General features: G+C 42.5%; 21 protein-coding genes, 3 long non-coding RNA genes, 15 other non-coding genes and 2 pseudogenes across 110 annotated transcripts; 14 read left to right on the top strand and 27 right to left on the bottom strand.

Moving 5' to 3' along the window:
* Window positions 1-7,570: 7,570 nt before the first annotated feature.
* LPO (lactoperoxidase) lies at window positions 7,571-38,984 on the top strand. Of its 8 annotated transcripts, none has more exons than XM_061390095.1 (13): window positions 7,571-7,907; window positions 12,870-13,002; window positions 14,346-14,433; window positions 19,082-19,242; window positions 20,810-20,927; window positions 21,338-21,467; window positions 22,205-22,411; window positions 23,847-24,171; window positions 25,773-25,933; window positions 35,750-36,002; window positions 37,075-37,248; window positions 37,870-38,107; window positions 38,295-38,984. In XM_061390095.1, exons 2-13 carry the CDS (start codon window positions 12,927-12,929, stop codon window positions 38,500-38,502), a joined length of 2,139 nt encoding a protein of 712 aa, XP_061246079.1. In that variant the 5' UTR covers window positions 7,571-7,907; window positions 12,870-12,926; the 3' UTR covers window positions 38,503-38,984. The 8 variants fall into 8 exon arrangements, with proteins under 8 accessions (XP_061246079.1, XP_061246077.1, XP_061246076.1 ...); XM_061390093.1 differs by having other exon boundaries at window positions 12,882-13,002; XM_061390092.1 differs by having other exon boundaries at window positions 7,572-7,907; window positions 12,925-13,002.
* LOC133233087 (U6 spliceosomal RNA) lies at window positions 16,932-17,038 on the bottom strand. Its single transcript, XR_009731569.1, has one exon. It is a non-coding gene; the product is annotated as a U6 spliceosomal RNA (small nuclear RNA).
* On the bottom strand, window positions 34,921-52,487 carry MPO (myeloperoxidase). Of its 3 annotated transcripts, none has more exons than XM_061390099.1 (14): window positions 51,602-52,487; window positions 51,367-51,444; window positions 51,124-51,217; window positions 50,654-50,829; window positions 50,342-50,465; window positions 50,117-50,246; window positions 49,839-50,045; window positions 48,678-48,996; window positions 46,431-46,591; window positions 44,378-44,633; window positions 43,765-43,935; window positions 42,212-42,449; window positions 41,270-41,484; window positions 34,921-35,094 (listed from the first exon to the last, which is right to left on the bottom strand). In XM_061390099.1, exons 2-13 carry the CDS (start codon window positions 51,440-51,442, stop codon window positions 41,277-41,279), a joined length of 2,160 nt encoding a protein of 719 aa, XP_061246083.1. In that variant the 5' UTR covers window positions 51,443-51,444; window positions 51,602-52,487; the 3' UTR covers window positions 34,921-35,094; window positions 41,270-41,276. The 3 variants fall into 3 exon arrangements, with proteins under 3 accessions (XP_061246083.1, XP_061246081.1, XP_061246082.1); XM_061390097.1 differs by lacking the exon at window positions 34,921-35,094 and adding an exon at window positions 40,455-40,537 and having other exon boundaries at window positions 51,602-52,486; XM_061390098.1 differs by lacking the exons at window positions 34,921-35,094; window positions 51,602-52,487 and adding an exon at window positions 40,455-40,537 and having other exon boundaries at window positions 51,367-51,546.
* Window positions 52,488-53,828: 1,341 nt separating this feature from the next.
* Window positions 53,829-53,935, top strand: LOC133233080 (U6 spliceosomal RNA). Its single transcript, XR_009731563.1, has one exon. It is a non-coding gene; the product is annotated as a U6 spliceosomal RNA (small nuclear RNA).
* A 12,550-nt stretch (window positions 53,936-66,485) lies between these two features.
* Window positions 66,486-94,970, bottom strand: TSPOAP1 (TSPO associated protein 1). Of its 6 annotated transcripts, none has more exons than XM_061390102.1 (30): window positions 91,615-94,970; window positions 90,719-90,826; window positions 90,305-90,433; window positions 89,572-89,751; window positions 88,829-89,014; window positions 87,642-87,719; window positions 87,473-87,556; window positions 87,139-87,228; window positions 86,850-86,972; window positions 86,513-86,617; window positions 84,852-84,902; window positions 84,522-84,542; window positions 83,613-83,817; window positions 82,858-83,033; window positions 81,527-81,642; window positions 81,174-81,283; window positions 76,996-77,826; window positions 76,676-76,827; window positions 75,907-76,284; window positions 75,575-75,814; window positions 75,103-75,243; window positions 73,595-74,506; window positions 72,842-72,941; window positions 72,603-72,757; window positions 71,830-71,998; window positions 71,383-71,454; window positions 70,576-70,679; window positions 70,421-70,492; window positions 70,104-70,214; window positions 66,486-67,605 (listed from the first exon to the last, which is right to left on the bottom strand). In XM_061390102.1, exons 1-30 carry the CDS (start codon window positions 91,942-91,944, stop codon window positions 67,426-67,428), a joined length of 5,709 nt encoding a protein of 1,902 aa, XP_061246086.1. In that variant the 5' UTR covers window positions 91,945-94,970; the 3' UTR covers window positions 66,486-67,425. The 6 variants fall into 6 exon arrangements, with proteins under 6 accessions (XP_061246086.1, XP_061246084.1, XP_061246088.1 ...); XM_061390101.1 differs by adding an exon at window positions 69,429-69,490 and having other exon boundaries at window positions 67,568-67,605; window positions 76,676-77,826; XM_061390100.1 differs by having other exon boundaries at window positions 76,676-77,826.
* LOC133231688 (uncharacterized) lies at window positions 77,806-78,486 on the top strand. The gene is made up of 2 exons (XR_009731198.1): window positions 77,806-77,896; window positions 78,074-78,486. It is a non-coding gene; the product is annotated as an uncharacterized LOC133231688 (long non-coding RNA).
* Window positions 94,971-108,460: 13,490 nt separating the features above from the next.
* Window positions 108,461-115,417, bottom strand: SUPT4H1 (SPT4 homolog, DSIF elongation factor subunit). The gene is made up of 6 exons (XM_061390127.1): window positions 114,285-115,417; window positions 113,911-114,027; window positions 113,390-113,496; window positions 110,502-110,557; window positions 110,171-110,224; window positions 108,461-109,736 (listed from the first exon to the last, which is right to left on the bottom strand). Exons 2-6 carry the CDS (start codon window positions 113,977-113,979, stop codon window positions 109,669-109,671), a joined length of 354 nt encoding a protein of 117 aa, XP_061246111.1. The 5' UTR covers window positions 113,980-114,027; window positions 114,285-115,417; the 3' UTR covers window positions 108,461-109,668.
* A 101-nt stretch (window positions 115,418-115,518) lies between these two features.
* RNF43 (ring finger protein 43) lies at window positions 115,519-183,045 on the bottom strand. 2 transcript variants are annotated; one of them, XM_061390112.1, is made up of 10 exons: window positions 181,660-183,045; window positions 179,972-180,608; window positions 132,884-133,006; window positions 126,341-126,415; window positions 126,098-126,229; window positions 125,430-125,534; window positions 122,759-122,920; window positions 121,753-121,855; window positions 119,570-120,925; window positions 115,519-116,917 (listed from the first exon to the last, which is right to left on the bottom strand). In XM_061390112.1, the coding sequence occupies exons 2-10, from the start codon at window positions 180,221-180,223 to the stop codon at window positions 116,874-116,876; spliced, it is 2,352 nt and encodes a 783-aa protein (XP_061246096.1). In that variant the 5' UTR covers window positions 180,224-180,608; window positions 181,660-183,045; the 3' UTR covers window positions 115,519-116,873. The 2 variants fall into 2 exon arrangements, with proteins under 2 accessions (XP_061246096.1, XP_061246095.1); XM_061390111.1 differs by having other exon boundaries at window positions 179,972-183,045.
* Window positions 183,046-185,434: 2,389 nt separating this feature from the next.
* Window positions 185,435-238,198, bottom strand: HSF5 (heat shock transcription factor 5). The gene is made up of 6 exons (XM_061390114.1): window positions 237,506-238,198; window positions 230,019-230,393; window positions 221,354-221,451; window positions 216,324-216,845; window positions 214,315-214,492; window positions 185,435-187,705 (listed from the first exon to the last, which is right to left on the bottom strand). Exons 1-6 carry the CDS (start codon window positions 238,122-238,124, stop codon window positions 187,635-187,637), a joined length of 1,863 nt encoding a protein of 620 aa, XP_061246098.1. The 5' UTR covers window positions 238,125-238,198; the 3' UTR covers window positions 185,435-187,634.
* A 903-nt stretch (window positions 238,199-239,101) lies between these two features.
* On the bottom strand, window positions 239,102-264,013 carry MTMR4 (myotubularin related protein 4). 4 transcript variants are annotated; one of them, XM_061390108.1, is made up of 19 exons: window positions 263,866-264,013; window positions 262,667-262,705; window positions 258,673-258,762; window positions 258,206-258,322; window positions 257,609-257,691; window positions 254,680-254,840; window positions 254,491-254,587; window positions 254,175-254,288; window positions 253,182-253,378; window positions 252,810-252,941; window positions 252,200-252,311; window positions 251,504-251,699; window positions 251,082-251,267; window positions 250,835-251,005; window positions 250,531-250,685; window positions 243,710-245,111; window positions 241,864-241,974; window positions 241,582-241,670; window positions 239,102-241,359 (listed from the first exon to the last, which is right to left on the bottom strand). In XM_061390108.1, the coding sequence occupies exons 2-19, from the start codon at window positions 262,667-262,669 to the stop codon at window positions 241,182-241,184; spliced, it is 3,594 nt and encodes a 1,197-aa protein (XP_061246092.1). In that variant the 5' UTR covers window positions 262,670-262,705; window positions 263,866-264,013; the 3' UTR covers window positions 239,102-241,181. The 4 variants fall into 4 exon arrangements, with proteins under 4 accessions (XP_061246092.1, XP_061246093.1, XP_061246094.1 ...); XM_061390109.1 differs by having other exon boundaries at window positions 263,323-264,013; XM_061390110.1 differs by having other exon boundaries at window positions 262,992-264,013.
* Window positions 264,014-265,597: 1,584 nt separating this feature from the next.
* Window positions 265,598-290,210, bottom strand: SEPTIN4 (septin 4). 11 transcript variants are annotated; one of them, XM_061390126.1, is made up of 14 exons: window positions 287,339-288,996; window positions 286,653-286,697; window positions 285,451-285,458; window positions 272,224-272,517; window positions 271,745-271,838; window positions 270,984-271,070; window positions 270,390-270,513; window positions 267,319-267,453; window positions 267,088-267,205; window positions 266,896-266,997; window positions 266,600-266,696; window positions 266,344-266,506; window positions 266,085-266,184; window positions 265,598-265,820 (listed from the first exon to the last, which is right to left on the bottom strand). In XM_061390126.1, the coding sequence occupies exons 1-14, from the start codon at window positions 288,912-288,914 to the stop codon at window positions 265,761-265,763; spliced, it is 3,003 nt and encodes a 1,000-aa protein (XP_061246110.1). In that variant the 5' UTR covers window positions 288,915-288,996; the 3' UTR covers window positions 265,598-265,760. The 11 variants fall into 11 exon arrangements, with proteins under 11 accessions (XP_061246110.1, XP_061246105.1, XP_061246101.1 ...); XM_061390121.1 differs by lacking the exons at window positions 285,451-285,458; window positions 286,653-286,697; window positions 287,339-288,996 and adding an exon at window positions 277,382-277,640; XM_061390117.1 differs by lacking the exons at window positions 285,451-285,458; window positions 286,653-286,697; window positions 287,339-288,996 and adding an exon at window positions 274,584-274,813.
* A 14,119-nt stretch (window positions 290,211-304,329) lies between these two features.
* On the bottom strand, window positions 304,330-304,747 carry LOC133231568 (large ribosomal subunit protein eL39). The gene has a single exon (XM_061389936.1). The coding sequence runs from the start codon at window positions 304,691-304,693 to the stop codon at window positions 304,538-304,540; it is 156 nt and encodes a 51-aa protein (XP_061245920.1). The 5' UTR covers window positions 304,694-304,747; the 3' UTR covers window positions 304,330-304,537.
* Window positions 304,748-306,106: 1,359 nt separating this feature from the next.
* TEX14 (testis expressed 14, intercellular bridge forming factor) lies at window positions 306,107-455,896 on the bottom strand. 14 transcript variants are annotated; one of them, XM_061390131.1, is made up of 34 exons: window positions 455,801-455,890; window positions 418,752-419,093; window positions 415,128-415,264; window positions 364,915-365,029; window positions 360,895-361,060; window positions 359,982-360,115; window positions 357,886-357,967; window positions 357,189-357,319; window positions 355,968-356,081; window positions 354,942-355,065; window positions 353,460-353,638; window positions 347,387-347,538; window positions 346,088-346,278; window positions 345,158-345,308; window positions 342,212-343,140; window positions 339,223-339,329; window positions 336,529-336,654; window positions 336,238-336,326; window positions 335,144-335,413; window positions 334,256-334,356; window positions 332,036-332,164; window positions 330,599-330,665; window positions 326,238-326,319; window positions 322,338-322,472; window positions 321,763-321,890; window positions 320,544-320,752; window positions 319,219-319,315; window positions 317,788-317,862; window positions 314,860-314,937; window positions 313,811-313,910; window positions 310,169-310,261; window positions 308,149-308,258; window positions 306,885-306,936; window positions 306,107-306,466 (listed from the first exon to the last, which is right to left on the bottom strand). In XM_061390131.1, the coding sequence occupies exons 3-34, from the start codon at window positions 415,261-415,263 to the stop codon at window positions 306,430-306,432; spliced, it is 4,689 nt and encodes a 1,562-aa protein (XP_061246115.1). In that variant the 5' UTR covers window position 415,264; window positions 418,752-419,093; window positions 455,801-455,890; the 3' UTR covers window positions 306,107-306,429. The 14 variants fall into 14 exon arrangements, 13 of the variants coding, with proteins under 13 accessions (XP_061246115.1, XP_061246117.1, XP_061246120.1 ...); XM_061390133.1 differs by lacking the exon at window positions 418,752-419,093 and adding an exon at window positions 434,648-434,749 and having other exon boundaries at window positions 455,801-455,885; XM_061390136.1 differs by lacking the exon at window positions 418,752-419,093 and having other exon boundaries at window positions 322,410-322,472; window positions 455,801-455,896.
* Window positions 366,153-366,367, bottom strand: LOC133233192 (small nucleolar RNA U3). The gene has a single exon (XR_009731666.1). It is a non-coding gene; the product is annotated as a small nucleolar RNA U3 (small nucleolar RNA).
* Window positions 373,804-373,963, bottom strand: LOC133233196 (small nucleolar RNA U3; annotated as a pseudogene).
* Window positions 377,422-377,635, bottom strand: LOC133233195 (small nucleolar RNA U3). Its single transcript, XR_009731669.1, has one exon. It is a non-coding gene; the product is annotated as a small nucleolar RNA U3 (small nucleolar RNA).
* LOC133231692 (uncharacterized) lies at window positions 377,423-384,186 on the bottom strand. The gene is made up of 2 exons (XR_009731201.1): window positions 380,326-384,186; window positions 377,423-379,823 (listed from the first exon to the last, which is right to left on the bottom strand). It is a non-coding gene; the product is annotated as an uncharacterized LOC133231692 (long non-coding RNA).
* Window positions 384,560-384,775, bottom strand: LOC133233193 (small nucleolar RNA U3). The gene has a single exon (XR_009731667.1). It is a non-coding gene; the product is annotated as a small nucleolar RNA U3 (small nucleolar RNA).
* On the bottom strand, window positions 394,460-394,673 carry LOC133233191 (small nucleolar RNA U3). The gene has a single exon (XR_009731665.1). It is a non-coding gene; the product is annotated as a small nucleolar RNA U3 (small nucleolar RNA).
* LOC133233190 (small nucleolar RNA U3) lies at window positions 398,393-398,606 on the bottom strand. Its single transcript, XR_009731664.1, has one exon. It is a non-coding gene; the product is annotated as a small nucleolar RNA U3 (small nucleolar RNA).
* LOC133233197 (small nucleolar RNA U3) lies at window positions 403,021-403,213 on the bottom strand (annotated as a pseudogene).
* LOC133233194 (small nucleolar RNA U3) lies at window positions 404,339-404,554 on the bottom strand. Its single transcript, XR_009731668.1, has one exon. It is a non-coding gene; the product is annotated as a small nucleolar RNA U3 (small nucleolar RNA).
* LOC133233116 (U1 spliceosomal RNA) lies at window positions 418,357-418,520 on the bottom strand. The gene has a single exon (XR_009731594.1). It is a non-coding gene; the product is annotated as a U1 spliceosomal RNA (small nuclear RNA).
* LOC133233071 (DET1- and DDB1-associated protein 1-like) lies at window positions 419,057-419,371 on the top strand. The gene has a single exon (XM_061393101.1). It carries the CDS (start codon window positions 419,057-419,059, stop codon window positions 419,369-419,371), a length of 315 nt encoding a protein of 104 aa, XP_061249085.1.
* LOC133233128 (U1 spliceosomal RNA) lies at window positions 425,037-425,200 on the bottom strand. Its single transcript, XR_009731605.1, has one exon. It is a non-coding gene; the product is annotated as a U1 spliceosomal RNA (small nuclear RNA).
* LOC133233140 (U1 spliceosomal RNA) lies at window positions 443,891-444,054 on the bottom strand. Its single transcript, XR_009731617.1, has one exon. It is a non-coding gene; the product is annotated as a U1 spliceosomal RNA (small nuclear RNA).
* On the bottom strand, window positions 445,060-445,223 carry LOC133233152 (U1 spliceosomal RNA). The gene has a single exon (XR_009731628.1). It is a non-coding gene; the product is annotated as a U1 spliceosomal RNA (small nuclear RNA).
* Window positions 455,897-456,162: 266 nt separating the features above from the next.
* Window positions 456,163-488,008, top strand: RAD51C (RAD51 paralog C). Of its 11 annotated transcripts, none has more exons than XR_009731200.1 (9): window positions 456,163-456,583; window positions 460,060-460,318; window positions 461,274-461,455; window positions 463,619-463,752; window positions 471,937-472,068; window positions 477,296-477,362; window positions 479,460-479,520; window positions 480,452-480,598; window positions 485,698-485,758. XR_009731200.1 is itself a non-coding variant. In XM_061390143.1 (9 exons), the coding sequence occupies exons 1-9, from the start codon at window positions 456,256-456,258 to the stop codon at window positions 486,486-486,488; spliced, it is 1,344 nt and encodes a 447-aa protein (XP_061246127.1). In that variant the 5' UTR covers window positions 456,163-456,255; the 3' UTR covers window positions 486,489-488,008. The 11 variants fall into 11 exon arrangements, 10 of the variants coding, with proteins under 10 accessions (XP_061246127.1, XP_061246128.1, XP_061246129.1 ...); XM_061390143.1 differs by lacking the exon at window positions 480,452-480,598 and adding an exon at window positions 486,372-488,008 and having other exon boundaries at window positions 485,695-485,758; XM_061390144.1 differs by lacking the exon at window positions 480,452-480,598 and adding an exon at window positions 486,372-488,008.
* Window positions 458,160-459,700, bottom strand: LOC133231691 (putative protein CRIPTO3). The gene has a single exon (XM_061390154.1). It carries the CDS (start codon window positions 459,609-459,611, stop codon window positions 459,066-459,068), a length of 546 nt encoding a protein of 181 aa, XP_061246138.1. The 5' UTR covers window positions 459,612-459,700; the 3' UTR covers window positions 458,160-459,065.
* Window positions 488,009-513,597: 25,589 nt separating the features above from the next.
* PPM1E (protein phosphatase, Mg2+/Mn2+ dependent 1E) lies at window positions 513,598-724,864 on the top strand. Of its 2 annotated transcripts, XM_061390163.1 has the most exons (7): window positions 513,599-514,347; window positions 703,522-703,640; window positions 709,677-709,876; window positions 715,089-715,277; window positions 718,024-718,167; window positions 718,404-718,497; window positions 723,592-724,864. In XM_061390163.1, the coding sequence occupies exons 1-7, from the start codon at window positions 513,902-513,904 to the stop codon at window positions 724,650-724,652; spliced, it is 2,253 nt and encodes a 750-aa protein (XP_061246147.1). In that variant the 5' UTR covers window positions 513,599-513,901; the 3' UTR covers window positions 724,653-724,864. The 2 variants fall into 2 exon arrangements, with proteins under 2 accessions (XP_061246148.1, XP_061246147.1); XM_061390164.1 differs by lacking the exon at window positions 715,089-715,277 and having other exon boundaries at window positions 513,598-514,347.
* Window positions 677,656-677,762, top strand: LOC133233200 (U6 spliceosomal RNA). Its single transcript, XR_009731671.1, has one exon. It is a non-coding gene; the product is annotated as a U6 spliceosomal RNA (small nuclear RNA).
* A 1,327-nt stretch (window positions 724,865-726,191) lies between the features above and the next one.
* TRIM37 (tripartite motif containing 37) lies at window positions 726,192-877,326 on the bottom strand. Of its 7 annotated transcripts, none has more exons than XM_061390156.1 (26): window positions 876,845-877,247; window positions 875,005-875,106; window positions 866,670-866,710; window positions 865,046-865,162; window positions 863,941-864,028; window positions 862,766-862,888; window positions 861,136-861,259; window positions 860,213-860,280; window positions 846,035-846,159; window positions 838,198-838,248; window positions 837,105-837,186; window positions 819,239-819,315; window positions 807,721-807,786; window positions 802,582-802,761; window positions 791,946-792,060; window positions 790,868-791,086; window positions 786,102-786,238; window positions 780,695-780,780; window positions 774,344-774,535; window positions 765,306-765,611; window positions 754,510-754,638; window positions 753,808-753,997; window positions 751,576-751,694; window positions 741,478-741,588; window positions 739,828-739,906; window positions 726,192-726,462 (listed from the first exon to the last, which is right to left on the bottom strand). In XM_061390156.1, the coding sequence occupies exons 1-26, from the start codon at window positions 876,863-876,865 to the stop codon at window positions 726,459-726,461; spliced, it is 2,952 nt and encodes a 983-aa protein (XP_061246140.1). In that variant the 5' UTR covers window positions 876,866-877,247; the 3' UTR covers window positions 726,192-726,458. The 7 variants fall into 7 exon arrangements, with proteins under 7 accessions (XP_061246140.1, XP_061246144.1, XP_061246139.1 ...); XM_061390155.1 differs by lacking the exon at window positions 726,192-726,462 and adding an exon at window positions 738,653-739,343 and having other exon boundaries at window positions 876,845-877,248; XM_061390160.1 differs by lacking the exon at window positions 807,721-807,786 and having other exon boundaries at window positions 876,845-877,297.
* Window positions 800,364-801,131, top strand: LOC133231697 (cytochrome c-like). The gene has a single exon (XM_061390174.1). It carries the CDS (start codon window positions 800,409-800,411, stop codon window positions 800,724-800,726), a length of 318 nt encoding a protein of 105 aa, XP_061246158.1. The 5' UTR covers window positions 800,364-800,408; the 3' UTR covers window positions 800,727-801,131.
* Window positions 877,327-882,540: 5,214 nt separating the features above from the next.
* On the bottom strand, window positions 882,541-912,675 carry SKA2 (spindle and kinetochore associated complex subunit 2). Of its 5 annotated transcripts, none has more exons than XR_009731202.1 (6): window positions 912,542-912,670; window positions 895,327-895,413; window positions 888,159-888,335; window positions 886,841-886,960; window positions 884,295-884,402; window positions 882,541-882,780 (listed from the first exon to the last, which is right to left on the bottom strand). XR_009731202.1 is itself a non-coding variant. In XM_061390170.1 (6 exons), the coding sequence occupies exons 2-5, from the start codon at window positions 904,720-904,722 to the stop codon at window positions 884,301-884,303; spliced, it is 453 nt and encodes a 150-aa protein (XP_061246154.1). In that variant the 5' UTR covers window positions 904,723-904,808; window positions 912,542-912,573; the 3' UTR covers window positions 882,541-882,780; window positions 884,295-884,300. The 5 variants fall into 5 exon arrangements, 4 of the variants coding, with proteins under 4 accessions (XP_061246154.1, XP_061246157.1, XP_061246156.1 ...); XM_061390170.1 differs by lacking the exon at window positions 886,841-886,960 and adding an exon at window positions 904,636-904,808 and having other exon boundaries at window positions 912,542-912,573; XM_061390169.1 differs by lacking the exon at window positions 884,295-884,402 and adding an exon at window positions 904,636-904,808 and having other exon boundaries at window positions 882,710-882,780; window positions 912,542-912,574.
* Window positions 912,676-912,776: 101 nt separating this feature from the next.
* Window positions 912,777-941,861, top strand: PRR11 (proline rich 11). Of its 4 annotated transcripts, none has more exons than XM_061390167.1 (11): window positions 912,777-913,211; window positions 924,907-925,039; window positions 930,537-930,687; window positions 931,115-931,237; window positions 934,689-934,943; window positions 936,230-936,328; window positions 936,834-936,946; window positions 938,151-938,210; window positions 938,300-938,396; window positions 940,356-940,428; window positions 940,638-941,861. In XM_061390167.1, exons 2-11 carry the CDS (start codon window positions 924,912-924,914, stop codon window positions 940,649-940,651), a joined length of 1,113 nt encoding a protein of 370 aa, XP_061246151.1. In that variant the 5' UTR covers window positions 912,777-913,211; window positions 924,907-924,911; the 3' UTR covers window positions 940,652-941,861. The 4 variants fall into 4 exon arrangements, with proteins under 4 accessions (XP_061246151.1, XP_061246152.1, XP_061246149.1 ...); XM_061390165.1 differs by lacking the exon at window positions 912,777-913,211 and adding an exon at window positions 913,222-913,362; XM_061390168.1 differs by lacking the exon at window positions 940,356-940,428 and having other exon boundaries at window positions 940,638-941,860.
* Window positions 941,862-941,957: 96 nt separating this feature from the next.
* Window positions 941,958-943,628, top strand: LOC133231698 (uncharacterized). Its single transcript, XR_009731203.1, has 2 exons — window positions 941,958-942,560; window positions 942,832-943,628. It is a non-coding gene; the product is annotated as an uncharacterized LOC133231698 (long non-coding RNA).
* Window positions 943,629-949,324: 5,696 nt separating this feature from the next.
* On the top strand, window positions 949,325-954,482 carry SMG8 (SMG8 nonsense mediated mRNA decay factor). The gene is made up of 4 exons (XM_061390176.1): window positions 949,325-951,151; window positions 951,738-951,883; window positions 952,507-953,379; window positions 953,982-954,482. Exons 1-4 carry the CDS (start codon window positions 949,381-949,383, stop codon window positions 954,177-954,179), a joined length of 2,988 nt encoding a protein of 995 aa, XP_061246160.1. The 5' UTR covers window positions 949,325-949,380; the 3' UTR covers window positions 954,180-954,482.
* Window positions 954,483-968,614: 14,132 nt separating this feature from the next.
* Window positions 968,615-1,019,747, top strand: GDPD1 (glycerophosphodiester phosphodiesterase domain containing 1). Of its 2 annotated transcripts, XR_009731204.1 has the most exons (11): window positions 968,615-969,188; window positions 985,838-985,880; window positions 999,707-999,842; window positions 1,002,145-1,002,190; window positions 1,007,585-1,007,703; window positions 1,008,220-1,008,309; window positions 1,011,540-1,011,673; window positions 1,015,578-1,015,637; window positions 1,017,293-1,017,344; window positions 1,018,427-1,018,654; window positions 1,019,577-1,019,747. XR_009731204.1 is itself a non-coding variant. In XM_061390177.1 (10 exons), the coding sequence occupies exons 1-10, from the start codon at window positions 969,047-969,049 to the stop codon at window positions 1,018,547-1,018,549; spliced, it is 945 nt and encodes a 314-aa protein (XP_061246161.1). In that variant the 5' UTR covers window positions 968,615-969,046; the 3' UTR covers window positions 1,018,550-1,019,747. The 2 variants fall into 2 exon arrangements, 1 of the variants encoding a protein (XP_061246161.1); XM_061390177.1 differs by having other exon boundaries at window positions 1,018,427-1,019,747.
* LOC133233202 (U6 spliceosomal RNA) lies at window positions 984,973-985,079 on the top strand. The gene has a single exon (XR_009731673.1). It is a non-coding gene; the product is annotated as a U6 spliceosomal RNA (small nuclear RNA).
* A 68,088-nt stretch (window positions 1,019,748-1,087,835) lies between the features above and the next one.
* Window positions 1,087,836-1,151,615, top strand: YPEL2 (yippee like 2). Of its 6 annotated transcripts, XM_061390182.1 has the most exons (6): window positions 1,087,852-1,087,923; window positions 1,097,153-1,097,377; window positions 1,111,639-1,111,952; window positions 1,145,529-1,145,572; window positions 1,146,586-1,146,694; window positions 1,150,565-1,151,615. In XM_061390182.1, exons 3-6 carry the CDS (start codon window positions 1,111,836-1,111,838, stop codon window positions 1,150,652-1,150,654), a joined length of 360 nt encoding a protein of 119 aa, XP_061246166.1. In that variant the 5' UTR covers window positions 1,087,852-1,087,923; window positions 1,097,153-1,097,377; window positions 1,111,639-1,111,835; the 3' UTR covers window positions 1,150,655-1,151,615. The 6 variants fall into 6 exon arrangements, with proteins under 6 accessions (XP_061246165.1, XP_061246166.1, XP_061246162.1 ...); XM_061390181.1 differs by lacking the exon at window positions 1,097,153-1,097,377 and having other exon boundaries at window positions 1,087,836-1,087,923; XM_061390183.1 differs by lacking the exons at window positions 1,087,852-1,087,923; window positions 1,097,153-1,097,377 and adding an exon at window positions 1,101,941-1,104,159.
* Window positions 1,119,941-1,120,012, bottom strand: TRNAE-UUC (transfer RNA glutamic acid (anticodon UUC)). Its single transcript has one exon. It is a non-coding gene; the product is annotated as a tRNA-Glu (tRNA).
* Window positions 1,151,616-1,153,433: the final 1,818 nt, after the last annotated feature.

The raw sequence follows: 1,153,433 nt of genomic DNA on the forward strand, positions 1-1,153,433 counted from the left end.
CCCTTCTTCTCCAGTATCATATTGGGCACCTACCAACCTGAGGAGTTCATGTTTCAGTATCACATCTTTTTGCCTTTTCACACTGTTCATGTGGTTCTTAGGACAGGAATGCTGAAGTGGTTTACCATTCCCTTCTCCAGTGGACCACATTTTGTCAGAACTCTCCACCATGACCCATCTGTCTTGGGTGGCCCTACATAGCATGGCTCATATTTTCATAAAGGCTGTGGTCCATGTAATCAGTTTGGTTAGTTTTCTGTGATGGTGGTTTTCATTCTGTCTGCCCTATGATAGATGAGGATAAGAGACTTATGGAAGCTTCCTGATGGGAGGGACTGGCTGTGGGGAAAACTAGATTTTGGTCTAGTGGGCAAGGCCATGCTCAGTTCAGTTCAGCTCAGTCGCTCAGTCGTGTCCGACTCTTTGTGACCCCATGAATTGCAGCACGCCAGGCCTCCCTGTCCATCACCAACTCCTGGAGTTCACTCAGACTCATGTCCATCGAGTCAGTGATGCCATCCAGCCATCTCATTCTCTGTCGTCCCCTTCTCCTCCTGCCCCCAATCCCTCCCAGCATCAGGCCATGCTCAGTAACTCTTTAATCCCATTTTCTGCTGATGAGTGGGACTGTGTTCCCTCCCTGTCGTTTGGCCTAAGGCCAAACTGTGGTAGGGATAATGGTGGCCTCCTCCAAAAGGATTTATGCCAGCATGCTGCACCTCCCAGTACTGCAGTCAGCGTCCCTGACCCCATAGCAGGCCACTGGTGACCCATGCCTCCACTGGAGAATCCCAAATACTCACAAGCAAGTCTGGCTCTGTCCCTTGTGGGGTCACCGCTCCTTTCTCCTGGGTCCTATTATGCACAAGGCTTTGTGTGTGCCCTCCAAGTCTGTTTCCCCAGTCCTATGGAAGTTCTGTAATCAAATCCCACTGGATTTGAAAGTCAGATTCCCTGGGGGTTCTCAGTCCCCTTTGGATGCCCAGGTTGGGAAATCTGGTGTGGGCCCTGGAACTTTCACAACAGTGCCAGAACTTCTTTGGTATAATTGTTCTCCAGTTTGTGGGTCACCTGTTTGGTAGCGCTGTATAGGGGCTAATGGCAACCTCCTCCAAGAGTGAAACGGAATCCCAGTTCTTGGCAGCGCTGAAGAATGGAATCCACAAACACCCAAACACTCACTGTAGCAAGTGAAAAAGGTTTATTAGAGGGGAGGAAAGTACAAAGATCTTGGCAAAGACACTAAGAGGGGGTAAAAAGTCCCCCAAAGGTGGAACTTACAGCAGTTTTTATAGCTTCAATCTATAGATTTTTGGTTGGCTCCTGTCCTTAAATCATGTTATTTTTAACCAATCAGCTTAAAGGTCAAGATGCTTAACTTAAGTCTCTGTGGTTTCTCTTGATACTCGGATTAAGTCACCACCCTTTTTCATGCCCCCTGGCCATTTTACAATGGGCCAAATGTATAGGATTAAGATTAATGAAATAACACCCCAAAAGATGTCCTTTTCATTATAGCGGACTGGAATGCAAAAGTAGGAAGTCAAGAAACATCTGGAGTAACAGGCAAATTTGGCCTTGGAATATGGAATGAAGCAGGGCAAAGACTAATAGAGTTTTGCCAAGAAAATGCACTGGTCATAACAAACACCCTCTTCCAACAACACAAGAGAAGACTCTACACATGGACATCACCAAAATCAGATTGATTATATTCTTTGCAGCCAAAGATGGAGAAACTCTATACAGTCAGCAAAAACAAGACCAGGAGCTGACTGTGGCTCAGATCATGAACTCCTTATTGCCAAATTCAGACTTAAATTGAAGAAAGTAGGGAAAACCACTAGACCATTCAGGTATGACCTAAATCAAATCCCTTATGATTATACAGTGGAAGTGAGAAATAGATTTAAGGGCCTAGATCTGATAGATAGAGTGCCTGATGAATTATGGAATGAGGTTTGTGACATTCTACAGGAGACAGGGATCAAGACCATCCCCATGGAAAAGAAATGCAAAAAGGCAAAATGACTGTCTGGGGAGGTCTTACAAATAGCTGTGAAAAGAAGAGAAGTGAAAAGCAAAGGAGAAAAGAAAAGATATAAGTATCTGAATGCAGAGTTCCAAAGAATAGCAAGGAGAGATAAGAAAGCCTTCTTCAGCGATCAATCCAAAGAAATAGAGGAAAACAACAGAATGGGAAAGACTAGAGATCTCTTCAAGAAAATTAGAGATACCAAAGGAACATTTCATGCAAAGATGGGCTCGATAAAGGACAGAAATTGTATGGACCTAACAGAAGCAGAAGATATTAAGAAGAGGTGGCAAGAATACACAGAAGAACTGTACAAAAAAGATCTTCACGACCCAGATAATCATGGTGGTATGATCACTGACCTAGAGCCAGACATCCTGGAATGTGAAGTTAAGTGGGCCTTAGGAAGCATCACTACGAACAAAGCTAGTGGAGGTGATGGAATTCCAGTTGAGCTATTTCAAATCCTGAAAGATGATGCTGTGAAAGTGCTGCACTCAATATGCCAGCAAATTTGGAAAACTCAGCAGTGGCCACAGGACTGGAAAAGGTCAGTTTTCATTCCAATCCCAAAGAAAGGCAATGCCAAAGAGTGCTCAAACTACCACACAATTGCACTCATCTCACATGCTAGTAAAGTACTGCTCAAAATTCTCCAAGCCAGGCTTCAGCAATATGTGAACCATGAACTTCCTGATGTTCAAGCTGGTTTTAGAAAAGGCAGAGGAACCAGAGATCAAATTGCCAACATCCGCTGGATCATGGAAAAATCAAGAGAGTTCCAGAAAAACATCTATTTTTGCTTTATTGACTATGCCAAAGCCTTTGACTGTGTGGATCACAATAAACTGTGGAAAATTCTGAAAGAGATGGGAATACCAGACCACCTGATTTGCCTCTTGAGAAATTTGTATGCAGGTCAGGAAGCAACAATTAGAACTGGACATGGAGCAACAGACTGGTTTCAAATAGGAAAAGGAGTACGTCAAGGCTGTATATTGTCACCCTGCTTATTTAACTTCTATGCAGAGTACATCATGAGAAACGCTGGGCTGGATGAAGCACAAGCTGGAATCAAGATTGCAGGGAGAAGTATCAATAACCTCAGATATGCAGATGACACCACCCTTATGGAAGAAAGTGAAGAGGAACTAAAAAGCCTGTTGATAAAAGTGAAAGAGGAGAGTTAAAAAGTTGGCTTAAAGCTCAACATTCAGAAAACAAAGATCATGGCATCCGGTCCCATCACTTCATGGGAAATAGATGGGGAAACAGTGGAAACAGTGTCAGACTTTATTTTTTGGGCCTCCAAAATCACTGCAGATGGTGACTGCAGCCATGAAATTAAAAGATGCTTACTCCTTGGAAGGAAAGTTATGACCAACCTAGAGGGCATATTGAAAAGCAGAGACATTACTTTGCCAACAAAGGTCCGTCTAGTCAAGGCTATGGTTTTTCCAGTGGTCATGTATGGATGTGAGAGTTGGACTGTGAAGAAAGTTGAGCACTGAAAAACTGATGCTTTTGAACTGTGGTGTTGGAGAAGACTGTTGAGAGTCCCTTGGACTGCAAGGAGATCCAACCAGTCCATCCTAAAGGAGATTAGTCCTGGGTGTTCATTGGAAGAACTGATGCTGAAGCTGAAACTCCAGTACTTTGGCCACCTGATGCAAAGAGTTAACTCATTGGAAAAGACACTGATGCTGGGAGGGATTGGAGGCAGGAGGAGAAGGGGACGACAGAGGATGAGATGGCTGGATGGCATCACCGACTCGATGGACGTGAGTCTGAGTGAACTCCGGGAGTTGGTGATGGACAGGGAGGCCTGGCGTGCTGTGATTCATGGGGTCACAAAGAGTCGGACACGACTGAGCAACTGAGCTGAACTGAACTGAACTGATGCAGAACATTACAAAGCAAGAGAGACGATTTAGAATACAAGGGTCAAAAAGCAATAAGAGTAAAATAAGGCTTCCAGTGAGGACCAGGGGTTTCCACTAGATGGAGGCTGATTTCCAGCTCCGTAAGCCAGTCCCAAAAGGAGGAGTGGAATCAGCCATCTCCTGGACTTGACTTTTCATATCTTAAAAAGAATCAGACACATTTTGTGAGTAATCATGTATATGTACACAACATTCTGTATGAATTATGGTACAGATTCCTCCCTGTGCAGCCATTAATATATCTTATGCCATTCTATTTTGGAGTACAGCTTTGCGCAGTAAAGCTTGTTCTGAATTTAAGGCATCAATCGCCATCGTACTATCATTTAAAGCTTGTCCTGTAAAATTAGTCAAGGCTTCTACACTGAGCCTTATGTCAGTGGTGCCAAGTGATGGCACAAATATTACAGCTAGGTAGTTATAGTGGAACCAAGATCGTGTCCAAAGGGCCCAGATAAGTATCTCTTTTAACGCAAGATGCTCAGACACATACTACCCTATTTTGTTCTTCTTAATGTAATAATGACCTCTCAAATGCCTTTAGATTGGACACAGGGTAATGTTTTCATTTCATGGGCACTTTATTATGCAATGTTCCAAAACTGGTCAGACTGTTGGATCTGTGGAGTCCTACCATTATCCTCCATTCACGGACTGCCTTGGTTAGTGTCACCCTTAGATGGACCTAATTTTCAAAAGGTATGTCATTCTATTCAAGAAGATCAAGCCAAAAATTTAAATGTCCTTAACATGACTTTATTGACTTGGTATAATAATATGAATGGACTGGGACACAATTTTCATTTTGATTATGGTCAAACAGAAAGAGATACTTATAGCTATTATATAAAAGAAATAACCAATACTAGCCATGCCCACAGAGAAATTAAAACTACACGATATATTGCCCAACAAATATACCAAATTAGGCACCAGGATATGTGGATAACTCCAGAAAAGGGACAATAAAACAGCTCCCATTTGTTGGGGACAAAATAATCATACTAAGTTATATCCTGACAGTATTAAACCTTTAGGATTCTTACCAAAGTCTTTATGTAATCAAGCAATAATAGCAAATCACATGAGCTCAGCAGATTCAGTCATATGGCCAGGGACCGATTGGGTCACTGTAGAGGACTCATGCCACTCACTGTGTCTCCCAGGGCTGCTGCTGCCGGAGGCCCAGTCCCTGCAGTAGGCCACCTCTGACCTGTGCCTCCGCAGGAGATCCTCAAACACACAAAGACAGGCCTGGCTCAGTCTCTGTTTTGCCTGTTTTACAAAATTACTGCTTATTGCATAACCACACGTGTGACTGAGCTTTTGATAGAATGATGACATATAGTTCCATATGAGATCAATGATTGTAATAGTGTAACTCTGGCCATGGGAAGAAGGAACAAGAGGGAATATTTTCCTGGACCACAAGAGGCTAGTGAGACAGGTGGTCTGGAGCCTTTTGACAGTGTTAATGAGGCCTAGTCTAATATTAGCAGCATATTGAGTGGCCTATCAGGGAAATCTTTGCCAGACCTGGGAATAAGCATTCTTAGCACTGTGAAAGGGGTGAGAGAAATAAACAGTCAAGAGCAGCCTTGGGGCAAAGCCCTGGTTCCCCATCACTGGATACACACAACATCTTTGACCTATTCTGCAATACTGAAACCCTCTCCGGGTAATGGTTAAAAACAGTATGCTGCCATAGGCATGTAGACCCCAGATCAGTTGAACCTAAAGAATGACAGTGTGGACTGCTGCTTCCCTCACTACCAATCCATCGGAAGAATGCCCATGAGCTGATCACGCCCTCTTTGAACAATTACTATAAAACTTCTCACTATCTTCCCCAAGTGGGGACACGTGGTCTTGAGAGCATTAGCCCACTGTGGCCCCCTTTGCTTGACAAAACAGTAAAGCTATCCTTTTATACTTCACCCCAAACTCCATCTCTGAGATTTGATTTGCCACAGCTGTACAGAGAAGCTGAGCGTTTGGCATCAGGTATTTCCTGATGCTGCTATTACTAAAACGTCTTGAACTCTCTGTGCTGACGTATAAGAAACTGTTGGCCTTTTTAGACTGGACTACTTGTCTTCCTGTCTCTATTTCTCAGGCCAGTTCCCTGATGGGGAGGCATCTAACTGTGCTAAACCAATATAACTAGACTGAGATAAGTCCATGAACACATGTCATCACATGTCAGCAAAGCTCTGAAAATGCTAATTAGTCTCAGGACAGTTAAATGTCCACTGTGATGCCTCCAGGTCTGCTTCACACCCAGAGCAAAAGGAGGACCAGCTCAGTCTGGAGCTGACAATGTCCCATCTCTGCCCATTCCAAAAAAATTCAAACCTAAGACATACCGCATCATAACTTGACCAAGAGCCAGGGACAGTCAGACCTGTAACCCTGACTCCAGTAGCTCACTATATGCACATAGGAAGATAGTGTTATCCTACACAGTCTTCCAGAAGGAATTTCCATCTTGTAATTGTTCAGAACCAACTACGTCAAGATTCACCTACAGATACAGCTTCATTAATTCGTAAAGCATGAAACCCAAAGGTGAGAGCCTTGAGAATCATGCACCAAAGTTCAGGGAATGGTCAGACAAAGAAAAACTTGGCTGAAAAGCAGAAATGTCTTTCAAAGAAAACAAGAAGAGCCTGCAGGCCCTCACTTGCCTTTCCTGGACAGCTGCCTTCTTTTGAGATGCCCAGCTCATTTGTCTAGATTCATCACAAGAGAAGCAGCTTCTAACTACCTTGCATCAGCCAGAGAAAAGGAATATCACTTTTTGGAAGGTAAATTCAAGGGACTGGTTTTGGGGTGATGAATTCCTGACAGTTCCCTAGAGTATTTCCAATGCTAAGTATAATTTTATAAAGAAGTTTATATTTTAATTTGTCTGTCTGTAAAATCCATTTTCATGAAGTTTTGTATGCTTTAAACCCTCCTGTTTCATTCCTATAATGATCTAATGAACTGGATGGTGTATAACATTATAATCGGGCTTTAAATCAATAATGCCTTGAATATTGGTGTTTTTTAATGGCTCAGCCTGTAGAAGGTATGAAGTCATAGAATCCTAGGAATCATCTAAGCCAACCACTGGTTTTGCAACTAGAGTATACAAGGAAACAGAAGGTGAAGTGACTAATCCAGAGCCACACAGTGACAGAGACAGGAATTTAATCTACCCCTGACAACAAGTCCAGGGCTCTTGTCACTTCTCTGGTGGCCAAAATGGGACTGTATTTTGAAATTTTGACCATCCAAAAAGTGAACATTTGAAAACTATTGTAAACCTCAGAGATGAATCTATTGGCTTCCACAATGATAGGATGAAAAGTAAAAGAGAAATCAAAAGGACAGTGGATAAAGGAATGGGGAATAAGCCATTTAATTGTTCCTAATTTTAAGAGCTAAAGTGACAAGCCTGCTCAGAGACTGGAGTTTTGCCTTCCACGACTGCAGCAGGACCACATAGTTAAACTGGAAAATGAGAAGAGGGTTTGTCTCATCCAGGGTCAGTGACAGTGTACCAGCCAATCCCTGCCACTCAGCAGTTTCCTCCTGCGTGAGCCCGGAGTCCCAGGGTGTTTCCTGCTGAACCTGAATCTCCTCCAAGCCACATGCCAGCCCCTCAAAATCTCTCTTTCTGGGCCTTTCCCTGAAACTAATTCCTGATAGATGGTATAAAAGACAACCAAACCCTGCCATTTGGCAGCTTCCTCGTGCATCTGTCTAGAGTCACAGGGAGTTTCCTGCTGAACCTGAGTCTCCTGCGAGCCGCATCAGCCCCTCAGAATCTTTCCTTCTGGGCTTTTCTCTGAGATTAACTCTTGATAGACGGTATAAAAGGCCGGCTCCTCCAAGCAGAGAAACTCCCTCTGGCTGCCACAGGAGGCCAAGGCACTCAATAGGTAAGACTCATTGACTTCAATTTATCCTGGTGTCTGCAAAGTCGATGATGAAATTTCCTAAAGGCTTCTCAGAAAGCTTGGTACAGTAAGTCTCCTGCATAGGAACCTTCAAGTTCTGAACCTTCAGAGATGGGAAGGTGCGTGTTATCAACGGCAGGTGTTAGTGAACTTGCCCCTTGCCCTCAATCTCCTCTATGTTGGCAGTCCTTCAGCTCTGCCATCTCCCACCTCCTCGCCCTCCTCCGGTGAGTAACTCTTCTTGCCTGTTCACTCGGTGCCAGTCATTGCATGCCAGCTGTTGTACTGTCCCGCTGTGCTTTTCAAGGTACTGTACTGTAAGGTTTCGGATGTTCTATTGTGTTTGCTTTTTATGTGTTATTTGTGTGAACAGTGTTATAAACCTATTAGAGTACAGTGTCATGTAGCCGATTGTGTTAGTTGGGTACCTAGGCTAACTTTGTGGGACTTATGAACAAATTGGACTTACAAATATGCTCTCCGAATGGAACTCATTCGTGTACAGCGGGCTTATAGTACTGGATTTGGACTTGTCGTCATCCAGCATTTTCTAGTGCCAGATTCAGCTGCCACCCTGAAAGGTCATCCCTGTTCAGTGTAAGGGAGAATATTATTGAATTCATTGTGGGGAAAAGAGGCCTTTCTGAGTCTAAAAACAGAGTCATAGAATTGTAAACTTTTAGGGCTTGAAGGTACCATATTACTCTCATCCATCCTGTTTGGGAAATAAAGCCTAAGAGAGACCATGTGTCCCAGACACTCAGAAAGTTGGGGGAAAAAAATACAGAATGATGCTCCATATGGTATTCTTGAGACTGATGCAATACAATATGATCTATAGTGAAAATTTTGTGGTGTATAAAGTATTGTCTATCATAGCCAGGCATATCATATCTTTATCTTATTTTTAATCGGTATTATCTCATGCTATCTACAGAAGACCTGAACATCTAGTTAACCCTGAATGTCTGCTTAAGTGTCTCCAATGTCCTGTGGACACTTGGTTGTTAATCAGATTTATGAATTGCAGCAGTATTTAAATGTGTTTCATCTGGGGAGAATACAGAATGGTTGAATCATATTTTTTTTTATGGAATTGGGTAACCCTGGACTTCCCAGGTGGCTCAGTGGTATAGAATCCACCTGCCAATGCAGGAGATGGAGGTTCGATCCCTGGATAAGAAAGCTCCCCTGGAGTAGGAAATGGCCACCCACTGCAGTTTTCTTGCCTGGGAAATTCCAAGGACAGAGGCACCTGGTGGGCTACAGTCCATGGGGTTGCAAAGAGTCAGACACAAAAGAGTGACTGAGAAGGCAGGCACATAACCCTATGGCTTAGGGGGATTTTTTCCTGCTGTAGAGAGCTTGATAGAGCTCTCTCTTTTCCATTTTCCTCTTGATACTGGAGCCGCTCAAAAGATCAAATAGAGTATGCCTGGGGGGTGATGGGGAGTCTGTTGGTTTTCCTTCTGGCTCATCCCACCACCCTCAACAGAGCACTCACCATTCCTTTCTCAGGGCTTCCTGCAGCCCTTTTGGTGACTTCCCAGCAAAGTCTGAGAGCCCGACTCTGGGAGGTCATGGTACTCAGTGTGGTCTGTAGACCAGCAGCATTGATATCACCTCCATGCTTGTTGGAAGTGCAGGCTTTCAGGCCCCTTCTGAGTTAGAATCTGCATTTAACAAGGTCCCCCGGTGATTGGTAGCCACATTAAGGTGGGAGAAGCCTATTAAGGGACCACCACCATCCTCTCTCTCTGTACCATCCAGATGCTGAACTCCTCTGCCCTGGGAATTTCATTCATTCAGTGTGTACGCAACACCTATTACATGCCAACGTTAGGCTTGGGCACTGAAAAAACAGAAGACAGTTCTTGAGGAGCCCAAGGTCTGGTAGGGGAGACACATGAAAACAGTGATACCAAATGTGAATAAAGTACTCTGGGAAGACAGAAAAAATGACCTCACTTTGCCTGGAGAAATCTGGTACACTTCACAGAGAACGTGGCTTTTGGCCTGGGTTTTGAAGGATGAATAGTTTATTTGGCCAAGCAGACTTTGCATAGGAAAGAGTGTGAGTAAGAAGCAGGGGACTGTGGAAGCGCCTGGCATTTTAGAGGCAGAGGTTGTGGTTTTGTCTCCAGATAATGCTTCATGTCTCAGGAAAAGCTTTAAGCTTTGATGCAACCCAAAGGGCCTGGAAAATGATTTCTTCCTTGAGCATGATGATAAGAACGTGGGTAAAAATCCAGATGTCCCAGAAGCCTCTTGGCTCTGGCTGCAGACAGTGTTCCTCTGGGACCTTTCTGCACACCCGTTTCCCAACGGCATGACCTTGTGTTTGCTGGGCTCGGTGTTCTCTCCCTTGTGCTTCCTTCACACCTACCAGGAAAGATGATTCAGAGATGAAAAATGACTTAGCTTTGGCTTTGAGGTTCCTTCCCATCACTTTTGCTGGCTTCCTTGGTGGCTCAGACGGTAAAAGCGTCTGCCTACAATGTGGGAGACCCGGGTTCAATCCCTGGGTCAGGAAGATCCCTGGAGAAGGAAATGGCAACCCACTCCAGTATTTTTGCCTGGAAAATCCCATAGATGGGATTTTCCATCTATGGGAACCTGGTAGGCTACAGTCCATGGGGTCGCAAAGAGTCTGACACAACTGAGTGACTTCACTTCACTTCACTTCCCATCACTTTTCAGTGGGGGGAGTATGAAGGGGGTTTCAAGGAAAGGAGAGGAGAAATGAGTCTCTGAGGACTTTTCCCTGTTCAGATTTCTCAACTTTTATTTCTCGGCCTATGATATTTTTCTTCCTCAGTCTATCTCAGCTGATGCCCTTTTCCACAGGCTAACCTTTCACTTTTTGTATTTGATATCATGACACACATTAGTCATTGAAAGAATAATATAATGAATACTTGTATGTGCCTCAGCTCTCTTTAAAAATCAATGATATGGTGGCTTCCAGGGCCTGGGAGAAAGGGGGATGGGAGAGTTGGTGTTTAGTGGGTACAGAGATTCAGTTTTGCAAGATGAAATAGTTCTAAAGATCAGTTGTACGATAATGTAAATACATTTATCATTACTATACTCTCTGGTTAAAATGATTAAGGTGGTAAATTTTATGCTATGTGTTTTTACCACAACTTAAAATAATATCGATGATGCTTTTACTCCAAATCATCACCTGTGTTTGCCTGAAAAGGCAGATTTCTGCTGGCTCAGTGGTGTCCCTGAATCACAAAGAGGAGGACTGCGTTTCTTCTCAAGGCCCCAGAGGTGTAAGGACAGGAGCCCCCTGAGGAGTCTAACTGTTTTTCTCTTGGGAAGAAAACTGTGCCAGGGAGAATCCTGGCCAGAGAGCTATTTAGTCATACTTTGCCCTTTCTTTTCCTACAGTTAGCTTACAGAAAGCACATCCAAGATGAAAATCATCCAGGGGATCATCCAAGGTCAGAGAGAAAGAGTGACAGAGTGTAATGGAGGCTGAAACTTACCTGTACAGATACATGGTTCATCTTTTCTGGAGATTATCTGGAGGCGGTGCCTGGGTGGTCTTTCAGGCAAAGCCCCAGAACCACAATTTCTCTTGGGGAGCTTTGAGTAGACACGGAGTGGGCAGCCAATCTGAGGTCGTTTCTGGAGTCTGTCTGTTGAATGCAGACTACAGGGAGAACTTGTGCACTCTTAAGAAGAACAGAGTCTAGATACATGATCGTTCCACCTGGACACCATGGGTGCCTCCCAGGCTGGAGCTAGAATCTCCTCAAATGATACTCTGGGTCTGTTCCACAAAACCTAATAAACACTCTGAGCCCCAAAGCCCCTTATCAGCAAACAAAGCTGCCCGATTTTAATCTGATGACTTAGTTTAAATCATGAGTTAAAGTTCATGATGAAGGCGTTGATCTAAGAGCAGGAATCTCTCCAGGCAACCTGGGACACAGCTGTGAGCTCTGCCACAACTTTCATTCTCATGCTCCATCAAGTCAGTTCTTGAGGGAGGGTGAAGCCCTGCCAGGCCCTGAAGGAAGGAACTGGGTGTCCTCCTCTGAGGCTCACTCCCCTGGGGCTGGGCCAGAGCAGGATGGCTTCCAGGGAGCAATACATCCTGAGGGGAAAGAGGAAGGGGACTCCAAAGATGTGTTTTAGGCTTGGTAACAGCATGTGTTACTGGTCACAAGACGGGTTCAGGATCTTGGGTCAGAATCAGACATCCTGGATCACCTGGTCCAACCCTCTCACTCAATCGGGCCAGGGGCCCAGAGATTTTAAGTAACCTGCCCAATATCACAGAGCTAGTTAGGGCAATGCATAAGTACAACTCAGGCCCTTCTGACCCCAAAGCCTAAGTCCTTTTCCTTCTACTATGGCCCCTTTTATCTCCCAGTACTTAGCATGTGCTGGGCTGTGCTTAGTCACTCAGTTGTGTCCGACTCTTTGTGACCCTATGGACTATAGCCCGCCAGGCTTCTCTGTCCATGGGGATTCTCCAGGCAAAAATACTGGAGTGGGTTACCATGCCCTTCTCCAGGGGATCTTCCCAACCAAGGGATTGAACCCAGGTCTCCCACATTTCAGGCAGGTTCTTTACCGTCTGAGCCACCAGGGCAGCCCAAGCATGGGTCTGCACATATTGCAAAAAAACTGCCTGCCAGTGAAGAAGATGCAAGAGGTGAGGGTTTGTTCTCTGGCTTGGGAAGATCCCCTGGAGAAGGAAATGGCAACTCACGCCAGTATTCTTGCCTGGGAAATCCCATCGACAGAGGAGCCTGGTGGGCTACAATCCGTGGGGTCACAAGAGTTGGACATGACTAATGACTAAACCACAACCAGCATGGTCCAGTGCTTAGTTACTATGGTTTCCCCTCCTTTGCTCTCATGTTAGGGTGTCTGGTGTTCTCTGGGCTTTCCCTGCTTTCTCATCCTCTTTCTCTGAGTCAGTCCTACCCACAGGGATCCTGCAAGGCTCACACCCTCATCCGGGGTCTTGTTTCAGCGATGTGGGTCTGTCTCCAACTTCCAGTCTTTTTGGCTTCCATGACCTTATTCGAGGTTGCAGCATCTGACACAATTGGTAAGTGCCACCCTGCACTGGTTTCCTGGGGCTGCGGTTACAGAGGACCACAGTCTGGGTGGTTTAAGACAAGAGATTTCGTCTCCTCCAGTTCAGGAGGCTAGAAGTCCAAAATCAAGGGGTTAGTGGCCCATGCTGCTCTAAAGGCTCAAGGGGAGAATACTTCCTTGCCTCTTCCTGGTGGCTCCCAGCCATCATTGACTTACAGCTGCATCACTCCAACACAGCCTGCTTCTCTGGGGGGGGTCCTCTTGCATGTCCTTGCCCCTTGTGATAAAGCCACTAGTCAGCGGATATAGAGCACCCTCTAATCCTGGGCCCTTATGACTTCTTCTTAAAGTCACATTCTAAGGTTTTAGATGGACATGTATTTTGGAGGGACACTATTTAAGCCACTACACTCCCCTTGTTCAAAGACTTCATCCTGATTCCCCCACCACTCCAGACCCTAATAGGAATGCAAAGAAGGAAACCCACCTCTACTCTAAGCCATCTCCTTCCCTATCTCGGGATGATTAGCTAAGCCCTTTGAGGGACTTGTGTATGGGTCCACCTCACCAAGAAGCAAACAAATCCCACAGTCCAGTATCCAGATCCAATCTGAGTGGTCACACATCTTAATCCCATCACTGGATCCAGCCAGCCCTCTATCCGCAGGTTATGCATCAGCAGATTCAATCATCAGTAGATTGAAAGTATTTTATTTTTAAGATTCCAAGGACTTCCCTGGTGATCCAGTGGCTAAGATTCCATGCTCCCAGTGCTGGGGATCTGGGTTTTATCCCTGCTCAAGGAACTAGATCCCACATGCTGCAGCTAGAAGTTCAAATGCCGCAACTAAAGATGCTACATGTTGCAACCAGCACAGCCAAATAAATAAATATATATATATATATATTTTTAAGATTCCAGAAAACACACCCTCAAAAAAAAAATGCACTCTGGCAGCTATTTACATGAAATTTACATTGCATTAAGTATTATAAGTTATCTAGAAATGATAACTTATGATTTAAAGTATATAGGATGATGTGATAGATTTACAAATACATTTTATATAAAGGACATGAGCATTCTGGGGGTTCCTGGAACAAATCCCCTGCGGATACTGAGGGATGACTGTATTCTAGTGGACTCCTAAAGAGCGACATTGATAACCTATTGAGGATCAGAGAATATTCTTCTCATTCTTGGCTTTTCCTCCGGAGGAATGTTTCCTAATCTTGACCTCTTCCTGCTCAGATTTGAAGAGTGGGGATAATAGCAGAGAAAGAGGGGGACAGAGCAAAGGGCTTCTCCAAAGAGTGGCGTCTGATACCTTGTTCCTTGTTTCCCTCTCCAAGCACAGGCTGCCAGCACCACCACCATCTCTGATGCTGTGAGTAAGGTCAAGATCCAGGTCAACAAGGCCTTCCTGGATTCCCGGACCAGGTGGGTGAGACACACACACCACGCACATTCCTTCCTGGGCTTCCTGTTAAGGACAAGTGGGTCTAAACCAGTCCTGACAGGCCAGTAAGCCAAAGCAATTATACAGCCTGCCCTCCCACCCCTCGCCTGCGAGCAGGGGCCAAGCAGGAGTAAGAGCCCGCGGCTCCTAAAATCCTCAGCCTCGAAGTTTCCTCAAAGGGGATGTCTCATCTGATCTCATGAGCACTTTCTTTCCTGTAGTTAAGTGATTCCTGGGTCGTGCCTTCCAGAGTCTCAGAAAACCAGTCAGTAGTTTTTCGTTCGTTCAGCATGACTTAGATCAAGCCCTTAGAAACAGAAGCTAAGATCTGCATCACATACAGGTGACTTACCGGGGAGCACTCTCAGGAAGCTCTAGTGGAGCCAAGGAGTGAGGCCAGATGGGTAAAAAGAAGGCCGACAAGCAGGGATGTGGTTTAAGGCCCAGCCCCAGCTGACCCTGCAGGGAGATCCAGAGTGTGGGCTGCATCTCAGAGCCTGTCCTACCTTGAGCAAGGCAGCAGAGCGTTCACCTGCCAAAGGTGTCCTTGACTCAGCCAGATGTGCTGCAAGCTTGGTACTGGGGCTGGGGTGGGGTGCGGGGGCGGGTAGAGCGTATATCCCACTGTGTGACTCCCAGGCATTCAGACAGGCAGCTCCCCTGACTCAGAAGCCATTGCCCAAGAAAGTTAGAGGCACGGGCCATCAACTGCAGCTGCACCCGCAGTAGCCAGGGGAGGGGCCCAAAGGCCACTCGGGGAACATACAGGACACCGGCAGAGTCAGCTACCTCCCAACCCGGGGAGGGGCTGGGCTTCCCAGAATAAGCAGTGCAGACTGTGTCCCTGCCCTCAGAAAGCACATGCTTTAGCCAGAGAGGCAGACAAACCAGAGTAATCACTTCATGGAGCTGAAAACCACATTGCTCATTCCTCTTGCTGTCTTTTTACTGATCTTGGGGTTTCACTCCCCCTTGGCCCTTTCATAAACTCTCAAGAGGTCCCCCAACTTCTTGGCTGACTTTTAGAGGACAAGATGTGCTCTGATCTCTTCTAGTCCCAAGAACAGCATCCTTTCAGGAACTCAAATATCAGCAGAAGAAGATGAAGCCCCGAGCCTCTCACTTTCCTCTGCTCAGAGCTGCTGTAGACTTCAGAGAGAAGGAAGGGTCCACAGTCTGTCGTCCCTCTTTCCCGGGCTTCTTGCCATCCCCCAGCCCAGGTTTCTGACTCTTAGGGGTTAAGCTGAGGGAAAGAAGGAGAGATATAGAATGACAAAGCCTAAATCACTTGGATAATATAGTGCCTGGAGGTGGGATGGGGAGATCAGAAGTCCTTCCCTCCTTGGGCACTTTTGGCTCTCACACACTCTGCTGCCAAGTCTCTGACCCAGAGAAGTATCTGACCAGTAGCTCACAGCTCCAAGCCGCAGCCCGGGAGCTTGTGGCTCCCTCCCTAGTCCTTCCGTATATCATCTTGACCCAGGTCCCCTTTAAAGAGGCTCCAGAAGACAAAACAGTTTTTCAAGGCAGGACCCTGGTGTGTCTCCCTTTGCTTGGCAAAGCAATAAAGTTATCCTTTTCTACTTTACCCAAAACTGTCTCTGGGATTTGATTCGGACCACTGTACAAAGAGGGGCTTCCCAGGTGGCTCAATGGTAAAGAATCTACCTGCCAATGCAGGAGACGCTGGTTCCATCCCTGGGTCAGGAAGATCCCCTGAAGAAGGAAATGGCAACCCACTCCAGTATTCTTCCCTGGAGAATCCCCTGGACCAAAAAAAAAAAAACAAAACAAACAGAGCCTGGTGGGCTACAGTCCATGGGTCCCAAAGAGTCAGACATGACTGAGCACGCACACACGGGTTAGAGGACTAAAAGCTTTGCCCTGCCGCTGGAGGATGTGTGGATCACGGCCCTGCGCCGGCCTGTCTGGCTTACTCTGCTGTTAGGGGCGCAGTGTCAGCCACCTTCTCTTTCCTGTTTTCTTTAGGCTCTTTGGGCAGGTGTCAACCACCAGCCACAACTCCAGGACACACAGCAGCACCCTCTTCTTTTTCACTTTTTTTTAAATTAATTTTTATTGGCGTATAGTTGCTGTACAATGTTGTGTTAGTTTCTGCTGTACAGCACAGTGAATCAGCTACATGTATCATATATCCACTCCTTTCTGGATTTCCTTCCCAATTAGGTCAGCACAGGTCATTGAGTAGAGTTCCCTGTGCTATACCCTCAGTTCTCATTAGTAACCTATTTTATACATAAGAGTGTATATATGTCAGTCCCAGTCTCCCAATTTGTAACATCCTCCCCCTTGGTATCCATAAGTTTGTTCTCTATATCTGTGACTCTGTTTCTGCTTTGCCAATAAGCTCATCTGTATCGTTTTTCTAGATTCCGCATGTAAGTGATATTATACAATATTTTTCCTCTTTCTGACTTACTTCACCCTGTATGACAAAGGTAAAAATCTGTCTCTAGGTAAAAATATGGAACCTTTCACAAATTTGCTTGTCGTCCTTGTGCAGGGGCCATGCTAATCCTTTCTGTATAGTCCCGATTTTAGGATATGTGCTGCCAAAGTGAGCACCTGTCCTCCTTGTAAGGACCTTGTCACGGGACTGAGAGCAAAGAGGAAGCCCCACAGTGGTGGGAGGGAAATGTCCGGTTTTTCAGCCACTGTCTCCCAATGAACCTTCTCTCTCCCTCCTAATGTCAACCCTTTTATAGCCCAAGGTGGGGGGAGACTAAAAGCCACAAAATCCATGTTCAGCACCTCCTTTTTGAGTCATGCTGCCCAGGATGAGCAGCTCTGCCTTGGAACTCATCCCCACTGGTTAGTTCCTGGATTCAGGGACCTCGTGGAGACATAATCACATTTAAACATTTTTTTCACAAGCAAACAAACACTCCAGTGCCCCACAAACTGTGATGAGGACAATGAAGGAAATAAACAGAGCAGTGGCTGCTACTCTAGTTGCAGGAAGCAGGGAAGCCTGATGGAGGATGAGAAGGAACAGGCCATGTAGCGAGCCAGGGGCTAGCATTACAGGGCCTGGGGGCAGTGCAGGCAAAGGTTCTGAGGCAGGAAAGAGCTTCAGGTGCTTAGGACACGGAAAGAAGGCCATGCTGGTGGTGGCGGTAGGAAAAGAGGACACACAGGTGGAGCCTGAGAGTCAGAGGGTCAGAGGCAGAGCAGTGGCTTGGAGGGGCTGGGGGAGAAGAGGAGGTCTCAGGCATGACAGTTCATGGGTGTGGGGTCTCCTTTGCAGGTGATGAAAATGTTTGGGAGCTAGACAGAGGCAAAGCTCACATAATGCTATGAGCATGTACACTATAAGACCATGGATTCAGGAACGCCACAGGGTGAGCCAAGAAAGTGCTTAAATCAGAGTAGCCTGGTCTGCTTTTCATTCGAAAAAGCTCCCTCCTGCAGCCAGGTGGAGAATGGATGGGAGGAGGACAGGAGGGGAGGCCGTAGTCTGCTGCAACCATCCAGGTGGGGGAGGGTGAGGACAAGGAGGAGGCCAGAGGCCTGGAGATGGAAAAAGAGTTCCTCCACAGCCCTGCCTGCTCCCCCGGAGCCCAGGTCGGCCTGCTTGTCCAAGTTACCCCTCCGGCTGAGACACCAGGCCCCTGCATGCTAGAAGTAGAGTTAACGACTTGATCCACAGGGACAGGCCAGTAGTCACATCCTGTGAAGTGTATCCCAAAAGCAAGGTTGTCTTCCTGAGAGTTTAAGCCACTTCCAAAATTTCAGATCATCTAACAGGACCCCTCATCTCACACAGGAGTGGGGAGAGGGTTCTCATGCAGGACTGCACCCACCTCACCTTGCTTAGTAGTAGAAGTCTATTTCCTCTCTGTTTTTCCAGACTGACCTCATTCTATTGACCTGTCTTCAATTCTGTCTTCTTATGTCCACCTGACTGCTGGGTCTAGCCAACAAGCTTTTTATTTCAGTTAAGGTATTTCCAGGTCTATAATTTCGACTTGTTGTTTTCTTTTTTTTAATAAATTCTACTCTTTTTTTCAAACTTTAACTTTTTATTTTGTACTGGAGTATAGCCGATTAACCATGTTGTGGTCGTTTCAGATGAACCGCGAAGGGACTCAGCCCTACATAATAAATTCTACTTTTGTGGAATGGTCTGGGTTTTATTTTTCCATTTAAGAAAAACTTAAAATTGATTATTAAACCATTTTATGACAGCGGATTTTAAATCATTTTAAAATCTTTATCAGATGTCTCCAGCATCTGGTTCACGCCAGTATTGGCATCAATTGGTTGCCCCCAAGGCTCCGTGAGAGGGGGTTCCACAGTCAAGGGCTCCTCAGTCGGAATCGTACATCCGGGGACTTAGGCGTATTTGGTTTCCCCAACTGAGCCGCAAGCCGCCAATGCAGCGGCAACCCTCTGATTTTAATTCAGGAAGCTCTCAGGTCCATCTGCCTGCCTTCCCTCAGAAACAGACTTCACCAAGCTTAAAGACACACTGCAGCTTCCTCCTCCCAGAGGCGGTTTTCCAGAGGCATCCGAGGACAGCTGAGTAAAAGTCCTGAGAGCACAGACGTGGGGGGCTCCTGCTTGCTGCCCACACCCCCATGGCTCCCCCACTGCTCTCCACTGTAGGCTGAAGACGACCTTGAGCTCTGAGGCACCCACCACCCAACAGCTCTCAGAGTACTTCAAGCACGCCAAGGGCCGGACCCGCACGGCCATTCGCAACGGGCAGGTGTGGGAGGAGTCCTTAAAGAGGCTGAGGCGGGACACAACCCTGACCAACGTCACAGGTATGGAAATCCCACCAGCCCCCCAGTGGCAGGAAGGGCTCGTCTCCCTGGGGGAAAGAGCAGAAGCCATCAAGACTGCAGCTCCTATTGGGAGCCCTCTTCTCTCTCCCTCAGAGCAAAGAGGGGCTGGGAGGACAGTCAGGTCAGTGCTCTTTCAGCAGAGAAAGGAACTCGGGCCCAGCAAGGTCACATTGCCAACTCCAAATGAGGCGACATTCGTGCCCTTTGGCATAATACCAGCTGTAAGGCCTCTGTCCAGAGGAAGAACTAAAGTCAATAAACATGGGATCCCTGTCTCAAACCACAGTGCCACCACTTCCGCCTGTAAAAAGGACATTTAATCCATCTGTGTCAGGGGAGATTTACTGGGATTATGTCACGGATGAGGAACTGTCCCTCTTGTTCTGGATACTGTGGAGCTGAAACAATGAGCTTGCCAATTGATCATGAGCTCCTCGACCCCTCCACCCCACCCCTGGCCAAATGTCACAGTTCATGGACAGTCATGGAGGAAGGGGATTGATCTTGACGGAAGGAAGAGACTGCAGGTTCTTGCTGGGAAAACTTCAAGTGAGGGAAGATACCTGGCCTAGGACATGGGAAAATTCCAAAGTTCCCAAAGGAAGGAAGGAAACCAGGACAAGGTAGGGAGAAGGAGGGAGCGCTTTGAACTCGATGAGACTCAAAAGGTGCTGGGGCTTGAACCTTGGCCCCTGCCCATTTCTGCAGATGAGCCCCCTGAAGAAGCCCCCCAGGGCTGGATCCCCCTGACTCCTTTTCCCTGCAGGTACCAGAATGGAGTACAGGCTGCTCTAGGATTTGGGCGGCTCTCTCTTCTGTGCACTCATGAAGGCCTCTGATACCTAAAACAACCCACTGTTACCTCCCCCCACCCCCGCCCAAGACCACAGGGCTCCTCACTTAAAAATGGCCAGTCCCTTCCCAATATCTTTCCATTTAGATTCTTGTGTGCTTAGTACTTTAGAGGTCAGTGGAACTTTTTTACTTTTTTACTTTTTTTTTTTTTTGCAATGCCATGTGGCATTTGAGATCTTAGTTCCCCAACCAGGGGGTGAACTCTTAACCCCTATGGTGGAAGTGTGGAGTCTAAACCACTGAACCACCAGGGACATACCCATCAGTGGAGCTTTAGAAGAAAAGCAATCTTATCAAACTAACTCATACTAACATGCACCTAACCTCTCAGGGGGTACTTTTATTCTAAAAGAAAAGTCCATTGATTCAAATAATCTGATAGACCAAGAATTACTAACAGTTCTGGAGATACTACTAATCTGTGCTGCCTTGGACAAGTCTTGGGAACCCTGTGATCTCAGTTTCTTCTCTGTAAAATGAGAATTAAAAGTTTTACCTTAATGAGTTGTCAGGATTAAAGGTGAAACCCCTTGAGAAACGCTTGCTTAGAATGTAAAATGTATTCTCCCAAAAATCAGGTCCAAAAGATGAACCTCCCCTCAGGGCCTCGGAATGGAGGAAGAACCCAGGCACCGGAAGGATAGAGGGTTTTCTGACACCACCTTGCCCTGTGGCATCTCTTCTCTTTCAGACCCTAGCCTGGACTTGACTGCACTCTCCTGGGAGGTGGGCTGCGGTGCCCCGGTTCCTCTGGTGAAATGTGATGAAAACAGCCCTTACCGCACCATCACGGGAGACTGTAATAACAGGTGAGCGGCCATGGGGGTGTGTAGTGGGCAGGGTGGCCCACCTGCCCCACCCAGCCCAGCCAGAGGCTTGGCTCCTTGGGCACTACAGGCAGGACTCCCACGACCTCACCCTCCCAGGCCAGCGTCCCTCTGGAATCCGTTCTGTTGGAACCCACCTCACTTTCCCAACTTGTCTAAAGAGACCACCGTATATCCGGCTGGAAGGAGCGCCTTTCCCGGGGGCGGAGGAGCCCGGAGCCTTCGGGGATGGGAGTGGTCCAGACCACCTCACACAGGAGAGGCACCTCCTCCGCATCCAGTCTCCCTGGGGCAGAGGCTCCCGTCCTTCCCCGGGGGATCCCCGTAGGATGTGCGGAGAAGCAGACCCGGGAGCCAGCCGAACGAGGCTGAGGGCCAGCCTTGCCTTTCAGGAGGAGCCCCGCACTGGGCGCCGCCAACAGGGCGCTGGCGCGCTGGCTGCCGGCGGAGTACGAGGACGGGCTCGCCCTGCCCTTCGGCTGGACGCAGAGGAAGACGCGCAACGGCTTCCGCGTCCCGCTGGTGAGCGCGGCCGCGGGGAGGGGGCGAACCCCGAGCTGGCGCGGGCACATGGAGTCAGAGGGGAAGGGAGGCGCCCCGCTAAGTACCCAAGCAGAGGACGCAGACACGGGCGCGAGGAGAGACGGACGCGCGGGAGAACCACACCCGGGGAGACACGGAGATGGGGACTCGCTCCCTCGTGGTGTTCCGGAAAACGCCACTAGAGGGCTGCAGATCCCGCGTCCCGAGCCCAGCCACGTGGTGGTCATGGCCCAGCCGCCATCAAGCCAAGTACCCCGGGGTCTCCCAAGCAGATGGCCTCCCTGCGCCGTCCTGCTGGCGCTTGTCCTGCCGCAGCCCCTGGAGTGCATCAGCTGTTGTTTGCCTGGAGGTCCCATCTATTGGCCTCATCTGAGTTGGCAGGCCCTCCCCAGAGCCCCTCTGTTTCTGGTTCCAGACACCTGGCACCTCCTCCGTGGCATTTACTTAAGGGACAGCCTGTCTTTGTTTACCCTCTTTGAGTGAAAAGGGCATTGGCCTTGAAACCATCAAGTCATACAGACCTGGCCCTTTGTAGCTGCAGGAAGTGGGTGATTGCTCTCACCCCTCTTGGACTCAGAACGGGAGTAATGCCACCCACTTCAGAGCTTGTCCTGAAGAGGAAGTGTACCTGTTACGTCATGGGTACTCAGTGTACTGCGTTCAATCTGAATCTTCAAAGCACCTTTTCTTCCCTCTCTTTCTGTCTCCATCTGTAGGCCCGGGAGGTATCCAACAAAATTGTAGGCTACCTGGACGAAGAGGGTGTTCTGGACCAAAACAGGTCCCTGCTCTTCATGCAGTGGGGTCAGATTGTGGACCACGACCTGGACTTCGCCCCGGAAACGGAACTGGGGAGCAACGAGCACTCTAAAACCCAGTGTGAGGAGTACTGTATCCAGGGAGACAACTGCTTCCCCATCATGGTAGGCCCCTGCAGCGGGGGGCCCCTGGCAAACTGCTTGCCTCCCTGGTGTAGCAGGTGTTCCCAGCCCATCAGCCAGGACCTCCTGGAGATCGTGAATGCTGATCTGACAGCTTCCCAAGCCTCTCACATTCTATTCATTCATTCGCCCACTTATTTAATAAGTAGACATCCATCATCTGCCATCATCAGGCAACACACTAAGCACTTGAGATTCAAAGGTGAACGAGACAGCATCTCTTCCCTCCAGGACAGAGGACCTGTGTGGGAAATGGACAAGTAATCACTAGTGGCAAAACTGGGAAGCTCTGGAGAGGGTTTTCTTCATCCCTGGCCCAGCAGCCCTGATGTCACCGGGGGTCTTATTAGAAATGTAAAATCTCAAACCGCACCCCAAACATTGGGAAGCAGGATCTACATTTTATCCAGATCCCCAGGAGAGTCATTGTATACCCAGTAAATTTGTGGAATGCCACCGTGAGTCATCATGGCGTCCAGGAAGGCTATTCTCAGAAAGAGCTGAGTGATGGATGAGTCAGAACGAGCAGCAGGGACTTATGGGAATTTCCAACAGGAAGGGAAAGGAATTTGCAGTGGCGCACCTTTCGTCTTATTCGTGGGTTTTACAGTGAGAGCGTGATTTATTCACTCAAGCATATCAAGAATATGTGTTGTGTTATAAAGAACACGGGCTTCCCAGGTGGCACTTATGCCAGCAGGAGACATAAGAGACATGGAGTCGATCCCTGGATTGGGAAGATCTCCTGAAGAAGGGCATGGCAACCCACTCCAGTTTTCTTATCTGGAGAATCCCATGAACAGAGAAGCCTGAAGGCTACTGTCCATAGGGTCGAAAAGAGGCGGACACAACTGAAGCGACTTAGCGCAGCACAGCACGTGAAGAACATAAGCTGTGGAGTAAGGTCAACCTAGATCTGAGTCCCACATCTTTCCCTTTCAGTTTGTAAGTTCTTGGGCAAATTACTTAACCTTTTGGAGCCTCAGTTTTCTCATCAAGTGGGACAGAATTACCTACTTTACAGGGTTTTATGAGGACCAAAGTGAGATAAAGTATGCACGATACCAAGCACATGGTAGGTCCAAAATAAATAAATGGTAGCTGTTGTTAGTAGCAATTATTAACAAACTCTTTCCTGCCTCATGTCCTGCTTCCCTGTGCCCAGATCTCAGGACTCCCTCGCAACCAAAAATTTGGAGCTTTTCCTCTTGGCCCTTTTACACAGCAGGAGGTAGTGAACTTCAGAGTCCTGGGGGCCCAGGATGTAGCGTCAGCACAAGGCCTCTGGAGCCAGTGTCTGGCACCAGGGTCCCAGGAGGGCACCATCAGCATCTTTGCCAGCTGCATCCAGACCTACCCTGGGGAGAGGCTGCCGGCTGTACCACCTCTGCAGTCACCCACCCCCATCTCTCTGCAGTTTCCGAAAAATGATCCCAAGTTGAAGACTCAAGGGAAATGCATGCCTTTCTTCCGAGCCGGGTTTGTCTGCCCCACTCCACCTTACCAGTCGTTGGCCCGAGAACAGATCAATGCTGTGACCTCCTTCCTGGACGCCAGCTTAGTGTACGGCTCTGAGCCCAGTCTGGCCAGCCGTCTCCGGAACCTCAGCAGCCCGCTGGGCCTCATGGCTGTCAACCAAGAAGCCTGGGACCACGGGCTGGCCTACCTGCCCTTTAACAACAAGAAGCCAAGCCCCTGTGAGTTCATCAACACCACCGCCCGTGTGCCCTGTTTCCTGGCGGGTGAGTCTAGGCTGGGAATAGAGGGGCCCAAGGACAAAGGGATTATCCTGGGGACTGAGAGCAGAGAGAGGCTGGAAGAGCTTCTCAAGGGTGCTGGGTGGCTTCCAAGCACTGGAAGCTTCTTCTCATTGTCTTCTGGAAAAATACACACTGAAAGCCACCACTGCCGCAGGCACTGGTCCAGGACTGGCAGAAGGGCCCAGACAAATACAGGATCTAGGAACATGTGTTCAGTGTATGTAAAAAAAAAAAAAAAGAATTATGAAAATCCAGAAAAGCACAAAGAAAATAAGAAAATCCACAAAATCCCACTACTCACAGATATTGAGTTGACATTTTAAGGCCTATCTTTCCAGCTTTTTTCCTATCATAGATCTTGCTCTACATTATTTTACACAATTGGGGTCATACTAGAGTGTGGCTCTGTAATCCGATGTTTTCTCTTCACCTATCATGTCTTTAAATATTTTTTCTTCTACATCATGATCTTTAATGGTTACCTGGCATTCCATGGCATATGTTTATCATAATTTATTTTACCAACCCTATTTGGAGACATTTAAGTCATTTTTAGCTTTTCTGTGATTTTGTTGCTGTTTTTAAGGTCGTGAGCATCCTTGTTGATGAATCCTTGTGCTGATTTTCAATAAGTTTACTAAGATAACTTCCTAGAGGAGGAAGTTCTATATAAATCAAAAGGAATGTATATTTTTAAGGCTTTTTATAATCTTGGCACAGAGGCCCCACTCCATGCAGCCTATGCAACTGAAGCCTCCAATTCTCATTCTAGGGGCTCATTCCTGGTCCTCTCTGCCTTTGGCTTCCAGAGGTCTTATCTCTTCCAAAAATCCAGTCTTCTAGGATGAAGCCCACTCAGACATGGCAGAAGGCCCAGGTCTCTTGCTAGATCCCTGGGATTCTGTGTCCACACACATCTCACATCAGTCCAGACACAAAACCAAGCCCTTCCTGCTTTCCATAAAAATATCCACTAAGACCAAGCATTTGTGAATTTCACAGACTTTCCTGACGATTAGAGGACACAAAAAGAAGCCCCCTGTAAAGCACCTGGTCTTTCACCATCTACACGACCCTCTCCTCCCAACAGCCCCCATCTCTAGATTCGTCTCCTTATTACACGGAATAATTTAACCCTTCCCAGGTTCCTGCCCTCAAACTTGCATTCCTAAAACCGTCAGAGTTGCTCTGAACAATAAAAAGCCCCTCAATCATTTGTAGGTCCTGTCTTAGAAGGCAATTTGGATTTAATTAGCAAAATTTTACTTCTTAATGTCATTTGGAGTCTTTACCACAGTCTAGTTGGGGGGTCAACCTTATTATCCCCATTTTCACAGATATGAAGACTGAGGTTTAGAAACATTAAGTAACTTGTCCAAAGTCACAGAACTAAAAGGTGTGTGTGCAGAGCTGGGATTCAAATCTGTAAATCACAACTCAGCTCTCTTTCCAGCTTAAATTAACTATAAGGAGGGACTTAAGAGAGCTTCCCGCTGGAGCACCATCATGTATTTCTTTGCGTAGGTTACTGGGTTCAGGGGCTGCTCGGGGTGAACCCACCTTCCTGCCTTCTGGGCTTTCAGGAGATTTTCGAGCCTCAGAGCAGATTCTGCTGGCCACTGCCCACACCCTCCTTCTCCGGGAGCACAACCGGCTGGCTAGAGAACTAAAGAAACTCAACCCTCACTGGAATGGAGAGAAGCTCTACCAGGAAGCCCGGAAAATCCTGGGAGCCTTTATCCAGGTGAGAAGCCCGGGAGCACTGCCTGTACACCAGCCTCGCTCACTCACCCGGCTCTGCCTTCTGCCTGCTGCCAGACCTCCATCCCCGCTTCCTCTGCTCTCCTGCTTCTTTCCCACGGTCTCACTCTTGTAAACCCTCCCTTCTGTTTCTTCAGCTTCTCTGCCCCAAAATGAGTCCCTGGATTCGGGGTGTCAGCAGGTCATTCATATGTTGGTCACTCAGTGTGCCCCTCAGGTGCCGTCACTGGGACCATTGTTCCATCACTCCTGGGATGGTTCCATCACCATTATTTCCCATCACCATTATCTTTTAATCCCACACCTAAGCCACAGGTCACAGACACGAGTCAATTGCTATTGTTGATCAACTGATTGACTAGAATAGACTTAGAAAGGTGGATATGTTGACATTAACCATACACATTTTTTAAAAAAACATTTTATTTAAAAATACTTGTAGATGCTTAGGGAGTTGTAGCCCCCAAAATGTACATGCACCTAGTCTCCCCCAATGCTAACATTTTGCATAGCTATGGTACAATTGCAAAAGCCTGAAGTTAACATTGATATGAATCATAAAGTTTAATAGATTTCACCAATAATAAATGCAGTCAATTCGTGTGTGGTGTGTATATGTGTGTGTGTGTGTAGCTTCATGCAATTGTATCATGAAAAATGTGTAATTTCATGTAACCACCACCACAATAAAGACACTTAGCTCTTCCGTCACCACACTACTCCCTTGTGCTACTTTTTTACCAGCTGTAGCTCAGCTGGTAAAGAATCTGCCTGCAGTTCAGGAGACCTGGGTTCGATCCCTGGGTTGGAAAGATCCCCTAGGGAAGGGAAAGGTTACCCACTCCAGTGTTCTGGCCTGGAGAATTCCATGGACTGTATAGTCCATGGGATGGCAGAGTCGAACACGACTGAACGACTTTCACTTCACTCGCCCTTTCTGATAGGTATGTAATGATACTGCATTGTGATTTTCCTTTGCATTTACCTGATGGCTGATCACACTGAACATCTTTTCACATGCTTTTTTTTTTTTTTGCCATCTGGATATCCTCTTCAGTAAAACTTTGGTTCATGTATTTTGCCCGTTTCCTTTTTTTGTTTGCTTTTATTTTGTTTGTTTTTTGGCTGCCTTGGGTCTTAGTTGCGGCACGTGAGATCTTTCACTGTGGAAGATCTGTGAGCTCAGCAGTTTCGGTGCACCAGGGAGGTTGTCCGCAGTGGGAGCTTAGTGCACAGACCAGGACTGGAACCCGAGGCACCTGCACTGGAAGCATTAGAAGGTGGATTCTTAACCACCGGACCACCGGGGAAGTCCCTATTTTGCCCATTTTCATTTTTTTTTTTTTAATTTTTTTGCAAACAGTATTTGAACTATTTGAGTAAATACGACTTTTACTATATTTAAAGCTTCGGGAGTAGGTGTTTTACCTATCCATTCTGACAACAATGTTGGGAAGTGAGAAACTGTTATCTCCATTTTGTGCTCATGAGGACTAAGTAATTCTCACATGTTTCTGAGGCTCCTCCTTCCATTTTTTGTTTGTTTGCTTGTTTATGGAGCACTTACTATTTGCAGGCACTTCAGTGGCAGAGTGATGAATGAGACAGCCATGGCCCTCTTCTTGAGAGCTTCTGTCTTTGATCCTCCACAGCAATAGCACAGTACATTCTGGCATGTCATTGGTGCTCAATAAATACTAAAACAGTATTAATCAGGTTAAAAAAAAACAACAAAGAGCTATAATTGAATCCCTTCAGAGGTTTTTTTTTTTTTTTAGTTAGGAAGCAGCATTTTTTTTTTTTAGATAATTATTCTAATAATTAATCCTTGTTTTCTTTTTTTTTTTATTTACAAAGAGCTATAATTGAATCCCTTCAGAGGTTTTTTTTTTGTTTTTTTTTAGTTAGGAAGCAGCATTTTTTTTTTTAGATAATTATTCTAATAATTAATCCTTGTTTTCTTTTTTTTTTTATTTACAAAGAGCTATAATTGAATCCCTTCAGAGGTTTTTTTTTTTTTTTTTTTAGTTAGGAAGCAGCATTTTTTTTTTTTAGATAATTATTCTAATAATTAATCCTTGTTTTCTTTTTTTTTTTAATTTTTTATTCCTTTATTTCTCCTGTGTTCCCCATCCTGAACCCTCCTCCCTCCTCCCTCCCCATATCATCCCTCTGGGTCGTCCCAGTGCACCAGCCCCAAGCATCCAGCATCGTGCATTGAACCTGGACTGGCATCTTGTTTCATACATGACATTTCACATGTTTCAATGCCATTCTCCCAAATCTTCCCACCCTCTCCCTCTCCCACAGAGTCCATAAGCCTGTTCTATAGATCAGTGTCTCTTTTGCTGTCTCGTATACAGGGTTATCGTTACCATCTTTCTAAATTCCATATATATGCGTTAGTATACTGTATTGGTGTTTTTCCTTCTGGCTTACTTCACTCTGTATAATAGGCTCCAGTTTCACCCACCTCATTAGAACTGATTCAAATGTATTCTTTTTAATGGCTGAGTAATACTCCATTGTGTATATGTACCACAGCTTTCTTATCCATTCATCTGCTGATGGACATCTAGGTTGCTTCCATGTCCTGGCTATTATAAACAGTGCTGCGATGAACATTGTGGGCACATTTGAAATGTGCCCATTTTCAAATTAGAGTTTGTATTTTGATGTTGAGTTTTCAGTGTGTATTAGTCACTCGGTCGTGTCTGACTCTTTGCAACCCCATGGACTATAACCTGCCAGGCTCCTCTGTCCATGGACTTCCCCAGGCAAGAATACTGGAGTGGGTTACCATTCCCTTCTCCAGGGGATCTTCCTGACCCAGGGATCAAACCTGGGTCTCTTGCATTGCATGAAGATTCTTTACTATCTGAACCATCAGGGAAGCCAGTTCTTTTTACATTCTAGCTATGAGTCTTTTGTCAGATATGTGACTGTAAATATTTTCTCCCAGTCTGTACTTTGTCTTTTCATTCTCTTAATAGAGTTCTTTGCAGAGTAAGGGTTTTCATTTTAATGAAGTCAAATTTATCACATGTATGCCTGTGGCGGATTCATTTTGATATTTGGCAAAACTAATACAATTATGTAAAGTTTAAAAATAAAAAATAAAAAATTTATCCATTTTTTTCCTTTCATGTATTTTGCTTTTGGTGTCAAGTCCCAATTCTTTCCCTGAGTCTTAGGTCCCAAAGATTTATCTCCTGGTTTTATTTTTCTAGACGTTCTATGGTTTTATCATTTACATTTAAGTTCATGATCCATTTGAGGTTAATTTTTGTATAAAGCATAAGGTTTAGGTCAGGGTTTATTGAGGGGCAGGGTGACTATGAATTTCTGATTGCTCCAGCACAACTTATAGAAAGGCTATCTTTCTCCTTTTGAATTGCTTTTGCTCTTTTGTCAAAAATTATTAATATTTGGGCATATTTATATCAATCTATTTCTAGATTGCCCTTTCTATTCCACTAATCTATATGTCTATGCCTATACCAGTACCAGTGTTCAATAACTGTAGTTATATGATAAGACTTAACATTAGGAAAAATGACTCTTCTCACTTTACTCTTCTTTTTCAAAATTATTTTGGCTATCGTTAGTGTCTTCACCTTTCCATATACATTTTAAAACATGCTTATCCATATCTACAAGGAAGTCTTGCTGAGATTTTGATAAGAATTGTATTAAACCTTAGATCAATTTAGGGACAATTGAAATCCTTACTATGTTGAGTTTTCCAATACATAAACAGTGTGTGTGTGTGTGTGTTAGTCGCTCAGTCATGTCTGACTCTGTGACCCCATGGACTGTAGCCCACCAGGCTCCTCTGTTCATGGGGATTCTCCAGGCAAGAATACTGGAGTGGGTTGACATGCCCTCCTCCAGGGGAATCTTCCCAACCCAGGGATCAAACCCAGGTCTCCCGCATTGCAGGCAGATTCTTTACCATCAGGGAAGCCCATAAACATAGTATGTCTCTCCAAATGTTTAGATTTTCCTTGATTTATTTCATCAGCATTTTATAATTTTAATCATACAGATCCTATACATGCTTGTTACATACCTGACTATTAACTTCCTTTGGAAGAATTGTAAATGGTATTACATCTCTTATTTCAGTTTCCACATATTCATTATCAGTGTGTAACAATGTAATTGATTTTTATGTGTTGATTCTGTATCCTATGACCTTGCTAAGCTCAGTTCTAGGAATCTGTAGATTCCTTGGGATTTTCTACAGATAGTTGTGTCATCTATAAATAATTAGTTATATTCCTTCTTTTCTAATTTGTGTGTTTTTCATTTCTTTATCTTGCCTTATTACAGGCAAGAAAAGTATAACTTCCAGTACTATACTGAGTAAGAGTGGTGACAGCAGACAGTCTCATCTTCCCAACAGTAAAAGAAAAGCATTCAAGGTTTACCATTAAGTATGTTAATTGTGAAGTTTTTCTAAGTGCTCTATATGAAGTTGAGGGAGTTCTGCTCTTCCCTAGTGTACTGAAAGTTTTTAAATGAACAGATGTGGGGTTTTGTCAAGTGGTTTTTCTGCATAGATTTATATAATTATATGACTTTTCTTCTTTAGTCTATTCTGGTTGCTTTAGGTTCATTTTGTTCTTACTGCTTGTTTATTGAGGTGAGAACTTAGATTATTGATCTGAGAGCTTTCTTCTTTTCTAATGTAAGGATTAGAAGTGATATAAATGTCTCTTGGCACTGTTAATTATATCCCACAAATGTCAATACACTGTGTTTTCATTTTAATTCAATATGTATGTTTTGTTGTTACTTCCTTTCTCTTTGACCTGTAGGTTATTTAGAAGTATATTATTTTATTTCCAAGTGTTCAGAGATTTCACTGCTGCCTTTCTGTTACTGATTTCTAGTTTGATTCCATCATTGTCAGATAATATACTCTATACGATCTCAATTCTTTCAAATTTGTTAAGGTTTACTTTGTAACTCTGGTACAGTTATCTTGTTGAATGTTCCACAGATCCTTAAGAAGAGCTTGCGCATTCTGCTATTGGGTGGAATGTTACCTATTACATTGTTCCTTCCTTTCTGAGGTCCTAGCCTCCTTCTGTTATCATTTCTTTATATTTAAAGAGTTTCTTTTAGCCATTCTCTGAGGATAGGTCTGCTCACAGTAAATGCCCTTCCTTTCCTTCATCTGAGAATGTCTTTATTTCCCTTTTATTCCAGAGGAATAGTGTTACCAGATACTAGATTCAAGGTTGACAGTTCTTTTCTTTCAGCACTTGAAAAATGTTGTGCCACTTCCCTCTTGCCTCCATGGTTTCAAATGAGAAATTCACTGCTATTCAAATTGAAAGTGAAGGTCGCTCAGTCGTGTCCTACTTTTTGTGACCCCATGAACTATACAGTCCATGGAATTCTCTGGGCCAGAATACTGGAGTGGGTAGCCTTTCCCTCCTCCAGGGGATCTCCCAACCCAGGGATCGAACCCAGGCGTCCCACTTTCCAGGCGGATTCTTTACCAGCTGAGCCACCAGGGAAGCCCAAGAAAACTGGAGTAGGTAGCCTATCCCCTCCAGGGGATCTTCCCGACCCAGGAATGGAACCAGGGTCTCCTGTATTGCAGGCAGATTCTTTACCAACTGAGCTATGAGGGAAGCTATTCAAGTTGGTGTTCCTTTGTAGGTAATATATCATTTCTCCTTGGCTGTTTTTAAGAATTTTTGTGTTTAGTTTTCACAAACTTAATTATGATGTGTCTTACAGTAGATTTCTTTGGGTTTATTCTGTTTGAAATTCAACTTCTTATATATGTTAATGTATGTCTGTCACTAATTTGGGGGGGGGGGGTGGTTCAGACATTATTTCTTCAAATACTATTTCAGCCCCATCCAATTTCTCTTCTAATTCCATTAATGTGAACATTGGATTTTTTGTTATTGTGCCACAGAACAGGGAGGCTCTGGTTTGTTTGACTTTTTGTTTGTTTTTGCTTTTTTTTTTTAGTCTACTTTCTTTCTCTTTTTCAGATTGACTAATTTCTATTGATCTGTCTTCAATTCTATCCTGCCATGTCCACCTTACTACTGGGTCTAGTCAACAAGTTTTTATTTGAGTTAGTTATATCTCAGTTATATCCTATTCTTAGTTCACGTTAGTTTGCGTGAACTCCAGGAGTTGGTGATGGACAGGGAGGCCTGGCGTGCTGCAATTCATGGGGTCGAAAAGAGTTGGACACGACTGAGCGACTGAACTGAACTGAACTGACTGATTCGCCTTATTGGAGAAGGCAATGGCAACCCACTCCAGTACTCTTGCCTGGAAAATCCCATGGGCGGAGGAGCCTGGTAGGCTGCAGTCCATGGGGCCCGAAGAGTCGGACACAACTGAGCGACTCCACTTTCACTTTTCACTTTCATGCATTGGAGAAGGAAATGGCAACCCACTCCAGTGTTCTTGCCTGGAGAATCCCAGGGACGGGGGAGCCTGGTGGGCTGCCGTCTATGGGGTCGCACAGAGTCAGACACAACTGACGCGACTTAGCAGCAGCAGCATTCTCAGTTATATAGTTTCAATTTGTTCCTTTTTTATATAAATTCTACTTCTTTCATTGGAGAAAGAAATGGCAACCCACTCCAGTATTCTTGCCTGGAGAATCCCATCGATAGAGCAGCCTGGCAGGCTACAGTCCATGGGGTTGCAAAGAGTTGAACATGACTGAAGTGACTTAGCACTTCTTTTATGGAATGTTCTGTTTTTTCATTTAAGATAACTTAAAATTGATTATTGAGGCATTTTAATGACAGCTGCTTTAAAATCTTTATCAGATGATTCCAACATCTGATTCATGCCAGTATTGGCGTCAGTTTATTATCTTTTCTCATTCAACTTTGGCTTTCCTGGTTCTTGGTATTATGGGTGATTTTCAATTTTACCCTGGACAGTTTAGTTATTATGTTAGGAGACTCCTGATCCTATTTAAATCTTCTATTTAGGCACATATTATTTAATAATAAGTTACCCCATGTAGGTTTGGTTGTAGGTTCTGGCAAGCTTTTGCAAGCTTTACTTCCAATGAGAGTTTAGCTTTCTAAGCCCTTACAATGCTATTCTGGTCTGCTTCATTCTTCTTCATTCTTCTGGGGTCCCCACCCAATCCCTGCTGACTCTGTCTGCAGGGCAGGAAGGTACTTTCCTGGCTGCCTTCTGTTGCTGAGTAACTTTCTAGCGTTATGGGTTAACCTTCTAGAATTATAGAAGCTACTATGCCTGAGTCTCTATGCCACTGGGTGAAGAACAGAGACACGGGGCTTCACTGCTGCAGGCAGATCGTGGGGTGGGTTGTGAATCAACAGTTGAGATGGCTAATGGCTTGAATTGTGAAGCAGATTTGGGGACTCTTTACTAGGTTTTTGCTGAACTTCCCCCTAGGCAGGTCCTCTGGAGAAGGAGAGAGAAGGTTTTTCTTAACTGCTCTTGTCTATTTCTATTAGAGGTTGAAGATGGCCATCCTCCTATGGACCTAATCTGGGGTATGCAGGAACTCACCATTGTGTCATTCCTTGACAAGGTCTTTAGCTAGTCCATCTTACCAGCTTTCGGAGTCTATTTAGTGCTGTCTGTTGGATAATTTCCAGGGCGTTTAGTTCTATTTAGTGGAGGACACATTTAGGTTTATTTAGTTACAGTCAGTAAGGAAAACTGAGTGAACTCCACCTTGTTTTGGAACCAGAAGCCCCATGCACATATTTTTAACCATCCAAGAAAACTATTTCCATTCATTTCTTAGCAAAATCTCCACAGTTCAACACTTATTTTTTAAAAAAATTTAGACCCATAAATCTTGCTGCTGGAGATATGTATAGGAAATCAAAGGATAAAACTTACCTACCTGAAGGCTATCTGAGTTGAGGCTTTTATTAGTTTGCTTGGGCTGCCATAACAGAGTAATGCAGACCGGGTGGCTTACACAACAGAAAGGTATTTTCTCACAGTTCTGGAGACTGGAAATCCAAGATTAAGGAGTTAGCAGATTTGATTTCTCCTGAAGCCTTTCTCCTTGGCTTGGCCACCTTCACTGTATGTTTTTCTCATGTGATTTTTCCCCCTGTGTGCATCTCTCTTATAAGGACACTAGTCTTATTGGATTAGGGCTCCACCCTTATGACATCATTTAACCTTAATTACCTCTTTACAGGCCCTGTCTCCAAATACAGTCACAGGAGAGAGTTAGAGCTTCAGCATAGGGTTTCTTGGACTACAAGAAAAAGAAACCCACTCGGGATAATTGAGATGTTCAGTATTGGTTCACCCTACTCATGTATCAGATGGAAGCTCCTAAAGGTTTCTCCTGGAACCCCAGGGAAATGAGTGTAGTGTAGTCGGGCCTCAGCAAGGGTGAGAGCCAGAGACTAGAAATCATTTGGAATTAAGGCAAGTCATTCTCACTGTCTCTCCCTCACCTCTTCTCTCCTCACATCTCTCTTTCTCGGCAGACGGGTTTTCTCTGCGTTTCTGCTCATGGTAGAAAATGACAATCCGTCTGTCCCCTCCGATCGAGCACCATCAGAAACAGTCCAGGATAGCTGCATCTGAAATCTAAATTCCTGAGCAAGAGAATCTGACTAACCAGCTTAGTCTGGGGCCCCGGTCAGGCCAGTCCACTGTGACCAGGGGCAGGGTTCCGTCTCCTGCTGCCTCCCAGAGCCTGAGGAGCAGGCGGCCTGCTCCAGGGATGGTGTCCCCAGAGTGTGTGCTGCTGAAGGAATGGGAAGGACCCGTGAGGACAAGAGAATATTATACACGTTCAGTGGATAATAATCATGAGCTAGATAGAAACGTGAGAGATGTTAGGTGGAAAAGCAGAATGCATTTCACATAAATGTTTTCTAGGATTACGACCAAGTTAAAATATGTATACCATAAAGATTAGAAAGAATAAACAATTAACATAATTATCATGTTGTGGGATGACATGACGTTTTATTTTTTCAAAAATTTCTCAGTTTATGTTAGTTCACTCTTCTGAGCAAAATAAAACAAGACACTGACCTCTCCATGGAGCAGCACTTCTTTCAGAATGGGGGATTGAATGAACTCCCCTTGGTTACCCTGTGACTCATTCCTGTGGTTCTCCATTCCTCTTGCCCTGGCCTGTGGGAAAAAGTTTAATAATATAATTTTATGTTAAAGTGATACACAGAGACTGTGATGTTAGCTTCATCATAAATTTAGAGCAAAGATGGCCAAGAGAGTACATTTCAAATGTCAAATTCAAGTGACTGATCAGTAGAGCCTATATTGAGACAGATCATGGAAGATCAGCAGAAAGTATGTCATGATCAATTAGTAATGTCTGCTAGGGCTACGGAGAAGGCAATGGCACCCCACTCCAGTACTTTTGCCTAGAAAATCCCATGGACGGAGGAGCCTGGTAGGCTGCAGTCCATGGGGTCGCTAAGAGTCGGACACGACTGAGCGACTTCACTTTCACTTTTCACTTTCATGCACTGGAGAAGGAAATGGCAACCCACTCCAGTGTTCTTGCCTGGAGAATCCCAGGGACGGGGGAGCCTGGTGGGCTGCCATCTATGGGGTTGCACAGAGTCGGACACGACTGAAGTGACGCAGCAGCACAGCAGCAGCTAGGGCTATGGGAAGGAGAATTGGACACATGCAACACATAAGACACATATGCAATCCATTTGCCATCCTTGATTTTTGACCACTCATCCTTGGCTCCAACTTCACTCCTCAAAGGTTTGAGTCTTCTCACATCCTTTTTTTCATGACTTGTTTTTCCTTGCAGATCATCACCTTTAGGGACTACCTACCCATTGTGCTAGGTAGTGAGATGCAGAAGTGGATCCCGCCCTACCAAGGCTATCATAACTCTGTGGATCCCCGAATTTCCAATGTCTTCACCTTTGCCTTCCGCTTTGGCCACATGGAGGTTCCCTCCACTGTGTCCCGCCTGGATGAGAATTACCAGCCATGGGGTCCGGAAGCAGAGCTCCCCCTACACACCCTCTTCTTCAACACCTGGAGGATAATCAAAGACGGTATGTCCTTTCAGGGATGCACTATCACCTGGCTGTCTCACTCTGCAGCCTGCTTCTAGAAAAACCTGGCATGGAAGTCAGGCTTCCACCACTTCCTGTGCAACCTTGGGCAAGTGACTGCACCTCACTGAGCCTCAGTTTCTTCGTTTGTAAAATGGGGACACTAATAATACCTATCTCACTAGGATATTAAAAATGAAATATATACATAAAGTGCCCTACAGTGGTTCCTGACACACAGGAGGTGATCACTAAATATTCGTTATTATTCTTTCTTTCCTGCACTGTCCTTTAAGGTGCCGAGTTTTCCCTGCTTCCTTTCCCTCCCTCAGGCTTCCCTGACCCTTGCAGAAAGAATTCCTGTGTCTAATAAATAAATAGGGCTTCCCCGGATAGCTCAAATGGTAAACCATCTGCCTGCTATGCAGGAGACCTGGGTTTGATCCCTGAGTCGGGAAGATCCCCTGGAGAAGGGCAATGGCAACCCACTCCAGTATTCTTCCCTGGAGAATTCCATGGACAGAGGAGCCTGCCGGGCTACAGTCCACGGGGTCACAAAGAGTCAGACATGACTGAGCAGCTGACACACACGCACAGTAAATAAATTGCTCTTTTCTGCTCTTCTCTACAGCTTTCCACCTCCATTAAGTGCCAAAGGTTGGACCCCGCTCTCCTTTATCCTGGGCTGGGCTGTGTCGAAACTGGCTTTTACTTAAGGCCTGACAAGTCAGGGCATTTTTCTAGAGATTTCTGCCATCTCTTCTCATGGTGTACAGTTCCTTGGGGGACCATATGGAGGAGAAGGAGCCAGCTCTCTGAACTGGAGCTTGGAAGAAACCCTGAATCTTATGCTCACGCATCACCACAGGATGGCAGGCAGTGTGGACGGGCCTCCAACCCCCAGCACACCCTGTGGGCCATGCTGTGTTCTTTCCTCAGTTCCAGCCCCAGAGGGGCAGTTGGCCTGTCTTTCACCTGAGAAAGAGAAACTGTCAGGAGGAGGGCGTGCCCGGGAATGGAAGATGTCCCCAGCTGCCCCACCCCCAGCATGACCTCTGGGTCTCCGTTGCAGGTGGAATTGACCCTCTGGTGCGGGGTCTGCTGGCCAAGAAGTCCAAACTGATGAATCAGGATAAAATGGTGACGAGTGAGCTGCGCAACAAGCTTTTCCAGCCCACTCACAAGATCCACGGCTTTGACCTGGCTGCTATCAACTTACAGCGTTGCCGAGACCATGGGATGCCTGGTGAGTGGGCCCAGGGTCCAGCCAGGCCTGGGGAATGTTTTGCTACTTTCTGGGGTTCCCAGGGACTCTCCTCTATATCCCTGAGGAGCTGATCAATTCTAAAACAGAAGGCAGAGATGCCTGTTTTAAAAACACACCTGTGAAATGGCATCTTCCAGTCTCCCTAAGACAGAGACCAGAGAACATATCTGGTACTATGCCTGGTACTATGCTCCTCAAATGAAAGCGATCAACCACTGATTTGTGAAAGCAGTTTAAAAGTCCAGAAAATATTAAGAAAAGGAGAATAGAGGGAAAGCGATGACTACTGGACCTTCCTAAATGTAGAACTTTAACAGCCAGACTGTCTGGGTTCAAATTCTAGTTGTGTGACCTTAGACAAGTGACTTAACATCCCTGTTCTTCAGTTTATATATGTGTACAGGGCTTAGAGCAGTGCCTGGACCCACAGTAAGCACCACGTATCCTGCTAGCTCCCTTGAAGCCCAAGTGCCGCAAGGTGGAACAGTGGCTCACTGCCTCCCTGTTCCCAGAGGCTGGGAACACACTGTCTGGGGCTGATGGAGCTGGAGTGGGCATGTCCTCAAAGGGCATTAGACAGCTTCCACCTCTCTGCCCTAGGGTACAACTCCTGGAGGGGCTTCTGTGGCCTCTCACAGCCCAAGACACTGAAGGGGCTGCAGATCGTGCTGAAGAACAAGATACTGGCTAAGAAGTTAATGGATCTCTATAAGACCCCCGACAACATTGACATCTGGATTGGAGGCAACGCTGAGCCCATGGTAGAAAGGGGCCGGGTGGGGCCACTCCTGGCCTGCCTCCTAGGGAGGCAATTCCAGCAGATACGTGATGGGGACAGGTGAGTGAGACCTCAGCGGGGAGGGCGGGTGGGGAGGCCCTTCTTGGAGGTGGGCATTGGGGTGGGCGTCCTGCAGGACCGATGCCAGACCTCGGCATGTTCCCGGGGACCTCCTCCCTTCCCCTTTGGCAGAGTGGGAAAGGGCCAGCAGCTGGGCTGCATGGAGACCCTGCTTGTGTCTCTGCAGGTTCTGGTGGGAGAACCCTGGGGTCTTCACTGAGAAGCAGCGGGACTCTCTACAGAAAGTGTCCTTCTCACGCCTCATCTGTGACAACACCCACATCATGAAGGTCCCGCTGCACGCCTTCCAGGCCAACAACTACCCACATGACTTTGTGGATTGCTCAACCGTTGATAAGCTGGATCTCTCACCCTGGGCCTCCAGGGAGAATTAGGGGCCCGGACTCCACAGCCTCCCACACTGTGCAGTAGAGCTCCCCTTGGCCACGATGCCATTTCAAGTAGACTCAGTGACCTGGCCCCTTCGGGCTCCCTACCCCGCCCCAGGCCTTCTGTCCAGCCGAGTCTCTCTGCACGCCCCCCAAGCACACCTAGCTCAAGCCCAAGGCAGCCGCCTCGCCGCTCCAGCTCTTCCCATTGAATCCCACATCCTCTCCGTCTTCAGAAACCCTCCTTCTGTCAAGACTTCCACCCTCCAAAATGCCTTCTGATCTTGCTTGCCAGATGTCACCCATCCTTTCCCCAAAAAAGTCTTGGCTGAGGCTGCGGCCTTGACACCCGTATCTCTCCTCCCCTTGAACTAGATTGTAAACTTCTTGAGCTCGGCCTTCAACCTGCTTCCAAGTGTGCCCTGGGGCCCCCAGCGTAGTCCTTGGCACACAGTGAGTGCTCAGTAAACACCTGATGATTGAACACAGATGCTGGCGATGACCTTGTTCCCCTCTGGAAGGCAGGCCTTGGAATCACTGCCAAATGAGCAACAGTGTTTACAGCTCAGACATGTCTCACCACAAAGAGGTCACCACAAAGAGTCTAGGCAGTGAGAGGGCCCGGTTTGGTGCTCTCAGCTTCAAAGCGCTCTCAAAGAAAAGGAGGGAAGGGGCTCCTGCGCAAAGAAGGCATGGCTGTGGGGTGGCAGGAGAACTTTCAGGGCATCGCCACAGGGGTAGAGAAATCCAAGCCAGAGCTCATTTGGGGGAATTCCCTGGCGGTCCAGTGATTAGGACTCCACACTTCCACTGCAGGGGACACAGGTTCAATCCCTGGTCAGGAAACTAAGATTCCCCCATACCATGATGTGCAGTTAAAAAAAAACAAAAGTTAATTTCTTTTCTAGGGGTCCTTCAGGGAAATACCCCCTTATTCTAGGTTAGTCCTGGGGGCCTGTGAGGCCTCTGACCGCAGATCCAGAATATTCCTAGTTTGCCACCCAATACACACTCATGAGTTCTTTCTCAAAGACCCTCCTGGGTCAGGTCAGCCCAGGGGGACCCCCAGGCTCCCTGACTGGCACGGCGGGGGCAGGAGACCTGCAGCCATCCTACAGGAAAGCCTGGGAGCCGGAAGACCCGGGCGGCCCTGGCTCTGGGACCCCCTTCTTGGAGGCCTCAGATGAATCCCTTAACCCCCCAGGACCCCTTCCTGTCCTCAGTGAGAGGGGGTTCAGCAAGGTTTCTCCCTCTTCGGGGAGGTGCTAATATCCGGGGCTCCCGTGGGTACACAAGCCTCTCATCCTTTCAGGCCCCAGTTGTGGGTGTCCCCCTCCCCAAATGTGGGAAGAAGGGAGAGAACAGGAGGGAATCCACCACGCAGGCAGAGGGATCAAGTTCCAGGCACGCTCATCAGGGGAGTCTGCTCCTTCCCCTCCCTCAGCCCCACCTGCTGTCCTGGTCTGGACCCCTGGCGAAGGCAAGACTAAGGAGGCATCTACCGTCCTGGGGCCTCTGACCCACCGGGCCGGCTGACGGGGTCCCCAGGTGTCTTGTCACCTGGAAAGGGAACCACATTCCCATCAACCTCCTGCTCTTTCCTCTCCTGAGCGCCCTCTGTTTCCCAACACTTGGCACAGGCCCGATGCAGAGCGAGCATGTAGCAAGCATAATACTTCCCGGGGCAGGGCACCAACAGAAGGGCTTGGTGCCCACGGTTCCCGCTCTCTGGTGGGAAGAGGGAACCGGTGAGGGAAGAGGGTCTGCTCAGTTTGGCCTGGCCCCTAGGCATCCAAGGACTGACGGCCTTCTATGTATGAATCAGCCCAAGGAGAACGCCTGGACGTCCTGACCTCCAGTTTAGAAAGGGCCCTGAAGCACAGACCACTCTTCAAGTTCAGAGCCCAGAGCAAGCCTCTTGCTGAGGGTCCAGCCCCACTGCAGACACAGAGCAAAGATCTCCATCTATGGTGCTTTATTATCATAATCATCAGGTATAAACAAATGGTATAAAAGGGCCCAGTTCCTCTCCAGGCAGCTCCTGTGAATAAGCAAGACAACAGGGTAAGGAAGAAAAAGGGGAGCCATGGACTGAGCCTGGCGAGCCTGGGCCCGTAACTCAACCCACGCGCAGCCCACTGCTAATAGCCACTCCTCCGGGGTCGTCACTCCTCCAGGGTCACTGCTTCACCTCTGATAACAGGACACAGTCAAGATATAAGCTCCACAAGGGCAGAAATGGTGTCTGACTTTTTCTGTGTGTTTCCCATGCGGGCCACACTGCCTGGCAAGTAATGGGTGCTCAATAAACCCAATACTAGAGGATGCAATGGACCCTCTAAGAAGCCATGTCAGCAGTTATTTACAAAGGAAATTCAGGCTTAGCAAGGTCGAGGAACTTGTTCAAGGTCACACAGCTGGTAGGCTGCAGGATCTGAACCCAAGCAGTCTGGCTCCTTAGCCTGTACGTTTCACCAATCCACTCTGCTGCCTTCCACACACCTAGTATCAGCAAATACACACTCATGTATACACAGCACACAAAACACTACCCACGTTCACATGCAACACGCACAAAATGCAATTTCGATTCACTGTGCGCACGCACACACACACACGCACACACACACACACACACGAATGTCCAGTTGTTAGTGGTGTCTTTGGCTGGCACCCAGAACAGGGAGGGGCTCACCTAGAAAAGGGAGAGCTCTGTGGACCCAACCAGCCAGCCGAGAGATGCCCAGCCTCACCTCCCCGCTGCCCTCCTTACCCTGCCTCTAGCGCCTTTCCCTCCAGGGAGCCAGGTTCAATGCCGGCACCCTATTGCAGCGGACAAAGTCCCGAGGGAATCTGTTGGACATGAAGATGTTGTTCTTGGGCACGAAGGTGATGCCTGTGTTGTCACAGATGATGCGGGGCAAGGAGATCTTGGCGAGGGCCTGCTGCTGCTTCTTGCTGAACACGCCCTTGTTCTGCCACCAGAACCTGCACGGGAACACCCACAGCCACTGTGCCTGAGGCCCTCCTGGGCTGGGAGGGCACCCACTGGCTGGAGCTGTTCCTGGTTGACAGAGGACCACGGTGGACAGCGGCTCCACAGCACAGGAGAGCTCCAGGCCCTCAGGCAGCCCAAGAGGGGATTCAAACAAATAGAGCCCCACTCACAGCTGCCCAGGTCCCCCCCCCCCAACCCGCTCCCACCCCAGCAGCCTCCAAGCATCACTAATGACAGACGGGCCCACTCTCCCATGAGACCCCGGGCCCTGGACAGGGCTACGTTCAGGCGGGGAGACGGGATCTACGGAGTGTGTCTCATTTGTCCACCCAGAGAGGGACACCTTGTTAAGAGTTTCCCCAAGGCACAGTTCATGCCAGGTGAGAACTGGGTGTGACAGAGGTCAGGCCCACAGTGGAATGAAAACAGGAGCGGCAGCCGAGGGGAAGCAAGGATGGGACCTTCCAATGGAGACTGGTGGCCCCGTGACCACGCCTGGGACCTGGAGAAGCAGTGACTAAGGGTGGCATTTTCTCTCGTCCCGCTCCTTGACAACCACAGATCCCTTCTTTTTGCACCCTCAACAGCTTCAGGGTACATCAGTGACGACCTTGAGGCTCCCCAGAACACACTGGAGAATCACGGACTCCTTCTAGCAGGAGGAAGCAAGGGGTCTCCCGAGGGGCAGGGGCAGAGCTGCGGGGCCTCCGCCCTCACCGGTCACCATCACGGAGCTTCCTGAACTGGGTCCCAATGAGGCAGGCGAGCAGCGGGCCCACGCGGCCATTTTTGTTCAAGGGCTCAGCTACACCGCCTATCCAGATGTCGATGTTGTTGGGCGTCTGGTACAGTTTCATCAGCCTCCTCGCCAGGTCCAGGTTCCTCAGGACTGTGCCCAGCTCACCCACCGTGTTGGGCACTGGGAGCCCACAGAAGCGCCTCCAGGCGTTGTACCCTGTATGGGAGGAGCGGAGAGTGGTTGTGGGTGGGCCGCAGAAAGGCCACCCTCCCAACACAGTGAGGCCACATACAGAGGTCCATGCAGGAAAGGAGGGCACAAAGGGGCTGCTTCCCGTCTACAAACCCCCCAGGGAATCCTCTGGCCTCCCTGGGAGCCTGGGCACAGCTGGGTCTCTCCAGGAGCCTCTCTGTCTTCCCCTACCCTTCCCACTCTAAGGTAAATCCTAAATTGTCATCACTCCCGCTGGGTCTAAGAACAGGAGCATCTCCTTGCCCCTGTGGAGATCTCAGACCCTCGATGGGTGCAGTGTGTCTGGAAGGATCAGCCCCATACCAGCTGTCCCACAGCACAGGCATCAGCAGGATGGTAGGCTGATCTGGGCTCCCATTCCAGCTCTGTCTCTTACTTGACTAGAGAACCCGGGCAGGTTCTGAATTTCTCCAAGCCTCAGTTTCCTCATCGTAAAATGGTGGTGGTTTAATCGCTAAGTTGTGTCCAACTCTTTCGACCCCATGGACTGAATCCATGGGATTCTCCAGGTGAGAATACTGGAGTGGGTTGCCATTTCTTTCTCCACATCAGTAAAATGGAAGTGATAATAATCTCTTCCCTCAGAATCCACACAAAATGAAGCAAAATAGATGGAGGTAGGTTTTCAGGGTAGTAGGGGCTCGTTGTTATTATGGAGATGCCCTAAATTGGAGGGTTTCAGCAACACAATTTAGGGCATCACCGTAATAATATCAAGCCCCTACTGCCCTGAAAACCTACCTCCATCTATTTTGCTTCATTTTATGTGGATTCTGAGAGGAAGAGATTATTGGGGGGGGGGGGTTCCAGCAACACAACAGAGAAGGCAATGGCACCCCACTCCAGTACTCTTGCCTGGGAAATCCCATGGACTGAGGAGCCTGGTGGGCTGCAGTCCGTGGGGTCGCTAAGAGTCGGACACGACTGAGGGACTTCACTTTCACTTTTCCCTTTCATGCATTGGAGAAGGAAATGGCAACCCACTCCAATGTTCTTGCCTGGAGAATCCCAGGGACGGGGAAGCCTGGTGGGCTGCCATCTATGGGGTCGCAGAGTCGGACACAACTGACGCGACTTAGCAGCAGCAACACAAAGTAGGTGGAAGGTGCTGGAAACGGGGCAGAGGGGCCCAGGGGCCTGACTTCAGGCCGCATCCTAAGAGCAAAGGTTCTGAGGGTTGGCGGTGGGAGTGGGGTGCCCCGGTAGCTGGGGGCACTGGAGAGGACAGGCGCTGGATTGGGAGGTGGGTTGGCCCGGGAGGCCAGGGCAGCCCCCTCACCAGGGAGGCCGTGGTCGCGGCTGCGCTGCATGTTGAGCGCAGGCAGGTCCAGCCCGATCCTCATGACCTGCTCAAACAGCCGCTCTCGGATCTCGTCCACCGCGATTTGGTTCTGGCGGTTCAGCTTCGCAGGGGTGGCCATGAGGCCCCGCAGGATGGGGTCGATGCCACCTGGAGCAAGAGGAGCACGCTGGGGGAAGGTCCGGCTCGGTATCGGAGCTCAGACTGCAAGGAGCCGGACCCGGGGGCAGTGGCGGAGAGCGCTGAGCACATGTGGCTTCTGGCGCCAAGGTCCCGGGTGGGCAGATCCTCACTGAGGCTCTGTGGTCTCGGGGATAAAGCCATTCAAACTCGTCAGGCTCAGATGCTCCCAGCCCTCCTGGGTCCCTGAGGATCCCAACGCACAGGAAGGAGCCAGCTCCCTGTAAGCTGTCTCACCCCACTCTCTGTTGTTCGATGTGCAAGCAGAGTCAAGTGAACCAGGCCGGAAATCAGATGCCCAGAAGACAGAAGGAAAGACAATTCATTCCGCCCTAGCTCCCTGTGACCAAGTCCACGCCCACCCCACCGGCTGCCAGTTCACTCCCTCACTCCCTGATAGCGTCTTGCTCACCTTCGAGCACAACCCTCCAGCTGGCAAAAAAGACTCTGCTGAGCGGCACGCGGGGGTTGGGCTGCATAGGTTGGTATCGACTGTTCAGGCGGAACATGAAGGGTTGGATGAGGGTGTGGCCGTAGCGGAAGGCGTTGGTGAAGACGTTGGAGATGCGCGGGTCCACCGAGTCGTTGTAGGAGCAGTAGGGGCGCAGGTACTTCCGCATGGCCTCCCGCCCCAGCACCAGGGGCAGGTAATCCCGGTAAGTGATGATCTAAAGGAAAGTCACTCAGAGTGGCCTCTCCACTCACCCCTCCCTGCGGATTCTTCACCTGCTCCTGACTCGGCGGGATCCCTCCCTCGTCTAAGGCCAAGGATTTGCCTCCCACAGTACTGGACCTGGGTCCCACAGAGTGGGACCAAGTGGCATAAACAGGGCTCAAGTGCTTGCCTGCTGTGTGACCTTAGGCCAGTTATTAACCTCTCTGAGCCTCAGTTCCTCAAATGTAAATTACGGGTAATTATGCTGCACTGTGCCTTAGAGGATGAAATAATAAAAGGTTCTGTGAGTCCTTTCATAGCTCCCTTGCCCTTGAGTTATTCCTGTCTCATTTCTCTTAACTAGCATACTAGCTGGAGAAGGCAATGGCAACCCACTCCAGTGCTCTTGCCTGGAGAATCCCATGGACGGAGGGCCTGGTAGGCTGCAGTCCATGGGGTCGCTAAGAGTCGGACACGACTGAGCGACTTCACTTTCACTTTTCACTTTCCTGCACTGGAGAAGGAAATGGCAACCCACTCCAGTATTCTTGCCTGGAGAACCCCAGGGACGGGAGCGTGGTGGGCCGCTGTCTATGGGGTCACACAGAGTCGGACACGACTGACGTGACTTAGCAGCAGCAGCAGCATACTAGCTCCTTGAGGGCAAGGGTTGGATCTCATTTCTCTTGAAATTACTCAGTAGGCAACAAAGTGCCTGGCCCACAGTAGGGTTCAATCTAGTGTCTGCAGAAGGAAGGGAGGCAAAATGGAAAAGGGCCACCCTAGGTGATTTCTCGCAGTGAAAAGGGAGGAGAGGGAACAGACACACTCTAGATTCTAGACTCTGGAATCTCAGAGTTAAACAAATCTCATTTAAATTCTTTGTGCCAGTGGAAAACTGGTCACCCTGGTAACCCTCAGCACCAGCAACTCTCTCCAGTCCAAAGTTGAGGAGTATTAACAAGCGGTGTGTGTGTGTGTGTATGTGTGTGTGTGTGTGTGTGTGGTATGTGCACTCAAGTGCATGTTCATGACCTGGGAGAGGATGAGGATGCTGGAGCATCAAAACTTGGGAGAAAAGGAATCCCTTGGCAGTCCAGTGGTTTGGACTCTGCATTTCCACTGCAGGGGGTTCAGGTTCAATCCCTTGTTGGGTGACTAAGATTCCAAAAGCTAAGTAGCTCAGCCAGTAAATAAATAAAGCATTTAAATATTTCCCCCCAAATTTGGAGAACACCCCTCAGGGATAAGCGAGGACAAGGAGAGGGGGTGAGCTGGGATAGAGCCGTAAAGAAGAGGGAGTGTGTAAAGGAGCCAAGAGTGACAACGTGATGAAGGAAAGGAGAATTTACGGAACGCCTACTGTACGCCTGGTGGCTCAGCTGCTAAAGAATCCGCCTGCAGTGCGGGAAACCTGGGTTCGATCCCTGGGTTGGGAAGATCTCCTGGAGAAGGGAAAGGCTACCCACTCCAGTATTCTGGCCTGGAGAATTCCATGGACTGTGTAGTCCATGGGGTCACAAAGAACCGGACACGACTGAGCGACTTCCACTTTCACTGTGTGCCAAGCATTTTAGACTCACCTGTTTAAACCTGTCAGTATTATTCCTGGTAGACAGGAAAGTAGAAAGGAGAGCAAGCCTGGGAATGAGGGGATGAAAGGCAAGTGACCCTTGTCAGGCACGTAGTATCTGCCAGGTGTTTTCACATAGCTCATACGGGTTAATTTGCACAGCTAAGATGCGGCAGAGGCACTTTGGCATCCCAAGTCTGCTGACCCCTGGCATCACAGATGCCCAGGACTGCCTACCTGGACCATGGCTCCCACGATCTTTCGGGCTTCCTGATAGAGCCTCTCTCCATTCCAGTGGGCGTTCAGGCGCTTGAGCTCTTTGGCCAGCCGGTTGTGCTCCCGCACAAAGAGTGTGTGCATGGAGGTGAGCTCAGGCATCTCACTCGCACGGGAGTCCCCTTGGGGAAGCAAAAGCTACTGTCATTCCTAAGACCTCCCTCCCAGAAAGGACTTGCTCCACTGAAACTCCCTCTGGGGCCAAGGCCTCAAATGCTGCTTATCTCCACTCAACATTTCACGCCATGCTCAGTCTGCACCCCATCTAGGAGGCCTCCCTTGATTCCCTGGTCCACCATAGCAGCTCTTCAGTGCTGGCCGGGGATGCTCATCTACTAAGCATCAGATCTGACACAAGACTTGCCACCTCCCCATACCTGAGACTGCTGGCACCTGGAGGACAAGGACCATGGCTTGTGCCTTTTTGTATCTGACCCTCCCACCCAACATACACACAAACACATGGGGTTTAACACACTGCCTGGGACAAAATAGGAGATCCATGAGCACTGCTTGATTGACATTTTCTTGATTCAGGGAAGGCCAAAAAAAGTAGCATGCATGTTGGCTGTCCCTGTCTTCCTGCCCATGTCAGACACAGCAAATGATCACAGCCTTTACTCCTGATAAAATTAGATGCAGACTTCCCTGGCGGTCCAGTGGTTAAGAATCTGCCTGCCAATGCAGGGGACATGGGTGTGACCCCCGGTCTGGGAAAATCCCACATGCCATGGAGCAACTAAGCCCGTGTGCCACAACTACCGAAGTCTGTGTGCCCTAGAGCCTGTGCTTCACAACAAAAGAAGCCACCACAGTGAGAAGCCCACACACTGTGACTAGAGGAGTTCCCACTTGCCACAACTAGAGAAAGCCTGCACATAGCAGTGAAGCACTGAAGACCCAGCGCAGCCGAAAATAAAAATTAATTAAAATTAATATAAAAAAAGAAATTGGATGCAACCTCAGAATCCTTCTTAACACAGGACTCTAGAAAGCCACTACCACCTGCTCAGAGCTGCCATGCCCACCTTACTACACGCTAACTCTGCAGCCTGCTTGGGAGAGAGAGTCAGGGCACAGGAAGTTTGAAGGCCACACCTGTTCAAAAGAACCAAGAGTGACCCTCTGATCCCTCTAGTCCTCCCCTAACCCTGGGGAGGGGTTAGGGGAGGACTAGACACTGGGTTCAGTCCTCCCCAGCTCTAAAAGTCGGTGGCAAGGAAATTCCCTGAGAGTAGCTTTTCCTTCTCATTACTTTACAAGAGGTCAAGATCATCTGGGCCGGGGACACGTGACTCAACACCATGTGGAGGCAGAGGACTGCTGCTCTTTCTCCTCTTGCCCAGAAAAGTCCACAGTGGGGCTGACCTTGATTCTCCTCCCCAGGGCCCAGCCAGCAAAGCCATCATGAGGAGAGGTTGAGAGGGCAGGGAGAAGGGCCTCAGACCCACTGCTGGGTTCATAGTTAAAAACACTGTATCAAGTAAAATTTCTGGGCATGGCCACCATCACTGCCCCAACCTTATCCCCAGGACTGCCAGTTGTCTAAATCAAAAATCCTACCCTCTTTCATTACAGGAATCAAGGTGGGTAAGGTGGTGATGTTCTGGAGCAGCTCTGTCCCACAGAAATTCTGCACTGATGAACACGTTCTACATTTGAGCTGTCCTGTATAGAAGCCATTAGCCTCTGGGGCTACTGAACACTTGAAATGAGCACTTGAAAGGTAGCTAGCACAGTGGAGCAAGCTTGTTTTTAATTTAAGCTAAATTACATATAAATGAAAATAGCCATGTGTGCCTAGTGTCTGCCATATTGGATACTGTTGTTCTAGAGGGTTGAGGGCGCCATGTTGCTCTCTGTCTCTTTGGTTTCCTGTCCCTGGAGGATTCAGCTTTCCCCTCTCGCAGAGCGCAAATGGAAAGGGAGCAACAGAGAAAGGGCTAGATAGATGGAGCCAGGCGCCTTGGCCATCCCTGAGTCTCCTTCTTAAATTTGGGGGGTTTGTTCTTGTCGTTTTGGGGGTTTGCTTTTGTTTTGCCTTTCTGGCTCCATCCAACTTGTTACCAAGGCAACAGCCTATTCACATCCTGTAAGTTGGTGAGGGAAGTCTCTGAATGCTAACCCCACATGGGGCTCTGCAATAGGCTCGCCGTGGCTCCAGTAGGGGGCGCCCTGCATCAGTCCAGGTCCCTGCCCATGACTGACCTGCCAGGAAGCAGGGGATGTTCGCAGAGCGGTTGGTGAGGCGGCAGGGGTCATGGCGCAGGGTGTCGAAGGGCAGCAGGGCCCGGCCGTTGTCCTGGAAGCGGGTGTTGACGGCCAGCAGCCCCAGCTGGTTGGTCAGGTTGCGCAGCCTCATGGCCAAGGGGTCCTCGCTGCCGTAGACCATGCTGGCGTCCACGAAGGAGGTGAGCGCGTTGATCTGGTTGCGGATGGTGATGTTGCTCTGGGTGCAGGCAGGGCTGGAGCGGAAGAAAGGGATGCAGTCCTGCTGGTTCTTGATGCGGGGGTCATTGGGCGGGATCTGAGGTGCAGAGAGAGAGGCCCCGCAGGCTCGCCGCGGCCAGAGACAGAGGTCAGGAGTGGCTCTCTCTGGTCCACCCGCCTTTTTAGGCCCTGAATTCCCGCCAGGGAAGCCGTCTGGAACCCAGGACCAGAAAGGGCAACCCAGACAGTAAACAGAGCCCCTCGGGCCTCTTAGCTGGCAGGAAGGCTTCTCAAGGCCCCCGAGGGATGAGCCTTAGGTTCCACCGGCAGAGTGTCTCTGAGCTGGAGGGGCGGTGACTGGAGGGCCGGCATGGGGGACCTGGGCACTTCTGGAGGTGCGCTAGCCAGTCCTCCGACCCTCCCCCTCAACCTCCTTTCTCTCCTCTCCTCTGACTCTGTTCCTCTCTCCTCGGGTCTCTGGCTCTCTCTCTGTCCTCTCCGGCGGCCTCCTCTTCTTTCCCTTCCCCCTTTTGTCTCTCTGGCTCTCACTCCGGCCCCTGTCTGCCTCTGTCCGCCTCTCTCTGGGACCCTCCTTCCTTCCTTCTCTCCCCTGCTACCTACTCTGCACGTGTCCACTCTCAGCCCCGCCGCAACCCCACTACCAAGCTCTGTGTGATGTGGGCTGGGGGGCCCCCCGAGTCGGGAGGGAAGACGACTGAGCCCCTGGCGCTTGCACACAGAAGTCTGAGGGGCAGTGGGAAGGTCCTCAGCACAGAGAGGGTGGGAGATGGTAGGGGGTGGAGGGGAGAGGGCGGTCAGGGCCAGGCTTGCTGGGACCCAGGGAAGGAAAGCTGGGCAGGAAGGGAGATGGCCCCTTCGGGGAACGATGCCCCCCTCCCCCGGCTCAGCGGGCTGCAGGGTGGGGCCGGGAGGAAGCACCTTGAGCGGGAAGCAAGGCGGCTGCTGCAGGCAGCTGGTCTCGCAGTTGATGCCGGTGAGGAAGGAGACGCGGGCGGCCGGTTCGGGGGAGAAGTCGAGGTCGTGGTCGAGCAGCTGGCCCCACTGCATGAACATGAGTGAGCGCTGCTGGTCCGGAGTCAGCTTCTCCGTGGGGAAGCGCACGATCTCATTGGACACGGCGCGAGCCTGTGGGACACCGGGCGTCAGGGGCCGCTGTCTCGGCCGGGCTGCTCTCCCTCCACCCGGCTGGGACTCACCAGGGGAACTGGGAAGCCGTTGCGCTTGACCCGGGGCGTCCAGCCGAAGGGCAGCGAGAAGCCATCCTCGTACTCCGCCGGCAGCCAGCGTACAAAGGGGCGGTTGGAAGCCCCCAGAGTGGGGCTGCGCCTGGAGGGCAGGAACACGGTGCTGACACCCCTTGGTAGGGTCTCCAGCCTCCAGCCACCGCCCGCCCATCGAGGGCCGGCCCCCAGCGGCCGCACCTGTTGTTGCACTGCCCGGTGATGGTTCGGTACTCGTCCTTCTCTGGGCAGCTCACCCCCAGGTCCTGGTGGGCGCAGCCGCTAGTCTTGGACAGCAGGTTCAGCTGGGCTGGGGTCAGCACGTCTGTGGACCGGGCAAAGTAGGAGGAAAGTGGGAGCTGTGCCCCTGTTTTCTACCCACTGCTGGGGAGCCTTGCTTGGGAGATGTGGTCTGAGGACATAGTAGGGGGATGCTAGGATACCCCCCGGGAGGAGGGATTGGGAGACCCACAGGGGTTGAGTGAGGCGCTGGAATAGTAGCGGGAACTGTACCTGTGACGTTGAAGCGGCCTGGCCACAGGGCCCTCAGCTTCCTCTCCAGCAGGCTGAGGGCCACGTGTAGGTAGTCAGCCGCCCTCACAGCGGTCCTGGTGGCCGCCACTGGCTGCTTGAAGTAGGACAGGAGTTCCATGGGGCTGGCCAAGCCACTGTGAAGCCGCTGCTTGATGCTGCTTGAGGGAAGGAGGGGTGAGCCCAGAGAAAGGACGGGGAGACACTCAGCAGGGCCCCAGCCCAGAGCTGTGGGCTCGAAAGACCCAGAGCTGGGAAGCAGGTTTGTCTTTGTAAACATGGTTTGGACCTGGGAGTCCAAAGATGAGGCCATGGGAGGCATGGTCTTGAAGACATCTTCACACCCAAAGACAGAAAGACCGCCCGGCAGAGGGCCCCACCTCCAGCCGCACGTTCCCCGCTGCCTGTTCCTTCTCTAAAAGGCCGGGGACAGCCTCACCCAGAAGCCCCACCTTTCCCGCCGCTCCTTGTAGACTTTGTCCACTAGCCGCTTGGCCTCCTCCATGCAGGTCAGCACCACCGAGGTATCCACTTCCCCTGGGACAGCTGCCCAGAACAGAGGTCAGGAGGTCAGGAATGGACCCAAAGTCCCCATGGGGCCCCAGAGCCCGGCTGGCTTACAAGGAGGAAAGGAATCCCGGGGACTCGGAACTACCCTTAACACGCCACCTTTTCCCTTCTTTCTGAACTGTTACCTGGAGGGACACCCTCCGAGGGCTGGAGCATGATCAGAACTGCCAGGAGTCCCGCCGAGCCCAGGAGCAGCCTCATCTCTGCAACAAGACCCCGTGCCCACGAAGTGTGCAAAGCCCACAGTGCGCTGGGGAGACAAGCGCCCCACAGCCGCCTCCTCACAGGCCCCTCACCCCCTCCTTCTCACCCAGTGCCCCCGCAGTGGGTTCTGCCTACAGACAGAGTCTAGGACCCTACCTCTGAAGTTCCAGGGCTCCACCTGGCATTGGCATCACCTCTTAGCTGAACCTGGGCTTTTATGTTCTCCAGGCTGGGGGAGGGCTGGGGCAGGTGGGTCCCGCCCCTGGAAACTCAAGTCTCCCTCCAACCCCACTGGGGCCAGGGAGCACAGAAAGAACCCCCTCACGTGGGAGCAACAGGCAGTGGAGGAGGGACCAAAACCGGCTCCAGCCCGTGAACTTGGCACTCCTCCAGAGAACCTCAGCTCCCATGTGTGCTAGACCAGTGCTGTCCCCAAAGCGTGAAAAATTTACCCCCCCCCCTCCAAAATTCTGGTTCAACTGAGTATCCAGGGTTCCTTTGCAAGGGATGAAAGTTAGGAACCGACAGCCCAGGGAATCATGGGAAACAGAAATTGGAGTGATGATGGCCCGATCTGCCTCCGGACACCGTTCCCCCACGCTCAATAGTAACCAGGCCCCTGGGGCCAACCATGGTGGGCAGCCCCTCATTCTTGGAGCAGGCTAAGGGGACAGGAAATCTGACTGGAGATCGTTGAGCTTTACAGGAAAGAGGAACGTGGGGACTATGGTCTGAGGACCAAGGTAACTTCCTCTATCCCTCTCCTCATCGCCTTTCCTCTTGGCTCTTGGTAGTAGACTGCCTCCAACAACCCCTCCATCTGCTCCCAGATTTCAGGAACCAGGAGAGAACAGAGCTGGCTGTGGTTAGTGGTCAGCTGGGTGACGCAGCCCAGACCCAGAGAAAGGCTGGCAAAGGGAGTGCCGGTGGGAAAGGTGCCCTACAACTCATGACAGTGTTCATCCGCCTTCCTGTGCCCTCATCAGGCTGGGCACATGCCAACCATGGCCCCCATGTCCTGTTCGGTCTACCCACACCTCCTACCTCCAGACACCCTCCTGCACTCACTCTTGCCATCTATCGCCAGACCACTTCTTGGCCTAGAAACAAGGGACAGCAAACATCTTCCCGGTGTACCTTCCCACCTGCTAGGAAGACCCACGAGAAAGGGGCCATTCTTCCAGGGCTTGCTATGTGTGAACCTGGACAAGTGGCTCTTCATGAATCAGCTTCTAGAATTTTATAGGCTTTTGAAAAATACTTTTTTTTTTAACCCTGTAATGTATTTCCATTCATGAAATGTTATAGAATAAATAAATAAACTATTTACAAACAGGTGAGATTGTGGGTAATTTTTTTTCTTTCCAGCTTTGTCATCTTTCACAAAATAAAAAAAAAGAAGGAAAATAATTTCCCATATTCCTAGCACTGACTAATCCTCCCATTTCATAATTTGATATGTAGATGTAGGTATAATATGTATTTTATTTATTTATTACTTCATTTTGGCTGCACTGGGTCTTTGTTGCTGCTTGTGGGCTTTCTCTGCTTGCGGCAAACAGGGGCTACTTTCCAGTTGCGTTGCACAGGCTTCTCATTGCAGTGGCTTCTCTTGTCATAGCGCATGGGTTCTAGGCGTGCAGGCTTGAGTAGTTGCAGCACGCGGGCTTAGTACTTGTAGAACACAGGCTGTAGAGCTCAGGCTTAGTAATTGTGGCTTTTGGGCTTTGTTGCCCCTTGGCATATAAAATCTTCCCAAACCAGGGGTGGAGCCCATGTCTTCTGCATTGGCAGGTGGATTCTTAACCACTGGACCACAGGGAAGTCCAATATGTATTTCAAACAGTGATAAGAACATACTTATCCCTGATGGTCCAGCGGTTAGCACTTGATATTTTCACTGCCGTGCCCTGGGTTCAACTCCTGGTCAGGGAACTAAGATTCTGCAAGATGCAAGGTATGATCAAAAAAATACCCAAAAAACCATACTTTAAATATTATTTTATAATCTGACTTCTGTGTCAATAAACAGATTTATTTCATTCTTATGTCTGCATAATATTTTGTATGAGATGCTATGTTTATTCACTAATCCTCTCTTGTTAAGATACGTGGGTCATTTCCTATTTTCACTGTTAGAAGCAGTGCTGGGATCGTGATCCATGTAAATCTCCAGTCACCTCTTCAATTATTTCCTTAGGTAAAAAGTCCTGAAGGAAAATTGCTGCATACCTGGGTATCCACATTTTTAAAGCGTTCACCCTCCCAGCCGTGCTTGGAAGCACCCCATCACCCTTGTTAGCTCTGACAGTTAGTGTCCTTTTACTCTTTTAAGGGAATGGTCAGAGCCCAAGAGGGGAGAGACATTTGATACAAGCTCCTCATGCTCACTTCGGCAGCACATATACTAATATTGCAACGATACAGAGAAGATTAGCATGGGCCCTGCGCAAGGATGACACGCAAATTCGTGAAGCGTTCCATATTTTTTAGGAGACACTGATGTATAAAACAGTGTTTTGGACTCTGTGGGAGAGGGAAAGGGTGGGATGATTTGGGAGAATGGCATTGAAATATGTATAATATCATATATGAAACGAGTCGCCAGTCCAGGTTCAATGCGCGATACTGGATGCTTGGGGCTGGTGCACTGGGACGACGCAGAGGGATGGTATGGGGAGGGAGGAGGAAGGAGGGTTCAGGATGGGGAACACATGTATACCTGTGGCAGATTCATTTCGATATATGGCAAAATCAATACAATATTGTAAAGTTAAAAAATAAAATAAAAAAAAAAAATACAAGCTCCTCTTAGCACAGATGAGGAAGACGGAGGTCTGGGAAGGAAATGACTTTGCTGATAGCAGCGATGTGACAGCTCAGAATAATCTACTGGTCAGATCTCTTGACTTACAAACAAGCGCTCTTTACCCAATGGCCTCTGAAGGCTTACTCCTGACCTTTCACCCAGCACTGTTCAACGAGCAGTTACCAAGCCGTTGCAAATGTCAGGTACCGTGCCCTCTAGTGAGCAAAGACCCTGACCTCAACGAGCACAGGAGGATGCGGACAGACAGCACCCCAACAACCCTGGGCAGAAGTCTTCAGGAGCACCGGAGAAGGCCTTTTTGAGGAATTAGTATTTGAGATTGCCTTGAAGAATGCTTAGAAGTTGGACACAGGAAGGAAGAGTGCTCTGGCCCCTGAGGATGACACAGCACAGCTCTGACACTGGTGGGCTTCATCTGGACGGTCCCAACATGGGGGAGAAGCTGGGGCAGGCTGAGGCTGATGAAGCAGGCTGAGGTCCAGGACACAACACTCTTGCTGACCTCCTGAGAAGTCCTTGTTCTGAAGGCTCCAGGGAGCCATGGAGGCCCTGAAGTGCGTGGGCAGAGTTCATTTTAGAAAGCTCACGTGGGCACTTCAGGGACCAGCCCAGAGGCCCAGTGCCAGGCATGAGGCAGTGATTCATAGGCATCAAGAGACCTGCCCTGATTTCTCACACACACGTGGCGATGAGGCAGTGAATTTTGAAAAACTGAAGCATTTTCAAAGAATGATACTAAAATGCCCTAAATTCCCGGTGTGGATGGGGGAGGATTCTCAGGATGGACCGTCCCAAACCGCCTGCCTTTGGCCCACGATGGGGGCTGTGGGCCTGCATTTGTGTGCAGAGGTTTAAGATGCTCTACGATGATGTGTGATGCTCTTTATGATGTTTGCAACCAATTAATAACGGGCCAAGTGACATCGTTGAAGGCTGACCAGTCTGTATCATTGTTGATTCCTCTTCTCTGCCCTGTTTGTCTGAATGCATGCAGGCTAAGTTGCTTCTGTCATGTCCAACCCTTTGCGACCCTATGGACTGTAACCCGGCAGGTTCCTCTGTCCATGGGATTCTCCAGGCAAGAATACTGGAGTGGGTTGCCAAGCCCTCCTCCAGGGGTTCTTCCCGAGCCGGGGACAGAACCCTTATCTCTTACGTCTCGTGCCTTGGCAGGCGGGTTCTTTACCACTGGTGCTACCTGGAAGCCCAGGTGTAACTGAGGCTCAGAGGGCTTCTCAGCGTGCAGAGTAACCAGAAGGAGAATGTGTCTGCCAGAAGAGAGACTTCTGACAAGACTCATGGCGCAAATTATCCCTAGCTTCCCATCCAGGGGTAGCCTCTGGAAGGTGCTGCTGAGACTGCTACATTTTGACTACAGTCCTTTGTGGGAGACCCCCTCCACCCACACACACTGCCCTTCTCCGCACTTTACCTTCCCAAACATCCCCACTCCTAAGGTGAAGTCCAACGTCTGTGGGGTAACGGGCTCTCTCTGCTACTGCTTGCAAAAAAAGTTTATCTGTCTGTGGGGTAACGGGCTCTCTCTGCTACTGCTTGCAAAACAGTTTATTCTTTCTTAATGCTATTTAGGAAACAGTTCAGTTGGGATTACAGTGCACGTGTGGCTGGAGTGAAGGAGGTTATGGAAGATGGGGAGGGGGTAGGGACAGTGACCCCTCAAACACCCGAACTGCACCCAGTCCAAAGTCTTTGCTTTCTCTCTCCTTCAAGTTTTAAGGTTATGGAAGCTGGGGAGGGGGTAGGGACAGTGACCCCTCAAACACCTGAACTGCACCCAGTCCAAAGTCTTTGCTTTCTCTCTCCTTCAAGTTTTAAAATTAATATAGAAGTATGCAAGTAATTCATACCTGGATATGTTTTGAATAAAATTAAAATGTTGCAGGTCAGTTTCTGGATTAGATTATTGCATCATTTTCAATTATAGTCCCTTCCCCCTACTCTTGAGACATAAATACTGTTGTCATTTCTGTGTTTGTCCTTCCGAATCTTTTTACCTTACATTCATTTATGCGGGTAGATCTGTGGGAAATATTCTTGTTTGTTTGTTTTTCCATAAATGATATCACATTATACACACTGTTCAGCAGCGTGCTTCTCTCACTCAACAAGACCTCTTGCAGATCTGTAATCATGTGTTACTTACAAAACTGTCTCACTTTAGACCCGAGAGACACAGGTTTGATCCCTGATCTGGGAAGATCCCCTGGAGTAGGAAATGGCAACCTGCCCCAGTATTCTTGCCTGGAAAATCCCATGCACAGAGGAGCTGTATGGGGTCACAGAATCAGACTGAGCGACGGAGCATGCACACTCGGTGTTCTTTAGATGATATACCACCGCTAGGCAACTCTTCATCATTGTTGGAGGCTGACACTTTTCCATTTTTCACTATTAAAAACAGTGCGGCAAGAGCCTCTTTGTGTGCACACGTGTGTTCTCCAGAGTAAAGACTGAGAAGTAGGGCATAGGTTTTATGCATTTTAAATGTTTAATAGGTATTTCCAAAAAAGTAAAATTCTTGTAGGCGAAGATCAGAATCACACTATTGGTTCAGGTTTTACTTCTTTGGTTAATAGTTTGTGCATCATTTTAGTTCTATTTAGTTCTGTAAATTTCCTGTTTGGTTTTCTCCATTTTCCTACTGATTATCACTCTTTTTATTGAAGTGCAAAGTTATTATCTGCTCTGGATAAACAGTAATCTGTCACCTGTCATGTGTGTTGCTAATATTTTTTTACAGTCTTGTCACTTTTCATTAATGTTTTGTAGGGTCTCAATTTTAAGGTGGTCTGATTTATCAATCTTTTCCTCTATGGATTTTTCTTTTCAGACTTAAGAGGATCTACCCTTTTTCAAAAATCATAAACTTATATATCCTCCTATATATTTTTCTGAAAGCTTTGTTGTTGTTGTTCAGTCTCTAAGTTGTGTCTGACTCTTCGTGACCCCGTGGACTGCACCACACCAGTCTTCCCTGTCCTTCACTATCTCCTGGAGTTTACTCAAACTCATGTCCATTAAGTCAGTGATGCTATCCAATCATCGCATCCTCTGTCGTCCCCTTCTCCTCCTGCCCTCAATCTTTCCCAGCATCAGAGTCTTTTCCAATGAGTCAGTTCTTCGCATCAGGTGACGAAAATATTGGAGCTTAGATTGCTAAATCATCTGGAATTTTTGTGAGTGAATAGTGTAAGGGAGAGAGCTATCTTTATTTCTTTCCAAATGGAAAACCAGTTGTCCCAATGCCTTTAACTGAATAATCTGTTGTTTCTCCACTGAACTGAGATGCTACTTTTATCATTTACCATAAATGTGTGTGTTTCTAGATTATTCTGTTCTATTGATCTACTAGTCTATTTATCCGTTTCTATGTCAATACCTAATGATTGCAGTTGCCATAACTTTCTAATATGTTTTGATTTCTTATAAGATAAATTCTCCTTTCTTATTCTTCTTTTTCAAAAGAATCTTCAACATTCTTAACATTGTGGTCTCTTGTGAATTTTTGAGTGTCTAGTTCCATGAGAAAGACAACGGAATTTTAATATTATTTTCAATGTATGCATAAATTTGGTGACAGTTGGCATCTTATGATAGTAAATCTTTCCACCCATGCACATTCATCCATTTAACATGTATTTACTTAGCATGTCTGTGCCAGCCCTGTTCTTGGCGCTGGGGATATAGCAGTTAACAAATTACTTGCTCTCGTGGAGTTTACATTCTTGAGAAATATTGTATACCATTTTATTTAAGTCTACTTTTATAGTCTTCATTGAAGTGTTATTGTTTTACCCTCTTGCTAGGTTTATTCCTAAATGCTTTCTTTTTGAAAAATGTATATAAATTTGGTCATTGAGTTTCCACACAGAACCTACAAAATCTATAATAATAAATATTCTCTTTCCCCTAAAAGCTTTCAGTGTAAGTATTTTTAAACAAAAGAATTTAGCATACTTCTTTTGGTTTTCTTTAGACGGTAGATTCATAGAGTTGAAAAGCACTGGACATTTTTAACCCTCTATTCTAGAAAGGTTGCGCTTCCTACTTTATGAACAAGATTAAAAATTTTTAAAGAGTGAGCATTCAGACTTTTGTTAGTTTCAAATAACGACTTTCAAATTTGTTTAGGATAGTATGATAAAAGTAAAGATGGGTTAAGTTACATGACTACATAAATATTTAATGGTTATTTAGTTAATTCCTTTTATACTTGTGATTTTTGGTGGGGGTTGGGGGAGGAGGACAGAGGGCTGGGATAGGTGGTAAGCTTCCATGAGACAAAGTTCTACAAAATGACACTAAAAATAAGAAGCACAAAATTCAAAGTAAAATAATTCAACATCATCTTTATCAGACAGACTAGCTAAAATTTAAAAGGATGGATAAAGCCAGTGCCAGACAATGTGTGAAAAAATAAGTGTAGATTGGCTCTGTGCCATGGGATGGCACTCTGGCACTATCAGTCAAAATCTAAAATGTACACTTGCTCTGACTCAACATTTCTACTTCCAGAAAGGAATTTACTTTTCAGATGCATTCTCAGGAAAACAGAAAGATACCTACACAAGAGTGTTCATTTCAGCCTCATTTGCAACAACCAAGAAGACTATAAACAAGCCAAATGTCCTCAACAAATTTTTGCCATATTGTGGCACATCTACATAATAGTCTTTTATGCAGCCCTTTAACCCTAACAAGGCTTGTGTTCCCTGGTGGCTCAGACAGTAAAGCATCTGTCTACAATGCAGGAGACCTGGGTTTGATCCCTGGGTGGGGAAGATTCCCTGGAGAAGGAAATGGCAACCCACTCCAGTACTCTTGCCTGGAAAATCCCATGGACGGAGGAGCTTGGTGCAGGCTACTGTCCATGGGGTCGCGAAGAGTCGGCACGACTGAGCGACTTCACTTTCACTTTCACTTTAAGCCTAACAAGGGAGGTCTATATGTAGCAATAAAGCTACCTTGGGACTTCCCTGCTGGTCCTGTGGTTGAGAATCCATCTTGCAGTTCAGAGGATGGGGGTTTGATCCCTGGTCCGGAAACTAAGGTCCCACTTGCCTTGAAGCAACTAAGCCCGCCTGCTGTGACTACTGAAGCCCTTGACGTCTGGAGCCCGCAGCACAACTAGAGACTCTGTGCACTGCAACGAAAGATCCAGTTTGCTGCTGCTAAGATCCAACACAGCCAAATAACTAATTTTTTAAAAAGATAGTTTAAAAAAGAGATGTTGCTGAAAGGAAAGAACTAATTATAAAACATTGGTTGACTTGCTAAGTCATGTCCGACTCTTGCAGCCCCATGGACTGTAGCCCACCAGGCTCTTCTGTCCATGGGATTCTCCAGGCAAGAACACTGAAGTGGGTTGCCATTTCCTCCTCCAGGTGATCTTCCCAAACCAGAAATCAAACCTGGGTCTCCTGAATTGTAGGAAGGTTCTTTACCAACTGAGCTACAAGGGAATCCCTATAAAACATTATGTATAGCATAATGCAATTCATACAAAGCACACACACTCACATACCATGTATAGGCACACACATATTTTAAATGTGTATAGAATATTCTAGAAGCAGACACAGAAGCCTATTAGCAGTGGTTACCTTTGGGGAATGGAACTGAAAAGGCTGAAGCAGTGGAGGCTTTTCTTTAAAGTCAATACCCCTCTGAGAGTTTTACCAGGAAAAATATAATTTTACCACAAAAGATTAATAATCTCTCCCTCCTCCTCAACCTCCCCTCAAAGTAGCAAACTTTGATTTGTTGTACATAATCTGTGGTTTTGGATTACTTTTACTTTGATTTCTTAAAGTCAAATGTTATCAAAGATTGAAATGATAACCTTGGCACACATGGCATTTAGGATTAAGGGCCTCCCGTGTGGGAGACTTCAGTATCGTAAATGATAATTTAAGTATAGCATTCAAGTCCAAATTTCTTTGTCTTCAATACTTGGAAGAATTGTTGTTGTTGTTCAGTCAGAATGCTGTGGCCAACTCTTTGCGATCCCATGGACTGCAGTACACCAATACTTGGAAGATCAGATCAGATCAGTCACTCAGTCGTGTCCGACTCTTTGCGACCCCATTAATCGCAGCACGCCAGGCTTCCCTGTCCATCACCAACTCCCGGAGTTCACTCAGACTCACGTCCATCGAGTCAGTGATGCCATCCAGCCATCTCATCCTCTGCCGTCCCCTTCTCCTCCTGCCCCCAATCCCTCCCAGCATCAGGGTCTTTTCCAATGAGTCAACTCTTCGCATGAGGTGGCCAAAGTACTGGAGTTTCAGCTTTAGCATCATTCCTTCCAAAGAAATCCCAGGGCTGATCTCCTTCAGAATGGACTGGTTGGATCTCTTTGCAGTCCAAGGGACTCTCAAGAGTCTTCTCCAACACCACAGTTCAAAAGCATCAATTCTTCGGCGCTCAGCCTTCTTCACAGTCCAACTCTCACATCCATACATGACCACAGGAAAAACCATAGCCTTGACTAGACGAACCTTTGTCAGCAAAGTAATGTCTCTGCTTTTGAATATGCTATCCAGGTTGGTCATAACTTTCCTTCCAAGGAGTAAGCGTCTTTTAATTTCATGGCTGCAGTCACCATCTGTAGTGATTTTGGAGCCCAGAAAAATGAAGTCTGACACTGTTTCCACTGTTTCCCCATCTATTTCCCATGAAGTGGTGGGACCAGATGCCATGATCTTCGTTTTCTGAATGTTGAGCTTTAAGCCAACTTTTTCACTCTCCACTTTCACTTTCCTCAAGAGGCTTTTTAGTTCCTCTTCACTTTCTGCCATAAGGGTGGTGTCATCTGCATATCTGAGGTTATTGATCTTTCTCCCAGCAATCTTGATTCCAGCTTGTGTTTCTTCCAGTCCAGCGTTTCTCATGATGTACTCTGCATAGAAGTTAAATAAGCAGGGTGACAATATACAGCCTTGACGAACTCCTTTTCCTATTTGGAACCAGTCTGTTGTTCCATGTCCAGTTCTAACTGTTGCTTTATTGCTCTATTATCTTTATGCATCTAATATTGCAGTCAAGTTCTCTCTCACAAGTAGACTTCCAAGCTCCTGAAATTCTGCTAACCCTGATTTCAGACAAAGCAGAATTAACGTGGGCTACAGGATCTATCAGCCAAACTTGACCGTGGAGATATCATGGAAGTGAGACATGGAAGTGAAATTGTTGTAGAGCAAGAAAATAACAAGAGCTGTGGGAAACCCCCAGGGAGACAGAAGGATCCTGGAACCTGGTGGGGAAGGCAGAGAGCAGATAAGGCCAGGACCAGGCATCTCCGGGGGGGGTGGGGCTAAGGAGAACTTTCTAGTTATGCCCTCCTCTCTGCAGGGACTACAGGCAGGAAAAAGCCCCTTGCGACCAACAGAAGTGTGTGAGAGAGGGCGTTACACAGTGGTGCTGGATCCTGGTCACATTCAGAAACAAGAGGTCCTTTCCCCTGCCCTGAGGACCAGAGTTCCATGACCCAAGGGGAGGTTCTTACCTTAACAGAGAATGGAGACTCCCTAATGGGTAAGGACCCATGGCTGAGGGCAGGTAGGAAATGGAGAATGGATGAGCCCAGATGTTAACCCCAGAATCTCTCTTGCACGTGAGTCTCCCACCATCGCCACTGCTCTTTACCCAGTACACACTCCTCAATTCAGCATAAGGGGTTCAGCCTAGAGAGTAGGCTTTCATCGTCCTCCCAGCTCATGACCACGTAGAATTTATCCCAGGAAAAGTAAAGTTGGTTTAACATTCCAAAATCAATCAGTGAGATTCGCCACAACTAAGAAAACTGGGGCGATCTCTCATCAGATGCCAAAAGAGCATCTGACAAAATCCAACATCCATTAGTGATTGTTCAAAAACAAAACTTCTCAAAAAAAAAAAAAAAAACAAACAAAGCTTCTCTGCAGATGAGAGAAAAGAGAACTGCCCTACACACTGCTGGGGAGTGGGAGGGAGGGTGAATGTACACTGGTGCCGCCACGATAGAAAACAGCATGGAGGTTCCTTAAGAAACTAAAATAAATAGGGAATCCCCTGGCCATCCAGCAGTTAGGACTCGGTGTTTTCACTGTCTGGGCTGGTTCAGTCCCTGGTCGGGGAACTGAGTCCAGCAAGCTACATGGCCTGGCCAAAAGAAACTTAAACATACAGTTGCCATATGATCTAGTAATACCTAGGCATATATCCAGAGAAAACTATAAATCAAAAAGATACATGCAGGACTTCCCTGGTGGTCCAGTGGTTAAGAATCTGCCTGCCAGTGGGGTTCAATCCCTGCCGCAAGAAGATTCCACAGTCATGGACCAACTGAGTCCAGGCACCATAATTACTGAAGCCCACACTCTCTAGAGCCTGTGCTCCACAAGAGACGCCACGGCAATGAGAAGCCTGTGCGCTAAAATGAAGAATAACCCCTTGCTCGCCACAACTAGAGAAAGCCCAAGTGCAGCCACAAAGACCCAGCACAACCAAAAATAAATAATTTTAAAAAAAGAAAAGTAGAATAATAAAAAATTGGAAAAAATAAAACAATTTTTAAAAAGATATGTGCACCCCAATGTTCATAGCAGCACTTTTTACAATAGTCAAGAGAAAGAGACAACCTAAATGTCCATAGGCAAGTGAATGGATAAAGATATAATATGTATACACAACGGAATATTACTCAGCCATAAGAAAACAGAATGAAATAATGCCATTTGCAGCAACCTGGGTAGACCTAGAGATTATTATGCTAAGCTTGAAGTAAGTCAGACAGAGACAAATATATATCACTTACATGTGGAATGTAAAATGTGATACAAATGAATTTATTTGCAAAACAGAAACAGACTCACAGACGTAGAAAACAAACTCATGGTTACCAGAGGGGAAATCTGAGGAGGGAAAAATTAGGAGTTTGGGATTAGCAAATGCAAGCTACTATATATAAAATAGATTAACATCAAGCTCTTACTGTATAGGACAGGGAACTGTATTCAATATCTTCTAACAAGCCATCATGAAAAAGAACTTGAAAAAGAATATATATATTTAAAAATAAAAATAAATTAAGACTGATTCTCTTTTTAATTAATTAGTCAATTTTTTTGAAGTATAGTTGATTTACAATGCTGTGTTAGTTTCTGGTGTACAGCAAAGTGATTCAGTTATATATCTTTTTTAAAGATTCTCTTCCCTTATAGGTTATTACAAAATATTGGGTGTAGCTTCCTTTGCTATACAGTAGGTCATTATTGGTTATCTATTTCATATGTAATAGTATGTATATGTTGATCCCAAATTCCTACTTTATGCCTCCTATCTCAGTTCGTAAAGAATCTGCCTGCAATGCAGGAGACCCGGGTTTGATCCCTGGGTCGGGAAGATCCCCTGAAGAAGGAAATGGCTACTCACTCTAGTATTCTTGCCTGGAGAATCCCATGGACAGAGGAGCCTCACAGGCTAAAGTCCATGGGGTCTCAAGAGTCAGACGTGACTTAGTGACTAAACCACCACCACAGACTTCCCGTTTGGTGACCATAAATTTTTTTTCTGGTTGAGTCTGTTTCTGTTTTGTAGGTATGTTCATTTGTATCATTTTTAAAATTCCATATATAAGTGATTTAATATGTATTTGCCTTTTCCTGGCTGGCTTACTTCACTTAATATGATAATCTCTAGGTCCTGTTGCAGCAATCTATGTTGCTGCAAATGGTATTATTTCATTCTTTTTTACGGCTGAGTAATATTCCATTGTGTGTGTGTGTGTGTGTGTGTATCACATTTTCTGTATTTTTTTTAAATTTTATTTTATTTTAAAACTTTACACACATTTTCTTTATACTTTTCTCTGTCGATAGGCATTTAGGATGCTTCTATGTCTTGGATATTGTAAATAGTGCTAAAATGAACATTGGGGTACATGTATCTTTTTGAATTATGGTTTTCTTTGGATCTATGCCCCAGGAGTGGGATTGCAGAATTATATGATAACTCTATTTTCGTTTTTTTAATTAATTTGTTTCTTTATTTTTATGGATGCACTGTGTCTTCATTGTTGCGCTGGGGCTTTCTCGATTTACGGTGAGTGGGTCTACTCTTTGTTGTGGTGTGTGGGCTTCCCACTTCGGTGGCTTTCCTTGTGGTGGGGCCTGAGCTCTGGAGCATGCAGGCTTCAGGAGTTGTGGTGCATAGGCTTAGTTGCTCCGTGTCATGGGGAATCTTCCAGGGCCAAGGATCGAATCCGTGTCCCCTGCACTGGCAGGCGGATTCTTAACCACTGGACCACCAGGGTAATCCTATTTTTAGTTTTTTAAGGAACCTCCTCCATACTGTTCTCCATAGTGACTGCACCAATTTACATTCCCACCAACAATGTAGGAGGGTTCCTTTTTCTCCATACCCTCTCCAGCATTGATCATTTGTAGATTTTTTGATGATGGCCATTCTGATGGGTGTGGGGTGATACTTCATTGCAGTTGTGATTTAATGTAGATTCTCTTTAAAATAAAACAAAACAAAAAACACTTCTCTGCAAATGAGGAATAGAAGAGAACTTCCTCAAACCAGACAAAGGGCATCTACCAAAAAACCCTATCACTAACATCATAATGGTAAAAGACTGAAGGCTTTCTCTGTAAGACTAGAAACAAAGCAAGTGTGTCCTTTTCTTGTATTTCTATTAAGCGTTGTACTGGAAGTTCTATCAGTGCAGTGAGGCAAGGCAAAAGAAATTAAATGCATCAAAATTTGAAAGGGAGAAGTGAAACTGTCTTTGTTTATACACAGTATGATCACATGTGTAGAGGATTCTAAGGAATCTATAAAACAACTGTTAGAACTAATAAGTGGGTTTAGTAAGGTTGCAGCGTGCAAGCCCAAAACACAAAAACCACTTGTGTTTCTGTTTTCTAACAACAAAGCATCAGAAACTGGAACTTAAAGTAATAGTACCATTTATAATTGTATCAAAAATATCAAATAATCAAGGATAAATCTGACAAGATGTACACAATCTATACTGAAAACTACAAAACATGGCTAAGAGACATTAAAAACATACGTAAACAGAGAGATAGACTTTGTTCATAGGTTCACATCATTCAAATGTCAGTTCTTCCCAAATTGATCCGTGTGTTTCTTGTTTCCTTGCCTCAGTAGTTGAAAGTCCCTGTAAAACACCTGGGTGGGTACTGTTGGTGACTTGGAGGGTTTCAGTGAGAGAGGGAGGTGGGAACACTGTGCTCACATTGGTGGCGCCTTCCCTGGGCAGTGATGCTTCTGGTTCCTGGCAGGGTTCTGCCAGCCATTTACCATCTGGTCTCTGGTCCAAGCTGCCACTCCCACTGTTTTCATTAAAGGCAGCCATCCTCACCTTTGCCCCTTGGCCCATGGAGAGGAGAATGTGCAGCCATCGGCCTGGAGGCTCCCCACGTGGAATCCCAACTAATCGTGCCGTCACGGCCCCTGTGGTCCTTCAGCTATTGGTGCCTCCTCTAGGCACAGAGCTGTGCAGAAGTCTCCCGAGCTCTGCTTTGAGGTTCCTGAATGTGATTTCTCATCTGTTTTCTTTTTTTCTTGTAAGACTGAGTGATTGATTTAGCTGTGCCCAGTCTTAGTTGTGGCATACAGGATCTTGTCCTCTGACCAGGGATCAAAGCCAGGCCCCCTGCATTGGGAGCTTGGCGTCTTAGCCACTGGACCACCAGGAAGCCTTCCCATCTGTTTTCTGTCTTTTCTGGAATCCTGCTGTTTCTCATCTAGTGGGAGTCCCCCTTCTTCAAATGGAGCTATGTATGTTGTTTATTTGGGTGTTTGGCTGGTTTTTATTACCTCTATCATTCCTATGAATTTGGTCCAGGAGAACCAAGATTGTAGTATGTAATCAGTTCAGTCCACCACCTTGAAACTGGTACCTTCTCTCCTCCTTTCTCCGCACCCCCTTCCCAGGTCTCTTTCTTCCTCCAGGATCCTGACCCAACTCTCAACACCTGACCCGGTGATCAGGAAGTCAAGAAGCCCCAAACCTTCTTGAGAAAACAATTCCAGAGCTGCTTGGTCTTCTTGGTGTTCATTAGTTTTACCCCTGGTCACCCTCAGATGTTAACTTCTGGATTCTAAAGTGGAGTCCAAAGCCCACCATGACCCACCCCTCAGGGGTCCTTCATCCCAGGTAGAGCCCAGCATGGGTTTTGTGAAAATAGACTTTATTATAATAAAATGTCTTTTTAAACAAATGCCCCCACCATTCCACACCCCTGGAGACCAAGGTGGGGGTGGGAGTTCAAACAGTCTCCCACCACAGCAATGGAAACATGCAGAGACACTCACCCAGCCAGAGTGTGAGGCAAAGGGTGCTAAGGGGAGGAGGGGGACAAACCCCCACCCCACTCTGAACAGGGAATGTATGAAAATAGTTGCATAAATCTGTCCTCTCCCCCAGCCCCCAGACTCCAACAGGGGCCAGAGGAAAACGATGCAAAAGAGAAGTTGAATCCGATGAGCAAAATAAGGCAAACCCAACTCCTGCTTTCTGCCCACTGGCCCAGGGTCTAGGGTCTCAGGTCTCGCAGTGGGGTGCGGAGGGGCGCTGTGGGGCGGGGTCAGGCCCGCTTTGGCTTGGCCGTTCTCCTTCCCGGGCCTGTGCAGTGGAAGCGAGAGGGAGGAAGCTGGGCTGAGGCACTGAGTATGTACATCTATATACACAGCTCCGCCCCCGGGGTGGGGGGCTCGGCAGAATCCAGTGCAAACTTTCCTTCAGGAAGGGAAGACATGAAGAGGACGGCCAGCGCCGTCGGAGGGAACAGGATCTCCCCGAGCCAAGCATGTGGAGGCCGAGAGGGGACTGGCATAGCGCGGTGGACAGCAGGCGCAGACGGGTGAACCAGGGGTGACAAGTCCGTGTCCCCGGCCGGCTCAGGCACCAGGTGCTCAGCCCCTGGACTCACTCCCGCGCCGGGGCTCAGGGTCCCCGCCTGTAAGAAGACGATGCCCATCCAGAGGACCAGCCCCTCCTCTAGCTCTGACCTTCACTGAGTCAGAGTCCTGTCCCAGCGCCACGGCGCTAACTGGGGAGAACCAGAGTCCAGGGTCTTCCCCGCGCAGCTGGGGCCTCGGTTGGGCCACAGCATCACTCCTTCTTCCCCGAGCCCAGTTTCCTGAGGAGCTGCTTCCCCTTGGAGAGGAGAACCCACACCTTCCTGCTTGGGCCCTGTGGCAACTCCGGTTCAACCTTGGGGAAGTGGCGAGGGCCAGGAGCACAGGGCCAGCCTGGGGGCGCTGGGGGCCCCTGGGTTGAGCTAACCCAGTCCTAGAAAGTGAGAGAAAAGGGCAAGGTCAAGACCCCCACCCCACCCTGCCTCCTTTACCCCACGACCTCAGGAGCCCGCAGGCCCCAGGTCATCACAGAAGCACAGGCGTGAACCAGAACCCACAGTCCAGCCGCCGCCCCATGCAGAGCACCAAGTGGGCATGAAGATGGGGGAGCACAAAGCAGGCAGTCAGAAGGGATAGACAAGGAGGCTCAGTTCTGCTTCAGTTCTCTTGGACGGGGGCGAATCCCTTCCCTCCTCTGGGTCTCTCTGCAGGATGCTGGGCTGATGGAGTTCAAGAGCCCTTGGACTTGACCCTTGGAATGGGTGCTCCAACACTCCCCCCCACCCCATCATCCCCTCCCAGCCAAAGGGAGAGCAAGGACAGGGATGCTGGAAGGAGCCAGACACTCCAGGGAAGGTGGCTCCTGCACCACCGCACAGACAAGGAGCAGGCCCACATGGTGTCTGAGGGCCTTCAGGGAGGGGAGGAGTGCCCACTCCACGGGGGCAAGGTGGAGACTTTTCCTTGGATGGCCCCGGAGAGGGCTGCAGGGAGGCAGGGCCAGAGGCACTCACACTCACCACGAGCTCTCTCCAGAGAGAGCTGCTCCCCGCCCGCCCCTCCCTGCCCTTAGCATGCCCCCTCTGCAGAATCTCCTTGTTCTATGAGCCCCCATGAGTGGCTCACTCTGCCACCCGCCTACCCAGACTATGCTGTAAGTGGCCTAAAAACAGGGACTGGACAAACGAGAGAGCCACGAGGAAGTGTCCCCCCACCCGCTGAATTCCAACGTCCCCTCTGTGACCTCCTGTGCCTGGTACAGCCCCGTCAGGTCCTACCAGCCTATGTGTTCTCCACTCCCGCCCCCTACTCCCTTCCCACCAGGGCCTGGCAGTCTACCAGCACAACCAATCACAGAGCCCAGGTGCCGGGTGCCCAGCCTGGGGCCCGCCTCCACCTAAGACCCTGGTGATCTGGCAGAGCAGCCCGCAAAGAGGTCTGCTGGCACCCAGAGGGGGCTTCCCAGGTGGCGCAAGTGGTAAAGAACCCGCCTGCCAACGCAGGAGATATAAGAAACGTGAGTTCAACCCCTGGAGTCGGGAAGATCCCTTGGAGGAAGGTAGCACCCAGAGGTCAAAGAATCTCTTTCCAACTAGCCAGGGCTGATGGCTGGCCAGGGTGGGGAGAAGATCAGAGACCCTTACCACTCCTGCCCAGGGCTCCCGGGAGGGAAGGCTTGCTGGGGAGACACACGGAGGGGCCCCAGAAATGAATGGTTTGAGGTTATCCATGGACTCCGACTGTTTAAACCTCCTCTTTTATACACGCCCCCAGCAAGAAAATGGAAAGTTGGACATAAAATCATGCCTCTGATGCCCCTAAGAGGTCATGACACAGAGGACAAGGGTGGGGAGATGGAGACTATTATTACTGGTGGCGTTAGGATCACTCTTCTGTCACCAATAATAATCACAATATTATAATACCATAGTCATATAGTATCATAATACACTGATGAGCCACAATGTGGATGTCACACAAAATTCTATGAGCAGCATGTGCTATAGAATACGGAGAGTCAGCTAACGTGGGACAGTACACACTAGGATGACATGTGCTCCTAAGGCAGCTGGCACTACCCTGAATAAGGTAAGGGGAGGGGCAGGATCCGAGTGCCCAAGTGGGCTCATGGCAAGAGCTCCCTCCCCTGTTCCTAGAAGAAGGTGGACAAGCCCATGTCTGAGACAAGGAGCACTATCTGATCGTGTGAGATGAGGAACAGGGTGACGTGGACCCAGGGGGTCAGTCCCCACTTACATGTCGCTCTCTCTACATATATCTATCTCCATCTAGCACTGGACTCTTCTCCTCCTCGTTCTCTGAAGAACAGGGAACAAAGACAGGAGACGGGTTACCGGCAGACCACGAGCTCTCCACCCAGTCTCCAGGTCACCCAGGTCACTAGGTCCTGCTTGCACAGCCCCTGACTCTGGAACTAGTGCAGATGAAGGCCCAGGGCTTTCTGGTGGGGGCCCGGCCCCCTCATCCTCTTCGTGCCCTGGGAGCCTGTAAGTGTACTCCACCCACCCAGGAATTGGAGCCTTGCTGGGCATCTGGCTTTAAAAAGCGCCTGGGAGCCGGGGAGCTGCAGCAGGGGATCAGGGAGGGTCCCTGTGATGGGGGCTGTGATGGCGAGAGGTGTGGGAAGCTTGAGGTCCCTTTTCCAGGGGCCCTCCCCTGCTCTGGCCAGGGGTGTGGACAGCCGGGTCAGATGAGATGGGGATCAAGGTCTCAGCCTTGCCCCACTGTGCAAAGGGGCACACGCTAGGGGGAGGGGGGCAGGGAGAGTCACCCTGGCTGGTTCCCTCTGGCCGTGGGCACAACCCCCTCCTGGGCACCATGGGCACCTGGACCGCTGCACGCAGCTGCACCCCTCCCACGACGCAGCATAGAGACCCAACTGCTGAGCCTGGAGCCCAGGTCCTCACTGACCTGGCCCTCGGATGGGGCTGCCCCAGGCTCCCTGTCTGAGCCGCCTGCCTCAGGCCCAGGGCCCTCCAGGAAGTTGGATGGAACCAGGCCCCGCTGTCCATTCAGCTCCCCCTGGGGAGGAGATGCGGGTGAGACAAGACCAGGAAGGGCCTCAACAGCACCCCCTGGACCCTGAAGCCCCGGGGGGGACGGCCTGGGGTCGACGTTCCCATCGTGGGAGGCGACTGGCCTGTCCCTCTGGGCTTCCATCAGGAACCTGGCTCCCCACCATGGCTCCAGGAGAGCCCCCTTGGGCACACCCCCCACCACATCCTCACATAGTAGAAACCGTCATCGTCCATGGCCCCGAACACAGTGATGACGTCCCCTGCCCGGAAGGGCAGCTCTGCCTACGGAGAGACCACGAGGCAGGAGTCAGGCCGGGGCAGGCGCGGTCACCACCCCGCCTTGGCTGGGCTCTGAAGGGGCTCACCTCCACATCCATGTTGGGAGAGCTCTCCCGGGGGTTGTAGTCAAACGCGGCCACCATGGAATGGGGAGCTTTCAGGCCAGCAGAGGAGGCCAGCGCAGGGGGCCCTGGAGGGGGAGGAGAAGACGACTCGGGACTCTCTCTAGGCACTCCCACCCCTCTCCTGTCCTCGGCGCTGGAGACCTGCCGACCCGAGTCACCACCTCCACAGCAGCTGTGCCTCCAGGGGAGGCTGGAGGCGCAGGGAAGCCCCTCACCTGCACAGGGCTGGGCGGGCCCTTCCCACTCAGCTGCGGAGAGAAGGGGCCTGTGAGCCCTGCCCCTCTGTCCCTCCCCTTGGGGGGCAGGAGAAGGCAGGGGGCTGGTACTGGGCAGGCAGGATGCTCAGCCTCACACAGGGAGAGATGCAGGAGAAGGACCATCAGCCCGAGAGCAGACCCGCCCTGTGGTCTTCACAGTGAACTAAGGGCCAGACAGGGTCGGTGACTTGCTCCAGGTTGCACAGAACGTATAGCCAGGTACTTTCTGGAATGGGGCTTCCCAGGCAGTGCTAGGGGTTAAGAGCCCGCTTGCCAATGCAGGAGACATAAAGACAAGGACGCTTTCTAGAACAGAGGTTCCGGTAAAACACTGCCCGTCCCCATTAGAATGAAGCTCCCTATGGGACGCATGGCTGTGGGTGAAGGTGGGGCCGGTTCCCTCCACCTGCTCAAGACAGACCTTGCATGTGTTTCCCGAGAGCCAGGCAGTGCCCCCGCTGCCTTCCTCCTCATCCTCAGGGGCCCTGAAGAAGAAGAGTATCACACCCACCTTTCTTGGAGCGGCGGGGCTTGGGGGGAGGCCCAGCGGTATGGGCTGCAGAGTAGACGAACAGGCCGTTCCCTGATCCAGACAGGTAAGCAGACGTTAGAGGGAAACTGAGGTGAGGGAGCGAGATGGACAGTGACTCTGGTCTCCTCTTGGGGCTGTGCTGGGGTTCCTGCGCTCAAGCCTCTAAGGCCACTCTTCCCTTCCCATCCCTGACCTCCAGGATCCAAAATACATGGCCAGTCCCCCTGCAGCGGCCCCCGTGCCGCGTGGCAAGCTCACTACTGCGGCCACGCGGGCCCAAGTCTCTGAGGGCCCCAGTGACTCTGCCAGTCTCTGGATCAACCAGATACCCTGGATGCTCCTGACGTCCCAATTACTTGGGGTTAGGGGGTGTTGAGTCGGAACTGGGGTGGGGGACAGTGGGCGAGGAGCCAGAGCTAGTCATACCTGAGCCCTCGGTGAGAACCTCTGGGGACAGATGGCCCTGCTGGAGCAGCTGCTGTGTCCCCGCAGGGCTGTCCACGGCCACCTCAGCCACCATGTTGCAGGGGATGTAGCCCCACCGGCCCCCACCCTCACCCTGGTAGAAGCCATCTGCATCTTTGTCTCCAAACACCTGGAAGCAGAAGAGACCAGCTGTGTCAGCAGGCCAGTTCTGCATGCTCCCTGCACCCCGAGCCCACAGCGCCCCCCAACCCGGGACTGCAGAAGAATGCTCTGCCTTTCATGGAACCGGAAATAGGGGGAAATAGCCAAGAAGAAGGATCAGAGGGATGACAGAAAACAGCTCTATCCGTATGATCATCACTCACGATCCTCACATTCATTCCCCCAGTCCACCCCAGACTGGATCTCCCTGACCTCAGAGTTTTAGCCCAAAGCCTTCAGGAAATCCTTGGAGGCTCAGTAGAGGTCGTCATGCTAACAGCAGCAGTATCACGCTGTGCCACGTGCCAGGCAGTTTCAGCGCCCTGTGGGTACTGAATCCTCTAATCCTCAAACAAGCCTGTGAGGCAGACACTCACGTGATCCTCACTTTACCCATGAGGCCCAAAGGAAAGAATCTGCTTCGGGTTTCACAGCTCGAAGTGGCACTGTCGCGACCCCACTCCACATCACCTGGCTCTAGAAGCTGCGTTCCCACCCGGGTGTGGCTATGATCCCTCCAGGACAAGGCAGGAAAGGAGGGAGGAAGCAGGACCAGACAGCAAGTCAGTCACCTTCAGGATCTGGCCCTCCCGGAACGGGAGCTCCTCTTCCCCAGCATCAGGGTTGGGTGACATTGACACGGGGTCGTAGTCAAACAGAGCCACAAAGACCCTGACAGGGAGGTCCCGGAGGGCCAGGGATGCTTCTGGAGGGCTCCTCGGGGGAGCTGCGCGGGAGAAACAGCAATCAACTCTGGCCAAGGAAGCGGGAGAGGACCCCTTGGCCTGGCCCAGCCCCCACAGAGGCTCACCCAGCTCTGTGGAGCCTGGCCTGGGGGCCCAGCCCCTTCTCCGCTGGGAGCCGCTCTGCCCTGGGCTTTCCAGCCCTCTGGGCTCCCCAGACTCTGCTGCCTGCAAAGAGAGGGCAACAGACAGCAGGAGTGATGCACCACCCCTCTGATGGGCGCCTCATTAGGGGCAGGGCCCCAGGAGCGCTCCCCCCAGCTCTGCCCCGTCGGCGGAAGCGCACAGCAGAGCAGGGACACATTCCTCTCCTGGAGCCGTGGCCCAAGCTCACTGGAGCCATCGGACACCCCCACGGGTGGAGGAAGGGCAAGAGGGGAGGCCCCGGCTCCGGCCACCTTAGCAGATGAGTGCAGTAGAGGGACTAAGTTTTAGATCTGAGAGCTGGCCGAGGAGCGTGTGAGAGGAGGGCCTCTTCTCGGTGTCAGGGTTGGGCGATGCTGGACATCGCAGGCTGGGTCCTGAAGCTGTCACTAGCTAAGCGGAGGAAAGGGTCACGTGCCCCAAAGGCAGGGGGCCTGCTGGCAGCAATGGGCGACTTATGGCCACAGAACATCGGCGCATCCCAGTTCCGATCGATCGGCAGAAGCAGCAAAGCAGTGGAATGTGGGTGGGAGGAGGCAGGTGAGGGAGCCCCGAGGCCCCACCCCACCTCTGCTGATGGAGGCGGCAGCGTGGAATGGGAGCGGCCGGTGGGCAGCAAGCAGGGCCACCAGGCGGCGGTAGGCAGGGGGCTGCCCAGGCAGGGAGAAGGCACGGACCCGGGGGGGCGGCTCCTTGGCTCTGCCGGTCGCACTGCGGCCTCTCCGTTCCGGCTCCCCCTTCTCCCAGGCCGGGGAGTACGGATAGGGGTGGGGGCCTGAACCGGCCTTCGGAGGTGCCCTGGGCCTTCCCACGGGGGCTGCACCCCAGGCCTCCCCATCTCCGAGGCAGCCGGAGCTGGCGATGCTCATGTCCCCGCCGCCCGTCTCTTGCTCATCCTCAGAGTCATATTCGATGCTGATTTCCAAGCACTTGGGGGAGAGGCAGCTGGCCAGGCCCGGTTCCGGCTCCGGGGCCCGTCCCCGGGGGCACTTCCTCGAGGGGGCGGGCCGCGCCCTCCCGCCGGCGTCTGGCGGAGCCCTGGGGCCCTCGGCCGCAGCGGGGCCGCCCCTCTCGCGTGCAGGGCCCGGTGCTCGGCCGGGGGCCTGGGACCCGCCGCCGCCGTTGCTGAGAAGCCGGCTGCAGTGTTCCCGGGGATCCGGGGACCGCCTGCGGCCAGGGGGCTTTTCGGGGGAGCCACTTCCTTTCCTCCAGCTGCTGCCACCGACCAGTCCCAGCGGGTCCTCTGGGCGGTCCCCAGCCCTACAGGGCTGGGGGGACGAAGCGCAGAGGCCAGGTCCGCGGGGCCGCGCGCCGTCGCAGCCCAGACCCGGAGGCAGGGGTGCAGGCGGGCCGGGGTCTCTGGACGCAGACCCTGCCCCTGGCCCTTTCTCCTCCTTCACGGCCTCTCCGGCCTCGGCCTCCTCCTCTTCCTCCTCCTCCTCCTCCTCCGCCTCCTCCTCCTCCTCCTCTTCCTCGGGGATGCTAAACAGCTTCTTGCTGCGGAAGTGCTGGAGGGGCGGCTCCAGGATCTGTTCCAAGATCTCCTCGTCGCTGTCGGTCTCACAGAAGGGGTCGGGCTGGGGCTGGGGCTGGGGGTCCGGGGGCAGGCGCAGGGAAGAGAGGTCCGTGGGGAAAGGACAGAGCTGTGACCTTTGCCCTCAAAGGAGGGCAGGGGTTTCAGGTAACCCAAAGCCCGGCCCCCCAACCCCAGTCGCCTCCCTCCAAGAAGGAAGACCAGAGAGAGTCTGGCCCAGAGTCACACAGCGTGTCCAGGGCAGGGCCACGGGGAGCACTAAGGAGCCCGCCCAAGAACTGGGTGCGCAGAGGGGCTGAGTGTAGGGAGCAGGCCAGGCCTGAGATGATGGGGGGCCTCCCAGCCCCTCCTCGGAAGCTCCCAGCACCGCGAGGGTCTCAGAGGGCGCTGCATCAAGCGGGCTTGAGTGGGAGAAGTTACAGAACGGGGCGCCTCGGTCCCCCCTTCCTTTTCAGGAGGGTCGAGGCTGGGCCTGAGCTACTTCCTAGCTGCCGCCCGGCAGAGGGCCCAGGCCGCACACCAAGAATGCTGCTGGCACACCGAAGCAGCTGCTGACTCTGGGGGCGGAGGCCACCGGAACCTGAGGGGCCCCCCAGCCCCTCCTCACCCCGATACCTTGGCCCCCTGCCCCCCGATGCTGTGGCCAGCCACCTGCTTCGGGAAGGAGCAGATGATGACACCCAGCTCTTCTTCCTCCTCCTCCTCCTCTTCTTGGATGTCTGACAGATCCGAGTTGCGGCCCTGGTCCACAAGGGAGTTCCCCGGACGGACCCCCAGCTCAGCTGCATCCTCCTGCAAGAGGCCAGACGTGGGAGGACAGCGGGGAGGTGAGCAAGGGCACATGGGGACCTTCCAACAGGGTCAGCCCCAGCCAGGATGAATGGGGGGTCCCCCTGCAGAAGGAGAGAGGGGCATGCCCCCAAATTGGGGCACAGGCACTGTGCGGGGTGGGAAAAGAAACCTGGAAGACAAAGCGGCAAACACAAACAGCCAGACACACAGCGCAGAGCAGAGCGAGAGTGGGGTGGAGAACGGGCAGAGTGGGCAACCAGCTCTGGGCTGGCAGAGGCAGGGAGGAGGCCCTCAACTCCTTGTGGTGGCCCGGGGTGCCCCTGCTCCGTACCTCAGCCCTGGGCCTCAGCCCGGACCCTGCGTCTCCTCCACGGCAGGCCTGGGCACAGGGCAGCCTCTGGGCCAACGCTCCCTGGGTGGTGCCGGGTGCCAGGCAGGCCTCTCCCGCGGTCTGTTCAGTGTCCTCCTTGGCCACGGAGGAGGTGGCAGGGCCAGAAACGCACTCTCCCAAGACGGGCTCACTGGCCTTCCCATCCCCAGAGGCACCCAGCACAGCCGCCCCAGCCTGCTCCTGGAACGGCAGGCATTGAGGAAGGGTCCCCCACTCCGAGCCCAGACCCTCCTCCCAGCCTCCGCCAGCCGCCCTCCTCCCTGGCCGGGTACCTGCGAGACAGGCGCTGGGGGCTCCTCTGAGGATCCTCCTGCCATTTCTCTGGGAGGGCTGGCTGGAGGGGCGCCCGGGGGCTCTTGAGCTCCACGGGGGTCGGGGTACCGGAGATGAGAGCTGGGATCCCCCAGCCCCGGGGAGGCTGGAGCAAGGGGCGGTCTGGCCTCTGGGCCCGGTCGTGGGCAGGCACAGGGGACCCTGGCCGGCCAGGAGGCCTCAGGCAGGGCGGGGGGGACGGGAGCTGGGAGGGAGTCCGCCGACTCGCCGTGGGGCGACATGGTGCGCACAGCCACTGCACGGCACGCCTGCAGCAGCTGCAGCTGCGCCAGCTCCACCAGCACGCTGCCCGCCGTGGGCGAGGCCACCTCCATGATCTGCGGGGGGGGGTAGGGACAGAGCAAGGGAAAGGGGGGCTGCAGTGACGCCCCCACTGGCTGCTGGCACTGTGCCGAGAGCTGCACCCTCGGGTGCCTGGTCTCATCTGAGCCTCCTGGCCACGGGGTCTCAGGGCCAGAGTCCTAGTCCGTGGGCAACCAAAGCCCAGGCTCTTAACCAGTCTGCTACCCAGTGCCCAGATGCCTGGGGCGGGCAGCTCCACGCCAGGCCAGGGAGACAAGGCCTCTCAGTGTGGAAAGGAAAGAGACCCATGCCCCACTCCCAGGGTACGGGAGAGGGCAGAGACCCATACCCCACTCCCAGGGTATGGGAGAAGGCAGAGACCCACGCCCTGCTCCCAGGGTACAGGTGGGCACCCCCGGGCTGTACCTTCTGCCCATCAGCATAAACGGCATAGCCTGTGACCCGGACACCGTTGGAGGTGCCAGCCGCATCGATCGTCACTGGGAGCCAGCTGATGATCAGGATCCCAGGGGAGGGCCCTGGCTCAACCTGCACATCCAGGGGGGCGTCAGGTGGGCCTAGGGGAGGGGGCACAAGACCCAGGATTGGAGCACTCCCGCCAGAGAGGACAGCCCGCTCTGCCACTTCCCTAAAGATGCAAGTAGCAGCCAGTGTCCCCCTGGGGCTACCCTCCCGGGCCTGACCTCCCCAGGGCTTACACACACCTGGCGCCTGTGCCCGCCTACCTGCTGGCAGCGTGGTGAACTGCAGGGTGGCAGCCCGCGGCTCTGGCCTCTCCCCGCCTGGTTCCCAGGACCCTCGAGGAGGGAGCTGAGCCTCCACTCGGGCCTGATAGAGGGTACCAGGCCGCAGGTGGCAGAAGGTGGCCCAGTAGGTGCTGGGGCGGGCAGGGGGACATTCTTCCCCGTTGAGGTAGACGGCGTGGGCCAAGCTGCTGTTGCTGGGCACCCAGGCGATCTCGGCAGATGTGGCGGTCAGCCGATGGACCCGCAGCTGGCTAGGAGCCACGCGGGCCCGGGCCCCCAGCAGCAAGCAGCAGCGCAGAGGGTCGGAGCCACCCCGGCTGGTCAGGGCCTGCACAGAGACCCGCAGGGGCCCCGCCTGCAGGTCCAAGTTCTCCAGCACAGCCGTGGGGGGTGCCCCGGACCCCAGGGCCTGCCGCAGCTCCCCATTCACACAGACATGGTAGCCACACAGCTCCACGCGCTCCGGAGGCGGCTCCCAGGCCAGCACCACGCTGTGGGCCAGCTGCTTCAGGACGGCCAGGCGGCGGGGGTAAGGCACGGCAGGGGGCTCCCCCAGGCCCTCTGGCGGGGGGCTCGGGCTGGGCACCTCCCCGGCCGCCTCGTCCTCTGGTCGGGGCTGGCTGCATCCCCCGCTGCTCTGGCCCCCACTACTGCTGCCGCCTCCGCCACCGCTCAGAAAACTGAGCTCGGGGCCTGAGCTGTGGGACAAGTCAGCCAGCTCCGGAGGCAGGGAGGCCAGCAGGTCATCGTCGGACACGCGCTCAACAAAATTGGAAGGGACCAGGCCCCGCCGGCCATCCATGAGCTCCCCTGGGGAGAGGAAGACAAGAGAGGAGACAGAGAAAAACACAGCCCGATCAGTGCATTGTAGCAAGGCTTGGTGAGTGATCCGAAGCATGTGATTCACCTGCTGGCACTTTTAAAAGAGCAGTCAAGATGTGGACTGGGAAATTATTGTTAATTTTCACTGGTGTGATAACAGTACTGTAGTTCTACAGGACAGACGTCTTAATTTTTAACGGGCAGATGAATCACCTGGAGATTTGTTAAAATACAGATTGTGACTCAGCTGGGCCTGAACAGGGCTGAGATTCTGCACTTTGAACAAGCTTCCAGGCGATGCTGCAGGGATGAAGGATGTCCAGGTTCTACGGAGAGGCACATGCAGGTGAATCTAGGTGAGATATCGTGTGTCGGAGTTCCCTGGGGGCACAGTGGTTAAGAGTCTGCCTGCCAACGCAGGGAACACGGGTCCGATCCCTGGGCCAGAAAGATTCCACCTGCCTCGGAACAACCAATCCCGTGCAGCACAGCTACTGAAGCCCAAATGCCTAGAGCCTGCGCTCTGCAACAAGACAAGTGCTACCCTCTCGCCTCAACTTGAGAAGGCCCATGCACTGCAACAGAGACCCAGTGCAGCCAAAATTAATCCATTCAATTAAAAATAAATAAAATATCATCTGTCAACAACTTGCTTTTCAATCCTATTTTTAACCCAGGTGGGGAAAAGGCAATTATGACCAAATATTAATAATTGTTGAATCCAGGCGGTGAGTACCTAGATATTCATTTTACGATTTAACTTTTCTGTCTGTTTGAAACCTGTCATATTACATGGGTCTGAGGAGTGAGGGCAAGGGCACCCCTCAACCTTCCTGTGTGGAAAGCAGACATCCTCAAAGGGAGAGTGAGGTCCCGTCTGGCTAGAAGAAAGGCAGGAATCTTTAGAGACAAAAGACATACATGCCAGAGGAAAGAGCCCCCTGTGGGTTCTAGAAGGCATTGAGATCCACAGGCCTGGGTCTGGGAGCGTGACCAGCAGTCAATTCTTCTTTTAACATTTATTTGTCTGCATCGGTCTTAGTTAAAGCAGGCAGGGTAGGGATTTGTGTCACACAGACTCCCTAGCTATAGTGTGCAGGCTTAGCTGATCCGAAGCATGTGGGATTTTAGTTCCCCACCCAGGGATCAAACCCACGTCCGCTGCACTGCAAGGCAGATTCTTAACCACTGGACCACCAGGGAGGTGCCTGTCAGTCAGTTCTGACAGCGCTTGCAGGAAATGGACCAGCTCCCCTGAACACTTGGTAATAGAACATTATAAAACATTTCTTAGATTGTTTGTGGGATGTCAAGGATCAAAGAACCTGGACAAACGGCCTATCATATCACAGCTAATTTGGGAAAAGGAAAAAGAGTCCCAGGGCACAGAGGAGCTGGCGGCTGCTGGGCCTTCTTGGGAAGAAAGGGGAACAAGGGCCAGGTTTAGGGCCATGGGTGGGTGTAGGCGGTCCTGAGCAGCAGGAGAACGTGGAAGCTTCCCCAACATCATCTCTCTCTACTTAGGCTAGGAGTTGGGGGTGGGGGGAGTAAGAAAATGAAGAGAAACAAGAGACTTTCAATAAGTTAGGTAACAGTGTAAGTAGTGGGTTGAAAGGTGGCCTTCCCAAAATATGTCCACATCCTAAACCCTGAACCCTGTAAATACAGCAAAAATGTCTTCCCAGACGCAATTTTAAGGAGCTTGAGATAAAGACTGTCCTGGATTATCTGGGTGGGCCCTAAACTCAATGACAAGTGTCCTTATAAGAGGACACACAAGGAGAGGCACTGAGAGAAGAGGAGGAGGCGACGTGACTGCAGGTGCAGGGACTGGAGTGATGCAGCCGCAAGCAGGGAACAACTGGACCCCCCCAGAAACTGCACGGGACAAGGAGCAGAATCTCCTCTAGGGCCTCCAGAGGCACAGTGGCCCTGCCAACACCTTGCTTTCAGGCTTCTGGCCTCTGACGCTGTGAAAGGACACATTTCTGTTGCTTTAAGCCACCACCGAGTTGGTGGAAACTTTTTACGGCAGCACTAAGAAATTCATCCAGGCACTAACACTGCGGGGTGTGATGCTAATGGGAGGAAACATCACACTAAGCAGGTCCGCTGCCCTGCAAGGCTGGTGCGGGAGCCGGGGCCACAGTCAGGCTCACGGTCTGGAAGCCCCTGTCGCTGAGAGCAGCACAGCTGTGGGATCAGATACTGATGAAGCAACCAAAGTTAAGAAGAGGAATAGGGTATCTGACACCCACTTGCCTGCATGCCTTTCCAGCTATCCTAGATCGCATAGTTCAAATTCTAGTAACTTGGGGTTAGTTAATATTTATGATGTTGCTGGTGCTGATGGTGGTGGTTTAGTCACTAAGTCGTGTTCGACTCTTACGACCCCACGGACTGTAGCCTGCCATGCCCCTCTGTCCGTGGAACTGGACAGAGTTGGTGTTTAGATTTTTTTTTCTCATTAAAAAAGCCATTTTTCTGGGAGCTATTTAATCCTTCTCTCCATCGTCCATCCCTAGAGAGAGTTTAGTTGTTTTCCATCATTCCCAGCACCTGCTCGGATAACAGGCATGGGGCCCCAGGAGGAGAGACTGAGCAGGCCCCACAAACCAAAGCTTTGGGTGATACAGACCCAGACCCGAGCACTTTGCTGAATCTGCACACACCACTGCAGCTCTCGCCCTGCCCTGTCCACCCCTCATCCTGGTCTCCATACCACACTGCCCTCCATGCTGTGAAAGGACGCAGCCTGGTGCCCAGCCAGGGCACCCTGCAGAGTCTGCCAGGCCCTGCCCTATTGCCCAGTCACTAACGCGGTGTCTGCCTCAGTGACCTGATCACCCCACGGGCACCACAGAACTGCCCTGGGCACTGTAGAACCACCCTGGAGCGCAGCCCTGCCTGGGCCCTGGCAACTGCTGACCACTTGCTGACACCCTCTCCCAGGCCCTGGACCCCGACGCCTCCTCCCCACACTCACTGGGTTCAGCATCAGATCTATACACCACGTGCCCGACCTCGAGGTCACTAGTGCTCAGCGCTGCAATGCCCTGTCTGCCAACAGAAAAGCGAATTTAGCTGAAATTGCCTGTGACGCTCTGTCCGCCCTCTGGACTGTGCTGGGCCCTGTCCTGTCCTGCACTGGGCAGACGTGGAGTCAGACCAGCTGCCCGCAGAACCCTTTCCCCACAGGCCATCGGGTCTCTCTATGCCTTTCCACCGAGTCTGAAAAGTGACGGTGGGCTCAAAGGGTGCATATGGGTGGAGGGCTTTGGGAAGAGGAGCTTCAAAGTAAACGTATGGATGTGACGGTCCCCGCTACCTCCTACCTTCAAAGAAGCCATCCTCGTCCATGCTGCCGTAGATGTAGATGTACTCGCCAGCGGTCAGCGGCAGCTCAGCCTCTGGGTTCTCGTTGGGGCCCTCGAAGGGGTTGTAGCTGCGGGGAGGCCCGGAGGAGGAGGGGGATGGTGACCAACATCCTGTCTCCTCCCCCCCGTCACTTGGCCTTGGGGACACTTTGTTGTCCACTGTTAACCACAGGGAGCGCCCGCTGCACCCACCCCAGCCCAAGGAGGCGAAGATGACTTCTCCCGCCGTGACCCCCACCACACCCCCTCCGTCTCGTTCCCCCCACACACCCCAAATGCCGGAGGGCCGGGGCGCAGAGGTCAGGGCCCACCTGTAGCGAGCTAGGAAGACCTGGACCCTGGCTCCGCCCCGGCCGCCCTCTGCCACTGCCGGGAGCAGCGAGACGCTGTCTGCCTCCAGTTCCTCCACCTCACTGGCTGTGTCCACCTAGGGGCAAGCAGAAAAGGGCCAGTCCTCTCCAGGACTCTGGGGCCGACCGCAAACTCGTCAGGGGAGGCCCCGCTGTCCTGAGACGAGAAACAGAGCAGATGCTGGACGAGGCCAGCAGCGGTGAGCTCCGCCAATGCTTTCTAAACCAGAACATCAGCCCTCGGGGCCTGGTGGAGCCCAGAGGTCCTGGGTCAAGGGACAGGGGTCAACAGTGACCCCTCCCTGAGCCCCGGCCTCTGCTGCACCAGCTCAGTAAATGAGACCACCGTGCCCAGCGCAGAGGGGGCAGCCACTCTGGTGGCGAGGGGCAAGGGGGCACCCAATGACAGTCTGTGTCTTTAAGGTTAAAAAACTGCAATAAAGCACTCTAGCTGGAAGCAAAGGGACAGAAGGGGCTGAGAAGTCCCTGGGACAGAGGTACTGCCAGGATAAGCGGGGGCACCCAAAGCCAGCACCTCCACTCATGCCCACAAGGGGACGGTAGAGGCCGCAGCTGGGCTCCACCGCTTCCCACACCCAAGGCTGCAGGGCTGCTCCAGACATCCCCATCCTGCACCACACCCCCCCACCCCCGCCCCCCGCACTTTCTCGGGTTTGGGAGGGAGAGAGAGAGAGGGCTGCGGTTGTGAGTGATACCAAAGAACTTGGCAGTAATACCAGCTGCCATATGTTAAGCATCTACTGCGTGCCCCACATGGCGGGAGGTTCCGTCCTTGTTTTGTTTTCCCATCATCCTCCCCACAACCTCACCGGGCAGATTTGTTAGTTCAAAACTCAGATGACAGCGAAACCCAAGCCCAGAGAGGGTCAGCGACCTGCCTGAGACACAGCTGGGACCTCAATCCCAGAACCGGTGCCCCTCCTCACAGCGCCACCGGCTTCTGCCATGGACACACTCGCCACCAACCTCGTGATGTGGGTCCTGGCCCCAAAGGGTCTCCCTCCCTGCAGCCCAAGACTCTTGGGCCTCGCTGGGCCCCAGAGGGGCGGGCTGGGCAGCCCCTGAGTAGGAACAGCAGGCAGGACCGGCAGGCAGGGCAGGCCCCATCGGAGCTCCCCGCCTGCCAGGAGGAATCCACGGGACCCTCTCCTCCGGGGCCTGGCTAGACCCCCGACACGGGCCAGCAGCCCCCCAGCTCCTGGGCCACCCCCTCCCTCCACCCGCCCCCCACCAAGGCAGAGCTGGAGCCCATGCCCCTCCCCAGCACTGACCTCGGGGGTCGGGCAGGACTTGGGGCTGTTGTGGATGGACTCAGAGCGAGAGGAGTTGGACAGAGACTCTGCCCTCTTGGCTGGCGTCCTTCGGGAGACCCCAGCAAGGGTGGCAGAGGCAGTCTCGGAAGACTTCGGGGTGCAGCGTCCCGGGGAGGCTGGTGGGAGGTCGAGGTCTACGGGAAAGATGACACGTGGCCTTGGGGGTTGGTGTCCCAAGGAGTGACCAGTGACCACGCGTCCTCTTGGAGCTAGCGATCAGGCCCTCCGTGGCCAAATTCCCTTACAAGAAGGGAAATCCTGGGGGAGCTTACTGAGTGGAGATGGAGGTGACTTACATGTATTATATCACAGCATCCTCAGAGCAACTCGATGAGGTGTAGTGGACGCCCCTGTCTCAGAGCCTAGGACACACGGCCCACAGCTTTAGCAGCATTACTCCCTGAATGAGTGGAGCCGGAACCACCTGATCTGACCGATGCCCAGCTGGCTCTTCGCCAGCCCACACTGCCTGCCACTGACTCCTGGTGCCCACCTCCCAGCCAGGACCACAGAGGAGGGGGAGGAGCAGCTACCTGAGATTCTCCAGTGGGCTCAGCTGTTTCCCTCCCCACCTTCCCCCACCCAGAGCCTGGGTCAAGCTAGAACGGGCTCTAACTTGCTGTGTGACTTTGGGTGAGCTGCTAGCCTTCTCTGACCCTGAACTCCGCTCGGGACAAAAGCACCAGGCTGACGGCGCTGGGGGTCTACCTCACCTTTGGGGCCGGATCCGCGGCAGGGCTGCGGGGTGGAGCAGCAACAGGGGTGTGGCGGGCTGTCCCCCGGGGCTCCGCAGCCCAGGGCGGAGGTGAGCAGGTCCAGGGGGCCAGGGTGCAGGCGGAAGGCCTGGAGCTCCCGCGCCAGCAGGCTGAAGCGCTCAGTCTGGCTGCGACACTGCTCCTCCAGCTCCCGGACCCGGACCTGGGCCGAGAGGCAGGGTGAGCCGCCGGGCCGCAGAGCTGCCCGGGCCGGCCCGCTTCAGATCACACTCGCCCAGGCCCGAGGGCCGGGCACGAACCCTCAGCCTGGCCGCCCGGCTGCCCCAACATAGGGTGGCTGAGGGTCGAGACACCGTCACTCCCAACCCCCTCTCCAGCTCAGCTTCATGCCCCAGGCGGTAGCACTTTCTGGGCCAAAAGGGGTCACCCCACCCCATCACCACCATGGTATCACTTCAGGGGTTCTCTCCGCTCCATGGCTCATCACCCTCCCACAGCCAGTGACCCACATCCCTGCCCACAGAAATGTCCCCAGAGACCCCAGAGCTCGGGACATCGTTGGGACAGGAGTGAGCCAAATCCCAGGAGTTTTTCTCAAAGATCAGGAGAGTCCCCATCAAGGGGCTCGTGGGTCAAATTGGCTGGCTTTGGAACCTCCTCCTGGTCTCAGAGATGGGCAGGGCCTGTATGTGCCAGGCACAGTGGCAGGTCTGGGGCCAGGGCAGTGAGAATCCCAGCCCATCTACAGAGTCTCAGCCTGTGATGGGTCACACCCCTGTCGTTGGACAGGAGGGCTGGAACCACTTAGGCCTGAGGGAGGAGACTCAGCTCAGCCAGCCTGGAGGGGTGTTGAGGAGAGCCCCCCGCCCCTGCTCCCCAGGGAGGTGTGGGATCAGGAGGCTGTACCTGCATGGAATCCAGGGTAGACTGTGGCGGGAAAAGAAAGCCCAGAGGAGAGGTTAGAACTCTTACCCAGGGGGCATTACCCAGAGAGGGGGAGAGGGGCCCAAGTGGACACAGCTCAGTCAGCTCCCTGGACTGACTAAGCAAGTGCTAACTGGAAAGATATTTCAGGCCCAAAGGTGGAGGGGATCGCCCCAGCCCCCAGAGCATTTAGGGGCCTTTCCTGCAAGCCCACATCCCCACCCACACCCCGGCAACCCCCTGCAGCACTCTCTGAACTGCCCCAGACTTCCCCCCAGCTGGAAGCACGGCGGCCACCTCCAGGGACCCTACCTCCAGCAGCTGCACAGCGCCTTCATGCTCCCTCTGGGCTTCCGCCTGGGCCTACAGGTGGGAGGAGGCAAATGCTGGAGGAGAGGGGTGAGGACTGGGGTGGGATCAAGGGAGGAGGGCAGGCAGGACGAAGGAGGAGAGAGGAGAGGGAAGGGGGCTGGGAAGCGGCTGTGGGTGCCTCCCTCCGGCTCCCATTCTGAACCGCACCTCGAGTCCGAAGGCGAAGGGGCCGAGAAGAGGGGCTTGGGACTGCTTCCTGCTTCCCAGACCCTCCCCTTTGGGGTTTTTTTCTCCTCCTGTCTCTCTTGATGCTCTCTGCCTGCTCATCTTTTGCCCCTTGCGTGTGTGAGGGCCCCACAGGGCACGGTGCTGGGCCCGCAGTCACTCTCTCTAGACTCCCATCTAGTCGCAGGACCAGATGCACTGAATACTCCGAAACCTGTCCCCAAGAACGACCTCCCCAGGACCCAAGACTCACAAGTCCAGCTGTCTATGGGGCTCTCCACTCAAGTGGTTAACACACAGCCCAAACTTGGCCGAAATGGAACTCAGAACTCGGGATGCCCGACCTCGCAAACCTGCTGCCCGTCATCCCTCACTCCTGGCGGGTGAAAGGCCCAATCATCCATGTAGTCAGCACTTGGGTGAAGGCGTGGGGCACTCAGTAGGAAGCCCACAGTGAGTCCTGTCGATTCTCTGTTCACAATGTACTTCGGATCTGCCCACTTGTTCCCTGCCATGGATTATACTCTCACCCAGGCAGACATCATCTCCCACCTGGACCCCTGTGGCCACCCAACACCTGAATGCTTTGCTTCTTTGCCCACGCCCCTGTCCATCGTCTGGAGTGCTGCCGAAGCGACTCTCTAAATGACGAATCAGACCATGCCACTCCCCTGCTCGGGACCTTTGGACGGCTTCAAACGACTCAGACAGCAGAATACCCAAACTTCTCCCCTGACTTTGAAGGTCTGATGCTATCTGGCTCTTGCCTACTCCTGCCATTCCGTCCATCCTACCACATGCTAGCCACACTGGTCTGTACCCCTCAAGCTTCTCCCTACCACAGGGCCTCGGTATGAGTGTGCCCCCTCTCCAGAATGCTCATCAGCTGACTCCCTGTGACCCTCGAGGTATTAAAGGCCTTCCTTGCCAAGCTCGCTGAAGAGGCCCCTCACCCCATCCCCGCCACCCTGTGTTACATCACCCCGGTAACTTTCCCCACTGTACTTGTCAATGCCTGCGATCAGCTCACGCATGAATCTGTTTATGTGCTGCTCGGTCAGGGACCTGGCCTTTGCCCCTCACAGTCCCTCCAGGGCCTGGCACAGTGCCTGGCACACAGTGTGTTGGTTAGATAAGTGTTAGTTGCCCAGTCGAGTCCAACTCTGTGATTCCACCGACTGTAGCCCCCTAGGCTCTTCTGCCCATGGGATTCTCCAGGCAAGGATACCGGAGAGGGTTGCCATACCCTCCTCCAGGGTATCTTCCCCACCCAGGGATGGAATCTGGGTCTCTGCATTGCAGGTGGATTCTTGACCATCTGAATCACCAGGGGTTCTCTATAAATGCCCACATTGGATGAGGGTCCAGAATCTACAGCTGGGGTCTGGCAGCGCCCCCCGCCTTTCCACCCACCCCTCCCCGGACGCCGCCCCCACCTGCTGCAGCCTCCGGACCTCCTCCCGCTTCTCCTGCAGGCTGAGCCGAGCCTGCTCATGTTCCACCTCCAGCTGCTGCCGCCGCTGGGTCACCTCCCGCATGTGCTGAAACGCAAGAGCCTGCGTCAAGGCCCGAGCCCTGCTCTACTGTCTCTACGGAAGATCTAAGATGAGGGCGCCTCAGACACCATGTGTTCCAGACACTCTGTTAAAAAGGAAACTGCGGCTAGAGAAGGAAAGGGCCGCGGGCACCCGGACTCAGCCTACACCCCCACGCCCCACGCAGGGCACATGCTTCGCCAGCCCGCTTTCGCCCCGTGCCGCCCGGTGTCCTCACCTTCAGCACCTGCTCCAAGCTCTCCAGCTTGCTCTGCAGGCCTTGGCTCTTGAGAAGGGCCGAGTCCCTCTCCTGCGTCACCCCCAGGAGCTGGCCCCTCAGCTCTGCATTCTCCCACTCCACCTGGACAGGGGGGAGTGCAGGGAGCTGAGAGCGTGAGCCTCACCCCCCCAGCACCCTCGCTCCCAGGGGCCACAGGATGCTCCGTGCTCTCCCCAACTGGGGAGCTGGCAGAGGCAGTGCCTTGCCCGGGGACGGGGCCCTGGCAGGACCTGGGCAGAGCCTCTACCTTCTCCTTCTCCGTGGCTCTCCCACTGAGCCGAGAGTTCTCCTCCACGAGGCGGGCATTCTCGTTCTGGGCTGCCTTGAGCTGCAGTTCCTGTGAGACCAGAGGGGAGCTCCAGGGAGGCTCCCAGCGCCCACCTCCTCCTCTCCCCACACAGGCACACGTGGGACCCTGTCGGCCCCTTCCTGCATCAGCCAGGAAAGGGAAGCCCCACCAAGCAGGAGGGAAAGTGTGCTTTCGGGGCAGGAGAGAAGGAACTGGCGTTCTGGGGGAGCCCTCCACCTGGTGGGCCTGATGGACCCAAGGAGCCGGCCTTCCAAGGCCCCACAGAGCTCACCAGCTCCTCACATCGCCTCTGCTTTTTCCGGGCTTCCTGCTCCAGACTCTCGCATTTCTTCCTCTTCTTGCTGAGCTCTGATTCCTGCGGGATCAGAAAGGAGCTCCTCACACAGGAAGGCAGATCCACCCATAAAGGGTCTCCTCCAGCACCTTAACCCGGGTCTTACCAGTTGCTGCACCCTCTGCTGTTTCTCTGGCTCCCCTAGGACCACAGCAGGGTTTTCCACATCCTCCTGGGGTGTGGCCTGAAAATGGCCAGGGGCAGTGGGCTGGCACCTGAGGGCAAGGCCTCAGGGCAGCCTGCCCCTGGCCCAGCCTGTCCAAAGGGGGTTCCCACCCGACCTCACAGTCAGCAAAGAGATCCCTGCTCAGGAAGTGGAAGGGGTGCTGTGTGCCCCCTCTCCCCCATCTCCAGTTGATCCTGAGTGCTTTGAGATCCAGAGACCCATGATTGCCCTGGGAGATGGGTCCTCTATCCAGGCCAAAGCTTTCCCTTTTTAGCTTGCAGCCCTGCTCTGCACTCAATAACTGTCCTGGGTGTCCTTCAGCAACTGGCAGAGAACTAGGAGGCTGCCTGGGCCCCCAGGGAGGTGGTGTCCCCAGACCTAGGGGTCATGGATCCATAGTCTTGGCCTAGGGCCTACAGACCTGTTCAGACCCTCCTCCCAGCTTCCCCAAGCCCACCCTACGGGCACGCCCCGGTTATCCATCCGTGCAAACTCTGGAGGACAGGTCTTGATGAGTGATGTTCCCTCCCTGGACCAGGCAGAGGGGCCAAATCCCTTCTCCCTATCCTCTTCCCGGAAGGAGGGGGGACCCAGGTGCCGCCCAGGACAGCGGATGGAGAGGAGCCAGAACTCTAAGTTATGGAGGTCCGGAGCGGGGTCCCCAGCTTTCGGGCCAGGGGCCGCCTAAGCCCGACGCCCAGTGAGGGTCGCCCGTACCTGGAGCCGGGGAGGACACCGCGCCGCCCCCGGGGAGCCGGGCCGGGTCTGACGGACCGGGCAGGCGCTGATGGGGGCGTCCCCGCGCTGCTGCTGCGGCGGGAGGCAGCGGCGCGGGCTGGGCCCCGGGCGGCTGCCAGGGCAACCGGGGATTTGCGGCCGGGCCGTACCACTGGCGGCGCGGCAGGGGCGGCGGGGCGGGCCGCGGGCCTCAGGCCTGCGGAGAGGGGGGCCCGAACCCCCGGGGGCGCGCGCGGCTCAGGTACGAGCCCTGGGAGGCCGGGCCGTGCGCGCGCCGCCACCTCCTCGTCGGGGCTCTGAGCGCGGTGTACGGGGAGGAGGGAGATCCCGGAGCCGCTCCCACCCCATTCTCCGCAGACCTACACACCTGCCCTGGCGTCGGCGCTCACCTCTCCCGGGGCCCCCGGGGCGGGCGCCCCTGCTCTGGCCGGGACAGAGGGGCCCGGGGGCCGGGGCGGCGAGGGCGGCTCCCTCTGGTTGCGCAGGGCGATCTGCCTCTGCAGCCGCAGCACCTCCCGCTGGGACTCGCGCAGCAGCCGGTCGAAGTCCCTCACGTGGAGCCACTGGGGGCCCTCCTGGAGTCGGGGGACCGGGAGCCGAGTCGGGCCTAACCCCGACCCGCCCCGCGCCTTCCCCAGCTGAGCCCGCCCTCCGCCGGACTGCAGGGGCCCTCGGGCGCGGGCAGGTGCGCACCCTCCCCATGCATCTATGCCCGGTCGCAGATGCATGTCTACACAGCCCCATGCTTCCGCTCGCCCGTGTGCAAACACTCCCGGGAGCTCGTTTACTGGACACTCGCGGTGTCCTCGGCACTGTGCTCAATGCCTTGCGAACATCTCTGCACCCCAGTGTGAGGTTATGCTTGAGTTCATACAGCCAAGCCCACTGGCTTGCAGCCTGAAACCTGGAGCCCAGAAATTGCCAGGTCTGGGACTCACGGCTCCACCCCCTTCGGTTAAGGCGCCGGGTCCCCGCTCCCACCTGGGCCGTTGCCAGGGGAACCTACTCCCAGCAGCCTCCACCTGCTCGCTTCATTTGCATCTCATTAACATCTCAGTCTGCATCCCACACCGCCAGGCCGGCGACCCTAGGTAGGGCTGAGCCGGAAGGGGTGACCAGGGCCTCCTCGCACCTTGCCTGCCAGGGTGAGCCTGGCCTGCAGCTCCCTGCACTCCCGCTGCAAGGCAGCAATCTGCTTGTCCTTGGCCAACAGGGCGCTGGCTGTCTCACTGAGGTCCCGGGCTCGTTGGCGCGCCAGGGTCTTCCGGCACAACTCCAAGCTGGCCCCTGGACTGGGCATGGGAGCACTCACCTGGCCGGGGGAGGGGTAAGGCCACTGGTCATCTGAGGGCTGGGGCACTTCTCCCACTTCTCAGCTCCTCCCAAAGGAAGGGTTAGGATGAACACCTTTGAAATGTGGCCTTCACCTGCTTCCACCCTGAGTCCGGATCTACCCTCAGCCTCGCTTGACCCCTTCCCTGCAATCCTCAAGAGGGAGTGAAAGGGTTAACTCCACCTCCTAGCTTAGGCCCAAAGGATGCTGCTAATTGAGGGCTGCCAGTGTGATGGGTCTTGTCCCTGCCCCAACCAGCTCTGCACCCAGAGATGAGTGCCAGCACTGGCAATCCAGAATTCTGCTCTCCCTGCCCGGGACCCCACCCACCCCCCCACCCAGCCCTTCTCTCCCTCCTGTGGTTCCAGAAGCCCCCAGCCCCCTAGCCTGGCTGGCATTGGCCCTTCCTACACCTCAGCCGCTGGGTTCCTGCGTCCCTGGGTACTAAGAGTCCACAATGCCCAAGCCCCACTGCCCTGGCACCCCTCTGCCTTGGTCGCCCAGCCTCCATCCAGTGGCCTCCCATCCTCACCACCCTTAGGTTAGTCTCCTGCAGCTTTCGGGCCCTCTCCTCCAGGCGCTTGGCAATGACCGCCAGCTCGGCATTCTTCCGCTTCAGCCTCCGCACCTTCTCCTCCGTCTCTGGGAAGCTGCTCTTCCTCTGACAAGGGGTCAGCCAGAATTGGGGCATGTGGGGAGAAGCCCGGCCCCTGCCCCAGACCCAATCGTAACAGCCTGGGCCTTGGGCTGGACTCTTGGGCTCACAGTGGGGCTCCTTGGCAACTCTAGGTAGGGGTTCACCCTCTCTGGGTCTTGGGGTGATGTCAGCTCCATGTAACTCCCACTTGGAGGGATGTTCATGGGATGAGAAGGATGCTGAAGCAGAGAGCCGGGGTGTCTGAGTCTGCCTCCCCCCAGGACCCAGGACTTGCTTTCCAAGCCTCACCAGCATCTGGTTCTCCTCCTTAAGGATGGCACAGCGCTGCTGCAGCTCCCCCATGGCCCTCAGCAGCTCCAGATTGGGCCTGTCCCCGAAGCCCATTTTCAGCTTGCCCTGGCATGGGAAAGGATAGGGTGCAGCCCCTCAGGAATCACCCTACCTATGGAAATCAGAGCCCTCCGTATGGACGCGTTCCCCCTCCACAGTCCAAGGAGACATGGAGACAAGAAGGTTCTTCCCCATGCCCCAGGCCTTCAGGGTGGAGTACAGGAGGGGCTGCTTAATACACGAACATCTCCCAACCCTGGAACCCTCTCTGCTCGTCCCCAGCTCTTCCCACCTCTGCCCAGCGTCGCCTTTCGGGAAAGACCAGCCTGAACTCCCACCCCCACTCCTCCAGGCTCCCCCAAGTCCTGAGTCCCCCAAAGTCCAGGTCCCTTCGTCATCTACAGGAGACGGCTCACACCCACCCCAAACCTTATCCTCCCTGGCTTGGCCCAGCACTGAGCCCCCCTCTACTGAGTCACTTCCTCCAGACTCTGATTCCATCACACACACCCCCACACACTCCCCCAGTATCCCCCAGCCCCCAAGGACAGAGAGGTGCAGAGAAGAGAGACAGACACAGACAGACTGTCAGAGAGAGACTCACAGAGGGAGGGGGAAGGGGAGGGTTCAAGGCAGACAGACAGGCCGAGTCAGAAGGACAGACAGATGGTGAAAAACGGAACCACTGAGATTTATGCCCAAAGAAGGGAGGACAGACGGTCACTGAGATGGACCTGCAGACAGAGATAGGCCCGGAGAAGACAGGGGGCAGTGAAGTCCCTGACCATGCCCAGGCCGGCAGGCAGGGTGAGAGCCCTAGTCTCGCAGACCCCGGCCGACCTCAGCTCCCTTACCTTAGAGAAAGCCTCTGCCTCCGGGTCCTCCAGCCTCTGACAGCGGGGTCCGGAGCTCAAGGCTCCCCGCGCAGGGCTGGGCAGCCCAGTTCCTGTTCTTCCAGGCTCCATGCCCCCCACAGGCCCCGGGCTTCGGGCTCCCTCAGGCTCGGAACTCTCCTCAGGCCTCAGTTCTCCAACACGCAGATCTGTGGGGGTACCAGCCATGCTTGGGGATGCACCTCCAGCATCACCCCCCCGGCCTGGAGTCCAGCTCTGCCAGGCGGGCAGTGCCCACCGCTCCATGTTTCCGGGGTCCCCCAGCGATGGAAGGGATGTCAGTTGCTCCATGGTTCTGCCAAGGGTCCCTAGGACCCCAGCCGGGGGACATCACCCAGCCAGCTGGAGGGGCCGATGAGGGTCGTGCCAGGCCAGACCCTCTCCTCTCTGAGCTCTTGGCTTCACTGAAATTCCATCCAAGGTTAGCCGAGTGCTTCCTCCCCACAAAGGAGGCTGCGGGAGCCGGGGCTGCCGGAGGAGCTGGAGCCAGGGGTGTGCGAGCTGTGTTTGCTCGTGTGCACGAGCCTGTGGAGGAGCAAGGGTGTCCCCGCAGGGATGGGGAGAGCGTGCTGAGGCCACCGACAGCAGCTCCGGCTGAGGGTGTGCGCGTGTCTCCAGGTCGGCCTGTGCTGGTCAGCACTGCTGTGTGTGTGTGAGTGTGTGTGTGTGTGTGTGTGTGTGTGTGTGTGTGTATCTGGAGGATGGATGATCCTACTTGTGTGTGCTGGGGGCTGTGGTTTTGTGTGTCACTGCCTGTGCCTGTTTCAGAGTTGCCAGTTGTTTCTGCGTGTGTGGGTGTCTACTGCAGGGCTGTGGCAGTGTGTGATGCTGTCACTGGTTGTATCTGAGTGTCTCAGTGCTGTGCTGCTGTGTACATGGCTGTCATTGTGTGTCCGTTTCAGCATCTGTGAGTCTGACCATCCATCACGATCCCTTAGCCGGCTAGGGTCCACAGGAGCTGCTGGGGGTGATCCCCAAAGGTCCGCTTGAGTCCTTTATCTCCCGCTCCTCTCTCTGCCGCTGCTGGCCAGCTTGCTGGGCGGTTGGGCTGGTCCTAAGGAGGCCTGGGTCGGTGGGCTGCTTGCCTCATAGTCTCTCTCCCTGCTGGCCTCAGCTCTGGGGACTGAAGGGGTTCCCTGTAGTCCCAGAGCCCCGAGATGGTGGGCACGGAGGAGGGCCGAGCCTCAGAACCAGGGGGGTGAGCGAGGAAGAGCCAGCCCTTCCCTCCCCCTCCCCCTCCCTTCCCGCCCACCAATAGGAACTCGGCTGCTGGTTTCCATGGGGATGGCGCTGGACTGGTGGGCTGGACCGGCAGGCAGGGCTGGGACAGAGGGAAGAACAGGTTCTTTAGGATGTCGACCCAGTGCCCCCAACGTGTGAGCGCCCACCTTTCCCACACACACACCCACGTCTTCCGGGATAGGGAGACGGGGGGCGGGGGGCTGCAGACAGGGGGGCTGTCTCCATAGCTGCCCCAGTCCAAGCCGGGTAGAGACAGAGACAGGGTGTTGGCATGACAGAGATCCAGCCACGGAGAATGGCAGGAATAGAAAAGACGGAATTTAAGATGAAACAAAGAGGGACAGGGAAATCGAGATAATGAAAACAAGAGGAGAGAAACAAGGAGACAGAGGTGGAAATAGGCTGAGATAATTGCTTTTGCTTCCTCCTGGGGGCAACCTGGCCATCTCAGGCCAGCGGGGAAGGCCACGTGGCTCGTTAGGCTGGCTTAGCCCCAAACTGTCAGGAAGCTCACCTTCTGTCTCATCCTAAGCCTTTTTGTTATGGTAAAATGGCATTTTGGGGACAAGGATGTGGAACTCCTCCACTCTTAAACCAGCCTCTATGTGGCCGCAGAGACCTAGATGGAGTCCCCAGGAACACGGATGTTGGGAAGGACCTCAGAGAGGCCTCTGGACCGGAGACTCAGTCCCTCCAAACCTGAGGCTCAAGCCAGTCTCTCCTAAGGGAGGGGGCCCCCGTGTGGCAGCCCCAGGGGATAGCACCAGCAGTGCTAAGCCACAGAGCCCCTGACAGTGGGCTCTACCTAGGCCAGAGCTGATGGAACTCTTGGTGGTGGGGAAGCATGAAGAAGACGTGTCATCCTCACTTCCCTAAATCAGTATACAGATCCATACGTGCAGGGTGTATGCAGATGCCATCATGTGCATGCGTATGTGTAGTACACATATATAGGACATAACTTTGTCTCTGTGTATGTGGGCATTGTGTTGCTTTATATACGTATGCACACGCATACATGTATGCATGCGTGTATGCTATTATGGGTCTGTGGGCCTCCCTGGGTATACACGCATGCATGTTTCTGTGTATGTGCCACTGCATATATACTTGTCACGTCATCCACGTGTGTGATATGTATGTGAGGCTATGTTGTGTGAGTGTATAAATTACAACATGTGAGTCATCTTAAATGTATATGGATAGAGCACCCTCTCATACAGTCACGGATCTGTAATGACATACAATGGCGTGGTTTTATTTATATCTATATGTGTAGTTATATACATCACCATGTCTCTCTTGTATATTCATTGTGCAGGAACGTGTCAGTATATGTGTATGTGTACAGAAGTAATGTGTTTATGTGAATGTCACCATATGTGTATTTGTGTGCTCTTCTGTGACACATATTATATGTATTTGTATCATTGCATGTGTGTTTACTATTGAATATATGTGTGTCCTGAGTGTGGGTATATCCCTGTGTGTCACTGTGTGGCATGCTGCCATGTATAGGTACCATTTCAATTTTTTTTTTTCTTTTGGCTGCACCTTACAACTTGTAGGATCTTGGTTTCCCAACCAGGGATCAAACCCTGCCCCACCCTCATAGTGGAAGCGCAGAGTCCTAACCACTAGACCACCAGGGAAATCCCTATACAGTTTGTATTGATAGCTTATGTATATGGGGCCATGTGTGTGATTGCACTCATGTGCTGGTGTGTGCTTTGTATATTAGCATCTGTGCCCTTGTCTTATGTATAAGATGCTTTTTGTGTGTGAGCCACAGTGAGTTTGTTCCCAATTCTTAGACTACCAAGGAGCCCCTAGACTTTCTGAGATTACAGCTTAAAGGTAGGCAGCCTTCGTCTGCGAGTGTGAAAAGCAGGTGGAGGGCAGCGCAAGGTCGGAGCTCAGGTAAAGGGCAGGAGGTCCTCAGAGCCCTGCCCTTGACGTCCTGCCCACTTTCCTCCTTTGCAGGGAGGTCCTCCCTTGGGGATGGCCCTCCGCAGGCCACCAGCCGACCAAGCCCAGAGCCCCCTTCTGGTCTCTTAGGCAGAGCCAAACCCATTTCTCTCAGGAGAGAGTGACTTTCCCTCCGGCCTTTCTGCGCATCCATGTGCCTGCTAAGCCCATTCGCTCCACCGCACCCAGCAAAAGAGTCTCAGACAAGAGAGAAGGAGTCCACTCTTTATTAGTGTCGGGTTCCCGGGCACCGCTCCCGCCTCCATGCCGTCTCCCCCCCTTTCCCGCCTCTTGCTCATCCGGCATCCGTCCGCCGACGCCCGGGCCGCTCGAGGGGCACCTCTCCGGCTGCATCGGGTCCAGACGTCCACCTGCCGGCCCTCGGGGCAGCCGAGGAGACCAGGCCGCGTTTCCACGCGGGCCACGGCGGGCAGGGGCGGCCGTTCAGGGGTCCGGGTGGCGTGCGGGGGGCGCCCACGGGGCTCACCTGTCCCACGCGGTCCCGATGGCGGGGGATTCGGCGACGGCGGGCGGCGGCGGCGTGGTCTCCGAAGCCCACAGTACACTCATCCATAAAGTAGGAAACACTACACCCTCCAGTGCTGTTAGTAGTGCTTTCTACTTTATGGGTGACTGCACTGTCTGTCTGTCCGTCTGCGGTGCTCTTCAGGCCGCCGGCTCTTCCTCCAGGCTCCGGCCCGACGGCCCCCCAGCCCTCCCCCTGCGCCCCGAGACCCCGGCCCCCTGCCCGCTGGCCCGGCACCCTGCCTGCCCGGGCCCTGTGGGCGGTGACTCAGCATGGCGCCAGACCGGGCCTCCCTCCCCCCACTTCCTCTTTGGTTCCCTCTTCCCTTCCCCCCCCACCACGAACCCGGCTCCACCCCATCGCCCCCACATTCGGGGGCACTCAGGTGGAGACCGTGGCCACTCAGGAGGCCTTACCCTAGTCCCCGGTTCTGACCCCTGGCGTGATGCCCTCCAGAGCCAGACCAGAGGCCTGGGTCCCCGGCCTCCTCTCCAGCCCAAGGCCGGAATCCCTCACCACCCACCGCTGTGGCTCCCCATGTAGGAGCCCAAGGCTGTCTTGACAGAGATGGTGGCCATGTTGGGTGGAGGGAGACCTGAGCACCTCTCCGTGACACCAAGTCCCCCTTTCCAGCCTCTCCTCACCCTCTGCCATCCCCACCCTATTCTCCCGCCCTTGTCCCTTGAAGCCGTGGACCCCTCTTTCCTCACTGAGGGCTAGGAGCCATTTTCATTTCCCTTGTCTAGAGAGAAGTCAAGGATTTTGAGGTGCTGGCCTACCACAGAAGCTGTAGACCTGAGGGGTCTTGCCCTTCTTTGCCCAGCGCTCCGCTTGGAAGCCTTGGCACCAGAGCCTCCCAAGCCCCTCCCCAGCGCCTCCACCCAAAGCCTGCAGCCCAAGCCCCTCTTCGCCCCTTGAGGCCCAAAGTCCAGGATCCCCAGCTGGGGCTGAAGTGAAGGTTCAGATCCTTACCTAATGCTGCAGGGCTGAAGGGCGCAAGCCCTGTGCTCCAGGCTCCCAAGTGGGGTTCCCTTCAGGGCGGGCAGGGCTTATAACCCCGAGGCCACGTGGGTCAGATCTCAGGGCGCCCAACGGTCTTGGAGCCCGCCCCCACACTGCGGTGCCGATTAGCTGCCCCTCCCCTCCCTGGGGAGGACAGACTGACAGGAAACCAGAGACAAGGCTGGGTATTGGCGGGAGGGGGCTGAAGAGACCATGGCACACACCCTGGCAGGTGGCTTCCGGGACCCCAGGCCTGCCCTTCCCCCCTGACACCAGCCATGGGGGGCAGTTCAGAAGTCCGGGGGCTGCCATGGGAGTGACTCCAGGACGTAAGGGCTGCCTCTCAGGGCCTAAATTCTAGCACAAGAGAAGAACCTTTTCTCTGAGCTCCACCCCCACCGACCCTAGCCCAGAAAACTCCCCTCCCTTTGGGACAGCAGTGGAACTCAGACCGGGCCACGGCTCCTGTACGTGCTGCCCAGAGAGGCCACTGAGGAACAGGTGTCCAATGGGGGTCTAGGGCAGCACATTACGATAACCTCCAGGTTGCCCCCAGCACCCCACAAAGCACCCCTCCCCCTGCACCGCCTGCAGGAGACCAGACCCCCTCAGCACGCTGTGGGGGTCGCACCGGGCCTGTTGACCCTAGGCTTGGTGTTCCCATGCCCCGCAGGGCCTGTCAGGATAAGAGGGCAGGGCAGGGCAGTGATGAGGTCTGGGGTCTCAGGCAGGGCCTGGGCGTCATTGGGCTTGGAGGGCTGGAGGGAGAGAGCCTCGGAGAGCAGAGGTTCTAAGCTGCTACCGGATGTGGGCACAGGGCCCGCCCACCTGCATGCCACCCCCGCTTTCCCCATGGGGAAGGCAGGAAGCTGCCCATCCCAGGGCCCCTGGCTGGGGGTGGGGGGAGCGGGAAACGGGGTGTGGGGCTGGGTGGGGGGCTAGGGTGAGTGATTCTCCAAACCTCTCAGTGAGCTTGGCTCTGGCATCAAGAGGGGTGGATTGGGCCAGGGCCAAGAAGGTGAGGGAGCAGGTAGGTTGGACGAGAATCACCCAGGGACTCCTTCCCATGGGCATCTTCTCTGGGTCCCCCATTCCAGGCCAGGCACACACAGACTGCGGGAACTCCCTGATTCAAAGGCCCAGAAGAGGACTGGCCTGCCGGGGAGGCAGCAAGGGAGAAAACTCTCTTGCGTCTTTTCCTTCAGGCTTGGCAACCCTCAACCTGGAAAATAGTTACCCACCTCCAGGCCCATAAATAGGACAGAGAAGGGCAAACACGGTTCTTCACCTGCAGGCCTGAAGGGACAGTGGCGAGGAAGATGAGCTGGCCAGAAATGGGACAGTGCTCCTTTAACAGACCACTGCAGCAGACCCTGGGTGGAGGGGAAGTGGCTGCCCCAGGCGATAAGAGGATAAGAATATCAGAGTCGTGCAGTAACCTGGGTTCCTAGACTCCCACCCTTCAGGGTTCCTCCTCCATGAGCATCTTGCCGCCCCGCTTCTGTCTAAAGTATCACTAGAGTCATCACCTTAGAGGTGTTTCGTCCCAGCAAACGAGTCACAGGCTGGAGGCCAGGGGGCCTGGCTTTGGGGCCCAGCTCTGCCGCAGGCTCCCTCAGCGTGTGACCTGCGGCAAGTCAGACCTGAGCTTCCTTCTGAGAGACACGCTTGTCCCTCAACAGACCCCAACCCCAGCCTGGCCTCTCTCCTGACCCGAGCTGGGTGGGGGGCACCCCTTATGCCTGCCCCTCTGTGACAACAGAGGCTGCTTTCCCTGTCTGACCTCAGTGCTCTAGGCCAAGGACCACTGATTTTTTTTTTTTTTTTTTAAGGAGAGAGCTGGAGGCTCAGCCTCTCCAACCACAGAGCTTCTAGGGTCTGGCGGTTTCTGGACGGGTTGGGCCTTTCCCTAATTCCATCCTGAGGCTGGGGTTGAGGACGCATGGAACTGGTGCGGGGGTGGTCAGGACCTCCATACCCTGGACTTCTCCCCCAGCCCTGCTGGGCCTCAAAGGAAGAGAACGTGGACACCAGACACAAAGTCAAAGACAAGGAAGGGTCAGGGTCTGAGATAAGAACACTGAGACAGTAAGAACCACCCAGGTGAGTCGAACAGGAGCGCTGGGCTGCTCTGTGCTGCACAGCCCATAGGTGTGGCCTGAGTGAATGACTGAGCGCAGGCCTGCACACATGCATGTACACGCATGCACACTCTCATACACACACGTACATGTACACACACGGATAGACACATACATACACACACAAATATACAAACACATGCATGGGCACACACACATATACACATACAAACACACACATGCATGCACATATACACATACACACACACACATATACAAATACACACACACACAAGCATGCACATATACACACAGGGCCTGGAGAGTCCAGAAGGCTCACAGTCCCCAGTCTAGAGAGGCACAGCGAGCTCAGACCCACACAGATGCCCTGCAAGTGACACCCCAGCTCAGGCCTACACTCTGAGGAAGGCCCCTTGCACACCCCTGGACACAACCTGCTCCTCCTTAGAAAAACCCTGAGGAAGCTCACTTGGGACTCTGAGGCCTGTGCTTAGGAGGGTGACTGTGCGGAGGTGGGGGTAGCTTCAGGACACCGGCGCCCTTAAGAGAGGAGCAACTCCCACTCCTGCCTCCAGAGCTCCCCGGGATGAGAGAAAACAGCCTTGCTGATGGCCAGTGGCTGACTGAGGAGGTGGCTGAGACAGGAGGCCTCTCTTTGTGAAGGAGAGAGGAGTTTGAGTCGATTCTTCCAACTCCACCCCGTGGTGGCTGGCAGGTCTGGGCTCAGCCAGGCACTCAGTGGGCAGCCTGGGCTCACTAAGACTCTGCTATAGAGTGTCCTCCACGGTCCTTCCCAGTTCTGACACTCCTGGAACTCGCTCAGAGGCAGCAAGAGGGGAAAAGGAGTCAGGACCAAGCTAAGAAGGAGGAGGGATGGGGCCGCTGACATCAGAAACAAAGCGAGACCAACCTTTCCACCAGGGCAGGGCCCTGAGGTTGTTGGGTCCAGGACCCGCCTCCTGGAGGGCGCCAGGCTCACAATCTCCAGCCCCACCCGACCTCGCTGACCTTGGGGACAGCCTGTTTTGTGTGCCAGGCTGAGGCTGCGGGCAGGTAAAGGTGTCCCCGAGGAGAAAAGGACACAGCCCTGTCTTCAGGGCTCCCCAGTCTGAAAGCCAGGACACATACACATGCAGGGCATGGGAGCGTCACGTGTCACTGTGAGCGAGTGGCTTGTACCTGAAGCAAGGCTTCAGGCCTAATGGGGACACAGGACTCTTGCTTGAGCAGGAGCTGAATCTGCGGGGTGAGAGGAGACACACCACGTGCCTTCACATACGCCGACATCTTATAAAACGGTAGCAACGAGACCATGTCAGTTCTGAGTGGCGCTGAGGGGCCCATGGGGCTGGACTGACAGATGCTTAAGTGGTTGGGGCCCATCAGAGAAGGCTTCCTGGAGGAAGTGAGCACAGATGGAAGAGGATTGGAAGGTGAGGAGATAGAGAAAGGAGCAGTTGACTGGGCAAGGAGAAACGGGGAGCAAACAGCCTTTTGAAGGCGTAACACCTGCAAGGGAGAATGGACCCCAAGGGTGGGAGAAATTCAAGGGTCTTGTCTGCACAGGTAAGTAGAGAAGAAAACCAAGCCTCCCCTCCAGCTGCACGGGCCCAGGGCCCTCACTCAGCAGACAGGCAAAGATGGCAGCCCAGATAACCTGCCTGGTGCGGAGACAACAAGAGAGAAGCCACGGGCCCGCTGCACAAACAGGAAGTCAGGGGAGAGCGGCCCGCCCTCCCTCGGGCGAGGCTGGGGGACGGGCCTGGCCACAAAGGAGGGAGATTGAGCCCCCGGTGCTGCACAGTGGGGCTAAGGGCGATTGGAGTCGGCAGCCCCAAATGTTAGGATGTCACGCTCCCTGAGGCGGGGGGGGCTGCCAAGGGAAGCAGGGGCTGAAAGAAGAAAGCCCTTTGACAGGCCAGGTCCCCAAGGACGCTGCAGCACCTAAAAAGGCTGGTGTCTCAGCCCAGAGCCTGGGGGGACAGGGGAAGGGGCACCAGGAGAGCTGAGCGGCCTCCAGACAAGGAGGGTGGGCACCCTCTGCCCTTGGCCTTGCCTGCACAGCCCAGACATCCTCCAAGTTTAACCTCATGCTCTCCTGTGCTGCTCTGTGAGAGGCAGGTGCGGTGAACCCTGGGAGGCCAGCTACACTCAGGGAGGAGGTCAGGATCAGGCAGCAAACTGACCTGAGTGAGGAAATGGAGCTGCAAGACCAGAGACAGGCCAAAGGCGGCCCGAGGTCACAAAGCAACATAGGGCCAGGTTCAGGGTTTTGTCCCCATCATCCAGGAAGAGGCAGGGTGGGCTGGGTAGGAAAGAGGGTGTGGGTGTGAGGAGGAAGACCACCCTGACCACTGCCGTGGGAGTGCCCATGGAACCAGACACGTCCTCCACCAGATCCCCTAGGGACACAGGAAGGACTGGAAAAAACACCTTCCCGGCTGCCTCCACACAAAGGTACGAAGGTGCCTGGTTTCAGTGCAGATCTGCACCTGCTCCAGTTTTAATTGCTACAAATAAACTCTGTGTGTGTGTGTGTGTGTGTGTGTGTGTGTGTGTGTGTCCCAAGAGTGGGGCTGGTCAGCTCATCCCTGCCTGGAACCCACTATGGTCTCTCATCAGGCTAATTGCCTACCCCCAACATCAGGACCACGAAAGTGAGGGTAACCCCAGAAAGTGGGAGACCAGGAGTCCGGTCCCCACCCTGGGGCTATTCACAGTGTGACTTTGGACCCATCCCTGAATCTGACCCCCAACCCCCAGCCTTTGTTTCTTCATCTATAAACTTGAAGAAGAGATTGACCCAAGGACCTGTGTGTACTCTAGGAAGTCCCCAAGAGCAAGGGGCCCCAAGGCCCTTGGAGGAAGAAACAGCAGGCCTGTGTCCCAGGACCTGCCTGTGGATTTCCCCACTGAGTTCACAGGCAGACCTCCCATAGCTCAGAGACGGCCGTGGCTGGGAAAGGAGCTTGAGCTGAATCCACCCCTCCTGGTGGCTGAGAACAGGGGCAGGGGGCTGGGGGTCTCCTCCGCCTATTTGTTCCCTCCTGCCTGCATCCTGCCCTCTGGGGCCGACCTCACATCCCAGGGGCAGCTGGAGAAGCAGAAGGTGAAGGGGTGGGAAGAGCAGAGAGCTTCGTGAGGACTGTCTGTGAGCTGCTCTGGGCTGTTTCTTCATTCACCTCCACAGTGTGCACAGAGCTGAGGGGCGGGGGGTGGGGAAGGACAGCAGCCAAGAACTTTATAAAACCTCATTTGATCATCATGCTGACCCAGTGATGTAAATGAGAGTATCCTCATCTCAGAGATGAGGAACCGGAAACTTAGCGAGGTTAAGTTTCACCTTCCTGAAAATCAGCCAAGAGCCAGCAACCCATTTCTGTTTCCCTAAGGAACTCCGTTCAAGTGTCCCCCAGGGGACCACACGGACTTCAGCGTGGACACTCAACAGGACAGTGAGAGGCAGCCTGCCTCCCTCCCCACCAGCCCAGTCAGAGAAGAGGGTTGGAAAAGAAGCAGGGAGAGGAACCCAGGGCAGACTTCCTGGGCCCCAGGCTCGGGAGTGGGGGGGACAGAGGGGTCTAAGTGGGTCCCCAAGTGGTCAACAGCGAGGGGCCACCCCAGCTTCTTCCCTCAGAACCCGTTAAAATTGTCGGGTGGGGGGTGGTGACCACCAGGGCTGGAAGCTGCTTCTGCAGTGGCCGCTGCGGCAGCTCACAGCCCTGGAGCCGTTAAAAAAGTGACTCAACCAGAAAGTGCGTTTGAAGCGACGCCCGCCAGGGCCCCAGAGCCAAACCTCAAAAAGACGAAGTGAGAGAGACGGGCCTGCGGGGGCTGGCCTGGGGGTGGAGGCCGCCTGGAGCAGCCTGGCCAAATAAGGGCAAATGCTCCCAGGCCGGCCAATGGGGCGCAGGCCGCTGTGTCCTGGGGTTGCGGCTGCAGGGAGGGGGAAGGGGTGCTGGGGAGAGTCCTGGGGCCAAACGGGGAGTGGGGACAGGGCCAGGGGCCCAGGCCCTCCAGGAGGGGTCCATGGGCCAGTGAGCCCGGGAGTGAAGTGGACGCCTTGTCCCCAAAGACCTTGGTACTGCAGTCGGCAGACCCGCACCTGCAGACTGGGGCTCGAGAGGGCGAAAGGAAGAACTAGCTCTCACCCCTGCCCCAGTTTTGTGCCTGGGTCCCCATCTGCCGCGGAGGAACCGAAGAGGCGCCTTGAGGACAGCTGGGCTGAAAACCAACCCCCCGTACAGCCTTGCCTGGCCACGGACCTTGGGCAAACCATGTTCCCTGAAACTCAAGTTTTCCCATCTGTGAGAGGGAGATAATGCCCCACAGGATGGTACTGAGGAGCAAATGCGATCATGCAGGTGGCCAAGTTTTTGAACCGAGTAATTGTCATCCCTACAGAACAAATTATGACTGTGGAAGTTCTAGCCCGAGGGCCGCTTCTTCCTTTTATTCTGCCTCCCAGTGGCTGTGAAGATCCCTGGCCTGGGACACCACGTGGTCCCCAGTTCTGGCCTCTGGTAGGGGGAGGAGAAGTGCGGAGGCCGGGGCAGGCAGGTTGGGGGGTCTTTCCAGTCTGAGCTTAGGCCCCCCTGCTGCAGGGTCGGGGCGGGGCGGGGGGTCTTCCAGTCTGAGCTTAGGCCCCCCTGCTGCAGGGTCGGGGCGGGGCGGGGGGTCTTCCAGTCTGAGCTTAGGCCCCCCTGCTGCAGGGTGGAGGGGTCTTCCAGTCTGAGCTTTGGCCCCCTGCTGCAGACACAGTAGGCGCTCTCCCAGGTTGTCAGCAGGTGAGTCAGTGCCCACCTGGACCCCTTCCAGCTCCTCACCGTCTGCCTGGCTCTAGGAGCTCCAGACCCCACTCCCTCCTCCTGCTCCCCCGGGGTGCAGGGCTGAGGAAGTGAGTCTACTCAGATGCCCAGAGAAAGTGCCTGCCCAGGGTGGGCGGAGGCAGCTGCTGGCTTCTCCCGGGCCTGTGATCAGGCCCCAGAGGGGGACCACAAGCCCAGGAGGAAGGCTGGGCCTCGGCGGCCAGCCTCAACCTCCCCGTGGACTTCTTCTCTCTCCCAAGCATAGATTTGCATTTTCCCCTCTGCCCTCTGCCACTCAAGCCCCCCAGGGACCAGGTGACAGTTAAACCCCCTCTTCTGGCTACTGGCCCAGAGCACCCACTTCCTTTCAGGTATTTTCCGGGCTCGGGGGAGGGGTTGAAAGGGCGGCAGCGGCTGGGTTTGGGGAAGAAGGGATAGGGCCTCCATTTTGGAGAGGAGCTGGGGTCTCCCCACCCTGGTGTCCAAAGCTGTTCCTTATCTCCCCCCGACCCAGTTCTCTCTGGAGCACAAGACTTAGTGCAGAGGAGGGAGAGGAAGCAGTCAGGAAGCCGCACAAGGACTCGAAGCAGCCTTTTGGCTCCCTGACTTCTAACAGGCCTCCCTCTGCTGTGGGATGGCCACCCAAGGAAAGCCAGGGCTTCAAGTCCTGTGTCCATGCTCCTGTAAGGCCTGCGCTCCGCTCAGGGGTGGGCAGTGCTGAGACTAGGAATGCCCAGGTCTACAGGGGAGATGGTTTCTATCGTATGCTCAGAGGTTCTAGCATCGAGGTACCAGCAGCCCGGGGTAGCGTTTTCTCTGCACTCACTTCCTGCTTCCTGAAATCTTAAAGCAAAGAAAAACAGCGGTATCTATAGGTGAAAGGTGCTGAATCGGGCAGTGGAGGACATACAAAGTCGCAGTGGCCCCTCTTGAGGGCAGGCTGAGCCCTGACTCCGGGGCTCGGTCTCTGTGTCCATACAGTGAGGCCTGTCGTGACTCTCCCAGCCCGCGCATTCTCTGCGTGACCTGCCTTCACTCTTTCCCCTGCCACAATGCCCTGGACCTCCACCTCCCAGTGGTGAAGGCCTCTGAGCCCCAAGGGCCATGTGCTGTCTTCCTCAGTCCAAGTCTTACTGGCTCACACAGCAGCAGTTTTTATCAGTGAGGCTATCTGTTCTCCTAGTTCAAACAAGACTGAATGTGAGTGAACTCCGGGAGCTGGTGATGGACAGGGAGGCCTGGTGTGCTGCGATTCATGGGGTCGCAAAGAGTCAGACACGACTGAGCGACTGAACTGAACTGAACTCAGGACTTCCCGAGTGATCCGGTGGTTAAGAATCCGCCTGTCAACGCAGGAGACATTGGTTCAATCCCTGGTCCAGGAGGATCCTACCTGCCCTGGAGCAACTAAGCCCAAGCACCACAAGTATTGAGCCCGTGCTGTAGAGCCCTTGCTCCACAAGAGAAGCCACCACAATGAGAAGCCTGCGCCCCCCACAGCCAAGAGGAGCTTCTGCTCACTGCAACTAGACAAAGCCCGCACACAGCAATGAAGATCCAGAGCAGCCAATAAATAAACAATTTAAAAAAAACAAACTGAAGGGGCCAGCCACTCATGAGCAGCAAAAGTTACATCTGACAGGCTGACATGGATCCAAGAGGGAGAAAACTAATTAGTCCCAGAGTCATTTCATCACATTATACAAAAATGGAGGTCTTATAACAAATGATCAAAGCCAAGTAGAGGTTAAATGACATTCACAATCTCAGATCCAAATAGAAAGGAAGTACATATGTTTAAAAAAAATACAAAGTAGGTCATAAAAATTGAAAGAACAAAGAGATTAAGATAAAAAGCCATGGTACTTGAAGGAAAATGTTGCAGTTTTGATAAATTTGTGAATGATAGATACACTTGAAGATCTATTGCCCAAGAAGGTTAGAGTGATGACATTCTTACTTAGAACTTATCTAGAGGGGGATGACTTTACATGGAAGTCCCATGTACAGCCTTAGAAGTCACAGCTCTCAAATTGCTCTTACCTGAATGCTTACATTTGATTTTTAAGACTATCCTAAGATAAGAATTGCCGATTCATCTTTCAGTATTTTGATTATAACTTACAAACAGAAAAGTGAACAAATGGTGAGTGTGTAACTCGGGAAATTTCCAGAAAGAGAATCGACCTGTGTTACTAGCATCCAGATCCAAACACAGACGATAACCAGCGCCTCAGGGGCCCCTGTGCCCTCTTCCAACCCCGCCTTTCACAAGGAACCACTGTCCTGTCACCTGAGACCAGGGTTTTGTCAACTGCGTTTTATAAAGAGGAAACTTACTTTTGGAGAAGTCAAGTGACTTAGAAAGGTCAGGGCTAGTGGGCGGTGGAGGCAGCAGGGCTGGGAGGCAGCGACATCGCCCCTGGTTCCAGTGGAGGGTGAAGCTGCCATAACCCTGGGCAGATGGAGGGTGGCAGCCAGCAGAAAAAAGGCAGGGGAGGCTGGAGAGGGTCTGGCAGAGGGCAGCAGATCCCTGAGAGCGGATGGACAGAACAGAGTTTGCGGCCAGGCGGGATCTGCAGGCCTGGACCAGTTTCCCAATGCTCCACACGGGGATCCTTCTGTAACCCCCAAGCATCTCCTCCCTGGGCCATCCTCCCCATACTTCCTCCCCGTCCCTGGCCAATTTTAGATTTGAAGACTAGAGAGGTAGGTGGTGAGAGTAGGGTGGTTGCGGCGGCTCCATGTGCAGGGACATGTAACTTGCTGGTTCTGTGGAAAAATCACAAGGGGAGCAAAGCTGCTGCGTTTGGGGAGAACCATGTCAGAACACAGCCCTAAACTGGGTGTAGGCAATGCATTTCCTGAGCTAAGGCTCCACCGCTTAATCGTGGCCCAGTCCCTTTACTTCTTAGAGCCTCTGTCTCCTCATCGTTCCCTCGGGACGTTAACCATGACACAAGGGGCTTTGTCGGGGATTAAATAAGATAATGGATGTGAAAGCCCTTTTGTCAACTTGTAAAATGCCATGTTTTTTGTTTTGGGGGGTATTTTGGGAGGACTGGGTATTTTTTTTTTCTTGGCTGTTCTTGGTCTTCGTTGCCATGTGCAAGCTTTCTCTAGGAGTGGTGAGTGGGGGGCTACTCTGCATTGAGGCGCTCAGGCTTCTCTCTGTGGTGGCGTCTCCCGTTGCACTGGCTCTAGGCCCCGGCCTCAGCAGTCGTGGTGCACGCGCTTAGTTGCCCCGAGGCCGGTGGGATTTTCTTGGACCAGGGATCAAACCCATGTGCCCTGCATTGGCAGGTGAATTCTTAAGCACTGCCCCAGCAGGGAAGTCCCTAAAAGGCTGTTTAAATGAAAGACTTCACTGATTCTAAATATGAACCAGAGTGCCAGACAGAGTGAGATGTTAAGCTGTTCTTAAACATTTTCTACCTGACTCTTTTACACACACACACACACACACACACACACACAAACCAGGTGTCATGGAAGGGACTTGAGGACCGAATGGCAGGTCACGGACAGGCTGGGAATATGAAGGTAACGACCAGGCCAGAGGAGTGAGGCCTCGGTGCCCAAACCTGAAGAGAATGGTTTGAATTTAGGCCCTCACCAGCCCATCCCACTACTCAGGGAAACTGCTCCCTCCAAGACCAGAGTCTTCTGACCCTTGTTCTATCAGCTACCTATCCCTGCTTTGGGCTGGAAGCTGCATGCACCGTCAGTCAACCCCTCCATTTTGGGGAGACCCACTCTTCACTACCCCGTGAACTGTAGCACACCAGGCCCCTCTGTCTGTGGAATTCTCCAGGCAAGAATACTGGAGTGGGTAGCCATTCCCTTTTCCAGGGGATCTTCTCGACACAGAAATCAAACGCAGGTCTCCTGCACTGCAGGCGGATTCTTTACCGTCTGAGCCCACAGGGAAGACTAAATCACCTGCAGTGCAGGAGACCCGGGTTCCATCCCTGGGTCAGGATTCCAGCTTTGTTAGGTTCCTGACAGGGGATGAGCCTCCAGCGCCTTCTCGCCTGTCTGGGCTCCTGAGTGGGTTCCAGGACCAGAGAAAGCCAGAAGGTGGATTCAGAGGAAGCTCCCAGGAAGAGGCTGCCGGCACCCCAGTCTGTGAAATCCGGTCACCGTGATGGGCCGGCCCTCCCCCACAACCGCCAGCGCCTGTGTCTCTGGCTTCCTGCGGAGCTGACAGTTAGGGCCCCTCTGGTGTGGAGCTGAGGCAGCGTGAGTGCGGTTATTTGTGCACAGCTCCCCTTGCCCCACCCCCCCCCCCAACTGTTTCCATTCTCACAGAACAGCTACGTCCGGGTCAGACACGCAGGACGGCTGCCGGGGGATTTCCAAGGGACTTTCTGAGAACGCCAGTGAAAGTGGGGCGTTGGCTGCACGGCCCGGGCACTCTTGGTAAAACCCACTTCTTCCCTGCAGGACATGTCAGCTCCGGCCTGGTGGGGCTGCTTCCCAAGGCCCCTTTCAGACTGAAACTGAAGAACAGAAACCACTACCCCTGGAGCTCGGTCAGCTTGCTGGGCTGGGGAAGTCCTAGAAAAACTCAGTTGGGATTGGAGTTAACGGAACACTCCCTGAGCTCGAAGGCATCAGAGAAAATGGTTCCAGATGGAAGAGGACCTGGGGGGGACGACGTGAGCAGCCGGGTCGCGCCCAGCTTCCTTCCCTGGGCCTGAGAGAGCACAAGGGATGCGGAGGGTCACTGGTGAGGCAGCATCTCCCCGCCCTCCCACACACTCCAGGTCACAGGTAAGAGAGAGACACTGACTCACTAGCAACACCAGGTGGCTAAGAGACACAGCCCCAGTGCAGGCCCCTCGGCTCCGTGCCAGCCCTCACACAGTACTCCCCGATACTTTGGTTGACTGTATACAGCTCAGATGGTCAAGAATCCACCCACAATGCAGACCTGGGTTCAATCCCTGGGTTGGGAAGATCCCCTGGAGAAGGGAAAGGCTACCCACTCCAGTATTCTTGTCCGGAGAATTCCATGGACAGAGGATCCTGGCAGGCTACAGTCCATGGGGTTGCCGAGTTGACATAACTGAGTGACTTTCACACATGTTGTGGATATATATTTAAGAATGGCCAATAAAAGAGTGAATGTTACCTTTTATAAAACTGAAGTTACAGAATTTTCACATCACTTTATTTTCATAATCACAAAAATCGTGAACTAAATGAAATGTAATCACTTTCGTTCTGAACAGATGGGGAGCAAGAAACTTAGGGAAATAAAAATGAGGACCCTGGGACTTCCCGGGTGGTCGTGTGGCTACGACTTCATGCTCTCAATGCAGCGGGCCTGGGTTCAAACCCTGGTCAGGGAACTAGATTCCACATGTCACAATTAAGACCTGGAGAAGCCAAATAAATGACAACAGTAACAACAAAAATGGGGACACTAACAGGATTTATTACAGAAATTTAAATAGATGAGAATTTATGATAAATATTTAATTCTAAAACAAATAATTCACATTGGCCAGTAGCATGACGTGACTCAAGAACCCCTACTAAGCCAGAGACAAAAGGAGAGGCCCACCTCCTGGGGAGGCCCGAACTAACCAGAGCAGGACCCAACAGTAACCTGAGGGTCTCCAATTAGGGGGACATTGGGAAGGTGGGCAGGGGGAGGTCACAGGTGCCACTGGTGCGCCTGAAGTATAGGAAGAAATGAACAAAGAAGAGAAAAAAGGTATTAAACGTGGTCAAGGGCAAATAATACTTGCACAAGTACTATTTGCCCTCAGGATTTTAAGGGATACCTGCTGTGCCAGGTCTAGAGGGCAGAAGGCGGCAACCACAGACACCAGGGCTACCAGGCTGATACGGTTGCCTAGACTCAGGACAGCAGACCTTCCGAGACCCAGGGAAGCACGTTCGAAAGGCTACAACCCTGGAGGCTCAGAGACGGATCGCGAAGAGCAGAAGGGCTCTGCTGCTCTGGGAAGATGCCTACTGGGCAGTGCGTTCTTACTGCGCCCAGCTAAGGGAAAGAGGGCAAGAAGGCTTCTGCTGTGGGCTTGAGAACATTTCTAGGGGTTCATGTTTATTGCCATCTGACCCAGAGTCCTGCCTATGAGCAAGGGTGCAGCCCTGGGCTGTAGGTAGGAAAACTAGCATCCTACTCCCCATGGAACTCAGTCTCTACCCACCCCCCACAGTAGTCCAAAGAGGGTAAAAATGGCCCAAGGACACATTGGGCTGATCTGTTGAGTCAGCCGAGTCTTAATATCGGAGGGCGGGATGTGTTTCAAGTTCTGCCCATTTAGCTCCATGACAGAAAACAAACGGCGGCAGAGATGAGGAGGCAAGATGCTGGCAGCCATGCGCCTTCCTAGGTCTTTATGGCCGTGTCTCTGGACTTGTAGGCCACGCCTCGACTCTTCAGCTCCCGTACGATTCCTGCAGTGGGAAGAGAAACAGCTCTGTGAGGGGAGAAGAGTCAGAAGACAAGGAGGGTCCCCTGGCTCCCACATGGTGAGGGGACGGAGTGGTACGATCTAGGCAAACTGGAATTTCTGGACTGCTCATCAGAACTGCGTGGCTGGAGTGTCACCCCCTTGATGACCCAGGCACATGCTTGTCAATGACTTAGTAAGAACAGGAAGACAACGGGAGACACACTGTAGCTGTCAAAAGCAAGGGTTCTGGAGCCAGAATGCCTGGGTGGAAATTCTGGCTCCTTACCAACTGGGGGATCTTGGACAAGTTATTTAACCTCTCTGAAGCTTTGGTTCCCTCAGAGAGTCATGAGCACTGGCATTAATTCACATGAGAAACTTCCATAAAGCCTGGCACAATAAATGAACAAGGGCTGTTACTATAATTATTATTACCTTGGGGCAGGCGACCAGTGACGGACACTGCATACACGCCTGGCTTAAAGTTACCTGAAAGAGAAGAAGAGACTGCGGTTAAGAGTCAGTTACGACAAAAGACCACACACAACCTTAAGCTAAAAATCAAAGAAATGCTGCAACTCTAAGAGAACAGCAGTTGCTTCTTTTGGCTACAAGCTTTAAATGACAGGGCACAGGACACTTTTCGTGGCTTTCCTCCGACCCCATCTTTCTCACTCTGGGGCCACTTACCCGTTGATTGAAGACTCCCCCAACCCAGCCCAGACAATACATCTAGGCCAGGATAAAGACAAAGGGAGACACTTACTGACTCGCTGCCACTTGGAGACCCAGCTGTCCTCTGGACTCATCATCGCGATGATTCTAGGAAAGGGAAAGAAACAGAGTTAGCCTGAGCCGCCTCCACTGGAGAAAGCGAGGCTGAGGGCACTGCCCAGCCCACCCCGGGCCCCATGCCCACCTTCACCTCGTTCCCAGCTAGCACAGCAGTTCTGGGAGAGGAAACCTCAGGAAAAGCCAAGAAATGAGCTTCTACCAGGAAGCAAGGAAGACTCTGCACAGTTCCAGTGCTGGGAAGGGACTGACTCAAGAGCTAGTACTGAGAGTGCTCAGGCTTAAGTCCCTGGCCCCCAGTCACAGGTCAGTCATCACTCGCCCCCCTGAAAAGACTGATGCCCCAGGGGGTGGGACAGCTTTCGAGGTAGATGGCTGATTACAACCAGCACGACCACTGAAGGCTGGGGCCCAGGGCAAAGGGGAGGCTGAGTCTAAACAGTAGGTCCCCTTAGTAGAAACAAGTTAGATTTAATCAAGCTCTGCCTCTAATGAGCTGTCCAGCCTGACTTGCATATGAAGAGCTCCCTCAGAACTTAAGATGAAATTAAAAGGGTGAGCTAATACACGAAAGAGCCCTAGCACAGAGTAGATGCTAAATAAACATTAGCTCTCCTTACTATCCTAATCATTCCTCCCAGGGTAGCTGTAAACCCAGAGCACAGGCCACAGAAAGGGCCAGAAGCCTGCTACTGAGCATGACAGGTAAGCTTCAGGTGCTTTCAGAAGCTACAGAGGTCATTTCTGTCACCCCCCTCATTCAATCAGGTTATTCTGGGACAGACCTGCACTGATGTTTATTGACTGCCTCCTCAGTAGCCACTTCTCCTTCTCTTGCTAACAATCTTGGATTCTTACTTAGGAAGCCTCCCTCCCCATCCAAATCCTATATTCGCAGTCATATGCTTTGAGTGGAACTGACCTCATCTCTAGAGGTGGCAAGTAGGGTAAGGCCCACTCTGGCCTGGCAGACCAATCTGGGGTAGGCATGTACACAGGCTGTTCTCATGACCAAATGTGTATTTTCCTCTGTCCTTCTGTCCTTCAAAATCTATCCTTCCAGCCTCACAGTGCCTGTTAATCCAATCTGATGATTTAATCTAATCAGAATCCCCACCACTCTCCAAACATACCCTGCTTTACCGACTCCATTCCTTTGCCCAAGTCAATCCCTTTCTTTTTTATCACCTTGACCTCCTCAAAAATCCTACACTTCTTTTCTTTATTAAGAGCTTGATTCATATGCTTATCTCCTCCACTTCTGGCTGACTTTATCAAGCCCTCCTCTAATCTTCTTTAGCCTTGGATATACTTATTCTTCAAATCTTAATATGCACCAAAATACATAAATAACTCCTACAACTCAATAACAAAAGATCAAAAATGGGTAAAAAACTTGAAGAGACATTTTACCAAAGAAGATATATAAATGGCCAATAAAGATACGAAAAGATGCTCAACCTCACTAACCATTAAGGAAATGCAAATCAAAACCACAATAAGATAACCACATCACACCCAATAGGATTCCTATTACCAAAAACAAAACAAAAAGCAACAAGTGAGGACAAAGATGTGGAGAAACTGGAACCCTGTACTCTGCTGGTGGCAACGTAAAACTGCTGCTACAGAAAACAGTACAGCAGCGTCTCAAAATGTTCAACAGAATAACCCAGCAATTCTACTTCTGGACATATACCCCCAAAGAAGTGGAAGAAAGCAGGGACTCAAACAGGTATTTGTAAACCCATATTCATGGCAGCATTATTCCTAACAGCCAAAAGGTAGAAGCAATCCAAGTGTCCATCGATAGATACACAGATAATTAAAATTTGGTATATACCTAAAAAGGGATAGCATTACACTTAAAAAGGAAATCCTGACACATGCTAGAACATGGATAAACCTTGAAGACATCATGCTATGTGAAATAAGCGAATCACAAAAAGACAAATGTTGTATGATTCCACTTATATGAGGTACCTAGAGTAATCAAATTCACAGGAAAGTTAAATGGTGATTGCCAGGGGCTGGGAGGAGAAGAAATGAGATGTGCTAACAAACAAACGAAAGAACTGGAGTATCTGAGCGTGTACCTGCATGTCTATACATGTACAAAGTAAAGGTTCCATGAAACATCTTTTCTGCCCAATCCTTTACTCTCCCTTAAAGGAAAACAAAGAAGAATGAAGTGGGCCCACCTTGAAGTAGTTTTAGCAAGCACGGGTTTGGGCCCAGTTCATGTATAAACCCTTCATTGGCCTAGAGACCAAAATAAACTTAACAGGCCCTCATTAACCCCAAAGAATACTGCCTCCTGGCTCCTCCCTTAGGGAAGGAAAACTGAGACCCATCCAACTTAGGTTTCTCTCATTTCCCTGCCCCCACTGGATAATCTCACTAAGTGAAAACTTTTTCTCATAGGTCCTCTTAGACATATCTAAAAGTATCAGCTTTGGGGCCAAAATTTACCCTTCATTTTCAAAAAAGATCCTCCTGCATTTAATAAACATGTATTAAGGCCCTATGCCAGGTTGACAGTGCACGAGACAAATACAATTCCTACCAGAAATTCCCTAATAGTCTAGTGAAGAACTGTCCAGTGGAAATATAATGAAAGCCACACAATTCGTTTTTAAAGTTTCTATAGCCATGTTAAAGGAGTAACGACAAAAACTAAATTAACTTCAGTAATACAGTTCCTTTAAACCAGTATGTTCAAAATGTACTGGACAGCACAGCACTAGTATGTCTCAAAATAACTGAGACCAACTCATATTAAGAGTCTCAACAGTCTGTCCAAATTTACTTTGTGGGGTGGGGGTAATATAAAGAATGAATGTAGCAATCCAAAGGGCTTACCCATCAAAAGAAGAGCTGGTGCAGTCATAAACCATCTCTCGGTTACCCTTCATCTGAAGGTATGCATCACAATTGTCACAGCCATCATATTCAAACTGGTCTATAGTCTTGGGAGAGGAAAAAAAAAAAAAAGAAAGCTGACCCAAAAGAAAAAACACTTTTCCATACTTCTGCCTGCTGAAGCACAAAGCTCCCTATGTTGGCCGTCTCATCATGCCCCCCACCCACCATTCCTACAGCCCCTTGCCTAAGTTCCACTCTCACACCCCTTTTCTTGTTATAGTTACGCCTCTGCTGAAAGCTGAAGTTGCAAAGGCATGTGAGAGGCCCCTGCCCACGGCTGCACAACCTAGCAGTGTCCCTGCTGAAGTAAACGATGGCCTCCTGCTCCTTCCCACACTCTGCCACCCTCCGGGCCCTGGATCCGACTTTCTTTTTCACTGTTCCCTCACATCTGTTCCGCCCTCTTTCCCCCAGATTGGTCTCCCGTCAGCCAGTACAACCAGGTCCCCGACAGACACCTTGACCAGCGAACACAGCAGACACGCCCGCAGATGCCGCAGATCCTTCGGCACCGTCTCCAGGGCCATCCTCTCGCAACGAAGATCAACGAAGGAATGAGCCACAATCACCTCTCCCTGCGGATAAATAGTAAAAATTACCCAGAATACCTGCACTTCCTCTGCCTCAGACTTCCCCTTCCGGCGCGGCGGCCCCGCCCCGTCCCCCGCCTTTGATATGGTTTCTCCCGCCAGGAGGCGGGGCCGGCCGAGAGGCACCTGGGCCGGCGCGGGGGCGAGAGTGCGCAGCCATCGAGCGTGTGGGCGGGGCCCGAGGGGCGGGGCGGCACGGTTGGCGCCTGCGCGGGAGCTCGCCGCGGGCCGGAAGGTCTGACCTGGACCGCTGGTCCCCTGGAGCGTCCCGGATGACAGCTGAGGTGTTTTTTTTGTCTTCCTGTCTTAAGAGTGGAGGGCCAGAGAGTCCACTGTCTCCCTCTGGATTATCTCAGCGGAGATGAGAAGTTCAGGGACCGCCCCCCTCCTTCCTAGCAGCGAGAGCGTGATTGGGTTTCCTAAAGGCCAGAGCGTGATTGGGTTTCCTACCTGCGAGTGATCGAGTTTCCTAACAGCAAGTGATCGGGTTTCCTGCCAGCGAGTGATTGGGTTTCCCTTTGCGTCCACAGGAATGCTGTTTTGTGAGCCGACTTCCGAAAAAAAAAATGCGTATTTATTTCTAAGAACTCTTTATGTAAGTTCCAACTGATAATTTACGCTTTGTGCAGCTTTTAGCGTTTAGATCCAGTTCCTCTACTTCAGATCGTGTTGTTTCCTATAGGGTGCACAAATGCCTTGCTGTCTGGTTCAAAACTGGCACCAGACAACCCCCACCTCTACCAAACCTTTCCCGATGAAGCAGGAAGGGAAAACGCTTTTTGTGAGAAGAGGATAAGCCCCTGCAGGCTCTATGGAAATCTCCATACCCACGTAGCACCAGCTCCCTTGAGCTTCACGGTAGTCCCACGAGTAGGCAGAGGACGTTCATCTGTGTTTATCTAGACTGCAACTGTGGGGTATAGATGGTTTCAGGCCCCGCTGCTCTATCTTCCCAACCAGGCCTCCTGAATGGAAACGGAGCTTCTTCAAGGCCGGTCTGTGCCTGGGGCCCGTCCCGTGTTGTGTTCAGATGGGCGCTGGGACTGGGGTTAGGATGTTCTTTATCACTGCATACTCTCTACTTTGAAACACACTTCACCCTGTTTGTCCCAGGGGAGATCTCCAACAACTCTGTGAAGTGGGCGCATTTCATGAGTGGAAAAGTGAGGCAACAGTGTTTTGCAGGGTCACAAAGAAAGTCCCTGAAGCATTATAGAGTGTGAAGTAAACATACAGTAATAGTACAAATGGCACACTGAACCACAAGGAGAATCCAGTCACACTTTCTCTCTCCCTGATCTCACTGAACAATGCTTTTAGGGGCTTACCAGCCAGTTCTTGTTGCCGAGACCACCATGCTACTCTGTTCTTTCATAAATCAGAGCCTAGCCTCTGATATCAGGAATATTTTTGCCCACGTAGATGAAGTTGTTACCCCGAGTGACAGTCATGACAGAAAAAAACCATGAGACCAGATCAAGTTTATGGATAAATATATTAGCAAATAAATACATTTCTCATCATAGTGCCTGATTCAAGCGTCTTTCTGCCTGTTCAGATATAAATACCCACGTGGGTTGCCTAGGTGCTAGTTCCCCACTGACTCTGAGGGAAGAGGATCTCCAGGTGGGTGCTGTGCCCACTCTGTTCCCGCATTCACATTCCAAATGGGATAACGCCTGAGGGGGCCAGCGGTGGTCCAGCTGCTCTAGGGCGAACATCGCCCCGAGGAGGCCCCTCAGCTCTTGCCCACTTGGGACCAGCTGCCCCGGGCCAGACTTCCTTCTCTGACCCTACTCCGCACTGTGTATCTGACCTGCGTGGCTTATACTGGGAAGCTGGGCCTCTGGGCCATCTAATCTCAAGGGCCCCAGACTGCTTCTCCCGTGTTCTCCCCCCTTCCCTCTCCCTGCTCTGAGAGGAAGCGCCCAGAGGAAAATTCCTTGTTCAGCTGGAATTCAGCCTTTTCTACCTTCATCTCCTCCTCCCTCTTCCTAAATAAAGTCCCACAGAAATCCTCATCTTCCATGTCCTTTGGGATTTTCAGCTAAGCGATCTCCAAGGAAGAGTGAGCCCCTTCTCACTACCCCCACCACGCTCCCCCAGAGGGACTGGAGCTGCTGGAACAACAAGGGAGCCTGAAGATCAGAGGCTTCAACCCAGGTTCTTCAAGGTGCTGCACCACCTCAGGGACTGCACACCCTGGCTTCTCCTCTGACTGAATATAGAGAAGCTGACAAATATGGACAAGGAGGGAAAACTCCTTGTGCACCAGGGCAGGCCCTGCCTGGTGAAGCTGCAAAGCCCATCATCTCTTTGCAAAGAAGGAAAACGATAAGAACCAGGGTTGCCATTGATGCAGCAGCCTTACGAAGGGAAGCCAAAGCTGGTGTGCAAGACTGTCTTCAGGAAGGAGGTGAGCAGGGTTCATTCATTTGGCTGAACCCATTTGCTGGTATGAACATGAGGCCTGGGATGAAGGAGAAGTGCTCAGGCTGGGGAAGGAGCACCACCTTTATCACACCTGTCTACCCATGCCTAGCTTTCTGCTCTCAGAAAAGCGCAGCCTGCAAGGGAGCCCACCTACACCAGTGGGAGCTGGTTGCCTGGCTGGACACAGGTGGTTCTGCCGACAAGGTCTGGAGCTGGGAGCAGGAGAGGACACCTGCCACCCACCATCACCACCCTCTGCCACTGGCTCCAGGAATATGGCCCAGAAAAGGGGGGGTTGTTTTCTGAAGTCCTTTCTTTTCTGAGGAGCAGGACTCTGTGCCAGGTAGGGCCCCGAGTCATCCGGCGAGCTCTCTTGGTTGGAGCCAGGACTGAACATCTCACACGGCCTGTTCACACAGCTCCTCCAGCTCCTCTTCTGTGCCTGCGTTTAGAGAGAGGGGAGAAGACAGGTCACTGAGGGTCAGGCCAGCCTCTTGCTTGTTCTACCTGTAAGAGAGAGGCAAGAGCAGGGAATGGGTCCAGAAGGGGTGATTAGATTGAAAACTGAGAGCGACTCCCGTTGGGACACAGGGGAGAGAAAAACAAATCCAGAGTAAGATACATATATAGCAACCAGTGTGTTACCAACACTTATTATTCATTCATTCACCCAATGAATATTTATTAAGCACTAGTGGATCTGGCCTGCAACCTTGTGCCAAATAGAAGACAAAAAGACTAAGCAGGGCCCTGGCAACCTTGTAGGAGAGCTGTGCGTTTAGTAAGCTGCAATTATGCCAGTGGGGCCAGACTGGGCTTATAAGAGATGAATCAAGGAAGGAGAGAGACCATGTCTTAAGTGGAGCGTCAGGAAGGGCTTCCTGAAAGTGGAGATACACGAGCTGGTCCTGCAGGAGTAGGGAAGAATTCCATCTATTGGAACAGGAAGGCAGCAGAATATTCTGGGCTGCAGAAACTGCAGGAAGTGTTTACCTAGTTTGGCTAAAGCTTGGAGCAGGGGAAGGAAAGGCGAAGAGTGGAAAATAAGGTTGGGAAGGCAGATGGGGGCTAGCTGGTACTAGAGCCTTGACGGTCAAATCAGGTTGGATTTTTCTTTACCCTGATCAAAACAGAACACTTGAAGATTTCTGGACAGTGTATTTGAGGAGGATGCTGGCCACAGAAGGGAGAGGAGGTGAGCAGGGTCACTGTGCTGCATGGCTCGACAGGACAGGACACTGATGCTCCGTGGCTGTTCTTCATGGCCCTGTGAGAGGGAAGGAAGGACCCAGGAGGCTCCCACCTTGATCTTTAGGCTGCACCTAAGACATGGGCAGGGATCAGCAGTACTGGAAAAGAATATGGTAAAGCTGGCAGAGATTCGGTTAACAGACCCTGGGGGTGGACTGGATCTCAAAGGCAGGGGAAAGAGAGGCACTCTCCTAAACTCCAGTTATGAGTTTAGGAGAGAGAGGAGCTGGTGGGTCTGGCAGTGGCAGCAGCGAAAGTATACACGTGACAGGATCCACATTGGCGCCATCAAACACAGGGTCAAAGTCTACGTCACGTGGCCCTATGGGGACAACCCTTTTCTATATGATAACGGTTTGCATGCCCGTCTCTCCACAGGCCTGGGTCTCCTGGTTGACAAGTTCCATGTCCTGAGAGTCTGGGACCTAGCACATAGCGTGCGTATAATGCAAAAAGAAAAATGGGAGGAAGAAATGAATGAATGGATGACAGCAGCTCCCAGGTCCTGCCTGTGGAATTCCTAGACCCTGAAATCTTACAGTTCAGGACTTTCGCGGCCCCTTTAGGGGCGGAGGCATCCTCCTAGCGATGGCAAAGAATACTGTCATCCACACAATAGGAAAAGATGGAGAAGAACTGGAGTTGGGGGACCGGGAAGAGGAAGGGGAGGATTTGAGCAAATAAACACCAAGTTAAAATTGAGGATCTACATTCTCACCACTGGCTGCAATACAGTAACAGGAATGCATGGAGTCCCCAAGAGAATAATGTTGGTCTTATCAACAAAGGTACACAGAAGGGAAGCCCTAGTTCCTTTAGTTCCTTTAACCCAGGGGAAAGGAAAAAATCACAGGGCTGCTGGAAACCACCTGTGATCTCTCTCCACTTTTCCCCTATCATTCACATAACTCTTCTCATATAGCCCAGAAATATGTGTGTGTGTGTGTGTGTGTGTGTGTGTGTTAGTCAGTCGTGTCTGACTCTCTGCAACCCCATGGACTGTAGTCCACCAGCCTCCTCTGTCTATGGAATTCTCCAGGCAAGAGTACTGGAGTGGGTTGCCCTTCCCGTCTCCAAGGGATCTTCTCAACCCAGGAATCGTATCCAGGTCTCCCACAATGCAGGCAGATTCTTTACCATCTGAGCCACCAGGGAAGCCCAGAAATATGGTTATCTCTAGTTATATCTCCTATAAGATCTCATATAGCCTGGAATTATGTTTTTCAGTAACTATCTGTCCATACTCTTCTTGGCTTCCTTTGTATTTACAACTAATATTGAGCTGTATGCATTGGTATAGCTGTACCAATTTTTAAAATATTGAAACACTTGTGTTTGGATTTCCCTTGTGGACTAGTGGTTTAGAACACGGGTTCGATCCCTGGTCTGGGAAGATCCCACATGCCAGGAGGCAGCTAAGTCGGTGCTCCACAATGAGAGCAGCCCACACGGCAATGAAGAGCAGCCCCTGCTTGTAGCAAGTCGAGAGAGCCCACATGCAGCAACAGAGTCCCAGTACAGCCAAAATAGATAAATTATTAAAACAAACGAACAAAAAGAAACACTTGTGTTTGAGTTGCTGCCGCAAACCACTCCAAGTGTTTTCTGATGTCTCAGCCACACTCGGACCTCACCTAGACCTCCCTACAATCTGGCAACTGAAGGATTAACAGCTGGCAGAGCCAGACCATTCAAGCCAGCATCCCACCCTACGCCAGTATTTGTCCAGTATTTGAAATGTCACCCCGTGGGGCCCTTTTCAGCTTCCATCAGCCCCTTGGATAACTCCATATCCAGCTCCAGTCTCTTCTCCCCACCAGGCCCACTTCCCCTGAGAACTCACCAGGCTGGGCTGGTAGCACCTGGCAGTGTGGATAAGGGCATGGCCTGCCCTCCGGGTTGCCAGAACTCCATGCGGAAGGCCCCTCCCCAGATGGGTGTGGTCCGAGGGGCTGGCGTGGAGTCAGACACAACCACACTGGCTGGGAACTCGGGTATGTAGGGCCTGGGGCTTCTGGTAGCAGCCTCCTCTCCAGGCCTGGATGGCCGAAGAACAGTGGGTGGGCCTCTGGGGACCAAGGGTGTGCCAGGCTTGGGCCATAATGGGGGAAAATCTGGCAAGTTGGGTGGGTAGTCAAGTCCTGGGATCGAGAGGCTGGGGTGGGCTCCAGGGGTCCCCCTCGCCGTCTCCTCTGTGGGTGTCGGACAGAAAGGCTGGATTTCTGTAAGTGGAAGAGGCTGCTGGCTGCGGGGCTGGAGCTGGAGGCGTCGGGTGGCCCGGGGGCTGGCTCCGTGAGGGCCCGGGGCCGCTGCGGGGCGGGGGGCTGCCCTGAAAGGGCTGCTGGGCTGCACCTGGTCGCGTGCAGATCGGGCGAAGGCGGCTCCGGCTGGAGCTGTGTCCGAGGAACGGCAGGCCTGGATGGGGGGACTGCAGTTTCGGGATCAGCCTTCCTGCCGTGCCACCGGAAGCGTCTTCTGTAGTGGTGGTGCCGGTGGCGGTGGTAGTGGACGTGGCTGGAAACCTGCGTTTCCCCCACGGGCACCACTGAGTCCAGAGAACGGGGCCGGGAGGCCATGCTACGCTGAGCCGCCTTCCCCGGGGGCTCCCCTTCGGGGCTGCAGTAGACCAGGGGGTCGAAGTCACTGCTCAGGGAGCTGCGGAAGGTGGAGCTGCTGCCGTGGATGCCCTGCAGGCTGACGTCCGTGCAGTTAACCACCGAGTCGCTCGAAGAGCCGTGGCAGGGCCCCGAACTGGAGTCGCTGGCTGGCCCATCCGCCAGGTAGCCGCTGCGTTCTGTGCGGTAGCTCTCTCCGGACCCGCTGCTGTCGTGGGGCCTGGTCCGGCGAGGGGGCGCGGGGCAGGTGGCAGGGTGCTGGGAGGTGCAGCGGAGGTGGCTCAGGCCCCAGCCCGGCGCGTAGGGGCGCGGGGCCACCGCCAGGCGCTGGGGCTCGCCCGGAGCCCGGGGGTGTGTGGTTCTGGGTTGGCGGTGGTGCCGCGCGCCCACGCCTGGCTCCTGGGACGGGAGGAAGGGGCCGGGCCGGGTGGGCCGAGCCACGGCGCTCCGGGAAGGGCCCAACAGGTAGGCGGCGGGCAAGTGGTAGTGCGCGTGGCCGGGGTGCTGGCGAATGAGGTGTAGCCTCCGGCCCGGTTCCTGGTAAGCTCGAGAGGCTCCCAGGGACTGTGAAAGCGAATCTCCCTCTGGAAGAAAGAACCAAGAGCATAGGTGTTTGACTCCACCGGCCGAAGGAGGGTGCATTCAGGAAAATGGGGCTCTATTGCACATCTTCGGCCTGCAGTCGCCCACAAGCTCCGTCAGAGTCTGCAGCACCCAGGATGCTCCTAACCTGCCTGCACCCCGGGACGCCCTTGCCCCGTCCCATCAGCTGTCCCCTAGGGGGTTCCGCTGAGCACAGCTCCTCCCATCAACGGTCCTTTGGGGACTTTCACCCAGGTCCACCGGAGCCCACACTGCACTTTTGGGTGAATTATAAAAAGGCTCTCTTTCCTCCAGATACTTCTCTTTCATCTTTTAGACTATGGTCATAATATCCTGGTTTTGTTAGAATAGGATACTTTATTGCCAGAAAAGTGGAGTAGTAAATATACCCACCGGCCTGATTTAGAATCAACAAAGCTGTCATGAAAATACACAGAAAAGCTGTCTGCCCGGCTCAGGGGAGGTACCCTCAACCAGTGCACAACTTCTATTTTTAAAAATTTTATTAACTGCTGTTGTTGTTTTGGCTGCACTGGATCTTCATTGCAGTGCTTGGGTTTATGTTTCTTAGTTGCCCTGAAGTGTGTACGATCTTAGTTCCCTGACCAGGGATCAAACCCACATCCCCTGCATTACAAGGTAGATTTTTAACTACTGGACCACGACGGAAGTCCCAAGGGCACAGCTTAGAGAACGTCTGAGTCAGTCCTGCCTTCTGCTCCACTTCAAGGCAAAACATTTGCCCAGAAGGAAGCCCCTTCTCTACCCATCTGCCTGCACACAGGGGAGCCCTTGGCCCACCTCCTACCTACGATGTTGAACATGCAGAGGGGGCAAGTGCGATGCTGATGCAGCCAGGGGTCCACACAGGTACGATGGAACTCATGGAGGCAGGAAATGACCCGGAGCTCCTGGAGAAAACAAAGGGTCAGAGCCAAAGTTGACGGCAGCTACAGCAGTGGCTAGGAAGCAGGGCATCCCTGACTCCCTCAGCCCTCCCCTTTTAAAAATTCATTTGTTTAATTTGGGCTGCACTAGGTCTTCGTTCGGAGAAGGCAGTGGCACCCCACTCCAGTACTGTTGCCCGGAAAATCCCATGGATGGAGGAGCCTGGTGGGCTGCAGTCCATGGGGTCGCACAGAGTCGGACAGGACTGAAGCGACTTAGCAGCAGCAGCAGGTCTTCGTTGCTGCTTTTGGGCTTTCTCTAGTCATGGTGAGCAGGGGCTACTCCCCTGTTGCGGTACACTGGCTTCTCGCAGTGGCTTCTCTTGTTGCAGAGCACTGGCCCTTAGGGCACACAAGCTTTAGAAGCTGTGGAGTGGGCTTAGTTGAACCCGTGGCATGTGGAATCTTCCCAGACTAGGGATTGAACCCATGTCACCTGCATTGGCAGGAGGTTTCTTAACCCCTGGACCACCAGAGAAGTTCTTGGCCTCTCCTTTATTGCCAACACCTGCTTTCAAAGACCTCCTAGCACAACAGAAAAAGTATGGGCTTTGGTATCAAGAGAATCTAGACTTTTGCCACTGCATATGACCTTGGGCAAGTTTCTGAACAGTTTTCTGCTGTAAAATGAGGCTAAAAAACTAATCCACCCCGACCCCTCACTGTCAAGAGGGTGACAGATGCCTCTAGAGCACTCACTGCAGAGCTTGGCATGTGGTACACACTCAACAAACAGAAGTTCTCTTTCCCTGGAAAACCAGGAAAATGACCAAACCTCAGGGTTGTCCATGCAGGATACACAGGACACAGATGCAGACCGGATGCCCACACTAGCCTCACCCACCTCCCTCTCCAGCCTGGCCTCACCTGGCCCTCGGAGAACTCCTCCAGGCAGATGGCGCACACCGGGGCGGAGCTGCAGCTGCTCCCGGAGTCTGGCCACTCCTTCCGGGCGCCCCGGCAGCCGGCCCGGTAACTCCTGGTGGCCAGCTGGCTGATGGCCCAGGCTGTTCGCTGCTGAAGGGGGTCCTGGGGAGAACGGTGGGCCAGAATGGGACCAGGGCTCCTCCCCCTGCACCCTGGCCTGTGCTCAGGTCCCTGTCATGCAGTTAGATCACACGACCACTGGACCACCCAGGGAGTTTGTACTCTCGGAGTCCTTCCACGGCCCTGTAAGCATTTCATCCCATTCCCCCATGCGTACTATTACCTTTCCTTCCCTTGATGACCCAGGAGAGGAACTTTTCTCCCAACTGCCCCGCCTTGACATGGCATCTTGAATATCTAATAGGCACGTCCAACTTCACAAGCCCCACACCCCTAATGCCATGAATCACCTCAACCACACACTTGTCCTTCCCCAGTCCTCCTCCCCTCAGTAAATGGCAATTGTTCTTTTAACCGCTCAGGCCAAAAATAACGGTGTCATTCTTAACTATTCTCAACTGATTCCTCCATGATCAATCCATTAGAAGACCTGTTGGCCCTGAGGTTCTATAGAAGTGATGGTTCCAGGAGTTAACTGTTTCTCCTAATAATATTTTGCCCATTTAGAACTTTACTGTTAGAGTGGAAGAAAATCCCTATGGAGGAAGATCCATTCATACCGTGGAGTAAGGATGCTTTGGGCATGGGTAATAGCTGGTGGTAAGACTGTGATGGTTTTGATCACTTGTTAAGGAATGCTAAGGGGGATCTGGATTGGCTGGAATGCTGCCATCTGATGGGCACTTGGGATCTTGTGTTTTTGAACACCAGGGGAGTAACTGTGGGTGTGGTGGACCCTTTTTATGGAAATCTATAAAAGGGAAGGCTGTGTTGTACAATGTTATGATCCATTAGGGTGGATGGAGTCTTCCTAATCCTGGCACCAAATACAGTTAATCTTTTTATCAAATAGATTCATTAACTACAGTAAGAGTCTCGATTCTTGAATGGGTTATCAGTTCAGTTCAGTCGCTCAGTCGTGTCCAACTCTTTGCGAACCCATGAATCGCAGCACGCCAGGCCTCCCTGTCCATCAACTCCCAGAGTTCACCCAAACTCATGTCCTTCGAGTCGGTGATGCCATCCAGCCATCTCATCCTCTATCGTCCCCTTCTCCTCCTGCCCCCAATCCTTCCCAGCATCAGGGTCTTTTCCAATGAGTCAACTCTTTGCATGAGGTGGCCAAAGTATTGCTGTTTCAGCTTCAGCACCAGTCCTTCCAATGAACACCCAGGACTGATCTCCTTTAGGATGGACTGGTTGGATCTCCTTGCAGTCCGAGGGACTCTCAAGAGTCTTCTCCAACACCATAGTTCAAAAGCATCAATTCTTCGGCACTCAGCTTTCTTCACAGTCCAACTCTCACATCCATACATGACCACTGGAAAAACCATAGCCTTGACTAGATGGACCTTTATTGGCAAAGTAATGTCTCTGCTTTTGAATATGCTATCTAGGTTGGTCATAACTTTTCTTCCAAGGTTATAGGTTTTGCATTTTCCTTTTTAGTTTACTAAAGTAGTACTACTAACTCTCTTATTTCAAAGAAAGAAAGAAAAAGAAAACCTGTTGGCTTTGCCTTCAAAGTATAGGGAGAATCTAATTCTCATCACTTTGACTCCTCCCTGAGCCAAGCTACGATTACTGTCACCTGGAATCTGGTAATAGCCTCTGTGCTGGTTGCTCTGTCTCCAGCCTTGCTGCCCTGTAATCTGGTCTCACCTCAGTGGCATGAGTGATCGTGTTAAAAGTTAAGTCAGATCATGACTCTAGTTCTGCTCAAAACCATCCCATGGTTCCCATTTCATCCAGAGTGGAAAAAAAAAAAAAACTCATGACAACAGCCTAGACAGTCCAATACCACTGGGCCCCCATGAACTCTGTCCTCACCTCCTGCCCTGCCCTCTTACCCACTGTATTCCACCGCATGCCTTCGTGCTGATCCTCAGACATACCAGGTACACTTCTGTCTCAAGGGCTTGCAGTGTTCTGATTTCTCACCTCAATCACTTTCTCTCCAGGCATCTGCACGCATCACCCCTCACCCACTGAGGGTCTTTCCTGCAAAGTCATCCTCTCAATGAGGCCTTCCTTGGCCTTGCTTTTAAAAACTAATGCTGCTCCCTTTGCATTCCTTCCCCGTTTTTATTTTTCTCCCTGGACTTACCACCATCTAAGGTATTCTATATTTTACTTATTTTGTTGTCTATTTCCACTAGAATGAAAGCTCCCTGAGGGGAGAGAGCTTTTGTCTTTTGCTCACTGCAGGAGCCCCAACACCTGGAACGTGCCTGACACATAACAGGAGCTCTCTATTTGTTGAATGTTTTGTTGAATGAATGAACAAATGAGGACACCTGTGCGGAGAGGCTGCTGGAAATTAACGAAGTCATTTGCAAGCAGGGAGTGGGGGAGGGGACAGAAGGGGGGTTGATGTAAACTGTTTCATGGGCATAAGGGCACCTTCTTTCCTTACTTTTTCCCTTCCTGCTCCCCACCCTCCCCCACACATGCGCTTGCCCACCTCCACCAGGAAGCCCACCCTGCTCACCGGCCTGCTGTGGCGAGGGCGGCACCGGATACGCAGCACCAAGGCCAGGATGACCACAAAGATGATGCCCACCACCGTCAGGAGGATCCATACATCGTAATCTGGCTGGGGGAGTGAGCAGAGAGAGAAAGGGTCACACCTGTAGAAGGAGAGAGGCCAACTCGGGAGAAACACAGGAGACACACAGAGAACAGGGGGGCCCCTTGAGTCTCCAAGAGGGGGTAAGGTTGCAGGTGGGGTTAGGTGGTCCCTTTCTGCCCACAGACACTCACTGGGGAGGGTCCTCCAGATGCCAATTGTGAGAGGTACGATCTCAAGGTCTGTGTGCTTGGGGAAAAGGGGACAGCAACCCCTCTGCAAGGTGGGAACTTCCCAGTGGGTGGAGAAATACCAGCCAGGCGTCAGGGGGCCCAGGGGTTCATTCTGGCTCTGCTACTGTGTTCCATGAAACCAAGATGCTGAAAAACCACTTCAGAACTCAGCCGGCCCAATCTGTTCATCCTGAAGATGCAGCCCAGAGTGGGGAAGAAAGGGGATACAGTTGGCCTGGGGGGCTTCTAAGGTCTCTTGCGCTCCAGGAGTCTGAGGGCTTTCGGTGACAGTCGCACAGGGAAAGGGGGTAGTGATTGCAGGTGCTGGGGCCAGGGCTGGAGACCTGGCCCGCTTACCCAGGTCGGGGGCTCCTTCAGCTCAATCCTCACGTGGGCCTTTCGGTTCTTGTACACAAACTCCATCAGCTTCTCGGCATCGTGACCCCAGATCAACACCACAGGCCACGTCAGCCCCAGAGGCTGCTGCAGCTGCAGGAGAGGAAGTGCCCACAAGGGCGGCTGTGTCCTGACTTCTGCTCCTGCAGCACCTCTCTCTTCCTCCCTCCAGCCCCCTCCTCAAGCACCCCTCATCCAGGGTACCTGCTCAGCAGCAGCGCGATCCTCCGTGATGTCAAAGAGGACGGCGCTGGCGCCCCGCTCCCCCGCCATCCGGGCCTGCAGAGACACACAGCAGAGGTCTGGCGAGGGTCAGACACAGCCCGTCCACACCCCAGCCTCACCCCCTCACACATCCACCCCTGCCTAAGGCACACCCCACACCTCTGCACGCTCACACCTCTAACACATGCAAGGGGTCAGTGTGGTTAGGGTCTCCCTTCCCCGCCCTGAGCTCACCCAGGGCCACTGCCTTCAAGGATCACATTCAGTCCTTCCTTTTGTAAGGGAGCAAACTCTTAACAGGATTCAGTAGGTGCTAGGGGGTGGACTAGGCTCCAGGCCTGGGGACAAGTAAGATGGCCCTGCCATGGAGGTACCTCTAGTCTGCCTTCGCTAAGAAGGGTGAGAACCGAGAGCAGGGAGTGATCGCAGTCCCCCAACCCGGGGCGTTGGGGTTGACCGGTCCCCTGTTCAGAAAGGCGGAGAGCTCCTTCCGAACAGAACTGGGCTTTCCAGGGTCCAGCCTTGCCCGAGAAGAGGAGGGTGCAGGGCATCCCCTCGCCTCCGCAGGCCGATCCAGGAGCCCGGGGCGCTCCTCTCCCCCGGCGTCAAGGACAGCCCCGGGCTCAGCCCATCTCTGTCTCCCCGCCGCTGTCCAGTTGGCCAACTACCCCTCGGCTCCAGTTCAGGGCCTTACTGAGGCCCCTGGCCGGTGCTTTCTGCCCTTCACCCCTCCCTGAGGGGGGCAACAGAGCCTGGGCTGGGGAGGCACCCAAGGGGCTGTTCCCACAAGGACGCCACAGGCGCGCTCGCCAAGCTCCCAGAGTCGAGCCAAGTGGGCGAGCAGACGGCAGAGCCAGAGAGAGAACCAGAAGCCAGAGAGAGAACCAGAAGCGGGAGTCGAGGGGCTTTGGGGGTGCAAGAAGACGCGAGAGCTGAGAGCTGAGGCTGCGGTCGGGGCGCGCGGGCAGAGGACCGGCAGACGGAGCGCTCCGCGGCCTCCCTCGGGCGCACACGCCCTCCAGGCCGCAGGCCTGGGGCCTCGGGGGCCCGGGGCCTGCTGAGGGCCTGGGGCTGGGGCCTCGGGGCCGGGGCCTTCCTGCAGGCGCTGAAGGAGTTAACCGCTCCACACACGGTGGAGGCAGGAAGAGGAGCCCGCGCCGGGCTTACTCACTCGCTCACACCCCCAGCGCTTTGATCTCGGCTTCCCTTCCCGGGAGAGCCTGTCGGGGCAGGTCTCCGAACAGGTCTCCCGCAGGGCCGGCCGGGGGCACGGCTGCTGCTCCCTGCTCCCCACTCCCCGGGCAGCCGTAGGGGCCCCTCAGAACAGGCAGGGACGCCCCGGGAGGCTGGTGGAGACACTCAAGCGGGGCTTTTTCGGTCTGGAGGACAACTTCCCCCTTCCCTTCCTCCTTCCCTGCGGAGCTGGGCCGGGCCCTCCACCAGCGCCCAGGCCCAGGCTCGCCAGGCTGTCCCTGTGCGAACTGCTGAAGAGGCGGAGAGCTCACAGCTTTCATCCTCCTCTAGCCTGCTTATGCGCTGGAAGTCTCCCCTAGGAGACCCCCTAGGCCATCTAGGTGACCCCAGGGAAAAAAAATAAAAGTGGTCCAGGGACTTCCCTTGTGGTCCAGTGGTTAAGACTCTGCTCTTCTAATGCAAGGGGCATGGATTCCATCCCTGGTTAAGGGACTAAGATCCCACATGCTGTGAAGGTGGCCAACCAAATTAAAAAAAAAAAAAAAGTTGTCCAATCTTCAGAGGCCTCCAAACCACAGCATGGGAGCTACCCCAGGGGAATAGGAGAAGGACTCCTGCTAATCTCCTAGTCCATAAACTGGCCAAGAGGTGGGGTGGGGGTCACCCCAGCAGTCACAGAACTGAGACTCCTGGATCCTCAGTGCCACCAAGGCCTTCTGCTTCTCATCCCCAGGGTGAGACCTTGAACCCAGCCCAGCCGGGAAGAGCAGGAGGGAAGGGCACAGACTTCTTCCTCTAGAGATGTTCTGACTTCCCCACCCCTCTCTCTTTGAAGGGTTGGGGTAGGAACAGTGGAAAGTAATTACCCTGATGTTCAAACACCCCAGCCGAATACAGCCCATAATTACAAAGTTGTAAAAGTGATCAAAGAGAGAGGGTTGGCCAACAGGGAAAACAAACAGGACTTTCAGGCAGTGGGTGTCCATGTCCAGAATTCTAGGAATCAAAAAGCAACATATAGGGCCAGATGGCTGTCCCCTCGGGGGACTACCCATGCTGCCCTGCTGCACCCGAGCAAGAGGGAGGGAGGAAGAGAAGCACTTCTTCAGAGACGAGAACCTGGAAGAGAGAGGATGGACAGGCTCTCAAGATAGATAAGCTTTAGAAAGACATCCCAGAGGCCTCTCTGGGAGCTGCAGAGGCAGCCGGCCTTCTAAGAGCAGCAAGCAGGCTGCCCACTGCCTAGAGCAGGGAGGCCAGTGTGTCCCAGGACTCGGGCACGTCTACGCTCTGCACTGCCCCGCACCTTAGATCTTCCTCTCCAGACACATCACTGTGGATCTCCCCCTCATCACTGACTGAGCACCCACTGTGCCCAGGACACCAAGCCGGGGAAGGCCAAGCCCTCCAGAACAACTCATAATCTAGCTGTGGAGACAAGGCATATATGTAAAATTATAATGCTGATAACATTCTAGAGTACAAATAAATGAAACAGACCAGTCATTTCCAAACCTTTTTTCACTGCAGAAAGCCCTTTGCTCCATCTTCCCCACCACCACACACACACACACACACACACACACTCACGCACGCATGCATGCACACATTGACAAATCTTCAACACAAAAGAGATAAAAGTGAGTTGAGGTTGAGGGTGGGACTGGGGGTAAGAAGGACCCTTGGCTTCCCCGCTCCCACCCCAGCCCTGGACAAGGCCCTTTCATGAAGTCTGGTGTGAAAGCATGGCCAGAGACCCTGGGAGCATGCCTGGAGGTGAGGGCTTCTGCTCTCAGTGGCCTAGCTGGGCTGAGTCAGCCAGGACAGATTCAGTAGAAGAGGTGGGCTTCATCTCGGCTTGAAAGTGAGAGTAGGAGGAAGTAGAAGGGATAACACCTTTATTGAGATCCACTCTGCCCAGACTGAATCTGCTATCAGTTATTAGCTGTGAAACTTTGGGCAAGTCATTTAACTGCTCTGTGCCACAGTTTTCCTTTCTATAAACTAGGGGTAATAATTGAACCTACTTCATAGGGTTGTTTTGAGGGCTATATAATTTAATCCATGTAAAGCCTTATAATAAGTGCCTGGCACAGAGTAAGTGTTCCGTAAGTGTTATTATCGTATTAGCTATTATCATGTGCTTTGCGTGCGTGATTTCATTTGCTCCTCACAACAACTCTATAAGACAGTCACCAGCCCCACTTCTAAATTGAGGAAACTGAGGCTCAGAGAGACTGAACAACTTGTCCAGGGTCACACAGCTGATAAGCAGTGGAAGCAGAATTCCCACCGAGGATTTCAGCCTTCTGAGTACCTGGTTACCAGGGGGTGGTCTCTATCGTAAAAGAAGCGGGGCTTATATCCATCTTTTTGTCTCTAGAGCCAGCTCCTTCCACCAGGCCAAAAGCCACTGTTCCGGTGCAGGCACAGGGTGGTAAGGGCCTGGGGAATCACAAGGGTGCTAACAGAGAAACAGAGACGGGGACTTCCCCGGTGGTCCAGTAGTGAAGACCCCACACTTCCAGCGCAGGGGGCTCCAAATTGATCCCTGGCTGGGGAACTAAGATCACACATGCCGTGAGGCATGGCCAAAAAAATATTAAATAAGAAGAAACCAATCTCGGTGACTGGGCAGGAGGAGGAAGGTGGTGGTGCTGACAAGAATGAAAGTCCAGAAGAACTACAGTGAGGGTTTCAGAGACAGAGCGAGGACAGTGAGAGAGAAAGACCAACCTTGATAACCAGCACAGGAGAAAGACGCCGATGACCAGGGCCACAGTGACTGCTGCAATCATTTGTTGGGTGATCGCTGTGTGCTAGGCACAGGGCAAGAGCTTCCATCTGCACTGTCTCTTCCACCCCTCCTAACTACTACATGACGTCAGCCCCATCATTATTCCCCTTTTACAGACGGGGAAACGGAGGCTCCAAGAGCTGAAATGTTCAAGTCACACTGAGGGCAGTGGAGACACCGGGCTCCAGGCACAGGGCTGCCTGGCCCCCGAGCCCCAGTTCTGGGGATTGTGACGGCACCCCCGACACTAACTGATACACCAATGCAGAGCTGATGGAGGTCAGTGGTTTTCAAATTTCCTCACCAAAGAGCCACCTTTCCCCTATTCCTCCCATGACCCTAGTTTTAAATATGTTTAACCAAGCTACGGAGAAGGCGATGGCACCCCACTCCAGTACTCTTGCCTGGAAAATCCCATGGACGGAGGAGCCTGGTGGGCCGCAGTCCATGGGGTCGCTAAGAGTCGGACGACTAAGTGACTTCACTTTCACTTTTCACTTTCATGCATTGGAGAAGGAAATGGCAACCCACTCCAGTGTTCTTGCCTGGAGAATCCCAGGGACGGCGGAGCCTGGTGGGCTGCCGTCTATGGGGTCGCACACTGCATTTCTTAGGCACAATTCATTTTCCTATGAGAAAACTTGTATTAACATATGGAACTGATAGAATTCCAACCAAAAGCAAAAAAAAAAAAAAAAACCACACTGAAGAGTTCAGTTAAGCCTGTGTGATGTTTAAAATATTGGGAGGTCAAGGTGCTTCTCCTGAGCTGTTGGTTTTGCATTTGATTTAGCTTAGGCACTACTTGGCACTTGACAGACACTATTTTCAACCTCACCTTGGTCACCAGGGTAGGAAATCAAAGTCCCATTTTATGGGAGTGGAAACAAAGGCCCAACCAGGTTACTTAAGTATTTCAGAGAGCACTAACCGATGTCCCTCATGACCCAGTGTCTCTGCACATGGCTCATGTCTCCTACAGAAACTTAGTCCTCTAAGGGCGACAGGAAGCCCCCTGTCCTACGTGGGCGCATCCTGACGGATTGCTGAGTGTCCACGTGCATGTGAAGTCACTCTCTGCTTCAAAGGGACAGCAGGGTGTCTCAGAACCCGTCCTCCCCATCCGTCCATCCCCTGACCCCCTGCTCACATTCCCCTACCTGACAGCAGGCAGTCATTTACCAAATGAACAATGAGTGATATTTGGCATACTTTGTCAAGCGATGGAAATGAAATAGCCAGAAGCAGGGCAGCTTCAGCCTAACAAAACGCTGCTGCCAGCAAGGCCCTGCACCATCCTGCAGACACACCACACTCTCCAGTGCCTCTGGTGGGCCCTGACCCCCATCTCCCCCTCCCTGGGAGCCCCTTCGGCATCAGCATAACCAGAGAATATCTTCACCCATCCGTGGGCACCACACTCTGCCCACTGATTCCCCTGGGGAATCAGCAAAGAACCCAGGCTCTTCCCTTGAGACTCCTGGCCCAGGAAACAGCCCTCAGGAGGACCACGAACCCCCCCGGGAGGGCCTGGGCTTGAGCACAAGGAGAAGGCCCACAGGGTGGGGCTGTCACCCTCCTCTCTCACCTCCACCCTGGGAGCAGGACCCCCGCCCCAAAGTCTGCCTGACCGAGCCGCCCACAACCTAGCTACACTCTGGCTTGTGTCAGCATGAGAATCGTGCCACAGAGCTTCCGTTTTCCCATCCAGAACAGGAGGCAATAATCCCTGTGCCAGGGATTAAAAACTCGGGGCTGAGAACTGGATGAGGCTCGGTTCAAATCTCAGCTCCGCCCCTTGCTCACTACGTCCTCTGGCAAGTTACTCAAGTTTTCTGACCCTCACTTGTCTTCTACGTCAAATAGAGGATAACAATGTCTAGTTTTCCTGATTGTTGTGGAACGTAAATGAGAATTAATATGCAAGAAGTATCTATGCTGGGTCCCACCCTCATATCAGCACAAAGAAAACAGTCACTGATGTGAAAGCAGGGGTCGTGACCGCAGATGTGTGCGGGTCCATGAGGTGGCAGGCCGGTGGGTAGCATGCCAGCCAGAGAGCCCATGACAGTGGACAGGTGGCAGCGGCTGCCAGCTCCAGCCAGGGGCGCCCCGTGGAAGTGCATCCCACCACTCTGCAATCTCAGAGGAACAGTATTTTAAGGGGCACTGGCTTCTGTTTCTGCTCTCTTTGCATGGTGCTCAGTGAGTATATCTGAAAGATGGAAAAGCCCTCTGGCTGACCCCTTCTTGGCACTGATGCTGGGCAGGGGGCAGGGTGTCGGAACGTCCACATGCCAGGGAGGAGGCAGGATAGGGTCCAAGCCCTAGGTGACTCCAGGAGGTTCTGCTGCTACATGGTTGGTGGGGAAAGGACGGGGGGCTGCATTTCCACGTCTCTTAGACCCGTCATGGGCTATAAAAACCTCAACTGAGCATATCACTCTCGAGAAACGAGTAGACAACAAGCACAGGACCTCTCACAGCCCAGAGCTGGGTGAAGAGTGTGTGGGAGTCAAGGGTGACTCTACCTTGCTGGCCAGTGACAGGCAGGGGCGGGGGGCCCGTTGGGGACTCTCCAGCTTGACGATGCTGATGAACCCAGGCTCCAGATTGTCGTCATCACTGGCGTTGCACAGGTATAGGGGGTGAGACTGCAGGGAGAAGGAGAGAGACAGGTTAGGAGGCTCTAGGGAGCAGAAGGCACAGCTGGGAGAGCCGGGCACTTCCTCACTGTTCTCACAGGGGCCTGGCAGGCCTCTTGGTGCCACAATAGAGGAGGCTTCCTATCAGATGGTCTCACAGCAAGCTAGGAGCCCCCGGACCAAGGGTGCTCGGAGGTGGGGGCACACACGAGTGAGGGCTGTCCAAAACGGGCACCTAAGTGAAGAGCCTGTTGCAAAGCGGCTCCAGCAACCCTCAAGCCCTGCTTTTCCAAATGGGTCAGCTGCAAAGGGCCCTCCTGGCCCTAGCCTCTCCCACCTCCTAATTCTGCTCCAAGACCCCAGGTGCAGAGCCTCTCTCAGTGCACTCAGAATCTTGCCTTCCTCCCTTGCTCTCCAAGGGCAGTGCTGGGCACCGCTGGTGCCTCCTGTCCCTACGGTAGCTGTTGCCATGGAGATGCCCATCGCTCCTGTGCTTTGGGTCTTCTCACTGGGTGCTATCTTGCTCCCCTCAACATCCCCCTTTGCCTATCCTGGGAGTAAGCAGGTTGCTGATAGAGAGGAGAACTGTTAGGGGATAAGGTTTGGCTAAGAGTTAAGTCTCTTAGCCAAATTCCTGGAAGCACAATTCGTAGGAGCTCATCCTGTAACCTGGAAGGGTGGATAGGAGGATGCAGCCTGCTCTGCCCACCTGTTCTGAGGGTATGGCAGGTCCAGCCAAGACCTGGGGCCTCCAGCCTGGCTGGTGCAGAGCAGTGACTCAGAGGAAGCAGGCCAACAGGCCGAACAGAGACTACAGGTCCCCATGCCAAAGGGATGAAACTGCCCTTCTGCACACTCTCTTCTTCTTCAGGGTGACTTTTTTTTTTTTTTGGCCACACCTCATGGCACGCAGGGCTCTTCCGGTGGCTCAGCCGCCTGCAATGCAGGAGATGCAGGTTTAATCCCTGGGTTGGGAAGATTCCCTGGAGGAAGGCAGGGCAACCCACTCCAGTAGTCTTGGCTGGAGAATCTCACGGACGGAGGAGCCTGGCGGGCTACAGTCCATGGGGCCACAAAGAGTCAGCCACGACTGAAGCGCTTGAGCACGCACTCAGCCAGTGACTGAACCTGCTACCTCTGCCTTGGAAGTGTGAGTCTTAACCAAACTTCCCTGGACTTCCAGGGAAGTCCCTCCTTCAGGGTGATTCTAATACCCACTCAAACCTAATTTTCCCAGAGTACTGTGAGAGCAAAGCATAATGCTATGGGCCAGGGATTCCCACATGGTAGAAACCCAATGTATCCTGTCAAGAATGGGACTTCTTTCTAGGGAGTTGCCCATGATTCCCTGGCTCCTGCTGTTGAAGTCTAAAGGACTTCCAGGAAGAGCCAGAGAGAATTTGGTCACAGGAAGCAGAGACAAATTTGAATTTATGTTTATGAACATGATAATGCCAATCTGGATTTAAAAGCACAGTCACTTTTTGAAAGCACTCATACTGTGTCACTGCAGCCGCCTGAACATAGTAGGTTCTCAGTAAGTATGCACTAGCTCACTTTGAATTGTATCCCTGTGAATAAAAATCTCTGAGCAGAGGATGTTGAGAGAGGAGTGAGTTCCATTCTTGCTGCCAGAAATTAAGGACTATCAGGCCGGTGGTGATCAAGATTTAGCGTGTGAGAAAGTTTCTATATCCCCCAGCCCCCAGAAATGGTCTGGGGCATAAAGTTGGGGGCTGTAGTGAAGCTGTAGCCCCATCTCAACAAGCTCTGCTAGTCTGTCCATCTGCTCATTCATTTCTTCATTTTACCAACACCGAAGGCCCTCCTGGTGCCAGGCACTGTTCAATGAATGGAGGAGGAGTCAACAATGAATACGGTAGGCTCTTTGCCTCAAAGAAGCTCAGAATACAAGAGTACTGTGCTGTAATGATGCAGGTTCCTTCAAGGGCCCCCTGGAGGGCCTGGGGATGAGGACCTACAATCCCACGGGGGAGGGCAGAGTGACTTGTGCTCCTTTGGGGACTTAAATGATGTGTGTTCACCCAGTGGACCTACAACAAGGGGGAGGGTGGCTTCGTGGCAGAGGAAGCAGCCTGTGCTGAGGGTTGGGAGGGACTGCAAACCGAAGAAACCATGGGCTGAGGAGCCTGGCGGGCTGCAGTCCATGGGGATGGGAAGAGTTGGACATGACTGAAGCGACTGAGCAAGCACGCAGGGCATGCACGTAGGATCTTACCTACCACGTAGGTGGTACGGCTAGTCCAACTTTCTCAAGATGACTCCAAGATGCTTCTCCCTGACCAGAGGTCAAGGGGGACAGGAGAAAGTCACTTTGGAGAGGAGCAGTCTTTGGAGAAGGATTTGCGAAAATGTAACCACCACACTGCCCCCAGGTCTTCTTGCAGGGGTGGGAACCAACATGCCCTCGCCTAGAGTGCTCAACAGAAGGTGCTGAGATGGAGGGGAAATATGGTGCAGTGTCACCAGGCTTCCCTGGTCCTGAACTAACAGCTACAGAAGGAGGAGACGGAGGAAATGAGCCATCAGTAAACGCCTTTGGCTTGCCAGAGCCTGCAGATGTTATCTCACTACCAGGTAGGTGTGCTCACCCCTACTTGGAGGAAGAAGCTTGAGGCTCAGGGAAATCCTGATTAGATTAGAACCTAGCTCTGCCTGACTCCACTCCAAATGAGACACATAGTTGGACTTCGGGCTGGTCCAGGCATTAGGAATCCAGGGGACAAGGCTTCTATCCCTAGTCCTGGGAGATTCCACATGCCACAGGGCAACTAAGCCATGTGCCGCAACTACTGAGCCCACGCTCTGCAACAAGAGAAGCCACTGCAGTGAGCAGCCAGCGCGGCACAAGGCTCCTACAGAGTAGGCCTGCTTGCCGCAACTAGAGAGAGCCAGCCCGCGGCAACGAAGACCCAGCGCGGCCGTAAACAAAGTAAAAAGAAAAAAGAAAGGAAACACACAGTGAGTCTGCCGTTGTCCATCCAACGATGAGGATGACGGATGAGAGTTCACATGTGTTGAGCAAGCACGGTGGACCCGTGTCCTAACCACTTTTGTGTATTCTTTTTATCCTCCTAACAACCCTAAAATCATCTCCATTTAAAAAATGAGGAAACAGAAGCACAGAACAGTTAAGGAACATGCCCAGGATTACATAGCTGAGAGCAGACCATTAGAGAGATAGAAAGAAGTAAGATGAAGTTAAAAAAAAAGAACAGTCTTCATTTGACTTTGAAAACATGGTACCTTCCCCTAATTCATAACCAAGAAAATCTGCCTTCCTAATTATACATTGCTAAAGCATACGACCCAAACACAAGTCCCTGAAATACTTGTGGTGACTTCCAGGAATATTCCAGGCTCTCTTTTAGTGAAGAGTGCTCTATGGTCCCCCTGGGTGACCCCAGCCAAACCCTCGACTTTGATTTCCACAATGAGGTGGTTAATTACATAAGTGCAGCCCAGACCTCTCTTGAGTTCCAGACCCTCAAGAGGGGCCTGGGCATTTCTGCCCTGAAGAACCTTAAATGCTATGCTATGCTATGCTAAGTCACTTCAGTCTTGTCCAACTCTGTGTGACCCCATAGATGGCAGCCTACCAGGCTCCCCTGTCCCTGGGATTCTCCAGGCAAGAACACTGGAGTGGGTTGCCATTTCCTTCTCCAATGCATGAAAGTAAAAAGTGAAACTGAAGTCGCTCAGTCGTGTCCGACTCTTAGCAGTCCCATGGACTGCAGCCTACCGGGCTCCTCTGTCCATGGGATTTTCCAGGCAAGAGTACTGGAGTGGGGTGCCATTGCCTTCTCCGGAAGAACCTTAAATGAGACACCTCAAACTCAGCATTTCACCATTAAACTAATCATTTTATGCCTCAAAACTACCCCTCCAGTGTTCCCTATTTGAGGGACTGGAACCACCATCCACCTATTACTCAAGTTAGATGACTTCCTAGTCTCCTCTGAGCTCCTTCATCTCCTACCACCACCTCCAACAACTGATCACCAAACTCTTTTCTTAATGTTGATTTATTTGGCTGTGTCCGGACTTGGTTGCAGCGCATTGTCTCTTCACTGGGGCACATGAGGCATGCAGATCTTAGTTCCCGGACCAGGGATTGAAGCTGTGCCCTGCGTTGCAAGGCAGATTCTTAACCTCTGGACCACCAAGGAAGTCCCCAGTCATCAAATTCTAGTAATTCTATCTCCTAAACATTTCTATTCTTTGTCCTCTTTCTGCCATTCCCATACTAATTCTAACACAAGCCACCATCCAATTTAACCACTTAACTGGGGTCAACCCACCCCACTCAGTTAGTTCCCTATACTGAAGCCAAAGTAGTCTAATGTGGGCATCTCTCTTCCTCTCTGGGCTTCCCTGACACCTCAGTTGGTAAAGAACCCACCTGCAATGCAGAAGACCCTGGTTTGATTCCTGGATCAGGAAGATTCTCTGGCGAAGGGATAGGCTACCCACTCCAGTATTCCTGGGCTTCCGTTGTGGCTGGTAAAGAATCTGCCTGCAATGCGGGAGACCTGGGTTCGATCCCTGGGTTGGGAAGATCCCCTGGAGAAGGGAAAGGCTATCCACTCCAGTATTCTTGCCTGGAGAATTCCACAGAGTGTATAGTCCATGGGGTTGCAAAGAGTCAGACATGACTGAGCGACTTTCACTTTCACTCACTCTTTCTCTATAGGAGCTAAAAGGGCTCCTCATAGCTCTTAGAATAAAGTCTGCACTTATAAACACAGCTTAAAAGGCTCTGCCCACTCCACTTCAAGCCTTCATGCCTCCTCATGGCTTACCACCCTTCCAACACCTCTCCGCACTGGCAGCCCATGCTCCAGAAAGAACTTGTTTCATGTCTTCAAAAACTTTGGTGTTGCTGTTTTGTCAAGGTAGGTTGGAGACCCTCCTCGGAGCCCTTATGTGTGTGCTAAGTCACTTCAGTGGTGTCCGACTCTTTGCGATCCTACGGACTGCAGCCTGCCAGGCTCCTCTGTCCATAGGCCCTTAAGAGTACTGTAATTCCCCAGGCCTAGGCTTATCCTGGCCTGCCAATGCAGGAGATGCAAGTTCTATCCCAGGGTGGGGATGATCCCTTGCAGGAGAGCATGGCAACCCACTCCAGTATTCTTGTCTGGAGAATCCCATGGACAGAGGAGCCTGGCAGGCTATAGTCCATGGGGTCACAAAGAGTCAGACACAACTGAGCGTCTAAGCACACACACAGAGACTTACCCCAGGGTATTTTAGTTATCTACTCACTTCCCTTCCTCCCTCCCACAGCCTGTGACAGACCTCCACTGCCCCTCCAGTGCCTGCTACATAGGTTCTATTTATTTCTTTTCAGAAAGTATTTATTTGGCTGTGCCGGGTCTTAGTATCGGCATTTGGGATCTTTTCATTATGGCATGTGGGATTAGTTCCTTGACCAGGGATCAAACCCAGGTCCCCTGTATTGGGAGCTCAGAGTCTTAGCCACTGAACCAGCAGGGAAGTCCCTGCTACATAGGTTTTAAAATTAAATATTGAATGCCTACAATCAGATAACTGACAGTAACCTATGAAGACAGCACGATGTACCAAAATCCTGATAACCATGGCTTTAGGAGAGGAATTAGAGAGGAGATGGAGAAGAGATTTTGGTGTTTTTCTCTGAGTACTTCAATCATAGGACAATGTGCAAAAGATATTAATTTGAGTTTTATTTTGTGTTGTTGTGGAAGAATAAAGAATGAGAGCTATTTATATACTGTTCCTGTCTTTTCTCTCCCCTCATTCCAAGAAGAGAGCCTTGTGTTCTATTTCCTTGCCTTGGGGGGCATTTACCAAAAGCAAAAGTTGCTAAAGGTCTCTCGTCCTGACTTTGGAGAAAGACTGTGGACAGAAGTCACTGAGGACAAGGAAGTATCCTGAGGGCAGAAAGGAGTCTGTCTGCGGAGCTGGGTGGGGGTAGCGGGTAGTCAGAGTCCCCAGAATCTGGAGGATGGGGAGGGGCCTGGAGAGTGCCACGTGCTGAGAATCTACAGCCTGTGCCCCAGAAGGAGGGACCCTGGAGGCTCAACCCTGGCAAAGATGCTGTGCCCACCTGGACTCCAAGGGAACACTTGTGCTCAGACAGTGGTCACATTGGTGGCGACCAGTGTGGACAACTAAAAAGTATTAGTTATCTCAGTTTTGGCTGCTCTGTGAGGGGGATGCTCAGTCGCTTCAGTCATGTCTGACTCTTTGCGACCCCATGGACTGTAGCCCCCCAAGCTCCTCTGTCCATGGGATTTTCCAAGCAAGGATACTGGAGAGGGTTGACATACCCATCTCCAGGGGATCTTCCCAACCCAGGGTTTGAACCTGGGTCTCCTGCAAAATGGGATAGGACCTTTAAATCAGGAATTCCATTTGAAAAAAATAAAGTACCATGGTATTTCTTGCAGAGTCATATCTGCGGCATGAAAATCATGCTGACTGTGCTTATGTATGGAGTCTTTTACAATGAGAGTTTCTCAAGTGCGCATTCTCAGTTTAAAAACAAAAGCCAAGAAAAGGTCATTCAACTCCCTAGCAAGGCAGGGTTGGTCTTACACCCCGGGGTATAACACTGGGGCTGTTTTTACCCTCTCCTCCAGGGAATCTTCAGCTGGGAAGAGGGCGCCTGAGAAAAAAGCAGATCTAAATGCATCCGCCTCCTTGGGAAGCAATGTCTCCTAATAACGCAGATGTAAACACGATTTCCACATTGGCCCCCCCGTCTGGTCAGTGATATCAGGAGAGGACCAAGAGAAATGGGCTTGCAGGACCTGGGGATGGTGTGGCTGGGAGGGCTCCTAGAACCCAAGCCAGCTTAAGGACTACTTGCTGAAAGGCCGGGAGACCCAATGCCCAATTCCAGACACTGCTATGAGAGGAGCAAATTACAAGGACTTCTTCCATAGGGTCCAGGCCACTCCGGCTGAGAACTCAACTCTGCACACACACTTTAAGCACCGAGGTAAGGGCGTAGGTCTTTGCTGGTGTGCGCTGTATTTCCTGCTCTGGTCTGTATGTTTCTGTCTTCCACCACCTTATTTGTTCTGATTTTTCCATTCCCTTCCCAGCCTTTAGGTTCATTTTCTGACTTCATCATTTAGCTGTGTGACCTAGGGTAGGTTGTCTCTTAGCTTTCTTGAACTTCCCATTCTTCACGTTCAGAATGGAATAAAAACTGCCTCCTGATTATCATGAAGTCTGGAGACAATGGCCCTAAGTGCCTAGCACGGAGCCTCCCAACACTCACTAAGTGCTCATTACTATTTTTTAAAATATTTACTTGTATGTATTTATTTATTTGGCTGCACCACGTCTTATTTGCAGCCTGGGGGATCTATAGTTGAAGTATACAAACTCTTAGTTGTGGCATGCGGGGTTTAGTTCCCCTGCATTGCAAGTACCCAGTCTTAGCGCCTGGATTATCAGGCTTGTCCCAGTAAGTGCTCATTAAATGGTCGTTATTTTTATTGACACCGTTGCATCCGCACTAGTAAAATGCCTTCTTATTCTCGGAAGGGACAAAGCCTGTTCTGACAGCTTCTCCCTTGGCGGTCGTCACAGCAGCTCTGAATGCCAGTGTTCCCCTCAGCCCAGTCTGGGACAGCTCGTTATCCACGGTCACTTCCCTCCTGGGCTCAGCCCTCCAACCCCACTGAACAAGCTCTTCCAGTTCTCAGCCCGCCTCCTTCCCATGTGATCTCATTACCTCCTCACAAAGGGCATTCCAGGGCTCAACTGAGCCCCGAACTTGACGCGGGTCTTATTTAATCCGCGGCATCTCCTCCTCTCAGGGTGTGTGCTCTTGCAAGCAATTCTCTGCTGTCTCCTGTTCCCCAGCCGCCCTCGTCCCCGCCCAGCTCAGCCGCAATCATCTCTTATTCTCTGAGTCCACTCACAGACCTTCACCCAGGCCTTGGACGGGTAACTTTACTGCCTGCTACAATTTTGCCTTTGTAATCAGGAACATTGGCCAGGCATCAAAGGCACCTTCTCCCCATTTCCTCTTTTCAGATTTTATAATCATTGTCTCCCGTGCAACCTCCATTACCTGAACTTGGAACTACCTGACTTTTATCTTTGGCGACAGGACCCAGGAGCATCATAAAGTCACGCCCCTGGAGCTGGGCGTTGGGAAAAGCAGACTGGCCTGGAGTTGCTGCTGCTGCTGCTGTAGTCTCTGAGGGCCAGTGTGGGCATCTTGCCCGTTATTTAAAGAGGGCAATGCTCACCTCTACAGGGTAGATCCTAACGGGAATTGTTTAGGATTTGGAAACTTCTAGACTGCATTTCCATCCATCCTTAGACTACATCTCTGCCTCTTTGGGGTGGCTGAGTTTCCTAATCAGTTAACTTGGGAGGCTGGAGGATTGTCAAGAGGAGTTTCCTTTTATCTATTTGTTAAAATGCTTTTACAAGGAAAATGTATTCCTACTTGATTGTGTGATTTTTTTTAAAGGTATGAAAGAAAATACCTTTTCTTTGGTATTGGTATTGGTTGGTGGGAGGAGAGAAACAGAAGCATACCCTTGATGGAAAGGGACTAGCAGAGACAGGAGGGATGATAGAGGCCTCCAGTATCTCTTGCTTGATCCAGAGAAAACTTCCTGGGGGCAGGGGTGCTGGTGAGTAAGAGGGCTGATAAGAGAAGAGACGAAAGGACCTGCCAGCTTCCAGCAGAAGGCAGGGGCAGTCTGAAGTGAGGAGCTGAGCTCGCTGAGGGTCCAGTCTGGGGCTCTGCATCTGGTAGCTCTTGGTGGGCTTCCCTGGTGGCTCAGATGGTAAAGAATTCACCTGCAATGCAGGAGACCCAGGTCTGATCCCTGGGTCAGGAAGATCCGCTGGAGAAGAGAATGGCTACCCACTCCAGTATTCTTGCCTGGAGAATTCCATGGACAGAGGAGCCTGGCGGTCACCTGATCCATGGACATGAGTTTGAGCAAACTCCGGGAGATCGTGAAGGACAGGGGGGCCTGGTGTGTTGCAGTCCATGCAAGAGTCAGACACGACTTAGCAACTGAACAGCAAGAAAAACAGGCCCTTCATATTTGGCGAAAGAATGCATAAAACTAAACTTGAATCCAGTTGCCATACAGTTTATAAAAGAGATGTGAATTGCTAACAGTCGAGCCTGGTTCGGACCTGTACGGTGCCTTTAAAAGTTGCTTTACACAGACAAGGAATGTGAGCCTCATGCTCCAGACGGCCCATGGTTACAGAAGGGAGTTAAAGGAGGCTGAGGTCTCCTAAATGCAACCCCAGTTCCCTGAATATTATACCATTTCGCCTCCAGGTCTATGTGTTGGGAAGTATTCTGTGTGGTATAACAAACATCAACTGAGTACTAGAATGCGTGGACGGAAGGCTTCAGGATCTACATTTCTAGAATTTTCCAACTTGAATCATTCTTAACAACAAGACAGGAGCCGTCTGCTCCTTTTCCCTCTGGGCCTAGGCTCTCTCTGCCCAGCAGTCTTAGCTTTCTTCTTCCCCTCTAGGGCTTATCTCATCTCTCCTAGCCACAACAAGAAAGTCAGACCCAGACGCTGCTCAGAGATGCTTTCCCAATGAATCGTCCATGTTTGTCTAGGATGAGAAAGGTGTGTCCTGAAATTAGAGGTCACACAAGCTCAGACCCAGATAATGGACATTCAGGCAGACTGCCACCTCTCTCACTCTCTCCTCCCACATTACAGTCTTCATTCTTCAAGTAAAAAAGTTACCTCCCCTTGTCTCAGATCGTGTCCAAGCTCCATGATGTGACTGGACTCCTTTACCCTACGATGGTCCTATGGTGGGCCTTTCCTGACCCCACCCTCTGCCTGGCATCCTTGTGGTTCACAGGGTCATGCACGCTCATGCTCAGTCGCTCAGTCGTGTCCCACTTTTGCAACCCCATGGACTGTAGCCCACCAGGCTCCTCCGTCCATGGAATTTTCCAGGCAAGAATACAGGAGTGGATAGCCATTCCTTTCTCCACATGATCTCCCCAACCCAGGGATCAAACCTGCATCTCTTGCATGAGCAGGCAGATTCTTTACCACTGCATCACCTGAAAAGCCAAGGTTATCACCACCTATCTGTAATTTCTTTTAATAAAATACATACAAGGAGGAGGTATAATATTAAGTATTGCTCTATCTTTCTGGAATTTTAAAATGACACGTGCACACATTTTAAAAAGTTACACGTATTACATAGATACAAAGTGTAATTTAAAAAAAAATCTATTTATTTATTTTGACTGCACCAAGTCTTAGTTGTGGCATGTGGGACCTAGTTTCCTGATCGGGGATCGAACCCAGGTCCCCTAAATTGGGAGTGCACAGTCTTAGCCACTGGACCACCAGGGAACTCCCCAAACTGTAATTTCTAAAATATATCTTACAGATTAAGCAGGAAGGAAGGAAGAAGAAAGGGCGGAGAAAGAAGAAAGGACTATCTGAGTTGATTTTGAAATAAGCTGATATCAGAGAAGAAACCTTATTTGGTGGAAATCAGAAAGGAGAAAAACCGCAACCACCATAAGGTAGAGGTTTTTTAAAGTTTTTGGCTGTACCCCATGATGTGCGGGGCTTAGTTCCCTGACTAGGGATCAAACCCACGCCCCCTGCACTGGGAGGTGGAGTCCTAACCCTGGACCACCAGGGAAGCCCCTCAAGAGGTAGAGTGTTTGTCCATCATATTCCCATAGAGAAACAGTTTGTCCTGACTCAGTCCGGAAGGACCTCTAGTTACAGGGGCACCAAGAAGCTACGCATGATGTTAGGAGCAAATGAGAGGGAGGAGCCCATCAAATGTCATTTTAGTTACATCATTTTAGTGTGTTTTGGAAGGAAGGCTCGGAAATAGAATACTAAGGCTCTGAGGCCCACGAATGTCAAGACCTTAGAAGACACCTTGGTCATGTGGTTTGGAGTCTCTCCCTCCACCAGGGGACGAATTTACCTGGCCTCAAATGCTAACAATCCTACCAAGAGATCTGACATGTCAGCTGCATTTTGCTGCTCAGCTAATGACCACTGTCGTGGGAGATTTTGATGCCCACACTGACCTCCATCCTGTAGGAGGCACCGAGATCCCTCATTTAGCCAGGTCTTGTTCAAAGAGTCCCTGCAGGACGGCTGAGGTCTGGACATGGGTGGCAGCATAACAAGGGTTTAATACCTGCTCCGCATACTTCCCGGATAAGGGTCTAAAGAGGCTTTGGTCAGGGCCCTTCCCAGGCCCGGCCTTCACTCTTCCCACACGTGAAAGTTCACTGAACTCTCACACTTAACCCAATGTGCTGTCTGCAAACAGCCTTGACACAGTCTGCTTTATTACTTTGCTTTTCTGTTCTAGCCAAATGCATGCCAGAGATGGAAGGAATTTAGAAACCTGCTGGAAGCAGGCAGTGTTTAAGTAATTATTTAGATTCAGATTTTAATGCTGCAAAGGCCAAAGACTAAAACCAAACAGTCCCTGTGGAAAAAATTTTTAAAAAAAGACCAAAGACATGAAATTTGAGGAAGTCAGATTACTCACTTAAATATGCCATCGGTGTATCAGGAATATCAGCAGGGCTACTCAAGCATCGCTAAGTTCAGTGATTTCAGTGCACGTGTGTGAAATGGCTACATAAATCTGGCCGTTTCACACACACTTTTCGTGTTTTTCTGCTCAGAGGTTGTAGGGACTTCCAGCTGCCCTGCAAACTCTGCTTCACACTGCTGTCTTCCACGACTGGCTTGGAGGCCCTCTGAGGGTGGATACTGTATTCAATACTATATTGTTCCAATACTTTGGCTACCTGATATAAAGAGCTGACTCATTGGAAAAGGTCCTGATGCTGAGAAAGATTGAAGGCAGGAGGAGAAGGGGGCGTCAGAGGATGAAACGGTTGGATGGCATCATCAACTCAACAGATATGAGTCTGAGCAAACCCCGGGAGATAGTGAAGGACAGGGAAGCCTGGTGTGCTGCAGTCCATGGGGTGGCAAAGAGTCGGACACAACTGAGTGACTCAACAAAAAATTGTATTCAAGTGGGCCAGATCAACCAAATCCATGCCCAGGTTGTTTTGTTGTTGTTGTTGTTTGTTTTCGTATTGTTGTTTTTTTGTCTTTATTGAATCTGTCACAACACTGCTTCTGTTTTATGTTTCGGTGTTTTGGCCAAGCGGCAGGTGGGATCTTAGCTCTCAGAGCAGGGACTGAACAACCCCTTGCGTTGGAAGGCAGTGGGCCACCAGGGAAGTCCCTCTGCCCAGTTTTAATGGCCATACTGTGAGTGGGGATGAAGTGAAGCTAGGGAGTATGCTTGGCTGATCCCAATCCCCAGATCCTGGGCAGTCACAGCCTGTTCCATTTACATTGCAAAGTGGAAAAAAATATGGATTATGGGCCCTGTGCTTCAATATAAAGAAACAGCAGAGGAAATACAGGGGTAGCTGCCTTGAGAAATGACATCAGGAGGAGGAGGACACAATGGTTCAGGCCACAGCCAACACAGATGCCCAGAGTCTCTCCTCGAAAGCCACTGGGGTTTGAGATCAGGCCAAAGAGGCTTCTGTTCAGAAGAGGCAGCAGCCGGGGGAGGCTTGTGTTGGAGACAGCCCGAGCGCTCCAGCCTGCCTGCTGACCGTCCTTTGGCCACAGCTCTGAACCCCCGTCCACAGGGTGGCCCTGGGGAAGAGGCCTGCTCTGGGGGCACTGTTTAATGATTTGCCAGCAAAGAACAAGGCAAACAGGCTGCTGGCAGCTGCCTGGATGCAATGGGAGAGTCGATTTTTATTCCCACCCACAGTGCAGCCTTCTAGGCAGGGGATAAAAGAAAAAGTGAGAGAGGGTATCATGAGCGCCTAGGAGAGACTACCATTTTGGGCTCGGCATTTCACTGGCATTTCACTTGGGCTCGGCATTTCTATGGATGGAGCCTGAACATCTTGGCATTGGTGCCAGTTGGTATTTCCATTCTCTGAATACTTCAGTAATTCCTAATAGCATCTCTTGAGCTCCTAGGAACTATAAAGTAAGATATCGAAATGGCTTCTTATAGCAGAGTTCTAGACATGAAAGAGAATGAGACCAGAAAAACACTGTCTTTGCTTTAAGAAATCTTTTACAGGAAGTGTATAATATGGGAAAGCAGTTTGGTTCGCTAATAAATTCCTTTTACTTTCTCTTCCCGTGAACCTTTCCCCTATCTCCTTGGCTCTACAAAAAAAACCCAAGTGGCACCTCCCATTCTCCTGTGAGCCAGAGGCTCCGAGATCTAAGTCCTACAGCTCCCCACCCTTTTTATCCTTGAGCTTGCAGCCCAGCCCAACGGGGCCCTTCTCTAATGCTCTCACCAGCCTTCAGTCCCCCCAGTTACTTTCTCCCGTAGAGTCTCCTGGGCTTCCCTGCTGTCTCAGATAGTAAAGAATCTGCCTGCAATGCGGGAGGCCTGGGTTGGGAAGATCCCCTGAAGAAGGGCCTTGCTACCCACTCCAGTATTCTTTCCTGGAGAGTTCCAAGGACAGAGGAGCCTGGTGGGCCATCCAGGGGGTCACAAAGAGTGGGACGTGACTGAGTGACTAACACACACGTGGAGTGTCCTGAAGTGATATATTCAAAATTCTTAAATGACAGTTACCTCTTACAATTAGTTGTATCAGTGTTCCCCTGTGACCCGCCCTCTCTCCAATTTTCCTCCAGGAGAACACCTGGTTCTTAAGAGATGTTCGACAAAACTACTTCACTTCCTGTAAAGTCAACCCTGAGCTCCTTCAAGTAAGAAGGACTTGTACATGCTAGATGTTAAGAAAAATGCATGTTGAATTATCTGTTCTAATTACCATATTTGAGATAAATAAGTTTGGTGGTTGCCTTGTCATTTGATCAGGATATGATTATTTTCATATTTCTGCTTTCTCTTTAGAAACCTTCTGTATATTCCCTGTAAGTTTACATTTTAAAGCCAGTTTTATTGTATTTTGACCTCTAAGCAGGGGATAGTTCTCTTCTTTCCCTTTTATATGATGCTTAAATCTCTATAACCCTGAACAAAATCACTTATTTTAGGAAGAACTTTCTGCTAATAACCCATCCCCAGGTACTCTTATTTATTGTCTTTCTTCAGTATCAATGTGCAGAAATGAGCATGGTCCTTAATGCATTGCCTCACCCCAAAAAAGGGACTAGATTCTGCTCTCAAAAGACTAAAATCTGACAGTAGATCTATAGCCATGTATACACTCACTCATGTACAGGAATCCCAAGGCCATCTGTGAAGCAATACACAGGGAAAGTAAATCCACAGAGCACAGCACATACATGCAGGGAGCGCGTGACATGAACGTGGAGACTGTTACTCTATGTCACTTTAGGTGATCCCGTCACTTCGGGTCCTTTGGTCTGTGCCCTAGATCTGACCGGAAGCTGTTTCAGGGCAGGAGCCGTTTAGAGACTATTAAAAACAATTCTATTATTTATCACCCCTCCAGAAATGACTCAAAGTTTTGCCTCCCATTGGCTTTAGCCCACAGTGTTGGCTGAGTATCTCTGGTGGCTTTAGTCTCTACTAAGATTTTACAAGAACTTGGACCAGTGATCTGCATGGAAAATTCAGAGTTGACTTATTCTCAACAGTATTCCATGTTTTTTCTGAGTGGTTTCTTTTATCTTACCTTTAGTGGAATGAGGGATGAATTATATTTTTTTCTCTATTTTCTTAAAGACATTTTAAAATGTGGACCATTTTTAAAGTCTTTACTGAATTTGTTACAATACTGCTACTGTTCTATGTTTTTAGTTTTTTGGCCACAAGGCGTGTGGGATCTGAGCTCCCAGACCAGGGATTGAACCTGTGCCGTCTGCTTTGGAAGGTGAAATCGTAACCACTGGACCACCAGGGAAGTCCCTCTCTTTTCTTTATACCCTACAAAGTTGATGTATCTGAAGCCCAAAACGTAAAGACTGTAGTTGAGGGGCCATTTGCTTTCACCGCCCACTTGCCTTTGTTTCAGGTTCCCGGGAGCCCGATCAGCTGTCCAGTCTATGCTGGCCCTGAAGACACGGCATGAGGCTGCCTCACGCCAAGTGTGACTGTGTGTTCAAATATTCCAACATCCCCTGACTTGCTCTTTGAGAAATATAAGTTCTTTGTTACCTCATAATTGCCCAAACCTCTTTATTTTTCTTGCTAAGTGCAAATGGTAAGAGATACCAAAATATAATCAAAGTGCTGATAAACGGAAGAGGAACCCTCTGAGTTATCAAGTTAGCTCTGCTGAACACAAGTCCTGTTTGCATTTGTCAGGAGATGCGGGGAGGTACCATCATCAGACTGAGTGGGTGAGGGAAGTTCTTAGTTAGGGAGGTGAGCCAGATTCCTGGGTTGAGAGTTCATAGGGCAGTAAGGATCAATAGGAGCACTTCTGATTTGTACACTGATTACCAAGGTACAAAGCAACACTACCCTTTGTCCTTTTTATTTTTACTCTGCTAATCAAACCCTTCAACCTAAATTAAGACTATTATTCAGCTTTGATGTTACATTTTATATTAGCAAAGTGCCTTATAATCCTTCAATTAGCTATTTTATTCTCCTTTATTACTACCACCCATTTCAACAAATTAGGTTGAAGACACAACGCAATGCATATTGGGCTTGCAAGCAGGAATCCTGAATTTCAGGTGTGAATTTCATGTATAATGAAAGGAGACTGGATTGACCACAGGAAGCATCACAGAGTAAAAGAACAGAAGCACCAAAATTGTAAGAACTTTCTTGGGAACTAAACCTCCAATGATTTAGGGCAAGACTTGAATTTTTTTACTTTATTTTGGTAGCACAAAAACTGAGAGCTTTCACTAGCTTCAATCAAAACTGTGACTAGCAAACACGTCTTTAACAGACAATTCTCTTGACTGAATGTGGGGTGGCGGGCGCGGACGTGTCTGACCCCAGTGGCGCCAGTTGGTTCCTAAGGAAAAGGACTGGGGCTGGAGGGAGACAGATATCTCTAAATTCCTTCTCATTTGTTGGATGCCCATTCTTGGCACCCTTCTTCACTTGCTGTTCATGACATAACGCGACTTCTCCTAGGGCCCCTCATTTGTTGCCTCTTTTTCTTCTCTTCTTCTGCTCGTTTAAATATAAGGATATATTCTCTGATTTCTATTACAGCTCTATAGCGTTCTTATCATTCCAATATCTTCAATGATAATTCCAAAATTTGCTTCCAAAGTCAAATTCTCAGGCACTTCCAAAGGCCTGTTTGACATTATTTCTTAATCATCTTACTGGTACCCTCTACTCCACCCTAAACCAGTAAGCCCTCTTAATTTACCCATTTTTGTTAATGGCACCATCATTTTCCTAGAGATCCAGCCTGAGCACCTCAGAGTCACTGTATCCAATCACTCAAACTCATAGTTGGAAACCTACCTTCTCTATGTCTCTGGGGTCTGAACAATTACAATAAACTTCTCACTGGTCTCCAATGTCTCCCTATTCTAAGTCACTATACAGTCTCCTAAAGATAGCCCTGATCATATCACTGTCCTATTCAAATACCATAATGATTCTTCTCTGCCTTCTGAATTAAACTCAAACTCAGCCTATTAAATCAGGGCTGTACACTGTCTCTGTAATCGGACAACTTGGTTTCATATCTCAACTCAGTCACATACAAGATGTGTGTGACTTTGAAGGGTGGCCTAATCTCTTGAGTCTTGGTTTCCTTGCGGGTAAAAAAAAATGTGGGTACTACCACCTACCCAAGATCATTGCAGAGATTAAATGAAATGAATGTAATTAAAGTAGCAACCATTTCTGCACACAGTAGGTACTCAAAAAGTACTAATTCCTTCCTCTTTGCCTCTTCCTTTTCAGCTTTATCTCCACTTCCCTTCTAAACATACTATACCACTTGTCCAAACCAAATCGTGTTACTCACTCACCTCTTATATCCTCTTGGAATGCCTCTTGCTTCTATCCTGTCACTTTCAAACATCCTACTTATCCTTCAAGGACAAATGTACATGCCACCTCTTTCATGAAGACTCTCTTCTTCATCTGAAATGTCCCAATTGACTTGTTTGTATTTATTGAGGCACTTTACATCTTCAGCATAAATTTGTATTCTCATCTACCACATTGAGGTCAGGGGTTTCTTTATATCCCCATATATAACACAGTGCCCTAACAGGCAATCAATAAATGTGTGCTGAATTAAAACTGAAAGCTTGAGCTTTTGGTCTCCCGAGACTCCATTCATTTGTGATTCATACTTCACACTGAGAACTCTTTAGAAACAGTCTCTGGCGGGATATCAGAATTTCAAACAACTCTGACAGAGCAGCTGAGTCAGTCTAGGATTAAGTTCAGTCCTAGTTCAGCCAACAGGAATTGTCTAGACCCTGTTCCTGCTTGAGATATCATAATTTGGCAACTTGTGTGAGCCATGGGGGCCCATTTGAACGCATTTATTCATTTTTAATTTTTTGGCCATGCAGCACGTGGGATCTTAGTTCTCCAACTGCGGATTGAATCTGCACCTCCTGCATTGGAAGCACAGAATCTTAACCACTGGATCACCAGGGAAATCCCTCATTTGAATATATTTAAATGAGAACATGTGTGTATTTAGTAGCTCAGTCATGTCTAACTCTTTGTGACCCCACGGACTGTGTAGCCCACCAGGCTCCTCTGTCCATGGGATTCTCCGGGCAAGAATACTGGAGTGGGTTGCCATGCCCTCCTCCAGGGGATCTTCCCAACCCAGGACTCCTCCATTGTAGGTGGGTTGTTTACCATCTGAGCCACCAGGGAAGCCCATGAATACTGGAGTAGGTAGCCTATCCCTTCTCCAGAGGATCTTCCCAACCCAGGAATTGAACCAGGGTCTCCTACATTGCAGGCGGATTCTTCACCAGCTGACCTACCAGGGAAGCCCCAAATGCGAACATATATTTATCTTCAGAGTCAAGCAAAAATGCATAATACCTCTAAAAATCAACCATTACTAGGTTGACAATGACAATCACTTCACTGGTACAGAAAGGAGTCCTGAAAAGCCATCCAGCTTCATAGGTTCCGAGTGTGGCTCAGCTAAGAGGTAACTACGCCTCACTCTGGCTTTCATCCAGTCCATTTCCTCTTGGCTTGGTTACAAATGGGTAATTATACGACATCAGCCACCATGGGGTGGCGGGAACATAAGGTGGCTTCATGGTGCCATATAATGTGGCACCAAGTTTCTGAATCACCAACCACAGGTGCATCGGTGCTCTTCCCCCACCACACCTCCCCCCATAAAAAAAGCACCTTATCTGATATCGCTGTTGACTCAGTGACTATACTGAGATCTTGGGCACTTTCCTTAGCTTCTTCTTAGTGTTTGTTCGGGTGGGTACCTCTGTGCGGATGCCTATAAATGAGTTCTTACGGTGCAGGAGTCATCAGGCACCCAGGCACCAGGCCACGCTTTTGCTTTAGGTAGGCGTACCTCAGAAAGTGGCAGCGTATCTCATTGCTAAGCCCACACCTACCTGAGATGCTTCAGAGGCTGAACTCCCTTCCTAGCCAAATTCTTAACTCGCAGAGTTGCTGTCTGTCACTAAATTTATCCTTAGCCTGGACTTTATCAAGCCTGTTTCTGGAGACATCTTTCTCCCTAAAATAGCAACTGCTACAATTTCCCCCCAAACCATTTATAACAGGGAAGATAAACAGCTCCCCAGTGTTCCTTGTCAAGATACAGAGTCACATGATGTTACTATTGAGTACGATGCTAAACGGGGATGTGTGGAGATTCTCCCCATGGATACTTCAGGAAGGGGCTATAATATGGCCTCTTAGTTGGCAAGTATCTCCCTCTTAAAATTGTGTGAGGTCCTTCCCAGGAGTTACAGTTTTATCGGGAGATAACACACAAACTAAACGGTGGTACAAAATGATTTATTAGCAAGTGACACATGGTATGCTAGGTAACTGTTAGTTGCCCAGTCATGCCTGACTCTTTGCAACCCCATGGATTGTAGCCTCCCAGGCTCCTCTGTCCATGGGATTCTCCGGGCAAGAACACTAGAGTGGGTTGTCATTTCCTTCTCCAGGGGATCTTCCCAACCCAGGGATTGAACTCAGGTCTCCTGCATTGCAGACATGGCACAGTACAGCCAGTAAGTCCCATGAGCTTTATGGAGGAGATAGATCTTAAGCTAACTCTTAAGGTTGCTGCTACTACTGCTGCTAAGTTGCTTCAGTCATGTCCGACTCTGTGTGACCCCATAGACAGCAGTCCACCAGGCTTCCCCATCCCTGGGATTCTCCAGGCAAGAACACTGGAGTGGGTTGCCATTTCCTTCTCCAATGCATGAAAGTGAAAAGTAAAAGTGAAGTCGCTCAGTCGTGTCCGACTCTTCGCGACCCCATGGACTGCAGCCTACCAGGCTCCTCCATCCATGGGATTTTCTAGGCAAAAGTACTGGAGTAGGGTGTCATTGCCTTCTCCATACTATTAAGGTTGACAGGATTTAAATAGGAGAGAAATAACCGCAAGAGTAAAACAAGCGGCATCTGGTCCACAGGCATCTGTCAGGGACCTCCCTGGCAGTACAGTGGTGAAGACTCTGTGTTTTCACTGCAGGGGGCATGGGTTCGATCCCTGGTTGGGGAACTAAGATCCTGCAAGCTGCATGGCCAAAAACAAAGACATACCAACAACAAAAAAGACACGTCTATAGGCATCTGTCAAATGGATTTGGGAAATTTCCCATCTATGACCTTGAGAGAAAAACAAGGCCCAAGTGAGAGGAAAAGTAGGGTTCTTAACCAGTTTTTCTCAGGTCTTCAAGGTACATGATGTGATGACTTGAAAAAAAAAGAGGTCTGCAGAGACAGTTTGGATAGCTGAGGTAACGTCTGCTTGCAAAGGCCACGACTGACAAGGCAAGAGTTAGACCCTGCTGGCCATCTGTGAAAAAGGAATCATGCTCAATCCTGAAGCAAGGGGGGCTCGTGATCAAAAGAATACTCTAAGCGCAACAATTTAGTATCAGAGTAAAAACTTCAGTGGAATGAAAAGAAAACCAGTGGTGGGAAAACCAATAAGATCTGTTCCAGTAACCTATTATTGGCATGATGAGAGCCTGAACTCTGGTGGTAATGGTTAAAAGGCAAAGGGATGAATCACAGAGATTGTGACCGAAGTGTTGAGAGTACTTGCTGACAGATTGAACTACAGAGGTGAAGGAGTTAAAAGTTCCTAAGCCTAGAGAACTGGGGCAAAATGTTGCATCAACCAGAAGAGGCATATTGGGGAAAGAAGTTAATTTTGAGCAGGGAAAATTTAATTTGGTCTTGTGAATGACAAATCTGAGATGAACATTCAAATCCTATATAGCAATTTGAAATAAAACCTGGAGTCTGAGTGAAAAGACAGGCCCGGAGCTATTAATACAAACTTGCCAAACACTGTTTGTATCTTCAGATATAGTAGTATTGATGTAACATATTAAATGTTCAATTTAATGCATGAAAACACTTAAGGTTAAAATGACTGCATAAATGAATCCTATTAAAAGTAGAGCTTGTGGTTGTTGGTTCCCTTGAGTAGGTCCACCCACAAAAAATCCACAAGGGCAGACGCTGTGTAGGCTGCTATGCTACAGTGAAACTTGAATGACTTAGCTTCTAAGATGATCAAATGTAAAACCTGAGGGGTCCTGTAGATCAGGGAAGTGGAAAGAAGAAAAATGAGAGTTCCGAAAGGCAAGGCAACCTTGGAATCTTTTCATTGAGGATGACAAAGAAACTAATCAAAAGCATTGGTTTTAACCTACTGTATTAGCACGTGAAACTCTGCTCAATGTTATGTGGCAGCCTGGATGGGAGGGGAGTTTGGGGGAGAATGGATACATGTATACATATGGCTGAGTCCCTTCACTGTTCATCTGAAACTATCATGACACTGTTCATCAGCTATACCCCAATACAAAATAAAAAGTTATAAAAATTAAAGTGTTATAAAAATCCATGGACCTAAAAAAAAAGCATAGGTTTTATTCCCCTTATGTCATATTATTAGTTCTGCAGTCCAGCTAGTAGATTTTCCAAAAGCACACTCCCCACCTGGTATCTGCAACCTGCTGCTTAGAAGAGGTGGTAAGCCATCTGCCTGATGCCTGCAGGTAAGTGACCCAGCCTTCAGGCCACTCTTAATCTCTGCAAGGAGGACAAAATCTCTCATAACTAAGTGTTCGCTTTCAGAGAGTAAAGCCTCAGTCACTTCAACACAAGTTGGATGTTCTGGCCCTGTGAAGATGGTCAATCTCTGTTAAAGTCATCATGGTTATAAAACAGGCAGTAACCTCAGCACACTTGATCTCAAAATGTGGTCCCTAAGACCTAGCAACATCACTATCAGCCGGGAATTTGTTCAAAAAGTGCAAATTTTCAGGGCTCACCTCCGACATACTGTATGAGAAACTCAGGGATAGAGCCCAGCCATCTGAGTTTTAGGAAGCTCTCTAAAACTGATTCTGCTACTTATTAAATTTTGTGAACCACTGACCTCAAGGGGCCAAATAACTTGAGGAAGTTTCTTTACTAACAGGTCCAAGGAAAGGAAGGAGGCTGGGGAGCCAGAATTTAAGGTCATTTCCCAAAAGACAGGCTCTAGTCAGGTGGAGAGAGCAGGGGCTTCCTCTATGATTCTCCATCATATTAAACCTGTAAATGACCTCAGAACTCACCAAGGCATTGAACTGAGTGGATCAGATAGTGTGCCTCAACGCTTCCTCGTAGAAGTGCCTTATACATTTTGTATTTCTACAATTCTACTGTACAAATGTGATTTAACACACCCTTTCAAATAACCACTGTTTACCATGAACAAATAACAATGCTGAGCAAATGGTAAAGAAACTTGATTTTGTTTGCTCTAGTGCCTTTTTTCTTCTAAAGGACTTAATTTCTTTAAGACAGAGCGTCTTTGAAAATACTGTCGACCTAGGTAAAAGAAAGGATTTACTGGAATTCGTCCTCGGCAGGCTGGTGAATCAGAAGCTGAGCCCAGGATGGAGTACAAGCGTGCACATCCTCAAGGCACGCCCTCTCTTTTCTTTCATCCACGCTCTTCTAAAGCTGCATTCAGAATCAAAAACTTGGGTGGTAGGACAGAGGCAAACCCCAAGTCCAAAATATGAAAAGGGGATAAGAAGGTGACCCAGAAAGCTGAGCAAAATGGAAAACGAAACAAAGAAAGTAAGAGGCATGAGATGAGAACTTTCTAACTAACAAATCATGAGGACCCCAGTCAAGTTAATTATATAAGGCCACCCCCTCCACCCCTGAATACCCTTTTTTCTCTGGAAGAATATCTTGGGCTCTATCACTTTCCTTCAGTTGAAGTTAAGCAGGGCAAGTGTTAAGACATTGCTTTGTAGAGGAAAAGAATACAGCTGCTTTATAGTTGGGATTCTGGTGTAAGGGGCATAACCTGTGGCTTTGATGCTCACCCGTGATTACGAGGAGTGTAGGATTTTGTTTCACATGTTTACTTAACATCTGTGGCCTAATCTAAATTCTGCTCCTATGCTTTGTGGAACATGGGCTTCCCAGGTGGCATTAGTGGTAAAGAACCTGCATGCCAATGCTGGAGACTTAAGAGACTCGGGTTCCATCCCTGGGTCAGCAAGATCCCCTGGAGGAGGGCATGGCAACCCACTCCAGTATTCTTGCCTGGAGAACCCTATGGACAGAGGAGCCTGGCCATCTACAGGCCATGAGGTTGCAAAGAGTTGGACAGGACTGGAGCAATTGAGCACACACATTCTTGATCCATATCTAGAAAGAGAACTGCTAGGCTGGAGAGGATGCACACATACGGAACAAACTGCTTCAGCAATAGCAACCTCACAACTAATCTGAAAAACTTAAAATACACTCATCAATAAAGGTGCCTCTGTAATGAAGATGCTTAGAATAAGCTGTGCTTGGTTTTCGGTTTTCCAGCTGTCTTCTAATACCAGAATGCTCAATAGGAAGACAAGTCCGTATTTCCACCTCTGTAAAATTCTACTTATCAGAAGAATTCTAAAAGAGGCTTAGTGATTTCATTCATTAAATACCTAAAGCACTCAGTGTGTGCCTAGCATAAATATGCAATTTAATGAAAACGGCAAAAAAGTCAATGGATGAGAAGATGAAGGGAAAGAGGTTAATTTTTTTTAAGCACTGAAAACAGTTTCCTCACAGAATTGGAAAGGAGTTTCCCGGATCAGCCTTGTTCACACTGCTATGAACACCAGTAGAGACTCGGTGTACACCACGCTCGGCACTGGTATTTACCTCTAGTATATGTCTGGTATCATCTTCAAGTCTCAGTCAGTAAGCACCTTGAGGGCAGGAATGCTTGTAATTTTCATGCTCCTCTGGGCTCAGCACTGTGGCTTGCACTTGGGATCTAGTAACACTGAATAACTTTAGAACTTAACTGGAGGCATGAGGTCCACTGAAGACCAAACTGCGGATCTGTCTGGAGGGACTTCCTTGGTAGTCCAGTGGCTAAGACTCCACACTCCCAGTGCAGGGGCCCAGGTTCAATCTCTGGTCAGGGAGATCCCGCAAGCTTCAACTAAGACCCAGTGCAGCCAAATGAATAAATATATTTTTTTTAAAAAATCAGTTTGGAGTAAAGGGGTAATAAAAAGGTCAATGGTTAGTTAGTTATAAAGCTTTCAAAACATGAATGTGGATTTAAAAAATTGAGCTGAAAAATAAATTTCTGATCCCAGATAATATAATTCCTTCCTCACTATTTTATTCCCGGTGAAGGGTTTTCTGCAGGGTTTTTTCGCCTCTTTTTTTCTTTTGTCCTTCCAGCATCATTCAGGTGTAGAACAAAAGGAAATGAATGGTTTAGTTGCTGCTCTAGTGCTGAAAGCTTGAAAGGTGGTCACTGGAGCAGCCTCCAGTGTCCATCCCCAGTGGCTTTGGCCTTGGTGGCTGTGCAGAGAATTCCGGGCTCCAGTGGCCACTGTAGGGCCAACGCTGGACGCCTGGCTTCTGAGCAAGAGAGATGAAAGGCTTCTTCTAATATAATAACTGACGGCCTCTCGGTGCCGTTTGAACTGTTTACAGACTGAGTTAACGATTACAGGCAATGTGTATCTTGGCCAGGCGCCCGAATTTGTTACCCACCCATCAGATAGTATCAAAAGAGCCCTTGCATGCCTGACTGGAGCCCTTCCAAATCACCTCACAGGGATGCCGACACAAAAGGAGGAGTGTTCAGAATGTGCTCTCTCTCTCGGGGCCTGAGTAAGAAACTCAGAGTACCGAGCATGAAGCAGGCACTGAGGGCCCGAGCTCCAGGATGGCGCGGGGCTGGGGAAGGGTCAAGGTCAGCTCTGGGGTCAGAAGAACCAGATTCTTTTCGAAGCAGTTCAGGAGGCGTAGGCAGGAGTCTTCACGGCTGACAGCTAGAGGATGATGGGGGTGGGTCACCTAGACCTGGAGCTGAAGCAGAAATCCGCACTGCCACACGTACAGAAACCTGGGGGACGGCAGCCCTGCAAGGCTGGGTTTATTACTGGGGGGTAGCAGACGCAGGAGGGGGGACAGTATGTTGTATTTTCTTTTTCTTTTTTCTGAGAGCAATGTGTAAGTTGAAAAAGAATATCACCTTGAGAATAAGATAGGATGAGAGACTTCAAAAATGACAGTAAATAAACTTGGAAGCTAAAGGTGACCCTCTTCATTAGGGTAACTCCCAAGAGACTGGCATCTGTTTGAACACTGTGAAAATGTTTTTTACACAGATACAAATGAGTTTCAGTATGAGTATTAATCGTGACTTAAATGGGAAACCAGCCAGCTTATGATGGGGAAACAGACCTAGCACCAATAACGCCAAAAAAGCTTTCTGGGGTCAGAAAATAGTAAAAGGAACTATTGAGGGAACATTGAGTCTAATTATCTTTGATTATATGCTAACTTATAGACTCCAAAGGAGAAGAGTAGAAACTTTGACTATTTCTTTATTAAGTACCTATTGGCCTCTGAATACATTTGCAAGCAGAGGAAACGGAGACCTATAAGTCTGAATATAAGCCAATATGTAAGATAGTTGCATATTTACTCCAAAATTATTACTACAAGTCTCTCAAAGGGGAATACCTATTTTCAAACTCTAAGGCAGGGTTAGATTTATGGCTTTTTAATTTCCATACCTGGTCTGATGTCGAGGGAACAGATACTGTATAATATCACAAAATGCTTTCACAAGAAACCCTGGGGACAGTGGATGCAATTCATGCTCTTCTATCCGTGTGTGTACGATAATAACGTATGAGATCAGTATTACATGGTGCTTCCTTGAAATCCTTTGCTGCTTCCGTTGGCCGTGGTTGTTTTCTTCTCCCGTCCTAACTTGCTGGTGATGCTGCTGTTACGGAACAGTGAGTAACCCACACTGTGTAGTGGGAGATAGCCCTTCATGTTCAAAGACAGTTCTTCAGACTATCTACTTTGAGGTGGAGATGAACTTGACATTGCTATTTTGATTACAGTGTAGGTCAGGAAACTGACTGATTTTTGAGATTCATTCTAATGTTTTATACTTTCTGCAACAGAAACAAGCATTTACTCACACCGTCCCTTGAGAAGAAACACAAGCGGATGTTGTTGTAGTGTTTCCAACATTCTCTGAACTCCTACCTAGTGAGGGTACCCTTTTCTCCTAGGGAAAGATTAGAGTTCATGTTAAGTTTTAAAATACAAATTTTAATCTTGGGTGCACTGAAACTGTAGGGAAAAAATGCATCAGGAGTAAGTTTGAGTAAAACTACAAAAATAAAACCTCTCCATTGATGGTGAATTTTATGAAGAAATTCCAGACGATCCCAAAGAATCTAGCCCCAAACACTTTGAGAAAAACAGCTTCAAAAAGGGAACAGAACACGTCTCCAGTCTTTCCCTATACTGGTGGTTAAAAATGACTTGACATCAGTTAGAAGGAAAAAAAAGTAATGCACTGGATATTATACAAATGGAGAGACATCATTAGAAAATTATTAGGGAAACAGAAGAAATCAAATGAGAAAGAACTTTTCTTTCACAGTTTTTAAATGCAGAAAACGACAGTTGGGCAATCCTCTTCACAGAGTTGTGGCTGAGAGTCTATCTGGAGCATTTACTACCCCCGGCTTAGGGCACTTACTTTGTAAGGGAGATTAATACACAGGAAGTTCAAAGCAGGGCTGCGAAAGGATAGAAGAACTTGAGGAAGTGATTCACAGGGAAGGGCAAGGGCCACCTAGATGAATACCTTCGAGGATAACAACGGAAGACCATGGGGCGACAGTTACCGTTCCAGCGACTGGGCCGCTGCTGATACACTGGCTCCACAATGCCAGCTGCATCTTTGAACTTTAGGGCTCTTTAAGGAAATGGCACCTGTTCATCTTCCAAATCCTCTCACCTTCAGGGTTTCGAAATATCTATGGAGGCTCAATGGTTCAGCTCTTTTACAGATATTCGGCCTTATCTAGAGAGCTGAAACTCTGCCATAGGGTTCTCCAAAGTGGGGCCTGGCGCTGAGTAGGCAAGTCTATCAAGAGGAAAACAATGTTCCGTTTCAGGTTTCCATATAGTAGGTTTGTTTGGACAGATTAACAATATATGGAAAATAGATAAGAAATACTGATTTCCTTCTTCATGAGAATACTACTACAACCTCTTTGCCTTGGTACCTAGCAAAACTGGCAAATATTAAACAGGATGTTATGGTAAGTTCCCTAACTTTAAATATACACATGACTCAATTATTCCAGAGATCTGGACCCATGGTAAGATGCATCCAAACCCACTATCATAGCAATAGCTGTGAAATTATTCCTTATTTCGAGGGACAGTTTATTGCCATGTACCCTTGAACTCCTATAGTCACAGTTCCCTGATAAGCAAATCGACCATGGCAGTGAAATTAGAAAGCCATAAAACACAAAAATCTGAGAAACATCCTTTTGCAAGGAAGATCATGTAACTTAAGTCTTTCACCATAAAGATCAAGTGTTATACTCAAAAAAAAAAAACAAAAACAGACTGGTTTTGCAGCTTGAGAAAGAAAAGAAATGTGGTTTCCCTCGCTAAAAGTTTTCTAGATGATACAGGAACTTCTGCTTAGAAATTACGTTCTAAACAACTGCAAAGGGATGACTATAAACATTTCCTCAACCTATTACAATAAAATCCTCCAGGAAGCTGCCTAACCATTAAGGATAGAGAAAACCGCAGATGCTGTGATTTCAGTTCTTTTCTCTCATTTTCTGTATTTTGTAATTTTCTCTAAAATCTAAGCTTTCATTTGATAGGGAGGGAAAAAGGGTCCTTTTCTGATGGGAAGGCACAGCTGTCAGCATGCCATCTGGGATGCTGTCGCCTGTTGATGCAGCCTGCAGAAAGCAGTCTCCAGGTGAACCACGGCAGCAGCACGCTGATGTGTTCAACAAAGCGGTGGGTGTTTGCTGACATCCCCTGAGCACATACAGTGAACCTCGTGCAGCACATGACACGGGAGGGAGCAGACCTGCTCATCGGAATGCCAACTGAGTAAGACCAACGTAATATGGAGGAAACAGAAGTGACAACTTTCCATAGTGAGAAGAGACATTTGATCTGACAGTGGGCACAGATTTTTTTTTTTAGTGGCTATGAGATGCAAATGAGGGAAAGGAAACAGAAGGACCATCATGTAGGTTAAAATTTTTAAGGAGCAAGACAGCCAATGCAACCTGGGTGAGATGAGGGAGCAAGACTTAGAAACTTAGCTCCCACACACTGAATCTGAGACAAGGCTGAAACAGAGAAGGAGGTCTATTTGTGGAGAGATTAGACCTGATTGTTTGCTGCTAAGTGATATTAACTAAAATCTTAAGTGGAAGAAGGGATTTCAGGAAAGAGAAAGGGGTGGGGTGGGGAGAGTGTACTAAATGTATCCATTCAGATGTGACCATCTTCTCAATATGCAAAATTTCTCAAAGGCCAGGTGATTAATTTGGCTGCAGGGTCTCCAAAGGCAGCTGTTTTCAGACACTGATCCTAGGTGTGCTTAAAGGAAGGAGTTTTCCCTAAAGGACTGAAAATACACAGTCATTTTCAGTGTATCATACAAACACATATATTAGCATAGTAGATTCAGGGTGGTTGTTTTTACATACAGCTAAAGATGATGTTAATTTCAAATAATTTTCTATTAGTGGTTAACAAACACCATCCTCATCTTCAATTTCTGTTGAGTTCCTTTGGTTCTGATGGAAATCTCAATTCTTTTTCCATCTTTACATTTATTTGGTGACATCTAAGCTTAGGGAAAAAAAAAAAACCTGTCTATGCAGAGATGCTGAAATTAGGGTGGGGACTAAAAAAGAAAAAAACAACTCAACTGAAAAACTAGAGGGGGAAAAATATATGCGTGTATAAGCAAACTTGACTGTAGAATAAGTATTTTAAAAAATAATTCATTAACTAACTAGAGTTATGAAGAATGTGTCCACTTTACAAAACATACAAACCCCACAAACTCAAAAAATAAAAAAGGATTAGCAGCATTTAAAAAAAAGAAAGAGATAATAATTGATAATTCTACTCAGTTCTCAAAAAGAACTGTCAATCAGGAAACAGGATATTCTGACTAGCACAAGTTCTTGAAGATAGAAGGCACAAAATAAAAGTTTGTGATTTATTCAACCCTCCGAAGACCTGAAGGAAGTCCTTTTAAATTCAATTCATACTAATGAAACCCTTTCGTGTTTTTTTTTTTTTTAATTTAAATTTTTACAAAATTTATTTCTCTGGGGCTGTGCTGGGTCTTGATTGCTGCACAGGTTTTTCTCCAGCTGCCGCGAGCGGGGGCCGCTCTCCAGCTACGGTGTGCGGGCTTCGCCTGCAGCGGAGATCAGGTCCTAAGTACGTGGGCTCAGTGCTGCAGTTCCTGGCTCTAGGTGTGAGCGCAGCAGTTGTGGTGCACAGGCTTCCTTGCTCCATGGCATGTGGGTATCTTCCCAGACCAGGGATCGAACCTGTCTCCTGCACTGGCAGGTGGATTCTTTACCACTTGAGCCACCAGAGAAATTCTGAAACCTTTTCTCAAATGTGTGGGTACTGGGACTTCCCTGTCAGGGCCCAGGTTCAATCCCTGGTTGGGGAACTAAGATCCTTAAGCCATGGTGCAGCCTAAATAAATGAAATGAAGTCTAATGGTACACTTTCCCATTTAAGTACACTATCCTGAGCATAATTTAGCCTTTAGTTAGTATCTTTGATATCTTGTAACACTAGAAGGATATCATTATGGTCATTTTTAGCATGAAATAATTTACATTCTGATGTACAGGACATTGGAATGTACATGATCCCTAGAAAGTATTTATATTATTTCCAGAAGTTCTTATAGTATTTGTTTTTTAGATCTTTTATATCTGATTCATTCTTTTATCTCTAATTCATAAGCAAAGAATAGAAAAAAAACCTAGTTAATTTGGTGTTTATTCTATTTAATGAAAAATTTCCTTTAAAACTCTGGTTCCAAGGTAAAGAATAGAATTGGAAATTAAAAAAAAAAAATCAAAGTATGAGGTATTAAGTTTGCTACCAAGATTGTCAAACTTGAATAACAGGTGTCCAAAATAGAAATCTCTACTGTTCATTTTAAACACATTTTAAAAAATGGAGGCTAGCAGTTCATTCATTCTTAACACACCATATTGCTTAGGATCTCAAGACTTTGTCCAACAGCCTCAATAAATGTATAAAGATATCAAGAGGTAAAGGTCAAAAAAGGAACTAAGAACATCAAACAAGACCGCTGGAACTGACCCAAAACATCACATGCTGGGCTCTCCTTTTTAATGATAATAACAGTGATACTGAGTGTTTATCCATGACTTTATTTCAAAGAGCTTCAAACGCTTTGCAGACATCTCTCACTAATCTTTACTAGGCCTTGAGAAGAAAAGTTTTCCCCAAGAAGTACCTTCAGAGAAGGATGCTTCCCAAAACCAATAGAAGAGAAAACATTTGCCTCTTTCCATCATCCCCCAAACACACTGGCCTCCGGACTCCCACTATGTCACACTGCAATTGAAAGGGGTTATAATACCATGCAAGTGTTGAAAGGATAATAATGGTAAGTGAGTTTGTTTCTAAAAGAGTTAGAAGCTATGTGTATTTAATCATAACAGCGAACAGGTAAGTAGAAAAGATGAGAAAACCCATAATTACACTTATCCCATTATTTACCTATTTGTGGGGGAGGTTTCAAATTGGTAAAGTTACAGGATGGAATACAGATTTTCCATACTGCATAATATTAGTCCCTGAGATGGCTCAATGATGATCTTTACCTGAAAATGATTTCCAGACCACAAGTACTTGACAGTTGCTACGTCTGAAACTGCTTACTCTCATTTTGATCCAGTTACTTCTCAGATGGGGGGCTGGGAGTCACAGGGACTTGTGGGATAACTTCCAAGCAGGCTATAGAACCTCATCTGCTGAGCTTCAGAGACCTGCATGTTGAGACCAGCACAGCGCACGTATGAAGATCTGGGTGAATTGGTTCCCTTGATAATCTGAACTCCTTTTCTTCCAGCCCTTGGGAAACTGCTGCAAAGCTGGACAGCTGAACCTCCAGCAATCTGAGCAGCCGTTCCAGGGTAGCAGTCATTAAAACAATACTCTAAAAAGTTCAAAAATGAAAATGTAAAAGTGATGTGTAATACGGTTCTAGGATCCTCTGACTCTGAGAAGTAAAAATGTAAGACAGTAGCTGCTGTACGCCGTGTCCGTGATTATCACCTCACTGACCACGGGATGGTAATGGGCTTAGCAGTGTGCAAAGGTCCAGGGAGGACACGTGATTCACCAGGGCACAAGGAAGGCAGTTACAGAACTTCGGTTCCCACCCTAGAACCTCCACATTATCAGTCACTCTCTAAGTCACCATGGCTATCTGTTACTATTATGGTTAATTTAATCAGCTCTTTGGCCCACAAGATTTTTAATCTAAAGCTTAGTCTTCTTAGCTGCATAAAAAACACAAATGGTCTTGCTTAGTTACTTCGGGATAATGCCAATTGAATTCAAACAGGTCAAATGAGCCCAAATCAATAACCCTCAAACTTAATATTTCTTACAGTAATTAGGTGAATAAGAAATAGTTCACGTCAAATTACTATTGATAATAGTACCTTACATTTGAAATCTTCAAAGACAATTCTCATATATTATTTCATTTCAAGTAGGCAGGCTATTTATTACTATTATCCCCATTTTACTCATGAAGACACAGACTCAAAGAGGTTAAGCAAGTTTCCTTAAGGTCACAAAGCTTAGAAGGACCAGAGCTGAGACTGAACACAGGATTACTGAGAGCCCTTTTCACTCTAGGATGCTGCCACTCATTTTAGAATGTACTTTATGCCTTATTATCATATTATATCATCATATGTGGATACTGTGCAAAGAGCACTATTTGGTGGGCATAATTAACTTCAATTACCTGATTGGTGATAGAAATTATGCACTTAGGCCAGAAGGTCTCCAGTTATACATAAAGTTAGAAGATAATGAAGTAACTCTACCCTAAGGGAACCCAAGAAATGCTCTGATAATTCAAAAGGAGAAAAGTCCTCATCAAGGGAGTTGGATTGCTTCCACAACAACTGCCTAATCAGGGAGCATTCAACAGGTGGCCCACGGGGTAATTTACATTTCTGGGAAAAAGAAAAAGCAGCAGGGACAATGGCGACTCCTCACTCCTGGAAATGCTGCCTGGCGTTCTGACTTCAGAGACACGCGCCTGCTACCTTTCGGGTAGATCATACCTTCCTTCATGCTTACTAGGTGTATAACTGCACAAGAGAACTTCCAAATGATAAATTACCAAGTGATTCATCATCATTAATCAACCCTCACAAAAATCTTGAAAACCAAGTGGACCAGGGAGTTACATCTCCTCCATTTGTAACAGTAACCACTGAATGCTGTGCAAAGACTACCTTAGAGGTCAATGGGAGAACTAGCATTAGTCTTCCTGAACCGGAACATCCAAGTCCCAAGTTGGGGTGTATGCACCCACTGTTTGGGTGTCAGCTACTGTAGTTTCTGGGTAGAGGTTGGCAACAGGAGAAAATCAGAACTTCTGGCAGCATTTACAAGGCAGGTGCAGTCATAAAGAACTTGACTTTTGATTCCATTGTCTCTGCCAGGACAGGTGCTTTGGTAGACGTATGGAATCCTGCCAGACAGGCTCCAATTCAAACATCCCTTTAGAAAACAAAACAATAAAAATGGAAACAAAACACCAAATCCTGTTCCATACCTTGAAGACTGATACTGCCTGAAAAACGGCATTTTCTATAATAACATTAATGTGGTTCAATCATACATCAACTCGGGAAGAAATGACATGACGAAAATGAAGGGTCTGCTGCAGGTTGGGTGCTTCCCTTATATTTCAAGTTATTTCTGTATATAAGCTAAAGGGACACACATTTCAGTGAATTTTCTCCATATATTCTTAGTGTTTAAAAAACCTCAAACCAATATAGTGTGAACCCTATATAAACCATGGACTGCAGGTGACACCGATGTGTGGGTTCATCGACTGTGAGAAACGTGCCGCTCTCACGGAGGATGCTGATAATGGAGGAGGCTCTGCGAGCATGGAAAGCAGGGGTGTATGGTTGATAGACACCTTCCTCTCAGTTTCGCTGTGACCTAAAACTCCTGGGCCGTGCCGTGCTTAGCTGCTCAGTCATGTCTGACTCTTCGCAACCCCATGGACTGTAGCCCACCAGGCTCTTCTGGAATCGTGAAGTGGGTGGTCATGCCCTCCTCCAGGGGATCTTCCCAACCCAGTGATTGAACCCAGGTCTCCTGCATTGTAGATGGATTCTTTAGGCCTGAGCCACCAGAGAAGACCAAACCTAAAGCTCCTAATTAAATAAAGTCTTGGGACCTCCCGGTGGTCCACTAGCTGGGACTCCACGCTCCCAGCGTGGCAGGTGCTAGAGTTCAATCCCTGGTCGTTCACATACTGCAACTCAAGATCCCATGTGCTGCAGCCAAATACATAAGCATTTAAAAGTCTTACAACAATCAAAAATAAGTAAATGAAATAAAACCCCTCAAAATTACAATCTAATATCTGCATAGGAGTAACACAGGCAAGTTAGCACTACCGAGTAGAATAAAAACCTTTGGTAAATCCTGCTTACCCCACCCATTCTGACTGAGTTTCCTAGTACTATAAACTAGTGTACTTAAAGTTTTGTGAGAATGGTCAGTTAATGAGTCCATCAAAGAGGCTGTATTTCTCTCTTAAAAAAAAAAAAAGAAAGAAAACTATAGCATGTTAGTTCAGAACAGAGTAAAACATAAAGAACTGTTTCTGATGGCAAGGACAGATAACTGACATTTTTAGCAGGTCTGTCTTCAGGGCAAGCCTTTGTGATTGATGATGTAGGCTCCTAACCACGAGGAGGCCACAAGAAGGCCCCAAGGAGGAATGCCCAGAGAACCCTGTGGGGGCACTGTAGCTGCCACTACTGAAACTGAGAGCATTTTTGGTGTTCCTGGAATTCTATTTCCAACCACTACTTTGTGGTTGCAAGGAAGGAATAGAAAGAGATTGGAAATCTTCTAGAGCAATATTCTTTTCTGTTCATATCTACAGAGCCAAGAGTAAAATAACAAGAATGTACTTTACCCAGGGCATAATTCTGCCTAAATCTGCTTGATCCACCACTTTATTTTTCCTAATTCTTGTTTTTGTTGTTGTTAGAAGAAAAGTTAAGATAATCTGCAAATGGGTTCCAGAAAAACTGGAAAAAATTCGTGGATTCGAGAGAAGGATATTTAAGGAGCCATAATCTGAGAACAATACCCTGTAAATGTCCCTAAGCACAAGAACCAAAATATCAAGTGAATCATTGTTCTTACCCAGAAAATAATTTCTTAAAGTTACAGTCTTAATTTTCCCTAAATGATAAATTCTCCCTAGTCAGGCCCCAGAGATGAGACTACGAAGCTGGTGCTTAACATGGTCGTGCCTTTTTACGCCTGACTCAACCCAACAGTTTAAGTTCCTCCTTCATTTACCTGCCAAGACCTGAGTTCAGGCCCTGAGGTGCTGAGGGTTTCCTTTGTGGGAGAAAATGACATCATCAACACCTCGGAGGCAGTGGGGGAATGCAGGGAATGCGGCTCCCAACACTGGTGATATCATCAACCGTCCTGGGAGAAGTTAAGAGTTGAAGTACTGAAGGTTAAAAAAGAGGGGGTTTTGTTTCGAGTTTATCAGTAGTTTCTGATGTTCCCTAATACCAGATTTTAAAAGGGTAGGTGGAATAAAGGTACCTTTCCCCTTGCTAAGAACGTCAAAAACCAAACATACAGGAGTTAAGTCCTGACAGAGCTGCTCAGCTCATTTGTATCTTACCGGGGTACCTTACATCCAACCAAGGGAAAACAGAGCCTCGGTTATATTAGGCTCTCTCCCAGCCCTTAAATGAGTATATTCTTTGGGAAACTTGCTAATGTTGCAAGTTTGCATTCAAAATAAACTCTAGGCACTCACATAATCCCCCAGTCTCCTCCAAACTTTCTTTGATGTCCAACAACTAAGGACAAGAATCTTTGATTAGAAAACAATTTCTTTGGTTGGAAGAAAATTCTTTGCAGGGCGTGAACAGCAGGAGAAAGAAAAGATTTTTCTGAAGTGCAAACTAGTTGGAAACCCCCTGGGGAAAGAATCTGATTCCCAGTCTTTGAGAGGAACGGGCCTGCCTGTACAAGCCGCCTCCGCTGCTGGCCTCTGAGAAGGCGCTTTTGTGTCTACTGTAGGGCCCTCAGCAACAGCACGGCAGCCCTTCTCTTTATTTTTGCCAGCGGAAGTTTTCCAACTCTGGGGACACACAATGCAGAAAGTCACGGTTTAATAACAAGGCACAGTTACTAATCAGATGGCCCCACTTCCACTCCTTCCAAATGCCTCCATATGCTCACACACTAACGCTCTAACCCCCAACTCCACACAGGAACACCCATCAGCTATTCTGAAATTAGTCTAACTAGTCAGCTTACTTATAATAATTCAACTTTACAAATTATTTTAGGAGCAGGTTCATAATCTTCCTTTTACTACCATGGTTCTGGGCTCTCTCTGGCCTTTTCAAGCCTTTCCAAAGGTTTGGTCACATTCACTTAGACATAAGCCAGTCATTGATGTCAGTGTGGTTTGGTCACTGGGAGAGCCTTGATGAAAGATTTAGAATAGGGGTCCTCAATCTACTACACGTATTTTAAAACTCCCCCCAAAAACATCCTTTCTCTGTGTGTTAACTGAGTGCAAACACAGGATACGGCCGAAGGACTAAAGTGCAACTGAGCCTAGACCTTAGTTTGGCTGCTAATTGGTTGTGTGACTCTAAGGAATTTGGTCAGAATTTTTGGGGACCAAAAAAATCTGTGACCACCTACCAAATAAATCTTATCTCAAGGGGAAAAAAATAAGCAAATTACATGCCCTTTTGTTTAATAAGTCTACTTCTGAAATAAGTATAACCTCTAAATGTCTAGAGCTAGAAAGAAACTTAAAGGTTATTTACTTACCCCACCAACCCTAACCCAACAGATGAAAGGTTAAATGACTTGCCTTTATCTTTTAAATGGTCACAAGGCACCTGTGAACCTATGTTCTAAGGGAGACAACTAAATTTCAAATAATCTCTGACAACAATAAAAATATATGATGTATACAATACAGTTTACTAAGTTCACAGTAGAGAAAAACCTAATGTTTTTGTCATAGCGGACAGGTAAATTACACTAAAACCAAGAGAATGAGAATAACAGTTAATATTGACTAAAGTCAATGATGATAATAAAAGCCTTGGTATTAAAGGCTTTTTTCTAAGTTTTCTAAATATAGATGATATTCAAATATTTTTCCTCCAATTAATTTTAAAAATATTTCTCACCTTCTATATAGTCCTAGTGTTTATTTTTTCTTTTGTGCAGTTTATGAAGATTTAAAATGAGCCAATGAGATCATCAATTCAAACAGAATTCCCAATGTGTTGAACTCTGTTTAAAGCTAAAATTTTTTATTTAATTTTACTACAATTTAACAGAAACTTCTCATTTTAGAAAGCCAGTTTGCGATTTGAAAAGAAAGCCATTGTGTTTAGTTATTTGGACCTCTAAAGAAAATGTTACTGATGAGTATTATACGTACAGGAATATTTATACAGGCAATATTATAACCTATACTTAACTGATAAAAGTGAAAATTAGAAGGTATGACTGTTTGGGCTGTAACTGTCCTCTAGATTTCAACTACTTGAAGTTGCCTGGATTAAAATTTTACGTTTTTTGTTTACTTTTTCTTCAATCATAGAGGACCTCGAGACAGAATCACCACAGTCATTTGAATGCCTCCTAAGAAGATGAAAACTGGCACTATCATGGCATTTATGCCTGCACTTCTTGTTTGGCGTTCATCACACACTGCTTTCCACTGTTAAAGCTGTATCTCCTCAGTCGGTCTAGGCAAGGGGGCTGGCCTTGGTATTCCCATAGGACCTGCCACAGAGTATGGAAGGGAAGACCCCACAGTAGAGACCCCAAGTATAAGACATGGAGAGACTCCAGAGCAGTCCCCACTCTCAATAAGGATCTTGGCCTGGAGTTCATAAAGAGCCTCTGTTGCTTTGAAAACACAACCCAGGACAAAAGGCCGCCTGGTGCAGTGACTCCCTGGCATAACTTCCTGTATGCATAGACACGGGTAAAGCAATGCTGAGTGCAGCAAGGTGTTTTTCTGTCCACTTGTTTTTAAGTATGCCTTCGAGTTGACTAGGGATCAAAGACGAAAGAGACCCTACGGCACTCCATAATATCTTCTTCATGGAATGTTCAGGGAGAAAATCTCTGCCAACATCTGCTTTTTAATCTTCCCACAATGACCCAAAGAAGTTTAAAATACATAAATAAGGTGTGCTAAAAATGCTGGCCAGTAAGATATGGCAGTAGATTGGCAGTCCTTTGACTGGCAAAGCACTAATCTGAGTTTATTTCTTCCTCTGTAAAATGAAATGATTGCATTAGGTTTTTTTCTAACTTGAAATCTGATGATTATATTTTAATTTCAAATGGGGGCTATTCCTCTGCCCTCCCACCCAGAACTGTATTTTATCCCAGGTAAGGAAAACTGAATAGGAACTAATTTCAGTAAAAGGCCAATAAAGTCCTTCACAAAATTTAAAAAGAATTTGGCCACAAGATTTTTAAAGTTAGATTAGCCAATATGATTCTAAGCAGAAGATATAACAGCGAAAGAACTCAAAACTGGAAGCATGTGAAAGATTTCTTTTTAAGAATGGATAACTTGTAATACTGTAGAAAGCAGGAGAAAAAAGAATGGAAATCTATGATCATTTTTTAGGAAACAGCAAGATTAGTAGGCATAAAACATAAGGTCTTCAGTCTTCTCCAAATTATTTTACAGAAATAAAGCAACAGAGTTTCTCAATTATCAATTATCATCAGTTAGTTATGCATAATAGTACCCTTTTGATATATTAGCATGCACAAAATTGATAGGTAATGGTAACTGACTATGCTATTTAAAATTACAGTAATATATGGTTGATTTCCATCATAATAGAAGTGCTCTAGATTTTTAAAAAACAAACAGGGGTCTTGAAGATAGTTATATTGCCATCCCAAAGAAAGATCACTGCTTCAGATTCAGGATCATAATATCTAAATAAGATAATTTCCTATCTCCAGGAAAAATGTGAGACTTTGTGTTTACCATTTTAAAAACTCTAATTTAAATCACTTTGATTATTTTGGTGTTTCTGAATTTGAAATTAAATACAAACTCTAATACATTAAATATATTTAAAAATATCAAAAGAAAATGAACTGTAATGTTTAGAAGCCAGATAAAAAGAAGAGTATGTAAAGTAGCTTATCTGTTATTTAAAAACAAACATGCAAGAAATAATGAATGTTTTTTAAAGAGATTCAAAGTTTTCCGTTATAGCAAACAGAAACTGAAGGGCCCAAGGCCTCCTACCTCAGGAAAAGCAATGGGGCTTAAAGGACAGAAGACAAACAGGTGTGGAAAAGTCACCAAAGTTGGCTGGTTTTACAGCCTCTGTTCTCTGACTTCAGGGACCAAACAGGCACCCAGGGCCACAACTGTTCTGCTTATATCAAAACAAATTAGTAAGATATCTTTTATTCTTATGTGTCTTTGAGTGAAACCACCATGATGAAGGGTTGTAAGGAAATGGCACCCCACTCCAGCACTCTTGCCTGGAAATTCCCACAGACCGGGGGGAGCCTGGCAGGCTACAGTCCATGGGGTCGCAAAGAGTCGGACCTGACTGAAGGGACTTAGCACACACATACACACACACACAGGCATTTCTTGATGCAGTTTCACTTAATATTTGGAGAGCACAATTCCTTAACTACACACAAGCAGTCTTTGTCAGATACCAATTTTTGTATCTAAGGTCATCTTAGGTCAGGCCAACCTTCTTATAACTGCACCGTAATACTGTTGTCTGTCTGACTTCTATTAATGTAGACAAAGACTTTTCAAATTAACTAAACTCAAGGTAAGTTAGTTTTGAGAATTTGGTTTCATTTCTGAAATAACTGGGATTATTCTAGGATAACAGCTCTTGACCTAGAATCTTTAGATTCTTACATGTGTCTCAGAGATTCTCTCCACTGGGATTTTATGCAAAATTATACATTAAGTACATATGGTCAATAACTTCCATCACATTTTCAAAGGGGCCAGTGACCCCCCTTCCAAAAAAAAAGATTGAAAGCCACTGTGTTAGGGTATCTCAGGATCAGAATTGGGATTCACAAGCCCCAAGGACTAAGAAGGTAAGGTCCTTCGGATGCATGCTAATATCTTATAATTGGGTTTCCCAGGTGGTTCAGTGGTAAAGAATCTGCCTGCTAATGCAGAAGACATGGGTTCAAGATCCTTGGGTTGGGAAGATGCCCTGGAGGAGGAAATAATAGCCCACTCCAGTATTCTTCTTGCCTGGAAAATTCCATGGACAGAGGAGCCTGGTGGGCTACACCCCAGGGGGGTCACAAAGAATCAGACATGACTGAGCACAGCACACATGCACACACCATCTTATAATCACAGATTTTACATCAGTACCCCAAGACATTTTTCTTGGAAAATGACAATTCCTAAAAAGTAGGGATTGGGCTAGTTATTAAAACTAAGTAAGTGCTGTGTAAAGGATATTGATTATACCAAACAAATCGTTTAAAGTCATGTTTACAGTTTGAAAATGACCATCAAGGAGACAGTATGCTGTCGGTGATAAGTCAGAGAGAGAACAGAGTGCAGCATGCTCTATCAAGCCCAAAGCACTCACAATAATCGACTTCAAAAAATGTACTTAAAAAATGTGATGAGATAAATAAGTCTGTTTCATCCTAGAGTGATCTCTGACCAATCACAGCCACTCGGCACCACCATAATGTTCCTTATATTCATTCAATAAATATTTATTGAGTTACTCCTATGGGAAAAGCACCAAGTACACTAAAGCCCTGTTCCCCAAAACACAGCTCTGAACTGAGAGATGAAAGCCCTGCTTTCACAGAGCTCACAGCCTCCTGAGGGGAGACAGCATAAAAGTGTGCCACACTGCAGGAAGTTTACAAAGCAAAGCAAAGCAGGGGCGGAGAAGAGGAGCCCTGGGGGAACAGGAAGACTCCCTCAGAACAGGCCCAGGAAGGCCTCACCAAGAAGGTGTATTTGACACTTGGGGCGGACATTTGAGGGACTAAGAGAAGAAAGTGTTTGGGATGTAAGTGGGATGAGGAAGTGGAAAGGCCCTGAGGTGGGAGCAGGCCTGGCTTAGCTGAAGGACAACAAGGTCACAGCGACTGGAGCAGAGTGAGGGGTGAGGAGGCAAGAGGTGCAGGTGCCAGGCCAGATCCTGCAGGCCCTCAACAGCTCATTGTAAAAACTCTGGCTCCAACTCCAACAATTCTCAATGAAACAATGAATGCAGGTCACAGAGTCAGCTCAGAGGGCTTCTGAGACATAAAGTTGGCACCCTGCTTCACCAATAGCTGAATCACCAAATCGAGCAACACAGGTCCCAATAGAGGATATTGGGACCATATCCCACATCTCAACCATTGACAGAATTTTAGCTTTTGAGGATTTCCCTGAGAAAAGCACATCCTTGGATAACTTAAAAAGTGGACTATTCATCTATCTCCTGCAAAGTACACAGGGTCCATTTATTTCTGTGTGACTTTGTTCTAAGATAATTAACTTGCTTTCTCTGTCATTAAGTTTCCTTTTCTACAAAATGGAGTATCACCTGTATTTGGTTTGCAAGTATTTGTGAATCATTTTAAGCTCCTTGGAAGAAAATCACTACAGAAATTTGATGGAATATCATCATACACTTCTCTAACAACAATACCCTGCTATCAATTCTGGTTCCTGACAGAACATTTATAATAGTACATTGCTCATTTATAACACCTTTTCCTCTGTTGGAGAAGGAAATGGCAACCCACTCCAGTGTTCTTGCCTGGAGAATCCCAGGGACGGGCGAGCCTGGTGGGCTGCCATCTGTGGGGTTGCACAGAGTCAGGCACGACTGAAGCGACTTAGCAGCAGCAGCAGCAGCAAGGGAGAGGGGGAAGCACATAAAAGTTCCAATAAATACTTCTTGGTGGATAAAATGTAAAGGCTTTTTTTTATTGAAAACAAAAACAAAACCTTGAGCCTCAGGGATATCTTTAAAACTGTGTAAAAAGTTAACTATGACTAATTTGTAGATAAAGAAAATTACAACACACACACACACACACCGTTTACCACAAAAACCAAGGAAATGCCTACCCCTGGAATCAGCTCAAAGGACACTAAATAGCCTGATAGGGGCAATAACCAAGGGCACAGCTCATTCATTGCTTCCTACAACCAGACAGATTAATGAATTTGAACTTACAACAATTCTGCGGGATTTCCACATGAAGTACAGAATGATTATTTATACAAATCTGTCTGATGGGTACTTTTACATAAGTGAGATATCTCCTTAACCTGAAAAACTATCAATAAAAATATCTGCAGCTTCCTTCTCTCTTCCGGGTGCCACGCTTCTGACAACAAAGCCAAGTCAAGCTGGGATCCCAGGAGGCAAGCACCTCAGCCTGCTTGTGTGCACAGAGGGTTTACATCCGATGGTATACTTCTGACTACATTCCAAAGTCAACTATAAATTAACTGAATTTTCTGCACCCCCCACTAACATAAATAACTGAGAGTTGACTGTACTTCAAATAGTTATACTTCTTTTAAAGGCTGGCCTCAAAGCTACAAAATCTTTGAAATCTCTGCTTCCAAGAAGCTCTGACTTGAGCAATGACAGTTGGATGCATGCTACATCAAAGTTTATTATTTCATGTTCCTATGTGAGATAACTTACTGTTATAAAATGAAGAGAAAGGTAATGATAATTGTTACACTAAAACAGATATACCAAGTAAATAACATTCTGATTTACAAATGTCTTTGTAAATTAAGCACAAATGAAGAGAAATAGAAGAAATACATACAGTTTGGATTAACTGCAGAGAACAGTACTCATCATCTGCATTCTCTTCTGTTCTGGAAATAAATTCATCATTTATATAAGGCCTACCCTGGTGTTCATCTGCAGCATTTTAGATGTACAAAATTTTAGAGTGAGGAAAGCATGAGCTCTGGGGTTCAAGCTCCAGCTGTGCCACTTACTTTTAGACTTTGGCAAATAGCTTGAGACTCACTTTGATCCTCCGTTTCTTTACCTATAATATGTGAAAATAAAAGTACTGTATGTCTACTGTATGATATCACTTATATGTGGAATCTAAAAAATACAACAACTAGTGAATATAACAACAACAAAAAAAGAAGCAGACTCACAGAGAACGAACTAGTGGCTCTCCCAGTGGGGGCAGGGAGGAGGAGCGGCAATACAGGGCTGGAAGAGTAGGAGGTACCAGTATTACGTATAAAATAAGCTACAAGGACATATTGTACAACACAGGGAATATAGCCAATATTTTATAATAACTATAAATGGAGTCATACCTTCAATAATTGTGAATCACTATATTGTATATTCGTAACTTATATGCTGTCCAGTGTGCGCTTAGTCGTGTCTGACTCTTGCAACCCCATAGACTGTAGCCTGCCAGGCTCCTCTGTTCATGGGGTTCTTCAGGCCAGAATACTGGGGTGGGTTGCCATTTCCTTCTCTAGGGCATCTTCCCGACCCAGGAATCGAACCCGGGTCTCCTGCATTGCAGGTAGACTCTTTACCGACTGAGCTACGAGGGAAGCCCTGTGACTTATATAATATTGTACATTAACTCTACTTCAGTTAAAAACACAATTAAAAAACATCTGCCCTAGTCTTAAAAAAAAAAAAAGGACTGTATTTCTCTCTTGAAGGTATAATGAAGATTCAGTGAGCTAATACATGTAAAGTGCATGGCACGTTAAAGTTCAGTTATGCAGACGCAAATCTAAAGCCTAGAAAGGTAAAAAACTATCTTGTCACCCAACTACTTAGTGGCAGGATTGGAGCTAAAAGTCAAGTCCCTTTAGTTATAGTTTAATCACTTTGTCAACTGCAAGTCTGCTATACAGCATTGTCTCTCTGGCTTTGGCCAAAACTTAAACTATGAAGTTTCCTCTTCCTCCCCAAAACGTTCACTTCAGGCCCTGACTATAAATAAAGCGAGAATGCAAAGATAGGATAACTATGTGTTGACTAATAGGTAAATGGAGGGGCAAGCAGAGACACCACGCAAGGGGGAATTTGTGCAGGAGGTGTTCACTGCTGCTGGCCAAATGCTGCACTACCACAGCTTCCATTGTAGGTCTGAAGCCTCAGGGCAGCACATTCTAATCTTGATCATAACTTTAACCTGGAGTCTAAGAAAATCCAGGACAACCAGCTGAGCAGGAAGAATGTGATGGTGAAAGAATCAGTGACCGCTCCTGCACTACACTAAGATCCTCTTGGGCTTCTGCTTTGAGGAGAAGGAAAATGAATTTTGGGGTGTCCCTCTAAGTCACGTTTATTAATAAAGAGCAAGAATGGAGAAAGAAAACAGGACTGTAATCATTTTTAGAAGTGGTAGCAACAATATCACTAAGAAATAATATAAACAAATGTTGATAAGAGGTTAACAAACCAGAAAGCTGGACAATGGGACAGCGCGTAAGCTCCAGCTCATTTTCCTTCTACAGTTGTATAAACCAGGAGAAAAAAAGAGTACATTCGAAAGAATGGTCGAAACAATAACAATAATAGTGTAATCACTCCCAGTGTCTTTATCACACTGCCAAGTAATTAGTTTCCTTGACATGAATTTGTGTGTGTGTGTGTCCCCCACATTCTGCTTTTTCTTTGAGATATAAATGATATATAACACTGTATTATTTTCAGGTGTATAATAAGATTTGACATACATATATATTGTGAAATGATCCCCACAATAAGTTTAGTTAACATCCATCATTACTTGTAATTATAAAAAAAATATTTTTTTGGACCTGGATTTTTGATGGCTAGTTAGGGAAATACTGAGATGGAAGAGTGGTAGAAGGTTATCCTAAATATAAACATTAAATGGGAAACAGATTTAAAAAGGAGCAGGAAATCAGAAAAGAGGGAGAGACACGATTTTGGCAAATATAGAGGAAAGCTAAGAAGTAGACACTTTAAAGACAATGGCAAACCCGCACAGGGATTTGAAATAATACGGTTGTGCAGAGAAGCAGCTCTTGGGCCAAATAGGAAGGAAAACAATATAATTTGGTCAAGACTCAGATGGGAGTTTTCAAACGGACAAGAGACGATTTGAGAAATGAAAGAAATATGGCAAGGCAACATTTCCTCTTTTATTTTGACTTTCTTATAGTACTTTAAAGAGAATATTATCATTTAAGATTCTGAACATATACTGTACAATGGATATAACTCTTGGTAAAGAGAAAACTGAGGAATAAGAATCAGGACAAAAATTCACCAAGACCTGGTCTTGTATATATAGTCATCAGATGAAGCTGAGACAGACAAAATAATTTTAGGAAAAAGTTCTGTGGTCTATTTTATTATTAAACAGAATAATAATATCTGGGGCACGCTGTCACAGATGTTTCTCTTTGTTTAAGGAAAATCCAAATTGTAATACAAATGAAAATCCAGTTAATTTGGTCCTTATGAAATAGTACATACACTGAAATAACTGAACAAAATGTAAAGACATGTCAGATATTAGGAAACTTCTGGAAATTACAGAAACCACAATAACGCAGTCATCATTATTTTTTTAAATCATTGTCCTCATAATTTCACATTTCCCAATGCATTGCATGCCCAATTTTACAAAGCCTTAACTGTATCTTTGAAGATAATCAAGCTTAACAGGCAGCTAGAATAATTCATAGGTAGAAGGATATATAGAATTATCCAAAATTCTGCAACGCCAACAGAGAAAACTGTCTTTGGATTTGTGACACCAGGGGACAGATATCCACCAAGAAAGCTAAGGTGCAGCAAAGCACAGCTCTAGGACATTTAAACAGAACTTGAGCTGAGTGGAAGGCTTGGTTAACCACAGTTGAGTAAACCTGTGTTGCAGTGTAATCTGATAAGGAACAAACAGCATGGATTCTAGAAGTGTACACCATGTGTCCCTAACACGCTAGACTTCTTTGAAAGAGTTAATCAAATAGTGGATAAAAAAGAACTGATGCATCTCATTCAAAAGTTTTTAAGTCTCTCATTAGAGATTATTAAGAAAATTTAGTAATTATTGTGGATTAAAACTTGATTAATAGACAATAAACCAGGACCAATACTGAAAATCTCTAAAGATTAATACTAAGCTAGTATACAAATTTATTATTGACCCTGACATAGAAGAAGCTTGCACGGAGAGAAAAGGCGAAGAAAAGACTGAAAATTGCCAATGATGCCAACTATCTACTGGAAAGCCTGGAAAGGTCCTGCTAAATAACAATGAAATTCATTCTTCACAAAGTGAAGAAGCAATACTTAAAGGACAATGGTAGACTCAAAGTTAATATGTGGAAAAAAAGGATTAAGCAACACTTACCAGTATGAGAAAAAGGGCAAAATAGGAGAAGACATGATAAAGATTGACAAAGTAATAAATCGCAAAGAGAATGCCAGCTAATATCTCTTACATACCTTTTCCTTTATGAATATACAGAAACTTTACGTAGAGATGTATTATAATAGAAGACAAAAAATTTAAAATAAAAGAGGACACTATTTAATGCAGCATATAATTAACCCATTGAACATGCTGCCACAGGATATTAATAAGGCACAAAGTTTAGTACAGCTTCCAACGCCTCAGAGCTACCAGAATATGATTCCATCCTGAAATTACTTAGGGCAAGAAATGAAAATGGAGTACATACCTCATGCTTCAGGGTATTAACCAGGCAAAGTCAGGAAGGAAGTTTGTATTCAAAATGATTTATGGTTTCAACGTTTAGATATTCCTAAGTCTGTCCTAAAGTTCAAATTAAATAGACTCTTTTCCAAAAATTCTTACACTATTTTTTCCAGATATATTCTTTTTGCCTGTCTATTTATCTAAATAGCAGAGCCTTCCTTTTCACCCAATTCTTCTTCCACTTCACTTATCCCAGCTTCAAAACATTGCCCAAGAAGTGATCGTGAAAAGCCACTAAGATATACATAAAACTCTGTGTTGGGCAAAGAGAGTTCTATAATTTGTTAAATTTTCTCAGCTTTTCCCTTTGGGTGGGCCAAAATTTAAATTTATACTATATTTTGGTTCTGTTCATATCACGCAATAAAAATCTGAGCTTGATTTAACAACATTTTCACCTGTGACCGAGAGCTACAGCAAGAAATGTCCTTTGATAAAATGAATTTTAATCAATAAGTAATATAATTTTATAGAATAAGATACTAAAATGCCACATTAAAAAGGCAGAGCCCTCCAGGCTCTACATTTGGAGGGTGGGGGTAGGGGGTATGAGCAATTCATCTATGAAATGCTATGGCCTCAGTCAGTTCATAAATTAAACACATATAGAGCAGGCTATGAATGAGTTATAGGCAAAATTCACAACTGCAAAGCCTAAGAAACTGTCTGAAAAACTCCGTGGGTCAATAAAACACAGATGTTAAATTTAAAATTTTTGAAAATAATAAAATTAAGTGTAGACAAGTCTAAAGTGGTCAGGAGGCAGGTTTACAGCTTGTGTCCATTTTGTAATCCAATCCTCTCCATTTGGGGCTTAGCAATAGGGGGCCACACATGGTATAAGGCCAACCGTAGCATTCAAGCTTGACTGATTTTTAAAAGTGACACAGTGATCAAATATGCTCCAAAGGCATTCTAGAACATCAGGGTGCTGCTGACCATCAAAATCAACCTTAGTGCTCACCTCAAATCTAAAACAGGATATAAGTACACTCTTTGAGTTAATTAAATACAAGCCCATATATTTCATCTATTAAAAAAAAAAAAGTGTCCAGAATATATCACTTGCAAAGAAAGGTCTTATTATGTAATATAGTGTAATACCAGAGTTAAAAATAAGCAGATGATCTTATAAAATACAGCATTTACGTTTCTTCTAGAGTATAAACTCAGAATTTGCTTTAGAATGTCAATAAGTAACATGTTTAACAAGATGAAACAAATAGAAAGCCAGGCAGCAGAGCCCTTCTGTGGAATTCGATTTGGAAGACAAAACAAGGAAGGTATATTTCAAACAGATGGAAAGTGAAAAATAATAAAAGTCATCCTTACCTGCATTAATTTTCCTTCTGCTGGAGTTATTTCAGCAACACCAGCAAACACGCCTTCCAAAGTGAGATTCAGTTTTCCTGTGGGGTCCATTTTCAAGGGGATCACTCTGATAATAGCCTTCTGCTCAGCTGATCTTTCAGACTCCACCGCTGCTGCCAGTACCAGTCCCGTGCGTCCAAAGCCTGCCTGCAGGGTAGCCATCAGCAGCCAGGGCCAGAGGGCAGCCAGCTGTAGCTGGTGGCCACCACTCATGCTACCAGCTGCAGCGATGCACTTCGGCCATACATACTGCTTCCAGTAGCTAAGACCAAACGCAGGTTCTCAAATCCAGACAAATGGAGGAAAAGAAACTTCTGCGTCCGTTTCAGAAAGCCGAGTCGTAGTTTTGGCCCTTCCTTTCTCTAAAGTATATTCCCAAGGACAGGTGGTATTCCTGCTCAAGCAGGCAAGAAGGTTATTGTCAGCCTACTTCTGCTTCAGGTATGTCATTTTCTCCCATCTTCACTACGATTAGTAAAGATATCGCACTTCTCTTTGGAATTTTCAGTGTTGCTTGAGGTTGAATGTCACATCCTGAATTTTTATTATGTCAGATCACCTGGTGCTGGTCTTCCATATGCAACAAGTCCTCGAGCCACTAAACCCAATGTTAATGAACAAAACAAGGCAAAGTAAACGACCAAGGCCATGCATCAAAGGTGAGAGTGAAAAACTCCAGCTCAGAAAATGAAGAGGTGGCCCTTCTAAGTTACAAAACTTGTCAATGGTAAAAGACTAAAGATCACAGAGCTTCTTTTTTAAGGGGAAGGAGAGGGAACAATATTTCAGACCACACCTTGAGAGATGGCCAAAGATGCTACATGTATTCATAAAAGTTTCAACATTAAACTGTATTTCAGTGTAGCCAAAGTTCCAGGCCCACTGAACCTATAACACTTTTCATGAACTTAAATATACTATGAGTTTTAAATTTTCTACCTAGATTTGCCAGTAAGTTAGGTGCTAATTTATGTCTTCACATATTCACAGGATAAATCTGAGCATCACAATCTTTTCCAATTTTCATAATTCGAAGAATATTTGAAAAGGTTGGCTTTCCAATTATCTTTTCCGGTTGAAATTCATATTTCTATCTTTATTTTCCTTTCTATCTTAGGGATTCCTCCTTTTATTCTCCTACTTGAGAATGCCAAGCACTGTGATTTCCCATGAGATGCTTTTGGAAACTACTTTATTATCCAGATCTTATAATCTGTAATTTTCTGGGTTCATAGTAAAACAAAGGACTATTCCTAACACGTTTTCAAATTCCTTGAGGGGGTAGGGAATAAAAGATAGGGGGAGTGAGGAGGTGATTAGTCTACAGGCTTTAAGTAGAATGCCCTGAAAAAGTAAAAATAATCCTGAGTAGAGTAGATCTGTGCTATTTCTAGGCGCACTTGAGAATTTGGGTCTTTGTACAAACAAAATCTTATTCTAAGATTTCAAAATGTGCACCCTTAAGTAAATATAAATGCACTTCAACCACAAAGCCCACTGTGTTCAGAGGTCAAGTTAAAAAATCTTATTAAGTCTTCAGAATAAGTGCTGAAAAGCCAAGCAATTGAATATGAACCTGTTATATAGATTCCTTTCTTTCGCTGAGGCAGAGGGAGAAAAAAAAAGAATTTCAAAAGAAATCTGCAAACCTGTTGTGCTGTCGGGCCCACTGGAATCCACGGGGGTGAAACAAATTCAATTATGCTTTTATAGATCCTGCTCAAGAAAAGGTTTCAACTGCTTAACCAAGTACAGTTCATTCTTCCACCTTCTTACTCTGCAACCAAACCAAGTGCCCCACACTGCAGGTAGGAGCCGAGAAATTCCGCAGCCTGAAAAAATAATCCATGCAGGTCAACGGCAGAAACTTACTCCAAGGTTAGAGCTACTGTCCCCAAAGAATTCTAAAAACACTTAGAGAGGATCCAAAACCATTTCTGAAATCTCCTTTCTAACAAAAGTCCTTTTTCTCCCCAAACAGCATATAAAAATGATGAGATCTTGAAACAGCAAAGCAAATACATCAGCAACAATTCACTACCAGGAACACAGACAATCCCAAAGGGAGAAGGCAAGGTCTCTGAATCATGGATAGACTTGGAAAGTTCGGAAGGATTCAAGTGCTTCCCTTCCAGAAAGACAATTCTGGATCAACTCCCTAGAGCAGGAAGCCTGTGGTTTGTAATTGGTGTTCTAGCTCGGACTCCCTCCCCTGGGACTGCAATCACGCTCTCTACCTGCTGACACAGTGAGGGTGGAGCAGCCAGAGGCAGCCGCCCCGTCCCGCCCCCTCCTCCTGGCTGCCTGGGGCACGGTGCGCGCACACTTCGCCAGACACGTTCCTGAGCTCGCTCTTCTCTCGGCTCCCCAACTCCCTCTATTGAGCCACGGGCAAACTGCACCCAGTTCAGTCCTCAATACCTTTCTCTGAGTAAGCAAGTTCCCACATGTAAATCAAGGCCACTTGAACAGATAGGTAAGCAGATTCTGCACCCAAGAGACAGAGATGGCGGGATGAGGAAATAAAGACCAAAAAAAAAAAAAAAAGGAAACCCATAAGATAAAATAATGGACACAACGTTTTGCAAATATAAGTTCAAAGTGATGTCTGCTCTTCCGGGTTTTAGTGTCTATAAAGGCCACAAAGCCAGAATAATGTGATCCTGTGCTGTAGTTCTCACTCACTGATTTATTGCTGTTTTAAGTCAGCTACCCTGGCAAGAATTCTGTCCATTTTATGAAGTTTTACTTCAGCTCCTGCAAATTTAAATTCAGTAGCTCTTTTCTAAACTGTGCCTGTACCAGGCTTTTACATTAGGTGATGTCAGAGGGCTGGAATCTGTTATTTTCTTCTTACATCCCTGGGATGTGAAATAATACTATGGATCAGACCTGGGCCTTCAATGTGAAACTGAAAGTAAGTCTATATCATAAATACAAGTAAAGGGGTAAATATATATGCTTAATAAGAAGGGTGTAGACAAAAAGAAAACTAGTTTTTGGTTACTTACCACATTTGTGAAAAATAATCCTTCTGGTAACTTTTACCCGGAGAAGGCGATGGCACCCCACTCCAGTACTCATGCCTGGAAAATCCCATGGATGGAGGAGCCTGGTAGGCTGCAGTCCATGGGGTCACGAAGAGTCAAACACAACTGAGCAACTTCCCTTTCACTTTTCACTTTCATGCATTGGAGAAGGAAATGGCAACCCACTCCAGTGTTCTTGCCTGGAGAATCCCAGGGACGGGGGAGCCTGGTGGGCTGCCATCTATGGGGTCACACAGAGTCGGACACGACTGAAGTGACTTAGCAACAACAATAGCAACAAGTAACTTTTACCACATTTGTGAACCATAACCCTTCTAGTAACATTATCTTTAGAAAGAATGCAAACGTTTCTGATGTATGTTTCTAAAATTTGAATTTTCAAAATGACCAGATTGTATTTGACTGTGGCCAGACATTTTATTTTTAACCTGATGCCAATAATCTTTCCAAACTGTACAAATGAACAATGATGTGAATATGATTAACATTACACTTAAAAAAGGTTAAGATTTATGCTACATGCTTATTGTGGTAAAAAGTACATTTTAAATTGTGGTAAGAAGCACATAAAATTTAAAACAATTTCTAACATGCACAAAAGAATTGTGCAAATTGATCACCTGGAAAATGTGGAGAATAATAACTGCATTGTAGCTTGGTTGTCAAGATTAAATGACAATGCCTCTGAAGGCAAAAGGTATGAGTGACCTAGTCACCTTGAGAATTTTATCCCTAAAGAGGGTTTACAGTCTAATTTGAAAAGATACATTTACCCCAGTGTTCACAGCAGTACCATTTGCAATAGCCAAGACATGGAAGCAACCTGAATGTCCATCAACAGATAAATGGATAAAGATGTGGTACATTTATACAATGGAATATTACTCAGCCAATAAAAAAGAATGAAATAATGCCATTTACAGCAACACAGATGGACCTAGAGATTATCATACTAAGTGAGGCAAGCCAAAGACAAACATCATATGCTATCACTTGTATCTGGAATCTACAATGACACAGATGAACTTATCTGCAAAACAGAGAGAGACTCACAGACATGGAAACAAACCTACGGTTACCAAAGGGGAAAGTGCTGGAAGGGAGTAAATTAGGAGGTTGGGCTTAGCAGATACAAACTACTATATAACAAACACCTATTATATAGTACAGGGAACTATTTTCAGTATCTTGGAATAAACGATAATAGAAAAGAATCTGAAAAAAAATGTGTGTGTGTATATATATATATGTGTATCTGAGTCACTTTGTTGCACACTGAAACTAACACATTGTAATTCAATTATATTTCAATTAAAAATTTAATAAATTTTTAAAGAGAGTTTATGGGTATAGTTTTGGCATTTTAGGCCTAATAACACCTAGAGCTGAGAGATAAATTCTAAAGTAAATTCTTAATTTAGCACTTTTTATTTATTGGTTGGACCATAAGAACATAATACAAATATAGACCTTTTATAGCTCCTTTCCTAAAAAATAGAAATAGGTCTAATTCTTCTGGAGATAATTTTTTAAAAGTCTGCTATGGTTTTATGTTTTTATGTATTCCATATAAAAGTATAACAAAAAATTTTAAATATATTTTATGACATATCTGATATATGCAAAAACATCTTTAAACTTTAAACAAACAGTAACCTACTGATTGTTTTTGTCTTGCCTATTCCTGCTTGAAACCTGCAAAGGAATTAAGATACCCAACCTAAAAGGCTTAATACAGATACTTAGTTGAAAGGAAAAAAATACAGATGTGGTTGCTCTCTCTTGAGGAAACCCTGAGATCTGAGAACAATAATAGGTATCATGAGGCTGGGTACCTCGAGTTACTTAGGATCAAACCAAACAGCTCTACAGGGCTTAGTTCACTGATATATTGTGCTTATTAAATACACAGTATTGACAAGAAAAGTCAGCAGAATTGATAAACAAGAGAAATTATTCTCTGGCTTCAAAGTTTTGGAGTCTTCCCTGAGCAGTTTTAACTTCCATAAAGATGGCATCACTGCAGTAATGAAGTGCCCACACTGACACCTACCACCAACCTTCCACAGGAGACAGATCACCCTTCACGACCTACCTTCACATCTGCACTGACTAAAGTTACTGAAGACTTTGGTTCTTTCCCCAAACCTAGGTTTCTAAAAGCATGTCTAAGAACCGTCCTTATCCTCAATGGCATTTTAATGATTCAATCTCTATTCAAGTGTGAATGAAGAAAACTCAGGACTTTTTAAGTCGGATTCTTTGAAAAACAGAGCGCATTTCCTTTTGAACTTTACTAATATGATGACTAGTCATAATGAATGAGGTTTCTATTGATCACCAATTCAATAGTAAAAACAAGCAAGACAACAAGTCTAGTTGAAACACTCACTTTATTGTTGACTGAAATTTTTTGTGTATAAGGTGCTGAAATACTGAGGTGCTAGTCAGGAACCTTGTTAGCCTGTATCAGACCCTACTGACTAATTTACACAGAGATTTTATGTTATCTTTTGCCACTTTTCCAAGACAGTAATGATAGCTTTAGCTGATGAGTAGCAGGCATGTGAGTATAGCAGGAGATCCAGCTCCCCGATCTGTTGTATCAATATATAAAAAAACAGTTTGGAAAGCTGATAAAGGCATTTCATTAATTAAGCCTTAAAACAACTGAAACCAAATCCATGTCAAGGTTCCTGCTTGACACATGTTCCTCAAAAGATATTATCTCTTTCAACATATATGAAGCCAAGAAAGGCATAGTTGAGGGAAGGAATATCACTTACTTAGTGATATTTTACTTATCAGCTTTTTCAACATCACAGAGAAAAGGCAAAGTTCCTTCATTTAGAAACTGGGTCTCCTCTTCACATACTCTACCAAAATACAGAGTCTGACCAAAAGATGTAGGAGTCTTGATAATCCATTCATCTTTTAAACCTTGCTGGTAAAGATAAATAAATGTTCATCACATCGACATGGACTAGTCTAATCAGATAGACCAAAGAGGTCACTTTTCAGAACCTATTTTCATATCTAAAGTGAGTCACTGCAGACCAAAACAGAGCTCATCCTTTTCTAAAATACTACTATCTCTGTAATACTTCCAGGGTTTGACATCAATGGGAAGGCACAACGCAATTTAAAAAATGTACTGTTACACCCACCATGGCTGAAAGAGTATTTACGTCACATATCACTATGTGCCTTTCCTTTCTCACTAGTTTCACATTCCTAGGCTTCCCTTTTGTTTCTGCAGTGCTTATAAGGAAAACTGAGGCAGAATCCAATAAGAAAGTTCTAGTCAACTGAAAACTTTAAAATCAGAATGCTTCTTGCTGTCATTGGATGAGCAAGTGAGGGATCAACCACAGAAACTGGATATCCAAGATACCTCTCCTAAAAACCAGTTCCACAATTCTACTATTCGAATTTAGGATCCTAAAGAGGGGATGAGATAAAAATGTTAAGTCTATCCCACTATCCAAACTTCTCTCAGAAGCTTAAACCATACATAAACTGTTAAAGGTATAGCTTCTGTTAGGTAACTACTAATCAGTTAGTCCCAAAATTTGCACACAGTATCTTTTACAGCTGAGAATTTATACTTACTGAATGTAAGTATAAACACTGTGTTAAATCTCTTAATGGTTTTGCTCACATATTGTACATTCCCCTTTAAAAATAAAAATATTACACAGGCATCCTTTATCCTTCTACCCACAATATAAATAAAAATATAAAGCTTTAAAACTTGAAATCTACCAGCATTTATAAATACAATTATATTAAACAAGTTAAAATACTTTCCTTTAGAAGATATATTAAACAAGTGATACATTAACAAAACCTTACCATTTATGATACTGTATCATCAAAATTAAAGAAAGATATGAAAATAGAAGAAAGTTCCCATTAATAGAAAAGAATAAGGGGCTGTTAAGTGTGATGGATGGTCCAAGTCCAGATGCCTTGCTCTTGAAACAGAACGCTGGGTGAGGAAGTGAGAGCATTTCCTGGTTAATCATTTAGAAAATTAACTCTTCCCCAGAGTTTCTTCCCTCGAATTCCTGACCCATTTAGACCTGTGATCTTGGTGACCTCACATGCCTTTGCTTCTCACACTCTTCTCTAAAAGGATCACGCTGCGATTTGAAACAGATAGACTGAACTCCCCAGTGGAGCTGCACTGACTACTGTTTGAAAGTGGCAAGACGACAAATCAGCACACCCACACACAGACTACTCTCCGGGACCGTACACGCAGCTGTTTTTAGGTGCTTCTTGACTGTAACAGAAGGCCAGGACTTTTCATTTGAAAGGGATCTGGGCAGCAAACAAACAAACAAAAGACTGCTAGATGTCGTGTAGTTTGTCAAGGTGAACAATCTGAACGGAACAGCTGTAGTAAATATCAAATTCCAATTCTCAATTAACAAAATTCTCAATTAACAAAACAAAAATACTTTTTTTTCCTTAACAGAACTGAAAAAAATCCCAACAGTGTGTCACGTGCAAGGCTAGTCTGCCTCCAGCCACAGCTAGTGCACAATGTCACATTTGTCATCCATTCCTCACTCTCTTAATTCTTCCTCCTTTGGAAAGTGTTCCTGCTTGCAGGCAACATCCACCAGCAGATGAAGATCTAGAAAGAAAAAAAAGGTTTGTTTACGCTGTTTCTCAAACTGTAGAGTTCGACAGACAAGGCTTTCAACAAGAAGAATAAGCTGCCATGTTTCACCTGTAAAATGGGCTCTAAAATTACATTATCTCATCAGATTCTCAATTTTTAGGGCATTTCTGTACCTCTAAAGCACAGATGCAGCTCAGTCATTAACCCAAAGAGACTAACAAAGTTTAAAATGTCTCTCCTTTTAGTGATGTCACTAAGCCTTTTTTCATTTCAACTGACTTTTATTGTAAGTATAAAATTAAGAAAAAGTGTAAAAAAGATCAAAGTACAACAAACACACATATGAAAATTCATTTCTTCAATGTTATAAAAATAGGTTCCAGGATTATGAAGTAATGCCTTACGAAAAACAATGTTAAATTAAGTAAACACTACCTTTCCAAAGTTGATTGCCTCCATAAAATTTCTACCTATTGACTAATGCAGCTGATTTGCTTATAAAAGTGTCTATCTGAACTGTCTGTAAAAAAAAATAACCTTCAAGGAGGTCAAGAGACAAAAATTGGGTTCATTAAGAATGGGAAGAAGTAAAGAAGTGAGCTCTCAGCTCAGGTACTAGGTTCTATAACAAAAAGAGCTAAGGCTATGCATAGAAACAGAGTTAAACAGCCTCAGTAACCAATGTGACTTCCAGGCTTCCCAGGTGGCTCAGTGGTAAAAAAAAAAAAGCCGCCTGCCAACGCAGCAGCAGCAGGAGACGTGGGTTCCATCCCTGGGTCAGGAAGATCCCTTGAAAAAACGAATAGCAACCCACTCCAGTACTCATGCCTGGAGAATCCCATGGACAGAGGAGCCTGGCGGGCTACAGTCCATGGGGTCACAAAGAGTTGGACAAGACTAAGCAACTGAACAAACGTGGCTTCTAGATTCAATCTAATTAGTTTACAACTTGTAGAATAGCATGGCTTCCCTTGTGGCTCAGCTGGAAAAGAATCCACCTGCAATGAGGGAAACCTGGGTTCCATCCCTGGGTTGGGAAGATCCCCAGGAGAAAGGAAAGACTACCCACTCCAGTATTCTGACCTGGAGAATTCCATGGACTGTAGTCCATGGAGTCGCAAAGAGTTGGACACGACTGAGTGACTTTCACTCACTCACTCTCTCACTCAGAATAACATGACCTGCGAGCCTTTTTAAGGTTGGTTTTTAAGCTTACAATCTTGTCCTAGTAGCATTCTGGAGTTAAACTACACAGAATGAATCCTTAATTTCCTACTAGACATACAGAGACTTCTGTTACAATATTTGTAAAACACAACTTCTGTGGGACTGATCAACAGCCTGAGCAGGAGAGATGAGAGACAGTAATTCTATCACCACCTTTGAGAAAATCTAGACAGCATTTGGAACAGTACTTAATTTTTGCCCTCTTTTGTAAAAGGAAGATCAATTACTAAAGAAAAGTACTAGCTCATCTGGTGAACAGGAGTACAACCTATCCATGAAGAACAAGCAATTTCGAAATTCACTGGCAATCTGGTGGTTAAGAGCTCCACGCTTCCACTGCAGGGGGCATCGGTTCGATCCCTGGTTGGGGAACCAAGATCCTGCATGCTGTGCCTTGCAGCCAAAAAAAAAAATTAGTTAAAAAAAGAAAGTGTAAGTGCAAGTTGCTCGGTTGTGTCCGACTCTTTGTGACCCCATGGACTTTACATTCCATGGAATTCTCCAGGCCAGAATACTGGAGTGGGTAGCCTTTCCTTTCTCCAGGGGATTTTCCCAACCCAGGGATCGAACCCAGGTCTCCTGCATTAAGAACATGCAATTTATCCAGATAAGCATCTTGCAGAAGAACAGACATCAAGTTATCACTTAAAATGGGCTTCTTGTATATCTATGACCATGGCAGCATTATTTACAATAGCCAAAAGGTGAAAGTAATCCAGGAGTCCATCGATGGATGAATGGGAAAACAAGTGTGGTAGATATATACAAAGGGGTATTATTTAGCCTTAAAAAGGAAGGAAATTATGACACATGCTCCATGAATGAGTCTTCAACATGAATGATCTACAACATGAAATAGTCACAAAAGGACAAATATTGTACAATTCTACTCATATGAAGTAGTCAAATTCATAGAAATAAAAGTAGAATGGTGGTTGCCAGGGGCTTCAGGGAAGGATGTAATGGATATGGAGTTTCAGTTTGGGAAGACAAGAAAAGTTCTGGAGATGGATGGTGGTGGTGGTGGTATATAATGTGAATGTACTTAACGCCCCTCAACTGTACACTTAAAACAGTTAAAAAGGTAAATTTTATGTTATATATATTTTACCACAAAAATGGCTTTTTTTTTTTCAAAAATGGCTTCTTTACAGTCTAAGTAACAGGGATAATGACTACAGTTATATCTTAATTTATAGAACATCTTTTTTTCAAGTAACTGAAATGCAGTTATATGGTCATCTAATTAATCCTGAGTAACAGAGAGATGACTGAAAGAACCTCTACACTAGATGATTCCTAAAGCCAATGGTTTCTAAATCTTGCTGCAAACTGGAATCACCCGGGGATCTTTAAAAAAAAAAAAATTGCGATTTAGGGCTTCTACCCCATACATTCTGATTTAATTGGTACAGAGTGCAACCTAGGCATCAGAATTTTAAAAAGCTGATCAAAGGATACAGAATGAGTAATATGTAAGTATGATCATTCTCTAAACACTTCAACTCCACATCAGAATAAGGAGGACAGGGCATGTAGTAATAGAAAATACTAAAACAAGATTTTGGAATATGAACCGACCTAACCGCAGCCCTCTTCTGAAAGCAGAGCAGGAATTCTCGATAATGACAAAGGCTGTTGTTGTTGTTCAGGTGCCAAGTTGTGTTCAACTCTTTGTGACCCCATGGACTGCAGCAGGCCAGGCCTCCCTCTCCCTCACCATCTCCCGGAGTTTGCCCAAGTTCATGTCCACTGAATCGGTGACAAAGGGAAAGACTATAAAACAAGGCTTAAGACTATAAAACAACTACAGACCTCTTATGGGGAGGTAGACTGAAGAACAACAACAAATCCTCTTTTTTTCAGTAGACAACTGTCATTTATTAAAAACTTTATCCTACTGATAGGTTCAAATAATGAACAAGAGCACATCACAGATAGGCATGTTTAAAGTAACAATAGCTCAGTGGATAACCAACAAGGTCCTACTGTGTAGCCCAGGGAACTGTGCTCAATGTTATACGTCAGCCTGGATGGGAGGGGAGTTTGGGGGAGAACAGATACATGTATGGTACAGGTATGGCTGAGTCCCTTCGTTGCCCACCTAAAACGATCACAACATTGTTAATTGGCAATATCCCAAAATAAGTTTTAAAAAAATAAAGTAACAATAGCCGGTATGGCTCTATAACAGCCTCAGAATGAGTTATGTAGTGTGAGCAACAAACCCTCTTAGCCTTAATGACTGGGATTTGTTGTTGTTCAGTTGCTCAGTCATGTCTGACTCTGCAACCCCATGGACTGCATCACGCCAGGCTTCCCTGTCCTTCACCACCTCCCAGAGCTTGCTCAAACTCACGTCCCTTGAGTCAGTGTTGCCATCCAACCATCTCATCCTCTGTCATCCCCTTCTCCTTCCGCCTTCAGTCTTTCCCAGCATCAGGGTCTTTTCTAATGAGTCAGCTCTTTGCATCAGGTGGCAAAAGTAATGGAGCTTCAGCTTCAGCATCAGTCCTACCAATGAATATTCAGGACTGATTTCCTTTAGGATTGACCAGTTTGATCTCCCTGCAGTCCAAGGGATTCTCAAGAGTTTTCTCCAACACCATAGTTCAAAAGTATCAATTCTTCAATGCTCAGCCTTCTTTATGGTCCGACTCTCACATCCATACATGACTACTGGAAAAACCACAGCTTTGACTAGACGGACCTTTGTTGGCAAAGTAAGGTCTCTGCTTCTTAATATGCTGTCTAGGTCTGTCATAGCTTTTCCTTCAAGGAGCAAATATCTTTTAATTTCATGAATGCATCACCATCTGCAGTGATTTTGAAGCTCAAAAAAATAGTGTCTCTCACTGTTTCCATTGTTTCCTCATCCTTTTGCCATGAAGTGATGGGACTGGATGCCATGATCTTCGCTTTCTGAATGTTGAGTTTTAAGCCAGTTTTTCACTCTCCTCTTTCACCTTCACCAAGGGCTCTTTAGCTCTTCTTCGCTTTCTGCCATAAGGGTGGTGTTATCTGCATACCTAAGGTTACTGATATTTCTCCCGGCAATCTTTGATTCCAGCTCTGCTTCATCCAGCCCAGGATTTAGCATGATGTACTCTGCATGTAAGTTAAATAAGCAGGGTGACAATATATAGCCTTGATGTATTCCCTTCCCAGTTTGGAACCAGTCCATTGTTCCATGTCCAGTTCTAACTGTTGCTTCTTGACCTGCATGCAGGTTTTTCAGGAGGCAGGTCAGGTGGTCTGGATTCCCATCTCTTCAAGAATTTTCCACAGTTGGTTGTGATCCACACAGTCGAAAGCTTTAGTGTAGTCAATGAAGCAGATGTTTTTCTGGAACTCTCTTGCTTTTTCATGATCCAGCGGATGTTGGCAATTTGATCTCTGGTTCCTCTGCTTTTTCTAAATCCAGCTTGAACATCTGGAAGTTTTCAGTCACATACTATTGAAGCCTAGCTTGGAGAATTTTGAGCATTACTTTGCTAGCATGTGAAATTAGCGCAATTGTGCGGTAGTCTGAATATTCTTTGGCATTGCCTTTCTTTGGGACTGGAATGAAAACTGACCTTTTCCAGTCCTATGGCCACTGCAGAGTTTTTCAAATTTGCTGGCACACAGTCCCCAATTTGGGGCTGGCCAAGTCTCCAATTTGGCACATAGCTTCTAATAACAAGTATCTAAACCTGATAATTTTATTATTAAGGTGAGCTTCCTTCATTAACAAAGCTGCCAATCAAGGAATGAAGAGCATAGAGACCAATAAAAATGCAAAAAGACAGAAACTAGTCTGATGCTACTAGAGGTTTCTAGGACTTTATTCAAGAATCTTCTATACTCATCAGAGAAGTAAATATTTGAGAATCAAAGCAGCTGAGTTGATCTGAGAGCCAAGAGGCCTCCAGGGACAGGAGTATTGCATCTACTCATTTGGGAATTTTTTTTGACTGCATCTCACAGGATTTTACTTCCCCCATCAGGGATGGTACCCAGGTTCTCAGCAATGAAAGCACAGAGTCCTAACCACTGGACTGCCAGGGAATTCCCTGGAAATGCAAATTCCTACTAACAGCACTCTCTAGGGCTTGGGGGCTATTACCTTAATGAAATCTCATCCAGAATCCTGCAATAGGTATAGAAAAATGAGAAGTCCTTTCTTCAGGAATGGACTGAACTTTGCTCTTAAACGTTCAATTTCCCTTAACTATAAAGTAACCTATCAAAACATAAGACAGTGTAGCTTCTACAACAAGACTAATATCTGGGTGTATTTGGTTTAGGGTAATTTGATTGTTGGAGAAGGAAATGGCACCCTACTCCAGTACTCGTGCCTGGAAAATCCCATGGATGGAGGAGCCTGGAAGGCTGCAATCCATGGGGTCTCGAAGAGTCCGACAGGACTGAGCGACTTCACTTTCATGCACTGGAGAAGGAAATGGCAACCCACTCCAGTGTTCTTGCCTGGAGAATCCCAGGGACGGGGGAGCCCAGTGGGCTGCCATCTATGGGGTCGCACAGAATCATTGTAGAAACTGGACGAGCATTATTGAGTCTAATTTTCAGTACTTGATTTTTTTTTTAATCTGAATGGTATTTTCTTAAGTCAACACGTGTTCAAACAGCCTACACAAGGCATGGCAATGACTGTCGTTAACAGACTCCTTCTAATAAAATGCACATCTACTGAAATCAGTATAATTGGGACACCTCATCAACTTGAAGTCTGTTACTTGAAAAAAAAAAAAAGTCAAAGAAAAAGTGTGAGAAGATAAATTTTCAAAACAGTTCAGTTACAGAAGGGTCTCAGATTCAGTCTCAGTTCAGTCTCAGATTAAGTTCTGAGATACAGGATGCCACAGTTCAGTGGGCTACTAAGCAACATAATGACATCCTAACAGTTAATGTTGGCATCACAGTACTTCAGAATTTGGGGCCAAAGAAGTCTTCAGAGATGATTTTAATAAACTCTCTTATTTTTATCATAAATAATGTGAAAGCTGGAATTTCACTGAGGGAAGATACTCTTAATGATACTTACAATTGAAATTCAAGTGATACTTTAGAAATTTTACTTTTAGTTCCTATCAATAATACTTTAAACTTGGAATTTAATATCTACTGAAATAAAAAATACTTAGTCATCTATGAGAACTAAACTGAATACTATAGTTCATTTTGAGTGTTCCCCACAAGTATCTACTGACTTTTTTTTTTTGGAGGATGCTGAAACCCAGGAACAAACCAAGGACCCCTCTTGATTCTTAAGGGCTTCTCTGGCCATCAGTGATCAGGGCTGTGAAAAAATTAGAAGCTAAGAATTAGGACTTTCTAATGCAGGGTGCAAAAGACTGAATGTTTGTATCTCCTCAAAATTCTTGTATTGATATTAAAACCTAACCCCCAATAGGATGGTGTTAGAAAACAGGACTTTGGGGAGGTGATTAAGTTCTGATGGTAGAGCTCTTATGAATGATATTAGAGTCCTTTATAAAAGAGACCCAGAGAGCTCCTCTGCCCCTTCTGCCACGTCAGGACACAGCAAGAAGGCAGGCTATGAGCCAGGAAGCAGACTCTCAGCAGACACTGAATCTGTTGGCACCTTGATCTTGGACTTCCCAGCCTCTGAGGCTATGAGGAAACACACACACACACACACACACACACACACAGACTGTTATTTATAAGCCACCTGGTGTGTGTGTGCTCAGGTGTGTCCAACTCTTTGCGACCCCATGGCCTGTAGCCTGCCAGGTTCTTCCATTCATGGGACTTCCCTGGCAAGAATTCTGGACTCGGTTGCCTTTTCCTACTCCAGGGGGATCTTCCCAATCCAGGGATTGAACTTGCATCTCCTGCATCAACAGGTAGACTCTTTTCCACTGAGCCACCTGGGAATCCCTTATAAGCCATCTAGTCTATGGTATTTTTATTATAGCAGCAGAATGAAGTAAGACACAGAGTAGGCTACATGCTTAGCTTGCAGGCCATATAAAAACAAGTAGTGAGCTAGATTTGGTCCACTGGCTAGTTTACTGACTACTGCCCTAACAGCACACACTAGGGCTTTAATCCAGAGAAATTTAACCAAAACAGGAGAATATTTCATCAAATGGAGTATTATTATTCAGTTGTCAAAAATATCTTTTTCTCCAAAGAAGATCTACAAATGGCCAACAAGCACATGAAAAGATGCTTAACATCATCAATCATGAGGGAAATGGAATTAAAACTACAATAGATAGATAAATCTACTTAGGATGACTATAGTGATGATAAAAAGTGAAAAATAACAAGTGTTAGGGAAGATGTGGAGAAATGAGGACTCTGGTACATTGCTGGTGGGGATGTAAAATGGTTCAGCCATTATTAAAAATAGTTTGGCAATTCCTCAATAGTTAAACATAGAAATACCATCAATTCAGTTCAGTTCAGTCGCTCAGCTGTGTCCGACTCTTTGTGCCCCCATGGACTGCAACAAACCAGGCTTCCCTGTCTATCACCAACTCCCAGAGTTTACTCAAACTCATGTCCATTGAGTTGGAGATGTCATCCAACCATCTCATCCTTCTGTGTCCCCTTCTCCTCTTGCCTTCAATCTTTCCCAGCATCAGGGTCTTTTCCAATGAGCCAGTTCTTCGCATCAGGTGGCCAAAATACTAGAGTTTCAGTTTCAGCATCAGTCCTTCCAATGTATATTCAGGATTGATTTCCTGTAGGATTGACTGGTTTGATCTCCTTGCAGTCCAAGGGACTCTCAAGAGTCTTCTCCAACACCACAGTTCAAAAGCATCAATTTTTTGGCACTCAGCTTTCTTTATGGTCCAATTCTCACATCCATACACGACTACTGGAAAAACCATAGCTTTGACTAGATGGACTTTTGTTGGCAAAGTAAGGTCTCTGCTTTTTAATATGCTGTCTAGGTTGGTCATAGCTTTTCTTCCAAGGAGCAAGCGTCTTTTAATTTCATGGCTGCAATCACCATCTGCAGTGATTTTGGAGCCCAAGAAAATAAAGTCTGTCACTGTTTCCATTGTTTCCCCATCTATTTGCCAAGAAGTGACAGAACCAGATGCCACGATCTTCATTTTTTGAATGTTGAGTTTTAAGCCAGCTTTTTTATTCTCTTCTTTCACTTCATCAAGAGGCTCTTTGATTCTTCTTCGCTTTCTGCCATAAGGGTTAGGTTACTGATATTTCTCCCGGCAATCTTGATTCCATATGATCACAGAAATACCATATGACCCAGCAATTTCACTCCTAGGTATACTCCCAAAAGGATTGAAAGAAGATATTTAAATATATGCACAATGTTTATAGCAGCACTATTCACAATAAGCAAAAAGTAGAAAAAGCCCAAATGCCCATCGGGAGACGAATGGATAAAAAACTGTCATATATATACATATAATGTATTAATAATATTGTTTAGCCATAAGAAGGAATGAAGATCTGATACACATTACCTTGTGGATGAACCTTGAAAACATCATGCTAAGTAAAATAAACTATTAGGTTGGTGAAAAAATAATTGTCGTTTTGCACTGCTGAACTGTGCCTTTTGATATTGGGATACATTCCTAAATAAATGTGGTTATATTACACATCATTTAAATGCACATTTCTCACTTTATGTTTTTTTGCTTATGACATTACTTGCTGTTTATTTTATACTCATTTCAGATTAGAGAAATGATGTTAGACAAAAAGCAAATTTGAGCATTTTTTGTTTGAATCCAAAATGGGTAGTAAAGCAGCAGAGACAACTTGCAATCTCAACAGTGCATTTGGCTCAGAAACTGCTAACATACAGTGCAGTGGTGGTTCAAGAAGTTCTGCAGAGGAGATGAGTGCCTCGAAGCTGAGGAGCATAGTGGACAGGCCATCGGAAGTTGACAACGACCAACTGAGAGCCTTCATCAAAGCGGATGCTCTTACAACTATATGAGAAGTTGCCAAAGAAATGGATGTCAACCATTCTACAGTCATCTGGCATTTGAAGCAAATTGGAAAGTTGAAAAAGTTCACTAAGTAGGTGCCTCATAAGCTAACCAAAAATAAAAAATACTGTCATTTTGAAGTGCCGTCTTCTCTTATTCTACCCAACAACAGTGAACCATTTTTCAATTGAATTATGACGTGTGATGCAAAGTGGATTTTATACAACAACCAGCAATGATCAGGTCAATGTCTGGACCAAGAAGCTCCAAAGCACTTCCCAAAGCCAAGCTTGCACCAAAAAAAAGGGTCAGAGTCACTGTTTGGTGGTCTGCTGCTGGTCTGCTCCATACAGCTTCCTGAATCCCAGTGAAATCATTACATCTGAGAAGTATGCTCAGCAAATCGATGAGACGCACTGAAAACTGCAACACCTGCAGCTGGCACTGGTCAACAGAAAGGGCCCAATTCTTCTCCACAACAATGCCCAACCACATGTTGCACAACCAACACTTCCCCAGTTAAATTAATGGGGCTACAAAGTTTTGCCTCAACCACCATATTCACCTGACCTCTTGCCAGCCAACTACCACTTCAACCATCTCAACAACATTTGCAGGTATAACGCTTCTACAATCAGCAGGAGGTAGAAAATATTTTCCAAGAGTTCGTCAAATCCTGAAGCATGGATTTTTACACTCCAGGAATAAACAGTTTTATTCTTCATTGGCCAAAATATGTTGATTATAATGGCTCCTGTTTTGATTAACAAAGATGTGTCTGAGCCTAGTTATAATGATTTAAAATTCATAGTCCAAAACCGCAATAACTTTTGTCCCAACCTAACAGACACAAAAGGTCATATATCCTATGATTTCGTTTATACAAAATATCCAGAATAGGTAAATCCATAGAGACAGAACACAGACTGGTGGTTGCCAAGGGCTTTGGAGAGGAGGGAACAGAGGGCGGCTGCTTAAGGAACGGGGTTTTCTTTTGGAGTGATGCCAAGTCTTGGATCCAGACAGACAGTGCACCGACACTGTGAATGTCCTAAATGACAGAACCTTTCACTTTAAAGTGGTTACTTTATGTTATGTGAATTTCCCCTAAAAATGTATACTTTCCTATCAGTTTGAAATGATGGGACAGAAAGGAGAGGAAAGCAGGAAATGGCTATAAAAACTAACTTATAACCACACATATCTCAGTTTTCACTGTCAGAGCACAATAACGAGATGCAGAACGTTTACCTTTAGTAAGACACGTGCAGTTCTTAGTTCCAGCAGAATAGAACTGCAGAGGACACTACTTCCGTATCCCTAGAGTCCCTAGCACTGGACTGACCCTAGGGAAGTTATTAAAAAGCACTCATTAAAAGCAACCTATGGGGTGACTGACTCCTCAGATGTTCAAAACTTATCTTTTGGTGGCTAATTAAAGACTGTTCATAGAGACAGAAAGTAAGATAGGTCTTCCAGGTGCTGGCAGGTGAGAAGAAAAACAAGAATTGTTTAATAATCAGAGTTTCGGTTTTACAAAATGAAAAGAGTTCTGGACATGGATGGTGGAGATGATACAGAACAGTATGAATGGACTGTAGGCCACTGAACTATACACTTAAAAAATAGTTAAGATGCTGAACTTTGTTTTGTGTATTTTACCACGATTTTTTTAAAGATCATTTTTTCCCAGGATCTTTTAAGCATATGAGTAAGATCAAATGGTGCATAAACGCTGAGTGCCACAGGCAATCCTGCAGGGGCTGGAGATGAACACAACAGAATTCTTGTCCTCATGGAGCTTACCTTCAGAGGGAGAGAAAAATAATATAAAATGTCACGTAGTGATGAGCACTATAGAAGACAAACGAAGATAAATAAAGAATAGGGACTGAGGGAGGGCAGGCCACGGGGAATAGGGTACCTATTACAGACAGGATAGTCAAGAAGGTTCCCACGATGAGCTGGCATTTGAGTAGAGAACTGAATGTAATGAGAAAGCCATGTGACTACCTGGGTAAAGAAAAATTTCGGGGAGGGATAAGACCAAATAGGAAGGCAGGACCATGCTTGGTGTATTCAGAGAATAGTGAAGAGGCTGCTGTGGCTGGAACAGATGAGGGAGATAGAAGGTGGTAGGAGATAAAGTCAGAGCAGTTGCCAAAATCATAGTATGAATTTTTACATTTTCCTCTAAATGTGAAAGAAAACCACTGGAAAAACTGAAGCAGGGAAATAATTTTAAGAGGATCACTCTGATTGCTGTGTGGAGAAAACAAAAACAAAAACAAAAACTGTACGAGCACACAGTGGAAGAAGAAAGATTAGGCAAGAGATGCAGCGGCTTGGACCATGGTGACAGCATGTAAAGGTGGTAAGTGGTCAGATTCTGGATCTGCACTGAGATAGAGCTGATAGAATTTGCTGATGCATGGGATGTGAACAAAGAGAGTCAAGGAAGACTTCAAGACTTTTGGTTGACTAGAGGTAGCTAGAAGTACTATTTCCTGAAATAAGTAAAACTGGGGAAAGGAGTTACAATGTATTTGGGACACTACTGGACATACAAATGAAGAGGTAGCATGGGAAAAAAAGGTATGCACATTTGGAGTTCAGAGAAGATTGAGACTTAAGATATAAATTTAGGAGTCAGCACTATGAAGACGATAAAAGCAATGAGACTTGTTGATATAACCTAGGAACTGACTAGAGAGAGAAGAAAAGAGGTCCAAGAATTGAGCTCTGGGATTCATCAATATGTAGAAGTGAGGGCAGACAAAGAAGATTTAGTAAAATAAACTACAGAGTGGCCAGTGAAGCTGAAGAAAATCCAGGAAAGGGTGATATTCCAGAAACCAACTGAAGGCTGAGGTTGTCGGTTCAATGCTGCCGAGGTGCAGGGGACTGAGAACAGACCACTGGATTTGGCACCATGGCAGTAATAGAAAACTTTGATAAGAGCAGTTTCAGCTGAGTAGCAGGAATGAAAACCCGATTAGAAAATCTGGTTGAGATAAGGATATGCTTTCAAGGAGCTTTTCTCTAGGGGGTAGAGGAAAAAATGTAGTAGCTAGATGAAAATATGAATGAAGGGAAAGTGAGAGGAATTACTTTTAACACAGAACCTGTGTGATGGCATGGTGTATGCTAATGGGAATTATCTAATATAAAAGGTAAAATGTGATTATTGAGGAGTAAGGGGAGGATAACTGTTCAGGGCTAAGTCTGTGAGACACAGAAGGGGATTTTGTACACAAATGGAAGGATTGGCCTTTTCCCATTATAAAAGGAAGAAAGGCAAAGTGTAGAGTTACACAGTGGTAGACTGACAGATTTGTTGGTGGAGAGATATGAAAGTTCTCTTCTAGCTGCTTCTATTTTCTCAGTAAAACAAGAAACAAGGTCAAAGCTGAGAATGAAAAGAGAGGAGTTGTGTTGGAAGTTGGAGCAGAGATATATGATACAGTGGCTTTGGAAAATGGGGAGTGTACTGACTAGGGAAATATTACAGGGCTGCCAAGAACACTAAGAGCTCTCATGAATTTAAAATGAGACCATTCATTTTGAAAAATATTTGACAGTAATAAACATCAAAGTAATAACTATTATGAAAATAACAATTTTGCTAAAATTCTATTGCTACCATGTATTTTCTATATATCAGGCACCATACTAAGCCAGTTATATGTTTTATATAAACATATGTCTTCTTATTATCCTCATTTTACAGATGAAACTGAGGCTCAGTAAACAGTCCGGATTTTAATTTAGTTTTTTCTAATACCAGAAGCTTTCTTCCTGTTGACTGTATTGTACAGCCTCTAACAATATGTAAATCTTACACTGAATGTGGTTAAAATCTTTTAATGCCATAGGACCTTATATGTACCAATGTTCTTATAGCCCAACTGTTTGTTAGACTAAGTTCTATCAAGGAAGAATAATTTGCAACTATTTCTCCCTATATTTGCATTACGAAAGCTAATTCCTGGGAACTTCCCTGGTGGTCCAGTGGCTGAGACTCCATGTTACCAACGCAGGGGGCCTGGGTTTTATCCCTGGTCAGGGAACTAGGTCCCATGTGCTGCAACTAAAGATCCCACGTGACACAATGAAGACTGAGGGTCCTGTAGGTAGCAACTAAGACCCAACAGCCAATAAATACATTTTTAAAAATAAATATTTTTTCTAAAAGCCAACGTTTTATCATGGATGTTCTAGTTGAAGCATGTCATTTGCTCCCTGCCCCTAATAACATGAAAGTGTCATTAGATGTCATAATAATATCAACATTTCACAACTCCTCTGTTTCACGGCAGGAAGCCAAGGTCAATTAACACTCACCTATCAACACCACTGACCAAAGAATTAGGCTTTACTGAGGAATGGAGGCAGGGTTGGGGTGGGGTGGGGGGTGGGGTGAGGGGGGTGAGGACATAAGAGTTAAAACAAATAATATGCTAACTACCTTATCAGTTACAACCATATTATGGAGGGAAAGAGAGGAAATTATTACTTTAACAGCAGGTACCAGAGTCCCTCCTGGGGAGGTAACTGTCTGTTGAAGAATATATCTTGACAATATATCCTGTTTTCGCTGGGCAAGATGAGGTCTCGAGGCCTCATTAGGAAACGGACACCTAACCTTCTCTGCCTATGACACAGAATTAAGGGCCTACTCATCTCACACACTAGTAAAGTAATGCTCAAAATTATCCAAGCAAGGCTTCACCAATACGTGAACCATGAACTTTCAGATGTTCAAGCTGGTTTTAGAAAAGGCAGAGGAACCAGAGATCAAATTGCCAACATCCGCTGGATCATCGAAAAAGCAAGAGAGGTCCAGAAAAACATCTATTTCTGCTTTATTGACTATGCCAAAGCCTTTGACTGTGTGGATCACAATAAACTGCGGAAAATTCTTCAAGATATGGGAATACCAGACCACCTGTCAGGAAGCAACAGTTAGAACTGGACATGGAACAACAGACTGGTTCCAAATAGGAAAAGGAGTACGTCAAGGCTGTATATTGTCACCCTGCTTATTTAACTTATATGCAGCGTACATCATGAGAAACGCTGGGCTGGAAGAAGCACAAGCTGGAATCAAGATTGCCGGGAGAAATATCAATAACTTCAGATATGCAGATGACACCACCCTTATGGCAGAAAGTGAAGAGGAACTCAAAAGCCTCTTGATGAAAGTTAAAGAGGAGAGTGAAAAAGTTGGCTTAAAGCTCAACATTCAGAAAACTAAGATCATGGCATCTGGTCTCATCACTTCATGGGAAATAGATGGGGAAACAGTGGAAACAATGTCAGACTTTATTTTTGGGGGCTCCAAAATCACTGCAGATGGTGATTGCAGCCATGAAATTAAAAGACGCTTACTCCTTGGAAGGAAAGTTATGACCAACCTAGATAGCATATTCAAAAGCAGAGACATTACTTTGCCAACAAAGGTCCGTCTAGTCAAGGCTATGGTTTTTCCTGTGGTCATGTACGGATGTGAGAGTTGGACTGTAAAGAAAGCTGAGCACCGAAGAATTGATGCTTCTGAACTGTGGTGTTGGAGAAGACTCTTGAGAGTCCCTTGGACTGCAAGGAGATCCAGCCAGTCCATTCAAAAGGAGATCAGTCCTGGGTGTTCTTTGGAAGGACTGATGCTGAAGCTGAAACTCAAATACTTTGGCCACCTCATGTGAAGAGTTGACTCATTGGAAAAGACTCTGATGCTGGGAGGGATTGGGAGCAGGAGGAGAAGGGACGACAGAGGATGAGATGTCTGGATGGCATCACCAACTCAATGGACATGAATTTGAGCGAACTCTGGGAGTTGGTGATGGATAGGGAGGCCTGGCATGCTGCAATTCATGCGGTCGCAAAGAGTTGGACACAACTGAGCGACTGAACTGAACTGATAGAACAGAAAAAAAAAAAAAAGGATATCAGAGAAGAGAAGCTATGGTCCCAGTACAAGGAAAGAGGATAATATGGCAGGAGTCCACATCGACTAGTAACAAGCAAAGATGAAAGACTGGTAAAGTAACTGAAGGTCTTTTAAAAAGAATAGTTAACGTTCCATTTTAAATTATTTGCAATATTTTAAATGCAAACCCTTTCTACTCCATCAAATCAGAACAGTGTGCAACACATATGAATACCTTACGTAACTGCTGGGGGTTGCGGGCAGAGCAGTGGTGGGCGGGGTGGCGGGTGGAGGGGGCAATCAAAGCTAGGGGGCTGACTCCACACGTGGTCCGGCAAGGAGCAAGCGGTGAGAAACTGATGAACTGAGAATTAAACAAAAGCAGAAACTCAAAACTAAAAGCCATTGTAAGCCCTGGAAGTTCTCAGAAAGCCTGAAAAAGAATTTTTGGTGTGGGATAAGGTTAGCTTGAGTCAATCATATCTAAATCTCAAAAGTCACATTAATATTTGGCATATAAAAATTTTTTTCAAAACACTTTTTAAATTGATCTCTTCTATCATTTTGAAGCTTTTTAAATTCATACTATAAAGTATAAAGAAACTCTTTACAGTATTTAAACTATATTAAATTTTTTTCAATTTTAAAAAACTTGAAAAATACAAAAAGATAGATTTTCCCATAATCCCACCATTATGTATACTCATACACAAATTAAAAAGTAAAAAAAACCTTTCTACACCTCCAATTTTACTTCCTCAGAGGTAACCACTGTTACATGTATCAGTTTTATTCATTTCAGACTTTTTAGTATAATTTTACAGTATGTATTTTTCTTTTTCCCTTTCTAGAAAGCAAGTTGTACTAGACACGTTGTACTGTAACTTGCTTCATTCACTTAACATACTGTGAACACTATCTTTCCAAGTAAAAACATATCAACCTACTTTATTTTGTTAAATGATTACATAGTATTTCATTACATGAATTTATCACAGTTTGTCTAGTTCTCCATTGTCAGGCATTTATGCTTTTTTCCAAATGTTTGTTACTATAAATAACACACTATACTGAACTTTATAAGAAAGATTCCTAGGAGTAGAGTTTCTAAGTCAAAGCATATGAGGACTTTAGTTATTTACAGACCATGCCAAACTGCCCTCCAAAAGGCTCTACAAATTTACATTCCAATTATCAAACAGTGTATCCTACATCTTTGTCAAACCTGGATATTATCAATAGTTCAAGTTTTGTCAATCAGATTGAAAAATAAATGTTTTTGGTTGATTTAGTACTTGCATTTCTCTCATTACTGATTTTGCTGAATTGGTTCAACATCCTTCTATACACTTACTGGTCAATTGTATCTCTTCAACTGAATTACACATTACTATAACTTTATTTCTTTTTATTGGATTGCATTCTTCTAGTTGTAGAAGCTTTTATGTATTATGAATACAATGTTCTATATTTCGTGTTGTAAATATTTTCTCAAAGTCCATAAAACAGAGACTTCTGGTTGTCTCCTAATATTTATTCTTCTTTTAAAAAGGCAAATAACCCCCAGCTAAAGATCATATTTCCAAGCTCCCTTGCAGCCTGTTCAACCAGGTGACCAAGTTCTAGTCAAACTGATGTGGTGTAGCCATGATTATGCTCATAAAAGAAAGGGATGTTTATAGCAATCTGCTGGCTGATGAGGGCAAAGTGATGAGCCGTCTTTAACCGTGTAACACTTGAGGGCCAGCAGGGAAGTCAAGCTGCCACAGCACCTCTGGACAGCTTACTCTCAGACTGTAACATGAGCAAGAAAATCAACTTCTAAATTGTTTAAGACACTGGTATTTTGCTTTTTACAGTAGCCTAATTCATACGTGGACTAATATGGAATTTGGAATCTACAGTGAGGTGCTGCTTGTAATTCAAATAAAAATATGTGATTCTAGCTCAGCAGTCAGACGGCAGGTGGTTGAGACACAGTGGGCTAGAATGTTGGTGATCTCTGTAATCCACATCAAAACACTTGGTAAAATCATTGCCTGTGACACCCTGGAAAGCAGACCACATGCCAATGGGTATGTAACCAGAAGGGGAAAGGCTGAAAACATTCACAATGTGTTGGCTGTTTCCTGACACGTTCAGCAAAGCCCAAAAAGATAAACTCTAGCTAGAGGTAGCTGGCATGCAAGTAGAGACGCAAGAAAATATTCCTCTGCCTGTGGTTGGTCACCAACTGACTAGCGTTCAGTAATGTGAGGTTTGCTGTAATATCCCAACTTGAAACAGTAGTAAGAGGTACCTCTAAGCTTTTCTCAAGTACTTCTGACTATGACGAAAATCAGATTAAGAGTCTTATCTTAAAAAAAAAGTGTTATCTTTCCAATCAAACCCATCTTTTCAGATATCTCAATATAAAGTGCCATTAGGTTGAGGGAAGAGGATGGGCAAAGTGCAAACAGTAAATCAAATACCAGACTTTTCAGGCTTAAAAACTACCGAGATGAGAAGTCTAACACACACTTGGAACGACCAAAGAGAAACAAAAGTCTTCCAAGTTCTTTCGAAAGAATTAAAATGCCAGAGGTATAAAAAGCCTGGCCTGTTAAAATGTGTGATTGTTCAGCCTCTGAAGTAATCCTCAGACCCTTTAGGTCCACTCTAGCAGAAGCAGGCAACAAAAACTGGATTGCTTCAAAGACATGCATATTCCCCAGCACCACTGCAACATAATGATTTGTGTGTATCAATAATGTGTTCCTTTTGATTGCTGAAAAGTACTCGATAGCGTGGATATACTATAATCTATCTGTTCACTTTTTAATGGACATCTGCAGTAGTTTCTAGGGCTCTCTGTGTATGTGCGCTTAGTTGCTCAGTCCTGTCTGACTCTGCAACTCTATGGACTGTAGTCCGCCAGGCTCCTCTGTCCATGGAATTCTCCAGGCAAGAATAGTGCAGTGGGTTGCCATTCCCTTCTCCAGGGGATCCCTGGGTTGTAATATTTGACTGCACCTGGTCTTAGTTGCTGCAAAATGGATCTTCAGTTTTCACTGCGGCATGCTGGATCTTTAGGTGTGGCATTCAAACTCTTAGTTGTGGTATATGAGATCTAGTTCCTTGACCAGGGATCAAACCTGGGCCCCCCGCAGTAGGAGCTTGGAGTCTTAGTCATTAGACACCAAGGAAGTCTCTCTCATTGTAGTTTTAATCTGACTTCCCTGATGATTAAACATCTATTCATGTGCTTACTGGTCATCTGTATATCTTCTTTTGAAAAATGTCTCCTCCTGTTGTTGCCTCACCTTAAGAGTTCTTTTCACATTCGAGATACTATCTTTGTTTTGATATATGTGTTGTCAATATTTTCTGCTAGTTTTTGGCCTGCCTTTTCATTTTCTGAAAGATATCTTTCAAAGAGCAAAAGTTTTAAATTTTGATGAAATCCAATTTACCAATTTTTTCTTTATTGATCATATATTTTGTGTCCTAAGAAATTTTTGCCCAAAGGAGCAAAGTTTGTCTTTCTTTTTTCCCAAGATGTTTTATAGCTGTAGGTTTTAAATTTAGGTCTGTAAAGCATGTTTCTTTTTTTATTCTTTTTTTAAGTTAGTTAATTTTTGTGTGAGGTGTGAGGTATGCGTCAATGTTAATTTTGTTGGAAACACTTTCCTTTCCCCATTGCACTGCCTTAGCACCTTTGTTGAAACTCAATTGACCACATAGGTGTGGATCTATTTCTGGACTTCCTATTTTGTTTCATTCATCTGATTGCCTCCCTTTTCACCAATACCAAACTATTTTGATTATTATTGCTTTATGGCAAGTCCTCAGTTCAGTTCAGTTCAATCACTCAGTTGTGTCTGACTCTTTGCAACCCCATGGACTGCAACACACCAGGTTTCCCCGTCCATCACCAACTCCCAGAGCTTGCTCAAACTCATGTCTATTGAGTCAGAGATGTCATCCAACCGTCTCATCCTCTATTGTCCCCTTGTCCTCCTGCCTTCAATTCTTCCCAGCATCAGGGTCTTTTCTAATGAGTCAGTTCTTCACATCAGGTGGCCAAAGTATTGGAGTTTCAGCTTCAACATCAATCCTTCCAATGAATACCCAGGACTGATCTCCTTTAGGATGGACTGGTTGGACCTCCTTGCAGTCCAAGGGTCTCTCAAGAGTCTTCTCCAACACCACAGTTCAAAAGCATCAATTCTTTGGCACTCAGCTTTATAGTCCAACTCTCACATCCATACATGACTACTGGAAAAACCATAGCTTTGACTAGATGGACCTTTTCGGCAAAGTAATGTCTCTGCTTTTTAACATGCTGTCTAGGTTGGCCATAGCTTTTCTTCCAAGGAGTAAGCGTCTGTTAATTTCATGGTTGCAGTCAAAACCTGCAGTGATTTTGAAGCGCAAAAGAATAAAGTCTCTCGCTGTTTCCCCATCTACTTGCCATGAAATGATGGGACCAGATGCCATGATCTTAGTTTTCTGAGTTAAGTTTTAAGTCCATGTTTTCACTCTCCTCTTTCACTTTCATCAAGAGGCTCTTTAGTTCTTCTTCTCTTTCTGCCATAAATGTGCTGTCATTTGTGCGTATCTGAGGTTATTGTTATTTCTTCCGGCAATCTTGATTCCAGCTTGTGCTTTCATCCAGCCAGGCATCTCGAATGATGTACTCTGCATATAAGTTAAATAATCAGGGTGACAATATACAGCCTAGATGTACTATCTGGAACCTGTCTGTTGTTCTGTGTCCGGTTCTAACTGTTGCTTCTTGACCTGCATACAGATTTCTCATGAGGCAGGTAAGGTGGGCTGGTAGTCCCATCTCTTTTAAGAATTTTCCACAGTTTGATGTGATCCACACAGTCAAAGGCTTTGGCGTAGTCAATAAAGCAGAAGTAGATGTTTTTCTGGAACTCTCTTGCTTTTTTGATCATCCTAATGATTCAGGATGGTAAGTCTGGTAAAGCCTCCTCCAACTTTTTATTTTTAAAACTTGCTTTGGTTAATCTGTGTCCTTAGAATTTTCTTTTAAATTTTAGAATCAGCCTGTCATTAAAGAAAAAATGTCTACTAGAATTCTGATTAGGATTGCATTGAGTTTACAGATCAATTTGGGGAGAACTGTCACTTTAACAATACTGGCTGTTCTTAAATTCATGAACATGGCACATCTATTTCTTTAATTAATTTTTATTAATTCCTTTCAGCAAAATTTGTAGCTTTCAGTGTCAAGGTCTTAAACATCTTTTGTTCAGTATATACCTAGGTATCTTTTGATTTTGGTCCTATTGTAACTGTTTGATTTTTTTAAATTTCATTTTCCAGTTGTGTGCTAATTTATAAAGAAGGAATTGTGTCTGCATATTAACTATATGGCCTGCTAAGCAAGACATAACCTTGCTAATTCATTTATTTGTTCTAGTAGTTTTGCTACATTCCTCAGATTTTTAACATAAGTAACCATATCATCTGCAAATACGGTTTCACTTCTCCCTTTCCCATCTATACATCTTTTACTTCTTTTTATTGCCTATTGCAATGGCTAGGTCCACGGGTACAATATTGAATACAAGTCATAAAAGTGGGCATCCTTGCCTTGTCCCCAGTCTCAGGGGTAAACAGCTTAGTCTTTCACTATTGATCATGATCCTTTCTATACAGATTTTATAGATGTTTCTCTATCAGTTTGAAAAAGTTTCCACTATCCCTATGTTGTTGAGAGATTTTTATTACTAAAGTGTGCTGAAGTCTGTCAAGTGTGTTCCTTGCATCTACTGAAACTGTCATAGTTTTTCTCCTTTATTCTGTTAATATGATGAATAACATCATTTAACATTTGAAATACAATCAAGTCTTGCATTCTTGAGACAAATTCTATTTGGTTTGTCCATCATTATTTTTACACATTGTTGGAGTCAATTTACTAATAATATTTTGTTAATTATTTTTGCACATATATTCATGCAGATTATTAGTCTGTAATTTCCTTTCTTCTTGTGAGGAAAATATTTGATAACCAACTTCTTTAAAAGAAAGATGTAGGGCTATTCATCGGGTCTTCTTGTGTGAATTCTGTCAAGTTGTATTTTTTAAGAAACGTGTCTATTCCATTTATGTAGCTGTGTTCATTGACATAAGGCTGTCCGTGGTATTCTCTTATTATCATTTTACCATTCATAGATTCTGAGGTATTAGTCTCTTTTTCATTCTTAATAGTTATGATTTGTGTTCTGTTTGTAATCTCAGGGGATCAGTCTAGCTAAGAGTTTGTCAAAATTTTCGATCTTTTCAAAGAGCTAGTTTTACATTTGTTAGTCTTCTCAATTGTCTGTCTTCTATATCACTGACTTCTACTTTTAATTTATTTATTTTTGGCTGTGTTGTGTGGCTTGTGGGATCTTAGTTCTAGGGATCCTGGACTAGGGATAGAACCCACACCCTTGGAGTGTCCTTTGGAAAGTCCAAAGTTCTGAGTACTAACCCCTGGACCACCAGGGAATTCCCTCTGCTTTTATTTTTAACATTTACTTTGGGTTTATTTTCCTCTTCTTTTTCTAGTTTCATATGGTAAAACCTCAGGTCATTGATTTTAGGTCTTACTTATTTTCTATTAGCCTTTAAAGCTGTATGTTTCATTCTAACACTGCTTTAGCTGCATCCCACAAACTCGGATATTGTATTTTGATTGTCACTCAATTAAAAATATTTTCTAATTTTTCTTGTGATTTTGTCTTTGACTCACAAATTATTTAGAAATATGCTACTTTATTTCCAGATATTTGATCTTTTCCTAATTTGTTATTAATTTCTAATTTAATCTGTTATATTCAGAAAATACACTTTGTATGACTTCAATTCTTTTCAATGTATTGAGACTTGTCTTATGGCCCAGTGAATGACCTATCTGGTAAATGTACCGTATGCACTTGAGAACAATGTATATACTCTGCAAGCACTGGACGCTCAGTGTCCAAACATGCCAATTAGATCAAGGTGGTTACCTTGTTCATATCTTCTTTGTCTTTAACTGATATTTTGTCTCGTTATTCTATCAACTGCTCATATAAAAGTATTAAAATATCCTAGTACATTGAAGAATTGTCTGTTTCTCTCTTTAAATTTTGTTATTTTGTTTCATGTATTTTGAAGCTCCATTATTACACAAAACACATTTATAATTGGTGTGTTGCTGTTTTTCAGTCACTTAGTCAAATCCGACTCTTTGTGACCCCATGGACTGCAGCACACCAGGCTTCTCTGTCCTTCACTATCTCCCAGAGTCTGTTCAAACCCATGTCCATTGAGTCGATGATGCCATCCAACCATCTCATCCTCTGTCATCCCCTTGTCCTCATGCCCTCAATCTCTCCCAGCAGCAGGGTCTTTTCCACTGAGTTGGCTCTTTGCATCAAAGTGTAGGAGTAAGGAGCATCAGTCCTTCCAGGGAATATTCAGGGTTCATTTCCTTTAGGATCAACTGGTTTGATCTCCTTGCAGTCCAAGGGACTCTCAAGAGTCTTCTCCGGCACCACAGTTCGAAAATATCAATTCTTCGACAATCAGCCTTCTTTATAGTCCAACGCTCACATCTGTATATGACTACTGGAAAAACTATAGTTCTGACAATATGGACATTTGCCGGCAAAGTGATGCCTCTGCTTTTTAATATACTATCTAGTTTGTCACAGCTTTTCTTCCAAGGAGCAAGCGTCTTTTAATTTCATGGCTGCAGTCACTGTCCATAGTGATTTTGGAGCCCAAGAAAAGTCTGTCACTGTTTCCATTTTTTCCCCATCTATTTGACATGAAGTGATGGGACCAGATGCCATGATCTTAGTTTTTTGAATGTTGAGATTTAAGCCAGCTTTTTCACTCTCCTCTTTCACCTTCATCAAGAGGCTCTTTATTTCCTCTTCACTTTCTGCTATTAGGAATCATCTGCATATCTAAGGTTACTGATATTTCTCCCAGCAATCGTAATTATAGCTTGGGATGCATCCACGGTGGCATTTCACATGATGCACTCTGCATGTAAGTTAAAAACGCAGGGTGACAATATACAGCCTTGATTTACTCCTTTTCCAATTTGGAACCAATCCATTGTTCCAAGTCCAGTTCTAACTACTGCTTCTTGACCTGCATACAGGTTTCTCAGGAGGCAGGTAAGGTGGTCTGATATTCCCATCTCTTTAAGTATTTTCCACAGTTGGTTGTGATCCACACAGTTGAAGGCTTTAGCATAGTCAATGAAGCAGAAGATGTTTTTCTGGAATTCCCTTACTTTTTCTACGATCCAGCCGATGTTGGCAATTTGATCTCTGGTTCCTCTGCCTTTTCTAAATCCAGCTTGAACATCTGGAAGTTCTTGGTTCATGTACTGTTGAAGCCTTGGCTTGAAGGATTTGGAGCATTACCTTGGTAGCATGTGAAATGAACGCAAGTATGTGGTAGTTTGAACATTCTTTGTCCTACCTCCCTGATAAACTGTTCATCATTATGAAGTGGCCCTTGGCTTGAAGGATTTGGAGCATTACCTTGCTCGCATGTGAAATGAGCACAAGTATGTGGTAGTTTGAACATTCTTTGTCCTACCTCCCTGATAAACTGTTCATCATTATGAAGTGGCCCTCTTTTGAAAACTCTAGGTCTTAAGGTCTGTTTTATCTGATATTTAAGAATAATCATACCAGCCACCTCATACTTTCTGTTTGCATGTTCTTTTTCTATCCACTTACTTTCAATACATGTCTCCTGTAGTCAGCCTACAGTAGAAGTTTCCCCTTTAATCTACTCTAGCAATCTCTGCCTTTGACATCAAAGACCATTTATGTATATAATAGTTGTATTGGTTGAATTTGGGTCAACCACTTTATTACTTGTTTTCTCTTTTCCTTATTTTTCATTTCTTTCTTCCTCCTTTCCTGCTTTTTTTTTTTTTTGGATTGTTTCTATTATGTTGGTGATTATCCTGGAAACTACAATATGTCTCCTTGTTTTCTTCTTACTGAAGAACACCCTGCAGAACTTTCTTTAATGTTTATCTGCTGTGGTGCATGCTCTTGATTTTGTGTTTATCTGAAAATGTCTTCATTTTGGCCTTCATCATTGAAGAATCTTTTTGCTGGGTAGAGATTTCCAGGACTCCAGATTTCTTTTAGTATATTTAAAATATGATTCTACTCCTTCTGGCTTCCATTGCTGTTGTTCAGAAATAAGCTGTTAGTCTAACTCAGGGCTTGGCAAATTAAAACCTCTAGGTCAAACTGGGCCCAGCATCTGTTTTTTGTAAACAAAGTTTTACTGAAATATAGCCACAACCATTCACTTATGTATTATTTATGACTGCTTTAGTGCTACAAGAGCAGAACTGAATAGTTAAACAGAGATCATATGGTACTGGCATAAACACAGAAAAACAGACCAATGGACTGGAATAGAGGCCTGAGATAAATCCTCATACATATGGTCAATCACCTTGAACAAGGATGCCAAAAACACTCAATGGGGAAAGCTCTCTGCAACAAATGTGCTGGGAAAACTGGATGTCCATATGCAAGAGAACCAAGGTGGAACCTTATCTTACATCATCTACAAATATTAACTCAAAATGGATTAAAGACCTAAATATGAGACCTAAAACTATAAAATATCTGAAAGAAAACACAGGGGAAAAACTGTATCATACTGGGCTTGGCAATGGTTTCTTGGATACGATACCAAAAACACAGGCAACAAAAGCAAAATTAGACACACGGGAGAATGTCAAACTTACAAACTTCTGTGCATCAAAGGACACAGTCAACAGAAGGACTGTGAGCAGAATATTAGCTAAATTAATGTGATCTTGAACAAGTTCCCTATCCTCTTCAAGCTTAAGTGTCCTGATCTTTAAGTAGATGACAATACCACTTTCATCAAGTTTGTAGTATGGCATAAAAATGAGCATGCAGTGAATATTCACTACTGTCCTTTTCGAAATTGCCTTTAAAGTCCATGCCATTGTTTTGAACATCTTCAGTGGTAAGAAATCTTAATCTCTGATTACAGATTGGATCATATACTCAACTAAAAGCAACTGTACAAGTTAAGTTTACCAAATAAGACGAGTGGTCCAGATAGTTTTTGGTCAGTAGGGAAAGAGCAAATAAGCCAAGATGGTGGTGGTCAGGCTCTCTCTCCTCATGCTCTCTCTCACCCCACGTTTCATGAATAATGATTATGTAACAACTGAGATCATTTATGGGGCTTCTCTTGTGGCTCAGCCTGCAATGCGGGAGACCTGGGTTCAGTCCCTGGGTTGAGAAGATCCCCTGGAGAAGGGAAAGGCTATCCACTCCAGTATTCTGGCCTGGAGAATTCCATGGACTGTACAGTCCATGGGGTCGCAAAGAGTTGGATAGCACCGAGCATGTATATCATGAGGTACTTGCTTGGCCATGGACTACTTTTGTTCTGTAAGCATATGTAAGTTCCACCTGGAAAGCCCTTGAGGGAGGTTATGTTATGTCTGCTGCTGTGGCTGCTGTACCAGCCAGGAGAGAAGAAATAGCTGCAGTTCCTACAGCTCCTTCAGTTTTCTTCCAACCTCTTAGCTCACACCTTGCCTACCCTGCATTCAGCATAGAGTATGAACAGGGAGACATGGTCTAAATGGCACTTTGCAGAAAGAACCCTGTGAGTCTAAACAATACCTCGATCATATTACTATTAGCTTACTTTTGGGGAAAATTCTCCAGAAGTTCCCAAGATTCTTCTGATTTTTATAGGTTAAAATGACTGTTTGACCAGATTGCTTAATTCACTGAATTGCACACCTCTGACGTGCATATAATTTAATAATATTCACATTGTCTACTAAAGAATTTGATGACTTGGTTTTGGATCATGTAAGAAACATGTTTTATTAGATGTCACTATTTTCTTAAAAAAGATTCTGACCTCCAATTACAATAAATAAATTTATATTAAAAAAAAAAAAAGATTCTGTCTATACCTCCAGAAAGAGTAACACCAACTGTACTAAAACAATCACCAACTCTGGGCTCCTACAAACCACAAGAAAAATCCCACTGATAGAGAGTCATACTTTATAATATGCTCAGGGTAATATCTTTAATGTCCATCTAATTTTTTCTTGCCACAATTTAAGAACATGCCCTTTTGTACTATACTTTGCTAATAAAAGAACAAGTACTTCTGTAATTACAGTCTTTGGCATCTGAAGCAGTTATTAAATTGTCTTTCATCCTTGCATTCTCCTAGTTAAGTAATCCAAATTCTTTTGCTTTTACTTACTATGTTCTCTTTTCAAAAGCTCATATTTTTACATGCAATACTGAAATATAATTTGTACTTTACAGGGATGATTAAGAAAAAACAGTTAAAATTACAGTTATATTAAACAGCAATGTGATAAGTATAATTATGAATAATAAATGAAGAGCATTCAGAAATTAATTCCACACTATGATTCTACTGTGAGCATTCCAGAGCACAACAATCCTTACCAGGGGACTTTCCTTGCTGTGAGTTGCTTCTTCGCTCTCTGTATCTGGCTGGAGTGGATAAACTCATGTCTTTACTAGGCTTGCTAGCAGGCCCCATTTCTGAAATAAGGAATCCCATTTGTTCTGAAGGCAAGATATTCTCAGGTGGACTGGTCTGGCATTTTATACTGGCATCCATCTAAAATATTAAAACCACTCATTATTCCAAATTTTCCCCAAACAGCTACTAAAAGTTAAGACACTTTATCAGAGGAGTTGTATTATAGAATAATTATCCAACAAACATGATCTTTTTAATATTTATGAATGATACTATCTAATTTTGCTAAGCTAATCTGAATCTTTGGTAGTAAGACATATATTTCCCCATACAGAAACCACTGAAATGCCAATGGAGCTAAAATATTTACTTATGACCAGAGGAAGATTCACCATGAAGTTTCATTTTTTTAATAAAATTCACACACACAATTTATAACTAGTTAATATCACTATCTTTTCCCATTCTAACATCTCTTCCATCAGATTTCCTCTCTTGGTGATACTGGAATGGCCCTAGGTATGATCCTGTTGGATGATGTCAGAGGGGCTGTGAATACTTTATTCTACTAATTTTGTTTTGTCTTAATAAAGCTTTCAAAATTCAAAATCTAGATCTGTCTTGCTTATGATACATAGATTTCTTTCTTGGAGTTCCTATGTTTTCTTCAGAATACCTAATCCCTTTGTCAAGTTGACCAATTTCTGAAATATTCTATTTATTAATGAATTTATTTTAAACTAAAACTATATAATGAAGTAGGGCTAGAAGTTCAAAATACAGCTTTCAAAAGCTGTGATATCCAAATTTTTTTTAAAGAAACTGTGTGCATGCAATTTTAAAATATGAAATCTATTTTGGATGTGACCATGAAGGAATAAAGACACATTTCATGGTCTTTTCACAGGCATATTTGAAACACAAAGGGCCTATCTTTGGTAAACTGAATGTATAATATTATTTTAATACATAGTACTCTGGGTCTCAATGTTTGGGCTCAAAAAGGACAATGAGTTGATAGAAACCTTAAGACATTTGACCCTTAAGTTAGCCAGAAAAGAATGCATTAAAAAAAAACTGCCCAGGTGACTTCACTCATTGTCCAGAGGTTAGGACTCCATGCTCGCACTCCTGAGGGCCTAGGTTCAATCCCTGGTTAGGGAACTAAAACCCCATGAGCCACATGGTGTGACCAAGATACACACACAACTGCCAAAAAATTATCTTGTGAACCTCTAAAAATGAAGACATTTTCAACTCCATTAAAGAAAAAAATCCAAAATGAAAAACATATATATATCAGACTAGGATTGAGAAAAAAAAAATCACAAAAGTGATTTTAATTTGGATATACTTTTATTTTTTAGAATGCGAGTTTATTCATTTTCTGGTCATAAGCTAGCAGTGATCAAGGACTAGTCTCTACCTTCAGAATATATCTCTCAAACCAGAGTCAGAATTCCGCTTTAGGAATGAGAATATTAGCAAGGAAATTCACACACAGTATGCTCTCAAATCAAATTAGAATTCAATAATGTTGTAACAAAGTATGAAAATACTTCCAACCATCTCCTTACCTCCATGCTACAAATGGCCAGGAAAGTCCTGATGTTATCTATGAGATAAACCATCCATCTGAGAAGTGGAATTTAATCAGGCAGGCACACCTAGTCCATTCAAATTAAATTTGGAAGCGAAACTCAAAGGATGTTTTTAACATGAAAATATTGATAAGTCTTATACCACACGCTCATTCAAACCATAACATAGTGAGAGCAAGCCTGACAGTTAAGGTTACTTCTTTCTGAAATGCTTTGTGCAGAACCACTGGGACATGATCCTTCTGGAAAGCATAATGAACTCGCATTAAACCCAGATAAAACTGGGACAGGGTCCCCACTACAACAGTCCTTAGCAAGAAGCACCAGGTACCTCTGAACATTACTAGGAATTTTTCTTTGCCTCTTACCTGGTGTGTGCTGAATGGTAGCCCTTCCTGAACAAATACTACTGAAGATGCAGATGGATTATGACTTAGCTGCTCCTTCAGTTTGATGTGAGCTTGCTGGTTGATTGCAGACTCTTGCATTGTAGTATTTTCAACAGGCTGAGCTGGGTGGATGGTATAGATGTACTCAGGTGACTGTGGTAGAGAGCTGGTAATTGCCTGTTCTGTTCCGACCACAAAAGACGTAATATCTGAGCCTACAGGAGTAAGTGGCTCCAGCTGGCTAGCCTGACTTGTGGAAGATGGATTGCTGTTGTTTGAATTAGCTAGGATATGTTGGCTTCTATTAGACTGGGATGTTGAGCACTGATTCTCAACAGGCTCCACCTTGACCATCTCCAATTTAGGGGAGGAATGCAACTCATCTACTATCTGAAAAACAGCCTCTAGGTTTACTTCTGTCTTTTTATTTTCATCAGTAGCACTGCAAGGCCAATTAGAAGGCAGAAATTCAACTGGATAGGAAGACTGCATTGGAGGATTCTGGGAAAAGAGAAAATAGGATTCTTTGGATAGAAAATCAAATATGAGATTAAGGAGGAAAGCAAAAACATTTACACTGATGAATGCTAAACATAAACAAATTAATCTTAAAGTTCACTAAGAAAACTTGAATGCCAGTCAAGTTTTTGGCAGTGGTACCTTTAACTCTATTGTTAGCATTAGCACACGAGCTACTATACGTCAACCACTATGCTAAGTTTTAATATTGGAATGGACCAAAACTTCTCAGGGTTAAAGTATACAAAATCGAAAAAAAGCTACAGTATCCAAATACCTATTTGCTGATAAAATGTCTATGTATCAAAGTCTTTCGGAAAGGTTAACAGACAAAAACATACACTGTTTTAGGAATGTAGTAAGGAAATAAACACAGGCTGCTCACAAGTCCGCCAATGCTTCAATAGATTCAGGGGGAGATACCGATATTCCGTTCCAAATAATCTGGGGAAAAAATGGATGGAATATCGAATGTCCCTTGTTGAGATTATTTTAATACTAAAACAATTGATTAAAATAGCTGTCACTTTTAGACTGGTATCTTCAAGATGTATTCTCTTATACACAGTATTATGCACAATTACATCTGATGAAAAACAACCTCAAGCTATGAACACAGAATTCTGAAGTAATGATTAAACAAAACATGTAATGAGTTGTTGCCAAATGCAGAGCTTTGCACAGAGTAGGTATTCAATAATTGTTTGTTGACTGTATCAGGTTATAAACACAAGATACGGAAGAGTTAAAATTGAATAAAATAGGTAGTGAGTCAATGTTGCCAAACACACTACAAAGATTGTATCAATAATTCGAAGGCCACTAATGCCAAAATAACATAAATCTAAATGGCTTAAACATCTAGCTACTGTACTACAGCTGTATGCCATTTATTGAGTTCTTACTATGTGCCAGGCATACACAAAGTGCTTTCGTACATTATTTCATTTAATCCTCATAAGAGGTCAATGAAATGTGATAATCTCCATTTCCAAATAGTGGAACTGAAGTTCAGAGAAACTTTATAATTTATTCAAAGTCACAATGAAATAACTAACAGAGCCAGCTTTCAAACCTAGGTTTGCCTGACTCCAGAATTCTTGCTCTTAACCATTACAATATACGGATCATTCATGCACAGTCACCACATCTACAATCCAACAAAACTTAACTCAATTATTTCCAGAACAGCATCTGAAACACTTCCCTTTTTTCCATTTAAAAATTTTATGTCAGACTTCCCTGGTGATGCAGTAGATAAGAATCTACCTGCCAGTGCAGGGGACATGGGTTCTATCCCTGGTCCGGGAAGATTCGACATGTTGCAGGGCAACTAAAGCCCGCATGGCATGAGTACTGAGCCCGAGTGCTGCAACTCCTGAAGCCCAGGAGCACAGAGCCTGTCCTCCGCAACAGGAGAGAGTACAGCAATGGGAAACCCTTGAACCATAAGGAAGAGTAGCCCCCACTTGTCACAGTAGAGAAAGTCAGAGCAAAGCAAGCAGTGAGGATCCACCATACCCAAAAATAAATAAATACATAATTTAAAAATGTTTTTTAAATAAACCTTTTATGTCTACTTATCTCTGTTTTCCTACAATCAACATGTATTGCCTTTGCAGTAAGAAAAAGTCTTTAAAGATGTTTTAAATGACTTATTTAAAACATCAGATCAGATCAGATCAGTCGATCAGTCGTGTCCAATTCTTTGCGACCCCGTGAATCGCAGCACGCCAGGCCTCCCTGTCCATCACCAACTCCCGGAGTTCACCCAGACTCATGTCCATCGAGTCAGTGATGCCATCCAGCCATCTCATCCTCTGTCGTCCCCTTCTCCTTCTGCCCCCAATCCCTCCCAGCATCAGGGTCTTTTCCAATGAATCAACTCTTCGCGTGAGGTGGCCAAAGTACTGGAGTTTCAGCTTTAGCATCATTCCTTCCAAAGAAATCCCAGGGCTGATCTCCTTCAGAATGGACTGGTTGGATCTCCTTGCAGTCCAAGGGACTCTCAAGAGTCTTCTCCAACACCACAGTTCAAAAGCATCAATTCTTCGGCACTCAGCCTTCTTCACAGTCCAACTCTCACATCCATACATGACCACAGGAAACACCATAGCCTTGACTAGACGAACCTTTGTTGGAAAAGTAATGTCTGCTTTTGAATATGCTATCTAGGTTGGTCATAACTTTCCTTCCAAGGAGTAAGCGTCGTTTAATTTCATGGCTGCAGTCACCATCTGCAGTGATTTTGGAGCCCAGAAAAATAAAGTCTGACACTGTTTCCACTGTTTCCCCATCTATTTCCCATAAAGTGGTGGGACCGGATGCCATGATCTTCGTTTTCTGAATGTTGAGCTTTAAGCCAACTTTTTCACTCTCCACTTTCACTTTCCTCAAGAGGCTTTTGAGTTCCTCTTCACTTTCTGCCATAAGGGTGGTGTCATCTGCATATCTGAGGTTATTGATATTTCTCCTGGCATTTCTTCCAGTCCAGCGTTTCTCATGATGTACTCTGCATAGAAGTTAAATAAGCAGGGTGACAATATACAGCCTTGACGAACTCCTTTTCCTATTTGGAACCAGTCTGTTGTTTCATGTCCAGTTCTAACTGTTGCTTCCTGACCTGCATACAAATTTCTCAAGAGGCAGGTCAGGTGGTCTGGTATTCCCATCTCTTGAAGAATTTTCCACAGTTTATTGTGATCCACACAGTCAAAGGCTTTGGCATAGTCAATAAAGCAGAAATAGATGTTTTTCTGGACCTCTCTTGCTTTTTTGATGATCCAGCAGATGTTGGCAATTTGATCTCTGGTTCCTCTGCCTTTTCTAAAACCAGCTTGAACATCAGGAAGTTCACGGTTCACATATTGCTGAAGCCTGGCTTGGAGAATTTTGAGCATTACTTTACTAGCGTGTGAGATGAGTGCAATTGTGCTGTAGTTTGAGCATTCTTTGGCATTGCCTTTCTCTGGGATTGGAATGAAAACTGACCTTTTCCAGTCCTATGGCCACTGCTGAGTTTTCCAAATTAGCTGGCATATTGCGTGCAGCACTTTCACAGCATCATCTTTCAGGATTTGGAATAGCTCAACTGGAATTCCATCACCTCCACTAGCTTTGTTCGTAGTGATGCTTTCTAAAGCCCACTTGACTTCACATTCCAGGATGTCTGGCTCTAGGTGAGTAATCACACCATCGTGATTATCTGGGTCGTGAATATCTTTTTTGTACAGTTCTTCTGTGTATTCTTGCCATCTCTTCTTAATATCTTCTGCTTCTGTTAGGTCCATACCATTTCTGTCCTTTATCGAGCTCATCTTTGCATGAAATGTTCCTTTGGTATCTCTGATTTTCTTGAAGAGATCCCTAGTCTTTCCCATTCTGTGTTTTCCTCTATTTCTTTGCATTGATCGCTGAAGAAGGTTTTCTTATCTTTTAACAAATTTAAAACATAAATATAATCAAAAAACACCAACAGAGTATCTCTAGTATGACCCAGGGGAGAGAATCCCTGAATCTACAGATAAGATCATCTAATTTGTGAGACAGACATGTCCTTCCAGTGAAAATGAAACAGCGAGACTAACATGCTTGATGATATCTGCCATTAAATATGTCCGTCTAAGTCCCCTTCATTGGATTCTGTGCTCTCCAAACAACAATCTGATTATAATTTGACTTCCAATGTATATTTTCTAAATTAAAAAAAGGAAAAAAGGAATGTTCTTTTGAGTACTGGAATGCCACTAATAAGTTATTTTCTTAAGAATGGAAACTATCATGATTACATGATATCAAAGGAAAACAATTCCATCTTTAAGCAACTGCAACATAAAAATACAAACAGGATTTAATTTTATCCTAAAACTGGTAGTCTACAACATTTCAATCAAATAAATTGCTTCCTAATAAATAATGAGAAAATGATTGAAGTGTGGTGTTTACAACACAGGGGTTTCTCATTTTTTACATCATTTTCCCTTTCTCCTTAAAAAAAAAAGTAATTATCTGTGCTATCTTGGAAGGATCTGTCATTTGGTGATTTATATACTTTTAGCGCTTACCTGGAAAAATGAATTATTTTACCACGGTAGTCAGTTTTACCACTGCTGACAGTTAGTTGAACAACACTGTTTCAACTAACTGTCAGCAATAATGAAAATGTTCTGTGCGCTATAAAATTCGGTAGCCCCTAGCCATACAAAACTATTAAGCATCTGAAATGTGGCTAGTGACTTGAGGAACGATTTTTAAATTTTATTTAATTTTAATTAATTTCTATTTAAATAGCCTACATGTGGCTAGTGTGCCTAACAGTTACATCAACTCTTTTTTTTTTTTTTTTAGAATTGAGAAAAACTGAGGCCATAATCCACAGCTTACCTCTGGCTACTCATTAAGATAAAACTACACGCTGAAACTCTGCGTGGTCAACTGGTCAACCGTACTGTTCCTGATGCAGAGACTGTCCATGGCTCCCAGCCTCTTACCTGAAAGTAGCTGCAGTGTGCGTAGGAGGCGGCAGGTGGCGTGACACAGCTACTGAGCGCGTCCATGCGGGTGGGAGGCGAGCAGCACTGCAGCACAGCTGCAACAGACAGACACAGAGAGCTATCAACCCACGTGCGGCCCCACGGCCTTCAAGGCGCACCTCTCTTTCAACCTGGAGCAAAAACTTCCCAAAGTTTCCCTTTGTGGGTGCAATATATTTAGTCCAATGAGGTGCCATTATTTGTTGAAAACAAACAGTAATAAAGCAATACTAAAAGTCAGTTGAAAGGGTCATTTCTACTTTTATAAATGAATCCTTCAGCACCTAAATATTTTGCTACATTTCTAATCAAAAGTCTATTCTTACTGAAAGTAGTAATTTCCTTTTATTGAAAATATCAGAACATATTCAAAATTCTAAAATAATTATTTCAATCATTTTAATAGTAACAAACATTTGGAGGAAGGTGTGCTTTTAAGTATAAAATAAGTATAAAAACTCTCCAAACACTCCTACTGTACTGTATATACAATGCATCCAGTTAAATCTATGGAAAAAAGTGTTTTATTCATTTAGCCAAGTGGTTAGGAATTCAGACCTAGAACTAGACTGTCTGCCTTTGGAGCCTAGCTACATAAACCTGAGGCTTCCCTGGTGACTCAGTGGTAAAGAACCTGCCTACCAACGCAGGAGATGCAGATTCAATCCCTGGGTCAAGAAGACACCCTGGAGAAAAAAACGGCAACCCACTCCAATATTCTTGCCTGGGAAATCCCAAGGACAGCGGAGCCTGGCGGGCTACAGTCCATGGGGTTGAAAAAGAGTCAGACACAACTCAGTGACTAAACAAGAACATAAACTGGAGTAAGGTTAATCCCTTTGGGCTTCCATTTCTGTATCCTATTATTAATAGAATAGGAATAATAACAGTACCTACTAAAAACAACACTGGCGTACAGTAAGCAATCAGTATACAAAAAGCTAATGATTTTAGCTAAGGAAATACATTTTCCAAACTTCCTCTTTATAGTTAGGATACCTTGAAAAGATTGAATTCTTTGTACTGGTATAGTCATACTTACAGTGAAGTTAAAGTCGCTCAGTCGTGTCCCACTCTTTGTGACCCCATGGAATAGTCCACAAAATTCTCCAGGCCAGAATACTGGAGTGGGTAGCCATTCCCTTCTCCAGGAGATCTTCAGGGATCTTCCCAACTCACAGATCAAACCCAAGTCTCCCACACTCCAGGAGGATTCTTTACCAGCTGAGCCACCAGGGAAGCCCAAGAATACTGGAGTGGGTAGCATATCCCTTCTCCAGCAGATCTTCCCAACTCAGGAATCAAACTGGGGTCTCCTGCATTGCAGGCAAATTCTTTACCAGCTGAGCTACCAGGGAAGTCCCCATACTTACAGATGCAGCCTTAATAATTGGTTGAGTCTCCTCTTTTCCAGAGAGAGAATCTCCAGAACGAATGAGAATCAGTTATAACATCACACCTTTGGATTAAAGAGAGTATGAGATTTACTGAGCACCTAACATATTCCAGGCACAGTCCAAGGTCCTTTAACATGTATTGCCTCATTTAATCCAAACAACTGAATGAGATATTAACATTACAAAAATCAGGAAATTAAAGCTCAGGGATGTTAAAAAATGTGCTGAAGGTTCACAAAGCTCATAGTGGCAGAGGCAATCATCAAACTGCAAAGTACATGCTCTTTAATGTATCATGATATTTCCTTAATCTTTCTTCCTAAGATGTAATACTTTAATTTGACTAGAACTCCACTTGTGGAATATTTTTAAGGTATCTTTATTTATATGTGGCAACATTTTTGGTCCACATTTCTCATATTCTGAATACGGTAGTAAAATTACTAAATAATCTCATTCTATAATCTTTGAAATAAATTAGTCTAACAATTGCAAAAATTCATCAAAATGCTTCCCTTTTATCCATTACTGACTATGGATTTTTAAAATGTCAGAAGTTCATAAAGGTATAAGAGAAATATTTTATTATACATATGCATTTTAAGGCATTAAATTTTACACATGGAAATAAAAAAATAATGGATAGAATTCTAGTTCAAGTAAGAACATAAGGGTTGATGTTTTCTGAATTACATAATTTTAACAATTCCAGTGGTTAAAAAAGCCAGATATTACTAGGATGGCCATATAAAATTCAAGCAGCTGTCACTTCCCATATCCTTTGAGATTATTCAAATACACAATAAAAAATTTTTGGATTGGAATTTGGTTTCCCAGAATATTTAAAAGCATAAATACCCTGGGAAATAAGTTAAATCCAAAAAGCTAAGGAGGGGTCTGCAGGGATTGCTGAAACTGAAAAAAACTGGGATCTTTTTCCAGTTTTAACAGCTAAGAAAAACAGCCCCCTAGTGGCAGAAAGGACTCAGTAAGATCTCCCCCTATCGCGTGTGTGTGTGCTCAGTCATGTTGGACTCTGTGAATCCACAGACAGCAGCTCCTCAGGCTCCTCTGTCCATGGAATTTTCCAGGCAAGAATGCTGGAGTGAGTTGCCATTTCCTCCTCCAAGGGATCTTTTCACCCATCAGGGCACCATAAAAGTGTTTTGTTACAAATAAATCAATGAAAGGTATTAGCTTTATTTTTCTGATAGTGCTATAATCAATCTGATGCCACAGTTTACATATTTTGAATAGTTGTTAAAGTGTACCTTAAAATAAGTTTCTTGAAAAAATAACATAGAATATACAGCAATAAAATATAACATACAAGTCAAGAATATATTAATATATAGTTGATAGCTGACTTGGTATCTAAGGAAACAGCAAAGCAGTGACTGTCCTTTAAAGTGTCCAGTTACAAATGGGAAGTAGAAAGGTGCCTGCATGAAGACAGGGAGGTGAACAGCTAATTCAAAGACCCCTCAATGGCTAGTTCCTTACCAGAGCAGTCCCACCTCATACAGCCAACAAAACACAACAAAATAAAGTATTAATAAGTTCACTGGATATGAAAATCTAGTTATAAAAATACAACTGTGTGCTTCATACATGAAAAATTAATCCAGTGTGTATTAGGAAAGCACTGTGAAAGTACTAACACTTCTAAAACTGAGTTTATCACTATGAAGACACATTCATCTCCATAAAGATCCTTCAGTATCTTTCTGAAGGCAGTGTTCATTTAAGGCACTGAATGAATAAAAAGCTGGAAATAGTGAACAATTTCTATTTCATATATAAGAGTTGATGACATCTTTTATGGTAAAAAATAGATTACTAAAAATTTATCTAAAGGTAAAAATTTTCACATCCACTATAGGTTAGGAAAACAAGTTCATATACTTTATCCAATGTAGGTAATTCATATTTATAATTTAAATGTTTTTAAAAATAAATAAATAAATAAAAATAAAATGTTTTGGACTTGAAGCTACTCTGGAATAGTACAGTATCAACAGCAAAGAAATACTCAAAAGGAAAAATATCCTAATAGTAAAGTTAATTTCAAGGTAAGTTACGACAGCAACCAGAACCCCAACATCTCATCTACAGTGAGGTAAAGAAATGGTATTCGAGTCTGTAACCAAAAGAAGTGAAAGCAGAACATATTATTGTAGAACCAAGTTCAGAGCACCAATAGCCAAAAGGTAGAAGCAACCCAGCGTCTATCAACAGGCCAACTGACAAAATGTGGTCCATACATATGGGAGTTTCAGAAAATTATTCAGCATTTAAAGGAAGGAGATTTGACTCATCCCACTATATCAATGACTCGGAATAAGTGAGAGATGCCAATCACAAAAGGACAAATACGCAACTGCCCTCACATGAGGTTCCTAGAGTTAGCAGATTCTTCAAGACAGAGAGCAGGACGGCAGTCGCCACAAGACGGCGAGAGGGGAATGTGAAGTTAGTGTTTACTGGGTACAGAGTTTCAGCTGGGGAAAGACGAAAAAAAGTTCTAGAAAAGGATGGTGGTGATGCTAGTACAACAATGTGAATGTATTTAATGCCACAGAGCTATACACTTAAAAATGGCTAAAATGGTCAATCCTATATGTATTTTACTGCAATGAAAATAAAATATAATTGTGCTTTTACTTAAAAATCCTCCTAATGTATCTACGCCAAGTCCCTCTCTCCATAAGAACAAACTCAGACCTTTCCAGAGAAACTGACAATACAGGCTCCCAGAGCATCAGAAAGTTCTTATAACTTCATATTCTATACTTGTTTATGTACATTATGTAGAATGAAAAGCCTAAAGATCAAATGTTTAAAATTTAATGTACTTCAAAACAGTAATCATCAACCTTCTTTGCCCAAGAGTCAGTTCAGAAAATAATAAAACACATGCACCTTCGTGAGAAGGGTATGTTCTTTTAAATCACTTCAGTCAGCCTTTAAAGTGTTAGTAGCTAGGCTCATCTGAAATACAGCTTTTAAAATATGTTATCCTTTATATGTAAATATAAAGTTTTTAAGTGTTTTAAATTTTGAAGTCTATTCAAATTCTATACATTAATTCATTTAATCCCAGACCCAAATTATTACTGCCACTTTTTGGAAAAGGAAATTGAAACCGCGTGACATGAAATAATCCACAGAATGTCACAATGTCCATCATATGACTAACTGCAAAGCTGAGGCTAAAATTACTTCGTTTACTCAATAAATATTTACTGAGAGCCCATTATGGCCAAGCACTACACCAGGTGCAGGGGGATACAGAAATGAATTAGACACAGCTGCAGACTGAATGTCCCACTCTAGCAGCTGGATGGAGTCTGTCTCTCTGCTGGAGCAGAGAGTCAACAGCCCAGGGTCAGTGCCCTGCCATCGGTAGCACAGAAGGCGAGGTCCCCCTGACCAGTATCTGTCACCTACCCTATCTAGAAGGAACTAACTCTGGGGAAGAGGTATACCAGGAAAAAGTCTCTCAGAAGAAAAACAAAACAAACAAAACGTCCTCTCTGTATTACAAGCAGGCCGGCAGCAACAAGCAGAACACAATAGCCGAAGGAATGAACTCGAGAGAATTTGCCTAGATTTGTTTCCTAGCCCTGCCTGTGCTGAGCTGTGCTTCAGCTTCTAATCTATGAAATGAGGATAACTACATTCCCTATCTTATAAAGTTGTTTTGAGGATTAAATGAATTAATATTTGGAAAGCACTCAGCATAGTACCTGGTCACAGTGACTGCTACACAAATATACGAGACAAAGGGCAGCTACAAATCACCAATCACTGCTTTGAGCTTAAAACTTAACTTGGGCAAAAAGTCAAAGTTAACTTTGAATCAGTTCAGCATTACAACATGAGTCAAAGGAAAACAATTCCTCAATACAGGATTCTGTATATAAATATGAATATACTAATATTCTTTTGTATGTTCAAATACATACAGAATGAGCAAAACAAAAAGGTCTAAAATAAAGTTTTTTTATAAAAAAGGGAAATTAAATTATAGTAGCACCCTGAAAACAGCATTAGAGAAGAAAACTGAATTCAAGATAGGGCAAGACTAAAAAGAGTCCACTGATGCTGGACCTATAACACTTTGCCTTTGAAGAAGCGGTTAAGAGCGGAAAAAATGTAAACGAGCAGGGCAAAGAAAACAGATGCCTCAAGAGAGGAAGGGCAAATGTGAGAAACAACTCATGTGAGTCCATTTATGAGTCAGACTTGAGAGCAGTTTTTTAGTCTCAAAGTTTGGCTTTACTAGAGAAATAATTTATGAAATATTACAAAATACAAATTTTACTGGTTATACCACATGAAGACCAGATCCAAGTTTATTTTCAATATAACTGATTTTTAAATGAAGTTGAGTATTGTTTTTTTACTAAAATTTGATCCAAATCTCAAGTCATATAATTCACTTTGAAAGGATTCAAGTATGATCATTATTCCAAAATTAGTTACTTTATTAGGATTTGGAAAGCCGGATTGAGAGTGATTATTATCCTGCCTCTGAGAGTAGTATTTTACTTAACTTTGGTAAAGTCATTTGTAAAGCCCTTCACAAACAGGTATTCACTAAATATTGGTTAAACTGCTCACTATGTCTTGCCTCCTTCACCTAAGATTTGGAGGAATTAAGTACTTGTACACTTATTTCTTTGGCATTTTCTTTCCCTTCCATAGAAGGTCTTTCATATTTAACAATACAACTTTTTATTTCTATAGTACTTCAGAATGTTCAAAGCAATTTTCCTACATTACATCATAGAACTACTCTATATATTAGAATTCATTATGAAATCATGAGATTTCTTTCTTTTTCTCATAACCTCAGAACCTTCACAGTAATTTCAATCATCCATATCAAAGAAGACAAAACAAAAATTCAGATAATACAAGATTCTATTTCATATGCACTCTATACTATCAAAACATCAGCAGCACTTCTTCTTTTAATGTGTCTCTTTCCTAGTCCTTATCTTGGACTCCTGGAGACAATTTTCAATGTAATTATAAAATTAATAAGTTTATTTATAAATTTAAATCCAAGCTAACACAAAATATTTTTGAAATGACACAGATCCTAAATTATAATAATTTAACAAATAGTACTTCTATAACGAATGAATAAATTTGTAGTATTTTCTAATATCATACAACTAGTTCTCATAAAATTTAGAACTAGGAGTTTCTAAGAGGATTGTTCGGAACTTGGAATACATTTTCCCGTAGAAACATCATCATACAGGCTAGTTTGGCTCCTAAGCCAGACTATAACCATCCGTACCTTAACTGTAGCACTAATCGTAATATGGAACCTAAGCACCATATCTAATATGTACATAGGAAAATTTCTCCAAAATTCCAAGTTAGAAGGCCAAGCACATTTCTCTCTCTCTTGTAGTCCTCCTAAATTTCAACTCCCCAGTTTTTGAGTCTTTAGAAGTGTAGAGGAGGGGCGTTTAAGGGAGGTTAGGAAAAGAAAGAGAAACATTCATTGCTAAAAGGAAGAGAGACGGGGGTGTTGTCCAGTTGATGGGCTATAGAACGTAAAGCAAGTATAAGAAAAATATAGACTGTCTCTCTCATATATATATACTCTATGCATTTATGGAATGCAGCCAAATTATAATTTAGATAGAAATGCCTAATTTATCAAAATATTGATTAAAAATCCCTCAGGAAAGATCTGACACTATTTGTTGCTATACATAAGATATATAACATAAAACGTCATCTTCTAGCTTTCAAGATCACCCAGCTATTTTTGTTCTTCAAAGAATTAGCTGAAAGTCTGAAAAAAAGAGAATTAGGTCTCCACTTTTTTTATATATAAGGTTAAAAAAAAGATTTTTAAAATTTCTAGTAGGCAAACAATTAAAGTGCTATATCATCTTACTCCATATAATTTCTTCCCCTTATCCTTCTCCATCCACCAAAACAGTAGCAGCTCCAAAAATCTATAGAATTCAATCTAATTTAACCTCTGGTTTTATTATTTTAATATTATTGAACTTAAGTGCTTTGAGAAAATAAAGCAATCCCTTTTACTGTCTGTATTTAGGTAGAATGCAATGAGCCAATAATAAATAAAAATGGTTGCATATTACCAGCATTATTATAAACGGAACAGTTTTCAAATTTATAGCTTTTAAAAGACAACCAATCATTTAACCCCCTTATCTAATTTACATGCCTCCCACTCATTTTAGTTTTTGATTTCAGCCTGCCTGGGAAAAGTGGTCTAACAAAAATACCTCTGGAGACTGCTTCCAGCTGTACTTAATTAATATGCCTACACTCTTAATTCAAAGGGCAAAGGACTGCCCCCTTTTTCTCTTCCTGGTCTTTTCTGAAAGCCTTGACCCTTGACTTTTTTCTATTGCCCCATTTCATCACTCTGTGTAAACAATAATGAAAACACATATCACCTCTATGGTGCTTCTGCAAAACAATAAATTGTTTTTAATTAAATGGTAACATTATCATTCTGCAAAAATGTATCCCCGCAAAAACATCCCCTGGCCCCAAGAAGCTAAATGGATGGTCACTATCACATGGATTCCCAATGAGTGGCCTGAGCTCTACTGGCAGGTCTTCCACGCCCTTGGCTGAGCTCTAGGTCTGCTGTCATTGTCAGGCTCTTCTCTCAGCTACTCCCAGCTGTTCGCTGGCTGAGATTAACCCTGCAGGGATTGCACTGCCAAACCACACCATTACATTTTTGTTAAAAGAATATAATTTAGTCTTAAGAGATGGTGAGTAGGCTCTTTTATTAAACTTCATTACTGAGATACTAAGATTATTTCATTATGAGGTAGTCTCAGCTATATAACTAAAAAATAAACAATATGTAATATAAGTAGTTTTTTTCTTAAAGGAAAAAACCCAAAAAAACTACTACACCAAGAACAGTGTTATACCAAGATCTGGTGTACTAAGTCTTACCAGAACATGTTTTGAGGATACCAAAGTTTCACTAAAATATACACTTCTATGCTCCAACAATTTTCACAGCCTTTAAGAACATAATGAAATTTCACATATTGTTAAAAAAATGAGTATTCATGAGAAATCTTTGACATTTCTTAGGTGTACATTCCTATTTTTGTTTAGGCATACAAAAATGCATTTAAAAAAATATAAGTTCTCATTATCAAGTACCTTAAAAGAAACCACTGAATTTGAATTTCTCATACCTGTTGGATAGTAGGCTTGGGAGTACTGCGCTGAGGGTGTGTAGTTACTATATTTTTGGGAGGAGCTGACCATTGTTTGAGGACCTTGCTGAACGTGTACAGATGTGGCACTGGGCTGCAGGGTATACGTAACCTCAGTTGGAAACCTCTGTAGTACAGGAAATGGAACCCCTTTATCTGAAAAAGTAGGAGACGTTTCCACTTGTCCTGGGTGCATTCCAAGAGAGTTCTGCCATGTTCTAGGAGGGATCGGGGTCCGATCTAAACCTTTCAGAGGAAAAGTACTGTGGTTGTGGGATGAAGTCGATACGTAGGAGTAAGGAGACAAACTATCTCGCCGGAACGACCGGTGAAATTGTCCTACAGCCACTGGTCCTGCATAAAAGAGGAAGAGCACATTTACTAATTTTATATTACACCACCAGACGTAGTAAACCAAAAGTCACAAAACATACACTACTCTTCACTTGTGAATATGCTGAGTTTCCAGCCATTCTCAACACAACAGAAATTTATTGGCAAAAACAAGTTCAGAATACACAACATGAAATTACAAATACAATGCTGAAAAAATAATCAAACAAATTTTGTTTGGTTGTTAATATGATTGTGATAAGAGACAAAGTGGCCAAACTCTAACATTAAATCAAATTAAATCAAAGGTTAAATGTCATCTTACCTGTCACCTCAACCGACTGACCCAGATTTTCCCAATCTATAAACTATCAGTACTTCCTAGAAGTTTTAGAAATTCCATTTGGTCTTTTAAATCATTTAGGAATCTTAATAATAGGTACAAAAATAAGCACTCAACCATATTCATGAAAGATATAAGTATGGAAAAAATAAAAATTATCCCAGAAAAAGAAATTTCATGTAAGAAATTTCATGCTTTCAATTTTTAAAAAAAATTTAGTAACAATCTTTGCAGAAAAGTCAAGCTTGGAAACTCTGACTTGGTCATTCCTGAATCAAAAATTTTCCATGGTCTCTTTTTCTTCAGAGTATCTCTAGTCCCTTCCTAGATATCAATGGCTCTCAAACATTGATTTACATTTGAATCACCTAGAGAGTCTGTTAAAAATCCACACACTCAAGACAAGAGATTCCTATATTTGCTTTTTCTTATCTTGCAAGGTTGAAAGGAATTAATCAGTGGAGATGAGGAAGAGAGAGAAAGAGCAATACTACATAATGAAGAAAAGGAAAATATAAAAGTTGCAAGCTGAACTTATTTTAAAGACTGTGGTTCTTGAAGATAAAGCTAGTCTAATTTATTCCTAGGAAGGATTTTACCTATTAAATTTTGTGGTTCACAAAGGCTTTTCAATTTGTTTTTGTTGTATTAAGCTATATCTATAAAACTATATCTATATAAATAAAATATATATATAAACTATACCTATAATCTATAAAACAGAGGGAAAGTCTAATTTACGTGCTACTCATCTGCTAAAGATGGCACTCACCTACTTTTCCAAATATTTAAATGTTATACATCTTTTCTTCTAGTATTCCTATAATGTTTGATTTCTTCTAAAGAATGAAGCATTAAGAAGTGCTCATAATCACTTCTGTTTTGGTGCTGCCTGATTCAAATTGATTTTGCTCAAATAAACCCTTAAAATTTAAAAAGAATAAAGCATTAATGCCAAAAATAAACAAATATAGGAGTTTGGGGCAGACGTGTACACACAAAATGGATAACCAATAAGGACCTATTCTGTAGCACAGGGAACTCTGTTCAATGTTAGGTGGCAATCTGGATGCTAAGGGAGTTTAGAGGCAAATGGATATATGTAGACTGAGTCTCTCTGCTATTTGCTGAAACTGTCACAACATTGGTAATTGGCTATACTCCAATATAAAGTAAAAAGTTAAAATAAGAAACAAAAAACAATTCTGGAAATCAAGAGCTAATGGAGAAAAAAATCTAATGGACAAAAAACTTCTCCTTCAGAAGATTAAATGTATTTAAATGATACACCTTTTAAAAACTACTTTTAAAATACACAATAGTTTTTATGCTGACTAGCAAACACATGTATACACACTTTGAACTACCACTGACAGTTCTTTGCTTTAAGACTTAAAGAAAAATTTTTTGTTTGTGAGGTCCCAAACTGCCCATCACTTGTTTGTTTTTTTTTTCTTTCTTGGATGATAAAACTTTATATTGCTAGAGTGTCAAATAGCTCACTAACCCTTCTTTACCCTCTTTAAGGTTAAATTGTTGATGAATTTTCAGACTGTCAATAACAATAGATAATTAAAGAATACTCTACCCTGATTTCTCAAATTCAAATTTAGATCTGAATTAAAATACATTTCTACTTCTACTATGATAAATTCTGAGTGATGCCCAAATATTTAAATATTTTAGATACTGCTAATGTAAGGACACAGGACACAAATTAGAAGGACATTTGTTTTCATTTTTAATTAAGAACTAAAACACGTCCAGCTCTTATTCTTCTGTTAGAGGTTACTTCGCAGGGTTCTAGTCTACCAACTTTATAGAACATCACCTACATGTCTTAAGGACATCTAAGATATATATTTGGCAAAGCTTAAATCCAGAATCCTAAAAATGTAAGGTAGGCTGAATTTCTGTTGTTCTTTCTATTCCATCTGTAAAAGTGAATCTGAGCTAGTCAATCCCCAGGAGAGAACTTGCCTCTTTCCCAAAACTTGGTTCTTGAGAGTTAGTTTAGAAAGCTTTAACAAATATTATGAAATAAACTGCCAATAAAAACAAGATAACAATAGCGGGCAAACAAAAACAGGAAAAACATGTGACCCTCACATTTCTTATCAAGTACAGAGGGGTGACGGAGAAGGTGATGGCACCCCACTTCAGTACTCTTGCCTAGAAAATTCCATGGGCGGAGGAGCCTGGTGGGCTGCAGTCCATGGGGTTGCTAAGAGTCGGACACGACTGAGCGACTTCACTTTCACTTTTACGCATTGGAAAGGAAATGGCAACCCACTCCAGTATTCTTGCCTGGAGAATCCCAGGGACAGAGGAGCCTGGTGGGCTGCCGTCTATGGGGTCACACAGAGTCAGACACGACTAAAGCGACTTAGCAGCAGCAGCAGCAACAGAGGGGTGACAGAGGATAAGACGGTTGGATGGCATCACTGACTCAATGGACATGAGTTGGAGCAAACTCCGGGAGACAGTGAAGGACAGGGAAGTCTGGCATGTTGCAGTCCAGAGTCTCAGAGTCAGACGCGCCTTACCGACTGAACAACATTCTCAGAAGGTGAACAGGACAACTGGCTCAATGGACCTGGGTAAAAGAACCAGGTCCTAACACAGAGGATTCTACTGCAAAAGAGAAGTATTTAAATCAGAAGCTGCAGTAGAACACAGAACACAAAAAGGAAATGAAGAAGGAGCAGTATAGTCAGGCATATAATCAAGAATTAAGCAAAATAAAAATTAGTGAGCCAAAAGAGAACCAAGGACTTAGAACATGGAGATAAAGCAAAACAAAGTTGGACCTGTATTCTTAAACTTAGAATTACATTCCACCCAAGTCAGTAACACAATTTCCTAATGAACCAAGTCTATGTTGTGGACAATCCACACCTGACATATTTTCTATACATACCAACAGGCAGGATGTATGAAATGTATGAAAACTATGATAATGGAGGTAATATGAACTTATGTATTAGCTATACCAAAAAAGTATGAATTACATTTATGTTTTTCAACAAGTAATCTTTAAAATGCTGACCAACTGAATTATAAGTGAGAAAAATCAGATTCTACATAGCCCCTGTGCTTCTTCAACTGAAATGAACTCTATACTTACAAGTAGGTGTAGGATAGGGCAGGGAAAAAGGAAATCGGAGAAGAGGAAAAAGTGAGCAAGAATTGGTCTCTATGTATGCATGTGTGTTTCTTTCTTTGAAGTAGTGATCCTGTTTTTCCCAAGAACACATTTTCAGTCTTTTCTCCTTATGCCCACCAGATACACAATCTGAAAAAACAAGTATCTAAATGAATGACAAGGTATTGTATCCACTGCCTTTCTCCATTTGATTCCCCACAAAAATCAATGGACATCACATGGAAGTAAGTGGCTTAATATTCCTTTAGAATTCCTTTAGAACATTCCTATGCCACTGCTACTTTTCCAACTAGTTCCTAGAACTCTAACCTAATCCCTTATCTTCTAAACTCCATAGATACACAACCTAATCCATCTTCTAAATTCCAAATGAAGATTGCTCATTCCTAACCCTGGGCTTACATTAAACTGAACACAGTGTTACTTTTATTTGTATATTTAAAATTTTCCCATAAGTGAAAAGTAAGCCAGACACTTTTCTGTTAAATCTCTTGTTAACACGATGAAAATGTCTCTATTACTCTCCTGGTTGAAGGTAAAGAATGAATTCTCATAATCATATCCTGTTGCTTTCTTGGTATGCTGCTACACATCACCCACTCTTTAAACAAGGAAAGGAAATATTGCCACCCTCACCTTCCTGGAAGAAGGGGGAGGGTATTAGAAATCCAGTTGAAAATAGTTTTAAAAGTCAAAGTACTTTTCTATCACAGAGAGTTTTTTAAGTTTGAGTAAACATAGACTTGCAAGCAAAGATGGGCAATAATAAAGGACAGAAATGGTATGGACCTAACAGAGCAGAAGATATTAAGAAGAGGTGACAAGCACACACAGAAAAACTATACAAAAAAGATCTTAATGATACAGATAACCACGATGGTGTGATCACTCACCTAGAGCCAAACATCGTGGAGTGCAAAGTCAAGTCAGCCTTAAGAAGCATCGCTACAAACAAAGCTAGTGGAGGTGATGAAATTCCAGTTAAGCTATTTCAAATCCTAAAAGATGATGCTGTGAAAGTGCTGCACTCAATATGCCAGCAAATTTGGAAAACTCAGCAGTGGCCACAGGACCAGAAAAGGTGTTTTCATTCCAATCCCAAAGAAAGGCAGTGCCAGAGAATGTACAAACTATCGCACAATTGCACTCATCTCACATGCCAGCAAAGTAATGCTCAAAATTCTCCAAGCTAGGCTTCAACACAATACATGAACCGAGAACTTCTAGATGTTCAAGCTGGATTTAGAAAAGGCAGAAGAACCAGAGATCAAATTGCCAACAATCACTGGATCATAGAAAAAGAAAGAGAATTTCAGAAAAACATCTACTTCTGCTTCATTGATTATGCTAAAGCCTTTGACTGTGTGAATCACAACAAACTGTGGGAAATTCTTCAAGAGATGGTACTACCAGACGACCTGACCTGCCTCCTGAGAAACCTGTATACAGGTCAAGAAGCAACAGTTTAGAACCAGACACGGAACAAATTGAGACTGGTTCCAAATTGGGAAAGGAGTATGTCAAGGCTGTATATTGTCACCCTGCTTATTTAACTTATATGCAGAGTACATCATGTGAAATGCTGGGCTGGATGAAGCACAAGCTGGAATCAAGATTGCTGGGAGAGATATCAATAATTTCAGATATGCAGATTACATCATACTTATGCAATGGCACCCCACTCCGGTACTCTTGCCTGGAAAATCCCATGGATGGAGGAGCCTGGTAGGCTGCAGTCCTTGGGGTTGCTAAGAGTCAGACATGACTGAACGACTTCACTTTCACTGTTCACTTTCATGCATTGGAGAAGGAAATGGCAACCCACTCCAGTGTTCTTGCCTGGAGAATCCCAGGGATGGGGGAGCCTGGTGGGCTGCCGTCTACGGGGTCACACAGAGTTGGACACAACTGAAGTGACTTAGCAGCATGGCAGAAAGTGAAAAAGAACTAAAGGGCCTCTTAATGAAGGTGAAAGAAAAGAGTGAAAAAGCTGGCTTAAAACCCAACATTCAGAAAACTAAGATCATGGCATCTGGTCCCATCACTTCCTGGCAAATAGAGAAGGAAACAATGTAAACAGTGACAGACTTTATTTTTCTTGAGCTCCAAAATCACTGCAGATGGTGACTGCAGCCATTAAATTAAAAGATGCTTGCTCCTTGGAAAAAAAGCTATGACCAACCTAGACAGCATATTAAAAAGCAGAGACATTACTTTGCCAACAAAGATCTGTGTAGTCAATGCTATGGTTTTTCCAGCTGTTATGTATGGATGTGAGAGTTGGACTGTGAAGAAGGCTGAGCACCGAAGAATTGATGCTTTTGAACTATGGTGTGGGAGAAGACTCTTGAGAGTCCTTTGGACTGCAAGAACCAGTCCTAAAGGAAATCAATCCTGAATATTCATGGGAAGGACTGATGCTGAAGCTCCAATACTTTGGCCCACCTGATGCAAAGAGCTGACTCATTAGAAAAGACTGATGCTGGAAAAGACTGAATGCAGGAGAAGAGGATGACAGAGGACAAGATGGTTGGATGGCATCTCAGACTCAATGAGTTTGAGCAAGCTCTGGGAGATGGTGAAGGACAGAGAAGCCTGGCAGGCTGCAGTCCATGGGGTCACAAAGAGTCTGACACAACTGAGCAACTGAACAGCAACAAAATACAGACTTACACATAGAAACTTCTTTCAAAACTGAAAGACTGAAGCCAACAGTGAAAAATTCCAAGGTTGTAAACATGAGCTTTATAATATCATTTTAAACTAAAACTGGACATTTGTACACACACAAATTTGGTTTTACCTGTGTCTAACCATTACACCTTAAATAAGCATTGGGTCTAATCAGCTACTATGAAAGAACTGTTTAGCCAATTCATTCTACCTATGAGCAATACCTGGTAAAAACAGGAAAATATATTATTATATTTTTGCTTTCAAGTTATATAAACAACGCCTACGGTTCTACACATTACTCCGGAACCTAAAATATGATCACTGTGAGAACACTTCTTCCAAGATTTCTTAGATGTGTCAATGGGTGGAAGACGGCATGGCTCATCAGGGACAGACACTCACTCAAGGTACCTTGATCACCACTTTCCCTGGGCTAGCATAACTGTTCTACATTCTCTCGGCTGCGACTGTTCCTTCCCACCTTGACCTTTGCCATATCCTCACCCTGTAGAGGAACTCTGTTCTGCTTCCTATCAGAACGCAGGAGCCAGTTCTGTTTCTTCCAGACCCAGGGCTTCAACAAAGGCCTACTTATTTTTAGGTGTTCGCTGTGAAAAGACCGGGTCTCGAGAAGATACCTGGCGATAGAGGTTTGGAGCCCACGAGGGTTCCGAGAAGACTCAAGAAAGCCAGCCTAACGCGGAGGTCCCCGTGACCGCCAGTGGACACAGAAGGGCCTCATCGTCCATGGGCCCCGTCCAGGAGAGGTGCTGGCGGGAAGGGGGGTGATGCCTGTGCCGCGCCGACTTCTCGGTAAGCACGGCTGACAGCGGCTCCCGGGCGCTTCCCTGACACCACCAAGGAAATGCCCGCGGGCGTGGCAGTTGCCCCCTCACGGCCGAGCGCCCCGCCGCTGGCTGAGGACAGAGCAGGAGGGACGGGACTCACCCTGTGGCTCCGGCCGGGGCCCCGAGGGCGGCAGCGGCGGCTCCTGGTGCTGCAGCGGGGAGGTGGAGGCAGAGGCCGAGGCCGACGTGATGAGGAGCCTCTGGAAGCGGTTGGGCGGGCGGCAGGGCACCTCCAGGCCGGCCGCCAGCTTGGCCTTGTTGGCGCTGGTGAGCCTCTTGAGGTGCACGAGCAGCTGCGGCTGGTCGCGGCGGAAGTGCGGGCTGTGGAAGTGGTGGAGCGGCCCGTCGCCCGCCGGCCCGCCGCCCCCAGGCCCCGGCCCGGGCCCCGCCGCGCCCGGCCCGCCCAGCACCACCTTGCGGAAGCCGTAGAGGTTGAGCTGGCGGATGAAGCTGGTGAAGTTGGTGGTTTTGAAGAGCTCGGGCTCGGCCCCGGCGGCCCCGACGCCGCCCCCGCCGCCGGCGCCCCCGGCCCCGCCGCCCCCGGCCCCCGCCCCGGGCGGGCTGAGCAGCTCGGCCTCGAAGAGCGGCTGGTCGATGAGCAGCCCCTCACCACGGCCGTCCCAGCGGATCGAGCGGTACCGGGGACTGTTCACCAGCCGCCACAGCTTGGCGGGGAAGTTGTTGGGATTGATGGGGGTGGAGAGCAGCGCCTCCTCCATCGCCCCGCCCGGGCCCTGGGCCTCGCCCCGCCGAGCCTGGCTCTCCCACCCCGTTCTCGATCTCCCCCCTCCCCCCTCCGCGGCCTTCGCTCCGCCCTGCCCCCTCCAACCAGCACCCCGCCGTCGCGGACTCGGGGACCGTTGGCGCACGAGCCCCCCGCGGCGCCTGCCAGCGCGGCCAATGGGGCCTCGAGTTGCCGCTGCGCGGCAGCACTTGGCGCGAGCCGACCCGCCCCTTACACCCGCGCCACGTGCACCACGGAGAAGGTACGCTCGCTCGGCGGCCTCCCGAGGGAGCCGGAAGCGCTGGGGCCCGGGGCCCGCGGGCCGGTGTCCCGTACTGCAGAGAGATCCGCTGGGGTATCCGCGGCGGAATGCGGAGACCTGTGTACTTCACCGCTACCGGCAGCGGGGCTGTGGGGCTTTAGAATTCAGGAAGTGTGAAGTGGGTGATAACAAATCCGGGCATTCTCAAAAACACATTCTATGCTCTTATTAGTCCTAACAGTTGAATTGATTGTCTCTCCAAATAAAAACGGCGATACCCTGAGTGCACAAATTGAAAAGAGTGGCATTTTATCTGTTCTGAAATATACTCTCTTCAGCCAATGCTTTGCTCAAGACCATTTACCCAAGGTGGAAAGAAAACAGGAGCCTATGAGGAGGGAACGGGGCAAAGATAAGTATAATCCTGTGTGACTGATCAAGCAGCTGGTGAACTTTTAGACAAAGAGAAATAAAGCTTACATCAGACGGAACCAAATTCAATAGGATCCATAAGGAAAACGGCCTATCTGATCAATAAATGACAATACAGCAGGAGCTGTGCTGATAAAAAAGAGAGGGCCATTTTAAACATGGAAATAGCTGGGACATAGGGGAGTAATGTTTCAGTCCTTTCTCAGGGTCAAAAGAAAAAAATGAGTGTTAAGTTTTCTTAGAAGTTAAAAATGAAGAAAAAGACCCAACAAAGCAGCACTAATATAGAGATTTTATTTAAATTGTATTGAGTTTTTACAGCACATTGCATGTTTGTCACAACGCAACTGCACAGTTTGGATTTTTGGCCACATCATGTCACTTACACCCACAAGAGCTCTGAAAGGAGTATTTGATGAATACATCTGAGCCAAGAGCCCAGAGTCTCTCTCCAAGGCCATGCAGTATGTTCATTGATGGGACAGTCCCTCAAAACAGCCATTCAAAGTAGACAGATACAGTCTCCTCAAATGTCACCAATCGAAGTGCAATGAAAGTCGAGTTAATTAAAAAGCCACTCACAACTGGCAGTAAATTGTAATGACTGAGAAAATGCTTATTTTACGTATTGGAGACAAGGAATAGTTTGTTACTTTTTCAATGAATTCAGGAATTTCCCAGACACAAATTCTCCATTATTCAACTCCATTTAAACGAAAAAAGTTCTGCTAGACTGACCTAGATACACCAAAACTTTTTAGGTTACATCCATGGCAAGTATAAAAAGCACAGATGCTTCTCTGTAGGGCTGAAGAAAAGGTCAGGACAAATAACAGTTCTTGTTCTAAATGCAGATCCTAAGTATTTTCAAAGGAAAAACTTTTTTTCCAGGAAGCAACATGAACAAGTAGCAGTTAGACAGCTACCATCGTTTTAAAACAGGCTGAGCCTAAGTGTAATTTACCTTTTCTACACCAATGAATCAAGGAAAACGTATAAGGAAATCCTAGTGGTTTCATTATAAGTCAAGGAGACTGTATCTGCCCTAACCACTGCACATGGCTAATATCACTGTATCTTTTGGTTAAGTGCCACTGGTACATACTAAGATGAAAACAAACAAAACAAAAACAATGTTTGGTCCAAATGGACACATTTTTTCTCCCAATTTTGGTATCAAGGCTTTATTCTCTTCTGTTTGGGTTCCATTGTTAAGTGCACAGAAATAGACAGCAGCATTTGTACTGAAACCCTCACATACCAAACAGCATATTCTAGGAGGTAAAAACCAAACGCAAAATTCTACCCTCAACATGTCAAGTGTTCAGGATAAGAAGCAGTGTGACCCAGAGGAGGCAGCAGCCAAGGGAAAGACAACATGTGGGAAGTGGGCAATGGAACAAAGACCCCCCCTCCCCAAAAAAAAAACCATTGTTTTATTTTCATGCCAGGAGAGGATCAAGGTGTAGCTCCTGTGTTAGCACCAGGACAACTAGGAAAAGTCAGGCGCAAAGGGTAGGGCACAATCAGCAAATATTTCACAAGGATAATTTCTGCTTTTCCCTTCTCCTTCTTCACAGTGCTTACCTCCAGAGCTGCCACTGAGTAACAAAGACTACTGCCTTCACAGCTCCAAATAACTGATGTCTGCCAGAACTGAACATCAGCAGAGTTTTCTCTGCTCCCGAAAAGGTCTGTCTCACTCCCTAAAACTGTCCCCCTAAACTGAATATTCACTGATGCTGGCTGATGAGCCAAGTGAAAAATACAGCAAAACCTCCACTAGCTGGACCGGTCTTTAAAACCAAACTCCACAGAAAGACAGAACTAATGCAACTAGAGGGAGTGCCTCTAAAGACTGAGCCTTCATGCACAGACACAGAGCACAGAGGTACAGGGTATAGTTCATTTCAAATAGGATAGGAATTCCTATCTTATATACTATAATCCGCTTTTTTCAAGGTGGAGGAGAGATGGATCTGGTTATCACTTGGAGTTTGGTTATACATATGCCTTTCTATTGCTGTTTAGGGCACACATCACCAGGCAGTATCTATGAAATCATCATCCTGTGACCCCAGGAGAAAGAAACTGGAGTCACCAACTCAACGTTAAGCTTCCAGACTCTGGGTCTGGATCAGGACCATTACTCCCAAGGTGAGAGTCTCACCAGGAGAGGACTCCCACCAGATTGGAATTCCTCTGCTCCAGTCTCATGGTACCAAGGAGGATTTCTCAAGACTGTATCTTTGAGCTCTGTGATTTCATGAGCCACACCAAGGAACCTTCAAAAACTACACCTGAAGCACATCCTCCCTTCAAACCTGCTAAAACTGGACAGGTCTTCTCCTCTGGCATTCAACTGGAAGCTGTAGCAATGGGTTTCTTCAGATGTTGGCTCATGAGTTCCCTGGCCCGAGATACTTGGATATGTTCGTAACATGAGTTACAGACGAGAACTGGGTCATAGAGTTGTTGATCAGGAATGGGCAACTTCAGGTGGCAGCAGCCAGCACAAAATACATTTCCACAATTTCTGCCAAAGCACGAAGAAGGAAGAGTTCATCAGAGATGCCGACATACTGGGAATGAATCATACTCTAAAAGGCCTTACATGAGTAAATAAAAAGAAAAGTTGGGAAAAAACAAAACTAGTTCCTATAAAGGTCTCTCCGTTATCAGATTAACTCAATTTAGTTCGTATCTACGTCCCTCTCTATGGCTTTCAAGCCCTACTGAATCACACAAAACACGTTACCTGCAATGGTGTCTGCGTTTGGCCAACCAGAATTCACAGTCACAATTATAGCAATGTGATGCCATGTGGTCTGGAACCCAGCGAGTCACCTAACAGAGGGCAAAAGGAAAAATTCCAGCAACACTGCAGCAAGGAAAGCATCCTGGAAGAAAAGGACAAGGTCTAGGTGGCTACTACTTGCCTACAGAGAGTCAACTGGGGGAGAACATGTCACTCGTCTCTGAAAATTATGAAAACTCCCTACGTTGCAGAAGGACCTGCCACGTATTTGCCTGGACATACCTCAGTCTCTTTCTTATCAACAGGTTCCCAGCTTGCTTCTGAAAGGCAGTCGTCACTGTGATCAGAGCCAAAATCTTCTGTATCACTGCCATCTGACTCCTTCAAACACGTCTAAAGAAAAAGCCAAGGCATTACCACCAGCGCCTTCATCATCTCTAACATTTATTGTTCACTATGTGTCAAGCACCGTTTCTAAGTACATCACATGCAGGCTGCTAACTCACTTCAGTCGTGTCCAACTCTGTGCAATCCCATAGATGGAAGCCAACCAGGCTCCCCCATCCCTGGGATTCTCCAGGCAAGAGTACTGGAGTGGGTTGCCATTTCCTTCTCCAATGCATGAAAATGAAAAGTGAAAGTGAAGGCGCTCAGCCGTGTCTGACTCTTATCGACCCCATGGACTGCAGCCTACCAGGCTCCGCCGCTCATGGGATTTTCCAGGCAAGAGTACTGGAGTGGGGTGCCATTGCCTTCTCCGATCACATGCAGGAACTTATTTAATTCCTGACAATCTTATAAATGTATGCTATTATTATCCCCACTTTTACAAATAAGGAAATTAAGCCACAGAGAGAATTAAGAGCTGATAGGCAGTAAATGTGGGATTTGGACCTAGCATTCTGGCTTCAGACCCATGCTCTTAACCAACATGCTGCATCACAGTATGGAAAGAATATTTCTCCTGTTACATTCTAAACCAGGAGTTTGCAAGCTCTGGCCCACAGGCCAAACTGGCCCACTGCCTGCTTCTGTAAGTCAGGTTTCTCTGGAAGACAGCCACACTCAATTCATTAACATATGGTCATTATGGCTGCTTCTGCGCTTTGACAGAAGAGCCTAGTAGCTGTAAAGAGACGATACGTCTCTCAGGGCCTAAATTATTTACTATCTGGCCCTTTACCAAACAAATCCGCTGACTCCTGTTCTAAACCATCACTCTAAACAGTAAGAAATAAGTTGTTAGCCCTGACCATCCCACCAGCAGAGAAGTATGCAGCAGGCAATTGGGAATGTTCTAGAGCTTCTTCCAAGAAGCTCCCTGAGGATTGCTGTGCCTCGTCATCTCTCACCTGGCTTATTCCAAGAGGTCCTAACCAGCCTCCCTGGTTTTCAACTGCTTCATCCACTTGACACACTGGTGCTAGGGCAGTACTCTTTTCAGCACTCTTTTTTTTTTTTGGAGGGGGACAAGCCATGCCCTTAGTTTCCTGACCAGGGATGTAATCCAGGCCCCCTGCACTAGGAACTCAGAATCTTAACCACTGGACCACCAGGGAAGTCCCTCTGGGGCAGTACTCTGATCCTACGACTCACTAGCCAAAACTTTTACTGCCCTGAAGGTAGAATCCACACAAAACGAGCTCTCAAGCTGAGCTTTCTAATCCCTTCCCACTTCCCAATGTCACCTCCCACCACACTACTAACTCCCTCCCTCACAGTCCCAGCACAAGTGTGCACACATGCATGCACATGTGCAAACACATACACCTCTTTATTCAAGCTACACCCCCTGGAATACCTCCATGCTTCTGGAAATGGGGTTCCTTTTTCACTGTCTGTGTGGCTAAAAGTGACCCATCCTTCAGCACTCGGCTGAAGGAGAGCCTTCCCTGACCTTTGACTCCCCTAGGGCCCCTGATACCTGACGCTTCCGACCATCATGTCACTTAAGAACAGCCTTCTAATGGTGGGCTTGACTCTCCCAATAGACTGTGAGCTCCCTGAGAGCAGAGCACGGTCTCTCATCATACAGCCCACCCCCTAACTCAGTGGCACGCAGCAAGTACCCAGTGAATGGCTGTGGGGCGGGTGAAAGGCTGGATGGGGGCAGGCCGTGAGTACTTACAAAATCGTCCTCATAGTCCATGGGGGGCTCCGCTGGAGGGGCGCAGCAGTGGCGGATATCCAGCCTCATCTGAAGCTCACGCACCTGTCGGCGGAGCTGCTCCACCTCCTGCTTGTACCCTGCTTCGATCTGCCGTAACCTGTGCTGGATCACATCCGTGGGGAAGGGGAGTCCATCGTCGTCCAGGTAGAGGGGAGGCACTGGAGAAGGGCAGCTCAGGGCGACAGGCTTCATGCTGGGGACCTGCTTTGGGTGACCGGACAGCCACATCCGGTTGTTTTTTCCACCTGGACCAGTACAGTGTCCATTGGAATGACTAGAACAGACCGGCGACTTCACCCCTTCTCTCTGAGCCCACTGGCCCCCAAAGCAGGGCCCCGGTGCCCGCGTCTGCTTACTACTCGCCCTCTTGCTACAACAGCCGTAGGAAAGCAGCCGTCGAGGGGTGGTCTCCCCACTGGGGAGTGAAGTCACCATCCCGTGGAAGCTGTCCCAGTTGGACCCTAAGAAAGAGAACTCGCTGATCTGGCTCTGAGAAATCGGCTTTCGGGCCAATTCCAATGGCACTTTTCCCAAGCGGGGGTTCTCCAGTAACTGCCCGTTCCTATGATTCCCTCTCTTGCCTGTGTCTTCCTCCCCGTGAATCGTATCTAGCACAGAACTAGGCGGTTCCTGGTGGGCGACACTTGCTGCACACCCCGGGGGGTCCTGGTTGGGAACGTCAGCACTGGGGTTTGGAGGAGTTTGGCAGGTAGCACTCGGTGGGTTGCAGAGGGTGCCCAGACCATGATCTGGGGCACGTCTGGAGGGCATGCCCAGCAGAGAGTCCAGCTGGGCCTGCTGGAGGGCCCCTGGGAGGGGGTTCTGGGAGGACTCAGGAAAGTCACCGGTTCCTTCACGCTTGTCCGAGACGACTTTAGAGAGTGTGTGGATAGCTGCTTTTTCAGGACAGCGTTCAGGTGGCTCCTCTGTGCCATCCGAAGTCCTATCCAGCTCGTCCTGGGCAGGAGGGCCTGGAGCTGGGGCCTGAGTCTCTGTGAGGGCTTTGGTCTCAGGCTCAGAAGTGCTGCTCTTCGTTTCCTGGGGCACTGTGGCACCGAGTGGTTTGTAACCTGGAGAACCGTTTCTGTGACTCTTGAAAGGTTTATTGCTCAAGTAGTCTTTCTGGCTGCTGGGCAGCGAGGGAGGACCCGCCATCTCCCCTATAGCCTGCTGGGGACCTCCGGCCCCAGACTCCACGAAGGCAGTCTGCGATGCCTCGGGATTGCCATGCCAGGGCTCCAGGCCTGCTCTGGCCTCCTGACAGTGGTTATTCAGGTTGGGGTCACTGGATGTGCGCGTCAGGGGGCTGCTTGTGTCACAGGCAGAAAGAAGATCATCCATAGATCTCGTTTTAGGTAATCTGCAAAGACAACACACCACCTCCAGGTCAGGAACTGAGAGCTACCTCCAACAGACAAAATTGGGTCACCAAAGCAATCAAAGCCAGAGTTCACAAGAAATAACATTTAAGATTACAAATAACCAATGTTCAAGTTTCCCTGGCAGTCCGGTGGTTAAGAATCTGCCTGTCGAGACGGGTCACAGGTTGAATCCCTCATCCAGGAAGAGCCCACATGCTGTTTGCCCAGAGCCTGTGCTCTGCAACAAGACAAGCCACTGGAGCGATAGGAAGCCCCTCTGCAGCCGAAAAAATAAAATACATAAATCAATCTTTAAAGAAAGATACAAATAGCCAATGTTCACTGCAAAAGTCTGTTCTAGGGCTCCCTGGCAGTGGTTAAGGTGCTATACTTCCATTGCCGGAGGTGTAGGTTCAATCCTTGGTCTGGGAGCTAAGACTCAGCATGGCCACAAAAAAGTAAAGAGTCTGCTCTGCAAAAGTGGAGGACTTGAACCCCCTCCTCAGGAACCCAACCCAGGGTCTGTCCTCAGTTTTCATCAGTCTTTCCTCACAGTCTCCCTTGAATCCTCAACCACTCCCATAACCTCAGCTGCCTTATAAGCTGATGCCTTCCAATCTACCCTTCCAGCCAGGAATACAATTCGGCCTCAAACCTTACATGCAACCGCCCCTATTACACACAGCAAGACAGAAAGATGGTAGGTCCTGGAGTTGGATGATACCAGTTCTGACACTGATTATAGATACATGACTCAAGTGAGCTATTTAACCTCTCAGACATTTGGTTTCTCTTCTCTATAAAATGACGATAAATTACCTTGCCGAGATGCTATGAGGATTCAAAGTATAGGCAACCAACCACAAACTTATTAAGGCCTCACCCATGACCTCATTTTTATAACCTTCCTTATTATAAATTATCCCTCCATCACAGCAGGGACCAGCGTGGCTTTTTACAACCATTTAGTGGCAGCGTACTCCTCTGAGGCCCAAGTCACCATGGAAACTTCCCCAGTATACAGTTCTAGAGACATCCGTGTACACCAAATGGGCAACCAACATTTTCAAGAATGACTGCCCTCAGCCTGCATAGGAGGGGAGTTTGCAGGAGAACGAATACATGTATATGCATGGCTGGGTCCCTATGCTGTCCACCTGAAACTGTCACAACAGTTTGTATATTGGCTGTACTCCAATATAAAATAAAACATTGAAGAAAAAAAGAATGACCACCCTAATTTTTAATACAGTTCTATAAAGTGTTCAGAGCAACAAAACTGAGGAAACTTTGCCAAGAAACTGGAGAATTTGCTGGACTTTCTTTTTCAGAGGCCTCACTCAGCCAAGCCCACACTGAAAAATCCCTCAAACACAGTTACAATAGAGCTGATTTTTTTTTAAGTGTTTGGTTTTTTAAAATTATTAGTACTTCTATAAAATTACTCGTGTTTGATTTTACTCTGTGATCGATTTTGATTGCTGTGTGTCAGTGTGGTTAACAGATTCCAAGAAGGCAATAACAACATTATGATCATAGCCTCTGGAGTCCCATAGTCCAAGCTTGAATCTCAGCTTGGCAACTTTTTAGTTTTTTTCTTTGTTTTATTTTTTATTATGAAACTTTCAAACACACAAAAGAAGTAGAAAGTATGAAGAATTCCAATGTACTCTTTAGTCAGACTCAACAATAGCAACAGCCTGCTGTCCTCCACAGCTGAGTCCTGTGTGCACCAAAGGTCTAATTAACAATGAGGGGAGCAAGAACGATGTCTGAGGAGCTTGGAACCACGAGAGAACTTATCCAGCAAATGTGGTCAGGGACGGCTACGCACAGAGGACAGAATCTGAGCTGGGGATGGAAGAATGTGTTGGACTTTAATGGAGAAGAGGAAAGAGAGCAGGATGTTTTTGATCTAGGGGAAGGTAGAACCGAAGGTGAGTCAGGTCAGCTGTGAGAGAAACCATTTCCTTTAAAACCCTTATCCATGAAATCCAACTCCACCTTGAACTGCCTACAGCACACCTCCTCTTTGTTGTCAAGATATTTCAGTCCCAACCTGCATGTATCTCTTCCATCTCTCCGAACTGACTCATCTTCTCAACTTTACAGTGTCTACGTGCAGGCATGCTCAGTCGCTCCGTCGTGTCCAACTCTTTGTGATCCCATGACTGTAACCCGCCAGGCCCCTCTGTCCATGGAATTTTCCAGGCAAAAATACTGGAGTGGGTTGTTATTTCCATCTCCAGAGGATCTTCCTGACCCAGGGATCAAACCCTCATCTCCCGCATTGCAGGCAGATTCTTTACCACTGAGCCACCTGGGAAGCCCCTCAGTTTCTACAGATGGTACAAATATCCTCCTGGTTTCTAAGCTCAGAGATTTGGGACCTGACTTTGGTCTCTTAACTCTTCACTTCCACCTTCCAACATTCAGTCAACACCACAGACTGCTAATGACTTCTCAACAACATCTGAGTTTAATTCTTTCTCTTCCCTTCTTATCTGAATTACAACAGTCCTAGCTGGCCTCCGTGCTTCCAACTACCCTGCTCACTGGTTAATTCTTGAAAAATCCTTTTGTCACTAGGTCACAATGACTTACTACTGACACCTGAATCAAAATAAATTCCTCAGTATAAAAGCCCTCAAGGAACTATCCTGTTTATTTCTTTCTATTCTTCAAAATACCCCTTCCCAGGGATTCTCTGCTGGTCCAGTGGTTCAGAATCCACCTTCCAATGCAGGGGACTCGGGTTCGATCCCTGCTCAGGAAACTAAGATAAGCTCGCACATGCCTTGGGGCAACTAGGCCTGTGCGCCGCGACTACTGAGCCCACGCCTCCACCAGAGAGAAGCCTGCACGCTGCAACGAAGACCTCCCCTCCATGCTGAAACTAAGACCCAACACCCAGCCAGAGGTAAAGAAATAAATATTGTTTTTAAATGCCCCTTTCCAATCCCTGCCAGCTCTAGCTCCAAAAAGCTGGTGCTTCTTTTTAAAAGAAATTCTCTCTTGTGTATCCTATTCTTTTGAACCCCTCTCCACTAACCTTGTTACCAAGCTTATAACTCCCTTTACTCCATTCACTTGTTCATTTAAGCATTTACTAAAGCACCTATTATGTTCTAGGCCCTGAGCCAGGTACAAGGGACACTAAAAAGCCATGGTTCCTGGGACTTCCCTGGTGGTCCAGGGGCTAAGACTGTGCTGCCAATGCTGGGGCCCTGGGTTCAAATCCTGGTCAAGGAACTAGATCCCACATGCTGCAACTAAGACCAGATGTAGGCAAATAAATAAATATGAAAATAAGTAAGAAAATAAACTTAAACCAAAAAAAACCCCATGGTTCCTGCTTGGTCATCCACAAAAACCTCTGCATTAACAGTCACCAAATGACCCATTTCTTTTTTTTTTTTTTTTAGTTCTACCAGTTTATTGCTACCAACCCATGACCCTCCACCCTCATGCACACATGCTCAGTCATGTAACCCCGTGGACTGCAGCCAGCCAGGCTCCTCTGTCCATGGACTTTTCCAGGCAAGAATACTGGAGTGGGTTGCCATTTCCTTCTCCACAAATGACCCATTTCTTACTTCCCATTTCTCTAATGGCTTTGAACAAGACACATTCTATTTATCCACTTAGATGCTAATTTAGAACTGTCCTCCAGCTGTCCTATGCCTTATCTCACAGTTTTTAAAAAGTATCTTAAATAGGATCAATATCTGCTATGTCTTTCGTACAGCATGTAAAACTTAGTACAGTCCTAGGCAGCTTGTAGGTATTTAAAAAACATTTATTGATTTGAAAAATTAGATATTGATTTAAGGCAGTGGTTGTTAAATGGGTCACAGAATGTGCTGAGAATCTGATAAAAAGTTATGGCCCCTCTCCTGGAAAAGGAAACTTATGAACTGGTACCCCATTCTGCATAGTTCACGGAATATCACAGAATTCCTAAAGCCTATCTATAGGCCTTTGACAATGGACTCAGTTCCAAAGACCTAAAATTTATAGCTTAGGAGGTTGGGGGTTTTGTTTTCCTTTATAATATTCAACCAATTATGTTAAGTTATATTTTAATTTTAAAAACCTTCCACCAATAAACAAAGATCAAAATTTGAAATGCACATATCCTTTGAGCCCAGTATTTTCATTTCTAAGCATGGATCTGGCAGAAACACTAGCATAAATGCACGGTATACGGTAACACTACCGTGTACAAGAACGGTGTAGATGGTAAATATTGTGTGTGTGTGCGCGTGTACATGCACTCAATCTTATCTGATTCTGTGACCCCATGGACTGTGGCCCACCAGGCTCCTCTGTCCATAGAATTTTCCAGGCAAGAATACTGGAGTGGGTTGCCATTTCCTTCTCCAAGGGATCTTCCCCACCCAGGGATTGAACCCATGTCTCTTGCATCTCCTGCACTAGCACGCAGGTTCTTTACTAGCTGAGCCACGGGGGAAGCAAATATTGTGTATATTGTACCAAAAAACTTTTTAAATATATGTTAAGTAAAACACCCCCTATAATGATTAAAAAATGGAAATCACTTAAATGATCAATTGAAAATTGATTATGTAAATTTCCATACACTCTACTTTTCGACTTATGCAGCCACTAAAAACAATAAAGCAGCTTTATATGTGCTTTCATGGTTGACATCCTGATGCACAGTGGGGAAAACAATTTTCAGAACAATGTGAAAAATACGGTCATTGTATTTTAAAAAATGTTTTTATATGAAAGTGTGGATATGTCTGAGGAGAGATAAACATCTGGGAGGCACCAAAGTGGCAACAGTGAACACTGGGGGGACAAGGAGCAGGGGGGACTGTCATTTTCTACTTTTATATTGTTTGGCTTAAAAAAAAAGATATTACTCTTATAATTCAACCAATCTCCATTCTACTTCCCCCCAGATAGTCAGCCAGAATGTAACTTTAATTTTTATGTCTCCCTTTAAATTCTGAGGGAGTGATGTGAAGGCCGTTCCCCTTTAGGATACTCATTTCCCTGAGAGCCAGATGCTGCTGGGAGCTCTGGACACAGCAAAGGTTATTAGGGAGCTAGCATGCTCCGCATCTCTTCTATCAGTTAATATAAATCAGGACCATTCCCACAAACCTTCCTGAAACACTCCTTTTAGTTCTGTTCTCCTCTCCCCTGGGTGTGTCACAAAGGATGATGGCAGCTTGGAAAAAAGGTAACTACTCTTATCTTAAGAGAGGGCCTTGAGAACACACAGAGTGCCCTCCAAGCTAGCCAACAGCCCTGAGCCAAGTTTTGCCTTCAAATGACTCGAGAAGTTACTTTAAAGTATTTCATAAAAGGAAGAAAACAGCATGTAGGCAAGGCACAAAGCAGCCAATGCCTTCGTAGCGGAGAGGGGAGAGAAGCCCCTCTTACCTGTCCAGAGAGCGGCCGGAGAACTCCTGGCTCTGAGTCACCGGGGAAAGGTAGAGATCCATGCTCTCCTCCCCAAGTGTGCACGGAGATGACGCCGGCAGATACACGGCTGTCCAGAGGTGCAGCGCCCGGACATGACACACGGGATGCAGGACCTAGGGAAGCAGCCCCATACTCAGGTTCTGTGAGATGTCTCAGGTCCCCCTTGCTTCCCAAGCCTCTGGGTCCTTGTTCTTCCCGCTGCCTCGGGACAGTGCCCCCCAGGCCCCCGAGATGCACCTGGGGGATAAGGGTCGGGACTCACCATTTCTGAGCCAGGCGTGTAGAGGAAGTTGTGGAAGTTCTTGTTGCCGGCTCGCAGGAGGGCCCACACGGAGCAGGTCCGCTTGTAGATGTTACGCTTCTCTCGCTCACAGGGGTTGTTGGCCAGGAAGGTGCCGTAGAGGCAGGAGTACGTGTGCTGCACCAGCTTCACCTAGACAGCGGGACAGTTGGCACCGGGCCAGGCCGCCCACCCCCACCCCCGCCCCCGCCTCGGGTGCGCCACTTACCAGGAAGGCCTCGTTAAACTCAAACAGGCAGGGAAACTGCTTGAGCAGCTGGTGGACGGAGTCGAGCCACTGCAGGAACACGGGGCACTGCTCGTTCTGGTCCTCTGCATTCTCCTGGTGGCCGCAGCGGTCTCCGAACTTGTGCCCGAAATCCAGCCAATCAGATTCCACCAACACCTGGAAACCCTGCAACCAAGAGGGGGTTCGAGTAGAGGGCCTCTCTGGGAAGGCTGCGGTGCTCCCCGCCAGGGATGCCCAAAGCAGGGGGGCTGGCAGCTTCAGAGAAGAACAGGCCCAAACCTGGAAGAGGACTCCAAGCCACCCATGTCCTCCAGGGAAAGATCCCCAGGCAGACGCAGGGGGTTCAGTACCTCCCCAAACTCCCCTCCTCCTGCTCTTTCCCGCCCAACCCCTCTCAATACCTCCAGCGTCCTGTAATACGGGTCCAGGAGAATCTTGGCCAGCGCGACGATCTGCGGCGTGCGGTCCCAGCCGTCCGAGCAGTGCACCAGCACGGGCCGGCCCTCCCGGTCCACCGTGTTCGCCACGAGCACCGCCGCCTTCAGCATCACCGACAGGTGCTGCAGCCACTTGGTGCTCTCCAGAGCCGACAACCAGCTACGCGAGGGCAGAGGTCACATCTGTCACTAAGGGGGCCGAGGCTGCAGCAGTCTCTCTGCCAGCCCCGGCCCCTACACCGTAACAAAGTCCCCTGCAAGAGCTGACGCCAAGAGGTCTAGCCCAGGACCCTCCTGCCAAGAGACACCTAGCGAGATGGTAGGGAAGACAGAATGTCTGTCGGCTGGCAGACATCTAGCCAGCCGATCAACAGAGGATCTGGGAAACATCACATGTGCTTCCAGCCACTTTGCCTCCCAGTTCTCTGTGTTCTTGGAGGACAACTAATTCAAATAAAAGGAACCCAGTGTCCTGTAGCCGCGCCAAAGCATTGGCTGAGAAACGGAAGAAGTGTTCTTGGAACTGGCCCACCGCACACAGGCCCCGGAGTTTCTGGTACGTCACAACTCCCATCTCCCCACCGGATCCTCCCAGCACAAGCAGCACTGGGTAAGGGATGAAGCTCGAGGGCAGACAGAATCGGAGTTGGGCACACCTACTTGCTGGGATCCGGCATCTGGCTACACACAGCACGGAGGTACTGGAAGCTGTTCCGGATGGCGTGGATGTTGGCCATTCCCATGAACACGACCTCACAGTTGGGGTAGTACTCTGCACACACACAAGGAAAGCGCAGCGTGAGGACATCCTGGAAACAGGCCTCCAGGACAGGAGCGGTCCCGGCGGGTGAAGCTCCCCTGGCAGGGCAGGCCGCTCCAGGCTGGAGCTCAGTGTAGCCTGGAAATCTAAATACCTTTTTATCTCTCAAGTGCCATATACTAACAGTGGGAACAACAACACAAATGACGATGATGCCTATGTACGACTCCTAATGACAAGGGACAGTAAATCCTCAACAAACAGCGGCTGCTCTGTGCCACGAACTTTATACGTGTAACCTCTAATCGTCCGACAACTTTGTGAGGGATGTTCCATCCCCATTTTGCACATGGGAAAAGAAAACTCAGAGAGATTAAGCAATTTTGGCACAGTCACAGCAAGTGAGTGGGGTCCTGATCCCAGGCCGGGCTTGTTTGGCTGCTTCCACGCACAGGCTGCCCCCGAGGCCCCTGCACCCAGGATGGCTGCAGACGTGGGTAACAGCAATACCTTCGCACTCACAACCGCCACCCTTGGCCCTATTGGCCACCGCCGCCGTGTACGATCGGGCATCCAGGATCAGCAGCTTCTGGGGGGCAGCCGTGCTGCTCTCTACTCCAGAACACGCCGTCAGGGAGGAATCTGCATACACACAGGGCAGGGGGAAGACCCTGGGTCAGTTAGCGCCCAGGAGCACCCTGCCCAGGCCACTGCCTTTCACAAGACCCCTCACACCACCACCCCTGCCTCCCTAAAGGCAGGAACCCAGACGCCCTGTATGTTGTCTGCTTCTTCTCCCTCTTGCCCTGGGGTCTCCCTGGGAGCTGAGGAGGCCAAGATGGGGGCCTACTCCCCAAGGGGCTAGCACCACCCACACCTTACCGAAGTCAGTGTCACATGCCTCGCTGGCCTCACTACTCCCGGTGCTGAGGGAGCCCCCACTGGTCCTTGGCCCTGGGTCCAGGGCACAGGCTTTAGCGATGGATGTGACCAAGTACTCGTCATCAGCATTGCGCCAGCCCCACCAGCTGATCTCGGGCTGGCTGCAGCGGGCAATGGCAGCCCCGTTGCGTAGGTGTCTGACAAAACAGAACAAACGATCATGCCCTTGGTGTTCACAGCCCCCAGAGGCCTACCGCTGAGAGCTCAGGGGGCCAAGCCGAGATCTCCAGAGCCAGCGGGGACCACCCGATCATCCAGCCCACAATAAGAGGAACCAAAAGCCCTTAACATCTCTTGAGAGCTTTACAGTGTACAAAGCATGGTCACATACATTTCTCAGATGTGCTGTGTATTCCCACGGTGACACTGACTCATCACGTCTACACAGCCCCTGCTCCAGATAGAAACCTCTAGCAGGGGAACAAGCCCGAGCCCAGAGCATGAACAGCTCCAAACCTCCTGGCTGCAACCTGCCTCGCAAATGTTTTCTGGTGTAGAACCAGGCAATAAAGTTTCAGTTTTGGGAGTCATAGCCAGTCTCTGTTGCGTATTCTTATGTTTTCTTTTTTAAAATAAAATTTTTAATTTTAAAATAAAAATGTAAAAATCATTCATAGCTCACAGGCTAAATATATAATAGGCTATAGGCCGGTTTGGTTCACAGGCCATGGTTTATCAACCCGTTTTAATGCGATATTTCACACACACACGTCCTCAAAAAGAGCAAAGAAAAAAAAAAAGTGAATAGATTTCCCAAAAGCCTCATCCTTAGGAGAAAACAACAACTAAAGCAGCTTTTCTTATAAAATTATTCCACAGCCACTTCCTGAAGAGTGTCAGCTCCCAGTTAACCACACTACCGCAGACCTCCACCTCTGACTTTCCTCCTGCACCAAGAACGTCTCACTGACGCCTCGGTCCCCACTGCCTCACCTATACACAACCACAGGGATCCGCTTCCAGGAGCGGAAGGAAGCCACGTTCTCCAGCTCTTTATCTGTGATCCATACGGGAACCAGCAGCTTCTGGGGATAACTGGGGCACAACCTGCGGAAAGACCAGAGCGGGTCATGGAGCTTGATTAGAGACCTGTGATCACAAGGTCCTCGGGGATGGCTCTGTGGGGAGAGGGACCAGGAGCCCCCCGCCCTCAGGGAGCCAGGAGCTGTGCCCACCCTGCTCTACCCACCCAGGGAGGAGGTCTGGGTCCAGAATGGGGTTTGGGTTCCCCGCCCCCCAGCCCTCTCACTTGTAGTTACTGTTGATGTGCGAGACCCTCCAGACATTCTGCAGGTCAAAGCCCATCCTCGCCAGCTCGGCCTCCTGTCGACATCGTACGTGCTCGCCTGCAACACAGCCCCGCGCCTGTCAGCATCAAGGGCCCGGGGGCAAGAGGGGGGAGGAGCAGGAGATAAGGAGTGAGCGCCGCAGGCCTCACCTGGCTGACACAGGTGGGTGTGCTGGTCCTCCTCAGTCAGCCCCAGGCACCAGGCATGGTAAGCAAAGGCAAAGAGGTCCTCGGGCTTGGCAGGTCTCGCTGTGGCCCGGCTTAGCCGCGACAGCCACTCTTGGCACTGCTTGAACGTGGAGAAGTGGCACCTGCCAGGCAAGAAGCCATGAAGTGAGGCAAGAGGAGAGTGTGTGCAGGGGCCAGGAGGGCCAAAGACCCAGCCCCGGGAAGGTGTGGGGAGAGGAGACTGCAAAGCGGGAGCTAAGGCCTGAGGACCCCGGGGAGGACCAGGGAAACTGGCCAACACCCCAGAGACACTGTCATAGGGTGATAATTCTCTTCCCAAGAACTCCTGTTTCTGAGACATAAGAATCCCCTCTAGTGGAGCCTGACTGTTTCTCATATCAAATCCAAACACTATCAAATCTGGCCTTGGGGGACTTCCCTGCCACCCAATGTAGGAGGTGTGGGTTCGATCCCTGGTCAGAGAGCAAAGATCCCACATGCTTCATGGCCCAAGTGCAAAACATAAAAATGAAACCATATTGTAACAAAAATCAGCAAAGACTTTAAAAATAAAAAAAGTTTTAAAACTCTGGCCCTGGATGTCTGCTACCCCTTGTATTATCTCCCACAACTCCCCAGCACAAGCCTTCTGTCTCAGGGAGGAAGTCCTGTCTCCTGGTGTTTGCACTTCACTTAATGGTCTCCTCTCAGCCTAGCCATGTCCTCCAGATACTCTGAAGACAGCTGCAGGCCCACCTCTTCCTTGAGGCCTTCCCAGCCTAACCCATTCCACAGATCCCTTCCTCTGTTATTCTTAATGTGCTGGGAGTATTAAACAGTAAGTTTTCCCAGAGCCTACTTGAGCTGGAGGGTTTTGCACACAAGAGTGACATGGTCTGATTATAGAATCATTCTAGCTACTATAATGAGAGTAGATGGAAGACCCTCTCCCACAGATTAAGTCTTCCTTCCGCAACTAGACTTTAATCTCCCTGAAGGGAAGGGCAATGCGAATTCCTGTTCTGAATGCCAACAGTCCTAAGTGCACAGCAAGCTCTAAACGGGGCGTCCTCTTCTTAAAAAGTTAATTTTTATTGGAGTATAATTGATTTACAGTGCTGTTAGTTTCAGGTGTATAGCAAAGTGAATCAGTTATACATATATCCACTCTTTTTTAGCTTCTATTCTCATATAGGTCATTACAGAGTATTTACTAGAGTTTCCTGTGCTGGAGAGTAGGTTATCAGTCTTATTATCCTTTTAATAATCCTTGGAGTCATCCCTCTTTCTCTCATAGCCAATCTGTCAGCAAACCCTATCATCTCTACCTTCAAAATTCTGACTACTTCTCACCATTTTGTTTGCTACCAACCTGGACCAGCCATCATGACCTCCCACCTGGAGTAACTGCAACAGATTCTTAATTAGTCTCCCAGCTTCTGCCCTAGCTTTCACCCCCATCCTGCTTCCATCTCCTCTCAATACAGCAGCCAGAGTGATTCCATAATCAGACCATGTCATTCCTTTGTGCAAAACCCTCCAGTGGTTTTTTCACTTCCCTCAAGTAAAAGCCAATCATTATGACAGCCTGACACCCTCCCAACCTCTCTGACCTTGTATCCCCCATCCTAACCCACGTGCACTCCACTCCAGCCATGCTAGCCTCCTTGCCATTGTGCCAGGTTCCCGCCCGCCTCAGGGCCTTTGCACGCACTGGTCCTTCTGTCTGGCACACACTTCTCCCAAATACCCACAGGTCACTTTCTTCAGGTCTCAAACGTCACCTTTTCATTGCATCCATTCTCTGATCATTTTGTTTAAAGCTACAACCTTCACCCCCATAACACTCAATATCCCCTTTCCCTGCTATACTTTTTACCTTTACATTACTTCCCTGATAGCTCAGTTGGTAAAGAATCTGCCTGCAATGCAGGAGACCTCCTGGGTCAGGAAGATCCCCTGGAGAAGGTATAGGCTACCCACTCCAGTATTCTGGCCTGGAGAATTCCATGGACTGTACAGTTCATGGGGTTGCAAAGAGTTGGACACAACTGACCGACTTTCACTACCATTTAATATATTCTGCCACTGCTGCTGTTTAGTCGCTAAGTTGTGTCCAACTCTTTTGCGACTCCGTGGACGGTAGCCCACCAGGCTCCTCTGTCCATGGCATTTCCCAGGCAAGAATACTGGAGTGGGTTGCCATTTCCTTCTCCAGGGGATGTTCCCGACACAGAGATAGAACCCACATCTCCTTGGCAAGTGGGGTCTTTACCACTGAGCCACCTGGGAAGGCAATGTATTTTACTCACTTAATATTTACCACTCATATCTCCCCATTGGAATACAAGCTCTATGAGGGCAGAAAATTATGTCTATTTGTTCCCTGCTATATCCCTAGAACTTAGAACAGCCTGGCATAAAGTGCTCAATAAATTCATGCTAAATGGATAAATAAATGAGTCAAGAACAATGTGAGTGCTTTTTTTTCTTTTTAAAAACTATTTATTTACTTGGTCATGCTGGGTCTTAGTTGTGGCATCTGGGATCTAGTTCCCAGACCAGGGATCAAACCCAGGCTTCCTGCAGGGAGAGCTCAGAGTCTTAACCACTGGACCACCAGATAAATCCCAAGGTGAGAGCTCTGTGCCAGGTAACACCCTAGGTGCTCTCGGGTGTGTCATCTCATTTAACCCTTATGAAAACCCCGGGGGCATTATCCCTATTTCTTTAGTCAAGACACTGTGCGTCAGAAAATTGATTCTGCCAACTAAGACAGGGTTTTCACTGTTTGTTCCAAATGGGAAAGGGGAGGCAGTATTTTTCCCTTCTCGCTCCAGAGAAACCCTGCAGCAGGCGGTCTCAACAAGATTAAGGTAAGAGGACCTGAGCGAGGGCCCGCCATTCTCACCTCACCACTTTGGAGTCCTTGCAGGCAATGTGCAACTGGAACATATCCCGGCTCTCCACGCTGTCAATCATCCGGAGGGGGACCTGTAGAGGAAGGGCAGACTGGTGCTCAGATCCCCCTGCTCCACGTCACTCCTCACCCACCTCTGCCCAGAGGCTGATGTAGCAACAGAAGGAAGGAAACCGACATTTACAGACGGCCTGCTAAGGGCCTGGTAACTGTGCTGGGTCCTCCACATATGTGACCCCAGTTAAAAATCACCAGAAACCTCAAGGCATGTATTTGCACACCGTATTATTAAGGAGGAAACTGCACCTCAGCTGAGTGATTGACCAAGGTCACACAGTTGGTAAGTGGCACTCTTCCAACCAAGTCACTGTGTCCCTAGAAGGGCCAGCAACAGAATCAAGGGAAGAGAGAAGAAGGGGGGAGGAGAGTGAAAGAGGTACAAAGACAGACCTTCCGCTAGGAGACAGGAAGAAAAAGAAGGGAACCCCAACTCTTTGGAGATACTACCAAATGGAGCACTGACACAGTCCCACCCTGAATTTCACAGGGATTGTGGCTTGGGTGTGGGAGAACAAGACGGGAACTCACGTTGATGACAGAGTCCTTGAACTTGATATGCAGCCGGTAGTTGGAGATGGCAATGAGTGCATCAGCTGCGCGGCCCAGGAACTCCACTCCCTCGCCCTGTAGCACTGTGAAGGGCACCTGCCAGGGGGCAGCGGGACCTCAGTCCAGAAATGAGTCACCCCTTCACTCCCCTCTACAACCCTTGATTTGTAAGACCCCCTCTGGAAAAGCCGGGCCAAGGCAGGACAAGAGTCTTCTCCATGGTAACAGCACCAGGCAACAGCCATACAGAAAAGCTCTTGCCTTCCCTAGGGCCCAAGGCTCCACAACAGACAGACTCCCCTCCCTCCAGAGACCCAGGAGCAGGAAGCCAGAGCTCCCATAACAGATCCCCTTGGAGATATTTGGAGGTGGGGGGAGGAAAGGAAGGGTGTTTTCTGAACCCGGCAGGGAGCTCTACCCACCTCGGGCCCCCAGCTCTTCCTTACCTGCAGATTCTCCTCCTCTTTCACTAGTTCCTTGTGGGGGAACAGATCCTTGGCTTGGATGTACTCCAGGCTGGGGGGCCCCTCCTCACCCTGTGGGGAAGGCCTCAACCCTAAGTCATCAGGCTCCACCTGGCCCATCAGGCCTCATTCTGCTCCCCTCCCCACAATAACCCCACATACACCCTTTAAAAAGGTTCTGGTCTCCAGAGGAGGGGAGAGAGGCCCGGCATGCTGTGTGAGGAGTGAAGTGGAGGGGGAACTCAAGCCTCTTAAGCCTAAGAGAAGAGCAAGGTCCACAGAGTCACTGGGAATCTGTGCTCCCTAAAGAGGGAATCTCCTGTAGAACCCAAACTGCCCAAACGAAGGAGAGGAAACAAAGCAAAAAAAGGGCGAACTGGAAAGGTAAGACAGAAGTGGGAAATGGGAAGTGCTGCCCTGAGGAGTAGGAACCAGGTGTGCAAGCTGGTCACAGAGACAGGAGGGGATGCAGGCTGCCCAGGCCACTCCTCTGAGGCTTCAATCTGGTGGGTGAAGGAGACAAAGAGGAGGGAGGCGCGGGATTCAGGCCCATGCCTCTAGAGGGCCTTCACGGATGCTTTCAAAAGGAGGATGTGTTTTGGAGTGGAGCTTCCTTTCCAGTTAGGCCCTCACTGCTAATAAGCCCCCTCCACCTGCCAAGCAACCTGCCCTGCCTGACGATCTGAGGGGAATTCCTGAGGAATCCCACAGCAAGCAGAAGTAACTCCTTTCCCAGCCACTAGGGAGGGCAGGGAGAGGAGGGGATCAGGCGCCTGGGAGGAACCAGGAGACCCAAGGACAGAGAGAGAAAGCCTGGCAGTCATGGGGGAGGGGGGCGTGGGGGGGGGGGGGGACAGTGAGGAGGGGAGGGGTGGGAACATCTGAGCGGACAGATGGGAGAAGCCGGGAAGCAGCATTAAGCCAAAGGGGGAGGAGGGGAGGGCGGGGAATGATGCAGAGGTACGGAGGCCCGCAGAGGCAGAGTGGCAGGGAAGATGGAGAAGAGAGGCTGTCTGGGGGACAGTCAAGGAGAAAAGACTGGCGCGTCAGGTGAGGGGTGGAGTAGTGGAAGGGGGAGGGGACTGGGGCCAGGGAGACAGCTCAGACATCCTGTGCTCCCCGACCAGCCCCCGAACATCCCAGAAGGCCTACTGGCCATATCCCACACCCCCAAGCAAGGATGCGGCGGACGGGACCAAGACCGAGAGGCGGAGGTAGAGGAGGTACTCGCGCAGGGCGGGGCCTCAAGCTCTGCAGTCAAGGGCAGCGGCTTTGGGGCCAAGATGGGTCACAGAATTCCCATCCCCGGCCTTCAGCAATTCTCGGCACCCAAAGATGAAAGCAAGTCCAGTAAAGAAAAGGGGTAACATCCCCTCTCCCTGCCAGGGCCCTTGGGAAGGGGGATGGGCTGAAATTCGGAATCTCGAGGGCCGGCCCTGGGCGGGGCTGCGGGTGCAGCCGGCGTTGGGGTCCGGCCCCCCCCCCGCCCCCCGCAGGCGGAGCAGGCACTTACGAAGCAGCTGAGCATGGAGCAGGAGACGCGGGCGGTCAGGCTCATGGTCGCGGGCGGTCTGGGCCAGCGCACATGTCCCCAGAGCCGCTGCGCTGCCCGCCCGTCCCGGGCGCCCGCCGCATCCCGGCTGCGGGGCCGGCCAGGTGCAGCCGCGGCGGCCAGGAGGCGAGCGCGGGCGGCGGGGCTCGGCGCGGCTCCCGCGCGCCTCTCCCCTCCGCTCCACAATGGAGCGAGCCCAGCTCCGCCCTCGCTCACGAGCGCGGAAGGGAGGGGAACCCGACAAGGGGAGCGCCCCGACCGCGCGGCTCGGGGAGGGCGGGGGCGGGGCGGCGCGGCCGGGGCGCCCCGGGCCCCGCCCACAGCCCCGGCTCCTCCCTCCCCACCGCCCCTCCGCGGCCTAGGAGCGCGTCCTCGGGGGTTTCTGGGGTCTCTCAGGAACCGGGGCTGAGCGACTGCGCCCCCACCCCCCAGACGGCGTGGGAGGGGACGGCGAGGCCGCCTACATCTTTTCATTCCCCTTCTTCCCAAGTGAGCCACCCCACACCCCTCTTTCACACGTCCGTCCCCACGCCCTCCCTTCTTTGCTGCTGCTGCTAAGTCGCTTCAGTCGTTTCTGACTCTGTGCGACCCCATAGACGGCAGCCCAGCAGGCTCCCCCGTCCCTGGGATTCTCCAGGCAAGAACACTGGAGTGGGTTGCCATTTCCTTCCCCAATGCATGAAAGTGAAAAGTGAAAGTGAAGTCGCTCAGCCGTGTCCGACTGTTAGCGACCCCATGGACTGCAGCCTACCAGGCTCCTCCGTCTTGAGTCCCCCCAAAATCCTGCTGTGAGTCCCAAGATGGATCTCACCTCCCTCCACCGCGGGCCCTTTCCAGTTTCTAGGCTTCCTTCCTTTCCCTCCAAAACCACCACTCACCATTCCCCTGTCCATCAGTGTCTTCCAATCCCCGGACCTCACTAATCCCACTCCCCTTTTGCCCCTTAGAATGGACACAGGTCTAATGGCAGTTGGGTCACTGCACACTCCTGAAAGGGAAATTCTCGGGGGTTTTTATCCTAAGGCCCCTGCCCAGCTCTACTCCTTCAGCTCCACCTCTCCCCTTGTTTCACATCCTCTGTCTTCTGGGTAAGAAAGTCCTAAGAAATTTCTTTGACTAAAAGAGAGGAGCTGGAACTATGAACCACAGAAGCTATGCAAACACAAAACTCAAAACCCAAGGGTAGGGGAATGGAGGGAGTTGCGTAGAGGGCCAGAGAATAAGGGCAGTGATAAGACGCTTGAAATGTCACTGAGAGTCACAGGAGGAACTGTTTGAAACCCTACACTCCCAGTGCCTGGTAGCTTTCAGAAACCAGGGCTTTTGTTTGGGTTTTGGTCTTGGGGGAAGGGAGGAATAGGAGAAACCTGACACTTTATTAAGCATCTACTATGAGCCAGACATGTTTCAAACATTATCTGGCTAAAACCATTCAACTCTGAAAGAATTTTGTGAGATTTGAGGCTTACAGAGAAAGTCAATTCACCTAAAGTATTTAAGTGGTGGTGCCAGGATTCAAAATTAGATCAGGCTGACTCCTTTCATGGTATCACCGAGAAGAAAAAGGACAGGGGCTATCAGTGGGTGGGGGCCAGGACCAGCAGGCTTTCTGAGAAGAGACCAGAACAATACTATACACACCACACACCCACATGTCTATGGAGGAAAAAGAGCAAGTCTTCTCTTCACCTGAATGCTCTGACCTGTCCCTAAGCACTGGGGACACATGAAAGAACTAAAGAGATACAGCCAGAATCAGGGCCTGGTCTGAACCCGAGCCTGCAGCTCTCCACTCCCTTCTCAAGTCACTACTTCCTCCTCCCAGCCCTCAGGGATTAAGGGGTTCCTTGTATTTGAGGTGAAAAAAATGGCAGTTAGTGGAGAATGTATGGGATCATTATAACACACACACACAGCCCCCAGTGATATTCTGGGCACCTTGAGGGTGCTTCAGTCAGTGGCTGCCTATAGTAGCTTAATGGAGAGCAGCACTCTGGAGCTAGAGAAGCCCCACAGTTTTAGAGGGGCCACTCCTGATGTAGCACCCACAGTACTTCAGGGACTCAGTAGGAACTCCAAGGGTCTTGATATAAAGGAGGTCTAACTTTCAGACCAAAGCAGAGCGCTTCACCCAAGGACCAGGAGGAGCTAGACAAGGGCCAGTATGAAGAACTAAGAGAGACAGTGGGGAAAGCGTGTCAGAGCACGTGCAGAAAAAGGCTTCCAGAGGCCTCCCCTCCCAGTGCTGTGTATCAGCTGATGTTTTGCAACCTAAGAAGCCCTAATTTATCTCCAGGGCAGATGAACCTGTTTAGTTGCTGAACAGAGTTGCCTGGAGCTCAAGGTCCAGGAGGGGCGGGCAGCTTCATGGAAAAAGACACCAGGATTACAGAAAACACTGCAGTCTGAGGAAAGAGTACTCACCATTCTACCGTGGTGAGGGTCCTGGCTGCCTGCTTCTCACTGTAAGGAGACAGAGAAACATAGGAGTCAAGAGCACGGTTAACATCACCATAGTATCAACAAATGCCACACAACTACTCCCGAAGTTCCCCACAACGCTTATCTGCCTCCCTCACAGAGAACCCAGCCTCTCCACAAGTCAGCACGCCAGACAGAGGCAATGGGACCTACGTGGGGAGAAAGCAACAAGTGACTCTGCAGGGCATGAAGGCAGCCACGAAGTCCTGCAGCAGGACTCAAGAGTCCTGATTCCCAATCCCAGAAAGAGAATTAAAATGCTCCGAACCCCGTTCTTTGCGGGAAAGCAAAAGAACCGCCAGCTCTGTAGAGACGGAGGATGCCCAACCAGGGCTCACTTCTGGTCCTGGTGGAAACATGAATCCACAAGAGCACTCTGCCAGCCTCTGAGTCTGGGAGCAGCACCCACCTGACCTGTTTACTGGGGGCAGAGTCCAGAGCAGAGGCCAAGAGGGAGGGGACCACAACCTGTGATCAGAAGGCAGCAGGGCTGGACGTGTCCCTCTGAGGGCACTTGACTCCAAATGAGGTGCAGGTTAGTGGGAGGAGGCCACACAACAGGGACAGAATCAGGCAAGTGCAGGCCTCAGAATCAGTACCTGTCAAGTGGGCCCAAGCAACAGGAATGTCAGGATGGGCCTCCTTGGCCCACCTAGGGAGCCACTGAGGTAACCAGGCCCAGGTTTCACTGACAGTTTTCTTCATGCCTGCTATCCGAGCTCAGGGGGCAGTCCAGCAGTACCCCGAAGAAGGCTGTGTGGATATGTCTCCATCCGTGGCCCTCCCCGCCTCCATGGTCACAGCCCACCCTTTCCCATGGAGGCGGCAAGTCCGGGGTTGCTGCCTCACCGCCCACTGGCAAGCAGCCTCAGAGAAAGCGAGGGCGAGCGAGAAAAGGACAGGCCTGGGAGGCCCACGGTGTCCGGGCCTCGGGGATCTAGTCACGGGGTGGGGGGGGGCGGGTCAGGCTGACAGGGGAACCCAGGTGCCCAGGTTTTGGGGGCGGAGCCTAAAGGTTCGGAGGTGGAGCCCCGAATGACAGAAGGCGGGGCTCACGAAAGCCGGTGGGGCCGGGGAGGGGCCGGGCAAGACGCGGTGGTTGCGGTTCCCAGACCGGCAGTGCACGGGGCACGGTGACTCACCCAGCCGGCGTCCGCCCGACCCTCCGGAGGCCGCGCTCTCGCCACTTCCGTCTCCCGCAGCCGCGGAGGCCACGCAGCTCCGACCCACCGCGGCGCCCCTCGGCCCAACCAATCCTACCTCCGGCCCGTGCCCGCCGGGGCCAATAGCCACGCCGAGTCCCGCCCTGCCCCCACTACGTAGCCACCGCCCTCGCTCTTCGCGCCGCTCGTTGGTCCAGTGGAGCAGACGCCCTCCCAGCCTTTAGCCTATCGGCTTCCGGGAAACGGGGCTGCGCCTGGAGGGAGGAGGTGCGGCGCCGGGGTAGAGACGCGACCAATGGGAAATCACAGCGCGTCCCTGCGGTAGCCAATGGGAGAGCAGAAAAGGGGGGCTGCAGGCGAAGGCTCCAGGGACCGGAAGTGGGGGCGGCCCGTGGCCTCCCGGTAGCGCAGTAGGGGGGCGGAGCCTCGTCGGGGCCCGGGCTTTACATCCACTTCCGGTGACCAGCCCGCCTTAGGGCTACATCTCAGAGAAATCCCGGGAGGCACCTAAGCTTTATCCAGTTCTCCGCTTGGTTTCGCTGCGGTCGTGCGTCGCAAAGCCAGAAGGGAGAGAAAGATTCTGAATGCTGAGAGAGAAGGGGGACGGTCTGGGCCTGAGGCTCCGTCTCGGTCTTCGACTGGTGGGGGTGAAGAGTCTCCTTTTCCGCACCCTGACGTCTTCCTCCAACCCTCCCTTTGCGTCGGCGAGCCCGACGCAAGCCCTGTTCGTGACCTGAATGAATGGTGCTTTCCGTTTTGAGAAGCTTTCTCACCTGAGAGATGGGGCTGAGAATGCCACGAGCTAGTTGCGACTCTCTGGTCTGTAAAGGGTGTGGGGAGTCGGACTCCCCTGAAGATCCAGCTCTTGGCGCCTCCCTTCCTCTCTGCCCAGGGGAGCCAGAGCGGGCAGCAGGGCGGAGGATGGCCGCTGGAGGTCGCCCTGGCCCCGAGATACAACCCGACAGAAATGGAGAACAGTTGGTTCAGATTCTCAACCGACAGCTTCAGTTGGAGTGGACCTGAATGCTTTAATATCAGGTCCTGGGACCAAAATGTCTTCACTGCTCTTTTGCAAATGGCATTGGCGCTTTTACTCCATATTTAGTAAATCCCAGGAGAACTGGAACCATACCTCTGTTCACTGTTAACTCCCAAGGTTTAAAATAGAGTCTGCAATCTAGCAGATGCTTAATAAATTATTTGTTAAATGAATACTGAATTCTTACAGGACGACGATTGTACTTTTTCCATTCCCAGCACTTACTATAGTGTTTGGTGATTACAGGGGTTTCAACATGTGTTCAGTGCTCTATCACAGGCTTCCTAGAGTGCAGAGTTTAATTCTGCATATCCTTTCCCCAAAACAGAGGAAATATGAAGTTGGGAGGCTGCATGCAATTAATACCATGTTTTCTTGAGAGCGGATATCAATTCTAAAACGTCTGTGGGATTCTCAGTACTATATGTGGGAAAGATGATGGGCTCCAGATAACAGAGGCAGGACAGATACCGTCAGGAAGATAGACTGGCCAGGCTGGATTCTAGGCAGGGACTGAACTCTTGGCATGGGAGGGGAAAGTTTTTCCTGTTCTCCTGCCCCTACTAAAGGCCAGAAACCAGCACCCTCCTCCAGCAACCTTTCAAAACTGGGTCCTAAGATCTTGGTTTCCATGAGATGGGAAAGATACAGACAGTCACACCGGAAGCCACCTACAGATTTGTTAAACTTTATTTCCTCTGAGTCTCTGGGGAGGCAGCAGGGATGTAAGGCGAAGTGGCAGTAGCTGCAGGGGCCTGAGCAGAGCTGGTGCTGGGAGGGGCCGACATAGGCAGGACGAAGAGGCGGCGTTTAAATATTCAGGGCTGAAAGTCAGCTAATGGGTCTCCTTCATCTGTCTCTGGATTTTGTGCAGCATCTCCTGCATCCGCCGCAGCTGGAACAGGCACACGCATCAAAGTGGGGCCTCTCAGAGTCCTACAGATTTAGGGAAATGCCCCCCTCTAATCCCTTCAGTCAGGCCCTTGGTAGCCCTGGGGTGTGATGGGGTCCTTGGGTAGAACCACTAATCCACCAATCCAGGGTCCAGATATGTACCAGGTTCAGGGATATTCCTATTCCCAAACCAAGAAAGACAGGTTTATGATTAAACAGGGGTCCTCTCAGGCCGGCAACCCCTACCACCCCATACTACCCTCACCTCCTCATCTTTCTCTCGGATCAGCCTCTCAGTTTCTGGATCTGTCCCTGGTGGGACGGCAGGAAGGGGAAAGTCGGTACCACTCTCTAGAGTCAGTTTGCTGAAGGGAAGGGGGAAAGGAGGTTGGTAAGGGTAGGGGAACCCCAGTACCTGCTTGGACTGAGCCCAGAGCCTGCGGAACAAAGGAAGGGCTTGGTCTCATCCGAGGTGGCGCTTGGGACCCCACCCCTGCCAGCTCCGTCCTGGCCTTTGGCCATACTTGCGATTCCGTTCTTTCACCACCAGGCGGGTCATGCTCTGGATGCACTGTGCCCGGTAGTTCTCATAATGTGTCTCCCGCGTCACGTCCTTCAGGTCCTGCATGTGAGTACGCACCAGCATTGTCCTCAGCTTCACAAAGTCGCAGTGCCCTGGGTTTTCCACTGCACAGCAAGGCTAGGGGTCAGCCAGGGGCATGGGTAGAGGAGACCCATGGAGGGCAAGGAGATACCCTGGTCACAAGCTCAGAGCTTTACCTTCCACGATGCCCCAGGGGTAGAGCCGGCCCCGAACTCGACGCCCTCTGGCCTCTACCACAGTGTTGCTGCCAATGACAGCAAATGGGATGCTTTCCTGGAAGAAGTTAGGGGTGTTTCTCAACACCCCCATTCTCACCTGTTCCTTTGTGCCTGCGTCTTCATCTTCCTCTGCTTCGTTCTAGGAAACCAGGGTCCTCTTCCACCCCAAGAGCCCCTCCCCGTTGTATAGAATTCTACTCCCTCTTCCGCCCAGAAGAAACAAGCTGGGAAAGGGATCCCTGGGGTGGCCCCACCTTTAGGGCCAGGTCCTGTGATTTGAAGTCCTCATCCTCATCAGAGTCACAGTCTGGGAACTGGTAGACCTTGATTCCAAAGTGCTCAATCTCCTCCCGGATCTGGCAAACACACGAGGGGCCCACGGTTCTGGGGGGACTCCAACCTTTCCAGAAGCCCACCTGCTCCCCTCCCCCACCAGCTGCCCTCACTTTGCGTTTCTTGCGCTCCACTTCAGGAGGTGTCAGTGTGTCCGCCTTGGCCAAGATAGGCACGATGTTGACCCGCTGATGCAGGGCCTTCATAAATTCAACATCCAATGGCCGGAGCCTGGGGAACAGGAACCTGTGACCACCTGCTAGTGGCAGCCCTGCCCTGGGTAGTCCTGGCCTGTCCCCTTGGCAGCGCCTGGTGGGGCCAGGAGCACCAGGCTCAGACCGTACCCATGGCCGAAGGGCGAGATGAAGTACAGGCAGCAGTGCACCCTGTTGTCTTGAATGTTCTTGCGGTTCAGGCCACTCTCATCTCGGAAATACTGCTCAAACTGCTGGTCGATGTATTCGGCCACAGGCTTCCAGCTGGGGCAGGGAACACAAGCAGAGAAAGTGTGCAAGTGAGGACTGCCTAGTGAGCTCTGGGGCTACAAGGAGTCCACGCCCTGGGCAGTCTTTGCAAGACTTTGCTCTTCGCCAACTTGCTTTACCGCATCTTCAGGGAGGTACCTGGGTGGGTCATGGTACATCTCAAACATCCTGATAGAAAATCAGACTAGGCACATGGGCAGAGGTCATTAAACCCTTAGTTTGATGAGAAGAAGAGAGCCCAGGTGACCAAACAAAGCAGTAAGACTAGCAAGATGCGGTGAAAACCAACTGGAGGCCAGGGCAGCCCTAAGTCAGGTGCACAGTTCAGCCTCAGGGCCTTTATTCGAGTGGGTCCAGCCTCTCCTGCACTTCTCCAAGCCCACTCCGTCCTTCAAAGCCATGTCCAAGAACCATCTCTTCCACAAAGGTTTCTGTGACTATACCAATGCACACTGCTCTCCTTTCCCTTCACCACACATGAAGGTCATATACATTTATGGTATATATCATCCATATGTATATTCAACATATATATTCAAGAACCTCAGTTTTCAAGTCTCTTGCTCTGCTGTTCCTGAGTTTTGTCTTCACTGATAGATGCCCTGATAGGTGGACATTGTAAGTATCATTATTCTCATCTTATACATGAAGAAGTCAAATCCAGAGCAGCTGAGACTTAATGCAGATCATTTTAGCCAGCAAATTCTCTACCCATCCAAGTGCCTGGGCTCTGACTCCTAGTTCAGTGTGTTTGCCACTACACTGCCTGACCCATTTACTAACCTAAGTTTTTGCCTGATTGACACACATGCCAGAGACCTGCCCCCTCTCCTCTCCCACTGCCACTAGACTGTAAGCTTCCCAGTGACAAGGATTATTCATACTTGCTCTGTATCCCTTAAAATGTCCAGCATGGGCTGGACACCTAATCTGTGCTCAGTAAATTCTTGCCGCTGACTAAATGGGCACATGTGCGGATACACTGTAAACTGGGAGGGGCCGGGCGAGGGGAATTATTACTACAGTATGGAATGTCAGAGGAAGTAAGTAGACCGATTGAAGGAGGAAGCGCTACTTGCTAAAGCGGGAAACAGGCGTTGGTTGGGGCTAGAATTTCAAGGCAAGCCCAGTTGGCTGAGACATATTCCTGGATTAGGAAGGGTGATGACATGGAGGCCACCTCAGTCCAGCAGGAGTATTTACGGGGACCATGCACTACGTACTAGCCCAGCGCTATGGCAAGAATGTACGAAGTGGCCCTCCCCTCAAGGCTTCGATCAAGAAGCTGAAGGTGAACCAGTGTGCTGAGCCAAGGTCTCATGTTGTAATGATAAAGCATGTGAGGCGGGTTCAGAGCACAGAAGGATCTGTAAGATTCCGATCAGTCTGGGAGGCAACCATCCAGGGCCAGCTTCCTGGGCGTGTGACCTGTGCAGTCACATGTGGGCCCTGAGCTCAGAGGGGCCACACCTGGTTCACTCTCTGCTGTGGCCATCTTGAAATTCTTTATCATTTGAACAAGGGACCCCACACTTTTCTTTTGCACTAATCCTGCAATTATCGTCTTTAAATTCATGAGTGTTGTGTACACAGCCTTTAACAGTTTTTAATGCACATTTACATGCATCTTTCTGGGATGATTTTTAGATCAACTGGTAAAGCCAGCATTTTTCAACTAAAGAAATGGAAATGCAGTCATTTGCTCAAGATCACACAGTTACTTAATGCTGAATCAGGATCTGAGTTCTCAGTCCAGGAGTCTCAGCGCCACCCTACCTAATGTTCTTAACAAAGGCACCACCACCTTTTTCTGTTTCTATCCCCATTCTCCTCTCATCTACTCCCTTAGGTCAGACCACTATCTAAGCATCTTTCTAGTTCTTGAAAAAAAAAATGTCAGGGATAACTGGGGAGGTGGGCAGGTGTTGTTGTTTAGTCACTAAGTCGTGTTCGACTGTTTTGAGACCCCATAGACTTAGCCCCACCCCACTCCAGTGCTTTTGCCTGGAGAATCCCATGGACGGAGGAGCCTGGTAGGCTGCAGTCCATGGGATCGCTAGAGTCAGACATGACTGAGCGACTTTACTTTCACTTTTCACTTTCCTGCATTGGAGAAGGAAATGGCAACCCACTCCAGTGTTCTTGCCTGGAGAATCCCAGGGACGGGGGAGCCTGGTGGGCTCCATGGGGTCGCGTAGAGTCGGACACGACTGAAGCGACTTAGCAGCAGCAGCAGCAGACCTAGCCTGCCAGGCTCCTCTGTCCATGGGATTTCCCAGGCAGGAATACTGGAGTGGGTTGCCATTTCCTTCTCCAGGGGATCTTCCCCACCCAGGGATCGAACCCGCATCTCCTGAACTGGCAGGCAGATTCTTTACCACTGAGACACCAGGGAAGCTTGACGGAGGGGTGGGGAGTGGCGAGTAGCCACTTTTCTTTTGGCAGGTAGCCCAGAGGGTGCTTGGAGTTTAAACGCAGTTCCACCCACACTTTCCTTTGCCTCTTCTTTCTCACCTTCCCCCACCCCTCCAGGCACTCTCACCCCTTTAATAACTTGCTTGTAGCACCTAAAATGTTGCTGGTGAAAGGAGCAGATGGAGGGAAGGGGGCCGTTATTGAGCACCTGCTCTATGTCAGGTCCTCTGCTACATGTTTTCACATGTTTGCTTCTTGAGGCTCCTCCCTCCAAAGAGGGGGTGCCCTCACCCCTATTCTAGAACTGTAGGTCAGAGTCAAAGGAACACTAGAAGTCATCTATCCCAAGGCTGTCCCTCTCACCTGACAGAGGAGACAGCTGTCCAGTAAGGGGCAGCGGCACGCTCGAGGGCACACAGCCCTGCTTCCTGACATCAGGGATATGTCTGCACCTCTGTGTGCGAGCGTAGGGAATGGGCGGGCTGGGGGCAGGCTCTGTGCTTGGTCAGACCTACCACTCTGTGTTGTTGACGGCGTCCCCAAAACCTGGTGTGTCCACAATGGTAAGCCGCAGCTTCACGCCCTTCTCTTCTATGTCCACAGCGTGCTTAGTGATCTCCACCGTCTGCATGATACGCTCTGGAGAAGGGGGAAACTGAGGCCAGGGCTGGGGCAAGGACCTGCCCACTGGGAGGACATGGCCCATCCCAACCAGCCCTGCTGCCCAGGCTGCCTCACCCACCCTGCCCCTTCCCCGCCCCCTGGGGCTGCCTGGGGCCTGTCTGTTCTCTGGGAACCAGCGAAGAGCACATTTCCCAACACAGGAAATGCCGGTGGCTGTTGGCTCCGGCCCCAGCCTCTTCTCTGCTCCGGCCTCTTTTCTCGGATTCCTGGAATCCTTTGGGGGGTCAGAGAGGATTCTGGCCCCTGCCCTGCTTCAGCACCCAAGTCTTTAGGGAGCTTGCTGGTTGGCTGCCAGGCTGGACAGCCCTCCGGAGAGATGTGGCAGGCTCTCTAGGAAGCCGAAGCTTCCTGTATCCCCCAGACCCCAAGTGAGCTCCATTTCCCAGGTCAGCTCTGCCCGCCTGTCCTCACGCTCCTTCCCTCACCTTCTGCACTGAGGAGCTTCCGGTCCCGGTACAGATCCGTGAGGAAGAGGCTGTTGACCAGCGTGGACTTCCCCAGGCCCGACTCTCCTGACGGGGGAGACAGGACAGAGGCACCAAGTCACAGCGGTCATCAAGAGGCCACCCCACTGGGCCGAGTGTGTGGAGGAACTTCTTGCTTATCTCATTGGGAAGAGACTAACCCAAACACAGCAGAGCTGGAAGCAGCAGAGATGAGAGCTCATCCAGCCAGTGAGGCCCAGAGAGGATAAGGGATTCCCCAGGGTCACACAGTAAAAGGCAAATGTTAGGAACCTGAGGGTTAAGGGTTCTCTGGACCTTGTCAATGACCCCTCCCCCACAACACATAGGATACGGACTTTGGATAGGATATGGATTTTGGGCCACCTACAGCTTCTGGCTCTTCTGCAAAAAGGCACAGCCACTTACTGCTTTCTCCTGCCCTGGCCATACCCCAGTGGCTCAGACAGTAAAGAAGCCGCCTGCAATGCAGGAGACCTCGGTTCCACCCCTGGGTCAGGAAGATCTGGGTTCCACCCCTGGAGAAGGAAATTGCAACCCATTCCAATGTTCTTGCCCGGAGAATCCCATGGACAGAGAAGCCTGGCGAGCTACAGTCCATGGGTTCACAAAGAGTCGGACACGACTGAGCAACTAACACCCATATACCCCCCCAACACACACACACAGACCATCCCCACCTGAAACGCCTCTTGCCCAGCTCTGCCCGACCCCTGCTCTACCTGCCACCATAAGGGTAAAGTCAAAGCCTTTCTTCACAGACTTCCGGTGGACCTGATTGGGGAGGGTCGCAAAGCCCACGTACTCCTTGTCATCCTGGGGGACGACAAGAAAGCAGAGTGCATTAGAGCAGAGGCAGAAGGACCCCAGGACCCAATGCCAGACTTCTCCCCGCCTCTTGGGTCTTTGCCCAGCCTTCCAGGATCACTGCCACACTCCTCTGAGGCCCCAGGTGGGGCCACCAGCTGGGCTCCTGTCCCTGCTGACACTGTCGGGTTCCAATGCATGGGGGGCGCAGGGGTGACCCCACAGAGCTGGGGCCAACACAGGACAGAGCACGTCTCCAGCCACATGTGGGTGCACACGCACGCGCGCGCGCGCACACACACACACACAGACACACACTTCTGGGGCTCCCTCAGCTCCCTCCCCAGGTCCTCCTGCATCAGCCCACGGCACAGACGGGGGCTGGAGGCTCTACCTCGGAGGAGTCATAGGGATCGAGCTTGCCCCACGGGCTGCGGGGCCGGGCTGAGGGGCTGAGGGGGGCTGAGGCAGAGAAGTACTGCTGGCTGTCAGAGGGCTGGGGCCACGAGGGGGGTTTGAACTCCAGGTCATCCTGGCAGAGGTCTGAAGCCTGGGGCCTCGGCTCCTGGATTTGGGGCCTGGGCACCAAGGTCTTGGCCTCTGGTGGGTGGTAGGTCTCGCTTCCTGGGAAATCCGTCACGAACTTGTTCAGTTCTGCGTCATCCGAGTCCTCCAGAAAGCGCTTGATCTGAGGGGCAGGGGCGGGGTGGGGTAGGCGGGTCGGTGGCAGGAAGGGAAGAAGGAAGGAGCAAGACAGGAGAAGGCGAGAGGGAGAGAGGAAAGCACGTGTGGTTAGAAGGGAAAGGAGCTGCACAGGCGGCCAAGCCAGAGGAAGCGCTCGCCACCCTCCCCTGCTTACAGGCCTCCCGGCCCGAGGGTCCCGACAGCAGGAGAGACCCCAGGGAGCAGCGGCAGCCCCCGGCGCCCCAGCAGCCGCTCTGGGGACCCAGCAGCTCCGGTCTCCATGCTCCCTCGCAGCAGGGTGCTGGTCGAGGCTGCCCCTCCACGCCAGGGCCAGGGACTGCCCTAGAGGCCAGGAAGCCAGGCCGAATGAGCGGAGCAGACAGAGGCATTAGAGCGGAGAGGAGAACGTGGCTCAGGACGGAAGGAGAGTGCAGACCGTCAGGATGGGTAGGGGCGGGAGGCGGGAGGGAGCCAGGGCGGGGAGAAGGGAGCCTCCAGCTCCGGGCAACTTAGGAGCCAGCAGGGGGCTCCTCACCTCCGGCCGCTGCAGCTCTGAGCTCCGGGACTGGGAGCCGACTCTCCCGGAGGTGTTCACTCCTGGAGCGCAGAGCAGCTGACCTGAGACCCCTGACTCCAGACCCTGAGCCTGGGCTCCAGGGGCGAAGGGGAAACGTGCCAGGGATGCTCGTGAGGAACCGGGTGAGGGAGGGTGGGAGGACACTGCAGACAGCCCCCAGCCGCGAGGGTTGTAGAGGCGGAGGCACCCCCGGCTGCCCCCTGCCCTCTGCCCCGAGCTAGGCTTCAGCCGGAAGTACCGGAGGGGGTCTGGCCTCGACGGTGAAGCACACGGCGGGTGGGCAGACAGTGGCTGGCTCCTCTGCGGAGACCTGTTCCCCCACCATCTCCAGCTGGGAAGACAGGCCACGTCCCCCTTACTCTGACCTTCAGTTCTAGACCCTGAAGCTTCCTCTCTCCTTTGGGGGCCGGCCCCCTTCGTGGAGTGCCTGGCGGTGCTGGGCTCAGCTCTGCCTTACAATACCCACGTGCCACCCCCAGACAATGGACAAGGGCCGGCTTCACAGGCTGACTCACCCCCTGGGAATCGGCCAAGCTAGTGGGGGCTACCCCAGACCACTGTGGAGTCCCAGTCAGGGGAGATAAGACAGCCACCGTCTTCAGCAGGTTCCCGGCTACAGCGGGAAGAACGGACGGATGCAGTCCTACGCACTGCCAGCTTTCTGCAGAGGGAAGGGACTAGAAGGGGGCTAGAGGGGAAAGCCGCCTAAGAGCTACTTCTGGGCTATAGCCTCTCAAGTGCCCCTGCCAGCTTAGAGCCACAGTCTCCAGGGCTTGCCTGGACAGGAAACTGCCCGTTTAGCCTGAAACTGGAACCAGCGTGTGGGGGCCAAATGGACAGAAGAGACTGTCCTGAGGCAGGCCTGACCCAACTGGCTTTTTCTCACCCACAATATCTTTGGGGGCCAGTGGGGTGACCATTCACTCCGGTTTATGTTTGCTGTCATAGCAGAATTGCCCCTTTCCACTCTTAAAAGGGTCCCAGTTCAGACGATTAATTATACAGCGATGGGGAAGGGATGTGGGTGGGGGGCGGGCGGAGTGTGTGTGACAGGTCTTGTTTTCTGGCAGCCCAGGAGTCTGGGGAATTTGGGGAAATCCTGTCCCTCTGCACAACCCTACAGGAACCCAGAAGTCTGTCTGGGGGGCAGACTGAGGGTGGGAGAGAGGGGACTGTCTCCACCTGGTTCCACCAGGAGCACTGAGCAGAGGGGCAGCAGGGAGGGGAGGAAGGAAGGCCCTGACGGGGACCCCCAGCCTCCTGCAAACCTTCCAGGAGAGCCGCCAGCACCACTCTCCCTCCAGCGAGCATGGGAGGGACCCACCGGAGCTCCAACCAAGGGGTCAGGACGCCAGGGGCCTCGTCGGCCCCCAGCTCTGCCACAGACCCAATCCTTCTGCCACAGACCCAAACCTTCTCTGCCTTTGAGCTCCGATCCAGCCAACGCAAGGGGGAAGACGAGGCAGGTCCACCCTTTCCCGGAGCAGCCTTACCCCAGCTTCAGCCCTCTCCTCAGGGACAGAACCGCCTTGCCGTCCCAGGGAACGGTCCATGTCCCACGCTTCAGACTCCCTGTCAGCAAGCTCTAGGTCTAATTTTATCTGCCAGGCAGAGTTCCTCACGCACAGAAACGCCTGGTCTTGATGCTTTTGTAACCCGGCGTCCTGACTTGCTCCTCTCCCTTTCTCTCTGACCACCCTGTCTCTGTCAGGGGCCAAAAAAGCCTGTGGAATGTCCTTCCCCACCCCCTCCCTCCTCCCTTCCCTTGGCTCCCACCCTCCAAGGACAGCTCAGCTGCAGCGGGACCGCTGCTTTCCTCTGCAGTCCCATCCTCCTCTGATTGGCTCCCCATGAGGCCTGCCCGCTGCCTGCCCTGGTGGGCACAGCACCAGCTTCCCAAGTCCGTCTGCAGGCTCCTGATCCACTTGGCTTCTCTTGTTAACCCCCAAGGACGCCAAGGCCTGTCGGGGGGTTGAGCCCTGTCCCCAAAGTGACCTGGTCCAGGAGACATCATCCCGAAAGGATTCTGACCTCTCTTTTTCACCTTAACTTCAAGCAGTGCTGAAGTAGGGTGGGGTGTCCTAAGCCCCCTGCGTGTAGGTTCTCATGGGAATGGACCCACTTTTCTTCCCAGTGTCGCTGTGGGTTCCTCCCAGCAGAGAACTGCACTACCTTCAGAAATTGCCTTCAGAGATTTCCCTGCGGAGGGCCCCAGGCGCAGCGGGGCCTTTGCCACTCAGACGCCTTCCATCCTGGGATACCTGCCCTCTCAACTCAGCCAAATCCCTTCCATCCCTCCCGTCAGTCTCAGGGAGTCAGCTGCTAACGCTTGGTCTCTGTGGGGCATGACCTCAGGTGGAGGAGAGGCTGGCATCCCACAGGCTTCCAAGTTACCTATCAGGTGGGAGACGCATAGAGAGGGACCTGGCTGGGAGTGCACGCGTGGAGCACCTGATTGGCAGACAGCAGGCCAGTGTTTCTGGTTTGGCTAGAAACACCCTTTGTGATTCTGAACAGTGTCTTAATTTCAGGGCCTTAATGTCCAAATGTGAGTGGCCCTTCCCTGTCCCAGGAAGGCTGACACCCAGATGACAGGTACACCTCAAGCTGCTTTGAACCTGGGGAGAGAAGGGACAGCTCAGGTCACAGGATGGTTTTTAACGTGAGCCGGTCATTCTTTCTGTATGCCAATTAAGCCCTCCTGGGAGGCTCCCAGGCTGGGGAGCTCTCCCCACTGATCTCCCAAGCACCTGGGTCCCTCATCTCCTTTCACAAAGAGACCCTCACAGACAAGTTTGGCTTGTCACAAACACGTCAGCCTAAAGACCAGGCTGGCTTGAGGCCAGGGGCCTGAGGCCGAGGACTCTGGTCGTGATAGGGTGTCTTTAATTACAGAGGAACAGGCCAATTACAACTCAGCCAAGTTGAAGCCCCAAGACCTCATTTGAACTGAACTTAATGTGTGGCAGAAAAAGCCTCCCTTGGCCCCTGCCCTAGGGACACTTGGCACTACGAACAATCAGAGCTCCCCTCGGCTCCCACCCTGGTACCATAAGTTGTCTGTCCCCACGTGGGGAGAAGGATGCAGGCAGGGATAAAGGCAGGCACCACTTGGCCTCTCCCAGGAACCCCCCTTGGGGAAGGTCACAATGTCACCCAGACTTCCTGGCCAAGACTTGGGCCTCAGCCTGGACACAGCTTGACAGAGGAGAGACCAAAAGGTTGGCCTGTCTAGACCTGGAAGCTCCTGATTCCACAGGGCCCGGGAAGCTCCTTTCTGGAGGCTGCCCACAGCCAACATCCTGCCCCACAGGCTGGCGACAGACCTCCTGCTGCTGTAAACAGCCCATGCCTCCCACGCAGAGGGCAAAGGCGAGGGGGCTTCCAGACCCGGAGCAGAAGCTGGCACAGGGCCTGAAGGCCCTGACACCCAGCACAGTGTGTTTGTGGCAGGCTCTGGCCTTGAGGGCAGGACAAGAGCTGGCATCCTCAGTCAAACCTCAACACTTCCTACCTGGGGGGTCTCCAGAGAGTCGGGCTGGGGTTACTGCTTCTCCGCCCATCGCAGGCAGGTGGCAGGAATGAGTTCCCTCCACCCCTCATCACTGCAGAGGGACCTGGTTTGGGGGGGTAGGGGGGGGCCAGGTAGGATGCTGCAGGAGGAAGATTCCCTAGGGTCCTTATCTCAGGGGCAGAGGGACGTAGGGTGCTGGCTGGGCCGCCCTCTCTCAGAGGTCCCTGGGCAGAGGGTGGTGTGGGAAGGGCCTAGGAGCGGCCCCTTCCCAGGCGGTGGGGAGGAGGGCCCAAGCGTCTCACCAGCCCTCTCGGGGAGGCAGGCAGTGTTTGTGAGCCTCCTGTGTATTTTCCAAAGGAAGTTGCTGCTGGTCCCTGAGCCCTGGCTAGGTGGGGGTGAGAAAGGGTCACCCAGGTAACAGCTGACCCAGGCAAGGGCGGGGACCCTCAACTCTGCCCCTGCCGGACTCGCTCGCCCCAGCCCACCTGCGCGTCTCGACCGGCGCCCTCTCCCCACCCTTCACGGACCCATCCCTTCGCCCAAGAACCGGGCAGCACCCCGGGGCCGGGGCCCACTCCGTGTCTGCTCGGATCAGGAGGAGAAACTTGGGAGCAGCGACGCAGTGCCGTCCGCCACCCGAGCCTGCCGGTGCCCGCGGCGGGCGACAGCGCCTCCAGCCCCGTGCAGCCGGGGCTGCAGCGCCGCGGGTCTCAGCGAAGCCGCCCGGGAGCGGCGGGCCCTGTGCGCCCAGCCCTGCCCCGCGCCCGCCCGCCTTACCATGGCTGCAGCCCGGGCCTGGCCGGCTCCGCCTGGACAGCGCCCGAGCGACCCGCGGCCGGAGCTGCGCGCCGACCTCGCCGCACCGCCAGCCCCCTCCCGCCGCCCCGAGAGCGGACCGGCTGGGGGCGGGGCCCGCAGCGGGGGCGGGGCGGGGCGGCCCCGGGGCGGGGCCTGCACCTTTGCTGCGCGCGGGCTTGCGCTGGCTGAGCCGGGGGACTCTGGCCTGCGGGTGGGCCTTGCAGCTCGCGACCCCCGGAGTCAGGATGCGGAGAGGCGATCAGACAGAGCTTCGCTGGTCATCTGGCTCTCCCTGAGCCCCTCAAGAGTGGCCTGCCCAGGCGGCGCAGCACCGCGGGGGCTTGAGCCGGTCCCCAAAGAAAAAGGAAGGGCCCACCTGGCACCCCCTAGAGAAGCCTTTGGAAGGACAGGGGAGTTTGCCCCGTGGGTTAGAGAGAAACAGTTACCCCGGAGAGTCCACAAGGTTTGTGGGAATTGAACCCAGCTGCTGTCCAAGTTACTGATCGTCCATACCCTCTGTATACCTCCTAAGGTGGACGTCAGAGAGTCCCCACCTCCAGCCAAGCTGTGAAGAAGAGGCAGGAGGTTCCCTTCGTGCAGGACCCTAGATTAAAGATTAAAGAGGATTTGCTGCATAAACTATCCTGGGATCATCTGCTGGAAGAGTGGAAGGGAGAGGCCGAGTGGCCTTTCTGGGCAGTGAAGCCTTGCCTGGGGCTGTGGAAGGTGCAGGGGGCCTCAGGAGAGGCCAGGCTGGGCAAGCAGGTGAGATGCTGTGGAGACAGATGCTCCAGCAGCTTTAGAGGCATTAGAGGCTCAGGAGGGTGAGCAGCAGCTCGCAGAAAGTAGACGCTTGGGGCGGGGAGTTGGTGGGGATTTCCTGAGCTAATACGGGTCTGAGCTGGTTAGGCTTCTGTAGAAGTTTCCAGAAGCATGCCCCTCTGTGACATCTAAGAGTCCTCCTCCAGGACAGACTGGGAGGCCCCAATACACTTTGGACAAAACTAAGGCCACACATGGTCCCCTCTATTGGTAGGAGTGCCAGAGGCCAGCCTACACTCTGGGTCTGATTCACGGCCTGGTGATCTTGGTTGAGATCCGTCAAACGCAGCAAAAGAGAGGGATCTGTCAAACTCAGCTGGGTACCCCGATGAGATCAGATTCAGAAAACATGGGGCTGCCATTAAATATCTGGCAGTGGTGGGAGGGAGGAAAGAAGGGGTGTCATTCCTTAAAGAAGTCAGGGCATTCAGGAGCCAGCAAGTCAAAGAGAAAACTTTCTATCTGGGTAACCTCACTTCCCTCTCTAGGCTCAGTTCCCATACCTCAAAATGAGGGAATTAAACTAAGCTAGAGACCAGCAGATTGGCTCCAATGAGAGGCAACCTCTGAAAATATAGGAGGTTCCTGGAAAAGGTCCAGGGTAGATCAGGAGATATGAAGCTCTACTCAGGAAAACAAATACATAAAGGAGTTCCTTTCGAGAGAAACCAGTGTCTGTTGGAAGTCTGCAGAAACGGCAGCACTTGCTCCGTTGGACCCAAATGTCAAATTCGAGCTGCACAAAGCCCCTCTGTTGGGATCTAGCTGCAGCCACTAGTTACCATGTCTGCACTCCTCATAGGAAACCTCTCCAGTATTTCAGCCCTCGAGGCCTGGGCTGGGGGTGCTGGGCCCAAGGGAGAAAGCCTACATCAAGGAGGACAGGCCCCATCACAGAGCCTTGTTTTTCACAATCATAATGTGCCTCCTCCCCGCCACCCCGGTTCTGGCTGCTGTCCAAGCATGGACACAGACACATCTCAGCTAGCAGCTCACCCTCTGCTGCAGCTGGAACCCCAGGCTTTGCTCTGGCACTGGCTGCCCAGACCCCAAAGAGCCCTGTTTCATGAGACATGTTGGTGCCCACTTGCTTGGAAGGCAGCAAAGCCCCAAGAGAGACTGGGAACCATGAAACTCATCTCTAAGCCAAGAATCTTGGGGTCTTGATGGCCATAGGCCCAGCATGAGGCATGGGCTGGGCAAAAATAAAAGCCTAAGACAGACTTTGGGTCACTCTACCTACACAACCCTACACGCTCACCCTGCTGAAATTCAGGAGTCTCGGTGAGAACTTGGCCTGTGAATAAGTCCCTGAGATAATTGCCAAAATTATCTCAATGTCTGCAATTCCCTTCCCTTCCCTGTGTTTCCGAAAGAGAGGACTGTTCTACCCTCAACACCAACTCTCATGTTCTGTCGGGACAGGTGGAGTTGGACACTTGGAAGCAGGGCTGAGATACAGCAGCCCTCATACGAGTCACTGACCACTGAGTGCTCAGTACCACCTCCAGCCAGCAGGTAGCCTGGCCAACCTTGCCTCAGTACCCTCAGCTCCTGGGGCTCTGGCTCTCTCTCCTCTTGAAATTCAACATCCCGGGAGTTCCCTGGCGGCCTAGTGGTTCGGATTCCACGCTTTCACTGCTGGGGCCTGGGTTCAACCCCTGTTGGGGAACTGAGATCCCGCAAGCCATGCAGGCAGGAAAAGAGAAAAAGAAATCCAATATCCCACCAGGCATTGACGTCCTTGACTAGAGTAACATTTCTTGGATACTGCTGGAGTGAGGTATTCAAACCAAGTGTCTGGAGATTAGACACTTGTCTCGCACGGGGGTAACTCTTCTGGGAAACTTGTATCTGCAAAAACAGCCCCAGCCTGCTGTCCTGGGCTCCTTCCACTTAGGCCGGGCCAACACGGTCTGTATGGAAACCTCCTGGCCCCGCCTCCACTGGATCTTTGCTGCCCAACCCTGGGTGAAGGGTGCACAGCCCAGAGATGTCAAACAGGGATGCTGTACTTGGGCCAAGGCAGGGCCCAGATTCAAAGCCAAGATTAAAGAGTAATTACCACCAGAAATCAGGATTTCAGATCTGCCTGACTGGCAAAGGCCACTTTAGTCTCTCGGTAGCAGTTTCCTTTAAGCGGTGCAAGAGTTAATAGTACCTGTGCCCCAGAGGTGCTGAGTCAGTGATCATTTAAGTCAGTGAGCCCTGGCGGAGCCGAAGGTCTATCTATCTCTGGGTTGTATCTTTCAAGGAAACCTTAGCCAGTCTGTACATCAAGGTCTGAATAGAGAGGCAAGAAACCAAAACACCCTAAGCCCCACTCCTTCTCTCATTGTTCCCCAGTGTTCCATGATCCTGGGACAGGCGTGAGATGTAGGCGGCAAGGTCAGAGAACATGGTGTTTCCTGGCACCTGCTGAATGGCTGCAGCAAGGGACAGTAGCCAGCCAGAGAGCCCTTCCAACATTCTCTGTGCAGCAGGGCAGGGCACAGGAGGCCCAGGGGTGAAGAGACCTACACGCCTCCTAATACTGCTACCCACTGTGTGTCTGACACCCTCCAAGGCCCCCCTCCCTTGACCTTCCAGCCTCTGCTTAAATATCTTCCCTGGTCAAACCCTCACTGACTCTTAACAACTGCCCTTCAATCTTTGGGTGGTGAATTACCAAGGTCTTCATTACTGAGCCAAAATCTGCCTCCTCCTGATTGTTCCCCTCCAAGTGCCTCCGTGCTAGAAGCTCTGCTGACTCATTGCCCTGGACTTTGTCCTTTGATATTCACTTCCTTTCAAGTGACCCATCTGTATGCTTTTCTCTCCAGGTCAACCACAAGCCCCTCAAGGACAGGAGAATATTTTCTATTTTAACCTCTACTCATTTCCACTCAGCATATACGCCATGTGATGTCTGTCTAGGTGACCAGGCCTCTGCCCCCAAGAGATGTCTGATCAATATGGATGGACTGAGAGTATCCACTGATTAGTTTCCACTCTGATTTTGGAGGACAGACAAGCCCCAAGGCTCTGGGCTTTGCTGACCCATAGCCTGCCCTTTAATCTGGCAGTTTCCCAGCTCACACCCACCTCCCAGCCTCTCAGTTCAAACGCAGAGACACAGATCTTACCCCTACTACAACCTTTGCTCTCACAGTTCTTGATATCTAAAGGTGCTGCTGAAATATCACCAGTTATCTTCCAGGAATATGTGACTACAGAAAAAGGGTTTATATACCACATAACCCTTGAGGCAAGATGCTCCCCAGAGACTGAGCAAGCTCTGAGCCTTGGTGTCCTCATCTCTGAAACAGGGAGGAAAAAGTCTACCTCATAGGTTTGCTATGAAGAGTTACTCAGACAACGCATGTAGTGTTGGGAGCATCACTGAAATGAATGGTGCCTACTATCTCAGCTAACACCAAAATTATCAACACCACACCAGCAACTGTCAACTGTGACTATTTCAAATGCCTTCCCTCCAAAGAATTAGGCACGTGCTTGTGTAATGGGTGTAGAGGGATGGGAGAAAAGCCTTCAAGTGACACTGGAATGACCACACTGCCACCAACTGTGGAGGCAGCTTCTCCAGTTAGCCAGCGCTCTATCTCTAGAGAACAGGTCTTGGTTTCAGACTTACTGAACTGAGTTCCCCAAAACAGCCACTGCTGAGATCCCAGGAGCGAGATGATTTTGCCAGCGGTAGGTGTGCCAAGGAAAGGGCTTTGGCTGGCCCAGCGCCCCCACCCAGGGTAGGAGTCAGCGCACCCCTCAGGAACTGCCTCCATCCTGTCCCCTCCTCCAGGCTGCCCTCAGCCCCCAAGGGGCAGCTGTCTCCTGCTTCTCCCCCCACCAACAGCAGCTGGGCCAAAGGCAGCTGAGCAGAGGCGGGGAAGGGGCATGGTCATTTCTGCTGCTCTGGGCAGCCTTCCTCTGGCTGAACAGCTGTCAGATGGCTTCTGCATTACTGACTTGCTTCTGCATCCAAGTGGGCATCTGAAGCGAAGCTCCCTAGTCGGCTGGGGTCCACTGCCTCTCATCTTCCTTGAAAAATCCACCATTTCAAATACCACCAAAACACTCCAACAGAAATGTGTGATGTTGGAGATGGGTTCCAGGCAGGGAACCAAGTAGCTTCTGGAAAGGCACTAGCAAGTCCAAAACGGATGTGGCAGATTCTTCCCTATGTGTGCTCATTCTGGGCGGAACTATAAGAATAAAAGGACTTTGCCATCAAGCTGGGGAAGAAGACAGAGCATCTTCCTGCCCTCACTTTGTAGACAGAGGAAGTGATCTGCCTGCGTCTCCCACGGGAGGTAGAGCACCATCCCCCTGCCCTGTGCTGCCAGAGGCGCTCACTGAGGTGCCACACCACCTGTCCTAGGGCGACCCACTGTCCAGGTTCGGCCAGTACTCAGGGACCTCCCAGGAAGCAGCACTTTCAGTGAGAAAGTCAGGAACATCCAGGGCAAACCCTGGGAGTTGGTCAACCTAGCCTGTCCCCAGAATAGCGAGTCTGGGCCGGAGGTCACCAGCCTCCCACCCTGCTCTCGATTTGGCTGCCCGTGGTAGCTGCAATGAACAGGGTAACATCTGACAGGAAAAGCAGCGGGGTGGGGAGGGTCAGGCTGCCATAAAAAGCCTCCCAAGGTGTCCTGCCCCATTTTCAGCAGCTTTGCTCCATCCTCTCAACAACCCCCTTTCCTCTCAACTCTGAGCCTCTGTACTTAGCAAGAGAAAATGAGGCGAGCAAAAAGATGGTTCTGGGGTTCCTTCCAGAGGGCCCATATCCGAGGATTCTGCTAACATCCCCAGGAACACAGAGCCTCCTGTGCTGCTCTACCTGAGCAAAGCTTCCTTGCGGCTCCGGAGCCGATGGGAAGCTGGCCATCCCATCCCCAAGGCCAAATGACACGGCTCCCTAAAGGTACTGAAGTCTACCGTAGGGAACCCTGAAACAGCCTCCTCTGGTTCCTGGCCTGTTTTCCAGAGTTGATTCCTTGCCTGACTGATGGATGTGGCAGGGAGTAAACCCCCTTGTCCCTTGACAGCCCGAGAAGGCACATCCAAGGGCAAGTCAGTTAGCTGCCTCAAGGACACAGGCTCTCGGGACCAGGGCAGCCTCTCCCAACAAGAACTGCTTTATTCCAGGGAATTCCCCCAGGGCTGTGTGAGAAGACAGCCCCCGCTGACCCCAGAGGCACCCTCAGGACCTTCCTGTTAGGCTGCTGCTAGTGCTGATACAAAAAAAAACAAACCCTCAGGAATGTTTCTCTTAGTCCAGCATAACCTCCTCCAGAAGACTCCATCCCTAAAGTCCCAGCCCAAGGATGAGAAGCATCTGTCGGTCCTGCTCCTCAGATAAAAACTTTGAGGGACCGCCTGGGAGGAGACTGACATGGAGAGACAGATAGGCAGAATCACGCTCTGTCCCCAGCTACAGACCCTGGAGGGTTCATGAAGCTCAACAACAGGCTGCCGTCCACGAGCCCGGCGCCGTGGTGGGGCCACCAGAGACTTCCTGCCAGGAGTGGAATCTGGAACAGACTCCACAGTCCGCCTGGCTTCTGGAGGAGAGGGGCCAGAGGACACCAGCTCCCCAGAGTCTCCATCCCGGGACCACGCTGCTGGGGGACAGCCTGAGGCCGGCCTCGCCTGTGCGTGTCCTGCAAGGAGAGCACCAGGCCCACCTCCGTGTCGCCCACTTCGAGTCCGGAGAAGACTGGCAGGCCCTGTTGCCGGCCGGAAAGCCTTCTCTTGCCGGCTTCTGGGGACAGCTCTGCTGCTGAGCAGGGCTGGAGAGCTGCAATTATGGAGACAGGATAAGAGCTATTTTGGGAAGGAGCCGTCGTGCTGCCAAGGCTTTTGACTTCCTAAACTAAAACAAGATGCACAAAGAAGAGGGTGAGGGTGAAGACCAACAGGGAGGGACTCTGTCAGAAGCATCCTATCCAGAATAAGGGGAAATATAACCCCTTCCCGGAGGTAGATTTGCATCAAGGGGGGATCAAGAGGCTGGCTGCTAAGCTCTCCGAGCCCTGGCTATGGGAAAGAGTAGTAACCTGACCACCTCCCCCACCGAATTCCCTGCTGACTCCCTCTCACCTAAGACCTCCCAAGAGCACTTCTTCAGTCTGTTGCATTTCTTTGGACCTTTGAGCACAGGTGATTTTGTATTGTTGTTGAAATATTTCCTGTCCATGTCTCATCTCCCCATCCAGACAGTAAGCCAAAGAACGTGCGTGTTGTGCGGCTTCGATGGTTTCCCCAACAGTGCCTAGCAGAGTGCTAAGCTTCTAATAAAAATTGCTGATGGAAGGAAGAGAGGGATAAAGGCAGGAGAGAGAGAAGGAGTACTGTCTTGCATGGAGATAATCTAAAAGAAGCTGCTCCCACCCAGAGCTGAGCTCAGGGTAGAGGGCGAGATAAGCAGCATGGCAGAGGGGGTGGCAACCCCATTCCTGGCACCTCCCCTGCAGCTGTGCCGTTATCAGAGTTCAGGCTGTTCTGCCTCCCAATTTTATATACACACACATCTCATTTGTTTTCTATCTGCAGTCAACGGTCCATCCTGGGCTAGTCCACGAATGGGACCCATTACAGGCCATGCTGGGCTTTGGATAAGGGAGAGATAAGGCAAGAGAAAGAATAAAGGCAAGAGAGCTTGGACTGTCTTATCAGACATGGGTCAAGAAGAATGAAAGTACTTAGAGGAACAACACGCTGTGAAATCAGGACACTCTTTGCCAAATTCAGGACACGGGGCTGCCGAGAGCAGAGTTCACCTTGTCCCTTTCCAAGTTAAGGACTCAAATAGTGCATAACCCAGAAAAGCAGCCCCTTTGTGGAGAGCCCTAGGCCAGAGAGGGGACAGCCAGTGGGGATGGATCCAACCTATGGCTCCCCAGACAGTCTTCCCACAGAGAACCTGGAAGGATTTGTCGTTTGCCAAAAGGTCTCTACTCTTTCTCTCCAGTGTTGCAGCGAGCTCTGGTGCCTTCGTGTGTAAGTCTCTCTGGAGACGCCACCCCATAGGTGCCCAGGTTGGCAAGTGGAACACTTCAGCCCCTGCCTCTCTGCCAGGTACCCACATGCAAAGAACAACCTGCCCAACCACAGGGAGCACCTCTGTCTGTCTGCTTTCATATCTGCTTCCATGAAAGGGTGAGAGGGGGACTTGGATCAGGGGGAGCACAGGAAGACTGGAAGTAACTTCCCGGGGGCGTTCTTACCTCCTCATCTGTCATAATGGAGAGAGTAGAAGCCAGGCATTCCCAGGGGGCAGCAAATGGAATTCAGAGAGTGCCAACAGGAGGGGAAAAAGAGAATTTTACTAAAGATGTCCAGTGGACTTGGGTATAACCTGGCCCAAATTCCTTCCTAATCCAAAATGGCCCAAATAAAAACAGCTAGCATGTGTTTCCAGGCACAGTGAGCACTGTGCTTTACATGTAATAGCTTAGCGAGTCCTTGCAAGAACCTTCAAAGGAAGCCAATAATAGATGGGGGAACTAATGCCTGGAAAGGTAAAATGACTTACCCAAGGTCACAGTCAGAAAATAGAGAGACCAGGGGTCACACGCAGTAATATAGCTCGAGTCCTTATTCTAAAAACCTCTCCTTTGTGGAGCTTTGCTCCCTCTGAGGGGCAGAGCTGCTGGGGGGGACTGGGACTGCATCCCAGGGCTCTCCCCTCTCTAGAAATGTCTTCATCCAGAGCCCTGGCCTCCCTCACGCTCACAGGCTAGAGTCTGTTGTCCACAACACTTGAAGCAGGAATTCCTCAGCACTAAGATACTCGGTATTAAGATTGACCCCGGCCTTCCCTCCCACCAGAGAGGTCAAGAGCACAAAGTGAATAGGGGGTGGGCTCAGCTCCTGGGGGTTCTCCAGTTAGCTGAAGACCCACTGATGTTCTTAAAGGCTTTCACCTAGACATCCCTGGAGATCCTGCTTTGCCCACAGCCAGTAAGTACTTCCCCGGTCCTGGGGTAGGGGTCTTGAGGAGGGTTCTGAGGAAGCAGAGAGACACACAAGGAGACCCCTCAAGCTGCATTAGTTTGGAGTTAGTCCTGAGTAAGACCGTGATCAGGCAGTTTGTGTTAGTGGGGCTTTTGACATTTGCTTTTTAATCACACGATAGGTTAAGACCAGCTTGTCTGAAAGGCCATGGGCTTACATCATTCTCCATTCCCAACGTGACTACTTCCCATCAAAAGGAGACTCTTGAAAATGAAAAGAGATTCCAAATCCCAAAGGAATGACTCTAATGGTAGGATTTTAGGCAAGGTGAGGAGCTCCTCTGCCCCTGGTGTCAGAGCCCCGGCAGGCACCGTGCTGACAGGCCTAGCTTTGGGATTCAGAGGCCACCCTCCCACCTGTCCTCCTGCCCCCCAGCCCCCCAAAGAGGACCCACGGGAGGGAAAGCACAGACCTTTTAGCCACCAGAAGACACGATTGTACATTTCCTCAGAGACATCTGAAAGTAACAGAGATTGTTGCTTTTTTTTTCTCTCTGTGGGATGCGCCCCCCGCCCCTCACTACTTCACGGCTCCCTTCCTAGCTCTACTTTTCTCCACCCAAAGCTGCCCTCAGCCCTTGGCGCTCTCCCCAAGAGGCTCCTCCGACCTAAGACCAAATGCCGCGTTCCCGTCCTGCTGCCCCCCCTTCTCCCCCCCTCCCTCGTGCCCCCTCTCAGAAGCCTAAGTCCCAGCTCATTTACGCCCTACCTTCTCCACTTGGTTGCCAGAATATTTACCTGAGGACCTCTGTTCTCTTTACCAGCCCTCACCCAGCTCAGTTCTTTGTCTCCACCCCTGGGAAGTAGCTTCCCACCCTGCAGACCACTCTCTACTACCTTCCATTGAAAGGTTAAGCAGCGTTGCCTGGAAGAGTCAATGCCTGACGCCGGCCCAAGCATCGTCATCGGCGTCATTAGCTTGGAGCTCAGAGAAGCTGGTGGGGAAGGAAGGGAGCAGTGGGCTCAAGGATGGGTCTAGCTTTGGCACTGTGGGAGGGCAGCTCTGAGGCCCAGAATGAGGAGGGGGACCTTTCTCCCACCCCGGCGTCCCACCTCACTAAATCGGGGCTGCACCTGGGCAGTCCGCTTCTGCACATACCCATGAAGAAAACACTAAACCTTTGAGTGGGGTGTCTGGAGGTGTGCTTGGGGGCCTGCGGCACTTCCCTCAATGGTGACGGGCTCGGAGACTCCTTTGGTGATGATAGTGGAGATGGACTTGCCTTCTCTCTCTGGAACATCAGATCCTCACAGAAAGGGCTGGTTTCCATTTCAAAAAAAGGCAGTGAAGGGTCTGGGGGAGGAGGGGACTTGGGCTCGATATCAGGTGTTGTTGGCCGACTGTTGGGCATTTCACCGTCAGGGCTGAGTAAGGCCCACCACGTGGAGTCTGGCCCGTATCTCGGTAAGCACCGAGGGGGCAAGGGCCGAGGGGTCAGTTCCAGCTCTACGCGGACAGAGTGCTTTCTAGAAGAGGGCTCCGGAGGCCTGAGTGTGGGTCGTGGGAACTCATAGATACTGTCTGAGGGTTTTGCGATATATTGCTTGTATTCGGGCTCTGGAGTGGCCAAGACAGAAGATTTGCGGGGACTCTCAGATGCTGCTCGAGACGTCCTGCGGGAAGCTGACTGTGCCCCGGGGGAGATGGTGACCCTACGGCCACCCTCACTCTCTCCGCGCGCTGAGGGCTTCGTGCTGGGCTCCACTTCTGATGGTATTAAAACCTTTGGGGAGAACTTGATTTCGTTGTACACAGAGGGCCTGTGGCCAGGCTCAGGCTCAGGGCGCATCGAAGCCTTGTGTCCACTGTTCAAATCTTTAAGGACAGAGAGTGTGAGGGATGATTCCAAGTTCACACTTCTACGCAAGGCCTTAGGTTCTGCATAAATTGAGTTCTGACGGCCCGTGTCAGATTCTGGCCCAGGAATTCTTCTCTGGGTTGACCGAGAGTCTGGATAGATGCGGTTGCCGCCACGTTCTGGGCTAGGGGGTCTCCTTGGCGATCTGATATCCCCAGCAGTCACATTCTTTCGAATGGGCTCAGTTTGGACTGCTTCATCCTTTGGGCAAATCAAAGGCCTCCGGGGAACTCTGACCCCTTGTGGGTATTGGACCTTGGAGGGTGGCTCGTCTTCTAAGAGTGTGAAGTCATCCTTCTGGTCGACAAAACTCAACCGGCGAGAGGATTTGGCCTCTGGAATTAACGAGAAACGATTACTGATGTCGCGTCCTGGCCTGATCTCAACCCCTCTTCTAGTTGCTTCCTCTCTGGACGGACTGACATTCTGCTGCATCTGACCGGTGTAGAGCATCGACTCGCCCTGAGTCAGCTTTCGAGAAGGAGAGGCCTGGCGGGATGTATCAGTTCTGGATCGGGTCTCGGTTCGAGGGTTGGGTGCTCCAGAGGGGCCTGGCCCTGACTGAGGGGAGCTAGAGCGAAGGTAGTCTGATGATAAATGGAGAGCAGTGGCGTGCCCAGCTTCTGATCTTCGATGGCCTATTGGGATCGTGGAGGCTGGACCACTCCGCTGGCTCGAGGAGATAAGGTACCCCTGTCCCCGTTGAGGGGTCATGCTAGTAACCTCGGCCCCTTTCTGTGTTGAAACTGCTACCCTGGACCCAGTTTTATTTGTCTTGACCACATGATACGTTGTGCCTCTTTGGGTAGAGCCCATATTTTACCAGCTGGTTTGTATTCAGGGTCCTAAGAAAGCCTGAATATTTATCCTCAGTTTTAAAAGCTGCTGTTCTTGCACTCCCACAAAAGTGGCTGTTGTTCTCCAGGTGTCTCTACTAGTCCCCTTAGCTACCTGCCTGGTGATGTCATAAAGGAAGGAGCCTCCTATTAAATATTCTGGCATACAGACACAGTTCTTCAGACTCTCAAGCAGTAACGGCAACTGTGGATTGTCTTTTGTGTTGACACCACCAAAGCTTTGACCAAGTTCTTAGCAAATCCAGGATTTCCTGGTGTAGAATGAAGGCTCTAGATCCTCCCTTACTCTCCCCAGGTTCTAGGAACTCTCAGAGACTCATCCAGAGAGAAGGAACCAGTTTGAATATCCTACGAAGGCAGGGCTCCTCAAATCAATCCCACTGTGTTAGCCCCAATTTTAATAAGATGCAAGGTGCAAAACTGTCCCAATTTGGTTTGGAGCTGCACTGAATATAAGTCACAAAATAGAATCCCAGCTTTCTACAGGTTTTGGGGGTGGTTTGGTTGGCCATGGGGTGAAAATCCAGGTTGCTCAAATCATAAATTCTCACACATTCTTGGCCCAGGAGTGCACGTAGGCTTGTAGGAGTCAGTCATTGGTTTCAATCACAAATGGCTATTTGTGTACCTTGGACAAGTTACTTGACTCGCCTGAGACTTGGCTTCTTCATCCGGAAACCACTGCCTGGTAGATGAATGTCACACAATAAATGGTACTCCTTTCTCACAAGCCCCTCCTCTCAGCTATCCTGATCAGCTTGACTCCAGTCCTTTCTTCATTTGAAGAAAGACTTTCCACCTTGGATGACCATTTATTTATTCATATTTATTTCTGGTGGCCCTGGGTCTTCGCTGCCACCTGTGGGCTTTCTCTAGTTGCAGCGAGTTGTAGCTACGCTCTCCTTGCAGTGCGTGGGCTTCTCACTGTGGTGGCTTCTCTTGTTGGGGAGCGCAGTCTTCAATAGTTGTGGTGCCTGGGCTCAGCTGCTCCACAGCATGTGGGACCTTCCTGAAGCAGGGCTCAAACTCATGTCCCCTCCACTGGCAGATGGATTCTTAATCACCAGGGAAGTCCTTGGATGATCGCTTTGGATAAGAGAGAAACACAGTCATCTTTCTCTCCCTTTCGCATGCTGGTTCTCTCTCTCCCTCTCTGAGACAGAGCCCACGGTATCCAGCATTCCACTGTTGACTCTGAAGGGTCATGACAGTTATTGGATGTTTAGGATCACAGTTTCTGGATCTTTATATTCAGAATTGATTAGAGACATAAAGTCAAAATTTAAATTTTTTTGTTGTTGTTGCCACGCTGTGGGTCTTGCAGGATCTCAGTTCCCTGACCAGGGATTGAACCCAGGCAGTGGCATTGAAAGCACCAAATCCTAATCACTGGACCACCAGGGAATTCCCCAAACCAAAAAAAACACGTTTTTATGTATCAGGTATCTCAATAGATTGAGAAACTTTGAGCTAGTCACATAGGTCTCAAGAATATAAAATTCTGGTCCTCAAACTTGCCAGGCCCCTGGAGCTGGGGGCCCAAGGGACTGCTTGGCCCTCTCTCACTCCTGAGTCCCGGGTCCTTCTCTCACTTCCGGTCCCTGCTGCCTGCCTGTGCCCCAGACTCAGGGAGGAGCTGCACCGGAGTGAGACACCATGCTCTGCCCTGGTGCCTGCTTCCGTGGTTGAAGTGATGCCACCAAGAAGAAATGGGAGATACAAATGCCTGTTCCACTTTCAAAAGGCAAGGTTCTGTATGACATAGAAGGAGAACAATGGGTACTGAGTAAAATGACTGGCTCTGGAGAATTTGGTTTGCTATATTTCACTTTCCCCACAAAGAAATTGGGCTTCCCAGGTGGCTCAGTGTGTAAAGAATCCACCTGCAATGCAGGAGACACAGGAGACATCAGTTTGATCCCTGGGTTGGGAAAAGCCCCTGGAGGAGGGCATGGCAACCCACTCCAGTATTCTTGCCTGGAGAATCCCATGGACAGAGAAGCCTGGCAGGCTATGGTCCATAGGGTCTCAAAGAGTCAGACACAATTGAAGCGACTGAGCGTGTATGCACAAGTAAACCAGATACAGGATATACATAATAAAAGCAGAATATCAAGAAAATGGCTATTATAAGAATTTAAATTTTTTCAAGAGCTCCCCCCAAAATACTATCAAAAGGTGGATAGAACCAAACTACATCGTTATTTAAAAGGAATTCCTCTTTTTACAGATCTGGTATTATGGAATTCAAGGGAAGAAGTTACAGATTTATGGTAATGGAAAGACTGTGCTCTGTGCTTAGTCACTCAGTCATGTCCAACTCTTTACAACCCTATGGACTGTAGCCCCCCAGGCTCCTCTGTCCATGGGATTCTCCAGGCAAGAGTACTGGAATGGGTAGCCATGCCCTCCTCCAGGGGAAGTGGACTCATAGAAGATCTCAGACTAAAATGGTACTTTAAAAAAGGCAACTGTCTTGCAGCTAGGTATCCAAATGTTGGATATACTGGAAAATATACATGAAAATGAATATGCTCACAGTGATACAAAAGCAGTGAATCTACTTCCGGGTTACAGAAATCCAGATAGGGTTTATCTTACAGATTATGGCTTTTCCTACAGGTATTGTCCCACTGAGAACCACAAACAGTATCTGGAAAATCCTAATAAAGGCTATAATGGACTTAAGAGTTTATCAACTTGGATGCTCACAAAGGAACAGGTGAAATAGCCTAGTACTTGGCGTACACTCATAACTCACCATATGATGAATATGAGGAAAAGACAAACTATCAGTGCTCAAGACAGTTCTGAACGCAAGTGGAATGAATACCTTTAAGGTCACTGGAATTTTCCACTAGAGGAGAGGGTGTAACTGCATACTCCAAACAGTCAAAAAATTGACTCATGAAAGGCTGCCCAAAGCAAGTTAATCAAATGCAAAATAGGTTAATGGAAAAAAGTACACAGTGAGAGAAGTGCTGAGTCCTGTGAAACATGGAGAAAAGAGCAAAAGAGAAGCTGATTGGACTGCTTAATAATGAAACAGCTCAGGAAAGACAAAAATATGGTGAGTCTCAAGAACTGTTGAAGTAAAAAGTTCTCCAAAAAATCCAACTGTATACAACTCCCAAACTCATTTTATGAACTCTATCAAGAGCTTACCAGTCCAGATGTATTCAATTGGTCAAGTTCTCCATTTTGATACACATACAGTTTTTTTTAACTTTTTATTTTGTGTTGGGGTATAGCTGATGAACAATGCTGTGATAGTTTCAGGTGGACAGCAAAGGGATTTAGCCACACATGTGCATGTATCCATTCTCCCCCAAACTTCCCTCCCTTCCAGGCTGCCACATAACATTGAGCAGAGTTCCGTGGGTACACATACACTTCTTCAACTGGTGTAGAAGTAAGCTCAACATTCAGAAAACGAAGATCATGAATCCGGTCCCATCACTTCATGGGAAATAGATGGGGAAACAGTGGAAACAGTGTCAGACTTTATTATTCTGGGCTCCAAAATCACTGCAGATGGTGACTGCAGCCATGAAATTAAAAGACGCTTACTCCTTGGAAGGAAAGTTACGACCAACCTAGATAGCATATTCAAAAGCAGAGACGTTACTTTGCCAACAAAGGTTCGTCTAGTCAAGGCTATGGTTTTTCCTGTGGTCATGTATGGATGTGAGAGTTGAACTGTGAAGAAGGCTGAGCACCGAAGAATTGATGCTTTTGAACTGTGGTGTTGGAGAAGACTCTTCAGAGTCCCTTGGACTGCAAGGAGATCCAACCAGTCCATTCTAAAGGAGATCAGCCCTGGGATTTCTTTGGAAGGAATGATGCTAAAGCTGAAACTCCAATACTTTGGCCACCTCATGCGAAGAGTTGACTCATTGGAAAAGACTGTGATGCTGGGAGGGATTGGGGGCAGGAGGAGAAGGGGACAACAGAGGATGAGATGGCTGGCTGGCATCACTGACTCGATGGACGTGAGTCTGAGTGAACTCCGGGAATTGGTGATGGACAGGGAGGCCTGGTGTGCTGCGATTCATGGGGTCGCAAAGAGTCGGACACGACTGAGCGACTGACCTGAACTGAACTGATCTTGTTTTATAGAAAAGAAGTGTAAGGGTATTTACAAGTCAGCCATCTTGAGGCCCCTAAGGGTAAACCAGATTGAAGATAGTTATTGATTATGCTTATTTGATATCTTGTCATATCATAAAATTGAGACTGGTTGACTTGAATAAAGCTTTCTCATGAAATTTTACTTTAAATATGATGGTTACTTGTTTGTCTAGGAAGATTATACTTCTCTTTGCACGTTTGGAATTTGAATTTCCCTATCAACATGTAACATTGTGTGCTCTCACTTCTCTGATCTTATCAAAATCAGCTTGGTTGTTTGAACAATTTTTTGCATTTTCTTAATGCTGAAACTCCAGTACTTTGGCCACCTCATGCGAAGAGTTGACTTATTGGAAAAGACTGTGATGCTGGGAGGGATTGGGGGCAGGAGGAAAAGGGGACGACAGAGGATGAGATGGCTGGATGGCATCACCGACTCGATGGACGTGAGTTTGAGTTAACTCCGGGAGATGGTGATGGACAGGGAGGCCTGGCGTGCTGTGATTCATGGGGTCGCAAAGAGTCAGACACGACTGAGCGACTGAACTGAACTGAACTGAACTGAATGTTGGAGAAATAAATATTTTCCTTTTGGTGTTCAATTTAGGTACAAGTGAAGATAAAGGGTGACTTTAGCAAAAATGTTGCAAGATACAGACAAAGGAACACACGGGGGTGGGGGGGGGGCGGCTGGGGGCTGGCCAGAGGAGGGAGGGGCGGGGGAGGGGAACTGTGTGGGGTGGGGGGGGGGCGGGGGTGAGGGAAAAAAAAAAAATGTTGCAAGATACAACACAGAATCTTGACACTTTCCTCATTACAAAATGTTTGCTTCTATTAGCCTGATACACAGATGGGTTTTTTGAGGATGACCCCCACTTTTCTTGCTCTCCCTACTGGCAGTATGAAGGTAAGAGGCGATGAGACAGGTGTAAACGCTATAATATACTCTTTTATTTTGAATGAAGACATGTAGTGAGCTCAGGGATGGCCACTTGGTTAATTGGTTCTGGGACAGCCAGTCTCTGAGATGGTTCCAGGGATCCTCACCTCCCAGCACTTAGGCTTTTTTACAGCAGCCCGTCCCCATTCTGAATCAGGGCTTTCCCTGTGTGACTGGTAGAATATAACAGAAATGATGATAAGTGGTTACTGAGACTAGATCATAATGACACTGTAACTTTTGCATTGGTATCTTGGATTTTCCCCATTCTATGGGTTGCCCCTTTACTCTGTGGATAGTAAAATTTTACATTTTCATTAAGTCCAACATGGCTATTTTTCCTTTTGTTGCCAGTGCCTTTGGTGTCATTACCAAAAAATCATCGCCAAATCCAGTGTCATAAAGCTTTTACCCTGTATTTTTATCTAAGAGTTTTGTTTTCAGTTTTACATTTAGGCCTTTGATCCATTTTATGTTGATTTTTGTACATGGTGGGACTTCTTGGTGGTCCAGTGGTTAAGAATCCACCTGCCAATGTAGGAAACACAGGTCCTGTCCCTGGTCTAGGAAGATTACACACACCATGAGGAAACTAAGCCCGTGCACCGCAACTACTAAAGCCTGCACACCTGGAGCCCGTGTTCCACAACGAGAAACCCCACTCGCCGCAACCAGAGGAAGCCTGCACCCAGCAGTGAAGACCCAGCACAACCCAAAACAAAAATAAATAAATACAACTATAAAACCTTTTTGTATATGGTGTTAGATAAGGGTCCAATTTCATTCTTTTCTAGTTTTCTCAGCATCATTTGTTGAAAAGATTATCCTTCCCCCATGGTCCTGGTCCCCTTTGTCAACAATTATTTGACCATATATCAGATCAGATCAGATCAGTCGCTCAGTCGTGTCCGACTCTTTGCAACCCCATGAATCACAGCACGCCAGGCCTCCCTGTCCATCACCAACTCCCGGAGTTCACTCAGACTCACGTCCATCGAGTCAGTGATGCCATCCAGCCATCTCATCCTCTGTCGTCCCCTTCTCCTTCTGCCCCCAATCCCTCCCAGCATCAGGGTCTTTTCCAATGAATCAACTCTTCACATGAGGTGGCCAAAGTACTGGAGTTTCAGCTTTAGCATAATTCCTTCCAAAGAAATCCCAGGGCTGATCTCCTTCAGAATGGACTGGTTGGATCTCCTTGCAGTCCAAGGGACTCTCAAGAGTCTTCTCCAACACCATAGTTCAAAAGCATCAATTCTTCGGCACTCAGCCTTCTTCACAGTCCAACTCTCACATGCATACATGACCACGGGAAAAACCATAGCCTTGATTAGACGGACCTTTGTTGGCAAAGTAATGTCTCTGCTTTTCAATATGCTATCTAGGTTGGTTATAACTTTCCTTCCAAGGAGTAAGCGTCTTTTAATTTCATGGCTGCAGTCACCATCTGCAGTGATTTTGGAGCCCAGAATAATGAAGTCTGACACTGTTTCCACTGTTTCCCCATCTATTTCCCATGAAGTGGTGGGACCAGATGCCATGATCTTCGTTTTCTGAATGTTGAGCTTTAAGCCAACTATTTCACTCTCCACTTTCACTTTCATCAAGAGGCTTTTTAGTTCCTCTTCACTTTCTGCCATAAGAAGGTTAATTTATGGGCTCTCTAGTCTCTCCCATTGATCTGTATGTTCTGATTACTGTAACTTTGTAAGTTTTGAAATCAGGAAGTATGAGTATTATAGTTTTATTTTCTTGCAAGATTGTTTGGACTACTCGGGGTCCACTAGGATTTCATATGAATTATAGGACTGAGATTTTGACAGGGGTTGCATTTAATCTGTAGATCCTTTGGATAGTATTATTTTAACAATATTATTCTTCCCCTACATGAACATGGTATGTGTTTCAATTTATTTGTCTTCTTTAATTTCTTTCAGCAATTTTTTGTAGTACATAGGTTTCACAGTACAAGCATTTTACCTTCTAGGTCAAGCTAATTCCCAAGTATTTTATTCTTTTTGATGCTGTTATGAATGGAATTGTTTTTATAATTCCCCTTTTAGATGGTTCATTGTTCATGTATGGAAATACAATTTATTTTTTGTATGTTGCCTTTTCATCCTGCTACTTAGCTGAATTCATTGATTAGTTCTAACAGCTTTTGTGGACTCTTTAGGGTTTCCCACATACAAGCCCATGTCATCTTCAGAGATAATTTTAATCTTTCCTTTTCAGTTTGGATGCACTTTATTTTTCTTGCCCAATTACTCTGGCTAGAACTCCCAAAATTATGAACAGAAGTGGTAAAAGCAAGAATCCTTCTCCTGTTACTGATCTTTGAGGAAAAGCTTTCAGTCTTTCCATATTATTGAGGATGATCTAGCCATGGAATTTTCATATATGGTTTTTACTATATTGAGGTAGTTTCCTTCTATTCCTAGTTTATTGACTGTTGAATTTTGTCAAATGTTTTTTCTGTATCAGTTGGGATAGTCATGTGGCCTTTTCCTTCATCATCTTGATATGGCATACTACATTTCTATTTTTGGCTGTGCTGGGTCTTCACTGCTGCATGCAGGCTTTCTCTAGTTGTGGTGAGCTGGAGCTACTATCCAGGTGCAGTGCAAGGGCTTCTCTTTGCGGTGGCTTCTCTCGTGGAGAACGGGCTCTAGGGTGTGTGGGCTTCAGTAGTTGTGGTGCTTGAGATCAGCAGTTACAGCTCGAGGGCTCCAGAGCGCAGGCTCAGTTGCCCCGTGGTATGCGGGAGCTTCCCCCACCAGGGATCAAACCGGTGTGCCTTTCGTTGCAAGCCAGAATCTTAACTACTAAACCACCAGGGTTTACATTGATTTTTTTTTTTTCATGGATGATTGCTTTTATTTATTTATTTTACTATTTAATAGGTCTTATTTTATTTTAACTTTACAATATTGTATTGGTTTTGCCATATATCAAAATGAATCCGCCACAGGCATACATGTGTTCCCCATCCTGAACCCTCCTCCCTCCTCCCTCCCCATACCATCCCTCTGGGTCGTCCCAGTGCACCAGCCCCAAGCATCCAGTATCGTGCATCGAACCTGGACTGGTGACTCGTTTCATATATGATATTATACATATTTCAATGCCATTCTCCCAAATCATCCCACCCTCTCCCTCTCCCACAGAGTCCAAAAGACTGTTCTATACATCAGTGTCTCTTTTGCTGTATCGTATACAGGGTTATTGTTACCATCTTTCTAAATTCCATATATATGCGTTAGTATACTGTATTGGTGTTTTTCTTTCTGGCTTACTTCACTCTGTATAATAGGCTCCAGTTTCATCCACCTCATTAGAACTGATTCAAGTGTATTCTTTTTAATGGCTGAGTAATACTCCATTGTGTATATGTACCACAGCTTTCTTATCCATTCATCTGCTGATGGACATCTAGGTTGCTTCCATGTCCTGGCAATTATAAACAGTGCTGCGATGAACATTGGGGTACACGTGTCTCTTTCCCTTCTGGTTTCCTCAGTGTGTATGCCCAGCAGTGGGATTGCTAAATTGATTTTTATATATTGAAACATCCTTACATTCCAGGAATAAATCCTAGTTGGTAATGGTGTATAATATTTTTAATATGCTAAATTCTACCTGCTAGTATTTTGTTGAGGATTTTCCCACCAATGTTCATAAAGGATATTGGTTTCTATTTTCCTGTAGTGTCTTTGTCTGGCTTTGGTGTCACGGTAAAGCTGGCCTCAGAATAAGTTAGGAAGTGCCTCCTACGCTTCAGTTTTTTGGAAAAGTTTGAGAAGGATTGATATTAGTTCTTCTTTAAATTTTTGGTAGAGGACTTTCCTGGTGGTTCAGTGGTTAAAACTCTGCACTCCCAATGCAGGGGGCATGGCTTCAATCCCTGGTCGAGGAACTAAGGATCCCACATGCCACATGGTGTGGCCAAAAAAAAAAAATTGGTAGAGTTCACCAGTGAAGCCATTAGGTCTAGGACTTTTCTTTGTTGGGAAATTTTTTAATATTGGTTCAATCTCCATAAATTTTAAGTCTATTCAGACTTTCTATTTCTTTGTGATTTAATCTTGCTAGGTTTTATGTTACGAGGAATATGTCCATTCATCTAGGTTATCCAATTTGTTGCATATAACTGTTTATAGTATTCTCTTATCATCCTTTTCCTTTCTGTAGAATCAGTAGCAATTGAGACTTTTAGAAGTTTGAGACTTCTTTTTTTCCTTAGTCCACCTAGCTAAAGGTTTGTCAATTTTACTGCTCTTTTTGAAGAACCAACTTTTTGTTTCAATGGCTTTCTCTGTTGTTTTTCTCTTCTCTGTATCACTTATCTCTGCTCTAATCTTCAGTTTCTTTTCTTCTGCTAGTTTTAGGTTTAGTTCGTTCTTCTTTTTCTAGTTCCTTAAGTGATAAAGTTGCATATTTAACTTGAGATTGTTCTTATTTTTTAATGTAAACATTTATAGCTATAATTTTCCCACTGTTAGCAGTTTTTTTTCTGTGTCTCATAAGTTTTGGTGTGTTATGTTTTATTTTAATTCATCTTATAGTATTTTCTAATTTCTTATGATTTCTTCTTTGATCCATTGATTGTTTAAATGATTATTTAATTTCCACAGGTTTGTGAGTTTTCCAGTTTCCCTTTAGTTACTGATTTCTAACTTCATCCCAATGCAGTTAAAGAAGATACTTCATATATCCATCTTTTAAAATCTATTTTTAAAGGGAGTTCCCTGGTGTTTCAGCTGCTAAGAATCTACCCTACAATGCAGGGATGTGGGTTCAATCCCTGGTCAGAGAACTAAGATCCCATATACCACAGGACAACTAAGCCTGCACACCACAACTAGAAAGCCTGCCTGCTCCAGTTTCCTATCTCTTTACTGATATTTCCTTTTGTTCACACATCATTTTCATGACTTTCTCTATACTTTAGTTCTTTAAGCTTCTTCAAAAGTAATTTTATTTATTTTTTAAAAGTCATTTTAAAGTCTCTGTCTAGTATATCTGCCATCAGGTACTTTTCAGACACAGTTTTTGTTAATTTTTCTTTCCTTTGAATAGGTCATACTTTCCTTTTTTGGCATGCTTTGTTGTCTTTTTTTTTTTTTTTACCAGAAATTTGAACCTAATAATGTTATAACACTGGAAATCACTTTTAACCAGGGTTTATAATCCCCCTAATCAATCTCCAGCCTTCTGTCACTCTCCCCACAACTTACTTTGCTCAACCACACTGACCTTTTGCTGCTCCACCATAATGCTTCCTGTAGGGGAGCATTTGCTTTTCTTTGCAGTTGCTTTTCTCTTTGCTGGAATGCTCATCTCTCAGTGTCACAAAAACAGGCTCCTTCTCTTCATTCCAGTTGAAGTTCAAAGGTCACTTCTTCAGAGCAGCCTTCCCTTGAATATCCTTTCTAATGTTGTGTCCCCCTGCGCCACCAGTATCACTTATACTTATTTTCTTCATAGCACTTATCACTATTAAAAGCATCTATTTATTCACTTAATGACTGTAGGCTCAAAGAGAGCGGGATTTCTGCTTTGTTCACTATTTCTCCAGCACCTAGAATGGTGCCTGGCACAGAAGTGTCATTCAAAAATTACTTGTTGAATGTGGGACTGGATGCAGTAGGCCAATCGAGGAGGCTGTTGCAGTGGCCCAAGTGAGAGTTGCTAGTGGTCAGATGAGGGTGGCAACAGCAGAGACACAAAGAAGTGGGTATAAAGGACATGTGTTTTGGGGGTTGAAACAAAGAAACCTTTTTTTTTCCTTCAGTGTTTAAAATTACAATGTTGTGCCAATCTCTGATGTACAGCAAAATGACTCAGTTTTATATATATACGCACACACACTTTTAGTATTCTCTCCCATTATGGTTTATCACAGGATATTGAATATAGTTCCCTGGGCTGACCCTGTTGTTCATCTATTTTTATACATAGCAGTTTGTATCCGCTAATCCCAAACTCCTAATTTTTCTCTCCCCAACCCGCTTACCCCTTGGCCACCACAGGTCTGTTCCCTATGAGTCTTTTTCTCTTTTGTAGATAGGTTCATTTGTGCATATTTTATATTCCGCATATAAGTAATATCAGATAGTATTGTCTTTCTCTTTGTGACTTACTTCACTTAGTATGATAATCCCTAGTTGCATCCATGTTGCTGCAAATGACATTTTCTTTCTTTTTTATGCTGAGTATTATTCTACCATATATATGTTGATGGATATTTAGGTTATTTCCATGTTTTGGCTATTGTGAATAGTGCTGCTATGAACACAGGGGTGCATATATCTTTTTGAATTATAGTTTTGTCCAGGTATATTCCCAGGAATGAGACTTATGGATCGTATGGTAATTCAATTTTTCGTTTTCTAAGGAACCTACATACTGTTTTCCATAGTGGCAGTATCAACTTACCTTCCCACCAACAGTGTAAGAGGACTCTCTTTTCTCCACATCCTCTCCTGCACTGAGACAAATAAGTCTTAATGACTGATATTTCAATGTAAGGAGTAAAGGAATGGGAGGAGTCAAGAATGACTCCTGGGTTTCTGGTTTGAGTGCCTGAGTGAAAAGAAATATCATTAGCTGGAAGGGAAATTCTGGAGATGAAGGAGGTTTGTGATTCAGACTATGGGTTTGGTTTTGGGTATTATCAGCAAGACATCTGAAAGAAACCCAAGTGGAGACACTGAATACTTGAGTAGATATATGAGCTGGGAGGACAGGTCTGGTCACAGACTTCCAATACATATCTGGGAGTTGTCAGCATACAGAAGCTAAGCCAATGGATGTGAGCAAAATCTCTTAGGAAGAAAGCTTGAAGTAAGAAAAGGAAGAAGTAAAAGGGAAGGTAAAAAAAACAATTCCTTTTAAAATCATAAAAAAAAAAAAAAACACACAACTTAATGATAACCCTGACCAAAGAGATGAAAGACCTATATGCTGAGAACTAGAAAACATTAATTAAGGAAACTAAAGATGATTCAGAGAAATGGAAAGGTAACCCATGATCTTGAACTGAAAGAATTGTTAAAATGGCCATACCACCCAAAGCAATCTACAGATTTAATGTGATTCCTATCAAATTACCCATGGCATATTTCATAGAATTAGAGCAAATAATCCTAAAATTTACATGGAACTATAAAAGACCCAGCATTGCCAAAACAATCCTGAGGGAAAAGAACAAAGTAGGAGGCATAACCCTCCCAGACTTAAGATGATACTACAAAGCTACAGTAATCAGAACAGTGTGGTACTGGCACAAAAACAGACATATGGATCAATGGAACAGAATACAGCACCCAGAAACAAGCCCACACACCCATGGTCAGTCTTCGACAAAGGCGGGAACAAGAAACAAAGGAGAACAAGTGGTACCTTCAGCAAGCGGTGTTGGGAAAACTGGACAGCCTCATGTAAATCAGTGAAGTTAGAACACATCCTCACACCACACACAAAAATAAACTCAAAATAACTTAAAGACTTAAATACAAGACACCATAAAACTCCTTGATGAGAACATAGGCAAAACATGCTCTGACATAAACTGTTCCAATACTTCCTTAGGTCAGTCTCCCAAGGCAACAGAAATAAAAGCAAAAATAAACAAATGGTACCCAATCAAACTTAATGGCTTTTGTACAGCAAAGGAAAACATAAAACAATGAAAAGCCAACCTACAGATCAGAAAAAAATATTTGCAAATGATGTGACTGACAAGGGCTTAATTTCCTTAATCTCCAAAATATACAGCTCATACAACTCAATAACAAAAAACAAACAACCTAGTTGGAAAATGGGCAGAAGAACTAAATAGACATTTCTCCAGAGAAGACATATAGAGAGGGCCAAAAGGCACATGAAAAGATGCTCAACATTGCTAATTATTAGAGAAATGCAAATCAAAAGTACAATGAGGTACCATCTCACGTTGATCAGAATGACCATCATTAAAAAGCTGACAAATAACAAATGCCGGAGACATTTGCTGGTGTGGAGAAAAGGGGACCTTCCTTCACTGTTGGAGGGGATGTAAACTGGTGAAGCCACTATGGAGAACAGTATGGAGGATCCTTAAAATACTGAGAAGAGAGTAGTCATATGATCCAGCATTCTCACTCCTGGGTATATATGAGGGCAAAACTATGATTCAAAAGACACATGCACCCCTACGTTCACAGCAGCACTATTCAGAATAGCCAAGACATGGAAACAATTTTATCTATCAACAGATGAATGGATAAACAAGATGTGGTACATGGGTACACAATGGATTACTACTCAGCCATTAAAAAAAAAAAGAATGCCATTTGCAGCAACATGGATGAACGTAGAAATGATCACACTAGGTAAAGTAAGTCAGACAGAGAAAGACAAATACTGTATGATATCACTTATATGTGGGATACATAATATGGCACAGGGCTTCCCCGGTGGTTTGGTGGTGAAGAATCCACCTGTCAATGCAGGAGACAAGGGTTGGATCCCTGATCCCAGGAAGATGCCACAGGCTGAGTAGCAACTAAGCCTGTGCACCACATCTATTGAGCCTGTGCTCTAGAGCCCGCAAGCTGCAGCTACTGAAGCCCACGTGCCTAGAGCCTGTTCTCTGCAACAGGAGAAGGCACAGCAATGAGAGGTCCGTGTACCACAGCTAGAGAGTGGCCCCCACCCACTGCAACCAGGGAAAAGCCTGAGCACAGCAACAAAGGGCCAGTGCAGCCTAAGAAAAAAAAATTAAAAAATGAGAACACTAACTGCTGTGGGAGGAAAAAGAACAGTGACTGGAAAGGGATAAGGGACCCAGGGAATACTGGGTTTCCCTTTTTTTTTTATTGGCCACACCACGCAGCATGAGGGATCTTAGTTCCCCACTCAGGGATCGAACCAGCACCACTTGCAGTGGAACCATGGCCTTCTAACCACTGGACCCCCAAGGAAGTCCAGGGAATACTTTTTAAGGATGGGAAAAATCCAAGGGTGTCAAGTGATGAAAAGAAGCTAATAAAGAAGGCGCTGAAGCTATTAAGAAGGGAGATGATAACCTGAGAAGGATAACTCTGAGCAGACGAAAGATGAGACTGTCCTTGGGTAAGAAGAGAGATGCCTCCTACAGGGTAGCATGGAGGGAAGTAGAAAGCATACGTGTAGAACAGGTCCACCTCGAGTTTAGGGCAGACTGCTTCACAACTCTCCTAGTCACAGAAACAGATGTGATCTTGTTAGTGCTTTTGGTGGTGCGAAGCTGAGTTTGTTCCCATCTGACGGCTTCTGATTTCTCTGTAAAGTTGGGGTTAAGTCATCTGTTAACTGGTGACAGGAAGTGACGAATCAGTTTGCAATAACAGCTGGTGAGAGTAGGAAAAGCAGCGTACTAAAGAAATACAGTGCGAGTGCCATGTGTAGGAAAAGTATCAAGTATATAAAGTACCTGGCATATAATAGGTGCTTCATAACTAATAACATTTACCAACATTATTACTGTTAATGGCCGGTATTATGCAGTCACTGGCCAGACAGAAAGTCTACTCTGTAGACAAGAAGATTACAAACCACATCAGGGCAAGTTTGTGTAGGACTTGTAGCCTTTATGAGCACTAATAGATAATGCTCATCCTTTAAAAGTCATGATACGTCTGCTATGAGTTCTCACATTTTTATATATGTTGGTTTTGTCTCAATATATAAAATTTTATGAGAGGAAGTACTGCATATGACCAAATCTCTATATTCCTCAAAGTTTCTTATACCTAGTATTATTTGTAATTTGTCTTGGTTTTCCTCTGATTACAATGGCAAGCGACTGTTTGCTTGCCTTTTTTTTTGTTTGTTTGTAGGTAAACTTGAATTTATTAAATGTCAAAAACATTTGATTTTTTCAACCATTTAAAAATGCATAACTTTAGTTCACAGACCATACAAAAACAGGCAGGAGATCAGTTTGTCAAACCCTGGTTCACATCATAGAATAGCATATAAACATGCTTTTTATGGGACTTTCCTGGCAGCCAAGTGGGTTCAATCCCTGGTTGGGGAACTAAGATCCTGCATGTCTAGTGGCAAGCACCCCTCCCCACCACGGTTTATTTTAAAAAGGTGCTGCCTTCAGGTACAAGGATGACACATATGTGTACTTCCTATAACAGTAGATGTAAGAGCTGCTAGTTATAGGGAACAATAAGACAACAAAACTTTTAAAAGCCAGTTCCTATTTTACTAGCTGTACTTCTAAGTACTTGGTAGCTAGAGAACATTTCTATCATTGGACAGGCCCATGTCCTAACTGACAGTATTTATTCAGTACGTCATCACAAACCATATAATACAATAACAATTCCAACGTTTCATATTTATTACTGGGTCTCAGACTGATAGTGAGGAAATAACATCAGGAGCCAAGCATTACAGTAGTGATGTTCTCATTGTGATTTTGCTGCTTAAAAAAGTGGTCTTAACATGTGTGCCACACATGTTAAGACCACTTCTTATAGACCCAGCTTGGTTCTTCTCCAATGTCTTCTCTTGGAGTTGTACCTGATTTTATTGCCAGTTTTCATTCGAATCCATTGAGGAATGGGACGATTCTGCTTTTGTTTCTTGGCCAGGAATCGCTTGATCCTGAAAGTCTTGTGAGAAGACATGGTGAGGAGAGAACTCAACCGCACATAGGATGGCGGAGAAGAGAGTGTTTCCTTGCTTTTAAATGTTCATATTAACTTGTACCTTCCTGTTTTATTTGTGTAGGGTAAAATTTGAGGGAGCTAAGAACTGTATTGAATATGACCATCCACAACAGGAACTATCCAGTTTTCACAAACAAAAGATCTACTACTTACAAATAAAATGTTAGCTGGCTAGCACTGTACAAGAGGCTAAATTAGAGAAAATACTGTGATCTTTCTTACCATAGTTTCATTCTTCTGAGACACTAAGGATGTGAGGTATACAAACTGAAATACAGAGATGATGTTTGTTCACTTAAAGAGTTCAAAATATCTTGGGCTTTTATTCCTGCCTATACTTTTATCATGTAAGTCAATTATAGCTGGAGTGGGAATATGGCAATTCTGGCAAAGAGGAGGGCCACATTTCTATAATAAAACACGGATGGGGTCCCTGATGGTCCAATGGTTAAGAATCCACCTTGCAACGCAGGGGACGCAGGTTTGATCCCTGGTCAGGGAACTAGGACCCCACATGCTGAGGCGTTACTAAGCCTGTGCCCACAGCTGCTGAGCCCTCACGCTCTGGAGCCCGTGCTCTGCAACAAAAGACCCCGTGTCCACAACAAAAGATGCCACATGACGAAACAAAGATCCCATGGGACGCAACTAAGACCTGATGCAAATAAATAAATAAAACTTAAAAAAAAAAAAAAAAGCATGGATAAGTGGTGCGCATTTGTATGTTGGGTTGTGGTTGCTGTTTAGTTGCCAAGTTGTATCCAACTCTTTTGTGACCCCATGGACTGTAGCCTGCCAGGCTCTTCTGTCCATAGGGTTTTCCAGACAAGAATACTGGAGTGGGTTGCCATTTCCTCCTTCAGGGGATATTCTCAACCCAGGGATTAAACCTGAATCTCCTGCAGTGGAGGCAGATTCTTTACCACTGAGCCACCTGGGAAGCCCATGATAGATGGTAGCAATAGTTAATTATTTGTCAAATTTTATAACAGAAATTAAAACTTCTTTGGCTGGCAGTTCCTTTCTCAATAACTAAAATATAGAAATATATCTTACAGGGCTTTGCTGGTGGCTCAGTGGTAAAGAACCTGTCTGCCAGTGCAGGAGGCATAGGTTTGAACCCTGGTCTGAGAAGATCCCACTTGCTGCAGAGCAACTAAGCCCGTGCGCCATGACTACTGAGCCTGCGCGACTAGAGCCCACACTCTACAAGAGAAGCCATCACAGTGAGAAATCTGAGCACTCGGAGAGTAGTCTCCGCTCACCACAGGTAGGGGAAGCCCGCAGCAACGAAGACCTAGCAGAGCCAAAAATAAATAAATAAATAAACAATTTTTAAAGAAGAAATATATCTTACAAGTGAAATTTAACTGGTATTAAAAGGAAACGTTTTATTAGATATAACATGAATTTAAAGTTTTTGGAAATCTGTATCAAAAAAACCAAATGCCATTCGGGGCACAATGAGAAAGTTTTACAATCAAAACACCTTTTACTTTTCAGAAATCTGGCTGAAAACAAATGGTTAAATGTGCTGCAAACAAACAAGCCATTCTGTCTATAGTGGAAGCTGAACAAAGTGTGAGCTGCAGACCCACTGCCCTAATAGTGACCGCAGCAGACGAGGGAAGAAGGGAGCTCACGAGCAGGGCACTCAGACTCAGGCCAGGAGTCCACCTAGAGTCCACTTCCGGTCAGTCTGACAAGTCACTCTGATCCAACACGATTATCCTGAATGAAAAAAGGGAGTTTCAAGCTGGTGTGTATGCTTTTTAAAGACACAAACAACAGCCTCTTTCTATTCAACTGAATTCAAGGGAAAGAAACTTTGATCTTTATCATCAAAAGAGCTTATGATAAACTAGTGTGTCCTGGAAATGCGAAATGCCCGCAAAGCAAGGGACAGCAGCGTCTTCTGTGCTCCCTCCACCCAGAACCTTCTTGTGCTGACTGCCAATTCCGTAATCCAAGTTGGCATGTTTCCCCTTCTGTTTTAATTAATTTTAAACATTAGCATTTCAAAACTGAGCAACTCTGAATTCAAGCCTTTGTCATTAATGTTTATTTAGATACTGGTAAATGTTTAAAGTCTGTTCGTGTTGTCTGTAAACAGTGGGCTCTGACTTACAAACATCTGGTATCTCATTACCTGGATGGTTCAGACCAACCCAGTCGCTTCCAAAAACAGGGTTTTAGTTCCTCTTGATGAAATATAGGAGGAAGAAAAAACAACTTGATTATTCTTTGGATCAAAGGATGCCAGCGTTCAGAAGTCCCACTAGTACTCTCTCCAGTTTAGGGTGGACTGTTTTACCTCCAACAACTGTTTGCTTCTACAGAGATGAAATATGTCTAAAAACAATTACTGGGCTTCCACTCCTAATATCCTACAGCTCCCTGTTATATCAACACATACCAATAATGCTAATTTCACAGGGTCCCTCCATCATGTTCTCAGTGAATTCAGTACTAGCTAAATGCTCACACAGTCAGGGTCCTGGAGGAAACAGAATGTATCCCCAGGCCCTTTCATGAAGTGCCTGCTTACAGAGGTGTTGGAGTTAAGGGTGCAAACAAGGGATGGCAAAGCATCCAGTGACCAGCAGCAGTGGGAAGCCTTGTCACCCCTAAGTCTGAAGGGGCTGGGGAGAGCAGCGGCAGGGCAGGACAGTTACTGGGACCCCGTGCAAGCCAGAAGTGGAAGGACGGGACAGAAGCTGTGGAGGGACACCATTTCCACACGGACACGAGGCGCAGAGGCCGTAGTCAGGCGGGCAAGTAACATCCAGCTACTCGTCAGCCCTCTGATCTGCGAGGGCCTCTCACTGGCCAACAGGGAGCCGGCTGACCAGCAAGCCCAGCAGATTCAGTTCATACAGGTCAGAGGGAGAATGAGAATGGACTGGGGAAGGGATGAAAGAGGTACCAGGTGATCTCAAAGAATTAATGACCGTAACTTCCTGAGTAGGAGGATATTAAATGTAGGAAGGCACCATTTGCAGATGGTCCCTTAGAGCTCTATCAAAAGTTTTGAAATTAAGGTTAATTTATATTTCTCACATTACTTGTAGGCACCAGTTAAATTCCACAATTTATGATTTCTTATTGGATTCTTATTTAGCCTCTCCGTGAGATAAATCTAGAACTTTTTTGAAGATACATTAGGAGCAAAACATCTTTCCAAACAGTATATGTGGATGATGAGACTAGCTGAAGACTTGATTTAGAAATAAAATTGGATGTCATTACTGTTTTGTGATGAAGACATAATTGGCAATTAATAGAAAACCTGGGCTGAACTATAGGGGGAAAGTGTAGGAGGACTGTATACAGCATCTGGGAAATATTTGTAAATAACTCTGATGCTCACTGAAGCCCAAGGACTCCGGGTTACATTATAATGACCTTCACACCTTCTTCAGAAGTCCCTAAAAAGCTCTCCGGTTTCCTTTTCTCTGGCTTCGTGCTTTCTTCCCCCTTCCGCTTCTTTTCACCAACTTCTTGATCTTTGCTGCTTGCCTCCCTTCAATGACAATGATTTTGGTCATTAAATCATGTGCACAAAGGCCAGAGGGAGAAGACTGTGCTCCCAAGGAAATACAGCAATAGCTAGCACTAATTGTGTGGGTTCCCTCTGTGTCCAAGTGCTGTAATGTATATTAACTCATTTAATTCTCATCACAACTGTGTAAAGTAGTACAGCGGTGAGAAAACTGAGGTACAAAGAGGTTGAATTACATGCCCAGTACGTCCTAGAGCTGAGGTCAACCCAGAAAGTCTGACTCAGGACTCTGCTCTCAACCACTAGGCTATATCGTCTCAAAGGAAACAAACATTTCATTTATGTTGTAACTGATGTCCTTTTTACAACCACATATATTTTGTTACCTTATCTTCATTTCCTGAAACTCTCAAGTGAAATATCTAATTGCAAGATCTAACAATTGAAGACCACATTTGTCAGACTAGTAAGCAGAAACCATCTCCCCAACTCAGCTCTAAGTTCCCTAAGGGCAGAGATCTCCTATGGCTCTGCACCTCAAGAGCTCAGAACAGATGATGGCAGAATCAAACTGATATAGTATAGGGACTTTTCTTGCTTTCACTTGGTGGATATTCAAAACAAAATATGCAAAGTGAGAGAGAAAGTAAAGCCAGCTAGGAAGAAAAGGATTTTTTTCTTCCTAACCTCTCATCACCAGTAGAATCACAGGCTCTAAAGTTGGAGGAGGTTATCTCTTACCTCCGTCCAGATGCCCTGGACCAGAGTCATCCCCCTTATGCCTGGGTGGGAGGGGCTGCTGTTAAAGTAAAGGCAGCTGTTTTCTCTTTCTGATTGCTGTGGCTACTAGAAAACTTGTACTTGATTGAATAAACGTCTTTTGCTCTGCAGTTTCTAGTCAGTAGCTCTGTCCTTTGGGGCAGAGGAGAGTGAGCTGGCTCTGTTCGCTTTACAGTATTTTGGGTATTTGGGAACAGCTATCTAATTCTCTATCCCATATGCTTTTCTCAGACTGAGCCTCCCCAGCAACTTTAGCTGTTCTCATATGACAAGGTTTCCAGACATCTAGCTGTTCTGTGGCCACCATCTTCTGTTTGTGACTGTCCCTTTTAAAATATGACACCCCACCAGGAGCCCCACAGTGACCAGAGTTCGAGGAGCTCTAGGAGCCTCTAGCCAGTCTGAGACGTCACCTTGATCTGGACAGTACATTTTCTGCCTGTTCAGTGTTAGTGCAGCATAGACCTTTTTAGCAATCATATCAAACTGAGGTCTCAGGGAGTCCCTGTCCATGCCTTCTTCAAGGAGAATGTCTTGAATTCTTACCATGTCTCAAAATGCATGTTAAATGCTTGGCATATAAAAATAAGACGTATTTCCCATTTTCAATGAAATTACAGTTGAGTACGAGCTTCTGGTCAAAAAATTCTCTATTAGGTCAGCCCTCTCACATTCAATACTTTTGGATCCAAACGCTCACCTTCATCTTGCAGAGAAATTTAACATTCCCACCTGTCAAGATCATTTTGAATACACAGTCTATCACCCATCACATTACCATTCATCCTTAGACCGTGTTATCTAAAAATTTGATAAGCACGCATTTTCTGATTTAATTCAAATGACCGATGAAAATGTTGAAGGTGACAGGGCCAAGATACAGCAATTTTAGAGGCCTCTCTCTGTTCTGATATCAATCTGCTAGTCAGCATTGGGAGCACGGTAGGTGGCTGGAGGGAGAGGCGCAGGCAGGAGGTGGGGCCGGCTTATCTACAGTGACATAATACCCTGGCCAAACATTCATTCTCCAAGAAGTTGCTGTACTTTCTAAAGAAATAATAAAATCTGTTAAAAAAAAAAAAGCGCAAAACTAAAATCTCATCCCCCTTCCTGAGAAAGAAGGAAAGGATGCCCTGGTGGAGAACAAGAACCTTGCCGGGCCCTTGGGCAGATCTGGTAGCTGTGTGCTGTCCTCAGGGGGCTGCAGCCATCTCTCCAGGTCCTCGTCGAGTGTAGAGTGAGCTCTGTCCAAGGCAAAGGAAGAGAATGAGACAGCGACCACTCCCCCTCTCCCCTGACAAGGAGACATGCCCTATAGAGCAGGAAAGGACCTTCACACTGCACACATGAGAAAACGAGAGCTCGGTGAGACCGCACTGAGCTGTGGAGGTCACTGAGAGCCCATGTAAATGCGCACCAGGACCCTCCTTCAGGCTCTTGACAAAAAGCCTCAGCCCCGGGACTTCCCTGTTACCGGTACAGTGGTTATGCCACCTACCTGCCTCAAACCTGATCTTAGACCTCCAGCCTCCAGAACAGTGAGAAATAAATTTCTGTTGTTTATAAGCACACACAGGCTTCCCAGCTGGAACTAGTGGTAAAGAACCTGTCTGCCAATGCCAAAGACGTAAGAGACACGGGTTTGATCCCTGGGTCGGGAGGATCTCATGGAGGAAGGCATGGCAGCCCAGTCCAATGTTCTTGCCTGGAAAATCCCACGGACAGAGGAGCCTCTGGGGGGCTACAGTCCATAGGGTCACAGAGTCGGACACGACTGAAGCAACTCAGCAGGCACTCACAAGCATAAGTACAGACACAGAAAAGAATCCACCTGCCAATGCAGGGGACACAGGTTCGATCCCTGGTCCGAGAAGATCCCATATGCCACAGAGCAACTAAACCCACGCACCTCAACTACTGAAGCCCACACACCTGAACCTGTGCTCCACAACAAGAGAAGCCACGGCAGTAAGAAGCCTGAGCACCACAAAGAGTAGCCCCTGCTCCCGCAACTAGAGAGAGCCCGTGCGCACAGCAACGAACACCCAGTGCAGCCAAAAATAAATTATTTTTTTTTTAAAAGCCTCAGCACCCACAATATCACTGCCTCCCAAAGTGCAATCTAGACTCTGTCTCAATTCTAGGTCATTACGTCAACTTCCACCTGGGGCTAGAACTGCACACTCATTCCCGCAAGTTTTCCAGATTAAGAACTGCCTCTGAGGCTACAGGATGAGGATAATGTGTTTTCAGAGGCCTGAAAAGTCCCAACTGTCTGAAAAAAATATCTTCCACTCTGGCTTGGTGCAGGACTGAGATGACTGAGCAGCTGTGGCCATCTACCTGTGGCCAGCACAGCCAGCCCTTCGGGAAAAGGAGGAGGCAGTGATAACAGTAGCTAACTTTTGATCATGTGCAAAGCAGTTTGTATTTGTATAACTGAATGTAACTCAGCCTTCTTGGGATACTCTCCTCTTGCCTTAAATAAAGGCATAGATTTTTACTGAAGATGCACTGGAGAGAAGGAATGAATGGAGTTACAGCAGACATCACAGACAAAAGCTTGCCTCCTCCTTTGCCTCTTTGTCTTCTCTGTCTCCCCACTCAAATAAACCCTCTCCCTCCTTCCTCTCAGGTCCCAGGGCTCTAGTCTCCTCATAAGACCTTCCCATCCAGGTCTCTCTCTTTTCCTTCTTTGTAAAGAATAGTTTAGCCCCTGAAGAGTGTGACAGAAACGGGATTCACTACCCAAAAGTTGTTCATAACCCTCTCCTCCCTTACCTTCCTCTTCTATAGCAGCTGAAAGCTAAAAACTCAATTTCCAGTCTCCCTGGCAACCAAGTGTGGCCATGTGTCCTATCTGGCCAAGAAGATAACATCTGCTGAAAAGGGCTTCTAGGAAAATTTTTTTTGCTTTCTGGATAAACAAGCACAGAGTGGGCTAGACTCTTGCCCTACCCTCTTACTTCTGCCTGGAATGGGCACAGAAGCCACCTTGTCCAAAAGCTGACAAGTCTGAAAACAAAAGCCAACATGCTATGTCTGGCAGAGCAGAAAGATCAGAAGAGCCTAAGTCTCCAGAGGCATCACTGATTCTACATCAGCCAAGCCCTGCCAACTGCTGGTGAGACAAAATCATCTAAACAGGAGTGGTATTTTTAAGTGTATTTTTCTAATGTTTGCAGCTGCAAGTATTCTGCATGGCTTCCCCAGGTATCTGCTGGGCCAGGAGGAGACTGAGGCAAGTGGTGTTAAGTGCAGATTCATAGCCTCTCTTCCTTTAAAATGTAAATATTCTGTTCATCAAAATATGGTGTTTTTTTTTTTTTTGCATTAGTATTGATTTTTACAAATACGGCATTAAAATAGTACATTCTTGACTTCTGAGTTTCTTGGTGCCTCCTTCAATTTTGTCCCCACGGAGGGTGTCGCCTTCACCTCCCCCCAGTCCTGGCCCTGAGTTTGGGACAAAGTTTGACAGCTTGGACAAAGCTAGAGAAGTTGAGCTGAGGTGGTTTACCTTGCAATGCAGGTCCAAGGAGAGCTCCAAGTCAAGAACAGAATTGGGTCCCTTGAGGGAAACTTGTGTTTTTAGACTGAACTGTCTGGATCACTGCCCCCATCTTTTCTTATTTGGCTACGAAGACCTAAAAATTCTCTTTAACTAAATGTTTTGAAAGAAATTGAAACCTATGTTTGCCTCACAAAATGAAGTAAAAACCAAAACAAAAAACAACTTGACGAGGGAAAAAAAAACAAATAATCCTATTTTAAAACGGGGCAATTTCTCCAAAGAAGATACATAAATGGCCATCCACATTCAAAAAGATGCTCAACATCACTAATCATTAGAGAAATGCAAATCAAAACCACAATAAGATACCACCTCACACCCATTAGGATGGCTACTAACAAAAAAAGAATAATAATAATAATAATAAAGCAATTATCCTCCAATTAACAATAAATTATAAAAAAGATAATAAGTATTGGTAAGGATGAAGAGAAACTGGAACCCTTTTGCACTGTTTGTGGGAATGTAAAATGGTGCAGCTGCTGCAGAAAACGGGATGGCATTTCCTCGAAAAAATAAAAATAGATTTATCATATGATCCAGCAATACCACTCCTGCATATATATATATCCAAAAGAAACGAAAGCAGGGCGTCTTGAAAAGGTATTTGTATACTCACATTCGCAGCAGCATTACTCAGGACAGTGAAAAGGTGGAAGCAACCTAGTATCCACCAGCAGATGAGTGGATAAACAAAATGTGATACACGTACACACCCTCTCAATGGAATTCAGTCTTAAGAAGAAAGGAAATTCTGACATGCTACATGGATGAACCTTGAGGACATTGTGCTAACTGAGATAAGCCAGTGACAAGACAACGACGGCATGATTTCACCTCCAGGAGGTATCAAGAGTGGTCCAATTCAGATAAAGAGAGTAGAACTGTGGTTGCTAGGGAATGAGGGGAGGAGGAAATGGGGAGTTGTTGTTTAATGGGTACAGAGTTTCAGTTTTGCAGGATGAAAAAGATCAGCTGCACAACACTGTGAACATACTTAGCACTACTGAATTGTACACTTAAAATGTTTATGTTGTATGTATTTTACCACAATTAAAAACTTGGTAAAAAAAAAAAAAACTTTTAGGAATAGGGGCTATAAGGATAACATGAAAAAAATACCCTTTTTTCCTAATTTGTCAATATCAGAAGAAAAACTAACATAAATTAACACTACAGTTTTCTAAACCCTTAAAAAAAATCTAGCTTTTTCTGTTACCTCTCTGTGTCCTCTTCTAGATCCTGGGTTTCTTTGGTCCAAAGCATACTGCTGTCTTCTTTATTACTGTGAGTTTCTTGTTCTTCTAAATGCCTTTGATCTAGAAACAGTTGAAAGACTTTATTAGACCAAAAAAAGTTTTTTTGAGAAAACCTGCCTTAAAATGGAGTGCAAAAAAATGAAGGCTAATCAGTGGACCCTGAAGTCTACAAAGCACGAGTTCCCTTCTGCCCAGAAGAGCAGGGGGCCAGGTGGCAATCTGCAGGGTGCCCGTATCCACAGCAGCTGCTTTGGAGGTCTGGGGAGCTCTCTGCCAGGTGAAACTACAGGAAAGCGTTCCTGTGCCAAGGCTCAAGAGAGACAGAGGAAAGAAATGGCACATAAAAGAGGCCGCAAGAGACCCAGAAAACAAGTTGTACAGATTTATTTCGGGGGACCACCCTCTTCCCACTTGTTAGATGTTTCCATATTGAAGCCAGGGAAAGAATTTGGGTGGGGAAGGGTAGAGCCCTTTAGTGTATGCCAGGCATTTTACATATGCTTTCCCATTTCATCCTGCCAGAAGTTCTATGAGAGGAAGGAGACTAACGCTTGCTAACTATCTTACAACGTACCAGGCACTGTGCATGAACACCATTAGGTGGAGTTATCACTCTCCTTTGACAAATGAGGATAACTGAGGCTCAGGGATATAAAACAGTTTGTCAGACCAAAATAAGCCATGGAGTCAGAACTGAAGTGGAGTGTGCCTGACTTCAAAGTCCACACCCCCAGGTGTACCACTATGCTGCCAAGGACAGTTACAGCAAAACCTGGTGAAAAGATCATATCCAATTCTTTGCGACACCGTGGACTGCAGCCTGCCAGGCTCCTCTGTCCATGGGACTCTCCAGGCAAGAATGTTAGAGTAGGTTGCCATTTCCTCCTCCAGCGTATCTTCTTGACTCAGGGATCAAACCAACAACTTCTGTGTCCCCTGCATTGGCAGGTGGATTCTTTACCACTGAGCCACCTGAGCAGCCCGAAAAAGATCTGAGGATCTGGCTTACCATTTGCAGTGCTGCCCGGACGACTTGCTGTGTTCTCATCCAAGGCTGTGGATGAGACCTGCTGCCCCTTCAGGTGCTCTGTCACAACATAAAACAGATCTGCATGTCACGTCATCCTCTGGGGTAGTGGTTCTCAAAGAGTAGCTCTCAGACCCACAGCCTCAGTATCAACTGAGAACTTGTTATATATGCAGATTCTCAGGCCTCACCTCAGACTACTGAATCAGAAACTCTGGGGGTGTGGATGTTTTACCTAGCCCTCCAGATGAGTCTGATGCCTAATGGCACTTGAGAACCACTGTATTCAATCCCATGTAACACTAAACACAAACGTAAAAATGATGATCATGATAGGTAGCACTTGCAGAGCAGGTACTATTTCCAATCTGTATACATTAATTCAAGATTCCTTCCTGCATGCATGCTTAATCGTGTCCAACTCTGTGTGACCCCATGGACTATATAGCCTGCCAGGCTCCTTGGTCCATGGAATTTTCCAGACAAGAATACTAGAGTGGGCTGCCATTTCCTACTCCAAGGGAGCTTTCCAACACAGGAACTGAACTCGTGTCTCTTACGTCTACCTACATTGACAGGCGGGTTCTTTACCACTAGAACTGCTAATCTCCTTAATTCAAGATTAATATATTGAATTAACCTTCACAACAACCCTATGAGATTGATCATATTATTGTTATTCCTGTTTGACAGATGAGCAAATTAAGGTAAAGAAAGGAAAAGAAATCCCAAAAGAGAGGGGATATATTATACCTATGGCTGATTCACGTTGAGGTTTGACAGAAAACAACAAAATTCTGTAAAGCAACTATCCTTCAATTAAAAAATAAATTAAAAGAAAGGTAAAGGAATTAGATAGTAATGTGATGGAATTAGGATTTGAGTACAGGCAGTCTAATTCTAAGGTTTATGCTCTTAATCTCTATTTTATATACTCTCGCAAAGAATATAATTTACAATTCCTAAAGAATTGACCACTAGACCAAGACAAGCATCTCCTAAACTCAGTATACTGCTTCACAAGTGTTAGGTCCTCCCTTTCCTCAAAGTGTTCCCCAGAGCCCAGCAGAGAGACAGCTGGGAGGCAGCACAGATGGGCCCCCAGGCTCACTGGCCCTGCTGTGTGTGGGCACAAGTTTCTCTCTTCTAGCAAGTCAGGAAGCAAGCCCTATCTGGCAGCTTCTGGGCACTAAGGGGCCCCATAAAGCTCATGTAATATAATCTGAAACTTAAAAATCCTTGTTATTGTTATCCTTGTTAAAGTAGTCCTTGCTGATCTTAGAGGATTCTAAATGACCCCCTGCTTGAGGCCCTGGACAGAAGCCTGGAGCTTTGCATAAGTGCCCTTCAAAGGAGCAGGTCACTCCCCACAGCTCTCCTGAGAGGAAATGATGACAATGATGATAAGCAATAATCAGGTAGGCACACCCATTATTAGGAGAAACTACTCAGGTGCCCTCTGCCCTTTATCTTTCTGGAAAATTACCGACCCATCTCAAAGTATAAGACATCGTCTAAAAACCTGGCCCAGAAAATTACCATAGGTGAAATGAGGGGGAGTTTCTGCAGAGCACACTGGGATACAGCAGTGCCAAGAGGCTGGGGCCCAGGAGGAAGCCTGTGACAGCTGCCGAGATGCGGGGGCAGTCCACATGCGGACAGCAGGGAGAGAGCAGGACCCAGAGGAAGGGCATCACTGAGGTCACACTGCACAGGAGCCTGCAACTGCCGTCCTCACCCATGGCCAGAAACCAGACGGCACCGAGAGCAGGACACGTGGGGGTGGCCGCTCCTCTCACCAGCAGCAGTTCCATTATTATATGAAGGACAGCAACTGGAGAGGAGGAATTTGCAAGGGTGCCATAGTGGGTTCCAGAGGACGAAAGCTGGAGTGGGGTGAGAGCCGAGAGCCTGAGCCCACAGCCCTGTGGCACTGGGGAGGGCTGTGGCGGGGCAACAAGGGCCTGTGACTGCAGAAAGAGAAAGACGCCAGGGAAGGTTCTGGCAGGTCTGACCGCCTTCACCCAAGTTCACAAGGCCAGCAGCCAGGGGTTAGGGGTTGGGCAGCCTAGACCATATCTGTCCACTGAGTCAGACCAGGTAAGGCCTCATTCACCTCTCTCTTCCTGATGAGACACCAGACTTCAGAGATCCTGAAAACCGAGAGATGCCCCTCAGGAGACCCCCTACTGGTCCTATACTAAGAACTGGACCATCAGAGGCCTGATGAAATGTACCCTCTGAGAGTGAGGTCAGCTAGGCTGTCAAGAAGAGAGCAGTCAGTCCTCTCTGCCTGGGGAAACAAACCACCTGGCCCAAACGCTTCTAACACCTGCTCCGTTTATCCCAGCAGCAGCTCAGCTGGGCAGGGCCCACGGGTCAGCTGCAACTAAAATTGAGTGGGTGTCCCTCAGTCTCTGCCTCAAATGAAAAATTCTGGTGTCATTAGATCTTGTGCCACTGACTTCCCTGCCCTCAGGAAAGGGATTCTTCCACAATGCCAATACTTTAAAATCTCCTGCTAATGGCAGAATGGAAAGCACAGGATGTTTTGGCCCGAGATGCCAGAATTCAGTAGCGCTGAAGTATAGCTAGTTTGGTTCAAAAGGGAGGTGAGAATTCCTTTAATAAAAGAAGTTCATCATGATAAACCACTTGGATGTTGTTATTCCCTCTTAGAATCACTACCGTAGACCCTTAAGGAACAACATGACCACAGACACAGGCCACATACGCTGGCCAGGCTTTAGTAGTAGTCTGAGGCCTATCATTGGAAAACTGCCCCCTCCTGAATCCTGTCCATCCAGGGCCTTCTGCACTAGTGCTCACACCTGAAACAAAGCCCCATACGTGGTCCGTGACCACAGCAAGCAGGGCCAGGAAGGATATTCTGCACTGTGCGTGCCTTACCGATTTCGTCAAGCAGCTCCTGGGACGGTGGTGGTAGCTCGTCGATGTGATGTTGAGAGATGGCTTCTACGAGTTCTTAAGAAAGATAAAAGGAAAGTGACTGAACACCTTCCTGGACCTGAACTAGACTTGCTAGGCTTCCATACGGATTTGACGTAGAATTTCTCAAGGATGAAACAAGCTAAGACAAGGAGAAATCCTCTTACATGAACAGTCCTATTGAGACTTCATATGTGAATGGCTTTACGCTCGCTTTTCCTCTAAACCCTCTCCTACCTCCCTGCTCACCTCAGTACCACTTGACCTGTGGCCCTCTCCAAGGATCTTTGGGGTAGGTGAGGTATAAATTCTTACTAAAAGGCCAGGGGTTCAATTTGGACCAAGGCGGCTGGAGGAATAAAGAAGCTCCAGACCTGTCAAAATGAATAAAACACAAAGTGGGGGTCTTTCTGTGTAGATTACCCAGCCAGGGGATATGGGAGACCATACTTTGGACCTTCACCTAAGGGATCAATTGTAACAGTAACCAAGACCCCTCAGCACAGCTTGAAATAACTCTATTCCCTTGAGGGAAATTCTAAGACTTATACCAAAGACACAAGACAACAAGATTAGTGGAGCAAAGGCCTTAAGAGCGGTTAAAACTCTCAGACCCTTTGATCTGAAAATTGTCTTCTAAGACTCTATCCTAAAGAAAGACCAGAGGTTCAGATAAAGATTTCTGAAGAGCAAAAATTAGAAAACAACATGAATTTTCAATATGAAAGCATGGTTAGGCAACATATATAGAATGGACTAGTATGCAGTCTATACTTATGAATAATTTTTACTGTCAAGTGGAAATTCTAAAATATATCACTGAAGAAAAAGCAGCAGCCAGAGCTGATATACCATGTTAGCTATGCTAAATATGTGTGTGTGTGTGTGTGTGTGTATAAATAAATAAATATATGGAGGGGTATAGTTCTAAAAACATAAAAAAGATAGGTACCAAAATAGTACAAGTTAAAAAATGATGCTAGAATGGTGGTAGTTTTCTCTTTTAAGTTCTTTGAAAAAAAAATTATTTATTTGGCTGCACCAAATCTTAGTTGCAGCATGTGGGATATTTAGTTGCTGCATGCAAACACTCAGTTATGACACGTGGCATCTAGTTCCCTGACCAGGGACTGAACCTGGGCCCCCTACCTTGGGAGCATCTTAGCTACTGGACCACCAGGGAAGTCCCTTAAGCTCTTCTTTAATCTCCAAGAAAGTCCCTTAAGCTCTTCTTTAATCTCCAAGTTTTTGATAACAAGTATGTTTAATTTGTATAATCGGGGGAAATAGCAGTTTTGTTGAAACCTACTATAGCATCAAAGATGAGATGAAGGCTCTCTTAAATGGGCTTACTAATTATGAGCTTATATTTTAATACTGAACACAGGGTACCTTTCGGCAGGCTCCTTCTCTGAGTGGCACAGCGTGATGTGTCAGGCGCCTTAGCAATGCTGGAGGAACCAGCCCCAGTAAAGGCAGGCAATCTTTTCTATAAATAAGACATAAACGTGGTAATTTACACACACATTATTAAGCTAAAAAGGCATGTTAAGCTCAGTCATTTCCAAAATTAAGCTTGTGTATCATTCATGGACGAAGCCACTTGTTTTGTTGATCGAGTCAAACTCATTCAAATGTCACCTTCTCTGGGAAGCTTCCCACCCTTCTTTGCCTCCACAGCACTCAGTTTTTACTGAGTCCCTCTCACTAGGCTCTGAGCTCCTTCAGGGCAGGGACTTTTTTTATTCACTTTTGGATGCCTATTAGAAGGCCTGGCATAGTGCCTGGCCCTTAGAACCTGCCCTATTGACAGTACATTGAACAAAAGCATACAATTTTTAAATTCCCTACTTCAGAATGAGGCTTTTTGTGAATCAAATGCCCAAAGAAGATGAGAGTGGTTTTTTCACTGAGGGCCAAACAAGTAATCAGTTTGCCCATAGAATGGTCTGTTTGTTGTTTATTCACTAAGTCGTGTCCAGCTCTTTTGCAAATCCATGGACTGTAGCCTTCCAGGCTTCTCTGTCCATGGGATTGCCCAGGCAAGAATACTGGAGTGGGTTGCCATTTCCTTCTCTAAGGGATTTTCCTGACCCGGAGATCAAACTCGCATCGCCTGCATCAGCAGGTGGATTTTTTATCTTTGAGCCACCAGGGAAGCGACACTATGGTTAGTCAACGGATTTTTAATGAGCAGTACCGAGTAAGGAACTTGTAGTTTTCCTGAAAGGACTACATGTGAAATATGAAGGAGAGCGAGAGGGAAACAAGCAAACAGCACGGGAAAGGGGAGGAAGCAAGGAGAAGGCACCAGTAAGTGTTTTTACTGCAGATTACTGGTTCAGGAACAAGGTACAGATCAATCAGAACTCTCTGAGAACTAACCAGAGGAGGCTTCAAGGAAGAAGCAGAATGTAAAATATGGTTAGACTGAAAGAACAGTGCAGATGAAGGTAGCATCATAAGCTATGGCAGAGGCCGGCTCTTTAGAGAAATTGCCAAACATTATCTCTGGTGGGGTGGGGAGAGGAAAGGGTACAAAAGCCCAGGATCCACTCTACAGTACAGATCAGAAAGGAGCCCCAGGGAAGTCTGGGGAGGATCCAGCTTATTTCTTCCTTTCTCTGTAAAATAGATATGGAGAAACCTTGACCTTTTGATCACTGACACCTTTGGAATCACTCCATGAGGGTGCAACGCACAGTCTATATACTTACAAGATTAGTCAGTCTAGCAGGGAGAACTTCAGAGGAAGTAAGAAGGGAATCTAGGCTCTTTGCTTTTTCTCGGACACTTGTAAATTTATCAGACAAAGTCTGAGTAGATTCTTGACTGGTCCCGCACGAGGTAGATCCTGTTTTAGTATCCTGAAATGGGATACTCTCAAGGCAGTCCTTATACTGACTAGCAACTGAAGAAAGTGACCCTGTTGTAGAAAAGAGGGCAGTCAGTGTCTGAATACTTTACATTATTTAAAAAGAACAATAACACACACACACACACAAAACCCATAAAACTCTGTATCTATAATAGGAATTTCCCAAATTGTCAATAACTGAAATAATCACTGATTTGAGACAAAGCTCCATAAGGTATACAAAATGATAGTCTCTAAACTTGGCCATCAAAATAAAGGGAGATTATCTGAACCACAAATAAACTGAAAATAAGGACACTAAAGAGAGGGTATTTGATGCTGGCTGTATGCGGTTACAGGACTCAAACTATGTATTCTTAAGTACAAGATACTGTTTTAAGTTACTAACTCTATAAAAAATCCAATGTGAAAGTGGAAGTGTTAATCACTCAGTTATGTCCAACTCTTTGTGACCCCATGTGGCTCCTCTGTCCATGGGATTTTCCAGGCAAGAATACTAGAGTGGGTTGGTATTTCCTTTTCCAGGGGATCTTCCCAACACAGGGATGGAACCTGGGTCTCCTGCATTGCAGCCAGATTCTTTACCAGCTGAGCCACCAGGGAAGCCCTTGTAGAGAACCCAATGTATTTGCCCAAAATTCAACAGTGCTTCAAGTACAAAGTAGACTTGGCATTCACATGTCTCTATTGCTAGAATAAAAAAAAATCTCCTTATAGCTGGTTGGATGGCATCACCAATTCAATGGACATGAGTTTGAGCAAACTCCGAGAGACAGTGAAGGACAGGGAAGCCTGGTGTGCTGCAGTCCATGGGGTCGCAAAGAGTCAGATACGACTGAGCGACTGAACAATAACAACAATAGCTAATCACCACCACCATCACCATCACCACCTGGCCTCCCATGGGATTATCCCCTTCCGCTCTGGCCCTAAAGAAACCCCTCTGCACTGTGAGGAAACACCCATCTGTGGGTCTGCGCCCACAGCCTGGCTTCCCACAGCCAGTGAGACGGGGGCTGTTAGTTCCCCTCCCAGAACACCCCCCTGTGAGAGAGTACCTGGGCTGAGCGGGGTACTGACACTAGTAGGTGCGTGGTTTATTTTGGGTGTTTTGCATGAGACTTCCTTGAAAGAACCGTCGTGTTCACAGGAGATACTAGACAGGTCCTGAATGTCTGTCAATGATCTAAAGTATTAAAAGCACAGAGTTACTGGGAGATGCTTAGAAAAATCAAACTCTATATTCCTAAGAGGTACTTTTTAAAGATGCTCTTCACAAAAATCTTTATTTGGCAAGAGGCCAAAATCAGAGAATACTTCAGAATATCCATAAGATATCTATAAGATACTTAAGATATCTTAAAGAGAGTATCAGAGAATATCTTAGAAAGAGATACTAACTTCAAACATATCTCAGCAGCTAAAAATAAATCCCAAAGGTCAAAGTATATTAATGTGGGAAACAGATTTAATCTACCTTAAGTATAAGATTATATTCTTATTATCACTGTATTCCCTTGATTGTAAGATGCTATCAATTTAGATCGCATCATCACAGCAGCTTTTTGGTGAAAGGAGAAACAGGCTCACGTTACATGTATACATAAAAATAGAAGAACACAGAAACTCTTACAAATAAGAAAACACCATTTCCCTAAAACCAAGACTTTGCACAGAATCCTTAAGTAATTTCTGGTGGCCATACATATCTTTCTCTTTCGATTCCTTTGGTGGCTCCTTTAATGTCTCATCTTGTTCGCCTTCAGGACTGTTAAGAGAGAAAGTGAGAAGATGACATAAATCTTCTGTCAGCAGAGTGCAACAACGTGGGCCAAGGGCAGTGTGAGAGGCCGTGGGAAGGACACTGAGCCCAGAGTGAAAAGGGAGGGCTCCAATCCTAACTCTGCTACTGATGAGCCACATGTGCACACGCATATCTGGGCCTCTGTTTCCTCTTCAGAGACTAAATAAATACTCTCGATGCTTTAGAGCTGTGGTGTTGGAGAAGATTCTTGAGAGTCCCTTGGACTGCAAGGAGATCCAACCAATCCATTCTAAAGGAAATCAGTCCTGAATATTCATTGGAAGGACTGATGCTGAAGCTGAAACTCCAATACTTTGGCACCTGATGTGAAGAACTGACTCACTGGAAAAGACCCTGATGCTGAGAAAGATTGAAGGCGGGAGGAAAAGGGGACGACAGAGGATGAGATGGTTGGATGGCATCACCGACTCAATGGACATGAGTCTGAGTAAGCTCTGGGAGTTGGTGATGGACAGGGAGGCCTGGCGTGCTGCAGTCCATGGGGTCGCAAAGAGTCGGACAGGACTGAGCGACTGAACTGAACTGAACTGAAAGGTCAGCCCACCTGAAATCAGCCTATGATGCTACTAGCTGAGCAAGCTCCTGAGGAAGTCAATGGAGTACTTTGCTGGGGATGGAGCTTGGAGCAAGAGGCACAGCCACGGGACCTCACCAACTGTGAGGCAGCTTCCTGGCATGGAGGATCAGGGGAGGCCAAGAAAGGCTTGTGTCAAAGAAAGGCTAGAAAAGAATTCTGAAGACAAAGTTGACTTGTTTCTATTTTAACCAATATTTAAGATACATTTTCAATACTCAAAACACAAACTATAAGCCATATCTCATGCTGTTGCTGCTACTGCTACTAAGTCACTTCAGTCATGTCTGACTCTGTGCGACCCCATAGACGGCAGCCCACCAGGCTCCCCCGTCCCTGGGATTCTCCAGGCAAGAACACTGGAGTGGGCTGCCATTTCCTTCTCCAAGATCTCATGCTAAATCCTCCCAAATGTTCCCATATTTCTAATCTTTGTAGCAATCGCTTTGAGACCAGTGGTATAAAGGAAAGAGAATGGATTTTGGATTGGGTTGTGACTATTAATTCATTCAAAAAATATTTCTTCTTCTGAGCACAACATAGGACAGTGCTTTCTGGTCCTCCTAATTTACATAAATGACCATATTGCTTGCTTTAACCAGTGAAATGGAAGTGAAAGTGATGTGATTCACTTTGGGGCAGAAACTTTTAAAAGTCCAGTGCACAATTCACTATGTTCTCTTTTTCCTGCCTCAGCAAGAAAGGAAGCATAAAGATGGAGTCTCCCGCACTGTGGATTTCCGAGAGAAAGTAATACAGCACAGAACACTTCTGGCCAATCCCTGATGGACATGGAACATGGACACGAAAGCAGTTTTTGTTGTTGTAAGTCACTAGAATCTGGGGGCTGTGTGCTACATACATTAAGTAGCTCAGCTGGTAAAGAATTTGCCTGCAATGCAGGAGACCCCAATTCGATTCCTGGGTCAGGAAGATCCACTGGAGAAGGGATAGGCTACACACTCCAGTATTCTTGGGCTTCCCTGGTGGCTCAGACGGTAAAGAATCCGCCTGCAATGCAGGAGACCTGGATTTGATCCCTGGTTGGTAAGATCCCCGGAGAAGGGAAAGGCTACCCACTTCAATATTCTTGCCTGGAGAATTCCATGGACAAAGGAACCTGAAAGGCTACAGTCCATGGGGCCACAGAGTTGGACACAAATGAGCAACTAACACACACACACAACTAGAAGAGAAATTTGACCAAGGTCGTACAGTTAGAAAAGCAAAGTCAAGATCTGGATACAGATGACAGCTCCTTTTCATGACCCTTCACAATTCTGCTGAACAAGTCCTAACAAATCTAAGCTGCCTAAAGCTTATTGTTATAACATGGTGGCTATTATATTTGAAGAAGAGCAACATATAAATATGGGGCATTGAGATACCAAGGGAACATTTCATGCAAAGATGGGCTCGATAAAAGACAGAAATGGTATGGACCTAACAGAAGCAGAAGATATTAAGACGAGGTAGCAAGAATACACAGAAGAACTGTACAAAAAGATCTTCACAACCCAGATAATCACGATGGTGTGATCACTCACCTAGAGCCAGACATCCTGGAATGTAAAGTCAAGTGGGCCTTAGAAAGCATCACTACGAACAAAGCTAGTGGAGGTGATAGAATTCCAGTTGAGCTATTTCAAATCCTGAAAGATGATGCTGTGAAAGTGCTGCATTCAATATGCCAGCTAATTTGGAAAATTCAGCAGTGGCCACAGGACTGGAAAAGGTCAGTTTTCATTCCAATCCCAAAGAAAGGCAATGCCAAAGAATGCTCAAACTACCACACAATTGCACTCATCTCACATGCTAGTAAAGTAATGCTCAAAATTCTCCAAGCCAGGCTTCAGCAGTACGTGAACCATGAACTTCCAGATGTTCAAGCTGGTTTTAGAAAAGGCAGAGGAACCAGAGATCAAATTGCCAACATCTGCTGGATCATGGAAAAAGCAAGAGAGTCCCAGAAAAACATCTATTTCTGCTTTATTGACTATGCCAAAGCCTTTGACTGTGTGGATCACAAGAAACTGTGGAAAATTCTGAAAGAGATGGGAATACCAGACCACCTGACCTGCCTCTTGAGAAACCTATATGCAGGTCAGGCAGCAACAGTTAGAACTGGACATGGAACAACAGACTGGTTCCAAATAGGAAAAGGAGTATGTCAAGGCTGTATATTGTCACCCTGATTATTTAACTGATATGCAGAGTACATCATGAAAAACGCTGGGCTGGAAGAAGCACAAGCTGGAATCAAGATTGCTGGGAAAAATATCAATAACCTCAGATATGCAGATGACACCACCCTTATGGCAGAAAGTGAAGAGGAACTCAAAAGCCTCTTGATGAAAGTGAAAGAGGAGAGTGAAAAAGTTGGCTTAAAGCTCAACATTCAGAAAACTAAGATCATGACATCCAGTCCCATCACTTCATGGCAAATAGACGGGGAAACAGTGGAAACACTGTCAGACTTTTTTTTGGGCTCCAAAATCACTGCAGATGGTGATTGCAACCATGAAATTAAAAGACGCTTACTCCTTGGAAGGAAAGTTATGACCAACCTAGATAGCATATTCAAAAGCAGAGACATTACTTTGCCAACAAAGGTCCGTCTAGTCAAGGCTATAGTTTTCCCAGTGGTCATGTATGGATGTGAGAGTTGGACTGTGAAGAAAGCTGAGCTCCAAAGAATTGATGCTTTTGAACTGTGGTGTTGGAGAAGACTCTTGAGAGTCCCTTAGACTGCAAGGAGATCCAACCAGTCCATTCTAAAGGAGATCAGCCCTGGGTGTTCTTTGGAAGGAATGATGCTAAAGCTGAAACCCCAGTACTTTGGCCACCTCATGCGAAGAGTTGGCTCGTTGGAAAAGACTCTGATGCTGGGAGGGACTGGGGGCAGGAGGAGAAGGGGACAACAGAGGATGAGATGGCTGGATGGCATCACTGACTCGATGGACGTGAGTTTGAGTGAACTCCGGGAGTTGGTGATGGAGGGAGGCCTGGCATGCTGCAATTCATGGGGTCACAAAGAGTTGGACACGACTGAGTGACTGAACTGAACTGAACTGAACCATCAATTAACATTACTTCTATGAGTCTGAAACTGTGAATAAAATAATGGCATATACCTTCGTATAGGTTGGAATTGAGACTTGGTCAAAATTTCAGAGTTCTTTCCAAGGTTTTTTCTCATTTGGAACTTTTCTTCACCTGAAAGAATAAAGTAAACGCATTTTTAATAAATTTTTGCAAACCCAGATTATGATTTTCATTCTCTGGAGTTTTCTTGGTCTGGTCTAGAATAATAAATAATCTACATAAACAAAGTGTTTCCTAATTGGGCTTGGATTGAGTACTGTAGAAGAGGTTTTTGCTCTGAAAGTTTATTTTCCTTGCTCAGAGGGGACAACTATATTCTGACACTCAGAATACAATCAAGCCATTTACTGGCTTTTCAGTTATAGCCGCACAGTTACTTCCGGAGACAAATGGTGTTTTGTCTTTTCAGGAAGGCAAACTGACCTGATTCCTGTCAACAGACACCAGGGGGCGTTGACACCAAGAACTGTTTGTTCATTGAAGATTCCAAGCAGAAAAGACCATTAGCTGGGCATTCCCAGGATGCTAACTGTGTCTCTTGGCCACCAAACACCACTTAAAGACTGGAGGTGGGGTCCTGAGTACTAATGAGCTAATTCAACTGTCTTCTGTTCTCCTTGGCCTCAAGCATCTCAAGTCCTCCCCAATTCTCAGGAAGATACTTTGTAGGCCTCTGGGCACACAGGACCAGTATCCAATTTTCCTTCCCACATTATACAGCTCTGGTTTATGGAGAAGTGGACACGCAGGCTAGCCTGCCCTATTGGCAAATGCTCATGATCCCCCTGCCATTCTTTAGGTCCAGAAGGTGGCCTGGTAGGCAATGGCAGGCCCACTATAAAAGTACCACCTTTAGCAAAAGCCAAGATACTGATAAAACCATTTGAATGCAGAGTTCCAAAGAATAGCAAGGAGAGATATGAAAGCCTTCCTCAGCGATCAATGCAAAGAAATAGAGGAAAACAGAATAGGAAAGACTAGAGATCTCTTCAAGTAATTAGAGACACCAAGGGAACATTTCATGCAAAGATAGACACAGTGAAGGACAGAAATGGTATGGACCTAACAGAAGCAGAAGATATTAAGAAGAGGTGGCAAGAATACACCAAAAGCTGTACAAAAAAGACCTTCATGACCCAGATAGTCACGATGATGCGATCACTCACCTAGAGCCAGACATCGTGGAATGCGCAATCAAGTGGGTCTTAGGAAGCATCACTACGCACAAAGCTAGTGGAGGTGATGGAATTCCAGTTGAGCTATTTCAAATCCTAAAAGATGATGCTGTGAAAATGCTACGCTCAATATGCCAACAAATTTGGAAAATTCAGCAGTGGCCACAGGACTGGAAAAGGTCAGTTTTCATTCCAATTCCAAAGAAAGGCAATGCCAAAGAATGTTCAAATTACCCCATAACGGCACTCATCTCACGCTAGTAAAGTAATGCTCAAAATTCTCCAAGCCAGGCTTCAGCAATATGTGAACCATGACCTTCCAGATGTTTAAGCTGGATTTAGAAAAGGCAGAGGAACCAGAGATCAAATTGCCAACATCCACTAGATCATCGAAAAAGCAAGAGAGTTCCAGAAAAACATCTGCTTTATTGACTATGCCAAAGCCTTTGACTGTGTGGATCACAATAAACTGCAGAAAATTCTGAAAGAGATGGGAATACCAGACCACCTGACCTGCCTCCTGAGAAATCTGTATGCAGGTCAAGAAGCAACAGTTAGAACCGGATGTGGAACAACAGACTGGTTCCAAATAGGAAAAGGAGTATGTCAAGGCTGTATATTGTCACCCTGATTATTTAACTTCTGTGTAGAGTACATCATGTGAAATGCTGGACTAGATGAAGCACAAGCTAGAATCAAGATTGGGAGAAATATCAATAACCTCAGATATGCAGATGACACCACCCTTATGGCAGAAAGCAAAGAACTAAAAAGCCTGTTGATAAAAGTGAGAGAGGAGAGTCAAAACATTGGCTTAAAACTCAACATTCGGAAAACTAAGATCATGGCATCTGGTCCCATCACTTCATGGCAAATAGATGGGGAAACAGTGGAAACAGTGATAGACTTTATTTTGGGGGGCCCAAAATCATTGCAGATGGTGACTGCAGTCATGAAATTAAAAGATGCTTGCTTCTTGGAAGAAAAGTTATGACCAACCTAGATAGCATATTAAAAAGCAGAGACATTACTTTGCCAGCAAAGGTCCATCTAGTCAAAGCTATGGTTTTTCCAGTTGTCCAGTGGTCATGTATGGATGTGAAAGTTGGACTATAAAGAAAGCTGAGCACCAAAGAATTGATGCTTTTGAACTGTGGTGTTGGAGGAGACTCTTGAGAGTCCCTTGGTGAGCAAGGAGGTCCAACCAGTCAATCCTAAAGGAAATCATTCCTGAATATTCATTGGAAGGACTGATGCTGAGGCTGAAACTGTAATACTTTGGCCACCTGATGCGAAGAGCTGACTCACTAGAAAAGACCCTGATACTGGGAAAGATTGAAGGAGGGAGGAAACGGGGACAAGAGAAGGTGAGATGGTTGGATGGCGTCACCAACTCGATGGACATGAATTTGAGCAAGCTCTGGGACTTGGTGATGGACAGGGAGGCCTGGTGTGCTGCAGTCCATGGGGTCACAAAGAGTCAGACATGACTGAGTGACTGAACTGAACCGAACTGAAGACACTGAAACCCCACCAGTGGAGAAGCATCACGTTTCTCCTTCTTGCTACTCTCTTCAAACGCCCTAGCAATCATAAATGAATTTCTAATAAGCACAATGCAGAGCTGGAGGGGAAGTTAGAGATTTGAGAGTCTAACTCTCTCTTTTATTTTATACGAAGGAAAGGTGGGGCCCTGGGGTGGAATGACATGCCCAAGATGCCAAAGGTCATGCAGAAAAAAAATCAGCAGCAGAACTGGGCGTGGAACCCAGTGCGTATCCAACTGTTACCCCTGTTGTACTGCCTGGTATGGAGAGGATGCATAATAGAGCCATAGTGGGAAAGCAGGAAGAGAAGGGCTAAAAGGAGGAAACGGAGTGGAAATCAGAGGCTTTTCCACGTACTTCAGATGTTTGCAGCCAACTAGCCATGGTTTTCTGATCTGCCTGCTCCATAATTTCTCTCTCCTACTCACCCCTCTTTCAAACACAAGTGAAGTGGCCATGCACAGGTCAGGCTCACACAGAGAGTGAGTGATCATGGGCAGAGGCTCCACACAAAGAACTGAGGGGCCAGAGACCTAGGTTTGGGAACTTCACATACATATTTTCCTGAGAAATTAACTGTTAATCTAAAAGCTTACAGCTTCTTAAAATGCTTGCAACTGTGAAGGAGGCCTGAATCAGGTTAGAGACGCAAGCTGGAGTATGCAACAGGAGGAAGGGGGTATGTTCAGAACCTAAACCTGCCCAGCCTGGGTTCAGACAGTGGAGACATGACCATAGACCGAGCTGCATGGTTCACGAGATGGATAACCCTGGTTTTAAAACAGATGGTTACATGCCTTAGAAGAGCGAAAGTGCACAGTTTTTAAAATGTCTGTGTCAGTACCTCTGGTCCATTTATATCTTGTCTTGTGCCACACCCCAGCTGCTGATCCAAGGTTAACTTCCCGTGTAACAGGCAGCAATTGCTAAGTTATACAGAACCCAAGGCCCAGAAAGGGCACGATGTTATACTGACTGTAGTATTGGCTATTATTAACCCTTTGCTAAGATGTCATGCACGCAAAGGAAAATGATGGTAAGACTCAGTCTTCTGGAGTAGAGAAGGACACAGAAACCTAGTACTGGTTGTCACCGTGTCAATAACCAGCTGTGAGGCCCAGGCCAGTCCATCAGGTCAGCTCAGCACTGAAATCTAGGGAAAGAGACCACAAGGGAAAAGAGAAGCAGCAACTGCTGTAACGTTTGCTATATGAATGCAAGGTGGGGGGACTTCCCTGGTGGTCCAGTGTTTAAGACTCCACAATTACAAGGCAGGGGGCCTGGGTTCCATCCCTGGTCAAGGAATTAGATCCCACATTCCGTGACTAAAGAGTTCAAATCAGCAACTAAAGATCCTATGTGCCGCAACTAAGACGTGGCACAGCCAAATAAATACATACACAAATATTTATAAATAAATAAATGGCAAAGTTGAAAAGAATGCAAGGGGAAGTATATAAATAACATGATGTATGGATACCATGAGGCTAGTGAGCAGCTGGGGATTCATTCTAATGAGGGGAAATCACTGAGCCTAAGTTTTCTTATCTGTGAAATGAAAGATCTGGAAGGTTATCTCTAAGGACCTTTCCAGCTCTAAACATGTGTGATCCGACAGAAAGGGAACAGGAGGGATTCTCAAAGGAATCTGCCCTGAGGGTGTATTACCAGAGGCTTGAGGTCGGGCACAAGCATGTTGAATTCCTTCAAAGTCTTCATCAATGGGACTTGAGGTCTATAAAAGAAAGAGCGAGCAAAGAAAGGAAGTTCACTAGAGGAAGATACATCATCAAAAGATGGGGAGAGGATTTCTTGATGTTCTTAAACTTTGAAAATCTTTAAAGGTTCCTGCATCTTTTATAGAAAAAGAACAAACCTTCTTCACAGACATTAAGAATTTATTTGTACTATATGTTCCTCCTCAACAACAAGCCCTCCTCCACCTCCCATTGTGAGGTGGGATTGGGTTACTTTTCCCTTCTTTATATAACTATCCCCTCTCCTCACTCCAACCATCCAACAAAGATGTTTTAATTCCTGGGAGCTTTACTAGAAAAGCCAAAAAAGGTAGGAAAGATGGCCCAGGCTCTAAAGCTACTCTATGGGGTGAGAAGTCAGAACACTGGTTCCTTTGAGGAGAGGAGTGGGTGGGAGGAAACACAAGGTCTTCTAGGGGATCAGGAATGTTCTATTTCTTGATTTAGGTGCTGGCTCCATGAGTGTGTTCAGCATGTAAAAGTTCATGATCTGTACCCTAAAGATGCGTGTACTTTCCCCTGTTACCCTTTTTATATACATGTACATATATACGTATATAAACTTTATATTTTTTATTAACCATTTTCTTAATGTCCCAGTCCACAGTAATATTAAGAATGTTCAAAGGACTGATTATGGAAAACTGCTCTAACTGAGTTTGCAGAAGTGCCGACAAGGGAGATCTATGCTTTTTGATGCATCACTGAATTCTTCCCGTCAGTCAAATGTGGTGATTGGCATGTACAATTCTCTTTCCTCCACTCTACCTTCCATATTGGTAAAGGGCCCCCAGAGGTGGCAGGTTAGGGGAGAGAGGAGGTAAAAAGTACAAGAGTAAATAAAAGATCCCATGATTTTCATTTTATAAATGAAAATACTCTCTGCACAAACAGGTTCTTGCAAGAGCCAGGCACATCCCAGAGGAAGGGCCGTGTACTGGACAGCCTCACGTTCTCTGCGGACCCTGTGCCCCCACGACTAAAGCCTGTCAGTTCCGGGCTAACTCCCTAGGCTGCTGTCACCAGTGCTTCTTCACGCAGAGCAGTAACAGCAGGCTGCCTTCTCTCCCCCCAAGAAAGGACTGCGAATTAAGCAACAAGAAGGAACAGGTTTTGAAAATGAAGTACAAAGTGCTGCACAAATGCAGGAACCACAATCCTGTGGTAAGACCTTCATTATGAAAAATCTTACTTTTCACACGTTTTTTTTCAAAACATATGAAAACACTGATAAATCGACAGGATATACTTTTACGTATAAGCTATTTTTAATAAAAATAATTTTAAAGGAATAAAGCAACAGAGAAAGCTGGAGATGTACTTTATCCTGAACTTTGTAAATTTTTACCTCTAGAGCCAAATTTTCTTGAGCAATTGAGGAGTAAAAATATTCATGGTCTGGAGTTAAAAATTCATCTGTCATGTCTTCAGTGTCTTCAGAAGACTCTGGTGAACAAGTTGATTGTGCAGACTGACCCTATTAATAACGCAGGAAATCACTTTTCAGTTGGTGTTTATTGTAAACAAATCCCTTTAGAGCTGGCTGCAGTGTTAGTAACAGGGCATCTAAAATCACCCTGCAGTCGGGCTGATGCTCTCAGAGCCCCTCCCGCCACCTGCGCACTGCTGCCCTCCTTCTGCACAGCCAGTCATGAACCCCAGAGCAAGTGTGACAAATCACAGTCCTGAATCTCAACATCCTTACCTGCACAATGGAAGTAGGGGAGGATGGGCAACCTTTTTGCTCTGAAATTCACAGGAAGAAGAAAGGCCCTAGACAATTCAAGCTGCGGACTGAATTTACATACCCTGATCCCCACGGGCACAGACACAGTCCATGTGCTGGAGTCAACTCTAGGCTGAGGCTGCTCAGACCTGGGACTCCTTCAGGTATTCCCATTTAAAGGCAAGAGAAAGAGCATGATTTTAAAAATAGCAATGCAATCTCAATAATAAAACAGGGATTTCCCTGGTGGCCCAGCAGATAAGACTCCATGCTTCCACTGCAGGCAGTGTGTGTTTGATCCCTGGCTGGGGAATTAAAACCCCACAGCCATGCAGCCAAAAAAATTTTTTTAATTTAGAAAAAAGGGAGAACTATTTAAAAAATGAAATAATTTAAAGTAAGTTACTGGGATTTCTCTGGTGGTCCAGTGGCTAAACACACTCCCAATGCAGGGGGCCTGGGTTCTATCCCTGGTCAGGGAACTAGATCCCACATGCTGAAATTAAGACCCAGCACAGCCAAATAAATACATTAATTAAAAGCAAGTTATTTCATCAGCATCTCTGCTCTGCTCCTTCCTTTTCTGCTACTTCTCTACGTCCAGCCCTCATTACCACGTGGCCAGACAGCTGGCTCCTTTCCTTACCTTCAATCATCTCTTTGCAGAGGTTTTGTGGTTTTTTTCCCTGGACACTGCCTTTGCCACACTTCCTCTTTTGTGCACTTAGCAGCTGCTTTCCTTGACCTCTCATATCAAATTAAAATTTCTCAGACAAGCCTGGCCTCCCACACCTTCCCCACTTCCCTGAAAGACCTGCTTCTCCAGCCAAGCCAGTATGCTTAATGTGGTGCGTCCTCCCAGACCTCAAGGGAAAGAAAGAATAAGCTGCCCTGTGAGTGGTCTGTGTACTGATTAAAATATAAAGGTATATTCTTTGAAAAGCCTCAAATGTTATCACAATTGGCTTTTTACATTGTTTATTCTCAATTGCTGTTTATATTCTTCCATGTCAATGGTGATTACAAATTTTGGTTCCTTACGCTGGCTGGACCATGGCCCAATTGCACACTTGAAGAATGCATTAAATCCCTGAAGCAAGGCTGTAACCCCAGTGCAAATGCTGGGAAATAACTGAATCCTAGGGATCTTGCTGAGACATAGATTTCAGGCATGAACACACTCCTTCCACTGAGCTGAGAGCTGAATTTTGGTCTTAAATGACATCCCAGGCAAAGGTACTCTCATTGCAACCCTGGCCCTGCTTTTCCTACTTCAATCTGACTTCAGTCATGAGCTTTGGTAACTGACCTCACACTGAGCTTTACGAGGTGGTCTTTTCTACACAGTTAGACAGAAAGCTTGGGCTTCCCAGGTGGTATAGCAGTAAAGAATCTGTCTGGCAATGCAGGAAACACAAGAGACGTGGGCTAGATCCCTGGGTCAGAAGATCCTCTGGAGAAGGCAATGGCAACCCCTTCCAGTACCCTTGCCTGGGAAATCCCATGGACAGAAGAGCCTGGTGGGCTACGGTCCATGGAGTTGCAAAGAATTAGACACGACTGAGTTACTGAGCGCGCACACAGACAGAAAACTCAAGGGTCAGAGCTGAATCTAACACTGTGTTTTCCCCAAGCTCCAATATACACAGTGCTTTGAGCTGAACTAATTCAGAACGTATTAGACAGGGAGGAAAGACTTCTTCATTCATGTCAGAGACATGAGGGCACATGCTCCAACAAAAAAGAACTACTACAGATATTTCAATATCATAGTACGTAACAACCCAGTTTTACCCTACTAGGTCTTTGGGTTTGAGTTGGCTCTCCAGCTGTATGACTTACGCTGTAAGACTTCTCAACAGCCACAGATGCATCCGAATTTGCTTGAAAGACTTCACTGTGCTCTGGCTGCTCATCTTCTCTGGGGGGCAGGTGCCTGATACCTAATGATTATAACACAATAATTGTCATTCAGTCATTTTTAAATGGCACGAAGGGGCAAAGGATAGTGTGAGAGAGGAGATGCTTGCATTTTCTGCCGAATGCAACCATGTGTCATGCCAGATTCTGTCCAGACAGTGGAGACTGTTAGGTTAGCCTGGCTCTAGCACGTGGCCGTGAATCATTCTCCCTTTTAAATACCAAAAAAATCCATTCTAAGATGAATGATAATTTTGGATGTACCTATCCTTGATTTTCAAACAACTGTGAAATGATATCTCATGCCCTGACTGCAAGCAAATTAGCAGGTGGAAAGATACAGCATGCAGTTTTCACCCACAAATCTATAATAAAGTGATGGCAGTAAACATCATTTGTCTCTAGGTTTCTCAGGCACAGACTCTCTGAGAGATGGTGGAATTTTTCTGGCCTAAAATGCAATGCAAAGAAGTTGGCAGTAGGGGGTGGCCTGCCACCAATGCCCTCTGGTAGAAGGTTCAATTCTTTGCCAGGTTAGATCCAGGAGCAGGGTCAGTGCATGGAGACTATTTACTCATTTGGACAAAGCAATCTGCTCCAGTAATAGAAAAACTTGCGAGTCTCTAGACTTTTTCACCTTCTGAAGGACAGTGGGATTAGATGGGTGTGCTACTTTCGCCTGGAATTCAGGATCCCCGGATAGACAGGAAAGGAGAGAAGCCAAAGGAAATATTCTAGGAGCTTTACTTATTGTTGAGAGCTGACAACTTGATAGAGCTCACCTACCCCAATTCCTCCATCTGAACTTACTGGTGAAACGCTGAGGCCCTGACTGTCTGCCACGCTGGTCACTGCTGTCTGTTTGGCCACACTTGTCATTTCCTCCTGGCTCATCGCTTTTCTTGAGATAGTCTGCAGCTTGCTGCCAATCCATATGCTCGGAGACCCTAATGGGGAGCTGCGGCAGGGGGTCAGGCTCATTTTCAGCCTCACTGTCTAAAGCCACACCACTCCGAGGATGCCAAGGAGGTACTGTCAGCTGTCCAGTGGCTGCTTTTGCTGCCATTTCTTTCACTTCCGCTGGATGTAAGAGAAAGCAGCATTTAAAACAGCACTGTGAATGCTGGAAACAGAAGCTTTAGTTCCTTAAAGAGTTCCGTAATGGTTTATAGCTTATATTGTCACAATTATTCCCTTTTTAGAACTGCATCATCCTTAGCTTGGCTTGAAACAGAAAAGAGAAGAGAACTAATAACAGAGTGAGGGACAGGCAGACTTTCAGTTAGTTACAGCCCTTTATGCTGAATTAGACCGAACGGCAACAGAAATTTGTAGACAGACCTTCTCCCTGTAAAGATTTCGTAAGAAAATGACATGTGAAGCCCCTAGCCTGCAGAAACTAACGGAAGGCATTCTATTTGAGTTTCTATAGCCTTTCTAGGCCAGACTGAGCTCATATTTTGGGAGTATGTATATATATGTGTGCATGTGTGTTTTCCTCAAAATTTTCTATCCTTTTTCAGTGTCACTTAGCATTACTATCAAAAAACATAGATGCTGTATTCTTTTAAGCTCATAAGATTAAACTGATACAAAAGAATAATACCCACAGGATAGGTGAAAGTGACACTGGAAGCTCTCTACCTTAACAACATTGTAAGAATCTATACCATGTATTTTTTTTACTACATTTGTTACACAATATACATGTATACACATACACAGAGTGTAGAAAGATTTCCTATATAGTCCAGAGATTTAAAAAAGCACTTCTCTTTTACAGTTTGTAATCAGAAAGGTCTTACTTTTAAAATGGAATGATCTAACAAGAAAAGAATATGAGAAGACAGTAAAGATACTTTAAATTTCATTCTGTCCAACAGAACCCATGGCTTTATACTCACTTTTCCATTTTAAGTGTATCTCTCCATCATCTTTGTTATTTCGTGACTTTGCGTTATAGATTTCAGAAGACACAGATTGCATACTGATCCTGAATTGCATGTATTTGGGGGAAGAGGGCAAGTGAACACAAACACATCAGTTTACTCAGGTTCCTGACACAACCCCAAGTCCATGAGCCCACCCAGAGGCTGTCCCCTATTCTCTGAGCTGTTCTGAGGTTGCACTGACTCCTATGCACCACCAGGGGGCACCAGACCCCCTCCAACACTCAGCCCACAAGGCTGTACTACCTGGTAGAGTCCTGGCCAGGTTTGGATGAGGTGGGTGATCCCTGTGGGTGGCTCGGCACCGTGAGGAGTGCACTACTGAGCTGTGTCGTTTTGCTTTGAGGACTGGACTCTCTAGGCCTTCCCTGGCTAAGAAACAAAAGGACTGGTTTAGATGATCTTGAAATTCAGCTTCACAAACAGAACCCTGGTCCTTGGGCTGTAGCAGAGCAGAGCGTAGGTGATGGTTCAGTAGTTTCCTGCCCTTTGATCAGAATCCTCTGGTAACAGGCCACCCGCACATCAGTGATAGCGCAACAGCTAACACTTACAAAGATGGGCTTAAGGCACCAGGGACTCTGAAGATGATTCAGAGATCTTCATCCTAGTTTCACTGAGTTGTGGACCATGTCCTGCTACTAGTTAGCTGACTTTGGCAAACTTCAGTCTCTCTGCGCCAAGGTTTCCTCATCTGCACAAAAAAGAAGTCTCTTTTTCCTCTAAATATCCCATGATTATATACACTTTATCACCTATTAAACTAATTCTTTGAAAATGTATCATCTAGGGGACTCCCTGGTGATCCAGTGGCTAAGTCTTCATGCTCACAATGCCGGGGCCCAGGTTTGATCCCTGGTCAGGGAACTAGATCCCACATGCCACAAGTAGGAGATGCCATGTGCTGCAACTTAAGACCTGGCACCGTCAAATAAGATAAAGAAAAAGAAAACGTGTGATTTATGCATACATAAGAATCCTCTTTTATCTAGAATAGCCCAGTCTCCTGCTGTATCAGAGTGCAAAGAGAGGCTGTTGAACTAGAAATGTCATGTCTGATCAGCTTCTTTGAAGAACAATTTGGCAACAGCTATCAAGCATCTTTCGGAGAAGGCAATGGCACCCCACTCCAGTCCTCTTGCCTGGAAAATCCCGTGGATGGAGGAGTCTGGAAGGCTGCAGTCCATGGGGTCGCTGAGGGTCGGACACGACTGAGCAACTTCACTTTCACTTTCACTTTCATGCATTGGAGAAGGAAATGGCAACCCACTCCAGTGTTCTTGCCTGGAGAATCCCAGGGACGGGGGAGCCTGGTGGGCTGCTGTCTATGGGGTCACACAGTCGGACACGACTGAAGTGACTTAGCAGCAGCATCAAGCATCTTTAAAATGTTCAAACCCTCTGTAACTCTGCTTCTGGGAGTCTATCAAGGACATAACCCAAAATGCGGAACAAAATTTACTGACACGTCACTATGGCCCTAGTCATAACAGAAAAAAGAAAGACTGAAACAACCTAAAATTCAACACTGGGGGAAAAAAATAATGGGGAAAATTCAATTTTTCCCCATTTCAAACTTACAATTTCAAAGTAAGTTTACAGGATGTTTTTAATAACAAAGGATAAAAACGTTTTAATGTAAAGCAAAAACTCAGAATACAAAATTGCCTTCTTGTTTAGTCACTCAACCATGTCCTACCCTTTGCGACCCCATGGACTGTAGCCCGCCAGGCTCCTCTGTCCATGGGATTCTCCAGGCAAGAATACTGGAGTGGGTTGCCATTCCTTTCTCCAGGGGATCTTCTCCAACCAGGGATCGAACCAGCGTCTCCTGCATTGGCAGGCAGATTATTTACCACTGAGTCACCCAGGAAGCCCACAAAAATGCCTACATGTATATAATTTAAGTGATTTTGAAAGCACACAAAAAGCCTAGGTGGCCTGGCAGCAAAGCCTTCAGCCTCTCCCTTTGGCGCTGAGCAGGGCGGCCGCAGCTGCAGCTTCTGCCTCGTCTGCCAGCAGCTGCACCATCGCCCTGTCTGCCGCTGTCAGTGATGTGCGTGCTAAACTCTCTGAGGCTGATTTGGTGGTTCTTCAGTTTATTCCCTTTGTAAAGGTAAAATACACTAACCTAAAATGTCTGGGCATGTTCCTCGATTCCCCCTTTGGTACATATTTAACTGAAGTGAAGAGAACAGCAAATTCTTGTCATTATTCTCAGTCACCACTGAGGGCAGGAATACAAAAATTTTTTTCCAGGAAGATGGACTTCAAAGCTGTGGATTAATGCTGCCTTTTAACCACAGAAAAGGAAAACTAAGTTCATATATGACTCTGTCCTGAAAAACATTAATTGCTCCATTAATAATTCTTCCTATGCAAAAGAAAATTTGTTTTTTCTAAGTTCTTAAAAACCCAGCATATGTGTACACTTTCCTTCTACTGAAGGAAAATTGATTTGTGCTGAAATCAATTCATTTCATCAGTCTGGCTAAAAATCAGAGTCCAAAAGGTAACGATGATATTGTTCAACTTCCTCCTTCTGCCCCCCAGAGTCAGTGACGCTTATTTTGAACAACACTGGTTTTCACATAGTTTGGTTTCTGGAGCCCTGGTGTGTGGGATACCTGGCACTTCCTTTTCTCAGGAAAGCAATCTGGACAGTTTCAGGAAGACAGGGTGCTCTGCTCTGGACCACTGAGGAGTTCTGTCTGGCTGACCTGCCAGCAACTTCACCTCTGACGTCTCCTGCGAGTCTCCATTATACTGCTCTTCTCACTCACTCAACGGAGAGAACCTGCCAACATCTCTTTCTGTGTTATTACTCCTCAATGCTCACAATCTTTGTCACCAGCAAAATGAAGATCATTAAAGTGGCCTAAGGGTCACATGGGCGTCTAAAGACATGATGACACAAAGAACAATGAAACGTTAACCCACCTGCTGGTATTCTGGTTCCTGTCTCTTTCCAAACTGGCCTTGGCTCCGTGAGTGGGCTGAAACTGTTCACCTCTGCTCTGTTTTCCAGGACCACAAAGAGTTGGCAGCTTAAAAATCGGGAGACATGTTTCAGTGCTTTGATGAAGGAATCCCTCTTCCCTTCACTCTCACATTCTATTTTTAAAGTCATTCTCGCTCAGTATGTAGAACTAACCAGACCTCTCAAGACAACTTCAGTTTGCATGTTTCACATCTAATAACTCATCTCTTAGCTGGAGGCCTCTTCAGAGACATGTTGGCCCTCAGGACTTCAGTCCGAACAGGGTGCAAGTGGAAAATGAACAGACAAATTAGACATCAAAAGTCCCCAAACTTTCCCCTATATGATTATTAAGGCAGCAGGTTTTATGGCAGGAGCCCCAGGCCCTGGGTTCTCATCTGAACTTTACTCAGACTAACCTAAGTGAGCCTTATGTTTTGGTTTCCTCATCCATAATACAGGGACAATAATATCTGCCTAAATCTACTGGGGCGCAAGGGGAGGAGAGGGGTGCTATGAAAATAAAACACAACCAAAAAAAAAAAAAAAGGCTACAATACTTCAAAAATAGTAGAAGTAAAATCAATTAAAGCCAATGCCCTTTAGCCAAAAAAAGAGACCTGGGATCTGCTTACTGCAATTTCAACTAACTTAGTTTAATTGCATTTCCTAACCTACAGCAAATAAAAGCAACACATGTGAGATTTGGGAATGGCAGCAAGACACCTAAAGGTGAGAAGATGCATAAAAATGATCACTGCCTCTGTGGAGTATGAGTTCCAGAGGCTGCTGAGTGGAGGCAACATTGTGTCACAGTAACAGATGTTCAAAAAATCGTCATGGTCACCAAGGAAAGGCTAGAATAGATTTAGAATATATTTAAATTGGCATTTAGAATAATGGCAAGTCTGTAGTGTTTTCATTCAGTATGATTAAAAATTTAAGAATGGAGAAATTAAAAGAATGAATTTCAAATGTTTGAAAATTTCACTTGGGTGAAAATGCCTTATTCCTTGATTATGCCAGAAAACCAGGGTAGGCTTTTTAAAGAACAATTAAAATATGGTAGAGTTGCTTTATACATAGTCATATGTACTAGTAGATGGTTTCCAACAACGGCTGCCTTCAATTCCTTCCCTCCCTGTCCACACTGCCATTGGAGACCTGGAATCTACTTCCCTCCCCTTGAATCCATGCTGGCTTCCTGTGACCATCAGAAAAGCAGCAAAAGTGATCTTGTCCTAGTTTTTAAGAGACCTGGCAGCTTCAGTTTCACTTGGGAAGCCAGCTGCCAGGCTGCAGAGAAGCTTGGGTGAGACTACTTAGTGAATCAAAAGAAACCAAGTGTGGAAAGAGGCCGCCTGGGGGAGCCAGGTAACTGAGGCCTTCCTGGAACTTCTTGCTCAACGCAGACTCCAGCTGAATGCAGTTGAGGGGGTGGTTCTGGCCAGTGCCACAAGGAATGGAAGAATCAGTCAAGTTAGCCCTGTCATACTCAGAGCCCACAGAATTATGAGAAGTAATAAAACACTGTTATTTTATGTTATGCAGCAAAAGGTAATCAACATACAGTATACAAAAAAGTTATTTCTAGTAGTTTTCTCGTAAACTCTAACTTTCACTGTGCCTTCTCTTTGGGTGTGTATGTTAGTTGCTCAGTTGTGTCCGACTCTTTGTGACCCCATGGACTGTAGCCCACCAGGCTCCTCTGTCCATGGGGTTCTCCAGGCAAGAATACTGGAGTGAGTTGCCATTTCCTACTCCAAAATCACCTTCCTTCTCTTTACATAAAAACAAATGCCAAGGCTTTTCCAAATGTTCTATGTGAGGACTAAAGTCTCACTGGAACGCAGCAAGGAACAGTGCCAGAGCGCTAGCCTGGGAGTCAGAAACCCAGCTAGGGCTGGTCAGTAGCACAGCAAGGGGTGGGGTAGTGGGAGTCAGCTGCCCTGTGCAGGCCAAGAGGGTGCACTTTAGGTGGAGGATTTTAAAAGAATAATAAAACTTACTAAAAGTTAGCCTGCTTTTTTTTTTTTTTTTTACCATGAGCCAGCAACTCTAAATAATTTCAGTAATAAGATCCTCCTTTCAGGGATACTGACCTCTCCCACTCCACCCTGCGCTCAGTCACATCCATGGATCTCAGAAAGTTTAAGTCTCTAAGCTTGAGCTTCACATTCTGGAAAAGGATGGGCTTGATCCAGCTCTAAAATTTTGATTCAACAGGCAGCCAGCTCTGCATGTGTGAACTTGTTAAAATTCATCCATTTATTCATTCCTTCAGTGACCACTTACAGAGTACCTTCTACTGCTAGGCCCCCTTCTATGTGTAGGGACATTTCCTCAGCCTTACTGGACGGATCTGTCCTTAAGAAGCCCAGAGCCTACAAGCCATGTGGTGTGGTCAAAAAAAAAAAACGAAGAAACAGCAGCAGCTCACAGAGGAACCACTCTTCAACCCATGGTCATTTCCTTTGACTACCAAGTCCTTCCATTCCCATCGGTGTCTGAGCTGCTCCTAGCAGAGCATGTGGCTCATTCATCAAATCCCAAGGTCTAATAAACAGCCTCTGAGAGCTCTATGCTTATCAAATGAGTCAATGAATGAATTAATAAGCAATTCAGAATGGGGATTAAATACCTGCCCAAGATACCATATTTGGTGAGTTGAACTATATAAAGTTGTCAATACTTGATTATTTTGACCTACAAAACAGCGATTTCACATAGTTTATAGAATTTTACAGAGGACAGGGCCCGTGAGCTGGGTTCGGGATAGGAGATGAAGAGTATCTACCTTGGAATTCCAACCTAGAGGCCTTGTTTCCCAAAGCAAAGAGGACTCATTAGGAGTTGGCTGTGCTGAGGCCACCCTTGCAGGCGGGTCAGGGTGCGCCGAGGCCGGCTCCAGACCCTGCGTGCTGCCCTGCCCCCACATCTCAGCCTCACCTGGTGGTCCTTCTCCGGCTGATCCCTGGTGATTTCTTCAGTGACTTGGGGGAAAGAAGCTAAAGGTGTCCAGCCACAGTCGCTTCTTTTCTTGGACCTTTTGCCAAAATGTCCTCCTCGAAAGTCTTTCACTGTTCTCGGAGACCTTGCTAGAGTCAGACCACTGCCCCCGGGGTCCAGCTGCTGGTCCCCCGGCCGCTGCACGACAGGAGGAAGGTAGCTGGAAGCCGGGGGGCCGAGGGCGGAAGGTGAGTCGTGGATGCCTGCAAACTCTCTCGAAGAAGCCCACAGAGACCTGCGCTCCGCCTGCTCCTTCTGTATCATCTCGAGCTTTTCTATCTTCTGCTGAACATTCCTCAGCAAATCAGCATTCTGGTGGATTAAGGTCTGCGAAATCTTCAGGTTCAGCACACACTTACTGATGTACTCCTCGGTCATGGAGCGGTTGTTCGCGGCGCCCTTGGCTCCTCGGGCTGGCTCAGGCCGGCTGGGGGAACGCAGTGCATCATTCTGCCATTCCCAGTCCTCACAGGAGAGCTCCGTGTCAGCGTCCGAAGAGCTCTCATCTTCATCGCAAGAACAGCACACCTCTTTCTCCATCTTTTCCAGCTCTTCTTCCATGGACTTCAGCTCATCTGTCTGGTTTGGTATGGCCCCCTCAAGAGATGAGCCAGTTCCTGGGCACTCCTCCTCTGGGTCATCTGCTGTGTCCAGGCAGCCTGAGTAGATTTCATTGATTTCGAAGCTGCAGAGGCTTGTCTGATCTGGGCTGGGGTTCCTGGCCTCTTCTGCCACAGAACAGGCAGGAGAAGCAGCGTCTTGGCGGTGAGTCTGCTGGGCCACTGGACTTACATCTGGGACAGGAGGCTCTGGTGTTGCTTTCCCGGTGGGAGAAGAGTGACCCCTTGGGGAATGAAACTGACTACCTGCTGAAAAGAAAAGCAACATGCAGCTGATTAAAGTGACCACAGCAGCTCAGCACCTACGGCTGGTTGCTCAAGTGGCACACAGAAAGAAGTTTCTTATCATCTCACTCACTTTTCAGTTAGAAAAGACTGCCAGATACACTCACAGAGAATGAGAGGGTATTTCGAACTTTTGACAAGGGTTGAGATAGAAAATTTGGGAAGGGCTTTCCTGGGTGGCTCGGCGGTAAAGAATCTGCCTGCCAATTCAGGAGACACAAGTTTTATCTTTCATTCAGGAAGATCCCACATGCCAAGGAGCAACCAAGCGAGCGTGCCACAACTATTGAGCCGGTGCTCTAGAGCCCAGGAACAGCAACTACTAAAGCCCATGAGTCCTAAAGCCCGAGCTCTGCAATAAGAGAAGCCGCCACAATGAGAAGCCTGCACACCGCAAACTAGAGAGTACCCTCTACTCATTGCAACTAAAGAAAAACCCCACCGAGCAATGAAGACCCAGCACAGCCAAAAATAATAGGTAAATAAAATTATTTTAAAAACAAGAAAATTTGGGAAGGATCAAACCCAGGAAAAAATGCTTATGCTTAAGTTATAGTATGTTCAAAAATGCCTAACTATCAGGACAAGTGAATTATAGGCCCCTGAATCTTAGGACTAAATTCACACTTTCTTTACACACACAGTGTTTGAATATTCATGTCAGTTCAAGTCATGCTCTTTGTGAGCATCTGATAAAAGGAGCCAAGACACTGCCCAAGAAGCCACTGCACTGTGAGAGAAAGAATACCTTAAAAAATAACTCCAGGATTGACCACCCACCACCCCTGGTTGATGGTGTACAGCTTGCAGAAAATGGGATGGAGAAGTCAAAGTAATGAGACCTTGGAGAGCCATTCTGGAGGCCTCCAGGCCTGCGCAGAGTCAAGAGAAAAGTCACTTGGCTAGAATCCAAATGCCTGAATTCCAACTGGGTAATCAGCTTGGAATCATGAGCAAATCACACCTCTCTGAACCTCAGTTTTCTCATCTAGAATATGAGGGCATCAACCAGATGACTGCAAGGTTCTTTGCAGCTCTGAGTTCAAAGGTTTCCAAGTACACTAAAAAGTAGTAAGGCTTTAAGAAAAAGGTTAGAAGGAAATACCAAAATGTTAACAAATCATTTGTAAGAAATTAAAATCTTCTTAAGTGATCTTTTTCTTCATATTATTTAAATTTTCTATAATGAACTGTAGTGGGAATTTCTAATAATGTACACTCACAGCCTTGAGAAATTTCATAGAAATGGCACCTGGAAAAACAGCATATATCAAGAAACTGTTGATGATGTATCAACAATGATGAAAAACATTTATCATGTTTTTCTTAGAATAATAGCCTTCTAACAGACCCCAAGGCCAGACCCAGAAGGGAGTATGACTGGGGTCATGAAAGCATGGACCTTGGAACAGTGGGTTGGTGTTAGGTATGAACACCGCCTACACTCTTGCTGACTGTTCCCGAGACCATCCCATGAGGGAACGGCCTGGGGTGAAAACAAGGGGATCTGGACTATGTTAGTGCAGTGTCTTGGGAAAGATAGATCAAGGAAAGTTTTGTACTCTGCAGTCAGGAGTAACAACTGGACTCAGAGTGGACTCTGCACCTCAGTTCAATAGAGGCTGCAGGCCCCCTGACCCACTGCACCAGATTTCGTGTTCCGCTCTCATTCTCATTGCTTGCTCCCGGACCTTTAGGGCAACAATGAACAGATAATAATTTTAAATAAAAATCACCATGTTTACTTATGAAACAATTGAATACATTCCTAAATCATACTAGAAAGAAATAGATTGTTACTGCCCAGTTCTGGAAAAGGTATATATGGAGCCCATAAAATTTAACTTAATTTTAAGGATCTTGATTTTGTTTCCTAAGGCAGTCATCGTTCCCAGTATAAGTTACGGGTACAATTTGGAGGAGTCGATTAGTCGCAGCTCTCAAAACAGAGTTATGTCAAAACCTTGAGTTAAGGCCATACCTGTTTCCTTCAGCTCTTTTATTTCCAAGTTAGGGGTCTCTTTTGGATGTTCTGAAGTTAGTCCTAGACAGACATTGACATCAGGATGAAATTCGTATCTCTGCACCCTGGGACTCTCAGTTGGCTGAGTTCTCTGGGCTCCAATAAAATCCTGTAACAAGAGAAATACTGTTAAGGACATATATGCAATCATCTGAATGTCACTGGTATTTTAGAAACATATCTAGGTGTCAGATAAACTCCCTGTTACTCCTGTTGGGTAGACTCACTGTAGTTCTCATAAATGAACTCACTGTGATTACCAATACTTTGAAAAGTAGTAACAGAGGCCTCGCTGGTAGCTCAGTGGTAAAGAATCCACCTACCAAGGTAGGAGACACGGATTCAGTCTCTGATCTGGGAAGATCCTACATGCCATGGAGCAATGAAGCCCCTGCACCGCAACTTCTGAGCCTGTACTCTAGAGCCTGGGAGCTGCAACTACCGAAGCCCACACACCGAGAGCCCATGCTCTGCAACAAGAGAGGCCATCACAGTGAGAGCCGGTGCACCACAACTACAGAGTAGCCCCACTCACCACAACTAGAGGAAAAGCCTGTGCAGCAACAAAGACCCGGCATGGCCAAAAATAAAGAAATAAATAAAGTTATTTGTTTTAAAGTAACTAAAGCTGCTATCCACTGAATCACACTATGTGCCTACAGGGTGCCCCTTTTACAAACTGACCCTCTCCAGCCTCCCTCTGCAATTTCCTGCTGCCCTCACAAAATTAGGCAATTAGGCTTTTCTTGGGAACACAGAAAGAGTGTCATGAAAGGATTTCCAAAACTTCCTACAACTCGATCTCTAGCTTCTTCTTGGTCTCTTAACTCCCTAATCTCCCCTGAGATAGGTAAGCAAATACAGACCCCTAACAACTTTAGAGCTTACCTTTAAGTCATTCTTCATAATATACCGGATATCTTGAAGGTTCATAGTTCTATCTTTCTGCTTGACCTGGAGGCCTGACTTAACAATATCATAGTAAGGTTTCGGAAGCCTGACATCAGCTTCTAAATAATTTCCCAAGACTATGGTTTCTTTAATGACTGAGCCATCTAAGCCATCCCAAGGTACGTTGTCTGTTAAGGAAAAAGCCAGAAGAAGAAACATTAAGAAATCAGATGAAACTGGCTAACTTTTGTCAAGTTGCTCAACCTTTTTAAAATTAATTTCTCTCTAGAAAAACTACTGGAAGCTCAATAACAAAGAAGAAACCAACTGACCCAAATAACAGGGAGATCCCTGTCACAGAGACAGGAAGAAGCAGTGTCAGACCGCTGTAGGTGTGGACTTCAGGCCGGCAGACCTGGGGACCACAAGGGAATGTTTCCTGTGTCGGGCTGGCCTGCCCAGTGCATTCCTGTCACAGAAGGCGAGGCTCTGCCTCTGAGACGGTAAACACTACTCAATGGGGCTGAGTCTCACTCCGGCAGTGAATGTGGTATGTATACCTTCACCTCAGAGTCCTGTACATTTGGAAGGGCTTCTATTTCTTTTAAGTGACACTGCTTATACGTACAATGGATCCTGGGTGTGTTTGATTTCCATTTACTTCTCAGAGGCCAGTCCTTTCCTCTCGTTTGTAAATTCTTAACACAGAGAACAACTTGTGGTTGCCAATGGGGAGAGGGGAAAGAGAGGGATGGACTGGAAGTTTGGGGTTGGTAAACGCACACTATTACATTTAGAATGGAATGGATAAACAACAAGGTCCCACTGTATAGCACAAGAAACTACATTACTCAATATCCTGTGATAAACCATAATGGGAAAGAATATTAAAAAGAATGCACACGTATGTGTAACTGAGTCACTCTGCAGAGACTGGCACAATGCTGTAAATCAACTATACTTCAACAAAAATTAAAAAAGAAAAAGGAAACAGGTTCTCAAGGGGCACCTCACAGAGACCCCTAAGCACTGACAGCAATATTCAGTTTAAAAACTCTCCTTGGATTAAATGCACTACCATTGACAAGCCAATAGGTGGGCTTTGCTGAATCTTAAAGAACAGGTTAAAAGAGAATGATTTCTGAGGGATCATATCTTGCATAAACACAAAGAGGTTTCCTAAAGTCTTTTTTCCCTGTGTCCTGCATTCTCATAACACTAAGTGACTCTTCAGGGGGAAAAAACCCAACCTAGGAACAGGGACTTCGGTCACTGCTGGTGTGCTCTCTGACCCACCTGTTAAAATCTCCTGGACGATTACAGAAAAGCTGTAGATGTCCGACTTCACAGTGGCTGCCTTCTGTATGATCACCTCCGGGGCGGCCCAGTTGTACAACTGGGTGGGGAGCGGCACTCGAGTCAGGCCCCTGTGCGCACCCCCATCCTGGCTACAGAAGGAAATGTAAGGTGGGGCTGGCGCCTGAAAGGGCCACCGTGATCACCACGCAGCACATGAGGGAAACACTTGCTGATAACCTCCTTGAGCTTCTAGAAACCCAGCTAGACCCTGAAGCAACCCACACCGCCTGCTGTTTCAACTCCTTACTGTTGCTACATGAGCAGGCCCTGCCCCACCTTAGCTGGCCACTCCCTCCTGCTCACTCACTCCCCAAGTCACAGGGGCCCTCTCACAGTTTCTCCAATGGGACAAACACATCACTACTTCAGGTTTTTGCACTGGTGATTTCTTCTGAGAGCATGCTCTGCCCACAGATCCTAGCATGACTGTGTGCTTCTTATAATTAAAACAAGAGCTCGAAAATCACCTCCTCAGAGAGGACTTACGGACCATCTAAAGTAGTCCCAATTTATTGGCTTCAGAGCGTTTATTATCTGAATTTCTTGTTTATTGATTTATTATTTATCATCTGCTATTATCTGCTCCATGAGGCAGGCCTCTTAACTCTTATATCATCAGAACTCTAAACTTACACCAAGGCCTCAATGCTTACTTTTGAATAAATGAACCTAAGACTTTTTCAAGAACCCCTTCAAGCCTCCCTCAAAGCCTTCTGGGACTCTTCCAACTCTTCATGATTGCTTCTTTTCTGAGCTCTGCCCTCTTGGAAATGAGCCCTTTTAGTTTATCCTCAAAGTTTCACTGATTTGCTTGAATAACTCAACTTTGCAACCAGGCTCCTTGAGAACTAAGTCAGTGTCCTAAATGTCCTCTGGGCCAACAAAAGCCCTCAGGATGAAATCAGCGCTGACTTCTGCCCACAGCTGTCATGAGCATCAAATGAGATCACATGTGTGGAAACGCTCTGCGAGCCACAAAGCACTAAGCAAGTAAGGAATTAATACGAATGTTGTTGTTTAGTTGCTAAGTCATGTCTGACTCTTTGCGACCCCATAGACTGTAGCCCGTCAGGCTCTTCTGTCCATGGGATTTCCCAGGCAAGAATACCAAAGTGGGTTGCCACTGCCTTCTTCGGGGGATCTTCCCCACCCAGGGATCGAACCTGCATCTCTTGCACTGGCAGGCGCATTCGTTAGCACCGAGCCACCTGGAAAGCCCAGTATGAATGTAAATGGTAAGCATTTGGTAAAGACTTGATGACCACTGGTTGATAATTAAGAATTAAGTGTTTAGAAATTTCCTAGCAGTCCAGTGGTTAGGACTCAGCGATTTCACTGCCAAGGCCCAGGGTCAATCCCTGGTCAGGGAACTAGAGATTCCACCGCCAGTGATGCAAGGCAGCCAGAAAAAGAATTAAGTTTCTATTCAAAAAGCAAGTAACTAGAAGTTCTTTTTGCTGACAGAGGAAAGCTTTTAGAGGATGGGATGAGCTTCTCAGACTTTGAACAAACTTCTCTAGGTAATACTTCTCCCAGCAGAACTTTTTTAAGAAATAATTTTATTTACTTTTGCCTGTGCTGGGACTTCATTGCTGTGTGGGCTTTTCTCTAGTTGTGGCGAGCAGGGGCTACTCTCCAGGTGTGGGGGGCGAGCTTCTTATCGTGGTGGTCTCCCTTCTTGCACAGGCTCCAGAGCACAGGCTCAGTAGTTGTGGCACACAGGCTTAGCTGCTCCATGGCATGCGGGATCTTTTTGGACCAGGGATTAAATTCGTGTCTCCTGCATTGGCAGACAGATTCTTTACCACCAAGCCACCAGGGAAGTCTGCTCTCAGCAGAACTTTTGATTGCAGGCAGTAAGTTTAGGAAGCCACGAAGCTATGTTATTTTTAGACTCTGTAGTTGTATTGCTGAATAGGCAGGTGTGGCCTGGTGTTGTGTGAACAGCATGGGTATACATGCAAAATATGACATTAGTATCACAGGAAAAGCAGTGGAGTGTTTTATTGTCAGAGATATATTCTGAGGACCTAGCACAATTGGCTCTTCATATTGTAGGGTGATTGTCCAAGGGAGACGCTCACTGACCTCCTCAGGCCTTTTAGGCTACCTAAGGCAAGGGACAAGTCATTTACAATCGGAATTTATGCCCTTTCTCTTTTACTTCCATTCACTTTCCTCTCTTACAATCCCTCTTCCTTCTCTGTTAATGCTAGTGGAATGTAGGAAAGGAGTTTTTTATTAATATTTATTTATTTGGCTGCATCGGGTATTAATTGCGGCATGCAGGATCTTTAGTTGGGGTATGTGAACTCTTAGTGACAGCATGCGGGATCTACTTTCCTGACCAGGGATCAAACCTGGGCTGCTGCTTTGAAAGCACACGGTCTTAGCCAGTAGACTAGGAAAGTCCCAGGGAATTCTTTTCAGCTTCGGCTTTGACATCATCAAATTTACATTTGGCTATGGCTATATGATACCACTTGCGAGGTCAATTCCAGCTCTAAAGACTCCATTAAGAAGGAGTTGAAGAATAGGAGAAACTGCTGTATCATTTTCACATCAAGAGATGGAATGCTACTCTAGACAATAAATAGCCCTCCAAGTTCTTCCGTCCATGGGATTCTCCAGGTAAGAATACTGGAATGGGTTGTCATGCCATCCTCCAGGGGGTCTTCCTTGCCCAGGGAACAAACCAGCGTCTCTGGCGTCTCCCGCAGTGGCAGGTGGGTTCTTTACCACTAGAGCCACCTGGAAGCCCCAGGGTTGAGGCTGTGTGTGTGTGTTAGTTGCTCAGTCATGTCCAACTCTTTCTGATCCTATGGACTGTAGTCCCCCAGGCTCCTTTGTCCATGGAATTTTCCAGGCAAGAATACTGGAGTGGATTGCCATTCCCTTCTCCAGGGGATAGGGATCTTCCTGACCCAGGGACAGAACCCAGGTCTCCTGCACTGCAGGCAGATTCTTTCCTATCTGAACCACCAGGGAAGCCCAGGGTTGAGGCTGCTGCTGCTGCTGCTGCTAAGTCACTTCAGTCGTGTCCGACTCTGTGCGACCCCATAGACGGCAGCCCACCAGGCTCCCCCGTCCCTTGGGATTCCGCAGGCAAGAACATTGGAATGGGTTGCCATTTTCTTCTCCAATGTATGAAAGTGAAAAGTGAAAGTGAAGTCGCTCAGTCATGTCCAACCCTCAGCAACCCCATGGACTGCAGCTTTCCAGGCTCCTCCGTCCATGGGATTTTCCAGGCAAGAGTACTGGAGTGGGGAGCCATTGCCTCCTCCGAGGGTTAAGGCTGGCCATCTCCAAATCCCCGTTTCACTCTAAGATTCGTGTTTCTATTGGAGAGCGCATCAAAGAAACTGTTATACCTCCATGAGAACAACAGGTGGCGCTGCATCACTGGCAAACATCTTGGATTCTGTCAACCTTGAAAAGTCTATTATCAACGGTAAAAATGTCCAAACCCTTCGGCTCTTGAACACATAGCCAAAGTGGTGAACCTTGTTCTGAATCACTTCAAGGATTCACTTCAAATGCTTTCTGAGCACTTCCTATGTGGCAGGCCCTGAGCTGGGTGGTAAAGATGAACAAGCCGTAGCATGGGTCCTGCTCACCATTCAGAGGGGCCGACACTTGACTGCTGGGCAGGAAAGCATGCTCGGTGATTCGGGGAAAGGGCTTTGGTATAGGCTTCATAGCGGGGGGGCGGGGAGCGGTGTGGTGGAATTTAAAAGGATAAACAGGAGTGCCAGATACTCCAGGCGTGAGGAGCAGCCCTGAGAAACAGCATGGCCTGCCTCAGACGGCCAGGCAGAGTGGGAAGTGAAGAGGGCGACGCTGCGGGCGAAGCCCCCACCGCGGAAGGCTTCCCACTCTAGAAAGTGCGGGGGCTTAATCTTGTAGGCAGAGGGAGACACTGGGATTAAGAATGGACCAGGTCTGAGACTCAGCAGCTCAACTGGCGAGAGCTATCTGGCCTCCACCGGTTTCCAATGGAAAATGGCTCCAGTCACAGCTAACTGCTCCCCTGTTTCTCTCTCGTCCCATCACCGCCCTGCGCCATGCAAGAGTGAGGAGGATCTTCTTAACCTGTAAATCAGCCAGAACATCATTCTGCTCAAAAAAAAAAATCCTTCACAGTATCCTAGTGTTTTAAGAATTAAATTCAAACCCTTTGCCAAGGCCCACAAGGGGAAGCCCAATCTGACCCGTGCTCTCCTCTCCAGACAGAGAGACAAGGGGCACACAAGGCCCAGGGAGCTGATAGTCTTTCCACTTCATTCATTTAAAAAACATGTTGAGGAACTTCCCTGGTGGTCCAGTGGTTAAGACTCCACGCTGCCAATGCAGGGGGTGCGGCTTCAATCCCTGGGCAGGGAACTATGATTCCACAAACAGCACGGAATGGCCATAAATAAATAAATAAACAAAATCGTCTGTAAATAAATAAAATAGAATTTTTAAAATAAAAAGGAATTTCCCTGGTGGTCCACTGGCTAAGACTCCACCCTCCTAATGCAGGGAGCCTGGGCTCCATCCCTGCTCAGAGAACTAGATCCCACCTGCCGCAACTAAAGATCCCACATGTCACGACTAAAAATCCTGTGTGCTGCAACTGAGACCCGGCGCAGCCAAATAAATACATTGTTTTAAAATAAATTTTAAAAAAAAATTTTTAATTAAAAAAATAAAGAACATGCTGAGCTCCCGCTGTGTGGAGGCCTGCTCTAGGTATCTGAGATATGGCAGCAGATAAAACAGAAATCCCTGTCCTCATAGAGCTTTTCTAAGAAGTAAATTATGAGATGTTAGACCTGCCAGGGGCTTCCCAGGTGGCATTAGTGGTAAAGAACTCACCTGCCAATGCAGGAGACATAAGGGATGAGGGTTTGATCCCTGGATCGGAAAGATCCCCTGGAGGAGGGCATGGCAACCCACTCCAGCATTCTTGCCTGGAAAATCCCACAGACAGAGGAGCCTGGCAGGCAACAGTCCATGGGGTTGCAAAGAGTCAGACATGACTGAAGTGACTTAGCAGGTATGCACGTAAGACCTGCCAGAGACTCAGAAATAAAACCTCGATGATGGTGGTGGGTGAGGACCAGGCTCAGCGGAGGTAAGCAGGTCTCAGCCAGGGGTCTGCCCAAGGCTCAGGCCTCACAGCTGCACCCGAGCAGCCCTGGGCCCAGGGCTCAGAGCTGTGGAGGACAGTAAGGAAGCACAGGGTAGATCCTCTGCCCCCCAGAACTGAGGGGCAGGAGACGAGGGCCAGCCCTCCACTCTCAGGAGGACTCTGACTTCTGCCAAATGGGAAATGAAACCCATGCCCGGAACCTCGAGTAAGGATGACGTTTTCATCACTACTTCCCTCCCTGCACTGAGCCCCACCTACTCAGGTCAGGATCGTAAGGCTCACCAGCACCCACCGCCTTCTCACATCTTCCAGGATGCACAGCTGTGGTGCATTTCCCAGCCTGCCTGCAGGGAAGAGGTGACTGGGTGCTGGGCCCTGTAAAGTGGGAAGTAATGATACACCCACTTCCGGTAGTCCCTAAACCCCGCCACGCGTCCCTCCAGGCTTGCTCTTTCTCGCTGAGCAGCAATGCAGAGGACACAGTGGGAGGCTGAGGCCTGGGGGGCAGTGGAGCCCCGGAAGGGAGAAACGCAGAGCAAGGTGAATGCCACCCCTTCCCAACACACACACACTGCACGGCAAGGTGAGTGAGAAATACTTGGGCTGTGTGAAGCCACAGAAAATTTTGAAAACTTACAGTCTGGCTAACTTGTGCTCACGCTTGTCAAATGTTTATTATAATGAACAGAAGTAACTGTCCAAAGTCCCTCTAACCTGGGCTGACAGGAGAAGACACTGGAAAACCTCTTCCTCCATTGATAAGGCAGTTCAGCCCCCCAGTGAGGGATCCTGCCCAGATCAGATTCTCTCTCTACAGCAAAGCACCCACCCCGGGGAGACCCTGTTTGGAAGTCATGATCGAGGTGCACCCACCTTTCCATCATGTACTCCAGGTTGGTCAGCCTCGCTTCCCCTGTGGAGACAATGTGGATGGCATAGGAGCTGAGGGAGCGGTGGATAAAGCCCCGGGAATGCAGGTATCTCAGGGCGTCGGAGATCTGGAGCAGCAGGTGCACGATCACCTCCATGTGCAACACGGGGAACTGGGCCCGCTGCAAGCAAGAACAAAGGATGCTGCAGAAGGCTTTGTAGTTTCCAGTCTTTTGTATTGACCTTCATGACAGCCACCTGGTGTCATGACAGACACCTGCTGTCATGGTGGGGAACCTAAGACTCAATGAGGTTAAGTGACCGGCCTGAGGTCCCACTGACTCAGGCCCCCTGACTCCAAACCTGGGTTCCTCTCCCTTAGCCAAGCTGCTTGATACTACGAAAAAAATGAGGATAAAAGTCCTCAAACCTGGTCCGCACCTCCAGTGTGAGCCCCACCGCCACTGGCAATGCCAAGCCTGTGCTCCGGGAGAACTTGACACATAAAGGACAATCCAGCCCCTACCGCGGTCAGAGGACCTAGAAAGTTCACTCCAGGACAGAAATCCCCTCATACTAAGATACCCAGTCACAACTGTTCTCTTCTCTCCCCAGAAGTGGCATTGTAAGTCAACGCCCTCCCCCAAGAAGAGGAAAGGGAACTCTAACACTGAGAGGCGAAACCTGGGCAGGAGGAAGGGTGAGCCGTTTCAGGGAAGGGCCCTTCCTGCAGGCTCTCTTCTCGCTCCAGCCCAGGGTCTTCTAAACAAAGCCATGGAGAAAGAAAAACCAGTCTGTCAGGACCTTTTGGAAGTCACATTTCAGGCCAAAGCAAGCTCCCAAGGAGTCTGTGTGCCCCATACCCTTCACTAGGAAAGCTGAAAAGTAGGAAGGGACAGACAAGGCCTTGCATATAAAGGTCCCAGAGGGGAGCGGTCCCCAACCTTTCCGGCACCAGGGACCAGTTTTGTGGAAGACAATTTTTCCAAGGAGGGGGTGGGGGAGATAATGTCTCCAGATACTTCAAGACCATTGCCATTTATTGTGCACTTTATTTCTATTATTATTACATCAGCGCCATCTTAGATCGTCTTAGATCATCTAAGATCCCCCTTAGATCTGGGAAGCTGAGGGCCCCTGTGGTAGGGCACAAGTAAAAATGCCAGGAAATAGGGCCAGAGACTGTTTGGTTACTGTGAGCTAAAAGTGTGGCTGTGTGTTTTCTGGGTCTACTGAACTCTCAGATGTGTGATTAAAGAAGCCAGACTAACAATAATAAAATCACACTAGTTCCAATGTGCTGATTAGCTTTAAACGGTGCATTATATAGCCCCCCCTCAGAGTAAAGAATTAAGAGATTTCTCTTCTATGCATGCACGGATGGGAACTCTGCTCCTGGGGTAAAAGAAGAGAGAGAAAGGGAAAGGAGAGCTGGAGTGGCGGGGAAAGGCAGCAAGGGGAGAATGCAGGGCAACAGGCATTTACCCGTTCGTGGAGGACACTGAACAGCGTGCCCACCGTGACGCGCTCGTACACGAGGCGGGTTTTCTCCAGGTCCGGGGACAGGCACACAGCCATCAGCTGCAGCACGTGGGGGTGCCGCAACTTGCTGCAGAGGCAGAGAGACAGGATGAAACCACGGTGCTTTCCTCTCTTCTGGGCTCCCTGAACACACTCCAGACAAATTCTATTTACACACAATGTTTTGCTAAGAAAGTGGGATGGGGTAGGGGTCGAGTTTTCTGTTGATGGAATTCTTGGCTTTTCACTGATCAGAACCTGAAGGCTTAGGATCATGAATGACAATGTCACTAAGAGCTACTAAGCTAGGGACTCGACATACATCACCTTGATCCTAACAACTAGCTACAGGAAAGGTGCCATTACAGTTACACTCACAGAGATCAGGAAGCAAAGACCAGGGAGAGGTCAGGCCCAAGGTCACACATCCCACCCAGCCTCACATCAGAATCCACACTATGAGCCTGTCCAGCCTCCTTGAGTCCCTTTAGGCTGACTTCCCCAAAACGAAGGATTTGGCTTTATAGGAGCTGAGTGAACTTGATGAGCCAAGGACTATTTCAAGGCCTCAGTAGTGCTGGTATACAACCAAGGATGAAGTTCCTGCCCCAGCAAGACCTGAAGGACTAACCCCTGAGCCACAGGAAACCTAGGGTACTGAGACCCATGGGCGTGTCTTCCGAGGAGAGACAGCGCACGTGGTCCTGATGGTGGGCCTTGAGGGCTGCAGATGAACCAGCCAGGCCTGAGGCTGGACCTCAGAGACATGCAGGGAGTCTATTAGCGGACAGACTTGAGCTTCTCACTACCACCATCCCCAGCACTCAGGCTATTCAAGAATGCTTCTTTTTCCTTCTTGGCAGCCCTGGGAAGTCAAATCAACCCACCAGGAGGAAATGGTGAGGCTAAGGAGGCTGGTCTCCACCCTCAGGTTCAGCCCTACATAGCCCTGAACCTGGGTCTGAGACACTCCTGGGTTTTCTTTCTTACCTGCTGTGCTCTTGCTCGGCGATTAACAAGTCGGCCAGCCGCAGCCTGCTGCAGTGCGGGTGGGTGGAGAGGTGCAGCTCCTTCACTGTGACCCTGCTCCCGTTCCACACCAGGCTGCCAGGGCAGGAGAGAGTGTGAGCAGGAGGGGGTGTGAGCAGGAGGGAGTGAACAGCCACCTCTGCAGACACGTGATCAGAGGAACAGTGTTTACACAGGTTCTATACAGCTCCCCCGACCCTGTGCCCTGCCCCCGCAACGGTGTGTCCTTCCCGCTCCTACCCCCAGGGCCTAAAGCACTTCGGGGACTTAGTACAGGTGGCAGGGAATCACTGAGGGATTTAAGGGAGGGAGTGACTTGTCAGGTTTGCATGGTAGAAAGACTGGGGCACCAACCATGTGGGGAGTGGTGGGCCGGGGTGTCTGGAGAATGAGAGGCCTGTGGGGAGGCTGGTCTGGGGAGGGACACGATGTGGATGGAAGAAGAGAGGATGTGACAAATTCGTGGCTCAGGCAGGAAAACAAGAAGCACGTCTGCACGAGATACAGAGCTGTGCAGATCTGCAGAGGCCTTCTCAGACGGCTGTGACTGCTAAGCAGGGAAGCAGCAGCCAGGTTCAAGGGGGACAAGAGACCTTGGACAGGACAACTCAGGTGATCCTGTAGGACGCTGGTCGCTGGAGACTGAGCCCATCCCAGGGACTTTCGTCAGAGTCCGATCCTATCACTGCCATCTCTGCTGCATCAGCTGGAGAGAGCCATTAGCTGATGCCTGCAGGGCTTCAGTGCCCTTTGACCTGTATCAGAGGCCAGTCGCCACTCTGCTGCCTCTAATTCTCTAGAGAGCAGAGAGGCTGCAACACTGATATGAGTAATCTTTCAGAGCAGTTGTTCTCAACAAGGAGCCATCTGGCCTGTCTGTAGACATTCTGGTTGTCACAGTCATAAACGCAGGGGTTGGGGGTGCAGGCAGAGCTGCTACTGGAATCTAGTGAGGAGAAACCAGGGACACTCCCAAACATCCTACGGTGTACAGGACCACCCCCAACAACACGGGGGAACAAAAATGTCAATGGTGTCCAGATTGAGAAATCCTGATGGAGACATTTGCATTTCAGTATGTCCCTGTGTTCAGGCAGAAACCCTCCCCACACAGGGAAGTCACACAAAGTCCATTCTTTCTGTGGGACTAAATCCGACTTCCACTGGCCAGCTTCTGCTTACTTGGTCATGACCATGTAGGGGCCACTGAAGAAAGAGAAGGTGGGCTCATCGTCAGCTTGAATCACTTCCTTTTCTCCAATTACTGGAAGAGATCCTAGATAGGCCAGCTGTGTGCCTCCTGTGAGATAAAACTGAAAGCAAAGCACAGTTTCAAATAGTGGGAGAAAAGGGAGAAACTTAACTACTTCCAGAATCTTGTCATCTAGCTAAAAATAAAGGCAGCTGCTATTTACCAATGTGCTGGATACCTCTATGCACTGGGTGTAATTCTTTTTATTATCTTTAATCTTCCAAGAAACCCTGCAAGATTGTGATACTCCTTCCCTCTTGCCGGTGAGGAAACTGAGGCTCACACAAAGAGGTCAGACGCCTACAGGAAGCACCAGGCCTCAAGGGTCCCTTGAGGCCCCCACAGAACATGTCTGGGGCCTTCACTGGGAATTAAAGGCTCAGTTCCTAAAACTCCCCAAATCTAGCCCAGAGTCATTCAAAAGAACTCTCCGGGACTTTCATCACTTTTCAGTAAGGACAGAAACACTGAGGGGTACTTGTCCTGCAAAAGCAGTAAAGAAGAAAACACTTTGGGGAGGACGTGGGAGGCCGTGTTGGACAAAGCTGTGGGGCCCGAGGCCAAAGCCGGGCCAGGGAATTCCCCAGTGAGTCCCGCAAACAGTGGCTGCTGGTGGCAACCTCTTACCTTTCCAAAGCCAAAGCTGTAGATATTTTGGGCAGAAATGACTCCAGCCTTAGGCGGTCGGTTAGGAGAGCCATTAGGGTTTCTAAATATTGAAAAGAGGAGGGGAAAGTAAGGAGGAACCATACCCAGAGGACAGTGCTGAACCAAGCTGTCAGCATGTGTAGCTGGTTTCGTTGTTACTACTTAACAGCCAGCCATCTGAAAGGACCCCCATGATACGCATTTCCTGGTGTCCATGCCCTTGTGTAGCGATGCACAGGTCAGAGAGGGCTGACCTATTAACCCAGCAGGACACTGCGGAAATGACCGAGTGGTGTGAGTTCCAAAGCTTGGCCCCCAGGATTTCTGCCCTGATCTCTCTCGCAGCCCTTGCTCTGGAGAAGGCCAGCTGCCATGTTGTGAGGATGCTCCAGCAGCCTCACGGGGGCGACCAACACCCAGCACCAATCTGCCAGCCGTGCGAGTGACCATCTTGGAACTGGACCCTCCAGTCCCAGAACGCTGCAGCCCACACTGCATCTTGACCACATCATCGTGAGATGCCCTGAGCCAGAACCACGCAGCTAAGCCACTCCCTAATTCCTGACCTGCAGCAACCGTGTGAGATATTTACTGTTGTTCGAAGTCACTAAGTTTGGGCTTAGTGCGACAGACAACGCATACAGATGGTCAAAGTTGGAACAAACCATCAAGAGTATCTTGTCCAACTTTCTCATTTTACAGACGGGAAAAAATGGAGCCAGAAAGGGGAAATCTGCTGGCCTGAGGTCACAAAACAGCAGCAGGGACTAGGCTTCGGCTCTGTTAAGACAAAATTTGGTCTGCCAAGATCCTAACTCTGGCAGGAGAGGAGGTGGAAGACCAGAACCAAGTAGGGGCTCCAAGCCCGGATGAGGGATTCAGGCGCTTAAACCTGATAGCCCTGGGAAGACCCTAAAAGGGTTTTGAGTAGTGAGTGGCACGATTCAGTTTTCATTTTTAAGAGGTCATTCTCCACGTTGAATAAAGAACCAAGATGGGCAAGAGTAGCACCAAGGAGGGCAGGTGGGAGTAACTGGTCCTTAAGGGAATCATGAACTTATCTCTCATGAGAAGCATCCAAGTCATGAGAAGAAAACCAGGACTTGATGTGCAGAATGAGATGCAGGAGCCTGTGAAAAGTGTGACAAGTCTGCTGCTGCTGCTGCTGCTAAGTCGCTTCAGTCGTGTCCGACTCTGTGAGACCCCATAGATGGCAGCCTACCAGGCTCCCCCGTCCCTGGGATTCTCAAGGCAAGACACTGGAGTGGGTTGCCATTTCCTTCTCCAATGCATGAAAGTGAAAAGTGAAAGTGAAGTCGCTCAGTCGTGTCCGACTCTTAGCGACCCCATGGACTGCAGCCCACCAGGCTCCTCCGTCCATGGGATTTTCCAGGCAAGAGTACTGGAGTGGGGTGCCATTGCCTTCTCCGGTGACAAGTCTAGCCACCCCAATAACAGGAAAAGATGCCATCAGAGAAAATCACAAGGGACACAATTTTCCACATATAAATCCTAAGTTAATAAAGCCCAGAAAACTTAAAATAATTCTCCTGAGCATGAGGAGAAGCCTGGAGGGAGCCCACCTCCTGCAGCTGGGATGGGGGCTGGGGAGGTTGCCCACCCAGGTGACAGCAAGTCTTAGGCCAGCTTAAAACAGCCTGAGGAACCTTAAATTAAGCATTTGCAGTCTTCTGCAACCTTAGTATTAAAGGAACATGCTTTCCACGGTTCTGAGATGACCAAAAAAAAAAGCTAGCCAGTTGTTCTGCTGAGAAAGGGTTTTCTGCGGGGCAGCCCAGACCTGAAAAGTTCCTTCCTTCCCTGCTAATCATATGGTGCTTCCCACTGGAGCCCAGAACTCATTTCCCCCGACATTCCTGGAAGCGGGGAGCAGGAGTGGATGGCACACTGATGGATTTCAGAGGCCACATCCTTTCCCTCGAAGCTCATCCCTTTGGGTGGACAGGTGCTGGAAGGAACTGGTGTGGGGGGACCAAGGTGGCCCAGGTTGCAGGGCTCCCACAGGGAAGGCTGGGTGATGCAGAACATCCGACTCTGCCTGAGGCAGCACTCACCCCTGCATGAGGCCCCCAAACCGGGGCACGCCACTAATGAGCCGCTGAGGGGAGTCAATCTTCTTCAGGAGGTCAGAGAAGCCCTGGATGATGGCCTGCATGTGTGCAGCACAGCGCTGCATGAACTCCACCATCTGCAACAGACGGCAGGGACGGTCAACCTCACACGACTAACGGCCAGCCTGGCTTTCAATGGCACCAGAATGGTCTGAGGAGACAGGAGCCCCCACAGGGAAATCTCTGGCAAGGGAAGGGGCCAAGGGATTGCCTAAAGATACAGAATGAGATGATTCCATTTTCAGGGAGTTTATTTGATGATAGTTTCCTCCAAATCCTTCATTCAACAGATGACGAAACTGAGGCAGGAGTATTATTTTAACTTGTTTCCAAGGCCCAGTAGCTAATGAGCAGGAGAACCAGAGGGAGGGGACTCTGCCCATCTCCCCCTTCCCTCCATGTGCCCAGCACTGTGCAAGTCCTTTATTCTTTCCACTTGTTAGATTATTTAGCCCTCATTAAAATACATCACACCTGCCAGCATGTGGCTACAGACAAGTTACTTAATGTCAATGCACTTCAGTTTCCCCATCTGTAAAATGGAGACAATAATAGGACCTACCTGAGAATTGTTGTAAAGATTAAATGAGTTAATATTTAACTAGTTTAATTAAGAACATCTGATGCAGGGTAAGTGCTAGTTAAGGGTCAGACAAAATCACATTTGTCCTCTCTGCCCACTGACTGGATGACCAGAAAAACTGACTGAGGTTTTACAGTTGGTTAACTTGCTTCATCCCAGGCGTGTGTGCCCAGTGCTGATGGCAAGGCCACTGCAAGCCCTGTGCTGTCCCCAGACTGGCCTCTGGCCCTGCGCTCTGCCACGGGCGTGTCTGCAGAGCAGGCCCACCCTTACCACGGTGCTGCGCTCCTTCCCTGCTGCCAGAGCCCAGGTCTGCGGGTTTCGACCCTTCTCGTCGTGGAGTCGAAGATCACCCCCTGCATCCAGCAGTTTGCTGAGGATCCACTGGTTGCCTGAAAATGCTGCTGCATGGACAGGAGTGCTCCCATCAAAGCAGCGGCTGGAGGAGGGGAGGGGTACAGTGAGTGTCCATAGAAACACTCCTCCCCTTCCATGGATAACACAGGGCTCCCTTACTGCAAAGGCAACCTTTGGTAATAGGAGAACTGTATTAACACCATTAGTGACACACCAGTAACACCGTTAACACTCCCATCTTTACACACCTCCCCCTCTCCCATCTTCACCGCCACCGTTCAAGGAGTAAATTTCTCAATTTACAGATGAGGAAAAAAAGAGGGCAAAGCCAAGATTCACACCCAGGCATGGATCTGGTTCAAAACCCAGTGTTCTATCTCCACTGTCCCCTGACGCTGGCTGCCCTGAAACCTTCAGGTCTATAGTGCCACATGGTCAGGCTGGTGAAGCACAGCCTAAGCAGAGATCATCTCATGTGAGAATGTCTCTATCTCCCAAGTGCTATGGTAGAGGCCCACACACCTTGACATCAGCAATGTGGTCAAGCACCTACAACTCAGAAAAATTTAACCAAAGCCAATAAACTATCTGAGACATGAAGGGACACCCTTCATGAGCTGTGAAGATGTGATATGCAGCTGTGGTTTCCGAACATGGTTGCACATCAGGATCACCTACAGAGTTTGCTTTTTTTTTTTTTTTTTTTTGGCCATGCCAAGCAGCATGCAAGATTTTAAGTTTCCCAACCAGGGGATCAAACCTGAGCTCCCTGCATGGAGTCTGAACCACCAGGGAAGTTCTAGAGCTTGCTCTCTTTAATTTAAAAAGAAACAAAAATGGGAGAAGGAAGGGGAAAATAAAGAAGAAATTTTAAAAATAATAATAAAAAAAGGAAGAGGAAAAGAAGATAAGAAAGTCTCCCAATTCCAGACCCACAATTCTCTTGCCTAGAGGCAACTACTATTACCAGTTTTTGTATCCTTCCAGAAATTTTTTATGCATGTACAAGTAGGAATAATAACACGCTGTATTGGGAATTCCCTGGTGGTCCAGTGGTTAGGACTTGGCACTTTCACCACTGCTGAGAGCCTGGGTTCAATCTCCAGCCAGGTAATTAAGATCCCACAAACCACATAACGTGGCCAAAAAAACAAAACAAAGAATGTTATTTAACTGTTATGCATTTAAATTTTTTCTTTTAACAATATATCTAGGAGAAATTTCAATATGAAAACATACAAGCCACCTCAATTCCTTTTTAATAGCTGCATAGTATTCCAATATACAGACATACCATAATTTATTTAATAAGTCATTGGGATATTTGTCAAAAATACAGATATCAGACTACACAGCAGACTGAATCAGAATCTGCAAGCACGGCACTCAGGAATGAGTACTTTTGTACAAGTGCCCCAGGGGTGCCCACGAGGCAGTGGACTAGCTCATTGTGAGTGCTCGCCTCTCCTTAGCCCTGATGCGCAGTCTAGCACGCTGCACTACGGGATCTGTAGCATTCTCCTTGCTTTAAAAATACATTTGTATATGATGTTTTACAGCTTTCTAATCATTCTTCCCATAAACAGTAAGACAGCTGAGTAGGAAGAGAGAAGATATTATTTTTTTATTTCTCATGAATGCTAAGGAAGAAAGGAATAGTGTTTCTTATGTCCAACTAATCATACAAGAGAATCCAGGTTCAAGTGGTATCAAAATGTGTTGCTTTGTTAATTTATCCTAGAGGCTGAAAATTGGAGGCCCACAGACTGATTTGGCAACCCAGAGGCATGTTTTATTTGGTCCATATAGTATTTTAAAATAAGAATTTAAAGTAATGGACAATATTTACCACTTTGGAGATTTCACAATAAAAGTTGGGATTTTTAGTCTCTTGGAAAATCTGGCCTCCATGGCTTCCTTTTCTGCCCAGTTGCATCAGATGCTACTTAGAGCCTGTACCCAGTGAGCCCACTTAATGCTGCAGGCATCTTACTCTGTGACCTCAAGAAGCCCAGGCCATCACAGCATTTCCATGGAGCCCTTAGGAATACATTCTTCCCCCAGAAATTTCCTTTCACCTAGATGGAAGATATTTTTAAAGTACATGAAAGTGTTTCTATCACAAAATTAAAAGCTAAGGGGTCTACCTTCTTCCTCCTGATATTGTCCTTTCCCGCCTCCTCCTGTTATGATGGGGATTTCTAAAAAGGGAATTTCTGAATTCTTCAGGTGCTGGGCTCCTGGTCTCAGACTTGTCATTAACACAATGCACCATTATGGACCAGCCATTTAAACTTTCTAGGGGGTCAGTCCCCTAATCAGGAGTATTAAAGATTATTTTTATTTTGCTTTTTTAATTATTATAATTTTATTTTTTTATTTACTTATTTTTGCTGCAGAATTGCAGGCAGGGCTATTTCTGAGTTTCGATACAGTAGAGACAGAGTGTATGTGAGTCCAGAAAAATTCTGGAAGGAAACAAAGCAAAATGTTCATTATGTTATCTCTGGGTTACAGAATTCTCATACTGATTAGTTTTTTCCCTTATACTTCTCCAAGTTTCCATTTTTTTTCCTTCTAAGTAAACAATCTTATAACAACAACAACAAACTCCCAAAATCAGTACTTTAAAAAAATATACATTAAGTAGGGCCTCCTTATCGGAGAAGGCAATGGCACCCCACTCCAGTACTCTTGTCTGGAAAATCCCATGGGCAGAGGAGCCTGTTAGGCTTCAGTCCATGGGGTTGAGAAGAGTCGGACATGACTGAGCTACTTCGATTTTCATTTTCATGAATTGAAGAAGGAAATGGCAACCCACTCCAGTGTTCTTGCCTGGAGAATCCCAGGGACAGGGGAGCCTGGTGGGCTGCCGTCTATGGGGTCGCACAGAGTCGGACACGACTGAAGCGACTTAGCAACAGGGCCTCCTTATATTAGATACAAAAGCTATTTTATGACTTATGATTGTACATATTCTGGCATTTCTGTGAAAATTAGATGGAATCATGTAAATGCTCAAAATTTGTTTCTGGTTCTGTTCAATGGAAACTGTAAAAATATCTGCTTTTGCCTGTTACGTGGGAAGGCCCTGGGCAAAGCAAAAAGTCCTATGGGGACAGAAGAAATGTTCACTTTTAGCTGCCTCATTACAGTGTGTTGCTTTCATATTAAAATTTGGACCATTACTCAAACTCTTCTGAACCACAACTACAAATGTCATCCTGACAAGGCAATGCTGAGTATCACTGATTAAGAACTTAGCTGTCGGTACGTTAAAGTGCTTTTAAATGAGTCATACAAAGAATAATGTGGATGGAACTATACAAGCAGTACTTGTTAATGACTAAATTAATTAATGAGTAGTGAGGTTCACTTATTTCATAGGGCCTAGTAAAACTGCTCAGAAAACTATTAACAGTTTAAAAATCACGTTTCTGGTAATTCCCTGGTGGTCTAGTGGGTTTTTTAAGAGGCTTTTAAAGAAATAGATCAGTAGTGTCTCTTTGCAACACCATGGACTGTAGTTTATCAGGCTCCTCCGTCCATGGGGTTTTCCAAGCCATGGGATTTTCCAGGCAAGAGTACTGGAGTGGGTTACCATTTCCTTCTCCAGGGGATCTTCCAGACCCAGAGATCAAACCCAGGTTTCCCAAATTGCAGGCAGATGCTTTACCATCTGAGCCACAGCACCCTAGTGGTTAGGACTCCAATTTTCCACTGGGGGCCTGGGATTAATTCCTGGTCAGGGGACTAAGATCCGGCAAGCTGTGCAACCAGTAAAATAAAATAAAGCATATTTCAATGTAAGTGTACAAATGTAGTTCATCAACATACATTAGTAAAGCTTCTTTTAATATCTTGTTAAATTAGTTTCCAAACACTCCAATTCATCTTTAGTGTGTATTTTCTAGATAGTGATCTTATTATACTTACTGATTTGGATCTGCTCCATAATCCACCAGGACATCAACTAATTTTGTAAGGCCTAATAATGCTGCAATGAAAAGGGCTGTCTGGCCCAAGGAGTTAACTGCATCAACATAAATTCCTGCAAAGCAAATATCAGGATCAATGCAAATACAAGAGAAAAATTAAAATTCCTTTATACAGTATTTTTTAATTAAAGTGAAAATGAAAGCCCTCATTACTGATAGTAACACAAAAGGACACAGAATCAACTAAAGAGAAACTAGGGTTTACACACTCAAAATGTTGTTTCCAGAAAATGCCTGCTGAAAACTACACTCCACTACATGAACAAAAGAAAAGGGATGAAAAATGTTCTCAGTCTTCAAACAACATAAAAGGGAATTCATGATACCTTGAGATGTGTACACACAACAAACTCAGCAAACTAAAAAGACATGGGATCAAAAGGCGGTAACATAAACGTAACTGAAAAAATGTTTAAAAGTCACTCAGTCGTGTCCAACTGTTTGTGACCCAAAGGACTGAAACTTGTCAATATCCTCAAAATCACTGTAGATGATGACTGCAGCCATAAAATTCAGACACTTGCTCCTTCGAAAAGTTACGACCAACCTAGACAGTTTACTAAAAAGCAGAGGCATTACTTTGCTAACAAAGAAAGGTCCATCTAGTCAAAGCTATGGTTTTTCCTGTAATCATGTATGGATGTGAGAGGTGGGCTATAATGAAAGCTGAGCACCAAAGAATTGATGTTTTTGAACTGTGGTGTTGGAAAAGACTCTTGAGAGCCCCTTGGACTGCAAGGAGATCCAACTAGTCCACTCTGAAGAAAATCCGTCCTGAATATTCATTGGGAGGATTGACGCTGAAGCTGAAACCCCAACGATTCACTAGAAAAAGGACCCCGACGCTGGGTGAGATTAAAGGCGGGAGAAAAGGGGACGACAAAGAATGAGACGGTTAGATAACGTCATCGACCCGATAGACAGGAGTTTGGATGGAGTCCGAGCTGGTGATGGACAGAGAGGCCTGGCGGGCTACGGCCGATGGAGTCGGAAAGTGTCGGACACGACTAAGCAACTGAACTGAACCGCAGCTTATAAGCGTAAACCACAAACACAGAAAGCACACTACTCCACAAATAATAACCTACAATACCTTAGAATGAAAAACCACATACCCTAAGTAAAAAGTACTAGTAAAAAGCTACTCATACAACACCATCATAAAAAACACCCGAAACCACTCAGATTACGTTCTCTCCCTCTTCATCTCCTAAAAGGAAAAGAAGAACGATCATCAATGGCTAACGGCAGCTGCAGAAGCAACACCGAAAGCCGACTTCACGCTCAGAAGAGAACGCTTTATCTCCTCCTCGTGGTTTCGGGTGCTCTACACGTTCAGAGAAACTTCTCTAGTAACGAACTATAGAAATGATCCCTGAAAGTATAGTCTTAACCACACACTCCCCGTGTTCAAGAGGTGTACAAAAGGCACACATATTGCACTGATGGTGAGTTTTTTGTTTTTTTTTTAATCGCATTTCCTCTGAAAATATACACTGGCATGTGGTATGTGTTTTCTAAAGAATCCTTGCATTACCAAAGACTGACAAATCTTTTTGAACACTCTCACCGGTTCAGAGGCCAGTTCTAATTGCTACTTAATTAACATACGGCTTTTAAGCAGCCAATCACACGCCAGTTCTTTCCAACCCCTCCCCGTTTGTCCCCGCAGACCCGCAGCATCAGGATTACGTAAAAGGCTGACGACTACAGACTGCGCGGCAGGCTGAGCCTTCCGCCTCTTCTGAAATGGGCGGCCGAAGCAAGGAGGCCTTTCACGAGAGGACCAAGTGGATAGTGAAAGGAACAAACTGAAGCCAAAACCTATTACATTTCCAGACCGCTTTATGCTATGATCAAAAGGCCAAAATAGAAATATTGTTCGGGATTTTTTTTTCCCCAAACCAAGGAATTTTTATGTAGATAAAAATTGCGTTTAAATAAGCAGAACGGTAGGTCATTCCCCTGCTTAAAGCTTTGGTAGTGTCAGCTACAATCTGGCGCTTGCCATGGGTGCTTGCTACCTACCTCTACAGGGTTTAAATCATGTGCTGCTGATCTTTAACACACCCTGAAGGAGTTCGAGGTGGAGAGCAGAAATGAGGCACTCTGTGCTTGGAGAAAACTGGCAGGATAGGTCCTCAGACAGATGTTCTAGGAGCTCACTTTATGAGCCCAATTCTTGTATCTCCTCATAGTTAGAAAAGCACTAAAATCCTTCATGGTGACAACACTTTCTCGTGACTCGCAGAAGCTTCACGAGATCAGCAGAAACTTTCTAAGAAAAAAAAATGTGCTTGATTGAATGTACCCTCCCTTTACCAAAATCACGTATATACTGACCTTTCCCGCTACCTCTATGGATCAGTTTCTCTGAGCTATCTGAAATCCTGTCTCCCAGGCTGCAGTCCTCATATTACTCCAAATAAAACGTGACTCGCAACTCTCACGTTGTGCATTTTTTTTAGTTCAGAGTTACTTCCCACCTCTTGGGCTAAAGATAGCCTTTCTCTAAACAGTTTACCAAGTCCCATAGGGTCTGGCCCACACTAGTCTATCCAGCCTTATTTTGCACCAAATCCCCCCTCACTTCAGCCATAATGTGTGTGCATGTGTGCTAAGTCACTTCAGTCGTGTCCAACTCTTTGAGACCATATGGACTGTAGTCTCTCAGCCCCTCGTGTTCATCACGTTCCTTTGCACAAGCTGTTCTGCCAGGAATGTTGGAAATGATGGATATTTCACCCTACTCTGGAATATTCAATAAACCAATACAACATGATGTCTGAGTTCAAACAGTGGGAAGAAGAATAAACTTCCTCTAAAGCTTGAAAAAAAATTGAAAAATGAGAAAATATTCAGTGCTGCAGAAGAGGTGGGAACACGGGACACTTTCCTAAATGCAACTGGAAGTGTGAACAGTTACAATGCCTTTGGAAAGCAACGTAGCGATATTTATTAAAAATTTGACCCAGAAATCCCACTTTGAGTATTAAAAACCCATTATGTAAAAATGTATTACAAAGTACTTTATCAAAGCATTGTTTCTAATAAAACAAACAGCCAAAAAAGAAATCTTAATATCTACCAGTACAGGCACAGTTGAATAAATTATGGTAATGCAGATAATAAAATCTTGCAGTTAACTAAAATGAATTACATCTCTATCAGTTAGAATACAGATAGACAAAATGTACTATTAAATGGGAAAAGCAAAAATCTAAGCAAGCAGGCAACATTAGGGGGTTCAATCAGTGAGTGGATATGAGCTAAAATGATGGATTTGAAGTATCTAACAGAGTTTAGCAAATAACACCTACTTTATAAATATTAAAAATTAAAATTTCAACACTTCTTTTTAGGTATTTTTTAAAATTTACTTTATTTTTAAACTTTACAATATTGTATTGGTTTTGCCAAATATTGAAATGAATACGCCACAGGTATACACGTGTTCCCCATCCTGAACCCTCCTTCCTGCTCCCTCCCCATACCATCCCTCTGGGTGTCCCAGTGCACCAGCCCCAAGCATCCAGTATCGTGCATCGAACCTGGACTGGCGACTGGTTTCATACATGATAGTATACATGTTTCAATGTCATTCTCCCAGATCTTCCCACCCTCTCCCTCTCCCACAGAGTCCATAAGACTGTTCTATACATCAGTGTCTCTTTTGCTGTCTGGTATACAGGGTTATTGTTACCATCTTTCTAAATTCCATATATATGCGTTAGTATACTGTATTGGTGTTTTTCTTTCTGGCTTACTTCACTCTGTATAATAGGCTTCAGTTTCATCCACCTCATTAGAACTGATTCAAATGTATTCTTTTTAATGGCTGAGTAATACTCCATTGTGTATATGTACCACAGCTTTCTTATCCATTCATCTGCTGATGGACATCTAGGTTGCTTCCATGTCCTGGCTATTATAAACAGTGCTGCGATGAACATTGGGGTACACGTGTCTCTTTCCCTTCTGGTTTCCTCAGTGTGTATGCCCAGCAGTGGGATTGCTGGATCATAAGGCAGTTCTATTTCCAGTTTTTTAAGGAATCTCCACACTGTTCTCCATAGTGGCTGTACTAGTTTGCATTCCCACCAACAGTGTAAGAGGGTTCCCTTTTCTCCACACCCTCTCCAGCATTTATTGCTTGTAGACTTTTGGATCGCAGCCATTCTGACTGGCTCCAACACTTTTTTAACCAGTAATGGGATTTAAGCTTAAAAAATAATCCATTTTGGACTTCTTTGGTGGTCCAATGGTTAAGAATCTGCCTGCCAATGCAGGGGACACAAGTTGGGTCCCTGGTTTGGGAAGACCCCACATGCTGCAGGGCAACTAAGTCCCTGCACCACAACTACTGCGCTGGCGCTCCGCAACCAGAAGAGTCAACACAACGAGAAGCCTCTACACCGCAACTAGAGAGGTGCCCCCTTCCCACCACGACCAGAGAAATCTCAGGCACAGCAACAAAAACCCAGCACAGCCAAAAATGAATACATAAAGTTTTTCAAATGATAATCTATTTTGTGCAAGTGATACAGGTGCTCTCAGATGTCCACCACCCTCCAAGTCGCTGGCATCTGAAATAAAATAAATTTTTCTTTCCACCAACCTGGCCTATTTACTGGCTTTTGAGCGGCGAGCAGCTGGACCCCGCCCCCCACACACACACACACACACTAGGTAATACAGGTTTTCCACAGACAAAAGGCAGGCTGAAGACACGAGTGGCAAGGATTATGGGGCCCCACTGCGTTTCAGGAGAAGCTCTTTAGCCTGGAATTTATGGCATTCTAGAGTCTGGTCCAATTTGCCTTTCAGTGCTTACTTCCTAAAACATCTTGTACATACTCTATCCTTCAGACACACACACACACACACACACACACACTAAACTAACTGCTATTTGTTCACTCCTTTATTGTTTGCTCCAATATAAAATCCTTTTGATCATGTTTGTTAAATGAACAATCAAATGAATAAACTTACAGTATCAACTTACCCACTACTTTTTTTATCCACTACTACTTTCTTAAGCATTAAAAACAAAACAAGGCGAAAACAAAAACAAAAACAAAAACAAGGCGAAACAAACACCATCAGAGAGGGCTCTGAATTTCTTCTGATAGTGATTTTGAATGATTTTGTTGTCTTTTCCTGTTTCTTGAAATAAATATATGAATTTCAAAAAAATGAGAAAAGCAACTTACAGAACATTATAGTGTGATACCAATTTCATAAAGGCAGATTAGCAATTTTAGACTATATTTGTATATCTTTGATTTCACTGGTTAAAATAGCTTATTTTTTGTAACAAAAGATTGAAGGACATCCCAGCTACCAACCTGCTTTGTCAAAGCCCTGGGAATGTGTGCTCAGTTGTGTCTGAATCTTTGTGACCCCCCGGACTGTAGCTCACCAGGCTCCTCTGTCCATGGGATTCTCCAGGCAAGACTACTGGAGTGGGTTACCATTTCCTTCTCCAGGAGATCTTCCCAGCCCAGGGATCAAACCCTCATCTCTTGAGTCTCCTACATTAGCAGGAGGATTCTTTACCACTGCATCAGGGCTTCCCAATAAAAACATTTTTCTTTAATATTTATTTATTTGGCTGCACCAGGAGCTTCCCAGGTAGCACAGTGGTAAAGAATCTGCCTACCAATGTAGGAGGCACAAGACACTCAGGTTTGATCCCTGGGTAGGGAGGATCCCCTGGAGGAGGAAATGGCAACCCACTCCAGTATTTCTTGCCTGGAAAATTCCATGGCCAGAGGAGCCTGGTGGGCTACAGTCCAGGGGGCTGAAAAGAGTCAGACATGACTAAGTATGCACCCACAGTGGGTCTTCATCACAGCACATGGAATCTTTAGCTGAGATATCTGAACTCTGAGTAGTGGCATGTGGGATCTAGTTCCCTGACCAGGGATAGAACTGGGCTCCCTGCACCAACAGGGAAGTCCCTGGACCAACTGCACCAACAGGGAAGTCCCAATTTTTGTAATAAAAACATTTTTAACAGGGACTTCCCTGTTGGTCCAGTGGTTAGGAGTCCATGCTTCCACTGCAAGGAGCATGGGTTCAATCTTTGGTCAGGTAATTAAGATCTTGCAGGCTGCACAGCAGCCAAAAAAAAAACAAAAACAAAAACAATTTTTTTAACAGAAAAATACTTTTTTAAAAAATCACTCAAGAAAGCATGTTCCAGATATTTCCTGACAAGTGATTTCTTAAAGCCATGAACTCAAGTGAAAAGTAAAAATAGGACAAAAGTGATAATTAAAAATTTAAGTACAGGGACCAGGGTAAGTGAAACTGCAAGGGGAAACTGGCTTAACTTACTGGCATGAAAACTGAATTGGCTGAATATATGCTGTTGCTGTGGATTTAAAAAAATATTCACAACCGAAAAGTGGAGAGTTGTTTTATGTGGTGGGAAATTTTAGGTCTTCCAGGCCTGGGAGATAGCATCTCAACTGACCCTGAGAGAACTGCTCTGAGGAGGCGAGGGGAGGAGCCAGGTTCTATAGAAGTGTTGCAACAAAGGGCAGGTAGTCTGAACGTCAAAAGATTATTCTTAAAGAAAACCAGGTATCTCAAGTGAAGGAATTTAGTGCTTGTCTATGGATGAGGCAAGAGCCTGGGCTCACGGAAACACTCCTTTGATACTCACTCAGCTAACTGGGGCCAGCAGTCTCGGTTCTGAGCTTCCTCAGAGCTCACCATGGGGAGTTGCTGCGGTCTGACAGCTGCTCAACGGATGGTAGATGTTCTTCCTGAGTTTCCTCAGGGCTCACAGCTCACATCTGTGGGGGCTGCGATTGCTGGTTACTGTGACATCCTTGTTTACTTATATGACAGGAAATATTTTATTTCTCACTGTTTATCTCTCTTCTTTTCTTGGCTGCACCACTTGACTTGTGCGATCTTAGTTCCCCAACAAGGATTGAACCCTTGGCAGTGGCAACATGGAGTCCTAACCAGTGGTTGTTGTTCAGTCACTCAGTCATGTCTGACTCTTTGCAACCCCAGGCTTTCCTGTCCTTCACCACTCCTGCTGGAGTTTGCTCAAACTCATGTCCATTGAATCGGTGATGCCATCCAACCATCTCTACCAGGGAATTCCCTGAATGTAAGCACTTAAATAAGGGCAGTTTTCAAAAGGCATTACTACCTCTAACAGGAAATTAAGCCTGCTTTTACCTAAAGAGAACAATATATAATAATCAGTAGAATTAAGAGATTTTGCTGATTTCTCTAGCTCAGGGTGCAATGACAAGTGTAATGTATTAACAGCCCCAGCATAAAGTTAGAGTAGCTTTTGAAGATAGATGTCAGGAAAAATATATGATCTATTAGCCTGAAATAATTTAAAAGGGAGGTTCAAAAGAAAAATATTTAGATGAAGAAAATAAAAATATCAGCATACTATATATTAAAAGGCTGATTTTAAAATGCACTTAGTTAAACTAACCTAATAAAAGAAAAAATCAACACTGAGGGGGTAAAGAAACCATCTTAAAACAACTAAGGATATATCAATATTAAGTTTAAAGCTACTTTGAATCCATTTTTCCAAGCAATTTCCTATCCTATTACTCATAACAAGATCGGAGTGTCAGCTAATTTTGTATCAAAGCCTAGACTGCATATGTATTTCCCTGCAGCCTGTGGGAAATGCTCAGTGACTTCAGTCGTGTCTGACTCTTTGCAACCCTACGGACTGTAGCCCACCAGGCTCCTCTGTCCATGGCAGTTCCCAGGCAAGAATCCTGGAGTGCGTTGCCAAGTCCTCCAGGGGATCTTCCCCACCTATGGATCAAACCCACCTGCATTGCAAGCTTATCCTTTACCTCAGAAGCCCTCCTTACAGCATATTTCAAACCTAATCTACCCAGGAAAATGTAAACCACAAAAACCCTACACTCAAAAAAATCAAATGAAGGATACTTCAGTACCCATTGACCAGAACAGGCGGGAGAAAAAAAGGCTCAGCTGCTAGAGATAGACAAACTTCACCTCCAGAAATACATGAAATGAAAACCAAAAAACAAGATACTAGCAGAAAAATCTACTTAACCACATAAAGAACATATGTATGGAAACCACATATGGGGAAACAATGGAAATAGTAAGAGATTTTTGGGGGGGGGGCCTCCTAAATTACTGTAGATGGTGACTGCAGCCATGAAATGAAAAGACACTTGCTCCTTGGAAGAAAAGCTATGTCCAATCTGGACAGCATATTAGTAAAGCAGAGACACTGCTTTGCCAACAAAGGCCCATCTAGTCAAAGCTAGTCATGTATGGATGTGAGAGTTGAACTTTAAAAAGAAAGCTGAGTTCCAAAGAATTGATGCTTTTGAATTGTGGTGGTGGAGAAAACTCTTCAGAGTCCCTTAGACTGCAAGGAGATCCAACCAGTCCATTCTAAAGGAAATCAGTCCTGCTGAATATTCATTGGAAGAACTGATGCTGAAACTGAAACTCCAACCTGATGCAGAGAACTGACTCACTGGAAAAAACTCAGATGCTGGGGAAGATTGAAGGAGGAGAAAAAGGGGACAACAGAATGAGATGGTTGGATGGCATCCCTAACTCAATGGACTTGAGTTTGAGCAAGCTGTGGGAGTTGATGATGGATTGGGAAACCCAGTGTGCTGCAATCCATGTGATTGCAGAGTCAGATACAACTGAGCAACTGAAGGAAACCACTCACAAGATTTCTCTCAGTGAAAATAAACACATTCAGATTAATAACTCTGAAGACAACAAATAAAACCAAAAAAAAGGCAACATCTAATATAAAACAGTTATAAACAAAACCACTCAGACAGTGTCAGCAGCTGCAGAAACAAGACCAAGGACCAGCTTCACGCTCAGGAGAGGACACTGTATCTCCTCCTCATGGTTTTGGGTGCTCTACATTCAGAGAAACTTCTCTAGCAACAAACTGTAGAAATGATCCCTGAAAGTATAGTCTTAACCTCCAGCCCCCGGCCGCTGCCAGGTCTGTGCTACCTGTGAACTTTTCACTGAGGGCAACACAGTTTCCCCACCACTTCGCCATTTTTTCTTCTGCTGGGAAAAAAAGCAGAAAGAGCTCTTGCAATACAGCTTTCAAATGCTGTCACTTATTAACTCATTTGAACATTTTCACTGAAAATGTAATTTAACATTTTTTAAAAATCAAACTTAATTTACATAATACAGAGTGATAGCCACTCACAACCCCAGTCTTTAAAGCCCAGGATGCATTTGCTGCACAGATGGACTAAAGCCGCCCCGCCCCTGAAAGCTGTACAGGAAAGGGCAGGTCTCTGCCTTTGCTCCTGAGAACCTAGCTGATTCCACTGATTACTCAATCTCAGCCGCTGCATTCAAGCCTGTCCAAGTCAGACTTTCAAACTCTCGTAAGAGGTCACCATGACTGAGGCAGAGACGAGGACTGGGTGGCTGACAACCAGCTCTGGAAAACAGAACCTTTGGGGTTTTGGCCACAGGATTGCTCTACCTGTTCACACTTTCTGATTTTTTAAAATAAAGCTGACTGCTGTCTTTGACATCATTTCTTCTCCTGACAAATACCTGAGTGCCAACTCTGACAAAACTAGCTACTATTTATTGTGAGTTTGCCAGCACCATTCATCATTTTAACTGCTTTAACTATGAGACCAATATGAGTATAATCGTCCCATTTTTATGGATGGGGGACTAAGGCACAGAAAGGCCTCGGGTAACTGGCCTGAGGTCTGTCAATAGCAGAGCTGGTAGGTGTCACCTTAACCATCATCCTGGTTTGGCTTTCTATGTGCTAAAGATTACTCTAGGTACTGGGCAAACAGAGGTCCCTACTCTCACAAAAAGCTTACACCCTGCTAGGGGAGAGAGATGACAACAATTACCCAAGAGGATGAGATGATGAGGCATGCAGAGGATGATAAGAGGCCAGAAAGGGATTTGACGGCCACTTCAGATTTGGGTGCTCAGGGAAGGCCTCTCTTTGGAGGTTGCATTTAAGTGGGGAAAACAATGAATACAATGACCCAAAGAAAGGAACAAGGTTGTGTGTTCCAGTAACTGGAAGACAGCTAGAGAACACAGGGTAGGAGAAAGAGCAGGCAGGCTAATGTCTGAGGATTTTCTAGGCAAGTCCAACTCCCGGGCAGTCTGGATTTTAAGTGTGAGGGAAGCCATTGAGAGGCTGGAAGCTGTGAAGACCAGTTCCGAGGCCACTGCAAGCAAGGTGTCTGAAGGAGAGATCATGGTAGCTTGCAAGGAAGGAGGAGAAACGTGGGCTGCTCTGGAAATTCAGTTAGTAGGATGGGACTCACTGGTGGGCTTGCTGCAGGAGGAGGAGTGGGGTGTCAGGGAAAGAGGTTTCAAAGATTGACATGTTGGCAATTCAGTGGGTGGTGCTGCTACAGCAAAGACTGGAGAAAGAGGGATTTCTCATTTAAAGGAGGGGCATTCTCACAAAGGGGGAAAGGAGTGCTCACCTATTGTCCTTGCTTTATCTAATTTCACCCTTAATGACAGGTCTATGTGTTAATGCTATTTATATTCATTTACACAGAGAGACAGATTGGGGTCAAGGAACTTCCCAGGAACCCACAACTAGTAAATGACAGACCAAGGCATATTCCTGGGGCTTCCCTGGTGGCTCAGAGGTTAAAGCGTCTGCCTGCAATGTGGGGGACCCAGGTTCGATCCCTGGGTCGGGAAGATCCCCTGGAGAAGGAAATGGTACCCCACTCCAGTATTCTTGCCTGGAGAATCCCAAGGACGGACAAGCCTGGTGGGCTACAGTCCATGGGGTCGCAAAGAGTCGGACACGACTGAGCGACTTCACAGAACAGAAAACAACAGGAGGCATATTCCAGAGCATAAACTGCTCCTCTCACCGCTCCCAATATTTCAAGAGGACCGAGAACTAATTTAGGCTTACAATGAAAGCTTGGCCACTATAGATCCATAAAGAGAAACTCATGGAAGAACTACAGAGATTTAATAGCAATGAGAGTAAAAGAGGTTTAACACTGACTAATAATGGCGATAGTGGTAAAGAGCAAAAAGAGACGCGGGTTCAATCCCTGGCTGGAGAAAAATACCCTGGAAAGAAGATGGCAACCCATTTCAGTGCATTTGCCTAGGGAACCCATGATAAACTTGTCAGGTTAGAGACAGCTCACATGACACACAGACAAATATGACTGGAATGACTCAGCACACACAGAGCCATAAAAGAGAAACCCTCCAGCGCTGTGACAAAGGCCACTGGCAATAAGGTCAGTCAGTTCAGTCATTCAGTAGTGTCTGACTCTTTTCGACCCCATGAACCACAGCACGCCAGGCCTCCCTGTCCATCACCAACTCCCGGAGTTCACTCAGACTCACGTCCATAGAGTCAGTGATGCCATCCAGCCATCTCATCCTCTGTCGTCCCCTTCTCCTCCTGCCCCCAATCCCTCCCAGCATCAGTCTTTTCCAATGAGTCAACTCTTCGCATGAGGTGGCCAAAGTACTGTGTTTCAGCTTTAGCATCATTCCTTCCAGAGAAATCCCAGGCTGATCTCCTTTAGAATGGACTGGTTGGATCTCCTTGCAGTCCAAGGGACTCTCAAGAGTCTTCTCCAACACCACACTTCAAAAGCATCAATTCTTTGGCGCTCAGCCTTCTTCACAGTCCAACTTTCACATCCATACATGACCACTGGGTCATAGCCTTGACTAGATGAACCTTTGTTGGCAAAGTAATGTCTCTGCTTTTGAATATGCTATCTAGGTTGGTCATAACTTTCCTTCCAAGGAGTGTCAGTCAGCATCCGCAGTGATTTTGGAGCCCAAAAAAATAAAGTCTGACACTGTTTCCCCATCTATTTCCCATGAAGTGATGGGACCAGATGCCATGAACTTCGTTTTCTGAATGTTGAGCTTGAAGCCAACTTTTTCACTCTCCTCTTTCTTCAAGAGGCATCTGCATATCTGAGGTTATTGACATATCTCCCGGCAATCTTGATTCCAGCTTGTGCTTCTTCCAGCCCAGTGTTTCTCATGATGTACTCCACATATAAGTTAAATAATCAAGGTGACAATATACAGCCTTGACGTACTCCTTTTCCTATCTGGAACCAGTCCGTTGTTCTAACAGTCAGTCCAGTTCTAACCGTTGCTTCCTGACCTGAATATAGATTTCTCAAAAGGCATGTCATTTGGTCAGGTATTCACATCTGTTTCCTTTACAGCTTTCAGGGGTGGGGCCCGCATTAGTCAATCTATGCAGCAAATGCCTTCTGGGCTTATAAAGACTTGGGTTGTGACTGGCTGTCACTCTACATTATGTAAATTAAGCCTGATGAGGTACACGTTTTAAAAAACGGGTGAGTTAAATAAGAAACATAAAATGATTCCTTTTCTTAGGGAAAGATCAATTTTAAGTAAAACCACTCAGACGGTGTCTTCTCCCTCTTACTCTCCCAAAGGAAGAGAAGAACGATCATCAATGGTCAGTGGCAGCTGCAGAAGCAACACCAAGGACCAGCTTCACGCTCAGGAGAGGACAGAACATCTCCTCCTCATGGTTTCGGGTGCTCTACACATTCAGAGAAACTTCTCTAGTAACAAACTGTAGAAATGATCCCTGAAAGTATAGTCTTAACCTCCAGCCCCCGGCCGCTGCCAGGTCTGTGCTAGCTGTGAACTTTTCACTGAGGGCAACACAGTTTCCCCACCACTTCGTCATTTTTTCTTCTGCTGGGAAAAAAAGCAGAAAGAGCTCTTGCAATACAGCTTTCAAATGCTGTCACTTATCAACTCATTTGAACATTTTCACTGAAAATGTAATTTAACATTTTTTAAAAAATCAAACTTAATTTACATAATACAGAGTGACAGCCAATCACAACCCCAGTCTTTAAAGCCCAGGAGGTGCTTGCTGCACAGATGGACTAAAGCCGCCCTGCCCCTGAAAAGGAAAGGGAGGGTCTTTGCTCCTGAGAACCTAGCTGATTCCACTGATTACTCAACCTTCAGTCAGTTCAGTTTAGTTCAGTTGCTCAGTCGTGTCCAACTCTGAGACCCCATGAATCGCAGCACGCCAGGCCTCCCTGTCCATCACCAACTCCAGGAGTTCACTCAAACTCACAAGCGGCTGCATTCAAGCCTATTCAAGAAGTCAGACTTTAAAACTCTCATAAGAGATCACCATGACTAAGGCAGAGACAGGGACTGGGTGGCTGACAACCAGCTCTGGAAAACAGAACCTTTGGGGTTTTGGCCACAGGATTGCTCTACCTGTTCACACTTTCTGATTTTTTAAAATAAAGCTGACTGCTGTCTTTGACATCATTTCTTCTCCTGACAAATACCTGAGTGCCAACTCTGACAAAACTAGCTACTATTTATTGTGAGTTTGCCAGCACCATTCATCATTTTAACTGCTTTAACTATGAGACCAATATGAGTATAATCGTCCCATTTTTATGGATGGGGGACTAAGGCACAGAAAGGCCTCGGGTAACTGGCCTGAGGTCTGTCAATAGCAGAGCTGGTAGGTGTCACCTTAACCATCATCCTGGTTTGGCTTTCTATGTGCTAAAGATTACTCTAGGTACTGGGCAAACAGAGGTCCCTACTCTCACAAAAAGCTTACACCCTGCTAGGGGTGAGAGATGGCAACAACTACCCAGAGGATGAGAGGATGAGGCATGCAGAGGATGATAAGAGGCCAGAGAGGGATTTGACGGCCACTTCAGATTTGGGTGCTCAGGGAAGGCCTCTCTTTGGAGGTTGCATTTAAGTGGAGAAAACAACATCAACACGCAGGGCTACTCTTCGCTGCGGTGTTTAGGTTTTTAGGTTTCTCTTTCTTGAGGCAGAGCTCGGGCTCTAGAGCACTTGGGCTTAGTTGCTCTGTGGAGGTTGCAAAAAACCATGTTTTTTCCTTCTAACACTTGCAATGAGACTTCTTAAAAGAATTGTATTCTTGCTCTACTCTATAGCAGAGGCTGGTCACTTACTGCTTACTTTGTACCTGTTCCAGTTCACCTGGACTACCTGTTCTTCGGTGAACTTTATGTAAAATATTAATATTTACTTTTTAAAAATCATTTTAAAATTTATTTATTTTTGGTTGCCCAGGTTATTCGTTGCTGTGCTCAGGGTCTTGAGATGTAGTGAGTGGGGTCTACTCTTCATTTTCTCTTGTTTCAGAGCGTGGACTCTGTGGCGTGGGGCGGGAGTGGCGCAGTTCACTGGTTGTGGCACACAGGATTTAGTTGCCCTTGGCATGAGGAATCTTCCTGGACCAGGGATGGAACCTATGTCTCCTGCCAACGCTGTACACTGTACCACCAGAGAAGCCCTCAGTATGTCATTTTGATGTACAATTCTTTGAAGAAGGTATGTAATTGTGTCTTTACCTTCTAATTGCTTTCTGAGAATCTGCTTCTCAAGTTATAACCTTCAGACTGGTTAAAATAAAATTTTTGTTTCTTCTTGACATTGAATTGAAGTTTCATCAATAAACCAACCCCCAAGTCCTGTCAACCCTGCCACTTAACATCTCTTTCAGATCTCGTCTTTCTCTATCATCCCTACCATCATCTGCCAGGGAGATGCATGCAGTATGTTTCAGTGGTCCCCACATTGGGCACCCCACCCCTCCCCAGAAGTATAATCGCAACATAGCTTTTATTTATTTTTATTAATTAATTTATTTATTCATTTCATTTTTGACTGTGTAGGTCTTCATTGCAGCACGGGGGCTTTCTGTAGTTGCAACGAGCAGGGGCTATTCTTCGTTGCAGTGTGCAGGCTTCTCCTTCTCCCGATGAAGAACACAGGCTGCAGAGCACACAGACTTAATTGCTCTGTGGCATGTGGAGCCTTCCCAGAGCAAGGGTGGAATCTGTGTCCCCTACATTGGCAGGTGGGTTCTTAACCACTGGTCCACCAGGGAACTCCCGCCCATAGCCTTTAGAGTGACCTTCAAATGTACAGCTGATGTCACTCTTTCAACAGTGCCCACCACCTTTAGTTTTCTGTCCACCACCTTTTGCCAAATTCTGCCTTCCATCATTCCTCTTCTGGGCTAAAGTCCTGTGGGCTTCCCAGGTGGCACTAGTGGCCGAGAACCTGCCTGCCAATGCAGGAGACATCAGACACGAGGGGTTCGATCCCCGGGTTGGATGATCCCCCTGGAGGAGAAAACTGCAACCGACTCCAGTGTTCTTGCCTAGAGAATCCCAAGGACAGAGGAGCCTGGCAGGCTATGGTCCATAGTGTCACGAAGGGTCAGACAGGACTGAAGTGACTTAGCATTCACACACACGTCTTATTTCCTTACCTTGAACTGAGATATGGAGAAATAAATCACCGTAAAGGACAGGAAGGGGTCTGCCTACATGTGTCAGGAAGGAGTGACCTGGCTAATAGGAGAGTAGAGAAGGGGAAAGTAACTGTTTCAATACCCTTGGTCGGCCCACCCAAGCATGAAAATAAACCCTCAAATCATAATACCCATAAATTCAATCAGGAAACTAAAACACCAAACTGCATCCGACAAATTTTCCTTCATTTCAAGGAAAAATCACAGTTTAGGACGTCCCTGGTGGTCCAGTGGTTAAGACTCCATGCTTTCACTGCAGGCAGTGTGGGTTCCATCCCTGGTCAGGGAACTAAGATCCCATAGGCCGCATGGTGTGGTCAAAAGAAAGAAAAACCACAGCTTACACAAAAGTTAGGTAGGGGAAAAAAACACAACATCTATTACATAGGTTAAAAAGTATTGTATAATTTGAACATGTGAAAAAAAAAATACAGAAAACAGCTCCTAATGGCAAATATCCATCTACCTTCTGGGACAGTAACAGGGGGTGAACCACTCAGAAGAGTCCCCTGCCTCATACTCCTCCCGAGGAAATGCACAGTCATCAGCGGCAAATGGCAATTAGCAGCACCAACAGCTGAGCTGACACTCAAGAGAACGTACCTCCTTGTGGATTTCAGATTTCGAGGACTCCACACAGAAACGTCTCTAGTAACAGCAGATTATAGAAATAATAACTCCTAAAACCAGTCTTGACTTTAACCTGGCAACCTCCGTTGGATCCATGGCAGCCACACACTTTTTATGGATGGCAGCATTTTCCAACATTCTTCTTATTTCAGAAATACCATATAAATGATTTTCAAACTGTTGGTACCAAACCAAACTTGGGTCCACATGCAGTAAAGCCAATCTACTGACACAGGCTGTGGTGAAGAAAGGCACAGGGTTTATCCCAGAGCACCAAGGAGTTTGGGCCTTTTAAGCACTGGCTACCTGGCCTCCTTTTCATACTGTCCGAGTCAAAGCTACGATTTTTCCAGCAGTCATGTACGGATGGGAGAGTTAGACCATAAAGAAGGCTGAGGCCCGAGGAATAAAGGCTTTCAATCTGTGGTGTTGGAGATAACTCTTGAGAATCCCTGGGACTGCAAGGAGACCAAACCAGTCAATCCTAAAGGAAATCAACCTTAAATATTCATTGGAAGGACTGATGATGAAGCTGAAGTTTCTATTCTATTCTCTGGCCACGTAATGGGAAGAGTCGACTCATTGGAAAAGACCTTGATGCTGGTAAATTTTGTAAGCAAAAGGAGAAGAGGGAGGCAGAAGATGAGATGGTCAGAGAGTATCACTGACTCAATGGACATGAATTTGAGCGAACTCCGGGAGAGAGCAGAAGACAGAGGAGCCGAGGTAGGCTGCTGGCCATTAAGGTCCAAAGAGTCGGACATGAGTAAAAAGAACAAAAAATCTGTCAGGTAAGTAAGAAAGATTATGTACCTCAACTCCTAACAAAATAAAAAAATTACTTAAATGTGGTTTCCCTCGTTCATTAGGAAACTACTATTTCTATAGTACTGTAATAGTATTTCTAAGTACTACTTCTACAGTGCTTCCAGGCCATGTACATGGATCACACCATTTAATCTTCAAAATAACCCTAAAAATAGAGGAAATGGAAATTTATGTAAAATAAAAGTAATCAAAAACTTTGAAGAAGCAAATACAATCAAGCAAATATCCTTGATGAAATAAATGAAAATGTGAGAAAAGGAATATGCGATAAATAGGATTAAAGGATTAATTTTCAAGGTTCAACAATCTCTTGAAAAGGTACAGATACAAGTTTTTTTAAGTACAGCCATGAAAATCCTTCCAGACCCCAGAGGATGAGGAATAGTAACAGAGAATAAAAGGGGTTTAACATTAATGAACAGCGATAGTGGGAACAAACCCACCTGCCTATGAAGGAGATGTAAGAGATGTGGTTGATCCCTGGCTCGGGAAAATCCCCTGGAAGAGAGCATGGTAACCCACTCCAACGTTCTTGCCTGGAAAACCCCATGGACAGAGAAACCTGGCCGGTTACAACCCACAGGATCACAGTCAAACAACACTGAAGCGACTTCACACACACATACACATATATTAAATATATACATGACACATATATGTTTAAAAAAACAAAAAACGAGTTTCATGATGAACGACCCCGCTGCTACACTAGCACGTAAGACTGAAAATAGTAACCTTAAGAGAGCGCTTAAGATCACGAACTCCTTATTGCCAAATTCAAATTTAAACTGAAGAAACTACAGAAAACTACTAGACCATTCAGGTATGATCTAAATCACGGTAATAGGGTGGAAGTGACAAATAGATTCAAGGCATTAGAATCTGATAGAGTGCCTGAAGAACTATGGATGGAGGTTCATGACAGTGTACAGGAGGCAGTGATCAAGACCATCCCCAAGAAAAAGAAATGCAAAAGGGCAAAAACGTTGTCTGCAGAGGCTGAGAAAAGAAGAGAAGCTAAAGGCAAAGGAGAAAGGGAAAGATATATCCATCTGAATGCAGAGTTCCAAAGAATAGCAAGGAGAGATAAGAAAGCCTTCCTCAGCGATCAAGGCAAAGAAACAGAGGAAAACAAAAGAATGGGAAAGACTAGAGATCTCTTCAAGAAAATTAGAGATACCAAGGGAACATTTCATGCAAAGATGGGCTCGATAAAGGACAGAAATGGTATGGACCTAACAGAAGCAGAAGATACTAAGAAGAGATGGCAAGAATACACAGAAGAACTATACAAAAAAGATCTTCGTGACACAGACAACCACGATGGTGTGATCACTCATCTAGAGCCAGACATCCTGGAGTGCAAAGTCAAGTGGGCCTTAGGAAGCATCACTACGAGCAAAGCTAGTGGAGGTGATGGGATTCCAGTTGAGCTATTTCAAATCCTAGAAGATGATGCTCTTAAATTTCTGCATTCAATATGACAGCAAATTTGGAAAACTCAGCCATGGCCACAGAACTGAAAAAGGTCAGTTTTCACTCCAATCCCAAAGAAAGGCAAGGCCAAAGAATGTTCAAACTACTGCACAATTGTACTCCTCTCACACTCTAGCAAAGTAATGCTCAAAATTATCCAAGCTATGCTTCAACAGTACAGGAACTGAGAGCTTCCAGATGTTCAAGCTGGATTTAGAAAAAGCAGAAGAACCAGAGATCAAATTGCCAACATCTGTTGGATCATAGAATAAGCAAGAGAATTCGAGAAAAACATCTACATCTGCTTCATTGACTACGCTAAGGATCACAACAAACTGGAAAATTCTTGAAGAGATGGGAATACCAGACCACCTGACCTGTGTCCCAAGAAATCTGTATGCAGGTCAAGAAGCAAGTTAGAACCAAACATGGAACAACAAATTGGTTCAAAATTGGGAAAAGAGTACGTGAAGGGTGTATATTGTCACCCTGCTTATTTAACTTACATGCGGAGTACATCATGCGAAAAGGTGGGCTGAATGAGGTTCAAGCTAGAATCAAGATTGCCAGGAGAAATATCAACAATCTCAGATAGGCAGATAACACCACCCTTATGGCAAAAAGCAAAGAGGAACTAAAGAGGCTCTTGATGAAAGAGGAGAGTGGAAAAGTTGGCTTAAAACTCAACATTCAGAAATCTAAGATCATGGCATCTGGTTCCATCACTTCACAGCAAATAGATGGGAAAACAATGGAAACAATGATAAACTGTTTTCTTGGGCTCCAAAAACAGTGCAAATGGTGACTGCAGCTATGAAAGTAAAAGACACCTTCACTCCTTGAAGGAAAAACCATAACTAACCCTAAACAGTCTTCGACTACTAAAAAAAGCTGAGTGCCGAAGACCTGAACTATGGTGTTGAAAAAGTCCCTTTGTACTGCAAGGAGATCCAGCCGCTCAGTCCCTAAAAGAAATCAGACCTGAACATTCACTGGAATGACTAGATGCTGAAGCTACAGTCCACAGCGGTAAACTAACTCTAACGTTCATTTTTACAAATAAGACAACCACTGAAAAACCCTTACAGTGCTCCGCAAACGCTTGCCATGTGTTCCACTTCCTGAAACAGGAGAAAGCCAAGCCAAGCCTACTCCAAACACAACACCGCGTAACAGAACCTAAGAGAAATCTCACACAGATAACAAGATTACCAAAGCCAACGAAGTCTGACTTTTCAGAACATCAAATAGAAACGAAACCACTCAGACGGCGTTTTCTCCCTCTAACTCTCCCAGACGGGAGAGAAGAACGATCATCAACGGCCGATGGCAGCTGCATCAAGCAGCACCAAACGCCAACTTCACGCTCAGGAGAAAACGCTGCGCCTCTTCCTCGTGGTTTCGGGTACTCTACACGATCAGAGAAACTTCTCTAGTAACAAACTATAGAAATGATCCCTGAAAGTATAGTCTTAACTTCTACCGGCCAGCCGCTGCTGGGTCTGCGGGAGCCGCTCACTTTCTACTGACGGCCACACTTGTGTCGCTCCCCTCGCCGCCTCACAAACATTTTCCATATTACATCCTGAAACTTGGTAAAACGGCAAACTTCAAAATACCATATTCGCTCGGAAATAGCCCAGAAACACTTCAAAGCCGCAGTACGCCTCATTAGCATACGGCTTCCTGGCACCCAATCGCAGGCGGCCGCTTCCGACTCCTACTCCAGCCTGCCGTCGCCCCAGCCACCGCATCCCGAGCTCCGCACCCAGGCAGGGTCGCCGCGCCCCTCTGCAGGCCGAGCGCACGCTTCCTGCCACCGGTCCGCGTGGACGGCCTCTGCCTGCTGAAGTCCGCCTGCTTGGAGAGGCCAGGTTTCTTTTGTCTTGAAAGAGAGGTGGGGGCGAGGGGGGAGGAGAAAACACAGAGAACTAGTCTAATCCTGCATAGTAACAAAGGCACCCACGGTGGTTTATGAACGTCTTCTCCACGAATAAGGCATTTTAACCCATGGTCTCACTTCCTGCTCTAAAGGGAAAGGGTGTGGTTATGTCCCCATTCTCACACAGCTGGCTGGAGCACCTGTCGCAAAGCTCCTCAAGGGAACCACAGGTGCTACTAGGTACCTGTGGCACTTGATCAAGCCCGGTTCTTTCTGGAAAACCACGGTGTCTGCATCAGGCGGCCTGAGCTCCAGTCCAGTTCATTTCTCTAAGAAAGCATTACATACACCATCTCAAACTTTGGTCGTGAATGACTGATCTTCCTGGCTTCCACATCTCACAGGAAGCCAAACCATTTACTTGTGGCAAAAGTTAGTCCCAGCTTCTCCTCAAAGAACACACCTTACCTACGATGCTGTGTAACTGTCACTTAACTTCCTGTTGTAAAGACGTTTCTGCCCCAGGTCTTCCAGCATGCCAGAAAGCACAGTGCTCTGTGAACATGCAGTCCGTGGTTTTCTGAATCAACCACATTTTTTCATTGCATCACAGTAACATGATTGGGGGCAGGAGCAAAAGGGGACGACAGAGGATGAGATGGCTGGATGGCATCACTGACTCGATGGACGTGAGTCTGAGTGAACTCTGGGAGTTGGTGATGGACAGGGAGGCCTGGCATGCTGTAATTCATGGGGTCGCAAAGACTGAGCGACTGAACTGAACTGAAATGAACATGAATAAGGTGACTATCATTTCATCTCATCCTACCACCTCTAGTTGAGCAGTTCCTTAAGTCTTAAAGAGTTATAAGGTCCCTTCCAGTCATTTTCACACAAGAGCCCCTTGTCTCTGGTCTCAGCCCTTCCGCATCCTTTCTCCTTTCCTCCAACCTTTCTGGGGACCCCTCACATTCCACGCCAACCTTTGGCCTCCTTTGAGCAGTTTCTCAGCTCTCCTTACCTCTTTGGATGCTTCCCGTCAGCTTCCCAGCTAACAGTGACCACACTGTGTTTTGTTTCCCTAATTACCTTTCTAAGTGCCTCTACCTACTGTGTTATAAATGCATTTACTTCTCCCTTCTAAACTGTGAGGTGTTTAAAGCAAAAAGAGTGCGCACCTTTTGGCAGCTCTTTGCAGGAGCTCTTTGCAGGAGGTCCCCTTTGTCTTGTCACTTTAGCAAAGCTATACAGCAAGTAACCTTAAACTAGGCATCCCCACACTCCACTCATCTCCTGGCCCTAGCACACCTTCCAAATCTTTTTTTTTTCCCTTCCGTATCTTTTGATCACACAATACCTTGCCTAACCTGTTGGTTCTCTCTGTATATCAAAGATGTAGAAATGAAGAATAAATAATTAACAGGTGGCCAGATCTCTTCCCCAGTTTCCCCTTTAGTAATCTTCAAACTGTATGGAACAAACTGTGTAAACAAGATAGCATCTAAACAAAAATAACAAGAAGTCAACAAGCCTGCAAGCAGGGGGGATAATGATGATGACTCTGACCCCCTATCTCCAACCATTAACTGAGATTACGTCCCTTTTCCCTGTTAAAAACTTTTATGGCCCAGCAGAACCTAGGAGCTGGTTTTCAGGGCTGTGAGTCCAGCTTCTCCCCAGATTGCTGGTATTCTGATTAAAAGCAATGTTTTCCATTTCTACCAACACTTGCCTCTTGAGCACTGATTTTCAAGCAGCCGGCTGCCAGACCTGAGTTCAGTAACAGATTCAGGTCTTGTTTACCACTGTATCTCTAGCCCCTTACCTTGCTGCAGTCTCCCACATTTTATTGATGGTGGCATTTTTTCCACATTCTTCTCTTTTCAGAAATAACATATAAATGCATTTTCAAAATGCCGTTTTATATACAACTTTTAAAAATCTGAATACTCTTTAAGAGTTTTTATTTTTTCTTTAAGGAACTAAGACTTCACATTCTTAGCCTATTACAAATCAATACTTAATCTGAAGCTCTTATCTTCTGTCTCTAAAAGACACTAACACTTCTTCCTGACTCCTATAAGACCAAGGTGTGCTGGGATGTATCAAATTAGTTTTCTAACCTTATAAATATGACACCAAGCATCTGTGGATGAGGTTATTTATTACTGTCATTTTTAATTTAACCTTCTAAAATCCTGAATTTTAATTTGACTCTTTACTTTTAGAACCTCTGCTGGTTACTCACTTGAACGTAGATATGAGCAGTACATATCGGTGGTGAAAAAAAAATTACTTTTAAGACAGAACAAGAAAAGTATACCAAATTTTCCCTGCCATTTGAGCCACTAACACTCCCCTTTAGCGTGCATTATGTATCTGTATTATACATTAATAGATTGCCTTTGACACAAGAATTCCTATGTACCTCCCCCCTAAAAAAAATTGATTTCCTCCTGGCACCAGTAAGGTAACTTGTTAGGGGTCCTTTTCTCAATCCTGTAAGGGGTCACAATGACCCACAATTCACCTTGCTGGACTATATAAACTGTCAACGTGTTAATCTGAGGTATAATCCTTTGTCTCAAAAACTTCTGTAACTGTACTTTGACCTCTAATAGCAGAATAGTCCTCAGAACTTTCTGAGAGACTGTCTCATAGGTTATAATCCTCAGGTTGGCGCGAATAAAATTTTCCATTTCTTTCTTAAGATTGAAAAAAATTTTTTTTGTTGGCTGCACTTGAAGACATGTGGGATCTTAGTTTCCTGACCAGGGACTGAACCCAGGCCACTGAACTGCCCTGGAAGTCTATCTTAGATTGACTGTTTATTTTTTCTTGGCTGATTTTAAATTGCATTTAGTTAAACCAACATAATAATAAAAGAAAAAGTCATACCACTGAGGGGGAGAAAGAACAAACCATCTTAAAACAACTAATGAAAGTCCCTCAGTTGCATCTGACTCTTTGCGACCTCACGGACCTCATGAACCATAGACTGCGAGGCTTCTCTGTCCATGGAATTCTCCAGGCCAGAATACTGGAATGGGTAGCCATTCCCTTCTCCAGGGGATCTTCCCAACCCAGGGACTGAACCCAGGTCTCCCTCATTGCAGGTGGATTCTTTACCATCTGAGCCACAAAGGGAAGCCCTAAAACAAAATTATGTTTAAAGCTACTTTGAATCCATTTTCCTTGTAACTCTTCCTATCCTATTACTCATAACAAGACCTGTATGTCAACCAGTTGAGTATCAAAGGTGTGTATGTATTTCCCTGCAATATGTGGGAAATGCTCAGTCACTTAGTCCGGTGTCCGACTCTTTGCGACCCTATTGAATGTAGCCCACCAGGATCCTTTGGCCAGGGGGCTGGATTCTCCAGACAAGGATACTGGAGTAAAAAAAAAAAAAAACGCTGCAGTGGCTTCCTGACCCAAGGACTGAACTCACGTCTACTGCATCTCTTGCACTGCAGGGGATTCTTTACCCACTTAGCCATCCAGAAAGCCATTCCTATGGCTTGTTCCTAGCCTCATCCACCCAGAAAAAGGTAAAACACAAAAAGCCTTTACTCAAAAAGAAAAACACAGGATACTTGGGTGGAGGGTATTTTAAACTGCATTTAGTTAAACCAACAGGCGATTATACCATGGAAGTGACAGATTCAGGGGATTAAAATCTGATAGAGTGCTTAAAGAACTATGGATGGAGGTTCATGACATTCTACAGGAGGCAGTGATCAAGCCACCCGCAAGAAATAGAAATGCAAAAAGGCAAAATGGTTGTCTGAGGAGGCCTTACAAATAGCTGAGAAAAGAAGAGAAGCAAAAGGCAAAGGAGAAAAGGAAAGATATATCCATCTGAATGCAGAGTTCCAAAGGATAGCAAGGAGAGATAAGAAAGCCTTCCTCAGTGATCAATGCAAAGAAATAGAGGAAAACAATAGAATGGGAAAGACTAGAGATCTCTTCAAGAAAATTAGAGACACCAAGGGAACATTAATGTAAAGATGGACATGGTGAAGGACAGAAATGGTATGGACCTAACAGAAGCAGAAGATAGTAAAAAGAGGTAGCAAAAATACACAGAAGAACTATACAAAAAAGATCTTAACAACCCAGATAATCACAATGGTGTGATCACTCATCTAGAGCCAGACATCCTGGAGTGCAAAGTCAAGTGGGCCTCAGGAGGCATCAGTATACACAAAGCTAGTGGAGGTGACAGAATTCCAGCTGAGCTATAGAAAATTCTAACGTCATGCTGTGAAAGTGCTGCACTCAATATGCCAGCACATTTGGAAAACTCAGCAGTGGCCACAGGACTGGAAAAGGTCAGTTTTCATTCCAATCCCAAAGAAAGGCAATGCCAAAGAATGTTCAAACTACCGCACAATTGCACTCCTCTCACACTCCAGGAAAGTAATGCTCAAAATTCTCCAAGCCAGGCTTCAACAGTACGTGAACTGTGAACTTCCAGATGTTCAAGCTGGATTTAGAAAAAGCAGAGGAACCAGAGATCAAATTGCCAACATCCGTTGGATCATCGTAAAAAGCAAGAGGGTTCCAGAAAAAATATCTACTTGTGCTTTATTGACTACACCAAAGCCTTTGACTGTGTGGATCACCATAAACCGTGGAAAATTCTGAATGAGGTGGGAATACCAGACTACCTGACCTGCCTCCTGAGAAATATGTATGCAGGTCAAGAAGCAACAGTTAGAACCAGACATAGAACGACAGACTGGTTTCAAATTGGGAACGGAGTATGTCAAAGCTGTATATTGTCACCTTGCTTATTTAACTTATATACAGAATACATCATGAGAAATGCCAGGCTGGATGAAGCACAAGCTGGAATCAAGATTGCCGGGAAAAATACCAATAACCTCAATATGCAGATGACACCACCCTTATGGCAGAAAGCGAAAAAGAACTAAAGAGCCTCTTAATAAAAGTGAAAGAGGAGACTGAAAAAGTTGGCTTAAAACTCAACATTCAAAAAACTAAGATTATGCCATCTGGTCCCATCACTTCGGCTTCCCTGATAGAATCCACCTGCAACTTGGGAGACCTGGGCTCGATCCCTGGGTTGGGAACATTCCCTGGAGAAGGGAAAGACTACCCACTCCAGTATTCTGGTCTGGAGAAGGATCTCAAAGAGTCGAACATGACTTTCACCCATCACTTCATGGCAAATAGATGGGGAAATGATGGAATCAGTAAGAGAATTTATTTTCTTGGGCTCCAGAATCACTGCAGATGGTGACTATAGCCATGAAATTAAAAGATACTTGTTCTTTGGAAGAAAAGATATGACCAACCTAGACAGCATATTAAAAAGCAGAGACATTACTTTGCCAACAAAGGTCTGTCTAGTCAAAGCTATGTTTTTTCCAGTAGTCACATATGCATAAGCTGAGGAACAAAGAATTGACGCTTTTGAACTGTGATGCTGGAGAAGACTGTCGAGAGTCCCTTGGACTGCAAGGAGATCCAACCAGTCCATCCTAAAGGAAATCAGTCCTGAATATTCATTGGAAGGACTGATACTGAAGCTGAAACTCCAATACTTTGACCACCTGGTGTGGAAAACCAACTCATTGGAAAAGACCCTGATGCTGGGAAAGACTGACGGCGGAAGGAGAAGGGGATGACAGAGGACAAGACAGTTGGATGGCATCACCGACTCAATGGACATGAGTCTGAGCAAGCTCCAGGAGCTGGTGGTGAACAGGGAAGCTGGTATGCTGTAGTCGCAAAGAGTGGGACACAACTGAACAACTGAACTGAAGCCAACATAATTATAAAAGAAAAAAATCGTAATACTGAGAGGGGAAGAGAACAAACCATCTTTGTGGAGGGTGGGGGGAGGGAGGAATGGCTTACCTGCCAGAGATCAACGAATCACCTTGAAAAATACTATGAAAGAAAGCACTGAAAAACTACTAACAGGAAAGGAGAATAGCAAAAAAAAAAAAAAAAAAAGTAAAGAAAAATACCCCTGCTTAAATATATGCAGAAACCACACACACAACATTCTCCTCCTTCAAAGAAAAAATAAAAACATTCAGAAACAAAAACACGCTTAAAAACCCCAGAGAATAAGACTCAGTTCAGTTCATTTCAGTGGCTCAGTTGTGTCTGACTCTTTGTGACCCCCATGGACTGCAGCACGCCAGGCCTCCCTGTCCATCACCAACTCCCGGAGCTTAGTCTGTGATGCCATCCAACCATCTCATCCTCTCTCATCCCCTTCTCCTCTCGCCTTCAATCTTTCCCAGCATCATGGTCTTTTCAAATGAGTCAGCTCTTCGCATCAGGTGGTCAAAGTATTGGAGTTTCAGCTTCAACATCAGTGCTTCCAATGAACATTCAAGGACTGATTTCCTTTAGGCTGGACTAGTTGGATCTCCTTGCAGTCCAAGGGACTCTCAAGAGTCTTCTCCAACACCACACTTCAAAAGCATCAATTCTTCGGTGCTCAGCTTTCTTTATAGTCCAACTTTCACATCCATATATGACCACTGGAAAAACCATAGCCTTGACCAGACAGACCTTTGTTGGCAAAGTAATGTCTCTGCTTTTTAATATGCTAAGTTGGTCATAACTTTTCTTCCAAGGAACAAGCGACTTTTTATTTCATGGCTGCAGTCACCGTCTGCAGGGATTTAGGAGCCCCAAAAAAAAAGTCTGCCACTGTTTCTGAATCTATTTGCCATGAAGTGATGGGACCAGATGCCATGATCTTAGTTTTCTGAATGTTGAGCTTTAAGCCAACTTTTTCCCTCTCCTCTTTCACTGTCATCAAGAGGCTTTTGAGTTCCTCTTCACTTTCTGCCATAAGGGTGGTGTCATCTGCATATCTGAGGTTATTGATATTTCTCCCGGCAATCTTGGGTCCAACTTGTGCTTCATCCAGTCCAGTGTTTCTCATCATGTACTCTGCATATAAATTAAATAAGCAGGGTGACAATATATAGCCTTGAGGTACTCCTTTTCCTATTTGGAGCCAGTCTGTTGTTCCATGTCCAGCTCTAACTGTTGCTTCCTGACCTGCAATACATATTTCTCAGAAGGCAGGTCAAGTGGTCTGGTATTTCCATCACTTTAGGAATTTTTCATAGTTTATTGTGATCCACACAGTCAAAGGCTTTGGCATAGTCAATAAAGCAGAAATAGATGTTTTTTTCTGGAACTCTCTTGCTTTTTCGATGATCCAGCGGATGTTGGCAATTTGATCTCTGGTTCCTCTGCCTTTTCTAAAACCAGCTTGAACATCTGGAAGTTCACAGTTCACATAATTCTTGAAGCCTGGCTTGGAGAATTTTGAGCATTACTTTGCTAGCATTTGAGATGACTGCAATTGTGCGGTAGTTTGAGCATTCTTTGGCATTGCATTTCCTTGGGATTGGAATGAAAACTGACCTTTTCCAGTCCTGTGGCCACTGCTGAGTTTTCCAAATGTGCTGGCATATTGAGTGCAGCACTTTCACAGCACCATCTTTTAGGATTTGAAATAGCTCAGCTGGAATTCCATCACCTCCACTAAGGGCCCACTTGACTTCACATTCCAAGATGTCTGGCCCTAGGTGAGTGATCACACCATCGTGATTGTCTGGGTCATGAAAATCTTTTTTGTACGGTTCTTTTGTGTATTCTTACCACCTCTTCTTACTATCTTCTGCTTGTTAGGTTCATACCATTTCTGTCCTTTATTAAGCCCATCTTTGCATGAAATGTTCCCTTGGTATCTCTAATTTTCTTGAAGAGATCTCTAGTCTTTCCCATTCTATTGTTTTCCTCTATTTCTTTGCACTGATCACTAAGGAAGGGTTTCTTATCTCTCCTTGCTATTCTTTAGAACTCTGCATTCAAATGGGTATATCTTTCCTTTTCTCCTTTGCTTTAGGCTTCTCTTTGCACAGCTATTTTAAGGCCTCCTCGGACAGCCATTTTGCTTTCTTGCATTTCTTTTTCTTGGGGATGGTCTTGCTTCCTGTCTCCTGTACAGTGTCATGAACCTCCATTCATAGTTCATCAGTCACTCTATCAGATCTAGTCCCTTAAATCTATATTTCACTGCCACTGTATAATTGTTAGGGATTTGATTTAGGTCATATCTGAATGGTCTAGTCATTTTCCCTACTTTCTTCAACTTAAGTCTGAATTTGGCAATAAGTAATCATGATCTGAGCCACAGTCAGCACCCGGTCTTGTTTTTGCAAACTGTATAGAGCTTCTCCCGGAGAAGGCAATGGCACCCCACTCCAGTACTCTTGCCTGGAAAATCCCATGGATGGAGGAGCCTAGTGGGCTTCAGTCCATGGGGTCTAGAAGAGTCGGACACGACTGAGCGACTTCACTTTCACTTTTCACTTTCCTGAGTTGGAGAAGGAAATGGCAACCCACTCCAGCGTTCTTGCCTGGAGAATCCCAGGGACGGGCAAGCCTGGTGGGCTGCCATCTACGGGGTCACACAGAGTCAGACACGACTGAAGTGACTTAGCAATAGCAATAGAGCTTCTCCATCGTTGGCTGCAAAGAATATAATCAATCTGATTTCAGTGTTGACCATCTGTTGATTTCCATCTGTCCAACACACAGTTGTGGATGTGACTGGTGATGGAATCAAGGTCCGATGCTATTAAGAGCAATATTGCATAGGAACCTGGAAAGTTAGGTCCATGAATCAAGGCAAATTGGAAGTGATCAAACAGGAGATGGCAAGAGTGAACGTTGACATTTTAGGAATCAGCAAAATAAAATATACTGGAATGGGGGAATTTAACTCAGATGATCACTATATCTACTACTGTGGGCAAGAATCCCTTAGAAGAAATGGAGTAGCCATCATAACAACAGGAGTCCAAAATGCAATACATGGATGCAATCTCAAAAACAACAGAATGATCTCTGTTTATTTTCAAGGCGAACCATTCAATATCATGGTAATCCAAGTCTATGCCCCCAACTAGTAATACTGAGGAAGCTAAAGTCAAAAGGTTTTACGAAAACCTACAGGACCTCCTAGAATTAATACCCCCCCAAAAGATGTCCTTTTCATTATAGAGGAGTGAAGAAACATGTGGAGTCAATAGGAAAATTTGACCAGAGTACAGAGAACAAAGGCTAATAGAATTCTGCCAAGAATATGCACTGGTCATAGCAAACACCAGACCCATTCCACTAATACTTAAAACATAACCCAACAAGCCTAATTATATCACATAAAAGTGACAGTACACTGCTTTCAACAAACCAGTTATAAACAAAACCACTCAGACAGTGTCTTCTCCCTCTTACTCTCCCAAAGGAAGAGAAGAACGATCATCAATGGTCAGTGGCAGCTGCAGAAGCAACACCAAGGACCAGCTTCACGCTCAGGAGAGGACACTGTATCTCCTCCTCATGGTTTCGGGTGCTCTACACATTCAGAGAAACTTCTCTAGTAACAAACTATAGAAATGATCCCTGAAAGTATAGTCTTAAACTCCAGCCCCCGGCCGCTGCCAGGTCTGTGCTAGCTGTGAACTTTTCACTGAGGGCAACACAGTTTCCCCACCACTTGGCCATTTTTTCTTCAGCTGGGAAAAAAAGCAGAAAGAGCTCTTACAATACAGCTTTCAAATGCTGTCACTTACCAACTCATTTGAACATTGTCACTGAAAATGTAATTTAACATTTTTAAAAAATCAAACTTAATTTACATAATACAGAGTGACAGCCAATCACAACAATGCCAGTAGGCATTTGCTACACAGATGGACTAAAGCTGCCCCGCCCCTGAAAGCTGTAAAGGAAAGGGTGGGTGTCTGCCTTTGCTCCTGAGAACCTAGCTGATTCCACTGATAACTCAACCTTAGCAGCTGCATTCAACCCTGTCCAAGAAGTAATAAGAGGTCACCATGACTGAGGCAGAGACGGGGACTGGGTGGCTGACAACCAGCTCTGGAAAACAGAACCTTTGGGGGTTTTGCCACAGGATTACACTACCTGTTCACACTTTCTGAATTTTTAAAATAAAGCTGGCTTCTGTTTTTGACATTATTTCTTCTCCTGACAAATACCTGAGTGCCAACTATGACAATACTGCTGCTGCTACTGCTAAGTGGCTTCAGTTGTGTCCAACTCTGTGTGACCCCATAGATGGCAGGCTCCCCCCTCCCTGGGATTCTCCAGGCAAGAACAGTGGAGTGCGTTGCCATTTCCTTCTCCAATGCATGAAAGTGAAAAGTGAAAGTGAAGTCACTCAGTTGTGCCCGACTCTTAGTGACCCCATGGACTGCAGCCTACCAGGCTCCTCTGTCCATGGGATTTTCCAGGCAAGAGTACTGGAGTGGGGTACCATTGCCAATACTAGCTACTATTTATTGTGAGTTTGCCAGCACCATTCATCATTTTAACTGCTTTAACTATGAGACCAATATGAGTATAATCGTCCCATTTTTATGGATGGGGGACTAAGGCACAGAAAGGCCTCGGGTAACTGGCCTGAGGTCTGTCAATAGCAGAGCTGGTAGGTGTCACCTTAACCATCATCCTGGTTTGGCTTTCTATGTGCTAAAGATTACTCTAGGTACTGGGCAAACAGAGGTCCCTACTCTCACAAAAAGCTTACACCCTGCTAGGGGAGAGAGATGGCAACAATTACCCAGAGGATGAGAGGATGAGGCATGCAGAGGATGATAAGAGGCCAGAGAGGGATTTGACGGCCACTTCAGATTTGGGTGCTCAGGGAAGGCCTCTCTTTGGAGGTTGCATTTAAGTGGGGAAAACAATGAATACAATGACCCAAAGAAAGGAACAAGGTTGTGTGTTCCAGTAACTGGAAGACAGCTAGAGAACACAGGGTAGGAGAAAGAGCAGGCAGGCTAATGTCTGAGGATTTTCTAGGCAAGTCCAACTCCCGGGCAGTCTGGATTTTAAGTGTGAGGGAAGCCATTGAGAGGCTGGAAGCTGTGAAGACCAGTTCCGAGGCCACTGCAAGCAAGGTGTCTGAAGGAGAGATCATGATAGCTTGCAAGGAAGAAGGAGAAACGTGGGCTGCTCTGGAAATTCAGTTAGTAGGATGGGACTCACTGGTGGGCTTGCTGCAGGAGGAGGAGTGGGGTGTCAGGGAAAGAGGTTTCAAAGATTGACATGTTGGCAATTCAGTGGGTGGTGCTGCTACAGCAAAGACTGGAGAAAGAGGGATTTCTCATTTAAAGGAGGGGCATTCTCACAAAGGGGGAAAGGAGTGCTCACCTATTGTCCTTGCTTTATCTAATTTCACCCTTAATGACAGGTCTATGTGTTAATGCTATTTATATTCATTTACACAGAGAGACAGATTGGGGTCAAGGAACTTCCCAGGAACCCACAACTAGTAAATGACAGACCAAGGCATATTCCTGGGGCTTCCCTGGTGGCTCAGAGGTTAAAGCATCTGCCTGCAATGTGGGGGACCCAGGTTCGATCCCTGGGTCGGGAAGATCCCCTGGAGAAGGAAATGGTACCCCACTCCAGTATTCTTGCCTGGAGAATCCCATGGACAGACAAGCCTGGTGGGCTACAGTCCATGGGGTCGCAAAGAGTCGGACACGACTGAGCGACTTCACAGAACAGAAAACAACAGGAGGCATATTCCAGAGCATAAACTGCTCCTCTCACCGCTCCCAATATTTCAAGAGGACCGAGAACTAATTTAGGCTTACAATGAAAGCTTGGCCACTATAGATCCATAAAGAGAAACTCATGGAAGAACTACAGAGATTTAATAGCAATGAGAGTAAAAGAGGTTTAACACTGACTAATAATGGCGATAGTGGTAAAGAGCAAAAAGAGACGCGGGTTCAATCCCTGGCTGGGGAAAAATACCCTGGAAAGAAGATGGCAACCCATTTCAGTGCATTTGCCTAGGGAACCCATGATAAACTTGTCAGGTTAGAGACAGCTCACATGACACACAGACAAATATGACTGGAATGACTCAGCACACACAGAGCTATAAAAGAGAAACCCTCCAGCGCTGTGCAAAGGCCACTGGCAATAAGGTCAGTCAGTTCAGTCACTCAGTAGTGTCTGACTCTTTTCGACCCCATGAACCACAGCACGCCAGGCCTCCCTGTCCATCACCAACTCCCGGAGTTCACTCAGACTCACGTCCATAGAGTCAGTGATGCCATCCAGCCATCTCATCCTCTGTCGTCCCTTTCTCCTCCTGCCCCCAATCCCTCCCAGCATCAGTCTTTTCCAATGAGTCAACTCTTCGCATGAGGTGGCCAAAGTACTGTGTTTCAGCTTTAGCATCATTCCTTCCAGAGAAATCCCAGGGCTGATCTCCTTTAGAATGGACTGGTTGGATCTCCTTGCAGTCCAAGGGACTCTCAAGAGTCTTCTCCAACACCACACTTCAAAAGCATCAATTCTTCGGCGCTCAGCCTTCTTCACAGTCCAACTTTCACATCCATACATGACCACTGGGAAAACCATAGCCTTGACTAGATGGACCTTTGCTGGCAAAGTAATGTCTCTGCTTTTGAATATGCTATCTAGGTTGGTCATAACTTTCCTTCCAAGAAGTAAGTGTCAGTCAGCATCCACAGTGATTTTGGAGCCCAAAAAAATAAAGTCTGACACTGTTTCCCCATCTATTTCCCATGAAGTGATGGGACCAGATGCCATGATCTTCGTTTTCTGAATGTTGAGCTTGAAGCCAACTTTTTCACTCTCCTCTTTCTTCAAGAGGCATCTGCATATCTGAGGTTATTGACATATCTGCCAGCAATCTTGATTCCAGCTTGTGCTTCTTCCAGCCCAGCGTTTCTCATGATGTACTCCACATATAAGTTAAATAATCAAGGTGACAATATACAGCCTTGACGTACTCCTTTTCCTATCTGGAACCAGTCCGTTGTTCTAACAGTCAGTCCAGTTCTAACCGTTGCTTCCTGACCTGAATATAGATTTCTCAAAAGGCATGTCATTTGGTCAGGTATTCACATCTGTTTCCTTTACAGCTTTCAGGGGCAGGGCCGCATTAGTCAGTCTATGCAGCAAATGCCTTCTGGGCTTATAAAGACTTGGGTTGTGACTGGCTGTCACTCTACATTATGTAAATTAAGCCTGATGAGGTACACGTTTTTAAAACATAGCTAAAACACGGGTGAGTTAAATAAGAAACATAAAATGATTCCTTTTCTTAGGGAAAGATCAATTGTAAGTGAAACCACTCAGACGGTGTCCTCTCCCTCTTACTCTCCCAAAGGAAGAGAAGAACGATCATCAATGGCCAGTGGCAGCTGCAGAAGCAACACCAAGGACCAGCTTCACGCTCAGGAGAGGACACAACATCTCCTCCTCATGGTTTCGGGTGCTCTACACATTCAGAGAAACTTCTCTAGTGACAAACTATAGAAATGATCCCTGAAAGTATAGTCTTAACCTCCAGCCCCCGGCCACAGCTGGGTCTGTGCTAGCTGTGAACTTTTCACTGAGGGCAACACAGTTTCCCCACCACTTGGCCATTTTTTCTTCTACTGGGAAAAAAACAGAAAGAGCTCTTGCAATACAGCTTTCAAATGCTGTCACTTATCAACTCATTTGAGCATTTTCACTGAAAATATAATTTAACAGTTTTTAAAAATCAAACTTAATTTACATAATACAGAGTGACAGCCAGCCAATCACAACCCCAGTCTTTAAAGCCCAGGAGGCACTCGCTGCACAGATGGACTAAAGCAGCCCCGCCCCTGAAAGCTGTACAGGAAAGGGCGGGTGTCTGCCTTTGCTCCTGAGAACCTAGCTGATTCCACTGATTACTCAGTCTTAGCAGCTGCATTCAAGGCTCTCGAAGAAGTCAGAGTTTCAAACTCTGTTAAGAGGTTACCATGACTAAAGCAGAGATGGGGGCTGGGTGGGTGAGAATCAGAGCTGGAAAACAGAACCTTTGGGGTTTTTGCCACAGGACTGCACTACCAGTTCACACTTCATCAGTTTTTAAAATGAAGCTGGTTGTTGCGTTGACATCCTTCTTCCCTTCGCAAATAATGAGTGCTAACTATGAAACTGTTGTTATCGTTCAGTCGTTAAGTCATATCTGACACTTTGCAACCCCGAGTGCTGCACTGCAGCACCTCGGGCTTCCCTGTCTTCACTTTTTCTCTGAGTTTGCTCAAACTCTTGTCCATTGAGTCGGTGATGCCATCCAACCATCTCATCCTCCGTCACCCCCTTCTCCTCCTGCCTTCAATCTTTCCCAGCATCAGGGTCTTTCCGATGAGTTGGCTCTTCGCATCAGGTGGCAAAAGTATTCAAGCTTCAGCTTCAGCATCAGTCCTTCCAATGAATATTCAGGGATGATTTCCTTTAGGATTGACTGGTTTGGTCTCTTTGCAGTTTAAAGGACTCTCAAGAGTCTTCCCCAGCATCCCAATTAGAAAGAGTGAAACTATAAAACTGCTACCTAGTATTTGCACCAGCTTGCCAGCCACCAGTCATCATTTTAAGTGATTATACAAATATCATCCCATTTTTACAGACAGGGGGACTGAGGCACAGAAAGACTAAGGAACCTGTTGAGGTCTGTTAATAGCAGAGCTGGTAGGTTTCACCCAGCTGTGTTTTCTATGTGCTAAAGATTAGTCTAGGTACTGGGCAAACAGAGGTCCCTACTCTCACAAAAAGCTTACACTCTGGTAGGGGAGGGAGATGACAACAATTACCTGAGAGGATGAGATGATGAGGCATGCAGAGGATAAGAGTTCAAACAGAGAGGGATTTGACGGCCACTTCAGATTTGGGTGCTCAGGGAAGGCGTCCTTTTGGAGGTTGCATTTAAGTGGAGAAAACAATGAATACAATGACCCAAAGAAAGGAACAAGGTTGTGTGTTACAGCAACTGGAAGACAGCTAGAGAACACAGGGTAGGAGGAAGAGGGGAGGGCAGGCAGGCCAATGTCTGAGGATTTTCTAGGTAAGGCCAAGGCCTGGGGAGTCTGCTTCTTCAGGGTCTGCTGTGGGAGTTCTAACTCCTTTGCCATTCATTTGCTGAAGGTCAGAAATTTCTCCTAAACCTGCTCCAACTGAACTCTGTCATCACTGCCCACCCCATTGCTCTACCTAATTCAGTTCCTCCTCCATTTCCCCCATTAACACAAGGAATTATTATCCACACATTTGATCAAGTCAGAAGACCTGACAGTTATCCTTGACAGCTCCCCTCACTCATGTCTTCAGTGATCCCAATGAAATGAAATTTATGGTTTATATTTCAAAGCAGAACATGAAAAAATTAAACCTAAAATTCTGTGTGTTTGTTTGGGCTTCCTCCATCAAATGCAATGTGCATCATTACACATTAATCAGAGTCCCTCAAAAATGGGAGTGCTGGTCAACCATAAATTTTTTTTTTCTTTCTTTTGACATTAGCAATGGGATTTCTTAAAAGAATTTCATTCTTTCTCACCTCTGTAGGAGGGCATGGTGACTTGCTGCTTACTTTGTACAAGTTCACTGGGACTACCTGGTTCCTTGGTGAACTTTATATAAAATATCAGTATGTCATTTTGATGTACAATTCTTTGGAAAATGTATATGACTGTCTTCGACTTCTAACAGCTTTCTGAGAGTCTGCTTCTCAGGTTAATCCTCAGATTAGCTCAAATAAAACTCCCATTTTTTCCCCTTCTTCTTGTTAGTTGAATTTTGTCAACAAATCAATCCCAATTCCTGTCAACTTTACCACTTACATATCTCACAGATCTCCTCTTTCTCTATCATCACTTCACCTTCTCCCAAGCAGATGAATGCAGCAGGTGCCTAACTGGCCTTCACACTTGCCACCTCATTGCTGTTGTTTAGGCACTAAGTCATGTTTTACTCTTTGTGACTCCATAAACTGTAGCCCGCCAGGTTCCTCTGTGCAAACTCACCCCTCCCGAAAAGTATAACTGCCATAGAGCTTTTAGAGTGACCTTAAAACACACAGCAGATGCGGTCACTCTCGTTCAATAGCTGCCCTTAGCTTTCTGTCCACCATGGTTCGACCAAATTCTGCCTTCTTTCACTCCTCCTCTGGACTAAAGTCTTATAAATCCTAAGCCTACACATATTCTATTTCCTTAGCTTAGACTGAGATACAGAGAAAGAAATCACTATAGAGGACAGGAAGTGATGTCTGCCTACACGTTTCAGAAGAGTGACTTGACTGACAGGAGAGTACAGGAAGCAAAGTAACTTTGTTTTAATACCCTTGAAAGTGAAAGTGAAAGTCAGTCAATCCTGTCTGACTCTTTGAGACCCCATGGATTATACAGTTCAAAACACTAGAGTGGGTAGTGCGGGGAGCCGGTGAGGCATTCTGCTCATGACAAAGGTCATGAGGAAGGAGGCTCGGCATACGCAAAGGCGGGATCGAGCCTCAGGAGTCCCCCGGATATTCTCGAGCATTTTCCCCCCAAAAACCAGAGTCTGCCTACTTTATTGCTTTGTGCTCTCACCTCTGACTTTACTGGGGGCTGTCCCCTACCACCATCTCGCTCTCTCTCTGTCAAAGAGTTAACTTACAGCTCCAATTAATAAAGTTCCTGGGCAATTAGGAGTGTTTAAATCCAAACCCCTCAGATGGCTCTCTAACTCGCCTGACAAGTTTACCCGGACTCCTGCAGCTATGCATACGATTGTTTACAGTCTCCTAGCCTCCAGAGGCACGGGAAGCTTAAGATATTCAAATAGCTTAGAGCCTCTCAGAGAGTTAAAAACTGTCAGAATAAACTAGTAAAGGATTTCATTGATGAGTCAATGCTTGTTGCCAAGTTTTCACATCCCCTGAATTGTATCCTTGAATGTGTATTAATTAATAGTTGGTATATAGTAAAAAATAAGTAGTGGCCTTGGTGTTAGTAACTTTAGACCCTTAAGGTAATAAATTCTTTCCTTTGTTGTAAACCCATTACACATCCGCCCTATAGGAATGCAATTTTATCTTTGGAAGATGGTGCCAAACCTTAAAATAATTACTCTTAGAGAAAATAAGTCTTTGTTGATAAGTCCTTGTCAAGAGTCATAAAATGTTAGTAGGCCTTCTGGCCAGAAGATGATATAAATCACCTAAATCATTTGTATACGATAAATTTGCAGGAAAGAAACCTTGGTTTTTGATAAGAATCAAAGACTGCTGACTTTGCATCCCCTATTATCCTCTATGTGTAACTTAGGGTATAAAAGCCCGTTAAAAATAAAGCTACGGGCCTTGTTCACCAGCGCTTGGTCTCCCCATGTCATTCTTCCCTTTAACTTCCAGCTGAGTCTCCATCTGGAGCGCGGAACCCACCACGCTTACTAATTATGCCTGGGCTTCTAAGACCCACTCGAGAAGGTGTCTAGGGTGAGGCACCTTCCGCTATTTGAGAGGGCGCCTGCGGCCTACGTAAGTGGTGCAAACTTCTTGTCTTGAAGTTTTATTGGTCTCCTGCGTAAACCAAGCTACTCAGCTTCTTTTCTCCACTGAATTTTCCTACTGAGCTATCCTCATTCTATTGTTCTCTATATCTCTAATTAGCATATAAATAGTCGCCTAGGCCGTTTCTCCTTCGAATACCCTGGATCAGCTGGGGCTGGTCCCCAGCAGGGTAGCCTATCCCTTCTCCAGCAGATCTTCCCAACCCAGGAATCAGGAATCGAACTGATATCTCCTGCATTGCAGGCGGATTCTTTACCAACTGAGCTGTGAGGGAAGCCCTTAATACCCTTGGGCCACCCCTAATGTGTGAAGGAGCTCATGACCTGTAAATCCAATCAGAAAACAAAAACTTAAAATTGCATCAGAGAAACTCCCCCCTCGTTTCATTGGAAAAATCACAGATAGTGTTCCCCGCCTCTTACTCCTCCAGGGGAAAAGAACAGTCATCAAAGGCAAAAGGCAGTTACAAATGCAACATCAAGAGATGACTTCACATTCTGGAAGAAAACCTGCCTCCTTGTGGCCTTTGAGGACTCCACACAGAAACCTTCCAGTAACAATCTAGAGAAATCTCTTAAAACATACAGTTGCTTTAACCCCAGAACCTCTGCTGGGGTCATGGCAGTCAGTTCAGTTGCTCAGTCGCGTCTGGCTGTTTGCGACCCCAGGCACTGCAGCACGTGAGGCCTCCCTGTCCATCAACAACTCCCGGAGTTTACTCAAACTCACATCCATCGAGTAGGTGATGCCATCCAACCATCTCATTTTCTGTCATCCCCTTCTACTCCTGCCTTCAATCTTTTCCAGCATCAGGGTCTTTTCCAATGAGTCAGTTCTCAGCAAGTGGCCAGAGTACTGGAATTTCAGTTTGAGCATCAGCATCAGTCCTGCTAATGAATAATCAGGACTTATTTCCTTTAGGGATCACAGCAGCCACACACTTTGTATAGATAGTGACATTTCTCATATAAAGGCAGATTCTTTTGGGGGGGGGGGAGTGCACACGGTGTGGCTTTCCCTCATGCCTCAGACAATTGAAAAAAAAAAAACAAAACCTGCAACGTGGGAGATGTGGGCTCAATCCTTGGCTTGGAAAGATCCCCTAGAAAAGAGCACGGCTACCTACTCTGGTATTCTTGCCTGGAGAATCCCTATGGATAGAGAAGACTAGCACACTACATACAGCCCAAGAGGTCGCAAAGAATTGGACGAGACTAAAAATCTATGGTTTTTCCAGTAGTCATGTGTGGATGTGATTTGAACTATAAAGAAAGCTAAGCACCGAAAAATTGAGGCTTTTGAACTGTTGTTGGAGGGGACTGTTCAGAGTCCCTTGGACTGCAAGGAGATCCAAACAATCCTTCCTAAACAAAATCAATCCTGAATATTCCCTGTAAGGACTGATGCTGAAACTGAAATTCCAGTAGCTTGGTCAGCCGATATAAAGAACTGACTCTTGGAAAACCACTCTAACGCTGAGAAAGCTTCCTCAAACCAAAATTAAAGCCTAAACCTCAACGATATACTCCAGTTCAGTCATGTACGACTCTGTGACCCCTTAAACTACAGCATGCCATACCTCCTTGTTCATCCTCAACTTCTAAAACCCAGCAAATCTCAGCGACATAGAAAACTCAAACTCAATTCTCCATATAGCTAAAAAACTAATACCACAGAAATCTTACTTTTCAGAACATCATAATAGGAACGAAACCACTCAGACGGCGTTTTCTCCCTCTAACTCTCCCAGACGGGAGAGAAGAACGATCATCAACGGCCGATGGCAGCTGCATCAAGCAGCACCAAACGCCAACTTCACGCTCAGGAGAAAACGCTGCGCCTCTTCCTCGTGGTTTCGGGTACTCTACACGATCAGAGAAACTTCTCTAGTAACAAACTATAGAAATGATCCCTGAAAGTATAGTCTTAACTTCTACCGGCCAGCCGCTGCTGGGTCTGCGGGAGCCGCTCACTTTCTACTGACGGCCACACTTGTGTCGCTCCCCTCGCCGCCTCACAAACATTTTCCATATTACATCCTGAAACTTGGTAAAACGGCAAACTTCAAAATACCATATTCGCTCGGAAATAGCCCAGAAACACTTCAAAGCCGCAGTACGCCTCATTAGCATACGGCTTCCTGGCACCCAATCGCAGGCGGCCGCTTCCGACTCCTACTCCAGCCTGCCGTCGCCCCAGCCACCGCATCCCGAGCTCCGCACCCAGGCAGGGTCGCCGCGCCTCTCTGCAGGCCGAGCGCACGCTTCCTGCCACCGGTCCGCGTGGACGGCCTCTGCCTGCTGAAGTCCGCCTGCTTGGAGAGGCCAGGTTTCTTTTGTCTTGAAAGAGAGGTGGGGGCGAGGGGGGAGGAGAAAACACAGAGAACTAGTTTAATCCTGCATAGTAACAAAGGCACCCACGGTGGTTTATGAACGTCTTCTCCACGAATAAGGCATTTTAACCCATGGTCTCACTTCCTGCTCTAAAGGGAAAGGGTGTGGTTATGTCCCCATTCTCACACAGCTGGCTGGAGCACCTGTCGCAAAGCTCCTCAAGGGAACCACAGGTGCTACTAGGTACCTGTGGCACTTGATCAAGCCCGGTTCTTTCTGGAAAACCACGGTGTCTGCATCAGGCGGCCTGAGCTCCAGTCCAGTTCATTTCTCTAAGAAAGCATTACATACACCATCTCAAACTTTGGTCGTGAATGACTGATCTTCCTGGCTTCCACATCTCACAGGAAGCCAAACCATTTACTTGTGGCAAAAGTTAGTCCCAGCTTCTCCTCAAAGAACACACCTTACCTACGATGCTGTGTAACTGTCACTTAACTTCCTGTTGTAAAGACGTTTCTGCCCCAGGTCTTCCAGCATGCCAGAAAGCACAGTGCTCTGTGAACATGCAGTCCGTGGTTTTCTGAATCAACCACATTTTTTCATGTTACTGTGATGCATTTCATCTCATCCTACCACCTCTAGTTGAGCAGTTCCTTAAGTCTTAAAGAATTTTAAGGTCCCTTCCAGTCACTTTCACACAAGAACCCCTTGTCTCTGGTCTCAGCCCTTCCGTATACATTCTCTGCTCCTCTAACCTTTCTGTGGACTTCTCTCTATGCATGCCAATCTTGGCCTCCTATGAGCAGATTCTCAGTTCTTCTCATCTCTCCTGGATGCCTCCCTTCAGCTTCCCAGCTAACAGTGACCACACTGTGCTTTGTGTACATAGCTCTCTGAGTTATAAATGCATTTTTTCCCCTACTCAACTGTGAGGTCTTTAAAAGCAGGAAGCAGGTCATATTGCTCTCTGCATCTCCAGCCAGTTGCCAGCCACTGTAGCTGCCCAGCAAATGCATACTACTGAATGAATGATGAATCAATGAATGTATCATTCTTTCCCTCAACCTGGTTACTGATATAATTATTTCCAACCACCTCCCCTCCCTTTTTCTCTACTCTTGCTCCAATAAGGGCAACCTGTCTATAAGAGAGTGAGGTTCCTACCAGCAGGGTTCTTGGCCATCTTCTCTAGATCATCCTTGGTTTCAGCATGGATTTGCAGACAGGTCTATTCTGGGCTGCGGGCTCATATACTCCGCCTTCCATTTGACACGCCACTTGCCTAAATCGCAGGTGTCTAACTCAGGTGGCCCAGACTGACTTCCAATAGCTTTTTTCCCAAACCTACTTCTCTTTCAGGCCGTGATACCACATTCAACCCAGTTGCTCAAACCAAAAACAAGTCATCCTACTCTTTTCTTTTTTTAATCTTATTTATTCATTTATGTATTTATTGTTTACTTTTGGCTGTGCTGGGTCTTCTGTGCTGCGCAGGCTTTCTTCTAGTTGTGGCAAATAGGAGCTACTCTTTGTTGCGGTGTGCAGGCTTCTCACTGCAGTGGCTTCTCTGGTTGTGGAGCACAGGCTCTAGGGCACATAGGCTTAGTAACTGTGGCTCCTGGGCTCCAGAGCACAGGCTCAACAGCTGCGGTGCGCAGTCTTAGTTGCTCTGCAGCACGTGGAATCTTCCCAGATCAAGGACTGAACCTGGGTCTCCTGCACTGGCAGGAGGATTCTTTACCACTGAGTCACTAGGGAAGCCACATCCTACTCTTTTTTTTCCTCCGCTTAAATATGTCATTGCCTTCTGTAGCCAGAGCAATCATTTACAAAACTAGAAATCTACTCTCAGGTACTTGGCACAAGAGCTCCTAAAATCCTTGGAATGTCCTTAGTATTAGGAATGACAAGTGTCTTTAGTATGCTGCTGAAATGACTCTTGGCTGAGGGGTTCTGAGACAGCTTCAGTATGGGGCTGGTCACAAGAAAGACCACGATTTTCAGCTCTGCCACAGCCCTCCACTTCAAATCTTGTCCCGCCTCCAGCAGGAGAGAGGGGCTGGAGACTGAGATCAGTCACCAGTGGTTGAATCAATCATGCCTGAATAATGAAATCTTCATAAAACCCTAACTGATTATATTTGGAGAACTTCCAGGTTGGTAAACAGATTGAAGTGCTGGAATTGTGCTTTGACCTACACCTCGGACTTTACGGGGGGCTGTCCCCCACTACCTCTCTGAAAAAGAGTTAGCTTACAGCTCCAGTTAATAATTCCTGGGTGTGACAGTGTTTCAACCTACAAACTCCTTTGGAAATCCTCTAGCCTGCCTGAATAGGTTTTTCTGGCCACATGTGATTGTTCAGAGCCTCCCAACTGTGAGAGGCAGGAGATGTTCTAAACTGTCTAAACACAGATTCTTTTGAGTAGTTAAAAGATTGATTAGAAATTGTATTGGTGAAGGGATTTTCACTTGTTGGGCCAATGTTTGCTGCTGTGTTTCCATATCCCTTACCTGCTGTGTCCCTGGCAGTGTATTGATTAATATAATTGGTGTAAGTAGTAGCTTTAATGTTTGTAACCTGGGACCCTTGAGTTAATTCTTTTTCTTGTTATAGCCCACCACACCTTTGCTCTGTAGGAATGCAACTTTATCTAATGCTTTTGGAGGGTGGCTCCTGACCAATCACCTTTAGAGAAAAATAAGTTTTCTGAAGAAAGGGTCTTAAAATGTTAACAGGCCTCCGGGCCAGAAGATGATGCAAATCACCTAAGCTTTTGCATATGATAAGTTTGCAGGAAGAAAGCCTGGCTTGCTGCATGACTCTACCCCTTCCCCCATTATCCTCTATGCATAACTTAAGGTATAAAAACTACTTTGGAAAATAAAGTGCGGGCCTTGTTCACCGAAACTTGGTCTCACCATGTCGTTCTTTCTCTTACCTTCTGGCTGAATTATTCAGCCTCTTTTCTCCACTGAATTTCCTCACTGAGCTATCCTTATTCCATTACTCTTTATATCCTTAATTAAAGTTTAATTAAGCAGTTGTTTCCTGATCCTCGCCGACGCCGTCCCCGCTTCAAATTCCCTGGATCCACCGGGGCTGGACCCCGGCAATAAACCATATCAGTAATTACATTAAATGTTAATGGACTAAACACTCCAATTAAAAGGCAGAGAGTATCAGAATGCACTTTAAAATACGAGTGTCAACTCAATGCACTCTACAGAAGACATATTTTAACTCTATAGTGATAGTGATAGTGAAGTTGCTCAGTCATATCCAACTCTTTGCAACCCCATGGACTGTAGACTGCCAGGCTCCTCTGACCATAGGATTTTCCAGGCAAGGATACTGGAGTGGGTTGCCATTTCCTTCTCCAGGGGGGGTCTTCCCGACCCAGGGATCGAATCCAGGTCTCCCACATTGCAGGCAGTCTCTTTACCATCTGAGCCACCAGGGAAGACTTTTAACTCTATGAAGATATTTTATAAGGAGCTTAAAGTGGCTGTATTAATAGCAGAAAAATTAGACTTCAAGGTAAGAAATATTACCAGAGATAAATAAGGAGAGACATCTCATAATGATAATAGGGTCAATTCACCAGGAAGATGTAACAATCCTAAATACAGATGCACCTATTACGAAAATCCTTCCAACAGCCCATGAAGCCTCCTCGAGCTGCAGCTTACCTTGACAACTTCACCCCGTGCCACTCTCCTGCCACTTTGCCTTCTTCTCTAGCTCAAATCATCCACACACTTTTCCATCCTCTGAGCTCTGCATCACTTTAATCTTCCCTTGCTTCCAACTTTTACCTTTTACTTCTCTCACTTCAACTTTCCTTCTTTAGGGTCTAAGCCTAAATATTACTTTCTCTAAGAATTTTCCTTTGACTACCTCCCAGACAGGAGGCTGAAATATACTTGTGTGCTTCCTTCACACCCTGCCCGTCTCAGGACTTCAATTACTATCTCATGTCTCTGTCTCCTGCTGGATTATATTCATGGAAGCCAGGACTGTACATTTTTTCTTGGCTGCTCTAATCCCAAGGCTCAATTACTATACATATAATTAAAAACATGAGGAATGAGGGACTTCCTTGGTGGTGAGTGGTTGAGACTCTGTCTTCCGATGCAGGGGGTGTGGGTTTGAACCCTGGTCGGGGAGCTACGATCCCATATACCTTCCTTGTGGGCAAAAAAACCCCCCACAAGACAGAAGCAATATATAACAAATTCTAGAAAGATTTTTAAAGTGGTCCACACACAAAAAAATTCTTAAAAAAAATGAGTAAGGTCTGGGCTGAGGTTCTAGAACTCATCCATTGGGTTTTAGAACTCATAATCTGTAGTATCTGGTCTACTGAGTGGGACGAACTAAGTAGGATACAATCAGGAAAGTTTTTCTCCTTCTGCTGCCCTCCAGGACATTCTGTCAGTTCTCTCTTCCCCTCTCCTGAGAGGCACCCCAGGCAGATACCACACTCTTTTATCCCTTTGAGGCACTGAAAGCACAGATTCATTTTAGGCAATAAGTTGTTCTGTCATTTGAAATCAAAACTTCTTCCTTGCTCTTCCATTCTTCTAATCTCAAAGCTGTTTCTGACAACTCCAGAGCTGAAGTAGGGAGAGGACCAATGAGATGACAAGGGGCGAAGGCCTGTGTACTTAGCTGATGCTCTTTATAGCCTTTGGCTTTGTCCTAATGCCTGCTCTTTTGTGGGAGGGGTTAGTGGGTCCTTCAGGTATCTCCACCTGACTACATACCACCCTAATGCAGGCCACTTCGCTCTTCTCCTGACTTTTTGTTTTTAATTTTTATTGGACTTTAGTTGATTTACAATGTTGTGTTAGTTTCTGCTGTGCAGAAAAGTGAATCAGTTATCCACATACATGTTGTTGTTGTTCAGTCACTAAGTCCATGTGACCTCATGGATCAAAGCATAATGGGCTTCCCTGTCCTTCACTATCTCCTGAAGTTTGTTGAAACTCATGTCCATTGAGTTGGTGATGCCATCCAATCATCTCATTCTCCATCACCCCCTTCTCCTCCTGCCCTCAATCTTTTCCAGCATCAGGGTCTTTCCAATGAGTCGGCTCTTTGCATCAGGTGGCCAAGGTATTGCAGCTTCAGCATCAGTCCTTCCACTGAATATTTAAGACTGATTTCCTTTAGGATTGACTGGTTTGGTTTCTTTGCAGTTGAAGGGACTCTCAAGAGTCTTCTCCGGCACCACAATTCAGAAGTATCAATTCTTCAGCAATCAGCCTTCTATATGGTCCAAATCTCACATCTATATATGACTACTGGAAAAACCATAGCTTTGACTATACAGACTTTTGTTGGCAAAGTGAGGTCTCTGCTTTTTATATGCTGTCTAGGTTTGTCATAGCTTGCCTTCCAAGGAGCAAGCGTCTTTTTAATTTCACGTATATCACCCATTTTTTTTAAGATTATTTTCCCATAAAGGACATTATAGGTATTGAGTAGAGTTCCCTGTTCTTATTATTTATTATATATATATATATGTAGTAGTGTGCATACGTCAATCCCAATCTCCCAATTTATCCCTCCAATCCCTTTTCCCACTGGTAACCATAAGCTCTGTATCAGTGACTCTGTTTTGTAAGTAAGTTCATTTGTATCATTTTTTTTTTTTAGATTCTACATATAAGCAATATCATATGGTATTTGTCTTTCTCTGTCTGACTTACTTCATTTAGTATGATAATCTCTAGGTCCATCCATGCTGCTGCAAATCACATTATTTCATTCTTTTTATGGCTGAATAATATGCTGGGAGGGATTGGGGGCAGGAGGAGAAGGGGACGACAGAGGATGAGATGGCTGGATGGCATCACCAACTCTATGGACGTGAGTTTGAGTGAACTCCGGGAGTTGGTGATGGACAGGGAGGCCTGGTGTGCTGCTATTCATGGGGTCGCAGGGAGTCGGACACAACTGAGTGACTGAACTGAACTGAATATTCCATTATATGTAAGTACTATATCTTCTTTATCCATTCACCTCTCAATGGACGTTTAGGTTGCTTCCATGTCTTGGCTATTGTAAATAGTGCTGTTATGATCACCAGGGTGCACGCGTCTTTTTGAATTAGAGTTTTCTCTGGATATATACCCAGGACTGGGATTGGTGGATCATATGGTAGTTCTTCCCAGGTAGCTCAGTGGTAAAGAATCTGCCTGCCAAGTGGGAGATGCAGGTTCAATCCCTGGGTCAGAAAGATCCCCTGGAGAAGGAAATGGCAACCCACTCCAGTATTCTTGCCTGGGAAATCCCAACAGAGAAGCCTGGCAGGCTACAGCCTATGGGGTCACAAAAGAGTTGAATATGACTTAGCGACTAAACAACAACGGTAGTTGTATTTTTAGTTTTCTCAGTTCAGTTCAGTCGCTCAGTTATGTCCGACTCTTTGCGACCCCATGAATCGCAGCACCCCAGGCCTCCTTGTCCATCACCAACTCCCGGAGTTCACTCAGACTCACGTCCATAGAGTCAGTGATGCCATCCAGCCATCTCATCCTCTGTCGTCCCCTTCTCCTTCTGCTCCCAATCCTTCCCAGCCTCAGAGTTTTTTCCAATGAGTCAACTCTTCGCATGAGGCAGCCAAAGTACTGGAGTTTCAGCTTCAGCATCATTCTTTCCAAAGAAATCCTAGGGCTTATCTCCTTCAGAATGGACTGGTTAGATCTCCTTGCAGTCCAAGGGAGTCTCAAGAGTCTTCTCCAACACCACAGTTCAAAGGCATCAATTTTTTGGCGCTCAGCTTTCTTCACAGTCCAACTCTCACATCCATATATGACCACTGGAAAAACCATAGCCTTGACTAGACGGACCTTTGTTGGCAAAGTAATGTCTCTGCTTTTCAATATGCTATCTAGGTTGGTCATAACTTTCCTTCCAAAACCACCCTAATTATTCTCCATATGGTTGTAATAATTTACATTCCCACCAACAATATAGGAGGGTTCCCTTTTCTCCATACCCTCTTCAGCATTTATTGTTTGTAGACTTTTTGATGATGGCCATTCTGACCAGTGCGAAGTCATACCTCATTATAGTTTTGATTTACATTTCTGCTGATTTCTTGCTATAGCTCCAGCCTCTCCATTGGAATTCTTCCTTCCTTCATAGCTGAGGTCCCTTCAAATGCTCAGCTACCCTCCAGAGTCTAACTACCCCACAGCTGATGAAAGTACGGCTACTCCAACTGCTGGTCTCTCGTGCTCATTCGGCCATCAAGGACTGCTCCAGGTAGGAGGCAGATGGCAGTCCTCTTGATCTCTAAATTCCAGGTAACATGTCAGACTCAATTAATGCCACCTTGGTGGCAGCTGGGGTTGGCTGGCATGTTTCTACTGTTCACCAGGCTGAGACACTGGCTCCCAACTCCCGGCACCAGAATTCTCTCCAGGAGGTTCACCTGTACTTGGTTTCCTGTGAATGCCTTTGGAACAGCCTTTTCCTCTGACACTCACACCACTGCCCCATCACCTTCTCTTAGACAGCCTGAGGTGGGTAATGGAGTTGAAGGTCCAAGATCATTTTGGCCATCTCCTAAGAAGTGTTGCTTTAGATCGTGGGGATATGTATCACTCCCTGTTTTTCACTCTGAGGCTTTAGACAAAATTGCCAAGCACAGATGAGGTCCTGCTTCATATCCAGTTATACCTGTCAACCTCACCGCCTGTTCTAGTTTAATATCAAGAATTTGAAGACGCATTAAGAAGTCAGACAGAGAAAGACAAGTATGATATCACTTATATGTGGAAGCTAAAAAACAAACAAGTGAATCTGACAGAGACTCACAGACATAGAGAACAAACTAGTGGTTACTGGTGAGGAGAGGGAAGAGGGAGGGAAAGAAGGGGGAGGGAATTAAGAGGTACAAACTACATGGATAAAATTAATAAGCTACAAGGATATGTTACACAACACAGGGAATATACCCAATAGCTTATGATAACTATAACTGGAGTAGAGTACAACATTTACAAATTGTAAATCACTATGTGGTACACTTGAAACTTACACACTGTACATTAACTATGTGTGCTAAGTCACTTCGATTGTGTCCAACTCTGTGACTCTATGGACTGTAGCCCACCAGGTTCCTCTGTCCATGGGGTTTCTCCAGGCAAGAATACTGGAGTGGGTTGCCATGCCCTCCTTCAGGGGATCTTCCCAACCCAGGGACCAAACCCACATCTCTTAAGTCTCCTGCATTGATAGGCAGGTTCTTTACCATTAGTGCTACCTGGGAAGCCCACATTAACTATACCTCCAAAAAAAAAAAAAAAAAGAGTTAAAAAAAAAAAAGAATATGAAGATACAGAACATTCAGGAGATGTCTAGGAGACAGATAAAAAATGTCACAGAACTCTGCTTCTCATATTGGAGGATATGGATAGACAGACACTAGAAGTCATAGCATACCCATCTTGAACATCAATTTTCATATTAAAACACACACAGATCCGTCATGAGTAAAATGAAAAATTTTGGAGGCGGTAAAAAACAGAACCTTTTAAATAAATTTAATTTACCATCAGCCACTTTATCTACAGATTCTAGGGATGGTAGAGAACTTTTTGAGAGAAGTATTTTGGAGAAAGTTGAATCCTTAAAAAATGGGTGTACCCTTCTGGAAGTTGTCAGGAATCCTGTTGAGGCAAATGGAGAAACACTGTAGAGAAATTAGGTCACCTTGACTGCTCCATAAACCAGCTGAGAGAAACTTTCTAAGCCTTCTTTTTAATACTAAGATTGAAGAGAGAAGAGGGGGAATCTAACAGGACTTCTGGTTACTCTTGAAAAAGCAGGTCTGGATCTCTAGATCAGGAGCAAAATACCAACAGAGTTTCCGTTTGAGTATGATTTTCTGTGTGTGTGTTCTTTTGAAGATTGCCTGAGCTATGTTTGTTGTTTCTGTCTGCCCAACAGCAAAACAAAAACAAAACACCTTGAAAATAATTGGGTCATTTGTAGTCACATGGATGGACCTAGAGTCTGTCATACAGAGTGATGGACATCAGAAAGAAAAAATCAAATGCATATATATTATCTGTATGGAATCTAGAAAAATGGTACAGATGAACCTATTTGCTAGCAGGAATGCAGATGAAGAAGTAGAGAACAAACTTTTGGACGAACCAGGGGAAAGAGAGGGTGGAATGAATTGAGCAGCATGGACACATATATACGCTGCTGCTGCTGCTGCTGCTGCTAAGTCTCTTCAGTCGTGTCCGACTCTGTGCGACCCCATAGACAGCAGCCCACCAGGCTCCGCTGTCCCTGGGATTCTCCAGGCAAGAATGCTGGAGTGGGTTGCCATTTCCTTCTCCAACGCATGAAAGTGAAAAGTCAAAGTGAAGTCGCTCAGTTGTGTCCGACTCCTAGCGACCCCGTGGGCTGCAGCCTACCAGGCTCCTCCGTCCATGGGATTTTCCAGGTGAGAGTACTGGAGTGGGGTGCCATCGCCTTCTCTGCATATATACACTACCATGCATAAAATACTAGTGAGAGGATAGCTCTGCAACACAGGGAGCTCAGCTCTGCGCACTGTGATGACCTGGAGCCGTAGGATGGGGTTGGGGGTGGGAAGGAGGCTCAAGAGGGAAGGAATATATGTTTACTCATAGCTGATTCACATTGTTGTACACAGCAGAAACTAACAACACTGTAAAGCCATTATACACCAATTATAAAACAAAACAAACAAAAACACCTTGAAAACAAAAGTATCAAGTGCCTCTAAGGAGCAAGGAAGAAGAGAGCCATGAAAACTGGCCTTCTCACTCCACCACAGCCCTCAGAAGACTTAGTAGATGGGGTAGATTCGATGGAGAAAAGAGAAACAGGCAGAATCTAAAGTGGGTGGCTGGGGCCTGAAGCGAAACCTTTAGGGGCTTAAAGAATGGAAGACTTCATGGTTCCTTAGCACAAAACAAAACCAACAGCCTCCAGCGATTTACGACCTCTGTTGAGCAATCCAACTGCACTGATAGAGAACAGCTCATTTCTAAATTTAACTTCCAATTCCCCCAAGAATTCATAGTCTTATGATATACCTGGTTTTCCTTCCAATGCTATTCAGTAATGTGAATCAAGTTGCATGCGCTATTTTAATATGATGCCTACCTTTCTTAAGAATCCTCTTCACTTTCACATAGTTCCCCTGTTTGACATACTCATGAAGCTGTGCTTCCAAGGAGTCATTTCTTAAGGAACCAAGCTGAACAGGACAGGGGACTGGAAGGTGAACAGCCCGAGACATCCTGTTTCAAAAGAAAGCAACATACTTATTTCTAACTGAACCAGAAATGCAAGGAAAAAGCCTCGATTCTTTCACATTTCTTTCACTTCTTGTCCATTTTCATTTATAATGAATAGGATTGAGGGACAATTATGGAAATTCTCCAAGATTAGGGATTTCTCTGACAGTCCGGCAGTTAAGACCCCCAGGCTCCTGAAGCAGGGGATCTGAATTTGATCTCTGGTCAGGGAGCTAAAATCCTGCATACCTTGAGGCATGGCCAAAATTAAATAAATAAAAATAAATTCTAAAAGATTAAATTTTATTCTCAATGTTACTGTTGAAATTGAAGAACTCAATATTTTTGTCAATTCCTGGGAGTGAAAACGGAGAAGGTAATGGCAACCCACCCCAGTATTTCTGCCTTGAGAATCCCAGGGATGGGGGAGCCTGGTGGGCTGCAGTCTATGGGGTCACACAGACACAAGTGAAGCGACTTAGCAGCAGCAGGAGGGAGTGAAAAAGTGATGATACCAAGAAGTAGAATTAGAAATACACATTTATTACATCATCAAGACCATTAGGAGAGTATTAACTTTTTGAGTGTGTGTTTTGTTTTGTTTTGGCCTTGAGGCTTATGGGATCCTATTTTCCGGACCACGGATTGAACTTGAACCCTTAAAAGTGGGAAGTCCTAACTGCTGGACTACCAGGGAATTCCCAGGAGGGCATTCACTTTGAAAAGTTAGGGGACTTCCTTGGGGGTCAAGCGGCTAAGACTTGGCACTCCCAATGCAGGGTGCCCAGGTTTAATCCCTGGTAGGAGAACTAGATCTCATGCCAAGACCAGAAGATCCAGCATGTTGCAACTAAGACCCGGTGCAGCCAAAATAAATACAAATAAATATTTTAAAAATTCTGCACCATAATAACTCTGGTCCAAAAAAGAACAAACAGTATACAAATGCAGTCATTTATGCAGAGGGTAGACAGTCTGTGGATTGGGTTCATAGTTCAGACTCTGAAGTTCTCAACCTGGCTGTGTCACTTCCCTGTGTGACCTTGAAGAAATTATTTAACCTTTCATGGGCCTCAATTTCCTCATCTATAAATGGGAGTACTCTGTAAAGTGCTTAGAACTCTGCCTGGAACCAAGGAACTCTCTATAGTTGTTAGCTGCTGTCATGCACACTAGAACCTATGCACACTAGAATGGTGACTGCATTTCACATTACCACCAGCAGTGAAAAAGGGTCCAAATTTTCCCAGATCTTCATCAATATTTAATTCTTGTTTTGTTCTTTAAATAATAGTCATTTTAGAACATCCCTGATGGTTCAATGGTCAAGAATCCACCTATCAATGCACAGAATCCGGGTTGGATCCCTGGTCTGGGAAGATCCCACATGCCATGGGGCAACTAGGTCCCTGGGCAACAACTACTGAGCCTACACTCTACAAGAAACCCGCCCACTGCAACAAGTGGCCCCCATTTCCCCAACTAGAGAAAAACCTCCAGCAGTAACTAAGACCCAGTGCTGGCAAAAATAATTATTTTAAAAGTGATTTTAACGTTGACCTTTAAAATTTTTTTACTTAATTGCATTTACACCAATGTATGACATTTTGACATAAAATATTCAAATCTCCAGACCTGCTTCTTTCATATGTTTCCTAAAGCTGCAAAAATTAAGCGTCGACTGTTAATCATGTATATGCTAACTTCCACTTCCTGTGTACTTTTCAGTTTACTTCCTTTTAGAATTTTTTTCCAGTCACCCTCAGAGATTCTTTTAAAAAAAATATCATTGTGGAGTAATAGCATTTAAAACGGTTCTGATGGAGAAGGAAATGGCAACCCACTCCAGTACCCTTGCTTGGGAAATCCCATGGGGAGTCTAGTGTGCAACGGTCCATGGAGTACAACAGGGCCGGACACGGCTTAGCGACTAACAACAGCAAATGGCAGTTCTAACCAATGTGTGAGAACAAAGACTTGTAAGGAATCGGGGGTTGGGGCTGAAACCAACATCCTATTGTTTACAGATGTGAATGTCTATTTAGAAAAACCAAAATAAACTGCAAGCAAATATTAAAAAAAAAAAAAAAACGGTTCTGAACATTACTAAAACATATTTTTAACCAACCAGCTCCTGCAACTACTTAATCGGTAATTCCCCCTGAAAACTGAAGCTAAACGAACACTTCAGTACTGTAAATTTGGCCGACTAACCCAATAAGACTCAAGAGAAGACTCTTGAGAGTCCCTTGGACTGCAAGGAGATCCAACCAGTCCATTCTAAAGGAGATCAGTCCTGGGTGTTCTTTGTAAGAACTGATGCTAAAGCTGAAACTCCCAATACTTCGGCCACCTCATGCGAAGAGCTAACTCATTGGAAAAAAACTGAGGCTGGGAGGGACTGGGGGCAAGAGGAGAAGGGGACGACAGAGGATGAGATGGCTAGATGGCATCACCGACTCGATGAACGTGAGTCTGAGTGAACTCCGGGAGTTGGTGATGGACAGGGAGGCCTGGCGTGCTGCAACTCATGGGGTCGCAAAGAGTCGGACACGACTGAGCGACTGAACTGAACCCAATAACTAAACGGATTTCGACTTGCCCTAGTGGCTCAGACGAAAGAATCCGCCCCAAATGCCGGTATACCCTGGTTGGTATTCCTGGGTTGGGAAGATCCGCTGGATAAAAAAATAGACTACCCACTTGAGTATTCTTGGGCGTCTTTTAGTAGCTCAGTTGGTAAAAAATCCACCTGCAATACAGAATATAGGAATTTGGAAAACCCCCCAAAAAATGATAAATGCTACCCCACTCCAGTACTCTCACCTGGAAACTGGAGTCACTACCCCATATCTGCTGCTGCTAGGTCGCTTCAGTCGTATCCGACTCTATGCAACCCCCATAAAACAGCACAACCCACCACATTACACCACTCATGTTTTTTTTCCCCAGGCAAGAGTACCGGCAGGGGGTTTTCACTGCTTTTTTCCTATCCCACAATTTAACATCGATCATAGATTCAGCTTTATAGGATTATTATAAAGCTAATACTCATCTAAAAACTATATAATCTTTTTTTTAGACCAACAGAGTGTCAGGGGAAAGCGCGAACGCAGTCCCCCACTACCACAAATTATGCAGTCGAGTTTCCCACATTTGGGGAAATCGCAGGGGTCAGCACATCCGGAGTGCAATGGATAAGCCTCGCCCTGGGAAAACCACCTTCGTGATCATGGTATCTCCCCTGCCAGGTAAGTATGAGTTGCTCGCCCTGCCTGCCGCCTCAGCCTCACGTTCCAAACACTTCGCACTTACGGTCACTCTCTTCACCGAAAACTCTATACCCTCACTTACGAAATAACGGCTTCTCCCAACTATAAAGGCCTGACAAGCACATTGCGAGTACCGCAATATTTGCAAAATAATACAAACACTTTACAATTCTGAACCGAGCCAGCCTACGCCGAGCTCATTTACATACTCCGCGCACCTTAGTGACGTCACTCCGTAGCGCCGACTGTACCAGGGGCCTCGTGATAGGCTGACTGACAGACACGGAGGCGCTCTGGGCCTAATCCCCGGGGCCGGGAATGTAACCCACCTTTGTGACAGAACAGATTGTAGGGATGCGATTAGCTTTGAGACTGGGTGGGGCGGGAATAGTCCGAATTATCCAGGTGCGCCTAATGTAATCAACGGCCCTCTTTATAAGAGGAAGCAGGCAGCTAAAAAGGCAGCTGTGGCGGCGGCGGCAACAACAGCGACGACGGAGAGAGCAGAAGACGGAGACGACGGATGAAACAGAAGATGGCTGATTTCTTGAAAGGGCTGCCTGTCGACAACAAAAGCAATTTTAGTAGCTTCCATGCCAACTGTCTAAGCAAAGCCTCGAACCGACGTCCACCAGTCTACCTGCCCACTCAGGAGTACCCGTCTGAACAGATAATTGTGACAGAAAAAACAAACATTCTTTTGCGCTACCTACAACAGCAACGAGACAAAAAGAATGCCGCCGAAAAGACAGACCAGGAGCAAGTGAACCTCGAGGCTGAGAGCTGGGCGTCCCCGTGCAAGATCCCACGGATCTACAGCCAGGACTGGGACGACTGAGACGAGGACCCTTGAGACTCACGGTCCCACTCAGACGCTTCCTGTGCTGTCTGCTCCTCGCCTGCCCGCCGGTCTGCCCACGTCCCACCGTTCACACCACTTCCAATATGATAAAGCCAATGTATTTATTTTCCTTGTGTTTTTATTGATGTAAGTTTACCAACTTATGATTTAAGGGGATGTCAGACCCACTAGTGTGATGTTGGTAGGTGTATTTTTTTTTTTTTTAACAAATAAATTGTTATTCGCTGCCTCCTCCTTCAGCTCCCCCGTCCTCTTGCTCCCTGCTGCTGCTGCTGCTGCTGCTAAGTCGCTTCAGTCGTGTCCGACTCTGTGCGACCCCATAGACGGCAGCCCACCAGGCTCCCCAGTCCCTTGGATTCTCCAGGCAAGAACACTGGAGTGGGTTGCCATTTCCTTCTCCAATGCATGAAAGTGAAAAAATAAAGTGAAGTTGCTCAGTCGTGTCCGACTCCTAGCGACCCCATGGACTGCAGCCCACCAGGCCCCTCCGCCCATGGGATTTTCCAGGCCAAGAGTACTGGAGTGGGTTGCCATTGCCTTCTCCCTCTTGCCGCCTAGTCCTCTGGAAAACTGGAGCCTCTCTCCGAGGGTCTAGATTCAGGGTCCTGCTGCAGCTGGTCCTCATGGGTGGGGGCTCTTCTCTTGGTTCCCATCTGCTGGTCCAGGTCTCAAACACTTCGCCTTGTCACACGTTCCACAGGGACTTACTCTGCCCAGACCTTGCTCTGAGCTTGAATAAGTGGGAGAAGTCAGCTCTTCCCAATCTTGTTCAGTTGCTAAGGCACCAACTCCATGGACTGCAGCATGCCAGGCTTCCCTGTCCTTCACTATCTCCCAGAAATTGCTCAAACTCACGTCCATTGAGTTGGTGATGCCATCCAATCATCTCATCCTCTGTCGTCCCCTTCTCCTCCCGCCTTCAATCTTTCCCAGCATCAGGGTCTTTTCTAATGAGTCAGCTCTTTGCATCAGGTGGCCAAAGGACTGGAGCTTCAGCTTCACCATCAGTCCTTCCAATGAATCCTCAGAGTTGATTTCCTTTCGTATCCACTGGTTTGATCTCTTTGCTGTCTCAAGAGTCTTCTCCAGCACCACAGTCCGAAAGCATCAATTTTTCGGCACTCAGCTTTCTTTATGGTCCAACTCTCACATCCATCCATACATGACTACTGGAAAACTCATAGCTTTGACTATACAGAACTTTGTCAGCAAAGTGATGTCTCTGGGCTTAAATACGCTGTATAGGTTTGTCACAACTTTTCTTCCAAGGAGTGTGTCTTTTAATTTCGTGGCTTAGCCTTTTCATTCCTTCTGGAGCTATTTCTCCACTCTTCCCCAGTAGTATATTGTACACCTACCAACCTGGGGAGTTCATCTTTCAGTGTCCTATCTTTTTGCCTTTTCATACTGTTCATGGAGTTCAGCAAGAAGGCTGAAGGAGTTTGCCATTCCTTTCCCCAGTGGACCACATTTTGTCATAACTTTCCACTATGACCTGGCCATCTTGTGTGGCCTTCCAGGGCATGGCTCATAGCTTCACTGATTTACATAAGGCTGTGATCCATGTGATGATTTTGATCATTATAGTTAAGTATCATCTCCATATCTTGAAGATCTAAGTATTTTTATCAGGGACTAGTTTGGTGCATCATTTCCACCCCAATAAAAGGAGCTTTCTCATCTGGAAAAAATAAAAGGTGGTGGATGGAAGGTTGATGGCAGCAGATGAAAAATTACTGGTTTTGAAAACACAGAAAGGGGACCATAAAGCCAAAATGTATAGAAATCGCCTTCTACAGTCTTTCCCACAGAATAAAGAAAACAGCCCATTTCATTCCTAGAATAGTGAAAGCTTACTTTTAAACCATTTTTTAAAAACTCATTCAGTTGTGTTTGACTCTGTGACCCCAAGAGCTATACAGTCGATGGAATACTCCAGGCCAGAATACAGGAGTGGGTAGTCTTTTTGCTGCTCCAGAGGATCTTCCCAGTCCAGGAATCGAATCCAGGTCTTTAGCATTGCTGGCAGATTCTTTACCAGCAGAGCCACACGAGAGGTTGAATTCAGCTCTTTGAAAGTGCATGGATTAGCCCAGCAGATTTGTCTATCCACATAATATTCCTCACTTGATACCAGAAATCGACTGCTGCCTTGCTTCTAAGTGAAGTGAAAGTCGCTCAGTCGTGTCCATCTCTTTGCGACTTTATAGTCCATGGAATTCTCCAGGCCAGAGTTAGAGTGGAGTAACCTGGCAAACACACTGAAACCATACTCACAGAAAACTAGTCAATCTAATCACACTAGGACCACAGCCTTGTCTAACTCAATGAAACTAAGCCATGCCCGTGGGGCAACCCAAGACGGGTGGGTCATGGTGGAGAGATCTGACAGAATGGGGTCCACTGGAGAAGGGAATGGCAAACCACTTCAGTATTCTTGCCTTGAGAACACCATGAACAGTATGAAAAGGCAAAATGATAGGATACTGAAAGAGAAACTCCCCAGGTCAGTAGGTGCCCAATATGCTACTGGAGATCAGTGGAGAAATAACTCCAGAAAGAATGAAGGGATGGAGCCAAAGCAAAAAGAATACCCAGCTGTGGATGGGACTGGTGATAGAAGCAAGGTCCGATGCTGTAAAGAGCAATATTGCATAGGAACCTGGAATGTCAGGTCCATGAATCAAGGCAAATTGGAAGTGGCCAAACAAGAGATGGCAAGAGTGAATGTCGACATTCTAGGAATCAGTGAACTCAAATGCACTGGAATGGGTGAATTTAACTCAGATGACCATTATATCTACTACTGCGGGCAGGAATCCCTCAGAAGAAATGGAGTGGCCATCATGGTCAACAAAAGAGTCCGAAATGCAGTACTTGGATGCAATCTCAAAAACGACAGAATGATCTCTGTTCGTTTCCAAGGCAAACCATCCAATATCACAGTAATCCAAGTCTATGCCCCAACCAGTAATGCTGAAGAAGCTGAAGTTGAACGGTTCTATGAAGATCTACAAGACCTTTTAGAACTAATACCCAAAAAAGATGTCCTTTTCATTATAGGGGACTGGAATGCAAAAGTAGGAAGTCAAGAAAACAGGCAAATTTGGCCTTGGAATACGGAATGAAGCAGGGCAAAGACTAAGAGAGTTTTGCCAAGAAAATGCACTGGTCATAACAAACACCCTCTTCCAACAACACAAGAGAAGACTCTATACATGGACATCACCAGATGGTCAACACCGAAATCAGACTGATTATATACTTTGCAGTCAAAGATAGAGAAGCTCAATACAGTCAGCAAAAACAAGACCAGGAGCTGACTGTGGCTCAGACCATGAACTCCTTATTGCCAAATTCAGACTTAAATTGAAGAAAGTAGGGAAAACCACTAGACCATTCAGGTATGACCTAAATCAAATCCCTTATGATTATACAGCGGAAGTGAGAAATAGATTTAAGGGCCTAGATCTGATAGATAGACTGCCTGATGAATTATGGAATGAGGTTCGTGACATTGTACAGGAGACAGGGATCAAGACCATCCCCATGGAAAAGAAATGCAAAAAAGCAAAATGGCTGTCTGGGGAGGCCTTACAAATAGCTGTGAAAAGAAGAGAAGCGAAAAGCAAAGGAGAAAAGGAAAGATATAAACATCTGAATGCAGAGTTCCAAAGAATAGCAAGAAGAGATAAAAAAGCCTTCTTCAGGGATCAATGCAAAGAAATAGACGAAAACAACAGAATGGGAAAGACTAGGAATCTCTTCAAGAAAATCAGAGATACCAAAGGAACATTTCATGCAAAGATGGGTTCGATATTGGACAGAAACGGTATGGACCTAACAGAAGCAGAAGGTATTAAGAAGAGATGGCAAGAATACACAGAAGAACTGTACAAAAAAGATCTTCACGACCCAGATAATCACGATGGTGTGATCACTCCTGGAATGTGATGTCAAGTGGGCCTTAGAAAGCATCACTACGAACAAAGCTAGTGGACGTGATGGAATTCCAGTTGAGCTATTCCAAATCCTGAAAGATGATGCTGTGAAAGTGCTGCACTCAATATGCCAGCAAATTTGGAAAACTCAGCAGTGGCCACAAGACTGGAAAAGGTCAGTTTTCATTCCAATCCCAAAGAATGCTCAAACTACCGCATGATTGCACTCATCTCATACGCTAATCAAGTAATGCTCAAAATTCTCCAAGCCAGGCTTCAGCAATATGTGAACCATGAACTTCCAGATGTTCAAGCTGGTTTTAGAAAAGGAAGAGGAACCAGAGATCAAATTGCCAACATCCGCTGGATCATGGAAAAAGCAAGAGAGTTCCAGACAAACATCTATTGCTGCTTTATTGACTATGCCAAAGCCTTTGACTGTGTGGATCACAATAAACTGTGGAAAATTCTGAAAGAGATGGGAATACCAGACCACCTGATCTGCCTCTTGAGAAATCTGTATGCAGGTCAGGAAGCAACAGTTAGAACTGGACATGGGACAACAGACTAGTTCCAAATAGGAAAAGGAGTTCGTCAAGGCTGTATATTGTCACTTTGCTTATTTAACTTATATGCAGAGTACATCATGAGAAACGCTGGACTGGAAGAAAAACAAGCTGGAATCAAGATTGCCGGGAGAAATATCAATAACCTCAGATATGCAGATGACACCACCCTTGTGGTAGAAAGTGAAGAGGAACTTTAAAAAGCCTCTTGATGAAAGTGAAAGAGGAGAGGGAAAAAGTTGGCTTCAAGCTCAACATTCAGAAAACTAAGATCATGGCATCTGGTCCCATCACTTTATGGGAAATAGATGGGGAAACAGTGGAAACAGTGTCAGACTTTATTTTTCTGGGCTCCAAAATCACTGCAGGTGGTGACTGCAGCCATGAAATTAAAAGATGCTTACTCCTTGCAAGGAAAGTGACCAACCTAGATAGCATATTCAAAAGCAGAGACATTACTTTGCCAACAAAGGTCCGTCTAGTCAAGGCTATGGTTTTTCCAGTGGTCATGTATGGATATCAGAGTTGGACTGTGAATAAAGCTGAGCACCAAACAACTGATGCTTTTGAACTGTGGTATTGGAGAAGACTCTTGAGAGTCCCTTGGACTGCAGGGAGATCCAACCAGTCCATTCTGAAGGAGATCAGCCCTGGGATTTCTTTGGAAGGAATGATGCTAAAGCTGAAACTCCAGTACTTTGGCCACCTCATGAGAAGAGTTGACTCATTGGAAAAGACTCTGATGCTTGGAGGGATCGGGGGCAAGAGGAGAAGGGGACGACAGAGGATGAGATGGCTGGATGGCATGCGGGAGTTGGTGATGGACAGGGAGGCCTGGCGTGCTGTGATTCATGGGGTCGCAAAAAGTCGGATACGACTGAGTTACGGATCTGATCTGAACCTGTCCCCTTTCCAAGAGAATGACCCAAACCAGGGATCAAACCCAGGACTCTGCATTACAAGCAAATCCTTTACCAGCTGAGCCACAAAGGAAGTCCAAATCAGGTTTTCCACATTGCTGCAGGGGAAAATGGGTATCGTTTGAACCTCAAGAAACCCAAAACTACAAAACACTAGATAGGTACATCAAAGCTGCACAACAAGAATCTATGTCTTTCCTTTCACAAATCATGCCAGGGGAAAGCGCGAACGCAGTCCCCCACTACCACAAATTATGCAGTCGAGTTTCCCACATTTGGGGAAATCGCAGGGGTCAGCACATCCGGAGTGCAATGGATAAGCCTCGCCCTGGGAAAACCACCTTCGTGATCATGGTATCTCCCCTGCCAGGTAAGTATGAGTTGGAACTTTTGTCTGGGACGTCACCCTCGAACTCAGCACACTACAGAGTTATGGTCAATTATATTCCAAGCTCTTTCGGCCTTCGATGGGAAACTGAAGGACTATTTATATGACAGTGACCAAGATACATCCTTTGGACGTTCAGGGGAAATTCTACCCGGCGAAAAATGAAATCGAGACAGCAGCCACCGCGCCCCTCATCTACATATCCCCACCTCTTGTCACTTGTCATTTGACGTCACTGCTTTTGGACAAGCGTCTAGTTCGTTCTAGCTCTGCCTGGCGCCCGACCCCAAAGACCAAGTGTAGCTGAGATTTTTCAATTCTTCGTCTTCGCAGACAGACGCAAAATTCGGTGGAGCTTCGTTACGGGGGTGGAGTCCGAGCAGCGTGCGGAGGGCAGAGCAGGGCACGGCGGGGGCGCGGCCCTCAGTGGAAGAGGGTAGCAAGATTGGTTGCTGAGTCTGAATCGCCGCACCACTCTGTAACTAGGTGATACCCGCAAGTCTCTCTCAATCACCGTTTCCCAAAAGTGTAAAGTGGGAATAATACTCCCTGCCTCACAGGGTTTCTGTGAGAGCTGAACAGAATGCGCGTCAAATGCGACCTCCAGCCTTGCCACCCCACCCAAGCCACTGCTCTCCTGGACAGGTGTCCGTGTCTTTGGGGCACAAATCCGACTTCTACAAGATTCAAGTCTTGCAGTTCTCAGCGCAAAGGCAAGCAGCATCTGGCCTGGATTGAGTAACAAAGCAAGTGCTCCTCTGTTCTTTTTAGACAGCGAAAATTGACAAGGCACTGTGTTTTCCTTTCTACCCTTGCTAGCTAGGCGCTCTGGGCAAAACAACTCTGCAGCAACTATAGTGTCAAGGGTTTAGTAGTGTGCGGGAGGCAAACCTTTACCTCTATTCTATTAGAGTCTCTGGCCCAGCCTGAAAATTACATTGGAATACACAATTTAACAGGACAAACCATACTAATTTATTTAACTTAAGTTTATCTGACACAAGAGCCCTCATAAGGAAATGAAGACCCAAAGAAGTGGAAACCTAAATGTTTTTATATTAAGTTGAACAAAAGAGAGACAATTGTGGAGAAGCAAGTAGCATACATGGGGAGGTTAAAAAAGATAATGATTTTAACAAGACCTGTTTGTGCAGAAATCTCTGGGCGTTATCCCTCTTCTCTGAAATATTTCTTTCCCCTGTGTTAGAAAGGGAGGCCAGACCACTCTTTTTACATATTTGCTGTTTTTCAATGCTTCTGGCTTAAAAATAATCCTTATGCCACAGTGACACAGTTGGGAGTGGCATATTTTGCAACCTTTTGGCAGTTATTTTCCTCTTAGTCTGTATGATTTTTTAAGTGCTTTGTTTTGTATTTTGGGAGAGTATTTTTAATTATTATAATAGTGATAAAATTTCCCCTGTAGGGAATCAGGAAAATACAGAAAAGCATTTAAGATGCTTAAAGGAAATGAATCAAAATGCAAAGTAACATATGTTAGTATAACACACAAGAATGGATTAATGTGTTTTTCCTACATACTCGGAAACATGACTATAATATTGGGTTTCCCTGGTGGCTCAGGGAAACTTTAACCCTAATTATATACATCTATTGCCCAAAGTATGTTCGTACATTTTGAATGGTAAATGTCATTTAACTGTAGAAAGTAAGAGAAAGACAGTGCCCTATGCACATGGTATTTATTATATTATTACAAAAAATCAAAATCACCCCCAAATCCTAGAATCAAAGCAGCAGGGAAATGGAGTATTAAACATACAATAGTAAGAACATGAAAGACACATTATATTATAATGAACAACATGAAAGACAAAAGGTTAAGAGGAAAAAAAGATATGAAATGGTATGTATACCATGACTACAGTTTTGTAAAAATGTATATCCTTAAGGAAAAGCACTGAAAAGAAGCGCACTGAAATGATATCAGTGTAACAGGTTGTGAAATACAGTAGGCAGACTTTCAATAATATTGTTAGACTCCTTTTTTCTTCCTAATGAGAAGACCAAGTCCTGGTGGAACCACTATAAGAAATATGTGGCACCGTATTTAGTTCTAAACACAGGCTTTAGCATCAGATAGACTTAGGTTCAAATTGTGACTCTACCATATTTTAGGTATCTGTGCTTGATTTTACCCTCTCAGAACAATGATAATTATTAGTACACTCAATATGCCAGCAAATTTGGAAAACTCAGCAGTGGCCACAGGACTGGAAAAGGTCAGTTTTCATTCCAATCCCAAAGAAAGGCAATGCCAAAGAATGCTCAAACTACCGCATGATTGCACTCATCTCACACGCTAGTCAAGTAATGCTCAAAATTCTCCAAGCCAGGCTTCAGCAATACGTGAACTGTGAACTTCCAGATGTTCAAGCTGGTTTTAGAAAAGGCAGAGGAACCAGAGATCAAATTGCCAACATCCGCTGGATCATCGAGAAAGCAAGAGAGTTCCAGAAAAACATCTACTTCTGCTTTATTGACTATGCCAAAGTCTTTGACTGTGTGGATCACAAGAAACTGGAAAATTCTGAAAGAGATGGGAATACCAGACCACCTGACATGCCTCTTGAGAAACCTATATGCGGGTCAGGAAGCAACAGTTAGAACTGGACATGGAACAACAGACTAGTTCCAAATAGGAAAAGGAGTACATCAAGGCTGTATATTGTCACTTTGCTTATTTAACTTCTGTGCAGAGTACATCATTCGAAATGCCAGGCTGAATGAAGCTCACTCAAGCTGGAATCAAGATTGCCAGGAGAAATATCAACAACCTCAGATATGACACCACCCTAATGTCAGGAAACAAATAGGAACTAAAGAGCCTCTTGATGAAGATGATAAAGTGAAAAAAACTGGCTTAAAACTCAACATTCCAAAAACAAAGATCATGTTATCTGGTCCCATCCTTAATGGCAAATAGATGGGGAAACAATGATAGACCATGAAATTAAAAGACGCTTGCTCCTTGGAAGAAAAGCTATGACAAACATAGACAGTGTATTTAAAAGCAGAGACATTACTTTCCAGTGGTCATGTATGGATGAGAGAGTTGGACTATAAAGAAGCCTGAGCACCGAAGAATTAATGCTTTTGAACTGTGGTGTTGGAGAAGACTCTTGAGAGTCCCTTGGACTGCAAGATCACACCAATCAATCCTAAAGGAAATCAACCCTGAGTATTCATTGGAGCGAGATGCTGAAGAAGCCAAAGCTCCATTACTCTGGCCACCTGATGCAAAGAGCCGACTCACTGGAAAAGACCTTGATGCTGGGAAAGACTGAGGCTAGAAGAAGGGGACAACAGAGGATGAGATGGTTGGATGGCATTGCCAACTCAATGGACATGAGTTTGAGCAAGCTCCGGGAGTTGGTGAAGGACAGGGAAGCCTGGTGCTGCAGTACATGGGATGGCAAAGAGTTGGACATGACTGGGCAACTGAACATGAACAATAATAATTATAGTGAATATATGTCTGTGTGTGTGTGTGTGTCTGTATATATACATATTAATATATTGACACACAGAATAAAACAACTCAGTGACCAACTAACTCAGGCCCCAAATAAGCCAGGGTGGAGAGGCACAGCCCGCCCCTCAGCAGAGCAGGTGTTTGGCGCATTCCTGCACTCCTGGGGAGGGGCAGCACCAGCACACCCACCCACCTCTCTCAGATCACGGCTGCCTCTGCCAGCTAAGATGTTCTGTCCCAACAGACATGGCCCTCAGTCTGTGAGTCTCACCCATCTCTGAATTTCCACTCATATCTTTGCCTCATGGGAGTCAAGGAGAGAGTGTGTTCAGAAATATGATGTGTGGCAGTAATTTTTGAAAGCTGCCTTTTGTTATATAAGCTCACTGAGCAGGTCTGATAGTTAAGAAGTCCATGGTGCTGACAACTGAATCTAAATGTCTATTACCAGCTTGAGCAACTCTATAGACACTCGACACACACACCCCCTATGTTTTGGGGAGCAAACCCATTCTGAGGCACTTGAGATGCACACTGGCCCTGGTTTTATACATTTCCCATCCACAGGGCTCTGCAGTATAAACCACAGTCACTCTACTTAGACACCTGCTAGATACTGTCATCCACAAAGTGTGACCCAGCCCACCTCAGTTATATGTTATAATTTCATTATTGATCTACCATCCTAATTTCATTCCAGATGGTGTGCTGTTTCCATGGTATTGCTGTTTCCATGAATGCCAGGCTGACCACAGCTCTGAGTCCTCTATGACTGTGTCCCCCAAGGTATGATTTCATAGACATTCTAAGGCTCTTTTTGCTATGGTGAGGAAGTCTTTTTCTTTCTTTCTTTTTTTAAATTTTATTGGTATATAGTTGATTTATAATGTTGTATTAGTTTATACTGTAGAGCAAAGTGAATCAGTAATACATATACATAGATCCACTCTTTTAGAGATTCTTTTCCCATATATGCCATTACACAGTATTGAGTGGACTTCCCTGTGTTATACAATAAATCCTCATGGGAACTTTATTTCTGATGACCACATTGCCTACTCCAGTATTTTCAACATTCACAAGGTATCCATGAGTTTCTATGAGTGCTACTAATGATGAAAAAAAACAAAACCAAAAACCTGTTCTCAAGCTGTTACTCATATGTAACTAGTCACTTACAGCCCCCTAAACTTAAGGTGCCAGCGACTAGCCTAAGGCACTGGAGATACTACGAGTAATCATGTGGAGATAGAGTCTCCCTTCCACAAACTGTAGAGGAAACAGACCTGCCAGAATTAGAGGGAAAGAGTAATGGGCGCTAATCAAAGGGCTAAGGACCACATTATGACTGAAGGATCCTGTACACCCTTGCCTTTGTGGGCCCTTCCGCCATGAAAAACCTATTAATATAAAAAGATGACGTTGCTATACACATTTTTCCACCTAAAAATTCATCTTTTCTTCTTCTGATTTTAAAAGAAGTGCCTTATGCAGCACTGTGCCTACAGTAATGTTTAAGTCCATCTTAGGTTCTGTGGCAGTTTGGGTGGATCCCAGGCAGCTGCAACAAGAGAGAGCAGAATGTCAAAGACTGATGAGGGAAGGCGGGGCATTCCAGGAAGGGGCAGCATGTTATAGAAGTAACACAGCAAGACCTCCTGAGACTTTTTCAAAATAAGGGAGAAACGACGTCCAACAGAATATAATGTGAACAACGTGTAATTTTACAAGTTTTGGTAACCACATATAAAAGGCTAAAATAACTGAAAATAGTTTTAATAACATTTTTTTCTTATCCCCATACACCCAAAATGGTATATCACACTGCAAAATATAACCAGCCTAAAAAAATTTGAGATATTGTAACACTCCAAAACTAAAAACGTTCAAAACCATTCAGGTAAACCCAGATCCTAAAGCTCAGACAGCTGAAGTTAAATAAATAATCCTGACAAAACCCAAAAAACCTGTACTTGGCAGAAGAATGTTTCATAGTGGTTTAGTATTTAAGATCTCTATTTCACTACGTCCGTGTATCATACTCACCACTACCCACCTACCTTATGTGATAACCCCTTCTGCATTAGATGAGCCACTAGATCCTTTTTAGAAAACATCTTGAACGATTTAAGATACCAAGAGGACAGGGGAAAGCACCAACACACTCCCCCACTACCACAAATTCTGCAACCGAGTTCTCCACATCTGGGGAACTGGCTGGAGTCAGCACATCTGGGGTACAATGGATGAGCCTCGCCCCGGGAAAACCACCTGACCCTGGTTATCTTCCCCGAGGCCGACCTTGGCACTACCAGCTGCTGCATGCACCACTATAATAAGGTCTGGGTCACTCCTGAAACGACTCCAAATGGTCTTTATCTTAGCGATCCAAATAAACATATTTTCGAACTATATGTTAACATATATTTTATATTAATAGATAAGCCCGTATTTCCGAGGAACGCCGTTCCAAACGCCCTGAGCCATCCGTGTACCTACACCACCGCCGCCTCGCGGCCCGCGCCCCCTGCCGGCCGCTTCCTCCAACAACTCGCCGCGCCCGGATCCTTTCCCGACAGAAACCCATCGCGTCCCAAGGCGGGCTAACTGAAGGTCTCCGGATCTCCCAGTGTGGAGTCCCATGGGGCACTCCCACGCGGAGGAGTTTTTTAGTCGTCAGTCGACTTCATCCTTGCCTGGCTCCCAACGCTTCAGACCAGCCCAGGGAGAGGAGCCGGGCATCCGACTCGAGAGTATCTTGGCTACGGGCTTGACGTTGGACTCCGGTGTTCATGCTGCACGATTCGAGATAAGCTTCTCCTTGCAGAATCAGTTTGTGCAGAATGAAGAGGAAACAGCTAGTCAGATCCCTCACTGAGCGCAGGCCTCACCCAGGCTTTATCCCCTGCCCCTGCTCTGTTAACATCCCGCATCCTCCTCTGAGAATGAGTCCATTCCTACCTTTGCCCTCTGGATTTTTCCTTTCTCCTCATCTCTGTGTTTGGCTAAGTTATATATAGATATATAAAACCTGTTTTGTTGCTGTTCTATTCTCCCAGCATTTTATGTTTTGAACCAAGGTAAGTTTCTCTTGCCTCCTGACTACTTATTGATAGAGGGGAGTCTGACCTTTCAGTTCACTAGATTCTTCAGACTCTTAATACCACGTGACCCACTAGCCCCTCAGCCACCTCATCTTCCTCCCGCTGCAGCAGAGCACACTTACTGCATGTGGTCCTGGATCCTACTCTTGTTCTCCCCAGCACTGCTGGAGGAAGTTGTGATCCTTCTACCCCAATTTCATGCGAACTGCAGTCACATCACTGCCATTTGGCATTCTTCTTAGGCACATCTTTTCAGTCCCCTCTACCCTGATGTTTTAAACCTCCACCTAAACCAGTGCTTCTCAGTGACTATGCCACTGCTCTCAAGGGGTGATTTTTAAAGTTTGTGGGGACATTTCAGCTTCCTTGGGTAGCCAGGCCAAGCATTTACATATTAAAACACTTTATTATAATATTTTATTTCTCCTTTATATTACAGTTAGAACATTTACATCAATTGTGGGGGAACTTACATAACTTACATTTTCTAGGAACATCTTGAATATTCATATTTTCCATGAATATACTATGAACAGTAAAGGAAATATTACTATTTGTTGTAAAAAGGGACCCTAAGGTTTTACAGATGACACTACCCTTATGGCAGAAAGTGAAGAGGAACTAAAAAGCCTCTTGATGAAAGTCAAAGTGGAGAGTAAAAAGTTGGCTTAAAGCTCAACATTCAGAAAACAAAGATCACGGCATCTGTTCCCATCACTTCATGGGAAATAGATGGGGAAACAGTGGGAACAGTGTCAGACTTTATTTTTGGGGGCTCCAAAATCACTGCAGGTGGTGACTGCAGCCATGAAATTAAAAGATGCTTACTCCTTGGAAGAAAAGTTATGACCAACCTAGATAGCATATTGAAAAGCAAAGACATTACTTTGCCAACAAAGGTCCGTCTAGTCAAGGCTATGGTTTTTCCAGTGGTCATGTATGGATGTGAGAGTTGGACTATAAAGAAAGCTGAGCACCAAAGAATTGATGCTTTTGAACTGTGGTGTTGGAGAAGAATCTTGAGAGTCCCTTGGACTGCAAGGAGATCCAACCAGTCCATTCTAAAGGAGATCAGCCCTGGGTGTTCTTTGGAAGGAATGATGCTAAAGCTGAAACTCCAGTACTCTGGCCACCTCATGAGAAGAGATGACTCATTGGAAAAGACTCTGATGCTGTGGGGCAAGAGGAGAAGGGGACGACAGAGGATGAGATGGCTGGATGGTATCACTGACTTGATGGACGTGAGTCTGAGTGAACTCCGGGAGTTGGTGATGGACAGGGAGGCCTGGCGTGCTGCGATTCATGGGGTCGCAAAGAGTCGGACACGACTGAGCGACTGAACTGAACTGAAGGTTTTACAGAATTGAGAACCACAAAAAAAAAAAAAAAAGAATTGAGAACCACGATCCTAATCCAATCACACCCATTCTTCTTATAGGAAAACAATTTAGCTTCTCCTTTATTTCAAAAGTACAAATGAATGCTTTTCCCACCAGTGTTTCTCAAAGTGAAAGCATCAACATCATCTGCTGAACCGATGTCTGGCTATGAGATCTTGGTGTCGCCGTGCCCTCCTCCAGGGGATCGAGGGGGATCTTCCCCACCCAGGGATTAAACCTGCATCTCTTATATCTCCTGCATTGGCAGGTGGGTTCTTTACCACTAGCGTCACCTTGGAAGCCCCTCATTCCACATGCGCTCCCAATTCCATCCTCTATGATCTTAGCCCTTTCCGCTGACCTGGCTTTAGCACCTCTCCTTTCAAACATATACAAGTGTCCTTTATCGAGAAAATTAAACTTTTGTCAATTCCACAGTCCCCCTGCAGTACTATTCTCTTATTTTTCTTCCCTGGATCTTAAGAGTTCAGAATTCATTGGTTTAACATCACATTTTTGGAGGAGCTCCGACATGTTAAGACACTATTCTGTGGCTTTACAGATATTATCTCATTTAATGCTCAACAATTACTGTTTAGGTTGTACAAACAAAAAAAAGCAGAGTGTTTTGCTCATCAGTGAGTTCGACAAGGATGAATTAACCTGCTGCAGTCACTGACCAACAGTGCACTCTGTGTCTCAGAGGAGAGTAAGGCGATAAAAGGATGAAGCACTCTGTGCTCCCGACCTAGGAAATTAAGACAATAAGAGGATGCTCTGTGCTTTGGGCAAACAGGCCCTGAGATAGTTACCCAGCTTCCTGCTATTTTCCCATACAGAGAAAAGCCCTGAAGTCATTAACTTGTGATATCTATTCTTTGTAAACTAGCAGTAATCCTTTACCAAGACACCTACTTGACTGCATTCCCCACCAAAAAACATCATACATAAACTAGCCTCTCTCTTGCCTCTTCAGAGCAGTTTCTCAGAGCTACTGAGAAGCTGTTTCCTTGGCTGTAGTCCTCAGTAAGACCCCGGTACAAATTTAACTCACAATGCTTACACTGCATTTTTCTTCCCATAGGCAGTTGCACAATTATTGTCCACTCTGGAGATGAAGAAAATGAGGCAGAAGACAGTTAACTAATTTACCGAAAACCATTCAGTTAAACAGTAGCAGAACTAGTGACTTCATGCTCTTAACCTCTATACTCAGTGGTTTATAGACTGATATACAACAGACCCTTGATCAACATGGGGTTCACTTGTGTGCGGATTTTTTTCCGTAAATAAGTACCACAGTACTACAGGACCTGAGGGTGTGGATACAGAAGAACTGCAGATACGGAGGGCCAACTATAAATTATACACAGATTTATGACTGCATGGAGGGTTGGTGCTCCTGACCCTCTCACATTTTCAAGGGTCAAAGCCTCATTACAGTTAGGGTCTACTAACCTGTGGAGAACATCAGGTTAGAAAAACTGGGAATATTCATCTCCCCAGAGCAAAACTGGAAAATCCTCCAAAACAGTTACAGTCTCTTTGGCATCAGAGAACCTAGGAGAACAAAAGATTAGGATCCTCTCAATGTGATGTGGTCAGTGAGAAAAAGGAAGGTATTCTCAAGCCCTGGGACCAAGGGGAGTCTCCAAAATATACTGATTGTTTAATTTGAAGCAGTCTTCAAACTGATCACCTTGGCCTTCACTCCATCCATGAGAAATTAATGCGGCCAACACACACTGTACTTGTTTTCTTGCCATTTCCCCCTACTCCATCAAAAGCAGAAAATGACTGCATTTTTTTCAAAGGTCACTACTGCCTACTGATTATGAAAGTGCTCACCTCTGCTCTTTCTCCAGCTTTTTTCAGGAAGGTTTGTTCTCCTCTCTTGTTTCCTAATTGGGGCAATTCTGCAAAGCCCAGTCCTTGCCTGTTGTATTTCTCAGCTTGCATGCTCCTTCTTCAAAAACTGATCGCACCTCCCAGATGTCTCCCTCGTGCCTCAGTGGTAAAGAATCCACCTGCCAATGCAGGAGACATGGGTTCGATCCCTGGGTTGGGAAGGACCCCTGGAGAAGGAAAAGGCAACCCATGCCAGTATTCTTGCCTGGCAAATCTCATGGACAGGGGAGCCTGGCGGGCTACAGTCCCTGGGGTTGCAAAAACAGTTAGACATGACTTAGCAACAAAACAGCAAACAACAACTATTCAACTAGGCCCGTTCTATAGCTTGCTTCCACATCATCATTTCATACCTTTACGTCTCAGCCCCAGCAGAGACAGAGCAGCCACACCCACGGCCTGGGCTGCTGGTTAACTGAATGGCCTGCCATCTCTCCAGTATAAATAGCCAAGAGCAGACTCCAGACAAATGAGAGTGACTGGTAACTAAACACTGCTGGGAGTGGGAATGGCAGAGTATCTTCTGGACTAGACTTTCAATTGACCATGACCAAAAGAAAGTCTCTGCTACCACAAACTATCATTTGGAAGAGTCAGGCGATGAGCTGCAAACTGGGAAAGCAATTCTGTGATCTCTTCACAGAGACAGCTGTGTGACTTGGGCTTTTTTACTACATAAACTTGGTAATCACCATACCTTGCCTATACTTTCTACTCCATCCACGTTTATTTCTCACTTCCCAAAATACTTGTTCTTGGATTTACTTCTCCAAATAAAGTAGCACAACTCCTTTAAAACAGTAGCACATTTGATGTTTCAAGTAGGATGCGCATGTGCATGTTCAGTCGCTTCAGTTGTGTCCAAGTCTTTGTGACCCTGTGGACCACCAGGCTCCTCTGCCCTCTCCAGGGGATCTTCCCGACCCAGGAATGGAACTGGGGTCTCCTGCATTGCAGGCGGATTCTTTACCAGCTGAGCTATCAGGGAAGCCCAACAACAACAAAGATTATTACAAAATAGTGGCTATATTGCCCCTGTGCCATACAATTTATCCTTGTTTATTTATTTTATACATATGAATTTGTACTCGTATCTATACCTATCTTGCCACTCCCTCCTTCCCTCTCCCACTGGTAACCACTAGTTTTTTCTCTGTATCTGTGAGTCTGCTTCCTTTTTGTCATATATACTAGTTTGTTGTATCTTTTAGATTTCACATGTAAGTGACAACACAGAGTATTTGTCTTTCTCCGTTGACTTATTTCCCTAGCATTGTACACTCTAGGTCTATCCATGTCGTTGCAAATTGCAGAATTTCAGTCTTTTTTATGATTCGTTAATATTCCATTGTGTGTGTATATCTATATCTATATAGATACAAATATATAAATCTTTATCCATCATCTGCTGATAGACACTTAAATTGCTTCTATATATTAGCTACTGTAAATAATGCTGTTATGAACATTGGGGTGCATGCTATCTTCTTGAATTAGTGTTTTCATTTTCTTTGGATATATACTGAGGAATGGAATTGCTGGATCATATAGTAGTTCTATTTTTAATGTTTTGAGGACCCTCTATACTGTTTTCCACAGTGGATGCACCAATTTACATTTTCATCAAAGGTGTCCAAGCGTTCCCTTTTCTCTACATTCTCCCCAACATTTGTTATTTGTAGTCTTTTTGATGATAACCATTCTGACAACTGTGAAAATCATTGTGATTTTGATCTGCATTTCTCTGATGATTAGCAACATTGAGCTAACATTCATTTGCCTGTTATCTTCTTCGGAAAAATATCTATTCAGGTCTTCTGCCCATTTTAAAATTGGGTTTGTTTTTCAATACGAGTTATATGAGCTGCTTATATATATTTTGGATATTAACCTCCTATCAGTCACATTATTTGTAAATACTTTCTCCTCATTAGGTTGTCTGTTTTAACAGTTGATGGTTTCCTTTGCTGTGTAAAAGTCTGTAAGCTTAGTTAGGTCCCATTTGTTTATTCTTGCTTGCTTTTGTTTCTTTTGCCTTAGGAGTCAGATCTTAAAAATATCACTATGATTTATGCCAAAGGGTGTTCTGCCTATGTTCTTTTCTACGAGCTTTTTGGTTTCAGGTCTGAAATGATAGTTTTGAATGGATCAGTCTTCAGTTCAGTTCAGTTGCTCAGTCGTTCTTTGCAACCCCATGGATAAACTTAGGTTCTGATATGTTTTCTTTTTTTTTTAAAGGGGGAATTATAAAAGCACACAGATTGTTTTCATAATCTAGCAAGGTTAAGGGGCTCCCCTGATGGCTCAGATGGTAAAGAATCCATATCTGCAATGCAGGAGATCGGGGTTTGATCCCTGGGTTGGAAAGATCCCCTGGAGAAGGAAATGGCTACCCACTCCAGTATTCTTGCCTGGGAGATCCCATGAACAAAGGAAAACATCTATACCCAGTAGTACAAACAACTCCACAACTCAGAGGAAATGTCTTTTGAGACTTGCGTCTATTTTGTGCGTGTGAAGTTTTTTACATTAGGCTATGGGCCAACAACTGCCTCAATCACTGGAGCCTACTTCTTTATCCCCACTTATCCACGGAGCTGCTGCTGCTAAGTCGCTTCAGTCGTGTCCGACTCTGTGCGACCCCATAGGCGGCAGCCCACCAGGCTCCGCTGTCCCTGGGATTCTCCAGGCAAGAACACTGGAGTGGGTTGCCATTTCCTTCTCCAATGCATGAAAGCGAAAAGTGAGTGTGAAGTCCCTCAGTCGTGTCCAGCTCTTCACGACCCCATGGACTGAAGCCTACCAGGCTCCTCCGTCCATGGGATTTTCCAGGCAAGAGTACTGGAGTGGGTTGCCATTGCCTTCTACATCCACGGAGCTAACGGGACTGATTATAAATAGGGTGAAAAGCAGCCACCAAAACTACTAAACAGCAATATAACCCTGGTAAAATCACTTGGGAGGTGCAAGAGAGGTTGGCCTGGTTTCTGTCAGTCAATTTTAGGACACAGCAATACCTCTGTGTGACCTTGAGCACAGTCTAGTCCGTGCCTAAATTGTTGTTCAGTCACTCAATCGTGTCCAGCTCTTTTGCAACCCCATGAACTGTAGTCTGCCAGGCATCTTTGTCCATGGGATTTCCCAGGCAAGAATACTGGACTGGGTTGCCAGTTCCTTCTCCAACCCAGGATCGAACTCACGTCTCCTGCGTTGAAGGTGGGTTCTTTACCACTGAACCACCAGGGAAGCCCTGTGCCTATATTACTGCCTCACTTTTTCTTGCCTGGCATTCAGAGCTACTTCACCCACTAGACTGCATACCTCCAGATCAGGGTTTTTCTTGTTTCTTTTAAAATAGTTGAAATATGGGAATTTCCTGGTGGTTCAAACTCTGTGCTTCCACTTCAGAGGGCCTGGATTCCATCTCTGGTTGGGGAACTAAACAAGCCACTCAGCCAAAAAAAAAAAAAAACCAGCAAAATAATACAACATGTAACTACTGTGTGTATTACTTTACCCATTAACTTCAAACAGTCATTAAAAGCTTACAGAAAGCATAAAATTTCTTCATAACAGTCCATCTGATGACTGGACTGTAACTTACACAGTCGTTCCTCTGTTGCTGGACATTTAAGCTGGTTCAGTTTTTCACTACTGTAAATAATTCTGGGTTCTAGGAAAAGATGGTATATTGAATAAAATTTCACTCTCTCCCAAAATCCCATGGAAACTGCAAAAAAGCAATTTTTAAAAGGCAACAGTTTTCAAGAATGGAGAGGACAGAAGGCACAACAGCGACATGTTTTTGACAGTTAAAAATGAGAAATAACTGCACTAGACCAGGAACCCCCAACTCTTAAGCCAGTTCTGGACAAAGCTGAAAACTAACCCAACTGATACTACAGAATATTCAACTGATACTGCAGAATACCCAGTTGAGACTGCAGAATACTCAATACTCAAAACACTCCAGATTTAAGGTGAAATGGAGATAAAAAGAAACCAAGCTGATGGAAAGCTGTTTCAGAAGAGATAGCCAGACTTCTCTCCCCATGCTGCTGGATAACCAGCCCATGCTGGCACTATTCAGAGTGGTGATACTGGAGGAAGGTACACCTGAGGCTCTCTGGAGAAATCTTGAAACTCAGGTAAAAGTTCAAACAGTTACTGAAAAGAAGATGTACATATGCATTCCAAAGGCTGAATGCAGACACCTCCTCCCTCTCATCCTTCATTTGGTTTCCAGAACACTGGTAACTAAGCCTTTACCTTCCAGAATACTGAAGGGTTCCTCTGAGGAATGTAAACACCCTAGAAGAAAGTCCCATAGATGTCGACATGGGTGTCCCCTACAAAGGTGTAGGGAGATCACTCTGCAGGGAAGCAGAGAGACCATACTACCTCACCTTGGCACTCAGAGCTTCCAACCAGCTCCCTATTTGTTAACATGAGGACACAATTGTAACAGCAGCTCAGCCAACCAACCAAAGGAAGACAATATGGCGGAGATAGACTATGCAGAAAGAAGAAAACTTAAAAAGAAAATAAAAAATAATCATTAAAATCTTCAGAGATATAAAAGAAGAATTCGCATCTGAAAAACATGTATTAGAAGCTATACAGGACTTCCCTAGTGGCACAGTGGATAACAATCCATCTGCCAGTGCAGGGGACACAGGTTCAATCCCTGGTCCGGCAAGATTCCACATGCCTTGGAGCAACTAAAGCCCATGGGCCACAACTATGGAAGCCTGAGTGCCTAGAGCCTGTGCTCCACAACAAGAGAAGCTACTACAGTGAGAAACCAGAGCACCACAAGGAAGAGCAGCCCCAGCTCACAACTAGAGAAAGCCCGTGCAAAGCAACAAAGACCCAGCACAGCCAGAGGAAAGAAAATATAGAAAAAAGAGGCTATACAAAGCAGAAACTTAGAACAAAAGAAAAAAGAGGTCCTAAAGATATGATTGTAGAAATAAAAAACTGAATACACAGGTTCAGCAAAAAAGATGAATATATATATATATATATATATATATATATGTTTTTCCCTAATCAGAGGACCACTGTAGGAGTTCTAATATCCAAATATGGAAAGTTTTTGAAAAATTATAAACCAAGGGGAGGAAATCACTGATGAAACAATCCAAGACAACTTCCCAACATAGAAAGGCTTTCTAAAAAAAAAAAAAAGAAAGGCTTTCTAAAGGTCGAAAGGGCTTTCATTAAGTGCCCCATACAATGAATGGCTGTAAGATACACTAAGGCGCAAAATTAGGAAATTGCAGAAAAATGAAAATAAAAGAGATAATTCATTTTTTCTAAGAATGAAAAGATCAGTCACACATATCACATAAATAGTATAAAGAATCAGAAATTCTTCTCAATAGCTTCCAGAGGTTGTAAGTCAAAAAAGTGATGCCTTTGAAATAATGAAGAAAATTTTAATTCCAACCAGTAGAATTTGATACCCATTTAAACTATTTCACCTATGCAGCAGTCTGAAAGAACAATGGGTTTAGGTAGAGGAAAAACAAAGTAGATAGACCTCCAGGAAAAACAAAACAAAACAACATTTAAACTAATAAGATTACTTGATATGATTGGTCTTGTAGAAAACAAGAGGCTATAATGCCAACCAACTCCAGTGTTCTTGCCTGGAAAATCCCATGGACAGAGGAGCCTGGCAGGACAGAGGAGCCTACAGTCCACGGGGTCGCGAAAGTTGGACACGACTTAGTGACTAACCCACCACCACCCACTGCAGTCCAGTGGTTAGGATTCTGTGCTTCCACTGCAGGGGACATGGGTTCAATCCCAGGTGGCAGAACTAAGATCCTGCATGCCTTGATGCATGGCCAAAAACAGAAAAGAAAAAGAAGAAGGAAAAAAAAAGCAGAAGGGAAAAAAAAACTAACCAGAAGAACAATAAAATTAAAGGGAACAATGATATTCAATGACAATGCTCTGTTGCGAATAATGTTTGCCTAAGAATAATATAAACTGAACACTGATTTAACCAAATGGTTTTTAAACTATATTAGGAAAAAATAGAGAAGAAATGGTGGTGCAAGAGATCTAAATCTTTATTTACCATTATCAAACATAGATAATGTCAAAAATAGCATTGAAGCATGTATATTACCATATGTGAAACAGATCGCCAGTCCAGGTTCGATGCATGAGATAGGGTGCTCGGGGCTGGTGCACTGGGATGACCCTGAGGGATAGGATGAGGAAGGAGGTGGGAGGGAGGTTCAGGATGGGGGACACACCATGTATACCCATGACTGATTCATGTCAATGTATGGCAAAAACCACTACTATACTGTAATAATAATAAATTACAGTTAAAATAAATTAAATTAAATTAAATTTTAAAAATTGTTAACTGGCCATACTATAATACAAAATAAAAAGTTTAATTAAAAAAAAAGAAATAGTTTGTCCAACTGCACAGTTACAATGCATTGCATTAAGTAATAACATAAGAACACATTTGGGCCACTCGGTACTAGTTGGGGGGAAAAAAAAAAAAGAATGGATGCATTAAAGCAGAGGTCCCCAACCTTTCTGATACCAGGGACTGGTTTCATGGAAGAAAATTTTTACACAGACCAGGGTTGGGGGATTGCGGGGTTGTGTGCGGATGGTTCAGGCGGTAATGAGAGCAGTAGGGAGTGGGCAAATGAAGCTTTGCTTGCTCACTGATTACCTCCTTCTGTAGGTACAGCGAGAGGGGGACCCCTGCATTGAAGAATATCCTGCACACTAGTTTAGAAACAAAGAGGTTCATAAATGTCACAAGAATAAAATTTTAGTTGTTTTTAGAGTGGAAAGTGTCTCCCTTTGAACGGGACCTGGAGAATGGGAAGAAGCAGAACAACTTAGTTTAGAAACCTAAAAGGACTGGACTTCCTGGTGGTACAGAGGCTAAGAATCCGCCAATGGGAAGCCCTGGCACCGCAGTGAAGAGTAGCCCCTCCCTCTCGCTGCAACTAGAGAAAGCCCCAGTTTAGCAATAAAGACCCACCACAACGAAAAACAAATAAAAATTTTAAATAGTAAAAATGAATTTAAAAATAAGAAACCTAAAAGAACTATTTGAAATATGTTATTTTGAAACAAATTTTAAAAACATGCTGCAAAATATATGTACTTTGTGTCTTTCATGTTCCCTTTCAAACAAAGGCTCCAGAACTCAGGTAAGTATTGTTAATTACCAGGTGAGTACTTAAACCTAGAAGCCAAGTGAGAAATCATATTTTTTTGTATCAGGACCCTGGAGACACTGTAAATTACCCTCTCCCATTGCTAAGGGTCAGGAAGGGACTAAATACAGATGGACAAGATTTGTTCTAGGAGAGAAGCAGCAGGAACTGCTTCTGCAAGACAAGTAAGTTACGAGTGTGAAGGTCACTAGAAATCTAAACAGCTACATCGGGAAACTAGGCAGAACCAGAATATATCATATCCTGAAAATGAAATACAGTGAATCTGCAGCATATACAGGAATTGGTTGCCTGCAGAGACATTCTAGTTTTCAGCAACAGAACAGGTTCTCAAAGACACTAGTTGGGGACCTTTAGAAATACCCACATTCAATCCAGATGCAGCATTCCTTAGGTAATAAAGAAGAAACGAATCTGCTCAATTTAACTTTCCGAAGTAGAAAGGATTAACAGAATAGCCTCCTAAAACAGTATAAAAGTCCCAAATTTTGACTGTGCTGCAGAGAAAAATGGCTACTTATGAGAATATTTCAACAGCCTCAAAAATCCAGATTTCAAACTGACCTAAGAGAACAACAGAGCAGTCAGAAATAAACATTAGTCCTCTTTTTCTACCAGAGGTAAAAATCAGAAAAGAAGCAAGATTAACGTTCACTTCACTGTCACTTGAAAGCTCAGCTGGTAAAGAATCCGCCTGCAATGCAGGAGACCCTTTTTCGATTCCTGGGTGGGCAAGATCCTCTGGGGAAAAAAATGGCAACGCACTCCTGTATTCTCAGCTGGAAAATCCCATGGACAAAAAAGCCTGACAGGGTCACAAAAAGTCAAACAGACTGGGGGACTAAGCACGATATTCTGAAAATAAGGGCAAAAACCAAAGTTCAAGCCATAAAACATAAAATATACCTGCTGCTGCTAAGTCACCCCAGTCGTGTCCAACTCTGTGTGACCCCATAGACGACAGCCCACCAGGCTCCCCCGTCCCTGGGATTCTCCAGGCAACAACACTGGAGTGGGTTGCCATTTCCTTCTCCAATGCATGACAGTGAGAAGTGAAAAGAAGTCGCTCAGTCGTGTCCGACTTTTCGCGACCCCATAGACTGCAGCCTACCAGGCTCCCCCGTCCATGGGATTTTCCCGGCCAGAGTACTGGAGTGGGGTGCCATCGCCTCCTTCTGAGTACCTAGATCTGCACTATTCACTCGTACACCTCAACACTGCCTTTGAGACTCCCCTTAATCTCCGAACCCGTTGCAGGAAAAATTCGGCTAAAACCTCACTTCTCAAACAGTAAACTAAAAGTTCGCCGGTCACATAGACCTCCAATAAACCCTGAAAATTAAAACTCACCAAATCTCAACAAACAAAACTAAAACCACCACCTCTCATACACGATACTACCAAAAAAACACACGACTTACAATAAAAAAACAAGCAAAAAAAAAAAAAAAAAGCTGGAAAACAGGATCAGCAGTTTCCGAAAACCCCACATTTAAAAACAAACTACACCATTATATTCTTCCCCAATAAAAACTATTAAACTTCCCTTTAACCACAAAAGAGACAGGGGAAAGCGCGAACGCAGTCCCCCACTACCACAAATTATGCAGTCGAGTTTCCCACATTTGGGGAAATCGCAGGGGTCAGCACATCCGGAGTGCAATGGATAAGCCTCGCCCTGGGAAAACCACCTTCGTGATCATGGTATCTCCCCTGCCAGGTAAGTATGAGTTGCTCGCCCTGCCTGCCGCCTCAGCCTCACGTTCCAAACACTTCGCACTTACGGTCACTCTCTTCACCGAAAACTCTACACCCTCACTTACGAAATAACGGCTTCTCCCAACTATAAGGCCCGACAAGCACATTGCGAGTACCGCAATATTTGCAAAATAATAAAAACGCTTCATAGTACATTCTGAACAGGGCCAGCCGAAGCCGAGCTCATTTACATACTTCGCGCACCTTAGTTACGTCACTCTGTAGCGCCGACTGTACCCGGGCCTCGTGATAGGCTGACAGCCACGGAGGCGCTCTGGGCCTAATCCCCGGGGCCGGGAATGTGACCCACCTTTGTGACAGAACAGACTGTAGGGATGCGATTAGCTTTGAGACTGGGTGGGGCGGGAATAGTCCGAATTATCCAGGTGCGCCTAATGTAATCAAAGGCTCTTATGGAGAGGAGTTACATTATCAACTGACCGAAGACACTAAACTGGTGGCTTTGAAAATGGAGAGGTGAAGTGAAGTGGCTCAGTCGTGTCCGATTCTTTGCGACCCCGTGGACTGTAGCTTACAAGGCTCCTCTGCCCATGGAATTTTCCAGGCAAGAGTACTGGAGTGGGTTGCCATTTCCTTCTCCAGGGAATCTTCCTGACCTAAGGATCGAACCCGCGTCTCCAGCATTACAGGCAGACACTTTACTGTCTGAGCCACCAGGGAAGCCACCTGAAAACGGAGAAACGGACTACAAAGCAAGGACAGGTTGCTTTCAAGAGGTTCCCTCTATACCTACTGGTGAAGAAAGAAAAGGTCATAAAACGATCCTCCGGCTCAGAGAAAGGAAAACCGAAACCAAAAAACCATAACAGAAGAAAAACATAACAGCCCCTTAAAGAAGCCGAACTAATTCCCATAGTTTAAAACTGGAATTTACAGCGTGAACTCACAACAGCCACCACTAGCAACAAACAAAAGAAAACGTCAATCTACAGCCTTTTCTTAAACAAGCCACACCAGGGGAAAGCGCGAACGCAGTCCCCCACTACCACAAATTATGCAGTCGAGTTTCCCACATTTGGGGAAATCGCAGGGGTCAGCACATCCGGAGTGCAATGGATAAGCCTCGCCCTGGGAAAACCACCTTCCTGATCATGGTATCTCCCCTGCCAGGTAAGTATGAGTTGTTATCGGCCTCTACCATGTCACCCACATATTCTAATCACTCTAAAGAGAGGGTCACTTTTCTTGTGCATTTTACAAACCTCTACCCTCATTTCTGGAATTAAGCCTTAAAACTATAATTACAAAGAAGGAATACTTTGTAGATCTCAATATTGCCAAATCATAGGAAATAAATGCCTAGTGTAAGCATTAAGGCAGTCACTGCGCTCATCTGCATGTTCCACACCCCTTTTGCTGATCTCATTTAGCGTGTCCTTTTCCTCGTATAATTACTGGAATGAAATTTAAAGGCAAAGACTCTACAGATATAAAAGTAAGAAATTCGTTCTTTCCTTCAAGGGTTTGGAGCTAATGACCTCGCTGTGATTCTGTGGTAGTTCAGCAAGCCAGTATGACGCAACAGATATAGCAAGTCTGAAAGATGAAATTTGGTAAAAGTACGTTTTAAAATTCAGTCGATGTAGTTAGAGCTGCAAATAACTTGAGCGTTCAAAGCTTCGAGCACAAGTACAAAATAAGCTCTTTTTCAAATGTGGGGCAAATGATCACCCTTACAAGAATAGCTGCACAAATACTAATTTTGAACTGAGTTAGTGGAAAGCTCTTGCAGTAACCCCTCCTACAGCAGATATTTGGGTAAGTTGTAGGGGTCCATTAGCTGGAATGTGATCATCCTCACCGTTGGAAATCACTTTTGTGATCAAGTGTGTCTCCTCTCCTAATAGAGACTAAGTTGTGTTTTGACTTATCCTTAAACTCTCTTGTGCTCAACACTACAAGCACAGGGTCATTCTTTTGCTTTTTCATGGGTGTCTGAAATCCACAAGACTACTAGAGATTCAACCCATCCTACAAGAAATTCCTGACCTCTCCAAGACTATCTCAGACCCTTTGAAAAGAGCAAATCCCGTTTTAGGCAGCGGTTAGTACTTCACGTATTACATGTTCACATAATTAATATCATCAAACTTCTCAGTCCTCTCCTTTCTGCCTCAGTGTATGTTAGAACTGGAGTTCCCATGTTTAACTATTCTTCAGTTGCCCAAGATCACACTAGAACCAACCTATTTCTCACATTTTTATCTTACAGAAGGACTCTTCTAATATTGTCTCCTCCACCAACATAAATCAGCCAGCTTTTATATCTTTTTTTTTTCTGGCCACACTGGGCTGCTTGCAGGATCTTAGTTCCTCCACTACAGATTGAACATAGGCCCACAGTAGTGAAAGCATGGAGTCCTAACCACTGGACCACCAGGGAATTCCCAAGCTTTATATCGTTAAAACAGGAAGAAGTAATGCTATTTGTAAAAATCGTATTAAAAATTAACAAGCAATAACTGAGAACAGAGGTAACTGAGATGGAGAGAGAGGAAAAAAATACTGGGGTGGAAGAAGGAGATCATGAAGTCTGAAGTCTGACCTTTGACACCCTACCAGTTTGATTTTTATAAACTCTCTCCCCCAAAAGGAAGAACTATTATATGTAATACATATATAAAATATATACTCATATATACATACCTGCATATGTAATCTAGAAACATTTTGTGTGTCTGTGAAATAAAAGTTAGCTATCCTGGGGCTTCCCTGGTAGTCCAGTGTTTAAGGATCCTCCTGCCAATTCAGGAGACACAAGTTTGATCCCGGGTCTGGGATGATTCCACAGGCCGAGGGGCAACTAAGCCAGTGTGCCACAACTACGGAAGCCCACGAGCCCCACAACCTGTGCTCCGCAACAAGAGACAACTCCACGACGAGTAGCCCGCGCTCACGGAAACTAGAGAAAGCCCACACACAGAAACCCAGGGCAGCCAAAAGATTAATAATTTTTTTTCTAAAGTTAGAGATCTTGAAATCTGGCTGGGAACACACTTGTAAGGGGAAAATGGTATCTGTGAACTAGACTACTATTATCACCAAACAACTTTTAAATTCAAAATGCCATTTTCAGAAGATTTGTGACTAGCAGTGCCTTCTTTTTATTTGTAAGATATAGTTGATTCACAATATTGTGTCACTTGCGGGTGTACAGCAAAGTGATTCAGTTTTTTTTTTTTTCAGATTTTTTTTTCCCACTATAGGTTGTTACAAGATATTGAATTTAGTTCTGTGTGTTATATATTAAGTCCTTAATGCTTATCTGTTTTATATATAGTAGTTTATATCTGTTAATCTCATACTACTAATTTATCCCTTCCCACCTCCATTTCCCCTTTGGTAACGATAAGTTTGTTTTCTGGCTGACTCTGCTTCTGTTTTTTTATATAGATTCATTTGTATTATTTTTTAGATTTCATATATGTGATATCATATAGTATTTGTCTTTTACTTCACATAGTATGATATTCTCTAGATCCGTCCACATTACTATAAAAGGTAATATTTCATTCTTTTTTATGACAGAATGATAGTCCATTGTGTGTGTATACACACACACCACATCTTAAACCAATCATCTGTTGATGGGCACTTGGATTGTTTCCAGGTGTTTGATACTGTAAGTAGTACTAACAGTGTTTTCTTTTTATCTTTTCTTTTTTGACCATGAGGCTTTTTGGATCTTACCTCCCTAGATCAAACCTGAGCCCTCAACAGTGAAAGTGCCAAGTTCTAACCACTGGACCATCAGGGAGTTTCCTAGTGGTGCTTTCTTAAGTAACACAGAGCCCTTCACAAGGTTAGTTTCACTATTTCATGGGAACTTCATTGTTTTTGGCCCAGTTATCAAAATATATGTCCAAGGCAATTTGCCTTGGGGCAAAAGCATGACTGTCTTTCATGCTCTTATAGCTCAAGCAGGTTAAAACATTAATGCTACATCCTCACAGAAGCCCTGTGAAGTTTAACATCCTTTGAGGAAAGCCACAACATTCCTTAGAAAAATACAAGGAAATACTTACATAAGTTTATATTAAATACAAACATAAGTTAGCCAGAAAAAGTAGAGAAGCTTTAGTTCATTTTACAAATGTTGCAAAACTTTGTTGCCAAAACCAAAGTAGATGTAATCATCTCACAGATTAATCTCATTTACAAACAAAAATAAATGCCCCCACTGGCAGCAACTAGAGAAAGCCCACACAGCAACGAAGACTCAGTGCAGCCAAAAATAAGTACATAAAAGAACAGTACGCAATAACCAAATAGGTTTTATACCAGGTATGTAGCACCTACATATATAAAAGTATCTTAGGGACTTCCTTTGCAGTCCAGTGGTTAAAAACCCACCCTTCCATTGCAGGGGGCAAAGGTTTGAGAAACTCAGATCCTACAAACTGTTTGACCCGGCCGGAAAAAAAAAAGCATATGATAAAGACAGCATTTTATACAGGTGGGGGAAAAGATCAGTTGCCTTATAAAGAGTATTTAGAAAACTGTCTTACCACTGGAGAGAAGGGGAAAAAATGCTTTCTTTCTCCTACATTTAAAAAAAAAACCAGATAGATTAAAATATTCAAATTAAATCATAAACCATATGTAAAAAATGCAGATGATTATGTTTACAATAATTTTGAAGAAAATAAAGACTTCTTTTTGGCCTTGCGAAAGGGCTTGGGGGATCTTAGTTCCCAGTGCCACCTGCAGTGGAGTCCTAACCACTGAACACTAGGGAACTAAAAAGAAAAGACTTTCTAAGCATGTTACCAAAGTAAGAATCAAATATAAACTTTGCATATACATAACATCAATAAAGTAGAAAACCTCATAAAGTCTGAATACATGTGACAAAGTGGGAAAATATCTGCAATATAGTGATTAGGTAAATAGCCTGTATAATAGAATATGCATATGAGAGAGCTGGCAGCTAAAGAATTTTGGGTTTTAATGCCAGACAAAACTGAGCAGAATGCTGGGCCTACCATAATAAATGTTAGTTATCATTTCTGATAATAAAAACAAATACGTATTTTAAATTAAAAGTAGCCTAGTTAAAAAGTGAGAAAGGAACATGCACCCATGTTCCTAGCACTATTACAATAGTCAAGAGGTAGTAGCAACTCGAGTGTCTATCTACAGATGAATGTAAATACATACAATGGAATGTTTTTCAACCTTAAGAAGGAAAGAAATTCTGATAGATGCTATAACCTGAGTGTATTATACCTTGAAAACATTATGTTAAGTGAAATAAATCAAGCACAAAAAGATAAATTCTATATGATTCCGTTTGTATAAGGAAATGAAAAATGGTGAGTTGTTCAAAGGGTACAGAGTTTCAGGTGTGCAAGATAAAAAAGTTGTGGACATAAGTTGCACAACACTGTGAATATAATTAACACTACTGAAACTTACACTTAAAGATGGTTAAGATGGTAAATTTCTTTTGACCACGTCACACAGCTTTCGGGATCTTAGTTCCCTGGCCAGGGATTGAACCCAGGCAACTGCAATGAAAGTACCAAGTCCTAACCACTGAACTGCCAGGGAATTCCCAAAGATGGTAAATTTTACGTTATGTATATTTCACCACCATTAAAAATAAAAAGTGGGCAAAGGATATAATGGGATAGTTGCAATAATAAAATACACTTGGCCAATAAAGTTATATGAAAAGATCTTTAACCTCTCTTAGTCATAATAAATGATAATAGCCATTTAAAGTCAATTATACCTCAATTAAAAAAAAAACCAACCAACCATTTAAAGACTGCTAAAGGCTAGTACTGGGCTTCCCAGGTGCTGCTAGTGGTAAAGAACCCGTCTACCAATGCAGGAGACACAAGAGTTGAGGGTTCAATCCCTGGGTTGGGAAGATTCCCCTGGAGTAGGAAATGGCAACCCAGTCCAGTGTTCTTGCCTTGAAAATTCCATGGACAGAGAAGCCTGTCTGGTTAGTCTTTGGAGCCTCAAAGACTGGGACACGACTGAGCACATATACACACTACATACAAAGGCCTGTGCCAGGGTTGGGGCTGGAAAACCAGTTCCCATATACTGTCAATAGGACTCTAAGTGGTCCAAATGCTTGGCGAGAAGTTTCAAAATGGGGAATTCCCTGGCCGTCCAATGGTCAGGACTCAGGGCTTCCACTAACGTGCCGTGAGGTTCAAAAAAAAAGAAGATTCAAAATGAAAATGTGTGTGCTTTTTGACCTAGGAATTCTACTACCAGAAATGTATTGAGAGAAAGGGCACAAGCAAGCTCAAGAGCCCAGATGGGCATGCTTGAACAAGTGAGCTCCAAAGCACACCTACTTCATCACAGTAAAAAAACGGGAAATAATTTCAGTTATTAATAACTGTCCAATTATAGGCCACTGATTAGAAAGATGGGCCTCAAGACAGAATAGTATCCAACCATTAAACTTAATTTTTGGGGGGGGGGGCCACTGCCATGTGGCATGTGGGATCTTAGCTTCTGACCAGGGATCAAACCCATGCCCCCTATAGTGGAAGTACAGTCTTAACCACTGGACCTCCATGGAAGTCCCAAACTTAATTTTAAAATAGTTTTTTAATCATACAGAGAAAATTTTTGACAAAATATTAAGTGAAAAACAAAAGATATATAAGATATATACATTTCTTCACAATTTCATCATAACTCAAATAAATATATATGAAGTTGTAGGGTCATTAAAATAAACTGAAATGTTAACATTATTATCTTTGAATGAAATTGAGCCCCCTTAAAACCAAGTTCCTCTGCTGAGTTTATGATTAACCTCTCAATCCAGAACTTTATTCCCTTTCCTTTCCTGTACCTGTTCCCACTCAAGACAGGAATATCAAAGAAAAGAGGTAAATTGTAACTGAGCAGGACCCTAAGGGGCCTTCCCAGGACAGAGCCCACCTGTCTTTTGTCTGTAGAAAAACTTTAGCCTCCTAGGCCTTCTTTAAGTTCCAAAGAGCAAATTTAATCAGAGAAGTGAGAAAACACAGAAAGAAAGGAAAACAGGCAAAACAAAACAGTAATAGTTTAGCCATTAAACAAAGTTAAGGTAGTTCCGCCATAAGAGCTATAGATAATATTCCGAGCCATATCCTTGGGTTGTTTTGCAGATACTGACACCCCCACTAGGTGGAAGACGTTAACAGCACTCTGACCACAAGTACAGAGACTCCACACAGGTTGGAACCAGAAGGTTGATGATGTTGACTCCAAATTACCTCAGCACCAACCAATGAGAATGAAATTCATGAGCTGATCAAGTACCACACAACTCTCTCCCTCACCCTGTCGTTAACCCATAGGGAAGTCTGGGTCTTCTGAGAATTAGTTGCCCGTAGTCCTTGCTTGACCTTGCAGTAAATGCTGTACTTTCCTTCAGCACAACCCAGTGTCAGTAGTCTTGCTTTACTGTGCATGGTGAGTTTACCCGGGTTTGACTCAGCAACAAGAAGTGAAGAAAAGATCTAGGAACATGGAGGTACCCTTAATGCCCACCGACAGATGAATGGAAAAAGAAGACTTGGTGTACACACACACACACTCACACAATGGAAGAGTACAAAGCCATAACAAAGAATGAAATAATGCCATTTGCACAACATGGATGGACCTATGGTTATCATACTAAGTGAAGTAAATCAGTTAAAGATGAATATCATACAATATCACTTATATGTGGAATCTAAAAAACTGGATACAAACGAAGTTATTTATGAAACAGAAATGGGGTCACAGACATAGAAAACAAGGTAATGGTTACCAAAGCAGAAAAGTGGTGGGGAGGGATAAATTAGGAATTTGGGATTAACAGATACACACTACTAAATATAAAATTGTTAAACAATAGGGAACTATATTTAATTATCCTGTAATAGTGTATAATGGAAAAGACTCTGAAAAAAATATATGTATAACTGAATCACTTTGCTATATCTGTAAGTCAATAATACTTTAATTAAAATATTTAAAAAATAAAAAAGGTCTATGAATAAGTTTTATAGTATATTTTTTGTATTTTGTTTTCTACTTCCAACACATAGATATTTTCCACCTATTTTAGAGTGCAAAACAAAAAAAATGGGAGAGAGGAGCAGGTCAGTCATCTAATCATCCATTCTTTTAACAAATATATACTAAACAACTCCTGTAAGCCCTATACGGTGCTAGGGGTTCTAGAAAAACGACGAGTAAAATCCACATGGTCCCCATTTGACTGAATCTCATTCTAGTTGGAGGGACATATGCTAAATAAATGATCACACAAAGACATCTGGTGCTATGAGATCCTTAGCAGAGGGATCTGATCTAGTTTTGAGGGGGTTTGTTGGAAGTAGAGGTTCAAAGCCAGATAAGGGGTCAATGTATGCTAAGATTTGAAGGATAAATAGTAGTTAACTGGGTATAGCAGAGAGGTATGTGCAAAGGTTCTGTTGTGGCACCCACAAGAAATTAATGCCAGAATGGCTGGAGTATAAAGAGTAAAAGGGAGATAGGAAAAAGATACAGCCAAAGATGTAAACAGAATCCAGAACATGCAAGACTTTTTGTCTTATTAAGAAATCTGGTTTTATCCTAAGAGCAAAATAGGAAATTACATAAAATGAAATTCACTCAAGAAAGGGCTATTGCAGTACCTCTAAGAGAAATGGTGACAGCTTGGCTTAAAAAAAAGAAAGGAGACATGAACATAATCAAGATATTTTAGAGAGAAAATTGATAAGAGTTTGTGGTTATATTGAACGTGGACAGTTAAAGGGGAGGAGGTGTGGAAGATTCCTAGGTTTCTGGTTTGTGCAGATGGAAGGATGGATATTCAGTTCACAGAGGCAAGGAATGCAGGAAGAGGACAAAGATTTTTTGGTGTGCTGAAGAAAATGAGTTAGGTTTAAGATAGGCTGAGTTGGAGATTTAGCATTGTGCTGCAGTTAGATATTTCCATCAGGAGGTCAGAGAACAGGTTAGAACTAGAAAAATAAATTTACAAATTATTGGCATATAAATAGTCACTGAACTGTGAATGTGAATAAGATAGCAGAGAGAGAAGGAGAGAACCAGAGAGGGGAGCACAGTATAGCGTAGTCGGTGAAAGGTCAGTTATGGGGCCTTAAAAGAATGGGAACATTTCCTGCTCTAGTTACAAAGGATGAAAAGTAAGGGAGACAAAAAAGCCAGATGCCTAGGAAGGACATCAGTGTGGGATCACAGAAGTCAAGTGAGAATAATGTCTCAAGAGTTTGTGGATAACAAATATTTTGAGCTCCCATTAAGTGCAAGGCCTTGTGCGAAGCTTTACCACAACCATCTCTAAAGCTGAACTCTGACTCAGAGTTTTTTCTTAGTCCAAACTGCACTCATTTATCTTTCCTATTCTCATTCACTTGAACACACAAAGTCGCCAGTTTTAAAAGTTCTATGTTTTTAGGCTAAAAGAAAGTAAACTGCTCAGCTATAACAAATATTATTCTTCTCCCACATCTTTAGAAAACAGCCCCATTCTGCATGAAAATGTGTCTGTATTTGATTACTTAGATCACTTGTAAATATTGACAGCATTTTGGTAGCTCATTCCTACACTTAGTTGTATCTAGATAACAAGTCAGAAATGCAACACAACTCAGTAATAATGATTGACTAAGGCTCCATGGTGCTTTCCTGGTGGCTTAGTGGTAAAGAACCTGCTTACCAACATTGAACCAACACAGATGCTGGTTCAGTCCTGGGTTGGGACTATCCCCTGGAGAAGGAAATGGCAACCCACTCCAGTATTCTTCCCTGGGAAATCCCATGAACAGAGGAGCCTGATGGACTACAGTCCATGAGTTTCCAAGAGTGGGACAACGACTTAGGGAATAAAACACAAGGCTCCAGGAAGGCATAGATTCTTTTATTTGCCATGTCATTCTGTACAAAACTAGTGATTAAATATTTAATGTTGCTTAAGTATTCAAATCTTCAACGAGTAAATTTTAAATGGAGACCTTGGTAAACTGTTCACAAGATTACTATAAGGATCAAGTGAAATAAAATAAAATACGTAAAAGCACTTTTCTTTGGCACTTTACAATTGTAGGATTTTTTTTTTTTGAGGCTCACACCATTAGTACTCTGCTGAGCTAGGTGTTCAATAAGGCTTTATTCAACTGTATACACGTTAGAATATTTTTAAATGGAGAAAAAAACAAGATTATGCACCTTTTCTGGGTTAGTTTCTATATGTTAATTTAATCTTTCCTACAACCCCATGAAATATTATTAATTTCCATTTGCAGGTGAGGAAACTAACTTGCTTAAAGTCTTGGTAATTTCCCCAGATGTGATACAAACCCAAATTTGTATGACTCCAAAGCTCAAGTTTGATTTTTCATAAAAATACTGCATTTTTCCCCCCTCTGATGGGGGAACCAACCCATACCCCCACCACCCTCTTCCCCCTGCCCCAGTGGAATCCCGAATTCCCAACGACTGGACCTCCAGGGAAATACTGCGGTAACAGTATTCTCAAGATCAAGTAACCCCACGTCGCAATGGAAAATAATAACATACTTCCAGGAAAATTTAGGCTACCAGTTTGAAAGCCTGACTATCGAGCAAACTGCATTAAAGAAATCTTAAGAATGAGGATGAAAATAATAACTACCATAGCAACCCAATGTTCCGAATAAGGTAATAATAATAAATAACAGAATGGCTACAGAGTGGACTGGTTTCTTAACTCCATTCTGCTAACGAAAATTCTAAACACAACCGATTCCACTGAATTTGACCAAACTACCTGAAGTGCTATCCCTGAATATATTAACACCATCTCCTCTTCAGCCAGGACTCTGGTTACTTGATAAGCATAAGCCCGAATTCTCCCAGCGGACAACATTTATGTAATGCCCCCTGCATGTCCACATGTGGATCATACTAGAAGGTAAGCCATGTAGAGTGGCAAATAAACTGCATTTTGATTAGTCCTACCAGACTTTCCCTGCCCTACCAAATGGGGAACAAATACTTCTCGAATTTTTCCCCCACCGCCACTCCGAGAGCTACCTCACTATTTGAAGGTAGCTCTGGTAAGAAAAAAAGGTACTAGGTCTTAACTTTAGCTTGAAGAAAACTATGCTCTATGAGTCCGTCCCAGTCCTATTTTCCTCGCGGCATGGCTGTGAGCATTGGAAATGCGTAGGATTTGCTAAAGTGGTCAGCACATTTCCTTCCTTAGATCTTCCGTACTTAAAGGGCTCTGATTCGCAACATTTAGGGAATTCCTTTAAGTTAGGAAGAAAAGTCAAGGCCAAGAATTTTTCCCTAAAAGTAAGGAATGAGTTACTCCCTTAAATAAATTATACTCTCCTAGGCAAGGGAAGCGGAGAAGGCAATGGCACCCCACTCCAGTACTCTTGCCTGGAAAATCTCATGGACGGCGGAGCCTGGTGGGCTGCATGCAGTGCATGGGGTGGCTGAGAGTCGGACACGACTGAAGCGACTTAGCAGCAGCAGCAGCAGGCAAGGGAAGACTTCCTAAGCCAACTTCCAAACCTCCTCTCAATTTCCTCAAACTTCTCTATTTTAGTAAGCCGTCCCTTCGAAACCCTGTACCCGAACAGGAGCTCTTGCGTAACCCGACGCCTCCCTCTCGACGACCAGGGGAGCCCATGTCCAGCCCACTCGGGGGACAAGACTCGCTTACTTTTGCAGTTAACTTCTGGGCAGGCTGTGAAGAACTAACGGTCTCAGAAACCACCACGCTCCAGACTTGACTCGCGGGAAGCCGTAGGTGGGCGCGGGGATCGCGCGGCGAGCGTGCCCCGCGGCTGTGGGGAGCTGGCCCACAATCCCTCGCGAGGGCGAGGGCGGGAAAGGTGAGGGGCCTAGCAACGGGGGACAGCCGCAAGAAGAGCCAAAACTATTCGACTGTTCCAGACTCCAAACCGGTAACACGTGTGTGTGTGTGTGTGTGAAATTCCCATTCAGAGAGATCATTCCTGCTAACAACGCTGAGGCCTCCACCCAGAGGGTCAGGGCAGAGGTGAAGAAATGTGGTAAGACCAACTGAGCCTGGGCTTTTTGCATCCTGCGGGCTCCATCCATCTTTTTTTTTTTTTTTTTTACTGTCAGGATATACGCTTGATGTGCAAACTTTAAATGAGAGTTGAAAGAATCACGGAAGAAGCGGGACAAATGAGTCAAAATGTATTCGAGTTCCTCAGAGCCCCAGAGCCCGAGGCCTCGTGCAGCCAGGCCGCGGACGCCTCCCCTTCCGTCTTCCGTCTGACGTCACAGGGCGCGGCCGACGCGGGTGTCCGGGCTCGGCTAGCTCTGGGAGCGCGCGAGTGCGCGCGGAGGTGGTTTGAAATGCAGCGGGATTTAGTGAGTTTGCCGCTGTCCCCGGCCGTGCGAGTGAAGCTGGCGTCTGCAGGTTTCCAGACTGCTGAGGAACTCCTAGAGGTGAAACCCTCCGAGCTCAGCAAAGGTAACGACTCCTGACGACAAGCTGAGGCACGCTGGCCGCCGTCGGTGCCGCCTCCATCTCTGTTCGGTCTTCAGGCTTAAGCACTATCTCGGTCAGAGTCTTCTGCCGCGTTTACACCACGAAACAGCGCCTCGATTTCGCTTAAGAGTACTTTGAATGGTTAGAACTGTGGTCTTGGAAATATTCACCAGTTGCTTTGTCTACCAGTGCCTGCTGAAAGTTCCGAGGAATCTCTCATTTACCCATTTAAAAGAAATAACGTGGGTTATTATATCCAATATGTTTGGAAAGGAACTGATGCTAGGGGAAGCTAAGTAACTTTTCATTATGAGCGGGCTAGGAAGTTGTGCAGCCAGGATTGGAATTCAAATGGCTGTCTGTTTTCACTGTTCCAAAATCCAAGGGGCAGGGATTCAATTTAAGGAATGCACGATTCGTGGTAGGATGAGATAAATTAAGAGAAAGGGAGTAGAATCACCAGAACCTGGAGAAAGCAGTAGAAAAAAGACACCACTTTTCTTCATGTAATTCACTGAGAAAAAACCCAAACCTCATATTACGGAACCCTGTAGATTATAAATTGGTGGGAACCACTACCCCGTGAGGTAAACAGAAGCGAAACTGCTGTCACTCTGCTCTCGCTGTGCACCTTACACTACGGTATGCGCAGAACTGTTACTGAGATGGAACAGTCATTTACCCTTATCAATGGAAAATAAGGTTTCAACTCTCCACTCTAAAACAAATGTTATAGATCCAGTATTACTGTTTGTCTTAAATATTACACCGAAGACTGTATCCCTCAACCTTTGATGGGCTCATTTTCTCTCAACAGGTTGGTTTTACCTGAGCAAATCTAAATGATAGTAATAGCTAACAATTACTGAGCATTTTGGATGGCTTCCGCAGTCTACCAAGGTTTTATGTGTACTTCATTCCCATTTTATAGAAGAAAAGTGTGAGGCATAAAAAAGTAACTTGCCTATGCATAGTGACTACATCATGATGCAGTCAGGATGAACAGATCTAAGAAATCCAGAGTGAAGGCTCTTAGATTGTATAGAATATTCACTTCTTTAGCACCATTATTGTCTTTTTTTTTTTCTTTTGGTCACAGGGCTTGTGGGATCTTAGTTTCCCCACCAGGAATTCAATCCCGCCCTTGGCAGTGAGAGCGCAGAGTCCTAACCGCTCCAGAATGGCCACCATTTTTGTCTTTTGTTAGTATCAGATTGATAGTTCATAGCCTTACCCAGTTAAGCACTGATACATCACACTCATAAGTGATACCATCCTCACAATTATTTCTTCTATAAGCAGCTTGTTTTGTACTTTGCATTTTCAGGCCGTGTTGTCAGGAATGAAGTTGTGTAGTTGAGGAAGCATAAGTGTATTATTGTTTGAACTATTTGTGCATCAGATAATTTTCCTTACTAAACAGTTTGCAGTGATCCATGAATTTTTCATGAAAAATTTTCACTGTGAATAATACACACACATGCACTTCTTAAATATGCATCTTGTTTTAGGCAAAAAGGCAATTTTCATTATTTTCTAAAAAATAATTTGTATACCTTATGAGAACAAGTTTTTTTTTTTTTTTCAATGTACTTCCCACTTTTACTGGACAGAACAGATACATATTTTTTAAATTGGCTTTACAATATATGGTTTTATCACTGGCTTACAACTAAACATACTGTGAACATTTTCTTTTACCACGACTGAAATAATTGCATAGTATAGAGAAATCATAATGTATTAAGCAATCTTTATATATTGGGGGAATTTAGATAGTTTTTTTAAAGGAGACTATTATTTTTACAAATCCTTCAGAAAACAGGTGGCCTTGTCTCATATAGCTTCCTATAGATGATAGAAACTTGCCCTTCAACCTAGCCTTTTAACTTCTCTGTAGCCACCGGATCAACCAAGACATGCATTTTATTTTCTCAAATCTCTCCCATTTGCTCCCACTTTTCTACCTACTCACCCAGGATACACACACACCTCCATTACTCTAGCACCCTGTCTCTCACCATGGGTATCTGCCCCCTCCCTTCTCCTCTGCTCCCCTTACAGGTCCTTCTTTTCCAAGATACTATCTTAACTGATGTCAATCAATTCCATTCAAAGCTTTATGCTCAGTTCCACATTAAGAGTAACCTTTAATAATCTGAATATAGAATTCAACTGTTTAAAGGAAATTATTCATAAGCCCTTGGTAGTTACATGTATCAGAAACACAGGAGTTGGGCACAAGATATGGCTTACTCTTTTTTTTTTTTTTAATTAGTGTTTTGGAGAGGGCAGGGCAGAGGAAAGTAATTGGTGCTTCAAGGAAATCTTTTTAGGGACCACAGGGAAATCTATTCACTATTTCAAGGCAACTAACAAATTATCATCTTTCAGTTGGGACATTAGAGAGACAGCCTTTACAGATCATGAAATCTGCATGACAAATGTTGAAAACAAATGTGGGTTAATAATAACTTTGTATAGCAAGGCAGATGCCAGGTAGCATAAGAGCACACGCAGACAGTGTTAATTCTGAAGTCCTGGAAGCTGTGAGGTGCTCATCCATCACATGGCCGTCACAGCCAGGTAGGAATGACTGAGGAAAGCAGCGAAGCTGGCCATGCCAGCATTTACACATGGAACACTTCCTGGGCAGCCAGGTGTCATGGGGCACAGACCCACAGTTCTCTTTGCAAGAGTCATGCTCACAGTTGCGTCCATAGAAAGAGGGAGGGCAGGCACAAAAGGATCCCAGCATGCAGGTTCCCCCGTTCAAACAGCAGGTTCTGTTCAGCTCCTTACTCTTTTGGATTCCCATGGATGCTACAAACTGGGAAGGCTGGTGACGAATTGCAGGCTCCTCTTGGGACCAAAGGCCATCGTCTCTGAAGGCCAGCTCTCCCTGTGACGGACGGGCAAGTTCAAGGTCTCCCAATCCAGCGACTAATCCCAGTTCAAGTGCTCTGGAAAAGGCCATGATCAAAATCACACTGTAAGAGAAGCGCTCCATCTTCCTCTGGTCTGTGGCCCCTTCAGGGAGATTTGCCTTCCTCAGTCGCAAGCCCCGGGGTTCAAGAACAAGTTTATCATGGCTTCATAAGACCCAAAGAAATAGCAGAAGACCAAAGAGATAGTAAAAGGACCAAAAGGGAAAAAAAGTACATTTTTATTTCTACCTTTGAGATACTCTTGTAGGTACTCAGAAATGCTTAAGGGGTTTAGGTTTCTGAATTCTGTTTCTGGGGTAATAGATAAATCTTTTAAGTATGCAAAGACTAAGAAAACAAAGATAAATGCCTTTATTAACTTGAAAAATAGTTAATCGAATGTTAAATTTTTATGTTTCTCTACTCTTGGCATCACTCTTGTTATTTAAAAATTAAAATTAATAAAGACAATGGTGTATCAGACTGTTTTAAATCTCTAAAATCAAGTGTTTTTGTTTCTGTTTCTTTCAGAAGTTGGAATATCTAAAGAGGAAGCCTTAGAAACTCTGCAAATTATAAGAAGAGAATGTCTTACAAATAAAACAAGTTATTCTGTTATAGCTGAGTCAGGCAGGAAGTGTACAGCCCTGGAACTTCTTGAACAGGAGCATACCCAGAACTTCATAATTACCTTCTGTTCAGCACTGGATAATATTCTTGGGGGTGGAATACCCTTAACCAAAACAACAGAAATTTGTGGTGCACCAGGTGTTGGAAAAACACAACTATGGTAAAATGTTCTCCCCTTAAGGGTGGGCTTACTAACGTTTTATGAAAGTAGCAGAGTATTGTGTGGTGGGTATACAGTTAGGAGACCAGAAAAGGCATGTATGTGCTCATTTTTTTTTTATGGTAAGTTCTGTTTTAAAAAGATTATTTTATTTTTGGCCTTGCTGAATCTTCACTGCTGCTCAGACTTTTCTCTAGTGTGGCAAGCAGGGGCTCCTGTCTAGTGGCAGTGCGTGGGCTTCTCATCGCAGTAGCTTCTCTTATTGAGGAGCACAGGTTCTGGGTATGAGGGCTTTAGTAGTTGTGGCTCGAGACCTCAGTAGTTGTGCTTCCCGGGCTGTAGAGCACAGACTCAGTAGTGTGCACGGGCTTAGTTGCTCAACGGCACATGGGATCTTCCCCGACCAGGGATCGAACCTGCGTCTCCTGCATTGGCAGCCGGATTCTTTATCACTGAGCCACCAGAGAAGCCCAGCATATATGTGCTCTTAATTTTGTGTATATGTGCATCAGACAAACCAGTATGCGCCTTACTTCACCCCATCTTGATAAATTGATACAATTATTTTGATATTAAAAAGGGTTTCTTTTGCAAAAGTTTAGTGTGGTCAGTGGGGTAAACAGGCAGTCTTCTACTTTATTATAGAATTAACTCCTGAGAATATATTTGAAAGCCAAATGTTTGAAAGTAGACTTCTTATAATAAAAAGGTCTATACCCAGAAGTCTAAAAAAACCACTAAAGAATCCTTAATTATGGTTTTATAGGTACACCCCCCCCCCCAATCCATGCATCAACTAATTGACATATGTTTGGAACTATGGAGAGTCAACCATCTCTGTTGCCTTGCAGAGTATATTTATGCCTATAAAATATTTACTGGTATCTAAAGGTTAGTGATCTGGAGTTTGAACAGCACTGCTTTGATGATTATGATAATGATTTGGTCATTTCAGTTCTTCTCTTGACAGTATGCAGCTGGCAATAGATGTGCAGATACCAGAATGTTTTGGAGGAGTGGAAGGTGAAGCAGTTTTTATTGATACAGAGGGGAGTTTTATGGTTGATAGAGTGGTAGACCTTGCTACTGCCTGCATTCAGCACCTGCAGCTTATAGCAGGAACACATATGGAAGAAGGTAAGTTAGCCAAGTGCTCTTTTTTCAGGATAATGAAAGTAGTTTGCATTTGTATCCATCTCAAGCCTTAATAGGGCTTCCCTTGTGGCTCAGCTGGTAAAGAATCCACCTGCAATGCGGGAGGCCTAGGTTGGGAAGATCCCCTGGAGAAGGAAAAGACAACCCATTCCAGTATTCTGGCCTGGAGAATTCCAGGGACTGTATAGTCTGTAGGGTTGCAAAGAGTTGGTCAGGATTGAGGGGCTTTTACTTTTAAGCCTTAATAAGAGACCACTTAGAACATGAATGGAGAAGGAAATGGCAACCCACTCCAGTACTCTTGCCTGGAAAATTCCATGGACTGAGGAGCCTGGTAGGCTGCAGTCCATGGGGTTGCAAAGACTCTGACACGATTGAGTGACTTCACTTTCACTTTCACTTTCACTTTAGAACATGAAGCTTAATAACTTGACTGTGTACTAGTATTAAACTCATACTTCTCTTACAAATTGAAAATGCTGCACCTGGGGTTGCCTCTTCTTCATCTTATATGGCCCTCACTTTTTACTGCAGGAGCTCTGGGAGAAAACCTGTGTGTATGTCAGTGTATGACTTCAAATCATCATGCTCTGGCCTGCCAGGTGTAAGCTAGTGTTGTTGGACACCTTAATATAAGTAAGGGTTGTCTCAATGTATTCAGTGTATGTTGACTTTTGTACTGGTTTTTCTGAAAACCAAGGGTGACCTTGAAAAATCATGTCTGGAAATGTTTGGAACATTAAGCCAATTGACCTTATATGGCTCTGTGTAGTATGTAATTGACTTTCAACTGTATTAATTGTACTGTTAAAGTGTTGGGAAGATTTTTTGTCCTTATTATGTGGAAATATAGTGTTTTGCTTAAAGACTTTTTTTTTTAAGTTTTTTTAAAGGTAATTTGTATTCGAGTTCTTGTCCTTTAGTTCAGTTCAGTTGCTCAGTCGTGTCCGACTCTTTGCGACCCCATGGACTCCAGCACATTAGGCTTCCCTGTCCATCACCACCTCCCGGAGCTTGCTCAAACTCATGTGCAAGGAGTCGGTGATGCCATCCAACCATCTCATTCTCTGTTGTCCCCTTCTCCTCCTGCCCTCAATCTTTCCCAGCATCAGGGTCTTTTCCAATGAGTCGGTTCTTTGTATCAAGCGGCCAAAGTATTGGAGTTTCAGCTTCAGCATCAGTCCTTCCAATGAATATTCAGGACTGATTTCCTTTAGGATTGACTGGTTTCATCTCCTTGCAGTCCAAGGAATTACTCGTAAAATTACCTGGTTTCTGGTTTGACTGTTTTCTTTTGGTTTATTGTATTTTATTTTTTGGATGTGTGGTCCTTATTATTTTTTCTAGAAATGTTAAAAAACATAATGTTTTTCATAAAATGTTTGTATTCCCTTTAAGTGAATATAATCAGCTAGATATTTTTATTTTCACTGGAGTACTAGGTGTCCTTTTTAACCAGTGACCAATATGTCTACTGAAAGTCCGTCAAGCTGTCCATGTCACAGGTGTAATTTGTAATAGTGTATTAGGATCTTATTTTAAATACTGTGGATGTAGCACTGGAATATAGTTCTTAATGACTGCTATGTGATTAAGTTTTTAACTTTTTGGTTAAAAATTAATTTCTTAAATATATATTTGTAATAGGCAGTGTTCTCTGAAATTTAATTTATTGTTTTTTATTTCAGTGTTAAAACTTAAGTACATTTTAAAATGCAATGATCTTTAGCTAGTTTCTCTCTGAAATATGTACAGAACCAATCTGGTTATTTTTAAAAATCCAATCTAAGGGAATTTTATTTTATATCATTGTTTCTACTTAAATATAAAATTATGCTATGGCTTTTAAGGGAAAAATATGCTTCTTTTGAACATTTTTCCTTTTAACTCTTAATTTGGAGTCTTATGAAAAAAACAAGAAAGAAATTCCATTATGATACTTCTATTCAATGGAAGGCAGTAACAAATACGAAAACATAGATGTTAAAATTCTAGTCTTAATATGTACAGACAATTTCTGGATAGCATAATATGTAAGGAAACAGTGGAAAAGGTGAAAATAAGAGGTCAGGAGTTTTGAAATGATAGTTTGTGAAATGACAGGTAAAACTAATTATTTTAAAATTGTTTTGTTACTTATTTCAGAGCACCCAAAGGCTTTGCAGGATTTCACTCTTGAAAATATTCTTTCCCATATTTATTATTTTCGTTGTCGTGACTACACAGAACTACTGGCACAAGTTTATCTGCTTTCAGACTTCCTTTCAGAACACTCAAAGGTATGGCTCCATCTTCATCAGGCTGTTTTTTATCCCTAATTTGTTGATTACTTTTATCATGAGAGGTGTTAGAGTTTATCAAATGCTTTTTCTGAGTCAATTGAGACTGTCATGTGGGTTTTTTTTCCCCCCATTGCTCTGTCAATCTGGCGTGTTTCATTGATTGATTTTCATATTAAACTACTTTTGTACTCCTAAGGATAAATCTTGCTTGATCGTGGTATATAATCTTTTCAGTATACTAAAGGACTGAGTTTGCTAATATTTTATTGAGAATTTTGTGTCTGTCACCAATCTCTGGTTTTCTTTGCTGGGGATGTCTTTTTGTAGCTTTGGTATAAGTGTAATACTGGATTCATAAAATGAGTTAGAAAGTTTCCTTCTCTACTTTTCAGAGTAGTTTGAAAAGGATTGGTATAAATTCTTTAAACATTTTATAGAATTCATTGATGAAGTTATCTGTTCCTGTTCTTTTCTTTATTGAAAGGCTTTTGATTACTGATTCAGTCTCTTTTGGGCTACTCAGGTGACTCAGATGGTAAAGAACCTGCCTGCAATGGAGAAGACCCAGGTTTGATTCTTGGGTTGGGAAGATCCCCCAGAGAAGGGAATTCCTGGAGAATTCCATGGACAGAGGAGCCTGGTGGGCTAGACTCCATAGGGTTGTAAAGAGTTGGACGCCACTGAGCAACTGTCACTTTCCATTCTCTTTACTTATTGTAAATCTATTCAGATGTTCTGTTTCTTTAGCAGGTTTTAGTAGTTTGTTTCTTTCAGTGAATTTGTCCACTTCATCTAGGTTATCTAATTTTTTGGCATACAGTTGTTCACTGTATTCTCTTTGTTATTTTTATAAGGTTGGTAGTAATGTCCCTATTTTCATTCCTGATTGGAGTGGTTTGCATCTTTTCTGTTTTTCTTAATCATTTTAGTTAAAGGCTTGTCAATTTTGTTGATCTTTTCAAAGAATCAACTTTTGATTTCAGTGATTTTTTCCAGTTGTTTCTCTTTTGTCTGTTTTGATTATTTCCACTTTAATGTGTATTACTTTTTTCTACTTTCTTTGGGGTTAGTTTGCTGTTTTTTTCCTAGTTCTTTAGAGTACAAGTTTAGGATATTGGTTTAGGATGGGGATTTACAGTCACATCAACAATGTAGGAGGATTCTTTTTTCTCTACATCTTCCCCAACATTTATTTTTCCTAGACTTTGATAATGACCATTCTGACCAGTGTGAGCTGATTACCTCATTGAAGCTTTGATATACATTTCTCTAGTAATTGGCATATTTTCATGTGCTTTTTGGCTATCTTTATGTCCTCTTTGGATAAATTTCTACTTATATCTTCTGCCCATTTTTTGATTGGTTTGTTTTTTTTGATATTGAGCTGCATGAGCTGTTAGTATATTTTGAAGATAAATATATTTTGGTCACATCGTTTGCAAATATTTCCTCCCATTCTGTGGGTTGTCTTTTCATTTTGTTAGTGGTTTCTTTTGCTATGCAAAAACTTTTAAGTTTAATTAGGTCCCATTTGTTTATTTTTATTTTCATTGCTCTAGGAGGTATAATGATCCAAAAGGCAATACTGCAATTTATGGCAAAGAGTGTTCTGCCTGTACTTTCCTCTGAGGGTTTTATAGCATCTGGTCTTACATTTAGATCTTTAATCCATTTGGAGTTTATTTTTGTGTGTGATGTTAGAGAATGTTCTAATTTCATTCTTTTACATGTAGCTGTCCAGCTTTCCCCAGCACCACTTATTGACAAGACTGTCTTTTCTTCATTGAATACTCTTGCCTCCTCTGTGGTAGATTAATTGGTCGTAGGTGCATGGGTTTATTTCTGAGCTTTCTGTCCTGTTCCATTGATCTATAAGCCTGTCTTTGTGTTAGCACCACACGTTTTTGATTACTGTACCATTATAGTAGAGTCAGAAGTTATGGAGCCTGATTCCTCCAGCTCTGTTTTCCTTAAGATTGCTATGGTTATTTGAGGCCTTTTGTGTTTCCTTACAAATTAAAAATTTTCCCTTCTAGATCTGTGAAAAATGCCCTTGGTAATTTGATAGGAATTGCATTGCATCTATAGATTACCTTGGATAGTATAGTCATTTTGACAATACTGATTCTTCCAGTCTAAGAACATGATATATCTTTCCATCTGTGACATCTTCAGTTTCTTTCATTAACATTTTATAGTTTTTAGAATACACATCTTTTTCCTCCTTAGGTAGGTTTATTATTATATATTTTATTCTTTTGATGAGACAGCAAATAGGATTATTTCCTTAGTTTCTCTTTCTGATCTTTTGTTGTTCAGTTCAGTTCAGTCGCTCAGTTGTGTCCGACTCTTTGCGACCACATGAATCGCAGCACGCCAGGCCTTCTTGTCCATCATCAACTCCCGGAGTTCACTCAAACTCACGTCCATCGAGTCAGTGATGCCATCCAGCCATCTCATCCTCTGTCATCCCCTTTTCCTCCTGCCCCCAATCCTCCCAGCATCAGAGTCTTTTCCAGTGAGTCAGCTCTTCGCATGAGGTGGCCAAAGTACTGGAGTTTCAGCTTTAGCATCATTCCTTCCAAAGAAATCCCGGGGCTAATCTCCTTTAGAATGGACTGGTTGGATCTCCTTGCAGTCCAAGGGACTCTCAAGAGTCTTCTCCAACACCACAGTTCAAAAGCATTAATTCTTTGGCGCTCAGCCTTCTTCACAGTCCAACTCTCACATCCGTACATGACCACTGGGAAAACCATAGCCTTGACTAGACGGACCTTTGTTGGCAAAGTAATGTCTCTGCTTTTCAGTATGCTATCTAGGTTGGTCATAACTTTCCTTCCAAGGAGTAAGCATCTTTTAATTTCATGGCTGCAGTCACCATCTGCAGTGATTTTGGAGCCCAAAAAATAAAGTCTGACACTGTTCCCACTGTTTCCCCATCTATTTCCCATGAAGTGATGGGACCAGTTGCCATGATCTTCGTTTTCTGAATATTGAGCTTTAAGCCAGCTTTTTCACTCTCCTCTTTCACTTTCATCAAGAGGCTTTTTAGTTCCTCTTCACTTTCTGCCATAAGGGTGGTGTCACCTGCATATCTGAGGTTATTGATATTTCTCCCGGCAATCTTGATACCAGCCTGTGCTTCTTCCAGCTTTTGTTGTTAGTGTATGGAAATGCAGCACATTTCTGTGTATTAATCTCTTATCTTGCAGCTTAACCACATTCATTGATAAGCTCTAGTTACCATTTATTTCTGGTTATAAATTATTTTCTGGGGAATTCCCTGGCAGTTCAGTGGTCAGGGCTCTGCCCTTTCACTGCTAAGAAAGCTAACATTCAGTCCCTGGTTTGGAAGCTAAGATTCTGCAAGCTACAGGGTGAGGCCAAAAAAAAAAAAAAAGAGAAATTCACATTGGTAACTGTTTAATTTCAGCTGTAGAATGACAGCTTGAATTGAATGACAGTGCTTGGGTTTTTTGACAATGCTTGTTTTATCTTTCCCTCTCAAACTCTGTCATTCATTGAGTTTCCTTTATTCAGTATAATCTCCTTTTTGCGATATCAAGGAAACTCACCAGAGTATATTCAGGAACTTGCTCTCTAAACTTGGAGAAGAATCATCAGTGTAACAGTTACTACTTAGCAGAAGGTCCAGATCTTTGTAATTCGGCCAGTTTCAATAAAATCTGTACTGTGGAGAGGAAAATAGACTTATTTCTATTCTTCCATTATAGATTAGATATGTAGCTGCTCTGATTTGAGCAGAGAGGTCCTTGGATGCCCTTGGTATTAGGGACTCCTTGCAAATACCCTAGAACAAAAACATGTAATTATATAGTATTTTCCTTCTTTTGATTTAATGATCACTCCTAGTTATTGAATTCCTTTTCCAAAAGTAGTAGCTTATTTCCTCAATTTTTTTGTGTAGTTCGCAATGTAATAGATGTAGGCACAATAATTTAGAAAAAGTTTTATTGACATATAGTTGATTTGTAATGTATTAATTTCTGCTGTACTGCAGTGATTCACTTATACATATTCTTCTCATATTCTTTTCCATTATGATTTATCAAAGCATATTGAATATAGTTCCCTGTGCTATACAGTAAGCCCTTGTTGTTTATTCATCTTACGTATAATGTTGATAGTTTGCATCTGCCAGTCTCAGACTTCCAGACCACCCCTCCCTCATCCTGCTCCCCCTTGGCAACCACTAGTCTGTTCCCTACGGACACATTTTTAAGATCAATCTGATTATGACATTTTTTCCATCACTTTATTAGAAGTCTGGACAGCAAAACAAATCAAATCTTGATCTGTAGCTTATTTGCTTGCTGGTTTCCATGTAGAAAATACTCCTATCATAGCTGATTTCAAGTATGTCATTGGACATGGAGTAGAGAAGAAACCATGCACATCATTATGTTTCCACTATAAAGGTAAAATAGATGTAAGTAACCTTAAGAGCATAGATAATAGTAAAATGTAGTAGGGGTAAGTTTTCAGTATTTATTATCCCTATTTTAATATAATTCATTTACTCATAAATTTGTATAGTTTAATTGTTACAGATGACTATATTTGATGATGGATTTGTAAAACTCCTAAAAATTTAGCTCTTGGCTCAAGAGCTGTAGCATTTGGCCTCAGCACTATTCCTTTCTGTCATTTCCTATTGCTCCTCCTCACTACTTTTCTGACCCTTTAAACATACCAAACCTATTTGTGTCTTAGGGCCTTTGACTTTCTGTTTCGTAATATATGTGAGTTGTCTTTCTCTCCTAGAGGTTCTTATCCAGGAGTCAGTTCTTTTTTTTTTTTTTTTAATAATTAATTAATTTTTTTAAACAACTTAGTCTTTTATTTGCCCAAGGCCAGCTGTTGCAGGCACTGAGGCCCTAAGACTTCCAGAAGGGATGGGGGTGGGGGGCGCAATCCTGCCTTCTAGGTGCTGCCTGCCCCATCCTGCTTCCTGCAGGAGATGGGAGAGATAAAGTGTACCCTTGCACCATCAAGCATCTCCTCAATTTAGTGTGTTGGTCGCTCAGTCATGTCTGACTCTGCAACCCCATGGACTATAGCCCATCAGGCTTCTCTGTCCAAGGGATTCTCCAGGCAAGAGTACCTGAGTGGGTTGCCATTTCCTTCTCCACCAGGAGTCAGTTCTATTGCCTGCCTTCTTATTGATGTCTCCTCACATCTAGTCTAAGTTTCCCTCTACTCACCACCTACTTATTTGTCATTTCACCTGGTTTGAGTTTCTTTATAGGCCCTATCATTATCATAAAGTATCTTATTCACAACTTCTGAGTTGGTGAACCTGTGGAAGTGCTAGGAGAATGGCTCTGGGAGAGATTGTGGAAGCTCTGTGTCCCTTCCCCATACCTTCTCTATGCATGTGTTCCATCTGACTATTCCTGAATTATGTCCTTCATATTTTTTCTAATCGACACATAGTTGATTTACAATGTTGTGTTAGTTTCTGGTGTAGAGCAAAGTGATTCAGTTATACGTATATATACATACTCTCTCTGATATTCTTTACCATTATGGTTTATTCAGTTCAGTTCAGTCGCTCAGTCATGTACAACTCTTGGCAACCACATGAACTGTACAGCATGCCAGGCCTCCCTGTCCATCACCAGCTCCTGGAGTTTACCCAAACTGATGCCCATTGAGTTGGTGATGCTATCCAACCATCTCATCCTCTGTCATCCCTTTCTCCTCCTGCCCTTTATCTTTCCCAACATCAAGGTCTTTTCAAATGAATCAGCTCTTCGCATCAGGTGGCCAAAGTATTGGAGTTTCAGCTTCAACATCAGTCCTTTCAATGAACACTCAGGACTAATCTCCTTTAGGATGGACTGGTTGAATCTCCTTGCAGTCCAAGGGACTCTCAAGAGTCTTCTCCAACGCCATAGTTCGAAAGCATCGGTTCTTCGGCACTCAGCCTTCTTTATAGTTCAACTCTCACATCCATACATGACTACTGGAAAAACCATAGCCTTGACTAGACGGACCTTTGTTGGCAAAGTAATGTCTCTGCTTTTGAATATGCTATCTAGGTTGGTCATAACTTTTCTTCCAAGGAGTAAGTGTCTTTCAATTTCATGGCTCCAGTCACCATCTGCAGTGATTTTGGAGCCCAAAAAATAAAGTCAGCCACTGTTTCCACTGTTTCCCCATCTATTTGCCATGAAGTGGTGGGACTGGATGCCATGATCTTAGTTTTCTGAATGTTGAGCTTTAAGCCTACTTTTTCACTCTCCTCTTCTACTTTCATCAAGAGGCTCTTTAGTTCTTCACTTTCTGCCATAAGGGTGATGTCATCTGCATATGTGAGGTTATTGATATTTCTCCCAGAAATCTTGATTCCAGCTTGTGCTTCTTCCAGCCCAGTGTTTTTCATGATGTACTCTGCAATATAAGTTAAATAAGCAGGGTGACAATATACAGCCTTGACGTACTCCTTTTCCTCTTTGGAACCAGTCTGTTGTTCCTTGTCCAGTTCTAACTGTTGCTTCCTGACCTGCATATAGGTGTCTCAAGAGGCAGGTCGGGTGGTCTGGTATTCCCGTCTCTTTCAGAATTTTCCACAGTTTATTGTTTATGGTTTATTACAGGATAGTAAATATAATTCCCTGTTCTATACAGTAGGACCTTGTTGTTTAAATATTTTTATATATAGTAGTTTGTATCTGCTAATCCCATACTCTTGATTTATCCCTCCACTACTTTCCCCCTTAGTAACCATGTTTTTTTCTATGTCTGTGAGTCTGTTTCTATTTTGTAAGTAAGTTGATTTGTGTCATATTTTAGATTATACATATAAGTGGTATCATATGATATTTGTCTTTTTCTGACTTACTTCACTTAGTATGATAATCTCTAGTTCCATCTGTATTGTTGCACATGGCATTATTTCATTTTTTATGGCTGAGTAGTATTCCATTGAATGTATATGTTTATACATTATGCATGGATATATATATGTATGTGTGTGTACACACACACACATACATATATACACACTCCACAGGTTCTTTATCCACTCATCTGTTGATGGACATTTTTGTTGCTTTCTTGTCCTGGCTACTATGATAGTGCTGCTATGAACACTGGGATGCATGTGTCTTTTGAATTACAGTTTTCTCCAGATATATGCCCAGGAGTGGGCTTGCTGGATCATATGGTGCTGAGTTATATCTTTTGTAATCTATTGAGTTTAAAAAAAGAAATTATTCATATATTTGTTTGCATATAAATTGTCCCTTACTCCACTAAAATATGAGCTCCAAAAGATCAAAGATCTTGTCTCTTGTTCCCCAGTGCATGGAACAGTAACTAGCATATAGTAGGTGTCAAATATTTGTTGATTGAAGTAATGAATGAAAGATATAAAAACAGCCTACTTAGTGCTTCACAAAAGCTTCTCCTTTTGTCTAGTCCTTATAAAAATATATAATTTTGTCATATTTTGTTTACAATTGGATTAGTTTCCAGATTCTGTTTGTTCTTGGATCTTAGGTTATATATTATTCTAACTTCACCATAGGAGCCATTATTTAGATCCTATTAGAAATGAAACTATCATGAAAATGTTTATTTATCATCTGTAAGTAAACTTTGTTGATTAGAATTCAAAACAGACTTGCCTCTTGCTGAATTCTGTAATGGTTAGTTGCCCTATAGTGTATTTTAAATTAAAGAAAAATATACCAAAAATTAAGCATTTGAAAAAACCTTTATAATTTAATATTTGAGAGGGTTTTTTTTTTTTTGCTTTGTTTTTTAACATAAAAAGAATCCTGATTATAAAATTGACATTTAATTGAAAAATTGATTTTACTAAGATTTTAAAAGTTTTTTATTGGTCCACCTCTGTGAAGACTGGGTATAGTGGCAAATTATGAGAAAATTGTAATTGCTTTTTTTATTGAATTATTTTTTTAAGATGATAAATTATAAAACTAGAGTTTATTCTAACTTCTGGTGACTAGTGCAGAAAGCACTGAATAGCTTTCTACCTGACCAAAATAAAGTCTTTGGAGAGTAGGAAATAGAACGCTGGATTTTAAAATTTTGTTTCTTTTTTTTCTGTAATGGACTCTGCTTTGTGGTTGCCATTTATTATTTTATTTTAAATACCAAACCTAATATCATTATCTCTTTTGTAATTAGGTTCGATTAGTGATAGTGGATGGTATCGCTTTTCCTTTTCGTCATGACCTAGATGACCTGTCCCTTCGTACTCGATTATTAAATGGCCTAGCCCAGCAGATGATCAGCCTTGCAAACAACCACAGATTAGCTGTAAGTATTATTAGTAAAGGGAGTTTTGTTATAAAGTCACGATTATATAAAATGTTCACATGTAGGGAATTCCCTGGTGGTTCAGTGTTTAGGATTCTACTTTTCTGGTGCAGGGGGTACAGGTTTGATTCCTGGTCAAGTATCTAAGATCTTGCATGTTGTGCAATATGACAGAAAAACCCAGAAATTAAATGTTAAAGTCTAGAAATAGCAAAATATAAAATTTGTCTGAAAGCAAATAATATGGACATACAGTTCTTTTTTTATTAATATTTATATATTTTTTTGGCTGTCTTTGTTGCTGCACATGGGCTTTTCCTAGTTGCAACAAGCAGGGGTACTTTTCATTGCAGTGTGAGGGCTCGTCATTGTGGTAGCTTCTCTTGTTGCAGAGCACAGGCTCTAAGTGCGTGGGCTTCAGTACCTGTGGCTTGCAGGCTCTAGAGTGCTGGCTCAGTAATTTTGGCTTACTTGCCATATAGCATGTGGAATCTTCCCAAACCAGGGGTTGAATGTGTGTCCCCTGCATTGGCAGGTGGATTCTTAATCACCGGACCATCAGGGAAGCCCCAGTATACAATTGTGAATGTAGTTTTGTTTCAGTTTGGTTTCTGTAAGACAAATTAAATCTAGTCGGAGTGTTGTGTATCAGTTTTCCTGGAAAGTAAAAAGCATAATTAAAATGCTGAATTATAAAAATGGACTTTGGTAAAGAAATGCCACCTTTGATAATTACATTGTTTTCTTTGTAATATACTTGATGTTCTCAGGTAAGCTCTTCCAACATTGCCATTTTTCTTTTATTCTTGAGCCTTTGATTAATACATAATGTAGAATCACACACTCGGATGGGTAAAAAAATTGTGTAAACAGCCTAAATATTTAGAGGAGAAACTAACTCTTCCAGATATGTAATGTGAGGAGAGAGGTAAAGATGAGCTCAGAAGTAAAGAGATAAAAAAAGAGTGAGGTAAAAACTTTTTTTTTAACTGCCTGTTTGCACTTCCCTCTCTGCAGCTTCATCCCACCTCTGACACACACACACACACACACACACACACACACACGTCTGGGAGGGAGAAGGGAGGTCAAACTACTTACCTTGATTTTCTTGTCTGTACCTCAGTTAGAATCCTAAGCACAAAGTTGTAAATAACTCCTCATTAAAATCACTTCAAAACGTACATTTTTTCTTTTGAGTTTTTCTTTTTCTTTTCTTTTTTGCATATCCTCAAAACATGGTGTCCTGTCTTGAATTATTTGTCATTAATTTGTAATTTCTTGCATGTTCAGTTGTGTCCAACTCTTTGTGACCCCATAAACTAGCCCACCAGGCAGGCCTATCTTTCCAAGGGATTTTTTTTTTAGGCAAGAATACTGAAGAGGGTTGCCATTTCCACCTCCAGGGGATCTTCCCAACCCAGGGATCAAACCTTTCTCCTACACTGGCAGGCGGGTTCTTCACCCCTTGAGCTACCTGGGAAGCCCGATTTGTAATGTAGCATTGTGTTAGTATCAGTGATGGAGAAGGCAATGGCACCCCACTCCAGTACTCTTGTCTGGAAAGTCCCATGGACAGAGGAGCCTGGTAGGCTGCAGTCCATGGGGTTGCTAGGAGTCAGACGTGACTGAGCAACTTCACTTTCACTTTTCACTTTCATGCACGGGAGAAGGAAATGGCAACCCATGCCAGTGTTCTTGCCTGGAGAATCCCAGGGACGGGGGAGCCTGATGGGCTGCCGTCAGTGGGGTCGCACAGAGTCCAACATGACTGAAGCAACTTAGCAGCAGCAGCAGTATCAGCGAAGAGTCCCCAGTAGGGGGCACTCAAGGATAATGGGTTGTATAGTTCCTTAGGTTTTTGCTTTTGTTTTTTAACAGAGCTTCATCTTTTCTGATTAAAAAAGTAATCTAGGGAGTTCCCTGGTGTCTTAGTGATTAGGGTTCCAGGCTTTCATTGCCATGGCTCAGGTTCAGTCCTTGGTCAGGTTACTGAGGTGCTGCCAGCTGTGAAGTGCAGCTCCCCACTGCCACCACTGCGAAAAAAAGAGTAGTCTAAACAACATGAAATGTCACCCGTTGTTTAGAGTCAACAACTTAATATATGCTTCTGTGTCCATGTGTCCAATTACTTGTGAAAATATTAAGCCAAACGGGATATCTCTATTTTTAAACCTTTTGTTATATATTAGCAAAATGCTCCCAGAAAGTGTATTCCAAAGTATGTTCTGTACATCAATGAATGGGAATTCTTTTTTTTGTTGTTTATAGTTCAGTGGGGAAAAGATAAAATTTATTTTGCTGATTTGGATAGTATAAAGAATTCCTATATAACATTTCCCAAGATTTGCTTTTTCATTCTTATTCTCTCTCCCCACTCTCTTTCTGTACACACACACAGACACAGATACACACACACACAGTTTATGTGTATATTTTTCTGAACTGTTTAAAATGTATGCACACATCATATCCGTTTGTCTAATAATACTTCAGTGTATATTTCCTAAGAATGAGAACAGTCTCATACGGTATCCAGAGTATAGTTATCAAATTGAGGACATTTAATATTATATTGCACTTTAATATTTAATCCATATTTTAGTTCAGTCACTTATCTCAGTTATGTCCTTCATAACAATTTTTTCCCCAGTTCATTTTGCCAGCTGGAATCACATATTGCTTTTAACTTGTCATATCTCTTTAGTTGCCTTTCTTTACTTTTGTGCTATTGCTGTTTTAAGAATACAAGCCAGGACTTTTAGAGAATATCTCTGCAGTTTGGGTTTCTGTGATGTTTCCTCCTGATTAGATTCCAATTATACTTTTTTGTGTGTGTGGCTAAAATATAAGATAGACTTTTTTTCTTGAGGTATAGTTCACCTTTTAGAGATACATTTATTTTTTAGCAGAAAAAATTTTAACAGCCCTATTAGATATAGTTAATAAACCATAAGATTTACCATTTTAAAGTGTAGCTCAGTGCATTTTGGTGTATTCAGAACTGTACAACCATCACAGCTATCTAATTTTAGAACATTTCCACCACCCCAAAAAGAACTTTCATACCCGTTCACCATCAGTCCCCATCGCACCCTCCCTATAGCCACTAACAACCACTAGTCTGCTGTCTCTATGGATTTGTCGTCTTTGGATATTTTATATAAATTCATACAATATATGGTCTTTTATGTCTGGCTTCTTTCACTTAGCATAATATTCTCAAGGTTCATCCATGTTGTAGCATGTATCAGTATGCTTTTTATGACTGAATAATTTTGCATTTTATTTGTATACCGTATTTTGTTTATCTGTTCATTCATTTAAGGACATTTGGACAGCAGAAGTATCCTTAAAGCACTGAAGTTCATAATTTCAAAGTGATTGTTACTTCACTACTTTAAGATGCATTTTTTTTTTTTTTTTTTTTTGGCACCATCCATCACAGTTTGCAGGAAAGCCTAGAATCCTGACCACTAGTCCACCAGGGAGGTCCCAGGACTCATTCTTTAAGAGCTTGGAGTAATTACGCAATAACTTTCATTTATATCATGGTAAACCCAACATTTGCAGAAAGAGTATTAATTATTTTATAAATATTTTCTAGTGATGCAAATTCTGATTTTGGGATGTTGAACAACTGGTAAGCCAGTATGTCTATTTACATTTGCCTCAAGGTGTGTAGTGGATAATGTGTAAGATGTGTAATAGTCTGTAAAGCAATGTTGTCTGAACTTTCTGTAAAGAAAAAATGCTCAGTCTGATATAATAGTTGCATGGTTGTTGAGCACTTCAAATGTGGCTAATGCTGTGGAAGAACTGAATTTCTAGTTTTAATTAATTTAGTTTTTAAAAGCTATATGGCTAATGGCTACAGAATTGAATAGTGCACCTTTAATCAAAAGGTGTTGGTGTAAGTAAATATCCCACTTGCTAAAGATGAAACACTTGGTAGTATGTAAAGAGTATTACGTGTTGTAGATGCCAGTTAGACATATTTCAGTTAATTACCAATTTAAGTTCCTACTTAGCTTATCCTCCTGGAGTAAGGTAACACACGGGAAAACCACTGTGGCATTCAGAGGAGAGAGACTAGAGGAAGTTGTTGTCATCCAGTTTGTGCCTGCCTGAAATCTAGATCACAGATTTCTCCTTTGTAGATGAAAATTTTATGGTATTGATCACTACGGTGGGAACAGCCAAATAGCCTTTTCTTCCTCAGTTTTCTTAAAGAATTGGTGGCTTTTTTAGATCTTTTCTCATTGCTTTTTTAGAAGTTCTTTACCAGTTTCAGCTTGTAGTAGTATCTGTCTTATTTCTGGAGAGAAGATCTATATTGGAACAGTATTTAAAATAACCGTTTCTGGAGAATTTTCGATGAGAAGGTGCCAGATAATCTGACTTTTACTGTGTTCAGTTAGCCTTAAACACTTTTTGTCTCTGCTTTCAAATTGCTATCTTGTGGGACTTCCCTGGTGGTCCGTTGGTTAAGAATTGAGATTCCACTGCAGGGGGCACAGATTTGATTCCTGGTTGAGGAACTAAGATCCCTATATGCTACGTGGTGCAGCCAAAAACTAAATACACCAAAAAAATAAAATTGCTACCTTTTTAAATACATTATCTTTTCTGTAGGCCACTATATGTAAAAGAATTAGCAATATCATTAGCCTTGAGGCCATCTATGAGTAAGACAATACCTGTATCTCTATTATCTGAGCAGTCTAGTATAGTTATAATTTGGGGTCATTTGATCTGTTATTGGATTTTATTCTTTCCTAGTTCTTTTAATTATACTGTGCTCTCTATATGATTTTAGGTCTCTCCTCATTCTTTGCCTCAGTTTCTTTTTTTATTCCTGTAAAATCGTAAATGATTATATTGTCTCTCCCCTAACAGTATAAACACTAAGTTAATTTTATTAAGGATTTTATTTTTTAATTTGGGCACACCATGCAGCATGTGGGATCTTAGTTCCCCCACCAAGGATCAAACCCGTGGCCAAACTGCATTGAAAGCATGAAGTCTTAACTACTGGACTGCCAGAGATTTATTAAGGATTTTATATTCCTTTAAATAAATATATTCTAGAGAGGAAATAGTGATAAAGAATACACATTCCCTTGTTTCCAGTGCTCCTAGTTATTAAGTTTTTACACATGATGTCTTTAGACCTTGTAATTTTGGGGGGAGACTCACCTAATATTCTCACATTTTGCTTTTGTAGGTAATTTTAACCAATCAGATGACAACAAAGTTTGATAGAAATCAGGCCTTGCTGGTTCCTGCACTGGGTAGGCAATTAATACAAAATTTGTAGTTAAATTCATTTTTTTCTCTCTCTTTGGTGTGATGCTTATTGAGTATTGTAAGTTCCAAGAAAGCAGAGAAGACTCTCTCTTATTTGCTGATAAATCTTAGCGTGGAACACAGTGCCCTGAGATACTGACTCATCCTTTCAATTGTTTAACATTTATTGAGCATCTACTCTCTGGCAACTCTTGTGTCAGGTCCATAGTGTATAAATATTCATAAGATGATTCTTGTTCTCAGAAATCACAGACTCGTAAGCAGGAGAAGGGGTGAATCCATTTTAAATACAAATCACACTATTACGAATAAGGTTATAACTCTGTTTCTAACTGAACCGACTGTTCAGTTCAGTCGCTCAGTCGTGTCTGACTCTGCGACCCCATGAATCGCAGCACGCCAGGCCTCACTGTCCATCACCAACTCCCGGAGTTCACTCAAACTCACGTCCATTGAGTCAGTGATGCCATCCAGCCATCTCATCCTCTGTCGTCTCCTTTTCCTCCTGCCTCCAATCCCTCCCAGCATCAGAGTCTTTTCCAATGAGTCAACTCTTTGCATGAGGTGGCCAAAGTACTGGAGTTTCAGCTTCAGCATCATTCCTTCCAAACAACACCCAGGGCTGATCTCCTTTAGGATGGACTGGTTGGATCTCCTTGCAGTCCAAGGGACTCTCAAGAGTCTTCTCCAACACCACAGTTCTAAAGCATCAATTCTTCGGCCCTCAGCTTTCTTCACAGTCCAACTCACATCCATACATGACTATTGGAAAAACCATAGCCTTGACTAGATGGACCTTTGTTGGCAAAGTAATGTCTCTGCTTTTCAATATGCTATCTAGGTTGATCATAACTCCTCTTCCAAGGAGTAAGGGTCTTTTAATTTCATGGCTGCGGTCACCATCTGCAGTGGTTTTGGAGCCCAAAAAAATAAAGTCTGACACTGTTTTCACTGTTTCCCCATTTATTTCCCATGAAGTGATGGGACCAGATGCCATGATCTTTGTTTTCTGAATGTTGAGCTTTAAGCCAAATTTTTCACTCTCCTCTTTCATCAAGAGGCTTTTTAGTTCCTTTTCACTTTCTGCCATAAGGGTGGTGTCACCTGCATATCTGAGGTTATTGATATTTCTCCCAGCAATCTTGATTCCAGCTTGTGCTTCTTCCAGCCCAGCATTTCTCATGATGTACTCTGCACATAAGTTAAATAAGCAGGGTGGTAATATGCAGCCTTGACGTACTCCTTTTCCTATTTGGAACCAGTCTGTTGTTCCATGTCCAGTTCTAACTGTTGCTTTCTGACCTGCATACAGATTTCTCAAGAGGCAGGTCAGGTGGTCTGGTATTCCCATCTCTTTCAGAATTTTCCACAGTTTATTGTGATCCATACAGTCAAAGGCTTTGGCATAGTCAATAAAGCAGAAATAGATGTTTTTCTGGGACTCTCTTGCTTTTTCCATGATCCAGCGGATGTTGGCAATTTGATCTCTGGTTCCTCTGCCTTTTCTAAAACCAGCTTGAACATCTGGAAGTTCACGGTTCACGTATTGCTGAAGCCTGGCTTGGAGAATTTTGAGCATTACTTTACTAGCGTGTGAGATGAGTTCAATTGTGTGGTAGTTTGAGCATTCTTTGGCTTTGCCTTTCTTTGGGATTGGAATGAAAACTGAACTTTTCCAGTCTTGTGGCCACTGCTGAGTTTTCCAAATTTTTACTCATGGTTTTATTAGGACACAGTGCTTCAAGATTTGTCTCTACTAAAATCTTTAAAAATATTCTGTCAGAGGTTTTGCTTTTCTACTGGTGGTCAAAATATGTCAGTAAGCCTGTTGATAAGGAAGATTGACAAATGGATTGACTCAATAAAGTTTTCTGAAAGCAAGAAGAGGGTAGTGATAATGCTCTCCAGTATTTCCACAGATAGGTAAAAATCAATTAATTTCAGAATGTTAGCCAAAACCTGGTTTTTTGAAACCAGATATACTTTCATTATGTTAAATTGAGTAAAGAAAAATTGCTTTTGGTCAGAGGCGTTCTCAGAGACTTACACTCTAGTCAGTTATCCTGTTCTTTTTCCCTCAGGGGAAAGTTGGGGACATGCTGCTACAATACGGCTTATCTTTCACTGGGACCAAAAGCAAAGGTTAGTATAGAAACAGGTTAGTAATTCTAAATATTGGGTAAATTACACTGAACATTTATCAGTTCCTTAGAGCTAGATGAGCTCTACAGTGCCCCGTGAACTAAAGCTTCTGTTGCCTTCTCCCAAAGCAGGCATAAAAACATGTTGTTATACTGCACAGTTAGCTATATAGGAAGTTCTTTGGAATATTTAAACCATGGGGTGCACCTGAAATGAGTAGGTGGCCAAAGAGTGCCACCTTCTAAAGCTCTTTGAAATCAAGTACCATTTATTAACCGTGCAGAGGGATCTGAGTACTCTGTGTTCCTGGAACGGATTGAAAGAAGAGTAAAATCAGGACAAAAGGAAAACTTCTGAGGTTAGCTTTAGGACTTTAATTTATGTGGAAAATAGGATGGTTTTTCTTAGTTTCTTAATATATTTCTTGTATGAAAATGTGTCTATTTTTGTTTTCTTTTATATTTCCCTACCCTACTTTTGTTATACCTTTCACAAGTATTGTTCTTGAAAATAAAACTATGGCAGCATGAAACCTTTGTGTTTGTTTTTAAAGCTACTAAGCAAGTGAACAAACCACTTTTCATTTTCTTCAAAATAGGCAATTGAAAGCTATGGAGCCTAGAAATGTCAGAATTATGCTAGCCTTTCTGCTTTGAAATTAATTGGTATAACCAAGAAAACTTGGTTTGGGAATGCTCCAGTAAAATGGGGAAATTGAGACAGCATGTGGATAAAGAAAAGATTGCTTTAACACATACTGGGTTTGGTCAGATATACTATTTCTTTATCTGCATTTCTTCATTCTTGTACAAAGTGAAAAAAATCAAGCCTGACCAAGTTAGGTCTTACTGACCCTGAGCTCATAGCAGAACTAATTACATTTCTGTACATCTTTTGTAACTAGTTCATGCAGTTTGTGTTGCTTTTAAAGATGGCATTTCCCTGGAGAAGGAATTGGCAACCCGCTCCAGTAATCTTGCTTGGAAAACACCATGGACAGAGGAGCCTGGCAGGCTACAGTCCATGGGATCACAAGAGTCAGACACGACTTAGTGACTAAACCATCCACCACTACAAAGTGAATATATGCCTAAAGATAATATGTGAAAAGGATATTTGCCATATACTAGCTAGTTTTTTGGTGGGAGGGTGGGAGTCAAGGAAGACTTGGGGTTATTTTTTCATGAACTTCCATTTTATACTTATTTATAATGGTCATTATTTTTACTAATACTGTAAAACTATGAAAATGAATAAAATACTAAAAGTTTCATATAGCCACGAATTTATAATATGACTTTATTTTATATGATAATATGAATTAAAACATGTATCTGCCACCAAAAAAAAACCGATGGCATTTCCAAAGACTTCAGGTAACTTTCCCCCCCCATAATGCATAGTGTTTTACCATTGACTCCCATCCCCCCAACTCTATAAATAAGTCATTGTATACTGGATTCACAAAAGCAGTTCTTTTCTCAGCGACAAACCCTATTGTAAAGATTTGGCAACAGTTCTCCAGATGAGAGTCTTTTGAACGTATTGTTTATATTTTTCCAGATTGAGGTTTTCTGTAAAGTACATCTCACTATTTAAATGTTTTTAGAAATTCCTCCTGAGCAAGTGTACTATAGTGGTCTTCTTCTACTATTCTAGTATTAAATACTCAATAACAGAATACATCTAAGAAGTGAGAAAAATAGGAGTAAAGAAAAATACTTCTTTCATCTTTTTCTTCGTTTCTTTCATCTGTTTATACACTCATCAGAAGAAGTTTCCCTTTGTCAAATCGTAGAAGCATTGGTCGGAAAATCATGCTTACTTTCTTCAGAGTTAACCATTTTATGACTTCAGCCTCTTACTAATCCTTCCCAAGAAATTAGTGGTGTAGAACGCTGACATTGAATAGATAGATTTAGGGGAAATCTACTGCTCTATGAATGTTTTTCCTATGTCTTATATTGTTTTAATGAGTGCTTGCTTGTGCTAGGTATTTAACTGTGCACCTTATATACAGCATTGCATATAATCCATTCAATATCTCTTTTTAACCAAATTCAACTATAGTTGATATACAATATTATATGTTACAGGTATACAATATAATGATTCAAAATTTTTAAAAGGTTATGCTCCATTTAAAGTTATTATAAAATATTGGCTATATTTGTTGTATTGTACAGGATATCCTTGTAGCTTATTTTATACATAATAGTTTGTACCTCTTAATCCCCTATTCCTATACTGCTGTTCTCCCCCTCCCCACTGGTAACCACTCATTTGTTCTCTATGTCTGTGAGTCCTTCAGTAACTCTTTGAAGGCTCTATACCTATTATCATTAACAGTGAGAAGATCAAGGCCCAGGAAGATTAAAACATAGTAAATAGCAGCTACCATTTTTTGAATATTAACTGTTCTTCATTGTGCTAAGTACTCTTTGTGTGTATATACATAAAATTTCATTTTATTTCACAAATAACTATGACATAGATACAGTATCCACATTTTATAGATGGCTTTATAAGAGTCCATTCCTTTTCTCCTATAATTGCTGTTTCTTGAAAGTAATTATATTACTGCATTGATTGCTAGTGAATCTGAAGGTATATCTTATCCTCCTTTTTAGGTAAAAACCTTTTTTTCCAAACTGCTTTTTTCCCTAGGCTGTGGATATATGATAAGTAGTATGCATACTTTTTTATAATTAGAAGTAGTTGACTTCATCTAATAAAATCAACATTGTTTTATTCTTCATTGTTTGAAATTAGATATCTTTAAGTTATTAAAGTTGCATGAAATTTTGTATGCTTTTTAAAATATAGTGTGTCTTGAAAGGATCGAAATAGAAATTTATGCTGGGGGAAAATAGTTTATAAAAATGAACACTTCTAGTCTGAGCAGAAAAATGAAAACCTTGACTAGCCAGATTTATACTGAGATTGAACTTCAGTGTCCCATCTCATGCCCCAGTCCCTGTTCTTCACCAGGATTTTTAGCCTTTGACTTGTAACAGAATAACATTTCAACAGTTATTAAAAGAAATACTTTTGTCTCTGTCCTGTATATTGTGTGGGTTTTCCTCCAATTTGCATATTCATGATAATATGAGGCCAAGATTGTTCAGAATTATACCGTGCTTTGCCAAGAAGATCTGGTGGTGGAGTGGAGTAATACATCAACACCCCCACACACTGTTTCATATGTGTCTCAGCTTTAGAGCACAAACTGTGCTTCTGTCTTGTTTCTTCCTGACCTAAACTATGCAGTTCAGCCATATGTTAAGCTTCATCTCAGCTGGGGCCACGAGCCAAGTGATTCTTCAGTTTAGTTTGTTGTTTAAAAAGATATCTTGAGATGCAGACATGAAATAAATTTTGTTTTTACCTAGAAATTCGAGGAAGATTTTTCCATCTGAATACGTAATGTCCCTTTGACTTTAGGATTCTTAATAAACTTGTAAATTCTTCTTAAAAGCTTATTTCCTTTTTAATAATTTTCTCAGGAAAATCGGATATACTGGGTACCTTTTTGGACATATGGTGATATGAGGTGATTTAGATACTCATTTTTCAGAAGATTAGCTAATTTTTGTTTTATTGGATCAAAATGTGTGATTTTTTTAATTTTAAGGAGGTGCCTCTATTTTTCCTGTTTCATTTTGCATTAAAGATAGACAGTCAACCCTAAAGCATCATAAAAGTTGATGATTTCACTCCCTAACACAACTAACAGAACATAACTCCTTAACATAACATTCTTTCAGGATGGGGAGCATGTGTATTCAGGATGGGGAGCACGTGTACACCCGTGGCGGATTCATGTTGATATATGGCAAAACCAATACAATATTGTAAATTAATTAACCTCCAATTAAAATAAATTAAAAAAACCCATAACATTCTTATGTTACATATTACTTTGCAGTTATTTTATTTATGCATACAGTTGCAATTACAAAGATGACATTTTGAATTCTTGTTTTCATCCTGAAAGAACAAACCTAAAAACTATTGAGTGGATGATGGTCTTTGATTGCTTCTTTTTTGAATTATGCCTGAGGAGCAGGGCAGTTTCAAAACAGAGAATAACAGATCATAAACAAAAATGGCCTTCATAAATTATCTTTGAAAACAAATTAACATTATATGTAAACAAATAATCTTTTAAGAGAGTCTGATTTTTCTCTTAACTTAGCATCTTCATTGTGTACAGTTACATCAGTTTTTAAAAATTGTGTTACAGTATTATAACATAAAATTTACCATTTTAACCCTGTAAGTGTATAATTCAGTGGCATGAAGTACATTCATATTATTGTACAACTATCCCACCATCCATCTCCAGAACTTTTTCATCTTTCCATACTGAAACTCCATGCCTATTAAATAGTAACTACCTATTCTCCCCCCACACCAGCCTCTGGCAACCACCGTGCTACCTTCTGTCTCTGTGAATCTGACTAGTCTAGGCACTCATTAATATAAGCGGAAGCATACAATATTGTTCCTGTTGTGACTGGCTTTATTTGACTTGGTGTAATGTCTTCAAGGTTCATTGCAGCAAATGTTAGAATTTCTTTCCTTTTTAAGACTAATATTCCATGGTATGTATATACCACATTTTGTTTATCCAGTCATCTGTCAAACACTTGAGCTGTAGCTTCTACCTTTAGCTTTTGTGAATAAGTTATATCAGTTCTAAAGTAATTTTTAAAAGACACTTTAAAAGTTTTTCTTGTAAAGTTGACCCATGAACAGGAATTTGAATTGCGTGGGTCCACTTATAGATGTATTTTTTTCAATAAATATAGTTTTTGTATTTTCATTTTGGTAGTGGTGGTTTAGTCACTAAGTTGTGTCTGACTCTTGTGACCCCATGGACTGTAGCCTGCCAGGCTCCTCGGTCCATGGGATTCTCCAGGCAGGAATACTGGAGTGGGTTGCCATGGATCTTCCTGACCTAGGATCGAACCTGGGTCTCCTGCTTGGCAGGCCAATTCTTTAGCAACTGAGCTATGAGGCAAGCCAGTGAGATCACAATATGTGGAATTAAAAGAACTGGAGTTGAGTCCTAAGTCTCTCTCACCTTCCTGTTCTTGGATAAATCAATCAATTCCTTTGTTTTTGAAGCAGAGTATTTGGATTTTGGGGGTTTCCCAGGTGGCACTAGTGGTAAAGAATTTGCCTGCCAAAGCAGGAAACATAAGAGACTCCGGTTTGATCCTTGGGTTGGGAAGATCCTCTAGAGGTGGGCATGGCAACCTACTCTAGTATTCTTCCCTGGAGAATCCCATGGACAGAGGAGCCTGGCAGGCTATGGTCCATAGGGTCGCAAAGAGTTGGACACCACTGAAGCAACTTAGCATGCGTGCACATTCAGGTTTTTGATTGCAGGATTGGTATGCCTAACCTTTCATTGTTCAAGGGTCAGCTATATTTGTTGCTATTATAGTATTTGAGTATAGGTAATAAGAATTTAGAATTTTGTTTCTCAACCACTTTGAGCTTTCAGTTTTAGAGTACACAATAAAATTGTACCTAATCAGACCTTGTCCTGTTATAACAATGATTTTTCTGAACATATTCATTTTGAAAGAATGTGTTTTCCTAGATTGATTGTATTAGTATAATGAGTATGTGTTAATGCTTCTCATACATAAAAAATACACAATTACTGTAGAAAGTTTGAAAGATATAGATAAACAAAAAAATAACCTTCACCTTGTAATAGCAACTTCACTTTGTGGTTGTAGTCTTCTAGTAATTTTTCTGTATAAAATATGTATGCAAGCTTACTCATAAATGTGGGATCATACAGTATAACTTATACTTTGTGTATTATTAATATTTTCCCATCTCATTAAATATTTTCTTCCACCTTATTTTACGTGTAAATAATATCTTGTCATTCATAAAATGATTTATTTTAATTAGTCATTGTCTTTTTAGGTTGTTTTAAAATTTCAGTTATGCAAACAATTTTATTATTATATATAATAGTTATTATATATATTATATATATAGTTATTGTTTTAAGGAAGTATTTTTTATATTTCTTTGTGTGTTCTTAGACAACAAAATAATAGAATTATAATGAAAAACTATAAATTATGAACTCAGTCATCTGAACTAATTAAGACATGTGTTTGTGTATATTTATTTTTCTCTAAGCAGGTTGGCGACATTGTACAAATCACCAAGCCAGAAGGAATCTACAGTACCATTTCAGATCACAGTCAGTATTACTTGATTAGAGTGGGATTTTGGTATTAGTGGGCAGTAATTATTTGAAGAAAGCATTTACAAATTGCTTCTGTTAACTTCTGTAGGCAGTGAACATATTTGAGGACAGATTTTGATGTTTAGAACATTATCCCCCAAATAGTAGTATATATAAAGAATACTCTAGTCACAATTGAACTGAAATTTATTCTTAAGAACAGAGGAAATGCTTATTTGTAGGGTAGTGTGTTCCATGTCCTGGGTAATGTCAGGATATTAAAGATTTTTTTTCAGCCATGCCTTGTGGCATGTGGGATACTTCCTTTCATTTCTTCCAGTAAAGCTACCATAAAGTTTGTTAGGATTGACCTTTAGAGATTATTTTTATAATGCACTATTATTTCTGCATATGTGTATATATAAGTAAATACATAAGAGACTCTAGATAAAAATAGTATAGTCCTGGCTTGGACACCTGTCTTTGAGGTTTATCCTCTTCACTCACAGTGGTTGATAACTTCTATCCCAAGAATAAAGTAGCTCTCTTATTACTTTAAAGTATTTGGAAGACCAGTTGTTATTTTAGATGTTCTTAAAGCATACTTGTATACTTTTTCATCTTGCAGCCCCAGGGATTTAGAGATGCTATTGTTGCTACTGCATATTCATTGCAAACAGAAGGTTCATTGAATTCCCGGAAGCGATCACGGGACTCAGAGGAAGAACAGGAATCCAAAGACTAGTCTCAAAGTATACATGTGTATTGATGCTATGAAAGATGCAATGTTTACAAGTAGTAGACTCTTACTTTAGAGTATAAACACTATGGTGTGAATGAATTAGGTCTATATATTAAGTGAATGGTGAATGAACAAATCAGGTCTATACTAAGTGAAACTACTTAACAAATATGATTCTCTAAAGGAGTTCTTCTAAATTAAGCATTGTTCTATAGTTATATGTGACCCTGTTTTCATTGTTAATAACATTGAGTAGAGATATTACAGGTACTGTGTTTTGCAAATGTGGAAAGCTGATCTCATGTGGCTAATCTGAATTTATTATTCAGACTGTTTTTTTCCCTCGTTTCTTTGCCAGTTGCCTAAACATTTCTAGGAAGAAAAGATTTTTTTCACACTACCATTGTGCTCTTCTCTTTAAATGTAGCTTTGATAACTCTTAAAAATGACCTATTTCTATAAAGAAAAGCCAGCACCATGAGTCAGCATATTATTACATCCAGTTGATTGGTAGGATACAAATTTTTGATGACCACTCTGATTTTAGTGACCTCAATCCTAAAATTGAAGTCATTGGTTCATTTTTTAATGTTATTTTATAATGTTGAAAGACTTAGAAGTTGTTATCCCATCTAGAACATTGACTGGGAACCTACATCTTCCAGTATATTCAGGTTGATAAGCTCACAGTCATTTATTTCTGTATTTTTGAAACATGATGTGATCCAGTTCTAGGTGTATTGACATTTTCCTTTGAATAATCTTAACACTGCTTGAATAAATTAAAAATCTGAATTCTTGAGTGGTTTCAAAATCTAAAAATGTTTTGGTACCTGGTTTGTCTTAGTACTTTTTTTTTTTTTGTCTTAGTACTTCTTAATTCATTTACAAGATTTACTTTGACTCCTAGAGAAGAAAATTATTTAAGTGATTGAATATTATATAATGTGACAACCATATTTTCCAGATTTTAGTGACAGTTGGTATGTCCTGTCCCAGACTGAACACTAAATTCATAAAATTTTAAACATGTAATTATTCTGTAATTGATTATACACAATCTTAACTATAGTTTGCAAAGACTTTTTAAGAAGCAAAAGAAGGCTCTGCTAGCCATTATACCAGGACATAAATCAGGACTATCCCAGGAAAATCAGGTTTATGGGCATCCTAATTATCTAAGACTAATTTCAATTGATTACTTTAGGATAACCAAGTGTAGCTATCTTATTTTGGAGTACTTTAAGGCATATATTTTTATTATAATTAATGCAGTCATTGTAAAAATTTACTTGTCATTTTATATTCTGTCTATTCAAATCATAACATTAGGAGAGTAAAGGGGTTGTTAAGTGATAATTATCAGTGTTACCAGGCATCGGATACTGTAAGAACTCATTTTATAAAGCATTATGACACTGTACTTTAAAAGAACTGTAGGACTCTGAATATAGACAAAGCCAAGTGTATTTCTTTTGTTTGCAACTTTATAAATAAAATTTATATATCATAGCTTTTCAAAATTGTTGCTATTGCTGAAAAGATATTTATTTTTCTAGTTATAAACTCAGTCTGCCTGGGCTGTAATAATAAAATACCACTGAATTACACAACAGAATTTTCTCATGGTTTTTCACAGTGTCCTAGCATGGTCTGGTTCTGGTGAGGGCTGTCTCCCTTGCTTGCAGACAGCTCCTTCTTACAGTGTGCTTACAAAGATTTTCCTAGGTGGATGTGTGTGGAGAAAGATCATTCTCTCTTCCTTGTCTTATATGGCCACCATTCGTATGAAAAATCCACTCTTATAACCTCATTTAACATTAATTACCTCCTAAAAGTCCTGTCCCCAAATAGTAGGGCTTCAGCATATGAATTTTGAGAGAACACAATCAGTCCATAGCATTCTGCCCCTGGTCCCCCCAAATTCATGTCTTTCTCACACAGAATATGTATAGTCATCCCAACAGCCCCAACTCATTCCAGCATCAACTGTAAAGTACATAGTCTCATTAAAATATCCTCTTGAGGCTTCCCTCGTGGTCCAGTGGTTAAGAACCTGCCTTCCAATGCAGTATATGTGGGTTCAGTCCCTGGTTGGGGAACTAAGATACCACACGCCATGGGGCAAGTAAGCCCATGTGTCGCAACTAAGACCCAACAGGGCTAAATAAATAAATATTTTAAAAGATATCATCTAAATTAGACACATGTGGGATTCCAAATACAATTTTAAAATTTTATTTATTTGGCCACATTGGGTCTTAGTTGTGGCACATGGGATCTTCACTGCAGTGCATGAACTCTCTAGTTGTGGCGTGCAGGCTCAGTAGCTCTGCAGCATGTAGGATCTTAGTTCCCTGACCAGGGGTCGACCCCTGTTTCCTGCACTGCAAGGCAGATTCTTAACCACTGGACCATCAGGGAAGTCCCCAGGTACAATTTGGCTGTGAACATGTGAAACCTGACACGTGTTTCCAAAATACAGTGACAGGACAATGATAGAATAGACATTCTAAAGGGAGAAATCAGGAGGAAAAGCGGAGTGATGGGTCCCAAGAAGTCCAAAGCCTAGCAAGGTAAATTCCACTAGATCTTAAGGGTTGATATTAAACCTTTTTGGTTTGATACTCTGCCTTCCAGCCCTGCTGGCATGGCAGTATCACCCCACAGCTCTATGTGGGGGTTTTGCCCCTGAACTCTGGCCAGAGGCCATCTGACCTGTTGAAAATGAGGCAGTAGTCTTGATGGCCTCTGAATAGCCCTCATGTTTAGTTTTCCTCCTTCTTAAAGAATACCTGATGTTTGCAGCAAAACAGCTCTCAAGTTCTGTCAAATCCAAGAAGTCAGCCTTCCTTCATTTTGTCCTGTCTCTGCCCCTGACAGTTCAAACTAGCGATGTTTCTGCTCTTATAATTCCATAAGCTTTTCATGGAGTGATGGTCCAGCCACACCCCTGATGTCCTCTTCAGAACATGTTGTCTACTTTTTTGCAATATGGATCGGCTGAGAATTTTCCAAATGTTTAGGTTCTGGTTCCTTTTTGATTATCAATTTCTTCTTCAATTCATGTACTTCATTTTGCATTTTACTATTAAATAAGGAACCAAGCCACTTCTTCAGTACTTTGCTTAGACTCCCCAGCTAAACAGCCAGTTTCATTACCTGCAAGTTCTAAATTCCATAAAGCCTGTGTCCTGCCATGTTATAACAAGGGTCATCTTTTCTCCAGTTCCTGATAACACATTCCTTATTTCTGTTTGAAATCTTACCAGAATCACCTTTAATATCCATATTTCTAGCTTGCCACCTCCAAACTCTTTCAGCCTCCATTACTGTCCCAAAGCTTCTTGCCCATTTTAGGTATTCCTTAAAGCTATGCTCCGGTTCTCAATACTAAAATCTGTAGTGATAGTTTGTGTTGCCATGGCAAAATCCCATAGATTGGGTGGCTTAAAACAAGTTTATTTTCTCACAGTTCTAGAGTCTAGAAGTCCCAGATCATGGTGCTTGCATTGTTTCTGATGTGGTGAGAGATCTCTTCCACGGCCTGTTCTCACTATATTCTCACATGATAGAGGTTGAGAGCACACGTGAGCAAGCTTTCAGTTGTCCTTGTAAGGGCGCCAATCTTAGCATGAGGACCCTGCTCTTATGACCTCATGGGTGTGCATGCTAAGTCGCTTCAGTCATGTCTGACTCTTTGCAACCCTATGGACTGTAGCCTGCCAGGCTCCTCTGTCTATGGGATTCTCCAGGCAAGAATACTGGAGTGGGTTGCCATGGCCTCCAGGGGATCTTCCCAACCCTCGAACCTTTGTCTGTTACGTCTCCTGCATTGGCAGGTGGGTTCCTTACCACTAGTGCCACCTGGGAAGCCCCAACCAAGTCTCCTGCATTGCAGGCAGATTCTTCATGGAATAAGCCACCAGGGAAGACCCCTTATGACCTCAGTTCAGTTCAGTTCAGCTTGCTCAGTCGTGTCTTGACTCTTTGAGACTCCATGGACTAAAGCATTGCCAGCCTTCCCTGTCCATCACCAGCTCCTGGAGCTTGCTCAAACTCATGTTCATCGAGTCAGTGATGCCATCCAACCATCTCATCCTCTGTCGTCCCCTTCTCCTCCTGCCTTCAATCTTCCCCAGCGTCAGGATCTTTTATAGTGAGTCAGTTCTTCACATCAGTTGGCCAAAGTATTGGAGTTTCAGCTTTAGCATCAGTCCTTCCAATGAATATTCAGGACTGATTTCGTTTAGGATGGATTGCTTGGATCTCCTTGCAGTCCAAGGGACTCTAAAGAGTCTTCAACAACACAGTTCAAACTGAATCCCAGAGCTCAGTTAACCTTCAGTTCAGTTCAGTCACTCAGTCGTGTCCGACTCTGCGACCCCATGAATCACAGCACGCCAGGCCTCCCTGTCCATCACGAACTCCTTTTCTATAATATTTCTCAATGGTTGTGCCTAAGGGGATAGCTACCTACTCCAGTAATCTTGCCTGGAGAATTCCATGGACTGAGGAGCCTGGCGGGCTACACTCCAAAAGGTCACAAAGAGTCAAGACAGCTGAGCAACTAACACACATACTTTACGAGACAGCAAAAGAGACACTGATGTATAGAACAGTCTTATGGACTCTGTGGGAGAGGGAGAGGGTGGGAAGATTTGGGAGAATGACATTGAAACATGTAAAATATCATGTAAGAAACGAGATGCCAGTCCAGGTTCGATGCACGGTACTGGGTGCTTGGGGCTAGTGCACTGGGACGACCCAGAGGGATGGTATGGGGAGGGAGGAGGGAGGAGGGTTCAGGATGGGGAACACATGTATACCTGTGGCGGATTTATTTTGATATTTGGCAGAACTAATACAATTATGTAAAGTTCAAAAATAAAATTAAAAAAAATTTTCTTTTGGAGGTTTAGTTATTACTGTATTTTTACTGTTATAAACAACACTTCTAATAAGCATATATGTTCCTTTTAACAGAAATTGAAATTAGGGCTTCCCTGGTGGCTCAGTGGTGAAGAATCTGTTTGCCAAGGCAGGAGACACAGGTTCAGTCCCTGGGCTGGGAAGATCCCACATGTAGCAACTAAGCCCATGTGCCACAACTTTTAAGCCTCTGTTCCAGAGGCTGCAACAACAGAAGCCACTGAAATCAGAAGTCCATGCACCACAATTAGAGAAAGCCTGTACAGCAACAAAGACCCAGCACAGCCAAAATAAATATGATGAAAAAAATTTTTTAAAGAAATTGAAATTATGATTTGTATTAATTTCCTTTTTCTGCTGTCATAAATTACTACAGATTAGTGGCTTAAAAGAACACGAGTCTGAAATCATTTGTTGTTCAGTCACTCAATCGTGTCCGGCTGTTTGCAACCCCGTGAACTGCAGCATGCCTGGCTTCCCTGTCCGTCATCAACTCCTGGAGTTTACTCAAACTCATGTCCATTGAGTCAGTGATGCCATCCAACCATCTCATCCTCTCGTCCCCTTCTCCTCCTGCCTTCAATCTTTCCCAGCATCAGGGTCTTTTCCAATGAGTCAGTTCTTCACATCAGGTGACCAAAGTATTGGAGTTTCAGCTTCAGCATCCGTCCTTCCAATGAATATTCAGGACTGATCTCCTTCAGAATGGACTGGTTGGATCTCCTTGCAGTCCAAGGGACTCTCAAGGGTCTTCTCCAACACAGCAGTTCAAAAGCATCAGTTCTTCGGCACTCAGCTTTCTTCACAGTCCAACTCTCACATCCATACATGACTGCTGGTAAACCCATTGCCTTGACTAGACGGACCTTTGTTGGTAAAGTAATGTGTCTGCTTTTTAATATGCTGTCTAGGTTGGTCATCACAAAGGGCTAAAATCAAGGTGTCAGCAGGCCTGCATTCCATTGGGAGGGTCTATGGAAAAATCTGTTTCCTTGCCTTTTCTAGCTTCTAGAAGCTGCCTGCATTCTTTGACTCATAGTCCATCTTTAAAGACTTCAGCATAGCATCTCCCAGTCTATTTCTGGGTTTTTATTGTCTTTTTCTCACACTGTCTCCTCCTGCCTCCCCCTTAAAAGGACACTTGTGATTGCATTTAGGGACCAGTCAGATAATTCAGGATAATATCCCCATCTCCAGGTCCTTAATCACATCTGCAGAGTCCCTTTTGGCACGTAAATTAGCATTTACAAATTTCAAGGATTAGATTGTAAACATTTTGGGGGAAGCCACTATTCAGCCCTTTTAAATTATGTGGCAACATGATTCAAGAAATCATGATCCTTGAGTAATGCATAAAATTTCAAAAGCACTGGGATATTTTACTCTTCTTAACTTTTCATAGATATTATTCCCAGGTATGAAACTGAAAGAAAGGATGTTTTCTTAGGTTTTTGAAAGCTTTATTTTTTTTTTGAAGAGTATTACTTTTTCTTAATTATAAAATACGTAGTATAGGCATACTTCTAAAATAGTGCAGTTTGAAAAAAAAAAACAACGTGCAGTTTGGTACCAGACCACCGCAATAAAGCAAATAAATCACACAAACTTTTATAGTTTCCCAGTATATACAAAAGTTTTATTTACACTTTACTGTGGTTTATTAAGTGTGCAAAAGCATGTGTCTAAAAATACAATGTATATACCTTAATTAATAATAATTTATTGCTTGGAGTAGGAAATGGCAAGCCACTCCAATATTTTTGCCAGGAAAATTCCATGAACAGAGAGCCTAGTGGGCTACAGTCCATGGGATTGCAAGAGTCAGACTGGACTGAGTGACTAACTTTCAAAAGAAAGAATGAGAAAGAAAAAAAGAGTATCACCAGCTAACAGTCACATATTTGATTCTGAAGGATAACTTATTTGTTTTGATTTCTGGAGATCAGATTTTTTTAGTACTCAGGTATACGTTTTCTCCTTTCCTTTAGTATTAAAGGACAAAGTTGAAAGAGTATTTATATATATCTATGAAAATTAAAGTGCATTCCAAATGCACATCCTGTCCCACAAGGATTGATTTATTCGTACTTGCACAGCCTTGTGAAAAGTGCATGATGCGCCAGGTCCCTGTGGGGCACATTCATGCTCATAGAAAAGAGTAGCATTTCAGGGTCAGGAACTGCAATTTCAAGCAGAGAAGTTCTGTAACTGACATAAAAAATATTTTGGAAAACAATTATGTTCAAAACTTAAATGGGAAATGTATGCCTTAAAAAGACACACACACAAAAATACTTAATTGCTAAAAGAAAACTTTGTTGCTAAAAACTGCCAGCTTTGAGCAAGTCATAATCTCGCAAGAGTTAACAAAGATCAATGATCATAACATAGCAAATACAACAATAAGGAAGTTTGAGCTATTATAAGAATTGCCAAAATGTGGCACAGAGATAGAAGGTGAATGAATGCTGTTGGGAAAATGGTGCAATAGACTTGCTCAATGAAGGGTTGTTGCAAACCTTCAGTTTGTAAAAAAACAGTATCTTCGAGATGAAATAGAAATAAAATGAGATATGCCTGTAATTGTTCAAATATGCAAACACTTTTTAAAAGTAACTCTTTCTTGGTTTTACAAACATTTATCCTTTATTGAAAATTTTTTTTTTGGCAGAATATTATGACTTTGCAGAATATTATCCGAGCTGATTGTGGCTCAGATCATGAACTCTTTATTGCCAAATTCAGACTTACATTGAAGAAAGTAGGGAAAACCACTAGACCATTCAGGTATGACCTAAATCAAATCCCTTATGATTATACAGTGGAAGTGAGAAATAGATTTAAAGGACTAGATCTGATAGACAGAGTGCCTGATGAACTATGAATGGAGGTTCATGACATTGTACAGGAGACAGGGATCAAGACCATCCCCAAGAAAAAGAAATGCAAAAAAGCAAAATGGATGTCTGAGGAGGCCTTACAAATAGCTGTGAAAAGAAGAGAAGTGAAAAGCAAAGGAGAAAAGCAAAGATGTACCCATTTGAATGCAGAGTTCCAAAGAATAGCAAGGAGAGATAAGAAAGCCTTCCTCAGCAGTCAGTGCAAAGAAATAGAGGAAAGCAATAGAATGGGAGAGAGTAGAGATCTCTTCAAGAAAATTAGAGATACCAAGGGAACATTTCACACAAAGATGAGCTCGATAAAGGACAGAAATGGTATGGACCTAACAGAAGCAGAAGATAGTAAGAAGAGGTGGCAAGAGTACACAGAAGAACTGTACAAAAAAGATCTTCATGACCCAGATAATCACGATGTTGTGATCACCGACCTAGAGCCAGACATCCTGGAATGTGAAGTCAAGTGGGCCTTAGGAAGTATCATTATGAACAAAGCTAGTGGAGGTGATGGAATTCCAGTTGAGCTATTTCAAATTTTAAAAGATGATGCTATGAAAGTGCTGCACTCAATATGCCAGCAAATTTGGAAAACTCAGCAGTGGCCACAAGACTGGAAAAGTTCAGTTTTCATTGCAATCCCAAAGAAAGGCAATGCCAAAGAATGCTCAAACTACTGCACAATTGCACTCATCTCACACACTAGTAAAGTAATGCTCAAAATTCTTCAAGCCAGGCTTCAACAATACGTGAACTGTGAACTTCCAGATGTTCAAGCTGGATTTAGAAAAGGCAGAGGAACCAGAGATCAAATTGCCAACATCTGCTGGATCATCGAAAAAGCAAGAGAATTCCAGAAAAACATCTATTTCTGCTTTATTGACTATGCCAAAGCCTTTGACTGTGGATCACAATAAACTGTGGAAAATTCTTCAAGAGATGGGAATACCAGACCACCTGACCTGCTTCTTGAGAAACCTATATGCAGGTCAGGAAGCAACAGTTAGAACTGGACAAGGAACAACAGACTGGTTCCAAAGAGGAAAAGGAGTATGTCAAGGCTGCATATTGTCACTGTGCTTATTTAACTTATATGCAGAGTACATCATGAGAAACACTGGGCTGGATGAAGCACAAGCTGTAATCAAGATTGCCGGGAGAAATAACAATAACCTCAGATATGCAGATGACACCACCCTTATTGCAGAAAGTGAAGAAGAACTAAAGAGCCTCTTGATGAAAGTGAAAGAGGAGAGTGAAAAATTTGGCTTAAAGCTCAACATTCAGAAAACTAAGATCATGGCATCTGGTCCCATCACTTAATGGGAAATAAATGGGGAAACAGGGGAAACAGTGTCAGACTTTATTTTTGGGGGCTCCAAAATCACTGCAGATGGTGACTGCAGCCATGAAATTAAAAGACGCTTACTCCTTGGAAGGCAAGTTATGACCAACCTAGACAGCGTATTAAAAAGCAGAGACATTACTTTGTCAACAAAGGTCCGTCTAGTCAAGGCTATGGTTTTTCCAGTGGTCATGTATGGATGTGAGAGTTGGACTATAAAGAAAGCTGAGTGCCGAAGAATTGATGCTTTTGAACTGTGGTGTTGGAGAAGACTCTTGAGAGTCCCTTGGACTGCAAGGAGATCCAACCAGTCCATCCTAAAGGAGATCAGTCTTGAGTGTTCATTGGAAGGACTGAGGTTGAAGCTGAAACTCCAATACTTTGGCCACCTCATGTGAAGAGCTGAGTCATTGGAAAAGACCCTGATGCCGGGAAAAATTGAAGGCAGGAGAAGAAGGGGACGACAGGATGAGATGGTTGGATGGCATCACCGACTCAATGGACATCAGTTTGGGTAAACTCTGGGAGTTGTTGATGGACAGGGAGGCCTGGCATACTGCGGTTCATGTGGTCACAAACAGTCGGACGTGACTGAGCGACTGAACTGAACTGAACTGATGACTTTTAGCTTCAATTTGGAGATTTATAACTTGTGTGCGTGTGCTTATTCAGTGGTGTCTTGATTCTGCCACCCCATGGACTGGAGCCCTCCAGGCCTCTCTGTCCATGGAATTTTCCAGGTAAGAAAGCAGGCTGCCATTTCCTCCTCCAGAGGATCTTTCTGACCTAGGGATTGAAACTATATCTCCAGCATCTCCTGCATTAGCAGGCAGATTCTTTGCCACTGAGCCACTGGGGGCCCAATATATAACTTAAATCACACGTATATAGTGCCTTATGATTTTTGAAACACTTTTACGTCATTTAATTTGATCTTTTTGTCAACTCCAAGTAGGTGTGATAGGCTGGCCTGCGTACTTACATTCCTTTCATAACACACGTTTCACAACGACTTGTTGCATGAATAAATATTTCAAATAAATTAAAATATTTATTTGGCTGTGCCAGGTCTTAGACTGATGCTGAAGCTGAATCTCCAGTACTTTGGCCACCTAATGTAAAGAGCTGACTCATTAGAAAAGACCTTGATGCTGGAAAAGATTAAAGGCATGAGGAGAAGAGGGCAACAGAGGATGAGATGGTTGGTGGCATCATCAACTCAACGGACGTGAGTCTGAGCAAACTCCAAGGAGATGTGGACAGGGAAACCTGGCGTGCTGCAGTGCATGGGGTTGCCAAGAGTCGGACGTGACTGAGCAACTGAATAGCAACAAAGGTCTTTGTGGCACTTAGTTGTAGCACTCCAAATCTTAGCTGAAGCACTCAAAATCTTAGTTGTGGCATGCAGGGATCTAATTCTCTGAGTAGGGATCAAACCTGGGCCACTTCCATTGGGAGTGTGGTCTTAGCCACCGGACCAGCAGGGAAGTCCCTCAAACAAAATTTAGAATTTTTGGTCATACATGGGATGGTGTTTCTAAACACTTTTTAATTATAAAATAAATATGTGTAATAGTCGTCTTGTTTTGTTTTTTTTTTTTTTACTTTTAAAAATTGGAGTAAAACAGTACTTAAAATTTTGCCATTTTAACCATTTGTAAGTGTACAATTCAGTGGCATTTTTAATAATCGTAGGAATATCTCCATTTTTAAAACATTTTTCATCACCCCTAACAGATTACCTATTAAGCAATAGCTCTTCATTATTTCCTCCTCTAAGCTCCTTATAATCTTCAATCTACTATTTCTTTGATTTGCTTATCATACATATTTCATATAAATGAAATCATACTGTATTTTTCCTTTTGTCTCTGGCTTAATGTTTTCTTGGTTCATCCATGTTGGAGCATGTAAAAGAACTTCAGTTCTTTTTATGAGGCTGAGTAATATCCCATTGTATGTAGGTATATAATGTATTTTGCTTATCTGTTCATTTGTTTGATGGACATTTGGGTTGTTTCTAATAGTGTTTTAATGGTTTATAAGTTTATATGAGCAACACTTTTTGTTCCTTGAAACTTCTATTGATTTTTAATGTTTATTAAGTTTAGGTCAGTTGATTTGTCCTTGAAATATTTTAAAGCTCTTCCTAGTAGCTTAAATTTTAACCCTAGTAGACTTATTTTCATTTCGTAGATCAGCTATTTTAATTTTCTAATTACTTTGTTTTTTCTTTTTAATAATGTTCTTACAAAAATGTTTACAACCAGTTACTAGTGATAAAATTACAATACAATGTGGTAGTAAGAACATAGGATTAAAGTCAGAAGACCTAGATCCTAATTCTAGCTGAGACATTAATAAGCCATGTCAATTTAAACACCTTTATTTTCTCATTTCTTTATTTTTAAAACAGGATAGGACTAAATGAGTGTTAAATTCATTGGTCAAAATTTTGTGGTTTCTGTCTTTGTAGAGGCATTTATTGAATATTCACTTTAAATGAACAATTCTGGAAATACAGAAGTGACATTTACACATTTTTAATTTTCAAAATCAATAATTCTAGGGTTTCCATTCCAATACATGGCATTTCAGGTTTGAGACATAATGTTGAAATGTTCTATTACTTAAAAAATTGAGTTACGGGAGAGAGGCTGGCTGTTCATAATAAGTATTTTTAGTTAACGTCAGTGCCTAAATTTACTGTTACTGTTAAAATTTATAGAACATTTTGCTCCCTCAGAACTGATTTTGGCATAAAACATGTTGATGAGTTTTCATGTGTTTTTGACCATAATATATTCTGTTTTCTGTTTTCAGATTTAGTTCACCTAGGCCTTTTTGTGTTTCAGCTGTCCTTTTGACTCTCATTATGTATAGTAAGATGTGAGTTTTTTTAAATACACCAATACTCAGATAGTGATTTTACGTGTGGCTTATTTTGTGAGAACATAAAAGTTGGATTCACTCAGAAGAGCTTCAGAACTTATGGAAATTATGTCCTACCTACTTTCAAAAGTTAAAAATGAACACAGATTTTTTAAAAGTGAAGATTTTTTAAAAGTAAAGAGAATTTATATTAAGTCATGTGAACTAAGGCAAAGAGAAAAACATAACTGATTATATAACTCTTGTTCTAATGATGTGAAATATAATCGCTATCATTAGTTCTTCAAGAGAAAAATGTTTTTCTGGTCTTTGTTATTTTTTAATATTTTTTTTTTACTAAGAAGTATTTGCAGAAGATTTGAAATTCAGTGAAAAGTAAGTCTTCTTTCCTCCCCTGTATTTCAGTTGCTCAGTTCATTTTTAGGAGGCAATCAGCATTACCAGTTTCTTGTGTGACCTTCTAGAGCTATTACATGTATCTAAAATACAGTTTTCTTCAACACCTAAATCTTAACCCCAGACTTCAACACTCAAATCTGCACCTATTTTTGTACTGGTACATATAGAATTTTCTCAATTAAAAATTTCTGTGTGATATTCCATTGTACAGATATCCTTTTACTTAATCACTCTGAAATTGATGGATATTTAGTTTTTTTTGTGAGGCTATAAGGAATTTGTAGAGTATATGTACATTTAGAATTTCGATAGATGTTGCACACATATCCTCCAGAGATACTACTAATGTATACCTCTATCAGTGTTGTTTCAGAATGGCTGTTTATGCCCTCAACATAGTATTTTATCTTTTTTGCCAATTTGATGTTTATTAAAATGACATCTCACAGTGTGATATTAACATTTTCTTGTTCTTTTCTCTTTTTAAAGTGAGGTTGAATGCTTTTTGACTCATATTTCCTTTTCTATCAACTTGCTGTTCTTATTTTTTTGTTCATTTATTTATTAGGTGGTTGGTGTTATTAATCTGTGGGAGCTCTTTCCATTTTAATGAAGGTATTAGGCCTTCATGATATGGCAAATATTTTCCTCAGTTTGTCTTATTTTTTTGCCTTGTGGAAATCAGATTTTTATGTAGTCAATTTTTTACTTTTTATTTTGTTTGTGTGTCCTATTTCGACCTTCCCACTCCTTGATTATTAAATTCTCTTTTTTTTTCTTATGGAACTGTCAACAAGTTTTATGTTTAAATCTCTCCATCTGGAATTTATTTGGATGTAAACCAGGGCCTTGAGTTTTGAATTTGGCAGAGGGCTTGTGATTAAAGAGGGCACTAGGTGATATCTCAGAAAACAATTAGGGGAAAATGTCAGTGTACTCTCTGTTTGATTTTTGGCTGCACTCCATGGCATGTGGGACCTCAGTTGCCCAACTAGGGATTGAACCCACACCCTCTGCATTGAAAGGCAGAGTCTTAACCACTGGACCACTGGGAAAGTCCCTGTTTTCCATCCTGTATCAGTCAAATTCTAAAAGCAAGTTGTATACCGGACAATTGGTAGAATATGGTAGGTAGTATTATAGCTAATGCATTTTTCTTCATGAATTTCGGGGTTTTTTGATTCATTTATTTAATAAATATTAAGTATTTTTTGTTTAAATCAGCCAGAATTGGCTTCTGTTTGTAGTGAATGAATCCCTTTGGATGTCCACTGTTCTCTCTATAACCTCAGAAGAATTGTTGTAGTTCCTTATTTCACTTGTCATGTTAAATTCTCTTTTGTGTCCCAAATCAACATATTAAGCTCTATCACTCGTGCTCCAAACCTGCTGCAATCTGTTTGAAATTAACAATGTCATGATTTTATCAAATATTTGACACATGTAAAACCAAACCCATTTTCCCCTAAATTGGTTTTCTTTTTCTGCTTCATTTCTCTTAATGTCAGAACCTTTCTCAAAGACTAACTCAAAATGACTACGTATCTAGTCAGTTGCCAAATTATTAATTCCATAAGTGGTGTGCTCAAGTGTCAGCAAGTTGTTCTCTAAGAACTTGGAGATTAGAGATATAAATTTGCTCTCAGAATTAAACTATGTAATCTTCAAGATCCCTTACTAATAGTTGTTGTTTAGTCCCTAATATTAATTGTATGTCACAGAAACAATAGGAAGGCAGAATAAGCCCACTTGGGAATGTAAAACCTAGTTAGTTCCAGAACCCCAGACAGCAGGGAGAGTCTCACTGTAGGAGCCCGCAGAGATGAATGAACTATCACCCTTCTCTATTCTTATTTCTTGGTCAAAATTAAAAGTTGGGTAGAGAATATTCTGTTGACCTAACTTAGGTCCGTGTCTGACCCCAGGATGTGATAGCATCTGGGGGAAAAAGTCAGTACAGTTATCTTTGGCTTCTGCAAGAGGAGGCCCGGAGGCTTACCAAAACTGCCTATAGTGGAAAAGAGGTGATTGCCTAAAAGAGATGGAAATGCTGCTAGGAAAGGGATATAGCTGCTGGGCAACCAAAAACAAGGGATGTACATTGTAATTTATGACTTGCTCAAAGTCTTATTATTAGGAAACAGCCTATCAGAAAGTCAGTCTGACTCCAATCTTTGCTCTTATATGAATGAAGTGGTTCTCTACTTGGGATGATTTTGCCTCCCAGGGGACATTTAGCATTGTGAAGATATTTTGCTCATCTCAACGCTAAGAACAGGTGCCACCGGCTTCTAGTGGATAAATATCAGGTATGCGGCTAAACATCATAAAATGTACCTTACAGCCCCCAATAACACAATGGACAGGGAAGCCTGGCATGCTGCAGTCCATGGGGTCACAAAGAGTCGGACACGACTGAGCGACTGAACTGAACTATCAGTAATGCTTAGGTCAGAAACTCTAACCTGAGACACTATGGCCTGGGCCATATTCTTTAAGTGTGTCCATCAGAAGTGTCAACATCCTATACAGCACGGTAGAAAAAGGAGGATGAAAATGGCACTAACTTTGATTTAACCACTCAAGCCCTGTTCATGGGAATGAGGGTCCTAGTTAGATTGGTCCTGATAACTAATCCTGATTGTAGAAATGGTTGCATCAGGCTATCTCAGTTTGATGCTTTAGATATTTGAATCATAATGAACTCTGATTCTATGCATATCAGTTATCAGTTGATAGTTTGATTTCCCAGTTATTAATACTTTGGTTATAGCCAGATGGATAGAATTGTCTGGTCTCAATGGAAGTAATAGTTCTCATTGTAAATTTCTATATTGTCATTGTGATTTTTATACATCATTTCCTTCTGAGATTTGTCAGTGTCAGTTAATATACTTCTGTAGTAATTTTGAACACCCAAATTTCTTTTTTTCCCCAGATTAAAACAAATTTATATATTTACCTGGCCATGCTAGGTCTTACTTGGAGCACCCAGGATCTTCAGTCTTCGCCGTGGCATGTAGGATCTTTAGTTTCAGCACGTGAACTCTTAATTGCAGCATGTGGGGTCTAGTTCCCTGACCCGTGATTGAACCCAGGCCCCCTACATTGGGAGTGTGGAGTCTTAGCCACTGGCTACCAAGGAAGTCCTTTTACCTGTTTTACCGAGGAATGAAAGGAATAAAAGAGTCCCAGTTTTATTGATATAATTGACATACATCAATGTATAAACTTAAGGTATACAGCCTAATGGCTTGACTTACATTATATTGTAAATACTGCAGTAAGTTTAGTTGCTGCTGCCGCCAAGTCACTTCAGTCATGTCTGACTCTGTGCGACCCCATAGACGGCAGCCCACCAGGCTTCCCCATCCCTGGGATTCTCCAGGGAAGAACAATGGAGTGGGTTGCCATTTCCTTCTCCAGTGCATGAAAGTGAAAAGCAAAAGTGAAGTCGCTCAGTCATGTCCGACTCTAGCGACCCCATGGACTGCAGCCTACCAGGCTCCTCCATCCATGGGATTTTCCAGGCAAGAGTACTGGAGTGGGGTGCCATTGCCTTCTCCGTAAGTTTAGTTAGCATCCGTCATTTCATATAGATACAATTAAAAAGAAAAAATTTTTTCCTTGGAACGAGAACTGTTAGGATTTATTCTCTTGAATTTCATGTACATCATATAGCAGTGTTAACTATAATCATGCTGTACATTATCTCCCTGATACTTATTTATCTTGTAACTAGAAGTTTGTACCTTTCTACCACCTTTCTCTAATTGCCCCTCTCCCAACACTCTTTCTCTGGTAACCACAAATCTGATCTCATTTTCTATGAGTTTGTTTTAAATTCTATATAGAGAGATCGTACAGTGTGTTTCTCTGTGTGACATATTTCACTTAGTGTACTGCTCCCAAGGCCCATCAATACTGTTGCAAATGGCAGGATTTCCTCAACCTGCCCCCTACCTCCGGAGAAGGCAATGGCACCCCACTCCAGTACTCTTGCCTGGAAAATCCCATGGACAGAGGAACCTGGTAGGCTGCAGTCCATGGGGTCTCTGAGGGTCGGACATGACTGAGCGGCTTCACTTTCACTTTTCACTTTCATGCACTGGAGAAGGAAATGGCAACCCACTCCAGTGTTCTTGCCTGGAGAATCCCAGGGACGGGGGAGCCTGGTGGGTTTGCCGTCTCTGGGGTCGCACAGAGTCGGACACGACTGAAGTGACTTAGCAGCAGCAGCAGCAGCAGCCCCCTACCTCAGAGTCCTAACCACTGGACTGTCAGGGAAGTTCCCAGGATTTCCTCATTTTGTGTGTGTGTGGCTGAATAATATTTCATTGTATGTATATATGTATGTGTGTGTGTGTATAAATACATACACGTGTGTGTGTATATATATATCACAACTTCTTCATCCAGTAATCTATTGGGTTTTAGAACACTCAAATTTCTGAGCTTTCAAGTTTGTTTTATTTTTTAAAATATTTATTTATTTATTTTGGCTGTATCAGATCTTAGTTGTGGCATGTGGGATCTTTCCTTGCAGCATAGGCTTCTCTCTAGTTGTGGTATATGCAGGCTCCAGAGCACATGGACTCTAGTTTGCAGCAGGTGGGCTCTCTAGTTGAGGCATACAAGCTCATTTGCATGGGATCTTGGTTCCCTGACCAGGGATCGAACCCCTGTCCCCTGCATTGGAAGGTGGATTCTTAACCACTGGACCACCAGGGAAGTGCCCTGAGCTTCCAAGTTTAAATTGATAAATTTTATCATAAATTTATACAGGTAAATGTCACTATGGTAGTTTCAAGATGAATTCTTTGACACTCCTCCCATCAGGAAATGGGGTGTATTTTGTCCCCTTTTATTGAAAGTAATGTGCCTGTAACTGCTTTGACCAATAGAGTTATTACTCAATCGTTAAGTCACGCTCAACTCTTTGCAACCCTATGGACTGCAGCACTCCAGGCTCTTCTGTCCTCCACTATCCCCTGAGTTTGCTCAAATTCATGTCCATTGAGTTGGGGATGCTATCTAACCATGTCATCCTCTGCCGCCCCCTTCTTTTGCCTTCAATCTTTCCTAGCATCAGGGTGTTTTCCAATGAGTCAGTTCTTCGCATCAGATAGCCAAAGAATTGGAGTGTCAGCTTCAGCATCAGTCCTTCCAATGAATGTTCAGGACTGATTTCCTTTAGAATTGACTAGTTTGATCTCTTTGCAGTCCAAGGGACTCTCAAGAGTCTTCTTCAGCACCACAGTTCAAAAGCATCAATTCTTTGATGTTCATAACTGTACGTGACTACTGGAAAAACCATAGCATTGATTATACGGACTTTTTTTTTTTTTAATTGGAGGCTAATTACTTTATAATATTGTAGTGGTTTTTGCCATACATTGACATGAATCAGCCATAGGTGTACATGCGTTCTCCATTCTGAACCCCTCCCCTCTTCCCTCCCCATCCCATCCCTCAAGGTCATCCCAGTGCACCAGCCCTGAGCGCCCTTTCTCATCCATTGAACCTGGGCTGGCGATCTATTTTACTTATGGTAATATACATGCTTCAGTGCTATTCTCTCAAATCATCCCACCCTCGCCTTCTCCCACAGAGTCCAAAAGTCTGCTCTTTTCATCTGTGTCTCTTTTGCTGTCTCACATAGACTATACAGACTTTTACGGCAAAGTGATGGCTCTGTTTTTTAATATGCTGTTTAGGTTGGTCATACTTCCCAGGTGGCTCAGTGGTAAAGAATCTGCCTATCAATGCAGGAGATGTGAGTTCGATCCCCGAGTCAGGAAGATCCCTTGGAGGAGGAAATGGCAACCCACTCTAGTATTCTTGCCTGGAAAATCCCATGGACAGAGGAGCCTGGTGGCCTACAGTCCATGGGGTCTCAGAGAGTCAGACATGACTGAGCCACTGAGCACGGACATGCATGCATGCATGCTAGGTTTGCCTTAGCTTTCCTTCCAAGGAGCAAGCATCTTTTCATTTCATGACTGCCGTCACTGTCTACAGTGACTTTGGAGCCCAATAAAATAAAATCTGTCACTGCTTCCACTCTCCCCCCTTCTATTTGCCATGAAACAATGGGGCTAGATGCCATGATCTTAATTTTTTAATGTTGAATTTCAAGCCAACTTTTTCACTCTTTTTCACCCTCATCAAGAGGCTCTTTAGTGCCTCTTTTCTTTCTGCCATTAGAGAATTATTATCTGCATATCTGAGATTGTTGGTATTTCTCCCAGCAATCTTGATTCCAGCTTGTGCTTCTGCCAGCCCAGCATTTCGCATGATGTATTCTGCATATGTTTAATAAGCAGGGTGACAATATATAGCCTTGTCATACTCCCTTCCCAATTTTGAACCCGTCTGTTGTTCCATCTCCAGTTCTGTTCCTTCTTGACCCGCATACAAGTTTCTCAGGAGACAGATAAGGTGGTCTGATACTCCCATCTCTTTAAGAATTTTCAGGTTTGTTGTGATCCACACAGTCAAAGGCTTTAGCATAGTCAAATGAAACAAAAGTAGATGTTTTTCTGGAACTCTTTCGCTTTCTCTATGATCCAATGAATGTTGGCAATTTGATCTCTGGTTCCTTTGCCTTTTCTAAATCCAGGTTGTCCATCTGGAAGTTCTTGGTTCATGTACTGCTGAAGCCTAGCTTGAAGGATTTTGAGCATAACCTTGCTAACATGTGAGATGAGCAGAATTAGTGGCTCAGACTGTAAAGAATCTGCCTGCAATGGAGGAGACCTAGGTTTGATCCCGGGTTGTGAAGATTCCCCTGGAGGAGGGCATAGCAACCCACTCTAGTATTCTTGCCTGGAGAATCCCCAGGGACAGAGGAGCCTGGCAGGCTACAGTCCCTGGGGTCGTAAAGAGTCGGACACGACTGAGCGACTCAGCACAGCACATACAAGAGTTTAAACATTCCTTGGCGTTGCCTTTCGTTGGGATTGGAGTGAAAACTGTGACCACTGCTGAGTTTTCTAAATTTGCTGACATACTGAGTGCAGCACTTTCACAACATCATCTTTTAGGATTTGAAATAGCTCAGCTGAATTCCATCACCTCCACTAGCTTTGTTTATAGTAATGTTTCCTAAGACCTACTTGACTTTACATTCCAGGATGTCCAACTCTAGATGAGTGACCACACCATCATGGTTATCTGGGTCATTGAGACCTTTCTTGTATAGTTCTTCTGTGTATTCTTGCCATCTCTTCTTAATCTCTTCTGCTTCTTTTAGGCCCTTACCGTACCACAGAATTAATGCTATTGATTTATGACACCAGTTCACACCTTCTGTCTTATTCATTGAAACACTCATTCTTGGAACTCTCAGGTACCATGTAAGACATCTGATTACCATAAGACTATTATAATAGAGACGTTATGTGTGGACATTGGAATTGACAGTCCCAGCTGAGCTCTCGGTTAATAACCTGCCTCAGCACAATCAAATTAATATCTTGAAAATAATTTATATATTAGTCATTTTCCACTCAATTTTTTTCAATATCACTGGAAAAAAGGTAGAATGTGAATGAGTCTCTGGACATTTAGCCTAGTTGAGCCTTCAGATGATTTTATCCCTAACCAACTGCTATCAGACTCCAACCTCATGAGACCTACAAGTGAGAGCCACCTATGTGAGCCCAGTCATCCTACGGGGCTGTGAAATACAGTAAAGTGGGTTTTTAAAATAATTTTTGTGCTATATATTCAACCTATAATGTTCTATTTTAATTATCCTAATTGTTTTCAAATTTGTTCCTCAGTTGCAAGGTAGAGTTTTGTTTTTTTTTTTAATTTTTATTGGAATATATTTGGTTTACAATGTATTCGTTTCAGGTATATAGCAAAGTGAATCAGTAATACATATACATGTGTCTATTCTTTTTTAGATTCTTTTCCCATAGAGACCATTACAGAGTGCTGAGTAGAGTTCCCTTGCTATACAGTAGACCCTTTTTAAGGTGGTTTTTGTTCTGGCCACTAAGTTTGGCGGTAATTTGTTTTGCAGCAATAGATAGCCACAGTGGTTAGTTGTGAGCCTCTCTGGGTGGTTTACTGGTCTTCTGAAGTTGGGTCATCAGGTGTCCTGTTAGAATTTCCGATCTTCCTATAGAGTGTCTTAGTCTCTTCTGGTCATCTTCATTTCCACTGACACGCTTCTTTTCTGTACTCCTTATCTCCCACTGCCCAACTGACCTTTCAGCCTTCAGTGTTTCTTCTGAAAGAGTATGTGTATATTAAATTGTCTTAAAATACAGTTTTCATGTCTCTTTCAAAACCAATATTTTTGCCAGTACTTACAACAAGTAATTGTAATTCCATCTCCCAGTATTCTAATCTTGAGCTTTTGCCATGCCCGTAAGCTTTATACCTTAAAGATTCATGAAATTATTTTTTCCAGAGATACAAAATTCCAGGATTTTATATGACACCTGAAAAAGATATTTGATGGTTTTATATATGAATGGTCCAAGTTTATTTTGCATCGATATTTTGGCTTGCTGCCTTTGTGCCAATAGCTGCAATCCATTGTACTGACATTTAGGTATATGGAGGTTCTTCAAATCTTAATAGTCCCCAACTTGCAAAATTACTGGAAACCACGTGTGCTATATTGGTGCCAGATATGTCATTTATAGATCACTCTTTCATAAGCCAGTAAGTCAATTCATATGCCCAAATCATTTCCCTTCTGGAAAAGCTACATTGTATCAGCATGGTTACCATGTGTGGTAATTGATAATGTCTGTGCCACATGGCTTACTTTACCCTTGTCCAACCCAGCTATTCTACCACCTATGATTACCATATGTTACAGCACTCTAGGTTAATGGAATCATTTCCATCTTCCCCTCTAGTCACAAATGTCACTGTGGCTCAATTCCATCAGCTCCACACTCGATGAAAAATAAAGTTGTTGGTACTATCTGAGCACAGGAGATAACTTTGTGAGGAGTTTTCATATTTAGTTGTCTGCTTCCTTTTCATTTAAAAAAGCAGTTGGACTTTTAATGAATACTCTGGAGTGGGTAACGGGCATCTGCTGACTAAAAGAGAATACAATTAATATCACTCTTTAATTCTTGCTTGTATTTATTCTAAATAAATATATAAAGGGAATAAAAAATTAGATAATAATATAGACTTTTTTATCACCATAAAGTGCTTTTCGGTTTTTATAAAGTAAAAACTAGAAGCAAAATATTGAAGTGGATTTTTAAAAAGGAGTCAGTTCGTTTGAGAAGGCCCATTTATTATAGAAGGAATATATTACATCTCAGCCACTTATAGTATCCTTATCAGAAATTGCCATCAACCCCTGCCCTCTTCCTGTTTCATAAGCATGTCATAGTAAGTTAAAAAAAGTTTGATTCCTCAAAGAACTAAGCAAAATAAAAACAAAAGTTTGTTATCATCAGTGGTTAAAGCATTAAGAAAGAAAAGTTAGAACCTGTTTTGGGGACTTCTTTGCTTTTTAAAACTGATGAAAATAGTGCATGTGGACCTGTTATTACCTGATGTGAATTCTAATTTTGACAGCTGTGGACTGTTGCTGCAATATGACCATAGTAGCCAGCAAAAGAAGAGGAATAAAAATTAATATAGTAGTCATATTTTTGGCAGCAAATGGATGTGACTTAACAGTTGTTAAATCACAACTATTCATACAATAGAATACTACTCATCAATAAAAAAAATCAATTACTGATAAACACAACAACATGGGTGAATCTCAAAAACATGATGAATGAAAAAAGTCTAGGCACAAAAGAGCACATATCTCATGATTCTGTTTATATGAAATTCTAGAATAGGCAAAACTAATCTATAGTTAATTATCCTTATCTTCTACATCTTCCAGGATGTAGAAGATGTAGGTAGGGTATATTGAGAAGGGAGGAAGATGCTCTTATTTGAAAACATTTATGTGCTCATTTTTTCCAGTTGACAGGTATTCTCTTGCTCCCTACTAGTCAGTTTGACAATGCAATCAAATTAATATCTCCAAAGTACTTATTTATTAGTTATCCTTCCATCAATTTAAAAAATATGAATGGAACATTTCTCTAGGCACAGATCAGAGATATATGTAAGACCCCTACACAGTTTCCCCAATTATTATTAACATTTTACATTAGTGAGGTACATCTGTTACAACTGATGAGCCCAAATTGATATATTATTATTAACCAAAGTACATAGTTTACACTTGGGTTCACTCTGTGTTGTATGTCCTGTGGTTTTTCACAAATGTCTAATGATTTGTATCCACCATTATAGTATCATACAGAATAGTCTTTGCTTCCCTAAAAATCCTATGTTCTGTCTATTCATCTTTACCCTCCCTACCTTTGAACCACTGGCAACCTATTCATAATTTTTTTTAAGGGTTTAAAAATAACATGTATTTCTTAAAAGTTAACATATGCATAATAGGAAATCATTTACTGCTATCGTCAAGTAAACTCACTGTTCAAGTAGCACCTTTGAAAATCTAGACTTGCCTTAATGTTAACTTAATCCATTTATAATTGTTTTATATATTTTTATCACTGTTTAAAATATTATTTGTTATTGTATTAATTGAGATCCAGTTAAGAAAACAGAGGGAATAGAATACAGGAAATTAGTTACACACATGATAAGAGAGCTAAAAAGCCAAAAGGGAAGGTATCTTAGTCTGACTGGGCTGCTATAATTAAAAAATCATAAGTGGGGTGGCTTACAAGCAACAGAACTTTATTTCTCACAGTTCTGGAGGCTGGAGTTCAGTAATCAGGGCGCTGGTAGATTCAGTGTTTGGGACAGACAGTGGTCTTCTTATTGTGTTTTCACATTTGGAAAGGGAGAGGCATCTCTCTTGCACCTCATCTTATTAAAGATGGCACTGATCCCATTCATGAGGGCTGTGCCCTCATAACCTAATTACCTTCCAAAGACCCCCACCTTCTAATTAATACTTTCACCTTGGGGGTTAGGATTTAAACATACGAATTTTTGGAGCACACAAGTCATCCATCCATAGCAGGCAAGATTAGGCAGCTAAAGCCAGCCACCATCTCTAGGCTGATGGACAAATGGAAGATGATGTTTCTGGAGCTCTAGGACTGGTGTCAAAGAGAAAAGCTGGAAGGACAGGTTCAGGGGGAGAAAAGCTATAAAGGAGAAGCAGCAAGCATTAGGACTGAGGTAGGGGACAGGGAAGAAATATCTTGGCTTTTTGCCTTTCCTTCCACCTTCTAGTTTCCTGCTGATGTCTCCCACTGGGCAAATCACAGCTGGAACTCAGCTGTCCAGGAACCTGGTGAATGCAGCTTGAAAGAGTCAGCACCCCTGTAATACCAAGGAGAGCAAAGTAGGGGAAGAAATGGATGTGAGAACAAAAAAAGGACTAAGCAGTAATCAATTCTTTTTAACTTTAAAAATAAACCTTATTGAGGTATAATTTACGTAACAATACACTTATTTAAAATGTACACTTGGATCCTTTCTGACAAATGAATACACCTATATAAAACACCCAGTCAAGATATAGAACATTCTAATCCCTCCCACAAAGTTCTACTTACTCCTTTTCCATGAATCCTCTATTCCATGTCAGTCCTAGACAACCACTAATCTGCTTTCTGTGACTATAGATTAGTTTTGCCTATTCTAGAATTTCATATAAATGGAATCATGAGGTTTGTTCTCTTTTGTGCCTAGACTTTTCTCATTCAGCATGTTTTTGAGATTCACCCATGTTGTTGTGTTTATCAGTAGTTTTTTTTTAATTGAGTAGTATTCTATCACCACAAACAAATACCACAATTTGTTTATCCGCTCACTATTGATGTACACCTGGGTTTTGTCCAAGTTTGAGCTGTTATGAATAAAAGTATTGTAAAAAATTTATATACAAGGGTTTTTTTGGTGATGTGTGTCTGCGTGTGTGTTTGGTGGACACGTTTTCATTTCCTGTGGGTAAATATCTGGGAGATGGATTACTGTGTCATATAAGAAACTAACTGCCCAACTCAACACTTTTATTTAACCTTTTTTTTTTAAAGTTTTTTATGATTTTGGCCATACCTCATGGCTTGTGGGATCTTAGTTCCCCAACTGAGGATTGAACCTGGGCCCTCAGCAGTGAAAGCACCAAATCCTAACCACCATGGGATTCCCCTTTTTAATCTTGAAATGTCATCCTTAATCATGAATGTCCTTGAAAGAACATGTGCATTTCCTCCAAAGAGCTAAGGCTTAGAGAACAATTTTTATGACAAATCTAAAAAAAAAAAAAAAAAACTTTAAAAAGTTAACTGCTCTTAATACATATATTTTTTATAGCTCTATTTTAAAATAGACAACAAGAAAGGGGATTAGGGAAGTATAAGAGGAGAGGAACTGAAAAGGAAAGTAAAGCCATGCAAAATAATGACTAAAAAGACTTGACAATGGCAGAATCATCCTACACAGCTGCTCTGAGATCCCAGCACTGCTGTCAGCAACCTTCTGGCGAAGCTCCTCTGTCAAATGGATGCAGCAGGATCCATATTGATCTTTTGTAAAGGAATATCTTCATTAATATAAGCAAACACACCTCTCATTTATAATAATGTAGAGGTGTAGGCTTTTTCTTTTACTCTTAGTAGTAATGTTTCCCCAACACAGAACACTTCCTTTTGATATGTGGGTTGAGTCATAAATTAACGTCACAAATAAATGTCACCTAGAGGAGGGAGGCAACTACATTACAAAGTAGGAAGGTGTAGCTTAGATGTGAATTGTTAACAGTTGACAGCCTTGTGCTCTTGAACTAAATGTCATTGTGTCAAATTCTGAGATATTAAATAGTTGTTGCAATGTAAAATTGCAGACATTTAGGTTTTGTAGCCTTGTAAGTTATGTCAATCTTTTCTAGACATTCTGAAATGGAAATGAACAGGTGGATTGAAAACAAAGGCAAATAAAGAGTTTAAAGACTTTCTTGGCATCGCATAAAGAAGTCGCTCTACACTGGTGATGTTTTAAACAAAACATGTATAAATACAGTTAGCTTGTCTGGAAACAGACTTATTTATTGGGTCTTACCATTTACCTTTGAGACAAAAATAAGTAGTTATAGAGGACTCATGCATTACTCAGTATACACTTTCTATCATGTATTATTTAATCTCAAGCTAAGAAAGAGAATGGACGTCTATTTTACATGATGCCATAATGTACATTAGGGAGCTCAACCCACTTATTCTTAAAATAACAGTATCACATCAGGGATTTAGAATACAGTATTATATGAAAACAGTTGGCAGGGAGACTCCTTCTGCCATTAATAACTGACTAGAAATGTTATTTCAGACTCTAAATCCAACTGAAATCCAGAAGGAATAAATGGAGAGGATGGGGTGGATATTTTGTGAACATGTTTTTCAAAGTAGAGAAAGAATCACTATGTTTTTGCTGAATTACATGTTGCCATGGACATGGCAGTATGCAGTAACGATGCTGTCATCTATACAGCTGTATAACAACACAGCTTCTCCCTCTCCCACTCCCCTCAGTAAGGCTTGAAAATAATAGGTTTGTGTGTAGTTTGGTAAGAAAATTAGAATAATTTAAAGTTGTTTCACTTTCAGTCTACAAAAATAGAGACTCAGGGGGATGGGGAAGAAGAGCAAACAAAATGTACCAAAAAAATACAGATTATGTAATAAAGTATATATTTGTTGTTGAGTCACTAAGTCATGTCGGACTCTTGCGACTCCATGGACTGTAGCCCCCCAGGTTCTTCTGTCTTCTGTCCATGGGGTTTCCCAGGCAAGAATACTGGAGTGGGTTGCCTGCAGACACTCAAGAAGGGTGTCTTGATGTGCTGGAAATCTGATGGCTTTGCAGTAAAAAGAGCTGTTTTTAGTCCCTGTTGCATCGCAATATCTTGAAGTTTCAGTTTTTTCATCCATGGAATGGAATCATGGTAATACCTTCTACCTTGAGGCGCTATTACAAGGATTAAGAGGATAAATACAATGCGTAAACTATAAAGCTTTTTAAAAATAAGGCTTGATAGATGTATTACACTGTTGAGTCTTTAAAAGTCAGAGAAGAATACAGGAAAAAGGGTCTAGAAAGGCTTTAGAAGCTGACAGTCTGGGTTCCAATTCCAATGCCACGACTAGGAGCTTCCACACCTTGAAAAAACAAATGTACTTAATCCTGCTTCCTCTTTTTGGGAAGTGAGGATAACACCACTTCACAGAATCAGATGAGAGAATGGAGGCAAAGGAACCTACCTTTGTAGATGTTGAATGCCTGCCCCTGCAAACTACTTATTAAATTAATGTCATCGACAACAGAAGGTGTTCACACTGTGGTATCTTTCCGCACATACGGACCCTAAGACAAGACAGGACAGATAAGGAAAACTGAGGTGAATCCAAATCAAGGAGACCAACAGCTAGACAGGGCGAACGTCTTAGTTCCCTCTTAACCACTTTGAGGTTAGGGTATCCACACAGTGAAGGCATTCAGAGTTGGAGAGGAGACCAAGTCGAGTGCCCCTTTCGACTCCGTGGACTCGACGGGAGGGACCCTGAAATTGTTCCTTAGAGGCCGGTTGCCATGGCGACGGTCTCTAGGCAGCTTGGGCTGCGCTCTCCGTAGGGCTAGAGGGTGGGCCTCCGCCGGACCCCGCGCGCGCGCCCGAGACCAACTTTCCCTCCAGACCCGTGAGGGGCGGCGCGCTCCGCCCCCCGGCCCCGGGCCGCGCACGTCCGGGCTCGGCGGCGCGCACGCCTGCGGGAGCCCTCTCCAGGCAACCTAGTGCTGATCGCTCGTGCCGGTGCGGCCGTTAACCGCCCTTGCGGGAGCCGGAGGCTCGCCAGCAGCCCCCTCCCCTTCCTGGGCCTCCCCCACCCGTTTCCCCGATCGGCCCAGGGGCATGAGCAGCGATGGCCGGCTGCAGCCCTGAGGAGAAAACTTACCGGCGCTTCCTGGAGCTATTCCTGGGCGAGTTTCGCGGACCGTGCGGCGGCGGCGAGCCCCAGCCGGAACCCGAACCCGAAGAGTCGGAGCCCGAGCCAGAGCCCGAACTGGTGGCGGCTGAGGCGCGCGAGGCGTCGGTCGAGGAAGCCGGGGAGGCGGGGGCCGCGTCGGAGGAGGGGGAGCACGAGCAGGAGCGAGAAGACCCCGAGCCCGAGGAGGAGGCGGTGGAGGAGGAGGCGGCGGCGGCGGCGGCGGGCGAGGAGGCGGCGGCCCGGGGGCAGTCGGCCGTGCCGCCGCCGCAGCCCCGGCTGCCGCCGCTGCCCCCGCTGCCGCGGCCGCTGTCGGAGCGCATCACCCGCGAGGAGGTGGAGGGCGAGAGTCTGGACCTGTGTCTGCAGCAGCTCTACAAATAGTTAAGTAGCGGGGCTCGGCCGGGGGGTGGGCCGCCGTCCCCGCCGCGCCGGCCTCGACGCGGCTCCCTCTGCCGCGCGAACTGCTCGCTTTTCCGCTCCTCATCCCCCCCGCCCGCCTCACGCCGGCGCCCTGGAGAGGTTGGAAGCGCCCCCGCTGCTCGGACTCGAGCGGTCGGCGGCGAGATGCCCACGCCCGCCGCGTCCCCCGCGCCTCCCGCCGGGGCCTGGGAGCCGCCCCCCGCGCCCTCCTGCCGGGCTCCCGGCTTCCCGCTTCTCCCCGGCCGCCCACTTCTTTCTCCACTTCTCACACCTTTTCTGCTTGGTGCCCGGGAAGGTCCTTCCTTCTAGTCTTGAGAGCTCCCTCTTCCCAGCCCTCCTTCCTCCTGGAGGTTTTCCTCCCACCCGGGTCTGTCTTTTTCCTGGCGCGAGTCCCCCCCTGTTGTTTGGCGGCGGAGAGACTCGGTCTCCTTTCTAGGCAGGAGCTGCTTGCTAGGTGCCTCCTGCGTAACCGCAACAAAGATGATAATCCCGGCCCAAGATCCACAGGAGGGGAGACGAGTCGATTTTCTTCTGTTGGGCGCTCAGTGTTGAAAGTGTAGATGGCTTAATACACGGAAGCCTCGTATCGTAGTTTAATGATACTTGATAACTCATAATTGAGGGAGGTGGGAAGGAAATGGGGAGGGACGGATAAAGAAAATTTTACCTGCGAGCCTTCAGGTGAAAGACAGAGTCGTAATTCGTTAAAGTGGAAAACTCTGGCTGGTTTGATAAAATTGCAATTAGGTGCAGTATTTTCAGTCCATTAAGTAGATGGGGTAGAGAGAAAGCAGATGGCTTAGCTACACAGATGAAAGTCTAAAATAGAAAGGTCAAGGCTTTGCCTTTCATCCCAGTTTTTATGGGCCTGAAATAGAAGCAGTTTACAATTGCGTTTCTTTCTAAATGGAATTGTTCTGAAATAATGACGGAGGAGAATACTAACAAGTTTCTGAGAACACTGGTAAACCTCGACAGCCTTTTGCCATTCTGCTGATAGTTGTAATGAAAGATGTTACTCTGTCCCCATCAAAAAGTTTGCTACTGCAAGATGCACTGCAGTTAAGATCACTTCTTGGATTTTTTTAAAAGCTTAGATTAAGAGAAGGACCTGGAAAATAAAGGTTTTGTCTTCTTCCAACTTAACAGACACCTGATCAAATCATTCTTCCTGTTAAAACAGAAGCTTGTCAACAGGAAAAAAACACTGAACATATATGCTGTAAAAGTGGACTGTGTTGATGTGTCCCATATTTTATACACTATTGAAATTTCAATTTTGAAATCCTATCTGGTTACCAAAGTCATACTTCTTTTTGGGAAATGTAAAATGGCATGTAAAAACATCTTAGGAGTTTTTTTTCTTCCTAGTGTTTGTAAACAATCGTAGAATAGAGTTTATGAAATATTTTTAATACTATATAGACACTTAAGACTTCTTGCTTAAAATAAAATGGAATTGTTTACTGAAGTGGAAAGATTATCTCAGCATCAGACTAACTCTATTTTGACAATTTCACCTTTACAAATGCAATTGCAGAATTAAAGAAATACACATTTAAACATTAGAGAAGGTCCATTTCAAAAAAAGAGTGTCATTAGCTTAGAACATCTTTGAATATGTACCATTCAAGGTTTTTTAAAAATGAAATCTGTATGATGATGGTAGGTAGATGTGTGTTTTGCCACATGGAAAGGGAGCAAGATTTTCCATACATGTATAAACTAGAAAAGTATTCACATTATAAAATGGCCATCTAATTGAGAAGTTTAGATTTGAAGTAAAACTAGCAAAATTGAAGTTGGAAAACAAACTGTTTTGTGCAGAAGCTGTTAACTTATGTTTTACTCAGATACAAAATGTCTGGCTTGTTTATGTAAAGTATCTTCAAGGTTGTTAACAGACTGAAAACAAAACAAAACAAAACCCCAAAACCTAAAAGTCTCATAGTTTAAAAACACATACTTTTTGTGCTTTATTATTTATGAAAGAAAATCATACAACTTGGCCACAAGAATCAGTACTGGAAGACATTGTAGAGAGAGATCATTTTCCTGTTCGCTTCATTTTACAGAAGAGAAAACTGAGGATCCCGATTCAGAAATGACAAATTATGTACAAATGGTTTTCCAGCATTTTTCAATATAATTTTTGAACCTCAAAACTCTCAGAGTTGTCAAATTTCCTAGGAAAAATTGAGTTATCAAATTTCCTAGGAAACACTTTGAAATCATTCTGATTAGGAATATGTTGGAATTACTAATTTGGCAGAGGTGAAGTTTTTTTTTTTTTTTTTTTTAATATTTTCTCAGATACCCACTCTCTCTTTATTTTGGGGATTCTTAATATTCTTTAGAAACTGTCATGCTTGTCAGAGTGTCCTATAGTACTTAAATGAAGTTACTTGAAATATATATTCACTAATTTCACAGTTGAAACTAATGTAAGAAGAAACTAGAACCAGTTTCATAAGTCTCTAGACTATTTTTTCTGTCAGTGCTTTGTAAATACATAGTATGAAGCTACTGAGAAAAATAAAGATGCTTACTTTCCCAATACTGTTTATGTGTACACTGGCTGAAATTTTACTTCAAAAAATATAGTGAATGTTTTTCCCAGTGTTTTGCTTCTCTCAGAGTTTAAGAACAGCAGATATATTTATCATTCTTCATTTTGGTAAACTCAAAGCTTAGGATTAACTTGAGATAAGCAGTTACTTAGGTAAGTAAAGGATCAAGGTTTAAATGGACAAAATATAGTTATAATTAGCAACTTAAAAGTTTTTCAGTATTTGTGTTAGAGTTTTTGCTGTTAGGCTTCAAAATGGGAACTATGTACTTAATATTTCTCTACTAGATAAAAACATGTAACATTTTGAAAGAAAAATTATTTGAAATGTTAAAAATCCCCTAGGATGAGAAAGATCTCTGTTGTGGGCTATAAATACTTTTTTTTAAAGGACCATTTAAACAGTTTTGTTTCAAATAATTAAATCTTTAAGAATGAATAATAAATTCAGGCAGTTCTTTAGAACTGTTTAACTGAATTAGTCTATTCCATGTCAATAAAAAATTCCAGTGATTTGGAATCTTCAGCTGCTCATGTAAAAATTATCTCCTTTACTCCTGTAAACTAAAATGCCCCCCAAGAGAGTAAAATAAATTCTAATGACACAAAATTAGGAGTTTTGAGGTTAATGGATCTCTTTGAAAAGGTGGAGGTGAGATATTTTATAGCTTTGAAATAATTTCAAATAAAATTTACAGCTGATCTTATAGCAGATATGAATAACCTTGGATAGGTTGCATAGGTCAATGCTGTATTTTATTTCTCTGTATTATTGTATGGAGGATAAATCTATTTGTTTTAACCCAGAGGAAACAAATACCCTGAAGTCTGTAAGAGCTGCATGTCAGTACATTTTTAGAGCAATTGTCTTCTCAGTTATTCATTTAGTCTGGGTTGGACTTCTCAAGGAGGGGGAGATATTTTGGTAGCCTGGCAAAGTTAAATACTTGCAGATGGTTTACAGTAGTAACGAGGGTGGCCACTTTAAAAATGGCTTGGGAAAGAAAATCATTGTTTATAGACACTAATAATTCAGTTGTATTGAATTATGTGACTCATTAATGACTTTGAGATAGATTAGAAAGCCATTAACCTTTGTCTGTGTATATATATATATGAAAAAATTCATGGATGGGAGTTATGCCACTCATTTAGAATACCCCTCCCCCCTTTTTTTTTATTCTTAAAAGTAGTAAGAAGTAGCAGAAAAAAGAAAATACCAACCGTTCGGTGTAAGCCATAATTTTCGGGGTTTTCTCCTACGTCTTAGACTGCCACTTCTCTGTGAGCTTTTAATACTCTGCCTAACCCTTTTATATTGTTGTTTGCTCCTTGGCCTTTTCAAGTTTGGTTGGCTTAGTTGTCTGTGGTCAACATCAGTCTCTCCCTTGATGTGATTTTGGTTATTGTAGTTATGCTAATAGCTCCCAACTCTGTCTCCATCCTTGCTTTGACTGCTTATGGAATGGCTCTATCCAGATGTCTAAAAGTCTTCTCAAATGAAAATGTCCAAAACTGAATTTGATCTTCCGTCTCTCTCTGTCTCCCCCACAGAAGACAAAACTTGATTCTCTTTTTGGTGGGTTTATTCATGAGGTCACAAAAAGTCGGACATGTCTGAGTGACTGAACTGAACTGAACTGATCCTTGATTTCTCCTTCTCTCCTCCTCACATTCAGTCAAATTTTGCTTTATAAATACCTCCTAAATATGTCCTTCACCGTCCCTACTGTCATTGCTATTTCTTCCTAGTCTTTTCCAATATATTCTCCCCAGTGTATTAATAGTAAAGTGATTTCTCTAGAATCTAGATTATGTAGATTGATTAATTGTCACCCATTGCTTAAATATTTTACTGTTTATCTGGTATTAGCCAAACTGAGGTCAAAGGCACAGTTCTCCAGTCAGATACAGCTGAGTCTGCCTGAGGCAGAAGTTGCTAGGAGTTAGGGTCCAACTATAAGTTAGAGGAAAGAGTCTGCACAAGACCACCCTCACTTCTGACACTGACTATAATTTTCAGGTTTCTCAAAACTACTTTCAGATTTGGTAATTTACTACAAAGACTCACAGAACTCACTGAAAGCTTAATATATTAATGGATTATGGTTCAGTATAAGAAAAAGCTAGAACTTAGAACCAGCCAAAGAAAGGGTTGCATGAGCTGCAATCTGGAAGGGTTTCAGTTGTGAAGCTTCCATTGTCCTCAGGGATGTGTTCCTCTCTCATGGAGTCCTGACAGCCCAAAAAGCTCACCTAAGTTTCGCTGTCCAGTTTTTATTGGGATTTATTGGTAGATTGCTCACCTGGTTGAACTTACTAATAGTTTCAAGTCTCCCACCCCAGGCTGATACCATGTGATCCAAAGGGTCCACTATGAATAACAAAGACACTGCTGTTACTCTAGAAATTCCAGGGATTTAGAGGTTACCTCCCAGGAGCTGGGGACAAAGGCCAGACTTCTTTTTGGCAAGGCCAGTTCTTTATTGTGTACCTTCATCACCTATTTCTCCATTGCCCTCTAGATAAAATCCAAACAAGCCTTTATAATCTTATCAGCCATCCCTGAATCTGTCCACCCACTTCACCCCTAGAAACTATCCTTCAGCTGTTGTAGACTATTAATACATTAGTTTGAATGCATGGTGTTTGCTCTTACCTCTGCACCTTTGGACATAACACGCTTGATCTACCCTGCTCTCCCACTCCGACTTGAATCTGTCCAGTCATTAACCCATTGTTCAGGTCTCCATTTCACATCACTTCCTTTGTTCACCAACCCCATGCTCATAATGAATTACATGTCTCTTCCGTGTCTCCTTAGAGAATACCTAGTGCTCATTCCTCTTGTTCAGTTCAGCTGCTCAGTCATGTCCGACTCTCTGCGACCCCGTGAGTCGCAGCACGCCAGGCCTCCCTGTCCATCACCAACTCCTGGAGTTCACCCAAACTCATGTCCATCGAGTCGGTGATGCCATCCAGCCATCTCATCCTCTGTCATCCCCTTCTCCTGCTCTCAATCTTTCCCAGCATCAGGGTCTTCTCCAGTGAGTCAGCTCTTCGTATCAGGTGGCCAAAGTATTGGAGTTTAGGCTTCAGGATCAGTCCTTCCAATGAACACCCAGGACTGATCTCCTTTAGGATGGACTGGGTGGATCTCCTTGCAGTCCAAGGGACTCTCAAGAGTCTTCTCCAACACCACACTTGAAAAGCATCAATTCTTCAGTGCTCAGCTTCCTTCACAGTCCAACTCTCACATCCATACATGACCACTGGAAAAACCATAGCCTTGACTAGACGGACCTTTGTTGACAAAGTAATGTCTCTGCTTTTCGATATGCTATCTAGGTTAGTCATAACTTTCCTTCCAAGGAGTAAGCATCTTTTAATTTCATGGCTACACTCACCATCTGCAGTGACTTTGGAGCCCAAAAAAATAAAGTCTGACATTGTTTCCACTGTTGCCCCATCTATTTCCCGTGAAGTGATGGGACCAGATGCCATAATCTTAGTTTTCTGAATGTTGAGCTTGAAGCCAACTTTTTCACTCTCCTCTTTCACTTTCATCAAGAGGCTTTTTAAAGTTCCTCTTCACTTTCTACCACAAGGGTGGTGTCATCTGCATATCTGAGGTTATTGATATTTCTCCTGGCAATCTTGACTGCAGCTTGTGCTTCATCCAGCCCAGCATTTCTCATGATGTATGCTGCATATAATTAAATAAGCAGGGTGACAATATGCAGCCTTGATGTATTTCTTTTCCTATTTGGAACCAGTCTGTTGTTCCATGTCCAGTTCTAACTGTTACTTCCTCACCTGCATATAGGTCTCAAGAGGCAGGTCAGGTGGTCTGATACTCCGATCTCTTTCAGAATTTTCCACAGTTTATTGTGATCCATACAATATTGTGATCAAAGGCTTTGGCATAGTCAATAAAGCAGAAATAGATGTTTTTTCTGGAACTGTCTTGCTTTTTCAGTGATCCAGCGGATGTTGGCAATTTGATCTCTGGTTCCTCTGCCTTTTCTAAAACCAGCTTGAACATCTGGAAGTTCACGGTTCACGTATTGCTGAAGCCTAGGGTGGAGAATTGTGAGCATTACTTGACTTGGGTGTGAGATGAGTGCAATTGTGCAGTAGTTTGAGCATTCTTTGGCATTGCCTTTCTTTGGGATTGGAATGAAAACTGACGTTTTCCAGTCCTGTGGCCACTGCTGAGTTTTCCAAATTTGCTGGCATATTGAGTGCAGTACTTTCACAGCATCATCTTTCAGGATCTGAAATAGCTCTACTGGAATTCCATCACCTCCACTAGCTTTGTTCGTAGTGATCTTTCTAAGGCCCACTTGACTTCAGATTCCAGGATGTCTGGCTCTAGGTGAGTGATCACACTATTGTGATTATCTGGGTCGTGAAAATCTTTTTTTGTACAGTTCTTCTGTGTATGCTTGCCACCTCTTCTTAATATCTTCTGCTTCTATTAGGTCCATACCATTTCTGCCCTTTATCGAGCCCATCTTTGCATGAAATGTTCCCTTGGTATCTCTAATTTTCTTGGAGAGGTCTCTAGTCTTTCCCATTCTGTTGTTTTCCTCTATTTCCTTGCATTGATCGCTGAGGAAGGCTTTCTTATCTCTCCTTGCTATTCTTTGGAACTCTCCATTCAGATGCTTATATCTTTCCTTTTCTCCTTCGCTTTTTGCTTCGCTTCTTTTCACAGCTATTTGTAAGGGCTCCTCTTGTAGCACTTGTTTAATTTTTTTTCCCCCACAGATATTTATGTATCTTGACTAGTGGTCTTCAAAATAAGGTGTACCCAAAATAATCCATTTCCATGAAGGAATAAAATATTAAAATCTATTTCTTTGTGTACAAAATATGAACTTAAGAGCATTCCCTCGCAGTCCAGTGCTTTGGATTTGACGTTTTCACTGCCGTGGCCCAAGTTCAGTCCCTGTTTGGGGAACTAAGATCCCGAAAGACAGGTGGCATGACCAAAAAAAAAAAAAAATAGAATTAAGTGCTAGTAATACTTGACATATTAATTGAGAATGGCAGCTTGTTCTGTGTGCCAGCTGACTTCATGTTAAACACTGTACATGAAGTATCCTGATGACGTGCAAGTTTCTTGGCTTAGAGTTGACAGTGGCACCTTTCCTCCAATTTTAAGAACGTCATGGATTATTACTGTTTACCTTCTCTCATTAAATGGATTCCTTGGTTGTATTTAACAGAGTTCAGTTCAGTTCAGTTCAGTTGCTCAGTTGTGTCCGACTCTTTGCGACCCTGTGAATCGCAGCACGCCAGGCCTCCCTGTCCATCACCAACTCCCAGAGTTCACTCAGACTCATGTCCATCGAGTCGGTGATGCCATCCAGCCATCTCATCCTCTCTCGTCCCCTTCTCCTCCTGCCCCCAGTCCCTCCCAGCATCAGAGTCTTTTCCAATGAGTCAACTGTTTGCATGAGGTGGCCAGAGTACTGGAATTTCAGCTTCAGCATCATTCCCTCCAAAGAAATCCCAGGGCTGATCTCCTTTAGAATGGACTGGTTGGACCTCCTTGTAGTCCAAGGAACTCTCAAGAGTCTTCTCCCAACGCCACAGTTCAAAAGCATCAATTCTTCGGCGCTCAGCTTTCTTCACAGTTCAACTCTCACGTCCATACATGACCACTGGAAAAACCATAGCCTTGACTAGATGGATCTTTGTTGGCAAAGTAACGTCTCTGCTTTTCACTATGCTATCTAGGTTGGTCATAACTTTCTTTGCAAGGAGTAAGCATCTTTTAATTTCATGGCTTCAGTCACCATCTGCAGTGATTTTGGAGCACAAAAAAATAAAGTCTAACACTGTTTTCACTGTTTCCCCATCTATTTCCCATGAAGTGATGGGACCGGATGCCATGATCTTCGTTTTCTGAATGTTGAGCTTTAAGACGACTTTTTCACTCTCCTCTTTCACTTTCATCAAGAGGCTTTTTAGTTCCTCTTCACTTTCTGCCCTAAGGGTGGTGTCATCTGCATATCTGAGGTTATTGATATTTCTCCCGGCAATCTTGATTCCAGCTTGTGCTTCTTCCAGCCCAGTGTTTCTCATGATGTACTCTGCATAGAAGTTAAATAAGCAGGGTGACAATACAGCCTTGAAGTATTCCTTTTCATATTTAGAACGAGTCTGTAGTTCCGTGTCCAGTTCTAACTGTTGCTTCCTGACCAGCATATAGGTTTCTCAAGAGGCAGGTCAGGTGGTCTGGTATTCTCATCTCTTTCAGAATTTTCCACAGTTTATTGTGATCCACACAAAGGCTTTGGCATACAAAATAGATAATTGACTTAAAAAATTCCTGCAGAGAAATCATAGGTTGAACATATTATTTGTAATGCAAGTTTAAAAAGCAACAAAACTTCTATCTTTATTTTTATTAGATTTTTTAAAGGGCAATTATATTTGATGAGGAATCTGTGAATATGTAACTGTTAATTAGATTATGTAGAATACAGCTTGCTCAAAGAAATACTGATAATATTGCTGGTGAGAGTGGTATGTATGCATGGGTATGCATGTATGAAATTTATACATGTATATATACACACATCCACACATGAGAAATGTATATCTACATTGAAAGTGTGGTATTCATAATGTTCCAAATGATTTTGATAAAGTGCTTGAAGGCAGTTGCAATCGATTATTAGCTACATGTTTGCCATCAAATTCCTAGACCAGCAATGACGGGGACATATGCAACACAGATAAATCCAGTGAATGAGCCAAGAGATTAAACACAAAATATTATTCATAACTATTTTAAACTGCTTTTTGAAAAACTTAGTAAAGTTCTGTATTCACATATTTCAGAACATTTTATTGTAAAAAATTTAAAGTATATAAAAAATTGTGTACTTATTGCTCAACCTCAGCAGTGATCAATTTGTGGCCAGTCTTTTTTTCATCTATACCTTCACACATCTCACCCTACCTCCCATGTAATTTTTAAATGAATACACAGTAATTTAATCACAATGCTATTAGACATTTTAGGTGTTACCAGTTTTTGGTTGCTCTAAGAATATTTTGATGGTCATCCTTTGAGCAAACCTTTGATTTTCTTAGTGTATATTTATATATAGTATATAGTGTTGGGATTATATTAAAGATATTCACATATTTAAGGCTTTTGGTATATAGTTTTTAAATGTCTTCTAACAAAGTTTTGTTGTTTACTCTCTAAGAAGATATATATAAGAAAAAGATTATTGATTTTAATGATTTAAACATTTACAAAATAACAGAATAATAAAAATATACCCCCCAATCCATTTTAAGAAATTATCATGATTAAGATTATTTTAAGGAAGTAAAACATTTCATATATAAATTACCATTTCATATGAAATTGAAGACTTTGTCACTCTCTTCTATGAACTCATTTCCTTTTCTTTCTTTCTAGAGGTAATCTGTGAATTTAGGGAATGTAGCCCTCTGCTCTATATTTTTATATTTTTACTACCCACATATTTGTATGGTCAAAATATGGGTGGCTTTTTTGTTTTTGTTTTCATAAGTAGCTTTCTTGAGACTAATGTTTTTAAAAAGGATTTATTCATTTGATACATACAGAGTTTTTTCATTTTAGCTACTATATAGAGTCTGTATGAATATACTATGATTTATTTATCCAATTTCCTATTGAAGGACAGTCGAGTTGTTTCCAATTTTTGCATGTTCTGTACTATAATGGCTAAAAATTGCTGCTCTTGTGGGTAAATCCTGAAATCTCAAAAGCTTAATGTAATGTTAGTTTATTTCTTGCTCAGAGAGTACTTTCAATGGAGAAGGCACTGTGTTCTATGGAGTGATTAATGGACTCAGGCTAGTAGAGTTTTTCATCTTCAGTCTGTGGTTTCCAGGGTTGCTCTAGGCATCAGCATACGTCTAGCAAACATAGGAGTGGAGAATGATATTGGAGGTTTTTAGATGCCAGACCTTAGAAATGGCATATATAAGTTTGTTCACTTTCCATTGACTAGAATTAACCCCATTTTAAAAATTGAAAGACACAGTGAATTTATTTTATTTTTTTAACCCAGTATATTCACATATACAGAAAGGGAAAGACTAAAGATCTCTTCAGAAAAATTGGAAATATCAAGGGAACATTTCACCCAAAGATTGCCAAAATAAAGGACAGAAATGATAGTGACCTAGTAGATGCTGAAGAGAGCAAGAAGAGATGGAAGGAATACATGGAAGAACTGTACAAAAAAGATCTTAATGAACCAGATAACTATGATGGTGTGGTCAGTCACCCAGAGCTAGACATCTGGAGTGTGAAGTCAAGTGGGCCTTAGGAAGCACTGCTGTTAATAAAGCTAGTGGATGTGATGAAATTCCAGTAAAGCTGTTAAAAAACCCAAAGGATGATGCTATCAAAGTGTTGCACTCAATATGTTAGCAAATCTCTAAGACCCAGCAGTGGCCACAGGACCGGAAAAGGTCAGTTCTCATCCCAGTTCCCAAGACGGGTAGTACTGAAGAATGTTCAAACCTTTGGACAATTGCACTCATCTCCCTCGCTAGTAAAATCATGCTTAAAATCTTGCATGCTAGGCTTCAGCATTATGTAAACTAGAACTTGCAGAACTTTCTTCAACCATGCAATCAGAAGACATTTGCATCTTGGCAGGAAAGCTGTGACAAACCTAGACAGTGTGTTGAAAAGCAGAGACATTACTCTGCTGACAAAGGTCCATATAGTCAAGACTATGGTCTTCTCAGTGGTCACCTGCAGTTGTGAGAACTGGACCATAAAGAAGTCAGAGCACCAAAGAATTGATGCCTTTGAACTGTGGTGCTGGAAAAGACTCCTGAGAGTCCCTTGAACAGCATGGAGATCAAACCAGTCAATGTTAGAGGAAATCAACCCTGATTACTTGTTGGAAGGACTGAAGCTGCATCTGTAGTATTTTGGTCCCCTGGTGCAAATAGGCAACTCATTGGAAAAGTCCCTGATGCTGGGAAAGATTGAGGGCAGAAGAAGAGGGTGTCAGAGGATGAAATGGTTGGATGGCATCACTGATGCAATGGACTTGAACTTGGGCAAACTTTGGGAGATGATGAGGGACAGGGAGGCCTGGTGTGCTGCAGTCCATGGGGTCACAAAGAGCCGGACACGTCTGGGTGACTGAACAACAACAACAATCCAAATATTTTACCGTTTAAACATATGATAAATATTAAAATATTGAATTTTTTTCATTTTTTATACCAAGTTTTCAAAATCCTGTTTATATTTTACACTTAAAGCACATCTCAAATGGAATATCACATTTAAAATACTTAGCCACATGGGGCTACCATATTGAGTGGCACAGGTTTAGACTTAACAGAAATTTGAATTCTATAAAACATATCTGACATTTAATTTCAAAGTCATATTTAAATAAGTGCTCACTCCAGTCACCAAATTCATATTTATCTAGCCTTTGAAGTAATAACAAGTTAAATTTGTTTTTCTTAGATTTCTTTCTGTGACTGCATACACACACACACACACACACACACACACACACACACACAGCTTTTATTTATTTATTTATCTTGGTCACTCTGTACCATACGCAGAATCTTAGTACTGCAACCAGGGATCAGACCTGTGCCCCTCTGCAGTGAAGTACAGAGTCCTAACCACTAGACCTCCTGGGAAGTTCCTAGAATAATATGGTTTAGATTTAGATGATCAGATTGTTAATCTCTCCTCACATAGTTTATGGGGCGGTAGTTCTCTATTGCTTTGTAACATGCTACTGAAATTTAGTGACTTGAAACGACATCCATTTGTTATCTTACAGTTTTGTAGGTCAGAAGCCCGGGTATGTTCAGCTGGATACTCTGCTTAAGGTCTTCAGTCAAAGTGTTGGAGAGGTAGGACCCTAATCTAGAGACTCAGGGAAAAAGACTCCACTTCTAGCCCATTCAGGTTAACAATCTCGATCTTTGTTGTAGATCTGAGGTTTCCGTTTCCTTGCTGGTGGTTAGGTTGGGGAGGGGCACTGATTATCTATTGACAGAAGCCATCCACTTTCCTTCGCATTTGCCCTCCTTTGTCTTCATACCAGCAGCGTTACATCAAGTGTTTCCGTGCTTCAATCTGTCTGGCTTCTCCTGCTGTCAGAGAAATCTCTATGCTTGTAAGGGGTCATTTGATTAGATCAGGCCCACCAGGATAATCTCCCTGTCTTAAGATCAACTTGCCATATAACATAGCACAATCACCGGAGTGATATCAAGTTAATATTCACAGATTTTAGCAATTAGTTCAGGGCATCTTTGGAAGACCATTTCAGTACTTCTTTTGCTGCAGGAGAGAAGCAAGATGGAAAGAGCATTAATTATTTTGAGGTCTTTTGATTTCACTTCTAAATGAAAGAAAAATACTTTTTGCCCATTTCTTTTTGTCTCTACTCCCACCAGTGTGGTCCAAACTTCCATCAAGTCTTAGCAACCCATAGCAACTCTCCTAACTGTGCTTTAATCACAGTGGTCTTGACTTTGTTCCCAGAAACTGCCATGCTCTGTCCTGCCTCAGGGACTCTGCACTTTTTTTTTCTTTGCCCAAGCAACTTTCCCCCTTCTCTCCAACTGTCCAGCTCAACTGTTAGGTCTTGCTTAAAATGTATCTTCCTCATAGAGGTGTTTCTTTACCAGAGGTCTAAATTAAGTCTTGGTTTTTGGTTTCCATAGTATCTTTTTGCTTTTTCTTTATATCCACTTATCATAATTTATATATATATATATTATTTGATATCTCTGTCCCAGACTGAGGGCAATAGATAAAGCATGTTTTGTTTACCTTTGTGTATCCAGCACCTAGTACAGGTCCTGGCACACGGTAGGCACCCATTAAATATTTATTGAGTAAATCAGTGAATCTTCAACTTCTTCTCTGCTCTGTCCAAGTTGTTTCCTTTCTAGATTTTTATAGGCCTATTCTCATTACCTTCTTTCTCTTTGTTATTATTTTCTTCCTTTCCTCTACTCTGAATGGTGAAGGAGCTTGGCTTCTATTTTATGTGGTTATTGGTATGTGTTAACATTTTCATCTAGCTGCAGAAATATGCTTGCAGTTTTCATTTGTACTGCAAACTGTACAGTACAAAATGAAAAATTTTGTGAACTTGAGTATTCTTATTTATTTGAGAATATTGTGAACAATGACAGTTTTGAAGCAAAATAATGCTTTATAGAGAGTCAGTGAAAGTCACTTAGTTGCATTTGACTCTTTGCGACCCCATGAACTATACAGTCCATGGAATTCTCCAGGCCAGAATACTGGACTGGGTAGCCTTTCTTTTTCCAGGAGATCTTGCCAACCCAGGGATCGAACCCAGATTTCCCGCACTGCAGGTGGATTCTTTACCAGCTGAGCCACAAGGGAAGCCCCTATCGAGAGTCATGAGCTAGTGAAAGGGCTTCCCAGGTGGCACAGTGGGAAAGAATCCGCCTGTCAATGCAGGAGGCAAGAGACACGGGTTCTATCCCTGGGTTGGGAAGATCCCCTGGAGTAGGAAATGGCAACCCACTCCAGTATTCTTACCTGGAAAATTCTGTGGACAGAGGAGCCTGGTGGGCTGTGGGGTCACAAAGAGTCAGACATGACTGAGCGCAAACACACATTACATTACCTTCTTTGAGCTAGTTAAAAGGTTGAGATTGTTCTTAATTCCTTGTGTGTATTTTCACTTAAGATTTTACCTTCCAGCGTATAGCTCTGAGGAAAACTAGTCCGTTACTTCCTGTTTAAGTCATCAAAGAAAAAGAGCCAAAAGACTTTAACACAACACTGTAAATCAACTATGCTTAAGTTTAAAAAAAAAAAAAACAACAAAGACTAATCTGCTGGGTTAGAAATATCAAAGGTAATTTTTTTTCTAGTGTCTTGATTTCATAATGAATTATAAGATTCCTACAGAAGCATTACAGTTTTTGTCTTTTATGGATTTGAATCTTTTGACCTACGTTCTATGGAACCACAAGGCACAGCCTCTGATCTTTGATATTTATACAGTGATTTCTTATTCACATTTTTTCTACTTTGTGAATCTTAGAAACTAAAATAAAAACTGGTTTTTAGTATGTTGTTTTTTGAGAAGTGTATTGTGCTACATCCAGTTTTCACATTTGTGTATAAAAACAAGCAACAAAAAATGTAATGCTTTTAAATTGATATATGTGGTATTTATAAAATTGTGTTTGAGGTATGATATATATAAAATTCTTAGGCTAAAAATCTAGAGGGCAAGAATCATATTGTAAGCATGTTCTTTACTGAACCTAACAAGTTATGGTGTAAATATGAGAGGTGCTGCTGCTCCTGCTAAGTTGCTTTAGTCGTGTCCAACTCTGTGCGACCCCATAGACGGCAGCCCACCAGGCTCCCCCGTCCCTGGGATTCTCCAGGCAAGAATACTGGAGTGGATTGCCATTGCCTTCTCCAATATGAGAGGTGAGAGTCATTAAATTTCAGGTTATCATGGATTTTACAATGGGAATGACCTCTGAAGTTTTGCAATTTGATTTCCGGCAACACTGAATATTTATTAGTTCGTATAGTCTTGGGTTCAGTTCAGTTCAGTTCAGTCGCTCAGTCGTGTCCGACTCTTTGCGACCCCATGAATCGCAGCACGCCAGGCCTCCATCACCAACTCCCAGAGTTCACTCAAACTCACGTCCATCGAGTTGGAGATGCCATCCCGCCATCTCATCCTCTGTTGTTCCCTTCTCCTCCTGCCCCCAATCCCTCCCAGCATCAGAGTCTTTTCCAGTGAGTCAGCTCTTTGCATGAGGTGGCCAAAGTACTGGAGTTTCAGCTTCAGCATCATTCCTTCCAAAGAAATCCCAGGGCTGATGTCCTTCAGAATGGCCCGGTTGGATCTCCTTGCAGTCCAAGGGACTCTAAGGAGTCTTCTCCAACACCACAGTTCTAAAGCATCAATTCTTCAGCTTAGGCAACTTATTAATAATCTCATATATTACTTAGAAAGAGACTTATTCACAGTTTATGTACACACAATTGGAGGAACAAAAACATTTTTAGTTTTCCAAGGTCATATGGAAAGTTAACTGTGCATCTAAAAATAATTTTCAGTCTTTTAAAACAAATAAATACAACATTGCATTTAAATGCCCTTTACCAGGGTAGTCTCTAATCATAAATATCTTTCTGTAAGACTTAGTTAACAGTGTAAACTTGCAGAGCTTTACACCTCTGTACCTGAAATAATCATTGTACAGTTAGTAATAAGTAACAAGTAAGTAGTAAGCTGCTCCTGTTTCTGTTATTGGTGCTGCATTTATTGAGAGCTTGTTCAGGCCCTGCCTTATATTTAATAGCCAAGGCACAGAAAACTGAGAGAACTCAAGTTTTTACTATCAGTGGTGTCACTAGGGCATGAACCCAGGCTGACTGATTTGAAGGGTTGTGGCTTTGACATTCATGTCATGGTTTTCATGCTATGTTACAAACATGTTTCTGTAGGGAAAAATCTCAATAAAGATGCAGTTCAGTTGTTTGAATTTTGAGCACCACCATTTCCGAGTTTAGGCTCTTGTTTCTTGCCTTGATTACTTTGGTAGCCTCCCAACTAACGTGCCTGCCATTAGTCTCTTTCCTTCTATTCTAGGCTCTCTGAGTTTTCTGACATAATTGAATTCACCGCAGTTCTCTAAAGATACCAGATTATTTCTTGCCTCTCTGTTTTTGTAAATGCTATTTCTTCCTCATGAAAATCACTTTCTTGGCTACCTTAATTTACTTTCTGAGGTAGAGAGGATGGTTGGATTTTTATCTTCAACCTGTAAGCATCCTGTGTTTAACTGTAAATAAAGAACATGCTAGGTTTTTGCACCAAATATTTTTCTAAAATCTTGCCTCTAATGAAAGATAAGGAAAAACTAAAATTGTATTTGCTTATTAAAAACACAATTTGAAATCCAGAAACTCTTTAAATAATAGACTGAAAGAAGTTCACAACTTGGGATAAAGCTCATAATAATGGCAAACAAGCAAACATCACTATTCACTCACTAAGGTGCCTGGAGATATTTTTTTCTGTATTGTAGTTGTTTAATCCTGCAGTGTGTTTCAGTTTTTAAAACTTTAGTGTTAACTGTTGAAGTAGCCAAAGGCACCTCTTTTCTATACAGCTTTCATGCCTAATATCATAACTATCTACTCAACACAGTGGAAAGAAATCCTTTCAAAAATTTTAAGTATAAACAGTAGTAGTTTTTGTTCAATTAATTTGTAGTGTAAATTCATGTCATATATTCAGTATGTGGTCTTTTAGAAGCCTGTAAAATACATACTGGTCATTAATAAGCAGTGGATTATAAATTAACATAAACCTGTGATTGCTTGTATTCTAGAACTGTTCTAGAGTCATTTTTGTTGTAAACCATTATTTCTTTGCATAATGCACTCAAGAATGGTTCAAAGACAAGAATGGCTTATCCCTCAGAATCAGAATTTCATTTTAAGATTTTTTTTGTACGCACTGCTTTATTTTTGGCTGTGCTGGGTCTTTGTTGCTGCACATGGGCTCTTTCTAGTGGCGGCAATTACGGGCCACTCTCTAGTGGTGGTGCGTGGGGTTCTCATCTCAGTGGCTTCTCTTGTGAAGAACAGGCTCTAGGCCCAGAGGCTCAGTTGTTGCGAGTTGCTGGCTCTAGGGAATGCTAGCGTCTCACAGGCCCTCAAGGGTGCAGGCTTCGGTAGTTGTGGTGCTCAGGCTCAGTAACTGTGGTGCACAGGCTCAGTTGCTTCACAGCATGTGGAATCTTCCCGAATCAGGTATCGGACCCATGTTGCCTGCATTAACAGGCAGATTGTTATCCATTGTGCCACCAGTAATTCCAAAATTCCACTTTATATGTTAACATATCCAGTTTATGGATATGTTAAGATCAAAATACGTTGAAAGTCAAATATAAAAAAAAGCATTCTCTCAGAATGAGGCCTTTTATAAATACTTGATCAAACGAGTTAAACATAGGATGGAAAAGTTCATTAAATATAACACTAAGTAATTAGTAATTTTTGTATTCCTACATAGGTCAAAATTACCAAATCATGAAAACTGAATTTCTTCTCATTTCCCCAAGGACTATGAGAGATTTTAAGTAAAGTTTGATGTGTTGAGAATTTCCTTGATTTAAGAAAGCTATTTATTTTTCTGCAGCTTTTCCAAGTGATTGTCTAAAAAAAATAACCTTATGTGTGACTTGGTGATTTTGTGGTTAATATATACCATGAAAAAATTATTATAGTATTCAGTTCATGAAGCATTTAGACCAGCATTTATGAGCATTTATGTTCAAGCAGGATATTGAATCATTTGGTATTTTGTAGTATGTATCAGTTCAGTTCAGTCACTCAGTCGTGTCCGACTCTTTGCGACCCCATGAATCACAGCACGCCAGGCCTCCCTGTCCATCACCAACTCCCAGAGTTCACTCAGACTCACATCCATTGAGTCAGTGATGCCATCCAGCCATCTCATCCTCTGTCGTTCCCTTCTCCAATTAGTAGTAAATCCTAAAAGTAGTATGATTAAAGACAGTGTCCTTTATTGAAACCGATATTAATGGCATTTATTTTCTTTACTTATTCACTTGTTTTCCACCTCATTACAGAAAGGATTTCAAGTGGCAAATTAATTTTACAATAATGGGAGTAATATTTATTTAGTCATTAAAAAAATTAAGTATCTACCATGTGCTAAGCATTGTGCTAGATGCTGCTTATACAGAAATAAAATACATGTTCCTTTTCTCAAGAAGTGTGCGGTTTAGAGGAAAAGCCAGACAAGTTAACCAGCAAGTATAGTTAATAATAAAAATTATTAACTCTGTTATGTATGAGGTGATATACTAAGCACGTTGCATTGTTATTTTCTATTTTTAAATCAAGAAATTAATGTTTAGCAAGATTGGTTAACTTACCTAAGGTTACAGAGGAAGCGGTGGGGTGGAATCAGAATTTGAATTCAGATGTGCCTGACTCTGAAGCTCTTTATCTTGGTGTCTATACTGGAGAGTAAAGACACAGTGCTGCAGAGGATTTTATGGGGACTGGAAGGTGGTTGTGCCAATGTAGGCTATTAGATTCTAGAAGAAGATGCTTAAATTCAAGTTGAGAAGACTAAATAGGAATTAGCCAAGAGGAGGAGGGAGCTAGCTGAGAAGCATTCCAGAGGAGAGATTACCTTGTGCAGAGGCATGGAGATGAGAAAGCATAGCCCAGTTGGGACTTGTCTGATAAGCCCTTATTTTTCTGAATAAAGGGGAGTAAGTCTGTAAGAAATACTGGAAAAATAACCTCTAAATCATTCATTCATTCCGTCAATATTGGGCATTGTAGGCTCTGTATTCACTGCATCTCTGGGATGATACTGGACTTTTTAAAACTACAAGTCATAGAAATACCAGTAATGTTAAAATGCCACATAATCAGGAACCATAAAAACCTTAAGCTTTCTCTTCTGTCCTCTAATTTTTTTTGGCTTTTAGAACAATGGCTTCTAAATTATAAAATCTCCCTCTTTTCTGATCATTTCTTTCATCATGCTGCCTGATGCCAACTGGTGTGAAGGTTTTAGAACTGAAGACCGCCTAAAGTGTTCTCAGTTGAACTATGCTTAAGTTTTGTTTATTGCCTAAAAATTTATGAAAGGCTAAGTATGCTTCTCTGGGTCAGTATCCACTGTATGAACTTATCTTTCAGAGGATAAATGTACTGAAAGTATGAAACAGATCCTTTCAAGGACATGTTTAGAGAGAGAGAAGCATGTCAAGCTGCTGGGTGGAGATACAGGACAACACGAGACCATGACCCAGATCAACACGTAAGATCTAGGAGGTAGGGAATGGTTTTTCTGAGTTTGAAGGAATGATGTTTATCATTAGACATATTTATCATTCAGTGATATGATTGATTATTATTTTTCTCCATCTTTAAAATCTGAAGAGACAAATTTCAACACTCATTTCAAATGCTGTCTTCTAGTAGAAGAATTTCCCTGAGGTCAGCTAGAAGTAATTATTCCCTCTCTTGAAGTCCCCAGCATTTTATCTGTATCTTTTTAAAAACATCCAATAATTCCTGCATTTTTATCATGTCATTTATATGCATGTCTTATCTCCTCTATTAAACTGTGTATACCTTCCTTGAAGCAAAATTCATATTTGATCCCCGGCACTAAGCTTTGTACATATAAGGCATTGAGCTAATATTTAATGAATTAAAGCATAGCATCCCTATCATAAACTAAATCATGCAGGCAGTGTTTCTTTTCTCGGCCACATAGTATGGCCTGCGGGATCTTGATTCCCCAATGAGGCATCGAACCTGTGCTCCCTGTAGTGGAAGCATGGAGTCCTAACCACTGAACCACCGGGGAAGTCCCAGGGCAGTGTTTCTTAAAGTGTTGGACATGAATCCCTTACTTCAGAATCATCTGGAATGTTTTATTCAAAATGCAAGTTCCTATACTCCTGCCCACACCTACTGAATAAGAATTTCTGTGGTTTCCAGGAATCTTGTGAGTAAAAACACTGGATAATTATGATGTACGCTAAAGTTTGAGAACCCACTGCCTTAGGGAGAATGTAAGAATCCAAATTAAATTTGAGTTTACATTAAATTACAGATGTACTTATTAATAATAAAGTATAAACCAGACTTTAAAAAAGAATGAATATATAACTTAGTCACTTTGCTATACAGCAGAGATTGGCGCAACATGGTAAATTAACTATACTTCAATAAAAAATAAATAAAAAACAAAGTAACATTTTGTAGGTAGCATGTAAAATGAAACTATAAGAAGAAAAGAATGAACAGAAAAGTATTTTCAGTGCAATTTTTCAGTATGTCAGGAAAGATCAGTATTCAGTATTCTAGAACTTTCAGTCTTAAAACAGCATGTTTAAATGTAAATAATCTAAAATATTGATGCTCATTTTCTATAAATGCATTTGAAGTAAAACACCATAGTTTTATAACTAAAGATGAAGAAAAGATGCTTTGAACATTCTTAATGACACATTCTTGTATTGCTGTATGCATAGATATCTTTTAGGGCATAATTTCCTATAAGATAGTTGGTGACTCATGGTTTTATTATAAGATGTAGGAGACTTCCCTGGTGGTCCAGTGGCTGAGACTCTGAGCTCCCAAGGCAGGGGGCCCAGATCCCTGGTCAGGTAACTAGATCCCACATGGTACAATTAAGATATCAGATCAGATCAGATCAGATCAGTCGCTCAGTCGTGTCCGACTCTTTGCGACCCCATGAATCGCAGCACACTAGGCCTCCCTGTCCATCACCAACTCCCGGAGTTCACTCAGACTCACGTCTATAGAGTCAGTGATGCCATCCAGCCATCTCATCCTCTGTCGTTCCCTTCTCCTCTTGCCTCCAATCCCTCCCAGCATCAGAGTCTTTTCCAATGAGTCAACTCTTTGCATGAGGTGGCCAAAGTACTGGAGTTTCAGCTTCAGCATCATTCCTTCCAAAGAAATCCCAGGGCTGATCTCCTTCAGAACGGACTGGTTGGATCTCCTTGCAGTCCAAGGGACTCTCAACAGTCTTCTCCAGCACCACAGTTCAAAAGCATCAGTTCTTCGGCACTCAGCCTTCTTCACAGTCCAACTCTCACATCCATACATGACCACAGGAAAAACCATAGCCTTGACTAGACGAACCTTTGTTGGCAAAGTAATGTCTCTGCTTTTCAATATGCTATCTAGATTGGTCATAACTTTCCTTCCAAGGAGTAAGCGTCTTTAATTTCATGGCTGCCGTCACCATCTGCAGTGATGTTGGAGCCCCCAAAAATAAAGTCTGATGCTGTTTCCACTGTTTCCCCATCTATTTCCCATGAAGTGATGGGACTGGATGCCATGATCTTCGTTCTCTGAATATTGAGCTCTAAGCCAACTTTTTCACTCTCCACTTTCATTTTTATCAAGAGGCTTTTTAGTTCCTCTTCACTTTCTGCCATAAGGGTGGTGTCATCTGCATATCTGAGGTTATTGATATTTCTCCCAGCAATCTTGATTCCAGCTTGTGCTTCTTCCAGCCCAGTGTTTCTCATGATGTACTCTGCATATCAGTTAAATAAGCAGGGTGACAATATACAGCCTTGATGTACTCCTTTTCCTATTTGGAACCAGTCTGTTGTCGCATGTCCAGTTCTAATTGTTGCTTCCTGACCTGCATACAAATTTTTCAAGAGGCAGATCAGGTGGTCTGGTATTCTCATCTCTTTCAGAATTTTCCACAGTTTATTGTGATCCACACAAAGGCTTTGGCATAGTCAATAAAGCAGAAATAGATGTTTTTCTGGAACTCTCTTGCTTTTTCCATGATCCAGCGGATGTTGGCAATTTGATCTCTGGTTCCTCTGCCTTTTCTAAAACCAGCTTGAACATCTGGAAGTTCATGGTTCACATATTGCTGAAGCCCGGCTTGGAGAATTGTGAGCATTACTTGACTTGGGTGTGAGATGAGTGCAATTGTGCGGTAGTTTGAGCATTCTTTGGCATTGCCTTTCTTTGGGATTGGAATGAAAACTGACGTTTTCCAGTCCTGTGACCACTGCTGAGTTTTCCAAATTTGCTGGCATATTGAGTGCAGCACTTTCACGGTGTCATCTTTCAGGATTTGGAATAGTTCAACTGGAATTCTATCACTTCCACTAGCTTTGTTCATAGTGATGCTTTCTAAGGCCCACTTGACTTCACATTCCAGGATGTCTGGCTCTAGGTGAGTGATCACACCATCGTGATTATCTGGGTTGTGAAGCTCTTTTTTGTACATTTCTTTTGTGTATTCTTGATAAGTACCTAAATAAAATATTTTTTTAATAAAATAAAATATGTATAAACATCTATTCATTTATTCATTGAGTACTTACTGAAAATTTGCTATGTACTAAGCATTCAGTGGGGCTTCCCAGGTGGCGCTAGTGGTGGTAAAGAACCCACCTGTTAATGCAGGACATGTCAGAGCTCTGGGTTCAGTCCCTGAGTCAGGAAGATCCCTTGGAGGAGGGCATGGCAACCTACTGCAGTACTCTTGTCTGGAGAGTCCCATGGACAGAGGAGCCTGGGGGGCTATAGTCCATGGGGTTGCAAAGAGTCATCAGACACAACTGAAGTGACTTATCTCACATGCAAGCATTCAGTATTCTAGGTACTGAGGATAGGATGTTGTGTAAAGCAATGTCCCTGCCTTTAGGGAGCTTAAATTCTAGTAGGAAATTCTACATAAAATAGGTAAATACAGAATAACTTCCTTGTAAGAATAAGTTAAAGGTCTGTTTATTTGACAAATAGGACATTATCATTCTTCCTACAGTTCTTGAATGCTTTACGTACTCTCTAAAGGTACTTGTTAGGTGCCCCTCTTGACTATGTTTGATTCCTCCTAGCCATTAGGTAAAATGATAAGTTAGTAGCATAACCAGATCTTTCATTTATATTTTTAAAAGCTTAAACATTTAGACTAAGGTTCATACTGGTTTCAAACTTTGAGAACAATATTTTGTTCATAAATGTTCTTTTTCCTCTGTTAATTGTAAAGCAGTAGTTACTAAGGGTAGTGAATTCTGATTTTTTCCTGTTTTTTTTTAAATATATATATTTTTTTAATATGCTTGTTATATCCCTCCAAACTGATTTGGCGTCTCAGTAATACCCAGCAGCCTATAGTTGGAGAAGTTTAGTTCTCTTGTATGAGTATTGTGTAATTCAAGTATGCCCCTTTTGTTGGACAGATTTGGTTCTTTCCATTTTTTTTGCTCTTATTTATAAGTTCTTAAAAGTGTGTATGAACATATTTACCAATGTAATTCATGCAGATTATAATTAATTATTGTTAAAGTATTAAACTATGAATCTCCTTTATCAGTTTGATATATATCCTTTCAAATTTTCCTCTTTTTTTTCATGCAAAGGTGAGATACACTGTCCAATTATGAAAATTATTTTTCTGGTCCTCAGTAGGGTTTAATAACTTGCCTTACATTGGTACCGGGCATGAGCATTTTGTGTTTTTGTTAATTTTTTCCTCCAGCTTTACTAGGGTACAATTAACACATAATATTGATAGTTTAGGTTGTACAAAGTGTAAAGTGACAGATTTTTCAATCCATTCACTCTCTATATCAATCTCTATGTCAATCTCACTTTTTTTTTCCTTATACAAAAATGAGGTTAAAATATTCTAACACCTTTAAAAATTTTTAATGAATGTATCATGGATATCTTTTCATATCAATATGTAAAAGGTTACGTCATTATAGGTGGATCATAGTCTAACTTTTCCACTTTCTACAAAAGCTTATTTTTGAGTGCATTGGCTGTTTGTTGCTACATTGTGGTGAGCAGAGACAACTCCCGGTTGTGGTGCTCGGGCTTCTCACTGGTGGCTTCTTGTTGCAGAGCACAGGTTCTAGGTGCTCAGGCTTTAGTTGTTGTGGCTCATGGGCTTAGTTGGTCTGAGACATGTGGGATCTTCCCACACCTGGGGTCCAACCTGTGTCCCGTGTATTGGCAGGTGGATTCTTAACCACTGGACCACCAGAGAAGTCCTAACTTTTCCATTGTTAATGTTTTTGTTTTTTGGCCACTCTGAGCAGCTTTTGGGATCTTAGTTTCCCAACCAGGAATAGAAGCCAGGGCGCTGGCAGTGAAAGCACCGAGTCCTAACCACTAGACTGCCAGGGAGGTCCCAGTTTGCACTATCTTTAATAGTATATGAGGGAAAAGATTTCCCATGGTGTTAACATCAGATATTTTCAACCTGGATTTTTGCCAGTCTGATGAGAAGAAGTCTCTCTCTCTCTTTTTTTTTTTTTTTAAAGAAGTCTCTTTTTAAATTTGAATGTATTGGATAAGCATCTTTTCATATGCTTATTGGTGATTTGTGTGTCAGAATGCTTATTTATATCCTTTGTGGATTTTTATGTTTATCTTGATTACTGATTTGTGGGAAATTTTTATATATTATGGTTATTAGCCTCTTGAGTGTTATATATTGCAAATGGCTTCTCCCAGTCTATAAATTATCTTTGAAACTTCATTATGGAATCTTTTTCTATATACAAATTTAACTTTTAGTCCTTGATTAAATCAGCTGTGTTTTTTTTTTTTTTTTTCCATTATGGATTCTTGGATTTGTGTCATATTTTAAAGGGTGTAATTGACCTTTTCCACTTATTTTCTTATATTTATCCTCTGTACTTATGGCTTTCTTTGCTTATTCATTGAGAATTTTTATATTTGATACTATTTGGTTGCTTAAAGTTGATACAATTATTACTAAATAACTCTTACAATTAGGAAGATTGATTTCTTTTTTGTGACTTTAAAATTTATTTTTAAGTTTTTTATTTTTAAAATTTTATTTATTTCTTTTTAACTCTTTTGGCTGCACTGCATGGCATGGGGGATCTTAGTTCCTCGACCAGGGCATCGAATCCACACCCTGTGCATTGGAAGGTCAGAGTCTTAACCACTGGACCACCAAGGAAGTCTCTCCCAATTAGTGAGTTTCTGAAGGGAGTTCTAATTTTGTTAAAATGCTTGAATTGATGGTAAATACGATTGGTTTAGCATGAATCTAAACTTTATAAGGAGTTGGTATAAGAGTAGATATTTTTTGGATAGAAAAACATTTAATGAAAAATGTAGATTTCTCAGCAGGCTTCACGATCAATCAAGTTCATTTGAAACATAACAGTATGTATTTGACAAATGTTGCCGTGCTGACATTTTCTCTCTTAGAATGTAAGGGGAAAATATTTATATATTATATGAGAAAAAATTCTTGAAGGATATACACCAAATTATTAGGAATGATTTTCTCTGGATGGAAAGATTACAGATATATTTAATTTTTTCTGCTTAGATTGTTTTACATTTTTATCACCCAAAACTGTTATTTGCTTAGTAAAAATAATATGGAGGAGATCAAAGAATGCAATGAAGAATAGTGCTGCTGTGTATGTATTTGCAGACAGTAAGGAAGAATTGGCTGCAAATAGGATAGGAATGAAAAAAACCTTTGAAGACAACATGACAGTATCATTATATAGTTTGTTATAACTGGGGGAGAGAATTCTGGAAGTGGCCACGTGTATACATACTCTAGATTGTAGGAAGAAAACTGTATTACAACAGTAAAATCATGATGTTATGACATGAGACTCGGAAAGTTAGGAAGAACACAAAAATGATCAATTGTATAGTTATACAGTTACAGAGTATAACTGTTTTAGAAGGCAGAAGCAAATAAAACTACTTTGACTCCACTTGGAATAATCTTAGCTCAGGTTTTAAAAGGAGGTTTATAGAAGATGAATATATAAAAGTGACACAAACATTTAAGTTTGTCAGAAAAGCTGAAATCCAGAAATCACAGGTGTGGGGAATATGCTAAAGATAATTTTTAAATCTTTCAATTATATTCAAGGTCCAGCAGATCTTGCAGTTATATTCAAGGACCAACAAAGGTCCGTCTAGTCAGAGCTATGGTTTTTCCAGGGGTCACGTATGGATGTGAGAGTTGGACTGTGAAGACAGCTGAGCACCAAAGAATTGATGCTTTTGAACTGTGGTGTTGGAGAAGACTCTTTAGAGTCCCTTGGACTGCAAGGAGATCCAACTAGTCCATCCTAAAGGAAATCAGTCCCAAATATTCACTGGAAGGACTGATGCTGAAGCTGAAATTCCAATATTTTGGCCACCTGATGCGAAGAACTGACTCATTGGAAAAGACCCTGATGCTAGGAAAGATTGAAGGAGGGAGGAAAAGGGGACGACAAAGGACCAGATGGTTGGATGACATCGCTGACTCGATGGACATGAGTTTGAGTAAGCTCCAGGAGTTGGTGATGGACTGGGAAGCCTGGCATGCTGCAGTCCATGGAGTCGGAGAGTTGGACACGACTGAGCAACTGAACTGAATTATAGTCAGAAATAATAATAAGGAAGATACATGTTAATTTAATATATATATTTTAAAATGTCAATCGTGATGGCTTTAGCTTTTTTTTTGGCTACACTGGGTGTTCATGTTGGGTGTGTGCTTTCTCTCATTGTAGTGAGCAGTGGCTACTCTCGTAGCAGTGCATGGGCTTCTGGTTATGGTGGCTTCTCCTGTTGTGGCTTGAGGACTGCAGAGCACAGGCTCAGTGGTTATGGTGCTGGGTTTAGTTGCCCTGTGGTATGTGGAATCTTCCCAGGCCAGGGATCAAACCAGTGTTTCCTGCATTGCAAAATGAATTCTTAGCTACTGGACCACCAAGGAAGTCTTATGCCTACTTAATATTTACAGCTCTTATTTGGTTTCCCTATTTTTTCTCAAGGAGAACAATCTTTATGCTGTAACAACAGAAAATTACCTAGTAAAGAAGAATTTAAGTCCAGTATAGGTAAAATTAATTAAAGAAGTATCTAACTGCTCAATATGACTTTGTTCTGTAACCTGAACTCGTTATATCTGAGGATGTTGTGAGAACTTGTAGGTTAGAAAGGTAAAGTTTGAGGAATTAATTGGGAAAGGGAAGAATGGAAGTCAGCAGCAGATAAGGACATTGATGCGTGTTGATCACATTCAGAAGTGACACAAAACTTGATGAACTTTTATGTAAGAAATGAAAATAATTTATAAGTCTGTAGCCAAAAGAACTTGTAGCAGATTAGTTTAAATAAGAAATTTAGTATAACTGTATAATCCTGCATTTGGGTTAAAAAATGAGTTGAAGGATTGATGAAAAAGGATAATAGCATACTGAGTATATATGACAAAGTGAATTTCCCTGTTGGTACACTTAATATAATGGGCTTCCCTGTTAGCTCAGTTAGTGAAGAATCTACCTGCAATGCAGGAGAACCTGGTTCGATTCCTGGGTTGTGAAGATCCCCTGGAGAAGGGAAAGGCTACCCACTCCAGTATTCTGGCCTGGAGAATTCCATTGACTGTATAGTCCAAGGGGTTGCAAAGAGTCAGAAACGGCCAAGTGACTTTCACTTTCACACTTAATATGAATCAGCAGCATGATTTGCCTGCTGGAATTTTATTATGGTTTTCTGAGCAAGGGAAGGTAGTTAGGCTACCTAATACCTAAATACACCATATTTAGGTACCACATTTCTGGACCTTGGCATAAGTCCAGGTGATAGCAGTATCAGACATTTGTGGTATAGAAAAAGGATTGGACTTAATCTAAACCATAAAGTAGCTCTGGGACCAAAGATTATAGAAAAACAACTTTCTAACCAAAAGGAATAGTTTTTTAGTGCTTAGAAAATAACAGGCTGTCTTGAGAGACAATAGTTTGTGTGTGTAGTGTTTGAACAAGGTTAGTTTACTATCCAGGTAAAGGGGATACAGAGGGTATTAAAATTCAAAAGACTTTTGATTGTGTTGATTTAGCATCTTCATAAGTTATTAACCATTTGAATATCTTCCTTGAATAAATATCTACTCAAACCTTTTACTATTTTTTACTTGGGTTATTTTTCATTTATTATTGACTTACAAAAGTTTTTTTATGTATCAAGTCCCTCTCCTATCAGATATATGATTTGTAAATTTTTTCTTCCATTCTGTCAGTGTTTCACCTCTTGATGTTATCATTTGCAGCACAGAAGTTTGAAACTTTTTATATAGTCCAGTTTACATACGTTCACGCATCCATGCATATGCGCTCAGTTGTGTCTGACTCTTTGCGACCCCATGGACTGTAGCCCGCCAGGCTTCTCTGTCCATGGGATTTCCCAGGCAAGAGTACTGGAGTGGGTTGCCATTTCCTACTCCAGGGGATCTTCCTGACCCAGGAATTGAACTGGGTCTCCTACATTGGCAAGCAGATTCTTTACCATTGTGCCATCTGGGAAGCCCACATTCAGGCATACCTTGGAGATACTGCAAGGTATCCAGTATCTTGCAGTTCCAGATACTGCAGATATGTTCCAGACCACTGCAATAAAGCAATTATTTATATAAAAAACATGAGTTTTTTGGTTTCCAAGTGCATATGAAAATTACATTTATACTAAATTGTGCTCTGTTATCAATAGTATTATGTCTAAAAACAGTGTACATACCTTAATTAAAATCCTTTATTGCTAAAAAATGCTAACCATCATATGAGCCTTCAGTGACTTTTAATCTTTTTGCTTATGGAGGGTCTGGCCTTGATGTTGATGGCTGCTGACTGGCCAGCTGGTGGTTACTGAAGATTGGGGTGGCTGTGGCAATTTTTTTTTTTTTTTGGCAATTTTTAAAAATAAGACAGCAATGAAGTTTACCACATCAATTGAAAATTTTTTTCAAATGTGGAATCATTCTTCTCAAACCTTGACACTGCTTTATCAACTAGTTTATGTAATATTCTAAATCTTTACTTGTCTTTTCAACAGTCTTCACAGCATCTTCACCAGGAGTAATTTCTATTTCAAGAAACCACTTTCTTTACACATCCTTAAGAAGCAACTCTTCATCCATTATAGTTTTGTCGTGAGATTACAGTAATTCAGTCACATCTTCAGACTCTACTTCTAATCTGGTTCTCTTGCTCTTTCCACCACATCTGCAGTTATTTCCTTCATTAGAGTCTTGAACCTCTCAAAGTCATCCATGGGGGTTAGAATCAGGTTCTTCCAGAATTCTGTTACTGTTGATATTTTGATCTCTTCCCATGAATCACAAATGTTCTTAATGGCATTGAGAATGACAAATCCTTTCCAGAAGGTTCTCAGTTTACTTTGCTCAGATATCAGAGGTATTGCTATCTATAGCAACTGTAGCCTTAAGAAATATATTTCTTATACTAAGACTTGAAAGTCAGAATTACTCCTTGATTTGTGGCCTGCAGAATAGATGTGTGTTAGCAGGCATGAAAGTAACATTAACCTTGTACATCTCCATCAGAGCTCTTGGGTGACCAGGTACATTGTCAAAGAGCAGTAATATTTAGAAAGGAACCTTTTTTTCCTGAGCAGTAGATCCCAACAGTCGGCTTAAAATATTCAGTAACCCATGTTGTAAACAGATGTGCAGTCATCAGGCTTTGTTGTTCTATTTATAGAACACAGGCAGGTTAGACTTAGCATAATTCTTAAGGGTCCTAGGATTTTGAAGGCTACTGCAAAGTTATTAATTGGCCTAATTTCAATACTCTCATGTCTCGGAGGAAAGGAAGAGAGATGGGGGCCAGCCAATTGGTGGAGCAGTCAGAAAAACACACTTATGTTTCTTCTAAGCATTTTGCAGTTTTAGCTCTTACGTTTAGTTCTGTGATCTATTTTGAGTTACTTTTTGTGTCTGGTAGGGTAAGGGTCCAGCTTTGTTCTTTTGCATGTGGAAATCCGGTTGTCTGTCCTAGCACCATTTGTTGAAAAACTATTCTCTTCTCCATTGAATTGTCTAACACTCAAATTTTAAAATAGTATAACTTATTTTTAATAAGAAATATAATAACTACAGAACATGGGAGAGAATTAATGCATAATTCTACTACCCTTGCACAACTTCACTATTTTGTGTATTCCCTTCTAGTCCCCACCTCATAAACGTACATTTTATATAGTTGCAATCATAATATACTAATTATATTAATATGTTTTGTCTTTTTCACTTAATACATAAATGATGCATACTTTACATATTGCTATATAGATTTCTAAATTTTTGTTGTTGTTGCCTAAATGTTCCATCTGTAGGCTATCCATAATTTAATAAATCAGTTCCTTAGTTTAGATATTTGGGTTTACTCTAATTTTTTATTATTTAAATAACAGTGTAATTACAATCTTTGTGTAGAACGTATTAACCTACTATTAGATAATTTCCTTAGATAATCTTCTGTAAGGATCTCTTTCAACATATATTGAAAACCAACCTAGACTAGCTATATAATTTTGAATTGGGGAATCCTGGGTTATGTGTGTTGTAGTTGTTGGCTCATTTAATAAGGGTTTCCCTGGTGGCTCAGATAGTAAAGCCTCTTCCTGCAACACAGAAGACCTGGGTCTGATCCCTGGGTTGGGAAGATTCCCTGGAGAAGGAACTGGCAACCCACTCCAGTACTCTTGCCTGGAAAATCCTATGGATGGAGGAGCCTGGTAGGCTACAGTCCATGGGGTCGCAGAGAGTTGGACACGACTGAGGGACTTCACTTTCACTTTAATATAACAATAGCGACTGATATCTCTGACTGTGGCTCAGGCAATGTGCTGAATAGTTTGTGTAGTTGTATTTAATTATCCTACAAATTCTATTAGATAAAGCCAAAGTTTGATAACTTGTCCAAAGTTGTATAGCTAATAAATGGCAAAAGTGGCATCCAGGACTGTGTGACTCCAGAACTCCACTGATTCCCAGATTGGACATAAACAATTATATTTGGCAAGATTCTTACAGAGTTGGCTCTAGTAGATTAGGTATTTTGTGCAGAAGTTCACTTGTTAAGTATGAATGCAAAGTATGAATGTATTATTGGTCAGAATTTAAAAAAAAAAACGAATCAAGACTGGTTTTTCTTTGTAGATTTAATGATTCATTGTTCTTGGAACCCATGGACTAATCATTTTATATGGTTTCGTTTGTGTAGTGTTTGCCATTCCAAAGGGTCTAGAACACATACATAACCAATACAGAAATTGTTTTTTTAACTAATTAATTTCTTTTTGACTGTGCTCGGTATTTGTTGCTGCACATGGACTTTCTCTAGTTGCATCAAGTGGGGCTACTCTCTAGTTGTGGTATATGGGCTGCTTATTGTGGTGACTTCTCTTGTAAAACGTAGGCTCTAGGCACGTGGGCTTCAGTAGTTGCTGCTCCAGGCCCTAGAGCACAGGCTCAGTAGTTGTGGTGCAGGCGTAGTTCCTCCAGAGCACGTGGAATCTTCCTAGACTAGGAATTGAACCTGTCTCCTGCGTTGGCAGGTGGATTCTTTACCACTGAGCCAGCAGAGACGTCCCCGAAATTGTTTCTTGACTCAGAGCAATAAAAAAGAGAGTGGAAAATGAATTAGAAATCTTTGATAGTTAAATGTAAGTAAAAATTTCCTGATATCTTAAATATGTAGATTTTAGTATTTTGGAGAGAATGTACACAGTAGCATTTCTGATTAAGACATCTGAGTCCTATATAATGTATATTTAATTAACTGTTCAACTGTTAGTAGTTCTTTCAATTGTAGAATTATTAAATGTGTTCAGTATTTGAATAATTGTCTACAACTCATTATTGCTGTAGCCTGTAATATGAAGACATAAATCAGAATTATAAGAATACAATGATGCTTGAAAAGAAACAGTAAATTTGAAACGCTAGTAGTCCAAAAAAATGGCTCTGCCATATTCAGAGATAACCGTTTTCTTTAAAGCATGAGAATGCCACTTTATACAAACTCTTGTTGTAGATTTCTATTTCCAGAGAATATAGGAAGCATGGTCACTTATCATTTTAGTTCATCCAAGTCAAGATTCTGCCTCTTTCCTCATTAAATAGTAGCTTGTTAGAATTTCGAAAAACTCATTTCTTAAAACTCTAAAAAGTCATCTCATTCTTTTCCATCCTTCCTTCTATTCAGTTATTCGCCACTTTCATTCTGTCATTTCTTTGAAATGTCTCAGATTCTCTATTCTTATTACAACCACCTTAGTTCAGGCCTTTTAGTGGGTTTCCTGCTTACATCTTTTTTTTATAGCAGTAGGTTAAATGTACACTCTTTCCATCATGTGTCTCTGAGGTAATCCCAGGAACTCTGCAAAATTCACTAGCTAACCTCTCTGTCTCTACGTGTAGGATGTTTTATCAGAAGAATTAGCTATGATCCAGTAGTGTTTTTCTTGTTAACTTGACATTTACCTGCTGTCTGAACAAAGTCATCTTATTCTCATTTTTTTCCCGACTGAGATTACTTATTAGATGTGATCCTTTGCATGGTACTTGTGATCCTAGCCTATTGCCTTCTGATGTGACACACATGAACCCTGTTGCCTATTTCAGACATTCAGCAAGCATTTGATTTCATCTAATTCCATGCTCTCAATTTATCAAGTAATCTTTTCTCAGTCTTCAGTTAGATATTCTTAAGGTCTTTTCCCTGACTACTGACACCATCACCCGACCCCCTCAAAATTGGGTTAGACATCTCACTCATATTCTATGTAGTATGTAGCACACTATTTTGAAATAGCTAGATTTTTGTGGGGTGTTTTTTTTTTTTTTTTGAGATAGAGTTGACTTGTAACAGTTTCAGATGGCCGATATAATTTGGTGTTTGTATATATTACAAAATGATCACAATAAGTTTAGTTTACATTCATTACCACATATAATTACAATTGTTTTCTTTCAATGAGAACTCTTAAGATTTACTCTCTTAATAACTTTAAAATATACAGTATGTTACTAGGACAGTCACCGTGCTATACATTAATTACATCACCCTGACTTAACTGAAAGTTTGTGCCTGTTGACTCTTTTCACCCATTTCTTCCACCCTCATCCCCAGCCCCTGGAAACCACCAAATCTTTTCTCTTGTTAGGAGTTCAGCTTTTTATTTTTTTAGATTCCACAGAAAAGTGAGATCATATGATATTTTTCTCTAACTTATTTCACTAACTAATGCCCTCAGGATCCATTGATACTACTGCAAATGGCAATATTCCCTTTTTATGGCTGAATAATACTCCATTATATATATATGTGTGTGTATATATATATATATATAATACACACCACATTTTCTTTACCCATGCATCCATTAGTGAACAGTTAGGTTGCTGTATAATGTCTTGGCTATTGCACATCATTCTGCAGTGAACATGGGAGTGCAGATATCTTGTTGAGGTAGTGTTTTCATTTATGATAGTTCCGTTTTATTTTTTGAGGAATCTCCATGCTGTCTTACATAGTGACTATACCAATTGACATTCCTACCAACAGTGCACAAGAGTTCCTTTTTCTTCACATCCTTGCCAATACTTGTTATTGTCTTTTAGATAATAGGTATTCGAACATATGTAATATCTCATTATAGTTTTGATTTGCATCTCCCTGATTAGTGATGTTGAGCATCTTTTCATGTACCTATTGACCTCTTCTTTGGGAAAATGTCTGTTAAGATCCTCTGCCCATTCTAAAAATCACATTGGTGTTCTTTGCTTCTGTGTTGTATGAGTTCTTTATATGTTTTAAAATATGAACCCCTTGTCAGATACATGATTTGCAAATATTTTTTTCCCATTCAGAAGTTTGCCTTTTCATTTTGTTACTGCAGAAGGCTTGGTGTGATGTAGTGCCAATTTGTTTATATTTGCTTTGTTGCCTTGCTTTTAGTGTCAAGTCCAAAAAATCCTCAAGACCAGTGCCAAGGAATTTACTGCTTATGTTTTCTTCTAGGAGTTTTATGGTTTCAGGTCTTATGTTCAAATCTTAATCCATTTTGAGTTAATTTCTATGTATGGTATAAGATAGTGGTCCAATTTCAGAGTTTTGTTACTTTGTTTTTATCTTTGCCACCAGGAAGTAAGCTTCTTGAGGGCAGGCACTACAGAATTATCATTCTAGCACAATGTGTAGTGGTTCTTGTGTACTTGTAAAATTGTTATTGAATAAATGAATTAATTAAGCATTTATCAAGGAGTTACTATGTGCCAGACTCTGTGATGTATGGATCACTGAAAAAGTAAATATAGTTTCTGTCTTTGTTGTCTGATGGGAAAGGCAAATTCTAAACAAATGGCCAATTAGGATAGTCTGTGCTAGATACCGTCAGGTCCTTCCCTTTGTATACATGCATACTATTTTTCATGCCAAGAAGAGGTGTCAGTTCTTCTCACCTTGGGTCTGAGCTGACTTTAATTTCTTGACCAAAACAATGTGGAAAAAGTGATGTTTTGGAACTTTTGAGACCAACTCTAAAGAAGCTTTGCAGTTTCTACTTGGGTCTCTTACAGTGTTTTCTCTTGGGATGATCCCTCTCAAAACCCAGGCACTAAATTGTGAAAAACTGAAGCCACATGGAGACAGTTTGTGTAGGCCCTCCATAGTTCCAGCTGAGCTTTGATAATGTCAACTTGCCATGTGAGTGAGCCCTGTTGGATATCCAGTCCAGTTGAGCCTTTAGATGACTTCATTCTCTAGTACCATATGACTGCAACTACATGTGAGAAGATCAGGTGAGAGTTACATAGCTAAGCCTTGTCAACCCATAGAATCTTGAGAGAGAATGAATTGTTTGAGGCAACTAAATTTAGGGGTGGATATGAATAGGAATAAAGGGAAAACCTAATTTAGATGATCAGAGAAGCTAGACTACAATTGTTTACTAATTTTTATCTTCCCAGTTCAACTATACATTTCATGAAGGTAGAGAATGTATCTGTCTGGTTCTTAACTCTGTCTCCAGTTTATAACATATATGCTTTAATATCTGTCAAAGTATTAGTAAAGAACTTTTGCTAGATTCTTAAACAATTCTATAACTCCCCAAAAATTAAGATTTACTTCTTAGCAGGAAAATGTTCCTCCTTGTCCATCTTGTATAGCAAGATATACAAGCTCTGGACAGTCAGCAAAAACAAGACTGGGAGCTGACTGTGGCTCAAATCATGAACTCCTTACTGCCAAATTCAGACTTAAATTGAAGAAAGTAGGGAAAACCACTAGACCATTCAGGTATGACCTAAATCAAATCCCTTACGATTATATAGTAGAAATGAGAAATAGATTTAAGGGACTAGATCTGATAGACAGAGTGCCTAATGAACTATGGATGGAGGTTCGTGACATTGTACGGGAAACAGGGATCAAGACCATCCCCAAAAAAAAGAAATGCAAAAAAGCAAAATGGCTGTCTGAGGCGGCCTTACAAATAGCTATGAAAAGGAGAAAAGGAAAGATATACCCATTTGAATGCGGAGTTTCAAAGAATAGCAAAGAGAGATAAGAAAGCCTTCCTCAGTGATCAGTGCAAAGAAATAGAGGGAAACAATAGAATGGGAAAGACTAGAGATCTCTTCAAGAAAATTAGAGATACCAAGGGAACATTTCATGCAAAGATGGGCATAATAAAGGACAGAAATGGTATGGACCTAACAGAAGCGATGATATTAAGAAGAGATGGCAAGAATACACAGAAGAACTGTACAAAAAGATCTTCATGACCCAGATAATCATGATGGTGTGATCACTCACCTAGGGCCAGACATCCTGGAATGTGAAGTCAAGTGGGCCTTAGGAAGCATCACTACGAACAAAGCTAGTAGAGGTGATGGAATTCCAGTTGAATTCCATCCTAAAAGATGATGCTGTGAAAGTGCTGCACACAGTATGCCAACAAATTTGGAGAACTCAGCAGTGGCCACAGGACTGGAAAAGGTCAGTTTTCATTGTAGTCCCAAAGAAAGGCAATGCCTGAGGATGCTCAAATTACCGCATACCGGGGTCCAGCCCCGGTTGGATCCGGGGATATCCTTAGGATGACGGTGTTGGCGATTGAAAGGATAGATAAAAGGGGAGAGACACAGAGGCTTGATCTGACTGGTTTACATGGGAAACCAATAAAGTTCGTGACCCCGAGCTTGCTCTGACCACAGAGGCCGCAGGCACCCTCTTGAATAGCTGAAGGTGCCCCACCTTAGGCACCTTTTCAAGTGGGTCTTAGAAGCTCAGGCAGGTAAATGGTCTCAGAGGGCCCCCACGCTCCAATTAGTCATCCTGAAGGAAGAACAGAGAAGAAAAGGAGAGAAAAGGAAGGAAGGACGACACAGGGAGACCAAGCCTGATGAGCAAGGCCCGTAGCTTTATTTTCAAAAGGAGTTTTTATACCCTAAGTTGTACCTAGAGTATAATAGGGGATACATAGTCATGCAAAGTCAGCAGTCCTTGACCCTTATCGAGACCAGGCTTTCTTTTCTGCAAACTTATTATATACAGATGTTTTAGGTGATTTACATCGTCTTCTGGCCAGGAGGCCTATTAACATTTTATGACTGTTTGTTCTGATAAAGGTTAGTTAACCAGAAAGCTTATTTTCTCTAAAAGTAACTTTTCTAAAGTTTGGCGCCACTCTCCGAAAGCACTAGATAAAGTTGCATTCCTATAGGGCAAAGGTGCAGTGGACTGTAGCAAGGAAAGAATTTACTACCTCAAGGGTCTAAAGTTGTTAACACCAAGGCCACTTCTTATTTTTTTCTATATACCAACTATATTAATTAATATACTCCCAGGGACACAGTGGGTAAGGGATATGGAAACTTGGCAGCAAGAATTAGTTCAACAATGAAATCCTCTACTAGTTCTATTCTAATAATGTCTAACTCCCCGAGAGGCTCTATACTATTTGACTATCTTAGGCTTCCGAGGTTGGGAGGCTGTAAACAATCATATGGATAACTGTAGGAGTCCGGATAAACCTGTCAGGCAAGTTAGAGAGCCATCTGAGGGGTTTGGATTGAAACACTCCTATTATGCCCAGGAGGCTTATTAACTAGAGCTCTACGTTGATTTCCTTCAGAGAACGGGGGGGATAGCCCCCCGTTAATGTCAGAGGAGTGGTGAAAGTCGTAAAATAGTAAAACAGACAGATTCTGGTTTTGGGGTAGATGCTCAAGCAGATCTGGGGGCCCCTCAAGCCCTGACTCGCCTTTCCTGTCAGACCTCTCCCGCATGACCTTGTCATGGGTGGGAACTCCAGTGCTGGCTCCTGGCAACCGCTAGTAAAGTAATGCTCAAAATTCTCCGTGCCAGGCTTCAACAGTACATGAACCGTGAACTTCCACATGTTCAAGCTGGATTTAGAAAAGGCAGAGGAACCAGAGATCAAATTGCCAACATCCATTGCTGGGTAGGATGAAGCACAAGCTGGAATCAAGATTGCTGGGAGAAATATCAGTAACCTCAGATATGCAGATGACACCACCCTTATGGCAGAAAGTGAAGAGGAACTAAAAAGCCTCTTGATGAAAGTGAAAGAGGAGAGTGAAAAAGTTGGCTTCAATCTTAGCATTTGGAGTAACATCATGGCATCTGGTCCCATCGCTTCATGGCAAATAGATGGGGAAACAGTGTTAGACTTTGTTTTTTGGGGCTGCAGAATCACTGCAGATGGTGATTGCAGCCATGAAATTAAAAGACATTTACTCCTTGGAAGGCAAGTTATGACCAACCTAGACACATATTAGAAAGCAGAGACATTACTTTGTCAACAAAGGTCTGTCTAGTCAAGGCTATGGTTTTTCCAGTAGTCATGTATGTATGTGAGAGTTGGACTATAAAGAAAGCTGAGTGCCGAAGAATTGATGCTTTTGAATTGTGGTGTTGGAGAAGACTCTTGAGAGTCCCTTGAACATCAAGCAGCCAGTCCATCCTAAAGGAAATCAGGCCTGAGTGTTCATTGGAAGGACTGATGCTGAAGCTGAAACTCCAATACTTTGGCCACCTGATGCAATCCACATTCTATTCAAGCACAAAATTACAGATTTTCTGGACTGGCTGAATATCTGCACCCAGGACTCATGTGAATGGGACAGTATTTTCCTTCCAGAGATTATGTGTGAGCACTAGGCCTTTGAATTTTGGGAACTTAATCATGATGGTTAGGCAGATGATGAGAGGGCCAGATGCCAAGAAGCACAGAAGTGGGCCTACTTACTAGAAGGAAACTAAGGTCCGGATGAAGTCTGTTATTCTGGTAATGTCCTCTGTAACCCTTACCTGTTCTGTTTTCCATTATTCTTCTTGTGACCTGTCTGCCTAATTTCATTTTAGTATGGTCCAGGGAGTAATTCTCTACTCAGTTTATACCCAACACTACTTCCTTGCCTGATTCTTGCTCACAAACCATTGTTACTCCCACCTCTGTGTCTTTCTTTGCATGCATCTTTCCCCTTCCCTTGATTAGGCTTCCCTCTCCTTTCTCCTTATGTATAAGGAGCCATTTTAAGTCTCCTTCCTCTCTTAAAAGTTCCTGGAAGATTGCAATTTAAGTATATTTCTCTTTCCTGAGCTTTTATTTTACTTTATGCATAGTAAAGTAGAATTGAACAGTTCAGTTCAGTTCAGTTCACTCAGTCATGTCCGACTCTTTGCGACCCCATGAATCGCAGCACGCCAGGCCTCCCTGTCCATCACCAATCCCAGAGTTGACCCAAACTCAATGTCCATTGAGTCGGTGATGCCATCCAGCCATCTCATTCTCTCTCGTTCCCTTCTCCTCTTGCCCCCAATCCCTCCCAGCATCAGAGTCTTTTCCAATAAGTTAACTCTTCACATGAGGTGGCCAAAGTATTGGAGTTTCAGCTTTAGCATCATTCCTTCCAATGAACATCCAGGACTGATCTCCTTTAGAATGGACTGGTTGGATCTCCTTGCAGTCCAAGGGACTCTCAAGAGTCTTCTCCAACACCACAGTTCAAAAGCATCAGTTGTTTGGTGCTCAGCTTTCTTCACAGTCCAACTCTCACATCCATACATGACCACTGGAAAAACCACAGCCTTGACTAGACGGACCTTTGTTGGCTAAGTAATGTCTCTGCTTTTGAATATGCTATCTAGGTTGGTCATAACTTTCCTTGCAAGGAGTAAGCCTCTTTTAATTTCATGGCTGCAGTCACCATCTGCAGTCATTTTGGAGCCCCCAAAAATAAAATCTGATACTGTTTCCACTGTTTCCCCATCTATTTCCCAAGTGATAGGACCAGATGCTATGATCAGAATTGAACAGTAAACACCCATATTTTTGATTCTACAATTAATATTTTACTGTATTTCCTTTGTCATGTTTTATTTATCACCCTCTGTCCATCTTATTTTTGGTTCATTTTAAGTTTCAAGACTTCCCTGTCAATACCATGGTTAAAACTCCATGCTTTCACTGCAAGTGATGTGGGTTCAATCCCTTGTCAGAAAACTTAGGTCCTACATGCTGTGTGATGTGAAAGAAAATTTTTTTAAAAGTTAAAAATCAAGTATTAAAAAATAATAAAGTTGCAGATTTTGCTCCTAAATATCTAATAAACAAGAAAACATTACTACAGTTCAATATTTATTTACTTTATTTAAAGTAAAATTCACATGCAACATAATCCATAAATCTTAACCTTATGAATTTTGGTGAATTTTGACAAATGCATGTATCTAATAACTCAAACCCATATCTGGATTAGAACATTACAATTATTCTAGCCCCTTCATTGGATCACTGCCTTGTGGTGAAGAGGCTTGAGTAACTCAATGAGGCTATGAGCCATGCTGTGCAGGGCCTGCCAAGACGAATGGGTCATAGGAGAGAGTTCTGACAAAATGTGATCCATTGGCAGAGGGAATGGCAAACCATACCAGTAAAAAGCAAAGACATCACCTTGCTGACAAAGGTCTGTATAGTCAAGGATGTGGTCTTTCCAGTAATCATGTATGGATGTGAGAGCTGGACCATAAAGAAGGTAGAGCACCAAAGAATTGATGCTTTTGAACTGTGGTGTTGGAGAAGACTCTTGAGAGTCCCTTAGACAGCAAAGAGATCAAACCAGTCCATCCTAAAGGAGATCAACTCTGAATACTCATTGGAAGGACTAATGCTGAAGCTGAAGCTCCAATACTTTGGCCACCTGATGCAAAGAGCCAACTCATTGGAAAAGGCCCTGATGCTGGGAAAGATTGAAGGCAGAAGGAAAAGAGGGCGACAGAGGATCAGATGATTGGATGGCATCACTGACACAATGTGCATGAACTTGGGCAAACTCTGGGAGACGGTGAGGAGCAGGGAAGTCTGGCATGCTGCCATCCTTGGGGTTGTGAAGAATTGGACATGACTTGGCAGTTGAACAACAGCAACATGATTGTAGACTGTTTCTTCATGTCCTTTCTCTGTCAGTCCCCATCTGCATCTCCCAGAGGAACCATGACTCTTTTCTACCACAGATTCATTTTGCATGCTCTAGACTCTCATATAAATGGAGTCATACAATATATATCCTTGTGTAAGTCTTCTTTATCTATTGGCTTTTAAATCTGTATCTCTTTGCATTAGTTACTAATATTTGATCCGTGGATTACAATGTGTATCTTTTAACTCTTTGTAGTTTATTTAAGGCTAATATTATATCACTCTGTGTTAAATATAATAACTGAGCAATTTATAGGTCCATTTACCCCTTTCATCATCCTATATGATACAGTTGTTCTATGTATTGTGTACATAATTGTTAAAATATGATTTCAGCAGTCATTTGTATTTAAAGAAACTAAGAGAAATTTGTCTTTTATTTACCCACATAGTTATCATTTTCAGTTCTGAAGTTCCACATTTTCTTCTTCCTGTAGTCCATAGAACTGCCTTTAGCATTTCTTGTAGTGCTGCATAAACAGATTTTCTAGCTTTCATTTATCTAGAAAAACATTTTCTAGTTCTTTTGTCATTCTTGAAAGATACTGTCACTGGATATTAATTGTGGGTTAACAGTTTTGTTTTTGTTTTTTTCTTTTATTTCTTTAAAGGATATCATTTGGTCTTCTCAGTCAGCTAAATTGTGTGACTTTTTTTCTGGCAGGTTTTAAGAATTTCTTGTCATATTTGATTTTCATCAAGTTGACTATGATGTGCCTTGACAAGGTTATCTATGTATTTCTCCTATTTAGGGTTCACTAAACTTTTAAATCTGAAAATTTATGTCTTTGCAAAATTTGGGAAATTTTTGGTTATTATTTCTTCAAATGTACTGCTGCCTCATCCCTGTTTTCTCTTTTTAATTAAGATACTAATTAATTGAGAGTATAATTAAGTTTTATAGCTTTTGCTGTTATCCCACCAGTGACTAAGGATATTCCCTCTGACATCCTGTTTTATTTTCTTACTCCCACCAAAACATTTCTCTCAAACTAGATTCAATCCAGCTTTTAGTGAATTATTCTATATAGTTCATCAATATTTTATAGATCTTTGGAAGACATGGAGGTTGTAAGAGAAGGAGGGTGGTAATTCAAGTACATAAAAATAGTTTTGAATTCACATGTTGTGATTTACTTGTTTCATTATTATAATAAATTTGATTTTTTAAAGATTAGGCCATCTTTTTTTACAATTTCCAAATATAATCAGGTATAATAGTTCTTTTATACTCAAAAATTGTTTGAAAAGATATTAGTTAAAATATATCTCATTACAGAATCTTCTTGGAATTGCTCTCGAATGGTGCCATTATTTTCATATAAATACACAGATCCACTTGTGTTTACTGATATAATTTTATTCCAGATATTCTGTGATAATATATGACTTCATTGAAACAGCCCTGAATGGGAGGAAAGTTGTTAACTAGTAGTGTTTTAGGTGGAAAAGGCAGTGGCAACCCACTCCAGTACTCTTGCTTGGAAAATCCCATGGACAGAGGAGCCTGGTGGGCTGCCATCTATGGGGTCTCACAGAGCCAGACACGACTGAAACGACTTAGCAGCAGCAGTGTTTTATGAATCAGAAAACAAACTACTCTCATTTTCTGATCATTAAGGATCTGGAAATATATTTTTCTTTTAATATGAAGAAAGCAAATATATTATCCTGTGTCTTTGTGAAGTCATTGCACCTATAAGAATAGGTAACCTAAAGGTGTATGGTTAAATATGGATCCAAAGCACTTCTGATAACTTTTTAGGGTGAGACTCAGACTGTTCTGCTCATATATAGTAATATATTGATTTTGATTTAGTCTTTTTATAAAAACAGATTCAACTTGTTAAACAAGAGGTGAGACTTATATGATCTCTTTCATTAAAGAAATATTTCACAAATTATGTTGTTTTAGACTTATGAAATTAAATAAGTATTAGAAAAGGATTCATATTTTTAAAAACATTACTGACTATGATTTTCCATGAATGAATTACATTCAGATACTTGGTATTTATACTATTACATTTTCTTCCATATTAGTTATTTCATACTGGCTTGTCTTCCCATCTATGGAAAAGTCATCAGGATCCAAAAACTGTAGTTTCTTGAAGGAAAATACTAAATATGTATAATATTAACAAAATATTTACCAATGTTGCTGTTAAGTCCTCTTTTCTAACAGGTATGTAAAGAAAATGCTATACAAAAATGTAAACTTTTTTTTCCTTTTGGAAAGTGAGTCCTCACTAATTATTATTGGCTTCCCCGGTGGCTCAGATGATTAAGAATCTGCCTGCAAGTCAGGAGATCTGGGTTCTATCCCTGCGTCGGAAAGATCCCCTGGAGAAGGAATGGCAACCCACTCCAGTGTTCTTGCATGGATAATTCCATGGACCAAGGAGCCTGGTGGTCTACAGTCCATAGGACTGAAAGAGTTGGACACGACTGAGTTTCTAACACACACACAGTTATTATTTACATAAGAAAAGGTAGGATTTAAAACACATAGGATACATTTTCAATAGAAAAAACCTATTTAAATCAAGACCATTTTTCATATGGTTTTGTTTCAAAATCCCTAAGTACCCAATGTAATAATTTTTGACAGAAGCAGTTCTTGTGTTAAGTTTTGGAGTTTAGAAGTATTGTTCACTAATCATGAGTAAATCTCATCAGGGAGTCCTCTAGGTAAGAAAAATGCCATTCCTGTAAGACAAATGCATTTAATCTAGTGATATTCTATGATGTCAAGTGGTATAAAACATTTATTAAACTGTGTAATAAATAGGACTCAATTCTGCTATATCCCTGGAGCTCAAATAAAATTCTTGCCTGAAAAAATCCCATGGACAGAGGAGCTGGCAGGCTATAGTTCATGGGTTCTCAAAAGAGTCAGACACAACTTAGCAACTGAACAACAAAATATATCATAATTTGCACATGTGCACTGTCATGCTTGACTCTTTGGGATGCTATGGACGATAGCCCACCAAGCTCATCTGTCCATGGGATTTTCCAGGCAAGAATACTGGAGTGGGTTGCCATTTCCTATTCCAGAGGATCTTCCCGATCCAGGGGTTGAACCCACGTTTCCTGCATGTCCTGTATTTGCAGGTGGATTCTTTATCATGATGCCACCTGGGAAGTCTCTTATCATACTTTATTAGCAATAAACTAAATATGAAAGAGTTGCTGTGTTAATTTTGTAAATTAGCTCAATTCGTGCTTCTCAGTTTTGTTTATGTGCTTTATATTAATGAAACATAGGAAATGTAGAGATAGTTCTAGTGATGTTTTAATGATGCATTCAGAGTTGATGTTTTTGTAATTTATATACACATGTATCAGTTCAGTTCAGTCACTCAGTCGTGTCCAGCTCTGTGACCCCAAGGACTGCAGCACGCCATGCTTTGCTGTCCATCACCAGCTCCCAGAGCTTACTCAAACTCGTTTCCTCAAGTTGGTGATGCCATCCAACCATCTCATCCTCTGTTGTCCCCTTCTCCTCCCTCCTTCAATCTTTTCCAGCATCAGGGTCTTTTCTAATGCGTCAGTTCTTCGCATCAGGTGGCCAAAGTATTGGAATTTCAGCCTCAGCATCAGTCCTTCCAATGTACACTCAGGACTGATTTCCTTTAGGATTGACTGGTTGGATCTCCTTGTAGACCAAGGGACTCTCAAGAGTCTTCTCCAACACCACAGTTCAAAAGCATCAGTTCTTCAGCTCTCAACTTTATGGTCCAACTTTCACATCCACACACGACTACTGGAAAAACCACAGCTTTGACTATAGGGACCTTTGTTGGCAAAGTAATGTCTCTGCTTTTTAATATGCTGTCTAGGTTGGTCATAGCTATTCTTCCAAGGAGCAAGCGTCCTTTAATTTCATGGCTGCAGTCACCATCTGTAGTGATTTTGGAGACCAAGAAAATAAAAGTCTGTTTCCATTGTTTCCCCATCTGTTTGCCATGAAGTGATGGGACTGGATGCCATGATCCTAGTTTTCTGAATATTGAGCTTTAAGCCAACTTTTTCACTCTCCTCTTTCACTCTCATCAGGAGGCTCTTTAGTTCTTTGCTTTCTACCATAAGGGTGGTGTTGCCATTATTTAAGGCTGCCATTATCTTATCACAGTTTAGCCTCAGGCCAAACAACTGGGAAGGAACACAGCCCCACCCATCAACAGAGAATTGGATTAAAGATTTACTGAGCCTGGCCCTGCCCATCAGAACAAGGCCCCTCAGTCAGTCCCTTCCACCAGGAAGCTTCCACAAGCCTCTTATTCTTCTCCATTAGAGGGCAGACAGACTGAAAACCACAATCACAGAAAACTAACCAATCTAACCACATGGACCACAGCCTTGTCTAACTCAATGAAACTTTGAGCCATGCTGTGTAGGGCCACCCAAGATGGACTGGTCATGGTGGAGAGTTCTGACAAAGTGTGGTCCACTGAAGAAGGGAATGACAAACCACTTAAGTATTCTTTCTTTGAGAACCCCATGAACAGTATGAAAGGGCAAAAAGATAGGACACTGAAAGATGAACTCCTCAGGTCAGTAGGTGCCCAATATGCTATTGGAGATCAGTGGAGAAATATCTCCAGAAAGAATGAAGAGATGGAGCCAAAGCAAAAACAACACCCAGTTGTGGATGTGACTGGTGATGGAAGTAAAGTCCAATGCTGTAAAGAACAATGTTGCATAGGAACCTGGAATGTTAGGTCCATGAATCAAGGTAAATTGGAAGTGGTCAAACAGGAGATGGCAAGAGTGAACATCGACATTTAGGAGTCAGCGAACTAAAATGGACTGGAATGGGTGAATTTAACTCAGATGACCATTTTATCTACTACTGTGGGCAAGAATCCCTTAGAAGAAATGGAGTAGCCATCATAGTCAACAGAAGAGTCCGAAATGCGGTACTTGGATGCAGTCTCAAAAATGACAGAACAATCTCTGTTCGTTTCCAAGGCACACTATTCAGTATCACAGTAATCCAACTCTATGCCCCGACCAATAATGCTGAAGAAGCTGAAGTTGAATGGTTCTATGAAGACCTATAAGAGCTTCTAGAACTAACACCCCAAAACGATCTCCTTTTCATTATAGGGGACGGGAACACAAAAGTAGGAAGTCAAGAAACACCTGGAGTAACAGGCAAATTTGGTCTTGGAGAACAGAATGAAGCAGTGCAAAGGCTAATAGAGTTCTGCCAAGAGAACACACTGGTTGTAGCAAACACCCTCTTCCAACAACACAAGAGAAGACTCTACATGTGGGCATCACCATATGGTCAGTATGTATGGCTGGTTAAAGCAAAATAAATTATTCATCCAAGCAGGGAGCATTTTTATATAAATTGTCAAGGAAAGTGCCACCTAATAGGACATGAGAGGAAAATAAATTGACAAGACTTACTTTATATCCTGTGCTCTGTATACTCTGTCCCATCCAACTTCTTAACATCCCTCTGAAAGTAGGAAGTATCTCAGTTTTGCGGGTGAGTAAACTGGCTTCGATGGACGTGAGTTTGAATGAACTCCGGGAGTTGGTGATGGACAGGGAGGCCTGTCATGCTGCAATTCATGGGCTCGCAAAGAGTCAGACACGACTGAGCGACTGAACTGAACTAAAATGAAACTGGCTTCAGGAATTAAAATAACTTGCTAAGGTCACACAGCTTGTAGCATCAGAATTGGGATTGATACCAATCAACTCCAAAATCCTCGTTCTTTATTACTATCATTTTTGAAAATTAATATGATCAGAAATGTAAACTGTATAGAAAAGTTAGCTGTTGAAAACTAACAACAGCTAAAAGTTATCTGGGAAAACTTAGCTGTTGACAGTATAGGGATTTACTTGAAAATGATTAGATCCCTTATCTAACTAATAAATGGTAAAAAATATGAGCAAAAACTCAGTGTGTGAGAGTTTGTAGCTTTCCGCTCTTCCTCTGGGATAGTTCTGCCTTTGCTAATTGAGTTTCCTGCATTTTCCCTCCCTCCAAGGAAGGCTCAGTTTTGTCAGGCTAGGTCTTTGGGGATTTGTAATATAGAATTGAGAGACAGAGATGAGATAGAAGGAATATGAAAGTCACCACAGCAGTATAGTCTCATTGTATTAATCCATGTTTTCTGCTTTGTATCTTGTCATGGTTGCATATAAAAAAAAAAACTTCAAGACTTCCTGGTGATCCAGTGGTTAAGACCCTGTGCCTCCACTGTAGGGGCATGGGTTCAAACCGTGGTCTGGAAACTAAGATCCTACATGCCACATGGCCAAAAAATTTTAAATAAATAAATAAATAGAATAATATATAAAAAGCTTTTCAGTGGTGTTCTTCAAATCTCACAGAGAATGCTGCTGCTGCTGTGTCACTTCAGTCATGTCCGACTCTGTGTGACCCCATAGACGGTAGTCCACCAGGCTTCCCCGTCCCTAGGATTCTCCAGGCAAGAACACTGGAGTGGGTTGCCATTTCCTTCTCCAATGCATGAAAGTGAAAAGTGAAAGTGAAGTGGCTCAGTCGTGTCTGACCCTGAGCAACCCCATGAACTGCAGCCCACCAGGCTCCTCCATCCATGGGATTTTCCAGGCAAGAGTACTGGAGTGGGGTGCCATTGCCTTCTCTGACAGAGACTGCTAGTAGCTCCTAATTGTGTAGCAATGTTAGAAGATGTTGATAATTCTTAAACTTGGATATTTGAGTTTACTGTGTTATTCTCTTTATTTTTGTATATGTTTTGATATTTGCTATAATAAAGAAAATGTCTTAGTGATTGTACTTGATTGTTAATGATCCTCCTATAATCCTGGAGTGTCAGAACTATATCTTATATATTATTGTGGTATATTTCTGATTGTCTTACATGTAGTAGCCACTCAATAAATAAACACCTGAATTGAACTGAATATACTATTTTGTTGTTCAGTTTTAAATAAGGACTATTTAAGTAATCGTTAATATATAAAGTATATATTATATATACACTGTAGCCCACCAGGCTTCTCCATCCATGGAATTTTCTAGGCATGAGTACTGGAGTGGGTTGCCATTTCCTTCTCCAGAGGATCTTCCCGGCCCAGGGATTGAACCCGGGTCTCCCACATTGCAGGCAGACGCTTTACCATCTGAGCCACCAGGGAATCCTTTAATATATAAAATAAAAATAGACTTTTTGGCTAATACTGTAAAGGGGAGAAAATGTTTTGAAATTAGATAGTGGTGGTGTTTGTAGAACCCTGAATATACTAAAACATTGACTCTTGTATACTTTAAATGAATATGTTTTAAAGTATATGAATTATATCCTAATTTTAAAAAAGAATGTAAATATATGCAAAGATAAGATATAAACTGGGAGAAGATAGTTGTACCACATAAAACTGATAAAGAATTTCCACAAATTAGTAAGGAAAGACAAATTGTATAGACGAATAGACAAATTTCAGGAACAGGCACATCACAAAGAGGAAAGAATTGCCAAAAAAAGATGCTCACCTCATTAGAGATGAAAGAAATGCACATAGTAAATTCAATGAAACAAAATTGTTATGCTTACCGGATTTGCAGAAATGAGAGTTGAATCATTCCAATTATTGACAAAGATGTACAGAACAAGAACCTTTGTACATTGCTGGTGGGAATGTTAACTAGTATAATCACTTTTGAAAAGATTTTGGTATTATCTGGTAAAAATGAAGATACATGTGTGCTTTGATCTAGCAGCTCTACTCCTGGGAGTAGTTGTGTGTGTGTGTTTGTATATACACCTGTATATGTGTTTTCTGTCCTGTTACCAATAATCTGTAATACCACCTGTACTGGGTTTGCACATTTTCACGGCCCTGTTTCTGGGCTATTACTTTAAATGTGTTTATTTATGCACTAATTTTGTTCTGGCTTAATGATTGTGTTGTTTAGCTGCTCAGTTATGTCCAACTCTTTGTGACACCATGGACTGTAGCCCACCATGTTTCTCTGTTCTTGTGATTTCCAGGCAAGAGTACTGGAGTGGGTTGCCATTTCCTACTCCAGGGCATCTTCCTGACCCAGGGATTGAACCAGAGTCTCCTGCAAGTCTCCTGTGTTGCCAGCAGATTCTTTACCACTGAGCCACTGAGGAAGCCCTAATTACTGTAGCTTTATCTCTTTCTTTTTGACTGCGCTGGGTCTTCATTGCTGTGTGCAGGCTCTCTTGCTGTGGGGGCTACTCTCTCGTTGTGGTATTTAGCCTTCTCATTGAGGTGGCTTCTCCTGTTGTGGCGCACTGGCCCTAGAGTGCATGGGCTTCATTATTTGTGGCCTGTGGCCTCAGTAGTTGGGGCACAGGGGTTTAGTTGCTCCTCAGCGTATGGAATCTTCCTGGAACAGGGGCCAAACCTGCCTCCCCTGCATTGGCAGGTGGATTCTTAACCTCTGGACCATCAGGGAAGTTTTAAAATAAGCCTTAATATCTAGTAGGGTCACCTCCAGAAATGTTCTTTAGGAGTATTATGGCTATTCATCGTCCTTTGCTTTTCCATATAAACCTAAGGATCACCTTGCAAGTCTTATGCAAAGTCCTGCTAAATTGTTATTGAACTGACATTTATTTATTTATTTATTTTTGAACTGACATTTAATTACTTTGAATTTGTGGGTCATTTTGAAAATAATTTTCATGAAGATAATATATTTCTCCATTTATTTAGGTCTTCTTTAGTGCCTTTCAATCAAATTTTATAATTTTCTTTATAAAGATCTCATACTCTGTTAGATTAATTCCTAGAGGGGTGTGTGTGTTGGAGAGAGAGAGAATAATGTCAATTTAAAAAACAACTTTGGGACTTTCCCTGGTGGTCCAGTGGTTAACACTCTCTCTGCAAATGCAGGGGACACAGGTTCAATCCCTGGTCTGGGAAGATCCTACATGCTACGGAGCAGCTGAGTCCTCACAGCACAACTAATAAACCTGCACTCTAGAGCACAGGACCTGCAACTGAGCCCATGTGCCCTAAAGCCCATGTTTGGCAACAAGAGAAGCCACCTGAATGAGAAGCCTGTGCACTGCAACAAGGAGTATCGCCCTCTTGCAACAACTAAGACCCGGTGCAGCCAAAAACTAATTAATTTTTTAAAAAGCAACTTTATAGAGGTACAATTTACACCGTAAAATTCACCCGTTTTAAGTGTACAGTACAGTTCACTGTTTTTAAGGAAAATTTCAGAGTTGTGCAGCCATCATCACAATCTAATTATAGAACATTTTCATCACCCCAAAAAGAAACCTTGTGCCCATTGGCATTCTTTCTAACCACCCCTGGCTCTAGGAAACTACTAATCTGGTAAACACACATACACACCAAAAAATCACTTTATTATGGACTTTTAAAAATAAATATACAAAGTCAAAAGAATAGAACAATGACTCCAAAACAACAAATTTGGTGAATCTTATTTTCTGATTCCTCCAGATTCTATCTAACGTCTCCCTGGATTGTTTTAAAACCTATTTCAGTCATAATTTCATTTCTTTCATAAGTTTGTAAATATGTGTGTCTCTTCAAGGTATAAGGACTCTTTTTAAAAACTTAACTATGATATCACTATCACACCTAAAGAGACTAACAATAATTCTTTAGTATCATCTAATATTCAGTCATCCTTTCATGAATCACAGTTTATCGTGGCAAAGGAACTTGTATAACTCAATGAAGCTGTGAGTCATGCTGTGCAGGGCCACCCAAGATGAATGGGTCATAGTGAAGAGTTCTCACAAAAATGGCACTGGAAGCAACAATTAGAACCAGACACAGAACAATTGACTGGTTCAAAATTGGGAAAGGAGTATGATAAGGCTATATATTGTCACCCTGCTTATTTAACTTATATGCAGAATACATCATGTGAAATGCCAGGCTGAATGAATCACAAGCTGGAGTCAAGATTGCCAGGAGAAATATCAACAACCTTAGATATTCAGATGACACCACCCTTATGGCAGAAAGTGAAGAAGAACTAAAGAGCCTCTTGATGAAAGTGAAAGAGGAGAGTGAAAAAGTTGGCTTAAAGCTCAACATTCAGAAAACTAAGATCATGGCATCTGGTCCCATCACTTCATGGCAAATAGATGGGGAAACAGTGGAAAAAGGAAAGTGGAAAAGCTGGCTTAAAACTCACATTCAAAAAACTAAGATCATGGCATCCAGTCCTGTCACTCCATGGCAAATAGAAAGGGGAAAAGTAGAAGCTGTGACAGACTTTCTTTTCTTGGGCTCCTTTGGAGCCGATGGTGACTGCAGCCATGAAATTAAAGGATGCTTTCTCCTTGGAAGAAAAGTTATGACCAACCTACACAGCTTATTAAAAAAGCAGAGACATCAATTTGCTGACAAAGGTCTGTATGGTCAAAACTGTGGTTTTTCCAGTAGTCATGTTTGGATGTGAGAGTTGGATCATAAAGAAGGCTGAGCGCTGAAGAACTCATACTTTTGAACTGTGGTGCTGGAGAATACTCTTTGAGTCTCTTGGACAGCAAGGAGATCAGACCAGTCAATCCGAAAGCAAATCAATCCTGAGTATTTATTGGAAGGACTGATACTGAAGCTGAAGCTCCAGTACTTTGGCCCCTAATGCAAAGAGCTAACTCATTGGAAAAGTCCCTGATGCTGGGAAAGATTGAAGGCAAAAAGAGAAGGGGGCGGCATAGGATGAGATGGTTAGTAGAATCGCCAACTCAATGGTCTTGAATTTGAATGAACTCTGGGAGATAGTGAAGGACAGAGAAACCTGGTGTGCTGCAGTCCATAGAGTCACAAAGAGTCGGACATGACTTAGCAACTGAGCAGCAACAACTACAATATTCATTCAGTTTTCAAATCACTATTCAAGAGCAATCTATATGTTGCATTCATTTGATATGTCTCTTAAAACTAATTTAATCTCTGATGATTTCCTGTCCCTCTATTTTTTTCTTGCCACCCATTTGTTAGAGAAATTAATCATTTGTTGGTAATCTGTAAAAAAATTTTTAATAAAATGGTAGGTGGTTCTGGAGCAGCACATCCTGTCCAGTAGACAAATAACATGAACCACAAATGGAGGCCACATAATTAAAATTTTCTAGTACTTGCATCGGAGAAGGCAATGGCACCCCACTCCAGTACTCTTGCCTGGAAAATCCCATGGACGAAGGAGCCTGGTGGGCTGCAGTTCACCGGATCGCTAAGAGTCGGACATGACTGAGTGACTTCACTTTTGCTTTTCACTTTCATGCATTGGAGAAGGAAATGGCAACCCACTCCAGTGTTCTTATCTGGAGAATCCCAGGGATGGGGGAGCCTGGTGGGCTGCCGTCTATGGGGTCGCACAGAGTCGGACACGACTGAAGCGACTTAGCAGCAGCAGCAGTACTTGCATTAAAAAAGAAAAAGATGACATTAATTTTGACTAATTTTAGTCAACCGAGGGTGTAAAAATATCATTTTAACATATTCAATATAAATAATTATATTTTACATTCTTAGGTTTCAAAATCTGTTATGTAGTATACATGTACAGCATATCTCAATTCAGAGTGGGAAATTTTAGGTGCTCAGTAGCTACTGGATTGGACAGTGCAGATCTAGAAGCTTGATCAGACTTAGGCTTGAATCTTTGTCAAGAACAATTCATAGGTGATGCTATATATTGTGTTAATATATTGCATTACAGCAGGTGGCAGATGTCTGTTTTTGTTATGTATGTGTGTGTTAAGTTTGTTCCAGAGTTTTGTTTGTTGTCAGCCTTTCAACTCATGGTTTTAGCTGCTATTGATGGTAATTGCCTACATTCATATCATTAATTATTGAAAATGGTGACTGTCTAATTCTGTCATTACTTTTGCATCTAATAGCAGAATTGTTCTATAAAGAAGAATTGTTCCTATTGGTTGTTTGGTTGCTTTCCTATTATTTTTTAATCACAGTTATACTTTGTTACTAATTTTTAAACTTAATTAAATAGTCATCAGAAAATGTGATCTGTATGTGATGCCCTTTTAAAAATCTGTTGAATCTTGCTTTATGGCCTATTGTATGGGCAGTTCTCAAAAATATTTCATCTGTGCTTGAACAGAATGTTCGTGCCCCAGTTGTTGGGTACCTTGCTAAATATGATTATTAAATAAAACTTATTAATTATATCATTCACGTTATTAATGTCTGTACTGGTTCTTCATTTGATCTGTCAGTTACTGAAGGAGATGAGTTATAATTTCTTCTGTTATAAGAGTGTATTTATTTATGTAATTCTATTGGTATTTGCTTTATATATTCTGGAGTTCGGCTATTAGTTATACACAACTTTGGATTGTTATGTCTTCCTAGTGAATTGAACCTTTAATCATGTAGTGACCCTCTTTACCTTAGTAATACTTTTTGCGTGAAGGTTTATCTTGTTGGGTAGTAGTACTGGTTGGTATTCTCAGGTGCAACTTTACTCATCCTTTTACTTTCAGTCTCTTTTCTTATATTTTATGTCTTTTGGGAACATATGCAGTTGGATTTTAATACTGAAAAATCTAGACTGATAGTCTTTTAAATTGTAAATGTGAGTCCATTTATACTTTCATTACTGACATAGCAGGTTTATTTCTACCATCTTTTGTGTTTTTTATTTTCATACTTTTCCTGCATCTTGTTGTTTTTGTGGTTCTTTTCCTCTCTTCGTCCTGCTTGTTTTCTTTTTCTTGTCCTTCTTTGGGATAGATACACAATATATTTCTTTTATGGTTATTCCAAAAATGTTAAGATGCATATTTAACCTAAACCCCAAAGTTTTTAAAAAAAATTTTTTATTGAAGTATAGTTGCTTTATAATGTTCTGATAGCAACACTACTGTGTAGCAAAATGAATCCGTCATACATATACATATATCCCCTCCCTTTTGGACTTCCTTCCCATTCAGGTCACCACAGTGCATTAAGTAGCTTTTGTATAGCAAAAGAAACCATAAACAAGATGAAAAGACAACCCTCAGAATGGGAGAAAATATTTGTAAACAAAGCAACTGAGAAAGGATTAATCTCCAAAACATACAAGCAGCTCTTGCAGCTCAATATGAAAAAAACAACTCAATCAAAAAACAGGTGAAAGGGACTTGGTCCCAAGTCCAGTGGTTGGGAATCTGCCTGCCAGTGCAGGGGACACGGCAGTTCAATCCCTGATCTGGGAAGATGCCACATGCTGCAGAGCAGCTAAGCCCATGTGCCACAGCTACTGAGCCAACGTGCTGCAGCTACGAAAGCCCGTCTGCTCTAGAGCCAGCTCTGCAGCAAGGGAAGCCACCATAATGAGAAGCTGGCACACTGCAACTAGAGTAGCCCCTGCTCACCCCAAGTAGAGAGAGCTCAAGCAGCAACGAAGGCCCAGCCCAGCCAAAAATCAATAAATAAAAAAAAATTTTTAATGGTGGAAGATCTAAATAGACATTTAAGTAGACATACAAATGGCCAAGAAATACATGAAAAGATGCTCAACATACTAATTATTAGAGAAATGCAAATCAAAACTGCAGTGAGGTATCACCTCACACTGGTCAGAAGGGCCATCATCAAAAAATTTACAAACTATAAATGCTGGAGAGGTGTGGAGAAAAGGGAACCCTCAGTGCACTGTTGATACAGCCACTATCACAGTATGGCAGTTCCTTAGAACACCAGAAACAGAACTACAGTATGACCCAGCAGGCCCACTACTGAGCATATACTCAGAGAAAACCATAATTCAAAGAGATATATGCACCCTAAACCCAGTATTAAATTACATTTACCCAGTTTCTTTATATGACAAGGACTTCTGAGTGTTTAAATGCTGATGAATCTTCCTCAAGGGTGATTATTTGTTGATATTTTAGATCTATTTTTTAAAAATTCTACAAAGTAGACTAGACATCGTTATTTTGTAAATAAATGTTTGTTGAGATTTATTCGTGTTTATCTTTTTGTTGTTGTTAGAATTCCAGCATCTCAAGATAGACCTTTCTTCCAAATTACCTTCTTACTAAGGTACATAATTTAGAAATACATTTAAAGGTCTATCAGTTTTTGTTTGTTTGAAATGTCATTATTTGCTCTCACAGTTTAAAGATTATTTTATGTATTTCAATTCCAGCTTGGTGGTTATTCTTTTAGCTAATTTTTAGTTAATTATTCCTCTGTCTTCTGAGTTTTATTGCTATTATTGAGAAATTGGTTGTCTGTCTGTCTATTGGGTATCTGTTTTCTCTTTCTTGTGACTTCTAAAATATTTTCTTTGTCTTTGGTTTTCCAGTTTCCCCCATACTCTATATCGGGTGGTTTTCTTTTTTCTTTTTTTTTATTATCTTGCTTGTGATTTGCTGCTGCTGCTAACTCACTTCAGTCGTGTCCGACTCTGTGCGACCGCATAGACGGCAGCCCACCAGGCTCCCTCGTCCCTGGGATTCTCCAGGCAAGAACACTGGAGTGAGTTTCCATTTCCTTCTCCAATGCGTGAAAGTGAAGTCGCTCAGTCATGTCCGACCCTCAGCGACCCCATGGACTGCAGCCTACCAGGCTCCTCTGTCCATGGGATTTTCCAGGCAAGAGTACTGGAGTGGGGTCCATTGCCTTCTCCCCGAATATGACAATCTGTAGTTCAACAAGCTTGAACAATTCTTAGCCATTATTGTTTCAAATATTGCCTCATGTCTCTCTCTGTTCTTCTTCAGGAACTCTAATTAGATATATTAAACATTCTTCCTTTGTCTTCTTTGTCTCTTAATTTCGTTTCTTTTATGTCTCAGTTTTGCATTTGAGTTAATTCTTTAGATCTCTCTTGAGTTCAAACTGAATTTTCACTTTAGGTTCATCTATCCTGCTGTTTAATTTGTCTACAAAGTTTTTAATTTTAATTATATATCCCGTTTCTAGAAACTCTATTAGGTTCCTTTTCAAGTCTTCCTGCTCATTGAATAGAATTTGTTTCTTATTCATATTTTTATGTCTTTTCTTGTTTCTTTAACTGTTATTCTACAGCTATTACTTTTTTCTATCTTTGTGGAGATGAGTCTCACGTTTATTATTTTTGCTGACTCTTAATCACAGTGGCTTGTTTCCTATGTTTTGTATTTTGATTGTCAGTCTGTTCATTTATCTCAAGATAGTTTTCATTTTAGGCAGCATTTTTAGGTAACTTACAATGTTTTTTTTAGGGTACATTAGTGTTCTGTTTGCCTGAAATGGAAGATACAAGATATTTTTAGTTAATTAGGAGAAATAGAAATAATGTATCTATAGCACCATAAAATGGGACTCTGCCTTTTAAAACAGAAATTTTAGAATGTATTCTTTGCACTGTCACTTCTTTTGTATTAACGGTTGTCTTAAACTGTAGACATCTATCTATATATGAGAAGTCCTATTTTACTTGTCTCTGTAAGATGTTACTAATTATTTTTTATAATTTATTCATTTGTTTTTGGTTGCACTGGGTCTTCACTGCTGCAGACTTTCTCTTGTCGAGAGTGGGGGCTACTTTCTAGTTGTGATACCCAGACTTCTCATTGCAGTGGCTGCTTTTCTTGTGGAACACAGACTCTAGGGCATGGGCTTCAGTAGTTACAGCACGTTGGCTCAGTAGCTGCAGCTTGAAAGTTTTAGAGTGTGGGCTCAGGAGTTGGTGCACGGCTTAGTTACTGCACCTACATGTGGAATCTTACCAGACCAGGGATCGAACCTATGTCCCCAGCATCGTGGATTCCTATCCACTGAGCCACCTGGGAAGTCCAAGATGTTACTAATTATTGATTAGCAGGCATAAAGCGAAAAAATGTGTGCTGGTCCTCTAATACACATTTTCTTTTTTTTTTTCTCTAATACACATTTTCTTTATAAGGTTTATACGATCAGCTAGAGAAGAGAATGGAGAAGGCGATGGCACCCCACTCCAGTACTCTTGCCTGGAAAATCCCATGGATGGAGGAGCCCTGTAGGCTGCAGTCCATGGGGTCGCTCAGAGTCGGACACGACTGAGCGACTTCACTTTCACTTTTCACCTTCATGCATTGGAGAAGGAAATGGCAACCCACTCCAGTATTCTTGCCTGGAGAATCCCAGGGATGGGGAGCCTGGTGGGCTGCCGTCTGGGGTCACAGAGAGTCGGACACGACTGAAGCGACTTAGCATAGAGAAGAGAATACAATTCATGACGAGAATACAATTTATGAAAAATGAAAATAATCTTTTAATTTTTGAGGCTCGTCTTAAGGACCAAATAATTCTGCCTGGTGTTTTTAGGGCAGTAGTTAAAATAATCTGTGATGTAATATTGAGATGAGAGAAATGTTTTGAACCACCAGCATTAAGTATAACATTCATTATTATTCTCAAGTTATTTCATATGTTTCATATGTGTTCTCCCCCAAAGAAAACCCAAGCTCTTCTGTGGTAGAGACTGTATTCTGTTTTGTTTGTATATCTCTATTTTCTTCCAACCCTTAAAAAAAAATTTTTTTTTAACTTTGTTTTCTGTTGGGTTATAGCTGATTAACAATGTCATGATAGTTTCAGGTGGACAACAAAGGAACTCAGCCATACATATACACGTATCCCTTCTCTGCCAGTCCCCTCTGCCATCCAGGCTGCCACATACACTGAGCAGAGTTCCTTGTGCTATACACTAGGTCCTTGTTGGTTGTCCATTTAAAATTCTCTTCTCTTTTTCTAAGCATAGATATTTATTTACCTGTTTATTGGCTGCACTGGGTCTTTGTTGTTGCATGCAGGCTTTCTTTAGTTGCCTCGAGCAGAGGCTGCTCTCTAGTTTCAGTGCATGGGTTTCTCATTGCGGTGATTTCTCTTGTTGCAGAGCATGGGCCCTCTAGGGCGCCTGAGCTTCAGTAGTTGGGGCATGCAAGGCTCAGTAGCTGTGGTGGACTGGTTTAGTTGCCCTGTGGCATGGGGAATCTCCCCAGACCAGGGATCAAACCCGTGTCCCCTGCATTGGCAGGTGGATTCTTTACTTGGACCACCAGGGAGGTCCTCTGTCTTCTTTATGTCAAACTTAAGGCCCATATAAATCTTAAGCTTATTCAAAATACTTTTGTCTTTCTTAGCTTGTACAATAGGATCTTTTTATCTTATTTCTCATGAAAATCTTATACCCTGGCATTTCTTTTACTATCTTAGAAAAACTGCATATAATGCAGAAAAGTCCAATTTGAGTCTACTCAGTGTGACTTCTTTATTTGTGGGAAAATTCCAAGATACCTTTCCAGGCCATTTGCTTTTTGATATATCCATATTGTTCCTTATCCCAGTGAAAACAGATATGAGAGACTACCATAATTAGGTAGTCCTACAGTTCTTGCCAGGGTAGTAGGGGTTGCTCATTGTGAACACGTTATGCTGCCAGCAGCTGAGTTAGAACACTGTGTTTATTTGTGAGAGGATCTGAGTATGAACAGTTTGGTTTAAAGATTAAATGAGGGAATAAATTCTATTGGTAAACCTGATGAAATCATTAATTTTTAAAAGAAAATTACTTAAATTATAGAGAGAAGTTCGTATTTAAATCATTGAATATCACACTGAACATTGTAGAAATAGAAAATTCTGTGTATATTTCGTTCAAAAGAGTTTTCTAGCTTTCCTCTTCCCTTTCCGAGCAGTGGACATATACACTGAAGGCATCCTTGCTTGATATAATAAGCAACAAGTTGGAATATAGAGCAGAACTAGGTATACAATGTCAGGAGTTCAACTCAGTATATTTATTATGTATAAGAAACTTTGATAGACACTGTAGGTAGTTAGGGAGGTTGTTGAGGTGGATGAATAAGAAATAGTCTTTTGTAAATGTAAAATCCAGTGGGAGAAATCAGTAAATAATATAAAATAGAATTAAATGTTAAATAGAATTTGCAGTAATATGCTATAGGGGAACATAAGAAAGAGAAATAAATGAAGATTGATTAAAGAATTGAGAAGGTATCACCAAGAATGTGGCTAGAATTGATTCTAGAAATGGAGTAGTATTTGGATAAACAGCAAGTGCTGAGAATAGGAGTGTGAGGATCTCATTTTGAGGGATCGGTAACTGTGAAGGCATGCATGGCTAAAGCCCTGATTTTATGGAAGGATAAAGGAGAATATAAGGCCGAACTATATGAGTACTTAGTTTTTACTCTGTAATGTTAATAACAACTATCATTTCTCTAATATTTTCATGTACATATTTGACACTTATAAGAACTGCTATGGGAGGTATTATTACTAGTCCCAATTTATACATGGTCTTGTGTGATTTAGTGGAAGGATCTGGATTCGTTATTTATTTTTTTAATTGAAATGTAGTTCGTTTACAATGTTGTGTTAGTTTCAAGTGTATGGCAAAGTGATTCAGATACATATATTTTTTCATTTTCAGATTTTTTTCCATCATAGGTTATTACAAGATGCTGAATATACTCTCTGTTGTTTATCTATTTTATATAGATAGATAGTAGTTTGTTAATCCCAAACTCCTAATTTATCCCTCCCACCTTGCCCTTTGGTAACCTTAAATTTGTTTCCTATGTCTGTGAGTACTTCTGTTTTGTAAATAAGTCCATTTGTATCATTTTTTAAAAATTCTATATTATATGATACTTGTTTTTCTCTGTTTGACTTCACTTAGTATGATAATCTCTAGGTCCTTCCATGTTTCTGCAAATAGCATTATTTCATTCTTTTGGTAACAGAGTAACGTTGTGTGTGTGTGTGTGTGTGTGTGTGTGTGTGTGTGTGTCTTTATCTGTTCATCTGTTGATGGACATTTAGGTTGTTTCCATGTCTGCTGCTGCTGCTGCTAAGTCGCTTCAGTCGTGCCCGACATAGTGCTGCTATGAACATGGGGTGCTTGTATTTTTTCAAATTAGTTTTCTCTGGATATATGCCCAGGAGTGGGATTGCTGGGTGATATGTAGGTAAGTCTAGTTTTAGTGTTTTTAAGGAACCTCCATCCTGTTCTCCATAATGGCTACACCAATTTATATTCCCACCAACAGTGTACGAGGGTTCCTTCTTCTCCACAGATTTATTATTTGTAGACTTTTTAATGTTGGCTGTTTGGTGTGAGGTGATACCTCATTGTAGTTTTGCTCTTCATTTCTCTAATATTAGCTTTTAAGTGACAAAATCAACTGGATTTGAAAGTTGACTTTATCACTTACAAAGTTTTGTGACCTCACTTGTTTTTGTGGAGTATTAGTTTTCTTGTCTATCAGCTGTGGATACTTTCCTCAGTAGGTTGTTTCCAGGGCTGCTACGTAAGCTGTGCACCACATTATTGTAGGGTCAGCATTCACACAGACCAGACTGGCAGTATTTTTTTTCTATAAAGGGCCAGATAGTAAATATTTTAGGCCTTGCAAGCTGCTGGGTATCTGCCTCAACTGCTCAACCCTGCTTTTGTAGCACAAAATCAGCCATAAGAGAATATGTGAAGATGTGGGTGTGGCTGTATTCAAATAATATTTCACTTACAAAAACAGGTGTTGGGCCAGTTTTGGCCCACTGCCCAAAGTTTGCTTACTCCTGATATAGACCAGGATATGAATGCGGCACCCTTGAGCTGTGCAGTGATGTGGTATAGGTTGTTTTAAGGAATAAATTACATGAATTGTAAGGAATATTTATTTACAACGCAGAAATAGTTCAAACTTAGTACATGTGAATGTTCAATAGTAAAAGTCCATCCACTTTCCTTCTCTTCCCTTTTAAAGTTATTGCCATTGAAATCTTGGGTAAACCACTTAAACCTTTGCCCTCAACTTCAGAATTCTCATTTAGGTGCATAAGTTAGAGTGAAATCTCGAAAGATGTTTTGAATTCCTTAAAATGGGTGATAATTGGGAATCATGGCTGAGACGTTGTTATAACCGAGTGCTACTCTATACAGCAGTCCTAAACACAACAGGATAGGGAGCTTGAAGTTCAAAATGATGGTGCTGTTCTTCAGTGTCTCCTGTGATTTGTGTTACCTTATGTCAGCTAGGACTTTTACCTGGAGAGTGAATACTCTTCAGGCTCTCTTCAGAATAGCATATGGAAGTAGTGTTGTCCTGATTTTGATCCCGTGCACATCAGACCACCACTGTATCATGCTTGAAATACAGTTAAACATTGGGAAAAAGCATATGTTATACTAGGGCTACCAGAAGGGGTGAGGTGAATATGGGCTTTCTCTTGACTTAGTTATAGCTTGGTTAATACTGTTCCTTTCAAGGCACATTTTTAATTTTTCTGTGCTTTTTTTCTCAGTACTGTGAAGAGGCTTCATATCATATTATATAAATCAAATGGTGATTATCTACTAGGGCTGATTTTGACATTGCTTTTGAGTCTAGGTTTAGGAGTAACAAGTTAATTGCTCTTTTTAGGATGTTATATGTTATGAGAATATCTTGATGTTGAATTGCCATATATAATTCTGTTCTTTCACTGTCTACGTTAAAAGAAACTTTTTGTAGTTGCCATTTTAGCTGTGGAATAAATGATATTCTATTTCTACATTTAAAAATATTTTTCTTTATTCTATATGATGTATACATTCTTCTTGCATTTTGTTTTTTGAAACTTTTTTATTGTGGTAAGATATGAAGAGTGTGGCAAAGGATGAGACAGTTAGATCGCATCACTGACTCAGTGGGCATGAATTTGAGCAAACTCTGGGAGATTGTGAAGGACAGGGAAGCCTGGCATGCTGCAGTCCATGGGGTCACAAAGAATCAGACATGACTTAGTGACTGAACAACAAGATATACATAACATTAAGCTTATTTTAATTATTTTTAATTGTACACTTGAGAAGCATTAAATATATTCACAGTATTGTGTTACTGTCTCTAGAACTTTTTCATCATCTCAAACCAGAAGCTGTGTACTCCTTGTGTGCTATAACTGAGTCGCTTCAGTCGTGTCCGACTCTTTGCAACCCCATGGACTGTAGCCCACCGAGCTCCTCTGTCCATGGAATTCTCCAGGCAAGAATACTGGAGTGAGTAGCCGTTCCGTTCTCCAGCGACCCAGGGATCGAACCAGGGTCACCTGCACTGTAGGCGGATTCTTAACCAGCTGAGCTACCAGGGAAGCCCACCTGTACTCATTAAATAGTAACTGTTCATTCACCTAGGAGTGATATTACTGAATCATATGATAATTCTATGTTTAATTTTGAGGAATTGCCAAAGTTTTTCAGTGATTGTGCCAGGCATTATGTTTAAAAAGATAGTTTTAGAAGGCTTTTTGATACCTTATTTTGAAAATATACTTTTCATTTTAACATATGAGATGTCTTAGAATTTTATAAATGTGTTTTCATTTGGGGGTAATAACATTTCTAGATTTGCCTTTTCAGTACTTTTTTCCATTTCTCTAAATTTGAAGGAAGTATTAAATACCACTTTCTTTGATATACATTTACTGAGAAGCTAGAAAAATTCTTACATTCCAGCAAGTGAAACATGCTATAAATAAATCCTGCCACTTCTCAAACTAGTTAACACTCAAGGTTTCCAAGCATTCTGAAACTTGTATGATAATGGAACACTAAATTTTGCTTGTTTCCTAGAAAATACTTGAGTTTTCCCAAGAGGAATAAACTCTTTTTTCCAAAGTTAAATTTATACAGAATCTCATCCATTATCAGTACCTTAGATAAAAGGTAAATAATATTTAACAAGGGGGAAAAAAGAGACTGTTTTATGACAGATAAATTGTATTGAGTACTCAACTGTTCTGAGAACTTTCATCACATTATCTTATTTAACCCCCACAGCAAACACCAAGTAGGAACTCTTATTATCTATAGGTTACAGATGAGGAACTTGAGGCATACAGAGAGGTTAAATAAGTTGCCCAAGGTCACTCAAGCTAACAACTAGTAGATTCATATTTAATTCAGAACATCTTTATCAAAAAGCATATTTTAGTGACTGCTTATTGGCACTAACAAATAAATTTGTCTTTATTCCTATCTTAATAAATTTGTAATAAAGGTGAGCCCAAACCATTTTGTATTACTATTTTAAGGATTCAGGAAAAAAGATAGTTGATATTAATTATAGAAAGGCTACTTATTTCCATATACAGACTACAATTAGTATAATCTTTTATTTAGTCCCCAAGTTCACTATCTTTTTGGTATCTCATTGATTAGCAATGATGCATATAGTATATACTAGTGAAAGTTGCTCAGTAATGTTCTACTCTTTGTGACCCCATGGACTATATAGTCCATGGAATTCTCCAGGCCAGAATACTGGAATGGTTAGCCCTTCCCTTCTCCAGGGGATTTTCCCAACCCAGGGATTGAACCCAGGTCTCTTGCACTGCAGGTGGATTTTTACCAGCTGAGCCACCAGGGAAGCCCAAGAATACTGGAGTAGATAGCCTATCTCTTTCCCGGTGGATCTTCCTGACCCAGGAATCGAACTGGGGTCTCCTGCATTGCAGGCAGATTCTTTAACAACTAAGCTATCAGGGAATCTGATAGTGCTCAATAAATCTTTGGTGAACAAATTTGTAAAAATCTTCTTTCTCTTTATAAATCCTTATAAGATCATGTACTATAAATGTTGTTATGGTTGTTGACTTTCCTGAGCCATACTTGTAATTATATGTTTTTTCTTGAATACATGAGAAACAGTAAAACACAGTGGTAAAGGGCATGGATTTTGTTGTCAGACAAACTTGGAATTAAATCTGGCTCCTTTTACTAATTATGTAACCTTGAGCAAGGCACTTAACCTCTCAAACCTCAAGTTTCTTATCAGGAAAATAGAAATCCTTACAGGATTGTTGGGATGATTAAATAATAGAACATGTGTGATGTGCTAAATGAGATCCAGGACCCATTTTTAATGTGCAATAAATGTTATTTTTCTGTTTCAGATTACTGTATAACACATGATCAGTGTCTTAAAGGAATGTACCTCTTAAATAGAAAACACATATATACATAACTTAAAAACTTTATATATTGTATATAATTGTGATATATCTGATTTATATATATATATATATACACACACACACACACACACACACACACATTATGAAATAATTATCACAGTCAAACTTAACATATCCATCACCTTCCATAGTTACTATTTTGTAGTAAGAACACTTGAGAGTTGCTCTCTTAATAAATTTCAAGTACAATACATTATCATTAACTATAGTCACCGGGCTACAAACTTATTCATCTTATAACTGAAAGCTTATACCCTTTGATCAATATTTCCTGTTTTTCCGTACTAGTCTCTGTTAATTACCATTCTATTCTCTATCAGTATGAAATTGACTTTGTTTTTAGATTCCACATATAAAGTGAAATAATGTGGTATTTGTCTTTCTATCTCTGGCTTGTTTCACTTAGCATAACACCCTCCAGGTTCATCCATGTTGTCATACATGGTAGGATTTCCTTCTTCCTTAAGGCTAAATCATATGTAATTGTATATGTACACCTAGTTTCTTCATCTGGTGGTCAGTGTATGCACACTCAAGTTGTGTCCATTTCTTGGCTACTGTGAATAATGCAGTCAGTGAATGTGGGAGTGGAAGATTCTTCTTCAAGGCAGTGATTTTACTTCCTTTGGGTGTATACCCAGAAGTGGCGTTGTTGGACCATGTGGTAGTTCTATTTTTAATTTTTTGGGGACTGCTATACTGTTTTCCATAATGGCTATAGCAATTTACATTCCCACCAGTAGTACAGAAGGGTTTCCTTTTCTCTATATTTGAATACTTGCTACCTTTTGACTTTTTGATAATAGCCATTTTAACAAGCATGAGGTGATATCTCATTGTGGTTTTGATTTGCATTACCCTAGTAAAAGAGGAGAGTGAAAAACTTGGTTTAAAGCTCAACATTCAGAAAACTAAGATCATGGCATCTGGTCCCATCACTTCATGGGAAATAGATGGGGAAACAGTGGAAACAGTGTCAGACTTTATTTTTGGGGGCTCCAGAATCACTGCAGATTGTGATTGCAGCCATGAAATTAAAGGACGCTTGCTTACTCCTTGGAAGTAAAGTTACGACCAACCTAGATAGCATATTAAAAAGCAGAGATATTACTTTGCCAACAAAGGTCCGTCTAGTCAAGGCTATGGTTTTTCCAGTGGTCATGTATGGATGTGAGAGTTGGACTGTGAAGAAAGCTGAGCGCTGAAGAATTGATGCTTTTGAACTGTGGTGTTGGAGAAGATTCTTGCGAGTCCCTCGAACTGCAAGGAGATCCAACCAGTCCATCCTAAAGGAGACCAGTCCTGGGTGTTCATTGGAAGGACTGATGCTGAAGCTGAAACTCCCAATACTTTGGCCACCTCATGCAAAGAGTTGACTCATTGGAAAAGACTCTGATGCTGGGAGGGATTGGGGGCAGGAGGAGAAGGGGACGACAGAGGATGAGATGGCTGGATGGCATCACCGACTCGATGGACATGAGTTTGGGTGAACTCTGGGAGTTGGTGATGGACAGGGAGGCCTGGCATGCTGCGATTCATGGGGTCGCAAAGAGTCGGACACGACTGAGCGACTGAATTGAACTGAATGATTAGTGATATTGAAGATCTTTTCATGTACCTTTTGGCCATCTGTTTGTCTTCTTTGGAAGAATGTCTGTTCAGGTCTTTTGCTCATTTTTAATCAGGTTAGTTTTTTTTCTTTTGCTATTTAGATATTAAATATGACTTCCAAATATTTCCTCCTGTTCTATAGGTGGCCTTTTCATTTTGTTGATAATTCCTATACTGCAAAGAATCTTTTTAGTTTGAGGTAGTGCCACTTGGATTATCTTTGTTTTTATTGCCATTTCTTTTGGTGTCAAGTCCAAAAAGATCATTGCCAAGACTATTATCCTTTTTTCTCCATATTTTCTTTTAGGAGCTTTACAGTTTCAAATCTTACATTTAAGTCTTTACTCCATTTTGAGTTCCCATCAGTTATTTCATCATAGTTTCCAGATTGTGCTAAAAGCTCAACAGAATTAGTGTCTGTGTGCTAAGTTATTTCATTTAGGCATACAAAAGTATTGAAAAGTAAAAACATTTAAAGTATATCATGAATAAAAGAAATTCCTTGTGAAAGTAAGTCATAATTAAGAGTAGCAATAGTCCTACTGATTTTAGTTACAGATTGCTGTATGAATATCAAACTATGACACCAAATTTTGTGTACAATAAAACAAAACTTAATCTGAAATACTTAATTGTGTATTTAATTCTAATTGTAATACCTTACTACTGTTTTTCAAGTATAAAATTTTCGAGTATAAATGGTAAGCAATCCCTGTGTTTATATTCTTTTATATATATGTATCTCATTTAAAAATTAATATTAATGTTGTTCAGCTTAACTTTGTGTTTTTATAGTCACCTGATTGGGAGAAGGCAATGGCAACCCACTCCAGTACTCTTGCCTGGAAAATCCCATGGACGGAGGAGCCTGGTGGGCTGCAGTCCATGAGGTCGCTAAGAGTCGGACACGACTGAGTGACTTCACTTTCACTTTTCACTTTCATGCATTGGAGAAGGAAATGGCAGCCCACTCCAGTATTCTTGCCTGGAGAATCCGAGGGACAGGGGAGCCTGGTGGGCTGCTGTCTATGGGATCGCACAGAGTCGGACACGACTGAAGCGACTTAGCAGCAATAGCAGCAGCAGATTAGAAGGAAGGAGTTCACTAGGAAAAGAAGAAGCAATTTCATTTTAATATGAAGAGTCCTACATTCAAGCCTCTTTTCCAGTGAGTGCCACTCAGAAGCCAGGATAATCATCCGTCTTTGTATACACACTTTAGGTATTTGATTTAACCTAGCTTAGAGCAGGTGAGTACTTTCCCAATGTAATAGAAATGGACTGTCTTCATTGTAGAGCAAATATTAGGGCCCCAGGAAACTAGTAAGAGATGGAAATGGAATAATAACTAAAGTCGTCTTCAACAATGAAGGGAACTTATTTTAAGAGTTAATGGGATTTGTGAAAGGGTTTTCCTAGACTTACTAACTCCATTATTCTTTGCTGGAGGCAGGGATGGGAGTGGGCTGAATTGTGTGAAAATTGTTCTTTCCTAAATTTCTCTCTGCATTCTGTCTGTAATGATACCAGTTATTTAAGTTACACACCTTTTGGTATGAACTACTTTAATCAACTAGCTTTTCTAATAACTATGTCAGATACATCAAGGTAATGAGATTTTGAAAGATGATCAAGGAAAAAGTGAGATAATTTTAAAGCATAAGTTGGTGAAGGCAAAGCCTTGAGTGGGAGTTGAGGTGGCAGCATCCGGGAGGAATCTGGCAGACAGAAGGTAAAGACTTCCTAGATCGAGATGAGGATTACTAAAGAGAGAGATGGCAAGAAAGATATAATAATGGAGGTGGGCAAGTAACAAGAGGCTTCCTTAGTGGCTCAGTGATAAAGAATCTGACTGCCAATGCAGGAGACATGGGTTTGATCCCTGGGTTGGGAAGATCGCCTGGATTAGGAAATGGCAAGTCATTCTAGTATTCTTGCTTGGGAAATCCTAGGCACAGAGGAGCCTGGTGGGCTACAGTCCAGGAGGTCATGAAGAATCAGACATGACATGATGACTAAACAACAAGTAATGAACGAATGAAAAAAAGCTGGAAAATAGATCAAAGAAAGGAGGCACTGAAACAGGGTACTGACAGAGGTTAGCAGGCATGTGAACAAGCATTATAGAATATGAGCAGTGGTAGGCTGTTTATTTGGAAGGATAGTTTCACTCTCTTTCTGTCACCATTTTACCCCAGTCCCCACTCTCCCTCAAAGTAGGAGAGAAGATGAACCTGCCTCTGATTTTGTTACGGGTTTAACTAATAATTGGGCTTCCCTGGTGGCTCAGATGGTTAAGAATCTGCCTGCAATGTGGGAGACCGGGGTTTGATCCCTGGGTTGGGAAGATGCCCTGGAGAAGGGAATGGCAACCCACTCTAGTATTCTTGCCTGGAGAATCTCCATGGATAGAGGAACCTGGAGGGCCATAGTCCATGGGGTCACAAAGACTGAGTGACTACACTTTCACTTTAGCTGATAATTAGGGTTAGAACAACCTAAAAGTATTTGTGGGAATTCCCTGGTGATCCAGTGGTTAGCTCTCAGTGCTTAGGTGTCAGTGCTTTCACTGCTAGGCCAGGTTGGATCCCTGGTCAGGAAACTAAGATCCTGAAAGCTGCACAGTGCAGCCAAAAATACATAAATAAGTAAACAATTAAAAAATATATATATTAGTAAAGTAATGCTTACAATTCTCCAAGCCAGGCTTCAGCAATACATGAACCGTGAACTTCCAGATGTTCAATCTGGATTTGGAAAAGGCAGAGGAACCAGAGATCCAATTGCCAACATCTGCTGGATCGTGGAAAAAGCAAGAGAGTTCCAGAAAAACATCTATTTCTGCTTTATTGACTATGCCAAAGCCTTAGACTCTGTGGATCACAGTAGACTGTGGAAAATTCTGAAAGAGATGGGAATACCAGACCACCTGACCTGCCTCTTGAGAAATCTGTATGCAGGTCAAGAAGCAACAGTTAGAACTAGACATGGAACGACAGACTGGTTCCAAATAAGAAAAGGAGTACGTCAAGGCTGTATATTGTCACCCTGCGTATTTAACTTACAGGCAGAGTACATCATGAGAAATGCCTGGTTGGGTGAAGCACAAGCTGGAATCAAGATTGCTGGGAGATATATCAATAACCTCAGATATGCAGATGACACCACCCTTATGGCAGAAAGTGAAGAGGAACTCAAAAGCCTCTTGATGAAAGTGAAAGAGGAGAGTGAAAAAGTTGGCTTAAAGCTCAACATTCAGAAAACGAAGATCATGGCATCCGGTCCCATCACTTCATGGGAAATAGATGGGGAAACAGTGTCAGACTTTATTTTTTGGGGCTCCAAAATCACTGCAGATGATGATTGCAGCCATGAAATTAAAAGACACTTACTCCTTGGAAGGAAAGTTATGACCAACCTAGACAGCATATTAGAAAGCATAGACATTACTTTGTCAACAAAGGTCCATCTAGTCAAGGCTATGGTTTTTCCAGTGGTCATGTATGGATGTGAGAGTTGGACTGTGAAGAAAGCTGAGCCCCGAAAAATTGATGCTTTTGAACTGTGATGTTGGAGAAGACTCTTGAGAGTCCCTTGGACTGCAAGGAGATTCAGCCAGTCCATCCTAAAGGAGATCAGTCCTGGGTGTTCATTGGAAGGACTGATGCTCAAGCTGAAACTCCAATACTTTGGCCACCTAATGCGAAGAGCTGACTCACTTGAAAAGACCCTGATGCTGGGAAAGATTGAGGGCAGGAGGAGAAAGGGACGATAGAGGATGAAATGGTTGGATGGCATCACCGACACAATGGACATGGGTTTGGATGGACTCCGGGAGTTGGTGATGGACAGGGAGGCCTGGTGTGCTGCGGTTCATGGGGTTGCAAAGAGTCGGACACGACTGAGCAACTGAAATGAAAAAGTATTCGCCATATTGTTAACTGGTAGGAAGAATGTCAGAGTTGGACATTCTTCTGTTTTGTTTTCTATTTTATTCTGGCCTCATACTAGGATTTAAGTGAAGTCGCTCAATCGTGTCCAACTCTTTGCAACCCCATGTACTGTAGCTACCAGGCTCCTCAGTCCATGGGATTTTCCAGGCAAGAGTACAGGAGTGGTTTGCCATTTCCTTCTCCAGGGGATCTTCCCAACCTAGGGGACGAACCCGGGTCTCCTGCATTGCAGGCAGACGCTTTACTGTCTGAGCCACCAGGGAAGTCTCAAAAGCCTACAGCACCCAGTATTCCCAGGCAGTCTCCCACCCAAGTACTAACCACGCCCAACCCTGCTTTGCTTCCAAGATCAGAATGGGTGCGTTCAGGGTGGTGTGGATTTAAGTGTTTGCTAAAAATAGTGTATTCACATTCCTAAAGGTATATCTCGTAGCCTTTTGTAAACTTGCTGTTTGATTAAGATGATTCCTGTTTTAAACACTGATAGGCTGTAAATAGAAAATGTGCAAGTTGGGTCTGATAGGTGGTTCTTTTTTGGAATACAATGTGCTTTTTTTTTTGTAAAGAAATTCTTACAAGCATAAGTTTAAACCTCTGGTTAATAAAGCTGTGATATCAGACAGGTCAACCATGGCTGTTAGGGAATATAGATTGTAATTGATTCTGTTGTTCAGGGTCTGTAACAACTGCAGGCTGCCAGAGTCAGTCACACCACTCTCTTCTCCTTGTCACTTAAAATTGGGAGGCAGCAAAATGTTGTGAAAAAGGTATGTCAGGAGAGCTGAGTTCTGATTATTCTTGCTCTTCTGGTTTGACCTAAGGCAAATGCTTCTAGCCTATCTTTTTTCTGATTTTCAAAATGAGAATAATAGCTCTCTTACCTATGTCAAAGCAGATAATATATGTGAGTACCTTTTAAACTATCAAGGCAAAGTATAAGAATAAAGTCTTATCCTCATTTTTGTCACCCAAGGAAAATTGTATGTAGTTGAAGAAAAACATAAGTGGGCATATTGCTGCCATATAAGCACTTTCAATAAATTGTTCAAGGAATCGAATGGCCAGGAAAGGAAATGTAAAAGTATTGGAAAAATAATCATGTGGGTACTTTCATGAAAGGCAGACTTACTTGAAATTCCAGGCACAGGAATGGTTTCTTAGGATTTTAATTATGTGGTTCTCCAAAAGATCTAGGTGAAAGGGGAAAGGGCTCATTTAATAATTGGATATGTTATATATCAAAATACAGCAAAAATGAATATAGGAGGATACTTTTTATGCATCTATTGTTAATCTTTGAAATTCGGAATAACATTGCTACTGCTGTTTGGATTGCCCATTGTTTGGTTCTTAATTTTATTTCCTTAGGAAACTGTCTTTTGTACGTTCTTTAATTTTTGTAAAACGAAGTATAGATTATGTTAAACATAGACAATGTAGATATTTAATTTTCATACAAATTAAATATAAGATATTTATTCGAAAACATACAAATCATAGTTGGAGAAAGGGTTAAAAAGGAGATGAGCACGCAGAAAAAATTCCCAATCCAGGGTAAAAAAATATATGTAATAATATCAGTCAATGAATTTATTTATATGTAATTTAAAACAGTTTTTCCCTTGTGGGTAAAAATTGTAAGTTGTCCTAAATATCGCAGTCTTAATCTGAGTGATCTACTGGGCCAACACTTGTGAGACTATACAGCATGGGCCCTGTGTAAGAACTTCTTACCCTGTTTAAGAACTCCTAATCAAGGGAGGAGGGTTCAGGATGGGGAACACAGGTATACCTGTGGCGGATTCATTTCGATATTTGGCAAAACTAATACAATATTGTAAAGTTAAAAAAAAAAAAAGAACTCCTAATCAGCTGCTGCATGCTGCAGAATAAACCTTTTATTTATTTTTTTGGCATTGTTTTATTTTTATTATTTTTTAATTGGAGGATAATTGCTTTACAATGTTGTGTTTAAACTTTTTATTTTTAAATCTTGTGTACTCAAATACTCCTATCAGAGAAGATATGCATTTCTCCATTCTAAATATTATTAGTCATTTTAATAAAACCAATATAATCATTTTGAAAGAGAGAAGATTCACCTTTAAAATACTTATTCTGTTTTTCTTAATTTAGTTTGCCCTACCTGCTGATAAATATTGTTTTATATAAATGCTAATGTTTACTTCTTTAAGTATTGTCTTGCATTTTTTTAAACTATGAAAAGAAGAAATATATTTAAAATAAGCATTTTTCAGTTCAGAAAATGGTTGACGATTTAGAAAGCTTAGGTGTTTATATTGATATTTCTTTAGAAAACAGTGCTGACAGGCATTTTCTGACTTACTCTGCATATTTTATAGTACACTTCTATATTTAAAAATATGAAAATTTACTTTTAATGGTCTCTGACATTTTCCTCAAGTTTCTTCAGAACAAATGAACACTTCTTTTGTATCTTGTAAAAGAAATTAGCTGGACAGATCCAGCTGTTAAATTTATAAATAGCTACAGATATCTACAGCAATAAAGGGTTTACTCAGGTTGTTATGGCAACTAAAATTCGCCAGAACCTCAAAGATAAGCTACATTGAAGGAGGAGAGTACATTAAAGGTACATTTAATCCAAATATATGATAAAAATTATTGTTTACTATCATTTTAGATTGCAAGAGATAAATTAGTTTTAACTTGTCAATATAAATTATTTTCCTTCATGTACAAAGATTCTTTTACTTACTGTCTACATGACTTTTTTAAGGAGGTTTTGGATTGTGGTGATGGATTATACTGACCCATCTAAACTCTTTTTTCTTGGTTCAGTTTTTAATGAGTTGCATGTTTAATTAAATCTGCTGTCTAGGGTTGAGGGTGCATTTTTGAGTCCATGAAATATGCTAAAGACTGCATTGGGCTTTAAGTCCATGATCTGACACTAAATGCTTTATCCAACTAAACCAAAGTTTGAACATTTTAAAAATCTTTTAAGGTAATTGAAATATGTGGATCTATTCACATATTGTTACATAGTAGGTCTGGGAGTAGAACATTGGAAACTGTAGATTTTTTAAATAATTTCATTTTTGTTCAATATAACATGTACAGTTTTTTAGGATAAAGTGAAATAGTATGCTACAAATTTTATAATAAGAAAGAACAGTCTCTTACCCTTTTCTTCTCTACTCAATTCCTCATCAGAGGCAACTTTTTTTTTTTTTTCTGGTTGTACATGTGGAATCTTGGTTCTCTGAACAGAGATGGAACCTGTGCTCCCTGCAGTGGAAGCTCAGAGTCTTAACTACTGGACTGCCAGGGAATTTCCTGAGGCAATAATTTTTAATTCTTTAGTTTGTTTCTGGAATTTACTTCTGTGTCTCTAGAGAATGTTTCTATTTCTGTCTCATGCTTTTTCAATTTTAAAATCTTTGTTTCTTATTTTAGGAGGTAAAGATTTAATGATCTTATCCAACTCTTACATATCCAACTCTTGGGTATGGCATAAGCCCTCTTGGAGGAGGTCGCCATTAACCCCACCATAGAGCTGCCAGAACTTAGACAGGACTGTAATAGACTCAAGGAGGGCCCAAACAGAACCTTGTGTGCACCAGGATGCAGGAGAAAGGAGCAGTGACCCCATAAGAGACTGATTCAGACTTAACTGGGAGTGTCCAGGAGTTTCCAGCGGAGGCGTGGGTCAGTGGTGGCCTGCTGCAGGGTTGGGAGCACTGAGTGTAGCAGTATATGCATTGGACCTTTTGAAGGAGGTCGCCGTTGTCTTCATTACCTCCACCATAGTTTGCCCCAGGTAAATAACGGGGGGAACACAGCCCCACCCATCAACAGAGAATTGGATTAAACATGTACTGAGCATGGCCCCGCCCATCAGAACAAGACCCAGTTTCCCCCTCAGTCTCTCCCATCAGGACGCTTCCATAAGCCTCTTACCCTTCTCCATCAGAGAGGACAGACAAACTGAAAACCACAATCACAGAAAACTAAACCATTTGATCACATGGATCACAGCCTTGTCTAACTCAATGAAACTATGAGCCATGCCTTGTAGGGCCACCCAAGATGGACAGGTCATGGTGGAGAGTTCTGACAAGGTGTGGTCCACTGGAGAAGGGAAGGGCAAACCACTTAAGTATTCTTTTCTTGGGAACCCCATGAACAGTATGAAAGGGCAAAAAGATAGGACACTGAAAGATGAACTCCTCAGGTCGGTAGGTGCCCAGTATGCAACTGGAGATCAGTGGAGAAATAACTCCAGAAAGAATGAAGAGATAGAGCCAAAGCAAAAACAACACCCAGTTGTGGATGTGACTGGTGATGAAAGTAAAGTCTGATGCTGTAAAAAGCAGTATTGCATAGGAATCTGGAATGTTAGGTGCCTGAATCAAGGAAAATTGGAAGTGGTCAAACAAGAGATGGCAAGAGTGAACGTCGACATTTTAGGAATCAGAGAACTGAAATGGACTGGAATGGGTGAATTTACCTCAGATGACCACTATACCTACTACTGTGGGCAAGAATCCCTTAGAAGAAATGGAGTAGCCCTCATAGTCAACAAAAGAGTCCGAAATGCAGTACTTGAATGCAATCTCAAAAACAACAGAATGATCTCTGTTCATTTCCAAGGCAAACCATTCAATATCACAGTAATCTAAGTCTGTGCCCTGACCAGTAATGCTGAAGAAACTGAAGTTGAATGGTTCTATGAAGACCTATAAGATCTTTTAGAACTAACACCCAGAAAAGATGTCCTTTTCATTATAGGGGACTGGAATGCAAAAGTAGGAAGTCAAGAAACACCTGGAGTAACAGGCAAATTTGGCCTTGGAGTACAGAATGAAGCAGGGCAAAGGCTAATAGAGTTTTGCCAAGAGAACACACTGGTCATAGCAAACACCTTCTTCCAACAACACAAGATAAGACTCTACACGTGGATATCATTAAATGGTCAACACCGAAATCAGATTGATTATATTCTTTGCAGCCAAAAATGGAGAGGCTCTATACAGTCAGCAAAAACAAGACTGGGGCTGCCTGTGGCTCGGATCATGAACACCTTATTGCCAAATTCAGACTTAAATTGAAGAAAGTAGGGAAAACCACTAGACCATTCAGGTGTGACCTAAATCAAATTCCTTATGATTATACAATGGAGGTGAAAAATAGATTCAAGGGATTAGATCCAATAGACAGAGTGCCTGAAGAACTACGGACCGAGGTTCGTGACATTGTATGGTAGGCAGTGATCAAGACCATCCCCAAGAAAAAGAAATGCAAAAAGGCAAAATGGCTGACTGAGGAGGCCTTACAAATAGCTGAGAAAAGAAGAGAGGCTAAAGGCAAAGGAGAAAAGCAAAGATATACCCATTTGAATGCAGGGTTCCAAAGAATAGCAAGGAGAGATAAGAAAGCCTTCCTTAGTGATCAATGAAAAGAACTAGAGGAAAACAATAGAATGGGAAAGAGTAGAGATCTCTTCAAGAAAATTAGAGATACCAAGGGAACATTTCATGCAAAGATGGGCGCAATAAAGGACAGAAATGGTATGGACCTAACAGAAGCAGAAGATATTAAGAAGAGGTGGCAAGAATACACCAAAGACCTATACAAAAAAGATCATCATGACCCAGATAATCATGATGGTATGATCACTCACCTGGAGCAAGACATCCTGGAATGTGAAGTAGAGTGGGCCTTAGGAAGCATCACTATACACAAAGCTAGTGGAGGTGTTGGAGTTCCAGTTGAGCTGTTTCAAACCCTAAAAGATGATGCTGTGAAAGTGCTGCACTCAGTATGCCAGCAAATTTGGAAAACTCAGCAGTGGTACAGGACTGGAAAAGGTCAGTTTTCATTCCAATCCCAAAGAAAGGCAATGCCAAAGAATGTTCAAACTACCGCACAATTGCACTCATCTCACACACTAGCAAAGTAATGCTCAAAATTCTCCAAGTCAGACTTCAACAGTACGTGAACTGTGAAATTCCAGATGTTCAAGCTGGATTTAGGAAAAGCAGAGAAACCAGAGATCAGTTTGCCAACATCCATTGGATGGATCATCAAAAAATCAAGAGAGTTCCAAAAAAACACCTATTTCTGCTTTATTGATTATTCCAAAGACTTTGACTCTGTGGATCACAACAGACTGTGGAAAATTCTTCAAGAGAGGAATACCAGACCACCTGACCTGCCTCCTGGTAAATTTGTATGCAGGTCAGAAAGCAACAGTTAGAACTGGACATAACAGTTCTGGAATAACAGACTGGAATAAGAGTCTGGAATAACAGACTCGTTCCAAATCGGGAAAGGAGTATATCAAGGCTGTATATTGTCACCTTGCTTATTTAACTTATATGTAGAGTACATCATGAGAAACGCCTGGCTGGGTGAAGCACAAGCTGGAATCGAGATGGCCAGGAGATATATCAATAACCTCCTTCTCTGATATGCTGATGACACCACCTTTATGGCAGAAAGCATAGAAGAACTAAAGAGCCTCTTGATGAAAGTGAAAGAGGAGAGTGAAAATGTTGGCTGAAAGTTCAACATTCAGAAAACTAAGATCATGGCATCTGGTCCCATCACTTCATGGCAAATAGATGGGGAAATAGTGGAAACAGTGGCAGACTTTGTGTTTTTGGGCTCGAAAATCACTTCAGATGGTGACTGCAGCCATGAAATTAAAAGATGCTTGTCCCTTGGAAGAAAAGCTATGACCAACCTAGACAGCATATTCAAAAGCAGAGACATTACTTTGCCAGCAAAGGTCCATCTAGTGAAAGCTGTTTTTTTTTCCTGTAATCATGTATGGATGTGAGAGCGGTCTATAAAGAAAGCTGAGTGCCAAAGAATTGATGCTTTTGAACTGTGGTGTTGGAGAAGACTCTTGAGAGTCCCTTGGACAGCAAGGAGATCCAACCTGTCCATCTTAAAGGAAAACAGTTCTGAACAGTCATTGGAAGGTCTGATGCTGAAGCTGAAACTCCAATACTTTGGCCACCTGATGCGAAGAACTGACTCATTTGAACAGACCCTGATGCTGGGAAAGATTGAAGGCAGGAGGAGAAGGGGACAACAGAGGATGAGATGGTTGGATGGCATCGCCGACTCAATGGACATGAGTTTGAGTAAACTCCAGGAGCTGGTCATGGACAGGGATGCCTGGTGTGTTGCAGTACATGGGGTCACAAAGAGTCAGACAGGACTGAGCAACTGAACTGAACTGAACTCTTGCTGCTACTTACTCCCATCCCCCAATATAATTATATCACAACTTTGAGTTATAGGTTAAGAGTTATAATAAAGTAAAAATAATTTAAGACTTAAAAAAAATAATAATTTTAAATACATATGCTATGCTATGCTATGCTAAGTCACTTCAGTCGTGTCTGACTCTGTGTGACCCCATAGACGGCAGCCTACCAGGCTCCCCTGTCCCTGGGATTCTCCAGGCAAGAACACTGGAGTGGGTTGCCATTTCCTTCTCCAATGCAGGAAAGTGAAAAGTGAAAGTGAAGTCACTCAGTCGTGTCCGACTATTAGCGACCCCATGGACTGCAGCCTACCAGGCTCCTCTGTCCATGCGATTTTCCAGGCAAGAGTACTGGAGTGGGGTGCCATTGCCTTCTCCGTTAAATACATATGAAAGTTGCAAAAACAGTAGCTTTCATAAGTATTCTTCACCCAGCTTCCCCCAGTAACAACAGCTGTTTCTGTATGACTGATTGGATATCATCAGAAAACTGGGGGGAAAAGGTGAGGCAAATCTGCTTTCTTTTCCAAGCCTCTGAAGCGTACATTTACCAACAAATAAATGCAAATAACTAAAGCTGAAAGCCAGATTCATATATGAGTACAAATGGATGAAAATTTATTACTACCTGCATCTATGTGTATATATTTTGTTAAGATACTGACAGAGAGTACTGTAGGTGAAACAGTATAGTGACTTAAGTGACTTAGTGATGTATGACTCTTTGTGATCCCATGGACTGTAGTCCACCAGGGTCCTCTGCATGGAATTCTTCATGCAAGAATACTGGAGTGGGTAGCCATTCCTTTCTCTAGGGATCTTCCTGACCCAGAGATCAGACCTGCCTTACAGGCAGATGCTCCTGCATTGCAAGCAGATTGATTATCATCTGACCCACCAGGGAAGCTGCAAACTGTATAACCATAGTGTCAAAACTAGAAAATTGACATTAGTACAATATTGTTCATTAACTAAACTAGAGACTTTATTTGGATTTCACTACAGTTTACATTAACTCTTAAAATTTTTTTTTCTGCTGTGTAGGTCTATGAAATTTTATTGCATGTATAAATTCATATAGCCATCACCACAATTGGAATGTAGAACTCCCAAAGAAACTCTCCCTCATGCCCTCCCAGCCCTAACCTCTAGCAGCCACTGATCTATATCACTATAATTTTGTCATTTTGAGAATGTTATGTCAATCATATAATATGGGACCTTTTGAGATTTTCTGTTTTTCACTGAGCATAATGCCCTTGAGATCCATCTAACTGTTACGTTATTAATAGTTCATTTGTTTTTATTACTGAGTGGTAGTCCGTTGTATGGATATTCCACAGCTTATTTTTCCATTTATCCATTGAAAGATATATCTGTTGTTTCTAACTTTTGACTACTACAGATAAAGCTTATTATGAACATTCATGTGGAGATTTGTGTGTGAAAATGTTTTAATTCTCTTGGGTAATACTCAGGAGTGTGATTATTGAGTTGTGTTGTGTTTAACTGTATGAGAAATTGCCAGTTTTCCAGGTGACGGTACCATTTTACATTCCCACCAGCCGTGTGTGAAAGATCCTATTGCTCCATATCCTTACTCGCACTTGGTATTTGTTTCCTAGGGCTGTGATAACAAATTAAATAAACAAGGTGGTAATTTATTCTCCCATAGTTATGTAGGCTAGAAGTTAGAAGTCAAGGTGATAGCAGGGCCATGCTCTGAGGAAAAAAACGCTCCAAATGTCTGTCCGGTCTTTGGTAGTTGCCAGCAGTCCTGGTGCTCCTTGTGTTGTGGCTGCATAACTCCAGTCCCTGCCTCTGTCTTCATATGGCTGTCTTCCTCTGTGCATATATCCACTTGTATATGTTCATATGGTCTTCTTATAAGGATATCAGTCATTGAATTTCAGGCCTGTTCTGATCCTGATAACCTCATTTTCATTAATTGCATTTGCAAAGACCCTTTTTCTAAGTAAGATCACATTCTGAGGTACCAAGTAGATATGAATTTCAGAATTTCAGTGGACAGTTAAACCCAGTACATTATTGTCAGTACTTTTAATTTTAGCCATTCTAATAAATTTATAGTGGTATCTCGTGGTGGCTTTAATTTGCATTCTGTGATGGGTAATAATGTTGAACATCTTTTCATGTGCATATATTCCTTGCATTTACCTTGCATTTATCTTTTTGGTTGTTTTTATCCATTTTCTAATTGGATTATTTACTGTTGGTTTTCAGTTCAGTTGCTCAGTCATGTCCAACTCTGCGACCCCATGAACTGCAGCACACCAGGCCTCCCTGGCCATCACCAACTCCCAGAGTTCACCCAAACTCATCTCCATTGAGTTGGTGATGACGTCCAACCATCTCATCCTCTATTGTCCCCTTCTCCTCCTGCTCTCAATCTTTCCCAGCATCAGGGTCTTTTCATATGAATCCGCTCTTTGCATCAGGTGGCCAAAGTATTGGAGGTTCAGCTTCAACGTCAGTCCTTCCAAGGAACACCCAGGACTGATCTCCTTTAGGATGGACTGGTTGGATCTCCTTGCAGTTCAAGGGACTCGCAAGAATCTTCTCCAACACCACAGTTCAAAAGCATGTATTCTTTGGCGCTCAGATTTCTTTACAGTCCAACTCTCACATCCACACATGACCACTGGAAAAACCATAGCCTTGACTAGATGGACCTTAGTTGACAAAATAATGCCTCTGCTTTTTAATATGCTGTCTAGGTTGGTCATAACTTTCCTTCCAAGGAATAAGTGTCTTTTAATATCATGGCTGCAATCACCATCTGCAGTGATTTTGGAGCCCAGAAAAATAAAGTCTGACACTGTTTCCACTGTTTCCCCATCTATCTGCCATGAAGCAATGGGTCCACATACCATGATAGTTTTCTGAATGTTGAGCTTTAAGCCAACTTTTTCACTCTCCTCTTTCACTTTCATCAAGAGGCTTTTTAGTTCTTCTTCTAGGGTGGTATCATCTGCATATCTGAGGTTATTGATATTTCTCCCGGCAATCTTGATTCCAGTTTGTGCTTCATCTAGCCCAGCGTTTCTCATGAGGTACTCTGCATATAAGTTAAATAAGCAGGGTGACAATATGTAGCCTTGACATACTCCTTTTGCTATCTGGAACCAGTCTGTTGTTCCATGTCCAGTTCTGACTGTTGCTTCCTGACCTGCATACAGGTTTCTCAAGAGGCAGGTCAGGTGGTCTGGAATTGCCATCTCTTTCAGAATTTTCCACAGTTTATTGTGATCCACACAATCAAAGGCTTTGATATAATCAATAAGGCAGAAATAGATGTTTTTCTGGAACTCTCTTGCTTTTTCGATGATCCAGCGGATGTTGGCAATTGGATCTCTGGTTCCTCTGCCTTTTCTAAAACCAGCTTGAACATCTGGAAGTTCACGGTTCACATATTGCTGAAGCCTGGCTTGGAGAACTTTGAGCATTACTTTACTAGCGTGTGAGATGAGTGCAAGTGTGCGGTAGTTTGAGCATTCTTTGGCATTGCCCTTCTTTAGGATTGGAATGAAAACTGACCTTTTTCAGTCCTGTGGCCACTGCTGAGTTTCCCAAATTTGCTGGCATATTGAGTGCAGCACTTTCACAGCATCATCTTTCAGGATTTGAAATAGCTCAACTGGAATTCCATCACTTCCACTAGCTTTGTTCGTAGTGATGCTTCCTAAAGCCCACTTGACTTCACATTCCAGGATGTCTGGCTCTAGGTGAGTGATCACACCATTGCAATCATCTGGGTCGTGAAGATCTTTTTTATACAGTTCTTCTGTGTATTCTTGCCACCTCTTCTTAATATCTTCTGCTTCTGTTAGGTCCATACCATTTCTCTTGGTTTTAGAGAGTTCTTTATATATTCTGGATATAATTCCTATATGAAACATGTGATTCACTAATACTTTTTTCCCCCAATTTGTCTTTTTATTCTTTCAACAATATCTTTCACAGGGGAAAAGTTTCTAATTTTGATAAAGTCTGACTTTTTTCTCTCATAGAGTATACTTTTGGGGTCTTATCTGTTAACTTTTTACCTAAATCTAAGTCACAAAGAGTTTCTCCTAAAAATTTTTATAGTATTGCATTTAGATCTATGATCCATTTGGAGTTAATTTTTGTGTACATTATAAGGTTTAGGTCAGAGTTAATATTTTGGAATATAGGTGACCATTTGTGAGAAAGACTGTTTTTTCTTGATTGAATTGCTTTTATGCCTTGCCAAAAATTAGTTGTCTGTATGTGTGTGAATCTGTTTCTGGAGTCTTTATTCTATTTTATTGATCTTTATGTCTCTCTATCTACTAATACCACTATCTTTATTATTTTTATCTACATGTGCTGTGCTTGCTTATTAGTCTCTCAGTCATGTCCAACTCTTTGTGACCCCATGGACTGTAGCCTGCCAGGCTCCTCTGTCCGTGGGGATTGTCCAGGCAAAAATACTGAAGTGGATGCCATGCTCTCTTCCAGGGGATCTTTTAACCCAGGAATTGAACCCAGGTCTCCCGCATTACAGGCAGATTCATTACCACCTTCGGGCTTCCTGAGTAGCTCAGACAGTAAAAAATCTGCCTGCATTGCAGGAGACCCAGATTCGATCCCTGGGTTGGGAAGATCCCTTGGAGAAGGGAGTGGCTACCCACTCCAGTATTCTTGCCTGGAAAGTTCCATGGACAAAGGGGCCTGGCAGGTTCAATCCAAGGGATTGCAAAGAGTCAGACATGTTGAGCGATTAACACTCTTTACTGTCTGAGCCACCACGGAAGCACAAGAACACTGGAGTGGGTAGCCTATCCCTTCTCCAAAGGAACTTCCCAGTCCAGGAATTGAACCTGGGTCTTCTGCTTTGCAGGTGGATTCTTTACCAGCTGAGCTACCTGGGAAGCCCTTTATTTACATAGTAAGTCTTAAAAAGGATAGTGCAATTTCCCCATTTTCTTTTCTTTTCAAAATTAGCTATTCTACTTTCTCTGCCTTTCCATATAAATTTTAGAAACATATATCTATATATGTTTATATAAATATATGTCTCTCTATATAGAATTCTCTATATCTGCTCTATATCTACAGAAATGTCCTGTTAAGATTTTATAGGAATTGGTTAAACCAACTTCAGATAAATTTTGTGAGAACTGGTATCTTTACTATGTTAAATCTTCCAGCTCATGAACTTGCTATGTCTCTCTGGCTACTTAGGCCATCTTTTTTTCTTTCATCAACATTTTGTAGTTTTCAGTAAACATATCTGTATTTTTTGTTAGATGTATATGTACGCATTTTTCTGGCTGAGAGAGCCAACTGCTGTCGTGGCCCCCAGTGATCCCCACCTCCTGTGTTTATGCCTTTGTGTAGTCATCTTTCACATTTTATTATAGTTGGTCTGTATAGCCAATAGAATATGGTAGAAGCATATGACTTCTGAGGCTACCCCATAAAAGACATGTGACTTTTCCTTGCTTTCTGCCTTAGATTACTTAGATCATGATCACTGTCAAGCAGCCCTGTGTAGTAGCCATCATAGAGAGGAACTGAGGCCTCTGTCAGCAGAGGCTTCCTGTTAACACCTGTGCAAGTGAACCTTCTTGGATGCAGATCCTCTTGAAAAAAATAATAAAATAATGAAAAGCAAACAAGCTGCAAATACTTTAACAGCTGCACATCATAGGGAAGACAGTTTCTACAGATTTAATTCAGGCAACCACAACAACCTTCAGGAAAAAAAGAAATTAGAATTCAGAATTGCTATATTATTTAAAATTTCCAGTTCTCAACAAAAGGTATGAGTCCTACTCAAAGGAACAGCAAATATAAATTAACTCTGAATAGGCCTGGATGTTGGATTTAGCAGATAAAAGATTTTAAAACAGCTATTATAAACATGTTTAAGTAATTAATGTGTTAGTCACTCAGTCATATCCAACTCTGTGACCTCATGAAGTGTAGCCCGACAGCCTCCTCTGTCCATGGAATTCTCCAGGCAAGAATACTGGAGTGGGTAGCCTTCCCTTCTCCAGGGGATCGTCCCGACCTAGGAATCAAACTGGGGTCTCCTGTATTGCAGGCAGATTCTTTACCAACTGAGCTATTAGGGAAGCCCAATATTTTGCTAATAACTTTTTATTCAAATATTACCAGATATTATAATTTTTCATTAGATTACTGGGCTCACTTCTCATACAGACATAGTTCATTTTATTGTACTGGGCAGTTACTGCATTTTTTACTAATTGAATAGCTGTTGCAACTATACATTGTTAAGTCTTTCAGCACCAGTTTTCGAACAGCATATACTCACTTCATGTCTCTGTGGCACATTTTGGTAATTCTTAAAATATTTCAAACTTTTTCATTGTTATATTTTTGGGGTGCTCTCTGATCAGTAAATATTTGATGTTACTGTTGTAATTGTTTTGGGATGCCATGTGCCCATGTAAGACTGTGAACTTAATAAATGTGTGTATTCTGACTGCTCCATCAACAGTCCATTCCACTACCTCCCTCTCTTTCCTCAGGCCTCCCTATTCCTTGAGACAGTATTGAAATTCAGCTAACAGTTAACCCGCCAGTGGTCTCTTAAGTGTTCTTGTGAAAGGAAGAGTTCTAACTTTAAATCAAAAGATAGAAATGATTAAGCTTAGGAAGGCACATCAAAAGCTGAAGTAGGCTGAAAGCTAGGCCTCTTATGACAGCTAGCTAGGTTGTGAATACACAGGAAAAGTTCTTGAAGGAAATTAAAAGTGCTGCTTCAAGGGCCACATGAATGATAAAACAACCTTGTTACTATATGGAGAAAATTATAGTGGTTTGGCTAGAAGATGAAACTAGACACAACATTCCCTCAAGCTAAAGCCTAATCTAGAGCAATACCCTAACTCTCTTCAATTCTGTGAAGGCTAAGAGACATGAGGAAGCTGCAGCAGAAAAGTTTGAAGCTAGCAAAGGTTGGTTTATGAGGTTTAAGGAAAGAAGCCATCTCCATAACATAAAATGCAAGGTGAAATGGTAAGTGCTGATATAGAAGCTGCAGCAAGTTATCCAAAAGATCTTGTTGCCGTCAGTCACCAAATTGTGTCTGACTCTCCGCAGCCCCATGGACGGCAGCACACCAGGCTTCCCTGTCCCTCCTATCTCCGGGAATTTGCCCAAGTTCATGCCCATTGAATTGATGCCATCCAACCATCTCATCCTCTGTCACCCTCTTCTCCTCCTGCGTTCAGTCTTTCCCAGCTTCAGGGTCTTTCCCAATGAGTCAGTTCTTCGCATCAGGTAGCCAAAGTATTGGAGCTTCGGCATCAGTCCTTCCAAAGAGTATTCAGGGTTAATTTCCTTTAAGATTGACTGGTTTGATATTGCTTTCCAAGGAACTCTCAAGAGTCTTCTCCAGCACCATAGTTTGAAAGCATCGGATTTTTGGTGCTCTGTCTTCTTCATTGTCCAACTGCACATCCATACATGACTACTGAAAGGACCATAGCCTTCACTATGTGGACCTTTGTCTGCCAAGTGGTGTCTTTGCTTTTTAACACACTGTCTAGATTTGTCATAGCTTTCCTGCAAGGAAGCAGTCATCTTCTAATTTCATGGCTGCAGTCACATCTGCAGTGATTTTAGAGCCCAAGAAGAGGAAATCTGTCACTGCTTCCACCTTTTGCCTTCTACTTGCCATGGAGTGATAGGACCAGGTACCATGAACTTAGCTTTTTAATACTGAGTTTTAAGCCAGCTTTGTCTAAGCTCATATAATTAATGAAGGTGGCTATACTAAACAACAGATTTTCAGTATTTACAAAACAGCCTTCTATTGGAAGAAGATGCCATCTAGGACTTTCGTACTAGAGAGGAGAAGCTAATGCTTGGCTTCAGAGCTTCAAAGGACAGAGTCATACCTCATTAGGGGCTAATACAGCTGGTATCTTGAAGTCGAAGCTGTTGCTCATCTACCATTCTGAAAATCCTAGGAACCTTAAGAACTATGCTAAATCTGTCCTGCCTGTGCTCTAGAAATGGAACAACAAAGCCTGGATGGCAGCACATCTGTTTATAACATGGGCTACTATTTTAAGTCCACTATTAGGACCTACTGCTCAGAAAAAAAGATTGCTTCGAAATATTACAGCTTGTTGACAATGCACCTGGTCACCCAAAAACTGTAATGGAGATGAACCAGATTGTTTTCATGACTACTAACACAAATCCATTCTGCAGTCCATAGATCAAGGAGTAATTTTGGCTTTCAAAGTCTTACTGTTTAAGAAATACATTTCATAAGGTTATAACTGCTGTAAGTAGTGATTCCTCTGATGGATCTGGGGGAAATAAATTGAAAACCTCTGGAAAAGATTCACTGTTCTAGATACCATTGTTACAGAGTCCAAGCTTGTACTGCTCGCTCCAGGACAGGTCAGTAAATTAAGAAACAAGTTATTAGGGTAAGGAATAGCAACTTTATTCGGAAAGCCAGCAGCCTAAGAGGATGGCAGACTATAGTGTCCCAAAAAAACATCTTACATGAATTAAGAATTCAAGCTTTTTTTAATACTAAAAGTTGGGTGTGTGAATATGGATGGTAGTTACAAATTTCTTGGTGCTAGCTAGATCCCAGAGGAAATGGGATAATCCTTTGTTCTTGCAGCTGTTCATGAAGGTCTGGTCATGACATTACTATCAGTCTCCAACAAGACAAATGTTATTCTCTGTTCTGTAACTTTTTATCTTTGTATGAAAAGTGTTGTATCTCTAGGACTTCCCTGGTGGTCCCATGTTTAGGAGTCGGCCTGACAGTGCAGGGGACATGGGTTCAATCCCTGGTTTGGGAAGATTCCACATGCTACAGGGGAGCTAAGCCCATGCACCACAACTGCTGAGCCTGTGCACCAGTGAAGATCCAGCACAGCAAAAAAAAAAATTAAGTAATAATAACATTTTGAAAAGGGAAAAGTGTTACACTTTTAAAAATCAAGTCTGGGAGGTAGAGCCTTGAGAAGGGGCCATTGCATATATGTCAGACTATAGGTAACAATTCTTTACAAAGGTGCAGAGCCAGCAAGACTAAGCACAGGCAATAGAACACAGTTTCATGTTAAAGGAATAGATCCAGTGTGGAGTCAGGTTTGTGTTTCTTTGTTACACTATTAAGAATGTTCTTGATTCTTGAGGTCAAAATGTCAACATTAACAGGATTTTGGAAGAATTTCATTCCAACCCTTTGGGTGAGGTTCAAGAGGTTCATGACTTAAGTGTAGGAAGTAACTGCAGTTGTGATGGAAATAGCAAGAGAACAAGAAATAGAGCTGGAAGATGTGAACTGAATTGCTGCAATCTCATGATAAAACTTTTAACACATGAGGAGTTGCTTCTTATGGATGAACAATGAAAGTAGTTTCTTGAGATGGAATCTTTTCCTGATGAAGATGTTATGAAGACTGTTAAAATGACAGCAAAAGATTTAGAATATTACACAAACTTAGTTGATAAGGCAGTATCAGGCTTTGGGAGGATTGACCTGAGATTTGACAGAGATTCTACTGTGGGCAAAATGCTATCAAACTACATTTTATGCTACAGAGAAATCATTCATGAAAGGAAGAATCAGTCAGTGCAGCAGACTTCATTGTCATCTTATTTTAAGGAATTTCTCACAGCCATCCCAACCTTCAGCAACCACCTCCTTGATCGGTCTGTAGCCATCAACATTGAGGCAAGACCCTCCATGAGCCAAAAGATTATAACTTGCTAAAGGCTCAGATGATGATTAGCATTTTTTAGCAATAAAGTATTTTTAAATTTAGGACTGTACATTTTTTAGATGTAATGCTATTGCATACTTAATAGACTATACAGTATAGTGTAAACATAACTTTCATATGCAATTGGAAACCAAACAACTTTTGGTTTTCAATTCTGATACTCATTTTATTGTAGTGGTCTAAAACCAAACCTGCAGTACCTCCAAGGTATTCCTGTACAGTTGATCCTTAAACAACACTTGCTCAGACTACATAGGTCCATTTATACACAGATTTTTTTTTTTTTCAATAGTAAGCAGTACAGTACTATACGATCTGTGAGTTGGTTGAATCCTCGAATGTAGAACCTCAGATATGGAAGAACTGTGGATATGGATGGTAGACTGTAAGTTAGTAGTGCACTCAAGAAATGAGGTGATCACTTTGCCCATTATAATACAGTATGCCTATGTAGGAATGCCCAGTCTAAATGTAGCCAGTCATTTAGAAGAATTGTATGACCAAATCTGAATTTGCTGAAATTTTATGACATACTATGTATCTGAATATTTTCTGGTAGTCATCATTAATTAGTATTTTCAGGAGGGAGCCAGTGGTGGCATATAGCAACCTAGCAACTAGATTCCTTTACAAGTTTCAGTTCAGTTGCTCAGTCATGTCCGTCTCTTTGCAACCAGATGGACTGCAGCACACCAGGCTTCCCTGTCCCATGACCAACTCCCAGAGCTTGCTCAAACTCACGTCCATTGAGTTGGTGATGCCATCCAACCATCTCATCCTCCCCGAGCTTGCTCAGACTCACGTCCATCGAGTCAGTGATGCCATCCAACCATCTCATCCTCTGTTGTCGCCTTCTCCTCCTGCCTTCAATCTTTCCCAACATCAGGGTCTTTTCCAGTGAGTCAGTTCTTCACATCAGGTGGCCAAAGTATTGGAGTTTCAGCTTCAGCATCAGTCCTTCCAATGAATATTCAGGACTGATTTCCTTTAGGATTGACTAGTTTGATCTCCTTGCTGTTCAAGGGACTCTCAAGAGTCTTCTCCAACACCGCAGTTCAAAAGCATCAATTCTTTGGCACTCAACTTTCTTTATCGTCCAACTCTCATATCCATACATGACTACTGGAGAAACCATAGCTTTGACTAGATGGTCCTTTGTCGGCGAAGTAATATCTCTGCTTTTTAATATGCTGTCTACGTTGATCATAGCTTTTCTTCTAAGGAGCAAGGGTCTTTTAATTTCATGGCTGCAGTCACCATATGCAGTGATTTTTGGAGCTCAAGAAAATAAAGTCTGCCACTGTTTCTATGTTTCCCCATCTATTTCCCATGAAGTGATGCGACCAGATGCCATGATCTTAGTTTTCTAAATGTTGAATTTTAAGCCAACCTTTTCACTCTCCTCTTTCACTTTCATCAAAAGGCTCTTTAGTTCTTCTTTGCTTTCTGCCATAAGGGTGGTATCATCTGCATATCTGAGGTTATTGATATTTCTCCTGGCAATCTTGATTTCAGCTTGTGCTTTATCCAGCCCGACATTTCGCATGATGTACTCTGCATATTAGTTAAATAAGCAGGGTGACAATATACAGCTTTGACATACTTCTTTCCTGGTTTGGAACCAGTCTGCTTTTCCATGTCTGGTTCTAAGTGTTGCTTTTTGACCTGCATACAGATTTCTCAGGAGGCAGGTAAAGTGATCTGGATTTCCATCTCTTGAAGAATTTTCCACAGTTTGCTGTGCTCTACACAGTCCATTCTAAAGGAGATCAGTCCTGGGTGTTCTTTGGAAGGAATGATGCTAAAGCTGAAACTCCAGTACTTTGGCCACCTCATGCGAAGAGTTGACTCATTGGAAAAGACTCTGATGCTGGGAGGGATTGGGGGCAGGAGGAGAAGGGGACGACAGAGGATGAGATGGCTGGATGGCATCACCGACTCGATGGATGTGAGTTTGAGTGAACTCCAGGAGTTGGTGATGGACAGGGAGGCCTGGCGTGCTGCAATTCATGGGGTTGCAAAGAATCGGACATGATTGAGCGACTGAGCAACTGAACTGACTGACTGACAACAGTCAAAGGCTTTGGCATAGTAAGTAAAGCAGAAGTAGATTTTTTTCTTGAACTCTCTTGCTTTTTTGATGATCCAACAGATGTTGGCAATTGAATCTCTGGTTCCTCTACCTTTTCTAAATCCAGCTTGAACATCTGGAAGTTCACGGTTCACGTACTGTTGAAGCCTGGCTTGGAGAATTTTGAGCATTACTTTGCTAGCGTGTACTTTGCTAGCATGTGAAATGAGTGCAATTGTGCAGTAGTTTGAGCATTCTTTGGCATTGCCTTTCTTTGGGACTGGAATGAAAACTGACCTTTTTCAGTCCTGTGGCCACTGCTGAGTTTTCCAAATTTGCTGGCATATTGAGTGCAGCACTTTCACAGCATCATCTTTTAGGATTTGAAATAGCTCAACTGGAATTCCATCACCTCTACTAGCTTTGTTCATAGTGATGCTTCCTAAGGCCCACTTGACTTCGCATTCCAGAATGTCTGCCTCTAGGTGAGTGATCACACCTTGGTGGTTATCTAGTTCATGATGATCTTTTTTGTAGAGTTCTTCTGTGTATTCTTGCCACCTCTTCTTAATATCTTCTTCTGTTAGGTCCATACCATTTCTGTCCTTTATTGTGCCCATCTTTGCATGAAATGTTCCCTTGGTATCTCTAATTTTCTTGAAGAGATCTCTAGTCTTTCCCATTCTATTGTTTGTCTCTGTTTCTTTTCATTGGTCATTGAGAAAGGCTTTCTTATCTCTCCTTGCTCTTCTTTGGAACCCTGCATTCAAATGGGTGTATCTTTGCTTTTCTCCTTTGCCTTTAGCTTCTCTTTTCTCAGTTATTTGTAGGGCCTCCTCAGTCAGCCATTTTGCCTTTTTGCATTTCTTTTTCTTGGGGATGGTCTTGATCACTGCTTCCTGTACAATGTCATAAACCTCGGTCCATAGTTTTAGGCACTCTGTCTATCGGATCTAATCCCTTGAATGTATTTTTCATTTCCACTGTATAATCATAAGGAATTTGATTTAGGTCATACCTGAATGGTCTAGTGGTTTTCCCTACTTTTTAAAATTTTAGCCTGAATTTGGCAATAAGGATTCCGTGATCTGAGCCGCACTTACCTCCCAGTCTTGTTTTTGTTGAGTGTATAGAGCTTCTCCATCATTGGCTGTAAAGAATACAATCAATCTGATTTTGTATTGACCATCTGGTGATGTCCATGTGTAGAGTCTTCTCTTGTGTTGTTGGAAGAGGGTGTTTGCTGTGACCAGTGCGTTCTCTTGGCAAAACTTTATTAGCCTTTGCCCTGCTTCATTCTGTACTCCAAGACCAAATTTTCCTGTTACTCTAGATATCTCTTCACTTTCTACTTTTGCATTCCAGTCCCCTGTGATGAAAAGGACATGTTTTTTTGGTGTTAGTTCTAGAAAGTCTTGTAGATCTTCATAGAACCATTCAACTTCAGGTTCTTCAGCATTGCTGGTTGTGGCATAGACTTGGATTACTGTGATATTGAATGGTTTGCCTTGGAAATGAACAGAGATCGTTCTGTCATTTTTGAGATTGCACCCAAGAACTGGATTTCATACTCTTTTCTTGACTATGATGGCTACTCCAATTCTTCTAAGGGATTCTTGCCCACAGTAGTAGATTAATGTCATCTGAGTTAAATTCACCCATTGCAGTCCATTTTAGTTCACTGATTGCTAAAATGTCGATGTTCACTCTTGCCATTATCTTGAATCATGATAATTCAGATCATGGTTCACGATTTTCAATCAAATGGTATTAGTTCTTTGGATTGGTATATCACTGCATAAAATACAGAGATCATCTTCTTTTCGAATAACAATAACATTAACACTCCTTTTAAATGTGAACATTAAATCAGTGTTCTGTCTCCTAATTGGAGCCATTACTCCTAAAATTGGGCTTCCCTGGTGGCTCAGATGGTAAAAAAATCCACCTACAACTTGGGAGACCTGCATTCAATCCCTGGGTTGGGAAAATACTCTGGAGAAGGGCATGGCAGCCCGCTCCAGTATTCTTGCCTGGAAAATCCTCATGGACAGAGAAGCCTGGTGGACTACAGGAGCCGCAAAGAGTCAGCCACCACTGAGCGACTAAGCACAGCACGCAGCACTCCTAAGATTGAGGTTGTGGTTTTCTATTCAGTAATATTCAACACTTATATGATGCTATCAAGATAATGAATGCAACTGAGAAAAATGGGTTTGTCATATAAGGCAGTTAATTTTTGTAGAAATGTTTAGTATAAATGCATACTGAGATAGCTTTGGTTTTAGATTTACTAATTGTATTTCAGGTGAACTTTTTTCCAGTGGGACTACTTATTTTTAATAATAAAGGAATATTTTCTCAAAATAATGACCTTAAAATTAAAATTGTAAACTATGTAGGAGAATGCCCATTTTCCTTTGAAGCTCTTTAGTATACCTTCCTGGAATAGCACATAATAGATGTTTTTTAAAAAGATAAATAAAAATTGAAGTCAGTAAATTATTCAATTCTCTGACCTTTTTTTTTTTTAAATTCAGTTGGTAAAACTTCTGTTGTTCTAATAATTTGTGGAAGCTCCTTTTTCATAGCAAATAATTTATGGAAAAACTTCATCCAGTATGTTTAGTATAAACACTGCTTCCTACATACTATACTTCATTCCTTTAACAAATATTTTGAAATTTTTTTTTTCAGGTATATATTGTCACACAAAAAATTGAGAACTTTTTGGAGATTTTTTACTTCCTTAAGAAACTTCATTATTACCAAATCCAGAAGATAGGATTGAAAATAAAATGCTCTTGATTTCTCATTCTTGACCTTTTTCATATTAAAGCCATTAAAATTTCCATTCACATTGGTTATGCCATTTTAGGCCTAACTTACTGCAGATAAGTTTTGTAACTCTTTGTAGATAGGTCTGATTTATGATTTCATTATCAACAAAATTTAGGACTCACCCTCTGACATTTTCTGCAGATATATTCACATATTGATAGCAGATATTACTGCATTATTTAGTTCTGATTTATACCATCAGCAATATTGTTTGTCTAAAATATAGCACAATCTTTGGGTACTGTTTTCAAACGGTCAAAGTTCTCAAGAAAGAAACTATACCAGTTTGAGTCTGAAATACCAAATATTGAAATGGAATGCAAGATTTGTCTCCCAAGTGTTGAAAAACCATTTATCTATCAAATAGAAGTTAATTGTTTCTGGTGAGCTGGTTGGCCAACAGAACAATAGCTAACAGCTAGACTGAAGTATGATCTTAAATTTGATTAGAATAAAGTGCCCATAATGTTAGTTTTATTTTTATATGATTTTTGCAGTACTTTGGAAATAAAAACTATCCAAAATGAGAACAAACAGACTATGAATTCAAAGCTTGCTAGAAAGTTACCACCATCCCTTGCATTTGGCAGATTCGAGTGGGCACGTTTTATGGTAAAAAAAGAGAAGACTTTAGTTATGCTTATTGGAAACTGTTGGTGTGGGGAAGCTGAAATGGGCTAAGTAGAAACTGGGCATCTTAGGTAATTGATCTGGGGACCATATTTGTCTTCCTCTGGTCGTTGCTGAGTTTAAAGTGTGTGGTGGGCTGCAGACCAAAAAAAAAAAAACAGTTTAAGTCTCTTCTGGGCTGATTGCTGCAGAGGCTGTGATTTTACTTTCCTGGCTAGTAGCTGAAGAAATTGTGGGTCACACAGTCATATATGGTCTTGTCATTGTCTACTTGTATTATCAATCTCTCACTACTGAAGGACAAGTAGACTTAGGTTTTATAATTTTATGACTGATTATATTCATGTAGCTTTGAGAGTTCTGTCAAGATTATAATAATTATAGAAATCTCCCTAGATGAAAATAATATTCCTATCTAAGAGTATAAGAAGAATTATGCCAGAGTGTTTATACTGTAAGATGTCTATACAAAGATGTCATTACTCAGGTAGAAGTCGATTTTGGACCTCAGAGGTATCAGTTAACAATAGTAATTAATATGCATCTATCTAGGTCTTTTGAAAAATAAGGGAAAACCTGTTTTGGACTACTTCAGAGAGACTTTGGGTATATTTTCTCAGTGACTTTTTGGATAATTGGGACTTTAAAGATGTGGAGGTGAAAGTAACTGTCCTTTCTCATTGGAAACTTTGCACATTGCGATTTCCTATACAGCCTATACAAACGAGATTGGCTGGCTGTGACAAGTAGTATATTTGAGTTCCTCTACAATTTTTTAAATTAATTTTTTTATTTTGAGAAATTACAGTATTTAAATATCTTATATAAAAATTGTACAACATGACTAGATAAAACTAAAATAACCACTATGCTATCCCCACTCCATCTTTGTCTAATTTCTGTTTCTTTCCATTAGAGGCAATCTGTTATGAATTTGGTGTGCCTAATTTATAAAATGATTATTTCTAAAAACAATAGAACTTCTCTCTACTCACCTAATTGTAAATGTAAAAATAGAAGGTCTGAAAGATTGCTCTGCAGATTTCTTTTAGATTAAAAAGTAATATAGCCTGATGAACTTGAGACACAGAACATTTTCCACCAAGTAGCTGAATAATGAAGTAGCTCTATAGTATATGTTATATAACATTTGCTTTTTGTATAAAATATCAGTTTGTTTAAATTAACAGCAGTCAGCTAGGAATGAAAAGACTTGGGGAAAAGAATCTTACAAAAGAAAGAAAGTAGGGTTTAAATTGATGCCTTGAGGAATGTATAAAAAAGTGAGTCAGAATTTCCTCTCTTGATCTTGGCTGAACCTGTAGTTAGGTCTCATAAGTTTACTTTGATTTTTCTTTTCTTGGCTCTTATAGAAGCAATTCATCTTTTCAGAATGAACAGACTCAATATACACAGTAGTTCCCCCTTATCCTCAGTTTTGCTTTCTGAGGTGAAGAAATTCATGCTAGTTTTATAGCCACAGTGCTTGATACAGTGCTTAGTTAAGATGGAAAAGGCATTACATTTGTACAGTGTTTTGAGAGAGAGAGAGACTATATTAACTTTTATTACAGTCTGTTGTTATAATTGCTCTTTTATTATTAGTTGTTGAATCTCTTACTGTGCTTAGTTTATAAATTAAACTTTATCCTAGGTAAGTGTGTATAGGAAAAAGCATAGTATGTCTAGGTTGGGAACTGTTCATGGTGTTAGGCCTCCACTGGGGTTTACCTTGGAACATATCCCATGTAGATAAGGGGGACTCTGTACTGTATTTGTAAATCCCAGTGTTTCAGGTATTGCCATTGTGAGACCCATATGGCAGAACCAAGTCCATTTTGCTAAAATTATGATCAATTCTCCAAATGCAAGTTATCTTTAAATACCTATATAAAAAAAGCATTGGTCCCAGAATATAATTTAATAGACTCCTTTTCATCTTGTTTTTAAACACTCCTGTAATTTTCATGGGCAATCACATTTGACTGAACAAAGAACTATATTTAGTACCTTATTTGAAAGGCACTGTAATTAAGTCTGTTTTAGTTCCAATCTTACTAATCTTACTAACATCACAGATAATACAAAAGTGGGCAAATGCAGCTTGTCAAAAAAGAGACCCCCGAGGTGGGATGCGGTGAGTGTGAATCTTAGTAAAGCATCCCAAGGATGTCAGCACATCTGCACTGTCATCAGTGAGAAATATTTTACAGATGTCTCATCTGAAGAGAATGACTCCATGGAGTACACATGACTTTGTTTCTTCAGTGCATAGAGTTTCTGTTTTTCTGTTGTTGGGATGTTACGTTTTGTTAAACTGACTGCATGATGACTCTGTGGTTTATGATTTAAATGTATTCTGGACATGAGATTTTGTTTTGCTTCAAGTTTTGTTTTTGCCCTTAGGAAGCACTCAAAATGCAACCAATTTTTTTAATATTGATTTTTGTATCCTGTAACTTTACTGAATTTGTGTATTAGTTCTAACAGGTTTTAAATTAAGTGTTTAGGATTTTCTGCATGTCATCTGTAAACAAATTTTACTGATACTTTTCTAGTTTGGATGCTTTTTATTTCTTTCTTGCTTAATTGTTCTGGTTGGAATTTTCAGTATTATGTTGAATGAAAGTAATGAAATATGGCATACTTGTCTTTTTCCTGATCTTAAGGGGAAAGTTTTTCACCTTTCACTATAATATAATGTTAGCTGTGGGTTTCTTATATATGGCCTTTATTATGTTGAGTTTTTTGTTTTTTTTTTAGTCAGAAATGAATGTTGAATTTTGTCAAATGCTTTTTCTGTATCTACTGAGATGGTCATATGATTTTTATCCCTCATTTTGTTAATGTGGTGTATCATATTGATTGATTTGTAGTTGTTAAGCCATTTGTAAATCCTTGGATTAAATCCCACTTCACTATGATGTTGTTCAGTTGCTAAGTCGTGCCTGACTCTTTTTGACCCTATGGATTGTAGCACATCAGACATCTCTGCCTTCCACTTCTCCTGGAATTTGCTCAAATTCATGTTGATACTATCTAACCATCTCATGATGTACGATCCTTTTAGTGTATTATTGAATTTGGTTTGCTAATATTTTGTTGAGGATTTTTGCAACCATGTTCATCAGGGATATTGGCCTGTAATTTTCTTTTCTTGTGGTGTCATTGTCTGATTTTGGTATCAGAGTAGTACTGACTTCATAAAATTAGTTTGAAAGTATTCCTTCTTCTTTTTATGTTTCTTTTTAAATCAAATTTGTTTCAGGTATCTCTTGGAAATACTTTTTCCTTAAAATTTTCTTTGCATGATTTCTTTCTTTATATTATTTTATTGATTTTGGTGTCTATCATGCATATGCAGACTTCCTTTAGCTTCTCTTATTATCTCAGCTGTCTATTCTTAAGTAAGATTGGGAGCCCTAAACACAAGAATAGGACTTGTCAACTTTGGATTTCATTGTAATATAACCGGTTGGGTCATTTGTTAGGGAACATTCTGACCCTAATTCAGATTAATGAAAGAAAATTTTCTAAAAGTTTTCTGGCTCAATAAAATGAAGGAAGGGGACCACTAATCTTAAAATTCAGCATTCACTTCTGCATAAAGTCATTTAATCCCCTTGCTTTTCATTATGGTACTTAAGAAGGCAAAGGCACCCCACTCCAGTACTCTTGCCTGGAAAATCCCATCGATGGAGGAGCCTGGTGCGCTGCAGTCCGTGGGGTCGCTAAGAGTCGGACACGACTGAGCGACTTCACTTTCACTTTTCACTTTCATGCATTGGAGAAGGAAATGGCAACCCACTCCAGTGTTCTTGACTGGAGAATCCCAGGGAAGAGGGAGCCTGGTGGGCTGCCGTCTATGGGGTCGCACAGAGTCGGACACGACTGAAGCGACTTAGCAGCAGCAGCAGCAGAGAGAGAGGGATTTAACAGCTTCTTAAAGAGTTTTCACCCAGTTTTTCTTAATTTATCTGTTTCACTCTCCACTTACCTTCAGTTCTACAGGTAACTAAGTGTTACCAGTTCTTGTTAGAGGATTCTGTGGTATATATCGAGTTTGTGCTTAGCTTTCCTCACTGTTAGTTTAAGACTTAGTTTTCTCTCATCTGCTAAGTCAGTTACCACTCTATCATCTACTTTCTGATGTCCAAAAGTCTGTTGTCATTGTTTTTCTTTTTTCTTCCTCACTGTTTGGGGTTACTTATTTTTAAATATTCGCATTGCTGTTGTTTTAGTGGAGTTTCTGGAGGGAATAAATTGAATGTTCATGTTCAGTCTGCCATCTTAGCCTGGAAGTCTCGTAATAGTATTCTCGTAATATTATTCTTTGGTAGGGAGGCAGCAGCACATAGTTCTTGAGAATATGAGTTATGGCACTAGACGGCTTGGGTTTGAACTCTGGCTCTGATGCATGTGTGCTTAGGCGCTGCATTGTGTCCAACTCGCTGCAACCCTATAGACATAGCCCACCAGGCTCTTCTGTCTATGGAATTTTCCATACTTACTAGCGATTAGATTAACCTCTACATTCCTACTTTTCCTCATCTATAAAATGGGGTCAAAAATAATACCTGTTTCATAGGCTGACTGGAGAATTAACTAGTTAATTAAAATTAATTTACTTAAAGCACTTAGCTTCTGCTGCTGCTAAATTGCTTCAGTTGTGTCCGACTCTGTGCGACCCTATAGACAGCAGCCTCCAGGTTCCCCGGTCCCTGAGATTCTCCAGGCAAGAACACTGGAGTGGGTTGCCATTTCCTTCTCCAGTGCATGAAAGTGAAAAGTGAAAGTGAAGTCGCTCAGTCATGTCCGACTCTTAGCGACCCCATGGACTGCAGCCTTCCAGGCTCCTCCGTCCACGGGGTTTTCCAGGCAAGAGTACTGGAGTGGGGTGCCATTGCCTTCTCCGTAAAGCACTAGGAGCAGTGCCTAGTACATGTACTCTGTGCTTAATAAGTATTTGTGATTATTTTCTTCCCTCTCTTTTCTTTGTCCTCTATTCCTGGAACTCCTGTTAGTCAAAGGTTAATCTCCCTAGATTGGTTCTTTGACTATCTTTTCTTTCACTTTTCCATTTCATGTTTAGTTCTCTTTTCCTGAGGTTTTTCATAACCTCTATTTTATGCCTTATTTCAGCAACCATATTTTAAATATCAAATAGCTCTTTTGATATCTGATTTTAAATCAGATTTCCTTACATGTATGATGACTGTTGGTCTGTATATATTTCTTTTAAACTGATTAAAAGCATTTTAGAATAAGCAGATTTATTGTGAGTGGCCTTATTTGGGGATGTTAGGATGGAGACATGACCATACATCACTATGACGAGGACTTTTCTCTAGGACTGCTCAGTTCCTTCAGAAAAAGACTTAACAAATTTCTTGCCTGGGCAGTAGAATGAAAGTGTTTGAGGGTTGGGGATAAGGGGTAGAGTGGGGTGGGTAGAGGAATTAAGATCCTGCCGTTTTGTATTTCAGTAAATCCCTTTTTTAAATTCTATCTCATTTCTACTCTCTACCCTGTCCAATGTCTCCTAATCTATTAGAATACTCCTTTTCGGTTTCTCTAGAGAATAAACTTTCATTCTCTTACCAGAGCTAGAGTATGTCACTTAGCTGCTGGTATTCTACATGTGGAAGTGGGGAGGACAATCAATCATTCACATATGTATGCTTTTTAAAAAAAATTTTATTGGAGTGTGGCTGATTTACAATGTTGTGTTAGTTTCAGGCACATAATGTACTCTTTTTGTTTGTTTTTATTTTTATTTATTTAATTTATTTTTTTAATATAAATTTATTTACATAATGTACTTTTGTCCTGTTTTTTCACTTTGTATTTCCCTCCACCCATTTGGCACTTCAGGGTCTGAGTCTTTCCCAGGTTCTTAGAGAGTGAATTGACTCTCTTGTCACCAGTGTCCCCGAGGTTATATTAATAGCTTCTTCCACCCTAATAAATCAAATCCCATTCCTCCATTTGTTCTCTGTGTTTCAAAAACGTATTGAAATATCTTGTCTATTGTTGCTTTCTGTTGCTTTTTTCCTTGTGGATTTAAATCTTTTAATTTACTTTGCTATCATTTTATAAGGAAAAGGGATAAATGCATATACTTAATCTGTCATTTTTTAACCAGACTTCATGAGATCAGTGTTATTTTAAAAAATTTTATAATTGCTTTTGCTATACTGCTTCATTATATTATGGATTGGCAATCTCTGACACATCTGGAAGGAAAAGACCATTTTCTTTTTATTGATGTAGAGGGTGGTTGCCATGACCCCACCCTTCTTCTAAAAAGCAAGTAGTAGTGAATTAACTCAGGTCATAGGATTCAGTGGAAAGAGCTTGAATTCCTACAGCCAGGGAAGGTTCCTCTATCTACAGATAATTCACTGCAACTTGACTTTTTCATCTCTTCTAGGAACAGATTTTACTCAACCACAATTCTATTTCCTTTTCTTCCCCTACTTCCTCTTACCAATTCCACTCCCTGGCATTCATTGAGGACTCCTCTTTTCTGACACATAGGAAAGATAAGATCCCACCTTGGCAATTCTAAACCGTATGTGGTATGTCCATAAATAGAATACTACTAAGCAATTAAAAGGAAGGTGGCATGTCCATACAATGCAATAAATACAATTTAGCAATAAAAAGGAACAAAGTATTGATACATGCTTCAGTATGAAAGAACTTCAAAAATATTATTCTAGGTGAAAGAATCCAGATACAAAGGATAAATAATTGTGCTTGTGTTTATATTAAGTGGGTTTCCCTCATGACTCAGTTGGTAAAGAATCCTCCTGCAATGCAAAAAATTCCAGTTCAAATCCTGGGTTGGGAAGATCCCCTGGAGAAGGGAAAGGCTACCCACTGCAGTACTCTTGGGCTTCTCTTGTGGCTCAGCTGGTAAAGAATCCACCTGCAATGCAGGAGACCTGGGTTGGGAAGATCCCCTGGAGAAGGGATAGGCTACCCACTCCAGTATTCTTGGGCTTCCTTTGTGGCTCAGCTGGTAAAGAATCCGCCTGCAATGCGGGATACCTGTGTTAAATCCCTGGGTTGGGAAGATCCCCTGGAGAAGGGAAAGGCTACCCATTCCAGTATTCCGGCCTGGAGAATTCCATGGACGGTATAGTCCATGAGGTCACAAAGAGTCGGACATGACTGAGTGACTTTCACTTATATTAAATGTCCAGAAAAGACAAATCTAGAGAGAATGGAATGACTGATGATGGGCAAGGTTGTACATATATAACGGCAAAGGGTGTAAGGAAGCTCTTGTAGTTTCTACTGTGAGCCTAAATTACTCTAAAATATAGTGTATTAAAATTAAATTAAAAAGGTCTTAAAATAGGATTTTGTTGTTGTTTAGTTGCTAAGTTGTTTCCAACTCTTTTCCAACCACATGGGCTGTAGACCACCAGGCTTCTCTGTTTATGGGGTTTGCCAGTCAAGAATACTGGAGTGGATTGCCATTTCCTTCTCCAGAGGATCTTCCTGACCCGGATCAAACCCACATCTCCTACATTGACAGGTGAATTCTTTACTGCTGAGCCACCAGGGAAGCCCCAAAATAGGTTTTACACTTTAAATTATAGAAAATGTAACCATTGCATTTATAAAGCTGTTTGTATCCTAGCTAGCAAATTTAAACAAAATTATTAATAGTATTTGGGCTTCCTTGGTAGATCAGACGGTAAAAATAAAATCCGCCTGCCAAATTAGGAGATGAGGGTTCAATCCCTGGGTTGGGAAGATCCCCTGGAGAAGGAAATGGCTACCCAGTCCAGTATTCTTGTCTGGAGAGATCCAGGGACTGAGGAGTCAGGCGGGCTGCAGTCTACAGAGTTGCAGAGTCAGATACAACTGAGTGACTAACACTTTCACGTGAAGAAAAAAAGAAAGGCAAGTTAAGGGATTAAAGAATGATGAGGTAGAGGTGCATTTGCACAGACTTTCTGGGTGCGGTGCGTGGGCTTCTCACTGACGTGACTTCTCTTGTTACGGAGCAGGGTCTGTAGGCATGTGGGCAAAGTAGTTGTGGCTCCCAGGCTTAATTACTCTGCTTCATGTTGAATCTTCCTGGACCAGAGATCAAACCCACGTCCCCTGCATTGGCAAGCAGATTCTTTATCCACTGTACCACCAGGAAGTCCCTGATTATTTTTATAGGGTAATCAAGGAAAGCCTCTCTGATAAGATTAGGTAGATATCTGAAATAAGGGAAGGAATGAGTGATGTATAATAGATATCTGGGTGCAAAGCTTTCTAGGCAGAGGAATCAAAAAATGCAGGGACAGTGAGGTGAGAGAATGCTTAGCAGGTCTGAGGAACAGCACAGAGATTTGTGTGACTTGGAGTGACATGAATGAAAAAGTTTAAGACAAGGTCAGAGAGGTGACAGGGATTTGAATCAAATAGGGTCTTATAAACCATGGTTATCATGATTTTGAATTTTTCCGTCAATGAGATGGGAAAGCAATAGAGGATTTTGAGCAGGGTAAGGATATGATCTGATTTGTATTTTGACAGATCACTCTGGATGCTGTGTTTTGGAAACTAGGATTTGAAGAAAAAAGGTAGAAAAAGGGAGAGCAGTTTATAGGCTAACACGGTTGTCCAAGTGAGAAATGATATGGCTTTGATCAAGGAGATAATCTGGGAGGCAGTAAGAAGTGGTCAGGTTCTGTATATATTTTGAAAGAAGAAACAATATGATTTGTTTATGTGATATATGAGAAAGGAAATGAGTCAAGGGTAAATCCAAGGATTTTGGCTTTAGCAATTGGAAGAATGATGGAGAAGATGGAGAAGGCTTGTAGGAAGAGAAGGCTTAAGTGAAAATCAAGAGGTGAGTTTTGAAAACATTAAGACGTGGCACCTCTCCAAGGGGAAATATTGAATATATTTGGTTGGATATAAGAACCTGAAGTTCAGAAGAGAGGGATGACTGAAGATACAAATTTAAGCACTATCTATAAATGAGTGATATCCACAGAACTGGCTTTACAATTACTATCTATACCACAAAGAAAACTTGTACTGTTTGTTTTTTTGCATTATGGACTAATTTCTTGTTCTTGTTTGACCTCTTCTCTTCAAACAATGATTTTCACCCTCACCGCTCCATATTTTTAAATAGAATTTGAAATTATCAGGAGACTTTTATCTGTTGGCATTGTCAACCTCATTAGCTTCTCAAAACTAGCTTCTCAAACTATAAATGAATATTTAAAATGTATAAGATATAGCTTTTAATTATTGGACTGTTGAATATAATTTAAAAGACTCACCAAAGGTGGAAAAAAGTGACATTATAAACCTAAAATGTAACATTTTAGTCATATATGGATTTATGATATCATTATCAGTCGTGGCCTAAGTGTCTATGTGTTCTTTGAGATTCATTCTGATTTTTCATTTTCTTTATTCTAATGAAAGGAAATGTGAATTTTTAAATTGTGTGTTTAAAAGCTATTGGAATAGTTATTATAGGAAATGTGAATGATAAAAAGTCTTTATAAAATATTAAATAGTATGGCTTGGCTTATTCTACTTTTCTGTAAAGATTAACCTTATAACAACATGACTGTTAAAGAGCATTACCCGCTTCTTTTTTATTATAATGAGCTAAAGAGTCAGACACACTGAGCGACTAAACTGAACTGAACTGAATTTGTGTGTGGGATCTCTGTTTTTTGCTCACTGGGATCACTTTGGGAAAGTAATAGTTCAGTTCTGTTAACAGTTGAGGAAACTGTGAAAGATCATCTTAGGAATTTTCTACTGCATCGTTTTCTCCATACTGCTTTTGCCGTTATTCACAATAATATCTTGTAGAAATAGCTAAATCAGTAAAAGTATGCCATATCTACTTCTGTAAAATTCTACTCCTTCTTTTTTAAGTGGTTGCAAGTATTTTAGCAATCTTTAAGCAAGATCTTTTTGTCCTCTACTAGAAACTACAATGGAGAAGGCAGTGGCACCCCATTCCAGTACTCCTGCCTGGAAAATCCCATGGACTGAGGAGCCTTGTAGGCTGCAGTCCATGGGGTCACTAGGAGTCGGACATGACTGAGCGACTTCACTTTCACTTTTCACTTTCATGCACTGGAGAAGGAAATGGCAACCCACTCCAGTGTTCTTGCCTGGAGAGTCCCAGGAATGGCGGAGCCTGGTGAGCTGCCGTCTGTGGGGCCGCGTAGAGTCAGACACAACTGAAGCGACTTAGCAGCAGCAGCAGCAGCAGCAGAAACTACAGAATATCTTGTAATATCCATGCTATTTAAAGCCTTTAAAGACTGTAAGTATACACAATAAGCTGTCAGTTATCTTTATTATAGTTAATTATTCATTACTTAATTCAAGACAAGGTAATATGCTATGTATATGTAATCAAAATAGTCAGTGGTTCCTATAAATGTTACTCAAAGAAATATTTTGTTAACTAATGAATACATATAAATGCACACACACGCACAGTTGATTCTCATTATTCACAGTAGTCATGTTCTATAATGTCATCACAAACACTGAATTAGTGACAAACTATTTTTCCTAGGGGAAATAGAGACTTAGTTTCCTATTAGCCTCTGGTCACAACATTTTTATCCACCAATCAATACAGCCTTGTTTTATGTGTGTCTCTACTTAAAACTTATTTAATATATACTGTTGATTCATTAACATTGAACTCACAGCCAGCAGCACTATAACTCATGCCTGAAAGATGGTTATCAACTGACTACATGTATTTTCTCCATAAGGCACAACACAACCTTCTTGTGCTTAGGAGCAGTAGTTAGCACTTCAGCAAATGTGTTTGAGGACCATTTTAAACGCAACATTACCAACACAAAGCACAAAAATGCAGGAAATGTAGTACTAAATAGCCCGTGAAAAGGACACTTCTTTTACAGTATGAAAGCCAAAACAAGAAAGTAGAATGTTGAGTATTGGCCTTGTTTGACCTCAGCTTAGAAGGTGTGCTTCAGGCAACTCAAATTTATTGTCGCTCTGTGTATGTCCATAAATGACTGAAAAAGTTTTGACTTCAGGGTTACACATTTTAGTGAGTATGTAGGTGTATTTGCAAATATAGACTCTATGAATAATGTGGATCTAATGCATACATATTTTTCATCCCTGCCTGAAGCACACTTTCCTTTTTTTTTTTATCTGTTGACTTTCTACTGACTATTCAAGTTTCATCTCAACCATCGTCCTGTCTCTGAAATCTTTCCCAGCTCTGAGACAGAATTAACCTGCCCATCAGTACTTATTGAATGATTTCATATCACTTTGTACATTTTTATAACATTTATTACATTTTATGTTAATATTTTTCAGGATTCTTTAGGCTCTGAGCTCCTTAAGAACAGGGATCCTTTCTCCTTCATTTCTGTATCCTTAATCCTTAACATAGGGTCTTTCACATAGTTGAAATTAAATAAATTTTAAATTTTAATCAATTGCCTCAGTCTCTCTGCAAATGTATCTGTCTTACTTCAGAATTACAGACTATTGAAGTAGAAATAGTTACACATTTGATTCAGTGAGCATCTCTTGTTACCTTTTTTTTTATTGGTTCCTTTTTTCATTTAGATGAACTGCTTTGTTTTTAAAGGCATGAATAATGAACCAATCCTTTTTTTTTTTTTTTTTATCTTTTAAGTTTTTTTTATGGGCTTTCCTTGTGGCTCAGCTGGTAAAGAATCCACCTGAAATGTGGGAGACCTGGGTTCGATTCCTGGCTTGGGAAGATCCCCTGGAGAAGGGAAAGGCTGCCTTCTCCAGTATTCTGGCCTGTAGAATTCCAGGGACTGTATAGTTCATGGGGTCGCAAAGAGTCGGACACCACTGAGTGACTTTCACTCACTCACTCATGCAAACATGGAGTTAGCACAGTAATGCGCTAGGCTCTGTATCAAACTATGCTGATTCTAAACTGCAGGGGAGAAAGTTTGTACGCAGGAAAAAATTAGGATATGTGCTTATGCTAGATTTTGATTTTGAAATTTCCAGAGATAGACTAGTATTGAAAAAAATAACAAAGCAAATACCTACCCATAAACCCACAACCCATATTTAATATTTATTATATTTATTTAAAGAGTTTTTTTTTAATCAAACACTGAAAGTCTAAGTTGAAGGTCTACTACATACCCCTCCTTAATCCTGTGCCTGCCCCTTCCCTCCCATTGAAGCCACTTCTCTAAATTTTATCTTCCCCAGCTAAGCCTTATATATGAGTAGATTTTAGGATGCTAGGGATCCTTCAGTGGTTTTTTGTTTGTTTGATTTTTAACAAAATATCATTCATTTAGTCTAACATGGGAGGAAAGGAGTCATGTCATCAGTTTCTGCTATGTATAGGTCTTTCTAGGGAACACTTAATGAGATTTTTTTTTTCTCCTGCTTCAGATGTTTTGTTTGTAACCCCTTAATCTAAATTACAAATTTATCTTTCAGTGTTATGCTTTTTATGATGAACTTTTTATTAACAGCCATAATTCTGCCAGTAAAGCTGTATTGTTTTGCTTCCAAAAAAGCTTTTTAGTCTTTTAAAACACAACCATAAGTCTGCTATAGGGGTTGTGAAGCACATAAATATAAAAATGAACAGTGAAAAATGTGTACTCAGTATATTAGAAGCATACGGATTTATATTGTCATGTTGGTTAGATAACTTATACCAAAGATTCTTATGTTCAAGAATGTAATTCTATTTTCTTTCTTTTTTTTTATTGAAGGATAATTGCTTTACAGAATTTTGCTGTTTTCTGTCAAACCTCAACATAAATCACCCATAGGTATACATAAATTCCTTCCCTTTTGAACTTCCCTCCCATCTCCCTCCACATCCCACCCCTCTAGGTTGTTACAGAGATCCTGTTTGAGTTTCCTGAGCCATACAGCAAATTCCCGTTGGCTCTCTGTTTTACATATGGTAATGTAAGTTTCCATGTTACTCTTTCCATACATGTCACGCTCTCCTCATGTCAGTAAGTCTGTTCTCTATGTCTGTTTCTCCATTGCTACCCTGTAAATCAGTTCTTCAGTACCATTCCTCTAGATTACATATATATTAGAATATAATATTTATCTTTCTCTTTCTGACTCACTTCACTCTATATAACAGGTTCTAGGTTCATCCACCTCATCAGAACTGACTCAAATGTGTTCTTATTTATGGCCAAGTAATACTCCATTGTGTGTATGTACCACAAATTCTTTATCCGTTCATCTGTCAGTGGACATCTAGGTTGCTTCCATGTTCTAGCTATTGTAAATAGCGCTGCAATGAACAATGGAATACATGTGTCTTTTTCAATTTTGGTTTCCTCAGGGTGTATGCCTAGAAGTGGGATTGCTGAGTCATATGGTGGGTGCTTTTATTTCTCGTTTTTAAAGGAATCTCCATACTGTCTTCCATAGTGGCTGTATCAATTTACATTCCCACCAGCAGTGCAAGAGCATTCCCTTTTCTCCACATCCTCTCCAGCATTTATTGTTTGTAGACATTTTGATGATGGCCATTTTAACTGCTGTGAGGTGATATCTCATTGTAGTTTTGATTTGCATTTCTAAAATAATGAGCGATGTTGAGCACCTTTTCAAGTGTTCGTTAGCCATCTGTAGGTCGTCTTTGAAGAAATGTCTGTTTAGGTCTTTTCCCCACTTTTTGATTGGGTTGTTTGTTTTTTTGGGATTGAGTTGTAGGAGCTGTTTGTATATTTTGGAAATTAACCCTTTGTCAGTTTCATTTGCTATTATTTTCTCCCATTCTGAGGGTTGTCTTTTCACCTTGCTTATAGTTTACTTTGCTCTGCAAAAACTTTTAAGTTTAATCAGATCCCACTTACTTACTTTTGTTTCTATTTCCGTTACTCTAGGAGTTGGGTCATAGAGAATCTGGCTTTGATTATGTCATCGAATGTTCTGCCTGTGTTTTCCTCTAAGAAGAAACTGTAAAACTAGTTTCTGGTCTTGCATTTAGGTCTTTAATCCATTTTGAGTTTATCTTTGTGTATGGTATTAGGAAGTGTTCTGATTTTGGTTTTTTACATGTAGCTGTCCAGTTTTCCCAGCATCATTTACTGAAGAGGCTTTCTTTGCCCCATTTTATATTCTTGCCTCCTTTGTCAAAAAGAAGGTACCCATAGGTGCATAGGTTTACTTCTGGGCTTTCTATCTTGTTCCATTGGTCTGTATTTGTGTTCTGAAGTCAGGAAGGTTGATTCCTTCAGCTCCAATCTTCTTTATCAAGACTGCTTTGGCTCTTCGGGGATTTTTTTGTGTTTCCATATGAATTGTGAAATTTTTTGTTCTAGTTCTGTGAAAAGTGCCATTGGTAATTTGATAGGGATAGCATTGAATCTGTAGATTGCTTTTGATAGTATCGTCATTTTCACAATATTGATTCTTCCTACCTAGGAACGTAGAATATCTCTCCATCTGTTTATGTCATCTTTGATTTCTTTCATCAGTGTCTTATAATTTTCTGTGTACAGTTCTTTCATCTCCTTAGGTAAGTTTATTCCTAGATATTTAATTCTTTTTGTTTCAATGGTGAGTGTAATTGATTCCTTAATTTCTCTTTCTGAATTTTCATTGTTAGTATATAGATATGCAAGTGATTTCTGTGTATTGATTTTGTATCCTGTGACATTGATAAATTCACTGATTAGCTCTAGTAATTTTCTGATACTATTTTTAGGGTTTTCTATGTACGGTGTCATGTCATCTCCAAACAGTGAGAGCTCTACTTCTTTTCCAGTCTGGATTCCTTTTATTTCTTTTTCTTCTCTGATTGTTGTAGCTAGGACTTCTGAAACTATGTTGAGTAATAGTGGTGAAAGTGGACACTCTTGTCTTGTTTCTGATCTTTGGGGGAATGCTTTCAGTTTTTCACTATTGACAATGATGTTTGCTGTAGGCTTATCATATATGGCCTTTACTATGTTGAGGTAGGTTCCTTCTGTGCCCATTTTTTGAAGAGTTTTAATCATAAATGGTTGCTGAATATTGTCAAAGACTTTTTCTGCATCTATTGAGATGATTATATGGTTTTTATCTTTCAGTTTGTTAATATGGTGTATCACATTGATTGATTTGCGAATATTGAAGAATCATTACATCCCTGGAATAATCCCAACTTGATCATGGTGTATGAGCTTTTTGATGTGTTGCTGAATTCTGTTTGCTAAAATTTTGTTGAGGATTTTTGCATCTATTTTCATCAGTGATATTGGCCTGTAGTCTTCTTTTTGTGTGTTGTCTTTGTTTGGTTTTGGTATCAGAGTGATGGTGGCCTCATAGAATGAGTTTGGAAGTGTTCCTTACACTACTGCAGTATTTTGAAAGAGTTTTAGAAGGATAGGCATTAGCTCTTCTCTGAATGTTTGATAGAATTTTCCTGTGAAGCTGTCTGGTCCTGGGCTTTGTTTTTTGGGAAATTTTTGATCACAGCTTCAATTTCAATGTTTGTAATTGCGTTGTTCATAACTTCTGTTTCTTCCTGGTTCAGGCTTCGAAGATTGAACTTTTCTAAGAATCTGTCCCTTTCTTCCAGGTTATCCATTTTATTGCCATATAGTCATTCATAATAGTCTCTTATAATCCTTTGTATTTCTGCATTGTCTGTTGTAACCTCCCCTTTTTCATTTCTAATTTTGTTGATTTGATTCTTCTCTCTTTTTTTCTTGATGGGTCTGGCTAAAGAATGTAATTTTGTTTATCTTCTCAAAGAACCAGCTTTTGGTTTTATTAATCTTTACTATTGTTTCTTTCATTTCTTTTTCATTTATTTATGCTTGGATCTTTATGATTTCTTTCCTTCTACTAATTTTGTTTTTTTTTTTGTTGTTGTTCTTTTTCCAGTTGTTTTAGGTGTAAAGTTAGGTTGCCTATTTGATGTTTTTCTTGTTTCCAGAGGTAGGATTGTATTGCTATAAACTTCCCTCTTAGAACTGCTTTTGCTGTATCCCATAGGATTAAAGTTGTCATGTTTTCATTGTCATTTGTTTCTAGAAATGTTTTTATTTCCCTTTTGATTTCATCAGTAACTTATTGGTTATTTAGAAACATGTTGTTTAATCTCCCTGTGTTTGTGTTTTTTACAGTTTTTTTCTTGTTATTAATATCTAATCTCATAGTGTTGTGGTCAGAGATGATGCTTGATATAATATCAATTGTCTTAAATTTACTGAGGTTTGATTTGTGACCCAAGATGTGGTCCTGGAGAATGTTCCATGTGCACTTGAGAAGAAGGTATATTCTTCTGCATTTGGATGGAATGGCCTGAAGATATCAGTGAGATCCATCTCATCTAATGTATCATTTAAGACTTGTGTTTCCTTTTTAATTTTCTGTTTTGATGATCTGTCCATTGGTGTGAGTGGGGTGTTAAAGTCTCCTACTAGTATTGTGTTACTGTCAATTTCTCCTTTTATGTCTTTCAGTGTTTTACTTATGTATTGAGGTGCTTTTATGTTGGGTCCATAGATATTTACAATTGTTATGTCTTCCTCTTGGATTGATCCCTTGATCATTATGTAGTGTCCTTCCTTATCTCGTGTAATCTCCTTTATTTTAAGATCTGTTTTGTCTGATATGAGGATTGCTACTCCAGCTTTATTTTGCTTCCCACTTGGATGGAATATATTTTTCCATACTCTCACTTTCAATCTAAATGTGTCTTTAGGTCTGAAGTGGGTTTCTTGTAGACAGCAAATATATAGGTCTTGTTTTTGTATCCATTCAGCCAGTCTGTGTCTTTTGGTTGGAGCATTTAATCCATTTACATTTAAAGTAATTATTGATATATATGTTCCTATTGCCATTTTCTTAATTGTTTGGGGTTGATTTTGTAGATCTTTTTTCTTCTTTTGTATTTCTTGACTACATAAGTCCCTTTAACATTTGTTGTAAAGCTGGTACTGAATTCTCTTAACTTTTGCTTTTCTGAAAAGCTTATTATTTCTCCATCAATTCTGAATGAGATCCTTGCCAGGTACAGTAATCTTGGTTGTAGATTTTTCCCTTTCTGTACTTTAAATATATCCTGCCATTCTCTTCTGGCCTGCAGAGTTTCTGCTGAAAAATCAGCAGTTACGTGTATGGGTTTTCCCTGGTATGTTACTTGTTGCTTCTCCCTTGCTACTTTTAATATTCCTTGTGTTTAGTCTTTGTTAGTCTGATTAGTATGTATGTGTCTTGGTGTGTTTCTCCTTGGGTTTATCCTGTATGGGACTCGTTGTGCCTCTTGGACTTGATTGACTATTTCCTTTTTCATGTTGGGGAAATTTTCAACTATAATCTCCAAAAATTTTCTCACACCCTTTCTTTTTCCGTTCTTCTGGGACCCCTATAATTCGAATGTTGGTGTGTTTGATATTTTTCCAGAGGTCTCTGAGACTATCCGCAGATCTTTTTATTCTTTTTACTTTATTCTGCTCTTTGTAAGTTATTTCCACTATTTTATCTTCCAGCTCACTGATTCGTTCTTCTGCTTTGGATATTCTGCTATTGATTCCTTCTAGAGTATTTTTTGGAGAAGGAAATGGCAACCCAGTCCAGTACTCTTGCCTGGAAAATCCCATGGACGGAGGGGCCTGGTAGGCTGCAGTCCATGGGGTCGCTAGGAGTCGGACACAACTGAGCGACTTCAATTTCACTTTTCACTTCCATGCATTGGAGAAGGAAATGGTAACCCACTCCAGTGGTCTTGCCTGGAGAGTCCCAGGGATGGGGGAGCCTGGTTGGCTGCCGTCTGTGGGGTCACACAGAGTCGGACACGACTGAAGTGACTTGGCAGCAGAGTATTTTTAATTTCAGTAATTGTGTTGTTTGTCTCTGTATGTTTATTTTTTAATTCTTCTAGGTCTTTGTTAATTGATTCTTGCATTTTCTCCATTTTGTTTTCAAGGTTTTTGATCATCTTTACTATCATTATTCTCAATTCTTTTTCAGGTAGTTTGCCCATTTCTTCTTTATTTATTTGAACTTCTGTATTTCTAGTTTGTTCCTTCATTTGTGTAGTATTTCTCTGTCTTTTTCATTATTTTAACCTACCGTGTTTGAGGTCTTTTTTTCCCAGACTTCAGGGTTGAGTTCTTTCTTCCTTTTGGTTTCTGCCCTCCTAAGGTTGGTTCAGTGGTTTGTATAAGCTTCATATAGGCTGAGATTTGTGCTGAGTTTTTGTCTTGTTTGTTTGTTTGTTTTTCCTCTGATGGGCAAGGCTGAGTGAGGTCATAATCCTATCTGCTGATAAGTGGGTTTGTATTTTTGATTTGTTTGTTGTTTAGATGAGGCGTCCTGCACAGGGTGCTACTGGTCGTTGTGCGATGCTGGGTCTTGTGATCAAGCGGTTTCCCTTGTGTGAGTCCTCACTATCTGATACTCCCAAGGGTTAGTTCTCTGGTAGTCTAGGGTCTTGGAGTCAGTGCTCCCACTCCAAAGGCTCAGGGCTTGATCTCTGGTCAGGAACAAAGATTCCCCAAGTGGTTTTTTATGGCATTAAGTGATATTACAACAAATATCCAAAAACGAGAAAGCAAAGATGAACTCCAGACAAATGGCAGTTACAAAATCAGGCAAATAATAATTAAAATAATGGAATATACACATATACATATATATGCATGAGCAAAGTCAAGACAGTCCAACAAAAATAAAGTACAGTAGATTGACATGGTGAACAAAGGAAATCAAAAATTATATTTACCAGTTAAGAACAAAACTAACTAAAGCACAAACTGGAAAATTGTCAAGTGAGGAATAAAGCAATGAAGATAAAACTAACAAATATGTTGAGAGGAAAGGAAAGAAAGAATAGATATGCAAAGTTAAGTAGAGATAGATGATGAAAGATTTGTATACATTTAAGATTAACTGCAATCGGAAAAGAACAGTAGGAAAGGCAAACAAAGGAATAAATGTAGAAAAAAATACATCAGGTTTTAAAAAATTAAAATTACAAAAAGGAGAAAAGAGAAAAGAAAAAATGGAAAAAGAAAAAAAGAAACAAAACAAAACTCCACAAAACTGCAAAAGCCCAAAGTAGAGGCAGAGGTTTTTATCAACAATAAAAAGTGTGACTGAATATAGACATCTTATGGATTCCACGAACTGCAGCCTGCCAGGCTCCTTTGTTCATGGGATTCTCCAGGCAAGAATACTGGAGTAGGTTGCCATTTCCTTCTCCAATATGCATATATACCCATAAGCAAAATGAAATAGTCCAACAAAAATAAAGTACAATAGATTTCCCTGGTGAACAAAGGAATCCAAAAATTATAACTACTAGAGCAAAACTAACTAAAGGACAAACTGGAAGACAAAACTAAAGCAAGGTGCCAATTGGTGAATAAAGCTATGAAAATAAAACTAAAAATATGTTAAGAGGAAAGGAAAGAAAGAATAGACATGCACAGTTAAATAGAGGTAGATAAAGATTTATATACATTACAGATTAACTCCAAGTAGGAAAAGCAAACAAAGCAATAAATGTAGAAAAATAATAATAGGTTTAAAAAATTTTAAAAAGAAAAAAAAGGAAAACTCCACAGAACTGCGAAAGCTCAACATAGAAGCAGAGGTTTATAACAAGTATAAAAAATTGTGACTGAGGGAAAAAAAGCTCAAAAGCTTAATTAGATTTCATAGTGCAAATAAAATCAACAACTTCAACAGGGGGGGTGAGGAAGGAAAAAAAAATCCAAAAGATTCTATAGAACAAATCAAAACATAAGAATCATAAATTTTTTCTTGAGTCACTGCTGTCAGAGTCCTTTCCCTCGCTGGGAGTCACAGTCCACCTCACCTCCCTAGGATGCCCTCCAACACTGCTGATCTCTGGACGTGCTGTGGGGTCAGCTCAGATTCTAATCTGGTCCTTTTTCTGTGTATTCTTGCCTCCAATGTCCACAGCTATCAGAACTAGTGCGTTTTCTTTTGTGAGAGCTCTCAAAGACCTTTTATATATTCCATAGACACAGTCTGCCTAGTTGATTGTGTGGATTTGATTTGCAGCTTGTACAGCCGGTGGGAAGGTTTTGGGTCTTCTTCCTTAGCCACACTGCCCCTGGGTTTCAACTGTGGTTTTATTTCCACCTCTGCATGTGGGTCGTCCACTGGGGTTTGCTTCTGAGGGCTGCTCTGGAAGACTTGGGTTTGCCCGTGTGAGGGCCAGGTGTGGAGGTGATACAGCTGCTTGCGTTACAGGGGTTCTGGCAGCACCAGGTACTCAGGGGAGTTTGTGACTGGAGCACCAGGAAATATAGTGCTCTAGAAGAGTATGGCAACCAGTATTGGCCCATACCGCTCCAGTGTTCTTGCCTGGAGAACCCCCCTTACTGACAGAGAAGCCTGGCAGGCCACAGTCTACAGGGTCGCAAAAAGTCAGACACCACCAAAGCAACCCTGCGTGCATAGATGCAAGACATTTTTTCCCTGTGGCAGCTCTGCCTCAGTGATAGTTGAGCATGAAGGTGGTGCAGCTGCTTGGCTTGTGGGGACCCTGGCGGTGCCAAGTGTGCAGGGACATGGACTGCCTCCCCTGCAGGAGTTGTGGCTCTGTCAGTCTTTTTTCGAGCCTTTTGTAGCTGGCAATCAGAAGACCTCTTTGTCCTGTCTTTCTCCATAGCTCTGCCCGTTAGAGGCACTTAGAGGGCTCCCTTGCTTGGGGTCCTTCTCTGTTGTTCCATGGGTCAGGCACACAGGGGGGCTGCCCTGGCAGGGGTCCTACTCTGTAGGTCGGCACATCAGGCACTAAAGGGGCACCCTGGGTGGGGTCCTTCTCTGTAATTCAGTGCATCAGGCGATTGGGCCAGTCTCTCCATTGTTCAGCTGTGGATGCTGGCCTTTGGGGAGAGAGAGGCTGTGGTGATGGCTCCACCCCCTACACGTGACTCAGCAATATCGCCTTGCTTCCATGACTCCCTGGCTTTCCTCCACAGGCATTTCCTACCACAGTCTCCTCCCACACAGCCCCTTGATTTATCTCTCCTCAGTCAACAGCAGCCCTTGCCCTGGGATTGCACCACAATCCCTAAACTCCAGCCCCCAGCTGCTGCACCTTCCAGGAGATCTGCATCCCTTTCTGGGGTATGTCTATATGGCTGTGGCAAGGACTGTCTGATTTTCATTCCATTTAGGCTGCCACAGATCAGCTGTTTCACTTACTGCCTTAAATGTTCCTCCTCTGATTCAGACAGTTGCCCCGATGTGGGGATTGGACCCTTGCTTCAGTTCCCCCACCGCCTAGGGCAGGTCCAGTCCTACTAACACTCCTGTTTTTTCTCCTAGTTCCTTGGTGCTGTGTAGTTCTGTATATTTTCTTCCACTGGTCAGGTGCTCCTGTCTGCTCTCAGCTGGTGTTCTGCATGCACCTCTGTGTCTGAAAGTGTACTCCTGATGCATCTGTGGAGAGAGATGTACTCCACGTCCACCTACTCCTCCACCATCTTCTTCTCCACTATTTTACTTCCGATAAATTAAATCTGACTTTCAATTGCCCAACCTGGTAAGATGGGGATTCACGTAAGTCATTATGGGAGCCCATGGAGAAGAATGAAGCTCCCTCTCTTTTCTTCCTTTTTCCTCCCCAATCCAAAAATCTTAAGAGCCTTTTAAAGGAAAACAAACTGGGGAGGGCTCACTTGTAAGCAGTTTATCATGATCATAACTGATACTATTATTTTAAAAGGCCGTATATTTTTTAAAGTAAAAGGACATTATAATTTTTTGGCCAAGTTTGTGCATGAAAGTCTCAGCTTATCTTGAGTCCCCAGGAAATACAGTGTAGCTTCCCGAGGTGCTCCATGTAGCCATTCTCCTCAGTGGACTTTTCATTTCGTTGAAGTACTGCTATGCAGTAAGATTCAGATATTTACTATCCCAGTATTGCTGAACCCTGGCCATTCTGGGGAAATTGCATTTGGGAGGCTCTTTCCCAATCTCCCTGACAGCCTCAAAAGTTATGCCTTTAAATCAAGCTCCTAAAAATAAAAGCTAGAAGGCACATTATTCATGAGTGACTTCTATTTTTCATTCAGTAAAGATCTTCCATTAAAAATGGAACCCAGAGACCTGGTTCAATTTAGTCACTCAGTTGTGTCCGACTCTTTATGACCCCATGGACTGGAACACGCCAGGCTTCCCTGTCCATCACTAACTCCCGGAGCTTGCTCAAACTCATTTCTATCAAATCAGTGATGTCATCCAACCATCTCATCCTCTGTTGTCCCCTTCTCTTCCTGCTTTCAATCTTTCCCAGCATCAGGGTCTTTTCCAGTGAGTCAGTTCTTCGCATCAGGTGGCCAAAGTATTGGGGTTTCAGCTTCAGCATCAGTCCTTCCAATGAATATTCAGGACTTATTTCCTTTAGGATGGACTGGTTTGATCTCGTTGCAGTCCAAGGGACTCTCAAGAGTCTTCTCCAACATCACAGTTCAAAAGCATCAATTCTTCAGCACTCAGCTTTCTTTATAGTCCAACTCTCACATCCATACACGACTACTGGAACTAGTAGCTGTGACTAGACAGATGGGCCTTTGTCGGCAAAGGAATGTCTCTGCTGTTTAATATGCTGTCTAGGTTTGTCATAGCTTTTCTTCCAAGGAGCAAGCATCTTTTAATTTCATGGCTGCAGTCACCATCTGCAGCGATTTTGGAGCCCCCAAAATAAAGTCTGCCACTGTTTCCATTGTTTCCCCATCTATTTCCCATGAAGTGATGGGACTGGATGCTATGATCTTAGCTTTTTGAATGTTGAGTTTTAAGCCAGCTTTTCACTCTCTTCTTTCACTTTCATCAAGAGGTTCTTTAGTTTTTCTTCGCTTTCTGCCATAAGGGTGGTGTCATCTGCGTACCTGAGGTTATTGATATTTCTCCAGCAATCTTGATTCCAGCTTGTGCTTCATCCAGTTTAGCATTTTGCATGATGTACTCTGCGTATAAGTTAAGTAAGCAGTGACAGTATACAGCCTTGACGTACTCCTTTTCCTATTTAGAACCAGTCTGTTGTTCCATGTCCAGTTCTAACTGTTGCTTCTTGACCTGAATACAGATTTCTCAGGAGGCAGGTAAGGCGGTCTGGTATTCCACAGTTTGTTGTGATCCGCACAGTCAAAGACTTTGGGATAGTTAGTAAAGCAGAAGTAGATGTTTTTCTGGAACTCTCTTGCTTCTTCGATGATCCAAATGGATGTTGGCAATTTGATCTCTGGTTCTTCTGCCTTTTCTAAATCCAGTTTGAACATCTGGAAGTTCACGGTTCACACACTATTGAAGCCTGACTTGGAGATTTTTGAGCATCCCTTTGCTAGCGTGGGAGATGAGTGCAATTGTGTGGTAGTTTGAACATTCATTGGCATTGCCTTTCTTTAGGTTTAGAATGAAAACTGACCCTTCTAGTCCTGTCGCTGGAAGACTTGGTTTTCTGTGTAGAATGTGGAAGAGAGAGGTAAATGGAGAACAAAATTCAAATTAAAATCTTAATAAATAGCCCTGAAACTCTTACATGTACAGCCATAGATGTACAGGTGCCATGCTATCTTTTTGCTTAGGGCTGTTTCTGAGTTGTTGAGTTTTTATTGAGCACTTATGAATAATGGAACCATGACATAAAAATGTGCTAGTTGTGTATTAGATTTCTCTTGCTTGCTGTAAAAATCAGAGTAAAGCATCCTATTACTTAGACTTTCCCCCTCAATTATTTAAAAGGCAATATATCTCCCAAATAAAATATATCATTATTGTATATTTTAATACACATTAAGGAATGATAAAGTACCACATTATCTATTGTATAATGAGTCCATAAAACCCAGATCTGATATGTATCAGTATGACTTTTACTTGAGCTTGAAATAATTTCAAGAACACTCAATAATTATTATTGAGGCCTATATAATTTTAAGAGCTGAGACAGAGAATACATTTGAGCATAGTATGTCTTTACCCTTAAGAATTTTGCAGACTAGTGAACACTATACATAAGAAAATAAATATTTATAGAGTAATAAATGAAAAAGATGCTATGGAGGCATACAAGTAGAAGGAAAGGAGTCAAAAAATTTTCCTGAAGTTAATGCTTTAAATGAATTTAAAGCCAAGTAAGGGTTGTTGAAAGGTGATTCAAGCTGAGGAAATGGCATCTGTGAGTTTGTGTTAACATAAAAAACAACCTATGGCAGTTAGGACTGTTTCTACTGTGTAACTAGTTCCATGTGACTGGAGCAATGGGTGCATGGGTTGAAGGCAGAAAAGAGTCAGCATGGGCCAGATATGGTAAGGTAAGGTGTTTGGGGACCTTTTACCTACTGCTTCTATAATCTTCCCACTGAAGACCTCCTTAGAGAAGTAAAACTGGAGGAAATTTATTAAACTGCCTCCCTTTACTGTTTTGTTAAGTTTACCTTAACTCTTACATGGCTACCCGTAAGTTTCTAATTAAGTGCTATCCCAGGGACGAGCTATCTCTTAGCACCATTATGACATACAAGTGAGAGCTACTTTGATCTTTTATTATCTTATTGCTAATTACTTATTATTTTTCACTATACATAATTTAATCTATCGAACCACTGCTGGCAAATATATTACTAAGTATTTGAAGTAATGGTGTTATTACTCAATAGACTGGAATAATAGGGAAAAATTTTAAGAAAAACAGTTAAAAGAATGATTTTTATTAAACAGCAAGATCAGGTAATAAACCTACACTATGAAGTGAAAGAAGAGTGGGAAAAAGCTGACTTAAAACTCAACATTCAAAAAACTAAGATCTTGGCATTTGGTCCCATCTCTTCATGGCAAATAGTAGGGAAACAGTGGAAATAGTGACAGACTATTTTCTTGGGCTGCAAAATCACTGCACATGGTGACTGCAGCCATGAAATTAAAAGACCCTTGCTCCTTGGAAGAAAAGTTATGACAGATCTAGACAGCATATTAAAAAGCAGAGACATTACTTTGCTGACAAAGGTCCATCTAGTCACAGCTATGATTTTTCCAGTAGTGATGTATGGATGTGAGAGTTGGACCATAAAGAAGGCTGAGTGCTGAAGAATTGATGCTTTTAACTGTGATATTGGAGAAGATTCGTGAGAGTCCCTCGGACTGCAAGGAGATCCAACCAGTCTGTCCTAAAGGAAATCAATCCTGAATATTTATTGGAAGGACTAATGCTGAAGCTGAAGCTCCAATACTTTGGCCATCTGATGTGAAGAACTGACTCATTGGAAAAGACCCTGATGGATTGAAGGCCAGAGAAGGGGACAACAGAGGATGAGATGGTTGTCCCTCCCTGTCCATCACAGGGAGCCCTGGTGTGCTGCAGTCCATGGGGTCGCAAAGAGTTGGACATGACTGAGCGACTGAACAGAACTGGTGAAAGTGACAACATTTATGTGAATACTTGAGGATAATTTTGAATAATCAGTCAATTTACCCTAACCATTTGTTAAAAGTTTTCTCTAGTTAGCTATTAAGTACAGTTTCTTTTCAGTTTACCATTTGATCATGTAGCATTCTACAACTAAATAAAATGTGTCTTCAGTACTATAGAATATTTTGAAACATGTAAATATAGAGAAAGTTGTGAGTTTTGATATTCAGGAGCAATTTTTAAAATAAAACTCAAGATAGTAGAAATTATTTTGTGTTAGATCTTTCAGTAAATTTCAATGAAAACGAAAAATGAACTTTCATAGTTAATGCTATTATTAGGAAACGGTCAAATTATTTTAACTTTCCAGATTAATTGAGTAACAAGTTGAAAGAAATAAACAGTGTTGTTTTTACCTTCTTAGAGTGTCTTTAGGTAGTTATTAATCAACAGAGAAACTTATTTTAAAAATAATAAATTGAATTATTTTGCTTTCTACACCAGTGGAAAGCAGCAGTAGCACAGAAAACCTCAGAGAAAACTGAACAGAAGGGGAATCCTGCACCATCTATGTTAGCGGGTCAGGGGAAATTGTGTTACACATACCTCTCTAATGTTTTGAAACTGCTTCTACTTTTACCATCTCCCACTTATCTCCAGATGACAGTCTTTAATTATAGTCTCTACTTGACTCCATTATCTATTTTCTTCTAAATATACCTTTACCCCTAGATTTGGCTGCTTATTCTAAAGGTAGCCCTAGTAATCAGGTACATCCAAATGTCATACAGTACAGATTAGTTACAACTATGAAGTATTTAAAAATTTCATATTCACATGTTTCCTCTGGTTGTACTTAGGAAGCACCAGACAATCCAAATGAGTTTTCAAGAAGAAAATGACAGTGTAAGTTTCCAGTGCATAGTCAGTCAGGCCCCCGAGCTGGGAATAGCTGCATGTCCTGGGCAACACTGTGAATCACCAGGACAGTGGAGCCCACAGAATTTGGAGGAGTCTGGGGACATTACCGGTCAGTATTTCTTAGGGCTATCTAGTTGAAGGAACATGTGAATTGCATTTGGCACAATCAACCCAATCATCAAGTTTAGTCATCATCCTAATTTTTAAAAATTATTTATTTTTGATATACAGTATGCATACCCCAAATTAGAAAAAGTATATATGTGTTGTTTGCAAATAATTATAAAGCAGCCATATGTGTAATCAACACCCAGGTCAAGATGAAAGCTCTGCCAGACATTGCTGAGCCTTTCCTCATCCTAACTGCTCATGAAGCATCCCTGCCCTCCTCTGGTTAGCTCCTGTGCACATGTCCTGTGCCCTCTGCTTTGGGTTTCAGTCAGTCAGTCAGTCAATCCAGTTACTCAATCATGTCCGATTCTTTGTGACCCCATGAATCGCAGCATGCCAGGCCTCCCTGTCCATTACCAATCCAGAAGTTGACCCAAACTCATGTCCATTGAGTCGGTGATGCCATCCAGCCATCTCATCCTCTGTCATCCCCTTCTCCTGCCCCCAATCCCTCCCAGCATCAGAGTCTTTTCCAATGAGTCAACTCTTCGCATGAGGTGGCCAAAGTATTGGAGTTTCAGCTTCAGCATCAGTCCTTCCAATGAACACCCAGGACTGATCTCCTTTAGGATGGACTGGTTGGATCTCCTTGCAGTCCAAGGGACTCTCAAGAGTCTTCTCCAGCACCACAGTTCAAAAGCATCAGTTCTTTGGCACTCACCTTTCTTCACAGTCCAACTCTCACATCCATACAGGAAAAACCATAGCCTTGACTAGACGGACCTTTGTTGGCAAAGTAATGTCTCTGCTTTTTAATATACTATCTAGGTTGGTCATAACTTTCTTTCCAAGGAGTAAGGGTCTTTTAATTTCATGGCTGCAGTCACCATCTGCAGTGATTTTGGAGCCCCCAAAAATAAAGTCTGACACTGTTTCCACTGTTTCCCCATCTATTTCTCGTGAAGTGATGGGACCAGATGCCATGATCTTCGTTTTCTGAATGTTGAGCTTGAAGCCAACTTTTTCACTCTCCTCTTTCACTTTCATCAAGAGGCTTTTTAAAGTTCCTCTTCACTTTCTACCACAAGGGTGGTGTCATCTGCATATCTGAGGTTATTGATATTTCTCCTGGCAATCTTGACTGCAGCTTGTGCTTCATCCAGCCCAGCATTTCTCATGATGTATTCTGCATATAATTAACTAAGCAGGGTGACAATATGCAGCCTTGATGTACTTCTTTTCCTATTTGGAACCAGTCTGTTGTTCCATGTCCAGTTCTAACTGTTACTTCCTCACCTGCATATAGGTCTCAAGAGGCAGGTCAGGTGGTCTGATATTCAGATCTCTTTGAGAATTTTCCACAGTTTATTGTGATCCATACAATATTGTGATCAAAGGCTTTGGCATAGTCAATAAAGTAGAAATAGATTTTTTTTTCTGGAATTCTCTTGCTTTTTCCATGATCCAGCAGATGTTGGCAATTTGATCTCTGATTCCTCTGCCTTTTCTAAAACCAGCTTGAACATCTGGAAGTTCACGGTTCACATATTGCTGAAGCCTGGCTTGGAGAATTGTGAGCGTTACTTGACTAGCGTGTGAGATGAGTGCAATTATGCAGTAGTTTGAGCATTCTTTGGCATTGCCTTTCTTTGGGATTGGAATGAAAACTGACCTTTTCCAGTCCTGTGGCCACTGCTGAGTTTTCAAAATATGCTGCCATATTGAGTGCAGCACTTTCACAGCATCATCTTTCAGGAATTGAAATAGCTCAACTGCTTTGCGTTTGCTGTCATTGTAATTCTTGTATCAATAAATGGAATCATGGCTTGCATTGTTTTGTCATTTGATACTCAAAAGCATCCAGTTCATTCATTCAGTTGGCAGACACATGGCTCATTTCCACTTTGGGGCTGTCACAGTTAATGCTGCTGGGAACTTTTTCATACATGCATGTGTTCTGGCATGTGAGTATTAGGGTTTTTTAGGTATGGAGTTTCTGTATCTTTTGTATCTTCAGCTTGATTCTAGATGATAAAACTCTGTTCAGAATTGATTGTGCCAGTTTATATCCCCATCAGCAGGATATGAGCTCTCTCTGCTCCACATTCTTGTCTATACTAGATGCCTTCTCTTAAAAGTTTTTGCCATTCTGATGAGTATAATATGTCATTGTGATATTATTTTAATTACTGTATTAGTAATAAGCATGTTTTTTTTGTTGATCTTTCGGTTTATTAATCATCTGGTTTATTGACCTTTTGGATTTCCTGTGTCATGAAGTTGTTCAGTTTTTTTCCTTTACTTATGTTTTCTGTCTTTTTTATTGATTCATAGGAATTTTTCTATATTCAGGTTATAAATTCTTTGTTCATTCATCAAAAGAAATTTCAGCCACTGGAAAAGCCAGTATAATTGTAACTATTGGTCTGCCAACAAGTCTACTAATTAGCCTCTGCCCTTGTTGAAAGCAAGCAAGATTAATGTCTTTGGCTTCATTAATTAGTGTTTATAAATGGTGTGCCTACTTTTCTGATTATAACTTGTGAGAAGGTAAGGAGACTAGCTCTGATGTTGCTTAGGTAAAGTGGTTAACAATTTAGATAAGTTGAGAAACTACTAAAACTCTTAGGAAGCTGAATAAAGCTTGATACTCATCCAAATTTTAAGAAAATGTGTTTATGTCTGGCATTTTATGCTTTATGTCTTATCTGTGTTTTGTTGTTGTGTAGTCACTCAGTCATGTCTGACTCTTTGCAACCCCACGGAGTGCAGCACGCCAGGCTTCCCTGTCTTTCACCATCTCCTGGAGCTTGCTCAAACTCATGCCATCCAACCATCTCGTTGGTTGGAAAATGTATGTGTATTTTATTATATAGAACACCAGCAGGTAGAGTTTTGATTCTTATTTTTATTGTGATTTTTATAATGAGCACATTAATATTTTTGTAATAAAAAGTGAGATATTTACATTTTGAAAAAAAGGTGACAGTTTAAAGTGAAAGGAGGGGAACTTCCCTGGTCTTGTAGTTAAGACTCCACCTTTCCGACACAGGGCCCTGGGTTTGATCCCTGGTCGGGGAACTAGATGCCACATGCCACAACTAAATATCCCACATGCTGCAACTAAGACCTGGTGCAGCCAAATAAATAAATACTTAAACTGAGAGGAAACTTTTCAATTTGCTATATAAATCAAAACTAAAGTTTTGTTGAAATTTGGGGATAAGATAACTTGGGGACATTTCTCACTTGTTCAAGTGAAGATATAAAATTTGCATTGCCAAAAATCCTAGTTGTCTTTGTTTTTATATTATTATTTTTTTATTTATAGTGTTGTATTATTCTCATGTATAGCAGTGATTCAGATATATGTCTTGAAGTGATATCATGTGTTTTCCTCTGACTTACTTCACTTAGTGTGATATTATATAGGTCCATCCATGTTGCTGCAAATGGCATTATTTTGTTCTTTTTCTGTGGCTGAGTAGTGCTCCACTGTGTATGTATACCACGTCTTCTTTACCCATTCATCTAGCAATGGACATTTAGGTTTCTTCCGTGTCTTGGCTACTGTGAATAGTGCTGCAGTAAACACTGAGGTGCATGTATCTTTTCAAATCATGGTTTTCTGCAGATGTATGTCCGGGAGTGGGGTTGCTGGATCATACGGCAGCTCTATTTTTAATTTTTTGAGGACTATCCATACTGTTTTCCATAGTAGCTGTACCAATTTACATTCCCACCAACTGTGTAAGAGGGTTCTCTTTTCGCCACACCCTCTCCAGCATTTGTTATTTGTGGACTTTTTTTTAATGATGGCCATTCTGACTTAGTCCTATTGAGCATCTTTTCCTGTTACTGTTGGCCATATCTTTGTCTTCTTTGGAGAAAAGTATTTAGGTCTTCTGCCCATTTTTTGATTGGACTGTTTATTTTCTTGATAGTGAGCTGTTTTGAGCTATTTGTATATTTTGGAAATTAATCCCTTGTTTTTAAATGGCATTTGTTGCAATGACTTGTTAGCCAGCAAATGCCCTTTCCACATAGTGGGGAGCAAATAGTAATGATTACTTAAGCTTATAGTACTTGAGATATGCCAGATATAACTTTGTTTTTATTGTTATATATCCAAACTGGAAGAGGGTGATTATCAACTTGTAATGATTGAGAAAAGAGATGTGAGTTAAATTCAAATACAACTGAAGGACTTTATTTTCCCTTTTTGTATCAGCCTACTGTTACATGTGCTTCTTATTAACTGGTCTGGTATATATTTATAGATCTACTTGAATTTGCTTCTGTTGGAATGTAATTGCTTAACTATGCTTAATATGGATTTAGTTTCCTCTAGGCAGTCATGTGAGAAACAGTAGCTTAACTAATTGCTAATAAGCAAAGATCATCTTAGCCCCAGTTCTAGCATTTTCTGCTTCTCTGCTGCCAAAATGTTACTTCTGTCCAAAGATCTTGTAATTACTCAAAATTCTCCCATTTCTAAAACTGTTAATTCAGACATCCCATTCATCAGCCACATCTTCCTGTTCTCCAAATTCATTTGATTTCATTAGCACCTTCATTCCATTGAAGTGAAGTGAAGTCGCTCAGTTGTGTCCGACTCTTTGCGGCCCCATGGACTGTAGCCTACCAGGCGCCTCCCTCCATGGAATTCTCCAGGCAAAAGTACTGGAGTGGGTTGCCATTTCCTTCTCCAGGGGATCTTCCCGACCCAAGGATCCAACCCAGGTCTCCCGTATTCCAGGCAAATGCTTAACCTCTGAGCCACCAGGGAAGCCCATTCCATTAGTTCCCTTTTATTTTTACTCTCAGATTTATTCTGCCTAGATTTTACTTTCATTATAATCCTCTTGTATATATGATCAGGCCCTTTGCCCTTCTCTCTTTGTTTACCTTCCTCCTAACAAAACTCTAGCCCCCACTTTCTCTGTTACTACTTACAAACAACTGAGCATTGCTCAAGAAAGATCCATAACCAGGTTTGAGGGTTCCCTGAAAATCATGATAAACAACCTCAACAGAGTAGTCATTAACTCATTTTTTTCTAGTATGTTCACTCTTCTACAGTCTTTATTTTCTATTTCATACATTTTTGTCTGTGTAGACTTTCTGATGTCCTCTCCTTCCTTACTGCAGCTTGCCTCAATAATTCATAGAGAAAATAGGAGCAATTCAATGAAAATTTCCTCTCCTTGCAAATGCCAATTCTACAGGCTCATCTGCATCTATCTTTTCCTCCCATCCTCCTGTCAAAGACTGACCCCTCTACATGTGACCTAAATTACGTCTCTGCTTTCTTAGAGATGTAATTCCATAGATTATTGTCTTTTCTGCATCTTTAGCTTTTCCATTTTTTTTTTTTACTGGATCTTTATTATCAGTAGTCAAAAATATCCCTTTAGTCTCTCTCATCTTAAAAAGCCCTTCTTCTAATTACTATTTGTAACACTTTTCTCTTCTTTCAAAAGATTTGTTTGCATGTCCTTACTTCTCACTCTTAAAAAAAATATTTTTTAGTTTATTTTTGAAATTATTTTGGCTGCGCTGGGTCTTTGTTGCTGCATGCAGGCTTTCTCTAGTTGCATCGAGGGGGGCTACTCTTTGTTGTGGCGCACGGCTCAGTAGTTGTGGCACATGGGCTTAGTTGCCCCGGAGCATATGGGATTCTCCCGGGCCTGGGATTGAACCTGTGTCCCCTGGCAGGAGGATTCTTAACCACTGGACCACTGTAATATAGTCAGATGTGTCAGATCTTAAAAGTTAGAGTTTTGTGTGACCTGTTGAAGAAAATTTTGTCTATACCAAAGTCATGAAGATTGATTTTCTATTTTTTTTTCATTTTCTAGTTTTAAACTATTATTTTCTAGAATAATTTTTAACTTAACTATGATGTATTATCTAGTTTGCTAATATTTCTTCTTGGCCTTTTACATCTAGATTAATTAGGAGATTAGACTGTATTTTCTTTTCTTTAAATGTCTTCTAATTTTTTTAGATTTTTGCTATCTAAGTTATGGTTGCTTTATAAAGATAATTGAGATTTCTTTCCTCTTTTTCTGTTCTCTAGAATATGTTGTATAAGATTGGTGTTATTTTTTTTTCCGTAAATGTTAGATTTAATTGTTGAAGCCACCTGGACTAGACTGTCATGGGAAAAGTCTTAATTATGAATTCAAATTCTTTAAGATATAAAGGTCTATTCAGAATTTTTATTCTGTTTCTTCTTTTTTATTTTATTTTTTAACTTTACAATATTGTATTGATTTTGCCATATATCAAAATGAATCCACTGGGAAACACATGTATACCTGTGGCGGATTCATTTTGATATATGTTTCTTCTTAATAAGAATTTTGATAGTTTGTATTTTTCTAAGAGTTTATTTTAAATTTTAAAATTCATTAGCACAGGTTTTTCTTAAAATCCTTTTGGTTCTTTTTATTTATTTATTTATTTTGGCTGCGCTGGGTCTTCGTGTCGGCGTGCAGGCTTTTTTCTAGTTGCGGCGAGCAGTGGCTACCCTATAGTGCCTTGTGTGCTTGTCATTGTCATGGCTTCTCTTGTTGCAGAGCACTGACTCTGGGAGCACAGGCTCAGTAGTTGTGGCGCACGGGCTTAGTTGCTCCGCTGCATGTGGGATCTTACTGGATCAGGGCCTGAACCCATGTCCCCTGCATTGGCAGGCAGATTCTTAACCACTGGACCACCAGGGAAGTCCCCCTTTTGGTTATTTTTGAATCCATATGATTTATAATAGTATACTATTTTCATGCCTTATAGTAATTTATGATTTCTCTTTTCCACACCAGGGTTGATTAATTTTATTAGTCTTTTTTTTTTTTTTAAACTAGGCTTTTCATTAGCTTAGTTGATTTTCATTGTTGTATGTTTATTTTTTCATTCATCAGTTTCTTCTCATTATTTTCTTCCTTCTTTTTTGATTCAGTTTTCTGTTCTTTATCTTACTCTCTGAGATAAATGCTTAAAACATTGATTTTTAAAGACGTTTTTTCTTTTCTAATGTATCCATTTAGAGATAAAAATGTCTTCTAAGCGTGGCTTTAACTGTGTCCCACAAATTTTTGATATGTAGTGTTTTCCTTATCATTAGTTCAAAATAGTCTCTCTTTTCCACTCTGATGACATTTTGATCTGTGGATCTTATGGAAGCAAATTTTATAATTTTCAAACAAATGGTGACTTTCTAGTTATCTCTTAAATATTGAATTTTAGCTTAAGTTCACAACAATCTGAGAACATACTCTGTGTCATTTCCAACAGATTGTTGGAGCCTAGGGATGATACTAGGCTTTTTACATGATACATCCATGTAAAAAGAGCACTTTAATGTCAGATATTGAGGGTATGTGTATCGGTGGGGGGACATCCATGTAGAGAGGTGATCCAAATGGAGTAAGGAGAACATCTATGTGTGAGGGTAGCGTAGAATAGGGACAAAGATGTTTTCATGAGGTCATGGAAGCAGTAGCTCTGTCCCATTGTGGAATGTCAAAGCCAAAACAAGATGAGAAAGGTGTCCATATTGCAGGCATCTTGGCACAGGTTGTGAGAGCTTGAATCAAGTCAAGATGGTATCCACATGAGAGGGCATCCTGATATTGATCGTCAGAGCCCAAGTGAGGAAAGGAGAGGGTATCCATAAGCAGGGGATGGGGTCGGTGGTGGGTGGTATGGTGGGGGATATAAGAGCCTGAAAAGAGTGATCAGGGATTCCATGTAGAAAGGTAATAGTGTCATCATGTTATGGGTAATAGAGACTGAACTTGGGTTAGGAGAGTATTTGCAAAGAGTAGAGGTAGCTCTGACCAAGTGAGGGGCATTGGTGTTCAAGTATGGCAAGGAGAGCATAGTGGGGGTGGGATGATGGGGAATTGATTACGAATGGAAGACTGTTCATGTTCAGGGTATATTAACGATAATAGGAAGTAAATACATTAAGGATAACAGGAACCAAGTTTCTTATTATTGGAATAGAGTTACATATATAGAAAGGAAGAAACCTAGAATGGGCTTGTGGTATTAAGTTGAAATTAGAGATTATCATTGTGAACACATGGTTTTCTGTATCTGTGGAAATACACACACACATAGAAACAGAGATGAAATGTGTGTATGTGTATATGTCTTACCACAAATATACCTATTTTCATACATACATTCTCTAGCTATGTCTATTGAGAATGCCTCTAGATAATTTAATATCAGTGAGCATAGCTAGTACCAAAATAGAAGCTTCCAAATACTGTTATCCCCTAAAAGGGACTAGAGTTGCTGATTTCAAGCTGGGGAAAGGATATAAAAGATGATCCTAGACCATCTTGTACCTGAAAGTAAGAAGGTGCTTAAAGAATGATGAAAGGATGTAAAAGAGAATTAAAAAATGAATAAAACTTTTTAAAAAGATGTAAAAAGGCAGAAATAACCAATTTGAAAAAAGATAAAGCAGTTTCTTATAAAGTAATCATATATATATTGAACCAATACTCATTCTTTATATCTTCAAATAGTGTACCTCTATCCTTTTTTCCTCTCCTCTTCTAGAAGTCTAATTAAATGTTAGACCTGTTCTTTTTATCTTTCATGTCTCTTAACTCTCATGTTTTTTAAATTGAAATGCAGTTGATGTACAATATTGTGTTAGTTTTAGGTATGTCATCTAGTGATTTGACATTTGCACGCATTATGGAGGGATTACCACAATAAGTCTAGTAACCATCTGTCCCCATACAAAGTTATTACAGTATTATTGACCATATCCCTTATGCTGTAAATTACATCCTCGTGACTTATGCATTTTGTAATTAAATGTTTGTACTTCCTAACCTATTCATCTAATCCCCTACCCCCGCCTTGCTAATCTACCACTCCTCTGGCAACTACCCATTTCTTTCTCTCTATCTATGAGTCTGTTTTCATTTTTCTTTGTTTATTTTGTTTTTTAGATTTCACATATAAATTAGATCATATAGTATCTGCCTTTCTGTGACTAATTTACTTCACTTAACATAATACCCTCTAGATCCACCCATGTTGTCACAAATGGCAAGGTTTCATTTTTTTATGGCAGAGTAGTATTCCATTGTATGCCTGTATGTGGGGCTTCCCAGGTGGCTCAGTGGGTAAAGAATCCACCAGCAATGCAGGAGATGCAAGAGACGTGCGTTTGATCCCTAGGTTGGAAAGATTCCCTGGGGAAGGAAGTGGCAACCTATTCCAGTATTCTTACCTGAAGAATCCCATGGACAGAGGAGCCTGGCAGGCTACAGTCCATGGGGTCACAAAGAGCTGGACACGATTGAAGCCACTGAGCACGTACACTCATGTATGTACCTGTATAAACCACAGCTGCTTTATCCATTTATCTATTGATGGACATTTAGGTTGCTTCTGTGTTTTAGTTATTGTAAATAATGCTTCAGTGAACACTAAGGTGCATATATATTTTTTTGAATTAGTTTTTATTTTCTTAGGGTGACTACCCAGAAGTGAAATTGCTGAATCTTGCGGCAGTTCTATTTTTTAATTTTTTGAGGAAGCTCCATACTGTTTCCATAGTGGCTATACCATTTTACAACCCCAGACAGTACAAGAAGATTCCATTTCTCCACATTCTTGTGAACACTTGTCATTTATGGCCTTTTTGATAACAGCCGTCCTGACAGGTGTGAGGTGGTATCTCTCTGTGGTTTGATTTGCATTTCCTTGTTTATTAGTGATGTTGAGCATCTTTTCATGTGCCTTTTGACCATCAGTATGTTGCCTTTGGAAAAATGTCTATTCATGTTCATTGTGTAATCAAGATTTTTTTTTTGAATGTTGAGTTGTATGAGTTCTTTGTATTTTGAATATTAACCCCTTATTGGATATATCATTTGCAAATATCTTTTCCCATTCAGTAGGCTGCCTTTTCATTTTATTGATGATGTCCTTCACTGTGCAAAAACTTTTTAGTTTGATTTCATCTCATTTATTTTTGCTTTTGCTTCCCTTGCCTAATGAGACAGTTCCAAAAAAAATATTGTTGAGACCAGTGTCACAGGGTATGCTGCGTGTGTTTTCTTCTGGGAGTTTTTTTTTGTTTCAGGTCTTATATTTTAAATCTTGAATCCATATTTGAGTTTATTTCTGTATATGGTGTGAGAAAATTATTTGGTTTGATTCTTTTGCATGTAGCTATCTAGCTTTCCCAGCATCATTTATTGAAGAGGCTGCCTTTACTCTACTGTATATTCTTGCCTTTTTTGTAATACATTAACTATATAAGTTAATGTATTACATTATATAGTTAATGTATATTAACTATAATGTACACTATGTAATACATTATAATTGTGTAATTATAATAACATAATTACATTATATAGTTAATGTAATACATTATATATATGTTTCTGAGCTCTCTATTGTGTCCCATTGATCTGTATGTCTGTTTTTATGCCAGTATCATACTGTTCTGAGGAGTCTAGCTTTGTAGTATAGTTTGAAATCAAGAAGCGTGATGCCTCCAACTTTTTTTCTGCCATTGCTTTGGCTATTCAGGACCTTTTGCATTTCCATACAGGTGTTAGGATTCTTTGTTCTAGTTCTATGAAAAATGCCCTTGGTATTTGGTAGGGATTGCATTGAATCTGTAGGTTGTCTTGAATAATATAGTGATTTTAACAACTATAATCCTTCCAGTCCATGAGCACAGTCAATTTTTTCATTTGTTTGTGTTGTCTTTAATTTCTTTCATCAACGTCTTACAGTTTTCAGAGTCCAAGTCTCTAATTTATTCTTAGGTATTTTATTCTTTTGGATGCAATTGTAAATGGAATTGTCTTCTTGATTTTTTTTTCCTGATAATTTATTATTAGTGTATGCTGTGCTAAGTCACTTCAGAAATGCAATATATTTCTGTGTATTAATATTGTATCCTGCAACTTTATGGAATTCATTTATTGCAATAGTATTTTGGTGGCATCTTTAGGATTTTCTACATATAGTGTAGAGGCATCTGCAGACAGTCACAGTTTTGCTTCTTTTCTTCCAATTGGATTCCTTTTATTTCTTGTCTGATTGCTGTGGCTAGGAATGCTCTTATGTGTTTCATCTCTAGCTTCTCTGTGTTGCATTATGGAAAATTCTTTTCATGTTTATATTCTAATTTACTAGTATTAATTTCCTCTGGATTTATTCTGTTATTAGTCTGATCCATTGAGTTTATATTTTTAATTTCTAGATGTTTGGTTTGATTTTATTTGGATCTGCTTTTTTTTTCTTTTGCTTAAATTTTCAGGTCTTTTATTTCTTAGTAAACAAACTGATTTTATAGCCTGAACATAGGTAGTTCACTTACCTGAGTTTGTAGTTCTGTTATCTTTTGTTTCCACTGACTATTGCTTGTGGTGTCTTCTTTCTTTGTATACTTTATAATTTTGACTATGAGCTATAATTACCCTTGAAATTTTTTTGTGGAAAATTATTTGAAGCCTAAAATAAGGCTTGGATTTATCCAGAAAGCATTTTCAATCTGCTTCTCTTGGGTGTCCTAAGAGTATTAACCAGACTAAAATAACTTTCAACTAAATTCTTAGCATGGTCTTTCTTGGACTTTACAGATTGTATGAATACGGGTTGCAATCTTTTGTGTGAGCCACACTGAGGTTGTGAACCCCTGGGGGGATTTCTTTCCCCATCTCCATTGTGATTTAAAGCCAGTGATTTTTCTAGCGTTTGAAGTTTGGAAGGTGACATTTCCAAGTTTACCTTTACTGTGAGGTGTTGGTTTGAAAAGTCCCTGCTTCATCAAGGTATCATTAACTAGATTCCTACTTGGGAATACTCAGCACTTTGTCCCCTGATCTCCAAATCAGCCAGGGCAGTTGGCAAATGCCCTCAAGGCAAAAGTTAGCTTCAGTATTCACTTTACTTCTGGGGGCTTCTGCCTTGACTTAGTTTCTTTGGTGTGAATATTGCATAATTTTTCCTAACTTCTGGATATGTTAAAGAAGATTTTAAAATAATATTCTAAATTATTTTCAGTGAAAGAGTTAATCTACGTATTTATTTCATGCCAGAAGTTGAAGTTTACATACAATGTTTATAAAAATTATGCTTAATATTACACCTGATTTTCCACAGTTTGTTGTGATCCACACAGTCTAAGGCTTTGGCATAGTCAATAAAACAGAAGTAGATGTTTTTCTGGAACTCTCTTGCTTTTTCGATGATCCAACGGATGTTGGCAATTTGATCTCTGGTTTCTCTGCCTTTTCTAAATCCAGTTTGAACATCTGGAAGTTCACGGTTCACACACTGTTGAAGCCTGACTTGGAGATTTTTGAGCATTGCCCTGCTAGCATGTGCTGCTGCTGCTAAGTCGCTTCAGTCGTGTCCGACTCTGTGCAGCCCCGTAGATGGCCTCCTACCAGGCTCCCCCGTCCCTGGGATTCTCCAGGCAAGAACAGTGGAGTGGGTGCTAGCATGTGAGATGAGTGCAATCGTGCGGTAGTTTAAATATTCTTTGGCATTGCCTTTCTTAGAGATTGGAATGAAACTGACTTTTTCCAGTCCTGTGGCCACTGCTGAGTTTTCTAAAGCCTTTGATTATGTGGATCACAAAAAACTGTGGACAGTTCTTACAGAGATGGGAATACCAGACCACCTGATCTGCCTCCTGAGAAATCTGTATGCAGGTCAAAAAACAACAGTTAGAAATGGACATGGAACAACAGACTGGTTCTAAATAGGGAAAGGAGTACGTTAAGGCTGTATGTTATCACCCTGATTATTTAACTTATATGCAGAGTTTAACATCATGCGAAATGCCAGGCTAGATGAAGCACAAGCTGGAATCAAGATTGCTGGGAGAAATATCAATAACCTCAGATATGCAGATGACACCACCCTTATGGCAGAAAGCGAAGAAGAACTAAAGAGCCTCTTAATGAAAGAGGAGGGTGAAAAAGTTGACTTAACACTCAGCATTCAGAAAACTAAGATCATGGCATCTGGTCCCATCACTTTGTGGCAAATAGATGGGGAAACAATGGAAACAGTGAGAGACTTTATTTTCTTGGGCTCCAAAATCCCTGAAGATGGTGACTGCAGCCATGAAATTAAAAGAGCTTGCTTCTTGGAATAAAAGCTATGACCAACCTAGACAGCATATTAAAAAGCAGAGACTTACTTTGTTCACAAAGGTCCTTCTAATCAAAGCTTTGGTTTTACCAGTAGTCATGTACGGATGTGAGAGTTGGACTATAAAAATAGCTGAGTGCCAAGGAATTGATGCTTTTGAACTGTGTTGGAGAAGACTCTTGAGAGTCCCTTGGACTGCAAGGAGATTCAACCAGTCCATCCTAAAGGAAATCAGTCCTGAATATTCATTGGAAGGACTGATGCTGAAGCTGAAACTCCAATACTTTGGCTACCTAATGCGAAGAGCTGACTCACTGGAAAAATCCCTGTTGGTGAGAAAGATTGAAGGCAGGAGGAGAAGGGGATGACAGAAGATGAGATGGTTGGAGGGCATCACCGACTCGATAGACATGAGTTTGAGTAAGCTCTGGGAGTTGGTGACCGACAGAGAAGCCTGGCATGCTGCAGTCGGTGGGGTCATAAAGAGTCAGACACAACTGAATGACTGAACTGAACTGATTACATGTGATACAAAACCAAAAGATACAAATTGGTATACAGTAAAAAGTATGTCTTTCTCTAATCTTTGTCATTCAGCCTCTTCAGTTCTCATAGGAAGCCACTGTTAGTTTTTTTATAAGTGGATTAAATATGCTTATTTTATAATTCTGAATCAGTTGGTTATTTTACTCCACAATTGCCCAAGTTAGGTTGTTATTTTGAAATTTTATTTTTCAGGATCATAAATTTTTACTCTAGTTTTTTAAGCTATAAATTTTTTGTATAAAAGTGATCTTTTATACATGAAATAACCATGGATGTTTCAATATGAGTTTCGGTTTATGAACCTAACTGAGAATTTTTATTTTTCATCATGAAAACTGCTAATGCATGAAAAGCATAAGGGTGGAGATAATGGATTTATTTCTAAGGAAAAATATGTGGTTTCCTCTATCTCGTTTTTCACTGGAGATTTTGTAATATAGTTCTCTTCATGGATGTTCATTTAAATTAATAATAAAAAACGATTTATGCTGCCCCTTTTTTGATATTCATTTTTTCCCTTCACGTAACAAATATTAGTTATTTTGCTACTCTGTGCTAGGTATTGTCCTTTGTACTGGGGGTAGAAGTGAACAGTCCTGACCTTCATGGAGAGGCACCACTCTGGGGGACTAGCCAATGAACAAAAACAGACAAATATATAATATATAAGGTAGGATATATTTATGGGGAAAAATAAAGGAAAGTAAGGGTCATAGAAAGCACAAAGGATTGAAGAAGAGACTGCTGCATAATATAGGGTTAAGGTCGAGTTGTGTCTCACATGGAGTGAGGGTGTGTATACTTCCTTCAGATGGAGAAGTGCCTGGTACGTTTGAGAAACAGGTGTAAAGGAGTGAGTAGTGGAGAGAGGGCTAAGAGTTGTGGTTGGGGGACAGACCCAAATTACTCAGGGCATTGTAGACCATTGTGAGAACTTTGACTTGACTTTGAATATAATGGGAAGCCATCGGGTTTTGAGTGAGACATAATTTGACTTGAAATATTTTTCTTCCCTAATTAAAAAATATATTTTGTTTATTCACTTTTGGCTGTGCTGGGTCTTTGTTGCTGAGCAGGTGTTTCTCTAGTGGAGGAGAGCGGAGGCTCCTCTCTAGTTGTGGTGCGGGCTTCTTATTGCGGTACCTTCTTTTGTCACAGAGTACCGGGCTCTAGGGCTTCAGTAGTTGCAATTCCTGGGCTCTAGAGCACAGGCTCAGTAGTTGTGGTGCACGGGCTTAGCTGCTCTGTGGAATGTGGGATTTCCCTGGATCCAGGGATCCAACCCATGTCTCCTGCATTGGCAGGTGGATTCTTTACCACTGAGCCACCAGCCCAAATTTTTAATGAAATTTTCCAAACATTCAAAACAGTTGAAAAAAATAGTATGAGTATCCATTTGCCCACCTGTTGGTTTCAGCAGCTGTTAACCTTTTGCCTTTATTGTTTTATCTATGTCTGTCCATCTATCTGTTTTTGCTGAGCCATTTGAAAGTTGCATATACAACACTTCATCCTTAAAAATAAGCATATTTACTTATATAATCACAATGCCATAATATTATTTATTGATGCAGATATCCATTAATGATTCTTGCCTGAATTCATTTCTTTGGGGTGTTACTTTGGTTTGAAGTTTTATCTGTTTGGTTACAGTGTGGGAAATAGACTGTAAGTTTGAGTGGATGCAGATTCCAGCTATTCAGCTATCGCAGAAGATGGACTAGAGTGATAGATGTTGTGATGGTGAGAAATGGTCACAATATGGATATATTTTGAAGAAAAGTCACCTGTATCTGCTCATGTTAGGGCTGAGAAAGAGAAGTCAAAAGTGACTTAAAGACTTTTATCAATAAATGGAGTTGCAGTTTGCAGAAATTGGGAAGATCATGGGAGGATCAGGTTTGGGGACTGGGGGTCAGGAATTTGACTTCAGTCATTCTAAGTTCAGAACATCTATTAGACTTCCAAGTTAAGTTATTGAGTAAACAAGAGGAAATAGAGGCCTGGGTTTAGATGTTTGGGCTAGAAGTAAATATTAGGGAGTCATGAAGAAATAGTGGTGTTTAAAGCTACAAGTTGAGATACGGTAGATAATACAAGTTGAGGTAAATGTAGACAATAGTAGAGGTTCAAGGACTGACCCCTGGGGTACTACAATGTTTAGAATCAGAAACAGGAGGAGGAATCAGAAAATGAGACTGAGTATGTACTAAAAATTCCATTTACATAATATTTAAAATAAGCATTCCTCTTTAGAGACTATATTGAGATAAAGAAATAATATGGAAAATTTGAATTGCAGAATTATTACAGAGTGAAAACAGCACTGTATAAGAAAGAACTTACCATTTTTCAGAAAATGAGTGGCCTATAGCTAGGTACTTTTGTATCTTCCCACTCTGTATACCTTTTACTTTGTTTTCTTACCTTGCTGCATTAACAAGGACTTCCAGGGAGATATTGAAGAGGAGTGGTGAGAGGAAACATGCTTGCTTGTACCTGATCTAAAGTCTGATGTTAGAGGTGTAGGTTTTTCTTAGTTATTCTCTATCAAATTGAGGAATTTTCCCTCTATTCCTAGTTTACAAGAGCTTTTATTATGAATGGATATTGGATTTTGTTAAGTGCTTTTTCTGCATCTGTTGATATGATCATGTGATCATGTTGGTGTGATAGATTACATTGATCTTCAAATGTTAAACAAACCTCACATACCTGAGATAAATCCCAGTTTGTCTTTGCGTGTAATTCTTTTTATGCTTTTTAAAATAAAATTTGTTAATATTTTATTGAGGAGTTAGGTTAATAATTAACAGTATTAATTCATTCCTTACAGAAGAAAAATATCCTTATAAAACTACTTTTGTGTTCTTCCATTAAAAATGTATTTCCGTTGATTTTGAGAGACAGTTTATTGAAGTGATAAAAAGCAAAATGCCCAGTTTTGAATCATGTGACTTTTGACAAGTTACTTCTATTTCTGTGCTTCAGTTTCTTGAGCTATCGTAGTATCTATCTCATAGAATTGTTTTGAAGTTTAAATGAGTTATTAAATGGAAAGCACTACAAACAGTGCCTGTTGTTATTAGTCGCTAAGTCATGTCTGACTCTTTTGCAATCCCATGAACTCTAGGCCGCCAGGCTCCTCTATCCATGGGATTTCCCAGGCGAGAATGCTGGAGTGGGTTTCCATTTCCTTTTCCAAGGGATCAAAACCACGCCTCCTGCATTAGCACACAGATTCTTTACCACTGAGCCACCAGGGAAGTGCCCAAAATAGTGCCTAGAACATTATAAATTTTGAATAAATATAGTTGGCACTTTTCGGTTTTTTTGGACTTTGTTGGGGGTTTTTTTCCTTGAGGAAAAGAACAAGCTGAACTTAAGAAATGAAACAAAATATGTTTTAAAAAGCTAAGAGGTGTCACCTCCAACAGGAAACTGTCCTAGCCATCTTTCAGATTTCTATTGCATCTAACATGCAAGTCTGTCTTAATTTTCTATTAAGATTATCTAACTAGGGTATCCTCCCTAGAAGTCTCTAACATTCTCAAGAGAAGAGACCAAGTCCTATTCATTCATTCATCCAGTCAACAAATATTTCAGTTCTTCCAGATGTACAAGCTGGGTTTAGAAAAGGCAGAGGAACCAGAGATCAACTTGCCAACATCTGTTGGATAATAGAAAAAGGAAGAGAATTCTAGAAAAACTTCTGCTTCACTGACTATGCTAAAGCCTTTGATTGCGTGGATCACAACAAACTGTGGAAAATTTTGAAAGAGATGAGAATACCAGACCACCTTACCTGCCTCCTGAGAAATCTGTATACAGGTCAAGAAGCAGCAGTTAGAACCAGACGTGGAACAATGGGCTGGTTCAAAATTTGGAAGAGTACGTCAAGGCTGTATATTGTCATCCTGCTTATTTAACTTATATGCAGAATACATCATGCGAAATGCTGGGCTGGATGAAGCTCAGGCTGGAATCGAGATTGCCAGAAGAAATATCAATAATAACCTCAGATATGCAGATGATACTACCCTTATGGCAGAAAGTGAAGAATTAAAGAGCCTCTTGATGAAAGTAAAAGAGGAGGGTGAAAAAACTTGCTTAAAACTCAGCATTCAGAAAACCAAGATTATGGCATCTGATCCCATTACTTTGTGGCAAATAGATGGGGGAAAAATAGAAACAGCAACAGACTTTATTTTCTTGGGCTCCAAAATCCCTGCCGACAGTGATTGCAGCCATGAAATTAAAGGACGTTTGCTCCTTGGAAGAAAAGTTATGACCAACCTAGATAGCATATTACAAAGCAGAGATGTCACTTTGCCAACAAAGGTCCATATAGTCAAAGCTGTGGTTTTTCCAGTGGTCATGTATGGATGTGAGAGTTGGACCATAAAGAAGGCTGAGTGCCGAAGAATTGATGCCTTTAAACTGAACTGTGGTGTTGAAGACGACTCTTGAGAGTCCCTTGGACTGCAAGGAGATCCAACCAGTCAATGGTAAAGGAAATTAACCCTGAATATTCATTGGAGGGAGATGCTGAAGCTGAAGCTCCAATACTTTGGCCACCTGATGCAAGGAGCCAACTCATTGGAAAAGGCCCTGATGCTGGGAAAGATTGAAGGCAGGAGGAGAAGGGGACGACAGAGGATGAGATGGTTGGATGGCATCACTGATTCAATGGACATGAGTTTGAGCAAGCTCCAGGAGATACAAAGGGCAGGGAAGCCTAGTGTGCTGCAGTCCATGGGGTCGCAAAGAGTCAGACATAGCTGAGTGATGGAACAACAACAACAATGGATAGGCAGTGAGTATAGAAGATAATGCTTTCACTGACTTTCCATTCTAAAGGAGGAGGCTAGACAATAAACCAAAACAAGTAAGATGATTACATCTATTGATAAAAGCTATGATGGCGTGTCCAGAAGAAGAGGTTTGATTGATGGAGTGGCAGAGCACAGAATATCTTCAATAACATTTCTTGACCTAGTCATCAACTAAGTGTAGAGGATGAGAAAGGATGAATTAATAGTTGATAGTAAAATCTCACACAATTGGCCACTGTAGAAACCCCGGAAATGAAATAATGTTATCATTCTTAAATTTTTACTCTAATCCAGGCATCGTACTAAATAGTGTGGCTCTGTAATAATAAGTACTATGTGTCAGTTATGCCCTTTAATTCTCACAGCTGCCCTGAATGCTAAGTAATGTGCCCATTTTACAGAAAAATAAAAAGCTTAGGAGTTTAAGTGGCTTGTTTAAGGTTACATAGGTAGTAAGTATCAGAACACAGATTTTATTCCAGATTCCAAGCCAATGCTTTTAATCTTGTTCTATGAGCTGGCAATTTCTTCTAAACAGGCAGCTAATTTGGGAGAAGGGTAATGGTGTATGTTTGGGGGCACAATTAAGTGTTGAAGAGTAAGCCTGTAAATCAGATTCAAAGTGTAAAACTACACCAGTTAGTAAGAAAAAAGATGAGTACCCTTGCTAGAAGTAATTTCCACCTCCTCTAATCTCCTCTAGGTCTCCTATAGGTTATGATTATACCATCCTATTACTTGCCCTTTGCCAGATTCTTAACCACTTCCAACTGAATTTTTCTATTCTGGCAAATGGAGATGATAATACCTGCCAAGCCTGTACAAGTACTGTATAAGAAAGACATGTAAAGTGGAATAAGGTTTTAATTATTCGAATGGACTGTAAACTACTGAAGGGTGGTCTCTGGGTTATATATTTTTCTATGCCCCATAGGACAAAAAGGGATCATTCTATGATGTTTTGCAGGCACTTAGTAAATATTAGCTGAATAAATGAATGATTCCTTACTCATTAAAGCTTTTCTCATATTAATAACTTAAAACAGAAATATGTGTGCTGGCAGAGCTTTATTAGTAATTCCAGCTATCTTGATACCTTGAGTTAGCCTGAGCTGTACTGCATCTTGGACTTTAATTGTAATAAAATAGGTTTTGTTTCTGAGAACCATTTTAGTTCATTTTTAGAAACCTAGCCTGATGCATAAACAGTTTGGCAGAGAGGAGGAACGTGATATAGTGGAGGCAGTTGGCTTGCTGACGCAAGAACACTTTGAGTTTGTGATGCTTAGCTGTAGGTGCCGATGAGATGCCATGACAGATGCTGCACAATGTTCATTAGAAACAGGTAGATTTTTGATATGAACGTCTGAACTAAAACTAGCTCTTAGGCTTTGGTCATCCAAATTGAAATCTGAAATTAAAGATTTAATTTTAGTATAATTAAAGACATTTCAGAATATAATAAAATCTGGCACCATGTCGAATAACATGCTCCTAACAAATCTGAGAAATTAGTTTTAGTTATGAGCCCTTCTTCATATTTAAAAATATCACTGTTTCAAACTTGTTTATTTAAGGGTATCCTCTTCGTTCTGTTCATATTCAGAAAGGTAGCTTTAATTTCCTGTTTTGGCTCTGATCCTATTAATTTAAAGAAGTCTCTTTACATTTCTTCCCTCAATTTTCATTGTAATTCAAGAACAGGGGATAACCTTTAGCCACTCCTTATGTGCTAAAGAATAGTGTGAGCCTTAGAACTAGTCCAAGGGGTGTTTTGAAGACTGTTCTACTTTTAAATACTTCTACTCGTTTATTATGATATCTAAAATTATAACACAAGAGGTTCATTCCTTTGATTTAAGGTTTTGTTCCTGTTAAGATGCAGATATCCCTGAAGGATTTTAAAAGTTGCTTTTAGGTACTGTTCTTCTAAGTGATGGAGATAAAAGCAGTGAACAAAACTGACTGTGCCCCTGTGGACAGACGATGTATTCACAAATAAGTAATAAAAACAGTAAGGAACTGTTTTTTCATACAAAGTGGGTTAGAAAATCCTCTATAATAGTGTTACATTTGACAGAGACTTAAAGTCAGGCTATGAGCCATATGAATATCTGAAAGGTCATTCCAAGCAGAAAAAATGCTGCAAAGAACAAAGGGCCTGAAACGAGCGCATGATTCGTATGTTTAAGAAATACCAAGGAGGCTGCTATGGCTGGGATGGACCGAAGAAAGAGTAGAAATGAGAAATGGTCAGTGAGGAAATGAATGAGTGTATAAGTATGTAACCTTGGGCAGATTTTTAAAAAAAATAAACTTGTTTGTTTTGAGTAATTTTAGATTTACAAGAAGCTGTTAGGATAATATTCCCATCTACCTCTTAACCAGTTTCCCCTAAGGTTTACATCTTATATTACCATAGCATCTTGTACCAAACTAAGAAACCAGCACTGGTACATTGTTATTAACTAAGCTTCAGGTTTAATTTGGATGTCATAGTTTTTCTGCTAGTGTCCCTTTTTTATTCTAGGCCCCTTTCCAAGATATCTTATTGCATTTAATCTTCATGGCTCCTTGGTCTGTTCTGGTGTACAACAGTTGTTAAGTCTTTCCTTGTTTCCTATGACCTTGACCGTCTTAAGGAATTCTGGCCAGATGTTTTATGGAATGTTCTTCAATTGAATTAATCTGATTAATGTTTTCTAAATGACTCGACTGGGGTTATAGATATTTTTTAGAAGAATACACAGAAGTGAAGTCCTCTTTTCCAAGAAGTGAGACTACGAGAGTTAACTGTCCCTGACTTCAGGGCTGACTCACTTCCAAATTATACTGGGAAACCTGCAAACACTGTCTTAACCAAGGGGTCAAGGTTAATATTACCAGTGATAAGTTATATTAATTTGATGTGGTGAGTTGAACAGATTTTGATATAACATGTGGACAAAACCTGATTTTTGAGAAAGTTTTGTGAACAAAGCCTGATTTTTTGAGAAAGATGTGATTTTTACATAGACTCAGCACATAATCTGTGGCAAGGTTAATTTAAATATAGATTTTTGACATTTCTTCTTGTCTTCCATGGTTATCACTGCTTAGCATTTTAGGCTGTTGTCATTTTGTGGTGTGTGTATATGAGAAAGAGAGGAGAGGATAGAGGGAAAGAGAAAGAACAGTGAGGCAGGCTTTTCTGTTTGTGTCTGATTTTGTTGTAAGCCACAAGTATATCGTATCAATAGTTGCAGTGACCAAAGACTACATTGATCATATATGGTCACTAGTTTGTTAATTTGAAAAGTCCTGATCTTTATATCCTTATAACTCTCTCTAAACTAAGAGTTGGCTGTATTAAACACTATTATTACCCCAAATAGTTTTATTTCTGTTGTAAATTCAAGGGACTTTCAAAATGTTTATCTCTATTAAAATGCATTGTAGTTGACTTACTTTGCATTAGGAAACAATTAATATTGGCCTAGTGGATTAAAGATGTGTATTCTAGTTTCTGCCCCCATTACTTTTCTGACTGATTCACTTAACTCATTTTTCTTATCTATAAAATGGGAATAATCATATCTTCAGCTATGCCTACTATTCAACATGCATTCTCAGACATGTTCTATTTAAACAGATTTTTAAAGGCCATTAAATAGTTTGGGAAAAAATAGTTTCTAGCAAAATATTCTATTTAGGCAGTTAATAGCTGCTCCTTAAATCACTGCAGATGGTGACTGCAGCCATGAAATTAAAAGACGCTTACAATTTTATTGTATTTTTAAACTTTACATAATTGTATTAGTTTTGCCAAATATCAAAATGAATCCGCCACAGGTATAAAAAAATAAAATAAAATAAAATAAAAAATCACATTAACCATTGTTGGCAAAAAAAAAAAAAAAAAGACGCTTACTCCTTACAAGGAAAGTTATGACCAACCTAGATAGCATATTCAAAAACAGAGACATTACTTTGCCAACAAAGGTCTGTCTAGTCAAGGCTATGGTTTTTCCTGTGGTCATGTATGGATGTTCGAGTTGGACTGTGAAGAAGGCTGAGTGCCGAAGAATTGATGCTTTTGAACTGTGGTGTTGGAGAAGACTCTTGAGAGCCCCTTGGACTGCAAGGAGATCCAACCAGTCCATTCTGAAGGAGATCAGCCCTGGGATTTCTTTGGAAGGAATGATGCTAAAGCTGAAACTCCAGTACTTTGGCCACCTCATGCGAAGAGTTGACTCATCGGAAAAGACTCTGATGCTGGGAGGGATTGGGGGCAGGAGGAGAAGGGGACGACAGAGGATGAGATGGCTGGATGGCATCACTGACTCGATGGACGTGAGTCTGGGTGAACTCCGTGAGTTGGTGATGGGCAGGGAGGCCTGGCGTGCTGCAATTCATGGGGTCACAAAGAGTTGGACATGACTGAACGACTGAACTGAACTGAGCTGCTCCCTACAGACTGTTTGAGGGATTGTTTTTGTTCAGTCGCTGAGTCATGTCTGACTCTTTGCAACCCCCTGGACCGCAGCATGCCAGACTTCTCTGTTCTTCATTCTCTCCCGGAGTTGCTGAAATTAGTGTCCATTTAGTCGGTGATGCTATCTGACCATCTCATCCCCTGCTGCCCTCTTCTTTTGCTTTCAATCGTTCATTCCCAGCCTCAGGGTCTTTTCCAGTGAGTCAGCTTTTCACATCAATTAGGGATTAAATGAGATCATATACATAAAGACAATGCCTGGCACATAATAAATTATAAATAAACAGAAAGTAACTGATAAAGGCAGAATTTTCTATTCCCCATTTACCTGATCCTGTTTAAGGAAATACTCAGTTAAGCCTTGTTCGGTCTTCCTAAGTCTTTGATGATTCTCTGTGACTAAATAAATTATGCTACTGGATATGCTACTGGAGGTCAGTGGAGAAATAACTCCAGAAAGAATGAAGGGATGGAGCCAAAGCAAAAACAATACCCAGTTGTGGATGTGACTGGTGATAGAAGCAAGGTCCGATGCTGTAAAGAGCAGTATTGCATAGGAACCTGGAATGTTAGGTCCACGAATCAAGGTAAATTAGAAGTGGTCAAACAGGAGATGGCAAGAGTGAAAGTCAACATTCTAGGAATCAGCAAACTGAAATGGTCTGGAATGGGTGAATTCAACTCAGATGACCATCATATCTACTACTGCGGGCAGGAATCCCTCAGAAGAAATGGAGTAGCCATCATGGTCAACAAAAGAGCCGAAAATGCAGTACCTGGATGCAATCTCAAAAACGACAGAATGATCTCTGTTCGTTTCCAAGGCAAACCATTCAGTATCACAGTAATCCAAGTCTATGCCCCACCAGTAATGCTGAAGAAGCTGAAGTTGAACGGTTCTATGAAGACCTACAAGACATTTTAGAACTAACACCCAAAAAAGATGTCCTTTTCATTACAGGGGACTGGAACGCAAAAGTAGGAAGTCAAGAAACACCTGGAGTAACAGGCAAATTTGGCCTTGGAATACGGAATGAAGCAGGGCAAAGGCTAATAGAGTTTTGCCAAGAGAACGCACTGGTCATAGCAAACACCCTCTTCCAACAACATAAGAGAAGACTCTACACATGGACATCACCAGATGGTTAACACCGAAATCAGATTGATTATATTCTTGGCAGCCAAAGATGGAGAAGCTCTACACAGTCAGCAAAAACAAGACTGGGAGCTGCCTGTAGCTCAGATCATGAACTTATTACCAAATTCAGACTTAAATTGAAGAAAGTAGGGAAAACCACTAGACCATTCAGGTATGACCTAAATCAAATCCCATATGATTATACAGTAGAAGTGAGAAATAGATTTAAGGGACTAGATCTAATAGATAGAGTGCCTAATGAACTATGGACTGAGGTTCATGACATTGTATAGGAGACAGGGATCAAGACCATCCCCATGGAAAAGAAATGCAAAAAAGCAAAATGGCTGTCTGGGGAGGCCTTAGAAATAGCTGTGAAAAGAACAGAAGTGAAAAGCAAAGGAGAAAAGGAAAGATATAAGCATCTGAATGCAGAGTTCCAAAGAATAGCAAGAAGAGATAAGAAAGCCTTCCTCAGCGATCAATGCAAAGAAATAGAGGAAAACAACAGAATGGAAAAGACTAGAGATCTCTTCAAGAAAATTAGAGATACCAAGGGGACATTTCATGCAAATATGGGCTCAATAAAGGACAGAAGTGGTACGGACCTAACAGAAGCAGAAGATATTAAGAGGTGGCAAGAATACACAGAAGAACTGTACAAAAAAGATCTTCACGACCCAGATAAACAAGATGGTGTGACCACTCACCTAGAGCCAGACATCCTGGAATGTGAAGTCAAGTGGGCCTTAGAAAGCATCACTACAAACAAAGCTAGTGGGGGTGATGGAATTCCAGTAGAGCTCTTTCAAATCCTGAGAGATGATGCTGTGAAAGTGCTGCACTCAATATGCCAGCAAATTTGGAAAACTCAGCAGTGGCCACAGGACTGGAAAAGGTCAGTTTTCATTCCAATCCCAAAGAAAGGCAATGCCAAAGAATGCTCAAACTACTGCACAATTGCACTCATCTCACACGCTAGTAAGGTAATGCTTACAATTCTCCAAGACCGGCTTAAGCAATACGTGAACTGTGAACCTCCTGATGTTCAAGCTGGTTTTAGAAAAGGAAGAGGAACCAGAGATCAAATTGCCAACATCCGCTGAATCATGGAAAAAGCAAAGTTCCAGAAAAACATCTATTTCTGCTTTATTGACTATGCCAAAGCCTTTGACTGTGTGGATCACAATAAACTGTGGAAAATTCTTCAAGAGATGGGAACACCAGACCACCTGATCTGCCTCTTGAAAAATTTGTATGCAGGTCAGGAAGCAACAGTTAGAACTGGACATGGAACAACAGACTGGTTCCAAATAGGAAAAGGAGTATGTCAAGGCTGTATTTTGTCACCCTGCTTATTTAACTTCTATGCAGAGTACATCATGAGGAACCCTGGGCTGGAAGAGGCAAAAGCTGAAATCAAGATTGCCGGGAGAAATGTCAGTAACCTCAGTTATGCAGATGACACCACCCTTATGGCAGAAAGTGAAGAGGAACTAAAAAGCCTCTTGGTGAAAGTGAAAGAGGAGAGTGAAAAAGTTGACTTAAAGCTCAGCATTCAGAAAATGAAGATCATGGCATCTGGTCCCATCCCTTCATGGCAAATAGATGGGGAAACAGTGGAAACAGTGTCAGGCTTTGTTTTTTGGGGGCTCCAAAATCACTGCAGATGGTGACTGCAGCCATGAAATTAAAAGACGCTTACTCCTGGGAAGGAAAGTTATGACCAACCTAGATAGCATATTCAAAAGCAGAGACATTACTTTGCCACCAAAGGTCTGTCTAGTCAAGGCTATGGTTTTTTCCAGTAGTCATGTATGGATATGAGAGTTGGACTGTGAAGAAAGCTGAGCACCAAAGAATTAATGCTTTTGAACTGTGGTGCTGGAGAAGACTCTTCACAGTCCCTTGGACTGCAAGGAGATCCAACCAGTCCATTGTGAAGGAGATCAGTCCTGGGTGTTCTTTGGAAGGAATGATGCTAAAGCTGAAACTCCAGTACTTTGGCCACCTCATGCGAAGAGTTGACTCATCGGAAAAGACTCTGATGCTGGGAGGGATTGGGGGCAGGAGGAGAAGGGGACGACAGAGGATGAGATGGCTGGATGGCATCACCGACTCAATGGACGTGAGTGTGAGTGAACTCCGGGAGTTGGTGATGGACAGGGAGGCCTGGCGTGCTGCAGTTCATGGGGTCGCAAAGAGTCGGACACAACTGAGTGACTGAACTGAACTGAACTGAAATAAATTATAGCAGGATCTAACTAATCAGATGTTATAGAACTATAGAAAGAAGTCCTACTTGTAAATTGAAATTTGACTACATAATCTATGCTTCCTTCCAATTTTATGATTTTATGCTTTAATATCTATTGTGCATACGCCATAGGATTTGATAAGGATAACCAAGATAATATATGTGAAAACCTTTTGTAAAGTACCATACAAATACATGATATGATATTATCAGTAATTAGTTAACAGAGATTCCTTATAGTAAGAACTGTCTGTATTCACTGGAAATAAAAGTTTACCCTTGATAAGATTTTTTTTCTGATGAAACCTAGAGTTCATTCTTATTGCTGTAATTGTTGCCATTGTTGTTGTCTATTTGTTGATACTAATTTTTCTAGCTAGAGAATTATAGCACTTTTTAAATATAACACCTGTTCTCTTATTTCTTTCAGTCCATTACTTCTATGATAATTTTTCCTGAGGTGTTGCTATGGTTAAGGTTATAATTCAGCATTTCCATTAAGGAGACATTTTTTCCAAAAACCGTTGTAAAACAGACAGTAGCTCTCTGCAGTCAGATTCGTTTAGCTTGATGCCACTACTCTTGGTTTAACTTAAACAGCACAGAACCAATTTTATGGTGACTTCAGAAGGGAAGCTATAGCTGAAAAGCAAAATGAATTTAACCTCTGCTCCAGTGTCTACTGCCAATTATTTCTTATTCTCATTATGAAAATAACACATGCTTTGTGCTATTATAGGTTCTTCTGCCAAAAAAAAGTTTTAAGACCGTCTTTTTTTTAAGTTTTCATTTATTGAGCTTATCAGATAATTTCAAATTCAGATTGTGCCACTATGAACAAAGGTATTTTCCTAGATGTTTTTCATATAATTCCTGAAAATGATTTCTCAGGTCTTTCTCAGTATCAAAAGCCTGGCTGAGATTTTCATTTTGTCCCTGGTTGCTGTATTTTGTTACTTCCCCCATGAGCATTCCTATTTTTTTTCTTTTTTTCTTCTTCCCTAGTTTATTTTCTGAATTTAACAGTGGGGAATCCATTTGACTGTGCTCACAGCAGGTAATAAGTACTGTGGTAGTCACTGGATTGGTTTCTTTGGATGGTGAAGAGAATAAGGGTAATTAAGCTTCTCTGAAGCTGCCAACTGTGTTGGGGTTTTGGTGTATATTTAAGCCTTATTTAAAAATAGTTCCTTCAGAAATTGAACTATTTAACTGGTAGAATTCCTAAGGGCATATTCCTTTATCAGGTAGAGATTATTTAGATGAGTGGAATTTGTGTCAAGTAGAAAGAAATCCTCTTTGATGTAAAGCTAGATTTAATGCTATACTATCTCATTATGACTTATATTTAATTTATAATTTTAGTTTGGTGCTTTTTACCTACCATAAATTTCCTAAAATGACCTTTTACAAATAAAACACACTTTTAAAATGCAGCCTTCTGAAAAACTAAGAAACATTTCTTTAGATACTTTCAAAGATTTGGATTCAGGTATGATCTTTGCTTCTCAAATTCAAAATCTAAATCTAGATAAAATAGAAAAGACATTGTTTTTTATAAGCTATAGTCCTGGGATCAAAAGTTTTATCTAAGTAAACTGAGATGTTGGTATCTTTAAGACTCCAAGCATTCTAACTGAGCCATAAATAAGAGCAGAGCTATCACTGTTTCTAATCAAAATAGTACTTCTCACTTTCACTACTTCTATTCAGCATAGTACTCAATATTCTAGTCAGAGCAGTTAGACAAGAAAAAGAAATGGCATTCAGATTGGAAATGTAGAAGTAAAACAATCTGTTTATAGATGATATGAGCTTATATGTAGAAAACCCTAAAGGTTACAACACACACGCACAAAACACATCAACTTACTAAATGAATTCTGCAGAGTAGCAGGATACTAAGTCAATACATAAAAATCAGTTGTGTTTCTATATGTAAACAATATGAAAAGGAAATTACAAAAGCAGTTCTGTCCTCAATAGGATCAAAAAGAATAAAGTACGAGGAATTAACTTAACTAAAGGGGTTAAAGACTTCTACAACAAACTACAAAACATTGTTGAAAGAAATTAAAGAAAACATGCACATGGGAAGAAATTCCATGTTTGTGGATTAGAATATGTAATACTGTTAAGATTTCTACCCAAAGTGAAATAGATTCAATGCTATTCCTATCAAAATCCCAATTATGTGTTTTGCAGAAATAGAAAAACCTATCCTAAAACTCATGTGGAATCTAAAGGGTTCCCAGATAGCTAAAACAATCTTGGAGGCAGAAAGAGTAAAATCAAACTCACAATTCCTGATTATAAACACACTGTAATGCTTCAATAATCAAAACTGTGTGTATACTTGCCTAAGACAGGTATAAAGAACAATGGAATAGTATAGAGAGCCAAGAAATAAACCCTCACATATATGGTGAAATTATTTCTGGAAAGGGTGCCATGACCATTCAATAGGCAAAGGACAGTCTTTGCAACAAATAATGTTGGGAAAACTGGCTGCTGCTGCTGCTGCTGCTAAGTCCCTTCAGTTGTGTCCGACTCTGTGTGACCCCATAGACGGCAGCCCATCAGGCTCCCTTGTCCCTGGGATTCTCCAGGCAAGAACACTGGAGTGGGTTGCCATTTCCTTCTCCAATGCATGAAAGTGAAAAGTGAAAGTGAAGTCGCTCAGTCGTGTCCAACTCTTAGCAACCCCATGGACCGTCCATGGGATTTTCCAGGCAAGGGTACTGGAGTGGGTTACCATTGCCTTCTCCAATCCACATACACAAGAATGAAGTTGGACCCCTACCTAACACCATATGCAAAGGTTTAATCGAAATGAATCAAAGACTGAAATGTGAGACCTAAAACAGTAAAACTCCTAGGAGAAAATCTAGGGTGAAAGTTTTACAGCGTTGGATTTTACAGTGATATGTTGGATATTACCATATGATCCAGCAATCCCACTCCTGGGCATATATTTAGAGAAAAACATGGTTCAAAAAGATACATGCACTCCAGTGAGCACTGTTTACAATAGCCAAGGCATGTGAAATGAAAGTCGCTCAGTCGTGTCTGATCTTTGTGACCCCATGGACTATACAGGCCACAATACTGGAGTGGGTAGCCCTATTCCCTTCTCCAGGGGATCTTCCCAACCCAGGGATCAAACCCAGGTCTCCTGCATTGCAGGCGGATTCTTTACCAGCTGAGCCACCAGTAAGCTACCTAATTGTCCTTCAACATGTATGGAGAAAGAAGATGTCGTACAGGTATACAGTGGACTACTACTCAGCCATAAAAAGAATGAAATAATGACATTTGCAGCAGCATGGGTAGACCTGGAGATTATGATAACTAAGTAAGGTAAGACAGAGATAGACAAGTATCATAGGATAGTCTTCATATGCAGAATCTTTAAAAAATTATACAAATGAATCTATTTATAAAACAGAAACAGACTCACAGAGAACGAACTTGTCGTTCTCGGGGCTAGGGGAAGGATGGGAGGAGGGATAGATTGGGAGTTTGAGATTGACATGTACATATTACTATATTTTAAAATAGATAACCAACAAGTACCTACTGTATAGCACAGGAAACTCTGCTCAATATTCTGTAATAACCTAAATGGGAAAAGAATTTGAAAAAGGATGGGGTATTTGTATAATGGAATCACTTTGCTGTACACCTGAAAATTACAGAACAATGTTAATCAATGATGCTCCAATATAAAATAAAAATTTTAAAAAGCAGTTAAAGCAACCACAGAGGAGAAGAAAATATTTATAATCATGTATGTGATCAGGGCTTAATATCCAGAATATATAGAGAACACCTAAAACACAACATCAAAAAAACAAATCCAATTAACAAAGGAACAAAGGCTTTGAATAGACATTTCTTCAGAGGAGATATGCAAATAATCAATAAGCACATGAGAAGATGCTCAACATCACTAATTGCTGTTATTCAGTTTCTCGGTTATGTCCGACTATCCGCAACCCCATGAACTGTAGCATGCCAGACCAGACCTCCCTGTCATTCACTATCTCCTGGAGTTTGCTTAAACTCATGTCTATTGAGTGGATGATGCCATCCAACCATCTCATCCTCTGTTGTTCCCTTCTCCTCCTACCGTCAATCTTTCACAGTATCAAGGTCATTTCCAATGAATTGGCTCTTTGCATCAGGTGGCCAAAGTATTGGAGCTTCAACATCAGTCCTTCCAATGAATGGTCAAGGTTGATTTCCTTTAGGATTGACTGGTTGGATCTCCTTGCTTTCCAAGGGATCTCAAAGAGTCTTCTCCAGTTCAAAAGCATCAATTCTTTGGCACTCAGCTTTCTTTATGGTCTAACTCTCACATCCATACAAGTGAAGTGAAGTTGCTAAGTCATGTCCGACTCTTTGACCCCATGGACTGTAGCCTACCAGGCTTCTCCATCCATGGGATTTTCCAGGGAAGAGTAGCAGAGTGGCTTGCCATTTCCTTCTCCAGGGGATCTTCCCAATGCAGGGATTGAACCCAGGTTTCCCGCATAGCAGGCAGATGCTTTACCCTCTGAGCCACCAGGAAAGACACATCCATACAGGACTACTGGAAAACCATAGCTTTGAATAGATGGACCTTTGTCAGCAAAGTGATGTCTCTGCTTTTTAATATGCTATCTAGGTTTGTCATAGCTTTTCTTTCAAGAAGCAAATATCTTTTAAGTTCATGGCTGCAGTCACCTTCTGCAGTGATTTTGGAGCCCTAAGAAAATTGTCTGTCACTGTTTCTGTTGTTTCCCCATCTATTTGCCAGAAGCCATGAGACCAGATACCATGATCTTCGTTTTCTGAATGTTGAGTTTTAGGCCAGCTTTTTCACTCTCCTTTTTCACCTTCATCAAGAGGCTCTTTAGTTCCTCTTCACTTCACTTCACTTTAGTTCACTTCACTTCACCATTAGGGTGGCGTCATCTGCATTTGTTGTTGTTGTTCAGTTGCTCAGTTGTATCTGACTCTTTTTGACCCCATGGACTGCAGCACACCAGGCTTCCCTGTTCATCACCATCTCCCGGAGCTTGCTTAAACTCATGTCCATTGAGTCGGTGATGCCATCCAGCCATCTTGTCCTCTGTCATTCCCTTCTCCTGCCTTCAATCTTTCCCAGCATCAGGGTCTTTTCTAATGAGTCAGTGGTCTTTGAATCAGGTGACCAAAATAGTGGAGGTCAGCTTCAGCATCAAAAGATTGATTTTCTTTAGGATTAACTGGTTTGATCTCCTTGCAGTCCAAAGGACTCTTGAGCGTCTTCTCCAACACCACAATTCAGAAGTATCAGTTCTTAAGCGCCCAGCTTTCTTTATGGTCCAACTCTCACATCCATAAATGACTACTGGAAAAACCAAAGCTTAGAGTATGTGGACCTTTGTTGGCAAAGTAATGTCTCTGCTTTTTAATATGCTAGGTGGGTCATAGCTTTTCTTCCAAGGAGCAAGCGTCTTTTTAATTTCATGGCTGCAGTCACCATCTGCAATGATTTTGGAGCCCAATAAAATAAAGTCTCTCACTGTTTCCATTGTTTCCCCATCTATTGCCACAAAGTGATGGGACCAGATGCCATGATCTTAGTTTTTTGATGTTGAGTTTTAAGCCACCTTTTTCACCCTCTTCTCTCACTTTCATCAAGAGTCTCTTTAGTTCCTCTTCACTTTCTTCCATAAGGGTGGTGTCATCTGCATATCTGAGGTTATTGATATTTCTTCTGGCAATCTTGATTCTGGCTTGTGCTTCATCCCATCTGGCATTTCACATGATGTATCCTGTGTGCAAGTTAAATAAGCCGAGTGACAGTATACAGCCTTGACCTACTCCTTTCCCAATTTTGAACCAGTCCATTGTTCCATGTCCAGTTCTATCTGTTGCTTCTTAACTTGTATATAGGCTTTTCAGGAGGCGGGTAAGGTGGTCTGCTATTCCCATGTCTTGAAGAATTTTCCGTGTTGTTGTGATCCACACAGTCAAAGGGTTTAGCATTGTCAGTGAAGCAGAAGTAGATGTTTTGCTGGAATTTCCTTGCTTTTTCTATGATTCAACAGATGTTGGCAATTTGATCTCTGATTCCTCTGCCTTTTCTAAATCCACCTTGAACATCTGAAAGTCCTTGGTTCATGTACTGTTGAAACCTAGCTTGAAGGATATTGAACATTACCTTGCTAGCTTGTGAAATGAGTGCAACTGTATGGTAGTTTGAACATTCTTTGGCATTGCCCTTCTTTGGAATTAGAATGAAAACTGAACCTTTTCCAGTCCTGGCCACTGCTGAGTTTTCCAAATTTGCTGGCATATTGAGTGCAGTACTTTGTCAGCATCATCTTTTAGAATTTGAAATAGCTCAGCTGGAATTACATCATCTCCACTAGCTTTGTTGGTAGTAATGCTTCCTAAGGCCCACTTGACTTCATACTCCAGGATGTCTGGCTGTAGGTGAGTGATCACACCATTGTGGTTATCTGGTTCATTAACATCTTTTTTTTCAATAAATTATGTGTATTCTTGCCATCTCTTCTTGTTATCTTCTGCTTCTTTTAGGTCCATACCATTTCTGTCGTTTATTGTGCCTGTCTTTGCATGAAATATTGCCTTCGAATCTCTTATTTTCTTGACGAGATCTCTAATCTTTCTCATTCTGTTGTTTTCCTCTATTTCTTTGCATTATTCACTTAAGAAGGCTTTATTATCTTTTCTTGCAAATTGGAACTATAATGAGATACAATGTCACACTCATTAGGATGGCTCCTCTAGAAAAGAAAACAGAAAATGACAGGTATTGGTGAGAATATGGAGAAATTGGAACCCTTGTACATTGTTCATAGGAATATAAAATGGTACAACTGCTGTGAAAACCGTATGATAATTCTTCAAAAAATTAAAAATAGAATTACCAGGTTAGAATTACCCGAGAGAATTGAGAGCAAAGTCTCAAAGAGATATTTATACACCTATGTTTATAGCTGCATTTTGCACAATAATTAAAATGGAAATACCCAAAGTGTCCATCAACAGATAGAGTTCAGTCACTTAGTCGTGTCTGACTCTTTGTGACCCCATGGACTGCAGCACTCCAGGCCTCCCATCCGTCACCAACTTGCTGAGTTTATTCAAACTCATGTCCATTGAGTCAGTGATGCCATCCAACCATCTCATCCTCTGTCATCCCCTTCTCCTCCTGCCTTCAATCTTTCCCAGCATCAGGGTCTTTTCATAGGAGTCAGTTCTTCATGTCAGGTGGCCAAAGTATTGGAGTTTCAGCTTCAGCATCAGTCTTTCCAATGAATATTCAGGAATGATTTCCTTTAGGATGGACTGGTTAGATCTCCTTGCAGTTCAAGGGACTCTCAAGAGTCTTCTCCAACCCTACAGTTCAAAAGCATCAATTCTTTGGTGCTCAGCTTTCTTTATAGTCCCAACTCTCACATCCGTACATGATTACTGGAAAAACCGAAGCTGTGACTGCTGCTGCTAAGTCGCTTCAGTCGTGTCCGACTCTGTGTGACCCCATAGACGGCAGCCCACCAGGCTCCCTGGTCCCTGGGATTCTCCAGGCAAGAACAGTGGAGTGGGTTGCCATTTCCTTCTCCAAAATAGCTGTGACTAGATGGACCTTTGTTGGCAAAGTAATGTCTCTGCTTTTTAATACGCTGTCTAGGTTGGTCATAACTTTTCTTCTAAGGAGCAAGCATCTTTTAATTTCATGGCTGTAGTCATCATCTGCAGTGATTTTGGAGCCCCCCAAAATAAAGTCTCTCACTGTTTCCATTGTTTCCCCATCTATTTGCCAGGAAGTGATGGGACTGGATGCCATGATCTTAGTTTTCTGAATGTTGAATTTTAAACCAACTTTTTCACTCTCTTCTTTCACTTTCATCAAGAGGCTCTTTAGTTCCTCTTCACTTTCTGCCATAAGGGTGGTGTCATCTGCATATCTGAGGTTATTGATATTTCTCCCAGCAATCTTGATTCCAGCTTGTGTTTCATCTAGCCCAGCGTTTCTCATGATGTACTCTGCATAGCAGTTAAATAAACAGGGTGACAATATACAGCCTTGACGTACTCCTTTCCCTGTTTGCAACCAGCCTGTTGTTCCATGTCCAGTTCTAACTGTTGCTTCCTGACCTGCATACAGATTTCTCAGGAGGCAGGTCAGGAGGTCTGGTATTCCCATCTCTTGAAGAATTTTCTGCAGTTTCTTGTGATCCACAGAGTAAAAGACCTTGGCTTCCCCAACAGATGAATGGAGAAGCAAAATATGATGTACAGTGGAATATTGTTCAGCCTCAAAAAGGAATGAAATTGTAATATGCCACAGCCTGGATGAATCTTGAGGACATTATGCTAAGTGAAATGTCAAGCACAAAAAGGCAAATACTGTATGATTTCCTTTATATGAAGTACTTAGTATAGTCAAAATTACAGAGAGTGAAGGTGGAATAGTGATTGCCAAAGGCTAGGGGAGGAGGGAATGGGGAGATAGGAGATTTGTTGTGGGTAGCTGTATGAGTGTAGAGTTTCAGTTTTACAAGGAGAGAAGAGCTCTGGAGATGGATGGTTGTGATGATCGCACAACATTGTGAATATATTTAATACCACTGAACCATACACTTAAAAAGGTAAATTTTGTGCTATGTATTTTAACACAATTAAATGTTTCTTAAGAGACAGTGGGGTTACAGAAAGCAGCGGCAGCAGGAAGAGATTGCTGTTTCAAATTTGGTTTTAACAGGCAGAAGAGAAATGGGACATTGGGAAGGTGACATGCTGGTCAAGAAACTTGTACTTTAACATTGGAGGTACTTTATACTTTGAGGACTGACTGATAGAGAGGGGAAAGTTAGGTAACGTGAGAGAGAAGACAGTTGCAGGCGTAATATCCTTGGTGGTTTATATGGGATGGAGTCTGGTAGATAAGTGGAAGAGATGGCCTCTTATAGGAGCATGGATAGTTTTATCAATGTAATAAGGAGAAAGAGCTTATGACTACAGGTATGTATATATAGATTGGCAACTTTAGTGATGGGAACTTATGCAAGTTCTAATTGTTTTTGTTTTCTCAATGAGAATGAGGAGAGGGAAGGAAGAGAATGTAAGCTGATTTAGAAAATATATAGTAAGTTGATAAGCAGCGTTAAGCGCTTTCTTAAAATTAGTGGTCATGAATTAAAGGAAGACGAGTCAGTATGTTTGACGTTTACTTTTTTCACATTCAGCTGGAATAAGAAGAGAGTTGGTGTTAACTAGGAATTTGCAAAGTGAGTTTGACAGTGGGATAAATGATTTGAGAATCTATGCAAGGGGGTTATTATAATGATGGACCAAGAAAGGAGGGTAGTGAGGATTGTAGGGAGCATTGGTTAAAGGTCCTGGTGGAGTTTAAATTATTGAAGTCCATATTCAATGGGAGTGAGTTGATAAGATAGGAGCTGGTAGGTGAAGAGTGAGATGCTTGAAATGAGTATTATGAAGGTTATTAGTAGTGACATGGCCTTAGGAGATGATCATGGGACTGATTTGAAATAGAGGACAAGATTGTTGGAGGTGACGAGGTCCATCACCTCTGAATGTTGGGAAGATCATCTGTGTAGACACTGAAATCACTAAAACTTTCTAAAAGTTGTAATGGAAGGACAGTAAGGTAGGTGCTAAATATTTGAATAATGAGACCATATGATGTGCAGGTTTGCTGAAGACTCTTAACGGTAGTGGGTAGTGAATGAAATAGTCCAACAGCATAGTTTTAAAGGGTTTTAGGGAGAAGGTAGGTGGCAGTGAGGAGCAAGAAAGACATCTAATCTGTCTCTACGCCCATGAAGTGAGGAATGAAGGAAAACACTGACACTGCCTGGGAAGGCTCAAGGAAAACAGTATGTCCAAGGGAGTCAAGTGTCGGTAACGTAACTCAGCGAAGAGCCTGCAGATGGAGATTTGTAGATGATAGATATTGAGCTCCAGAGAGCACAGTGGAAGAGTTGGGGAGGTTGAAGAGGAAGGATATGAGTCTGGGTTATTTTAAGGGACATACAAAATTTAATGGAGATGAGAGACTGTGATATAAGGGATTACCTGGGAAATGTTGGCTTGTGCAGTGACTGAGATATAAGGCATGATTGGATTGATTCTTCAAGGAGACGATTTGCAAACCCTAGCTGCTATGTTACCTAGGACTTCTTTTTTTTGGGTTGTTTTTTTTTTTTAAACTTTACATAATTGTATTAGTTTTGCCAAATATCAAAATGAATCCGCCACAGGTATACATGTGTTCCCCATCCTGAACCCTCCTCCCTCCTCCCTCCCCATACCATCCCTCTGGGTTGTCCCAGTGCACTAGCCCCAAGCATCCAGTATCATGCATCGAACCTGGACTGGCAACTCGTTTCTTACATGATATTTTACATGTTTCAATGCCATTCTCCCAAATCTTCCCACCCTCTCCCTCTCCCACAGAGTCCATAAGACTGTTCTGTACATCAGTGTCTCTTTTGCTGTCTCGTACACTGGGTTATTGTTACCATCTTTCTAAATTCCATATATATGCGTTAGTATACTCTATTGGTGTTTTTCCTTCTAAATAGCACATACAATGGAAACTGTCAGGCTTCTTGTTCATTACGCCATTGATTTATTAATTTTATTTCTAAAAGAAATGCTATGTTGTGATTACAAATTCAGATAATACAGAAAAATGAAACTGCATTTCCTACTAGTGCTATCTGAGTGTGTGTGTTGTCATCTAAATGCCTTTTTAAAATCCTAATACTGTTCTCTTACTTGCTGCTTTTCCTTAACAGTGTATCTTGGACATCTCCCCAGCAGAATATATGGATTTACCTTATTCTTTTTAATAGCTTTTTTTTTTTTGGCCATGCCATGCAGCTTTTAATGGTTGTATTTAACCAGTTCCCTATTGATGGGATGTTTGGATTATATCTAGGATGTCTCTGGTGAATAAAACTAAAAGAGGAGGGAAAAACACTGCCACTTTTTATTATGTCCTTTTATATTTTTGATTTTTGTATACTTTAAAAATATATTTATATATGCTTGTATATATTTTTTGGTTTTTATATGTGCTATATAAAAGTTATAAAAAAAAAACACAAATATTAATACCCTTAGAGACTACAACCAATGAATTGTGCTGTCAGATTACTTTGTCCTTGTGTTTGTCTCCTACTGAACTTTGTCCTTTCTAGTTAATTGAAGAGTAGGAGAAGCCCATTTAAAAAAAAAAAAAAAACCTGTTACCATTTATGTGGCATTTGTTGAAATTGGATTGTCTGCAGTACAACATAAAAAAAAATAGAAAAAGCTAGATATCAAGGTTGATGGAACTTTGCAACAATAGCTACAACTTCAGATTTAATGTGTTTGCTTTAATTAAAACAACCTCATTTTCTAATGGAATTGACTTTATAATGTGTAAATGTTATAAGTTCAAATGTACAACATAAATGTGTACTTAAAATAAGTTATTCAAATTATAACATGAAAAATAAATAATTGATTTTTTTTAATGTTGGCTAACACTGAATCAGAGATTTTGTGCTTTCTCTTTACTGTATTAAGCCACAATTTAGTTTTTTTAACCTGATCTAGATTTGTCAGAATATATGGCCTTGTGATAAATAGCTTTGCTTTAAAATATACTCATTTTTATACCCTAAAGATGTATTACTGACTTTTAAACTAGTTATATACTGTGTGTGATACACACACATGTTGTTAGTTTTTTGGCTTTTCATAGCTACCTTTACAAAAATAAAGGAGTCTTTGAATTGCAGTTGCTTCACTGTTCTCAAGTTTCCCAAAATAGGTGTATTAGGTGCCTTTGTTACTATAATGGTGACCTCAGATAGATTCATTTCATTCTTTAACACTGAGTAATACTTTTTTCTCTAGAAGTCTCTCACCTATCTCATCTATCAGGGTTATACTTTGAGGGATTATTGTATAGTTTGATGGTAAATAACTAAGATTAAAACTATGTAACACAGATATGTAGACAGTAGACAGGAATGGTGAGGGTACCATAATTCCACACTTGATGGATGTATGAAGTGAAGTTCTATATGATTTAGATTTATTCCCTTGAGTCCTAGGTCAGTACTCTTTCTAATCTAAATAGTTCCTACTTTCATACATTGCTTTCCTGCCAGAGCTGCCATTAAAGTTAGAAAACGCTAGTCTTAAACAAATTAGTCTAGAACTGAAAGAAAAAAGTTTGGTGAATACCAGATTTTAATATGAAAGTATCCTACACCATTAGTATTATACTGTATCTGGTTTTTTTCAGGCTACTATAACAGTGTATCACAGACTTGGTGACTTAACACATTTATTTTCTCACATTTCCACAGGCTAAAAGTCTAAGATCAAGCTATCAGCAGGGTTGGTTTCTATTGGCTTACATTCTTGGCTTACAGATGGTCATTTCCCTGTGACTTCAAACAGTGTTCCCTCTGTATCTGTATGCATCCATATTTCCTCTTCTTATAGGGACACAAGTCATATTGGTTAGGCTCATCTTTAATGGCCTCACTTTAACTTAATAACCTCTTTAAAGACCCTGTCTTCAAAAATGGTCACATTGGTTAGGTCTTCAACATGTAAAATTTGGGTTGCTACAGTTGAGCTCATAACATTTACTAAAACTGATACTAATTCTTTAGGTAGGTAAAATGTGGAGGCCCAAGTTTTTCTTTCATTTTTATGCTATTATGTAGTGCTTGCTGTGCTAAGAGAACTAGAAATGAACATTTACTAAAGGTATATTGGGGTTTCTTCCCTTGCCGTACTGTGATATATAACTTTGTAGAAAGCATTTTTGTAAAAAGCATCTTTGTGTCATAATTCCCCCAAATATGACCACCTGAAGCAGTTTGTTTTCATGAAATGGCATCTTCAGTTCTGTTTTGTATCACTTTAGAATTCATTGATGACATAAATGGCTAGTTTTGCTTTAAACCTAAGATTATTAGGGTATTGACTCTCAAGCTATTATCAGGGTTATCAGATGTTAATTAGTTAATGTGTGACATTTGTTTCTCTGATTGCTTGAAAATATAAAATTTGTATGTTCTCATTCATTAATTCTTTTAATAAAAGATTTACTTAACAATATGTTTGCTTTTAAAGTGTAATTGCTTTGTCTGACAAATGTAACCAGAAACAAAAAAGTTTCTTAGTATGGAAAAATTTACTATTCAGATAAAAATCATTCTGAGACTCTTGGAAATTGTTATATATTACTATTATTTATTATATTATCTCAACTTTTTAAAAAAGGATTTGATTGCAAATTAAAATGACAAGATATACTACCATTTCACCCACCACAATTGCTAAAATAAGAAGACTGTCCACACCAAATGCTAATGAGTGTGGTCATGTAAAAATGCTACAGTCACTTTGGGGAAAGGTCTACAGTTTCTTAAAAAAGCAAACATATACCTGCCTTATGACTCAACAATTCCTCTTCAAGAGAAATGATAACACTTGTCTACAAAATGACTCATATAGAAATGTTTATGGCAACTTGATCACAGCCAAAACTGGATACAGCTCACATGCCCACAGACAGGAGAATAAACAAACTATAGTATACATGTTAATTGTTTATTTGTTTTTTGTACATTTTTCCTGTTTTATTAAGGATAGTTGATGCACAATATTATAGTTACAGATGTGCCACATAGTGATTCACAATTTTTAAAGGTTATACTCCACGTATACTTTTCATAAAGTGTTAGCTGTATTATCCAAATTGTACAATATATCCATGTAGCCTATTTATTTATTTTTAGAATTGTTATTTATTTACTTTTTGGCTCTGATGGATTTTCATTGCTGCCTGCGGGCTTGCTTTAGTTGCAGTGACCGGGGGCTCCTCTCCAGTTGCAGTGTGCTGGCTTCTCATTACAGTGGCTTCTTTTGTTGCAGAGCACAGGATTTAGGGTGCGGCAGGCTTTAGCAGTTGTGGCACATAGGCTTAGGTGCCCCACAGCATGTGGAATCCTCTCAGCTGCTGTTGCTGCTGGCCTTTCATTGCTAAGTCACGTCCAACTCTTTGCAACCCCATGGAGTGTCGCCCACCAGGCGCCTCTGTCCATGGGATTTCCCAGGCAAGAATACTGGAGAGGGCTGCCATTTCCTTCTCTGGGGGATCTTCTTGACCCAGAAATCAAACCTATGTCTCCTGTTTGGGTTCTTCACCACTCAGCCACCTGGGAAGCCCAGTCTCCTCAGACCAGGGATCAAACCCATGTTCCCTGCATTGGCAGGTGGATTCTTAAGTACTGGACCACCAGGGAAGTCCAGCCTATTTACTTTATTTTATTTTTGGCTATGCCGTATCTTTATTGCAGCATGTGGCTTTCTCTTGTGGCGAGGGGTCTGGGGTGCGTGGGTTCAGTGGTTATGGCCTGCTGGCTTCTCTAGCTATAGCACTCAGGCTTAGTTGCCCTGGAGCAGGTGGCGTCTTGGTTCCCCAACCAGGAATCAAACCCTCCATGGGAAGGCAGATTCTTCCCTACTGAACCACTAGGGAAGTCCCTAACCTATGTCTTCTATCCGTAGTAGTTTGTACCTCTTAATCCCCTATCCCTAACTTGCCCCTTCCCCTTTCTTCTCTCCATTGGTAACCATTAGTTTGTTCTCTGTATTTGTGAGCATGTTCTCCATTTTGTTGTATTGATTCATTTGTTTTTTTAGATTCCACATGTAAGTGATAACATACAGTATTTGTCTTTCTCTGACTTGACTTCACTTAGCATAATACCCTCCAAGTCCATCCATGTTGTTGCAGATGGCAAAATTTCATTTTTGATGGCTGAGTAATAATACCCATATATATTCCATGTATAATATTTGCATTCATATCTTGGCTATTATAAATAATGCAGCTGTAAACACTGGAGTGCATGTATCTTTTCAAATTAGTGTTTTTGTTTTTTTCAGATATGTACCCTAGAGTGGAATTGCTGCATCATATGGTGGTTCTATTTTTAGTTTTCTGAGAAACCTCTGTACTGTTTTCCACAATGGCTGCACTAAATACAGTTCCACCAACAGTGTACGAGGATTCCGTTTTCTTCACGTCCTTGCCAATACTTGTTATTTGTGTTCTTTCTGATGATAGCCATTCTGATAGGTATGACGTGATATCTCTTGTGCATCTAATTTGCTTTTCTCTGATTATTGTTGAACACATGAAAGCAATCTTTTCATGTGCCTGTTGGCCATCTGTATGTTTTCTTTGGAAAAATTCCATTCAAGTATTCTGCCCAGTTTTTAATCAGGTTTTTTTTTTTTTATGTTGACTTATATGAACTGTTTATATATTTTGGATATTAACCCCTTATCAGCCACATCATTTGCACATATTTTCTCCTGTTCAGTAAGTTGTCTTCATTTTGTCAGTTGTTTCCTTTGCTGTGCAAAAGTTTTTAAGTTTAATTGGGTACCATTGGTTTATTTTTGCTTTTATTTCCTTTTCTTTAGAACCCAGATTCAGAAAAAATATCACTATGATTTATGTTAAAGAGTGTTCTGCCTATGTTTTCTTCTAGGAGTTTTACAGTTTCTGGTCTTACATTCAGGTCTTTATTTTGATTTTATTTTTTTATATGGCATTAAAAATTCTCTAATTTTATTATTTTACATTTAGTTGTTCAGTTTTCTCAGCACCACTTATTGTAGACTGTCTTTTCTCCATTGTGTAGTCTTGCCTCCTTTGTCATAGATTAATTAACCATTAGTGTGTGGGGTTATTTTTGGTCTCTCTACTGTGTTCCATTGATCCACATGTCTGTTTGTGCCAGCACAATACTGTTTTGATGACTGTAGCTTTATAGTATAGTCTGAAGTCAGATATCATGATTCTTCCAGCTCTGTTCTTCTTTCTCAAGATTGTTTTTACTCCTCATGGTCTTTTGTATTTTCATACAAATTTTAAAATTATTTGTTCTAGTTCTGTGAAAAATGCCCTGGGTATTTCTCATAGAAATTACATTGAATCTGTGGATTCCTATGAGTAAGATAGTCCCATTTGAATGCAGAGTTCCAAATAATAGCAAGGAGAGATAAGAAAGCCTTCCTCAGTGATCAATGGAAAGAAATAGAGGAAAACAACAGAATGGGAAAGACTAGAGATCTCTTCAAGAAATTAGAGATAACAAGGGGACATTTCATGCAAAGATGGGCTCAATAAAGGGCAAAAATGGTATGGACCTAACAGAAGCAGAAGATATTAAGAAGAGGTGGCAAGAATACACAGAAGAACTGTACAAAAAAGATCTTCACAACCCAGATAATCATGATGGTATGATCACTCACCTAGAGCCAGACATCCTGGAATCTGAAGTCAAGTGGGCCTTAGAAAGCATCACTATGAACAAAGCTAGTGGAGGTGATGAAATTGCAGTTGAGCTGTTTCAAATCCTAAAAGATGATGCTGTGAAAGTGCTGCACTCAATATGCCAGCAAATTTGGAAAACTCCGCAGTGGCCACAGGACTGGAAAAGGTCAGTTTTCATTCCAATCCCAAAGAAAGGCAATGCCAAAGAATACTCAAACTACTGCACAATTGCACTCATCTCACACGCTAGTGAAGTTCATGCTCAAAATGCTCCAAGCCAGGCTTCAGCAATACATGAACCGTGAACTTCCTGATGTTCAAGCTGGTTTTAGAAAAGGCAGAGGAACCAGAGATCAAATTGCCAACATCCGCTGGATCATGGAAAAAGCAAGAGAGTTCCAGAAAAACATCTATTTCTGCTTTATTGACTATGCCAAAGCCTTTGACTGTGTGGATCACAACAAACTGTGGAAAATTCTGAAAGAGATGGGAATCCCAGACCACCTGACCGGCCTCTTGAGAAACCTATATGCAGGTCAGGCAGCAACAGTTAGAACTGGACATGGAACAACAGACTGGTTCCAAATAGGAAAAGGAGTACGTCAAGGCTGTATATTGTCACCCTGCTTATTTAATTGATATGCAGCTGGGCTGGAAGAACCACAAGCTAGAATCAAGATTGCTGGGAGAAATACCAATCACCTCAGATATGCAGATGACATCACCATTATGGCAGAAAGTGAAGAGGAACTAAAAAGCTTCTTGATGAAAGTGAAAGAGGAGAGTGAAAAAGTTGGCTTCAAGCTCAACATTCAGAAAACGAAGATCATGGCATCTGGTCCCATCCCTTCATGGCAAATAGATGGGGAAACAGTGGAAACAGTGTCAGACTTTATTTTTCTGGGCTCCAAAATCACTACAGATGGTGACTGCAGCCATGAAACTAAAAGACGCTTACTCCTTACAAGGAAAGTTATGACCAACCTAGATAGCATATTGAAAAGCAGAGACATCACTTTGCCAACAAAGGTTCGTCTAGTCAAGGCTATGGTTTTTCCTGTGGTCATGTATGGATGTGAGAGTTGGACTGTGAAGAAGGCTGAGCGCCGAAGAATTGATGCTTTTGAACTGTGGTGTTGGAGAAGACTCTTGAGAGTCCCTTGGACTGCAAGGAGATCCAACCGGTCCATTGTGAAGGAGATCAGCCCTGGGATTCCTTTGGAAGGAATGATGCTAAAGCTGAAACTCCAGTACTTTGGCCACCTCATGCGAAGAGTTGACTCATTGGAAAGGACTCTGATGCTGGGAGGGATTGGGGGCAGGAGGAGAAGGGGACGACAGAGGATGAGATGGATGGATGGCATCACCGACTCGATGGACATGAATCTGGGTGAACTCCGGGAGTTGGTGATGGACAGGGAGGCCTGGCGTGCTGCGATTCATGGGGTCACAAAGAGTCGGACATGACTGAGCGACTGAACTGAACTGAACTATCCTAGGACAGAATTTATGTATTATAATCACTGATACTGTAGATATTATATGGCTCAAAAGAACTGGCAGGATGCTCGAGGGAGTTGAAAGTGATAAAACTACAGAGAATGTCCTCTTACATAATCTAAAAACCAAGTTAATAAGAAAAGACGAGGGATCTAAACAGTGGGAAGCTGAACATAGAAGAGCACCATAAGAAAATCCCAGGGTGCTGTTTGTACAAGACTATAGTGCCCACGGTGTTTTCCAGGAAAGAAAAACAGGAGCTGGTTTGCTTGAACATATGGAAAATATCATTGAATCATGTGCCAGAGTGGTGTTGGAGCATTTGGGAAAAAAATACTATTGGTAGGTATGTTGAAAAGAAAGCAAATGGGAAAAAAAAATTAAGCAGTTATTAACTCTAGGGTGAAAAAGTTGTACAAGAAAGGAATTATGGTCTTAGTATATGCTTCAGAAATTCACACTATTTGTATATCTGAAATTTTAAAAAACTTACTGATTTAACCAAATATCGGCGGAGAGGGGAGTTGTGTGTCTGAGGAGAGAAAGTAAATCTTCATTATGAAGAAAAGACATAGATAATTGATAAGTCAAGAACTAATACCTCTTCTACCATGGGAAGAATATATCTGCTATCTAGTATTGATAAATTAAGAAATATCAGTATAAACATTTTTTAGAAATATGGAAACAGGAGAATGACTAGGCTGGTAGTCCTGTAGCATAGAAGACAATGGGTAAGGGTTTTCTGTCTTTCATCTTGACTCTTTTTCGTTCAATTTTACTTTAAAAAGTTTATATATGATTACAATATTTTATTTAAAATTAAAGTAGTGCTCGCTTCGGCAGCACATATACTAAAATTGGAATGATACAGAGAAGATTAGCATGGCCCCTGCGCAAGGATGACACGCAAATTCGTGAAGCGTTGCATGTTTTTTTACTATTTGGTACAGGACCTGAAGTGTTTAGTGTTTAGTCTTATTGGATTACATTTCAAGATTAAACCAATCTAAACTATATGTTTTTTGAAACTGGGTTTATATTTAATTAAGGGGTGGGTGAGGGAGGATTTGTTCATTTATAATATTGGGGGTTGTATGAATGTGAAGCAAACTTTTTTGTATGCAAATTGAAAATAAGACAATATTTAAGCAGGCTTAATTGTTATCTTCACCTAGTCCAAGTGGGTTGAGCAGTCACCACACACATTAAACTGTAAATAAAAGCCACCTTTTGTTGAAATTTTGCTCCAATAAAACATCACAGCCTGAAAAAATAAATAAATAAAATTAAAGTAATTTAGACTTCCCCGGTGGCTCAGATGGTAAAGCATGTGCCTACAATGCAGGAGACCTGGGTTCGATCCCTGGGTTGGGAAGATCTCCTGGAGAAGGAAATGGCAACCCACTCCAGTGTCCTTGCCTGGAAAATCCCATGGACAGAGGAGCCTGGTATGCTACAATCCATGGGGTCGCAAAGAGTCAGACATGACTGAGCGACTTCATTTCACTTCACTTCTAAAGTAATTTAACAAATAATGGATCATATATCTTTGCACAGTATACACAAAAAGGGATGTAATAATATTCTTTGAAGCATTGTTTATGGTATTAAAAATTATAAATAATCCTCGATACAGTCTGTAGCAGCTTAAAATAATTTTTCTATTTGTGTGTGTTCACTGGCATGGAAAATTCTGTAAAACATATTGCTAAGGGAAAAATACATTTTGTACTAGTACATATATAGTTTCATTTATATTACAATAAATTAAAAACAAAGCTATATTTTTCTATTTGTCAACATTTAGAAAAAAATCTAGAAGGATATAGCAAACTGATTACTTTTACCTTTAATTTTACTTTAAATACGTAAGTATTCTTTGATTTTTTTTTTTTAAACAAGAATGTGGTATGTGTTACATTTCAATTAAATGAATAAAGACATAAGCTATATTCATGAAAAAATTAGATTAAGGGACTGGAATTCAGAAAATATGTTTATTATAGTCACCATGTTGTTGATAAGCTATATAACTTTTAGCAAATTATCTTATATCTCTATTTTATTTATTTATTTATGGCTGTGCTAGGTCTTCATTGCTGTGTGGGCTTTTTTCTAGCAGCAGAGAGCAGAGGCTACCCTCTCGTTGCGGTGGCTTCTCTTGTTGTGGAGCACGGGTTCTGGGGCTTGTGGGCTTCAGTAGTTGAAGTCCATGGGCTCAGGAGTCGTGGCCCCCGGGCTCTAGAGTTCAGGCTTGATAGTTGTGATGCGTGGGCTTAGCTCCTCTGTGGCATGTGGACTCTGTCCAGATCAGGGATTCAACCTGTGTCTCCTGCATTGGCAAGAGCCACCAGGGAAGCTATCTCTGTTTTCTTAATAGAATCTTACTATTATCATGTGTTCCTGGGATAAACAGTTAACTATTAGAGGTTTATAATATAGCTTTCAAGACTTTACAACTGGATTTTAAATGTGGCTCTACTGTTAAGCTCTCTAATCATCAGTTTCTTCAGTTAGGAATTTCAGAAGCACCTTGTTTCACAGTGTTATTGTGAGAATTAAACAAAGTAAAAGATGTAAAGAATTTAGTACATTAGCTGGTAAGTAGTAAGAGCTCAAAAGATTGTAGCTACTTTTATCATTTTTTTGTGAAAAATAGATATTTTGTTATGTCAATATTGCATTCAAAATGTAGATGTCATAGCTTATGACCTAAAGTAATATCTAGAAATAGTGATGTGTAATGTTAAAATCATTAAATAGGGTTCTATTTCTGGTTATGTTTCAAAGAATAATTGTGTTTCATTTTAGTAAAGTCCCTGGTCTTTAATAAAACAAAGATCATGGCATCTGGTCCCATCACTTCATGGCGAATGGATGAGGCAAAAGTGGAAACAGTGACAGATTTTATTTTCTTTAGCTCCAAAATCTCTGCAGACAGTGACTGAAGCCATGAAATTAAAAGATGCTTGCTCCTTAGAAGAAAAGCTTTGACAAACCTAGACAGCATACTATAAAGAAGAGACATCACTTTGCCGACAAAGGTCCATATAGTCAAAGCTATGGTTTTTCCGATAGTCACGTACAGATGTGAGAGTTGGACCGTAAGGGAGGCTGAGTGCCGAAGAACTGATACTTTCAAACAGTGGGGCTGGAGAAGACTCTTGAAAATCCCTTGGACTGCATGGAGATAGAACCAGTCAGTCCTGAAGAAAATCACTGGAAGGACTGATGCTGAAGCTGAAGCTGCAATACTTTGGCCACCTGATACCAAGAGCCAACTTGGAAAGAGTTGGACTTTCCAACTCTTTTCCAAAGAGCCAACTTGGAAAGAGTTGGACTTTCCAACTCTTTTCCAAGAGTTGGACTCTTGGAAAGAGTCATTGGAAAAAGACCCTGATACTGGGAAAGGTTGAGGGCAGGAGGAGAGGGGGGTTGGCGACAGAAGATGAGATGGTTGGATGGCATCATGGACATGAATCTGAGTAAACTCTGAGAGATAGTGGAAGACAGGGAAGCCTGGCGTGCTGCAGTTCATGGGGTCTCAAAGAGTCAGACACAATTTAGCTATTGAACAACAGCTCAAATTTTCTTTAATTTGAGCAAACTCTGGGAGGTAGTGGAGGACAGAGGAGCCTGGCATGCCGTGTGCAGTCCATGAGGTCACATAGAGTAGGACGTGATTGAACAACTGAACAACAATAAATATATATAGTTGGATATATAATATTTTTTTAGTTTCAGGTATACTACAGAGATTTGACATTTGCATGCCTTATGAAATGATCATCACATTAAGTGTAGTACCTTAATCTGTCCCTATACAAAGTTATTATGATACTGTTGAACCATATTCCTTATTTTTGTATTACATCACCATGGCTTATTTATAACTGAAGGATTTTTTTTTTTACCCATTTATCCCCTCCATCTATCTTTTTACCCAGCCCCAACCTTCTCCTCCCCTCTGGCAACCACCTATTTGTTCTCTGTATCAGTGAATCTGTTTTCTTTTTTTTAGATTGCACATATAAGTGAAATCATACAGTATTCCTGTTTGACTTCTTTCCTTAGCATAATACCCTCTACATCCATTTATGTTGCAGAGGCAAAATTTTATTTTTTTATGGCTAAGTAATACTATTCCATTGTATTAATACACTACATCTTCTTTATCTGTTCATCTTTTGACTAACTCTTGGGTTGTTTCCATGTCTTGGTACTATAAAAAATGCTGCAGTGAATTTTGGAGTGTATGTGTCTCTTCAAATTAGTACTTTTTAAAGCTATGTACCAAGAAGGGAAATTGTTGGGTCATATGGCAGTTCTACATTTAACTTTTTGAGGAACCATCATACAGTATTCCATAGTGGTTGTACCATTTTTACAGTCCCACCAACAGTACACAAGGATTTCCCTTGCCTGAAGACATATCCAAAAATCTATTGTTGAGACCAACATCAAAGAGTGTACTGTCTATGTTTTCTTCTAGGAGTTTTTTGGTTTCAGATCTTATATTTATGTCTTTAATCCATTTTGAGTTTATATTTGTATATGTTTGAGGAAGTTGTTTGATTTGATTCTTTTTCATGTAGCTGTCCAATTTTCCCAGCATCATTTGTTGAACAAGGCTCCTTCTCCCCCATTGTATATTCTTGCCTTTCTTGTTATAGATTAACTGATTATATAAGTATAGGTTTATTTCTGGGCTCCTTATTCTGTCCTGTTGATCTGTGTGTCTGCTTATGTCAGCACCAAACTGTTTTAATTACTGTATCTTTGTAGTGTAGCTTGAAATCAGGATGTGAGATGCCTCCAGTTCTCTTCTGCTTTCTTAAGGTTGCTTTGACTATTCAGGATCTTTTGTGTTTTCATACAAATACTAGGATTCTTTGTTCTAGTTCTGTGAAGAATACCCTTAATAATTTCATAGGGTTATCATTGACTCTCTAGATTGCCTTGGGTGTTCAGTGGTCATTTCAACAATATTAATCCTTCCAATCCATGAGCACAGTGTGTCTTTCTATTGGTTGGTATTGTCTTCCGTTTCTTTTATCAATATCTTACAGTTCTCAGAGTACAAGTCTTTCTCCTCCTTGGTCAGATTTGGTCTCAGGTATTTTATTATTTTTGATGTGAGTCTGGCTTAAGGTTTATCAGTTTTTTTTTTTATCTTTTTAAAGAACCAGCTCTTAGTTTCATCAATCTTTTCTTAGTCTCTATTTACTACTGCTCTGATTTTATTATTTTTTAATGTAATTTTATTCCTTATGGCTGTGCTGGGTCTTTGTTGCTGCACGGGCTTTTCTCTAATTGTCCTGAAAGGAGTCTACTCCCTAGTCGTACAGGCTTCTCTTCGCAGTGGCTTCTCTTGTTGTAGGGCATGGGCTTCAGGTGTGAGGGCTTCCATAGTTGCAGCACACGGGCTTGGCAGTTGTGACTCCCAGGCTCTAGAACACAGACTCAGTAGTTGTGGTACATGGGCTTATTGCTTCATGGCATGTGGGATCTTCCCGGACGAGGGGATCAATTCCATGTCTCCTGCACTGACAGGTGGATTCTTTACTGCTGAGCCACCAGGGAAGCTCGCGCTGATCTTTATTATTTGTTTACTTTACTAACTTTGATTTTTCTTTGCTCTTCTTGTAGTTTCTTTAGATGTAAGTTTAGATTGCTTTTTTTGAGATTTTTTTATTTCCTGAGGTAGGCTTGTATCACTAGACTTCCTCCTTAGAACTGCTTTTGCTGCATCCCGTAGATTTTGAATTGCTGTGTGTCCATTTTCTTTTGTTTCCAGGTATTTAGTAGCATGTTGTTTAGATTCTACATACTTGTTTTTCTTGCAGTTTTTTTCCTTATAGTTGATTTCTAGTTTCCTAGTGTGGTCATAAAAAACTTGATATGATTTCACTTTTCTTAAATTTATTGAGATGTTTTATGGCCTATAATGTGGTCTGTTCTGGAGAATATTTCATGTACATTTGAAAATAATAGGTATTCTGCCCATTTTGTCCTGTGTATGTCTACTAACTTCTAATAGGTATATTAGATCTGATGTGTCATTTAAGGCCAGTGTTTCTTTATTGTTTTTCCTTCTGGATGATCTGTCCATTGATATAAGTGGGGTATTAAAGTTCTATACTATTATTGTATTGTTCTCAGTTTCTCCCTATATTTTGTTAGTATTTGCTTTATGTATTTAGGTGCTTCTATGTTGGATGCATATATATTTACAGTTGCTATATTGTCTTGTTGGATTGATCACCTTATCATTGTGTAATGTTCTTTGTCTTTGTGACAGCTTTCTTTTAAAGTCTACTTTTTTAATATTGATTTTGCTATTCCATCTTTCTTTTTGTTTTCATTCACCTGGAATAATTTTTTTTCCCCTCACCTACATTCTTTGTGGTTTTATTTATTTTAAAGAAATAATTATTAATGTTCAAAATGAATTTAACTTCAAGGATATTCATTAGAACATAAATGAAAAATCTTCCCATGATGTTTAGTCTCCCATAATTTTTCTATTAGTTTACTGTATCTGTTTTGTTTTATTTTACATTTAGATGCTAATTCATTAGGATTTTATGTGAGATATGTAATACAAAGGGATTTCCCCTGTTGAATAGTTCTGCTTTCCCAGCTGACATAAAATATCTTCTGTCTCACTAGCTAAAGTCCCTTTCCTACAGATACCTCTTGAGTGCCCTGGAGAGAGTGAGGTAAGCTCACCAACCTGAGCTCTTCTTCTGCAAGGTACAGCTACCGTCATAGCCTGTGTAGAGATAGCAGGGAGTGTGCAACACCCAGAAATGCTCAGAGGCCATCAGTGCGTAGCAGGAACCCCGCCTCATAATAACCAGGCAGTGTGGGAGCCTCGAGGCACTGATACTGACCACAGGGTGAGGGCTGAGGACACCAGCCTGCTCAGGGAGAAGAAGCCTACTGCCTTCAGCTGGTCCAGATTCTCCTGCCGCTTGCACACCTGGCTGTCTGAGTAGCTGTTCTCTGTCACAGGGTCTTTAGCTTGCTCTTCTTCTCTGCCTGCTCCCATAGGCAGTACCCTTTGTTTCTGTTCTGCCAGGATGAGAAGTAGGAGTACCGCAAAGTGAATGCTGACAGGATCACCTCCTTGGTAAACAGGACTGGTGTCACTGTGTTCACTTAGTGCAGCGTCCACGCCTGGCTTCAGGGAGACACCTGTTGGAGAGGGAGAAGCCCGCTGGGAGGGCTTCTGAGGCTTTGCTGGGAGTGATAAACTTACGGGGCTCTGTGCCCAGCCCTTGTTGGACCCCCAGGCTAACTGCGCTTCAGCCAGGCGCCACATCTCTCTCCAGCCTCTTTCAGTTAACAGGCTCTCAGGGGACAGACAGCCTCTTTCCAGTGTGCTTAGAGGAGAAACTATAAGAAAGAAGTGAGCCAATAAATTTGCATGCCCCAGATCCTGGGGGGTGTAAAATCATCCGTGGAAATGCCACTGTTATCTACCAGGCCTGTCAGGGGACATGGTGTTCTCATCGCCAGCATCTGCAGCAGACGTGTTTGCTTCTCCCTCGCTGACTAACGCTTTGATGGCCAGACTGCCTTCTGGAGTACTTCCAGTTTCTGACTGGTGGCTTCTGGGCTGGCCCTGGGTACAGTTTACCCTACGAGGCCGCCCAGTTCAACTTGCAGGAGTCTGGCTTGGCCATTGGGTTTTCACTTGAGGTTGTTGATGACCGTGCAGCTTCTTCCCTGTCTGCTTTACTCAACCCCCCTGAGGCCTTTCTGGTATCCTTTCTCCTGGTGCGGCTATGGCTGACCAGCCTCCCTCTTCTCAGTGAGGTGGGAGATGGAAGGCATGACCGTCAGCCTGAGTAGTCTGTGCCGATCCCCCAGCCTTGTGGAGCTTTCATTGGTGAATTGTTCACCACTGGGGAAAGACTATTTAGTGGGGCATCCAGATATACTTCTGAACAGTTTTTAATAACTGGATCAGACATTTTGAGTCCTTGCTCTGCCCTTGGAATAATTCACAGCCACATAACAAATCACCATCTTGGGCATCCGACTCTGGCCCTTGCCTCACTGATCCCATAGCAGGGCAGGACTGCCCTGAGGGGAGGATGCAAGGCTGCAGGGCTGTAGGACGCGGGCGACGGGTACACGGCTCCCACGGCGTGGCAAGGTGGCAGCACCCAGCTGCCCGCCGCCAGGGCATCCAGCCCTAGACCTGTCTATGTGTGTCTTTAGAAATGAGTCTCTTGTAAGCCGCACATATATATGAGTCTTGTTTTGTTATCCATTCATCCACCCTGTGTCTTTTGATTGGAGCATGTAGTCTATTTATACTTAAAATAATTCTTGATAGGTATGTAGTTATTGCCATTTCATTGATTGTTTTCTTGTTTTTGTAGCTCTTTGTTCCTTTCTTCTTTGCTCTCTTCTGTGATTTGATGGCTATCTTTAGTGTTATGTTTGGATTCCTTTTTCTTTTTTGTATATGTGTCTTTTGTAGGTTTTTGGTTTGTGGTTACTGTGAAGTTCATATATAACAGTGTATGTCTGTGTTTATAAAGGTCAACTTAAAATAATCAATTGTAATATATATATACACTTACATATATATATCAATTTAAAATAATCATTCATTTTTTGAATGTGATGAGGGGAGTAAAAATGTAGGGTGGTTAGACTGCATTTGAACTTGAGATCATCACCTTAAAATAGTCATTCATATTTATGAATGATTTTTACTCCCTTCATCACATTTAATGCTTTTAATGTCATATTTCACATCTTATTGTTTTGTATATCCCTTAACTACTTGTAGATATAGCTGGTTTTATACTTCTGTCTTTTAACCTTCCTACTAGCTGTATAAGTGACTGATCTTCTACCTTTACTGTACATTTGCCTTTACCAGTGAGATTTTTCTCTTCATAATTTTGATATATCTAGTTGTGACCTTTTCTTTCCTGCTTACAGAAGTCTCTCAAACATTTCTTTTAAAGCTAGTTTAATGGTGCTAAACTCTTTTAGCTTTCGTTTGTAAAACTTTTTTATCTCTGCTTCAAATCTGAATGATAACCTTGTCAGGTGTAGAGTATTCTTGGTTGTTATATTTTCTCTTTTATCACTTTGAATATATCATGTCATTGCCTTCTGGCCTGCAAAGTGTCATTTAAAAAGTCAGCTGATAGTCTTATGGGAATTTCTTATACCTCACTAGTTGCTTTTCTCTTGCTTTTCTCTCTAATTTTTGCCATTTTCATTATAATGTGTCTTAGTATAAATCCCTTTGGGTTCATCTTGTTTGAACCTGGATATCTTTTTCCTGTCCCAGGTTAGGGAAGTTTTAAGCTCTTATTTCTCCAAATAATTTGTCTTCCCCTCTTTCTTTTCCTTCTGGGACCTTTGTAATATGAATGTTAGTAAGCTTAATGTTTTATCAGAGGTCTCTTATAGACTATCCTGCCTTTTTTTAAATTACTTTTTCTTTTTTCTATTCAGTTTGGGTGATTTCTGTAATCCGTTTTCCAGATTGCTGATCCATTCCTCTGTATAATCTAATCTACCATTGATTACTTACGGTGTATTTTAAAATTTCAGTTACTGTGTTCTTTTGCTCTGTTTAGCCCTTCTAACTGTTTAAATTCTCACTGTTTTCATTCTTCCACATTTGGTGAGTATCCTTATGGTCATTCCCTTGAATTCTTTATTGGATAGATTGCTTATCTCCACATTTAAATCTTTTTCTGAGGTTTTTGTCTTATTCCATTGTTTAAAACATATTTCTCTGTCTTCTCATATTGCCCAAATACCTGTTTATTTCTTTCTGTTAGATTGGTCAATGGTGTTTCCTGATCTCGGAAAAATGGCATTTTTTAGGAGACCCCACAGCACACTCTCCTCTGGCTACTAGAGTTATATGCTCTAGCTGTGCTCCCTGTGTGGGCTGCATGGGCCCTTATGCTGGGATGAGCTGACTGCTGTGGGGCACTGGTAGGAAGGGCTGGCCTCTAGCCCGGTTGGTGTGAGGCTGTGCCTTGTGCAGTGGCTGTGGGCCAGGCCCACTGGGAGGGCAGGTTGCCTGTTCAACCCAGGAGGTGCATGGGGCTGCTGCTGACCTCCTGATTGATGAGCCTGGGGCCCTGCTTGGCTGTCTGCATAGCCTGAGGGGTTTGGGAGTACCTGCTTTCTTGGTGATTCAGTGGTAAAGAATCCACCTGCCAGTGCAGGAGACACGGGTTCAATTCCTCATCCAGGAAGATCCCAAATGCTGTGGAGCAACTAAGCATGTGCACCACAGCTACTGAACTTGTGCCCTAGAGCCCATGCTTGACAACAAGAGAAGCCATGCAATGAGAAGCCCACACACCCACAACAAGAGAGGAGCCCCTGCTTGCCGCAACTAGAGAAAAGCCTACGCAGCAACTAAGACACAGCACGGCCAAAAATAAATAAATAAAATTATATTTTTAAAAAATGCAGCAAGCCAGTCTGAGAGTGACAAACTTAGAAAATAAAAATACTGGTTCAATTTTCAGTCTAGTTCAGTCGCTCAGTCACGTCCAACTCTTTGCAACCCCATGAACTGCAGCACATCAGGCCTCCCTGTTCATCACCAACTCCCGGAGTTCACTCAGACTCAAGTCCATCGAGTCAGTGATGCCATCCAGCCATCTCATCCTCTGTCGTCCCCTTCTCCTCCTGCCCTCAATCCCTCCCAGCATCAGAGTCTTTTCCAATGAGTCAACTCTTCGCATTAGGTGGCCAAAGTACTGGAGTTTCAGTTTTAGCATCTTTCCTTCCAAAGAAATCCCAGGGCTGATCTCCTTCAGAATGGACTGGTTGTATCTCCTTGCAGTCCAAGGGACTCTCAAGAGTCTTCTCCAGCCAGTCAGAATGGCTGTGATCCAAAAGTCTACAAGCAATAAATGCTGGAGAGGGTGTGGAGAAAAGGGAACCCTCTTACACTGTTGGTGGGAATGCAAACTAGTACAGCCACTATGGAGAACAGTGTGGAGATTCCTTAGAAAACTGGAAATAGAACTGCCTTATGATCCAGCAATCCCACTTCTGGGCATACACACTGAGGAAACCAGAAGGGAAAGAGACACGTGTACCCCAATGTTCATCGCAGCACTGTTTATAATAGCCAGGCATGGAAGCAACCTAGATGTCCATCAGCAGATGAATGGATAAGAAAGCTATGGTGCATATACACAATGGAGTATTCCTCAGCCATTAAAAAGAATACATTTGAATCAGTTCTAATGAGGTGGATGAAACTGGAGCCTCTTACACAGAGTGAAGTAAGCCAGAAAGAAAAACACCAATACAGTATACTAACACATATATATGGAATTTAGAAAGATGGCAACAATAACCCTGTATACGAGACAGCAAAAGAGACACTGATGTATAAAACAGTCTTATGGACTCTGTGGGAGAGGGAGAGGGTGGGAAGATTTGGGAGAATGGCATTGAAACATGTATAATATCATGTATGAAACGAGTCGCCAGTCCAGGTTCGATGCACGATACTGGATGCTTGGGGCTGGTGCACTGGGACGACCCAGAGGGATGGTATGGGGAGGGAGGAAGGAGGCGGGTTCAGGATGGGGAACACATGTATACCTGTGGCGGATTCATTTCGATATTTGGCAAAACCAATACAATATTGTAAAGTTTAAAAATAAGATGAAATTAAAAAACAAAAAAGAGTCTTCTCCAGCACCACAATTTAAAAGCATCAATTCTTCAGCGCTCAGCTTTCTTCACAGTCCAACTCTCACATCCATATGTGACCACTGGAAAAACCATAGCCTTGACTAGACAAAGTAATGTCTAGTGTTGGCAAAGTAATGTCTCTGCTTTTCAGTATGCTATCTAGGTTGGTCATAACTTTTCTTCTAAGGAGTAAGCATTTTTAATTTCATGGCTGCAGTCTTTAGCTCCTATTAAAAAGCCATACATGTTTTAAATTTTTGAATATATTGTCTTTTAGTGAAAGGGGGCTAAAGACACCTATAAATGAAGTGTCAGCATAAACCAGTTATTTGAGTTGACAGCAAAAGTGTAAATATGACCATAGTTCCTGTATGCCAGTAGTTATCACTTACTAATACTAGCCCAAGTTTCATAGCCTACATGTAAGAATTCAACATCATGTTTTGTGGAATACTCTTGTAAAATGTATTGATTTTCTCCATTCTTGGAACATTCATTATGAAAAGTTAGGGAATGGCTTAAACATATATAAATCAGGAAGACAGAAGCTTATTTATTCAGTATTTATTCAGCAAATAGTGTTGATCACTGTGTGCCAGGCACAGATGTGGGCATTAGATATCAATGACAAAAAGTAGACCAAAACACCTGTGGTCTGCTCAGTGCTCTGTGGTGATCTAAATGGGGAGGAAATCCAAAAAAGAGTGGACGTATGTATACATATGGCTGATTCACTTTGCTATATAGTAGAAACTAACACAACATTGTAAAGCAGTTACACTCCAACAAAAATAAATTGCAAAATCTGCAGTCTAGTGGGAAGAAGAATAAAGTCTAAAATAAATGATAAACATAACAAATAACAAACATATACGGTATACTAAAAATTGATAAAGTCTATGCAAAAAGAAGAAAAGACTTACAACATGGTAAAAGGAATTCCAAATGCAGGAAGAAGAGAAGGAACCATCAAATGAGATTGAAAAGACAGAATCCTGTGAGTAACATGTAGGAGAGTGTGATGTTCTGGAAACCTAGAAAAGGAAGTGTATCAAAGCAGAGGGAATAGTCAGCAGTCAGATGCGTCTAAAGTGTGTCAGACCTGAGACTAGACTGTAGGAGTTAGCCCCTAGAAGGTACACTGGTGATGTGGACAAGTTTCAGTAACTTGTACAGTTTAATTCCTTTTGGTCGTAAGAGTAGTGACAAAAGAGTTACTGCTGAGCCGCCTTCGCTTTGTGGTCTTACGACACTGGTGCTGGTTTGATCTTTGGTGACTGTGTAACGCCTAGACTGCTGTTCACAGAAAGCTTAGGGTACTCTCGGCTGTGCTGGAATATCAACCTGTTCAGAGTGAACAGATGATTGTTAGAATTATAATACTGATAGCAACAGTACGGAATGAAATTTCTGTTGTAAGTACTTCAAACCCAGAACTTCAGGAGCTAGTCATTTGGTAGTTAACATTATTTATATTCAGAAAAGCTCACTAAGAGAATCTGTGATGTGTGGGCATTATAATCAGCTGACTCCAGGTGGTATTCCTAGAGGTTGTTATAGAAAGGAAGAAAATAACTTAAAGAGGAAAAAAATCAATCCTGATTTTAACTCCATTTGGGCCACTAAGAAAAAGAATACCAAGTCTGGTAGAGAATTTGCCTTCTTTATTTTAATTTAATGTCTTATTATAGATTTAGAATACATATGATTAACCTGGGGGAGGGGAATGATCAGAAATTTAACGTTTACCTGTTATCACCCTAGCAAGGGCCTATTGAGTAGACAGCATCATGATATGTGGGCTGAGATGAGGCTGCTCTAGACACATCTCTCTTAGAGTTAACTGATGGAAACTTCCACCTTCCAGAATTTTCATTACCTTAGGAACGCTCTGCCAAGACTGCTGAAACACAGCTGTGGGTGCTTTGCCGACGCCCACGTTGCCAATGTCAGGAAGGATGTACTTTTAAACCTCTAATTTATCTAATAATGTCTTTAGTGATTTGTGTAGGTTTGGCATTGTGAGGAAAATGCTTCCTGACTTGTTTTGTAGCAAGAATTCAGAGTGCAGTCTTAAAATGTGTATTGTCTTATTATGCAAGTAGAAGATACTAACAAGACAACTCAGGGAAAAGATCCGATTAAAATACTATCCTGTCCATCTAACAAAACTTATCCACCCAAATATTTGAAAATAAATGAAAATTAAATATTTTATGCTAGAATAATCTTCTTTGGCTATTGGTTCATACTTTATACCAAGATGGCAATATACAGTCCTAAAAGAGAGCCAGCTTTCATATTCAGTTCCAATCTGACTTCTTTCCTTTTCTCTAGTGAAAAAATTGGACTGGATTCATGTCAGCCTATAAAGTGGAGAAAGAATAATAAGCTCTTGTAAATAAACATTTTTAAAGAGGTAGGAAAAGTACTCTTTTGTTTTCAATATAAAGCTAGCCGCAGCTACTGAGCTTGTTCACGGTAAGTACTGCAGCCTGCACACCCTAGAGCCCATGCTCTGCAACAAGAGAAGCCGCGCAGTGCGCAGCTGGCACACTGCAGCTGGAGAAAGCCCTTGTGCAACAACGAAGACCCAAGGCAGTGAAATATAGAACTTCATAACCAGTTGGTAACTATTATTTCATATGATGTTTATGGAATAGGCATGTCTCTTTAAGAAAACAATATGTAAAATCTGAGGGATTCTTCCCTTAACTGGTAGATTCACTGCAAGGATTGATTGCATTTATCAAAATAAATATACATTCAGCTTTTACCAAGACACCTGGTACATAAAGGAGAGTATCCCCATATTGCTTACAAAAGGAATATATAGAATTTATTTCCATTCTGCTTGGTGTATGTATGTAAAAACATTTGTTTGGATCTGAAGTGTGTTGATTTATACCTTTAAATTGTCTTTGTTTTATCTTTGAAATTCAAAACCTTATTGGAATAGAATTATAGAATTAGAATTTTAAACCTGGAAGAGACTTCACAGTCATTTTGTTTCAGTGTCTTAATTTTTCTATTGAGGAGCTAAAATCCAGAGAATTTAAGCATCTTTTCTCAGGTTACCCAGCTAGAACTAGAACCAAGCTTTCTAACTCCTCGTATTTCTGCTAAAACCTCTCTCCAACAAATGAAGGTGAAAGTTGCTCAGTCATGTCTGACTCTTTGCGACCCCACGGACTGTATAGTCCTTGGAATTCTCCAGTCCAGAATACTGAGTGAAGAGCAATTAAAGGACAAATTGACAGAAATTTTAGGTCTTGCTTGTGTGCAACTGTTTATGTCCAGGCTTCAAAGTCAGTAGTGATCCCTGATTATTCTTCATCTTTTAAAAAAATTCCTGCAAGCATTTTAGGTGAAAGGAATGCTCTGGATTCTTCTGTGACTTGGTCCTGCAATGAAATCTAAGGAAATCATTGCTCATCTAGAGCATAAGAAATGAGCATGCTCAGAACAGACGTTTTGCTTCTCTGTGCTCCACTGATTATGATAGTGATTTGAGTAGTTCCCATAATGATTGTCTTGCTTCTCAGGTAGCTCAGTGGTAAAGAATCTGCCTACCGATACAGGAGACACAGGAGATGTGTGTTTGATTCCCTGGGTCGGGAAGATCCCCTGCAGAAGGAAATGGCGACCCACTTTGATATTCTTGCCTAAAAATCCTGTGGACAGAGGAGCCTGGTGGGCTATAATCCATAGCGTCACAAAGAGTCAGACACGACTGAGCTACTGAGCATGCACACATGATGGTTATCTTCGTCTATTTGGGCTGCTTTAACAAATTACTGTAGACTGGAGGGCCTATAAGCAACAAAAATTTATTTCTTACATTTCTGGAGGCTGGGAAATTCAGGATCAAAGCATGGGCAGATTCAATGTCTAGTGAGGGCATGCTTTCTGGCGTGGAGATAACTGTATTTTCCTTGTGTCCTCACCTGGTGGAAGGGGCAAGGGAGCTCTCTAGAATTTCTTTTTTATAAGGGCACTAATCTTATTTACAAGGGATCCATCCTCATCACTTAATTCCCTCCCAAAGGTTCCACCTCCAAATACCATTACTTTGGGAATTAGAATTTCAGCATATGAATTTAGGGTGGGGAGACAAACTTTTAATCCATAACAATACTTAACATCTGCCTCATCCATAAATACTGCTCCCAGATATTCTGTATAGCTTTTTAAAAGACCAATTTGGGGAAAGGCTGATTAAAATAAAATAGTATAAACATTGATAAGTACTGAACTGTTGAAGGTCAGTAAATACAGTTGTATTTTTATAGTTCAAAATCTTATATCAAGCATGTTTGGGGCTGTGGTTATTTCTGAAATCGAATTGAGGTGTTAACATTGACCTACTCAGATAAATAGTCTGAGGATGAAGATGATACTAGCCAATATGAGCAACAGGGAAAACTGAATCTATGTTTTATTTTTGTGTGTCTGAAGAAAGTGAAAGTGAGAGAGAACAGCACTGACACATGTATATTATCACATGTGAAACAGATCGCCAGTCCAGGTTCGATGCATGAGACAAGGTGCTCAGGGCTGGTGCACTGGGATGACCCTGAGGGAGGTGGGAGGGGGATTCAGGATGGGGAACACATGTAGACCTGTGGCGGATTCATGTCAATGTATGGCAAAACCCACTACAATATTGTAAAGTAATTAGCCTCCAATTAAAATAAATTTTAAAAAGTATTATCATCTTTAAAAAAAAAAAAGAAAGTGAAAGTGGGTAGCCTTTCCCTTCTCCAGGGGATCTTCCCAATCCAGGGATTGAACCCAAGTCTCCCGTATTGCAGGCAGATTCTTTACCAGCTGAGCCACAAGGGAAGCCCAAGAATACTGGAGTGGGTAGCCTATCCCTTCTCCAGTGGATCTGTCTTCTCGACCCAGGAATGGAACTGGGGTCTCCTGAATTGCAGGCAGATTCTTTACCAACTGAGCTATTTAAAGCAAGACCCCGTGCTTTGTTTACAGAGTTCAGTTTATGAAACTTAATAGACTTGGATTTCTGCTTCACAATATATAGTGTTGAAAAAGTCAGTATACAGAGAAATCCAAATATGCATTCATGTATTGATTGACAGATAACTTCAATGAAGTGAAACTTTTTTCTTCTTCTTTTTTTTACCTATCCACATAATCTGCAGATCCTAGTTCCCTGACCAGGGATTGAAACCAGGCCCTCAACTTTGCCCTTAACAGTGAGAGCATGAGGTCCCCTGGACCTCTAGGGAATTCCCATGAACTGGAATTACGTATGTGATTAAGCTTAAAAATTAACCAGACCCCTAATTAATGATATGTCAACATTGTTCAAAAAGTGATTATGCATATATCTTGTATATGATTTAGACATAAAATAGGATTTTATTTTTATCTATGAATATATAAAGTTTGTACTTTGATTCTCAGAACAAGAAAGTAACATATTGAAATGTATGAAAACATATTTCCTTTGTTTGCAGGATGTGAATTGAGATAGAAATTGTAAGCACTTCAGAAATATCTGTTAATATAAGTAGATAGCAAAACAGAGGACTTCCCTGGTGGTCCAGTGGTTAAGAATCCACCTTGCGATGCAAGGGACACAGGTTCAATCCCTGGTTGGAGAACTAAGAGCCCACGTTCTAGGGAGCAGCTAAACCCATGCACCACAACTAGAGAGTCCACACACCACAGTGAAAGATCCTGCAAGCTGAAACCAAGACCTGACACACTCAAATTAATTAATTTTTTAAATAGCAAAAGAATGTTCTTTGACTGGATCTGAAGGGCCTTTAGATTAATTTGATTTTAAAAGAGCCAGTCCCCCAAAATGACACACACTGCAAAAATTAAAAATTTTCTAACCATACTCTTCTTCAGCAATGTTCTCAACATGATAACATTTGAAACCCCAGTTCCCCAGATTGCCTTGATTATTGGCCTTCCTCTGTTATTTGTTATATAATACATTTGCCAAACTTTCAAATTCTAAAGCCTTCTGTGTTGGGTTCTTTCAAATATTGTATGAGGAAACATTGGTTTGCTATGTTATTATCATATTAGTTGCTCTTGGTAGTTCTCTTAAAGATGACAGGCTTTAATGATAAGCTTTTATTTGAGTTGATCAAATTTTCTCTGATGTGACTATGTTTTAAAATATATTTGCAATTCTGAAATTTCAGAAATAATCACTTTCATTTCAGAATCAAAACCATAAGAACTTATTCATGCTAAGTGTTACAGCTTTTTGACATGTCGGAATAGCTGATGTGGGTGAGGTGTCTAGCTTGATGTTTTATGTCTAGGTATTAGTCAGCTAATCTTCTTCCCTACTTCACTGAAAATATTTTCATTCTGTCTGACAAAAAGTAAAAAATTGCATTAACTGTGTCTAAAAATGTATTGCAGGTGACACATAAATGAGACTAATGGTTCTTGCCTTATTCTGTGAAGTTTTCACATTCTTAGCTTTAGTGAACCAAGATCCAGATAGTTTAATAACTATAAAAAAAGATATCCTTTTAGGGTGAACTCTAGGAAGTGATTGCAAGCAAGATTTTCAGATTTTTTAAAACATAAATTTTAAAATAGCCAAGGGACCAAGTAAATGTTATAAATATCTAAGAGTCCATTTAGGCAAAATATCTAAATGTGTCCAGGTAATTAAACTAAAGCATGGTGAAAGGTAAAGACAAGCAATGCTGACAAAGAGTTTAGATCTATGAAGGAAGATTTTGACTCATCAAGAAAAATCAGATAAGCATGAAAGGATAATTGGTAATACTGTTTATAAAGTATGTGTGTTTCAGGGAAAGTCATCAATTTATTTCATAATTCTTAAAACGCAGTAACTTTCAATTTTTTTCATCATAATCAGGATTTGGTATATACTTCCCTAATATGTATCTGGAATACTTAGCCTTACCTCCTGTACCTTATTCTATTTCCTTTTTTTTAAAAAAATGTGGTTCACAATTCGTAAGTTGATATAATTACCCACTAATGGATCATAATCTACAATTTGAAAAATACTGATGAATGATAAACAAAATTTTCAAAGTTTTCTTGGAGACTTAGGATGTGAACTTTGCCAAATTGTTTATTTCTAAGCCACTCACTTTCTTGGTCCCACCTAAACCTTGTTATAAAAATTGCACCAGCTCCAAAATCATGCATGCAAGTATCTTGTTCTCAGACTACAGCTTTCTTTCCTTTTAGATTATGTATCCAAGTATTCCCACTACAATTCTTTAATTGCATTTGGACCACAATGATCTACAACTCATATCTGTTCTTTCTTTCTTAGCCAACTTAGAGTCCATGGTCTAACATTGTAATCATATCCTTTAAAAGTTGCTCAACTTCCGTATCTCTGCTTAATAGTACTCACCTTGCAAAACTTCAAATCTTGATGAACTAGAGTTGTTTTTACCCACACATGTTATATATGGCACATGAAAACAGGTAGAGAAATTACCTATTCTATGATTTTAGAAGCAGAAGGACTGATTTAATTTTAAAAAGTGTCTCAAACAGTCTCTTAGCACTGTTGAATGATATTTCACATTTGCTTTCTCTTCCTCCCTTCTCCCCACATGCTTTCTGCTGTCACCACTCAGTTGATGATCTAACCTAGTGGTTCTCGGAATGTGGTTTCCAGACGAGCAGCATAAGCATCAGCTGGGAACATGCTGCTGCTGTTTAGTCACCAAGCCGCGTCCGACTCTGTGACCCCATAAACAGCAGCACACCGGGCTTCCCTGTCTGTCACCATCTCCCAGAGCTTGCTCAAACTCATGTCCATTGAGTCGGTGATGCCATCCAACCACCTCATCCTCTGTTCTCCCTTTCTCCTCCTGCCTTCAGTCTTTCCCAATGAGTCGGCTCTTCTCATCTGTGGCCAAGTATTGGAGCTTTAGCATCAGTCCTTCTGGTGAATAATCAGGGTTGATTTCCTTTAGGATTGACTGCTTTGATCTCCTTGCTGTCCTAGGGACTCGCAGAGAGTCTTCTCCAGCACCACAACATGTTAGAAAAGAAAATCCTTAAGCCCTGCTCCAGGCCTCCTGAGTCAGCAACTGAGGATGGGGCCCAAAAATCTGTATTTTAACAAGCCCTGGAGGTGATTCTGATCCATGCAACAGTTTGAGAACTACCAATCTAGCCTCATACTTTGCTGAGAAACCATCCTCTAGAATGTAAGCTCCAAAGCTAGGGAGTTCTGTCTTTTTTGGTTGTGTATACCTGAGCACGAACAGTGCCTTCCACACTGTAAGCCTCAATAAGTTATGGTGGAATCAAGCCATTAGATGGGGATTCTCTTATTTTCCTACTAAGAAATGTGGAAATCTACCTGCATCTGTATCCATTTTCTTCTTTCCTTTTCCCACTAAGGAAATATGCCACATCCTATCAGGTCAGGGTTTCCATGTCTGGATTGCACCTCATCCATTCTTGCCTTCTCGAGAGCTTTGCTCCTTTGGTCATGCCCTCTCTCCCACCGTATCTCAGTCTTTCATTTTGGATGACTTCATTTAGTATGCGGTCATATTCCAAAGCATTCTAAAACAGCAGACTTCCCCTGGCCCGGGTCCCCTTTAAGTTACCACCCCATTCCCTCCATTGTCACACCTCCTTGCCCCTCCTTTACGAACCCATTCTAATCTGATTTTCACTTGCACTGTTCAGTGGTTGTTAACAAAGTTAGTGATTTTTCCAAATGTCTTTACTGAGATGTAATTCACATACCATGAAAGTTACTAATTTAAAGTATACGATTCAGTGGTTTTAGTATGTTCAGAATAGTTTAACCATCACACTTATCTAAGATTTTGAATATTAAGACTGTATTTATGTATTTGAATAAATATTTTTTCAGATGTTCTAAAACCATAGAGTGATGGTTAAACCATTGTGAATATACTGAAGCCACTATTTGGCTGCGTTGAGTCGATCCTAGTTGCGGTGCGCCGGGTCTCTAGTGCACTCGGGCTCAGTAGTCGCAACACACAGACTTAATTGCACTGTGGCATGTATATTGTAGCTCCCTGACCCGGGATTGAATCTTAGTTCTGCATTGGAAGGCTACTACCATTCTTAACCACTGGACCACCAGGAAAGTCCCTAGAACATTTTTATCACCCCCAAAAGAAACCCCCTACCCATTCGCAGTAGCTCATGTCTCACCTCGTCCTCAGCCCTAGGCTGCTGCTGCTGCTAAGTTGCTTCAGTTGTGTCCGAATCTGTGTGACCTCATAGATGGCATACCACCAGGCTCCTCCATGCCTGGGATGCTCCAGGCAAGAACACTGGAGTAGATTGCCATTTCCTTCTCCAGTACATGAAAGTGAAAGTGAAGTCGCTCAGTCGTGTCCAACCCTCAGCGACCCCATGGACTGCAGCCTTCCAAGCTTCTCCATGGGATTTTCCAGGCAAGAGTACACCACCACTCTACTATTTCTAGATTCATCATTTCTGAACTTTTCATATAATGGAATATTATAATATGTGGTTTTGTGACCAGGTTCTGTCATTTCCTGTAATGTTTTCAAGTTTCATCTACATTGTATTAATACTATGCATACATTAATACTTCATTCTTTTCTAGCTGATAAATATACTACCTATTTTATTTATTCATGATCAGTTGATGAGCATTTGGTTGTTTATGCTTTTTGGCTATTATGAATAATACTGTTGTGAGCATTCATGTACAAGCTTTGTGTGGATGTGTATTTTCATTTCTTTTGGGGTATTTTTTGGGGAGTAATATTTATTTATTTATTTATTTGGCTGCACTGGTGGGTCTTAGTTGGAGCACATGGGATCTCTGTTCTTCGTTATGGTGTGCAGAATCTTTAGTATGGCATGTGAGATCTAGTTCCCTAACCAGGTATCATGGGGAAGGCAATGGCACCCCACTCTAGTACTCTTGCCTGGAAAATCCCATGGGTGGAGGAGCCTGGTGGGCTGCAATCCGTGGGGTTGCAAAGAGTCGGACACGACTGAGTGACTTCACTTTCACTTTTCACTTTCCTGCATTGGAGAAGGAAATGGCAACCCACTCCAGCGTTCTTGCCTGGAGAATCCCAGAGACAGGGGAGCCTGGTGGGCTGCTGTCTGTGGGGTCGCACAGAGTCGGACACGACTGAAGTGACTTAGCAGCAACCAGGTATCAAACCTGGGCCCCCTGCACTGGGAGCATGGAATCTTAGCCACTGGACCAGGGCCTTATTTTCATTCCTTTTGAATATATACCTATGAATGGAATTGCTGGTCCATTTAGTAACTTTATGTTTAACATTTTAAGGACTGACAAAAGCACCTGCATCATTTTACATTCCTACCAGAAATATATGAGAGTTCCCGATTTTTCCACATAGTTGTCAATACTTGTTTCATTACCTGCCTATTTAATGATAGTCATCATGTGGGTTTGAAATGGTATCTCACAGTGGTTATTTTTCTGTGTTTATTAACCTTTAGTGATAGGTTTTTTTTTTTAAGCTTTTTATTTTGTATTGGGGTATAGGAGAGTGAAAACCTTGGCTTAAAGCTCAACATTCAGAAAACGAAGATCATGGCATCTGGTCCCATCACTTCATGGGAAATAGATGAGGAAACAGTGGAAACAGTGTCAGGCTTTATATTTTTGGGCTCCAAAATCACTGCAGATGGTGACTGCAGTCATGAAATTAAAAGACGCTTACTCCTTGGAAGAAAAGTTATGACCAACCTAGATAGCATATTGAAAAGCAGAAACATTACTTTGCCAACAAAGGTCCGTCTAGTCAAGGCTATGGTTTTTCCAGTGGTCATGTATGGATGTGAGAGTTGGACTGTGAAGAAAGCTGAGCACCGAAGAATTGATGCTTTTGAACTGTGGTGTTGGAGAAGACTCTTGAGAGTCCTTTGGACTGCAAAGAGATCCAACCAGTCCATTCTGAAGGAGATCAGCCCTGGGATTTCTTTGGAAGGAATGATGCTAAAGCTGAAACTCCAGTACTTTGGCCACCTCATGCTAAGAGTTGACTCATTGGAAGAGACTCTGATGCTGGGAGGGACTGGGGGCAGGAGGAGAAGGGGATGACAGAGGATGAGATGGCTGGATGGCATCACCAACTCGATGGACGTGAGACTGAGTGAACTCCAGGAGTTGGTGATGGACCGGGAGGCCTGGCATTCTGCACTTTATGGGGTCACAAAGAGTCAGATACAACTGAGCGACTGAACTGAACTGAACTGATAGCCGATTAACAACGTTGTGATAGTTTCAGGTGAACAGTGAAGGGACTCAGTCACACATATACATGTATCCATTCTCCCCAAGCCCCCCTCCCATCCAGTCTGGCACATAACATTGAGCAGAGTCCTGTACAATAGGTTTTTGTTGGTTCTCCATTTTAATATAGCAGTGTGTACAAGACCTTTATAAAGTCCCTAACTATCCCTTCCCCTTGGCAACCATAAGTTTGTTTTCTAAGTCTGTAAGTCTCTTTCTGCTTTGTACGTAAGCTCATTTTTATATTTTCTCTTCAGATTCCACCTATAAGGGATGTCATATGATGTTTCTCCTTCCCTGACTTACTTTGCCTCAGTATGGCACTTTCTGAGTCCATCCATGTTGCTACAAATGGCATTATTTCATTCTTTTTAATGGCTGAGTAATCTTCCATTGTACCACATTTTTATCCATTCCTCTGTTGATGGATATTTAGTTTTCTTCTATGTCTTGGCTATTGTAAACAATATTGCAGTGAATCCAGTGTTCATTGTGGTTTTGATTAGCATTTCCCTAACAACTAATGAAGGTGAGCATCTTTTCATGTGTTTATTGGCCATTTGTATATCTTCTTTGGAGAAGTACTATTCAGGTCCTTTGCCCATTTTAAAACAGCATTGTCTTTTTTATTATTAAGTTAAAAGAGTTCTTTATATATTTTGAATGCCAGCTCCTCTTCAGATATGTGATTCACAGATATTTCTACTGTTGTGTGAGTTGCCTTTTCACTTTCTTGATTTGTGGTATGAAAGTTTTAAATTTTGATACAGTTCAATTTAACTCATTTTTTTTCTTTTGTTGCTTGTAATTTTGGTGTCATATTTAGGGAAGCCATTGCCTGATCCAAGGTCATGAAGTTTTACTCCTATGCTTTTTTTTTTTTTTTTTAATAATTTTATTTCTGGTTGCACTGGATCTTCGTTGCTGTGCAAGGGCTTTCTCTAGTTGTGGTGAGTGGGGGCTGCTCTCCAGTTGTGGCGCTCAGGCTCCTCTTGTTGCCGAGCTCAGGCTCTGAAGCGTGGGCTCAGTGGTTGTGGCACCGGGTCTTAGTTGCTCCGAGGCATGTGGGTTCTTCCCGGACCAGGAATCGAACCTGTGTCCCCTGCATTGGCAGGCAGGTTCTTTTCCATTGTGCTGCCAGGTAAGTCCCCTATGTTTTCTTTTAATATTTTAATAGTTTAAATAGATTTTAAGATTTTAATAGTTTAACACTTACATTTATTTACATGAATAAATTTTTGTACATGGTGTAAGGAAAGAGGCTAAGTTGATTATTTGGTGTGTGAATATCACAATTGTTCCAGCACCATTTGTAGAAAAGACTATTTTCCCCCATTGAATTGTCTTGGCACCCAGTCAGTGATGATCTATTTACATGTTATTAAATTCAGTATCTAATTTCCCCTTGTCGGACTTCTCAGTAGTATTGATGGAATTGACAATTCCTTCACTCAGATATTCTACTCCTTTGGTTTGCCTTTTACTTATCTTGCTATTTCTTTTCAGTGTTTATAGGTTCCTTATCTTCCACTAAGCTTCTAAATGTTGGGTTTTCAGTTATTATGGCCATGTAACAAATTAACACAGAAATTAGCGTCATGAAACAATCATTAATTATACTCATAGTTTCTTTGAGCATAAGACTGGACAAAGCAGGGTCAGCTTTCTCTGTTCCATAATGTCTGGGGCCTCAGCTGGAAGATTCAGGCTGGTACTGGTATCTTCTGAAGGTCTGTGCTGTTACCATGTCAAGCAATTGATAATAATAGCTCTTGACTGGAAGCCTCAGCTAACACCCACATGAACCTGTCTGTGTCCCAGGGGGAAGGGAAGGAGGAGGGGGAGGAAAAGGAGAAAGTGAAGGAAGAGAGACGAGAAAGCCAGGGGAAAGTCATGCAGCCTTTAATGACCAAACCTCAGAAGCCACACGGCATCACTTTGGCCACTTCTTTTTTCATCAAAGGCTCATTCACTTTCATGTGTAATGGTAAGGTTCTTAAAGAGCACGTAGCACCAGAAATACTGCTGTGATCTCTTTTAGAAAAACAATTTGCCAGTCTGTTCTGGCCATACAATTCGTATCCCTACCACATGCAAAAAACCTTCACCCCTCCCCTCAGAGTCTCCCAAAATTTCATCCCTTAATGGCATCAGACTCAGGCTTGAGGTTCAGAATCTCAGTGAAGTCAGGTCCAGATGAGATTCCTTGGGTATAATTTCTTGATGACAGCTCCCTGAGTATAGTTCCATTTGATTTGGATACTTAGGGACTGTAGAGGCATATTATCTGCCCCTTCCCTGCCACTACCCAACATACAGTGGGTATATTGGGGAGGTACTTACTATTTCCAAAGGGGGGAAACAGAGGCACACAGAAGTCACTGGTCCATAGCAGTTCTCTCTTTTTGTTTTCTCTATGTGACCTATTCTATTTCCATAGTTGAATTTTTTTTTTTTTTTTTAAGCTACACTGCACAGCTGGTGAGATCTTTAGTTCCCCACCCAGGAAAGGAACCTCTGCCCCCTGCAGTGGAAGTGCGGAGTACTAACTGCTGGATCACCAGAGAATTCCCCTTTATCTCTCTAGTTTTAAATACCATTCATACATTCATGACTTCCAAATTTCCTTACATCTCTTAGCTCCACACTAAAATATATAGTTAACCATTTGACACCTTCACTAGGATATTGCAGAAATTTTTTCCAAGTTAACATGGCTAAAATGAATTCTCATTTTCTCCTTTAACCTTTTCCTCCACATATCTGTCTTTTCCTGTTTTCTCCATCTAGGTGAATGATGCCACCATTTACCTCGTGGCACAGGCCAAAACCTAAAACTCAGGCTGATTCTTTTCTCTCTCTCTCACCTCTGCATACAATAATAATCACATTCTATATTTTCTTTCTCTAAAATACAATCACTTTTTAAAGAATCTCATCTGGATTACAACAATCTCCTTATTGATTGCTCTCCTTCATTCGTGCTCCCTGCCAGTTCCCTTTGACAGCAGGCAACGTATTTTATTTAACATATCTGATTATGACCCTCTCTTGCTTACAATCATCAGTGACTTCCCCCTGCACTTCAAGTAAAATCCAAATTCCTTACCATCCAAGAGATCCATATAACTGGCCTGTTCCGCTCCTCTGACCTTACTCCTCATCACTCTCCCCCTTACCTGCTATACTTCATCTTTCTGGGCTTCTTCCGGTTGCTCAGACATACCTTGCTCTCAGAAAGGGTCTGCACACGTGCTGCTTTCTCTGCCTGGAATACTGTCCCCAAGTCCCACCCCCATATAACCGAGTCTTTCTCATCCTTTAAGGCAAGGCATTCCTGACTATTCTAAGTAGATACTTCTCTTTAATGCACTCTATCCTATTTGTTTCCCTTATAAAGGTTATCCCAACTCAAAATTATATCCTATTTGTTTACTTAGTCGTCATCTGTCTCCCTAACCAGATCGTAAGCCCCACCAGGTCAGGGGCCATGTCTGTGTTAATTCACCAGTATATACCCAGTGCCTTGGCAAAGTGCATAGCATATGATATCTTCTCAAGAAATGTGCATCGATTGTTGTTTAAAGGTATAATTTTGTTTTGAAACAATATGTTAATAATAAAGTAATTAGTAGTAATTTTAGATGGGATGTTTCTAATTCTTGCTGAATAGCCGTTTATTGTTTTCTTTCAGTAACTGCCCTTCCTTTTTGGCTGCCGCTCTAGCCAGAGCCACATCAGACGAAGTCCTTCAGAGTGATCTTTCTGCACATTATATCCCAAAGGAGACGGATGGCACAGAAGGGACTGTGGGCAAGTACCTTTCTACAATATTTGTTTTAAAATATTAAAATTTTCTGTTGAACAATCCACATAAATTATCTACAGAATACTGTATCTAATTATGTTTACCCACTGGTTGATATTTTATAGTGGTAGCAAGAGAAAAACTTCAGAAACATGTTTTTTCAAACTAATCAGTAAAAGTAGAAAGGGAAAATACAGGCATATTTTGAAGCCATGTGCAGGTAACCGGAGCAGGAGATTATGATAACAATATGTTATCATAAATAATATCTAGGTAAATGAACAGAAGGGAGAAATGTGAAGACACAACAGAAAAGATGAATAAGTGAAGGGAAGGGTAGTTTGAGAAAAACATACTTTAAAGTTTTAATTCATCTAAAAAACTCAGATATACAAATTCAGGAGATCGGTTGTTACAAAACTTCTCATTAATCCTATTAAATTTTATGTCTGCCGGGCTTCCCTGGTGGCTTCAAAACAGGAGAAGCCAGCCCAGCGAGCAGCCCGTGCACCGCAACTAGAGAGCAGCCCTGCTCGCCATAGCTAGAGGAGAGCCCGTGCAGCGAGGGGGCCCAGCAGGGCCAGAGAGAAAATAAATACGTAAAGAAAATTATTTACAATTTTTTTACATCTACCAATAAATAGAGCTCTTTATGACAATTATGTGATTTAATTGCATGGGCATCTTTTTTTCAGTTAAATTATGAGAATGTTTATTAATGAAGGTATGTTTATTAATGTCTTAGGCTTATACATATTTAACATATTAAAAATACCAATTTTTGTAAAAACTAGGGCATTAGGAATTTTAATATTTCATTCTATTTGTTCTATTTTAAGCATTTGCCTTTAAACATGGGACAGAGGGAGCAAAACATATATTAATGAATTAGGGCAGCTAGATTCCAGAGAATGTGAGGCAGATATAAAAATAAACATTCCTGTTCTTCCTTCATCTCTCTAGAGAATTTTTGGTAGAAAATTGGCAAGGAAGGAATTCCTCTTGTTTTTACTGAGAGTAATTGATTCACTTGGAACCAAATTTTTCCAGAGTCAAGCTGGATGGAATTCCTGCTGCAAAGCATTGGTCTTTCCTCTCGTACTGATGCATGAAGTAAAAGCCCTGTAATGAAAAGATGAGGGAGATTAAATTCTGCTTCACTGCAGCCAGGGTGATGGCTGACTCAGCTCCAGATCAGTACACTGACATTAACGACTGATGAGTAATTTACAGCTGTGAGGGGGTGGACTGCTACCTTGGACAATTTTCTCTTTTTTGCATCCTTTTTTATTTGATTTTATTTTTCCATTTTAAGCAGCAATTATTTATATACTGATGTTCTTACACCACTTCCTATACAAGGAGAATACTTAAGACTGAAGTGTTGCCCTACGTACCTAGGTTGGAAGAATTTTCTGAACCCCTGTAAGATAGCAAATGTGAAAGGAAGGGATTTTCTTCTAGTGGATACCATTAGTCATCCTGATTTTATATTTTTCCAAGAGATTACCCAGTAATGTCTCCATGCCACTGCTGTGATTCAGAATGGTCTATTATAGTTCCAGACTATTTGCATGTCCTTAATCTGTTTAACCCAAATCACTAAGTGGAGAATCTCTACAGGGCATATTGTGTTTATCCGTACCGCAGAGTGGGAATGAACATATTGAGTAATGCCTGCTGTCGTTGCCTTAAAGGCACGGAAGTCCCCACCAAAATGCCGTGTGACTCTCCTCCTAGGTGTTTCCAAAAACAGACTTAAAGAAACTTTACCTTAAAGTTCTTTTTATGTTTATGCCATCCCTAACAGAATATTTGTTAAATAACCTTGCATTTCTGTTGACAGATATAACTCCTGTCTGGACAACCTAAAATCAATGTAAAATATCCTAATGTAAAAATTAAAAATAAGAAGGTGAAAATGATCACTAATATAGAGGATATTAAAAGAATTATGAAAATTTTATATTAATAAATTTGAAAACCTGGGTATTATCTAGAAATATACAAATTAATAAAGCTTTAAGCAGAAAGAGATTGAGAAGATTGGCAAAAAGGACAAAAAGAGTAGATGATTCTATAGGTGAATGTTTTCAAACAATCAAAGACAATAATTCTATTGCTTTTTTAAATAAATTATCCAGTTATATGAGGAAAGAGGAAAATTTGCATAGCATAACAGTCATACTTAAACTTGGCTGAGACAGAACCAAGAAATGAGAGATGAGTCTTAATCATTGTGAAAAATCTTAAGTGAAATGTTTGTATACTTAGTACAACAATTTGATGAGTATTTTATTGAGGGCCTACTATAGCTTAGCACTATGCTGCTGAGGAAACAGCAGTGAAAAAAAAATATTGGGACATTTATTAGCATAATTTTTATATTAATAGGTGAAAAGGAAAAAACAGAATAATCTCTAAGGAAGCATTTGGTAAAATTTAATATTTATTTCTAATTTTTAAAATATACTTAATAAAATAGCACTGGACATTGTAGGACAAAATTTGGCTTAAACCAAAAACCTAGTATGCATGTTTAGAGTATATACTCAAGAATTTTTTAGTTGCAAGTAACCACTGGCTTCAGCAAAACAATTCATTGGCTATCCTTCAAGATAAGGGCTACACAACTAGATTCAAGGCTTCACATGATGTCATAAAGACCCGGCATTTCTCCAGCTCTCAGCTCTACTCTCTCCTTTGGATTTTATTTTCAGGCTCCATGGGATGGCAAAACCACTGCTGGGAACATCAGATCTTCATCTGCCCAGGTTCAAATCAAGCAGGAAACTAAGAGTAACTTTACTCAGTTGCTCTTACATGAGGCACAGGACTCACTCTAATCAGTCCATCTTGGGTTGTTTCCCTTTCCTGAACCAATAACTATGGCCAGAGAAATGTGGTCTCTAAATGGTTAGACCCGAATCACATTTTACCCCTAGACACATGGACTGAGAGTAGAAAAGAAAGTATTCCTGGGAGAAAGAGGAATGTTTGCTAGGTGCCAAGTAACACATTAAAACAAAATTCTGACTCAAAATAGCAAATAAAATAACTAGGAATAAATTCAGTAAGAAATAGGACATATGTGGATTTCAATTAATGAAACAGTATAACTTGTTCCTGAGTAAGACTTAATATGAAAAAGAAGTCAATTTTTTCCACATAACTCCGTAAATTCAGTGTGATCCCAAACATAAGGGCAACATATTTCCCCCAGAAACTTGGCAAAGTAGTTCCTCTGAAAGAATAAACACGTTGAACTACCCAGGTGCCATCTCTAAAGTTAATAATAATAGAAAAGCCAGTCCTCCTTATATTAAAGCATGGTTTAGAATTACAGTAATTTTTAAAGAATGGCATCATTGCAGAAACAGTTGGAGAGATCAAGGAAGCAGAATTACCAACCAAGAAGCATACAAACACTTTATTAGTGGTTATTTAATTTTACAAGTTTGCATATTCATTTATTTAGTCAACATCTTTAGAGCTTCTGCTATCTGCTAGGTACTATACTATGACTAATCAAGGACAGTTAAAATACAGTGTCCATGTGCAATCTAACTTGGGAAAAGTAGAGCATGGTGTGAGTCAGATAGACCTGGGATTGAGAGTGGTATTACCTGTTAGTGAAATGTTCCAGAGACATAGAATGTAGCAGATACTCAGTAAATGTTATCTTTTGTTTAAAAATGTGATAAGAGTTGTAGTAGATGGCGTGAACAAAGACAGATCTAGCAGGTTACTAAATAATAGAGGAAGCTGTATTGTTTCCCTTGACCAGTTTAATCTGTCTACACCAGGGCTGTGCAGTAGACATGATGGAAATGTTCTCTATCTGCATGTTGTCCAGTGTGGTAGCCACTGGCTATATATAGTTGCTGAGTACTTGAAATATACCTAATGTGACCAAAAACTGAGTTTTAAATTTTATGTCATTTTAATTAAAGTTAAGTAGCCACATGTAGCTAGTAAGCTACTCTGTTGGACAGTAGAGGTCTATATAGTAAGATAAAAAGTAATAAACCAAAATATGATATGTTTTATATTATTATCTGAGAATCTGGAAACTATCCTGATAATTAATATCAGTCGTTTGTTTCATCTCACCCCATGCTCCCTGAAAGTTTCTGAACTCACGTATTATTTTGCAATCTTCCCTTGTGTTTGAGTCAAATGCAGACCTAAATAAACAGTCTAGATTTGGGGCAATATATTGTTGCAGAGACCAGATGGGTTGAAAGTGATAGAAATAGGTAATTGCTGGCTGAAAGAGACAGTTTCTGGCAACTGGTGTTTTAAACAAACAAAAAGATTGGAGTTGCTAAAAATAATCAAAATGTTAGGTTGTCTACTGGCCTCAGTTTTTCCCTCTTATACACACCTCTTTTGCTCTTTGAACTTTTTTTCTCTTCCAAATGTACTCTTGATTTTCAGTTATATAAAAATGGCAAAGGGGACAAAGTCACATACATGGTTTGCCACCCTGTACTGTGTCAGTGAGGAAAATAAAAGCAGCAAAAACCTTGAGACCAGCTTTCTGAATACAGTCATTTAAAAAAGAATTTTGAATAAGAAAACAGGTAAAGTTACAGATTAAGGCAGTAGCAGGGTAAAGAATGAGGGGGAAAAAAAAAAAAAAGGGAATCTCAGTTCCCAGGCCATTCTAAAACACACAGTCTCTCTTCTTTGAGATTTGTGCTCTAGATCCGAAGAGGCGTGTGCAACCATTGCCCATCTGGTACACATCTTCTCAGCCTGTCAAGCTGTATCTGACTTAGTAAAGTGAAAAAGAGTTGTTTTGAGAATTCTAAATTACTAGTGGCTCAGATAGTAAAGAATCTGCCTGCAATACAGGAGACACAGGTTCAATTCCCTGGGTTGGGAAGGTCCCCTGGAGAAGGGAATGGCAACCCACTCCAGTACTCTTGCCTGGAGAATCCCATGGACAGAGGAGCCTGGTGGGCCACAGTCCATGGGGTTGCAAAGAGTTGGACACAGCTGAGTGACTTTCACTTGACTTCACTGGGATATAGAGGGAGCTTCTAAAATACTGGCCTGGGAAAACCTAATCTTCCCTTGGTTATTTCAACTGCTGCAACTTGAGTAGAGGACAGCTTGAGTGGAGATGATGTGCGATACAGTCTCCTGAGTACTCGTCAGTGTTCCTTGAAAGCTTACACATCTGTCCATCCACTGAGGGACGCAGGGAGACTCAGAAGTGAGCTAGTCTACTCCACTGAATGGGCCAAGTAGGAGACTCAGTAGTCTAAGGTGAAGAATCCTCTGTTGGCGTCTGCTTTGTTCAGTCTAGGGTTACACACATAGACGAATGTAAAGTACCTTTTCCTTAGAGAAATATCGAACTTTTAAGATTCATTTGTTAACCTTTTGGTAAAACTATATAAGCTACTGCCCAAAACTTTAATTAAAAAATACATCAAATAACAAAAAAATGTATAGTTCAACTCTGAATTATGATCAGTTACAGGAAAGAAAGGAAACTAGAGTAAGATAAAGGAAGAGATGAGGAAAGAAAGAGACTAAGATAAACAGTAGTCAAAGTAAACCCTTCTTATTCCTGTACTTTGTAAATAAACAACATTTTCATAAGCCTTTCATATTCTAATTCGTTGGATAATCGTTGTTCATATTTCAGTCGTTTCCTATGCACAGGGGGCGTGGGTCTCCAGATGATAACCTTGGCAGCCAAACAAAAGTACTCAGAAGTAGATGGCATGGCCAGAGCACCTCACAGGCTGGAAGGACTCCAGCCTAGGAATAGATCCAGCCCTGCTCAGAGGTTTTCTCCTCATGACATAAGGGTGTCTTAGTGGCAGCTGCTGGCTGATGATTTTCTATCAGACAGGTTGTCATTTTCTCTCTTCAGAAGCAACGTTTCATTTCTCTTGAGAAGGAAGGATTTCTTCTCCTAAGGAGGAACTTGACTAAGGTGACCTACTTCTGTCTCTCCTAGGCAGGCGAGTGAAAAGCAGTTTTACCAGGCGCTTCATCGGGGGTTTCTGTTTCTTTCACAGAGATTGAGACAGTGAAATTGGCCCGTTCTGTCTTCAGCAAACTACACGAGATTTGCTGCAGCTGGGTGAAAGACTTCCCTCTCCGCAGGAGACCCCAGCTTTATTATGAGACATCAATCCATGCCATCAAAAACATGCGGAGGAAAATGGAGGACAAGCATGTCTGCATCCCGGACTTTAACATGCTCTTCAACCTAGAGGTAAAAGGCACTTCTGAAGTGTCACGAAATTTGAAAACTAAAACCCCGTCACAGACCTGTTTCTAATAAGAGAAGCTGTAATAAACTGTAATCACATCTCTGATGGCTTGGGATAGGACTCAGGGCAAAGTGGCACCGACTTGCTTCTTCCATTACAAGGAACAGGATATTTATTTCATGCTTTTTAAACAGGTATTGCATTCACATGGTTAGAATTGGAAAATAAAAACCCCAGTCTCATCCTTGTCTCTCAGACACTTCAGATCCCTTCTGTGGAGGCAAATTACCAGCCCTTGTGTAACCTTCCAAAGACATTCTATAAACATACAAACCAAAAAGAAAACTGTTACATCTCAATAAAGCTGTTTTTTAAAGGAATCTATTTCTATAGTATAATCAAACATTGTCTATTGAGTTCCCACATTACTATTTTGCTGAAGCAACACAAAATACAAACTTCAAAGAATGAATTTGAAACTAAGATAGTTTTCTGATTTCATGTGACTGTTTTTAAAATCTTGGTTTCTGAGATAGGAAAGTAGCCGGAATTACTTTTCCTGAATCTCTGTGACTGACAAATTGGATCATATGAGCCTTGTCAGCTTAATAACCATTTTCTTGTTATCTTCCTCTTCTTTTTCTATTATGTTAATGCAAACAGAGGTAGGTTTGTTTCCTGTGCCTGTCACTTGCCTCTTCACTCAAGTCCATAACTTTAAAATTACAGTGTAGGGATTTATACAAAGCACACTGTTTCCTTAGCAGCTAAAGTTAAATTTTAGCTGACTGTCAAGCAGTGACGGTGGGCTGGTGACTGGTGCTTATTTTACAGTACAGATCAGCTGATACCACGCCCATGCAAATATAACGCCTAAAGGCCATAATGTGATAAACAGTCCTTAAATCACTGCACCCTTGAAGATTGTACTCAGGTTCGAGGGCATCATTACTCGTTGTTAACCCGGTTGGTTTTCATTTTGCCTCAAAAATCAACCCAAAGGCCTAACTCAGCAAGGAGCTCTTGGCTATAAGGAAACAGACTTTGAGGGCAATTGGGCAACATGTATTTAGAACTGTATAAATTTTCACACACTTTGATAATTTCAGTTTTGATTTTATATTATAAGGAAGCAGAAGATGCTTACATATTTTGTTTGTCATAAATGTTTTACACAACATTATCAATAATAAAAAATCGGAAATGATCTAAGTCTTATATAGGAAATGATAGCTATGATATGCTTGTAAGATGAATAGTACATATCCATTTAAAATAATGTCTTTGAGTAATACTTAATGACATGGGGGAAATGCTAGTGATACGGTAAGTGACAAAAAGCAAGGTAAAAAATTTATGTACATTATGATTCTAATTTTATTTTATTAAATTTATATGTATAGAAAAAAGACTGGTTATCTGTGGATGGTTGTATTAGATATATTTATTTCCATCTATACACTTAAAGTGCCTGATGCTGGGAAAGATTGAGGGCAGAAGGAGAAGAGGGCATCAGAGGATGAGATGGCTGGATGGCATCACCCATGCAGTGGACATGACCTTGAGCAATGGACGTGACCTTGGGCAAACTTTGGGAGATGTTGAGGGACAGGGAGGCCTGGTGTGCTGCAGTCCATGGGGTCACAGAGTCAGACGTGACTGGGTGACTGAACAACAGCATACACTTCTTTATTAGTCTAAATAAACATACATTATCTAATTGAAAGATAGTCGATTTACAATGTTGTGTTAGTTTCTGGCCTACAGCAAGGCGATTCATTTATTTATATATATATAACTATCCTGAAGAATATATATTTATATTATTTTTCAGATTTTTGCATTGTGGTTTATTATAGAATGTTGAATATAGTTCCCTGTGCTATACAGCAGGACTTTGTTGTTTATCAGTTTTATATATTACAGTTTACGGTTTGTATTTGCTAATCCCAGACTCCTAATTCACTCTTCTCCCACACCTTTGGTAACCACAAATTCGTTTTCTGTGTCTGTGAGATGTTTTCTGTTTGTAAATAAGTTCATTCGTGTCACATTTTAGATTCTGCATATAAGTGACACTACATGGTATTTGTCTCTTTTTTTTTTAATTTGCATACAAATTTTTTTTTGAATGTTGATTTTTTAAAAATTTTATTTTATTTTTAAACTTTACAGTATTGTATTAGTTTTGCCAAATATCGAAATGAATCGCCACAGGTATACATGTGCTCCCCATCCTGAAGCCTCCTCCCTCCTCCCTCCCCATACCATCCCTCTGGGTCATCCCAGTGCACCAGCCCCAAGCATTCAGTATTGTGCATCGAACCTGGACTGGCAACTCGTTTCATACATGATATTATACATGTTGCAGTGCCATTCTCCCAAATCTCCCCACCCTTTCCCTCTCCCTCTCCCACAGAGTCCATAAGACTGTTCTATACATCACTGTCTCTTTTGCTGTCTCGTACACCGGGTTATTGTTACCATCTTTCTAAATTCCATACATATGTGTTAGCATACTGTGTTGGTGTTTCTGACTTACTTGTCTTAATATGATAATCTCTAGGTCCATCATTGTTGCTGCAAATTACGTCATTTCACTTCTCTTACGGCTAAGTAGTACTCCACCACACACGCGCACTCCCCCTGCCACATCTTTATCTGTTCATCTGTCGATGGACATTTAGGTTTCTTCCATAGACCCATTATCTTTATAACAGGGAAGATACCAGTATTTTTTTTTTTTAAAGAAGAGATCCTGTTGGCTCCTTTGTTTCTTCTGATGTTATATTGTTTAAGAATCTCTTTACCAATCTCATGTTGTTTGAAGTATATTTTCATGCCCACATGAAACTATTATTGCTCCCTTCTTCTTTGTGATGATCCCATATCAGCTCACTAATCATTTAAAAACTGCTTACATATGCTATTTTAAATTTTACCCTTACCCTGCCAATTGAGCTGTTTATAAATGAGTACATTTTAAAAAAATTACTGCTGTTGGGGACTTTCCTGCTGGTCCAGTGGCTAAGACACCTCGCTTCGAAAGCAGGGGGCCTGGGTTTGGGAACTGGACCCCACGTGCTACAACTAGGAGTCCAAACCCCTCAACTAAAGATCCTACGTGCTGCAATGAAGATCAAAGATCCTGTGTGCCGCAGCTAATACCTGGGGTAGCCAACTAGATAAATATATATTTTTTAATTTACTGTCATTTTTTTAAATAAAAATGTTTGTTGAGATATGTTGATTTATAGTATTAGTTTTAGGTATACAACATAGTGATTTGAAATTTTTATAGATTAAAGCTCATTTAAAGTTATTATAAAATATTGGCTGTATTCCCTGCATTATATACTATATCCTTGTAGTTTATGTACTTAATACATAGTTGTTTGTGTCTCTTAATCCCCTACCCTTACCTTGCTTCTCCCCATTGGTAACCAGTAGTTTGTTCTCTGGATCTGTGAACCTGTTTTTGCTTTGTAGTACTTATTTGTTTTATCTTTTAGATTGCTCACATAAGTGATAATATACAGTACAGTGTTTGTCTTTCCCTGACTCATTTTACTAAGCATAATGCCCTCCAAGTCTACCCACGTTGTTGCAGTTGGCAACATTTTATTCTTATTTGTGGCTGAGTACTATTCCATTGTGTGTGTATACATACATATCATACCTATTTATCCATTTATTAAAAATTAAAATATAATTGATTTACAATACTATATTAGTTTCAAGTGTACAGCACAGTGATTCAGTGTTTGGACAGATTATATTCCATTAGAAGTTACTACAAGATAATGGCTATAATTCCCTGTGTTATATAATATATCTTTGTTGCTTAATTTATTTTATACATAGTAGTTTATATCTCTCTCCCCATATCCCTATCTCATCCCTCCCCACTGGTTACCACTAATTTGTTCTCTATATCTGTGAGTCTGTGTCTATTTTGTTATATACATTTGTTTGGTTTATTTTTTAGATTCCAATATAAATGATTACATACAGATTTGCCTCTTCACATTTCACTAAGCATAGTATTTTCTAGGTCCATCCATATTGCTGCAAATGGCAGAATTTCATTCTTTTTTATGGATGAGTAATATTCCGTTGTGTGTGTGTGTGTGTGTGTGTGTGTGTGTACAGATTTCCTTTATTCACTCACCTATTGATAAATACTTGCCTTGTTTTCATGTCTTGCTTTACTTGGTATATTTTATTTACTTTGAATGACAGGGTCTGGACTCAGCTGAACTCTGCAAGCGCCCAAAGAAGTCAAAACTTCCAAATGAAAATCCTTACATAGTGTTGCCTAAAAGAATCACAGGGCTCAGTGAGAGTTCAGTGAGTTACAGATCTCGTCTAAGTGAGCCAGAGCTGAGATTTAAACACTGGAGTTGAAGAGAAAGAAAAAACGAGTCCTTACTGAGTTAAACGTAATCTCGTGATTAGGCGTCCTGTGTCGAGGTAAATCACAGGTTTGGAAGACCCTCCTCTGGCACTTGCTCTACAGCTTCAAGCACTGAGTGGGCAGGGAAATGTGAAGCGACATCTTGATTAGGGGACAAGGCTACAGGGCATGTAGACATCTGACGTTCAAGTTTGTGTAGCCTGTTTAGAGACTGCGTTATTTATGGTGAGAATACAATGTGATCATGAATGATTTATGAAGCCAATATTACAGTTTAGAAGTATGTGTATGCTTTCATTATCTGTGTATTTTAAATAATCAAACATAATTGGCCTTGTGCTTGGAAGGCCAATTATTTCCTATTGTCCTGAGTTTCTAATTTATTATTTAAATATTTTCATTTTGACAAACATCTTCAATCCAGAACAGCCTTTGCTCAACTCCTCCCCCTCCCTTCTCTTTCCTCCCCCTCCTCACAACTTGTAACAGCAACTTCGCAGCAAATGGATGTGGGTGGTTTCCATGGTACAAGACAACAGCTTTCACAGTGAGAGAGGGCACTTCAGCCTGAGCTAATTGGGCATGATGTGTTCCAGTGTTCTGGTGTGTAAACACAGATGCCCTGATATTGCAGGTATTTTAGCCATGGATCAGGCACGTCAGAGAAGGGAAACATTCAGTCTCATAATCCGGGTGACAAGGCGGTGGAGGAGGATGGGCAGCCGTGCAGGGGACTGGCTCATCTGAGGCGTGCCACACCTTAACTCCCTGAACTGCGTCTGTGTTTCCATGGACAGGACCAGGAAGAACAAGCTTACTTTGCCGTGTTTGACGGCCACGGGGGAGTGGATGCTGCCATCTACGCCTCCATCCACCTGCACGTGAACCTAGTGCGCCAGGAGACGTTCCCCCACGACCCTGCCGAGGCCCTGTGCCGAGCCTTCCGCGTCACCGACGAGCGCTTTGTCCAGAAGGCCGCCAGGGAGGTATGCTGCTTTCACAGGAGGCCAGCCACAATACGCTGGCTGAGCTCACTTGTTCTGTGGCTAAAGGGCTGTTTTGGATTTTCTCTTTTGTGATAGACATTATTTAAAGCTCTCTTCCAAACTACGTTCTTGATTCTGTTGTAGGCCTAATTCCCTCTTTAGGGATAGATTTAGTGGGGTGCTATGACGTACTGTAGAGAATCTCCAAGCTATAATTTTCTAAAAAGCCAGGAGGCTGCTGGATTTGGCAGGTGAGTTTTATCTTATTCACCATTGCCTGTCAGTTTCACACCAGGACCAGCTCTCTAAGCAGACTTTTGCTGACAAAATCTGAATATGGTGATTAAAACAATGGTCTAAAAAGGAAACAGAAGCTGGGATTTCTCCATGCATTTGGTTCTGAATGGGTTGGCAGTGTTCGCTGTGTATCTCTTGAGGAAAACTTTTGCCTGGAGAGAGTGAATCCTTAGATGCTCCTTGAACTGGTTTTCTCTTAACAGGAAGAAAAGTCAGAGCTCACGTCCCAATTTCTTAAGGTTAATCAGACCTAAGGTTTTACTCTGAATGAATGACAGGGGCTATATTAAGATCTAAAAGTAAAGATTTTAATCTAATTATCATTCTGGGCATTGGTACATAATTAACTACATTTATACTCATTTCCAACTAGGGACCAACAGAAAGAGAATATTTTTTTTTAATTTTAAAAAGCAATTGCAGAATTATATACACACAGAAAAATAAGACCCCTGCCCTGTGACGTAAGCATTAACTCTTTTTGAAATGGACTTGGACAGAACAGGGTAACCCTTTAATCCATTTCTTTGATCTCATTGTTACGCTATAGGGCAATCATGGGGCTTGGAATTGACTAAGCAGTAATTCAGCTCTGCTCAGTTGTTAAGCAAGGGCAGTGTTCTGTGTCCCCACCTGCCCCCCAGGTTTAGACTAATACACAAACCCAACAACAGTAACCACTGGGCTCTGCAGATAGAGGTGGGCTAGAAAACAAAACACAGTTGTTGCCCTCAGACTCGGCCAGTCTCGGGGGGAGGCCAGCTGCCGGCTGTCTTCACTGGGACTGAGGCCATGACCTGACCCTGCGAGCTGGCCTGTCATCATCGACCCTTGTCGTCTTCATCCTCTGTTGTATCCCTTTCCTTCTGTGTCCTCAGAATCATGGCTTTCTTCCTGACCACGTTCACCTCGTTTGCTTTGCCAGTGATTCTAGCTGTCTCTTGGTCTTGCCAACAGTTCTCTTGAATAATTTAGGTTCGTCTCAGCAGTTCCTTCGCTCCTCCTCGTGCTTCCATGTGCTGCTAACTGCTGGGGAGAAAGCAGCAGCTATTCCTGTTGCGCGGCGGCCCTGCCTCCTGTTCCCTCTGGGGCATATGCACTCAAGTGTCTTTATCATGTGTTCCAGGGGCTGAGGTGTTGAACATTCTGTGTGGGAAGATATTTTATTGGTGGGTGAGGATTTATAACAAACCTTCCCTGTATAGGGAAAATGAGAAGTTGTTTTCTCACTGGATGCGAGAGGCCTGTTACCACCCTTGATGCACTGGTTCTAATTTAGGCCAAGTCCTTATCGCTTCTCGGCCTTTTGGCTAAGATCAAGTGTAATTTAGGCCAAGTCCTTAGGAACAAAAAGTCATGCTTATTTGGTGGTGACTCATGTCAAATGGAGGGCTTCCCTGGTGGCTCAGATGGTAAAGAATCTGCCTGCAATGAGGAGACCAGGGTTGGATCCCTGGGGCAGGAAGATCCCTTGGAGAAAGGAATGGCTCCCCACTCCAGTATTCTTGCCTGGAGAATTCCATGGACAGAGGAGCCTGGTGGGCTACGGTCAGTCCATGGGGTCACAGAGTCAGACAAGACTGAGTGACTATAACTTTCACTTCTTTTTTTCATGTGAAATGGAGATGTCATTTTAGGATAGTAGTATCAAGAGCATTAAGTACAGTGGTACTGAGCTATGAAATTCCAGGCTGGTGTTAGTTTTTCATGCAATGTTCCAAAAGCAAAGGTCCCTAAAATTATTGTAGATTTCGGTTTTGTTTTTTAAAGGTAGAAGCATCTTAGCACTCCAGGGAATGTATGTTCTCTCTTGGCTCCTGTTTTAATATCCAGAATATGGAGGCACTTGTTGTGTACCCACCAGACGCTTGTACGCTATTTCGTAAAGCTAGGGCTCTCGCCCTGAACGTACAGTAGGTCAATAACAAGACAGAGACCAGAATATGGAGATCTTTACTCTAAGGGTTGATATTGTGGTTTAGCACTGGACCGGGAGGGAAAAATTTCAGTTCAGTACTGAGCTGTACCTGCCGTTGGGCAAGGCACATAACCCGCCAGTTTTCTTCCCTGTGTATGAAATGGAATAGAGGACTTCCCTGGTGGTCCAGTGGTTAGGACTCTGTACTCCCAACACAGGGGTACAGTTTCCATCCCTGGTCAGGAAAGGTCCTGCATGCTGCATGCATGGTCAAAAAAATAAATAAAGTGAATTGATAATTGTCTCTGCCTTGCATATCACAGATAAAATCTATATGTGTGTGTGCACATATAAATACATCAAGCATGTAAAAATGCACTGAGAAATGGGAATTGCTATTTTATTTGTGAAATCAAGTTATTGGTAGTTTTGCTTCCATCTGAAAAGTCTGTATTATCTATAAATTGCTTCTCAATGAGAATTTGATGTCTGCTAATTTTTACTGACTTGTTTTATTGATATTACTTTCAGAGCTTAAGATGTGGGACCACAGGAGTGGTGACTTTTATCAGAGGCAACATGTTACACGTGGCCTGGGTGGGTGATTCCCAGGTTATGCTTGTGCGGAAGGGCCAAGCTGTTGAACTAATGAAGCCACACAAACCGGACAGAGAGGTAGGTGTGCTCTGTTACGTTAGGGCACGTGCCAGAGGCAGTTTTCTAGTTATTACTTTTCAGTTATTATTATGATTACCACCATTATCTCAGCAACCAAGCCCACCTTTCAAAGGAAGAGTAAAGAGAACCCTTTCCGGGAAGCCGATGAATATTATATCTGTTGTTTACTGTTAAGGTAGCTGAATAAATCTTGAACCCAATTATTTGCTTCTTTCTGTTGCATTGCTGTGCAGGATGAAAAGCAGCGGATTGAGGCCCTTGGAGGTTGTGTAGTCTGGTTTGGTGCCTGGAGGGTGAATGGAAGTCTGTCTGTCTCCAGAGCTATTGGTAGGAAAAACCAATTAATTATTTTTTCTCCAAACTGTCCTCTTCCAGAACACTGTTCTTAATGTTAATCTGATACAAGGGAACCTGAGATAATAACTTAGATTTTCAGAGTGCTTATTATTGTCTAATGCCTCTTTTAATTAATTATTTAACCTACACATTTATATAAATTCCATTTTTTTTTTTTAAATTTTATTTTATTTTTAAACTTTACATAATTGTATTAGTTTTGCCAAATATCAAAATGAATCCACCACAGGTATACATGTGTTCCCCATCCTGAACCCTCCTCCCTCCTCCCTCCCCATACCATCCCTCTGGGTCGTCCCAGTGCACTAGCCCCAAGCATCCAGTATCGTGCATCGAACCTGGACTGGCAACTCGTTTCTTACATGATATTTTACATGTTACAATGTCATTCTCCCAAATCTTCCCACCCTCTCCCTCTCCCACAGAGTCCATAAGACTGTTCTATACATCAGTGTCTCTTTTGCTGTCGTACACAGGGTTATTGTTACCATCTTTCTAAATTCCATATATATGCGTCAGAATACTGTATTTATGTTTTTCCTTCTGGCTTACTTCACTCTGTATAATAGGCTCCAGTTTCATCCACCTCATTAGAACTGATTCAAATGTATTCTTTTTAATGGCTGAGTAATACTCCATTGTGTATATGTACCACAGCTTTCTTATCCATTCATCTGCTGATGGACATCTAGGTTGCTTCCATGTCTTGGCTATTATAAACAGTGCTGCGATGAACATTGGGGTACACGTGTCTCTTTCCCTTCTGGTTTCCTCAGTGTGTATGCCCAGCAGTGGGGTTGCTGGATCATAAGGCAATTCCATTTTTAAAAGGGAACTATATTAAGAGATGCAGAACTTACTAGTTTCTTTTTTTTAAAGGGAAGCCTTTAATCTCTGGAATATAAATCTGCTTAAAACCCAGTGATCCTCATTTTCCATTCCATTTTGGGTCAAATTTAGCTTAAATCAGTATTTTCCAGAAAATGGAAGTCCCTATATTTTATTTTGCTTATATCTTTCATTTTTTCATTGAATTATAAAATGACACAAACAACATGCTTTTTGGGTGAAAATAATTTTTACTATATTAAAATTAGAAAACTAATTCTACTCTGTGTGGAGTGTAGTTGTTAGATTACCCTGGGGTTTCAGAAAATCTACTTCCCTGGAACCTAAATTCTTTAAACAAAGAGTAAAGTCGATGAAACTCTTTGTTGAAGATTCAGAGTAAAGAGCTGAGCTGGTTGGACAGAATGAGAGGGTGCAGCTCAGAGAGCGGGCTACGGCCGTTTCTGTCTCACTTTTGCACCTGGGTCTGTTGCGTTGGGTTTCATGGCTTAGCTTCACTTTGTTTCTTTCTTTTTTTTTTTTAAAGAACAGATGAATGTGTGTCTCTATGGGTAATATGCTACAGTTCTGTCACTGCCTCCTAAAGAAATGAAGTGATTTGACATAGGATAACATGGATAAATGGAGTTGGTGTCTGATCCCCAGATTTTGCTTATCATTACCAAAAAATTCTAGAACATTAATAAAATCTCAAAGGACTGATTCCGTTTCACCATTGATGTGATTTCCCTCCCACTCTTTGGGAAGGTGCTGGCAAGCTGTGAAGTGGCCCAAATGTGAGCAGCAGAAGGCTGAGAGAGAAAGAGGAAGCTCAAAGATTCTACAAATACCTCTTGAAAAATTGAGAGTTGGCTTCACCTTAGACCAAGGGAGTCATTAGGAAATCTGGAATAAGGCCAAAAGGGGGAAATTTCTGATTTCTAAAACACACCTTCAAATAGGATTATTTTTGACAACTCCAGAGACCTCTTCTCTTGATCTTACTGTCTTTGTCAGAGTATTGCGAGGTGACTTTAATGCTTGTTATAGAAGCAACTTTACTAGAGGATCCTTGTCATTTCTTGCTTCTAAAAATATGACACAAGGGGAAACAGCAATGTCCTTGAATAAGTGACAGTCGAAGAGGAAACGGCTGACTGCAGAGAGGAAGTGACTTCTGAGGTGGACCGGAGGACAGGACCTAGAGAAGGGCCCCGGAAGTGAGGAGTGCAAACACACGGGCGCCTCCGAGGGCACGTCCTGTTTCCGGAACAGGGACGGGTGCAGGAGGCTGGGCCAGGGGACGGGGTGGGGAGAGGCAGTGCTGGTGCCAGTGTGGAGGGACTTGAATGCCAGCCTCAGTGCCTGGGCTTCGCTGGGTGAGCAAGCTGAGGGCCCACGTGGTCAGGTTTGTGTTTACAAATATTTGTAATGATTACGGAAGATGAATTAGAGTGAAAAACCTAGATGAGAGATCATTCAGCAATGTGGACAGCTAAAAAAAGGAATACAGAAGAGGGTATAAATTGATGAGACAGAAATGACAGTTTTTGGGGAGAAAGAGGAAAGTTAACTTCTAGGTTTCTGACTTGTGTCACTAAGAAGATGATGAAGCAGCAGCAGTTGGGGAGGAGGGAGGAGGGCAGATAATGAGTTCATTTTGGACATATTTGCATGCTAGGTGCCTGTGGGACGTCTCGGAAGAGGTAATTTATATGCAGGTAATTCCAATTATATGCAGTTGGAAATACAGATCTGGAGCTTAGCAGAGTTGTGAGTTGGAGACAGATTTGGGAATTCATCCCATTTTGGAAATAATATTAGCAACCTGTGAAGTGATTTTATATATATATGCTGCTAAGTCACTTCAGTCGTGTCCGACTCTGTGCGACCCCAGAGACCGCAGCCCACCAGGCTCCCCGTCCCTGGGATTCTCCAGGCAAGAACACTGGAGTGGGTTGCCATTTCCTTCTCCAATGCATGAAAGTGAAAAGTGAAAGTGAATATACAGTAGTTGAAACCACAGGAATGGATGACATTGCCCAGGAGTATGTAGTGTGAAGACAGACCAAGGCTGAGGCTCTTTCCTTACGGTAGAAGACCATGATGTCATACTCTCCGGGTGTGCGTCTTGGCTCTGCCACTTTACCAGCTGTGGGCCTAGGTGAATTTACTGAACTTCCCATCTGTTTGTTCCCTTGTAAGGCAGGAATAGTCATAGTACCTGACTCATTGTTTTTGTATTAGATAGTATAATACACACACACACACACTTAGAACCCTGCCTGGCACAGTCTTAGCATACAATGATTTGGGTTGCTATTAAGTGAAGGAGCCAGTAAAGAAAATCAGGAAGAGACAGAGACGCAGGGTGTCAGATGCTGGGGAGGGGGTTTTTCTAGGCGTGTGTAGTTAACAGGGTCAAATGCTACAGAGATCAAGCGAGTTAAAAAAGTCACAGAATTTTGAAAACAGAAAATGGTTGTGGATATAGGTAAACTGCTAGAGATTGTTTTTTAAGTCAGGAGGAGGAATTGAGGGAATTCAGGCCTGGTAAACTTAATTTTCTTTGAAGTAGGAAATATGCCATCTACCAAAATCCAATAACTGAATTGGAAAGAGTTGAAGAATGTAAGATTTGGAAAGCTCATGGAGTAAATCAGGGGGCTAAATAAAGACAAGAAAAAGGACTCCTAAGCAGAGTTCAACTCTACTCAGAAAATAAATGACACTAATACTTTTAAAATGAAACTCATTTCAACTGTGTCTCCCCCTGAGCCCTTTGGATTGATGATCCAGAGTTGACATGGTATGTTTTCTGGCATATGGAGAGAGGGGGTAGAAGACAAGAGGATGGTGCCATTTCCACCGTGAAATGGGCGACCATGCCCTCCTACCAAATTTGGGGGCGAAATGTCATGAATTTGACATCTAACAGTAGAGCAGGTGAAAAGCCAGAATTCTGGCAGCATTTTCTCTTGTGCAAATCTTTGTATGTTCTGTTCCAAACTAACAGTTGCAGTAGCCTTTTAATTGAAGCACTAAAACAAGATTTTTGGGAACAGTATGACTCAGATCACATTTATTTTTAGAGCTGGAATTCAGAAAATAATGATAATAATACAGTCAGGTGGAGTAGAGGATGGGGACATTTAGTAAAGTAGGTTGGTGGAGGACACTGAATCCCCATGATTGGAAGCTTTCATCAGCTGTAACAGGTTACTGAAGACTGCACGGTATAGAACTAAAGTTGACAAGATCAAAACCATACTTGAGGAAGATGGGTCTTGCTACTGTATGAAAAAGACTAGGTTCTTGTCTTGCAGATAAACTAAACCAGGTAATTAAATATTAAGTTATCTGTTGTTTAGGGTATCCCATCATGTGGTCTGCTGGGTAGGGCACGTGGCCCACAGTGGTTCTAACAGAGTTATCCGTAATGTTCCTATTGAGCTTTCTGGGCCTATCTGAAGATTAAAGAGAGATGTGAAATATTGGAGAGAACTTTACTAGGGTAAGAGAGAACCAATAACAGATCCCACAGACAGTGACAATATGGCCACAGCATCTAAGTAAGTATACTTATCTTCATTTTATCTTCCCCTCGTCAGAAGGCTCAGTTTTAGTGCAATAGAGAGGATAGTAACTGAAGAGTCTTTAAAGTGCTATGACCTGGATCCAGGCATCCTGACTCTGCTGCCTGCATCCTTGACCACTAAGCTATATGCTACTACTTTAAGAATGATAAAGCACTTTGTAAGCAAACAAACAAAAAACCACCAACAAATTATAATATCCTAATCTAGGAACTATTGCTCAGTACTCCATGTTTTTCATGTAGAGAAGCCAGTGAGTATCCCTTGTGGTGATGTTATTTGGTTACCTGGCAGGCACAGGACCCATTTGCTGAGGCTCTCCCCAAGTACTAAAGGAGCACAGCGAATATAAACAAGGGATCTGGAAGTGCTCTGGACCTGGAAGTGCTAAAATGCATCGCAGATGATCCATTACCGCAGTAATCTGGTGGCACAAACCTAGTTTAGTTGGGCCCGAGTTCTCCAGTCTGTTGCTGCACCAAGTATTCAACTACAGATTACTCCCTAGCAGTTGCCTCTGTGTCTCTGGTAATACTGTTCCCTCAACAGAGGGCCCTTCTCTGCTCAGGACATTAGAGCTGGCCATAAACATTCTGACCTGCAAGATAAACCAAAATGACCTGTTTGCTAATTCCCGCAGGAGATGCTGAACATAAGCCATATATCTGTGGGGATGCCGATTCTGCCTCTACTGTTCTGGATGGAACTGAAGACTACCTCATTCTGGCCTGCGACGGCTTCTACGACACCGTGAACCCTGACGAGGCAGTGAAAGTCGTGTCCGACCACTTGAAGGAGAATAATGGAGACAGCAGCATGGTTGCCCACAAGTTAGTGGCATCAGCTCGTGATGCAGGGTCAAGTGATAACATCACTGTTATTGTGGTTTTCCTGAGGGACATGAACAAAGCTGTAAATGTTAGTGAGGACTCAGATTGGACAGAGAACTCTTTCCAAGGAGGGCAAGAAGCTGGTGGGGATGACAAGGAGAGTCACGGGGAGTGCAAGCGCCCCTGGCCCCAGCACCAGTGCTCCGCCCCAGCCGATCTGGGCTACGAGGGGCGTGTGGATTCTTTCACGGATAGAACCAGCCTGAGCCCAGGGTCCCAATGCAACGTGCTGGAAGACCCGGGCTACCTAGATCTCACACAGATAGAAACAAGCAAGCCTCACGGTGCCCAGTTTTTGCCACCAGTTGAGATGTTTGGTCCTGGTGCACCAAAGAGAGCAAATCTTATTAATGAGCTAATAATGGAGAAAAAATCAGTTCCATCATCATTGCCTGAATGGAGTGGTGCTGGAGAGGTTCTCTCTTCTTTTAACGTGGGTTCAACAGGGCAGCAGGTATGCAGCATGGGGAGCTTGCCTCCTGTTTGTTCTAGGCTGGAAAATGAACAGTTCAAGTTCCTGGGAAAGAGAGTTTCTAGGTTATCTCATTTACATTACCACTACTCAAAGAGGCGGCATGGATTCAGGTTTAATCCAAAGTTTTATTCTTTTCTCTCTGCTCAAGAGCCTTCCCACAAAACAGGCAGTAGCCTGTCCTCACTTATTCGAAATGGGAAGAGAAATAGTATGTTAAGAAGTTCTCTGCCATGGAGGCAAAATAGCTGGAAAGGGTACAGTGAAAACGTGATGAGGAAGCCCAAAAAGAGTAACGACCCTGCACACCCAGAGCTTCCCTGGAGCTTTAAAATATAATCTTTCTCTCTAAAGTAGGCTAGCTAGCTCTCCCCCAATACAGATATCACCATCAGAGTAGAAACAAGGTAGGTATTTCTGAAATAATGTGTGCTTCATTATAATGAGCCATGGATGGCTCAACTCTTAAATGTAAATAGATCTCTAGGAAACTCAATACAGTGTTTTCAATCTAATAAAAAGCAGTACTGGCGGTTTCACTAGCAAAATTATACCACTGGTCCCTGTGATGTGTCTCTATACCTACATACACCCCCCAAGACCCCGTCACGTCACTAGTGGAGGCTGGCGAGTTACTTCAGTCAGGATACATAGTGCTGAAATCTGGATGCAGGTGAAATTCGGTCTGATGTGCCTAATATCTCTCTGGAAAACTTAATGCAGAATTAGATCTACTTGAGGATGTTCCTCAGAAGACTGGGGACGATGAGGGGAAACCTCTCCCCTGTTTTTGGTAGGTAAAAGACTAAAAGCCATATGGGTTTTAACTGGAAAAAATGAAAGTAGAAAACTAGTGTAAAAATGTCATATTCTCAGACTTGTGAGGTGGTATATAGTCAAACAGATTCACTAATTTTTTTCCTGTAACATAAAAGACCAACAATGAAAATTTTTTGAATTAAGTATTTCCTAGGGCTGTTGCTATTTGGGAGTTTCATAACCTGTTATGGTGCTTTTGACGGAATTGTTTTTTAGAAGACCGCTGTCAACTGGTTTTAACCTATGATGCTAATGTGTTTTTCACTGTACCTTCATCTCAGGAATAAAAACTTGTTTAATGGAGATGATTTCAGGTACAAATATACTAGAATCAAGTTGCCATTTTAAAAGAAAATCAAATAGTATTTCTATTTTTTCTGCCTTTTTTCTTTTTTTTTTAAAGTTCACAGACAGTAAAGGCATATACTACAATAAAATAAAAAGTGGTTTTGGAGAATGAAAAATACTAGTTTTAACTTCTCTAAAATTGTTTCCCCTGAGGGTATGGAATAATTGGTATGGAAGAGGCTGAAAGTAACTGCCTAAAGTGAGCCCAGAGGCCACGTGCAAAGGAGAATGTGGCTGACTGCAGCTGAGGTCTGTTTAGTTGTAAATTTGAGTCCTGCAGCTTCAGACCAGAGAGCCAGGACACGTGTTACTCATTTCAGTATTTATTTACATTTGATATTTTGAAATTGTCTGCTTTTTGCCATTTCTGCAGTTTCAAGTTGGAACCATATCTGCAACTAGAGGCAGCAAATAAACTAATAATCAGGTTAATTGAGTGCAGCAGCCTGGTTCTGAGAATCATGAAATGTCTCCGTAGGACATTCTGCCCTCTCCCAGTCGGGCGTGGAGCCACTGGCTCCCTCGTGCTGTCGGGAGACACTGAATGCTCCTGCTGAGAGGCTCACACAGCACAATACAACTACTTTATGCTCCCCAGACTCAGAATGGAGGACTAAGATTCCTGGATTTTAAACACAGAGGGGGACTGTAGCATATTTTGGGGTGCCAGGGTAGCTATAGCAAATAAATAAAAGATGCATTTCAGCAACAGATTGTTAATCTACAGATTTTATTTTTAAAAATTTGGATGTAAGTAGAGATTTTCAGTCTTTTTCTTTTCTGAAGTCATTTCTTCTCTTCTCAAGTCTGTGACACATGGCTGAGGAGGAGGGGGTACACATGAATCCAGCCATAGCACCAGTCTTTTCACCATCCCGAGGCTTTACCCCCATCCATGAGCCTCGCCCACATCGGTCATTTTCTGAAGCCTAGATCATGTTAACAACCCATCAGGTGCAGTGTCAGTTTCAAAGCAGATTATCTAGGGAAACAAGAAAACAGGCAGCAGAACATTGGTATATACAATAGTCCAAAGCACTCAGCCAAGCAAAACGTTTTTTAAAAGATTCTTCTATAGTTGTCTATTGCTGATGATTTTGATCAGAATAAAGAAGGTGAAAGAAGGTACAAGTCAAGTGATAGGTTTTGTTCAGTGGGAAAAATGGTTGGAAATTGGGAGTAACAGGCATCTTTAAGGGTCTGAATTTTGTAGGTGTAACTACATAAGCAGTGTTAACTCCATTTCTCATACCAGTAGCCCTCTAGAAAATAAAAGTAGTTCTAGTGTGGTCACGTTATAAGCCAATAATGTACAAATTAGCAACTATTCATTTGTTCACAACATGCATATTTATAGAGTAGTTAGGTACCACTTGTAAGTCCTTTAAAATTCTATAATACATATTAAAGTAGTGGTTATTGGTCTGACATATGCTGCTCTTGGGTCTGTCTATCAACTAGATAAAAAGCAGTGCTTTGTGAAATGCAGTGTTATATCTTAATGCCACTGGTGATAGAAAGTAGTTCCCTTCAGTTCAAATCCTGTGCCCTTATTTGCTGCTTGCTGACGTAAGCAATAAATACCCCTCTAACTAATGGTATCTACACATTTCTGTAACTTGTATTTAACGATGGTGTATCTGGTGATTGTAAAAATATTAGACAGATATAAAAGCATATAATATATCTTAACTGTTAATGCTGAGGTATATAGTCTGTGAATTATGTGTTTTGTACTTCTATTCATTGTGTAATTTAGTGATGGTGGAGAAGACCTACACCCAATCCTTAAGAGTGGCAGTATCCCTTTTACGATTTAACATGATCTGCATCAATTTGTTTGCTTGCTGAAGTTTTGTTAGAATAGGAAATAGTAACACAAATATTAAAAAGAGAGTGTAGTGCTGGTTAGGGAAACAGACTTCAAGTCACTGACTGAAGTCACGCGAACTCCTTGTACATTCACTGTGAGTTTCAAAGGGAATCGGTCCCTCATTTCCTTTGTTCACTTTCCGGATGTGGACTTTTAAGAGAGATCTAAGGTTAAGTGACATTACAGCACCCAACACTGGGGCTGTTAATCCTGTTTAGGTCTGTACTGAAAAGGAAGGTGGAAATACATGTATATATCTTTTCTTTACCTAGAAGTGCCATCCATTGTCCTTGAATTAATATAAAGTTAGTGTTGCACTTAATTTAACCAGGAGGATCCTCGAAAGTAACACCTTTACCAAGGACAATGTCAACAATGTCAGTGTCAACCCTGAGTCTGATTCTGACCACATTCATGGTGGCCACGGTCAGCGTGGTGGCATAGTGTCACTGCATCTCATGACAACAGCACTCCTTTGTTGGAACACTGTGCCAGGAAGAAGCGCAACGTCCGCTGGGCAGATGATGCATAAAGAAGTTACGTGTTCACAGATAAAACTGCTGTGGTTCAGGTACTTCCTTTCCCAGCAAAGGCTTGCTGAGGCTTTGTGAGAAAGTGATCTAAATTATTATTTTAATGTTTAAACATAATTTGTTCACTCAGTGATCATTCTCATGGAAGCAAGGCCATAAAAAGGAATACTGCAGCTTTGACCCTACAATTGAGGAGAATTACTCTTTGGATTGTCAGCTAGCTAAAGAACATACTTTTTTTTCACCTTTTAAAAGCACGTGATGTTAAAGGACAAGTGCCCACTCTGCCCTTCTGACCTGTGAATAACTTAAATGGTTTTTCCCCCCCCAAAAACAAAGTACTGCCAGTATTATGACTATTTTCTGAGACAAATGGTACTGTGTTCAAAAAAATTGTTACTTCCTCTAGCAGCATTTTATCTTCTATTTGTTGTACTAATTAGAAAATATGAAATAAGATAGGGAACTCCAGACTGACACAGCAATTGTTCTGGAAAAGGAAAATACTCTAATAAACTTTGATGTAGTAACTAAGCTATAGATACATCATTGCTAACTCTTACTCTAGGTGCTCTTTGGTGAGAGACATGCTTTGTTCTCTTGTTGATGATATTTCTCTGCAAAGAATTCTCTATGGAGTCGAGCAAGTGAAGTGAATCATTTCTTACCAAGCAAATTTATCAATTTATAAATCTTCTCTAAAGCTCACTTTTGAGTTCAGTTGTAATCATGAGTGATCCTTCATATTTTATTTAAAACTGTTCATTCAGGTAAGAAGTATGTTGAAATTTTGCCAATATCTTAATAAAACCCAGCAATTTAAAAACATTGGTCATCTGTCTTTATGTTCAAAGGAAGATTACTTAGTTCTAGGATTTAAGTTGGTTTTCTCAGAACTGAAAATAAAATCCTGAGGTGGCGGTTTTCTAAACTTTAAAGTGGGGACATTGAAAAGTTTGCTAAGTGCTGCTACAATTGTTAGTCCCTCCCCAGAAAAACCAGAAGAGATCTTTCTCATCTTACACACATTTCTCCCATCAGTTTAATGTTGGGGGTTCATCCTAAAACAGATGAATGAGGAATAGGACCTGCAAATGGCTAAGTGCTGACTCCTCAAATCTCCCAATTACTTTATTCTTCAAACTCTGCATCCAGCCAGAGTTCTTCCCTCTCCCTTGGTCTTTCTCCTTTTAGTTTCAAACTGGAAGGAAGGAAATAATCAGGTGAATTGTGGTTGAAAGTCTGTCCGGAGGAATGGTTTGAGAGAGTAACAGGAGACAGAACAATGCAGTTGTCCCAGTGCAGTCAGTACACTGCATTTGTACCCACCTCTTACCACCATTAAGTCCTAGAAAATTAATTTCAACCTTTAACTCCTAATCACTTAAATTCATTCAGTACTTAGTGTGATTTTATATAAACTCAAATAAGAATTCAGAAAAAAATGAAGGTCTGAAAGAACCTTATTTGCAAGAGTTTGCTACAGTAGGGAATGAAAGAAAAGCAATATTTTGGTAAGTATTATTTATACTTGAAAAAAATCCCCTACTGGTATTCTAGGTTCGAAAGGAACATCTCTTTCTGAAGCACACAAACACACATGGCTTTTTCAGTTTTCTATTTCCTAGGTTTTTTTATAATCTCATCACTTTTATAATTAAAAATATTTTTGGATAGAAAACTAAAAATGGCCCATTACTTTCTGAACCCTGAATCTGAATTACTTATGTTTTTAATTAAAAAATTATAAGAACCACGGTACTTCCAGCTTCCAATTCTAAAATGTAGAGCTAAAGGGAATACTGCTTCCACTCTTCTAAATAAAAGCCAGATTTACTTCAAATTATGACTTTTTTCACACTCATCAGAGTTGAGGTTGCAACTGGCCCAAGTTGAAGAGGGGCCGGCGCCTCTGGGCAAGCAGCGCCCTCAGCACTGGTTTCTCTAGGGCAGCTCTGGAAGCCAGCCATTCAGCGAGAGAGTGCTGACAGATACAGGCAGAGCGGGGGCGTCCAGGGAGCTGCGGGAAACCGGTGGAGTCCGCCCTCTCTTTCAAACCCTACCAGGACTCAGAGGAAAGGTCGGGGCGGAGCAGGTCCAGCAGTGGGATGTAGGGGGCCGCGGGGGCCCATCACCCTTCCCTCAGCTCGCTCACACAAGCGTCGTCGTTCTGTGCAGGAGAGAGCCACGGACGCTGCCCCGAGGGCACCTGTGACAAGCTGATGGAAGGGAACAGGGGAGGGAGCAAAACCCTACTCCTGGGGAGGAGGAATATCGCCAGGCCTGTAAATAGCTGTAAATACACACTAAGTAACACGGCACCTTAATCCAAGAATGCCAGTCCCGACCCACATGCAGTCGAGCTTCAAAGAACAGAACAGTTCTGGGCCGACAGCAGAGCAACAAAAGTCTGCAGAGACGTTAACTTGGAGGCACAGTACAAAATTCAGGGTCAGAAGAGACACTGCATTTCTGCCGGGGAGGGAATTACCAGAGCAGTGTACTGCTCTAGAACGCAACGCCACGAAGGTTGATCACAGCAGTGATGAACCGCAAACCAAACGCAACTCCTAACCAGATTCATTCAAACTCTTGTGGTACAGATCTAAGCAGGCCTGCCCATTTTTAGGCATAAAAACCATTCACCAAACTACTGTTCTACACAAAATGTGTTGCTTTCAGCGAAATACAGAGACGCATCTGAAAGCAAGAAAAAATGTATTCTTCTGAGTAAAGTAACCAGGGTGGTGGGTGCCAGCAGGGAGCCTGCCTCTCCCAGGTTCTGTCCAGGTGGCCTCCCCTCCCGGGGCCCCCATGGGGACCTTTGTAATTTGAGCCTGTTGAGCTGGAGCCAATGTGATTTGAGTCACTGTGGGTGGGACTGTAAACTGGTACAACCACTGTGGAGAACAGTATGGAAGTTCCTTAGAAAACTCAATATAGAACTACCATTATGATCTAGCTGTCTCACTCCTGGGCATAAATCTGGAGAAAAACATAATTTGAAAACACACAGTGCACCCCAATGCTCACTGCAGCACTGTTTACAAAAGCCAGGACGTGAGATCTAAACGTCCACTGACGAAGGAGCGGATAAAGAAGACGCGGTGGACAGATACAGTGGAATACTACTCAGTCACAAAAAGAACAAATCATGCCATCTGCAGCAACAGGAATGCATCTAGAGACTGTCATACTGAGTAAAAGAGGAAGATAAATGTCGCTTATATGTGGAATCTAAAAAAATGGTACAAATGAATTTAATACAAAAATAGTACAGATGTAGAAAACAAAGTTACAAGATAAACTGGGAGACTGGGATTGATACACACACTGAAATATATAAAGTTGATAACTAATAAGGCTCTATTATACACACAGGGAAATCTCCTTAATAACTTCAGACTGACTTGACAAGGATTTTGGAACTGACAGAAATTAAAATAACTATGGCTTCCCAGGTGGCGCATTGGAAAGAATCTGCCTGCCAATGCAGAAGATCCCCTGGAGAAGGAAATGGCAACCCACTCCAGTGTTCTTGCCTGGAAAATTCCATGGACAGAGGAGCCTGGTGAGCTACAGGCCATGGGGTCACAAAGAGCTGGAGATGACTGAGCGTGCACATACCCTTGGTTAATATGTTGTGGAAATAACGGGCAAATATGCAAGATCATATGGGTGATTTCAGCAAAGAGAAACTAATAAACAGAAATGCCAGAAATTAAAAATACTGTAGCAATGATGATGGGTGTCTTTGACTGCCTAATCAATAGATCTGCCACCGCTGAGAAGAGAATAAGTAAATTTAAAGAAAAGTCCATAAAAATTACCCTAACTGATGGGATTTCCCTGGTGGTCCAGTGGTTAAGAATCCACCTTCCAATGCAGGGCATCCCTGGTGGGTTAGATCCCTGGTGGGAGAACTAAGACCCCACATGCGATGGGGCAACATAACCCCAGTGCTGCACCTGCTGAGCTGGCACGCTCTAGAGCTCCCCGCCACCCGCCACTCTAGAGCCCCTGCACCACAACTAGAGAAGCCTGTGCTGCAACGGAGACCCAGTGCAGCCAGATCAATTTTAAGCTAAAAAAACAAAAATGTAGTGAGTGGCCACAGAGGAAACAAAACGCTTAAAAAAAACCAAATGAAACACAAGATAAGGAAAAAAAAAAAGGAAAAATGAAAGCAAATTAAATCCAGAACAGAACAAATAAGAGCTGTGGAACTATATCAGCCTAACATATGCGTAACTGGAAACCCTCATGTGTTGCTGGTGGGAACGCAATGGCAGTGCCTTCTGGAAGTCTGGCACTTTTCTTATAAAGTTAAGCAGAAACCTGCTACATGACTGAGTGCAACGAGTTGTGACACCAGTTATCTGGGGTTAGGCCCAGCTTCACAGGTTAAGGGCAAAGTCCTCCACAGGACTGCTCTCACTTCAAATACCAAGTTTAGGGCCCGCACTATCCTTCTCCTAGCTTTGACAATTCACTAGAAAAACTCATAACCCCAGGAAAATACTTACAATTCCAGTTTTATTATAGCCAAATGATACCAATCAGAACAGGCCAAAGGACAGACACGGGCTGAGGTGGAGGAGGGCCCGAGTGTGGGGCTTTCTTGTGATCAGGAGCGCACCCTCCCACAGCAGCCAGGTGTGTAGGGTGCTGCCAACAAGGGAAGTTCAGCTGAGCTTCAGTGTCCAGTCCTTACTGTGGTTTCATTACGTAAGCGTGACTAACTCACTGGCAATAAGGCTGAACTATCTAGGCTAATACTATGTGACTCAGAGGCCCAATCCTCTAGTCACAAGGTTGTTAGTCTTTCTGGCAAGGCCAGTCCCCGTCTTATCTCATGAAGCTACCAGAACCCACCATAAGTAACAACAAACACCCCAATCACTCAGGAAATTCCAAGGACTTAAGAGGCTGTATCCCAGGAACTAGGGACAAAGACCAAATTCTTTATTACATATCCCACTCCAAGGCAAACACTACACTAGACACAGACAACTTATATTCATACAAAAACCTATACACAAATGTTTGTAAAGTTCATAATCATGCAAAACTAGGAAAAATCCAAAATGTCCTACAATGGATAAATGAATAAATTGCATACATCCACACAGTGAAATACTACTCAGCAGTTAAAAAGGAATAAAGTTCTGATTCACACAACTAGGTAGGTGAAACTTAGCATTTTGCTAAGTGAAAGGCTACGTACGGTGTGATTCCATTTATATGACAGTCTGGAAAAGGGAACACTGAAAGGACAGTTGCCAAGGCTGAGGGGGCACAAGGGGGACCTACCTCCAAAGCCAGCACAGGGGAATCTGGGGGGTGACTGAACTGTTTTCCAAACAACTGCATATACCACAAAGATTAAATTTTAATGTATGTAAATTTTAAAATCAACTAGGATGTGTGGAGGAGGACAGAATACAGACTGTAACAGATGAATCTGACTGTATTACAAATGAATCACACCATCAGCCTGAAGAGAACAGGAAAGAAAGCAACCAATGCATTAGGGTTAGATTCCCCTAATGTCTTTGACATTTATTATTAGAATTCTGTTTGACAAGTTGTCCTTTCTTCTCCATTTAGTTTATTCAGCTGTTCATGTATATCTGTGTGGACTCATGGATATTTGTTCTTTTGAGTTATGATCCTATACAGCCACTGTGTCACAGTTCAGGATCTAAACTGGATCTAAAGAACTGGAAAAGTGCTTTGATGGGACACATGGTTTTTCTCCTTAAAACATGCTGTTTACATACACATACATGATGCACACAAGTATGTGCTTTAGAAGGAGTGCGGATGTTTCCTCTTCTACCCAACAACACTCTAGTAAGAGGAAGCAAATCAGCACCCAGAGCTGTGTTTCTAAGTATCACTGTCCCTCCAAAAGGCAAGGAAAATTCAAGAGAAGCCTGGAGCATCTTATTGAGAGGAAGGATGGAAAGGGAAGGCGGGAGAAGGATACAAGATCAAGATCAAAAGAGTAAAGGAGCCAAGCTGGAAGAGCTTTGAACAGCCAAAACTAGAAAACTGAACTGTAAAACAATGGCAATACTGGATCATAACTCAAAAGAATAAAATTAATATCCACACAGATACAAACAGCTGAATAAACTAAATGGAGAAGAAAGGACAACTTGTCAAACAGGATTCTAATAATAAATGTCAAAGAAACTAGGGGACTAGAAAACTACCGTAAGACCACTGCAGTGATAACTGCTGTAGGCAAGACCCACCAGACCTAGTGCTGCTGGGCGCTAGAATGAGTGGGTAAGAGTTTAAGCAGAAACAGGATACTTGCATATCCTTAAAGTATTCGCCCTTAAAGTATTTAGTAATTCAAAGGGAAAAAATAGTAAATAGTGGGGAATCCTGGCAGATACCACCTTAACCAAGTAATTAAGGTTAACAATATCAATCATAAACATCTGCAGCATACAGGCCCTGATACAATGCATTCTGTAGAAGCCTTCTAATAATGCAGAATTCCAACTTAAGATGAAAAAACATCAGATGAGCCCAAGCAGAAGAACACTATAAAATAACTGGGGGCTTTTCCGGTGGTCCAGTGGTTAAGAATCTGCCTGCCAATACCAGGGACGTGGGTTCAATCCCTGGTCCAGGATGAGTCCAAGCCCGTGTGCAGCAAGCACGGAGCCAGTGCGTGGCAAATACTGAAGCCCGTGCGGCACAAGAGAAGCCCCCGCCGCAGGAGGCCCGAGCACCACAGCGAGAGAGCGGCCCCTGCTACGAAGACCCAGCGGAGCCATAAATACATAAGTAACACTTAGAAATAACCGGTCCACTTCAAAAATGTCAAGGTCATGAAAGGTAAGGGAAGACTGGGGCAAGAGCCTGAACTGGGGGACGCTAGGACATGACAGCTCACTGCGCTGTGGACTCCGGGAAGGGAAGAGGACGTGTGAGGAGTAACCGGTAAAATCTGAACGAAAGCTGTCAGTGGTCTGGGTACTAGTTTGTAAATAAGACCGACACCTTCGTTTTGGTTACTCTTCTGTGGTCGCGTACTCTGTTCACAAAAAGAGAAGGTGTTTCGGTTTTGGAAGGTTACATTTTCTAAGAATTCATCCATTTCTTCCAAGCTGTCCACTTTATTGTCATACAGTTGCTGACAGTCTTTGATGGCTTTCTGTGTTGTCTGTTGTGATTTCTCCATTTTCATTTCTAATTTTGTTGATTCTTCTCCCTTTTTTTCTTGATGAGTCTGGCTAATGCTTTGTCTATTTTATTTATCTTCTCAAAGAACCAGCTTTTACTTTTGTTGGTTTTTGCTGTACTCTCCTCTGTTTCTTTTTATTTCTGCCCTAATTTTTATGATTTCTTTCCTTCCACTAACCCTGGGGTTCTTCATTTCTTCTTTTTCTAGTTGCTTTAGGTGTAAAATTAGATCACCAGTCCAAGTTCGATGCATGAAACGGGGCACTCAAAGCCGGTACACTGGGATGACCCTGAGGGATCGGATGGGGAGGGAGGTGGGAGGGGGTTCAGGATGGGGGACACATGTACACCTGTGGCTGATCCATGTCAGTATATAGCAAAAACCACTACAATATTGTAAAGTAATTAGCCTCCAATTAAATGAATTTTTTTTTAAAAGAGAAGCTGGGTGTACAGGAACACTCTCAAGATTTCTGCACGTCTATTATAAATCTAAAATTATCTCAAAATTAAAAGTTTTTTTTTAAAAAAAGACAATATTTAGGTTTTTAACTATTAGGCATCAAAATGCTGGATTTGGCCCAACTGCGACAAACTGGAAGAAGTACTCAACCAGCACCTCACGGCATCCCTGCCAGTGGTGCGGAACAGCCTCCCTGGATCTCCTATTTCTCTGCCAAATGGGCACAACACACAGTTCATCCACCTCAAAGGTTACTTACAGATTCAATGACTCTGTTGTACAGAAGCAATACACCTGGGCACAACGCGTGCATTACACTTACATCTTTAAGTCCAGGAGAAAATACTCTTCTGGACAATCTTCCAGGACCAAACTTGAGATTGAAAATACCAAATGATGCGACTTCCCTGGTAACCCAGTGGCTAAGACTCTGCGCTCCCAGTGCAGGGGGCCCAGGTTCAATCCCTGGTCAGGGAACTAAATCCCGCGTGCAACAGCTAAGAGCTCGCTTGCGGCAACTGAAGACCCCCCGTGTTGCAGTGGAGATCCCAGGTGCCACAACTAAGGCCCGGCGCAACCCAAGAAATAAATGTTTTAAAAAAACAAACTAAACTAAATGATGAAACCAAGAAAAACTATGCCCTTCAACAAAAGGAGGGGAAAAACATTTTTTTAAGTTGGGATTCTGTTAAGGAATACAAAGTACCAGAGAGCAGGACAAGTAGAGTGACTGACTGGAAATTTGGGTCGACTGTCATGACTTTCGGAGACTGTGGGTGATGACGGTCGAAAGTGGGAAGACGGGGGAAGGTCTTTTATCAGAGCTCTTGCAGACCAGCTCAGGAAGCACCAGTGGGGAGAGGGGGAAGAACTGCTGTCTTCTTCTGTGCCTCTCCCCTCCCTCACTGCTTCCTAACACCTAGCAGAGGCGAGACTGGCGTGAGACGACCGCAGGGAAGGTGGAGGAGGGCTCCTGGCAGCACCATGGAGGCGGGTGCAGACTGACAGTCGGGTGCAGGTGACACGGCTGGGAATCGGGGAAGGAACTGTTTTTCCAAAGATCCCACCACTAAAAGCTAATAGGTCCTTCCATTTTTTGAGGAAATCTTTAGGTCTTTCAGTCTTATCAGGATCCCAGAATGAATCAAATAGCAGATGCCCAATACCCCATATCACAAAAACTAAGCATAAAACAACGAATCAAATGTTTGATCTTTTTGAGTTAAAAATAATGCCCTTTCTCACACCTACCTCCCTCACTTTGAAGGACATATCAATGACATATCAATGACAAAGTAGAACTTGGCAAATTTTATCTGCAAAGGGTAAGAGTGTAAATATTTTAGGCTCAAGGGCCATTAGGTTGCCTAAGCAGCTACTCAACTCTGCCTTTGCAGGGCAAAAGCATCTGTGGACAATCTGTAAGTGAATGGATGTGACTACATTCCAACAAAACTTTATTTCCAACAGATAGCGGTAGGGATTTGGCTCAAGGCTAGAAGTTTGTTTCACCCCTAGAGGAAATGCCAGATAGACACTTGTTAATTTATGCCCCAGAAGTTTTCCTCAATGGATGGTGTGAATTCATATACGCTACATACTTCTTTCTATTTTTAAATTCACAAACAACAATACTGGAAGTGAGCTATAACCAACAAAACAGACATGACATGATCTTCGTCACAGGAGAACTGTTTTCTAGTACATCCTTTAGATACCTATAAGTTTGTTGGTTTTTGTTTTTTTTTTCCATGAAACCCTCTGTCAACTTTAATTATAAAAATAGAGAATTTCATGCCAGGAGGGCAGTTACAAATCATTTCTTTAGAAGCTTACTTTTTAAGCTTTTCAAGGTATAGACTTTAATATTAATATAGAATCAGAATATGGTACAAATGGCTTGAGTTTCTAAAATACATGAGAAGACAATATACCAATTAAATTCAAGTAATTTTCCCTACAAAATTTTTGTCATGCATAAAAAATACCTTCAAAATCTCCTATAGCTATAACAACAAAAACAGTCTTGCTGACATAGTAAACTCAAACTCGACCAATGTCAAAGGGTCTCAACCAGTTCTCAGTCCGTATGGAACAAGCGCAGCACTCCTCGATGCTCTTAACACAACCTGAGCGCGTAAGCAAAGCCCCCAAATACTCAAGAGCCAAACGTTCTGCGATTCATATATCATCATGTCATTCTGGGGAATCCACTTTAAGGTCATGAAAAATAAGAGTAAAGGCTAAGAACATTTACAATTTGCAAACAAACAAAACTGGACATCTCCCCCTAACAAAGGAAAAAAGGACAGCTTAGGATGCTATCATACAGAGTAATGACCCGAGAGTCTCACGGTTAAATCATTCGTGCTAAAAGCTCTTACAAATTTCCCCAAATGAATGGTCTCTTCTCAGGTTTCTCTTAATTCTTAACCATATGTGGTTTTCCATATTTTGAAAATAAGAACTTACACAGGTACACAGAAAAGCACTCAGTTCTATATCAAATACAGGTCAAGAAACACCTATGCAACAGTGAATTTCAAAGTAGAGTCAATCACATGTGTGTTTATGAATTCTGGTAAGACTCACTTAAAAAAAAAGAAACCCTACAATATCAATTCTTAAAATGACTTGCTCTCAACACTAATGAGACAAAATTCTTACATAACAGCTTTACCCATTACAATGCAGTGTAGAAATAAGACAAAGCTGGATTTAAAACATGATCTCATCAAAATGTACTAAACACAAATGCATCTCTAGCTAACAGAAAATGAAATGTGAAGAATTTATTAGTAATATTTTAGACCATTGCACAATAAGCTACTTACTAACTATATAATGGCACATCATTGTTATCATGACAGTAAGCAAATGCTAAATTTTTATTTCTCATATGATTATACTACTTAAAATTTTCCAACTAATTTAAGGAGAAAAAGTAACCACATACATTATGGAGATTATGAGATTATGTCTTCTAACTTCCCTATGCATCTATTAACAGCTCAAAAGCATCTACTACACACAGGCAATAGGATTAGGAAAAGGAGGGCTTCCTGTCCCAGTTTTAATAAATTGCAGAGACATAACATTTTCTCAAGTTCATTTTATTAACAAAAAGTGCAAACTGTTTTGAACAAAAGCAAACCATGAATCACAGCATTCGGCAAGACACTAGACATGGAAAAGGGAACAATATTCATTAAGTAAAAAACACGCAGATGAAATGCCTCTCAAATGTCTACACACTCATGCTTTTACAGTAGTCTCTTCGTCCGCTTTCAGTGTGCTTTTCACAAACGGTATAGCAGCTCAAAAACAGCTGCAGGAGCACAACGGGGAAGTCTGGCAATAATTCTGGACTGATTCTGAGTACAGAAGTGAATGTTGTGGCACACTTTCATGTATAATATGTAGGAATCTTTAAATGTATGGACACTGAAATCAATGTCCAGCTAATGAAAACAAAGGAAAAAACAGGGTTTTAAAATACCTGTTGCTCTGCAGTTGTTTGGTAAGAAGCAGGAAAAAAGTGAAATAATTTTAAATGTTCTTATATGTGTTTATATGACCAAGAACATAACCAATCCACATTAACTTAATTCATTTAAAACTGCATTTGTAAAAGTCACACGAAAGAAAGCATGTGTGCCATCAGTGTGCCCGCCTGCACTGAGCAAATAAGAACAGAAGCGGAACCTCAGGCGGCCGACACATTCCAAAGAGGATGTTCAGTCTAGTGTTGCTTCAGTTACTCACATAAAGTGTCTTCAGGGCAGAATCTACACAGAAGTGATATTTCTGCTCACTAATCTATAGGCATTAATGAAACTAGAAACTGTAATTAAAACCCAAACTATAAAGGCGGTCATCTCAACAGAACTGAGGATCTAGCCAGGACAGGAGAGCACCGGCGCGGAGCAGCTCACTAAGTGCATGCACTACCTCGGGGTACATTCCTGGCAGTTAACTGCCCTTCTGTCGTAGCAGACAAACTGCCTCTTAGGAATACGCCAATTTACTAAGTTAATTAGGCTACACTGTTATTTCATTACATTACACAGAATTCTTCCCACATTTAATTTTTTCCTTTGTATTAATGTTTTATACTAGGATTGTGCTACTTTCTAAAGTCTCAATTACTATTTCAAGTAGAGATGGTGAAAAAAATCTGATTATCTGACCACTGACAAATTTGAGCACCAACGACAGCCAATTTCGGGGTCAAGGAGGCTTACAAGTCAGTTCTCTTGATTTGAAAATTACCTTCCACTGTTTTCATCAGTACTGAAGCTGAGATCTTCAGGGCCTATTTGTTCACCATCAGGAAAACTGGAATGTGTATCTAGGAGAAAATGATAAAAAACAGTTAACAATTTTTAAAGACTCGTATTTTCTTTCCCATATCTCTAAGTGACCTTAGCAAGTGTGTTATTTAAGTGATAAAGAAAGATGTGCTGGGTTGTAAACAAATCTCTATTCTTAGAGAATTCTTTATCAGAGTCAAGCATAAACAAACACAAAAGGAAAATAAAGGAGAAAAAACCAAAATGTGTTAACAGATGCCCATAATTAGAAGACGAAAGGCATTGCCTGACTTTGTCCCCTGGGGACACCATGGCAGCAGCTGAAGAACGGAATAAGGAACGATGATGATGGACACTCAAAGGATGATTTTGTAAATATAAAATGTATTTCCAAGTCAATTAAACTGAGCATGCAAACATCACTACAAAAACCCACCAACACTCAAAATAACTTTGCCTCAAATTTGGCTGCTTCTTTTAGAAGCAGAGAAAGTTACTAAGAATACCTTAATACTTAAAAATCATCAAACACTTGGCTCTGTATTGAAAAAGACACTAGCATATCAGGGAAATCTGTAAAATAAAAGATGACAATTAACATCAGCCTGACAATGTTGTCATTCCAGGAGTGCTTACAGAGGAATGCTCAGATTAACCATTAAGGTCTCTGGATAAAATACTAACAATGGGCGATGCACGTTAACTAAATTTATCGCGGTGATCATTTTGCAATGTATCGAATCATTATGTTGGACATCTAAAATAAAACTAATAACGGATTTCTCTCAGTTTTTTCCTAAGACTTTTTTATTTTTTGGAAGAAGAGGTAAATCAACGATTCTATAATCTGCACACATTTCTAAAATCAGAAAAGGTTGCCTTTTTTTAATATTTACTTGGCTGCACTGGGTCTTAGTTTGCAGCACAGGAGATCTTCACCGCAGCCTGCGAGATTTCTCGCTGCAGCACTCAGGCTTCTCTAGTCGCGGCCTGTGGGTTTCTCTTTAGTTGTACACGGGCTTAGTTGCCCTGATGTATGTGGGATCTTAGTGCCCTGACCAGGGACTGAACCTGCGTCCCCTGCATTGGAAAGCGGGTTCTTAACCACTGAATCACCAGGGAAGTCCCTGGAAAAGGCTGTCTTTTAAAAACTTACTTTATTAGCTAGGCTACAAGTATCTCTGAAAAGAAAAAAGAAAATCAAGTATCTGAAACTTCCCAAGAGGGCTGGCTAACACTTACGCACTACAGGCCACTATCGGGATCTGCTGGAAATTCTTTTCTGTTTTGCCGTTTTTTTTTTTTTTTCCAAACAACTCTTTAAAATGTAAAAGCTATTCTCAGGTCATAGGCTGTACCAAAGCAGGTTGTCAACATCAGCCTTGCCCATTAAGTAGCATGCCTCATCAGGTGTCTGACCAGGCAAATACAGCCTACCAAATTTTTTCAGTACTCATCATTTAGTCTACCCCAAAGAATGTTGTCTCACAAATGACAGTAATTTAAAAAAGAAAAAGAAGCAGAAGCAGCGAAGCAGAAACAGAAGCAAAGGAAACAGCAGCAGCAGCAGAGACGGTTTTACTAAGCCCCGCGACACCACGTGCTGCACCTTCGTCTGGGGGCTGCGCCATGAAAGCGTCGCCGAAGCCGCCCATGCCGGCGCGCTCCTCCCGCTCCTCGCTCTCGGTGTCACACTCGATGTCGCTGTCGCTACTCATTCCTGGCAGGGAAGAAGGAGAGAACATGTCTGACAGGAAACCACGTCAAGAAAAAGGCAGCCTCCTTACCCTAAACTGAGATTCTTCGGAATTTTACACTGAATGCCCAGATAATAGAAGATACCAAGCAAACAAAGCAAAGAAAAAGTAACTGCACAAAACTCAGTTCTCTTTAGTTATTTAGAGCTGTGTTTATTTTTCTTCTCAAAGTGTCTGAAAACTTTTAACTGAAAGCCAGTATTAATTTCATTATACTGATATATCTTTTCCAAAGCAGATAGTTTTTTCCCCCTTGATAATCATGAGATAACAGGCGCTCTTTTAATCCTGATTCAATGTAGTTTCTAGCCTAAAATATACACAAATATAAACACGTATAAACACAAACATACATTTACACTTATATCTACACGTGTGCACACCAAATTCCAGTAATCTTAGCAATAAGTGAGTTACTATCCCATGTGGGCCTCCGATTTTGTTTTCGTGCATGAGTTGGTTTTAAAAGACAAGTTCTATAGGATTTTTCTAGTTCCACAAGACAGAGATCAAGAAAATCTGAAAAATCTTTCTGCTATAAACCCTTATAAATGCTAGATAAAAAAAAATCTTGAAGTTTTAATGAACAGCTATATTTAAAAGAAAAAAGGGAAATCCATGGTACAGCAGAAAAAAGGATAAGGAAAATAGTGGGGTAGATGATGTCACCCCAGAGAGCCTGCTGTGAAAGGTGTTTGTTTTCGCAGCTCTACTGTGTGCGGGATGGAACCCACGCCCCCTGCGGTGTAAGTACAGAGTCTTAACCACTGGACCACCAGGAAGTCCCGGAAAATCTGTAATCCTCTGTTGAAAGTGAAGTCACTCAGTTGTGACCAACTTTCTGCTACTTTAGCGACTGTAGTCTATTAGGCTTCTCCTAATAGACTTCTTCCAGGCAAGAACACTGGAGTGGGTTGCTATTTCCCTCTCTAGGGGATCTTCCTGACCCAGGGATTGAACCCGGGTCTCCTGCATTGCAGGCAGACACTTTACCGTCTGAGTCACCAGGGAATCAAATCCTCTGTTCGGAACAGGCAAAAAAACACTGGATCCACCACAGAAAGGGAGATGAAACTGAGGCTAAATCTGCACTCCAAGCATAAAACTAAAACTCTCACTGAAAGAGTAATTAAATATGTCTACTGTCACAGGAAGACAGCAGGGAATTTTGTCTGGTTTCTGTGGTCAGTTCACCTCAGAATTCAAACAAAGGGCAGTGTGCCTAATTTAGGTTTGGAATTTACGGTTTCAGTTCAAATCTCAGGAAAGGAACATAAAAATTGGTCAGGAGCTAGTGTTTTTGAATAAAGCAAATGTAAAATCCTCTGGAGGGAAGATTCTAGGTAAGATGAAGCAATGTACACATTCCACCCCATCTTCTCCACTGAAGGAAGTTACAGAACCTTGACAGAACGCGCATGAAGTAGCTACTTGAGGACTCTGTAATCACGTCTACTGGTGTAGATAAGAACCTGAAGTAGCAACAAACTGACAGATTTAAAAGAGGCCCAGGGTCTCACACAAATCATATGAAAAATGTCTCGGGGGCTTCCCTGGTGGCTCGGGGTGGAGAATCCGCCTGCCAAGGCGGGAGACACGGGTTCCCTCCCTGGTCTGGCAGATCTCACAGGGTGCCACAGCCACTGAGCCTGAGCTCTAGAGCCCAGGAACCTCAACTACTGCAGCCCGCGGGCCCGAGAGCCGTGCTCCTCAACAAGAGAAGCCGCCGCTGTGAGAAGCCCGAGCACCACAAGCAGAGTGGCCTCCGCTCACCAAACTGGAGCAAAGCCCATGCAGCAGTGAAGATCCAGCACAGCCAAAAAGTAAATAAAATTATTTTTTAAGAAAATATCCAGAAATCATTCCAAAATTATTTCAGCACGTGAAAAACCAGGTAAAGATAAGCAACAAATATCAATCATGTTGAAATTATCTAACAGAAGCAGATCTAAAAAACACTCATGAACACTTCTGAAACATTTAAAAGACCTCTGTGGTAGGAAACTTCCACAATCCAGGTCACAATTACTATCACAGGAGGAAAAAAAAATGAATACTCAAATTTTCTACAAAGGGTGGTAAAAGTCTCAAAAAGACATGTTCCAACCAAACTTTACAAACAAGGCAGACAGCCTGCCTAAAGTGAGTCAGCAGGCACACAGATGCCACAAGGGCAGGGCCACACATTTTCATAGAATAACGGGAAAGAGACCACGTGATTCTGTGTTTCTCTGTGGGAAAAGATAGATTTTCAAAGAATTACTAACACATTGTTGTTAAAATTAAACTATTAATAGATGAATTAATAGCATGAGTGAAAGAGGAAATTAATCAGTGTTAAAGAACAATGAAATGAGCATTATAAAACAGAGGTTAACAAACAGCAGGATAAAAAGGGAATAGTTCCCTCCCTGGTGGTCCAGTGGTCAAGACCCCATGCTTCAACCACAGGAGATGTGGGTTCTGTCCCTGGTCAGAGAACTAAGATCGTGCCACATGCTGCATGGCAAAAACAAACCAACAAAACTCAAAAGCTTTCAGGCAGACTAAGGTAAAAAAGAGCAAACAAAATCAGCAATATCAGAAATAAAAGGGAACATCACTACAGAATCTACAGACATTAAAAGGATAATAAGGGAACAGTATAAAAAATTTTATGTTCATGGAGTCAAGAACACTGATGAAATGGACAAATCCTTTGACAGACACAAACTGCCAAAATTCATTCAGGTAAAAACAGATAACCTGAATAGGTATGTTAAGCATTAAAAGAAATGAAACTTGGTAGTTTAAAAAAATTATCACCAAAGAAAACTGTAGTCCCATATGGCTTTACCGGTGAATTCCTCTTCTTCTGTTTTTAAGAAGAGTTTGTATAGTATTACTTCTCCCTTAAACATTTTGAAGATACAGGCTGGATGTTTCTAAAATCTCCTTTCTCAGCAAAGGAAAAAACCTTCCTGCTTTAAAGAGTCAAGTACATGTGCACTCAGTCGTGACTGACTCTTTGAGATCCCAAGACCTGCAGCCCAGGAGGCTCCTCTGTCCATGGGATTTCCCAGGAAACAATGCTGGAGTGGGTTGCCATTTCCTTCTCCGGGGAATCTTCCCTTCCCAGGGGTCCAATCCACATTCTCAAGAGCAAGACTGTTTAGAGCCCAAACCAGCTCCTTGCGTGAAGCACTACCTCCACCTTGTGGCCCTTCACAGAAATGTTGCCGAAACTCTAAAACCGACAAGCAAGTGTATTCTAGTGGCTTCCAAGGGGTCAGAATGTGCCTGCAGTCCAGGAGACCCAGGTTCAATCCCTGGGTTGGGAAGATCCCCTGGAGAAGGGAGGGCAACCCGCTCCAGTATTCTTCCCTGGAGAATCCCATGGACAGAGGAGCCTGGCGGGCTACAGTCCACAGGGTCACAAAGAGTCGGCCATGACTAAGTGACTAGTACAACAACAATGTATTCTTGGGCCTTCCTGGTGGCTCAGAGGGTAAAGAATCCTCTTGCAATGAGGGAGACCTGGGTTTGATACCTATGTTGGGAAGATTCCCTGGAGGAGGGCATGGCAACCCACTCTAGTATTCTCACCTGGGAGAATCTCCATGGACAGAGGAGCCTGGCAGGCTACAGTCCATGGGGTTGCAAAGAGTCGGACACAATTAGGCGACTAAGCACAGCACAGTGAAACTCCAAGCACAAATCTGACCTCTTGGTACCAGTGTTTCTGAATTCCGAGACATATTAACCTCCAGGATTCAAAAACGAGGAATTGGAATCCTCAGGAATTCCCAAAATCTTAAGCTATTCTTTAAATACTTAAAATAGTTTTCAAATTCTTTATTACATATCTTTTGAAATTTTTGGTTAGTTTGTAGTATTTACAAAAACTGTAGCCGACACTAAATATTCAAATACTGGAACATTCTGTGAACGTTATTAGGTAATAGTTGAAAACGTCACACTTAAACTCTCAGCAAGGTTTAGAGCACTACGTGGAATCACATGTCAAAAATGCCAATATGAGAACACTTTGCTTCCGAAACTTCCTATTTCCTGGAGCACACACAAAGGATCCCTGTACAGCAGTAGGCCCCAACCTTTTTGGCAGCAGGGACTACTTTTTCACAGATGGACCGATGTGGGATGGGGGTATGTCTGCCTGTTGCTCACTTCCTGCTGTGCAGTCCTATTTGTAACAAGCTGGGGACCCCTGTGGTATAGGATAAGATAGGATAGACTCATTAATATTTACATAGCAGCAGGCAGGGCCATGAACACATAAAATGGCAACAGCTATAGCCAGGACAGACTTGACTGCAACTGCTTCTTTGCAAGGTGCTCCTATTATCTTATTAAGCTTTGATTCTAGGTATCAGCATTTCCAGTTTGTATGTTCAACTTGCCATAAGAGGATTCTTCCAGAACAGTCGTATGTTTCTGTGCTGCTGCTGCTGTTTTCTAGTTTAATCTCAATCCCGCACAGCGTGTGGGATCTTAGTTTCCTGCCGAGGGACTGAACCCACGCCCCCTGCAATGGAAGCATGGAGTCTTAACCACTGGACCCCAGAAAAGTCCCCATGATGCTGTGTTGACTGTTAAAGATTAACTCTAACAGGAGAATAAGAATAACTTTTTCAGTTTATTTATTTCTTGACTCATTTTTCTCAGGATTCAGAAAAACATGCATTTCCCAAGAAATGTTGGAAAGGAATTCCTGCATGAAAATACTTTTTGGTCTTTTATCAAGTCCTAAGATTGGAAGTTCCCTAGTTCTGTGAATGAGAAAACCAAATTGGTCTCTTGACCTCTAGGTCACAGGTCCTGGGTCCTGTACAACCACTGCCTGATGGCAGTGAGAGCAAGTACACGCAACATAAGGTCAAATAAATGAAAGCAGCTATTGTCAAGCAGCAGATCACCACCTACTGCTACGTGCTTTGCCCCATATGTTACAGTGTGTATCAACTGCATTAAAGGGTACAGCAAACTAGTGAGATTTCACCAACTCTAAGAAATTTGAATACAGGACTTTTCTTACTCCTACCAGAAGGTGTCAAGAAGTTTTCACACAACTGGCTGTCAATGATAATCATTTTAAGATACCATTAAATGTGTGGATCACAACAAACTGGAAAATTCTTAAAGAAATGGGAATACCAGATCACGTTACCTGTCTCCTGAGAAACCTGTATGCAGGTCAGGAAGCAACAGTTAAAACCAGACATGGAACAACAGACTGGTTCCAATTAGGAAAAGGAGTACATCAAGGCTGTATATTGTCACCCTGCTAATTTAATTTATATGCAGAGTAAATCATGAGAAACACTGGGCTGGATGAAGCACAAGCTGGAATCAAAACTGCTGGGAGAAATATCAATAACCTCAGATATGCAGGTGACACCACCCTTATGGCAGAAAGTGAAGAAGAACTAAAGAGCCTCTTGATGAAATGAAAGAGGAGAGCAAAAAAATTGGCTTAAAACTCAACATTCAGAAAACTAAGATCATGGCATCCGGTCCCATCACTTCATGGCAAATAGATGGGGAATCAGTGAAAACAGTGACAGACTTTATTTTGGGGGGCTCCAAAATCACTGCAGATGGTGACTGCAGCCATGAAATTAAAAGACACTTGCTCCTTTGAAGAAAAGCTATGACCAATGTAGACAGCATATTAAAAAGCAGAGACAAATTACTTTACTGACAAAGGTCCATCTAGTCAAAGCTTCGTGTGTCCAGGTAGAGTGGATCAGGGAGGGGAATCACAAATGTTTAGATTTGGTCAAGTTTCCTTTCCTTTGGCTAGTGACTAATCAGATGAACTCTAAGAAAGGTTCTCCTTATTGATAAATAGAGACATAGAAAATGATATAATGTTCCACTAAACCCAGAACATTATTCTGATTCCGTATGAAGTTTGGAACTGTAGCAACCACCTTGCCATCCTGAGGGGAGCAAAGTCAACTTGCTTAGAATTGCAGAGCAAAAGAAAGGGGAATGGAGGTGGTTGGAGAAAACAGGTTCTTGATGACATAGACTCTCACTGAAAGTGAGTAAAAGACTCTTTGTGACCCCATGGGCTATAGCTCATCAGGCTCCCCTGTCCATGGGATTTCCCAGGCAAGAATACTGGAGTGAGTTGCCATTCCCTTCTCTAGGAGATCTTCCTGACCCATGGATCAAACCGAGGTCTCCCACATTGCAGGCAGATTCTTTACCATCTAAGCCACCAGGGAAGCTCTGATGACATTAAACAGCTAAATTTTCCAGCCTTGATACTGTCCGACCAGAGTTAGGTGAGACTTCCTGTTAATACAAGACAGTAAATCTTCCTCCTGCTTATACCGTAGGAAGCAAGTTACACTGGGGTTTTGCAACTTACATGAGAAGAAACTGGTCTACCTATAGACTTCTGCAGGGTATCAACTGGGAGGGACAAGACTTGGAACGTGGGCATTAACCAGGAGATTATACAAGGTTGTCCCATATGATCCCAGTTAGAAAGGAAAAGGCCTGTTGATGACTGTCATGTCTAAGAAATGTCACGTTTTATTGACCCTCAGTAACATTTAAAAGACTGCTTTAGCTGTCCCAAATTCCCAGCTAGTAACAAAAAGAATGCCTTATTTAAAGTTTCTTCAAACAGCTTGGCAGTAGGGAGGAGAAAGAGGAGGAGAGAGACACCAATTTACAGTGACGCGGCACAGAGAATGTTCTTCTAGGCATTCTGCTCAAGAACAAAGAGCCCTGTTTTTCCTAAGCACAGACACAGGACTACCTCACTCAACTTTTCACCAAGGCTTACTGGTGTGAAAAATAAAGGTTTCTTGAAAACTGGCTCCTGCTGCTGACAGAATAATACCCACCGCAGTAAGGAAGGCCCCATTCTTCTCTCATAAAGCAAAATCCAAAAGGCACAGAGCTCCTTCAGTCTGCCTAATCCCCTCCTCCAGTCTCCTCACCGCCTAGCCTGGGACTCCAGTGGTAAATGAACTGTTCACCAGCAACCTGCAATGGTAGCTTTTCTTGGCACTACTGATTTGCATGTTTACAGCAACTTTTCTTATTGAGTTCTAGGTGCTCTGCATCACTGCAACCCTCCTTACATAAGAAGAGTGAGTTCCTGAGTGGCACTGACAGCACTGAATCTCAGCTTCAGGGACCTGAAAGTGCATGTGTTCCCAGTCGCTCAGGTGTGTGACTCTTTTTTGACGACGGACTGTAACCGACAGGCTCCTCTGTCCGTGGAATTTCTTCCAGGCAAGAATACTGGAGTGGGTTGCCATTTCCTTCTCTGAGGGAATCTTCCCACCCCAGGGATCAAACCCGAATCCTGTACCTCCTGCACTGCAGGTGGATTCTCTACTTCTGAGCCACCGGGATGAAAGTGCATAGGCGATTCTAAATGTGGCCAAGCAAATGACTTGCTCCAGTTTAGGATAGGCTGTTAACAATCACCTTTAAAAAAAGAAATGAAATGAAGCTAATGTCAAAACTTATGGGGTTTTTTGGGGCTGGCTAGCTATTTATATAGAAAAATTGAGAAATGTGAAATTATGAGATGAAGGCTGAAATTTAAAAGTGCAAGTCATCTCTCACTGAGTTTCACTTAACAGGCTTCTTACCAGTCTTTCTGTCCCAAATTCCACACCCCATTCCCAGTCTCCAGCACAACCAGAGTAGGAATTTTAAAACATAATTTTATTATCTCACTTCTTGCTTAGATCCCATTCAAAAGACAAAGTCCAGATTCTAGCTAGACACACAGTGTAACTCTTCATGATCTGACCTCTGCCTCCACTCTGGTCTGGTTTCATCTTTCACCAGTCTTCACCTAACTCGTACTAATTCATACTCATCCCTAAGGATGATCTTTCCAAAGACTAGTAGAGAGGTGACAGTTAAGAGCACTGGCTCTGTGACTAAGTAAGGTAAGTTACATCGTTAGGCCTCAGCCTAGTCACCTGTAAGATCAAGATAATAAAAGTAACCACCATGTAGGTTTGCACTGACATCCCCATCAGGGCTTGGAAATACTATCTATTGTTTTTATTATTACATACCTGTTAGTTGTTGTTTAGTTGCTAAGTCGTGTCTGACTCTTTCGACTTCATAGACTGCAGCCCCCAAGGCTCCTATTTCCATGGGATTTTCCAGGCAACAATACTGGAGTGGGTTGCTATTTCCTTCTCCAGGGGATCTTCCCAATCCAGCAACTGAACCCGCATCTCCCGCACTTGCAGGTAGATTTCTTACCACTGAGCCACGAGGGAAGCCCACGTATTAGCTGAGTCCCTATATATGCTATCGTGGCACTGATCGTTCCATACTATAATTGGCTGTTAACTAGTCTCTCAACACCTGACCGGGGGTTTTCAACTACTCTCTCTGCTCCCCTCCACCACCACCAACACATACCCAGCACCCCTGAGATGCGGGATGTGTAACTATAACCCACTCCCATGTATAAGTATAACCCACTCTGGCAAGTGATTCTTAAGGAACTGTCACCCCTGGTTCAAGTTTTCACCTCAATCAGTGGTTCTCAACTGGGGAAGATTCTGCCTCCCAGGGGACAGTGGCAATGTCTGGAGACCTTGTTTGGCTGCTGGAATTTAGGGAAGGTACTACTGGCACCTAGTGGTTAAAAGCCAAGAAAACTGCTAAAGAGACTACAGGCAAATGGCAGGCCCCGAATACAAAGAATCACCTATCTCAAAATGTCAATGGCATCAAGGCAGAGAAACCGTGAACTCAGCAGTAGGTTCAGGAATTACTTTATCACCAGCATCAAAACAATGCCAGACAAATTAGAAGCATTTCACAAATGCTGCATAAACAGGAGCCTATAATTAAAGCATATTCTGTTAACAATTTAAGTCATCACAATTTATAACCAGTATGCATAAATACATGGAAACTAGCTAATCCCTACTGGCAAATCACTATAGGTCCTTTCTATCAAGATCAACATAATATATTTTTCCTATTGTTTTCAAATCAACACTTCACTCTAAAAATCCTTTCTATTTAATCTCTTCTACTGAAATAATGCTGCCTACCACAGGAGCACCAAGATAGAAGACAAAATGATTAGTGTTCTTTAAAGCTGAAAAACTTGAAAATGCTAACACCCACACTCCCTCTCACAGGGCAGTCCGAGGTAGATGCCGGCCCCTTTCATCACATGCTTTGAGCTACAATTCATCAATCATTGAAATTCAAATGAATGCAGAGGTTGTACATGGCAGTTTCACAGAGAAATGAAAAAAATTCCAATGTCAAATATCATTAACAAAGTTGACGTGCTTTTCTGCTCACATATAAAGGACAAGCAAGGGCAACGCACGCAGCCTCGCTGCAAGCACCATCTGTTAACTCAAAACTACAAAGCCTCCTATGCTTTAAGATAAAGAATAATGAATCTGGAAGAAGTTGTAGACAAATATTAGAAATGTAACTGAGAATGAACTGGCAGAGCAGAAGTCAATAAAGCATTTTTCAAGTGCTTAAAGTTTGCAATTCTTCTAAAAGAGCAAAGCAACCTACAAACATTTACCAAGACTGACTTAAAAAGACAAAGCATGTTTTTCCCATAAGACACAGAATATATCCAATGTCATCTTTCATATCTAGAAAAACTTCAATGCCTCCTCATGTAGGTAGCATAACACATTTAATGAATGAGCAAACAAAGTATCTGCAGATATTCCCCTCGAAACTGCCCCTTCTAGTAAGATATATCCTTTTATGTAGTCAACTACTTTGCCTTCCCCTGTAATTAATGCCCTAGTGAATCAAACTCAGTGGCACAATGAATGCTATTTTCAGATGAAGCATGTCAAATAGTAGGTAACACCTCAGTAACTGTTTCATTAAACCAACCACTCCGCACCAGCACCAAAGAGACGAGTATTCCGCTTCCCGCCAGTTATGACTTTCTCATGCCTTACCGTCCTCTGGGGCAGCAGAAGCTCCTTCAGGTAGAACAGGCTGTAGCTCCCCAGTTTCCGAGTTATTTTCCAAATCAGTCATTTGCATTCCTTCCAGACGACTTCCTGTAGCATTAGTCCTCAAAGAGGGAGAAATGACCTTATATTTTGGTATAACCTGTCAGTGATATGATAATCTAGATTTCCTTCCTTCTGAGCAAACTAATAGGGTATGGAGCATCGGGGTTTAATACTAAATTTCAAATTTTACTTTTAAAAGATTCACTTACAATGAAAGGTTATAAAGTGGTAGCTTGCATCAATGTCAATATCCTGGCTGAGACAATATATCAGCATTTTGCAAAATGTTATCATTAGGGGAAACAATGTAAGGTACACATGCTCTCTCTATCCTTTCTTATAATTGCATGTGAATCTACAATTATCTCAAGAATTCCTAAAAATAAATAGAAATGGACGTCCTTAATAATATGTCCTTACCAACACAGACATAGAGAACAGACTTATGGACATGGCTGGCAGGGGAGGAGGGAAAGGGTGGGATGATGGAGGAAGTAACATGGAAACAAACATAACCACATACAAGAGACAGCCAAGGGGAATCTGTACGACTCGGGGAACTCAAACAGGCTCAGTAACAACCTAGGTGGTTGGGATGGGGAGAGAGGTGGGAGGGATGGTGCAGTGGGAGGGGGCATGGGTAAACCTATGGCTGATTTATGTTGATGCTTGGTAGAAACCAACACAATACTATAAAGCAATTATCCTTCATTTAAAAATAAAATACTAATAATAACATGTTCTCACCAATATGGAAAGACTTTTAAGGTATACTGAATGAGAAAATAAGGTGTACCAGTTTTATTAGGAAAAAAACTATACGGCCGCAGTTATTTAAATATGCATGAAAACTGAGAAGACACAGCATATATAAAAAATTAAGAACAGCAGGAATGTGTGTGGGCAGGGGGCTGGAAAACAAAGCAGATGGGAGAAAGATGGGGAAACTTAATATTCTTTTTTTAACTTCCATTTTGAACCATTTATTATTAGTATTTAAAATTTTTGCTTATGCTACCTTAAATCAGGCAAGGAAAAAAAGACACAAGCTAGAAAACATCACATGAGCCAGGCTGGCAGTATAATTAACCATAAAATGAGGGGGGTTACGGCTATGAGCTTTACACGATTATAAAGGATTTTACAGTCTACAAAAACTATACATTCGTACACATTTAATCTTTATGACTAAAGGCAGATATAAACCTCTGTAACAAAATATAAAAGCTAGTTACAGCTTTCATCTTAAAAGGAACCTGTGTAAAACCAGACTAGGAAATGGGAAGGACAAGACAATCTCCAGTGATTGTCACATTTCCCTGCTTAAACCTGAGCCAAAGCAGAAAGCAAAGCCACCAGTTGTCCTTTTAGATTTGGTAATTATTCAGATCTAAAAACTCGATGAAATAAAGTAAATTTAAGGGATATTAATCTTTCTCTAAATTTAATTCAAAGTTCTTTTCAAAGTCTCCAAGGTAAAACTATTCCATTGTTTAAAATTAGAAATGATATTTAACAGCCATAAAATAGATGAGCAGATGGATATTAAAGGCTCATCTGCACATTCACAGACAATACACCCCACATTCACTCTCTTAGGCTGATGGAAGTTTAACTGACATGACTGGGATTTGAGTTCATGTTTCCTGGGAGAGAAATAAAGGTACTAATGACCATGTATATAAACCTTTTCAGGAAATTCCAACTATGTATTTTGAGGGTACTTTCATAAAAGGAAAAAAGGATGAGATGAAAGCAGAAAAGCAGTGGTAAAATTAAATTGCCAGAAGGTCTCTGTTCCACACAAAATTCCTATAATGACCTATGGGCCACAATAAAGTCCAGCACAAAGGAGTTTGAAAAGCCTGGGACAGATGGGGAAAAAAGCTGACTCAAAACCCCACAATAAAGAGATCACACAAGGATACATTATTATCCTAACTTCAGTGAAAATGAGCTCTAACTTACCCAAACTGAACTTCTGCTACTATCTCATTCAGTTAAAGAAAAAAGGAATGTCTCTGATACTTTAAAAGTTCCTTTTTAATACAATAAACAAATAATCTGCTAAAAAATTAACAAAGTAGAAATTTATTTTATTACATTGTAGATAAGTGCCAACCAAAGCTACTAGCTATTATTCTATTATATAAACAAAAGAACTTCATTTACCCCAAGGTGACCATTTTTCTTCTTTTTTCAACAACAGGTACGCCATTGAAAACTGCAACCACGACAGCATCTGAATCCAAAGCTTGACACTGCCGATCTTCAGATTTCGGCAGAATGTCACTGATACTGACATGGGTCAAGGCTCGGGGAGAACTGTGCCTGCTCCCAGACTGAGAGCTTCCCGGGGAGACTACAAAAAAGGAAGGGTATATTCAGAAGGAAGGCAAACAAAAAAGGTTCTCTCTCTGGTTTCCACTTATGGTTATGTTAGTCGCTAAGTTGTGTCTGACAATTTGCGACCCCACTGACTGCAGCCCACCAGGATCCTCTGTCCATGGGATTCTCCAGGCAAGAGTACTGGAGTGGATTGCCATTTCCTTCTCCAGGGGATCTTCCCAACCCAGGGATCAAACCCTGGTGTCCCACACTGCAGTTTCCACTCAGGAGATCTCATTATATGTACATTTTTAAACTGCAGGAAAACTCAAAAACAACTTTTTGATGCCAGGTATTTAAATCTCAGGAGTCCAGAACATGAAGCCTGACGGTCGCACTTTCTTACTGATGGTCTGTTCTGTCACGCGATCAAGGGGTTTTCAACCTGAGTTCCAGCATTTGGTGCCTTTAAAGCAGCTATACCATAAGGTCAGTTTCAACAGACATCTATCTACCAAAATTACATTTTGAACTCTCCAAACTCACCTTCAGCTAGAGTCTGACAGTCCCCCTTTGAACGGCTATTTTCCCCAGAGTCTATTGCTCTTCGAAGAGACAGACTACCTGCTACACTGGACCGAGCGGGCTTGGGTGAATGACTCTTCTTATTTGTGGCTGCAAAGACATTTTAAAACATTTCTGATTATGATAAAATGGCACAAAACTTACTACCTAGGCAACCAGAGAAAGGTTTTATCTTACCATATATGGAAGGAATTCCCATCTACTGTGTCCAAAAATAAACAGAACACTCTGGTCCCAATTGGTTTATTTGGGGTTTTATGCCAAAAACATTCCTATTTCATTGCTTGTGTTCTTACAAAAGTAGAAAATTATCAGTGAACTCCAAAAGAAAAATCATACCAGACACAAACTCCAATCTCAATTCAATTAAACAAAGTACCAAGAACAAAACAATAACCACCAAAACACTTGGAAACTATAAAACATTATTGGGTTAAAAATAAATCAATGCTGAATTAGAAATAAACCACAATTATAATACACTAAGATGTCTGTGGCTAAAATAGTAATTAGAGGAAAATGTATAAAATTAAAAAAAAAAAAAACCAAACCTGAAACGAAAGGACCAAACATGCATAGACTCAAGAAGATGGAAAAATAATAAAAAGAAATAAGAAAGCAGGAGAGATGCATTAAAAGGTAATGAACAGGTTCAATAAGGTAGCAGGATATAAGATCAATAACCAACTGACTTTTTACACAGCAGTAAATAATCTGAGAACAAAATTAAGAAAACAATTCCATTAACAGCATCAAATAGAATAAAATACTTAGGGAAAATTTTAACAAAGAAATGTAAGACCCGAACACGGAAAACTATCACACATTGTTGAAATAAAGAAAAGAGGGAAAATACTGTGTTCATTAACTGCAAGACTCAATACTGCTAACACAGCATTATTCCCAAACTTGGTCTACAACACAGATTCAACACAATCCCTATAAAAATTTCAGCTGTCTTTTCATTGTTGATGTTGTGAATATTGACAAGCTGATCCTAAAATTCATAGAAAAATGAAAAAGATTCAGAATACTTCAAAGCAATCTTGAATTGAGGACTCACTTGTAGGATTTCACAACTCTGCTGTAAAACTACAGTATTCAATACTGTGGTAAAGGAAAAAAAAAAAACATCAATGGAACAGAATTCAGAGTTCAGAAAAAAAACCTTATATTTATGGTCAAAAATTAATATAATTAATTTCTGACAAGGAAACCAAGATAATCCAGCTGGACAAAGGGAAAAAAGATGGACAAAAACAAGCGCTGCTAAGAATACGGTGAGACTGGAATCTTTATACGTGGCGGAAGAATGTAAAATGGTGCAGCTGCTGTGAAAACTGTATGCTCCTGCTGTGCCGTGCTCAGTCATATCTGACTACTTGCGATCCTATAGCCCACCAGGGTCCTTTGTCCATGGGATTTCCCAGGCAAGAATACTGGAGTGGGTTGCCATTTCTTCCTCCAGGGGATCTTCCCAACCCAGGGATCAAACCCGAGTCTCCTGTGTTGCAGGAGGATTCTTTACCACTGAGTCATCAGAAAAGCCCACAAAACAGTAAGGCCATGCCTCAAAAAATTAAACTTAGTTCTCATATAATCCAGCAATTCCATTCCTAAGCATATACTTAAGGTGAATAAAAACATAGATTCACACAAAAAAACATACATGAATAGTCACAGCATCATAATTTATTACAGCCAAAAAAATAGAAATAAAAAATCAAAGTCCTCATCAACTGAAGAGTAGATCAAACAAAAAGTGGTACCCACAAACAATGAGGTATCATTCAGCCTTAAAACAAAATGAAAAAAGACATGTTACAACATGGATGGCCCTTGAAAATATTATGCTAAGTCAGAGAAGTCAGATACAAAAGACTTGATGTTGTGTGACTCCATTTATATGAAAAGTCCAGAAGAAGCAAATCCATACAGACAAAATAGATAAGCAATTACCAGGATATAAGGGGAAGGGGAAGATGGGAAGTAAGGGTTCCTGAGTATGGAGTTTACGGGGAGAGTAAATGCAGCTCTTTGCCCCTTTCCTGTCTGCCCATCTATTGTCCTCTAACCTTCAAAGAACCTAATTATAGGAATGAGATCATGAGGCAATTTAATCCAACTTCTGACTCTTCCTCTCCTGAATGCACACCTTGCCTTGCTGATTCTTTTCTTAGATAAAAAGAAGAATGAAGAATTAAGCAGTTGAAAAAACTGACTAGCTCTCTACTTCCAATCCCTGGAGGAGGGCAAGGGCAGTATTCCTACCTGGAGAATCCTCATGGACAGAGGAGCCTGGCGGGCTATAGTCCATGGGGTAGCAAAGAGTCAACTGAGCAACTAAAGCAAGCTACTTCCAATGGCGCCCCCAAGCAATCCTTGATCACATGGGCAAGATAACTGATAAATCTGAAGGGAGAGGCACCCAATCTGCATGCTGTCAGAATGATGCAGAACCCAACCTCTTGCCTCAATTCACTGAGATTCTCCTCCCAACACCCACATTTTTCCCTTTAAAAAAACTGTCACAGCTGAGCACATGCCTTGGGCTTGGGCTTTGGACACAAGTCTACCAATTCCTCAAACTGCTGGCTTTCCTGATTAAAGCCATCTTTTCTTTCTACTGACATTTGCTTCTCAAATTATTGGCTTTTAAGCAGTGAGCAGCCAAACCTAAGTTCAATAATAAGAGGAATGATAAAAATGTCCTAGACTTGGATAATGGTGAATGTCACAAAACCCTGTAATAAAAAACTGATGAACTGTACATTTTGGGGGGAAAAAAAAAACATGCTGTGAGAAAAAATTATGACCAATTTCTTCACTGCAAAGTAAACATGTACTACTGGTTAAGGAAAGAAAATGAAGAGATGCATTAACAGAAGTGAAGGCAGGAATTAACATAATAAAAAGACAGACACCACTCTTATGGCAGAAAGCGAAGAGGAACTAAAGAGCCTCTTGCTGAAAGTCAAAGAGGAGAGTGAAAAAGTTGGCTTAAAACTCAACATTCAAATCACTAAGATCATGGCATCTGATCTCATCACTTCCTGGCAAGTAGGTGGGGAAACAACGGAAACAGTGACAGACTTTATTTTCCTGGGCTCCAAAATCACTGCAGATGGTGACTGCAGCCATGAAATTAAAAGACATTTGCTCCTTGGAATAAAGTTATGACCAACCTAGAGAGCATATTAAAAAGCAGAGACATTACTTTTCCGACTAAGGTCCGTCTAGTCACAGTAATGGGGTTTTTCCAGAAGTCATGTCTGGACCTGAGAGTTGATCATAAAGAAGGCTGAGTGCCAAAAAATTGATGCTTTTGATCTGTGGTGTTGGAGAAGACTCTTGAGAGTCCCTCGGACTGCAAGGAGATCCAATCAGTCAATCCTAAAGGAAATCAATTCTGATATTCATTGGAAGGACTGATGCCAAAGCTGAAGCTCCAATACTTTGGCCACATGATGCAAAGAACTGACTCACTGGAAAAGGCCCTGATGCTGGGAAAGATTGAAGGCAGGAGAAGAAGGGGATGAGAGAGGACGAGATGGTTAGATGGCATCACCAACTCGACGGATATGAATTTGAGCAAGCTCCGGGAGATGGTGAAGGACAGGGAAGCCTGGCATTCTACAGTCCATGGGGTCAAAAAGACTCAGACACGATTGACTGACTGAGCAACAACAGTAAGATGAAATAAATCTAAGAATTAGGTCTCTAAAGAGATGAATAAAATGGACAAGCTTCTAAGCAAGTCAAGGGAAAAAAATAAGAAAACACAAATAAGCAATGATATAACAAAAAGTTAACATCCCATATGCAGAGGGAGTTTTTAAAATTTAAAGGAACAGAGTAAATGACTTTATGCCAATACATTTATCTAATAAAATGAATTTGCTAGGAAAATTAATTATGAAAATTGATATAAGAAGCAAAAGAAATATGAGGACACCAGTAAACACACAGAAATGAAAAAGGCTGTTAAAAGTTTTATTCCCCGAAGAATTACTCAATAGTTTTATAGATGAATTTCATTACACTTTTAACAAACAGATGTCATGTTAAAATAATTTCTCAGCATAGAAAAGAACAAAGGCTTCTGAATTTATTCTACGAGATTGGCATAAAATCACAACTAAAATATGTTAATGAAAGAATAATGAAAGTATAGCTCTATTTTACTTATTTACTACATATTCAAGAATCCTAAGAATTAGCTGGGACTTCCTGGTGGCCCAGTGGTTAAGATTCCACATTTCCACTGCAGGGAGCACAGGTTTGATCCCTGGTTAAAGAACTAAGATCCCACATGTGCAAGAAGGAGGGCATAACTTCATAGTCAGTCCTCCTTATCAGTAATTCAGCATCCAAAGACTCAACCAACTGTGGATTTACTGAAAGTAATCTGTGGATAGGAGGACCATACAGTGCAAACCCATGGTGCTCAGAGTCAACCGTGTACTAAAAGATTACAAACCACAACCAAGTAGACAGACTCATTCTAGAATTCCAGGAATGGTCAGTATTAAATGACATCATTCTCTGTGTTCACAAAGTAAAAGGGCAAAATATGATTATTTTGACAGATGACAACAAGCATTTGATATCATTCTATACAACTTCTTGACTTAGAAAAACTCTTAGTAAGTAGTGTTGACAGAAAAAAAAAGTACAACCTAAAAGTTGAGAATTATGTTTTATTTGGCGGAGTTTCTGAGGACTTCTGAGGGACTACTCTGAAGTCAAGGGAGGAAAAATGTAAGGGTTTTTGCAACAAACATCAGGTAACTGGAACATCAAAAGATAACAGTTAATTAAAAAAACACAAGATATCCCAAGTTAATGAATTCAGCACTTTTCTACATATGGGAAGATGCAAGAGTCTGAGCTCACTGAAATCATTCCTTTAATATGCACTTCACCAATCTAAGGGCTTCCTGATAGCTCAGTTGGTAAAGAATCCACCTGCAATGCAGGAGACCCTGGTTCGATTCCTGGGTCAGGAAGATCCACTGGAGAAGGGATAGGCTACCCACTCCAGTATTCTGGCCTGAAGAATTCCATGGACTGTATAGTCCATGGGGTTGCAAAGAGTCGGACACAGCTGAGCAACTTTCACTTTCACTTCACTCAGCAAGCTAGGGTCAGTATCCTGTTCTTTCTCATTCACAGTTCCTTTAAGACTCTCCCATTCTGAGTTCCCTCAGGAAGGTGTAGTGGCTTGAAGGCTGTAACAGCCTTTGGTTTACTGCTATGGCACACATTTATCATTCACAATAGGAAAAGAAGTACTGGGTGAAATGGTGGAAGTCACAGGTTCTAAGGTTCAAATTCTTGGCTCTGCACTTACCACTGTGAAACTCCAGGAACCTTTAATGCCCTGTGCCTCAGTTTCTTTTTCTGTAAGGTGGGGATAAAATTAACTTGCCTCACCGAGTTATTGTTGGGATTAAATGAGTTAATACATGTGACTTAGACTACTTAGAATAGTATCCGTTAAATAATAAACACTTCGTAAATGTTAACCATTACTGCGGTTAGGAAAAGGGTATCTTTTTCAACTCTATAAAAACTACCTTTTGAAACATATAGCAAAATTTGAACTTAATGAGATAAAAACTAAGGAATTCTTAAATAGAGTTTAAAACATTACAAAAATTCTGTAACTGCTATTAGTTAACATCATTCCAAGATCCCAGCCTAGACAATACAATATGAAAAGTAAATAAGCAGGAAAGGAGTGGATAAGCTATGACTTTTGCTGATGATATGACTATATACTTAGGAAATTCAATATAATTGACTAAAAAACTTAGACTTTAAAAAACTCACTAAGTGGGATAAACACAAAATAAACATATAAAAACCAACAGTCTTCCTATAACCAATAACCAACAGTTAGAAAATATTATGGAAGGAAAAAGAGATCCTATCACAATAGCAACCTAAATTACAATGTATCTAGAAACTAATATTAACAAGACATATACAGAACTTATACGAGGAAAACTAAAACTCTGAAGAAATATATGTGTGTAGAGAAGGCAATGGCACCCCACTCCAGTACTCTTGCCTGGAAAATCCCATGGATGGAGGAGCCTGGTAGGCTGCAGTCCATGGGGTCACTAGGAGTCAGACACGACTGAGAGACTTCACTTTCACTTTTGACTTTCATGCATTGGAGAAGGAAATGGCAACCCACTCCAGTGTTCTTGCCTGGAGAATCCCAGGGACGGGGGAGCCTGGTGGGCTGTCGTCTATGGGGTTGCACAGAGTCGGACACGACTGAAGCGACGCAGCAGCAGCAGCAACAGAAAATTACTGTTAGTCGCTCAGTTGTATCCGACTCTGTTACCCCATGGACTGTAACCCACCAGGCTCCTCTGAAAAACGGAATTCTCCAGGGAAGAATACTGGAGTGGGTAGTCATTCCTTTCTCCAGGGGATCTTCCCGACCCATGGATCAAACCCAGGTCTCCTGCACTGCGGGTGGACGCTTTACCATCTGAACCACCAGGGATGGCTTGAATACATGGAAACACCACATTACTCAATTTGAATGCTTTGATACTTAAAAGATGTCAATTCCTCAAATTAAATGTTAATTAATGCATTAAATGTAACATAATTCCAGTCAAAATGTTTTTCTGGAAAAGTAAACATGTAAGAACCATCAAAGACATCTTGAAAACAAAATGAAGGCAAACATATCACGGCATTATAAACTATACAACTACAGTGGTTAAGAAAAAGGAATGTGGGTCTGGTAGACAACGGAACAAACATTTAGCTTAACATTACTAAACTGCTGTTTTGTATGTTTTAAAAAAGTGTCCCACTGGCGATTTCACCTGGTCCAACTGTATGAATGAATTTAAAAACAGAACTATGTAAGTATGAGAATTTGGTCTATAATATAAAAAATGAATTTCATTTTGCTGAACAGAAGAGACTCTTCAAAAAACATGTTTCATTTTGGTGGGTGGGTTGGGCAGGGTGGACACTGAATTTACACACTGTCATGGAAAACAAGTTACATATGGAATAATGAACTAAATGTAAAAACGTTAAAAAATAAAAACAGAATCAAGAAAGCTAAGTGTTGTTTTAGAGCTGAAAAGGCCTTCAAATGAAAACATTAAACCCTCAAAGAATGAATACTATTAACAGATGTTGAAAATAAAAAATTTAAAACTTAATGTTTAGCAGAAAACAAAAACAAGTGACGACAAGGGAAGTATCTGAAGAAATATGTAACACAAGTTTTCTGCAAAAGTCCATCCAAAAAGCTTTACTTCTTTTGGTTTAAAATTGTTATTTCCTTGACAACTAGATAAGGTTGAGCATCTTTTAATACATTTATCGTCCTTTGGTATTTCTTCTTACCTTAATAACTTAATCATAACCTTTACTCATTTTTCGACTACATCATCACCTCTATTCAAAAGAATTCTATGTATTTGGCAATTACCCTGTCCTATTCATGTCTGCTATATTATTGCCATCAGTATCCAGCATTAATATATCTCATTGTAATAAACACACATATGGAAAGCTCAGAAGTAAAGCCTCACATACATGATTAACACAAGTATCCGTCAAAACAAACGCACAGTGGAATATTATGCATTCATTCATAGAAGAGAAGAAAATGTTGACATACGCTAGAACATGGATGAACCTTGAGAAGCTTATGGTAAGTGAAATAATCCAACCACAAATAAAATAAGTTTCCACTTATATGAGGTACCCAGAGTAATCAAATTCATAGACGGCTACCAGGGGATCGAGAGAGAGAAAGAAGAGATAGCAATCGTTTAATAGGTATGGAGACAGTTTCTCAAGATAAAAAGAAAGTTCTGTGGGTGGATGTTGGCATTGGTAGCACAACAATATGCATGTAATATTCAATGCCATTGATAACTACACTTAAAAAGGTTAAGACAGTAAATTTTAATAAAATGTGGTAAAATTTATCATGATTAAAATAATTTGTTTTTTAATTAAACACAGAATTACAATATGAATCAGCAATCACACTCTAGGTAAATACCCTCCAAAAAAATGAAAGCAGATACCTGAACAGATGCTGCACATACATTTTCATATCTGCATTATTCATAATAGCCAAAAAGTGGGAAAAATCCTTATGTCCATCAAGAGATGAATGGATAAACATACGATAGCATACATATACATAAAAGGGAGTATTACTCAGCCTTAAAAAGAAATGAAATTCTGACACTTGCTACAATATGAAGACTGAAGAAATTATGCTGAAGTGAAATAAGTCAGACACAAAAAGACAAATACTGTATGATTCCACTTATATGAGATATCTAGAATAATCAAGTTTATAGAAACAGAAAGTATAATAGTGGTTACCAGAAGAGTATGGGAAACCGGGAACACCGAGTTACTACTCAAAGTATATAAAATTTTAGTTTGGGATGATGAAAAAGTTGAGATGAATGGTGGTTATAGTAGCACAACAGCATAAATGTATCTAATGCCACTGAATTATACAGCTAACAATAACTAAGACAAGTATATGAAAACTGGCAACAGAATAAATCCTAAAAGTATTTTCACAAGAAAAAAAATTTTATTTTTAAAATTTTTATCTATGAAAGGATGGATGTTCCCTAAACTCATCGTGGTAATCGCTTCTTGATGTATGTAAGCCAAATCACTATTCTATGCACCTTAAATTTATACAGTTCTGTAGGTTAATTACTTCTCAATAAAACTAGAAGAAAAAAGGAGAGAAAAGTGACAAAAATAAAGGAGTCTCTTTTTTTTTTCTCAAAAAACAAAATAAAACAAGTTTGATAGTAAACTTTATGTTATTGATATATATATTTTACCACCAAAAAAATCCAGGTAAAAAAAAGCAGATATGTTTAAGAAAAGGAAAACAAGACACAGATGTCAAACTCCTTCCTAATTCCACCACCCCTCCAGGAACCACCCAATTTATGTGACGCTTCTCGAAGGAGCCGAGCAGTCATGCTCTGGTTTCCCAACTCATTCACTTCTGCTATACCCCTCCATGGGAATGGTTCCAAAAAGGCACATCCAACCTTCATCTTGATGCCTCTCAATGACAGACAACCACTCCACGTTTTTTGAGATGCATTAAAAAAAATTTTTTTTGAGATTTCATTTGTTATTCTCTACCTTATGATTGCTCTTTTCAATTTCCTTTGCTACCTTCCCTAACAGGCCTTTAAATGTTTAGGTGCCCAGTACCAAAACTTCTCTTTTCCATTTAAACTCCCTTCATACTTGATCCCTGGTTTTAAACAACATCTGACACTGCTGACTCCCAACTGTTTATATCCAGCTTTACCCTCATATACTTCAGATTTACGAAAGCATTCAACTGCCTGTGAGATATTTTACTGGATCTAGCAGACATCTCAAACCAAACATGTTCAAAAAATTCCTGCCATGATACCCCATGGCCCACCATCCCACACCTGCTTCTTCCTATTTAACTTGCATCTCAGTTAACGATACCACCAGTCACTAAGTTGCTTAGACCAAACACTTAAACATCATTCTTAGTTTTTCTCTTTTCCTAAACCCTTTCTTACCAGGTTTGTGGGAAAGAACTGAGCCCTCATGGTTTAAAATATCCACTGTATGTAACAGATGAACTTCTCTCCTGTGTATCTAGAGTAGCACGAGTTATATATCATCCTTGGGAGACTTAAAAAAAGATTGGAACCTCGGTAAAGAAAGGCTGCTAGACTATGAGCAAGTCCAACTACTCAGTGCAGAAACTCCAGAGTAAGTCAGAGTATTTCATACAAGCTATTGCTATAGGTTGCGAACTGGTCTCACAACTTCCACTCTCAATCCTTTTCAGACCCTCTCCACACAACAAAGCAATCTTTGTTTTAGAAGTATATCAGATCATAAACACCCCTCTGATTTTTATTGTCTAGAGACTTCCCCCCCAAATCAGAATAAAACTCGAACTGCTTACTGAGGTCTTATAAGACCCATGTGATCTAATAGAGAAGGAAACGGCAACCCACTCCAGTATTCTTGCCTGGGAAATCCCACAGAGGAGCCCGGCGGGCTACAGTCCATGGGGTCGCAAAGTGTCAAGGCACAACTTAGCAACTGCACCTGATCAAGATCCTGTCTCTCTGACGTTTTATCTCCTGTTACCCTCACTTCTGCTTAGTTCACCATGTTCAGCCAAACTGGCCTTCCTTCAGCCTTCAGCCATGTAGAGTGAATCCTGATAGTGACTTTGCATTTTCCGTTCTGTTTACCCTGAAGAATGCTTCCCCCAGACCTCCGCACGGCTCCCACTCCTCAACCTTCAGGTGTCAGTTCAACGCTTGCCTCTTGAGGGACTTTCTTTCACTTGCTCTCCCCACCCCACCCCTCTGCTGTGGAATTCACAGGACTTTTTATCTACAGAAATAATCTTTACCTGTCTACACATTTTAATGTCCAATTCCTATCACATGAGTAATGAATGCAGGATTCATGAGAGCAAAGATTTTGTCTTATTTGTTGCCCAATACAGAATAAGCAATCAAGAAATGTTAACTCTGTTATATAGCAGAAAATATACAAAGTCAGTTTTGGATGGAAGAAAAAGCTGTATGTATTTGTAGTCCTAAGTAACACTGAGGGAGATATTTAAATATTATTATTCTGAAAATAACCTCTCCCCAAGTTTCCCAAATGACACATGGAGAAATAAAACTAAGCGCATCTTTTTCACTTACAGTTTCGTATGTAACAACTGGCAACTGATGACTTTGCCAAGAGCTCCATTCCCAATTCCTGTAATCTGCTGGAGTTCTCGGTCCCACATGCGGCCAGGGCTGCCTGGTCAGCAGAAAGGAGGCTCGCTGCCATGTCTCCAGAAGCAGCACTGCTGCTCTTTATTTCTGAAAGTGTGTTCTTTATATCAGCTTTACATCGAACTTCAGCCATTTGAGTTTTGAGTCTTTTGAGCATCTTTAAATCAGAGGGAACCCGCCACATTGCCTGCTGCTTCCTTTGGTCTTTATCTTTTCGAGAATACGATGCTGCAGAGAGTAAGTAACAAGTCACATTAACATAGACCTTAACATTCATGAAGCCATTCTGTACTGTGCATATAGGCAAATCTGAGGTGCAAGTAACCTAAAGCTCTTTAGGTGGTACCAACAACAAAAGCATGCATTAAATTCAATTAATGAAAACAGATACAAGTATCATAACTCTATTGACACCTACAAAGTTAAAATCTGGGTCACGTTTAGTTGTTGTTCAGTCATTCAGTCATGTCCAACTCTTTGCGACCCCATGGACTGCAGCACGCCAAGTCTCCCTGCCCATCACCAACTCCCAGAGTTCACTCAAACTCGTGTCCATCGAGTTGGTGATGCCATCCAACCGTCTCATCCTCTGTCGCCCCCTTCTCCCGCCTTCGATCTTTCCTAGTATCAGGATCTTTTCCAATGAGCCAGCTCTTCCAATCAGGTGGCCAAAGTATTAGAGCTTCAGCTTCAGCATCAGTCCTTCCAATGAATATTCAGGGTTGATTTCCTGTAGGATTGACTGGTTGGATCTCCTTGCAGTCCAAGAGAGTCTCAAGAGTCTTCTCCAACACCACAGCTCGAAAGCATCAATTCTTTGGCACTCAGCTTTCTTTATCGTCCAACTCTCACATTCATACATGACTACTGGAAAAACCATAGCTCTGACAACACATACCTTTGTTGGCAAAGTGATGTCTTTGCTTTCTAAATACGCTGTCTAGATTTGTCAAAGCTTTACTTCCAAGGAGTATCTTTTAATTTCATGGCTGCAGTCACTGTCTGTACTGATTTTGAAGCCCAAGAAAATAAAATCTGTTTCTACTTTTTGCCTATCTATTTGCAATGAAGTGATGGAATCGGATGCCACGATCTTAGTTTTAAGCCAGCTTTTTCACTCTCTTCTATCATCCTCATCAAGAGGCTCTTTAGTTCCTCTTCACTTTCTGTCATTAGAGTGGTATCATCTGCATATCCATAGTTATTGATATTTCCCCCAGCAATCTTGATTCCAGCTTGTGAGTCATCCAGTTTGGCAATGCATATGATGTACTCTGCATATAAGTTAAATAAGCAGGGTGACAATATACACCCTTGACATACTCTTTCCCAATTTGGAACCAGTCTGTTGTTCCATATCCAGATCTAACTGTTGCTTGCTGACCTGCATACAGGTTTCTCAGGAGGCAGGGAAGGTAACCTGGTATACCTATCTCCTGAAGAACTTTCCACAGTTTGTTGTGATCCACACAGTGAAAGGCTTTAGCCTACTCAATGAACCAGAAGTAGATGTTTTAATGGAATTCTCTTGCTTTTTCTATGATTGAACAGATGCTGGCAATTTGATCTCTGGTTTCAGCCTGTACATCTGGAACTTCCTGGTTCACGTATTGTTGAAGACTACCTTGAAGAATTTTGAGCACTACCGTGCTAGCAAGTGAAACGAGTGCAACTGTATGGTAGTTTGAGCATTCTTTGGCATTGCCTTTCTTTGGGATTGGAATGCAAACTGACCTTTTCCAGTCCTGTGGCCTCTGTTGAGTTTTCCAAATTTGCTGGCATATTGAGTGCAGCACTTTGTCAGCATCATCTTTTAGAATTTGAAATAGTTCAACTGGAATTCTATCACCTCCACTAGCTTTGTAGTAGTGCTTCCTAAGGCCAACTTGACTTCACATTCCAGGATGTCTGAAACTAGGTGAGTGACCACATCACCGTGGTTATCTGGGTCATTAAGGCCTTTTTTGTATAGATCTGTGTATTCTTACCATCTCCTCTTAATCTCTTCTGCTTCTCTTAGGTCCTTGCCATTTCTGTTCTTCATCTGTGTCCATCTTTGCGTAACATATTCCCTTGGGAGCTCTAATTTTCTTGAAGAGATCTGTAGTCTTTCCCATTCTATTGTTTTTCTCTATTTCTTCACATTATAATAACTCAAATCTGAATTATACATTTAACTCTAAATGTGCTTTCTTATTTATATTTATTCACTTTTCTCAAATTTTCTATACTGAGCTTTTAGTATGTTCACAATTAAAAAAAAAAAAACAGAAAAAGCATAAACCCAGAAGCCAAACACTTAGTTAACTATGTTATACATAGTATATAAAACATACAGTCTAACTCATTTTAAAAAGGTGATTTACTGAACTGTTATCCAATGTGGATGCAGGTATTAAGTGCCATGCTGCCAAGTCGCTTCAATCGTGTCCGACTCTGTGCGACCCCATAGACGGCAGCCCACCAGGCTCCCCCATCCCTGGGATTCTCCAGGCAAGAACACTGGAGTGGGTTGCCATTTCCTTCTCCAATGCATGAAAGTGAAAGTGAAGTCACTCAGTTATGTCTGACTCTTCGCAACCCCATGGACTACAGCCCACCAGGCTCCTCCATCCATGGGATTTTCCAGGCAAGAGTACTGGAGTGGGGTGCCATTGCCTTCTCCATTAAGTGCCATGGAATATCATTGAAAAAAAAAAAAATTACTTCCCTGTCAGTGAGTCTTTGCGGTCATTAAACTAATAATACTTTGTTTCTTCTAAGAGAAAGTAGTTGAAGTTGTTTTTAATTTCTTTTCCCCAACTCAAATATTAAAAAGAGAAACGAGCAAGGAAAAACACACAATTTCTATGCAGGAAAGAGAAAAGATTCTGGAAATCTAGGGATTCTGGAAATCAAAGAACATTATGACTGACTCAAAGCAAGAAGAAATCAAGTTCCTCACCCCCAAAAACACCCCTAAACTCCTTAAGAGGTACCCTAACTAGACAGAAGAACAAGTCCTTTCCTAGCAGGAATGACAGCTGACCCTGCTCACACTGCAACAATCCATGCCGTAAGAGAGGGAAAAGGCAGACACCACGGTGTGTTCAACAGCCACTCCCTCACTTCCACCATGCCTGCAGAGCCCAGCCTGTGTTTAGGTGTTAGGCAGGCCAGCACTGCTGAGGGCAGTGAGAGCTGTCCTTTGCTTGGCCCCAGAGGGTATGAGCCTACGACTGGTCTAAGCTTATTCCTCTTGGAGCATTTAGAGTGGGCACATGACTAAGAATTTCAGCCAAAGTTGGGGGAGGAGAGAGAGAGCCTCCATTCTGACTGGGAGATTTTATTATGTTGGGGATACAGCTAAAAGTAGAGGAGCTTGAATTCAAACCAAGGAGTCTGCCTCCAGAGTCTTAATACTTTGCTCTCCAGCATCACAGGAATAGGTCTTTTACATCCCATCTTTTCTTTCCTGATAGTGACACACTCCTGTGCCTAAATGATGCCTGAAACTGTGGCAGTCATCTTAACGTCATGCCAGAAGAGGCAAGAAAACTGCAGGAAGACCATCCCTTGCCCTGCCTTTAAATACCTGATGCACATGGAATCACTAACCTCCAGATGGAGTATGTATAACAAAGTGCCTTTATTCCTGTTAGTTAAGCCACGATTCGCATGATTTTGCTACTTGCAGCTGAAAGCATTCACAATAGACTATTAGGAGAGATTTTAGAAACCCAGGATTTGGTCTCAGATCAACCATTTAATTGCTGTAACTTTCTTTAAATCTTCCAGCTTCTGAGTCCATTTATTTATTTGTGAAATGAAGACAATAATATATATTGTAACAGGGCTGTCCTGAGGCTCAGGAGATCCAATGGCTATGAAAGCACTGCACAGCGTAGCTCCCACTCAACCCCCTGTCCACCAAAGTATCACAGCAGTGTTTAAAACCCAAATCAGATGTTACATTCCTGCTTAGGATCACTGAGGAAATATGCGTAGAGCACACAGGCCCTGCATGATCTGATGCCACCTCCACTTCCACGGCTTTCCCCTCTGCCTCTCGGTAGCTCAGTGCCCCTAGTCCTGCAGCTCCGCTCGGCAGCCATGCTCTGTCCTCACCCTTCTCACATGTTCTCTTCCCTCTGCTCTTGCTGCTAACTCAGACTTACCAGGTCTGATCGGAAATGTCTCCTTCTTCAAGCACCTAAACACACCAATTGCTCCCCTCCTTTCAAATCAGTTCTTACCTAATTTTGTAGAGCACACTATATTACAGTAAGGAAGACAGACAAGTAGAATGTGAATAACTTAGAGGCTGAGATTACATCTTAGTGATCTTTGCATTCTAGGCCATGCAGCCTATGGCACAAAATATTCAAAATGTTTTGCTAAATAAAATCTTTGTGGCTATCATCTCCCACCCTACACCTACCTGGACTTAAATAAGAAAACCTGTATTAACCCACATGATTTACTTTATTATTACTAGAAACTGACAAGAATTTTTAAAAGTAAGCCCAATCAAATGCTAAGCACTGGGCTAGGCAGGGGATACAAGAGTGAACAGGGCAAACACCCAGTCTTTGCCTTCACAAAGCTCACAGTCCAGCTGAGAAAAAATGAAAATCCATTCCAGTACTGTGTGGTAAGTGCCAAGACGGGAGAGTGTAAAAGTGCTATGGAATCTTGTACCACGGGAACCTGACAAGAATACTCACCGCACTGACGACAAGAAGCCTTTCTGAATCTGTCAAGTTATAAGGTTAAGAACTGAGAGTCTCATCTGTAACACTCATTCGCCTCTTTCGAGAATGACAGTTATCCACAGCTCCTCCTTCAGACTTCAGTGTCCGTCCCACCACCCCCCTTCTGGTAACCTAAGCTACTTCAGAGTGCTCTGTTGTTGTTGCTATTTAGTTACTAAGTTGTGTCCGACTCTTTTGCGACCCCACGGACTGTAGAGTGCCAGGCTCCCTGTCCAAGGGATTTCCTAGGCCAAGAATACTGGAGTGGGCTACCATTTCCTCCTCCAGGGGATCTTCTCGATTCAGGGATCAAACTCGCCTCGTGTGTTGGTGGGTGGATTCTTTACCACTGAGCCATCTGGAAAGTCCTCTTTACCGTATTACAATTAGTTGCCAAGCCCCATAAACTCTACTTCCACAAGTATAACTCTTTGCTCTAAGTAAACTACTTCTCCACTGCCCAGGTTAATCTGTTCCCTAGAGGTTTAAAAGAATTTTTGTAACGCCAAAAAATCCTGAAGATCTTACCCCAGCTCCACACGTTATAATGACTGAGAAAATACAGAGAAACGTATGAATCTGTCCTCTCATACTGGGAATGACAATAAACATCTACAACTGTATCCTGATTAAATTTTCCTTTCTGATAGTTTTCTTAACACTGCAAGCTTTCTAAAATATAGTTTGAATCAAACTATTCCTAAACTGAAACAATGGTTACCCACTGTTCACTACGAATAAATTCCTCGGGCAAGCCTTTCACAGAATAGATCCAACTTGCCTTTCTATCTACCACTGCGCGTACCTCAAAATCCGGTTTAGCCACACTATCTGTTGTTCATACCCTGATGCCCCTTATGATGTCCCTTTTATGAAACAGTGGTTAAGACCAAAAACCTAGAGTGAGCCTGATACGTGACAGGTGTTCACTACGAACAACTCCATGCCAACAAATTTGATAACCTAGATGTAACAGACCAACTCCTTGAAAGTCAATATGCCAAACTCACAGAAGAAAAAACAGGCTAAATGAATAGGCCTGTATATATTAAAGAAATTCAGTCAGTAACAATACCTTAACAAAACAGAAAGCATCTGGCCCAAATCAATCCACTGGTGAATTCTACCAAACATTTAAAGAACAAATTATAGAATTCTCTACAGTCTCCACAAGAAGCAGAGGGAATACTTCTTTACTGAATCTATGAGGCCAGCATTATTCTAATATCAAAGTCAGACAGACATTACAAGAAAACTACAGACCAGTATCTCTGACGAACACAGATACCAATAACCCTCAACAAACTATTAGCAGACTGAATTAAACAATATATTTAAAAAACCATACATGACAACCAAATGAGATTTATCCCAGGTATACAAGGCTTATTCAATATTTGAAAATCATTTAATGTAATCTATTTACATCATATCAATAGATGCAAAAAAAAAAAAAAAAGCATTTCACAAAATCCAGCAACCATTCACAATAAAACCTCAGAATAGAGGGGAACTTTCTCAGCTTGATGAAAGAATATCTATGGAAAATTTACAGCTAGTATTATACTTTCTGGTGAGAAACTTAAACGCTTTCCCATCAAGATCAGGGACATCTTTTCACCACTCCTTTACAACGGCTACAGGAAGTTCTCGCTAATGCAATAAGACAAGAAACGGAAATGAAAGTATACAGATCGAGAAGGAAAGAATACACAAAGAATACAAAATTAAAACTAAAATTCAAGCAAGCATTTTAATTAAAAAAACCTGGATCTTTCTGTAACGTTAGCCTTAAATACCCTCTCACAGAAAGGTCATTTTTCACTTGGCTTCCATGACTCTCTTCTCTCTCCTCTCCAAAGGCTCTTCATCTGGCTCATCTTCCACACACGCAATAACAACAGATGTTCACCATAATTATGTTCCATGGCACCCCACTCCAGTACTCTTGCCTGGAAAATCCCATGGATGGAGGAGCCTGGTGGGCTGCAGTCCATGGGGTTGTTAAGAGTCGGACACGACTGAGCGACTTCACTTTCACTTTCATGCATTGGAGAAGGAAATGGCAACCCACTCCAGTGTTCTTGCCTGGAGAATTCCAGGGACAGGGGAGCTTGGTGGGCTGCCGTCTATGGGGTCACAAAGAGTCGGACACAACTGAAGGGACTTAGCAGCAGCCCTTTTAAAGGATTTCTTGAAACTCTTTCTCCTGAAATCTTCTACTCCCTTCGTTTTAATTACTTAGCATCACCTCTCGGCAGATAACTGCCTATATTTCAGTCTTAATTTTTAGCTATCTGCTGAGCATCTCTACTGTGATATCCCGCTGGTATGTCAAACTCAATATGCTTAAATCCAAACCTTGTTCTTCCTCTCTCTTTCATACCCCATCCCCCTTTGTCATAGACTTTTTAATCATTTTGATCTAAAACTCAATTCATTTCATTTATATTATCCATTTTAATAGAAAACTTTCAGAGAACAGAGATCTTATTCTGTTTATGTAGTTTACATTCTTTTCTCTGACACTGAATTTTTCAAAAACAATATTTTACTTGTCTATAAAATATGCTATTCCTTGGACAACTGTAATTTTTCAACCATAATTGTATTGTTGGGTATTTTCAAAGAACTCTGATTGTTTTCTCTTTGGAATATACTCCTAAAAATGAAGTTACAGGATTAAAGAATAGAGGTATTTTACATCTACTACAAAATTTTCCTTCAAAAAGGTTAAAACAATGTATACATCCACCTGGAGGTTCAGAACTTGTTTGCTTCACTAAGTCTTTGCAAACAACAATGGTTATAATTTAAGCAAAATCTTTGCTAATAAGTTTTTTTTTAAAGGGTATTTGTTGATCACAAGAACTATGTGTAATTTAAATTTTCTCTTTATAATTTTCTACATTTTAACTTTCTACAATAAAAATGCCTCAGAAAAAAATCATATACAATGTGATAAGTGCTGTTTTGTACCAGCATAATACAAAATGTACTTGAATGATAGAAAAAGGCAACTGTTTCTTAGCCTGATTGGAGACAGTCTTTAAAACTGAGGACCCAGGCTTTCAGGAATTATACTTTAGGAACAAAGAGAACTAAATAATCCAAGTTCTGATCTATCTTCCACTAGAGCAGCTCTATTTCTGTTTTCTACACTGAGGCTCTGCCTTAAACCCTACTTGAAAAGTGAGTTCTGCTGCTATAAAGAAGCATCAAAATCACTGTTCTAAATCACTGATTTGATTTGTAAAGTACTACTTTTTTTTGTTAGGAAGGTAGGAAAAATGTTCAGTTTATTTTAGAAAGCTTTCCAACAAAAATGGTTTCAAAGTATGCCATTTAAAAGTAAATGTCTAGCACTTCCCTGGTGGCACAGTGGCTAGGAATCTGCCTGCCAATGCAGAGGACATGGGTTTAACTCCTGGTTTGGGAGGATTCCACGTGCTGTGGAGCAACTGAGCCCGTGCGCCACAGTACTGAGCCTGCTTGCTGCAACTACTGAAGCCTGTGTGCCTACAACCTGTGCACCACAACTCGGGAGTAGCCTCCACTCTCTGCAACTAGAACGTGTGCCTGATGTCCACAACTAGAGAAAGCCTGCGCACAGCAACAAAGATCCAACACAACCAAGTTTTAAAAATAAAATTAACAGGTGTAAGTTTAAAAATGGGAAAAACTTGTGTCTAAAGTTTAAAAAGTCCACATGTGACTATACTTGGAAATTTGTGTAAGTGTATACATCATATTACAGTAACACAAATGTAATTTCATTTAACAAATAATTTTTTAAAAATACTGCTGCTAACTGGTATACATTTTTAGGCTACTGAACATCAAAGCATGAGTAAACCTTCTATTTCTATTTTTAATTAACACACAGTCCCACTTAGACATCAAGGTACTCATGAGGCCTGCGAAACTTTAAGTCCATTCACAAAGAGCACAACTGTAATTCACATGGATCAAACTGCCCAGTAGTCACAATCTACAAGGCAAATCATATCAAAACCTTCTTACAGGTACTTTGACATTATTTTTGTACAAAATACCTTTGAACAATAACAAAAAACTGATTTAATTGATATATTTTTATAAAATACAACGAAAAATCAATTTGTGACAGAAACATACCATGTTCCAACACTTAAGATATCGGAATTTAAATTTAAGAATTCTTTTGGAGAAGCACAGAAAAAAGGAAAATTACTGTTCATATTTTACCTGTGGGCTGAAGTGAAGCAGGGGGCCGAGGCTGTAAGCCCCACAAATTTTCCATACTGCTCCGGTCCTTAAGGTCCAAGAGATGTATTAAAATTAAAGGATCGATGTCTAATAAACTACTGGTAGCAGCAGAGCACAAGTGTGCTCTTCTTGACATTCTGCTACTGGCACCCACATAGCCATGGTTACCACCTGCAAAAGAAAGAGATACAGAAAATGAAAGCTACATGTAATTGGACAAATTCAACTATACTTAAAAGAAAAAAGTAAACTGGTTAATGTTGTTTGAATACTTATGGACCTATCTCTTAGGAGCTGGTGTTCATGATGAGACGCACAAAGAAACCGTATCGCCAGAGAAGTGTACAAAGAACAGTGAATGACCACTGGCCTCATTACTACTCAAAATTTAGGAGTTACCCACAACCCCATCCTGCGTGCATGCTCAGTCATGTCAGACTCTTCACGACTCCATGGACTATAGCCTGCCAGGAGCCTCTGTCCATGAACTTTTTCAGGCAAGTATACTGGATACTGGAAAAGGTTGCTATTTCCTCCTTCAGGGGAATCTTCCTGACCCAGGGATCAAACCCATGTCTCTTGCATCTCCTGCACTGGCAGGTGGATTCTTTACCACTATCGCCACCTGGGAAGCCCCATCCTAAACCCCAGAAATAAAAAGGCGAGAGCATGTACAATATACACAACTGGGGAATAAGGGTTAAGGAAAAGGAGAATGTTTCTTACAACCCAGTGGTCTTGGATGAAAGTCAAGCCCCCTGGTGTAACAGATCCCAAGGGTCTAGACACCAAAAGGGAATCTGCAGGTCTAGGAACAGTAAAATACTCAGGTCATGACCGTCTGGCAAGACATTTTTTCTAGTTTGATTAAATAATAAAGTTACAATTTGAATATTTTAGACTTAACCTATTAATGACTGATACATAATATGACATCTGAGAACACGGTCAATCTGTATTACCTATATTGAACTTTAAAAGCTCCTTAACCCAAGGAAATCATCTGACTTTTCTCCAGTGCCTAGTACAATGTCTAAGAAGTATTAGGTATGGAAATGTTGGTTAAAACTGACCTCCTTAAAAAAAAACAAAAAAAAAAAACTGACCTCCTTAAATAAAGTTATTTAAATATATTCTTAAGAAAAACACATTAAAAAATGTTACATGCAAAGTCTTAAAGTAGATAATATAAAAATAACATGAAGTAATCAGGTCCTGACTATTCATGAGGGTGTTTCTAAAGAGATGGAGATGGATGGGGGGCACTTAGGAGAAAAGTTTATTATTCAGAAGCTTCAGGCCAGTTATTTACTTACATGTTTTTCATCTATATTCACATCCTCACATCCTTACCTTCTACTTGTTTGTCCTTCCTCTTCTAAGGATTATCCCATTGCCAATTTCTCTTTTACCCTCCGTACACACCACTGCAACTCCTATTTTTTGTTTTTGCAACTTCTATTTTAAAAGACAGAAAACTATTCCCTCTCCCCCTTGAAACTGTTCCTTAGCTCTTTTCCTTTACTAGGAAGTTCCCAAATCAGGCTGCATATAAGTCAGTTGGAGGAGTTTTTAAAATGATAGGTTCCTGGCCCTACTCTAGATGTCCTGAATGAGGATATTGGAGGGGGATCCAGGACTTTTTCAAAAAGCTACTCAGGTGGTTCTGGTTATACAGTAAATAGGTTCATCCAGATTATGGTATTGATTGCCCAACTATCTGGTTCTTCAAAAACAAAAGTTGTTTCTCTCTCATGTTAAATGGACCTCCAAGCACAGAAATGAACGTCAACAGTCTTCTATTTTCTAACTACTCTTCCAGGTCACTCACTACTCTCACCAATGAGCAAAGCTCCTTTCTGCTGTGGTTCATGTCCTTTGGCTACTCCATCCCTCTCAGGTTCCCATCCTTCCACACAGTATCACATTTCATCCAAAGGCATCAGAGATTTTAGCATCTATTTCAGTTTCCCCCTCTAAGAGTTAATACTGCCATTAACCTGGGGAGTGTGTGGAGTCTGTCTCATACAGCCTAGTTGCATGAGCACATGCTCAGTTGGTTCAGTCATGTCTGACTGTTTGCAACCCCATGAACTGTAGTCCACCAGGCTCCTCTGTCCAGGGGATTTTCCTAACCCAGGGATTGAACCCACATTTCCAGCACCACAGGAGGATTCTTTACTGCTGAGCTGCCAGGAAGTCCATAAAGCCTAGTGAATGATCACAAATTAACAGCACCCCAAGATTCCTCCAAGCCTCCTAAAATTGCTCACTTACCCTCCTCCCCAAAAGTAACTTCCATCCAGAGTAAAACACCATAGATTAGTTTGCCTGTTTCTGAACCTTTTTTAAATGCAATGATACAGCTATATTCTTATATTCTGCTTCTTTGCTCAATATTATATTCATGAGATTCATCTATATTGCTATATATAGCAGCTTATTCATTTTCATTATTTCTGTGCAGTGCTATAAAATATGAATATATACAACTAGTTTATTTCTATTAGGAAAGAATTTGGGTTGCTTTTTGCTACTAGAAATAAAGCTACTGAACTTATAAGCAGAAAACTGCTCCTGAACTTCACATGGGGAAAAAAAACTCATAAAAAAAGCAAATGGATGCTCTCTTCCTAAGCCAAGCCAGATTAAGCCTGCTAAAATGTCACACTCATCTATCTGAGCTCTTGATTTTACTACAGTGCTTGTATGTATTAGCAAAAATTTGAGGTCCTACACAGTCTAGACTCAAACTACCTTTCCAGTCTTCTCTCGTTTTTGACATTCTTTGTCAAAAATTACATTTACTTTTTTAAAATTAAAAACACAAGAAAACAAAATCACCTAAAAAAGAACAATATTGCTCTAAATTATCTTGTAACTCAACTGGCAAATACCAGCTCCCTTCTGTCGGAAGTGGAAAAGTCATAGGATGTGTATATTTAGCCTTAGCCTATACTGCCCAACAGTGTTCTAAAGTAGAGTTATCATTTTCATTCCTACCAGCAAGCTATCAGAGTTTCCATCTCTCCACATGCTTTCAACATGTAGTACTGCCAGTTTAAAAAGTATTAGCCATTACAGTGGGTATTCAATGGTATCATAATGTGGATTTTATCTGGCATTCCCTGAAAAACAATGAAGAAAAATGAAGAGTCTCAGAGACCTGTGAAACCCCAGCAAGTGTACCAACATACACGTAATGGGAGTTAGAAAAGAGGAGAAAGAATATTATTCAAAGAAAAATGGGTAAAAATTCCCTACATATAATGAAAACTATTCATGTAAACATCCAAAAAACTCAAGAAACTTCATGTAGGATAAACAACAATAGCACCACAACTTGCATTTCTCTGACAAAAGCAGTATCTTTAAAAATGTGTACTGGTCATCTAGATAGACTCCTTTGTGAAGTGTCTATTCTTGTCTTTTGCCTATTTTTTTAAACTAAAGAGGCTGTCATCTTTTCCTTATTGATTTGTAGAAATTCTTTACATATAATGGGTGAATCTTGTAAATAATATTTTAATTAGTTTATTAATTTCAATGAATAAAAACTACAACTCCTATTTTTAAAAATCTTTTTAAAATAATTTTTTATTTTGCAGGCTGTGCTGGGTCTTCGTTGCTGTGAGGGTTTTTTCTAGCTGTGGCGAGCAGTTACTCTCTATTTTGCAGTGCACGGGCTTCTAACTGTGGTGGCTTCTCCTGCAGAGCAAGGGCTCCAGGGCACACAGGCTTCAGCAGCTGTGGCACACGGGCTCGCAGTAGTTGCAGTTCCTGGGCTCTACAGCACACGTTCCATAGTTGTGGAGCACGGGCTTAGTAACTCGCCAAAGACCAGGGACTGAACCCACGTCTCCTGCATTGGCAGGCGATTCTTTACCACTGAGCCACCAGGGAAGCCCTGATGATGCTTATTTTTTTAAAAACAATGCATATTACTACCCAGACTGCACATCTGTGGTCTTCCAAGCAGCCAGTTACATGGGTCTGGAGATCATAACGTGGGAGTCGCACTGGCCCATCAATATCAGCATGGATCACACTGAATATATTATCCTCTGCTCCGAGACTCACTAGCTTATGGAATGAGGCCCAAACTAGAGACCTTAAGGAATCACCCCCACACCACCACCGACTCCAATCCAGCCGGTAAGACACTCCCAAGTCATAGCCTCTACTATTCTTGCCTTATTTTGGGCCCTCAAACTCTCCCTCCTGGAATATTGAGGTAATTTCCTTTTATTTTTTTGGCTACACCATGCAGCCTGTGGGATCTTAGTTTTCCAACCAGGGGTCAAACCCATCCTCTCATCAGTGAAAGCACAGAGTTCTAACCACTGGACTTCCAAAGAACTTTCACAGTAGTATCCAATCTCATCTCATCCACCTTTAACCCATTTTTCACTATATAGACAAATCTGATCACATTCACTCTTAAAGACCTTTAGTGGTTCCACAGAATAGAAGGCCAAGCTCCTTAGCCAGGCAAATAAGACTTTCCATTACCTGATCTTGTAACGTGATGGACCTGGAGGGTATTATGCTAAATGAAATAAGTAAGACAGAGAAAGATAAAGAAATATGACTTCACTTATATGTAATATCTGTATGTAAAATCTAAGAAACAAAACAAATGGACAAACATAACAAAACCAGAAATAGTCAATACACAGAAAACAAACAGGCTGCTATCAGAGGGGAGTCGGGTAGAGAAGAGGAAAGAAAAAAAAAAAGGTAACCATGTGAGGCAATGAATTCTAACTGGCTTGATCATGCTGACCATTTCACAATGTGTATTTATCTGAAACCGTCATGCTGTACACCTTAAACATATACAATTTTTCTCAATTATACCTTTTAAAGCTGGGGGAAAAATGAGCAGGAGTCAGCACATGAAGGCCATTGTATACCATATTAATGACTTTGGATTTCATCCTATAAGTAAATGGAATGAAATAAAGGGTTTTTAAGGAGAGAAGGGGTATAATCAGATATTATTTTGAAGGGAATAAAAAGTCACTTCATTCGCAACTCATGCCATGGGAAACAGAATGGATGGGAGCAAAAATGGATACAAAGAACCCAAATAGCCTCTCATTCAGGTTGAAAGACACAGGCTGACTCCAGAAATGGCAGTGGAATGTGAAGTAACAAATGTATTCACTATCTAGGAGAAGAATCAACAGATTTTGGTGACATATTAAAGGGAGAGTGGAAGGAGAGGAAAGGTGAAGAATATACAGCACTACTCATCATCAAGATGATAGCCATCACTGATGGGTAAGCCTGAAAATGAAAAGGTAATGATTTCTGTTTAGGAGATCTAAGACTGAGACATCAAAACCAAACCACTACATCGGTCTGGAAGTCATGAGAAAAATAAAGGCTAGAGATGGAGCGGGGAGTAATCAGCATACAAACAGAACTGACATACGGGTGTGACTGAGATCACCTAGAAATAAAGTGAGAGACAGGAGTACAGTGCAGAAGTGGAAGTTGAAATGCTAAGGAGCAGTATTAAAGAGGTCTTTAGATATTCAAGCATGCTACAGAACATGCCAATGTTCATACCAAGGGCGATGCAGGTAAAACAGAAGCAGTAAAAAAAACTAGTTGATAACTGATCTAGCCAAAATCCCCGTGCTCAACTGAATAGGTCCAAGACAACAAAAGAAACCCTTACTACTTAAAACTGGTTATCCCAGGAGGGCCGTGTACTTTAGTAAAAAGCAGGTTCAAGACGACGACGTGAGGTTCTAGTCTAGCTATACCAACTAAATCTCTGAGCTTTTTCCATATAAACTGAGTTCTCAAAACGTCTTCTGTAACTCAAAGATTCAGTGATTCTATTCTAATTAATCTATAGTAGAGGTAGATATACAAACAAAACTTATGTATCATAAAAAGTAAGCTTGTAATAGTGGATAAGATCATGAGCTTTGGATTCAAATAAACAAAAAACTCTAATTCCTCTTTCATTTACTTAATTGTAAAACGACAACATGTTGCTTAATTCCTTTGCACATCAGTTTCTACAGCTACAAAAAGAAGATAATATTAAAATCTGCCTCCAAGAATTTTATAGGTAAATGAGATAAGGTACACATTAAGTGCTTTCGCATAATGCCTGCTATGTAAGAATGCATCAAATTTTAGCTATTACTATTCTAAATACTATTAGTAATATCCCAAAATCCATACATAAAATACAGTCCTTCTAACACCATGAACAATGTAGTGCAATGGCTGCCACATATTAAAATATGATACAGTCAAAGAAGAGGAAAGAGAAGACAGGATGGCTGTGGGGTTTGGCTCCAGTACCTGGAGGTCCTGCTGCAGCTGCATCTTCCATGAGTTCCCCCTCTTCCAATTCCATGTTGTTGTATTCCACATCATTCTCTCCAGACCTAAGAATATACAGAATTCATTTTTCCACATAGTAAGTAAAATTAACATTATCTGTCATATCTCAAAGAATTTTACAACAATAGTGTATAGCTTTCTCCTATGAAGTAACAGTATATTTCTAAACAGAAAACTGAGGGGAAAGACTTTCGTCATTATCACATGTATGTACAGTATTATTAATGTTCAATCTACCTTTTTAAAGTACTAAAATAGGTTGGCAACATTTAATTTTCAAAATGGAAAATCTGAGAACCATGTAAGCAAAAGAGATTATAGCTTCAAAGAATTTGTAATTTAATGGTAGTAAATTACAGTTAAAACTGTACATTTTAAGGTTAACAAGGATGTTCAAATTACTATATATGACTAAAAACTAGTTTCTTAAGATATCATTTCAGAAAAGACGGTGTTGTTTATCAAAACACAATTGTCTTATTTTACACGACAAAGTACTATATGGAATAGCACAAATCAGCGCTAGTTGTGGGTATTTAAAGTGAAAGTCACTCAGGCGTGCCCGACTCTTTGCAACCAATGGACTATACGGTCCATGGAATTCTCCAGGCCAAAATACTGGAGTGGGTAGCCTTTCCCTTCTCCAGGGGATCTTCCCAACCCAGGAATTGAACCAGGGTCTCCTGCATTGCTGGTGGATTCTTTACCAGCTGAGCCATCAGGAAGCCCAAAGTAGTCTGAAAATCAATTCCCAGGTTGACAGAATGAGAAGCTCTACAGATCTGCTCTCCAGTAACACTGTGAACATTATTTTTTAAGGCAACAGTTTAGACTCTGGAAATGATTCTAAGAGCATATAGCAAATGAAAAACAGTAATGAAATTTGGTAACGACAATGAGTCTGTGGTTCGTGAACCAAGAGCAGTGATACAGCAATTCCACTTCTGACTGATGCACCCAAGCATATAAGGCTCCCATTTCCCACAGCTCCCAGGAAAAGGGCTATATTCCCAAGAGGAACAAGACTGCAGCATTTCTCACCCTGCTCCCAGATACCTGTGGCTAGGCTAAATTCAGGTATATGTGGCCAAGAGGCAGGGATTCCCTTCTTCCATCCAGACCCAAGGCTCTACCTTTGATGCAGCATGTGAAGAAACTGGGGCCCAGATCACCCTTGCCACAAGTCACTCATAAAGCAGAAGTTCCAGGCCTCAGAAGACCAACTGAAAAGAGTTGAGGCTACAGCCCCCAACTCTCCCACTCCCATTGGCTCAGCTTCTAGAGTGGGAGAAGTAAGCACACCTCTGTCCTCACTCTAGCTTCAGAACTCTGGCTCAGAAATGTTGCCTGTGAGAAGCAGGCTATAAAAACAGAGCCACAGAAAAAGGTATAACACTATTAAGAACATTAAAAAAAAAAAACAACCCTCAAATGGAATCCAGCAAAAAAGAAAACTAGGAATCCAGCCAAAGATAAGGAGTTACACACCATGGCAGAGTAGAAATTATCCAAGGAACGCAAAGCTGGTTTAGAATCTGAAAATGAACTAATGTAATACACCATATTAATAGAATAAAAAATAAAAGCTACATGATCATCTGAAGAGATGCAGAAAGAGACTTCGAAAAAACCAATACCCTTTCATAATAAAAACACTCAATAAACCAGATGGGCATCTATGGAAAACTCATAGCTGACATCACATTAAGTGGTCAAAGACTGAACTTTCCCTGTAAAATCAGGAACAAGATAAGAAAGAATGTCTACTCCCACCAATTTTATATGATGTTCTATCCGGTAAACTTAGGAAAGAAAAAGAGATAGAAGGCACTCAAATTGGAAAAGAATAAGTAAAACTATATCTATTTACAGGTATAATATTACACATAGAAAAATCTAAAGAATCCATTAAAAAAAGATTAGAATTCATAAACAAGTTAACAAGGTTGCAGGATACAAAAAATCTGCATTTTCATGTACTTACAAAGAACAACCCACAAAAGAAATTTTAAAAGAAAATTCAATTGCATTTACAATAGCATGAAAAAGAATAAGATCAAAGAACAACCCACAAAAGAAACTTGAAAAGAAAATTCAACTACATTTATAATAGCATGAAAAAGAGTAAGATACTGATGAATGATTTCAAAAATGTATAAAACATATACTCTGAAAACTACAAAACACTTGAAATATTAAAAATTTCTGATTGGCAAAAGACCCTGTCAATATGAAAAGATAAGCTAGAGAATGAAAGTTATCTTCAAAGCATGTTCCAAATTCAGCAAAGGACTAGTACCTAATATGCAAGTGAAAGTGAAGTGAAGTTGCTCAGTCGTGTAGACTCTTTCAGACTCCATGGACTATAGCCTATCAGGCTCCTCTGTCCATGGGATTTTCCAGGCAAGAGTACTGGAGTGGGCTGCCACTTCCTTCTCCAGAATCTAATATACAAAGAATTCTCTAAACTCAACAGTAGTTGCTAGGAGGAAAGAGGGCATTATTGTTTTATGGGTACAGACTTTAGTCTGGGAAGATGAAAAAAAAGCTCTAGGGATAGATAGTGGTGACGGGTGTGCAACACGAATATTTAATCCCACTGAATTGCCCTTAGAAATTATTATGTATGCATGCAAGCATGCAGGCTCAGTCACTCAGTCTTGTCCAACTCTATGCAACCCCATGAACTGTAGTCTGCCAGGCCAGTCTGGGATTTTTCAGGCAAAGTACTGAAGTGGGTTGCCATTTCCTTCTCCTGTGGTTATATATATTTTATCATTAAAACAAAAAAAAAAGTTCCAATTAGAAAACAGGTAAAAGACACGAAGAGAAATTTTACCAGTGAGGATATGCCTATGGGAAATTAGGCACATGAAAAGATGTTCAACATCATTAGCTAACAGGGGGAAGTAAATTAATACCACAATGAGATATCACAATGACTAAAATAAAACCTAGGGCAATACTAAATGCTGCGAAAGTGGACCATACATATACTGCTCATAAGAATGCAAAAACTAGAAAACTACTTGGCAGTTTCTTCAAAAACTAAACTTTCAATTACCATACAATCCAGCAGTTAAACCTATCCAAGAGAAATGGAGATTTAGGTTCACACAAAATTCTGTACATGAATGTTTCTAGTAGTTTTATTTATAGTAGCCCCAAACTGAAAACAATCCAGATGTTCTTCAACAAGTGAACAGTTGAACAAATTGTAGTGTATCCACAACACAAACCATTTATCAGCATTAGAGGGAACAAACTACCTATGCACACAATAACGTGGATGAGTCCCCAGAGAATCAGGCAGAGTGGGGAAAACGCCAGCCCCTAAGTGTTACATACTGTATGATTCCATTTACATAACATCCTTTAAATGACAAAATTATAGAAACAAGGAAAACATGGGTGGTTGCAAAGGAAGAGGTTAGGTGGGGAAAGTAGGTATGTAATAGAACAGCAACCTATGGGGCACTTGTGGTGATGGAAATGTTCTGTATCTTGCTTATGTCAATCAATATCCTGGCTGTGATGTCTGTTACTTACTACTGGGGAAAATTGGACAAAGGGCATATGGACTCTTACATTATTTCTCACAACTGAAAGTGAATTTACAATTACCTCAAAAAAAAAAGAAAAAAACAGCAAGAAGAAAATGTATACTGCTATCATAAAAAGACTGAGGTGGAGGGAAAGAAGAAGGCCTGTGCTCTAGCTAACTGAAAGTTATTTATAATAATCATTATCCAAATCAACTATGTTCCTAGTTCCATATCTATTAGAGGAGGGAACCGACCTTAATTTGTAAAAGCTAACAATGTATGTTCCTGAGAAGGTCAAATTGGGTGAGCCAGTGGCTCAGCAGTAAAGAATCTGCCTGCAATGCAGGAGATGCAGGTCCAACCATGGTCCAAGAAGATTCCCTGGAGGACGGCATGGCTACCCACTCCAGTATTCTTGCCTGGAGAATCCCATGGACAGAGGAGCCTGCCGGGCTACAGTCCACAGGGTCACAAAGACACAACTCAAGTGACTGAGCACAGTACAGATGTTCAAATTGGCTTAACTGCGCTATTTCTATGAATTATACAATATACTTTGAATCAAGCTATTAATGTAGATGCATGCAAATAAAGAGAACATAATCAAACACTTTCTAGTGGAAAAAACATTCAAAGTCAATCTGGGGACTTCTCTGGTGGTCTGGCGATTAGTACTCTGCACTTCCAATGCGGGGACCTGGCTTCAATTACTGATCAGGGAACTAGATCCCACATGCTGTAAAGAAGAGTTTGCATGCCTGAACTAAGGATCCTGCCACAACAAAGGATCCTGCAGGCTACAACAAAGATCTAAGATCCTGCACATCATAACTAAGAGAGCCAGCAGAGCCAAATTAATAAATATTTCTTTTAAAAAAGTCAATATAATGAAAGGCTGTGAATCAAGCTTAATGGAAAATACAATGCCCTCAAAACTACCCTGAAAAAAGCCAAGAGATCTAACAGTCAAAGGAATGAATTCAGGTAGAACCATATATGCTATTTATCAAGATGATTTCACTTCATAGAATCACCATCTTAAACAACTTTTCATGTTAGTTCAAATGAAAATGAATAAGTTTTATTTTATATGTTTAAAAAAATCAGTAATAATGATTTCTGATTTGGTAACTTAAAGGCTTCACATTTTAACTAACCCTTTAAGACAACTTGCCAAGTATTCTAATGAGGGAACTTTAGGTGCAAAAGGTCTATTTTGAGGAGTTAATACAATGAGAACTGTATTTACTTTATCTCAAATTCTCTCATAAAATTTTATGTGGAGAGAAAAGAGAGAAACATAACAAAGCAAAACATTAACATTTGGGGAATTAATCCATTACTATTTTTGCAACATTTCTTACACATGAAATAACAACAAAATTAAAAGTTAAAGCTATAACTAAAACTCTATTTGGATCCCAGAGATGAGAGGGAGGGAACTCACTCTTCCTTCATTTATATAATATAGGGTAAATCAAGGGGAAAAAATGCTTAATATCCCCAGTTTTAGAAAGAAAAAGAAAGTGAAAGAAATAAAGAAACTGAAGTCGCTCAGTTGTGTCCGATTCTTTGAGACCCATGGACTGTAGCCTGCCAGGCTCCTCTGTCCGTGGGATTTTCCAGGCAATACTGGAGTGGGTTGCCATTTCCTTCTCCAGGGGATCTTCCCGACCCAGGGATGGAACCCGGGTCTCCCGCATTGCGGGCAGACGCTTTACCGTCTGAGCCACCACCCAGTTTTAGGCCTAATATAACTACTGTGCTTCTAGTAATTGTCACTCAGATATTTACAGCTGTAGTTAGTGTGCGACACTCACATCGTCTCCTCGTCAATGTCATTCTCTTCAGTGTTGCTTGTGGCTGTGGAACTGGCAGAAGAGCTGCTGCCATCGAGCTGATTCGCTTCATCTTCCCCAACGAGATCCAGGTCCAGGTCTCCATCGGAAAGCTCATGCTAGATTAAGGCAAAGGAACAAGATTCTATCTCACATGTTTCCACTCGGCCTGGACTAAGCACCTAAAAGGTACTCATCTGAATTCGCTGCTGCTGGGCCTACACTGCTGAGCCCTGTAGAGATAAACCACACAACCACATTACCTAGGACCACCAACAAGTCATTTCTGCCAATTGCAGCTGGAAATGGTTCATACAGTCCACACCAACTTCCTCACAGAATAACATTTAAAATCATCATTCCTCAAGGTCTGCTGCTGCTGAGTTGCTTCAGTCATGTCCGACTCTGTGCAACCCCACAGACAGCAGCCTACCAGGCTCCTCTGTCCCTGGGATTCTCCAGGCAAGAACGCTGGAGTGGGTTGCCATTTCCTTCTCCAACTGGCTATGGCTAGTAACTGCCTCCAACTTTCAGTGGCCCTACCTACAAACTCCATCCTTCCTTTAACTAATTCTATCAAAGGTTAACTGTTACACCTGAGTTCTCCGTTCCAACGTCTAATATTCCTAAAAGAGTCTGTTATGTCAATACATGTGCCGTAATTTTCAATCTTTCTCCCCACTGACTCCATCAATTATAACATACACCTGAAGCTTCCTGTCTTCACTTCATCTCAGTCGCTCAGTTGTGTCCGACTCTTTGCGACCCCATGGGCTGCGGCACACCAGGCCTCCCTGTCCATGATCAACTCCGGGAGTTTACTCAAACTCATGTCCACAGAGTCGGTGATGCCACCCAACTATCTCATCCTCTGTCATCCCCTTCTCCTCCCACTTTCAATCTTTCCCAGCATCAGGGTCTTTTCCGAGGAGTCAGTTCTTTGTATCAGGTGGCCAAACTACTGGAGTTTCAGCTTCAACATCAGTCCTTCCAATGAATATTCAGGACTGATTTCCTTTAGGATGGACTGGTTCGATCTCCCTGCAGTCCAATGGACTCTCAAGATCCTTCTACAGCCCCACAGTACAAAAGCATCAATTGTTCTCCTCTCAGCTTTCTTTATAGTCCAACTCTCACATCCATAAATGACTACTGGAAAAACCATAGCTTTGACTAGATGGATCTTTGCTGGCAACGTAATGTCTCTGCTTTTTAGTCTGCTATCTAGGCTGGTCATACCTTTTCTTCCAAGGAGCAAGAGTTAATTTCATGGCTGCAGTCACAATCTGCAGGGATTTTGGAGCCCAAAACTATAAAGTCTATCACTGTTTCCATTGTTTCCCCATCTATTTGCCATGAAGTGATGGGACCGGATGCCATGATCTTAGTTTTCTGAATGTTGAGTTTTAAGCTAACTTTCTCACTCTCTTTCACCTTCATCAAGAGGCTCTTTAGTTCCTCTTCACTTTCTGCCATAAGAGTGGTGCCATCTGCATATCTGAGGTTATTGATATTTCTCCCGGCAATCTTGATTCCAGCTTGTGCTTCCTCTAGCCCAGCGCTTCTCATGACATACTGTGCATACAAGTTAAATAATCAGGATGACAATATACAGCCTTCACGTACTCCTTTCCTGATTTGGAACCAGTCTGTTGTTCCATGTACAGTTCTAACTGTTGCTTCTTGACCTGCATACTGATTTCTCAAGAGGCAGGTTAGGTGCTCTGGTATTCCCATCTCCTGAGGAATTTTCCACAGTTTGCTGTGATCCACAGTCAAAGTCTTTGACATAGTCAATAAAGCAGATGTTTTTCTGGAACTCTCTTGCTTTTTTGATGATCCAACAGATGCTGGCAATTTGATCTCTGGTTCCTCTGCCTTTTCTAAATTCAGTTTGAACATCTGGAAGTTCACAGTTCATGTACAATTGAAGCCTGGCTTGGAGAATTTTGAGCATTACTAGCGTGTGAGATGAGTGCAATTGTGCGGTAGTTTGAGCATTCTTTGGCATTGCCGTTCTTTGGGAGTGGAATGAAAACTAACGTCTTCTAGTCCTGTGGCCACTGCTGAGTTTTCCAAATTTGCTGGCATATTGAGTGCAGCACTTTCACAGCATCATCTTTTAAGATGTGAAATAGCTCAACTGGAATTCCATCACCTCCACTAGCTTTGTTCGTAGTGATGCTTCCTAAGGCCCACTTGACTTTGCACTCCAGGATGTCTGGCTCTAGGTTAATGATCATACCATCGTGATTATCTGGGTTGTGAAGATCTTTTTTGTATAGTTCTGTGTATTCTTGCCACCTCTTCTTAATATCTTCTGCTTCTGTTAGGTCCATACCATTTTTGTCCTTTAGTTCCCTATTTTTACAGGAAAAGTACCCTTATCTCTAGTCTTTCCCATCCTATTGTTTTCTGCTATTTCTTTGCACTGATCACTGAGAAGGCTTTTGTATCTCTCCTTGCTATTCTTAAGAACTCTGCACTCAAATATATCTTTCCTTTTCTCCTTTGCCTTTCACTTCTCTTCTTTTCTCAGCTATTTGTAAGGCATCCTCAGACAACCATTTTGCCTTTTTGCATTTCTTTTTCTTGGGGATGGGGAACCTCTGTCCATAGTTCTTCAGGCACTCAATCAGATCTAATCCCTTGAAATCTGTCACTTCCACTTAAGGGATTTCATTTAGGTTATACCTGAATGGTATAGTGGTTTTCCCTACTTTTTTCAATTTAAGTCTGAATTTGGCAATAAGGAATTCATGATCTGAGTCACAGTTAGCTCCCGGTCTTGTTTTTGCTGACTGTATAGAGCTTCTCCATCTTTGGCTTCAAAGAATATAATCAATCTGATTTCGGTATTGACCATTTGGTGATGCTCATTTGTCAAGTCTTCTCTCATGTTGTTGGAAGAGGGTATTTGCTATGACCAGCGCATTCTTTTGGCAAAACTCTTTATTAGCCTTTGCCCTGCTTCATTCTGTACTCCAAGGCCAAATTTGCCTGTTACTCCAGGTATCTCTTGATTTCCTACTTTTGCATTCCTATCCCCTATAATGAAAAGGACATGGTTTTTTGTTGTCAGTTTTAGAAGGTCTTGTCAGAGGTTAAAGCGTCTGCCTGCAATGCAGGAGACCTGGGTTCGATCCCTGGAGAAGGAAATGGCAACCCACTCCAGTATTCTTGCCTGGAGAATCCCATGGACAGAGGAGCCTGGTGGGCTACAGTCCACAGGGTCGCAAAGAGTCAGACACGACTGAGCAACTTCACTTCACCTGGAAGGTCTTGTAAGTCTTCATAGAACTGTTCAATTTTAGCTTCTTCAGCATTTCTGGTCAGGGCACAGACTTGCATTACTGTGATACTGAATGGTTTGCCTTGGAAACAAACAGAGATCATTCTGTCATTTTAAGACTGCTTCCAAGTACTGCATTTCAGACTCTCTTGTTCTTTTACTCCATTTCTTCTAAGGGATTCTTGCCCACAGCAGTAGATGTAATGGTCATCTGAGTTAAATAACCCATTCCATTTTAGTTTGCTGAGTTCTAAAATGTCGACATTCACTCTTGCCATCTCCTGTTTGACCACTTTCAATTTGCCTTGATTCATGGAACTAATACTCCAGGTTTCTATGCAATATTGTTCTTTGAAGGATTGGACCTTGCTTCTATCATCAGTCACATCCACAACTGGGTATTGTTTTTGCTTTGGCTCTGTCTCTTCATTCTTACTAGAATTATTTCTCCACGGATCTCCAGTAGCATATTGGGCACCTACCGACCTGGGGAGTTCATCTTCCAGTGTCCTATCTTTTTGCCTTTTCATACTGTTTATGGGGTTCTCAAGGCAAGAATACTGAAGTGGCTTGCCATTCCCTTCTTCAGTGGACCACATTTTGTCAGTACTCTCCATCATGACCTGTCCATCTTGGGTGGCCCTACACGGCATGGCTCAAAGTTTCATGAGTTAGACAAGGCTGTGGTCCATGTGATCAAATTGGTTAGTCTGCTGTGATTTCAGTCTGTCTGCCCTCTGATGGAGAAGGATAAGAGGCTTATGGAAATTTCCTGATGGGAGAGACTGACTGAGGGGAAACCTGGGTCTTGTTCTGATGGGCAGGGCCATGCTCAGTAAATCTTCAATCCAATTTTTTGTTGAAGGGTAGAGGTGGGTTCTCTCCCTGTTATTTACCTAGGGCCAAATTATGGTGGAGGTAATGAAGATAACAGCAACCATCTTCAAAAGGTCCCGGGTATGCACTACTACACTCAGTGCCCATCTTAAACAAATATACCAAAAAGGGCTTATCTCTCCATTTCTCTCTTACCTTAAACAGTAACAACCACGTCTTGAAATATCATTCTAACTGTAGTTTAGCTGGGACAAAATCTGGCTACTTCCCAAATCCTAACCATCCTACCTACATATGCAATGATAAGGTACTTCAACTAGATGCAGTGAATAGAAATAAGACACATTTTTAAAATCTACAACTTACACAGCTTCTAGAATGTATACCACAGTTTCTTCTGTAGACTGTACAGTTTCCTATAATAAATTAATTTTTAGAAACTTGAAACACTTTTGATTCAACTTCTGACATATTAATAGTCACAACAGGGCATATATTAGTAACAAAAACATAAATGGACAAGATTTTTGGCACACTGATCCCCCTACATGATATGCTGAAAACTATATTATTTCTCTTTTCAAATATGAAATGAATCTAAAGCAGGTCTAATTATTACATGATAATCTTCATTCTGAATCTTCTCCTCATCTTCTTCATCCTCCTTGACCTCTCGTACAGAAGCTGTGGTAGGACCATCCTGGAGAAGCACGTCAGCGCATGATCCAGACTTCTTAGCTCGTGTCTCAGGAGTGTCATCATTTTGGGGGCTAAGATGATTATCTGGTGGTGACAAATCTCTTGATTTCTGAGTTCGAGACAACTCAATAGTAAGTCTCTTTTAAAAAAAGAACAACACAAACATGTGTCATAAGCAGTCTGTCACTAGTAAAATTGTTTCAAGCAAAATCAAAACAAAACAAAAAAATCGCCCCACACACCCAGATATTCATAAATATAGTTCTTGAACCATCTATCTCATACCTACTTGACTTCTGCTAATGGAAAAATCTATACAAAGAAAAACTGCCCAATTTATTCTCATCTTTCTTCTCATCTATAGCCCATGCTACATATACAATTAGCAAACCGCATCATAAATATAGGCAGTTTTAGATAGTATACTTGACATGAAAAATTTTTTAAATAGTCATGTTTTCCTCCTTCATATATTAAGCCACACCCAGCACTTCAAATTTCTCACCCCATCCTAACATCCACTGGCAGAAAGACACATTCCTCACATAATTTAGTTTAGCATTGTAAAATAAAAGTTCATTAACTGATCCTCTCCAGCACTCAGTTCAACAACAATGAGAATTCAAGATGGGCAAAATTTAATTGTCAGGGAAGAGAAATACCCAAGTCACTGAGAGAAACTCAAGAGTCTGCCTCCAACTAGAGCAGCACTGTGCAATACAATCTTAAGCAATGATGGAAATGTTCTGTATTGCGATTCCCAATGCAAGCTAGCTAGCACAACGAAGGAACTGGATTTTTAGGTCTCGATGACCACATGTGCTAGTGCCTACCGAACTGGACAGTCCAGAATGAGACTCAAAGGTAATGAGAACAAAGAACAAGCGGATTTATCTACAAAGTTACAAACACCAATAATACCCAGACTCTAAATGCAAATTTAACAGGCCTAAAAGACAATATGAAACACAAAACCTATAATATGTCTTTTTGCTTACCTCTTTAAGGTTATTTATCTGTTGGATATAGCTAGTTTGTGCAGCTTCCAGTTGAGTGATATACCAATGCTGGTCCCGGCATTTTTGAAAGAAAGTTGGTGAACGAACCTGAAACCTTAAAAGAATAGCTGCACATGAAAACTAATCCAAACAGTAAAATATTACCAACCAAGCCTTGAAACTGTAACTATTAAATTCTACAATTTTAAACTTACTTCATTATGAGGCCAAGATCATCCCAGGTGGTGCAGTGGTAAAAAAAACTCTCCTGCCAACGCAGAAGACGCAGGAAATGTGGGTTCAATCCTTGGGTCAGGAAGATCTCCTGGAGGAGGAGATGGCAACCCACTCCAGTATTCTTGCCTGGGAAATCCCATGGACAGAGGAGCTTGGCAGACTACAGTCCATGAGGGTGTAAGAGTTGGACGTGACTGAGCACTGAGTACACAAATGAGGCCAAAATCCAGAACTCGGAGCTCCTGGTACTTGCCGTTTATACATGTAGTCCACTAATTATAATGACATATGGTTCTGAAAATTTATATCTAAGTCAGCTGCTAAATTCACACTGTATTTTTCTAAAGAAGTAACATTACACATCATGGTTAAGCTTCTAACTAACCTACTTAAAATACATTTACTATAAGCATCTACCTCAAATACACTGCTGAACATTAGCTGGGAAGAGGATCATACTATGCAGGAAGGAGATAGCTAATACTTCATTCTCCCTTCTTGTCTAGGTCAGACCCTAGCAAAACAAGCAAAGTTTATTTTAGGCACTGCCCTTTTTCATTCCCTCTTCCATCTCATGTTCCCATATTTCATACTCGTTAGTAAAAAAAAAAGTTAGGGTTAGGGGAAAAAACAACTATCTCTACGTATTAAAACATAAAATTGGATATAAGACAGGATCTTGATCTCTTCGGAATTATCTGTACTGTAAAAAAACTAACACTTTTTAAAGCAAAAATATTTAAAACCCCACACCTACCTTGTTAGATAAACATGACTCCATTTATAGTGAAAAAAATTACAGTAATGCATAAAAGATGTTTCTGAAGAACGGAAGGGCCACAGGACACAAGGCTAGTTTGGAAGCTTGCAAATCCCCCTCTGGGCTTCCCGTGTGGCTCAGTGCTAAAGAATCTGCCTGCCTATGCAGGAGACACGAAGATCCCCTGGAGTACGAAATGCCAACTTTCTCCAGTATTCTTCCCTGGAAAATTCCATGAACAGAGGACCGTGGTGGGCTACAGTCCATGGGGTCACAAAGGGCTGGACATGAATCAGCGACTGAGCACACACACAAAATTCCTCTTCTAGTCTTGCCACCCTTATGTGAACTACCATCCCATTTTTTTCTAGGATTTTAGAGTTAGTGTAGGAATCTACTGACCACCTAACAGCTATCTGCAGCAAATAACTATTTTTAGTTAAGGATACTCATGCATCAAAGGGTAGAGATGATTCACTCAAACACTATTCTAAGTGGATACTGCCAGACAGCATACATAGGTTGGACACTGGTGAGACTATCTGAAACATATTACCTTTAAATGACTAATGGAACTGACTAACCCTGTGTATTACTTTTAGTATCTGTGCCATTAAAATAAAAGCAAGCAGCAGGTAAAATTCCTTAACTATCCCTTTTAATGAAAGAATTTCCATATATAGCATGGGCTGAAGTCCATGGGATCACGAAGAGTTGGACACAGCTGAGCGACTTCACTTTCACTTTACACTTTCACGCATTGGAGAAGGAAATGGCAACCCACTCCAGTGTTCTTGCCTGGAGAATCCCAGGGACAGGGGAGCCTGGTGGGCTGCTGTCTATGGGGTCGCACAGAGTCGGAAACGACTGAAGCAACTTGGCGGCAGCAGCAGCATAGACTTAAATAACTTTCTAATAAACATATAAAATTCCATCAGAATCTTATATTAAGATTTTAAATTTTGAACAAGCCCTCATTAAATATATAAATGTTATACACTATATTGAAAAGCCCTTTCTCCACGAACCCACAGCAATTTATTTATACAGCTTTTACGGTATAATAACAGTTTTCAACCTTCAGCCCATTTCATCTTTAGTTTCCAAACGACTAAAACCAGGCAACTGATTCTTAATTTCTTTCCTAATATTAGCCCAGGGACTTCCCTGGAGGGGCAATGGTGAACAATTCACCTTCCAATGCAGGGGTTCAGTTCAGTTCAATTGCTCAGTCATGTCCGACTCTTTGCAACCCAATGAACCACAGCACACCAGGCCTCCCTGGCAATCATCAACTCCCCAAGTCCACCCAAACCCATGTCCATCAAGTCGATGATGCCATCCAACTATCTCATCCTCTGTCCTCCCCTTCTCCTCCTGCCCTCAATCCTTCCCAGAATCAGGGTCATTTCCAATGACTCAGTTCTTCGAATCAGGTAGCCAAAGTATTGGAGTTACAGCTTCAGCATCAGTCCTTCCAGTGAATACTTAGGACCGATTTCCTTCAGGATGGACTGGTTGGATCTCCTTGCAGTCCAAGGGACTCTCAATAGTCTTCTCTAACACCTCAGTTCAAAAGCATCAATTCTGCAGCTCTCAGCTTTCTTTATAGTCCAAATCTTACATCCATACACGACTACTGGAAAAACCATAGCTTTAACTAGACGGAGTCTGTCAGCAAAGTAATGTCTCTGCCTTTTAATATGCTGTCTAGGTTGGTTATAGCTTTTCCTCCAAAGAGCAAGTGTCTTTTAATTACATGCCTGCAGTTACCATCTGCAGTGATTTTGGAGCAAAAAAGTATAAAGTCTTTTACTGTTTCCATTGTTGCCCATCTATTTGTCATAAAGTGATGGGAACCGGATGCCATAATCTTAAGTTTTCTGAAATGCTGAGTTTTAAGCCAACTTTTTCACTTTCCTCTTTCACTTTAATCAAGAGGCTCTTTAGTTCTTCTTTGCCTTCTGCCATAAGGGTGGTGTCATCTGCATATCTGAGGTTACTGATATTTCTCCCGGCAATTTTGATTCCAGCTTGTGCTTCATCCACCCGGGCATTTCACATGATATACGTGCATATAAGTTAAGTAAGCAATGTGACAATATACAATCTTTATGTATTCCTTTCCAGATTTGGAACCAGTCTGTTGTTCCATGTCCGGTTATAACTGTTCTTTTGACTTGCATACAGATTTCTCAGGAGGCAAGTCAGGTGGTCTGATATTCCCATCTCTTGAAGAATTTTCCACACTTTGTTGTGATCACACAGTCAAAGGCTTTGGCATAGTCAATAAAGCAGAAATAGATGTTTCTCTGGAACTCTCTCGCTTTTTCTATGATCCAGTGGATGTTGGCAATTTGATCTTTGGTTCCTCTGCTTTTTCTAAATCCAGCTTGAACATTTGGAAGTTCATGGTTCATGTACTGTTCTAGCCTGGCTTGGAGAATTTTGAGCATTACTTTACTAGCGTGTGAGATGAGTGCAATTGTGTGGTAGTTTGAACATTCTTTGGCATTGCCTTTCTTTGGGATTGGAATGAAAACTGACATTTTCCAGTCCTGTGGCCACTGCTGGGTTTTCCAAATTTGCTGGCATATTAAGTGCAGCACTTTCATAGCATCATCTTTAAGGATTTGAAATAGCTCAGCTGGAATTCCATTGCCTCTACTAGCTTTGTCCGTAGTGATGCTTCCTAAGGCCCACTTGACTTCACACTCCAGGATGCCTGGCTCTAGGAGGGGGATCACACCATCGTGGTTATCTTGGTCAAGAAGATCTTTTTGTACAGTTCTTCTCTGTATTCTTGCCACCTCTTCTTAATACCTTCTGTTTCCATTAGGTTCATACCATTTCTGTCCTTTATTGAGCCCATGTTTGCATGAAATGTTCCCTTGGTATCTCTAATTTTCTTGAAGAGATCTCTGGTCTTCCCCATTCTACGGTTTTTCCTCTATTTCTTTGCACTGATCGCTGAGTAAGGCTTTCTTATCTCTCCGTGTTATTCTTTGGAACTCTGCATTCAAATGGGTATATCTTTCCTTTTCTCCTTTGCCTTTAGCTTCTCTTCTTTTCTCTCCTTCAACTGAATTCACCTTCCAATGCAGGGGATGAGGGTTCAATTCCTGGTCAGGGGACTAAGATTCTACATGCTGCAGGGCTACTAAGCACCACAACGACTGAGCCTGGGTGCCTCAACAAGAGCCTGCATTCTGCAAACTACAGAGCCCCTGCACTCTGGAGCCTGCACGCCAAAACTAGAGAAAAAGCCTGCCCAGCACAATGAAGATCCCATGTGCCACAACTAAGACCAAAAGTAAATATTAATTTTATTATAATAAAATTGAAAATAAATATTAATATATATGTATATATATTAATATACATATATTGGCTCAGTGCCAGGCACAGACTCAGAAAAAGTTGCTGAATTAATGATAATTAAGGGGCAGTGGCCGGGAGGACCAACCCCACGCCATGGCTGTGCAGGCACAGGAGGGCCTAGAGGAGCCATCCCACGTTGAAGGTCAGGAAGGGCGGCGGTGAGGAGATACCCCTTGTCCAAGGTAAGGAGCATTGGCTGCGCTTTGCTAGAGCAGCTGTGAAGAGATACCCAATGCTCAAGGTAAGAGAAACCCAAGTAAGACGGTAGGTGTTGCAAGAGGGCATCAGAGGGGAGACACACTGAAACCATACTCACAGAAAACTATTCAATCTAATCACATTAGGACTACAGCCTTGTCTTACTGAATGAAACTAAGCCATGCCCATGGGGCAACCCAAGATGGACGGATCATGGTGGAGAGATCTGACAGAATGTGGTCCACTGGAGAAGCGAATGGCAAACCACTTCAGTATTCTTGCCTTGAGAACCCCATGAACAGTATGAAATGGCAAAATGATAGGATACTGAAAGAGAAACTCCCCAGGTCAGTAGGTGCCCAATATGCTACTGGAGATCAGTGGAGAAATAACTCCAGAAAGAATGAAGGGATGGAGCCAAAGCAAAAACAATACCCAGCTGTGGATGGGACTGGTGATAGAAGCAAGGTCCGATGCTGTAAAGAGCAATATTGCATAGGAACCTGGAATGTCAGGTCCATGAATCAAGGCAAATTGGAAGTGGTCAAACAAGAGATGGCAAGAGTGAATGTCGACATTCTAGGAATCAGCGAACTGAAATGGAATGGAATGGGTGAATTTAACTCAGATGACCATTATATCTACTACTGCGGGCAGGAATCCCTCAGAAGAAATGGAGTAGCCATCATGGTTAACAACAGAGTCCAAAATGCAGTACTTGGATGCAATCTCAAAAACGACAGAATGATCTCTGTTCGTTTCCAAGGCAAACCATTCAATATCACAGTAATCCAAGTCTATGCCCCAACCAGTAATGCTGAAGAAGCTGAAGTTGAACGATTCTATGAAGACCTACAAGACTCTTTAGAACTAACACCCAAAAAAGATGTCCTTTTCATTACAGGGGACTGGAATGCAAAAGTAGGAAGTCAAGAAACACCTGAAGTAACAGGCAAATTTGGCCTTGGAATACGGAATGAAGCAGCGCAAAGACTAATAGAGTTTTGCCAAGAAAATGCACTGGTCATAACAAACACCCTCTTCCAACAACACAAGAAAAGACTCTATTCATGGACATCATCAGATGGTCAACACTGAAATCAGATTGATTATATTCTTTGCAGCCAAAGATGGAGAAGCTCTACACAGTCAGCAAAAACAAGACCGGGAGCTGACTGTGGCTCAGATCATGAACTCCTTATTGCCAAATTCAGACTTAAATTGAAGAAAGTAGGGAAAACCACTAGATCATTCAGGTATGACCTAAATCAAATCCCTTATGATTATACAGTGGAAGTGAGAAATAGATTCAAGGGCCCTAGATGTGATAGATACAGTGCGTGATGAGCTATGGACTGAGGTTCGTGACATTGTACAGGAGACAGGGATCAAGACCATCCCCATGGAAAAGAAATGCAAAAGAGCAAAATGGCTGTCTGGGGAGGCCTTACAAATAGTTGTGAAAAGAAGAGAAGAAAAAAGCAAAGGAGAAAAGGAAAGATATAAGCATCTGAATGCAGAGTTCCAAAGAATAGCAAGAAGAGATAAGAAAGCCTTCAGCGATCAATGCAAAGAAATAGAGGAAAACAACAGAATGGGAAAGACTAGAGATCTCTTGAAGAAAATCAGAGATACCAAAGGAACATTTCATGTAAAGATGGGCTCGATAAAGGACAGAAATGGTATGGACCTAACAGAAGCAGAAGATATTAAGAAGAGATGGCAAGAATACACAGAAGAACTGTACAAAAAAGATCTTCACGACCCAGATAATCACAATGGTGCGATCATTCACCTACAGCCAGACATCCTGGAATGTGAAGTCAAGTGGGCCTTAGAAAGCATCACTACGAACAAAGCTAGTGGAGGTGATGGAATTCCAGTTGAGCTATTCCAAATCCTGAAAGATGATGCTGTGAAAGTGCTGCACTCAATATGCCAGCAAATTTGGAAAACTCAGCAGTGGCCACAGGACTGGAAAAGGTCAGGTTTCATTCCAATCCCAAAGAAAGGCAATTTCAAAGAATGCTCAAACTACCGCACAATTGCACTCATCTCACACGCTAGTAAAATAATGCTTAAAATTCTCCAAGCCAGGCTTCAGCAATATGTGACCTGTGAACTTCCTGATGTTTAAGCTGGTTTTAGAAAAGGCAGAGGAACCAGAGATCAAACTGCCAACATACGCTGGATCATGGAAAAAGCAAGAGAGTTCCAGAAAAACATCTATTTCTGCTTTATTGACTATGCCAAAGCCTTTGACTGTGTGGATCACAATAAACTGTGGAAAATTCTGAAAGAGATGGGAATACCAGACCACCTGACCTGCCTCTTGAGAAATTTGTATGCAGGTCAGGAAGCAAGAGTTAGAACTGGACATAGAACAACAGACTGGTTCCAAGTAGGAAAAGGAGTATGTCAAGGTTGTATATTGTCACCCTGCTTATTTGACTTATATGCAGAGTACATCATGAGAAACGCTGGACTAGAAGAAACACAAGCTGGAATCAAGATTGCCGGGAGAAATATCAATAACCTCAGATATGCAGATGACACCACCCTTATGGCAGAAAGTGAAGAGGAACTCAAAAGCCTCTTGATGAAGGTGAAAGTGGAGAGTGAAAAAGTTGGCTTAAAGCTCAACATTCAGAAATCAAAGATCATGGCATCCGGTCCCACCACTTCATGGGAAATAGATGGGGAAACAGTGGAAACAGTATCAGACTTTATTTTTCTGGGCTCCAAAATCACTACAGATGGTGACTGCAGCCATGAAATTAAAAGATGCTTACTCCTTGGAAGGAAAGTTCTGACCAACCTAGATAGCATATTCAAAAGCAGAGACACTACTTTGCCAACAAAGGTCCGTCTAGTCAAGGCTATGGTTTTTCCTGTGGTCATGTATGGATGTGAGAGTTGGACTGTGAAGAAGGCTGAGCGCCGAAGAATTGATGCTTTTGAACTGTGGTGTTGGAGAAGACCCTTGAGAGTCCCTTGGACTGCAAGGAGATCCAACCAGTCCATTCTGAAGGAGATCAGCCCTGGGATTTCTTTGGAAGGAATGATGCTAAAGCTGAAACTCCAGTACTTTGGCCACCTCATGCGAAGAGTTGACTCATTGGAAAAGTCTCTGATGCTGGGAGGGACTGGGGGCAAGAGGAGAAGGGGACGCCAGAGGATGAGATGGTGGATGGCATCACTGAGTCGAGTGAACTCCAGGAGTTGGTGATGGACAGGGAGGCCTGGTGTGCTGCGATTCATGGGGTCGCAAAGAGTCGGACACGACTGAGCAACTGATCTGATCTGATCTGAAACATCACAACAAGAATTTGTTGCTCTACTAACATTCAAGTCTTTAAGCTCTGCTATAAACAAGAAAAGGCCAAAATAAAGACCCAGAGGTTGTGCTAAACTGCACTGAAGAAAGGAAACTCTCATACAGATCATCAGAAAGAATCAATACTACTAGGATTCCAATAAGATGACTAAGGCCATAAATAACAGCTGTTTTGCAGGCTGGTAAAATTGATATTTGAGTAATTGTACAGTCTTTCTGGTTAAATTATGAAACAGCAGCAAATTACTCCTTTTGGTGAATAAGAGAACCTAAAAGTTATACAATGATAGTAAAGTAATCTCCCCAAAGAAAAGATGACAAAAACATGAATTACTTTCTATATTCAAAATGCAATCCTTTCTTTCAGTTTCTTATTCTTCCAGGAAAGTTATGAAGAACAGTAAAGGGTGATATAATAGCAACTCATCCAGCATGCTCAAGGAAAAGAAATCAAAATAAACAAAATTTAAGAACATATTATTAGAAAGCGGGACGTTCGGCTTGTGAGCGGGAACTTCTCAGTCGCGCACAGAGGAAGAACGATTTAAAAATGGGTGATGTTGAGAAGGGCAAGAAGATTTTTGTTCAGAAGTGTGCCCAGTGCCATACTGTGGAAAAGGGAGGCAAGCACAAGACTGGGCCAAACCTCCATGGTCTGTTTGGGCGAAAGTCAGGTCAGGCTCCTGGATTCTCTTACACAGACGCCAACAAGAACAAAGGTATCACCTGGGGAGAGGAGACGCTGATGGAGTACTTGGAGAATCCCAAGAAGTACATCCCTGGAACAAAGATGATCTTTGCTGGCATTAAGAAGAAGGGAGAGAGGGAGGACTTGATAGCTTATCTCAAAAAAGCTACCAATGAGTAATAGGTAGCCACTGCCTTATTTATTATGAATCAGAAGTGTCTCATGACTTTTTATGTGTACCATATTTAAATTGACTCATACACTAGAATTCAGATTATGAACGGCTGATGGAATAATTCTTTTGGACAGTCCTGATTTAAATAAGATTGGTTTGTGGTTAAACGAATATGGTCAGCTTTTTGAATTTTGATAGTAATTCCGGTTCAACAAGTACTATCATTTTTCCCATTCTAAAGAGATGACTGAACTTGAAAAAGGAATATTAAACTTTTTAGGGAGATGGTGCATTCCTTCTTAAAACCTATAAGAGATTGGTTTTATATTTAGATTTCTGTAACTGGTTATATTAATATATTTAAATACTGAAAAGGTGCCTTCACTGTCTCATAAACAGAGGAGGAGTCACACGTGTTTCAAGTTGTGTTCATCAGCCTGTTAAGGCAAGGACTGAAAATACACTGACAAAGTCCACTTTATCTTTTTGGTTTTATAAACTATGCCAATTTAATTAAAATTCTCTATCTAAAATTTAGCCTTTTACTTAATGAAAGGCATTTTAGTGTGGTTTATGTATAGCATCAAATAAAGAGCATTTAGCACCTCACATTCTGTAGATGATCTTTAAGATCAGATGCTTTTTAAATTCCCTGTGACAAGATATGTTAACAAACTTTTCTTGTTAATTCTTCACAAAGTCAGACTAAGTTATAATTCAAGGTTGTCTTAAACAGGAATTCAGAAACGCAACTGTAGAACTACTTGTATACGGTGATTGGTAATCATGCTTTTGCCAACTCAGCAGGATTAGAGGGGCTATGTCATTAGCTCAAATTTGTAAACTGTCTGATATAAGGCTTAAGAATTAAAAAACAAAGTCACAGAATAAAAAAAAAAAAGAACATATTAAATCTCTTTTAAGGAAAAAAGAACTTTTAAAATTATTTGATGGAAACTTAAACTGTTAAACACTCTGAAACCTCTCAGTTCAAAACATATTTGAATTTCTTTTTTTAACTACTCAAGCTCTCATTTTGATCATCAAATTAAAATTGGGTGTAATGATGCCCCAAAACTGAATTATAAAAGTACCCCAATATTAAACAGGGCTGTTGCAATTCTGTAGTCCCTGCTTATGTTCTGTCCTGTATTGTAAATGACACATCAACTACCAACTCTTAGCTTATTTTCATCAATTTTCATCTGTATTCCCTTACTTTTAATTTGATATTATCTGGAAGAAACTGAAAATGTTTTTGTGAAACTAAGCTTACAAAGCCAGCCATCCAAATACAATATAAAATTTCCAGTGGGGGAAAAAAAATTACTTGATATCATGTTATTCTTGAATTTCCAAATGGTGAAGCTGCTAGAATTTCAACAGATAAATGGGACATTACCATGTTTATTGGAAATAGTAGTTTACGCTTTATGGAGAGTGAGCAAGCTCCGTTGCTTCAGACGTGTTAGACTCTTCGACCCTATGGACTGTAGCCTGCCAGGCTCCTCAGTGCATGGGATTCTCCAGGCAAGAATACTAGAGTGGGTTGCCATGCCCTCCTCCTCAGGATCTTTCCGACCCAGGGACTGAACCCAGGTCTCCTGCATTACAGGCAGATTCTTTAGTGCTGAGCCACTGGGTAAGTCCATTTTTTATGGAATTACTAACTAAATGTCACACACATTTCTCATTAGCTTATTCACTGACCACACAGGACTTCTGAAATTAAATGGGTAAGAACATGGTAGATTACAGTTAGTGTAGATTACAATATTCATCTTGGTTAAGTGAAGACTTTAAACTTCTGATGACATTATTCCCTGTGATACACACCAAAATACAAATGCTTCCTATTACCTTAAAATCACTGTATCATTCTGTCGATTCAAGTATCCTTCATTTGCAAGTAAGTCCAAACGGAAAAATCTATTATAACCCCAGCATTCTCCAACTTCAAAGTCAGATGCAAATTCTCGAATGATATTTTTGGTAGGATCATTGCAGGATTGATGAACCATCTCTACACGATATTCATATCTAAAATTGAAAACAGACTATAAATATAGAGGTACTAAAGCAAGAATAAAAGACATAAAAACATCAAGGTCATTAAGTACCTAAGAAGAAACTTACTGATATATACAGCTACGTGTCTTTCAGAAAGGATCATGACAGCAGTATTATGAATGGAATTATGACATAATCAGCACTAGGTCCTTTCCCCCTCTTTAAAAGTGTTTACCATTACAGCAGGTACCACCTTAGAAAATGAATAAATTTTGTATAAACAGTACTTTAAAGGTTACACATTTTAGCAACACTATGTATTTTTCCATATATCCAATACCTAGTGTTTCCTCACAATACTCTACCACTTTCTTTGAGATGTACCACAATACAGTTTTAAAATAAATAATAAAATATGAATACTATATTTTTCTAATTCAATTTATCATAAATTAATTGTGCATTCAGAAACTCAAGCCTATAAAATTTTCTAGTAGAAAGTAAGTATATAGTGGGAAAGCCAGTACATTTAGACTTCCATGTCTTAAATAGTATAAAATTTTCAAGTCTTCAAACTCATTTTTACTCAGAAAGTACTGTTACTGCAAGAACAAAAAGTGAAAAAAGATCATCAGAAGGAACATCCAACAGTAGCCATAAAGCTTCTCCATTTTGGTGGAGATAAACTCTAAAAACAAAAACCCAATACCTTAGTCTTCTATTTCTGCTTGCAAAGGGCAAAAGAAAAAATTACAGTTCTTTACCTACAAATGAATGTAAATACAGTTGACCCTTGAACAACACAGGTTTGAACTGTACTGGTCCACTTAAATGTGAATTTTTTTAATAGTAAATACTACAGCACTATACAACCTGTGGTTGTTTGAATCCGAGAATGTGGAACTGTGGATATGGAGGAACCCAGGAAAGGAAGGACCAATTAAAAGTTACATGCAGATTTTTGACTCTGTGGAGGACTGGTAACCCTAACCCCTGCTATGTTCAATGGTCAACTGTATTTAAGCACGATCAAATGATTTTTATATTAGTATCTCTCACAGTGTATTGTTAATAGATTGATGGCACAAACTAATGCAAAAGCTATATTTTGTCTATCTAGATATTGCAGTTGTGAGGCCAGCTCTCACCAACAAGAGTCGCCACTAAATGTCTAAAAATAAACCCCAATACCTGTGTGCAACTGATATTTTACAAAGGCTCTAAGAGGATTCAATAGGGAAAGCAAAGCTTCCTCAACAAATGGTGCTGAGGGATTTCCTTGGTGGTCCAGTGGTTGGGAGACCAGGCTTTCGCTGGGTTCAGTCCCTGGCCAAGGAACTGGGATCCCAAAAATTGCAAAGGGAAGCCAAAAAACAAAACAAACAACCCCCCTAAAACCAAAACCAATAACAACAAAAAAACAAATGGCACTAAGAAATCTGATTACATGCAAATTTTATATATATATTTCATATACAACTTCCTAATTTCATACACAAAAATGAACTCCAAATAGATCAATGACCCAAATACAAGGGCTAAAATTATAAAACTCTTAGAAGAAAATACAGGGGTAAATACTCAAGAATTCGAATTTGGCAATGGATTCAGAGACTTGACTCCAAAGCATGAACAAGAAATAGGTAACTTGGACTTCACAAAAACTTAAAATTTTTGTGCATCAGAGGACATTATCAAGAAACTGAAAAGACAACTCACAGAATGGAATAAAGTTTTCAAATCACATGTCTGATAAGGATTTAGTATAAAAATATATAGAAAATTCTTGGAACTCAGCAATTAAGAGACAAGTAACCTATTTTAAAAATGAACAATGAACTTGAATAGACATTTCTCCTTTCTCCAAAGAATATATACAAATGGAAAATACAAAACAAAACATGAAAAGATGCTCAGTCTCACCAGTCATTAAGGAAATGCAGGTCAAAATCACAATGAGATACCACTTCAAATTCACTAGGATGCCTATAAAATATAATCTAAAAACGGGAAATAATGCATCCACTGTAGAAAACAGTTTGGCAGTTCCTCAGAATGTTAAAAATACAGAATTACCATATAACTTAGCAATTCCACTATTGCTATATATTCAAAAGAAATGAAAACCTAAGCCCATATAAAAATAAAAACTTGTACATGAAATATTTATAGTAGGATTACTCATAATAGCCAAAAGATGGAAACAATCCATATGTCCATTAACAGATGCGTGGATAAACAAATTGAGGTATATACATACAATGGAATATTGTTCACCCACATAAAAGAACGAAGTTTTGATGCTTCAACACTGGTTGAACCCTGAAAACACTATGCTAATAATAACTAAAAAGACATCAAATATAAAAGATTCCAAACTGTATGAACTTTTATATGAAATATTCAGAATAGTAATTATCTAGGATTGAGAGAAGGAAAGGATGGGTACAAGGTGTTCTGAGATGATGAAAACATTCTGAAATTAGAGAGAGGTGGTGATTGTACAACACTGGAAACACACTAATTTCCACTGAACTGTGTATTTAAAAATGCTTTATATACGAATTTCATCTCAAAAAATAAAATTTACTTCTATTTTAAAAATGAGTAGTTAAAACCTCAAAATTCATAGAGAAACAACCAAGAATGTTGACAATCTAGGGAGAAAGACATTCATGCAGATGATTAAATACATCCAGGATCAAGACAGGTGTTAAGTTTAAAATCAATATAAAACAATTTTTGAAAAATCGGTTTATTATGCAAAAAAGCATATAGTATTTGAAAAAAAATCATTCTTTTATCTGCATTAATTCTCTCTTTAAAAAAAAATTATTTATTTGGCTGGGCTGGGTTTTAGTTGCAGCATGTAGGATCTATTATAGTTCCCTAACCAGGGATTGAACCTGGGTCCCCTGCGTGGCAGCACAGAGTCTTGGCCACTGGATCACCAGGGAAGTCCTTGCACTAGTTATTTAAAATTATGACAGATATACACCTATGTTTCTATTAAATATAGCAATTAATCCAAGCTATGTTATTTATAAAGCAACTCAACCCTTATCTCAGATAAAACTAAAACCTCAAATTTGAATATTCCAACTTAAATTCCTTTCTTTTATCAAACTGAAAATCTGAGTGAACTGAACAATCATTAACTTAAAATTTAAGTCTCATTAGTATTACTCCCCAAGGGAAAGTTCTATTCTTTTCTTAAGCAACTCAAAGAAATTTCCTTCTCTAAAACAAGTCAGCTCAGTAAATACTGTTAAGAGCCAACTTGAGGATATCACTCACGTGTAAATGTCCTCCAAAGCCAAGACAGGTTAATGATAACACACACAGGGAGAAAGGTATTTACATACAATGAAATTATCAAAGTACTTCTGCAGCGTCCCAGGTGTTATTAAAATCTACTAGATAATACAATGATTTATATTTTTACTTCATATTCTGACAGTTAAACTACCTCACTGCTAAACTCTCAATCCCATAATTGAATGATGTTTCAGTAATTAATTTAAAAAGTATTCAAAACTTTTCTCTAGGCTTACTGGACTGTTAAAGAGAATTAACAGGTAAGGGAAATTCCTAGTCGCCCAAGGGTTAGGACTCTGTGCTTTCACTGATGAGGAAGCAGGTTCTATCCCTCGTCGGGGAACTAAGACCCTACATGCTGCATCAGTTAGTCAGTTCAGTCGCTCAGTCATGTCCGACTCTTTGTGACTCCATGGACTGCAGCACGCCAGGCTTCCCTGTCCATCACCAACTCCCAGAGCTTACTCAAACTCATGTCCATTGAGTCAGTGATGCCATCCAACCATCTCATCCTGTCATTCCCTTCTCCTTCTGCCTTCAATCTTTCCCAGCATCAGGGTCTTTTCCAATGAATCAACTCTTCGCATCAGGTGGCCAAAGTACTGGAGTTTCAGCATCAGTCCCTCCAGTGAATACCCAGGACTGATTTCCTTTAGGATGGACTGGTTGGATCTCCTTGCAGTCCAAGAGACTCTCAAGAGTCTTCTCAAACACCACAGTTCAAAAGCATCAAGTCTTTGGCGCTCAGTTTTCTTTATACTCTGACTCTCACATCCATACATGACTACTGGAAAAACCATAGCTTTGACTAGACGAATCTCTACTTTTTAATATGCTGTCTAGATTGGTCATAGCCTTTCTTCCAAGGAGTAAGCGTCTTTCAATTTCATGCCTGCAGTCACTATCTGCAGTGATTTTGAAGCCCCAAAATATAAAGTCTCTGTTTCAATTGTTTCCCATTTACTTGCTATGAAGTGATGGGACCAGATGCCATGATCTTAGTTTTCTGAATGTTGAGTTTTAAGCCAACTTTTTCACTCTCCTCTTTGACTTTCATCAAGAGGCTCTTTAGTTCTTCTTTGCTTTTTGCCATAAGGGTGTCATCTGCATATCTGAGGTTATTGATATTTCTCCCAGCAATCTTGATTCCAGCTTGTGCTTCTTCCAGCCCAGCATTTCTCATGATGTATTCTGCATATAAGTTAAATAAGCAGGGTGACAATATACAGCCTTGACGTACTCCTTTCCCGATTTAGAATGAGTCTGTTGTTCCATGTCCAGTTCTTAACTGTTGCTTCCTGACCTGCATAAAGATTTCTCAGGAGGCCGGTCAGGTGGTCTGGTATTCCCATCTCTTGAAGAATTTTCCACAGTTTGTTGTGATCCACACAGTCAAAGGCTTTGGCAGAGTCGATAAAGCAGAAGTAGATGTTTTTCTGGAACTCTCTCGCTTTTTCAGTGATCCAACAGATGTTGGCAATTTGATCTCTGGTTCCTCTGCCTTTTCTAAAACCAGCTTGAACATCTGGAAGTTCATGGTTCACGTACTACTGAAGCCTGGCTTGGAGAATTTTGAGCATTATTTTGCTAGAGTGTGAGATGAGGGCAATTGTGCAGTAGTTCGAGCATTCTTTGGCATTGCCTTTCTTTGGGATTGTAATGCAAACTGACCTTTTCCAATCCTGTGGCCACTTGAGTTTTCCAAATTTGCTGGCATATTGAGTGCAGCAGCACATGCTGCATAGCACAGCCAAAAAAAAGAAAAGAAAAAAAAAAAAACCCAATGATAAGATGTCTGTTTTTACCCAAACAGAATATTCTCATTAAGGTATTCAGATAATATCTAGCAAATACACAATTCTAATCTTAAACCTTAGTATCCTGAATGATAGTATTTCATTATCACTGATAATATTACTACTACTTATAATGTAAACTTTAAGTTCCTTAAGTGTATATATCAACAATAAAAGCATGCAAAATGAAACCAGCACCAAAAGCAACAGAAATGTCACAAAATCTACCTGTCAGCAAGAGCAGAATCTTAGGAAGGTAAGAAACACAGGTACAGACACACCTTGTTTTACTGTGCTTTTGGTTTTTTGTACTTCAGAGGCATATCCCTGTTACACATTGAAGGTTTGTGGCAACCTTGCATCAAACAAGTCTATTTGGCTCCACTTTTCCAACAGCATTTAGTCACTTCATGTCTATGTCACAGTTTGTAATTCTCACAATCTTTCAAACTTTTACATTATTATTGTTACATCTGTAATCATGATCTATGACCAGTGACCTCTGATGGAATTGTTTTGGGGTGCCACAAACCATATCCAGCAACAAACTTAACTGATAAACGTGTATGTTCTGACTGCTTTACCTATCAGCATCTGTCTTCCCTGCTCCTCCTCCCCAATTTCTTTCCTTCTCTTAGGCCTCCCTATTCCTGAGATATAACAATACTGAAATTAGGCAAATTAATGGCCTTTAAGTGTTCAAGTGAAAGAGAAACTCAAGTCTTATTTTAAATCAAAAGCTAGAAATGATTAAGGTTAATGAGGAAGACATGCTGAAAGCCAAGAGAGGCTGAAAGCTAGGCCACTTGTGTCAAACAGTTAGCCAAGCTACGAATGCAAAGGAAAAATTCTTACAGGAAGCTGAAAGTGTTACTCCAGTAAACACACAATTTAAAAAGCTAAACTGTATCACTGATGACATGGAGAAAGTTTTAGTGGTCCAGATAGAAGAACAAACAAGCTACAACATTCCCCGAAGGCAAAGCCTAATCCACAGCAAGGTCCTAAGTCTCAATTCCACAAAGGCTGAGAGAGACGAAGAGGCAGCAGAAGAAAAATTTAAAGCTACCAGAGGCTGGTTGCTGAGGTTGAAGGAACGAAGCTGTCTTCATAACATAAAACCAGAAGCTGGTATAGAAGCTGCAGCAAGCTATCCAGAAGTACTGTCTGGCTTCAAAGCATCCAAGGACAGGCTGAGTTTTGTCAGGAGCTGATGTAGCTGGTGACTTTAAGCTGAAGCTAATGCTCATTTACCTTTCTGAAAACCCTAGAGCCCTTAAGAACTACGCTAAACTTACTCTGCCTTTGCTCTATAAAAAGAACAAAGCCTGAGGACAACCCATCTCTTCACCTGTGGTTAACTGAATATTTTAAGCCCACTGTTGAGATTTACTGCTCTGGAAAAAAAAACTTTTTGCAAAGTATTACTGCTCACTGACAATGCACCTGGGCACCCAAGAGCTCTGATGGAGATGTACAAAACTGATGTTGCTTTCAGGCCTGCTCACGCACATCCATTCTGTGGCCCACAGATAAGGAGTGATTTTGACTTTCAACTCTTATTAATTAAGAAATATATTTCATAAGGCAATAACTGCTGTAGTAATTGCTCTGATGGATCCAGGTAAAGTAAATTGAAAACCTGGAAAGGTTTAACCATTCTAGATGCCAAAAAGACCATTCATGATTTGTGGGAAGAGGTTGGAAAAATCAACATTAGGAGGACTTTGAAAGAACTTGACTCCAAACCTCACAAAAGACTTTAAGGGGTTGAAGATCTCAGTGGAGGAAGTAACTGCAGACATGGCAGAAACAGCGAGAGAATTAGAATCAGAAGTAGAGCCTGAAGATGTGACTGAGCTGCTACCATCTCCATAAAACTTTAATGGATGAGGAGCTACTTTCTATGAATGAGAAAAAAAAAGGTTTCTTGAGACACAACCTACTACAGGTAAAGATACTGTGAAGATTATTGAAATGATAACAAAGGATTTAGAATATTACATAAATTTAGTTGATAAAGCACTGGTGAAGGAAATGGCAATCCACTCTAGTATTCTTGCCTGGAAAATCCCATGCACAGAGGAGCATGGCGGGCTATAATCCACAGGGTCACAAAAAAGTAGGGCAACAATAGTTGATAAAGCAAAGTCAGGATTTGAGAGGATTGACTCCAAATCTGAAACAAGTTCTACTGTGAGTAACATGCTATCAAACAGCACTGCATGCTACAGAGAAACCACACATGAGAGGACAAGTCAATCAATGCTGCAAACTTTACTGTTACCTTATTTAAAGAAGTTGCTACACCCACCCTAGCCTGTAGCAATCACTACCCTGATCAGACAACAGCCACCAAATACCAGCAAAGAATTATGACCCACTGATGACTCAGGGATTGTTTGCATTTTATAGCAATAAGGTATTTTAAATTAGATATGTATACTGTTTTCTGAGACATACTATCGCACACTTAATATACTATAAACATAACTTTGATGTGACTTGCTTTATTGCAGTGGTCTAGAACCAAACCTGCAATATCTCTGAGTTATGCCTATCTACAGATCAGAAAATAGTCAAGAGACAAGAAGAGAACCAAGATTAATGGTAGCAACAGGGTTATGAACAAAATCCTATAATGACTAAACTTCTTATAATTTTGTCCATGATCAACCACCTTCCAATTACAAATCTGGTGGTTAAGAACAAAGAATACAGAGAAAGAAAAATCTATGTTAAACAGACTGCATTTTAACAATGCTGAACTTAAGTGAATAACTTAGCTGTTATACTTCCATCTGTAAAATGGGAGTGATAATAGCAGTGACAGCACATGAGGTGGTAGTAAAGCAAAATGAGTTATATAAGGCAAAGTGCAGAGCACAAAGTATACACTCAGCTTCTGCTGCTAAGTCGCTTCCGTCGTGTCCGACTCTGTGCGAGCCCATAGACGGCAGCCCCCCAGGCTCCACCGTCCCTGGGCAGATGTTAGCTATTATAGCAACAATACAGGTCCAATAGCAACAGTCCACGGCTTCAGATCACAGATCTGGGACAGAGTTATGACTAAAATATATTAATAGTTACAACTCAGAGGCCAGAATCCTTTCTATACTACCAGCTTTATTCATAGCTTGACTCACGAGTGGTGGCAAGAATGTTCTGCATTAAGGTTAGTCTATGTCAGAGGTTGTGCTATTGGGGGTCAGTTCCTATGATTCTTTCAGCAATCCAAAAAGTCAAAACCAATCTTTGTAATAATGCTAAGATGTTATTTGCCTTTTTCACTGTGTTTGACATTTTCACTAATGGTGCAAAAGCAATGATAGTTAAAATGTACTAGTAATCATACTATTCACTGCTACATATTTTCAGGAGGGGGGGGGGAGTATCTTTGAAGAAGTAGTAAAAATGACAAATGGTATTAAACCTCAACACTTGGTGTCACAAATGGGAAACATACAAAAAGTACTTATGCTACAATGGTTGCCTTCGAAAAAACCACTTTGTTCAACTGAGTTCCAAGATCAGTCACTTTTTTGTGAAACAAACTGAAAGAACTGACAAACAATAGTTATTCGGTTGTAGATACTGGGCAGACAAGTTCTGGACCAAAATAACTAAGGCAAAGAACTGCCAGTATCTGTTGCCAGTGATAAAACACACTTTCAAGCAAAAAAAAAAAAAAAAAAGGAAAGAAAACCATAATCCTGGAAAACTTGTACGTACCACATGAACTTAAAAGCTTTTCAATACTTTAAGACTTTTATTATGAAAACGGTGCTATCAACGAATGTGACTGATACTGCATAATGAAATGTATCAACTGTATTTAGTAAAAAATTATTTTCTAAATGATTAACCCAGAGTGTTACAAAGTCATACATGAGTAAAAGATCCATGCAAAGTGTTAAGACAGGCCAATCAAGTTTTAATTGTTTTTCTGAATAAAAGTTTTAATGAAATGGGCCTTTTCTGGTGGTCCAGTGATTAAGAATCAAACTTGCAATGCAGAGGATACAGGTTCGATCCCTGGTTCAGGAAGATCCCACATGTGGCGGAGCAACTTAGCCCGCAAGCCACAATGTTGAGCGCCTGTGTTCTCGATGGAGATCGCAAGCTGCAACTATTGAAGCCCACACCCTAGAGCTCATGCTCTACAACAAAAGAAACCGCCACAATGAGAAGCCTGCACAGAGAGAGGAGCCCCCCCGCCACAACTAGAGAAAAAGCCTGAGCAGCAAGGAAGACTTAGCACAGCCATAAACAAAAAGTTTTAATGACATGGAACTTAAGTGTATAATTGGTAAGTCAGACACATATTTATATATATCCATAAAACCATCACCAGTACAGCAACCAAAACACATATCCACCATACCAAGTCCCCTCTGCCTCGCATAATTCTCTTACCTTCTCCCTACACCTTCCAACCAACCTCAGCCCAGCCTGCCTCATCTCTCAGCAACCAGACATCTGCACTGTCACTATAGATTAGTCTGCATTTTTCTAGAGGTTTATATAAATAGAATCATTCATATGTGCTCTTTTTAATCTGGCTCCTTTCATTTAAAATAATTTAAAAGTCCTATTGTCACATGTGTCAACAGTTCATTATTTTTTATTGCTAAGTTTTATTTCATCGTCTAGCCATAGCAAAATTTGCTTATTTATCTGTTGCTGGCCATTAGGGTTGATTTTACTTAGCTATTCAAAATGTAGTTATTATGAACATTTCTATAAGACTTTGTTGGATATCTAGTTCCTTTTCTCTGAGGTAAATATCTAAGAGTGGTTTGACTGAGTCATACAGAAGTGTATGACTTGTTTACACCAACTTGTTTACAGAAGTCATTGTATCGTTTTATATTCCCACCAGAAGCATCTAAGACTTCAGATTTCTCTATATTCTAAGACTTCAGATTTCTCTACATTCTTGCCAACACGTGGTATGATCTTTGGAATTATAGCTACTCTAATAGGACACGGTAGTATTGTTTTGTAGATAAATGTGTTTCCCTAATGACTAATGCTATAAACACCTTACACAGGCTTATTTTGCCATGTATATACCTTCTTTATGGGGTGTCGCACGAACTTTTTGCCACTATGGGGAAGGGACCTTGTTTATTTATTATCAGTACAACTCCACATAATCTGAGGAAGACAACTTTATAATTCCCATGAAGTCTAATTTACAAATGTGTTTCTTTTGTGGATTGTGCTTTTGCATTTTAACTAAAATAACGATGCCCAAGACAAAAGTACATTTCCTCTTGTGTTATCTCCAGCAAGTTTTATTATTTTACAATTTAAATCTAGGTCTAGGAACAATTTTCAGTTAGTTTAAGTATATAGTGTGAGGTATGGATCCGAGTTCCATTTTTTGTATATGAACATCTAAATGTTGAAGCGCAATTTGTTGAAAAGATTACACCTTCCCCAGAGCACTGTCTTTGCATCTTTTTCAACCACTAATTTCCTAATGAAAGTGCATTTATTTCTGGAATTGTAACACAGGTATCCCCAATTTTTTAACATTCTCTTTCCGTCACTTTACTTTTTACAAAAGGGTCTACACTAGTACTTGTTTTTGCTAACCAAGAAAAATTTCACTTTGAAAAAAAAACAAAAACAGCTGAAAAGTGAAAATAGCATTCAGTGCTTGTTTTGTAGCAAGCCATTAGAGAGGCATACTCTGAGCAGCAAGAGTGTCACCACCAACCTCCTTCCCAAGGAACTATACTCAGTATCTCAGTATCAAGCTGCCATAGCTTTGAACTGTATCTGTAAGCATATATACTTTATCCTTTAATATTCTGTGCATCCATTAGCAGGTATGTCTCAAGGTAATTGTTTCTTCACTTGATGCCATTTCATCTTACAAAAGGTTTCAGAGAACTGCTCTACTTTCAGATCATGAAGGAGATCTGTATATTCCATTGATCATCTTTCTCTTACGCTAATATGATGTTGTATTACGCTAATACTATGGCTTTATTATATATCTTCAGTTATACAGTGTTAGACTTTAAATGTTATCCTTTAGATTTCAATGATTTTCTCTACTGCATGTTTATTTCATTGTATTTTTTATCTTTGTTACTATTTTTATTCCGTTTACTTTTCATTTAACTTGTTCTTTTTTCTAGTTTATTAAGACAGACACTGACATTTATTTAAGGCCTTTCTGCTTTTCACTTATATGGGCATTTAGTCATATAAATTTTCCCTTACCTATTGCTTTAGCAACATACTACAAATTCTGGTATGCTGTGTTTTCACTCCAGTTCAAAAAACTTTTTAAAAATCTATTATGATTTCCTCTTGGATCCAGGCGTTATTTAGAAGTATGTTATTTACTTTTCAACTATGTCAGATTTTTAAAATATCTATTACAAATAGCTAAACTGAATTCATTACAGTTAAAAAAAAAACCTCAATGATTTGAATATTTTTGAATTTTTTCAGACATATTTTACGTTCCAGAATATGGTCTTTCTTGGTAAATATTTTGTGCACACTTAAGGATAATTTGCATTCTGCTACTGTTGGATCAAAGAGTCTATAAATATCCAGCAAGTCAGGCTGGGTGACAGGGCTATCCAGATTTACTATATCCTTGATGATTTTCTGCCTACCTGCTGTATCAACTGAGAGAAGAAGTTCTATTTCTTCTTATACTTCTATCAGTTTTTGCTTTGTGCATTTTCAAAATCTGTTACCAGAGTATAAACAGAAATATTTATAATCATTGAATATCCTCTTCATTAACTGATCCTTTTATCACTGTGAAATAAACTTCTTTATCTCTGGTAATATGCTTTCCTTTGAAATCTACTTGGATATTAAAGTAACATCTCCAACTTGGTTTTGATTAGCATGGTATATCTTTACATTTAAAGCATATTTCTTAGGTTTGGCATACACTTGAGTTTTGGTATTCTAGCCAATCTGACAATTTCTACTTTTTATTTGGGGTGTTTAGACCATTTACGGTGCCACATCTTGCTATTCCTCCCATCTGTGTTTTGTTACCACTTATCTTTTCCTGCCTGCTTTAAGTCTAAGATTTGGTTCAATTTTATCCCCACCACTGCTTTATAAACTAAACATCTCTGTCATTTTAGCAGTGGCTTTATAGTTTATAGTTATGGGAGGCTGAACAGTATCCCCAAGGTATTGACATCTTAATTCTCAGAACCTGTGACTGGGAATACACAGCTGCAATTAAGCCAAGGATCCTGAGATGAGGGGACTGTCCTGGAAAATCCACGTACACCCTAAATGTAACCATAAATGTTACTGTAAGACAAAAGCAGAGGAAGATCTGACAGAGATAAAAAAAAGGTAAGGCAACGTGACCAAAGGCAGAGATAGGAGTGACACTGTCATAAGCCCAAGAATGCTGGCAGTAAGCAAAAGTTGAAAAAGGCAAGAAACAGATCTCCCTTAGTGTAACTGGAGCTAGCACAACTCTACTGAAGCTCTGATTTTGGCCTAGCAATGGTTTTTGGATTTTTGGCCTCCAGAAATGTGAGGGAAATGTTATCTGTTGTTTTAAGCTGCCAAATTTCTGGTAATTTGTTACAAGAGGCAAGAAAAAATAATAGGATAGTATGTATCTTTAATGTATCACAGTCTAGCTTTAATTGTTATTATACCATTTTACATATAGTGTCAGAATCTTACATTATACTTCCATGCTTTAATCGTTTGGCCTTTGAAAACAATTATTTGTTTATTTCTGGTTTAGCTGGGTCTTCACTGCTGCACACAGGCTCTCTCTAGGTGCGGTGAGCAGGGGCGTCTCCTGTGCACTGGCTTCTCCGTGTGGTGGCTTCTTTTGCTGCAGAGCACGTGCTCGAGGCGTGAAGGCTTCAGTAGTTGCGGCTCATGGGCTCTAGAGCGTAAGCTCAGTGGCTGTGGTGCACGGGGTCAGCTGCTCTGTGGCATGTAGGACCTTCCAGGACCAGGGATCAAACCCATGTCTCCAAGATTGGCAGGCAGATTTTAACTACAGGACCACCTAGGAAGTTCCTCTTTTGGCCTTTATATAGCTGTTTTCGTTGTGAATTTTGCTTCTAAATATGTTAAAAACCCCGAAATATAATGCTACTGTTCTTTATTATATTGTCAATTATCACTTAAAATTACTTCAGTAATAGAAGAAAAACTTTATTTACCCAAGTAATTTCCATTTCTGGTACTCTTCATTTCTTTGTTTAAATTCAGAGGTTCACCTGGTATTATATACCCTGTCTGAAGCATGTACTTGAACATTTCTTATAGTTCAGATCTGAAAATGTCTTAGTTTCACTGTATTTTTTAAAATATATTCTTGCCAATTATAAAATTCTAGGTTAATGTTAGTTTCTTTCAATCTTTTTAAAATGTTGCTATATTATCATTTCACTTGTATTGTTTCCAGTGAGAAACCTGATTTCACCCTTACCTTTGTGCCTCTAAATTTAATGACTTTTTTTTCACTGCCAGTTTAAGATATTTTGTTTACCATTGGTTTTAAGCAATTTGATTATGATGTGCTTTGATGTTTCCTTCATGTTTCATGTGCTTATAGTTCACTAAACTTCTGGATCCATGGGCTTAAAGCTTTTATCAAGTTTGGAAAGTATTTACTTTTTCCTTCCCATCCCCTTCTTCCAGGACTCCAGATATTTGTACATTAAGCTACTTAAAGTTGTTTTATAGTTTTGGAATTCTATTCTCTATGTTCACATTTTGAATAGTTTCTATAGCTAATGCCTTCAGGTCCATTAATTCATTAATTAATCTTTTCTTAATTAATTAATCAGTTAATCCTTTCTTCTGTAGTATCTAATCTATCATTCATGCCATCCAGTGTATTCTTCATTTCAAATATAGTTAGTTCATTCTCAATAAGTTCAGTATGAATTTTTTGTATCTTCCATATCTCTATTCAACTTTTGAAGAAATGGAGTGTAGTTATAAAAACTGAGAAAAATATTTTCTCCTAATTCTCACATGAGAACCTAGTTGTCTTTTTAAGCCATACAAAGATTTCCAAAAATGCAAAACAATACAAGTTTTCTCATCAAATATTGTTTTGTTTTAGAGTTACTATTCATAGAAATATAATTTATGCTAATATGCAATTAGTTTATTATCGTAAGTAAATTAATTTTTTTAATGTTTTAATTTATAATTCATAAAATACCAATAGATATAACTCACATTTAAAAAAAAAAAAAAAAACAGTTCTTGCTCAAATCAACTGATCACTCTCCTCAGTACTGGTTATGTCTTCGTGCCTCTTTGCATGCCAATTAATCTTTGATTGAATAACAGATAATGTAACCTTAGCTTTGTTGGGTGCTGGATATTTTTGTAATCTTATCAGTTTTCTTGAGCTCTGCTCTAGACTGCTGTTAGGTTACCTGGAAACAATTTAGTTCTTCCAGGTCTTGCTTTTACTTGTTAGATGGGTCTGGAGTAATGCCCAGTCTAGGACTGTTCTCCACTAGGGAGGCAAAAATGTCCTGTGTACTTCATTCAATGCCCCATGGATCAGAAGTTACCATTACAGTGATAGGAACAAACACAATTACTGGCCCTGTACGAGGCACCAGGCACCACTCCCTCTAAACCTTCCCAGATGGTCCTTCCCCCAACCTCAGGTAGGTTTTTTACCTGCAGGCTCTGCTCAATACTCTACAGAATATTTGAGGAGTGTGTGTTAGTCACTGAGTTGTGACCGACTCTTTGCGAGCCCATACACTAGAGCCCACCTAGCTTCTCTGTCCATGGGATCTCCAGGTAAGAACATTGGAGTAGGTTGCCGTGCCCTTCTCATATTTGAAGAGAACGCCTTACAAATCTCTGGAGCTCTTTGTCCAGATCTCTCTTCTGGTATTCTGTCCACTGCACTCTAGGTGTGCTGGTCTTCCTGGACACTCAGCACTGTCTCCTCAACTCAAGGAGTTAGCCAGACTCTTGCATTTCTGCCTCCATGTGTTATGGCCTGAAAACTCTCTCAAGGTTAAGTAAGGCAATCATAGATACGATTTATTTCCTGTCTCTCGGATTGCTTTCATTTGTTGCCTCAGGTCTGGTGTCTAGAAAATGTTTTTCTTTTTGGTTGTTATAGAAGAAAGGGTTATCACTATTATGCCATAACTGGAAGCACATATCTCAATTCAAACCAACAGATTATGGTGTAACAGAGTGAAATAAAATTCACTTATATGGTTCCAGATTTCATACTACAAATTACATTTAACAAACAAGCACTTGTTCAATTTTGGGGTAATATCAATGATGATTCACAATTATCTAAAACTGCTTTTTAAAGTGTTCCTCCCTAACAAAAAGTAGATTAGGGCTGCCAGGAACTGGGTGGGAAGGGGAAGTGATTGCTAAGAAGTACAGTGTTGCTTTGTGGGATGATGAAAATGTTCTGCAGAAATCCCTGGCAGCAGTGGTTAAGATTCTGTGCTTCCAGTGTGGGAGCACAGGTTTGCTCCCTCGTTGGGGAACTAAGATTCCACATGCCATGAGGCATGGCCAAAAAATTAAAAAAAAAGAAAGAAAGAAAATGTTCTGAAATTAGATATGGTGATAGCTGTCGAACTCAATGAATATACTAAAATCTACTGAATTCTACACTTATATTTATATGATGAACTTTATGGTATGAACTTTACGGTATGGTTCCCTGGTGGCTCAGATGGCAGGAAGATCCCCTGGAGAAGGGCATGGCTACCCACTCCAATCCTGCCTGGAGAATTCCATGGACAGAGGAGCCTGTAGGGCTACAGTCCATGGGGTTGCAAAGAGTTGGACACAAGTGTGCAACTAACACTTCCATGTGGCATGTGAACTGTATCTCACTGTAAAAAACCTTTCCTAACTACGTATGAAATTCAAAACCCATCAGGCGAGATTTATATATACTTCAACCCAAACAACTTATTACAGTAAACTGAAAAGCCATACATTAAGAGGTTTTTTACAATACGTTTTCTCACCAAATATTATTTTGCTTTAGAAAAAGTTATTCTCTAAGAAAATGTTATTTATGCTAATATGTAATAGGTTTATTATCACTTTAAAGTGAATTAACAAAAATTTTAAATTTTTTGTTTTAATTTCTAATTCAGATAATATCAACAGATAAACCCATATAAAGAAAAATTCTTTGGATTTCCCAATAAAATTTAAGAGTACAGAGTCCTGATGCCATATAATTTGAGAACTGACAGTCTATGCCAACATACTATGCCAGAGATTCCATACTGGTATAATATCTTAACAGATAAAATATATTAGTTAACAAAAGTAGTTAATGAAAAATGCTAAGAAGGTATGTAAACCCACACTAAAGTTTGTTACTTAATTGTATGTCTTACTTGGAAGTTTCTGGCAAGCCAGCTGAAAGTTCCAGAAACACAGATAAGTAGTAACCACGAACAACTCCATTTCCATCCTCAAAAAAAAAGAAAAAGATGTTATATAAACAGAAACTCCAGTCAATTTAAATGTAAAAATGTAAGCCACAATGAAACAAACAAAATATAGAATACTATCTGATATTTGGATAGAGAAGTAGTTTTAAGTTTAAAAGCAGTAAGAGAGCTGATAAAAAGATCAAGAGTCTACAAACTTTTTTTTCTACATAAAGATAGAAGCATTAAAGCATACAAACAAAGGAAAATACAAACTACTCTGAAAAGAGTTAGGAGTTTCAACACATACTCTTAAAAATGAGCCTCCAAGAAAAATAAAAACTCCAAAGAAATATACCAAAAAAATGAAAAGTTTCAACTTCACTAGAAAGTTGAGGAAGGAGACAAAAAAACAAAGGAGATAATATAATATTTAAGATTAAAAAGGAGTAAAATAGAAAAAGGTAACACTTGATGTTGAAAGTAATTAAATATAATTTCTATGTTTCATATGTTAGGATTCCATATAAGATTCTGTCTGGAGATTTAAAGTTGCTCACATTTCTATTACAGAGATTTTATGAATAAAATTATTCCCTTCTGTATTTCTCAAGGACTGGGTGAGATTACATTTGTTAAAATTACATGTATAAACACATTTGCCCAACCAGACTGTGAGGGCTGAGGGCAGGGATATATCTACAGAGGGTTACAGCTATTTCTGAACCCTTTCATTTCTAGGCTACTTTGCTCTCAAAGGTCCTGATGCAGCATTCAGGTTTGAAATGGTCATCACTCAGTAAACATAATACTACAGAAACATGAATAATCACTTAAGGGAAAAGAGCTGGACACAAAAGATTATACGCTGTATAATCCCATTATATAAAATTCTGAAAAAGTAAAAGTATAGTGACAAAAACAGATCAGTGGTTGCAGAGGGGCCAGGAAGGGAGAAAAAAAGGATTAGCTGAAAAAGGTAAATCAGATAACTTCTGAGCACGATAAAACTCATGACTATGATAATGACTGTGCAACTGTATTTGTCAAAATGTGCTAAATTTAGTCAATTATGAAATATAAATTATATAGCAAATTACACTGATTTTAAAAAATCAACCAACATCCTTGTGCAAATAACTGGAGTTTCTTTCTTTTAAAATTTGGTCCTAAAACAACCTCCCTGGAATACAATCAATTAATAAAAGGTAGTAAACATTTTTTGTTCTGAATTCTATCACATAATAATATTAGAAATTTCTCTTTGACCTAATTTTTAATTTTAAGGAACAAGATTTTTATAATTCTTATTGATGCACCATCTGTACCTCTAAGAAAACACCTGCTTTAAGAATTTTCAATAGGCAGAGGATTCTGGAAAGACTGCCACAATCAGCAGCATAGTTTTTAAAACTCTCAATATCTGAAAGTAAAACAACAATCGAACATCAAAACCAAAAGTTCACAATCAACATTTACAACAAAACCAGGTAAGAGGTTATCTCCACAACCCCCAAAACATAAGCAGATAAAGACAGACCAACTATAATCCCAAAGACCTGCCTTGGATCGACACTGTGGGAGAAAGGAGAGAGAAGCAACGGGACATCTAATGGACCAGAAAAAAGGAAAACCACAAAATGGCCAAGAGTCAGTCACTGAAAAGCACTGTAAGCCACAGAACACGAGAAACTGCAAAAAAGTTGCTCAATATACAAAAAAGATGTCCTTTTCATTATACGGGGCTGGAATGCACAAGTAGGAAGTCAAGAAACACCTGGAGTAACAGGCAATTTGGCCTTGGAATATGGAATGAGGCAGGGCAAAGACTAATAGAGTTTTGCCAAGAAAATGCACTGGTCATAACAAACATCCTCTTCCAACAACACAAGAGAAGACTCTATACATGGACATCACCAGATGGTCAACACCGAAATCAGACTGATTATATTCTTTGCAGCCAAAGATGGAGAAGCTCTATACAGTCAGCAAAAATAAGACCAGGAGCTGACTATGGCTCAGATCATGAACTCCTTATTGCCAAATTCAGACTTAAATTGAAGAAAGTAGGGAAAACCACTAGACCATTCAGGTATGACCTAAATCAAATCCCTTATGATTATACAGTGGAAGTGAGAAATAGATTTAAGGGCCTAGATCTGATAGATAGACTGCCTGATGAATTATGGACTGAGGTTCGTGACATTGTACAGGAGACAGGGATCAAGACCATCCCCATGGAAAAGAAATGCAAAAAAGCAAAATGGCTGTCTGGGGAGGCCTTACAAATAGCTGTGAAAAGAAGAGAAGAAAAAAGCAAAGAAGAAAAGGAGATATAAGCATCTGAATGCAGAGTTCCAAAGAACAGCAAGAAGAGATAAGAAAGCCTTCTTCAGCGATCAATCCAAAGAAACAGAGGAAAACAAAAGAATGGGAAAGACTAGAGATCTCTTGAAGAAAATTAGAGATACCAAGGGAACATTTCATGCAAAGATGGGCTCAATAAAGGACAGTAATGGCATGGACCTAACAGAAGCAGAAGATATTAAGAACAGGTGGCAAGAATACACAGAAGAACTGTACAGAAAAGATCTTCATGACCCAGATAATCACGATGGTGTGATCACTCACCTAGAGCCAGACATCCTGGAATGTGAAGTCAAGTGGGCCTTAGAAAGCATTACTACGAACAAAGCTAGTGGAGGTGATGGAATTCCAGTAGAGCTCTTTCAAATCCTGAGAGATGATGCTGTGAAAGTGCTGCACTTAATATGTTAGCAAATTTGGAAAACTCAGCAGTGGCCACAGGACTGGAAAAGGTCAGTTTGCATTCCAATCCCAAAGAAAGGCAATTTCAAAGAATGTTCAAACTACCGCACAATTGCACTCATCTCACACGCTAGTCAAGTAATGCTCAAAATTCTCCAAGCCAGGCTTCAACAAAACGTGAACCGTGAACTTCCTGATGTTCAAGCTGGTTTTAGAAAAGGCAGAGGAACCAGAGATCAAATTGCCAACATCCGCTGAATCATGGAAAAAGCAAGAGAGTTCCAGAAAAACATCTATTTCTGCTTTATTGACTATGCCAAAGCCTTTGACTGTGTGGATCACAAATTCTGAAAGAGATGGGTAATACCAGACCACCTGACCTGCCTCTTGAGAAATTTGGATGCAGGTCAGGAAGCAACAGTTAGAACTGAACATGGAACAACAGACTGGTTCCAAATAGGAAAAGAAGTACGTCAAGGCTGTATATTGTCACCCTGCTTATTTAACTTATATACAGAGCACATCATGAGAAACGCTGGACTGGAAAAAACACAAGCTGGAATCAAGATTGCCGGGAGAAATATCAATAACCTCAGATATGCAGATGACACCACCCTTATGGCAGAAAGTGAAGAGGAACTCAAAAGCCTCTTGATGAAAGTGAAAGTGCAGAGTGAAAACGTTGGCTTAAAGCTCAACATTCAGAAAATTAAGATCATGGCATCCAGTCCCATCACTTCATGGGAAATAGATGGGGAAACAGTGGAAACAGTGTCAGACTTTATTTTTCTGGGCTCCAAAATCACTGCAGATGGTGACTGTAGCCATGAAATTAAAAGACGCTTACTCCTTGGAAGGAAAGTTATGACCAACCTAGATAGCATATTCAAAAGCAGAGACATTACTTTGCCAACAAAGGTCCGTCTAGTCAAGGCTATGGTTTTTCCTGTGGTCATGTATGGATGTGAGAGTTGGACTGTGAAGAAGGCTGAGCACCGAAGAATTGATGCTTTTGAACTATGGTGTTGGAGAAGACTCTTGAGAGTCCCTTGGACTGCAAGGAGATCCAATCAGTCCATTCTGAAGGAGATCAGCCCTGGGATTTCTTTGGAAAGAATGATGCTAAAGCTGAAACTCCAGTTCTTTGGCCACCTCATGCAAAGAGTTGACTCACTGGAAAAGACTCTGATGCTGGGAGGGATTGGGGGCAGGAGGAGAAGGGGACGACAGAGGATGAGATGGCTGGATGGCATCACCGACTCGATGGACGTGAGTCTTGGTGAACTCCAGGAGTTGGTGATGGACAAGGAGGCCTGGCGTGCTGCGATTCATGGGGTCGCAAAGAGTCAAACACGACTGAGCGACTGAACTGAACTGAGTATAAAAACTAAATGCAGTCTGGTAACTCTAAACTCTTAAAAATGAGTATCCACGGTCTTTTAGAACAGGTCTAAAGATTGCAAAGGAACTGCTAAGAGGAAAATAAAAGATAAATAGCATAGAAATAATACAAGCAAAGGAAGGAAAAGATCCAGATTACCAGAAGAGAAGAACTAGGAAATCTCTCAGAAAGCAAAGCACCGGATTTCTGATTGACATATAACACTGGTTATACACATGCAAAAGAATGACGCTAGACCCCTCCATCATACAAAAATTAACTAAAAATATATTAAAGATCTAAAAATAAGTCTTAAAAGTTATAAAAGTCTAAGAGGAAAATATAAGCGAAAAGCTCCATGACAATGGAGTATGTGAGAATTTCCTAGATATGAAACCAAAAGCCAAAACAGACAGACTGGACCACAACAAAATTTAAAATTTCTGTCCATCAAAGGTCATGATCAACAGAGCAAAAAGAAACCTTAAAAATGAGAAAATATTTTTAAAAAATGAGAAAATATGTGTAAATCATACATCTAATAAGGGGTCAACATCCAGAATATGGAGGCTTCCCTGGTGGCTCAGACAGTCAAGAATCTGCCTGCAACGCAGGAGACCTGGGTTTGATTTCTAGGTCAAGAAGATTCCCCAGAGAAGGGAATGACTACCACTCTATCACTCCTGCCTGGGAAATTCCATAGACAGAGGAGCCTGGTAGGCTACAGTCCACAGGGCTGTAAAGAGTCAGACTTGACTGAGCAACTAACACTTTCACATCCAGAATATATAAACTCATACAACTCTACAACAAAAAACTTGATTAAAAAATGAGCAAAGGACTTGAATACACATTTCTCTAAAAGGGATATACAACTGTCCAACAAGCACATGAAAAAATGCTCAAAAACACCACTCGGGTATATAAATCAAAACCACAATGAATTACCTCATACCATTATTAGTATGGTATGGTTATCACCAAAGAAACAGAAAACAAAAAGTACTGACAAAGATATGGGAAAATTTGAACCCTTGTGCACTGATGAGAATGTAAAATGGTGCAACTACTGTAGAAAACAGCATAGTTCCTTAAGAAACTAAAAACAGAATTACCATGTGACACAGCAATACCATTTCTGGGTATATACCCAAAAGAATCAAAAGCAGGATACTGAAGAGATATTTACACACCTGTCTTCAAAACAGTATTAGTCACAAAAGAAAAAAGACAGAAGCAAGTCAGATGCCCACTGATAGATGGATAAATAAAATGTGATATATACATACAACGGAATATTACTCAGCCCGAAAAGGGAAGGGAATTCTGATATAAGCTATGAAGAGGAGGAATCTTAAGAACATATGCTAAGTGAAAGAAGTCAGTAACAAGAAGATGTTACTGTGTTAAGATTCCACATATGTGAGGTATCTAGAGTAGTCAAATTCATAGAAAGAAAAAGCAGAGTGATGGATCTGAGAAGGAGAAATGGGGAATTACTGTTTAACTGGCAAGCACTTCAGTTTCGAAAGTTGAAAAAATTCTGGAAGTTAGTTACACAACAATGTAAATGTACTTAACAATACTACATGTACACTTAGAAACAGTCAAAATGGTCAATTTTATGTTATGTGTTATTTACCAAAATGAAAGAGAAAACAAAGGGTAAAATAACATCCCTACAGACAATGAAAGCACCCTAGAAAAACAAACTCAAAGATCAAAATTGTAACCTATTTCAAAATAACCTAAAAGACTCTTAAGAAAATAATATGACAGCCTGCAGAAGAAAAGAAAAGCTGAGAAAATATGATATGAAAGAATAACACATATCAGTATTAGAAAAACTCAAATATAAGTAACAGAACTAAGGGAAGAATTAGAAATAAAAGCAAGTTATTTGAGAAATAAAGACTGAACTAAAAGAACATAGGAGCAAATAAGCACAACAGCTGATATCTTTTAAAAAGTAAGTGAACAAGGAAAATTTTTAAAGTTAAAAAGAAATGAATAAAGAGCCGAAAAAAATTAGAAAGTGGTAGTATTGAAGACAAAGGCAAAGAAGACTCAAAACGCAGATAATAAAAGTCCCAAGAGAGAAAACCAACAGTAGAAACAAAGGCGATAGTTAAAACTGTAATTCAGGAAATATTCTCTTTAAGAAATCTAAAACTATATATTGAAAGAGCCCAGCATGTAACTGAGAATACGGGCCCCAAAAACCCAACACATATAGTAGTAAATTAGTGGATTTAAAAAGAATTGGAACTCCACTCAGTGCTCTGGGGTGTCTTAAAAGGGAAGGAAATCTAAAAAAGAGTGGATACATGTATGACTGATCCACTTTGCTGTACAGCAGAAGCTAACACAACACTGTAAAGCAACTACATTCCAATAAATAAATAAGGTACAGGCACTGTGGGGAAAAAATTATTAAATTATTTGGGCATCTAGACAATATCAGCAAATGATTTTTAAGGATTAGTTCATCATTAGACTTTACCAGAACAAAATGGAATTAAATATTTAAGATAGCCAAGGAAAGAAAACATGAGCCAAGGATTTTGCATCGAGCAATTCTGGCTTTAGAGTATAAAGGATATAAATTATTTTCAATACACAGAAATTCAGGAAATATTGCTTCCATTAACCTTTCTAGTAGAATTTACTAGAAAACAAGCTCTGAACCCTAACAGCTGTCTAGACACAGCAGAGGGAAATCAGAGTACATGCAAAATAATTTTTAAACATTTCCCAGGAACCAATGGTAGAATTTCTCAAGTTGATGGTAGAATTGAGTTCCCCTCCTGAAATTTTTTTTATAGAGCAAATGAATGATTCATTATGATATATTACAATTCTCTTATTTCCTATGGCTTCAAAAAGTAGGTTCCTAGAGTAGAAGAAATGAGTTGTGGGTGTAATATAAAGAAGTTTAAAAAATTCTATAATTCTGAATTTGAATTATAAGTCTTAGTGTGATCTCATGAGTTATTTTATTAAAAAAAAAAAAAATACATACAGGGACTTCCATGGTGGCCCAGTGGCTGGGAATCCACCAGTCAATGCAGGGGACACGGGTTCAGTTCCTGATCTGGGAAGATGCCACACGATGAGAAGCAACCAGGCCCAACTGCCACAACTACTAAGCCCATACTCTAGAGCCCAGGTATCGCAACTACTGAAACCCACGAGCGCCTAGAGCCTGTGCTTGCTAACAAGAAAAGCCATCACAACGTGAAGCTCATGCACTGCAATGAGGAGGAGTCCCTGCTCACGGCAACTAGAGAAAACCATGCACAACAATGAAGAGGAAGAAAGTTCAGCCAAAACTAAGTAGAATTTAAAAAAAAAACAAACAAAAAAAAATTACATATATACATGTGTCAAAAAAAAACCTCCCCCCAAAACAGGGAGAACAAGATGGTGGAGGAGGAGGTGGACATGGAGTACATCTCTCCATGGACACATCAGGAATACACCTTCAGACACAGAGGTGCACCCAGAACACCAGCTGAGACACACAGGAGCACCTGACCAGTGGGTAAGAATACACAGAATCACGCAAAACTCAGTAGGATGAAGGAACTAGGGGGGAAAACAGGAGTGTTACTAGGACTGGACCTGCCCTGGGCGGGTGGGGGAGCTGAAGCAGGGGTCCAATCCCCACATCGGGGTACTGTCTGAGTCAGAGGAGAAACATTTAAGGCAGTACGTGAAACAGCTGATCTGCAGCAGCCAAAATGGAATGAGATACAGACAGTCCCTGACGCAGCCACACATACCCTGGATAGGGAGGCAGGTCCCCAAGGCGGCGGAGCAGCTGGGAGTTGGACCTTAGGGATTGTGGAGCAAACCCAGGACGAGGGCTGCTGTTGACTGTGGAAGGCCTGACCGAGGGGATGTGAGGGTGGAGATGTGGTGGGAACTGCCCCTGGAGGAAAGGTGGGCAGCCATGGAAGCAAGGTTATACTGCTGAGTCATGCGAAGCAGGTGGAGCCATCACCATGGCCTCTCTCTCCCCACATCCAGCATGGGAAGATGAAAAATAGAGAGGCTGGCCCATTAACTGCCTGACGCACTGTACTACAGAGGAGGACCCCACCCAGGGTGCCCCTTTAAGTGACTGATGCCCCGAACTACAGAGGAGGATACCACCCAGGGTGTCCCTTTAAGTGCCTGACACGCAGATCTACAGATTAGGACCCCAGCCAGGGGGGCCCTTCTATGTGCCTGATGTGTGTGATGAACAACAGAGAAGGACCCCAGGCAAGGGAGCCCTCTAAGCACCTGAACAGGCAGAGCTACAGAGAAAGACTAGCCAAAGAGGCCTTCTGATCCCCAGTTACCGGAGGCTTGGAAAAAGACTCTGATAGGGCCATAACTCCAGTGGCTGAGGCAGTCCCAGTCCCTGCACACTTGGTGCCACTGGGGTTCCTGTAAGCCAAGCAGCTGCACCAGCTTCACGCTGAACCCTAACTGGGGCAAAGCTGCCACAGGCAAAAAAAAAAGTCTTGAGTCTATGCACGCGGGATCGCTTTGGTTGTGTCCAACTCTTTGTGACCCTGTGGACTGTGGTCTGCTAGGCTTCTCTGTCAGGGAGGGTTCTCTAGGCAAGAATACTGGAGTGTATTGGCTAATACTGGTTGCCATACCCTTCTAGATCACTATATTCCCTTCTTCCCTAGCTGCCAACTCTGCTGAGTACCTGATGCTGCCAGAATCCCTGTGACCCAAGCAGCTGCACCACCTCCACACCTGGCCCTGACTGGGGCAGACCCAAGTACTCCAGGGCAACCTCAGGAGCAAAGCTCAGTGGAAGACCCACAGGCACAGGTGGAAATAAAACCACAGTTGAAACCCAGGGGCAGTTCGGCTAAGGAAGAATATCCAAAATCTTCCCACTAGCTGTACAAGCTGCAGATTAAATCCACGTGATCAACTACACAGACTCTGTGACTATGGAATATATAAAAGGACATTGAGAGGGCCCACAAAAGAAAATGCACTAGTTCTGATGCTGTGGACATTGGAGGCAAGAACACACAGGAGTAGGACCAGATTAGTATCTGAGCTGCCCCCACAGCAGGTCAGACCAGCTCAGCGTTGGAGGGCATCCTAGGGAGGTGAGATGGACTGTGACTCCCAGGCCAGGGAAAGGAAGCTGACAGCAGTGACTCAAGAGAAACATTTATTCTTTTGTTTCAACTTGTTCTGTGGTTTCTTTTGGATTTTTTTTTCTTTTCTTTCTCCCATTCACCCCCTACCCCCTACCCCCTACCCCCACCGCCCCAGGCCTCCCCTCCATGTAGTTGTAAATTTTATTGGCACTATGAAATCTAATCAAGCTTTTGAGTTTTTTTTTTTCCTTTCTTTTTTCAATCACACGTTTTATAGTTGTTATAAAACTATGCCTCTGTGTTGGGCTTCTGAAGTTCTATGGAGTTACCTTTTCTTTCCTCTTCCTTTTTCTTTTCTTTTTTTAATCTTTAATTTTAATTTTTTAAACCTATTATTATTTTTTCTACATTTATTCTTTTGTTTGCTTTTCCTACTGTTCTTTTCTCCTTGCACTTAATCTTTAATGTATATAAATCTTCTTTATCTACCACTATTTAGCTTTGGAAACATAGTCTTTCTTTCCTTTCAAAATATTTGATAGTTTTGTTTTCATTGCTTTATTCTCCAGTGGGCACCTTGCTTTAGTTTCGTTTTCCAGTTTGTGCTTTAGTTAGTTTTGTTCTTAACTGGTAGATATAATTTTTTGTTTCCTTTGTTTGCCAGGTCAATCTATTGTACTTTATTCTTATTGGACTGTTTTGATTTTGCTTATGGATGTGTATGTATATGTGTATAATCCATTATTTTTATTATTATTTTCCTCATTTTGTAACTGTCATTTGTCTGGGGTTCATCTTTGGTTTCTTGTTGTTGGGTACGTGTTTAAATTTCATTTACTGCCATAACAAACCACTTGTGGAATCTTCATTCTTGACCAGGGATCAAGTCCTGAGCCTTTGGAGTGGGAACACTGACTCCAAGACCCTAGACCATCAGAGAACTAAACCTAAGGAGTAACAAATAGTGAGAACTCCCACAAAGGAAACCACTTGAATACAAGACCTGGCAACACCCAACTACCAGTAGCACCCTGATCAGGACACCTCATGCAAACAACAAACAAAACAAAAATACAAACCCAATCATCAACAGAGAGAATTACCAACTCTTGTCCATCAGAAGAAAAACAAAAAAAAACTCAGCATAAATATCACCCTATACAAAGCTTACACAAACCACTGCACCAACTGTAGGGGGGCAAACCAAAAGGAATCTTGAATTCAACCTTGAAGCCTGGGAAAAGGAGACCTCAAGCACAGTTAGTTTAAAAAAAATAATAATGATGAAAAGGTAGAGAAATACTGCACAAATGAAGGAACAAACTAGAAACACAGAAGTCCAAATAAATGAAGAACAAATTGGCAAAGTACCTGAAAAAGAATTCAGAATATATAATGATAGTAAAGATGATCAAAAACCTTGAAAACAGAATGGAGAAAAGGCAAGAATCAATTAACAATTCTTTAATTCTAGAAGAATTAAAGAAAAAACATACAGAGACAAACAACACAATTACTGAAATTAAAAATACTCTAGAAGGAATCAATAGCAGAATATCTGAAGAAGAAGAACAAATCAGTAAGCTGGAAGATAAAATGGTGAAAATAACTTCTGAAGGGCAAAATAAAGCAAAAAGAATGAAAAGAACTGAGGATAGTCCCAGAGACCTCTGGGAAAATATCAAACACACCAACATTTGAATTATAGGGGTCCCAAAAAAAGAAGTGAAAAAGAAAGGGTATGAGAAAATGTTTGAAGAGATTATAGTTGAAAATTTCCCCAATATGGAAAAGGAAATAGTCAAGTCCAAGAGGCTCAAAGAGTCCCATACAGGATAAACCCAAGGAGAAACACCCCAAGACACATACTAATCAAACTAACAAAGATTAAACACAAAGAGAAAATATTAAAACCTACAAGGGAGAAGCAACAAAGTAACATACAAGGGAAACCCCACATGTTTAACAGCTGATTTGTCAGCAGAAACTGCAGGTCAGAAGGGAATGGCAGGATATATTTAAAGTACTGAAGGGGGGAAATCTACAACCAAGATTATTCTACCCAGCAAGGATCCCATTCAAAATTGATGGAAGAAATCAAAAGTTTTTCAGACAAGCAAGAGTTAACCACCAAACAAGCTTTACAACAACTGTTAAAGGGACTTATATACTCAAGAAATACAAGAGAAGAAAAAGATCTATAAAATCAAACCCAAAACAATTAAGAAAATGGCAATGTGTGTGTGTGTTAGTCGTTCAGTCCTGTCCAACTCTTTCCAAGCTCATGGACTATGGCTCGCCAGGTTCCTCTGTCGATGGGATTCTGCAGGCAAGAACCTGGAGTGGGTTGCCATTTTCTTCTCCAAAGAAAATGGCAATAGGAACATATATATCAATAATTACTTTAAATGTAAACGGAGTAAATGCCCCAACCAAAAGACACAGATTGGCTGAATGGATAAAAAAAAAAAAAACACCCATATACATTCTGTCTACAAGAAACGCACTTCAGACTTAAAGGGGTCCTGAGAGGATGGAAAAAATATATTCCATGCAAATGAAAAGCAAAAGAGTAGCAATGGGCGAGTAGCAATGAATAGCAATCCTCATATCAGACAAATTAGACCTTAAAATAAACAAGATTACAAGAGATAAGGAAGGACACTACATAATGATCAAGGGATCAATCCAAGAGGAAAACATAACAACTGTAAATAGCTATGCACCCAACATAGGAGCACCTCAGGATATAAGACAAACACTAACAGACATAAAAGGAGAAACTGACAGTAACACAATAGTGGGAGACTTTAACAGCCCTCTCACAACAATGGACAGATCATCAAAACAGAAAATTAATAAGGAAACACAAGTCTTAGATGATATATTAGATGAGATGGATCTCACTGGTATCTTCAGGACATTCCATCCAAATGCAGAAGAATACACTTTCTTCTCAAGTGCACATGGAACATTCTCCAGGATAGACCACATCTTGGGTCACAAATCAAATCTCAGTAAATTTAAGAAAACTCACATCATATGAAGCATCTTTTCAGACCACAATGCTATGAGACTAGATATCAATTACAAGAAAAAAACTAACAAATACATGGAGATTAAACAATATGTTTCTAAATAACCAACAGGTTACTGAAGAAATCATGAGGGAAATCAAAAAATTTCTAGAAACAAATGATAATGAAAACACGACAATTCAAAACCTATGGGATGCAGGAAAAGCAGTTCTAAGAGGGAAGTTTATAGCATGTATACAATCCCACCTCAAGAAACAAGGAAAACATTGGAATAGACAACCTATCTTTACACCTAAAATAACTGGAAAATGACAGAAAAACTCCAAAATTAGAAGAAGGAAATCATAAAGATCAGAGCAGAAATAAATGAAAGCGAAATGAAAGAAAAAACAGCAAAGATTAATAAAAGTAAAAGCTGGTTCTTTGAGAAGATAAACAAAATTGACAAACCTTTGGCCAGACTCATTAAGAAAAAAAGAGAAGAATCAAATCAACAAAATTAGAAATGAAAAGGGGAGCTTACAACAGACAATGCAGAGGATTGTGAGAGACTATTATGAACAACTATATGGCAATAAAATGGATAACCTGGAAGAAATGGACAGATTCTTAGAAAAGTTCAATCTTCGAAGACTGAACCAGGAAGAAATAGAAATTATGAACAACCCAATTACAAGCACTGAAATTGAAGCTGGGATCAAAAATCTCCCGAAACACAAAAGCCCAGGACCAGATGGTTTCACAGGAGAATTCTACCAAACATTCAGAGAAGAGATCATGCCTATCCTTCTAAAACTCTTTCAAAAATTACAGAGGAAGGAACACTTCCAAACTCATTCTGTGAGGCCACCATCACCCTGATACCAAAACCAGAAAAGACAACACACAAAAAAAACTACAGGTCAATATCACTGATGAACATAGATGCAAAAATCCTCGACAAAATCTTAGCAAAAGAATTCAGCAACACATCAAAAAGCTCATACACCATGATCAAGTTGGGTTTATTCCAGGGATCCAAGAATTCTTCAATATATGCAAATCAATCAATGTGAACCATATTAAAAAACTGAAAGATAAAAATCATATGATCATCTCAATAGATGCAGAAAAAGCCTTTGACAAAATTCAGCACCCATTTATGATTAAAACTCTTCAGTGGGCACAGAAGGAACCTACCTCAACATAGTAAAGGCCATATATGATAAGCCTACAGCAAACATCATTGTCAATGGTGAAAAACTGAAAGCATTTGCCCAAATATCAGCAACAAGATAAGGGTGTCCACTTTCACCACTATTATTCAACATAGTTTCAGAAGTCCTAGCTACAGCAATCAGAGAAGAAAAAGAAATAAAAGGAATCCAGATCAGAAAAGAAGTAAAGCTCTCACTGCAGAGGACATGATATTGTACACAGAAAATCCTAAAATTACTAGAGCTGATCAGTGAATTTAACAAGGATACAAGTCACAGGATACAAAATCAATACACAGAAATCACTTGCATTTCTATATACTAACAACGAAAAATCAGAAAGAGAAATTAAGAAGTCAATCCCATTCACCACTGCAAGAAAAAGAATTAAATATCTAGGAATAAACATACCTAAGGAGACAAAAGAACTGTACGGAGAAAATTATAAGACACCAATGAAACAAATCAAAGATGACATAAACAGATGGAGAAGATATTCCATGTTCCTGGGTGGGAAGAATCAATATTGTGAAAATGATTATACTACCGAACGCAGTCTACAGATTGAATGTGATACCTATCAAATTACCAATGGCATTTTTCACATAACTTGAACAAAAAATTTCACAATTCATATGGAAACACAAAAGACCCCAAATACTCAAAGTCATCTTGAGAAAGAAGAATGGAGCTGGAGGAATCAACCTTCCTGATTTCAGATTATACTACAAAGCTACAGTCATCAGGACAGTATGGTACTCACACAAAAACAGAAATATAGACCAATGGAATAAGATAGAAAGCCCAGAAATAAATCCATGTACCTATGGATACCTTATTTTTGACAAAGGAGGCAAGAATATACAATGGGGCAAAGACAGCCTCTTCAATAAATGGTGCTGGGGAAACTGGACAGCTACATGTAAAAGAATGAAATTAGAGCACTTCCTAACACCATACACAAAGATAAACTCAAAATGGATTAAAGACCTAAATGTAAGACCGGAAACTATAAAACTCTTAGAGAAAAACATAGGCAGAACACTCGATGACATAAATCAAAGCATCCTCTATGACCCACCTCCTAGAGTAACAGAAATAAAAACAAAAGTAAACAAGTGGGTCCTGATTAAACTTAAAAGCTTTTGCACAGCAAAGGAAACTGCAAGCAAGGTGAAAAGACAACCCTCAGAATGGGAGAAAATAGCAAATGAAACTGACAAAGGATTAACTTCCAAAATATACAAGCAGCTCATACAACTCAATGCCAGAAAAAAAACAACCCAATCAAAAAAGTGGGAAAAAGACCTAAACAGACATTTCCCCAAAGAAGACATACAGATGGCTAACAAACACATGAAAAGATGCTCAACACTGCTCATTATTAGAGAATTTTCCCTGATTGAAGGATTGAAGGAAGGGAAAGATTGAAGGCAGAAGAGGATGACAGAGGATGAGATGATTGGATGGCATCATTGACTCAATAGACATGAGTTTGAGTAAACTCTGGAAGTTGCTGATGGACAGGAAAGGCTGGCATGCCACAGTTCATGGGGTCACAAAGAGTTGGACATGACTGAGTGACTGATCTGAAGAGAAATGCAAATCAAAACTACAATGAGATATCACCTCACACCAGTCAGAATGGCCATCATCAAACAGTCTACAAACAATAAATGCTGGAGAGGGGGTGGAGAAAAGGGAATGCTCTTGCACTGTTGGTGGAATGTAAACTGATACAGCCACTATGGAAGATGATATGAAGATTCCTTAAAAAACTAGGAATAAAATCACCATATGACCCATCAATCCCACTCCTAGGCATATACCCTGAGGAAACCAAAATTGAAAGAGACACACGTATCCCACTGTTTATTGCAGCTGTATTTAAAATAGCCAGAACATGGAAGAAACCTAGATGTCCATCGACAGATGAATGGACAAAGAAGTTGTGGTACATATACACAATGGAATATCACTCAGCCATAAAAAGGAATGCATTTGAGTCAGTTCTGATGAGGTGGATAAACCTAGAGCGTATTATAGAGACTGAAGTAAGTCAGAAAGATAGATAAATATCATATACTAATGCATATATACAGAATCTAAAAAACTGGTACTGAAGAATTAAAAGCAATGGGAAAACAGACATATATAATTGGCGTATGGACATGGGGAGAGGGAAGCAGAGGGTGAGATGTATGATGAGAGTAACATGGAAACATTTATATTACCATATGTAAAATAGATAGCCAACAGGAATTTACTGTATCTCTCAGGAAACCCAAATAGGGCTCTGTAGCAACCCAGAGTCGAGAGCAATGGCAACCCACTCCAGTACTCTTGCCTGGAAAATCCCATGGACGGAGGAGCCTGGTAGGCTGCAGTCCATGGGGTTGCTAGGAGTCGGACACAACTAAGTGACTTCACTTTCACTTTTCACTTTCATGCACTAGAGAAGGAAATGGCAACCCACTCCAGCGTTCTTGCCTGGAGAATCCCAGGGATGGGGGAGTCTCGTGGGCTGCCGTCTCTGGGGTCCCACAGAGTCAAACACGACTGAAGCAACTTAGCAGCAGCAGCAGCAGCAATCCAGAGGGATGGGATGGGGAGAGAGATGAGAGGCAGGTTCAAAAGAGAGGGGATATACGTATGCCTATGGCTGATTCATATTGAGCTTTAACAGAAAACAATAAAATTCTGTAAAGCAATTATCCTTCAATTAAAAAATAAGTTAAAAAACACACACACACACAAAAAACACACCAGGGACCTCCCTGGTGGTCCAGCGCTTAAGAATCCACCTTTCAATGCAGGCATCATGGGTTTGATCCCCGGCCAGGGAACTAAGACAACTTAGCTGTCCATGCTTCGGGACAACTAAACCTGCACCCCCAACTAGAGAAACCCACGCACCACAACAAAGAACCAACGCAGCCAAAAAAGAACAACAAAAAAAACCTGTAAAATGTATAACATCAAGAATGAAGCAGGACTTTGGGTGATAATGTGTCAGTACAAGTTCACCAAATGCAACAAACACGCCACTCTGTACGGGATATGCTGATAGTTGGGGAGACTGTGCATGTGTGGCGTCAGAAGGTGTGTGGAGAATTCTCTGTATTTCCCACTCAATTTTGCTGTTGAACCTAAAACTGCTAAAACTCAACTGAACCTAAAACTCAATTTTGCTGTTAAACCTAAAGTTGCTCTAAAAAATAAAGTCTATTAAATAAATTTTTAAATACATACATACATATTAACCCCCGTTCACAAATCTCCACATACATTTACCTATGTTATTTTCTAGTTCCGTTCATGAAGAAAGCCTCTAGACCAACCTGGTAGAAATGAGCACCCCTTGCACTCAGTTTGGTCCTGAAATACAATTCTGCCACTAAAAGAAATCAGGGCTTTTTGGATAAAAAGACCAATTTCAAGTTGGAAATATATGAGACTAGAATATCTTACCACAAAAGACAACAAGAAAGCTTACTATAGTCACTACTAGACTATTTATTAGGGTCAGAGCAAAGTGACACAGAAAGCATAGTAAAGAGACTAAATAAGTATAAATTCATGAGTTTATAATAACTTATTAATAACTTTCAGAGAATAAGGAAAATTGCTAAATAACAAGAAAGAATCTTGCCTCTTCTATATGAACTGTAATACTGAAAACTAAATAATAGGTAAAATGAGAATCACTATTTTGCAACTTCCAAAGAATTAACATATATGCAATGTGCACCAATATCACAAAAAGAGATGCAACTAGACATAACGTGATGAAAGCATACACTACTGCTTATGTTCCTGTGACAGGAACTGAGTACACATTTCATCATATCACTGGACTGACCTGCCAATCTGCAGAAAATACACAGGTCAAAAAAACATATTGGAAAGCACCAAGAGAATGTAATCAGCATACATGTGGTTTCTTTGTAATCGTTTTCTAAGTTAGAACTTAAAACTTTTCTTCTAAATATTTTTACTGAAATAAGATTCAGTAATATGCCAATGTTTATACTGTTTATACTTAATTCATTTTTTTATAGTTTAGCAATATATCCTATAAAGAAACATAAATTTTTCATTCCTTTAATTCCTTTCTCCACTAAAAAAGTGAACCAGTATATGACAGAACCCTGAAAGAAACATCTGGACTTCAAAATTCATGAGAAATAATGAAAAACTTACTGAAACATAAAATTTTCATTACTTTAATTCTTTTCTCCATTAAAAAAGTTGAACCAGTGTATGACAGAACCCTGAAAGAAACATCTTGACTTCAAAATTTATGAGAAATAATGAAAAACTTACTGGGTAAACTTTTAACCTCCAACAAAGTCCTGAAACTTGAAGAGGCGGACTGTAAACAGGATCTGCTCTCTGGCGCAAAGTACTGAAGTACAAGAAAACCAACCAAATCCCAAGATCAAAACTGTTGTCAAGTTCCAATAGGCAAAACCAAAACCCCACCACTTATGTTCCTTATTTGATGTCCTAGACCAGTAAATGAAGGTGACTGAAGAAGTCAAGAGTCTACTACATAAATGTACACATACGAACATTCTGCAATATAAAAATTTTAATGGTACAGAAATATTCAGCAGTATCTTCTAAGTTTCAGGTTAAAAAAAAAAAACTCTCAATATGTCTTGAATTTAACAACCACTTCAACAACAAGTAGTTTTTCAGCATTAAAGGGGTAAAGAAATGTGGGGAAATGTGCTATATTTTAGCAACAAAATTATTACATAAGAAAAAACAAATTAAATTGGAAGTGGTATAAATTCTCAGTCTGGCCTTAGTATGATGCATTACCACTCCCTTGGCATTTTCTCTTCCCCAGGCAAGATCTCATATTTTCTGTTCCCCACTTCTGCGACACCCTTTAAGCCAAGTCCCTTTGGATCTTTGTGTTTTAAAATCTTGGCTTTTAATCTTACAGAAAAAGCAGTAAAAGCTAACAGACTTAGCATTCAAGTTACAAAACTTACAAATTTCTTACACTAACTAATGTCCTCTCATCCACAATGTCTCACTTAGGACTGAGATAAATGGGCCCAAATGGACTTCTTCCCACCATTCTTGTTTCTGAGGATGGGTAGGAGGGTTCATCAATCTCTGTCATCCCATTCACCTCACTTTATTAACAAAAGCTAAGTGGACTCTCTTCTTAAAAAAAAAAAAAAGGGTTCCATCTCCAACACTAGAGAAGCAAGCTATCCAGAAGATATAAAACAATTCTGACAAATGACCTCTATGTTTCTAACAGAAACCATGTTTCTTCTAAGACTACACACTGAGCAACAAGAGTTCATTAGGTCTGTATCCAACCAAGGAATAACACCTTCCTGGCTCTCACTTACATACACATACAAAAAACACTAAAGTTGTCGAAAACTCTTACCTGAAATTCTCTAAAACAAAAGTAGCTGAATCATAAGATGGTACCAATTCACTAAAAGGGAACAAAAACCAAATAAATTATTTGGCTTATTAAAGTTTATCATTTCATTTAGTTAAAAAAGTCAAGTCTCTCAATAATATCTTAAAAATTTTATTAATCTAACATCAGTCCTTAAGAAGAGCTTCCCAGGTGGCTTAGTGGTATAGAATCTGCCAGTGCTAGAGAGGCAGGAGACATAGATTCAATCCTTGGGTCAGGAAGATCCCCTGGAGAAGGAAATGGCAACCCACTCCAATATTCTTGCCTGGAGAATCCCTGTGGACAGAGGAGCCTGGCAGATTACCACCCATGGGGTGGCAGAGTCAGACACAACTGAGCGACTAAGCACAACACATACATGGAAATAGGAAAAGAAAAAAATTGGTGCTTAGGCTGGGAACCTGAAGTATGAAACATATAAATAGGTTTTAAAAAATCAAAAAGAAACAGAAGGAAATGATTTTATACTAAATCCCCAAACTTCCTCCTTTAGAACAAATTATGAGGAATACTGACAGACCCTAAATACTTTGATATTATTTACTAGAAAATGCATCTATATAATGTTATCAGTTCAGTTCAGTTGCTCAGTCATGTCCAACTCTTTGCAACCCCATGGACTGCAGCGCGCCAGACCTCTCTGTCCATCACCAACTCCCAGAGTTTACTCAAACTCATGTCCATTGAGTCAGTGATGCCATCCAACCATCTCATCCTCTGTTGCCCCCTTCTCCTACCGCCTTCAATCTTTCTCAGCCTCAGGGTCTTTCGATATAAGTCTTTGCATCAGGTGACCAAAGTATTAGAGTTTCAGCTTCAGCATCAGTCCTTCCAATGAATATTCAGAACTGATTTCCTTTAGGATGGACTGGTTGGATCTCCTTGACGTCCAAGGGACTCTCAACAGTGTTCTCCAACACCACAGTTCAAAAGACATAAAACAATTCTTCAGCGCTCAGCTTTCTTTATAGTCTGACTCTCACATCCATCCATGACTACTGGAAAAACCATAGCTTTGACCAGGACAGACCTTTGCTGGCAAAGTAATGTCTCTGCTTTTAATATGCTGTGTAAGTTGGTCATAATCTTTCTTCCAAGGAGAAAGCGTCTTTTAATTTCACACCTGCATCTGAGTTAAATTCACCCATTCCAGTCAATTTTAGTTTGCTGAGTCCTAAAATGTCAACATTCACTCTTGTCATCTCCTGTTTGACCATTTCCAATTTGTCTTGATTTGTGGACCTGACATTCCAGGTTCCTATGTAATATTGCTCTTTGCAGCATTGGACTCGACTTCCATCACCAGTCACATCCACAACTGGGTGTTTTTTTTGCTTTGGCTCTGTCTCTTCATTCTTTCTGGAGATATTTCTCCACTGATCTCCAGTAGCATATTGGGCACCTACTGACCTGGGGAGTCCATCTTTCAGTGTCCTATCTTTTTGCGTTTTCATACTGTTCATGGGGTTCTCAAGGCAAGAATACTGAAGAGGTTTGCCATTCCCTTCTCCAGTATATAATGTTATAAGAATACATAATCACATAGGGGTCAAGCAAGATGAAGAAATTTAACAGTTTCTTGGCAAGGCACGGTTACCTAGGGACCTTTAGTTCCATACAGTCTTCCCCAAAGAGAGCTAAACTACATCTACAGGAGATAGGCAAAGGGACAGTCCATTTTCCTGCTAATTACACTTTGCTTGCTCAGTCGCTTCAGTCATGTCTGACTCTTTCCAACACTATGGACTCTAGCCCACCAGGCTTTATTTTATGATCAGATCAGATCAGTCACTCAGTCATGTCCAACTCTTTGCAACCCCATGAATCGAAGCACGCCAGGCCTCCCTGTCTATCACCAACTCCCGGAGTTCACTCAGACTCACGTCCATCGAGTCAGTGACGCCATACAGTCATCTCATCCTCTGTCGTCCCCTTCTCCTCCTGCCCTCAATCCCTCCCAGCATCAGAGTCTTTTCCAATGAGTCAACTCTTCCCATGAGGAGGCCAAAGTACTGTGTTTCAGCTTTAGCATCATTCCTTCCAAAGAAATCCCAGGGCTGATCTCCTTCAGAATGGACTGGTTGGATCTCTTTGCAGTCCAAGGGACTCTCAAGAGTCTTCTCCAACACCACAGTTCAAAAGCATCAATTCTTCGGCGCTCAGCTTTCTTCACAGTCCAACTCTCACATCCATACGTGACCACAGGAAAAACCACAGCCTTGACTAGACGAACCTTCGTTGGCAAAGTAATGTCTCTGCTTTTGAATATGCTATCTAGGTTGGTCATAACTTTCCTTCCAAGGAGTAAGCGTCTTTTAATTTCATGGCTGCAGTCACCATCTGTAGTGATTTTGGAGTCCAGAAAAATAAAGTCTGACACTGTTTCCACTGTTTCCCCATCTATTTCCCATGAAGTGGTGGTACCGGATGCCATGATCTTCGTTTTCTGAATGTTGAGCTTTAAGCCAACTTTTTCACTCTCCACTTTCACTTTCATCAAGAGGCTTTTGAGTTCCTCTTCACTTTCTGCCATAAGGGTGGTGTCATCTGCATATCTGAGGTTATTGATATTTCTCCTGGCAATCTTGATTCCAGTTTGTGTTTCTTCCAGTCCAGCGTTTCTCATGATGTACTCTGCATAGAAGTTAAATAAACAGGGTGACAATATACAGCCTTGACGAACTCCTTTTCCTATTTGGAACCAATTTGTTGTTCCATGTCCAGTTCTAACTGTTGCTTCCTGACCTGCATACAAATTTCTCAAGAGGCAGATCAGGTGGTCTGGTATTCCCATCTCTTTCAGAATTTTCCACAGTTTATTGTGATCCACACAGTCAAAGGCTTTGGCATAGTCAATAAAGCAGAAATAGATGTTTTTCTGGAACTCTCTTGCTTTTTCTATGATCCAGCAGATGTCGGCAATTTGATCTCTGGTTCCTCTGCCTTTTCTAAAACCGGCTTGAACATCAGGAAGTTCACGGTTCACATATTGCTGAAGCCTGGCTTGGAGAACTTTGAGCATTACTTTACTACCGTGTGAGATGAGTGCAATTGTGCGGTAGTTTGAGCATTCTTCGAAATTGCCTTTCTTTGGGATTGCAATGAAAACAGACCTTTTCCAGTCCTGTGGCCACTGCTGAGTTTTCCAAATTTGCTGGCATATTGAGTGCAGCACTTTCACAGCATCATCTTTCAGGATTTGGAATAGTTCAACTGGAATTCCATCACCTCCACTAGCTTTGTTTGTAGTGATGCTTTCTAAGGCCCACTTGACTTCACATTCCAGGATGTCTGGCTCTAGGTCAGTGATCACACCATTGTGATTATCTGGGTCGTGAAGATCTTTTTTGTACAGTTCTTCTGTGTATTCTTGCCATCTCTTCTTAATATCTTCTGCTTCTGTTAGGTCCATACCATTTCTGTCCTTTATCGAGCTCATCTTTGCATGAAATGTTCCTTTGGTATCTCTGATTTTCTTGAAGAGATTCCCTAGTCTTTCCCATTCTGTTGTTTTCCTCTATTTCTTTGGACTGATCGCTGAAGAAGGCTTTCTTATCTCTTCTTGCTATTCTTTGGAACTCTGCATTCAGATGCTTGTATCTTTCCTTTTCTCCTTTGCTTTTCGCTTCTCTTCTTTTCACAGCTATTTTATGATAAATATAGCTAAACAGCTCACATACTTTTTATAAACAGATATAAGATATAGTTTGCCTGGAAACTGTTAACTGTATAGCTAGTATCCTGCTGTTGTAAGCACGCCTAATCATAGCCCTAGGCTGTTGTTCTCCTAGGTTAGAAGACTCACAATCCTCATTACTAGATTCTTTTGTCTAGTTAATCCTTACTGAGCAACTAACACTAACTACTAACTACTAACTATATTAATAATATGTTTTGGGCTATAATTTTGTGCAACTTCTGACCACACAAATATTGGTCAGTTCTCCCATTAAACATCCTTTATAATGTCTACAGACTTCAACCAATTCCCAGTTGCCTGCTGATCTTCATACTGTTTCTTCCACCATGTCCTTAATATCCACTGTGATATATTTCGTTTTTGTTATTATTGTTTTGTTCTCAGACCAGACTACCACTGTCATATTTTTAATCAGTCATTAATAGCCAAAGGGCTCTCCCAAACACAAAATAAACAGAGGATGGAGATGACACGGCTAACTTGCAATCGTGTGAGGCTGAAAGCTTACAAGCTAAAACAAGAAACTGAAAGTGTTAGTTGCTCAGTCATATTCAACTCTTTGCAAACCCACAGACTACAGCACACCAGGCTCCTATGTCCACGGAATTTTCCAGGTAAAAATACTGGAGTGGGTAGCCACTCCCTTCTACAGAGGATCTTCCCAACCTAGGGATAAGACCTGGGTCTCCGGCACTGCAGGCAGATTCTTTACAGTCTCAGTCACCAGGGAAGCCCAAGTTAAAGCATGTCAGTCATTAAGTGGTGGCCAACTTTTTGTGACACCATAGACTGTAGCCCCCCCAGCCTCCTCAGTCCACGGAATTCTCTAGGCAAGAATTCCTACTGGTATTCCTACCAGTAGGAATATCCTACTGGGCTATCCTACTGGGTAGCCATTCCCTTCTCCAGGGGATCTTCCAGACCCAGGGATCAAAACCAGATCTCCTGCATTGCAAGCAGATTCTGTACCCCCTGAGCCACAAGTTAAAGCATATAGGTTGCTAAAGCTTACTGACCAAGAGGGAGAAAAAAATAACATTCAGAGCACAGAGAACAATGATCAATCCTAGGGTACTGTGATGTACTCCTACATACATATAGTTTTTCACTGAAAACTTTTCAGACACATGTAACATCAGTGCTACAGGGAAGCATTAAAACAGGACACATACACTTCAGCTGTCAACAGTGATCACATTTTATTTTATTACTGCCTCAATCACTTATCTTTTTCACTAAATCATAACTGAAGAAATAAGAACTCTCTATTGTGCTCTCTACGTGTACCCAGCACATGCCTGGGACATAGCTGGCATTCAAATATTCACTGAATAGATGAAATACTTACAAACATTTTCTGAAAAATGTTTGTAATTTGGTAGAAATACTTGCTCAAAAACTTATTTTTGCATTCTTTATACAAACATACAAAGTCACAGTGACTGCTAAACTAATTCTACCAATTCTACCACCTTTAACTATTAGTATTTTCACATTATGTTCACTCATTCAGTGGTTATCTACAATCATGATGGTGTTACCATTCCGCCTGCAAATTAGGCACAGGTTTGTCTTCTCAAGCTTTTATTTCTATACCTCTTCTACTCTGGTGTTTATGATGACTAGATGTGTCTCACGATGACATCAGTGAAACTTCATGGAATATGGAGAGGCTAGCCTCAAAACGCCTCTAGTCTAATAATATGAAAAATACTGATTTGCAAATCTTTAGACCAGAGACTTCATCATAACTTAATAAACAAAGGGAAGAACGGTATTAGTATCCATTTTCCCTTAAGAAAACATACTGGTCAGCTACATAAAAACTGGTTTTCCATCCCAAGTTGACCAGTACTCCCAGGAACTAAAACTCTTTATGGACTGAGAACTGTATTTTCCCTGCTCAGGGAGGACTTAAATGCCCCAAAACAAAATAGCCATTCAAATTCCGGTTGAAATGATTTCTCTGCTGACTTCCAAATAAAGCAGCTTTTCTCACATCCTCATATTTTTGTTCATACACACATATCCTATTCTCTTCTGCCTAGTGAAATTCTAAGTATCTTTCAAGGTGTTACACAATTCCTTTCGGGGCTATGAAGTCATCTTAACCACACCAGTAGCTAACTAGACTTCATCTTAGAATTTCTGATATAATTGAGTAACAAATATTTGATTTTAATATACAATCTCTACCATTTAATATGGAATATATATCCAGTAAGATTATTACTTCCTATTCCATGTCTCCTATGTAGCACTTCCAACAGTGCTGAGCACAGAGATGATCTTTAATATTATAAATAACACTGCTGCTGCTGCTGCTGCTAAGTCACTTCAGTCGTGTCTGACTCTATGCAACCCCATAGACGGCAGCCCACCAGGCTCTCCTGTCCCTGGGATTCTCCAGGCAAGAACACTGGAGTGGGTTGCCATTGCCTTTTCCAGTACATCAAAGTGAAAAGTTAAAGTGAAGTCGCTCAGTCGTGTCCAACCCTCAGCAACCTCAATAACACTAACTGTTTAATGATCTTTTACTCTCCATTGTGGCTTTATCACACGGAGAAGGCAACGGCACCCCACTCCAGTACTTTTGCCTAGAAAATCCCATGGACGGAGGAGCCTGGTAGGCTGCAGTCCATGGGGTCGCTAGAGTCGGACACGACTGAGCCACTTCACTTTCACTTTTCACTTTCACGCATTGGAGAAGGAAATGGCAACCCACTCCAGTGTTCTTGCCTGGAGAATCCCAGGGATGGGGAAGCCTGGTGGGCTACCGTCTGTGGGGTTGCACAGGGTTGGACACGACTGAAGTGACTTAGCAGTGGCTTTATCACAAATCATCAACCGATGGGATGTAATCAGTCCCCTGAGCTCAAAGCTTAGAAACAATCACCAATGCTTTGCATACCTAAACTTTCCTCCATAACTTAATATCCATAGACTTTCTTATTTGGCTCTCTCTGCGTTGCTGATCTATTCTGCAACAGATGAACACCTGCTTCTTCTATACTGTAAATCATAAATTGAGTTTCTAATAAAAATAACAGTTAAAAGCCAAATTTTCCAGTAAGACAGTAAGGTTTATTGGCGAGGCAGAGGGCCATAAAGTGACCTTTTCCCAGGGAAAACTCCTTAATTATCAGATTAAAAAAAATATATTTCTTGGTGGTTTTTGCTTTATAAATGCCTCTCCTACCTCCCCCACCTAACCCCAATGTCAGTTCCTTCTATCATTACCCAAAAAAGAAGGTAGTGAAAGGACAGATTATTGGGGTTCTAAGTTCCTTGGGCAATTAGAAAGGAAAAAGAAATCAAAACAATCACTAGATGTGATAGAGCCTGAAACTCAAGAAGTCAAGCAGAGTTGCTTGCCTGAGAAATTGCTGCAAGTGGTGTTACCATAGGAGTTTACTTCCATCAATGGTTCCTAAACTTTAGTGCAGAATTACTCAGGGTGCTCAACATTATTTCCTAAATATTGTCTCCACAGACTGTCAGGGAACAAGCCTAGGAATTTGCATTTTGGAGAAACACTTCAGCTGGCTCTGATATAGGACATCCATGTACCCGACTTTGAACTGTAAGAGCGTTTTCCTAATATGTGATATTTATGCCAACACTTGTTACCTTCCACTGGTAATGGGGGAACACTTCAGAAAAGGAATCTTCAAAACTGAAATGGCTGACCACACTATCACAGAGTTAGCCTTAGAATATTAACGAACATTCTTAGTTGACTCAAATCTATTTTACAATAGCAAATACCTAGTCCTTTTAATAATATTCAGTGCTTGAACAGAATATAAATATTATATCTGACTTGTTAATTCACAAAGAAATGGAGACTTATTGGTCAAGGAGAACTATCTGAGTTCAGGTTGTCAGCAATAGCATTCTTTCTTTGTTTCTAACTTTTTGGCTGCATGGCATGCAGCATCTTAGTTCCCTAACCAGAGACTGAACCTACACCCCTGCAGTGGAAGCAGGAAGTCTTAACCACTAGACTGCCAGCAAGTCCCCAGTAATAGCATTCTTTTGAAACTAAGTATATGCATTTGCATATAAAGTTAAAAAAAAAAAAAAAACGTGTCGTACCTCGTAAAGTCTGGTGGAACAGGAGTGGTAACAAAGGATGCCATAGGCTTTCGATGAACTTGTTGAAACATCATGAGGATCTCTGAGCTCTTAGATATCAACTCACTCTTACTACAAGACCGCAACTGTGTGAGGGGAAAAAAAAAAGTCTGAATAAACAAAATTACTATGCATTGGCACATCCAAGATCCTTAAAGGAAATGGAAGTTATTTTGGTTATATACTGAAAAAAATGACATGAAGAAAAATACAATGATTCTTTCAAAGTGGGTCTGAAAGTTAAGAATAAGTAAAGGATCTAGTTTTATTGATTCCCATTGTAACAGTAAAGTTATTCAGTAAATATATTTGATTTTAATGTATTTTCCTCTCTCTGTATATTAGCATAAATCCAATTCTAAGCAACTACAATATATTTGTATATCTTATATATGTATATTTTAGAGTGGTAGAGTGAAGCCATTATATATATAAATGAACAAACCTCTAGAAGTCAATGACTTTCAAACAAGGATTTCTCAAATTTCACTCCAGGAGACTGAGAAAAAAAGTCTTAACCTCTATCAATCTGGGAAACATTAAGTCAAACTAAAGGTAAAAAGTGAGACATTCAACTTTAGCAAAATCAGCATGGTAGTTAAAAGACTATGATTTTGTACTCAAGCCACCAGTTTAAAGTCCCAGTCCCGCCACACATCAGCTTTGTGGCTTAAGAGTCTGTTGTGTAAAACTGGAGTTATATCTACTGCTGCTTGCTTTGCTAGGTTTGTTACATCAACCATGAAGCTGGGACACAGCTCTGTAAATACCTGCTATGGGCTGAAGTGTATCCCCTCCCTAAATTCATATGTTGCACCCCAACCACTAGTACCTCAGAGTGTAACTACAGTTGGAAAAAAGTCCTTCAGAGGACATAAAGTGAAGGCAGCCATCTGCAAACCAAAGACAGAGGTCTCAAGGAAAACCAAACCTGCCAATATCTTAATCTTGAACTACCAGCCTCCAGAACACTGAGAAAATAAATCTGTTGTTTAAGCCTCCTAGTCTTTGTTACGGAAGCCCTAGCAAACTAACACACTGCTGCTGCTGCTGCTAAGTTGCTTCAGTCATGCCCGACTCTGTGCGATGCCACAGACGGCAGCCCACCAGGCTCCCCCGTCCCTGGGATTCTCCAGGCAAGAATACTGGAGTGGGTTGCCATTTCCTTCTCCAATGCATCAAAGTGAAAAAATAAAGTGAAGTCGCTCAGTCGTGTCTGACTCCTAGCGACCCTATGGACTGCAGCCCACCAGGCCCCTCCGTCCATTCGATTTTCCAGGCAAGAGTACTGGAGTGGGGTGCCATTGCCTTCTCCGAACTAACACACTATCTATCACACTATCAAGTGCCAAATGGATGATACTCGTAAAACCCACTACAACTACCTTTTAAAAGGTAGTTGCTTATAGTTCACCAAGAATAATGATATGACATAATCGATATCATGATAAATACCAAAATTTATAACTTTTATTCAAATATTTATTGAATGTATACTATGTGTATCCCTTTGACCTCATTTCCTCCAAAGGTAGACTTTTATACGGACATTTTTCATAAGGTTAAGGTAGTTCTTTCTACTCTTAGTTTCCTGAATAATTTGGCAACGAATGAGGATCAAATATAACTGAATGTTATTTTTAAAATTAGTATCGTTCTATTTATTTTTACTTACATGTTCTTGTGGTTTTAGCCTCCAGTCTCTTGAGTTACAATCAACTGACTTTTCTGATAATGCAACATTCCTTTGCTTAACTCTACCAAGTCTTGCTTTCTGGTTTTGTTTTACTACATACCCTACTGATTTTGATTTGCCGGTACTTTAAGATTTTGGCATCTCTATTTGCAACAGAGTTGGGTTTTAACTGTGTTTTCTTATATTGTTCCTAGGCTGATTGGTTATGAAATTCATTTTTTCATTTTATTTATTTCTGGCTGCACTGGGACACTGGATTGCTGTGTGCGGGCCCTGTCTACTTGCAGTGAGCAGATCTAGTCTCTAGTTGCAGTGCACAGGCTTCTCATTGCTTCTCTTGTCGAGCATGAGTGCCAGGGTGGGCAAGCTTCAGTAGCTGTGGCACTTGGGCTCTAGAGCACAGGCTCAGTAATTGTGGCATGCAGGCTAAGTTGCCCCATGGCATGTGGAATCTTCCTAGACCAGGGACTAAACCCATGTCCCCTTCACTGGCAAGTGGATTCATAACTATTGGACTATCAAGGAAGTCCAATCCATTTACATTTACTATCATTGATAACAGTGTCATCACCTAATGACAATACACAAAATAAAAAAAATACTCAACCCAAAAATAACCAAAACATTAAAAAAAAACCCGACAAAGGAACAAAGAACAGGCAGAACAAAGAAAACAGACAGTAAGATAGTAGATTCAAACTTTACCAAATCAATGAGCACACTAAACATACCAGCTAAAAGTCAAAGATAGTCAGAAAGGGTTAAAAAATTAGACCCAATTGTATATTGCCTACGAGACACAGTTAGGAACAAATACATTAAAAGAAAACCAATAGAATAAGATATGACATGGTAACGCCAGTTAAAAGAAAGTTAAAATGACTTTTTAATATCAAATAAACTAGATTTGAAAGAAAACAGAAGGTCTTTCACAGTGATAATGGAAACAGTTCATCAAGGGAATATAACAATCTTAGCTGTTTATGCCCCTACTAATATGGCTTCAAAATACATGAAGTAAAAACCAATACAACTGCCATAATAAACAAATTATGGGATTATTGCTGAAAATTTAATACCCCCATGTCAATAACTGATAAAACAGGGGAGACAAAAAAATCCACAGGGTTATAGTACACTTGAACATCAATATCAACCAACTTCACCTGACATTATAGACTATCAGAAAAATCCCCAAATATTTGGAACCTACGTAACATACTTCTGCAGAACCCATGTGTCAAAGAACTCACAAAGGATGTAAGAATGTGCTTTAAGCAGAAAGGTCTCAAATCAATAACCCAGCTTCAATCCTCTGCAACTTCAATCCTAACATTTTAGGGGAGAAAGGGCAAATTAAACTGAAAACTCTACACATGGACATCACCAGATGGTCAACACTGAAATCAGACTGATTATATTCTTTGCAGCCAAAGATGGAGAAGCTCTATACAGTCAGTGAAAACAAGACCGGGAGCTGACTGTGGCTCAGATCATGAACTCCTTATTGCCAAATTCAGACTTAAATTGAAGAAAGTAGAGGAAACCACTAGACCATTCAGGTATGACCTAAAGCAAATCCCTAACGATTATACAGTGGAAGTGAGAAATAGATTTAAGGGACTACATCCAATAGACAGAGTGCCTAATGAACTATGGACAGAGGTTTGTGACACTGTACAGCAAACAGGGAGCAAGACCATCCCCAAGAAAAAGAAATGCAAAAAAGCAAAATGGTTGTCTGAGGAGACCTTACAAATAGCTGTGAAAAGAAGAGAAGCAAAAAGCAAAGGAGAAAAGGAAAGATATACCCATTTCAATGCAGAGTTCCAAAGAATAGCATGGAGAGATAAAAAGCCTTCCTCAGTGATCAGAGCAAAGAAAATAGAAGAAAATAATAGAATGGGAAAGACTGCAGATCTCTTCAAGAAAATCAGAGATACCAAGGAAATATTTCATGTAAAGAAAGGCTCAATAAAGGACAGAAATCGAATGGACCTTATAGAAACAAAAGATATTAAGAAGAGATGGCAAGAATACACAGAAGAACTGTACAAAGCAGATCTTCACAACCCAGATAATCACGATGGTGTGATCACCCACCTACAGCCAGATATCCTGGAATGTGAAGTCAAGTGGGCCTTAGAAAGCATCACTACAAACAAAGCTAGTGGAGGTGATGGAATTCCAGTTGAACTATTCCAAATCCTGAAAGATGATGCTGTGAAAGTGCTGCACTTAATATGCCAGCAAATTTGGAAAACTCAGCAGTGGCCACAGGACTGGAAAAGGTCAGTTTGCATTCCAATCCCAAAGAAAGGCAATGCCAAAGCATGCTCAAACTACCGCACAATTGCACTCATCTCACACGCTAACAAAGTAATGCTCAAAATTCTCCATCCAGGCTTCAACAAAACGTGAACCGTGAACTTCCAGATGTTCAAGCCGGTTTTAGAAAAGGCAGAGGAACCAGAGATCAAATTGCCAACATCCGTTGGATGATCGAAAAAGCAAGAGAGTTCCAGAAAAACATCTATTTCTGCTTTATTGACTATGCCAAAGCCTTTGACTGTGTGGATCACAATGAACTGTGGAAAATTCTGAAAGAAGATGGGAATACCAGACCACCTGATTTATCTCTTGAGAAATTTGTATACAGGTCAGGAAGCAACAATCAGAACTAGACATGGAACAACAGACTAGTTCAAAATTGGGAAAGGCAAGGCTGTATATTGTCACCTGCTTATTTAACTTCTATGCAGAGTACATCATGAGAAACGCTGGGCTGGAGGAAGCACAAGCTGGAATCAAGACTGCCAGGAGAAATATCAATAACCTCATATATACAGATGACATCACTCTTATGGCAGAAAGTGAAGAAGAACTAAAGAGCCTCTTAATGAAAGTGAAAGAGGAGAGCGAAAACGTTGGCTTAAAGTTCAACATTCAGAAAATAAAGATCATGGTACCTGGTCCCGTCACTTCACAGCAAATAGATGGATAAACAGTGGGAGACTTTATTATTGGGGGCTCCAAAATCACTGCAGATGGTGACTGCAGCCATGCAATTAAAAGACACTTGGTCTCTGGAGGAAAAGCTATAACCAACCTAGACAGCATATTGAAAAGCAGAGACATTACTTTGCCAACAAAGGTCTGTTCAGTCAAGCCTATGGTTTTTCCAGTAGTCATGTATGGATGTGAGACCTGGACTATAAAGAAAGCTGAGTGCTGAAGAACTGACACTTTTGAACTGTGGTGTTGGAGAAGACTCCTGAGAGTCCCTTGGACTACAAGGAGATCCAACCAGTCCATCCTAAAGGAAATCAGTCCTGATTATTCATTGGAAGGACTGATGTTGAAGCTGAAACTCCAGTACTTTGGCCACCTAATGCAAAGAACTGACTCACTGGAAAAGACCCTGATGCTGGGAAAGACTGAAGGACTCCAGGAGAAGGGGATGGCAGAGGGTGAGATGGTTGGAGGGCATTACCGACTCAATGACATGAGTTTGCCTAAACTCCGGGAGTTGGTGATGCACAGGGAGGCCTGGCGTGCTGCAGTTGATGGGGTCGCAAAGAGTTAGACACAACTGAGCAATTGGATCAAAATAAAAATCAACAGAATTTAAAGCAGCAAAACAACAGAGAAAAAACAAAACCACTACTTAGTTGAAAAGATCAACAAAATTCAATATACTCTAGTCAGACTGATCAGGAAGAAAAGAAAGAAGACACAAATCACCAATACCAGGAAGAAGAGAAGTAACACCACTGCATTCCAAAATATTAAAAGGGTAATGCTAATGCTAAGTCGCTTCAGTCGTGTCCGACTCTGTGCGACCCCATAGACGGCAGCCCACCAGGCTCCCCCATCCCTGGGATTCTCCAGGCAAGAACACTGGAGTGGGTTGCCATTTCCTTCTCCAATGCATGAAAGAGAAAAGTGAAAGTTAAGTCGCTCAGTCATGTCCGACTCTTATCGACCCCCTGGACTGCAGCCTACCAGGCTCCTCTGTCCATGGATTTTCCAGGCAAGAGTACTAGAATGGGGTGCCATTGCCTTCTCCATAAGGGACTATTATTAATTTTATGTCAACAAATTCAGCAAATTCAAATGAAAGAGAATAATTCCCTGAAAGACAGAATTATGAAAGCTCATTCAAGACGAAGGCAACATGAAATGCCCTGGTTTTTTTTTTTTGGCCATGTTGTGAGGAATGCATTTTAGTTTCCCAACCAGGGATCAAATTTGTACCCCCTGCAGTGGAAGCATGGGGATCTTAAACATTTGACTGCTGGGGAAGTCACAAAAACTGCCTTATATCTATAAAGAAACTGAAAACTTCCTGTTTTCTTTCTTTCCACAAAGAAAACAAGATTCAAATGGCTTCACTGGTATATTCTAACAAACATCTAAGAAAGAAACATTACCAGTTCTACACAATTTCTTCTTCTGAAGAAGGCCTAATTTAAAACTCACCAATCTCCAAAATATACAAACAGCTTGTTGGAGCTCAATATTAAAAAAACAAACAACTCAATCAAAACATCGGTGCAAGACCTAAACAGTCATTTCTCCAAAAACAATATAGGAGGTGGCCAAGAGGCATGAGAAAAGATCCTCAACATCAGTAATTATCAGAGAAATGCAAGTGAAAACCACAATGAGGTATCACCCACATATGTGGAATCTAAAGAAATGGTGCAGACGGACCTTTCTGCAGGCAAGAGTAGAGAGACACGCATAGAGAACACATGTATGAACACCAGTGGCAGGGGTCACAACGTAGGAGATTAAGATTGATATATGTATCTATGTAACAGCTGGGAACCTGGTGTATATAGCACAGGGAGCTCTGCTCCATGCTTTGTGGTGACCTAGATGGGAAGGAGGTCCAAGAGGGAAGGGATATGTGTGTACATATAGTGGATTCACCTCGCTGTACAGCAGAATCTAACACAACACTGTACAGCAACTATATCCCAAAAATAATAATACTGGGGGGAAAACTCATCCTTTATCACCAAAAATTCTGAAATACCAAAAAATCCAACAATGTGAAAATGTTGTGCCCTGAAAAGTTACGAAACACTGCTGAAATAAATGGAGCCTTCTTCATGAAACAGACTCAGTATTGTTAAAATGCTACATCTCCTCAAGTTGCTATATTGATCCACTGTAATTCCAACCAAACCCCAAAACATGGGACTTCCTGGTTGTCCAGGGGTTAAGAATCTGCCTGCCAATAAAAGGGGCTCAAGTTCTAACCCTAGTCAGGAAACTTAAGATCCCACGTGCCATAAGCCCACACACGGCAACTACTGAGCCCACCTGCCGCAACTAAGACTCAAAACAGCTAAAAAAAATAAGTATTAAAGAAAAAAAAAACCAAAATTTTTTTTGGTAGAAATGTTAAATCTCTTTGTAAAGTTGAATCTAAAGTTCATATGACGATTAAAAAAAAAATGTTCTAAAAACCGGAAGCACAAAGTTACAGAGTTAACACTTTTTGTTGTGGTTCAGTCGCTAGGTCATATCTGACTCTGCAAGGCCACGGACTGTTAGCACGCCAGACTTTCCTGTTTTTCACTATCTCCTAGAGTTTGCTCAAACTCATCTCCATCACGTCAGGGATACTATCCAACCATATCATCCTGTCACCTTCTTCTCCTTCTGCTCACAATCTTTCCCAGCATCAGGGTCTCTTTCAATGAGCTGGCACTTCACAGCAGCTGGCCAAAATATTGGAGCTTCAGCTTCAGTACCAGTCCTTCCAATGAATATTCAGGGTTGATTTTATTATAAAAAGCAACAGTAAACTTTTTATATCTTTTTACTTTTTATTATTTAATATTTTATTTTTATTTACTTTTACTTACTTTTTATTTAGTTTTATTTTTATTTACTTATTATTTTATTATTTACTTTATTATTACTTTATTATTTATTACTTTATTTTATTATAAAAAGCAACAGTAATCTTTTTACAACAGTATTATAAAAAGCAACAGTGCAGTGGTGGCATAAAACAAATCAGTAGGTAATGTGTACATGGATTAATTTTTGAAAAAGATGCAAAGGCAATTCAGTAAAGAAAGTCTGGCCTTCAACAAATGGTGCTAGAACCACTGGATAGTCACATACATGTACAAATTAAACCAAAAAGACTACTTTGGATCCATACCTCATACACAAAAAATAGATCAAAATGGATCAAAGTCCTAAATACATAGCCTAAAACTATAAAACTTCTTGAAGAAAACATACAAGAAAATATTTGTGATCTTGGGTTAGGTAAAGATTTCTTAGCTCTTACAGCAGAACAAACTGATAAATTACATTTCATTAAAATTTAAAACTTCCCTTCAAAAGACACTTCTAAGAGAATGAAAAGACAAGCCATAGACGTGAAGGAAATCTTTGCAAAGCACCTATCTAATAAAGAACTTATATCTAGTTTTCTATATAAAGAGCTCTCAAAACTCAGTAAGAAAACAAACAAGGCAATAAAATGATGGCCAAAAGATCTGAATAACAACAAAAAGATCTGAACAGATACCTCAACAAAGAAGATACATGGATGACACATAAATTCAAGAAAGGATGCTTAGCATCATTAGTCAGAAGGCAAATGTAAATTATTAGGTTGGTGCAAAAGTAACTGCAGTTTTGCATTGTTAAACTTTATCATCTGATATTGGAATACATTCTTAAACAAATGTCATTATGCTACACATCACTTTAATGCTCATTTCTTTTTTTTTGCTACTGATTTACTGCAGTTTATTGTATATTTATTTTAGACTATAGAAATGATGTCAGACAAAAAGCAAATTTGAGTGATTTTTTATTCGAGTTCAAAATGGGTCATGTTATAAAGCATCAGAGACAACTTGCAAAATCAACAATACATTTGGCCCAGGAACTGCTAATGAATGTACAGAGCAGCAGTGGTTCAAGAAGTTTTGCAAAGGAGATGAGAGCTTTGAAGATGAGGAGCATGGTGGCCGGCGATTGGAAGGTGACAACAATCAATTGAGAGCCACCATCAAAGCTGATCTTCATACAGCTACAAGAGAAGCTGCTACAGAATTCAACGTTTACTATTCTACAGTCGTTTGGCATTTGAAGCAAATTGGAAAGGTGAAAAAGCTTGATAACTGAGTGCCTCGTGAACTGACCTTACATCAAAGTAATGGTCATTTTTCAAGTGTTGTCTTCTCTTATTCTACGTAACAATGAACCATTTCTCAAACAGATTACGATGTGTGACGAAAAGTAGATTTTATACAACTAGCAATGACCAGCTCAGTGGGTGGACTGAGAAGCTCCAAAGGACTTTCCAAAGTCAAACTTGCGCCAAAATGAGATCATGGTCACTTGTTTGGCAATCTGCTCCTGGTCTGATTTACCACAGCTTTCTGAATCCCAACAAAACCACTACATCTGAGACGTATGCTCAGCAAATTGATGAGAAGCACCAAAAACTGCAATGACTACAGCCAGCACTGGTTAACAGAATGGGTCCAATTCTTCTCCAGAACAATGGCTGACTGCAGATCATACAACCAATGCTTCAAAAGTTGAATGAACTGGGCTATGAAGTTTTGCTTCATCCACCATATTCACCTGACCTCTTGCCGACCACCTCTTCAAACATCTTCACAACTTTTTGCAGGGAAAAATGCTTCCTCAACCAACAGGAGGCAGAAAATGCTTTTCAAGAGTCCGTTGAATCCTGAAGCACAGATTTTTACACTACAGGAATAAATAAACTTATTTCTTGTTGGCAAAAATGTGTTGATTGTAATGATTTCTATTTTAATTAATAAAAACGTGTTTGAACCTAGGTATAATGATTTAAAAATCACGGTCTGAAATTGCAATTACTTTTGCCCCAACCTAATAAAGCGATAATGAAATATTATTACACTTCTATGAGAATACCTCAAATTAAAGACTGACTACATCACATGTTAACAAGAATGTAAAGAAACTAGTACTCTCAAAGACTACTGACAGAAATATAAATGATACAATCTATTCAGGAAAATAGATGGCATTTATTAAAACCTGAATCATATGTCTATCATTCTATCTTGCTGCTAAGTAACGTCAGTCGTGTTCGACTCTGTGCAACCCCATAGATGGCAGCCCACCAGGCTCCCATCCCTGGGATTCTCCAGGCAAGAACACTGGAGTGGGTTGACATTTCCTTCTCCAATGCATGAAAGTGAAAAGTGAAAGTGAAGTTGATCAGTCCTGTCCAACTCTTCGTGACCCCATGGACTGTAGCCAAGCAGGTTCCTCCGTCCATGGGATTTCCCAGACAAGAGTACTGGAGTGGGTTGCCATTGCCTTCTCCGACCATTCTATCTTAGGTGGACCCGAAAGAAAAGGAAATATATGTCCATGTAGATTTGTAAATGAATGTTCATTGCCACTTTATTTGTAAAAGTCAAAACCAGAAAGCAAACCAAGGAGAATGGATACACGTAAATCTATGGTTGAATCTCTTTGCTGTTCACCTGAAACTATCACAACATTCTTAATTTGCTATATGCCAATAGAAAAAAAAGAAGCAAGACAAATGACCATAAATAGCTGAATGGAAAAATAAATTGTGGCATATACACACAATGGAATACAACTCAGCTATTAAAAAGGAAAGAACTATTGATACATGTGATCCACACAGTCAAAGGCTTTGGCATAGTCAATAAAGAGATGGGAATACCAGACCACCTGACCTGTCTCTTGAGAAACCCATACACAGGTCAGAAAGCAACAGTTAGAACTGGACATGGAACAACAGACTGGTTCCAAACATAGAATCCCATGGACTGAGGAGCCTGGCAGGCTGCAGCCCATGGGAAAAGGAGTACGTGAAGGCTGTATATTGTCACCCTGCTTATTTAACTTCTATGCAGAGTACATCATGAGAAACGCTGGGCTGGAGGAAGCACAAACTGGAATCAAGATTGCTGGGAGAAATATCAATAACCTCAGATATGCAGATGACACCACCCTTATGGCAGAAAGTGAAGAAGAACTAAAGAGCCTCTTGATGAAAGTAAAAGAGGAGAGGGAAGAAGTTGGCTTAAAGCTCAACATTCAGAAAACGAAGATCATGGCATCCGGTCCCATCACTTCATGGCAAATAAATGGGGAAACAGTGGCTGACTTTATTTTTCTGGGATCCAAAATCACTGTGGATGGTGACTGCAGCCATGAAATTAAAAGATGCTTGCTCTCTGGAAGGAAAGTTATGACCAACCTAGACAGCATATTAAAAAGCAGAGACATTACTTTGCCAACAAAGGTTCGTCTAGTGAAGGCTATGGTTTTCCCAGTGGTCATGTATGGATGTGAGAGTTGGACTGTGAAGTAAGCTGAGCACCGAAGAATTGATGCTTTTGAACTGTGGTGTTGGAGAAGACTCTTGAGAGTCCCTTGGACTGCAAGGAGATCCAACCAGTCCATCCTAAAGGAGATCAGTCCTGGGTGTTCACTGGAGGGCCTGATGCTGAAGATGAAACTCCAGTACTTTGGCCACCTGATGCAAAGAGCTGACTCATTTGAAAAGACCCTGATGCTGGGAAAGATAGAGGGCAGGAAGAGAAGGGGACGACAGAGAATGAGATGGCTGGATGGCATCGCCGACACAATGGACTTGGGTTTGGGTGGACTCTGGGAGTTGGTGATGGACAGGGAGGCCTGGCATGCTGCGGTTCATGGGGTCGCAAAGAGTTGGACATGACTAAGCGACCGAACTGAACTGGCTGATTGATACATGAATGAACTGTAAAATAATTCTGCTGAGTAAAAGAAATCAAACATAAAATGTGTGTGCTGTGCTTAGTCACTCAGTCATGTTCAACTCTGTGAACCCATGGGCTGCAGCATGCCAGGCTCCTCAGTCCATGGGATTCTCTGAGCAAGAATACTGGAGTGGGTTACCATGCCCTCCTCCAGGGGATGTTCCCAACCCAGCGATCGAACCTAGGTCAGATTCCAATTATATTAAACACTAGAAAAGGCAAATTTATCTGTAACAGAAAGCAGATTGGGGGTTGCCTGGAGAGGGAAGTATTGGAAGAAGCAGAACCAGAGTTTATAAAGAGGCACAAAGAATTCTGGAGGAATAAACTTACTACATGACTATGGTTTCATAGGGGTATACATTTGTCAAAACTTATCAAATTGTACACTTTAAATACATGCAGCTTATTTTTTGGGTCAATTATCCTTCAACAACACTGTTTAAAAAAAAAAAAAAGTGCACAGATCCCCAGATTCCACCCCTACTCCACTACAGCTGGTTTAAAAAATTTGTCCCATCATTCCAGCAGAAGGCTGCTTGACTATTCTCTGGAGGGGAAAATCTGTTCTCTAGAACAACATGCACAATTAAGAATGGGAACACTGGGGAATTCCCTGGCAGGCCAGTAGTTACAGTGGTTAAGACACCATGCTTTCACTGCCAACAGCCTAGGTTCAATCCCTGCTCAGTAAAGTAAGATTCCACCAATGACGCAGCATGAAACACTGAAGAGAAAAACAAGAATATATAAATATTTATGTACTGAATTCTACCAAACTGTCAATCAAGTGTAAAGATTGAATAAACATATTTTCAGACATGTAGTCTCAAAACATTTATTCTGATTACTCTTTCATAAAAGCCACAGAGGAAGTGTGATTCCAAAACAAAGGTGTAAATCAAGAGCAGGAAGCCATGGAAATCAGGAAACACAGGATTTAACCTAAAAAAGAAATGAAGGGAATCCCCAGGATGATAATTAAGAGAACAATCGCATGAAACAGCTGTGTATCACAAGAATTAAAGAATCTCAAAAACCAAATTCAAGACAGATAAATATATCAAATATCTATACATTTTATTCATTTTATTTATTCATTCACTATAGACTTTATCCCCACCTACTCTGAATCTAAAATTATAAAGTCTTTGAGGACAGATGTTTTTTTGCCATTTTCTTCACTGCTGTGTTCCAAGCATCTAAAACAATGCCTACTATCTATTTGGTATTGCATAAAAAACTTTTTCATAAATAAAAATGCTAATTTTATCCTAAGAATCACTACATGTTAGTAATTAGCAATAATATTGTATCTTGAAGTCACCAATTAAGTCACAACGTCAGAAGATTTTAATCTACAGATTTAGATTCCTATTGACTATTCTCCGACAATCTGAGGCGCAGGTTTTCATATCTAGGATTTGAAGTAAAATGTTTTGATGATTTTAGAGCAAAAGAACTATTGCTCGAAATTCATGAGGGTAAGTAGTTTTCCTATTCATCTTCCTTTGACGGGACTGAGTAGTTTTTAATTATCCTTGTATGGGGACAGGTCCAAATAATTAACTGCTGTAAAAAAGGCTTGTCAATTAATTTAGCATGGGTTACAGGTTTTGGTTGTGCCTCTCTGATTATACATTACTCAGCAGATTTAGAGACCTTTGCAAAGTCTCTAAATGCCTATCAAGTTATAGACCACTAGTTACAGTCTGTTACTCTGGAAATGAATGTAATGATCTTTTCATTTGGCAATTAAAAGCCTAAGATGCAAATACTACAAATGCTGGGCAGTCATTTTTTAACTGACTCCTTCCATACCCAGGTTTTTTACTGACTTCAAAATACTGCTGATTTACATACATAATCTCATAATTTCTACATCACTATGCAGTAGGTTGGAGAAGGAAATGGCACGCCATTCCAGTACTCTTGCCTAGAGAATCCCATGGACAAAGGAGCCTGGAGGGCTGCTGTCCATAGGGTCGCAGAGTCGGACATGGCTGAAGCAACTTAACATGCATGCTTGCACTGGAGAAGGAAATGGTAACCCACTCCAGTGTTCTTGCCTGGAGAATTCCAGGGACGGAGGAGCCTGGTGGGCTGCTGTCTATGGGGTCGCACAGAGTCGGACACAACTGAAGCGACTTAGCAGCAGCAGCAGCATTCTCTGTAAAAATAATTCCATTTTTGCAAAAACAAAATAAATCTTATTTTACTGGGACTTCACTAGTTGTGCAGTGGTTAACAATCTGCCTCACAGTGCAGGGGACACAGGTTTGATTCCTGTCTTAGGAACTAAGATTCCCACATACCACAGAGTAACCAAGCCTGCCAAAACTAGAGAATCTGTGTGACCAGATCCCACATGATGCAACTAAGATTCAACACAACCAACAAATAAATTTTTTTTTTTAATCTTTTTTGCCTAGTTCCCAAACATGATGCAGAAACTCAACCAGCTGATTCCTATTTCATAAAATTCCTAGTACAGCACACAGATCCACAGATCTTTGATCTTATATAAACTGTCAAAAAACAACAAAACCAAAAAACTTTTCAACTACATGAATAAAAAAAGGATAAAGTCTTTATCTCATGTCATTTAATATCCATTACCTGATGCTCTACTTCCTGAACTAAGGATTCCAACAGTTCTGTTTCTTGTGTCAGAGATGTCTTCTGACCTATTTAGAAATAGCAAAAGATGAACATTCAGGCTCATTATTGGTTTGAAAATGAAATTAACTTTAATTGAACTTATTAAATAATAAGAAATCAATCTCAAGTAAGCAAAACTTCATTACAGCTATCTTAAAAAATTTCCCAGAATTTTATTTTATTTTATTTTTTTTTTCAGAATTTTAACTATAGTAGTTTTGACAAGAGGATTTCAGAACCAACACTAACTACAGTAACAGACAAAATGCAATGTAATTCTACTAAATCCTTCTAAGAAATATCTAATGACAACATACTCTGTCATGAAATTAATGTTATTGCTTCTTAAGGAATATAAAGATGTACAAAAGTATTTAATCAATCAACCATTCTGAAATAATTCCTCCCCCCAAATTTAAGAGCGGCCTAAAAAGAAGAATATAGTAAGTGGACCATTTGTGATAAATGTCAGCAAGAGGTATGTTCTTTGAATAAAAAGGAACCTGTGAAAAAGAATGCCCAGAGAGGAAAACGGTCTCAAAGAAGCTGGAAACATGGAGGGATAAATGAATTATTATTATAGTAAAGGAAGAAAGAAACTGCTTTACATGATTAAGAAAAAAATAAAAGATAATAGTACAGGCATGCTTGCCAAAGCAGACCATCTTTGTAAAACACAAAATCTGAGGAGCTGGAAGCATATCCCATGATGTCAGCAGAAATCATATCAATTTGGTGTAATGTTAACTGACACAAGGGAACAATTAATAGGCAGAATTTTTTTTAAAGCAATCTTTCCCCAGCCTATAACTTATCAACTTTAGCTCTTCTAAGACGTATCTCAAGGAGGTTCAAAGCCCCATGTACACAAGAAAACTCACCCATCAGTGTTATTAGCTTATTCTTTAGCTGTGTGTCTAATCGTGCAATCATCATCTCCACTGCATTTCTAATTTCCCGAACACGCTCATCTTTTGCATTTCTAACAGCTTCTACATTTCTTTCCTAGAAAATAAACAGGTAAAAACTTTTAATTGAATTATTCAAGCAGAAGTAAATGGTCTTTAACATTATCACTGCAATTCTTAAAGTCATTTAATTTCCTCTTTAAAAACTGTAAGCCAATAACACTTTTTAATTGTTCAAATACAACAGAAAACTCAGAAAAAAATTTTAAACAATTAAAACATAATAAAGTACATAATATTTTAGCAGTTAAACAGAAAAGATATGTAATTACAAAAAACTGCTTTAGGTAACACATATAAAGCACAAAGCCTAACCATATAGGAAATCACTGTTCAAAAACAAAAAGTACACTAAGGTCAGTTCACATCACCCTAAAACAAATGAAAAATTTGAAAAACCGTTATCTAGTTTACAAAGTTTTAAATTTTTTTCAGAACTAAGCTCAGAAAGAAAAAAATAAGGTTTTTAAAGACTGCATAGTACAGTTTTTTAAAATAGCACACCACCCAAAATAAAACGTAATCTTTCCTACATTTATTATTATAAGCAAAAGCAGTAAGAATGTCAAATTACCAACAAAACACTTTCTTTAATGCCCAAATTAAAATGCCATCAAAAGAAAACAATAGAAAAAAACGTAGACAAAAGCCAAATGCAAGTCATCCAACTTGTTTATAGTCCAAAATGACTTTGTGCAACACACATGTAACTCAAAAACATTATTTTCTGTATAAAGAATGTTATAAAAATGATAATCTCGATCTTGATTCCTGCATGAGTAAAATAAAAACATCTTTATGTTAGGAATGGTCCACAAACCTCATTAATAACTATCATTCTGGTAACTTTAAACAAAATAAATTCCAAAAGTGTATTTTCGACTTAAATGTTTGATGCTTATTATATTTTCCCATAGAAATATTATCACAAATGGTAAGTAACTCACCAGAGCTCTTGACTTAGACAATATCTAAAGAGCAGTGTTAAATATTACTCTTTCAATTTTGTAGTTCTAATTCAGAAGATCAGAAATTGTTCATTATGTGGTAGCAGAAACTCTCCCAAAGAATAAATGACTTAATGACTATAACATGTCAATACTGATTCTATTCAGAAGTCAGTAATTGACTCTGTAACAAATAGGCTCATTGAACTCATTCATTGATTCCCTATTTTTGTGTAAGAACAGGCAATTCTCTGGCACCAACTTCAAAACAGGCAAGGAATTTGGATGCAATTCTTCAGCTGGTTTGATGTTAGTGAGAGAAACTACATCTTATCAAATTTTCAAATCTTGAGTTCAACATCTGATTGATCTATATTATAAAAAATATATATTTTATTATAGGGACTTCCCTGGTGGTCCAGTGGTTTAAGAATGCTGTTTCAATGCAGGGGGCAAAGGCTGGATCCCTGGCTGGTGAACTAAGATCCCACATGCCACATGGTGCGGCAAAAAAATCAAAAGAAAAGAAAAATATATATGTACATATATTATAAACTATAAAAGATATAATGATCTTTTAGTAGTAGTATTCTTACCACTTCTTGAACTAAGCTGATCAGTTCCATGAGACGTCGACGAAGTTTCGCTACTTCTTCGTTCACTTTAGTAACATGCTGCTCATAAATTTCCGCCAAAGGTTTAAAGGTATGTCCACTATGCTATTTAAATTAATGAGTAGTTTTAGAACATTTTCATATATCTCATCTACATTTACATTCCTTTCTTAACACTCTACAGATACTACTAAACTGGTAAATAATTTCAAGTGAATTTTATCTTCTGCCCGTTTGTTAAAACAGGCCAGAGTTTGCTTAAAATCACTTGGCCCATGCAGAAAAAAAAAAAATCCTTCAAGATTTTAGATAATGGACTTTAGCAAAAAGTTTACTTATCTAGAAATCTTCACTCATTAAAGGAACAAAATCCTTAATCGTGGCCAAAACCACCTGACACTACCTTATTTATTACTCTTCTCTTGGTCCTCAAACTTCTTCCCACCAGCCCTTTGCCAAAGAAACTCCTTATTCAAAAATAATTCTCTTTCCTCCACCTTCTCCAAATTCTCCACCCACTTAACTCCTACTCATCCTTTAAACTTAACTCAGGCTTACAGTGTTAGATGCCATGGTCACTCACTCTCATTAGCACTGTATACTTATTTCTAAGATTTTGCACAATAACACGTGAGTGTAGAACTAGCTGTTTGATATCTGTTGTGTTCATCACTGAACCCCCAGTCTCTAAAACAAATGAATAAATTAGAAAGGTACTTGAGAAAAGAAGATTAAAAAAAAAATCATAAGATCTAAATGTCTACATTCATATTGTTTCACAAACGCCTATAAAGTTTTTGTTCCATTTTAAAGAAACTAGAATTGGAAATCACAGCCAGGATATCAGATCAACTGACCAGGGTATCAGATTAAGGAAAAGACCTTGATCCTACAGCAGAAGATTTGCAAATAAATATACATTTTACAGGTTTTCAATTAAAATATTTATGTAAGGAATGCACATCATACACCAAAATCTCCCACAAAAGAAAATTTTCTGGAATAACAAAAGATACAATACATTCTGCTATGAAGCAGATACATTTAATTTTCATTCTATAAACAGAGTAGAATGATGTTACTTTCTAAATCAAACAAAAATGTCAGTGCTTTCAAGACTCTAACTAAAAGTAATATGCTGAATTTGTTCCTCTTACCATTCCTCCCCAAAGTGCACACTGGTGGCAGATACACTTCTTACAAGTCCAGCAAAATACACTAAGTTTTTCATGGTGATTTTCACACCTATATGTTATAGATAAAAAGTACAGTTACAAATTAATTAAAATTGGAACATAGTTACCACAACAAATACTTAAGTTTGGGCAAATAAGTCAGTCAATTTTAAATGACTCTATCTCAGGAAATATAGAATGAACTCCCATGGCTTTTGTGTAAATTAGACTACATCAAATTAACCTCTGTCTATCAAATGACACAATAAACAGTAAAAGGGCAACCTATGGAATGAGAGAAAATAGCTGCAAATTCTGTATCTGGTAAGGAGTTAATCTCCAAATTATATAAAGAATTCCTATAATTAAACAAATACCCTAGCCAAGCAGGAGAAAGACATGGCAACCCACTCCAGTACTCTTGCCTGGAGAATCCCATGGACAGAGGAGCCTGGTGGGCTACAGTCATGGGGTCAACAAGGAGTCAGACTTGACTGCAGCGACTTAGCACTAGCCAAGCAAACAAACAAAAACAATTAAAATATGGGCAAAATACAAAACAGAAACTTCTCCAAAGAATATACACAAATGGCCAAATGGATATGTAAAGATGCTCAACATCTTCATAAGGTACATGCAAATCAAAACCACAATATTACTTCACACTGATTGGCATGGCCATCATAAAAAAAAAGGACTTTCCTAGTGGCACAGTGGATAGGAATCACCTGCCAGTGCAGGGGACAAAGGTTTAATCCCTGATCTGAAAGGATTGCACATGCTGTGAAGCAACTAAGCCGGCGCACAACTACTAAACCCGAGCTCTAGAGTCCATGAGCGGCAACTACTGAGCCGCACACCCTAGAGCCCTGCCCCACAGCAGAGAAGCCAACACAATGAGAAGCCTGTGTGCTGCAACTAGAGAGCAGCCCCTGCTTGTCAGAGGGTCTTTCCAAACAGAGATACCCACACCAGAAGAAAACTGTCCTAGTGTTCACCTAGGAAAGTGAAAGAATCTTTCAATGTCATTTAAAAAGGCATGGAGCACAATCTATGAAACACCTGAACAAAGAAACTGAGGACCTACTTGTCCTTTTCATTTTCTTCATGTTTGGTGAGACTGCAGAGTTGAAGAGTATCAAGTTGCTGTGTTACTTCTTCTGCCCAACGACAGTTTACTAGTTCTCGTAACTGGAGTGGAGCACTGGAGAAAAAAAAAAAAAAAAATATATATATATACACACACGTATACTCTCATTCAGGAATTTAAGATCATTTTCTAAAACACATTTCAAAGGTAAATACTGAGGTGGCAGATCTGTTAACTCAATGGGGAGGAATCCTTTCAGAATTTTATAGCTTAAATTTTGTCAATTAATATCTCAGCAAAGCCGGAAAAAAATTATCAAGAAAAAATAAACACCTTCCTCAAAATAGAGCTCACAATCATATTCATACCAATTACTATCAAGATAGTAACAAAGACATAATAAAAAGTATGGTTTGCAGTCCATTTTTACAATAATGTACTATTTATTTTTTAAAAAGGAATAAAAAAATTTTAGATTACAAATTCTCAATTCCTTAGCCTAAAGCTTTACTGTCCAAATTAACAGGCACTAGTTATATGTGACTTTAAATTAAAATTCAAATTAATCTTAAGAAATTTCATTACATAGTTGCACTACACTTATTTTAAGTGCTCAATTATCACATTTGACAGCAACACTAGAGAACATTCCCATCACATGGAAAGTTCTATTTGATAGTCCTGATCTTCTTAGAAGTTAATAGGAAAAATGCAAACAATACATGAAGAAAAATGGGCAAAAGATATAAAGAGACAGTTTAAGAAAAAAATTAATTATAAATGGCTAAAAATGTTAACAGATGCTCAGTTCCAATCATTTTTTTTTAAAGCAGATTAAAAACAAGATACCATTTTTCACTTAGCAGAAAAACAAAAAAGAAAAGAAGATTGGTAACTCAGTGTTACCAAGGATGTAATAAAAAGGTACTTTCAATATCTATTATTAGGAACATAGAATGGTAAAAAGCCTTTTCCTTCAGTGGAATCTGGCATCATCTGAAATAACCAAATATGGAAACAAACTAAACGTCTTCCAGTATAAGCACAAATAAATGTATAATCTTATAGTGGATTATTATTCAAACATTGATTTTAAATGACACATGTGTACATACCATCAATAAAGGCACCACTATACTTTACATGGAAAAAAGAAGCAAACAACAAAATATCATTTTTGTGTTTTAAGAAAAAATTATTAGGTACACATATCAGTATACATAGATAGACGTCTAAAAGAACAAACTTAACAATTTCTTCTCAAAGTGTTAATTTATGAAAAGATTAGCTGGGGTGTATCAGAATCAGAAGCCTTTTTATTCAGCTATGGATTTTTTTAACAGAAACTTTATTACTTTTTGTAGTTACAAAAGCCAAGTTTAGAAGTTACACAATGATTTTCCAAAAGAAGGTAAACAAGGTAACATATTCTATATAATTCTATGTCAGATAAATTGGTCTGCACATCTTCAGACAGATAGACTGCTTATATTCTTTTCAACTGTATTCAAAAAGAGAATAAATGTAGCAGATTGCAGAAAGAACTTTATGAGTATTAGGGCACACTCTGACCCCATCACGTTACTACTTTCCAAATTCACAATCATAGGAAAATGCTTACCGGCAATGAGGACACTGGGCTCTTTGCTCTGTCAGCCAGCGCTAAGGAGGCAAAAGAATTAGATTTTGATTGCAGAAACACCATTAATTTGTACATACTGAGTACTTACATACCAAAATTAATGAGTTTACCTCTCTAGTGTCTGCATTAATTATAGAGATACTTACAGAATAGCGGGCAATCTGTCTCCTCATTATCATCGTGACAAGAATAAATTTTCAAAGGGACAGAACTCATCCCAAAATAATTATTAAGAAGCTATTCTCTCCTAGGAAAAGAAAGTGATCCTAGGAGTCTGGATCTCACAGGGACGATAAAATAATCTCCACAAAAATAATAACAACACTGTCATTTCCACACCCCGAAACAAGCCACTATGATGATTTACTTCTAACTGACTCATCATAAAATCTCCGAGGAATTTTAAGGTACTATTAAATTCCTTTTTGAAAAGCAAGCTAATAGTAAAGTATATGCATTATGGATATAAAATTCGAAAAATATAAAATGAGCAATACAGCAAAACTCTGTCTTAAGAGTTCTACAGTTCAACAATTTGAACATCTACATATCCTGGTTTCCTCATAATTATAAAAAGGCTTTATAAAAGAATAATATCTCTACTAAACCTCAAATTCTATTACTATAACCATTTTAATTATTACTGGATAGGGAGCAGTTTTACACCATCTACAAAGAAGATGTTAAGATTTCCTGAATACATTTCCAAAAACATAGCTTCATAGTTAAATTTTTTTTTTTAACTTTACAATAAAATATTTTGTTTTAATTACCTGGTTAATAGGTTCTGAGGTAAATAAATATATAATCCAATAGCTATATACTCCCCAATACCTGCTATTTCTGTTTATTCCTTCCTGTTTCTATGAAAGAACCTAAATTTTTTAAATAAAGTCAAATAACTCAGAAATAAAATTCCCAAGGAATCCTTGAAGAACAACAGAAGATAAATAGGGGGAAAATCTACTTTGCAGAACAGAAAATAAAGCTGTAAGAAAAAGAAAATAGATGGAAAAGGATTCCATTCTTAATAACCTTGAACATTATTTCTTTGGTCCCTGAGCAAAGCCAGATTTAGGTCACATTTCTTTCCCTCAAACAATGCTCTGCTAAAGTCATAGATGTCCTCCAGAGGTAGTCTCAGCCCACACCTCTCTAGCCTCATCTGAACACTGAGAATTGATGCTTTTGAGCTGTGGTGATGAAGAAGATTCTTGAGAGTTCCTTAGAGATCAAAGCAGTCAATCATAAAGGAAATCAACCCTGAATATTCATTGGAAGGCCTGATGCTGAAGCTGAAGCTCCAATACTCTGGCACCTGCTGCGAAGAGCCAACTCATTGGAGAAGGCCCTGCTGCTGGGACAGATTGAGGGGAGGAAGAAAAGGGGGAAAAAGAGGATGAGATGGCTGGATGGCATCAACTCAATGGACCTGAGTTTGAGCAAATAATGGGAGACAGTGAAGGACAGGGAAGCCTGGTGTCCTACAGTCTATGGGGTCACAAAGAGCTGGACACAACTGAGAGACTGAACAACAACAATACATAAAAACCCCACAGCAAACATGATACTCCAGGGTGAAAAACTGAAAACTTTTCACAAAGTTAAGAGGACTCACATTGCCTGATTTCAATGTTTACTACAAAGTTACGGTAAATCGAAACAGTTTGGTACTAACGTAGGACAATGAAACAGAATAGAGAGCTCAGAGATAAACAGCAAGGAAGAGATATTCTTTGATTCCATTTATATGGGGTACATAGACTAGCCGGATTCCAGAGAAGAAGGAATAGTGGTTACCAAGGGTTTGGGGAGAGTATAAGGGTCCAAAGTAATAAAAGTACACATCCTTGTTTGTTTCTTGATCTCAAGGGAAAAGTTGAATTACTACTACGTACCTGTAAGAATGGCTAAAATTCAAGACTGAACATACCAAGTGTTGGCATTAACATAGAAGATCTGGAACTTTCATACACTGCTGGTAAGAATGTAAAATGATACAGCTATTTTAGAAAATAGTCTGACAATTTGTTAAACATACACCTACCATATGATTGAGCCATTTCATTTCTATTTACCCGAGAAAAGAAAGCTTAAGTCCATTTAAGGACTTGTATACAAATAGTCATAGAAGTTTTCTTTGCAAACACCAAAAACTAGAAGCAACTCTTATGTCCATCAATGGGTGAATGGATAAACAAATTATAGCTATGCATACAATGGAATGCTACTTTACAGCAATAAAAAGGAATAGTACTGTTAAAACACCACAGATGAATCTCAAAATAATTTCTGCTGAGTGAAAAAAGCCAAACCCTTAAGAGTACATTTTGTAAGGTTCCATTTGTATAAGATTCTAGAAAATGCAAATTTATTTAAAGTGATAGAAAGCAGATTCCTGGTTGCTTGAGAAACAAAACAAGCAAACGGAGGCATTACCAAGAGGCAAAAAGAAGTTTTGGGGGATTACAGACATATTCATTATCTTGATTGCAGGAATGGCTTTTCAACGTAAACATCTGCCAAAACTTATCAAATTATATATTTTAAATACATGCTGTTTACTGTATGTCAAATATACCTAATTTTAAAAGACTGAAAAATGAAAAACAAAGTCAATAATTATAGGCAAATGAATTGCTACCAATGCTGAAAATCAAGAGGGGATTAAAAATAAATTTTAAAAATTAGATGAGAAAGATGTCAGAAAAAAAAAAAAAAAGGGAGAAAATACAAAACAGAAACAGACATTGAGAAAAAAATCAACTGAGCGCAGGGAGATAAATGAAAACACAGCCATGTTCCTGTCTTTTGGTGCATGTGGAGGCACTAGAGAGCCCCAGGCAGAGTGCTGGCCTGGGAGGGAGTTTACCCTCAGTCCTCCATCGACCGCCACGTGACTTCAGGCAAGTCTATTCACGCACCTGAACATTCGTTTGTTAAAATGACACAAGTATCTGGACTGTCAGAGACAGTTCAAGTTCTGCGGACAAACGAACAGAGATGGGATGGAAAAGAAAGGAAGGCATTCAAATAAATAATATTACAACTCGGTTGTGTGGAGTTCTCAACATCTCAAGGACTTTGCTTCTGTAATTATGCTCGTCTCTCTAGTATCATTATTTATTCTCTACTGGTTTAGTCCCAGCAAGATAAAAACCTTCTCCCAAAAGGTGACTCTCAACATCCCCCTTCAAATCACTGCCTTATTTCGCCCCTTTACAGTAAGATTCTCTGACAGTTTTTATACTTGCTGTCTCTTTCTCCTCCCACTCTGACATCAAATCTTCCCCTACTGTTCCACTGAAATTACTTACTAGGGTCATCAAAAACCTACTTATTCTCAAATCCAACAGTCAATTCCCAAGCTACAACCATATGACAAGGCTAAATCGCTCCTTTTTGAAACACGTTTCTCATCTGAATTCTGTGATGTCTCACTCCTGGCTCCTTCTTAATATACTCTACTGAATCCTCCTTCTCCTAACATTTGAACGTTGAGTGACCCAGAGTTCAGACCTAAAAATCTCTTCCCATTGGAAGTAATCTGGCGATCTCATCTAGTCCCCTGCCTTTAAATATTAATTATATGCCAATAATTCAATCCATTCCTCAAATCCAGATTCATACTTCCAACTGTCAACATCTCCAATTAAATGTATAATAACCACCTCGAACTTGACATACTAAAAGAAAAACTTTATTTATACATTAAAAGGGTGAATTTTATGGTATGTGAATTATATCTTCTTTAAGATTTAAAAAAATACAAATATTGTCATAAACTGAACTAGTCCAAAATTTTGAACAATAGTATCCACCTCTTGAGAAATTTGTATGCAGGTCAGGAAGCAAGAGTTAGAACCAAACATGGAACAACAGACTGGTTCCAAATAGGAAAAGGAGTTCGTCAAGGCTATATATTGTCACCCTGTTTATTTAACTTCTATGCAGAGTACATCATGAGAAACGCTGGACTGGAAGAAACACAAAGTGGAATCAAGATTGCCAGGAGAAATATCAATAACCTCAGATATGCAGATGACACCACCCTTATGGCAGAAAGTGAAGAGGAACTCAAAAGCCTCTTGATGAAAGTGAAAGTGGAGAGTGAAAAAGTTGGCTTAAAGCTCAACATTCAGAAAACGAAGATCATGGCATCCGGTCCCACCACTTCATGGGAAATAGGTGGGGAAACAGTGGAAACAGTGTCAGACTTTATTTTTCTGGACTCCAAAATCTCTACAGATGGTGACTGCAGCCAGGAAATTAAACGACGCTTACTCCTTGGAAAGAAAGTTATGACCAACCTAGATAGCATATTCAAAAGCAGAGACATTACTTTGCCAACAAAGGTTCGTCTGGTCAAGGCTGTGGTTTTTCCTGTGGTCATGTATGGATGTGACAGTTGGGACTGTGAAGAAGGCTGAGCGCCGAAGAATTGATGCTTTTGAACTGTGGTGTTGGAGAAGACTCTTGAGAGTCCCTTGGACTGCAAGGAGATCCAACCAGTCCATTCTGAAGGAGATCAGCCCTGGGATTTCTTTGGAAGGAATGATGCTAAAGCTGAAACTCCAGTACTTTGGCCACCTCATGCGAAGAGTTGACTCATTGGAAAAGACTCTGATGCTGGGAGGGATTGGGGGCAGGAGGAGAAGGGGACGACAGAGGATGAGATGGCTGGATGGCATCACTGACTCAATGGACATGAGTCTGAGTGAACTCCGGGAGTTGGTGATGGACAGGGCGGCCTGGCGTGCTGCGATTCATGGAGTCGCAAAGAGTCAGACACGACTGAGCAACTGATCTGATCTGATCATGGTCATAAATTGCTTTAAGACAGAACTATATTTAGTTATATCACTCTCACTAGCAAAAACAATGTTTTTTTGTACTGTTACTAAAACAATTTAAAAATTTTTAAAAAAACCCACAACTTTCATAGCCTACCTGAATCTGTTCCTCCCCCAGTTTTTTCTGCTTCAGAATGGAAAACCATTCATCCAGATGCTGTAAAAAACTATTCTCACATCCCATCTGTATGAAAACCCACTGATTCTACATTCAAAACAACAGAAAAGCCCTATTTTTCACCATCTCTGGTGTTCCCATCCCGGTCTAAACCACCACTCACCTTCCATTAATAAAGCCCATCCTAACTGTTCTCTTCACTCAACCATCTGCCCATAGTCTACTTTCCACACAGTAGACAGAGTGAAAGCTTTCAGAGCATCAACTACTTCAAATCACTCAAAAGCTTTCAATGGATAGCAGCACACTTAAAATGAAATCCAAGGTCTTTACCAAGGCTCATTTCCTTTCCCCTCTCCCTCTGTCCACTTTGCTCCAACCACACTGGTTTCTTTGCTATTTCTCAGCACACTAAACATATTTCTTTCTCAAGGCCTTTGCCCCTTCTGATTTCTCTGCCTGGTACCTTCTTTCCCAGATATTTCCATCACTCTTCCATTTCATCCTGGTCCCTGCTCAAATGTCATACACTAAGAAACATTCCCAGATTACCCTATCTAAAGTAGCTACCAACCTGCCTGTGCCCTCTCAAAGTCCCTACTCTAAACCCTTAACCAATTTCACTTTTCTTTATCCTATGAAGGATATCTAACATAGCTATTTACCTTTTTGTATACATCCTAACTAGGAAACAAGCCAACTCCTTGAGAAGTCAATGCCCAACCAAGTAGGCATACAATTAATAGCTGTTGAATGAACAGATGGATGGTGTACTTGGGAACCAGGACAACTCTAAGAAAAAGTTAACAACCAGATTATCCAGATGGTCTGAATACAAGGTTAATGTTCTTGGACTTTATCCTTCAGGCAATAAATCTGAGGCTTCTGGGAGGAAAAAAAAAAGAACGGCATTACTGGAAAACATCAAGACAGCAGCAGGATACGAAATGGACTATAGATTAAACACTTAAGACAGATCAGTTAGACGGTAATTGTAATTATCGAAGCATGAGGTAATAAGTATCTGCAATTCTCTATTAAGTGAAGTGAAGTCACTCAGTCATGTTCAACTCTTTGCAACCCCGTGGACTGTAGCCTACCAGGCTCCTCTCTCCATGGCATTTTCCAGGCAAGAATACTGGAGTGGGTTGCCATTTCCTTCTCCAGGGGATATTCCCAACCCAGGGACTGAACCCGGGTCTCCGGCATTGTAGGTAGACGCTTTACCGTCTGAGCCACTAGGGAAGCCCCATTAGGATGGTAATAAAAAGAATGGAAAGGCAGGACAAATATAAATGACACTAGGCGATAATAACTTAAAAACACTGGTGTCAAGAGGTTTCAAGTTTGAGCTCCTGGTAGAAAAGAAGAAACAAAGAAAAAAGTTCAAGAGAATCAACTTGAGAAAATAACAGGAAGAATTTGATTTGAAGCAAATCTCAAGATGCTGGAAGGACAATCAGGTCTGACATTTATAAGGCAATGTTGAAGGAAGATTTAGAAGCCATGCAAAAGTAAACCAAATTTCTCAAGGTAGATGAAAAATTCCCAGACATTTCATAAAAGAAAATGCCAGCACAATATTTAAGAAATACGCTCTTGTAAGAAACAGGATGAGGAAAAGGTAACAGTGAAGAAATGAAGGATCAGTGAAGTATAAGATAATAACCAGAGGTCATCTATACAGTGGTATTTGTATCTTTGTATTTTTGTGCTCAGTCATATCTGACTCTTTGCTCCTCTGTTCATGGAATTTTGCAGGCAAAAATACTGGAGACGGCTGCCATTTCCTACTCCAAGGGATCTTCCTGTCCCAGGGATCAAATCCATGTCTCCTGCTTCTCCCGCGTCTGCAGGCAGATTCTTTACCACTGCGCCACCTGAAATGTCCATGTATACTAGACCTTCATCAAAAGAGGTGAATCCAGATCCACTTTATCAACTAACTACAGTGATAGAGGCCACTTAAATCTATCTCACTTCAGCTACACCATTTATAAAACATAATATGTGTATGAATTGCTATTTTTAGAATACCACAGAATCACCCAAGTGGAGAGTATATGTTAGTTTCTAAATTAAACCCTTTAGCTTACTTATCTCCTTTAATGCCACAACCATCTTGGTGGGACACATCTTGTTATCCACATTCTATTGTTTGAGAAAACAATGCAAAGATCAAGTCTCTCAGTTTATGAGTGGGAGAACCAGCATGGTGTGTAACCTAGGCCTTCTGCACATGTAGTGTAGTGCCAAAGAACACAGGCTCTAGACAGACTTCCTGGGTTCAAATCCAGCTCTATCATTTGCTAACTGTGTGACTGGAAGCAAATGATGTAGGAAGTGTTTCAGATATTATTCTTGACAAAGGGATATTTACCTTCCTCAGGCAGGAACAAGGAATCACACAGAAAGTTTGAGATGAAGAGCATGTTAGATGACTTTGACTTTCTCAATAAAGGAAATTATCTACTAAGAGTAATGTGGGCAGGGCAGTTTTCAGCTATGGCCTGCAGATGTGCACTGAATCCCCACATACAACCAAAATAAGTTCTTCTGCTTTACATCTTAGGCTTTTTCATAATTTTGTTGTGGGGTTCACCGACATTAATTTTAAAGCCACCAGATTATATTCACCTTTAAGGTCTCTTTTAACTATAAGTTTATATGACTTTATTCTTTGCCTTTGAACCTATTACTAGCCTTTTCTCTATCTTACGCATCAAACAAGTATAAACTCTCTATCTTGTGTCTCACAGCACTTTGTAAGTGCCTCTTTATGACACTACACATTCCTGAATATAAACACAAAGTCCATTCTCTTAATTAGATTTAAACTCCTGCAGGGAAAGCGCTTCCATCACTTATCTTGGCATCTTCAACCCCAAATACAATGCAGGTAAGCACTTCATAAATACTTGTTAAATGTGCAATGATTTAATAATGTAAATATACTAAAGTTACACTGGGCTTTGGTTTCCAGACATTTCAAGGCAGTTATCACTTGATTACTCATCTCCACAGAGCTTAACAATATACGTTGACAATCTCCCTAGTAAGGAACATTCATTTAAGACATTTTCAAAAGGGCATGAAATATCAAACTTTAAAAAGATACAAAAAATGGTTAATCTTTACAATATACCCTATATATGCTGCTGCTGCTGCTGCTGCTGCTGCTGCTAAGTCGCTTCAGTCGTGTCCGACTTTGTGCAACCCCATGGACAGCAGCCCACCAGGCTCCCCTATCCCTGGGATTCTTCAGGCAAGAACACTGGAGTGGGTTGCCATTTCCTTCTCCACCTATATATGCTAAATGCAGGTAAAGAGTTACACAACTTACCCTAATACAGCTGAAACAACAGAGCTTGGAGCAATGAGGACACAAGCGCGCATCCCGCAGTTTCTCCATGCAAATGAAGCATCGGAACACCTCAGCAATGCTCTGAAAACAGTAAAAAGAAGTTAAAGCTCACCAGATTAGGCTATTGAATCAAGAGCATAAAGCATGCCTGCAATAATTCATTCAACATTTACATTTATTTTGGATTCACAACGTCTAGTTTCAACTATATTCTATATACGATTGGTTAGTCAAGGTCCAGGTACCTCAGAACATCTCCTGAAGGAAAAAAATGCCTCCATTTTTCTAAGCTTCACAATGATCCTAGTATAAGCAAAGAACATGGAATTCAGACATAGACTTCTGCACAAATATTCTCACTCAAACAATAATTACAATGGCAAGAATCTGGCTGCAGCCCAAAAGTCAAAATATTAAATTACAGGAGTTAACATAGATTATGATAGCCACTAAAAATATTTTTGACGTTTATGATAAAAAAATCCTTATGATGTATAACAGTAACAAAAAAAAGGCAAACTATATGACTGAATGAACACTATGAACTTGTTGCTTTTTCTGCAAATTCCCCAAGGGGAGTGGATTGTGTTCATAAGTTTTTTAAGTATAAAAAGATCCATTAATGGCAGCATACTTTGATCAAGAGGGAAAACTATCCTGAATCCAGAAATCTGAATTTCTGCCACGATGTTCAAACCAACTAGCAATTTATTTGAGCCTGAAATTCTGCCTGTACTGAGAATTTTGGTGGCAGCTCTATGAAGGCTTTGGGAAGAAAAAAAAAATTACATAAATAGAAGGAACAATATTATGCTTGCTAGTTTGAGATGAATCCATTTAGGAAGTATCTGGCAAGAAAACAGATATAATTAAATGTAGGTTATTACATATTGTAAGTTTATTTTTACAGTACTCACATTTATTTTTACTCCATTCCAGAGGAATTAAAACGCTTCTAAAAACCAAGGTGAGGTTACAAAACCTTTATAATACTTTTACAAGAGGAATTAAGGAGAAAATTACTCATGAGTCTAACCATGACTCTGCAGGACCAGAATCTGTGAGATGCAGACGCTGGGGGGGTGGGGAGATAGGACACAAAACGACCACTGGATGAACAACTAGTTTCAAGTGGAGTACCCAACTAATATAGTTGTCCCTAATTAAGAATCAAGGATTTAGTATTTTAGTAATTGGAAGGTTCAAATTTTGACAATTATTAATATTATATAATTATGTCCAATAAGCAATCTTTATGTTCCTAGCCTTAAAGTCAGTATCCCAAACATTTGAAAACATCGTTTACAAGACTCAGATAAAAAGAACAGGTTGCTCTTTACACTACAATCAAACAGGATAGTAAGAGTATATCCTCATTCAATCTGGGAAGGGCAGATGTCTACAGAATGTACAGCGGAGAAGGGAATGATTACCCATTCGGAGGGAGATTCGGATTCGCTCAGAAACTCGTGAGAACTGGTCGCGAGTCGCAAGGGCACGACCATATGAAGAATTTGCAGTTTTGCGCTGAAAACGCTGTACATTGCAAAAACCCCGTGGGGATGAGTACCAGTGCCAAGACATCCTGAAAACGCCCGGATACGCACCACCTGACTGCGGGAACTGTCCGACCACAAGGCGCCCTTGAGGGCTGCACAACGAGCACCGCGTCCCCCACACTGGGTCAGCCCCTCCACAGCAGCAGCAGTGGGGCGGGGGTGCCCCACGAGAGGGTGGACTAGGACGGGGCGCCCCGAATACAGAACGCTCAGCGGGTGACGAGGGAGACTAAGCCACCACCCTCCTCAAGCCCCCTCACCTCCACACTCTGTTCATCCATTGCCCCCTTCTCTCGGCGGGGCCCTCGGAGACCCGCGGAGCCCGTGATCTGACCGAGAAGGCGCAAGCCCGAGGTCGCCAGGTCAAACTGCCCCGGAGAACCGCCAGGCGCCCGCCTCAGGGGGCTCCGACGGCAGCCACACCTGCGCGCCCCATAGCTTCACGCTCCGCGCCAGCTACCCCCACTTCGCCATTTTCATCCGGGAGCCAGCCCCTGGGCGCGGTGGGAGGGTGAGCGGTAGCCCGCAGCTCCTCTCCTCCCGGCTCAGCGGCTCGCCAGCGACCGCGAGGGAGCCTCGGCCCACGTGACGCAGGCGCGCGCGTATCGAACTGCTGCCGGAGTCCGGCGGCGCTGGTCTCCCGCGAAGAAGGTGCTGCAGGGAATTCGCAAACACTAACGGTAACCAGGGCAGCGGAAGGCGCGGCGTGAGGAAAGGCGCGGCGCGCGCGCACGCATGCGCGCAGGCCGCTGCGCTAAGGGAGCGGGCCAGAAGCCGGCGCTTAGTTCCCGCGGTGCGGGAGCGCACACGAGATTTGGCCGTTCGAGGCCGCCGGGTTGCGTGCCTTAGGTCTGGGTTAGCGCAGGCGGAGGAGAGCGCGGCGCTGGGCTGCGCCCCGCCCCGCTCGGGGAGGGGCGGGGCTCCACTCCTCTCAAACTTCTGAGCGCCAGAGGCGGGAGCCACCTGGAGGGCTTGGGGGAAATGCAGACTCCGGAGCCACACCCCTAGGTATTCGGATTCTAGGGTGGGGCTCCACGAAATCAGCGTTTTTCTACTACTCTTGCTGATTGGGCTGCAGGTGGCTTGTGGCCGCAGTTTGCAAAACCGTGGTGTAGAGGACTCGTGGCTGGTGATTCTTGCTCGAGGAGCAAACGTAGATTCTGATTTTTAGGACTTCCGCCCTAACTACTGAATCTAAGCTCTAGATTGTGAAGCCCGGAGCGGTAATTTCAGTGTCGGGCGTGGGAAGATGGGACCTTGTATTGTGTAGCCGGCAGCCTCCCCCATGCAACCACTGCCGCCCTGCATTACTTGGGACTTAAGGTGAGCTAGAGCCTTAAGACTGGAAAGTGCAAGGGTTTCACCTGCGTTCAGCTTTCCTGTATCGGCGTCTCCTTTCTCCAGTTTTCTAGGTAAAAAATGTTGAAAGATTGCAGGAATTGAAGGTATGATACAAAGGATATACATAAAATCCTTCATTTGAACTAAAATGTTCCTTTCCAGTTTCTTGCAAAACTGTTAACACTTAACCTAACTGAATGCACGTGAACAGAATCAGCAATAATTTAGGAAGTTGTTAAATATCAAGGCATTTGGACTTTCTTGTAAGTAGTGGGCATAACAATTTTTTCTTTAATGGCAGGAGCCATGGACAAAGATATAATTTAGGAATAATTGTGCCTGAAAAATCCTTTCACCAAAAATTATTTATGGCCTTGGAACTACATAGAGGTGATAGTTGCTCATCTTTTATACTTAAATGCCTTCTATTGAACATTTTAATAATGGTTTTTACCTCAATTTTTAAAAATGCTTTAATATTAAATAGTTTATTTAAATACTGGATCAAAATGGCTGGCTTCAAAATGTAATCATTAATAAATTATATGTGCACCTGTGGGGGAAAAAACTTGTAGGACACAGTATTATATTACTTGGGATTCAGAGTAATGAGAAGGGGTCTTTGCAACCCTGTAGAGCAGAAAGCAAAAAAGACAAATTACAATCTATGATAAATATTAAAATCGGTTCTTGTGCTAATAGATGTATCTGCCCAAGAGCCCCAAACTGTTTAAGATTAATTGTAATAGTTCTCAATAGTGGAAAATTAGAAAACCTGAACAACTAATGAGGGGTCATTGCTTGTTGGCAAAGTCAGATACTGGCTCACTTAAGCAAGAAGAAAACTTGGCTGGATACTCAACTACCCTGTGTGGTTGGGAAACCTGTGGTCAGCTCTACTAGAATTCCTTAAGGGAAGGAATGATGCTAAAGCTGAAACTCCAGTACTTTGGCCACCTCATGCGAAGAGTTGACTCATTGGAAAAGACTCTGATGCTGGGAGGGATTGGGGGCAGGAGGAGAAGGGGACGACAGAGGATGAGATGGCTGGATGGCATCACTGACTCGATGGACGTGAGTCTGGGTGAACTCTGGGAGTTGGTGATGGACAGGGAGGCCTGGCGTGCTGTGATTCATGGGGTCACAAAGAGTCGGACACGACTGAGCGACTGACCTGATCTGAAGGGCATGCCTTGCCATCCTCCTCTTTTCCCCCTTTCCCCCATCTCCTAATTTGTCTCTTGTAGTGTGCATGCTCAGTCAAGTCTGACTCTTTGTGACCCCCATGGACTGTAGTTTGTCAGACTCCTGTCTATGGAGTTTTCCAGGCAAGAATACTGGAATGGGTTGCCATTTCCTCCTCCAGGGGATCTTCCCAACCTAGGGATGGAACCCAAGTCCCTAGTGTCTCCTACACTGCAAGCGGATTCTTTACCGGGGCCAGCTTAAATGCCTGTCAGTGAGGAACTGGTGAAAAAAAATTATGGTAAATTCATATATACAGCTGCTCAAAAGAACAGCAGATGTGACATGAAGATATATTTAAAATGAAAAAAGACTAAGTGCAGCTACAGTACAGTGTAAGCTGTCAGCCTATTTTTGTTTAAAAATGATTTTTGATTTGTATATATATTATAGAAACATCTGAAAAAGTTGCAACTGTTTGGGAGAATAGGCATACTTTTATTTTGTTAATTTCTTAAAGTTGTATTTAAAATACAACCTAATACTTAGGGCATAAAAAGACTAATAGTTAAATGTGTGCTGTTCTTAGTTGTTCAGTCGTGTCCTACTCTTTGTGATCCCATGGACTATAGCCTGCCAGGCTCCTCTGTCCATGGGGATTCTCCAGGCAGGAATACTGGAGTGGGTGGCCATGCCTTTCCCCAGGAGATCTTCCCAACCCCGGGATTGAACCCAGGTCTCACGCACTGCGGGCGAAAACTTTACTGTCTGAGCCACCAAGGAAGCCCTAAGAGAATAGTCACATAAGAGAAAACAATCATCCAGATGAGAAATAATAATGGTCTAAACTCGGTAGATGAGTGAAGGTAAAATGAATGTTGTATACAATAAACATCTAAAAAGTTACAGATTAACTAAGAATATAAAGAAATGGATGCACACCTTAATTCCACCTAACAGAATAGTGGCTATTAACAAAATAAAGTCAGTTAAGTATTCTGGACACATTCAATTTGAATATTCAGGTCAAGGTTTTTACTGGAAATTTGGATCTAGGCCTGCTTGGTGGCTCAGACAGTAAAGAATCCACCTGCAATATAGGAGACTCAGGTTTGATCCTTAGGTCAGGAAGATCCCCTGGAGAAGGGAATGGCTACCACTCCAGTATTCTTGCCCAGAGAATTCCATGGACAGAGGAGCCTAGCTGACTACAGTCCATGGGGTTGCAAAGAGTCAAATACGACTGATGAACTAACACTTTCACTTCTAGTGGAATAAGTTATACTTGGAAATCATTCCCCAAAGAGGCAATAAATGAACCCTGGGAAATAAATCAATATATAAAGTGCAGAGAGAACAATTTTAAGAGGGATGAGGGGAAGAACCAACATTTTAAGGTAACTTGTGAAGGAAGTCAAAGGAAAAACATCGTTGTTTCTTTTTTTTCCCCCTGATCGCAAGCAAAACACTTTAACTCCAGTAACTTGTTAAGACCTCTTTGTGATACCACCATTTTTCAGTCCCACCAATCAACATCTCATCCCATAGTCATAACATGACAGGAATTTCCTCAATATTACTTGCCTGAGTACTGAAGAAGAGTAGTATATGTTACTAAAGTGTGACTTATTTGTAATTTAAAGGTTAGGGTAGTTTCTGTTCTCCAAATATTCAGAATAGACAATTTTAACTGAAGCTACTCTTCCAACCCTGTTTGTCAGCTATTATAAGTTTATTAATAACATAACAGAAAAAATTCTTATTTACAAAAAAGTATAATTCTATAACCTGCAAATTAACATTTGATTCACTTTTCCTGGTCTTTCAATATCTTGTTTTTATTACATATATGGAAATATGTATTGAATTAAACCAAATATCAAAACTTAATACTTCACCATCTCATTGTACTTCCAGTCATCCTGACACACACACGTTAAGTGATTTGCTCAGGCTTGTACAGCTAGAATTTAAAACCTGCTTTTACATCTCCAATATCTGCTTCTCCTCTCAACTTTTTAGCAGAGCTTCCAGCATTTCCCAGAACATTAACAGTGATAATTTATTGATAACTTGACCTCCTAGTGTATACCATACTTGCCATTTAAAAAAAAAAAAAAATAGGGACATTGGTGCACACATACACACAAAACTGGTAAACAGTTGCAACGATCCTCTCATTTCAGTTTCTTAGCTTTCACAGACAGTAGGTCCCCTACATATGAACAAGTTCCATTCTGAGAGTGCGTTCCTTAAGTCCAGCTTCTTTGTTAAGTCCAACAAAGTTAGCCTAGGTGCCCAGCTAACACAGTCAGCTATACAGTACTGTACTGTAATAAGTTGATAGTAGTTTTCACACAAATAATACATATGGAACAAACACAAAGAAATAAAACATTTTTAATCTGAAAGTACAGTATCTTGAAAAGCACAGTAGTACAGGACAACAGGAGCTGGCATCGAGTGAACGGGCATGAAGAGTTACTGACTGGAGAGGGAGAGGAGGTGGGAGATGGTAGAGCTGGAGGGGCATCAGCAACAGGAGACGGGCAAGCTGCGATTCCATACCTGCAGTTGCTGGCACAGGTTCTGGTTCCTTGCTGGATTTAATTCTGTCTACCTTCTTGAAAGAACAATCCAGTGATGTCTGAGTGGTAGCTCTTTTTTTCTCATCATAGATGCCACGGTAGCACTGGATTACATTCTGAATGGCTGCTGCAACCTTCATGTTCCATCCTACATTCCGGGCCTGTGCCTCAAAACCCAACAGTGCCTCCTCAAACAGAGCTAACTTATGTGATTCGAGGGGAAAACACACATTTACGTCTTCGAACGCTCACAACTTGAAGGTTCATATTGAAGGTTCATATATAGAGATTTACAGTAGAATGAACTGAACAACTACAGTAATGCAGACTAGAGGAGAACAAAGGTATATTTCAGGTCCCTGAAATGTGACAGGGACAATCAGAAACAGCATTAGAAAGCAGAGCTCACGCTCAACATTGGCAGGCAGAAGGAACAGGACAAAAATAAAAGTGAAGCTGTCACAGAAAAGCCAGCTTTCTACTAAGTTAGGTATTGTGGGAGACAGTTAAGTCACATATTAGTAGTCTCACCAATAAGGTGATCACATCTGCGATCAGAATTTTCAACAATAAAATTATTTACATATGTATAATATAGTACAAATATTTTTCTAACCTTTAATTTCCCAAGCATGTTCATTCACATCTGACTGATAGTACGTAATATTGTTTTGCAATAGGTCAGTCAGGACATCTGTGTTATCCCAGTTATACAGAAACAGATACAAAATGGTGTTGGGACTTCCTTGCCTGAAATTACTAAGCATGTGTGCATATATTTTTAAAATCTCTTTATTTCCATTCTGCCCCTTTGGCTGAACTTTATTAATACAATATCTGCCCTTCTCTTGTATCCCCCTCTTCTGTGGAAGGCATCACTATCCAGTCACCCAAGCCAAATCTCCTTTGTCATCTCCCGACCAATAGTCATCAATGTTAACAAGACATCTTCCTAAATTTCTGGGATTGATTTCTTCCCCATTAGAGTTCCTTTTGGCAAGTCCATTTCTTCCTCATAAGTCTGACATGTGAGCTCTTAATTGCTCTGCCGCAGTTTTCTCTTCTTCAGTCAGTGGTAACAACTAGAAAACAAATGACAAAATCTTTATTTCAGAAAAGCTTAAAAGAACAAGGTCCTACTATATAGCACAGGGAACTATATTCGGTATCCTGTGGTAAATCATGGAAAAGAATATGAAAAAAAGACTAAGACTGAATCACTTTGCTGCACAGCAAAAATTAACACATTGTAAATCAACTATACTTCAATAAGATAAATTTTTTTAAAGTTAAATAAAATCTTTAAAGGCTGTTATACTAATTTCTGCTTTGTAACACCAATAAATGTTTCCACAAGTTCACACTAGGTATATAATGACAAATTTATAAAGGCAAAGAAAAAATACATATTAGCTATGTACATACAAGTTACTTTGATATTTGAGTTTCCGAGGAACTCACAATTAAATTGAAGAAACAAGACAAAGAAATCAAACAATTTAAGGACTGTAACAGAACCAAAGAAGTCACATCTGAACATATCCAAAAAGTATTTTGAAAAAGAAGTGTGAAAAAAAAAATAGTCTGGAAGTTTCTTCAGAAGTAGAGACTCGGGTTAAATTTTGAAGGATAATTAAGATGCTTTTATCTGCAAGTAACAGAGATGCATATGAAAATGGATAAATAAAATGCATTATCACTACACAATAAGTACATAAGGGCAGGTTTCAGGGCTGGTTTATGAAGCAGCTCAACAATGTAAGGACTCAGGTTTTTTCCATCTAACAGCCCTGATATCCTTTATTCTCAGGCTGACAGGAAAGTGACTCCAGGTATCACATCTATACACAATGTTTAGAACAAGTAAAGCTTTCTCTCCTCAGGGGTCTCTCAGCAGTGAGGAAACTCTCTAATTTCCTATTTCCAGATTCCCCCTCCTCACATATCATTTGGGTTACAAACCCATTCCTGACCCAATATTAGTTAAAGGAAAATCCGTTCCCCTTGCCAATCAGGCACATCCCTGAAGCTAAGGATAGCGCCACTTTTACCTCAGGCATGAGTCTGAGGAATAGCACACATCTCAAGAGAGTCAGTAATCTCTTACACAGGAAGGGAGAACGTGCTGAGAAAACAACCAGCGAACCAAATCCACAAAAGCAGGTAAGAGCAGCAAAACCAAACGGGAGAAGAGAAGCCAAAGGGAAGTTGTAAGGGGCTTTCACAGAGCACCCACAAATAGGCTAGCTGAAACAAAGAGTTAATGAGGAAATAACAGGAGGTAGGACTTGAAGAATCACTCACATGGTTACAAATCTGCCTAACTATATAGGTCATCTCTAGAGAGACTGTCAAATCGGGAACACCTCATACCCACAGAATCAGAATCTCCAGCACAACGCTGTCCAATAGACCTTTCTGTTATCCTGGGTATATTCTGTATCTGCATTGATGAAGGACTGTATTCATTTAATTACTTTTAATTTTAATTCATTAATATACAGCCACATGTTGCTATTGGAGACCCCACCTGGTTTGGCTCCTCAAGCCAACCATTTGCCCAAAATGTTCACATGGATAAAACAAAAACACTTACTGCAACTCAAATAGTGACAAAATTTCCCTCTTCTATCTGAAAAACAGGAAATGATATTATTCTGGCAAGACTTTGTTCTCCATGATTCCATGTTTTTCTTTGTGATCTCTGAAATTCAAGAGATTTCAGACCATCTGTTTAATAAAACTTCAAAGAGTTTTTCCAGGAATTAACTATTCTAAAATACATAGAAATTTTTCTTCTTTAATACAAATGTTTCAGAGCTTTGATGGAATAACATACATTCTATCTTTAATGCATTTTGAATTTTCTATTTATTGCTATATTTTTGTTTGGTGGGGGGACTGTTTTGCTATTTTCTATTTGGAACAAATTTGGTCCTTTCTTCTTTTGATAGTCACCTTTATAACTAACTATATTTAAACGTCAGTGTCTTAATAGCAACTAAAAAGATCAGGAAATTAATATGTATTCCCTACCATCCACCTCCTTTTCTGTTCTCATATCCCTATTTATTATTATCAATTCAAGTTTTTTTATTTTTTAGTATTATCAATTCAAATATATATTTTCTGCCCTTCCAAATGAAAAACCACTCACCTTGATAAAAATCATAGCAATATAAGAGTTTTACTTTCTGTTTGCATTCTGCTGTTTATGAACAATGTACCATTTGCTCTAAGTAGACATCCCTTTCTTGTTCTTCATGTTCCCCAAATAATTGTAAAAGCCCATTCGGTTACTCTAGAAATTTTCAGAATCCTCAGCTGAAAATCCTTTGGATTTCTTAACTATTCTCACAGTTCTGACCCTATGTCTAATATACCTCTTTTATACATGAAATTCCTTTACATGTTCTTTAAACTCTTGGCTCATAGAACTATTTGAGCCATATAATTATGGTTATATAACTCTTTATAGATGCCCTTCCCTTTTCTTCCACATTTCAATCATAAAAATTTTCTCTGAACTTTCTACTATTAATACTATCTCATTTTTAAACTAGTAGGCCCAAGACCAACCATATCCAACATTTCCCAGCTTGGCTATCATTGATCCTAAAACATGATCTCCCTTTACCTTTAGCCATTTCTCCTCTTTTTTTTTTATGTGGATCATTTTTTTAAAGACTTTATTGAATTTGTTACAGTATTGTTTCTGTTTTATGTTTTGGATTTTTTGGCTGAGAAGCCAAGAGGCACGTGAGATCTTAACTCCCCAACCAGGAACTGAACCTGCAGCCCCTGTAGTAGAAGTGAAGAGTCTTAACCACTGGACTGCCAGGAAGTCTCCATTTCTCCTTTTTGTCATTATCTGTCCAAAATGAAAAAGTTCCCTTAGCTTTCTACCTTTGATATAATTATTGCTCATTTCAGATAACTAAATGAAAACCTTTACAAATACTCAAATGATTTGACATCCCTGGCTCAGAAGGTGAAGAATCTGCCTTCAATGCAGGAGAAGGGGATTTGATTCCTGAGTTGGGAAAATCCCCTGGAGAAGGAAATGGGAACCCACTCCAGTTCTTACCTGAAGAATTCCATGGACAGAGGAGCCTGGCACGCTATCATCCATGGGGTTGCAAAGAGTTGGACACAACTGAGTGACTGATATACATCAATATCATTACTACTTTTCTGTACCACTTTTTTTAATCTCAGAAATATGCCATCTATTTATTGTATCCAATGAAAACAATTTTTAGTAAGTAGTCAAAAAATCATTTTTCTCTTTGTTCAGTCACCCAAATTTACCATGCGTCAATTAATTCATGGATTTCTATACATACATGTTGATGTGTACATTCAGAACTACACTTAATCTCTCTTCAAGATTTGTTTCCTGGGAACAAATTTATGGACTGCTATTGTCAAGTTCTGATCACATACAATGAAGAATATGTGACTTGGTTTTATTTATAAAAGCTTATCACATACATACTTCCTTTTTGCATTTTATTAATTAGCAGGTGACGAAACACCACCCATACTGTTTAAATGCCTACTCTCTATTCCCTCTGTGCCCTCTTCACTGCCCTCCCCTCTCACACTATTCATTTCTCCATGACAGATACATTTATGACCTCACTTTATGATTTTAACCAGGCACTGTTCTCTTTTCTTCCATTGGTAATACAAAGAATTCTTGATCTAATCCACCTTTGAGAGTTACAAAGCCCATAATTCAAATATCTTAAGCCATAATTTAGTTCAGACTTGGCAAATAAATACCACGTATGCTGCTCCTATCAACACTCCACAGCAGATAACTTTTTGGCCATGCCCAGACACGGCTCCTTAAACAGCATTCTAAGCAGTTATTACCAGTTAACTGACTGGAGTAAGCACCAGAAATTAAAACCTATTGGACATCTTTTGTCCAGATAATTAAATTCAACTCTATGATTTCATCATGAGAAACGCCGGACTGGAAGAAACACAAACTGGAATCAAGATTGCCGGGAGAAATATCAATAACCTCAGATATGCAGATGACACCACCCTTATGGCAGAAAGTGAAGAGGAACTCAAAAGCCTCTTGATGAAAGTGAAAGTGGAGAGTGAAAAAATTGGCTTAAAGCTTACCATTCAGAAAATGAAGATCATGGCATCTGGTCCCACCACTTCATGGGAAATAGATGGGGAAACAGTGGAAACAGTGTCAGACTTTATTTTTCTGGGCCCCAAAATCACTACAGATGGTGACTGCAGCCATGAAATTAAAAGACGCTTACTCCTTGGAAGGAAAGTTATGACCAACCTAGACAGCATATTCAAAAGCAGAGACATTACTTTGCCAACAAAGGTTCGTCTAGTTAAGCCTATGGTTTTTCCTGTGGTCATGTATGGATGTGAGAGTTGGACTGTGAAGAAGGGTGAGCGCCGAAGAATTGATGCTTTTGAACTGTGGTGTTGGAGAAGACTCTTGAGAGTCCCTTGGACTGCAAGGAGATCCAACCAGTCCATTGTGAAGGAGATCAGCCCTGGGATTTCTCTGGAAAGAATGATGCTAAAGCTGAAACTCCAGTACTTTGGCCACCTCATGCGAAGAGTTGGCTCATTGGGAAGGACTCTGATGCTGGGAGGAATTGGGGGCAGGAGGAGAAGGGGACGACAGAGGATGAGATGGCTGGATGGCATCACTGACTTGATGGACGTGAGTCTGAGTGAACTCTGGGAGTTGGTGATAGACAGGGAGGCCTGGCGTGCTGCAATTCATGGGGTCGCAAAGAGTCGGACACAACTGAGCGACTGATCTGATCTGATCTGATGATTTCATCTACATTAAGCTATCTTTTCTTTCAAAAGCCCCCAACTTTGCTTAATAGTAAATGAAAATGCTACCAATCTCTTCAATTGGCTATTCAGGATCTTAGTGCCTAGGTTAACAGCTCATATTCTTTTTCCTACTCTAACATGTCTGTAGAGTTTTACACATCAGCGACAGAGGCTCACAATTAGAAAGATTCTTATACTAAATGAGAAGAGGGTGGAGAATGAAGGACCAGGAATGAAGGTTAGGCCTACCCAAGCTAATCATCCCAACTGAAGAAAAGGAGAATGAAAAAACAGTCACTGGTATAGATGCTTTCTAGATTTCTCAGTCTCATTAGTTCTTATAGGAACCAGCAGAACTGATAGATATGTTAGCAAGTTTTTTCTTCTGCTGTTGCTACATAATCCAAGAAAGCATGCCCCTTCACTAACCATGTCAATTCCACATGCTCATCTTAAAATAAAAGGAGATAAGAGATCTTATACTTCAGGGAATCAAGAAAATCTCATTCTTTATCAATAGTTCACACTGCTGAATTTCAAAATGAGAGTTACTGGGGATTTATCTTTCAATGAGAAATTCAGAATTAAAATTCTACAAATCCAGCCAATCAACAGAAAGCATTACCTCCAGGTCTGTTTCCTTTTGCAGTTCTTGTATCAAGGTCATAGTCTTATTGAAAGTAGCACAAATGCGGCTCTTAGTCTCTTTCTGCTCCATAGCAATTGGTTTAAAGCGAACATGCAAAGTTTGATATCGAGACTTTATTGCTGACAATTCCTTTAAAAGTGTAACTGGATTTTTCTACATTAGGAAAAAAATTAATATATATTAAATCTGGAAAGGAAAAATAAAGCTTATTTTTAGAATTAAAATATATACAACACATACTACCATCCATTTAATAGAACACTATAAAAAATTATCTAACTATGTGACAGAATGGGAGGAAGGGAAGAAAGAGAGAAGTATAAGACCTAGATACTATTCTCAAGGAATTTAAAGCCTAGGTACAGAAATAACCCTTCTCACATACACACACACACAAAATAGCAATATTAAACAGCAAATAATGTTACATTAGATACATAATATTTGATGTATAGTTCATAATAATTACACAGTACTTCTAAGACACAATCCTAAATGTTATTCAGAAGGTATTGAAGGAACTATTTTGATTTGTTCTTATAGAAAAGACAACTTGAAACCACTTATCATAAAATTCTTAAATACACTGTCACAGGGCTAAAGTATGTATGAGTACCAATTCAAGGTGTACCTCACTATACAAAATGCATGCCAACTCAAGCAACTGTGTTTATAAATTATGTTAGTTTTTCAAATTAATTTTCAATGTAAATAACCACTGTTCCATAAAGGACATTTCAACTGTGACAGTTCAAAAGTAATGTTTCTGCCACTTAATGATTCTTCTCATTCCTTCGTGGTTCTTTAGCAAACTCTCCAATACTAGGTATTCCAAACTTTCTCCATTCCTACCAGTTCCCATCCACTCATTCTTGGCAGAATATCTCACCCCAACTACTTTACTGAGAAGACAGAAAACACCTGGGAGTTTCTATTCCTGCCTTTTCACCTGAAAATGAAAACATCTAGTCTGATCCTTACTCAGCTCCTAACACTACCACTATTATTGTCTCCTCCCCATATCCTCCAGAACCTTAACATTCCTATATTTCAATAACCTTTTCACATTTCCCTTTGTACAGACTTCCAGTATACATAGATTGTCCCTACAATGAGGGGAAAATAACTCCTCTTGACTCTTGCTTCAAAACTAGCGTCATTTTTCTTACTCCATTTGCCACCAACCTTCTAGGTCCTATAATAATATACTTCCTCAGTTTAATAGCCCATAGACTAATCCTTTGCCAAATTATTTTAAACAATCAAAAAGTCAGACCTGTCCTATAAATTTTTTAAACGTTTTATTTTCTATTGGGGTGCAGCCAATTAACAATGTTGTCATAATTTCCGGTGAACAGTCATACATATACATGTATCCATTCTCCCCGCAAACGCCCCCCACCCATCCAGGCTGACTCATAACACTAAGCAGAGTTTCATGTGCTATACAGTAGGTCCTTGTGGGTTATCCATTTTAAACACAGCAGTGTATACAAGTCCATTCCAAACTCCCTAACCATCCCTTCCGCCCATCCTTCCCCTTGGCAACCATAAGTTTGTTCTCTAAGTCTGTGTATCTGTTTATGTTTTATAAATAAGTTCACTTATGTCTTTTTAGATTCCATATATAAGGGATGTCATCAGATATTTCTTCTTCTCTGACTTACTTCCCTCAATACGACAATCTCTAGGTCCATCCATGTTGCTGCAAATAGCATCATTTCATTCTTCTTGATGGCCAAGTAATATTCTATTGTATGTATGTACCATATCTTCTTTATCCATTCCTCTGTCCATGGGCATTTTGGTTGCTTCTGTCTTGACTACTGTAAACAGTGCTGCAATGAACCCTGGGGTGCATGTATCCTTTGGATTATGTTTTTCTCTGGACATATGCCCAGGAATGGGATTGCAGGGTCATATGGGAGATCTATTTTTAGTTTATTAAGGAACCTCCATACTGTTCTCCATAGTGACTGTACCAATTTACATTCCCACCAATAGTTAGGAGGGTTACCTTCTTTCTACACCCTATAACAATCAAAAAGTCAGACTTGCCCTGTAATTTTGATATCTCTCTTTTTGACTCTCCTTATTTCCTTCCTATTCTAATCTTAAAATGAACTCTGATTTGCACAGAACTATACTATCTCGATTATTGTCTCACTATTCAAATATTTCCTTTGTGGACCCTACCTTATGGCTACAGGCAGAGGCTCAGTTCATGGCCCTCTACTCCTTTCTTCCTTGGAGATATTTTGCTAAGCTTTTGATGATGGAAATGATAAATAAAGATAATTCTAACAGGAATGAATCAGAACAAAAAATCTAATTTAAAGACTGTTAATTCTACAAATAGTGATCAAGACTACACCATGAGCAGTAGAGGTAGGAAAAGGACAGAAAAGCAATATTATTAAAGAAAAGTTAAGAAAACTTAGTAGTACGTTTGATAGGGGCAAAGAAATAATAGATGACACCAAATGTGTAGTCTGGAAAATTGTGTGTATGAGGTAACTACAGTAGTAAAGTTCACAGAGACAGAAGGTAGAATGGTTGTTGCCAGGGGTTGGGAAGAGGGGGAAATGGGGAGTTATTATTTAATGTATGCAGTTTCAATTTGGAAAGACGAAATCAAGTTCTGGAGATGGATGGTAGTGATAGCTGCACAATGATATAAATGTACTAAAACCACGGAACTGCACACTTTGAAATGGAAAAAATGATGAATTTTCTCTTACATACTTTACAACTTTTTTAAAAAACCCAAAAAACTGAGAATGTATAATAGTACAACTGCTTTGGAAAACAATGTAGTAGTTCCTCAAAATATTAAATATAGGGTTACCATGTGCCCAGGAATTCCACTCTTAGGCATATACCCAAGTGAAATGAAATCAAACGTCCATACAAAAACTTGTACATGAATGCTTATGGGAATATGATCATAATAGCCAAAAGGAAACAACCAAACTATTAACTGATCAAATAAATAAGAAAATGTGGTATGGCCATACAATGAAATATTATTCAGCAGCAAAAAGAAATGAAGTACTGATTCATGCTACAACCAGGATGAGCCTTTAAACATGTTAAGTGATATCCAGAAAAGATGAAAACTCCAATTTGAAAAGATACATGCACCCCAATGTTCACAGCAGCACTATTTACAATAGTCAAGACGTGAAAGCAACTTAAATGTCCATCAGTAGATGAATCAATAAAGAAGATGTGGTATACAATGGAGAAAAGACAGTCTCTTCAGCAAGTGGTGTTGGGAAAGCTGGACAGCTGCATGTAAATCAATGAACTTAGAACACTCCCTCACACCATACACAAAAATAAACTCAACATGGCTTAAAGACTTAAATATAAGACACGACACCATAAAACTCCTAGAAGAGAATAGAGGCAAGCCATTCTCTGACATAAAATCATACCACTGTTTCCTTAGGTCAGTCTCCCAAGTCAGTGGAAATAAAAGCAAAAATAAACAAATGGTACCTACTCAAACTTATTAGCTTTTGTACAGCAAAGGAAATCATAAACAAAACAAAAAGACATTCTATAGAATGGGAGAAAATATTTGCAAACAATAGGACCAACAAGGGCTTAATTGTTGCCAAAATACATAAACAACTCATACAACTCAATATCAAACAAAACCCAGTCAGAAAATAGGCAGAAGACTAAAATAGACATTTCTGCAAAGAAGACATACAGATGGCCAAGAGGCACATGAAAAGATGCTCCACATCACTAATTATTAGAGAAATGCAAATCAAAACTACAACGAGGTATCACCTCACACTGGTCAGAAAGGCCATCATTAAAAAGTCTATAAATAATAAATGCTGGAGAGGATGTGGAGAGAAAAGATCCTCCTACGCTGTTGGTAGGAATGTAAATTGGTGTAGCCACTATGGAGAACAGTATGGAAGTTCCTCAAAGAACTAAAAATAGTTACTATATAATCCAGCAATCCCACTCCTAGGCATATATCTGGAGAAAACTCCAATTTGAAAAGATAAATGCACCCCAATATTCACTGACTATTTACAATAGCTAAGACATAAAAGCAACCTAAATGTCCATCCACAGATGAATGCATAAAGATGTGGTATATGTATACAATGGACTACCACTCATCTATAAAACAGAATGAAATATTCCATCTGCAGCAACATGGATGCATCTGTAGATTTTCACACTAAGTGAAGTCAGAAAGACAAACATCATACAATATCACTTACATGTGGAACTATACTCGATAACTTCCAAATAAATGAAGTTATTTACAAAACAGAAACAGACCCACAGATGTGGAAAATCAGTTTATGCTTACCAAAGGCGAAATGGGGTGAGAGAGGGATAAACTGGGAATCTGGGATTAACAGATACATACTATTATGTATGTATAATGTATTCAACAGTACGTGAACCGTGAACTTCCAGATGTTCAAGCTAGATTTAGAAAAGGCAGAGGAATCAGATATCAAATCCGTTGGATCATCGAAAAAGCAAGAGAGTTCAAGGAAAACATCTACTTCTGCTTTATTGACTATGCCAAAGCCTTTGACTGTGTGGATCACAACAAACTATGCAAAATTTTTACAGAGACGGGAATACCAGACCACCTTACCTGCCTCCTGAGAAATCTGTATGCAGGTCAAGAAGCAACAGTTAGAACCAGACATGGAACAGACTGGTTCCAAATTGGAAAAGGAGTACTTCATGGCTGTATATTGTCACTCTGCTTATTTAACTTATATGCAGAGTACATCATGAGAAACGCTGGGCTGGATGAAGCACAAGCTGGAATCAAGATAGCAGGCAGAAATATCAATAACCTCAGATATGCAGATGACACCACCCTTATGGCAGAAAGTGAAGAACTAAAGAGCCTCTTGATGATAGTGAAAGAGAAGAGTGAAAAAGTTGGCTTAAAACATTCAAAAAACTAAGATCATGGCATCCGGTCCCATCACTTCATGGCAAATAGATGGGGAAACAATGGAAACAGTAAAAGACTTTATTTTCTTGGGCTCCAGAATCACTGCAGATGGTGACTGCAACCACAAAATTAAAAGATGCTTGCTCCTTGAAAGAAAAGCTATCACCAACCTAGACAGCATATTAAATAGCAGAGACATCACTTTGCTGACAAAGGTCCGTCTAGTCAAAGCTATGGTTTTTCCAGTAGTCATGTGAGAGTTGGACTATAAAGAAAGCTGAACACCAAAGAATTGATGTTTTTGAACTGTGGCGTTGGAGAAGACTCTTGAGAGTCCCTTGGACTGCAAGATCAAACCAGTCAATCTTTAAGGAAATCAGCCCTGAATATTCATTCAAAGGACTGATTAATGCTCAAGCTGAAACTCCAGTACTGTGATCACCTGATGTGAAGAACTGACTCACTGGATAAGACCCTGATGCTGGAAAAGACAGAAGGCAGGAGGAGGAAAAGGGGATGACAGAAGATGAGGTGGTTGGATGGCATCACTGACTCTCTATAGACATGAGTTTGAGCTAGTTCCAGGAGCTGGTGATGGACAGGGAAGCCTGGCATGCTGCAGTCCACAGGGTCACAAAGAGTCGGACATGACTGAGTGACTGAACTCACTGACTGACTTATGTATAAAATAGATAAACAACAGGATCAACTGTATAGCACAGGGAACTATACTCGATATCTTGTAATAACCTATAATGGAAAAAAATTTGAAATATATATATACACACAGACACATATTTTTGTGTGTATAACTGAATCACTTTGCTCTCTACCTGAAAAACTGTAAATCAAATATATTTCAATTTTTAAATAAAATGCTAAACCAGATATAAAAGGCCACATATTGTGTGATTCTGTTCATATGAAATGTTCAGACAGCAAATCTGTAGGACAGGAAGTAGATTAGTAGTTGCTAGAAGCTGGCCAGGGGAGGGGGAAGTGGTTGTTAATGGGGAGAAACAGCTAATAGGTATGGGTTTCTTTCTGAGGTTATGAAAATACTCAAATATTTATTGTGATGATGGCCATATAATATACTAAACTGCTAAAAATTACAATAAACTAAACATACTAAAAACCACTAAATTATCTACTTTAAAAGAGTGAATTCTTTGGTATGTGAATTATAGCTCAGTAAAGCTGTTTTTTGAAAAAAAAGTTGTAGAAGAATAAAACAACTGGAAATGTGATAAAAATGAGAGATAGAAGGTGGGAGAAAAGTGGAAGCCCCAAACGAAATGTCTTCCAGATAGTACTTGAAATACACTGACTCAGATGAGTGCTTTGGCTAATTACCTGGGGTACCACTTGACCAGAATGGGTTGATTTTCTTCAGTAAGAGAGAAAGAGGGAAGGACAAAGTCAAGTTAATTAAGGAGGTAGAATAGTTAAAACTATACTATAGAATCCTGGCATTCCATTATTTCATGTAAGCAGTAAAAACTGAACATTCACAGTGCTTTCGCAATTTTATTTAAAATTTTATTTTAATTTGAACGTTTACACAATTCCCCCGAAATTTCAATTGTATAATTTTTTTTAAGAAACAGTAAAGTACAATATTTCTTATCTGCTACCAAGTGCTATAAGAGAAAAAAAGAGTACCATAAAGTGATAAATTAATGTTTTACATGCTAAATTAATGTTAACAGACAAGGCTTAAAAATTTCTTTATCTCTATAGGCATGTGTACATGTAATTATAACTTTATGACTTATAAACAGTATTTCTAGTCAATCTAAACTTAGAATAAGTATATAATTTTATACAAACAGTCTATGTATCATCATCTTCCTCAGAGAATATCATGACAGCTAGGATTTCTCCCCTCTTAGTTAACCACTGCCCTAAAAGTATCTATATTCTTTCACAATTTTAGAGGCTTCCACAGTTGTTTACACATTTAGACTCAATAATTCTTGTTTACAGTTTAAAAATAAAAGAGGAGCCACAAATTTCCTTTACTATGAGTATAATCTCTCCAATATTCTGTGACCTAACTTCCAACACAAAAGGATTCTATGAATGTAATCCTTAATAATGTAAATGTTATACTCTACTATTAGAAATACTACCAGAAAATCTTTTAATAAAATATTCTGTTAAAAAGATATTTCTTTTGCAGATTACCTTGCCTGCTGAATCAGGATAATTAGTCTTGATTTCATATTCCAGCCTGTACTGAATGTAGTCCAGATCAGAGTCAGCTTTCTGGAACTAGAGATCAGCACAGATCATTAGTTCACAAACCAAAAGACGTTTCACAAAACATGATACTATAGCTGTTCTTTCTTTTCTCTTTATATTTTTAATATTATATATACTAATTTTGAAAATAGGAAAATAGGAAAGTATATTAAACTTCCATCATCTAGAATACCCATGCTCTACTAAGAATTAACAATGGCTTCAGGAATTACCGCCACACTCATCAATTAGGCAGTTTTTCTACCTCTGGAAGGATATGTGGTTTCAAGTTAAAGCACAGAACAAATTTATTTTTAGGGATACTCAGGCTGTTAACACAATTTACAGCCCTATTAACCAAAGAACTATAAATACGTGCCACACAGGCCAGAACTAGAAGGCTTAAAGAGCCATAAATTACACAAGAAAAGCTACATACAATATAATAATGGCGCAGCAGGCCAAGTAAGCACAATTTATTTAACCTGGGTCCTAGCGTGGAACCTTTATCTGCAGTAAACTTCTAAGGGAGAAAAAGGGGGAAAACTGCCATAGGCTGTAAAATACATGTGTGTTCATATGGAAAAGTTGGGAAGCATATATATTATTATTAAAAGTGGTTTATCTCTGAATGTGACATAATCTACAAATTATTCTTAATTTGGGAGAATTCTACATCTTTTACAAGATCTTAAAGCATGTACTGCCTTGAATTTATCAGGGAAACCACCATGGTCCTTTGAGTTTACTCTGAAAGGTAAAACGTGATTTCCTCAGGGAAGGTCTCTCATTCCTAGCCCACAGCTGAGGAGACTGCTTTAGGGACACAGTTCAGACCTGTCTGTCAACTTAAGCTCTGGACTAAAGATTGATTCTTGAAAATGTAAAGCCTTAATGGGAAGGGTAAAACCAACAAAAAGTAGTTCCTAGATCTAATGAGAAGCGCTATACAGATATTTTTATTATACAAAAAGTAAACCAAGGGTTCTACTTTGGAATGTAGAATAAGAAAAAAAGGTTCTCAGAAGTTAAAATGCTTCTAAAGTCAGAAGTTGTCATTATTGAACAAAGTTCAGAAAGAGATAAACTAAATCTTCCATCACTAATAATTTCTCATCATTGGCCTAAATTTGATCAGAAAACTTCAATTACTAACATTCAATTTTTACAACCAAAAACTTTTAGAGTAGAAATAGAAGGGAAAAAAGTCAGTTTTTGTTTTAAAAAAATTTCCCAGGAATCAGTCTGATTTGCATCTCTAACATCAAGGAGTTGCTGAATCAGAAAAACAAATGTATTAGTTCTTTGCTGCTGCTGCTGCTGCTAAATCACATCAGTTGTGTCCGACTGTGCGACCCCATAGACGGAAGCCCACCAGACTCCTCTGTCCCTGGGATTCTCCAGGCAAGAATACTGGAGTGGGTTGCCATTTCCTTCTCCAGTTCTTTGTCTAAAAAGTATTTAATATGTTTTCCAAAAGTGGAGGCATTTCATTTGTCTTATATACTTGTTACATTAGCTGCCATGATTAAATCTATCAATAATTAGACTTCTTTAAGCATACTATTACTATATATGTATTAATATATGTATATATGTAAAGAAATTCCTGTTGGTATAATTTCCCATATTAAAATATGCTCAAGAATTAACTTTTCCTTCACACGTGGATGGAGAGTAGGGAGAGGAAGTGGGAGGAAGACAAATCAATTAAGCAAAGGCTCTAAGCACTGAAGACCTGATTTAATTGCTGGAATAGACCATAATTCTGTAGCTTTATGTGTAATTTGAGGTCTTATACAACATTCTAAAGCATAACTTTAAATAAAAGATTTTAAAACTAATGTTTTAAACTAACCTAATAGTTACTACAAAATTCTTAGGATTATGGGATTCGTTACTCCATCCAGGGCTACCTTAAAATAGAATCTCTATTCTAGGAGCCCTTAACCTGATATTCTTAAGCCTATATGTTTTTAAACTTGATAGTTTAGCTCTGCTTAAATTTAACTGGCATAATCCCATAGTCCATTTTACAAAGTCTTCTCCTCAAGACAGTGGTTTCAGCTATGGCTTCATATAATGCCTGGAGGTCCACAAGGTACTAAAAACCACCGAATAGCACCTTAAAGAAGTGTTCCTTCTTTTAAGTAATATATATTTTAATAAGATACCAAAGAGTATGCTTCCAATCAACAGCATGATGGAGCCAGCTAAATTTTTAGGAATTCTTGTAAGCCCATTGTTAAACAAGAGCATCACTAAAAATTAAATTATTAAATGTACAATTAGATTATTGAAAAAAAATACATACACAAAACCCCAAATTTCCTAGTTTTACTAATTTTACTCATCTATGCTCTTGAGCCCTATCATATCTATACAGTAGGAATATATCCCATGCTACTACTGCATGTCTTTCCAGCTCCATTTTCTGTGACATCCTGCTGGTAACCTGAAATCAGATAGGGTGGAAAAATACACAACAGGAAAGCTGGCAAATGCTAAAATTCAGGACTTCCCACTTTCACACAACTGCTGCATTTATATGTACATCACTGCTTCCAAAAAGTCTTTAAAATTTTCTTCCATTTCCCCTTTAAGTAATATGCCCATACTTTTATTTGGAAAATATTTCAGAGAACAAACAGAATTTTAAACAGATTTTTAAAGACAGGGGGTGCAGGGAACAGGGGGTCATTGTTTAACATATGCAGAGTTTGTTTAGCAATGATGAAGCTCTGGAGATGGGCGGTGGCGATGGTTGCACAATGAGAATGTACATAGGCTGCTGAGTTCTATTTTGAGTCCACATTTTAAGTGGTTAAAATGGTAAATTTTATGTTATATGTATTTAACCACAATTTAAAACCTTTTGTTTTGGTTTTTGGTCGCGCCTTATGGCATGTAGATGTGGGGTCTTCCTAGACCAGGGATAGAACCAGTGCTGCCTGCAGTGGCAGCGTGGACCTTCACCACTGGACTGCCAGCTAAGTCCAAAACCTCTTTTTAAAATATAGGAGAAACAACGGTTTGAGAGTAGAATGTTACCCTCCTTGAAGAACTGAAGAGAATATTTTGTGATAATACCTAGGGGAAGTATTTACTTATTAGCAAGTCAGTGGACTATTGCTTGTGAAGTGAAAGTCGCTCAGTCGTGTCCTACTCTTTGCAATCCCATACAGTCCATGGAATTCTCTAGGCCAGTATGCTGGAGTGGGTAGCCTTTCCCTTCTCCAGGGGATCTTCCCAACCCAGGGATCAAACCCAGGTCTCCTGCATTGCAGGCAGATTTTTTACCAGCTAAGCCACAACGAAAGCCCAGGCTATAGATTAAACAGGGACAAAAAAGGAAAAAGGATGTCAATGCAATGTTGAGAAACAGAGAAACAGTGAAGATTCTCTCATCTGAACCCTTCATTTTATAAACGAAGAAGACAGTCTAAGTGACTTCCCTCTACTTCTATTTTCATTACTCTTGTTTTTATGTAGTTAGACCAAAGTTATACATGACATCAAAGCCAAAGAGAATCACACAGATGGGGGTAAAACCAACATTAAATGGAAAGTTGTTTTTTTTTGTTTGTTTTAAATCTGCACTTAGTCCATTAAAAAATTCTCTCTGAATACAACCTGCTAGTACGGTACTGAAAAAAAGAAAATAAGAGGATTGAGATACGTGGCAGAAATTCTAGCCCTGGTCTCACTAACAGTTATGTGGCCTCCAGTATCTTCTGTCTCTCTGAGTCTCTCCTATTAAATGAGTTGGAAATCTACTCCCTTCCAACAATAAAATTCTATTATTTCATTATACTACAATAAAACAAGGTTTAATTTATCAAAATGTTAAAATTAAGAAAAGTGTTTCTTCTAATATATAAAAATTTGACATTTGAGTTTCAGATTTTAATGTCTGTATTAAAAACTAGCTTCTACTATTTTATTCCTAAACGAAAATGACTGTTGCTTCCGTTTCAGCTACATTGTTTCTGCAACATGCCCATTGTTCTTCCCAAACACCAAAACCCTATAAGCAATATTGCACTACTCAGAGCTATTTACACAGCAGAGACAATATCGATAGGGTTCTAGGATCTGGTAATAAACAGGGAAATTTTCAGTTACACTGTAGGAAATTTACTAACCAATTATGACAGCCTCCAAAACTCATTAGTGTCTCATTAATAGAACAAAATGATATTGCTGAACTTCATTCACAACCCTCCTCAGTTATAGATTAGCTTCTGGGAAGCCTTGAAAAACAGTGTAGTTGCTATTTAATTAGTTTTAGCTATCTGTCTTATTTTTAGACATATTAGAATATTTAAAATAAAACGTGAATTTTTTTTTAAAGCCCAAGACATTCATATTTCATATTCACAGTTTTCCTCTAACTCAGTAGTAAAAATAAATGGGAAAAGTTTTATATTAATCCCAAAAGTGGTAAATAAAAACAGGCAATTTAGCTAGGAAAAGTCCATGGAAATCAATGTTCAAGTCCCAAAGACAACCAAATTACATCCTGACAATTGGATATCCTTGGAAACAGACTGTGGTTGTACAGAAGAAACCATACGAATAAGTAAAAGAACAATTTAGGAAATAATTTAGAGTTTTAAAGAGCATGCCCCGTATTTCACAAGTATATAACATTCTGTAGTACTGGTTTTTATATCCAGCTTAAGGCTTTAGATAAAAGGCACACTATATTACATACCACTAAAATATTTCACAGCAGGATACAACTGCAGTACAGTTTAAAAAATATTTCCTCTTTACAAGCAACCCAGATTCCCACTGCCACAATAATGCTCCCTTTCAGAAGGACCAGCTCCAAACACACCCTCTTGTGAGAAAGCCTGTCTCAACAGTATCAAAACACAGGAAAACGAAGGTTCTTGCCTTCGTTGGTAAGAGGAGTTGGTAGAGGTATATTCTGGACTCAGTAGCTAAGCTTAGAAATACATTTTCCTTAGACACGTTTTAAGGGAGAATTAGCTATCTTAATACTCCTAGATCCAGGTTAGCTGTATTATCAACCAAAGAATCTACTTAAAGCATGCCTTTCCTTACATTCTCCTCTCTCCAATAAATTTAGAAACACCTTTATCTACTTTCATTTTTCTTTTCATGGTTAAGGCTTCTCGTTTCATGTCTTATATTACAATCATTTGTTTGCATGGTAGTATCCCCATTTTGATTTCAAGTCTCTTGCTGACAAGACCCTTGTCTTTCCACTTTTATATCCCGAGTTTTTAACATACAGACTAATGTTCAATGACAAAAGGGAACAGATTAAAGTTCACTCACTTGAAAGAATAGCCTGGGAATCCAACCACCCTCTAAAGCCTGTTTTAAGAAGAAATATTTCAAGCTCTTAGCAAGTTGAGGGCCACTTCTAATGTCTACATAATCACAATTGTTTTGTTGTATATTTCTGCTAGAGAGCTATTATCCAGTCTCTTCCAGACAGAACAAACACATGTCTATGCTTGTCTGAAACAGAGAAGCAGCAATAGCAATATGCACAAGCACCCAGTTACAGACATGTTGTTTCAGGCAAATAACAATATCAAGGCAGAAGAAAGCGTGAAGTTTCAGGCGCATCAGTTCCTATTCTGCAGGTTTTTATGGGACAATTATGAGGGTAGTACACATAAGGCTGATTTTATCAGTTAAAGTATTCTATTGAATTTTTTTTAAGTTTTCAGAATCTTAGGTTATTTATGTTAACTGTGCTATGGACATATACTGGACTACAAGGAACAGATATTCATAATATATAGAATGAACCTGGTTTAGAAAAAACAGTTAAAAATACACCTACAACAGAAGCTAGAATATACAACAGTCTTTTTCTTAAATTGTTTATTGTTTGGCTGTGGTGGGTCTTTTGTTGCTGTACTCGGGCTTTCTCTAGTTGAAGCAAGTGGGGACTACCCTTCCTTGCAGGGTGCTGGCTTCTCATTGCAGTGGCTTCTCTTGCTGCAGAGCCCAGGCTCTAGGCACACAGGCTTCGGTAGTTGTAGCACGTGGGCTCACAAGTTGTGGCACACGGGCTTAGCTGCTCCTCGGCATGCGGAATCTTCCCAGACCAGGGCTCAAACCCGAGTTCCCTGTGGATTCTTAAACCACAGGATCACCAAGGAAGCCCCTACAACACAGTCTTAATTGTCATGGAATTGTTGGGTCTTTCTCTCCTTTTGCATATCTGTCTTCTAATTAAATTACAATGAATATGTATTACACGTATAATAACTATTTTTTTAAGTGTAACAGCTCAGTGGTAAAGGATCCGCCTGCCATGGCAGAAGCCGTAGGGTTGGATCCCTGGATTAGGAAGATCTCCGGGAGAAGACAGTGGCAACCCACTCCAGTATTCTTGCCTGGAGAATCCCATGGACAGAGGAGCCTGGCTTAGAGTCCTTGAAGACACAAAGAGTTGGACACGATGGAGTGACTAAACATGCACGCACTCACATTCTGTATACTGTCACTCTTCACTTAAAGATCATTAGTTTCTCAATGCCTGTGAAATTACTTTCAACTCTTAGTATGATTCTTCACAAAAAATTAACATTCTCTCCATATGTACACGTATAACTGATTCACTTTGCTGTACAGGGGAAACTAACGCAACACTGTAAATCAATAAATACTCCAATAAAATTTTTAAAAATTTAAATTTTCTCACTGAAACTTCATATTTTACACCGCAGCCACACTGAATTTCACTGCTTTTTTTTTTTTTTTTTGGTTAATTTATGTTTTTCAATCACTTTATGTTGTTTTACTTTGGCTGCTCTGGGTCTGCCTTGTGGAACAAGGGTTCTAGAGCTTGGGAGCTTCTCTGGTTGCTGTGGGCAGAATGCCTTAGTTGTCCTGCAGCATGTAGGACCTCAGTTCCCTGACCAGGGATGGAACCTGCGTCTCCTGCATTGGAAGGCAGATTCTTAACCACTGGTCTACCTGGAAGTTGCCTTACTGTTATTTTTAAAAATCATTACTCTCTAGCAGCACCTGGTAAATAGCATGCTCTTCAGTTCAGTTCAGTTGCTCAGTCGTGTCTGACTCTTTGCGACCCCATGGACTGCAGCACACCAGGCTTCCCTCTCCATCACCAATTCCTGGAGCTTACTCAAACTCATGTCCATCGAGTCGGTGATGTCTTAAATACATATTTATATGTAATATATAGAGAATAATACTGTGTAATGGGGTATAATATTGTTTTATATGTATATATCAAATATTCATGATATACTGTCTTCAGAGTATAAAGTCAGAATGTCATCAAATATGACAAAACAGGTACATTGCTAAATTGCAGACCACAATTAGAATAATGTAAATACCTACAGCAAAAACTTAGTATAATCTTGAGGGAATACATCTTTGGTAGCAATTTTTACACAATCTGTATAAAAGGATGCAAGATTAATGATGTCTCATCATTTAATGTCAAATCATTTGAACCTCTGAATAGCAGATATCCCGTGATCTTATTGGGGCAAGGTTCTATAAATCCCCACTTGATATTTGGCAATTTTATGGATCTGTCTACATTATTCTGGTGAGATGAAGCTCCTTGAAGGATCCATAGCCTAAAGAAAAATAAATGAATAACTGTCACTGTAAAAATGTAGCTTGTCTTAGTGTCAACGATAAGGCAACAAAGTAGATTGCCAACTAAACGGAACCTGTGAACTCCTAAAGATTGGGGCCGAGGGGCTGAGTGCAGTATGTATGTTAAGTTCCAAGAGATAACCTGCTTTTTTTTTTTAATTAAAAAAAAAAAAAGTGATTGCTTTTGAGATCCAAATGCTAAGCATATTGCCTGAACACATAAAAAGCAAGATAACTATCCCTTCCTTTTCTTTTTAACTTTGATTTACAAACTCTTCTTTAAAACTTTTATCGTTAAGTATAGCTGATTTACAATGTTATGGTAGTTTCAGGTATACAGCAAAGTGAATCAGTTATACATATATTCACTTTATTTTTAGATTATTTTCCCATCTAGGCCATTACAAAGTATTGAGTTCCCCCTGCTATACAGCAAATTCTTATTAGTTATCTATTTTATATATTATAGTGTGTATATGACAATCCCAATCTCTCAATTTATCGCTTCCCTCTACCCTATCCCCTGGTAACCGTAAGTTTGTCATCTACATCTGTGACGACTTCTAGTAAATTGTAGTCGTAAATTGTCCCTTCCCCAGGGAATAAAACAAAGGTTAAATCTGGATTTCTGAAAGTTTTCATAACAAATATGCTTTTATATAAGAGAGGAATCTCTTTTGAAGTTATCTTCTACCTCCTCCCACTCACCCAATACAAATATATTTGTCTGTATTATCTATGTACTGGGCTAAAAGACTATAGAAGACAGAGATTATATTTGTTCAGACGCAGCATCTTGTGCTTCTTGCTTCATGTAGATTTTTTGTGCTTTATGTCTCTCCTGATGGCTCATATTTTAACCTTTGCTTAGCACAGTTCCTCATACACAGTAGATATAAGAAGTCATAACTGGTAATTATTTGACCAATAAATATGATAATCTAATGTACTCTGTTCATAACTGTATGAAAATGCATTCTGAAAGGGTGTTTGATACATAAAATACAGGACACTCAGTTAAACCTGAATCTCAGATAAACAATAAAAAAAATTTTCTAAGTACATCCCATGCAATATTTGGACATAACTATACTAAAACATTTCCTATTGCCTATTTGAAATTCAAATTTAACAGGGCATCTTTTCTTTTTTCTTTGGCCAGACAGCTTGTAGGATTTCAGTTTTCAACCAGAGATTGAATCCAGGACCTTACACAGAATCTTTTTTTTTTTTTTTTATTGAAGGATAATTGCTTTACAGAATTTTGTTGTTTTCTGTCAAACCGCAACATGAATCAACCATAGGTATACAAATATCCCCTCCCTTTTGAACTTCCCTCCCATCTCCCTCCCCATCCCACCCCTCTAGGTTGATACAGAGCTCCTGTTTGAGTTTCCTGAGCCATACAGCAAATTCCCGTTGGCTATCTATTTTCCATACAGTAATATGTTTCCATGTTACTCTTTCCATGCATCTCACCCTCTCCTCCCCTCTCCCTGCGTCCAGAAGTCTATTCTCTATGTCTGTTTCTCCACTGCTGCCCTGCAAATAAATTCTTCAGTATCATTTTTCTAGATTCCGTATATATGTTAGAATACAATATTTATCTTTCTCTTTCTGACTTACTTCACTCTGTATAATAGGTTCTAGGTTCATCCACTTCATTAGAACTGACTCAAATGCATTTCTTTTTATGGCTGAGTAATATTCCATTGTGTATATGTACCACAACTTCTTTATCCATTCATCTGTCGATGGGCATCTAGGTTTCTTCCATGTTCTAGCTACTGTAAACAGTGCTGCAATGAACAATGGGATACATGTGTCTCTTAATTTTGGTTTCCTCAGGGTATATGCCTAGGAGTGGGATTGCTGGGTCACTATGGTGCTTTTATTCCTAGTTTTTTAAGGAATCTCCATGCCGTCTTCCATAGTGGCTGTATCAATTTACATTCCCACCAACAGTGCAAGAGCGTTCCCTTTTGTCCAACCCTCTCTAGCATTTATTGTTTGTAGACTTTTGGATGTTGACCATTCTGACCTTTGTGAGGTAATATCTCATCGTAGTTTTGATTTGCATTTTTCTAATAATGAGCGATGTTGAGTATAGATTCTGTGTGGCTTTGGAGAAATGTCTATTTCCCAGTTTTTGACTGGGTTGTTTGTTTTTCTGGTATTGAGTTGTATAAGCTGCTTATATATTTCAGAAATTAATCCTTTGTCAGTTATTTCATTTGGAGAGCACGGAATCTTAACCACTGGCCCACCAGGAATTCCCAGACAATTTATATTTTCATTTACTAAGCCTGACAACCCTAAATTGAGGTATCCCTAAATGTCATCAAGCTCAGGACCAGAAAGAGAAACTTGCACAGCACCATCCCTTTACATGCTTTATCCTTGGTTACTCATTAAGGTCAAACACAATGTTTCTTTTACTCATGAGATAATATTAACACACAGCTAGACTACACTGCAGAAGGGAATGGCACCCCACTCCAGTGTTCTCACCTGGAGAATCCCATGGATGGAGGAGCCTGGTAGACTACAGTCCATGGGGTCGCTAAGAGTCGGACATGACTGAGCGACTTCACTTTCACTTTTCACTTTCCTGCATTGGAGAAGGAAATGGCAACCCACTCCAGTGTTCTTGCCTGGAGAATCCCAGGGACGGGGGAGCCTGCTGGGCTGCTGTCTGTGGGGTCGCACAGAGTCGGACACGACTGAAGCGACTTGGCAGCAGCAGCAGACTACACTGCTAAAAATGGATGAGACAACATGCTAGCAAAAGAATATAGTAAGTTTTAAAATTCAAATGGCAGCCTAGATTAAAGCAACACACTTCAAAACTGTGGAACCTGAAACTCAGTGGCTTAAAAACAACAATAATTTATTCTCATGAATCTGCCGCTTGACTTGGGTTCAGGAGCTCTAGGCTGGGCTGAGTTGATGACTCTCTTCCTGACTGTAGTTCTGTGAGTTGCCTGGTAAGATTTCACTCCAGGTCACACATCCTCCTTGAACAGGCCTTATAAATAAATAGGGCAATAAAGACTACAGAACACAAAAATCAATATATAATGATTTGGTCAGAAGTCACTAAATTTCCCTCTAATTTACCCAAAACCAGAGACGTTTATATGGAAATTTTTTTAAAATTAAGGAACATAGGTTCATGATTACTACAGAACATGAATATTTATAATAATTTTAGATGTTTAGGAATGTTATAGAGTATGGTGAAGGTTTTCAACGTAATAGCTAGAATTTATTTTACTGGTTCTTCATCTCAACCCTCTTGCTCCCCATTTCAACCATCTCAACACTACTGAACCACGTGCAGCTTCCCCCCACATGGGTAGCACCTCTGGACTTGAACACGCACTGTTTCCTTTGCCTGGAACATTTCCCGTTTCCTTCGCTGGCTAATCCCTACTCACCCTTCCAGTCTCAGATTATATCTTACCTCTAACAAGAAACCTTCCCCAGGTTAGGTGCCTCTTTCCAATGTACCTCCCGGAACTAGAACTACTGAGCCCATGTGCTGCGACTCCTGTAGCCTACACCCCTATGCTCCACAACTGTGAGAAGCCGCCACATGCGGCAAGAGAGAAAGCTCATGCAAAGCATTGGAGACCAGTACAGTCAATAATAAATAGACAAATAAAAATTTGGAAAAATGAGAACAAAACAATGAACCAAGGACTTTTAAAATGCTATACATTAAGATGAATTAGAAGTATAACCTTCTGAAATTAAGAATAAATTTTATCTAGGATATTCTTTTTAAAAAATATTTCTTTATTCATTTGGCTGCACCAGGTCTTAGTCGCAAGGCATAGACTCATCAATCTTTGTTGCGGTATATAGTATCTTTAATTTCAGCATGTGGGATTTAGTTCCCTGACCAGGGATCAAACTCAGACCCACTGCATTGAGAGTGCAGAATCGTCGCCTCTGGACCGCCAGGGAAGTCCGTATCTGGGATATTCTTAATGATGAATCTTTGCTTATGTTTGACTAACAAAGTTTTTTGTTTGTTTTAAAACTTTTACTTTGCTCCAAGGAAGAAGAAAAGTTTTCAAATTAGCAGTTTTGTCTTTTAGTCCCTCCCCATGTAATATCTTTCATTATTAAAATATACAAAATTCTGGGACTTCCCTGGAGGTCCACTGGTTAAGACTCTGCACTTGCACTGCAGGGGGCACAGGTTCAGTCCCACATGCCAGGCAGCATAAGACAAACAAACAAAACACAAACTTCTACCCGCTGCTCTAAGAGCCCACTAGTGAATAGCAGGAAATTAAAACCAAAGAAGAGGAAAACGGCTACACTTGAAGCCAGGTAAGCTAATTCAGAAAGAGATTTTATAAATAAAATTTAGAATTAAGTGGTTTTATGTGAGCAATCATGTTCTTCATCCCCTACAAATAATGTCCTTGTATTCATCCCTATCATCTCAGGTATCTTTCTTTCATGTTATCTATTCTCCTAGCCATCTTTTAAGGATATTTGCTTAACACCTTCATTTTTTTCTGAAATTCAATGTATTTACAACACACATTATATAATTACTGTTCTTGTTCTACTTTTAAGATACAGAACACCAAGAGAAATCACACTAGGCTATAAAAGAAATTAAGTAAGACCTGTATCAGAAGGGTATCAGAAGAATGTTCATGTATCAGAAGACTCAATATTGTTAAGACAGTGAGAAAGCAAATAGATAAAATTAAAGGACTTTTGTATTAATACAAAGACAAAACTCAATTTAAAAGTAGGCAAAAGATTTTAACATATATTCACTAAAGATATACCAACTTCAAATAAGCACATGAAAAGATGTTCAACATCATTAACCATTAAGGAAACACAAATTAGGACTATGATGAGATACCACTACACACTTACTAGAATGGCTAAAATGAAGGCTGACAATATTAACTAAATCTTGGTGAGGATTTGGAGAAACTAGAACCCTAAGACAGAGCTTTGAAAAAGATTTTAGCAGTTTCTTATAAGATCATACTTTTATGATGCTACCCAACAGAAACAAAAACATTATGTCCATAAAAGACTTGTATTATAATGTTTAAACAACTTTATTCATAATAGACAAAATCTGGAAATAACATCACGGGCATAATCTGGTGAACAGATAAATAATTTCTGATATTCTAAACAACAGAATGCTACTCATCAATAAAAATGGTGCAACTACTAATACATACATAAAATATGGGTGAATCTTAAAAGCATCATGCTAAGTGCAAAAAGCCAGACACAAAAGACTTGAAGCTTTGTGTATATAATTTCATTTTTATGAACTTCTAGGAAAGGCAAAACTGGAGATTGGTGGTTGCCAGAGAGTTTGGGAGGAGGTTTATTGCAAAGGGTTATAAGAGTAATTTTTATGGCATATCATAACTGTGGCAGTAGTTACATGACTATACATGTGTCAAAACTCATCAAACTGTACAACTAGAACTGTTGAGTTTTACTCTATGTAAATTATATCTCAAACTGATTACAAAAACAGAAATGATGGATTCACATTTTATTGTATCTCACAATTACAAAAAGAACCTTAAAACATGCATTCTAAAGTTTTAAACTCAAGCATTTACTACTAAACAATACACAAAATTAACACCAATTAAGATGAGGCAGGTTACCAGAGGAAATATACAACAGAGATTGTTTTCATCCCTTACTAATTCATCTTCAAGCTCAATAAAACCTGAGAGTAGGCAGAACCTATCCAAATCTATAACAGAAAGAATCAAATAACAAAGTACTACGTGTTTAGACAAGTCATAATGACGTTAGCTATAAAATGTGTTCTCTCGATGTGGTTCATAATGCATTACAGTGGTGAATTTTTAATTATTTGAAAACTTATTTTTTCAAATTATTACTTTCTAAAACATATACTCTTGGTAATATAGTTTTCAGCAACACAGGTTACAGTAAATTACAGACACTGAAGATGTAAGGCAAGAATCAAAATTCTGGTGTATGTTCTGCTTTCAGATGCTTTGACAATACTATTGCACTGCTAGCTGTAAAGTACAGTAGTGCAATAAAGTCAGAGCATTCGTTAGCAGTAATAGGTAGGAAAGACATAAAAGCATCCTGCATCAGTTGAAGCTTCAGCGTGAGAATACAAAGAAGGGTTGCCACTTTGGACAGAAGACATCCAAACCCTAAGAACATTTATATCAATGTCAAAAAAAAAAAGACTAGGCTTTAAATATCAAGGTGGTATTTTTTTTACGACTAACCTATGATTAATACTCAAACTGAACCATGCGCAGATATAGAAAGGGATTTTGTAAATAAATCATAAGCTGTATAAGTTACTAACATGGGTGTTGCTAATACCTTAGAACCGGTATTAACAGAACAGCTTATAATTACTACTAAGGCAAAGTTGTGAAAATATTTCTGTTCTGCTGAGAAGTGCTGGTTAGTGCCCCCATAGCAACTGACTGATGAACTGCCACACAAAACAGTAAGATTACCAAAGAAAACAAATGAAAAGTAAAATAAGTTTCCCAATTTCTATAAACCCAATCTATCTCTCTGGAATCTAAACTACAATACAAAAAGCATTTGCCTATCTCAAGAATTTACAGACTTTCAGGAAATCAATGTCATTAAACATGATACTGTTAGCACTACTTAACTGAATGCTATGAAAGGGGATTTTAAAATTTCAGTTAACCCCTAAAACATCTTAAATATAAGATTTCCTTCAAGCTGAGAAAAATCAAAGAGAAAATAATAATGGGAGGAGAAGACTCTTGAGATTTAAGAATCAGATTTCCTTGTATTCTAGCCAATTAACATCCTAACCTTTTAAATGGTAAGAAACCATTCAGATGTCCACCCAGAAATAGAATAATATCATAGTATCATAATACCTTTTGTGCATAATCACTAGCCTTATCACAAAAGAAGGACACTAGACAAATAACACTAAAGCAAAAAGTGAAGGGAAGAAAGTTAGAGAACAAAGATTACCCTACAATGAGCTTATTCCTCCATTAATAATGAGGATTGATGCAAAACACTTTCCATTATTTTTAACCAACCTTCCCTTAAGTGATCCAGGTCATCTACTTGGTTGGATTGAGCCTAAGAAATGAACATAAATTCAGGACAGCTGGAACATGAGTGTCTTGACCTCAAATCCTAGGTCACATTATCTCAGATATTAGAGTATTTCAACTCTGCTAGCCAAGCTTCAGGCTTTTAAAACAGTATTTAAAAATAAATGTTTAATTTTCTGAATCAGGAGTTAAAACCCTGGAGGGGGAGGGGAGATGAGGATACTTGTCTCAAAAATTAAATACTTTTTTTTCAAACTTAGATAATATGTATTCTATTTCATTTATTAAATATTCAACATTGATTCCTCAACAAATCCATTATAAAACCAAAAATCAGAGGATTACACAGGAAATCATTTACCTTTGGAATCTTAGAAAATAAACCATTCACAGATAAAACATTTTTTTCTAAAAGCACATGGCAAATCTAAATATGAGCTATCCTATTTTATACTACCTAATCAGTACAAAACAATAATAATACAACTATAACAGTTCAAATACAATTTTTGAACAATTTTGTTTCCGTGATTATGGAAACAAAGAATTTGAACAGCAAAAAAAGTTATGACTCAGTTAAAAGGGATTCAAGAAGACTTGCTTTCTTCTCTTTCTCTCATAAAAAGAACTTTAAAAAACTACATCATTCAAACATCTAAAAGTTTAAATTAAGAGTCTGGCTACCTCATAGTTTTCTAAAACCTATTTTTTTCAAGATGTACACATCATTGTTTTCCCCTTAAAATAATGTGTTCAATCTAAACCATGTCCTGTGAGACTATTGACTCTAATGCAAAGTCAGAAAAGACTCATTGGTACCTCAAAATTAAAAGCCAACTTGAAGGGGAAAAAAAACTGTTAAAAGCACAATTAGTATCATTTAGCTCCTTACAATTAGGCAGAAATATCCATCTGGAGGAGGAAAAAACTAGGATTTTTTTTAAAAGACCGTTAACAATAAGAATTAACAAACTTTTAACTAAAAGTTCATTTATTACAGATTTGGAAAGCTGCATTAAATTCTACCTTCTTTGCTGCCAGTTCTCGCCTCCCCAATTTCCACACCCACCCAAAAAAAATCAGAAGCAACTGAAAGCAAATGAAAGTTGGTTTTGTATTAATATATTAGAGGCACTTCAATTCATTATTACATCAGAAGAAAACGATAATAAGATCTATCAAGGTCAAGGTCTCGCATTTTCTGGAGGTGGGAATGGGGGTGAGGATGGTACAGTTTTTCTTCAAAGACCACTACATGTTTTGGATATTAAGGAGATCCAAGGTTGAGCTCGGGGAGGGTAGCACAGGTACAAACGATACTTTAGGATAACGCCAGGGAATGGCAGGGAGAAGAGGAGCGGATTGTGATGGAGATTTTGGCTTTTTTACTTAACCTTGTTATTTTTAACAACAACAAAAAAAACGAACAGGAGATCAATCAACGATGGGTGCGTCCTGCAAATTCCACATTTTAAAGGAAACCAGCCCAATCCGAACACTCGTAATGCAGTGGGGGGTGTGGGGGGCGGGGGGTAGACAGAACAAGGGAACTAAGGAAAAAGCGCGGGCGATCAAGCACTAGTCAACTAATGGGAGGGAGAGCATAAAGAGGACAAGTGAGGGAAGGATCCAAAAGAAAAAACTAGGACAAGCCCTCCAGTTTGGCGCCCTCGAACAAGCCTAGCAGCAGCGGGAGTCCTTTCCAATTATTCGCCCCCGCCCCTACATTCACAATGAATGAAGCTAGGCAACTCCAGAGCACCGGTGCAATCCACATCCCAATCCCGCCCGCGTTCCAGCAAAGGAGCTCGTGGTTCAGATTCCCAAGGCTCACACCTCTCCCCCACCGAAGGGCCAAACTGGTCTAGGAGCTTCTTCAGCCGCCAAGTTGTGCACGCGAGTAGAGCATCCTTTCTCAGACTTGTTCAGCCTGCTTCGGGCTGAATGTGAACGCTTCAGCCCTAAAGAGATTTCTCTCCGCCCCTCTCGGTGTATTTCCCACCCCACCCTCTATCCCCGCTTTCTCGGACGGTGAAAGACCTCTCCCCTTCTAGGGGCGTTTAGAGACCATTTCTGTCAGGTCTTTTCGGTGGAAATACAGAGAACGCTGTCTGCATCAACCACAGCTCCTCGAAGGGCGCAAAGCTGAGAGCAAGAAACAAGGAATTCCAAAGGCCCCGCACCCTCAGCATCTCCCGCCATTTCCCTCACGAGTTTCCCGGATGTAACCCCTTCCCTCGCGGCGGTTAAAAAGAGACCAGGCGGCGGCGACTCCCTTTGGTGCAGGAGGAGGGAGCTCGAGCCCTAGTCCAGCCTCCTCCGCCCAGGGTTTCCGGCGACTCCAAATCGCGTTCCAACTTGGAGGCCATCGGGGAAAAAATAAACGACCCAGTAGATCTCCTTCACTTCACACTCACCATCAGTTCCAGCTTATCGACCTCCGCCTCCATGTTGAATAGTTGACATTCCTCAGACCGCGGCGGCGCTTAAGCCGCAAACCGTACCAGCACTGAGGGTCCCTATTGGACAGCTGTCATTCAACGTCTCGTTCTCATTGGTCCCTCTGCGTCACCGGCGCCCGCCTATTGGAGGCTTGGAAACGCCCCTCCGCATGAAACACCTTTTCCTGTTGGGCAAGGACACAAAACGCCGCAGGAGGATTGGCTCCTGCACCTTTTTTTCCCCATTGGCTGCGGCCGTATCTCGGCGTTTAATTTCACAGCGAGGGTTCTGCAGAGGAGAGCTTGCGATTGGTGCAGTCGGAAGAAGAGCCAACCAATTACACAAAAGCTTCCACAAACAGCAAAGGGGACGTGACACGCCTTTCCTCTGACTTCCCCTCCTCTTCGCTCCCGCCTTCTCCTTATTCATACAAGAAGCGCCTCATTCCTGATTGGCCCGAGCTTCCTGCTGCTTCAGCCAATCACAAGCCAGACTGTGCTCCCGGCACTACACAGAGAGCGAATTGTGGAAAGACCAAGGCTACGATTGGTCCCTCCGCGATAAGGTTTTAATTTTGAATTTTCCTTTATGGCAAGGGAGAGGCCTCTGACGTGACTCCATCGTATCCCCGGACTCTTAAGACTAGTAAGTGCAGGGTTATCTTCCTACGTTACCTGGGCTCGCTTCTCCTGCAGCTAGGTCTGTTGCTGCTGGCGTTCGTAACGGTTTGCAGAGGTGGGAACTTTGGCTGGACTCAGAGAGGAGATGAATCGGAAAAGAGGAGGGTTAAGGATGGGTAAGAAGTGCTCCACCTGACTCGGCTCTAATCAGAGTTATATTTAATTAACGCTTGCAAAACTATGTTTTGGAGCAAAGTATCCGCCTTCCTTTAGCACATTCCTGTGCATGTATTTGCTGCTCAAAATGTGGTTCGCGGACCAACTGCTTGTGCATCACTTGGGTTCTTATTTAAAATGCAGATTATCTGGCTCCACCCAGACCTACTGAATCAGAATATACATTTTAACAAGACCTCCGATTCCTATGCACTTTGAGAACGTACATTTTTTGACAAGGAGTAATACGGTGTTCCTCGATATAGTCTTAATATCGCCCTATGTTCTGTGAGAGTATCGGCTTTAAAAGTGTGACCTGTTTTCTTTGTGCTTAGTACTGTGCTGGGCTAAGCTTTAGGAAGCCGCAGCCTCTTTAGAAAAACAAGACTGGAGCTAACAAATAGCAATGCTGCACAACATAAATAAGCAAGTACCAAAAATAGCCCTGTGGCTTCTCAAGAGGAATCAATTGAACTGATAATGGAAAGTGATTGACTAAAAGTTGTTTGTGGGAATGTAAACACATTTTTCCTTTAAAATGTGTTTTAGTAAGATGTTAAAGAAACGCAATTGTCATTTTTAAACCGAACGAAGGGCTCCTGTGTCTGCAGCGCAGAAAGCCAAAAGGCTCCTGTGTCTGCAGAGCAGAAAGCCAAACTGTGACTGGGAGAGTTTGCCGCAAAGTAAGGTTTTTATTATAGGAAACCAAGCATGGAAGTGGGAGACAAGTCTCAGATTCACTCCAACTTGGTCTCTGAGTTCTGGGTTTTTAAGGGGAAGAACAAAGGAGCTGAGATTAATCATCTTAATTGTCTGCAGTCTAGGGGTCTTGAATCCAGTGGTCTGTGGTCCCTGGGGTCTGTATCAATATAATCGGTAAAAGTCATTTTACCCTGGAAGGTAATTCAGAACAGCAGATGAACAGTGGTGTTCATCTAAAAGTTGTGCCTCAAGGAACCTGACTTTCATTACTTATTGTTGGGCTAGACCAAAAGAGAAACAAGAAAAAGAACAAAAAACCAGGCATTCGTTTTCATTATAAATTAGACACAGGACTTTATTTCAATTTCCATTGCTGCCATGCTTTAAAAGTACCCCCAGACCAAAAGCATTTTTTTGTATCACAGGGTGGAGTTTTAGTAGCAGTGCCTGCTCTTGTGGCGGAGAAGGCAATGGCAACCCACTCCAGTACTCTTGCCTGGAAAATCCCAGGGTGAGCGGAGCCTGGTGGGCTGGCGTCTGTGGGATCGCACAGAGTCGTACACGACTGAAGCGACTTTCTAGCAGCCTTAGCAGCTCTTGTGGAAGAGTGTAATTCTCTCTCTACTATTGATTCCATCTTTGTACTGGAAATACTTTTGGACCCATCCTTTAACCATATGAAGGTGGTATGATTTGAAGAACTAAAAAACTCCTTCACCAAGAGATTTTTCAGAATTGTATTAAAGTGTATTCTTAATCAAAATAGAAAACACTTGCTAGATAGCACATAGCAGGATTTCTTCCATTCATTTATTGAATGCAACATTACTTAATGCCTGCTATACTTTAAATCCCGAGGAAAGAGATGAATAAAATTTATCCTACCCTTGAAATATCTCACAGTCCAGTGGGGTGACAAACGTGTAAGCAAAAACTACAGTGTTATGTAATAAATGTCATAATAAGGGTGTGTAAAAAGGAGTGCTATGGAGGCACAAAAGAGATGATGTAAACATCCAGTAAACATTCCATAAGGACAGGAAATGTTGGTCTTCCTCACAATTGTATCCCCTACCTACCACAGGACCTAGTGGATCATAAACAGTCATATATCATGCACCTAGATACACCAACTGTTATTTTTCTGTATAGGGGTGTGTGTGTAATATATAAAAATTACATAAATTATGTATAAATACATGGTTAGATGGGGCTTCCCAGGTGGCACTAATGGTGAAGAAGCCGCCTGCCAATGCGGGAGACATAAGAGAAGCAGGTTTGATCCCTGGGTCAGGAAGATCTGGAGGAGGGCATGGCAACCCACTCCAGTGTTACTGCCTGCAGAATCCCATGGACAGAGAAGCCTGGCAGGCTACGGTTCATAGGGTCGAAAAGAGTTGGACACAACTGAAGCAGCTTGGCACACGTGCACGTGGTTATCTATATGTATTATATAGCATACATTATACATTACACATATACCCCTATAAAGAGAAATAGCTAACCAATAACAATTGGTGAATCTATGTGAGTGATATGAATGTTAATTATGCTGTTCTTATAAATTTTCTCAAGGTTTGAAATTTTTCAAAGTTGAGAGTAGAGGAGGGCTTCCCAGGTGGCTCAGTGGTAAAGAATCCACCTGCCAATGTAGGAGACACAGGTTCAATCTCTAATTGGGAAGAACCCACATGCCAAGGAGCAACTGAATCCGTGCACCACAACTATTGAGCCTGTGCTCTAGAGCCCGGGAGCAGCAACTACTGAGCCCACATGCTGTAGCCACTGAAGCCCATGTGCCTAGAACCTGTGCTCTGCAACAAGAGAAGCCACCACAATGAGACACCCTCACACTCAACTCAAAAGTAGCCCCTGCTCTCTGTAACTAGAGAAAAGCCTATGCAGCAACAAAGACCCAGTACAAGCGAAAAAAAAGAGTAGGGGAAAATAGACTATATCAAAAGACAAAAACAAGGGAGAGCCCAGGGAATAGTGACGTCAACTGAAGACAGAAGACAGAAAGGGGAGTGATGGTAAGGAGAAGGGACAGGACGACTTAGAGAAATATTTCTGATTAGTGTATATGAATACTTTTTTAATATAGTCTATTCTATAATGGAATATTCTTATTTCTTCACTTTTTTTTTTATTATGTTGTGGTACAGGCTTTTTTTTTTAATTGACCCTAAATTCTTTTCAAAGCAAAGTAAGTAAAATGGAAGTGTATTTTTCAATTTAAAAAAATAAGAAAAATGCTTTGAATCATCATGAAAGAATGAGTTTCTATCTAGTGTTAGCAGTTGGAATCCCACCTAATCTATCAAAAAGAATTTGTAAGTCTCATTACCCTTTTGGAAAAGGGACAGTACATGTCTCATCTAGATTGCTATATACTCTGTTAATTGAACAGTTATCCTCTACAGAGTATCTAAAGCTTTTAATAAAGCAATGATAGTAAAAGAAACCTTAGCTTGCTCAATCCTCTGTCCTAATTGAGGTGAGAATTCATTATCTTTTAATTTTGGAAAAGCTATGATGATTTTTTTATACAGTTAATCTAGAAAATATCTCAGACTGGATCTCTCTATCCTGACAGATAAGACATAGTCTTTTAATTCTCTACTTGTGTCAATTACTATATTTAATTAGAAGGCTATTAGATAGTAATAATGACCCAGGGCCCAGGACACACACATACAGAAGAGATAAGGGAAAATATTATTTCACTCCTAGATTTTTTTTTCATCAAAAAATAATTTCCCAAATGATATACATTGGAATATGTAGAATTCTTTAGAGATCTGAATGCATAGGCACTGGAACAACCACCAGGAAATGGCTAGAAAGAGATGACCCACTCTCAGAAGGGTGCTGTTTTTCCAGCTAATAGTATATGCCAAAGGTTAACTGTCCAATACCACTTCAAGGCTTATTAGAAAGAAACACACAAACAAGAAATAGTAGTCCTCTGAGTCCTCTGTCTATAATCTTGGTTCCCATTTGCCCAAAGGCAACATTATCCACTTTTGTGATTGTTTTCTGGTGTTTACCTCCATGTTTCTAAGTAATATGTTTATAATATTGTACTGTTTCTTTTTCCCCTCAAAGTTAACCTCTGTATAAATTTAGAGAACTGCTAATTTCTACTTTCTTCTGTCTTCCCAATATACCTGTGTCATAATTTTTGGCTGTCATTTGTGTCAAGAGTGTTCTGCTTATGTGTTCCTCTAAGAGTTTTATAGTATCCTATGTCATAATTTTTAATTAAATACTCAATGTTTATCCTATAAAATATTGTGTAACAGCTGATCATTACATGTTAACTATGATTTCATTTATTTTCTTATACAACTTTTTCCTAGACATTGTTTATATATTTATTTTTTTAAGCACTTCTCAGTAACCTGGCCAAACTTTACAGAAAAATAATAAACTCCACTCAAAATATTCAAATGCACTAGGTAATTTATCTATTTCCTTTTTTTTTTCCCTGCTGAAGCCCTCTGTTACACTTGCTTATTTTACTAGGTCTTATGAGCTAAGAATGGTTTTTACAATTTGTAGTAGGTGGGAAAAAAATCAAAAGAAGAATAATACTTTGTGATATATGAAAACTCTATGAAATTCAAATTTCAATAGCCATAAATAACATTTATTGGATTACAGCCACAGTCATTGTCCATGGCTGTTTTGACGCAGAGTTGAGTGATTGTAGCAGAGATCAGATGCCTTGTAAAGCCTAAAATATTTATTATCTAGCCCTTCACAGGAAAGGTTCGCTGACCCCTGCCCTGGGCCCGCTACAAAACTGTCTTCCAAGGACTTATGGTCACCATTATCCTGGAAATTCCCATTATTATCTCACTTCTGTTCTCACACTTGACTGAAATTTTGGCCAGGTATGGGATTGTAAACATTCTCCGTCAGAATTGCAGGGTGGCTGTTATAGATGTCATTCTATTCTCAGTCCTCTGTATCTAGGCTGTGTTACCTCTGGAAGCTTTTAGAATATCCTCTTTGCTTCTGGTGTTCTAAATGATGGCATGCCTCAATGTGCATCTTTATTCAAATTATGCTGAATAATTTCAGTATAATTTCAATCTGGAAATTCAAGTTCTTCAGTTCTGGGGAATATTTTTGTATTGTTTATTTGATAAAATTCTCTCCATTTTTTTCTGTTCTCATCTAAAACTTTAATCTTCAAACTGTTCTGTTACATTTTTTAAATTTCTACTATTTTTAATTTTAAAAACTTTCTTTTCCTTTTTCAAGAATGCAAGATCTCGAATTTTTGGGGGGGCCTTGATCCTTTTTTAAATTTATTTTTAATTGATTGATGATTGCTTTACAATACTGGTTTGATATCTGTCATGTATCAACATGAATTAGCCATAGGTGTACATGTGTCCCTTCCCTCTAGGTTGTTACAGAGCCCCAGTTTCAGTTCCCTGAGTCATACAGCAAATTTCCTTTGGCTGTGTATTTTACATATGTTAGTATATATGCTTCCATACTACTCTCTCCATTCATCTCACCCTCTCCTTCCTTTCCTCCATCCTTATCCATATCGTTTTCTGAAGTTTTTTTATTTTTTTTTCAAGTTTTCTTCTACTTTCTACATTCTTTCCATTTCCCTCTCTGTTTATTTTGGTCTCTATTCTTCATATTTAAGACTCATCCTAAAATGATTGATGATGTTGGCTATTATATGTCAAAGGAAGACACAAAAAAGATAGTTGGTTGGCAGCTCAAAGTAGCGGATGTGGATATTGTCAAGCTAAAGCCAGTTTCCCTGGAGAGAATCTAGTCTCCTCCAGGAGGAGTGAGAAGTGTGGGGTTTTGAGGCCAGGAATTAAATTTGGGTGGCTTGTATTTGGGGAGCTGAGCTGAGGAAGGGAATTGAGTGTCTCACTTTTCAGTTCAGGACCATCCCCTGTCTTCTGAATAGTGACATAGACATGACCCTGCTATGCCTAGTGACCCAAATTCAGCAACTCTAACTTCTCCAGAGAATAGACCTGTCCATAAAATGAAAACCAGGACACTGCCTGGCTGCATGGACTGGAGGGAAGATGTCAAAGGCCTATCCAGTCGTTAAGATTTTCAATTAATCCAATTAAGCCGATCCAAACCTTCAAAGGGACTTGGTGCTTTCAAGTCTGAAACTTCTCCGAGTTCTGGGATTTGTCTTGCTTCCTGTTGGCTTCTCTACCATCCAGTCAAGCCTCAGCTTTCCTCTGTTCTGCCAAGTCAGTTACCACTGTTCCATTTTCCAGGATTCAGTTCACATGTATCATCTATTATAGTGTCTGTTCCTATTCTTTGTCCTATGAGTTTATGCCTTTTTTATTCCTTTACTGTCTTTTTCATGATGTTTCAGAAGGGAGTACACCTTTTCTTATAAATTTTATATAGCCAATTGATTCTCACAAAATGCTATTATTGATTTTTTTAATAGACTTCATTTGTAACCAACCTATGGTTGCAGTCTATGAACAAGCTTAGTCCTGATATGAATCTTGGTTAATATTTTCATTTACTCTGTGAAGTAAGACAAATGTGAAACACAAAGATGTATGTTGGGACTTCATTTCAGTAAGCAATTTCTGATAAATAATCATTTTCAAATACTAGAGTAATACTCCTCAATTTTTCCGCTGTTCAAGATGTAATGACTACAGACAAGATATACTCTTAAGTTTAATCTGCCCTATTAACATTTTCTATCACTTTTTTTACTCGTTTATTTATTTATTGGCCATGTTGCACAGCGTATGGGATCTTAGTTCCCTGACCTGGTGTCAAACCCATACCCTCTGCGTTGGAACACAGTCTTAAACACTGGACTGCCAGGGAAGTCCTCATCACTTTCTCAAAAGTGAACAAAAATAATAAATCAAGCCCTAATTTGTAGGGGTTTGTGTTTGTTTGTTTGTTTGTTTTTGACCCTGAAGCTTGAGGGATCTTAGTTCCCCTACCAGGTATCAAAGCCATGCTCCCTACAGTGGAAATGTGGAATCCTAACCACTGGGCTGCCAGGGGATTCCCAAATTTGTAGTGTTTTATAATAGGGATTCCCTGGTGACTCAGATGGTAAAGCATCTGCCTGTCAATGCAGGAGATGGATGTTTGATCCCTGGGTTAGGAAGATCCCTTGGAGAAGGAAATGGCAACCCACTCCAGTACTCTTGCCTAGAAAATTCCAAGGATGGAGGAGCCTGGTGGGCTACAGTCCATGGGGTTGCAAAGAGTCGGACATGACTGAGTGACTTCACTTCCCTTTTTATAATAGCCATGCTATAAATTCTCCCATCATGGCCAGTTTTTAAGTTTCCAGTGTGAAGTCCTTGAATGTGGCATTGGGAGGAAATGAGCAGTAATATATCTAAAGCATTTTCACTATATAGAGAAAATAAGTTAAAAACTTTAAGAGCATACATATTAGTAAAACCTTTAGGAATGCTGAGTTTTGTATACTTATAAATACCTTTTAAAATCTAAATTACCTAAAATCTAAATTTAATTATAAGTTTATATAATTTAAATGGTAGATTTAACAACTGGCTCACAGACTTCCTAAAAATGTAACAGTAAGTACCAATCCCAGCACATCATTAAAGCACAGGTTGAGGTAGAGAGTCAATCCACCAAGTTTAACCAGAATGTCCAGCTCCTTTTAAAGTCTGTTTTCATAACTGAGGGATTGGTGAATATAGGAAAAAGGGAAGCAGGAGGCCAGTTCTCTTTGTCAGTCTGATCCCTAACAAAAGACGTCAAGGCAAGAGAGGGAACAGCAACAGAGGAGGAGGGCTGTGAAGGAGCTGCTGAAAGACAGCGAGGGGAGGTTACTGTGGAAATCTCAGAGCCAGGGGAATCCCAGTCAGTGAACTCTGTGCCTTGGATAGAGGTTTCTTCATGAAATAGTCTTGGCCATGGATTTGATGAGGTTTAACTTCTTTTCTAGCAACCATAAGTTTTTTGTTGCTTCCTGAGGCTTTCCTAAATATCTTCATTCAGAGTATTTTTGCTTTACGTTTTTTTTTTTTAATCAATCTTAGACATCCCTTGTGTTTAACAATCCCTGTTTAGCCTTCCTTCATTACTTCAATGGAAAGGAAAAGTGATATAATAAATATGAAATCAGCTATCTTGAGGTATGTCTCCCAAGCCTTTCAATTAAGAAAAATGTTGTTAATCTGAGGCCTGGCACTTAGTTAAATAAGATGCTATCGAGAATCTTTACTCCTATAATGGTTGTTGATACACGCTCTGTCACCCACTGCCATGAAGGGTGGCCTCTATAAGTCCAATTTTCTTGGGACTAAAGCATTTCTTAGTCTTGAATACCCACGGTGGGGCTGGGGGAGGTTCTTCAGTCCTTGGAATCTGAGAGCTTAGCAAGCCTAGAGCTGCATACCAAGTGCTGGAGGGTTACAGCGTGAACAAATGTGGAATGAATGTGTATTTTAAAGACCAATTGTTCCTATTCAAATGTAGGTTTGAAGAGAAGGAGGCCCAGCCCTTGAGACCATTTTTAGTTCTGCTGCTTGAATAAGGACATCTTTGTTCCTCAGGTAGCAACAAATAAAACAAGCAAAGCCCTTCTTCACGTCAAGCCAGCTCTGACTTAATTTTCTTCCGAAAAGGATTTGAATTAAAATCTAAATCTACTAGTTAGTGTTTATTTTTTTAATTAATTTTTTGTAGTATAGTTGTTTTACAATGTTGTCTTACTGTGTGCTGTACGCCAGAGTGAATCAGCTATACATATACATATATCCTCTCTTTTTGGGGGTTTCCTTCCCATTTAGGTGACCACAGAGCCTTGAGTAGAGTTCCTTTAGAGTAACTAAAGTTCTCATTAGTTATCAGTTCTATGCATAGTAGTGTATATATGTCAATCCCAATCTCTCAATTCATCTCCCACCCCTCTTTCGCCCCTTGATATCAATATGCTGTGCTGAGAAGTCACCTAACCTGTATCCAACTCTGTATGACCCTATGGACTGCAGCCTGCCAAGCTCCTCTTTCCCTGGGATTCTCCAGGCAAGAATACTGGAGTGGGTTTTCATGCCCTCCTCCAGGGGATCTTCCGACTCAGGGATCCAATCTGCATCTCCTGACTTGCAGGCAGATTCTTTACCACTGAGCCACCAGGGATAACACTCACTGATATCAATATATGAGTGTTTAAAAGTGTTTTAAAATAAATGTTTTGAAACACCCATATCTTAGATTTGGGGTAGTTATTATTATCTTGTATATCACCTGTTCTACTACTGCATCACAGTGTATTAGGACGAACATGGTCTCTGGAAACTTACAGATTTGAACTTAATGCTTTAGTGCATTCCATTGGATAAATCATTTCATCTTTCTAAGCCTCGATTTATTCTGATCTAAATGGTAATGAAAATTCTCTTACTCAGGGAAAATACCTTGCACAACAATGAAGATTCACTGAAAAAGTGTATGTGAAGGTGCCTAAAAGTAAATAAAGTAAAAAGTTAGTTTTGTTTTTCTTTCACTACCAACCCCACCAAGTTCCATGGATGCTCAGTAAATGTTACCAGCAAAGAAATTTACTTCCTTTTTAAAAACTGACACTACCCCACTATTGCCATTTCATCTTCTCTGTTATTGTTACCAAACCAAATTCAGATCCACTTGCCCAACTCAGAGCGCAGCTCATCAACTGACCCTGCATTGTGGTGAAGGAAACTTCAGTGTTTATTGCAGGATAACAAACGAGGAGAAAGGGCAGCTAATGCTCAAAAGATCTGAACTCCTCACTGGCTTTCTGGCAAGGATTTTTTTTTTTTTTTTTTGGTCTTACTGCACATGGCATGTGGGAATTCCCTGACCAGGGAAAAAACCACACACCCTGCAGTGCAAAGTCTTTTAACTACTGAACCTCCAGGGAAACCCAGGCAAAGATTTGTAAAGGCAACATTAAAGCTGAGGGTCATAGGGTGCCTGCTCAGCTGGTGGACTTTCTTCTATTTGCTTGGTGGTAAGGTAATAAGGTGATGTTTAGGGAATCTTAATCATCAACATTTATGGTTCTAACCAGTTTGGGGTCTAAGTGCTTGTGGTTAGCATATAGTCACCATCTTTTCCCTGGTTTGGCGGGGTGCAGGGGTGTCCTTAGTTTCTGCAAGACAACACAAAGATATGCATCAGTTGTTATATATATCCCATGAAGAAGAATTAGTTTTGTGACTGTTTTATCTCTGAACTATTGTTTAAGCTCTTATTACTTTTTTTGCTTGACTGCTTTTCCTTTGATTCTGCATTCCCTCACTTCTCTGATTAGTAGCTGTTTGCTCTTTGGAACTTGAGGAACATCTGGGAGACTGAAGCCTTTTTTCTACAAACAAGACAAAGGAGACAAAAAAGGCCTTTTGCATTGGGAAGGCCCTGCAAGGTCCTGCTTGATTCCATTATGAAGAAATTTACTTGACTGAACAAAGAATAGCAAAACAAAACCAAAACAAAATTAGAGTAACATAATGCCAAAGCCAAGGTATCTTCAGAGATAGTTTAGATCTGAGTTTAACTTTTCCCCCAGTTCAGGGTGGTCTCAGGTGGCGGTGGGGTTGCCACAGCCTATGATGACCTGAAGTGGGACCTCAGTTCCCTGACCAAGGACTGAACCTGGGCCGCAGCGCTCACCCTGGCACTTGTCTGCTTTGAAGAAAGATTTCAGCAAAGAGGTAAAAAGCAGTGAGGCAAGTAACTTGCTTATTAGGAGAGAAGATACATGCAGAGAAAGCACAGGCAGGCTCAGAGAGATAGAAAGCTGCACACTTTCGAGGTGGATTAAATTGCTTATACAGGGTCAGTTCTGCCTGGTGTCGTCTGGCCAATCATCTTGCTTTGACTTTGAGTCTCTATTTAGTCTGGTGCAGGGCCCTCCCTTCATTGGAAAAGACCCTGATGCTGGGAAAGATTGAGGACAGGAGAAGGGGAGACAGAGGATGAGATGGTTGGATGGCATGACTGACTCAATGGACATGAGTTTGAGTAAACTGCAGGAGATAGTGAAGGACAGGGATCCCCTGCCTGCTGCAGTCCATGGGGTCGCAGAGTTGGATACAACTTAGCGACTGAACAGCAACATACAAGGCCCTCCCTTGTATGCATGTGCATCATTTAGCTAAAAAGGATTCCAGTGCAAGAGCCTCTGAGAAGTTACAAATGTGGACTTAGTGCTTTACTGCATTACAGAACATAATATGGTCTGGCTCCCCTTCCCCTGAGGATCTTTTCTGCACATGTATAGCTTAGGAGCCTCCTTGACCTCAAGAATGAGAAAGATGTGGTCTCTTTTATCTTTTATCTAAACAGCACTCAACTCTTCCTAGCTCCTGCCATTATCTTGAAACATCTGTCAGGACTTCCCTGGTGACCCAGTGGTTGAGAATCTGTCTTCTAATGCAAGGCACAGAGGTTCAGTCCCTGGTTGGGGAGCTAAGATCTCACATGCTGCAGGGCAACTAAGCCTGCTTGCTGCGAATAGAGACGCCCCCGTGTGCCACAACAAACACCCAGGGCAGCCAAAAAGAAAAGAAAAGTAATATCTGTCAACCAGTGGCAGAGTCCAGCGGCTCAGCCTTGGGTCCCTCTATCTCCTGCTTCAGGCGGACTTCTGGATTGCTGGCGGTGATCTGTTTGCTAACCAAGATGGTGGTTACAAGGATGTGTTCATTTTGTGATAATGCATTGACCTCTACAGTCAAAAATTGTATTTTTTTCTGTGTATTATTCTTCAATAAAAAATGTAAATATTTTCTCTACAGAAACCATGCCCAAATTCAAGCAGCGAAGAAGAAAGTTAAAAGCCAAAGCGAAAAGATTATTCAAAAGAAAAGAAGCCTCTCACCTCCAGTCTAAGCTAGTTACACCTCCTCCTCCGCCACCCTCACCAGAAAGGTAAGGCATGATGTGGAACAGACAAAATATTAAAAATCTGATAAGTTTGGGAGCAAGTCACCAGATGTGTCAACGAAAAATACAGAACGCCACTTAATTTGAATTTCAGATAACCAATGAATGATTTTTTTGTATTGTCCGTGCAACATTTGAAATACACTCAAAAAATTATTTTTTAGTACTTACTCATCCTTTATCTGAAATTAAATTTTAGCTGAGCATCCTGATTTTCATGTGGCAACCATAGTTTAAGAGTTCAAACGAGGGACTACCCCAGTGGCCCAGTGGCTAGAACTCTAGGGGCCTAGATTCAATCCCTGTTCTGGGAACTAGATCCCACATGTGGCAACTAAGAGTTCACAGGCCACAACTAAAGAACCCACAAACCACGATGAAGAGCTAAGATCCTGTGTGCTGCAGCTAAGACCTGGTGCAGCCGAATAAATAAAAATTAATTATTAAAAAAAAAAAGAGTTCAAACGAAGTAAAAAATCTCAAGGAATTGTGTTTGAAGTTTTGTTGTTGTTCTGTTGCTAAGTCCTTCACCATCTTCCAGAGTCTGCTCAAACTGATATCCACTGAGTAGGTAGGTGATGCCATCCAACCATCTCACCCTCTGTCGTCCCCTTCTCCTCCTGCCCTCAATCTTTCCCAGAATCAGGGTCTTTTCTAATGAGCTGGCTCTTTGTACAGTAACTATTTTCTACTTTCCTACTCAGTTGTATAAATCTGGTAACTAAGTGATAAAAGAGGGGTATACAGCTGGAACTTAAACCTTCGTTTTGGTAAAGTTCGGTTGTTTATTCTCTGGGACTCAGGGCTTAAATGTGTTATTAAAAGAGACTCTGATGTCTAAAAACTCTAGGGTGGTGGTTTTCACAATAACATACTTTATACACTTTGTTTTTAAAGGTCTCTTTACAGAAAAAATTTTGAAACAGACTCAAAAAATCAGTAACCATGATACCATCCTTGATTCCTCTCTTTCCTGAATGTTGCAAAAGTCCCCCAACTGGCCTTCCTATTCTGCCCTTGCCCCCTCTGCAGTGTATTTCAACACAGCATTCAAAGTGAGCCTACTAAAATCATGTCATATTGGTCTTCTACAATGAAAGTTCTTTGTATAATCCACAAGGCCTTTATGGTCTGGTTCACATTATCCATTAATCCTCTTCCCTCCTTCTTTCTACCCTAGTCATCCAGCCTCCTTGCTACTCCTCAAACACCTCAGACAGGCACCCACCCCAGGGCCTTTGCACTTACTGTTACCCTTGTCTGGAATGGTCTTTGCCCCAAAGATTTGCTTTGCTAGTTTATTCCGTTGAGGTTTGCTCTCAAAAGCCATCTTCTCAGTGAGACATTCTATGATTACCCTATTGAAATGTTCACCTCCAGGCAACATTTCACATTCCTGCTATCTTGCTTTATCTTTTTCTCCTTAGCATTGTTCACTACCTGAATTCAGTTCAGTTGCTCACTCGTGTCTCACTCTTTGTGACCCCCTGAACTGCAGCATGCCAGGCCTCCCTGTCCATCACCAACTCCCAGAGCTTGCTCAAACTCATGTACATTGAGTAAGTGATGCCATCCAACTGTCTCATCCTCTGTCATCCCCTTCTCCTCCTGCCTTCAATCTTTCCCAGCATCAGGGTCTTTTCCAATGAGTCAGTTCTTTGCATCAGGTAGCCAGAGTATGGGAGCTTCAGCTTCAGCATCAGTCCTTCCAATGAATATTCAGGACTGATTTCCTTTAGGATGCACTGGTTTGACCTTCTTGCAGTCCAAGGGACTCTCAAGAGTCTTCTCCAACACCACAGTTCAGAAGCATGAATTCTTTGGCACTCAGCTTTCTTTATACTCCAACTCTCACATCCGTACAGGACTACTGGTAAAGCCATAGTTTTGACTAGATGGACCTTTGCTGGCAAAATAATGTCTCTGCTTTTTGGCATGCTGTCTAGGTTGGTCATAACTTTTCTTCCAAGGAACAAGTGTCTTTTAATTTCACGGCTGCAGTCACCATTTGCAGTGATTTTGGAGCCCAAAAAATTAAAGTCTGTCAATGTTTCCATTGTTTCCCCATCTATTTTCATGAAGTGATGGGACAAGATGCCATGATCTTAGTTTTCTGAATGTTGAGTTTTAAGCGAACTTTTGCACTCTCCTCTTTCACTTTCATTGAGAGGCCTTTTAGTTCTTCTTTGCTTTCTGCCATAAGGGTGGTGTCATCTGTGTATCTGAGGTTATTTATATTTTAGCCGGCAATCTTGATTCCAGCTTGTGCTTCATCCAGCCTGGCATTTTTCATGATGTACTCTGCATATATGTTAAATAAGCAGGGTGACAATATACAGCCTTGACGTACTCCTTTTCCTATTTGGAACGACTCTGTTGTTCCATGTCCAGTTCTAACTGTTGCTTCCTGATCTGCATACAGATTTCTCAGGAGGCAGGTAAGGTGGTCCGGTATTTCCATCTCTTGAAAAATTTCCCACAGTTTATTGTGATCCACACAGTCAAGGGCTTTGGCATAGTCAGTAAAGCGGAAGTAGATGTTTTCCTGGAACCCTCTTGCTTTTTTGATGATCCAATGTATGTTAGCAATTTGATCTCTGGTTCCTCTGCCTTTTCTAAATTCAGCTTGAATATCCAGAAGTTTATGGCTCACGTACTGCTGAAGCCTGGCTTGGAGAATTTTGAGCATTACTTTACTAGCATGTGAGATGAGTGCAATTGTGTGGTAGTTTGAGCATTCTTTGTCATTGCCTTTCTTTGGGATTGGAGTGAAAACTGACCTTTTCCAGTCCTGTGGCCACTGCTGAGTTTTCCAAATTTGCTGGCATATTGAGTGCAGCACTTTCACAGCATCATCTTTTAGGACTTGAAATTGCTCAGCTGGGATTCCGTTGCCTCCACTACCTTTGATCATAGTGATGCTTCCTAAGGCCCACTTGACTTCACATTCCAGGATGTCTGGCCCTAGGTGAGTGATCACACCATCATGGTTATCTGGGTCACGAAGATCTTTTTTGTACAGTTCTCTTTATTCTTGTTTCCTCTTCTAATATCTTCAGCTTCTGTTAGGTCCATACCATTTCTGTCCTTTATTGAGCCCATCTTTGCATGAAATGTTCCCTTGGTATCTCTAATTTTCTTGAAGAGATCCCTAGTCTTTCCCATTCTATTGTTTTCCTCTATTTCTTTGCGTTGATCGCTGAGGAAGGCTTTCTTGTCTCTCCTTGCTATTCTTTGGAACTCTGCATTCAGATGAATATATCTTTCCTTTTCTCCTTTGCTTTTCGCTTCTCTTCTTTTCTCAGCTATTTGTAAGGCCTCCTCAGAAAACCATTTTGCCTTTTTGCATTTCTTTTTCTTGGGTATGGACTTGATCGCTGTCTCCTATACAGTGCCACGAACCTCCTTCTATAGTTCTTCAGGCACTCTGTCTGTTGGATCTAATCCCTTGAATCTATTTGTCACTTCTACTGTATAATTGTAAGGGATTTGATTTAGGTTATACCTGAATGGTCTCGTGGTTTTTCCTACTTTCTTCACTTTAAGTCTGAATTTGGGAATAAGGAGTTCATGATCTGAACCACAGCCAGCTCCTAGTCTTGTTTTTGCTGACTGTATAGAGCTTCTCCATCTTTGGCTGCAAAGAATATAATCAACCTGATTTTGATATTGGCCATCTGGTGATGTCCATGTGTAGAGTCTTCTCTTGTGATGTTGGAAGAGGGTGTTTACTATGACCAATGTGTTCTCTTGGCAAAACTCTGTTAGCCTTTGCCCTGTTTAATTTTGTACTCCAAGGCCAAATTTGCCTGTTACTCCAGGTATCTCTTGACTTCCTACTTTTGCATTCCAGTCCCCTGTAATGAAGAGGACATCTTTTGCATGTGTTTGTTCTAGAAGGTCTTGTAGATCTTCACAGAACCATTCAACTTCAGCTTCTTCAGCATTACTGGTTAGGGCATAGACTTGGATTACTGTGATAGTGAATGGTTTGCCTTGGAAACAAACAGATCACTCTGTCATTTTTAAGATTGCACCCAAGTACTACATTTCAGACTCTTTTGTTGACTATGAGGGCTACTCCATTTCTTCTAAGGGATTCTTGCCCACAGAAGTAGATATAATGGTCATCTGAGTTAAATTCACCCATTCCAGTCCATTTTATTTTCCTGATTTCCAAAATGTCGATGTTCACTCTGGCCATCTCCTGTTTGACCACTTCCAATTTACCTTGATTCATGGATCATTCATGACAAATATTTATTTAGTGTGTTATTTGATTTATTATCATTTATTTACTCAATAAATATTTGTTATACAAGTCAAACTGGGAATTCTAGAAGTAAATGAAAATTTTGGCTTTTGGTAATCTCTGGTTCCTATGCAGTATTGTTCTGGGGAAAGGAATGGCAAACCACTTCAGTATTCTTGCCTTGAGAACCCCATAAACAGTATGAAAAGGCAAAAAGACAGGACACTGAAAGATGAACTCCCCGGGTCAGTAGGTGCCCAATATGCTACTGGATATCAGTGGAGAAATAACTCCAGAAAGAATGAAGAGATAGAGCCAAAGGAAAAACAATGCCCAGTTATGGATGTTCACTACCTAACAACCCACATATATTTATTTTCTTTTAAACTTTTTTGTTTGTACTTGGATATAGCAGATTAACAGTGTTCTGATAGCTTCCAGGGAATAGTGAAGGGACACAGCCATACATATACATGTACCCATTCTCACTCACAATCCCCTCCCATCCAGGCTGCCACATCAAGTAGCTTACATATATTTTTCTTTTAGCCCTCTTTGTAAAGCCTATGAAGGCAGGATTTTTGTCTATTTTGTTCATTACTGAATCTATGACACATTTATTTAGTGTGTTATTTGATTTATTATTATTTACTCAATAAATATTTGTTCTACAAGTCAAGCTGGGAATTCTAGAAGTAAATGAAAAATTTGACTTTTAGTAATCTCTGCCTGTCAGTCATACTATAAAACTAGCTTGCTATTTAATTCAATTCAGTTCAGTCATTCAGTCGTGTCCAGCTCTTTGCGACCCCATGGACTGCTGCACGCCAGGCTTCCCTGTCCATCACCAACTCCCGGAGCTTGCTCAAACTCATGTACATTAAATTGGTGATGCCATTCAACCATCTCAGCCTCTTTCATTCCCTTCTCCTCCTGCCTTCAGTCTTTTCCATCATCAGGGTCTTTTCCAATGAGTTGGTTCTTTGCATCAGGTGGCCAAAGTATTGAAGTTTCAGCTTCAGCATCAGTCCTTCCAATGAATATTCAGGACTGGTTTCCTTTAGGATGGACTGGTTTGATCTCCCTGCAGTCCAAGGGACTCAAGAGTGTTTTTCAACACCGCAGTTGAAAAGCATCAACTCTTAGGTGCTAAGCTAAGAATTATTTAATTAGAGCCTGTTAATGCCAACTCAGGAGTTTTCCCTTTGTTTGATTTTGCCTTTCCTGCAGAGCGGTTATTCCTTCAACAGATATACCCATTAGCAGAAGCTGGCTAAGACTCTCCTGGAACTTCAGATTTCCAAGTTTTACAAATGCAATAAAGCTTTTGACAAATAGAGTATGGTCTATATACAGCTGGTGCCAGAGCTGCATGACCCAGGTATGGATTTGACATACCTTTTTTCAGCATTATGGTTTTTCTACACACTTCGTATGTGTGTTCACGTGTGTGTGCTTAGGTCAGTAGACACTCGAGCTTAGCTCACATAATATGAAGTTAGGTGTTTATGTCTGTCTTCACTTTTTTTAATAAAATTTTTATATTGAAATGTAGTTGATTTACAATGTTGTGTTAGCTTAGGTATACGGCAAAGTGATTCAATTACACACACACACATATATATTCTTTTTCACATTATTTTCCATTATAGATCATTAAAAGATATTGAATATAGTTTCCTGTGCTATACAGTAGATCCTTGTTGTTGCCTTCACTTCTATAAAACATACATTGTAGCATTTTCTTTATCATATTGTCCTTAGCATATTGCTCAACGGAGTCAGACGTCTTTATTTGTGAATTTCAGAGTTTCGAAGTTTTAAAAAACACCATCTTTCCATCCCGTCTCTGCCACCGAGAACTTCGTAGTCTAAAACAACGGTTTTGCGTTTTGGAAAATGAAGTATGCAAGCTCCAGGAAGCACTGAAGGTTAGTGTTATCAAATGAAAAACAAAGCCAGATTTAGGTAAGGGGGCAAGAGCTAGTCCTGCATTGGAACTCCAGTGTGCTTTCATTAGAAGGAAGAGTGGCTACAGGCTCGTGCTAGTTCTGGGCATCTTTGCTGTCAGATTTCTTCCTTAAACTGCAGAGGCTCTGCTCTGCATTGCAGGGGGGCTGACGCCTGCAGGCACCATTGCCTAAGCTCCATGTCACTGGCTCGCGGTGTGCACTCATGGGAAACACTGATGAGAGGCTAGAAGGAGCGGGAAAAGTGGAAGTGTTAGTTGCTCAGTCATATCCAACTCTTTGCAGCCCCTGGACCATAGCCCACCGGGCTTCTCTGCCCATGGGATTTTCCAGGCAAGAATGTTGGAGTGGGATGGGTCATCATGTCTTCCTCCAGGGGATCTTCCCAACCCAGAGATCGAACTCACATCTCTTATATCTCCTGCATTGGCAGACAGGTTCTTTACCACTAGTGCCACATATACATGTGTGTGTGTGTGTGTGTGTGTGTGTTAGTCCCCTCAGTCGTATCCAATTCTTGGTGACCCTATGGACTGTAGCCCACCAGGCTCCTCTCTCCATGAAATTCTCCCAGGCAAGAATACTGGAGTGGGTAGCCATTCCTTCTCCAGGGGATCTTCCCGACCCAAGGAAGACGAAGACAGATTATTTTTCCCCTTTGTTCTCTGTGTTGGGCAGTTTCTCCAGCAATGGCTGTCATTGCTGCCTCAGTCACTCCCACTAGGTCAAGTCCACCATATTTCTTGATTCTCTGGGTTAACCTAGCTCCAGAGATCTGTTACACTGCCCTTTCCTTTGACCCTCCAGTCTCAGGGTGTTTATGGCTTTTGTTGTCGCTAATGACTGCACTGCCTCACTGTCCTTGGTGTGCTTCTCAGCTCTTCCATAGTATGGTATAGAAACTCTTCCCCATACTACATGTCCCCTCTTCAAAGAAGGTTGTTTTTTTTTTTTTTAATTTTTGACTGCACCCTGAGGCATGTGGGATCTTCGTTCCCTGACCAGGAATAGAACTCATGCCCCCTGCATTGGAGGACAAGAGTCTTAAACACTGGGCTGCCAGGGAAGTTCCTGTCGCCTCTTTCAAATACTCAGTGTGGTTTCTAACTTCTTGACTGAGATAAGCAGGAAAAAAACTATAGATATCCACTCTCTCCAAACTCCCCTAAGCAAGACCCCTATTCTCAGTGTCTAAAATGTAAAGAATAAACACTGTGCTCATTGTTTTAGAGAGACACTTCTGGGACTATACCTCTACTTCCAGAATTTGTACCTGAAGGTGATCTAGCCTAAAGAGAAAAGGCAAATCACTCCACAACCCGGACCTTAGTTTCTGCATCGATAAAAATGGGGAGGATACCATCTGTCGTGGGCTGAGTGATGGCCCTCCAAAAAGTTGGTCCAAGTCCTGATCCCTGGAAGCCTGTAGATATTATCTTATCCACCAGGGTCTTTGTAAATAGATAATCAAGTGAAGGGTTTTGAGATGAAGAAATCATACTTCATTATCTGGTTGGACCCTCAAGCCAATGACAAGTGTCCTTATAGAAGACACACAGAGTAGAGCACATAGAGGGAAGAGAAGCAACGGGACCACCGAGGGATAGGCTGGTCACAGGGCCTCAACCCGAGACATACCAATAGACTCCGGAAGCTGGAAGAGACAAGAAACAGATTCTTCTCTAGAGCCTTGAGAGGGAATGCACGCCTTGATTTCAGGCTTCCAACCTCCAGGAGTGGGGGAGAATGACTTCTCTTTGTTGTAAACTACCAACTTTGTGATACTTTGTTATAGCAGCCCCTAGGCACTATTCTGCCCTCTTACTTCCGAGGGTCATTGTATTCATTTGCTAGGGCTGCCCTGGCAAAGGAGCACAGGCTGAGTGGCTTATTCTACAAAATTTGTTTTCTCACAATTGTGGAGGCTAGAAGTCTAGGGTCAAGGTGCTGGGAGGGTTGGCTGCTTCTAATGCCTCTCTCCTCTGCTTGTCTTCTGTGTCTTTAGATGGTCTTTTCTCTGTGCCCATGCATCCCTGGTGTCTCTCTTGTGTGTTCAAGTTTTGTCTTTACGTAAGGACACAATTCACACTGGATTAGATCCCATCCTAATGGCCCCCTTATTATTTTTTTTTTAATATTTATTTATTTACCTGTGCTAGGTCTTAGTTGCGGCATACGGGATCTAGTTTCCTGACCAGGGATTGAACCCCGGCCCCCTGCATTGGAAGTGTGGAGCCTTAGCCACTGGTCCACCAGGGAAGTCCTCCTAATGGCTCCTTTTAATTTAATCACTTCTTTGAAGGCCCTGTCTTCAAATACAGTCACGTATTGAAGTATTAGGGGTTCAAGCGTCAATATATGACTTGTGGTTGGGGGAAGACAATGCAGCCCATTAGAGTCAGGTTGTAACCTTTGACTTTTTTTATCAGTTCCTTGAATAGACTATATTCTTGGCTGCATTAAGTATTTTTCCCTCTGCCAGGAACTCTCTTCCCTCAGTCTTTATATCCTTTCTTCACCTGAGAAGCCTAAATTCATCCTTGAGATCATAGCTAAATATTAGTCTCTAGACTTCTAGCTCCAGTGTTCTTGCCTGGAGAATCCCAGGGACGGGGGAGCCTAGTGGGCTGCTGTCTATGGGGTCACACAAAGTCAGACACGACTGAAGTGACTTAGCAGCAGCAGCAGCAGCAGACTTCTAGCTATTCACACTCAAAGCACACTTCGTGGCTCTTATTTTTCTCTTTTCAAGTAATCATTTATTTATTTATGACTGTACTGGATCTTCACTGCTGTGAGGACTTTTTCTCTACTTGCAGTGAGCAGGGGCTACTCTCTAGGTGTGGTGCTTACGGTTCTCATTGCGATAGCTTGTCTCCTTGCAAGCACAAGTTCTAGGGTTCACAGGCTCGGTAGTTGCATCTCCCAGATCTAGAGCATGGGCTCAGTAGTTGTGGCACAGAAGCTTAATTGCTCCGGGGTATGTGGGATCTTCCCGGATCAAACCTGTGTCTCTTGCATTGGCAGGCAGATTCTTTACCACTGAGCCACCAGCTAAGCCTTGGCTCTTGTTAGAGTATTACTTAGCTTGTTTCGAATGTGTTTTGTGTATGTTTGAGGTCTGTGTTCGTGTTTTGTGTACGTTTGAGGTCTGTGTTCCTCGGCAGACTGTCAGCTAGATGGGGAGACAGACAGGACTCACGTTGTAGCCACAGTGCCTGGCATATAGCACACACAGAACAAATAGATGAATGAGTGAATGAGCTTGTGACAAATGAGAAAATATTGTAGCGCACGTGGTGTACAGAGAAGACATTCAACACGTGGCAGCTATCATTTTGATGACTGCTCAAATAAATAAGAACCAAATAAATCTGTTCTTCAGTTGCCAAATGCAATTTTTTTCTTCCAGGCCATCTCAGAAAATTCCTCCTGTCCCAGCTGTGGTCAAGCGTGTCACACGGGTGGTGAACATCCAGACGTGCCCGCCTGTGCTCTAGCCAGCCCTGCAGACTCCGCAGCTCTCCGTCCTCCCTCCCCAGCGCAGGCCGCCAGTCGCCCTCCGCCCCCTCCGCCCCCTCCTCCCCCTCCGCCTCCTCTGCCTCCTCCCCCACCACCGACAGCACCATTGCTGCTCAGAAAACCTGCTCTCACGAAGGCACTTCAGGTAAAAAAAACAGTCTAGTAAAGGTGTGTTTTGGTCAGTGGGTAAAGAAGGAGTCAAGCCAGGTGTCTTTTTTAAGGCTGGGCAAAGGGTTTTGACAGGAAGGACTGCCTTTTGTTCTAATTCCGTCTCCTGCTTATGGCAATTATTGTTTTTAAAGACATGGTTCCCTGGGAGATCACAGAAGTTGGAATTAGAAATGAAAGTGCTTTTTTTTTTTTTTTTGGAGGATAAATGAATGAAACCCAGCAGGTTGGGAGATTCCTATTGGCTTCTTGGTATACCTTTTTTACCAAGAGGAAAATCTCTCTGGGAAACCAAATTAAAAACAGACTCTTTAGTGAGTGAAGTCAGAACAACAGTAGGCGCAAAAAAGTGCTGTTTGATTCCACTTGTAGGAGGTACCTGCTGCTGCTGCTGCTGCTAAGTCGCTTCAGTCCTAGAATAGTCAAATTCATACGGTCAGAAAGCAGGAAGGGTGAGGTGGGGAAGGGGAATGGGGACTTACCTTTTTTTGGTGGGGGGAGAAATGGGGATTTAGTGCTTAATGGAGACAGAGTTTCAGTTTAGGAAGGTGAAGAATTCAGGAGATAGATGATGGTCAGTGTTGCACAATATGAATATACTTAGTGCCACTGAACTGTACAGTTAATTATGGCTAAGATAGTATGTTTTATATTACTTAGGATGTGACTTTTATCACAATAAAAAAGCATTTTAAGAAAAAGAACTCGTAGATCCTAAAGTGTAACGCCACTGGATTGGAAAACCAGTCTCCGTTAGAGCTACTTAGCTGCCCACTAACACAGCACTATCTAAAAAGCTGATTACTTTTTACTGCAGGTACATTTGGTTTAAAATGACTGAATCAAATGCAGAGTCTGCTGCTATAGTTGCCCTAATATATACCTCATCAAGTATATGTTCTTGCTTTCTGGCAAGTGTCTCATTTTCTTAGGTAGTTTAGGCAAACTTCACGTTGATTAGAGGAACTCTTTCTATGTCTATCTTATTACAGTGATTCCTAAGGAAGATGTGTAGTTGTAGAAAACTAGCCCAGTTCTTACTTAGTTTCAAAGCCTTACGTTTTCATTAATATTTCTCAGTAGCCTTAGCATCCATAGATACGAAAACAGAATTAGTTCTTGGTTGCATGGAAAGAATTTGATTGGCTCCTCGGGGAAATGAGTTAATTTTTAACTCTAAGGCTTTAAAAACTAGATTTGGGTTTGCATTTGACTAGATGTCCTGGTTTCAGTTTGAATTCTAATTTTTCCTTGTATCTTAAGGCTGGACCATTAAAAAAAAATGGACCCATGCAGATAACAGTTAAAGATCTACTGACTGTGAAATTAAAGAAGACACAGAGTTTGGATGAAAGGAGGAAGGTAAGAAATCTTTGACCACACATGTGGTCTTTCATTTTTTAACCTGGTTGTCTCTCTCTTTTTTTTTTTTTTTACTTTATTTTATTTTTTAACTTTACAATATTGTATTGGTTTTGCCATATATCCATATGAATCCGCCACAGTTATACACGTGTTCCCCATGCTGAACCCTCCTCCCTGTCTCTTAATAGAAAATAAGCATTAAAAAAAAAGAAAAGAAGCATAAGTCTTAGATATAAAAGCTGTTCTGAGGAAAGCATTTGATATTTTATTTGAGTAATTTTTGATCTCCTCAACAAAATATATAAATCCCCCAATTATTTAATTCAGCAGTTTTATGGCAACCATTAGCTTGAAAAGGTAGAGATATACTCTGAAGCTTTGGAATAAAAATTGAATAGATATATTTTACACATACTCAGCATTCAAATTTGTTTTGGTATATTTACATTTTGAATGATACTTTTAAATCTGTTTTTAATAATGTCTGATTTTGTGATTAAAGCTTGTACCATCACCAAAGGCACAGAAGGCCCTGGTTACTATCTCTGACCTGCAGCGCGTTACCCTGAAACCAAAGTCCAAAGTGGTATCAACTCGAGTTACAAATGTCTTAATGTAAGGATCTGCACAGAATTACACTCTACTGCTACTTTAAAATAGTAATATTTTGCTTATTTCTAACTCTAAAAATTATATATGATCATATAGGAAAATTGAAATATACAGTGATGTTTAAAGAAAACAAAAATCATCAAATAATCATATCATTGGAGATAGCCACTCTTAACATACTGTTGTTTATCACTCTAGTCTTTTTTTAGGCATGTACACTATTATTTCCGGTTCATGGTGCTGTTTATTGCAAAATATAAAATATCATCAAGAATTTTCAAATCAGCACAGCTTCAGAAATAATATGAAAACTAGAATGTCTTGGAATCAATGAAATATGTGTATGTAATATACATATTACAGGTATATGTATATGAAATATGTATATGTAATATACATATTACAGGTATATGTATATGAAATATGTATATGTAATATACATATTACAGGTATGTGTGTATGAAATATGTATATGTAATATACATATTACAGGTATATGTGTATGAAATATGTATATGTAATATACATATTACAGGTATATGTGTATGAAATATGTATATTAAATACATATTGCATGAAATATGTATATACATACATACACAGGTCTGTACCCATGTGTAATTTATATTGAGTTGGCCAAAAAATTTGTTTGGTTTTTCTGTGCATTGTTACAGAAAAATGTGGATGAATTCTTTGGCCAGCCCAATATATACAAATACAGCTTTTCTCATTACTGTGTCATAAACTTTCCCCTGTCTCATTAAAAATTAGCTTAAAGAATCATGTTGACTTCTTCAATAGATGCAGTTTTTTAATATGTGAACTTCATAGATAAAATCCTTTTTTGAGACATTTAGGTTGTTTGTGATTTTTTTGTTTCTGGAACTCTTCAATAATCATCCTTGTCCATCATCTGTGTGCATAACTGAGTTTTGCCCTAAGATGGATTCGTACAAGTGTAATTACAACGTCAAAAAAAGTAACTTATTTTTAAAAAATAATAAAATGAAAGTATTAGTTATTCAAGTATTAGATTCTTCTTATTATTAGAATCATTATATCACTTTATGCTCCTATCAGCATCTACTGCTATTTTTTAATGTAACAAACTACTTTCTAAGATGTTGCCACTTTGAAATGATTGCTTTACTTTGAGAAAAATTATACAATCTGGTGAGCTCTAACTTTTGTATTTTTATTTTATCAGTACTCCTGGTAAAAGTCAGTTAGATCTACGGAAACTACTTAGAAAAGTCGATGTGGAGAGGTAATCCATTCTCCTATCTTTATGCTCTCTAAATTCATTTGAGAAGTTGGCATAAAACACAGCTCCCAATCTTTTCATTACCTTTGCAGGAGCCCAGGTGGAACCCCACTTACTAATAAAGAAAATGTGGAAACAGGAACTGGGCTGACCCCGGTGATGACCCAGGCCTTGAAGAGAAAATTTCAGGTAAGCCTTTATGAAAAGCATTTGGTTCCTTTTCTTCAAACTCTTTAATTTAGAATCATAATCTAAAGCATCTTTCTTAATAATAGTAGTAATTTTAAAACAGTTCCTTATACCAGTCCATCCTAAAGGAAATCAGTGCTGAATATTCATTGGAAGGACTGATGTTGAAGCTGAAATTCCAATACTTTGGCCACCTGATGCGAAGAACTGACTCATTGGAAAAGACCCTGATGCTGGGAAAGATTGAAGGCGGGAGAAGGGGACAACAGGATGAGATAGTTGTATGGCATCACTGACTCAATGGACATGAGTTTGAGTAAACTCCAGGAGTTGGTGATGGACAAGGAGGCCTGGCGTTGCTGTAGTCCATGGGGTCAGAGGCAAAGAGTCAGACACGACTGAGGGACAAAACTGAACTGAACTGATGCTTTATAAAGACCTTCATGTTTGCAGTTCATGAAATGCTATGAAATAGCTAAGATTATCATCTCTACTTTAGCAATGAATGTCTGGTTTTATTAATTTCATTCATAACTATTTATTAAGCAGTCCCTATATGCCAGACACTGTGCTGGAATACCAGGGAGATAGTGATAAGCAAAAACCAGCACAGATCTACTGTCTTGGAGCTTTCAGTCTAGTGGGGAAGGTAGACAGTAATCAACAATCACAATTTGTGTAATTTTGCACTGAAGTAAATTCTGTGAAGGAAAGTAACAAGGTTCAGTGAGAATCCTTGGAGCTTGCCAATCAACTTGTCCTGTTGGGCACTGTGTGGCCTTCTTTGCAGGTGAGGCCTGATGCCCCTTTCCTTCAGTAGGAGTCCACTCCCAGATCACATTATGGTGATACCATAAATTGTGAAGGGCAGAGGCCTTATTTAACAACTAAGCCCTTTCCTTCTTTCTCTTATTTTGGCTGTGCCGCTTGTGGGACAGTTCCCCGACCAGGGATTGAACTCAGGCCATGGAAGTGGAAGCACCAAATCCTAACCACAAGGAACTCCGCCCTTCCCTTCTTTGTTCAGCTCTAGGTCTTTTTTGTCCCTGCCCCACCCTATAACTACTCTAGTGGATTGGTTAATGTGGAAGCTTGTAAAAATGTAATGAGCCACAAACCCATGTACTGAGCAACAGCATCAAAAATCACAGATGAGGCTCTTTCCTGGTGGTGCAGTGGATAGGAATCCGCCTGCCAACGCAGGAAACAACTCGGGTTCAATCCCCGGTCCGGGAAGATTCCGCATGCGGAGGAATCACTGAAGGGTGCGCCACAACTACTGAGCCCAAGGTCTAGAGCTAGTGCTCCACAAGAAGAGAAGCCACCACAGTGAGAAGCCCGCACACGCAATGAAGAGTAGCCCCTGCTGGCCACACCTCGAGAAAACCTGCGCAAAGCAACGAAGACTCAGCTCAGCCAAAAATAAATAGTTTAAAAATATCACAGATGAGACCTTTGCCATATGTTGTGCTCTCCAAAATCCACTTAGTAGAGGATGGTGGTGGTTGTTCAGTTGCTAAGCTGTCTCCGACTCTTTGCAACCCCTTGAACTGCAGCACACCAGTCTTCTCTGCCCTTCACTGTCTCCCGGAGTTTGCTCAAACTCAAGTCCATTGAGTCAGTGATGCCATCCTCTGTTGCCCCCTTCTCCTGCCCTCAGTCTTTCCTAGGATCAGGGTCTTTTTCAGTGAGTTGGCTCTTTGCATCAGGTGGCCAAAGATACAGGGTATTTAGTAAAAACTTGTTTTAGACATGGAATAACTTTCCCCACTCCTATTAGTTAGGTTTTGCATTTGACTGTGGGTAAGAGAAATCTGACTATAGTGGCTTAAGCAAATGGAGGCTTATTTTTCTTTTCTGCATATTGCCTTGGGAAATAGGGAGTGGATACAGGGTATAGCAGCTTCCCCATGTCGTCACCTCTCTTCCAACCTTAATACATGGCTTTTATCCCTACAGTGCAGAACATCTACACTGCCTAAAGCCTCTTGTCTACATTGTAAGCAAGATAAGAAGGGCAAAGATCAAAAAGGTATCCTAGCTAAACTGCCCTTCATCTCTTTAAACAGGTGATATGCAGGAACTTTGATTATATCAGGGAACTTGGAAAAAGTGATTTTTAGAATCTGGCCACATTGCTGCCTTGCATAAAATCTGGGTTCTGATAGCGAGGAAGGAGAGCTATGCTGGCCACAAGAACATAATTCATATTATAATTGGGACTTCTTGTTTTTTTCTTAGCTGGCTCACCCTAGAAGCCCACCTCAAACTCTGCCAGTTTCTACAAGCAGCTTTGATGAACAAAACTGATGCCACCTCTGCCTAACTCCCAGCAATGATCCATAAAATGTACAGATAAAATGACCCCAATCCTTTTGAAGTATAATATGTGTAAATAATTATATTAATATATAATTCATTTGAAGAATTAAAATATGTATGGAGCCCATGTATACTGTAATGAAAAGTGGGAAATAGAATACTTTCTAGTTTACACGATTACTCACAGGACAGATGGGAAAATGCAATCCCCAAAGTGATGTTTATCCTGAAATTACTCAATTTAAGTTAGGAAGGTTATTCCAATTTAACTAGATAACTCTGATTTGTGCTCTATAGGTACAGTTATGACATTAAAATAACCTGGTACCCATTCATCTTGGGTATTCTCAGGAAATTAAAAAGCAAAATATTTCATCCTGTAAAGCTCATCCATTCATTAAGTGCTACTTAATCCAGAAAGACCCTCTAGATTTTATTTCTGTTCCCTGTAAGCAATTAAGTAAGATCATCTCCCATCCAAACCTAACTATTCCAAAAGGATTTGAAGTGAAAGGTCCAATGTGACCTTAAAAATTAGAATTTCATTTCTAGTATCATAGGTAGGTAACAATATCAGGCTTACTGAAATCTGGGATATTCTTTAATTTGATATCTGCTATCCACATTTGTACAGCTAAATATAGACTTCATGAAGACCTCTACATGAACCTTGGGTTTTCTACAGTGCCCCACTAGGGACTCTCTGAGGTCCATAGCAGATTCACCGTGAGACCTGATTCTCTGTCCTCAAGCACCTGTTGATTCAATAACAGTAATTCTGCACAATCACGGGATTTTACTTTTTCCTGCCAATTCAGGGTTGCCAAACTTAGCAAATATGAATACATGCCTGCTAAGTCACTTCAGTCGTGTCCAACTTTTTGCGAACCAGTGGACATAGCCCACCAGACTCCTGTGTCCATAGGATGCTCCAGGCAAAAATACTAGAGTAAGTTGCCATGCCCTCCTCCAGGGGATCTTCCCAACCCAGGGATCCAACCTGCATCTCCTGTCTTCTGCATTGGTAGGCAATTCTTTACCACTCAAGCCACCTTGGAAGCCCATAAATACCTGACACCCCCACCAAATTTGAATTTCAGATAAACAACAAATAACTGGAGTGGGTTGCCATTTCCTTCTCCAGGGATCTTCCTGACCCAGGGATCAAACCCAGGTCTCCCGCATTCCAGGCAGACACTTTAACCTCTGAACCATGCTTTAACCCTCTGTTTAATAGGGCCCATTAAACAATGAGTAATTTTTTAAGTATAACTGTGTCCTAAATATTGCCATGGGCTTCCCTTGTAGCTCAGTCAGTAAAGAATCTGTCTGTAATGCAGGAGACCCAGGTTCAATCCCTGGGTCGGGAAGATCCCCTGGAGAAGAAAATGGCAACCCACTGCAGTATTCTTGCCTGGAGAATCCCATGGACAGAGGAGGCTGGCGGGCTACAGTCCATGGTGTTGCAAGAGTCAAACACGACTTAGCGACTAAACCACCACCACCAAATATTGCCTAGGAAATATATTTATACTTAAAAAAATACGTCATTGTTTTTCTGAATTTCAAATTTACCTGAACATCCTATGTTTTTTTTGGCAACCCTACCAGTCAGTCTCCTACAAGGTTGCCAATATCTGGGAGCCCCTAGTTTTGTCAGACATGTCTGCTTAGCAGTAGGTACTACTGTAGCTTCAGCCAGGATCCCTATCACTAATGTGATATCACTATCGCTAAATATCATGAAAGAAGAGGAACTCTCATTAGGGTGAGCGAGACTCTGAAGGCACAGCATTAGCTCTGATGCTCATAACTTCCAATGCAGTTCCAAAATAAGGATAGGTATCATGTAGAGCACTTATTCAGTAAATGATTGTTGCATAGACGTTTTATTTGGAACAGTACTTTATTCAGAGTAGGTGAATCAAATTCATAACCTGGGTGACCAGCCATAGAATTTCACTGCAACCTAAAGACTGTTGGTTGACCTGTTTTAGGCATGCCATCTTGGATACCCTTTGCCCTCATGTTAGTGTTAACAAATCATTTTTCTATAACCTCTCCTCAAAATTTGTAAACATTTAGCCATAAAAAAAAATAAAAATAAGGATAGTGGCTCCTCACGGAGGAGAATCAAGGAGTGTCAGTTTTACACTGAACTTTCCAACCTGGCAGGAAGCAGTTACATAGATGATGTCCCTGAAATATTCCCTGATTAGGCTAAAAAGATATTTTAGTAATTTCCCCAAAATGCCTATATTCCCTCAGATAAAGGTAACTTTGAGATGCCAAATAGAGGGTTGTAAAAAGTCACCAGGCTGGAAAGCAGATATGGAAACAGTATTTTGTTTTGATGAGACCCACATTTATACATTTATACCTACATTTACATTTACGGATAAAAATTAAGCAGATACTGAAGTTAAGAAATACATCTGTTTCTAATAAAAACTTTTTAAACCTGTTACTACGTTTATATTAAGTCAAATAAAGGGAATGATCATTGAGAAGAAAGCAGGTGAGTATTTATAACAATATTTTATGGGACATCTAATAATGTTTATAATATTAATAAACCAATGTGTACTGTATCAATTTAAATGATTTTATCATTCTTGTGAGATAAAGGTTCATTTTTTTGAAAAGCTATAGAAATCCTATGGTTAAATATTTGTAAAGCTGCTATTAGTATCGTATCAGTATTAAAATGTGTTCTATCTTGTATATTTTACTAATTTTTATGACAGGTTTCATATTGTACCCATTTGAGAATCCAATAACTGCTATGGCTTCATTAAATTGTTGCTGATCATGTGTTTCCACTGTTTATTTTGAGACTGAATGTCAACCAGAGAATATAAACAATCACGGTGCATCCAGTTATGTTTTTGAATAAACAACAAAACAAAACTTTGGTCTTTCTCTTTAACATTTTTTACTAGAAATATAACATATACAGGAAAGTACATAAAACATAAACAGACACAATATCAAACACTCATGTGACCACCAAGAAAGGGACATTTAAGTGTCTAGAAGTTCTGCCTGTTTCCATCCCTAATGTGAATACCTTTCCTCAGGAAGTTACTACCAGAATTCCCTGGTGGTACAGTGGATGAGAATCCTCTTCCCAATACAAGCTACACAGGTTCCATCCCTAGTCTGGGCAGATCCCACGTGCTGCAGAGCAACTTAGCCTGGGTGCCACAGCTACTCAACCCATTCACTGCAACTACGGAAGCCCGCACGTCTAGAGCGTGTGCTCCACAGTGAGAGAAGCCTGTGCACGGCAGTGAAGACCTAGTGCAGCCAAAATTTGTTTTTTAATTAAAACAAACAAAAAGAACCCAAAGGCTTAAGCCAAAAATGGGTTCTCTTAAAAAAAAAAAAAAAAAGTAACTACTCATCTGTTTTCCTTTGTTTTTACCCTCTGAATATGCTGGGCCTAAATATGCATCCCTAAATGCCATGATTTTTTTTTTTTTCTTTAAATTTGGCTACACCACAAGGCAAGTGGGATCTTACTTCCTCGACCAGGGCTGGAACCTGTGCCCTCTGCAGTGGAAATGCAGAGTTTTAAACCACTGGACCACCAGGGAAGTCCCCATGCATGCCATGTTGAACATTCTTGAACATGTACATTTGTGCAAGAGTTACTTTAATGTGTATGTCTAGGACTGGAACTGTTAGGTGGTAAAGCCTGCCTGTTTTCTAGATAACTGTCAAACTAGTATTCCAAGTGCTTGTACAAATCAATGGTCCCTTCAGCAAAGTATGAGAGTTGTAACTCTTCTTCTAGGGAGTCTTTTCAACTTAGTTTTTTAACATTTTGTTTACTTAGGAAATTACACAAATGATGTGGTTAATATATACTATTGTTTTCTGGATTTGTAAGTCAAAGAATTGTTAATATTATAGCAGGAAAGTCACATACTAAACATAGGAAATAATGTACATGATGAGGATCACAACAGAATTTATGTGGATCAGTCAGTTCAGTCGCTCAGTCGTGTCTGACTCTTTGCGACCCCATGAATCGCAGCACGCCAGGCCTCCCTGTCCATCACCAACTCCTGGAGTTCACCCAGACTCACGTCTATCGAGTCAGTGATGCCATCCAGCCATCTCATCCTCTGTCGTCCCCTTCTCCTCCTGCCCCCAACCCCTCCCAGCACCAGAGTCTTTTCCAATGAGTCAACTCTTCGCATGAGGTGGCCAAAGTACTGGAGTTTCAGCTTTAGCATCATTCCTTCCAAAGAACACCCAGGGCTGATCTTCTTTAGAATGTGGATAAATATGTACAATTTCTTATTTTAGTTTCTAAAGAAGAGGAAGAGAATCTGGACATACAGAAGTAGAGAAGGAAACAAGTAAAAACCAAATAGACAAAATTTGAAAGCCCACTTCCAGTCCTTTCTAAATTCTTGTTAGCAAATAAGTATTGCCTGAGAAGAATTTCCCAAAGCCTAATATAGCTTAATATATCAAAAATAGCAGCACCAGGACCTAGGGCTTTGAGAATTCTTTTCCCCCAGTTTTCTTGAGATATAATTGACATGACCTTATATTAGTTTAAGGTATACAACATAATGGTTTGATATATGTATCTATTGCAAACTGATTTCTACAATAAATTTAGTTAACATCAGTCACCTCATATAGTTACAGGCTTTTTTCTTTCAAGAGAACTTTTAAGATTAGAAAGAAAAATTAGAAAATAGAGATGTAAAAATAAGAATATAAAAAAACAATAAAAATAACATATTCACCCAAAAACCTGCATACAGATGTTTATAGGAGCTTAATTCATAATTCCAACACTTGCAAGCAATTAAGATGTCTTTCAGTAGGTGAATGGATAAACTGTGGTACATCCAGATAATGAAATATTATTCAGCACTAAAAAGAAATGAGCTAGCAAATCATGAAAGACATAGAATAAACTTAAGATGCATATTACTAAGTGGAGGAAGCCAATCTGAAAGGCTACACACTATATGTATGATTCCAGCTGTATGACATTCTGGGAAAGACAAAACTATGGAGGCAGTAAAGATCAGGGGTTTGGGGGAAGGGGGGAATGAATAGGTAGAGCACATAGGATTTTTAGGGCACTAAAACTATTCTACAAGACACTTACATGGCAGATACAAGGCCTACATTTGTCTACACCCAGAATATGCAACACCAAGAATAAACCCTAATGTATGGATTTGGGGGTGATAATGATCTGTCAAAGTAGGTTCAGATATTGTAATAAAGGTATCACTCTGGAGCCTGGTGTTGATAGTAAAAAAAGATATGCCTGTGTAAAGGGTATATGGGAGCTCTCTATGCTCAATTTTGTTATAACCCTAAAACTGCTTTAAAATTTTTTGCTATAACCCTCAGTTCAGTTCAGTTCAGTCACTCAGTCGTGTCCGACTCTTTGCGACCCCATGAATTGCAGCATGCCAGGCCTCCCTGTCCATCACCAACTCCCAGAGTTCACTCAAACTCACGTCCATCGAGTCGGTGATGCCATCCAGCCATCTCATCCTCTGTCGTCCCCTTCTCCTCCTGCCCCCAATCCCTCCCAGCACCAGAGTCTTTTCTAACGAGTCAACTCTTCACATGAGGTGGCCAAAGTACTGGAGTTTCAGCTTTAGCATCATTCCTTCCAAAGAACACCCAGGGCTGATCTCCTTTAGAATGGACTGGTTGGATCTCCTTGCAGTCCAAGGGACTCTCAAGAGTCTTCAACACCACAGTTCAAAACCATCAATTCTTCGGCACTCAGCTTTCTTCATAGTCCAACCCTCACATCCATACATGACTACTGGAAAAACCATAGCCTTGACTAGACAGATGTTTGTTGGCAAAATAATGTCTCTGCTTTAACCCTAAACTGCCTTAAAATTAAAAAAAATTTTTTAATTCTTTTTTTTTTTTCAAAAATAGGGGAAAAGAGTAAAGAAAAAAAAGTCAATAAATCCCAACAAGTTTTAAACATTTTGGTGTATAATCCTCTGAGCCTAAGATTTTTTTGTTGATGTACCTCACAAATCTTTCAAAATCACTGGCTTTCTTTTCCACTGATATGAGTCAAAAAAGAAATCTGTTCACCTTGCTTTGAAAGATGTTTTTAAGCTGGTGCTTCTCAAACTATACTGTGTACAAATTATTAGATTTAGTTGTAATGCATGTTCTGATTAGTAGGTCTCGGTGGGACCTAAGAGTCTGTATTTCTAACAAGTTCTTTCTTTAGTCTACACTTTGCTGGGCTTCCCAGGTTGAGCGGTGGTTCGATCCTGGGTCAGGAAGATCTCCTAGAGTGGGAAATGGCAACTCATTCCAGTATTCTTGCCTGGAAAATTCCATGGATGAAAGAGCCTGGTGGGCTATAATCCATGGATTGCAGAGTCAGACCCAGTTGAGCATGGATGCACTCTCTCTACTGGCACTACATCTTGCACAACAAGGTTCTAGAGCTTAAAGAAAAATATTTTTATTTGTGTACTTTTGATAAAGTCATTTGACACTGTGGAATTTTTGTATTCTGTGAACTACACATTTAACTGCTTTCAAAATGCTCAACACTGCTAATTATTAAAGAAATGCAAATCAAAACTACAGTGAGGTATCACCTCACACTAGTCAGAATGGCCATCATCAAAAAGTGTACAAATAATAGAGACTTCCCTAGCAGTCAAGTGTTTAAAACTCTGAGCTTCCACTGCAGGGGATGCAGGTTTGATCCCTGGTCAAAAAAATAAAAATAAAAAATTAAAGCTACAGAGTGTGTAGGGAATACTCCTACACTATTGGTGGACATGTAAATTGGTGCAGCTACTATAGAAAATCAGTATGGAGGTTTCTTCAAAAACAAAATATTTCCAACGGGGAAGAAGGAAGGGTGGGTGGGGATTTAAAAAACTCCCAGCAATCCCAATTCTAGGCACATATCCAGAAAAGATGGAAACTCTAATTCAAAACTAATTCAAAAAGATACATGCACCCCCAATTGTACTATTTGCAATTATCAAGACATGCAAGCAACCTGAGTCCATCAACAGAGAAATGGATAAAAAAGATCAGATGTGTGTATATATATACACATGCATAAAATGGACTATTACTTGGCTATAAAAAAGAATGGAATATTGCCATTTGCAGTAACATGGATAGACCTAGAAATTATCATACTGAGTGAAGTAAGCCAGACAGAAAAAGACAAACATTAACACTCATATGTTGAATCTAAAAAAGAATACAAATGATCTTATTTACAAAACAGAAACAGACTCCTCACAGACAGAGAGAACAAACTATGGTTACCAAAGGGGAAGTGGGGGGCGGGAGGGAATAAATTAGGAATATGGGATTAACAGATACACACTACTATATGTAAAGTAGATAAGCAAGGATTTACTGTATAGCACAGAGAACTATATTCAATATCTTATAATAATCTATAATGGAAAAGAATCAGAAAAAATATGTGAAAGTGAAGTCGCTCAGTCCTTTCCGACTCTTTGCGACGCCATGGACTGTAGCTCACCAGGCTCCTCGGTCCATGGGATTTTCCAGGCAAGAGTACTGGAGTGGGTTGCCATTTCCTTCTCCAGAGGATCTTCGACGGATCAAACTCGGGTCTCCAGCATTATAGGCAGACGCTTTACCATCTGAGCCACCAGGGAAGCTATAATGAAAAAGAATCAGAAAAAATATGTAAACAATCATTTTGCTGTAAACCTGTAACTAATGCAACATTGGAAATCAACTATACTTCAATAAAAATAAAACCACTACTGGTAGTGAAAAAAAAAAAAGTTGGAGGTGAGTAGTGGTATGTCAGAAAGAAAATATGATGTAGAAAATGATTAAGAGATTAAATATGGTAAGAACAATTAAACTGTTGTAGATGCTCTATCGGAGAAGGCAATGGCACCTCACTCCAGTACTCCTGCCTCCAGTACTCCTGCCTGGAAAATCCCATGGACGGAGGAGCCTGGTGGGCTGCAGTCCATTGGGTCGAGAAGAGTCAGACACGACTGAGCGACTTCCCTTTCACTTTTCACTTTCATGCATTGGAGAAGGAAATGGCAACCCACTCCAGTATTCTTGCCTGGAGAATCCCAGGGATGGGGGAGCCTGGTGGGCTGCCGTCTATGGGGTCGCACAGAGTCGGACACGACGAAGCGACTTCGCAGCAGCAGCAGATGCTCTATAAATATTTGACATGAATTAAATCTAGCATAGTATGAATATAATTCCCTTTCAAAACCACTGCTTCTGCCTTTACCTTGCATGTAATTATTGTCATTTTGGAATTGTCACAATCACAACTCTCCTCTTCACTAAGGTGTTTTACAACTTCTAACATTTAACTCATTAAACATTTTGTCTATCAAGCAGAACAAACAAAAACCCTAATTGCTTCCAAGTGTTTTTCTGATATTTCAATTCCTAGGGTCTCCTCCGACTAAGGAAAATCTTAAACCAGCAGTGATGTAAGACTGATAAAACCTTGGTGAAAAACTAGGACAGGAGAAGCAAGAGGCGGAACCTAAAGTGAGAGGAAAGCAGGGACTGACGACGCGGAGGAGCGATTTCAACATTGGACGAGAGCCGGTTGCGTTTACTGGACGGACCGGAAGAACTCGCGAGTTGTCTCAGCACCATGGCGGGTCCCGTCAGCTTAAGAGAGCTTCTAATGGGCGCTTCAGCCTGGACAAGCTCTGAGAGTCCCGAGGGATCCCCTACAGAGGGTGGTGGGAGCGCGGCTGGCGGACCGGAGCCTCCTTGGCGGGAGGATGAGATCTGCGTGGTGGGAATCTTCGGCAAAACGGCTCTGCGCCTGAATTCCGAGAAGTTTTCACTTGTGAACACGGTGTGCGACCGACAGGTCTTTCCCCTCTTTCGCCACCAAGATCCTGGAGATTCGGGGGCTGGAATCAGGACCGAGGCTGGGGCCGTCGGGGAGGCTGGCGGAGCCGGGGACCCTGGGGCTGGGGCCGGGGCCGGGGCCGGGGATCCAGTTCGGGGAGGTGTAACTGCCGCGGAAGGCACCCGAACTGAGCCAGGTTCCCAGGATTACAGCCTTCTGCAAGCCTATTACAACCAGGAAAGCAAAGTTCTGTACCTTCTTCTTACTTCCATCTGTGACAATTCCCAGCTTCTGCGGGCTTGTCGGGCCCTTCAGAGCGGGGAAGCTGGAGGTGGCCTCTCTTTACCTCATGCAGAAGCGCACGAGTTCTGGAAGCATCAAGAGAAGGTGCAGTGCCTCAGTCTCCTTTACCTTTTCTCCGTCTGTCACATCCTGCTTCTGGTCCATCCCACTTGTTCCTTTGACATCACTTATGATCGAGTATTCAGAGCCCTGGATGGACTGAGACAGAAAGTACTGCCCCTTCTCAAAACAGCTATTAAGGATTGTCCAGTTGGTAAAGACTGGAAACTAAACTGCCGCCCTTGCCCACCTAGACTCCTTTTCCTTTTTCAACTCAATGGAGCACTCAAGGTAGAACCCCCTCGGAACCAAGACCCAGCTCATCCAGATAAGCCCAAGAAGCATTCTCCCAAAAGGAGACTGCAGCATGCCCTGGAGGACCAGATCTATAGAATCTTCCGGAAGAGTCGTGTCTTGACTAATCAGAGTATCAACTGCCTCTTTACTGTACCTGCCAATCAAGCTTTTGTGTACATAGTTCCCGGAAGCCAGGAGGAGGATCCAGTAGGCATGTTGCTGGACCAACTTAAGAGTCATTGTACTGTGAAAGACCCTGAATCTTTGTTGGTCCCTGCACCACTTTCTGGGTCCAGGCGATACCAGGTGATGAGGCAGCACAGCAGACAACAGCTTTCTTTCCACACTGACACCAGCAGTTCCAGTTCTTCGGGGCAGCTAGTGGATTTCACGCTGCGAGAGTTCCTATGGCAGCATGTAGAGCTAGTACTAAGCAAGAAAGGTTTTGATGACAGTGTGGGCAGGAACCCACAGCCTTCCCATTTTGAACTTCCTACTTATCAGAAGTGGATCTCAGCAGCTTCAAAACTGTATGAAGTAGCTATTGATGGGAAAGAGGAGGACCCAGCATCTCCCACTGGGGAGTTAACATCTAAGATTTTAAGCAGTATTAAAGTCTTGGAAGGATTTTTGGATATTGACACAAAATTCTCAGAGAACCGTTGCCAAAAAGCTTTACCGATGGCCCATAGTGCCTACCAGTCAAATTTGCCTCATAATTACACAATGACTGTCCACAAGAATCAGCTTGCCCAGGCTCTTCGAGTGTACAGCCAACATGCTAGGGGTCCAGCCTTTCACAAGTATGCCATGCAGTTACACGAAGACTGCTACAAGTTTTGGAGCAACGGCCATCAGCTCTGTGAGGAGAGGAGTTTAACTGATCAACACTGTGTACACAAATTTCACTCCTTACCTAAATCAGGTAGCTAAAGTTTTCTTAGCATTTCACAATCAAAATTTGGGGCTGTGTTTGTATTCTTGTTTTCAGACAGTTTTTTCCCTATGTATTGATATTTTAAAAAGAGAGCCCTACAGAAATTTAGGTACATCAGATTTAAGTTTCCTCACCTGCTGGAAAAAGAAAAATCAGCTATGACTACTAATTACATTCTTGTATTTAAATAACAAACCCTAGGGTATTAGTAAATGAGAACTGTTAAATAATACAGAGTTTCAGGAATTTCATATTAATGTTTTTACCTTGGAACTTTTGTTTAAAATGAACAGAATGAGATGTATGGTCACTATGTTGATGATAAACTTTACTTAGAAATTCTAGAAGTTTATATTTAAAGTATGTTTTATTTCTATACATTTCCACTTGCTGCTTCTGTTAGGTGTGTTTAATCAAGTGTTTGTGGGTTTGTGTTTGTGTGTTGAGGGTTTTTTTTTCCCCTCCTCATTTCCAAAAAACTCTTTGGAGAAATTTGAGGGTTAGGTACAATTGAATGCAGAATAAATGTGGGTCTGCATTGTATGTAAAATGAATAATGACTTATATTTTGCAGGAGAAAAACCAGAGGCTGATAGAAATCCTCCTGTGCTGTATCACAATAGCCGAGCTCGATCCACTGGTGCCTGTAACTGTGGAAGGAAACAGGCACCCCGAGACGATCCCTTTGATATCAAGGCAGCTAACTATGACTTTTATCAGGTAGATTCTGCATTTTTTTTCTTCCTCTTCTCTCTGTCTCTTTAGCTAACTACCATCTGAGTAAAAATGTATCTTTTCAGAAGCAAAATGTCTATTAATAGATAAGTCAATGTCACTTGCAGTGTGATATGTGATGAGAAAATTCTTTATATATGTACTTATTTGCTTACCCGTTAACTGTCGATTCTTGCTTTTTAGTGTGAAGAACGTGTTGTTTTCTTTTATTTATTTTTGGCTGCCCTGGGTCTTCCTTGCTTTGCACTGCTTTCTCTAGTTGCAGGGAGTGGCTGCTATGCTTCATTGTGGTGCTCGGGCTTCTCACTGTGCTGGCTTCTCTTGCTGCGGTGCACAGGCTGTAGGCACACAGGCTTCAGTAACTGCAGCACACGGACTCAGTAGTTGTGGCACACGGACTCAGTAGTTGTGGCACACGGACTCAGTAGTTGTGGCACACAGGCTTAGATGCTCCACGGCATGTGGAATCTTCCCAAACCAGGGATTGAACTCATATCCCCTGGATTGGCAGGCAGATTCTTATCCACTGTGCCACCAGGGAAGTCCAAGAATGTTTGCTTTCCATGAAAGGTTCACAGGATTTGTTTGTTTGTTTCCTTCCTCCATAGCTTCTGGAAGAAAAATGTTGTGGAAAATTGGATCACATCAATTTCCCAGTATTTGAACCAAGTACTCCAGATCCTGCTCCTGCCAAAAATGAATCATCTCCTGCTCCCCCAGATGCAGATGCTGATAAACTTAAAGAGAAAGAACCTCAAACCCAAGGAGAGAGCACAAGCCTGAGTTTAGCTTTGAGTTTAGGCCAGTCTACTGATAGTTTAGGTACCTATCCAGCCGATCCACAAGCAGGAGGAGATAATCCAGAAGTTCATGGCCAAGGTGAAGTAAAAACTGAGAAGAGACCAAACTTGGTTGATCGGCAGGCATCCACAGTTGAATATCTCCCAGGCATGCTTCATTCCAATTGCCCCAAAGGTCTCCTACCCAAATTCTCCAGCTGGTCTTTGGTTAAACTAGGCCCTGCTAAGTCTTACAACTTTCATACTGGTTTGGACCAACAGGGCTTCATTCCAGGAACAAACTATCTTATGCCTTGGGACATTGTCATCAGGACTAGAGCTGAAGATGAAGGAGACTTAGACACGAATTCTTGGCCTGCTCCAAATAAGGCTGTTCCTGGTAAGAGAAGTGCAGTTGTCATGGGCAGAGGAAGACGGCGAGATGACATAGCGCGAGCGTTTGTGGGCTTTGAATACGAAGACTCTCGAGGTCGAAGATTTATGTGCTCAGGACCTGACAAAGTAATGAAAGTAATGGGAAGTGGCCCCAAGGAATCAGCTTTAAAAGCCCTGAATAGTGACATGCCCTTGTATATTCTGTCATCCTCTCAGGGTAGAGGGCTGAAACCACATTATGCTCAACTTATGAGGCTTTTTGTTGTGGTTCCTGATGCTCCTTTGCAGATAATCTTAACGCCTCAGGTAAGAAATATAACTTTTTGTGTTGTTAGACAATCATGTTTGTTGTTTGTTTCGATTGTTTGAAAAAAAGGACAGGGTATCAAACTAATTAAACAGGTCTTAATTTTAAATACCTCTTACATTAATAACTAATTTCTGTTTCTTAAAAAATAAATTGTAGGTGTGTTAATCAGTTCACACCATCAATTCACATCATTTAGTTAGAGGCAGAACTTGAAATTAAAAATCTGTAGAAAAGCAGGATAATATTTGAGATTATTTAATATCAGATATGATTGAAATCAGGAGTGTACCTGCTTATGTGCTCTTTGAATCTGTCCTTGGTTTAGGCACTTAACCTTTCTTTTTCTTTTTTTTTTTCTTTTTTTAATTTGTTTATTTAGCTGCATGGGGTCTTGGTTGCAACTCACAGTCTCTCTAGTTGCAGTGCAAGGGTTTAATTGCCCCATTGCATGTGAGATCTTAGTTCCCCAATGAGGAGTACAACCCTCATCCCCTGCTTTGCAAGGCAGACTCTTAACCACTGGGCCACCAGAGAAGTCCCTTTCAGATGTTTCTTATTGAAAAAATGTTAAAATAATCATATAACCTGTGTTTTTCAGGTTCAGCCAGGCCCACCACCATGTCCAGTATTCTACCCAGAAAAGCAAGAAATCACTCTCCCACCTGATGGCCTCTGGGTTTTGAGGTTTCCTTACGCCTACGTGACTGAGCGAGGACCTTGTTTCCCTCCGAAGGAAAACGTGCAATTGATGAGTTACAAGGTGCTCCGTGGGGTTCTTAAAGCGGTAACACAATAAGTGTTTTCCAGCCAGCACAGTCCTGAACTTGAGCTGGGTTTTGCTTTTGGTGTGTACTGCAGGATCTTTTTTGGTGTGTAATACTGTGTTTTCTTGAGCCCAAAATATGTTTTGGTTACAGAAGTTCAGTATTTGGACAGTAATTGTTCCACTGTTTCTTGATATTGTTGGTATTTATTGTAAATGGGGGTATAACTTAATAAATGTTTATTCTAGAAAAGGACGTAAATACATGGTTGATACCTCTATTTTCTGATTTCTGTTTTACTGTCCATAATAAAAAATATTTCTGTTATAACTGAATATCCCATTATCATGTTGAGCCAGAGGTTTGTTTTGTTTTGTTTTGTTTTTTTACTGAAATAATGTTTTAGCTGGAATTTTCCTTAAAACACTGCTCCTGAAATTATATTCAGAACAAGATGATCCAGTAGGTTATCTGGTAATTGTATGAGTACTTAATTGCAAAAAGTGTTCTATATTGTTTGGCTCATAGTTTTGGTACCTGAGTTACATTGCTTTGTTCTCACCGTTTCATTCTTGGACTGATGAGATACCATATTTTTTAAAAACTTTATTTATTGTTTTATTTATTTATTTTTGGCTGTGCTGGGCTGTTTTTTAGTGCTTTTGCGAGAGCTTTCTCTCGTGTGGCGAGGTGGGGCAACTCTTCCTCGCAGTGGCTTCTCTTGTTGTGGAGCACAGGCTCTAGGCCTGTGGGCTTTAGTAGCTGTGGCTTGTGGGCTCAGTGTTTGCAGCTCTTGGGCTCCAGAACACAGGCTTAGTGGTTGTGGCACACGGCCTTAGTTGCTCAGTGACTTGGGATTTTCCCCGACCAGGGATCAAATTAGTGTCCCCTACGGTGGCAGATGAATTCTTATCCACTGCGCCACCAGGGAAGTCTGAGATACCATTTTTTAAATGAAGTTTTAAATAACTAAAACCTATTTGTCCAAAATATTAGTACACATTTTATTCATTGAAAATTGCTGTACTGTGAAACAGTTTGCTAAGTGATACAAATTCTATCAGTTCATATCAGTATTAACTTTCACCATCAAAATAGTGACACTGACTTATCACTAGCTAAGTTGTGCAAAATAAGTTAGTATACCAAAATTCTAGTGTAATTGATTATATTTTCCTAGACATGTTGGTTTTGAAATGCAGAGCAAATAGAATTGGCGATTTTAATACTGTATATGAAATGTAGTATTTGATTAACACATCTTGCTACCAGACCAGCATAAAACAGTTACTTAGGTTTTGATTAGATCTTAAATTTTCAAACCTATAGAGAAAAACATATAACTAGCAGCCAATTTAAAACTGTAATTAATTAGGTGTCTTTTTATACCTATTTTGGACTTCCCTGGTGGCTCAGACAGTAAATACCTATTTTACTGTAGTTTTGTTGGGAGAATCTGAGCCAATATGAAAGTTAGTCTACATTTTTTCATCCTGTCCTTATTTTTCATCCTTTTCCCTTATATCATTCATTCTTTTTATATCAGTTTTAAAAATCCCAACTACTGTTGTATTAATTGTAGTTCTTGGTTGTTGCATTTGAGAAATATGGCTAGATTTTTCTGTAAGTAAGTGTTAGTCGCTCTGTTGTGTCTGACTCTTTGCAACCCCATGGATTGTAGCCTGCCAGGCTCCTCTGTCCATGGAATTTTTCACACAAGAATACTGGAGTGGGTAGCCATTCCCTTCCCTCGGGGATCTTCCCAACCCAGGGATCGAACCCGGATCTCCTCATTGCAGGCAGATTCTTTGTCATCTGAACCACTAGGGAAGCCCATTGTTCTAAGACTTGACTTAGAGGCTATTAAAAAAAGACTTTTACTTAGGTTGTGTAAACTTGTAGGTCAAAGGAACTTAAAAAAGTAGTTTATGAGAACAAATAGGTTTCAGAAGAGCAAACCTGTGACTTTTTTGCTTTCTTTCCTTGCTGATGTCATTCTTCACTGAACGACTTCACTGCTTAAATTAGAAAGTGATTTTCCCTGATTACATTTGGTTACAGAGGCAACCCTAATTTAAATTTCTGTAGCATTTTTAAATACAAATCTTTAAAATATTTACAATGTGTTAGATTCTGGTGTACAGCAAAGTGATTGAGTTATGTGTGTGTATATATATCAATGTATATATATATCCTTTTTTGCATTCTTTTCCATTATGGTTTATTATAGGATATTGAATATAGTCCTTGGTGCTATGCCTTGTTGTTTATCTGTTGTTCCTTTTTTATTTTTGGGCTACACCACAAGGCTTGTGGGATTTTGCTTAGTTCCCTGACCAGAGAGTGAACCCCGGCAACAGGTGCAGAATCCTAACCATTGCACCTCCAGGGAAATCTCTATTTTATATATAGCAGCTTGTATCTGCTAATTCCAAATTCCTAGATTATTCCTCTTGTGCACCCTTACCTCTTTGGTAACCATAAATTTGTTTTCTATATCTGTGAGTCTATTTCTGTTTTGTAAATGAGTTCATTGTATCATGTTTTAGATTCCATTTCTTCATTTCAGTTCAGGTGCTTAGTGGTGTCCCACTCTTTGTGACCCCATGGACTCTTTGCAACCTCATGCAGCACATCAGGCCTCCCTGTCCATCACCAGTTCGCGGAGCTTGCTCAAACTCATGTCCATTGAATCATTGATGCCATCCAACCATCTCATCCTCCGTCATCCCTTTTCCTCCTGGCCTCAGTCTATCCCAGCATCAGGATCTTTTCAAATGAGTCAGCTCTCCGAATCAGGTGGCCAAAGTATTGGAGTTTCAACTGCAACATCAGTCCCTCCAATGAATACCCAGAACTAATCTCCTTTAGGATGGACTTGTTGGATCTCCTTGCAGTCCAAGGGACTCTCAAGAGTCTTCTCCAACACCACAGTTCAAAAGCATCAATTCTTCGGTGCTCAGCTTTCTTCACAGTCCAACTCTCACATACATACATGACTACTTGAAAAACCATACACTTCACTACATGAACCTTTGTTGCCAAAGTAATGTCTCTGCTTTATAATATGCTGTCTAGATTGGTCATGACTTTCCTTCCAAGGAGGAAGCGTCTTTTAATTTCATGGCTGCAATCACCATCTGCAGTGATTTTGGAGCCTAGAAAAATGAAGTCAGCCACTGTTTCCACTTTTTCCCCATCTATCTGCCATGAAGTGATGGGACCAGAGGCCATGATCTTAGTTTTCTGAATGTTGAGCTTTAAGGCAACTTTTTCAGTCCTCTTTCACTTTCATCAAAAGGCTCTTTAGTTCTTCACTTTCTGCCATAAGGGTGGTGTCATCTGCATATCTAAGTTTCTTGATATTTCTCCCGGCAATCTTGATTCCAGCTTGTGCTTCCTCCAGCCCAGCGTTTCTCATGATGTACTCTGCATAGAAGTTAAATAAACAGGGTGACAATATACAGCCTTGACGTACTTCTTTTCCTATTTGGAACCAGTCTGTTTTTCCATGTACAATTCTAACTGTTGCTTCCTGACTTGCATACAGGTTTCTCAAGAGGCAGGTCAGGTGGTCTGGTATTCCCATCTCTTGAAGAATGTTCCACATTTTATTTTATTTTATTTTATTTTGAATGTTCCACATTTTATTGTGATCCACACAGTCAAAGGCTTTGGCATAGTCAATAAACCAGAAATAGATGTTTCTCTGGAACTCTCTTGCTTTTTCTATGATCCAATGGATGTTGGCAATTTGATCTCTGGTTCCTCTGCCTTTTCTAAAACCAGCTTGAACATCTGGAAGTTCATGGTTCACATATTCCTGGAGACTGGCTTGGAGAATTTTGAGCATTACTTTACTAGCGTGTGCGATGAGTGCAATTGTGCAGTAGTTTGAGCATTCTTTGGCATTACCTTTCTTTGGGATTGAAATGAAAATGGACCTTTTCCAGTCCTGTGGCCACTGCTGAGTTTTCCAAATTTGCTGGCCTATTGAATGCAGCACTTTCACAGCATTGTCTTTTAGGATTTGAAATAGCTCAACTGGAATTCCATCACCTCCACTAGCTTTGTTTGTAGTGATGCTTCCTAAGGCCCACCTGACTTCACATTCCAGGATGTCCAGCTCTAGGTGAATGATCACACCATCGTGATTATCTGGGTCGTGAAGATCTTTGGCATAATCAATAAAGCAGTAATAGATGTTTTTCTGAAACTTTTGCTTTTTCTATGATCCAACGGATGTTGGCAATTTGGTCTCTGGTTCCTCTGCCTTTTCTAAATCCAACTTGAACATCTGGAAGTTTATGGTTCACATACTGTTGAGGTCTGGCTTGGAGAATTTTGAGCATTACTTTGCTAGCGTGTGAGATGAGTGCAATTGTGCAGTAGTTTGAGCATTCTTTGGCGTTGCCTTTTTTTGGGACTGGAATGAAAAATGACCTTTTCCAGTCCTGTGGCCACTGCTGAGTTTTCCAAATTTGCTGGCATATTGAGTGCGGCACTTTAACAGCATCACCTTTTAGGATTTAAAATAGTTCAACTGGCTTTGTTTGTAGTGATGCTTCCTAAGGCCCACTTGACTTCGCATTCCAGGATGTCTAGCTCTAGGTGGGTGATCACATCATCGTGATTATCTGCGTCATGAAGATATTTTTTGTACAGTTCTTCTGTGTATTCTTGCCACCTCTTCTTAATATCTTCTGCTTCTGTTAGGTCCATACCATTTCTGTCCTTTGTTGTGCCCATCTTTGCATGAAATGTTCCCTTGGTATCTCTAATTTTCTTGAAGAGATCTCTAGTCTTTCCAATTCTGTTGTTTTCTTCTATGTCTTTGCAGTGATCGCTGAGGAAGACTTTCTTATCTCTCCTTGCTGTTCTTTGGAACTCTGCATTCAGATGCGTATATCTTTGCTTTTCTCCTTTGCTTTTCGCTTCTCTTCTTTCACAGCTATTTGTAAAGCCTCCCCAGACAGCCATTTTGCTTTTTTGCATTTCTTTTCCATGGGGATGGTCTTGATCCCTGTATCCTGTATAATGTCAAAAACCTCCGTCCATAGTTCATCAGGCACTCTATCTATCAGATCTAGGCCCTTAAATCTATTTCTCACTTCCACTGTATAATCATAAGGGATTTGATTTATGTCATACTTGAATAGTCTAGTGGTTTTCCCTACTTTCTTCAATTTAAGTCTGAATTTGGCAGTATGGAGTTCATGATCTGAACCACAGTCAGCTCCTGGTCTTGTTTTTGCTGACTGTTTAGAGTTTCTCCATCTTTGGCTGCAAAGAATACAATCAATCTGATTTCCGTATTGACCATCTGCTGATAGCCATGTGTAGAGTCTTCTCTTGTGTTGTTGGAAGAGGTGTTTGTTATGACCAGTGCGTTCTCTTGGCAAAACTTTATTAGCCTTTGCCCTGCTTCATTCTGTACTCCAAGGCCAAATTTGCCTGTTACCCCAGGTGTTTCTTGACTTCCTACTTTTGCATTCCAGTCCCCTATAATGAAAAGGACATCTTTTTTGGGTGTTAGTTCTAAAAGGTCTTGTAGATCTTCATAGAACTGTTCAACTTCAGCTTCTTCAGGGTTACTGGTTGGGGCATAGACTTGGATTACTGTGATATTGAATGATTTGCCTTGGAAATGAACAGAGATCATTCTGTCATTTTTGAGATTGCATCCAAGTACTGCATTTCAGACTCTTTTGTTGACCATGATGGCTACTCCATTTCTTCTAAGGGATTCCTGCCCACAGTAGTAGATATAATGGTCATCTGAGTTAAATTCACCCATTCCAGTCCATTTAGTTCACTGATTCCTAGAATGTCGACGTTCGTCTTGCCATCTCCTGTTTGACCACTTCCAATTTGCCTTGATTCATGGACCTAACCTTCCAGGTTCCTATGCAGTATTGCTCTTTACAGCATAGGACCTTGCTTCTATCACCAGTCACATCGACAACTGGGTATTGTTTTTGCTTTGGCTCCATCCCTTCATTCTTTCTGGAGTTATTTCTCCACTGATCTCCAGTAGCATATGGGGCACCTACTGACCTGGGAAGTTCCTCTTTCAGTATCCTATCATTTTGCCTTTTCATACTGTTCATGGGGTTCTCAAGGCAAGAATACTGAAGTGGTTTGCAATTCCCTTCTCCAGTGGACCACATTGTGTCAGACCTCTCCACCATGACCCGCCCATCTTGGGTGGCCCCACACAGCATGGCTTAGTTTCACTGAGTTAGACAAGGCTGTGGTCTGTGTGATTAGATTGATTAGTTTTCTGTGATTATTGTTTCAATGTGTCTGCCCTCTGATGCCCTCTCGCAACACCTACCATCTTACTTGGGTTTCTCTTATTGTTCTTTTTTATTCCAGACACTCAGTGAAAATGAAAGTCACTGAGTCGTGTCCAGCTCTTTGCAACCCTGTGGACTATACAGTCCATGGACTTCTCTGGGCCAGAATACTGGAGTGGGTAGCTTTTCCCTTCTCCAGAGGATCTTTCCAACCTAGGGATCGAACCCAGGTCTCCCACATTGCAGGCGGAGTCTTTACTACCTGAGCTACAAGGGAAGCCCAAAATGAAAGTCTCTCAGTCCTGTCTGACTCTTTGTGACCCCATGAACTATACAGTCCATGGAGTTCCCCAGGCCAGAATACTGGACTGGGTAACTTCTTCCCTTTTCCAGCGGATCTTCCCAACCCAGGAATTGAACTCGGGTCTCCTGCATTGCAGGTGGATTCTTTACCAACTGAGCTATCAGGGAAGCCCCCCAGAAACTCTTAGAGTACTATGTCACCATAGTTGCTTGTTACTTCCTTTTTCCTACAAAGTTATATGTACTTACTTGAGTATTGAGTGCCTTCTATCTTTTATCCTGGTTATTTTGTCAGCATGAAAGCAAGATTACCTTGTTTACATGCATGCTGCTGAATCTCTTCAGTCCTGTCCTACTCTTTGCGATCCTATGCCTTGTGGCCTACCAGGCTCCTCTGTCCATGAGATTTCCTAGGTAGGAATACTAGAGTGGGTTGCATGCCCTCCTCCAGGGGATCTTCCCGATCCAGAGATCAAACACATGTCTCTTTACATCTCTTGCATCATCAGTTCAGTTCAGTTCAGTCGCTCAGTCGTGTCTGACTCTTTGCGACCCCATGAACCGCAGCATACCAGGCCTCCCTGTCCAACACCAGCTCCCAGAGCCTACCCAAACTCATGTCCATTGAGTCGGTGATGCCATCCAACCATCTCATCCTCTGTCATCCCCTTCTCCTCCTGCCCTCAATCTTTCCCAGCATCAGGGTCTTTTCAAATGAGTCAGCTCTTTGATTCAGGTGGCCAGAGTATTGGAGTTTCAGCTTTAGCGTCAGTCCTTCCAATGAACACCCAGGACTGATCTCCTTTAGGATGGACTGGTTGGATCTCCTTGCAGTCCAAGGGACTCTCAAGAGTCTTTTCCAGCACCACAGTTCAAAAGCATCAGTTCTTCAGCACTCAGCTTTTTTTATAGTCCAACTCTCATAACCATACATGACTTCTGGAAAAACCACAATCTTGACTAGATGGACCTTTGTTGGCAAAGTAATGTCTCTGCTTTTTAATATGTTGTCTAGGTTGGTCATAACTTTCCTTCCAAGGAGTAAGCGTCTTTTAAAAAATTTCATTTAATTTCATGGCTGCAATCACCATCTGCAGTGATTTTGGAGCCCCCAAAAATAAAGTCTCTCACTGTTTCCACTGTTACCCCATCTATTTGTCAGGTGGGCTCTTTACCATTAGTGCCACCTGGTAAGCCCAAACTAGTTTATAATCCCACTTAAAACAATTTTTGTTTTTGAACATACTTTTGTTGTTTTTGGAAAAGTAATATGTATTAATTGTATCTGTTATTAAAAATTTATTTTTTAAACAAAGATAAGAATATGTTACCTGAAGTTCCACTGCTTTGCTAGTGCTCTGTTAACCATTGGCAGCATTTTAGTGAATATCCTAAACATTGTATACATAAAGGCACCTTTGGATATGTATTCTTTTTTTTTGGTGGGGCCAAGTCATGCAGTAGTGAGATCTTAGTTCCCCCTCTAGGGGTCTACCCCAGGTCCCTGGCAATGAGAGTGTGAAGTTCTAACCACTGGACTGCCAGGAATTCCCTGGATATGTATTCAGTTTTATATAATTGCAATCAGAATATATCTTGTTCTATAATTTACTTTTTTTTTTTCACTCTACAGTGTGTGGTAGACTTTTTTCCTGTCAATAAATGAAAGTATTATTAATGGATGCATTGTTTTCTCTTATCAAGATTTATATAATCTGTCCTTTATTTAGGTTCTTTTAAATTTAGAATTTCTATGAACTATGGAATACCATGGTGCACACATCTTTTATTAATACTTGTGAAATTTTCTTGGCAGAGTAAACTCTTAGGCCTCGAACTGATGCATCAAAGGATATACACATTTTACATTTTGATGTATATTGCTAAATTGCCCTGGAGAAATTTGAACCATGTTCTAACCTAGTACTATCAGATTCCCATTGTCAGAGTTGAGAATCCAAATGGCAGTGTGCCATTTGCACACTAGCTGTTTGTTTCAGCAGTTTTCTTATTTAGAATAGTATTACACTTTAATTTATCAGTTCCTTTAGAACTTGGGTAGTTTGAGCATTCTTTGGCATTGCCTTTCTTTGGGATTGGAATGAAAACTGACCTTTTCCAGTCCTGTGGCCACTGCTGAGTTTTCCAAATTTACTGGCATATTGAGTGCAGCACTTTAACAGCATCATCTTTCAGAATTTGGAATAGCTCAACTGGAATTCCATCACCTCCACTAGCTTTGTTCGTAGTGATGCTTTCTAAGGCCCACTTGACTTCACATTCCAGGATGTCTGGCTCTAGGTCAGTGATCACATCATCGTGATTATCTGGGTCGTGAAGATCTTTTTTGTACAGTTCTTCTGTGTGTTCTTGCCACCTCTTCTTAATATCTTCTGCTTTTGTTAGGTCCATACCATTTCTGTCCTTTATCGAGCCCATCTTTGCATGAAATGTTCCCTTGGTATCTCTAATTTTCTTGAAGAGATCTCTAGTCTCAAAATTCTCCAAGCCAGGCTTCAGCAATATGTGAACCGTGAACTTCCTGATGTTCAAGCTGGTTTTAGAAAAGGCAGAGGAACCAGAGATCAAATTGCCAACATCCGCTGGATCATGGAAAAAGCAAGAAAGTTCCAGAAAAACATCTATTTCTGCTTTATTGACTATACCAAAGCCTTTGACTGGGTGAATCACAATAAACTGTGGAAAATTCTGAAAGAGATGGGAATACCAGAACACCTGACCTGCCTCTTGAGAACTCTGTATGCAGGTCAGGAAGCAACAGTTAGAACTGGACATGGGACAACAGACTGGTTCCAAATAGGAAAAGAAGTACGTCAAGGCTGTATATTGTCACCCTGCTTATTTAACTTATATGCAGAGTACATCAGGAGAAACGCTGGACTGGAAGAAGCACAAGCTGGAATCAAGATTGCCGGGAGAAATATCAATAACCTCAGATATGCAGATGACACCACCCTTATGGCAGAAAGTGAAGAGGAGCTAAAAAGCCTCTTGATGAAAGTGAAAGTGGAGAGTGAAAACGTTGGCTTCAAGCTCAACATTCAGAAAACGAAGATCATGGCATCTGGTCCCATCACTTCATGGGAAATAGATGGGAAAACAGTGGAAACAGTGTCAGACTTTATTTTTTTGGGCTCCCAAATCACTGCAGATGGTGACTGCAGCCATGAAATTAAAAGACGCTTACTCCTTGGAAGGAAAGTTAAGACCAACCTAGATAGCGTATTCAAAAGCACAGACATTACTTTGCCAACAAAGGTCCATCTAGTCAAGGCTATGGTTTTTCCTGTGGTCATGTATGGACGTGAGATTTGGACTGTGAAGAAAGCTGAGTGCCGAAGAATTGATGCTTTTGAACTGTGGTGTTGGAGAAGACTCCTGAGAGTCCCTTGGACTGCAAGGAGATCCAACCAGTCCATTCTGAAGGAGATCAGCCCTGGGATTTCTTTGGAGGGAATGATGCTAAAGCTGAAACTCCAGTACTTTGGCCACCTCATGCGAAGAGTTGACTCATTGGAAAAGACTCTGATGCTGGGAGCGATTGGGCGCAGGAAGAGAAGGGGACGACAGAGGATGAGATGGCTGGATGGCATCACTGACTCGATGGACGTGAGTCTGAGTGAACTCCGGGAGTTGGTGATGGACAAGGAGGCCTGGCGTGCTGCAATTCATGGGGTCGTAAAGAGTCAGACACGACTGAGCGACTGAACTGAACTGAACTTAGAACTTGGGTAAATGCCTTCTGGTCTCAATGATATATGTTCCTAGTCAATTGCATCTGCTTGTAGAACACTAATAATTTGGGCAATGCATCTGTAGGTGGGGTTGAAATTACAAGTTAATGAGTTATTTGACTAGCATGAATGTTCTTTTCACTATACTGCATCCTGGATCTGCTACCTCTGAAATGCTTCAATAGACACTTTTTAAGTGGGGATTTCCTTAATATTATCTTCAAAGGGCAAGACTATTTTCCAAATCTTTTTATTTTTCAGACGATCAATACTTTTAGAAGATCCAGCCCCTTGAACTGAGTTAAGATTCGTGACCTTGTTAAACAATCAGCAGTAGCTATATTGTCTTGGCAAACTGCTTAACCTATCCAGGTAGCAGTTTTCTCGTCTCAGTGAAACAGGCCAGTGATTTCTGATACTCTTTTCTTTTTCAACCCTTTCCCCCATGACACTTGATTTCTTGTGCTCATTTCCTTTCTTGGTTTAAAAGATGTCTTATTAATTTTGGCACCCCTATAAATTCCCATCAAAATATGGCATTCGTCTTGGAAGACTTCTCTCATCATATTGGTGCAATTTTTAAAAGATGCCTTTCTTCTGTTACACTTCATTTGTTCTTTCATTAATGTTTCATTGGAAGTTTTGGGCCTCCAATAAGGCATATGTACTCCGGCTTGGTTATTTATTTTGAATAATTCTGTATACTGTCCCCAAATTTGTTGGTAATGTTTTAGAGAAGTGAGAAATGGAATATTTCCTGCCATATCAATAAACAAAGGATGTTACCGTCATTGGCAGTTGTAGCCACTGTGGGTGGTGAGCTGGTGAGCCCTGAGGGAATGAAGGAAGGAAAGAATACCTCCATCTAGCAGCCATCAGTCTGCAGCCACTGCTTATGGTGAGCCCTGAGGAAACTCAGGATGTTTGGAAGACACTGGATACTGCCCCCAGATAGCTGAGGTACATATCAAAGAAATGATTTCAGTGAGCCAGACTCTTGCATGTTCCCATATATAGAAAGGCACTGAATTCCTTAACTTGGAATATCTGGTTTTCTTTTGAGGTTCAGACTACCTGCCCTTTGTGGCAAAATTTCTATATAACCGGGCTCCAACCCTCCCCTCCTCAGAGCAATTCTCACAGGGTTATCTCCCGGGCTTGAAGTCTTAAAATTCTTTCTCCCCATCCCCCACCCCCAATAAAACATAACTCTCAACTTTTATGTTGTGAATTTGTTTTAAGTCCACAGAAGGAAAGAATTCTATCTTTTGACATAACACTTTACTTATATAGGATATATATATACACACACACACACACACACACACACTTTTTTTTTTTACACTGGCTATGCTGTGCAGCTTGCAGAATTGAACCTGGGCCACAGCAATGAAAGCATTGAATCCTAACAAGTAGGCCACCAGGGAACTCTCTAGGTTACTTTTAATACTTTGATTTTACTTCCTTAGATCCTCAAAACACTGCTTTGAGGTTAGATGTTATTATCTCAAGTTTTATAAATGTGAAACTGAGGCCAAAACTAAGTGATATGCCCAAAGTCACTCAGTTTGTAAATGGTATAGCTGTGTCTATGGGTTCTAAGTTCAAAGCTCTATCTGACTAATGGTACCTCTATAGTTGAAGGTTAGTCTTAGTTACATATTTTTTTCCCTGGTAGTATTTATCATATACTTGTTGTTTAGTCTCTAAATCATGTCTGACTCTTTTGTGACCCCATGGACTGTAACCTGCCAGGCTCCTCTGTCAATGCAATTTTCCAGGCAGGAATACTGGAGTGGGTTGCCATTTCCTCTTCCAGGGGATCTTCCAGACCCAGGGATCGAACCTGAGTCTCCTGTTTGGTGGCAGATTCTTTACCATTGAGCCACCTGGGAAGCCCTAATCATATATATATGTCTGTACTAATCATAAAATAGTCATCAAATTTAAAGAAAATTGCTGTCAAGTGACATTTTGGAAGAGGGAAACAAACATGAGCACAGCAAATCTATAGGATATAATTTGACAGCCCTAAACAGATGAACAGGGAGGCCTGGCATGCTGCGATTCATGGGGTCGCAAAGAGTTGGACACGACTGAGCAACTGAACTGACTGAAACAGATACTTTCCCTAATTCCTAACAAAGCAGTAGTTTTCAACTTGTGAGTTTCCTTAAATTAAAAAAAAAAAAATGGAACTTGCAATAACATATATAAAGATTACATTAAATAAGACAAGGTAGTATGGGCCCAGGGACTGGCTCACAGAACACAGAAACAAACAGATGTAAGGACACCTAGTTATTCATATGGGGGAAAAAATTAAATTCCTACTTCACAACTTTCATCAAAGTCAATTTCAGATGTATCAAGGGCTTAAATGTGAAATGTGATATTTCAAAACATTTCCTTAAAAAGTTTTTAAGTTTGCTTGTATTTGGAATTTTTTATACTTAGTTCTCTTTCTTCTATAAAGGCTTTATCATTTCTTTGGGTATACTGGTGTTAAACCAAAAAATAAGACTACTATTAATCTCGGAGAAGCAGTAGTGAGCAGTGGCATGAAGTGAGAGCTTAATTCCCTGCCCAGGAATTGAAACTGGGTAGCCTGGATGAAAACCAGAAATCCTAGCCACCAAACCAGCAAGGGCTAGAGGCCGGAAGCTATATATTTCACTGGCTCTAGTACCCAGTGAAAAATGCATTTCTCACGGAGGCAAAAACTGTAAATGCAAGTACAAAGTATATTATCAGAGACAGCACAACAACAAATGGGAGAGCACACAGGAACAGCTAAGATAGAAGCAAGGCAGAGATGCACACCTGGAGAGAAAAGGTGTGGGTGTCCTCCCCAGGGAGGAGTGGCAGTACCGGGGTGGCTAAGTCATTTCTGTAGGACAGTTCTGGTTTTTTGTTTACCTTTGGCCAATTATCTGGTTTCTTTTTCCACACCTGACCTACCCTAGCACCCTCTCCAACATGTGTATGCAACTTTTTTCCAAGTTGGATTCCAGCCCAGAGTCCTATGTGGGAGCCTTAGCGTCACATATTATGGGGTGGTGCCCTCTTCTTTTTGACCCCCAAGGAGCCTTTCTCCACCTGTGAAATGTCTCCCTTGCCCCAAGGATGGGAAATATATGACGTCCTGACCCTTTACTCAAACAAGATTTAGCCCCTCTCTGTTGCTGTCATGACTATATTAAGGTGACACAGGAGACAAAGCCTGGCTATTTACTCTATTTGTGATGTTACTTCCATTTCAGAGGGCAAATGGGAGCCCATCTATCTCCTGTCTCAGGGAATGCAAACTGGAGGCTAATTTTAAATGTCCAGCCTGAAGCCCATCTTTTTTTCATCCCAAGAAACAGGAGACCAGTTGTAAATACCTAGCCTGGGGCCCATCTACCTCCTGCCTCACTATGATGGTGAACTGATGTAAAAGTCTTTTTCTGCTACTTTTTAAAATCTACTGAAGGCCTTTGTTTTCAAGAATCCTCTAAATTTTATTAAATTTATAAAATAAAATTAAATTTTATTTAAATTCCTCTTAAAGGACACAAGAATCTTTGGAAGTCATTATTAACAGAAAGAGTTGTAAGTTATCATTTAGTAAAAATGTTCCTCATTTTTCAGATAAGAAAACAGAAGTTTGCTTCAGGTCAGAGTCACATGATTTTAAATAATCACTCTGCCTTCTACTTCTGTGGGAGATCTGTTCTTATGACCAAATTTTCTTCCTCAGCCCTGGGTTAATTCTTTTGCACTTAAATGTGACTCTTAGAACTATAGTTTGGAATGTGTAGAACGAAAGGGAATTTAGTTTCCAGTCTTCCCAAGACTGAAGTGATAACCTGTAACACTGTCAACGTTTCCTTATTTTTGAACAAGTCCACAAATATTTGTCGACCATGTCCGAGGAACGAAGTTTGCAATTTCAGTGAAATGTGCGAAGAGCCATCTCTCAAATATTTGACTGATAAACTGGCACCTCGCATATGTGCGACAACGGAGAAAGTTCTCGCTTGGCTAGACAAATGGGTGTGTTTATTATTCGCTTTAATAAGCCTTAACTCCTCCTGCGGTAAGAGTTCTTTGCATTTCCTCGAGCAGAGGCTAACGACGAGACCCGGAGTGATTCTTTTCTGACGTGGACTTTCTAATTACGTCAGGCCTTCCTGAAGGCGCTCCTTGAACAGCCTTTTGTGTGGGAACGACGGCAGAGGCACTGGCGGGTTTCCAAGCTTTCTCCTTTATAGGGCCGCGAGCCGGACCACAAAGCTAGGTGACAGACGCCCGCGCTGGGACCTCCGCAGGCTCCTACCGGAGCGCGCCTGCGTGCCGGGGCTCCTTTGTTGCTCGGCTGCCCGAGTCCGGCTGCGCGTGCGCGGTGGGCAGGCGCCCACAAGTGCGCTGCACCGCGGGCGCCGGCTGGGGGCGAGCAGATCTCGAGCAGCAGCCGCCGCCGCCGGCGCAGCCGTTGCGACCGTATCAGCGGAGTTCAGAGGGCCAGGCGGCGGGAGGCTTCCTCACACGGGGGCTGAGATGTCGTCCACCGCGGCTTTTTACCTCCTCTCCACCCTGGGAGGGTACTTGGTGACTTCATTCTTGTTGCTCAAATACCCGACCTTGCTGCACCAGCGAAAGAAGCAACGATTCCTCAGTAAACACATCTCTCACCGCGGAGGTGAGAGGGGTCCCCAAAACCAGATGGCGGAAGTGGGGGAGGCTCCCCCCACCCTACCCCCCGGCCCCGCGACTGGAGCTGAGGCTCCTCGGCAAAAGGCAGGCGGGTGGAAATACGTGTGAATCTGAGGAAGGATGGGCGTGTGTGAACTGAGGGTCCCCTGGAGGTAAAGACAATGTGAAGGGGAGGTCTTCTGAAGGAAAGAGAGGGTCTTGAAACTGAGCCAAGGTGGGAATCTCTTGGGGGCAGGGAAGTCAGGGGTTCTCCGAAGGAGGAAGGACCGGGGTGAGAATGAACGGTAGATGGGAGACTTCTTGGCGAAGGGAAGGATAATCTCAGGGTCGATTCCCTGCAGCGGAGGCACCAGTGGGGAGCCCCGGGCCGATCCGCGGGCATCCTGCCGGGGGAACCCGGGAACAGACTTGTTCCGAGACAAGCCAGTGGCGGAGCTTGTGGGAAGATGGGGCGAACTGCTTTCCAGGGCCGAGGAGCTGCGTGAACGTGGAGCGTGGTGCAGCCCGGGCATCCGCAGTCCCTGGGGGCCGGTCCCAGTTCTCCACCCCTCCATCCCTCCTCCTGAGCAGGGTAACTGAGAAGAGGGGGAATCCAAGTTCCCGAGCCGGGGACACTTCCCAAGGTCACAGTTAGAGCTTGAGCTGGACTGGGACAAGAAACGGGGGTGTCCTGATTCCCAAGGCTTCAAACCTCGCACCTATTTTTTTCCCCCCAACCCCACCTTGCACCCCAGGAGTGACGTGTGGATTTCCAAAAAAAAAAAAAAAAAAAGATTGGGTTTTGTGACAGGACCTTATTGTTTAAAGACAACAAAGAAGTTTCTTTTGAAACAGTGCCTTGCCAGAAGGAACCTAGATAGTTCCCCCTCTCATTTCTCAGACAGCAGGCCACATCTTTGCCTCTTCATTATTGTGTAATAATATGCTTTTATTTTCATTTCAAGTATGATGTATAAGATGTTGTAAGTTTGGATTATTTCATTCAGTTTTAGCTGTTCTTTAGAGCTGAATGTTAAACTAGGTTAAAATTGCTTGGAATTTACTTGAAATGGTAAATTCTAGGAGTTTACAGTCAAAAATTTAATTTAGTACCATTACTCCTTTTGTTAATAAAAATGGGCCAGGAATAGTCAGTCAGTTCTGTTACTCAGTCGTGTCCAACTCTTTGCAACCCCATGAACTGCAGCACACCAGGCCTCCCTGTCCATCACCAACTCCCGGAGTTTACCCAAACTCTTGTCGATTGAGTCGGTGATGCCATCCAACCATCTCATCCTCTGTGGTCCCATTCTCCTCCCGCCCTCAATCTTTCCCAGCATCAGGGTCTTTTCAAATGAGTCAGCTCTTCGCATCAGGTGGCCAAAATATTGGAGCTTCAGCTTCAACATCAGTCCCTCCAATGAACACCCAGGACTGATCTCCTTTAGGATGGACTGATTGGATCTCCTTGCAGGCCAGGAATAAGGTTTTAAATATCACAGAAGTACATTTGCACGCTGCTGTAAAATCTGTATAATTTTATCAGTTAAACAAACGTAGGACTTCCCAGGTGGTCCAGTGGTTAGGACTTGCACTTCCAATGCAATGAGCGTGGACTGAAGCGACTTAGCAGCAGCAGCAGCAGCATGCCCTGTGGTGTGCCAAAAAAGAAAAAAAGAAGATAAAGTACTAAATAGTGACTTCAATGGTTATGCTAGTCTCCCACTCATGAAAACTATCAAAGATTTTAAGGGATCTATCACCAGCTAAATGACATGTTAGTTCTCATTTGGTTTACCTATATTTTAATAGATACAGAAGTAAACTGTAGGTAAAGCCAAAATACAACTTTTGTGTTTGAGTTGTCCCTGTAGAAGTATTTTCAATGGTAGTAGTCATTACCTGCTGACTTTTAAATCAGTAAATCAGTGTTTACTGATTTAAAAAAAAAAAAAGTATGCTTACTAAAAACCCAAATCAAAACAAAATAAAACTAGATCTTCTTAAAAAGCTTTCTAAACTGTCATTGTGGGTGATCTAGATTTTATTTCAGAAGAAATAATATTGTTAACTCTGTAGGATATGAAATCTATGTACAGTCCTGAAGCACTTAGTAAGTTCCTGTGTGATAGTGCTTAATATATTTTTTGTTGAGTATGTATATCAAAGAATACAGTTGAACCAGAGTGATAGAGAATATATTTACTAAAAACCACTTTGGAACTCAAGATAGTAAGTTTCTGGAAAATAATAGACTAGGAAGCAGTCAGCTTCTACTTGCTTTTTATTTTTCTCTTGGACACTGATAATAGCAAGTGGTGCTATCTGTGCATATTTCTCCATGCATATCATCAACATTGCAGATAACGTATTTCATGTAACCCAGGTGTATAACCACTCCAAGATTGAAACATTGATCACGATAGGTGTATAAAGTATATACACCTGAATTGCTTTAACTTAAAAAAACTGTTACTGTATACTGTTATGTCTCTATAAAAGCATTATCACCTGAGTCAGATTCTGGATCTATAACTAGTTAGCCTTGGGAATAAGCTTCAGTTTTAGTTTCCTTATCTATAAATGTAAACCATTTACCTTGCTTCCCTTTGGGTTGTTATGAGGATTAGGTGTACAGAAAGCACTTTGAATGCCATAGAATTGTTTAGAAATGTAAGCATGGATACATGGGGTCACATTCATATTTTGCAATAGAACTTTGACTTGAATGAGGAAAAAATGAGATCACCAGTGTACTTAATGTTTTCAAAGTTTTAATGAACACTTTGGCTTTTTGCTGATTGATTGTCCTTGAAAGTAGAAAATGCTTTGTTTTAAAAATTAAATGGTATAGGCCTGCTTTGTTCTTACCTAGGTAACACGTAGGTTGTATTGCATTATATTGTGGTAGGATATCTGCTTCCCTTATTAGACTGTGAGTTCCTCAAGAGCAGATTTTAGATTTTATTAATGCTTGAGTCTCTAGCCTCTAGTACAAATTGTAACCTACACTTAAAATAATAGCTTATTGTCTGCTAATTATCTACTTTGTGCTGGGTACTTTCCGTGTGTTTCCTAATCTATTTGTCCAAAGAACACTTTTTGTAACTACAGTGTATTGATGAACCCACTTCAGTGTTCTTGCCTGGAGAATCCCAGGGATGGAGGAGTCTGGTGGGCTGCCGTCTATGGGGTCGCACAGAGTCGGACACAACTGAAGCAACTTAGCAGCAGCAGTGTATTAATGAAATACCAATAAGATCAAAGATGTACCCCTTGGATTAAATCAAGAGCAAGCCATACTCTCAAAGGCTATTTTTATTGTTTCTCAATGACATTGTGAATTTTAATATTTTTGACAGTTGCGTAAGTAATTCATGTTCATTGTATTAATGGAAAATTTGGAAAATAATAGAAATGAAAAAAGAAAAAGTAGTTCCTAAAACTCACTATCCGTAGACATAATCTTTGTTAACATTTTGAAGTACATATTTTAAGTACGTATTTTGAAGTATTCCCTTTTAAAATATATTTTTAAATATATCCTTTAAGTACATATTTTACTACCCTTGGAATCATACTATGTATATACTTATTTCAGATGCCCACTAAGTTAACTAGAGTTAGGATAGCAGGGAAATAACTTTCTCATACTTCCTAACCTATTTCTATGGACCAATTAAATTAAGCAGTAGGGTTTACTAGGGTTCAATGGCAAAGAATTTAAAAAAAAAATCAACTGATAAAATCCTCACCTGACCTTTTAATCTTTCACCCATGGTTACAAGGCAAAGTATTGCCCAAATCGGGGCATTTTGCCACAGATTGATTTAGCAGGTGATAAGTTTGAGGGTAAATATTGCTGATGGACACTGGTTATTTCTGAGTCCTAAACTTTAATTCCTCAAGGAGGAAATTGAAGCATCTGTTTGAGTCTCAGAGTGTCACTAGAAGTAACGTTCTGCAGTTGCACCCTGAAACATATTCTGCACGGCAGGGTATCAGTTCTTTTCAGCTTCTCTGTTTTCTCTGCATTCCTGTTTTCAGGGAAATCTTCCTTACTTGTCAGTGAAGACTTTTTTCCCAACTCGCTTGTTCCTACTGATATCTTGCTAACAGTGGAATCATTCATCCTTTATCTTCCCAGGTGACATTAGTGGTAAAGAACACACCTGCCAATGCAGGAGGTGTAGGAGATGCGGGTTCCATCCCTGGGTCTGGAAGATCCCCTGGAGAAGGAAACGGTAACCCACTCCAGTATGCTTGCTGAAGGATCCCCATGGATAGAGGAGCCTGGCAGGCTACTATCCATAGGGTAACAAAGAGTTGGACATGACTGAAGTGACTTAGCATGCACACATTTTCCTGCTTAATAAAGTAGACTAAAATGTACAGTTATTTTCAGCAATGGCTGTGCATATATATTAAACTGTATACATATATCTTAAACTATATACAAACGTAGAAAAGTTGAATGTCGTTACAGAAAAATGTGAAAGTATAATCAGATAGATAGCAAAAAACACATGGAAAAGAGCACACATGAGGTGATTAGTTGGTAAGTGCTGCCACTGTATCAATATATACTTTGAATATCATCCTTCTGTGCTACTGATGTGTTTAAATTTTTTCTTATGTCTGCAAATATAAATCTCGCTGATATTTTCCCTAAAAAAAGAATTCTGCAGTGTTCAGGGATCCCACATATTGAGAAATGTTCTTTTGTATATACCATCTCTAGTCCTTAAATGGAGAAGGCAATGGCAACCCACTCCAGTACTCTTGCCTGAAAAATCCCATGGACGGAGGAGCCTGGTAGGCTGCAGTCCACGAGGTCGCGAAGAGTCGGACACGACTGAGCGCCCTCACTTTCACTTTTCACTTTCATGCATTGGAGAAGGAAATGGCAACCCACTCCAGTGTTCTTGCCTGGAGAATCCCAGGGATGGAGGAGCCTGGTGGGCTGCCGTCTATGGGGTCGCACAGAGTTGGACACAACTGAAATGACTTGGCAGCAGCAGCAGTCCTTAAAAGCTCTTTATACTCTTACAGCAATCATATATACTGTTTCCAAGGTGCACTATAAATATTGAATTAATGTGTGAGTTTAGAAGTGAAGGAACTCAACTTTGTTGCTTGATTTATTGAATAGCTCCTTTTTAAGTTAAGATAGGATGATATCTTCCAACATTAAAATGTTTTATTTGCACTAAACTGTCTTCTCCAGTATCAGAAAATATTTAATTTGGAAGTTCTTTTGTGGCTGGAGCACATGGTCATGTTTGTCATTGGTTTTATAAACATCACACACATATAGCATGTATACAAAAGATGTTGATGGTGGTGATTGGAGGCTAACTGTAAAATAGGTCTAAACGGGTCTACAATGTTTACTGAATGTTGTTGTTGTTTAGTTGCTAAGTTGTGTCTGACTCTTTTGCGACCCCATGAATTGTAGCCCACCAGGCTCCTCTGTCCATGAAATTTCCCAGGCAGGAATAATGGAATGGTTTGCCATTTCCTTTTCCAGGGAATTTTCCCAATCCAGGGATCGAGCCCGCATCTCCTAAATTGGCAGGAAGATTCTTTACCTCTGAGCTACCAGGGAAACCTTGTTGAATGTTTACTGGTATATAAAACATTTGGGAGGTAAAAAAGGAAACTGAACAGATATTTCTTTCCTTTTCTGTATTTACATCTAACAAAAAATACAAAAGAGAATGTTTCCTTTACTTTTCCTGTCCTAACAGATATTAACCACTCACAAAGTAACTATGAAGCACTATAAGAGGAAAAATTAACACTGAATGAATTGGAAGGTATAGCTTTGTATAGTGTTGGGAAGTGATGGTTTCTCAAAGAAATAGAAAATATGAACTGGTGAAGAGGGAGGCAGGAGGACATGAGCAGAGAAATTATAAACAAATTATAGTAGAAGAGCATGTAAAATATATTCTCATTCTCTACTACATTTCATAATTAATTAAAAATTAAACTTGTTTCCATGTAGAGTGGTTATTTGCAAAATCAGATATTAAGCCAGACATCCCCTGCTTATTGAAGGAAAAGAAAAACTAATAGCAAGCGTGCTTTATGAATGATGTTACGATAATTGGCAAGAGAAGAAATTCAAACCATTTCATGAGAGAAGAGCTATCACCAAATAATTCCTTAGAGAGGAGTGGCAGACTTTTAAATTAGTCCCTTAGTTACTCCCCAGGCTTTCACCATATGAATCTAACAAGTAATTTGTGGGTATTATCGTTGTGGGATTTATCTTCAAGCTTTGCAAGCAAGTATAAGAATATGGAAATAAGGGACAACATTAATAATATATTTGTAAAGCTGAAATAAAGAGATATATGACTGCCAGCATAGAAACTGCAGCATAGTTAGTAGTAAAAAGTGTGGGATCTGAAGTCATACTGCTTATGCTTGAATCTCAGTTCCCCTTGTTGGCTTATGTGACCTCACCTAATCTTATTTCTGGAGATAGTAATGCTTGGCATGATTGTGGGCATTTTAATGAAATAATGTAGAGAGCACTAAGCACAGTATCTGGCTTCTCTTAATTATTAATATCTTGACCACCTTTTTAATATTTTATTTAGTACCAGCTATTTCATAAACTTGTAAAGTAGATCAGAGGTCTTAAGTAGTAATGTTTGCATACTTAAGTTTTTTTTTTGCTATAAGGAGCTCATGATTTCAGCCACAGTCAGCTCCAGGTCTTGTTTTTGCTGGACTACGTAGAGCTTCTTCATCTTCAGCTGGCTCACATCATGAACTCCTTTTTCAAAATTCAGGCTTAAACTGAACAAAGTAGGGAAAACCAGGAGGCCATTCAGGTATGACCTAAATAAAATTCCTTATGATTATACAGTGAAAGTGACAAATAGATTCAAGGGATTAGATCCAATAGAGTGTCTGAAGAACTATGGACGGAGGTTCGTAACATTGTAAAGAAGGCAGTGGTCAAAACTATCGCTAAGAAAAAGAAATGCAAGAAGGCAAAATGGCAAATAGCAGAAAAAAGAAGAGAAGTGAAAGGCAAAGGAGAAAAGGAAACATATACCCATCTAAATCCAAAGAATAGCAAAGAGAGATAAGAAAGCCTTCTTCAGTGATCAATGCAAAGAAATAGAGGAAAACAATAGAATGGGAAAGACTAGTGATCTCTTTGAGAAAATTAGAGATACAAGGGAACATTTCATGCAAAGATGCCCACAACAGAAAATAGAAATGTCAAGGACCTAACAGAAGCAGAAGAGATTAAGAAGAGGTGGCAAGAATACAGAAAAGAACTGTACAGAAAAGGTCTATCATGACCCGGATAACCATGATGGTGTGATCACAAATGACTAGAGCCAGACATCCTGGAATGTGAAGTCAAGTGGACCTTTGGAAGCATTACTATGAACAAAGCTAGTAGAGGTGATGAAATTCCAGCTGAGCTATTTCAAATCCTAAAAGATGATGCTGACAAAGTACACATATTGAGTGCTGCACTCAATATGCCAGCAAATTTGGAAAATTTCAGCAGTGGTCACAGGACTAGAAAAGGTCAGTTTTCATTCTAATCCCAAAGATGGGCAATGCCAAAGAATGTTCAAACTAGTGTACAGTTGTGCTCATTTCACACACTAACAAGGTAATGATCAAAATCCTTCAAGCTAGGCTTCAGCAATGCATGAACCAATAACTTCCAGATGTACAAACTGGATTTAGAAAAGGCAGAAGAACCAGAGATCAAATTACCAACATCTGTTGGATCATAGAAAAAGCAGGAGAATTCCAGAAAAACATCTGCTTCCTTGACTACATTAAAGCCTTTGTGTGGATCACAACAAATTTTGGAAAATTCTTCAAGAGATGGGTATACTAGGCCACCTTACCTGCCTCCTGAGAAACCTGTATGAAGGTCTCTGCTTTTTATTTTTGTTAAAAAAAATATATATATATATTATACATATATATGTATATATACAAAAGCTTTTCTACTACACCTGATAAAGGCTTGAGAAAGAATATAAAAAAAAAAGATGGGGAAATTGGAGAACATAAACTAAATGAAATGGGAGCACTGAATATGAAATAGAAAAAGTGAAACAAACTAGGTAAAAGATCATCATATAATCCAGTTGTTTTTAAACGTGACTGCTCATTAGAAACATGTGGAGCTCTGGAGAAAAAAAGCAATTCGTGAGCATTTGTATTTTTCAAAAAATTTCAAGATAATTTTGATATGTATCTGGATTTTAAAAAGTGATTATAGGTTTTTCTATTAGATCCTAGCTTTGGTGATATAGAGTTCTATTATTTTTCTGTTGGCCAATCAGGATATTAATTGTTACATAATCACAATAGTAAAAGATGTTTATCAGTTTTTACAATCAATAGCCAGACAAAAAATAAAAGATAATTACAATTGCAAGCCATAATGGAGACATGATTAATTTAACAATATAAAATAATTACATACAATTTGAGGGGATCAAGCAGAGTGATGTGATAAGTGGAAGTGCATACATGCACGTTTTCATCCACCCAGTCAGTCTGTGTCTTTTGGTTGGTGCATTTAATCCATTTACATTTAAGGTGGGTATTGAAATGTATGAACCTATTACTTTTTTCTTAATTGTTTGGGGTTTATTTTATGTTCTGTAGGTCTTTTTCTTCTCTTGTTCTTCCTGCCTAGAAAAGTTCCCTTAGCATTTGTTGTAAAGCTGGTTTGAATTCTCTTAACTTTTGTTTGTCTGGAAACCTTTGGATTTCTCCATCAAATCGGGAGGAGAGTCTTGCTGCGTAGAGTATTCTTGATTGTAATTTCTTCCCTTTCATCACAGTAAATATATCATGTCCTTCCCTTCTGGCTAGCCTGATTGGAGTTCCCTTGTATGTTATTTGTTGTTTTTCCCCTGTTGTTTTCAATATTTTATCTGTCTTTAATTTTTGTCAGTTTGATTATGTGTTTTGGTGTGTTCCTCCTTGGGTTTATCCTTCCTGGGACTCTGTGCTTCCTGGACTTGGTTGACTATTTCCTTTTCCATGTTCAGGGAGTTCTTAGCTATTATCTCTTCAAATATTTTCTCAGGTCCTTTCTCTCTTCTCCTTCTGAGACCCCTATAAAGCGAATATTGGTGCATTTAATGCTGTCCCAGAGGTCTCAGTCTGTCTTCATTTCCTTTCATTGTTTTTTTATATCCTCTTGTGTGGCACTGGCAGTTTCCACCATTCTGTCTTCCAGGTCATTTATCCATTCTTCTGCTTCAGTTATTCTGCTGTAGATTCCTTCTAGTGTATTATTCATTTCTGTTTGTTCTTCAGTTCTTCTAGGTCTTTGGTAAGCATTTCTTGCCTCTCTCAACCTTTGCCTCCATTCTTTTCCCGAGATCTTGGATCATGCAGCAGTAGCAGTAGCAGGATCATCTTCACTATCATTATTCTGAATTCTTTTTTCTGGAAGGTTGCCTATCTCTACTTCATTTAGTTGTTTTTCTGGGATTTTATCTTGTCCCTTCATCTGGGACATAACTTTCTGCTTTTTCATCATGATTAACTCACTTTCTGTAATACAGTTTTTGTTTTAGCTGCTGTGAGACTGTGCTTCTTGCTTCTTCTGTCTGCCCTCTGATGCATGAGGCTAAGAGGCTTGTGTAAGCTTCTTGATGGGAGGGTCTGGCCATGAGAAAAACTGGGTCTTGCTCTTAAAGCAAGGTGGGCAGAGCCTTGCTCACTAAAGCTTTAATCCAGTTACCTCCCTCCCTGATAGTTTTTTGGTCTGAGGTGACCCAGCCCTGGGGTCTACAGGCTCTATGGGAGGATTAATAGTGAAGTCCAAGAAGGCCAAGGGGGACCTTCTAGTGCCTCCGTCCCTGTGGTGAGCCCCTGCTGACCCATGCCTCCACAGGGGTCCCCCGACATGAGCAGGTAGTCTCCTGTGAGGTCACTGCTCCTCTCCTCTGGGTCCTGGTGTGTGTAAAATTTTGTTTGTGCCCTCCAAGACTGGAGTCTCCGTTTCCCTCCATCCCCTGGAAGAGCTCTAATCAAATCCCGCTGACCCATAAGACCAGATTCCCTGAGAATTCCCAGTTCCTTTGTCGGATCCTCAGGCTGGAAAGCCTGACGTGGAGTTCAGAACCTTCATAATAGTGCGAGAACGTCTTTCGTATCATTGTTCTGCAGTCTGTGGGTCACCCACCCTGCGGGTATGAGATTTGATTTAATTGTGATTGTGCCCCTCCTACTGTCTCGCTGCGGCTTCTTTGCCTTTGGACGTGAGGTGTCTTTTTTTAGTGGGTTCCAGCATCCTCCTGTCAGTAGTTGTTCAACAGCTTGTTGCAATTTTGGTGCTCTCGCAGGAGGAGATGAGTGCACGTCCTTCTCCTTGGCCGTCTTGAACCAGAAGCCAAGGTCTCTGCTTTTTTAACAAGCTGTCTAGGTTTGTCTTAGATTTCCTTCCAAGGAGCATTAGTCTTTTAATGTCATGGCTGCAGTCACTGTACACAGTGCTTTTGGAGCCCAAGAAAATAAAATGTCACTTTTTCTGCTTTTTCCCTTTCCATTTGCCACAAAGTGATGGATCAATTTGGAAACAGAAGTAGATGTTTTTCTGGAATTCCCTTGCTTTCTCTATGATCCAGCGAATGTTGGCAATTTGATCTCTGTTTCCTCTGCCTTTTCTAAAGGCAGCTTGTACATCCAAAAGTTCTCGGTTCATGTACTTCTGAAGCCTAGCTTGAAGGATTTTGAGCACTACCTTGCTAGCATGTGAAATGAGTGCAGTTGTAAGATAGTTTGAACATTCTTAGGCATTGCCGTTCTTTGGGATTGGAATGAAAGCTGCCTTTTTCTGTGGATTCACTCGCTGGTCAGGGAATAAGACCCTGCATGCCACAATTGAAGATTGTTCATGCTGCAAGTAAGACCTGGTACAGCCAAATAAATAAATATTTAAAAAGATAATTGCCTTCAAAAAGCCTTGTCAGAGTTCAGGTGGATGTACTAGAATTTTTTAAAATTACGATTTAGAAATAAAAGCTTTTTACACAGCGTGGGAAGGAGACAGAAGAATGAATTGAGAAAGTAGTATTGACATATATACATATTCATGGGTAAAATAGATAATTAGTGGGAAGCAGCTGTATAACACAAGGAGCCCAGTCTGGCACTCTGTGATGACCTAGAGGAGTGGGGTAGGATGGGGGAGGGGGGCTCCCAAGGAGGGGGATATGTTTATAATTACGATGGATTCAAGTTGTACGGCAGAAACAAGCCCAACATTGTAAAACAGTTATCCTCCAATTAAAGAAAAGAAATTTTAATAAAAGCTCTTAAGAAAATTTTAGGAATGGCATACATGTAGTAGCACTAAGCTAAAACTCCAGTACTTTGGCCACCTGATAGCAAAGAGCCAGCTCAGTGGAAAAGACCCCGATACTAGGAAAGATTGAAGGCAAAAGGAGAAAAGGGCGAGGGAGGGTGAGGTGGTTAGATAGCATCAGCAACTCAATGACATGAACTTGAGCAAACTCCGCGAGATCGCGGAGGACAGGAAAGCCTGGCGTGCTGCAGTCCATGGGGTCGCAAAGAGTCACGACCTAGCGACTGAACAACAGCGACAATAGCCCTAACCTTAAGTGTACAGCTTCATTTTTTTTAATGTATGTGTACATCCAAGTAGCCATTACTCAGATCAAAGTACATAACATTTCTAGAATCCCGTAAGAACCCCTTCCCCGTCTACCCTCCTCCATCGCCACAGGGGACCACTCCTCTGACTTATCTCATTGTTGACGGTTTAAGTTTTCAAAGTGTGGTCTGTGGAATTCTGGGAGTCCCCAGAACCTTTCATGGGCCTGCAAGGTCAACACTATTTTTATAAGGCGTTTCTTCCTTTTTCACCTTAGTGACATTGGCGTAGTGCGTAAAACTGCTGTTGCTTTAGGACAGATGAAAATACTGGTACAAAATGTACTAGTAGCCATTATATTCCTCAGCATCCTGCACTCAGGCAGTTTCACATAAGAATATCTTTGATGAATTAGAAAGTTATTAATTTCATTGAAGTTCAACCCATGAGTATATATATGTAACTTTTAGTATCCTGTGACAAATGTTTTTGTGTGTGTGGGATTACACAAACACTTTTGCTGCATACTAAAGTATGTACATGATTGTCTTGAGGAAAAGCACTTGTGAAGTTGATTGAATTCTGAGCTGAATTAGCCTTCCCCCTCGACCCCGCCAAACATTTTTACTTAAAAAACTGACACACTGGTTATTTAGACTTGACTACTGGACAGTTGTGTTCTTGAAAATTAATAAAGTGAGTCTTCCATTAGAAGAAAAATAATCTAGCTGCCTTCTGTTAAATGATTACATTTGAGCTTTTAAGCAAGAATTAGACTTTTGAAAAATATATCATCCACAGTGAGCTTAGTAGCTTTCCAATTTGATTTTCCTGATATAAGTTATTAATAAATGTGATGTTTAAAAAATATTGTATAAAAAAAATATTGTATAATGAAATGTGTCAGTCAGTATTTAGAAGATCAGCATGATTCAGTAAATCAATATTTTCCAAAAACCAGTGCATTTTATTATAAAACCATGCATGGGTGAAAGATCCATTCAAAGTTCAAGACGGACTAATTGATTTTCATGTAATGGAAAAAGTCAGTGATATGGTTCAGATTCCGTGTTACAGCCAACTTTTAAGAATCTACTATTTGTTGAATTTCGGTACAGTATCGAAGAAGAAGCTTTCTTTTCCACCTATCTATGTGAAGGTTGATATGTATGTTTGAAGCAGATATGAGAATCTAGCTGCCTTCTATTGTCAGACATTAAAGAGATTTGCAAAAGTGTAAAACAAATTCCACTCCTTAAATGTTTTTGGCAGTTATTTTTCATAAAATGTTATATTAACATATAATGGGTTTATTGTTATTTTCAAATAAATTTTTTAAATTTGGAAGTCAGTTTCTAATATGTAGCTATTAATGGATTTGTTGTTCAGTTGCTCATTCGTGTCCAACTCTTTGAGACCCCATGGACTGCAGCACACCAGGCTTCCCTGTCCTTCACCATCTCCCAGAGCTTGCTCAAACTCATGTCCATCAAGTCAGTGATACCATCCAACCACCTCATCCTCTCTCACCTCCTCCTCCTCCTGCCCTCAATCTTTCCCAGCATCAGGGTCTTTTCTCATGGATATAACCCACATAATCAAAAGCTCTTTGAGGTATTCAGTAAGAGTCCTGAGACCAAAATGGTTAAGAAATGCTAGTTTAAGGCATTAACTCTTTTTTTAAAAAAAATTTTTTGGAGTATAGTTGATTTACAGTGTTGTATCAGTTGTACAGTAAAGTGAATCAGTTATGCATATACATATATCCACTCTTTTTTAGATCCTTTTCCCATATAGAGTATTACAGAGTATTGCATAGAGTTCCCTAAGCTCTACAGCAAGTCCTTATTAAGCTCTACAGCAAGTTCTTATTAGTTATCTATTTTATATGTAGTAGTATGTATATTTTGAGAAGGAAATGGCAACCCACTCTAGGATTCTTGCCTGAAGAATTCCATGGACAAAGAGCCTGGCAGGCTACAGTCCATGGGGTCGCAAAGAGTCGGACACATCTAAGCAACTAACATACACACACAGTGTGTATATTTAAGTCTTCCAATTTAAACCCCCCCAAATCCCCTGGTAACCATAAGTTTATTTTCTACATCTATAACTCTATTTCTGTTTTGTAAATAAGTTCATTTGTACCCCTTTTTTAGATTCCACATATAAGCAATGACATATGATATTTGTCTTTCTCTGACTTCACTCAGTGTAACAATCTCTGGACCCATCCATGTTGCTGCAAATGGCATTATTTCATTCTTTTTATGGCTGAGTAATATTCCATTGAATATATAAGGATGAACTCTTGACTGTAATAAAGAGTTATTGTAATCTTGAGTGAGTAAAAAAAAATGCTTCATGGAGGAGTTGGGAAGTGAGTTCATTCTAGGATGAAGATTGGGATGCTATGGTGAAGAGAATTTTGGAGGGATATGGCATGTGTTTAAGGCTTTGAGTCTCTCAGAGGTTCAAGAGGGAAGGGAACAGATGTATGCCTATGGCTGATTCATGTTGAGGTATGGCAGAAACCAACACCATATTGTAAAGCAATTATCCTTCAATTAAAAATAAATAAATTTTTAAAAATTGACCAAAAAAGTAATACACAGTCATTGTGGAGGGTTTGTAAGGCTAGAATAGTGTACATTAGAAAAGAAATCTTTTGTATTCTGACCTCAGCTGCTGGAAATAACTGATATTAATTTGATTTGTTAATTTTTTTTTTTAAGCTGCGGTGCGCAGCTTGTAGAAACTTAGTTCTGTACCCTCGGCAGTGAAATCTCAGTGTCTTAGCCACTGGACCACCAGGGAATTCCCATACTGATTGTTTATTGTACTCAAAGGCAAGGAAATTAAAAGGACACAGAAGTCAGCTTGAAAGAACTAATGATGATGACTTTGATCACTTAGTCAAAGTGGGAGATGCCAGACTTATATTGTGAAGTTATTACTCTTTTTCTCTTTGTAATTAGTATTTTTGTAGGAAAATACTTTAGAACTACATAAACACCCCATTCCTTATCAGACTTTAAGTCCATTTATTAAAATGGGTTCAGAATATCCTGTTTTGCTCAGTGGTTTAAAGTCTGTTACTGTCGTCATTTTGATTCTAACATTGTCTCAGGTTTGGACAGTGAGAGCTTTTTCAAATTGGCCTCCGTGTCCTATTAACTTGCTTGCTTTCTGTCACAACAGGCAGTCAGTAGTCTAACCTCATCTACGAATAACCATTTGAGTACTTTTCTCTTTTTGGTGGTATTCTTGAGTGCTTTGTTCTTGAGTATTACCTGTGTGTAACATATTTCCATAGTTTTTGACTAAGATAGGCACTGACTGGACTTTTAAAAATCAGTTAAGCTCAAAAAGACCACTTACTTTGGAAAAAAAACTTTATTCTCTATATTTGCTTCATCAGTCTTTTGTTATGCATCGACTCTACAAAAGTGAACCTAAAGTCAAAGAGGCTTTTTTCACAAGGGTGTCCCTTTCTCTCTGCCAAATTGATAGCATTTTTAGAACATTAGGTTAATATATTTATTTCTTCATACTTTATGTTTCTGTTCATTATTAATTAGATTATGATAAAAATATAATCTAACAATATAAAAGAAGAAAAATTGAATACCCTTGCAACTATGTTCAAATGTTATTGTATATAAAACATTGTAATGCTGTTACTTGAACAGTACCATAAACTTGAAGTGCTTATTTTTGTTAAGAAAAAACTGTTTGGAAAAAAAAATTTCCAAAATATTTGGGAAAATATTTCCAAAGTATTTTTCCTGTGCATTCCATTAATCATTTAGTAATACCAAAATCTTTTAGTTTTAAAATATCTAAAAACTTATGGCTTGCATATTTTATGCTAATTGAGTCTACCTAGTATATAATATTAGCTAAAAGAGGCAATTAGATACTTCTTATCTGTGTCTTTTTTTGTAATTTCAGTATTACTTATTACTTCAGTAAGTGGAAGCACCAGTTACTATAATGATGGGAGTAGTAATAACAATGCAATGATTTTTAGTTTTACTGAATATTCGCTATTTCATTGAATCTAATGCCATTAGTTATGATGCATATTTTAAAAATTAATTTATTTTAAGGATGGATATTTTTAATGTACTGTTTAACGCACTTAAAAATCACTTAGGTGCTCGCTTCGGCAGCACGTATACTAAAATTGGAACGATACAGAGAAGATTAGCATGGCCCCTGTGCAAGGATGACACGCAAATTCGTGAAGCGTTCCATATTTTTGGGTTCAAATCTTAGTTCAGAGGAGTAGCCTCCTTGAGCCTCCGTGTCCATCTGCAAAATGGGAGCAATTCCTCTTTTAAAGAAGAGTTGTTCAAGTGAAATAATGTATATAAACTGTGCTTACGGTAGGATACTGCCCCCACTAGCAAAACCAGTTGGTTACAACAGAGACTTGCTCTGAGCTTAACCTGAGAACACTTCATGTAACTATCCAACATTCAGTGTAGTGATCATTCTATGTATTAAATATTCTAAATGTTAAAAAAATAAAATAAAATAAAAAAATAAAAATCACTTAGGTTCTTCTAACCCCACTGCTTGCTGTGACTGTGTTTTGATCTTTGATTCTTCCTGTGCAGTGCTGTGCTGTGCTCAGTCACTCGGTCGTGTCCGACTCTTTGCGACCCCATGGACTGTAACCGGCCAGGCTCCTCTGTCCATGGCATTTCCCAGGCAAGAATACTGGAGTGGGTTGCCATTTCCTCCTCCAGGGTATCTTCCCAACCTAGGGATCAAACCTGCATCTCCTGCATTGGCAGGTGGATTCTTAACCAAGGTGGATTCTTTACCACCGAACCACCTGAGAAGCCCTGATTCTTCTGGTGCCCCTAAAAACAATGCAAAATGCCATTACCTTCTTTAAAACACTTGTAGTATCTACCTCATATGTACCAAATGTATGATTTACTTGAAATATATAAGGTGAATTGGGGGGAAAATAAAATATTCAAATTAGCTTCAATTTAATGTTTTCACAGGTGCTGGAGAAAATTTGGAGAATACAATGGCAGCCTTTCAACAGTAAGTACATAAAAAGGCATTCTTTTACAGTTTATCATTAAAGTGATGATTCACAGAGTAAGGATAGTATACATGTAGCATCTGCTTGTGAGAGTTGTTTCTGTTTTATTAAAATCTTTTTTTCTTTTAGTTAGTTAGTCTGAAGTGTTCTAACAAGCGTTTGTCTTCTGCTTAACTGAAAAACTAGATGTGCGTGTTGGCACTATAGTGCCAGAGCTGAAAGAAGACGTTTGTAACAAGGCGCATACTGTGCATAATGCTAATTAGTCTCAGAGAGAAAGAGAAGAGGAAAACACTGTTACATTGGCTCTTGTTTATGTGTAGGGTTATGTGTCTACTCAGTAATTCTTCCACAGACCTCGACCTGTTATCTGGTCTTTCTTCTTTGAAGCCTTAGGAGTAATTGATTTTTTTTTTTTTTAAAGGCAAATTATTTTTTCCAGTTTTTGAATTATTCATATTTCCCATGGAGGTCTTTTAGAGCACCTCACAGAGAAGCAGCAGGAGAGACAAGAATGAAAGCGGATTGCTACCTTGTTCTTGGTCTTAAAGTAATTGCTTATTATCAGTCTGTGGTAATGCTGAGAACACTGTTTTCTTTTCCCTGAAAAATAAGATAGGAAACTTGGTAAGTTAACCCCCATGAAAAACATTACTATGCATATTTACTAAGGAAAATATTTTCTTATATAATTTTCAACTATTTTTATGTACACAATTGGGGCTAATAAATCAGGATAACTTGGCTTAAGGTTTAGTTCTATTTCTCATCATCCAAAGACACTTGAGAGTTTTTTTCCTGTTTTCAGGTCCCGAGGTACTGCTTTTCCATAGTCATTTTGTCTAAATCCTATCCTTCTATATTTGGCATTGCTTATTCTTCCTCCTCTAAAATATGATGCCTTTTGACTGTAATCTCAAATCTCTTACAGCTCTAAAATGCAAATTCTTTCCTCCTGTCACTGATGGTGAAGCAGAATAATGTAAATTACTTTATCTTCTCTACTGAGATTATGTAGCTAGCTCCTGTAACAAAATATATGTTTAATTTTATGTGAACAATTTTCACTGTGATTCACACACACACATATACACACCCACACACACCTACATTGACTATCATTTATCAGATACTTTTTGCCTGTGATGTGATATATTTTTACTTGGGGGAGAAACTGCTCATGACTGAGTGGTTTTAGCATTCTGTATGTAAAAGTATGTTATTTTGTAAGTTTTTCTCCATGTATTATTGCTAAATCTTTACCAGCCACTCTTACTTATGAAATTAAGACACTGAGTTGTATAATAAACTATTTCTAAGGATGATGCATTTGTATAATACATTATTTCTAAGGATGGTACCTAAATATTTTTTTTATCTTTGAAGATTTTGATCCCCTGAAAAATTTTTTTATATTCAAAGAATGTCTAATTTAGATGATTTTTACCTGCTGGATACAACATTTCATTTCCTGTCTTCAAGCAGTTTGTTTTTATATTGTTTTGTTCAAGCAGTAACTATTGAAAAGTACCACAGCCTTCTCTATCATGTGGTAGCTTTCTATAACTCTAGTTTTTTGGAGGTTTTTCTGGTACTTTAAAAGAAGAAAGCACCTCTTCCATATATTAAGGCTGTTTAACTCTTTTATTGTATGGCTGTTTGCTAATTGACTTTGGAATTTATATAAAACCTAAACCAAATAGGCTTTAATTTTAAACTTAAAATATTTTTGATGGTGGTGGTGGTAGTAATGATTTGGGTTTTTGTTTCTTTTGTCTAATGCATCAGTATATTGTCAGTAAGTACTTTTTATAATTGTACTTTCATTTATAAGTATTTATTTATTTAACCACTAGGACACTTAGAAAGGTTTTCTTAAATATACCTACTTCATGAATAACAAGAAAAAGCTGTTTACGCATACTATTTTCAAAGTATTGTATACGAAAAAAATTAACAGTTATAATCCATAATTGGCAAAAGACAGACACTGTGCTTAAGTATGGTTTATCCTTGATAGGATAAGTAGTTGAAGAAGAAATAGTGAAAATACAATGAGCAGCTAAAACTTAGATCTTACTTGTTACATATATTTAAATCTTATTTATATATTGATATCTGTGTATACTGAAAAAGCATGTATATTATGACATGGAGGTAAAGATGATATTAAAGAAAGTATAAATAGTTGGTATGGGAAGCCTGGTTAAAATTAATCAGAAAATTGAAAAGATATCAGGACTAGAAAAGCTATCATTTGGTGGAGAAGAAGAAGCTCATTTTAAAAATATGAAATGTTTGAGGTTAAAACTTGAGGTTATATGGACAAGCTACATCTAGAAAACTGAAAGGACCTTAAGAGTATATGGAAAATTAATTCATTATGTATTTATTATGTTATAGTAGGGCTAAAGTAATTAGTACTGACAAAGAGAAATAATTATATTTCACAGTTTGTAAAAAGTTATTTAATCTGGCTTGTAAAATAATTTCATGGACTTCCCTGGTGGTCCAGTGGTTAAGAATCTGCCCGCCAGTGCAGGGGACACAGATTCGATCCCCGGTCCAGGAAGATTCCACATGCCACAGGGCAACCAAGCCCACATGCCATAACACTGAGCCCACTTGCCACAGCTAGTGAAAGCCACATGCAGCAATGGAGACCCAGTGCAGCCAAAAAATAGGTAAATAAATAAATTTGAAAATTATCTTACAGACACCTTAAGTTATGAATTGGAGGAGGAAATGGCAACCCACTCCATATCCTTGCCTTGAAAATTCCATGGACGGAGGAGCCTGACAGGCCACAGTCCGTGGAGTCACAAAGGGTCGGACACAACTGAGTGACTTCACTTTCTTTCTTTCTTAAGTTATGAATATGGCTCTTCTGGGATTCTTTGAGAATAAGAATTTTCCTTATTGATCTCAGTCCCTAGATCTAGCTCTGGTACTAATAGGCTCTCCCTAGTCAATTACTGAATGATATATGGAATGGAGCACTCAGGAACAAAGCTGACTATTAACAGAAGTTAGAGGCAGAACCCCATTTATAATAAGCATGGAACCGAAAACCAAAAAATTGTACTACAAAGATAGACACACACATACACTCACACACACAGAGCCAGTAAACCCTTGAGTATGTAAAGTGTGGTTCTTAAGAGCTAATAAAACTAGGTTATTAAACCAGGCTGCTGTTGTGAATACCCACAGGACAGTTTGATCCCTGTGGTATTAATATGAATGGTAAAAGAAAGAAGCAAATTGTATTAGCAATAGCTGGAAGCGTAAGTTGGCAGACAATCAAAGTAATTAATCAGTGACCTGATTCTCATGGTAAAATTTTTTACAATGTCTAATTAATACAATACTAATTATCTCATCTCTGAAGTGGAAATAATATAACCTCAATGTTTTGAGGAATACATGAGATTCAAATGAATTCTTTAACGTAGAGTCTGTTGTAAGTTTTGACACATAGTTTTTGTGGAGTTTGAAGTAATTTCACTTCTTCTTTTAGAGCTAGAGTTTTTCTTTTCTTTTTCCAGAAATATTGAAATCTTGCCTTCCCTAACTTTTTTCTGTGTTTGTCATCAGCTTATCAGAAATTCAGCTGGGGTTGTCAGAGGTTACCGTGCCGGGTGGGGGTAGTCAGCCCAGAGGGCTGTGCCATGGCCTTCCGGAACATCGTCCCTCTGTCCCTGGACAGCCCAACCCACGCTGTGTGTGTGCTGGGCATGGAAAAAAAAAAAAAAAGAAATTCAGCTATAAAATGTCTGGTGTTTCAGTTGAAGTAGATACATATTGTTATTTGTGGGAAAGTTTGAAGGCTAAAGTGATTTTAAAAAATAGTTTTCTTTTCTCGCTGTGTTCTAGCTATTTGTGTATTGAATTTGAGATGACTTTATTAGAATAATTTACAGATTGTCCTACATACACTTACTATTCTAAATTTTGATTATTAGCTGTACTCCTGCCTGGAAAATCCCGTGGATAGAGGAGCCTGGTAGGCTGCAGTCCATGGGGTCGCTGAGGGTCGGGCACGACTTGAGTGACTTCACTTTCACTTTTCACTTTCATGCATTGGAGAAGGAAATGGCAGCCCACTCCGGTGTTCTTGCCTGGAGAATCCCAGGGACGGCGGAGCCTGGTGGGCTGCCGTCTATGGGGTCACACAGAGTCGGACACGACTGCAGTGACTTAGCAGCAGCAATAAGAGGTAATCATAAAATAAAAAATATTTTTTGTATAATTCCTAAACATTTCTAAAAACAGCCAACATTTCAGCTAAAGGCAAACTTCATACTTAGAAAAATTTCTTAGGTAATATGTATAGGTATTTTTAAATACAGGGAAATATAGATTTAAATACAGGATAATATAGATAACCCCTGTTTTTACCCTGGCAGGCAGATTCCCATCCATTGCACCACTAGGGAAGTCCCCTTTTATTCTTAAAAAAAAAAAACAAAAACTAAAAGCTATATACAGTATAACAATATTTAAGGAAAATTTAAAATATAGAAAAATACATTTACCAACCTAAAACCTATTTTTGCCTATTTTTAGATTTTATTTTTACACATCTGTGGTTCTAGCAAACACACAATTGCAGTCTTTTTCAAAGGTGGATGTTCTTTAGAAGAGGACACAAACGGTTAACAGTTATTTACTGTCTTGGTAAGAATTATATTAATGAGCCAGGTTTGTTTTTCTCTTAGCAGCTGGTGATAATCAGAGCACTAAAAGGGAAGATTATTTAAGAAGTAGGGGAGCAGTGTGAGACTTTGGCACATGGCAGCAAGTGACCATTAGTTCTTTTGGAGTGGGATGCTGATGGGGTTGGATTATCAGAGGTAGATCAAGTAAGACAGTTCTCAAGTAGTTGGCTCCAAAGATAAATTTTGTCAGGCATATAAAGTGTATACATACACACACACACTTTGTTTTACATCAGAGGGATCATACCATGCCTACTTTTTTTTCATTTAGATATCCACAATGCTCTTCCATGTGAATGCTTTATTCTTTGACGTATGGTGTTCACTAGGGCTTCCAAGGTGGCTCTGTGATAAAGAATCCGCCTGACAGTGCAGGAGACGCAAGAGATACGGGTTTGATCCCTGGGTCGGGAAGATTTCCCTGGAGAAAGAAATGGCAATACACTCCAGTATTCTTGTTTGGGAAATCCCATGGACAGAGGAGCCTGGCGGGCTACAGCCCATAGGGTTGCAGAAAGAGTCAGACATGAGTTAGCAACTAAACAATTCATTGTGGCTTTGGATCATCACTATTGACCGATGCTAAAGCTGAGGCTGCAGTATTTTGGCCATCTGATGCTAACAGACAACTCATTGGAAAGGTCCTTGATGCTGGGAAAGATTGAGGGTAGAAGGAGAAGAGGGCGTCAGAGGATGAGGTGGCTGGACGGCATCAGCAATGCAATGAACATGAACGTTGGCATACTCTGGGAGATGGTGAGGGACAGGGAGGCGGGCCTGCTGCAGTCCATGGGGTCACGAAGAGTCGGACACAACTAGGCAACTGAACAACAATGATGGATCATCACTGATGAACATTTACATAGCTTCATTCTGCTCGTTTAGAAATGTGTGATTACCTGCAATATACCCAACATTGTGAACGTTGGAAAATATGGAACAAATTCCCTTCCTCACTAGGAATTTAGTATCCAGTTGTAGTGACATGACCTTAGGCACAAACACTGGGAAACAATTTAAATGGATGGGAATATATTATACAAACTGTAATTTACCTACTTTTATGTTTTTTCCTTCCTGCTTCCTCACTCTGCTCACTCAGCTCTTACTCTTTCCATTCTTGAATTTTAAAAAAGGGAGAGGTTTCTTTTTTCTTAAAACTCTCTCCCTGCCCCACCTACGTTTACTTTCTTTTTTATCTTGAAAATGTCATCTGTGGTAGTTGATTCATAAAGTGCTGTGTAGGCTTTTTACATATACTGAGAGCTGTCTCTCTTCATTTATTAATTCAGTACATGCTGTGAGCAGCCCTGTGCCAAGGCACTAGGAATGCAACAGTAAATGAGCCATGGTCCAGAAACCCTTTCTGTCTAATTGGGCAAGTAGGGGAAGATAAATAGGTATATTCAAAAGAGTGCGGTAGGTACTCTGACCTAGTAAACACAGGTGGTACAGGAAGTCCTGGCAGTTTGGCAAATAATTGGTGAATAGGGTACAAAATCCAGTCTGGGATGCGGGGGACAGGGCAGGATTAGAGAAGGTGTCCTGAAGTGCTAGTTTCTTAGTTTACACCTAAAGAACAAGTAAGAGTTAGCACACAAGGGGAAGAAGAAAGACTTTTAAAAAAACTGTTATTGCGGGACTTCCCTGGTGGTCCAGTGGTTAAGACTCCCTGCTCCCAGAGCAGGAGGCCCAGGTTCAGTCCCTGGTGGGGAAACTAGATTCCACAAGCTCCAGGTATTAATAAGACCCGGCACAGCCAAATAAATAAATCTTTTTTAAAAACTGTTATTTAAACTGTTACTGTAGTGTGTATAATATACATTTGGTAATATGCACAAACCCAAATAATTTTAATATACATATACACACCCTTGTAATCACCACCCAAATAAAAGTATAGAACATTTTTAGCACCTCTGAGGGCACCCTTGTGGCCTCTCCCAGTCTGAACTCCTTTCCACTAGATAACCATTATTTTAATTTCTATTACAATCGATTGACTTTTTTCTGTTCCTGATAACATAAATGTAATCATAGAGTATTTATACTTTTGTCTTTGGCTTTTCTTTCTTTCCATTTACATCTGTAAAATTCATCCATGAGGTGTGAAATAATCTTGTACATGTTTTTTAATGGTCAAATGAGTTCATCTCTCTTAGAAGATACACACTTAGCAGAAGTTGAATTGCTGTGTCATAGGGTGTGTGTGTGTTAAGTCGCTCAGTCGTGTCCAACTCCTTGCAACCCCATGGACTATAGCCCAGCAGGCCTCCCTGTCTATAGAATTCTCCAGGCAAGAACACTGGAGTGGATTGCTATTGTCTTCTCCAGAGGTGTCATAAGGTAGGTGGATATTTTTCAAAGGATTTTACCAACTTAGACTCCCATCAGCAATGTATGAGAGTTCCAGTTGCACCACTGTCTTGCTAACTTATTATCGTTCCTTTTAATTTTAGGTATTCTGTTGGGTATATAGTGCTGTCTCATTGTGGTTTTAATTTGTTTCCCTGTGGAATTTTTATGTTGAACACCTGTTCATAAACTTATTGGCCAGTTCAAAATTCTCACTCGAGAAGTGCCTGTTCAATGAATATTCAGGGTTGATTTCCCTTAGGATAGACTGGTTCAATCTCCTTGCGGTCTAAGGGACTCTCAAGAGTCTTCTCCAGCACCACTGTTATTTTATTGTATGTTGTTTTTCTATGAAAGACATTGCAGGCAAAAGAAATATTTAGAGCATGGGGCTGCTTGGAGTATAGGAGCAAGGTGGGAAGGAGGTGTAGAGAGCTAATGTCATCACTGCTTTGCAAAGAAACTTAGAGAAGCTAAACAACTGCCCAAGTAAGTGGCAGAGCCAGGATTTGAATGCAGGCTCCCATGTCTGTGCCTTTTTTTTTCCCCCAGCTTTATTGAAGTATAATTGACAACATGTTAATGTATTCAGAATGTCACAATGTGATGAATGATAAGAGTGTATACGTTGTGAAAGGATTCTCACCAAGTTAATTAACACATCCATTACCTCACATGTTTACCTTTTTTTTTTCTTTTCAATGTTTGTTCTCTTAACCACTGTGATATACCTTCTGTATCAGTCATAAGATCTTAGGGGGAAAGAAACCTTAGCAATTATCTGTTCTGATCTTTTCAAGTTTTTTCTTTTTTGAAAGACAATTAAAATATTTTTGTTTTATCATGGTAAAATGTACATAACGTAAAAGTTGCCATCTTAACCATTTTTAAGTGTACAGTTCAGTGGCATTAAGTATATCACATTGTTATACAACCATCACCACTATCCATTTCTACAAAATTTTTTTTCGTTTTTTTTTTTTAGAAATAATTGACATACAATCACTGTATAAGTTTAAAGCATACAGCATAGTGGTTTAATTTACATATATTGTGAAATGACTACCACAATAGATTCAGCTAACCTTCACCCTCTCTTATCGATACAATAAAAAGAATAAAGGAAAAAATTCTCCTTGTGAAAAGAACTCTTAGGATTTACTCTCAACAGTTTTGCTGTATATCATCACAACAGTTAGCTGTATTCATTATGTTATCCATTACATCCCTAGTATGTATTTTATCTTATATCTAGAAGTTTGTGGCTTTTGTCTCCAGAACTTTTTAATCATATCATATTAAAACTCTACTAACGCATATATATGGAATTTAGAAAGATGGTAACAATAACCCTGTGTACGAGACAGCAAAAGAGACACTGATGTATAGATCAGTCTTGTGAACTCTGTGGGAGAGGGAGGGGGTGGGGAGATTTGGGAGAATGGCATTGAAACGTGTAATATCATGTATGAGACGAGTCGCCAGTCCAGGTTCGATGCACGATGCTGGATGCTTGGGGCTGGCGCACTGGGACGGCCCAGAGGGAGGGTATGGGGAGGGAGGAGGGAGGAGGGTTCAGGATGGGGAGCATGGGTATACCTGTGGCAGATTCATTTCGATGTTGGGCAAAACTAATACAATATTGTAAAGTTTAAAAATAAAATAAAATTAAAAAAAACTATTTCACATGAAAAAATAAATAAATAAATAAAACTCTGTACCTGTTAAATAATTCCCCAACCTCCTCGCCCCACAGCCCTGGTAACCACCATTGTTGTTCAATTGCTCAGTCGTGTCTGATTCTTTGAGAACCCATGGACTGCAGCATGCCAGGCTTCCCTGTCCTTCACTGTCTCTCAGAGTTTGCTCAAACTCATGACCACTGAGTCAGTGATGCCATCCAACCATCTCATCCTCTTTCGCCCCCTTCTCCTCTTGCTCTCAATCTTTCCCAGCATCAGGGTCTTTTCCAGTGAGTCAGTTCTTTGCATCAGGTGCCTAAAGTATCAGAGCTTCACTTTAGCATCAGTCCTTCCAATGAATATTCAGGGTTGATTTCCCTTAGGATTGACTGGTTTGATCTCCTTGCAGTCCAAGGGACTCTCAAGAGTCTTCTCCAGCACCACAGTTTGTAAGCATCATTTTTTCAGCACTCAGTCTTCTTTATGGTCCAGCTCTCACATCTGCACATGACTACCAGAGAAACCATAACTTTGACTATATAGAGCTTTGTCAACAAAGTGATTTCTCTGCTTTGCAATATGCTGTTTAGGTTTGTCATAGCTTTTCTTCCAAGAAGCGGGCGTCTTAATTTCCTGGCTGCAGTCACTGTCCTCAGTGATTTTGGAGCCCAAGAAAATAAAGTCTGTCACTGTTTGCATTTTTCCCCGCATCTATTTGCCATGAAGTGATGTGATCGGATGCCATGATTTTTGTTTTTGAATGTTCAGTTTTAAGCCAACTTCTTCACTGTCCTCTTGCACCTTCATCAAGAAGCTCTTTAGTTCCTTTTTGCTTTTTGTCATTAGGGTGGTGTCATCTGCCTCCCTGGGTTACTGATATTTCTCCCAGCAGTCTTGATTCCAGCTTTTGTGAGTCATCCAGCCTGGCATTTCACATGATACACTCTCAATATAAGTTAAATAAGCAGGGTGACAGTATACAGCCTTGACATACTCCTTTCCCAATTTTGAACCAGTCCGTTGTTCCATGTCCAGGTCTAACTGATGCTTCTTGACCTGAATACAGGCTTCAGGAGACAAGCAAGATGGTCTGAGATTCCCATCTCTTCAAGAATTTTCCACAATTTATCATGAACCACACAGTCAAAGGCTTTAACATAGTCATTGAAGCAGATGTTTTTCTGGAATTTCCTTGTTTTGTCTATGATCCCATGGATGTTGGAAATTTGATCTTTGGTTCCTCTGCCTTTTCTAAACCCAGCTTGTACGTCTGGAAGGTCTCGGTTCACATACTGCTGAAACCTAGCTTGAAGGATTTTGAGCATTAGCTTGCTAGCATGTGAAATGAGTGCAGCTGTGGTAGTCTGAACATTCTTTGGCATTGCCCTTCGTTGGGATTGGAATGAAAACTGACCTCTCCCAGTCCTGTAGTTATTGCTGAGTTTTCCAAATTTTCTGGCATATTGAGTGTAGCACTTTAAGAACATCATCTTTTAGCATTTGAAATAACCACTGATATAGCTTGTTAAATAAACTGTCCTAGGTACCTTGTATAAGAAGAATCAAAAAATATTTGTAGTTTTGCTTTTGTTCACCTAGCATAATGTCTGCAAGGATTGTCGATAATGTGGCATTTGTTTTTCTTTTCTTCTCTTAAGTCCTTCCCTCTTTTCTTTTTTATTAATAGCTGTTTGAATGGGAGTGAATAGGAAAAGGAGTACATCAAGGCTGTATATTGTCACCCTGCTTATTTAACTTATATGCAGAGTACATCATGAGAAACACTGGGCTGGAAGAACCACAAGCTGGAATCAAGATTGCCGGGAGAAATATCAATAACCTCAGATATGCAGATGACACCACCCTTATGGTAGAAAGTGAAGAAGAACTAAAGAGACTCTTGATGAAAGTAAAAAAGGAGAGTGAAAAAGTTGGCTTAAAGCTCAACATTCAGAAAATGAAGATCATGGCCTCTGGTCCCATCTCTTCATGGGAAATAGATGGGGAAACAGTGGAAACAGTGGCTGACTTTATTTTTTTGGGCTCCAAAATCACTGCAGATGGTGATTGCAGCCATGAAATTAAAAGACGCTTACTCCTTGGAAGGAAAGTTATGACCAATCTAGACAGCATATTAAAAAGCAGAGACATTATTTTGTCAACAAAGGTCCATCTAGTCAAGGCTATGATGTTTCCAGTGGTCATGTATGGATGTGAGAGTTGGACTATAAAGAAAGCTGAGCGCAGAAGAATTGATGCTTTTGAGCTGTGGTGTTGGAGAAGACTCTTGAGAATGCCTTGGACTGCAAGGAGATCCAACCAGTCCATCCTAAAGGAGATCAGTCCTGGGTGTTCGTTGGAGGGACTGATGTTGAAACTGAAACTCCAGTACCTTGGCCACCTGATGAGAAGAGATGACTCATTTGAAAAGACCCTGATGCTGGGAAAGATTGAGGGCAGGAGGAGAAGGGGACGACAGAGGATGAGATGGTTGGATGGCATCACGGACACAATGGACATAGGTTTGGATGGACTCCAGGAGTTGGTGACGGACAGGGAGGCCTGGCGTGCTGCGGTTCATGGGGTCGCAAAGAGTTGGACACAACTGAGTGACTGAACTGAACTGAATGGGAGTGAAGTATTTTGATTACATTTCTCTAATGATTAGTGATATTGAGCATCTTTTCATGTGCTTATTGACACATCTTCTTTGCAGAATGTCTACTCATTTTTTACTCTGATTGTTTTTCTTGTTGTTTCATTTTAGGAGTTTTGTGTGTATTGTAGATGTTAATTCTTTATCAGATAGATAGGTGATTTTCCCATTCTGTGAGTTGCCTTTTGATGTGAGTTGTCTAATTAATGTCCTTTGATGCACAAACTTTTAAAATTTTGAAGAAGCTCAATTTGTCTATTTTTAATTTTCTTGCCTGTGCTTTTGGTGTCATATCCAATAAGTCATTGCCAAGTCCAATTCAGTGAAGCTTTTCCTGTATGTTTTCTTCTGAGTTTTTTTTTTTTTTTTTCCACTTTAGGTCTTACAGTTAGATCTTTGATTCATTTTGAGTTTATTTTTGGATATGGTTTTAGGTAAGAATTCAAATTCATTCTTTCACATTTAAATATCCAGTTTTCTCAACACCATTTGTTGAAATGACTGCCCTTTCCCTATTGAATAGTCTTTGCATCCTTGTCAAAAATCATTTGGCCATATCTGCGAAGATCTCTAGACTCTGTCTTCTCTTGGTCTGTATGTTGTCTCTATGCCAGTACCACATTGTTTTGAAGCTTTGTAGTTAAGTTTGAAATTAGAAAGTTTGAGTCTTCCAGCTTTGCTCTTTTTCAAGATTGTTTTGGCTATTTGAGCTTCCTTGAGCTATGAATTTTAGGATGGATTTTCTATTTCTGCAAAAAAATCATTGAAATTTTGATAGGAGTTGCATTAAATCTGTAGATCAATATACTATTTGTATCTTAACAATATTAAGTGTTCCAGTCTATGAACATGGGGTGTCTGTGTGTTTATTTATATCTTCTTTAATTTCTTTCAACAGTGTTTTGTAGTATTCATTGTACAAGCTTTTCGCCTCTTTCAGCTCAGTTCAGTTCAGTCGCTCGGTCGTGTCCGACTCTTTGTGACCCCACAAATCGCAGCACACCAGGCTTCCCTGTCCATCACCAACTCCCGGAGTTCACTCAAACTCACGTCCATCGAGTCGGTGATGCCATCCAGCCATCTCATCCTCTGTCGTCCCCTTTTCCTCCTGCCCCCAATCCCTCCCAGCATCAGAGTCTTTTCCAATGAGTCAACTTTTCACATGAGGTGGCCAAAGTACTGAAGTTTCAGCTTTAGCATCATTCCTTCCAAAGAAATCCCAGGGCTGATCTCCTTTAGAATGGACTGGTTGGATCTCCTTGCAGTCCAAGGGACTCTCAAGAGTCTTCTCCAACACCACAGTTCAAAAGCATCAATTCTTCGGCCCTCAGCTTTCTTTATAGTCCAACTCTCACATCCATACATGACCACAGGAAAAACCATAGCCTTGACTAGACGGACCTTTGTTGGCAAAGTAATATCTCTGCTTTTGAATATGCTATCTAGGTTGGTCATAACTTCACCTCTTTAGTTAATTCCTAAATTTGTATTCTTTTTGATGCTGTTGTAAATGAAATTGTTTCACGATTTCTTTTTCAGATTTTCATTCTTAGTGTACAGAAATAAAAATGATTTTTGTGTTTTTGTTTTGTATTGAAATTTACTGGGTTTTTTTCGTTCTGACAGTAGTGTGTGGAACCTTTGTATCTACATATGAGACTTTGTCATCTGCAGATAGTGATAAATTTACTTCTTCTTTTCCAGTTTTGGTGCTTTTTTTTTTTCTTGCTTAATTTCCCCGATAAAGTTTCTGATCCTGTGCTGAATTCAAGTGGCTGAAGTGGGCATCCTTTTTTGTTCTTTAAGCTTTCATTTTATAGATGTGGAAATATAGGCCCAGAGAGGGGCATTTACTCACCCAAAGTTACACAGCAAGTTCATAGCGAAGTAGGAACTGGTACCCAAATCTCAACTTCTGGTCCACTGTCCTTTCCTTTATATTTGTGTTGTTGTTTAGTCACTAAGTCGTGTCCAACTTTTTTGAGACCCCGTGAACTATAGCTCACCAGGCTCCTCTGTCCATGGGATTTCCCAGTCAAAAATACTGGAGTGGGTTGCCATTTCCTTCTCCATGGAATCTTCCCAACCCAGGGATCAAACATCCATCTCCTGCATTGGCAGGCAGGTTCTTTACCACTGAGCCACCAGGGAAGCCTTTTCTTTATTTTGGGTTGCCAAAATTAGGGATTGCTTGTTATGGAAAGGAGGCAACATCAGTCTCTTATTTATTCTAAGTTCACTTAGAATATTTTCATATCAGTTATTCATAATAAATAATAGTCTTGAGAAATTTTAGTATTATGGGGTTTTCTGCTATTTTGATGTCACTCTGATCTTTTTCATCTAATGTTCGTAACTTAAATGTTTGCTTATGTTTCAGAATGTCATTATTTTTCTTTGTATTTCTTCAGCGCAGTTACAATTGGAACTGATATGTTGGAATTGGACTGCCATATCACAAAAGATGAGCAAGTTGTAGTGTCACATGATGAGAACCTAAAGAGATCAACAGGGATCAATGTAAACATCTCTGATCTCAAGTACTGTGTAAGTTAAATGCATGATAAACTAATAACTAATAGGTATTTTAATAAGATTTTTAAAAACACTAAGTGCCAGATAGCACTTCAGTAAATAAGAAAAAAAGTTAAAGATTAATGAATGTCAAAGGAAACTTAAAAAACTATTCTGACTTCCAGTGAGACTTTGTATTCATTACATACATTTGTGAAGACTTACTTTAATAAATATTTCAACGAAATTACCAAAGTCCTCAAATGTAAAGCTACTGAAGTTCAACTTGTTGCAAATATTCTACAATTTATTTGATTCAGATTATATATATGAACTAGTTTTAGTCTTCGGGAATAGGAAAAAACCCTTTAAAAATCTGATTTTAGTAGTTTATATGCTTATTATAGTAAACTGATAAATGGAAGAAAAACAAAGCTTAATTCTACCACCTGAAGAAAACTTCTGTCAACAGGAAGCTATCTTTGTATATACTCTGAATGTTTTTTACATGGTTGTGTTCTCATTGTATATTATTTATATTGTATTTTTAAACACTTTAACATTATGGCATGACGTACATTTTTTCCTTTTTTTTAATAGACTTTTATTCTTTAGAACAGTTACATCCGCACAAAACTAATCAGAATATGTAGAGATTTCCCAAATCCTTCCTGACCTAGCATAGGTACAGCCTCCCTCGACTATCAGCATCTTGCTCCATAGTGGCGCATTTGTTACACTGACACATCGTCACCACCCAGAGTTCATAGCTTGCATTAGGATTCACTCTCCATGTTGCATATTCTGCAGGCGTTGATATGACATACATGAAAATAACTTGTATCCACTAATATAATGTTATACAGCATAGTTTCCCTGTCCTAAAAATTCTCTGTACTCTAGCTATTCATCCTTCCTGCTCCCCAGCCCCTGACAATGACTGGTCTTTTTATTGTCTCCATAGTTTTGTTTTTTCCAAAGTATCATATAGTTGGAATCATACAGTATTTAGCCTTTTCAGATTCTATGCTTATTTTTCATAAACATTTCAAATGACTGAAGTTATTATACTGAGTGGATATATTGTTATTTTTAACCATTCCAATTTGTTGGGTATTTGAATTAGTTCTACTTTCACCAATAGGAATAACATTGCCCTGAACATCTGTTTATATGTATGTAAAGATAAAGTTTTGTAAAGATAAAATTTTCTGTATATTTAAAATTATTTCCTGGTATTTCGCTGGTGGTCCAGTGGTTAAGACTTCAGCTTCCAATGCAGAGAGTGTGGGTTCAATCCCTGATTGGAAAGCTGGCATCCTACATGCCTTGCAGCCAAAAAAACTAATATTGAACCGATATTGTAACAAATCAATAAAGACTTTAAAAATAGTCCACATTTAAAAAAAATTTTTTTAATAAAAAATTTATTTCACCAAATTAGTTCTCAGGCTTCCCTGGCAGCTCAGAGAGTAAAGAATCTCCTATAATGCAGGAGACCTGGGTTTGATCCCGGATTGGGAAGATCCCCTGGAGAAGGAAATGGCAACCCACTCTAGTATACTTGCCTGGAGAATTCCATGGACAGAGGAGCCTGACAGGCTATAGTACATGGGGTTGCAGAGAGTCAGACATGACTGGGCGACTAACGCACACACACAAATTAACTTTCAGCAGGGAAATTATTGGATAAAAAATTAGGAATATTGTAGTTATGGGTTTTTTTTGGCCATGTGACTTGTGAGATCCTAGTTCCCTGACCAGTGATTGAACCCAGGACCTCGAGGCAGAAACACAGAGTCCTAACCAGTGGGAGCACCAGGGAATCCCTGATAGTTTCTTAATATATATGGAAAGTTGCTGTTGCCAGCTTGGATTTTTAAAGTGTTTAAAAGACTTTTTCTATCTGATATTACAAGAATTTCCATTTTGCCACACCTTTACCATTTGGGGCACTATAATTAAACAAAGAATTTCCTGATTTGCTAGATTAAATTTTAATTAGCATTTCCTTATTAATGAGTTTGAAGATTTTTTCTTTATGATTTTTTTTCCCTTTGAATTGTCTGTTGCTGATATTTTTCTACTGAGATCTTTGTGTATTTATTATTGACAAATGGTTTGTATCAGTACAGATTTCCTGTAAGTCACGAAAGTCAGTAATTATACGGTCAATTTGCTGCCGGGGCTATTCTGCTAAAGAGTTTACTATATAAACATTTGTAGATTTCATTTTTGTCTTTTTCAAAGAAGCAAATCTTTATGTCTTAATGTAAGATGCTAAAATACGTTTTATTTTTTGAGAGTTAACTTTTTTCAATCATATCTTTTAAAGGAACTCCCACCTTACCTTGGCAAACTGGATGTCTCATTTCAAAAAGGTAATAATTTACATTTGCAGACAAAATGCTTACACTAGCATATTCATTTATGAATATACTAAGTGTATTCATTTATGCTGAGAATTAGAAATACATGTGTAATAATTTATGATAAGAAGTGTTAACTAAAAGTCTTCCCTCAAAGCTTGTTTGTACAGGCCTACAAATCTGAAATCTTGATGGATATCTAAACCTGAGATGATGATGCCCAAAGATTTATTAATGACTCGTTCTATCTAAATTTAGTTCATTTAAGTCTGAATATTAATTATGAGAAACTCATATATTATTAGGGATACTTTGCACTTCTAAAGCTTCAAATTCTAGAATATTACTATAACTTGTAGTAAATAATCCATCATAAATAAGAAGAATGAAAAGAAATTAAAGGGACCCCTTTCAGATCCTTGCCGATTCTGTAATTTTTTCATTCTATGTTATTTAGCTACTCCATATTTTAAATCAGTAAAAGAATTCCGTTAGTCGAATAAACCGTCCATTTCCTAGTCATCTTCATTTTCTAATCAGCAACATAGTTGTTGTTTTTTTTCTTTTGAGGGAACATTTCCCACAAAGAGACATGTCCCTTGGTCCGATGTGTTAGTTACATTAGGATGGAAAACACACCACCTCGAGTTACAGGTGCTGAGCGCCCTTCCCTTGACAATCCAACCTCATGTTTTGAGTTGACTCACATGTAACTCAGGAAAACTGCATGATGTTCTTGTCATGGTCCTTGGTAAAGCTTACATATAGTTGAAACCTTGGTTAAATGTCAAGGATCTTGTTGATACTAATTTTCAAGAAGACCTGTAACCACTCTGTGAGCTAAACTTAAAATTGGCCAGTATAATTTCTCCTTGATTGAGAAACCTTGTTGTTGCTGTTGTTCAGTCACTAAGTCATGTCCAACTCTTTGCGACCCCGTGAAGAAACCTTAGAGAGCCAAATAAAAATCAGAAACCTGTTTGCATGGGCTGTCTCTACAGGACGTTTCAATGTGATGTTTGTGGGGGGTTTTTTGACTTGGCCTTCCAAGTAAGTATCATTAAGCTTTTGCTGATTTGATGAAACACCTTTCATTCTTATAATTAGTAGGATTATAACTTGCAGAGCTGTTCAGTACTGGTGTCAGTTGTGGACTTGGAAAAGTTAAGAAAATTTCCGAAGTGAAGTTTTTCCCAAGTTTTCCTTTGTAGAGAGCAAAGCCAAAGCCTCACAAAGTTTATAAGATGCTTTAAGAAAAAAAAAAATTTGTTCCCCTGGTTTTATATATCCCAAATAAGTCATAAAACTTTTGAATGGGAAGAGACCTTTGAAATCATCTAACCCTGTCTCCTCTTGTTACAGAAAGTAAACTGAATCCTAAATGTGTAAATTTCCTTGATTAAGGTCATATAACAAGAAAATGACAGACCTGGGACTTGAAACTAGGTCTTCTCCTTACCAGGCCAGTGTTCAGCTATCTATACTGCCCCTGTAGCTACAGAGTCTCTTCAAATCGCATGTTAGTAGCAATGCCATGTACTCTCAGATTTAATGATTAACAATAATTATCCTTCATTCATATTGTATTCAAGTAATATCATAATTAGCTTAAAGGCTGTGCCTCACACGTGAGGTTTTTTGTATTTGAAACAGACATATATGGTAGTGTAAAAACTTGACTCAGATTAGGCAGAAAGTTGTTCAGTTTTTTTCCTCTTCTGTTCCCCTGCTGGAACTGTTGTTTTCTTCAAGTACTGGAGGAAGGGAGAGAAAGCAAAAGGGAGAGAGGGAATCAACTCTCAGAGGAATACAGATTTTAGGCCTCTTGCTTTCTTTGTGGTTCACAACTTAGGTGAGGAAGAATTGAGTGTTTTCTTTTTACAGGTGCTTTGATGTACCACAGGCTACATTAAAAAGTAAACTTAAAGAAGGAACATGAAAATGTGTTAACTAAAGGGTTTATTTTTATCTGTCATGCTTACTTGAAAATAACCTCTTTTCCATAAAAATTACGTAGTTTGGATCTAGATTTGACTGTAGTGATCTGTTTGAAAGTTCTAGTATGCTCCAGAGCCATTTCATGTGTTCCATCCACCAGCACGTCCTATGGCACACTCTGAATGTAGTGTTCATGTTTTCATGTTATTTTCCTCTTTCCCTTTTGGTAGTATTGCCCCGCTAGTTATTCTCTGCCTGAACAATATTGGGTACACACTTCTTCCTCCAACTCTTTATTCTGTGCTGACTGAGTCATCTAATTTAAATATCTTCATATCACGTTAGCACACATTCTCTTAGCACGTTTTCATTTCCTTGTTTCCCTCCCACTATTTGATTCAACATTATTCTTATTGTGTAATGTGTCATGTTGCTTTTCCAAAGTTAGTTTTGTCTGACCTTTTTCCAAGTTGAACCTTGAGTACATCTTACTTAGGTGTGAATAGCTATTGTCTATGGTAATTCTTTCGACTGCAAAATTAATTTTTCCACATTGAATAAGCTAACAAAAATTTAGCTAGAATGGCGTTGCCTAAATATAGCTTTCTATACTGATAGAAATGTCCTACATTTGTACTGTATGATACAATAGTCAATAGCCACATGTGACTGTTGAGTACTTGAAATGTGGTTAGTATACCCAAGTAACTGAATTTTAAATTTTATTTCATGTTATTTATTTATTTATTGCCACACCATGCAGCATGGGGGAATCTTAGTTCCCGAACCCACGCCACCTGTAATAAAACGGCAGAATTTTTAACCACTGGGCCACCAGGGAAGTTCCCTATTTCATCTTAATTTAAATAGCCCCATGTGGCCAGTGGCTGCCATATTGGACTGTACAAATAGTACATCACGTTCAGACTTTTTAAATTATAAGTAACAGAGACCAGTTTATAGGACCATATCCTAGAGAGGATCATAATTAAACATTATGGGATCCTTGGGCACATAAAAGGACTCTTTTGCTTTATTCCATTGTTCTGCTTCTCTTGGGTCTTCTTTTACTATAGATGGATTTGGGGCATGTGGCAGGAATGTGATCACTGACAACTATAAATTCACATCCTGCCTGTACTGTGACCCCTGCCTGTACTGTGACCTTACTTATGAAAGGTTCTAGAGAAAGGCACTGATTGGCTAGACTTGGATCATGTGTCCATCTTGAACTAGTCATGTGGATAAAGGGACAGGCTGTTATGATTGGACAGGCTGTTATGATTGGGCAGACCTAGGTCATTTGCCTACTTGTGAGAGTGAGTGGGGAGAAGGCCTGTTTTTGACAACCCAATCAGAACAATTTAGAATGCAGCAGATGCAATTTTCCTAGGGAAGGAAGGTGGCTGGTTAGATAAAAACTATAGCTAAATTTTTGTATATTAACATAATTAATTTTTATAGTTCAGTTCTGTAGTCTAAGTCCAAACTCTTTGAGTTATCAGTACTAGAAATCCATCTGAAAATAGTTTAAGAGAAGTTTACAAGAATAATTTATTGTTTTCTCATAACTAAAAAGTCTAGAGGTTATATGCCTTCAAACATAAATGATTCCAGTTGCTCAAGCAATAATTTGTCTGTGTCTTATTTCCATTTCTTTATTCCATTTTCATCATGTTAGCTTTGTTCTCAAGCACATCTTCTTCACATAAAAATGGACCTCTGATAAGTTCAAAAGTACAGGATCCGTTTTAGGCAACATCTCCTGTGGTCCATATTTTTATGCTTGAAAGGTTATGTGCTTTCTCTGTGTCTGGGAGACAAAGCCAAATGATTAACAGTCCCATCAGAATGAACCAGAGCCCCATCTGAATTATAAGGCATAGTAAAAAGGCAGTAAGAATAGAACACAGAATAGACAAATGATAACATATTTTTTCTTTTTTTTAATTTTCCCATTCCCATGCTGCTTTTCACACGAGCCTGTGTTTTAAAAAGTTTTAGAACTTAGACTCAAATTACTTTTTTTGATATGCTTGTTTGTTTTGGTTTGCTGTACAATAAGGATGAAATAAAGGATCTTTGACAATTTTGTTATTCATGCATTAGTGGAATTGAAGTTTCAGATGGAAGGGAAAATTTTATAATAGTTATATAGTATGTATAGTATATTATATAAGTAATTAGAGCAAATGGAACTAAGGAAAGAATAAAATAACCCTCAGAAAATAAAAAGAATGATTAAAAATCCTCTTCTAATTTTTTGTGACTCAGTTTTCTTTGAATAACTGCATTGATATAATTCTTCAACCCATTACTGAATTAGTATGCATTTCCCTTGCCTAACCATATTATTCACAGTCTGAAAAATTTACTGATGATATCATAGCAAAACTTTAGAAACAACCTCAGTTTCCAGTAGTAAGGTCTAGGGGAGGAAGAATTTTTTTCTTCTATTCTTTTAGTTTCTCATCTAGACTCTGTAACAAAAAAGATTAACATGAGAAAAACAGAAGTTTACTAATGTGTATGTGTCATGGAGGAAACTCAGGGATGAATACTCAAAGGTATGGCTAGAACTTGAGTTTATATAGCATCTTAAACAAGCAAACAAAATCCAGTAAATTTTCAGAGAAGTGACAAGACAAAGGAAAAAAGGACTTTGAATGTCTAGAGTGGCAAATGGTGGGAGGGTAAATATGGGGGGTTAATGGAAGATAAAGACTAATCAGTAGTTTGTTATATCGAGTCCTTTGGTGCTGATAAGGGTCGAGGGTTGTTGCTTATTTTTTGCACAATTTAGTCTTGTTTTTAGGCAGATGGAGGATGGGCATAGAGAACTTTTCTTGTATCTGCTTCTTCTCAATTGCCTCTGCTTCAGAAGATTCCTTATGCCAAAATGGCATATTTTGGAGTGACAGATTATGTTATCCTTCAAGGAGACTGGTTAAATTTTAAACCCTTAAATTTATTTAAAATAATAACTGCAGGATAGGATCCGTGGATTCTATCAATGTAAATATCATGGTTATGGTATCATACTACAGTTTTGCTAAAGGTTACCATTGGGAAATCTGGGTAAACCCTGCATAAATCTCTATATTGTTTCTTAAAACTACATGTGAATCTACAGTTATCTCAAAAAGTATAATGGAAAACTTTTCATCGTAATCATAAATACAGTATACTAGCATTTATTTTTACTTATGTGAAAAGATCAAGTTAAAACCTGAAGGGACACTATATTATAACATCATTAGATTATGCATAGGGAAAAAAGAGGAGAGAAAGTACACCAAATGGTCTCAGTGGTTGTATCTAACTTGTTGGATTTCTAGATGATTTTTCTTTTCTTCTTTATACTTTGCATCATTTTGTAAATGTCCTGTTATGACTGCATACTCTTAACTTTCTAATCATCAAAAAAGTGATCTTTTAAAAATACATTTAAAAATCTTGCTTTCTCAGCATGCCAATGTGAAGGAAAAGATAACCGAATTCCATTACTGAAGGAAGTTTTTGAGGCCTTTCCTAACACTCCCATTAACATCGATATCAAAGTCAACAACAATTTGCTGATTAAGAAGGTACTTAAGGCATTGCCTCCTCTGAGCGTGTTGCAATCCGATTTCACGAACTAAATACGGCTAGTGCAGGTGCCTGCATAGATTGATAATGTTCAAGGAAATGTGATACTCTAGGGACCAGCATTGTTTTAAATACTACCCTGGTAGAAGAGATCACTCTACTGTAGGAAAGCCTGTTTTCAGAGTGACTTGTCATGTCTCAGTCACTGAGATAAGCGTGAGCTCCTGTGAACCCCCATGGCTGTGGCATTTATGTAATTAACTTCTTCCAGTTTCACTTGTTTCATTTGTACTTAGTTTATGTCCAGTTACTAAACAGTTGTATTCTATTAGATAAATCATATAGTGGTAGATGTAATTTCTTGTACTTTATGAAATAATCTGAATTTAATGATCAGTTCTTTCAAAATTTTATACTATGCACCAGCAGATAGTTGTAATCCATTTTATAAGTAAAATCACGTAAGTGGATTTACAAAGAGTCACATGAATAAAATTTTGAATTTTCACATGTAGGTTTCGGAATTGGTGAAGCAGTACAGACGAGAACACATAACAGTGTGGGGTAACGCCAGCTATGAAATTGTAGAAAAGTGCTACAAAGAGGTAAGCTTCAAAAACAATACAGAATGAAAAAAAAAAGATACAGAATGATCTGTCTTTGTTGTTGTTATATGTCTATAAAAGTTAAGTAATTATAGCCATAATTTTTTTAAAATATCTTATTTCATATAGCCTTGTTACAAAGACAGTATTGGATGGAAGCAGCTAACCAGAAGTTTACTAGTAGACATAATGAATTTATAGATAGAAGGTTTAGTAGATAATGGACCTTGCAATTAAGTTCACTATGATTGGACTGGCTCACAGAATTATTATTTTCACATGATAATATTAGTTGTTTGCCAACATGTTATTCATTTTATTATGTATATATGTGTGTCTTTTAGTGTCCGGTTTTTGTTAGGTAAGCAAAATTTTTTTGCATAATTTTGAATGAAGGAAAGTATTTAGTCCTTCAACTTTACAACTCAAGCTTTTCTTTACATTACTTCCCAAATAGAGTTAAATCATGGTTATCAGGTTCAATCCAGTTCAGTTCAGTCGCTCAGTCGTGTCTGACTCTTTGCAACCCCGTGGACTACAGCACACCAGGCCTCCCTGTCCACCACCAACTCCCAGAGTTTACTCAAACTCATGTCCATTGAGTCGGTGATGCCATCCAACCATCTCATCCTCTGTCGTCCCCTTCTCCTTCAATCTTTCGCAGCATCAGGATCTTTTCAAATGAGTCAGCTCTTCTCATCAGGTGGCCAAAGTATTGGAATTTCAGCTTCAACATCAGTCCTTCCAATGAATATTCAGGACTGATTTCCTTTAGGATGGACAGTATGAAAAGATTATCAGGTAGTATTTTGAATTACAGCCATCCACCAATTGAAATGCTTCTGTTTGAAGAAAATATATCTATAAAAATTGGATGTATTTTGAAATGGTATACTAAGCCTCTACAAGAAAATTTAGCTCATAGTCAGCTAAGAGGATTTGAAATACAAACAGTTAAAAAATCTTAAGCATTGAAGATTCTCTTTCAGAATACAAGTGATGATGCAGTAGGAATATCATAACACAAGGTACAGTTCTGAAATACAAAAAATTCTTTTGAAAAGGCCTTCCTTCCTGGCAAAGAAGGAAAGCATAGATCCAAAATCAGCACCATTATAATTAAAAGTACAATCAAAAGTAATGAGGTTCTCATTAAGGCAAGTAATAAGTTTTATTTATCTGTGTACAAAAGGACAGAACAGAATAATCAATGGGCTGAGTGACTTCAGATCCCCAAGAATATAGAACTGAGACAAAAGCAAGATAATATACTGGAGACTTCATGACCTGCTGATCTTTGTGTGTGTGTGTTAGTTGCTCAGTCGTATCTGACTCTGCGACCCTATGGACTGTAACTGGCCAGGCTCCTCTGTCCATGGGATTCTCAAGGCAAAAATACTGGAGTGGTTGCTGTTGCCTTCTCCAGGGGATCCTCCCAACCCAGGGATTGAACCTGCGTCTCCTGTATGGCAGACAGATTCCTCTCCATCTGAGCCACCAAAGAAGCCCCTTTTTACATCATTTTTTTCAATTTTTTTTTTTCAAATTAAAAACAGTGATAATAGCAAATGCTGGAGAAGATGAGGAGAAACTGCATCTCACATGCATTGCTAGTGGGAATGTAAAATAAAATAGCCACTCTTAATTAAATTTTCTTAGAAAACCAAACATACATTTAGCATATAATCATCAATCTTACTCTTGGGCATTTATCTCAGTAAAGTGAAAATGGTGCACATGAAATTTTTTAATTAAGGAGGTAGCAGGAGGGAATTCTCTGTTGTGATGGAGCAGTTCTGTGTCTTGACTGGTGGTGATTACACATATCTATACATGGATTACAGCTGCATCTGACTATACACATGCACAAATGAACACAAGTTTTAAAAACGCTGAAAAGTGAGTAAGGTGGACAGTCTAACAGTAATATATCACTGTCAATTCCTGGTTTTGGTACATCTGGTTACAGATGGGGCAGCTGAGTTAAGAATAAATGGGACTCTAGTATAATCTTACAACTTCCTGTGAGTTTATAATTATTTCAAAATAACATGTTCACTTTTGGCCCAGAATCACAGAACATTCCCCTTGATTCACGTATTTTTCTAGACATCTCTGGGCTTCTGTCATTTTAGAATTTAAAAACTCCCAAGATTTCAGCAGTAATTTTCAAACACCTAAGGAAGAATGTCTCAACAATAATTGTCATTTGTACTATGAACATGCTTATGTAATTCATGCATCTTTTATAATTCTTAAATTACGATGTATAAGAATTTCATATTAGCTCTTTAATTCCCAGATGCTAGAAGCTAAAAATATAAAAGAAGGGGAGGATGGTGGAATGAATTGGGAGACTGGGACTGACATATATTTGCTACTATGTATAAGATAGGTAACTAAGAAGAACCTACTGTATAGCACAGGGAACTCTACTCAGTGCTCTGTGATGACCTAAATGGGAAAGAAATCTAAAAAAGAGTGGATGGAGACTTCCCTGGTGGTAGTCCAGTGGCTAAGACGCCATACTCCCACTGCAGGGGTCTGGGTTTAGTCTCTGGTCAGAGAACTGGATCCCGCATGCCACAAAAAACATCCCCTGTATCACAGCTAAGTAGCTGATAAATATATATTTTTAAGTGACTGAATATTAAATAAAATATGTTTTTGCATGATTTTTTTCAATATATTTTATACAGAAACATTCAAATGTATTAAAATTTTTATTTGTTTTAAAGATAGACATGGGGGATCTGGGGGAGGGGAATATGGGGATTTGTTTAATATTAGTATGGAGTTTCAGTTTTGCAAGATGAAAACGTGAATATTTGTAACACTATTAACATATATCTGTATCATATCCTATTTTAAAAATACGTATAGTTATTGAGTATGTAGAAGGTTACTGAATATTTCATATCATTATTTCTTTATCTCGTTCCATTAAATCTGATATGTTTAATCTCTGGTGATAAAGACTAGCACCAACAGACAGGACTGGTGCTGCAGAAGCGGAGAGTGGAGAATGGAGAAACTTGAGTATCGGTTTATACTGTAGGACTCCAGCATAGATCCTGACCCGTTTGTCGAGGACCAGTCATTTCTAAGTGTGGTGTATTTGGAAGTGGATGTTGATGATTTAGGGAATACTTTAAACAGATGTCAAGATACAGTCTTGGGAAACTTTGAAGGTTGTGCAATAATCCTCTGATATTGTTTGTGTCTTTTAGAATTCGGAAATTCCTATACTCTTCAGTTTACAACGTGTGCTGCTCGTTCTTGGCCTGTTCTTCACTGGCCTCTTGCCCTTTGTGCCCATTCGAGAACAGTTTTTTGAAATCCCAATGCCTTCTATCATATTGAAGTAAGTGATTACCCTGTTTTCATCAGTTAGCAATTACTGGAAAACTAAGACAAAGACTTAGAAAGATTGAAGATGGGAGGAGAAGGGGACGACAGAGGGATGAGGTGTTTGGATGGCATCACCGACTCAGTGTCCATCACCAACTCCCAGAGCTTGCGCAAACTCATGTCGATCGAGTTGGTATGCCATCCAACCATCTCATCCTCTGTTGTCCCCTTTTCCTCCCGCCTTCAACCTTTCCCAGCATCTGGGTCTTTTCCAGTGAGTCAGTTCGTCCCATCAGGTGACCAAAGGATTGAAGCTTCAGCTTCAGCATCAGTCCTTCCAAAGAATATTCAGGACTGATTTCCTTAAGATTGACTGGTTTGATCTCCTTGTAGTCCAAGGGATTCTCGGATACTTCATAATTGTGTAACTTCTCTACTGGGTATAAAGCCTTGCTTTTTACACACTAATTTACTGTTAATACGAAGGTAAAAATGTATAAAACACTTAGAGCATTGCCTGGCAAAAAATAAGCCCTCAATAAATGATAGCTTTTATCGTTAAATTATCTTTATCATTTTTATTTAACAAAGATCTTCATCTCACATGCTTAGAATGTCATTCCTAGTTGTAAATTTCTCTGGAGCTTCTGGGGAGATCATTTAAATGTGGTTTCACCTGCATGAGAACTTTTTTCATCCCCACAGAACTATAAAAAATCAAGCTGAACATACAGCAATCATTAGAAAATATCAGTAAGAAAAAGAAGTTGGTCAGCACTCTTGTACTCAGCATCTGTGTTTCATGCTTGTTTTCCAGTTTGAGTTTGTTAGTTATGTGTATGCTTATTTTATCTATTCCTGATTACAATAGTATTTATTAGCAATTTCTGTAGCTGTTTCTTAGATGAAACAACAGAAATTGCTTCTTGTCTACAAATAAACTATTTTCATTTGCTAAATTAAAACAGTTCCTAGCCATTTATCCCTAAACTACTTCGCTTTCCTCTGGTCTAGAATGGCCTGTTGTGCTCTCGAGATCATCTGCAGGTGTTCCTTTTAGAAGGAAATGTTATTAAATTACAGATGTGAACAGATTTCATAGGATTAATTTTTTTCTTTAAAAAGTGATTATGGATTAAGACAGTGGTAGAATATTGTTTGTATATTTTTTTAATGAAAGACAGTGAATACTTCCTAAGGCAACGTAATAGTTTGTGTTTAATGAGGTAATTAATATTTCAAGTTTTTTAATTCTTGGGATTCCTGAAATTGTGATTAGAACTTTTTACCTCAGGTAGAGTTAGGAGAATAGAAGGAGTTTATTTAGAAAGTTTCAAATAAAAACTGAAAAGAGAAAAAATTAATTTAAGGACTCCATTGGTGGTCCAGTGGTTAAGAACCCGTCTGCCAAGGCAGGGGACATGGATTTGATCCTGGGTGGGGAAGATTCCAACATTCCAAGGAGTAGCTAAGCCCATGAACCACGACTACTGGGCCCACGTGTCATAACTGCTGAAGCCCGCATGCCTAGAGCCCTGTGCTCTGCAACAAGAGGAGCCACCGCAACGAGAAGCCTGCATACCTAGAGCCCTGTGCTCTGCAACAAGAGGAGCCACTGCAACGAGAAGGCCGCATGCCTAGAGCCCTGTGCTCTGCAACAAGAGGAGCCACTGCAACAAGAGGCCCGCATAGCTAGAGCCCTGTGCTCTGCAACAAGAGGAGCCACTGCAACGAGAAGCCCGCATGCCTAGAGCCCTGCGCTCTGCAACAAGAGGAGCCACTGCAACGAGAAGCCCGCATGCCTAGAGCCCTGTGCTCTGCAACAAGAGGAGCCACTGCAACAAGAGGCCCGCATAGCTAGAGCCCTGTGCTCTGCAACAAGAGGAGCCACTGCAACGAGAAGCCCGCATAGCTAGAGCCCTGTGCTCTGCAACAAGAGGAGCCACTGCAACGAGAAGCCTGCATACCTAGAGCCCTGTGCTCTGCAACAAGAGGAGCCACTGCAATGAGAAGCCCGCATGCCTAGAGCCCTGTGCTCTGCAACAAGAGGAGCCACTGCAACGAGAAGCCCGCATACTACAAAGAGAAGCCCGCATACCTAGAGCCCTGTGCTCTGCAACAAGAGGAGCCACTGCATTGAGAAGCCTGCATACCTAGAGCCCTGTGCTCTGCAACAAGAGGAGCCACTGCAACGAGAAGGCCGCGTGCCACAACTAGAGAGTAGTCCCTGCTTGCAGCAACTGGAGAAAGCCTGTGCACAGCGATGAAGACCCAGCACAGCCAAAAATTTAAAGATAAATTTTAAAATAAATAATAAATTTAAAAAAAAAGAATTTAAGTTGGGAGACTCAGAATAATCCTAAGAGTGTAGATAAAAGGAGTTAGAAAGGAAACAAGAATCAAGATCTGGGGAGAATGAAAATCACTGTGCACTATAACTCCAAAAGAGGCTGAACGGTCTTCACAGTAGAAAGACTTAACTAGTCAGAGAAGCCTCTGGGCACAGCCCAAAGTTAATGACACAGCTGATGCTCTCAGCATCAGAGAGGCTGAAGGAACTCATTGTAGGTCTGAAAGTCAAGTGTACTCTTTCAGTAGGAAACATGTCTTAAAAGGATGCACCTAGGTCTTCAAACATTGAAAGTGAAAGGAAAAAAGTGTTTTTAGGGTTGTTTTTTTTTAATCTCATTTTTAACCCCAAATATCTTTTAGTACATAGTGAAGTTTGGCTATGTGTTTACATCTACTGCATACAGAATTACAGCAAAGGCAAGAGAAAGAGGCCTCACCAAAAAAGGAAGAAACATGGGTTCTGGGTACCCGGGATCTCCAGAAAGATAACTTTTAAATTTTAAACTTTGAAGAGTGTAGCAAAAAGTTAGCCTGAAATCATGAAAATAGAGAATCCAAATGGGCTTTGTTCTAATTTAATTTTGTCCTTTCCCAGATTTTAAGATAGGACACTGAAAGATGAACTCCCCAGGTCGGTAGGTGCCCAATATGCTACTGGAGATCAGTGGAGAAATAACTCCAGGAAGAATGAAGAGACGGAGCCAAAGCAAAAACAACACCCAGTTGTGGATGTGACTGGTGATGAAAGCAAGGTCCGATGCTGTAAAGAGCAATGTTGCATAGGAACATGGAATGTTAGGTCCATGAATCAAGAAAAATTGGAAGTGGTCAAATAGGAGATGGCCAGAGTGAACATCAACATTTTAGGACTCAGTGAACTAAAATGGACTGGAATGGGTGACTAACTCAGATACAGCCATGAAATTAAAAGACGCTTGCTCCTTAGAAGAGAAGTTATGACCAACCTAGACAGTATATTAAAAAGCAGAGACATTGCTTTGCCAACAAAGGTCTGTCTAGTCAAAGCTATGGTTTTTCCAGTAGTCATGTATGGATGTGAGTTGGACTATAAAGAAAGCTGATGCCAAAGAATTGATCCGTTTGAGCTGTGGTGTTGGAGAAGACTCTTGAGAGTCTCTTGCACTGTAAGGAGATCCAACCAGTCCATCCTAAAGGAAATCAGTCCTGAATATTCATTGGAAGGACTGATGCTGAAGCTGAAACTCCAGTCCTTTGGCCATCTGATGCGAAGAGCTGACTCATTGGAAAAGACCCTGATGCTGGGAAGGATGGATGGCGGGAGAAAGGGACGACAGAGGATGAGATGGTTGGATGGCATTACCAACTCGATGGATGTGAGTTTGAGTAAACTCCATGAGTTGGTGGTGGACAGGGAAGGCTGGAGTGCTGCAGTCCATGGGGTCGCAGAGTCAGACACGACTGAGCCACTGCACTGAACTGAAGCATATACCAAGTACAATCAAGGCACTGATTTTTGTTCTTGAACTTGTTTTATCACACTGATATATTCCTGTGTTTCTAATTTAAATTTTATTTTCCCTCAGGCTGAAAGAACCACACACCATGTCCAGAAGTCAGAAGTTTCTCATCTGGCTTTCTGATATGTAAGAATTTTAGTTTCTTGATATACATATTATTGTTTTAACTCTTAAATATGATGCTTATAATCTAGAGCAGACTCTCTATGTGTAATTTGTAACCAGGATGAGTTGAACATTGTACAAATGGATGTGTATAAATCATTTAGAACTAGCTTAATTACTAGTCATGAAACCTTAGGAGGAATTGGGAGATAATCTCATCAAACTCAGGAGAAAACTGAGCACCTGGCTACCCAAAGTTAAATGATATACGTGGCGTGTCAGTAGCAGACCTGGGATGTATACCCGTCCCCTGCTACTTACTCACTGTTTCCACTAGCCTGCACTCAACAACATGGTGAAAAGAAGCGTGTACAGCAACACAACACATGTGAGAGTGTAGATTGACTAATGGCGCATTTCTAAGGAAGAGCTACACTGAGACTTAACAGCAGGATGGAAGCCCCACCTGTACAGTGGGCATCTACTTTAGAGAAAATGCCTTAAAGTCTAAGACATGTTGAGTGTAATTTTAGGTAAAACCTACCTCCATATTGCTTTAAAATGGAACCTTGAAAACAAATAAAATACACTGGAACCTTGGTCCAGCGGCTAAGACTCCATGCTCCTTTGCAGCACAGAGGGACTGGGCTCATGCCTGGTCAGGGCACCAGATCCCACAAGCCGCAACTAAGGGGTCACAACTAAAAACCCTACAGGCCACAGCTAAGACCCAACACGGCCAAAGGAAAAAGAAAGTGGAACCTTGAATGCCTTGAATGCTTAAATAATAGTCGTAAATCACAACCATTTTTTTTCCTTAGCTCCTCTTTCAGAGTTTGAAAACTAGTTTTATCTTTTCTCTGTGCCACAGGGTTTATTCTTTTTTGCTTTATTCCTGATGTCATTTGTAGTTTTTAAAGATGCTGTTTTGTTTTGTTTTGTTTTTTGGCCCTGCCACATGGCATGCAGGATCTTAGTTCCCCAACCAGGGATTGAACCTATGCCCCCTAACCACTGGACCACCAGGAAATTCCCAAGGATGCATTTTAGCTGGTGTTAAATGCATATGGTTTTTCATTTCTGCTACTTAATCATTCTAATAGACTAAACAGAATAGAAATAATATGTATAACTTTTCAGTACAAAAAGCTTTCATCTTGCTCAAGTGACTTGTATTCTAAAAGTTCACTTTTTAAGTTATTTGGAGCTGAAAAAAAAAACGTTTTTTTCTTTATAAAGGATAGCGTAATTAATGAACATTACGTTTCTAAGATAACTCACAAAAGACTAATTCACTTTGTAAATGGACTGTGACTGTATAGAATTTGACCCACGTTCACTGCCTTATTTTGATTTGGGAAGTTAGGAACACAGACTCCCTAGTTCTTTCTCACTCAGTACGGCGCCAGCAGGAGAAGTGAGGAAGCCTGGTCTCCATTGAGCTGCTTCAGGAAGAGTGGCAGCAAAGAGCAGAAAGGAGATCCAGCAGTTAAGATATAAACCCATCCACAACAGCTATTACTGCTTGAGGCCGTCCCTTGCTTCTAGCGCTGAAACATCAGGATTAAATCCAAGTAGGGATTAGAAACTCTAAACTGACTGAATTAGAACTGAGGACTAATGGTAGTCCTTCCTTAGGACTGAGTACCTAAATCTTTTATGCTTTTCTTTTCTAGTTTACTAATGAGAAAAGCTCTGTTTGACCACCTCACTGCCCGAGGCATTCAGGTAAGTTTTTGTAATGATGCATTCTAGAAAGAGCATAGTTTACCAGTTCAACACAAGTTTAGAGGGCAGTAACTTCTGACTAACTTGATTTGGTCCTAACTCTGCTGCTTTTACTGGTTCTCATATGAAGACCTTAAGCTCTGCCTTATAGTTAACAAGATAGTATTGGTGTTTCAGTAGCTAGAGTTCACCTATAGGTAGGTGAGAACTGAAGCCAGAGGGTGGGATAGTCATATTTAGTGAGCAAAGTGGGATTTGTTTAAAGGGCTCAATGATTTCTTAAAATTGCAGAGTTTTTTGTTTTTGGCTTTTATTTGCTGCTGCTGCTGCTTTCTTTCTTTCTTTCTTTCTTTTGCAGCATTTATTCCGAGGCCATAAGTTATTTATTTCTTCAGTTTTTCCCTGGGTATCTTTTTCTTCTGTACAGCTCCTCTTCTGGGTTAGGAACAATCACCTGTTCTTTTTCAGTAAGGGTCATCTCAGTGGGGCAGGGAGAGCTCATGTCTGGGCTGATCTGACCATGAGCTCTGTAAGTCCTACCCACGCCTTGGGAGATTTGCTCACCAGAATTGCTCAGTGACCAGAGAATCCATCTACATCCAGAGTCCACATCTAAGCCTTTAAGTTCAGCGTGACTCTCTGCAGTAAAAATGCAGCAGTCTTTCTGGGCCCCTGACCCAGTGTCCAGCCCCGCTGTTTGGCCTGCGCATACCCAGCACCTCCACCATTGTAATGATGGAATGGCACGCATGTTGCTTCTGTAAAGTGACATCCTTCAAATACTTGGTGGTTTTCCAGATATGCATACCCTTAATGGGCTGGGCAGTTTCACAAGTGTTCTTAAAGGGAGCGTGAAGATTTGAACCTCTTGATTTACATGATTTTGTGGAGTTTTCTGGGTTAAGTGATTGTCGGACCATTTTTAGAGGTCACCTCAGACCACTTATCAGAAAAACTTTAAATTGCACGTTATTAAAAGGTTGTTTCTAAGTGTACTGAGATTGTAGTGGATGCATGCTAACATAAAGATAATTTGCTGTTTTAACATTTCTTCTTATACTTCTCATTTTTCTAATTTTCAGGTGTACATTTGGGTATTAAATGAAGAGCAGGAATACAAAAGAGCCTTTGATTTGGGAGCAACTGGGGTGATGACAGACTATCCAACAAAGCTTAAGGATTTTTTACATAATTTTTCAGACTAGAAAAGGATGTACTCAGAAGCATTCGAAGAAAACATGAAAAGACCTAAGAAAAAATGTTTTCATTATTTCCCTAAGCCATTTCCAGAATGGTAAAAGGTTTAATCAGTTAAGTGTTTATTACCTCATTTTTAAGCCTGTCTGAGAATGTAGAAACTATATATTGTATATTTATTTTAAACAATATTGCATATTTTACATTTGTAAATTGTTTAGAAAGATAATTGTTTATGAGATGTAAGTAGAAGATTATTGATCAAGATTTCTGTATTTGATGCAGTATTCTACTATCATAAGTAATTCTGAAATCAAAGGCTGTTGGATAAATTTGAAATTAGCCTTCACTGGAATAAGATCAACTAATTAGTAAGACAGAATTATTGAAAGTCATTACAGCTATTCAGGTTGTCTCATTATTTCTAGGTACACCTTAGTTAAAGGGGAAAAATGTGGAAAGAGAGCTTGGAAATCAGTGATGTAATTATCTGACAAGTTGTACATTGTTAACAGAGGCAGACTCAAAGAAATAACTGAAAGTTTGTTAAATGATCAGAAATAAAATCTGTAGACTGAATTCGAATTTCTTGATTGTTGTTGTCAATAGGGACATTCTATTTGGAATCTTTTTCAGGTGTGTAACAATTGCTGCTGTATTTCTTTTTTTTGGTAAAAATTAAAATTGGACTTAATAATTGTAAATTAAGATGCTAATAGTCAGATTTTTGTTTTCTCTAACGAAATGTACATTTTCCATTGTTAGCAATGACCAACTGTCTGGGCCTACATCTAGATTTTAAATAACATCTTGAGTCCTAATAATCAGAACAAACTGATGAAAGTGCATATCATTGTGTCTAATACTTATAGGATAAACCACCTGCTCCTGATCTTTAAGAATTTATTCTTCTGAGTATTAAGTGGGAATAGAATTTCCCAAAGCATTAGACATCACTTTCTCAGATTTTCTAGTGTGACTTCATGTAAATCTGTTTATCATCTTTTTGACTTATTTTCATTGTCTCTTTGGAAGGTAAATATAACCTGGAACAATAAGCATCTTAGACCTAGATTCCACCTCTCATTTGGACTTTGCCAGCTAACAGTTATGAAGGATAATCATACTGTCCCACCTGTCCCTGGATGACATAAGTAACATTTCTTTTTTGTTTAAACTGAAATAAAAATTTCAAGAACAAAAGAATTTATTGGTGTTTTCTTTTTTGCCGTTATAATTCCAAATATGCTTTATAATTTTTTTCCAGAATTTAATGAGGTGGTAAATTGATAATATAAGTAAACACACTGAGACTTCTCGCTCATATAAGGAAAATAAAATATGGAAACACTTTTATGGTAAATTGCCTCTTGGCATTTGAATAAATAACTTGGGCAGATAATCCATTAAATCTGTCATTTTCACTTTCACTTATATAATGTATGATTATAGTTGCTAGAGATGCTTTTGATCATCATTGATATAATTCTTTTTTACAGTTTCCCTGTTCCAAATTTGCTTTGTTGTGATTCAGTTATGATGCAGTTCATATTATAGGACCAGCATATATTTTGTGTCAATCAGTAAAAGAGAAAGTACCCACTATAGTAAAGATGTTCAGAAAATCATGTTTTAAAAGTTTGATGATTTTATAGTCAAGGTGACTTCAATTCACTTAATAAAAGTATAGGCTATAACAACAGAGTTCACATTTGTCATCAGATAACATCTGAATATTGCTTTTCTGATTGGGGCATCACATTTTAAAAGATGTTAAATATCCTTTCCTAATGCGATGTACTGCTAGGCATGGCACACAGCATGAAGGCCAGAGAGGTGGTCAAAGATGTGATTAGATCCTTTTGCTGGGATAACGGTGGCACTAGATTTGATAGGCCTGCTATAGGTCTAGTCCAGCATACCAACAAAATCCTAAATACATGCCAGTGGACAACAGTTGGCAGGTTGGTTTGAGGAAATTTTACTTTGAAGTAGCAAGAGCTTCTCTGTAGGACTAGGGCTGAGGCATGTTATCAGGTAAAACAGGACACAAGTTAGCAGAACTAGGATCCAGAGCTTGGAAAAAACCTCATTTAATAGGACTGAAAGAACAGAGTATAACGTTGGACTAATTAGAGGGTTAAGTTGGTACTGAGTACCAGAGATGTTCAACCGCCCCTTTCTGGCCAGGACAGGTTCTAGAAATTGGGGTGGGGCCCTGGCTATAGGTGGCCATCTAGTCACCACAACTGTAGAGATAAAATCGCTGCAATGGGTTAGGAAAAGACAAAATATTAATCGTAGTGTGTTGCCCTAAGCATCCAGCCACGAGCGACGAGAATGAGAGCAGAACACGAAATCTGGTGCAATGGGTCAGGGGGCCTGCAGCCTCTGTTGGACTGAGGTGCAGAGTCCACTCTGAGTCCAGCTGTTACTCCTGACTGCAGACTACAAAACTTTCCTTGATCTATCTTTCCCAAGACACTGCACTGACATAGTCCAGATCTTGTTTTCACCCCAGGCCATTCCCTCGTGGGATAGTCTCAGGAACAGTCAGCAAGTGTGTAGGCGGTGTACATACCTAACGCTGACCCGCTGTTCCAAGGTCCATGCTTTCGTGACTCCAGTCATACTCCCTTCTGGGTCTGGCCTTGGGGTCTGTAAGAAGGCTATTATTCTAAGAAAAACATGAAAAATGTTTTTCATCATTGTTGATACATCATCAACACAGTTTCTTGATATATACTGATTTTCCAGGTGCCATTTCTATGAAATTTCTCAAGGCTGTGAGTGTACATTATTAGAAATTCCCACTACAGTAGTGTTCTAGTATGAGAAACCATTAACACAAAATACAATATGAATGATTCTGCTTTGAGTTGTACAACATGGTGGCCCTGAAAAGCTTAAAAAAAAAAAAAGATCCACCATGGATAAAAGTAAAAATTTCCTTTTCAGTTAAGGAGAGAGAGCCATGAATACGAGTTTGAAGAATTCATTGTGAATTGAAAGTTGTGTGTCAAGTAGGTGGCTAAACTTAAGACGTTAAGAACTGAAATGGCTGGGCAGTAATATAACATTATCATTTCAGTACCACAAGGAAAATGTAAATAGCAGTCAGAGGCCAGGCACCAAAACAAGATCAGGACTAAAGAGGTCAAGGAGGCAAAGAGTTCAGGATGCTGGGAGCATACCAAGACAATTCATAAAGCTAAAGTGATGTTTAGCTTTCCTGCCTCTTTCGTATGTCACTGACAGGATAATGTTTGAAGAGTTGGGTCATCCTATAATCTGAAATAACATAAGCCGAGACCAGATAATGGTCCAGACACCAGGTCAGAAGGCTATACGGATCCAATTAACATGAGATTGCATAAAAATTATTTTGGCAGTAGTTCACCGGATGGAAACTTGCAGCAATCCAGGAATCAAGTAATAAGGGTCCAGATGAAAGGGGTGGCCACGTAAGTAAAGAAACAATGCATCTACACATCTCTGAAAGGGAAGAAGTAGTAAGAGTTGGTGACTCAGATCAGATCAGTCGCTCAGTCGTGTCCGACTCTTTGCGACCCCATGAATCGCAGCACGCCAGGCCTCCCTGTCCATCACCAACTCCCGGAGTTCACTGAGACTCAGGTCCATCGAGTCAGTGATGCCATCCAGCCATCTCATCCTCTGTCATCCCCTTCTCCTCTTGCCCCCAATCCTTCCCAGCATCAGAGTCTTTTCCAATGAGTCAACTCTTCGCATGAGTTGGTGACTAGGTGAGTTTAAAAGGAGAAGGGGAAGTTCACTACTGACTCCAAAGCTGCAGGAAAATGGGGAACTTGGAGACAGGGGAAGCCACTGGGTGGTAAAAATGGTATGTTTTGGATACTCTCTGAAATGACAGAAAATCATTTGAATTTCGGCATATTAGCCTTAAAGATGAAAGGATAGGTCTGGAAGAATAGATTTAGGGTTTTGTGTACATTTTAGGTACTGTACATTTTAGCACTTTAGATGTGATTTTACATAGTTCCTTCTCGGTATTCTGCTTGCAATTTGAATAGGTTGCTATGCCACCAGAGGCTGCCTGCATTGTGAATAGCATGATTCATTCTATAGTGAGGTTGAATGATAACATTCTTTCCCACTCATTCATGTCCTTTTCTTTCAAAACTATCAAAAAGTTTTCTTTTGATAGAGAACTCTTAGCAAAACAGGCATAGTAGTGTACCTAGGTCAATATCAGTCTCCCAATCCACACCCCCCACCCCCCCGCCAACTTGGTATCCAAACGTTTGTTCTCTACATCTATGTCTCTATTTCTGCTTTGCAAATAGGTTCATCTGTACCATTTTTCTAGATCCAGCCTATATGCGTTAATATACAATATATCTTTTTCTGACTTACTTCACTCTGTATGATGGTCTCATGTTTTATATTATGTGACTTTTACCACAATAAATAAATAAATGTTCTAAAAAACAGCCATAATTTTAACTCATTGCTTATGAAAAATAATACAAATACATTGGTCTTGTTTGTCTACTAGTTATTTTTTCCTTCTTATTGTATGTATAGAGTCTTCTCTTGTGTTGTTGGAAGCAGGTGTTTGTTATGACCAGTGCATTTTTCTTGGCAAAACTCTCTATTAGTCTTTGCCCTGCTTCATTCCGTATTCCAAGGCCAAATTTGCCTGTTACTCCAGGTGTTTCTTGACTTCCTACTTTTGCATTCCAGTCCCCTGTAATGAAAAGGACATCTTTTTGGGGTGTTAGTTCTAAAAGGTCTTGTAGGTATTCATAGAACCGTTCAACTTCAGCTTCTTCAGAGTTACTGGTTGGGGCATAGACTTGGATTACTGTGATATTGAATGGTTTGCCTTGGAAACGAACAGAGATCATTCTGTTGTTTTTGAGATTGCATCCAAGTACTGCATTTTGGACTCTCTTGTTGACCATGATGGCTACTCCATTTCTTCTGAGGGATTCCTGCCCACAGTAGTAGATACAATGGTCATCTGAGTTAAATTCACCCATTCCAGTTTATTTCAGTTCGCTGATTCCTACAATGTCGACATTCACTCTTGCCATCTCTTGTTTGACCACTTCCAATTTGCCTTGATTCATGGACCTGACATTCCAGGTTCCTGTGCAATACTGCTCTTTACAGCATCCGATCTTGCTTCTATCACCAGTCACATCCACAGCTGGGTATTCTTTTTGCTTTGGCTCAATCCCTTCATTCTTTCTGGAGTTATTTCTCCACTGATCTCCAGTAGCATATTGGGCACCTACTGACCTGGGGAGTTTCTCTTTCAGTATCCTATCATTTTGCCTTTTCATACTGTTCATGGGGTTCTCAAGGCAAGAATACTGAAGTGGTTTGCCATTCCCTTCTCCAGTGGACCACATTCTGTCAGAAAATGCACTGGTCATAACAAACTCCCTCTTCCAACAACACAAGAGAGGACTCTATACATGGACATCACCAGATGGTCAACACCGAAATCAGATTGATTATATTCTTTGCAGCCAAAGATGGAGAAGCTCTGTACAGTCAGCAAAAACAAGACCAGGAGCTGACTGTGGCTTGGACCATGAACTCCTTATTGCCAAATTCAGACTTAAATTGAAGAAAGTAGGGAAAACCACTAGACCATTCAGGTATGACCTAAATCAAATGCCTTATGATTATACAGTGGAAGTGAGAAATAGATTTAAGGGCCTAGATCTGATAGATAGAGTGCCTGATGAACTATGGAATGAGGTTCATGACATTGTACAGGAGACAGGGATCAAGACCATCCCCATGGAAAAGAAATGCAAAAAAGCAAAATGGCTGTCTGGGGAGGCCTTACAAATAGCTGTGAAAAGAAGAGAAGCGAAAAGCAAAGGAGAAAAGGAAAGATATAAACATCTGAATGCAGTTCCAAAGAATAGGCTATGATTAGGCGTGCTTAACAACAGCAGGATACTAGCTATACACTTAACAGTTTCCAGGCAAACTATATCTTATATCTGTTTATGAAAAGTATGTGAGCTGTTTAGCTATATTTATCATAAAATAGCTGTGAAAAGAAGAGAAGCGAAAAGCAAAGGAGAAAAGGAAAGATACAAGCATCTGAATGCAGAGTTCCAAAGAATAGCAAGAAGAGATAAGAAAGCCTTCTTCAGCGATCAGTCCAAAGAAATAGAGGAAAACAACAGACTGGGAAAGACTAGGGAATCTCTTCAAGAAAATCAGAGATACCAAAGGAACATTTCATGCAAAGATGAGCTCGATAAAGGACAGAAGTGGTATGGACCTAACAGAAGCAGAAGATATTAAGAAGAGATGGCAAGAATACACAAAAGAACCGTACAAAAAAGATCTTCACGACCCAGATAATCACGATGGTGTGATCACTGACCTAGAGCCAGACATCCTGGAATGTGAAGTCAAGTGGGCCTTAGAAAGCATCACTATGAACAAAGCTAGTCGAGGTGATAGAATTCCAGTTGAGCTATTCCAAATCCTGAAAGATGATGCTGTGAAAGTGCTGCACTCAATATGCCAGCAAATTTGGAGAACTCAGCAGTGGCCACAGGACTGGAAAAGGTCCGTTTTTATTCCAATCCCAAAGAAAGGCAATGCCAAAGAATGCTCAAACTACCGCACAATTGCACTCATCTCACATGCTAGTAAAGTAATGCTCAAAATTCTCCAAGCCAGGCTTCAGCAATATGTGAACCGTGAACTTCCTGATGTTCAAGCTGGTTTTAGAAAAGGCAGAGGAACCAGAGATCAAATTGCCAACATCTGCTGGATCATGGAAAAAGCAAAAGAGTTCCAGAAAAACGTCTATTTCTGCTTTATTGACTATGCCAAAGCCTTTGACTGTGTGGATCACAATAAACTCTGGAAAATTCTGAAAGAGATGGGAATACCAGAACACCTGATCTGCCTCTTGAGAAATTTGTATGCAGGTCAGGAAGCAACAGTTAGAACTGGACATGGAACAACAGACTGGTTCCAAATAGGAAAAGGAGTACGTCAAGGCTGTATATTGTCACCCTGTTTATTTAACTTCTCTGCAGAGTACATCATGAGAAATGCTGGGCTGGAAGAAACACAAGCTGGAATCAAGTTTGCCGTGAGAAAGATCAATAACCTCAGATATGCAGATGACACCACCCTTATGGCAGAAAGTGAAGAGGAACTCAAAAGCCTCTTGATGAAAGTGAAAGTGGAGAGTGAAAAAGTTGGCTTAAAGCTCAACATTCAGAAAACGAAGATCATGGCATCCGGTCCCATCACCTCATGGGAAATAGACGGGGAAACAGTGGAAACAGTGTCAGACTTTATTTTTGGGGGCTCCAAAATCACTGCAGATGGTGACTGCAGCCATGAAATTAAAAGACGCCTACTCCTTGGAAGGAACGTTATGACCAACCTAGAGAGCATATTCAAAAGCAGAAACATTACTTTGCCAACAAAGGTTCATCTAGTCAAGGCTGTTTTTTTTCCTGTGGTCATGTATGGATGTGAGAGTTGGACTGTAAAGAAGGCTGAGCACCGAAGAATTGATGCTTTTGAACTGTGGTGTTGGAGAAGACGCTTGAGAGTCCCTTGGACTGCAAGGAGATCCAACCAGTCCGTTCTGAAGGAGATCAGCCCTGGGATTTCTTTGGAAGGAATGATGCTAAAGCTGAAACTCCAGTACTTTGGCCACCTCATGCAAAGAATTGACTCATTGGAAAAGACTCTGATGCTGGGAGGGATTGGGGGCAAGAGGAAAAGGGGACGACAGAGGATGAGATGGCTGGATGGCATCACTGACTCGACGGATGTGAGTCTCAGTGAACTCTGGGAGTTGGTGATGGACAGGGAGGCCTGGCATGCTATGATTCATGGGGTTGCAAAGAGTCGGACACGACTGAGCGACTGATCTGATCTGATTGTATGTATATCATCCCATTAAAATTCCTGTGTCAGTCCTACAAGGTGGGTGCTATTATTTTGTCCTTTTTAAAAAGGACTGGAGTCTAAATGCCTGTCCAATTCACAGTGCTAATCAGAGTCCAATCTGATACTCAAACCCATGCAGTCTGACTTCAAACCATCTGAGTCTAATCACTGTTTCACTTTGTGTTTCTAAAATCTTTTGAGTCTCATAATCTGGAGAAATGTGTGCAGGTATTTGGAAACAAATATGCATGGACTAGTTTTTCGTTTCTTGAAGCCCTTCTGCTGGGATGGTTATGCTAACACGGGACTGAGCAAGTATAGCTGAGCAGGTTTCACAAGTGTTGTTCCACTTGTTTTCTGTTTCCGATGTGAGTTTCACATAAATTTTGACTTACAAAAAGAAGTTTCCTACAAAAAAATTTTTTTGTTTCCTTCTATAATCTTTGATTGAAGATCTTTCTCTCTTCAGCCGTAAGTAGAACCTCCTTCTCTTCTTTCCTCATTCTAAGCCCTTTTCAATCAGTTCCTCAAGGATTTATGGTCCTTTATGGTCAAAAACTTTGCAAGAACAGTCAGTGAGTTGGGGATATGAACAGGTAATTCACAAATATAAACCATCAGCAAACAAAAAAAAAGTTTCACCTCGTCAAAAACCTGTAAATTAAGATGACATTGAGTGAGATACCAATTTCTGACTCTTACAAGGGTAGGACTGAAAGCCTGTGAAAACAGGCACTCATGAACTGAAGGTGGGAATACAAATTGCAGAAAACTTTGAGGATCAATTTGACAGTACCTTTAAATATATCCTTTCATTCCAAAATTCCACTGCTAGGAATATACTATGAAAATAACAGGATAAGTACCCAAAGGAACACATGCATAGTGAAAAATCAGAAACAACTTAAATATGTAACATGAAGGGACTGGTTGCATAAATTATGGTAAATCCAAATGATATTATTAAAATATTGATGTCCTATATCTACTGATGTAAGATATTATTGAGTAAAAAGACTAAATCATAAGACCATATACTCTGTGATCAAAAAATATTTATATATATCCATTTAAAAAGTCAATGATAGCTACCCAAGTGTTAGTCGTGGTTTTATGGTGATGGAATTACGAGTGACTTATTTTTACTTGTCTAAATCTTCTAATTTTTCTATAACTGAGATTAACTTTTTTTTTTTTTTTTTTGGCTGTGCCTGGACATGCAGGATCTTAATTCCCCACCAGGGATTGAATCTGTGCCCCTACATTGCAAGCATAGAGTTTTAACCACTGTTTTATTTTTAAAATAATTTTAAGGCAATTATTTTTAAAATAATTTAAAAAAAAAAAACCCTTTCTAGCTAATATAGAATTGTTTGATGTTCAGGCCTTAGCAGATGACTCTTCTCCAAATTCTTGAGGAGAGAAACATTTAACTGCCAAAAAATCCAGATTGTCTGCTTAACCACTTCTTTCCAACAAATCAGGAAAGAGGGAGGATGGCTTTGCTTTGGATATGATCCAGAAATTATCTGGACCTTTTTTAAAAATTCATAATTCCACAACTCAGAAACATTTTTTAAATTAACTTTTTGCTTTATTTTCTTTGATTTTTTTTTTACAGTACATAATTTGGGAAGTTTCTTTATTAATATTTATTTTTTACCTATTTGGCTACACTGGGTCTTAGTTGCAGCACATGGGATCTTTTTAGTTGCTGCATGCAAACTCTCAGTTGTGCCATGTACGATCTAGTTCCCTGACCAGGGATCAAACCTGGGCGCCCTGCATTGGGAACACAGAGTCTTAGCCACTGGACCACCAGGGCAGTCCTGCCTTGGGGGATTACACATGGTCTTGATCACACCATATATGTACTTTCCAGGTGTTTTTTTTTTTTTTTTTCTGCTTAATATCACATGAACAGTTTTCCATGTTATAAATTCTGTTTTAAAAAAGTAGAATGCCATTTAAACACGTAGATGTGCCATGATTTACTGAACTATTTCCCTGTCGTTGGAAATTTGTTTCCAATTATTCATATTATAAATACTGCTGTGATGAACATTCTTATATGTTCATCATATAAGAACTAATATGGATATCTCACTCCCTCAGTTCAGTTCAGTCGCTCAGTCATGTCCAACTCTTTGCAACCCCATGAATTGCAGCACGCCAGGCCTCCGTGTCCATCACCAACTCCCGGAGTTCACTCAAACTCATGTCCATCGAGTCAGTGATGCCATCCAGCCATCTCATTCTCTGTTGTCCCCTTCTCCTCCTGCCCCCAATCCCTCCCAGCATCAGACTCTTTTCCAATGAGTCAACTCTTCGCATGAGGTGGCCAAAGTACTGGAGTTTCAGCTTTAACATTATTCCTTCCAAAGAAATCCCAGGGCTGATCTCCTTTAGAATGGACTGGTTGGATCTCCTTGCAGTCCAAGGGACTCTCAAGAGTCTTCTCCAACACCACAGTTCAAAAGCATCAATTCTTCGGCGCTCAGCTTTCTTCACAGTCCAACTCTCACATCCATACATGACCACTGGAAAAACCATAGCCTTGACTAGACGGACCTTTGTTGGCAAAGTAATGTCTCTGCTTTTGAATATGCTATCTAGGTTGGTCATAACTTTCCTTCCAAGGAGTAAGCGTCTTTTAATTTCATGGCTGCAATCACCACCTGCAGTGATTTTGGAGCCCAAAAAAGATAAAGTCTGACACTGTTCCCACTGTTTCCCCATCTATTTCCCATGAAGTGCTTACTCTCTCACACCCAAACAGTCATGAGATCCTAGATATCAAATATATTTACTTCTTTTCAACCCCACTGTCACCATCCTTGTACAGGCCATCATCATCTCTAGACTGGAACAACACAACTTCTTTCTTTTTCCTAATTTTGAAAGTGAAAGTGAAAGTCGTTCAGTTGTGTCCCACTCTTTGCGACCCCGTGGACTATATAGGCCATGGAATTCTCCAGGCCAGAATACTGGCGTGGGTAGCCTTTCCCTTCTCTAGGGGATCGTCCCAACCCGGGGATTGAACCCAGGTTTCCTGCATTGTGAACTGATTCTTTACCAGCTGAGACACAAGGGAAGCCCAAGAATACTGGAGTGGGTAGCCTATCCCTTCTCCAGTGGATCTGCCCGACCCAGGAATTGAACTGAGATCTCCTGCACTGCAGGTGGATTCTTTACCAACTGAGCTATCAGGTTTTAATGCAATTTATTTCAAATAGATAATATAGTCACTGGTTCATAGAGTACAAAAGGGAATACAGTGAAATTCCTCTTTCCCCTTCCTATCCTCCAATCACTGAATTCCCTCTTCTGAGGAAGTAGGAAATCAATATTATCACATATTTATGCAGTAGGTATTTATCGAGCAACTCCTATAGGTCAGTCACTTATTAGACCTGGAGCTATTAATATAATGGTAAGCAAGATATATGGAAATAGTATATAGACTCATAGATCTTACATTCAGTTTGAGAATAAAAACAAAAATTAATTTCAACTGAAGCAAATATTATGAAGAACATAAACAAGGGACTGAGACAAGGAATAACAAGTCAAGTTTATTCTAGGTAAAATGGTCAAGGTAGCCCTCATTGAGAAGGTAGCAATTACTCTGAGATCTAAAGCAAGAGGAATGGACCAATTAAAGAACAGGAGGAAGAGCACTTTGAGCAGATGGAAAAGCTTATGCAAAGGCCCTGAGGCGGGAAAAAGCTTGGTGGGTACTAAGAATAAAAAGAAGAGGAGAGAGAAGGGGCTTCCCTGGTGGTCCAAGTGTTAAAAATCCACCTGCCAGTGCAGGGTACCTGAGTTTGATCCCTGGTCTGGGAAGATCCCACATACCACAGGATGTCTAAACCCAGCAGAGTCCATGCCGCATAACAGGAGAAGCCGCCGCAATGAGAAGCACGTGCACCATGACGAGAGAGAAGCCCCAGGAGCAACAAAGACCCAGTGCAGCCAAAAATTATAAACAAACAAAACACAGGAGAGGGATAGAACATAGTGAAGAGGTTGGCTTTGGCTTTTCATGAGAAGAAGACCCTTCCTCCATCGTAAATGGAAAGAACGAAGGGACAAATTGAAGGTGCAAATAAAAGCCCAGCTTTGTTCTTTGTTGGTGGGAAGATTAGAGTTTTCATCCAATGGTTTCTAATTTCTTGATGACAGGTGAGCCAAGGTCTTTGCTAAAACTGAGAATGGACAATGGGGTGCAAAAGTTTTGAGAAAATAGGAGGCTTTCTGTCATAGTCATCTTGGGAAATGGGAATGTGTTCCTATTAGAGAAACATAATGGGGCTCTTGGGATGCTCTGAGTGCTAACTTGAGGCTTAAGATTCTGCCTTGGACATGAAATGAATTCAGCTGTCATTTTTTGAGTCACTAACAAAATAGTTGATAACTTGAATTAGGGAAAAAAAAAAAAACTCTTGAAGAAAGTAAGTGGGGAAAGAGGGAGGCGAGCGTTACGCCTTAGAGTATGCTCAGAGAGAGAGAGTGGGGACTGAGAAATAAGAAGTAGAGAAGCACAGTGTCCTCAACCACAGGAAAGCAGAGAAGTTAAGAAGGAAAGTGTTGGGAATTCCCTGGTGGTCCAGTGGTTAAGACTCCACACTTTCACAGCCTGACCTGGATCCCTGGTCATGGAACTAAGATCCTGTTAGCTGAGAGGTGGAGTTAAAAAAAAAAAGGCCTAAATAATTTTTAAAAATAAGAAAGTGGTGGGCTTCCCTGGTGGTTCAGCGGTAAAGAATCCACCTGCCAATGCAGGAGGTACTGGTTCAGTCCCTGATCTGGGAAGATCTCACGTTCTGCAGGGTCACTAACCGCGAGTGTGCCAACTCTTGAGCCTGCGCTGTTGAGTGGGAGCTGCAGCTGCTGAGCCCGCACGTGGCAGCTCCTGGAGCCCGTGCATCCTAGAGCTTGTGCTCCATGAGAGAAGGCAACACAGTGAGAAGCCCTCACACAACTAGAGAGGTGCCCCTGCTCACCAGAACTACAGAAAAGCCCACACAGCGACAAAGACCCAGCACAGCCATAAAAAATAAATTCATAAACAAGAAAGTGGTTATCAGCAATGTCCCCATCAGAACATTGAGGTCTAGGAAGGCGAGGGCTGGACAGGATGACTGCATCTGGTTTAAAAGGAGCCTCCCTAACTGGGATTCATTCATGCCTAGAGTTGATGGAACAGATACCAGATTGCAAAGGGATGAAGAGGGCTGAATGGGAAACTGGTAAAGGTGAGCCATGTATGCAAAGAAACTGGAGAACCAAGACACTTGAAAAGGCAGCAGTGTCAAGCGAGATATGTCCTGAATGAAGAGGTTTATAAATGTGTGAAAAGCAGAAGCAGCTAGTGGAGACAGGCTGGAAATATTGGAGAGAAGACGTGAGCAAAGATCCTTTTCAAGACTAAATAGGCTGTAATTTATTCAACAAGTATTTATGAACACCTGGCAGGCAAGGAGCCTGGATGAAGGATACATGTGAACCATGTAGAAAATTCTTGCCTTCTTTGGTGCACGGTCTAGTTAGCAGCAATCAAGAGCTGAGAGAAGAGGAGGGAAAGGTATTTTTCTCATACTTCAAGGTAGACTGGGAGTATAAAACACTGGGAAGTTTTGCACTTAGTAGAAAATAGGAGAACTAAAGGTAGTGTATTAGTCTGCTCAGGCTGCCATAGCAAAATACCACAGACTGGCGGGCTTGCATGACAGAAATTTATTTTCTGAGGCTTAAAGTACAAGATGAAGGTACCAGGAGGTATGAGGGTGGGGGGAGGGCAGTGTACTTCCCTGGTGGTCCAGTGGTTAAGAATCCACCTGCCAATGCAGGGGACATGGGTTCGATCCCTTGTCCGGGAAAATCCCACATGCTTCGGAGCTAGCGAGCCCACACATCACAACTACTGAAGTCCTAGCACCCCGGAGCTCGTGCACCGCAAGAGAAGCTGCCGCAATGAGACGCCTGCGCACCGCGACCCAGAGTAGCCCCCGCTGGCCACAACTAGCGGGACTGAAATAGGAAATCAAGTCTGGCCACGGATTGTCAGAAACTGCTGTGTATCTCCCAGTTTCCTAGGATACTTACTTGGAAATGTACATAGACAGCTAAAAGCAAATAAGCCTATAGGTTGCTAGAGAAGGGGGGAAAAAAAACCCAACCAAATGCCTTTTTAAAAATTTAAATTCAAATTAAGATTCAAGTAACAGTGAGTTCAAAAGTTTTGATAATATGTTACATTTATATAACTATTTAGATTTTACTTACTTTAACATACATTTTATATTCTCATGTTTTCTCACAATAATCTGGTAGAGTAGTTGATACTACAATATCAAATCTCCATTTCTTAGATGAAACTGAAACTGGGGGAATTTATAAAGTCAGCTAGAACTGATGTAATTGGGTCTTCTTAACTTTTGTGCGTGCTAAGTCGCTTCCGTTGTGTCCGACCCTTTGCAACCCCATGGACTATAGCCCACCAAACTCTTCTGTGCATGGGATTCTCCAGGCAAGAATACTGGAGTGGGCTTCCATTTCTTTCTCCATCTTAACCTTTGTACCCACTCTGATTTTTTTAATTTATCTTCAATTCACTATTCAGTGCTAAGAAAAATATCAAAAACCAGATAAAGGGGAGGTTGTATTATGATCCTCCGAAAAGTAAAATTTCCAAATAAAAGCTGCAGAAAAGAAAATTTCCACACATCAAATGTATGTATTGATTTTTTTTTAATTGGAGTATAGTTGATTTAAAATGTTGTGTTAGCTTCTGCTGTATAGGAAAGTGAAACTGTTATTCATATATCTACTCTTTTTTTAGATTCTTTTCCCATATAGGTTATTACAGAGTATTAAGAGTTCCCTGTGCTATACAGTAGGTCTTTATTAGTTATCTATTTTATATGTAGTAATGTTACTTAAACAGTGTGATGTGGAGATAGGAATCAATAATTGATGTTCTATCAGTGACCAAAACCATTCAACATGGAAGCAGATGGAAAGCTACCACCACTTTTCTGGGAAATTCAGAGATCTCAGATAAAAACTAACATTAAAAATTTGTGAATCTAAGACCCAGGATTGACAACTGTTAATATTTTATTACATATGCTTTAATTTTTTCTAGCAGAAGAAGTCAAACCTTACAGGTAAAATGCTACCGGATCCCTATGCCTAGCTGGAGTCTCCTTCCTGCTTGGCCAGGGGAGAGCCCCAGTATGAGACGAGACAGAGCAGAGAGAGTGCATGGTATTGCTCTCAGGTTCCTTTCCATAAAACCAATTTGGGCTGGCTGAGTCCTTTGTCTGAGGGGAAGCTTACTTCATGGTGGCTCTGTCTCCAGAACCCTTTCCTCTCAGGTTCCAGTAACAGCTCCAAGCTTTCTTCATTCTTTGGGTGGTAAGAGCACTATGACTAATCCTCAGACGTTTTACTATCCTTGCGGTCTCCTCATACCTTTGTAAGTTATCTCTCATTAAACAATACTCAGACTAGTCTAATTTGACTAGGCATGTTTCCTATTCATTGCCTGACCGATTCACCTGGGAAGTTAGTCAGAAATGCAGATTTTCAGACTTCCCTGGTGGTCCAGTGGTTGAGAATCCACCTGCCAATGCAGAGGACACAGGCTCTTTGTCCTGGAAGACTCCACATGCCTCAGAGCAACTAAGCCATGTACCACAACGACCGAGCCGGAGCACCCAAGTCTATGCTCCCAGCAAGAGAAGCCACCATGGTGAGAAGCCCTCGCACCGGAACAATCCCACGCTCGCTGCAACTAGAGAAAGCCGAAGACCCAGCACAACCGAAACTTAATAAATGAATATCTTCAATGCAAAATTTCAAGGCTTCCCCGCACTTTCTTTTTTTCCAGTAAAGTAACTTAATAAATTTTTTATTTCATTGAAGTATAGATGATTTACAGTGTGTTAATTTCTGGTGCAGAGCAAAATGATTCATATATATATATATACACACATATTCTTTTTCATATTCTTTTCCATTATGGCTGATTACAGGTTGTTGAATATAGTTCCCTAGGTTATACAGTAAGGCCTTTTGGTTTATCCGTTCTATATGTAACAGCTTGCTTCTACTAATCCCAAACTCCCAATCCATCCCTCTGCTCCTCCCCTGCAGCCAGTGTCTGTGAGTCTGTTTCTACTTGATAGGTAAGTTTATTTGTGTCATATTGTAGATTCCACATATAAGGGATGTCACATAGAATTTGTCTTTCTCTTTCTGACTTCATTTAGTATGATGATCTCCAGGTCGATCCATGTTGCTGCAAATGGCATAATTTCATTCCTTTTATGGCTGAGTAGTATTCCATTGTGTGATCTATGGCACATCTTCTTTAGGTATTCATCTGTCAATGGACATTTAGGTTTTTTCTGCTACTGCTAAGTCGCTTCAGTCATGTCTGACTCTGTGCGACCCCATAGAGGGCAGGCCACTAGGCTCCCCCATCCCTGGGATTCTCCAGGCAAGAACACTGGAGTGGGTTGCCGTTTCCTTCTCCATTGCATGAAAGTGAAAAGTGAAAAGGAAGTCGCTCGGCTGTGTCCAACTCTTCGTGACCCCATGGACTGCAGCCTACCAGGCTCCTCGGTCCATGGGATTTTCCAGGCAAGAGTACTGGAGTGGGTTGCCATTGCCTTCTCTGAGGTTTTTTCTGGGTTTTAGCTATTGTAAATAGTGCTGCTGTGAACATAGGGATGCATGTGTCTCTTCAAATTACTTTTATCCAGATATATGCCCAGGTGTGGGATTGCTGGATCATATGGCAACTCTACTTTAAGCTTCTTGAGGAACCTCCATACTGCTTTTTCCATAATGGCTGCACCAATTTACATTCCCACCAACAGTGTAGGAGGGTTCCCTTTTGATTAGATTCTTTCTGTACCTAAGCTTTTTAAATGTTATGTTAACTCTTTCACTGACCAATTTGAAAACCAACCTTACTAACTGTTTTTTTAATTTATTTTCCTTTAAAAAAAAATAATAGACTTGGTTTTGTTTGAGCAGTTTTAGGTTCACAGACGATCAAGCCTATAGCGTAGAAAGCTCTTATATTCTTATATACCCTGCTTCCCTTTCTCAGTCTCCCCTACTGTTAACACCTTGCATTGTTGTTGTTCAGTCGCTCAGTCATGCCTGACTCCTTGCGACCTCATAGGCTGCAGCACGCCAGGCTTCCCTGTTGTGCACTATCTCCCGGAGCTTGCTCAAACTCATATTCATCGAGTTGGTGATGCCATCCAACCATCTCATCCTCTGTCATCCCCTTCTCCTCCTACCTTCAATCTTTCCCAGCATCAGGGTCTTTTCCAATGAGTCAGCTCTTCCAGGAAGTGGCCAAAGTATTGGCGCTTCAGCTTCAACAACAGTCCTTCACTTAATTCACTTAGTTCTTCATTCAGTCAACAACTCTAAGTGGCCCCATGTGCCTGTCATTGGGCCAGGTGTTATGGATACAGAGGTAACAAGACACGGTTCCTGCCCTTAAAAGAAGATATTCAATTGAGAGGGAAGCAACTTGATCATGGCTAATTAGGATGCGATAGAAGATTGAGGCAGAGAAGGCAATGGCACCCCACTCCAGTATTCTTGCCTGGAAAATCCCATGGACGGAGGAGCCTGGTAGGCTGCAGTCCATGGGGTCACGAAGAGTCAGACACGACTGAGTGACTTCACTTTCACTTTTCACTTTCGTGCATTGGAGAAGGAAATGGCAACCCACTCCAGTGTTCTTGCCTGGAGAATCCCAGGGACAGGGGAGCCTGGTGGGCTGCTGTCTATGGGGTCGCACAGAGTCGGACACGACTGAAGCAACTTAGCAGCAGCAGCAGCCTGTTACCTCAGTGTTCATAGCAGCATTATTTACAATAGCCAAGATACGTGAGCAACCTAAGTGCCCATCAACAGAGGAATAGATAAACAAGATGTGGTAGGGCTTGCCTGGTGGCTCAGTGGTAGAGAATCTGCCTGCGGATGCAGGAGACATGGTTTCAGGCCCTGGGGGGATCTCACATGCTGAAAAGGGACTAAGCCCGTGTGCCGCAACTGTTGAGCCTGTGCTGTAGAGCCTGGGAGCCACAACTGCTAAAGCCTGCACACCCTAGATCCTGTGCTCTGCAGCAAGAGAAGCCACTGCCCTGAGAAGCCTCCCACCTCAACAAAGAGCGGCCCCCTACTCTCCACAACCAGCAAAAAGCCTGAGCAGCAACCAAGACCCAGCACAGCCAGATAAATAAAATTATTTTTTTTCAGAAGATGTGGTATGTGTATGTATATACATAATGGAATATTACTCAGTCTGTCATTTACAACATGGATAGACTTGGAGGGCATTATGCTTAGGGAATTAATTTGGAGAAAGACTCTGAATGTTATCATTTATGTGGAAACTAAAAACTAAACAAATGACTATAACAAAAAGAGGGGACTTCCCTGGTGGTCCAGTGGCTAAGACTCTGCACTCCCAAAGCAGGGGACCCAGGTTCGACCCCTGGTCAGGGGACCAGATCCCACGTGCCACCACTTAGAGTCTGTATGCCACAACTTAGACCTGCTGCAGCCAGAGGAATGACTGAGTGAATAAATAAATAAGGAAATACGGAAACAGAGAGATGTCAGTGACAGTGAAGGTAGAGAGAAGTGGCTGGATTTGAGAGCTTTTTTGGAGGTAGCACCAGTGAACTTGGCAGATGAAGAAAGGAAAAACTCTAGGTTGATGGGTAGATTTGACCTCCACAACCAGATAGTTGGACGGTGGAGCCATTTACTGAGATGGGAAAGATATTTCTGGAGGGAATACGAAAAATTGTGACTCAAGTCATGAGAAACATTGTCCGGAGCCCAAGAATACAAGCTTAAAGCTCTGCAAAATAACTAGACAACTCCAACCCTACTTTGGAAAAAGGAGTGATGTTAACTTTTATCCAATACTTTTTATATGCCAAGTGCTATCATACCTATTATGTTATTTAATTGTTATAGTCCTGTGATGTTATCTCTAATCTGTAGATAAACAGAAGCTGAGATGGGTTATACTAAGTCACTTCAGTCGTGTCCGACTCTGTGCAACCACATAGACCGCAGCCCACCAGGCTCCCCCATCCTGGGATTCTCCAGGCAAGAACACCGGAGTGGGTTGCCATTTCCTTCCCCAATGCATGAAAGTGAAAAGTGAAAGTGAAGTCGCTCAGTCGTGTCTGACTCTTAGCGACCCCATGGACTGCAACTTACCAGGCTCCTCCGCCCATGGGATTTTCCAGGCAAGAGTACTGGAGTGGGGTGCCATTGCCTTCTCCTGAGATGGGTTAAGTGACTCGTAAAACACTGCAGGCCAGTAAGGTGGTGAACGCGGTGAAAGTGAACTTGTAAGTCACTCAGTCGTGTCCCACTCTTTGCGACCCTCTGGGATGTGGTCCACCAGGCTCCTCTGTCCATGCAATTCTCCAGGCAAGAATACTGGAGTGGGTAGCCATTCCCTTCTCCAGGGGATCTTCCCGACTCAGGGCTTGAACACTGGTCTCCTGCATTGCAGGCAGATTCTTTACTGTCTGAGCTACCGTGGAAGCCTGGTAAACCTAGTATGCAAACCTGTTTCTTCAGAGACCAAGTTCAAAGCTGTTTCACCACACAACACTGCTGTTAATGACAGATTCTTTCCTCATAGCCTTTGTCATTGATTTTCTTAAATATGACCATGGCAACCACCTGGTAAAAGGAATTAAATTAGCTCTTATGTAATTGCTTTCCTTTCTCTTCCAAGGAATAATTTTGATTAAACAAACTAATACTTGATTTACATCATTGCTGGTCCTCTTTCAAACGTCATATGGTGTTACACAGGGGGTATTTTTTTTTTACTTCCTCATTCTAACTATTTTCACCATATTATCAAATAAAGAAATTTGAGCTTTAAAAAATCCAGGAGCCTCGCCATTTCTCTCTTCTGTGATCTTTGAGGTCAAATGTTAAATCTTACCAATGAAGAAGCTACAGGTCTGTGTACTTAAGTAACAGTTGTGATGAACTGTTCAACTCTTTACAAGTTTTTGCTCAGTCCCTTCTCCTCTGTGGCTGATTCATTTCCCTTTTTCTGGGTTATATTCCTGCAGTCATCATGTTGAGTTAAGTCTTGTGATTGTGAAATAAGAAACGTTTAGGCACTTTTGCAAAACACAACAGGATACACCTGGTCCTTTTAATGACTAACAGCAATCCAAATGTGACCTACCAAAAACTTAGATAAATGATATCATCTTGGAAGAAAAATACCTCTTGGCTCAGGCGGGAAATGCTGAGAACTATGGCAAGGTTTTTCTCCTGGAAAAAAAAAAAATTGTCTTTTTCCAAATTCACCAGTTTTTAGAATAACTTCACCCAAACACTTGTTTTAAAAAGTTATCAAGGACTTCCCTGGTGGTCCAGTGGTTAGGAATCCGCCTGCCAGGGCAGGAGACACAGGTTTGATCCCTGGTCTGGGAAGATTTCACATGCCTCAGAGCAAGTAAACCCATGTGCCACAGCTACTGAGCCAGCACTCTAGAGCCCGCAAGCCACAACTTCTGAAGCCTAAACGCCACTGCTAGAGAGTAGCCCCACTTGCCGCAACTAGAGAGAGCCCATGTACAGCAACACAGCCCCAGCACAGCCAAAAATATAAATAAATAAAAATTAAAGAGTTATCAGAGCCATTTCACAATTATTAGAATGACTACTATTTAAGACTATTTAATGACTACTATCCAGAAAATAACAAATATTGGAGAGATCGTGGAGAAATTGGAACCCTTCTGTGCCGTTGGTAGGATTGCAAAGTGGTGTGACTGATATGGAAAAAGGATAAGGCCATTCCTCAAAAAATTAGAAATAGTATTACCATATGATCAACAATTCCACTTCTGGCTAAATATACAAAAAAAAAAAAATCAAAAGCAGGGATTTGTCAAGGTATTTGTATACCCACATTCATAGGAACATTATTCACATTAGTCAAGGGGTGGAAGCAACCCAAGTAGCCATCAACAGATGAAAGGATAAACAAAATGTGGACTATACATACAATAGAATATTAGTCTTAATACGGAAGGAAATTCTGCAATATGCTACAACATGAATGAACTTTGAAGTTCAGTTCAGTTCAGTTCAGTCACTCAGTCGTGTCCGACTCTTTGCAACCCCATGAATCGCAGCACACCAGGCCTCCCTGTCCGTCACCAACTCCCGGAGTTCACTCAGACTCATGTCCATCGAGTCAGTGATGCCATCCAGCCATCTCATCCTCTGTCGTCCCCTTCTCCTCCTGCCCTCAATCCCTCCCAGCATCAGAATCTTTTCCAATGAGTCAACTCTTCGCATGAGGTGGCCAAAGTACTGGAGTTTCAGCTTTAGCATCATTCTTTCCAAAGGAATCCCAGGGCTGATCTCCTTCAGAATGGACTGGTTGGATCTCCTTGCAGTCCAAGGGACTCTCAAGAGTCTTCTCCAACACCACAGTTCAAAAGCATCAATTCTTCAGCGCTCAGCTTTCTTTATAGTCCAACTCTCACATCCATACTTGACTACTGGAAAAACCATAGCCTTGACTAGACAGACCTTTGTTGGCAAAGTAATGTCTCTGCTTTTGAATATGCTGTCTAGGTTGGTCATAACTTTCCTTCCAAGGAGTAAGCGTCTTTTAACTTCATGGCTGCAGTCACCATCTGCAGTGATTTTGGACCCCCCAAAAATAAAGTCTGACACTGTTTACACTGTTTCCCCCTCTATTTGCCACGAAGAGATGGGACCAGATGCCGTGATCTTCGTTTTCTGAATGTTGCGCTTTAAGCCAACTTTTTCACTCTCCACTTTCACTTTCATCAAGAGGCTTTTGAGTTCCTCTTCACTTTCTGCCATAAGGGTGGTGTCATCTGCGTATCTGAGGTTATTGATATTTCTCCTGGCAATCTTGATTCCAGCTTGTGCTTCTTCCAGCCCAGAGTTTCTCATGATGTACTCTGCATAGAAGTTAAATAAGCAGGGTGACAATATACAGCCTTGACGTACTCCTTGTCCTATTTGGAAGCAATCTGTTGTTCCATGTCTAGTTCTAACTGTTGCTTCCTGACCTGCATATAGGTTTCTCAAGAGGCAGGTTAGGTGCTCTGATATTCCTATCTCTTTCAGAATTTTCCAGAGTTTATTGTGATCCACACAGTCAAAGGCTTTGGCATAGTCAATAAAGCAGAAATAGATGTTTTTCTGGAACTCTCTTGTTTTTTCGATGATCCAGTGGATGTTGGCAATTTTGAAGACTTTGAAGACATTATGTTAAATGAAATAAGCTGTTTGAACTTTGTTTTGAACTTTGAACTTTGAAGACATTGTGTTAAATGTTTGAACTTTGAAGACATTATGTTAAATGAAATAAGCTGATCACAAAAATACAAATATTTTATGAGTCCACTTAATACAAAGTACCCAGAGCAATTAAATTCATGGAGACAGAAAGTATAATGGTGGTTTCCAAGGACTGGGGCAAAGGGGCATAGAAAGCTATTGTTAAAAGGATACGGTTTCAGTTTTTCAAGATGAAAGAAAGTTCTGGAAATAGATGGTAGTGATGGATGCACAACAGTGTGAATAGATTTAAGGCCACTGAACCATACAGTTAAAAATAGTTAATATGGATTAAATAAAAACATGATTTTAGACAGTAAGTTCAAAATAGATTGGATAAATTTGGAGTGGTGAATAAATAGGATTTTTCATCTACAGAGTCATCTCCAGAGGTTACAAAAGTGAAGTCAAAGTTGCTCAGTCATGTCCTACTCTTTGTGACCCCATGAACGGTATAGTCATGGAATTTTCCAGGCCAGAATACTGGAGTAAGTAGCCTTTCCCTTTTCCAGGGGATCTTCCCAAACCAGGGATCAAACCCAGGTCTTCCACATTGCAGACAGGTCTTTTACCAGCTGAGCCACAGGGGAAGTCCAAGGGAGCCTGTAATTTCTGCTAAAGTATACTACCTTACTCATTTGAAGACAAAATGGGAAAGTCTATATGTGTGTAATTGGCCAACTGACATTTTATTAAAACTCCATCCAAAACAAACAAAAATTAATATAGTAAATTTTGTGTTATGAGTATTTCATCACAATTAAAAATTAAAAACAATTTTTAAAGTTATTAGTAGGTCTAACAAGACTGAAAATTTGGGGAGATAAATGTTTATTTCATCTGCCTTTTGGTGGGGGGTGGGGGGTGTGTGGTGTCACACTGCAGCTTCTGGAATCTTAGTTCTCCAACCAGGGATTAAACCCCAGCCCTCAGCAGTGAAAGCACTGAGTCCTAACCACTGGACCACCAGAGAATTCCCATTTCATCTGTCCTTAGACAGAATTGGGATAAATGGAAATATTTTAGATTTTAATACCTTTAGAATTTTAGCATTTGTTGATTATCTATTCCAAAATTATCCAAACAGAAATATTTCTATCCCTGATCAAAGAGTATTTACTCTCTAATTATGTTCTTCCAGTAATTGGGAGCTTTTATAACGATGGGAGGCAACTCATTCCAGCTCCTTGATGCTCACTTTGGTTTACAACTCAAATTTCCTATGCTTTGCTGCTTTGTCCACATCTAATCTACAAAAAAGGATCATCTTGTTGCACTCTACACTTTATTAATGAATGTACTTTTGGTGTCTGTGTTCTAACTTACACGACTTTTCTGGTACATGTTTTCTAGTCTTCAGGAAACATAATAGGGAAAAAATGTTATGCTTTTAAAATACATCAATTACAGACCATAGATCAAAAAAAAAAGGATCGCTTTTTCTTCATTTAGCTTCATATCCCAAAGATGACAATTGTCTGTCATATGTTTGGAATATTTTCAAGTATAAACAAATCATTCCCTTGTATCACAAATTATATTACACTATTCATATTGTTCTATAGCTTACTTTTCTCTTTTTGTGATCTATTCTGTGTTAATTATCCAAACTTATTCTATTCATGGGATATTTTGAGTCATTAATGGGGCTTTCCTAGTGGCTCAGACCGCAAAGAATCCACCTGCAATGCGGGAGACCTGGGTTTGATCCCCGGGTCAGGAAGATCCCCTGGAGAAGGGAATGGCTATCAGTTTCAGCATTCTTGCCTAGAGAATTCCATGGACAGAGGAGCCTGGCAGGCTACAGTCCATGGGGTTGCAAAGAGTTGGACATGATCGAGTGACTAACACTTTTTTTTTTTGAGGCATTAGTGAAAACATATATTGTTATGACCATAACAATGCATTGGGAAGGATTATCATGATACTGGTCTGTCTTACCTCTTCCTTATTCAAAAGTAAAAGTTTTCTTACAAAATAGGTTTTGATTTCAATAATATCTAAACCTGAACTCTGATTAAAAACAAATTTAAAATCTGGCAAATTGCTTTTGAAGAGTTCCTATGGGAGAGTATCAAAGTTAATGAGCTTTTACTGTATTTTGAATTTCTGGTGTCTTTCTTTTGACTTCTTAAAACTGTTACCACTAATTCTTGAAAAAATTCCCAACCAACAGAAACCCTGTAGCCTCACTGGTACCTTATTTTTTTCTGAGGATATTAATTGCTTCCTCCTGCAGAATCAGATAGAGATCACTTTTTTGTTCCATGATCATTCTCTACACTATTTTTGAAATATTGTTTACATTTTGCTCCTTAACCTCTATTCTCCTATACAACTGGTATTTGCTTTAGGGTCAAGTCTGAGATTCTGCCAGGCTTGGAATAAATGTCTTCTATGGCATTCCTGACATACAGTCATTTAAATTGTAGGTGAAGGACTTCCCTGGTGGCCCAATGGTTAAGAATCCAGCAGTGTAGGAGACACAGGTTCTGTCTCTGGTCTAGGAAGATTCCACATGCCACAGGGCAACTAAACCTGTGCTCCACAACGACGAGCCTGCACTCTAGAATACAAGAGCCCCAACTTTTAAGCCTGTGGGCTGAAATTACTGAAACTTGAGTTCCCTGGAGCCTGTGCTCTGCAACAAGAGAAGCCCCTGCAAAAAGAAGCCAACACTGCAACTAGAGTGTAGCCTCCACTCTCCACACCTAGAGAAAAGCCTGCACACAGCAATGGACACAACACAGCCAAAAATAAGTAAATATTTTTTTAAAAGGAGAAAAAGTCCACTGTCATCTGACAGAAAAAAAATTAATATATTGAAATCTGTTGTAACTCTATACATTTACAACTAGCTATCAGAAGAAGAAATTAGGAAAACAATCCCATTGACAATTACATAAAAAAGAATAAAATTCCTAGGTATAAATACAACTAAGGAGGTAAAACGCCTGTATTCAAAGAACTATATATCAATGATGAAAAATTGAAGACACGCACAAAAAGATGGAAACATACTCTGCTCATGGATTGGAAGAATTAATATTGTTAAAATGATCACACTGCCCAAGGCAATCTACAGATTCAATGCAATCCCTATGAAAATACTAATGATATTTCTCATAGAACCAGAACAAATAATTCTAAAGTTTGCGTGGAAACACAATAGCCAAACAATTTGAGAAAGAACAGAGCTGGAAGCATCACACTGCCTGATTACAAGTCATATTATAAAGCTACAGTAATTAAAACAATATGGTTGTTGTTGTTCAGTCGCTAAGTTACATCTAACTCTTTGCAACCCCATGAACTGCAGCACACCAGGCTTCTCTGTCCTACACCATCTCCTGGAGTTTGCTCAAACTCATACCCAATGAGTCAGTGATGCCATCCAACTATCTCATCCTCTCACCCCCTTCTCTTGCCCTTAATCTTTCCCAGCATTAGGGTCTTTTCTAATGAATTGGCTCTTTGCATCAGGTAACCACAGTACTGGGGCTTCAGCTTCAGCATCAGTCCTTCCAATGAATATTCAGGGATGATTTCCTTTAGGATTTACTGGCTTGATCTCCTTGCTGTCCAAGAGACTCTTAAGAGTCTTCTCCAGCACAATTCAAAAGCATCAATTTTTCAGTGCTCAGCCTTCTTTGATCCAACTTTCACATCCATACATGACTACTGAAAAAACCATAGCTTTGACTATATGGACCTTTGTCAGGAAAGTGATGTTTCTGCTTTTCCAAATGCTGTCTAAGTTTGTCATAGCTTTTCTTTCAAGGAGCAAACATCTTTTAATTTCATGGCTGCACTCACCATCTGCAGTGATTTTAGAGTCCAAGAAAAAAAAAATCTGTCACTGTATCCAGTTTTCTCCCATCTATTTGCTATGAAGCAATGGGACCAGATGCCATGGTCTTTTTTTTTTTTTTTAATTTAGTTATTTTTTATTGAAGGATAATTGATAATTGCTTTACAGAAGATCTTCATCTTTTGAATGTTGAGGTTTAAGCCAGCTTTTTCACTCTCCTCTTTCACTTTTATCAAGAGGTTCTTTAGTTTCTCTTCACTTTCTGCCATCAGGGTGGTGTTATCTGTATATCTGAAGTTATTGATACTTCTCCCGGCAATCTTGATTCCAGCCTGTAAGTTATCCAGTTTGGCATTTCGCATGATGTACTCTGCATAGAAGTTAAATAAATAGGGTGACAATATACAGGGTGACAACTGAACATCTAGAAGTTCTTGGTTCATGTACTGCTGGAGCCTAGCTTGAAGGATTTTTGAGCATTACCTTGCTAGTATGTACAGTTGCCTGTGCAATGGCATGGCAGTTTGAACATTCTTTGGCATTGCCCTTCTTTGGCATTGGAATGAAAACCGACTTTTTCCAGTCCTGTGGGCACTGCTGAGCTTTCCAGATTTGTTGTCATATTGAGTGCAGCGCTTTAACAGCATTATCTTTTAGGATTTGAAATAGCTCAGCTAGAATTCCATCACCTCCATTAGCTTTGTTTGTAGTAATGCTTCTTAAGGCCCAAATGAGTTCACACTCCAGGATGTCTGGCTCTAGGTGAGTGATCACACCTTTGTGGTCATTCAGGTTATTAAGACCTTTTTTGTACAGTTCTTCTGTGTATTTTTGCCACTTCTTAATATCTTCTGCTTCTGTTAGGTCCTTGCCATTTCTGTCCTTTATTGTGCCCATCTTTGCATGAAATATTCCCTTGGTATCTCCAGTTTTCTTGAAGAGATCTCTATTCCTTCCTGTTCTATTGTTTTCCTCTATTTTTTTGCATTGTTCACTTAGGAAGGCTTTCTTATCTCTCCTTGCTATTCTCTGGAACTCTGCATTCAGGTGGGTATATCTTTCCCTTTCTCTTTTGCCTTTCATTTCTGTCCCCAGCTATTTGTAAGTCCTCCTTAGACAACCATTTTGCCTTCTTGCATACTTTTTCTTGGGGATGGTTTTCCTGATTACAAATTGATTATAAAGCTACAGTAATGAAAACAGTATGGTATTGGCACAAAAACAGACATGTAGGTAAATGGGACAGAATAGAGAACCCAGTTGACTGGGCAATTAATCTATGGCAAAGGAAGCAAGAATATACAACGGGGAAAAGAAAGCCTCTTTAATAAATGATGTTGGGAAAATTGGATAGTTATATGCAAAAGAATGAGACTGAACTACTTTCTCACACCATGCACAAAATAAATTTATAATGGATTAAAGACTCAAATGTTAAACCTGAAACCATAAGAGTTTAAGAAGAAAATACAGGCAATAAGTTTTTGACACTGGTCTTAGTAATATATTTTTGGATATGTCTTCTCAAGCAAGGGAAACAAAAGCAAAAATAACCAAATGGGATTATATCAGATTAAAAAGTTTTTGCACAGCAAACTGCAACAAAACATAAAGGCTGCTTATTGAATGGGAGCAAATATCTGCAAACAATATATCTGATAAGAGGTTAATATCCAAAATATACAAAGAACTCATACAACTCAACATCAAAAAAAAAACAACCTGATTTAAAAATGGGCAGAGGATCTGAATGGCTATTTTTCCAAAAAAGATGTACAGATGGCAAACAGATTCATGAGCATCTTTGTTCAGCACCACTAATCAGATACATGCACCTTTATGTTCATTGCAGCATTATTTAACAGCCACTATGTTGAAGCAACCTAAGTACCCATTTGTAGATGAATGGATAAAGATATACCATATATATATTATATATAATGGAATACTACCCAGCCATGAAAAAAGAATGAAGTGTTGCCGTATGTGACAACATGAATGGACCTAGAGGTACTATGCTGAACGAAAAGTCAGAAAAATACTATATGATTTCACTTATATGTGCAATCTAAAAAACAAAACAAATGAACCAACAGAACAAAATAGAAGTCATAGATAGAAAAAACAGATGGTTGCCAGTGGCAAGTGAGGAGAGGAAAGAAGCAGGTGAAAGAGATTTAAAGTACAAACTTCCAGTTGCAAAATAAATGAGTCATGGGTATGAAATGTACAGTGTTAAGAATACAGTTTATAACTGGTAGTTCAGCTGGTAAAAATCCACTTGCAATACAGGAGATACCGATTTGATTCCTGGGTAGGGAAGATCTGCAGGAGAAGGGATAGGCTACCCACTCCTGTATTCTTGGGCTTCCCAAGTGTTAAAGAATCCACCTGCAATGTAAGAGATCTGGGTTCGATCCCTGGGTTGGGAAGATCCCCTAGAGAAGAGAACCCACTCCAGTATTCTGGCCTGGAGAATTCCATAGACAGAGGAGCCTGGGAGGCTACAGTCCATGGAGTCGCAAAGAATCAGACTTGACTGAGCGACTTTCAACACCTTTGCATGGTGACAGATTGTAACTAGACTTACCGAGGTGATCATTTTGAAATATATAGAAACACGAAATCACCATGTGTAACAGGAACTAACATAGTATTGTAGGTCAATTATACTTCAAAAACAAAGAAACTCACATAAAAGAAAGTTAGGGCTTACTCGGCATGGTCCTGTGGTTAAGACTTTGTGCTTCCAATGGAGGGGATGTGGGTCCGATCCCTGGTCTGGGAACTAAGATCCCATATGCTGTGTGGCATGACCAAAAACAAAACAAAACAAACAAAATAAATAAACCAGAGATCAGATCTGTGGTTGTCTGAGAGGGAAGGGGTAGGCAGAAATTGAATGAAGGCAATCAAAAGGTACAAAATTCCAGTTATAAGATAAATAAGTACTAGGATGTAATGTACCACATGAAAAATACAATTAACACTGTTATACATTACATATGAAAGTTGTTAAGATTGCAAATCCTGAGTTCTCATCACAAGGACAAACTTTTTTCTATTTTTTAAAATTTATATCTATGTGAGATGAATTTTCACCATAGTTACTGTGATAATCATTTCATCATGTATGCAAGTCAAATCATTGCTGTACACCTTAAACATACATAGTGCTGTATGTCAACACATCTCAATAAAACTGGAAGAAAATAAATAAAACACAAAAGCAAAGAAGGAGACTGATACATTTGACTACATAAAAACCAAATTTTCTGGAATTGTATGATACATGAGTTATATCTCAGTGAACTATTACAAATCTGGATTTCCTATGTGTCCAAAAATACCCTCAAGTCAAACTGTGAGAATTATTTGCAGCACACATAGTAGTTAAAAGGGCTTCTCAGGTAATGCTGCTGCTGCTGCTGCTGCTGCGTCGCTTCAGTCGTGTCCGACTCTGCGCAACCCCATAGACGGCAGCCCACCAGTCTCCCCGTCCCTGGGATTCTCCAGGCAAGAACACTGGAGTGGGTTGCCATTGCCTTCTCCAATGCATGAAAGTGAAAAGTGAAAGGGAAGTTGTTCAGTCTTGTTTGACTCTTCGTGACCCCATGGACTGCAGCCTACCAGGCTCCTCCATCCATGGGATTTTCCAGGCAAGAGTACTGGAGTGGGGTGCCATCGCCTTCTCCGCCATGTAGCGCTAGTGGTAAATAATCTGCCTGCTAATGCAGGAGATGCAAGAGACATGGATTCCATCCCTGGGTCGGGAAGATCCCCTGGAGTAGGAAGTGGCAACCCACCCTAGTGTTCTTGCCTGGAAAATTCCATGGATGGAGAACCCTGCCAGGCTACAGTTCATGAGGTTACAAAGAGTTGGACACAATTACGCACGCACGCACAGACACACGGAGTTGAAAGATGAAGTTCTTTAGTATACACAGAGCTCATACAAATGATGAAAGAAAAGACGAACAATCCAAAAGAAGTAGGGTCTAATCATATAGATAAGTTAGAGAAAAACAGAAAACTTTGAAAATAAATTTTTTGTTTTAAACCAAAAGTTTTGAGGGTATTTGATCTTTGGAATTTAACCATGCTGCTTCGCACCCCAGTGCCTCCAATCCTACTTGATCTTTTAATTTACCTGATATCTTTGTCATTGTTCTATGTGGTTAGTTTAATTGATTGGAACCTGAGTTAAAGAGATGCCGGTGTGACTTTGAGCCCCATCAAAATTAGCCACTTCTTGGTGAGAAGAACTGTTTCATATCACAGAACTTTGGCAAGCTGCCTCACAAGTGTGTGCCATTATTCTCAGAAAATTTGAGAGAAATGTGGCTGGGTCGTTGCAAACTATTGAAAGCAGTTTGTTGGAAACTTGAAGCATAATATCGAACTGATGCTGTTAGTAAAAATGTCTTCAAAATAAAAGGCATCAACACTATCAGTCTTGGAATGATCAATTTCCTTAATTTATGCACTCATGTGGAGTGTCTAATGTGTATAAAACTCTGTGATAGGGCCCTACTTTCAGGAAAATAATGTTTTAATTATATATTTATTTAGGTTTATTTGCATTTTTTATTATTAAACATTTTTATTGACATCTAGTTCATTTACAATGTTGTGCTAATTTCTGCTGAACAGCAGTGACTCAGTTACACACATATAAACATTCTTTTTTTATATTCTTTGCCATTATGGTTTATCTCAGGATATTGAATATAGCTTCCTGTGCTACACAGTAGGACCTTATTGTTAAGGAAAACCATATTTTAGAGAGAAAGACTCAAAATAAGAGCTTAATAGTCCAAGGACAGTTTCTAACTTGGCATCTTATATTCAGTTACTACCCTGTTATTAATCCAGAAACTCAGAGAAAGACAAAAATTGTATGACTTCACTCATATGTAAAATCTAAAAAGCCCAAATAAAATAAAACAAAAGCTAACTCATAGGAAAAAATCCACAAACTATAGTAAAATTTTGCTATAAACAACTGTACTAACGTAATAAAGAATTCCTTCATTCAAAATTAAATATCTTCTAGGCAACAGGCACTGTCCTAGACATTGGGAATTTGATAAGGAATAAGATGCTGTCCTTACTCCCCAGGGAATGGTGAAGAATTATAACTTTAAAAATATTTATCTATTTATTTGGCTGCGTGAGGTCTTAGTTGTGGCACTCGTGATCTTTCCTGAGTCACGCGAGATCTTTTGTTGCGGTGCACGGATTCTCCAGTTGTGGCATCTGCGGTCACTGGTTGTGGTGTGTGGGCTTAGTTGCTCCAAGACATCTGGGATCTTAGTTCCCTGACCAGGGATTGAATCTATATCCCCTGCATTGCCAGGCAGATTCTTAACCACCGGACCACCAGGGAAGCCCCAGGAATTATAATTTATAAGGCATATTTATATACATTGCTTTCCTTGATTCTCACAGAAGTTCTATGAAGTAGTCAGGAAGAGACAGAGGCTCAGAGAGTTCCAGGGATTGCCCAAGGTTGATGATCAAATAAATCATAGACTATTCACACTGAGGTTTTTCTGAAGGCAAAATTATATGCAATAAGGATTAATATTTTGTGTCTGAACCTGGAGAGAATCTGGTGATCTGACTGCTTTCTCTGTATTTCCTTTCTTTTTATGTTAGGCAAAAGGAAAAATTTATTCTTAGCCAGTAGAGCATTTTACTTAATATTTGGAAAACCAGCAGTGTTCTGACTGTTTATCTCTTGAGACTACTTAGACAACAATCTTTGAGAGATCTTAAACGATAGCATAAAAACACTAAAGTTCTCTCGTTGGAATTTTTGTTGTTTTCATAAAACTAACATAAATTCTGTTTAATGGAGTAGAGATTTCTTTTATTTTTTTTCTTGTCTGTAATGTGTAGCATAGGAATATATTTCATTTTCCCTTGGGGTGTTGCAGTCACACAGACAAAAACCAACTGTTATTGCATGGAGCTTCTGGAGTGCAAGAAGCTCATCTCATTCAGCTCTGTTATGTCCTTCTTTCCCAACTTGGCAAAATGCTATGAGGTGCTTTGTAGATCTTCATTTAAACCTCAGGTTGAGGGACTTCCCTGGGGGTCTGGTGGTTAAGAATCTGCCTTCCAATGCAGGGGTCACAGGTTCCATCCCTGGTTGGGAGACTAAGACCCCACGTGCCATGAGGCAACTAAGCCCGTGTACCACAACTACAGAAGCCCCTATCTGCTGCAAACAGAGAAACCCAGAGCAGCCAAAGAAGCAAAAGTCAAGCCCAACAACAAAACCCTTCAAGTTGAAAAGAGTTAGGAAAGAGAAGCTGAGTTATAGAAACACTCTTTTGGGGGACACAGCAACATTCTTCAGGGTTAATATTTCAGATAATGTGGTTAATTCCAAAGTTGCAATAAAAAAATTAGCTAAAGGATCTATGAGTTTCTTTCAGTATTTAGTGAAAATGAAGTGAGGATGAAATGGCTTCTCTGTGTAAATAAGAGCATTCTGGTTTGAGTTTTGTGTTGGCCAGTATTTTCTTCCCACATAATTGACAGTCTTTGAAAAATACTTCAAGAAGGAAAGAGCTTTGACTGTAGAAAGAGGAGGTGGAGAGGCTGAGCAGCATTATCAATGTGACTCTGTTTATACCGCCCCACGGACTGTCTAATGTTGGCCAAGCCAATAAGCTGGAATAAGAAACAAATCTTTCTGTGGAGTCTTTACTCGATAATAACTATACTTGCCCTTTGACATAAGCATGGAGACGGAGACAAGGGGCCACTCGGATCTTGAGGATTCTAATCCTGAAGTAGGGCAGAGGTCTCAGGTGTTGCTAGTCCAGTTTCCCCAGAGCAATCAGAGGCCAAGGACCGGATGTCTCATTTGTTGCTTGAAGAAAATACGAGATCTAGTAGCCAACTTTCTTCCTAAGTGTGCGCAGATATTTGAGTGCTTAAATGGGGAGGTTCTAGTGTACTTCCCAGATGGCACTAATGGTAAAGAACCCACCTGCCAATGCAGGAGACATAAGAGACAAGGGTTCAACCCCGGGGGTCAGGAAGATCCCCTGGAGGAAGGCATGGCAACCCAGCAACCCACTTCAGTATTCTTGCCTGGAGAATCCCATGGACAGAGGAGCCTACCGGGTTATGTCCACAGGGTCACACAGAGTTAGACATGACTGAAGCGACTTAGCAACAGTGTACGAGTAGTGAAAAAAGGCAAGCAAGGTCTCTGCTCTGAAAACCTTCTCTAAAAGTTTTAATCCAACTATGTGCGTGTTGACTGAACTGTCTATTATCTGAGTCTAAGCACCCTTTTGTCTTTTACTAACTCACCATGAAAAAGAACAATCTGAGAGCAGAAAGCATGAATAGTATCAGATTCTAGCTGATAAAATGGATTAGGATCCCTTTCCTTTCTTGGAAAAGTGATCACTCTCCTTTCTGCTACCTGGAAAGAATGAACACCATACGCTGCAGGTCAAAGCCAGATTCATGCAACATTAATGAGTTTCATTTCTGTGCTTTTCCATTTCTAGGATGTGTCCTCAATTGCATTTTGGAAATGTAAGTTTTTCAAGTGTGATTTCTATCTTGTATATACCAGTGTGACTATGAGTAGGGAGCTGGCAAACTTTTTCTGTAAAGGATTACATAGTATATATTTTAGGCTTGCAGGTTATAGGGTCTCTGTCATGACTACTCAACTCTGCTGTTATAATGCAAAAGCAACCAGAGAGACTACCTAGATGGATAAGCTGGCTTGTGTTCACATCAAAATTTATTTATGGACACCAAAATTTGCATTTTATGTAATTTTCCCATTTCACAAACTATTTTTCTTCTTTTGATTTTTTTCTTCAACCATCTAAAAATGTAAAGACCAATCTTAGCTTGTGAGTAATCCAAAAAAAAAAACAACAACAAGCTATATTTGGTCCATAAATTATCGTATGCTAATCTCTGACAGAAAGGACGGGTTAAAGTTAATCAGGACCTGGTGATGAGGCTTCCCTGGTGGCTCAGAGGGTAAAGCATCTGCCCGCAATGGGGGTAGACCCGAGTTCGATCCCTGGGTCAGGAAGATCCCCTGGAGAAGGAAAATGGCAACCCACTCCAGTACTCTTGCCTGGAAAATCCCATGGACAGAGAAGCCTGGTAGGCTACAGTCCATGGGGTCGCAAAGAGTTGGCCATGACTAAGTAACTTCACTTCAGATGAGGCCAAAGCTGTGGATTTAATCCTCATGTGAATGATCAAACCAACTTTGTGATGTTGAACTTTTTGCATTCTCAAGTTTCACCCTCAGTTCTGGCTGGTGACTTGAAGATGTGGGCACCATGACAAACCAGCAAAAGACACCACTTCCTCTTGCTTTCATTTCTAGGGGAGCTTGCTGATGAGTATTCACACTTTTCCCATCACTTGAAAGTTTTTGAATTCTGCTTTTTGAGAGTAGGGTGACACAAACTGTTGTATGCATTTGTATTATCCCTTATTAAGGCAGGAAAGTCAGGAATCTATGAGGTTTTGTTGCTGTCATGTAGGGAAACTGGCTCCTAAGTATTTTGGATAATTTTCTGAGAAAACCCAACAGCTGTGTTGTGCATACTTAATATTAATCTTGAACTTTTTATTGACCAAGAACATTTCATCCTGTGAATGCCCTAAGCAATTCCCTTAGGCTTCCTTTTGCACTAGGAAATAAGAGGAATAGTTTTGTTTCCTGTTTAGGTCATCTTTGAACAGTTTTGTATGACCCAGAGTTCTATTTACATTAATTAAGCATTGCGATTAGCTTTGTGCTATTTTCTTATCGTTAGCTTTCCTGACCTAAATTTTCATGCCTCTTTCATGCCTCGTGACTTTCCGCTTTTGAAATGGCTTTGTTGTTGAGGTGAAGAAACTGGCCATAGGGGATTTGTGAAGCATTTTAGAGCCCTTGGAAGAGATTTAAAAACAAAGCCACTCTTTGTATCTTATAATTGTAAACTGGCTTAAATTTCTCCAGTAGAAATGATTTTTTGATTACAGATTTACATAGGTTCAGAGCTATTCCAGAAAGGTTTTGTCATGGGAAACACTTCCTAAACTTGATGTTACTGTTTTGAGGTTTGAAGGACTGACTCCTGCCAAATTCTCTGTGTCATCAATTACACAAAAAAGCTTGTGCAAAAGACCTGGGTTCAATCCCATTCTGCTCAGGTTTGAAAACCCGAGATCATGCTTGATACTCTCTTTTTCTTCTACCCCAGTTCCATGAAAGAACCCTGTCAAATCTACCTTCAAAATGCATTCAGAATCAGTTCCCTTCTGACTTCTTCCTACAATGCTGCAACCTTGACCCAAGCCCAAACCTTTCCTCTCCTGGGTTACTGCAAAAGCTCTCCCTGCTTCTTCCCTGCTCTGCTTATTCCATTGCTCTTCTTCAGTCTTTTCTCAACAGAGCAGCCGAACTGTCCAGTTAAAACTTAAGTCAGGGTCTTAATCAGGGGAATGGTAAGATGGCAGAGAGGGAAGACCCTGGGCTCATCTCCTCCCATGGGTCCACCAAAATTATAACTATTTACATAACAACTGGATGTGAGAGTTGGACTGTGAAGAAAGCTGAGTGCTGAAGAATTGATGCTTTTCAACTGTGGTGTTGAAGAACTCCTGAGAGTCCTTTGGACTGCAAGGAGATCCAACCAGTCCATCCTAAAGGAGATCAGTCCTGAGTGTTCATTGGAAGGACTGATGCTGAAGCTGAAACTCCAATACTTTGGCCAACTCATGTGAAGAGTTGACTCATTGGAAAAGATCTTGATGCTGGGAGGGATTGAGGGCAGGAGGAGAAGGGGACGACAGAGGATGAGATGGCTGAATGGCATCACCGACTCAATGGATGTGAGTTTGAGTGAACTCCGGGAGTTGGTGATGGACAGGGAGGCCTGGAGTGCTGTGATTCATGGGCTCGCAAAGAGTCGGACACGACTGAGCAACTGAACTGAAATGAACTGATTGATGAGAAAGACCTGAAGACTAGCAAAACAACATCTTCTACAACTAAAGATATAAACAAGGAAGCACAGTGAGATAGGAGGAGGGGTGGAGATGTGGTATAGTCAAGACCCACAGTCTCAGGTGAACAATCCCCAAACAAGAGGATAGTTACAATCGCAGAGGTTCTCTACAGGGAGCAAGAGGTCCGAGACATACGTCAGGCTCCCAGCCCAGGGGTCCTGCCCTGTGAGGATGAGCCTCCAGAACCTTTGGTTTTGAAGACCAGAGGGGCTTACTTTGGGGAAAGCCAGAGGGTGGTAGGAATAGAAACCCTCCTCTTTTTTCTTCTTTTTTCAAAAATATTTATTTAGTTGCTCTGGAGAAACTCCTCTCTTAAAAAAACTCATTCAGAGGACTTGCCCGGTGGTCCAGTGGTTGAGAATCCTGTTTGTACTCTGCTTCTATTGACTCTGTCTCTGTTTTGTTACATTTGTTTCCACACATAAGTGAAATCATACAGTATTTTTCATTTCTTGTCTGATTGATTTCATTTAGCATAATATCCTCCAGATCCATTGATGCTGTCACAAATGGCAAGACTTGATAACAGGAATTAACATAGTGTTGTAGGTCAGTTGTATTTCAAAAACAAACAGGCTCATTCTCCCAGTGCAGGAGAATCCGCCTCCCAAAGCAGGGGACACGGGTTTGATCCCTGGTCGGGGACGATCCCACATGCCTCAGGGCAACCGAGCCTGAGAGCCACAGGTACTGAAGCCTGAGTGTCCAGAGCCCATGCTCTGCAAGAGAGGCCACCACAATGAGAGCCTGCACACCACACTGGAGAGTAGCCCTCGTCTGCCACACCTAGAGCAAACCAAGACCCTGTGACCCGAAAATAAATAGACAAATAAAAACAATTTTTAAATGTTAAAAAAAAAAAATCACTCATGGGAAGTTGCCTGGTGGCCTAATGGTGTGTTGGCAACAGATGTGAAGAAAAGAGAACGCATATGCACTATTGGTGGGAATGAAAATGAGTGCATCCATTATGGAAACCAGTGGAGATTCCTCAAAAATTTAAAAACATGGAAATTCCCTGGAGGTCCACTGGTTAGGGCTTGGTGATCACTGCTGGGGCCCGGGTTCAATCCCCACAAGTCATGTGTTATAACCAAAAAAAATAGAACTACCCAAGTAATCTAATACTTTCACTCCTAAATATTTATGTGAAGAAAATAAAAACACTAATTAGAACAGATATATGCACCCCTATGTTCATTGCAGCACTATATTTACAATAGTCTTACAATATTTTGTAAGACTATGTAATAGTCTTACATAGTCTGTAAGTCTGTAAATGTAATATACATTGTAATATACAATCTATATTACAATATACATGTAATACAATGTAAATACAATATTTACTATATATATATATGGATATTACTCAGCCATGAAATGGAGAAGGCAATGGCACCCCACTCCAGTACTCTTGCCTAGAAAATCACATGGACGGAGGAGCCTGGTTGCAGTCCATGGGGTCACTAAGTGTTGGACACGACTGAGCGACTTCACTTTCACTTTTCACTTCCCTGCATTGGAGACGGAAATCGCAACCCACTCCAGTGTTCTTGCCTGGAGAATCCCAGGGACGGGGGAGCCTGGTGGGCTGCCATCTATGGGGTCGCACAGAGTCAGATACTACTGAAGCGACTTAGCAGCAGCAGCCATGAAAAAAGAATAAAGTCTTGCCATTTGTGACAGCATCAATGGATCTAGAGGTTATTATTCTAAATGAAATCAATCAGACAAGAAATGAAAAATCCTGTATGATTTCACTGATGTGTGGAAACAAACAAATGTAACACAACAGAGACAGAGTCAATAGAAGCAGAGTACAAACAGGAGGCTGCCAGAGGGGAGAGATGGGAGGAGAAGGTAAATACATGAGGAAGATTAAAGGTACAAACTTCCAGTTGCGAAATGAATGGGTCATAGGTATGAAAAGTACAGTATGGGGATATAGTTGATAAGGATGTAATATCTTTGTATGATGACACACATCATAATAGACACTGTGGTGATCATTTTGAAATGTATAGAAATATGGAATCACTATGTTGTGTAACAGGAACTGAAATAGTGTTGTAGGTCAGTTGTATTTCAAAAACAAGCAGACTCATAGATAAAGAGATCAGATTTATGGTGGGGGAGGGAGAGTTGGATGAAGGCAGTCAAAAGATACAAATTTTCAGTTATAAGATAAATAAGTACTGGTGTGTTCAGTTCAGTTCAGTCGCTCAGTCGTGTCCTACTCTTTGTGACCCCCTGAACCGCAGCACGCCAGGCATCCCTGTCCATCACCAACTCCCAAAGTTCACCCAAACTCATGTCCATTGAGTCTGTGATGCCATCCAACCATCTCATCCTCTGTCATCCCCTTCTCCTCCTGCCTTCAATCTTTCCCAACATCAGGGTCTTTTCAAATGAGTCAGCTCTTCGAATCAGGTGGCCAAAGTATTGGAGTTTCAGCTTCAGCATCAGTCCTTGCAATGAACACCCAGGTGTTACCACATGATAAATATAATTAACACTGCTGTGTGTTGTGTATGAAAGTTGTTAAAAGAGTGAATTCTAAGAGTTCGTATCACAAGAAAAAAAATTATTTTTTTATTTCTTTAATTTTGCATCTTTCTGAGATGATGGATGTTCACTAAACTTATTGTGGTAATCAGCTCACAATGTATATAAGTCAAACCATTATATTGTATGCCTTAAACATATAGCACTGTATGTCAATTATAGGCCTTCCCCAGTGACTCAACTCTAAAGAATCTGCCTGCAATATAGAAGACACTCAGGGTCAGGCAGATCTCCTGGAGGAGGAAATGGCAAACCACTCCTGCAATCCTGTCTGAAAAATCCCACAGTCAGAGGACTCTGATAGGCTACAGTCCATGGGGTCACAAGGAGTTGGACATGATCAAGTGACTGAGCACGAACTGCATGGGTGTCAATTATATCTCAAAGATACTGGAAGGAAAAAAGAAACTTAAGTCAGGTCATGCATGCATGATCAGTCCCTTAGTTGTGTTCAATTCTGCACCCCCATGGACTGTAGCCCCCTAGGCTCCTCTGTCCATGGGATTCTCCAGGCAAGAATACTGGAGTGGGTTGCCATTTCCTCCTCCAGGGGACCTTCCCGACCCAAGGACTGAACCAGAATCTCCTACATGTCTCCTACGTTGCAGGTGGATTCTTAACCACTGTGCCACCAAGTCAGATCATATCTGTTCTTAAAACTCTTTAATGATTTCTTCTGTATCTCAGCATAAAAGCCTAAAAGTCTCTGATGGCTTTATCCTTCACCCCAGGCCCACTTCTCTCACCTTATGTCATTTAACTTTCCTTATTGTTGATTCAGATCCAGCCACACAGGCTTCTTTTTTTGCTTCTCAGACAACACACTACTGCCCTGAGGCCTTGGTACTTCTCTTCCAGAGGCAAATGCTCCAAGCAAAGTATGCTTCTTTCAGATCTTCGCTTAAAAGTCATTTTTACAAACACATAGAATGGCTAAAATGAAGAAGACTGAGGGAGCTCCCTGGTGATCTCGTGGTTAGGATTTGGCATTTTCACTGCTGTGGTCCAGGTTCAGTCCCGGAGCAGGGACTGAGATCCCTCAACCCACAAGGTACAGCCAAAAAAAGAAAAAGACTGACACATTCACATTTTAGCAGAGATGTGGAGAAGTTTGAACTTCTTTCCTGGTGAGAGTATGAACTGGTTCAATCATTCACTATTAATCATTAATTGCTAACACTAAACATACCTTATGGCAGAAAGTGAAGAGGAACTCAAAAGCCTCTTGATGAAAGTGAAAGTGGAGAGTGAAAAAGTTGGCTTAAAGCTCAACATTCAGAAAACGAAGATCATGGCATCTGGTCCCATCTCTTCATGGCAAATAGATGGGGAAACAGTGGAAACAGTATCAGACTTTATTTTTGGGGGCTCCAAAATCACTGCAGATGGTGACTGTAGCCATGAAATTAAAAGACGCTTACTCCTTGGAAGGAAAGTTATGACCAACCTAGATAGCATATTCAAAAGCAGAGACATTACTTTGCCAACAAAGGTTCGTCTAGTCAAGGCTAGGGTTTTTCCTGTGGTCATGTATGGATGTGAGAGTTGGACTGTGAAGAAAGCTGAGCGCCGAAGTATTGATGCTTTTGAACTGTGGGGTTGGAGAAGACTCTTGAGGAGTCCCTTGGACTGCAAGGAGATCCAACCAGTCCATTCTGAAGGAGATCGGCCCTGGGTGTTCATTGGAAGGACTGATGCTGAAGCTGACACTCCAATACTTTGGCCACCTCATGAGAAGAGTTGACTCACTGGAAAAGACTCTGATGCTGGGAGGGATTGGGGGCAGGAGGAGAAGGGGACGACAGAGGATGAGATGGCTGGATGGCATCACCGACTTGATGGACATGAGTTTGGGTGAACTCTGTGAGTTGGTGATGGACAGGGAGGCCTGGTATGCTGCGATTCATGGGGTCACAAAGGGTCGGACACGACTGAGTGACTGAACTGAACTGAACTAAACGGAAACATACCTACTGCATGACACAGGGATCCTGCTTCCAAGCATAGACCCAAGAGAAATGAGTGCTTATGCCCACTAGAAGACACATCTAAGAATATTTATAGCAGCTTTATTTATAATAGCCCCAACTCAGAAATAATCCAAATGTTATCAACAGGAGGATGGATAAAATGATTGTGGTGTAATCATGAAATTGAGTACTTGATAACAATAAAGAGAATAACTACCTTTACTTGCCTTGACGAACTCCTTTTCCTATTTGGAACCAGTCTGTTGTTCCATGTCCAGTTCTAACTGTTGCTTCCTGACCCGCATACAAATTTCTCAAGAGGCAAATCAGATGTTCTGATATTCCCATCTCTTTCAGAATTTTCCACAGTTTATTGTGATTCACACAGTCAAAGGCTTTGGCATAGTCAATAAACCAGAAATAGATGCTTTTCAGGAACTCTCTTGCTTTTTCCATGATCCAGCAGATGTTGGCAATTTGATCTCTGGTTCCTCTGCCTTTTCTAAAACCAGCTTGAACATCAGGAAGTTCACGGTCACATATTGCTGAAGCCTGGCTTGGAGAATTTTGAGCATTACTTGACTAGCGTGTGAGATGAGTGCAATTGTGTGGTAGTTTGAGCATTCTTTGGCATTGCCTTTCTTTGGGATTGGAATGAAAACTGACGTTTTCCAGTCCTGTGGCCACTGCTGAGTTTTCCAAATTTGCTGGCATATTGAGTGCAGCACTTTCACAGCATCATCTTTCAGGATTTGGAATAGCTCAACTGGAATTCCATCACCTCCACTAGCTTTGTTTGTAGTGATGCTTTCTAAGGCCCACACTCCAGGACGTCTGGCTCTAGGTGAGTGATCACACCATCGTGATTATCTGGGTTGTGAAGATCTTTTTTGTACAGTTCTTCTGTGTATTCTTGCCATCTCTTCTTAATATCTTCTGCTTCTGTTAGGTCCATACCATTTCTGTCCTTTATCGAGCCCATCTTTGCATGAAATGTTCCTTTGGTATCTCTGATTTTCTTGAAGAGATCCCTAGTCTTCCCCATTCTGTTGTTTTCCTCTATTTCTTTGCATTGATCGCTGAAGAAGGCTTTTTTATCTCTTCTTGCTATTCTTTGGAACTCTGCATTCAGATGCTTATATCTTTCCTTTTCTCCTTTGCTTTTTGCTTCTCTTCTTTTCACAGCTATTTGTAAGGCCTCCCCAGACAGCCATTTTGCTTTTTTGCATTTCTTTTCTATGGGAATGGTCTTGATCCCTGTCTCCTGTACAATGTCACAAACCTCATTCCATAGTTCATCAGGCACTCTATCTATCAGATCTAGGCCCTTAAATCTATTTCTCACTTCCACTGTATAATCATAAGGGATTTGATTTAGGTCATACCTGAATGGTCTAGTGGTTTTCCCTACTTTCTTCAATTTAAGTCTGAATTTGGCAATAAGGACTTCATGGTCTGAGCCACAGTCAGCTCCTGGTCTTGTTTTTGCTGACTATACAGAGCTTCTCCATCTTTGGCTGCAAAGAATATAATCAATCTGATTTCGGTGTTGACCATCTGGTGATGTCCATGTATAGAGTCTTCTCTTGTGTTGTTGGAAGAGGGTGTTTGTTATGACCAGTGCATTTTCTTGGCAAAACTCTATTAGCCTTTGCCCTGCTTCATTCCATATTCCAAGGCCAAATTTGCCTGTTACTTCAGGTGTTTCTTGACTTCCTACTTTTGCATTCCAGTCCCCTATAATGAAAAGGACATCTTTTTTGGGTTTTAGTTCTAAAAGGTCTTGTAGGTCTTCATAGAACTGTTCAACTTCAGCTTCTTCAGCGTTACTGGTTGGGGCATAGACTTGGATTACTGTGATATTGAATGGTTTGCCTTGGAAACGAACAGAGATCATTCTGTCATTTTTGAGATTGCATCCAAGTACTGCATTTCGGACTCTTTTGTTGACCATGATGGCCGCTCCATTTCTTCTGAGGGATTGCTGCCCGCGGTAGTAGATATAATGGTTATCTGAGTTAAATTCACCCATTCCAGTTCATTTCAGGTCGCTGATTCCTAGAATGTCGACATTCACTCTTGGATCATGGAAAAAGCAAGAGAGTTCCAGAAAAACATCTATTTCTGCTTTATTGACTATGCCAAAGCCTTTGACTGTGTGGATCACAATAAACTCTCGAAAATTCTGAAAGAGATGGGAATACCAGAACACCTGATCTGCCTCTTGAGAAATTTGTATGCGGGTCAGGAAGCAACAGTTAGAACTTGACATGGAACAACAAACTGATTCCAAATAGGAAAAGGAGTACATCAAGGCTGTATATTGTCACCCTGTTTATTTAAGTTATATGCAGAGTACATCATGAGAAACCCTGGACTGGAAGAAACACAAACTGGAATCAAGACTGCCGGGAGAAATATCAATAACCTCAGATATGCAGATGACACCACCCTTATGGCAGAAAGTGAAGAGGAACTCAAAAGCCTCTTGATGAAAGTGAAAGTGGAGAGTGAAAAAGTTGGCTTAAAGCTCAACATTCAGAAAACGAAGACCATGGCATCTGGTCCCATCACTTCATGGGAAATAGATGGGGAAAGAGTGGAAACAGTATCAGACTTTATTTTTGGGGGCTCCAAAATCACTGCAGATGGTGATTGCAGCCATGAAATTAAAAGACACTTACTCCTTGGAAGGAAAGTTATGACCAACCTAGATAGCATATTCAAAAGCAGAGACATTACTTTGCCAACAAAGGTTCGTCTAGTCAAGGCTAGGGTTTTTCCTGTGGTCATGTACGGATGTGAGAGTTGGACTGTGAAGAAAGCTGAGCGCCGAAGAATTGATGCTTTTGAACTGTGGTGTTGGAGAAGACTCTTGAGAGTCCCTTGGACTGCAAGGAGATCCAACCAGTCCATTCTGAAGGAGATCAGCCCTGGGATTTCTTTGGAAGGAATGATGCTAAAGCTGAAACTCCAGTACTTTGGCCACCTCATGCGAAGAGTTGACTCATTGGAAAAGACTCTGATGCTGGGAGGGATTGGGGGCAGGAGGAGAAGGGGATGACAGAGGATGAGATGGCTGGATGACATCACTGACTCGATGGACGTGAGTCTGAGTGAACTCCGGGAGTTGGTGATGGACAGGGAGGCCTGGTGTGCTGAGATTCATGGGGTCGCAAAGAGTCAGACACGACTGAGCGACTGATCTGATCTGACCTTTACTTGCAACAGTATGGATTATTTTTTTTTCAACTTAAATAATAAACATTTATTTCTCACAGTTCTGGAGGCGAGGAAGTTCAAGACCAAGTTGCTGGTGTATTTGGCGTCTAGTGGGGCTCTCTTCCTGGCTGCCTTCTCACCGTGTCCTCATGGGATAGAGCAGTCGTCTCTTCCTCTTGTAAGGGCACTAATCCCACTATAGGGGCTCCACCCTCAGGACCTCATCTAAACCAAACTACCTTTTTAGATCCCACCTCCAAATACCATCACATTGGGGATTAGGTATGAATATATCAATATAGAAGCACACAAATGTTTAGTCTATAGCACAGCTTTTGCTGATATCAAGCAGAGAAAGGAATGCAAAGTCAGAAAAGAACTGACTGACAAGTATTATCAGTCCACTCCCCGTACCCACGGACTCGATCGGTGAAAACCATAAGACTCCTGTTAAGTCACTCAAACCTTTGATCAGTTAGCGTGGCTTTAATGATGGTTCAAACCAGTCAATCCTAAAGGAAATCAACCCTGAATATTCAGTAGAAGGACTGATGCTGAAGCTGAAGCTTCAATACTTTGGCCACCGGATGCAAAGAGCTGACTCATTGGAAAAGTCCCTGATGCTGGGAAAGATTGGGGGCAGGAAGAGAAGGGGGCAAAAGAGGATGACATGGTCAGATGGCATAGTCAACTCAATGGACGTGAATCTGAGCAAACTCTGAGAAGGGCAGGGAAGTCTGGCATGCTACAGTCCCTTGGGGTCACACAGAGTCGGACAGAACTTAGCAACTGAATGACAATAATGATGATTCATCACTCAGTCTAAGTGTAGACCTATCTAACACCATCTTTCCCTACTTAGCCATATAAACAGAGGCTTCTCCAGGAGCATACAGGTTTGTCCAGCTCAGGGCTACAGAAAGGTGACACAACACAGCTCTTCCCCAGCTTGGGGAATGCATGTCTACGACCTAATGCTAATTTAAGGCAGGAAGCCTATTCCATAAAGCCTCCTTCACCTCAACATAGAACTCCTCAGGCCCTGACACCTTAAGACACACGACCAACCTTCAGGTAAGTGTGAAGTTTCACCAGATCATCAAATAAACCACAAAACTTAAGGAAGATTACACAAGGGCTGACATTTTTTGAGCCTGTCATAAAATATGACGAGAATATAGATCTCACTGTTCCTTTAAAGGAGGTGGTTATCAGGAAGGAAGTAGCTGATATCATTTGTTTTTCTTTTAAGGCATCAAGACTCTTGGCTGGGTCTTAGGCTGTAGAAAAATGCCAGTATACACGCCATCTGTCATCTGCTGTCTTTTGGTATAAGCTGCGTTGGTGGGAAGGAAGAATTGGGTAGAAATAGACACAGTGTACACATGAGAATATGTATATCAAGGAACAAAGTCAATAGTGAAGCAATGTGTCTAACCATAATTAGGCTTCTAAGATCCAGATTCTGGGTCACTGAGCAATTGTGTTCCTTTCCTCTGAGTCCTGTCTGTCTTTTTTCATCCCCTCTGATAGTGGTTTATGGGCTGAGCTAACTTCCAGTCCTGTACTAAACATCACCCAGAGAATCTAAACACAAATACTCATTGGGGCTTAGCTTCCATCTGGGGAGGGAACCGTATGGATTAATCTCACAGATATTACATTGAGTGGAAGAGGCCAGATCCAAATGACATGTACTTTAGAATTCCATTTATCTGAAGTTCAAGAACAAGTAAAACATCAATGGTAATAGAATAGTAGTGCACTCCTAGACTTTATTTTTGGGGCTCCAAAATCACTGCAGATGGTGACTGCAGCCATGAAATTAAAAGACGCTTACTCCTTGGAAGGAAAGTTATGACCAACCTAGACAGTATATTAAAAAGCAGAGATATTACTTTGCCAACAAAGGTCCGTCTAGTCAAGGCTATGGTTTTTCCAGTAGTCATGTATTAATGTGAGAGTTAGACTGTAAAGAGAGTTGAGTGCTGAAAAACTGATGCTTTTGAACTGTGGAGAAAACTCTTGAGAGTCCCTTGGACTGCAAGGAGATCCAACCAGTCCATCCTAAAGGAGATCAGTCCTGGGTGTTCATTGGAAGGACTGATGTTGAAGCTGAAACTCCAGTCCTTTGACCACCTGATGCAAAGAGCTGACTCATTGGAAAAGACCCTGATGCTGGGAAAGATTGAGGGCAGGCAGAGAAGGGGACAACAGAGGCTGAGATGGTTGGATGGCATCACTGACTCAATGGACATGAGTTTGGGTAGACTCTGGGAGTTGGTGATAGACAAGGAGGCCTGGCATGCTGCAGTTCACGGGGCCGCAAAGAATCAGACACCACTGAGCGACTAAACTAAACTGAACTGCACTCCTAGAGGGGCATAAAAGAACCTTCTGGGTTGCTGTAAATGTTCTATATCCTGACCTGGTCTGTGGTTACAATATGAACATATGGAAAAAATCATCAAGTTGTACATAGCTGTACACTTTATATACTTTATATTATGTGTATTATACTTTAATGATTAAGAGGAGAAAAAGTAAGGGACTTCCCTGGTGGTCCAGTGGTTAAGAATCTGCCTTCCAATGCAAGGGATGTATGTTCGATACCTGCTCAGGGAACTAAGATCCCACAAGCCACAGGGCAACTAAGCTGGTGAGCTGCAACTAGGAAGAAGCCCACACACTGTAACTAAGACTCAGTAAAGACAAAAATGAACAACAACAAAGAAAAGTAAAAGAAAGAAACAAATTCAGTTATCTAAAAGAGCTCTTTCTACCTTCTCACCTCTCCCTTATGATCTGTTTTATTTTTATGCAATAGCACATACAACCAGCTGACATATTTTATGTATAGTAATGTATTTGCATATCTATTATTCATAGCTGTCTCTCTCACTAGGATGTAAGCTCTATGGGAGCAAGGACATTTTCTGTTTACTGCTGTAGCTCAGAGCTTAGAACAGTGCTTGGCACATGCTGCTGTTGCTGCTGCTAAGTCGCTTCAGTCGTGTCCGACTCTGTGCGACCCTATAGACGGCAGCCCACCAGGCTTCCACGTCCCTGGGATTCTCTAGGCAAGAACACTGGAGTGGGTTGCCATTTCCTTCTCCAATGCATGAAAGTGAAAAGTGAAAAGTGAAAGTGAAGTCGCTCAGTCGTGTCCAACTCTAGCGAAGCCATGGACTGCAGCCCACCAGGCTCCTCCGTCCACAGGATTTTCCAGGCAAAAGTACTGGAATGGGGTGCCATTGCCTTCTCCACTTGGCACATAGAAGATCAATAAAGATCTGTTAAATAAATGAGCTGCTATATTGCAGCTTCAGCACTGGATCTACTTACTCAGTTTTTATCTGGCATATGAGATATTCGTCTTCCCCGCTAATCAGCACTAAAATTAATTTACAAACTGATTACAGATTGAAAAATGGGTTTCAGGACAGTAATGTCAATCTTTAGGTTGAGCTACAAGTGCTGAGTTTTTACTGACAGAGATGTTAGTTGGTTGATTTCTGGGCCCAAAGTTAAGAAAGCAGAAGAATGAGGGTATCAGTTCACATTTCTTACTCTACCAAGATAGTTGAGTTGTTCGGTATAATTTTCTCAGAAGCCAGAGATGAAAAAGAATAAGGCTTTGTCTCCCTAAGCTAAACCGCTGTGCTGTCATCAAGATCTTTGACCCTAGAAAGAATTAGCAAAGCAAATCTTAAGAAATGTGACATCGTAAAATGAACAGGATAGCAGCGGTGGTCTCTCCAGACCTAGAAAGCTCTTGTTGATTTCAAAAGTAAAACACAGGGAAAGGATAAGGAATACACAGGATATCTAAGCCCATGATGCGCCAAAACCACTGAGCCTGTGTACTGCAGCTCCTGAAATCTGCCTGCCTAGAGCCCTCCCACCACCAGAGAAAGCCCACACATAGCAGCAGAGACCCAGCATAACCACAAATTTCAAAAATAAATAAACAAATACATTGAAAAAGAGAAATACCTGAGTACGTGAAGAAATAAACCATATTTCTGATGAATATTAATTGGCATAAAGATATTGATATTATCAAATTAACTTTTAGTGTGGGTTAGTATCCACCAGATCCTCATAGAGGAATTTTTTATATTTTTGAGTTTTTATTTGAATTTTGAAACAAATTACTTTAAAGTGCCTTGGGGTTTTCACTGTATACTTCTTTCAAACTTTCTCTCTCTTCAAAAATTTTCAGAACTAGTATGGATGTGGAGGAGTGAGCAGGCAAGACCAACAAGGAAAGTGTTACCAAAAAATAGTGGATATGAGTGTGGGCTTGCCCTTTCAAGTTTTAAGAATGCTGTTTCCCTAATAAAAACTGGAACAGAAACCAAGACAGATCAATGGAATACAAACAGGTATCCTTGATCGGACCTTAGGATAGATATTGACATTGACATTGAAGTCGCTCAGTCGTGTCTGACTCTGCGACCCCATGGACTATAGCCTACCAGGCTCCTTCATCCATGGAATTTTCCGGGCAAGAATACTGGAGTGGGTTGCCATTTCCTTCTCCATAGGATAGATAAGTCCATGACATTTTCATCATAGTTACTAATCAACCATTCATTCAAAGCTGACTGTGTGCCAAACACTGTTCTAGACTCTTTGCATATATGAACTCATTTATTTATTTATTTTTAGGTAAACTTATCTCTCTCTCTTCATTTTCATTTAAGCTTTTTATTTGATCTTGGAATATAGCAGATTAACAATGTTGTGATAGTTTCAGGCAGACAGCAAAGGGACTCAGCCATACATACACATGTATCCATTCTCCTCAAACTCCCCTCCCACCCAGACCGCCACATAGCATTGAACACAGTTCCCTATGCTACACACTAGGGCCTTGTTGGTTAACTCATTTACAGATTAACTACTTTCATTAAGAATGGGTCTCTGGAGCCACACTGCCTGTGTTCAGGATTCCGTCTCCCATTTACTACCTGTGAGACTTTGGAAAAGTTATTGAACTTCTCTGTGCCTATTTTCTTAGCTTTAAAATGTGAAAAATAATAATTACCTATCTCAGGGTTCTTAAGAGGTTAAGTTAAAGTTGTATACAGGATGTATCACAGTAGGTAAGAAATGATATCATCGTGTGAAGAAAATTGGATAAAAATACCTAGTTGGTACCATATACTGAAAACAATTTCCAGAACTTAAAGAAGTATATGTTAAAAATAAAAGCGGGGAATTCCCTGGCAGTCCAGTGGTTAGGACTTGGCACCTTCACTGCTGAGGGCCTGGGTTCATTCCCTGGTTGGGGAACTAAGATCCTGAGTAAGCTGTGCAGCACAGTGAAAAAAATAAAAGAAAACAGGAAGTATGCAGTATTTAGAAGAAAATGTATATATTTAATTAATCCTAAAATGAATGGGTTTCTAAGTATAAAAGGAAAAAGAAATAATAAACTTAAATATATCAAAAATTGAAAGTTAAGAAAAAGAAAAAACTTGGAAATAGAATAAATGGAATAGATGATAGGTGAATACACTTTTAAAAAAACCGAAGTATAGTGGGGCTTCCCTGGTGGCTTAATGGTAAAGAATCCACCTGCCAATGCAGGGGACATGAGTTCGATCCCTGGTCCAGGCTGATCCCACATGCCTCGGAGCAACTAAGCCCATGCACCACAACTACTGAGCCGGGGCTCTGAAGCCTGGGAGCCGCAGCTGCCGAGTCCACATGCCCTAGAGCCTGTTCTCCACAACCAGAGAGGCCGCCGCAGTGAGAAGCCCTTGCACCACCGCCGGAGGGTATCCCCACTCTCTGCAACTCGAGAAAATAAGCTCGCAGCAACGAAGTTCGATCACATCCACTAAATAAATTAAATTTAAAAAATGAAGTATAGTTGATTTACAATGTGGTGTTAGTTTCAGGTGTGCAGCAGACGGATTCAGTTATACATATATGTATTTATCTACATTACTTTTTAGACTCTCATCCATTACAAGTTCTTACAAGATACTGGCCACAGTTCTCTGTGCTACACAGTGGGTCCTTGTTGTTCGCCTATTTTCTATATAGTAGTGTGTATCTGTTAATCCCAAATTGCTAATTTATCCCTGCCCCCAACCCCTGCTACCCGCTTTGGTAACCATAAATTTGCTTCCTATGTCTGTGAGTCTTATTTCTGTTTTGTAAATAAGTTCATTTGTATCATTTTTTTAGATTCCATGTATAAGTGATATATGATATTTGTCTTTGTCTGACTTCACTTACTATGAAAATCACTAGGTCCATCCAATCACTAGGTTGCTGCAAATGATCTTATTTTATTCTTTTTTATGGCTGATTAATATTCCATTGTATATACATACTGCTTCTCCTTTATCCATTCATATTTGATGGATATTTAAGTGTTTTCCGTGTCTTGGCTATTGTAAATAGTGCTGCTATGAACATTGGCGTGCATGTATCTTTTCAAATTAGAGTTTTCATCTTTTCTGAGTATATGCCCAGGAGTGGGATTTCTGGATTAAACGGCAACTCTATTTTTAGTTTTATAAGGAACCTCTGTACTGTTTTCCACAGTGGCTGTACCAATTTACAATCCCATCAAGAGTGGAGGAGGGTTCCATTTTTTCCACACCCTCTCCAGCATTTATTATTTGTAGACTTTTGGATAATAGCCATTCTGACAAGCGTGCAGTGATAATTCATTGTAGTTTTTATTTTTCCATTTCTCTAATAACTAATTATGTTGAGCATTTTGAATATGCTTTTATAAATCAGAAAAACATCATAGAAAACAGGCAAACTATATAAACATTTACAGAGGAAAAAATACAAATTGCCTAATGGCTACAAGCAGATGGAAAAAATGTTAAGTCTCGCTGATGAAATGTAGCTCATTTAAATCAATGAGATAATAAACTAATAAATTGGTTTGGATTAAAAAATAGAATGTTTAATGTTGACAAATGCATCATAAGACAGGCACTCAAGTAAAGAATAAATGTGACATGACCTTCTGGAAAGTATTTTGGCAGATTGTACTGAGAGTTTTAAAATGTTACATATGTTGATCTTGTGATCTCTTTGTTATGGGTTGATTGTTTCCATCCAAGCAGCATGTTGAAGTCCTAACCCACAGTGCCTCAGAATGCAACCATATTCTAAAACTAGGTCATCACTGATGTAATCAGTAAAGACGAATTCATACTGGAATAAGGAGGACTATCTCATGCAAAGAGTTGACTCATTGGAAAAGACTCCGATGCTGGGAGGGATTGGTGGCAAGAGGAGAAGGGGACGCCAGAGGATGAGATGGCTGGATGACATCACTGACTCGATGGACATGAGTCTCAGTGAACTCCGGGAATTGGTGATGGACAGGGAGGCCTGATGTGCTGCAATTCACGGGGTTGCAAAGAGTCTGACACAACTGAGCAACTGATCTGATCTCATGGCCTCAATATGATTAGTGTCCTTTTAAGAAAGAAGTATGCCATAAGAGGCTTCCCAGGTGGAACAGTGGTAAAGAATCTGCCTGCCAATGCCAGAGACACAAGAGAGACAAGTTTGATTTCTGGGTCAGGAAGATCCCTTGGAGTAGGAAATGGCAACCCACTCCAGTACACTTTCCTGGAAAATTCCATGGACTGAGGAGACTGGTGAGCTACTGTCCATGGGGTCGCAAAGAACTGGACATGACTGAGCAGGCACGCGTGCACCCACGAAGGCACACGCCCTGTGAAGACAGAGGCAAATAGAGAGAAGAGGGAGGAGCGGCTATGAAGGCAAAGAGTGGAATGATGTTATCTGGAGGCAAACCAATACCAAGGATTGCCATCAAACAACAGAAGAATGGAAGAAGCAAGGAAGAATTTCCCCCTTCAGCCTTTAGAGGTGGTGTGACCCTGCCAACACCTTGAACTGCTGGTTTCCAGAACCACGAAATGACACATGTCTATTGTTTGAAGCCACCTAGTTGGAAATAGTTTATGGCAGTCCTAGGAATCGAAAACACTATCTTTGGGGAATGATTGATATGAATAAGGATATGTCCAAAGATACTTATCACTAAATTATTTATAATTATGAAAGCTTAGAAGTGACCAAAATATATAGCAATAATAGAATCATTATGTGAAATATATTAAGAAGGCAGAATATTATGGTGCCAATAAAAATCATATTTTTGAAAATCTGGATAAATATTTCATAATATAATAAAAGTGAGAAGAGGTAGCAAATAACACCGCATATACCATAAGATTCAAACTTTATTTTTAAATCATAATTTTACATAATTATATATTTATAGAAAAAAGCTGGTGGTAAATACAAGGTCAATAGTGGTTAGATTATTTTCTATAATTTTAGATTATAGGTTATTTTCTATAATTTTCTACAGTTATCATTGCAAAGTATAAATATTAGACATGTAAGAAAGAAGAGACATAGTATATTTAAATTTGATGCTCTCAGAGACCAGAAAGAAATTAAAAAAGGAATTACAGGCATCCAGTTTATATTATTTCATTTCTTCACACAGCTGGGACTTGTTTTCCCCTTGAAATACAGCCTATTTCTAGAGCAGAAGGTGGCAAGGACTTAATTCAGGCCTAAGCCCATGTTCCTAAGCACAGAACCAAGGTCAGAGGCCATCAATTTGACTCTAGTATTTCATTTTCTTTACATTGTAGACTATAGAGACTAAGAAAAACACTGAGAAGATTCCAGTGAGACACAGAGGATGTTCATTCTCACTTGAAATGCTCAGTTAAATTTAACGATTATGTCTCTGTGACTTCCCTGGTGGCGGTCCAGGGGTTGACTCCACTCTGCCACTGCACGGAGCCCAGGTTCAATCCCTGGGTGGGGAACTAAGATTTCACAAGGCCGCAGTTACCAATCCTGGGTGACCCCAAGTGCCCAGCAAGGAGTGAAGCTTCACAGGCCTAGAGGAGCCACAGGAATAGGCATTCACAGGAGGAAGGGTGTGACGCCACAGCTGCAAGTGCCGTGGGCTCCAGCAGGGGAGCAAGGCTGGCATGGCAGTTAGGTTACGTCACCCCACTGCAGCCTCTCAGAGGAGTGATACAATCTCATGGCTCTCTTCCCTCCCTCCCCTCTCCCTCTCCTTTCCTCTCTCTCCCCTTCCCCTCTCTTACAACATAGTGTTTTTCTACAATGAAAGTGCTTCCTTAGAATGCCTTTCTTTTGTTATTGCTGTTTGTTGTTGAGTCTCTGAATCGTGCCTGACTATTTGCGACCCCATGGACTGCAGCGCACCAGGCTTCCCTGTCCTCCACCATCTCCTGGAGTTTGCTCAGACTCATCACTGAGTGGAAGATGCCATCCAACCATCTCATCCTCTGTTGCCCTCTTCTCCTTCTGCCCCTCCCCTCACCTTCCTCTCTTGATCAGTTTTCTGCATTTCTGTGACATTGTAACTTGGTATAATCTTGTGGTAAGGCGACATGACAATAAGTATCAAGAGCTTTAAGTTAAGGAAAACAAGAAAAAGGAAAATAATTACAATTTGTCTACTTGCCAGTTCTGTGCCATGTACACCACATACAGGATCATAACCTCAACCCCCAGAGGATCTGGGAGCTGTAAGCAAGGCATTCAAGTCACACAGGCGGTAATAGGCAGGGCTGAACTTATACCCAGGTGGTCTCATTCCAGATTCTGTGTTCCTATCCACTCTGCTACTTTGCCATACTCTTCATACTCTTTGACTCTGGATTCTGACTCCTAGAAAGGTATCCAGCAGTCTTGTATGGATGTGAGAGTTGGACCATAAAGAAAGCTGAGCTCTGAAGAATTGATGCTTTTGAACTGTGGTGTTGGAGAAGACTCTTGAGAGTCCCTTGGACTGCAAGGAGATCCAACCAGTCCATTCTAAAGGAGATCGGTCCTGAATATTCATTGCAAGGACTAATGCTGAAGTTGAAACTCCAATTCTTTGGCCACCTGATGCAAAGAGCCGACACACTGGAAAAGACCCTGATGCTGGGAAAGACTGAGGACAGAAGAATAGGGCAGCAGAGGATGAGATGGTTGGATGGCATCGTCGACTCAACGGACATGAGTTTGAAAAAACTCTGGGAGATAGTGAAGGACAGAGAAGCCTGGCGTGCTTCAGTCCATGGAGTAGCAGAGTCAGACACAGCTTGGAAACTAAACAACAAACAACAATAACAAAAGAAAGGAATCCTAAGAAAACCCTTCAGTCGTAGAAAAACACTGTGTTGTATTAGAAAAGAGAAAAGTGTTAGAAAAGAGAAAAATGTGAAACAATATTATTGCCTAACAATAGAAGAATGCTTGTTCTATGGCGCACCTATGTTATGGAATATCATATAGACTCTCATGGAGACTCCGGAAATATGAAAAAAATATTTCAGATACACTATTTGGTGAAAACAGCAGAATATGAATGGTCATATTCATCAACTGCAGTAACATAAAAACATGTATGTATAGGAAATATAATTGAAAGTAGTTGTGGATTATAGCTGTTTAATTGGACTGGCTGAATTTTTTTCCCTCAAGATTGTTCTTGGTTTTCAAACAATGATCTGAAATGAACAATCTTCTCACATAATCCCCTTCTCAGTACACTAGCTTCAGTCCAATTTCTTTCTTTACTTGTTCCTCTTCTGCTCAGAACAGCTCCCCAGTTTCCATTTGCTTCTGTTGAACTCCACAGCATGAGCTTTTGACACTCAGGTCTGTGTGCACAAGACTGGCCCAAATAGGAGCCACACATTTCCAAAAAAAGAAAGAAACTGCATATATCCAGAACTCACTTCACCATTTCTTCTGTCTCTGCTGTGACCAATAGTGTTGAGCTGCAAATTTAAAAAAAAAATTTTTGTTTTATTTTAAAAGACAGTTATGTATTTGACTGTGCCAGGTCTTAGCTGTGACGTGCAGAATCCGTTTTAGTTGCGGCATGTGGGATTTGCTCTCTGATCAGGGATCAAACTCAGAATCCCTGCGTTGGGAGCGTGGAGTCACTCACTGGATCACCAGGGAAGTCCTGAGCTCCAGGTTTGAAGAATTTGTCCTTCTTTTTTTCCCCGCCACAAAACAGAGTCTTCCCCCCCCCCCACATACACCCATTATAACAATATTCCTTTGAGGACAGTTGTCACCTTTATACACTTGCATACAGCTGTTGGCCACAGGGCTTCTCAACCTCAGCATTACTGATGTATCAATTCAGGTAATTCTTTGCTGTGTGTGTCCTCTGCATTATAAGATGTTGAGCAGGATCCCTGGGCTCTTCTTACCAGACATCAGTAGCATCACTGCTCAAAAGTGTGACAACCAAAGACGTCCCCAGATATTGCCAAATGTCCCCTGGGGCTGGAGGGCAAAATCGCCCTGGATTGAGAACCACAGCAGCAGCAGCAGCAGCAGCAGCAGCAGGATAACCCGGGGAATGTTGGCGGCATACTGAGAACCTGTAGCTGACTGTTATGCCCTCCTTTAACCACAAGAGGTCTCCCTAGACCCCATTATGGTTCTATTCTGGAACACAGGGCGATGGTAAGTGTCCGACTCTGTGCGACCCCATAGACAGCAGCCCACCAGGCTCCCCCGTCCCTGGGATTCTCCAGGCAAGAACACTGGAGTGGGTTGCCATTTCCTTCTCCAATTCAGGAAAGTGAAAAGTGAAAGTGAAGTCGCTCAGTCGTGTCCGACTCTTTGCGACCCCATGGACTGCAGCCTACCAGGCTCCTCCGTCCATGTGATTTTCCAGGCAAGAGTACTGGAGTGGGGTGCCATTGCCTTCTCCTAACACAGGGCGATGGCCACTACCAAATAGGTTAATCGTCATGATTTGGTGGGTGGCAGCAGCAAAAGGTTTACAAACAAAAGCATTTGATCAGTCTTCTGTGCAGAAGAATTCCAAATAAATTACGGAGACATTTCACTCTAAAAGAGGGAGCTTTATTCCCATAGTGCTGTCATTCAGTCATTGAATCATGTCTGACTCCTTGTGACCCCATGGACTGCAGCACGCCAGGCTTCCCTGTCCATCACCAACTCCCGGAGTTCACTCAAACTCACGTCCATGGAGTCGGTGATGCCATCCAACCATCTCATCCTCTGTCACCCCCTTCTTCTCCTGCCCTCAATCTTTCCCAGCATCAGGGTCTGTTCCAATGAGTCAGGTCTTCACATCAGGTGCCCAAAGTACTGGAACTTCAACTTCAGCATCAGTCATTCCAGTGAATACTCAAGAGTTGATTTCCCTCAGGATTGACTGGTTTGATCTCCTTTCAGTTCGAGGGATTCTCAAGAGTCTTCTCCAGCACTAGCATCAATTCTTCGGCACTCAGCTTTCTTTATGGTACAATTCTCACATTCGTAGCTTTGACTACATGGACCTTTGTCAGCTAAGTGATGTCCCATAGTGTAGGCTGTACATTACTGATTTGCTGTCAAAGAAAGAGGAATGGAAAGTAACTGTAGTGGAGAAACTCAACAAACATGACCTCAGCCAGGTGACTGAGGTCAACATCAACACTGATAAATCATAATGATAGTACCTACCCCTGACATGCATGATGAAATGGCACTTTATCTCTGTGATCTGCCTCCCCAATACCCTGTGACCCCAGTCTAATCTTGAGAAAAAATAGCAGACAAATCCCAGTAGAGGGCATCCTACAAATACCGAGCCAGGACTACCCAAAACTGTTAAAGTCATTACAAACAAGAAAAGTCTGAGAAACTGTCATAGCCAAGAGGAGCTGGGAGACATGACAGCTAAAGATAAGGTGGCACCTGGATGAGATTCTGGAACAGAAAAAGAACAGTAGGTGAAAACTGAGGAAATCTGTATAACTATAAACTTTAATAATAAAGTGTCAGTGTAGGTTCATTAATTAGAACAAATGTACCATATGCTCAGATGCTCAGTCATGTCAAGCTTTTTGCGACCCCAGTCTCCTCTGTCCATGGGATTTTCCAGGCAAGAATATTGGAGTGGGTTGCCATTTCCTGCTCCAGGGATCTTCTGGACCCAGGGATAGAACCTGGGTCTCCGGCATTGCTTACGATAATACTAATATAAAATCTTAATAGTAGGGGAGACTGTTTGCAGGTGTCAGGTTATATGGGAACTCTGCACTCTGCTTAATTTTTCTTTAAAACTATAAATTAAGTCTATCAATTTTTAAAAAAGCATCTGATCAAGCACCGCATTGGTAAAATAAGTAAAGGAGATCTTAAAATGGTGGATTTGCTAGAATTCAGATCTAAAAGAAATCGTTTGATGACTAGTGAGAACCAGTCAAGCCCCTTGCTTTCTGCCGCAGTATCAGGTAAGAAAGGCAAAGACTGATACTGAAGAAAACTTCGAATGGAATAAAGGAGCCCAACTAACATGTAGGTACATGCACCCTGATCATACAATGAGAATAGCAACTATTTATATCTCACTGATACCCCCTTTAAAATTGGTACTATATTCCAGTTGAGGAAAATTGAATCTCAGCAAGATTATAAACCTGCCTAATATCATAGAACTAATATGTGGCAAAACTAAAACTCAGCTTTTTAAATCTGATTTTACAATCTTTGCTTTTGATTCCTGTTCAATATTTCCTCCCTATATGTGACAGCCGAGGTTATTCATGTCTCTGTAGAGTATATATTATGTAATTTAAAAAGCGTTGAACAAAAACCAGAAGTCTGCATCTTCGGTTGGCTCAGGATACCAATTTCCTTACCAGAAAATTGTGGATAATAATACCTGTCTTGCTTACTTCACAGGGTTATTTTAAGAGTCAAAGGAAAGAATACATGAGAAAATGTCTTGGAACCTGTGAAGCATGGCATTGTACCCTTAACACATTTCACTCGTGCAGCTTTTTGCAAAGATGTCTGTGAGCTAATTGCCAGATGGAATTTGTGGAGCTGACGGAAGGGAGCTTTAGACTGGAAGGCTTAGAAGAGAACTGTGTCAGCATCATATCCTCCCTTGGAGGATAAGATCCCAAGCCTGTGGTCTTCACCACTGCACATACCACCTCGGGAGCTTTTAAAAGCATCCATGCCCAGGGTCCATGCCAGACCAATTAAAGCATGGGCATTGCTCGGTTGGGAAAGCTCTCCAGGTGATTCTAATATGCAACCAAGGCTGAGAACTGCCATCCTAATTGATCTAAAGTTAGCCCAGTTCCGTGGGGCCTACCCTACCCTTCCCGAGTAGGCTGTTCTGCTCTTCCAGAAATTGCTGGTGTTGGCACATTGCCATCAGGCAGTGAGGCAAAAATAAAAGTCTGGTCAGCCAAGCTGCTGAGACAGCTGATGATATTGTCATTTGACTAAAGGAAATAGATCTATGTCAGTTTTATTCAAAGAAAGAAGAGTCCAGTCACGGGAGGGAGAATGCTACAGAGGCTAGCTTTGCAATCCTCCAGCACTCTGCTGCAGCAGCAGGCCAGGAGAGCAGAGAAGCTGCTCGGAGCCTGTGTAAACTCAGCTCTGTGGGTCAGTTTATCTTGGCTATTGTGTTGTCTGAAGAGATTTTTTGTTGGGAGCCTGGGCTTGGGGCCTGGCAGACCAAAGCAACAATCAGCTTTCAAGTCAGTGAATTAACACTGTTCAAAAACTGAGACCAAAGAAGAAAAAGCTGTTCAGCAAAAATAACATTAGATGTGCTGTAGAGTGAACACAATTCAGAGCTAGAAACGCCCTTGTTTTAGAAACAAGGCCCAGGTTCTCATATATTACTTTTTCAGGGTCTTCGGCAGAAGGATTTAGGTTACCGCAATGCCAGAAGAGAGCACTGAGATGAAGTCATCTGGGGAAACTGAGGGTCCCTGTATTCTAGGGTCTGGGCATTACTTTGACAAATTCAGGAGTTCATTTTGCTCTTTGTTTGTTTTTCTGGGGAAGGGGGCTGCTCCACAGCATGGAGGATCTTAGTTCCCCAACCAGGGCTCCCTGCATTGGAAGAACAGAGTCTCTAACAGAGTCTATTGGGACTACCAGGGAAGTCCCAATAATTCATCTTGTCATAACTTAGAGGTGAGCAGTCTTTTGGGAATAGACCCACATTAACCAGGCTCACAAGAGTCTGATGTTGAATTACTCCATGACACTGGATGGTACGTTCTCAACCATCTGTAAGAAAGACAACATGGAGAGCCATGTTGGAATCATAAATTATACTTGAAAATCAAGAGTGGAATTAAGAAATGGGTTAGGTGATCTTACAAGGTGGTATCATCAAGCTATAGTAGCTGAATTCATTCAGCCTTTCTGCAGGGGTGAACAGTTAAGCAGAATAAAATACCCCAGACTCTGGCTGGGTGTCTTCTGTCTGAACCACCTTGCAGTTGCTGACAAATTCTTGCTGCTGGGGAGTCATTTTTTCAAACTAGGGGCCTCCAGACTTTTCTGGTTGTACTTTGCTAACAGCAACAACAGCAACAAAAATTAAAGTCAGTTTTTCAAATCATCTGTCGATAATTTTGATTTTTTTTTTGCTATCATCTTCTTGTCAGGTTTGACAAGACAGTTATTGCTTTTTCCTGAGTAATGTGGCTGACAGCTGATATTAAAGGTAAGAGAAATGTCAACCTCACCATTTTCTCATTTGCTTGGGCTTTAATTATTAGCATTATCTTTAATTTGTGGTTTCTCTGCAGGAAACTTGGTAAGCTCTTGTCCATTTTGTGAGGGTTAACTTAATGGAAACTGAACGCGGTAGTGTAAGATTACCTGAAATCCATTAAACAGGGCGCAGTAAACGGAAAGGTGCCTCAGGCTCTGCTGAGAGGAAGCCAGTAAGCGAGGTGCCACTGCCAACATTTCCAGTGTGGAATTCCCATTCTTTGCTCAGATACCTCAGCAATGAATGGGGCTATTCTTCAGACCATAGATAACACAATGCATTCACTCAGAGACTAGAATATTTTATAGCTTTGGATACAGTAACAATATACAATTGTTCTTATTTAGACATTGTGCCCTAATCCCCATATGGAAAGTCCTAGATCTCTATCTAGGGCTTCCCTGGTGGTAAAGAATCTGCCTTCCAATGCAGGAGACAAGGGTTCAATCCCTGGAGGATCCCCTGGAGAAGGAACTAGCAAAACATTCCAGCATTCTTGCCTGGGAAATTCCACAGACAGAGGAGCCTGGCAGGCTACAGCCCATAGGGTGACAAAGAGTCGAACATGACTTAATGACTAAACTACAACACAAATCTCTATCCATTTGCTGACTAGGGAAGTCTTTTGTGTAGATGTCCAGTCTTTTCCATCACGGTTTGATTCTCCTTATTGTTACTGCTGGAGGGGAACTTTTCTTTTTTTTTATTTTTTTATTTTTATTATTTTTTTTTTTTGGAGGGGAACTTTTATCTGAAGTTTTGGAGGTGCCTAAGGAATACACTGCTCTACACAGAACCATAAAGCGAGCATGAGAGAACCATGAGCATCGTCTCATTTCACTATTAGGAGAATGGTTTTATTTCAACTCAGAAGCAAAACAGCCCAAAGCAGAGCTAATTGGTTGAAGGGATCAGGATGAACTAGTTTTACCTCTCGCTCTTCAGAGACTTCCATTCCTGGGAAACTTTCCACTGGGTTTGAAAATTATGGCTCTGGAACATTTAAAAATTGGCTGAGATGAAATTTTCATTGTAATTGGTGTTGTGCTATAGGTGAGTCTGCAGGCATTTGAGACATTTGTCTGCAATGGATTAACAACAAGAGTCTCCTGATCCATGGCTTTCTCCCAAAGATAGCACAGAGTTTGGACTCTACAGTCAGACTGTGTTGGGTTGTTCTTTTTATTTCCTCCATAGAGAAATTAACTTTATTTTTAATAGGTGATACATAGACATGATACTAAATGGTAAGGCTCCCTCCCACGCCTCACTCCCAGGCTCTCAGTTCTCCCAGCAGCAAAAACAGGTACCAGTTTTTTGAGCATTCTCCTAGAGATAGTAAAGTCATATTCAAGCATACTTCTATACATCTTACATATATTTATATTAAAAAAATAAACAGTGACATACTTTGTACCATTGTACTGCCCCATGCCTCCCCACCCCCACCTGAATTCTTAGAGTTTGTTTACTCAATTCATTCATTCAACATGTATCAATATTTACTGAGCACTATGCTAGATTGAAACATTGTTCTCCACTCCTCATGGGAGGGTTATACATCCTGCTCTCTGCCATGTGACTTTTGAGGCTCTTTCACCCAAAAAAGTGAAGTATACTTCTCTCTTGACTTTGGACTTGATCACATCATTTTCTTTGAATAGTGGATTGCAGACCCAAGTGACAATGTGTCAGGCAAGGCAGAGGCTTTAATAGGCATCATATGTTACCATGGACTTCTTAAACATACATCAGTGATCCCTAAATGAAAAGACACTAGAAGCCAATTTCAACCCAGCCTGTGACCCTCAGCCTGAAGCATAGGTGCCTGACAGATTCACAAGAAAAAAATCAATGTGTTTTGTGTGTATGGGTAAGCTACTGATATTTTGTGTTGTTTTTTATGTGCATACTCGGTCACGTCTGACTCTTTGCGGCCCCACGGACTGTAGCCCGCCAGGCTCCTCTGTCCATGGGATTCTCCAGGCAAGAATGCTAGAGTGGGTTGCTATTTCCTCCTCCAGAGATCTTCCCAACCCAGGGATCGAACCCAGGTCTCCTGCATTGCAGGTGGATTCTTTAACATCTGAGTCACCTAGGAATCCCCACTGTCTGTTAGCCAGAAGCAAACTAAGACCTCTATGAGCCCAGGAACTATTCCAGGTGCTTAGGTTCATTGCGGAACCAAAGACCCTTGCCCCCATGGAGTAGCTATGTACAGACCTGCCTCTTTATAATGGCTGCATAGTATTCCTTCAGGCAGAGGCACTGTAATCTACTCAACCAGTCCTTTATTGATGGATTTAGATTATTTCAAAGCATTCATTTTAAAAGATGAAAATCATATTTTCAGTATAAATGCATAGAAACCATATATTAAAGTTTTATTTAACCCATCAATGAAGAATCCACCAGGATGACAAAGTTGTTTCAAAACAATATACAAGTTGAAAATCATAAAATCAGTGGATAAAAAGAAATTCTGAAATAGCAATTACGGTAGGTAATTGGCTAATGTCCCACAGGGTGAAAATAATAACATTTGAGGTTCTCTACTATTGAACAGAAAAAAATAATCATCCCCAATTATCTGTTTTTTGGAAGATATTCTCAGGCGGCTCAGTAGTAAAGAATCCACCTGCCAGTGCAGGAGATACAGGTTTGATCCCTGGTTCAGGAAGATCTTCTGGAGAAAGAAATGGCAACCCACTCCAGTATTCTTGCCTGGAGAATCCCAAGGACAGAGGAGCCTGGTGGGCTACAGTCCATGGGGTCACAAAAGAATTGGACATGACTTAGTGACTAAACTCGGAGAAGGCGATGGCACCCCACTCCAGTACTCTTGCCTGGAAAATCCCATGGACGGAGGAGCCTGGTGGGCTGCAGTCCATGGGGTCGCTGAGGGTTGGACACTTACTGAGCGACTTCACTTTCACTTTTCACTTTCCTGCGTTGGAGAAGGAAATGGCAACCCACTCCAGTGTTCTTGCCTAGAAAATCCCATGGATGGAGAAGCCTGGTAGGCTGCAGTCCATGGGGTCGCACAGAGTCAGACACGACTGAAGTGACTTAGCAGTAGCAGCAGCAGCAGTGACTAACCTAAAACATTGTCAGTTTTAGAGAGTCATAAGATTTCTGGGCTTTAATCAATTGTAAAGTTACATTTCCCAGAGAGTCAGTTGAGTTTTTGGTAAAACTAACGATTTTACAATATCCTTTAATGTCCATCTTTGTGCACATGTGTGAGTCCATCTTAAGGATAAATTCCTAGAAGTGAAATTTCCGAGTATATTAACCTCTTATTTTAAGAGAGGGTATCAAATTGCTCTTCATAGAAATCATACCAATTTCCCTTATTGCAAACAACATATGAGTGTGTGTTTTGTCCCAGCTTCTCCAACACAATGTTTTTGTTTTGGGGCTTTTTTTTAGTTTTTATTGGAGTATAGTTGCTATGCAATGTTGTGTTAGGGTCTGTTGTACAGCAAATCCAACACAGTGTTACTGAGCTTTTTACTACTTGTCAATCTGATAAGATAAAAATAGTACCTCACTGTAATTTTAATTTCGTTTTTTCTTGTTATACGTATGGTTGAATATTCATATCTTTACAAGTTATTTCTTTATCTTTTACTGTGAATTGTCACTTCCTATTTTTGCCTTCAGAAAAACTAGCCCTTAGGCTGTCACATTTATTCCAAATTTTTTTTTTTTTCTACAGCTGCAGACTATTTCTAATTGTAGGTCTACTATTTACTATCTGTGTCACCTTGGACACGTTACTTAACCTCTCTGAATCTAAGTTACTTATGTGTAAAGTTGGGATAATAGTATAGTCCTCAGTCCCATATTTGAAACCCTGGCATAGATGTGTTTTAAATTCTAGAATCTTTCAGTGCATATACTGTATATTACACAAAACCCCCGGGAGTATGAGCTCTTCCAAATAGTAATATTCCAGTAAGAAAGATATGAACATGTCAGATGGGACTAATAAAATGTATGAATGTCATGTCAGTTGAAGCTTGCCATCAAATGAGCTACGTCAAACTTAAAAAAAAAAAAAACAATCTTGGGGACTTCCCTTGTGGTCCAGTGGCTAAGAATCTGTGCTGCCAGTGCAGGGGGCCTGGGTTCAGTCGCTGGTCAGGGAACTAGATCCCACATGCCACAACCAAGAGTTTACATGTGCAACTAAAGATCCCCACACGCCACAACACAGATTGAAGATCCTGAAGCACGAAGACCTGGCACAGCCAAATAAATTAATTAATTAAAAAAAATTTTATGGCTTTTTACATCAGTTTAAAAATTATACAGAAGAGAGGCATCTGAAAAAATTATGCAGAAGAGAGGCACTGTAATTGATTGTGAGGCATAACCTATTAATTATACCAATACTGAGACTAGCCCACCCGGGAAGGGTTGAAAATGAAAAGACACTCAATAAGAGTGAAAATAAAGAAGGAAAACGCAATTGCTTGCATCCTCCCAAATATTTTTTACCCTTCAGATTTAGCTGTTGAGTACCACTGCTTTGTTATTTTATACATGGGTTGTGTCAAATTTTTAATTTTTTAAAGCTTTTTGAATTTTGCAACTGTGGGTAAGGTGTGTAACTCTCCTTCCCCACAGGGGCAGATCTGTTCCCCGGTGGAATGGTAGGTAGGTATAGGTTAGTACACCTGTGTTATCTTCCTCATAAGGTTATTGTGAAGATTGGTTTAAAATTGAACAATGCGTGAAAAGTGTCTGTATCAGCTGTTGCATTTAAGATAGAAGTTCTAAACCCTTACAGCTCTTGCTTCTGGGCCCTTTGAGTTTTGCTTTGTGGGAGTAATCTGATGTTCAGATGAGTTTCCTGGTCAAAGTGATTGGAATATTTGAAGAGAAGAGGAGCGAAGCCTTTGTCCTCTTTGATGGTGTAGAAGAAAGAATGAATGGGCTTTGATGCCAGATAGATCAGGGTTCTAATTCCATAGAATCAGCTTCTGTAAAAAAAAAGAAAAGGAAAAAAAAATGGAGGAAAATACCTATCTTGCAGGTTGCTTTGAGGATTAAATATAACGAGAATAGGAACTGCGCTGTCCACAACACGTGCTCAATAAATGAGAGCAGCTGTTTTGTTCGGCGTGTGTTCAGGAGGGCTGACGCATAACCCTTACCCACTTGCAGTCTGAAAAGCACATAATCAGCCACTTTCATGACTGAAACTGAGGGACTTGGACAAGGATCAGAGAAAGCATTTATTGTACATAAAGAAACAAAGCACTGTTGCCATGATGTGTCTGCAGGAAGATGGCACCAGGCCCTCCTCTGTGATGTAACGTCATGGGACTTTCCGTGTTGGGGGAGATGGGAGGAAGGGGTACAGTGCAGCCTGGGAGGAGAACGCCCCCTCCCCACCCTGGCAGAGGGGACTGTTTTCCCAGGTGGTGTGGTAGTGTGACAGCCTGTAGCCTTTAGTGTTCAGGAAGTTTCCATTGTGCTGTGATTTTAAAATGTAGGCAGCTCCTTTTGTGACTGAATATCCTGAAGTTTCAGGTTAATGTGGTCACACCGTCAAGTCAGACCACTATCTGTTGATCAGTGGGCTCTGAAGACAGAGCTTATCCATTCCTGCTTGGATCCCGACTGGCTTCAACTCAGATATAAACCTGGAGGGAAGGCCTGTCATGTGCCAGGTGCTGAAAAATATAAACACGATCTGATAAGATTCCAGCCCAGGAGGGACTGGCAGAGAGAATGGATTGAGAACTCTTAACAGGGAGTGCGAAGTGTGGAGTGATGTGATAAGAGTTATGAATACACTGCTGTGGATGACGTTAAGGGGAGAAAAAAAGGGGAAACTCCTCCAAAGAAGGGACATTTGATCTTTGGACTGAGTCCTCAAGTGAAAGGCTTTGAACGGGATGAGCAAAGAGCAGAGAGGGAAGGGGCATTAAGCAAAGTGAAATAAACTGCAGGGGCTGGGCTGGGAGGTGACGAGCATATTCATTCATTTGTTCAGTTATTTATTCCACAAGTATCGGTCATGTGCCAGGCACTGCTCCAGGCACTGGGGAGACAACAGGAAGAAAGACAAAGCCCCTGACGCGATCATGGAGTTTATCCTTTAGAGCTGGATGAAACAGAGAAGAAATAAACAAGGCAATTTCAGAGAGATATGTGTTATGAAAAGCTGGAAGTAGGTAGAAGAGAGAGTACCTTTGGGGGGGAGCGGAGCAGGTAAGGATTGGGGGGCCTCTAAGAAGGAAGTATTAGACCTCAGAACCAAGCAGTGAGAGGGAAACTTCTAGCATTTCAGGTGGAGGGAACAGCAAACGCTGACACGGTAACAAGACGAGGCTCGGTGTGGACTTCTAGGCCCCCTGTGAGGACTCCTACTTTCACTGTCAGGGTCCTAGGTTTGACTCCTGGAGGCGGGGGTGGGGTAGCTAAGACCCTGCAAGCCGAGTGGGACAGCCAAAAAGTAAATACATAAATAAAATTTTAAAAAAAGAAGAAGAAGACTTGGCCCAGAGTATTTAAGGAACAGAAAGGGGGCCAGCTTGACGGGAGCAGTGTGAGCAAAGGGGAAAGGCCGGAGAAGTTGGCTGGCCTGCTTAGCAGGGCCTTGTGGCCATCGTAAGGGGTTTGTTTTGAGGAAGAACCATCCGGCTGCTGCGGAGAGAATGGACTGGAAGCAGGGAGATCAGTTGGGAGGCTGTGGCTCCGACCCAGGAGGCGGCAGTGGAGACAGACATGCTCGGAGGAAAGAGAGTATATATTCTTGAAGTTCAGGTGACAGGACCCCCTGATGCACTGCTGTGGGGGTGAGGGAAAGGAAGAAAGTGTGAAAGTTTTGGTTGTGTCCGACTCTTTGTGATCCATGCGCTACAGCTTGCCAGGCTCTTCTGCCCATGGAATTCTCCAGGCCAGAATACTGGAGTAAGTAGCCTTTCCCTTCGCCAGGGGATCTTCCCAACCCAGGGATCGAACCCAGGTCTCCCACATTGCAGGCAGATTCTTTACCAGCTGAGCCACTAGAGAAGCCCACCATGAGCATATACAAGTGACCTTTGAGACTTCCCTGATGGTCCAATGGTTAAGACTCTGTGCTTCCAACACAGGGGGCATGGGGTCATCCCTGGGTGGGGAACTAAGATCCCACACTGTGAGCGGCATGGTCAAAAGAAAAAAAATGTGACCTTTTCACAGTAGCAGTGACGTCAATATGGCAACAGTAGGAATGCGGGGTTGGGGAGAGCGGATGCTGGAAAAGAATGGCTGTGAAAGCTTTGGGAATGAACGAATTCGGCCACACACAGAGGAGACAAGGGTCCTGGGCCACTGACAGAGGCAGGCTGACACCTGTCTGTGGGGTTACCTGAACGAATTTATTTACATCTCTCCCTGTATTTTTCCATCTCATTTTTGCCCTATGGGATAAATACCTGTCCATTCTCACACACTCTCCATAGGCTCAGCTGTCTCTTCTTCTGGTAGATTCTTTAGAAAACTACCATTCAAGCCAATCAGGCAAGGCGGCACAGAATAGGCCCTGAGTGAATGTGTTCTGAGAGGCCATTCAAGGTGCTTTCAGAGGAAGAGAAGTTGTTTCTGCTACTTTGTTTCACTTCTACTTTCTCCGGGAATAGTTCACAATGCTTGGCTCTTTTGACAGGGAGGAGGCATGATCAGGCTTATTTCATCTTTTTGGTTGGCTGCCTGGCTTGGTTCTATTGTCTCCGGTCTTGCAGTCTGGATGCCTCTTCCAGTCCCCGGCATATACGCGGCCGGCCTGCAGGGGTCCTCAGATCTCCCTCTGAAGCACCTCACCAGGCTCGTCCTCCTTAGCTAACATTATCTTTTATTTAAACAGTAGCCACCAATCTTGTTACATAACATACCAATATTCCAGGGTGTTAAACTCATGCAGGGCCTGCGGTTGGGGAGTGGTGATCTGGCAACAGAAATATTCACTAGGATATTGTTGAAACATTGTAACAAGTTTGACTTTCGGGACCTGCTTAGATTTTAGTGCCTGGAGGGGACTATTTCAATCTATTTCAATCTTCTTTGTTTCAAACTGCCGCTACTAAGGTCTAGAAAGAGGAAGAAATTTGCCCAAGAGGCAGATTAGGGCAGAAATCAAGATCTCAATAATCTAAAGAATCTACCACTTCTTCAAAGATTAAGGATTAAGTGCTAAACCTTTCTAGATTCTTTATCTGATAAGTATTTAAAATTTTTTTGTTTTAAACTTTCCAAGTTCATCAACTGTGAGCGGTGACAATGTGATCTTGTTTACACTGAAAATGCTTACACTAAGACTGATACATATGTGAGATGCTGATGTGTTTCAGGTATATTTTTTGTTTTTACTAACATTAGGATTGGATTCACATCCAACCATGCAATATATATATTATCGGAATACAATCCAAATGAGAAATATATTAACTGAATCAAATGTATTTTAAAGACAGTTGGCTGGAGTTGTGGTGAAGTTTGAGCCACCTGGGGATCTGCCTTGGGTACCATTCTCCACTTTCGCGCAAACCAGCGTGGAAAAGGGTTGAAGCCAGTAGCAGCTCAAAGTGTCTCACATTCTAACAGCAGCTCAGTGAAACCCGGGGTTTCCTACTGCTCTCTGAGCAATCCCAGAATCCCAGAGGCCAAATGAAAAGGCTGAACTGCTCTCTGCCCCTGATCCCTGGCTGCATTCTTTCTCAAAGTGACCTGTTTTCTTGCTGGGAGACTGCCCCACTCCGCCCACCTGGTGCCTCCCTAGATTTCCTGATAGCCCTGGGCTTATTTTTTAACCTTCTCTTCCGTGAAAAGCACCGCTCCACTGACCCAGACTGGGCGCACCTCTCCTGTGTTCACTGACCATCCTCGTGTCTCGGGTGAATCGTTTCTCTTCAAAAGCCTTAGAAAAACCAGCAGCAATTGGGGGCGAGGTGTCTTCCAATGCCTGTAAATGCCTCTTATCTTGCGTTTAATGCGCCCGGTTTAAGGAGAGCAGAGACAACGGGAAATGCCTTGCTGCGGAGTGGGGCCTGGCGGGGGCCCCCTCGGGCTGGCGTTGCTTTTTACATTCAACTGCCCTGGGTCCCGAGAGCCTCTCCAGGTAACTTAGATTGAGTTGGGGGCGGCTAAGGCGTGAGGAGTGAGTTACTGTCTTAGCTCCTCTAAGCAGAAGCAGCACTAGAAAGCGCCACACCACCACCACCCCGGGTTCTAAAAATCCCAGCCTTGACCTGGAGACAAACTCCAAACCCAAATAAACGGTCTCCGCCCGGGCGCCGAGAGCCTCCCCATCGTCATCACCCTTTCTCCCGTTCCTCGGGCCAGCCGCCCCCCGCCTTGCCAGGCGCGGCGGGCTCAGCCTCCTCGGGGCCAGATCCCGGCGCCCGCCTCGCGCCCCGCACCCCGCACCCAAGCCCGGCGGGGCCCGAAGGGGTGGTGGGGGGTGGGGGGCGGAGGTCTGGGAAGCAGGGGGCGGAGTTCCGTCCTTCGCTGATTGGTTCGCGGCGGATGGGCTGCGGCCGGGCGCAGCCAACCCGCGGCGTGTTGCTATGTGCTGCGCCGAGGGGATAGGCGCGGGAGCGTGTCCGTCACCCGGCAGCCCCCGGCCCGGCCCGGAGGGATGCGGAGCGGCGGCGGCGGCGGCTGTGGCTTTAAGAGCGCGCCCGGGGCCCGGGATCCGGCCGGGCGGTCCTTCGCTGCTGCGCATCCCCGCGGAGCCTACCGCGGCGCGGGCCGGACGGGGCTGCTGGCTGCCTGGTGAGTGAGACGCGAGCGCGGCGCGCGTGGGCGTGGGGCGCGCTGTCAGCGCGGGGCGCCCGTCCCCGTCCCCCTCCATCCCGCCCCGGGGCCCCGGCGGCCCGGCTCCCTTGGAGCGAGCGCGGCACCCTCCGGCCGGCGCGGCCGAGGTGGGGTCCGGCGCGGGGGTCGCCCCGGGGCGGGGTCGGGGGGCTGCGGGCACAGGGGGCGGGGAGCGAGCCGCCGGGGCCACGTGACCGGTTTGTTTACAAACACTGCCGGGGCCCCGGCTGCGGCCCGCGGCGGGCGCCGAGGGGGCTCAGGTCCCCGGATCGGGGCCGGGGACCCGGGCGACGAGCCGGGCAGGTCTGGAGCGCGCGGGGCGAGGGTGGGGGGTGTGAACCTGGAGACCCGATGGCCGCGCCTTTTTCAGCTTAGTTCCGGCGGGTTGGGACTAAGTGGGTGGGGGCCAGGGTGGGAGTTCCAGGCGTTTGCTGTCCCCGATGTCGCTGGGTCTCCGCTGGAGACACTGGGTCCCGGGGCGCCGCCCTCGGTGCTCCCCCCTCCCGCCTTTTGGGGGACTGGCCGCCCTCAAGACTCCGAGGAGCGCTTGGCCGGCCCCGGGCAGAGGTAACCGCAGCCGAGTTCCTGCCTGGCCGCTTCCCGGCGCCTCCCCAGCGCCCTTGCCAAAGAGGTGGGCGCGAGTTCACTCCTGCCCGACGGAATCAAGGGGCCTCTCCAGCGAGTATCTCTCGGGAAGTGGGTCTGGCGGGGCAGCCCCGACCTCGCACTGCTTCAGGTGCATCCTCCCTGGCCACTGACCTCCTCTGGGTATCTTTACCCCAAGTGGTGACTTTTCTCTTGTTGGCGAGGGTGGTGGGGAGGGGAACCACCTGTTCTTTTGGACCGGGCCCAGGAGCCTGCCACCTCTGACTTCACTCTCGGCTTACAAGAGCTTACAAAGCCAAGGGAGTGAGCGCCCTCCGTTTTTCTGTGATGTAGCTGACCCGCCCGCAGTCCCGCGGCTTTGAATGGCACGGGGAAACCGCTCCTGGGCTTCGCTGGGTTTTTTGTTTTTGAGCTCTGGCCTCCTTGTCAGTTGCTCTCCTCGAGTCTTGAGTCTGTTTTCAGAAAGTCGTTGCTTCTGATGAGTCTAAAAGCCGAAAAGACAGCTAGCTGCTTTTTTTGGCCACATCCTGCTGGCAGGCGGGATCTTAGTTCTCCCACCAGGGATGGAACCCACGCCCCCTGCGATGGCAGCTGGAGCCTTAACCCCTGGACCACCAGAGAAGTCCCAGCTATTCCTTCTCCCCGCTCCCTCTTTCTCCCACGTTCCTCTCTTCTGGTCCAGCAAGATGGGGCTGCCTGTCCTAGAGCATTGGGCAAGAAGGGACGCTGTCTGATTCCTTGTGTTCCACTTGCTCCCAGAACATTGGCCATACAAGGAACCTAGGGGACTGAAAAGCTAAGTGACTTGCCCAAGGCAACTGATGTCACTGGTTCTGGGGTGAGACGAGACCTCACATGCCCGATGCTGTCCAGTGCTGTCCTGATTCTGAGAGCTCAGGGCCTTATGGTCAGTGGGCCTGGATTCACCCTTCCCTGACTTTCCTTTGACCTAGTCACTGCCCCAGGACTGCATTGATGGATTGAAGCTGAGTTCTCTCTATTCCTTAGGCTGAGACTGAGCCTCCCCTGCCCCCGGCTCCCTACCCCCTCTTAAGGGAACACTTCAGTTCTTCTAATGTATGATAATGAGTGTGCAAGTTCTTTACCAAGGAACAGGTCCAGCCTGGGGAGAGTTGTGCAAACTTCCCTTTGGCACCTTTCCGTATCCGCAGCTCCTTGAGAAGGGTCTGGGGCAGGAAGGAGCCTTGGGCTGATGCCCCTATTCAGTTTGGCATTGCCTCATCAGTTTAGGATTTGTAACAGCCTTTGTGTCTTGATAACTTGTGCTTGAACTAAAATCCAGAAGCTTGGAATTAGGGGTGAAAAATGGAAAATAAACACCATGCATAGGAATAGCGTAAAATATTCCATAAAAATATTCCTTCATCCCTCTAGGAGAGTGGTTTTCAAACTGAACCACAGTGATGAATACATTTTACATCACTGCACAGAGGCCCGTAACTGCTTAAGTTCCCAGAAACAATAATTGCCCTGACTACCTGCAGTGTGTTCTATTTATAATTTTTTCCTACTTAATTAAAAAAAAATATCAACTGCTGGTCATGACTCATGGCCCACAGTTTGCAGAAACATTGCTGAAGTTCTCGGACTTAAATGTGCATAAAGACGACCTGGATAATGTTTGAACATGTAGTTTATAAGTCCAGTCTGGAGATGTTTATTGTCAGTGGGGGACATTTTTAATAAGTGGGCCATGAAGTTATGAGGCAGATGGTTGATAAGAAACTCTGAACTAGTGGGAATTTGGGGCAATGAACAATGATATGCAAAGCCTTGATCAGATTATATGACCCACACTGTATTCAAACCCAGGACCACTCATCTGTTGCAGGCCTGGGCTTTGAAACATAAGGGTGTAGTGTTTGCTTTCACCTGGCTTGACGCGTTGGCCCTGAGAGCTAGGCATAGGCCCTGTTACTCCCACAGTACCCTGCTCCAGTCCATTTGAGGGCTGCTGTTCACTATTCTGTACGACTGGATGTTTCTAGGTGTGTGGAGTTGGGGTCGTGAGTAGTGCCGTTGAACCTGCTGCATTATTCCCAGATTTAGGTGAATTTTCAGTGTTTGAATGATTTTAATGGTTTTGAGTTGATGATAACAGTCATTGTGCCTGGGACATTAATAGTCTGGCCAGCAGGAAAGGTTGATTTTGTTTAGTATCTGGGTGTTCCAGGCTGTGTAATCTGGAGGAAGGGCATACTGGTGATTTTTTGTTGTTGTTGGGAGCGGGGAGGGGAGCCAGGGGTTTGTCTCTTAATAAGAAGTGACAACAAGTTTCCATGCCCCCTTGCCGACCTCAGCCCAGCTTCTTTCCTGGGTGATGGCTCGGCTCCTGTGTGCAGGTGTATCTTGTTAGTCACCGTTTTCTGATGCTGTTACCTGTCTCTGTTACCCGTTCCCTGGTAGCTCAGTTGGTAAAGAATCTGCCTGCAATGCAGGAGACTGGGGTTGGATCCTGGAGAAGGAAATGGCAAACCACTCCAGTATCCTTGCCTGGAAAATCCCATGGACAGAGGAGCCTGGTGGGCTGCAGTCCATGGGATCGCAAAGACTCGGACACGACTGAGCGACTAGCACTTTCACATCGCTTTACCTGTCTCTACTTTCAAGCAGAAACATACACAGCTGCTGCTTCCACATGTTGGATGTTTTCCTCTTAGTTCTTGTGTCCAAACACGTTGGTAAAAGAAGTTTCCTCGAATTAATCAAAGCTGCAATTTAGCTTCAGAAAAGATTCAAATTCAAATTCATACTCTGTGGTCCTTCCTGCCAAGGGTATGCCTTATTTGGGAAGGCTAACAGTAGAATTGTTGAAATTAACTTTAATAATATTCAGTTTGGTCAGGCAGCTCACATGGAGAGTGTTGAGTTTTGAGCCTCTGGAAAAGAAAAGAAAGCAACAAAAGGATAGCCAAGGATACGACATCCTAGGATAGGAAGAGCAGGTGGGATTCAAATAGAGGTCTGGATCAGTTTTCTTTATAAATTATCTTGGCATTTCCCTAGAGTCTGTCAACCAAACCAACAGTTGCTCTGACAATTGCATTCCCTTCATCACAAGAGGGTATAAAGCTCTGGAAAAGGAACTGCTTTATTTACTTTTAGCATCTAGTGATGGAAAGCAGGTTTCCCTGGCAGCTCAGTGGTAAAGAATTCGCCTGCAGTGCAGGAGATGCCAGTTCAATTCCTGGGTCAGGAAGATCCCCTGGAGAATGAAGTGGCAACCCACTCCAGTATTCTTGCCTGGAGATGCCATGGACAGAGGAGCCTGGTGGGCTACAGTCCATGGGGTTGCAAAAAACTTAGGGACTAAACAACAACAAACAATTGAAAACCAGGGCCTACAGGCTAAAGGGATTCCCTTAAGAGTTTTGATTTTGGTGATACTATCCCTAACAAAAGGTGATACTACATCTCTCTGGAGTCCCTTGGAGCTTTGACCACAGCCCTAGAGATTTTAAAGTAGGATTATGCCCCTCTCATTACCCTTCAGAAAGCGTCCACCTCCTTTCCCTGTAGCCCCATCTCCCATCTTCTCCCACCTCATTCCCCACCGGTCTTCACTTGGTCTTTTCTTCTTCAGTCTGGCCTCAGTCCACTGCAGTGGCCTTCCTGAAGTTTCTAAAACATGTAAGGTTTGTTTTTGTCGTTGGGTCTTTCTGCTGGTGCCTGGACTCCAAAATTTTTGCATGATTGGGCTCCCTCAAATACTGCTCAGAGAGCCCCTTCCTGATCTTTTATCTAGAACAGTCCTCCTTCCTTGCCCCTCAGCCTCTCTTAATCCCCTTAATTTTTTTTTTTTTTTTCAAAGCACTTTAATACCATCTGAAAGTGTATTGTCTACTTGATGGCTGGATTGGAGGCTCCTGTGTCTTGCTCACTGCTGACAGTGCCTGGCAGGGAGTAGCACAGGGTAAATATCTAATTGTTGCTGGAGTGAATGAATGAATGAATGACCAAGAGAGCCAAAGTTTAGAGTCTTTTAAGAGTAGAAACTGTGAGCAAAGCTAATGGAATTGATGGAATTCCAGTTGAGCTATTTCAAATCCTGAAAGATGATGCTGTGAAACTGCTGCACTCAATATGCCAGCAAATTTGGAAAACTCAGCAGTGGCCACAGGACTGGAAAAGGTCAGTTTTCATTGCAATCCCAAAGAAAGGGAATGCCAAAGAATGCTCAAACTACCGCACAGTTGCACTCATCTCACACGCTAGTAAAGTAATGCTCAGAATTCTCCAAGCCAGGCCTCAACAGTACGTGAACTGTGAACTTTCAGATGTTCAAGCTGGATTTAGAAAAGGCAGAGGAACCAGAGATCAAATTGCCAACATTTGCTGGATCATCGAAAAAGCAAGAGAGTTCCAGAAAAACATCTACTTCTGCTTTATTGACTACGCCAAAGCCTTTGACTGTGTGGATCACAATAAACTTTAGAAAATTCTTCAAGAGATGGGAATACCAGACCACCTGACCTGCCTCCTGACAAAGCTGTATGCAGGTCAGGAAGTAGCAGTTAGAACTAGACATGGAACAACAGACTGGTTCCAAATCAGGAAAGGAGTACGTCAAGGCTGTATATTGTCACCCTGCTTATTTAACTTATATGCAGAGTACATCATGAGAGATGCTGGGCTGGATGAAGCGAAAGTTGGAATCAGGATTGCGGGAGAAATGTCAATAACCTCAGATATGCAGATGATACCACACTTATGGCAGAAAGTGAAGAGGAACTAAAGAGCCTCTTGATGAAAGTGAAACAGGAAAGTGAAAAAGTTGGCTTAAAGCTCAACAGTCAAAAAACTAAGATCATAGCATCTGGTCCCATCACTTCATGGAAAATAGATGGGGAAACAATGGAAACAGTGACAGACTTTATTTTTTGGGTGTTCCAAAATCACTGCAGATGGTGACTGCAGCCATGAAATTAAAAGATGCTTGCTCCTTAGAAGAAAAGTTATGACCAACCTAGACAGCATATTAAAAGCAGAGATATTACGTTGCCAACAAAATCCGTCTAGTCAAAGCTGTGGTTTATCCAGTAGTCATGTATGGATGTGAGAGTTGGACCATAAAGAAAGCTGAGCGGTGAAGAATTGATGCTTTTGAACTGTGGTGTTGGAGAAGACTCTTGAGAGTCCCTTGGACGTCAAGGAGATCCAACCAGTCCATCCTAAAGGAAATCAGTTCTGAATGTTCATTGGAAGGACTGATGCTGAAGCTGAAGCTCCAATTCTTTGGCCACCTAATGGGAAGAACTGACTCATTTGAAAAGATCCTGATGCTGGGAAAGATTGAAGGCAGGAGGAGAAGGGAACGACAGAGGATGAGATGGTTTGATGGCATCACCGACTCAATGGACATGAGTCTGAGTAAACTCCGGGAGCTGGTGATGGAAGGGAGGCCTGGTGTGCTGCAGTCCATGGGGTCACAAAGAGTCGGACACAACTGAGCTACTGAACTGAAGAGTAGGAAATGACTTTCTTTTCTGTTTGTTTTTTTTTAAGTTTTCTTGGAGTATAGTTGGTTTACAATGTTGTTAATTTCTACTGTACAGCAAAGTGAATCAGGTATGTGTATGTAATACATATATCCCCTCTTTTTGGATTTCCTTCCCGTTTAGGTCAGCACAGGGCATTGAGCAGAGTTCCCTGTGCTGTGTAGTGGGTTTTCATTGGTTATCTATTTTATAATATTTTGTTTTCAAGAGAAGAGGAAGAAAAGAAGTTTTCTCTTCCCTTTCCTGAGAATTCCTGTTCCTGTGGAATTACTTTTCTTTTGGGATTTCTGCTTCTCACAAAGTTTTCATCCTTTTATTCTCTTTATAGGTTGCCAAAGTCTCTAAAAGCTCTACTGTTATTTTTTTGTTGTTAATAACTCTTTCCTGCTCTACTAGCCTCACTCTAGGCTTCATTGTTCGGACAAACTTAGTAATCATGTTTCATGAATACTAGGCACTGTGAGTAGAACTAAGAATCTTGACTTTGGAACCAGAAAGCTCTGTGACCTTGGACATTTTCTCTAAGTCTCTACTCCTTATTTGTTAAATGAGACTAATAATAGTTACTATCACACAGGGTTGATGGGAGGATTAAATGAGAGAATGCACGGGAACCCAGGCCCCGGGCCTGGTACATAAGCACTTGGTATTAGCTATTAATAGCGAGAGTAATGTTAATAGTTAGATTCTCTCTCTCTCTCACTGGCAGGAATTCCCATTGATTTGGGAGTGCAGTAAGACGGGGAAAACTACCAAATTTTAAATTAATATAAGTAAATGAAGACCAACAAGGTCACTTAGATTTATCAGAACTGGAATGGAATGTAGAAGTCATCTAATTGGAAACTGCTAACTAACTCTTAATAAACATCCATGTGGAAGAAGTAATATTTATAGAAGTGTTTGGAAGAACAAGTTGTCTACCTGGTCTTAGTTTTATCCTTGATTTAAGTTGGGCCAACTGAAAGCTGCATACTTGGGCCATGTTAGCTCAGCCCCGCCAGAATTACTTTCACTGAGATGAACTTGAGATGGGCGTCCTGCCCTTTGCTTTATGGACTGATGCTCTCCAAAATAGCTTTATGTAACTTGCTACTATATTTCTTCTAAGAGTTTACATTGTGGAAGACTTAAGCTACAGCTTCACTTAATGTCTCTGTTAAGTGAATTGGAGAAATTTTCTTTCAGAATCTGGTGCCAGGAAAAGCTTTGCCTGTCCCAGGGAACTGGCATGACTTTGCTTGTGGACAATTGGGTGTAACTGATCATGTTTCTCTTTTTGCTTTGGCTGCCAGGAAGCAGAGAAACAAATTTGTGGCTTGACTTTAGTAACTGTCGGGCCCTGTATCCCAATTTTTTCCAGTGGTAACTTTATCCTTTTATTTTCCCTGCTTTCAAGCTAATGGTTTATAACTCTGTATTATTTAGATATTTGCTGGATTGGGCATTCAAATTCATTTTATGTGTTACATTTTAGAGACACAAACGTTGAGGCTCAAACAGGCAATAAGAACTTGCTTATTAATACACAGAACTAAGTAGGGCACAGGATAGACTGTAAACTGTATCTTTTATTTCTCAGGTCCAGGGCTCTTACAACTCCTGTGCATTCTGGAAGAGTATCAACTCCTGACTTAAACTCTAAAGAACTCATAATGTCTCAATACTAGGCAAAGCCTCCCTTCTCTCTTGGGATGGGACTGAGCAGCATCTGCCAGTGAGGTGTGGCACTGCCTCCTGAATCCCTGTTTCCTGGCTGGGTCACCGACCTCTCTGGTCTCCTGTGTTACGGGGCAGTCAGGCCTCCCCTGTGGTCTTGGGAATGCAGTATGTCTGGACTTTGTGGGTTTTAGCTGGAATGAGAGTCCCTGCTCAGGATGAAATCAGCCTCTAGTGTCTGGAGTTCCCGTGGCTGTTTCTTGCCATGAAAGAAAGGCTTGATATCCAGATGGCAGATGGGTGCCTGATGCTGTTTACTCGCTAAGTTGTGTCTGACTCTCTGCCACATCATGGGCTGTCGCCCGCCAGGCTCCTCTGTTTTCATAGGATTTCCCGGGCAAGAATACTGGAGTGGGTTGCCATTTCCTTCTCTAGGGGATCTTCCCAACCCAGGGATAGAACTCATGTCTCCTGCTTGGCAGGTAGATTATTTACCACTGAGCCACTGGGGAAGCCAAATATGTGCCACTGACTGAGTCCACTGGGTGTGAACAGGGGTTGAGATCAGTTGGGCAGAAGAAAGTGGCTTTATTTTAGCTGATGTGAAATTTTGTTATAGGAAATATTGACCTGCCTAATGATGAATTTTCCCATGGTGTTCTGGGTGGGAATACCTGGGGCAAGAGAACATATCCTGCCTGAGTCAGGAAAATTTTGATTCCTTTTCTGAGACAGAGAAAAGGAACCTCTGGCCTGGGGCTGAAATTCAACCTTGGTTTTATTTTATTTCCCTGGGTAATCATCATTCAACAGATGATAAGACCTTTGGGAGAAAAAGATAAGTTATAATATGGCCCCTAAGAGCAAATCCTCAAATAGGAGTGATTAAGGCGTCTCTGTCAATAACCAGAGTACAAGGTAGAAGGAGTTTAAAGTCCTTACAGCGATACAGAAAGAAGGGTAGGCGTTTTGGAGATAGGATTGGGAAGAGCGAAGAGGATTTCAGCATGCAGAAAGAAACATGCCAGGGGAAACAGTGTGTGCAAAGGCACGGAGGTATGAGCTTGAGAGGTAATGTATGAGGAATGCCAGGAGGCATGTGTGATGCGGGGAGAAATTGCTTAGGTTGCCATTGCTGTCGAGTAGCTCCACAGAAGTGGACTGTGACATACATTCACAGCAGAACTCTGGACGATGAAGACCTGTGAACAGGTCTGGCTGACATAGATAATCATTGTTTTTTAGTTGCTCAGTCGTGTCTCTTTGCAACCCCATGGACTGCCACACTCCAGGCTTCCCTGTCCTTCACAATCTCCCTGAGTTTGCTCAAACTCCTGTCCATTGAGTCAGGATGCCTTCCAACCATCTCATCCTCTGTCACCCCCTTCTCTTCTTGCCCTCAGTCTTTCCCAGCATCAGGGTCTTTTCCAGCGAGTCAGCTCTTCGCATCAGGTGGCAAAGGATTGGAGCTTCAGCATCACTTCTCCCAATGAATTTGATCTCCTTGCTGTCCAAGGGACTCTCAAGAGTCTTCTCCAGTACCACACTTTGAAAGCAGTTCTTCAGCGCTCAGCCTTCTTCATGGTCCAGCTCTCAGCATCCATACGTGACTACTGGAAAAACCACACGTAGGTAATCGGCATCCTCAAAAGTGAGACTGTCCCTAGGGATTCTTGACCTTGATTGTCTTAAAAATTCCTGGCCCAGCTAAAGGCCTATAGAATCAGAATTTTCAGGATAGGGAATCTAATAAGAATAAACAAATAATACCCCTGCATATCCCCGTTTCCTAGATTTTTCTTCGCAGCCCACCTCACTCTGTCTGGAAATCAGTAAGGCAGTTGCTCTCCCAGGCAGAAACCAGCTGCTAAACCTCCTTAACCTTTGGCCTCCTTTCCCTTAGTTTCTGTGTTTGCCTCTTCCTATTCTTCTTTTGTTTGTGCGTCCCTGTGTATCATCCATTGTATTTGTTTCCCCTTAATCGTTTTCTTTGACCACTGTCGTCTTTGTTGGGGTGTCCCTACCTAAACTGACCCACCTCCAAAGGGACCATAAGGTAGAAAGGATTCGCTTTCAGTATTTGCTGTGCTAATGGTATAAACGTGTATTATGTAAATATATATTAGATAGGGCTTTTGGTTAGTTTTGCTTACATGATTCTTAATTTGTTTTCTTCAGGATTTGAGGGGAAAAGTATTTCCACCCATAACTGCAGCCTGAAAGCCAAATATCCCGTTAGCGTGAAGAGATGATAAGAACTGAAAACTAGCTTTTTCTTGTGCCTAATCTGTTGTCCCCGTAGAAGGCAATGGCACCCCACTCTAGTACTCTTGCCTGGAAAATCCCCTGGACGGAGGAGCCTGGTAGGCTGCAGTCCATGGGGTCACTGAGGGTCGGACACGACTGAGCGACTTCCCTTTCACTTTTCACTTTCATGCATTGGAGAAGGAAATGGCAACCCACTCCAGTGTTCTTGCCTGGAGAATCCCAGGGACGGGGAAGCCCGGTGGGCTGCTATCTATGGGGTCGCACAGAGAGGGACATGACTGAAGTGACTTAGCAGCAGCAGCAGCAATCTGCTGTCCCACCTTCTGGTTCAGGTTATTCTCTTCCCTCATTTGTTTTCTCAGGTTGCTGCAATTAAAAGTTGATGCACTGGGCCAACCCTGGGAGTCTGAAGATGTTTTGAGAGAACTTGACATCTTTCGCGTTGTCATTAATTGACTTAGTCTCTGTGTCCGGGAGGTATTGTCTTAGAGGGCTCAGGACCAAGGATGAACCTCTTCAGATCACTTTCTATCATGTCTTGGTTGAAGGATCCCCTGGAGGGGGTTGGTTCCCAGATTCAAATCTCAGTTCTGGTACTTTCTATTTAAGCCACTGGTGGCTCAGACAGTAAAGAATCTGCCTGCAGTGCAGAAGACCTGGGTTCGATCCCTGGTTTAGGGAAGATCCCCTGGAGAAGGAAATGGCAGCCCACTGCAGTATTCTTGCTTAAAGGATCCCGTGGACAGAGGGGCCTGGAGTCCTGTGGTCAGTGGGGTCACAGAGTCAGGTACTACTGAGCAGGAAACACTTTGAGTTCACTTTTTGGTACTTGCTAGCAGAGTGACCTTGGGCAAGTTGCTTACCTTCTCTTGGGCTTTTTCATCATCTTTCAAATAGGAGTAATCATAATAATACCTGCCTGTCTGGGTTGTTGTGAGGATTGAGATAATACATATCAAGTGCTTCACCCCTCATGGGCCCATGGTAAGAAATTAATAAATTGTGGGGTTCTGGAGGCTTTCTGACAGTTGCTGAAAGGCCTCAGTGACTCTTCCTACCTCCTTTGCTCATTTCCTACCTTCCTTCTCTGAGCTCGTAGTGCCAGCAGGGCTTTGGGCTGGCTATGACAGATGATTAACTGGATGTGGTTCCTAGACGTGATCAGGAATGACACACAATCTAGCGGGAAGATTAGCCCATAAACTAGTAGCTCTGTGGAGGCCTCTTAAAGTATATGAAGAGTCTGCACTGGCAACATGCTTGGCCCCCTAGTGTGCCAGGCTGAAAAGGAGATGAGGCTGTCATTCTTACTAAAATCTGCCATTCCCATAACAGGAAGAATCCAGAAATTTGCTCTAGAATGAATCTGTCTCCCCCACCCTGTTCCTTTTCCATTTCTTCAATAAATGGCCACGCTAGGTGACAGTTTAATTCTTAGAACAAAATGCATCCATCTTTAGGGTGGTGAAGGCTGAGACTTTGGACATACAGGCAGCCTTTGGAAAGTGCCTCTGCCCTTTTTTTCTCCTGAGTTTTAAGTCCAGTTTCCAAATTCCAATCGTGGAAAGGCAGGGAGCCCAGCCACAGATGTCAGAGTCGAGTTTTGGATTTATTTGAATTGGGAGATTAAAGTGAGAAAGCCAAAGGCATGCTGACAGCGGAACAATAGAATGGTATTGGCAGATTTGGGATGGATGGCTTGTAGCTAATTGGGGCCCCAGCTGTGCCCTAGGGGAGCAGCAGTTAAAGAGAAATCAAGGTCACACAGTGCCCTTGTTCCAAAAGACATTCATTTATTCAGTAAATAATATTGGATCTCTGAGTGTGTGAGACACAGGCGACAATCAAATAATCATCTCAGTAACCACAGTGGCAAGTGCTATCACGTGGAGCTGGGGGCTTGGCCTTGTGGGGGTTGGAGGAGTCCAAGGTGAGGGTTCCCTTGAGAAGTAATCTGAGGACGGGCCATATCTCTTACTCTGCTTTCCAAGACGTTTTCTTTACAGATCTTCTGAATGGCTGCTTTACATAACAGTTCACATGTAGCCTTGTCTGGGACGGAGGAATGGGCTGGATCCCTGTCTGGGCCCCAGATCATGGGAGGAATGCAGTCATTTTGTTTTAACCAGGATTAGCCTCTCTGAGCATGGCCAAGCACAAAAGAAGGACTGACACTGAAGGTGCCAGGCCCTGGGGACTGCAAGTGGGTCGATCTGGTTTCTTTGAAACGTGGAGCAGAGGCAAGGTCAACGGACCCTTTCCTTCTTGGCCTGAACCAAGTCTGACACTGCGTTTTCTCTGACTCATTCTTACCAAGAGCAGCAGCTCAGACTGCCTTGGGGCGTTAGTGGGGACCATCCTGGAAGAGAAGGTTCCTGGGTGGGAAGTCTGGGGGTTTCTCTAGGGGTCTGGAAGCCACTGCCAGCCTGGGAAGGGTGCCTTGGGAAGTTGCCCTAGGTGGGCAGTGGTGGGAAGGGCCAGGGGAGGCTGAATGGAAAGTATTTCTGCCAGCAGACAGCAGCTGGGTAAAACCATCAGAGGTTTTTATGGTGGGGCCTGTCAGAGATAGGGCTCCACAGTCCTGGGTTTCAACCTGCCCGCCCAAGTGAGTTTACATCAGAAGAGTTTGTGGAATATTAATGGTGTGTGAGTCCTATGTAATGCCCAGAATTCAGTATCTTAAATGTACTGGATAATGGCAAAGTAAGGAGACTATAAAAAATATCAGCTGTATAGAGCAGCACGGAGCCAATGACAGTCACTCACTTTACTCAGTTAATTAACATTTATCAAGAATCTCCAGTGTGCTGGCTACCAGGAGTCCTTGGGAACCCAGGGGGGTGGGCGGGTAGAGACTGAACCTCTGATACAGAAAGTTTCCAGCCTGAGAGTGGAAAAGTACCATTCCAGAGAACAGCTTTTTTTGCATGCTGGATGAAGGGGGCCCCTAGCTCTGCTTAGGCTCTCTTTTTCTTTTGGCTTGTGAGGCACGTGAGATCCTAAGCTCCCCAACCAGGGGCCGATCCTGCATCCCCTGTATTGGCAGCACTGGACTGCCAGGGAAGTCCCTCTTCAGGGTCTTATTCGAGCTGGGTACTAAGGGATGAGTAGGTGTTTACTGCGGAGAAGGCGATGGCACCCCACTCCAGTACTCTTGCCTGGAAAATCCCATGGACCGAGGAGCCTGGTAGGCTGCAGCCCATGGGGTCGAGAAGAGTCAGACACGACTGAGTGACTTCACTTTCACTTTTCACTTTTCCTGCATTGGAGAAGGAAATGGCAACCCACTCCAGTGTTCTTGCCTGGAGAATCCCAGGGACGGGGGAGCCTGGTGGGCTGCCGTCTATGGGGTCGCACAGAGTCGGACATGACTGAAGCGACTTAGCAGCAGCAGCAGGTATTTACTGGGCAGAGAACATAGGTTAAGGCTTTGCAGGAGGCTGAAATAACTTGAGAAAAGGTAATGAAGGAGCTCAGTCTGATGGGGAAACAGGTTTGCAGCAGTGTGGGAAGCTGACGAGAAGATACAGAGAATTGGGCCCAGGTTTCAGTGCCACCTAACGGGGGTTGAACCTTGTCTTGCAGGCTGCTAGGAAACCACTGGAGGTTTGAAACAGAAGAGCACTGTGATCAGATTGTGCTGTATAAATAGAGTTCTAGAACAGTTGGGTTGGAGAGGTAAGAGCTGAGTCAGGGGGCCTAGTTCAGGAAGTGCAGGGTGAGAGAGGGCCTGGCTCGCAATGCTGCGGCTTGGACTGAGGGCGACAGTGGGAGGGTGGGTTGTCGAGGCAGTCAGCTGTGTAGGGGACAGACGGGGTGTGTGTGAGTGACAGAAGGGAGAGAGAAGAAAGGGTGTTTCCTGCCTGGGCAGCTGGGCCTCCAAGAGGAGGGGACAGAAGACGGGGACAGGGGATCGGAGCCGGGGGAGGGTGAGAGATGGTGCTGGCTTTGGGAATTTGAAGCGCTTTCCTAGGAGCCAGAAAGGGGTCCCTGTAGAGAGGAATCCACGGACTTCCCTGGTGGTCCAGTGGCTAAGACTCCACGCTTCCCCTGCAGGGGGCCTGGGTTCCATCCCTGGTCGGGGAAGTAGATCCCATAACTGAGATCCAGTGCAGCCAAATAAATAAAAATAAATAAATATTAAAGAAAGAAAGGAATCCAGAAAGGTATTTAGAAGACTTGAGTGTGGATGAGAATGCTGGAGGGGGAGGGGAGAGGGCAGGCAGGCAGGCAGGCAGGCAGGCATATATGGTGGAAGCTCCTCCAAGGAGGAGGATGGAAGAGCTGCCAGGGAGACTGAGGCTCAGAGAGGCAAGAGAGGCCTGTAAGGGAGAGTTTCAGGGGAAAAAAACAGCCCAGCGAGAGAGTGAATGCAGCACCAGGGCCAAATAAGTGCTAGCATTCAAAAGTATTAGTGTTTGGACTTGGCATGTTGGAGGCTGCCCATATTTTTGTTACTCAAAAGCCTGGTTGTGATAAATGATATTCGTGGAGCGCTGCCAGAAGGCTGTGTAGCTCTCCCATTCCTCCGGAGAGTCGATATCGCTGGATCCAGCCAGACCATCCGAAAGCCACGTTCTTGGGCCGCCCTCATTTGACCCCGTGTAGAATCCCAGTTACTGAATCGCCCTTCAGTGTTCCTCATGCTGTCCATTTTCATGGAGGGGCCTCTGAGAGAGACTTGCAAGAGAATTCCGGGGTGGAAAGGGCTGACCCACTGGGGCTCTATCCCCTGGCTTGCTCATTGTCTCCTGCAACCACCCAGAGGAGAAATGTCTCTCAGAGAATCTGTATCCTGAACAACCAAGATGCTTTTATTTCATAGGAAATACGGCTGGTATTTTCTTTTCCTGCCTTGGTTCCTGGGGAGCTCAAAGCCAAATTTGCAGTGGAAATTCAGTAAATCTTTAGCAATTTAATAGCATGCGTTTGTGTCCTAACTCTCTTTGTGTTCTTTAATTCTTCCAACCCTAATTTCTTAATCTATTTCAATAGTATTGTATGATTTGTGCTTTTGTAAAGCCCCCTTAAATCCTTTTTGGATCTTGATGTTGTATAAGAAAAAGAAGGGAGCCATCAATGAACTTGAGCCAAACGTGCTTGGTAATGAATCTTCAGACAGATCGTATTTGGTTAGAGTTGTAGAAACAACCCAAAGTAATATCTGATCTCTTCCTAGGCAGCTAGCAACAGCTGTTTGTATGTAATGACTAGTAAATTACTTTCAAGTTTCAGGATATTCAAGAGGAAGTGCCTCTTCTCTATGCAGGTGTTCTAACAGATGTTAGCCTCACATGGGGGCCTCCCAGGCAGAGTGCTGAACTAAGGGCCATGTGGTAAATATATTGTTTTGCTAACAGATGTTGCAAAGCACTGTTGAGCCAGTGGACTTTGTGAGGCTGGCATGTTTCTGTGACCTCGCAAAACAGAAGGTTGGTGGGTGGGCAGTTTACTCTGGGGCAGTGTTCAGCTGGCAGAGACATCATTACAACATGAAATCAGGATTTTAAGAGCTGAAGGAATCCTAGAGATCATGTAGGATTATCATCTGACAGATAATCCCCCTGAAATCAAGACTAGACCCTGTATCCAACATAGAGATGAATGGTTGGTTTTGTTTATGAACGAGTGGTTTCCTGAATATCCAAATGGTTTATTTATTTATTTATTTTTCATCAACTAGATGTATTTAAAGTACCACCTGAGTTCAGAGGTATAAAGTGGTTAACCATGAAGTGATAGCATTGTTTTTCCCACTTGCCTTGCACATCAGCTTGTGGCAGTTTTAATGCAGAGTTTCAATAATGTTTTCAGTAGCAGCCCCCTCCTGGGATCAGTAGAGTCAATGCAGACTGCAGAGGAAACCTTCCATTGCATGAAGTGATGGAGTGGTCTGTTGTTCACAATGACACTGCAGTAATGTCAGATCCCCAGCTAAGCCACCAGAACCTGCTTAAACCACAGTATACCTTTAAGTGGATTAATTTAGGCCTAACCCTCTAACCACCATGAGTCAACCTGGCAGACAGGAGCACCGCTCATTCGGGTCTCGTGAACAGGAAGCGTTCCCGCGTTTTTTTCTCTCTTGCTGGTGAGGATGATCGCAGCTTCTCAAGGTTACGGAGTGCCAGCCACATGCCAGGTGCTCTGCTGAATGCTTCCCTTGCATTATGTCATTTGATGCTTTTGTCTCCTCCACGAGGTAGGTGCTGTTAGCCTCTTTCAGGCAGCTTGCCCAGTGGCGATGCAGCTAGTGAGAAGAACCAAGACAGAATCCAGGTCCACCTCTAATCCTGTCCTCCTCACCAGGGGAAGATACCACCACCCTCTTCTCTCAGGTGGCAGCCCAGGGAAACTGGGCCCCCTGCTCCCTGGTCAGGGTCAAGGATTCTGGTGAGATCAGGAAAACGGGGAAGAGAGAGGGGTATCTCCTGGGACAGAGGTTTTCCGCAACCATTCTGTCTCTTTGTTTTCTGTCCCCAGACCCAGAATGGCTCACCTGTCCCCTTTCCACTGCAGCCTGTTTATTGCCTCCAGTTGGGTCTTCTCTCTCTCTTCCTGGAACAAGCTAGTCAGTCAACAAGCGCCTACCCTCCTGTCCTTAAAGGCAGCATGAAATCCTCCTTAGGATTCCTAAGAGTTCCTACAATACGTGCGTCTGTGCTCAGTTGTGTCCGACTTTGCAGTCCCATGGACTGTAGCTCACTAGCTCTGTCCATGGAATTCTCCAGGCAAGAAGACTGGAGTGGGTTGCCATTTCCTCCTTTAGGGCCTACAATAAGTACAAGATGGAAAAGCTGGAAAATGGTTAAGCTGTAACCTCAACAGATACAGATATATATATATGTATGTATGCATTTATATATAGATAGACAGCTTCCGTTGGTGGCTCAGTTGATAGAGTCTGCCAGCAATGCGGGAGATGTGGGTTCAGTCCCTGGGTTGGGAAGATGCCCTGGAGAAGGAGCGACTAAGCGACTTCACTTTCTTTCTTTCTTTACTATATGCCAGGTGCATATGTTAAGTACTTTATAGGTTTTAGCTTAGTTAATTCTCATAAGAGCCTTATGAGGTCATTATTAGTGTTCCTAGATTTTGATGAAGAGAGCAAGGCCCAGAGAGTTAAGTTATTCAAGGTCACACAGCTAATAAATTATTGAACTGAGATTTGAAATCCTCGGAGTCTGGTTCCAAAAGCCCTTTTTAAAAATAGAATTGTAATTAATTACATATTGCACAATATGATATTAATTTCAGGTATACAACATGGTGATTTAATATTTTCATACATTATGAAATGACCGCCACAGTAAGACCTGTCACCGTACAAAGTTATTACCGTATTGCTGACTGAATTCTGTGTGTACGTTTCATCCTGATGACTCATTTTACTGCTGGAAGTTTGTATCTCACCTGTTTTATTTGTACCCCCACACCTCTCCTCTTTGGCAGCCTCCAGTTTGTTCTCTGTATCTGTGACTCTGTTTCTGTTTTATTATGTTGGTTCATTTGCTTTGTTTTTAGACATATACGTAAAATCATATGGTGTTTGTTTTTCTCTGACTTATTCTACCTTGCACAATACCCTCCAAGTGTAACCATGTAGTTGGAACTGGCAGGATTTCATTCATTTCTATGACTGAGTAATATTTCATTGTGTGTGTATATGAATAAATAAATATATATATTACATATCACATCTTTATTCATCCATCAGTGAACACACTTGCTTCAATATCTTGGCTATTGTAAATGGTGTTGCAGTGGACATAGGGGTACATAGATCTTTTTGAATTAGGTGTTTTGGTTTTTTTTTTTTTTGTTAAATATCCAAAATCCATCTGTTTACCCACTGCCTCGTATTGCCTTTATGAAGGACATGAAAGTGATGAGATGGTCAAATCTGCTTTTTAAATACATAACACGGGCTGAAATGCAGAAGGTGGGTTTAGGGGGGAAGGAGACTCAGCTGTCTGCCAGGGCTGTGAGCATCAGCGATGCTGTGTTCCTGACAGTGCTTTAGGGCCTTTGTGAGCATGGCCACGAGGGAAATCGCCCCTTAGGGGAAGGAACACTGCTGCGGTTCCTCCGGTGTGCTCACCACCTTGAGAGGAGAACTCTAGGTTTAGAGAAATGTCATCCCAATGATCCCAGTGGTACCATCTACCTTGCTTGAAGACAAGCTAGACAATCCTAATGAAGCGGCAGGAAAACCATGTCTGTCTCTGAACTCTCTGGCCTCCTTTTTCTTTTTCTTCTTTTTTTGAAGCAGCAGCATCTTTTTTTTTTTTTTTAATTCATTGACCACTAAAAATAGTAATAGCTACAATTCTGGTGTTTTGTATGTCAGTGCTGTGCATGTACTTATACCTCTCGTTTGATCCTTCTCACCCTGAGTATGTCGGTTTTATTAGAACTGGGGAAGCTGGGGGTAAGGGGAGTTGAAGAACTTGCCACAGTCCCTCAGCTACAGTGGAGCAGAACCAGTCTCTCTTTTTAGTTTACCATTTTCACAATTTTATTTTTATTTTATTAAATTTATTTTTTTGGCCAGCCTGTGGGATCTTAGTTCCCTGACTAGGGATCAAACCCACACCCACTTCACTGGAAGCGTGGAGTCTTAACCACTGGACCACCAGGGAAGTCCCCTATCACCAGTTTCTGATTGCAGGGCCCACTTCTTTTCCAGGCCGTCTTTGCCTGCCTTCCTGCAGAACAACACCCCACGATGAAGCGACAGCACTGACGCACGCCTCGCGGTGGTCCTGTCCTGTGGCTGGTAGGGGGGGTCACTTCCCCCAGCGAGTTCCGTCCTCCCCATTTCTGAGGCTCTGTGAGATCGGATGCAACCTTGTTCACTGTCACTTACCCAGTCCCTTCATGACTTACCCGAGGGCTCGGTACCTGCTTCCCCTCCCTCCTGGGGACACGCAGAAGTTTCTGTTTTGAATTCCACCTGCAGTCGTGGCTTCTGGTAGAAAAGCCCAGTCCATGAGGTGGGATGTCTAGGTTCGCTGTGCGCTCCCTCTGAGTTTGGGTCTCAGCGTGGCGTATTTGAGGTCTTTGTTTTTAATCATAATAGTTCACATCTTTTCTTTCCACGCCGACCAGCAGGGGCCAGCTGGAGGTGGTAGCAAATCTCCCTTTAATTTCTACTGTGATGGATTATTACTTTGCTTAAAATGGTGTTTAATTTGTACACGTGCCCTGAGGCTTTTAAATATTGAGCTCATTTGATTATTGTTGGAAATCAATTTAAACTCCACAACGTGTTCAGCAAGGTGGACTCAGGATGCCCCATGGAGCCTGTGGCCCCATTAGCAGGTACCAGAGTCCAGAGATTAAAATGCAGTGAGTTCTGCAGCCCTTTAGCCTTAATTTCTTCCTTAAAAAAAACAAAAACAAAGCTATTTCATCTTCCTTCCTAACAACTGACTTCTTTTTACTTCCTTTTAAAAAATGGACTGCTTTTTAAGGAAGCAGCTTTCAATATTTGGCCTTAAGAGGGGAGGAGACAGTAATTGGTGATTATTTTTTGGTCTCCAGCTCTTCACTTTTTCTGGCTCAGCCCATTCTTTCCTTTCTTCTCAGGTTCAAGGACCCCCCTCTTGATCCTCCTTCACGTTACTTTCCACTTTCCCCCTCTTATTCCTTCTTGTTTGCCCTGCAGCAGTTGAACAAGATTCATATTTCAGCAAGCCACTTTTTCTTTCTTTCCATCTTGGGGAAGGAGTCACCTTTTGTGGGTTCCTGTCAATTCCTAGGAATGAGTGGAGACTTTGCAAGGAGCAGAGCAACTGTAGAGCAAAGTCCAAGGCTGTTCGGGGCTTTTCTAGCACCAGGCAGCCTGCGATGTTGCTTGTATGGTCCGTTTTTCTCTTCTTAAGTTCTGAGCCGGATGACTGTGTTTGTATGTGACACATGCATGTTTAAAGCAGACTATGAATGCCAGTTTCTCCAAAGGTTTGCGTAAGTTTTGAGATTCACATTTGAAGCTGAGCACAACCAGAAATCCCTGCCTGTGAACTTTTTTTGGGGGGTTTCCTACAGAAGAGAAGTGAGAAAAGAAATAATTCTACTCTGGGGAAATGCATAATTCAGCTGTCTGCGTGTGTAAGGAAACAGACTCTGGGGCTGCTCTGTAAACCCAGACTGGCAGCCAGGGCTCACTGTTCCCTCGCCTTCCCGCAAGTTTGGATCAAAGGCGGACAGGCCAGCTGGTGTTCCTCCTGCTCTCCACTGGGCAGCGGGGGCCCTGGTCTTCAGGAGCTCCTGGCCTGGGGCAGGCCTCCCGCCTTCTTCCCCTGCCCTGGCTTTCCTGTTCCTGACCCCTACCCCCTGACTTTTCACCACTTCCTTTCCTGGAAATGCTGCCATTCCTGAGAATGACACAGGAGTGTTGCAAAGTTTTAGGATCTTTCAGGGAACACCAAGCAGGGTCCTTGGCTCTTTCTACCACCTGCAACACTTCAACACCCAACAGCCTTGGTCTACTGTGGGCTTTGGTTTGGACACTCAACCTTAGCGTTTGCAGAGTAAGCTTGGGGTGAGATGCGGGGGCTCTGATCCAAGGGGTCGTGTTGTCTCCTATTATGGCCAGGCCTCACACTGAGGCAAAGCTGAGCAGGTGAATTCTGACCCCCATCCTTGCACGTGTGCTGAGTCGCTTCAGTTGTGTCTGACTCTTTGCAACCCCATGGACTATAGGCCGCCAGGCTCCTCTGTCCATGGGGTTCTCCAGGCAAGAATACCGGAGTGGGTTGCTGTGCCCTTCTCCAAGGGGATCTTCCTGACTCTGGGATCAAACCTTCATCTCATATGCCTTCTGTGTTGGCAGGCAGGTTTTCTGTCTTTTTTTTTTTTTTAACCACTGGAGCCACCTGGGAAGCCCCTCTTACCCCTGCCCCTCCCATATTCTTCAAGTATTTCTATGATGCTCAGTTTAATCTGATGACTCTTTTTAAAAAAAAAAAAAAAATTTATTTGGCTGTGCCGGGTCTTAGTTGCAGCACATGGGTTCTTTTTAGTTGCGGCATGTAGGATCTAGTTCCCTGACCAGGGATCGAACCCAGGCCCCTTGCATTGGGAGCGTGAGGTCTCAGCCACTGGCCTGCCAGGGAAGTCCCCAATTAGTCCTCTTTAAAATTAGCGGTGGGAGACTCGAGCAGCCAAGACACTGTGCCTGGGCCCCTCTAGGTCCGAACCCCTTCAGCAGTTGGACATTTCAGGTGACCAGTTGGTCACTCTGGATATGGAGCTTACTTGGCTCAGCTCTCAAGGGACATGCAGGGTGAGAGATGGTGACCACTGCTGTCCTTGAGCCTAGTGCTGGCCAGGGGTGTTAGCCACTCAGGAGGCTATAGAGTGCCCTAGAGGCCTGTGTTGTAGCCACGCGTTCCGGGAAACAAACTCACTCAGAAGGACAATGCAGATAGTGGAGTGCAGTTTATTACACTGGCGGGCCCAAGGCAGAGTCTCCTCTTAGCCAAGGACCCCAACCAGCATTTGTGAAAATCTTTTATACCCCATGTGTACATGTCTGAACCCACCGCTCCAAATTCCTTGAGACTTACATAAACCGAGGAAAATACAGTCCCAATAACCCCATCATTCACGTGCTATGTGCTCATGTGCTCAAACAGTCAAATGATTAGCCAATAATCGATAAACCCGAGGTTACACTCCGATTGATACAGAAAAATGTATGGCCTATCTGGAGGAAGGGGTGATTAGTGTATGTTTTCTCTTAGGCGATGAGTAACCTAGATACGATCTTCAAGATACTTCCCCTTCCCTTGTCTGGAGGGGGTCTTATCCTTCTGTTGTTGTTTTCATAGGCAGTAAACACAGAGTTCAGAATCCATTGGAAAGGTGGCCGAGCATGATCAGCATGAACAGGCCTAAGATGGAGTCCAGGCCCTATGAATTCCTTCTTCACCTGCAGTGATGCTGCAGTGGGAAGGATGCCAGGGAGGAGGGCGGCTCTCCTTCTGAAGCTTTGGTTCCAGTGGAGCTCTAGAGGGAAAAGACTGATTGGCGGGCTTTGTCCGAACATCCAGATGGATCCCAGGCATAATGCAGCAAGGAATATCCGAGTTTGTTTGTCTTCCTCCCCCGTCTCTCTAAATAATTTTATCTTCAAAGCATGACGCAGGCGTTAATTAACACTCTGGCTCTCCTGGGAGGTAGGCAAGTGGGAACACCACCCCCGTTAGTGAAGAGTGAAGCCCAGGGAATAGGTAGATCCAGAAGCCTCAGGTATGTGAGCCACAGAGAAGCAGAGTGGGTCTCAGAGCTTGGGGTTTTGCCCTCAGACCTTTAACTCGACATACCCCGGGAGCCACCCCTCTTTCTCTGTGACCTTGCTCCCCATGGGAATCACAAAGCTGAGGCTTTGGTAGGAGAAATGCTTGGTACTGTGGGGTGAGTAATGGAAAGTTTAAGTGTTGGAAGAGAAATTCTGGTCAGATTCACTGTTATTGTGAATTTGAGATGCAGGAGTCTGATTCTGCCGTTAGTTGTCTTCATTTTACTTACTTAAAAACAAATGCGCTGAGCATCTCCTTCTGGGCAAGGTATTACAAAGAGAAGCAAAGCGAAGTGAAGTCGCTCAGTCGTGCCCGACTCTTTGTGACCCCGTGGACTGTAGCCTACCAGGCTCCTCAATCCGTGGAATTCTCCAGGCAAGAATACTGGAGTGGGTTGCCATTTCCTTCTCCAGGGGATCTTCCCAACCCAGATTGAACCTGGGTCTCCTGCATTACAGGCAGATGCTTTCCCATCTGAGCCACCAGGGAAGCCCTTATATTACAACAAGAATCATTTCTCAAAAGGACTGCCTGGCCATGAGGGATCCTCTTGGTCGGGAGCTTGATCCTTTATATCCTGTGTTTCCTTTATACGCAAAAGAGACTTGGGGTTTGTTGCCTCTTCAGATGGTGATTTCAACTGTTGGAGGACTTCTAGTATTTGGAGATGAATACAAATCCGTTGTGATTGTTGACTGCAGGAAAGTCATTTATCTTGGTTGGATCGGGAAAACAGGACCCCAGGGGTTCTCTCCTGGGGCTGTAGGTGGCATATCTTTAAGCCTGGCCTTTTCTAGAGCTGTGAGTTTTCCCTCGTAGCTCAGCAGCAAAGAATTCGCCCGTAATGCAGGAGATGCAGGTTTGATCCCTGGGTCGGGAAGATCCCCTGGAGAAAGGAAATGACAACCCACTCCAGTGGTCTTGCCTGGGAAATCCCATGGACAGAGGATCCCCGCAGGCTACAGTCCATGGGGTTGCAAAAGAGTCGGACACAATGTAGCGACTAAAGGACCACCGTGTCTAGAGGTTCCTGGGGGTGGTGATCGTGCCAGTTTGCTGGTCGTTGGCAGGGATTAACTCCTGAGAGCCCTGAGGCGACACTGAATCTCCAGCTCTAGAACTGCAGCAACAGTGGGATCTCCACTGGTTTCTTTCTTACTCATTGGGCATCTTGGCACAGTGTAAGAACACAGAAGGGGGATCAGTTTATGCTGTAAATGTTGCCCTCTCTCGGGTGGCAGTTGGACTCTACTGGCTTTGCAGGAAGCCCAGCTCCATCTAGCTAATGATATTCACTTATCTTGGCCCTGCAGGCTGCTGAGAACCAGCCCGAGACCTCTGCTTGAGGGTCCTTCCTCTGAAGACATCACCAGTGTGTGGAGCCTGCCGCACACCCACCCCCCGCCAAACCACGGCCTTTACCTGCGTCTTCCGGTGTTTCCCGTGCGACCCGTCCTGTGGGAGTGCCTCGTGGGCCACCCCAGAGTTCACCCCCGGCTCAGCAGCGCCAATGGTGAAGATGACCAGATCCAAGACTTTCCAGGCTTATCTGCCTTCTTGCCACCGCACCTACAGCTGCATTCACTGCAGAGCCCACTTGGCCAATCACGATGAACTTATTTCCAAGGTACATGTTCGCTGCAGGCCCTCCTTGCCGACCTCGGGGGAGGGCGCTTCTGGGTTTGCAGACGTGGACAAGCTCTCCCAAAGGGCCCGGGACGTTTGTATTCCTTCTTTTGTCCAGGGAGGGCGGATCTGCATGGCTGTCTCACTCAAAACTAAGAAAGAACTCGGAGTTGGGGGGATACAGTACTAGTTTAATCTGTAACTTTGGAAAGTGGGTGTCATTGCTGTTGACATCCCCAGGTCATGGGGAGAGGGGCCAAGGAGTGATTGAAGCCTTTCACCCCGGTGGCCTGGCCTGGGTTGGCAGATGAACTCAATGTAAGGGGCTGCCTGCTTGGAAAGGACTTCTAAGAAAGGTGGTAGGTAGGAGAGAGAAAGGTAGGGGCAGTTAATGGCTGAGAGAGGGAATATTGCCTTTTAAGCTCCCCGGGATGGTTACCAGATGATTTAGTTACTAAAGTGGGTGACCTTTGGGTGAATCACAAGTGGCTTGGTGAAGAGCTGACCCACTGGTTTGTGGTCCCTGTAGGGCTTCTACATGAGGTAACATGGTATGACATTTGGTCACAATCAGAAGAAAGACGGGAACTCCGTTTTCCCTGAGGAGCCTTGGCAGCTGCTCCCTAAAGCTGGGGTGGGGGATTATTATTCATAACAAACAGCCGAGTCTCCCAGTGGTGGTCCAGTCCCCGGCTCCTGCAAGCAGCATTCTTAAGGGTGCTCCCTCCCTCCTGGCTCTATGTTCCCAAGGGAGGAGAAACAGCTTTGCTAGGCTGCATAAAAAGGAAGAGGAGCTCAGGGGGACTTGTCTCTTTGTAGGTGGCCCGTGGGAGCTGTATCTGTGTATGAGGCAGGGACTCCAAAGCCAGTGCTCTGTGGGAACCTCGAGAGGTGGGGTGCACAGGGAGGTGTGAGGAGGGTTCAAGAGGAAGGGGACATACGTGTCCCTCATGCTCCTACATGTTGATGTGTGGCAAAAACCGTCACAATTTTGTAAAGTAATTATCCTCTAATTAAAAAAAAAAAGCATTCTTTGGGAATGGCTACCCACTCCGGTGTTCTTGCCTGAAAAATTCCATGAACAGAGGAGCCTGGTGGGCTGCAGTCCACAGGGTTACAGAGTCAGACACCACTTTCACTTTGACACTTTTAGAATATAGACTTCATATCGTTGAAGTAAAAAAAGAGAAAAACTTTTATGCTAACTCAGACTAAGTAAAAAGAAAAAAAAAACAAAAAAACAGTGTTCTTGATCTGTTTCCAAGAAGTACTAGAAAAGATGGCGCCCCTCTCCCGCCTCTGGCTCGGTAGCCACCGCCGGAGGGAGGGAGGTCCGGCAGGCTCTTAGCGGTGCCGTCCAGCTGGCCAGCCTGACAGGAAGCGGAGGAGCCGCTCCAACAGCCGCGTTTGGTGGCAGCGATCCTCAGGTCAAGACTGCGGCTGGAACTGCTCCTCCGAGGCCCCTCCCAGGCTCTGGGGTCACCCCAGAGCTGGAACCTCGGAGGCCAGGCCCCGGGCCCACCTGCCCTCCTCTAGGTCTCTGCTGCTCACGCTCCTCGGTGCCCCTCATGTTCCAGCCAGCCTACAGCTTCCTCCCCTGTCAACTGGCTCATCTCCTCCCAGATTCCTCTTGGATCTTCTGGGAACCCCCTGAGGCTGGAGGTTTGGATGCAGGGAGGCTGTGTCAGTGAGAGGAGAGAGAGGTAGTCAGTCCTCTTTGCTTTGGAAGGGGGCCTGCAAGCTTGGAGGGGAAAAAACATGTGAGTTGTCCTGTCCCTAGAAGTCTCCAGAGAAAGCGGAAGCCAAGATGTCTTTTTAACTTCAGGGAGAGGTGCTGTGTGTCCTAAGAAATGGAGGTAACCGTAAACCATGTAGGTACCTTCAGAGTACAAAGGACTGCTGCCTAACACTGTATAATACTATCTCACTCATCCCTCCTAAGACGCCTTTGAGGTAGGGGATGCCAGTCATATATGGATGGAGAAGTTGAGACGCATACAAGTTGTCCAAGAACTCAAGTTTTGAGTTCTCAAACAAGAGAGGGCAATGACTTTGAGCGTGTTCTAAAAGAATTTCTGGAAAAAATTTGAGCTAGGCCTTGTAAGGTGAGCAGAAGGGAGTCTGTGGGGATGGTAATGGCCTTCAGAGTTGATGTCTTACCTCTTTGGCCTGGTGCACATGGCCTTAGATGATCTGGCAGAGCTTAGCTTTAGAGTTAGGGTTCCTGGCTTAATGTTCTAGTTCAATTCAGTCACTCAGTTGTGTCTGACTCTTTGCAACCCCATGGACTGCAGCACACTAGGCTTCCCTGTCCATCACCAACTCCCAGAGTTTACTTAAACTCATGTCCATAGAGTCAGTGATGCCATCCAACCATCTCATCCTTTGTCGTCCCCTTCTCCTCCTGCTTTCAGTCTTTCCCAGCATCAGGGTCTTTTCCAGTGAGTCAGTTCTTCCCATCAGGTGGCCAAAGTATTGGAGTTTCAGCTTCAGCATCAGTCCTTTGAATGAATATTCAGGACTGATTTCCTTTAGGATGGACTGGTTGGATCTTGCAGTCCAAGGGACTCTCAAGAGTCTTCTCGAACAGCACAGTTCAAAAGCATCAATTCTTTGGTGCTCAGCTTTCTGTATAGTCTAACTCTCACATCCATACGTGACTACTGGAAAAACCACAGCTTTGACTAGACGGACTTTTGACGGCAAAGTAATGTCTCTGCTTTTTAATATGCTGTCTAGGTTGGTCATAGCTTTTCTTCCAAGGAGCAAGTGTCTTTTAATTTCATGGCTGCAGTCACCATCTGCAGTGATTTTGGAGCCCCCCAAAAATAAAGTCTGTCAGTTTCCGTTGTCTCCCCATCTATTTGCCATGAAGTGATGGGACCAGATGCCATGATCTTAGCTTTCTGAATGCTGAGTTTTAAGCCAAAGGGTCATCGTTGATTCCTGTCTTACTACTGCCCCCCTTTCCCCCCTCCCCCTGCACTCAGTCCCCATATCTAATCCACAGGTAAGTCCTGTTAGCTCTGCCCTCAAAAAATATATTTCAAATCTGGCCAGTTTTCACCATCTTCCCTTGTCTGGACTCCAGCAATGAGCTCTTTAACTGGTCTCCTTACTTTGACTCATGCATCTTACAGCACATTTCCAAGAGTCACAAGGATCTTTTCAAAGTGTAAATCAGGTGTTGCACGTCCTCTGCTTAAAATCCTGAAGTTAGAAAAGTTCAACCTTCAAAGCCTTACTTGCACATACCTGCAGTCTCACTAACTTTTTTTGTGGCCTTAGATGATCTGGCAGAGCCTAGCTTTAGACGTAGAGTTCCTTGCGTAACGTTCTAACCTCTTGGCATATCCAGCAGCATTTCCCTGGATATGCAGATGGGGGTATTTCAGGCCTCTGTGCCTCAGCCAGGAGCATCCATTTTTCTTTTTTTGGCCATGCTGCACACTATTATGGGATCTTAGTTCCCCGACCAGGGGTTGAACCCATAACCCCTGCATTTCTGAAGCATAGAGTCTTAACCACTGGACTATCATTTTTCTTTACCTCCTTCCCTCTCTCCCAGGAGCTCTTACACGTCCGTTTCCTCCTGAAGCCGTATCCTACGAGCTTTGTATCTCTGGGTCAGAACCTGGCCCACGTCAAGAGCTCAATAAATGATCAAATAAACAGATGGATGGCTCTTGTTGAGCCTTGGGAGAAAACAAGTGATGAGCAAAAAAAGACTTGATGTCCTCCTTCCTGCCCTGTTTTGGGGCAGAAAGCCTCCTTCACAAGTCCGGGCCAAAGTCAGCACAGGCTTCAGTTTCATTGGTTACAACCGATGCACAGATGGGGCGCATTGGAGCTTGATGATTTAAAGAGCTGGGTTAAATTCCTGACTGCGGGGAGAGCGAGGGAACTGTGGCTGGCATCACACAAAGATTCCTTTATTTCATTCCACAGCCACCCCCGGTGTTAAATAATCTATAGATTTCTTATGCAAGTCCGCTTAATGGAAAGATCATTGCCCCAGCCCCCTCCCTGGAAAATAGGCCTTTCTTTTCATTTTGTTTCTCTCTTCCATTTAAGAAAGTTCAGGGAGAGAATGTTTCTCCTGTTCTCCCCTCTTGACATAATCTCCTATGCAGTTTCAGAATCCACCCAGTGGGAGTTAGGAGCTGGGAAGCAACTAACTGGAGCAGCAGTGTAATTAAATGATACTTCGTCCTTGTAATAGAGCCTTTCATCTGGAAGCTTGGGGTTCCATTGTTTGGGTTTTTGTTTTGTTTTAAGTGAGTCTGCCTTCATTATGGAGAAGGCGACATAAAGGTACAGAGAACTAAGGCTCCGGGGCTAGCAGAGAGCTGGGAACAGAATCGGGACTTCAGGCTTCCTTCTTATCAACATAGCTAAGCCTCCATGGAGACGTGTAGTTGTCAGGTTTTAAACAGTTAGGGTCCGTATTGATACGGTGGTGGAAAGACTCTGCACTAGGCTTTCTGTCTTCCCAGCTCTCTCTAGATTCCTAGAGGGCTCATTGCCTGGAATCAGCTGTCCAACCTCTGAGTCTCAATTTCTCACCCATAAAATGAGTAATATTTGCTGTGTCTATGGCAAGTAGTTAGTGCTTGTTGCGAACTTACTACATGCCATGGCCCTAACAGCCCTAGGAGGTAGCCCTACCTTATTTGAGTATCGAGGGAGCAGGTTTACCTCATTGGGTTGTTACGAGACTGGATGAGATCATGGATGTGTGGGTGGTTTGCAAATCACAAAGCTCTATGCAAATATAAAGTTGTCCCTTGGCTTCTCTTGGCCTTGATGTCCAAAAAAAAAAAAAAAACAAAACCAAAAAGGCAAGGAGATGGGTGGACAGGATTGTTCCTGCCTGACACTAAGCAAATTGACTTTATACCAAGATAGTTTCGCTTTAGAACGTGGAACACAGGAGTTGGATTTGCAAGGCTAAGAAGAGGACAGCAAAGCTGTGTGTGTTGGCAGAAAGGTAACAGCATTTGCTCTGTAGGATGCTGGGGATGAGGGGGGTGCCGGGAGGGGGTGCTGCTTTTTGAATCGATGACAGAGCTATCTAGGGAATGTGCTGAGGCCTCCTACAGTTGCTTTCTTAGGGGGTGTTGTGGTCTAAGTGCTGAAGTGTTTGCACTCATAGGTGTTTTGAGTTGGCACGCGGAATTGCTCATGCTGTTGTTTCTCACTTAATGGTGCAAGTCACAGTATAAGAATACACTTTGGTTATAAAATAATAATAGTTTCCATCAGAGCAGTTGCCCCCAGCGAAAACAATCTAGTGCTCACTTCAGTGGATACTGTCTATTCTGGCAACCTGGATCTTCACAAAGCCTTTCCTGAAACACTGTCTTTTGTCCTTCCCTCACCTCTTTCCTGCTAGCCCTTGGATGGCCTGGCAAGGAGGCCACTTAAGAACGGTGAATTGGACTAATCTCCCGTGAACCCACTTTGGGCATGTTGGCTTCATTCCAGGACACAGGTTGCTCTAAGCGCCCTGGGTCCTTAGAGGGAAGGTGTCGGAGGCTGGTAACTCCGTGACCAGCCCAGTCTCTACCTCACCCACTCCACTGCTCTGCATGTGAGCAGCTGGGCCTCCTTGTGTGAGGCTGCAGCCTAATTAGGAGGCAGGTTCTTTTTGTTCCCTGTGGGGTTCCTTTGGGCTCACAGTGGTGGCCTTTGGGTTTTTCCTTCCTGCCTAGACACTAAATGCAACATCACTGTGAGAAAAGTGGCAGGGAGGAAGATGCTCTGAAGTCTTGTATTGACCTGGTGGCAGCTGAGAGGCCCACTCACCCACCGCGGCTTCTCAGCTCTAGCGTTCTACACCCGTGACTCCACAAAAGTCTTGTACCACCAACACAATGACGACTTAGAGATTGTGGACGAAAGCGGGGTACCGTCCAGTCCTATCAACTCTACCTGTCAAGGACATGTCTCTCTTCATTCCCACTACCCGCCAGCTTGTCTTCAACATGTAATAAAATGAACTCTCCAAAATGTTAATGCAGTTATTTTTGTCCTGAAAACGTCATGTGAAAAATAAGTACAGAAACAGAATTTCTAAAAAAAAAAAAAAAAACAAAAAGAAAAAACTACACATTTCTTTTTCTCTAAGTACCCTGGAAAATGCTATAATGAGCATTGGATTGCATTAGTTGTATTAACGACTGCTATGTCACATTAAATGGCATAATTCCTAAAGAACACATGCAATAAGACATGGGTCTTGAAGATAATTCTGTGAGCTTACCCAATTTGCAAAATACGTCAAATTGTAATTTTATTAGTTGAGCGGTTTTGGTATCCAGTGATGACAGTCATTTTTTACAAAAAAAAGAAATTAGTAAAATTTATTTTTCATTCTAGCAGGAGGGGAAAAAGGCAGATTGCATATAAACATGTAAATGTCTATCTCATTAAAAGTGTCCTTTTTTTGTTCCTAAAATCTTGGAGACCCAGGACCAGAGTGATTGATGGGTTTTAAGAAACAAAAGGTTGAGAACAATCGCCATTTCGGGACCCACGCCAAATAGCAGGTGCCTTTGCTTGTTTTGCAATGTTTGCAAAACACCGTCATATGTTTGTCAGTTTCCTAAAGAGCGTTTCTGAGGCCCAGTAAAGGCAGAAGTGATAAGTTATGGAAGTGTTCCAGCATACACCAATACCCCAGTTTAAAGACACAATCAATTTTGCTTTTGCAAAGAGAATCACATAGGCAACCTAAAGCTTCTTTTGCTCAACTGTTTGATCTTTGAAAGCGCTAATCTCCTGCTAATGAAGTGTTAGTACTTGGTGGGGGGGTGGGGGGGGCGGAGAGGTGTGGGGTGGGGGTGGAGTTGCAGATGAGCTGTTGACCACCCAGGAAGGGGTGACAGGTGAACCATGTCTATACAGCAAATCTCCAAACAAAGGAATGTGGTTATAGTGTTTCTCGGTGAAAAGAGATTGTAAAATATAATCTCTTACGGTATCTTCTCCCCATGAGGCAGAGATTGAATCAATTCAGGGTAAGATAAATAATAAGTTAGGCTGGTATAATTTGTATAGCATAATTGTTCAGAGTTGGGACCACCTTCACTGGATATCAGAGGCCTCTGGTACACATGGGTGATGGCGGTGGGGGCTGTGCCTGTAAGTTGGTCATCTGTTTCATTGGCTGTGTTCTGTTATTGCATGAATACGAAATATGTATTGTGGGGTGGTGACGCACGGTACTAGTTATGGGGTGTGTATGTGTGTGTGCGTGTGTGCATGCGCATGTGTGCACATGTCCAACTCTTTGTGACCTCATGGACTAGAGCCTGCAGGCTCCTCTGTCCATGGAATTTTCAAAGCAAGAATACTGGAATGGGTTGCCATTTCCTACTCCAGGGAGTCTTCCCAATCCAGGGAGTGAACCTGCATTGGCAGGCAGATAAGTCATTCACTCCCCCCCCCACTTTTTTCCCCTTAGAACAATTTTAATGAATTATATATAGAGAGAGGGCTTCCCTGGTGGCTCATAGCTCAGTTAGTAAAGAATCCTCCTATAATGCAGGAGACCCTGGTTCAATTCCTGGGTCTGGAAGATCCTTAGAGTCGTTACTGAATTTGTCACAATATTGCTTCTGTTTTACATTTTATTTTTTTGGCCACAAGGCACATGGGATCTTGGCTCCCCAACCAGGGATTGAACCTATGTCCCCTGCATTGGAAGGCAAATTCTTAACCACTGGACCACCAGAGAAGTCCCCAAACTCCTTATCATAGGTTCCAACTTGAATCTACTAGTTTATATGCAAATACTATGCCATTTTTATATAAGGGACTTCAGCGTCCTTGAATTTTGATCTGTGAGGTGGATTTTTTTGATCTGTAAGGTGGACCAATCCCCTTCAGATACAGTAGAATAACTGTGTTTCACCTTATGTTTATCTTAGGTGCTGTCTCTCTCTCTCATCTTTTGGCTGTGCCTCAAAGGTTATGGTACATTAGCTCCCTGACCAGGGATTGAACCTGGGCACCAGCAGTGAAAGTGCCACGTCGTAACCACTGGACCACCAGGGAATCCCACACCTTATGTTTATCTTAAAGCATTTATCATAGTGTAATGATTCATATCTCCCAGTAGCCTATGAACTACTCATGGAGATGATTGTGATGTCATCTTTGCGTCTCTAGCCCCTGGCACAGCTCTTAAATACTGGCCAATTTCCAGTGAATATCTGTGCAAATAACTTGTTAGTTCTCTCAGAGAAAGACAGAATAAGGGGCTCTACATCTGGGGTCTCTGGACTGACTTCAAAGGGTCCCTGAAATTGTTGTTTAATTCTGCATATGTGTATATTTTTCTAGGGAGGGTTCCGTTGCTTTCATTAGGTTCTCAAAGGATCCTTGGTCAAAAAACCCCTTGAGGTCTATAAGTTCTGGGAAGACTTGGTAGGAGTGACACTGAAACGTCCCATGAAGCAAGAACTTAGATGTGTGGAAGTTGATGGGGAGGGACTCGTAAAAGGAGCGTCATGAACAAAGAAGTGAAGGCCCTGCATGTGGGGGAGGAGCCATCCTTTTGGGTAACATAGTGAGGAACTGTGTGAATACGGATTGAAGCCAGGTTGTTGGGAGAAGTTGGGAGTTTATTCTGCTGGCAGTTGGGTGCCACTGAAGGCTTTTGAGCAAGTAACGCCCTGACCAGAGCCTGGCTTTCAGGTGGCAGATATCACGGTGTCGTAGCTCAACTGCTGAAGAGGAAACCAGACATGGGAAAACGCATGCACACGCAGTGGTCTGCAGGCGGTTCGTGCATGTGGCGATCATCCGGTGCAGACTGTTGACCACTGCTTGCGAAAGAGCTGTAAGCATTCTAGGGCTTAGAAAAATTCGCCCTATCATTTATAGCCACGAACAAGAGGAATTGAGTTCAGGAAGTCACCCTCTTTGGATGGAAGGCAGACCTGTCCTACACTCTGTGAAAATTAATGATCTGGGCATAAGCAGAATTGCTCACCAATTTATTATGAAAGGAGCTGCTGGAGATCAAGTCGAGTGAATCATCTTGTGTTGTTTGCTGCAGACTGCAGGCAGCTGGAGCACAAATCTGCTCAAGTGCCGTCCTTTCTATGTGGTTGCTTTAAATACCAAAAGGAAATGTTGACTTGAGCTATGAGGCGTGCCCTGAAAATTAACTCTGTGGTTTGCAGATGCCTGTAAGGTTCCAATCCTAAGATTGGTTTGTGCATTTGTGTGTTGGCCTTCAGGAAGGACACCCGTGATAGCAAGCTTTGTTCCTCGTGAAAATCCAAACTCTTTTCACCAGGGCACTCTTCCCTGGGAAGCAGGCGGTGGATGCAGAACCCCATCCCCATGTTTTTTGTTGGAGCACCCACTCTCCCGAGGTCTCTGGAATGGTAAAGCTACACCATTGCTTCTTTGGTTGTTTGTATTTGGGGACCTGACTGGAATCCACCATCATATGCTGATTGTTCACTTCAGTAATATTTTTTGTGTTTCAGATGACATGCCAGGCCTAGGCTGGGTGCTAGGGATAGGGAGAAGACACAACATTCAGGGAGCCTGTGATCTCTGGGGTGCATGGAAATGTAAGGCTCACTGGGAGGGCACAAGAATGTTACAGATGAGGTTGTATTGGTGACCTGAAAAAACACAGGATGGAAAATCTGCATTGTTGCTGTTAACTATTATTTATTGAAGATCTATCATGTGCTTGGGACTCCTTACTTTACAACAGTCCTTCAAGGTGGGAATTAAGTGACTTGCCTAAGGCGATGGCGTAGTCCAAAATGGGATACAGGTCTAGATGGGTCTATGCCCTCTTGACCTAGGTTTGACCTAGGTAGCTCCCTTGGCACTGACTGTTTTCTGGGTCTTGCTAATATTGGTGGTCAATCCTGTTCCTCTTGCCCTCCTGTCATTTTTCTTGCCTGGAGAATCCTTCTTTTTCTCTAATGTCTGCTCATTCTTGAATACCAGCTTAAGTATTTTCTAGGATGTCCTCCTAGACTACAGGATCCTCTCCCTCCACTGAACATCAGTAGTACTCACTGCCTGGTTGTTCATTCAGCAATTACTCATGACTGTCTTGTAATCATATGGTCTATATTTTTGTGGTTACCTGTACTTTTATGTGTAATCTTCTGGTTTCCTAATAAGATTCTAAATGACCTGGAGTCATAGACTCTCCGAGTATTAGAGGTTTTGAACTGGGGTGTTTCTAGTTCTACTCATCAGGTTAGGAAACCAAGGCCCAGAGAAACTGAGTGCCTCTTGGCTCTGCACTTTGCCACCTCCTCCCCGCCACACACACCACCTACCACCTTCCACATAACGGGCGCTCAAAAATGCTAGAGGCAGCCCTGGAAGAGAGCGCTGGCAGGGGGAGAAGGACAGGATCAGGCTGTATGATCTCGGGCAAGACTGTTCTCTCAGGCTCTCCTTTTCCTTCATCCATCCAAACGAGGCATTAGATCAGAAGTTTCCTTCCACCTTCCCCATCCTCTGATTCTGTTAATAAGATAGCAGCGGCAGATGATGCGAGGCAAAATAACTCAGTGGTTAACAGTGTAATATTTGAGTGAGGCTGCTGCTGCTCCTGCTAAGTCGCTTCAGTCATGTGGGACTCTGTGTGACCCCATGACGGCAGCCCATCAGGCTCCCCCGTCCCTGGGATTCTCCAGGCAAGAACACTGGAGTGGGTTGCCATTTCCTTCTCCAATGCAGGAAAGTGAAAAGTGAAAGTGAAGTCGCTCTGTCGTGTCTGACTTAGCGACCCCGTGGACTGCAGCCTACCAGGCTCCTCCGTCCATGGGATTTTCCAAGCAAGAGTACTGGAGTGGGGTGCCATTGCCTTCTCTGTTGAGTCAGGCTACCCAGGTCCAAACCTGGCCTCCTCACCTAAATAGTTTTGTAGCTAAGCAACTCCTGCGTGTTTCGGTGCTTTCATTGGGAAAAATGGGAATCATGTTCATCTTAGATGTCTCTAAGATTGATTTGTGGACTTTAAGTGAGGTGATCAGTATAAAGTACTTCTCATGGTGCCTGACCTATCAGAAATGCTCGGTAAATGTTGTTATCTGCACATCACTAAGCAAAGTGAAAGCGTTAATTGCTCAGTGGTGTCCCACTCTTTGCCACCCTGTGGACTCTAGCCTGCCAGGCTCTTCTGTCCATGGGGTTTCCCAGGCAAGAATCCTGGGGTGGGTTGCCATTTCCTCCTGCAGGGGAAAACTCTGAGACCCAGAGATAGAACCCAGGTCTCCAGCATTGCAGGCAGATTCTTTACCCCCTGAGGCACCAGGGAAGCCCTAAGCAAAAACCAAACAGAAAGTGGCACTCACAGAGATGCAGGTCCTGTCACAGTGCTGGGCTGACAGCCGCAGCAGCAGCTTCCATCCTGCCCTTGGTGGGGTTTACCTGCAGGTAGCTGGGAGTCCTCTCTAGAGTTTAAACAGAAAAACCAGCCCCCTGCCCTCTTCCCCTCCAGTCTGTGCGGTGGTGTGATTTTGCCTGTGAACCACACATCAGGCAGTTTCAGAGACCTCGAACTACCACGGTAACAGCAGCAGCCCAGGCAGCTGGGAGAGAATTCGGGGCCTCCATGTGTGAGCAGCAGCTCAGAACTGCTCATCAGTTTGGTTCACCTTGTGATGCTTCACGGTGGGGGTAGGGCGAGATGCTGTTTTTCTTATCTTTCAAAAACAAAACCAAGAAAAGCATCTCTGGTACCTTTTTTTTCCAAAGCACTCAGCCAGCTCCCGAGGGAAGGATTTGACCTGGTGACCCAGAGTATTATCTCTGGGGTTAGGGCTGTCTTGCCAAGGAGAACCTCAGCTCCGGATTCCCTCCCCTCCCTGCCTATTGCTGGTGGCTGGACAGTGACTCAGAGGAGGAGGAGGTGGGGAGGAAGAGAGGAGGAGACAGCTCCGCCAGCTGCTGCAAAAAACAACATCTCATCGGTGCATCACCTCCCTCCACTCCAGACCACAGTGATGACAGGGGACAGCGCAGGTGGCCCTGACTCTCCCCTACCCCTCATGCCTAACACCTTTGGGTTTTTGAAGGGACAGTTTACAGTTGTCAAAAGGGAAATCATCTACCTTTGGAGGACCCAGGAAATTCCTTTTCTTCCCTGTTAGGACTGGTTCCACCAAGAGCCTTCACTGTAACTTCAGCTCTTACAGATGAATGACGTGCTCAGAGAAGCATATGCCCCGGCTGGGGAAATGGCAAGCCAACTCCAGGATTCTTGCCTGGAGAATCCCATGGACAGAGGAGCCTGACGGGCTGTGGTCCATAGGGTCGCAGAGTCGGACACGGCCGAGCACACACAGAAAAGCAAAAGGTCTCGGTGTGAAACCTCCTGTCCTAAGCCCTGCCGGTTTGGAGTTCAGTGAGCTCCTCTGACCTGTTAGATATTGGAGAGACAGTGGCATGTAGACATATGCCTTGCCCTCACCCAGCTGGCACCCAGAATCCTTTGGTTCCTAACAAGCCCACCATCTGAAGAAGCAGCCGGTAGCAGGACAAGTGGGGATCTCTGTCCTGAGGGTTGTCCAGAGCAGCTGAGCAGCCAACATTTCCATATCACCTTCTGTCCCGTTTGCCTGGTTTTCAGGAGATGCCAAATGTGTCCAGCTCACCTTCCGATTGCCCCCGCTCCTCCCCTGCAGTGTGGACCCGAGCTGTAAAACTGCTGCCTGGGCTCTCACGGGCAGTATGAGGTGGCCGGTGAACCAGACCTGGCGTTATCATGTGTCGTGGGAGGAATGTCTGCTCTCAGGATCAGGCCTCTCTCTTGCCCTGGGGTGGTGGCTGCCTTGCTCGCTTCACCCACAGCTGGTGCCTCCCCTGTACGTGTCAGACGTGCCACTTGGCAGGCGGGGCTCTGAGGAGTCCTTTGAGGTCCATCCCAGACAGATTCACCCAGGAAACCCAAGGGGAGAGGAAGTGAGAAAAACCAGACTTCCCGGAGCTCCTCTAAGCTCCAAGTCTCTGTATATCTTGGTCCTCCCCTTTGCAGGAGAAAGAAAAACAAAGTATATCTGTGGGGAAGGCGAGAGGTCCTCCCAGTCTCTCTCCTTCTCTATAAAAACACCAGGCCAGGCTGCCCTGGGCACTGTGGGGGCAGGTGCTGGGTAAGTAAGGAAGGAAAGCTGATAAGATAAGGTCTGACAAATCTAGGTCACCAGGCTGCTGCCAGACACCTGTGTGACTAGTCACCTTGAAACTGACGGGAGGGAGGGTGGACCTTTGTTCAGGGTTAGGGGCCTGGACTAGCTGGACTCCACAAGCCTTTGTTTGTCTGTTTATTTAATAAACATTGCTTGAGCACCATTAAACCAAGCCAGGTCATGTGCTTGGGTGCCCCGGGCCCCTGTGTGTGTCTCTGATAGGGAAAATCTCCTCCTGGATCCCAGGCCTGGAACCAGAGCTAAAAAAAGCAATGACATCATGCAAAAGCCAGTCTGGTCCACTGACTTCCAGAGTAGGGGCAGCCAGTCTCTTGGTAGCAGGGCGGGCCTGTTTGGAGTCTTCATTCCCTGTTCCTTCAGCTAGATCAGGGGTCAGCAAAACTTTTCCTGTAAGGGCCAGATAATACATATTTAAGGCTTTGCGGGCCGTATGGTCTCAGCTCTACGTGTGCGCAAGCCAAGTCGCTTCAGTCGTGGCCGACTCTTTGTGACACTGTGGACTGTAACCCACCAGGTTCCTCTGTTGATGGGATTCTCCAGGCAAGAATACTGGAGTGGTTTGCCATTTCCTTCTCCAGGGGATCTTCCCAACCCAGGTATTGAACCCGTGTCTCTTATGTCTCCTGCATTGGCAGGCAGCTTCTTTACCACTAGCACCACCTGGGAAGCCCCTCAACTCTGCAGTCTTAGAAAATACATAAACGAGTCAGCCTGTGTTCCGGTAGCACTTTATTTACAAGACAGGTGAGGGGCTCCATTTGGCCCTAGAGGATTGTTTGCTGACCCCTGAGTTGATGATTGGAATGACTGTTATGAGATCGGTGTTGGAAAAATGGGTCACTGTGATTTCAGGAGGTGTTCCAGATCAACAGGGGGCTCCGTTTGGTAGGGATAGTACAGGAGTTGATGGACGCTGTTCAGTGGCGTGGTCTGATTGGTGCCAGAGAATTCCTCTGCACGGGCCAGACTGCAGCCTCAGCCATCTAGCACGCTGGTTACACGGTGCCCGAGCCAGACAGTGCCCGTAGTTTCAGTCTCATCACTTCCATGGGAGAACAGTGTGGGGCCCTGTGGGTGGCGAGTCATTGGCACCACCTTACGAGCCCTGAATGAAGAGTCGGGCGCCTCCGCCCTAGGGCCTGGCTTTGCCACTGAATGTTGAATGTGGCCTTGGATAAGGCACATGACCTCTCTGACCATTCAGCGTGTCCTGAGTACTACTGTATGAGGCACTGGGGATGCAGAATTGGACACGATAAAATTCTTGCCCTGAAGCAGCTCATGATCTAGTGGGCAAAAAGAAACAAGTTAACTATTACAGGATGTAGTGAAACACAGGCTTTGAATAGGTGATTATTTAGGCTGCTTACAGGGGCAGAGAGCAAGATGAGTGTTTACTAAGTGAACAAGGAAGGGGAGTCCATTTCCAGCGGAGGCATAGAGACTTTGCAGAGGAGATCCAGCCTATAGGACCTCAGGTAAGAGGCGGAGAGGGCAGGTAGAGGGAAGCAGGAAGTCAGCATGGGTGGATCACATGGGCCCAGAAGGCCAGGGAAGTTGAGATGCAATTCTGCATGCTGCATGCTCTGGGAGCCATGGATAGTTTCCAAGCAAGGGAGTAATAGCCTTTGGTTCCACTCAGCTTCCCTCTAACTGCTCTAAACTGTATGCCTATGAGCTTTGTGTGAAGAGGAATGTTGATATTGTATAAAGTTAATAAGTGCTGATAATTAAGCCAGTGGCTGTAATTAATAACCAGGCTCAGACCATTCTTGGCGATGCTGTCAGCTAAACGGCATCCAGATAAATCACTGGCCAACACCCAGCACCCGTGACTCTGAGATGAAGGCCTCTCAAAGAACTCTGGGACCTGGGTTATCTGGTTCGCTGGGTGAGATGCTTCCTCTCATGTGAACTCTAGCTTCTTGAGCTCACTCACTGAGTCTTCATAAGCAGGCAGTTGCAGCCTGCATGTATGGATTTTTTCCTATTACTTTCGAGGGAGAACCGAGTTGCAGAAATCAGATGACTTTGGTGTATGTAGTTTTGAGGTTTAGGCCAGGGAAAAGTGAAGGAGGAGATTAAGTGGCTTCTACAACCTTCATGTCTTTGGCCTGAGAGTAATTGAAACTGGCTTTGGAAAGTGGAGATGCTTGGGCAGTGATTCCCAAGTCAGAGAGTACATCAGAATAACCTGGGATAAAATGGCTGGTCTCCAGGTCCCCGAGATTCCTATTCTGTAGGTCTGAATGTCACTGGGAAGCCTCTACTAGGGGAAGGAAACAAGTCTCCTAGGACACCAGGTTTAAGGAGGTACTCTATTTGGGCTAAAGAGTCGGAGACGACTGAGCGACTAACACTTTCACTCGATTATAGGTTATTGTAAGATATTGAGTATCTATACTCAATATATATTACTGTGCTAAGTCCTTGTTATTTGGTGGTGATGGTTTAGTCACTAAGTCGTGTCCGACTCTTGCGACCCCATGGACTGTAGCCCACCAGGCTTCTCTGTCCATGGGATTTTCCAGGCAAGAATACTAGAGTGGATTGCCATTTCCTTCTCCAGGGGATCTTCCCGACCCAGGAATCTAACCGGAGTCTCCTGCATTGCAGGCAGATTCTTTACCAACTGAGCTATGAATGAGGAAAGCCCTCATTATAGGTTATTATAAGATATTGAGTGTAGTTCTCTGTGCTGTATAGGAAGTCCTTATTGTTTACCTATTTTATATGTATGTTATACATACATAACAGATCGTATGTATCTGTTAATCCCAAATTCCTAGCTTATCTCTCCCTGCTCCCTCACCACCACCCACTGTACCCTCTAGTAACCTTACGTTTGTTTTCTGTGTCTGTGAGTCTCTTTCTGTTTTGTAAATAGTTTATTTGCATCATGTTTTTAGATTCCACATATAAGTGATTAGCATGGTATTTGTCTTTCTCTGACCTGCCTCAGTTAGCGTAGTGCCCTTCATTATATTTTAACAATTGAGTGGTCTTCCGTTGAACCACGTCTTCTTCATTCATTTGGCACGGACACTTACGTTGCTTCCATGTCTTGGCTCAAATTGTAAATATGGCGGTGCTAGTGATAAAGAATCTGCTGCCAATGTAGGAGTCATAAGAGCCTTGGGTTCAATCTCTGGGTTTGGGAAGATCCCCTGCAGGAGGGAGGGCATGGCAACCCACTCCAGTATTCTTGCCTAGAAATCCCATGGATAGAGGAGCCTGGCGGACTACAGTCCATAGCATTGAAAAGAATCAGACACGGTTGAAGCGACTTAGCACGCACGTGAACATTGGGTTGCATGTATTTTTTCAAATTAGAATTTTCTCCAGATATATACCCAGGACTGGGATTGTTGGATCATATGGCAAATCTTTTTTTTAGTTTTTAAAGGAGCCTCCGTACTGTTTTCCACAGTGGCTCCACCAGCTTACATTCCCATCAACAGTGCAGGAGGGTTCCCTTTTCTCCTCTTGTTTCCATTTTCAGGTGAAGTAGGTGAGGCTTGGGCGAACTGAGTTGACTAAAGGGGACTCAGCTAGGAAATGGAAGTGGTAGAACCAGAGTTAGAATTCAGGTGGGGTGCATACCCCACCCCTGCCCCCTGCCCCCCTTCATTCCGCAGCCCACTCCCCTAAGAGCTCTACCTTGAGGCCTGTTTCTGGCTCTGAATTAGCAGAGGAACTGAGAGCTCAGCCTCCTCTCTCGGTCCTTCCCTGGCTGGCTGCCTGGCTCTGAAATCTCCAGGTAACTTCCTGTTCCTGGGGTTTAGCCCTTGGACAAAACCCAACACCCCATGTTTCCTTGGGGTGTTTTTTCATTTGTTTCTGGGGTTCCCAGTACACACACAGTTGTGGCAAACTGGGGAAGGGGCAGAGGAAGGGCACCAGTGATCCTCAGACGGGCATAAGAAGAGTTCTTCTTTCTTAAGCTGTTTACCGATTAACTCCCTTTGCTCCTGAAACCAGAAAGAAGAGGAACTCAAGAGTCAGCAGGGCTCAGAAGCCCTAATTAATTTGTGGTCCAACTGGGTCAGGGGGAGTGACCCTGGGCAGTGGCCTTTTTTTTTTTCTTTTCAAGGACATGTCTGCTCAGGCTCACTGGGTTGGGTTCCCAGCCCTGCTGTCTCCCCACCCCCCAGCCCAGGGGAGTTAGATCTCCGGTGGAGCTCACCTCTGCCTATTCCATCCCTTCCTCCTCAGCCCTCTGGCTGGGCGCCTCCCGGTGTTAAGTTGCCCCAAATACCCAGTCTCTTATTTCACATTCTCAGGCAAAGATCCCGCAGCCAAGGTGCCCTTTCAGCTTAGCTTTCCCATCGGCTGCTCACTGACAGATAAGCTCCTAAGAGGAGGGCGGGGTGGGGGTGGAGAGGCTGGTAAAACCAGCAGGCAGACCCCGTTGTGCCCTTTGTCATGGGGCACACTGGGCCCCGCAGCGCCACTGCAGGGTTTGATGGGGTGAGCCCTAGGTGGGGGCCCCTGGCCTTAGTTGGCAAAGGGAACTTGACTTGGCTGAGGCACAGTCATACATACACTTAGGTTTTACCTTCGGCTGGAAATCAGAGGCAGAAAGCCTGTAAGCGTCCAGAGACAGGGAAACTCTGTTCCATGTGTGCACAGGCTGGGAGAAGCCTGGCCTGTTTGAACCTTCTCTGCCACAGCTGTGCCAGACTCCCCATCCAGGCCTCGCAGAAACGTCTCGTCCCTCGGGCTGGCGGGAACTGAGACTCAAGTGCTGCTGCGGGTCGAGGGGGGAAGAAGCCAGTGGACAGAATGTTCCTGCGCCTGGGCGGACCAGCCAGCCACGGCACAGGCCGGGTCCCTGGGAGGCGAGCTGAAACCTTGCTCCTTTCTGTAGCCAGGCCATATCTTGAGTCACGGTCGAGTCCCTGCCAGAGGAACTGGTGTTAGTTCAGCTTTCTGAAGTGATAGATGGACTGAAAAATGAGAGTGACCGGGAGGTCTGCCCTGTTAGCTTCGCCGGTCTCATTGCTCTGGGAAGTGGACGTGGACGCTGGACTGAAACTACCACCTCTTTTGTCTTCGCTTCCCCCTTCATTAGCAGCCAAATCAAATACCTGGAACCTGGTTGTAGGGATTGCTATGGTATATGGAATTAGTCCATCCTTCGAACAGTCCCAGGGAATTTTCCCAAGAAGGGAGAATACAGGCCAACCATGGCCTCCTTGGAGGTAGGTGTCAGTGTGAGAGAACCCAAGAACTGGGCCTCTGTATATAAGTTGGTGTCCAAAATATATTTAAAATGATATCCCAAGTATCCAGAGACAGGTTTAAAAATGTGTTCAGAAAGGTAGCAATTTAATGTTTCTCTTGGAATAAGTCTGGCCTGTGCATTCTCCCAGGAGCCTTTGCCTAGGGAATATGATTAAAAATAGATCTGAGTAGAACTTCCTGCTTGGCAGATGGCTGATAGCAAATGCTAGGGCTTGCAGCTGACCTTTCCTTTCTGAAATCTGCTCTGTGTTTCCATGATGCTAATTGAGTCCCTCACTAGACCTAATCAAAGAGCTGGTTGCAGAAAAACAGGGCTTGCTGTCCTGGGTAGGCTCTGTTCATGGAGCAACTTGAAAGCGCTGGAATTTGCATGGGAACTCCCACTCGGTGGTCCAACTGGCTGGTCCTTGTTTAAAAACTAACAAGTTCTGCTTTCAAAGTTGCTGTCCAGTGCTGTTAAGGATCCCACACCCTCTCTCCGCCCCCATCAACAGGAAAGATCAGTGGGTAGGGGAGTGATGTGTATATAATAGACAAGGCTCACCCACACTGCCACACAAAGGAGCTGCCCCCAGAGAGGGGGCCGCTTTTGAGTTTAACTTCCAGTGTGGCTCTGTCCTCATCAGTTTATCTTTTTAAAAATTATTTATTTATGGCTGCACTCGGTCTTCATCGCTGTGCACGGGCTTCTCATTGGGGTGGCTTCTCATTGGGGTGGCTTCTCATTGGGGTGGCTTCTCATCGGGGTGGCTTCTCATTGGGGTGGCTCATGAGTTGGCATGAGTTGGCAGATTCTTTACCACTGGACCACGAGGGAAGTCCCCATCAGCTGTCTTATAAAACAGGGATAATCCTGAGACAATGCCCTGAGGTGGTATCAAACTAGGGGAGATATAAGATATTGTTGTTTTTCTTATTATGTAGTGAGCATTTGGGGTGTGCTGCTCACTGAGTTATTATCCTTCCCTGGGAAAGAGGTGTGCATATAGGCAGGTTGTAACCCAGCTGTTTCAAGTCCTCTTCATCATCTTCACCTTGGAGGAAAGCCCTCTACTGGAGTTTAAGCATCTTCGGGGCAGACTATTTATACCCTCTGGGGCTACGCAAGGTCTAGGACATTCAATATTTGTTGATTTAAAGTTATGGAGGTACAGCATTCTTTCTTTCTTTCTTTATGGCTCTGCTGGGTCTTCATTGCTGCACAGGCTTTTCTTGAGTTGTGGCAAGCTGAGCCTAATCTCTGCTTATAGTGCACAGGTTTCTCATTTGCGGTGGCTTCCCTTGTGGCTCAGAGGTTAAAGTGTCTGCCTGCAATACAGGAGACCTGGGTTCGATACCTGGGTCGGGAAGATCCCCTGGAGAAGGAAATGGCAACCCACTCCAGGATTCTTGCCTGGAGAATCCCATGGACAGAGAAGCCTGGTGGGTTACAGTCCATGGGGTCACAAAGAGTCGGACACGACTGAGCGACTTCACTCTCTTGCTGCAGAGCATGGCTATAGGGCACATGAGCTTCAGTATTTGCAGCATGTGGGCTCAGTAGTTGTGATTCCTTCTCTGGAGCACAGGCTCAGTAGCTGTGGCACGTGGCCTTTGCTGCTCTGCGGCGTGTGGGGTCTTCCTGGACCAGGGATCGAACCTATATCTCCTGCATTGGCGGGCCAATTCTTTTCTTTTCATTTTTGCAGGCAGCTTCTTTCCACTGAGCCACCAGGGAAGCTCTCAGCCATGTCTATAATATTGAATAGTTAGCTCTCACCCCACCCCATGTCTCCTATTTTTAAAGTATCATAGACTGTGTTACTGTGGGAAAATCTCTTTGCCCAGGAGATGATTTTCCAGTGCCTGATATTTCAGTGTGCCTTAGGTTTTTCTATTGGCCAGGGAAGAAGGTTGAGCACCAGAATATGTGGCAGGGATTTAAGTCTCTAAGTCTTGAGGATGAGTCTTATCGAGGAATTAGATAAGATAGACCAGCTGATGAGCAAAAAAGACCTTTTATCCAGATAAACAGGAAGTTGAAAAAACACCAGAAAAGAGGTCTGACTCAGAAATGTTCGTTCACTGTGCAAGGCGTCTACTCTCTGGAGAATATGGACTCATGCAATATTCACCCTCGTAAGAAACCTCAGTCAACCCCCTCATTTCACAGATGATGCAACTCCCAGTGCAGAGGGGCAGGGCTCTGCGTGAGGAAGGCATGGAGCTGGAGGCAGATGATGAAGCCTTGCCTGGCCGGGGCTGGGAGCGGGCCGGCTGGTTGTTCTGACCCGCTCGTATTCTGTCTCTAGACGGAATACTGAGAATCTCCAGTGCCCAGCTTTTGCACTTTGGCAAGCACGTAATGCAGAGATCTTTCTAATATTTGTATCTTTGAGTCTTTTTCATAAGAGCTCGCTGGCTGTGATTTCTTCAAACCCTTTTAAATAACATTGTCTCTTCCTTCATAACTATTTCATATATCTCGGCTCCTGACTAAGCCCAGTCCCTGGGGGTGCATGAATTTGGAGGTTAAATGTGGATAGATGCTAATACACTCACGGGAGGAAAGTCTGGTGATGGACCTGTGGCCTGGCAGGGAAAACCATTACTCAGTCTGCTTTAGTTTGTGTGAACAACCTGAAGCCTGACTGGTGAAGCAAGTCCTTCTGCTTTGATTAGCATTTCCAGGACAGGAAAGGGGTGTTCAGGAACCCCAAAGATGAAATGAAAAAATCAGGTTAAGCAGACAGTGAGAGACTCTGTGAGAGTAAAACCATGCCGCGTACAGGAAATTCGAAGGATGCTACCACTTTTCAAGGGCCTGGCTTATGCCAGTCACTTTACTCTCTGCAGGGTGGGTACCATTACCCCACTTGACAGGTGAGGAACTTGAGACCAGAAAGGGGAGCATCTTCAAGAACACACAATAGAGAAAATGCCAGAAAGGGAATTTGAATCTAGTTCATCTGCTAAACTGGGAGAAGCTTGGCCTGTGGAAGGAAACCGCGATGTAAAGCTATAACCAGAAGTATTTTTTAAGGATGTAAAGATGAAGGATTATCAGAGTGGCTGGCAGCAGAATGGGGTTCCTCGGGAGGCAGGGTGTTCACTATCCCTGAAAGTATTTAGGCAGAAGTTTGGTGGAAATAGGGCTTCCCAGGTGGCACAGTGGTCAAGAATCTGCCAGTCAATGCAAGGAGACAAGAAGAGACACAGGAGACAGGAAGATCCCCTCGAGTAGGAAATGGCAACGCACTCCAGTATCCTTACTGGGAAATCCCACGGACAGAGGAGCCTGGCGGGCTGCAGTCCATGGGGTCGCAAAGAGTCAGACACAACTGAGCGCACGTTAGTCTTTAGTGGAGATGTGGACAAGAGCCATACAGCAGGTGAGTGGTTGACCCCGGGGCTCCTCAAAGCCCAGTGGTCTCTGAAATTGAAACTGGATAAAGTCATACATATATTTTGTTTTGTTTGGAGATCCTCCATGGCTGTGGAGGCCTCTTGCCACTATACCTAACCTGCAGTCCACTTCATGAGATTCCTACGGACTGTAGTTACTTCTCTTTTTGAAAGCTCCCCGAAGCATTCTTTCAGCTTCTCTGCTCATTCTGCATCATGAAGTCCAGGAGCCCAAAAAAAGGGGAGTGGATTTTTAAGGGCTTCTTTGCTTTTCTTTTTCCATGGGTTGTGAAATGAGAATCATTCATTCAGTTGTTACCTGGGAGGGCTGGTTTCGGGCTAGGTTGCAGAGAGCATTCTCTTGGTGGCCCTCCATCAGCCTTAAGCATTGTTAAGTTTACAAATTAAATTTTATCCATTCTCCCAAGAGTGACCAAGCCCTGGTGAAGTGGTTCATCCTAACATAACTCACAGGAAGCTAATTGGTAGACCAGAATTCTAATTAATTTACAGTGGAACAGATAATCCCGAAAGCTTAGATGTGTGTTATCTTCCTTGAAGGTAAACCCACTGAGCGAATGAATTAAATTTAGGCAGTTGCTGAGTAAATATGGAATCAGAGCAGAGGAGGGTGAATAGCTTAAGAGACTTTGATCAGTTTTGACAGCTTGATCCATCCTCCTTTTTCAAAGAGACAGGTTTTCCAAGTGAACACGTTCTAGAAAAATCTTGGGACCTGGAGTCAGAAGCTATAGGTTTATGTATTGACCTTGACTTACAAGCTTTGGGAAACTGGGTAAGTCACTTGAACAGCTCTGGACCTCAGATTCCACCTCTGTTGTTTTAGAGGTAAATCAATTAATATATGTGAAAGATCTTTGTACATTCAGAGGTCCTTTAAACATGTCGATATTAGTCTAATTCTGTTGAGCTCCTTTCTTTTAGGAAGTCACTTACAGCATCCTTGTCATCCCATCTTCATTAGATGGGATGACATAATCATTTCTTAGAGTTTGGAGCCAGACTGCCTGGGTCACTGTCATATGTTGGAATTTGACCCTGTGTTGGCATATGTTTTAACCTTTCTTTGTCTTGCTTTCCTCATCTGTAAAATGGGATTGATGAAAGTCCCTCCCTCATTAGATTGTTGACAGAATTAAATTACCTGGCTTATGTAAAAGAGTTTGAATCCTGTCTGGCATATGTTGGCTTAGTTGCTCAGTCCTGTCTAACTCTCTGCAACCCCACGGACTGTAGGTTACCAGGCTCCTCTGTCCATGGAATCCTCCAGGCAAATACTGGAGGGGATTGCCATTCCCTTGTCCAATGAAAGTCGCTTAGTCGTGTCCAACTCCTTGCAACCCCATGGACTGTATGGTCCATGGAATTCTCCAGGCCAGAATACTGGAGTGGGTAGCCTTTCCCTTCTCCAGGAGATCTTCCCAACCCAGGAATAGAACCCAGGTCTCCTGCATTGCAAGTGGATTCTTTACCAGCTAAGCCACCAGGGAAGCCCTGTATGGCAAATAGCAAGCACTATGTAAATATAAGCCATGACTATTATTTCACCATTTCCAATTTATTTTAATGAGCCATCTCAATTTGGGCTCCCCCGGTGGCTCAGTGGTAAAGAATCTGCCTGCAATGTAGGAGACACAGATTCGATCCCTGGGTTGGGAAGATCCCCCGGAGAAGGGAATGGCTACCCCCTCCAGTATTCTGGCCTGGAGAATTCCACGGACTGTATGGGGTCAAAAAAAGTCAGACACGATTAAGCGACTTTCACTTCACACCTATAAACTGTCTCTAATTTCACTATCATCATGATTGCTTGTTAGAAGATATTTAGAAAACAACCCCCCCACCCACCCCCATAGCATGTGGCTTCAGTCTTGCAGGGAACCCTTTCTGTCTGGATTGGTCGAAGGGGAAGTCTTGCCTTGAGAGTCTGTAAAGTTTTGCCCACTGGCTTTCCAGAGATCCTTTGTAGTGTCAGGACGTTTTCGTTTGCCAATGCCCAGTTGGATTTGGGAACTGAAGGAAACCTAAATCCAAGAAACTGATCATGTTCTTCCTAGATATATTAATTTGCTTTCTTTTTAACTTCAGGGGCTCATAGTAAATTGTTTTTAAAGGCCTGAAAAGGTTTCACACACATGATTTCATATGATCTCAAAATACCCTTAAAAAAAAACAAATCCCTCTCCCCCTATATTGCCCCTCCCTGCCGAGGACCAGCCCCGTCTGATCCAGGGTATTCGAAGGAGAGATCTTAGAAGCCCAGGCATAATTAGTAAGCATGGTGGGTTCCGTGCTCCAGATGGAGACTCAGCCAGAGTGAAAGAGAGAGAGACATGGGGAGACCAGTATTTCGAGAAACTGATCCCAATTCTTTATTTTCCATGGTCTACTTTTTATACACTGAGATGTTATGCAAAAGTCACACGGGGTCAACAGTCCTGACTTTTATCAAAGTCAGGTGCTTCATACAAATGTATACAGAGGTCTTAGGGGTGTTACATCATCTTCTGGCCAGGGGGGCCTGCTGACAATTTACGACCCTCTCCTTGTGACAGCGGTCAGTCAACCAGGACACTTATTTCTCCAGGGCTGATTATTCTTAAAACAGACGCCACCCAAATAAAGTTACATTCCTACAGGGTGAGGGTGTAGTGGGTTTTAGTTAAGGAAAGAATTTACTTAGCCTAAGGTCTAACGTGATTAATATCAAAGGTTAATACTTATTCCTTCTATATATTCATTAATGTGTGTAAGGGCAGGGGATGTGGAGACATAGCAACAAACATTGGCTCAACAAATGAAAAACCCTTCACCAACACAATTTCTAATCAATCTTTTGACTGCTCAAAGGAATCTGTATTTAGACAGTTTAGAACATCTCCTGCCTCTCACAGTTGGGAGGCTCTGAACAATCACATGTGGCCAGAAAAACCTATTCAGGCAGGCTAGAGGATTTCCAAAGGAGTTTGTAGGTTGAAACACTGTCACACCCAAGAATTATTAACTGGAGCTGTAAGCTAACTCTTTTTCAGAGAGGTAGTGGGGGACAGCCCCCCGTAAAGTCAGAGGTGTAGGTGAAAGCACAAAGCAGAAAGTAGGCAGACTCTGGTTTTGGGGGTAGATTGCTCGAGAATTTCCAGGGAGACTCCTGAGGCTTGATCCCGCCTTTGCGTATGCCAAGCCTCCTTCCTCATGACCTTTGTCATGGGCGGAGTTCCTCACTGGCTCCCAGCAGTGATAGAATTCTAGTTGAGCTATTCCAGATCCTGAAAGATGATGCTGTGGAAAGTGCTGCACTCAATATGCAATATGCACTATGCACTCAATATGCAATATGTCGGCTCCCGGCACCTCCCTGCATTCCTCTCCCCACCAGCAACCACTAGTTTGTTCTCTATGTCTGTGAATTTGCTTCTTCTGTTTTATTCACTAGTTTGATTCCACATATAAGTGATATCATACAGTATCTGTCTTTCTTTGTCTGACTTCACTTAGAATAAAAGTCTATCCATCTTTCTGCAAATGGCAAAATTTCATTATTTTTTATGGCCAAGTAGTATTCCATCATATATATATATATAAAACATCTTCTTTATCCATTCATTTGTTGATGGACATTTAGGTTGCTTCTATACCTTGACAATTATAAATAATGCTGCTGTGAACACTGCGGGTAGGGAGGGGTGTGCACGTATCTTTTTGAATTAGTGTTTTATTTTTCAGATGTATACCCAAGAGTGGAAGGGCCTGATGGTTTTGAGAGAAATTTGAGCTCCATTATTTTAGCCCCCTTAGAAGTTTTATTTTTATTTATTTATTTTTAGGTGACATTCTGCAGCACATGGGACCTTAGTTCCCCAGCCCGGGATCGAACTGGGGTGCAGAGTCTTAACCACTGGACTGCCAGGGAAGGCCCCCCTCCAGAAGTTTCGGTTTTATATTTGAATTGCAAAGGGCCCAGCTTTAATGACTGGCTGCCATTGCATCCTGATTCCACCTGTTATCTCTCTGTCTCAGAAGCCATCCCCCCCAGCAGACATGTCAGGCTCTCTTCTGTAGAGGACAGGGGCTTGTCTGCTCATAGAAACCCCCTCCTCTGTATCCTTGTAGAGAATGCAAGTGTCCCAGGCCTTCTCTGTGGAGAGAGAGGAGGAGTACAGGTTGTAGGGAGCTGCCAGCATCTGCTGAAATTGAAGGGTCCGATCATCAAGTAATTTAGATCCTGAAGTCTCCACATTGCAGCAATAAAATGTGGCACCCAGGCCCCACAGCACCTTTTGTTTTTGCCATTCAGTTCCTTGTATCGTGTATGCTCCCACGCCCTTGGAATTTCATGACTCCACACTGCAGATATTTCCTCCTTTAGAGCCAGTCTCTTCCCTGCCCCTCCCTTCATCTGGTTCAGGAATGAGAGGACCTCCCAGAGCTCAGAGGCAGCCAAGCTTCTCCCCCTAGGCAGCACACACGTTGCTTTTTACCCCATGTAGACCTCCAGACAGATGTGTGAAAACTTTCTGCAAACTATAAACACATACAGATGGCTTTATTCTTTCCTAATCTTTCCTGGTGACCTGTGTCCCAGTGTGGAAGTCCTACACAGTCAGGAAGTTCTTCCCTTATAATGAACCCAAGTCTCTCTTATTTCCGTATCAGTCCGCTTCCTCCTTATTTGCAGAGAAAATGGAAGAAATCCCCTTTGATTGTCTTTCCTCTTAGCTGATTGCTCAGAGTCTTTAAACTGCACTCGGGTTCTAATTGTGGAAGTTTTCATCATTTTCATTGTTCTTTATTATTACCCTTCCCACTTTCTCCATATGCTTCCTCAAGGGTGAAATTTAGACAAGATTATTTTGCTTGAGTTTCAGCTCTTTGGAATGGAGCCTGTGGTTTACTTTGACCCTGAATAGCAAACTCCACCAGGCTTGAATGCATAAAGGAATGAGAAAGGAAAAAGGACTGACCTGACCTTCCCCAGGAGAATGTTGAGGTGGGGTGTTCAGCCAACACCCAAGGGAGGAGTTTTACTTCTCCTTTATTGTGTCTCTATCTAATACCTATGTTACGTTTTGTCTGACAAGGTACAGAGTACAGCATATAATACCATGAGCAAATCCGTAAAGACAGAAAGGAGGTTTGTGGCTGCCAGGGACAAGGGAAATGGAAGGTGACTGATAATGACGCGAGATTTCTTTGTGGGGTCTGAAGATGTTCTGGAATTAGATAGTGGTGATGGTTGCACAACCTTGGGAATATACCAAGAGCCCCTGAATTGTATACATTAACTTTTGTTAATGGTGACTTTTATGGTAAGGTTCTGTCTCTCATGCCATGAAGTGTACACAGTATTATTTATTTCTTATACAAATCTGGTGTGAGTGTGAATACAATTTTACTGTGCCCATTTCATAGATGAGGAAGTTTAGTCTCAGAGAAGTAAATTGGCTTGACCAAGTTAGTAGCATTGTGAATATATGGCCATGCCAAGCTCCAACTCTAGCAGTCCCACTTCTTCAAAGCCCATGTAATGGACATTGTGCCTGTGGACGATACTGTAACTGGAAAGAGTCATCGGCAGCTGCAGCGCTATCCCTGTATTTTTATGGATTTTGAAGAAGCAGATTGAGTCAACCTTCTCTCTGCTGCAGGCTCCTGCAAAGGCCAGAGAGGGAAGGTGGAGAACTCATCTCCTTTTCCCTCTGCACTTGGTTTACCTTGTTTTACTTCTTGGTCTCAACAACTTAGGACTTGGGCATGTTTTCCATCCACAGCTGTAAAAGATGTGGAAGCCCGGAGGGTAGATAATTCTCCCGGTGAAACCAGGATTTTATCCTGAATTTCTGAGCCGAGATGAGATCGTCTCATCATGTGCAGATACCCCAGGGCTAGCTCCGGTTGTTACAGCTGAGTAATCAGGTGGGCCTCTGCCTGCCTCATCCCTGGGCACCTCCTGGGGCACGAACTCAATTGATCATGGGTGACCTTCCCAGAGAAAGGAGACTGAGAGGCCCTCTTTATGCTAGGAGGACTTCACAGCCTGAGCCTGTTTGAGAGAAGGAGGAATCCACATGTTTGCTCTGTTGCCACCTCCCCCGACAAATATTCGTTTTTCAATGGTCCTCCTGCATTTGAAAGGAATTGCTGCTTTCCAGACTTTCAAAGGGGCCAGAAATCAGTGGTTTTGGCTACCAAACAGGAAACTCAAAGCCTTTCCGTTCCTTTGAGCTGGCTGGAAGGGTTGGGTCTGAAACTATAACTTTCCTTTAAAGGACAGAAGAGAAGTTTGGGGTAATTTTTTAAAAAAACAACAACAACCAAAAAAAAAAAAACCCTTTCCTGGAGTCCTGAATACCAGCCTTGGTTGATATACAACATGGAAAAGAGCTGCCGTGTTGCCTGGCAGTCACGACAGCAAACAAATGTGTCTGACCGTCTGTCTGGGATCTCCTGGTCTGAAATCCTGTTTGCTCCATCCTGATTGCTCCCTTCACCACTTTCAGTCTCCCCACCTTCGGTACCACCCTCCCTCAAGGGAGCGCCAGGCCGCGCCTGGTCGTACCAGGCTGGGCCGGGCCCCACAGGATACAGCGGTCCAGCCGGGCTATTCTTGTCTGTGTCTATTTGCAAGATGCCTGTTGTTCTCCGTGAATGTTTTTCTCATCATAAATGTTGGCTTGGCAGCGGCCCAGTGTGGAAGCCATGGCGGAAGAGCTTGCAGAATCTCTCTTGTCCTCAGAGACTCAGCTGGTCCCGGGTGCGGGCCTGGGGAGACCGGCTCATCGATGCTGTCGCTAGGAGGGGTGCCTCTGTAGGTTTCGCCGCCTGATGGGTTCAGCAGCCTTTGCAGAGCATGGGCCGCTGCCAGCACACCCTCGGAGAAGACCCCTGGAGGAGCCAGGGTGGCCTTGGGAGGCGCCGCTGGGCCTGATTGAAGACTCTTCTCCATGTGCCCTCCCCCACCCCACTCTCTAGAAATTCGAATGTGTGTCAGGCTAGAGAAAGCCACTCTTTTTTTTACTTTTCATATGATGTTTTTTAAATTAATTTATTCTTGCATTCCTATACACTTAACAATGAGAAAACAGAAAGAGAAATTAAGGAAACAATTCCATTCACTGGAGTTGGAACGAAAAGAATAAAATACTTAGGAATAAATCTACCTAAAAAACAAAAGATCTCTATATATAGAAAACTATAAAACACTGACGAGAGAAAGCCAGTCTTAGGCCTCGCCTTAGAACCCCCAGAACAGTCACCTCCAAGCATTTAAAGTCACAAACCCCTACCAGGAAAGTGTTTTGAGTGTGTACTCCTAATATGTCTATTTATTTATAAATGGTATACATAGGGTTGCTAATTTATACATTATAAACATTTACTAGAAATTTTTAATAATTTATGCAATTTAAAAGCATGGAAGAAAAAATAGCGCAATTATAACTTTTTAAACTTATTTTATTGAAAGTATATATGATTGAATCTGTTCTCTTTTCAGGAGGGAAAAAAAAAATCTTCATTTATCACTTTATGATTCAGTAATTCAGAAAGTGAAAGTGTTAGTCACTCAGTTGCTTCTGATTCTGACCCCATGAGCTAGGACCTGCCAGGCTCCTCTGTCCATGGAATTATGCAGGCCGGAATACTGGAATGGGTAGCCGTTCCCTTCTCCAAGGCATCTTCCCAAACCAGGAATCAAACCCGGATCTCCTGCACTGCAGGCAGATTCTTTACCATCTGAGCCACCAGGGAAGCCCTCATTAATTCAGAGGTGTGTCCTAAAGACAGTCCTCTTCAGTACTTCATTTTAACTGTTGGCCTTGCTGAAAACTTCTTTACAAAGAAAGGTAGATTCAGATGGAATATTTGTGGGAATTCCCTGGTGGTTCAGTGGTTAGGACTTGGCACTTTGACTGCTAGGGGTCTGGGTTCAATTCCTGATTGGGGAATAAAGATTCTATTGGATTTCACCAACAGGAGTATATTTTACTGTATGTCAAAATAATTTTTTTAAAAATTCAATGAGTTTTGACACATGCGTAGTCTTACACACCACCAAAATCAAGATGAGAAAATAATTCCATCTCCTATGTTACTCCTTTGTAATCAAACTCACCCCTTAGCCATAACTTCTGGCAACCACTGATCTTCTTAGCCTAAAGCATTTCAAGCTCATCCATGTTGTTACATGTATTAACATAGGTTTTTATTACATTTGAGTAATTGAAACTGCCAAACTCTGTCCAGACATTGCCATTTTGCAGTGTCCTTGAGAGCACTTAGTTTTGTCAGTTAAAAAAATTTTTTTGGATCATTCTAATAGGGCTATGTCAGTTGTTTTTCATTTGCATTGACTTTATTTGGGGGGGCTTCAAAATCACTGCAGATGGTGACTGCAGCCATGAAATTAAAAGACGTTTACTCCTTGGAAGGAGGGTTATGACCAACACCCAACCTAGATAGCATACTCAAAAACAGAGACATTACTTTGCCAACAAAGGTCCATCTAGTCAAGGCTATGGTTTTTTCAGTGGTCATGTATGGATGTGAGAGTTAGACTATAAAGAAGGCTGAGTGCCAAAGAATTGATGCTTTTGAACTGTGGTGTTGGAGAAGACTCTTGAGAGTCCCTTGGACTGCAAGGAGATCCAACCAGTCCATTCTAAAGGAGATCAGTCCTGGGTGTTCTTTGGAAGGAATGATGCTAAAGCTGAAACTCCAGTACTTTGGCCACCTCATGTGAAGAGTTGACTCATTGGAAAAGACTGATGCTGGGAGGGATTGGGGGAAGGAGGAGAAGGGGATGACAGAGGACGGGATGGCTGGATGGCATCACCGACTCGATGGAGATGAGTTTGAGTGAACTCCGGGAGTTGGTGATGGACAGGGAAGCCTGGCGTGCTGCAATTCATAGGGTCGCAGAGTCGGACAGGACTGAGTGACTGAACTGAACTGAACTGAATGGCTAGGGATGTTGAGCATCTTTTCATGGGCCTGTTCCCATCTGCTTATCTTTGGTGAAGTCTCTTCAAATCTTTTGCCCATTTTAAAATTGGATTTCTTATTTTCTTACTGAATTTTGAGAATTCTTTATATATTTTAGATACAAATCCTTTGTTAGAAAAGCAATTTGTAGATATTTTCTCTCAGTCTATGATTTATTTCTTAACAGTGTTTTTCAGGGCACAAGTTTAAAATTTTGATGAAATCTAGCAGTTTTTTCTTTTATAAATTGTATTGCTGATGTAGTATCTAAGAAGTCTTTTCTAATGCAAAGTCACAAAGATTTTCTCCTGCATTTTTTTTCTTAATAGCCTCCATTTTGAATTAGTTTTTTTGTATAGGCATTTCAATTTTGAACTACAAAGATCATATAAAATGAAAACATTGCTAAATACCAGTTCTCTCTGTAGTACAAGTTTCTTTGGAAAAGGAGTTACGTTTCCATTCCCTGTCAAAATGTCGCCTTTACTTTGAAGGGGCAGATTTAGTGTGTGTGTGTTTTTAAAAAATATTGCCAAGTCGGCATTTTGTCAGCAACTTTTTGTTCAGGTAGTTTGGAATGTTTTTTTGGCGAAGGAAAAATGCATAACTTTATCTTTACATTTTTAAGTACTTGGGTATAAATGAACCTCTCTGGGCTACTCTATCCCATTGTAAAAAATTGCAAGGATCCTACTGTTTAAGATCCTATTTTTATAACATCAGTCTCATTATTGACGTCTTAAAGCATAGAAGCAGCAATTTTTTTTTTTTTTTTTAAAGGAAGTTAGAGGCAATTGACTCATGGGATAAATATTTTGTAAATGATGCCAGATTTTTCATGCTATGTGTTGCAGGTTCAGAGAGACATTGAAGACACGGTTTATGTCTTCAGGGAGCTCACAGTCTAGTGAGGGAGTTAGTCAGACAGGCAGTTGAAATCAAGTGTGCTGAGAGCTGAGAAAAAAAGGAACAGGCAGTGAGCAAGACGGGTCCCATCCATGGGTACCAGTGGGTGCCTCTTCTTGGGGAGATCAGAGAAAGCCTTATGAAAGAGAGGAGGCCAAGCTGAGGCTTGAGATTGGTCAAGTGAAGGAACCTCCCCATCTTAGGGAGGATCGTGGGCAAAGTTGGTGAAATTCAAGTTCCAGGAATTGCACATGGTTTGGCCTGACTAGAGCAAAAGACAGTGGCAGAGTAGCAAGAGAAGAGACTGCAGGGGGTGGTGGGACCAGATGGTGAAACTTTTGCTATCCTGGTGGTGCTTGGGTGTCTGTGTGCTCCGAGATGGAACTAACTGGTTGGCCAAATCTATGGTGTGTTTCGCTGAGACATTGTCTCATCTGAACATGTGGCATGAACTTCCAGGTTCCAGGTCTCAAGGCTGTAACACTTGTATTCATGCTCAATTCTAGCCTGGAGCTCATGTGTTCCCCGGAGATGCTTCAAGACCCAGAGGAAAGAGAGCTGGCTTTGCCCAAGCAGCAGCTGGGAAACACCTGCTTGCTCCTTGGAGCTGCACCCGGGAGCCAAGGCTTCTGGTGCATTTGCACATTGGAGGCAGCCAACCATCCAGCTGCCCCAAAGACAGTTTTTCCGCAAGTCAAGAATTTTAACCCTTCTCTGTGGCTGGCGGCCCCGATTCCTAAAGTCCATTGATTGCTTCTGACAACAGCTGTCTTGGGCGCAGTGATCTGTGTCCTGTCTGGTTCTCTCCTGCCCTCTGGTCATCTGTTAACCAGTCAGCCCTGGATCTCTCCAGCCACTGAATAACAGAGGTCACGGGAGAGTCCCTTATTTTGTTTGGTTGTTTCTTTTCCAAGTGGTCTTGAGAGCAGACGAGGATGTTTAATTCAGGGTACAGTTGTCAAGCCGCATTAAAAATGCAGGCAGCAGTGCAGGACATGGCTGGCTCATGTCAGCCAGACATTCCAGTGCGACCAGAGGAGGAAAACATGGACAGGGCCCGTGTTAGTGGAAGTATCGCACTGTGAGCTTTCAGGCTCCAGTTTCTCCCAGTCCCTGCCATCCTCCAGCCAGAAGAAAGAAGCTCCTAAAGTGGGATTACCCTTTAGTGGGTATTCCTGTGACCTGGAGATCAAGTTGCCTGCACCTCAAAAAGAGAGAACTCCCGCACTGCAGGTTTTTCTGTTTGTTTGTTTGGCTGCACAGCGTGTGGGATCTTAGTTCCCCAGCCAGGGACCGAACCTGTGTGCCCTGCATTGAAAGGTGGGTTCTTAACCACTGGGCCACCAGGAAAGTCCTCGTGCTGCCAATTAGGAAGACAGTGACTGTTCGAGCAATTAGGATCTCCAAAAAAGTAAGACCAGTGAGAAGTGTGGGTTTGGTGGTTCATTCTTACCCTGGGGATTCTTTGCTGTCTCCTGAGGGTTGTACCAAGAGGGCCTGGAGAGGTACTCGTGCCTGTGGCCGTGCCCTGGCCGACTCGAGGAAAGCTGTGGGCAGCACAGATGGCCAAAATCATATGGGTCCAGGAAAGGCCAATGTGGATTAATACTGTCTTCTTGCCAGTCCAAGTGTGGGTGCCCCGGGTTCCGTACCTCTGTTTACTCTGCCTCCTCCTCCTCCCACCATGCCATCTGCCAGCTGGACGGTTAACTGGCTCACTGCTCCCTTTTAGCTGTGTCAGTCCCGCAAGGTCATGATTGTTGTGCTTTGGGGCTGGTTCCCCGCCCTGGGTGGGTGAAATGGATCTCTAACCATCGATTTGTCTTCTTGCATTTCAGTCGTTCCAAGGAAGTCAAGGACGAGCATACCTCTTTAACTCAGTGTGAGTGTCTCTGAATGGTACATCCATTGTTCGGTGCAAATTTTGAGGGATGGGGAAAAGCAACACTCTGTGATGATTACACAATGGAACCTGTCCTCTCTGACACACACACACACACAGAACCCCATGGAACATTATTTACCACACATGTTAGCCAGTCATCCTTGGGGAATTTGGTGGGGGGGCATCATCTTGGGCTAAAAATAATGTAGGCAGTACTCCAGTAAGCACAGAGGGCTGTAGTGTCCTAGCAAAGAAGCTGGAGTGCTTGTCCTGAAGCCTGACCACGAAGGTCTCAGAACTAGACCTGAGACGTGTCTCTGAAGAAGAAAGGAGGATGAACAGAAGACCCCGGGATCCACTGGAGGACTGAGGCTGGAGGAGGCTTTGTAAAGTGGAGTGAGCTAAGAGCCTCCATCCCCTCGTATGGTCTGCCACAGCCCTCAGCAGCATTTACAGCTTTCTCTGGGAAGGCAAGCCTGATGAACTGTGAAAGTGGAAATCTAGCATGTCCAGCTTGAAATAATAGGAGCTCCATGTAGGAGTCTAGAGAGCTGATAGATGGGGCTCACCCGTCCCTGTGATGAGGACAGGACTCTGCTGTCATGATTGACTCTTCGGCCACAGTCTGTCCTCAGGAAGTTCTGAGGACCTGTGCTCATGGCTGTGGGCTTCAGTGTGATTGTCAGTTTGTCCCCTTAAATCACAAGCCTAAAAGCACTTGTTAAGGAAAGCTCTGAAAAAAGAAAACTTCCAAGCAAAGTCTCAACCATAAAGACTATTTTGAGTTGACTCACAGAATCAGAACTTTCAGATCTGACAGATAGCTCAATGGAGATGTGTCCATGTGGCTGCCTTTGAGGTTGCTTCTAGTTTCAGTTAGAGATGATGCGCTTAGCGTTAGCTTCCTTTGGGCAGCCGTCTTCAGTTAATCTTTTGCTGGGAGTTCAGCTTCAACAACCGATGGGCATTTGCCTGACTCCCCGCTCTCTCTCTCCCCATCCCCGGCACAGAGTTAACGTGGGCTGCGGGCCGGCGGAAGAGCGCGTGTTGCTCACAGGACTGCACGCCGTCGCAGACATTTACTGTGAAAACTGCAAAACCACCCTGGGCTGGAAATATGTAAGTACCGAGGGGTCTGTGGGTGGGGAGCACGCTGTAGAGAAACTAATGAGAGTCACTGGAATGCATTCTCCCACTTGCTTCCCCGGCCTTGTGGGCTTGTCTGCAATGAGCATGGGAAACCGAGTTCAAAGAGCAGTTCCTGGCATCCAAGCATCCTCTTTGCATTGATAGTCCACTCTTCCTACTCAGTCCTTCACCTGCTCCTGACACACGGACACACAGTCACGCGCCCTCTCAGTGCAATAATAGTGGAAAGTGAAGTTGCTCAGTCGTGTCCGACTCTTTGCGACCCCATGGACTGTAGCCTACCAGGCTCCTCAGTCCATGGAATTTTCCAGGCAAGAGTACTGGAGTGGGTTGCCATTTCCTTCTCCAGGGCATCTTCCCGACTCAGGGATCGAACCCGGCTGTCCCACATTGCAGGCAGACGCTCTACCCTCTGAGCCTCCAGGGAAGCCCAGTAGTAATAGTAGTAGTAACAATGGCACGTAACACCTCCTGACCGCGTGTCCCAGGCATACGTGATTTTATTTACTCTTCACAGAATCCTTAGTGTGTGAGCCATAATTTAATCCCTAGTTTACAGATGAGGAAACTGAGGCTTAGGCAGGGTAATAATTTTTATTTATTTTTATTTTTTGACCATGCCATGCAGCATGTGGAATCTTAGTTCCCTGACCAGGGATTGAACCCACACTCCTTGCACTGGAAGTGCAGTCTTAACCACTAGACTGCCAGGGGAGTCCCTCGACAGATACTTGTAACGTCTCCTTGGCAGCTAGGAGAGTGCTCAGAGCCTTGCCAGGGTGAGAGGAGGTATGTGTGTTCGGTGAGAGTCAACTTGTATTATTATTGTTGTTGCTGCTATTATTATCGGTAGATCTTTTCACAGTGCTTTTCTCTCCTCTCTGTGTCATTGTGGGGATGTTGAAAAGTCAGTCTTCCTGTTTCTGGGAGAGAACTTTATTCCATGTTGTTGCAGAGGGTCGGTGTGGGGCTGGCTCGTAGGACCTGCTTGGGAAGGAGCCTGAAGGAGCAGTCAGAACCTCCTGGAGAGTGATAAGGATGTGTCATGTAGGTTTGTTGATGGCAGCAAAGACACCACTCTGCAGGACTTAGCTGGCGGAGGAGCTTCTGCATATGTGGGAGCAGGGAGCATAGGGGAAATCTGTGTCTTTTGCTCCTTTTTTCGATGAGTCTAAAACTGCTCTAAAAATATGAGTCTGTGTGAAAAAAAAGATATCGAGCAAGAGAAGCCAGCCATGAAAGTATGATTCTGTTGAAATAAAGTTTAAAAATACTCAGATCATAAAAGCTGCAGCAGGTAGAGTCCAGGGAAGGAGCACAGCCTTTAGAGTCTGTCTTTCATGTCTTCCTTGGAATGTTCAGAATGAGAACAGAAAAACCTAGATGCTGTGTTTCACAATGCTGAGAAGGTTTAGCCACAGGTTCATCTGGGAGAAAGGGCCTTGGCCGTTCTGATTCCCATGTGGCCACTGGTCCCCACTGTGTGGTCTTGGGGCCTCAGTTCTGGTTTTGATTACCCGGAAATGTTCTGCCCCTTCTTTGTTTCCCAGCTTCTTGATTATCTTATTCCTTGAAGTTGTGCTGGATCATAGACAGAAAATAATCCTGAGTTGGCCGGCTTGGCTCCTTACTTCGGGTAAAATGATTAAGTCCTGGGGACTTCCCTGGCAGACCAGCGGTTAAGCGGTTAAGAATCCACCTTGCGATGCAGGGGACACAGGTTGGATCTCTATTTGGGGAACTAAGATCCCACAGGCCACACAGAGTGGCCAAAAAAAAAAAAAAAAAAATCCAGTCCTTTGACAAAGCTTTATTTATTAAGAGCCTTTGTGTTGGATACAAAAGTGGACGAGAGACAGTTCTTGCTCTCAGGATGCTTATAGTCATGATACTTGGGAGGAAAGCCACAAGTGAAGATCAAACAGCTGGACAGGACAACAGAGAAACATCCGTCTCCCCAAACATTCCCTGATCCCCTCTCACAAACCCCAGTGCTCCAACCTTTCATTCTGTTATTCCTTCTGACCCTTATGATGACCCTGTAATTATCCCAACTTTGTAAATGGAAAGTTTATAATTTTGCAAACTATTAATGGAAGTCAGATGCTTAAATGATGCTTTTGATGCTGGGAAGCAGTAGGAGCGGGGTTTAATCTGCGATGTTTGTGTCAATTCCAGATCCAGGGCTCTGTCTCCTAGAGTCCACTTGTGACATTTTGCAAGTGCCTTGAGGCTTGAGGGGTGGGCCTATTGGCTTTCTTTTCCCTCTCTCTCTCTGTTTTTTTAAATAGGGACACACTGTCACTTTCCTAGTTTTATTTTTTTCCTCCCCCTGTATTCTGAACACACTACCATGGAACAACAGGTCTTGTTCCTAAACCGTATTCCTCTGTTGTGTACACATCACACTCACGCAGACGGAGCTGGGGAATAATGAGGTGTCAGGGAAATTACTGCTGAGCCCACAGCTCTTGTGTGTGTGTGTGTGGTGTGTTTGCACTTTCTCTTGGCGCCCCTCCCCTCTCTGCTACGGGGAATGACTCCTCTCTGAATGAGAGACTCAAGTCTGAACTTGCATTCTGAGACCCAGAGCCCCTGAGCTCTAGAACAGAAGATACAGTTCATACAGATGCTGCCCAGCACCTATCAGCAGTAAGATTTAGCTCCTTCCCTATCTGGGGGGCTCAGAAGGGAGAGTTTTTCCACTGTTCTGCCCATTGAGCTTCGCCATCTATGCCCCTGACACCCACTGTTTTTTAGATGACACACCAAGATGGCTTTCTGTATCTGTACCTGCAAATAGAATATCACCTTGCTGCCACACTGATGCAGGACTTATTTCTGTGGGGCTTGTTAGCTGGGAGAGCCTGTGGTGCTGTTTCAGATGGGCACCTCCCAGCAGCTTTGTGCTGGGTTTGTCCTCTGGAGGCCTCGCAGCTGAGTGGGGCTCAAGGGCTGGCAGGTCCTTCAGCCTGCAGTTCATACAGCTCCTTTCTCCCTAGAGAAAGGCAATGATGGAAAAACAAACTTAACCCATCTGACATGGAAATAGCAAGATAAGAAATAAAAGAGAGACCTGTTTGGCAATACAGTACACTTTGTTCAATGTCTCTTCTCTCAGCCTAACAAGCACGGTTTAAAATAATGGCACAGTGGGCATTCCCTGGCAGTCCAGGGGTTAGAATTCTGTGGTCTCACTGCTGAGGGCCCAGGTTCAATCCCTGGTCGGGGAACTAAGATTCCAGAAGCTGCTTGGCACAGCCCCCCAAAATAATAAAAATTTGGCACAGAAATTCTATGGATACCTCCATAGGACAGATTTCTGGTTAACATCAAAAACCAAGGCAGACAAAAGACAAAATAGATATACAATGAACAAGACGGAAAGACACAAAATAGATACAAGTTATGCTGTATGTTTGAATGTGGTTAAGTGCTGTGGAGAAAAGTAAAGCAGGAAGCGACAGGGGGCAAGGGAGGTGGCTGCAGGGGAGGTTGTGGTTTTCAATAAAGACCTTACTGCAATGATGACGTTTGAGCAAAGATGCTAAAGGAACTCTACTGCAAATACTGAGAAAATATTTAGAATACTTAAATTTAAAAACATTTAAATGTTTTGTAAATATGGAGAAAGCCCTGGTGATGCCTCAGTCCTGCAGTTAAGCCAAGGGGACATGGCGTGCTTGAGCAGTGGGCCTTCTCAGTGAGTCTGGGTGAGGCTGGGGTCAGACTTGAGAGGCCCCGAGGCCTGTCATTGGCCCTGCCTTTGCTCCGGTATGCCAGAAGTCACCTGCGCATCTTTGGTCATTCCATGTCTTCTCTTCCTTTGTGTTTCCGTAGGAACACGCCTTTGAAAGCAGCCAGAAATATAAAGAAGGCAAATACATCATTGAGCTAGCACACATGATCAAGGACAATGGCTGGGACTGATGGGAGAGCATCCAGCCAACCCAGCGTCCACGTGAATGCCATCCAACCGAACATTCTACCCAAGCGTGAGAGAGTGACTGAACACGTGGTTCCATCCATTTAGGGGCCTTGCCATCTGGGGCATTCTCCCACCCTGACGCCATCTTTCTGGTGACCGGCCTCTAAACCGCTGTCTCTCTGTCTCTTTGCTTTGTATCTGTTTGTGAGTTGATCCTGGCTTCTCTCTCTGTTCTAGTGTTGGCTGAAAAAAACAAAACAACAAAAGGAACAGACGCCTGCCCGCATGGCGGCAGCCCACTTTGACGAAGGCCCCAGGGCCCTTGAAGAGCTGCCCGAAGGCCGCTGGGCAGGAGTACAGTGGCCCAGCCCGGGGGTGTGAGGGTCCCGGGTGGGCAGGGGATGGGAGGGGAGAGGTAGGAACAGACTTGCGCTGCTCCTGGAGACCTGGGAACTTAGGCTTGAAATAATCGACTTGTCTAAGAGGACAAAGAGGAAAAAAAAATACCTCATGACTGCATTCTCTCTGATCAGAAGCTTCTGTTCCTGCCACCAAATGTGCCAGATTAGCCAATGAGAACACAAGAAGGGTGGCCCCTCGTCTTCGCTGGCGGGGCAGGGGGCCGGCCTGGTTCTCCCGGGCCGAGCTGGTGGGGGTGGGGGGAGTGTGTCCTGGCAGCAGGGGATGACTTGGGAAAAGCCCAGAAGGTTTTGATGACTGACGCCTCACTGCTCCTCTGGGTGATCTCTGCCTCTTCAGCCACTGTAGGTGACAGGAGAGGGGACTGTCATTTGCAATGTGCGCGAGATGCAAATATCCCAAAGGCTTTGACCAGCAATCAAGTAAAAAATAATCAATGATTGAGGATAACAGGGAACACAGGGGAGGGAGGTGCAGTTGGGGAGCTCTTGCAGAAATGGCCTTGATCTTGGGCCAGAGAAAATAAAAAAGTAGAACCAGTTAGCAATTCCGACTGACCTTTTTTTCTGAACCTTCATAAGAGAAGAGCACTGTGGCAAGGAAGAGGGGGTGGGTGGGACAGAGCCTGAAATAGTTTAGGTTTGAACTGTTACAGGTTAAGTGCATCTTTTTTTTTTTTTTTTTGGTATGCATTGGCTTCACTGAGAACAGCAGTTCTTTACGCGTATGAGTTTTTGGGTGTTTTCCTCCAGTTCTATCATTGTAGTTGCGGAAAACAAAGTCCCAAGCCTTCGAGTTTAGTGATGACCTGGCTGACAGATTCCTCATGCCCCTAGCTTGTTCTCTTTGTACTTGAATGTTTTTGTGTGGAGAGAAATCTGTCTGTGTGATCCAGCAACGGAAAAGTCTTCAATTTGATGTCAGACGGCAAGTTATAAATTCCAGTTTTACACCCCACCCCCGACCTCCCCATCCAAAGCTCATTATATTAGGGAAGTGGGGAACGCATCTCTGTGAGGCTCATGAGAGAAGAGTTTGTTGCATTTAATCAACACTGTGAAGTCTGTTCTCCAGCAATTTAGCCAGTATGCAGTGCATGACCGAAACTCATTTAACTGAGATAATTTCATTGCTTAGACTGAAAATATTATCATTGCTAAGATATGTGTAGGTTATGTTAGGTAATTCTCAGCATCTCATTCTCCCAGTAGGCTGATCCTATAGGAAAATTCACCTTAAAAGTCACAAAAGAGTGAGTTGAAGGAGACGAGAACCTGTAAAATTGTTAAGCAAGATTAAAGCAGCCAACCCCGGACGTTTTCAAAATGGAACCAGATTCCCAGAGAGGGTGAGTCTGTCATGGAAATGCCTTTTTGCGTCTCTGTGGGCTGCTGGTGGAGCACAGGGCCTGAGATGCTCATGGTCCTGCCCTGGCAGTCCTGGGTGGAGAGCTAACGGGAAGCCAGGTAGCCCTGCGTTTAGCAGCAGACAGCCTCCGTGAAACAAAGAGGGTTCTGCAAAAGCAAATTTTGTTCCCAAAAGCTTCTTGGCCCACGTCGTTTGGTGCTTTAGCAACCCTGGGAGATTAAGTTGTTCTCTCCACATTACTAAAAAGCAGACTGAGATTCAGAAGTCTTTCATTTCCAATCCCAGAGAAAACAGTTCCACTGGCTCCCAGGCCCAAGATCTCAATTAAAAAAAAAAAAAATCATTTTCAACTTTCATATTCCTAAGCTGGTTTGCCAGCCCAGAAATCATAAATTCCCCTCTGCATCCCTGCTGAAGGTAGTGGCTCTCATTTCTGTGTTTTGATTAGCCCCTTTACTCAGGGAATGTCCTGGCTATTGATAATCTTTTCCAGGAAAAGAAAACAGGCAGGGTCAGGGTGGGGGGAACATGTAGATGTGTAAAAACCGAGCATGGTCATATAGGAATTGGATGTGAGGTGCCCTAGAATGTTCAAGGGGCAGAGGACACTGAAGTGCCACTGCTCGTCTGTGGGGATGGGGCCTCTGACTCTTGCATGGATCAGAGCAGGCTCCAGTTAGACCCGGGTTTTGGTGTTTTGTTTTGCTTTAATTTAAATTACTATCCATTGAGCATCCAGTGGGCACATGGTGCAAGAGAGCTGCACAAAATGCTGGTTTTTCCATAATGACAAGGGTAAGAAAGAACCAACTCATTAGGCTTTCCCTAAGAAGAACCGAAAGTGCTTCTTACAACGTGAGCTCCGTTCATGGCTTGTCTACTAATGTCTGGCAGTATCCGAGAGACCGCAGCTGAGTGAGGGAGATGCCTCAGTCGGCTCATTTTTTAATTTCCTCACCAAATTATGGACTCAGAGCATAACCAAAGACCTCA

Source organism: Bos javanicus, chromosome 19 (genome assembly GCF_032452875.1).
Source record: "Bos javanicus breed banteng chromosome 19, ARS-OSU_banteng_1.0, whole genome shotgun sequence".
In the NCBI taxonomy this organism is placed as follows: domain Eukaryota; kingdom Metazoa; phylum Chordata; class Mammalia; order Artiodactyla; family Bovidae; genus Bos; species Bos javanicus.

Excerpts from the sequence above, each read along its gene's own strand:
- LPO (XM_061390088.1), top strand. The coding sequence starts at position 8,196 with ATGCCAGCTGTTGTACTGTCCCGCTGTGCTTTTCAAG. Across the intron at positions 20,928-21,337 it reads ACGGGAGACTGTAATAACAG|GAGGAGCCCCGCACTGGGCG; the intron begins GTGAGCGGCCAT and ends CTTGCCTTTCAG. Across the intron at positions 22,412-23,846 it reads ACAACTGCTTCCCCATCATG|TTTCCGAAAAATGATCCCAA; the intron begins GTAGGCCCCTGC and ends ATCTCTCTGCAG.
- MPO (XM_061390099.1), bottom strand. The coding sequence starts at position 51,442 with ATGAGGCTGCTCCTGGGCTCGGCGGGACTCCTGGCAGTTCTGATCATG. Across the intron at positions 50,247-50,341 it reads ACCGGGCAGTGCAACAACAG|GCGCAGCCCCACTCTGGGGG; the intron begins GTGCGGCCGCTG and ends CCTGCCCTCCAG. Across the intron at positions 42,450-43,764 it reads CCGCGACCACGGCCTCCCTG|GGTACAACGCCTGGAGGCGC; the intron begins GTGAGGGGGCTG and ends CCTCCCATACAG.
- TSPOAP1 (XM_061390100.1), bottom strand. The coding sequence starts at position 91,944 with ATGGAGCAACTGACATCCCTTCCATCGCTGGGGGACCCCGGAAACATG. Across the intron at positions 81,643-82,857 it reads AGTCCTGCCCGACCCCCGAG|GTGGACACAGCCAGTGAGGT; the intron begins GTCAGTGCTGGG and ends GCTTGCCCCTAG. Across the intron at positions 71,455-71,829 it reads GGTTCTCACCGAGGGCTCAG|GGAACGGCCTGTTCGTCTAC; the intron begins GTATGACTAGCT and ends TGTCTGGATCAG.
- SUPT4H1 (XM_061390127.1), bottom strand. The coding sequence starts at position 113,979 with ATGGCCCTGGAGACGGTGCCGAAGGATCTGCGGCATCTGCGGGCGTGT. Across the intron at positions 110,225-110,501 it reads CTCCAAGTGGCAGCGAGTCA|GTAACTTTAAGCCAGGCGTG; the intron begins GTAAGTGTCTCC and ends CTTCTCTTTCAG. Across the intron at positions 109,737-110,170 it reads CACTGGTCGCCTGCCCCAAG|GAATCGTACGGGAGCTGAAG; the intron begins GTAATAATAATT and ends TTCCCACTGCAG.
- RNF43 (XM_061390112.1), bottom strand. The coding sequence starts at position 180,223 with ATGAGTGGTGGCCACCAGCTACAGCTGGCTGCCCTCTGGCCCTGGCTG. Across the intron at positions 126,230-126,340 it reads ATCGCGCTGCTGCTGAGCAG|CTGCAGCAGCCTCTGGGGCT; the intron begins GTACCCTGGATG and ends CCTCTCCTGCAG. Across the intron at positions 120,926-121,752 it reads CTGCATGTTCAACATCGTAG|AGGGAGATTCGCTTTCACAG; the intron begins GTAGGAGGTGGG and ends TCTTTCTTCCAG.
- HSF5 (XM_061390114.1), bottom strand. The coding sequence starts at position 238,124 with ATGGAGGAGGCGCTGCTCTCCACCCCCATCAATCCCAACAACTTCCCC. Across the intron at positions 230,394-237,505 it reads GCCCCGGCCGGAGCCACAGG|GACCAGTGGCTGTAGGACAA; the intron begins GTGAGTCCCGTC and ends TCTTTTATGCAG. Across the intron at positions 214,493-216,323 it reads TACCATTCAGCACACACCAG|ATGGATGCCAGTATAAAATG; the intron begins GTAAGAGGCAAA and ends TTAATATTTTAG.
- MTMR4 (XM_061390107.1), bottom strand. The coding sequence starts at position 260,248 with ATGAGCCTGACCGCCCGCGTCTCCTGCTCCATGCTCAGCTGCTTC. Across the intron at positions 257,692-258,205 it reads TCAAGGACTCTGTCATCAAC|GTCCCCCTCCGGATGATTGA; the intron begins GTGAGTTCCCGT and ends CTTCCTCTACAG. Across the intron at positions 253,379-254,174 it reads ATCCCTGTGGTTGTGTATAG|ACACCTACGCAACGGGGCTG; the intron begins GTGAGGCAGTGG and ends CTGTTTTGTCAG.
- SEPTIN4 (XM_061390126.1), bottom strand. The coding sequence starts at position 288,914 with ATGGGCTCTACCCAAAGAGGCACAACGTATCATGTGGTCAAGACAAAT. Across the intron at positions 267,454-270,389 it reads GCCGTCAACAACACAGAGTG|CTGGAAGCCTGTGGCCGAAT; the intron begins GTAGGTCTGACC and ends TCCCTGCCCCAG. Across the intron at positions 267,206-267,318 it reads ATCTCGCCCTTCGGCCATGG|GCTCCGGCCATTGGATGTTG; the intron begins GTACGGTCTGAG and ends CCTGTTCCCCAG.
- LOC133231568 (XM_061389936.1), bottom strand. The coding sequence starts at position 304,693 with ATGTCTTCTCACAAGACTTTCAGGATCAAGCGATTCCTGGCCAAGAAA.
- TEX14 (XM_061390130.1), bottom strand. The coding sequence starts at position 415,263 with ATGTCTCGGGCTGTTCACCTTCCAGTCCCCTGTCCTGTTCAGCTTGGT. Across the intron at positions 343,141-345,157 it reads AAAAGAGCTGAAGGAAACAG|CAGGTAGTCAGTTTCATTCC; the intron begins GTATGGCCTTAA and ends TTTTCTTTTCAG. Across the intron at positions 308,259-310,168 it reads CTGCCCAAGGGCCCGGCAAG|GGAGGCAAGCAGCAAAGATC; the intron begins GTTCTTGTTCTC and ends TTGTCATTGAAG.
- LOC133233071 (XM_061393101.1), top strand. The coding sequence starts at position 419,057 with ATGAAACAGAAGATGGCTGATTTCTTGAAAGGGCTGCCTGTCGACAAC.
- RAD51C (XM_061390143.1), top strand. The coding sequence starts at position 456,256 with ATGAGAGTTGAAAGAATCACGGAAGAAGCGGGACAAATGAGTCAAAAT. Across the intron at positions 472,069-477,295 it reads CAAACAACCACAGATTAGCT|GTAATTTTAACCAATCAGAT; the intron begins GTAAGTATTATT and ends TTGCTTTTGTAG. Across the intron at positions 479,521-485,694 it reads CACTGGGACCAAAAGCAAAG|CAGGTTGGCGACATTGTACA; the intron begins GTTAGTATAGAA and ends TTTTTCTCTAAG.
- LOC133231691 (XM_061390154.1), bottom strand. The coding sequence starts at position 459,611 with ATGGAGCGCTTCTCTTACAGTGTGATTTTGATCATGGCCTTTTCCAGA.
- PPM1E (XM_061390163.1), top strand. The coding sequence starts at position 513,902 with ATGGCCGGCTGCAGCCCTGAGGAGAAAACTTACCGGCGCTTCCTGGAG. Across the intron at positions 514,348-703,521 it reads CTGCAGCAGCTCTACAAATA|TAACTGCCCTTCCTTTTTGG; the intron begins GTTAAGTAGCGG and ends GTTTTCTTTCAG. Across the intron at positions 703,641-709,676 it reads TGGCACAGAAGGGACTGTGG|AGATTGAGACAGTGAAATTG; the intron begins GCAAGTACCTTT and ends TTTCTTTCACAG.
- LOC133231697 (XM_061390174.1), top strand. The coding sequence starts at position 800,409 with ATGGGTGATGTTGAGAAGGGCAAGAAGATTTTTGTTCAGAAGTGTGCC.
- TRIM37 (XM_061390155.1), bottom strand. The coding sequence starts at position 876,865 with ATGGATGAACAGAGTGTGGAG. Across the intron at positions 875,107-876,844 it reads TGGATGAACAGAGTGTGGAG|AGCATTGCTGAGGTGTTCCG; the intron begins GTGAGGGGGCTT and ends TACTGTTTTCAG. Across the intron at positions 860,281-861,135 it reads TAAGCTAATAACACTGATGG|GTCAGAAGACATCTCTGACA; the intron begins GTGAGTTTTCTT and ends ATTTCTAAATAG.
- SKA2 (XM_061390169.1), bottom strand. The coding sequence starts at position 904,722 with ATGGAATATTACTCAGCCATAAAAAGAAATGCATTTGAGTCAGTTCTA. Across the intron at positions 895,414-904,635 it reads AACCTATTATACAGAGTGAA|TTCCAGAAAGCTGACTCTGA; the intron begins GTAAGTCAGAAA and ends GCTGATCTCTAG. Across the intron at positions 888,336-895,326 it reads ATCCTGATTCAGCAGGCAAG|AAAAATCCAGTTACACTTTT; the intron begins GTAATCTGCAAA and ends TTCCTAATGTAG.
- PRR11 (XM_061390165.1), top strand. The coding sequence starts at position 913,332 with ATGAATCGGAAAAGAGGAGGGTTAAGGATGG. Across the intron at positions 913,363-924,906 it reads AAGAGGAGGGTTAAGGATGG|AAACCATGCCCAAATTCAAG; the intron begins GTAAGAAGTGCT and ends TTTTCTCTACAG. Across the intron at positions 931,238-934,688 it reads AGCTCCAGGAAGCACTGAAG|GCCATCTCAGAAAATTCCTC; the intron begins GTTAGTGTTATC and ends TTTTTCTTCCAG.
- SMG8 (XM_061390176.1), top strand. The coding sequence starts at position 949,381 with ATGGCGGGTCCCGTCAGCTTAAGAGAGCTTCTAATGGGCGCTTCAGCC. Across the intron at positions 951,152-951,737 it reads TCACTCCTTACCTAAATCAG|GAGAAAAACCAGAGGCTGAT; the intron begins GTAGCTAAAGTT and ends TATATTTTGCAG. Across the intron at positions 951,884-952,506 it reads CTAACTATGACTTTTATCAG|CTTCTGGAAGAAAAATGTTG; the intron begins GTAGATTCTGCA and ends CTTCCTCCATAG.
- GDPD1 (XM_061390177.1), top strand. The coding sequence starts at position 969,047 with ATGTCGTCCACCGCGGCTTTTTACCTCCTCTCCACCCTGGGAGGGTAC. Across the intron at positions 969,189-985,837 it reads ACACATCTCTCACCGCGGAG|GTGCTGGAGAAAATTTGGAG; the intron begins GTGAGAGGGGTC and ends ATGTTTTCACAG. Across the intron at positions 1,002,191-1,007,584 it reads GGATGTCTCATTTCAAAAAG|CATGCCAATGTGAAGGAAAA; the intron begins GTAATAATTTAC and ends TTGCTTTCTCAG.
- YPEL2 (XM_061390178.1), top strand. The coding sequence starts at position 1,088,406 with ATGTCGCTGGGTCTCCGCTGGAGACACTGGGTCCCGGGGCGCCGCCCT. Across the intron at positions 1,088,702-1,097,152 it reads CCGACCTCGCACTGCTTCAG|TCTTTCCCAGCATCAGGGTC; the intron begins GTGCATCCTCCC and ends TCTTGCCCTCAG. Across the intron at positions 1,097,378-1,098,379 it reads GACTACTGGAAAAACCACAC|GTTGCTGCAATTAAAAGTTG; the intron begins GTAGGTAATCGG and ends TTGTTTTCTCAG.